At 46.3% G+C, this 1,153,433-nt stretch overlaps 5 protein-coding genes across 15 annotated transcripts; all 5 read left to right on the top strand.

Moving 5' to 3' along the window:
• Positions 1–181,429: 181,429 nt before the first annotated feature.
• On the top strand, positions 181,430–1,116,786 carry LOC138582670 (protocadherin alpha-C2-like). Of its 11 annotated transcripts, none has more exons than XM_069654204.1 (4): positions 181,430–183,897; positions 855,048–855,106; positions 909,125–909,213; positions 1,114,869–1,116,786. In XM_069654204.1, exons 1-4 carry the CDS (start codon positions 181,528–181,530, stop codon positions 1,115,186–1,115,188), a joined length of 2,838 nt encoding a protein of 945 aa, XP_069510305.1. In that variant the 5' UTR covers positions 181,430–181,527; the 3' UTR covers positions 1,115,189–1,116,786. The 11 variants fall into 11 exon arrangements, with proteins under 11 accessions (XP_069510305.1, XP_069510304.1, XP_069510303.1 ...); XM_069654203.1 differs by lacking the exon at positions 181,430–183,897 and adding an exon at positions 419,619–422,094; XM_069654202.1 differs by lacking the exon at positions 181,430–183,897 and adding an exon at positions 438,720–441,225.
• Positions 199,320–200,853, top strand: LOC138581879 (protocadherin gamma-C3-like). The gene has a single exon (XM_069652849.1). It carries the CDS (start codon positions 199,444–199,446, stop codon positions 200,428–200,430), a length of 987 nt encoding a protein of 328 aa, XP_069508950.1. The 5' UTR covers positions 199,320–199,443; the 3' UTR covers positions 200,431–200,853.
• On the top strand, positions 377,058–407,646 carry LOC138582541 (protocadherin gamma-A4-like). The gene is made up of 3 exons (XM_069653912.1): positions 377,058–379,588; positions 391,471–393,762; positions 407,611–407,646. The coding sequence occupies exons 1-3, from the start codon at positions 377,210–377,212 to the stop codon at positions 407,644–407,646; spliced, it is 4,707 nt and encodes a 1,568-aa protein (XP_069510013.1). The 5' UTR covers positions 377,058–377,209.
• LOC138582526 (protocadherin gamma-A8-like) lies at positions 408,254–410,793 on the top strand. Its single transcript, XM_069653894.1, has one exon. It carries the CDS (start codon positions 408,397–408,399, stop codon positions 410,791–410,793), a length of 2,397 nt encoding a protein of 798 aa, XP_069509995.1. The 5' UTR covers positions 408,254–408,396.
• LOC138582672 (protocadherin alpha-11-like) lies at positions 520,389–523,004 on the top strand. The gene has a single exon (XM_069654205.1). The coding sequence runs from the start codon at positions 520,510–520,512 to the stop codon at positions 522,970–522,972; it is 2,463 nt and encodes an 820-aa protein (XP_069510306.1). The 5' UTR covers positions 520,389–520,509; the 3' UTR covers positions 522,973–523,004.
• Positions 1,116,787–1,153,433: the final 36,647 nt, after the last annotated feature.

The following is a 1,153,433-nucleotide window of genomic DNA, read 5'->3' as shown; positions in this document are numbered from 1 at the left end:
CCACTGTGCATGGATAAGCATCTGGCATTGGTCCACAAAGGACGCTTGCCCCAACCCTCAATGTCGCCTTCATAGTGCCACAAACCCCACATTTGTTGCAAAACAAAATAAGGCACACATGGAAAATATGCCCTATAAATGCTCGTGAGGCGAGCCTTATTGCACAGAGACCCAACCCCCTGCACAGAAAGTATATCTTGTGCAGAGTAAGGGGCCGCAATAAGGTTAGGTCATGCATCTGCATTCAAAGTTTTTTTCCAACATTCTTTTTATTTGATTTTGTCAAAAAGAAAAAACATACAGTTTCACATGCATTCATTTACATATCGCATAATCATACTAAATGAGCATGAAATCATAACATAAACATGAACTGAACAAAATTAGGCGGGGGCGTATTGCCCGTTTCTTATGAGGTGAGCAGTTTACGCCACCCTGTAAACATAAACAGAACCTGGCCAGGTGGGAGCAATGAGGTAGGAGGGGGGCAGTCCCGTGGGACCGTCTCTCGGGGAATCTGTAGTTCTTTGGGGAATTTATTTCGCTGATCAGTTGACTTATGCAGCGAGGCGATAGTTGGAATTGGATTGGGGCTGACTGTCACCAAGTTCGTATTGTCTTCTGCTGTATTTCAGCCTGGGTTGGTGGCCGTTTGATTGGAGGGTCCGTCTCCTTACGGGTCGCAGGGCTTGCCTGTGGGTTATTTTAGTCGTCTTTGTCCATCCAGCGGAGGGTGGGCGGTCTTCTTGCCATTCCTGGGTACTGGTCCGCATAATCTAGGAAGGGGGCCCAGATGTTGAAGAATTTGTTTCTGTTCCCCAGGCAGATTGCGGTTATTTTCTCCGCGGCTGCGATGTCCCAGCATTTGGACCACCACATGCTCACGGCCGGGTCCTCTGGGTGTTTCCATAATCTTGCTATTGCTATCTTTGCTGCCGTGAGAAGTTGTGTGCACAGGCCTGTCAGGTTGCCGGAGAGTGGGCCCTCTCCTGTGCTGCCCAGCAGGACTCTTCCTGGGTCCCATGGGATTGTTAGTCCCGTGATTTGCCTAATTAAGTCCAGTATTTCCTTCCAGTATTTGATCGATCTTGGGCAGGACCAGAGTAGGTGAAATAGTGTGCCTGTGTCTGTGCACCCTCTCCAACATAGTGGGGACATAGTTGGGTTGCTCTTGTGCAGAATTTCTGGGGTTAGGTACCATCTGTAGCAGGTCTTAATCGCCCCTTCCTTTTTGGTGACACATTTTGAGCTCTTCTACATTCTGGTACAGATGTGTCCCCATTCCTCCCCATCGATCGGTCTGCCAATGTCCTTCTCCCACTTTTTCATGTATGCCGCTGTTTGGTCGGGATCCGTTCTGTCCAACAGGCTGTATAGGGCTGATGTTTTCCCTCTGGGGGGGGTCGTCGTGAGCGTTTGTTCCAGCGCCTTCAATTCTCTGCAGCCCTGAGTTCTCATGGGCTCATGTGAGAGCCAGTGTCGGATTTGTGAGTATCGGAATCGTTCTGTTTCCGGTACCCCGAATTTTGCTTTGCATTCTTCGAAGGTTAATGGGTGCCCTCCTCGTAGAAGTCTCCCACGTGCTTTAGTCCTCCGGATTTCCAGAGGTTGAAATTATTGGGTGTTATGCCGGGGGTGAAGTCTGGGTTGTCGCAGATCGGGGTTAGAGGGCCGGTCGTGTTTCCTCGGTTCCATCGCCTGGCCGCTTTCCTCCACCTCTCAACTGTATTCTTGGTAGCGGTTAGGGGTCCCTCCCTGGGGGGATCAATCGGTCTGATGATATGTGGGAGCGCTTCTAGGGGGCTTTGGCACCAGTCCTCCTCTAATTTCACCCAGCAGTGTCTGTTGGTGGATGGGTTTCAGGCGAACGCTGGTGCCAGCTGGGCGGCCAGGCAGTATCTTTCTATCTCCGGGGCCCCCAGGCCTCCCGCTGCCTTGCTTCTTGTCATAACCCTCCTTGCTATCCACGGCTTCTTGTTCTCCCAAATGAATTTCATGATATTTGTTTGGAGCTTCAGCAGGTCCTTCTTTGGGACGGAGATTGGGAAGGCTTGGCAATAGTAGAGCAACCTTGGTACCAGGTTCATTTTAACTGCTGTTATTCATCCCAGCCAGGACACTTCTTGCTTTTGCCATCTTACTAGGTCCTTTTGGAGCTCCTTAAGTAGCGGGGGGAAGTTCAGCTTATACGCTTCTTCTATTTTCTGTGGGATCTTCACTCTCAGGTAGGTGAAATGTGAGGTAGTCCATTGGATGGGGTGACTGCCAGCTAAAGATTTTATCGTGCCACTTGGTATGTTAATTCCCAGGGCTGTGGATTTCTCGAGGTTAATTGAGAATCCAGATGCTGCTCCGAAGTTGGCCAGTTCGATCCAGAGTGCTTCCAGTGATGACTTTGGCTTGGTCAGGGATAACAGAACATCGTCAGCATATAGCGCTATCTTGTATTCCTCTCCTTTGATCGATAGCCCGCTTATTGCGGAATTTTGGCGCACTCTGTTGGCGAATGGTTCCATGGACAGAGCAAAGATAAGCGGGGACAGCGGGCAGCCCTGTCTCGTGCCTCTGGAGATATGAATTCTGGGTGATTTGTTGCCATTTATTCTTAGTGCTGTGGAGGGGTGTTGGTAATTAGCCATTGTCCATGTTCGGAACGTGGGGCCGACACCCAGACGCTTAAGGGTTTCCTCTATGTATCCCCAGTCTAACAAATCAAACGCTTTGTTTGCGTCTAGGGACAGGACTGCCATTTGCTCGCCCGATCTCCCTGCCGATTCAATGATGTTTAGGATGCGCCTGGTGTTGTCGAAGGTACTTCGCCCTGGGATAAATCCCGTCTGATCTGGGTGGATCAGCTCTGGGAGATGTTTAGCCAGTCTGCTTGTTAGAATTTTCGAGAAGATTTTCGCATCGTTATTCAGCAATGTGATAGGCCTATATGAGGAGCAAAGCTCCGGGTTTCTTCCCGGCTTTAGTAGCAGAACCATTAGGGACTCCTCCATATGGAACCTGATTCCAGAAAGGAGTTGTACTGTGAGGCCAGGCGAGGGGCCAGAATATGGGAGAATGTTTTATAAAATTGGGCGGTGAGGCCGTCTGGGCTTGGGGTTGTATTTTTCAAGAGTCAAATTGTTTCCGCTACTTCCTCAGCCGAGACTGGTAGTTCTAAAGAGTCGAGCTGAGGGGGCAGAGGGTCTCGCCGGAATGAGCGCAGATATTGGGCTTGTGCTTCCTTGCTTGTAGCCGGGCCTGACATGATTCCTCTGTGATGTTTGGTGAGGATCTCCACTTTGTCCGCTTCCGTGCAGTAAAGCATTCCTCTTTGGTCTCGAAGCGCTAGTATCTTGTTTCGGGCGTGTAGTTTTACCAGTTTCTGGACCAACAGACGGTTGGCCTTGTTGCTATTTATGTAGTAAAATTGTTTTGTGTAGGCTAGTGCTCGGGCCGTTTTGTCTGCCAGGTGCATTTCCAGTTTTGTCTTCGCTCTTTTGAGTTCTCTGCTTATTTGCCTGGTTTGGCGGATTTTGTATTGTGCTTCTATGTCTCTCATTTCTGCCTCTAGCTTGGTGAGTTGAATTTGGTATTTTCTTTTCTGTGTTGCCGAGCAGATGATTGCCACCACTCTAATAACCGGCTTCATTGTGTCGCAGACCATTGCTTCGGAGGTGCCTTTGTCCGCGTTCTCTGAAAAGTAATTCTCCAGGGCCTCCTGAAGTTCGGAGCTTGATGCAATGTCCGCTAGAATGTAATCCTGGAGCTTCCAGGTTCTCTGAGAGGGTGCTGGGAGGCCCTCCATGAGCAGCTTGGCTATGACTGGGGCGTGATCGGATATTACTCTATGGCCGATTTGTATGTCCTCGATGCAGGGGAAGAGTTCACTAGTCATGAGCAGGAGGTCTATTCTTGAGTGACCTTTGTGAACGTGAGAGAAGAATATATAGTCTCGCTCTCCCTGATGGGCCAGTCTCCAGACATCGATAGTACCAGTAGACCTCAGAAAATCCGCCATCCCCAGTGCCCGAATGAAGTCCTCTCTCGAGGGCGGAAGTGTCTTGTCTGTGTTGGGGTCTGGGGTGAGATTGAAGTCTCCTCCGATTAGGAGTCGCCCTTCTGTGAAGGCAGTGATTGTGGGGAGCAGGTTGCAGAGAAAGCGTTCCTGCCCAGAGTTTGGGGCATATATTGCTGCTATTGTGATCGGTAGATTCATTAGGAATCCCTTGAGCAGAACATATCTCCCTGCTGCGTCACGCTTAAGTGAGATTTGGGTGAGCTGCACAGCTCGGCTAAGGAAGATGGCTACTCCCCTTTTTTTTTGGCCTGTGGAGGCAAAGAACTTCGTAGGGTATTGACGGTACTTCACTCTCTTTTCGTCCGTTTGCAGTAGGTGGGTTTCCTGAAGGCACACAATGTCGGCTTCTAAGTGACTCAGTCTCTGTTCCACTGATTTCCGTTTCCTAGGTGAATTCAGCCCTTGAACATTCCATGTTACCATGGATAGTTCCTTAGTGGACTCCATTACTTGTGATGATGTCGCTTATGTGTTCATTGGGCTGTTCTCGTTGTGATGCCTCCGGTGCATTAACTTCCTTGTGTATTGCTGAGTCTTTAGTTTCTATTCCCCGATATTGAGTCCCTCCTTCTCCTCTCCCCCCCACCTTGTCCAATTGAGTTTTTAGGGCCATGAAAGTCAGCTCGTCTGCCAACGGGGCATCCGGCTGGGCCAACGCATCCTTGCTTCTTGGAGGCAACTGTGCCTCAGCTGTAAATTGGTGAAGCGATGTGGATCCGATGTGATAAAATCGTGTTGTTCCATTTTCTCATGCTTTAGTTAGGTGACCCTCTTTTGATTCCATGTTGGGAGCTGAGCCCAGGCCTAGCCATTTAGTTTGTTTTTGGTTGGTGGGCCTGGGAGTTTTCGGCGTCTACCTACTTTGGTGCAGGTGGAGTCAGCCCCCCTTGTTCTTGGTGTTCACACTGGAGTATTTCGGGCTTGGTTGTCGTATTCCGGGTGCGGGTTTAAAATTTTCTCTCCCTCCTGCAGGTTGCGGATCAGACAGGGTTTACCCTCCCAAGAGAATGCGAGGGCTGTGGGGAACGTCCAATGGTAAGGGGTTTTCTTCTCCCTGAGCCAGATCGTGATAGGTCGTAAGGCCTTTCTTTTTGCCAGTGTAACGGCTGCTAGGTCCTGGTAGAGGGAGATTGAGGCGTCTCTGAAGAGGACGCGAGGGGAGTCCCTGGCCTCCCTCATGATTTTCTCTTTGACCTTGTAAAAGTGTACTCTGGCTAGGACATCCGGTGGGGTGTCTGTGTTTGTTCTGGATCTCGTTTGATGCACCCTATCCAACTCCATTGGGGTGTCATCGGGGAGGGTAATGATGAACCGGAATAGGTCCTCAACATAGCGGGGGAGATCAGTATCCGGGATTGTCTTCAGGATTCCCCTTAAGCGGATGTTGTTCCGGCGAGAGCGATTTTCGGCATCCTCCTGCCTTGCTTCCAATGCTTCACATCGAGAGCTGTGATTCTGTCCGAGCTTTCGCCGATTTCGTGCCCGTGGTCTCATAGGGTTGCTTCCACCTCTTCAGTTCTTGTCTCCAATTCCCCCACTCGTTTGTCTAGTGCCGCAATCTTACCCATGACTTCATCTGTGCCCCTTTGGTATTCCTTTGTGAGGGCTTGCAGGAGCTCCTGCAAGTCCGATTTGGTCACCGACTGTGTTATGGTGGCGGGATCCATAGAAGGGGTTTGGGTTGCGGTCGATGTCTCCGGTCGGTCCCCCTTTTTGGGCTTGTCTGTGCTCGGGGCTGCCAGCAGAGTCGAGATATTTGTTTGTTTTGTGGCTTTGAGCACTTTCGCCATCTTTGTAGTGGGGGGAGCTCGCTAGTGCTGTCTCGGGGAAGGGTTCCTCCTGGTTTGGTGGGTCCTGCGTAGGTTGCGGTGGATTGGGCCTGGAGTTGCTCGCTTGCTTGTTGGTGCGATTGGTTCCTCGAGCCCTAGGAGGTACAGGCCTCCCTCTGGTTACCTGGTTTCTTGGGATATTTCCTTTTCTTGGTATTCAAGTGTTGTGTAGGACCCCTGGGCGATCGCTGTTGGGGCCCTGATAGCTGCTAAGCGTTGGGTGGGGCTTCTGCCCTTATTATGTCTCAGTGGCCGCTGTATTTTAGTAGAGGCAGTGGGACAGTCTTGAGTGATTCCCCTCTACTCCCCGTCAGGGGGTGGTTGAGTGCCCCTTTAGGGGCCTTCTTGAAGTTTGGAAGTTTGGATCACCCCCTACGGCCGGGTGGATCTGTGGGGGCCGGAGGAGCCCAGCCCCTACTCTGTTCTCCCTCCGCGTCTGATGCGGGAGACCCGCTGAGGCCTGGTAGTAAAATCGTGCCCCCGAGGGGCCGTTGATGAGGCCAGGGGAGAAGCGCAGTTGCTATCACGCTGGCTCGGGGTGGCCTGCACTGGCCCCCCACTGGTGTTTCCGTGAGTCTAGGAGGAGGGGGGGGGGACCATGTCCACCCCCCCAGATCAAAGCTGTTCTGGGCCCTTCCTGGGCTTATGGGGGTTCCACTAATGTTATGGAGATTACGGCAGGTGCCGCCCTACCTGCTTCCGGGGACCTTCTCCAGATCCCCCAATCCCCAGCGAATCGAAGCGAGGCCGCAGCCACCCCAGGCCCGGAATGCAGCTTCTACCCTCTATTAGCTGCTGGGTAACAGGCAGTGTTCGCGTTCAGTCCGGGGGAAGCCAGCCGGAGCCCCCGCTGTGTTAGTCGAGCAGGGGGGACGCCGGGTGCTGACTTGCAGCGTCGAGCAGGAGGCCGCCGGGTGTCGAGCCAGTCGCCCCGAGGGCTGCTCCCCGCCCGGCTCGCTGGGCTCAGATTTGCGCTCCGCTCTCTCTGCTGTGTTCCACGGGACTCGCGGAGCTGCTTACCACGTTGAGCAGGAGGCCGCCGGGTGCAGAACCAGTCACCCCGAGGGCAGCTCCCCGCCTGGCTCGCAGGCCTCAGCTTTGCTGTACTCCACGGGGCTCGCAGAGCAGCTTGCCACGCTGAGCAGGAAGCCGCCGGGTGCCGAATAAGTCACCCCGAGGACCGTGCCCAGGACGTCACGATCGAGTCCCTTTCCCTTAGCCTCCTGACCGCGGCTCTCCCTCCAGGGCGCCGGACCGCCGGGCGCCGATGTAGTTGCCCCGATGGCAGCACTTCGCTGGGGCGGGCAGGGCTGACAGTCATGCCCCGCTGCCGAGGATTGACCTGCGCCCCCGCTCCGGGATCGCTGAGCCCCATGGGACCCCCAGGGGTTTGCAGCCCAAGAGTAACTGTGCTCCGCTATCCGCTCCGCATCGGTTCCAAGGACTACCAGGGTCCGATGGCCGCCATCTTGTGTGCGGGCTCCCGCCTTCCCCCTTCACCGCCGATTCCACGGAAATGCTTCAGTTCCTCAGCCCGCAACGGGACCGGGGCCAGTGAGAAATATGCGGAGAGGATTCCGCCATCAGATACACCGCTCGTGTGTGCTGCGGATCTCTCTTCACCAACGCATTTTCAGCGGATGCGTGGCGACAGCCGAAGCTCTCACAGAGCCGTACCGACCATTTTGGCTCCAAGCCATGCCCTCTGCATTCAAAGTTTTAACTCTGAGTCCTTACACCCTGAGCACACTGCCAGACCGACCTGGAGGAGCCTGAGAAACTTGGAAAGAAAAACCGCAGCGTTTTCCAACACAATAACATTGTATTTATGTTAGCGGTCGCTTCAAAAGCGACCGCAAACATAAATACAATGTTTTTAAAGCTGCGGTTTTATTTCTAAGTTTTCCGGGCTCCTCCAGTCCGGAAAACTTAGAAAAAAGCTGCAGCTAGTGCTTATTTAAAAAAAAAATAAATAGCACTTACCGAGATTCAGCTGCAGCTTTCCTGCTCTGGTCTCCGGTCCCCGTCCTCCGCCTACAGCACTAATGAAGGGAAAGCCACCCAGCGGTAGCCTTTGTTTACTACAGCTGGCTGGCTTTTGCTTCATTAGTGCCGCAAAAGCAAAAGTCAGCACAGGCGGGGCATCCATTTCACAAAATGGATGCGCCCATGTGCTTGCTTTTGCGAATTTTGAGCTTGAATAGCTCAAAATTTTACATAGAAAGTTTTAAAACGGAGAATGCTAGTATTTTTTTTTTTATGTTGCCTATTTTTTAAATACACATTTTTACTAGACCATCCCTTTAAGTGTATTATTTAAAAAACGATTAAATAAAGAAACAGTAGTACGGTCACACAATGTGTTTTGTCTTTCTCTGCTGCCGCCTGCACTTCTCCTCTGCCTCTCTGGGCTCTTGTATTCAGACAGGTCGGCAAGAACCTACTCAGCTGGAGACGAACAGCAGGGGAGTATTCAGCTCCCGCAGAATCACCATTTTTCATCCAAAGCTTCTCTAGATGCCTCATGGAGGCTCAATTTCCGTGCGCCCTTTTTTCAGCCAAGCTTTCTGCGGCACTTGTCACGCGGTCATGCACATTCAGAAGGCTGGCATGGAATTAATTCCTTATAAATGGATCTCACTTTTTATATAAAAATGAACCGAACGAGGAAATGACACCACTTCGGCATTTCGCAGTAGGTTGAAGTATCTGACTTAGATTGAATCATGTAACACCTTTGACATTAGGATTTCTGCCCTAATCTGTTTTGTAAAAAGTTGTCCTAAATGAGAATCTAGGTGTGCCTGTTTTGGTGTGTAGCACACATTATCTTAATGTTGAGATCAGCTATTGTGCAGTCGCATCTAAATTAACCTGTGTAGCGGTTCAGTCAGAATAACGTCAGCTGAGCGACATCAGGCTTTCCGCCACTGCATGCTTGAACATTGCATGCTTGCTTCACGTTCCTAGGGTGTTGGACTGGGCGGAGGGAAGGAAGGAAGCTGGATGTCTCAGCTCTATTGTCATTCAATGCAGTTCATATATATATAGCCACAAGATGGCAGTAGCAGTACACTACATGAAAATGACACAAACAAGCTGCTGCTTCTCCTAGATTCAGCACTCTTAATACACGTCTTGATAGAGCAGCCCAGGGAGCAGACAGAGAGTCTTGGATCTAGTAAAGTGGACATTGCTATTTCATTTAGATGGGAAACCCCTCATCGTAAGTGATTATAAGAAAAACATTGGATGACTGCAGCGGTAAACAGTGCTTATTATTAGAGGTTTTGCCACTTACATCCAGTGGTGGAAATGGAAAAAATGTGGTGGGGGATTCCACAACACAAGGGCCCGGGTGGGGAGGCTTTGGGGGGCGGGAGGGCGAGGGGGCGTGGTCTAGAGGGGGTGGGACTCATAGTGTGCATCCAGCAATGCTGGAATACGTAAAACAAAAACGCCTGCGACGGCAGCATTGCCTTTTGCCGCCGGCTTTGGCACTGGTGTGTACTGCACAATGTTCGCTACATGTACAACTGAAAGGAATGGGTTGTACATGTAGCAAGCATTGTGCATTACACACCAGTGCCAAAGCCGCGGTAAATGGCAATGCTGCCAACGCTGGCATTTTTATTTTTTTAAGTATTCCAGCGCGGTTCATAGTCTTGGGCGGCTGACTCTGGCCAGATCCCGAGATCCGGCTACATTTCTGGTGCCGGATCTTGGATCCGCCGAGAGCAGGCCCAATGACCAGCACTGCTTACATCACAGAGGCACACATGGTAACGACGAATGTCCTGACCGGGTATGTTATACCTGAAGAATTGGACATTGCAGCCTCTGTAAGGCTATCACCCAGGCTTTGGGGATTAAGTAAATAGACTCCAGACACTGTCTGAGGACAGGACACCTCTGCTGGCCATTTGAATGTGCACAGCGGTGTGTCACACCTCACGGTGAACTATGCAACTCACAACCGATATTACATTAGAAATTCGTCTTTGAATGTCCCCCAAACACCATCGAGTCATGCTGCCACTGACCACCTTGTTTATGTGTGGGCCTGTCAATGTCCAACTCTGGTGCACATGCCCTGAAAACGTGTTGTTATGTTTTGACAGTCTCTCGCTGTCATTCATGTGGTTCGTCTGACACTAGCCCTTCCACTGTCATTTTTTTCACTGCCCCGCATAAAGTGCACAGTATCCCCTATGGTTTCACCTACTGCGGTACACTGTTCATTTTTAACCCTGCACAGTTACCTGTCCTTCCGAAATCTAATTTAGTTATTGCCCTTCTTTCCAGGTATGTCTCCTCCCGTGCTGTCAGGACCCCGTTTTTGTGTATCAATGTGGGTGCTACTCATAGTAGCGGCTGTCACCACAGCCATTGGGACTAACTGTAACCTGCCTCTCTCTCCCTGCAGACACCCATTTGCCAAATTGATCACTGCACCCCTTTTCTCCAGAAGGTCAATGCCCAGAATGTCCTCAGCCCCTCAGTTGCACACGGTTGCCTCCCCCAATACACAGCCAGCCCGTGCCTCCTCCCTCTTCCTCTTCCACCCATGCCCCATTCTTGGAAATATGTACAGCCACCTCCATAGCATTCTATGCCACCCACCCCGTTCTGCACAGGCGCTGGTGCTAGCACGTCACAATCCTACCCCTATATGTGTTCTCCCTCTCCAGCACTACCCTGGACCCAGATTTATATGACAAGTCTGCCCCTCCTCTTTTCACTCCTGCACTGCTCTTATATCAGCAGATCGGCGATTCCTGAACGATCCCTCAACCTTCAGAACTACCTGCGCCATCTTGCTGTATGGCAGTGTACTTCTGCATTCTTCCGGGGGTTGCGTTTTTCTGGGTGCTGCTGCCTATAAGCTTCAAACGCATTCTTGGTCAACTGCAGCTCCTTTTGACAATAACTCAATCCTTGTCTGATATCCTCACAGTCCTCTGCCCTGTATATTATATACAGTTTTAAGAAGCATTTGATATACACATAAATAATATGCTTGCAAATGAACTCCTTACAGAAGTAAGCAACATGTCCTATAATAGTTCTTCATGGATTCTTCCATTACTGCCTTCCCCTCGTCCTCCAGTCTGGTCAGAGGACCGGCGACCACCTTATTGTAACTGTCCCTGCTATCGACCCGACTGCAAGTTAACTCGGGTTTCTGACCCCACACTTCTTCTCTGTGCCCTCTACAGCATCAACCCTTCACCGCCTCTCCACGATCAGCACTCTGAATGTATCACAGGTGTCTAAGAAAGCTCTGACCCGATTGCGGTCCTGTAGTTTCCCTTCTGAAATCTGTAGCACTCACAGGCACTGTCACTATATGGCGATAGCAATCCTAGAGCCCCCAAGCATTTCAGAATCCCCTAGACAAGCACGCAACAGGTACAGCGAGAAACACTCTTTTCACTTACCTGTCGTATACCACAGTCATGCACGTGAGGAAGGGGAGCTCCCAGGTTTCGGCACAAATATGTTGCCGGTTTGTCCTGCTCCCCTCCGTACCAATGCACCCCAAAACCAAATATATACATGGGAGACCAGAAGTAGCTAAGTATGGCATGTAATGCAAGCAGGCAACAGTGCATGGGAGCGCTGCACACTGCTCTACGCCCCCCCAGGCGTGGCTCATCCTTACATACAAATGCAGTGGCTAACCCATTCTCCACCCATGAAACAGCACCAAATATGGCCACAGAAGGGAAAGGGGGAAGGAGTTATTGCCATAGTTGCAAAATGGTCTCTCTGTCTTGTCAGCGTGGCAGCCTCTGGCCTTGGGGATCCCGTTCTGTTCCAGTCGAGTCATCTGCTGTGTACATTCTCAGAAGGGGCCATGAGCATGTGATGCGACCTTGCATGCCATGGCTATTCAGCTGTAGCCAAGTCTCTCTCAGAGAAAATCAAAAGAAAATGCAGTATCAGAGTTGGTAACAGATATAAATAGAGAATGTTTATGATTAACCAATCCGTTTAAAAAAGAAACCCCTGGATATCATGTTCATAGGGGCCACTGCTGTACAATTGAACCCCATAGACAGAAATAATTGAAGAGGCAAAGAGTGTGGTTAGCTGTCATTTTATTAGGCATGCTTATTTGTGTTTGTGTGTGTGCCCACCCGCACACGCAACATATTCCCCGTGGATGAGCACACCAGTGTCATCAGTGCAGAGAATGGTGCATAAGATTTCAGATGAAGAGCTATAACCTGTAGAAGACCACTGCAACCACTTGGTGAGCATCTTTAATGTCAATGACAATAACCGCAAGTACGTACAACACCACTGTCTTGCTCTGTTTCCAGAGGATGTCCAACCTACAACTGTTATTGCTCTACGATTGCATCAGACGGGAGTTCCGGTGATAATGGCAGGGTGATATGATATATGATATGATTGTTTATTTATATAGCTCCTATACATAATGTGTTTCAAAGCGCTTCAAGGCAAGGGAGGGAACAAGGGAAAATACAACCACATTCTTGTAGGCCATGAACAGTAAGGATGTGAAATTAACTATCGTACTCGGCCTGACGACATTTCAGATAGTGCAAGAGCTAAGACATAGATAAGGAAGGGTGGGGGAGAGTGGGAAGGAAATGGAAACAGACAGGCAACTACCGTACTAGGCCTGACGACATTTCTGGTAGAGCCGGAGAAAAACAAAAGGTGAGGGAGAGGGGTGCAGAAAGGGAGGGGAGGAACAAATCAAGCGACTATCATACTAGGCCTGACGACATTTCAGATAGTGCTGGAGGGAGGGGGGGACAGTAAGAGGATGGGGGAGCAACAGACGAGGTTGCTATCATACTAGGTCTAGGGACAATTCTGATAGAGTAAGTGCATAGAAGAAAGTAAGGGGAGGAGATAGGAAAAGGGAGAAGGGAAATGAGGAGAGAAAAGAGAGTAAGCAGTCAAAAAGAGTGGAGAAGCAAGAGTGGAGAGCGAATGCAATTGCAGAAGTCAGTAGTAACACATAATGTTGCAAGCCAGGATACAAGATGAAGATGGGAATAGAATGATTCAGGGCCACCAGGAGTACAAGATGCAAAGGAAGTCCAGCATGAGAGTTGAGAAAGAGTGACGCACCGTGAATGAATGAAGTCCATAAAAGTCAAATCCAGCATTGGCCACAAGACGGTGATGGTGAAGGAAGGCACCAGGTGGGCGGGGCTTGCTAAGTGGTGAAAAAGAGCAGCAGGCAGGAAGGCACCAGGTGGGCGGGGCTTAGGCCAGGTGACCTAGATCCACTTGCACCAGCTCCCCATCTGCAAAGGAAAAGAAGCTGGAGGGCTCCTTAAGTAGGGAAACAGAGCGGCAAGCAGGAAGGCAGCAGGTGGGCGTGGCTTGCTAAGTGGTGAAAAAGAGCAGGAAACAGGAAGGCACCAGGTGGGCGGGGCTTGCTAAGTGGTGAAAAAGAGCGGCAGGCAGGAAGGCACCAGGTGGGCGGGGCTTAGGGCAGGTGACCAAGATCCACTTGCACCTGCTCCCCATCTGCAAAGGAAAAGAGGCTGGAGGGCTCCTTAAGTAGGGAAACAAAGCGGCAAGCAGCAAGGCACCAGGTGGGCGTGGCTTGCTAAGTGGTGAAAAAGTGGGAAGCAGGAAGGCACCAGTTGGGCGGGGCTTAGGCCAGGTGACCTAGATCCACTTGCACCTGCTCCCCACCTGCAAAGGAAAAGAGGCTGGAGGGCTCCTTAGGTAGGGAAACAGAGCGGCAAGCAGGAAGGCAGCAGGTGGGCGGGGCTTGCTAAGTGGTGGAAAAGAGCGGCAAGCAGGAAGGAACCAGGTGGGTGGGGGTGCTAGGTGGTGAAAAAGAGCGGCAGGCAGGAAGGCACCAGATGGGCGGGGCTTAGGCCAGGTGACCTAGATCCACTTGCACCTGCTCCCCATCTGCAAAGGAAAAGAGGCTGGAGGGCTCCTTAGGTAGGGAAACAGAGCGGCAAGCAGGAAGGCACCAGGTGGGCGGGGCTTGCTAAGTGGTGGAAAAGAGAGGCAAGCAGGAAGGCACCAGGTGGGCGGGGGTGCTAAGTGGTGAAAAAGAGTGGCAGGCAGGAAGGTACCAGGTGGGCGGGGCTTAGGCCAGTTGACCTAGATCCACTTGCACCTGCTCCCCATCTGCAAAGAAAAAGAAGCTAGAGGGCTCCTTAAGTAGGGAAACAGAGCGCAAGCAGGAAGGCACCAGGTGGGCCTGGCTTGCTAAGTGCTGAAAAAGAGCGGGAAGCAGGAAGGCACCAAATGGGCGTGGCTTACTAAGTTACTAAGTGGTGTAAAAGAGCGGCAGGCAGGAAGGAAGGCACCAGGTGGGCGGGGCTTAGGCCAGGTGACCTAGATCCACTTGCACCTGCTCTCCATCTACAAAGGAAAAGAAGCTGGAGGGCTCCTACAGTAGGGAAACAGAGAGGCAAGCAGGAAGGCACCAGGTGGGCAGCCTTGCTAAGTGATGAAAAAGAGCAGGAAGCAGGAAGGCACCAAGTGGGCCGGGCTTGCTAAGTGGTGAAAAAGAGCGGCAGACAGGAAGGCACCAGGTGGGCGGGGCTTAGGCCAGGTGACCTAGATCCACTTGCACCTGCTCCCCATCTGCAAAGGAAAAGAGGCTGGAGGGCTCCTTAGGTAGGGAAACAGAGCGGCAAACAGGAAGGCACCAGGTGGGCGTGGCTTGCTAAGTGCTGAAAAAGAGCGGGAAGCAGGAAGGCACCAGGTGGGTGGGGCTTGCTAAGTGGTGAAAAGAGCGGCAAGCAGGAAGGCACCAGTTGGGCAGGGCTTGCTAAGTGGTGAAAAAGAGCGGCAGGCAGGAAGGCACCAGGTGGGCGGGGCTTAGGACAGGTGACCTAGATCCACTTGCACCTGCTCCCCATCTGCAAAGGAAAAGAAGCTAGAGGGCTCCTTAAGTAGGGAAACAGAGTGGCAAGCAGGAAGGCACCAGGTGGGCGTGGCTTGCTAAGTGCTGAAAAAGAGCGGGAAGCAGAAGGCACCAAGTGGGCAGGGCTTGCTAAGTGGTGAAAAAGAGCAGCAGGCAGGAAGGAAGGCTCCAGGTGGGTGGGGCTTAGGCCAGGTGACCTAGATCCAGCTCCAGGTGGGTGGGGCTTAGGCCAGGTGACCTAGATCCACTTGCACCTGCTCCCCTTCTGCAAAGGAAAAGAAGCTGGAGGGCTCCTTAAGTAGGGAAACAGAGCGGCAAGCAGGAAGGCACCAGGTGGTCGTGGATTGCTAAGTGGTGAAAAAGAGCAGGAAGCAGGAAGGCACCAAGTTGGCGGGCTTGCTAAATGGTGAAAAAGAGCGGCAATCAGAAAGGCACCAGTTGGGCGGGGCTTGCTAAGTGGTGAAAACGAGCGGCAGGCAGGAAGGCACCAGGTGGGCGGGGCTTAGGGCAGGTGACCTAGATCCACTTGCATCTGCAGTGTACTCTTGCCACTAAACTTCCATTCAGTGTGCAAATATCACTTTGCTTTGGCCCTCAAATACTCTCTGGATTGGGGGTATGCATAGGAGTAAAGGATCACTCTCGCTGTAATAGGCCATTGGATCTCTGTACTTTCTTCCACCCCGACTCTAACACTGCCAGTTTCAGGGGGAAATGTTGAGCCTCAGGTTTGCAAAGCAATATTTCTCGATGCACGTGATAGAGAACAATACCCCAGGAATACACGTGTTTATGGTCTCTGCCATTGACTTGGCTTTAAGCAGGGACCGAGGCATCCACAAGATTTTGGAGGGTTGGATGACAGTTTTGACAGCTGGTCGTGAGTGGGCCATTAGCCCATTAGGACATTGATTCCCCCCTTCCCCCCCCCGAGCCCAGCAGGTTGAATAAATATTATTCCTTCCTTTGATCCATTAGATGCATATTTCATCCCAATTCAGAGGATATTGTCTTTCACAAAGAGATGCTAATCATTGGATGCATGGGCCATCTGAAAGCTGAGCCCAGCAGTTTAGCATTTGGCTTCCTCATGCACAGTCTATTGATATTGCCTGGGCAGGCATGGGTCCTCTGCCACTGTATTTTTGCTGCTGCCACGATAATGATTGTTGAATCATAAATACTCAGCTCTCCCAAGTGAGAAATTGGACGTGCTCCTCTCTGATCCTTGCCCTCGGTTGAGAGTCAAGGGACAGTGATGCTTCTGCCTTCAACCTCCTCAATGTGGTTAGGCTTACGCCCTACCAAGCTAAAGGCTGGCACTGCCCCTGGGTTTAAGAGAAATGTATCTCTCACCTTCACCTTTTCTCTTTAATCATCCCTAAGCACTAGCTAGGGCAACTTTGTACCCATAAACTGGAACAGTCTATGCCTTCCTTTGATTTTGAGGATGTACACCATTATAAATACAATGTAGTGGCAAATAATGTTGGAGCACCCCCCATCAAAAGTGACATGTATGTCAGTATCTTTATCCTCGACAAAAATAGCAATTATCCAATGTTCCTACTCATACCTCGCAGCTTACATGCTTTTCGCAGGTGTCACCTGACAGGGAGTCCATACGTGTCCACAGCAAGTCCCAACCCCATAAACAGATGTTAATGGGCACTCACCCACCCAAATAAAAAATCATCTTATTTTACTCCCCTGACAGGCTTGAGAGATTGGTCCTATTACCGCACTCTAATAAGAATTCCCATGAAACTGAACACATTTTGCCAACTGCAGAATCTGCTTTTCTTGTGTTAAAAGTAAAAGCAGCTGATGCAATGCTTGGCCGGGAGTATCATCAAATCAAAGGAACTGTCCTGCACCAAGTGGAACTGAACCTGGGAGAAATGTGAACATGTCGGTGCAGTGGAGACAGCGATGGACACAATCACTGTCTGGTTAATAGGCTAAAGGACCCTGGATAACCAGTTAATTCAAGCACTGTCAACTACAGGATAACTTCCTTGGAGAACAGCAGTGACAAGGTATACAATTAATAAAGAACACTGATAAAGAGAATCCCATGTCAGGTGTGGATCTATATTTTGTTATTTCAAATTCTTTCATTTCTCTTTTGATTTGTATCCTGTTTGTGGCAATGCAGATTTATAAAACCCACAGCAGCAATCTTATATTTCTTACTAGGCAGGAGGAGATTATATGCCGTGTCTGTAACAGAGTCTATTGTCTTTTAGTGGCCAAACCAGATACTTGTTACAGAGAAAAAGTCATATTTCTCTTGATAGAAAGGACGAGAGTATATACAGTGCTTGTAATTCAGTTTCTCATCTTTAAGTGCCCACACCAAATTCTAGTTGCAGAGAACATTTAGTATAATAGCTATTAGGCTGGAGGATACTATATTCAATGGCTGTAAGTGATTGAGCCATTGTAAGGGCCAGACTGTTCCATTGTTAGGTGGCAATACCAAATTCTAGTTGAATATAAAAGTCATATAATTGATGGCAGGCTGTAGATGATATTCAGCGGTTGTAAGTAACTGCACCATCTTTTATTGGCCTGACCAATTTCTAAGTGCAGATAAACAGGTCTCTCAATTCCTGGTAGGAAAGAGGAGATCATGTTTAGTGTTGTTAAGTAATAGGGTGATCTATTTGTAGCCATACCAAATTCTAGTTGAGGTGAAAACATCTTGTACTTATTAGTAGTCAGGAGAGTTTAAATTATGTGGCTGTAAGTGACTACAACATGTTTTAGTGGACAAACCAAATTATCGTGACAGCAACAAAAAAGAATAAAAGTTAAGTTCACAATATGTCAATAGTCTCCTTATAATCTGGGTGAATTCCCCTTCCCAGATTCAAGCAGGATTCTGTTCCACAGTTCCAAAAATGAATAAGAAAATCCTTTTTTGTAACACAGTTCTCAAACAGTTCTTTGTGACTCCAACTTGACAACAAAAAGTTCCAACACTCCAATGATTCAATAAAGACTCTTTCTCTTCTTCTTGTAATACTGAGACTCAAATTAATCTTCTTCATATAAACAAAGAATAATTCCTTAATTAATCTCTATCAACATAAATTGTCTTTGTCAGGATGCTTCTTGCAACAACCTATTATTTCTGAAGATATATCAAATTTATGCAGCAGTTTTATACAGTTCTCGCTTCAGCAATGAAAGCTTGTCAGGATCATTCGTTAGCCCCACTTCATAGCACTTCATCAACTTCTACCTGGTTTGCTTCCATGCCAGGCCTACTACTTCAATCACACCTGGTTTACTCCCGTGCCAGGCCTACTGCTTCAAAGTTTGCTTTCGGTATACTCGCCTGCCCAAGCAGAAATTTGTAAACAACAAGGGCATCTGCAGTTAAGATCACCTTACAACAGCTTTGCAGTTTTCATTATTTTACAACATCAGTCTTAAAGCAATTCTTCATGGAAGGCAAGATTCACATTAGTACTCTTTTGTACTTTCCAAAAACCCCTGCCCGTTATGCTCCTCTCCTTCTGAACAACTTCTCTGGAAGAGAAGCCTTCTTGCCATGCTTGTTTCCCCACTGCTTTATCAACGAAACACTGACAAGCATATGGTTTTATTCTGCTTCTTCCTTGGCTTTGGCAATGTGAGTTTATACCAGCTTTTGTAATGTACATCAAATATGGGCAATAAGCTGTAAAACCTTTGGAACTTTCAGTTGTCACCTCCTGACTTTGGGAATATCTGTTTGGTTTAAATTGCCTAGCTTTTACTTTCTTTTGGCTTGGGTAATGGTTGTATGCATTAGGTTCTAGGAGTATTGCCCCATCTTGTTGCTGGGTTTTAAATAAATATATCTGCTTAAAGAAACAGTAATTTGTTTTTTGCATGATAGTGTTTTCTCTGTTTTCTGATGGTTCCGTTTTCAAAATTGCCTTCTGTATTAACTTCACACATATGCAATCGTTTTCTAATATGAAAAAAAGGGTCTCGAGCACAAGAGCGGTCACAGAGCGCTCTGGTGTCACTAGCAGTTGGTGAACTCACCGGTAAGGCGTGCACATTCGATTCCCTCGATCTTCACAGGTACTTTCTGCCGGTTTCTTGAACTCAGAGATTCCGTGCTCTGGAAGCTCTCCGGATCTTAACTGCTACTGGAGTCATCCTTCAGGGGAAGAAAGCTTTCCACACTTCTGCTTCCTGCTGCACAGCCTCTAAAGAACAGGTCATCAGAGGGCAAACTTCCCTCTTTCATTCTTCCCTCTGCACACCTTCTGCAATTAAGGCTTCTGGAGGCAAAGACCATCTCAGGACCGGCTACTGCTTTCTGCTTGACAGTGGTCCCGGTGTCTTCTCCTACCTCCAGTCTCAGCTTCTGCTGCTATCACTCCTTCCACTGCTCATCTGCCCCCACTGCTCACTCTGCTCTTACTGCTCAATCATGGCCTGCACCCGAGGGGGCCTTTTAAGCCTCCTAGTCTCCCTCAGGTGTGGGTCATTCCCAAAAAAGCTGCACTTTGCAGTTTTGTTCCTCTTTAGCCTTCGTCTTCATCACGACACATGGCAGATTAAGGGACTTGAAGTCCCTAATGAAAAAAGGTGTATTCTAACTTGATTTGGGGTCCGGGAATCATTTCTTTTCCAGAATAAAATTCTTTAAAGGAATATCACAAGGATCAACAACAAGACTGGATTGTATAGAAGAATAATTAATGTTCTTTAGATTTTTGGTAATATTCACAGACTTCTTTTCACTGTACATTTTGCAGTTAGGGGAACTTCTCACTCTATAGGTCTGCCAGATTTTATAAGGGTTTTCATTTGTCTCAATGCCTAGAGTTTTATGATTGTTTTTACCCATAGTCAGAGGTTCAACTTGGGGAAGAAAAAGATTGTTATGACAACAAGCCATTACATACTTTGCCATTGAGGAGCTCTCTTCCCTGGAGGAAGATACATACTGCATCTCACCCAACTGAGACCTTTTATTCCCCTGGGCCCTTTCTCCTCCCAGGTGATCAACCTGCAGAACACCAGCCCCAAGGTCAGGTTCAGAAAGTGTCTGCCTTTCCCTGGACACCTGGGAGGAGACTTTAGGAAGAGTCTTCATGAGGACTCTGCAGGATTCATCACAGTACCCTCTTCAGGCCACAATTTACACAATCTATTTTTCGTTCCCTGAACCCATTCACGGTGCTACTTTAGGATCTTTGCCTTAGAACATGAAAATGATTGACACAAGCGTCCTAGTGGAGTCTCCATATTCCTTTTCAGTTCCCACAAAATAAAAATGTCACTGTGGCCGATACTGTGGCACTCCAATAAATACTATAAACCTTTGCAAAACCAACCCCCACACCTTTTAGCCTCCAATAATCACTCACCCTGTCTTCACTTACACCTCAATCACCTCACTCTAAGCTATCCCTAGTCCACACCAAAACTTGAATATATAAGACGGACATGGCATCAATACAAAATACAATAACTTATACCATAGTTCCTCATTTCTCATATTTCCTCCCCTTGGGACAGCAGGAATGTACCCCGGCATGCACACCTTGTCGAAGCGGGGATGTACCACGCGTCCTTCATTAAACGGATCACAATGACAGCTCTCTCTACTATAATGCTGTCTTTCCTTGACTACAAGAAGATCCCTTTGCTACTTAACTACCAATAAGAAAAGAAAATAATAAAGTAATAATGTAACAAAAGGACATACAATGTTTAAAAATTCACAATTGCATTAGTTTCCTTCACACTCACAATTACATTTCTCACTGTTATTCAATCTCAAATACCTTTCTGACTCCATTTAACTTCAATGACCGCTCTGATGCCATTCAACCTCACACATCCCCATAACCCTAAATGATCGCCTTTCCCTCTTCCCCCTCGGCCTTCCCGCAAAATGCACTCACCTAATATGCACCCTCCAAAACTCTCTGAAGCTGCGTCCCTTCCAATGATCTGCACAGTGGGGCCACGGCACCGTGCCCCAGAAAACAGGCAGACATTTAGACAACACGGAGCCTGCAAACACCTCTTGGTGTATACGTGGACTAGTCATGCAGATAGGCGCCACAGCCGTGTGTACAGCAAGGAAACCCCCAGATTCTCAGAGGGCCTGAAGATCACTTTGGGGGTAACCAAATGTAGATGGGTAAACCCAAAACCTGTTAGACAAAATACTCAGAAAAGTGGTGGTAGCTGGAATATCGAGTTAATTACATGCAAACGACCAGAAGAGTTAGTCGGCTTCATAAGACTGAAACCTAACAACTCCTTGCGTGTTTAACAAAGTTACAGCTTTTATACACAAGATCAGGCAATTTACATAATAACAAATAACAGTTACAACCTAATCCCCATATTTCCACGGGCTAACCCCTATACAAAAACCTAAACAGCACCTATATTCTCAAACTCCATTGGATACAATTATCTGAACATAATCCCCTTTCACATGTTCTCACTACATAGTCACTCATGAAGTTTTGAAATATAATTGGTTTGTTGTTTCAAACAATTTACAATAGTAGACTTGCCTCATTTGTCTAAGAGACTTTAACCCTGTTTGTGATGTGCATAACCTTAACAGGATTCCCATCAAAGAGAGGGGGGACTGAAAACAACGGCCATTCCTTTGATCATACAATGGCCTCCTCATTACCCCAGACCAGCTGGTGCCCCAAAATGCTCCTTCAGCATTCCTTTGCAATACCTCATGTGACTTCCATCTTAAATCATATGGCCTCCCTAGCACGTATCCTGCTTATCTTCCTGAGAACCCAAATGGAATCATAAAACACTGGTCAAGCTCTGCCCTCGAGCATCCACTTCATGTATTTATTGACTAACACCAATCCGACCCTCACAACCTCACCGGACCAGTTGGTCATTCAATAACAAAGCTTCATGTTCCCAGGAAGCTTTTTTCTTGCATCTACACATCCATCTAATGATAAAAACGAATCTAATGGCAGTTCATTATGTTCTTGCCTCCAGCAACCAATTGGCCTGCTGTGCCATCTGCCCAATGTGCTCTGATTTCTCCCCCCCTCCTGACCTTGGTCATCCAAAACACTCGCGGAGGGAAGGAAGCTCAACTGCTGCAAGCCAGCAACTCTGCACCTACGGCTTTAACTACAATGACCCTGCAATCTTTGGGAAGGATTTTTATGTAAAGATAGTAGAACTCTTTAGACCATAGCAATCTAACTACACATGTATCCTAAGTTCCCATGAATCTACTTCACAAGTTTACCTCAACCCACTTCTATGCACTACATGATGCACTGACATGTGCGATTACATTGTTGCTTGTCATGTTGCTACATGATGCAAACTAAAATGTATTCAAACTAGCTAAAAAATAGAACGCTTATCAAATCTCCAATTTGCATAGGACACACACTAACTGCAACGTTACTGCGTTTTACACAAGCCACGTACAGGTTACTAAAATGTACACAATGTGAACGTCTTTTCCCTCTCGGCATGCTGTATGTGCATCCCAACACATGTGCAACTTTATATGGCTCTCTCTATGTTATATGATTGGCACTGCATAAGAATTCAACTGCACAGGGAAGTGTGTACACTGATAGTGTTGCATGCACAAGACATGAGGGGTCATGTTATATACGGTGCAAATGCAGTGAGAGTAGTGCCTTCGTTATCACTTAAGTGTCAGCAGTTCTCTCTGCGCAGTTTTGATTGATTTAGGAAGGGATGCACTTGTGGCACACATGTCACGGCAGTCCCAAGTTTACATGCCTTAAGTACACCCCTTCCCTCAAAAAATATACATGTCTCCTGCCATGTCTGTACAACATGGATGACATGCAGCTGAATTCCTATGGGTGAGGTTTGGTTTTTGAATGTGAAAAAGCCTGGCAGAAAACCCTGCATTTTCCGACATCTGCGACCTCATGGAAAGTAGAATCTGGCAGAGATGCAGGTGAATTTGGTGCATGCAGTGGCCCGGGGTGGCACAACCAGACCTAACACTCTGCCCTCACCACTCCAGCTCCATGTATGGACTGATTGTACTACACTTGCAGTTGTGATGTTCATATCAATAAACCACAATTACCATGCCTCTCTGCCCACATCAAAAAGATCCCTCTTGTGTGGTGGAGGACTGAATATGTAGAGGGGCCATGTGTTTTCTAGGAATGTAAGCATCCATCCCTGTCTGTGCCATCAGGATGTGACTGCACAGGCAGAAGCCAAATTCAAAGTCCATTTATTTTAATATATCAAGCTCCTAACATAGTAAAGACACTTTATAAAATAAACGTATTCACTTTTTTTATTGTGTTAATCCCTTTTAAGTTTAGGCTATTAGGTGGCTCTCACTGCCCATAAGCCAACACTATTGCCTTAGAGCAGAGAAAGAGAGAAATTGCATATGAGGGGGGACATACAGCTTGTAGGTGTTGTTTGGTTATTTGCCCACACGTTGACTGGCCATGGCAATCTCTATGGCCATTCACACCCAGTTCCTGCCGCTCACTGCCCAAAACACCTCATCAGTGGAACTCTTTGAGCTTGCTTTAATCAGGCATTTCCATCAAACTGTGCACTCAAAGTACCTGCCAGTGTTTTCTCAAAGCAGTCTTCTGAGAATTAACGACGTATTTGGAGTTGTAAATGCCAGCACTAAGCGTGTTCTTCCCCTGAAGTCCTGTTAAAAGCAAGCATTGGCAAAGCCAACCGTTTTGGCTTGTGTATACGTATTAGGCATTTGCCAGGTACTTCTATTATATGCCCAGGTGCTTCCATCAATAGCCAGTTAATAGCACTACAGCAGTGCCTGGCAAGTGCCTTTCCATACCGACACAAAAGCCCAAACTGTGCCCCAGGTCCCGGGCCGCATGAAATGCAGGACGATGGAGGGCCTGGGAGTTTAGGCGCGGGGTGGGGGGAAATGGCGCGAAAGCAGTAGGGAGGGGCGTCCGAATGGCGCTACAAGAAACAAAAGCCCAGGAAAGGGCAGGAAACAGCACCTGGGATAGGTGCAAAATATAACAGCAAAGGACCAGGCGGGAAACCCGGCCCCCAAGAAGGAACAAAAGGTCTGGGGTGTATAAGTAAGCCAGGAAAAGGAGAGTCGGCACAAACCAGGTAAAGAGCTCACCTCTCTCGGGTAGGCTCTTAGTGCCTGGATAAGGGGAAGGAAAAACGTTTGCTCTTGCGGGCTCACACATTTTCCACATCCTCTTAATTCAGTCTAAAATGCAGGGCTGCGAGTTTGCCCAGCCGTGCCGGAACAGGAGCGATGCAGAAGTACCAGTAGCAAGTGAACAGAGCACTTTCGCCGGGGACAGGCGAGACGGGCGAGAAAGATCAGTAGTAGAAGACCAGGAGAAGCAGAGGACGCACGGGGTGCAGGAGCAGGAAGACTTTGCTGACAGAATTCAGATGAGAAGGATGGTGGAAGGAAGAACAAAAAGGGCTCAAGAATTCTCAGAATGGGCAAGGAAGGCAGAGAAAGAATATAGGGCACAATGGGTGCTGGAGATAATGCAGAGGGAAGAAAGGGCAAAGGCAATGTCACCCTTGCTGTTCATAGAGCCCAGCAGCAGCGAAGGAGAAGATGAGGTACCTCAAGGACAGAAGAGGGGAAGAGAGGAGTCGAAGAGATCGAAGGGACAGACAGAGGCACCTACCAAGAGGAAGAAAAGTAAAGATAAAAACAAAGGTACTGTGAATAGTAATGTGGGGAATAAAATCGTAAAAATGTTTAAAAATTGTGTCACGGTTTCGGGTAAGTCGCCCAGAACCAATGGCAAGAAGAGCAGACGTGATAAGGGATCCAGGGAGGAGCAGCAGGGGAATTCTTCAACTGAAGAAAGCAGTGATGACGAAGAAAGGGATCACTTAAGGGCTTGGGTAAAATGGAGAAGAGTGGCGAGCAGGGAGAAACAGAGAGGGGCAGAGAGAGCAGGGGCAGAACCCAGGGAAACCCCGGTCCCGGCGCCACAAGGGGCACCAATAGTCCCGGCGCCACAAGGGGCACCAGTAGGGTCAAACACAGGGGGAGCACCAGAAGGACCCAACCCACAACCGGTGGTGCCAACGGGGACACCAGCGGCACCAGTGGCATGGGACCCACCGCCGGGTGCAGTACCACCAGTGGCAGCGGCGGAAGTTGGGGGACTACTCATGATGAAATATGGCAGACCAACCATGGGTAAAGATGCACAGGGCAGGTCAATGAAGGCAATGGCTTGGTATATAAATGACAAAGTAAAGGAGGAAAATATGGAGGAAGGAATTGATTGATATTTTCACATTGTTAGATTGTCAAAAGAGGGGGATGAATGTGGCACTAGATGACATTAAGGAGGACGAGAAAAGCTTACTGAAAAAGTGGCCAGTAGTAAGGAATTTTGACAACTGGATGGCGGCCTTCACCATAATGTCTACAATTATATATCAGAAATTCCCAGAAGACGGGGTAGTATTAGTTGCGTATCAGCAGAGGGTGCTGAAAGTACACGCGGCATTCGGGGGAGACGCATGGCAGGAGTATGATCACAAGTTCAGAAAGGAGATGGACTGCTTTCCGGATGTGGGATGGGATGAGGAGAATTTTAATCTCTACATATTTAATGTGCTGAAGGAGAAATGGGATTCCAAGGAGCGAAGATATGAATACAGCTCTGACAGAAATAGAGACCAACATTTTTGGAGCAGGAACTATGGCTCACAGAGAGGGTGGCAGAGCAGCCTGCCCCAACAACGCAGGGGGGGGGCAGTGGGAGCACGGGGACAACACAGGCAGAAACAGGACATTGTCCGAATTTTGAGAAGGGAGTACCCTGTAGCTGGGGATGGAAGTGCAAGTTCAGCCACAAGTGCGAGAGATGTAAGGGTGACCACAGCAGCTCCAAGTGCACAAGGGCCACGGCTTCAAGTGGCAGAAGTGATGAGATGCAAAAATAAGAGCTGAGACGGGAAGGGGGCCACGCCAGTAAAAATTGAGAGGATGGAAGTGTGGCACCAGAAATACCCAGACCAAAAAAACAGCAGATGAGATCAGGCAAGGCTTTAGAGAAGGTTTTAACATCCCGTTTACCGGGCGGGGAGTGCAGGACATTCCTAGAAACCTGAAGTCTGCAACCGAGAACAGAGATATAATGACCAGTAAAATCCGAATAGAGGAAGAACTGGGTAGGGAAGGAAGAAACAAAGTGACAGTGAAAGAATTGCAAGCGCTGGCAGGAAAGCTGAACTTCGCAGGAAGAGTCATACCACAGGGGAGGGTGTTCCAGAGAAGCATTGAGCTAAAAACAAGAAGGGCTACAATGGGGCACCACAGAGTCAGGCTAGGGGGAGATATCAAGAGAGATCTGGAAGTGTGGGCAGAATTTCTGAAGTACTTCAATGGGTCGGTGATATGGCGCTCACCTGTAAATGAGGAAGGGAAAAGGGTGTTGTTCACCGATGCAGCAGGTGGCCATGGGTTTGGCGCAATACTGGGGAGACAGTGATGTGCAGGCAAGTGGCCAAAAACATGGCAGGTGGCGGAATGGACAAAAAACATAACGCTGCTGGAGCTCTTCCCAATATGGGTCGCGTTATGCACATGGGGGGAAGAGCTAGGAAACAAGGATTTGGCAGTATGGTCGGATAAAATGGCGGTGGTGCACGTGTTAAATAAAGGAAGTGCGTCATGCATAATAGTGTTGGAATTAATGCGGGAAATCACTCTGGAAAGCCTAAAAATGAATACATGCATAAGGGCGAGGCACATCGCTGGGGAAGCAAACGTGGTGGCTGATACAATCTCTCGCTTTCAGTGGGAGAGATTCAGGGAGCTGAGACCGCCGCCGACAAGGAAAGAACGCCCACGCCGCGGAAGGCATGGGTCCCGTTGGAGGCACTGGAAAGGAAAGCACGGTTGGCTACAAGGTCGACTCTAAAGAAGTAGGAGAAGTACGGTGAACAGAACGGGTCATTGATAAACTGACCAGGAACTCCCTAACGTACAAAACGGGTAAGCAGTACGAAAAGCATGTAAAAGATGTGTTGATGGAAACAGGTGTGCAAGAGGTGGGAAAAATTTCAACCGAAAAAATGTGTGAATTTCTCGAAGGGGCATTTGCCAAAGGGAAAAAGAAAAGCTGGGCGGCAGCGCACCTATCAGCGGTGGCATATACCACAAAAGTGGCGGGCATACCGGACCCAACCGACAGCGCTAGAATAAAATATGCTATTAGAGGATGGGCTAAATTAGAGGGGAAGAAACCAGAAAACAGAAGGCCGGTGAACTTTGGGAAGTTGATAATTCTGTTAAAAGTGTTAGGAGATACATGCAGCAGCACGTACGAAACCGCGCTGTTCAGGGCAGCATTTGCGCTAGCATATTATGGGGCTTTCAAGGTAGGGGAACTGGTGGCCAGTAATACGGTGGCAGGAGACGGCCTGGCAAGGAGGGTCATTAGTATGGGAAACAAGGGGATGTCTATAATGCTAAAGAAATCTAAAACAGACCAAACGGGGAAGGGGAGAGCAATAGACCTCAATTGCATCAGAGAGAAGGACCACTGTCCCAGATGCATCACTCAAGAATTCCTAGATCTCCGACCAGAGGTTGACGGGCAGCTATTAATACATAGGGACGGCAGCGCACTCAGCAGGTACCAGTTTCAGGCGGTATTAAAACAGGCGGTGGCAAAAGCAGGATGGGATCCACCCAAATTTGGTACACATTCATTCAGGGTAGGGGCGGCAACCTCTTCATGGGCGGGGGGCCTGGGAGCAAAGGGAGTGAAAAGAATTGGGAGATGGAAGTCTCAATGTTTTAAAAAATACCTAAGGGAGGAACTGATATAACGCTTATCTCCCCCGTTTCCATAGAGGCTGGACCCTACAAATCGGCATGGATAGTGGGGCACTCTTTCGTGACCCTGGCAGGCAGGTGGTTGGAAGAAGTGAAGCAAGGACTACATTTCAAAAACACAATTACATCCTGGTGGGGCCTCCCGGGGATGCACTGGGAGGACATTCACGACAGGCTGTCGGACCTGATAGGTTTCAGGGACCCCCCCCCCCCGAGTACCTGGTTATACATCTTGGAGGGAACGGCCTGGTGAACACAAATAGGGGTAAATTACAGAGGAACATTTGCGAGTCGCTGCATAGCGTAGCCCACAGTTGGTGGAAAACAGAGATTTTCATGTCAGAAATAATACCAAGAAGGGTCTGGTATGGGGCACAGAAGAGGCACGCAATGGAAGTAGCCAGAAAGAAACGAAATAAAATAAATCAGTAGACAAGTACTGCAAGAGCACAGGGCTACACTTCATAAAGCATGGACTACACCGGAACAATCCGGATATGTTTCACCAGGATGGGGTACACGTATCAAGGAAGGGGATGGGGTTTTTTTCCGACAACATTTTTAGGGCACTCCAGGAACGGGGTTGTAGGTAGAGTGCTTTTGGGGAGGGACCTGAACGGGCGCGAACAACTCCCGCTCAGGTGTGGCAGCATGTGTCCAGGAACGAAGGCCCAGGGGTAACAAGGACTCAGGGGGAGCCTTGGGCAACTTCGGGACTGGACACAAGGTGCCCAAAAGCAAATGGCAGTGTATTGATTTTTGTTGTTTTGTATTTTCTGTAAGAAAATAAAATCCCTACGGCCTACAACTTTTCCATAAACATAATTGGTCTGTGATTTATTATTTAGGTAGGGATCTGGTAAGAAGAGCAAAGCGAGCCCAACCTACTCAGACTATTGGCATTGCCCATGATTGTTTAAATATATGTTTCCTTTATTTCTGTTTATTTTCATCAACACATCGGCCCTCATTACGACCCTGGCGGAAATCGAAAAACGATGGCGGAAATGCAATACCGCCATCGAATAGCGCTCGGTGCGACTATGACCCGTCACTGCAAAGTACGAAGCCATTAGCGACACCGTAGTGAACGCCAACGCTAACTGCACCAAGCACGCGCGCGCGCGCCATGCCAAACCGTAAACACCACCATGGCGCAAGGGTACGCCAATTCCGACCCTAGCGGACATGTACCTAACGCCATCAAGCATGGCGGAATGTACCATTCCGCCATGGTGAGAAGTACGGCATCGCGAATCAACCGTAAACGGCCCCACTGAGTGCCTGTACACCGCTCCCTGCCCACAAAGTACAACTCCCCGTAGGTGCAATGAAGTCACAATGCAACCAGTGAAATGTACAAGTCACCCATGCATGCCAACGAACAAATGAAACACAAGAGGGGCCAATGGGAGCTGCAGGGCACAGATGGCACGAATACAGAAGCCATCCCAATGGACATGACCACAGTCCCCCACCAAGAAACGCACGCAAACACAGGCACCTGTGACCAGCAATATTCCGAAAATCACATCATTCCACCAGTCCACCTGGCTGACCGGCATCTGTTACACAAAACCCAATCCCCCGCCCCTGAGCATGACAACATTCAAACAGTCATATTGGCAGCCCCCATCCCTGACCTCACGGGCTTCGTAGGCAAACGCGCCCAGTACAGTACCACGCAACTAAACTCCGAAGCTGGAACCCAATGCAGATCTCCTCACAATACATCGCTCCCCAAATAGGAATATGCCACATCACTTGCAAAGAAGAACGCTACACGGGCCAAATCAGAATAGAAATTTAATGCACAACAAAATCACCAAGCCCATACAGCCATCAGGCCATGAACTCCAAAACACATTTCACCATTGTGGGCTGCATCCGCAAGAAATGACCAGCCACTACTTGTGTGACGCCCTGTTCCATCATGGTACACAGAGCCACATTCACGTACGAAAAGGCAACATGGAAGCGCACAGAACCGCAGGGCCGTCCCAATGGGGAGGCACTAGTCCAGCTGAAAGGCCGAAATGTTGCTCCGAGCCACCAGTACTGCGTAAGGGCATGTGGCCCATTGGCGATCGTCCCATAAGATCGTAATGCTGCTCCACTGATTAACACGAAGCAGCAGGTGTCGGGAGTAAAACCCATCTGCAGGAGTGGCATACAGATGGCAGTGGCAAAAGGGGAGGAGATACCTGTCAACCAAAAGAAAAGAAAAAGAACAGAATGGCCATCAGAACTACATTCCAACAACTCACTTCAATGATCACACTAAATCCACAGCCATATGCATGCTAGCCCACTCCAAAGGTTCATCACCACCCAAAAACCACTTGCGACTCATAACTATCTATATCGAGGTGTAAACACCATCACAAACGAGTGTACCTGTGCATGCGTCTGTCAAAACAGAATCCATCAGATGGGATTGGTAACGTGCATGGACACAAGTGTCTGAGGGCGCGTCGAGACAGGGAGGGCTCAACAAGGCCAGATAGACGATGGTCCCACTATGGCAGCCCTGCATCACATAGCGTAGGGGAGGCGGATAGATCCCAAGAAGCCCTGTACATGGCAAACTCTGTATCAAATCACCTGCCCATGCATCCATTCATCATTCCCTCATCCCGGGATTAAAACGCCTGAATATTTACTCACATAACATTAGAAATATCCATTGAGTCTGTGCGTTATGCAGCCTGCAAAATCCACAGTGCCCCAGCCCGTAATTCCAGTGTTGTGAAGTAACATGTATTTGGGAACGTCCGGCCTCATCGCCCACGTCGCTATTGCGCATCCCAAACTATTCATATCAATCATTGCTTCCTCGCCATGGCCCCTGTCTCAAGGACATTGAACAATAGAACGTTATATTTGCAGTCAGACCTGTGGGCATTTCCTCGCCGCTAGCTGAAAACCGAAAGCGCCGCCCTTCGAATTCCTCATTTGCAACATCACGTCGAAGAGGCATCTGTGGCCGTTTGGAATCACTAATTAATCCATCGAGTGCGGCTGTGTGTGAAAATGGCAACTGCCTTCACCCACAAATGGGACGCCCCGCCCGTCGTTGCAACTCGGTACAGTGATGCATGAGGGCCCACCGTTACTCGAGTACTACGTTCCACTGACCCTTCACAAGTCTGTTCGCGACTGCACAGATAGTATGTGAAACAATGGAACCATAGCCGAATGTACATATCAACAAATGTTACACGGGCATCGGGTACAAATACATGATTGCAATAGCAAGATGCCATTCCTCGAATTGCAGCGTTGTGTGCGGGACGTGCTCGGCCAAAGGGGAGAGCAGTTTGCCCAGGTGGGATGAATCACCACAGGTGGAGGCCATACAGCCTGAAAACACATAAATTGCACACCCAGTCTCCTCCCACAACCACACCGAAATGCTACCGGCAGGACTCGCGATGTTGGCCCTGGGGGACATGATAGCACTGCAAGTACTCCAACTCCAAGAAGAAGACGAACACCAACTACAACCGGCCGCACGGAGGAGACGCAGGAGGAGGAGGAGGGCAAGGCAGGGCCAGCAAGGGCCGCCAGCACAGCCACTACCACCACGCAGGCAGCCTGCAATCCCACGCCTCCAAGCACATCCGTTCAACCTCACTGATGAGCAGATCCACACCCTCTACCGTCTGGACCGGGACACCATAGCCGCCATTGTGGACATGACACAGGCTGACCTTGTCAGCATGATAGATAGCCCAACCGCCATCCCACCCCTACTGAAGGTGGTGTCTGTACTCCACTTCCTGGCCACAGGCACCTACCAGCACACAGTCGGACAGTTGCATGGCATTTCTCAGCCACTGTTCTCACGGACACTATTGCAAGTGCTCGATGCCCTCCTGCAGCACGCAGACGACTACATCTCCCTACCACGCTCGGAGCAGGAAATTACCAACACAAAAGTGGGATTCCATGCACTTGCCGGCATACCGGGTTGCATTGGTGCCATCGACTGCACCCATGTGGAATTGGTCGTCCCACATGCCATGGAGGCCCAGTACCGCAACCGAAAACAATTTCATTCTCTGAATGTACAAATGGTGTGTGACTCCAACAGGATCATTACACATTGTTGTGCCAGATTCCCTGGATCAACCCATGATTCTATGGTCTTGAGGAACTCTACAATACCACACTACATGGAGCGACACGCAGGGAACAGATCCTGGCTACTCGGTGAGTCACATTACATGCATGATATTGTGGGGTATGTGATTCGGCAATGACCTGGCAGGAAGGGGGGGGGTGTGCGTACGTAGCAATGGCATTCCACATCATACGTTTATCGTCCACATACAGGTGATGCTGGATATCCACTGAAGAGATGGCTCCTCACACCAGTCCGGAACCCACGGGACCAGCATGAGGAGGACTACAACCATGCCCACTCACGTACCCGTGTAGTCATCGAACAGGCATTCGGCCTACTGAAGGGTCGTTTCCGCTGCCTCAGCAGGTCTGGCGGGGCACTCCTGTACCGCCATGAGAAGGTTGCAAAGATGGTGATGGCATGTGTCATGCTCCACAACATGTGCGTACGTAGAAATGTGCCCATGCCCCCTGACGCAGAACTGCAAGCACCTGATGATGGTCATGATGAGGGTGGGGATGTGGCAGCACCTCAAGGAGTCTGCGAGGCACCGGAGGGCCGTGACATTCGTCAGCATCTCATTGATGTATGCTTCTAGCACTCACGCCTGGTGGCTGATACATGGACACGGGACTCGTGGCACTGTGTGTGTCTGGGACATGCACAATATGGACTGTACGCCTATGATGGCCTAGTACACAAAGATCAATGTCCACACATCTCATTGGTTGATCGTGCACTGTTTATGGCATATGTGATATCATATTGAACACCCTATCGACCCGCCACCCAAGTGAGCCCAACACACCCCCTCCACCCTCCTACCTCCCCCCCGAACACCAGTGTCCAAAGATGCTCATTGTCAGTGGGCAGTCGCTATTGCAAGCCCCCTCTGCGGGTATCAGGGGCACCCCTGCCTGTGGAGCGCAGGTTCCTCCCAGATCTACGTTGGGGGCTGCCCTGGACGGAACTTGCAACGGATGATGTCTCTGCCTGCTCACGTCCATGCATGTCCCTAAGGGTTTGCGAGAGCTCAGTGAGCACACGGCGCACTGCGGCAAGTTCGGCACATACGTCTTTGGACGTCGCATGCAGTTCCCCCCTCAGGCTCTCGGTGCTTCTCTCCATTTGTACTCTCAGGCTCTCGGTGCTACTCTCCATTTGTGCCCTTAGTGTCTCTGTACTTCTCTCCATTTCTGCCCTAAGTGTCTCAGTTGATGTTTCTATGTCTGCCTTAGTGCCCCCACATTCATCGGCATGGTCCTTGAGGAGCGTGGCCAGTTGCTGCTGTTGCACGATTAACTGGTCGAGGGACTGTTGCCTCTGCTGGGCCATGGCCATTTGCGGGGGTGTCACAGAGGGGCTGTTGTCCTCATGTTGCCTTGCCACAGGGCTTGTGGGGGATGGCCAGTCGTCGTCTTGTGGGTGCCCCTGCGTGGTATCCTCATGTTGTACGGGATGGGACAGACAGGGGGATTGGGACAGGTCATGGATGGATCTGACTTCGACATCCCCGTCTTCTGTGTCGGAGCATGCTGCCATCAATGGGGTGTCACCTATGGTGCTGCTGCCACCAGAGGCAGTGCCTTCTGTGGCATCCGTTGGGGGGACCTGTGGTGGTGGTGGTGTGGGCATGCTGGCTGCTGGGGTGCCTGTTGATGTTCCCTCCTCTGTGCTGCCACCTGATTTGTGCTGCTGCCGTGTCTTGATGCGTGCAGCTGAGGTGGAGGGTCTTTGGCCGTTGGTCTTGGCCCTCTTTGCAGGTGTGCTGGTAGGGGTGTCCTGATGCTCGTCGTTTGGATCGGACCCTGTGGTGGAGTAAAGGAGGGCGAGGGTTATTAATGGGTCTGTGGGTATTGGAATGGCATTGTATCACATGCATTGGGGTGGTACCTGAGGGTGATTTGGGTCGGGGCCTTGGAGGTGCTTTCATTTGTGTGTGGAGTGAGGGTGCAGTTGTTTGGCAGCCTGCAGTTAGGGTGCCTGCTGCACGTGTAGTGCGTTTTTTAGGGGTTTTTAATTATTTATGTATTTATTGTGGGTTTTAACGTGCGCTATCAGGCCGATGTGTGTGGACGTTCTCCTGGACATGTGTTTCTGTTGCACTATGTGGACACATGGTACCTCACATGATTGGACATTGTGGATTTGGCATTGTTTTATTTGGCCCACCTACCTGAATCTTCGGATGTCTGCACTCCTTTCTCCATCCCTCCGACCCCCTCTATGCTCTCCATTCCGATGGTGGAGGCACAGATTTCTTCCCAGGGGGTCAACTTGATGGGTGATTCAGGGCCTCCCCCGGTGGCTGTGGCAATGTTGCGGTTGGCAGAGAGTATGCTGCGGACGCGTATCCGCAGGTCGTCCCATCGCTTTCGGCATTGCTGTGGGGTGCGGGGTGCGGTCCCCACAGCACTTACCCGCTGTGCCACCAGAGCCCATATGGCCTTCTTGTTTGCAAGTGCCGTCCTGGTCATTTGCGTGGAGAAGACGACGGCAGCATTCTCCTGGAGGGTCTCTGTTAGCACGGTGAGTTCCTCACGGGAGAAGTGGACCTGCCGCTTGTGGTCGCACGCTTTCTTCGCTACTTTTCCCATTTTTCTTGGTTTCGCTAGGGTGGATGACGGGTTGGGGTGTGTCTCTGGGTAGTGTTTTTAGTGGTTGTGTGGTTTTAGTGGTTTTATAGGTGTACGGCGGGATGTTTCCCGTTCCGGGCCCATGTTTTAACTTCCGTTTCCGTATATTTCTGGTCACCGTACTTTCCGGTAGGCGCACACTGCGGTGTCCGCTGTGATGGGTGGCGGTATTGCACCTAGGGCGCCGTACGGCGGCGGTGTGGCCCGTTTTGGGGTCATTTCCGCCATCGCGGACTTTGCACTTCCGCCATGCCGTGGTGCTCGTGCCCGATGGGTCGGAATGGGCCGCACTTTGCTCCATCGTGCAATGGCGGAAACGCTATTTACGCTGTGGCGGTCCGGTCAGTCACTTTCCGCCAGGGTCGTAATGAGGGCCATCATCTTTATTTAAAACCTCAGCCAGTGGAGAACCTATCAAAATAGCAGGTAAAGGAATCATGAAAGCCCATTGCATACGCAAATCTACAGCTACGTTTTGCAAATGCAAAGTCGTAGTGTGATTTGAAATTGACATTGTTACTCACAAGAGAATGCATGGACGGGTTTCTGCTGTCCCTGCAGTTTCAAAGCATTGTTGGGTTGCTGAAAGTCCCGGGAGAGCAGTAACCATTTGCACAGTGTAAATAAGCCAATTTCCACAAACGTTCAAATAACCGGGGCCTGGGGACAAAGAATGCCCACACGCTATGCGAGGAGCAAAGAGGGTGGCATGCAGGGGGTCCTTTGGCCCCGTTATCTTGCCAAAAGTACTGTGTGCCCCAGGGAGGAATGAACGTTGCCCAGACTGAGAACTACTTGGAGAGAAGTGTTAGTTCAGTGCATTGCTCTGTGTAATTAAATAAGCCCTCCTAAGACCCAGTTAAGTGTTTAAGAAAGGACATACCCTCTTGAATACCCTCTTTACCGGTACAACCCAGCTGGGACACTTTCTATTGCATTAAATTGACCCCCTGGCCACTTCCTGAAGGCTAGATGCTGGCACAGCAAACACTGGCTGGGTAAAGGAAAACACACTGCACCACTTCTCTCATTCCCACAGAGCACCGCCTCCTCACTTAACAAGACAAGCAGAGTGGGCAACGTCCTTCTGCCCAATAAGCAGAAGAGCTGGATGTATAACCACACAGGAACGACCAACTCGAAATTCCCAAGAGGAAAGGGGTGCGAAATACCCCGGGCTTAAGCTTCCTTACTAGCAAAGAAGGCAGCAAAGCATTGAGGAAGGCGAGCATGCTGCATATCAAACCCCCTGCCCGGGAGCGCAAGAGAAGTTCCATTTACATGCAGTAGTAATGTTATAGTGCGTGCTGCTTCCCTGCAGTAAGGGGCCAACGTGCTTCAAACTAGACATTATTTGGTTGAGGTGCCTGAGGTTGCAACAGAGACTCTCTTTAGAGAATAGATCATAAAAGAGAGAAAAGATTGGTGCTGTACCCCTGGCGCTGTGAAGTAAAGCAGCATGCTGGGCGCTAGAACACTTTGAACCAAGAAGCAAGCTGGATATTATTACCCTTACACGGTGAGTGTGGAGCCAAGAATGGTTTGGGCATAGAGCCAACAGACTGCATATTGGATTAGCCAATCATGAAAGGATGAGTAGTGCCTAGCTAGCTTAAGAAGGCCAACTTTGCTAGTTGTCCATCCAGACTATGTAAATGTGTGTTTCCTAGGCAGACTATCGCCAAGACTGGAAGCCATAAGAGGGGGCCCCGCCTGTGTCCCTCAGATGAATGGATCCCACACTCTGAGTTGCCACCATGACTCCAGAAGAATAGTTATTCCCTGTTTATGCAATGTACGCATTAACACCTCTAGTCCCTCTGGGTGTTTATCTCACCTGAACTGCCCTGTGTGCAATAAAGGCGTTGAACTGTCCTTCCTTTCAGGGAGGGGGCCCTAAATGCCCAACTTAATTTCCCATCATTTAAATAGGAATCAGGACCTGATCCCGACCCATAGATCATATCACGGGCACTCAGGTACAATATGACTAGTAGATCCCCAGTAAATCAAAGCACTCATTGGAACTGATCTATAGGTAGAGATAGGTGGGGCGTTGTGGGGTTATTTGTCTGCCATTACCATGTACCTTCGTGTGAGAATTGAAGATATTCACAATTCTGGTAGCCTCTGACCAGCGGGGAACTGAGGTAATATCGGTTGCAATCTTTTCTGACCATCCCGTATAAATTAAACAAAGGGACCCACAATCGAGAGGCAAATGCGGGGGTTCCACTGTAACTACTGCATGCAGAAATGTCGCAATGCTGGTAGGTCCTGTGGCATTAGCCAGCAGTGTACAAGAGGAACGGTCCCACAGATGGATGCGTCAGAAGACTTGGGGAGAATCCAGAATACAGTACCCAGACTCCTCCATAGTCCGACAGGTGTTGGGCAGCCATCATTGTCCACATCCTATTTAAGGCCTGTGGATCATGCCAGATGTTCCACAGAAGACTTTCCTGGCTGCTCCCCAAGATCTGCTCTGAAGTTCCCCAGCTCATCGACAGCTGGCACTCACCAGCACTCCAGCTCTACCCCTTCTGGCACTCACCAGCACTCCAGTTCTACCACTTCTGGCACTCACCAGCACTCCAGCTCTACCCCTTCTGGCACTCACCAGCACTCCAGCTCTACCACTGCTGGCACTCACCAGCACTCCAGCTCTACCACTTCTGGCACTCACCAGCACTCCAGCTCATCGACAGCTGGCACTCACCAGCACTCCAGCTCTACCCCTTCTGGCACTCACCAGCACTCCAGTTCTACCACTTCTGGCACTCACCAGCACTCCAGCTCTACCCCTTCTGGCACTCACCAGCACTCCAGCTCTACCACTGCTGGCACTCACCAGCACTCCAGCTCTACCACTTCTGGCACTCACCAGCACTCCAGCTCTACCACTTCTGGCACTCACCAGCACTCCAGCTCTACCACTGCTGGCACTCACCAGCACTCCAGCTCTACCACTTCATCCACACCACCAGCTCAGAGAAAGACAACACGGGTAGTTATTTCAGATTAGCTCACGTTTGCCATCAGCAAAGACTATTATGACAGCATTTTGAAATAAAAGGAAACTCACTATTGCACCCACCTTGGGCGAATACTTAACAGAGGCACCAAAACTCAGCACCTGTTAATTTTGCCAATCTGGGACACTACTGCACAGTATTAAGGACTTTGCAAACTCTAGGCAACCAACTAGAGGGACATTGTTTCTCAAATGGGCATCTGATAGTAGCAGAAATTTAAAATGAGGCAATACATTCAAGCTAGATGTTCCACAAGTACTCTGCAAGGAATATTGTAGGTGGAGATCTTTGGGAACTACTCCTGAGTACCTGAACTACGCTCCATAGCCACACGCGCTTGTGAAGCTAGGTACAGTCTGCTCCAATGCCGACCCATCCCGGGCATAAGAAGTTGTTGCCGGTCACAACCCCGAGAAGGGATCACACTTAGAGACATGAATTTAAGAACCCCTTTGGACCACAAGCACAATAATTGTAGGTGTGAAGTGAATGTCTCTGTCATCCTGCAGAAGTGTGACCACAATGTAGACCTGTAGGCACAGCTATGGGTGTTATGGGGGCCATCGGTGGGGAAACTTGCCTAAGGCTAGATACACAGCCACCTTTTCTCACTACAGTTCAACAGATTGCCAGAACCATCCACTCAGCTGATTCATACTGGCTTTCCTGGGAGTCTGTCTGGGGTAATGAGAGCGTGCCGGTGACCCAGAAGAATGCACAGTAAGAAGTGACAGGGCCAGCCAGCTCATAGTTAATATGGCCATCAGAGCTTCTGCTCCTATAATAATCAAACTGAGGATTTTCAGACTGATCCACCTTGATTCTAAGATGGAACCTGAACTTGGTTGCCTGGTCCTTATCTCAACAAGAAAAACAGCCGACTGAAGAGAGACAATTTACTCCAATTCACCTCCCACATGAGATATTATTTTCAGGGAACTTCTGAAATTAACTCCCCAGGGGGAATTAAACGGGTTGATAACTTAACTGGACATCCATATTGATGGGACGTAGGAACACTTATCGGCCCCAAGTACCTGGAAATCTTACAACATACTCTGAAGCTGAGGAAAAGCATGGGTATTCCTTGTGGGGAACCTGGTCAGCAGTCTCTATATGTGAAACACTGACACCCCAAAGTAATTCCCACACCCCTCCTGAGTTGGACCAACCCATGCCCAGGCTGTGCCAGATTCAGATGGTGGAAGGAGAATTACCCGGGTTGACTCAGTTAATTCCCTGTGAAGATTGCGCCATGGAAGAGACAACCCTCACCTGTGTTCATGGCCCCCAGAAGCAGCATGCCTATGGGTTTAGGCTGGCACCAAAAACCATCTTGTGAAAGATATGGCTATTCTGAACCTTTCTGAAACCTTACTATTGTGAACAGATTCCAAAAGATTTTATTCCTGAATTCAAATGCCTTGGCGATCACACTAGCAGAGCGAGGCCAGGGAGGAGCATCAACTAGGCCTGGATTATATTAACTGGGCAGGGATTCATGTCCTGAGATATAACCTGGCAGTTCCCAATGAGAGGAATTCCAAAAAATGAAAGCTGGACCAGATTCAGAGGATTGTACTTATGGAGGGTGCAAAAGGGGATGGGTATGGGACAACCTTCCTCTTTTGGCAACCACAAGGTCTCTGGAGACCATGGACACCCCACAAGCAATGTGAGGAGCTGTAAAGAAGTGGTCAGTGGGGGATTCCACAGAGTCCCTGCACATTCCCCAACATATTGGGGAATGACATGAAGTCTACCGGCTATTTGGGGAGCAGTGTTAGATCAGGATTTCCCATTGGGGCATTACCAGTTCCTCATAAGGGCCAATCAGGCAGCGGGGAAAAACTATCCTGAACACCAAATATGCAGCTCAGAGCGATTCCATTGCTTTAAATTGAATTGCCTACCAGAGTTTTGGAAGACCAGAGGTGGGGTACATCACACATTGGAAATAGGGGAACAAAAACAGCGATGAAATGTAACCTAAGTAGTACCTACTATTTGCTCAACGGGAATGAACAGCACCTTGAAAAACGTTCCTCTCTCCATTCAGCAGCATGGCTTGTACATACACAACACTTATCTGGCCCTAAAATCAATCAGGATAAAACAAATCAAAACACCAAACTAGTAGGGAAGCAAGTCTGAGAAATATAATATTGACCAGGGTTGTAACCCCTATTCCTGCAAAGAAGGCAGCAAACCATGTAGCACAAAAAGGATTCTCACCAAACAAACATCAATAGTACATGTTAAGAACAGAAAATAGCCTCCAAACAGACCTAGGAAGAGACCCAGACCCTGGGAGAGGGATAGATGGACATGCCAATGTCCCATAGAGATAATTGAAAGCCTGTGGGGGCCAGATCTCAAGCAATGGTAGTAATCAGACCAAGAAGAGAGACAGCAAACAGCTTGGTGGTGGGTGTATCCCAAAAACTAGCAAAACCAGACCATGGAATAAGAAAACAAAGAGCCTTGTGGGGGTTGTTTTCCAGACACTAGCAAAGAGCAGACCAAACCAGGAGTGGTGTGCTTCAAACGATCTCTGCTATAATGCCACTAAGGCCGAGATTCTCCTCATCGGCACACCCACAACCTCCTTTCCTGTCATTCTCTGGCTCGCCTCACTCGGCCCTCTTCGTGCTCTCACCTGTGAGGCAAAAAACCTCGGGGTCATCTTCGACTCCACACTCTCCTTCTCTCCTCACATCTCCGGCGTCGCTAAGAAGTCACACTACCAGCTGCACCTCCTCAGAGGTATTCTTCCTTTCCTCTCCTTCCCCCAGAAGCTCACTGTCTCCACAACTCTGGTTCTCTCTAAGCTTTACTACTGCAACAGCCTCTTTCTAAATCTCCCTGCTCCGACTCTCCGCCCTATGCAACTCATCCAGAACAGTTCTGCTAGACGTGTCCTTGGCCTCAAGCCCAGGGATCGTATCTCTACAGGACTGCAATCTCTGCACTGGCTCCGAGTGGCTGCGAGGATTAAGTTCAAAACCCTCTGCATTGTCCACACGGCCTTCTGGGGCCTGGGAACACATTACCTTCAACTTCATCTTCCCAAATATCTTCCTTCTTGAGCTCTTCGCTCATCCGCCTCCAACTGCCTCAGGGTCAGTCGCTTCTCCAAGCAACAAGTTGGTGGTAGATCTCTTTCTTCGGCTGGGGCCTCCCTCTGAAAAAGCCTCCCTGCCCCCCTGAAACTTGAGGAGAATCATCTCTGGTTCCAGAAGCACCTCAAAACCTTTCTCTTTGCTTCTGCTTTTTCTCCTCCTCTACCCTGCTGACTCACTGCCTGAAACTGCACTGGTTACGTGGCCACCCCCTGATCTCGGGCCCAGGTCCCCTCCACCACCAGTCGCACACCTGCACTGCCTTTCCGGCAACCGGATTGCTTTCTGTATCCCTTCAGTCCCACTACCAGCACTTGAGACCTGACGCCTGCACTTACCCTCTACCTTTGCACTTGCCACCTGATGGCCACACTACTTACTGTTATTTATTCTATTATCCCATGTACAGCACCGTCCCCTCCCCCTTCACCCCACACTTTCTCCCTTCCCATGCACTTGCGCGATCTGAATGACATCTGGCCTAGTAGGATCGTTGTCAGTCTTCCCTCGGTTCCCCCTCCCTTGCCTCGTCGCGCCTTGAAACACTTGTTTACAGGACGTGTTATAAATGGCATATCATGTCATATCATATCAAAAGTAAACAGAGAGCCTGCTGGGGGCTAACTGCCAGACTATGGTGGTGCCAACACTGCTGAGTTGGGGATAGTGAGCTTGGTAGGGCTATATCTCAGATGGGGTTGGAGACAAGACCGCAGGGGGAGACATCCAAAAGCATCCTGGACAACACATTCCCAAGACTGTGAATTAGATAAGAGACGTCAGCGCTATAACCCCGAGTCTGAGAAGACAAGAAGGATGATGGGTGCTAAAACACAGAGAATGTGAGTGTTGAACAACTAGGCAAACAGACAGTATGCCCCAAAGACTGTGTATTAGATTAGGCAATTCTGAATGGACCAGAAATTCCTATCTAAGTTTACAACCTTTCTTACTTTTCCATCCTGAATATTGTAGATATCGTTTGTGTTCCTTGGGCAGACTTACCTGATGGCAGTGAAATGTAGGTGGGGAGACGCTGTCTCTTGTGTGAGCCCATCCCACACCCTCATTTAGACAGCCTGATATTTTTGTGAGTGCTTTTTAGTTTTCAGTAAAACCCTGAGTCTCCATATAAGTAAATGCCATCTACCCTGTTGTTTTTTCCAAGATATTTTGTCGACGTGCAGTTTTGTCTTGTGTGTTCTGTTGGTCTCTTTCTTAATGACAAACTGGAAGTCTCCTTCCACTGTGCATGGATCAGCATCTGGCATTGGTCCTCAAAGGACGCTTGCCCCAACCCTCAATGTCGCCTTCATAATGCCACAAACCCCATATTTGTTGCAAAAAAACAATAAGGCACACATGGAAAATATGCCCTATGAATGCTCGTGAGGAGAGCCTTATTGCACAGAGACCCTACCCCCTGCCCAGAAAGGTATATCCTGGGCAGGGTAAGGGGCCGCAATCAGGTCAGAGCATGCATCTGCATTCAAAGTTTTAACACCCTGAGCACACTGTCATAAAATAAATATATGTATATTTGTAAACCGAATATTAGCCCAGAGGTTCTGCAGAGGTGTCAATCACATTTTGCTCAGTATGAAATGTGATTGACTTTGCCCCAGTTCTACTGGCTTTATCAAAGCAGCCTGCACGTCATGTCCCCATAGGCCACTCATCGTGGACCTTTCTGTACTTACCAGTTCTGTAGCTGCCCCCCCCCCCCACCCACAGATTCAATGCTATCTGGCTCCTTGTCTGAGACAAAGTCCTCTTGTCTCTCAATGTTTGCCCTCTGGGGAACACTTTCCTTTAGTAAAACAGAGAGATTTCCAAACAGGCAAGTTGCCCTAAGAGGCGAGCAGGCGTGTGGAAAAATGAAACGTTCGCTTTCATCAACATAACTGAACTGACTCTACCCCAACCCTACCGAACTACAGGAGCATCTAAATGTTGTAGATGTTTCCAATTCCCCAACAGGCCTGCTCACCTCTCCTGCTTCCAATTAAAACAGGGAAGCGTGGTAATGTTACTAGGACCAACCCTGTCAGAGCCCTCACATAATCCTTATTTCCTTAATTAGAATGCCCTACAGGGGTGATGGGGAGAGTTCACGGAGTGAAGTCTCTTTGAGAGTCGCTGGGTTAGGGGTGAGTCGGCCATACGTCACTCTGCCTGACACGTACATGATTTCACTGCAGTCCTACCAGGTGAATGCTACCAGTTGTAGCCTCCACCCTCCTGTTGAAAGGCTTCCAGATTTCCCATTGGCCCGTGCAAGCAACCGCACCCTCACCTCTCAACCCTCTTTTCACTCTAGTACTAATGAACAGAGGATAGTACAGGGGCAACGTGCTGGTCCTGGAAGCAAAGCCATGCAAAGCAACAGAAGATCGGATCCGCGCTTAGAAACCGAACTGACGTATGGTATTAAGTGTATTATTAAAAAAATTAAATAAACAGTAGTACGGTCACACAATGTGTTTTGTCTTTCTCTGCTGCCGCCTGCACTTCTCCTCTGCCTCACTGGGCTCTTGTATTCAGACAGGTCGGCAAGAACCTACTCAGCTGGAGACGAACAGCAGGGGAGTATTCAGCTCCCGCAGAATCACCATTTTTCATCCAAAGCTTCTCTAGATGCCTCTTGGAGGCTCAATGTCGGTGCCCCCTTCTTTCAGCAAAGCTTTCTGCGGCACTTGTCACGCGGTCATGCACATTCAGAAGGCTGGCATGGAATTAATTCCTTATAAATGGATCTCACTTTTTCTATAAAAATGAACCGAACGAGGAAATAACACCACTTCAGCATTTCGCAGTAAGTTGTAGTATCTGATTTAGATTGAATCATGTAACACCTTTGACATTAGGATTTCTGCCCTAATCCGTTTTGTAAAACGTTGTCCTAAATGTGAATCAACATGTGCCTATTTTGGTGTGTAGCCCACATTATCTTAAAGTCGAGATCAGCTATTGTGTAGTCGCACCTAAATTAACCTGTGTAGCGGTTCAGTCAGAATAACGTCAGCTGAGCGAAATCAGCCTTTCCGGCCCTGCATGCTTGAACATTGCATGCCTGCATGTTTGAGCATGCTTGCTTCACGTTCTTTTGGTGCTGGACTGGGCCGGAGGGAAGGAAGGAAGCTGGATGTCTCAGCCCTATTGTCATTCAATGCAGTTCATATATTGAGCCACAAGATGGCAGCAGCCACACACTACATGAAAATGGCACTAACAAGCTGCAGCTTCTCCTAGATTCAGCGCTCATAATTGATAGAGCAGCCCAGGGAGCAGACAGAGAGTCTTGGATCTAGGAAGGTGGACATTGCTATATCATTCAGTTGGGAAACCCCTCATCGTAAGTGATTATAAGAAAAACATCGGATAACTGCAGCGGTAAACAGTGCTAATTATTAGAGGTTATGCCACTTACATCACAGAGGCACACATGGTAACGACGAATGTCCTGACCGGGTATGTTATACCTGAAGAATTGGACATTACAGCCTCTGTAAGGCTGTCACCCAGGCTTTGGGGATTAAGTAAATGGACTCCAGACACTGTCTGAGGACGGGGCGCCTCTGCTAGCCATTTGAATGTGCACAGTGGTGTTTCACCTCACGCTGAACTATGCAACTCACGACCGATATTACATTAGAAATTCGTCTTTGAATGTCCCCCAAACACCACCGAGTCATGCTGCCACTGACCACCTTGTTTATATGTGGGCAGGTCAATGTCCTACTCTGGTGCACATGCCCTGAAAACGTCCTGTTGGGTTTTGACAGTCTCTCGCTGACATTCATGTGGTGCGTCTGACACTAGCCCTTCCACTGGCATTTTGTTCACTGCCCCATATAAGGTGCACAGTATCCCGTATGGTTTCACCTACTGCGGTACATTGTTCAGTTTTAACCCTGCACAGTTACCTGTCCTTCCAAAATCTAGTTTAGCCCTTCTGTCCAGGTATGCCTCCTCCCGTGCTGTCAGGACCCCGTTTGTGTGTGTCAATGTGGGTGCTACTCGTAGTAGCGGCTGTCACCACAGCCATTGGGACTGCCTGTAACCTGCCTCTCTCTCCCTGCAGACACCCATTTGCCAAATTGATCACTGCACCCCTTTTCTCCAGAACGTCAATGTCCAGAATTTCCTCCAGCCACTCTGTTGCACACGGTTGCCTCCCGCGGTACCCAGCCAGTATGTGTCTCCGTCCTCTTTCTCTTCTCCAGCCATTTTCTTGGAAATATGAAGTGCCACCTCCGTAGCCTTCTGTGTCACCCACCCCATTCCACACACACGCTGGTGCTAGCACCTCACACTCCTGCTCCTCTATTTCTTCTCCCTTAACTTTTCCTCCCAATCCACCTTTCATTGCTCCACCCTCGTTATTTCAAATGCCACCAGCCGCAATGTTGTGGTCCTCTCTTCCTCAGTTGTATCCCTCATGAAAGTTTGTGTGAGTATGTCTGCAAAATCGCAGGGGCGCTGATCCCTCCCTATCTTCATCACCTTCATGATATCTTGGGGCTTCACTTGTGATTTACCACAATCTCCCTCATCCCTTTCCTGAGGTCCCTGTGTGAATGCTGTTCCTGGGTGAATCCCGCATCCCTATTCTTTCATACCAGCTGGGTTTCCACATCCCAATTGTCCACCATGCCCCTCAACTTCTCCAGCACGGCCGTGAATCCTGATTTATATGTCAGGTCTGCTCCCTCCCCTTTGCACTCCTGCACTGCTGGTGTACCAGCAGATCCTGTATCCCTGAACAATTCCTCCAACTTAAGAACTAGCAGCAGCATCTTGCTGTATGGCGGTGTACTTCTGCATCCCTCCGAGGGGTCGCCTTTCTTGGTGCTACTGCCTATAGGCTTCAAACACATTCTTGGTCAACTGCAGCTCCTTGGTAAAATCACTCAATCGCTGTCCGATATCCTCACACTACTCTGCCCTGCATATTCTATACATTTTTCACAAGCATGTGATATTCACACGAATAATATCCTTGCAATTGTACTCCTTAGCAGAAGTAAGCAACATGTTCTATAATAGTTCATCTAATGTCTTTGGGGCTTCTTACATGACTGCCTTTGACTCCTCCTCCCGTCTGGTAAGTGGACCGGAGACTGCCAAATTGTAACTGTCCCTGGTATCGACTGTATCCCACTCAGGCTTCTGACCCTGTGCCCTCTGCAGCATCGACCCTACAGCGTCACTCCACGATCGGCACTCTGAATGTATCACAGATGCCTAAGAAAGCTCTGACCCGATGTTGGTCCTGTAGTTGCCCTTCTGACTCTGCACCACTGTAGCACTCTGAGGCATTGTCCCTTTACAGAATTTCCTATGTATCAATCCTAGATTCCATGAAGACTCCAGAGTCCCCGAGTCAAGCGTGCAACAGGCACAATGAAAAACACTCTTTTCACTTACCTGTCGTATACCCGAGTCATGTACATAAGGAAGAGGAGCGCCTAGGTTTCAGCAGCAATATGTTGCCAGTCTGTCCTGCTCCCCTCGGTACCAGTGCACCCCAACACCAAATAAAGACACAGGAGACCAGAAGTAGAGAAATATGGCGTGTACTGCAAGCAGACACCAGCGGATGGGAGCGCTGCTCACTGCCCTACCCACCCCAGGCGTGGCTCATCCTTATATACAAATGCAGTGGCTAACCCATTCTTCATCCATGAAATAGCATGTATAATATCAAAAAGGTCCATGGAAAGGAAAGGGGGAAGGTGTTATTGCCATAGTTGCAAAATGGTCTCTCAGTACTGTCTATGAGGCAGCCTCTGGCCTTGGGGATGCAATTCTGTTCCAGACGAGTCATCTGCTGTGTACATTCTCAGAAGGGGCCAAGAGCTGGCTGGGCTGCTTGAGGCATAACATACATTCCAAAGCACTGCCGCCTTGCATGGCATGGCTGTTCAGCTGTTGCCCAGTCACTCTCACCGAATCAGAAGCACGTCCAAGAAAACCAAAAGAAAATGCAGTATCAGAGTTGGTAACAGTTTGAAATAGAGATTGTTGATGATTAACTAATCCGTTTAAAATATAAAACTCTGGATGTCATGTCCAAAGGGGGCACCATTGTATAATTGAACACCATGGACTGATATCGTTGAAGGCAAACAGTGTGGTTAGCTGTCATTTTAATAGGCATGCTTATTCATGTGTGTGTGTGTTTGACCGCGCACGCAACATATTCCCCATGAATGGTGTGTTTGACCGCGCACGCAACATATTCCCCATGAATGGGCACGCCAGTGTTATCAGTGTAGTGAATGGTGCATGAGATTTCAGATGAAGAGCCATACCCTGTAGCAGATCCCTGAAAGCACTTGGTGGGCATCTTGAATGTTAATGACAATAGCTGCAAATAAGTACAATGCCACTGTCTTGCTCTGTTTACAGATTATGTCCAACCCACACCTGTTATTGCTCTATGATTGCATCAGACGGGAGTTCCGGTGATAATGGCAGGGTGCAGTGCACTCTTGCCGCTACACTTCCATTCAGTGTGCAAACAACACTTTGCTTTGGCCCTTAAGGACTCTCTAGACTGGGGGTATGTGTAGGAGTAAAGGATCACTGTCACAGTAATAGGCCATTGGATCTCTGTACTTTCTTCCACCCGCACTGTAACACTGCCAGTTTCAGAAGGAACTGATGAGCCTCAGGTTTGCAAAGCAAACTTTCTCGATGTACGAGATAGAGAACAATACCCCAGGAATGCACACGTTTATGGGCTCTTCCATCGACTTGGCTGTAAGCAGGGACCGTGCCATCCACAACAATTTGGAGGGCTGGATGACAATGTTGACATCTAGTGGTGAGTGGGTCATTCACCCAATGGGCTGTTGACCCCCCCTCTCCTGAGCCCAGCAAGTTTAATAAATATTACTCCTTCCTTTGGTCCATCAGATGCATCTTTCATCCCAATTCAGAGGATATTTACTTTCACAAAGAGATGCTAATCATTGGATGCATGGGCCATCTGAAAGCTGAGCCCAGCAGTTTAGCATTTGGCTTCCTCATGCACAGACTATTGATATTGCCTGGGCAGGCATGGGTCCTCTGCCACTGTATTTTTGCTGCTGCCACGATAATGATGGTTGAATCATAAATACTCAGCTCTCCCAAGTGAGAAATTGGACGTGCTCCTCTCTGATCCTTGCCCTCGGTTGAGAGTCAAGGGACAGTGATGCTTCTGCCTTCAACCTCCTCAATGTGGTTAGGCTTACGCGCTAACAAGCTAAAGGCTGGCACTGCCCCTGGGTTTAAGAGAAATGGATCTCTCAACCTTTCTCTTTCATCATCACTAAGCACTAGATAGGGCAACTTTGTATCCATAAACTCGGAAACTGGAACAGTTTATGCATTGAAATCCTTTGATTTTGAGGATGTACACCATTATAAATACTATGCAGTGGCAAGGAATGCTGGTGCACCACCCATTAACAGTTTCCTCCTCCCCCTCTTACTTGATCCCCCCCCAGCACTATCTGAAATGTTGTCAAGCCTAGTACGATAGTTGCTTGTTTTGTTCCCTCCCTCCCTTTCTGCACCCCTCTCCCTCACCTTTTGTTTTCTCCGGTTCTACCAGAAATGTCGTCAGGCCTAGTACGGTAGTCGCCTATCTGTTTCCATTTCCTTCCCACTCTCCCACTCCCTTCCTTGTCTATGTCTTAGCTCTTGCACTATCTGAAATGTCATCAGGCCGAGTACGATAGTTAATTTCACATTCTTACTGTTCATGGCCTGTAAGAATGTTATTGAATTTTTCCTTGTTCCCTCCCTTGCTTTGAAATGCTTTGAAACACATTGGCCCTCATTAGGACCCTGGCGTTAAGGGGTTAACGGCGCCGTAAAAGGTGTTGGCGCCATTAAACCCTTAATGCCTGAGTACGAGGTCCCTTTGCGGCTCCCGACCTTAACGGCTGGTTTGGACCAGCCGTTAAAGTAGGGACCCGCAAAGAGACTTTCGAGGTAATTACGGTACTGCAATTTGCAGTACCGTAATTACCGCCTTTCCCAGTCCAATTGAGCCCTATGGGGCAAAAATGGGAATGGGGAAGGGCCAATGGTGAATGTGTAATTACCGCCCCACCAACCTTGGAATGGGGCGTTATTTCCCCATTTTCCATTGGTGGACTCGTTACAATACCGGCAGCAACCATGGTGCTAATAGAGCCATTGGTTACCGCTGGTGTTGTAATGAGGGCCATTGTGTATAGGTGCTGCATAAATAAACTACCATATCATATCTGTCAGGGTCTTTTTCCTGAATGAAACTGACAATTAACCAATGTTCCTGCTCATACCTCTCAGCTTACACGCTTTTGGCAGGTGTCACCTGCCACATGTACAAGGCAGTGCGAAACCCGTAGAAAGACATTAATGGGCACTCGCCCACCAAAAAAAGGCTTGAGAGACTGGTCCTGTTACCTCAATCTAATAAGAATTGCCATGAAATTTAACTCATTTTGCCAACTGCAGGATCTACTTCTCTTGTGTTAAATGTAAAAGCAGCTGATGCAATGCTTGGCCGGGAGTATCATCAAATCAAAGGAAAGGTCCTGAGCCAAGTGGTACTGAACGTGGGAGAAATGTGAACATGTTGGTGCAGTGGAGACAGCGATACACACACTCACTGTCTGGTTAATACGCTGAAGGACCCTGAGAACCAGTTAATTCAAGCACTGTCATCATTAGGATAACTTCCTTGCAGAAAAGCAGTGACAAGGTATACCATTAATAAAGAACCAAGGTGAGGAGGATCCCATGTCAAGTGTGGATCTATATCTTGTTATTTCAAATTCTTTCATTTCTCTCTTGATTGTTATCGTGTTTGTGGCAATGCAGATTTATGAAACTCACAGCAGCAATCTTATATGTCTTACTACCTCACCAAATACTAGTTGCAGAGAAAATGTAGTGTTATATCTGATAGGCTGGAGGAGACCCTACTCAAGACTGTAGGTGATTGTGCCATTTCAAGGGCCAGAGTGTTGCATTTCTATGTGGCAATACCAAATTCTAGTTGAATAGAAAAATCCTATAATTGATGGCAGGTTGTAGATGATATTCCGTGGCTGTAAGTGACTGCACCATGTTTTAGTGGACAGCCCAAATTATAGTGGCAGAGAAAAGGCATTGTGCCTGCTTCACAGAAGGGTTTTATAAAGGTGAACTCCCATAGGACAATGCTGTGTGAATCTGGCCCATTATGTTTCTTGCAGGCAGGTGGAGATTATATTTAGTGTCTGTAACTGATTGTGACATCTTTTAATGACCATACCAAATTACAGTTGTATAGAAAACCCTTCAAATATTAGAAGGATGAGGAGACTATACCCAGCGTCTGTTAGTCACTGCACCATCGTTCGTGGCCTGGCCAAAGACTGCATGCAGAGAAAGAAATCAGTAAATATTGGTAGGCACAAGAAATTATACTCAGTGTCTGCAACAGAGTGTATTGCCTTTAACGGCAATAAGAACTACTAGTTGCAGAGTAAACTTCTCAATTTTTGTCGGGTAGAAGTAGTTAATATTCATTTTCTAGAACTGAATGGAACACACACACACAGGAACATCCACTGGTAGGTCGAGCGTGATTTAGACAGAGCTACCAACTGTTCTACATAGCCCAGCTTCACTCCTTACATTCCACTTGACATCACAGGACGGTATGTGTCACAGGAATCCATTATCACTCATAAAGGTCAGGATTCAACACCAACTCTCAATCCAGACACGCAGGACATCATACACCACCACAATGGTTTCTGTTGCAGAAAAAAAATTTTGTTGGTCAAAAGGGAAGGCAGTTTTGGTCACTATTTGATGTTTTATTAGGAACATGGTTTCCTGTGTTTTGTCATGTATAACAAACTCCTCTGCAGGACATATTATTAATGTCATAAGGGAATGTTCTAATTACCTTTCTGGTGTGTTCCTTGTTTGTATGTCCTTAGTTACTTCCCACGCCTGACACCACATGTGAGGTGTCAGAAATGTGAGGAGGACAACTTTGTGAAGGTTTTTTAAAAGATGCCATTTTACTCATTCAAAAGATTGTATAAACGCCTCACTAGCCCTACGCTGTTGAGGATTTCCATGCCTAAAATTAACTAAAGGAAACACTCTAACAAAGGACCTCTGTCCCTTAGACTTATACACTCAATAACTCAAAAAGGCAATGCATATCAGTACAAAACCAACTAAATAAAAAACAGTAATGCTTACCATATGACAACATTCTCTCTTTATAAAATGGGTGGATTCCCCTTCCCCAGATTCCAGCAGGATTCTGTTCCACAGTTCCAAAAAGAACAAAAAAGAGCACAAATATAATCAAAACACACATAAGTAAACATTGACATAAAAATATATACACACACGTGCAAATCAATTACAGGGCAGTGAAAACAGTTGTAGTTAGCCTCAATGTACAAAACATTTTTAACTTTGAATTTTTCAGAGGGCAACCAACAGATAATACAGTAACAGTCAGGTTCAGACTGTGGTGATCCAGTACAGGAAATAGTCATTAGTACATTCTTCTTGGTATTTTTGAGGTGCACTATGTGTTTGAAGTTGACTGGTTGAGGAGTGACCTAGTCATTGCTTTACGTCTGTATGTAGATCAAATGATGGTGCGGGGTGGGGGTAGCTTGCCCTCAAGATGGAGTAGTCCTGTGACGTTTCGGCAAGGAAGCCTTCTTCATGGGCCTAGACCGGTCTCCCTACATAGGTGAACAGAACGGGAAAGAGGGTCTCAATAAGTGTTGGGCTCACCTGGGATAGGGCCTAGTGCCTCCGATACTAGCATGTGTTAAAATTAAATTAAAAACCGTGGAGCTGGAGAGTGTGCGTACACTATCCAGTAGCTTGTGAGAACCAGTTACTGACCTGGACGAGGTAGAGTGTGGCGCGTCTTCCTGTAGGGGAGAGGTGGAGGAGCCGGTCCCCGTCTTGCTAGGGGAGGGTGCTCCTGCTGCCACACGAGTTCTGGAAAAACTGGAGAGACAAGGGTCAAGGTAGGGTGGCTGTAATCTGTGTGGTCTAATCCTATGAAATGGAGTGACTGAGCAAGAATTAAAAAGTACCTGTGCAGTCGTTAGCGAACAAGTGGAAGGACTGGTCAGGGCAGGCATTGCTGGTGTCTGGAGGCTTGTGCCTACATGGAGAGAAAAGTGATAAGCAGGAGATAAAAGCTTAGTGATCCATGTGTGGGTGGTTCCGTGCAGTAATGAGAGTGCACTGACTGTCAAAGTAAAAGGAGAGAATTCGCCATACCTGAATCTTGGTGGTTATTTAATCCACTGAGATATATACACACAGGCGTGTACTGTAGGTTACAGGCCAGGAAGGACGTTGAAAGGCGTTTCCTCAGGTCACAGAAGACCTCACAGAAGACCTGTATGGAGAGTAAAAAGGGAAGCGGGATATAGATAAGGTGACTCGAGCCACGTGGGTGCGCTGGAATGGACTGTGCAGGCGGGGGTATGGGTTATGGTTGCCTCGGGCAGGGGCTGGCCCTGTAGAGGGGGCAACCAGTGGAGAGTAACAAGATCACCTGAGATCTTAAACCGGGTGCGTGTGACTTGCACAGAGAGGCGATGGTTCCACAGGGAGCTGGAAGTACAAGTACAGCTCACTCGGCAACAGTCGGCTTGTGTGCTGTGCTGATATGGGGAAATGCGCATGCGTTGGTGAACAGTGTCACTGTGTAGAGCGCATGCGCACTAGCGTGTGTTTGGATGTAGTTATGGCAACCCTGGTAACTGGGGAGAAGCGAGAGCGGTGTGCGCGGGTGGTGCTCAGTGGACTAGTCCAAGGCCCTGCGGCAAGCCTAGGTTGCGAGAATGCTAGGGGTATGTGAAGCATGATGTAAAAATTAACTCACATGTGGTCAAAGCAAATTAGGGTATTGGAAAGAATTAGTTAGCAGACCCGGGCATGTGGTACAAAGGAGGTTGGCAAACCTGTGTGGTGGGCGCAAGCATCGAAAACACCCAGGGGTCTAAGGTCAACATGAGACCTGCTAGTAGGTGTTGGGGCCAGAGCCAGAGGGCCGAGTACCAGTGGGCCAGTCTGGTGTAGTGCCTGCTGTCAGTGGGGTTGTGTATGGCATGGTGCTGCTTCTGTTGCGGCACTAGGAGACTTATATTGGATTGGTAGCTGGAAATGAGCCGGCTAGCTTTACAAGCCCTGATTGGATACAGGAATTGTGTCCCAGCTGGTGAAGGGTAACACTGTGGGTGCTGGTGTTAAGGAAGAGCCAATCTCATATGGTTTGGCACAGTGTGGTGGAAACTGAAGAATGGTGGAATCGGGCAAACTCATGTATAAGTAGTGGGCATAGCTTCGTTGAAGCCGCTGGTGGTTGATTTTAATGTAAAGATCCACCAGGATTCTTTGTGGTTTAAGGCATTGGTGGAGTTAGTGGTGTTAAGGACTGTGTTCATGACCCACCAGTGCATGTTGTCTGCACTATGCCGATGCTCGGGGTAGTGTGATACCAAGGGCGCTGTGTGTACACAACATCGAATCTGGGATCTATGCTCTCCGATCTGTTTACTCACTTGTCTCTTTGTTTGGCCTACATATCTAAGCCCACATGGGCATTCGATTACGTAGACTACATTATTAGTTTTACAATTGGAAAAGTGTTTAATTTACCACTCTTTTTCCTCGATCATAAATGATGTTGTTTTCTTGGTTAATCTACACACATTGCAGGTTCCACAAGGGTGGTGTCCCACTATCTCTCGCATGCTCCACATTTCTGACCTTTGAGACTTTTTGTTAAGCCTGGCGTGGGTTAACATATCTTTGAGATTCCTTCCCCGTTTCAGTGCCATTCTCGGAATGGATTCATTCGGTAGGCTGAGCTGAACAAGGGGCCATAATTTCTTGATTAGTGCCTTGAGTCTTGTGGTGCTGGGTCCAAAAGTGGTGACACAGGTCATCAACTGTTCCCTGTCCGTACTCAGTATTCTTGGTGTGAGTAGGGTCTCCAATGGGGTGTACTGCGCTCTCTTTATTATTTTTCTGACCAGTTTGTTTTGGGTATCCTCTGTTTTTTAGTTTGTTCTGAGGTATAGTGGCATGTTTCTTAAACTGTTCAAGTTATGTGCAGTTCCATCTGAGCCGCACAAATTGTCCAAATGGTAGATTGTTCCTTATGTTTCTAGGGTGATTGCTCCTGTAGTGGAGGAGGGTGTTCCTATCCATTTCCTTCCTGTATAGAGAGCAGATTAGTTTGTTTTCCTTGAGGGTAATTTCAAGATCTAGGAAATTGATGGCTTGGTTACTTTTGCTCAGGGTGAATTTAATTTTTTGTTGTTTGTTCGTTCACCCAGTTAAGGAAGTTATCCAAGGAGGTGTCATTATCCTGCCATATGAAGATAATATCATCGATATATCGGAACCAGCGGGAGATCTTATCTCTGAAGGGGTTGCTTTTGTTAAGAATGTGTTGTTGCTCATATACGGACATGAATATGACGGCCATGCTCGGGGCGAAGGCAGCCCCCATCGCGGTCCCGCTGACTTGTAGGTAAAACACCTTGTCAAAGGAGAAGACATTTTTCGTAAGGGCCAGTTTGAGAAACTCCACTATAAAGTTCGTCTGGACTCTTGTTTGGGTCATATGGTGTGTAAGGTGGTGGCGGATACATTCTATTGCAGAGTTTTGCGGGATGCTAGTATATAGACTGGCAATGTCCATGGTGACCGATAATTCTTCTGTTGGAAAAAATGGTTGGTTTTCAAAGATGGAAATGGTGGCCATTGTATCCCTTAGGTACGTCAGTGTTTCTTGGATTAGTGATTTGAGAAAGTGGTCCACAAACTTACATACGGGTTCCAGTATGGACCCACAGCCTGATACAATGGGTCTCCCGGGCGGGTAAAGTTGTTTTTTATGGATCTTTGGGAGGGCGTAGAATGCTGGTGTTCTTCCTTCCGAGGTGGTCAGGAAGGCCTTGTCCTTGTCACTTATCCATCCATGTTCAAAGGCGAATTTGGTTGTTTCTTGGATTCTGGTTTTGATTTCAATGGTGTTTTTTTTTCTCCAACTTTTTGTAGTTGGTTGTTTCATCAAGGAGACATCTCACCATGTCTTTTTATTGGTTCAAATTTTGTACAACTATCCCTCCACCTTTGTCCGCCATCTTGATGACTATCTGTTTGTTTGTGGAGAGACTTCTAAGTGCTTTGTGTTCTTCTGATGACAAGTTGGACCTTAATTTTTCGGTGGTATGTTGTAGTTTTGACATTTCCTTCTTAATGCATTTTTCGAAGGTTATGATGGTGGTTGGGATCTTGTTCTCTCTTGGGTTAAAACTTGAGGGTACCCGTAGGCCCGAATCCTCCTCTTGTTCTGTTGGTTCTTTGTCCTTAAAGAATGCTTTGCGGTGTATTGTTCTCCCCCCACTGTTGGTAGTTGTAGGGGTACATAGGCATAGGTGGTCGCGGGCCCCCTCACCCTAAAAAAGGAACCTGGGGTGGTGGTGTTTGAAAATGTCCCCAGTATTGTTGTCTTCCTTGGGTTTGTGATTGGTCATCTGAGGATCCTGAGCTAGAGCTGTCAGAGAAGGTAATCCATTTTCGTCGTCCTCTATTGGGTCCAGTCAGATTAGCTGCTCTTTCTTTTTCCTTTCTGTCTTTATAATCCGCTGCTAAATAAGGGTAGACGTTCTCAATTTTAAAATTCTGAACGTCTTTGGCTAATTTTTTATGTTTCTTTTCTAAGGTCAATGCCATGAACTGATCAAATGCTGTATTGATTTCCTTCAATTTGTCACAGGCATTCTGTAGGTCCTCGTTGTTAAGGAATTTCTCTTCTTCAGTCGCTAGCTCTACCTTAATTCTGGCATGTATCCTCTGTGCTGTGGTGATGGTCAGTACCAGGAGGTCTCTTGAACATTTTGTGTAGATCTTGCTAAAGCCAAGCATATATTCCTTATCCTCCAGGAATAGTGCCAGTTCATTGTGAATCGTGAGTCTGAGGGGGATCATATTGACCCTTAAGTATTCCCTTAAGAAGTGTCTGTGAACCTCCACCCGAAAACACTTCTTTTTGAGTTTTAACAGGTCATCGCCTGATGCTGTAGAAGCAATGTGTTGTTGGGCACCATATAGGTTGAAGAGAGTAGGTCCCTGGATGATGTCTGAGGTTTCTGCTTCCAAAAAGCTTAAAGTTTGTTCTATCTTGGATTGACCAGTATGTCGTGGCCAGAGGCAGGAACTTGGTTTGACACAAGCTGCGGTCTACGTATTTCTTGGTGGGAGCCAAAGGATGGCTCAGAGACACTCGTCTTAGGGTCACTAGTATAGGATGACCTATATCTGTAATCTAGGTAACGGGAGGGACTGCTAAAAAATGTGGGAGGACTTAAGAGCTGATAACTATGGAAACAGGGACCATTGAAAACAAAACCAGAATCCAGGAAACAACCAAATTCGCCTTTGAACATGGTTGGATAAGTGGCAAGGAAGAGGCCTTCCTGACCACCTCAGAAGGAACAACACCGGCATTCAACACTCTCCCAAAGATCCATAAAAACCAACTTCACCCACCCGGGAGACCCATTGTATCCAGCTGTGGGTCCATACTGGAACCCATATGTAAGTTTTTTGGACAACTTTCTCAAACCGCTAAGCCAAGAAACACTGACGTACCTAAGGGATACAATGGCCACCATTTCCATCTTTGAAAACCAACCCTTTTTTCCAACAGAAGAATTATTGGTCACCGTGGACATTGCCAGTCTATATACTAGAATCCCGCAAAACTCTGCAATAGAATGTATCCGCCACCACCTTACACACCATGTGACCCAAACAAGAGTCCCAACGAACTTTATAGTGGAGCTCTTCGAACTGGCCCTTACGTATAATTTCTTCTTCTTTGACGAGGTGTTTTACCTACAAGTCAGCGGGACCGCGATGGGGGTTTCCTTCGCCCAGAGCATGGCTGTCATATTCATGTCCGAATATGAGCAACAACACATTCTTAACACCAGCAACCCCTTCAGAGGTAAGTTCTCCCACTGGTTCCGATATATCGCTGATATTATCTTCATATGGCAGGATAATGACACCTCCTTGGATAACTTCCTTAACTGGGTGAACGAACAAACAACATAAATTAAATTCACCCTGAGCAAAAGTAAACAAGCCATCAATTTCCTAGATCTTGAAATTACCATCAAGGAAAACAAACTAATCTGCTCTCTATACAGGAAGGAAACGATAGGAACACCCTCCTCCACTACAGGAGCAACCACCCTAGTAACTTAAGGAACAATCTACCATTCGAACAATGTTTTCAGCTCAGACGGGACTGCACAGAACTTGAACAATTTAAGAAACATGCCACTATACTTCAGAACAAACTAAAAAACAGAGGCTACCCAAAAAAACTGGTCAGAAATACAATAAAGAGAGCGCAGTACACCCCATGGGAGACCCTACTCACACCAAGAATACTGAGTACGGACAGGGAACAGTTGAAGACCTGTGTCACCACTTTTGGACCCAGCACCACAAGACTCAAGGCACTAATCAAGATGTTCGGGCCTCTTGTTCAGCTCAGCCTACCGAATGAACCCATTCCGAGAATGGCACTGAAACGGGGAAGGAATCTCAAAGATACGTTAACCCACGCTAGGCTTAACAAAAAGTCTCAAAGGTCGGAACTGTGGAGCATGCGAGAGATAGTGGGACACCACCCATGTGGAACCTGCAATGTCTGTAGATTAACCAAGAAAACAACATCATTTATGATCGAGGAAAGAGAGTGGAAAATTAAACACTTTTCCAATTGTAAAACTACAAATGTAGTCTACATTATCGAATGCCCATGTGGGCTTAGATATGTAGACCAAACAAAGAGACAAGTGAGTAAATGGATTGGAGAGCATAGATAGATTTGATGCTGTGTACACACAGCGCCCTTGATATCACATTCCCTCGAGCATCAGCATAGTGCAGACGACATGCACTGGTGGGTCATGAACACAGTCCTTAACACCACTAATGCCACCAATGCCTTAAACCACAAAGAATTCTGATGGATCTTTAAATTAAAATCAACCACCAGAGGCCTCAACGAAGCTATGCCCACTGCTTATACATGACTATGCCTGTTTCCACCATTCTTCAGTTTCCAGCACACTGTGCCACACCATATGAGATTGGCTCTTCCTTAACACCAGCACCCACAGTGTTACCCTTCACCAGCTGGGACACAATTCCCGTATCCCATCAGGGCTTGTAAAGCTAGCCTGCTCATTTCCAGCTACCAATCCAATATTAGTCTCCTAGTACCACAACAGAAGCAGCACCATGACATACCTAACCCCACTGACAGCAGGCACTACACCAGACTGGCCCACTGATACTCAGCGCTCTGGCTCGACACCTACTAGCAGGTCTCATGTTGACCTTAGACCCCTGGGTGTTTTCGACGCTGGCACCCACCACACAGGTTTGCCACCCTTCTTTATACCACATGCCAGGGTCCGCTAACTAATTCTTTCCAATACCCTAATTTTCTCTGACCACAGGTGAGTTAATTTTTACATCATGTGCACCTACCCCTAGCATTCTCGCAACCAAGGCTTGCCGCAGAGCCTTGGACTAGTCCACTGAGCGCCGCCCGCACACACCGCTCTCGCTTCTCCCCAGTTACCAGGCTTGCCATAACTACATCCAAACACACGCTAGTGCGCATGCGCTCCACACAGTGACACTGTTCACCGACACATGCCCATTTCCACATATCAGCACAGCACACAAGCCGACTGTTGCCGAGTGAGCTGTACTTCCAGCTCCCTGTGGAACCATTGCGTCTCTGTGCGAGTCACACGCACCCGGTTTAAGATCTCAGGTGATCTTGTCACTCTCCACCAGTTACCCCTCTACAGGGCCAGACCCTGCTCGAGCCAACCATAACCAAGACCCCCGCCTGGACAGTCCATTCCAGCGCAACCACGTGGCTCGAGTCACCTTATCTATATCCCGCTTCCCTTTTTCCTCTCCATACAGGTCTTCTGTGGCCTGAGGAAATGCCTGTCAACGTCCTTCCTGCCCTGTAACCTACGGTACACGTCTGTATCTATATATCTCAGTGGATTAAATAACCACCAAGATTCAGGTATGGTGAATTCTCTCTTTTTACTTTGACAGTCAGTGCACTCTCATAACTGCACGGACCCACCCACACGTGGATCACTAAACTTTCATCTCCTGCTTATCACTTTTGTCTCCATGTAGGCACAAGCCTCCAGAAACCAGCAACCCCTGCCCTGACCCATCCTTCCACTTGTTCGCTAACGGCTGCACAGGTACTATTTAATTCTTGCTCAGTGACTCCATTCCATAGGATTAGACCAAACAGATTACAGCTACCCTACCTTGACACTTGTCTCTCCAGTTTTTCCAGCACTCTATCCGCCATGTGTGGCAGCAGGAGCACCCTCCCCTAGCAAGATGGGGACGCACTCCCCCGCCTCTCCCCCACAGGAAGACGTGCCACACTCTACCTCGTCCAGGTCAGTAACTGGTTCTCACAAGCTACTGGATAGTGTATGCACACTCTACAGCTCCACGATTTTTTATTTAATTTTAGCACATGCTAGTATCGGAGCCACTAGGCCCTATCCCAGGTGACCCCCAACACTGATTGAGACTCTCTTTCCCGTTCTGTTCCCCTATGTAGGGAGACCGGTCTAGGCCCATGAAGAAGGCTTCCTTGCCGAAACGTCATGGGACTCTCCATCTTGAGGGCAAGCTACCCCCAACCCGCACCTTCATTTGATCTACATCCAGACTTAGACCAACGACTAGGTCACTCCTCAATCAGTCAACTTCAAACACTTAGTGCACCTCAGAAATACCAAGAAGAATGTAGTAATGACTATTTCCTGAACTGGATCACCACAGTCTGAACCTGACTGTTACTGTATTATCTGTTGGTTGCCCTCTGAAAAATTAAAAGTAAAAAAATGTTTTGTACATTGAGGCTAACTGTCAAAAGAGAACTTATATTGTGCCTCCTATTGCAATGAATATATGTATATTGGCCTACGCCACGCTGCTTGTAAGTCACTTGAGAAGAAATCCGTGTTGCAAGGTCCTGACTTTAAAATCAATGTAAGCCGCCATTTTAGGTCAATCCGCCATTTAAGGCTCGCTTTGTAAAGTCACCCTGTGAGTTAAAATGGTGGACGATGGCATTCTGGAATACAACATGGCCGTCTAGACCTCTGTATGTAGCTAATAAATAACTTGCCTGCAGGCCACCTGTTGAGGTCGTGAACTGAGACCTTGTCCTTCGTTGACCTGTGTGTAAAGGATTACTCGTGCAATTAAACTAATCCACAAGCATATGTTAAGAACAATGTATTCAACTACTGAACATAGAACACTTGTTTAACTACATTGTATTAATGTTTGAGAAGACCTGCATGGAAAATCCTGGAATACACAGTTGCCATATAGGCTTGTTGATATATGTATTAAAAGTAAACCAGTTACATGTGGATGTGCGAAACTCGGCATGAACCCTAGATCGGTGATGTATTAGCGGAATATTAATCCAAAGTAGGGCTGGACATCGTGCTCACGAAGAGTATAAAAGACCAATGCATTCTAATGCACAGCGTCTCTCACTGAACACACTGAACCACGCTGGAGTTCGCTATGTTGCACTGAGGGCCGAAAGCTATCTGATTTTGCTCTGTTCTTCGTAACTGAATTCAGTATAAAATAAAGTACTTTGTATGTTCCTTTGTAACTCATGTTCGGTGTATTTGCTTTTGCGGTGATATCCTTGATATTTTGATTTTTGTTTTCACATAACCACAACTGTTTTCACTGCCCTGTAATTGATTTGCACGTGTGTGTATATATTTTTATGTCAATGTTTACTTATGTGTGTTTTGATTATCTCTTTTTTCTACATAACTTGAATACAAGTGAAATGCAAAACTTGTTGTTTCCCTGAAAAAAGAATCCTTGACACAGGGTAACGTAAACATAATGCGGAACTGAGTCTGCATCTTTAGACACTGGCTAAATAAAAAGCTAAGTGTACTCAACAAGTTTCTTTGCTCACCCTTCCTGTATGAGAGTTAACTAAAAAATACAGCTCTTCATATACTAAGCATGTTAAATGGTTAAATCTTTACAGAAAATGTGCATGTAAAGAGATAAAATGTATGTGGCAGGACGCCACCACCCTGTTTCCATAGTTATCAGCTGTTAAATCCTCCCACATTTTTTAGCAGTCCCTCCCGTTACCTAGATTACTTCCATGCCGGGCCTACTACTTCACACCTGGTTTACTCGCATGCCAGGCCTACTACTTCAACGTTTGCAATACGGGTATAATCCCCTGCCAGACCAGTAATTTCCAAACAACAAGTGCATCTGTGGTTAAAATCAGCTTACAACTTCTTTTCAGTGTTCATTATTTTAAAACATCGGGCTTAAAGCAATTCTTCAGGGAAGCCAGGATTCACATTAGTACTCTTTTGTACTTTTCAAAAACCTCTGCCCGTTATGCTCCTCTCCTTCTGAACAACTTCTCCAGAAGGCCAGCCTTCTTGCTAGTCTTGTTTCCCCACTGCTTTATCAACCAAACACTGACAAGGATATTAACAATATGCTTTACAACCTTTGAAATATTCATTTGTCACTTCCTGACTTTGGCAATATCTGTTAGGTTTAAATTGCCTGGATTTTACTTTCTTTTGGATTGGGTAATGGCTGTATGCATTAGGTTCTAGCAGTATTGCCCCATCTTGTTGCTGGGTTTTAAGTAAACTTGTATGCATAAAGAAACAGTCTTTTGGTTTTGCATTATAGTGTTATCTCTTGTTTCTGATAGCTCTGTATTTAAAATTGTTTTCTTTATTAATGTCACACATACGCAATCATTTTCTAATCTGAAAACACGTGTCTCGAGTACAGGAGCGATCATGGAGTGCTCCAGTGTCACTAGCAGTTGATGAACTCACTGAGTAAGATGCACGCATCCGATTCCCTCGCTGCTCACTGGTACTTCATTGTGTGCCTCCTCTCGATCCGGCAATGTGCTGGTTTTGGTCTGGAGCCTTCCCATGCTACTTGTACACAGAGATTCCTTTCCTCTGTAACTCTCCACTGCTTGCCTGCCAATAGAGTCAGCCTTCAGGGGAAGAACGCTTTCCACACTTTTGCTTCCGCTGCACAGCCTCTGCACAAAAACTCCTTCAGAGGGCAAACTTCCCTCTTTCATGCTTTCCTCTGCGCAACCTCTTCAATTAAGGCTTCTGGAGGCAAAGACCATCTCAGGACCGGCTACCGAATGAAAGTGGTATCGGCGGCTTCTCGTTCCTCCAGTCTCGGCTGCTGCTGCTCACAATGCTTGCACTACTCACTCTGCTCCCACTGATAACTCGTGGCCTGCACCCGATGGGGCATTCTAAGTCTCCCAGACGCCCCCTGGTGTGGGTCATTCCCATTAACAAGCTGCACTTTGCAATGTTGTTCTTCTTTAGCCATCTTCTTCGTTTCAGTACATCGCAGATTATGAGACTTGAAGTCCTTCATGCAAAAATTTGTTTATCTAACTTTATTTGTGGTCTCAGACTGATTTCTTTTCCAAATAATATTCTTTAAAGAAATATCATAAGGATCAACCACAAGACTGGATTGTATAGAAGAATAATGTTCTTTAGAGTTTCAATTGGTATTTATCACAGACTTCTTTTCACTGTACATTTTGGAGTTTGGAGAGTATCTAGCTCTATACTTTTGCCAGATATTAGAAGGGTTTTCATTTCTCTTAATGCCTAAATGTTTTTGATTGATTTTACCCATATTCAGAGGTTCAACTTGGGGAACAAAAGGATTGTTATGACAACACGCCATTACATACTTTGATATTGAGGAGATTTCTTCCCTAGAGGAAGGCAAATACTACGTCCCACCCAACGTAGTACTCTTATTCCCCAGGGCACTTTCTCCTCCCAGATAATCCTCCCACAGAACACCACCCCCAAACCTGGATCAGCAAGCGTCTGCTTTCCCTGGCCACTTAGAAGGAGACTTTAGGAAGAGTCTTTATGAAGACTCGGCAGGATTCATCACAGTACCCTCTTCAGGCCAATATTTAAACATCCTATTTGTCAAGCCCTGAACCCAGCACGGTGGTACTTCTGGATCGTTTCCTTAGAACGTGGACATTATTGACACAAATGTCCTAATGGAGTCCCCATATTCCTTTTCAATTCCCACAAAATCAAAATGTCACTGTGGCCGATCCTGCGGCACTCAAATTAATACTACAACCCTTTGAGAAACCAAACAACACACCTTTTTACCCTCCAGTAATCACTCACCCTTTCCTCACTTACACCTCATTCACCTCACTCGAAGCTATCCCTAGTCCATGCCAATACTCCAACATATAAGACTAATACGGCATCAATAAAAAATGCAATAATGTATACCATAGTCCCTCATTTCTCATATCTCCTCTCCTCGAGACAGCAGGGGTGTACCTCTGCACACACCCCTTGTCGTAGCAGGGAAGTACCATGCGTCCTTCATGAAACGGATCACAACGACAGCGCTCTCTACTACGTCACTGTATTTCCTTGACTACTAGAAGATCCCCTTCACTACTTGACTACCAAAAAGAAAAGAAAATAATAAATGAAGTAATAATGAACAAAATGACATACAACATATAAAAATGCACAATTCTATTGGTTTTCTTCACACTCACAATAACGTTTCACACTCTTTTTCAATCTCGACTACCTTTCCGACTCCATTTCAAATCAATAGCCTCTCTGACACCAATCAACCTCACTCATCCCCATAACCCTAAATAATAACCGTTATCTCTTCCCCCTCGCTTTCCTGCAAGACACACTCACCTAACATGTGTCCTCCTAAACTCTCTGAACCTGCGTCCCTTCCAATGGCCTGCACAGCTGGGCAATGGCACCATTCCCCAGAAAACAGGCAGGCATTTAGACAACACAGTGCCTGCAAACCCCTCTTGGTGTGCACATGGACTGGACATGCAGATAGGCACCGCAGCCGAGTGTGCTGCAAGGAAACCCCCAGCCTCTCAAAGGACCTAGAGATCAAGTCGGGGGTCACCAAATGTAGAAGGGTAAACCGAAAAACTGGTAAGACAAAAATCTCAGAAGAGTGCAAGTTGGCAGGGAAAAGTGAGTTTATTAGTCAGCTTTATAAAATTGAAAACTAACAACTCCTTGTGTGTTCAACAAAGCTACAGCTTTTATATGCAAGATTAGACAATTTACATAATAATACGTAACAATTACAAGATAATCCCCATATTTCTATTGGTTACCCCTACACAAAGACCTAAACATCACCTATGTTCTCTAACCCCATCGGATGCAACAATGTAAACATATTCCCCTTTCACATGTTCTCATTACGCAGTCAATCATGACATTTTGAAATATAATTGGTTTGTTGTTTCAAACAATTTACAATAGCTGACTTGCCTCATTTGTCATAAAAACGTTAACCCAGTTCATGATGTGCATAACATTAACATGATTCCCTTCAAAGAGAGGGAGGAGTGAAAACAATGGCCATAACTTTGATCGTACAATGTTCTACGCATTACCCCAGACCAGTTGGTTGTCCCAAACTGCTCCTTCAGCATTCCTTTGCAATACTTCATGCAACTTCCATCTTAAATCATATGGCCTCCCTTGCACAGATCCTGCTTATCTTCCTGAGAATCCATCTGGAATCACAAAACACTGGTCAAGCTCTGCCCTTGAGCATCCATTTCATGTATTTATTGACTAACACCAAGCCGACCCTTGAAACCTAACCAGGCCCGTTGAGTATTCAATAACAAAGTGCATGTTCCCAGGAAGTTTGTCCCTTGTATCTACACATCTATCTAACCATAAAAACAAATCTAATGGCAGTTAATTCCATTCTTGCCTCCAGCAACCAATTGGCCTGCTGTGCCATCTGTCCTATGTGCTCTGCTTTCTCCCCCTCTCCTGACCTTGGTCATCCAAAACACTTGCGGAGGGAAGGAAGCTCAACTGCTGCAAGCCAGCAACTCTTCTCCTAAGGCTTTAACTGCAATGAGCCTGCAATCGTTGAGAAAGCTTTTTATGTAAACATAGTAGAACTCTTGAGACCATAGCATACTAACTACACATTTATCATAAGTCCCCATGTATCTACTTCACAAGTTTACCTCAAACCACTTCTATGCACTAGAAGTTGTACTCCACACAATGACATTTGTGATTACATTGTTGCTCGTCATGTTGCTACATGATGCAAACTAAAATTATTGAAAATAGCTACCAAATAACACTTATATCAAATCTCCAACTTACATAGAACACACACTAATTGCAACATTACTGCTTTTTAAAACAAGTGACATACATCTTACTAAAACGTACATATATGAACATCTTTTCCCTGTCGGACGTTCGGTGTCCATCTCAACACACAAGTAACTTTATATGATTCTCTCTGTGTTCCATGAGTGGCACAGTGTAAGAGTTTTACTGCACAGGGAAGTGTGCTCACTGAAAGTGTTGCATGGACAAGACTTGCAGGGTGATAAAGTAAATGGCTAAACACAGTGAGAGGAATACCTTCACTAACACTTATGTGTCAGCAGTTCTCTCTGTGAAGTTTTGATTGTTTTAGGAAGGGATGCACTTGTGACACACATATCCGGGCTGTCCCAAGTTTACATGCCTTAAGTAAACCCCTTCCCTAAGTAAATGGACATGTCTCCTGCCATTTCTGTGCAATACGAATGGCATGCATCTGAATTCCTATGGGTGAGGTTTGGTTTTTGCAGGTGCAAAAGCCTGGCAGAAAAAAATTGAGTTTCCAGCTTCTCCGCCCACATGGAAACTGAAATCTGGCAGAGATGCAGGTGAATATGCTGCATGGAGTGGCTCGGGGTGGCAGAAGCAGACCTAACACTCTGCCCTCACCACTCCAGCTCCATGTATGGACAGATTGTAATATACTGGCAGATGTGATGTCCATATCAATAAACCACAATTACCAAACCTCTCTGCCCACATCAAAAAGATCCCTCTTGTGTGGTGGAGGACTGAATATGTAGAGGGGCCATGTGTTTTCTAGGAATGTAAGCATCCATCCCTGCCTGTGCCATCAGGATGTGACTGCACAGGCAGAAGCCAAATTCAAAGTCCATTTATTTTACTATATCAAGCTCCTAACATAGTAAATACACTTTATAAATTATACTTATTCACTTTTTTTTTATTTTTTTATTGTGTTAATCCTTTTTAAGTTTGGCCTATTAGGTGGCTCTCACTACCTTTTAGCCAAAACTATTAGCTTAGAGCAGATATTGAGAGAAATGGCATATGGATGTGTGGAGGGTTGGGGGACACAGCTTGTAGGTGTTGTTTGGTTATTTGCCCACATGTTGACTGGCCATGCCAACCTCTATGGCCATTCACACCGAGTTCCTGCCACTCACTGCCCAAAACACCTGATCAGGGCAACTATTTGGGCTTGCTTTAATCAAGCTTTTCTATCAAGCATTGCACTTGACGTGCCTGCAAGTGTTTTCTCAAAGCAGTCTTCTACTTTATTGGAGTTGTAAACGCAAGCATTATGGGTATCCTTAACTGAAGTCCTATTATAAGCAAGCAAGGGCAAAGCCAACATGTTTTGGCTTGTGTGTAAGTATTAGACATTAGCCAGGCACTTCTATTATATGCCCAGCTGCTACCTTAAACAGCCAGTTAATTCCACTCAAGCAGTGTCTGGCAAGTGCCTTTCCCATGCCTACACAAAAGCCCAAACTGTTGGCATTGGCAATGATTGTTAACATATATGTTTACTTTAGTTCTGTTTATTTTCCTCAACTTTATTTAAAAACTCAAGTCAGGAGAGAATTTACTATCAAAATAACAGGTAAAGGAAGCATGAAAGAACATTGCATATGCAAATCTACATGACTAAGAGTGGCACGTTCTGCAAATGCAAATTTGTATTGTGATTTGAACTTGATAGTGTTACTCACAAGAGAATGTATGGATGGGTTTCTGTGGCTCCTGCAGTCTCAAAGCATTGTTTGGTTGCTGAATGTCCCTGGTGAGCAGTAACCATTTGCAAAGTGTTAATAAGCCACATTGTACAAACAATCACTTATTTAATAACCGGGGCCGGGGGACCACGAATTCGAACAGCTAACAAGGTGGCATGCAGGGGGTTCCCTGAACCCCTTCACCTTCTCCAAAGTACTTTGTGCCCCAGGGAGAGGAATGAACTTTGCCAAGACTGCCAACTACTTGGAGAGAAGTGTAAGTTCAATGCATTGCTCTGTGTAATTAAATAAGTCCTCCTGAAACCCAGTTCAGGAAATGCTCTCTTTGCAAGAACAATATCCAGCTGGGACACTTTCAATTGCATTAAACGGATCCACTGGCCACTTCCTGTTGACTAGATGCTGGCCTACCAAACACTGTCTGGGTAAAGGAAAACACACCACACCACTTTTCTCATTCCCACAGAGCACCCCCTCCTCACGCAACAAGACAAGTGTACAACGTCCTTCTCCCTATTCAGCAGTAGAGAAGCACTTTTCGGGATGAAAAAAAACACAGGAATGACCAACTTGAAATTCCCAACAGTGAAGCACTTTTCGGGACGAAAAAAAACATAGGAACGACCAACTTGAAATTCCCAATGGAAAGAGATGTGAAATACCCCGGGCTTAAGCCTCTTTACTAGCAAAGAAGGCAGCAAACCATGGAGGAATCTGAGCATGCTGCTTACCGAACACCCTGCCCGGGAGTGTAAGAGGAGCTCCATTTAAATGCAGTAGTAATTTATAGTGTGTGTTCCTTCCCTGCAGTAAGGGGCCAACGTGCTTCAAACTAGACATTATTTGGTTGAGGCGCATGAGAGACTCTCTTTAGAGAATAGAACATGAAAGATAGAAAAGATGGCCTATGTGCTGTACCCCAGGAGCTGTGAAGTCAAGCAGCATGCTGGGTGCTAGATCATTTGGATCCAAGAAGCAAGCTGGATATTATTACCCGTACACAGTGAGTGTGGAGCGAAGAATTGTTTGGGCCTGGATGCAAAAGACTGCATATTGGATTAGCCAATCATGAAAGGATGAGTAGTGCGTAGCAAGGTGTGGGATATATTGACCCACTCAACAGTATTTCACCACATCACCAAGCTGCCTGTCTGCAGAAAACAGCAAATGGCTGCGCCGGCTCCTGTGCGCACCAGGACCTCAAAACTGTCTTTTTGCAGCAACAAAAAGATGGCTGCACCGTCCTGTCAAGCACACTTCAGTCAGGATGGAACAAGGGGACACACTGAAGGAGCGTGCCAGTGTGTTCTGAAACATATAAATGGAATAAAGTGAAAAGGCAGCACTGCTTTGTTGAAAACTCAAAATTCCCCTTCAAAATGAAACATTTTCACCCTTTAAAAATGCTGCTTTGATGCTAATTCATCTGTTATTTCTGAAACTACTGTCATCAATAAGGCCCTGCCATGCCCAATATATTTAATTGTGCCCCAGCAAAACCAGCCATAATTCCTGAATGACAGGCCCTATCAAACCAACTCTGAGAGAAATCAACCAGGAACTTTATCTTTACTCGCACTGGAACACACATTTATTTCTTTACAAAAGTATCCAAAGCTCAGCAGTGCAAAGAGGCTCTAACTATTGGAGCCACGTCAGTTTCAAGGTACCTGTGCTTCAGATAAAACTCCTGCATTTAAGAAAATGACTATAGCTGCAAAGACAGTGTGGGAATGTGATGGAGCTGCCAAACCAAAGTTAAAGAAAGAAATGCTAGCCTTTCACCAAACGTGTAAAAATGGGCTTTTGTAAAACTAAAGGGGAAAAATGCCCATTTAAAAAGTAAACTATTTAATGAGAGCCTGCATTTACCTAGCAATGTGAAGGGGTTTGTGGCTGGTGAAAATACATACATGGGCTTTTTTATTCCACAGGTTTGTGTTGATTCACGACCCAAGATAAGAAAATAAAGATTTTAAAAAGACATGGGCTGAATTTGCAAGCTCTCAAAAACCATTTATTCCATATGGCAGAGCTGAAAGCTTCCCCCAAGGAAGGGAGCCACACCATAAACTCTCAGAAGATACTAACACCTAAATGATAATTGCTAGGTTGGAAAGAATCTAGGGTAGGCTAACCCACTGACAATGGCTCCCAGGGCAAAGAAGTGTGAAATGTGAAGGGGCAATAAAAACTTTAATTAAGCTAAGAACCCCCACCTTCTATGAAGGAAATGACAGCTGGTAACAGTTGAAGGAAGGGGAAAAAATGATCCAGTGACAAAGGCCTGCCATTTGTTTCCAAAGACTATTTCATAAATAAACTTTAAAGACATTTATCTCTACAGCAAGACTTTGTAAAAATGTAGAATTTTCACAGTGTAAAAGTGATTTTTTTTGGGCTTTCTTTTAAGAGATGGTAGAATTCACTGACACCTTGGGGACAGAAATTGCAAAATATGGCGGCTTACAAGAAAAACATCCATGTTGCAAATGCAAATGTTTGTACATACATTCCTTATGATATTCCAGACCCATGTTTAAAGTTATAGAATTGTGTGCAATACAAATCCCATTGAAAAGTGCGAAAAACTGGTAGAAGGGCGAAACAAGGTCGCACGGACTGGAGGATTGGACTACTATGTGCTGCACAAAATATGTAACCTGTGTATGTAATTTGCGAAGAGATTGCAAATTCATGAATATATGTTTGTGGCAAAATCAGATTTTAGCAAAATAACTGTGGGAGGTTTTTTGACATTGTAAAACTCACATCATAAATCTGACATAATTTTCTGGAAATCAAAACAGCTGAGAGCGAGGCGGAGACTATCATCCTTGTCCAAACCCGTTGTTAGAGGTGTGTTTAGTTAAGCCTGCCCCAGTCATATACTTTGATGGTGTCACTAGGCATTATAAATAAAAGTCCCTGACAAGACTCTAGACACACCCTCTTCCTGATTTTCCTGTGCCGGCGTCCTGTTCTTGTTCTTGTTCCATCCATCCAGATTCCAGATCTCAACTACAAGGCCAAAACATTGCCGACCCTGTTCCAGGGCCCACTGTAAAACCCAAGCATTGCTGATCCTGCTCCAGCAAGGCCTCAATTCTGAAATCCCACTAAAATTCCCAAATGACCAAAGGGGAAAGCTGTAGTGTTTTTGGGAAGCATCCAGAACCAGCCTGGTTCATGGTCTATTGTGACCCGGGGTATTTTAAAAGGGGGTGTGACATGAGTGCTGTACCATCTTAGTATTGAATCAATATAAAAAGATAAGTGTTTCGGTCGTGCCCTACATAATAGGCCGAGACAAATGTGTGTGTCACCTGATTGAAATCCTTAACAAGGGTTAAGAAGACCACCTCTGCTAATTGTCAATCCAGACTATTTTAATTTGAGTTTCCGAGGCAAGCTATCCCCAAGACTGGAAGACATAAGAGGGGGAACCTTTGTCTCTCAGATAAATGTATCCCACACTCTAAGTTGCCATCATAACACTTTAAGAACAGTTACTCCCTTTTTATGCAACGTACACAGTAAAACCTCTAGTCCCTATGGGTGTTTATCTCACCTAGACTGCTGTGTGTGCAATAAAGGTGTTTAACTGTACTTTTTTTTTTCCCCAAGGAAGGGGACACTAAATATCCAACTTAATCTCCCATCATTTAAATTGCAATCAGGACCTGATCCCGACCCATATATCAAATCATGGACACACAGGTACAACATCTATACAGTCCATGACTCTTGGATACCCAGAAAATCGAAAGCACTCATTGAAACTGATCTATAGATAGAGATAAGGTGGGGCGCTGCAGGGTTGTTTTTCTGCAATTATCATGTACCTTTGTGTGGGAATTAAAGGTATTCACAATTCTGGTAACCTCTGACCAGCGGGGAACTGAGGTGATAATGGTTATGATCTTATCTGACCATCTCATATAAATTAACCAAGGGGACCCACAATCGAGAGACAAATGCGGGGGTTCCATTGTAACTACTGCATGCACAAATGTTGCAATGCTGGTAGGTCCTGTGGCATTAGCCAGCAGTATCGAAGAGGAATGGTCCTACAGATGGATGCTTCAGAAGCCTTGGGGAGAATCCGGAATACAGTACCCAGACTCCTCAGTAATCCGACAGGTGTTGGGCAGCCATCATTGTGCACATCCTATTTAAGGTCTGTGGATCATGCCGGATGTTCCAGAGAAGACTTTCCTGGCTGCTCCCCACGATCTGCTCTGAAGTTCCCCAGCTCTTCGCCTGCTGGCACTCACCAGCACTGCAGCTCTACTACTTCATCCAAACCACCTGCTCAGAGAAAGACAACACGGGTAGTTGTTTCAGCTGATCCCATATTTGCCATTCAGAAAAACCTATTATGACTTAATTTTGGAATGAAAAGAAACTCGCTGTTGCACCAACCTTGGTCGAATACTTAACAGAGGCACCACAACTCAGCAGCTGAGGACTTTGGAAATCTGGGACGCTATTGCACTTTGCAAACTCTAGGCAACAAACTAGAGGGACATTGTTTCTCAAACGGGCATCTAATAGTAGCAGAAATTGAAAATGAGGGTACACATTCTAGCTAGATGTTCCACACGTGCTCTGCAAGTACTCTGCAAGTATGGTTGTAGGTACAGAACTTTGGGAACCACTCCTGACTACCTGAACTACGCTCCATAGCCACATGCACTTGTGAAGCTAGATACAGTCAGCTCCAATGCCGACGTCGTTGCAGGTCACAACCCCAAGAAAGGACTACTCTTAGGGACATGAATTTAAGAACCCGTCTGGGCCACAAGTACAATAATTGTAGGTGTGAAGTCAATGTCTCTGTTATCCTGCAGAAGTGTGATCACAATGTAGACATGTAGGCACAGGTACAGATGTTAGTGGGGGCCATGGGTTGAGAAACTTGCCTAAGGCTAGATACACAGCCACCTTTTCTCCCAACAATTTAACAGATTGCCAGAACCATCCACTGACCTTTAACCTTGCTGCATTTAACACATATGGTCCAAAACTGCTTTGCAACATTTCCGCTTTCCAAACGGAACACCCAACAAGGACGTTTCATACTGGCTTTCTTGGGAATCTGTCTGGGGTAGTGAGAGCATTCCAATGATCCAGAAGAAAGCAAAGTAAGAAGTGACAGGGCCAGCCAGCTCACAATTAATATGACCATCAGAGCTTCTGCTCCTATAATAATCAAACTGAGGATGTTCAGACTGATCCACCTTGATTCTAAGATGGAACCTGAACTTGGTTGCCTGGTCCTTATCTCAACAAGAAAACTGCCAGCTGTAGAGAGGCACTTTACTCCAATGCACCTCCCACATGAGATACTCTTTTTCAGGGATCTTATGAAATTAACTCGCCAGGAGGAATTAAATGGGTTGATTCCTTGAATGGACATCCATATTGATGGGAAGGAGGAACATCTATTGGTCCCAAGCACCTGGAAAACCTACAAGATACTCTGAAGCTGAGGAAATGCATGGGTATTCCTTGTGAGGAGACCTGGTTAGCTGTCTCTATATTCCCAATACCGACATCCCAAAGTAATTCCCAAATCCTCCAGAGTTGGACCAACCCATGTCCAGGCCATCCCAGATTCAGAGAGTGGAAGGAGAATCACTCGAGTGGACTCAGTTAATTGCCTGGCAAGATTGTGCCATGAAAGAGACAACCCTCACCTGTGTTCATGGCCGCCAGAAGCAGCATGCCTATGGGTTTAGGCTGGGACCAAAAACCATCTTGTGGAAGGTATGGTTATTCTGAACCTCTCTGAAACCTTACTATTTTGAACAGACTTCAAAAGATTTGATTCCTGAGTTCAAATGCCTTGGCGATCATACTAGCAGCGCGAGGCCAGGGAGGAACATCAGCTAAACCTGGATTATATTAACTGGGCATGGATTGCTGTCCTGGGATATAACCTGACAGTGCCCAGTGAGAGGGGTTCTGAAAAGTGAAAGCTGGACCAGGTTCAGAGGCTTGTACTCCCGGAGGGTGCAATAGTAAAAGGGGATGGGTATGGGACAACCATCCTCTTTTGGCAAGTGGATGGTCTCTGGGGCGCATGGACGCCCCACAAGCAATGTGAGGAGCTGTAAAGAAGTGGTCAGTGGGGGATTCCACAGAGTGCCTGCACATTCCCCAACATATTGGGGAATGACATCAAGCCTACCGGCTATTTGGGGACGAGTGTTAGATCAGGATTTCCCATTGGGGCATTACCAGTTCCTCATAAGGCCCAATCAGGCAGTGGGGAAAAACTATCCTGAACCCCAAATATGCAGCTCAGAGCTATTCCATTGCTTTATATTGAATCTCCTGCTGCAGTTTCGGAATACCAGATGTGGGGTACATCGCACATTGGAAAGGGGGGATCGAAAATGCAACACATACCTAAGTTCCTCAACAGGAATTAACAGCACTGTGAAAAGTCCCTCTCTCCATTCAGCAGCATAGATTGTACATACACAAGACCTGTCTGGCCCTAAAAATCAATCAGGATAAAACAAATTCAAACCCCCAACTAAAAGGGAAGCAAGCGTGAGAAATGTGAGAAATGTGAAATTAACCACCAGGGTTATAACCCATATTCCTGCAAAGAAGGCAGGAAACCAGGCAGCACAGTGTTAGGGAGAATTCTCTGTTTAGGCTGAATGTCCTAACCTAGTGAGTCCCCCAGCAGCTTTGCTGGATTTTTGGGGTTTATTTTTTTCTCCTGCCAAGAGTGAGACTCTTTTACCCTCACTCTTGGGCATGATTTGAGTGTGTTTCTTTGAATCTAGTTGTGTTTAATGGGCTATGGAGTCTTTTACTCCATAGGGCTTCATGTGTTTTTGTGATGTGTGTTACACAGCACCCTCAGTGCAGTGACACAGGGGTGTCATAGTGACCCCCCAGTATAGACTCCATACCCTGGGACTCACTACTGTCTCCCAGGGCATGTAAAGTCACCATTGACTTTACTAGTCTTAACTTCTGAACAGAACCAGTACAAACCATCATATTGTGGACGTACTGGCTGGAGCAATTCAATTGCCCCGGGGTCTGTTAGTCGAGGGGGCACATCTCCGTCCCATCTGATCGAGTTTTGGCTGGTGGCAGTGGATACTACTTTTTATATTCAACCGCAAATATTTTCCTATGGGATTTCCCATTGTTTTAGGCTACTATCTTTATTTAATTATTTAGGGTAGCCTCAAACATACCGCCGGTTCATTTAATTAATATTAAGTCTCCAGTTGGTATTTTTTGCCAAAACTTGATTCTAAAATGGCGTTTGTGTTCTCTTCTGTGACTCCAACCCAAGTCGAGCCCTTTGTTCCACTTTTTGGCGGGCTTCTCCACAGAAACCGTCCAAAGTGGTGCCACTCTGTCTGGGGTACTTAGGAGGGGTGGAGGGGAATTTAGGCACCCTGGGCTGAGTTGCCTAGGCAACTCAAGTCGCACTCCATCCTGATTGGCCCAAGTGGTGAGCCGGCCGGCTCACCACTTAGCATGTTTGAGTGACAGCTAGGCTGAGTGAATGGGGGTTTGCTGCATAAAAGCAGGGCTTTGGGGACTGGAACTTCAGAAGTCGCCACAGGACCTAAGAATCCGATGAGGGAGAAGCTGACCGACCTGCCACGACACCACCACCGGTGGAGCCCTGCTGGACTGCCTTACCACTTTTCCCAACGACAGAGGAGATCTCCCGCCGGAGAGTCTTCTTCCTTTGACTGGTGGGGATAACCAGTTTCACCGTCTTTTCGCTTTCCTGACATACCTCGTGGCCGCCTTGCCCGTGCCAAGCACCCTGGCAACCGGGATACCACGTTTTACCACGACCGCGAAACAAAGGTACCACCTTTAACCGGAAAACTCTGCGGCTGGTTTCTTCCCTGGTAGAGCAACGACCTTCATCTTTCCTCCAAGTCGAGATCTTCTCTTCCCCTGGACGACGACGCAACTTGCACCCACTACCAGGAACAACTGCCACCGCTGGAGGATCTTTCCCACTTAAGGTACCGTGTCCCACCTGGCTTCCCTGGCTACCGACTGTACGGGGTAGATTTAGCCCCCGGCTTTCGAACCTGGGTTAGTCTGGGACACCCTGGCTAAACTTTTTTAAATCCTCTCTAAACCCTTTTTGAACCCTCTGCAAGACTTTCTAAGCATAGTGTAACTGTGTGATCTTGGGTGCATTTGTGCTCTGCTCTCTCTAAGAGTGGGCCCAGCCTTTGGACTTTGGCTCACCAGTGACTTTTGTTCTACTGCCTTGCTAACAGTGTTCCTGAACCTTAGAGTGGTGTACCTTTCCATATTCTGTCTTTTTCCCTCCCTTTCTCACAAACTTATTGGAGTGCAATCTAGTTAAGCGCTCACCTCTGTATGAAAATAAGTGGTGTTTTGCTGTGACTTATCTGATAAGGAAAAAGGGGTGTATATATTACAATAGTGACTGTGTTTAGAATATTTTACAATAAGAGTGCTGGAGTGTTTCAACTGTGTGTTTTTAAATAAATAATTATATACTTTGATACCAAAGTTCTGGTCAGTGTTTGCTTGTATTATTGTATCTGAGTGCCCATTGTGTATACTTTTCATACTGCCTAACTCTTCTTGAGGGAAGTCTGACTGCTCAGCCACAGCTACCAGGTAAATCTGGGTGGTACAGACTGCTACCAAGTGGGTTTACTGACAACACCTGTAGTCTTAAATCTTTTGCAGTGGTCCCTAAGGGAACTGCACAGGTTTCTGCCTAACACACAAAAAGGATGTTCACCAAACAAACATCAAGATTACATCAAAAGTACATGTAAAACATGTAAAGTACAGAAAATAGCCTCCAAACAGACCTAGGAAGAGAACCAGACCATGGGAGAGATATAGATGTACATGGCAGAGCCCCATAAAGGGAACTGCAAGCCCCTGGGGGGGACTCTCAAGCAATAGTAGAAATCAGACCAAGAAGAGAGAGAATAAACAACCTGGCCGTGGGTGTATCCCAAAAACGGGCAGAGACAAGACCATGGAACAAGAAAACAGAGACCTTGCTGGGGGCAAACTGCCAGACACTGGTAGTGCCCACAGCACGGTGTGAGGGAATAGTGAGCTTGCCAAGAATATATCCCAGGCGGGGTTAGAGACAAGACCACAGGGGGAGACAACCAAAAGCCTCCTGGACAATATATCCCCAAGACTATTAGTTAAATAAGAGAGGTTACCGCTATAAGCCTGAGTCTGAGAAGACAAGAAGCATGATGGGTGCTTTAACACAGAGAATGTGAGTGTTGAGCAAATAAGTGAACAGACATTATGCCCCAAAGACTGTGTATTAGATTAGGGAATCCTGAATGGACCAGAAATTCCTATCTAGGTTTACAACGTTTCTTACTTTTCCATGCTGAATATTTTAGTGATCGCTTGTGTTCCTTGGGCAGACTTACCTGAAGGCAGGGAAATGTAGGAGGGGAGCCGCTGTCTCTTGTGTGAGTCCATCCCACACCCTCATTTAGACAGCCTGATATTTTCGTGAGTGATTTTCCCTTGTTAGTTGTATAACCCTGAATCTCTATTAAAGTAAAGGCCATCTACCCTGTTTTTTGTTCCAAGATATTTTGTTGAAGTGCACTTTTGTCTTGTGTGCTCTGTTTGTCTCTTTCTTAATGACAAAGTTGAAGTCTCCATCCACTGTGCATGGATCAGCATCTGGCATTGGTCCTCCAAGACCCCTGCCCCAACCCTCAATGTCGCCTTCATAGTGACTCAAAACTTAAATTTGTTGCAAAGCACAATAAGGCACACATGGAAAAGATGCCCTATTGGAGAGCCTTATTGCACCGAGACCCTGCCCCCCTACACAGAAAAGTATATCCTGCGCAGGACAAGGTGCCGCAATGTCGCCACTGCATGCATCTGCCAGCATACTGCCATAAGAGAAAAACATTTAAATGTTCAAACAGAATATTTTTCTGATTGGCCTATATGGTTGGGGCATATGGTTGGGGAAATGTAACTTGTGACTGACTACTTCACTTCAATAACTATACCGAATTAATCAGCCCTTTGCAAAGATATTATATTCCCTCATGTGTCAGGGCATATCTGTTTACTGCTTGTCCTTCACCCCTTTACACCTCTCACGCTTTATTCCAACACAGTGAAGGGTAAACAATGGGTTATTCCCCACCAGTGATTTTCCATCTGAAGTCCAGAGGTTCTGCAGAGGTGTCAGTCACATGTTGCTCAGTATGAAATGTGATTGACTTTACCCCAGTTCTACAGGCTTATGAAAGGCCCCTGCCATTTCCCCATAGACCAATCCATCTTGGACCTTTCTGGACCTCCATTTCTGTACCTGTCCCCCACACCCACATATACAAGGCTGCCTGGCTCCTTGTCTGACACAGAGTCCTCTTGTCTCTCAATTCTTCCCCTCTGGGGAACACTCTACTTTAGTAAAACAGAGAAATTTCCAAACTGGCAAGTTCCACTAAGAGTCTAGCGTGCGTGTGAAAAAATCAAACAACTTTCGCTTTCTTCAACATGTAACTGACTCTACCCCAACCCTACCGAACTACAGGAGCATCTAAATTATGTAGACGTTTCCAATTCACCAACATGCCTTCTCACCTCTCCTGCTTCCAATTAAAACAGGGAAGCGTGGTAATGTTACTAGGACCAACACTGTCAGAGCCCTCACATAATCCTTATTTCCTTAATTAGAACGCCCTACGGGGGTGATGGGGAGAGTTCACGGAGTGAAGTCTCTTTGAGGTGTCGCTTGGCCAGGGGTGAGTCGGCCATACGTCACTCTTCCTGACATGTACATGCTTTTACTGTAGTCCTACCAGATGAATGCTGCCAGGTGTAGTCTCCACACTCCTGTTGAAAGACTTCCAAATGTCCCGTTGGCCCGTGCAAGCAACACCGTACTCTCACCTCGCAAACATCTTCCATAATCAAAATATGGTCACACAGTGTGTTTTGTCTTTCTCAGCTGCCGCCTGCTCTTCGCCTCTGCCTCTCTGGGCTCTTGTAGTCAGACAGGCCGGCAGAACCTGCGCAGCTGGAGATGAACAGCAGGGGGTATTCAGCTCGCGCAGAATCATAATGCATCCTCCAAAGTTTCTCCAGATGCCTCATGGAGGCTCAATTTCGGTGCCCCCTTCTTTCAGCAAAGCATTCTGCGGCACTTGTCATGCACAATCAGAAGGCTGGCATGGAATGCATCCCTTAGAAATGGATCTGACTTTTTCTATAAAAAGGAACCGAGAGAGGAAATCAAACCACTTTGTTATTAAGCAGTAGGTTGCATTAACTTAGATTGAAACATACAAACCCTTTGACGTCAGAATTTCTGTCCTAAACCAATTTGTAAAACAATGTCCTAAATGTGAATCTACATGTGCCATTTTTGGTGTGCCCCACATTAGCTCCCTGTCGAGATCAGCTATTGTACAGTCGCACCTAAATTAACCTGCGTAACGGTTCAGTCAGAATAACGTCAGCTGAGCGACATTAGGCTTTCCGGACCTGAAATGCTTTTACATGCATCCGCATTCCTACTTCCCGTCCTTATGGCGCTAGAAAGGGCAGGTGGAAGGAACCTTGATGTCTCAGCCAGTTATCATTCAATGCAGTTCACATATACATCCACACGATGGCAGCAGCCATACATTACATGAAAATGACACTACAAAGCTGCAGCTACCCCCAGATTCAGCACTCTTCACGTCTTGAAAGAGCAGCCCTGGGAGCAGACACGCAAGTGTTCATTGATGGACCACGACTTAAGCATGAACCTGAATACCGTCTACACAGGAGCATGAACCTGAATACCGTCTACACACTTCCTGGAAGGTCAATAAATTAAGAACGGGGTCTTTACCCCGAGGAAATAGCTCCTCCGCGAAATGTTTCCGGGATACAAATAGATGAGGTTGAGCAATTTTTCAAACATTGTGCACAACATGCTGTGTGTTTTTTTCAATAAGCAATATACATTGTAGATATAGGGACAGCCTCCTCTTCTTTCACTGTTAGGCATTCCACCACCTCGCTTCTAGGGACAGGCACCCCACACTTAAGGAAAGGGTGTTCTTCCGCTTAGGGATCTAGATAGGTTACACATTCAATGTGTATTTTGCAAGCAGACACCAACACATGGGAGTGGTGCACACTGCTTTACCCACCCAGGCATGGGTCATCCTTATATACATCTTCATATACAATTTCAGTGGCTAACCTATTCTCCACCCACGAAACAGCATGTATAATAACAAAACAGTCCTTGCAAGTGAAAGGGGGAAGGAGTTATTGCCATAGTTGCAAAATGGTTTCTCTGTCTTGTCTGCTAGGCAGCCTCTGGTCTTGGGGATCTTGGTCTTGGGGATCCGATTATGTTCCAACTGAGCCATCTGCTGTGGACATTCTCAGGAGGGGCCATGAACCGGCTGGGCTTCATGAGGCGTAACACGCATTCCACAGGCACCAGTGGTCCAGGGAAGAATATCAGTTTCTAAACCATCAATCAGCCCCACACCTCTAGTACACCAGAAGGGATCTGAACATATTGGAAACACAAGTAAATTATAAACCTCCTTGTCCAATTTTTGGTAACTTGGACGGAACGGCAGGCTTATCCCTGCAAGGTCATGGATCTGAAATATTACCCAATGATAAAAGGGACTGTCCAGTCAAGGTTGTATACAAATATCTACTTTATTATTATTACAACAGACAGTTCTAGCACACTACAAAATACAACCCACCTTGTAAAGGAACATAGAGGACACACGGTTTCATGAAGGAAAGGGATGAACTCTGGATACTTACAGGAGGCTAGTCGGTAAAGCAATCAGTCTCAACTGTTGAAGGTTATTTGGTTTCAGCTCCAAGGGAGCAAGGGGTCGTAAATGTCAGTAGAGGCCTTCGGAGAAGGACCAGGGGGACAGATCCACAATGTACCTGGTGCTTGAGATGATCTTGATGCTCAACAGCTTCGAGCCGGTTTCAGGACGCTTTGCACCTCTTGCGACAGAGTTCAAGATGGGAGACAGCTGCAGATATCAGGCGGCAGGTAGTTCAGCAAGCGAGGCTGGATGAATGGCTGCAGGCTGGCCTACACAGAGGCACAGGGTCAAGAATTGTTGTCTTTGTGCTGGTTGACAGATCTGGAATTCTGGTTGAGGCGTCTCGGATTGCTTTAATGACTGTAGCGTGACAACAGTCAGTGGTGCAGCTGGTCGCGGTTCGAGGGCTTGACTGCCTCAAAAATGTCCTTAAAAGATGGATGCTGGTTAATGCTTGTTGTGGCACTCCTCCTTACTTCTTTGCAGGACTTGTGTCATCCTTTAAGGCGGACGAGCCAAAGCTAAGCAGAGTGTTTGCAGGCAACAGCCTTGTCATAGTTCAGAGACTCTCTGGCACTTCCCACGTAGGAAACTTGCTGGCAGAACCTAGCAGGGCACGCTGTTTGCTGGCTGGGTAACAGTTCTGGAGCTGCTGGACTGGACCTCTGAGTTTGGAATCTCTCTCTGTTCCCTACGAGATGTCTAGGGTAGGGATCTTGCGTCCCTTTTGCAAATCCTGGCATTCCTTCACTGGAGGAAGCTGTAAGGTAGGGTCCAAATGAGTCCTTCTTCTTACTCCTTTCAAACTTATCAGATGATCTGCCAACAGAGGGGCTCAACCCTCTTTTAAAGCCAAATGGGCCCCAGTGATTGGTGCAGGCTAAGCCTTCCTTAATGAACCAATCCTGGGTCTCCAACAACAATCCCTTGGTATGCGTGGGGTCATATCCAGATTGCTTTGTAAATGGAAAGGTAAGGGGTGACAACATGTACTACATATTCCACCCATCTGCCTGTCTGTTGTGGATCAAAGATTCTCTCTGGTTAATTGAGTTCTCTGTGATTCCTGCAGCGTAGGTCTCCCTTGCAGTTTCTGGTGAGAACAGACTTTCTGCCTCTATCAAATCACATACTTCTTTCCTCTGAAAGAGAGTTCCCTGCAGTGGTTGCATACTGTCAACAGTTGTCCCAAACATTACATTCACTGCCACTCCTACAGCGGGGTTGGACCTAGCTTCAGTTGACACAATGCATATCAAAGAGGTGTTAGTTTCCTGTCCCTTGTGTTTGGTCTGTGACCAGGCCTATTCGCAGGCCTGCCTCCATTAACTCTCATCAGTATGCGCTGCCACCACACAGAACTTTAACAATAGAACAGGGCAGATCCATGGATCCTTTGATATTTAATTAGGCTGGCCATGGCAGTAGGAATATTATGCCTTCCCCGTTCCTGAGATGCTTTGTTGTACCCATGGCTGTCACATTTCAGCTAAATGTGACATGGAGGACTGCGACTGTAGGCTGTGTCCCCCCAGAGTACACTTGACTATGTGTTTGTTGCGCGGCGAGCATGGGAAAATATGTGCGGGTAAGCCCCACACATTTTGTGAGGTTGATCTCCCACTATTCTATTTCTTACAACACTTTTTCAAAAGCCCAGGTGAGCGCACATTCCCTGTGCGGGTGGTCGAATTCCTCACATCCACAGTGCAGCAACCTTGCATGCCCTGGCTGTTCAGCTGTAGCCCACTCTCTCACCACATCAGAGGAGAAAACCAAAAGAAAATGCAGTGTATAGTTGGTAACAGTTTGAAATAGAGGCAGTGTTGGAACAGATGCTGTGGAGGAGCCTGATCTAGATGCACAGCCAGTACCGGATGGGTGCAGAGGAGAGCCAGCACAAAGGGGTCAGGAAGAGGCACACAGCCCAATGAGGGTTCAAGGAAGGCATAGATGTCCCTCTGAAAGTAAAGGAAGGGCAGGAGTAAAGGCTCCCCTTGCTATCATCATTTTGGGCATGGGATTTATTTAAGGTGAATGAGGAAAATGCAGCAGTAGAGGCTGAATCTATGGAGTACTCCTTGTACCCAGGGTCAAGGACCATTAGGAGGGGGAACAACGATGCTGCCCATTAACTGGGTACTCCACCCCTCCTGAAACACCTGCATAGCTGGCATAAAGATTTGTACAGCATGTTCCACCTACTCTAAGACCATACAAGTGATGATCATGAGACTGCAGCAGGCACAGGAATGACAATGCCATTGTAAGTGCAGGCTTATCTGTGCTATGATATGATTGAGCCCTAACTCCTGCAGTGAGGGGGTGTTACCTATGCATCGGTGGGAGACAGGGTCGATGTCCTTGAGTGCATCGCCATGTAGAACAAGGCTCAATTGCAAGTACAGAGGTGTTGTAAAAACAGCGGTCAAGTGCAGTATTTCTGTTACTGCCACTTTACTGCCAATTTACTGGTCCACCATACTATAGGTCTGGAGGTAAAGTGAAGGATATACCTCCAGCATTTTGCTGTAGGTAAATCCTTCACTTTACTCTGAAACTCAGTGTGTGCCCCCACTCCTGTGAGAGAGGAAGAAAGGAAAGGCATAAAGACTTGTATGTGTGCTCATGCCTGTGAGAGAGGAGATGCATAAGAATTCAGTGTGTGCCCCAACTCCTGCACGAGAGGAGATGCATAAACATGTAGTGCCTTTACACATGCCTGCGTAGTACAGACATACAAATGTAGTGTGTGTGCCCATCCCTGCAAGAGAGGAGTCGTAAAAGTTCAGCATATTCGCCCAGCCCAGCGAGGATAGATGTCACATGCAGTGTGCGCCCTCACTCCTGTGAGATAGGAGGCATATACAAATTCAGTTTGTACCCACCCCTGACAGAGATGAGCTACCTACAATCTCCGGTGAGAGAGGAGAAATGTCAAAAATGATTGTGTTTAACCACCCCTGCTAGAGAAAAGAGACATACACATTCAGTGTTTGCCCCACACATGAAAAGGGGATAGAAATACAAATGTTGCTTTTTCCCAACCTCTTCAAAAGAGGAGAGATGTCCAATTGTAGTGTGTGCACTGTGAGGAATCACGGGATTCAGTCACTTCTCCCCAGAGAGCAGCCTTTCCTTGTGAGGCTAGGGAGATGAGCTCGCTATTCATGAATCCCCCAAGGGGTGGCGGTAAGTCGGATCTTAAAGGGAGAGACTCCCCCCTGAGGGGCAAGGACTCCTGTTCCGCAGAGGAACTGCCTAAAACCTTTCCCTTTGGCACCACAGGGACACGATCAAACCAAACCACTGTGTGTTATTCTAATACAGGATTCCAGATTACCCTTGAAGAACAATATATTGCAAACACCATGAAGAAGAAGAATGATGAAAGAGTAATAATGATTACTCCCAGGTCTGGGATCAATAGTACTGTGACGAAGAGATTGAACCAAGAACGTAGAGTGTTCGACAAACAGAGAGGATGGACTACGATCCTCTGCTGGGTAAAACCCTGCAACCTGTATTAAAAAGGGAAGAAGGACTTCTGTTATGGAGAGGGAGAAATTAAGCCTGAGAGCTTCTAATCAGCCAAGTCGTGACTGGAACAGCCGACCAAGAGAACCTGCTTCGGGAGGAAAACAGAAGTTGTTGTTGGACAGAAGCCTAGAGGAAGTCTGACCCCAATTATTATTATTATTATTATTATTATTATGTAATTTTTATAGGACGCAACTCGCCGCAAGGCCTCAGTGCGCACAAATAAGGAAAGCTCAAATGAGCCAAGGGGGGATCAGGCAAGAGAAATATCAGGGAGTCCAGGGGGCCAGAGGAACAGAAAGTTAGGACTAATTATCAGAATTAAAAAGGAAAGTCTTAATGGTTTTTTTAAAGGCATAGAGAAATAGGTTATTCCCCAGTCCTAGCAGGATGGAGTTCCAAAGAGAAGGGGCGCTGACATCAAATCTTATGCCTCCAAAGTATTTCAATTTATGTTTTGGAAGGTATACGATTATTAGAGTGCAGAAGGCATGCAACTGGGGCCTTCTTCAATCTCTTTGACAGATATGAGGGGAGGGAGCTTTTCCTTCCAGGCATTTATATGTTAGTGTCAGAATTTTGTGGTTAATGAGGTGGTGGACCCGCAACCAGTGGAGAGACCTCTGAGCCTGATTAACGTGATCAGTTTTCGCCACTACACATACCACTCGAACTGCACCATTCTGTGCCACCTGTACAATGATCAGATTGTTTTGTGAGGTGCCCACAAGAAGACTATTACAATAGTCTATTCTTGAGTTCACAAGAGCCGTGGCCAATATTGAAACATTAGTGAAGGCAGGTAGGGTCTCATCTGCCTAATTAGTTTTGTCGTGTAGGCACACAAGGCTTGGATCTCTATTATGTGTTATTTTTATATTAAGGTTACAATCAGGGCAAAAGTCGAGGGTACAATTTTTTCAGAGGGTGCACTCAGCCCGCCCAGCTAAAATTAGAAACATTGAAAGTCTTACTTGAATTTATGAATTAAAGCCGACCTCGCACCGCAGTCGTCAGGTTTGCAGGCCGGACACTTCACCACTGCACTATATAACCTCATGACAAATAACAAACAACTAAAGGTGAAATGTCCCATTTCAGTACGAAAAGTTCCAGAAAAAACATTTGCATTGGTTCTTGGAGTTTAAAACATGCACACCTTTTAATGTTTTCAAAAACACTATTAGAAGAAAATATCCTCTCTTGGTTTCGTGTGTGTGTTGATTTTATGAAAGGTACATGCCATTCGTCCTGTGCAATTTGGGTGGTTATGTAAAGCCAATTTAATGAACTGTGCATATTTCACCTTGATATGCTAATTTCTGGTGATGTCACATCCCATTGTGTTTGTTGATGAGTCCCGACTTTTATTTTTAGGACTTGACACCTGGTTACAATCCACGTAAACCCCATGCGTTTTCACTCATGTCCTCACCTGGATAGCACAGTCGGCTACTACAAATTTCCAATATCTGGTCTCTAACTTGCCTAGCCGTTGTCTTGAACCAACCAGCTTGAATTCAGTCTTACTGCTGTTTAAGGTTAGGGAATTGGTATCCATCCATCCTTTAATCAGATCATATACCTGATTGATTAACTGAGTGTCCCTCTCGTGGTCCCCCGACAGCTCGAAGACCACCTGGGTGTCATCAGCGTAGTTGGTGTATTTAATGCCAATGGCATCCAGGAGGTCGAAGAGCAGTCAGGTATAAAGGTTGAATAAGGATGGAGAGAGACATGCTCCTTGTGGTACTCCATAGGTCAAAGGTTCCACAGGTGCCTGGAAACCCTTGGCAGCAATATGTGCCATCCTTGGTCCCAGAAAGGATGCCATTCAAAACAGAGCGGATTGAGAACAGTTTGCATTTCTTTCCAGCCTCTCGAGCAGAAAAGTGTGATCAATGAGATCAAAAGCTGCCGAGAGGTCAAGAAGCATCAGCAGGGCCACCTTGCCGGAATCCACAATGTCAACCAAATTCTTTCTCAAATCTGACATGGCGGTTTCAGTGCCATGCATTGAACGAAAACCAGACTGAAATTCACCTAGAAAGCCGTATTTAGCCATGTGATTCTGGAACTGCGGATATGGTGCCCTGTCCAGAACCTTCGACAGGAAAGGGACATTAGCAATGGGACGGTAATTCCCTGCCAGCTCGGGATATAATCATTCCTTTTTTAGAGTGAGTGTTATCCATACACCCTTAAGCATGGAAGACAACACAGCTGAAGCAAATGAAGAATTAATAATGTTAGTTACGGAGGGGACAAGATGGTCAATAGTATCACGAATTATGCTAGCTGGGCACACATCCCCAGTACAAGTAGATTGCTTCAAATTCTTTACAATCTCTAAAACACCCTCCTCAGATGGTTGATTAAGGCAGAACTGGCATGGTGTACTATAGGACATTTAAGCGAGCTGGCCATCTCAATGTAGGTGACGTTGGAGATCACATAATGGAAAGTTCTGATTTTCAGATCTTTAATTGGAATGTGCATTTTATTTTACTTATTTGTTTCACTTGTACATCCAATTTGTCCAATATTTCTAAATTGTACACTTGAATCTCCTCTTCTTTATTACACAAAGAAACCTCTTTTTTATCTCTCTAATGTTGGGAGGAATATTTTTGCTGCAGCAGACTGGGGCATTTTGGTTTAAAAAAATATATCCATGTACTTTACTAACATCTGTCACTTTTACTCAATTTAAAGGTACTCATTTTGGCAACATGAGAAAGTTGGAGGGCAGGAATTGTAATCTATGTTTCAATATTACAGGCACATCTCTGCCACAGGAACTGAGCCATTTTACTTTCTTTATAACATTGCCCTGCAGGTTGAATAGGGTTTTTGCTTCAGGTACACTATCTCCTGAGCTATTTTACTCAGGGTTTGGAACTTACTGTGATCTCTGCAACAGTTATATATCTTCTACTTAATGTTATTATTTCTATTAGGAATAGGTGGGATAGGAACCTGTAACTTTCAGATTTCTCACACAGGTTATCAGCAAATCAATATGCACTTATTTTATTTATTATGTATTGTGTATTTATAATGCACCTCTGCACAAGGTGTTTCAAGGTGCAATAAGACAAGGGGGGGTAAGGGGTGACAAAAACAAAATGGTCCTACTACACCTTGAATCATTTGGATGGTGCAAATGTAGCAACAAGAAGTATGGGGGAGAGAGGAGGGGGGAATTGCCGGTCAGGGAATAAGGGTATGTGTGTAAAGCGAGTGCCGGGGGAGGGGCAGGTGGACAGTGCCAAGGGATGCAGAGAGTGCAGGGGTAGAAGGTCCATGTGCTAAGTGTGAGGAAACCATCTGGAAGAGCTCCTGGGTGCAGGCCCAACCAGGCAAGTGCAGGGGGAGGGAGCCTGGAAGGGCAAGTGTAGGTTCGGGGGGGCATGGGGGTCAGGGGAGGCCAAGTGCAGGGGGAGACCTGTCGAGAAGGGTCTGGTGCCCTGTAATAATCTGAAGGAACTAGGTAGCCAGTCAAGAGGCAGAGGGAACATTGGCAGGGGAGTGGGAGAGAAGAGGTGGAAGAAAAAAGGGGGGTCTTGAGAAGCTTGTAGAACTTAAGGAGATCTGGCAGAAATCTGAGAGGGGCAGGAAGGCCATTCCAGAAGGGAGGCACTTGTGGAGGAGAGAAATCTAGTTCTATTCGGTTTTGACTGATAATTATTTAAATGTTTGGCCAAACTTGAATATCTCATTTTCAGCTGGAATTTGGTGGAATACTTACTCGATTCTGGTAAACCCTTATAGGGAACACACGTTTAACTCCTCCCTTCATACACTATATTAAAAAAAATCCATTTCTTTCTTTTTTACTTTTCATGTAATGATGCTTATATTTTATTTATATGTTTATAGAGCTCTGCAGCCCACAGGCATCAGGGCGCTGAACAAGTAGACCAGGACAACAGAAAGATAACAGGACATGCAAATATTATCAGTAGGAAGTGGGGGGGGCGTAGAGTGGTAACTGATTTATCTAAAAAGCGCTGTTTTCAAGTTCTTTCTAAACTTCAGGTAGTTAGATTCAACTCTAAGGTGGAGTGGTAGTTCATTCCATCTTGTGGTGGCTTTGGCAGGGAATGCTTGTCCAAGTCCATTTGCTTTTTTGTGTGGCCTGTTTTAACAAGTCCTTTGTTTTTGGATCTTAGGGTACGACCAGGCACGTATGGGCTGATTTGCTTTTTCAGATATTCGGGGCAGCTTCGTGTATACAGTGGTGAACCAGGAACATGGATTTAAAAGTAATACGATATACGATCGATAGCCAATGAAGTGCTTTTCTCTCATTGGCAATATGGTCCCTTTTAGATTTGCCAGTAAGTGTCCTAATAGCATTGTTTGGAACAATTTGGCATTGTTTAATGCACTTGTTCCTGGCCCCTATCATAAGAGAATTCCCATAATCTAGCCTAGATAGTATGATAGCTCTCGGGATGGTAGAGCTATGTTGCTGACTTTAGTGGGGTCTGATTTGTCTCAGTAGTTTTAAATGGTGCCAGCATGTTGGTTTAAGATCTGCAATGTGCGCCTCTGACCCCAGAGAAGCCTGTAGGTATATTTCAAGGGTTTTTACTTTGTAGGAGACCTTGACCGATGTGTTTTTGATTTTAAAAGATGCGTAGGCTAGGTCGAGATTGGCTCTGGTTTCAGGAGAACCGAAGACCATAAGCTCAGTTTTCCTTCCATTGAAGGCACATCCAGTTGCTCTTCATCCATGCCTCAATGGAGTTGTATATGGAGTTGATCTTGTTGCTGTCAGCAATGTGACAGCCAGCCAGCCAATTCTATGACCAGCTGTGTGTCATCTGCAAAGTTAATAAAGAATATTCCCAAGTAGGTAAGGAGGGTGTAGAGACAGCGTATGTAGATGTTAAATAAGAGGGGCAAAAAAGTAGCTCCCTGAGGCATTCCGCAGCCTACCGGCTGGGGGCCTGGTGAGTGGTTGCCCCATTGAATCCTGGAACTCCATTCAATGACTTCCCAGGAGCAATTACCTGCCTTATCCAGTGCCTCTCGGAGATTCGGGTGGTCCAGCACATCAAAAGCCGCCGAGAGGTCCAACAGGCTCAGCAGTCCAGATTTGCCCCTGTCCATTATCTCCAGCATTTTGGTCTGAAGGTCCAATAACGCCTTTTCAGTTCCATGGGCTTCTCTGAAACCAGATTGTTGGGTGTGGAGTCAATTATTTAGATCAATGTATTTTTGCACTTGGCTTGTGGCAACCTTACCCATGATCTTAAGCAAAAAATTGCAGTTCGTAATGGGGCTAAGGTTAACTGGATCTCGTTGATCCGGTTTGGGTTTTTTGACTAGTGGTGTCACTGTTACGGTTTTGATGGAGGTAGGCACCTTGTGGTCTCTAAACGAGGAGTTGACCATTTACAGAGGAAAGGAGCAAACAACTCAGCATTGTCAAGAATCAACTTTGGTGGTAAGATATTTTCAGAGCAAGGAGTACATTTAGAAGTTGATAAAATTCTAATCATCTTAACCACTGAGAGGAAAAGCTGAATTTCGCCATTTCTGGGTACTCTGCTGTTTCAGAATCAGATTGAGGAGATGCTGGGTTAACTAAAGCATAGGATTTTATATTTTCCCTGGCCTTTAAAATGTTATTGGAGAATGCCATTTGGACAGTCTTGCAGTCTCCTTGTGAGGGTTGGAATGGGGGGGATAGAGATGCAAGTTTTGCTTTTTTGAGCAATATTTTTTCATTAACAGAAATACATTTGTGATTAATTTGTCTGTTTAATTGTTTATTCACTTCATCTTTTGAGTTTTCTAAGAAACTTGAATGAGTGAATATTCTCCATTAAGTTTGCAGCCCCCTCTGCTCCCCTTGTTGTGTTCTAGTTTTAACCCCACTTGGGATGGCTGCTTTCAGAATTACGTTGAGTGGGTGAGCTCGTTCTTTCTGTTGATTGGATTTTATAATAACTGGTCTATACAGGAAGGCTGTTATTGGGGCTAGCAGTGTCATCACTGCGGACACAGTGGACAGCAATCAGGGCATTTAGAGATTATCGAGCAAAGATCCAGGCAATGCGACACTGGTAAACTGGCCCTTGAAACTTGTTTCCTTAGCTAGACGAGTAGCAGTGTCTGTGGGGCCCCCCTGGGATCGACACCTGGGATTGAAGGTTTTGCAGTCCAGTCCCTTGGAGCATGTGGATGCTATTTCTGTGACGGTGCTAACATTAAAACCAGCGTTCAGGTGCCTATCGCAACAACAAGAAGGTTGGGAGCGATTGGGGCATTTCCGTGATAAGCACCTTACTTAGTGATTCAGGAAGATGCGTTCTTCCTTCACAGGGATTCTGATTCTTGCCAAAGGTGGTATCTAAATTCCATCTGTGCCAGGAGCTTGCTCTTCCATCTTTCTTTCCTAATCCTTTCTCCCCTGTAGAAGTGTTATGGGGTTATTTGGATGCAAGGAGGGTGTTGGTTTATCTAGAGCACCACCGAAAATCACAGCCTGCTCATAACCTTTGGGCGTCCACACCCAGGCATGAAGGCAGTAAATGCAACAGGGAACATATTTCCATGGCTTACGCAGTGGATGTCAGTGGCAAATCAGCCCAGAAGGGCAATGGTGGCCTCATGGGCAGAGGTGTGGGGGGTTCCTTTGCACAACATATGCTGAGGAGGCACTTGGGTGGGTCCAAAATCTTTACTAGGCACTATGATCTAAATGTGCACAGTCAAGGCGCGTGTGCCTTTAGGACTGAAGCGTTAAGTGCTGGTTTACATTGGTAATGGTGGGTCTGCGTGGCATCTGTGGGTGCATGTGCGGGTGCATATGCACGCCTGGTTGGTTGGGACCACCCATTGCTGGAGTTTGTATACCTCACAAGTAAGAACTGTGATGAGGAAAAGGGACATGGCGGTAATTCTCAGATTAATTACCATGAATCTTCATTGTTCCTAGCTCTCTCTTCCTCGTCTCAGTAACCACGACCTGCCTTGCTTGCTTGGCAAAGATGGAAAGGGTCAAAAACAGAGAGATAATTAACTAAATCCTGCTAGGAAAATGGGGGTGTCATGCACCTGATCGTAGGGCGGGGCATGCAAAAAGTGTGCAGATAGGAAAGGGTTCCTGACATGGAATAATTAAGTATTGTGCTGAGGAAGTGCAGGACATGGGGTAATGAAAATGACCAGTAAGTAATCAGAACACTAGCAGCATAAGTCCCGACAAAAAGCATTTCTCTTGAAAACTGTGAGGATGCGATGAGATACTTCAAAGCACAATTGAGCATCCCACCCCCTACATCTAGGTATCACTCCTGTCCTTCAGGCCTCAATTAAAAGAAAACTTTAATGTGATTTTAATTCTAAACAGCGTGAGCTACACTAGACAGGACATTTGATACGGGGTGTATGCGGTGACATATTTTGTCAAAGTGTGTTTAAAAGAAAATTCCTGGGTATAGCTATTCGCTTTTTGGTGGATGTATCATTGCTCTTGATACATGTACAATATTTAAAGCGTATTGCTTATGTTTAAACAACACTGAAAGTTAGACCGCTTCAATGATTTGCAGTGAAAACGGTGACATGCAATATACTCTATGTTCCAGGAGATGGCGACGGTCGCTTATTAATGAGAAATATCATCAATTTCCTCCTAAGGCAGCCGCCGCCTCCTCATCTTCCTCGTTCAGTAAAGAAATACAGTGACGCCTGGTGACGCGGGTGCATTATATTCCGCTACCTTTGCCTACAATTGCAGTGGGTCGCGATAGCCGCTGTTTCCGTGGAATGGCCGTTCTGTGCGTCTGCTTCGCCGGGGAATGGCGCTGGCTGGCGATGCCCCGTCCTCCTCTCGCCTCTCTGGCACATGGCTTTTTGGACAGCTCCGGTATTCTGTCTCGGAGGAAGCGGACCCGGCGTTCCTGGGAAACATTGCCAAGGATTCGGGAATAGATCTGATTCATCTGAATTCCCGAGGACTAAAGATCGTGTCTGACTCCAAGAAGCAGGGCTTCAATGTGGAAACGAGGCGAGCAGCGGTATCTTACTGACTGACGGAGAAGACATAAGTGCGCAGCAGAGCCTACATGCAAATGGCCGTCCGAAATAGCCACTGACACCCCCCCTAGAAAAGCACCGCCTGGAATTGGACGTTGTGCATGTGAATGACTACGGGCCATTTTTTTCTTTACTGGAGTGTCGAAGCCCTGGACCCCGACAACGGAACGAACGCTTTTAGAGGTTACACTCTAGCTGCGAGCCGCCATTTCGCCCTTAAGGTCGTGAGCAATTCTGATAACGGCTAGTCTGCAGCAGAGCTGGTTTTGAAAAATCCATTGGGCCGGGAGGTCCCCTCACTCCATCACCTCGTATGAACAGATTTTGATGGCGGTGATCACAGAAAATCTGGCACTTTTACATTAGCAATTACGCTGCAAGATGTGAATGATAACGCGCTCGCGTTTGATCAGCCCGTTCATCGTATTACGTTGTATTTTGTCAGAGGGGTGCCTTTTGGGGCCATACTGACGCAGCTTCGTGCATAAACTCACCGCTGACGTCATGTACCGCTTCACCAGGCCCGGCCCTGGCAGTGCAATGCAAACTTTTGCTGCAATGGGGTTTCAGCACAAGGGGCTGGGGGGGGTTTCATGGTACCCGCTGCCCCCAGTGGAGTATCTTTAATGAGGATGTTGGGAGTGGGGGGGTGACATCTAAATGAAAGGGTCCCCTGCCAAATGAGGAGGACAAAATGGTGCGCCACGAAAGTTGGGGGGTACAAACACCCTTGTCCCCCCCTAAAATTTTACCAATGGATGCACCCACCCGGGGGCATTTGGGCACTGCACAGCGGCCAGTAAGCCACATTGGGGGGTATACTGACCCCCAGTCTATTTAAAGAGGACCCGCAAAGGTTGTCGGTCGTGATGTCGAACGTGTTATTCCCTGAATTGTCACTGGTTATGGGTGTCAGGCAGGGACACGTTGGCTGTCTATGGGGAATGGGATGAGGTCGGGCATCAGTGAGTTTGGCTCCATTTTTGGAGCCAATGTCCTTGAGGGGTCTTTCAGAACGACGGGCAGTAGTGTGGCTGCTCGGGTAGGAGCTTAGCTCCAGACAGGAGGCGAGGGGCCACGTGCAAGCAGGCCCCTGTCAGGAGTTGCAGGGAGAGTAGGTAAGTGGGGGGCAGGGAACTCGCTGAGGACAGCTGGGCTTCATTGAGCACCGCTTGGTGTGGTGCTGCTTTTGGCCAGCAAGGGACGGGCTATGTGTCAGCCCTTCAGGACCCTCGGATGTATGAAAAGGGGGAAGTTTTTGCGAGTGAATTGATATGCTCAATATTTATATATATATATATATATATATATATATATATATATATATATATATATATATATAGGACTCTTGTTATGGCCAACTCTGTTTCCCATGCAGGTCCTATGCACCATTTGGTGTTATTTTAGTATTGTTTTAAACTGGTTGTGGCGGGGGGCTATGTTACATTATGCCGTGCAACGCTGCCATTGCCATGGTTCCCAGGTGGATGACGGGTCAGCAATCCCCATGGGGCGGGCACTATATAGAGGGGAGTAAGAGGGAAGTCTTCACAGAAGGACACAGTACAGGGCAGCCTCACCCAGGGACTGTCTCTTCTGCCATGCAGTACAATACCGGGTGGGGTAGGGCTAGGGTCTCCAGCAGGGAGGGCAATGGTAGGACACGTAGGCAGATCTGGGGACAGTAAGGATGGTTTGGGGGTAAAAGTAAGCAGAAGATGAAGGCCCCTGGGACTGGTGATTGGCAGTGGGGTGATAGGATGTTCAGTGATGGGCAACAGGAGTGGCATGGAGGAGGAGTGGGGAGTTAGTGGCTCGGTTGCTCCAGGCTGCGGTAGGGTAGAGGTGAGGCGGGCATAAGTTGGGTATGGTGGGTCTCCACTAATACGGATTTTGGGCAGGACGACATCCCCCACAGCAGCATGGGAGGGGTTAGCACTGTTCCCCTGAGAGCTGCGGCAGAGGGGGAACATGATGGCCCCTGGGACTGGTACAATGGTGAGAGGAGATAGTTTGGGCACCATCACCCACATAGAGTATCGGGGAGGTAACTTGAAGCCAGCACATTTTTCTTTCTTTTACAACAGGAGTTATTTGGCAGGAGAGAGGTGGAGTTAAGATGGGCGGCCTGGTTGGAACAGATGGAAAGGGCGTTCCAGTGTGCAAAGAGGTGAGCACGAAAAGGGAAGTGGCGATGTATTGGCAGACAATGGGGGGAGTGAACACTGGGGCATGGGGTTAAATTGAAAGTGATGGCGAGAGAGTACTCGGGTTTGACTAATGCATCCTCCACTTTTTAAGTAGCAAGAGTAAAGGTAGAGGAAAAAGGTCCAGCATAGCGACATAACAAATAAATTGGGGCGAGGGAGTTAAGATTGGCAGCAGAGGAGGAAAGCGGGAAAGGGGAAGTTTGTGGAGGGGATAAGAGTATAATCACATTGCATCTATGCAGCATGTAATAGTAGCAGGATTAACATTGGAGGGGCGTGGTGGACTAATGAGGCATTTATGTCAAACAAGGTAAGTGGAAATCTGGTAAGAGTGGTGGCACGGTAGGTAATCTGCAACCAAAGCGTTTTGGAGCCACGAACATTACCATAAAAGGAAGTAACATGGGAAGAGTGACAACGGGAGGATGCAGGGAATGATGGGGCATGCATGGATGAAAGGAAGGACATGTGAAGGAGGAGGGTGCAGGCACTGGTAAAATTGCATGGGACAAGCAATTTAAAAGAGTACCAAATGGAGGGCAGGGGTTGGACACTGGAACGTGCTGGCAAAGGGGTAATAACCTTTGGCACAAGGGAAAGTGATGGAGAGGGGGGAAAGGACGTGTTAAGGAAGGGAGCTACAGCACTGGTAATAACTGAATCAGACAGGAAATTAAGGGAGTTTCCAATTGAGGGTAGGGATTGATAAGGGAATGAGCTGGACAAGGGACAATAAGCCATGCTATAAGGAAGAGTGATGGAGACGGGTAACAAGTTGTGGCAGGTGTGCAGGGTGGCACCCAAGAAATGGGATAAAAAGTTGGGGGCTAAGTGATCTTTAATGAGGGGAAGTGTAGTTTGCATACAGATGGATGTGGATGCAGAAGGTGTGAAGGACGCCACTTAGGGCATGGAAGGGGCAAGAGTGGTGGCATCCTGGTTAGGTAACAATAGAGGCATTTGAGGGGAGCGGAAAGTTGGGAATAAAGGCAGACGGTGCACAGGCCGGCAAACTGTAATGAAGAGGGATGCAGGGATAGTAAATGAGGTTTCTGGGATTTCTAATTAAAGTGCATGTACAGAGGGTGTGTGTAATGGCACCTGGTGTAGGTTGGTACAACGGTCGGCTGGGGAATCTGAAGAGAGAACGGGGCATCAAAGGCATAATTGTATTGGAGGGTGGCCAAGGGAGCACAAGTGTAGGTTAATGGTCATGGTGAGGCATTAGGAGCTGCCAGGCAGTGAATGGTGTCAATGAGGTGTGTGGGGAGAGCATTTTGTATAAGGAGCAATAGTGGTTGTCTCTTAAGGAGGGTGTGTAATGGTTTATTTAGTTTATGGTTATACAGGGTGTATAGGGCTCTGATCCACTTGGGGGGATGGAGGGAGACAGGTCACGGGGGAGAATAGGTTTTGGGATTTGGAGATGCAATGGTGGGGTATTAAGTGGCTCTGGGGGGCCTCCGGGTAAGGTTGTGGAACTGTATGAGGAATGGCTGGGAATAGGGCAGACAACCCTTTCAAAAGAAGGGCATGCCAGACGAATGGGAAACATCTAGGGAAGGTGTTTGGCGGGAGCGGCTGTAGAATAGGTGCAGTTGAGTGCTGGTGGCTATGTTAGCGCAGGGGTGAAAAATGGCAAGGGGAGTGTTATGAAAAAAAGGGTGTCGGCAGATTTATGCAGAGAAAAGAAGAGGGATTAGGTTATTCCTCATGTGTTTAGGTTGATCTACCAGGGTATGTCCAAGGTAAATGATAAGGGCACAATTGTCAGAATGTACTACTTTAGTATTTGGTTCAAGTTGTTTTGGGCCATGTGGGGAAAGGTGGAGAGATGGAGGCTAGAAGGCTGGGGACTGGGAGAGAGGTCAGAAAGAGGGGGATCAGAGAGTTGGTGTTGACAGCAGGTCATGGGCCATATTTTGTGGAAAGTTGACTAAGGGTGGTTTGTTGGCATCGTAAAAAGGTTCATGGGTATGCTTTACGTAGTTTCGGGGGGTTTCAGCATATCGGAAGTAGTGTAGGTCAAAAGGGGGCAAAAGGGTGGTATGGGAGGATGTAAGTTTGTCGGAGGAGGGCCTAGACATCATGCCTAGGAGGGGTAAGGTAGATTAGCAAGGAAAGAGGTGTCTGGGACGATGGGGTAAGGGTGGAAGCGTTTTGCCCAGTTACGGCAGAGAGAAGTTAGCAGGAATGTTGCAGCAGTTGTTGGGTATTATTTCAGCCAGGTGACAGGGGAAGTTGACAGCAGGACGTGCTCTAGGGTGCTACCGTAAGGGTTAGTTGCACTGGGGGAGGACAGGGAGCTTTTGGGCAACACTACTTTAGGAGAGGAGGTTTAGCTGTAAAAAGGAGGATTAGGGATATGAGGGATGGAGATTTAAGTTTCAGGGGTGTAGAAATAGGGGATGTACAAGGGTTTATAGTAAGGACATGTAGGTGTGTTGAATGAGGAGGAACTGAGTGCTGTGAAGGGGGGGTTATTTGTTTCTCACTATGTTATTTCTTTTCGCAGATGCAGTTTGTGGAAGGTTGGAGTTCCTGTGAGAATACTAGGTGAACATTTGCTGGTGAATGGTGCTAGGGCAGTGGTCTTCAAACTTTTTTGGCCTGGGCCCCCCCTGCTGGACATGTTTTTCATTGGTGCCTAAGACCGTTGTAAGGTCCAGTCTGACCATGTGAGCTGCCTCTTCCCATTTCCTCCAAACTAAAAAAAAAAATCTTTTTTTTTTCCATTTCATGCTGGGCTCTGGTGCCCCCCCTGGGATGCGGCTGTACCCCCCTGGAGGGGGGGCGCCCCACATTTTGAAGACCTCTGTGCTAGGGAAGCAAGTGTGAATGAGGTTTGTAGTACTGCGGCGGGTCAGAAGAAGGACACAGACTCTGATAAGCCATTTCACTGATATTTTTACTAAATAAAAAGACATTGGCTAGTTTTCCCTATGCTATAAGGTGTCCCTACCTAACAAAACTAGCTATGGTGCTTGTCAGTCGTCAATCAGTCCACTGTCCAATCTAGCCTGCTGTAACCCTACCACTTCTATTACCAGAGAAATCAGGAGAATGACTCCTTTCTCCTGCAGGTTGATTCTTCTGACAGTTCAGTTCAATGTGACATTCGTGTGTAGTTCTGGGCAACTCATTATGTGAAGTCAAACTGTTCTGATATTGAGTTCTTCACATGTATAATCCTCTCTCTCTTTTGATTACTCTTTTGATCATCTTCTTGTTTTATTTTATTCATATTTATCATTTTCCTCTCATAGGGCAATGTTATCCAGTATTAAACTCTTCGCTCTTGACTTCCTGTGTTCTCCATCTATATGTCACAGTATTTGGTTTTACTTTGGGTTCAATTCTTATTCTCTCTTTCAATTTGTTACTCAGAATGGGCACTCCTGTACAGGAAGTTGCCTAGGAGTAGTGTGCCTGAAGTAGGGTGACCATTACGGCAAAAGCTGTCCGTTTTTGCATTTCATGGCTCCTTGCTTGATCGTGTCTTTCCTGGGACTTAAGCAGGGGGCATTTTTCCACTGGTTAATTCTGGTCCTATTTAATGTGTTTGAAGCAGTCCTACATTTGATGGGAAGTCACTCTAGGGTTCTCCAGAGGGGTGGTGTGATAACATATGTTCAGTCTTACCATGTTTTGTGCTCTTAGTGGGCAGTTCAGAAGGTGGTCAGGGATGTTTATTTAGAGGATGTTGGCGTAATCCAATCTTGAAAGTACTAGTGTGATGATTGCTAGGTTTATTTTAACGAAAGCCGCTAATGCATAACGCATTAATTGGTTAGGTAAAAATAGGATTCTAACCAGTCTGTGGGGTTACAGAGAGTGAGTTACCCCTAATAGTTCTGAGTTCTTCACGATGGTTGCAAAGAAGAGCATTTTGTCGGGGTTATGTTTGTCCGTTCTTGGGTGCCCAATAGTGATTCAGGGTTCAGGTCTTGTCCAGGTTTTGTGGTTGGTGTTTTGCTCTGGTATATAGTTTGTTTCCTCTGCATAGTTGTAGCAGGCAATTCCTTGTCTATCATGTTGAATGATGAATCAAGTAAATATTGACGAGGGGAGAGAGACTGGATTCCCGTCGCCACATGTGACTTTCAACAGGATTGATTTGAACAAAGGCAGGTGGGTAGTTTTCATTCTGTCTAAGGAATGAGGTGATCCATTTTAAGAACTGTATGCTCCAGCTCTACTGGGACTAGTCTGATCAGGATTTTGTGGCTGATTATGTCATTGTGGTGGAGGCATCCGAAGGTTTGTGACCGCTAATATTGTTTGAGTCTGTGCTGTGTGAGAAACCTAAGGGCATCCTCATATCTACTCCACGTGGGTTTTCTTCTCAGGTGCCCAGGGAAAGTCCATCACTTTTGGATCCTGACCCTTGGGTTAGAGAAGCGAGAGAGGATCACCTGGCTAGAGGGTCCTTGGGGATTTCAAATGAGATGTCCTCAGGTGAAACATTTCCCTAATTTCCCCTAATTTCCCCATTTCCCTTAATTTCCATTTCAGGAGGAATCCTCAATCCCAGACGCAGTTATGGGGTATTGCTATCCCTGTCCCACTGACCAAGCACACGCCATGAGTTATTGCCAATCTAGAAGCACCAGAAAGAGGGTGAAGAAGAGAAGGGCTAAGGGTAAAGTAGATGATGCACGGCATCCCCCTTTCCCTATTGAAAACCAACCTAACTCTCCCCCAGCCTTAATGGGATATTGTAAAACATCTCCCCTCATTGTCCCACACTGTACCCATGACAGTACTGGGACGAGGAAGATTACTGTAAAGTACTGTGAAGGTCAGGCATGTCCCTCTAACTACAGTAAGGCAAATCCAATTGAGAAAACACACATGCAACCTGTGGAGTGGTTGCAGATGCATCAGAAGAGAGGCAAAGAACAGCATGAGGATGACCAACAGAGAGGCCTATGCGGGAGAGACCAGCAGGGGACCCTGTGCGTGAGGAGGCAGCCGTGGTGGGACCAGAGAGGAAGCAGTATGCTGGCAGAAGTCCCAAAGGACCTGTGGAGCCTAGAGTGAGCTGGGCCGTGTGACTTCCACAGGTTTTTTAGCCTCCATGGTCGGGAGAGAGCAGCTGGAGCTGTGGACAAGACGGAAGAAAGCAAGGACGCTGTCCATGTCCTTGGAAAAGGGGCAGAGCTTCCGGCGTGTTCAGGGAAGAACTCGGAGTGCAAGCCAGGCTCGCAGTGACCGGCCGCCAGCCAGCGAAGCAGAAAGGAAGCAGCAACGCCACTAGGGAGGAACGCCGAGAACCAGTGAGTACAGGGAAGTAGCACTGATGACCGTGGCTCTCCTAGGGGCTACACATAAGTAACGAAGTACCGTATGACTCAATTTGAATTGAAAACTGAATGAAAACTTGAAGCAAAGTTACATTAAACATATTGAATAACGAACTGAATGAAAACTTGAAGCAAAGTCAAATTATGCCTATTGAATACTGAACTGAATGAAAACCTGGAATCACTCATATTGAATATCAAACTGCATGAAGCCTTTGCGGGCAAAGCTATTAATTGATACAAGTTAAAAGGAAAAGTGCCCTTTTGGAAAATAATTTATAAAATAAAAGCACACGTATGAAAGAGCATGACAGAAAGGTGGGGAATAAAAGAGACCAGAGAGTGAACTCTATGAATGGATGCAGTGTTGCAAGGCCCAAGTCTGGCATGCAATGTGTGACACATGATGGCAAAGCCAGGAGGGTAACCAAGGAGATGCCAGGAGAGTCTGAACCTGCACATAAAGCCAAGATGCCAACAAGGAGAAACTAAGTGAATGTGAGTCTGTAGACAGGGGCAAATACACAAGAACCTGTGTAGGCTGGGGAGCCTAGGGTTCCTGGTTGTGTGACATGTGATGGGTGGCCCGTGTGGTCTGACTGCTGCACCTAGACCAGGGAGCCTTAAAATTGGGAAAGCCAGAGACATTGTGAGACAAATCAAGAAGCAGCAATATAAGTGAACTGTTGATGCAATCCAGACGGAGGGTCAAGTTAACCTGGAGTTGTGTTGAACATTGAGAAACTGACACAAGTACAAGCTGCTACGCTGAAGTCTTGGGGATGGGAACCCTGAGACCTCATGACCTGTAAATGTTGTCTGGAGGACGGAGCCAATGGCCCTTTTCTTGTGACCTGTGTTGCCTGGATTTTGAAGAAGGGATCCCCGAAGACTGTGTGGGACTGTATTACCTTAAACTTGGTGAAGGAAACCTCAATGATTTGTGCAACGTTCTTGAACTTGGTGAAGGGGGGCTGAAAAGGAAGCTAAGAGCCGGAAGAAGCTCTGAACTTTGAGTTTAACACCATTTCTTTGATTATTGACATCCCTACACATTGATTAGTGTTTGTTGTAATTGCAAGGAAATTAGCCGCCCTGCAACATAGGGTGAGGCTCCATGAATGTGCCACACTATTTGACTTTTGCATCTGTGTGGTAGCCGCCCTGAAACATGGGTTGAGGCACCATGAATGTGCCACACTATTTGACCCTTGCCTTACCATGTATGTTTTGTAAGCACTTATGTAACTAAGTAAGCCTTCTGTAACAGCACCACAATGCCCAAGGGCTGTTTGTGCGCTCTATAAATGCAAAAACAATCTTGCTGGATGTTTACTCTCGAAGTATGGGAGGAGTGTGATGAAATTACTACTACTCTACAGAACTAAAGGCATGCATTATGGCTAAGCCCTACTCAGCCCTTCACTACTTGTCACCTACCAGTGAACCCAATCATAACCATGAAACAGGTACAGCTGACAGTGTTCTTCTTTCACCTCTTTGATAGTGGAGACCAACAGCATGACATATTGTCCGGAGGGGTGTGAGCAGATATTGCAACACAAACAATAGTATGGGGGTTCCAAAATGAAAGCATGTCCCATCAATGTTCTATCATATAGGGTCTTTAAAAATGCAATCAACTAATTTAAAAAGGTAAAGACTGAACCCTATAAGAGAAACTCAGAGAATGTAGACTTGAAAAGAAAGGGCACTCTGGGTTGATTACAGGGATGTTCAGGTAAGAGATATCAGCACCAATGCCAGGGTTCAGTATAGGTATTTAAAAGGCGAGAATCTATGCTTAAATGTCACTATGATCGTAGAAAAGGTGGACTAGTGGGGCAGTACCTATTCAGTCTTTGGTGCTAGATGGCGTCGAGCCAGGCATCTGGGTACTTTACTGCAGAGGAGATCGAGATGCATTGATACAGGGCGAGTCAGCATCGAGACAGACCTTTCTGTGAGTCAAGATGGTGCGCAAGACAGTTTGAGTCAGTGTGTCTCAGTAGCTTGTGTCAGCTGTTTAGTCGAAACGATGCGTGCGCTGGGTCGAGTGAGGATAGGCAATTTTAAGGTTTCCAGAAGGTTGAGTCGGGTGCTTCCATAACTGTGAGCTGGTGGTAGGCGTGGCAGCAGTGCCTTTCACTGGGCCAAGATTTTGTCAAGTCTGCTTCAAAAAGCAGGAAAGCTGTTCATAGTGCCAAAGGCAGCACCGCAAGTCCTGTAGCAGCATGATGGGAGTGAAGCTGGCACTGTGTCTTCACTGTGCCTTCAGATGGTAAACCTGGTTCCAAGCTACTTTAGGACTTCTGGGGTGTTGGGAGGACTAACCAGAGTATCCAGGGACAACGTGAGATCTTAGTTCTGCACCAGAAAGTTATCTGGCACCTACAGGGGAGCCTTTACCTGCAGCAAGCAATATCGTGTGTTCAGTACCCAGGCTGAAGAGAGGCCTTGGTCCAACAGCAGTGTAATCCCAAATGTCTTTGGGATGGTTGGGGAGTAGAGCTTACTTCTGTCTTGGAAGCGTCTGTCTTCACCTCTATGTCAGAGGGCTTTGGAATAGACTATATCCCCAACAGAGTTCTAGATGTTTTCTTCTTGTTCTTCTGAGAGTCCTTAGATGAATCCACTAAGAACATGATGTCCTGCCCTTATTGCAACAGTGGATTGGACCCCTGACAAACCTATTGTCAGGGGTCCAATCCAGGCTGCTATAAGAAGTGTCCTTTGTCTTCTGACTTCATAGTACAAGTCCTTTTTGCCACAGGAGGTGAGGGGGGGCGGGGGCAGGCAGCTGCGGAGAGCCCTAGCAGAAACCAAGGTGGTAGAACACCTCTCTCAGCCTATCTGTTTCCTTCGGTTAATCAAACTCTGCACCTTCCCATGACTACAAACTTAAAAAGGACTCCAGTGGTCAGCCCCTTGGGGTAAGAGTGTCTTTGTCATTGGTGCCTTTGAAGCACCAATTTCCCAGGAATCCCATGGAGAGGGTTGGTGTTCCATGGAGAAATTACTGACTGCCACCCCACAAAGACCATGGCAAGTGTCCTTCCAGTCGCGGTTAAAGAAGCTTCTCTAGGAGAGGATCCCTTGAGGCTGTGACACTGGAATTCACAGCGAAGGTGACTTGCATCACAAGCTGGCGGCCATCAAAGTTCCGAGTGCAACCATGGAACAGTGACCTTTCTGGAGAGGTAGCCCATGAGAGTGCTGGTCAGTCTACCGGGTGATAAATGGACACTTCCTCAAAGGCCCCGGATGGCTGGGTCTTCAAAGGCATCGAGTCTAGTTGGTCCCACTAGTACAGGGGCAGAAGAACCACTGAGAGTCTTCAGAGATTATGTAGTCTAACAGGGCTTAACCGGGACAGACGTAGGAAGGGATGTGAGGACTCTTCAGGCATCTTCTTGGGCTCTTCAGTCGGCTGTTAATCTACAATGGATTCTTGGTGAAAGGTGAAAGGAATTGGCCCCACTCTTGTATGTGCAACTGGAACCGCTCCCGGTTTCAAAACAATCTTATGAGCATAGTTCTTTAACAGCCCCCAACTCCTGATGAAACACATAACCATCATTTTTGTTCAAACCTTTCTCCATACTCGGGTTGCTGCTCACTAACAGCACAGGTTCATCCTCACAAGGATCTAATCATATCCTTAACGCAGCCTGATCTCTCCAGCTGAGAGCATTTACCCTTTTCTTTGCTATGTATATTTTGATTTCCACCTGACGACCTTTGAATTGTGCTATACTCTTGATCCAACCTGTGATGTGAATTCTTGATCCTTCAAATCCTCCTGGATTTTTGATATCTAGTGGATGAACTCTTGCTCCCAATCCTTGGAACTTCATTCTCTCCCATGTTCCAGCTGTGATGGTGGTGTATGGAGAACAGCTATCCAGCATAACTGATAACTTCCAATTTTCAATCACTATGTCACGTCTGGGGCATTTTAATTCTCCTTTTCCTGGCTCAAGTACTACTACTACTACTTGCTCCTCTTCTGAATCTGAGTTCTCTTGTACATCTTTTGTTTCTGCAGACTACGGCAAAATGTCCCCTCATCTTACAAACTGCACATATCTGGTTTATAGCCAAACAGTTCTTCAAATAAGCATATTGCCCTACTTTGTCACTCCTGAAGCATCTATCCTTATCTCTGCTCTCATTTTCGAATTCTGTTCTCCGCACATCTTTCTTACTTTCTCTATAATCATGATCTCTTGACTTCAAATGTTTATCATTTGTTTCATCACCTTCTGCCTTGTCTCTCTTGCTTCTTAATACACTCACAAGGGATTGTTCTCCGGAATCTTTCGCAGGTTGGTTCTGATTCCCAGCTTGTACTTGGAGAACTTCCATCTTCTTATTCCTGATCTCTCTAGCATAAAGGTGAGTGTGTTCAACTTTTTTTCACTATCGCCACAGTCTCAGACAGAAAGGGACTACCCACCATCCGAAATCGATCTTGAACTACGGGGCCTTTGGTTTGGAGGATGATCTGATGTCTGATCAACTCATCTAGCATGATGCCTGCACCAAATCGACATGTGTGAGTTAGCATCTTGACTGCTGAAACGTACTCTTTCACTGTCTCATCCTCCTTGTGAGATCTGGTGTAAGAAGTATTCTATTGATGGCGACATTAATCTCTGAGGCATAATATTTGTCTAATTGCTGCTCATTTTCATCAATGTCACCAGCTTCATCACCAGTCAATTCTGGCAACTCCCTGTATTTGCGCTGGCCCTCGACTCCCAAAGCATGCAATCATTGCAGCTTCTTCTTTTGTGGTGATAAACCTGCCTGTTCAACAGTTGAAATATAATTGTTCCAATACTCCCTAAGTTCTGGCCACAATACATTTGGCTGACTAGGATTCAGCAGAAAACTTTCTGGTGGATGCACTGTGATGCCTTGCATTTTGCACCGTAATCTTTCTCACTAACTATATTTTTCCTCGTGTGAAAAAGAAAAAATACTCAAGTATTTACTTGAGGCAAAGTATTTGGGTATGTACTGGGAAGAGGAAGCTCTTCAGGAAGAATGCTGATCGCTGCCTGGGCCCTGGGTTCACGTATTCCTAGGTAAAGTGGTGCCATGTTGTACAACATTCAAGGGTGCTTTCCTCTAGCCCTGTCCACAATGTCCTTACCGTTGATGCCTGCAAGCTTGCGCTGGCGGCCTTGGGCTAATTTCTTAACACAAATCGCTTTGGCTGCATCATGCTGCATCTTCCTATTTCTTTTCTTGCCTTTGGCCCTGAGGTCCAGCACCTGAACAAGCCTGGAGGGACTCCAACGCAAAGCGTCTATGGCCTCTGTAACAGTGTATTGAGAAGTGTAAGGATATTTGGCGTGTTACAGCACAGAGTACAGCACTACTGCACAGGTAGCAATTTTTTTATGCAGTACCACCACATGGGTGCGGTGCATTGCTATATGTGTTACCAGATTAACATGGAAAGACAGGCTATTCAGTCAAAAACGATTTTAACATATAAAATGCAAATCTATTTTTACAGTTAAAAGCACACGGGCACATTCAAAAATGCACACTATTTTTCACCTGAAATGCCTATGGTGCAAGAGACACATTTGAAAATTAATAACTAACATTATTCATAACTAACCTGACTAATAAAACTGAATTTAACATAACCCACTAATAAAAATGTGTCTCCACTGCAGAAATAGGCCTACTCTGAAAGTGAACTTTTAAACGCACATTCATTTTTTTTTTCTTTTTCTCTGCTGCTCTGTCCACATAACTTAGGAAGCCAAGGGCCCGAAGATACAGGAAATCAGTTGGTTACAAATGGTTACTGTAAAAAGGAGCCATTGTGTAGAGAGGGAGGATGTGGCATGATTAATTTCTGATTGGAGCAGCGTCATAGCAAGTATCATGCTAGAGGCAGTGATGAGGGTTTTGCTGGGGGGAGTTTGAAGAGAGAGGGAGAACAGTCGGGATTTGGAGAGCTGGGAGAAGGACCTGTTTTCCTGGTTGGAGCATTTCTGATGAAAAAAGCTGAGAGCTCCAGGCAATAACCCCGGTTTGAGAACGAAAGACGCTTGTTTTCACCGGGGTTAATTTTCAAGGGAGCCACATTCAGAAAGAGAACAGCTGAAGAAAACTCGGGCTGAACAGATAAGGTAATTACATAAGTGTGGGGGCTGAGTGTGTACGAGAATATTCAGTCAGTGTAGGAAAGGAGATTCCTGTGATTTAATCACATGTTAATGTTGCAAATCGAGTTCTTTTCTCCGCCACTCTCTTTTCAGTGTATCACAGACAATGCTGTTACTGTGCTATTTTATTTATTTCTGTAAAGAGTGAGATCGTGTTTAAATGCAACTTTTATAATACAGAAAAATATTTGAAAGCAGACGGGTGGTGTGTTTTATATTTACCAATACAGTGCTGATGATGTGGGGAGATTTTTAAACAGTGCAATTGTCATTTTAAGACAGATGTGTGCATGATCATATTCAGTATGGACAGTTGTGAGTGACTGTTTGTAGCATAACTCGTTGGAGGTACATGAGCCAACGGGAAGAGAGACTCTCTGGACATAGTTCCCTACCGTATATAAGGTAGTGGAAATTACCACAAAATTACCACATATAGCTCTCTGTCGTAAATAAGTCAGTGAGATCGCCCATGGTGGCTCACTAACACTAACACTGAAAATGTGGTATTCCTGAAATGTAGGCCTGAGGTCTCGCTAGTGATTACACGAAAAATCTAAGCAAAGATAAGGGATTCTGGACATTGGGGCCACAAATAAAACAAGGGAATTATGCTCACCAAAATACCACCAACCATGCATACAACCACGCATACCAAATATGCATGTCTGGGTGCTGAAATAATGAATGTCCACTGTATTATTGTTGTACATGGCCCAATCTGAATACAAGGAGTGATTGTTGCTAAGTTATTTTTCGGCGGTAAGAAAATATCGTCAGGCCCCAAATCTCCACAAAATACCCTACATATTTATGGTGCGTTGCAGGCCGGGAAAGTGATCATAGAGTACCTACTGGGCGTGGCAAGCGTGTCTCACACTGCCATTTGCACATTAAAGGGAACCCATTTTATAATAGCAGTGTGCCACTAAAAACAAATTTCAGAATGTCACAAAGGGAAACCACATTCTCAGATCTAGTGCAATATTTAGAGGCAAAGTTGTTTGCACATGGGAATTGGTCGTCGAATAGCACGTTAGAATGGAGTAACCGCATTCAGGGTGAGGTGCAGAAAGAAAAACTAGACAATATTTTTGCAGAAGGCAGCATAATTCAGGTCTGCCTTACAAGATTATTGAATGCAGCCGATAAAAGTGCAGAGAAAGACTGTTTAATACGGCTATGCAGCAAAATATGGTTTATTTTAAACAAGTCCCTGCGAATGCAAGAGAATGATACTCAGCTAATTAACAGGTTAAAGACTGAATTAGATGGGGCAAGTAAAAATCAGGAAATGTTGAGAGCAGAATTGGATGTATGCCAAAAAGACATGCAATTAAAATGCAGAGACTTTGATACTCAGTTATCCAAAAGCAAGAAACAATTTGAAGATAGTGAGCAAGAATTGGCACACTTAAAAGCCTTAGTGGATCACATTAGACAGGATAAAGATGAGGTTGTTTCAGAGATGCAGATTTTACAAAAAGAACATTGTGAAAAAGAATGTGATCTCCAGAGCGCAGAACAAGAAATGATTAAAATGATTCAAGAAAGAGACAAGAGAAATAAAGAGTTCAATGAATGCCAAATGCAAATGTGCGACATGCAGGAGGTGATTAATAAGATGAATGGTGAAAACAACTATTTGCAAGATGAAGCCAACAGACTCCTTAAAAAGTGTAAGGACTTAGAACAGAAAATGTGCATTCCCAGGTCCCAGGAGAGGCGGCAGGGTACCACATTCAATGGAGTGGAGGTGAATTCTAGCTCTGCCCAAAGAGCTAGTGCTCCAGTGACTGGGCCGGTGACTGAACTTGGTTGCAGCGCCCTTGGGGGATTTGATACTCCCATTGGGGGCAGCCACCAATCTCATACACCTGAAAACAGGATTGAATCACAAAATAGTGCAATCCCATGCATTGCAACAAGTAGCCCCATAAAAATAATGAAATCCATTAAAGCCCTGATCAAACCATTTAAAAAGGGAGGTGAATGCTGCATTGAGGATCACTTAGAAGCGGTGCATGACATTTTTAAAGCACTCCAGATACCTAAGGAACAGTACAGACAATATTTTCATTTAACTTTAGATGCCCCGACGGCCAGTATCATAAGGGGATTAAATGAACAGCAGAATATGACATGGTTGGAGTTTGAAAAAGAAATTAGGCGTCATTTTTCTCCTTTTCAGTCATTGCAGGAGGCAAAGAAAGTCGCTTACACAATTACTGCTGGACCTAATACATCCCCTCGCCAATTTTTACAAGACTTAAAAAGAGCATTTTCTCGCTTTGATGTATCTTTTGACTCAAATTCCAATGAGTTTAAAACTGCATACTTCTATGGGCTACAATTGGTCCGTGAATTTGACCGTGACAAGTCCCTTGAATGGATTGTACATCAAAGCACAAAACTATATGAGGTACTCTATTGTCAGGGTAGAGAAAGTGATAAAATGAAAGATACTAGACCTAAATCTAAAGAACCCTCAGCCACAGTAATGGAAATCAGGTCAGCCAAAATGTCCCTTGACATGAGGTGGTGCTGCATAAAAAAAATTGCTACCTGTGCAGTAGTGCTGTACTCTGTGCTGTAACACACCAAATATCCTTACAGAAGCCACCCTCAACACAGGGAGTGCCATCACTCCCCACTCAAGGTGTTATGCAACAAACTGTTTAACAGATTCTTTTCTTTAGCCATTATCTCTGACACATATCATGCCCCTTGAATCCCTCCATCTGAGCTATCAATGATCCAATTTCCGAAAAACAGAGATCTTGATCTGTCGAAAGATGGCCCTTTTTCCGCAACTCACCCCTGGCATCCCTCCCTAGCGCCTCCTTCCCCCACCCAGGTGCATCCACCACAGTCAAAAGCCTGGGCTGCACGAAGGACCTGAATCTCTCACACCACATTAACACTGGATCAATACCCTGCTACCTATACTTCTGCATGCTCAGACACATCTTTCATTACCTCTCCTGCCCCCAAAGAGTGACTGGAATCATGTCCATTGTCCTCTCCCGACTAGGCTATACTAACTATCTCTACCTGGACACCTCTGCCTACCGGGTCATAAAACTTGACAAAGTCCAGAACTCCACAGGTAGGCTCCTCCTCAATCTCTGCCCCAAATAGCACATCACCCATGGCCTCCGTACCATCCACTGGCTCCCAATAAGATGACAAGTTGCTTTCAAAGCCGTGTGCATCACTTACCGAGCCCTAAAAAAGACAGGACCAAAATAACTTCAACAGAAATTCACCCACTACCACCCCAATAGAAACCTGTGATTAGGAGGTGCTCTCCTACTGGTGATTCCCCATTTCAAATCAACCAGAATTGGAAGCACCACCTTCTCCGCCAAACCCCCACTATCCAGAAATGTATGTCGCTTAGCATCCAAGGCATAGAGGACAACCGAGCCTTATGGAGTGCCCTCACGACATGGCTATTCCCCTTGACACCTTGACTAACCCTGTCCTCAACTCTGAGCCAGCTTTTCAACCCAGAAGGACCACGGCAGGAAGCATTTCCCATACAATCAACACAGGACGGTAAGAATCTTTTTGACAGAAATAACCAGAATTACAACTCCCAATAGAAAACAGGAGAGAATCCACGCTGCACATCCACAACTAAGAAGCCAGGAACAACAGACGGGTATATATCCCAACCATGCATATCGGAGATAGCCAAAGGCAAGTCTAGCCAATGCATTGCACTTAGATTCATTCTTAGGGTAGCCAGTGTATTGCATCTAGATGAATCTTCGAGAGCAGCCAATGTTCTTCAACTAGATGCATTTTTTAGGGTAACCAATGTGCCATAAGAATGCAGCTATCCCCCACGATAAAGGTTTGCTCTGGCTGCACATATAACTGTTTCTCCTGCTCTCGCATACTCTCTAGACCACTTCTCAGCACCCATCCACTGCCTACACTACTCTAAAACGCATTGCACACCACCCCTACCATAACAATGCAGCTATCCCCATGATAGGGATTTGATATTGCTGCACACATAATCTCCTGCTCTCGCATACTCTCTGGACTACCTTTAACCACCCTTCCACTACATACACTATTCCAAGTTACATTGCAGAACATCTCTGTCCTAAGAATGCAGCTATCCCCACAGATAAAATGTGGTTAAGCTACACATATAATGTCTCTCCTGCTCTCACGTGCTCCTGAACTACCTCTTAGCACCCATTCAAATACCAGCTTGATATGGGTGGCTAGCAGGGACGTGGCCATCCCTGCCTACATTCGTATTTGATAAAATGCACACACACATTTCCAAAATTCTCTGATGATTTTCTCATACCTGGACTTCTGTCCCCAAAAATGGTCAACCTACAGCGCGTTGGGACCATACCCATGGGGAAAGTTGCTATACAGATGACAATTACATTACATTGTTCCTCAGTTTTTCCCCTCTCACAGAGTTTCCTATTTTGTAATGTCTCAGGGCTTTTGCCTTGACTTAATGCCAATATTGTATTACTTGGATGAGTAAGAATTACAGTATTGATTCTCTTTCTCTTCCTTCAGTACAATTTCTTAGGACTGGGATGAGTAGGAGCATTCTAGTAATGATTCTCTTTTCCTCATTCAATGTTAATAATTTTGACTGGGATGAGGAGGAACATTCCGGAAATGATTTTCAGTCCCCCTCCCACCTTCCCCGTTATCTATGGTGTACAGGGATATCGCCTGGTTGGGACATTCATGTTCCCTTTTAAGGTTGGCCTCTTGCAGCCTTTGTCGTTGCACACATGAATTTACCAGTTTCTCGCTTGTTCGCACTTTCTTTGTCAGTTCCAAGGTGGTGGTATTGGTGTTGTTTATGGACCTACGGATCCACCTCTGTTCCTTGTCGGCCACGTCATCATTTATCTCTTGTCTATGGTGAGGACATCTTGCGGCCATCACAGTTTCTCTCCATCCCTTCTCGTATTGACGCCATGCATCATAAACTTCCTTCAGGTTCCTTCTTGGCATAGGAAGCTGTACGTCCTCCCTCTCCTCAGAACACGCCTACTAACAAACTCGTATCTCACAGGATCTCTCAGCCACTTACTAGTCTCCACCTCTTTCCTTTATTGTGCTTCCCCGGACCTTCCCCGGCAAAATGTTACAGGCCTTCCTCTCATTTTCTTGGTTCTGTATTCCTCCAAATAGGTTTCTCCTTGTCTCAGTATAGTGTAGTCTTTCCCTAAATAGGATAACTTGCATTTCCTTGTGACAATAGCGCATCTTGGTTTGTTCTTCATATTTTCGTCACTGGATGTTATCAGAAGTGTATCATTGGAATAGTGCTCAGGAAGTTCCTCACAAGAATAGGAGTCCTTGTCCCTAGAGGGGGATTCTCTCTCAGTGAGGTCTTGCTTGCCTCTACCCCTATGGACGGTGTTGCGGAGCGGGATAACCTCACTAGCCTCACAGGGAAAGGCTCCCTCTGGGGAGAAATTATGGATTCCTCTGATTCGTCACAGTGCACAGCCAGATGCAACTATGAAGATGCATGGTGCGATGATCAGGTTGCACAGGGAGTAACTTCTATTGATGTTGTCGGGAAGGTAGGAGTGCCATGGCATGCAGGGTACAATATCAATTCATGCTTGGGGAAGGACTTACGTAAGCAATTGAGGTTGGCCCTCAGGAAGAATACTAAGAAGGACTATGTGAACTTGAAGAAGGTGGGACGCCACGAGGGGTGTGGAGGTTACTGGGAAAAGGGTGGGGTAGGGGAAATGACTAGGAAAGGAAATAAGCTAATGGATAAGCTTGGTGTGTTTGGGGGGCGGGTACACATGATACGTCATCTGAAATTAGGTATGAGGAAATTAGCTTATTTAGGGAACACTGGGTACACCTCATTATTATGAATGGAATGAGTGTGATGCTGGAAATGCATTGGAGGGACAGGGCCTCTGTATCCTTGCCTTTACTGCTTTTTATCATGTGTTCTGTCAGGTCTTCCATGTAGGAGTTCATGTGGGACTCCTGGCAGTGCAACTCTTCCTGTTTTTGGTTTGGTGTACAGACCCATGGAATACCATTATAGCATCCATTGGTGGGGGTACAACCCTGTGCCCCTAGTGTATGTTTTTGGGCACCTGTGTGTGGCCCACAGGGCTGGGTATGGGCTGGTGGCAGTTCCATGCTGAATTTGAAAGGTGCTCTGAGTATCCTCCATTTTGGGATACCCAGGCCCTGCCATTGGAATCAGTTGATTCCTAATAGGAAACAAGATGGCCCCTGTGGCCTCTTGCTTTCTATTGCCTGTTACCTTGTTTTGCCAAGTCCTGGGAAGTCCTGACTCTGTCCCTTCCCCCTGACTAGCTGTTGGGTGGAAATTCCATATATGGTGTTGTTGTGAATTCCAGGCCAGACTGGTTGGAGTCTTCCCAGTGACTGTATGTTGTCGATACACCCTGTGGGTGGGCCCTGGGTGAATGGAGTGTGTGACCAATATTCACTTCTTGTTGTGGATGTCTGGTTTCTGGTGTTTGACTCAATGGGCCTCATTACGAGAATCCCGCTAAAAACGGGCCCATTACCGGCATGGAGGAAGTAGCAGGTCCGTGCCCGCTAATAGTGGCTGATTACGAGTGCACAAGCACGAGTGAACCTCCATGCCGGTAATGGCCATACCACCATGCCGCTAAAGGCCCTTCAACCCCCTGATAGCGGCATTACGGGAGCCGCCGATACCGCCTCAGCCTAGGAGGCACCCCTTAATACTGACCCGGTAATAACACCATGTAAATACCGTGCTTGTAATGCCGGAACCGGAAGTAACGTCATCGCATCGCAACGGGAAATGCGCCTGCGGCCATCTTTAAAAACACAATCCATTGCAATCCTCCGAAACCACCAGTGTTGCATAGGGGAGACCAGGGCCATTGAAAAGAACATATCTAAGGCAACCAGAAAAACCAACCCTCGCCTGAGCAAGAAGCATTTCTCAGCTGAGGAATTGAACATGTTGGCAGATACCCTTGCTGCCCATGCTGATGAGGTCTTCACCCATACCCTCAAAAGGGAAGTGCAGCAGAGGAAGAAGGAGATATGGGAGGAGGTAGCCCGCAAGGTGTCTGCAGTCGGCACCACCCCACGCACAGTCAAAGACTGCAAGAAAAGGTGGGATGACCTCCGCCACAGGGACTGCAACATCCTGGCCAGCAATCATTGGGAGGCCATGGCCACAAGCGGGGGTGCACACTCCCGGATCAAACTCATGCGCTGGGAGGAGACATGCAGAACTACCATCCAGATGGAGTCGATCGAGGGCTTCGGGGAGATGGAGACGGGTGCCGAAACATCTGGAGATGGAGGTGAGTGACCCTGCAAACCCCAGTAGGGCAAACCATGACGTAGCACAAGTGATGTGGAATAGAGCCAAGGCAAGGCAATGCATGTCCCGTCACACACAAATTAAGATATCCATGTCCAGAAGGAGGCCAAAACCCTGCCACAATGAGATGCATGCTGAGTGCCAATCCCATTACCAACATACAGCCAACACACAGGGAACATTCCCATGTCATACATCACACAAACCCCAATACAACAGCATGCCACCTGGCATGCAGCATTGCCGAATTGAGACGTCACGGCTAATGTCAAAATGCCCTCCCCTTCAAACTACTCTGTGTGACACACCTGTAAGATATAAATGCATGAGAAATGAAAAACTCCACAGCACCATCTCATGCATCTTGCATGTAACACCATCACTGATGCCCTGCATTTCTTCTATTCCCCCCAGGCACCGATGGAGAAGATGGCAATCAGGACCCAGCAACAAGGCCATCCACGTCCCGGGCCAAACCACCTGGCACTGTCAAAACCACCTCCGGGGCAGCATCGCGGCCCACAGTACAAGATAGGGCAAGTGCACAGACCATGCCGGCACATGAGAGCCCCACAGCAGCGGATAAGACAGCAAGCACAGAGCTGCCAACAACAGTGGAAGGAGAGGCCAGTGGCACCCTTTCTGCTGCAACAAGTTCAGTGGGTGAGGCAGCAGACACAGCCCCACTGAGTGACGTTGACATAGGAGCGGAGGAGTACGTGGACCAAGAAGGTGCAATCCATGCAATCCACACACCCCAACCCCCCGTCCACTCCCCAACATTCCACTCATGCCTCACTCTCCAACCCCATGCTGGATTCTGTAGTTCGGCTGTAAAGCCCCAAACTCAGTACCACCCCAGAGGCCAGCCCTGCAATGCCACGCCCTGCCGCAGCACCATCAACCTCTGCTGCTCCCACTGACTTGGAGGCATGGCTGTCAAGGGTGGAGGCAAGGCAGGACACCATGATTGACATTGTGCGCCAATATGTGGCTGACGGGGAGGAGACAAGGGGGGAGATCCGTCAGGCCATTGCAGGGAACACTGCCGCAATCAATGCCTGTGCTGTAAATGATCCGTGACAGTTTGGGGGCAGTCACACATGTCCTGACCGGCATACTGCAACACATGCAGCAACAACAACCTGCGCTAGCTGTGCCAATCCCTACGGCATCCACCCCATCCTCCACAGCCGCATACTCTGCACCGTCCAGCCCTGTGCAACTGACAAGGCGGAGTGCGTAGCAGTCCGAAATGCTGCCCCCGGACACAAAGAAAGCACGCACTAGTGTGGGACAACAACGGGAGTGGGGGAGGCGGTGTTGGTGGTGTATAGGGGAATGAGGGGGTGTTCATTGGAGGAATGGGGAGTTCATTGAGGGGGTGGGGAGTTCATTGGGGGTATGGGGAGTCTGGGTGTGTTGTGGGGGATGGGGGAGGGCATGTGAGTGGTGAAGGGGTGGGAACTTTTCTGTAGTTTTCATTAATACACCCGTTGTGTAAAAAATCATTTGATGCCTGGAGATTGTTAATTTTGTGTGTATTCATTTTATTCATGACAGTGCCCAGTATCCAACTCCCCACATACCCTGTTTGCATGCCCACATGGACCCAGTGATCACTGTAGCACTGACACATATCCATCAACGTCCCTGTGTTTCAGAAGTATTCGTCAATCAGTGATTGGCGTACAGCACGGCCATCTTGTGCATCACATACTGGCAGGGGTGCTGCTTCTCCTCCATCTTCATCCTCATCATCCTCACTCGGTGCATGCAAGTCAATGTCAGGTGGCAGTGGTACATTTCTCCAGATGCACATGTTGTGCAGCATGACACAGGCCATGGTGATCTTTGCCACCTTCTCAGGCCCATATAGGAGTGCTCCACCAGACCTGCTTAGGCAGCGGAACCGCACCTTCAACAGGCCAAAGGTCTGCTCAATCACAACACGGGTACGAGTATGAACCCGATTGTACTCCTCTTCATGCCTGTTACGCGGGTTCCGCACAGGGGTAAGTAGCCACGGCTTCGAGGGATATCCACCATCACCTCCATGGGAGTACAAAGAGGTCTGTGGGAGTCATTCTGAGATGCCACCTTCAGGATTCACAGCCATGGCCGCAGCTATTTGGTGTTGACATGCACATGTCCCTGTAGGTATGCACAAAGATTATTTGGATGCATTGTGTACTGCAATATGGTCTGCTAGTCTGGATTGCGTTGTACAGATGATGCAGGGTGTTAACCTGCATACTGATGCGGATGTACTGTGAATGTGGAACGATGTCTTGCCTCCCATTATTGCAGCGTATGCTACTCTGTGCCTAATCACACTAGCAACATTGGCACAGTTGTAATCATGTTCAGTCATGCATCGCTTGACATACCCATGGTGGCCTGGTTGTGCGTCTTGCATGTTGCCATTGATGTGCGGCATTGGTCCAATGTGTGGCAGTGATGTGTCATGTTCGGGTCGGGAGGTTTTGGTCAGAAGTGTTTTGCTCTGAGTGCATTGTCCACTAAACGCCCATTCCCACCCAGGTGGAGTATGCATCCCCCCCACATCACAATCCCGATGCACTGCCATGGGCCAGTCAGACAATTTACAAAGCAGCCAGGCATGTTGTCCAGCATGTCGCTCAATGTGACGGCGTAGCGTGGAGTTACGCAGCACCATGTCATCATGTGTCGATCCGGGATATCGGGCACAACAATGTGTGATGATCTTGCTGGAGTCACACACCATCTGCACATTGATGGAGTGGTATTGCTTGCGATTGCGGTACACAGCCGCTATGGCATGAGGGACTTCCAATTCGACATGGATGCAATCGAGGGTGCCGATGCAATTGGGCATGCCTGCCAGTGCATGGAAGCCTATTTTAGTGTCAGCAATCGCCTGGGCAGTCCGTGGTAGGGATATGTGGGTGCTAGCGTGCTTCAGAAGGGCATCCAGCACTTGGGTCAGCATGTGTGAAAAGAGTGGTTGTAGGCCAGATACAGCTGGCCCACTGTGTGCTGGTAGGTGCCTGTGGCCAGGAAGTGGAGCACAGACACCACCTTTAGTAGCTGTGGGATGGCAGTGCGTATTTCAATGAGGCTGACAATGTCGTCATGTATCATATCCACAATGGTGGTGATGGTGTCCCGGTCCAACTGGTACAGGGTGTGGATCTGCTCAGGGGTTAGATTGAATGGACTGGGTCTCATGCGAGGGATTTGTGGCTGCCTACGAGGTACTACTGGCTGCACTGGTGGTAATTGCTGGGCCTGTCTCACCCTCCTTCTCCTCCTGCGCCTCCTCTGTACTGCCTGTTGTTGTGGCTGTAGTTGTTGTTGTAGTTGCTGTTGTTTCTGTGGTTGTAGCAATACAGGCATGTCCTCCAGCCCCGTGATTGCAACAGCTAGTGGTATCATTTTGGTGTGGGAAGGGGTGTGGTGTGTGGGTGTACTCCTTTTATACTGGGACAGGCTCAATTGACTCCATCTGTGGTGATTGTGTGCACCTGTGGTAGTTGCCTTCACTGCAGGTTGCTATTTATGGGTGGTCCGCAATGCCTGTATGGCCACTGTCGTGCAGGCCCTATTTACTGCCTTCGGGATGCTGGTAAGTGCATGCCCGCATAACTTGTGATGTCCTCCTATTACCGGTATCCTGGTATTTCCTCTACAAAGGTGTTTGTGTACACGCGCATGTCGGTATGAAGGGGCACGGTAGGGGTGGTGGCGGTATTGGTGGGTTGTCGGGTCGTAATGGCCTGGACCCATTAACGATGCCAGTAATACCATTCCACCTTTCTATTTTCATTACCTCCATACTCGTAATGAGGCCCAATGACTGAGACAGCCCTGCCCGAAACTGGTATGAATGCAGTGTAGAGTGTTGAATGGCTGGGTACTTGTCCCAATACGCATAACTTGTTGTGAGTGTCTGAAGAGAAGTTAATGGCCTGAATGCACTATGCACCTGATTGGCTGACTGCCTGCATGAATGCCCTTCTGACCAATTGGTTGCCAGAGTGTGACCCAGCAGAATGAATGCAAGATCAATTAGTATATCTGGGGGCCTCTCACTGCTAGAATTCGTGTTCAGAAGCTGAAGTCCACTTACGAAGAGTAACTGGAGTGAAACTGAAGCTTGACCTTGAAGTCCTGCTGGAAGAGACTGTCGCCCTTCTTCATCAATCTGAAAGCTGCTGTGTCTCCAAAGGCTGACCCAGAGAGGACCTGGTAAGGCGCCCTCTTCCCGTGCTACGAGCGACCATCGTGCACCAACTGATCTTTGCCAAAGCTCCCTGGTAGACAGACCTACGACAGGCTGCCGACTGGGGACAGGCACTGCCGCGGAATCCCAAAGTGAAGCACCCGGACTGTTGTCCGCCACCCTCGACGACCGTCGTCACCGACTGGAGCCGCCATGCTCCCGTTGCCTAAGAACTTCATTTGATCCAAGGATGCTCTCACCTGCACGACAGCTCGCCTTGTCTCGCTAGAGAAAGCCAGGCCATCGATACGCCGAGGAACATCCACTGGTGGGTTTCCCGCCTCCCAAAGACCACAGAGACGCTGACGACTCGACGCCCTTGCTGGGCCACATTTCTTCAAACTCTTTGTGGTCCAGAACTATCGACATCAAGGTGCCCCACACGCCTCTTCCTTGCAGGACGTCTACGCTACGTCACCAATGAGCACTGCTAGGAACGAATCTGCCACTTCACCACCGTAGTTCACCCTGTTCTCGTCGGACATTTGACGACCCGTGACTCCTGCCTTAAAGGGAGGGCACTCAAGAAGGGCAGTTAATTCCCCGACAAGGAACGCTACAAAGCCAGGTACTTTGGGGTTGCTGAACTATTGGAAAGTCTCTTGCGAACGATATATCGACTGGGCTTGTGATATATTTATTCTACAGGATGCCGAGGTGGGGGGATCTCCACACAGAACTGTTTCCAGGTAGCAGGGCCAGTATTCTGCCAATTGTTCTAACAAACTGCTTTCCTCTTATATCTATTGTTGGTTTCCTTTACAAACTGATTTGTGTGACATTTAACCGTACAGTTGATGCACTTTAAAGAGATCTAATAGTAATTGTGGTACCACATAGAACTGTATATTTGCCGTTATAGATAACCAAGTACAAAGTGAGTTATCGTGATATTGTACATAACCTTGAATATTAATTATATAAAGACTGTGTTTTAACTCATACAGTGTGTGGACATTCCTTTGTGAGGGCTTGGGGACTACACTGTACTTAAGAACCAGCCCGCATCACCTCCTGAGAAGCTAGGCCTTGATTGCTCGACCACGTACCAATAATAGAGAATCTTGGCTGGGGTCCTTTGTGCCTCTCCTCTACCATATAGAGAGCAGAAGTACAGACACCCCCTTCCAGTCTTTACAATGAGTGGGGGTGGAGCCAGGGACACGATTGTTTAAAATGATGTTTGGTTGAAGCCAAAGGGTTATTATCACAGTAAAGAGGGTGGTTAGATCTGTTCAGATGGACAGGGTAGCCCGGGCTTACAAGAAAGGGGAAACGGTATGAAGAAGGACAGGCATTCACTCGGGGAATTCGGAAAATTGGCAAAATCCATGCCCTTAGATCGTTTTGTCGGAATTGAAACAATATTATGCCTCCTATCGTAACAATTGTATGTGTATTGGCCTACGCCAAGTTGTCTAAACATCATATGCGAACAAACTCCACGGCAAGGTCTTGACCTTAGAGAAAGTAATGTAAGTCGCCATCTTGGATTAAGCCGCCATTTTAGGTTCTCTTGTCATATGGAAGTCACCCTGAACATCAAAATGGAGGCCGAATGACATTCTGAGTAAGATTCTGGCCGTTGTGACCTCCGTACACATGAATAATTAATATGCCTGCAGGCCACTTCTCGGGGTCGCGAACTGAGACCTTGTCCTACCGTTGACCTATATGTAAATGTACAACTATATCAGTGAAACTAATCAAAATGCATATATTAAAGGATTGACCTGGCAAGGAACCCATAGGCCCAGCTCACAGAATGGTGAACCCGCGAGAGGGTTGGCCAAGGGCTGGACAAACAGTATAAAAGATCCAAGTATTCCAATGTACGGTCTCTCTCACTAACGCATTGAACTCTCGTTGAAGTTCGTTATGTTACTCTGAGAGCCGAATAGCTATCCGTTTGTCAATTGACTTTGGTAACTGTTGTAGCTTTTAAATAAAGCACTTGTATGTTCTTTGTAACCTGTGTTGTTGTGTTTCTTTCTGGGCTTCCCGGCCTCATATTATTTTTCTGTTTCCGACAGTTTGATTATGAAGAAACGCAGCATTTTCGTTTTTAAGTGCAGGTAAATGATGCGGGATTACCACCCCTCAGGAGTAACGTGTCCTTGGATGTGTTTGTACTCGACCAAAATGATAAACCCACCGAAGATCTTACCTTCTCACCACAAAGGGCACGCTTTGGTGTGGATGTCATCCTTTGTTCAGTAGAATCGGGGTATTATGTATCAGGAATTCGAACAGAGGAAGCAGGCCGGGGATCCAATCCGTGGCTGCTTCTTGAGATGGAACAGGCTGTAGAGGCAGCCCCTTTCAAGGTCGAGGAGTACACGGGGGAGATCCCGACATTGCGGTCCATTAGAGAAAGCGACTGGCATCACCACTGGTTCACTGTGATGCTGAAGGATCACGATGATCCCGCCCTTTCAAGTACAGGCACTTTCAGCATGTCCTTAGTGGATAGTGATGCAGGAGTGAATGCCGAATCTGAGAAGCTCGCAGGATTTCAGGCTTATAGTTCGGATATAACATTTATTTGATCATATCCATCTCTTTTTATTTTTTTGGTAACTTATCCTATTATTTGTGGCTCTAAAAATGTACTGTATAAGAGCAATCTGCGCAGCTGCGACCATCAGCCTTTCACAGCTGCTTTGGGGATTTTGTGTCACATTGAAAACAGTTATGAAGTGTGTCTGAGCAATTCTGGGAATGAGAGTTTGAATGTTAGTGGGATATAGTCAACACTATCAGAGAACAGCATCACTGGAAGTGAGGGAGCACCGAGGGAAATGGACAAGAAGCAGAACATCGACGAGCCGTTAAGGATTCGATGATAAGGTAAGGCTTTGGTATTTTGAATGGAGGTCTTCGCAGAGTATTGAAAACAGGGAAAACATGACCAAAGAGCTCCTGCCATGCGTTTTGGCGCTGCACACCGTTATCTCGATTTAGAAACACGTCATTTCGTCATACAATTGGAAAATGTGATAGTCAAAGCATATAAAGCATTGAGTGTACATCATAATGTGCCAGCTGAGCAGTTTGGCACGCGGTATCCGATAGGCCTGCATTTTGAGCACAGTAACTGTGAGATATGCTGCTCGCCTCAATGACTGTTGAACAGCAAATTACCTAATGTACCCAGACAGATCATATCTTCTGGGTACGTGTATTTACTTGAGCCGAAATGCCTAAGCATATTAGCAAGTTACACAGATGTTGTAACTGGGACTGAGGTGGAGCTAGTCACCGTCTCAGTTTTCAAGCACAGGGTTACTGGTTTGGGCTGGGTGCCGTGTGGGCGGCTAGCCCGTTCTGTGCAGCACCAGGCTGACCCATGGCACTGCATGGGGGGCAGTGCAACGAGAGTGATGGTTGGGCAGCCAAAGCAGGCTGACAGCAACTCAACGATCTGCTTGGGTCCCTGTACACAACTTTCATTTTTGAAAGAAGATTAAAGCCTGTACTTACACCACTGCTGCGAACTGTCTCCTCATTCCGGTCTGGGGGTCTGCAACACAACATTTGGTGACGAGGGGCTGGGAGGATTAAAGAAGATCCCACGTAAAGAGGCTCCCCTCGGGCACTGAAGAACGTTTTTTCATGATGCCACCTGTTGGACACAGTCAGAAATGCATGCTATTATGGAATTTAAGATAATAAACCACACATACAGAATAAACACCTATAAAGAGCTTACATCATGCAGAATGTTACTGTACACCCACCAGAGACCTTCCTGAGTACCCCATATAAACCACCAATACTATGGGAAGTGTGGAGGGATTACTGGAAGAATGTTTCACCGCCACTTTTATATGGACTCAGTACCTTAAATGGCAGCATTCTCCTTGAAAGAGTTACCTGGCAGAGTATGGCACATAAAAGAGGAAAAAAGGAGCCTAATACGGATTCCTCCCGTCCCATGCACACTATCCAAGAACCACAAAAAATGTGGTAAAGAAATGTAATGTGTAAATCACAACCTATTCAATGAAGTAGGATCCAACCGAATTTTTCATTTACTCTTGAAAGTATTACTTCTACCAAAATTTGTAAAAGCACACAATTGGTTTTAATTAGATATAACATTCGATGTTTGCAAAGCACTCTGTCCCCGTGGCTAGTTGTTTCATAGTTATGTTTAAATGCCATATACATATAAGTACTGGGTTTACCCCCGCAACCCTCTATCTGGTTTATCGCTGTACAGAGTATATCGCTATATTGGTCTAATGTAATCAGGCATTCACTTCTGTATATTGACTTTAGGTCGAATTCATGTTTAGCTTTGGGTTGACATTAACGTTTTTTGTTGAATATCTTGATTTTTCTAACCTATCACAGTGAATTGTCTAATGAAAAGTTTCCATTGTTCTCTTTTCTTTTCTTTGCCTTTTTACACCTCCATTGTAATGATTGTCAACAACCAGCAAAAGCAGTTCAGGCTTCTGAAGAAGAGGATTACTCCTTGAAACGCGTAAAGCCGTCAACACTGTTTATATTGAATATGTGCTTTGTCTATCTTTACATCGAATGTTATCTCTAATTAAAACCAATTGTGTGCTTTTACAAATTTTGTGTGGAAGTAATACGTTCAAGAGTAAATGAAAAATGTGGTTTGAGTCTACTTCATTGAATAGGTTGTGATTTACACATTACATTTCTTTACCACATTTTTTGTGGTCCTTGGATAGTGTGCATGGGACGGGAGGAATCCGTATTAAGTTCCTTTTTTTCCTCTTTCATGTGTATATTGGGCTTTTGTGCCAAGGCCTTATTTCCTCCTGTGCACCTCTAACTATGAAACCAGTTTAGCTGGAATTTTACAAAATTGAATTCTCTATGTACCATAAGGTGTGCACCTAATCCCCCTTTTTCCTTAGAGTATGGCATATCCCTTGGCACTGCATTGTGATGCCAATGACATCTCCTGACAAAGGCAGTTTGTTAAATTATATTTCTCCCGGCCCGTGACCTATGGGTCTGTGCATGGATATCTTCCTTCGTACAGGAAAGAGTGATGAAGGTTTTTTCTGGAACTTCTTGAGCTAACCCTAGTCTCATCAAGTGTGGTGTCCCGCAGGGTTCTTGCATAGCTCCCACCTGCTATAACCTCTTTACGAGGCCCCTATTCAAAATGCTTGACGCACTGGGCATCTCGTAGTCCAACTATGCTGATGACACCCAGGTGCTCATCCCCCTCCCGGGTGATTATTTGTCTGACCTCAACACCGTCAACTCCATCTACTCAACGATCCAATCATGGATGGCTGAAAACTGGTTATGCCTCAACAGTGAGAAGACCGAACTTCTGCTAATTGGATCCCCAATTGCTCCTTTACAGTTGATAACATCCCTATCGCTCTCTCAAAAGTCATTAAGACGCTGGGCGTGTACATTGAACCTGACCTATCCATGAATAGATAGGTTAATGCAATAGCCTCCGCTTCAGCGTACCACTCCAAACTCCTCAATGCAGCCAGACTCTTCCTATCCCAACCAAATTGCCTCACCATTGCTAGGGCTATAATTGGGTCAAGGCTGGACTACTGCAATGCCCTTTTTGTTGGCACCTCCCAAAAAAATCTGGCCAAACTTCAACTAGCACAAAATAATGCCCCGAGGGCTGCAACTGCCATCTCAAGACGTGACCACATCTCTGAGGTCAAGAGGAAGGTCCACTGGCTCCCCGTCAAGGAAAGAATTAACTTCAAGACACTAGCCTTAACGTACAAATGTCTTCACAGTCTTGTTCCCCTCTACCTAGCTCAAAGAATTGCCCTCCACACCCCATCCAGACCCTCTAGAGCTGCCTATACTAACAGAATCACTCTACCCCTTACCCGCAGAGTTCAGGGGGACGGTACCTGCTTCCCTAACATGGCTGCCAGTTACCGGAACTCCCTCCCCCCTCTCATAAGGATGATTGACTCCCATGCAACCTTCAGGAAAGCCATCAAAACCAGGCTCTTTGTGTGACAATGCACTTGTTCCATATGTTGTTTCACCTTTCCTGAAAATTTCCTTAACAACTGCAACTAAGCTCTCTGTACTAAGTATTTCTGTGTTGTGCCGCATTCTTGTTAACCCTGAATCAAGCTTGCTTACGTTTCCTCATAGCGCCTCGATGCCCGTGGGCTGTAGTGCGCTCTACAAATACAAAAATGAATAAAATAAATACTATGTCTGGCAAAATGTGAGTAGTGCAAAGTGTAATGCAGTTTCTTAAGCAGAGAATATTTTTCGATTTTCTCTGGAAGGAATGTGGTACGCTATAAATGAAGAGCATTTGCTAAGCATGGTAATATTTCTATGGAGCAGTACATACTTCCTTGGCTGGTGGGTACAAAAGTGCAGTTTCTGTTGCAGATGTAAAGTGCTGCTGGGTACATTTCCATGATTTTAAGTATTGAATTGTTTTGTGAGTTGATTTTTCCCTGTCGTTATGAAAATGCATGGTTTATGAGCCAATGGAGTAGTAAAAATGTTACTTTAAATATCCAGTAGGCCCAATTTTCAAACATTCCTTCAGAGAGAACCATGCAAAATTCACCAAGAGACCCTACACTCACTTCTACAGTGGTTCGCCCCATCTCTCAATTGAACAGATGGCGTAGCACAGTGCACGCTAAAGCACCCCATCGCTGCAGACAAATGGTAACCAGTTGTTGCACCAGCAGCGCGTGGTCCTCAAGAAGATTGGCAGCGCCATTTTCAATGCCTGGGCACCAACTACCTGGAATTCTCTCCCTCTTGATCTTAAGAGCTGTATCTCCATTAATCGTTTTAAAAACAGTTGAAAACAATGTTGTTTGACGGAGGGACGTTTTAGTTAATACCATTCCTTCTTGTTGCTACTGAGACACTATCCACTTTATGTTTGATGTTTTTCTGTCTTTGTCAGTGCCCTGAGGCCTAGGGGTGAGTGGCGCAATATAAAAGGAACATAGATCGATAGACAGACAGACAGATAGATAGATAGATAGATAGATAGATAGATAGATAGATAGATAGATAGATAGATAGATAGATAGATAGATAGATTAATGCAGACAGTGAGAAATAGTTATAAGGAACAAACTCCTGGCATGCTCGTCAGAGCTCCTACGCCATACTGAGTTGCACATTTCTAAGGGGGGGCTCCCATTGCACCACAGCTGTGCTGTGTGGGTCCTCAACCAAGCTGTGCAGTACCTTGCACAGTGCTTGCTGCAACCGGGTTACCTTCACATCTCACTGGTCCTCTGTAGACCTCGTCATGGCTCTGTCCAGCTTGTGAAGGGGGTAAAGGTTGAGTGGGGGTGGCGCAGATTAAGGGAGATGGCGGGGAAGATGGAGCCAGAGACGAACCAGTGACTGATTTTCAATCTGCTTGAATTTGTGATGAAACCAGGATTTAACGTGCACTCAGCTTTGTGAAATGGAGTTTGTGTTGATGGAATGTGAATGGAAATAGAGTTTGGGGAGGGTGTCTTTGTCTGATGAAGTGGGGTTGTTGCCGTACTCATGATGAAGACTCAAGAGCGAGATGGCCATTGGAGCTGGATGAGGAATTGCAATTTTTGGAGAGCTTCCGGCACACACGTGATGCTACATGCAGGGACCGATGCATGTTTTGGGATCACATCTACCTTCTGAGGGTGCACTGCACTAGTTGCTTTGTTCCATGCACCTGCACTCGCTACCCTGCTTCCTCATGTAACATGTCCCCACCTGCCCTGTGTTGCAGTGCAGCAAACACTCCCCCGCTGAGCTACCTCCACCTATGTCTCAACCTGTCCTCTCCTCAAAATATCCCCATTGATATGTGTGTGAGCCAGAGAGAGAGAGAGAGGGAGCACACACACACATTCTGCAGAAGAAAAATCAAAATATCGCCATATTCTGTGCATGTTTCCTCTACTTGCCATATCTGTGCACTCCACATATCTGTGTGCGATTAACCCTTTTTGCTGCTTCTACAACCACTTTCTAAGAGTCTTTCAGACACTCCCAAAGTTTTATAAAAATCAACAAGAAGTCACATACATACATGTATCTTTCTAGACGGGAGTCCTTTCCAGGTGTTGTCTAGAGTGTCATATAGTTGTCTTAAAGAGCACATGCCTCTTGGATGATTGTTGTGGCATCTTAACTTGTCTCCGCCATTGAACGTATTATTTACGAGGCGCAAACAGTGGGCAACAAAAAAGATAGGCGCAAGGTGATCAAAATGCAGGCAATGAACCAGCCGTAAAAAAATAGCGAATTGTAAAAACATGTAACAGCAAGAGAGCATAAATTAGGAATTCCTGAAAATTAAAGCTATTCCATCTTCATCTTTGCCAGTTGTCTGTCATTATGTCGCAAACCTTACCTCCTGACACACTTGACACCCAAATTAAAGTAAATCGAACTGCGTCAAAAGCAGAACAAATATACAAACTCATCACCTGCACAACTCTGATGCAAGATAATACAGCCATGGGCCATGGGCCTGCAAACAAATGGGCTAGCCATTTGTTTGCAGGCCCATTTGCTCGAGGCCCATCCAGCCATATAGCCCATTTGTTTGCAGGCCCATTTGCTGGAGGCCCTTTTCTTTTGCAATGTATTAACACATTTCCTCACAAATATATATGGGTGTTGGGGTTAGCTATTTAATAAAGTGGGGGGCGCTGTGGAGAGTTGTGGTATTTATCCACCGACATTTTATTTGTGCAGATATGTGTTAAAAACACCAGAAAACAGCGGTAACACAGCCCAAAGGAGCCAGTCTGTAATCACTGGCATCTGCGGTGTGACACCCAGCTTGTGGAAGGCCTCTACCATGCGCTCGCTAAGGAAATGGAGGATCCTCTGCCCGGTCTATAGTTCACTGCCCCCTGACTCTCATTCTGTTTGCATGCTGGAGCAGTGTCTTCCGGAACAAAGGTGTGCAGCCAGCCTCTGTTCTTAAGAGAGCTATTGATCCTGGTAGTATTGTTGCTAAGATGTCTTGATATGTGATAATGTACCATATGTGATAATGTACCATATCCCACTGGAATGGCAGATCCACTGTATGCTTCTCAGGTTCTGGAATATGCATTGCTCTGTGACAGCCTGGCACAGGCTGGGCGACTGATGCCTTTAGTAATAGCATCATGGCATGAAAGCCTCGTGGTCGTCCAGTGCAGTGGATAGGACAGTGTGACCAGGGAGCTGAAAGGGAAGTGGCACGCACATCTGGAGAATTTCATTTCGGTGGTGAATTTTGTCGCCTTATAGACCGTGTTCTTTTACAAAGTGTTCCCTAATTAGGGAGACCAGATTTTTTTTTAAACTGGGAAAGGCCCTAGATATAGAAGTAGGACTACAGTAAAACCCAAACAAGACTCAGTAAAACTGTAGTCCTACTTCTGTGCCTCTGGCCTGTTGTGGGTGTGTGTGTTCCAGGCACACTCCTCTCTTTGGAGGAGAGTGACCAGGGAGGGGAAGGGGGAAGAAATGAGGGCATGAAAAGCCTTCATGTATAGCAAGAGTTGCGCCGGACCCGATTTCTGAATCGGATCCGGCAAAACCTGGGTCCGCAGCCACCCATCCATCCAATCCCAGGACGGGATTAATTAAACTTAAAAAGTCTCAGGACCCCAGCACGGAGGGCGATTTCTCCGGACTGTCCCGGGAAAACGGGGACGTCTGGTCACCCAATCCCTAATCGTATATTGTGAAACCTTCATAGGCTCTCACCACCATGCTATCCACAAATAGTGAAAAAGCGAGAGCGCAGCAATCACAGACTTCCCAGTGTTCTAGCAAATATTCCATCTGCCCTGATGTGCACCCACCCACTTTCTGCACCATAAGTTGACCTCCACTGTGCACCGTGGCCCAAGCATGGGGAATCCGACACCAACAATAGTATACCAATCAATATGGAAGAAGCTTTCAACATAAGAGAAGCACAAGCAGAGGAACTATTTTTGAGACATCGACAAACAAACACTTCTAATTCATCACAAAGAAAAACCTACTCCTTGAGACATCTTTTTGAACAACTTGAGAATTTAAGTAAACAGGAATTAAACAAATGGTGGGAAATCAAAACGCTCAAGACGTATTTGGAGGTTAACCGCATCCCGAGGGGGCAACGCATTTGTATCTTTCCACCATTCGAAGAAGAGAAAACACTAGCATTTGAAGATTGGGTGAACTTATTGACCAACACATCTAAAGAGATGATGATAAGATTAATCAATCAAGCGGCCCAGGCACATGAAAAGAATTGATTTCTGAAATAAGATATGACAATTGATTTCTGAGAATTGATTTCTGAAAATAAGATATGAGAATTTATTTCTGAAAATAAGATATGAGAATCAAATGGGACCAGTGTGAAGCTAACACTGAGAATTGATTTCTGCAAATCAGACATGAGAATTGAACACTATGTCAATAAACTTGATTTGACTCACTAAACAGAAATTATTTGATTATTCAAGGAGCTGGCGCATTTGAGTAACTTTTTTCTCATATACCAATCATTTTATGCATTTAGCTTGTGTAGTAGCCACACAAATCTATGGGAAAACGTATGCTGACAACTTCGCAACTTTAACATTCATCTTTAATACTTAATTGATGTCGCCAAGGTAGAGCTTAGGTTGGCTACAAACCAGAGTTTTCTAATTATTCTTATATAAGCTCCCTAGGCTGACACCAACAATAGTATACCAATCAATATGGAAGAAGCTTTCAACATAAGAGAAGCACAAGCAGAGGAACTATTTTTGAGACATCGACAAACAAACACTTCTAATTCATCACAAAGAAATAACTAATTCTTGAGACATCTTTTTGAACAACTTGAGAATTTAAGTAAACAGGAATTAAACAAATGGTGGGAAATCAAAACGCTCAAGATGTATTTGGAGGTTAACCGCATCCCGAGGGGACTACGCATTTGTATTTTTCCACCATTTGAAGAAGTGGCAACACTAGCATTTGAAGATTGGGTGAACTTATTGAACAACACATCTAAAGAGATGATGATAAGATTAATCAATCAAGCGGTCCAGACTCATGAAAAGAATTGATTTCTGAAATAAGATATGAGAATTGATTTCTGAGAATTGATTTCTGAAAATAAGATATGAGAATATATTTCTGAAAATAAGATATGAGAATCAAATGGGACCAGTGTGAAGCTAACACTGAGAATTGATTTCTGCAAATCAGACATGAGAATTGAACACTATGTCAATAAACTTGATTTGACTCACTAAACGGAAACTATTTGATTATTCAAGGAGCTGGCGCATTTGAGTAACTTTTTTCTCATATACCAATCATTTTATGCATTTAGCTTGTGTAGTAGCCACACAAATCTATGGGAAAACTCATGCTGACAACTTCGCAACTTTAACATTCATCTTTATTACTTAATTGATGTCGCCAAGGTAGAGCTTAGGTTGGCTACAAACCAGAGTTTTCTAATTATTCTTATATAAGCTCCCCAGGCTGACACCAACAATAGTATACCAATCAATATGGAAGAAGCTTTCAACATAAGAGAAGCACAAGCAGAGGAACTATTTTTGAGACATCGACAAACAAACACTTCTAATTCATCACAAAGAAAAACCTACTCCTTGAGACATCTTTTTGAACAACTTGAGAATTTAAGTAAACAGGAATTAAACAAATGGTGGGAAATCAAAACGCTCAAGACGTATTTGGAGGTTAACCGCATCCCGAGGGGGCAACGCATTTGTATCTTTCCACCATTCGAAGAAGAGAAAACACTAGCATTTGAAGATTGGGTGAACTTATTGAACAACACATCTAAAGAGATGATGATAAGATTAATCAATCAAGCGGCCAGGCACATGAAAAGAATTGATTTCTGAAATAAGATATGACAATTGATTTCTGAGAATTGATTTCTGAAAATAAGATATGAGAATTTATTTCTGAAAATAAGATATGAGAATCAAATGGGACCAGTGTGAAGCTAACACTGAGAATTGATTTCTGCAAATCAGACATGAGAATTGAACACTATGTCAATAAACTTGATTTGACTCACTAAACAGAAATTATTTGATTATTCAAGGAGCTGGCGCATTTGAGTAACTTTTTTCTCATATACCAATCATTTTATGCATTTAGCTTGTGTAGTAGCCACACAAATCTATGGGAAAACGTATGCTGACAACTTCGCAACTTTAACATTCATCTTTAATACTTAATTGATGTCGCCAAGGTAGAGCTTAGGTTGGCTACAAACCAGAGTTTTCTAATTATTCTTATATAAGCTCCCTAGGCTGACACCAACAATAGTATACCAATCAATATGGAAGAAGCTTTCAACATAAGAGAAGCACAAGCAGAGGAACTATTTTTGAGACATCGACAAACAAACACTTCTAATTCATCACAAAGAAATAACTAATTCTTGAGACATCTTTTTGAACAACTTGAGAATTTAAGTAAACAGGAATTAAACAAATGGTGGGAAATCAAAACGCTCAAGATGTATTTGGAGGTTAACCGCATCCCGAGGGGACTACGCATTTGTATTTTTCCACCATTTGAAGAAGTGGCAACACTAGCATTTGAAGATTGGGTGAACTTATTGAACAACACATCTAAAGAGATGATGATAAGATTAATCAATCAAGCGGTCCAGACTCATGAAAAGAATTGATTTCTGAAATAAGATATGAGAATTGATTTCTGAGAATTGATTTCTGAAAATAAGCTATGAGAATGTATTTCTGAAAATAAGATATGAGAATCAAATGGGACCAGTGGGAAGTTAACACTGAGAATTGATTTCTGCAAATCAGACATGAGAATTGAACACTATGTCAATAAACTTGATTTGACTCACTAAACAGAAACTATTTGATTATTCAAGGAGCTGGCGCATTTGAGTAACTTTTTTCTCATATAACAATCATTTTATGAATCTTCACTCTAGCCCTACGGTTTCTGTAAAATAGACCAATGCTCTTCACCCCTGCTCAACACACTGGTGTAACTTGTGCTAGCAATATCTGTGCCATTGTGAACTTAACTTCTTATCTCTGTGCTTGTGAGCACCTCCTCAAATGCAGCCATCTTGAAAGCACTTGTGGGAATAGGAAATGTCTCTTGCAAGTGGCTCCCAGTGTGCAGCGGCTCTGCTATCATCCTGGCCACTTCTAGCAAATGGGCCAACAGGCTCACTGTCAGATAAACCTTGTTTATTTGTTGGCGTCTGCCTGTTCTCAGCCCCTATATATCACACATCTAAAAACCTTATGCACGTTTTAATGAACATTTCAAATTTGAACTTGGTTTGGTGAGATTTTGTTTCTAAATCATACTTTTCCAGTAGTTTTAATTTTTAAATGTACCTTTCCCAATAAACAAAATGTTCTTGGAGATGTATTCACTATGTACTTTCCTAGGAAGACCTCGCTAGCATAGGCCTAGCCCCGGAAATATTATCTGGCTGTTAAATAGATCAAGTACTTGTTAGTCTTTCAAACGCCACCCCAGAATGTCAGTTCCTCCAATGGTGTGTCTCTGAAGCTGCCTTGCTAGACTGCTCTCTGGGGACAGATTAGTACCCCTCGTTCTCCTGCCAAAGGCTTATTCCATCATGGAATTGTGGGACATTGCAAATGAATGTGCTGCGTAAGATTTCTCCAGACTTGGTGATGGTTCTGTTCAGGGGTGGAGTTGGAAAAATGGAACTAGCGGTACTCTGACTGCATCCACAAAGGATGGAGTGGGATGGTCAGACAGAAGACCGTGAGGGCGGCGGGATGTCGAGTGGGCAGGAGGGGCAGGAGGGAACGGAGGGGTGGTGACCAGGATCACAGACTTTGGCTCAAATAGTTGTATTTCAAGGTGTACAGTAATAATGTCTTGTAGAGTTTACTAAAGCCACATGACAGAATGCTAATCATTAGCAACAAGTTAAGCCAAAATAATATCATTGTGGTTTTATTTGCACATCCAAAATGGTAAACTATAAGTCCCAGAATGCAAGATAATGCACACCTGAAAAAGCTAGTTAACCCCACTGGACTTTCAGTGATTCAAGACATGTAATAAAAGAAGTTGTGTAATAAACAAAGATAGCTACGCAGGTTCTTTGACCCAAACCTCCAAAACGTTGTTATTCATGATGTTGAAAACATTTGATTAGTGACTTAAAGCAACTTTATTGTTTTACATATCAAGATAGTAGAATGAGCATCTTAACGACCTGCAGAAGATTCTATATTTGGCTCAGGAGAAAACCAAAGTGTTCTTCTTGAGCCTTTGATCTGAAGGTACGCTCTCTAAAAATGAAAAGAACTAGTGGTACGGCATACCAATGATTTATATCACACTTCCATCTCTGGTTTTGTAACAGATATTCACTGCATAACAAGAAGTGAAGTGATGCAATCAGTGGCAATTATAACATGTGGATTGACTTTAAAACATGTCAAGATTTTTCTAAGAACTTAAGTCCAGTGGGAAGAGAGAATGACAGACCCCTATTTTGAGTTAGCAACCTGACAGTGCACGATAGCCAATCAGATTGTGCAGGCTGCATCAGAAGGTACAATCCAGGATTCTGAGCAATCATGTATTTTTTTTTAATTTGTTTAGTTGAATTAACAACTTTTCAAATATTTTTCAACTATTAGTATTCTTTTATTACAAAAAATGACACTTTATACAATGTCACAGTGTAGATACATAAAACTTAAGGGACAAAGTAAAAACAGCATAATAAAAAAAGAAAACGTTAAACACATGTTTACATTCAGCTGTTTCTCAACATACCTAGAATTTGTGCCAGAGTTGTTTTTAGAAACTTTCAACTAAAAAGCTTTATGCACTCCACAACTAAAAAACAAGACACGGCTCGCTATGTAGTCATTCTGCACAAACAGGTAAGATGATTCCTAAATATTGCACTATGGCTATTTGTACTGCTGAATGCGGATTTGAAAATACAAATTGCCATATTTGATCACTGTCTAGGTAACTTTGCATTGTAAGAACTCTCTTAATTCATAAATCTTGAACCATTGTTAGTGCAGTACACTCCACTACAAGATGCTGTAGAGTTTATTTTTGATTTACATTCAAACAATGTCGGCAGTAATTGTGTTCAAGTGACAACATTTTCTTTCTACAAAAAACATCATCTGTGTTCCACAGGTTTAATCTAAACCTCAAATAATTTGCACGTATGTTAGGGAAGGGACATTTCACCAGATATTCAGCCATGACTCTGTATCTCTTAGTGCAAACAAGAAAATATTAAAATCTTTATATCGAGTACAATTTGTTGAATTGTCGGCCCAATCTAATGGGAAGATTTTCGTTTTTGCCCGATCTGGATTGGAGATCAGCAGTTCTATTGTGCCAGCTGCATCAGCTAAACTGTTCAGTACATGATTACGCCAAGTAACTGGAAACCTGTTTTTAGATGTAAGCAAATAATGCGCTATTACTTTCAGAATGGTGGAATTATTTAATCCCATCAAGCATTTTCGAAGTAAAGTGCACTGTTTCCAAGTAACCTGCGAGAATAGCGACAAGAGACCCAGTTCATAGCGTATCAGGGCTATCGTAGTGCTGCCGGCTAGGTGTAGTATTTGTTTCCAATAATTGGACTCCACCAAATCCCAGAAAGCACGCTGTTTTGGAAAAGTACCTTCTGCACCGTACAGCATAACAGGAATTACTTTCATTTCGTAGAACACAACAATATGTTTCAGAGAAAATGTTCTGAGTAATCATGTGACATCCTCTTTCTGCAAGCCCCTAACGCCCTCCTGCCACCCCTCGCACCCAAGCCGCTTAATTTGAAAAGGAAAACAAAATACCTGACAGTGCAGCTTTGCTACACCTGCTATCTCCCTGAGCCTCTGAATTACACTATATGACCTCCTTGCCCTAAACCCACCCCTCCCCCCCCCCACGGCCGTTGTAAGAGTATGGTTCGCCTCGCAGGTCATATCACAGTGACACCTCAATGGGTTCTTTGCAATACTTGGCCTCGCTATAAACGGCCACACTTAAAATAAAAAAAGACACAGGTTGATAATATCAAACGATATTCCCTTACATACAGAGACAAATATCCTCTCTTTAACACTAAAACACGTTGCTGTGTATTGTAATGTGCTCTAGTTTGGTTCTTTTGAAGCTTCGTTGACCCTCAAACGCAGTAGAGATCATTTTTTTAAAAAACTTTTTTTTTATTGCATATAATCAACTTGTGATTTTTACTAAAACGAATGCTGTGAGTTGTGAATTGTGGGATTGGGAATTGATCTTCATAGAGATCATTAAAAAGTTGTCTATATTGAAATGAAGGTATTTGAGTGAATGCTAAATTATTAGAGCTTATTTGTAACAAGTAATGTGCAATCCACGCGATGGCGCTGTTACCTTGCTATGCTTACAATGCTACAAGAACTCTGACACACCTCGCCGACCAAGAGCATGTCTTTCTCGCAAGAGGACAGAAGAGGAATGGGACACCATACATTCGTACTCAGGACACTTATTCTCTCCTGCGTGGAGCTGATTATCTAATCTCCATTTCAGCTGTATTTGGGTAAGTGAGGCGCTGCTTATCCTGAAAAACAAGAAATGGCGACTTCAAAGAGAGCCCCTGGACTTCCTGGCGGCTGACCCTCCTGCTCTGTGTGTCTATTGTGGGTCTCGCCTGGGGACACCTCAAATACTCGGTGTTGGAGGAGCTCGCCCGGGGCACCGCTTTGGGGAACATCGCCAAGGACCTGGGGCTGGACCTCGTCCGTTTGAATTCCCGGGGGCTGAAGGTCACGGCCGGGGATAGGAAGCAGTTCCTCCAGGTGAACATGAGCAGCGGCGCCTTAATAATCACGGACAGGATTGACCGCGAGGAGCTATGTGGGCAGAGCAGCGCATACAGGGTGCAGTCTGAGCTGGTGATTGACGACCTCCTAGAAATGCATCGCCTGGAGGTGGAGGTCATTGATGTGAATGACAACTCCCCTGAGTTTCTAGAACATGAAATATCTGTGAATATCCCGGAGTTTGCAGCGACAGGGACGAGGTTTCCAATCCCGAAAGCTCTGGATCTGGACATTGGAATAAACTGTCTTGAGGGGTACAGTCTCAGCCCCAATTCACACGTCGACCTGAAAACGACCACACATTCTGATGGCAGCAAATCTGCAGGCTTTGGCCCGAGAGGTGCAGCCGGTTCATCAACTAGTATTAACAGCTTTTGATGGAGGGGACCCAAAAGGTCGGGGTCTACCTTAATATTTGTTAAGGTGACTGATGTGAATGATAACGTGCCGAAGTTTGATCAGCTGATGTATCGTGTGGCATTGCCAGAGAACGTGCCCATAGGGACCACAGTGATGAGGCTCAATGCCACTGATTTGGATGAGGGACAAAATGGCGAAGTCCGATATTACTTTAATAAACGTGTTGCTACAAAGATTACAACAATGTTCCACCTTGATGAGACGACTGGGGTGATAACCCTGACAGCAGGTGTTGATTTTGAAGACACAACGGTGTATCATTTCTCGGTAGAAGCGAGGGACAAAGGCCACACTCCAATGGCAGGACTTTGTGATGTTGTTGTGCAAATAATGGATATTAACGACAACCCTCCTGTAATAACTGTATCTTCCTGGTCCGCGTCTGTCCCGGAGGATGCCAAACCCGGGACCGTCATTGCCCTCCTGACTGTGTCGGACAGAGACTCGGGGGCCAATGGAGAGGTGCTGTGCAGTGTACCCACAACTCTCCCATTCCAGCTACAAAACCCCTTCAACAACCACTACTCCTTGATCTTAAAGGATTCGCTGGACCGAGAAGCCACAGAGGAGTACAGCATCACCATCACTGCAACCGACAGGGGCTCCCCCCACTCTCCGCCAGCACTACACTCCAAGTACGAGTTTCTGATGTCAACGACAACACCCCAGTGTTTGCACAGCCATCGTACTCAATGTTCGTGAATGATTACAACGTCCTGGGGACCCACGTGTTTACAGTATCCGCCATCGACTCGGATTTAAAAGAAAATGGCTTCCTCACCTACTCCCTCCTAGTGAATGCATCCATAGACAGCTTTGTCTCTATAGACTCTGAGAACGGCAAAGTCCACACCCTCAATTCATTTGATTATGAAGAGACTCAGCGGTTTCACTTTCAAGTGATTGCAAAGGATGCTGGCGACCCCTCCCTCAGCAGCACAGTGTCTGTGGAGGTGTTCATTCTAGTCCAAAATGACAACGTCCCCACTATCTTATCTCCCAACCCCCAAAGGGAGTATGCCCACACGGAGCCAATCCCAGCTTCCGTGGACTCTGGTTATCTCGTGTCAAAAATCCGAGCGATGGACGCGGACAGTGGCTACAATGCATAGCTGAGTTATCAGAAGGTCCAGAATAAGGGCACGCCCCTTTTCAAAGTGGGGCTTTATAGCGGGGAGGTAAGGACATTGTGTGCTATTAGAGAGCAGGACGGAAGGGCGCACGGTCTGGTTGTACTCGTGAAAGACCACGGAGACCCCGTCCTTACAAGCACAGTCACCCTCAGCATTGCTCTCGCAGACAATAGCAACGACAAACAAAACTAATTCATAAAGAACCCGGAAAGTGAACACAGCATTTCCGAGGTCAACCTGTACTTGGTTATCTCAATCGCCTTCATTTCCTTCGTCTTCCTGGTCACAATCATCATCTTCACCGCTCTGAAAATCTACAAAGCCAAGGCTGCCCTTTCTACCTACTGCCAGATTCCATGTGCCAACCAGAGCTGGTACTGCGCCCAAAGCAACAGCTACAGGGTGTGCCTGGGCAATGGGAGGCATAGCATTTTAATATTTATTAGTACCCCGGCGAGAGACAATCAGAATGCAACAAACATTCTGAATGGCTCTCGCCAGGTCCCTACCCGGCCGGGAATCCCTCCGTCGGGATTCCACGGCCTTTGTCCCTGGCAGGGGGCGTGGCAGCCCCTCAGCCAATGAGGAAGCTTGAAGGGGGGCCATCCCTGCTTCGAGCCTCCCCGCGGCTGAGAGGCTGCCTTCGCCGCCCGCCGGGGACTCGGGTAAGTCTTTTTTTTTTTTCTTTTTTTCCTTCCCTTCCCTAACCTCCCTATCACCCGCCCCCCCAACTTACCTTCTTGATCCTGCGTTCCCGGCGGGGGACGCCCGGCGGGGGACGAGGGAAGCCTCCAGCTGTGTGGAGACTCTGGGCGGGGCCATCCCCGCTCTGCGGCTCCACACGGCTGGGGGCTTCCCTCGTCCCCCGCTGGGGACGCAGATACTTTTTTTTTTTTTCTTTTTCCCCCGTCCCACTCCCGCCCTCCCAACCCACATACCTTTTTTTTTAATCCTTTTTCAGGAGCGGACACGCTGGGAACACTTGTGTTCCCAGCGTGTCCGCTCCCGATGGCCGCCATGGAAAGGGAAAACGGACTCCGTTTTCCCTTTCCATGGCGGCGGCCATTTTCTTGGTCGTTTTTTTTTTCTGTCCCAAAATGCTGCAGCGTTTTGGGACAGAAAAAAATTGCTTTTAGTACCCCGGTCACGCAAATCTTGCGGGCCGGGATACTAATAGGAATAGAACCCTTGCGGCGGGGGCATTACCGACTCTGGTAATGCCCCGGGGCCTTCGGTAAGGCCCTCGCTTCGCTCGGGTTCTATTGCTTAAATAATGCCTGCCCGGAACAGTCCGAGGGGAACGGAAGGAGCACGTTAACAATGGATAAGAAGACCCGGCAAAGCATTGATGACCTGTTAATGTTAGAAGATAACCAGGTAAGTCTTTTTGTCTGTTTGCTGCTTCGTGGTAATCTGTGATCTTGTTCTATTCTTGTGTAAGTCATGCTTATATAAAAAGGTAGAGCTAATAATCTTTCTAGAAGTAGATCCCATTATACCTTTGATGACTCATTGATGGACATATTTAAACAATTAAAAATGTAGAATACTATTTAAATAATATGAGTTGGGTTACGCACTATTCTTTTTTCATCAATACCGTTATTTTCATTTCATACCAATTGACCATTTATACCACATAACCACTCATGCGTCATTTGAAGAGCTTTGCGTGGTTAATATACCTTTACTCGTGTTTTCAATCCCCTACTGAGTTGTTACATTTATTTTTCTAGCTTTTATGTGAGCACAATAAATCTATTCCTAAAAGGTGAAACACTAATATCAGAATGTTATATTAAAAGGTTTAACAGCAAAACAAATAGAATGACTATTCAACAGTCATTTCTAGTCACATCCATCATGTAAACTACCTTCACTCACTCGCCATAGGCCAGAGCTGACTGCTTCTTTGCTCTAGTAAGAGCCTTGATTCTTTTGTACTTTTAAAATGTTTGTTTTTTATTGAATTTATAGGGCCAGGATTATGCTCAGTGGAGCAACAGGATTAGTTTCTACCGTGCATTATTGTTCGGTCTAAGTAAGTCTTGAACATTGGAGGCAGAGCTTACCACACTTTAACTTTGGGGCATGGACCGATCATACAATGGCTGTGCCATATAAACGCCAAAGTCAATCCTGCCTATGCACACCCATGCCCTGGACAGAGGGGGCGGCATTGCCTGATGATGTTTATTTCACTGCCACCTGCCGGTATCAGGTATTAATATCGCCACATATATGGTCGCCGTAAATAATATCGCCGGGAAAATGTCGTGGCGATATTATTTGGGTGACATATATATGGCGACAGGGGCAAAAAAAAAAAATCAAAACAAAAAAAATTTAAAACAAAAATTAAAAATTGGGGGTTGCGGGGGTGTCCCCCGCATGTTCCATGCAATAATGTCGCCACAAAAAACGACTATTTTTCGGCGATATTTTTGCATGGAGATATTTTTGTGGCGACATTATTACATGGAACCCACCTGCCATACTTTCTTTCTATTTCCTAAAATAGCTCTGTCATTATCCAAGATTTATTCATTTCCCATCCACTTTCTATATCCAGAACGAACATTTGATCTGGTCATGAAGACGGGGATACTTATATCACTCCCATCAGCCACAATTTATAAAAAAATATCAAATGCTTAACACACATTCAGCTGTCAAGTATTGCTAAGATGTAGATCCATGATGATGCTGCATAGCCTCATTGATTTGACTCTCCATGACTTTGCAATAATCTCTGTGAATAGGGAGGTGGTCCTGGGGGTGGATTGGCCTTTATCTCAGCTCCACGTGTTAATATTAAACTCTAAAATGTCAATCCATAGCTGTTGCAAAACTCCTCCTGTGCACATTTATCTGATCATGAACAATCTTGTAGGATTAGTTTATAGGGCACCTGCTCCAGATGCAGTACACATATTCCCACTGTTCTGATTTAGCAGCTGATATACTGTCTCCCTCAATAATCTCACGATTACGATGTTGGGAGATTTTAATTACAAAGTAGATTACAATTATTGTTCAATGGTTTCTATACTTCAAGTACATTTCGAAATCTTACTCTATTTCAATAGATTAACGGCTCAACTCATTGTAGAGACCATGAGCCTCATTACAAGTCAACCGGTCCGGAAACAACGGTGGCGGTAAATCCACTGCCACCGTTGTTTCCGGACTGGCTGATTCTGAGTCCTGCAGGCGGGAAGTGTCACTCCTGCCAGGTCTGGCCTGGCGGGAGTAAAACCACCCGCCTGCAGGCGGACATGGAAACACCGGCTCTGTCATAGACGGAACCGGTGTTTCTATGGTCCCCATCCCCATGGAGTCCTATAGGTCTCCATGGGAATGGGGCTTTACATAATTCTGCCTCTGGAATTACCGGGTCACCGGGGTTGTAATGCCCCGGTGATTCTGGCAATCACGGAGGCGGAATGGTATTCCCGGTATGGCAGCAGTCTGATGGTTTTTCCGGCACGGCTACCGCCGGGCTCGTAATGAGGCCCTATATCTTTGATTTCTTTTTTTTTGCCTATATAATTATTTGCCGTTTCGCACTTCTAATATGATAACATGTTGTGACCATTCTTCCATTCATTTTGAATATTTCCTTGCTTCTCCTATAGCTTTTCATCCCCATCCTAATATGTATTCTAAACATCACTGCTTGAAAAACTTGATTATCAAATCTAGGCAAATCATTTGACTTCTCGTATACACCTAGTACATGGAACACTTATGTAAGTCCATCTGGCTATGATTTCTTTTTAGACTGTTTGCTTTCCAGCTTGGAGCAGTTGATTTAACCAACACCTATTAATAATAACAAGGGGAAACTTAACACTTGAAGGAATTTGGTGCTCAATTTAGAGTAATCAAGATAAATTAGAACTCTTAGTGTTCACAAAGTACCTTAACCATGAAGTCTTTAACGTCAATAAATCAGTTCACCACAAAATACTTCTTCCCGACTTAAGCAGAAAATATATATTTGATAATATTTTACAAGTATTTAGGATCCTATTGCTTTTAGAAATAACATTATTGAATAATAACAACTGTAGTGAGCTTTCTAATTTCTTTAATGAGAACATTAGAAAAATCTACTCAGATATTAAGACTGTCCCTTGTCAGTATGCACCACCTGTAAACACGTCTACGGGAAGGTGACCCTCTGTCCAAAGACTCTGTGGACAAATACTGTAAATATCAAAGTGGGATAGATCAATTCTATATCAATTTTTGTATTATTTTGAGTGAAGACATTGAGGGGCCGATTCATGAAACAAACGAGCGCCGAAAATCCATGCGCAAGCAGGCCCAAGGTAGCGCAAGCGCGAGAAACGCAGCGCACGCGCACGTGTGCGATTCAAGGAAGACTGCGCGTGTTTCCCGCTGTCCGTGTGCCCAATCTAACCATGGCGCACGCAGGCATACACGGCGTGCGCTACGTGCACAGCAAAAGCGCACATAGCACGGCGCACACAACCAAAGTGGGCGGAGCAGTGGGCGTAACACGCGCAATGGGGAATAACGCGTGAAAAAGAAGGCGTAACTGGGGAAGTACTGCAGGGAACTACACGGAACGCCCACACGCACGCGAACAAACCGTATTCATGGATCTGAATACGGGAAACCCGCGCACGGCAAAAGACGCACACAGGCGTCAACGCGTCCGCCACACGAAGGCAAGCGGAAGCGTCCCCACGCACAGTATAAAAGTGCGCGCAAACAGCAAACACGTATATACAGCTACAATGAATGCCCCATTTGTCGCAGCATTGATCGTGGGACACCGCAGGAGGAGGAGAATAGCCAGGGCACGCATTTTCGCACCACGTACAAGCCTTTTTGGGATGCCTGACGACCAGGTCTATGGCAGGTATAGGTTTCCACCCCACATCATCCTAGACCTGGTCAGGGAGTGGGAAGATGACCTTACATCCCCCACCCTTTGCTCCCAAGCATTGAGCCCCTTGGAGAAGCTGCTCAATGTCCTGCATTTTTTGGCCACTGGGTCATTTCAGCGGACTACTTTCATAGTGGGGGGAGTCTCACAGGCCACGCAGTCACGCTGCCTACACCAGGAACTGGCAATCATGACAGCGCGCCCCTCAGTCCGCAGGCACATATACATGCCCAGAACACCCGCAGAAAGGCAGGCCGTTGTCCTGGATTTTTACAGGGTGGCACACTTCCCCAAAGTGCTCGGTGCCATAGATTGCACCCATGTGGCCCTACGTCCACCTAGGGCCACTGAGCACATCTACCGAAACCGCAAGCACTGGCATTCCATCAATGTACAGGTGGTATGCGATGCAAAGGGAATCATCACCTCTGTCTATGCAAACTACCCTGGCTCCACCCATGACAGTTTCATATACAGAATGTCCGCCCTGAGCCGGGCCCTGGAAGCTGGGCAGCATGGCGACACATGGCTCCTAGGTGAGTACAAATGCCCTTGCACATGCATGCATGTCACACACACATAAATAAACAAACCACAATAATCACAACCATTTACACCTCCCCAGGGGACAGTGCCTACCCTCTGAGCAACCACATGATGACGCCAATCCGGAACCCCACCACACCACCCCAGGTAAGATACAACGCCGCCCATATTGCAACCAGGGCCATAGTGGAGCGCACATTCGAAGTGCTCAAGTCACGTTTCCGCTCCCTTGACCGCTCTGGCGGGCAGCTACTCTATGCACCACCAGTAGTGTGCAGGATCATTGTGGCAGCATGTGTCCTGCACAATGTTGCAACACGGCAGGGCGTCCCGGTGGACATGGTGGTGCCCCCACATCCCCAACCACAGGCACAGGTGCTGCCCATGGGAGGGGACAGGGCACGTGGCGAGGAAGCCTGGACCCAGCTTGTGGCCACATTTTTCACCTAAACTCCCACCCCTGCGGAGTGCACACAGGCCTGGCACATACCAGGTGACAATCGATGATGACAAAGAGACAGTCAACTGTCACAACCCTACCACCCTGAGATAGTTGCCATGGAAGTGCCACATTGTCTGCATCCCTAGCTACTTAAACACAAGCTATCCTGGTTGACCAAAAAGCACACATATGACATGACATGATATGGCCAATACACAGGTATTTCAAGGTGCGATGAGGCAGGGAGGGGGGAACAAGGGAAGACAGACAACGGTACTACTAGGCCAGGTGTCATTTAGATTGTGCAAGTGCAGGGGTAGGGGGAAGGGAAAAGTGCAAGGGGAAGGGGAGGGGGGAGTGCAGTACAGGGGAAGTAGACCAAAAAACAAATAAATAGGCCAGCTGGTGGCAACTGCAAAGGTAAGTGCAGACAAGTGCTGGGAAGGGGGGGCTGTAGGGATGGAGAGACAGTACCGCAGTGCAGGGGTTGCCAGGGAGGCAGTGCAAGTGGAGAGTGGCTGGGCCAGGGACCGAGGTCGGTGAGAGTGGCCCAGTTGCAGATCCAGTGCAGTTCCAGTGAAGAATTTTGAAAGGGAGAGGCAGAGAGAAAGCAGAAGCAAAGAGGAAGGTCTTAAGGTGCTTCCCGAACCAGAGATGGTGCCCCTCAAGTTCCAGTGAGGCAGGAAGGCTGTTCCAGAGGGAGGGCCCTGCCGCGGAGAGAGATCTACCCCCAGCTAGTTGCTTTGAGAAGCGGATGACCCTGACATGCAAGGTGTGCATCACACACACCTGCAAAACAGGCCATGGCCATCACTGTTATGTCACTCAAACCCTCCCAAACCACAACATGACATGGCAAGCAATACCCATACACCAACACAGTAACAATAAGGTATGCATTGCCATGTCCAAAATGTACAGTGGCATCAGACAATGATGCCTGACCTGGAATCAGATGAAATGACAGACCAACAACCTCCCACCCAAAATAAGTCATTTCCAAATGCATTACAAGAGTTGTAGACGTAACATAACAATGAATGCCTGTCTACATGCACATTGTGCATTGCAAAATCAACACTGCAGCTTCTGTGTGCTGTGTCCTACTCCTGCAAAACACTGCTCAGCGCACAGCACAGTGAACAGCCATTGTGTGTGAGGCACACCCTGAGCATCACAACTAAGCGACAGACCACATCAAAAAGCAAATTAGGCATGTACAGGATCCATAATTGGTCACAGAACATGTGCTGCAGGGACACAGTGGGCACCAGAAGGCAAATAGTGTACACGTGGATATGCAAGGGTGGGAGTACATGTAGTGCATCAGAGTGCAAGTGTGTGGGTCAGCAAGGACATGCACTCAACATATGCATGTGCAATCAAGTGACCATCAGTGTTCTCTACACATCACATGTGAACATTCACACGTGTCAAACAATAACTATCCCCTCGCACCTGAAATGTAAACACAACACATGAACAGGCATTGATCAGCAGAACACAACATGTACATAGGATACCACCATTACAATGTCAGGGTTCCCATCACACTGCAGGGCAAGGCAACTATCAACAACAACCCCCCCTCCCTCACAAATGACCATGACCCACTGAACAACTGCACCTGGGTCATGGAGCCTTCGACCCTCAATTCCACCTAGCCACAGGATCACCTTTACCCTTCGTCACCATCTCCCACCTTGTGTGTAAAAAGGTGCCTGCACCCTCAGAATCCACACTCATTTCCAAAATCACAAAATCCAAGGCATAAAAACGAACCAGAACACCCTCCAGTAGATGACTTGAGTGTAAAAAGGTGCCTGCACCCTCAGAATCCACACTCATTTCCAAAATCACAAAATCCAAGGCATAAAAACGAACCAGAACACCCTGCAGTAGATGACTTGACGTAGCAGTACCTCACAAAGGCCAAGTACTACCACAATGATGGAACAACCAAGGTAGCACAGTAAAACAATGTCACAACAGGATGTGAACCATGTGTGGTACATAACATAGGATGATGCACCATGAATGGATGTGTACTGTCACAGGTCCCGTGTACAGGCACGGGAGTGTCACGAAACAACCACCCCCACCGTGTCCCGGGTGCCTGCAAGGTCAAACTCACACAGGCCCCTGAGACCCTGGTGGGGAAGGAGGTGCATGGATATGCAGTCGGGACAGGTGTTGGCACACTGGATAACTGGAATGAGTGGCAGGAGAGGGGAGGAGGAATGACACATGAAAGTAGGGAATGCACGAAAATGTACTACCTGCATGAACACATACACAATCCAAACAAACTTGGACATCATTGTCATGGCCTTCTGTAGTCCAGGTTTAGGAGTGGTACGAACCAACCACTCCCTCTACGGTTTTGGCGCCTGCAAGTTCGGGGCTTACACAGGCATCCGCAACCCCAGCGGGGATAGAGGGTTAGGGAACGTTGCTTGGATAGGTACGGGAAGCAGGAACACTGGGTAGAGGGTACAGGGTTAAAAATTGCATAGGATTCCGGGTGATTAGTGGGAAAAAAAACATACCAAATTGAATCACACATACATCCATGCATTAGTGCACCCCCCAGCAAGCCTATGCAGAGCAGTTTGAAAGAAAAACAACAAGACACTTAGCTCTGGTTTTGAGTGCTGGCCTCCTGCCTGCGCACTCTCAGGTCCGGTTACAGGAGCACTGCAATGCTGCAAAAAGAGCCACAGTCAACAACCTGTACGTGCCAATTACACAAAAACACACCACCAAACATGCCCCATAGCAACAAACTACTCTAAAAACAGACAATCTGGTGTAGATGCTTCGTACCCATATATAACATTACCCCTGTGACGGGTCATACACAGTCAATGCAGTAAGTCAGCCGCCGGTGGGTGCGTGCCAAATGGAACACCAATGTGTCACAATTCACACAACATGCAATGTTCCCTGGGTAAGCAGACAGACCCATATAGCAAGCCATGACTTCAGAGCAAGTTGCGTACCACCATGACCGAAACAAAGTTGGCAGTGCATTTATCATAAAGTACATGGAAATTAAATGCACTGCACCCAAGTATGCCCCTTGCTGTATGTCCCTGTGAGCTGCCCCTTTTCATGTCTCGGAAGGCTACATGGTTGATACAAGTGCCTCAATGGACCTTGGTGTACCGGAGGGTATGTGCCACTGCCCCTGCAGGTGTCCCAGACAAACTTACAATCAACAGCCATCAGTCCACCAACACATCTGAGCTGCATTGTGTGCTTCAACACCAATATTCGTCCAAGCTCACCCTCAGTGCTGTGACTAAACCTGCATGTGCAACTCGCCTGGTGCAAGCTTTGCTGTGTTGTGGCCCCCCTGTGCTGCTCACCTTGCCTGGAGTTCCTTGGAACACGTCAGCAGTTCTAGGATGTAGGTCTGCAATCCCTGTGCCTCTGCTTGTGCACACATGTGCATGTGGGCACCAACAAACGTGTCCAGAATTCCGTCGTCCAATGGGCCATGTCTGCTGGCAAAGGTGCTCTGGAGGCTCATCCCCCTGCAGAAAGGGCATGAAACACATGATTAATGCTTCAAAGTCATCTGTGTGTGTCTCTTCAGGCATCTCATTACTTGACCATGTCAGAGAGTCACATCATAAATCACACCATCAGTCCGTCTTTCACATCCAAAGTGTGGAACACTATCTACAGCATGAATTGCAACAAGCACGTGTACAGTAAAGATAAGAAACATACTACACAATGCATAGCAATGAATGTACACATTAATCATGAAACACCCCATCTAGCAAAAGCTGAACAGTGGACAATAACACCAAAATCATCCCCACTAGGGGTGTAAACACAAGTCACACAGCACCAGACATGCCACAGATATGACAGTCCAAAGCCCTTGTGCAAAAATTGTGACACCGAACCATCCTTGCGAGCCCATGGATAAGGGAGGCAGGAGTGGCATATGTGAGTCAAGGACCCCAAGCAGCAAACACATACACAAGACAAGCCTGAAGGGCCCAGCTGGAACAGACAGTGGATGCCTTCAAAAGACACAAAGCACCGCACCGTCACATGAAAGCACAATAGAAAAGCAATTTTAAACTATATTAACTAATTACACTAACTATGGAAAACCTACATTACCTAATTAAACTAACTATCAAACAGAAACTTAACTAACTAAACTAAAACAAAAATCAAAAATGGCCACATACGACTCGGGGGGGGAGGGGAGGCACCCAGGAGGGGGGAGGTACAGGGTGCTGCTCAGCATCCACATGCGAGGATGCTGAGCCAAAAAAAAAAACCTCCATGGGCTCATCGCCTGCACAGCCCGACCTATGTGGGAGATAGATGGTCGTCCGAGTCTGGCTCATCCTGGAAAGGATGACGTGGCACAGTAGCCTGGCCACGCCTAGCCGCAGCTTGCCCCTCGTCGGCAGCAAGTCTGCCGGTCGGGTGAGCCTGGTTCTGTGTGGCGATGTGACGTAGGTCTGCATGCAGAACCTCACGTGATACACGTGCTTCCTCTTGCAAGGTAGCACGTGTAACACAGAGTTCCTCCTGCAAAGCCTGGCTGGACAACCGCTGCACCTCCCGGCAAGCCTGTAGCTCAGCCGAGATGGTACGCTCAAGCTGTGCAAACCTCTCCTCTGCCTGCTGCCTCTGGGACATCATAAGGACACCCAGAGTGGATCTGAGGGAAGCATACTCCTCCCTGAGGGCATCCATGTGCGTCTCTGCGTGAGCAGCAATTGCTTGACGCAGAGACGACATTTCAGCCTGGCGTGCCCTGTCTGAGGCCGCCATGCCCAGCCTGAGCGAGCGGGCCGTGGACCGTGCCGCCTGCTGCTGGAGAAGCACCTGCCTAGCAGGGGGGAGCACAGATCGGGCCACACGCTCCATGCTCTCAAAGATGTTCTCCTTTGCTGCCCCCTGCCGTTCTGAATTGGCAGTCATGTCTTGCTCCCACTCAGTATACTGCGGTTGCGCGCGGCGACCGCGTTGCCGGGCTTGACCCCTGCGGGACCCAAGGACCGGGGGTCCTCGCTGTGTTGGCACCGCCCACGGCTGCACAGCTACATGCCCCCGTCGACGTGATGTCCCAGGCACATCAGTGACTGGTGTGGAGGCTGACCCTGCTTCCCGATCCACCACGGGCAGAGGAACCAAGACTGTCTGATCCCTCAGTGCAGGTGTCGCAGACAGAGGAGTGTCCACATCAGAATCACTCACCCCTGACACATGGACTTGATGCTCATCCAACTCAACTTGGACGTCAGAGTCGTCATCAAGGCTGGACTCATCGGCAGCCAGAGACAGGTTGGACTGTAGCACTTGGGGGTTTTCGTGGCCTAGCACCCCACGACCCCCACTAGTGCCAGGTTGATGTAGTGGTAACAACCCTGTGTCTGGCATGACAACACCATCCTCCGCCTCCATTGCGTCATCACCTGAAAAATAGAGAGAAAAAAGGTCACTACACATGTCAGAAGCACACAACACACACACACACCGACAGCAAACGCATCAGGCAGACATGTTCTCACAACATATAACCTGGCATGCATGCTGGGTCAACTTTGAATTGCTTCTGTGATCAGACCTGTTGAAAGGAGGCAGTTTCCATGGAAGTGGGTCTATGCATTGCAGAAAATGTGTACGCCACTCACTACCTACATGTACAAGGACTCCATGGTGTGTGCCAGGAAATGTGAAGGCAGTGCAATGTCAAATTCAGACATCACGTGCATTGTGCATTCAATGTGTACCATATCTAGAAGCCAAGCACCCCTCCACCCCAGTACCAAAGCAGGGATGCCTAGCATGGTATCAAAAGGCTGACCATACACCTGTGTATTGACAGGCAGTGTTGACTGGCATCAACAGCGTAATGTGATTCAAGTGACAACACTGCAAATGATGCTGGGACAGTAAGCAGGACACATGATGAAAACTCTGGATTCCGCCCATGTGTGAAGAAGACACAACAACAGTTGGACAGAGTCATTGGCCATTGAACAGGCTGAGGCCTGTGAGCCACACAGATTGTCAGACCCTAAACATGTGTGCAACGCAGGACTGAGCCACAGTTGACATGGGAAGGCGGATGAGATGGCAGGCAATGTATGTAACCAAGGACTTGTATTACAGTGATCATCCAGTCAAGGACACATAGGGGCATGCGTGCAATGCACATGGAGCATGAATGGGCACTCATGTCCCTGCGGGACATCTGACCTATGCACAGTACAAGTGAGATACCCTGCATCAAGTACTAAGGCTGTACCACACGGCATATGTTTGGCAGATTCTACGCTGGAAGTTAGCATCTACACAGGACGCATGAAAAATAAAGTACACATTGGCAAGATTGAAGAACACCAGTGCAAAGGTGGAACTGGGGTGCAGAGTGGCAGAGGAGGGGCAAGGGAGCATGCCTACATGGAGTCCCCGCATGCAGGCAGAGGAGACATGCATGACAGAAGCATTGCATTACTTACACATCAGAACCATGTACACGTCACATGTAGCAGCAATCATGCACAACACATCCCACAAGTGAAACACACACGTCCTCAACAAACACGCATCAACACTCACTGGACTGGGCATCAAAGTCCAGCATCTCTCCCACTCCTTCGACCAATTCAGGTGGTATGAACTCCGCAACGAGTGCCTCATGCGGAGTGAGCTCTTCCTCCTCTTGTGCAGGCCCACCACCAGTCACCAGAGTCAAGTTGTAATTAGAGGCACGCTTATCCTTAGTGCTGCGTTTGATGTCATTCCAACGCTTTTTGCACTCTTGCGCCGTGCACACCTCATGGCCGAATGAACTGCCATGTTCTGCATATAACAACAAACAGGGTTACGTTGTTGTAGAAAAAACAAGGTAGGGCACGGGCAAGCCGTTGGTTTCCTTTTAACCGTTAAAGGGGTCAGACGTGGTAGCACAAAAACAACGGTTTTGTAGGAAAATGTATTTAATTACTCAGAGTATCTGAAGCAAAAAACTGGGAGTTCATATCCTCGAACTCAAGTGCAAGGGGTGACAAGAGAGTGGCAAATCCAATAGGGTTGGTACATAGCTGTCCAGAACTGAAGATTAGATTCTGTAGCTGTGTGGTGGTAATCCGACCTGGAAAAGGTCAACTGTTCATATTCTGTTTACCTGTGTTGTTATTTTAATGGTTCCCGTGGGTCACAGGGAGTCAGGAATACTTGAGGTTCAACGATTGGAAATGCACAAATTAAAATGGCCAAGGGGCCAAAATGGTAGGGGAAGCTCTTCTAAAAATTGCACACTCTTTCCTTCTGGGTGTGCGCAGGAACAGTTGTTCTCTCGCAATATCTTATTCCTTTCCGTAAAGATATTTGGTGTAGGTCATGAGAGCCCTCATGACCTGTGTGGTCGACCGGTTTCAATGGCACTCATAATTAGGGCAATCTTCATCAGGACCGTGATTCAAAAAAAGGGGGATCAATCCGAAAGTTTCAGAATGTCTGAAATGGGGACAAGTTCCTCCTGTAGGGATACAGAAAGGGGGGGGGAGAAACGAGGGGGAAGAATGAGAATACAAGGGCTTGAAAAATCTGGCCTTGAAGAGAAGTGTGATCGAAACCTTACCCCAGGAGCAAGAGGATCAGTGTGGATCAAGGTACAATCTAATTGAGGTGAGAAATACAGGACTGGTGCTGGTGCCTGATCACCGGTGTCTATTAATGCCTCATCAGAAGGGGGGGGGTGACCTGGTCACTAAGGGGAACGTGCTAGGTGGCATATGAAAAACAAATGAAACAAGAGAGGGGGGCCATGGGTACCTCTATGCACAAGATGTGTGCTGGAGGGGGTCTGTCACAGGCTGGCTGGTAACTCTGGAAGACAGGAAGGAAAGTCTGTAACAAACAATCTTGAAACATATATGGAAATACAACTGGAATACAGGCTACTCTGTTGGGCAGGGGCGGCAGCAAGGGCAGTATCTGATCTGCGTCTTCAGTGGAGGCGTCTGCTTCGTTCGGTGGAACCGCTCTGAATGAGCGCAATACCGAAGTAAGGCCAAGCGCCTATAGAAACAAGGTTGCAGCGCGTGCCCGTCTAGCGTCAAAGTGACGTCGGCGGGCGTCTAGGCAATGTCCTGTGAAGTGCGGTGTGGGCCCACACAGGGGTGACGTACCCAATCGCCCATAGAAAGATCAAAAAAACACGTGTGGACAGCTGATGGATTCTAAAGCTGTGTAAGGAGCTCGGAGGCTAAACGCACCAAGGAAAGGCATAACTCCATGTTGGGAAAGGGAGAGGGGTAGGAGGAAAGGGGGTGGGGAAAAGGGGAAGGGGTGGAAGGGAACGGAGAAGGAGAGGAAAGGGAAGAAAGAAGGAAAGGGAGGGGAGCCCAAAGGGGTCGGGAAAACATGTCTGTGTAGGTGCAGCAAAAAGGGGGGGGAGGTACAGGAACCATAGAGAAGCTCACTCAAGAGGGCTGGTCACACAGTGGGAGGTTACTGTGAGAAGGGATGGTCACTCAAAAGAAGGGGAGAGAGACGAGAGACAAAAGGAGGGAGGACTGGACCAGTACTATCGGCCAATCGGCCTATGCTAGCACCGCTAGGTCGTGCCACTGGATATTTTCATTCAGTCCTTTGGAGCATGTGTTGAGTCGGTAGATCCACTGCTGTTCCCTTCTGAACAGGATGTTGTTAAAGTTACCCCCTCTCACAGGAGGTGTGACCCTTTCTATGATGGTCCATTTAAAAGAGTCTGCAGTATGTCCTTCGGCTACAAAATGTTGGACTAAGGGAGCAGTCAGTTTGTTGGTGCGTATGCATGACCGATGTTCGACCATGCGTATGCGGACTGTCCTAGTTGTCATGCCAATGTACCTAAGATCACAGGGGCACGTGATCATGTAGATAACTCCTTTGGAGTTGCAATTGGTCAATGTCATTTGCCTCCATGGTGTCTGCCATCCTATGTCGATCTCTGTGGTGCGTGATGTCTGGGGGCACATGGAGAAATTGCCGCAAGGGGCATGTCCTCTGGGTGGAGCTGTGTCCCAGAGGGTATGCTGGCTAGGTCCTGTGATCGGGATATTGTGTGTTAGTGTTGTAACCACTTTATCTCGCAAGTTTGATCGTCTTTTAAGAGCAAAACATGGTACAGGGATGGTGGTGTGCCCTGTGTTCAAGATCGGCCATAAGGTCTTGACTTCTTTCTTGATCTTGTTAAGTAGGGGCGAGTAACTGAATACTGCTGTAATTCCTGTAGTGCTGGCTGGTTTTGTGTGTTGTTGCAGGGTTACAGATCTAGGAATATTTCTAGCTCTTTTGTAAGTGTCCCTAATGATTTTCTGAGGGTACCCCCTGTCTGCCAATTGTTCTCGTAGGAGGCTGGACTGTGTGGTGTAGGTGGGGGTCTGGCTGCACAGCCTGCAGTATCACAAGAATTGTCCAAAAGGGAGATTGTCTCTGAGTGCTTTAGGGTGGTAACTAGAATAGCATAGAAGGGAGTTTCTGTCGGTGGACTTTTTGTAGACACTTGAGACTAGTCTACCATTGTTTGTGGAGATTGCAAGGTCCAGAAAATGAGTGGAGTGTTTCTCGTTGTCTAGTGTGAACTGTAAGTGTGGATTGAGTGAGTTAAGCCAAGCATGAAAAGAAGCAAGGTCCTGCTCCGTCCCTTTGAAGATTACGAAAATGTCATCTATGTATCTACGCCATGTGCCAAGATTGCCAAGAAAAGGGTTGGTAGTAGGGTAGATATGTTCTTGTTCAAAGAGGTCGACATACAGGTTGGCAAGGCTGGGGGCAAAAGTAGCTCCTATCGCGGTACCAGATACCTGTTGGTAGAAGGTATTTTGAAATAAAAAATAGTTCTTGGTCAGTGCGATCTCTGCCAGTTGGTGGATGAAGGTTGGTGACATATCATGTAGTTCGATACCAGAATGTAATAGTCTGCTCAGCATATTCAAAGTTTCTTGTTGGGGGATCCGAGTGTACAGAGACTCGATGTCGATTGTAACTAGCCATTCTTGTTGTGGATCGTACTGCAGGGTATCAAGTAGATTCAGCATATTGGTGGAGTCTTTGACATAGCTAGTCATTTTGGGAATCTGGTCCTTTATAAAAAAAAGTCTACAAATTGAGAGAGGGGTTCCAAATTGGAGCCAATGCCGGACACAATTGGGCGCCCTGGTGGGGGCACAATACCCTTGTGGATCTTTGGTAGGGCATACATCGCTGGAATGCGGGGATGAGGTGGGGAAAGAAAAGCGGCCTCTACCCCTTTGGGCTCCCCTCCCTTTCCTTCTTTCCTCCCTTTCCTCTCCTTCTCCGTTCCCTTCCACCCCTTCCCTTTTTCCCCACCCCCTTTCCTCCTACCCCTCTCCCTTTCCCAACATGGAGTTATGCCTTTCCTTGGTGCGTTTAGCCTCCGAGCTCCTTACACAGCTTTAGAATCCATCAGCTGTCCACACATGTTTTTTTGATCTTTCTATGGGCGATTGGGCACGTCACCCCTGTGTGGGCCCACACTGCACTTCACAGGACGTTGCCTAGATGCCCGCCAACGTCATTTTGATGCTAGGCGGGCGCGCGCTGCAACCTTGTTTCTATAGGCGCTTGGCCTGACTTTGGTATCGCGCTCATTCCGAGCGGTTCCACCGAATGAAGCAGACGCCTCCACTGAAGACGCAGATCAGGTACTGCCCTTGCTGCCGCCCCTGCCCAACAGAGTAGCCTGTATTCCAGTTGTATTTCCATATATGTTTCAAGCCTGTTTGTTACAGACTTTCCTTCCTGTCTTCCAGAGTTACCAGCCAGCCTGTGACAGACCCCCTCCAGCACACATCTTGTGCATAGAGGTACCCATGCCCCCCCTCTCTTGTTTCATTTGTTTTTCATATGCCACCTAGCACGTTCCCCTTAGTGACCAGGTCACCTCACCCCACCACTCCTCCCCTCCTTCCCCCCCCTCCCTTCTGATGAGGCATTAATAGACACCGGTGATCAGGCACTAGCAATAATCCTGTATTTCTCACCTCAATTAGATTGTACCTTGATCCACACTGATCCTCTTGCTCTTGGGGTAAGGTGTAGATCACACTTCTCTTCAAGGCCAGATTTTTCAAGCCCTTGTATTCTCATTCTTCCCCCTCGTTTCTCTCCCCCCCTTTCTGTATCCCTACAGGAGGAACTTGTCCCCGTTTCAGACACTCTGAAACTTTTGGATTGATCCCCCTTTTTTTGAATCACCGTCCTGATGAAGATGGCCCTAATTATGAGTGCCATTGAAACCGGTCGACCCCACAGATCATGAGGGCTCTCATGACCTACACCAAATATCTTTACGGAAAGGAATAAGATATTTCGAGAGAACAACTGTTCCTGCGCACACCCAGATGGAAAGAGTGTGCAATTTTTAGAAGAGCTTCCCCTACCATTTTGGCCCCTTGGCCATTTTTAATTTGTGCATTTCCAATCGTTGAACCTCAAGTATTCCTGACTCCCTGTGACCCACGGGAACCATTAAAATAACAACACAGGAAAGCAGAATATGAACAGTTGACCTTTTCCAGGTCGGATTACCACCACACAGCTACATAATCTAATCTTCAATTCTGGACAGCTATATACCAACCCTATTGGATTTGCCACTCTCTTGTCACCCCTTGCACTTGAATTCGAGGATATGAACTCCCAGTTTTTTGCTTCAGATACTCTGAGTTATTAAATACATTTTCCTACAAAACCGTTGTCTTTGTGCTACCATGTCTGACCCCTTTAACGGTTAAAAGGAAACCAACGGCTTGCCCGTGCCCTCCCTTGTTTTTTCTACAACAACGTAACCCTGTTTGTTGTTATATTCTCTTCGCGCAACCGGTCCGGTTGCTGGGTTAGATTGACTCATATTTAATAAGAGGAAGGCCACCCTCCCTCTTTCCAGTTGTTACACCAACGCCTTTGGTGTTTTTGCTCTCATCAGAATCCCCCTTTTCCTCCCCTCCCCCCTTATCTCCACACCCCTTAGCCCAATGGCCGATGGACATTTCCTTGTCTTCGCAGAAGAACTGGTCGATGGGATCCTAGCCAACCCCTCATTGCTAGGTATTGATCTCACCCCACAGAACATCAGCAACAACGACAAATGGAACGAGATTGAAATCTTGAGAAAGAAAATCATCCGCACTGAACTGCATGGAGCTTTGATGACAGAGTACCTAAGGGCACATGCAGCCCCTAAAGGTCTCATTATTCATATCAAACCACATATTTTTCTGGACAACTTACAATTTAGAAAAGACTGGTCTTTCATCGCCAACAAGTGTACACGCGACTGGTTGGTACTCATCATCAATACCGCCAAAACAATCACAGACAACCTAGTAAGAGAGCTGAATGAGAAAAGTGACCTTTTGAAAACCAAAATAGCCATCGATATCTATACAGCTAAACTCAGTCTGCTGGACACCACACTTAAAGAATTTAAGGACAACAACCTCAGCAGAAAGATTATCAAACTAAAAAAAGACCTTGCAGCATTCACGCATGTGAAAGTGTACCCCTACGTAGGGGAAGAATACTTCACAGAAGAGGTAAAACAATCCAGACGGGACGCCGCTCAGCTACGTTTCCAAAACCTTCAACGCGGCAACACAAACCGTTCTTGGAACAGCTCGAGAAGTAACTCGAGCAACAGCTCGGGCAACGCCAACTGGAACAAGAGGCGCGTGCAATTTAGCGGGCCCAACCAAGGCAACCCCTCTGCGGTTCCTTTTTTAGGCCCACGAGGGAGAGGCCAGCACCGGGCACGATGGCAGAACCATCCGCCGCCTACGGTAGTCACCCGCAGCAGAGGCCAAGGAAACATACCAGCACTGCTCCCTCATTGATCGTCAATCAGTCCACACATTCACTGACTAGAGCTGAACAAGAAATTCTGCAAAAGGGTCTATCCTTCATCCCTACAGCACGGTACGACCCGTTCCAAACGAGGGTCGAATGTACACAACTGATGCGGAAAATAAGACTGAAGCAGTACTTCACCAATGAGACAATTGAGACCACTGATGCGACGGGCCTACGCCCACCTTCACAGTTTTTTCCTCCACATTGTATGAATACTCCGGAATCAGTCATCTTTGAACAAGCATTACTTCAGAAAATCTCAGAGCTCGAGCGGACCATTCCATTCATCAACAATAACTGTACTAAACCCCAACTGGCAGCACTTTCCGATCTAGCTACAAATCCAGCCATTACCATAAAACCGGCCGACAAGGGGGGAGCCATTGTCATTATGGACACCACCAACTATATCAACATGGTCAACAACCTTCTGAGTGATAATACCAGCTAAAAAATGCTCCGCACGGACCCCACACCTGCTCTTCAAGAAATGATAGCTCCAATCATCTATGAAGCCGAGGCTGAAGGATACATCAGCGCCCGTGAGGCCGCTTTTCTTTCCCCGCATCATCCCCGCATTCCGGCGATGTATGCCCTACCAAAGATCCACAAGGGCATTGTGCCCCCATCAGGGCGCCCAATTGTGTCCAGCATTGGCTCCATTTTGGAACCCCTCTCTCAATTTGTAGACTTTTTTTTATAAAGGACCAGATTCCCAAAATGACTAGCTATGTCAAAGACTCCACCGATATGCTGAATCTACTTGATACCCTGCAGTACGATCCACAACAAGAATGGCTAGTTACAATCAACATCGAGTCTCTGTACACTCGGATCCCCCAACAAGAAACTTTGAATATGCTGAGCAGACTATTACATTCTGGTATCGAACTACATGGTGTGTCATCAACCTTCATCCACCAACTGGCAGAGATCGCACTGACCAAGAACTATTTTTTATTTCAAAATACCTTCTACCAACAGGTATCCGGTACCGTGATGGGAGCTACTTTTGCCCCCAGCCTTGCCAACCTGTATGTCGACCTCTTTGAACAAGAACATATCTACCCTACTACCAACCCTTTTCTTGCCAATCTTGGCACATGGCGTAGATACATAGACGACATTTTCGTAATCTTCAAAGGGACGGAAAAGGACCTTGCTTCTTTTCATGCTTGGCTTAACTCACTCAATCCACACTTACAGTTCACACTAGATAAAGAGAAACACTCCACTCATTTTCTGGACCTTGCAATCTCCACAAACAATGGTAGACTAGTCTCAAGTGTCTACAAAATGTCCACCGACAGAAACTCCCTTCTATGCTATTCTAGTTACCACCCTAAAGCACTCAGAGACAATCTCCCTTTTGGACAATTCTTGCGATACCGCAGGCTGTGCAGCCAGACCCCCACCTACACCACACAGTCCAGCCTCCTACGAGAACAATTGGCAGACAGGGGGTACCCTCAGAAAATCATTAGGGACACTTACAAAAGAGCTAGAAATATTCCTAGATCTGTAACCCTGCAACAACACACAAAACCAGCCAGCACTACAGGAATTACAGCAGTATTCAGTTACTCGCCCCTACTTAACAAGATCAAGAAAGAAGTCAAGACCTTATGGCCGATCTTGAACACAGGGCACACCACCATCCCTTTACCACGTTTTGCTCTTAAAAGACGTTCAAACTTGCGAGATAAAGTGGTTAAAACACTAACACACAATATCCCGATCACAGGACCTAGCCAGCGTACCCTCTGGGACACAGCTCCACCCAGAGGACATGCCCCTTGCGGCAATTTCTCCATGTGCCCCCAGACATCACGCACCACAGAGATCGACATAGGATGGCAGACACCATGGAGGCAAATGACATTGACCAATTGCAACTCCAAAGGAGTGATCTACATGATCACGTGCCCCTGTGATCTTAGGTACATTGGCATGACAACTAGGACAGTCCGCATACGCATGGTCGAACATCGGTCATGCATACGCACCAACAAACTGACTGCTCCCTTAGTCCAACATTTTGTAGCCGAAGGACATACTGCAGACTCTTTTAAATGGACCATCATAGAAAGGGTCACACCTCCTGTGAGAGGGGGTAACTTTAACAGCATTCTGTTCAGAAGGGAACAGCAGTGGATCTACAGACTCAACACATGTTCCAAAGGACTGAATGAAAATATCCAGTGGCACGACCTAACGGTTCTAACATAGGCCGCTTGGCCGATAGTACTGGTCCAGTCCTCCCTGCTTTTGTCTCTCGTCTCTCTCCCCTTCTTTTGAGTGGCCATCCCTTCTCACAGTAACCTCCCACTGTGTGAACAGCCCTCTTGAGTGAGCTTCCCTATGGTTCCTGTACCCCCCCCCCCGTTTTGCTGCACCTCCACAGACATGTTTTCCCGACCCCTTTGGGCTCCCCTCCCTTTCCTTCTTTCCTCCCTTTCCTCTCCTTCTCCGTTCCCTTCCACCCCTTCCCTTTTTCCCCACCCCCTTTCCTCCTACCCCTCTCCCTTTCCCAACATGGAGTTATGCCTTTCCTTGGTGCGTTTAGCCTCCGATCTCCTTACACAGCTTTAGAATCCATCAGCTGTCCACACGTGTTTTTTTGATCTTTCTATGGGCGATTGGGCACGTCACCCCTGTGTGGGCCCACACCGCACTTCACAGGACATTGCCTAGACACCCGCCGACGTCACTTTGACGCTAGGCGGGTGCGCGCTGCAACCTTGTTTCTATAGGCGCTTGGCCTTACTTTGGTATCGCGCTCATTCCGAGCGGTTCCACCGAACGAAGCAGGCGCCTCCACTGAAGACACAGATCAGGTACTGCCCTTGCTGCCGCCCCTGCCCAACACAGTAGCCTGTATTCCAGTTGTATTTCCATATATGTTTCAAGCCTGTTTGTTACAGACTTTCCTTCCTGTCTTCCAGAGTTACCAGCCAGCCTGTGACAGACCCCCTCCAGCACACATCTTGTGCATAGAGGTACCCATGGCCCCCCTCTCTTGTTTCATTTGTTTTTCATATGCCACCTAGCACGTTCCCCTTAGTGACCAGGTCACCTCACCCCACCAATCCTCCCCTCCTCCCACCCCCCTTCTGATGAGGCATTAATAGACACCGGTGATCAGGCACCAGCAATAGTCCTGTATTTCTCACCTCAATTAGATTGTACCTTGATCCACACTGATCCTCTTGCTCTTGGGGTAAGGTTTAGATCACACTTCTCTTCAAGGCCAGATTTTTCAAGCCCTTGTATTCTCATTCTTCCCCCTCGTTTCTCCCCCCCCTTTCTGTATCCCTACAGGAGGAACGTGTCCCTGTTTCAGACACTCTGAAACTTTCGGATTGATCCCCCTTTTTTTGAATCACGGTCCTGATGAAGATGGCCCTAATTATGAGTGCCATTGAAACCGGTCGACCCCACAGGTCATGAGGGCTCTCATGACCTACACCAAATATCTTTACGGAAAGGAATAAGATATTGCGAGAGAACAACTGTTCCTGCGCACACCCAGATGGAAAGAGTGTGCAATTTTTAGAAGAGCTTCCCCTACCATTTTGGCCCCTTGGCCATTTTTAATTTGTGCATTTCCAATCGTTGAACCTCAAGTATTCCTGACTCCCTGTGACCCACGGGAACCATTAAAATAACAACACAGGAAAACAGAATATGAACAGTTGACCTTTTCCAGGTCGGATTACCACCACACAGCTACAGAATCTAATCTTCAGTTCTGGACAGCTATGTACCAACCCTATTGGATTTGCCACTCTCTTGTCACCCCTTGCACTTGAGTTCGAGGATATGAACTCCCAGTTTTTTGCTTCAGATACTCTGAGTAATTAAATAAATGTTCCTACAAAACCGTTGTTTCTGACATGTTCCGCAACATGCTTCCAGTGGGTGTCACGTTGGGCAGCTGTAGTCTGACTATTGGCACCCACTAGCATGTCACTGCTGTGGCCCTGCACGTAGTCCACGAGGAAGTCCAGTTCCTGCTTACAGAAAGGCTTCTTACTCGACGTGCAGGAGGTCGTGGCTGTGTGTGGGGTACCAGCCTGTGCTGCAGGTGCAACCTTCCTCCTCTTGGACTTTGGCGCAGACCCTGGCTGGCTAATGCCGCCCTGACCTGTATGGCCAGTGGGTTCGGTGGATTGAGCCAAGGGAGTGGCAGGTGGAGGGATGACCAAAGGCCTGACTTGTGTCAGTGGCAGCTGGGTGCCCACTAATGGACCCTGCGCAGCAACATCAGCTGTGGCAGGGTCATTGACCGCAACGGTCCAGGTTGGCAGACTCACAACTGGGGTGCTGTTGGGTGCATCTGCCCCTGCACTTGCCAACACCCGGCTGTTCGGGGCAGCAGATGACATGACTGCCCCAGGGACACGTGTCTTGGTCTGAGCAGCCCGGCCTGCCCCTATGGTTTCCCTCCTGGCCTGTTGGAGATCTACCAAGGGCTCCTCAAGTGCCAATGCAGCCTGCGCTGGCAGACCCCGAGCCTGGGTGGCGGTGTCCACAGCTGCACCTGCAGCTACCACTACCCTTGGACCCGTGGCAGTCGATGGAACGGACTGCCGGTCACACGGGCGCCAGTGCCAGATGCAGAAGCTGCATCCCCCGGAACCACAGGGGGTGGTGGCATGACTGCACCGACACATGGCACAACATTGTGCTCAAGTGGCGCACCCCTGCCTCTTCCCCCTCTGTGGCCGCCCTGGACACCCTGGAGTCCCCCTACTCCCTGGTCACCACAGCCACATCCCCGACCACGCCCGCCACGAGGAGGACGCCCAGCTGAGGCGCCCCTCACCTTTGGTGGCCTCCCAACCATGGCACAGATGTAGTAGTGCCGGCACAGATGGAGTGGTGCCAATGGGAGGTGTACACCACAATTGACCTGGGCAATTGGGGTGAAGGGGGTGGGAAGCAAAATGTTTACAGCCCCTATGCACCTGCAAGGCTGTATGTGACCCCGGTGATGTAGTGACGGGTAACGCAACACTCAGGCACCCCAAAACTGCAGTAAAACCGTGCACGCAACCCTGCAGCCTACGTGCGTGGATTCAACGTCCCACAGTACGCGGTGGCACCCAGTAACATGAATAAAGCGTACGCGTGGGACACGCAGGCTACTATGACATCGAAAATGGGTGCGATACACAGGGGCACCCGCAGTGGGAAAAAGAGCATGTGCGACTCGCCGTCTGACTAGCGCGATGCAGAAAAACACGCGTAGCCAATACCCCCGCCAAAAGAAGAGATACGTCCTTGATAGCTGTGAAGTTGTGATGGGGCGCGAAACAACAGGAAGCAGCAACACACGTCAGTCTCCATGAAAGGCACGTACAGCGAACTGCTGGGCCCGCTCACCTTTATCCCGTGCTGAGGGAAACGCCCACGCGCATCACGTCACTTACGCGCATGGGCCCTTTCCTCGTATTACACGCGGACGTGCAGTTTTTCACGTGCGCTGAAATGCCCATGCACGCCTGTCCACATCACGTCACAGGGGTGCTTGCGCTTGAGGGGCCCTCTGTCCAATGAAATTGCGTATGCATGCAGACGCGCTTACGCGCTAAGGGCCTTTCCTCGAATTACACGCTGACGTGCAGAATTTTCACGTGCCAAATCACTCCGTATCAAGCTGGCCACGCGTAAGCACACGGAAGACCACGCTCCTGCCCAGAAGGCCGAATTACTGCCCCCAGTTCCCCGAGCACGCTCCCACCTGCCATCTGCTGCTGCCTGACTGCCTGCTGCCCACGTGCCCTGCCATTTGCTGCCTGCACATCAGCCAGGGGTGCTGTTGCTGTGACCACCCCTGCTGGAACCGAAGACTCCCGACTGGGATTCCATCGCTCCACAGCCCAGCCCCTGGACCCAGTTGCCCACCCACTCCTGCCTCTGGGGTTGTCATGTCGGGCACTGCAACATCTGGCACCACTGACAACCCCCAGCCAGAGAGGCAGAGGGGCACCAGCTTCAGTGCCAGGGAAGTTGGTGTCCTGGTGGAGCAAGTCCTGGGGCAGTATGATGCCCTCTTCGGAAGTTCCCGCGCCGACAAGGAAGGACGGACTTGGATCTGGACTGACATCGTGACTGCCATCAACGCTGAGGGGGTGGCAGTCCGCGTCTTACAACATGTCAAGAAGCGCTGGGAGGACTTCAGGTCCAGGACCCTGAACAAGGCCCGGAGCCTCTTGAAGGCAGCGGATGCTAAGGGGCGCCGGGGCCACTTGTCGGAAGATCAGATGAGGGTCCTGGAACGCATATCCCCAGCGCTCCACGTCCAGGTCCTTGAGAAGCAGACCCGTCTGGAGTCGAGCGGTAAGTGTACATGCATCATGATTGTGAGCTGTGCGTGTGGTGATGTTTCAGTAGTGTGCAGGTTGCACATCTGTTTGTATGGGGTCGAGTATGGGTGGGGGTGTACAGGGCCGTGAGGTTAACACATGCGAGGGCTGTAATGTGTGAGACATGGATGGTGCTTGTGTGTGTAGGCTTGCATGCCAAATGCAGTTGTGTGGGCACACATGTTTGGATGAATGTGTATGTAAGTAGACATGTTCGTGATGTCACGCATGTATGTTGTTTTCAGCTGCATGTATCAGCACTGTGTACATGTGCATTTGTGTGTATTTGACAAGGGTGCGACAGTGATGCAACAGGGATGCATGTGACAGCGGGATGTGGAAGCCTGATTGGCAGATGTGACATGGATGCCCATCTGAACACTGCGACACTTGGCAGAGGTGTACATATGCATGCAAGTGTGGTGGTGTGTGTACATGTGTAGTGCACTTCCTGTGTTGCATGTGATGTCTGGCTCAGCTTTGCCTGCTCATGCTGTTGTATGTGTATGGATGGTGCTGGCAGTTGCGATACGGCTGTGGTATGGCTCATGTGTGCGAGTTGAAATGACATGTGTGTTTGGGATTGTGATGGCATGTCTGAGGTTTGCCAATGCCACTCATGTACAACTGTCATGTGTGTATGTGTCCATTGTACAGTGCCCTGATACCTGTGTTTTATTTCTCCCTGTCTGCAGCGTCAACTGATGAAGAGGGCGGAGAAGGTGCTGTGGAGCACAACGGCGGGGATCCCACCGCCAGCCGGAGACGCAAGGCCCGGCTCCCCTCCCATGTTGTGATCTCGTCGGAGAGTGAGGAGTCCGGTGCCGTGTCCCAGGCCGCAGCTGCCGGGGGGAGGTCCAAGAGGCGGAGGTTGGAGTTGGACTCCTCGGCAGCAGAAGGGGCAGCTGGGACCCCACAGGGCCCAACGGGGGAAGATGGCACGGAGTCATCCAGGTTGGTGGGGGGTTTGGTGGAGGAGGAGGCCGTGCAAGCAACAGAGACGGGGTCTGGAGGTGGGGATCCCACTGGTGCTAGTGGTGCAGTGCAGGACAAGGGACAGGAGGCAGCACAGGCCGACGCGGAGGTGCCTGTGTGCAATCCTGTCCCTGATCCTGTCCTTGCATCATCTTGCACCAGCAGGGATGCCTACGTCCAGACCCGTTTTCAGGCAGGGGATGAGCTAACGCCAACTGGCCTTCCTCTGCCTGTGGACGTGGCTATCCGGGTCCGGGTTGAGCCTGTCCTGACTGGTGTGGCGTTGCGTCAACGGGCCATGCGAGGTGACCTGCAGTCTTTTCATGAGGAGACTGCACGTCATCTCGAATGGCTCGTTGACCGCGTCGGCCTACTGGGACAGGTCACCCAGGCCGGATTCCTCTGTTTGATGGGGCTTGCTACGACCCCCTCCTCAACTGAACCCCCTATGCACCAGTCGTCCTCCGTGCCATCTTCCCACCCATCAGTCACTTGGGTGGCCTGTGCAGCTGCCTCTGACGGTGCGGCCAGGCTGGTGGAGGAGGCATCCCTGCCACAGTCGGGAGTCGGACGTCCAGCAGGGGTGGCCACATCAACGACTGCACCCCAGCCGGCGGAGGATGTGCAGGCAGCAGGAGGCAGTGCACGGGCAGAGGTACAGCAGCAGCAGCAACGTGGTGGGAGCCATGAAGGCTCGTGGCCTTCAACATCGGAGGGGCAGGCATCGGCCGGAGGGCAGGAGGACCCAGGACAGAGAGTGTCTTCCGTGTGGCAGCGGTTGGGCCACGCCATAGATGCGGAGCGACAGCGGGCGGAAGAGGCACGGCTCACAATGGTCAGGGTGGAGAACTCCATGCGGAGGGCCCTGAGGCGGGCCGAGTGCCTCGAGGCAATCCGCAGGAGGTTGGAGGTGGACACGTCGACGGCCCTGCGGACCCTCAGGGCCATGGAGGAGGACCGCCTCCGGGACATTGAGCAGGAGTTTGATGATGCCCGGGACATCCAAAAGTGAGCCGTCAGACTAGCCCGCTGCCCTTGTAAATAGTTATGTAGTTAGTGTTAGGTTTCCTTTGTTTTAGAATTTATTTTGGACCTTTTGGACAATGGGCCACATTTTTGTATATAGTTTTTTTTTATTAGTTAGTGTTGTTAGATAGGTTTCATTTCTTATGTTGGGATAATGGACCCTGGCTTGTTCGTCTGTACATAGTTCAATGTTGGATTTTCTTTTTCTTTCACAATTTACCCATGGAGCAATGGCTTTCAATTATAATTTTCCATTGGATTTTCTTTTGTGGACTGTGACTTTGGACACCATTCCTTTGGATTATGATTTTTGGTTTTGCTTTTTTTCACGGACATGCTTCTTTTCATTTTTGTACATTCCCATTTCTGTTTCTTTATTTTTGATTCAATTTATGTTTCCTTTAATACATATATTTTGATCGAACTTCAATGTGTAGTATCATCTCATTGGTTTCATGCATATCATGATATGGGTTTTGAGATTCACTGACACCCATTGGGTGTATGTGAGGGACATGTGTTTGTTTCCAAACTTGCAATTGGTGTTCTGTCATGTTATTGACATTTCTGAGTGGGTGTATGCAATACTCGGGTGGGTGTTTTGCATTTGGAGGCTGACCATAGGGACCACGGATCTAGATTGTGATGACATGTTGGCTGGGGAACATGAGTTGGGGCCTGCTGGCAGGTGCCCCACAGTGCTGGGGGTGGGGGTGCAGGGGAACATGAGTTGGACATGAGTGGGGGCCTGCTGGCAGGTGCCCCACAGTGCTGGGGGGTGGGGGTGCAGGGGAACATGAGTTGGACATGGGTGGGGGCCTGGTGGAGGCTGCCCCACAGTGCTGGGGGGTGGGGGTGATAGGGGACATGAGTGGGGGCCTGCTGGCAGGTGCCCCACAGTGCTGGGGGGTGGGGGTGCAGGGGAACATGAGTTGGACATGGGTGGGGGCCTGGTGGAGGCTGCCCCTGGTGGCTGGGGGGTGGGGGTAATAGGGGACAGGAGTGGGGGCCTGCTGGCAGGTGCCCCACAGTGCTGGGGGGTGGGGGTGCAGGGGAATATGAGTTGGACATGAGTGGGGGCCTGCTGGCAGGTGCCCCACAGTGCTGGGGGGTGGGGGTGCAGGGGAACATGTGTTGGACATTAGTGGGGGCCTGCTGGCAGGTGCCCCACAGTGCTGGGGGGTGGGGGTGCAGGGGAACATGAGTTGGACATGGGTGGGGGCCTGGTGGAGGCTGCCCCTGGTGGTTGGGGGGTGGGGGTGGTGGGAGACATGGGTGGGGGCCTGGTGGAGGCTGCCCCTGGTGGCTGGGGGGTGGGGGTGATAGGGGACAGGAGTGGGGGCCTGCTGGCAGGTGCCCCACAGTGCTGGGGGGTGGGGATGCTGGGGAACATGAGTTGGACATGAGTGGGGGCCTGCTGGCAGGTGCCCCACAGTGCTGGGGGGTGGGGGTGCAGGGGAACATAAGTTGGACATGGGTGGGGGCCTGGTGGAGGCTGCCCCTGGTGGCTGGGGGGTGGGGGTGATAGGGGACAGGAGTGGGGGCCTGCTGGCAGGTGCCCCACAGTGCTGGGGGGTGGGGGTGCAGGGGAACATGAGTTGGACATGAGTGGGGGCCTGCTGGCAGGTGCCCCACAGTGCTGGGGGGGTGGGGGTGCAGGGGAACATGAGGTGGACATGGGTGGGGGCCTGGTGGAGGCTGCCCCTGGTGGCTGGGGGTGATAGGGGACATGAGTGGGGGCCTGGTGGAGGCTGCCCCTGCACTGCTGCGGGGTGGGGGTGGTGGGAGACATGGGTGGGGGCCTGGTGGAGGCTGCCCCTGGTGGCTGGGGGGTGGGGGTGATAGGGGACAGGGGTGGGGGCCTGCTGGCAGCTGCCCCACAGTGCTGGGGGGTGGGGGTACAGGGGAACATGAGTTCGACATGAGTGGGGGCCTGCTGGCAGGTGCCCCACAGTGCTGGGGGTGGGGGTGCAGGGGAACATGAGTTGGACATGCGTGGGGGCCTGGTGGAGGCTGCCCCTGGTGGCTGGGGGGTTGGGGTGATAGGGGACAGGAGTGGGGGCCTGCTGGCAGGTGCCCCACAGTGCTGGGGGGTGGGGGTGCAGGGGAACATGAGTTGGACATGAGTGGGGGCCTGCTGGCATGTGCCCCACAGTGCTGGGGGGTGGGGGTGCAGGGGAACATGAGTTGGACATGAGTGGGGGCCTGCTGGCAGGTGCCCCACAGTGCTGGGGGGGTGGGGGTGCAGGGGAACATGAGTTGGACATTGGTGGGGGCCTGGTGAAGGCTGCCCCTGGTGGCTGGGGGTGGGGGTGATAGGGGACATGAGTGGGGGCCTGGTGGAGGCTGCCCCTGCACTGCTGGGGGGTGTGGGTGGTGGGAGACATGGGTGGGGGCCTGGTGGAGGCTGCCCCTGGTGGCTGGGGGGTGGGGGTGATAGGGGACATGAGTGGGGGCCTGGTGGAGGCTGCCCCTGCACTGCTGGGGGGTGGGGGTGGTGGGAGACATGGGTGGGGGCCTGGTGGAGGCTGGCCCTGGTGGCTGGGGGGTGGGGGTGATAGGGGACAGGAGGGGGGCCTGCTGGCAGGTCCCCCACAGTGCTGAGGTGTGGGGGTGCAGGGGAACATGAGTTGGACATGAGTGGGGGCCTGCTGGCAGGTGCCCCACAGTGCTGGGGGTGGGGGTGCAGGGGAATATGAGTTGGACATGGGTGGGGGCCTGGTGGAGGCTGCCCCTGGTGGCTGGGGGGTTGGGGTGATAGGGGACAGGAGTGGGGGCCTGCTGGCAGGTGCCCCACAGTGCTGGGGGGTGGGGGTGCAGGGGAACATGAGTTGGACATGAGTGGGGGCCTGCTGGCAGGTGCCCCACAGTGCTGGGGGGTGGGGGTGCAGGGGAACATGAGTTGGACATGAGTGGGGGCCTGCTGGCAGGTGCCCCACAGTGCTGGGGGGGTGGGGGTGCAGGGGAACATGAGTTGGACATTGGTGGGGGCCTGGTGAAGGCTGCCCCTGGTGGCTGGGGGTGGGGGTGATAGGGGACATGAGTGGGGGCCTGGTGGAGGCTGCCCCTGCACTGCTGGGGGGTGTGGGTGGTGGGAGACATGGGTGGGGGCCTGGTGGAGGCTGCCCCTGCACTGCTGGGGGGTGGGGGTGGTGGGAGACATGGGTGGGGGCCTGGTGGAGGCTGGCCCTGGTGGCTGGGGGGTGGGGGTGATAGGGGACAGGAGAGGGGCCTGCTGGCAGGTCCCCCACAGTGCTGAGGTGTGGGGGTGCAGGGGAACATGAGTTGGACATGAGTGGGGGCCTGCTGGCAGGTGCCCCACAGTGCTGGGGGTGGGGGTGCAGGGGAATATGAGTTGGACATGGGTGGGGGCCTGGTGGAGGCTGCCCCTGGTGGCTGGGGGGAGGGGGTGATAGGGGACAGGAGTGGGGGCCTGGTGGAGGCTGCCCCTGCACTGCTGGGGGGTGGGGCTGGTGGGAGACATGGGTGGGGGCCTGGTGGAGGCTGCCCCTAGTGGCTGGGGGGTGGGGGTGAAAGGGGACATGAGTGGGGGCCTGGTGGAGGCTGCCCCTGCACTGCTGGGGGGTGGGGTGGTGGGAGACATGGGTGGGGGCCTGGTGGAGGCTGCCGCTGGTGGCTGGGGGGTGGGGGTGATAGGGGACAGGAGTGGGGGCCTGCTGGCAGGTGCCCCACAGTGCTGGGGGGTGGGGGTGCAGGGGAACATGAGTTGGACATGAGTGGGGGCCTGCTGGCAGGTGCCCCACAGTGCTGGGGGGTGGGGGTGCAGGGGAACATGAGTTGGACATGGGTGGGGGCCTGGTGGAGGCTGCCCCTGGTGGCTGGGGGGGTGGGGGTGATAGGGGACAGACGTGGGGGCCTGGTGGAGGCTGCCCCTGCACTGCTGGGGGTGGGGGTGCAGGGGAACATGAGTTGGACATGGGTGGGGGCCTGGTGGAGGCTGCCCCTGCACTGCTGGGGGGTGGGGGTGCAGGGGAACATGAGTTGGACATGGATAGGGGCCTGGTGGAGGCTGCCCCTGCACTGGTGGGGGGTGGGGGTGCAGGGGAACATGAGTTGGACATGGGTGGGGGCCTGGTAGAGGCTGCCCCTGGTGGCTGGGGGGTGGGGGTGATAGGGGACATGAGTGGGGGCCTGGTGGAGGCTGCCCATGCACTGCTGGGGGGTGGGGGTGGTGGGAGACATGGGTGGGGGCCTGGTGGAGGCTGCCCCTGGTGGCGGGGGGGTGGGGGTGATAGGGGACATGAGTGGGGGCCTGGTGGAGGCTGCCCCTGCACTGCTAGGGGTGGGGGTGCAGGGGAACATGAGTTGGACATGGGTGGGGGCCTGGTGGAGGCTGCCCCTGGTGGCTGGGGGGTGGGGGTGATAGGGGACAGGAGTGGGGGCCTGCTGGCAGGTGCCCCACAGTGCTGGGGGGTGGGGGTGCAGGGGAATATGAGTTGGACATGAGTGGGGGCCTGCTGGCAGGTGCCCCACAGTGCTGGGGGGTGGGGGTGCAGGGGAACATGTGTTGGACATTAGTGGGGGCCTGCTGGCAGGTGCCCCACAGTGCTGGGGGGTGGGGGTGCAGGGGAACATGAGTTGGACATGGGTGGGGGCCTGGTGGAGGCTGCCCCTGGTGGCTGGGGGGTGGGGGTGGTGGGAGACATGGGTGGGGGCCTGGTGGAGGCTGCCCCTGGTGGCTGGGGGGTGGGGGTGATAGGGGACAGGAGTGGGGGCCTGCTGGCAGGTGCCCCACAGTGCTGGGGGGTGGGGATGCTGGGGAACATGAGTTGGACATGAGTGGGGGCCTGCTGGCAGGTGCCCCACAGTGCTGGGGGGTGGGGGTGCAGGGGAACATAAGTTGGACATGGGTGGGGGCCTGGTGGAGGCTGCCCCTGGTGGCTGGGGGGTGGGGGTGATAGGGGACAGGAGTGGGGGCCTGCTGGCAGGTGCCCCACAGTGCTGGGTGGTGGGGGTGCAGGGGAACATGAGTTGGACATGAGTGGGGGCCTGCTGGCAGGTGCCCCACAGTGCTGGGGGGTGGGGGTGCAGGGGAACATGAGGTGGACATGGGTGGGGGCCTGGTGGAGGCTGCCCCTGGTGGCTGGGGGTGATAGGGGACATGAGTGGGGGCCTGGTGGAGGCTGCCCCTGCACTGCTGCGGGGTGGGGGTGGTGGGAGACATGGGTGGGGGCCTGGTGGAGGCTGCCCCTGGTGGCTGGGGGGTGGGGGTGATAGGGGACAGGGGTGGGGGCCTGCTGGCAGGTGCCCCACAGTGCTGGGGGGTGGGGGTACAGGGGAACATGAGTTCGACATGAGTGGGGGCCTGCTGGCAGGTGCCCCACAGTGCTGGGGGGTGGGGGTGCAGGGGAACATGAGTTGGACATGCGTGGGGGCCTGGTGGAGGCTGCCCCTGGTGGCTGGGGGATTGGGGTGATAGGGGACAGGAGTGGGGGCCTGCTGGCAGGTGCCCCACAGTGCTGGGGGGTGGGGGTGCAGGGGAACATGAGTTGGACATGAGTGGGGGCCTGCTGGCAGGTGCCCCACAGTGCTGGGGGGTGGGGGTGCAGGGGAACATGAGTTGGACATGAGTGGGGGCCTGCTGGCAGGTGCCCCACAGTGCTGGGGGGGTGGGGGTGCAGGGGAACATGAGTTGGACATTGGTGGGGGCCTGGTGAAGGCTGCCCCTGGTGGCTGGGGGTGGGGGTGATAGGGGACATGAGTGGGGGCCTGGTGGAGGCTGCCCCTGCACTGCTGGGGGGTGTGGGTGGTGGGAGACATGGGTGGGGGCCTGGTGGAGGCTGCCCCTGGTGGCTGGGGGGTGGGGGTGATAGGGGACATGAGTGGGGGCCTGGTGGAGGCTGCCCCTGCACTGCTGGGGGGTGGGGGTGGTGGGAGACATGGGTGGGGGCCTGGTGGAGGCTGGCCCTGGTGGCTGGGGGGTGGGGGTGATAGGGGACAGGAGGGGGGCCTGCCTGCAGGTCCCCCACAGTGCTGAGGTGTGGGGGTGCAGGGGAACATGAGTTGGACATGAGTGGGGGCCTGGTGGAGGCTGCCCCTGCACTGCTGGGGGGTGGGGTGGTGGGAGACATGGGTGGGGGCCTGGTGGAGGCTGCCGCTGGTGGCTGGGGGGTGGGGGTGATAGGGGACAGGAGTGGGGGCCTGCTGGCAGGTGCCCCACAGTGCTGGGGGGTGGGGGTGCAGGGGAACATGAGTTGGACATGAGTGGGGGCCTGCTGGCAGGTGCCCCACAGTGCTGGGGGGTGGGGGTGCAGGGGAACATGAGTTGGACATGGGTGGGGGCCTGGTGGACGCTGCCCCTGGTGGCTGGGGGGGTGGGGGTGATAGGGGACAGACGTGGGGGCCTGGTGGAGGCTGCCCCTGCACTGCTGGGGGTGGGGGTGCAGGGGAACATGAGTTGGACATGGGTGGGGGCCTGGTGGAGGCTGCCCCTGCACTGCTGGGGGGTGGGGGTGCAGGGGAACATGAGTTGGACATGGATGGGGGCCTGGTGGAGGCTGCCCCTGCACTGCTGGGGGGTGGGGGTGCAGGGGAACATGAGTTGGACATGGGTGGGGGCCTGGTAGAGGCTGCCCCTGGTGGCTGGGGGGTGGGGGTGATAGGGGACATGAGTGGGGGCCTGGTGGAGGCTGCCCCTGCACTGCTGGGGGGTGGGGGTGGTGGGAGACATGGGTGGGGGCCTGGTGGAGGCTGCCCCTGGTGGCAGGGGGGTGGGGGTGATAGGGGACATGAGTGGGGGCCTGGTGGAGGCTGCCCCTGCACTGCTAGGGGGTGGGGGTGCAGGGGAACATGAGTTGGACATGGGTGGGGGCCTGGTGGAGGCTGCCCCTGGTGGCTGGGAGGTGCGGTGATAGGGGACATGAGTGGGGGCCTGGTGGAGGCTGGACCTGCACTGCTGGGGGGTGGGGTGGTGGGAGACATGGGTGGGGGCTTGGTGGAGGCTGCCCCTGGTGGCTGCGGGTGCAGGGGGACATGCGTTGGTGGGCAGTAGTGCAAGTTGACATGTGGGTTGGCTGGGGGGCATGGCCATGGTGGATGGGGTGCCTGCAGGACATGTGCAGGGTAGGCCCCTGTGGTGTGGGCCACCTGCAGGGGCCGTGGAGGGTGTAGAGGGAACACCTGGGAGGACCCACACGTGCAATTAACGTGTGGTGCTCCCCGCGCACCCCTGTAATACACGTACCCTGATGGAATCGCGTGTGATACTTTCCGCGCACCCCTGAAATACACGTACCCTGCTGATGTCGTGTGTGAAACTTCCCGCGCACCCCGAAATACACGTAGCCAGGACATTCGCGTGTGGAACTTCCCGCACACCCCTGATATACATGTACCCTGCTGATATTGCATGTGAAACTTCCCACACACCCCAAGATACACGTAGCCAGGACATTCGCATGTGGTACTTCCAGCGCACCCCTGGAATACACGTACCCTGATGGAATCGCGTGTGATACTTTCCGCGCATCCCTGAAATACACGTACCCTGCTGATGTCGCGTGTGAAACTTCCCGCGCACCCCGAAATACACGTAGCCAGGACATTCGCTTGTGGAACTTCCCGCGCACCCCTGATATACATGTACCCTGCTGATATCGCGTGTGAAACTTCCCGCGCACCCCAAGATACACATAGCCAGGACATTCGTGTGTGGAACTTCCAGCGCACCCCTGATATACACGTACCCTGCTGAATTCATGTGTGAAAATTCCCGCGCACCCCAAGATACACGTAGCCAGGACATTCGCGTGTGGAACTTCCCGTGCACCCCTGGAATACACGTACCCTGCTGATATCGCGTGTGAAACTTCCCGCGCACCCCGAAATACACGTAGCCAGGACATTTGCGTGTGGAACTTCCCGCACACCCCTGATATACATGTACCCTGCTGATATCGCGCGTGAAACTTCCCGCGCACCCCAAGATACACATAGCCAGGACATTCGCGTGTGGAACTTCCAGCGCACCCCTGGAATACACGTACCCTGATGGAATCGCGTGTGATACTTTCCACGCACTCCTGAAATACACGTAACCCTGCTGATGTCGCATGTGAAACTTCACGCGCACCCCGAAATACACGTAGCCAGGACATTCGTGTGTGGAACTTCCAGCGCACCCCTGATATACACGTACCCTGCTGAATTCATGTGTGAAAATTCCCGCGCACCCCAAGATACACGTAGCCAGGACATTCGCGTGTGGAACTTCCCGCGCACCCCTGGAATACACGTACCCTGCTGATATCGCGTGTGAAACTTCCCGCGCACCCCGAAATACACGTAGCCAGGACATTTGCGTGTGGAACTTCCCGCACACCCCTGATATACATGTACCCTGCTGATATCGCGTGTGAAACTTCCCGCGCACCCCAAGATACACGTAGCCAGGACATTCGCGTGTGGAACTTCCAGCGCACCCCTGGAATACAGGTACCCTGATGGAATCGCGTGTGATACTTTCCACGCACTCCTGAAATACACGTACCCTGCTGATGTCGCATGTGAAACTTCACGCGCACCCCGAAATACACGTAGCCAGGACATTCGCGTGTGGAACTTCCCGCACACCCCTGATATACATGTACCCTGCTGATATCGCGTGTGAAACTTCCCGCGCACCCCAAGATACACGTAGCCAGGACATTCGCGTGTGGAACTTCCAGCGCACCCCTGATATACACGTACCCTGCTGAATTCACGTGTGAAAATTCCCGCGCACCCCAAGATACACGTAGCCAGGACATTCGCGTGTGGAACTTCCCGCGCACCCCTGGAATACACGTACCCTGCTGATATCGCGTGTGAAACTTCCCGCGCACCCCGAAATACACGTAGCCAGGACATTCGCGTGTGTAACTTCCCGCGCACCCCTGATATACATGTACCTTGCTGATATCGCGTGTGAAACTTCCCGCGTACCCCAAGATACCCATAGCCAGGACATTCGCGTTTGAAACTTCCAGCGCACCCCTGGAATACACGTACCCTGCTGATATCGCGTGTGGAACTTCCCGCGCACCCCGAAATACACATAGCCAGGACATTCACGTGTGGAACTTCCCGCGCACCCCTGATATACACGTACCCTGCTGAATTCACGTGTGAAAATTCCTGCGCACCTCTGATGTACACGTACCCTGATGGAATCGCGTGTGGAACTTCAAGCGCACCCCTGAAATACATGTACCCAGCTGAAATGACGTGAGGTACTTCCCGCGCACCCCAGTGATACACGTAGCCCGCTTGCCGTGCTGGTACAGGGTTAGCGCAGCCCTTTGCGCTGGATTGGGGATTTTGATGGCTTTTCCCTGTGCGAGAGGCGTTCTTGGGGGCGTAACTGGCGCTGCTGCAGGGTCGCTGCGCCACTGTGCGCCACGGCTGGTTTTGGTAGCTGGAATCCATGAATACGCTGTGCGCGGAAATGGGTTTTGGCGCACGCGGCTGGCGCAGGGATTCGCACGCGCACACTGTGCGCCAGCCGCGTGCGCCACTTGTGCGCTAAATTCTATGAATTACCCCCTGAATGTCTGTTACCTATTAAAGTCAAGTCGCCCACATACTATGCTCACATTCTCTGTGTATATTTGTAGTATAAATTTAAATACACCATATACACATCTTTAGAAAAAGCCTATACGGATAACATATTAAACATTATACATTTTTTATTTAACAGTTAATTTTAAAAAAGGAATTCAGTCATACAAACCTTCCCAGGGAAATGTATCAAAAACCTCAAGAAGCCCGCCTCACTGTAAAAGAGCAGACATCATTAAGAAACATGCAATACACAGATTATGAACCCTGCATGCATTATAAAATGTCACCTCATGTGTTGCAAATATTTGAGCCCACATCTGTAAGCTTTTCTAACTTTGAATCTTTGAGACTTCCTGATTTTGTTAGTCTTATGGAGGACAGTAAGGCCTCTGGCTCTCTGCGAGATCCCTCGACCCTCAAAATGTTTTAAAGCATTAGCATTTTCCGTATTCTTCCTGGGATCCATAATATCTGAAAGTTGGCCATTGTGATACCACTTCTGAAAAAGCCTCGGGATCTGGCTAGTTTCAGACCAATTTCTAACCTGTAATGTACTGTTAAGTTGGTTGAAAAATAATGGAAAGTCAATTTTAGGAATTTACCAAAAGAGATAACAATCTGGACCAATAACAGGCTTGGTTTTAGATTTGGGACAGGATCCATTGTCAACACCATTGTTGCCACCATTGTAGAGGATCTAAGGGCCAGCTCTGACTTTGGAAGAATTGAAGCTCTGGTCCTCCTAGATGCATTGGCCATGTTCTTCTTTTCCTCAGGCTGTGGAAGTTCAATGCTGGAATGGGTCAGTTCATTTTCACAGTCATACGGTGACGTATAGGAAGTCATTTCTCTATTACTGTGGTCATCAGATGCCTTACCCAAGATTTGGTGACCACGATGGTAAAGAACCTTTGTGAATGGCAGAATCTAAGCGGTTTTGAGAGACCACCTTTCCTATCCCTTTCTGGCTTTGGGAAAGAAGATGCTGTTCTGCACTGCCACACAAATAAGGGCTCTATCATCAACTTCTATTCCCTATACATTGCCAAATGCTCCAAAAAAGAAAGCAGGGAGTAAAACGACTCCAAAAAAATAGGAAACAGGAGGCTAGGAGACAGCCCCCCTGCTTTCCGCCACACAGCTACATGGCGAGGTTTGGAAGAGCAGACCATAAAGCAATAGGAACAACCTATACTTTTATTACTGCCTGACCTGAAGAGGCAAAAGTGTATCTTGTAATGTGCATCAGTAACTAGGTTCAATAAAGTATTGATCACAAAAATATGTCTGTTTTACAGTTAAAAAAAATATACTCAGTGATAAAAAAAAGTCCTATTGGGAAATTACATTTTCTCCTTTTCCAAAAATAATTTCACCCACAACTACAATACGCCCACTTCAAAATCTTATCTAGAGCAACGATGCTTCATGAATTGTGCGACACAGTGGTCAGACTCAGATACCTTTAGTTCAGAGGGGGTTCTGATGGGCATGTAGGCTCTTGGCTTGGCTGAGGAATCTTCCTTTGTCTACACTCTCCCAAACTCCAGTTAGAAACCCCCATTGAGGAGCCCACACAGCAGTCGAGTTGGGCAGAACAAAAGCCTGCCTGGTCGTGCGGGCTATGCAGGGAGACAGCCAGTTCCACTTCTAGTGAGAAAGTGTATCTGGTAGCAAAAGGAGAATCATATCTTCTCCAGTTCCTTAGCAGTAGATGTTCAGCAACCTCTGAAGATGTTGGAAAGGGGACATGAAATGTATCTCTATGTTGTCCAGTTCCAAGCTCATATGCTTTCCTGCAGCTGACCTAGACAGCGTTTGGCCTGTGTGACGTCAACAAAAAAAGAGAGGTTTGGTCTGAGGCAGCCCAAAGCAAACTCTTTATTTCCTCTGAACTGCACCAAGGTAGATGCCGCTCCCTGCCGGCACGGCTTCTGATTCTCTTTGGGGCCCGTGTGAGACCAGCATTCCGTGCGCAAGCACAGAAGCCATACTGAGGGGTCTGAACGCGGTCCTCTGTAAGGTGTCTGGTGCACAACCAGAAACAAGTATTACATTAATACCAAACACCTAGTTCAGAGGCCATCTGCTCCGTCATTTGGTAGCTGGCGCTTAGGCTCTGCCCTGTGGAAGGCTGTTTGGCATGCGCAGATCCCGGCATACCACCTTGTTGCCCTCTCAATAAACTGCATCCAGGCTGGGTCACTACACAAATAGAACTATATATTCACAAACATTGCAAAAGCAGTTTAGTCTTGGGCAGATTTCATATTACCCAGAACAAATGAACTAAAAGTGTGTAAAAGCAGCAGGAAATCGTGCTGTATAATGTGCACAAAGGGTACAATAAACCAACTCTATTTGACCTACACATTCACTGTTTCCATTTCCAATTACCACCCTGGATGGCCCGCTAATTTCATTGTATTATTTTATTTTGGGGTATTTATGGCGTGTCGACAAAGCTTCAAGGAGCAGAATAGCGTTGTACAGCAGTAGGTTGACGGGAATACAAGTAAGGGGGTCACACGTTATAAGAGGATCGTCTTACATTTCAGTTAAACGTCTTAACTCTACGTCTACCAAGAATAAATACAGAAAATGAAACTATAATTTCAATGTTTCTCTGATAATGTTACTGCAATTAGTCATTCCCACTTTTCTGCATTGCAGGATCTTGGACCTGACCACAGTGTGAACATGCATTGCAATTATTCTGTTTGCACAGGGTGGGCACACTGTCCCTTTGTGCTGTTTGAGTGGAATGATTGTCTCACGCAGGTCATGCCATTTGTCTCGGGAGGATAGTTCAGGAGCAACGGGGTGTCGGGCATCACCCTGTAGGCAGGAGCTACCAGAGGGGAACTGGGAGCCACCAGGAGATGCTACTGTAACTTTTTTGCCCATTATGTGTGAACCATTGTTTTTAAATGTGTACTAGATGTGTCCTAATTCTTTTAACATTATGTAATACTCAAAGTTAATGTCACATCTGCATGTTTGTAAGGCACCGGTTGGCCTGAGGAGTTAAAAGTAGTTCCAGGTAGCTGCTGGTTTCCAGGTAATCACGCGCTAGAAGCAGGAGCTGAATAGCTCCCGGAAATCTCTAACCCCGCAGTACCACTGCTAAATCAGGACTATACTCATATGCCTTGATGTGGACCTTTCTTCTGACTCGCCCTCTAACTCATCCTCTCAGCCAAACCGCACTCAAACCTACCCATTCACCAATCCACTAATCCACCCACACAGGCACACACACCCAACCATACTCCCACTAGCTCATGAATACCGCCACAAACGCACCGAGTCATCCACTCACTAAACCAGCATTCAACCTCAAACACATCCATCCAACCAGTAACCCATCTGCACCACAACTCAGCAACACAATCTGACCCTCACATCTATTCACCCAAACAACCACATTCAAAGATACCCATCGATGCCCTTGCTAACCCATTAGTACACAAAATCCTACATCCTTCCACGCGCTAACTGATTAAAATAAGCACACAAAATGTGTCATCCGTCAATAAACAAACACGTTAAAGCGTACAAAAGCTGGATCTGTTGGATTTGCCAATGCTTGTTTCCCATTGCCGTTCAACAGGATCAATGATAGTAGCTGCGTGTAAGGGGTTGTCCCATTATCGCGCCTAGAAACACTTGTCTGCAGGCGCGTTATAAATGTCATATCATATCATATCATATCAAGTAAATCAAATATTCTCTGCTATATTGAGTGTCACGATTACGCCACAATATGCCATAGCATCGGCCGTGTCTTAAGCCGGACTTATTTGTGAATACGAATAACCGGTTCTGGTTTACGGCTCAGCTGCGGGAGTGATCATGGCATGCCTGTATGCAGTGTGCCTTTCTGTAGGGAGCCCCTGAGCCAATGGCACTCGCACACTAAAGCCTGAGGTCAGGCAGAGCCCACACCTTCCATGTGCATCTGGTAGCCATAGGCTTTGATAGGCCCATGCGGCCATCATATCCCCCACATGAATGCTGTTCTGATTGATTGCAATTCCCTGAAACACCAGCAAAGGTCTGGAATAATTAGACATCCTTTGTATCATGTGTACCCTTCTGATCAGAGAATTGCGATAGGTTTCCATTTGCAACCTGTGTCTGCCCTGCATTCAATGGAGTATTGGGATTCGGGATCTGCATAGTGTTCAAGGAAGAGTTCAATTTAAGGGCTGAGTACTCAGCTTCGTGTGACATGAGAGATGACTGAACTCCAGATGCATTAACTTCAGTGTATATACAGAAGGTTTGCATGTGTAGCTATTCATTCATTCACCAGGAGAAAGAAAAGATGGGACCGCCATCTGCGATTGCTGGACCCCCATCCTCCCACATGTTCTTATAAGAGGTGGGAAGTCTGTGGGCCTCATTACGAGCATGGCGGTCTGGGAACTACGGTACCGGTAAGCATGCCGGTACCGCAGTTCCCGGACCGCCATACTACGTGCTCTGCTCGCGGGTGCCGTTTCACCCACCAGGTTTTTCCTGGCGGGTATAAGGGCACCCATGAGCAGAGCATGTTGGATGCACCGGCACAACTCTGTATGTGCCAGGGCATCCGACCTCCCCATCCCCATTCAGCCCTATGTGGCCGAATGGGGATCGGGAGGCCCTTGATTCAGGCACCCGCAAATGGGCAATTACCGGGCCCACCAAGCTCGGCATGACCCGGTTCTTGCCCATTCGCGGGTGCTGGAAAAAATGCAACTCCGGCGGCAGCCGTGCCCTTAATAAGGGCACGGCTGCTGCCAGAGTTGTAATGAGGCCCACTTTTTAATATGCTAAAGTAAGGGTTCCAAATACTACTTCTGAGAGAATATATCCCTGTCTAGTGCCTAACTCGATCTCAAAGGCGTTGGATACAATTGAAGCACTTGCCTTGCATCTGGAGATTATACAAGCTGTGCACTGCATTCATAGATCATATTGCAATCTGAGTCTGGTTCACTACAGCAAGAATCCCGTCTCACCTGATGAGGAGCGTTTTCTGCACCAATAAAGTCATTGGGCCTCATTACGGGTTTGGCGGTAGCCATGCCGCTATTGGCGGCATGGCTGCCACCAAAACCGGGTCCGGGTTCCCTGAATGGGGAATTACCAGGCCATTCCGAGTTCGGAGGGCCCGGTAATTCCTCCCTCAGGGAACCCGGGCCCTGTCCTTCTCCATTTGAGCCCCCATAGGGCTCAATGGGAATGGGGGAGGGAGCTAACAACGGGCCGATTCTACCAGGCGTCCTTACCGAGTCCCGCGAGGGGACCTCGTAATCGTGCGGAATGGTGTTAACGGGTCCTCATCCATTAGCGGAACCCGTTAACCCATTCCGCATGGGTCGTAATGAGGCCCCTTGTCTGGCGCGCCTAAGGTGCACCTGCCACAAGCTCCCACTAAACTCATTTCAAATGTGAGTGTGTCGTAAAAACGATGTCACTTTCCTATATATTCAACTGTGCTGCCACAGGCAAGAGGTGACATGTTACCTTGTGATACTTGATCCGGGGACTATGGATCACCAGGTGTGTGGACATCAACGTGTCTACTTGTTACCGTGTCCTGAACAAAAAGTCAGGTGCAAAGCACATGGAGGAAAATGGCGGGGTGATGGCTAACGAGACAGATGTGCCCATGTTTAGGCCCCATCTGTAATGCCAGGGGTGGTGTAAGGCACCCATGGGATTAAAGCTGGCGAGGGGAATTCGCAGTAGGTATAATTAGTCCAAAGCGACCCATTCATTACATGTTGGCTTTGCTAGTTAAACTGCTCAGAGGAGAGGGGTTTTCCTGGGCGTGGGCCCCTTGCTGGCTATGCTTGGGGAATCATGGCGCACATCACTGGCGGGGCTCAGTAAGTACAACACATATAAAACGTGTTTCCAAGCGCTGGGGTTGTGGGCTAGCAAACCGGGTATGGAAGTTCTCTTTCGTGACTGGGCTATGGCAGATTTGTATAGGGTTAGTCCACTTCTAAAATGACACAACTAGAATAGGAAACGACGGAATGGAAACTTCTTAGAGGAACTGCTAGTGGTTATGATTAATTCAAAGATGTCCAGTCATCCATTTATCTGTTGAGATTAAATGAGCATTGAATTATATATTTAGTCATTTAAAGACTTGATATGGAGCAAACAAGCACATTTTTTGGATCACTTTATGTATGCCTTGAAAACACATACACAGTCGCAGCAATTGAAGAAATGCAAAAGAAATGAATGAAAATGGCAATTGTTTAGATTGCTTAAGGTGGCACTGGGATGCGGGGCAGAACCCCATAAATTAATCGCTGTTGGCCCCGTCTCGATTTCAGAGTTCAGTGGCTCGTGTTTCAGCCCTCTCTCTCTGCACGGCAGTGCCTCGGGCACACCACAGGCTCCCCTGATGGCATCTTTTAGGGTTTTCGTGAAGGTCCACGTTCTGGGCGACCCCACCTGTAGGGCCACGTGCCGTAGCCTGGATTGTCTAACAAGTGGGGCCTGAAGCTATTAGAATTGGTCCCACTGCAGTGGCATTAACATCTTTAAATGCCCACACAGCGCTGCTCAGTGGGCTTTTTCAGATTGTGGGTGGGCCTGGCTTGCTCAGGCCGTACCCTGTCTACGCCTGCCACTGCCTCACCCACCTCACATGTGCCCACGCTACTGACAATGAAGTAGGTGATCTGATCGGAGCAAGTTCACATACATGAAGTGCCTTGAAGGCATCTTTTGGGTAATCTCTGCCGAATGATTCCCTTTGGGGGGTCATCGCCTTATATCGTTGCATGCACTGCTCTGGACGGCCATCTCGCAAGTAAGGATGGGTCCTGGCCAGAAGCAGTGCTTTCCTGCTTGGCAGATATTCAAGGTGCTTTAGTCGACACAGAACTAGCCTTGTTTTGGAAAGGGGACGCAGGCAAAAGTATGAAACTGAACAATAGGTGATGATCAGAGGCGTTGCTAGGGGGAGGCGAGGTTGAGGGGGCTATAGACCCAGGTCTTTTGGTTGTAGCTCCGGATAGAAGCTCATGGACTACGACCAAAGGGCTAGCTAGGCCCGAATCCCGCCAGTCCAGACATTAGCTTAGCCCCTGATCTTTTACAGACCTAGCAACACCCCTGGTGATGACGATGAGCAGATGCACAAGTAGCCTTCAAAGAACGAAAGAAAGTGAAACCTCTGGTTCAGACCGGATCAGGCCGGAGTCTCCCGGGGCCGACAGGTATGGCAGTAGGTGCGACCAGGGTCAGACTGCCTGGGCTCCTGCTTGTTGCTTGTCTCTTGCCACTTTATAGGAATATTTGCGTTTCAGCCCAATGTGACTCAAGGCCTTACTTTGCTGCTATGCTTGCACCCGTGATGTAAAATGCGCCCCGTGCCCGGCTGACAGTGCTTTCCAAATACACCTATTACTCCTATGTGTTCATATTCATAGAGTGTTGAGCACCTTGAAGCCTCGGAAAGGCAGCACATTGGGAAAGGAGGATGCCAGGTAAGGGTATTGTGTGTCGGGTAGAGGGAGTGGTCTTGTGGGTGTGGTGGGGTGTAGAACACCAGGTATATGACTTGTGTTCTGGGGGCGCGGGGGTTCTGGCCTGGTTTCTTGGGCGATAGCATGCCCCTCATTTGTTGTTCATTGGACGATCCTAAGCATACTTTAACAAGATATTCCTTGAACAAATCTTATATAGTGACACGTCTGTGACAGCCATTATTGGACTGGCTTAGATTGTGTTTATGTATGGGATCCCCCGGACTTGGCTGTACCCGTCAACTCCTGGTCACTGCCACCTGTAACAAAACAACACAAAGAGAGCAATGCCACGCAGCACACGTGAACGCGCTGCGGAGGAAACGCCATGGAAAGAGGACGGCAGGGCAAATGGGAGCTGCTGGGAGCAGAGTTTTTAGCTCATGCCGGAAGGCCAGCAGTGTCCGCAACAGATGCAAGGCCCCTTTAAGACATTTCAGAGGTGATGACTGTGGGGCTGAAACACTTGCGAGTGGATTTCAACTTGCTCTCTGTTAGTGGGACTCCAGCAGCGGAGAATCGGTACCTCCAGGGAGTGTACGCTGTCGGACATGTTGACGTTGTCCTACAGCTCCTGGCCACAGATATCATTTCGCCCTTTGTTATGGGCTAGTACACATGGCCCAACTGCTGCGGGAGGGATGGGAGATATCATCTGTTTTAACAGACTACCTTTCAGGAAGTAGCCTCGACCCTTCTGCTGAGTGAAAGTGAGGTATTCCAGAAAAACTCAGGGGCTTCTAAGAGTGGCCTAGTAATCAGGCAGCCATGTTGTTGAAGTTGTTGCAGAGAGAGATTCCAAAGAGGGGATGTGTCTGGAGGCCAGGTTGAAGATGCGTGGGGGCCATCTCAGCATGATGGTTGGGGTCCCCCTGCTGAGAGCAAAAACAGTCTGAGGCACCCGTGGGGTGCGTGCATTACAACGGCAACAAACAAATGTAGTAGCCGCTGATTATCACGAGACGGCCAGCCAGCAGGGCGCTTAAATACTAAATGTCCACTGAAGAGCTTTAAACCCTTCTTAGTCAGAAAGCAGATGATGTGGATGAACTGGTTTTAGAAGGCAATGAGGTCATAACACTTCTGTATATCTTGTGGGAAGAGAAAACGGAGCTTGTAATGCGAGCGCCGCAAAGCGTGCATTTTAAGGCCCAGAACAAAGATAGAGAAATTAATATTTTTCAGTGTTACAAGACTGCTGACTGGCAACGTGGGGGCAGTAAAGGAGGCCCCCTTAGGCTCGAGGCCCCCTTTCTTTTGAAAAGTTTGAAAGACCCTGATGCTCAGGGGTGAACTGGCCTATAGGGAACTCTGGGGATTTCCTGGTAGGCCTCTGCACCACGGGCCTCTTTTGAGTGGCTTTTCCAAATGTTGGCATAGGAAAAGTGTTGGGCTTGCTGAAAATGTGTAATATGGGGCCACTTTGAGCCTTATTTCCAGGGCCTCTTTTAGCTCCCAGTCCACCCCTGCTGATGCTGTCCCTGTGAGTCTGCAAAGGCGAATGAACAGTGAAAGCTGGGCTAGGACTCGTTGGTAAACGCATGAGTTTAAAGAAGCAGGACAACACATAATAACATCAGAGCGTGAATGCAGAAATACGCAGTTTACGTCAAACGGGCGTTACTGCATTGCTGTGTGGCATGCTGCCAATCAGGAACCTGTGATGCGAATCACCCTAGGGCAACACGATGACCAGCGTCCAGCATTAAGTGTGGAGGTCGAGGGCTAGTGTTTATGCTAATCCCCTCGGCAATACTTATACTTTCGATTTGCTGAACGCAAAGAAATGGCACTCCAATCAAAGTTGTCACAATGATCAGTCCTACACTCCACTGCTCCATACATACATTTAGCAAAAAATGCAAGCCAAGGGTGGCATAGTAGCAGAGGGGTACATCTGATCCATTAACTTGTGGCACAGAATGCAGGCACGTGAGTTCCATAGGAAACGATTCCACAGCTGTATTGCCGAGTGATTTTATCGGTGCGTATACTTTAGAGATAAATAGCATCACAACACGTTATCCTATTAACAAGCTACACTGCTTGCGTTTTTCATATTTCTGCAGATAGAAAATGATAGAGCAATGTAGCATAGTGTCCACAAGATGGCAACATTAGATTGTAAAACGTAAACGCTTGCAAGGACCGCAGGTGGCACGCCTCCCGTAGCAGGAGCGTGTATGTAATTTAGGAAAAGAGGTCAAGGAACCCAGCCGTCGTTCTCTGGAAACACATTCTCTCCCGGGTGTATAGGAGTCGTCTGCATTAGTGATGCGGCGCGTATGCTGAAGAAAAGTCGCTTTATATAAAGAAATGTCGACTTCGAAGGAGAGTTTCTCGGCTTCCTGGCGGCTGCTCCTCCTGCTCTGTGTGTCTATTGTGGATCTCGCCTGGGGACACCTCAAATACTCGGTGTTGGAGGAGCTCGCCCGGGGCACCGCTGTGGGGAACATCGCCAAGGACCTGGGGCTGGACCTTGTCCGTTTGAATTCCCGGGGGCTGAAGGTCACGGCCGGGGATAGGAAGCAGCTCTTCCAGGTGAACATGAGCAGCGGCGCCTTAATAATCACGGACAGGATTGACCGCGAGGAGCTATGTGGGCAGAGCAGCGCGTGCAGGTTGCAGTCTGAGCTGGTGATTGACGACCCCCTAGAAATGCACCGTCTGGAGGTGGAGGTCATTGATGTGAACGACAACGCCCCGAATTTTGAAGAAAAGCAAGACATTCTCCACATCCCTGAATCAGCAGCGACAGGGACGAGGTTTCCAATCCTGAATGCTCTGGATCTGGACATTGGAACAAACGGTCTCCAGGGGTACACTCTGAGCCCCAACTCTCACTTCGAGCTTAAAACGACCACACATTCTGATGGCAGCAAATCTGCAGAGATGGCACTAACACAGGCTTTGGACCGGGAGGTGCAGCCGGTTCATGAACTAATTTTAACAGCTTTTGATGGAGGGGACCCCAAAAGGTCGGGGTCTACCTTAATATTTGTTAAGGTGACTGATGTGAATGATAACGTGCCGAAGTTTGATCAGCTGATGTATCGTGTGGCATTGCCAGAGAACGTGCCCATAGGGACCACAGTGATGAGGCTCAATGCCACTGATTGGGATGAGGGACAAAATGGCGAAGTCCGATATTACTTTAATAAACGCGTTGCTACAAAGATTACAACAATTTTCCACCTTGATGAGACGACTGGGGTGATAACCCTGACAGCAGGTGTTGACTTTGAAGACACAACGGTGTATCATTTCTCGGTAGAAGCGAAGGACAAAGGCCACGCCCCAGTGGCAACACTTTGTGATGTTGTTGTGCAAATAATGGACATTAATGACAACCCTCCTGTAATAACTGTATCTTCCCAGTCCGCGTCTGTCCCGGAGGATGCAATACCTGGGACCGTCATTGCCCTCCTGACTGTGTCGGACAGGGACTCTGGGGCCAATGGAGAGGTGCTGTGCAGTGTACCCACAACACTCCCATTCCAGCTACAAAACCCCTTCAACAACCACTACTCCTTGATCTTAAAGGATTCGCTGGACCGAGAAGCCACAGAGGAGTACAGCATCGCCATCACTGCAACCGACAGGGGCTCCCCTCCACTCTCCGCCAGCACTACCCTCCAAGTACGAGTTTCTGATGTCAACGACAACACCCCAGTGTTTGCACAGCCATCGTACTCAATGTTCGTCAATGAGAACAATGTCCCGGGGACCCACGTGTTTACAGTATCCGCCATCGACTCGGATTTAAAAGAAAATGGATTCCTCACCTACTCCCTCCTAGCGAATGCATCCATAGACAGCTTTGTCTCTATAAACTCTGAGAACGGCAAAGTCCACGCCCTCAAGTCATTTGATTATGAAGAGACTCAGCGGTTTCACTTTCAAGTGTTGGCAAAGGATGCTGGCGCCCCCTCCCTCAGCAGCACAGTGTCCGTGGAAGTGTTCATTCTAGACCAAAATGACAACGCCCCCACCATCTTATCTCCCAACCCCCAACAGGAGTATGCCCACCCGGAGCCAATCCCAGCTTCCGTGGACTCTGGTTATCTCGTGTCAAAAATCCGAGCGATGGACGCGGACAGTGGCTACAATGCTTGGCTGAGTTATCAGATGGTCCAGAATAAGGGCACGCCCCTTTTCAAAGTGGGGCTTTATAGCGGGGAGGTAAGGACATCCCGCACTGTTAGAGAGCAGGACGGAAGGGCACACAGTCTGGTTGTACTCGTGAAAGACCACGGAGACCCCGCCCTTACAAGCACAGTCACCCTCAGCATTGCTCTCGCTGACAATAGCAACGACAAACACAATCAATTCATAAAGAACCCGGAAAGTGAACACAGCATTTCCGAGGTCAACCTGCACTTGGTTATTTCAATCGCCTTCATTTCCTTCGTCTTCCTGGTCACAATCATCATCTTCACTGCTCTGAGAATCTACAAAGCCAAGGCTGCCCTTTCTACCTACTGCCAGACTCCATGTGCCAACCAGAACTGGTATTACACCCAAAGCAACAGCTACAGGGTGTGCCTGGGCAATGGAAGGAATAGCATTTTAATATTTAATAATGCCTGCCCGGAACAGTCCGAGGGAAACGGAACGAGCACGTTAACAATGGATAAGAAGACCCGGCAAAGCATCGATGACCTGTTGATGTTAGAAGATAATCAGGTAAGGTGTGTGAATGCGGGCATGGAATTGTATGGGGTTCTATGTTCTTTAATGCACTGGAAATGTAGTGAAGTGAAAAAATGGTGATCTTCTGGGCCATGTTTATGGGAAAATAGGTTTCCCCAGTACAATCTCACTATCTCTATTATAAACAGTATGAACACTTTCAATGTCATTTCAGTGTTGCAGCTCAGTTACTGAAATATTCATACAATTGCTATTAGACTGTCCATTCGATGTTAGGCTCTTAATCACAGCAGAGCTTTGGAAAACTGCGGTTGTTGTATTTTGTAATCTCATATTTAAGTTTGTATTGACTTTTTCCAGATGATATGTGTCCATGAATTCATTTCCCAAAAGCTCAAACATAATATCACATATCTAATGGAATGATAATGAAATGATTGATCCTGGAAAGGGGAAGGAATAGGGTGGACCCTTTGAGGTTTGAAATGGCGATGTGCTGGCTGACCCTCATGCCAGAGTGTGGAGCTTAACGCGTGAGCTATCCTGAGTAGGGTATCTTTGCTTCACGCTACACTGTTCCCAGAGATGTAGATTACAAAGCTCGCCATCTCAAACAGACACAAGACGTCTGGACAGATGACCCTGCCGCCTACAGGTGTGAATTGCACGTTATGTTTTGGAGTCTGAGACCTCCCCCTGAACACTGAAGGTATTTGCAGCAAATACACTGCCTTGCTGCTTTGTAATTTGATAAGGGGTGCAATGCATGCATGTTACGCACCTGGTTCACTGATGAAGTGCTGTTGGTGGCTTCAAGCTGAAACAATGGAAGGATGTAAACATGTTTCATGTGTGTTATTTTTTAATGGTTTATGGATGGGCAGACGGTCGCTCCTAGGCTGAGCCTGGCGGACGTGACGCGTTACCTCATTATATCTGTTTGTACTCATCCATCACATTGACCCGGGTTAGCTAAGAAAGATAAACATGTGTTGGTCATGTGTGCCTGAGCACGCGCTGCTGACCTTTCTCTTCTTAGCCCGGCTCAATATTGACGTTCCTTCATGCTTGCTTTAACTATTTTATGTAGCGAATGTGTGGGGACTTTCTTCTTTGAACTAATTTAAATTAACTCTTTTAGTGCTAATTGTATTTGTTGGAAACCTTTATGGCTAAAGCTGCAATAAAGTTTGAAAATGAAAGGACATGAATTCTCTTTATCGTCACCAGTCTTCAATGTTTCGATGATGCTTTGGCTTTATGCCCTGTCTCCCAGAAAGCAGCATCGCTGGTAGTTTGCTTTTGGCATTGCGCCCTCACTGCCCCGGAGTTCTGTGTTGCAATGTACTCTCTCTTATTTCTGAAACCCTCTGGAATTGGCTTCTGTCTCCTATTGTCCATCATTTTGAATGTATTTCTATTACTGGTTTATGTCTCTCTTTATTGGATGTCACTGCTTTAATGTTGCATCTCCTATTTCTGTAACAATTTGGGGTTGTTCTCTGTCTCCCAGAATTCTCCCTGAGAGTGCAGAGGTTCATACCGTGTCCCCTTCTTTCTGTCATGCTCTGGGACTAACCTCTGTGTTTGAGAATGCAGCATCTCAAGTCCATTTCTCCCATGTCCTGTTCTCTACCCATACCCAGAGCACTTCCCTCTAGGATTCTCCTGTGTTGTAATCATTGACATTTGCATTCACTAAGCCCTTGCTTGTCAGTGAGCCATGCCTCAGGTTCTGATGTCTCACTCACATGTCTCACATGTTCCCCGCTCTCAGGTGCTGTGGTCTTTCCATGTCTCTGCTTCACAAATTCCTCCCCTTACCTCCATACCCTTTCCTAAACACATTGGATTATCCAAATCATGTGTTTTTCCCATTCACAAGCATCTTTGCCAGATTGCTTTCTTCCCCCTCACCAAAGCAGAGGTCTCGCCTGTCGTTGTTGAGGCTCTGCTCCACTCCTGGTTCTTTTTATCGAGTCTGTTATCGTGTGTACATCCCTCTTGCGCTATTGCCTTTTCCCTGCTTCTGTCTATAGTGCCCGCCACCCATGCCAATCCACTCATCCTTGCCTTCCACTATAGTCTCAGTGTCAGATATCCTACACACATGACCTCCACAGATTACCCTCACAGCATCTGGCTACTCTGCTCCCTGACCTCCTTCACTTCAATCAGTATTCATCTGCCACTTGTAAGATATCTGCTGGACGAGGCCACCATCTCCACCAACGTCCTACTCTGGTTTTCGCTCAGTCCCCGTAGGTGCATTGCCATGGTCCCCTTGCCATATAAAGGGATGGTGGCCATCGTTCTTTCCCAGCAAAGTTTGTTGTCAGGCACGTTTCCATGTACCTTGTGTCTTAGCTTTTAGATCCCCTCTGGATTCCCAAAAGAGGTTGGGAAGAATGACAGTAAATCGGCATCAGTGTGCTTTCAGACACTGCGCTGGTTGATGTCAAATTTGAAAGATCGTACGGTCTTCTTCAAAGTCTGTTGTCAGTGTCCTTATTTCTTTTCAGCCAATAAGCCTTGCTGACCTTAATGAAAACCCTAACAGCCTGATAAATCAATTAGTAAAGATTTGCCCCTACCGTGTGAAGGGGGTGGGTTTTTGATTCCAACAAATCCAACTGGCAAACCTGTGGTGGAATTCCAAGTCTTCCACGATGATTCATTATCCAAACATGAGCCTCAGATCTTGAGTGGAACCAGGGATTTATTAATTGAAATTTTTCAGGCAATCGAAGTCTTCGAGGGATGATTTGTCATGCTTGTTTGAGTTCATTCAGCCAATCAGAGCCCTAGAATCTCCTAAAGGAAGTTTGACGCACCAATGTAATGGCTAGCTCACTTCCTGTTCCTTTGTGGGTTTTGTTAAGCTGTGAGATAAAAAAGTTGCCTAAGGCAGGCTCACATGTGGCGTGTGTTCGTTTTTGAGCTATGGAGCAGGGATTTGAAGTCATCTGAGGTATTGTTTTTGTTTGATATTAATATTATTTCTAGTTTCTTGATATTAAATGTTTTTTATGACATGTTTGTGTCCCTTTCTTGTACTGTTTGCTTAATATGTTCGTGCTATATTGTTAGTTTCCCCGATATAAAAAAATGCTTTTTCCTCATGCTTTCGTGCCTTTTTCTTTCAGTGTTCCCTAAAGAGAGACAGGACAATTGGTGGTAAAATTAGACCTTTACCCTGCACTATTTGTATATCTACGGCATTAGGTTGTTTTAGGTAACTACCCTTAGAAGCAATGGTTTTGTGATAGAATTATTTTGGTCTTGTCCATATTATGGCTTAACAGTGCTTGGTATAATACTGCCTCTTTACGGACTCACCAATCCTAACAACATTATTGTGAGTATAATTTATTTTTACTATGCCATATTTCAGAAGGCTATTCACAGTGTTGATTGGTTGTAGGGTTTAGATTCCTAGAAGTATACTTGGTGACAGCATATTATTTAACTATATGATGTTTAATTCTCATGTATTATCTATACAAGACAACAGAAATCATAAATGCTAAAGAAAAGAGTGGGGACATTATACTGCAAATGCAAAGGCTTGATGTTTTAGTGATGAAACTATGGAGGTAAGTTATTGATGAAAGCTAATGTTAATCATTTACACAATGTTAAAAGTAATTGGTTACTTGATGCTCTGGGGGTAAACTCACTGCAATATTTCTGCCTAATAAGTTCCTGCAGGCTTCTCAGAGGTAGTAGTTTCTCTTGCACTAACGTCACAGATCCAACTCTCTCAAGAGCCTTGTATTTGGTACTGTACTGTTCTCTGCTGAAAATCTTCCACAGTCCCAGGTGGGGATTTTGACCACATTAGGTATAGAGGTTAGGCTACGGCAAGCAGGGTATAATGTAAATTACAACAGTGGGGCCTCTTGAGGATTCTTCCGTAGAATTAGGTACGACAGAGACTCTATTAGATGCCCCCACAGAGGCAGGTGAAGCTGTTCCTCTTTTGGATTCCCCCACAGAGGCAACTACAAGAACTTTGCCTCCACCTTCTCCCAGATAATCACTCCTATGTGGATTCTGGCCTAGAATCCTTACATGTACAACATTGTATGGTGTTGAAATTCATACACCTGCTACACCCTTGCATTACATATGAACCCCATTTCACTGGCAGAGGATGGAAGGACTACTCAGTGTGCTGTGGGGCCTACATAAGCATTCCTCTGACCATTGGTCAAAAGGTTCATCCACAAATCTCTCGTGCTGCCCCTTGTGCTCATCCACTTCAAATCACTGAAAGCATCACAAAGCAATGTGTATGAAAAACAACTCTAAATCTAACTCTCTTTCTGGTCATCAGTCACTCACCGTCTCCCTCTCCCTATCCTTCTTCCCTCTCAACTACACTAAATGCACTCAAGTGTATTAACCATGTCCTAAATGTCCCAAGCCTGCCTCCAGAAACAACCTTCTGCCTTTCTTAAAGCTGTCTGAGTCTGAATAAGAGCTCAAACCACTTGTCAACCTCTAAGCCTTGGGGTCAAACATCAGACAAACTTTTCAAAATGTTTTTCTGAAATTCATCCTGTGTTGAATCACCTGAAATGCAGGTGATTTGAGGTTTGTGCAGAATGTTCATGTAGGCCTAGTAGCCCGACTAAAGTGTCATGATTGGTTATCAATGTCAACTACCACTATGTGAGGTGATATTATAGATATGTGTCCCCCCACATGAAAGCTTAACACTCCTATTCAATGATGTAATAAAGGTTTTGGGAAATGTGTTCTGCTAATGAACAATATTAATCTTTGCTCTCCATCTCAATTCTGTGAAATATCTCCAGGCCTACCAAAGTTTGATTGATATCTGGTGTCATTTCAGAGCGGCAGGTGAGGCAATACTTCCTTGAGGGTTTGAAAACCTTGTTTGGCTATTTCATCCCACTCCATTGGATTAGGACAGTTATTAGAGATCATATAACTGGGAGAAGGCATTCCCTGCAGGAGAATTGGGGCATGAGCTGTCTTTATCGCCCGGGTGGGGGGAGCCAGCCAATCAGATGGCTAGGAATGCAGGCTTGAACTGCCGGTACAAGTCCACATCACATGCCGCCTGGTGGCCGGATCCCGCCACCACGAACTTCCCCCTAACCTCCTTCATTCCTTTTTTTCCTCATCCTCTTACTTAACTTTTGTCCGCGGCAGATGACGCCGCCGCCTCCGCTCCTTCCGCTCGCCTCCCACTGCCCGCCATGGAAAGGGAAGAGGAGCTCCTTCCGGAGCCCCACTTCCCTTTCCATGGTGGCCATCTTAGAAAAGGATTTTCCTTCCTAGAACAGGAAGCCGAGCGTGTCCCATTGTAGAAAGGAAAAACCTTTTTTTTTTAGAATCCCAGGTTACCGCTTTGTCAACCCAGGCTGCTTATGGGCTTCATACCCCTTTCCAGGGGCACCTGGAATGGGGGATGAACATCACCATAATATCATACCAGCCACAACACGAAAGTTAGATGTTACTTCTTTTCTAATATTTGTATTTTCTGAATGGAAAGTACATTAATTATTTGAGGATTAATAAAACCATTTCCCAAATGATAGATAAACTAGTGTATGGATGAGAGGGGTAAGGTACAGTTGGCTGGGTTCACAATGACACCCACATCTTGAAGGTTGCCACAAGCAAATCTAAGTTGTTTCATGTGATCCTCCCAGGTTGGACTATAATTATCTCATAAAAATAGCATGCTCCATAGTCACTGAATTATTATTATTATTTTTTTAAATGTCTTTATTAGTATGTCATTAAATTAAATCACAGAAGAATCAAATACAGGGAGGAATAGTGAACCAGAGAACACAAATCAAAATTATTCAATTAAAGAACATATCAATAAACAAACAGTATAATCAAATGATCCCTCTGACATACTAAGAAAATATTCATTTTTGTAAACAATAAAAGAGCAAAATACAACAGTCAATAAAAACATGTAACATAGAACATACACACAAACACCAACAACACACAGACACAAAACCAAATCCCCCAAAAAGTATAATGGTGAGAAGAAAAAATATATATATATCTTTCCCCTCTTTTCCTCTTCCCCATCTCTTTTCCTTTCCTCTTCCTTTTCCCACTACACCATTTCTACCCACTCCTCATAGTAATCCACAGCCTATATAGTCAATCATACAAGGCATTGAATGGACCCAGTCACTGAATTCTTGAATGAGATTTTCCATAAGTCTCTGGAAGGTTGCGTGTGCATCATGGAGGCCAAACAGTCTCACCAAAAAATGTAAAAGACCTGTTGGCATGATAAGAGCAACCTTTCCCTTAACCATGAGATAGAGGGTAACAAGCCATTAGCTTTTTGTGAGATCGTTTTTTTCAATAGTATTTGATTGTCCCCATCACCCAACTTGTTTGCCAAATCAGGATTTGGGATATGCACCGAATTCTATAATGGTATATTTCTTCAGAAATCGATAAAGAAACATCTTGACCCATCAGGCTTTTTAACCAGCAGGATCAGGAAGGCCTATTCATGGAATAATGGTCTGTGATGCCCAGTTTCAGTATTTTTTCAAATTCCTCCTTGATTACTGGCCTTCGGGACACTTGAAGTCGATAAGGACTTTGTCAAACCACCTTCTGTCAGGATATTCGGACCCGTTCAAATTCGAGATCTATTAACTCTGCCAGATTTATCTGAAAAAAGAAATTGTTACTGGTCCCGCACCCGAGCATCACTTCCTTTGTAAATATGAGTGCTTGTGCAGAGTAATGATATTTGATCAACAGTGGACAGATCGGTATCACTGGGCTCCGAGAAACAAAGAACCTCATCAATTTTAAAATTAGTGCTTGGGCCAGAGTCATTCTATTTGATGTATCTTTGATAGATCGTTTTTCTCAACCCGGTGTCCTACGAGAACACAATCATTGCTAAAATTAGCAGTTGGGTGAAGTCATTATATTTGACCCATGTTTGATAGATTGTGCTCTTGCTTTGGGCCGTCACTGGAACAGCACATGAATTGTAAAGTGAGTGCTTGGGCAGACTCCTTGTATTTAACACAGGTTTGATAGGTTTTCTTTTCACGCAGCCCAGAAATGCACAGGAACTGAATCAATTTTAAAGTGAGTGTTTGGACAGAGTCATTATAATTGATTTAGGCTTCATTGATCTTTTTTTTTTTATCTCACAGCCCAGTGACATGCGAGCACCACATCAAATGTAAAGTGAGTGCTTGGGAAGACTGCTTATATTTGACACACTTTTGATAGACTGTTTTCTCACAGCACTTGACACCCAGGCACAAAATCAATTGTAAACTTAAGGCTTGGATAGTGTCAATATATTTGAATCTTCTTTGAAATATTCTCTGAAAAAGAGCCCTGAATTAAGTAAGGAGATCTCTTCATCCTTTATTTTAGCCAAAAGACTAACTTTCAGGAATTTCTGCTTGTTTTACATGTTTTAACCAGTCTACGTGTTCATTCTGAGTTTTCTTGTCACTATCCAGTTGTTTGGGTACCTAGTAAAATACTTGCTGGAGCCTCTTGTACCATATAGTGGTGTATTCAGGTACATCTTGATGTTTCTGTACCATACTACCCTACATCTTGACATAGGTATAGTTCCCTTATTTTTATTTGGTAAAAGGCTATTTATCAGTCAATCAAAAATAAGCAACATACATGTACATTTCTTTGCAAAAATAGCAGCGTAAATTCCTAAATAAATTATTGAAAATCGTTCTGTTTTTTGATATCTGTGGGAATACACTTTTTTATTTGTTGTATACAATGATAACCGACTTTTAAAAATAAATATTTGATAAAGATGTGATGTTTGTTTTACCTTCAGTGATATCCAATTTGCTAACATAGATAAAATAAGTATTATTTTTCACATGCGTCATGTTGAAAAATATGCACATTTTTCAAATATATTTTCCTAAGAATTGTACAACTTTAAAATAGAGATTAGGTTATGTGTTTTCCTATAAAAGAAGTAAAATGTCCTACATAAATTCAGGAGGATTACTCTGTGAATATTGAATTAATAATTACATTTTTGGCATTCTGTTTGATACTTTGCATATATAAGTGCTATTATCATGTATACTTGAGTAAAAAACATTCTTCTTTCTATATATTTTACAAATGCCAACTTTGTCAAAAGAAAATATATTTTAACGGGTTGCATTTATATCAGGAATGAACCCAAAAGCCACAATATATGTTAAAGATTTGGAACTCTCACAATTATTCAAGCATAAGCAACTACATAATAAAATAAACAACAAAATAATAAAATAGACATAGAAACAAAATATTAAAATAGAAACGTGGCCGAAAGCAGGCGTTAAAACTCCAAAATAGAAATATTGCTGCATATTCTATGAATAGATAATAACTTAATACATATAACTTTCTTCCAACATTAAAATTTTAATTGTATTTAAATAAGGAATCATCAACAAGAAATTGAACATTATTTAATTGCATCTGTAGCTAGCAACATTGTCTGCATCAAAACTGTCAACTACTTGAAAAAAGGCACCTCATTTATGCAATAAACTTTGTCCATATTTTCTCAAACCTTTTCGAGATTATTCAAATTGGCTCCAACCCAAAAGGATTTTCAAAACGCATTACATGCAAAGTGTACAAACTTGCCTACACAAATACTAACATCAATCAATATTGCAAACTGTAAATAGCACACTTCTCCAATAAAGGCTAAAAAGCTATTTATCATTTGCAAACCATTATACATTGAATATTTAATTTGTATTTGTGCAAAATGGCATGTTGGCAGCATCATATGTCCGAGAGCTAGCAAAAATGGGAATAGCAGATATCCCTTTACACTACATTGGCAAGATGAGCATGACCAACAAGCACTTCCTTTGTCCTCAAGAGATGGAAATAGGACTTTTCACAAGAGAAAGCAAGAAGCAAGATTCATGCACATTCTGAAAGTCACCATTCAGAGCGCTAGATTGTTAACACAATGTAGGCATATGACTGGATGTGTAAGAAAATGTCAAAGTAATTTAGTGAAAAATGCATGGTGAATTATATTAACCTTTTGTGGTTTTGTAACAATGAATCATTCACTCCCTCACTCCTCCATCTATTTGCTACTTTCAACTTCATCTCTCCTATACACCATACTATTTACATCATCTAATGTATGTGATAGAATATTGATTTTAAATATAATAAGTGAACACTTGTATGTCCAAGAGAAATGTGGCTTATGACAGATCCTTTGTCACCTGGCCAGGTCTCTATTTCAGGAAATGTGTCTTGTAAACTAGAATGGTATAACATTCCAAATGCTTGCTTTCACAAAATAACAATTGAACACAAATATACACTAAAGGATTTATGCAATGTTTGAGCCTCAATTGCAATGCACCTTTTGTTGTCCTGAAGAAACAAAAAATATTCCGACATGCTGCCCTATGAATTTGCACATAAAGAGCAAAATAGTTCTTCTTTTTTTACCTTCTGAGTCTTTAGGATGCCCATTATTTCATACCGTAGTTTGCTTTCTGATCCTATCATTTTATATCATATTATGAATGTTACATTTGATTTCTGTTTCCCATTTTATTATTGTACAAACAAAGCTCACATCACCCTTGAACACTTGGACAATCTTTGCCCTTTTCCTCTTTCTTTGAAAATGTACAATTGTGGTGCTGGCACTCTTGTGTATATCACTCTCTTTGGTGACTCAACATGCCAGCCACCTGCAAGCATGCCAAGTTCCAGAAGGGCACCAACCTGGTGTCTCAGTTCTTTCAGGTAACCATGACTATTCCTTTCTCTCAAAGAGAATTATATGACACTTGACTATTTACTTCAAGATATGTGTTTCAAAATATACCTTTTTTTTCTTTTCAGCCACAATCCTTGTTTCCTTGTATATGTTTTATATATGTCTTTACTCTAGTACATTGTTTATGTTTTGCTTTTAATACATCTAGATCCATTGAGATCTCCTTCATTGTGTGAAACCTGTGTTCAATGTTTCTGGTGGACTAATATCATGTAGCAAATTAACAAATACATAGAGGAATTGTGTTACTGAAACCCCACATACGAGTTAAGAATTTTATTACATTTGAACTCACAAAAGAAATGTTACATCAAGGATGCAAAGATCTGTCAGATGATTGTTTTGCTCATCTGTAAGAAATGTACAACTAGATGCAACATAGCATTCAGACTTGTTTATTTGAAAAAAACAATGTATGAGATACTATCTTGCAAACCTTTTTATATATATTTTTTCTCTTTAATGTCATGTAAAAAGGTTGCAAAAGTCACAAAATTGCATTATATTTGCAAAGTTTTACGAACAAATTCATGGACACAAGGATAATTGTCCAATTTTGCAAATCTCTAGAAATGAATATCAAAGATTTGTTTTTATTTCACTGGAAAACAGATGTGCTGTGTGGAAAGAACTGATGGCAGACACATGTCTTTACTAAAGCCTAGACGCTAATGTTACTTTGAGTACATGGGTTCCACCACCAGACATGGTTTGTTTTGACCCTCTGGATCCAATAAATGGCAAGTTGTTGCAAGCCTTAAGGTATCTGCTCACTGATTTTAATAAGACTGAACAATAACATTTTATGTTGGGCAATGCTCCTTTAGTCAGCCTTAGAAAACAGCTAGATGAAATCAAAACTTCCTCTTCTTGAAGTCAGTGCTACATGTTCAGAATGCTTGGACATCTGCAACGGTGTCCGAGTGAAACTCAATAACGTTCCGAATTGAATTTGTTCTGAGTGTAGTATGGCTGTCAACATTTTCTATCCATCCTTGTTTGGATTATGGCTTTCATGCCCCAACAGAAGGGCAGACATGGGCAGTAATGGCTTGCCATCCCAAGTCATGGTATGCCCGAGCAATGCGAGGGCCTCTGCCCAGGCAATGGGACGTTACTGGCCATGTCTGTCCTCCCGCTGCGTCAGTTAAATCATTTACACCCTGGAGTTCATCCGAGTGTGCAAATGGTTTTCTTTTTTTTTCCTCCGGAGATTGGCGCCACAAGCGACGCCAATCTCTGATGGAAAAAAGAATAAACAAAGATGGCCACCACCATATGGAAAAAGGACCAAGTACCTTTTCCATTTCTGTGATGACTGGAGCAGGAGGCACGACAGACCGGAGCTCAAAGCACTGGTTCCACAGGTAAGTAGGGAGGGAGTGGGGGAGAGTTTGTGTTTGGTTTGGGGTCATTATGGGGTTAGGGAGGTAACAGGGAGAAACTCCCTGTTGCCTCCCCATATACAAATCTTTTAAAAATGGTGCTGCCCACGGAAGGGTCTTGGGTGGCTGGAACAGCGGGCAGAGAATGTATATTCTCGCCCGCTGTTCCAGCCCCCTGATTGGTCAATGGCTTTTTCCCAGGTGTGAATTCCCTTTTCAGGTTTCTGTTTTAATAAAATACTAATTGTCTTATGAAGTGAATGGTGAAGAAAATACGTACTCCTTTATTTCTTAATCAATAATGCCTTCCAGAGAGAATCACACCTTTTCGGTCTCCTTTTCACTCATTCAAACATACGCCATCATGGTGATTTGGTGTGTGAATTTGCCCTTGTGCTTTCTGAGGCTAGACTGGCACTCCCTACAATGATGGCGCTTAAAGAACTTCACATTTAGGTATATATGTGGAAAAGCCTGGGAGGAAAGGCGCACATTTGGAAACATTGTTGCCATGCTCGTGCACCACTTCAGCCTGAACTCTGTTTTCTTGTAGTATTTCATTCTTGAGAACCTTCAACTGATCCATGACAAAAGGAATTCTAAAACAGCCTCCACTTCTTGGAAAAAACTAGAATGAAGGGATAGGAAGTGGTTGTATGCTTGCGTTACCAAATATTCTATTGAGGTCGGCTGCTGAATATAGCTCAGTTCATGCAGGATTATAGAGTTATGAATGAAGACACTTGTAATGCTATATTTCAACATGGTATACTTTGTCAACATATTAAAGTGGACATGAATACACTAAAACCAGACAAAGACATCAGTGGGCAAGTGTGGTATATGTGACAGTGCAAGACATTCCCACTATCCCTGCCTGGCACCGACAGCAGCACTGTGACAATATAAAAGCATGAAACACTTGCAAAATGTTGCTTGCATATTGTTTGTGATGGCTGGCAGAAGCTCCCTCTTAATCTCCAAGACTCATTGCTTAGCCATCCAATTGGGCATTAGAGTGATTTAACTTTGGGGGCGAATCAAATCTTGTAATGAAAATGAAATTTGTATAGTTCTTTATAAATTTGATCAAGTTTATTCTGTACTCAGTCATTTGTGTACTCAATATCAGTCATGAATTTTGAACACAATGAATACCACAAATGCTAAAACCCTGCATGTTAAAGTCCTTCTAGGGCTTGCCAGTGCCACCTGAATTGAGCCCTGCAGCACCTCTGACCTGCTCTGGTTTGTTCTCCCAGAAGGAACGCAGAACAGAAGACCTACAGATAAGTTAAAAAGAAATAGTTGTGCTCTTTGCATACGTGCACATTTGAAATCTAATGAATGTGTGTGAGTGTTTGTCAGTTATCTGTCTGGGAATGTGTGCGTGGTGTCAGTGCAATGAATGGATTTCCTGCACCTGTGTTTTGTATTGGGGGCAGCAAGTAGTGCATATGGATAAGTAGTGTGTGCGGATTGTGTCCACAGCTTGAATGATGCAAGTAATGTCATGACCAAGCTGTCAAACTCTATGACTTCATGAAAGGGATGACTTACAATGCCATTACTGACATAAAAAGACTGTGGCCAGAGCTTTCTGACGTGATTCACACAGTGACCATTACTGGCCGAGAAAGCTTGTGGGCACAGCTTCATGGATTGATTTACAGTAACTATTACTCACATAGATGTGGTCTGGCTACAGCCTCATGTAAGTGTTTTATGGTGACCATTACTGGCATTGGTAGATCGTGTCTGCAGTGTCACTGTTTGCCACAAGTTGTGGTGCACTCACTGTGATGTCATTCAGGCGAGAGTGACTCCAAAGACCCGCCCCCAGAAAAATCCAGAAGTTAGGCACCCTGGTTTACCATGATCCTCTGAGTGTTGACAGGAAAGGAAATAGGTGCTTGGCAGCATTATTAAGAACCTACGGACAGTTTTAGGAAAGGGTGGCAGTGGAGCATTGAGTTGATAATGGGTTTCAGGGTACACTGATTGGTCCCAGTCTACCAAGTTAGCCCTGGAACAGAAAAGGGTTCCATAATAAGACCTTCCATCAGTTCTTGCCATGAAATGCAACAGCTCCAAAACACTGTGAAAATCAGTGATGATGGTGATGAGGAGTTAAAGAGGTGCTGTTTTTGCAGCAGCCCTCCAATTACACAGGCAGGCGCTAGAACAAACCATTCAAACTGTGACGCACATACAGCACGGATTTCCAATTAATACGGATTTCATGCCCATGCGAGAGGGCGGACATGGCCAGCCCGAGCCACGGTAGGCTTGAGCAAAGTGAGGGCATCAGCTCAGGCTGTAGGCCGCTACTGGCAACGTCTGCCCTCCCCCCGGGGCTTGAAAGTCATTTGCACCCCGGGGTTCATCCAGGTTGCAAATGGCTTTCTTTTTTTTTTCCCTCTACAGGTTGGTGCCACAAGCGTCAGCAATCGCTGAAGAGGGAAAAAAACCAAAGAGTGGTGCCGCCACAGAGAACAGGAACTAAGCCCCTTTTCTATTTCTATGGCGGTGGCCGGAGTGAGAAGTGCGGTGGAATGGAGCTGAAAGCTCTGGTACCGCAGGTAAATGTATAGGGACAGAGTGGGTGAGAGAGAGGTTTTGTTTGATTGTGGGATACAGGTGTGAGGAGGAAACAGCGAGAGACTCCCTTTGCCTCCCCACATAAAAGAAAATGCACCACCCGGGGTAGGGCCTTGCGTGACTGGAACACTGGGCAGAGAATGCCACCTGATTGGTCAATTACTCTTCCCTGGGTGCAAATGCCATATCTTTTATAAGGAGCCTGGGCCAGCTTACCAGGTTCTGAGACAAGCACTAGAGGTCAAGTCAATGATGAGAGTTTCAGAGGGATGGGACCAGAACCCTAGCCAATGCCATCAAATGAACAGCGCAGGCTTAAACGTGTAGCCCTTGATGCTGAAAGCCATACCACATGCTCTAGAAGTTCTGGAGTTCTATGATAATTCACGTTTTGGAAAACAAATGTCGTTTCCTAATGCCAAAAAATACTTCACACATATTCTAGGAATGGGTTAAAATAACTAATCTATCTCCAGTGCCAGAAAATGTGTGGAAGGTTCTGGATCATTTAGGATTACATATCGTTTCAAGAACGTGATTTAATCGCCAATATTTCACTGGTATTCTGCAACACAAGGGTTAACTAAATGTGTCTGAGGCAGGTGTCTCCTTCACACAATCGCTGCTCTCACCCCAACTTATGTCTGTGCAAAACATAAAAGATGTGCTCATTAAAAAAAAGGGTGCCCAGAAGGAAAGGAGACAGCAGTATACCCTCCGCCTTCACTCCTCAACCCACGGCAGCCAAACACACGAGCATGGATATGCCGTGGGGTAGAACGCGGGGATGCCCGGCGGCGCTGGACAAACAGACGCGCAGAAGAGGGACCCGCCGTACACGTTGCTTGCAAACACAGCGAATACCCGGGAAATGCTGTGACTACGGAATACTTATCAGCGTGCCCCGATGGGACTTACACCAGCCAAGCACTGGGTGCGGTGGCCACTGAAATGCGGTCCTGTTTGCCAGTCGCAGAACAGTTTACACCTCAGTAAAGTGCTCCAAAATAGACTATCTATATACCGCGAGACAGACTAATATACTTGGCTAAAACAGCTCCGGCCACACACGTGCAGGCAAAACCAGATTGGCTTATAACAAAGTGAATGTAGAGCCTTGAAGCACCCGGACAAGTCATGTACAGCACCACAATAAATCAGCGCACGTGTAATTGTGATGTGGTCGACAAGCGAAATACCGACATGTGCGTGCATTAGCTGAAAACGGGAGTGAATAAGGTAGGGCTGGTTCTAAAAGTGTGCTGTACAGAGTAAATACAATAATATAATTACATCCACAAGGTGGCGCTATCGGATTGGGAACCTTACATTTCTGGCTGCATCCTGACGCGCCTCTCTAATTCAGAAGGTTCATTTCTCGCTGTTCAACTGGGGGGCAAAGAACGGTGTCATGGTGGATAAAGTCTGCTGCGATGTGCCTGGCAGCATAACCTACAATATTTGATTGTGTGGTGTGCCACGCCTTTTAAATATATATCTTTTTTTCATTGTAAAGAAATGGCGACTTCAAAGGAGAGCTCCTCGGCTTCCTGGCGGCTGCCCCTCCTGCTCTGTGTCTCTATTTTGGATCTCGCCTGGGGACACCTCAAATACTCGGTGTTGGAGGAGCTCGCCCGGGGCACCGCTGTGGGGAACATCGCCAAGGACCTGGGGCTGGACCTCGTCCGTTTGAATTCCCGGGGGCTGAAGGTCACGGCCGGGGATAGGAAGCAGCTCTTCTAGGTGAACATGAGCAGCGGCGCTTTAATAATCACGGACAGGATTGACCGCGAGGAGCTATGTGGGCAGAGCAGTGTGTGCAGGTTGCAGACTGAGCTGGTGATTGACGACCCCCTAGAAATGCACCGCCTGGAGGTGGTGGTCATTGATGTGAACGACAACGCCCCAGAGTTTCTAGAAAATGAAAACGTTCTGAACATCCCGGAGTTTGCAGCGACAGGGACGAGGTTTCCAATCCCGAAAGCTCTGGATGTAGACATTGGGAAAAACACCATCCAGGGGTACATTCTGAGCCCCAACTCTAATTTCGACCTTAAAACGACCACACATCCTGATGGCAGGAAATCTGCAGAGCTGGTACTAGCACAGGCTTTGGACAGGGAGGTGAGGCCGGTTCATGAACTAGTATTAACAGCTTTTGATGGAGGGGACCCCAAAAGATCTGGATCCACTCAAATAACAATTAAGGTTATTGATGCAAATGATAACGGACCGACGTTTAATCAGTCGGTTTATCATGTTAAGCTGTTGGAGAATGTGCCGATAGGGACCACAGTGGCAACACTCACTGCTAGGGACGTGGATGAGGGCCGCAACGCGGAAGTAAGTTATTCATTTAACAAAGGTGTTTCCACAAGCATTCAGCAAGTATTCCATATGGAGGAGACAACTGGGGTGATAACCCTGACAGCAGGTGTTGATTTTGAAGGCACAACGGTGTATCATTTCTCGGTAGAAGCGAGGGACAAAGGCCACACTCCAATGGCAGGACTTTGTGACGTTGTTGTGCAAATAATGGACATTAATGACAACCCTCCTGTAATAGCTGTATCTTCCTGGTCCGCGTCTGTCCCGGAGGATGCAATACCCGGGACCGTCATTGCCCTCCTGACTGTGTCGGACAGGTTCTCGGGGCCAATGGAGAGGTGCTGTGCAGTGTACCCACAACACTCCCATTCCAGCTACACAACCCCTTCAACAACCACTACTCCTTGATCTTAAAGGATTCGCTGGACCGAGAAGCCACAGAGGAGTACAGCATCGCCATCACTGCAACCGACAGGGGCTCCCCTCCACTCTCCGCCAGCACGACCCTCCAAGTACGAGTTTCTGATGTCAACGACAACACCCCAGTGTTTGCACAGCCATTGTACTCAATGTTCGTCAATGAGAACAATGTCCCGGGGACCCACGTGTTTACTGTCTCCGCCTTCGACTCGGATTTAAAAGAAAATGGATTCCTCACCTACTCCCTTCTAGTGAATGCATCCATAGACAGCTTTGTCTCTATAGACTCTCAGAACGGCAAAGTCCACGCCCTCAAGTCATTTGATTATGAAGAGACTCAGCGGTTTCACTTTCAAGTGCTGGCAAAGGATGCTGGTGCCCCCTCCCTCAGCAGCACAGTGTCTGTGGAGGTGTTCATTCTAGACCAAAATGACAACGCACCCACCATCTTATCGCCGCACCCCCAAAAGGAGTATGCCCACCCGGAGCCAATCCCAGCTTCCATGGACGCTGGTTATCTTGTGTCGAAAATCCGAGCGATGGACGCAGACAGTGGCTACAATGCTTGGCTGAGTTATCAGATGGTCCAGAATAAGGGCACGCCCCTTTTCAAAGTGGGGCTTTATAGCGGGGAGGTAAGGACATGCCGCGCTGTTAGAGAGCAGGACGGAAGGGCGCACAGTCTGGTTGTACTCGTGAAAGACCACGGAGACCCCGACCTTACAACCACAGTCACCCTCAGCATTGCTCTCGCTGACAATAGCAACGACAAACAAAACCAATTCATAAAGAACCCGGAAAGTGAACACAGCATTTCCGAGGTCAACCTGTACTTGGTTATCTCAATCACCTTCATTTCCTTCATCTTCCTGGTCACAATCATCATCTTCACTGCTCTGAGAATCTACAAAGCCAAGGCTGCTCTTTCTACCTACTGCCAGACTCCATGTGCCAACCAGAACTGGTACTACACCCAAAGCAACAGCTACAAGGTGTGCCTGGGCAATGGGAGGAATAGCATTTTAATATTCAATAATGCCTGCCCAGAACAATCCGAGGGGAACGGAATGAGCACGTTAACACTGGATAAGAAGACCCGGCAAAGCATCGATGACCTGTTGATGTTAGAGGATAATCAGGGAAGGTGTGTTTACATTCCTGGAATGGGGTGGCCTTGGCATGTTTCTGTATTATTGCGCACATAGAGACGGGCTAGACTACGTGTCTCTGTGAAACCACGCGTGCGGATATTCAGCGTTATCAATATTACCCTACTAACGTCGTCTTAAAAATCACCATTCATCAGTTATAGAAACAACATGCATTTTATTGAGTATGGCTAGGTTTATGCATTGGACTAATGTTATTGATACTCTCCTATTCATCTGATTAATTCAGGTGTACTCCTTTGTACATTTCCGGACTTTGAAACTATACAAGTACTTGGCGCGCGGGTTGGTTGTTGTAGTTGGAGTAAGACGGAACGTTAGTACCTTTGCACCGTCTTCACAGGATCTGATTTCTTGTCATGTGTTTTGTGTGCTAAAGTGCACTATGCCCTCATGGCCGAAGGCCCCACTGTACACTCTTTGTTTCTGTGGAATGCGTAACAAGCCGTATTGTCAAGGCATGGAGGTGGGTGCTCCTAATTTTGTTTTTGCTTTTTAACAAACACTCCACAGAGTCACCATGCTAATTAAGGCAGACCCACTAGACCCAGACTTTTATGTCGACACTGAGAGCTGGTTTTACAGGAGTTGTATGGAAGTGTGGTCCTTGTGTCAGTCGCGTAGGCAGCGACGGTGTGTCCTAGCGGGACTGTGGGAATACCGTAGCTTGGAGATTCTGTTCTTACCCTGTTACCCTCGGATATTATGCAAACACAACACGTGCATACCTTAATTAGACTAACACAGTTATTTATTTACCAACTTTCATGATCTCCTGATCACTTTTTCATGAAAGCTTGCAGATAAATTACTTTGTTAGAATACTAAAGAACATGTTTTATGTACAAAATAAGAGTAGAGTAGGTAGTTTGCACTAACACGTCACAAGTGCAACAGAGTGACCCGGTAACCATCCCTGTAAGTGCACCTCTATTTCAAAGCCCCTGAGCAGTGCATTGTAGGGATTTCATTTAACAAAGAAGAACGCATGTTCACTCCCGAAAATACTCTTGTCTCGTTGGACTAAACTTTTTTATACATATTTGTGTCCACTCAAGATAGATAATTCACAAGAATTCCATTAACCACATTCACCCTCTTTAGGGATCATCACTGTGTTGTGGACAGACATCCTTTTGATTGGAGCACTGGCAGATATTTAACAACCACCATTAAAGTCACCGTGGGTTTAAAACCTACATTGAAAAAACATCTACTAGAAATGTGGTAGTAGAAAATGTAATTTCCACTAACACGCCATGCATAGCCCAGCTCCAGCCAGTACGGAGCCACAGAGAAATGCACTGTGGGTATGCAAATTAGCTGAGCAACTAGCATGTTTTCTCCAGAAATGTGTCTTTTCTTATAGGGCAGCACTATTTTATCTATAGCTTTATCAACCCAATAGAGACATCTCTCAAGGCCTCAGGCAACCATGCCTTTGTGCTTGAAGACTGATTGGAAAAGATCCCTGACTTCATGTGCTCCCCCATTCTAGGTGTGTGGAACTCCCAGGAAGTAACAGAATGAAGGATCCTTACATGCGTGAATATTCAGCCACGTCCCTTTGCTATTCACCAAACTGCAGGGAGGGTGTCTTGACTGTGATGATCTGTCCTGCACCCCAAAACGTGCTTAGAAGCCATGGAACCTTGGTTCTTACAGTTACTAGGAACAGCAAATGTTTTATTTACTTTGTTTTTGTCTCAAGGAGAGGCATGTAAGAATTTTGCCTGACCTTTGCAGCAAATTTACAGCTGATTTTAAATCCTATTGCATCCCAGTTTTAAAACTTTACACTCTTTGCCTTTGAGCCATAGACTTTCACAGTACTTATCAGATTTGTTCAAGGAATCCCTCATTGGATGCCTTGCTCAATGTATACAGCGACTGATAGGGTAAGTGTGGTGTGGGCGGGAAGTCCCGCCATTACTGTATTCCAGTAAAACACCACCATTCTAACTACCTAATAGCATATACCTGCATGCATTTAGCCTAATTGTGCAAGGTAGCCATATTTTGCATTTAGCCTAACTGTGTAAGGTAGCCATACCTTGCTTGTAGACCAAATGTGGAAGACAGTCACATTTTGCATTTTGCCTAATTGTGTTACTCATATATATTGTGCATTTAGCCTAATTGTGCAAGGTAGCCATACCTTGCTTGTAGCCCAGATGTGCTAGTCAGCCCTATTTTGCATTTAGCCTAATTGTGTTAGCCCTATTTTGCATTTATCCTAATTGTGTAAGGTAGCCATATTTTGCATTTAGCCTAATTGTGTAAGGTAGCCATACCTTGCTTTCAACCCAACTGTGTTAGTGAGCCATATTTTGCATTTAGCCTAATTGTGTAAGGTAGCCATATTTTGTATTTAGCCTAAGTGTGTAACATAGCCATACCTTGCTTTCAGCCCAACTGTGTTAGTCGGTCATATTTTGCATTTAGCCTAATTGCATAAGGTAGCCATATTTTGCATTCAGCCTAATTGTGTAAGGTAACCATACCTTGCTTTCAGCCCAACTGTGTTATTCAGACATATTTTGCATTTAGCCTAATTGTGTCGGACATATTTTGCCTTTAGCCTAATTGTGTAAGGTAGCCATACCTTGCTTTCAGCCCAACTGTGTTAGTCGGTCCTATTTTGCAATAAGCCTAATTGTGTAACATAGCCATATTTTGCATTTAGCCTTATTGTGGAAGGTAGCCATACATTGCTTTCAGCCCCACTGTGTTAGTCGGACATATTTTGCAATTAGCCTAATTGTGTCCACATTATTTTGTGTTTAGTTTAATTGTGTAAGGTAGCCATATTTAGCATTTAGCCTAACTGTGTACGGTAAACATACATTGCTTGTATACCAACTGTGCTAGTCAGCCATATTTCGCATTTAGCCTCATTGTGTAACGTAGCCATATTTTGCATTTAGCCTAATTGTGTAACATAGCCATACCTTGCTTTCAGCCCAACTGTGTTAGTCAGTCATATTTTGCATTTAGCCTAATTGCATAAGGTAGCCATATTTTGCATTCAGCCTAATTGTGTAAGGTAGCCATACCTTGCTTTCAGCCGAACTGTGTTATTCGGACATATTTTGCATTTAGCCTAATTGTGTAAGGTAGCCATATTTCGCATTTAGCCTAATTGTGTAACGTAGCCATATTTTGCATTTAGCCTAATTGTGTAACATAGCCATACCTTGCTTTCAGCCCAACTGTGTTAGTCAGCCATATTTTGCATTTAGCCTAATTGCATAAGGTAGCCATAATTTGCATTCAGCCTAATTGTGTAAGGTAGCCATACCTTGCTTTCAGCCGAACTGTGTTATTCGGACATATTTTGCATTTAGCCTAATTGTGTAAGGTAGCCATATTTTGCATTTAGCCTAATTGTGTAAGGTTGCCATACCTTGCTTTCAGCCCAACTGTGTTAGTCTGTCATATTTTGCAATAAGCCTAATTGTGTAACATAGCCATATTTTGCATTTAGCCTAATTGTGGAAGGTAGCCATACATTGCTTTCTACCCCACTGTGTTAGTCGGACATATTTTGCAATTAGCCTAATTGTGTCAGCATTATTTTGCATTTAGTCTAATTGTGTAAGGTAGCCATATTTTGCATTTAGCCTAACTTCGTACGGTAAACATACATTGCTTGTATCCCAACTGTGCTAGTCAGCCATATTTTGCATTTAGCCTAATTGTGTAAGGCAGCCATATTCTTGCACTGCTAACCCATTTTCTCCCCTCACACACTGCACCTTCATCTCTTAGCGGTAGGCACAGGCTCACTCCACACACTCTACACTCAAATATAACACAAGCACTACTGCACACTTAATAACACCTCCAACTTCTCCCAAATGTGGACACCAGTCCCTCGAAGGGTGTTCAACCAACGGCACGTTGAGACCCAGAGTGACCGTGGTAGTGAGTGGCATGATGGGATAAGACTGATGTAACATTGTGTTTGTTTGATATTCTTTGTGGGTTACTGGTGCTCCACCATGTCCTTGACCCCCCCTTTCTGTGCCAACAAGGGATAATTTCTCACCTCCTCTCCTTCCACGATGGAGCGATAGCAAGATATTGCTAACAAGAATGTAGGTTGGAACCCGTCCGCCATTCATGTGACTACAATATGTGTGCATTTGGCAGTAATCTATATGATAAGTGACTATGTGAAACACTTGTTAATCGTCATGGCGATGAAGTGATGAATGGATTGCTACATAGGCTCCAATCCGGGAATTTGAAATGTGAGGGAATGGATCGTTAAAGAAGGGGTTACGACAAGTGTATATTACGCCGCAGGAATTTTATTTTGTTTTGAGGCAAGGTAAGGACAATGGATGGAGAAACCATACTCATTATACTTCCCTGCTCCACCTCAAAACCACACATGGTTTAACGCCTGCATGTGAACAGGCCACCCAGTCAATATCTGGTTGCCTCCTTGGTATTGTGGTCTCCAAACACAACTACACCAAACGCCCAGGCATTATCAAATAGCAAAACAGTAAAGAAAGGGACACACAGCTTTGTGCAGAGCAGCCTTGAATTGCAGGCTTAATTGTGGGCATTGGCAGGGCAGTGGTAGTTAGTTCTCAAGTTCACTGCATGTAGGGTTATGACCAGTCCCTGCACCAGCGGATAGCAATACATCATGCGGACCGGTCTTGAAAGATCTCAAATGCAGGTCACAGGCATGAGAAAGGGTCATAGCCTTTTGGTTTGGAGCATGTTTTTTTATTCTGTGCCTTCCTTTCCTCTTATACAGATATTCGAGGGCCAAGTCGGGGGTAGAAGGCAGCACAAATGAACGATTTGATTAAAAAATCACACCTATGTCATTTCCCTCCCATCCGCCCCTTTGTATATCATGCTACATGAAAGTCCACCAAATGCCCCGGAAGTGGTTATGCCCCCTGCACAATACAATACATGCAAGCATTTTGGGTATTGTAGTTTAGTTTCACCTTTCCCATACTTGTTATAAAACCTACCGCTAGAATCAAATAATGAATTTAAGAATCTGAGTTTTACACAAGTTCCCGACAGGCTTTGTATCAAGAGAGGAAATTTATGAGACATGGTGATAGGACATATGGATTTGTCCAAAGATATGGTCTGCGCCAATAGTTCCTGTTTATTTGCCTTAAGCGTCGATCATCAGCTGCGTCACGCTGCCCAGGATTGTTGGTCAGACACTGAACGTTATCTGGCAGAAAATTATTCTTGCCAGTCTGGAAAACCGGGAAATCTTCAGAGTGCGTGCAGAGCAGTTTTATCCTTGCTACTTTGCTATCACAGATAGTGCACCGATGGGTCTGGTTTATTGGTGGCACATTGTTCCAGAAAGAAGGTGCCAACTTCAACCCCCCTCCCCCAGACTGGCAGCACCATCACATTAAAGGGTGGATGCCCCTTCATGCATCCTGATTGACAAGCCATCGTCTTGAAGGGGGGGGTTCTCCCTCTTCTAACCATCTTGCTTCATCATTTCTTAGCAGTGACCCTAAATAAGAACGAATAGGAATAACAAATAATGTGTCTTTCTGGAATTCTATACAATCATTGCTAGACTCATTAAAGGGGGTGAGTCACTGATTTAGTCTGTTCTTAAATACCTCACCTCAGCCTTTCATCCTTCTGAGGTCTATAAATGAGTACCAACACAGGTTGGGTGATATTGTATGCATATTTGTTCTATATAAAACACTTAAGCGTAAGTGCTTTATAATAAAACATCATTCTCATTTGGCCTTGGACGTCTGCTTGCATTCACAGTAATTTGATAATATGGGTCTATACACATTGATATTAACAATCCATATGGTGATACATTCTTGTATGAAATGTATATCACAATATAGTGATATCATAACCATATTTTTCGTTGTGTACTAAGGAACAATGCTATGTGGTGCCTCCTGTTTTGTCAAGGGGTGAAAGGTTATGTTCCATCGCTTCCTGTGATGGCACTTCGGGGTTGGGTCAAATGACATCACTTCCTGTGATGTCATCAGAGGTCAAGGGACGTTTCATGTCACTTCCGCTACCCAAGGCATTTTGGTGAAATGACGTCCCAGGATGAGCGTGATTTAAACACAGTGCAGCGTGACCTTGGACACCAGATAGATTGTCAGATGGTCAGACCTGGCGGGAATGACACCTCCCGCCTGCAGAACTCGGAATCAGCCAGTCCGGAAACAATGGTGGCGGCGGATGTACCGGCAGGGTCATAGTGAGGCCCAATGTCCTCTTATTCTTGCTTTCATTCACTTTTAAAGTTACACAATTCAAACATTTGAATATTCCCAAAACAAAATTGTCAGAACAACTGCCTTCTTTCCGCTGTGGAGGATAAGACGTGGTCTTGATTAGTTCTTAAGATCTTTCAGAAGGGGCCTGCATTTTGTTTCAGTCCTGTTCCATGGTGGCCTCTTATGCACTTGGTAATTGCGCAGTTTTCTTAGGGAATAGGATCTTCCTCCCACTCATATAGTTCAGGGGCACAACAGTTGTAAAAATAGTGTACCCCGAGCATGCAAACTGAGGGGAAAGATATGTGATTCGGCTTGCTTTAGGGGGATTTTTCTTTTCTGGTAGTCACTGTCCTATTTAAACAAGACTGGCAAAGAGCAGACTATGCTTTAATGATATACTGCATTGGTGCATATCTGTGACTGTGGGGAAGAAGCAGCAGTTTTAGTTCTCAGTATATGAACAGGCAAATGTGCATTAATAGTGGGTTCTTGCAAGAAAAACAAACAGCATCCCTCCCTAACCCTGAAACCCAAGCAACCCTGCTCCGCTCCCCTTACGCCTATCGCGACTCTCGACCGAGTATCTTCAAAAAGGCCTCTTTGTTTGTGTGTATTGTTCATTTATAACGCGCTTAATACCAGCGAGTGGTTTCTAAGCGCGGGATCGGGATTTGAATCTGTGTTGTGTCACGTTGCCTTGCTTCCAAGACAAACACGTTGCCCCACGCTATCATACATACATAGGCCTTCCAGCATGCAGTTCCCGCCTTCCAGAAGACAAAGGAGTTTATGTACTATTGCAAGCATCTGGCATCTAGTTCCATAGCCCACAAGTATCAAGTAGTATTCAACTTAGATTCATGGTGACAAATTTGACGAGGTGCATAATCTTCACCTCCTTATGCATGTCTGGTCTTCTATAAGGGGCTGATTGTTTTTTCTGGCTTGTAGTGGTATAGGCCACAAAATGGCGGGTGGATGGTCACTGCACATTAACCCCGAGCATATTGAAAAGTCCAGAGCTCAGCAGTTCCCGGGGCATTCATGCTCTTGTGTTATTATGACGTGCAAGCATGCCGTGAGCAAGCGAAACAGGGAGAACCCTCAACAGAGTCCGCTATGATTTAAAGAAAGTAAACACTAGGGATAACAGCATATGGGCACGGCGACGGCATCACAAGGGGAAGGAAAGTCTCCATACAAAAAACACGTCAATCATCGCCACTGTTTCACTCGGGCTCCCCACACTCAGTCACCTTCCTGCAGTTCCATCTTTCTACTTCATCACAACTTCTGAAGCAGGGGACCCCACGTTCACCTATCCCAACTGCAGGAAACAAGCAGGTCTCCGATTTGAACCACCTTCTGCAAATTACATTTCACGAAAACATAAGAAAAAAGGGAATACATCTGGGGCAAAGTGGCTAAATGGGTGCCCACTAGTGAACTTTATCATTGAACTAAAACTTAGAGCGTTTAATCCCACTTACTCCATCCCTTTGAGTTTTGTAGCCTATGCAGGCGCATGCTACAAGTCGAGGTACATCTTAAATTAAAGGGCGGACTGCTCAGCCCACCCTGGGTGTAAACAAAAGGATGTAAACAGCTACATCATCACAGAGTGAAAAAACATGAAAGCCAATCAGAACCCATTAGAGGAAACGTGCTGTCGAAATCCTCATCTGCTTCCCGGATAGGGAGGGTCCTTGAAAGTGATGACAAATCCTTTGGAAACAACGGGAACAGGCCTTGAGTGCTACTGTGAAGCCAGTCCAAACCGAACATGAAACACGTAATAACGTTTGAAATGACAAAAAAGCGTGAGTAATCACGAAGAAATCCTCCACCTGTGCTACAGGTCTGTCCCTCTAGTAATAGCAGTGCCGTCTTTTAGACAGCCTCACTGAATTTCTTGATATAAGCGGTTAATGAGAAATTGATAGGCCGCCAGTGGAACCCTTGCACTGCTTTCCTTCCTGCGCAGTAGCATCTGTTTCAGTCAGTGGTGGAAATGGAAAAAATGTGAAGGGGAACCCACAAGGGCTGGGGTGGGTACGGATTACGGAGGAGTGGGCGGAGTTCTGAGGGAGCGTAGCCTGCAGTTGAACTGCGCTCAAATGAAATGTTCAAAATAAATGTTTTAAAATGTTGTGATATCTTTCATGCTGCTTCTTTCCTAACTTCACACTGTACATCAGTGCCCATTTAAATCACTTCCATGGCAGTGCTGCACCCAAAATACTGTTGGTAATGCAGTGATTTGTATTACTTTAAAGGATCCATAAACAGCTCTACAGTAGAAGAATAGCAGGGTAGCTCAGCAGGTTGAGTGACTGTTGCTGAGAGGTTATATATTAAAAATTGGTTGCTAATTGTATTACTTTTTGCAATTCCTTATAAAAAAAAACAAGTGCTATAAAATATGTTTCGCAGGGCATAGTTTGGGATGGTCACTTTCATATATTCAGGGCTGGAGTATTTCAACCCCTGCAGTGAAATTCAAAAGTTGGCACCCATGAACCCACGGTTTAATTTCCTAATAACTGCTGTCAGCAAAACAGACACATTTATTTGTGATTAAGCAGTTTGACAAGCGTATCAGTTTAACCCCTCCTTCAGCAATGCGCGCCTTTCATAAACACCAGACTAACACTTGGCTCACACACATAGGTGCCCTAATTTCCAAGCCCTGCTGGTCATTTAGAGTACCAAGACTGGCATGTGAATTCCCAACCCTTCTGGCCCTCCACGAATGGTACCAGTGGGAGCACTGCGGGCTCCCTCCAAACTTCCCCCTAGCAACGAGGGAGGTAGTGCAGGGCCCAGGGTTGCAGGTTAGCATCAAAGGGTGCATTGTGTAGTATCTTGCCTCCTGCAAGATGTGCCTGGATCAGAGATGACATGGAGAAGGAACCAGGCTGACCCAGGTAAGTACAAACATAAGATGCTTTATTACTCAGTTACATAGTCATAGTACATGAAGGTAGGAGAGAAGGTCACAAGCATCTGTCCTGGTTCCCTGCCATACTCCAGGTCCCAACCGTCACACTCTGGCACTCCCAAGCCCCCAACACTCCAAGCTCCACCACACCCTTCTATGAGGCCCTGCACTCACACAGACAGTCACACTGATCATCCAAGCTACAACACTTTGCCTCCAGCTCATTGTCATGCAAACCTAAGTATCAGACCTATACTTAAGTTTGCATGCTAGTGACCTCGGCTGGAGGCAAAGCACCCATTATTTGCTATTTGTGAAGAACAACGCGTCCGGCCACACACAATACAGGAACCATAGGGGACTAAGCCCGGGACTCAGTTGGTGTGTGTGTGTTGGTTCCTGTGAATTGAGTTCCCTGCCGTTCTTGTATTGTGTTTGGCCTGGCACTGCTCAATTCTTCATTAGAGCAGTGAAACTGTTCTCCCTGTCCCTCTGTTCACCAGTTGACAATCAGTGAAGCAAGGGACATTGAGAAGGGCGAACAGAAACATCTATCACAGGGCTTTGGGTGGGATGTTGGCCAGGGCTGAGGCAGAGGCATGCCGGATCCCGAGATCCGGCTAGAGATCTGATGCCGGATCTTGGATCTGGCAGAGCCGGCCCGTTGGCCAGTGCTGGTTTCAGTTATTTATGAACTTGAAAGAAACCCGGCAACTCTCGTGCTAGATATACTAGCGGCTGGCTGAAGATTCACAGTGATGTCTGCGGGAGTGGGCTCGGAGCTGGAACCCCTGCTTCCGCACTTAAGCAATGCGGTGCGTGGATTTGGTGTAGTTTAAGAAGGGCAGTGTAAAAATGATATATGGCAGTTTCAGTTGACACAATGTTGCATCCACAGAGCACGTCTTCGATCATTGACGACTCCATTTTTGTATAATATGGAAAGGGAACAATTCTCTGCAAATCATCCGTTTTGTTTTTCATACTTGACGACATTTTAAAGAAAGTCCTCACTGGATCACACGTCTCCCGAGACGACGCGGTGCTAAGACCTCCTTGGTGAATTGAGCGCGCCCTCAGCATCAGCCTATGTCTTAACTATAGGGAGAAATCACACACGAAGCAGGCATATTTCCAAGGGGCGTGTGTATTGCCCTGTGCAATGCAGAGCAAAGAAAGGCACCCACGAGCGGAAGTTCATCGAATCCCCACCAAAGAGATTCTATAGGCCGCTTTATGTCAGTCAAAGGACCCCCCCATCCCCCCGCCCCAACAGAAGGTGGCATGTCTATATCATTTGGAAGAAAAACGGAAAGGCGCTATCGCCGGCCGTGGCATATTTCTTTCTTTGAAATGTGTCTAAGACCCTTTCTGGTAACCTGTCTATTTGTACATTCGTTTCACCTTTTTTCCGCGTGAACATGTAAACGAAATTTGGGCAAGAAATATGAATCTCAAACTTGTCTGTGGTGGTTATTTTAAAGGAGCCGTTCGATGAGATTTGACGCCAGGCATCCGCATAGCACAAAATAGCAACACACTGAAAAAGTCCGATGGAGATCATTAAAATGATTAATACACGGAGCTCCAGCAATGCACTTCCAAAACAAATAACGTAAAAACAGGCTTTGTGCAGCGTACGTAATATAATAAAGCATTGGAGTATTCCTACATCCACCAGGTGGCGCTGCTGGATTGCGAACATATAAACTGCTGACGGTTTTCTGAGCCTCCGCCAAGCCTGCAAACACGGAATCTCTGGGATAAGACAGAAAGGAACGTCTTGGTTCTTCATTGCGGGGCTTTCACTGGCAACGGGCCGCGCCGATCACCTCAGAAACTCATACTTATGAGCATTCAGAGAACAAAAGCCGCAGCTACTTTAAGCTCATGCTGTTTCCCAGCAGCAGCCGCTGGGTGGCGGCTGCTCTGCCTGCTCTGCTGCTCTTTCTTCAATGCCGTTTGTGAGATGTCTCCGCTCACGGAGTACCGTGAGACCCTCCCCGCTGACACAAGCACACGGACGCACTGTTGCTGGTTCGGGCTCCCTGGTCGCAATGACGCGGCTGGGAACTCCCCTTTTATTTATAGTGCACATGGCGGCGTGCAACGTCACTCCGCTGCGTGCGTGTGCCCTTCAGGGGCCAGCACCACGCTCCTCCTGTTTCACAACACAACACAAACAAAGGATAGCTACCTACAGAGCATAAGAACCCACTGCACAAAAAACAACAGACCCTTTTAATCACAGCCACCCCCGGCCCAGATGTCACTTCCAGTTCATGTGGTGATCCCGCCAGTTCAGGGGTCCAAAACATAGTCTTTCAGGTGGGCAGGCTTCCCCCTCCCTACCCTCTGGGGATACCTCCTGCCCGCCTCCCAGATCCGGCCCTCCTCACCTGAGCTCCCCCGAACTGGGGAGCTTGGCGGATGGACCAGGCCACTGCATTCGTCCGTACATCAGCCATGTCCATTCTCTGCACTGCCTCTGGCCTAGTTTCACCCAGCTTCTTAAAGAAGCTAGCATTGTGAATCACTGAAGCAGTCCCATCCGATGCCGTTATTATCAAGCCATGCACCGCCACCACATCCAGGGGAGCAGGCTCATAGGTCAGCAACAGTTTGCCCTGTGGATGAGGATTTCTGACAAGTACTTCAGCGCCCGGGTTAAATGGCTGAGGCCGAAGTCCTCTTCGTATGTTCTCCTGCTCAGTCCTTCCTTTCCTCGCCCTTTCCACCTGCACATCATTGATGACTGCTGGCTCACGCTCGCCCACTTCGGGATGAGACCCCTGGGACACCGCCTGAACAGTGCTTCAGCAGGCGCAACCCCCGTGGATGTGTGTGGGGTAGCGCGGTATTCTCGTAGAAATTTGTAGGGAGCCCTCTGCAGACTGTGGCCCTGTCCCTGAGCGATGCAAAAGACCTTGTTCAGGGTCCTCATCAGGTGCTCCGCCTCACTGTTTGCCTTGAGCCAGGCCAGAGTGACTTTCCAGTGATGGAGCTCATAGTCTTCCATCATGCTGGCAAAACTCTCTCCTTGGAAGGGTGGGCCGTTGTCCGAGCAAAGTACCTGGGGCAGTCCATATGTGGCAAAGTTCTGCTCCATTGCTATGGCAACATTTTCAAAAGCCACCGATTCCACAAACTCTACCTCCAGGTATCTGGACCACTCATCCACGACCACAAGAATGTGCGTGTCCCGGCCAGTGGACCCAAAGTCAGCGTGAACAACTTCCCGCGGTCTGGGGCCTCGCTGCATGGTCTCAATGATGGGCTCCTTTTGAGCAAGGGACGCCACCCGACACCACAAAAACACCACCACAAATTCCTCAACCCCGCCTCTCCAAATCCAGAAACCACAATTTCTATTGAAAATGAGCCTTCGTCTTCGTGGTGCCCTGATGTCCCTGCTGTGCCAGCTCAATCACCTGCAAGACCCTAGCTTGTGGGATCAGAATCAGGTCGCCCCAGAGCAACAGTCCAGACTCAGTGAATGTCAGCTCATCTCTGACCCTCCACAACTGCTCCAGCACTGCTTTCACCTCCTGAGTTCTCACCGCCAACGTGTCAACCACAGACCTCCACAAGCCTTGTTGGAGCTCTGCTCTCAGGATGACAAAGCACTCATCCGCCGCCGCCTGTTCCAACTCACAAATTGGCACCGCGTTTGATGTGGCAGCCTCCACCACCAGCCAAACATGCTCATCCGCCTCCTCTGCACTGATGTTTGGGTACCCCTCCAGTTATTCTTTTATGGTGCCTAGACAGTCGGCTGCATTGTTGGTGCCAGGCCGATACAAAAGGGACACTCTGTACTCCAGCAGGGCTAGCATCCACTGCTCAATTCATGCTGGTGGCTTAGAGGATGACCCCGCCAGAATCGGTAGCAGGGGCTTGTGGTCAGTGACCACCATTACTGGCCTCCCCAAGATGTACAGCCGGAAGTGCTGACAGCCCCACAGGACCGACAAGGCCTCTCTCTCGATCTGCGAGTACCACTGCTCCGTTTCTGATAGGGCCTTACTGTAATACGCGACTGGATGAACCTCTGAGTTGGCATCGATCTGGGTGAGCACCGCAACAAGGCCAAAGGGGCTGGCGTCAACCACAATCTGAGATTGGAGGGATGGATCGAAAAACGTCATTGTGTCCTCCGCCGTCAAGGCTACCTTTATGTCCTCGAAGGCAACTTGTTCAAGCGGCCCCCACTGCCAGGCGACTTCCTTCTTCATCAGGGTTCGCAGCGGCTCCAACCGGGATGCAGGGTTCTTGATGAACCGGCCACAATACGTGACCATTCCCAGAAAACTTCGAACTTCAGACACGTTCTCCGGAGGTCGCACTTCAACAATGTCATTCACCTTCCGAGCGTCCGGTGACACACCCCCTTCTTTGAAGACAAAACAGAAGATCTCTGTCTTGGTTTTTAGTAATTCGCATTTGTCCCTGTGTAATGTCAGACCAAGAGATTGGAGTCGCTCAAACGTCTTTGAAAGTTTGCTCAGCTGTTTCACTTCAGACTGCGCAAACACCAAGATGTCATCACTGATGTTAAACATTCCATCCAGATCAGCAAGGGCACCACGGATGATGTTCTGGAACACCTCAGCCGCTGACGACACTCCGAAGCTCAGTCTCTTGTAGCGGTAGAGACCACAGTGAGTTGTAAACATGGTGATGTACAGTGACTCCTGGTGCAGCGCAACCTGATGGTATCCAGCCCTCAAGTCCAGTTTTGAGAAGAACCGTGCTCCCTGCAACTCAGTAATGATGTAATCTATGGTTGGGGTAAGATGTCGTTCCCTCTTAAAGGCTATGTTTGGCAGCCGCATGTCCACACATATTCGTACCGAATCTGCCAGCTTTGGCTTTCGGGCAATGACAATGGGAGAGACCCAGGGTGTCGGGCCTTCCACCTTCTCAATGATGTCCAGTTTGACAAGATTGTCCAGCTCTTTGTCAACCAAGTCCCTCAGATGGAACAGGACCCGCCGATGTTTCAGCGCAATGGGTTGGATGGACTCATCGATGTGGAGCCTCACTGAGTCACCTGCCATGAGCCCAATGCCATCAAACAGGCGACTGTACTTCGCCAAAAGCTCCTGGACATCCTCCACATATACAGAGTAGGCGAAACTGATGATGCCAAGCACCTCTGCCGCTGCACAACTCAGCAAGGTGTTGCTGCTGAGAGTAATCACGTAGAAGCAGGCTCTGATTGCTGCCTCACTGTGTCCCACATTGGCTATGAACGCCCCATCAGACGGGATGGGTTGTGTCCCACCGAACGTGAATATGCATGCCTTGGGAGTCATCAGCTTCAGCGGGGATTCAAGGGTGTCTTAGTGCTCCCACGCCATGACATTCACCGACGCCCCTGTTTCTACCAGCACCAGAACCAAAGACCCGTTCACCTGCACCAGGCATCGTGGCTGCCCCCGGTTCTTGGACTCCGACACTTGATACGAAGAAGATGTTCTCCTCCTCCTTCTCGTCATCGTCACCCAGAGGGGCGCCTTCCTCCCCTTGCTCGACTTGGGTGACATTGGACGGGCCTTGTTGACGGAAGATTCTCACTCTCACCGGTCCCCTTGGACCACAACTGGCAATGGAGCTCTACACATTCGGGCGTAATAGTCTGACGCCTCACCTCAGCCACATGACCTCCATTGCGCCGGACACTCTGCTGGGTGTGGGAGGTCGTACCCATATTTCATGCATGAGTCCATTTGTCTTGTGCCCCGGTTACGTTGGTTCCTACCTTGACGTCTAGCACCTCTGCCACACTGGCCATTGCCAACTGCACAGAATTCCTCCGACTTGCCTTGACACACCCCTGCCTCCATTCTGGATGCTCTCACTTCAGACACTTTGTGGCATAGTCCAAGCTCCAGGATGCGGGGCAGTGTGAGGCCTGGTTCACGCAACACCTGCCTGCGCAGCTTCCCTGACGCACATCCTTGGATGAGCTGGTTTCTGATCATGGTGTCTGGGTGGTCCACATGCACGGCATAGCTAGCTGGCGCAACCTGCCATAGAACGTGTCCAAGGTCTAATCGTCCTTTTGGCGAGCAGAGGTCATGACAAAACGTTCATAGTCTGCGTTCGCGAGGGGCAGGAAGTAGTCTTTTAGAGCAGTCTTCGCTGCATCATAGGAGGCGTCGAGAGGTTGTAGAGACTGGAATACCTCATGTACCGCAAGTCCAGCAGAATACAGCAGCATTCCCACCTTGCTGTCATCATTGTTCTCCCCCGCGTGGCCCCAGACTGGACAGGGCACCTGAGATATCAAATTCAGGCATTGGTTGGAGCGCCCCTTGCTGTCTCATCACCACTGGCGCTGGAGGTGCCAGAGCGAGGGGCACTGGAGGCTGCGCCACTGCTTGATCGTTCATGATGGCGAGCGCACAAGCACCCCACCCACAATAAGATGGGGCCACAACTCACCACCCACCACTCAGACAATGAATGTGATACTGTCCGCCAGACATCAACGATGCAACACACCAGATGAGTGTGACACTGTTGGTGAGCCCCTGCTCCGAAATCTTCTTCTGATGACTCTTCTCCACCTTACATTCAGCCGGCCCACACTACCACCACTGCCCCCAAAAGCATCCAAAACGGAAAAACTTGGGGCACCAGACATGCATCCAATTCAGCAGTGCACAGATGGGGCAGATGTAGCAGCCCAGGGACCATCCAGCCACTCCAGTGGCTCCAGAAATTGAGCAGGTCAGGCCCAGGGGAACAAACAAAGTAACTTGTAGGCCTCACCCAGTTCCTCACCTCATACTCGGTGTATAAGTGAAGAAAAGAACTTCAAAGGCACAGCACATGCTTTATTAGCTGTTCTGCCAATGAATTGTCTAAAGATGTAGCCCGGATAGCGCACAGGCACTCTATAAAAGAGCTGCGACCATGGCTTATATGAGAGTGCTTAACATGTACATTGTTGTTTAATAATGCTTACTGTTACCAGAGTAACTGTTGCTATCTGCATTTATTCCAAGGGTCAGCCTTGGTTGAATGTGGATCTCTAAGTTGTTGTTCCATATTCCATGGACTATCAGTTGTGAATTGTTTCCCTGGCTGGAGGTCATTGCGGCATTAGGCTTAAATAAAAGTCTTTACGTTAAACCCAACTGTGTGAGTATTGCTTCCAATCCTAACAATTTGGCAACAAGGATGGGATCTACTCAGTTAACGACCCCCGGCGGCGCTTTGAGCAGCTGAAGAGTGAAGCAGATATTTGAGGGAATCAACTATACCTTACCTGTTTGACCATGGTGGATAACGAGAGGCAAGAAAACCCTGCATTCAGTTGCCGAAACGGAGGCGGCAGAAGCGGATGGTGGCAGAACTGCGAGTAAACATTTGTGCCCATCTCCCAGAGCGAAGGGCTTTCCAAGTCAAGTGCACGGCAGCGGACGCTGTGTGGAGAGGGTCGGCGAGGAAGGAAATTTGCAAATTCCTAAATAGAGAGAGGTGAGGGACAGAGCAGAAGGGGCCTGCCCGTTGTTTCCATGGAAACTGATTTGTTTCGAGTTGACCCATGCACTTGGTTGCCGTGGCAACGCGGTGGACAACCAAAACAAAACATAAGAGGAAAGCACCTGATGACGTAAGTTTCCGTGGAGGCCATCTTGAGTGATGTTGCCATAGTGACCTATAACTATAATCTACCGAGCACAATGGAGTAAATCGCTTGCATGCTTTCTTCTTCATGCACTTAGCTAATTACAGCTCCGGTGTTTTGGATTCAAAGTAGTGCTTATCTACCACGGACTTGGATTGATGTGGTGTGTGATGTACTGTAAGAAGTTAACACAATCTTGGATTAGTGGGGGCCAGCTCTCTGCAAACATATGACTGTGATGTGACTGCGTCGTAGAAACACCAACCACAACATAAATAACAACGACACCGAAAGTAATCACAATAATGGTAATAATACTTGATTGTTACAGCTCTTGTCACAGTAATGCAGCTGCTGACCATATTCAGGGGTTACTTCTCCCCAACTTAATGACCTAGTTTTCTTCACCCCCACCTGATTTACAGGCATTGGTGGCTCCACACGTTGTCACACACTTGTGTTGCATGTTACCTTCCTCCAAGCCATGAAGACCTTTCTGTTTTAGTTCTTCTTCTCTGTTGTGTTCTTTCTAGGAATCTCTTGCCTTCCTTTCCAGTCCTTTTTACCAGTAGCGCTATGATGCCCCCGCTGGTGAAGGTTGGCTTTAGGAGTGTGTGAATAAATAAACAGGCAGATTTATGCAGCTCAAACTATCCACCACTTTAGATTGGACGCTGGTCCATTTCTTGGTGGCAATGACTTGATAGTACATTACAACATACCACAGTGTTGACAGATTTGTGTATGGTGGTAGTAGGAGGGCAGTGGTAGGGCATGCCGCCTAGTGCTAAACACCTAAAAGACGGAAGTCCTCTTTTTCTCAGCATCCAATGCTAACCCCACTTTCCCACCTCCTTCCCCCTCACCACCTCGCACCATCATGCATTGGCTCACCAACTTTGTGCTCTCTTTGATAATAAATGGCCGCCTTCTCACATCCTTACGACTTCCTCCGAATAAGGATGATTTGCCCATGCCTCACTCAACACTCTTATCTCTGCCCAGGTGCTCTGCAAACTAGACCACTGCTTAAATCTACACCTTGGAATTCCTCTCTACTCCTTTGCTACTCTAAATAAAGTTCTCATCTTTGGCATATGCATTGCCTGCAGTCTACCCAAATCTTCTCCCTGCTCAATGCACCATCACCACACTGGATGGCTCTACACTCTAAATTGCTCCCTCTTTAAGTTTGTGCTTCTCCTCTTTAAATTGATAAATGTCCTTGCTATATACAATACAAATTGTGCCCATATATCTACTGACCCTTTACCCTAGGAGTGCATATTATTTTTGTGCTGTTTTTTATCATTGGACCAGGTTGATGTTCCATTACCGTACCCCTCCACCACCTGGCTTACTTCCACAAAACGACCATTGTAACCTGTCAAAGCTCCCTAGACATGGACTGCCACGTCCCACTTACGTTCCTTCTCACTACTTGCCCCGATTAACAGCAATGCACTCCCCTAGCCATCAATTTCATTCCATCAGTACATTTATTTAATATCCCGCTCAACTCCATTATAATGTGAGTGAAGAGATGTGTCTGTCCAACTGTATGTTATCCTTCTCAACTGGCGTAATTTTAGGCGGTAGTGTGTTTGTCCTCCCCAACTTTTGTGGAACACAATTATGTTCTACGCACTTGACAGGGGCCCCTTTCATTTAGATGCCATGTCCCCCCAACATTTTCAGCAAAGTTACTCCACTGACATGGACTAACCAGACCCTTGTTATTTATCCACTGTACATACCTCCTCATAGAAATGACATCTTTGCTACAAACAAATTCAAATACAAAAAAATCTAAAAAATATAAACATGAAAACCATTCTATGTGAAAGTAATGTAGTTAGCACACAAGCAGTTGCATCTAGACAGATAGAACTGGGGGTGGATTTATTCATAGCCATCATATGCCTGGCTACCACTCCAACAGCTAACGCCTACTTTTAATAATGTTGCTTTCAGATGCAAGATGATGTATGATTAGTCAGCTGCTTATCTCTGTCAGGAGTCTAGGACAGGGATGTTGAATTCATTTAATACATGCAGCACACAGTATGCATGTGTCTGGTGACATTTTCCAAAGTCAGTGTTTTCGAATGAAATGTTGCGCACGCTGTCTCTGTGATCAACTGATGGTTGCTTTTCTTGGTGCACTGAGTTTTTCAAACAAGCTCAGCAATTTATCTTTATAATAAACATGAACAGCAGTTTGTTTTAAGAAACACAATGATCCTGCACTATCGCTATTGGACATTTTTGAAGGGGGCACATTCTAGGAGATTCCCTCGAGTAGTGATTTGTTTCTGGTTGTCAGGCCCTACACTGCTAGATTTCCTAGCTCCAAATGACACTGCTGCCCTGCCCCAGTCTTTCTACAAAAGCCAACATCTTTGGCTAACTTGTTTTCTCCAACCTTTGTAGCCTCAATCCCATACACTATACAGTGCAATTCCTTTATTAATGCACTCACTCACAAGCATTCACTACCGCAAGTATTCATTCGCTTAACTGATAACATAATCATTCTGTGAGTAGGTCTAAAGTTGAGCATTTATTATGAGCCCTGGAACTTAAACACAAACACATTATTAAATTAATTAAATGAATTCACTCACTCAATATATTTTCTCTGTATTAGATCATCTCCTTTGTTACCCCCACACTCTTTTGTGTAGTATTCGGACACCACCCACATCTAAAAGTGTCATCCATAGAGGACTTAAACTATCTGGAGGGGTCTTTCAGGGCAATCCACTGTCTGTCAGTGTCCTTGAGTGCTATACACTATCTGCAAGGGTCCTTCAGTGCTGTGCACTACCTGGAGGGACCTGCAGTGCTATACGCAACCTGGAAGGGTCCTGCAGTGTGATACAATGTCCGGAAAGGTCCTTCAGTGTAATACAGGGTCCGAAAGTTTCCTTAAGTGCTGTACACTGTCCGGAAGGATCCTTCAATGCTGTACACTGTCCACAAGGGTCATTCTGTGCTGTATTAGGAACTAGAGGGAACTCGGCCTCTACAATCTGTTTAATCAGGCGTAAATCCTGAATTAAACGCCACAACCTCGCCCTTAGATTTTTTGATAGAGTACACTGACGTATTACATGGTGACTCTGACGTCACTAAACTACCTTGTTCCATCATGGCGCATATCGTCTTGAAAATACCTTTGTCTGTCTCTCGAGACATGGGATACTATCGTGCTCAAGGTAAAATTGCTCCTGGTTTCAATGTAATCTTAACTTCTCCAAATTATCCAGCCCCTTTCAATCGGCCTATGTCATAGGGGCCTTTAGTCCATTACAAAGCTGGCACCTTTGCCATATCTTCATCGAAAAACCCGGGACATTTCAATGCTAGCATATTTTTTTGAGGAACCTTGCGTTCAATTCCTCTCACCTAATAAGTAATACTCATTTCAAATACTAACTTTGTCATCTGACGGATGGTCTCTAAATATATCCTTGTCAGTGATGTCAGTCAATCTGTAACCTTCCCCAATGGCAATCACTGTGCACCATCGTCTTCCTTCATAATCAGTTGCATCAAGCAAAGCCATTTCTCCCTGCACTATGGCTGCTTGTAATTCTAAAGGAAAGACTCGTCCTCCCTCTTCATCCATAGGTATCCTTGGCCTGAATAAAAACTCATCTGGTATCCTCACTGTATTACCCACTAAACCTGGTAGCCATGTTAACAAAATGCGTACCCCATAGTGAAAAAGTTCTGGTTCTAATGGTGCTCCTCGTATTACCATTTGTCCAGTGAATGCCATAATAAATTCACTCACGTTTAAATAATGCATTCCTGGCGTTGAACATACTATGCCTTCATCAGTAAATTAAATTTTGTCATTAAATCTCGACCTAATATATATTAACAGGCGTCTGTCTCAAATATAATAATTGTTACATTCACCTGGCTCCCACAGGGGCGTCGGTCGGATCCGGACGGCTGCGGTCTCCACCAACGTGATGCGTAGTGCAGAGATGACTGACTGGACTGGCCCTCCTAATCTTGTCTGCGTGACCCGTAGAAGTATTCTCCTGCAAGTGGAGAGATGGATTTAGCCACTTGTGGATTCAAATGATGGCACCCCCCACAGTCCTCCCAACTAATCACCTCCGAAGTGCCCTCTCTGCAATCTCACCTTATATTCTTGAAAGATGAGCTCTCCATCCTGCATGGATTGCAGGGGTGCGTTGATGCCAGTTACTGGTTTGAAGGCGTGGGAGAGTTCTGGAGAGTATTGACTCTGAGGTTCCTGGCAAGGTCCAGTAAGTATCAAGTTCATAGAGTTCAATATGTCCGATGTTTCACTCTTGTCCCCCCTTCCTTCCTTGTCTTACAGCTGAGATTGTGAGAAGGTGCTCTCGTAGCAGCTGGTGGAGCTCAGGTAAGAGTCTGCATTACCCGACGCTGTCTGGTAAATGTTGCACGTGTTTATCGTGTTGTTTTCTCTCTCTTTGCAGGTGCGGCACATGAAGATGTGGGGAGTTATAGAATAATGCCTCCGGTGGTAAATCAGGTAAGTCTATGGTGATAAGAGTTATATTTGTTGGTTTTCTCAGCTCACCTTGTTGTTTACTTTTGTCCCTCAGGTGCCGGAGTTTGGCGAAGAAATGATGGAGGCTGCACCGAATCGAAAGATGTCGCGAGGACTGTTGAGTATGGAGCGGCGCTGCAGCTGGAGATGCGACGCGTACAGAAATGATGTTCTTTCCAGGTCCGGAGGCGAGATGGATCCGGAATCAGGTGAGGAATTCGAAAATAGTTAGTTTTCTAACCTTGTCCTTTTCTTTCCTCTTTGATTTAGGAGCTCCAGATTCGAGGCGGGCGTGGCAGAAGACTGGATGCAGACTGCAGGCATGGTGCTTCAGTTCTTTACATTATCTGGAAGGGTCATTCAGTGCTATACACTATCCGGAAGGGTCTTTCAGTGCTATACACTATCAGGAATGGTCCTTCAGTGCTATAAACTATCCAGGTGGTCCTTCTGTGCTATACACTATCTGGATGGATAATTCAGTGTGATACAGTATCTGGAGGGTCCTTCATTGTGATGCACTATCTGGGAGGGTCCTTAAGTACTATGCACTCTCTGGAAGTTTCCTTCAGTTTGCTGAACTATCTGGAATAGTCCTTCAGTACTGTACACTATCTGGAAGGGTCCCGCACTGCAATAAAGTATCTGGAAAGTTCCTTCAGTGCAATAAACTACATAGAAGCGTCATTTAGTGCTGTACACTATCTGGAAGGGTCATTCAGTGCTGTGCTTATGTTGTATTTGCTGCACTTGCCGCACTTGCACAATCTGAATGACACAAGGACTAGTAAGATTGTTTGTCTTGTCCTCCGTCCGTACCTTCCCTTCTTTTGTTGCAACTGGAAACAACTGTGTACAGGCATATTATAAATGACTTACATCATACACTATCTGAAATGGTCCGTCAGTGCTATACAATATCTGTAAGGGTCCTTCAGTCCTATAAACTATCTGGAAGGATCCTTCAGTGTGATACACTATCTAGAAGGGTCCTTCAGTTCTATACACTATCTCAAAGAGTCATTCTGTGCTATACACTGTTTCGAATGGTCCTTCACTGCTATAAGCTATCTGGAAGGGCCCTTCAGTGCGATTATATGTGGAAGGGTCCTTCATTACAATACACTATCTGGAACAGTCCTTTAATGTGGTATACTATCTGGAAAGGTCATTCAGTGTGATACATTATCTGGAAGGGTCCTTCAGTGCCATACACTATCTGGGAGGGTCCTACATTGCGGTGCACTATCTGGGAAGGTTCCACCTGTCTAATACACTTTATGAAAGGGTCCTTCAGTGTTATACACTATCTGGAAGGGCCCTTCAGTGCGATAATATGTGGAAGGGTCATTCAGTACGATACACTATCTGGGAGGGGCCTTCATTGTGGTGCACTTTCTGGGAGGGTTCCTCCAGTCTAAAACACTGTATGGAAGGGTCCTTCAGTGTTATACCCTATCTGGAAGGGTCATTCAGTGCTATACACTGTCTGGGTGGTCCTTCAGTGCTATAGACCTGCTGGAAGGAGCATTCAGTGAGATACACTATCTGGGAGGGTCCTTCAGTGCGATACACTCTCTGGGAGGGTCCTTCATTGTTATATACTATCTGGGAGGACCCTTCAGTACCATAAAATATCTGGAAGTTTCCTTCAGTGTGATGCACTGTCTGTGATGGTCCTTCAGAAGATCATTTGTCATGTCCTCCGTCCGTACCCTCCCTTGTTTTGTCACAACTAGAAACACATGTGTACAGGCGCATTATAAATGACTTATTTTATCATAAACCACCTGAAATGGTCCTTCAGTGCCATGCACACTCTGCAAGGGTCCATCAGTGCTATAAACTATTTGGAAGAATCCTTCAGTGTGATACACTATCTAGAAGGGTCCTTCAGTGCTATACACTATCTGAAAGATTAATTCAGTGCTATAAACTGTCTGGAAGGGTCCTTCACTGCTAAACACTATCTGGAAGGGTTCTTCAATGTGCTGCACTTTCTGGGAGGGTTCCTCCAGTCTAGTACACTGTATGGAAGGGTCCTTCAGTGTTATATAATATCTGGAAGAGTCCTTCAGTGCTGTACACTATCTGGAAGGGTCCTTCAATGTGATACACTATCTGGAAGAGTCCTTCAGTGTGATACACTATCTGGAAGGGTCCTTCAGTGCTATACACTATCTGGAAGAGTCATTTAGTTCTATACACTATCTGGAAGACTCCTTTATGGCTATACACTATCTGGAAGGGTCCTTCAGTGTGATGCACTACCTGGAAACATCCTTTAGTGTGATACATTATCTGGAAGGGTCCTTCATTGTTATAAACTATATGGAAGTTTTGTTTAGTGCTGTACACTTTCTGGAATTGTCCTTTAGTGCTATAAACTATCTGGAAGAATCCTTCAGTGTGATACATTATCTGGATGGGTCCTTCAGTGTTATACACTATCTGGAAGGGTCCTTCACTGCTAATCACTTTCTGGAACGGTCCTTCAGTGTGATACACTATCTGGAATGGTCCTTCAGTTCTATACACTATCTGGAAGGGTCCTTCAGTGTGATACACTAGGTGGGAGGGTCCTTCAGTGTTATACACTATCTGGAAGGGTTCTTCTGTGCGATACACTATCTGGGAGGGTCTGTCATTGCTATACACTATCTGGAAGGGCCCTTCAGTGCGATAAACTATCTTTAAGGGTCCTTCAGTGATAAACACTATCTGGAAGGGTTGTTCACTGCTATGCACTCTATGGAAGGGTCCTTCAGTGCTATGCACTATCTGGAATGGTCCTCCAGTGTGATGTACTACCTGGAAATGTCCTTTAGTGTGATACATTATCTGGAAGTGTCCTTCATTGCTATAAACTATATGGAAGTGTAGTTTAGGGCTATACACTGTTTTTAATTGTCCTTCAGTGCTATACACTCTCTGGATGGCCCTTCAGTGGGATAAACATTATGGAAGGATCCTTCAGTGTAATACATTATCTGGAAGGGTCCTCCAGTGCCATACACTATATGGGAGGGTCTTTCATTGTGGTGCACTGTCTGGGATGGTTTCTCCGCTCTATTACACTCTATGGAAGAGTCCTTCAGTGTTATACACTAGCTGGAAGGGTCCTTCACTGCTATACACTTTCTGCAATGGTCCTTCAGTGTGATACACTATCTGGAATGGTCCTTCAGTTATATACACAATCTGGAAGGGTCCTTCAGTGTGATACACTATATACTATACTATACTTCGATGCTATAGACTATATGGAAGTGTTGTTTAGTGCTATACACTGTCTGGAATTGTCATTCAGTGCTATACACTCTATTGATAGCCCTTCAGTGGGATAAACATTGTGGAAGGATCCTTCAGTCCGATACACTATCTGGAAGGGTCCTTCAATGTGATATACTATTTGTAAAGGTCCTTCAGTGTGATACATTATCTGGAAGGGTCCTTCAGTGTCATACACCATCTGGGAGGGTCATTCATTGTGGTGCTTCGTCTGTGATGGTTCCTCCAGTCTATTACACTCTATGGAAGGGTCCTTCAGTGTGATACACTATCTGGAATGGTCCTTCAGTTCTATACACTATCTGGAAGGGTACTTCAGTGTGATACACTATCTGGAAGGGTCATTCAGTGCTATACAGTATCTGGAAGGGTTTTTCAGTGCTATACACTGTCTGGTGGTCCTTAAGTGCTATAAACCTGCTGGAAGGAGCATTCAGTGAGATAAACTATTAGGAGGGTCCTTCAGTGCGATACACTCTCTGGATAACTCCTTCAGTGTGATGCACTGTCTGGCATGGTCCTTCAGTCCTAATCACTATCTGGAAATGTCCCTCACTGGAATACAATATCTAGAATGGTTCTTCAGTGTAATACACTACCTGGAAGGGTCATTCAGTGCTTTACACTATCTGGAAGGGTCATTATGTGCTGTACACTATCTGGAAGGGACCTTCAGTGCTATACTGAACTTGCGCTTGCTGCACTTGCCGCACTTGCACAATCTGTATGACATAAGGACTAGTAAGATCATTTTTAATGTCCTCCATCCATACCCTCCCTTGTATTGTCACAACTAGAAACACATGTGAACAGGCAAATTATAAATGACTTATCATATCATAAACTATCTGAAATGGTCCTTCAGTGCTATGCACAATCTGGAAGGATCCTTCAGTGTAATACACTATCTAGAAGGGTCCTGCAGTGCTGTACACTATCTGGAAGATTCATTCAGTGGGTCCTTCACTGCTAAACACTATCTGGGAAGATCCTACATTGTGGTGCACTTTCTGAGAGGGTTCCTCCAGTCTAATACACTGTATGGAAGGGTCCTTCAGTGCTGTACGCTATCTTGAGGAGTCATTCAGTGCTATACACTATCTGGAAGAATCCTTTATGGCTATACACTATCTGGAAGGGTCCTTCAGTGTGATGTACTACCTGGAAAGGTCCTTTAGTGTGATACATTATCTGGAAGGGTCCTTCATTGCTATAAACTATATGGAAGTGTCGTTTAGTGCTATGCACTGTCTGGAATTGTCCTTCAGTGCTATACACTATCTGTATGGCCCTTCAGGGGGATAAACATTGTGGAAGGATCCTTTATTATGGTACACTATCTGGAAGGGTCCTTCAATGCGATATACTATCTGTAAAGGTCCTTCAGTGTGATACATTATCTGGAAGGGTCCTTCAGTGCCATACACCATCAGGGAGGGTCCTTCATTGTTGTGCACCGTCTGGGATGGTTCCTCCAGTCCATTACACTCTATGGAAGGGTCCGTCAGTGTTATACACTATCTGGAAGGGTCCTTCACTGCTATACACTTTCTGGAATGGTCTTTCAGTGTGATACACTATCTGGAATGGTCCTTCAGTTCTATACATATCTGGAAGGGTCCTTCAGTGTGATACACTATGTGGGAGGGTCCTTCAGTGTTATACACTATCTGGAAGGGTTCTTCTTTGCGATACAATATCTGGGAGGGTCCTTCAGAGCTAGACACTATTTGGAAGGGTCCTTCAGCGCTATACACTATCTGGCAGGGGCCATCATTGTGATACAGTATCTGGAACGGTCTTCAGTGCAATACACTATCTGGAAGATTCCTTTATGGCTATACACTATCTAGAAGGGTCCTTCAGTGCTATAAACTATCTGGAAGAGTCATTCAGTGCTGTACACTGTCTGGAAGGGTCCTTCACTGCTAAACACTATCTGGAAGGGTCCTTCAGTGTGATGTACTACCTGGAAAGGTCCTTTAGTGTGATACATTATCTGGAAGGGTCCTTCAATGCTATAAACTATATGGAAGTGTTGTTTAGTGCTATACACTGTCTGGAATTGTCCTTCAGTGCTATACACTATCTGGATGGCCCTTCAGTGGGATAAACGTTGTGGAAGGATCCTTCAGTATGACACACTATCTGGAAGGGTCCTTCAATATGATATACTATCTGTAAAGGTCCTTCAGTGTGATACATTATCTGGAAGGGTCCTTCAGTGGCAAACACCATCTGGGAGGTTCCTTCATTGTGGTGCACTGTCTGGGATGGTTCCTCCAGTCTATTACACTCTATGGAAGGGACATTCAATGTTATACACTATCTGGAAGGGTCCTTCAGTGTTATACACTATCTGGAAGTGTTTGTCTGTGCGATACACTATCTGGGATGGTCCTTCAGTGCTAGAAACTATCTGGAAGGGTCTTTCAGCGCTATCTGGGAGGGCCCTTCAGGGTGATACAGTATATGGGAGGGTCCTTCAGTTCTATACACTATCTGGAAGGGTTGTTTAGGGCTATGCACTCTCTGGAACTGTCCTTCAGTGTTATACACTATCTGGAAGAGTCCTTCAGTGTAATACCTTGTCTGGAAAGGACCTTCAGTACTGTATACTATCTGGGAGGGTCCTTCAGTGTGATACACTATTATTTTATGGTTCTTCAGTGCTATACACTTTCTGGAAGGGTCCTTCAATGCTATATGCTTTCTGGAAGGGTCCTTCAGTTTTGTATACTATCTGGATGTATCCTTCTGTGCGGTACACTATCTGGTGAGTGTCCTTCAGTGCTATACACTATCTGGGAGGGTCCTTCAGTGCTATACACTAACTGTGAGGGCCCATCATTGTGATGCACTATCTGGAAGGATCGTTCAGTGCTATACACTATCTTGAAACCTCTTTCAGTGTGATACACTGTTTGGAAGGGTCCTTCAGTGTGATACTATCTGGAAGGCTCCTTCAGTGCTATAGGCTTTCTGGAATGATCCTTCAGTCTGATACACTATCTGGAAGGACCCTTCTGTCCGATTCACTAAATGGAAGGGTATTTCAGTGCTATACACTATCTGGAAGGGTCGTTCAGTGTGATGTACTATCTGGAAAGGTCCTTTGGTTCAATACATCGGGCCTCATTACACAGAAGGCGGTAAGGGTTAACGGTCACCAGTAATGGTACCGGTGATCGTTAACCCTTACTGCCTTACTACGAGGTCCCTTTGCGGGTTGGTACTTTAACGCCTGCTTTTTAGCAGGCGTTAAAAACCAACCCGCAAAGGTTCCAGGTTGCTAATTACGGTACCGCAATTTGCGGTACCGTAATTAGCACCTTCCCCATTTCCATTATGCCCTATGGGGCAAAAATAGGAATGGGGAAGGGCAATGGGGGAAGGGGGAATTACCGCCGAACCAACCTTGGAATAGGGCGGTAATTCCCCTTTCCTCCAAGGCGGTGCCGGTATTTTACCGGCATGGACCAAGGTGCTAGTAGCACCTTGGTCCACCGCCTACCGTGTAATGAGGCCCATAATCTGGAAGGGTCCTTCATTGCTATAAACTATATGGAAGGGTCGTTCAGTGCTATACACTGGGCCTCATCATAAGTTGGGCAGTATCCCTGGCAGTATTACCGCCTAGGCTTTTAGCGTTACCACCAAACCCCCGGTGCTATTAGCGCTGGGTTCACAGGTTTGGCAGAATGGTAAGTCCCCATTCCCCATTCGGGCCCATTCGGAAATTCCCATTCCCCATTGGGCCCAATGAAGTATTTTTGGTGCTACTACCACAGGCGATATAAGCACGGCAGTAATAGCACCAGAAATCTGCAAAATCGTGGTGGATTTGCACCCACCTCAGAGCTGGGGGTAAATACATCCAAATCCATGACCACCGCATTTAAGGGTTACCACCAAACTCATGATGAGGCTGACTGTCTGGAAGGGTCCTTCAGTGCTATACACTATCTGGATGAGTCATTTAGTGCTATAAACTGTCTGCAATGGTCCTTCATGGCTACACTATCTGGAAGGGTCCTTCACTGCGATGTACTACCTGGAAAGGTCCTTTAGTGTGATACATTTACTGGAAGGGTCCTTCATTGCTATAAACTATATGGAAGGGTTGTTTAGTGCTATACACTGTCTTGAAGTGTCCTTCACTGTTATACACTATCTGGAAGGGCCCTTCAGTACGATAACCTATGGGGAAGGATCCTTCAATATGATACACTATCTGGAAGGCTCCTTCAATGTGATATACTATCTGGAAAGGTCTTTCAGTGTGATACCTTATCTGATATGGACCTTCAGTGGTATACACTATCTGGAATAGTCCGTCAGTACTATACACTATCTGGAAGGGTCCTTCAGTGCCAAACACTATCTGGGAGGGTCCTTTATTGCAGTGCACAATCTGAGAGAGAGTTCCTCCACCAGTCTAATACACTGTATGGAAGCGTCCTTCAGTGTTATACACTATCTGGAAGGCTATTTCAGTGCTATAAACTATCTGGAATGGTCCGTCAATGCTATACACTATCTGGATGATCCTTCAGTGCTATAAGCTATCTGAGAGAATCCTTCATGGTGATAAACTATCTGGGAGGGTCCTTCAGTACGATACACTCTCTGGGATGTTCCTTCAGTGTGATGCACTATCTGGAAAGCTCCTTCAATGGTAATCACTATCTGGAAGGGTCCATCACTGAAATACACTACCTGGAAGGGTCACTCAGTGCTGTACACTATCTGAAAGGGTCATTCTGTGCTGTACACTGTCTGGCAGGGAACTTCAGTGCGATGTACTATCTGGAACGGTCCTTCATTCCTATACACTATCTGAAAGGGTCTTCAGTGCTATACTGAACTTGCGCTTACTGCACTTGCTGAATTTGCACAATCTGTATGACACAATGGGCCTCATTGCAACGAGTGCGGTAGAGTGATAACGGTGCCGGTAGAGCTGCCAGAGCCGTTATCACTCTACCGCCTCATCACGAGTTCTGCTTGCGGGTGCCGCTAAGGACATCTGGTCAGACCACACATCCTTAGCGGGACCCGCTAGCAGACGAAGATGCTAACAATAAGCCCGTCATTAATGGGCCCATTGTTAGCATCCTGCCCATTCCCATTGAGCCCTATGGGAATGGGGATGTACCGTGTCCGGGTCCCGAGAACGGGAATTACCGGGCCCGCCAAAGTCAGCATGGCCCGGTTATTCCCTATTTCTGGATCCCGGACCCAGTACTCGGTTTGGGGGTAGCCATGCCGCTAAAAACGGCATGGCTACCACCAAACTCGTAATGCGGCCTAATGACTAGTAAGATCATTTGTCTTCTCCTCCGTCCGTACCCTCCCTTGTATTGTCGCAACTAGAAAAACATGTGTACGGGTGCGTTATAAATGATTTATGTCATACACTATCTGAAATGATCCTTCAGTGCTATGCACTATCCTGCCAGGGTCCTTCAGTGCTATACACTATCTGGAAGGATGCTTCAGTGCAATACACTATCTAGAAGGGTTCTTCAGTGATATACACTGTCTGGAAGAGTCCTTCAGTGCTAGAAACTATCTGGAAGGGTCTTTCAGCGCTATCTGGGAGGGCCCTTCAGGGTGATACAGTATATGGGAGGGTCCTTCAGTTCTATACACTATCTGGAAGGGTTGTTTAGGGCTATGCACTCTCTGGAACTGTCCTTCAGTGTTATACACTATCTGGAAGAGTCCTTCAGTGTAATACCTTGTCTGGAAAGGACCTTCAGTACTGTACACTATCTGGGAGGGTCCTTCAGTGTGATACACTATTATTTTATGGTTCTTCAGTGCTATACACTTTCTGGAAGGGTCCTTCAATGCTATATGCTTTCTGGAAGGGTCCTTCAGTTTTGTATACTATCTGGATGTATCCTTCTGTGCGGTACACTATCTGGTGAGTGTCCTTCAGTGCTATACACTATCTGGGAGGGTCCTTCAGTGCTATACACTAACTGTGAGGGCCCATCATTGTGATGCACTATCTGGAAGGATCGTTCAGTGCTATACACTATCTTGAAACCTCTTTCAGTGTGATACACTGTTTGGAAGGGTCCTTCAGTGTGATACTATCTGGAAGGCTCCTTCAGTGCTATAGGCTTTCTGGAATGATCCTTCAGTCTGATACACTATCTGGAAGGACCCTTCTGTCCGATTCACTAAATGGAAGGGTATTTCAGTGCTATACACTATCTGGAAGGGTCGTTCAGTGTGATGTACTATCTGGAAAGGTCCTTTGGTTCAATACATCGGGCCTCATTACACAGAAGGCGGTAAGGGTTAACGGTCACCAGTAATGGTACCGGTGATCGTTAACCCTTACTGCCTTACTACGAGGTCCCTTTGTGGGTTGGTACTTTAACGCCTGCTTTTTAGCAGGCGTTAAAAACCAACCCGCAAAGGTTCCAGGTTGCTAATTACGGTACCGCAATTTGCGGTACCGTAATTAGCACCTTCCCCATTTCCATTATGCCCTATGGGGCAAAAATAGGAATGGGGAAGGGCAATGGGGGAAGGGGGAATTACCGCCGAACCAACCTTGGAATAGGGCGGTAATTCCCCTTTCCTCCAAGGCGGTGCCGGTATTTTACCGGCATGGACCAAGGTGCTAGTAGCACCTTGGTCCACCGCCTACCGTGTAATGAGGCCCATAATCTGGAAGGGTCCTTCATTGCTATAAACTATATGGAAGGGTCGTTCAGTGCTATACACTGGGCCTCATCATAAGTTGGGCAGTATCCCTGGCAGTATTACCGCCTAGGCTTTTAGCGTTACCACCAAACCCCCGGTGCTATTAGCGCTGGGTTCACAGGTTTGGCAGAATGGTAAGTCCCCATTCCCCATTCGGGCCCATTCGGAAATTCCCATTCCCCATTGGGCCCAATGAAGTATTTTTGGTGCTACTACCACAGGCGATATAAGCACGGCAGTAATAGCACCAGAAATCTGCAAAATCGTGGTGGATTTGCACCCACCTCAGAGCTGGGGGTAAATACATCCAAATCCATGACCACCGCATTTAAGGGTTACCACCAAACTCATGATGAGGCTGACTGTCTGGAAGGGTCCTTCAGTGCTATACACTATCTGGATGAGTCATTTAGTGCTATAAACTGTCTGCAATGGTCCTTCATGGCTACACTATCTGGAAGGGTCCTTCACTGCGATGTACTACCTGGAAAGGTCCTTTAGTGTGATACATTTACTGGAAGGGTCCTTCATTGCTATAAACTATATGGAAGGGTTGTTTAGTGCTATACACTGTCTTGAAGTGTCCTTCACTGTTATACACTATCTGGAAGGGCCCTTCAGTACGATAACCTATGGGGAAGGATCCTTCAATATGATACACTATCTGGAAGGCTCCTTCAATGTGATATACTATCTGGAAAGGTCTTTCAGTGTGATACCTTATCTGATATGGACCTTCAGTGGTATACACTATCTGGAATAGTCCGTCAGTACTATACACTATCTGGAAGGGTCCTTCAGTGCCAAACACTATCTGGGAGGGTCCTTTATTGCAGTGCACAATCTGAGAGAGAGTTCCTCCACCAGTCTAATACACTGTATGGAAGCGTCCTTCAGTGTTATACACTATCTGGAAGGATATTTCAGTGCTATAAACTATCTGGAATGGTCCGTCAATGCTATACACTATCTGGATGATCCTTCAGTGCTATAAGCTATCTGAGAGAATCCTTCATGGTGATAAACTATCTGGGAGGGTCCTTCAGTACGATACACTCTCTGGGATGTTCCTTCAGTGTGATGCACTATCTGGAAAGCTCCTTCAATGGTAATCACTATCTGGAAGGGTCCATCACTGAAATACACTACCTGGAAGGGTCACTCAGTGCTGTACACTATCTGAAAGGGTCATTCTGTGCTGTACACTGTCTGGCAGGGAACTTCAGTGCGATGTACTATCTGGAACGGTCCTTCATTCCTATACACTATCTGAAAGGGTCTTCAGTGCTATACTGAACTTGCGCTTACTGCACTTGCTGAATTTGCACAATCTGTATGACACAATGGGCCTCATTGCAACGAGTGCGGTAGAGTGATAACGGTGCCGGTAGAGCTGCCAGAGCCGTTATCACTCTACCGCCTCATCACGAGTTCTGCTTGCGGGTGCCGCTAAGGACATCTGGTCAGACCACACATCCTTAGCGGGACCCGCTAGCAGACGAAGATGCTAACAATAAGCCCGTCATTAATGGGCCCATTGTTAGCATCCTGCCCATTCCCATTGAGCCCTATGGGAATGGGGATGTACCGTGTCCGGGTCCCGAGAACGGGAATTACCGGGCCCGCCAAAGTCAGCATGGCCCGGTTATTCCCTATTTCTGGATCCCGGACCCAGTACTCGGTTTGGGGGTAGCCATGCCGCTAAAAACGGCATGGCTACCACCAAACTCGTAATGCGGCCTAATGACTAGTAAGATCATTTGTCTTCTCCTCCGTCCGTACCCTCCCTTGTATTGTCGCAACTAGAAAAACATGTGTACGGGTGCGTTATAAATGATTTATGTCATACACTATCTGAAATGATCCTTCAGTGCTATGCACTATCCTGCCAGGGTCCTTCAGTGCTATACACTATCTGGAAGGATGCTTCAGTGCAATACACTATCTAGAAGGGTTCTTCAGTGATATACACTGTCTGGAAGAGTCATTCAGTGCTATACGCTGTCTGGAATGGTCCTTCACTGCTATACACCATCTGGAAGGGTCCTTCAGTGCCATACACTATCTGGGAGGGTCCTTCATTGCGGTGCACTTTCTGAGAGGGTTCCTCCAGTCTAATACACTGTATGGAAGGGTCCTTCAGTGTTATATACTATCTGGAATGGTCCTTCGGTACTGTACACTATCTGGAAGGGTCATTCAGTGTGATATACGATCTTGAAAGGTCCTTCAGTGCGATACTCTATCTGGAAAGGTCCTTCAGTGCTATACACTATCTAGAAGAGTCATTCAGTGCAATAAACTAACTGGTAGAGTCTTTTATGGCTATACACTATCTGGAAGGGTCCTTCAGTGCGATGTACTACCTGGAAAGGTCCTTTATTGTGATACATTATCTGGAAGGGTCCTTCAGTGCCATACACTATCTGGGAGGGTCCATCATTGTGGTGCACTGTCTGGGATGGTTCCTCCAGTCTATTACACTCTATGGAAGGGTCATTCAATGTTATACACTATCTGGAAGAGACCTTCACTGCTATACACTTTATGGAACGGTCCTTCAGTGTGATACACTATCTGGAATGATCCTTCAGTGCTAGACACTATCTGGAATGGTCCTTCAGTGCTATACACTATCTGGAAGGGTCCTTCAGTGTTATACACTATCTGGAAGTGTTTGTCTGTGCGATACACTATCCGGGAGCGTCCTTCAGTGCTAGACACTATCTGGAAGGGTCTTTCAGCGCTATACACTATCTGGGAGGGCCCTTCAGGGTGATACAGTATATGGGAGGGTCCTTCAGTTCTATACACTATCTGGAAGGGCTGTTTAGGGCTCTGCATCTCTGGAAGGGCCCTTCAGTGCTATACACTATCTGGAAGGATGCTTCAGTGCAATACACTATTTAGAAGGGTTCTTCGGTGATATACACTGTCTGGAAGAGTCATTCAGTGCTATACGCTGTCTGGAATGGTCCTTCACTGCTACACACCATCTGGAAGGGTCCTTCAGTGCCATACACTATCTGGGAGGGTCCTTAATTTCGGTGCACTTTCTGAGAGGGTTCCTCCAGTCTAATACACTGTATGGAAGGGTCCATCAGTGTTATATACTATCTGGAAATGTCCTTCAGTACTGTACACTATCTAGAAGGGTCATTCAGTGTGATATACTGTCTGGAATGGTCCTTCAGTGCTAGACACTATCTGGAATGGTCCTTCAGTGATATACACTATCTGGAAGGGTCCTTCAGTGTTATACACTATCTGGAAGTGTTCATCTGTGCAATACACTATCTGGGAGGGTCCTTCAGTGCTAGACACTATCTGGAAGGGTCTTTCAGTGCTATACACTATCTGGGAGGGCCCTTCAGGGTGATACAGTATATGGGAGGGTCCTTCAGTTCTATACACTATCTGAAATGATCCTTCAGTGCTATGCACTATCCTGCCAGGGTCCTTCAGTGCTATTGTAACGCTCACCTGGTTCCCCCGGAGGCGCCGGTCTTGATCTGGCGTGGATACTGTCTTCAGTGTTAGGCGCAGGGTTCGTTTTGCTCCCGGACTGGGCCCCCTTCCCACCGACAGTTTAAGCTGAAGAGTGAGATGTCTGCAAGGGTAAACCAAGGTATTAGTGTTTGGAAGATTCGGAAAGTTCCTAGCCCCTCTCGCCCTTTCTTTCCCCGTGGAACTGGGTTGATATTGCGCTTACCTTATATAGGTAAATGCCTGGCTCTCCATCCTGCGTCTTGTGCAGGGGCGCTGGATCCAGTTGCTTCACTGGATGCGAGCTCTGCCTCTTGATAGCAGAGGATTTGCTGAGAGCGAAGACGCCGTTAATGCACGAGCGTGCCTTGTAAGTATTAAAGTTCCTTTTGCATTGTTCTCTTCTCCTTCAAAAGTCTTAAGTCTGTAAAGTCTATGTCTTTCCTTTTTCAGATGCTGTGACGATGAAGATTATCCTTCTAATGGCACGTAAGTAGAAAGACTGCACTAGCGCTGAAGAATGCTCCGTAATGTCTCTTTTGTCTTTGCAGGTGCTGATGTGCAGCGCGAACAGATTGGCGAGCGACGGGTAAGAAGTATTGTAACTAAGCGTTACTAACCGATGTATCTTGCCTTGCAGGTGCCGGAATGCAGCGCGAGCTGAGTTGGAAAAGGCGTAACACAGGTAAGCAGAACTTGTAGTTGAATATTACTGACCGATGTTCTTTCTCTTTGCAGATGTCGGATGCCGGAAGAGAAAGGCAGAAAAAGGCGCCTTAGATGCTGCCGTTGGATTAGGTAAGTAGATTTGCTGCCTTTACTTTAGCCTAACCTGTGCCTTTGTTTTGCAGGAGCTGCAGAAGACTGAAGAAGACTGAAGCTTGGATTCCAGCAGGTTATTTCGTGTTCACAGGATCTGGAGCTGGAGGTTTCCTGGAGCTGACACGGTGAGCGTCCTGCTGCAGATGCAGAATAACGCGAAGCACGTGAAACCAATCGGGTGTGGTTTAAATAGCCTTCTGTAGTGCTTAGGCGTCTCCTTCCACGGCCCCACCCAGGTAAGAAAAGAGTTACAGATTTCTAGAAGAGTTCCTGTGTTCTGCTTCCAGGGAGTGGCTCTTGCTCCACCCAGACAGAAAAAGTAGTTCCAGGCAGAGAAGGATCAGGAGACCAGTTAGCTGGTAAGTAAGCAGCATGGTCTGCTACAGGTAGGTCCACCAAGCACTCTTATCTAATATGAGCCCGGCGCTTCCTGTGCCGGGACCAGTCACCCTCATGAGCCTGGCGCCACTGGCACCAGGACAAGGTCCAGAGGGTCCCTATAGGGACTGGCTGGTTCCTGGGATCAGAGTCATGGGCCTGCTTCCAAGGTCGTGGGGCAAGTCCTGACCCCTTGGAAGCAGGGATCATGACAGCACCCCCCCTCAAGGCCCCTCCCAAGGTTGACTTCTCCGGAGGTCTTGGTCTGTTAGGAAATGTCCGATGAAATTTCTTGATTAGTCGGGGTGCGTGTACATGTTCTGCAGGTTCCCAAGATCTTTCTTGGGGGCCGTAGCCTTTCCAGTCAATCAGGTAGTGTAGTTTTGATTTGGGGATCTTGGAATCCAGGATATTTTTGATTTCAAACTCAAGTTCTCCGTCAACTAGGATAGGTTCAGGAGATTTAGTCAATCGGGTTTCCGGTTGAACTGGTTTTAGTAGTGAGACATGGAAGACTGGGTGCATTTTCATGCGAGGGGGTAAATCCAACTTGACCGCTACTGGATTTATTATGGCAGTAACAGAGTAGGGTCCCAGGTATCTTGGGTTAAAGGTGCGTGGTCCCTTTAGGGGTAAATATTTGGTAGATAACCAGACTTGATCTCCAATTTGGTATTGAGGGGCTTCCTTTCGATGTTGATCTGCCCCTTTCTTGTATTGTTCCTTGGCCCTTTGAAGGTGGCTAGTAGCTTCCTTGAAGGCTTGGGTGATGGTTGAATGTAGGTGGTCAACTGCTGGTGTTCCAAGATCCTGAGGTGGATCCAGGTTAGAGGTTCGAGGATGATTACCATACAAAAGAAAAAACAGGGTCTTTCCGGTTCCAGAGTGGACTGAGTTATTGTAAGCGTACTCGGCTATCCAAAGGATGTCCTTCCAAGTTCCTCCTGTCTGTTGCAGCATGCAGCGTAGGTACTGTTCCAAAGTCTGATTGGTCCTTTCGGTCTGACCATCGGTTTGTGGGTGGTGACTGGTGGAAAGCCTCACATCAATTTGAGCTAACCGACAGCAACTCCGCCAGAAGTGGGAGATGAATTGACTTCCTCTGTCTGAGATTAAAACTGAAGGAAAGCCGTGCAACCGAACAATGTTTTCAAGAAATTCTCGAGCCAGGATTGCTGCTGACGGTAACCCCTTTAGTGGGATGAAATGTGCCATTTTTGAAAATAAGTCTACGATTACCAGGATTGTATTGTATCCGGAACAGGGAGGTAAATCGGTGATAAAGTCCATGGAAAGGGTATGCCAGGGATGAGGTGGGATTTCAAGTGGTTGTAAGAGGCCTGCTGGTTTTTCCTTAGGACTCTTGTTCTGGGCGCACACTCCACAGGACATGACAAAGTTTCTGATGTCTTTTCTCCAAGATGGCCACCAAAAGTGACGCTTGACCTTTTCCGAGGTCTTGGCCATACCCGGGTGTCCTTCCATTAAGGAGTCGTGATAACAAGAGATGACTTGATTTTGTAAGCTGGTACAGGGTAGATAAAGTCGTTCCTTGAAGTATAATAAGTCGTTCTTTACTGTGAAGTCTTCCCCCCGAAGCTGCCATTTTTGTATGTCCGTTGGAGTTACAAGTTGTTTAACCTGGTTTTCAATTTCTTCAATGGATTGCATGCTGATCAAACCCAGGATTCTTTGTTCAGGAATAATAGGTACGAGCTCAGGGTTAACCATGTGTTCCTCTACTCCGATTCGAGAGAGGGCATCCGCTTTACCATTCTTATTGCCTGGTCGGTAGGTGATTATAAAATCAAATTCGGCAAAAAATAATGCCCAGCGAAGTTGTCTGGAGGATTGAGCTTTGGCTGATTTAAGATACTGTAGATTACGATGGTCAGTAATGACAGTGACTGTGTGTCGGGCTCCTAAGAGATAATGCCGCCAGGCCTTAAAGGCGGACTTAATAGCCAACAGTTCCTTGTCGGTAATGGTGTAATTGATTTCTGGGGCTGATAATTTACGAGACCAAAACGCCACGGGGTGCAACTGGTTGGTTTCTGGATCTCTTTGTGAAAGCACTGCTCCCATAGCAAGGCTGGAGGCATCGGTCTCGACGATGTAAGGTAGTTCCGGGCGGGGATGTTTTAAAATCGGGGCTGAGGTAAATTTAGTCTTTAGCTCCTGAAAGGCTTGTTCTGCCTCGGTAGACCATTCAAAACGTTTGTTTTTTCTGAGGAGAGCTGTAATGGGTTGGACTACCCGAGAAAAGTCTGGAATAAACCTGCGATAGAAGTTGGCGAAGCCCAACATACTTTGAACCCCTTTTACAGATGATGGTGAGGGCCACTTGATTATTGCATCTACTTTCCTCGAGTCCATGTGAACTCCGTTAGGTGACAAAATAAATCCCAGAAATTCGACCTCCGTAACATGAAAGACGCACTTCTCTAATTTTGCAAAATGTTTGTGTTTGCGGAGCCTCTCCAGTACTGCGGTTACATGTTTTGAGTGTTCTGCCTCAGAGGACGAATAAACCAGAATGTCGTCAATGTATACAACTACACACACATCAATGAGTTCACGGAGCACGTCATTCATAAAGAACTGGAATGCGGCCGGTGCGTTACACAACCCGAAGGGCATCACTTGATACTCGAACAGTCCATACTTGGTACGAAAGGCCGTCTTCCATTCATCGCCCTCCTTTATTCGCACCAAATGGGAGGCTCCTCTGAGGTCTAACTTAGTATATATGCAGGCGTTTTTGACTTGGTCAAGTGGTTCTGGGATCAATGGCAATGGATACCTGTTCTTAATTGTAATCTGGTTCAGGGCACGGTAGTCTATACACGTTCTTAAGTCTCCCTCCTTTTTTGGCACGAAGAACAGAGCTGAGGAGGCCGGGGACTTCGAAGGACGGATGAATCCGTTAGCCAGGTACTGGTCCAAATATTGCCTTAGGTGGAGATTTTCAGGTTCAGTAAGGGCATAAATCCGACTGCACGGAGGAGTGGATCCGGCAATCAGGTCTATCTGACAGTCGTATGATCTGTGAGGAGGCAAAGAATTAGCTTGGTCTTTCCGAAAGACATCTTGGAATTCCTGGTATTCAGGAGGCAGTTGCGGACTCTCAGAAACAGTTGCAGCTAGTTTGGTGGAGAGCTGAGGGTAGCAGGTAGAAGCGCATTCTGGAAACCGTATTGTCTTTGCTCGCCAATCAATTTGAGGGTTGTGTTTCTCCAACCAAGGAACTCCCAAGATGACTTGAAACTGAGGGGCCTTGATCACATCAAACACGATCTTCTCTTGATGCCCATCTTGGCTTACTAACGTTACTTCCATGGTGGTGTGAGTTACGGGTCCGGAAGCTATTTCCGTCCCATCCACGGTGGTAATGACGTCTTTCACCGTCTTTGGACAAAGAGACAGATTCATCCTGGCGGCCAGCTCACAGTCCAAGTAATTCCCGATTGCGCCACTGTCAATGTATGCTTTAATGGCATGCATACGATTAGGTTGTTCAGGACTCACGAGGACCATGGGCATGATGAAATGCGAGGTCACAGAAGTGGTTTTAACGCTCGGCAAGCGGACCTCTACACTTGCCGGGCGAGGTCGTTTCCCGGCTCAGAATTCTCGGTACCTTTATCAGACGCCCCTACTATCTTCTTCTTGGGCTTCACTGGACAATCTCGAAGAAAGTGCCCTGAGTTTCCGCAATAGAGGCATAATTGCAGTTGTCTCCTCCTTTCCCTCTCCTTTTGGGTTAAAGGTCCTTTTACACCCCCTATTTGCATGGGTTCCACGGAATCAGTTCCTTTCGTAGAACTTTGTGGCCTTGAAAAAAGTCGGGTTTCAAATCTGGATCGATCGGCTTTCCGATTCTGAAGTCGATGATCCAATTGCACTACCAGATCGATATATTCGGAACAGTCTTGTGGAGGATTTACCACTTGAGCCAGAACGTCTTTTAATTCCCCACGCAGACCTCTGTAAAACAGTGTGATCCTCTTATCCTCCGGCCATCTGGTTTCCACCACTAGTCTGTTAAATGATGCAATATAAGTCAGAAGATCTTGATTGCCCTGTCGTAGCGAAAGAAGTTCATTGTCCAAGGCCTGTCCCTGATAGTGCCTTGCGAACAGTTTCTCCATACTGGCTTGAAAGTCCTGGAAGTTATGGAGAATGGGGTCATCTTGAGACACTAAAGGAACAGACCAATCTGCGGCACTGCCAGTGAGATAAGAGAGCACGAAGGCCACTTTAGCCTGGTCCGTTGGAAAAGCGGCGGGTCTGCACAAAAAGTGCAAGCGACATTGATTGAAGAACACAGCAAACCTTTTTGAATCACCTGAAAAGCGTTTGGGCGGAGCCAAAGGTATATTTCCTGGTAGATTGATTTGTACTGGATTCGAGGAACCTGGAGGAGCGTGGCCCCCACTTGGGGTTGGTAGAGGAATTTGTCCTGCTTGGGCTTGCAGCAATTGTCTAGCCAAATCGTCTGTTCGCTCTTTGGAGACCACTAACTCCCTCCTTAGGGCATTTGTTTCCTGACGTGCAGCGTGTACTTCCGCCCTCAACTCCCCGAGTAATTGGGCCAACTGGTCTGTGTCTGAGGTTTCCATTGCGCCTGGGCGGGAATTTTTGTGGTAAGGCTTCGCGTTCTGTAACGCTCACCTGGTTCCCCCGGAGGCGCCGGTCTTGATCTGGCGTGGATACTGTCTTCAGTGTTAGGCGCAGGGTTCGTTTTGCTCCCGGACTGGGCCCCCTTCCCACCGACAGTTTAAGCTGAAGAGTGAGATGTCTGCAAGGGTAAACCAAGGTATTAGTGTTTGGAAGATTCGGAAAGTTCCTAGCCCCTCTCGCCCTTTCTTTCCCCGTGGAACTGGGTTGATATTGCGCTTACCTTATATAGGTAAATGCCGGGCTCTCCATCCTGCGTCTTGTGCAGGGGCGCTGGATCCAGTTGCTTCACTGGATGCGAGCTCTGCCTCTTGATAGCAGAGGATTTGCTGAGAGCGAAGACGCCGTTAATGCACGAGCGTGCCTTGTAAGTATTAAAGTTCCTTTTGCATTGTTCTCTTCTCCTTCAAAAGTCTTAAGTCTGTAAAGTCTATGTCTTTCCTTTTTCAGATGCTGTGACGATGAAGATTATCCTTCTAATGGCACGTAAGTAGAAAGACTGCACTAGCGCTGGAGAATGCTCCGTAATGTCTCTTTTGTCTTTGCAGGTGCTGATGTGCAGCGCGAACAGATTGGCGAGCGACGGGTAAGAAGTCTTGTAACTAAGCGTTACTAACCGATGTATCTTGCCTTGCAGGTGCCGGAATGCAGCGCGAGCTGAGTTGGAAAAGGCGTAACACAGGTAAGCAGAACTTGTAGTTGAATATTACTGACCGATGTTCTTTCTCTTTGCAGATGTCGGATGCCGGAAGAGAAAGGCAGAAAAAGGCGCCTTGGATGCTGCCGTTGGATTAGGTAAGTAGATTTGCTGCCTTTACTTTAGCCTAACCTGTGCCTTTGTTTTGCAGGAGCTGCAGAAGACTGAAGAAGACTGAAGATTGGATTCCAGCAGGTTATTTCGTGTTCACAGGATCTGGAGCTGGAGGTTTCCTGGAGCTGACACGGTGAGCGTCCTGCTGCAGATGCAGAATAACGCGAAACACGTGAAACCAATCGGGTGTGGTTTAAATAGCCTTCTGTAGTGCTTAGGCGTCTCCTTCCACGGCCCCACCCAGGTAAGAAAAGAGTTCCAGATTTCTAGAAGAGTTCCTGTGTTCTGCTTCCAGGGAGTGGCTCTTGCTCCACCCAGACAGAAAAAGTAGTTCCAGGCAGAGAAGGATCAGGAGACCAGTTAGCTGGTAAGTAAGCAGCATGGTCTGCTACAGGTAGGTCCACCAAGCACTCTTATCTAATATGAGCCCGGCGCTTCCTGTGCCGGGACCAGTCACCCTCATGAGCCTTGCGCCACTGGCGCCAGGACAAGGTCCAGAGGGTCCCTATAGGGACTGGCTGGTTCCTGGGATCAGAGTCATGGGCCTGCTTCCAAGGTCGTGGGGCAAGTCCTGACCCCTTGGAAGCAGGGATCATGACAGCTATACACTATCTGGGAGGGTCCTTCATTACGGTGCACTTTCTGAGAGGGTTGCTCCAGTCTAATACACTGTATGGAAGGGTCCTTCAGTGTTATATACTATCTGGAATGGTCCTTCAGTACTGTACACTATCCAGAAGGGTCATTCAGTGTGATATACGATCTTGAAAGGTCCTTCAGTGCGATACTCTATCTGGAAAGGTCCTTCAGTGCTATGCACTATCTGGAAGAGTCATTCAGTGCAATAAACTAACTGGTAGAGTGTTTTATGGCTATACACTATCTGGTAGGGTCCTTCAGTGCGATGTACTACCTGGAAAGGTCCTTTAGTGTGATACATTATCTGGAAGGGTCCTTCAGTGCCATACACTATCTGGGAGGGTCCATCATTGTGGTGCACTGTCTGGGATGGTTCCTCCAGTCTATTACACTCTATGGAAGGGTCATTCAGTGCAATAAACTAACTGGTAGAGTGTTTTATGGCTATACACTATCTGGTAGGGTCCTTCAGTGCGATGTACTACCTGGAAAGGTCCTTTAGTGTGATACATTATCTGGAAGGGTCCTTCAGTGCCATACACTATCTGGGAGGGTCCATCATTGTGGTGCACTGTCTGGGATGGTTCCTCCAGTCTATTACACTCTATGGAAGGGTCATTCAATGTTATACACTATCTGGAAGAGACATTCACTGCTATACACTTTATGGAACGGTCCTTCAGTGTGATACACTATCTGGAATGGTCCTTCAGTGCTAGACACTATCTGGAATGGTCCTTCAGTGCTATACACTATCTGGAAGGGTCCTTCAGTGGTATACACTATCTGGAAGTGTTTGTCTGTTGCGATACACTATCTGGGAGGGTCCTTCAGTGCTAGACACTATCTGGAAGGGTTTTCCAGTGCTATACACTATCTGGGAGGGCCCTTCAGGGTGATACAGTATATGGGAGGGTCCTTCAGTTCTATACACTATCTGGAAGGGTTGTTTAGGGCTATGCACTCTCTGGAAGGGCCCTTCAGTGCTATGCACTATCTGGAACGGTCCTTCAGTGTTATACACTATCTGGAAGAGTCCTTCAGTGTAATCCCTTGTCTGGAAAGGACCTTCAGTACCGTACACTATCTGGGAGGGTCCTTCAGTGTGATACACTATCTTTTACGGTCCTTCAGTGCTATACACTATGTGGGAGGGTCCATCATTGTGATACAGTATCTGGGAGGGTCCTTTAGTGCAATACACTTTCTGGAAGGGTCCTTCAGTGTGAAACTATCTGGAAGGGTCCTTCAGTGCTATAGGCTTTCTGGAAGGGTCCTTCAGTTTGGTATACTATCTGGATATATCCTTCTGTGCGGTACACTATCTGGTGAGTGTCCTTCAGTGCTATACACTATCTGGGAGGGTCCTTCAGTGCTATACACTCACTGTGAGGGTCCATCATTGTGATGCACTATCTGGAAGGATCGTTCAGTGCTATTCACTATCTTGAAACCTCTTTCAGTGTGATAGACTGTTTGGAAGGGTCCTTCAGTGTGATACTATCTGGAAGGCTCCTTCAGTGCTATAGGCTATCTGGAATGGTCCTTCAGTCTGATACACTATCTGGAAGGACCCTTCTGTCCGATTCACTAAATGGAAGGGTATTTCAGTGCTATACACTATCTGGAAGGGTCGTTCAGTGTGATGTACTATCTGGAAAGGTCCTTTGGTTCAATACATTGGGCCTCATTACACGGAAGGCGGTAAGGGTTAACGGTCACCAGTAATGGTACCCGTGACCGTTAACCCTTACCACCTTACTACGAGGTCCCTTTGCGGGTTGGTACTTTAACGCCTGCTTTTTAGCAGGCGTTAAAAACCAACCCGCAAAGGGACCAGGTTGCTAATTACGGTACCGCAATTTGCAGTACCGTAATTAGCACCTTCCCCATTCCCATTATGCCCTATGGGGCAAAAATGGGAATGGGGAAGGGCAATGGGGGAAGGGGGAATTACCGCCCCACCAACCTTGGAATAGGGCGATAATTCCCCTTTCTTCCAAGGCGGTGCCGGTATTTTACCGGCATGGACCAAGGTGCTAATAGCTAATAGCACCTTGGTCCACCGCCTACCGTGTAATGAGGCCCATTATCTGGAAGGGTCCTTCATTGCTATAAACTATATGGAAGGGTCGTTCAGTGCTATAAGCTGGGCCTCATCATAAGTTGGGCAGTATCCCTGGCAGTATTACCTGGAAAGGTCCTTTAGTGTGATACATTTACTGGAAGGGTCCTTCATTGCTCTAAACTATATGGAAGGGTTGTTTAGTGCTATACACTGTCCTGAAGTGTCCTTCACTGCTATACACTATCGGGAAGGGCCCTTCAGTACGATAACCTATGGGGAAGGATCCTTCAATGTGATACACTATCTGGAAGGCTCCTTCAATGTGATATACTATCTGGAAAGGTCTTTCAGTGTGATACCTTATCTGATATGGACCTTCAGCGGTATACACTATCTGGAATGGTCCGTCAGTACTATACACTATCTTGAAGGGTCATTCAGTACTATAAACTATCTGGAAGGGTCCTTCAGTGCCAAACACTATCTGGGAGGGTCCTTTATTGCAGTGCACAATCTGAGAGAGAGTTCCTCCAGTCTAATACACTGTATGGAAGGGTCCTTCAGTGTTATACACTATCTGGAAGGATATTTCAGTGCTATGAACTATCTGGAATGGTCCGTCAATGCTATACACTATCTGGATGATCCTTCAGTGCTGTAAGCTATCTGAGAGAATCCTTCATGGTGATAAACTATCTGGGAGGGTCCTTCAGTACGATACACTCTCTGGAATGTTCCTTCAGTGTGATGCACTATCTGGAAAGGTCCTTCAATGGTAATCACTATCTGGAAGGGTCCATCACTGCAATACACTACCTGAAAGTGTCACTCAGTGCTGTACACTATCTGGAAGGGTCATTCTGTGCTGTACACTGTCTGGAAGGGAACTTCAGTGTGATGTACTATCTGGAATGGTCCTCCATTCCTATACACTATCTGAAAGGGTATTCAGTGCTATACTGAACTTGCGCTTACTGCACTTGCTGAATTTGCACAATCTGTATGACACAATGGGCCTCATTGCAACGAGTGCGGTAGAGTGATAACGGCGCCGGTAGAGCTGCCAGCGCCGTTATCACTCTACCGCCTCATCACGAGTTCTGCTCGCGGGTGCCACTAAGGACGTCTGGTCAGACCACACATCCTTAGCGGGACCCGCTAGCAGACCAAGATGCTAACAATGGGCCCGTCATTAATGGGCCCATTGTTAGCATCCTGCCCATTCCCATTGAGCCCTATGGGAATGGGGGATGTACCGTGTCCGGGTCCCGAGAATGGGAATTACATGGCCCGCCAAAGTCAGCATGGCCCGGTTATTCCCTATTTCTGGATCCCGGACCCAGTACCCGGTTTGGGGGTAGCCATGCCGCTAAAAACGGCATGGCTACCTCCAAACTCGTAATGAGGCAAAATGACTAGTAAGATCATTTGTCTTCTCCTCCGTCCGTACCCTCCCTTGTATTGTCGCAACTAGAATAACATGTGTACGGGTGCATTATAAATTACTTATGTCATACACTATCTGAAATGATCCTTCAGTGCTATGCACTATCCTACCAGGGTCCTTCAGTGCTATACACTATCTGGAAGGATGCTTCAGTGCAATACACTATCTAGAAGGGTTCTTCAGTGATATACACTGTCTGGAAGAGTCATTCAGTGCTATACGTTGTCTGGAATGGTCCTTCACTGCTATACACCATCTGGAAGGGTCCTTCAGTGCCATATACTATCTGGGAGGGTCCTTCATTGCGGTGCACTTTCTGAGAGGGTTCCTCCAGTCTAATACACTGTATGGAAGGGTCCTTCAGTGTTATATACTATCTGGAATGGTCCTTCAGTACTGTACACTATCTGGAAGGGTCATTCAGTGTGATATACGATCTTGAAAGGTCCTTCCGTGCGATACTCTATCTGGAAAGGTCCTTCAGTGCTATACACTATCTAGAAGAGTCATTCAGTGCAATAAACTAACTGGTAGAGTCTTTTATGGCTATAGACTATCTGGCAGGGTCCTTCAGTGGGATGTACTACCTGGAAAGGTCTTTTAGTGTGATACATTATCTGGAAGGGTCTTTCAGTGCTATACACTATCTGGGAGGGTCCATCATTGTGGTGCACTGTCTGGGATGGTTCCTCCAGTCTATTACACTCTATGGAAGGGTCATTCAATGTTATACACTATCTGGAAGAGACCTTCACTGCTATACACTTTATGGAACAGTCCTTCAGTGTGATACACTATCTGGAATGGTCCTTCAGTGCTATACACTATCTGGAAGGGTTCTTCACTGTTATACACTATCTGGAAGTGTCCGTCTGTGCGATACACTATCTGGGAGGGTCCTTCAGTGCTAGACACTATCTGGAAGGGTCTTTCAGCGCTATACACTATCTGGGAGGGCCCTTCAGGGTGATACAGTATATGGGCGGGTCCTTCAGTTCTATACACTATCTGGAAGGGTTCTTTAGGGCTATGCACACTCTGGAAGGGCCCTTCAGTGCTATACACTATCTGGAACGGTCCTTCAGTGTTATACACTATCTGGAAGAGTCCTTCAGTATAATACTTTGTCTGGAAAGGACCTTCAGTACTGTACACTATCTGGGAGGGTCCTTCAGTGTGATACACTATCTTTTACGGTCCTTCAGTGCTATACACTATGTGGGAGGGTCCATCATTGTGATACAGTATCTGGGAGTGCCCTTTAGTGTGATACACTGTCTGGAAAGGTCCTTCAGTGCTAGACACTATCTGGAAGGGTATTTCAGCGCTATACACTATCTGGGAGGGCCCTTCAGGGTGATACAGTATATGAGAGGGTCCTTCAGTTCTATACACTATCCGAAATGATCCTTCAGTGCTATGCACTATCCTGTCAGGGTCCTTCAGTGCTATACACTATCTGGAAGGATGCTTCAGTGCAATACACTATCTAGAAGGGTTCTTCAGTGCTATGCACTGTCTGGAAGAGTCATTCAGTGCTATACGCTGCCTGGAATGGTCCTTCACTGCTATACACCATCTGGAAGGGTCCTTCAGTGCCATACACTATCTGGGAGGGTCATTCATTGCGGTGCACTTTCTGAGAGGGTTCCTCCAGTCTAATACACTGTATGGAAGGGTCCTTCAGTGTTATATACTATCTGGAATGGTCCTTCAGTACTGTACACTATCTGGAAGGGTCATTCAGTGTGATATACGATCTTGAAAGGTCCTTCCGTGCGATACTCTATCTGGAAAGGTCCTTCAGTGCTATACACTATCTGGAAGAGTCATTCAGTGCAATAAACTAACTGGTAGAGTCTTTTATGGCTATACACTATCTGGAAGGGTCCTTCAGTGCGATGTACTACCTGGAAAGGTCCTTTAGTGTGATACATTATCTGGAAGGGTCCTTCAGTGCCATACACTATCTGGGAGGGTCATTCATTGTGGTGCACTGTCTGGGATGGTTCCTCCAGTCTATTACACTCTTGGGAAGGGTCATGCAATGTTATACACTATCTGGAAGAGACCTTCACTGCTATACACTTTATGGAACGGTCCTTCAGTGTGATACACTATCTGGAATGGTCCTTCAGTGCTAGACACTATCTGGAAGGGTTCTTCAGCGCTATGCACTATCTGGGAGGGCCCTTCAGGGTGATACAGTATATGGGAGGGTCCTTCAGTTCTATACACTATCTGGAAGGGTCCTTCAGCTCTATACACTATCTGGGAAGGCCCTTCATGCTGATACAGTATATGGGAGGGTCCTTCAGTTCTATACACTATCTGGAAGGGTTGTTTAGGCCTATGCACTCTCTGGAAGGGCCCTTCAGTGCTATGCACTATCTGGAACACTCCTTCAGTGTTATACACTATCTGGAAGAGTCCTTCAGTATAATACTTTGTCTGGAAAGGACCTTCAGTACTGTACACTATCTGGGAGGGTCCTTCAGTGTGATACACTATCTTTTACGGTCCTTCAGTGCTATACACTATGTGGGAGGGTCCATCATTGTGATACAGTATCTGGGAGTGCCCTTTAGTGTGATACACTGTCTGGAAAGGTCCTTCAGTGCTATACACTCTATGGAAGGGTCCTTCTGTGCAACACACTATCTGGAAGGGTCCTTCTGTGTAATACACTCTCTGGAAAGGACCTTCAATACTATACTCTATCTGGGAGGGTCCTTTAGTGCGATACACTTTCTGGAAGGGTCCTTCAGTGTGATACTATCTGGAAGGGTCCTTCAGTGCTATAGGCTTTCTGGAAGGGTCCTTCAGTTTGATAAACTATCTGGATGTATCCTTCTGTGCGGTACACTATCTGGTGAGTGTCCTTCAGTGCTATACACTATCTGGGAGGGTCCTTCAGTGCTATACACTAACTGTGAGGGTCCATCATTGTGATGCACTATCTGGAAGGATCGTTCAGTGCTATACAATGGGCCTCATTACACGGATGGCGGTAATGGTTAACGGTCACCGTTAATGGTAACGGTGACCGTTAACCATTACCGCCTCACTACGAGGTCCCTTAGCGGGTTGGTGCTTTAACGCCTGCTTTTTGCAGGCGTTAAAAACCAACCCGCTAAGGGACCTTGGTGCTAATTACGGCACCGCAAAATTGCGGTGCAGTAATTAGCACCTTCCCCATTCCCATTATGCCCTATGGGGCAAAAATGGGAATGGGGATGGGCAGTGGTGGAAGGGGGAATTACCGCCCCGCCAACCTTGGAATGGGGCGGTAATTCCCACTTCCACCAAAGCGGTGCCGGTATTTTACCGGCATGGACCAAGGTGCTAATAGCACCTTGGTAGCAATTTGCGGTACCGTAATTAGCACCTTCCCCATTGCCATTATGCCCTATGGGGCAAAAATGGAAACGGGGAAGGGCAATGAGGGAAGGGGGAATTACCGCCCCGCCAACCTTGGAATATGGCGGTTATTCCCCTTTCCTCCAAGGCAGTGCCGGTATTTTACCGGCATAGACCAAGGTGCTAATTGCACCTTGGTCCACCGCCTACCGTGTAATGAGGCCCATTATCTGGAAGGGTCCTTCATTGCTATAAACTATATGGAAGGGTCGTTCAGTGCTATACACTGGGCCTCATCATAAGTTGGGCAGTATCCCTGGCAGTATTACCGCGTAGGCTTTTAGCGTTACCACCAAACCCCCTGTGGTATTAGCGCTGGGTTCACAGGTTTGGCAGAATGGTAAGTCCCCATTCCCCATTGGGGCCCATTCGGGAATTCCCATTCCCCATTGGGCCCAATGAAGTATTTTCGGCGCTACTACCACAGGCGGTATAAGCGTGGCAGTAATAGCACCAGAAATCTGCAAAATCGCGGCAGATTTGCACCCAGCTCAGAGCTGGGGGTAAATCCAGCCAAATCCATGACGACCGCATTTAAGGGTTACCACCAAATTCGTGATGAGGCCGACTGTCTGGAAGGGTCCTTCAGTGCTATACACTATCTGGAAGAGTCATTTAGTGTTATACACTGGGCCTCATTAGGACCCAGGCGGACTTCGCGGTGCTAAATGCACCGCGAAGCATGGCGGAAAGCCGCCGATAGCGCCATGGGGGTTGGCGGATTTACCGCCCCATTCCGACCTCGGCGGAGCGGTAAATCCCCAATCCCCATTCTGCCCTTCCCCATTCCCATTTTTGCCCCATAGGGTATAATGGGAGTGGGGAAGGAGTTAATTACGCCACCGTAAAATACGGTGGCGTAATTAACAACGAGGTCCCGTAGCGCCATGGTTTTCTCCGCCTGGTAAAACCAGGCGGAAAAGGCCGCCATGGCGCTACGGGAACTCGTAGTATGGCGGAGAGGTACGCCATGCACTACGCTGGCGTAACACCCTCTCCGCCAGGGTCCTAATGAGGCCCACTGTCTGGAATGGTCCTTCATGGCTACACTATCTGGAAGGGTCCTTCACTGCGATGTACTACCTGGAAAGGTCCTTTAGTGTGATACATTAACTGGAAGGGTCCTTCATTGCTATAAACTATATGGAAGGGTTGTTTAGTGCTATACACTGTCTTGAAGTGTCCTTCACTGCTATACACTATCTGGAAGGGCCCTTCAGTACGATAAACTATGGGGAAGGATCCTTCAATATGATACACTATCTGGAAGGCTCCTTCAATGCGATATACTATCTGGAAAGGACCTTCAGTGGTATACACTATCTGGAATGGTCCTTCAGTACTATACACTAGCTTGAAGGTTCATTCAGTACTATAAACTATCTGGAAGGGTCCTTCAGTGCCAAACACTATCTGGGAGGGTCCTTTATTGCAGTGCACAATCTGAGAGAGAGTACCTTCAGTCTAATACACTGTATGGAAGGGTCCTTCAGTGTTATACACTATCTGGAAGGATATTTCAGTGCTATAAAATATCTGGAATGGTCTGTCAATTCTATACACTATCTGGATGATCCTTCAGTGCTATAAGCTATCTGGGAGAATCCTTCATGGTGATGAACTATCTGGGAGGGTCCTTCAGTACGATACACTCTCTGGAAGGTTCCTTCAGTGTGATGCACAATCTGGAAAGGTCCTTCAATGGTAATCACTATCTGGAAGGGTCCATCACCGCAATACACTACCTGGAAGGGTCACTCAGTGCTGTACGCTATCTGGAAGGGTCATTCTGTGCTGTACACTGTCTGGAAGGGAACTTCAGTGCGATGTACTATCTGGAATGGTCCTTCATTCCTATACACTATCTGAAAGGGTCTTCAGTGCTATACCGAACTTGCGCTTACTGCACTTGCTGAATTTGCACAATCTGTATGACACAATGGGCCTCATTGCAACGAGTGCGGTAGAGTGATAACGGCGCCAGTAGAGTTGCCAGCACCGTTATCACTCTACCGCCTCATTACAAGTTCTGCTCGTGGGTGCCGCTAAGGACGTCTGGTCAGATCACACATCCTTAGCGGGACTCGCTAGCAGACCAAGATGCTAACAATGGGCCCGTCATTAACGGGCCCATTGCTAGCATCCTGCCCATTCCTTTGAGCCCTATGGGAATGGGGATGTACCGTGTCCGGGTCCCGAGAATGGGAATTACCGGGCCCGCCAAAGTCAGCATGGCCCGGTTATTCCCTATTTCTGGAACCCGGACCCAGTACCCGGTTTGGGGGTAGCCATGCTGCTAAAAACGGCATGGCTACCTCCAAACTCGTAATGAGGCCCAATCACTAGTAAGATCATTTGTCTTCTCCTCCGTCCATACCCTCCCTTGTATTGTCACAACTAGAGAAACATGTGTACGGGTGCGTTATAAATGACTTATGTCATACACTATCTGAAATGATCCTTCAGTGCTAAGCACTATCCTGCCAGGGTCCTTCAGTGCTATACACTATCTGGAAGGATGCTTCAGTGCAATACACTAACTAGAAGGGTTCTTCAGTGCTAGACACTGTCTGGAAGAGTCATTCAGTGCTATACGCTGTCTGGAATGGTCCTTCACTGCTATACACCATCTGGAAGCGTCCTTCAGTGCCATACACTATCTGGGAGGGTCCTTCATTGCGGTGCACTTTCTGAGAGGGTTCCTCCAGTCTAATACACTGTATGGAAGGGTTCTTCAGTGTTATATACTATCTGGAATGGTCCTTCAGTACTGTACACTATCTGGAAGGGTCATTCAGTGCGATGTACTACCTGGAAAGGTCCTTTAGTGTGATACATTATCTGGAAGGGTCCTTCAGTGCAATACACTATCTGGGAGGGTCCATCATTGTGTTGCACTGTCTGGGATGGTTCCTCCAGTCTAATACACTGTATGGAAGGGTCCTTCAGTGTTATACACTATCTGGAAGGGTCCATCAGAGCTATACACTATCTGGAAGGGTCATTCAGTGTGACACAGTATCTGGAAGCGTCCTTCACTGCTATACACTTTCTTGAACGGTCTTTCAGTGTGATACACTATCTGGAATGGTCCTTCAGTGCTATACACTATCTGGAAGGGTCATTCAGTACTATGAACTATCTGGAAGGGTCCTTCAGTGCCAGACACTATCTGGGAGGGTCCTTTATTGCAGTGCACAATCTGAGAAGGAATTCCTCCAGTCTAATACACTGTATGGAAGGGTCCTTCAGTGTTATACACTATCTGGAAGGATATTTCAGTGCTATAAACTATCTGGAATGGTCCGTCAATACTATACACTATCTGGATGATCCTTCAGTGCTATAAGCTATCTGAGAGAATCCTTCATGGTGATAAACTATCTGGGAGGGTCCTTCAGTACGATACACTCTCTGGAAGGTTCCTTCAGTGTGATGCACTATCTGGAAAGGTCCGTCAATGGTAATCACTATCTGTAAGGGGCCATCACTGCAATACACTACCTGGAAGGGTCACTCAGTGCTGTCCACTATCTGGAAGGGTCTTTCTGTGCTGTACACTGTCGGAAGGGAACTTCAGTGTGATGTACTATCTGGAACGGTCCTTCATTGCTATACACTATCTGAAAGGGTCTTCAGTGCTATACTGAACTTGCCCTTACTGCACTTGCTGAATTTGCACAATCTGTATGACACAATGGGCCTCATTGCAATGAGTGCGGTAGAGTGATAACGGTGCCGATAGAGCTGCCAGCGCCGTTATCACCTCATTACGAGTTCTGCTCGCGGGTGCCGCTAAGGACGTCTGGCCAGACCACACATCCTTAGTGGGACCCGCTAGCAGACCAAGATTCTAACAATGTGCCCGTCATTAACGGGCCCATTGTTAGCATCCTGCCCATTCCCATTGAGCCCTATGCGAATGGTGATGTACCGTGTCCGGGTCCCGAGAATTGGAATTACCGGGCCTGCCAAAGTCAGCATGGCCCGGTTATTCCCTATTTCTGGAACCCGGACCCAGTACCCGGTTGGGGGGTAGCCATGCCGTTAAAAACGGCATGGCTACCTCCAAACTCGTAATGAGGCCCAATGACTAGTAAGATCATTTGTCTTCTCCTCCGTCATTACCCTTACTTGTATTGTCGCAACTAGAAAAACATGTGTACGGGTGCGTTGTAAATGACTTATGTCATACACTATCTGAAATGGTCCTTCAGTGCTATGCACTATCCTGCAAGGGTCCTTCAGTGCTATACACTATCTGGAAGGATGCTTCAGTGCAATACACTATCTAGAAGGGTTCTTCAGTGCTATACACTGTTTGAAAGAGTCATTCAGTGCTATACGCTGTCTGGAATGGTCCTTCACTGCTATACACCATCTGGAAGGGTCCTTCAGTGCCATATACTATCTGGGAGGGTCCTTCATTGCGGTGCACTTTCTGAGAGGGTTCCTCCAGTCTAATACACTGTATGGAAGGGTCCTTCAGTGTTATATACTATCTGGAATGGTCCTTCAGTACTGTACACTATCTGGAAGGGTCATTCGGTGTGATATACGATCTTGAAAGGTCCTTTAGTGCGATACGTTATCTGGAAGGGTCCTTCAGTGCCATACACTATCTGGGAGGGTCCATCATTGTGGTGCACTGTCTGGGATGGTTCCTCAAGTCTAATACACTGTATGGAAGGGTCCTTCAGTGTTATACACTATCTGGAAGGGTCCGTCAGAGCTATACACTATCTGGAGGGGTCCTTCAGTGTGACACAGTATCTGGAAGCGTCCTTCACTGCTATACACTTTCTTGAACAGTCTTTCAGTGTGATACACTCTCTGGAATGGTCCTTCAGTGCTATACACTATCTGGAAGGGTCCTTCAGTGTTATACAATATCTGGAAGGGTTCTTCTGTGCAATACACTATCTGGGAGGGTCCTTTATTGCAGTGCACAATCTGGGAGAGTTTCTCAAGTCTAATACACTGTATGGAAGGGTCCATCACTGTGATACACTATCTGGGAGAATCCTTCAGTGCGATACACTATCTGGGAGGGTCCTTCATTGTGATACACTATCTGGGAGGGTCCTTCAGTAAGATACACTCTCTGGAAGGTTCCTTCAGTGCTAATCACTATCTGAAAGGGTCCATAACTGCAATACACTACCTGGAAAGGTCCTTCAGTGCTGTACACTATCTGGAAAGGTCATTCTGTGCTGTACACTGTCTGGAAGGGAACTTCAGTGCGATGTACTATCTGGAACTGTCCTTCATTGCTATACACTATCTGAAAGGGACTTCAGTGCTATACTGAACTCGCGCTTACTGCACTTGCTGCATTTGCACAATCTGTATGACACAATGGGCCTCATTGCAACGAGTGCAGTAGAGTTATCACTCTACTACCTCATTATGAGGTCTGCTCGTGGGTACCGCTAAGGACGTCTGGGCAGACCAGACATCCTTAGCGGGACCCGCTAGCAGACCAGGATGCTAACAACAGGCCCATCATTAACGGGCCTGTTGTTAGCATCCTCCCCATTCACATTGAGCCCTTAGGAGGCTCAAATGGGAATGGGGATGTACCGGGTCCGGGTCCCGAGAATGGGAATTACCGGGCCCGCCAAAGTTGGCATGGCTCGGTAATTCCCTATTTCTGGAACCCAGTACCCGGTATGGGGGTAGCCATGCTGCTAAAAACGGCATGGCTGTCTCCAAACTCGTAATGAGGCCCAATGACTAGTAAGATCATTTGTCTTGTCGTCTGTCCGTACCCTCCCTTGTATTGTTGCAACTAGAAACACATGTGTGCGGGTGTGTTATAAATGACTTATCATATCATACACTATCTGAAATGGTCCTTCAGTGCTATGCACTATCCTGCAAGAGTCCATCAGTGCTATAAACTATCTGGAAGGATCCGTCAGTGTAATACACTATCTAGAAGGGTTCTTCAGTGCTATACACTATCTGGAAGAGTCATTCAGTGCTATATGCTGTCTGGAATGGTCCTTCACTGCTATACACTATCTGCTATACACTATCTGGAAGGGTCCTTCAGTGAGGTTCACTATCTGGAAAGGTCCCTCAGTGTAATACATTATCTGGAAGGGTCCTTCCATGCCATACATTATCTGGGAGCGTCCATCATTGCGGTGCACTTTCTGAGAGGGTTCCTCCAGTCTAATAAACTGTGTGGAAGGGTCCTTCAGTGTTATACACTATCTGGAATGGTCCTTCAGAGCTATATACTATCTGGTAGGGTCCTTCAGTGTGACACACTATATGGAAGCGTCCTTCACGGCTATACACTTTCTGGAACAGTCCTTCAGTGTGATACACTATCTGGAATGGTCCTTCAGTGCTATACACTATCTGGAAGGGTCCTTCAGTGTTATACAATATCTGGAAGGGTTCTGCTGTGCAAAACACTATGTGGAAGGGTCCTTCTGTGTAATACACTCTCTGGAAATGACCTTCAATACTCTACCCTAACTGGAAAGGTCCTTCAGTGTAATACATTATCTGGAAGGGTCCTTCAGTTCCATACACTATCTGGGAGGGTCCTTCATTGCGGTGCACTTTCTGAGAGGCTTCCTCCAGTCTCATATACTGTATGGAAGGGTCCTTCAGTGTTATATACTATCTGGAAGGTTTCTTCAGTACTGTACACTATCTGGAAGGGTCCTTCGGTGTGATACACAATCTTGAAAGGTCCTTCAGTGCGATATACTATCTGGAAGGGTCCTTCAGAGCTATACACTCTCTGGAAGAGTCATTCAGTGCGATACACTATCTGGAAGAGTCCTTTATGGCTATATCCTATCTGGAAGTGTCCTTCAATGCGATATATTATCTGTAAAAGTCCTTCAGTGTGATACATTATCTGGAAGGGTCCCTCAGTGCCAAACACTATCTGAGAGGGTCCTTCATTGTGGTGCACTGTCTGGGATGGTTCCTCCAGTCTAATACACTGTATGGAAGGGTCCTTTAGTGTTATACACTATCTGGAAGGGTCCTTCAGAGCTATACACTATCTGGAAGGGTCCTTCAGTGCTAGACACTATCTGGAAAGGTCCATCATTGTGATGCAGTATCTGGGAGGGTCCTTCAGTGCTATACACTATCTCGAAGGGCCCTTCTTGGTGATACACTATCTGGACGGGTCCTTCAGTTCTATACACTATCTGGAAGGGTTGTTCAGTGCTATGCACTCTCTGGAAGGGTCCTTCAGTGCTATGCACTATCTGGAAGGGTCCTTCAGTGTAATACTTTGTCTGGAAAGGCCCTTCGGTACTGTACACTCTCTGGGAGGGTCCTTCAGTGTGATACACTATCTGGAATGGTCAATCAGTGCTATACACTATGTTGGAGGGCCCATCATTGTGATACAGTATGTGGGTGGGTCCATCAGTGTGGTACACTGTCTGCAAAGGTCCTTCAGTGCTATACACTCTATGGAAGGGTCCTTCTGTGCAACACGCTATCTGGAAGGGTCCTTCTCTGTAATACACTCTCTGGAAAGGACCTTCAGTGCCATACACTATCTGGGAGGGTCCTTCATTGTGGTGGGCACTATCTGAGAGGGTTCCTCCAGTCTAATACACTGTATGGAAGGGTCCTTCAGTGTTCTATACTATATAGAAGGGTCCTTCAGTACTGTACACTATCTGGAAGGGTCCCTCAGTGTGATACACAATCTTGAAACATCCTTCAGTGTGATATAATTTCTGAGAGGGTCCTTAAGTGCTATACACTAACTCGGAGGGTCCATCATTGTGATACACTATCTGGAAGGATCTTTCAGTGCTATACACTATCTTGAAACCTTTTTCAGTGTGATACAGTGTTTGGAAGGGTACTTCAGTGTGATAATATCTGGAAGGGTCCTTCAGTGCTATAGGTTGTCTGGAATGGTCCTTCGGTGCGATACACTATCTGGAAAGATCCTTCTGTCTGATAAACTAAATTGAAGGGTATTTCAGTGCTATACACTATCAGGAAGGGTCGTTCAGTGTGATGTACTGTCTGGAAAGGTCCTTTAGTGCAATACATTATTCATTGCTATAAACTATGTGGAAGGGTCGTTCAGTGCTATACACTGGGCCTCATCACAAGTTGGACAGTATCCCTGGTGGTATTACAGCCTATGCTTTTAGCGTTAACACCAAACCCGTAGTGCTATTACCGCTGGTTCACAGGTTTGGCAGAATGGTAAGTCCCCATTCCCCATTGGGGCCTATTCGGGAATTCCCCATTTCCCATTGGGCCCAATGAAGTATTTTCAGCGCTATTACCACAGGCGATATAAGCACGGCAGTAATAGCACCGGAAATCTGCAAAATCACGGTGGATTTGCACCCAGCTAAGAGCTGGCGGTAAATCCTGCCAAATCTGTGATTTGGCGGACCCTTAAATGCGGCGTCAATAGCATTACCACCGCATTTAAGGGTTACCACCAAACTCGTGATGAGGCAGACTGTCTGGAAGGGTCCTTCACTGCTATACACTATCTAGAAGGGCCCTTCAGTGCGTTAATTTGTGGAAGGGTCCTTCAGTAAGATACACTATCTGGAAAATGTCCTTCGATGATATGTAATATCTGGAATGATCCTTCAGTGGGATATATTATCTGGAAGGGTCCTTCAGTGCCATACACTATCTGGGAGGGTCCTTTATGGCCATATACTATCTGGAAGGGTCCTTCAGTGCGATGTACTACCTGGAAAGGTCCTTTAGTGTGATACATTATCTGGAAGGGTCCTTCATTGCTATAAACTATATGGAAGTGTCATTTAGTGCTATGCACTGTCTGGAATTGTCCTTCAGTGCTATACACTATCTGGATGGACCTTCAGTGCGATAAACATTGTGGAACGGTCCTTCAGTATGATACACTATCTGGAAGTGTCCTTCAATGCAATATATTATCTGTAAAAGTCCTTCAGTGTGATACATTATCTGGAAGGGTCCTTCAGTGCCAAACACTATCTGGGAGGGTCCTTCATTGTGGTGCACTGTCTGGGAAGGTTCCTCCAGTCTAATACACTGTATGGAAGTGTCCTTCAGTGTTATACACTATCTGGAAGGGTCCTTCAGAGCTATACACTATCTGGAAGGGTTCTTCAGTGCTAGACACTATCTGGAAAGGTCCATCATTGTGATGAGGTATCTGGGAGGGTCCTTCAGTGCTATACACTATCTCGAAGGGCCCTTCTGGGTGATACACTATCTGGACGGGTCCTTCAGTTCTATACACTATCTGGAAGGGTTGTTCAGTTCTATGCACTCTCTGGAAGGGTCCTTCAGTGCTATGCACTATCTGGAAGGGTCCTTCAGTGTAATACTTTGTCTGGAAAGGCCCTTCGGTACTGTAGACTATCTGGGAGGGTCCTTCAGTGTGATACACTGTCTGGAACGGTCCATCAGTACTATACACTATGTGGGAGGGTCCATCATTGTGATACAGTATGTGGGAGGGTCCTTCAGTGTGATACACTGTCTGCAAAGGTCCTTCAGTGCTATACACTCTATGGAAGGGTCCTTCTGTGCAACACGCTATCTGGAAGGGTCCTTCTCTGTAATACACTCTCTGGAAAGGACCTTCAGTGCCATACACTATCTGGGAGGGTCCTTCATTGTGGTTGGCACTATCTGAGAGGGTTCCTCCAGTCTAATACACTGTATGGAAGGGTCCTTCAGTGTTCTATACTATATAGAAGGGTCCTTCAGTACTGTACACTGTCTGGGAGGGTCCATCATTGTGATACACTATCTGGAAGGATCTTTCAGTGCTATACACTATCTTGAAACCTTTTTCAGTGTGATACAGTGTTTGGAAGGGTACTTCAGTGTGATAATATCTGGAAGGGTCCTTCAGTACTGTACACTGTCTGGAAGGGTCCCTCAGTGTGATACACAATCTTGAAACGTCCTTCAGTGTGATATACTATCTGGGAGGGTCCTTCAGTGCTATACACTAACTGGGAGGGTCCATCATTGTGATACACTATCTGGAAGGATCTTTCAGTGCTATACACTATCTTGAAACCTTTTTCAGTGTGATACAGTGTTTGGAAGGGTACTTCAGTGTGATAATATCTGGAAGGGTCCTTCAGTGCTATAGGTTGTCTGGAATGGTCCTTCGGTGCGATACACTATCTGGAAAGATCCTTCTGTCTGATACACTAAATTGAAGGGTATTTCAGTGCTATACACTATCAGGAAGGGGCGTTCAGTGTGATGTACTGTCTGGAAAGGTCCTTTAGTGCAATACATTATTCATTGCTATAAACTATGTGGAAGGGTCGTTCAGTGCTATACACTGGGCCTCATCACAAGTTGGGCAGTATCCCTGGTGGTATTACCGCCTAGGCTTTTAGCGTTAACACCAAACCCCTAGTGCTATTACCGCTGGTTCACAGGTTTGGCAGAATGGTAAGTCCCCATTCCCCATTGGGGCCTATTCGGAATTCCCCATTCCCCATTGGGCCCAATGAAGTATTTTCAGCGCTACTACCACAGGCGATATAAGCACGGCAGTAATAGCACCGGAAATCTGCAAAATCACAGCGGATTTGCACCCAGCTAAGAGCTGGGGGTAAATCCTGCCAAATCTGTGATTTGGCAGACCCTTAAATGCGGCGGTTATAGCATTACCACCGCATTTAAGGGTTACCACCAAACTCGTGATGAGGCCGACTGTCTGGAAGAGTCCTTCACTGCTATACACTATCTAGAAGGGCCCTTCAGTGCGATAATATGTGGAAGGGTCCTTCAGTAAGATACACTATCTGGAAGGGTCCTTCAATGCTATGTAATATCTGGAATGATCCTTCAGTGGGATATATTATCTGGAAGGGTCCTTCAGTGCCATACACTATCTGGGAGGGTCCTTCATTGTGGTGTGCACTATCTGAGAGGGTTCCTCCAGTCTAATACACTGTATGGAAGGGTCCTTCAGTGTTCTATACTATCTAGAAGGGTCCTTCAGTACTGTACACTGTCTGGAAGGGTCCTTCAGTGTGATACACAATCTTGAAATGCCCTTCAGTGTGATATACTATCTGGAACGGTCCTTCAGTGCTATACACTATCTGGAACAGTCATTTAGTGCTATACAATGTCTGGAATGGTCCTTCATGGCTATACACTATCTGGAAGGGTCCTTCACTGCGATGTACTTTCTGGAAAGGTCCTTTAGTGTGATACATTATCTGGAAGGGTCCTTCATTGCTATAAACTATATGGAAGGGTTGTTTAGTGCTATACACTTGAAGTGTCCTTCACTGCTATACACTATCTGGAAGGGCCCTTCAGTACAATAAACTATGTGGAAGGGTCCTTCAGTGCAATACACTGTGTGGAAGGGTCCTTCAATGTGATATGCTATCTGGAAAGGTACTTCAGTGTTTGATACATTGGGGGTCATTCTGAGGTGGGCGGAAAGGTGTTACCGGCACCAGTAAGGATGCCGGTGCCAGTAACCCCTTACCGCCCTATTCCGAGGTTCCCTAGCGGGACCCGCTGAAAATGTCTGGTCAGACCAGACATCATTAGCAGGTCCCGTTAGGGGACCAGGGAGCAAATAACGGGCCCGCTATTTGCGGGCCCGTTATTTGCACCTTCCCCATTCCCATTGAGCCCTATGGGGGCTCGAATGGGAATGGGGAATGGTATTCGGCATGGGGACTTACCGGGTCCGCATAGGTCGGAATGTCCCGGTAAGTCCCCTTTCCGCCTACCCGGACCCGGGCCCAATTTTGGAGGCAGCCAATAGCTAATAGCACCATGGCTGCCTCCAAACTCAAATGACCCCCATTATCTGAAATGGAGCTTCAGTGCTATACACTATTTGGAATGGTCCTTCAGTACTATACACTATCTGGAAGGGTCATTCAGTGCTATACACTATCTGGAATGGTCTCTCAGTGCTCTACACTATCTGTAATTGTCCTTCAGTGCGATAAACTATGTGGAAGGGTCCTTCAGTACGATTCACTATCTGGAAGGGTCCTTCAATGCGATATACTATCTGGGAGGGTCCTACATTGTTGTGCACTATCTGGGAGGGTTCCTCCAGTCTAATACACTGCATGGAAGGGTCCTTCACTGCTAACCACTATCTGGAAGGGCCCTTCAGTGCGATAAACTTTGTGGAAGGGTCCTTCAATGCGATATACTATCTGGAAAGGTCCTTCAGTGTGATACATTATCTGATATGGACCTTGAGTGCTATACACAATCTGGAATGGTCCTTCAGTACTATACACTATCTGGAAGGGTAATTCAGTGCTATACACTATCTGGAATGGTCTCTCAGTGCTATACACTATCTGTAATTGTCCTTCAGTGCGATAAACTATGTGGAAGGGTCCTTCAGTACGATTCACTATCTGGAAGGGTCCTTCAATGCAATATACTATCTGGGAGGGTCCTACACTGTGGTGCACTATCTGGGAGGGTTCCTCCAGTCTAATACACTGCATGGAAGGGTCCTTCACTGCTAAACACTATCTGGAAGGGCCCTTCAGTACGATAAACTTTGTGGAAGGGTCCTTCAATGCGATATACTATCTGGAAAGGTCCTTCAGTGTGATACATTATCTGATATGGACCTTGAGTGCTATACACAATCTGGAATGGTCCTTCAGTACTATGCACTATCTGGAAGGGTAATTCAGTGCAATACACTATCTGGAATTGTCCTTCAGTGCGATAAACTATGTGGAATGGTCCTTCAGTACGATACACTATCTGGAAGGGTCCTTCAATGTGATATACTATATGGGAGGGTCCTACATTGCAATATACTATCTGGAAGGGTCCTTCAGTACTGTACAGTATCTGGGAGGGTCCTTCAGTGGTTTACACTATGTGGAAGGGTCCTTCAGTGCAATACACTACCTCGAAGAGTAATTCAGTGCTGTACACTGTCTGGAATGGTCCTTCCCAGCTATACACTCTCTGGAAGGGTCGTTCAGTGCCAAGCACTATCTGAAAGGGTCCTTCAGTGTGATAAACAATCTGGAAGGGCCCTTCACTGCTAAATACTCTCTGGAATGGCCCTTCACTGCTATACACTAGGGTCCTTCAGTACGATATACTATGTGGAAGGATCATTCAGTGCAATACATTATCTGGAAGGGTCCTTCACTGCTATATACTATCTGGAAGGTTCCTTCGGTGCTTTATACTATGTGGAAGGGTCCTTCAGTGCTGTACACTATGTGGAAGCATCTTTCAATGTTATACACAAGCTGGAAGGGTCCTTCATTCCTATACACTTTGTGGATGGGTCCTTTAGTGAATGCTATATTCTATCTGACGTGCCTTTAGGTCCAATATACTATCTGGCAAGGTCCTTCAATGCGATACATGTTCTGGAAGGGTCCTTCAGTGCTAAACACTATGTGGAAGCATATTTCGGTGTTATACAAAACCTGGAAGGGTCCTTCATTCCTATACTCTTTGCGGAAGGGTCCTTCAGTGCTATACACTATCTGAAGTGCCTTTCAGTACAATATACTATCTGTCAACGTACTTCAATGCGATACATGATCTGGAAGGGTCCTCCAGTGCGATACACTATGTGGAAGGGTCATGCAGCGCGATACACTATCTGGAAAGATTGTCAGTCCAGAAAAAGTAGAGACCCCTCAATGATGAAGTCAATGTATTTTGTTGGCTGAAAACCAACCACCTCATGTGTTTGGTATTAGAAATACAGACCCATTAGCCTGACTAGAGTGCGGCCATTTTGATGTGATAGAAATCGCCAATTTGTTTTTTAACTTTCGCCTTTTGCCTTCTGTTGAAACTGCTTTGCTGAAAGCTTATTCTGCTCCACTGTTACATTATTGTTCATGCATAGAGCAAGGCCGCGAGATACTTGTTGAACCATAACGAAGGCGACTCAGACAGAAATGCCCCGTCTCCTCCCTCACAAATCCTTGGAAGTAAGCAACAAGGCATTTAATCATTACGGAGGTGCCAGCTAGTCTCGCTCATGCGGTAGAAATGGTAGAAACAAACAATTAATGGCTTGAATTATGCTCTCCTTTATGGCCCCCCTTTTCTGAGCCCTGTAGAGCCCTGGAGAGTGGGCTGACCCCTAGTACACAAATAGAAACTAGAAGATAGCGAGGCCTGGAATGTGTCTCTCCCCTGCACACAGCTTGCTTGCAAGAACAGGAACAATGTGTTCTTTAAAACAAAGAATTGTGTCTGCGGGCTCGCAAAATTGCAAACTGTTGCTAAATGAATGTTTGAAGGTGTCATATTCGTCACAATTGTCAATCATCGAACCCAATTCAAAGGAAATACATTATGGGTGGTATTGAATGTGTCACCACTGATTGTAAGGTGCTCGTTTTGTATATATGTAACTGATGTAAAATTCTCGCTCGCTTGCGTCCCTCGGGGTCTGGAAACACACGTCCCGTGGTGTGAGACCCAGTTGGCCAACTGAGACTATTTACTTTGCAATAAACCCTAGCTTTTGGGAATACAACCTTGTGTCTGGCGTATCAGTTTGTGTGTGGTGATTGTGCCTTGTTTCCATACGCGAGGGTCCCCTAGGGACCCCATCAAAATGGCACACGAATAGGGACCCCCCCCCACTTGTTCCATCGTGTATGTTGTAAAGTAAGGAAGGCAGACAAAAACGGCGAGGACGAGACGGTCGAGCCGGGATCAAGAGGTGTTCGGGGCACCCCTGTGAAAGTGATGAGAGACTCCTTTGCAGATCTGTACAGAACTGATCCCTGATCGACGTGTCCGGCCAGAGAACAAGGAGGTGAGGGTCCCGAAATGAGGCAGAGTGAGCCAAGATACGCAGACACGACGTTATTGGTTGCATCAGTATAAAGAAGAATTGCGTCTTGAAAGACGACTTGATTGATCAGGTGAGTTGTGCCCCGATTCGAAGTAACCCTGATATTGGTTAAGAGTTGACTTTGCAAAATCAAACGCCCAGTGTAAGGTTGATTAGCCAAGGGTAAGGTTAAAACATGCCTTGGGTATTGTCCACCTTAGTGGGATTTTTCCACTGCGGTATATAATCTTTGGAAACTGGCCAGGTCACGCCACCCGTGGGGTCGCCGGCATATGAGATGTATGTGAAGTATGGTGTAGGGGTGATAATGTTTTGTGAGATTTGGCATAGGCAAACCAGAAAAGAAGAGGATTTGCAATGGCCGAATCACAGGAGTTTTGAGATTTTTAGGATAGATTACTTGGAGAAGGTGTTGTTGAAAAAGAAAACACATCCTGCGGCATTTGATATCCTTAGAGACTGGAGGAAGAAAGCAATGCTTCATTGGAAAAGCAGAGAGAAGAGTGCGCGCAGGCATACGTCGAAGGCAGAAAGAGTGAAAGAAAAGCAGGAGGAGGAGTGGGATGATAGTTTGAGAAAATCAGACAGACGTGGTCAGTTGAGCATAGACAAGATATATCCACAACACGAGCTGCATTCATCAGATGAGTTAATAAGCAAAATATTAACTGAAACAAGGCGAGGCCCGAGAAGAGAGACTAAAAAGACCACGCCAGTGTCTATTGCTCAGCCCCCTCCAGTTGCCCAGCCCCTCCCTATTGCTCAAGCCCCAGCACAGCCACAGATCCTATAACCAGCGCCTCCCATTAGCCAGCCAGCGCCGCAGCAGTTACTTCCCGTTCCCGCTGTCCCATCCGCACCTCCCTCCCAAGAGATTGTTTCTGTCCCATCTGCACCTCCAATAATTGAACTTGAAATTACTGAAAGAAGAGAGGGGATGGGACAAAGTGAATGCACTAGAGTGACCCATAGTGCGATTAGCAAGGAGAGAAAACGGGAGTTGCAAGAACAGGCAGAGATGTATGTAGACGGGAATGATGAAACATCGACGCTGACTTCAATGTATGATTTCAGGAGAAGCAATGAAAGACAGGTATTGTTGGTATGCATGGGGGAATATTTAATGGGGAGATGGAAACAGTTAATTGGGAGGGTACCGCCGCAACAGTTGTTGGATTTGAATGCATTGGCACGTTGTAGAGAGAGGGATGAAGAAGTAAAGGAACATGTAGACAGGCTTTTTGAATTTAAGAATGAACTTGATGATGCATATGCTGAAATGTTTGCCACGCCGGGGTACAGGAATAAAGATATTTGGAGAGAAAGGAGGGAGGCGGTGATACCATATGTACAGCGCCGATTTTTGCCGTTGTCAAGACAGGCGAGTGAAAAACTAAAAGTATGTATACGAGAGGCGTTAAAATGGATTGCAGATCCGAGTATTCCCACAATGGAAATACATGAAATATTTGATGAATACCCCTTGCCTATGAAAAGAAAAGCACTGCAGACAATGGTTGAGTATTTGATAGACAAAGATATAGATAATAAGAAAGCCACCCCCCCCCCCCGAATTGATGGCGGTATGCAAGAGAGCATTAGAATCTGGAACAGGAGAAACAGCATTATCACTTGATTTGGGAATAGTATTGCACATGAGAGAAGGGGGAGGAAAAGTGAGTGCAGTATTTCCTATGAGGGAAGTTCCACCTACTTTTGTGTCTAAGGTAGATATTTCTGCCGCAAATGGGCAACTAGCACAGGTAATGGAAGCACATTATACAGCACAATATGTGCATGTCCCCTTCTCCAGGCAGGAAGTGAATAATATAAAACAGACGATTAAAACGTTGAGGGAAGTATTGCATATAACCCAATATTATGAGAACAGAGTGAATTTGAAAACAAGGGTACTACTTCAGAAAGTGACGGGACACCATAGGGGGAGAGGGAACATGCAAGGGAGAAGTAATTCTAACATGCATGGAGGGCCTCTGGGACTAAATCAGTGTGCGTACTGCAGAGAGGAAGGTCATTGGTGAGCGCAATGTCCACATTTGCAAAATAGAAATGGGTACGGTCGGAGAAGACAGCATAGGGGGCACCCAGGAATAAATGGATCGAATAGAAATAATATGCAGCAGCACCAAAATAATCAAGGAAATGGAATTCAGAATCAAAACCAAGTTCAAAATCAGATTGCTTTTAACCAAAATCGGAGCCAGCAGAACCCACAGTATGGAAATCAGAGTGAGTGGAATAGAGGAAAGGGTGGAAACATTTTTGATACACTACCAAATACGTATTATAGCAGTTATTACACATCGGATGATGTGTTATTTCCCCAATAGGACAGCCCAAGACAGGGGTCGGAACCAGTGTCTATTCCCGTGAATCAGAAAGGACCCTACATAGAAATGAAAGTCGGGAATAGGGAGCACAGCTTTCTTGTAGACACAGGGGCGCAGAAGTGCTCGATAGACCATCACTTGGTTCCGGAGATAGCACTGTCAGGGCAAAGGAATATTTCAGTAGGGTTCGCAGGTACCCCAGAAATCAATCCAGTGTCCCAATCAGTACCCGTAACATTAGGTCCATTCACTGAATATTGTCCATTTCTCTTAACAGAAAATTGTGGGGAAAATCTTTTGGGATTACATTTATTGAAAAAACTGAGTTCAGTTATCCATTGCACTCCTGGTGGAGTGTTCTTGACATTTTTTCCACAGAATGTACCAGTGTCTGAATTTCTGTCCAAACCTTTGCTAAGAGAATTGAGTAAAGTGCCAACTTGCATATGGGCGATGAATAACAATGATGTGGGATGTTTGAAAATAGAGCCAGTAAAAAATATTCTAAAAGAGGGAGTAACGCTGCCACGTATTCCACAGTATATGATTTCGGTAGAGGGAGAAAAAGGATTGAAAAGTATTGTTTCTGATTTGGTCAAATTGGGGGTGATTGAAGAGATTACAGGCAGCACATGTAACAGCCCCATTCTCCCGGTGTATAAGAAAGGAGGTAATGAGATACCATATCGTTTCATAATTGATCTGCGCGCACTAAACAAAGTGGTAGACCCTCAATTCCCATTGGTCCCAGATGTTACCAGAATTTTGACAATGATACCTGCCTCGGCAGAGTACTTTAGTGTCATAGACTTGAAGAATGCCTTCTTCAGCATTCCAGTACACAAGGATAGTAGATATCTGTTTGCCTTCACATTAGGAGGACGATCATTTACATTCACGCGCATTCCACAGGGCTACACAGAGTCCGAGTGTTTACAGCAGGGCATTTAAAGAACAGCTAGATATGCTAGAATTACCGGCAGGTTGTGTATTGTTACAATATATAGATGATCTATTGATCGCTGCTGATACAGAGGAGATTTGTAAGAAAAGTACTGTCTTATTGTTGACACATTTAGCAGCACATGGCCATAAAGCAAGCTTAAAGAAATTCCAATATTGTCGAAAGGAGGGGCTTATTTGAGCTACCTACTTTCGAAAGATGGGAGAAGGCTGACGCCAGAATGAATAGAGAGTATTTCTGGTATGCCTATTCCAAAAACACAGAAAGGAGTCAGAGCTATAATAGGCATGGCTTCTTATTTCCGGCAGTGGATTGTGAACTTTGCATTGATTGTGAAGCCGATGGTGGCATTGACAAAAAAGGATGCTGTGATGCCTTTGCAATGGAATGAAGAATGTCAAAAAGCATTTGGTCTGCTCAAAACTGCATTGTGTTCTGCTCCAGTTTTGGGCACACCAAACTATGAAAAATATTTCAGATTTTTTGTACATGAGAATGAAGGCTGCACGTTGGCTGTTTTGACACAGGAACAAGGTGTAAGAAATAAGCCATGCAGCTATTTTTCTTCTGCGCTGGACCCTGTCGCGTGCACACTACCACGTTGTTTGCAAGCTGTTGCAGCGGCTGCTGCGTCAGTGAAACAAACAGAAGGAATGGTGTGGGGCACACCTTCATTTTGATGGTGCCACATGCCATAGACGTTCTGTTAAATAGAACGCAGATGCAACACCTCACATCTGCTAGATTAACCAGATATGAAATTGTCCTCTTTGCGCCACACATCCAAATTATGAGGTGTAGTGCTTTGAATCCTGCAGAATTAACGCCACTGCCTAGGGAAAAAATTAGGTGAGAATGAATCACCTCCCCATAATTGTTTAATGGTCACTGAGGAAGAAACGAAAGCAAGAATTGATTTAACAGATACCCCACAAAAAGAGCCAGATGGTTCTGACGGCTCCTGTTTTAAATTACCTGATGGCACATCAACTACTGCCTATGCTATCACTACATTAAAGAGTATTGTAGAAAGCAAAAGAATCCCCTACAATTCTGCACAATCCACAGAGATAATAGCTTTGACCAGAGCATGTGAGATTTCTGAGAATCTGAGTGTAAACATATATACTGACAGCCAATTCGCCTTTGGCGTGGTTCATAACTTTGGCCGACTCTGGGCTGAGAGGGGTTTCTTGACCTCACATGGGGCCAGAATTCAGCATGGCCCTTTGATTGTACGATTGATGTCTGCACTTACGTGTCCAAAGCACCTAGCAATAGTGAAATGCGAGGCGCATAAAGAAGTAACATGTAAAGTGGGAGAGGGAAATGCATTTGCAGACAGGATTGCAAAGCAAACTGCCACTGATTTGAATACCAAAATGTTGACAGTACAGTCTGAGGAAGTGCCCTGCATGATAGAAAATGGAATTGCTACTGTCAAAGAGATGCAGGCAGAAGCCACTGCTGATGAGATACAAGGGTGGGCTGAAGGCACTGCAGAATTAGATTTAGAAGGTTGCTGGGTAGACAAGAAAAGTAAAAACTGGATGTGGCCCAACTCCTATGTAACTGTAATGGTCACAATGGCCCACAGTCCTACACACATTTGTGCTTAAAAGATAGTCCAACACGCACATAAAGAAAAATGCCGAGAGGCTGGTACAGAATTGTATTACGTGCTTGCAACACAATGTGGGGAAGGGAATGGTGACTCCAACAGGCAGTTTCGGCCCTCCCTCTATGCCATTTGAGGTAATCCAATTTGATTTCATAGAGATGGAGAGGTGCTAAAACTTGAAGTACGTTCTGTGATTGTGTGTGTGTTTAGCAAGTGGGTAGAAGCATATCCATTAAAAGACTGCACCGCCATGAGCACTGCAAAAGTAATGTTAAAAGAATATTTTTCACGTTTCGGTCTGCCCCGGGTCATATGGTCAGATATTGGCCCGCATTTTGTTGGCGCAGTGGTATTACAGATTTGCGCAGGTCTCCAGATTGACAAGAGATTCCACTGCTCCAGACACCCCATGAGTGCCGGTCTTATTGAACGTCACAATAGCATATTAAAGGCCAAAATAAGTAAGTTGAGTTGGGTAGACGCATTACCACTAGCGTTACTGTGCATGCACACATCTGTGCAGGCAAGAACTTGGCTCTCCCCATATGAAATTGTGATGGGGAGGCCGGTGAATGTTTTGTGTGCGCCACAGCCGTAACGATTGCGAGAGGTAGAACATCCTGTGCTTAGTACTTATTGTAACCTTTCAATGCAGAAATTGCGTTTCATTCATCAGCAGGTGCAGGAGGCTTTATCCATCAGAAACACTGGTCCGGGGCATTCACTGGAACCCGGAGAGTGGGTTCTGGTCATGAATTTCATGAGAAAATCATTGCTTGCACCCAGATGGCGCGGACGCTACCAGATACATTTGGCAACACAGACTGCAATCCTCGTAGACGGGAGAAAGGTGTGGATACATGCAACACATGCTAAAAAGATCCCATCGCCGTTGAAAGAACTGCCTGATCAAGACGACCAGAAAGAGACAGCGGCCCCAGAAACTCAAGACATTGTTGCCAGTTCTTTGCCACAAAATCTGTCTGATCCTGAAATAAAGCCTGAAACGAAGCCTGGAAAAATTGCTATAAAAGGAGAAAGGGCAAAGAGTGCCCCAAAGTTGTCCAGCAGAGCCTGCATCAGTGCTAGCTGACACAAAGCCTGCATCATCACTCTGGAGCCCATCATCTGTCATTGCGCCGCAGGCTGACTCCGAGCTTGAGTCTGGAAGTGCACCCGCACTAGTCATTGATCACACGATACCAGGAGCAAGGTGGTATGATTTGTGGCCTTGGAAGAAGGAGTGATCAAACCTTAATTTCTTTTGATCTTTGTTGCCTCTGTTTCCTATCACGGATGAAGCAGGAACCGGAGGCCTAGGTTAGAGCCGCGTGAGAGTTGTGCAAATCGGACAGCTCAAGAAAGCGGTTCCCCGGTGCTAAAAAAAAAAATCCATATGCACATCACCCTTTACGGACAAGAGGGGCTCATATGATACAAAGGCAATTGATAACTGCTCTGGAGTTCTTTGAGCAATGTGCAGATGCACAGAAATCTTGCCCAACGTATAGCAAATCCAGGCTGCTAAGAACTGGCAGAACAAACTGTTGACATTTCCAAACTTATTGACATTCGAACAAGTGGAACGAGGAGAGATATTCACGATGAACATCGTTGAAGAAGAAGGACCACGAGAGAGAAAAATGCCGGAAGCAGCTTTTGCCCCCTCCTGCACCGCTGCTGATAATGAGTTAGCTATAGAGACTGGAAGGTTACAGAAAAATAATTGCCCAAAAAATTGTATGCTGACCCTAACAATAGTTATGTGTGTTATAAGTATATTAGCTCCACTAATGACAGCATTGGTATTATGGTATGTAGAAGAAATACACCCACTAGAAGTGTTCTTACCGATAAGAAATATCTCTACTACTGAAAGCCCGATCCATGTGATTACTTACACCTGGTCCCCAATGGAAGAGAGGCACAGGGAAGGATATTGTAATAATACATTACTGCAAATAATGAATATGACACATTCAATTTTGAGAAAGAATAATTGTTGGGTGTGTGCCCATTTGCCACAACATGGTGGTAAAGGAATAGGCTGGTATGTGCAGCCACTGACATTGAGTTCCGCGTGCAGTTCATCTCTAAGTGCATTATATTATGGAAAATGGAATAAAAGTGAAACGGGTCAATTAGATAGAACAAACTGTATGAATTTGAGGAGATAATTATGAAACCTGTAGGTTGCTCTATATTTCATAGAGCACGATTGATAACGCCAAAAGTTATGTCTAAAGCTATGCCACAAGATAGATTGTTTGTGCCATATAAACCATCTGTAATCTGTAATCACGTTTCATCTGAATTTAGAAGGAAATAAAGATGCAGTGCCCCCCTCCTATACAGTAAACTACAGTCCACGTTCTGTTCCTTTTTGCTTAGAGAAAAAGGGCTCCTATTTAGTAGGGACATTCACTAGATGCATGAATATAGCGGTTCTTGATAGGGAAGTAGAACCAGTGTATGTAGGTGATCCTGTTTATTTTATATGTGGATAAAAAGTGTATCCCTGGTTGCCTAGAAGCTGGGGAGGTACTTGCTACTTGGATCTTCTGTTCCCGGGAGTGTTTGTTTTAAAAACAGTAGATATAGCCAAGCTATCTAGATCTAGGCCACGGAGAAGTAATGAAGGAGGATTGATTGCAGAAGACATAGCAAAATCATTTGTACCATTTATGGCCCAAGCAATAAACTCCTATAATATACGGCAATTGTCCAGAATATTAGAGAAAACAATAAATGGAACAACAGATATATTATACAACATGACATTGGAGGAAAAAAGGGATTAGATTGATGACACTTCAAAATAGAATGGCTCTTGATGTAATTCTGGTTGATCGTGGGGGAGTTTGTAAAATCGTGGGATCAGCGTGTTGCGTATTTGTGAACGACTCCTCCCCTACGATTTTTGAAGCGATAAGAAAGTTGAACGTCTTGCGCTCTGAACTCCATGCCCAAGAAGAGAGTTGGGATATAGGTTCCTGGTTCTGGGAGATATTACGTTCATGGGGGTGGAAATTAATTGCAATCATAGTAGCAGTGTTCGGAATATTTATGACTTGCTGTTGTTGCATACACTGCTTACCACTAATTTGTACTGAGATAAGTGAGGAGTGTGTACATATGGTAACTGAAAAACAAACTCTTGGCATAGGTAATAAAGATACTCACGAAATGAAAACAGTGAAAGAATTCATGTCAATAAATATCGATGACAATGATAATGAATATAGTAGCATACAAAGTTCAGAATCAGATACTTGGTCGGAAGTGGATGCAATGTATGGATGAGGCGTTTGCATACGGCCAAAAGGAGAGTTTGTCAGTCCAGAAAAAGTAGAGACCCCTCAATGATGAAGGCAATGTATTTTGTCGGCCGAAAACCAAACGCCTCATGTGTTTGGTATTAGAAATACAGACCCATAAGCCTGACTAGAGTGCGGCCATTTTGATGTGATAGAAATCGCCAATTTGTTTTTTAACTTTTGCCTCTTGCCTTCTGTTGAAACTGCTTTGCTGAAAGCTTATTCTGTTCCACTGTTACATTATTGTTCATGCATAGAGCAAGGCCGTGAGATACTTGTTGAAACATAACGCAGGTGACTCAGACAGAAATGCCCGGTCTCCTCTCTCACAAATCCTTGGAAGTAAGCAACAAGGCATTTAATCATTATGCAGGTGCCAGCTAGTCTCGCTCATGTGGTAGAAATGGTAGAAACAAACAATTAATGGCTTGAATTATGCTCTCCTTTACGGCCCCCCTTTTGTGAGCCCTATAGAGCCCTGTAGAGCCCTGTAGAGCAGGCTGACCCCTAGTACACAAATAGAAAGTAGAAGATATCGAGGCCTGGAATGTTTCTCTCCCCTGCACGCAGCTTGCTTGCAAGAACAGGAGCAATGTGTTCTTTAAAACAAAGAATTGTGTCTGCGGGCTCGCAAAATTGCAAACTGTCGCTAAATGAATGTTTGAAGAAGTCATATTCGTCACAATTGTCAATCATCAAACCCAATTCAAAGGAAATACATTATGGGCGGTATTGAATGTGTCACCACTGATTGTAAGGTGCTCATTTTGTATATATGTAACTGATGTAAAATTCTCGCTCGCTTGCGTCCCTCGGGGTCTGGAAACACACGTCGCGGGGCATGAGACCCAGTTGGCCAACTGAGACTATTTGCTATGCAATAAACCCTAGCTTTTGGGAATACAACCTAGTGTCTGGCATATCAGTTCGTGTGTGGTGATTGTGCCTTGTTTCCATACGCAAGGATCCCCTAGGGGCCCCATCAGGATCCTTCACTGCTTGTAATATCTGGAAGGGTCCTTCAGTGCTTTATGCTATCTGGAGGAGTCCTTCAGTGCGATACACTATGTGGAAGCATCTTTCAATATTATACACAACCTGGAAGGGTCCTTCATTCCTATATACTTTGTGGAATGGGCCTTCAGTGCTATTGACTATCTGAAGTGCCTTTCAGTGCTATATACTATCTAGCAAGGTCCTTCAATGCAATACATGATCTGGAAGGTTCCTTCAGTGCTGTACGCTATATGGAAGGGTCATTCGGTGTTATACACTATCAGGAAGGGTCCTTCTATGCTATAATCTGGAAGGGTCCTTCAGAGCTATAAACTATCTGGATGGATCCTTCAGTGTGATACACTATCTGGGAGTGTCCTTCAGTGCTATAAACTACCTGAAAGAGTCCTTCAGTGTGATACACTATCTGGGAGGGTCATTCAGTGCTATACACTATCTGGGAGGGTCCTTCAGTGCTATGCACCATCTGGAAGGGTCCTTCCGATCTAGGCACTATCTGGAAGGGTCCTTCAGTGCTATACACTATCTGAAAGGATCCTTCGGTGTGATACACTCCCTGGAAGGGTCCTTCAGTGTGATATACTACCTGGAAGGGTCCTTTAGTGCTATACCCTATAAGGTATGGTCCTCCAGTGCTATTCGCTATATGGAAGGGTCCTTCAGTGCCATAAACTAGCTCAGGGGTCGGCAACCTATGCTCTCCAGATGATTTGGACTATGACTCCCATAATCCCTCACCATTAAAATGCTGATTAGAGCTAATGGGAGTTGTCGTCCAAAACATCTGGTGACCCAAAGGTTGCAGACCCCTGCAATAAGCTGTAAGGATTCTACAGTGCTATACGCTATCTGGAAGGGTCATAAGTGCTATACACTATCTGTAAGGGTCCTTCAGTGTGATAAACTAGCTTTAAAGGTCCTTCAGTGTAATACACAATCTAGGAGTGTCCTTCAGTGCTATATACTATATGTAACAGTCCATTAGTGCTATACACTATCTGAAAGGTTCCTTCAGTGTTATTCACTACCTGGAAGTGTCGTTCGGTGAGAACCACTATCTGGAATGGTCCTTCAGTGCTATACGCTAACTGGAAGGGTCCTTCAGTGTGATATACTAGCTTTCAGGGTCCTTCAGTGCTATACACTACCTGGCATGGTTCTTTAGCATAATACACTATCTGGAAGCATCCTTCTGTTCAATGACCTATCTGGAATGGTCCTTCAGTGCTATACACTACCGGAAGTGCCCTTTAGTGCAATATACTATCTGGCAAGGTCCTTCAGTGTGATAAATTATCTGGAAGTGTCCTTCAGTGCTGTACACTATATGGAAGGGCCATTCAGTACTATACACTATCTGGAAAGGTTCTTCAGTGCTATACACTATCTGGAAGGGTCATTCAGTGCTATACACTGTCTGCAAGCATCTTTCAATGTTATAAACAATCTGGAAGGGTCCGTCGTTCCTATACACTATATGGAAGGGTCCTTCAGTGCCATACACTACCTGACATGCCCTTTAGTGTAATATACTATCTGGCAAGGTCTTTCAGTGTGATACATTATCTGGAAAGATCCTTTAGTGTGATACATTATCTGTAAGGGTCCTTCACTGCTATACAATATCTGATATGGACCTTCAGTGCTATACACTATCTGGAATGGTCCTTCAGTACTATATACTCTCTGGAAGGGTTATTCAGTGCTATACACTATCTGGAAGTGTCCTTCAGTGCGATAAACTATGTGGAAGGGTCCTTCAGTATGATACACTATCTAGAAGGGTCCTTCAATGCGATATACTATATGGGAGGGTTCTACATTGCGGTGCACTATCTGGGAGGCTTCCTCCAGTCTAATACAATGTATGGGAGGGTCCTTCAGTGTTATACACTATCTGGAAGTGTCCTTCATTGTGATACGCTATCTGGGAGGGTCCTTCAGTGTGATACACTACCTGGAAGAGTAATTCAGTGCTGTACACTGCCTGGAATGGCCCTTCACAGCTATACACTCTCTGGAAGGGTCCTTCAGTGCCACACACTATCTGGAAGGGTCCTTCAGTACGATATACTATGTGGAAGGGTCATTCAGTGCAATACATTATCTGGAAGATCCTTCACTGCTATATACTATCTGGAAGGGTCTTTCGATGCTTTATACTACCTGGAAGGGTCCTTCAGTGCTATAAACTATCTGGAAGGGTCCTTCAGTGTGATACACTATCTGGGAGGGTCCTTCCGTGCTATACACTATCGGGGAGGCTCCTTTATTGTGATGCACTATCTGGGAGGGTCCTTCAGTGTGATACACTATCTGGAATGGCCTTTCAGTGCTATGCACCATCTGGAAGTGTCCTTCAGTGCTATGTACTATCTGGAAGGGTTCATCAGTTCTATGCACTATCTGGAATGATCCTTCAGTCCTATACACTATCTGGGAGGGTCCATCATTGTGATACAGTATCTGCGAGGGTCCTTCAGTGTGATACACTATCTGGAAGGGTCCTTCAGTGCTATACACTATCTGGGAGGGTCCTTCAGTGCTATATACTATATGGAACGGTTCTTCGGCATGATACACTATCTGGAGGCGTCCTTCTGTGTGATGCCCTATCTGGAACAGTCCTTCAGTGCTATACACTATCTGGAAGAGTAATTCTGGATTATGCACTGTCTGCAATGGTCATTCACCTCTATACACTATCCTTCAGTGTCATACATTATGTGGAAGGGTCCTTCAGTGCAACACACAATCTGGAAGGGTCCTTCAGTGTGATACGCTATCTGGAAGCATCTTTCAATGTTATACACAATCTGGAAGGATCCTTCAGTCCTATACACTATGTGGAAGGGTCCTCCAGTTATACACTACGGAAGTGCCCTTTAGTGCAATATACTATCTGGCAAGGTCCTTCAATACGATACATTATCTGGAAGTGTCCTTCAGTGCTGTACACTATATGGAAGGGCCATTCAGTGCTATACAATATCTGGAATGGTTCTTCAGTGCTATACACTACCTGGAAGGGTAATTCAGTGCTATACACTATTTGCATGCATCTTTCAATGTTATACACAATCTGGAAGGGTTCGTCGTTCCTATACACTATGTGGAAGGGTTCTTCAGTGTCGTACACTACCTGACATGCCCTTTAGTGTAATATACTATCTGGCAAGTTCCTACAGTGCTATACACTATCTGGAATGGTTCTTCAGTGCTATACACTAGCTGGAAGGGTAATTCAGTGCTATACACTATTTGCATGCATCTTTCAATGTGATACACAATCTGGAAGGGTCCTTCGTTCCTATACACTATGTGGAAGGGACCTTCAGTATGATACACTATCTGGAGGGTCCTTCAATGTGATATACTATATGGGAGGGTTCTACATTGTTATGCACTATCTGGGAGGCTTCCTCCAGTCTAATACAATGTGCTATACACTATCTGGAAGGGTCCTTCCGTGTGATACACTACCTGGAAGGGTCCTTCAGTGTGATATACTACCTGGAATGGCCCTTCAGTGCTATGTACTATCTGGAAGGGTCCTTCAGTGCTATAAACTATCTGGAGGGGTCCTTCAGTGTGATACACTATCTGGGAGGGTCTTTCAGTGCTATACACTATCTGAAGTGCCCTTCAGTGAAATGTACTATCTGGCAAGGTCCTTCAATGCGATACACTATCTGGAAGGGTCCTTCAGTGCTACACACTATCTGGAAGGGTCCTTAAGTGTGATACACTACCTCGAAGGGTCTTTCTGTGCTAGACTCTATCTGGAACGGTCCTTTAGTGCTATACAATATCTGGAACTGTCCTTTAGTGCTAAAAACTATCTGGCAAGGTCCTTCAATGCGATACAAGATCTGGAAGGGTCATTCGGTGCTATACACTATCTGGAAGGGTCCTTCAGTGCTATAAACTATCTGGAAGAGTCCTTCAGTGTGATGCACTATCTGGGAGGGTCATTCAGTGCCATACACTATCTGGGAGGGTCCTTCAGTGCTATATACTATCTGGAAGGGTACTTTGATGCTTTATACTATCTGGAAGGGTCCTTCAGTGCTGTACACTATGTGGAAGCATCGTTCAATGTTATACACAAGCTGGAAGGGTCCTTCATTCCTATACACTTTGTGGAAGGGTCCTTCAGTGAGAGCTATATTCTATCTGAAGTGCCCTTAGGTCCAATATACTATCTGGCACGGTCTTTCAATGTGATACATGATCTGGAAGGGTCCTTGACTGCTATATACTATCTGGAAGGGTCCTTCATTCCTATACACTTTGTGGAAGGGTCCTTCAGTGCTATACACTATCTGAAGTGCATTTCAGTATAAAATAGTATCTGTCAACGTCCATCAATGTGACACATGATCTGGAAGGGTCCTCCAGTGCGATACACTATGTGGAAGGGTCATTCAGTGTGATACACTATCTAGAAGGGTCCTTCACTGTTTGTACTATCTGGCGGGGTCCTTCAGTGCTATATACTATCTGGAGGAGTCCTTCAGTGCTATACACTATGTGGAAGCATCTTTCAATATTATACACATCCTGGAAGGGTCCTTCATTCCTATATACTTTGTGGAAGGCTCCTTCAGTGCTATTGACTATCTGAAGTGCCTTTCATTGCAATATACTATCTGGCAATCTCCTTCAATGCAATACATGATCTTCAAGGTTCCTTCAGTGCTGTACGCTATATGGAAGGGTCATTCAGTACTATACACTAGCTGGAAGGGTCCTTCCGTTCTATACTCTATCTGGAACGGTCCTTTAGTGCTATACACTATCTGGAACTGTCCTTCAGTGCTATAAACTATCTGGAAAGATCCTTCAGTGCTATACACTATCTGGAAGGGTCCTTCAGTGTGATACACTATCTGGGATGGTCCTTCAGTGTGATACACTACACGGTAGGGTCCTTCAGTGCTATACACCATCTGGGAGGGTCCTTCATTGCGATACACAATCCTGGAGGGTCCTTCAGTGTCATACACGATCTGGAAGGGTCCTTCAGTGCTATGCACCAATTGGAAGGGTCCTTCCATGCTATGCATTATTTGGCAAGGTCCTTCAATGCGATACATGATCTGGAAGGGTCATTCAGTGCTATACACTATCTGGAAGGGCCCTTCTGTGCTCTAATCTATCTGGAAGGGTCCTTCGGTGCTATAAACTATCTGGAGGGGTCCTTCACTGTGATACACTATCTGGGAGGGTCCTTCAGTGCTATAAACTATCTGGAAGAGTACTTCAGTGTGATACACTATCTGGGAGGGTCATTCAGTACTATACACTATCTTGGAGGGTCCTTCAGTGCTATGCACCATCTGGAAGGGTCCTTCTGATCCAGGTGCTATCTAGAAGGGTTCATCAGTGCTATGCACTATCTGGAATGGTCCTTCAGTCCTATACACTATCTGGGAGGCTCCATCATTGTGATACAGTATCTGGGAGGGTCCTTCAGTGTGATAAGCTGTCTGGAATGGTCCTTCAGTGTGATACTCTCTGGAAGAGTCCTTCAGTGCTATACACTATCTGGGAGGGTCCTTCAGTGCGATACACTATCTGGAAGGGTCCTTCAGTGCTATACACTATCTGAAAGGGTCCTTCCGTGTGATACACTACCTGGAAGGGTCCTTCAGGGTGATATACTACCTGGAAGGGCCCTTCAGTGCTATGCACTATCTGGAGGGGTCCTTCAGTCCTATACACTATCTGGGAGGATCCATCATTGTGATACAGTATCTGGGAGGGTCCTTCAGTGTGATAAGCTGTCTGGAATGGTCCTTCAGTGTGATACTATCTGGAAGAGTCCTTCAGTGCTATACACTATCTGGGAGGGTCCTTCAGTGCGATACACTATCTGGAAGAGTTCTTCAGTGCTATACACTATATGAAAGGGTCCTTCCGTGTGATACACTACCTGGAAGGGTCCTTCAGTGTGATATACTACCTGGAAGTGCCCTTCAGTGCTATGCACTATCTGGAAGGGTCCTTCAGTGCTATAAACTATCTGGAGGGGTCCTTCAGTGTGATACACTATCTGGGAGGGTCTTTCAGTGCTATAAACTATCTGGAACTGTCCTTCAGTGCTATAAACTATCTGGCAAGGTCCTTCAATGTGATACAAGATCTGGAAGGGTCATTCAGTGCTATACACTATCTGGAAGGATCCTTCTGTGCTATAAGCTATCTGGGAGGGTCCTTCAGTGCTATATACTATCTGGAAGGGTACTTCGATGCTTTATACTATCTGGAAGGGTCCTTCAGTGCTGTACACTGTGTGGAAGCATCGTTCAATGTTATACACAAGCTGGAAGGGTCCTTCATTCCTATACACTTTGTGGAAGGGTCCTTCAGTGAGTGCTATATTCTATCTGAAGTGCCCTTAGGTCCAATATACTATCTGGCAAGGTCCTTCAATGTGATACATGATATGGAAGGGTCCTTGACTGCTATATACTATATGGAAGGGTCCTTCATTCCTGTACACTTTGTGGAAGGGTCCTTCAGTGCTATACACTATCTGAAGTGCCTTTCAGTACAAAATAGTACCTGTCAACGTCCATCAATGTGATACATGATGTGGAAGGGTCATTCAGTGTGATACACTATCTAGAAGGGTCCTTCACTGCTTGTACTATCTGGGGGGGGGGGTCCTTCAGTGCTATATACTATCTGGAGAAGTCCTTCAGTGCTATACACTATGTGGAAGCATCTTTCAATATTATACACAACCTGGAAGTGTCCTTCATTCCTATATTCTTTGTGGAAGTCTCCTTCAGTGCTATTGACTATCTGAAGTGCCTTTCAGTGCAATATACTATCTGGCAAGCTCCTTCAATGCAAAACATGATCTTCAAGGTTCCTTCAGTGCTGTACGCTATATGGAAGGGTCATTCAATACTATACACTAGCTGGAAGGGTAATTCAGTGTGATACACTATCTAGAAGGGTCCTTTACGGCTTGTACTATCTGGGGGTGTCCTTCAGTGCTATATACTATCCGGAGGAGTCCTTCATTGCTATACACTATGTGGAAGCATCTTTCAATATTATACACAACCTGGAAGGGTCCTTCATTCCTATATAGTTTGTGGAAGGCTCCTTCAGTGCTATTGACTATCTGAAGTGCCTTTCAGTGCAATATACTATCTGGCAAGCTCCTTCAATGCAATACATGATCTTCAAGGTTCCTTCAGTGCTGTACGCTATATGGAAGGGTCATTTAGTACTATACACTAGCTGGAAGGGTCCTTCTGTGCTATACTCTATCTGGAACGGTCCTTTAGTGCTATACACTATCTGGAACTGTCCTTCAGTGCTATAAACTATCTGGAAAGATCCTTCAGTTCTATACACTATCTGGAAGGGTCCTTCGGTGTGATACACTATCTGGGATGGTCCTGCAGTGTGATACACTACACGGTAGGGTCCTTCAGTGCTATACACCATCTGGGAGGGTCCTTCATTGCGATACACAATCCTGGAGGGTCCTTCAGTGTCATACACTATCTGGAAGGTTCCTTCAGTGCTAAGCACCATCTGGAAGGGTCCTTCCATGCTATGCATTATCTGGCAATGTCCTTCAATGCGATGCATGATCTGGGAGGGTCATTCAGTGCTATACACTATCTGGAAGGGTCCTTCTGTGCTCTAAACAATCTGGAAGGGTCATTCAGTGCTATAAACTATCTGGAGGGGTCCTTCAGTGCTATATACTATCTGGAGGAGTCCTTCAGTGCTATACACTATGTGGAAGCATCTTTCAATATTATACACAACATGGAAGGGTCCTTCATTCCTATATACTTTGTAGAAGGCTCCTTCAGTGCTATTGACTATCTGAAGTGCCTTTCAGTGCAATATACTATCTGGCAAGCTCCTTCAATGAAATACATGATCTTCAAGGTTCCTTCAGTGCTGTACGCTATATGGAAGGGTCATTCAGTACTATACACTAGCTGGGAGGGTCCGTCCGCACTATACTCTACCTGGAACGGTCCTTTAGTGTCATACACTATCTGGAAGGGTCCTTCAGTGCTATGCACCATCTCGAAGGGTCCTTCCATGCTATGCATTATCTGGCAAGGTCCTTCAATGCGATACATGATCTGGAAGGGTCATTCAGTGCTATACACTATCTGGAAGGGTCCTTCTGTGCTCTAAACTATCTGGAAGGGTCCTTCAGTGCTATAAACTATCTGGAGGGGTCCTTCAGTGTGATACACTATCTGGGAGGGTCCTTTGGTGCTATAAACTATCTGGAAGAGTCCTTCAGTGTGATACACTATCTGGGAGGGTCATTCAGTGCTATACACTATCTTGGAGGGTCCTTCAGTGCTATGCACCATCTGGAACGATCCTTCTGATAGAGGTGCTATCTAGAGGGTTCATCAGTGCTATGCACTATCTGGAATGGTCCTTCAGTCCTATACACTATCTGGGAGGGTCCATCACTGTGATACAGTATCTGGGAGGGTCCTTCAGTGTGATAAGCTGTCTGGAATGGTCCTTCAGTGCGATACACTATCTGGAAGGGTCCTTCAGTCCTATGCACTATCTGGAAGGGTCCTTCAGTGCTATACACTATATGGAAGGGTCCTTCCGTGTGATACACTACCTGGAAGGGTCATTCAGTGTGATATACTACCTGGAAGGGCCCTTCAGTGCTATGCACTATCTGGAAGGGTCCTTCAGTGTGATACACTATCTGGGAGGGTCTTTGAGTGCTATACACTATCTGAAGTGCCCTTCAGTGAAATATACTATCTGGCAAGGTCCTTCAATGCGATACACTATCTGGAAGGGTCCTTCAGTGCTATGCACTATCTGGAAGGGTCCTTCAGTGCTATACACTATCTGGAAGGGCCCTTCCGTGTGATACACTACCTCGAAGGGTCTTTCTGTGCTAGACTCTATCTGGAACGGTCCTTTAGTTCTATACACTATCTTGAACTGTCCTTCAGTGCTATAAACTATCTGGCAAGGTCCTTCAATGCGATACAAGATCTGGGAGGGTACTTCAGTGCTATATACTATCTGGAAGGGTCCTTCAGTGCTGTACACTATGTGGAAGCATCGTTCAATGTTATACACAAGCTGGAAGGGTCCTTCATTCCTATACACTTTGTGGAAGGGTCCTTCAGGGAGTGCTATATTCTATCTGAAGTGCCCTTAGGTCCAATATACTATCTGGCAAGGTCCTTCAATGTGATACATGATCTGGAAGGGTCCTTGACTGCTATATACTATCTACAAGGGTCCTTCATTCCTATACACTTTGTGGAAGGGTCCTTCAGTGCTATACACTATCTGACGTGCATTTCAGTACAGAATAGTATCTGTCAACGTCCATCAATGTGATACATGATCTGGAAGGGTCCTCCAGTGTGATACACTATGTGGAAGGGTCATTCAGTGTGATACACTATCTAGAAGGGTCCTTCACTGTCTGTACTATCTGGGGGGGTCCTTCAGTGCTATATACTATCTGGAGGAGTCCTTCGGTGCTATACACTATGTGGAAGCTCTTTCAATATTATACACAACCTGGAAGGGTCCTTCATTCCTATATACTTTGTGGAAGGCTCCTTCAGTGCTATTAACTATCTGAAGTGCCTTTCAGTGCAATATACTATCTGGCAAGCTCCTTCAATGCAATACATGATCTTCAAGGTTCCTTCAGTGCTGTACGCTATATGGAAGGGTCATTCAGTACTATACACTAGCTGGAAGGGTCCTTCCGTGCTATACTCTATCTGGAACGGTCCTTTAGTGCTATACACTATCTGGAACTGTCCTTCAGTGTTATAAACTATCTGGAAAGATCCTTCAGTGCTATACACTATCTGGAAGGGTCCTTCAGTGTGATACACTATCTGGGATGGTCCTGCAGTGTGATACACTACACGGTAGGTTCCTTCAGTTCTATACACCATCTGGGAGGGTCCTTCATTGCGATAAACAATCCTGGAGGGTCCTTCAGTGTCATACACAATCTGGAAGGGTCCTTCAATGCAATACATGATCTGGAAGGGTCATTCAGTACTATACACTATCTGGAAGGGTCCTTCTGTGCTCTAAACTATCTGGAAGGGTCCTTCAGTGCTATAAACTATCTGGAGGGGTCCTTCAGTGTGATACACTATCTGGGAGGGTCCTTCAGTGCTATACACTATCTGGAAGAGTCCTTAAGTGTGATACACTATCTGGGAGGGTCTTTCAGTGCTATACACTATCTGGAATGGTCCTTCAGTCCTATACACTATCTGGGAGGGTCCATCATTGTGATACAGTATCTGGGAGGGTCCTTCAGTGTGATAAGCTGTCTGGAATGGCCCTTCAGTGTGTTACTATCTGGAAGAGTCCTTCAGTGCTATACACTATCTGGGAGGGTCCTTCAGTGTGATACACTATCTGGAAGGGTCCTTCAGTGCTATACACTATCTGGAAGGGTCCTTCCGTGTGATACACTACCTGGAAGGGTCCTTCAGTGTGATATAATACCTGGAAGGGCCCTTCAGTGCTATGCACTATCTGGAAGGGTCTTTCAGTGTTATAAACTATCGGGAGGGGTCCTTTAGTGTGATACACTACACGGTAGGGTCCTTCAGTGCTATACACCATCTGGGAGGGTCCTTCATTGCGATACACAATCCTGGAGGGTCCTTCAGTGTCATACACAATCTGGAAGGGTCCTTCAGTGCTATGCACCAATTGGAAGGGTCCTTCCATTCTATGCATTATCTGGCAAGGTCCTTCAATGCGATACATGATCTGGAAGGATCATTCAGTGCTATACACTATCTGGAAGGGTCCTTCTGTGCTCTAAACTATCTGGAAGGGTCCTTCAGTGCTATAAAATATCTGGAGGGGTCCTTCAGTGTGATACACTATCTGGGAGGGTCCTTCAGTGCTATAAACTATCTGGAAGAGTCCTTCAGTGTGATACACTATCTGGGAGGGTCGTTCAGTGCTATACACTATCTTGGAGGGTCCTCCAGTGCTATGCACCATCTGGAAGGGTCCTTCCAGTCCAGGTGCTATCTAGAATGGTTCATCAGTGCTATGCACTATCTGGAATGGTCCTTCAGTCCTATACACCATCTGGGAGGGTCCATCATTGTGATACAGTATCTGGGATGGTCATTCAGTGTGATAAGCTGTCTGGAATGGTCCTTCAGTGTGATACTATCTGGAAGAATCCTTCAGTGCTATACACCATCTGGGAGGGTCCTTCAGTGCGATACACTATCTGGAAGGGTCCTTCAGTGCTATGCACTATCTGGAAGGGTCCTTCAGTGCTATACCCTATCTGGAAGGGTCCTTCCGTGTGATACACTACCTCGAAGGGTCTTTCTGTGCTAGACTCTATCTGGAACGGTCCTTTAGTTCTATACACTATCTGGAACTGTCCTTCAGTGCTAAAAACTATCTGGCAAGGTCCTTCAATGCGATACAAGATCTGGAAGGGTCATTCAGTGCTATAAACTATCTGGAAGAGTCATTCAGTGTGATACACTATCTGGGAGGGTCATTCAGTGCCATACACTATCTGGGAGGGTCTTTCAGTGCTATATAATATCTGGAAGGGTCCTTCAGTGCTGTACACTATGTGGAAGCATCGTTCAATGTTATACACAAGCTGGAAGGGTCCTTCATTCCTATACACTTTGTGGAAGGGTCCTTCAGGGAGTGCTATATTCTATCTGAAGTGCCCTTAGGTCCAATATACTATCTGGCAAGGTCCTTCAATGTGATACATGATCTGGAAGGGTCCTTGACTGCTATATACTATCTACAAGGGTCCTTCATTCCTATACACTTTGTGGAAGGGTCCTTCAGTGCTATACACTATCTGACGTGCATTTCAGTACAGAATAGTATCTGTCAACGTCCATCAATGTGATACACGATCTGGAAGGGTCCTCCAGTGTGATACACTATGTGGAAGGGTCATTCAGTGTGATACACTATCTAGAAGGGTCCTTCACTGTTTGTACTATCTGGGGGGGTCCTTCAGTGCTATATACTATCTGGAGGAGTCCTTCGGTGCTATACACTATGTGGAAGCTCTTTCAATATTATACACAACCTGGAAGGGTCCTTCATTCCTATATACTTTGTGGAAGGCTCCTTCAGTGCTATTGACTATCTGAAGTGCCTTTCAGTGCAATATACTATCTGGCAAGCTCCTTCAATGCAATACATGATCTTCAAGGTTCCTTCAGTGCTGTACGCTATATGGAAGGGTCATTCAGTACTATACACTAGCTGGAAGGGTCATTCCGTGCTATACTCTATCTGGAACGGTCCTTTAGTGCTATACACTATCTGGAACTGTCCTTCAGTGTTATAAACTATCTGGAAAGATCCTTCAGTGCTATACACTATCTGGAAGGGTCCTTCAGTGTGATACACTATCTGGTATGGTCCTGCAGTGTGATACACTACACGGTAGGTTCCTTCAGTGCTATACACCATCTGGGAGGGTCCTTCATTGCGATAAACAATCCTGGAGGGTCCTTCAGTGTCATACACAATCTGGAAGGGTCCTTCAGTGCTATGCACCAATTGGAAGGGTCCTTCCATGCTATGCATTATCTGGCAAGGTCCTTCAATGCGATACATGATCTGGAAGGGTCATTCAGTACTATACACTATCTGGAAGGGTCCTTCTGTGCTCTAAACTATCTGGAAGGGTCCTTCAGTGCTATAAACTATCTGGAGGGGTCCTTCGGTGTGATACACTATCTGGGAGGGTCCTTCAGTGCTATACACTATCTGGAAGAGTCCTTAAGTGTGATACACTATCTGGGAGGGTCTTTCAGTGCTATACACTATCTGGAATGGTCCTTCAGTCCTATACACTATCTGGGAGGGTCCATCATTGTGATACAGTATCTGGGAGGGTCCTTCAGTGTGATAAGCTGTCTGGAATGGCCCTTCAGTGTGTTACTATCTGGAAGAGTCCTTCAGTGCTATACACTATCTGGGAGGGTCCTTCAGTGCGATACACTATCTGGAAGGGTCCTTCAGTGCTATGCACTATCTGGAAGGGTCCTTCAGTGCTATACACTATCTGGAAGGGTCCTTCCGTGTGATACACTACCTGGAAGGGTCCTTCAGTGTGATATAATACCTGGAACGGCCCTTCAGTGCTATGCACTATCTGGAAGGGTCTTTCAGTGCTATAAACTATCTGGAGGGGTCCTTTAGTGTGATACACTATCTGGGAGGGTCTTTCAGTGCTATACACTATCTGAAGTGCCCTTCAGTGAAATATACTTTGTGGCAAGGTCCTTCAATGTGATACACTATCTGGAACGGTCCTTTAGTGCTATACACTATCTGGAACTGTCCTTCAGTGCTATAAAATATCTGGCAAGGTTCTTCAATGCGATACAGGATCTGGAAGGGTCATTCAGTGCTATACACTATCTGGAAGGGTCCTTCTGTGCTATAAACTATCTGGAAGGGTCCTTCAGTGCTATAAACTATCTGGAAGTGTCTGTCAGTGTGATACACTATCTGGGAGGGTCATTCAGTGCTATACACTATCTGGGAGGGTCCTACAGTGCTATGTACTATCTGGAAGGGTACTTCGATGCTTTATACTATCTGGAAGGGTCCTTCAGTGCTGTACACTATGTGGAAGCATCGTTCAATGTTATACACAAGCTGGAAAGGTCCTTCATTCCTATACACTTTGTAGAAGGGTCCTTCAGTGAGTGCTATATTCTATCTGAAGTGCCCTTAGGTCCACTAAACTATCTGGCAAGGTCCTTCAATGTGATACATGATCTGGAAGGGTCCTTGACTGCTATATACTATCTGGAAGGGTCCTTCATTCCTATACACTTTGTGGAAGGGTCCTTCAGTGCTATACACTATCTGAAGTGCCTTTCAGTACAAAATAGTATCTGTCAACGTCCATCAAAGTGATACATGATCTGGAAGGGTCCTCCAGTGCGATACACTATGTGGAAGGGTCATTCAGTGTGATACACTATCTAGAAGGGTCCTTCACTGCTTGTACTATCTGGGGGGGGGGGGTCCTTCAGTGCTATATACTATCTGGAGGAGTCCTTCAGTGCTATACACTATGTGGAAGCATCTTTCAGTATTATACACCACCTGGAAGGGTCCTTCATTCCTATATACTTTGTGGAAGGCTCCTTCACTGCTATTGACTATCTGAAGTGCCTTTCAGTGCAATATACTATCTGGCAAGCTCCTTCAATGCAATACATGATCTTCAAGGTTCCTTCAGTGCTGTACGCTATATGGAAGGGTCATTCAGTACTATACACTGGCTGGAAGGGTCCTTCCATTCTATACTCTATCTGGAACGGTCCTTTAGTGCTATACCCTATCTGGAACTTTCCTTCAGTGCTATTAACTATCTGGAAAGATCCTTCAGTGCTATACACTATCTGGAAGGGTCCTTCAGTGTGATGCACTATCTGGGATGGTCCTGCAGTGTGATACACTACACGGTAGGGTCCTTCAGTGCTATAGACCATCTGGGAGGGTCCTTCATTGCGATACACAATCTGGAAGGGTCCTTCAGTGCTATGCACCAATTGGAAGGGTCCTTCCATTCTATGCATTATCTGGCAAGGTCCTTCAATGCGATACATGATCTGGAAGGATCATTCAGTGCTATACACTATCTGGAAGGGTCCTTCTGTGCTCTAAACTATCTGGAAGGGTCCTTCAGTGCTATAAAATATCTGGAGGGGTCCTTCAGTGTGATACACTATCTGGGAGGGTCCTTCAGTGCTATAAACTATCTGGAAGAGTCCTTCAGTGTGATACACTATCTGGGAGGGTCGTTCAGTGCTATACACTATCTTGGAGGGTCCTTCAGTGCTATGCACCATCTGGAAGGGTCCTTCCATACACTATCTTGGAGGGTCCTTCAGTGCTATGCACCATCTGGAAGGGTCCTTCCAGTCCAGGTGCTATCTAGAATGGTTCATCAGTGCTATGCACTATTTGGAATTGTCCTTCAGTCCTATACACTATCTGGGAGGGTCCATCATTGTGATACAGTATCTGGGATGGTCCTTCAGTGTGATAAGCTGTCTGGAATGGTCCTTCAGTGTGATACTATCTGGAAGAATCCTTCAGTGCTATACACCATCTGTGAGGGTCCTTCAGTGCGATACACTATCTGGAAGGGTCCTTCAGTGCTATGCACTATCTGGAAGGGTCCTTCAGTGCTATACCCTATCTGGAAGGGTCCTTCCATGTGATACACTACCTGGAAGGGTCCTTCAGTGTGATATACTACCTGGAAGGGCCCTTCAGTGCTATGCACTATCTGGAAGGGTCCTTTAGTGCTATAAACTATCTGGAGGGGTCCTTCAGTGTGATACACTATCTGGGAGGGTCTTTCAGTGCTATACACTATCTGAAGTGCCCTACAGTGAAATATACTATCTGGCAAGGTCCTTCAATGCGATACACTATCTGGAAGGGTCCTTCAGTGCTATGCACTATCTGGAAGGGTCCTTCAGTGCTATACACTATCTGGAAGGGTCCTTCCATGTGATACACTACCTCGAAGGGTCTTTCTGTGCTAGACTCTATCTGGAACGGTCCTTTAGTGCTAAACACTATCTGGAACTGTCCTTCAGTGCTATAAACTATCTGGAAAGATCCTTCAGTGCTATACACTATCTGGAAGGGTCCTTCAGTGTGATACACTATCTGGGATGGTCCTGCAGTGTGATACACTACACGGTAGGTTCCTTCAGTGCTATACACCATCTGGGAGGGTCCTTCATTGCTATAAACTATCTGGAGGGGTCCTTTAGTGTGATACACTATCTGGGAGGGTCTTTCAGTGCTATACACTATCTGAAGTGCCCTTCAGTGAAATATACTTTGTGGCAAGGTCCTTCAATGTGATACACTATCTGGAACGGTCCTTTAGTGCTATACACTATCTGGAACTGTCCTTCAGTGCTATAAAATATCTGGCAAGGTTCTTCAATGCGATACAGGATCTGGAAGGGTCATTCAGTGCTATACACTATCTGGAAGGGTCCTTCTGTGCTATAAACTATCTGGAAGGGTCCTTCAGTGCTATAAACTATCTGGAAGTGTCTGTCAGTGTGATACACTATCTGGGAGGGTCATTCAGTGCTATACACTATCTGGGAGGGTCCTACAGTGCTATGTACTATCTGGAAGGGTACTTCGATGCTTTATACTATCTGGAAGGGTCCTTCAGTGCTGTACACTATGTGGAAGCATCGTTCAATGTTATACACAAGCTGGAAAGGTCCTTCATTCCTATACACTTTGTAGAAGGGTCCTTCAGTGAGTGCTATATTCTATCTGAAGTGCCCTTAGGTCCACTAAACTATCTGGCAAGGTCCTTCAATGTGATACATGATCTGGAAGGGTCCTTGACTGCTATATACTATCTGGAAGGGTCCTTCATTCCTATACACTTTGTGGAAGGGTCCTTCAGTGCTATACACTATCTGAAGTGCCTTTCAGTACAAAATAGTATCTGTCAACGTCCATCAAAGTGATACATGATCTGGAAGGGTCCTCCAGTGCGATACACTATGTGGAAGGGTCATTCAGTGTGATACACTATCTAGAAGGGTCCTTCACTGCTTGTACTATCTGGGGGGGGGGGGTCCTTCAGTGCTATATACTATCTGGAGGAGTCCTTCAGTGCTATACACTATGTGGAAGCATCTTTCAGTATTATACACCACCTGGAAGGGTCCTTCATTCCTATATACTTTGTGGAAGGCTCCTTCACTGCTATTGACTATCTGAAGTGCCTTTCAGTGCAATATACTATCTGGCAAGCTCCTTCAATGCAATACATGATCTTCAAGGTTCCTTCAGTGCTGTACGCTATATGGAAGGGTCATTCAGTACTATACACTGGCTGGAAGGGTCCTTCCATTCTATACTCTATCTGGAACGGTCCTTTAGTGCTATACCCTATCTGGAACTTTCCTTCAGTGCTATTAACTATCTGGAAAGATCCTTCAGTGCTATACACTATCTGGAAGGGTCCTTCAGTGTGATGCACTATCTGGGATGGTCCTGCAGTGTGATACACTACACGGTAGGGTCCTTCAGTGCTATAGACCATCTGGGAGGGTCCTTCATTGCGATACACAATCTGGAAGGGTCCTTCAGTGCTATGCACCAATTGGAAGGGTCCTTCCATTCTATGCATTATCTGGCAAGGTCCTTCAATGCGATACATGATCTGGAAGGATCATTCAGTGCTATACACTATCTGGAAGGGTCCTTCTGTGCTCTAAACTATCTGGAAGGGTCCTTCAGTGCTATAAAATATCTGGAGGGGTCCTTCAGTGTGATACACTATCTGGGAGGGTCCTTCAGTGCTATAAACTATCTGGAAGAGTCCTTCAGTGTGATACACTATCTGGGAGGGTCGTTCAGTGCTATACACTATCTTGGAGGGTCCTTCAGTGCTATGCACCATCTGGAAGGGTCCTTCCATACACTATCTTGGAGGGTCCTTCAGTGCTATGCACCATCTGGAAGGGTCCTTCCAGTCCAGGTGCTATCTAGAATGGTTCATCAGTGCTATGCACTATTTGGAATTGTCCTTCAGTCCTATACACTATCTGGGAGGGTCCATCATTGTGATACAGTATCTGGGATGGTCCTTCAGTGTGATAAGCTGTCTGGAATGGTCCTTCAGTGTGATACTATCTGGAAGAATCCTTCAGTGCTATACACCATCTGTGAGGGTCCTTCAGTGCGATACACTATCTGGAAGGGTCCTTCAGTGCTATGCACTATCTGGAAGGGTCCTTCAGTGCTATACCCTATCTGGAAGGGTCCTTCCATGTGATACACTACCTGGAAGGGTCCTTCAGTGTGATATACTACCTGGAAGGGCCCTTCAGTGCTATGCACTATCTGGAAGGGTCCTTTAGTGCTATAAACTATCTGGAGGGGTCCTTCAGTGTGATACACTATCTGGGAGGGTCTTTCAGTGCTATACACTATCTGAAGTGCCCTACAGTGAAATATACTATCTGGCAAGGTCCTTCAATGCGATACACTATCTGGAAGGGTCCTTCAGTGCTATGCACTATCTGGAAGGGTCCTTCAGTGCTATACACTATCTGGAAGGGTCCTTCCATGTGATACACTACCTCGAAGGGTCTTTCTGTGCTAGACTCTATCTGGAACGGTCCTTTAGTGCTAAACACTATCTGGAACTGTCCTTCAGTGCTATAAACTATCTGGAAAGATCCTTCAGTGCTATACACTATCTGGAAGGGTCCTTCAGTGTGATACACTATCTGGGATGGTCCTGCAGTGTGATACACTACACGGTAGGTTCCTTCAGTGCTATACACCATCTGGGAGGGTCCTTCATTGCGATACACAATCCTGGAGGGTCCTTCAGTGCCATACACGATCTGGAAGGGTCCTTCAGTGCTATGCACCAATTGGAAGGGTCCTTCCATGCTATGCATTATCTGGCAAGGTCCTTCAATGCAATACATGATCTGGAAGGGTCATTCAGTGCTATACACTATCTGGAAGGGTCCTTCTGTGCTCTAAACTATCTGGAAGGGTCCTTCAGTGTGATACACCATCTGGGAGGGTCCTTCAGTGCTATACACTATCTGGAAGGGTCCCTCCGTGTGATACACTACCTCGAAGGGTCTTTCTGTGCTAGACTCTATCTGGAACGGTCCTTTAGTGCTATACACTATCTGGAACTGTCCTTCAGTGCTATAAAATATCTGGCAAGGTTCTTCAATGCGATACAAGATCTGGAAGGGTCATTCAGTGCTATACACTATCTGGAAGGGTCCTTCTGTGCTATAAACTATCTGGAAGGGTCCTTCAGTGCTATAAACTATCTGGAAGAGTTCTCCAGTGTGATACACTATCTGGGAGGGTCATTCAGTGCTATACACTATCTGGGAGGGTCCTACAGTGCTATGTACTATCTGGAAGGGTACTTCGATGCTTTATACTATCTGGAAGGGTCCTTCAGTGCTGTACACTATGTGGAAGCATCGTTCAATGTTATACACAAGCTGGAAAGGTCCTTCATTCCTATACACTTTGTAGAAGGGTCCTTCAGTGAGTGATATATACTATCTGAAGTGCCCTTAGGTCCACTAAACTATCTGGCAAGGTCCTTCAATGTGATACATGATCTGGAAGGGTCCTTGACTGCTATATACTATCTGGAAGGGTCCTTCATTCCTATACACTTTGTGGAAGGGTCCTTCAGTGCTATACACTATCTGAAGTGCCTTTCAGTACAAAATAGTATCTGTCAACGTCCATCAAAGTGATACATGATCTGGAAGGGTCCTCCAGTGCGATACACTATGTGGAAGGGTCATTCAGTGTGATACACTATCTAGAAGGGTCCTTCACTGCTTGTACTATCTGGGGGGGGTCCTTCAGTGCTATATACTATCAGGAGGAGTCCTTCAGTGCTATACACTATGTGGAAGCATCTTTCAGTATTATACACCACCTGGAAGGGTCCTTCATTCCTATATACTTTGTGGAAGGCTCCTTCAGTGCTATTGACTATCTGAAGTGCCTTTCAGTGCAATATACTATCTGGCAAGCTCCTTCAATGCAATACATGATCTTCAAGGTTCCTTCAGTGCTGTACGCTATATGGAAGGGTCATTCAGTACTATACACTGGCTGGAAGGGTCCTTCCATTCTATACTGTATCTGGAACGGTCCTTTAGTGCTATACCCTATCTGGAACTGTCCTTCAGTGCTATTAACTATCTGGAAAGATCCTTCAGTGCTATACACTATCTGGAAGGGTCCTTCAGTGTGATGCACTATCTGGGATGGTCCTGCAGTGTGATACACTACACGGTAGGGTCCTTCAGTGCTATACACCATCTGGGAGGGTCCTTCATTGCGATACACAATCCTGGAGGGTCCTTCAGTGTCATACACAATCTGGAAGGGTCCTTCAGTGCTATGCACCAATTGGAAGGGTCCTTCCATTCTATGCATTATCTGGCAAGGTCCTTCAATGCGATACATGATCTGGAAGGATCATTCAGTGCTATACACTATCTGGAAGGGTCCTTCTGTGCTCTAAACTATCTGGAAGGGTCCTTCAGTGCTATAAAATATTTGGAGGGGTCCTTCAGTGTGATACACTATCTGGGAGGGTCCTTCAGTGCTATAAACTATCTGGAAGAGTCCTTCAGTGTGATGCACTATCTGGGAGGGTCGTTCAGTGCTATACACTATCTTGGAGGGTTCTTCAGTGCTATGCACCATCTGGAAGGGTCCTTCCAGTCCAGGTGCTATCTAGAATGGTTCATCAGTGCTATGCACTATCTGGAATGGTCCTTCAGTCCTATACACTATCTGGGAGGGTCCATCATTGTGATACAGTATCTGGGATGGTCCTTCAGTGTGATAAGCTGTCTGGAATGGTCCTTCAGTGTGATACTATCTGGAAGAATCCTTCAGTGCTATACACCATCTGGGAGGGTCCTTCAGTGCGATACACTATCTGGAAGGGTCCTTCAGTGCTATGCACTATCTGGAAGGGTCCTTCAGTGCTATACCCTATCTGGAAGGGTCCTTCCATGTGATACACTACCTGGAAGGGTCCTTCAGTGTGATATACTACCTGGAAGGGCCCTTCAGTGCTATGCACTATCTGGAAGGGTCCTTTAGTGCTATAAACTATCTGGAGGGGTCCTTCAGTGTGATACACTATCTGGGAGGGTCTTTCAGTGCTATACACTATCTGAAGTGCCCTTCAGTGAAATATACTATCTGGCAAGGTCCTTCAATGCGATACACTATCTGGAAGGGTCCTTCAGTGCTATGCACTATCTGGAAGGGTCCTTCAGTGCTATACACTATCTGGAAGGGTCCTTCCATGTGATACACTACCTCAAAGGGTCTTTCTGTGCTAGACTCTATCTGGAACGGTCCTTTAGTGCTATACACTATCTGGAACTGTCCTTCAGTGCTATAAACTATCTGGAAAGATCCTTCAGTGCTATGCACCAATTGGAAGGGTCCTTCCATGCTATGCATTATCTGGCAAGGTCCTTCAATGCAATACATGATCTGGAAGGGTCATTCAGTGCTATACACTATCTGGAAGGGTCCTTCTGTGCTCTAAACTATCTGGAAGGGTCCTTCAGTGTGATACACCATCTGGGAGGGTCCTTCAGTGCTATAAACTATCTGGAAGAGTCCTTAAGTGTGATACACTATCTGGGAGGGTCATTCAGTGCTATACGCTATCTGGAAGGGTCCTTCTGTGCTCTAAACTATCTGGAATGGTCCTTCAGTCCTATACACTATCTGGGAGGGTCCATCATTGTGATACAGTATCTGGGAGGGTCCTTCAGTGTGATAAGATGTCTGGAATGGTCCTTCAGTGTGATACTATCTGGAAGAGTCCTTCAGTGCTACACACTATCTGGGGGGGGTCCTTCAGTGCGATACACTATCTAGAAGGGTCCTTCTGTGCTATGCACTATCTGGAAGGGTCCTTCAGTGCTATACACTATCTGGAAGGGTCCTTCCGTGTGATACACTGCCTGGAAGGGTCCTTCAGTGTGATATAATACCTGGAAGGGCCCTTCAGTGCTATGCACTATCTGGAAGGGTCTTTCAGTGCTATAAACTATCTGGAGGGGTCCTTCAGTGTGATACACTATCTGGGAGGGTCTTTCAGTGCTATACACTATCTGAAGTGCCCTTCAGTGAAATATACTATCTGGCAAGGTCCTTCAATGCGATACACTATCTGGAAGGGTCCTTCAGTGCTATACACTATCTGGAAGGGTCCTTCAGTGCTATACACTATCTGGAAGGGTCCTTCCGTGCGATACACTACCTCGAAGGGTCTTTCTGTGCTAGACTCTATCTGGAACGGTCCTTTAGTGCTATACACTATCTGGAACTGCCCTTCAGTGCTATAAACTATCTGGCAAGGTCCTTCAATGCGATACAAGATCTGGAAGGGTCATTCAGTGCTATACACTATCTGGAAGGGTCCTTCAGTGCTATAAACTATCTGGAAGAGTCCTTCAGTGTGATACACTATCCGGGAGGGTCATTCAGTGCCATACACTATCTGGGAGGGTCCTTCAGTGCTATAGAGTATCTGGAAGGGTCCTTCAGTGCTGTACACTATGTGGAAGCATCGTTCAATGTTATACACAAGCTGGAAGGGTCCTTCATTCCTATACACTTTGTGGAAGGGTCCTTCAGTGAGTGCTATATTCTATCTGAAGTGCCCTTAGGTTAAAATATACTATCTGGCAAGGTCCTTCAATGTGATACATGATCTGGAAGGGTCCTTGACTGCTATATACTATCTAGAAGGGTCCTTCATTCCTATACACTTTGTGGAAGGGTCCTTCAGTGCTATACACTATCTGAAGTGCATTTCAGTACAAAATAGTATCTGTCAACGTCCATCAATGTGATACATGATCTGGAAGGGTCCTTCAGTGTGATACACTATGTGGAAGGGTCATTCAGTGTGATACACTATCTAGAAGGGTCCTTCACTGTTTGTACTATCTGGGGGGGGGGTCCTTCAGTGCTATATACTATCTGGAGGAGTCCTTCAGTGCTATACACTATGTGGAAGCATCTTTCAATATTATACACAACCTGGAAGGGTCCTTCATTCCTATATACTTTGTGGAAGGCTCCTTCAGTGCTATTGACTATCTGAAGTGCCTTTCAGTGCAATATACTATCTGGCAAGCTCCTTCAATGCAATACATGATCGTCAAGGTTCCTTCAGTGCTGTACGCTATATGGAAGGGTCATTCAGTACTATACACTAGCTGGAAGGGTCCTTCCGTGCTATACTCTACCTGGAACGGTCCTTTAGTGCTATACACTATCTGGAACTGTCCTTCAGTGCTATAAACTATCTGGAAAGATCCTTCAGTGCTATACACTATCTGGAAGGGTCCTTCAGTGTGATACACTATCTGGGATGGTCCTGCAGTGTGATACACTACACGGTAGGTTCCTTCAGTGCTATACACCATCTGGGAGGGTCCTTCATTGCGATACACTATCCTGGAGGGTCCTTCAGTGTCATACACGATCTGGAAGAGTCCTTCAGTGCTATGCACCAATTGGAAGGGTCCTTCCATGCTATGCATTATCTGGCAAGGTCCTTCAATGCGATACATGATCTGGAAGGGTCATTCACTGCTATACACTATCTGGAAGGGTCCTTCTGTGCTCTAAACTATCTGGAAGGGTCCTTCAGTGCTATAAACTACCTGGAGGGGTCCTTCAGTGTGATACACTATCTGGGAGGGTCCATCAGTGCTATAAACTATCTGGAAGAGTCCTTAAGTGTGATACACTATCTGGGAGGGTCGTTCAGTGCTATACACTATCTGGAATGGTCCTTCAGTCCTATACACTATCTGGGAGGGTCCATCATTGTGATACAGTATCTGGGAGGGTCCTTCAGTGTGATAAGCTGTCTGGAATGGTCCTTCAGTGTGTTACTATCTGGAAGAGTCCTTCAGTGCTATACACTATCTGGGAGGGCCCTTCAGTGCGATACACTATCTGGAAGGGTCCTTCAGTGCTATGCACTATCTGGAAGGGTCCTTCAGTGATATACACTATCTGGAAGGGTCCTTCCGTGTGATACACTACCTGGAAGGGTCCTTCAGTTTGATATAATACCTGGAAGGGCCCTTCAGTGCTATGCACTATCTGGAAGGGTCTTTCAGTGCTATACACTATCTGAAGTGCCCTTCAGTGTGATATACTATGTGGCAAGGTCCTTCAATGCGATACACTATCTGGAAGGGTCCTTCTGTGCTATAAACTATCTGGAAGGGTCCTTCAGTGCTATAAACTATCTGGAAGAGTACTTCAGTGTGATACACGATCTATGAGGGTCCTTCAGTGCAATGTACTATCTGGAAGGGTACTTCGATGCTTTATACTATCTGGAGGAGTCCTTCAGTGCTATACACTATGTGGAAGCATCCTTCAATATTATACACAACCTGGAAGGGTCCTTCATTCCTATATACTTTGTGGAAGGCTCCTTCAGTGCTATTGACTATCTGAAGTGCCTTTCAGTGCAATATACTATCTGGCAAGCTCCTTCAATGCAATACATGATCGTCAAGGTTCCTTCAGTGCTGTACGCTATATGGAAGGGTCATTCAGTACTATACACTAGCTGGAAGGGTCCTTCCGTGCTATACTCTACCTGGAACGGTCCTTTAGTGCTATACACTATCTGGAACTGTCCTTCAGTGCTATAAACTATCTGGAAAGATCCTTCAGTGCTATACACTATCTGGAAGGGTCCTTCAGTGTGATACACTATCTGGGATGGTCCTGCAGTGTGATACACTACACGGTAGGTTCCTTCAGTGCTATACACCATCTGGGAGGGTCCTTCATTGCGATACACAATCCTGGAGGGTCCTTCAGTGTCATACACGATCTGGAAGAGTCCTTCAGTGCTATGCACCAATTGGAAGGGTCCTTCCATGCTATGCATTATCTGGCAAGGTCCTTCAATGCGATACATGATCTGGAAGGGTCATTCACTGCTATACACTATCTGGAAGGGTCCTTCTGTGCTCTAAACTATCTGGAAGGGTCCTTCAGTGCTATAAACTTCCTGGAGGGGTCCTTCAGTGTGATACACTATCTGGGAGGGTCCATTAGTGCTATAAACTATCTGGAAGAGTCCTTAAGTGTGATACACTATCTGGGAGGGTCATTCAGTGCTATACACTATCTGGAATGGTCCTTCAGTCCTATACACTATCTGGGAGGGTCCATCATTGTGATACAGTATCTGGGAGGGTCCTTCAGTGTGATAAGCTGTCTGGAATGGTCCTTCAGTGTGTTACTATCTGGAAGAGTCCTTCAGTGCTATACACTATCTGGGAGGGTCCTTCAGTGCGATACATTATCTGGAAGGGTCCTTCAGTGCTATGCACTATCTGGAAGGGTCCTTCAGTGATATACACTATCTGGAAGGGTCCTTCCGTGTGATACACTACCTGGAAGGGTCCTTCAGTGTGATATAATACCTGAAGGGCCCTTCAGTGCTATGCACTATCTGGAAGGGTCTTTCAGTGCTATACACTATCTGAAGTGCCCTTCAGTGTGATATACTATGTGGCAAGGTCCTTCAATGCGATACACTATCTGGAAGGGTCCTTCTGTGCTATAAACTATCTGGAAGGGTCCTTCAGTGCTATAAACTATCTGGAAGAGTACTTCAGTGTGATACACAATCTAGGAGGGTCCTTCAGTGCAATGTACTATCTGGAAGGGTACTCCGATGCTTTATACTATCTGGAAGGGTCCTTCAGTGCTGTACACTATGTGGAAGCATCGTTCAGTATTATACACAACCTGGAAGGGTCCTTCAGTGCTATGCACCAATTGGAAGGGTCCTTCCATGGTATGAATTATCTAGCAAGGTCCTTCAATGTGATACATGATCTGGAAGGGTCATTCAGTGCTATACACTATCTGGAAGGGTCCTTCTGTGCTCTAAACTATCTGGAAGGGTCCTTCTGTGCTCTAAACTATCTGGAAGGGTCCTTCAGTGCTATAAAATATCTGGAGGGGTCCTTCAGTGTGATACACTATCTGGGAGGGTCCTTCAGTGCTATACACTATCTGGAATGGTCCTTCAGTCCTATACACTATCTGGGAGGGTCCATCATTGTGATACAGTATCTGGGAGGGTCCTTCAGTGTGATAAGCTGTCTGGAATGGTCCTTCAGTGTGATACTATCTGGAAGAGTCCTTCAGTGCTATACACTATCTGGGAGGGTCATTCAGTGCGATACACTATCTGGAAGGGTCCTTCAGTGCTATGCACTATCTGGAAGGGTCCTTCAGTGCTATACACTATCTGGAAGGGTCCTTCCATGTGATACACTACCTGGAATGGTCCTTCAGTGTGATATACTACCTGGAAGGGCCCTTCAGTGCTATGCACTATCTGGAAGGGTCCTTCAGTGCTATAAACTATCTGGAGGGGTCCTTCAATGTGATATACTATCTGGGAGGGTCTTTCAGTGCTATACACTATCTGAAGTGCCCTTCAGTGAAATATACTATCTGCCAAGGTCCTTCAATGCGATACACTATCTGGAAGGGTCCTTCAGTGCTATGCACTATCTGGAAGGGTCCTTCAGTGCTATACACTATCTGGAAGGGTCCTTCCATGTGATACACTACCTCGAAGGGTCTTTCTGTGCTAGACTCTATCTGGAACGGTCCTTTAGTGCTATACACTATCTGGAACTGTCCTTCAGTGCTATAAACTATCTGTAAAGCTCCTTCAGTGCTATACACTATCTGGAAGGGTCCTTCAGTGTGATACACTATCTGGGATGGTCCTGCAGTGTGATACACTACACGGTAGGTTCCTTCAGTGCTATACACCATCTGGGAGGGTCCTTCATTGCGATACACAATCCTGGATGGTCCTTCAGTGCCATACACGATCTGGAAGGGTCCTTCAGTGCTATGCACCAATTGGAAGGGTCCTTCCATGCTATGCATTATCTGGCAAGGTCCTTCAATGCAATACATGATCTGGAAGGGTCATTCAGTGCTATACACTATCTGGAAGGGTCCTTCTGTGCTCTAAACTATCTGGAAGGGTCCTTCAGTGCTATAAACTATCTGGAGGGGTCCTTCAGTGTGATACACTATCTGGGAGGGTCCTTCAGTGCTATAAACTATCTGGAAGGGTCCTTCTGTGCTCTAAACTATCTGGAATGGTCCTTCAGTCCTATACGCTATCTGGGAGGGTCCATCATTGTGATACAGTATCTGGGAGGGTCCTTCAGTGTGATAAGCTGTCTGAAATGGTCCTTCAGTGTGATACTATCTGGAAGAGTCCTTCAGTGCTATACACTATCTGGGAGGGTCCTTCAGTGCGATACACTATCTGGAAGGGTCCTTCAGTGCTATGCACTATCTGGAAGGGTCCTTCAGTGCTATACACTATCTGGAAGGGTCCTTCCATGTGATACACTACCTGGAAGGGTCCTTCAGTGTGATATACTACCTGGAAGGGCCCTTCAGTGCTATGCACTATCTGGAAGGGTCCTTCAGTGCTATAAACTATCTGGAGGGGTCCTTCAGTGTGATACACTATCTGGGAGGGTCTTTCAGTGCTATACACTATCTGAAGTGCCCTTCAGTGAAATATACTATCTGGCAAGGTCCTTCAATGCGATACACTATCTGGAAGGGTCCTTCAGTGCTATACACTATCTGGAAGGGTCCTTCCATGTGATACACTACCTCGAAGGGTCTTTCTGTGCTAGACTCTATCTGGAACGGTCCTTTAGTGCTATACACTATCTGGAACTGTCCTTCAGTGCTATAAACTATCTGGAAAGATCCTTCAGTGCTATACACTATCTGGAAGGGTCCTTCAGTGTGATACACTATCTGGGATGGTCCTGCAGTGTGATACACTACACGGTAGGTTCCTTCAGTGCTATACACCATCTGGGAGGGTCCTTCATTGCGATACACAATCCTGGATGGTCCTTCAGTGCCATACACGATCTGGAAGGGTCCATCAGTGCTATGCACCAATTGGAAGGGTTGTTCCATGCTATGCATTATCTGGCAAGGTCCTTCAATGCAATACATGATCTGGAAGGGTCATTCAGTGCTTTACACTACCTGGAAGGGTCCTTCTGTGCTCTAAACTATCTGGAAGGGTCCTTCAGTGCTATAAACTATCTGGAGGGGTCCTTCAGTGTGATACACTATCTGGGAGGGTCCTTCAGTGCTATAAACTATCTGGAAGAGTCCTTCAGTGTGATGCACTATCTGGGAGGGTCATTCAGTGCCATACACTATCTGGGAGAGTCCTTCAGTGCTATATACTATCTGGAAGGGTACTTTGATGCTTTATACTATCTGGAAGGGTCCTTCAGTGCTGTACACTATGTGGAAGCATCGTTCAATGTTATACACAAGCTGGAAAGGTCCTTCATTCCTATACACTTTGTAGAAGGGTCCTTCAGTGAGTGATATATACTATCTGAAGAGCCCTTAGGTCCACTAAACTATCTGGCAAGGTCCTTCAATGTGATACATGATCTGGAAGGGTCCTTGACTGCTATATACTATCTGGAAGGGTCCTTCATTCCTATACACTTTGTGGAAGGGTCCTTCAGTGCTAGACACTATCTGAAGTGCATTTCAGTATAAAATAGTATCTGTCAACGTCCATCAATGTGACACATGATCTGGAAGGGTCCTCCAGTGCGATACACTATGTCGAAGGGTCATTCAGTGTGATACACTATCTAGAAGGGTCCTTCACTGTATGTACTATCTGGCGGGGTCCTTCAGTGCTATATACTATCTGGAGGAGTCCTTCAGTGCTATACACTATGTGGAAGCATCTTTCAATATTATACACAACCTGGAAGGGTCCTTCATTCCTATATACTTTGTGGAAGGCTCCTTCAGTGCTATTGACTATCTGAAGTGCCTTTCAGTGCAATATACTATCTGGCAATCTCCTTCAATGCAATACATGATCTTCAAGGTTCCTTCAGTGCTGTACGCTATATGGAAGGGTCATTCAGTACTATACACTAGCTGGAAGGGTCCTTCCGTTCTATACTCTATCTGGAACGGTCCTTTAGTGCTATACACTATCTGGAACTGTCCTTCAGTGCTATAAACTATCTGGAAAGATCCTTCAGTGCTATACACTATCTGGAAGGGTCCTTCAGTGTGATACACTATCTGGGATGGTCCTTCAGTGTGATACACTACACGGTAGGGTCCTTCAGTGCTATACACCATCAGGGAGGGTCCTTCATTGCGATACACAATCCTGGAGGGTCCTTCAGTGTCATATACGATCTGGAAGGGTCCTTCAGTGCTATACACCAATTGGAAGGGTCCTTCCATGCTATGCATTATTTGGCAAGGTCCTTCAATGCGATACATGATCTGGAAGGGTCATTCAGTGCTATACACTATCTGGAAGGGCCCTTCTGTGCTCTAATCTATCTGGAAGGGTCCTTCGGTGCTATAAACTATCTGGAGGGGTCCTTCACTGTGATACACTATCTGGGAGGGTCCTTCAGTGCTATAAACTATCTGGAAGAGTACTTCAGTGTGATACACTATCTGGGAGGGTCATTCAGTACTATTCACTATCTTGGAGGGTCCTTCAGTGCTATGCACCATCTGGAAGGGTCCTTCTGATCCAGGTGCTATCTAGAAGGGTTCATCAGTGCTATGCACTATCTGGAATGGTCCTTCAGTGTGATACACTACACGGTAGGGTCTTCAGTCCTATACACTATCTGGGAGGGTCCATCATTGTGATACAGTATCTGGGAGGGTCCTTCAGTGTGATAAGCTGTCTGGAATGGTCCTTCAGTGTGATACTCTCTGGAAGAGTCCTTCAGTGCTATACACTATCTGGAAGGGTCCTTCAGTGCTATACACTATCTGAAAGGGTCCTTCTGTGTGATACACTACCTGGAAGGGTCCTTCAGTGTGATATACTACCTGGAAGGGCCCTTCAGTGCTATGCACTATCTGGAACGGTCCTTTAGCGCTATACACTATCTGGAACTGTCCTTCAGTGCTATAAACTATCTGGAGGGGTCCTTCAGTCCTATACACTATCTGGGAGGATCCATCATTGTGATACAGTATCTGGGAGGGTCCTTCAGTGTGATAAACTGTCTGGAATGGTCCTTCAGTGTGATACTATCTGGAAGAGTCCTTCAGTGCTATACACTATCTGGGAGGGTCCTTCAGTGCGATACACTATCTGGAAGGGTTCTTCAGTGCTATACACTATATGAAAGGGTCCTTCCGTGCTATGCACTATCTGGAAGGGTCCTTCAGTGCTATACACTATCTGGAAGGGTCCTTCCGTGTGATACACTACCTGGAAGGGTCCTTCAGTGTGATATACTACCTGGAACTGTCCTTCAGTGCTATAAACTATCTGGCAAGGTCCTTCAATGTGATACAAGATCTGGAAGGGTCATTCAGTGCTATACACTATCTGGAAGGATCCTTCTGTGCTATAAACTATCTGGAAGGGTCCTTCAGTGTGATAAACTATCTGGGAGGGTCATTCAGTGCTATACACTATCTGGGAGGGTCCTTCAGTGCTATATACTATCTGGAAGGGTACTTCAATGCTTTATACTATCTGGAAGGGTCATTCAGTGCTGTACACTGTGTGGAAGCATCGTTCAATGTTATACACAAGCTGGAAGGGTCCTTCATTCCTATACACTTTATGGAAGGGTCCTTCAGTGAGTGCTATATTCTATCTGAAGTGCCCTTAGGTCCAATATACTATCTGGCAAGGTCCTTCAATGTGATACATGATATGGAAGGGTCCTTGACTGCTATATACTATATGGAAGGGTCCTTCATTCCTGTACACTTTGTGGAAGGGTCCTTCAGTGCTATACACTATCTGAAGTGCCTTTCAGTACAAAATAGTACCTGTCAACGTCCATCAATGTGATACATGATGTGGAAGGGTCATTCAGTGTGATACACTATCTAGAAGGGTCCTTCACTGCTTGTACTATCTGGGGGGGGTCCTTCAGTGCTATATACTATCTGGAGAAGTCCTTCAGTGCTATACACTAAGCATCTTTCAATATTATACACAACCTGGAAGTGTCCTTCATTCCTATATACTTTGTGGAAGTCTCCTTCAGTGCTATTGACTATCTGAAGTGCCTTTCAGTGCAATATACTATCTGGCAAGCTCCTTCAATGCAAAACATGATCTTCAAGGTTCCTTCAGTGCTGTACGCTATATGGAAGGGTCATTCAATACTATACACTAGCTGGAAGGGTAATTCAGTGTGATACACTATCTAGAAGGGTCCTTTACTGCTTGTACTATCTGGGGGTGTCCTTCAGTGCTATATACTATCCGGAGGAGTCCTTCAGTGCTATACACTATGTGGAAGCATCTTTCAATATTATACACAACCTGGAAGGGTCCTTCATTCCTATATAGTTTGTGGAAGGCTCCTTCAGTGCTATTGACTATCTGAAGTGCCTTTCAGTGCAATATACTATCTGGCAAGCTCCTTCAATGCAATACATGATCTTCAAGGTTCCTTCAGTGCTGTACGCTATATGGAAGGGTCATTCAGTACTATACACTAGCTGGAAGGGTCCTTCTGTGCTATACTCTATCTGGAACGGTCCTTTAGTGCTATACACTATCTGGAACTGTCCTTCAGTGCTATAAACTATCTGGAAAGATCCTTCAGTTCTATACACTATCTGGAAGGGTCCTTCGGTGTGATACACTATCTGGGATGGTCCTGCAGTGTGATACACTACACGGTAGGGTCTTCCAGTGCTATACACCATCTGGGAGGGTCCTTCATTGCGATACACAATCCTGGAGGGTCCTTCAGTGTCATACACTATCTGGAAGGTTCCTTCAGTGCTATGCACCATCTGGAAGGGTCCTTCCATGCTATGCATTATCTGGCAATGTCCTTCAATGCGATGCATGATCTGGAAGGGTCATTCCGTGCTATACACTATCTGGAAGGGTCCTTCTGTGCTCTAAACAATCTGGAAGGGTCATTCAGTGCTATAAACTATCTGGATGGGTCCTTCAGTGCTATATACTATCTGGAGGAGTCCTTCAGTGCTATACACTATGTGGAAGCATCTTTCAATATTATACACAACATGGAAGGGTCCTTCATTCCTATATACTTTGTAGAAGGCTCCTTCAGTGCTATTGACTATCTGAAGTGCCTTTCAGTGCAATATACTATCTGGCAAGCTCCTTCAATGAAATACATGATCTTCAAGGTTCCTTCAGTGCTGTACGCTATATGGAAGGGTCATTCAGTACTATACACTAGCTGGGAGGGTCCGTCCGTGCTATACTCTACCTGGAACGGTCCTTTAGTGTCATACACTATCTGGAAGGGTCCTTCAGTGCTATGCACCATCTCGAAGGGTCCTTCCATGCTATGCATTATCTGGCAAGGTCCTTCAATGCGATACATGATCTGGAAGGGTCATTCAGTGCTATACACTATCTGGAAGGGTCCTTCTGTGCTCTAACCTATCTGGAAGGGTCCTTCAGTGCTATAAACTATCTGGAGGGGTCCTTCAGTGTGATACACTATCTGGGAGGGTCCTTTGGTGCTATAAACTATCTGGAAGAGTCCTTCAGTGTGATACACTATCTGGGAGGGTCATTCAGTGCTATACACTATCTTGGAGGGTCCTTCAGTGCTATGCACCATCTGGAACGATCCTTCTGATAGAGGTGCTATCTAGAGGGTTCATCAGTGCTATGCACTATCTGGAATGGTCCTTCAGTCCTATACACTATCTGGGAGGGTCCATCACTGTGATACAGTATCTGGATGGGTCCTTCAGTGTGATAAGCTGTCTGGAATGGTCCTTCAGTGCGATACACTATCTGGAAGGGTCCTTCAGTCCTATGCACTATCTGGAAGGGTCCTTCAGTGCTATACACTATATGGAAGGGTCCTTCCGTGTGATACACTACCTGGAAGGGTCATTCAGTGTGATATACTACCTGGAAGGGCCCTTCAGTGCTATGCACTATCTGGAAGGGTCCTTCAGTGTGATACACTATCTGGGAGGGTCTTTGAGTGCTATACACTATCCGAAGTGCCCTTCAGTGAAATATACTATCTGGCAAGGTCCTTCAATGCGATACACTATCTGGAAGGGTCCTTCAGTGCTATGCACTATCTGGAAGGGTCCTTCAGTGCTATACACTATCTGGAAGGGCCCTTCCGTGTGATACACTACCTCGAAGGGTCTTTCTGTGCTAGACTCTATCTGGAACGGTCCTTTAGTTCTATACACTATCTTGAACTGTCCTTCAGTGCTATAAATTATCTGGCAAGGTCCTTCAATGCGATACAAGATCTGGAAGGGTCATTCAGTGCTATACATTATCTGGAAGGGTCCTTCTGTGCCATAAACTATCTGGAAGGGTCCTTCAGTGCTATAAACTATCTGGAAGAGTCATTCAGTGTGATACACTATCTGGGAGGGTCATTCAGTGCCATACACTATCTGGGAGGGTCCTTCAGTGCTATATACTATCTGGAAGGGTCCTTCAGTGCTGTACACTATGTGGAAGCATCGTTCAATGTTATACACAAGCTGGAAGGGTCCTTCATTCCTATACACTTTGTGGAAGGGTCCTTCAGGGAGTGCTATATTCTATCTGAAGTGCCCTTAGGTCCAATATACTATCTGGCAAGGTCCTTCAATGTGATACATGATCTGGAAGGGTCCTTGACTGCTATATACTATCTACAAGGGTCCTTCATTCCTATACACTTTGTGGAAGGGTCCTTCAGTGCTATACACTATCTGACGTGCATTTCAGTACAGAATAGTATCTGTCAACGTCCATCAATGTGATACATGATCTGGAAGGGTCCTCCAGTGTGATACACTATCTAGAAGGGTCCTTCACTGTCTGTTCTATCTGGGGGGGTCCTTCAGTGCTATATACTATCTGGAGGAGTCCTTCGGTGCTATACACTATGTGGAAGCTCTTTCAATATTATACACAACCTGGAAGGGTCCTTCATTCCTATATACTTTGTGGAAGGCTCCTTCAGTGCTATTGACTATCTGAAGTGCCTTTCAGTGCAATATACTATCTGGCAAGCTCCTTCAATGCAATACATGATCTTCAAGGTTCCTTCAGTGCTGTACGCTATATGGAAGGGTCATTCAGTACTATACACTAGCTGGAAGGGTCCTTCCGTGCTATACTCTATCTGGAACGGTCCTTTAGTGCTATACACTATCTGGAACTGTCCTTCAGTGTTATAAACTATCTGGAAAGATCCTTCAGTGCTATACACTATCTGGAAGGGTCCTTCAGTGTGATACACTATCTGGGATGGTCCTGCAGTGTGATACACTACACGGTAGGTTCCTTCAGTTCTATACACCATCTGGGAGGGTCATTCATTGCGATAAACAATCCTGGAGGGTCCTTCAGTGTCATACACAATCTGGAAGGGTCCTTCAATGCGATACATGATCTGGAAGGGTCATTCAGTACTATACACTATCTGGAAGGGTCCTTCTGTGCTCTAAACTATCTGGAAGGGTCCTTCGGTGCTATAAACTATCTGGAGGGGTCCTTCAGTGTGATACACTATCTGGGATGGTCCTTCAGTGCTATACACTATCTGGAAGAGTCCTTAAGTGTGATACACTATCTGGGAGGGTCTTTCAGTGCTATACACTATCTGGAATGGTCCTTCAGTCCTATACACTATCTGGGAGGGTCCATCATTGTGATACAGTATCTGGGAGGGTCCTTCAGCGTGATAAGCTGTCTGGAATGGCCCTTCAGTGTGTTACTATCTGGAAGAGTCCTTCAGTGCTATACACTATCTGGGAGGGTCCTTCAGTGTGATACACTATCTGGAAGGGTCCTTCAGTGCTATACACTATCTGGAAGGGTCCTTCCGTGTGAAACACTACCTGGAAGGGTCCTTCAGTGTGATATAATACCTGGAAGGGCCCTTCAGTGCTATGCACTATCTGGAAGGGTCTTTCAGTGCTATAAACTATCTGGAGGGGTCCTTTAGTGTGATACACTATCTGGGAGGGTCTTTCAGTGCTATACACTATCTGAAGTGCCCTTCAGTGAAATATACTATGTGGCAAGGTCCTTCAATGCGATACACTATCTGGAAGGGTCCTTCAGTGCTATACACTATCTGGAAGGGTCCCTCCGTGTGATACACTACCTCGAAGGGTCTTTCTGTGCTAGACTCTATCTGGAACGGTCCTTTAGTGCTATACACTATCTGGAACTGTCCTTCAGTGCTATAAAATATCTGGCAAGGTTCTTCAATGCGATACAAGATCTGGAAGGGTCATTCAGTGCTATACACTATCTGGAAGGGTCCTTCTGTGCTATAAACTATCTGGAAGGGTCCTTCAGTGCTATAAAATATCTGGAAAAGACCTTCAGTGTGATACACTATCTGGGAGGGTCGTTCAGTGCTATACACTATCTTGGAGGGTCCTTCAGTGCTATGCACCATCTGGAAGGGTCCTTCCAATCCAGGTGCTATCTAGAATGGTTCATCAGTGCTATGCACTATCTGGAATGGTCCTTCAGTCCTATACACCATCTGGGAGGGTCCATCATTGTGATACAGTATCTGGGATGGTCCTTCAGTGTGATAAGCTGTCTGGAATGGTCCTTCAGTGTGATACTATCTGGAAGAATCCTTCAGTGCTATACACCATCTGGGAGGGTCCTTCAGTGCGATACACTATCTGGAAGGGTCCTTCAGTGCTATGCACTATCTGGAAGTGTCCTTCAGTGCTATACCCTATCTGGAAGGGTCCTTCCGTGTGATACACTACCTCGAAGGGTCTTTCTGTGCTAGACTCTATCTGGAACGGTCCTTTAGTTCTATACACTATCTGGAACTGTCCTTCAGTGCTAAAAACTATCTGGCAAGGTCCTTCAATGCGATACAAGATCTGGAAGGGTCATTCAGTGCTATAAACTATCTGGAAGAGTCATTCAGTGTGATACACTATCTGGGAGGGTCATTCAGTGCCATACACTATCTGGGAGGGTCCTTCAGTGCTATATAATATCTGGAAAGGTCCTTCAGTGCTGTACACTATGTGGAAGCATCGTTCAATGTTATACACAAGCTGGAAGGGTCCTTCATTCCTATACACTTTGTGGAAGGGTCCTTCAGGGAGTGCTATATTCTATCTGAAGTGCCCTTAGGTCCAATATACTATCTGGCAAGGTCCTTCAATGAGATACATGATCTGGAAGGGTCCTTGACTGCTATATACTATCTACAAGGGTCCTTCATTCCTATACACTTTGTGGAAGGGTCCTTCAGTGCTATACACTATCTGACGTGCATTTCAGTACAGAATAGTATCTGTCAACGTCCATCAATGTGATACACGATCTGGAAGGGTCCTCCAGTGTGATACACTATGTGGAAGGGTCATTCAGTGTGATACACTATCTAGAAGGGTCCTTCACTGTTTGTACTATCTGGGGGGTCCTTCAGTGCTATATACTATCTGGAGGAGTCCTTCGGTGCTATACACTATGTGGAAGCTCTTTCAATATTATACACAACCTGGAAGGGTCCTTCATTCCTATATACTTTGTGGAAGGCTCCTTCAGTGCTATTGACTATCTGAAGTGCCTTTCAGTGCAATATACTATCTGGCAAGCTCCTTCAATGCAATACATGATCTTCAAGGTTCCTTCAGTGCTGTACGCTATATGGAAGGGTCATTCAGTACTATACACTAGCTGGAAGGGTCCTTCCGTGCTATACTCTACCTGGAACGGTCCTTTAGTGCTATACACTATCTGGAACTGTCCTTCAGTGTTATAAACTATCTGGAAAGATCCTTCAGTGCTATACACTATCTGGAAGGGTCCTTCAGTGTGATACACTATCTGGGATGGTCCTGCAGTGTGATACACTACACGGTAGGTTCCTTCAGTGCTATACACCATCTGGGAGGGTCCTTCATTGCGATAAACAATCCTGGAGGGTCCTTCAGTGTCATACACAATCTGGAAGGGTCCTTCAGTGCTATGCACCAATTGGAAGGGTCCTTCCATGCTATGCATTATCTGGCAAGGTCCTTCAATGCGATACATGATCTGGAAGGGTCATTCAGTACTATACACTATCTGGAAGGGTCCTTCTGTGCTCTAAACTATCTGGAAGGGTCCTTCAGTGCTATAAACTATCTGGAGGGGTCCTTCAGTGTGATACACTATCTGGGAGGGTCCTTCAGTGCTATACACTATCTGGAAGAGTCCTTAAGTGTGATACACTATCTGGGAGGGTCTTTCAGTGCTATACACTATCTGGAATGGTCCTTCAGTCCTATACACTATCTGGGAGGGTCCATCATTGTGATACAGTATCTGGGAGGGTCCTTCAGTGTGATAAGCTGTCTGGAATGGCCCTTCAGTGTGTTACTATCTGGAAGAGTCCTTCAGTGCTATACACTATCTGGGAGGGTCCTTCAGTGCGATACACTATCTGGAAGGGTCCTTCAGTGCTATGCACTATCTGGAAGGGTCCTTCAGTGCTATACACTATCTGGAAGGGTCCTTCCGTGTGATACACTACCTGGAAGGGTCCTTCAGTGTGATATAATACCTGGAAGGGCCCTTCAGTGATATGCACTATCTGGAAGGGTCTTTCAGTGCTATAAACTATCTGGAGGGGTCCTTTAGTGTGATACACTATCTGGGAGGGTCTTTCAGTGCTATACACTATCTGAAGTGCCCTTCAGTGAAATATACTTTGTGGCAAGGTCCTTCAATGCGATACACTATCTGGAACGGTCCTTTAGTGCTATACACTATCTGGAACTGTCCTTCAGTGCTATAAAATATCTGGCAAGGTTCTTCAATGCGATACAGGATCTGGAAGGGTCATTCAGTGCTATACACTATCTGGAAGGGTCCTTCTGTGCTATAAACTATCTGGAAGGGTCCTTCAGTGCTATAAACTATCTGGAAGAGTCCTTCAGTGTGATACACTATCTGGGAGGGTCATTCAGTGCTATACACTATCTGGGAGGGTCCTACAGTGCTATGTACTATCTGGAAGGGTACTTCGATGCTTTATACTATCTGGAAGGGTCCTTCAGTGCTGTACACTATGTGGAAGCATCGTTCAATGTTATACACAAGCTGGAAAGGTCCTTCATTCCTATACACTTTGTAGAAGGGTCCTTCAGTGAGTGCTATATTCTATCTGAAGTGCCCTTAGGTCCACTAAACTATCTGGCAAGGTCCTTCAATGTGATACATGATCTGGAAGGGTCCTTGACTGCTATATACTATCTGGAAGGGTCCTTCATTCCTATACACTTTGTGGAAGGGTCCTTCAGTGCTATACACTATCTGAAGTGCCTTTCAGTACAAAATAGTATCTGTCAACGTCCATCAAAGTGATACATGATCTGGAGGGGTCCTCCAGTGCGATACACTATGTGGAAGGGTCATTCAGTGTGATACACTATCTAGAAGGGTCCTTCACTGCTTGTACTATCTGGGGGGGGGGGGTCCTTCAGTGCTATATACTATCTGGAGGAGTCCTTCAGTGCTATACACTATGTGGAAGCATCTTTCAGTATTATACACCACCTGGAAGGGTCCTTCATTCCTATATACTTTGTGGAAGGCTCCTTCAGTGCTATTGACTATCTGAAGTGCCTTTCAGTGCAATATACAATCTGGCAAGCTCCTTCAATGCAATACATGATCTTCAAGGTTCCTTCAGTGCTGTACGCTATATGGAAGGGTCATTCAGTACTATACACTGGCTGGAAGGGTCCTTCCATTCTATACTCTATCTGGAACGGTCCTTTAGTGCTATACCCTATCTGGAACTGTCCTTCAGTGCTATTAACTATCTGGAAAGATCCTTCAGTGCTATACACTATCTGGAAGGGTCCTTCAGTGTGATGCACTATCTGGGATGGTCCTGCAGTGTGATACACTACACGGTAGGGTCCTTCAGTGCTATACACCATCTGGGAGGGTCCTTCATTGCGATACACAATCCTGGAGGGTCCTTCAGTGTCATACACAATCTGGAAGGGTCCTTCAGTGCTATGCACCAATTGGAAGGGTCCTTCCATTCTATGCATTATCTGGCAAGGTCCTTCAATGCGATACATGATCTGGAAGGATCATTCAGTGCTATACACTATCTGGAAGGGTCCTTCTGTGCTCTAAACTATCTGGAAGGGTCCTTCAGTGCTATAAAATATCTGGAGGGGTCCTTCAGTGTGATACACTATCTGGGAGGGTCCTTCAGTGCTATAAACTATCTGGAAGAGTCCTTCAGTGTGATACACTATCTGGGAGGGCCGTTCAGTGCTATACACTATCTTGGAGGGTCCTTCAGTGCTATGCACCATCTGGAAGGGTCCTTCCATACACTATCTTGGAGGGTCCTTAAGTGCTATGCACCATCTGGAAGGGTCCTTCCAGTCCAGGTGCTATCTAGAATGGTTCATCAGTGCTATGCACTATTTGGAATGGTCCTTCAGTCCTATACACTATCTGGGAGGGTCCATCATTGTGATACAGTATCTGGGATGGTCCTTCAGTGTGATAAGCTGTCTGGAATGGTCCTTCAGTGTGATACTATCTGGAAGAATCCTTCAGTGCTATACACCATCTGTGAGGGTCCTTCAGTGCGATACACTATCTGGAAGGGTCCTTCAGTGCTATGCACTATCTGGAAGGGTCCTTCAGTGCTATACCCTATCTGGAAGGGTCCTTCCATGTGATACACTACCTGGAAGGGTCCTTCAGTGTGATATACTACCTGGAAGGGCCCTTCAGTGCTATGCACTATCTGGAAGGGTCCTTTAGTGCTATAAACTATCTGGAGGGGTCCTTCAGTGTGATACACTATCTGGGAGGGTCTTTCAGTGCTATACACTATCTGAAGTGCCCTACAGTGAAATATACTATCTGGCAAGGTCCTTCAATGCGATACACTATCTGGAAGGGTCCTTCAGTGCTATGCACTATCTGGAAGGGTCCTTCAGTGCTATACACTATCTGGAAGGGTCCTTCCATGTGATACACTACCTCGAAGGGTCTGTCTGTGCTAGACTCTATCTGGAACGGTCCTTTAGTGCTATACACTATCTGGAAGGGTCCTTCAGTGTGATACACTATCTGGGATGGTCCTGCAGTGTGATACACTACACGGTAGGTTCCTGCAGTGCTATACACCATCTGGGAGGGTCCTTCATTGCGATACACAATCCTGGAGGGTCCTTCAGTGCCATACACGATCTGGAAGGGTCCTTCAGTGCTATGCACCATTGGAAGGGTCCTTCCATGCTATGCATTATCTGGCAAGGTCCTTCAATGCAATACATGATCTGGAAGGGTCATTCAGTGCCATACACTATCTGGAAGGGTCCTTCAGTGTGATACACCATCTGGGAGGGTCCTTCAGTGCTATACACTATCTGGAAGGGTCCCTCCGTGTGATACACTACCTCAAAGGGTCTTTCTGTGCTAGACTCTATCTGGAACGGTCCTTTAGTGCTATACACTATCTGGAACTGTCCTTCAGTGCTATAAAATATCTGGCAAGGTTCTTCAATGCGATACAAGATCTGGAAGGGTCATTCAGTGCTATACACTATCTGGAAGGGTCCTTCTGTGCTATAAACTATCTGGAAGGGTCCTTCAGTGCTATAAACTATCTGGAAGAGTCCTTCAGTGTGATACACTATCTGGGAGGGTCATTCAGTGCTATACACTATCTGGGAGGGCCCTACAGTGCTGTGTACTATCTGGAAGGGTACTTCGATGCTTTATACTATCTGGAAGGGTCCTTCAGTGCTGTACACTATGTGGAAGGGTCCTTCAGTGAGTGATATATACTATCTGAAGTGCCCTTAGGTCCACTAAACTATCTGGCAAGGTCCTTCAATGTGATACATGATCTGGAAGGGTCCTTGACTGCTATATACTATCTGGAAGGGTCCTTCATTCCTATACACTTTGTGGAAGGGTCCTTCAGTGCTATACACTATCTGAAGTGCCTTTCAGTACAAAATAGTATCTGTCAACGTCCATCAAAGTGATACATGATCTGGAAGGGTCCTCCAGTGCGATACACTATGTGGAAGGGTCATTCAGTGTGATACACTATCTAGAAGGGTCCTTCACTGCTTGTACTATCTGGGGGGGGGGGTCCTTCAGTGCTATATACTATCAGGAGGAGTCCTTCAGTGCTATACACTATGTGGAAGCATCTTTCAGTATTATACACCACCTGGAAGGGTCCTTCATTCCTATATACTTTGTGGAAGGCTCCTTCAGTGCTATTGACTATCTGAAGTGCCTTTCAGTGCAATATACTATCTGGCAAGCTCCTTCAATGCAATACATGATCTTCAAGGTTCCTTCAGTGCTGTACGCTATATGGAAGGGTCATTCAGTACTATACACTGGCTGGAAGGGTCCTTCCATTCTATACTGTATCTGCAACGGACCTTTAGTGCTATACCCTATCTGGAACTGTCCTTCAGTGCTATTAACTATCTGGAAAGATCCTTCAGTGCTATACACTATCTGGAAGGGTCCTTCAGTGTGATGCACTATCTGGGATGGTCCTGCAGTGTGATACACTACACGGTAGGGTCCTTCAGTGCTATACACCATCTGGGAGGGTCCTTCATTGCGATACACAATCCTGGAGGGTCCTTCAGTGTCATACACAATCTGGAAGGGTCCTTCAATGCGATACATGATCTGGAAGGATCATTCAGTGCTATACACTATCTGGAAGGGTCCTTCTGTGCTCTAAACTATCTGGAAGGGTCCTTCAGTGCTATAAAATATTTGGAGGGGTCCTTCAGTGTGATACACTATCTGGGAGGGTCCTTCAGTGCTATAAACTATCTGGAAGAGTCCTTCAGTGTGATGCACTATCTGGGAGGGTCGTTCAGTGCTATACACTATCTTGGAGGGTCCTTCAGTGCTATGCACCATCTGGAAGGGTCCTTCCAGTCCAGGTGCTATCTAGAATGGTTCATCAGTGCTATGCACTATCTGGAATGGTCATTCAGTCCTATACACTATCTGGGAGGGTCCATCATTGTGATACAGTATCTGGGATGGTCCTTCAGTGTGATAAGCTGTCTGGAATGGTCCTTCAGTGTGATACTATCTGGAAGAATCCTTCAGTGCTATACACCATCTGGGAGGGTCCTTCAGTGCGATACACTATCTGGAAGGGTCCTTCAGTGCTATGCACTATCTGGAAGGGTCCTTCAGTGCTATACCCTATCTGGAAGGGTCCTTCCATGTGATACACTACCTGGAAGGGTCCTTCAGTGTGATATACTACCTGGAAGGGCCCTTCAGTGCTATGCACTATCTGGAAGGGTCCTTTAGTGCTATAAACTATCTGGAGGGGTCCTTCAGTGTGATACACTATCTGGGAGGGTCTTTCAGTGCTATACACTATCTGAAGTGCCCTTCAGTGAAATATACTATCTGGCAAGGTCCTTCAATGCGATACACTATCTGGAAGGGTCCTTCAGTGCTATACACTATCTGGAAGGGTCCTTCAGTGCTATACACTATCTGGAAGGGTCCTTCCATGTGATACACTACCTCAAAGGGTCTTTCTGTGCTAGACTCTATCTGGAACGGTCCTTTAGTGCTATACACTATCTGGAACTGTCCTTCAGTGCTATAAACTATCTGGAAAGATCCTTCAGTGCTATGCACCAATTGGAAGGGTCCTTCCATGCTATGCATTATCTGGCAAGGTCCTTCAATGCAATACATGATCTGGAAGGGTCATTCAGTGCTATACACTATCTGGAAGGGTCCTTCTGTGTGATACACCATCTGGGTGGGTCCTTCAGTGCTATACACTATCTGGAAGAGTCCTTAAGTGTGATACACTATCTGGGAGTGTCATTCAGTGCTATACGCTATCTGGAAGGGTCCTTCTGTGCTCTAAACTATCTGGAATGGTCCTTCAGTCCTATACACTATCTGGGAGGGTCCATCATTGTGATACAGTATCTGGGAGGGTCCTTCAGTGTGATAAGATGTCTGGAATGGTCCTTCAGTGTGATACTATCTGGAAGAGTCCTTCAGTGCTACACACTATCTGGGGGGGGGGGTCCTTCAGTGCGATACACTATCTAGAAGGGTCCTTCAGTGCTATGCACTATCTGGAAGGGTCCTTCAGTGCTATACACTATCTGGAAGGGTCCTTCCGTGTGATACACTGCCTGGAAGGGTCCTTCAGTGTGATATAATACCTGGAAGGGCCCTTCAGTGCTATGCACTATCTGGAAGGGTCTTTCAGTGCTATAAACTATCTGGAGGGGTCCTTCAGTGTGATACACTATCTGGGAGGGTCTTTCAGTGCTATACACTATCTGAAGTGCCCTTCAGTGAAATATACTATCTGGCAAGGTCCTTCAATGCGATACACTATCTGGAAGGGTCCTTCAGTGCTATGCACTATCTGGAAGGGTCCTTCAGTGCTATACACTATCTGGAAGAGTCATTCAGTGTGATACACTATCTGGGAGGGTCATTCAGTGCCATACACTATCTGGGAGGGTCCTTCAGTGCTATGCACTATCTGGAAGGGTCCTTCAGTGCTATAAACTATCTGGAAGAGTCATTCAGTGTGATACACTATCTGGGAGGGTCATTCAGTGCCATACACTATCTGGGAGGGTCCTTCAGTGCTATATACTATCTGGAAGGGTCCTTCAGTGCTGTACACTATGTGGAAGCATTGTTCAATGTTATACACAAGCTGGAAGGGTCCTTCATTCCTATACACTTTGTGGAAGGGTCCTTCAGGGAGTGCTATATTCTATCTGAAGTGCCCTTAGGTCCAATATACTATCTGGCAAGGTCCTTCAATGTGATACATGATCTGGAAGGGTCCTTGACTGCTATATACTATCTACAAGGGTCCTTCATTCCTATACACTTTGTGGAAGGGTCCTTCAGTGCTATACACTATCTGACGTGCATTTCAGTACAGAATAGTATCTGTCAACGTCTATCAATGTGATACATGATCTGGAAGGGTCCTCCAGTGTGATACACTATCTAGAAGGGTCCTTCACTGTCTGTACTATCTGGGGGGGTCCTTCAGTGCTATATACTATCTGGAGGAGTCCTTCGGTGCTATACACTATGTGGAAGCTCTTTCAATATTATACACAACCTGGAAGGGTCCTTCATTCCTATATACTTTGTGGAAGGCTCCTTCAGTGCTATTGACTATCTGAAGTGCCTTTCAGTGCAATATACTATCTGGCAAGCTCCTTCAATGCAATACATGATCTTCAAGGTTCCTTCAGTGCTGTACGCTATATGGAAGGGTCATTCAGTACTATACACTAGCTGGAAGGGTCCTTCCGTGCTATACTCTATCTGGAACGGTCCTTTAGTGCTATACACTATCTGGAACTGTCCTTCAGTGTTATAAACTATCTGGAAAGATCCTTCAGTGCTATACACTATCTGGAAGGGTCCTTCAGTGTGATACACTATCTGGGATGGTCCTGCAGTGTGATACACTACACGGTAGGTTCCTTCAGTTCTATACACCATCTGGGAGGGTCATTCATTGCGATAAACAATCCTGGAGGGTCCTTCAGTGTCATACACAATCTGGAAGGGTCCTTCAATGCGATACATGATCTGGAAGGGTCATTCAGTACTATACACTATCTGGAAGGGTCCTTCTGTGCTCTAAACTATCTGGAAGGGTCCTTCAGTGCTATAAACTATCTGGAGGGGTCCTTCAGTGTGATACACTATCTGGGATGGTCCTTCAGTGCTATACACTATCTGGAAGAGTCCTTAAGTGTGATACACTATCTGGGAGGGTCTTTCAGTGCTATACACTATCTGGAATGGTCCTTCAGTCCTATACACTATCTGGGAGGGTCCATCATTGTGATACAGTATCTGGGAGGGTCCTTCAGCGTGATAAGCTGTCTGGAATGGCCCTTCAGTGTGTTACTATCTGGAAGAGTCCTTCAGTGCTATACACTATCTGGGAGGGTCCTTCAGTGTGATACACTATCTGGAAGGGTCCTTCAGTGCTATACACTATCTGGAAGGGTCCTTCCGTGTGAAACACTACCTGGAAGGGTCCTTCAGTGTGATATAATACCTGGAAGGGCCCTTCAGTGCTATGCACTATCTGGAAGGGTCTTTCAGTGCTATAAACTATCTGGAGGGGTCCTTTAGTGTGATACACTATCTGGGAGGGTCTTTCAGTGCTATACACTATCTGAAGTGCCCTTCAGTGAAATATACTATGTGGCAAGGTCCTTCAATGCGATACACTATCTGGAAGGGTCCTTCAGTGCTATACACTATCTGGAAGGGTCCCTCCGTGTGATACACTACCTCGAAGGGTCTTTCTGTGCTAGACTCTATCTGGAACGGTCCTTTAGTGCTATACACTATCTGGAACTGTCCTTCAGTGCTATAAAATATCTGGCAAGGTTCTTCAATGCGATACAAGATCTGGAAGGGTCATTCAGTGCTATACACTATCTGGAAGGGTCCTTCTGCGCTATAAACTATCTGGAAGGGTCCTTCAGTGCTATAAAATATCTGGAAAAGACCTTCAGTGTGATACACTATCTGGGAGGGTCATTCAGTGCTATACACTATCTGGGAGGGTCCTACAGTGCTATGTACTATCTGGAAGGGTACGTCGATGCTTTATACTATCTGGAAGGGTCCTTCAGTGCTGTACACTATGTGGAAGCATCGTTCAATGTTATACACAAGCTGGAAAGGTCCTTCATTCCTATACACTTTGTAGAAGGGTCCTTCAGTGAGTGCTATATTCTATCTGAAGTGCCCTTAGGTCCACTAAACTATCTGGCAAGGTCCTTCAATGTGATACATGATCTGGAAGGGTCCTTTACTGCTATATACTATCTGGGAGGGTCCTTCATTCCTATACACTTTGTGGAAGGGTCCTTCAGTGCTATACACTATCTGAAGTGCCTTTCAGTACAAAATAGTATCTGTCAACGTCCATCAAAGTGATACATGATCTGGAAGGGTCCTCCAGTGCGATACACTATGTGGAAGGGTCATTCAGTGTGATACACTATCTAGAAGGGTCCTTCACTGCTTGTACTATCTGGGTGGGGGGGTCCTTCAGTGCTATATACTATCTGGAGGAGTCCTTCAGTGCTATACACTATGTGGAAGCATCTTTCAGTATTATACACCACCTGGAAGGGTCCTTCATTCCTATATACTTTGTGGAAGGCTCCTTCAGTGCTATTGACTATCTGAAGTGCCTTTCAGTGCAATATACTATCTGGCAAGCTCCTTCAATGCAATACATGATCTTCAAGGTTCCTTCAGTGCTGTACGCTATATGGAAGGGTCATTCAGTACTATACACTGGCTGGAAGGGTCCTTCCATTCTATACTCTATCTGGAACGGTCCTTTAGAGCTATACCCTATCTGGAACTTTCCTTCAGTGCTATTAACTATCTGGAAAGATCCTTCAGTGCTATACACTATCTGGAAGGGTCCTTCAGTGTGATGCACTATCTGGGATGGTCCTGCAGTGTGATACACTACACGGTAGGGTCCTTCAGTGCTATACACCATCTGGGAGGGTCCTTCATTGCGATACACAATCCTGGAGGGTCCTTCAGTGTCATACACAATCTGGAAGGGTCCTTCAGTGCTATGCACCAATTGGAAGGGTCCTTCCATTCTATGCATTATTGGCAAGGTCCTTCAATGTGATACATGATCTGGAAGGATCATTCAGTGCTATACACTATCTGGAAGGGTCCTTCTGTGCTCTAAACTATCTGGAAGGGTCCTTCAGTGCTATAAAATATCTGGAGGGGTCCTTCAGTGTGATACACTATCTGGGAGGGTCCTTCAGTGCTATAAACTATCTGGAAGAGTCCTTCAGTGTGATACACTATCTGGGAGGGTCGTTCAGTGCTATACACTATCTTGGAGGGTCCTTCAGTGCTATGCACCATCTGGAAGGGTCCTTCCAGTCCAGGTGCTATCTAGAATGGTTCATCAGTGCTATGCACTATCTGGAATGGTCCTTCAGTCCTATACACCATCTGGGAGGGTCCATCATTGTGATACAGTATCTGGGATGGTCCTTCAGTGTGATAAGCTGTCTGGAATGGTCCTTCAGTGTGATACTATCTGGAAGAATCCTTCAGTGCTATACACCATCTGGGAGGGTCCTTCAGTGCGATACACTATCTGGAAGGGTCCTTCAGTGCTATGCACTATCTGGAAGGGTCCTTCAGTGCTATACCCTATCTGGAAGGGTCCTTCCGTGTGATACACTACCTCGAAGGGTCTTTCTGTGCTAGACTCTATCTGGAACGGTCCTTTAGTTCTATACACTATCTGGAACTGTCCTTCAGTGCTAAAAACTATCTGGCAAGGTCCTTCAATGCGATACAAGATCTGGAAGGGTCATTCAGTGCTATAAACTATCTGGAAGAGTCATTCAGTGTGATACACTATCTGGGAGGGTCATTCAGTGCCATACACTATCTGGGAGGGTCCTTCAGTGCTATATAATATCTGGAAAGGTCCTTCAGTGCTGTACACTATGTGGAAGCATCGTTCAATGTTATACACAAGCTGGAAGGGTCCTTCATTCCTATACACTTTGTGGAAGGGTCCTTCAGGGAGTGCTATATTCTATCTGAAGTGCCCTTAGGTCCAATATACTATCTGGCAAGGTCCTTCAATGTGATACATGATCTGGAAGGGTCCTTGACTGCTATATACTATCTACAAGGGTCCTTCATTCCTATACACTTTGTGGAAGGGTCCTTCAGTGCTATACACTATCTGACGTGCATTTCAGTACAGAATAGTATCTGTCAACGTCCATCAATGTGATACACGATCTGGAAGGGTCCTCCAGTGTGATACACTATGTGGAAGGGTCATTCAGTGTGATACACTATCTAGAAGGGTCCTTCACTGTTTGTACTATCTGGGGGGGTCCTTCAGTGCTATATACTATCTGGAGGAGTCCTTCGGTGCTATACACTATGTGGAAGCTCTTTCAATATTATACACAACCTGGAAGGGTCCTTCATTCCTATATACTTTGTGGAAGGCTCCTTCAGTGCTATTGACTATCTGAAGTGCCTTTCAGTGCAATATACTATCTGGCAAGCTCCTTCAATGCAATACATGATCTTCAAGGTTCCTTCAGTGCTGTACGCTATATGGAAGGGTCATTCAGTACTATACACTAGCTGGAAGGGTCCTTCCGTGCTATACTCTACCTGGAACGGTCCTTTAGTGCTATACACTATCTGGAACTGTCCTTCAGTGTTATAAACTATCTGGAAAGATCCTTCAGTGCTATACACTATCTGGAAGGGTCCTTCAGTGTGATACACTATCTGGGATGGTCCTGCAGTGTGATACACTACACGGTAGGTTCCTTCAGTGCTATACACCATCTGGGAGGGTCCTTCATTGCGATAAACAATCCTGGAGGGTCCTTCAGTGTCATACACAATCTGGAAGGGTCCTTCAGTGCTATGCACCAATTGGAAGGGTCCTTCCATGCTATGCATTATCTGGCAAGGTCCTTCAATGCGATACATGATCTGGAAGGGTCATTCAGTACTATACACTATCTGGAAGGGTCCTTCTGTGCTCTAAACTATCTGGAAGGGTCCTTCAGTGCTATAAACTATCTGGAGGGGTCCTTCAGTGTGATACACTATCTGGGAGGGTCCTTCAGTGCTATACACTATCTGGAAGAGTCCTTAAGTGTGATACACTATCTGGGAGGGTCTTTCAGTGCTATACACTATCTGGAATGGTCCTTCAGTCCTATACACTATCTGGGAGGGTCCATCATTGTGATACAGTATCTGGGAGGGTCCTTCAGTGTGATAAGCTGTCTGGAATGGCCCTTCAGTGTGTTACTATCTGGAAGAGTCCTTCAGTGCTATACACTATCTGGGAGGGTCCTTCAGTGCGATACACTATCTGGAAGGGTCCTTCAGTGCTATGCACTATCTGGAAGGGTCCTTCAGTGCTATACACTATCTGGAAGGGTCCTTCCGTGTGATACACTACCTGGAAGGGTCCTTCAGTGTGATATAATACCTGGAAGGGCCCTTCAGTGCTATGCACTATCTGGAAGGGTCTTTCAGTGCTATAAACTATCTGGAGGGGTCCTTTAGTGTGATACACTATCTGGGAGGGTCTTTCAGTGCTATACACTATCTGAAGTGCCCTTCAGTGAAATATACTTTGTGGCAAGGTCCTTCAATGCGATACACTATCTGGAACGGTCCTTTAGTGCTATACACTATCTGGAACTGTCCTTCAGTGCTATAAAATATCTGGCAAGGTTCTTCAATGCGATACAGGATCTGGAAGGGTCATTCAGTGCTATACACTATCTGGAAGGGTCCTTCTGTGCTATAAACTATCTGGAAGGGTCCTGCAGTGCTATAAACTATCTGGAAGAGTCCTTCAGTGTGATACACTATCTGGGAGGGTCATTCAGTGCTATACACTATCTGGGAGGGTCCTACAGTGCTATGTACTATCTGGAAGGGTACTTCGATGCTTTATACTATCTGGAAGGGTCCTTCAGTGCTGTACACTATGTGGAAGCATCGTTCAATGTTATACACAAGCTGGAAAGGTCCTTCATTCCTATACACTTTGTAGAAGGGTCCTTCAGTGAGTGCTATATTCTATCTGAAGTGCCCTTAGGTCCACTAAACTATCTGGCAAGGTCCTTCAATGTGATACATGATCTGGAAGGGTCCTTGACTGCTATATACTATCTGGAAGGGTCCTTCATTCCTATACACTTTGTGGAAGGGTCCTTCAGTGCTATACACTATCTGAAGTGCCTTTCAGTACAAAATAGTATCTGTCAACGTCCATCAAAGTGATACATGATCTGGAGGGGTCCTCCAGTGCGATACACTATGTGGAAGGGTCATTCAGTGTGATACACTATCTAGAAGGGTCCTTCACTGCTTGTACTATCTGGGGGGGGGGTCCTTCAGTGCTATATACTATCTGGAGGAGTCCTTCAGTGCTATACACTATGTGGAAGCATCTTTCAGTATTATACACCACCTGGAAGGGTCCTTCATTCCTATATACTTTGTGGAAGGCTCCTTCAGTGCTATTGACTATCTGAAGTGCCTTTCAGTGCAATATACTATCTGGCAAGCTCCTTCAATGCAATACATGATCTTCAAGGTTCCTTCAGTGCTGTACGCTATATGGAAGGGTGATTCAGTACTATACACTGGCTGGAAGGGTCCTTCCATTCTATACTCTATCTGGAACGGTCCTTTAGTGCTATACCCTATCTGGAACTGTCCTTCAGTGCTATTAACTATCTGGAAAGATCCTTCAGTGCTATACACTATCTGGAAGGGTCCTTCAGTGTGATGCACTATCTGGGATGGTCCTGCAGTGTGATACACTACACGGTAGGGTCCTTCAGTGCTATACACCATCTGGGAGGGTCCTTCATTGCGATACACAATCCTGGAGGGTCCTTCAGTGTCATACACAATCTGGAAGGGTCCTTCAGTGCTATGCACCAATTGGAAGGGTCCTTCCATTCTATGCATTATCTGGCAAGGTCCTTCAATGCGATACATGATCTGGAAGGATCATTCAGTGCTATACACTATCTGGAAGGGTCCTTCTGTGCTCTAAACTATCTGGAAGGGTCCTTCAGTGCTATAAAATATCTGGAGGGGTCCTTCAGTGTGATACACTATCTGGGAGGGTCCTTCAGTGCTATAAACTATCTGGAAGAGTCCTTCAGTGTGATACACTATCTGGGAGGGTCGTTCAGTGCTATACACTATCTTGGAGGGTCCTTCAGTGCTATGCACCATCTGGAAGGGTCCTTCCATACACTATCTTGGAGGGTCCTTCGGTGCTATGCACCATCTGGAAGGGTCCTTCCAGTCCAGGTGCTATCTAGAATGGTTCATCAGTGCTATGCACTATTTGGAATGGTCCTTCAGTCCTATACACTATCTGGGAGGGTCCATCATTGTGATACAGTATCTGGGATGGTCCTTCAGTGTGATAAGCTGTCTGGAATGGTCCTTCAGTGTGATACTATCTGGAAGAATCCTTCAGTGCTATACACCATCTGTGAGGGTCCTTCAGTGCGATACACTATCTGGAAGGGTCCTTCAGTGCTATGCACTATCTGGAAGGGTCCTTCAGTGCTATACCCTATCTGGAAGGGTCCTTCCATGTGATACACTACCTGGAAGGGTCCTTCAGTGTGATATACTACCTGGAAGGGCCCTTCAGTGCTATGCACTATCTGGAAGGGTCCTTTAGTGCTATAAACTATCTGGAGGGGTCCTTCAGTGTGATACACTATCTGGGAGGGTCTTTCAGTGCTATACACTATCTGAAGTGCCCTACAGTGAAATATACTATCTGGCAAGGTCCTTCAATGCGATACACTATCTGGAAGGGTCCTTCAGTGCTATGCACTATCTGGAAGGGTCCTTCAGTGCTATACACTATCTGGAAGGGTCCTTCCATGTGATACACTACCTCGAAGGGTCTGTCTGTGCTAGACTCTATCTGGAACGGTCCTTTAGTGCTATACACTATCTGGAACTGTCCTTCAGTGCTATAAACTATCTGGAAAGATCCTTCAGTGCTATACACTATCTGGAAGGGTCCTTCAGTGTGATACACTATCTGGGATGGTCCTGCAGTGTGATACACTACACGGTAGGTTCCTGCAGTGCTATACACCATCTGGGAGGGTCCTTCATTGCGATACACAATCCTGGAGGGTCCTTCAGTGCCATACACGATCTGGAAGGGTCCTTCAGTGCTATGCACCAATTGGAAGGGTCCTTCCATGCTATGCATTATCTGGCAAGGTCCTTCAATGCAATACATGATCTGGAAGGGTCATTCAGTGCTATACACTATCTGGAAGGGTCCTTCTGTGCTCTAAACTATCTGGAAGGGTCCTTCAGTGTGATACACCATCTGGGAGGGTCCTTCAGTGCTATACACTATCTGGAAGGGTCCCTCCGTGTGATACACTACCTCAAAGGGTCTTTCTGTGCTAGACTCTATCTGGAACGGTCCTTTAGTGCTATACACTATCTGGAACTGTCCTTCAGTGCTATAAAATATCTGGCAAGGTTCTTCAATGCGATACAAGATCTGGAAGGGTCATTCAGTGCTATACACTATCTGGAAGGGTCCTTCTGTGCTATAAACTATCTGGAAGGGTCCTTCAGTGCTATAAACTATCTGGAAGAGTCCTTCAGTGTTATACACTATCTGGGAGGGTCATTCAGTGCTATACACTATCTGGGAGGGTCCTACAGTGCTGTGTACTATCTGGAAGGGTACTTCGATGCTTTATACTATCTGGAAGGGTCCTTCAGTGCTGTACACTATGTGGAAGGGTCCTTCAGTGAGTGATATATACTATCTGAAGTGCCCTTAGGTCCACTAAACTATCTGGCAAGGTCCTTCAATGTGATACATGATCTGGAAGGGTCCTTGACTGCTATATACTATCTGGAAGGGTCCTTCATTCCTATACACTTTGTGGAAGGGTCCTTCAGTGCTATACACTATCTGAAGTGCCTTTCAGTACAAAATAGTATCTGTCAACGTCCATCAAAGTGATACATGATCTGGAAGGGTCCTCCAGTGCGATACACTATGTGGAAGGGTCATTCAGTGTGATACACTATCTAGAAGGGTCCTTCACTGCTTGTACTATCTGGGGGGGGTCCTTCAGTGCTATATACTATCAGGAGGAGTCCTTCAGTGCTATACACTATGTGGAAGCATCTTTCAGTATTATACACCACCTGGAAGGGTCCTTCATTCCTATATACTTTGTGGAAGGCTCCTTCAGTGCTATTGACTATCTGAAGTGCCTTTCAGTGCAATATACTATCTGGCAAGCTCCTTCAATGCAATACATGATCTTCAAGGTTCCTTCAGTGCTGTACGCTATATGGAAGTGTCATTCAGTACTATACACTGGCTGGAAGGGTCCTTCCATTCTATACTGTATCTGGAACGGTCCTTTAGTGCTATACCCTATCTGGAACTGTCCTTCAGTGCTATTAACTATCTGGAAAGATCCTTCAGTGCTATACACTATCTGGAAGGGTCCTTCAGTGTGATGCACTATCTGGGATGGTCCTGCAGTGTGATACACTACACGGTAGGGTCCTTCAGTGCTATACACCATCTGGGAGGGTCCTTCATTGCGATACACAATCCTGGAGGGTCCTTCAGTGTCATACACAATCTGGAAGGGTCCTTCAATGCGATACATGATCTGGAAGGATCATTCAGTGCTATACACTATCTGGAAGGGTCCTTCTGTGCTCTAAACTATCTGGAAGGGTCCTTCAGTGCTATAAAATATTTGGAGGGGTCCTTCAGTGTGATACACTATCTGGGAGGGTCCTTCAGTGCTATAAACTATCTGGAAGAGTCCTTCAGTGTGATGCACTATCTGGGAGGGTCGTTCAGTGCTATACACTATCTTGGAGGGTCCTTCAGTGCTATGCACCATCTGGAAGGGTCCTTCCAGTCCAGGTGCTATCTAGAATGGTTCATCAGTGCTATGCACTATCTGGAATGGTCATTCAGTCCTATACACTATCTGGGAGGGTCCATCATTGTGATACAGTATCTGGGATGGTCCTTCAGTGTGATAAGCTGTCTGGAATGGTCCTTCAGTGTGATACTATCTGGAAGAATCCTTCAGTGCTATACACCATCTGGGAGGGTCCTTCAGTGCGATACACTATCTGGAAGGGTCCTTCAGTGCTATGCACTATCTGGAAGGGTCCTTCAGTGCTATACCCTATCTGGAAGGGTCCTTCCATGTGATACACTACCTGGAAGGGTCCTTCAGTGTGATATACTACCTGGAAGGGCCCTTCAGTGCTATGCACTATCTGGAAGGGTCCTTTAGTGCTATAAACTATCTGGAGGGGTCCTTCAGTGTGATACACTATCTGGGAGGGTCTTTCAGTGCTATACACTATCTGAAGTGCCCTTCAGTGAAATATACTATCTGGCAAGGTCCTTCAATGCGATACACTATCTGGAAGGGTCCTTCAGTGCTATACACTATCTGGAAGGGTCCTTCAGTGCTATACACTATCTGGAAGGGTCCTTCCATGTGATACACTACCTCAAAGGGTCTTTCTGTGCTAGACTCTATCTGGAACGGTCCTTTAGTGCTATACACTATCTGGAACTGTCCTTCAGTGCTATAAACTATCTGGAAAGATCCTTCAGTGCTATACACCAATTGGAAGGGTCCTTCCATGCTATGCATTATCTGGCAAGGTCCTTCAATGCAATACATGATCTGGAAGGGTCATTCAGTGCTATACACTATCTGGAAGGGTCCTTCTGTGTGATACACCATCTGGGTGGGTCCTTCAGTGCTATACACTATCTGGAAGAGTCCTTAAGTGTGATACACTATCTGGGAGGGTCATTCAGTGCTATACGCTATCTGGAAGGGTCCTTCTGTGCTCTAAACTATCTGGAATGGTCCTTCAGTCCTATACACTATCTGGGAGGGTCCATCATTGTGATACAGTATCTGGGAGGGTCCTTCAGTGTGATAAGATGTCTGGAATGGTCCTTCAGTGTGATACTATCTGGAAGAGTCCTTCAGTGCTACACACTATCTGGGGGGGGGGTCCTTCAGTGCGATACACTATCTAGAAGGGTCCTTCAGTGCTATGCACTATCTGGAAGGGTCCTTCAGTGCTATACACTATCTGGAAGGGTCCTTCCGTGTGATACACTGCCTGGAAGGGTCCTTCAGTGTGATATAATACCTGGAAGGGCCCTTCAGTGCTATGCACTATCTGGAAGGGTCTTTCAGTGCTATAAACTATCTGGAGGGGTCCTTCAGTGTGATACACTATCTGGGAGGGTCTTTCAGTGCTATACACTATCTGAAGTGCCCTTCAGTGAAATATACTATCTGGCAAGGTCCTTTAATGCGATACACTATCTGGAAGGGTCCTTCAGTGCTATACACTATCTGGAAGGGTCCTTCAGTGCTATACACTATCTGGAAGGGTCCTTCCGTGTGATACACTACCTCGAAGGGTCTTTCTGTGCTAGACTCTATCTGGAACGGTCCTTTAGTGCTATACAATATCTGGAACTGCCCTTCAGTGCTATAAACTATCTGGCAAGGTCCTTCAATGCGATGCAAGATCTGGAAGGGTCATTCAGTGCTATACACTATCTGGAAGGGTCCTTCGGTGCTATAAACTATCTGGAAGAGTCCTTCAGTGTGATACACTATCCGGGAGGGTCATTCAGTGCCATACACTATCTGGGAGGGTCCTTCAGTGCTATAGACTATCTGGAAGGGTCCTTCAGTGCTGTACACTATGTGGAAGCATCGTTCAATGTTATACACAAGCTGGAAGGGTCCTTCATTCCTATACACTTTGTGGAAGGGTCCTTCAGTGAGTGCTATATTCTATCTGAAGTGCCCTTAGGTTAAAATATACTATCTGGCAAGGTCCTTCAATGTGATACATGATCCGGAAGGGTCCTTGACTGCTATATACTATCTAGAAGGGTCCTTCATTCCTATACACTTTGTGGAAGGGTCCTTCAGTGCTATACACTATCTGAAGTGCATTTCAGTACAAAATAGTATCTGTCAACGTCCATCAATGTGATACATGATCTGGAAGGGTCCTTCAGTGTGATACACTATGTGGAAGGGTCATTCAGTGTGATACACTATCTAGAAGGGTCCTTCACTGTTTGTACTATCTGGGGGGGGGGTCCTTCAGTGCTATATACTATCTGGAGGAGTCCTTCAGTGCTATACACTATGTGGAAGCATCTTTCAATATTATACACAACCTGGAAGGGTCCTTCATTCCTATATACTTTGTGGAAGGCTCCTTCAGTGCTATTGACTATCTGAAGTGCCTTTCAGTGCAATATACTATCTGGCAAGCTCCTTCAATGCAATACATGATCGTCAAGGTTCCTTCAGTGCTGTACGCTATATGGAAGGGTCATTCAGTACTATACACTAGCTGGAAGGGTCCTTCCGTGCTATACTCTACCTGGAACGGTCCTTTAGTGCTATACACTATCTGGAACTGTCCTTCAGTGCTATAAACTATCTGGAAAGATCCTTCAGTGCTATACACTATCTGGAAGGGTCCTTCAGTGTGATACACTATCTGGGATGGTCCTGCAGTGTGATACACTACACGGTAGGTTCCTTCAGTGCTATACACCATCTGGGAGGGTCCTTCATTGCGATACACAATCCTGGAGGGTCCTTCAGTGTCATACACGATCTGGAAGAGTCATTCACTGCTATACACTATCTGGAACGGTCTTTCTGTGCTCTAAACTATCTGGAAGGGTCCTTCAGTGCTATAAACTATCTGGAGGGGTCCTTCAGTGTGATACACTATCTGGGAGGGTCCATCAGTGCTATAAACTATCTGGAAGAGTCCTTAAGTGTGATACACTATCTGGGAGGGTCATTCAGTGCTATACACTATCTGGAATGGTCCTTCAGTCCTATACACTACCTGGGAGGGTCCATCATTGTGATACAGTATCTGGGAGGGTCCTTCAGTGTGATAAGCTGTCTGGAATGGTCCTTCAGTGTGTTACTATCTGGAAGAGTCCTTCAGTGCGATACATGATCTGGAAGGGTCATTCACTGCTATACACTATCTGGAAGGGTCCTTCTGTGCTCTAAACTATCTGGAAGGGTCCTTCAGTGCTATAAACTATCTGGAGGGGTCCTTCAGTGTGATACACTATCTGGGAGGGTCCATCAGTGCTATAAACTATCTGGAAGAGTCCTTAAGTGTGATACACTATCTGGGAGGGTCATTCAGTGCTATACACTATCTGGAATGGTCCTTCAGTCCTATACACTATCTGGGAGGGTCCATCATTGTGATACAGTATCTGGGAGGGTCCTTCAGTGTGATAAGCTGTCTGGAATGGTCCTTCAGTGTGTTACTATCTGGAAGAGTCCTTCAGTGCTATACACTATCTGGGAGGGTCCTTCAGTGCGATACACTATCTGGAAGGGTCCTTCAGTGCTATGCACTATCTGGAAGGGTCCTTCAGTGATATACACTATCTGGAAGGGTCCTTCCGTGTGATACACTACCTGGAAGGGTCCTTCAGTGTGATATAATACCTGGGAGGGCCCTTCAGTGCTATGCACTATCTGGAAGGGTCTTTCAGTGCTATACACTATCTGAAGTGCCCTTCAGTGTGATATACTATGTGGCAAGGTCCTTCAATGCGATACACTATCTGGAAGGGTCCTTCTGTGCTACAAACTATCTGGAAGGGTCCTTCAGTGCTATAAACTATCTGGAAGAGTACTTCAGTGTGATACACGATCTAGGAGGGTCCTTCAGTGCAATGTACTATCTGGAAGGGTACTTCGATGCTTTATACTATCTGGAAGGGTCCTTCAGTGCTGTACACTATGTGGAAGCATCGTTCAATGTTATACACAAGCTGGAAGGGTCTTTCATTCCTATCCACTTTGTGGAAGGGTCCTTCGGTGAGTGCTATATTCTATCTGAAGTGCCCTTAGGTCCAATATACTATCTGGCAAGGTCCTTCAATGTGATACATGATCTGGAAGGGTCATTGACTGCTATATACTATCTGGAAGGGTCCTTCATTCCTATACACTTTGTGGAAGGGTCCTCCAGTGCTATACACTATCTGAAGTGCCTTTCAGTACAAAATAGTATCTGTCAACGTCCATCAAAGTGATACATGATCTGGAAGGGTCCTCCAGTGCGATACACTATGTGGAAGGGTCATTCAGTGTGATACACTATCTAGAAGGGTCCTTCACTGCTTGTACTATCTGGGGGGGGTCTTACAGTGCTATATACTATCTGGAGGAGTACTTCAGTGCTATACACTATGTGGAAGCATCTTTCAGTATTATACACAACCTGGAAGGGTCCTTCAGTGCTATGCACCAATTGGAAGGGTCCTTCCATGGTATGCATTATCTAGCAAGGTCCTTCAATGTGATACATGATCTGGAAGGGTCATTCAGTGCTATACACTATCTGGAAGGGTCCTTCTGTGCTCTAAACTATCTGGAAGGGTCCTTCAGTGCTATAAAATATCTGGAGGGGTCCTTCAGTGTGATAAACTATCTGGGAGGGTCCTTCAGTGCTATAAACTATCTGGAAGAGTCCTTAAGTGTGATACACTATCTGGGAGGGTCATTCAGTGCTATACACTATCTGTAATGGTCCTTCAGTCCTATACACTATCTGGGAGGGTCCATCATTGTGATACAGTATCTGGGAGGGTCCTTCAGTGTGATAAGCTGTCTGGAATGGTCCTTCAGTGTGATACTATCTGGAAGAGTCCTTCAGTGCTATACACTATCTGGGAGGGTCATTCAGTGCGATACACTATCTGGAAGGGTCCTTCAGTGCTATGCACTATCTGGAAGGGTCCTTCAGTGCTATACACTATCTGGAAGCGTCCTTCCATGTGATACACTACCTGGAATGGTCCTTCAGTGTGATATACTACCTGGAAGGGCCCTTCAGTGCTATGCACTATCTGGAAGGGTCCTTCAGTGCTATAAACTATCTGGAGGGGTCCTTCAGTGTGATACACTATCTGGGAGGGTCTTTCAGTGCTATACACTATCTGAAGTGCCCGTCAGTGAAATATACTATCTGGCAAGGTCCTTCAATGCGATACACTATCTGGAAGGGTCCTTCAGTGCTATGCACTATCTGGAAGGGTCCTTCAGTGCTATACACTATCTGGAAGGGTCCTTCCATGTGATACACTACCTCGAAGGGTCTTTCTGTGCTAGACTCTATCTGGAACGGTCCTTTAGTGCTATATACTATCTGGAACTGTCCTTCAGTGCTATAAACTATCTGGAAAGATCCTTCAGTGTGATACACTATCTGGGATGGTCCTGCAGTGTGATACACTACACGGTAGGTTCCTTCAGTGCTATACACCATCTGGGAGGGTCCTTCATTGCGATACACAATCCTGGATGGTCCTTCAGTGCCATACACGATCTGGAAGGGTCCTTCAGTGCTATGCACCAATTGGAAGGGTCCTTCCATGCTATGCATTATCTGGCAAGGTCCTTCAATGCAATACATGATCTGGAAGGGTCATTCAGTGCTATACGCTATCTGGAAGGGTCCTTCTGTGCTCTAAACTATCTGGAAGGGTCCTTCAGTGCTATAAACTATCTGGAGGGGTCCTTCAGTGTGATACACTATCTGGGAGGGTCCTTCAGTGCTATAAACTATCTGGAAGGGTCCTTCTGTGCTCTAAACTATCTGGAATGGTCCTTCAGTCCTATACACTATCTGGGAGGGTCCATCATTGTGATACAGTATCTGGGAGGGTCCTTCAGTGTGATAAGCTGTCTGGAATGGTCCTTCAGTGTGATACTATCTGGAAGAGTCCTTCAGTGCTATACACTATCTGGGAGGGTCCTTCAGTGCGATACACTATCTGGAAGGGTCCTTCAGTGCTATGCACTATCTGGAAGGGTCCTTCAGTGATATACACTATCTGGAAGGGTCCTTCCATGTGATACACTACCTGGAAGGGTCCTTCAGTGTGATATACTACCTGGAAGGGCCCTTCAGTGCTATGCACTATCTGGAAGGGTCCTTCAGTGCTATAAACTATCTGGAGGGGTCCTTCAGTGTGATACACTATCTGGGAGGGTCTTTCAGTGCTATACACTATCTGAAGTGCCCTTCAGTGAAATATACTATCTGGCAAGGTCCTTCAATGCGATACACTATCTGGAAGGGTCCTTCAGTGCTATACACTATCTGGAAGGGTCCTTCCATGTGATACACTACCTCGAAGGGTCTTTCTGTGCTAGACTCTATCTGGAACGGTCCTTTAGTGCTGTACACTATCTGGAACTGTCTTTCAGTGCTATAAACTATCTGGAAAGATCCTTCAGTGCTATACACTATCTGGAAGGGTCCTTCAGTGTGATACACTATCTGGGATGGTCCTGCAGTGTGATACACTACACGGTAGGTTCCTTCAGTGCTATACACCATCTGGGAGGGTCCTTCATTGCGATACACAATCCTGGATGGTCCTTCAGTGCCATACACGATCTGGAAGGGTCCATCAGTGCTATGCACCAATTGGAAGGGTCGTTCCATGCTATGCATTATCTGGCAAGGTCCTTCAATGCAATACATGATCTGGAAGGGTCATTCAGTGCTATACACTACCTGGAAGGGTCCTTCTGTGCTCTAAACTATCTGGAAGGGTCCTTCAGTGCTATAAACTATCTGGAGGGGTCCTTCAGTGTGATACACTATCTGGGAGGGTCCTTCAGTGCTATAAACTATCTGGAAGGGTCCTTCTGTGCTCTAAACTATCTGGAATGGTCCTTCAGTCCTATACACTATCTGGGAGGGTCCATCATTGTGATACAGTATCTGGGAGGGTCCTTCAGTGTGATAATCTGTCTGGAATGGTCCTTCAGTGTGATACTATCTGGAAGAGTCCTTCAGTGCTATACACTATCTGGGAGGGTCCTTCAGTGCGATACACTATCTAGAAGGGTCCTTCAGTGCTATGCACTATCTGGAAGGGTCCTTCAGTGCTATACACTATCTGGAAGGGTCCTTCCGTGTGATACACTACCTGGAAGGGTCCTTCAGTGTGATATAATACCTGGAAGGGCCCTTCAGTGCTATGCACTATCTGGAAGGGTTTTTCAATGCTATAAACTATCTGGAGGGGTCTTTCAGTGTGATACACTATCTGGGAGGGTCTTTCAGTGCTATACACTATCTGAAGTGCCCTTCAGTGAAATATACTATCTGGCAAGGTCCTTCAATGCGATACACTATCTGGAAGGGTCCTTCAGTGCTATACACTATCTGAAAAGGTCCTTCCGTGTGATACACTACCTCGAAGGGTCTTTCTGTGCTAGACTCTATCTGGAACGGTCCTTTAGTGCTGTACACTATCTGGAACTGTCCTTCAGTGCTATAAACTATCTGGCAAGGTCCTTCAATGCGATACAAGATCTGGAAGGGTCATTCAGTGCTATACACTATCTGGAAGGGTCCTTCTTTGCTATAAACTATCTGAAAGGGTCCTTCAGTGCTATAAACTATCTGGAAGAGTCCTTCAGTGTGATACACTATCTGGGAGTGTCATTCAGTGCTATACACTATCTGGGAGGGTCCTTCAGTGCTATGTACTATCTGGAAGGGTACTTCAATGCTTTATACTATCTGGAAGGGTCCTTCAGTGCTGTACACTATGTGGAAACATCATTCAATGTTATACACAAGCTGGAAGGGTCATTCATTCCTACACACTTTGTGGAAGGGTCCTTCAGTGAGTGCTATATTCTATCTGAAGTGCCGTTAGGTCCAATATACTATCTGGCAAGGTCCTTCAATGTGATACATGATCTGGAAGGGTCCTTGACTGCTATATACTATCTGGAAGGGTCCTTCATTCCTATACACTTTGTGGAAGGGTCCTTCAGTGCTATACACTATCTGAAGTGCCTTTCAGTACAAATAGTATCTGTCAACATCCATCAAAGTGATACATGATCTGGAAGGGTCCTCCAGTGCGATACACTATGTGGAAGTGTCATTCAGTGTTTTACACTATCTAGAAGGGTCCTTCACTGCTTGTACTATCTGGGGGGGGGGGGTCCTTCAGTGCTATATACTATCTGGAGGAGTCCTTCAGTGCTATACACAATGTGGAAGCATCTTTCAGTATCATACACAACCTGGAAGGGTCCTTCATTCCTATATACTTTGTGGAAGGCTCCTTCGGTGCTATTGACTATCTGAAGTGCCTTTCAGTGCAATATACAATCTGGCAAGCTCCTTCAATGCAATACATGATCTTCAAGGTTCCTTCAGTGCTGTACGCTATATGGAAGGGTCATTCAGTACTAAACACTGGCTGGAAGGGTCCTTCCATGCTATACTCTATCTGTAACGGTCCTTTAGTGCTATACACTATCTGGTACTGTCCTTCAGTGCTATAAACTATCTGGAAAGATCCTTCAGTGCTATACACTATCTGGAAGGGTCCTGCAGTGTGATACACTACACGGTAGGGTCCTTCAGTGTCATACACAATCTGGAAGGGTCCTTCAGTGCTATGCACCAATTGGAAGGGTCCTTCCATGCTATGCATTATCTGGCAAGGTCCTTCAATGCGATACATGATCTGGAAGGGTCATTCAGTGCTATACACTATCTGGAAGGGTCCTTCTGTGCTCTAAACTATCTGGAAGGGTCCTTCTGTGCTCTAAACTATCTGGAGGGGTCCTTCAGTGTGATACACTATCTGGGAGGGTCCTTCAGTGCTATAAACTATCTGGAAGAGTCCTTCAGTGTGATACACTATCTGGGAAGGGTCATTCAGTGCTATACACTATCTTGCAGGGTCCTTCAGTGCTATGCACCATCTGGAAGGGTCCTTCCAATCCAGGTGCTATCTAGAATGGTTCATCAGTGCTATGCACTATCTGGAATGGTCCTTCAGTCCTATACACTATCTGGGAGGGTCCATCATTGTGATACAGTATCTGGGAGGGTCCTTCAGTGTGATAAGCTGTCTGGAATGGTCCTTCAGTGTGATACTATCTGGAAGAGTCCTTCAGTGCTATACACTATCTGGGAGAGTACTTCAGTGTGATACACTATCTGGAAGGGTCCTTCAGTGCTATGCACTATCTGGAAGGGTCCTTCAGTGCTATACACTATCTGGAAGGGTCCTTCCATGTGATACACTACCTGGAAGGGTCCTTCAGTGTGATATACTACCTGGAAGGGCCCTTCAGTGCTATAAACTATCTGGAGGGGTCCTTCAGTGTGATACACTATCTGGGAGGGTCTTTCAGTGCTATACACTATCTGAAGTGCCCTTCTGTAAAATATACTATCTGGCAAGGTCCTTCAATGCGATACACTATCTGGAAGGGTCCTTCAGTGCTATGCACTATCTGGAAGGGTCCTTCAGTGCTATACACTATCTGGAAGGGTCTTTCCATGTGATACACTACCTCGAAAGGTCTTTCTGTACTAGACTCTATCTGGAACGGCCCTTTAGTGCTATACACTATCTGGAACTGTCCTTCAGTGCTATAAACTATCTGGAAGGGTCCTTCAGTGTGATACACTATCTGGGAGGGTCCTTCAGTGTGATACACTATCTGGAAGGGTCCTTCAGTGCTATGCAACATCTCGAAGTGTCCTTCAGTGCTATGCACTATATGGAAGGGTTCATCAGTGCTATGCACTATCTGGAATAGTCCTTCAGTCCTATACACTATCTGGGAGGGTCCATCATTGTGATACAGTATCTGGGAGGGTCCTTCAGTGTGATAAGCTGTCTGGAATGGTCCTTCAGTGTGACATACTTCCTGGAAGGGTCCTTTAGTGCTATATACTATATGAATGGTCATCCAGTGCTATTCGCTATATGGAAGGGTCATTCAGTACCATAAACTAGCTCAGGGGTCGGCAACCTATGCTCTCCAGATCAAAGGGGGGTCTGGGAATCTCTCTACTAGCTCAAACACAGCCAACGACCTGTTCTTGGGTGAATAACCCCTGGGAGAGACTCTACCAAGTCTTTAGCTCACTGTCCCTTTCACAGAGTAGACATTTCCCTGCATATCAGCCTTTGTCCTGCCCAGTGGCAGTCCAGCACCGAAATGCTAGGCAATTCTCCTCTGAACAAGAGTACCAACAGTAACCCCATACACGTGTTTCAGCCTTGTTGGGCATCATCAGTCAGGTGAAACTGTGCCTCTTTAAGAACAGTGAGCAAGGGGTCCACGTCTGGATCACCCTGGTAACTTAGGGTGAGACCCAAAGTTAACTTATGCAAAACAAAGGGGGGTCTGCGAATCTCTCTACCAGCATGAACACAGCCCAATGACCTGTTCTTGGGTGAATAACCCCTGGGAGAGACTCTACCAAGTGTTTAGCTCACTGTCCCTTTCACAGAGAAGACATTTCCCTGCATATCAGCCTTTGTTCTGCCCAGTGGCAGTCCAGCGCCGAAATGCTAGGCAATTCTCCTCTGAACAAGAGTACCAACAGTAACCCCATACATGTGTTTCAGCCTTCTTGGGCATCATCAGTGAGGTGAAACTGTGCCTCTCTAAGAACAGTGAGCAAGGGGTCCACGTCTGGATCACCCTGGTAACTTAGGGTGAGACCCAAAGCTAACTTATGCAAAACAAATGGTGTCTGTGACTCTCTCTAACAGCACGAACACAGCCCAATGACCTGTTCTTGGCTGAATAACCCCTGGGTGAGACTCTACCAAGTCTTTAGCTCACTGTCCCTTTCACAGAGAAGAAATGTCCCCGCATATCAGCCTTTGTCTTGCCCAGTGGCAGTCCAGCGCTGAAATGCTAGGCAATTCTTCTCTGAACAAGAGTACCAACAGTAACCCCAGACACATGTTTCAGCCTTGTTGGGCATCATCAGTGAGGTGAGGTGGACTATGACTCCCAAAATCCCTCACCATTAGAATGTTTTATTGGAGCTAATGGGAGTTGTTGTCCAAAACATCTGGTGAGCCAAAGGTTGCAGACCCCTGCAATAAGCTGTTAGGATTCTACAGTGCTATACGCTATCTGGAAGGGTTATAAGTGCTATACATTCAGTGTGATAAACTAGCTTTAAAGGTCCTTCAGTGTAATACACAATCTAGGAGGGTCTTTCAGTGCTATACACTATCTGAAAGCGTTCTTCAGCATGATACACTATCTGGAAGGGTCCTCCCATGCTATGCACTATCTGAAACGGTCCTTCAGTGCTATACACTATCTGGAAGGGTCATTCAGTGCTATATACTATATGTAACAGGCCATCAGTGCTATACACTATCTGAAAGGTTCCTTCAGTGATATTCACTACCTGGAAGGGTCCTTCAGTGCAAACCACCATCTGAAATGGTCCTTCAGTGCTATACACTATCTGGAAAGGTCATTCAGTGCTATATACTATATGTAACAGACCATCAGTGCAATACACTATCTGAATGGTTCCTTCAGTGATATTCACTACCTGGAAGGGTCCTTCAGCGCGAACCACCAACTGGAATGGTCCTTCAGTGCTATACGCTAACTGGAAGGGTCCTTCAGTGTGATACACAAGCTTTCAGGGTCCTTCAGTGCTATACACTACCTGGAACGGTTCTTTAGCATAATGCACTATCTGGAAGCATCCGTCTGTGCAATGACCTATCTGGAATGGTCCTTCCGTGCTATACACTATCTGGAAGGGTCATTCAGTGCTATACACTATATGGAACGGTTCTTCAGCATTATACACTATCTGGAGGCGTCCTTCTGTCTGATGCCCTATCTGGAACGGTCCTTCAGTGCTATACACTATCTGGAAGAGTAATTCAGTGTTATACACTGTCTGGAATAGTCCTTCACTTCTATACACTATCCTTCAGTGTCATACATTATGTGGAAGGGTACTTCAGTGCCACACACTATCTGGAAGGGTCCTTCAGTGTGATATGCTATCTGGAAGCATCTTTCAATGTTTTACACAATCTGGAACGGTCCTTCATTCCTATATAATCTGTGGAAGGGTCCTCCAGTGCTATACACTACCGGAAGTGCCCTTCAGTGCAATATACTATCTGGCAAGGTCCTTCAGTGTGATACATTATCTGGAAGTGTCCTTCAGTACTGTACACTATATGGAAGGGCCGTTCAGTGCTATATACTATCTGCAATCATCTTTCAATGTTATACACAATCTGGAAGGGTCCTTCGTTCCTATACACGATGTGGAAGGGTCCTTCAGTGCTATACACTACCTGACATGCCCTTTAGTGTAATGTACTATCTGGCAAGGTCCTTCAGTGCGATACAGTATCTGGACTGGTCCTTCAGTGCTGTACGCTATATGGAAGGGCCATTCAGTGCTATACACTATCTGGAATGGTCCTTCAGTGATATACACTATGTGGAATGGTCCTATATTTCTCTGGAAGGGTAGGTCAGTGCTATTCACTATCTGGAATGGTCCTTCAGTGCTATAAACTATCTGGGATGATCCTTCATTGTGATACACTATCTGGGAAGGTCCTTCAGTACGATACACTCTCTGGAAGGCTCTGTCAGTGTGATGCACTATCTGCAATGGTCGTTCACTACTATTCACTTACTGGAAGGGTCATTCTGTGCTGAACACTATCTGAAAGGGTCATTCAGTGTTGTACACTATCTGAAAGGGACCTTAGTGTGATGTACTATCTGGACCGGTCCTTCATTGCTATACACTATCTGAAAGGGTCCTTCATTACTATACTGAACTTGTGCTTGCCACACTTGCTACACCTGAACAATCTGAATGACACAAGGACTAGTAATATAGTTTGTCTTGTCCTCCATCTGTACCCTCCCTTGTATTGTTGCAATTAGAAACACATGTGTACAGGCACATTATAAATGACTTATCATATCATACACTATCTGAAATGGTCCTTCAGTGCTATACACTATCGGCAAGGGTCATTCAGTGCTACAAACTATCTAGAATGAACCTTCAGTGTGACACACTATCTATGAGGGTGCTTCACTTCTATACACCATCTGGAAGGGTCCTTCAGTGTGATGTACTATCTGGAAAGGTTCTTTAGTGCAATACATTATCTGGAAGGGTCCTTCATTGCTATAAACTATATGGAAGGGTTGTTCAGTGCTAAACACATCTGGAAGTGTCCTTCACTGCTATACACTATCTGGAAGGGCCCTTCAGTGCGATAATATGTGGAAGGGTCCTTCAGTACGATACACTATCTGGAAGGGACCTTCAATGTGATATACTATCTTGAAAGGCCCTTCAGTGTGATACATTATCTGGAAGTGTCCTTCAGTGCTGTGCACTATATGGAAGGGCAATTCAGTGCTATACACTATCTGGAATGGTTATTCGGTTCTATACACTATCTGGAAGGGTCATTCAGTGCTATACACTATCTGGAAGCATCTTTCAATGTTATACACAATCTGGAAGGGTACTTCGTTCCTATACACTATGTGGAAGAGTCCTTCAGTGCTATACACTACCTGACATGCCCTTTAGTGTACTATGCTATCTGGCAAGGTCGTTCAGTGCAATACATTATCTGGACGGGTCCTTCAGTGCTGCACGCTATATGGAAGGGCCATTCAGTGCTATACACTATCTGGAATGGTTCTTCAGTGCTATACACTATCTGGAAGTGTCATTCAGTGCTATACACTATCTGGAAGCATCTTTCAATGTTATACACAATCAGGAAGGGTCCTTCATTCCTATACACTATTTTGAAGGGTCCTTCAGTGCTTTACACTACCGGACATGCCCTTTCGTGTAATATACTATCTGGCAAGGTCCTTCAGTGCTGTACGCTATATGGAAGGGCCATTCAGTGTTATACACTATCTGAAAGGGTCCTTCAGTGCTATACTGAACTTGTGCTTGCCACACTTGCTGCACTTGAACAATTTGAATGACACAAAGACTAGTAAGATAGTTTGTCTTGTCCTCCATCCGTACCTCCCTTTTATTGTTGCAACTAGAAACACATGTGTACAGGCACGTTATAAATGACTTATCATATCATACACTAGCTGAAATGGTCCTTCAGTGCTATACACTATCAGCAAGGGTCCTTCAGTGCTTTAAACTATCTAGAATGATCCTTCAGTGCGATACACTATCTATGAGGGTGCTTCACTGCTATACACGATCTGGAAGGGTCCTTCAGTGTGATGTACTATCTGGAAAGGTTCTTTAGTGCAATACATTATCTGGAAGTGTCCTTCATTGCTATAAACTATATGGAAGGGTCGTTCAGTGCTAGACACATCTGGAAGTGTCCTTCACTGCTATACACGATCTGGAAGGGCCCTGCAGTGCGATTATATGTGGAAGGGTCCTTCAGTATGGTACACTATCTGGAAGGGACCTTCAATGTGATATACTCGAAAGGTCCTTCAGTGTGATACATTGGACCTCATTACGAATGTCGCAGTAAGGCACCAACGGCGCCGGTAGTGCTACCGGTGCTGTTGTTACCATACCGCCACATTACGAGTTCTGCTTGTGGCTGCCACACTGCACCCCTGATCAGAGCGGCACCCGCGAACAGAAGTCGTGATTGCACCGGCACCGTTATAAACGGTGCCGATACAACCATGCTCCCCACCCCCATTCTGTCCTATAGGGCAGAATGTGGATCGGGAGCCCGGCCATACCGACACCCGCGAATGGGCAATTACCAGCCCATTCAACTCGTAATGGGCCGGTAATGGCCCATTCGCGGGTGCCAGTGCCGGTAGCGAGTTTGGCGGTAGGGGCACGGCTACCGCCAAACTCGTAATGAGGCCCATTACCTGGAAGGGTCCTTCAGTGCCATACACTATCTGGGAGGGTCCTTCATTGTGGTGCACTATCTGGGAGGGTTCCTCCAGTCTAATACACCGGAAGGAAGGTCCTTCAGTGTTATACACTATCTGGAAGGGTCCTTCAGTACTGTACACTATCTGGGAGGGTCCTTCAATGCGATACACTATCTAGAAGGTTCCTTCAGTGTGATACATCTTCTCTAGGGAAGATAGCTCAGGTGCAACGTGCTCGCCTTGGAAACAAGACGACACAGAGCACCACTGGTCTGATTCATGTATCCGTGCTTAGAAACCTCTGGGTATTAAGCGCATTATGAATAACCTTTCATATATCATATCATACACGATCTTGAAAGGTCCTTCATTGCGACACAGAGCGATGTACTATCTGGAAACGTCCTTTAATGAGATGCATTATCTGGAAGGGTCCTTCAATGCCATACACTATCTGGAAAGGTCCTTCAGTGTGATACATTATCTGGAAGGGTCCTACAATGCCATAGACTATCAGGGAGGGTTCTTCATTGCCGTTCACTATCTGGGAGGGTTCCTCCAGTCTAGTACACTGTATGGAAGTGTCCTTCAGTGTTATACACTATCTGGAAGGGTCCTTCAGTACTGTACACTATCTGGAAGGGTCCTTCAGTACTGTACACTATCTGGGAGGGTCCTTCAATGCGATACACTATCTTGAAAGGTCCTTCAGTGTGATACACTATCTGGAAGGGTCCATCAGTGCGATACACTATCTGGAAGGGTCCTTCAGTGGTAACCACTATCTTAAGGGTCTTTCAGTGCGATATACTATTTGCAAAGGTCCTTCAGTGTGATACACTATCTGGAAGGGTCCTACAGTGTGACACACTATCTGGAAGGGTGCTTCACTGCTATACACTATCTGAATGGGTGCTTAAGTGCGATAAACTATCTGGGAGGGTTCTTCGGTGCTGTACACTATATGGAAGGGCCATTCAGTGCTATACACTATCTAGACGGGTCCTTCAGTGCAGTATACTGCCTGGTAAGGTCTTTCAATGTGATGCACAATCTGTAAGGGTCCTTCACTGCTATACACTATCTGGAAGGGTCCTACAATATGAGACACTATCTGGAAGGGTCCTCACTGCTATACACTATCTGGAAGGGTCCTTCAATGTGATACATTCCACCACTATCTCTACTAACGTCCACTGTGTCTTTCACTTTGACTTTCCTTGCTGCGATCAACACTCATCTTCCAGCAGTGCACTTGTGACTCCTAGGTACAACGTATTTAGGTGTGTTTGTATTCCATCTGTGAAACTCCTGCATTTCACTGTTTTGTGTCTCCATTTTTAAAATCGGATTTAGGTGTGTTTGTATTCCCTCTGTGAACCTCCTGCATTACATTGTTTTGTGCCTCCATTTTGACTTCTCCTACTGGGCCTCCTGGTGAATTTAGCTAGAGCTGTACTGTTCAGCCACTCCACTGTCTTTCCCTGTTCAAATCTCTGCCGACATATGGCTCTCTCCATTTCTCCCATATTCTCTGACTGCTACACTATCACCTATCCCCTCTCTCACAAAGTCTGGTAGACAAAAACACAAAAACGACATCTTGAGGGCAAACCCTGGACATCCCTTTGCAGACACCTATGTCAGCTCTTCCTCTAGATAGGTTTTCCCTGATATCCTCTTCTCTGTCCCCTCTTCAGATCTATGGACCCCCATCTCATCTCTACTTTCTCTCCTTCCACATGCTCTAGCATTAATGGTGGCACCAAGTGGGAAGTCTTCTTGGCCGGCTTCTCATCCTCATGTTGTTTCATTAATGTCTATCAAACTGGAACTATCGTGGTTCACAGTCTACAACCCAACCTCCTTCTCTTTGACCGGATCCTACCTTCTCTCATTAACTTCTTTCCTTCTCCTGCATCTCCACCTTCTACTCTCCCCCCTCTGACTGATGTACCACGCCCCTCTACACCAGCTCAGAAAGCCTTCAAAGGAACATACCTCCTCCACCTGGCAACTCTTAGCGCCCACTCAGCCAACAAACAATCCGCTGACATCTCTCTCCTTCTTGAAGACAATGACCTCGACATTCTCGTTCTTACCAAGACATTGTTCAATGCCAGGTCAGTCGCTGCTTTTGACTCCCTTCTCCCTGACAGTTTACAGGATCATCTCCAAGCCTTGACCGCACTGCACTGATGGGGGGGGGGGGAGTTGCCTTAATCTTCCCTGAGTGGGTTCCTATTTCCATTTTACCTAGAGCTCTACTCTTACTTGGAAAGCCTGGTTTGCAAGTTGGTCATCTCTCCCATCTACGCACTGCCCATTGCCACCATTTACTGGCCTCCAGGTGCCACCACCATGTTCCTCTCTGAATGGGCTGACTTCTGCTCCTCCTTACTTTCATCCACATACAACCTCATCCTACTGGGTGACTTCACCATCTAACTGGAATCCCCAGGCTCTGCATCTATTCTCTTTACTGACCTCTGCACCTCGCTTTTCCTCTTCATTCTTACTTCTGGGCCAACCCACTCAGCTGGACACACTCTGGATGCCCTGATGCACTCTGACCTCTCTCTCGCCCCCCACTAGTCACCCCTCTCTCCTGAACTGACCACTTGCTCCTCTCTCCCCACTTGGGTCCCCTCGGACCCCTGACCGCCACCCTGAAAGTCCCACCAACCTCGTTCGCTAACATCTGTCTGATGAAATGAGTGGCAGCGGCTGCCTTCACTTCCACCTTCATCCCCCATCACCCCTATCTCTGACTCTACCTCTGACTCTGGCCTAAGCAACCTCCATCTTTCCATAACCAATACTCTTGGCATTCTTGCCCCAGTCATGAGGATCCACTTGAAACTGGCCTCTAAGCGTAACACCTGGTACGACACCTAACCTGCGGCCCTGAAATGTAAGTGCAGGGCAGCAGAATGGAAGTGGCAAAATCTCTGGCTCATCCTCTGCCAAAATGGCCTGCCACCTGCTCCAAAGGCAATACAGACACTCCATTTGTGCCAAGAAAAGATCCCCCATAAAATCACGGGTTTCCAGTGCATCCAATAACATGGCTGAACTTTTCAAGATCTGCAGGGAACTAGCCAACCACTCCACAGTCTCTTCCTCCCCTTCTCCCTCCCAGGCCCTCTGCAATGCACTGGCCTCACACTTTGCCTCCAAAACCCAGGGCATCCTTACCACACTTGCTACACACCCTCAGAACCCATCCCACACCCCCTCTCCTCCACCCCCCCTCCTCCTTCATCATTCTCCTCATTCACCCCTGTCACAGTTGAAGAAGTTACCAGAGTTGTCCGCTCCATGGTTTCCCCCTGCTCATCCAGGACCATCAAGGATAACATCAGCTCTCTTGCCACTGCTCTCGCTGATTTCTGCAATCACTCTTTTGTCACAGGATCTTTCCCCTCCTCCCTTAAGCATCCCTTGTGGGCCCACTCCTGAAAAAACCTTCATCAGATCCTACCTGCCCTGCCAACTACCACCCTGTTTCCATCACCCCCTTCCAGAGGAAACTGCAGGAGAAGTTGTTTTTTCCGCAACTCAACTCACACACTGAACTTGTTGGTGGTCTCCGCGATCATCAATCTGAATTCCGAGCATCCAGAGGCACGGAAACTGCTCTTCTGAACACTTGTGAAGAACTGATCGTGCCTGTGGACTCCAACTCCCCAGCTGTCCTTATCCTTCTCGATATCTTCTCTGCCTTTGACACAGTAAACCATTCCATCCTCATACAAAGGCTCCGCGATACCTGTGGTATCTCGGAATGGGAACACGACTGGCTGACATCCTTCCTTGCTGAGCACTCTTCCCAAGTCATCCTGGGCATCTTCTCCTCTCCTACTTCCCTCTCCACCTGTGGTGTCCCCCAGGGTTCTATCCTCTCCCCCTGGCTCTGTAACATTTACCTTGCTCTGCTTGCATGCTTCATTTGCTCCTTCTTTTCCAACTTCCAGTGTTACGCAGAAGACACACAGCTCTATTTCAAACTCCCTACCGACCCTCTTGCACTCTCCATCATCCCTGACTGCCTATCTGCCAAACAGTCTTGGCGCACAGCCAACAATCTATGCACCAACGCCTGTAAAAATTAGATACTTCCCATAGGGACCCCTGCTCCCTCCTTCTTCCCTTCACTCTGGCCTTCCTCTTAAGGCTCTTCCCTTGTGCCCTCCTCTGAAGCCATAAACATTGGAGTCATCTTCGACTCCTGCCTCTCCTTCCTCCTTCACACTCAGAATATTGCCAAGAAGTCCCACTTTCAGCTCTTCCTTCTCAAAGGAATTCTTATTTTTCTCACTTTCCCCAAGAGGCTCAATGTGACCCAAGCCCTGGTTCTCTCTAGGCTTGACTATTGCAATAGCCTCCTCCTGAATCTATCATCTTCCACTCTGCAACCCCTCCAGCTAATCCCAATAGGGCAGCAAGACTTATCCTTGGCCATAAGCCAAGAGACAGCATCTCTCCTGCACTAAAGTCTTCATTGGCTCCTGGTTGCTGCACGGATTCAATTAAAATCCCTCTGCATCAGTCACAGGGCGGTCTGGGCCCGGCGATCACACTATCTTCAACTTTATCTTACTAAATACTCTCACTCTAGACCACTATGCTCCTCTGGTTCCAACTCTCTATGTGTAAAGCATTTTGCTAAACAGAGGGCAGGTGGTTGTTCGCTTTCCTCAGCTGGCTCTCTCCTATGGAACAGCCTCCCTCTCCATCTGCGCCTTGAGCAGGATCTTCTTAAATTCCGGAAGCTCCTTAAGACTCTCCTCTTTACCGCCTCCTTCCCTTCTTTTCTACCCCTTATAATCTCTCAGTTACTGCGATTGGTTTCCTGGGCCCTTCTGCATCCATGGGACCCTGAACTCCCACACCAAATCGGCCCAGCTCGTGTCTATGTTCTGCACTTAAACCCTCCACCTTGGAGGCTCGCACTTACACCCCTCGCGGCTCCAGGCTGTGTAGCATCCAAGATTCCTAGCTGTGGCTGACCCATGAGGTCAGACTCCCCAGCACTTACCCCCTGCCTTCTTCATTGCTGCACTTGCACGTTCTGAATACTCACAAGGCATAGTAGATTTGTCCTCTTTTCCTTTTCACCCACTGCTCTCAAATATGGTGTTTTTTATGTATTTTAATTTATTTCCCACTCCTGCTCCCTCCCTTTCCCTGTGGGTGCTTTGAAACAGTATTTTCTTGTTGTATAAGCGCCTAACAAGCAAACAATAAAGAAATAAAAAATAAATACACTATCTGGAAGGGTATTTCAATGTAATAAACTATCTGGAAGGATCCTTCAGTATGATACCCTCTCTGGAATGGTATTTCAATGTGATTCACTGTCTGGAAGGATATTTCAATGTGATGCAAGATCTAGGAGGGTCCTTCATTCCTATACATTTAGTGGAAGGGTCTTTCAGTATGATACACTAGCTTGAAGGATCCTTTAGTGCTAACCACTATCTGAAGGGTCTTTCAGTGCGATAAACTATATGGAAGGGTCCTTCAGTGCAATACGCTATCTGGAAGGGTCCTTCAGAGTGATCCACTATCTGGACTGGTCCTTCAGTGCTATTCACTGCTGTTCACTGGAAGGGTCCTTCAGTGTTATACACTTCCTGGAAGGGTCCTTCAGTGCTATACACTACCTGGAAAGGGTTATTCAGTGCTAAACACTACCTGGAAGGGTTCTTCAGTGTGATACACTGTCTGGAAAGGCCTTTCAGTGCTATACACTGCCTGGAAGGGTCCTTCCATACAATACCAGTCTGGAAGGTCCCTTTAGTGCAATACTCTGCCTGGAAGTGTCCTACAGTGCTATACACTGTCTGAAATGGTCCTTCAGTGCTATACACTACCTGGAAGGGTTCTTCGGTTTGATACACTATCTGGAAGGGTCCTTTGGTGCTATACACTGTCTGGAAGGGTCCTTCCATGCAATACCCAGTCTGGAAGGGTCCTTTAGTGCAATACACTGCCTGGAAGGGTCCGTTAGTGCTATACACTACCCTGAAGGGTTCTTCAGTTTGATACACTATCTGAAAGGGTCTTTCGGTGCTATACACTGTCTGGAAGGGTCCTTCCATGCAATACCCAGTCTGGAAGGGTCCTTTAGTGCAATACACTGCCTGGAAGGGTCCTTTAGTGCTATACACTGTCTGGAATGGTCCTTCAGTATGGTGCACTGTCTGTAAGGGTCCTTCAGTGTGATACACTGGGCCTCATTACGACCCAGGCGGTAAGTTACCGCCTGGGTCGTACCTTTACCACCATGGCATAAACTACGTTTACGCCATGGTGGTTGGCGGACTTACCGCCCCATTCCGAGGTGAGTGGGGCGGTAAGTCCCCATTTACCCATTTACCCTTCCCCATTCCCATTTTTGCCCCATAGGGCATAATGGGAGTGGGGAAGGCGTTAATTACGCCACTGTAAATTACGGTGGCGTAATTAACAACAAGGTCCCTTAGCGCCATGGATTTTAACACCTGCTAAAAGCAGGTGTTAAAACCTCCATGGCGCTAAGGGACCTCGGAATCAGGCGGTAAGGGTCGGCGCTGTTTACGCCGCCGTAAACCCCTTACCGCCTGGGTCCTAATGAGGCCCACTGTCTGGAAGGGTTCTTCAGTGTGATACACTATCTGGAAGGGTCCTTCAGTGCTATACACTATCTGGAAGGGTCCTTCAGTGCTATATACTACCCTGGAGGGTTCTTCAGTTTGATACACTATCTGGAAGGGTCCTTTGGTGCTATACACTGCCTGGAAGAGTCCTACAGTGCTATACACTGTCTGGAAGGGTCCTTCAGTATGATGCACTGTCTGGAAGGGTCCTTCAATGTGATGCACTGTGTGAAGGGGACCTTCAGTGCTGTTCACTGTCAGGAATGGTCCTTCAGTGCTGTACACTATCTGGAAGGCTCTTTCAGTGTGATAGACTATCCACAATGGTCCTTCACTACTTTATAGGACCAAAGGGGTCCTTCCATGCTATGCACTATTCAGAAGGGAGATTCGTGCTATACACTATCTGGAATGGTCTTTCAGTGCGATACACTATCTAGAAGAGTCATTCAATGCCCTAAACTATCTGGAAAGGTTAATACTGCTATACACTATCTGGAAAGGTCTGTCAGTGCTGCGATACACTATCTGGAATGGTCCTTCAGTGTGATATAAAATCTGGAATGGGTCTTCAGTTTGACACACTATCTGGAAGGGTCCTCTAGTGTGATACACTATCTGGAAAGGTCCTTCAGTCCTATATGCTATTTGGGAGGGTCTTTCAGTGTGATACACCATCTGGAGGGGTCCCTCAGTGCAATACACTACCTGGAAGGGTCCTTCCGGTCTGTGTGATAACTATCTGGAAGGGTCCTTCCTTGTGATACACTATCTGGAAGGGTCCTTCAGTGTCATACACGCACTGGAAGGGTCCTTCACTGCCATACATTATCTGGAAGTGTCCTTCATTGCGATACACTATCTGGGAGGGTCCTTCATTGCGATATACTATCTGGGAGGGTCCTTCATTGCGATATACTACCTGGGAGGGTCCTTCAGTATGATACACTGTCAGGAAGGGTTCTTCCATGCGATACACTATCTGGAAGGGTCCTTCAATATGATACATTATCTGGAATGGTCCTTCAGTGCAATAGAATATCTGGAAGGGTCATTCATTGCTATACACGATCTGTAATGGTCAATCAGTGCTATAGACTATCTTCAAGGGTCCTTTTGCTATATGCTATCTGGGAGGGCCCGTCAGTGCAAGACTATGTGGAAGGGTCCATCAGTGTGGTGCGCTATCTGAAGGGTCCATCAGTGCGATACACTATCTGGAAGAGTCCTTCTGTGTGATACACTATCTGGAAGTTTCCTTCAGTGCTATACACTGCCCTGGAGGGTTCTTCAGTTTAATACACTATCTGGAAGGGTCCTTTGGTGCTATACACTGCCTGGAAGAGTCCTACAGTGCTACACACTGTCTGGAAGGGTCCTTCTGTATGATGCACTGTCTGGAAGGGTCCTTCAGTGTGATGCACTGTCTGAAGGGGTCCTTCAGTGCTGTTCACTGTCAGGAATGATCGTTCAGTGCTGTACACTATCTGGAAGGGTCCTTCAGTGTGATAGACTATCCATAATGGTCCTTCAGCACTTTATAGGACCAAAGAGGTCCATCCATGCTATACTCTATCGAGAAGGGAGCTTCGTGCTATACACTATCTGGAATGGTCTTTCAGTGCGATACACTATCTAGAAGGGTCATTCAATGCCCTAAACTATCTGGAAAGGTTAACACTGCTAGTCAGTGCTGCGATACACTATCTGGAATGTTCCTCTATTGCGATACACTATCTGGAAAGGTCCTTCAGTCCTATATGCTATTTGGGAGGGTCTTTCAGTGTGATACACCATCTGGAGGGGTCCCTCAGTGCAATACACCACCTGGAAGGGTCCTTTCCGGTCTGTGTGATAACTATCTGGAAGGGTCCTTCCTTGCGATACACTATCTGGAAGGGTCCTTCAGTGCCATACACGAACTGGAAGGGTCCTTCACTGCCATACACTATCTGGAAGTGTCCTTCATTGTGATATACTATCTGGGAGGGTCCATCAGCATGATACACTGTCAGGAAGGGTTCTTCCATGCGATACACTATCTGGAAGGGTCCTTCAATATGATACGCCATCTATAAGGGTCCTTCCATGCGATACTCTATCTTGAAGGGTCCTTCAGTGCAATAGAATATCTGGAAGGGTCATTCATTGCTATACATGATCTGTAATGGTCAATCAGTGCTATAGACTATCTTCAAAGGTCCTTTTGCTATATGCTATCTGGGAGGGCCCGTCAGTGCAAGACTATGTGGAAGAGTCCATCAGTGTGATACGCTATCTGAAGGGTCCTTCAGTGTGATACACTGTCTGGAAGAGTCCTTCTGCGCGATACACTATCTGGAAGGTTCCTCAGGACTCGCAATTAATGTTGGATAAGCAGGAGCAACAAGCACCTCCTCGGTAACCACAGTAAGCAGTCACTAGGAGCTACCACTGTGGATTTAGATGCTAGTAATTAGCATTACACAAATCTAACTTGCACACAAAATGCAATCATAGAATTTTATCCATTATCTCTGAACCCTTATGCTTTAAATGTTGTATAGAAGTGTCCTAATGTTTATTTGTAGATTGGCCTACATACACAAAGTTAAATTCACATAGTTGTGTTTGTTCGGCATCTAGTGGCCAGGGGAACCAACAGTAGCTCCTGATAACTGTTGGTTTTAAGCTAGCCAGGATCTTCTAGGCTAAAAGCAGGAGATGAATAGCTCCCAGCCACGCCTCCATTTCCAACGCTGGGTCCGTCAGTGCGATACACTATCTGGAAGAGTCTGTCAGTGTGATACACTATCTGGAAGGGTCCTTCAGTGTTATAGACTATCTTGAAGGCTCCTTCAGTGCGATACACTATCTTGGAGGGCCCTTCATTGTGATACACTATCTGGAAGGGTCCTTCAGTGCGATAGGGTCCTTCAGTGTGATACACTGGGCCTCATTACAACCATGGCGGTCCGGGAACTACGATACCGGTAAGCATGCCGGTACCATAGTTCCCGGACCGCCGATGCACCAGCACAACTCTGAATGTGCCGGTGCATCCGACGTCGCCATCGCCATTCAGCCCTATGGGGCAGAATGGGGATCGGGACGCACTTGATTCCGGCACCCCGCAAATGGGCAATTACCGGGTCCACCGAGCTCGGCATGACCTGATTCTTGAACATTCCCGGGTGCCAGAAAAAATGCAACTCTGCCGGCAGATGTACCGTTTTTAACGGCACGGCTACCGCCAGAGTGGGTCCTTCAGTACGATACACTATCTTGGAGGGTACTTCATTGTGATACACTATCTGGAGGGGCCCTTCAGTGCTATACACTATTGGAAGGGTCCTCCGGTGTTATACACTATCTGGAAGGGTTTTTCAGTGATGTACACTAACTGGCAGGATCCTTCAGTGCTATTCACTATCTTGAAGTGTCCTTTAGAGCTAGCCACTATCTGGAATGGCCCTTCAGTGTGATACACTAGCTCAAGGGTCTGCAACCTATGGTTCTCCATATGCTTTGGACTTCAACTCCCATGATCCCTCACCTTTGAATATGCAGGCTAGAGCACATGGGAGTTGTAGTCCAAAACATCTGGTGAGCCAAAGGTTGCTGACCCCTCCACAAGTTGTAAGGGTCTATCAGTGTGATACACTATCCGGAAGGGTCCGTCAGTGCTGTTCACTATCCAAAAGGTTCCTTCAGTGTGATGCACTATCTATCAGGGACCTCAGGCCTGGAAATTAGGGTTGGATAAGCAGGAGCAACAAGCAGCTCCTCAGTGTCCTGCAGTAACCAGTCACTAGGAGTTACCACTGTGGACCTATGTGCCAGTAATTAGAATTACGCAAATCTAACTTGCACATACATTGCAAACATAGAACTGTATCCATTATGTATGACCCCCCATGCTTTAAATGCCATATAGAAGAGGCCTAATGTTTGTTTATAGAGTGTCCCAAATATACAGAGTTAAATTCACATAGTTGTGTTTGTTTGGCATCAAGTGGCCTGGGGAGCCAAAAGTAGCTCCTGGCAACTGTTGGTTTAAAGCTAATCATGATCTTCTCAGCTATAATCAGGAGCTAAATAGTTCCCAGCTACTCCTCTGTTTCCGTCCCTGGGTCTGTCCGTGTGATACACTATCTGGAAGGGTCTTTTAATGCTATGCAGTAGCAGAAGGGGTCCTTCAGTGTCATACACTATCTGGAAGGGTCCTTCTGTGCTATACACTCTCTCGGAGGGTCCTTCAGGGCGCTAAATTATCTGGGAGGGTCCTGTATAGCTATATACTATCTGGACAGATCCTTCAGTGTAATACACTATCTGGAACGGTCCTTCAGTGCTATACACTATATGGAAGGGTCCTTCAGTGCGATACACTAGCTAAGGGGTCTGCAACCTAAGGCTCTCCATATGCTTTGGACTATGACTCCCATGATCCTTTGCCATTGAATATGCTGTCTAGAGCCGATGGGAGTTGTAGTCCGAAACATCTTGTGAGCCACAGGTTGCAGACCCCTGCACAAGCTGTAAGGATCCTTCAGTGCTAATCGCTATCTGGAAGGGTAATCAGTGCTATACACTATCTGGAAGAGTCCTTCCATGCTATCTGGAAGGGTCATCAATCCTGTACGCTATCTGGAAGAGTCCTTCAGTGCTATACGCTATCTGGAATGGTCCTTCAGTGCTATACGCTAACTGGAAGGGTCCTTCAGTTTGTTTCACTAGCTGCAAGGGTCCTTCAATGTGATACACATTCTAGAAGGGTCCTTCAGTGCTATACGCTATCTGGAAGGGTAATTCAGTGTGAAACACTATCTGAAAGGGTCCTTCAGTGCAATACACTCTCTTGAAAGGTCCTTCAGTGTGATACACTATCTGGAAGCGTCCTTCAGTGTGATACACTCTCTGTATGGGCCCTTCAGTCCACTAGTCGATCTGTAAGGGTCCTTCAGTGCTATAGTCAATCTGGAAAGGTCCTTCAGTGCTATACACTATCTGGAAGGGTCTGTCAGCCCTACACACTATCTGGAAGAGTATTTCAGTGTGACACACTGTCTGGAAAGGTCCTTCAGTGCTATACACTGTCTGAAAAGGTCCTTCCGTGCAATATACTGTCTGAAAGGGTCCTTCCATGCAATATCCTGTCTGGAAGGGTCCTTCCATGCGATACACTGTCTCGAAGGGTCCTTCAGTGTGATACACTATCTGTAAGTGTCCTTCAGTGCTATACACTATCTGGAAGGCTCCTTCAGTACTGTACATATCTGGGGTGGGCCCTTCAATGTGATACACTATCTGAAGGGTCCTTCACTGCTATAGACTTACTGGAAATGTCCTTCACTTCTATCTACTATCTGGAAGGATCCTTCAGTGCGATACACTATCTGGAAGGGTCCTTTCATGTGATGCACTTTGTGGAAGTGTGCTTCACTGCTCTACACTATCTGGAAGGGTCATTCAGTACCAAACACTCGCTGTAAGGGTCCTTCAGTGTGGTACACTATTTGAAAAGCTCCTTCAGTGCTATACACTATTCAGAAATGTCCATCAGACCTATACACTATCTGGAAGGGTCCTTCAGTTCGACACACTGTCTGGAAGGGTCCTTCCGTGTGATTCACTGTCTGAAAGGGTCATTCAGTGTGATACACTATCTGTAAGTGTCCCAGGTTTTTCTGTCCCCCAGGGCTCCAACCTTTATCCCTGGCTCTTTAACACCTAACTTGCTCCACTTGCACACCGCATTTCCACCTTCTCCCAAAACTTCCAGTGTTATGCAGATGACACACAACTCTTCTTCAAACTTCCTTCTGACCCTCTCCTTACTTCCTCCATCATTCCTGACTTCCCATCTGCCATCCAATCCTAGTGTACTTTCAATGATCTCTACCTCAACACCAGCAAGACAGAGATCCTTCCTATTGGGACTCCTGTTCCCTCTTTATTCCCTTCACTCTGGCCATCTTCAATGGGCTCTCCCCCTTCTACTTCATCTGAAGCCAGAAACCTTGGAGTCATCTTCGACTCCTCTCTTTCCTTCCTCCCTTACATTCAGGACCCTGCAAGAAGGCCCACTTTCAACCACCTCAAAGGAATTCTTCCTTTCCTCACTTTCCCCCAGAAGCTCAATGTCTCTAGAGCTCTGGTCCTCTCTCGGATAGACTACTGCAATAGCCTTTTCCTTAATCTAACCTCTTCTTCTGTAAGACCCCTCCAGCTAATCCAGAATAGAGCTGCAAGACTTATCCTTGGCCTCAAGCCGAGGGAACGCACCTCTCCAGCCTTAAAAACTCTCTGCTGTCTCCCAGTTGCTGCAAGGATCAAATTCAAATCCCTCTGCATCAATCATAAGGCCTGTCAGGGGCCGCGGACCACGGTATCTACAACTTGCTCTCACTAACTACTCTACATCTGAATCTTTACATTTCTCCAGCACCAATTCTGTGTATGTCAAGTGCTTTGCTAAACAGCGAGCTGGTGGCCCATCTCTTTCCTAAGCTGGCTCCCTCATATGGAACAGCCTCCCCCTTCCTCTTCCTCTTGAGCTGGATCTCCTCAAATTCCGGAAGCTCCTCAAGACTTTCCTTTTCACCTCCTCCTTCTCTCCCTCCTCCTCTCTGCTAAACCCCACAGTTGATGAGATTGGTGACCAGGGCCCTTATGTGTCCACCTGGGTACTGGCCTACCAAACCCAATCACCTTCATACTCTGCCCACTCCCAGCACTTGCCTTGGCATTCACTGGCCTATGCCACCACAGGCCTTCACTTACTTATCTATTATTTATTGGCAGTTGACCACTCTCACCTAGGCACTTACAGCTGCTCACTCCCTAGCACTTCCCACTTGGTACACCTTGCACTTATCCCCCCTACCCCCACTCCCTGATCTCTTCTCTCTCTCTCTCTCTCTCTCTCTCTCTCTCGCTGCACTTGCACATTCTCAATGCTCACAAGGCCTAGTAGGGCCACCTCTATCTTTCATTGTTATATTTTTTCTTCCCTTGTTCTCCCCTGTTATCATGTGGGTGCATTGAAACACAATTTACTTGATGTATAAGCACCTTACAAAGTCACAAAAATAAATACACTATTTGGAAGGGTCCTTCAGTGCTATACACTATCTGGAAGGGCCCTTCAGTGGTGTGATACACTTTCTGGATGGGTCCTTCAGTGATTATCACTATCTGGAAGGGTCTTTCATTGTGATGCACAATGTGGAAAGGTCCTTCAGTGTGATACACTATCTGGAAGGGTCCTTCAGTGTGATACACAATCTGGATGGGTTCTTCAGTGTGATACACTACCTGGAAGGGCCATTCAGTGTGATACACTATCTGGAAGGGCCATTCGGTGTGATACACAATCTGGATGGGTTCTTCGGTGTGATGCACTATCTGGAAGGGTCCTTCAGTGTGATACACAATCTGGATGGGATCTTCGGTGTGATGCACTATCTGGAAGGGCCATTCAGTGTGATACCCAATCTGGATGGGTTCTTCGGTGTGATGCACTATCTGGAAGGGCCATTCAGTGTGATACACAATCTGGATGGGTTCTTCGGACAACCTGGATGGGTTCTTCGGTGTGATGCACTATCTGGAAGGGCATTCAGTGTGATACACAATCTGGATGGGTTCTTCGGTGTGATACACAATCTGGATGGGTTCTTTGGTGTGATGCACTATCTGGAAGGGCCATTGAGTGTGATACACTATCTGGAAGGGTCCTTCAGTGTGATACACAATCTGGATGGGTTCTTAGGTGTGATGCACTATCTGGAAGGGCCATTCAGTGTGAGTTTTTGGTGACTCACTTCTTGTGTGGCCTCCTGTGGAAAGTCTCTATCTCTGTCATTTTAGATAATACGAAATGGTATCAGTGCATGTATGTTCCTTCCACAAAACACAAACACCAGATGACGGTTCTCACTTGTTCACTTATTCTCTCTCACTGATACTCACTCTTGATCTCCCTCACTCGCCCACTCGTGGAATTACTCACCCACTCACACACCTTCGCACACTCACTTTTACTCGTATTCACCCACTCCCTTATGCACTCACTAAAATGATCAGCCATTCCTTCACTCAGTCTGTCACTAACTGGATCACTCTCATCCACTCACTTGTTCATGCAATTGCTGACTTATTGACAGCTTCACTCACTCGCCGACTCTCTCACTGCCGCCTTCGCTCATTCACCTACACTTACCCCTCGACTTACTCCTCCATATTCCATGTCAGTCACCCATTTACTTGATCACTCACCCAACTGATTACTCAATCGTTTTGCCACTGTTCAACTTTAAGACTTGCTCACTCACCCCACTCACTTTCAAACATTCACTCATTGTATAGCTCCTAAAAACAGAGTTGAAGGAGAGCCGATTATTTGTTTTTTTGGACAAAATGTGAAACAATTATTTTTAAAGCTCCGTTTTTGGACATATTGGTAGAGGTGGAAAGAGGGTAATTATCGATATTATCGATCAGGCGACCAGGCGCTCCGCGAGGTTTGTTTGCCCACGCACAGAAGGATGCAGCTGAAAGGCTGGTGCAAACAATGCGGTGAATTCCCTTGAAAGTATCTTGCGTCAAGCCTGCCTTTCTAAAGAGATGCATTGTATGGTCTGGATAAAGCTGCTAATCCCTTTCACCTCAAAGCTCTCTGCTGAAAATATCTCTTTCTATGGAAACAGTGAGCTCTCTGCAGAGTTACAGGCATTTCATTGCTAGCCCTGGTTATCAAGAATACTTTAACGTTCTACCTTCTCACAGTTTGTACAGATCTTTTTGTAGGCAGGGTCCTCACCCTGTGGATCACTAGTTTTGGTCAACCTCCCATCCTCCATAACTGTGGGCACCGGCTAATGGTAGCTTTAATCTAAAACACTTGGCAAGCTACAGGCTTCCTGTCCCTGCTGTAAAACCAGACTATCATGACTGCTGGCGGTAGTCCTCCAGGGCGCCAGGCACCCGCGCCATTGTGCCAGATGTAGGTCTCATGTGTAGGCTGCACAGAGGGCGTAATCGAACACATGTTATGTGTAAGCCCGCGAAACATGGTTGCCTGGATTCGATTTCCTGCAACATGGCACGATGCCTCAGATGTACCGTCAAGGACCAAGGCCCTCGGGCTATGTCGAGCAGGTGAAGGCCAGGCGTCCTTGCTTGCCTGTCTGTCTCATGCGGAGCGGGCATCGCCACGGACAATGCCCAAGAGACGATGCTCAGCGACTCCTTCATGTCTTTCAATGGCAATGGTTTAAATGGTTGTAACCAAATGCCTTATTACGCTTCCACGTCACTGTTCTATGATTGAATATGTCTTCATGGTTTGCATAGCATCATAACTTGATTGTAATGATTTTCGTTTTGTGACGTGCTGCATTCCAGGGATAAGTTATTTAGCTAAAGCTTATAATGGCAAAGCATCATGAAACCAAACACACGATTGAACGATTTCATAATGCAAGGAATAAGACCAATCATGAGTATCCAAGGGGTGTCAGGTGCAGACGTCAGCGTGCGTTACCCAGAAAGAGTGCTTCACACCGGGCACGCTGCAGAGTAATAGTTTAGCAATGGCAATGATGCGGCTATTTAATGAGTATATTAGCATTGCTGACCACACCGTTAGGGGAATAACTCCTTTTAATTCATTGTGAGGAAAGTGATCTGTCCCGGGGAAAGTGAGGTCTGAGACCAGAGAAAATGGCCAGTCAGCAACGACCATTGACCGCAAATCCCGTCAATAATGCGAATGGTAAATAGTGTGTGCGTTTTACTGGCAATCCGTGTGATCTTCAGCATTCAAGTGACCACTGAAACGTTGCACAGGTGGTCGCCACTACTGACGCCAGGTGTGAAGCAACAGATCGCCGTTTTATTGCAATCTTTAGTAGTGTGCAATGTCATGTGTGTGGGTCATGAATGACAGTGTTTATTTCTTCCAATTGCAATACCACTACAAACACTGCATCTAACGAAATGACATGTATTCAATGTCCTTCATAAAGCTGCTAACCATTTCAGTGTAATCTTTCATTTGGAAAGACTTAGGAGAAAGTGTTTTTTTTCCTTCAATGTATATATCCGAGCACAGGTAAGAACTCCGCGTCTAAAACCAGTCACACACGTGTTACATTGCTGAGTGACGAAGAAATGTAAAGGGGAAATAACTGAATGTCAAATAAAGTAAACATTGTCAACAGAGCACGCAGCCCGCCCACTGTTTTGCTTCTAGCGTTGCATCTCTGAGAACAGCAGTGACATACCATGTAGTTATGGACTGCCATTCCTCAAAGATGATTGGCTAGGGCACCTTGCATTGTCTTCATCTATGTGGTAATATGCAATGCGCCATGCCAATGTATAACCCGAGGCAAGCAGCTATGAAAGACTGTTGACTGTGATTCTCTTCAGATATGGAAAAGACTTGTAATGCAAGAGTTATAATTTTACTCACACCAATAACGCTCTCCATCTCGTTGGAGACCGCCTGTATTACCATCCCCACCTCCAACCGTTCTGCACAGAAACGTTGCAAGAGGAAGGCTTTCCTTTTTAAACTTTTGCACTGAAAGCTGGTCTCAAAACGGACCCAGGTGCCTGAAGCTGATTAATCAAGATTCAAGGCAGAAGCTGCACCTGGGGAGGCCTGCCAGATGGACCACACCCCTGCAAAGAAATAGATGGTTTTGCTAGTTACTGCAGTGCCAGCCTACCCTCACAAATCGGATTACACCGCTTGATCTTAGTATACACTTGATCTTAGTATAGTAAAAAGAGACGGTAAAGAGAGAGTAGAGAACGAGTTACATTTGAGGATTTGCAAACTCTAGGCTAGGGCCTTCAACACGGATCCAGAGCACACTGGACTGCGGGCATAAGCACGCGCACTGGGTGCCCTGTATATTGAATCCTGCATTCCGTCATCACCCCTAAACATCAGACGGCGCCTGGCCCCCTGTGCACAGCAGCGAGAGCCTGCTTCATCCTAAGAGGCCTGCAAGGGTTTGTGTCTGTGATGGCCCCCTGTGCACAGCAGAGAGAGCCTGCATCCTCCTAAGAGGCCTGCAAGGGTCTGTGAATGTGATGGCCCCTTGTGCACAGCAGAGAGAGTTTGCCACCTCCTAAGAGGCCTGCAAGGGACTGTGAATGTGATGGCCCCCTGTGCACAGCAGAGGGAGTCTGCCACCTCCTAAGAGGCCTGCAAGGCTCTGTGTCTGTGATTGCCCCCTGTGCACAGCACAGAGAGTTTGCCACCTCCTAAGAGGCCTGCAAGGGTCTGTGAATGTGATGGCCCCCTGTGCACAGCAGCGAGAGCCTGCATCCTCCTAAGAGACCTGCAAGGGTCTGTGCCTGTGATGGCCCACTGTGCACAGCAGAGAGAGGTTTCCACCTCCTAAGAGGTCTGCAAGGGTCTGTGTCTGTGATGGCCCCCTGTGCACAGCAGAGAGAGTTTGCCACCTCCTAAGAGGCCTGCAAGGGTCTGTGTCTGTGATGGCCCCCTGTGTGCTCTTAATAAAGTGATGGACTTCTGTCCGTCTATTTCCTAAACCCCTCAGTCTGCTTGCCATGGAGTCCCTCCATCTTCGCGGTCCACCAGATGTACAATACGCATGCACACCGCGTGTACACTACTCACAGTATGAGCTAAACGTCACTATTTTCTTCCAGCAATACATCTAAAAAAAAGTCACACATTTTAAAACTATGCTTCCTTGGGCATGCGCTACTCAAATAGTTTGAGTTTTGCTACATTCTTTTAATCTACACAGATTATTCATCCGTCCCCATGATTTTACATTGCCAGCGGATATTGGCGTGAAGCAATGTGCGATTATTTGCAGACATTGGGCTTTTCTGCGCATGTGCAGCAATCTCATTGTGGTCATAGTCCCATGCAGTTGTCACTCCCACATGTCATCTTTATATCTATTTGTTTTCATACTGAAAGCCAACAAAGGCAGTTCCATGCTTATGACATGATCTAATAATGTGACACCAATATTGTCGTAAATCTCCCCCGTCTCACCTGTGATCGGGATCTCCCTTGTTCGGCCGCAGGACTCTTCCTGTGGATGGTTCGGGTCTTGAATAGGCTCGCCCGAGCCTCGTCAGGTTGCAGGACGCGTTCAGAGTTCCGGGAAGTTCGTGGTTCCAGGGTATCCAGGATAGCGATGAACGAGTAAGTAGGGGGGGAAATCCAGGAACAGGTTAAAAGGCAAGGAAGGAAGTAAGAAGATCAAAGGAAACCAATGTAGAGAGTAAACACACGTCGGGTCACTACCGAAGATAGCGTTGAGATGCGCGGACCCGCAGGGGCGTGACCAATTTATAGTACGTGCCACTACGTGAAGGCTAGTGCGTAGCACGGAGCTTGGTACGGCCATGTTGGGAGGAACAAGGAGTACAAGCCCTTTGTGACAATGACCATGAGGTCCAGAAGGGGTAATTTTGCCGGGTCATGACAGCATGCCCCCTCCGAAGACTGGTTCCTCCAGGCTTGCCTGGGTGAATAAGATGGAATCTTCTGAGCAAACGAGGGGTCTTTAAATTAGAAACTGGTTCCCATGTTCTCTCGCTAGGGGGGTAGCCTTTCCACTCGACCAGATATTGTAGTCGACCCCTCCTATACTTTAATCACATATCCTGGACACCTCATATGCCAACTGGTCGTCCACAACAACAGGTGTGGGTTTGAAGGGTTTTCGAGTAGAACTAACGTAGGGTTTCAACAGGGAAGTATGGAAGACTGGATGTATCTTCTTCCAGGAATCCGGGAGCTTAAGTCGGAAGGAGACAGGATTGATGATCTCCTTTATAGAAAATGGACCATAATAACGAGGAGCTAATTTGTTTGGTCGTAGATGTCGAGGTAACATTTTCGAGGCTAACCAGACTTGATTGCCAACTGAATAGGAAGGTGATGGTCTTCTCTTAGAGTCCGCATATCTTTTAGTTCGAGTCTGGGCCTGTTCTAACTGATCCTTGGCCTCTCTTTGTAAGTCAATCAGCGTCTGAATCCAAGAGTCAAGGGTAGGTACCAGAGTAGATTCTGGAAGAACTGATGGTAAAACAGACGGGTGATAACCTTGACTGCAATAGAAAGGGCTGATCTTGAGAGCTGAATGATCTGAGTTATTGTAGGAGAATTCGGCTAAAGGTATAAGGAGAGACCAATCGTCTAGAACCTTGGTGGCAAAACAATCAAGATATTGTTCCAGGGTTTGATTTACTCGTTCCAGTGCCCCATTGGTTTGTGGATGATAGCCTGAAGAAAGGGCACGTTGGATTCCTAGAACACGACAGAGATGTTTCCAGAATTGTGAAATATACTGAGGTCCCCGATCCGAAATAATCTTGGAAGGAAGGCCATGAAGACGAAAAATATGTTCCAGGAAAGTTCCAGCAAGTTCTGAGGAAGATGGTAGTTTATACAATGGTGTAAAATGAGCTAGATGAGTGAACAAGTCAATGGTTACCATGATGGTTGTATATCCTCGGGAAGTTGGTAATTCAACAATGAAGTCAGTGGCAATAACTTCCCAGGGTCTGGTTGGCAACGTAGGTTGTAGAAGCAGACCCGTCGGCCTCTGATTATCGTATTTGTTCTGACTACAAATAGCACAGGTCTTGATGTATTGAACTACACTGGGCTTCATCCCTGGCCACCAGAACTGTCTTTGTATACGACGGAAAGTGTTGGTTACTCCTCGATGGCCGGAGTGAAGAGTATCATGGCATAGATTCATTACCTTCTGTTGAAGTTTTATTGTCGGAATGACCACTGAATTGTTCTTGAATAAATATCCTTCCTTGATTGTTAGATGCCAGGGATTTTTCTTCGATATGTCCTTCCAGAGTTCAGATAATTGAGTCTGTACTCTGATGTCTTCCAGGAGATTGATCGCTTGAGCTACAAAGATTGTGGGTGGAAACATTTTAGGATAGATCTTATCCTCCAAGGGAACGTAGTCGGGACGCCGAGAAAGGGCATCGGCAATCAAGTTTTGTGATCCAGGAACATGTGAAATTTGAAAGTGATATTGAGCAAAGAAGTAGGCCCATCGAACTTGTCTACTGTTCCTGCACTCCATGGATTGTAGGACCTGAAGATTTCGATGATCAGTACGGACTTGAACTGGATATTTAGCACACAGGAGAAGATGTCTCCATTCAGTGAAGGCATGACGAATAGCCAATAACTCCTTCTCCAGAACTGAGTAGTGAGTCTCGCTGGTGGTCAGGGTCCATGGGAGATAAGCAATGGGATGTTCCAACTTATCATTGGATTCTTGTTTTACAACTGCTCCTATGGCGTAATTGGAGGCATCAGTTTCCACTAGAAAAGGACGATTTATGTCAGGTTGGGCCAGGATGGGGGCCTGAGTGAATTCTTCTTTCAAGCGTTGGAATGCCTTGTCTTGTGGTATAGACCAGTTAAATGGAACGTCTTTCTTCAGGAGATTAGCAATGGGTTGAACAATTTCGGAAAAGGTGGGAATGAATTTCCGGTAGAAGTTGGCAAGCCCCAGGAAGGATTGTATTTGCTTAACAGATGTTGGGGCGGCCCAAGCCAGTATGGCCTTCACCTTTGAAGGGTCCATACTAATTCCTTCTGAACTAAGGACAAATCCCATATAGTGAACTGATGTAACATGAAACAAACATTTTTCTGGTTTGGCTAAGAGTTGATTTTCACGGAGACGTTGAAGTACTGCTTTTACATGTTCTTCATGTTTCAAGGAGTCCTTGGAGAAGATCAATATGTCATCCAAGTAGACGATAACATTGAGAAATAACATGTCAGAGAACACCCTATCCATAAAATGCTGGAAGACTGCGGGAGCATTAGTCAGACCAAAGGGCATGACTAGGTATTCAAAGTGACCAAAGGGTGTTCTAAAGGCTGTTTTCCATTCGTCTCCTTCCCGGATACGGATCAAATGGTAAGCACCTCTGAGATCCAGTTTCGTGAATATCACTGCACCTCTCACAGCTTCAAGGATATCCGAGATCAGGGGTAGGGGGTATCTGTCTTTCCGGGTGTATTGATTTAGGCCCCGATAGTCAAGGCAAGGTCTAAGCTCTTTGGTATCCTTTTTTGGAACGAAGAACAATGAAGCACCAGCTGGTGATTTTGAAGGTCTTATGGTGCCGTTCTCAAGATTAGTGTCTAGGTATTCCCGGAGGGCTCTCTTTTCTGGTTCTGAAAGGATAAACATCCTGCCAAAGGGAATCACTGCTGAGGGTTCAGTATCTATGGCACAGTCTTCGGGTCTGTGTGGAGGTAAGGCTTGAACAATGGCAGTAGAGAATACATCAGCATACCCTTGATAAATCTCTGGAACTTGTACAATATTGGAAACCATGAGTGGTGTCTCTGGACACCTTGGTAGACTTATAGGAGCTGTGACTGAGGTATCCAGGTTTAAACAATGGTTCATACAGAACTCCGAGCCCAGGAATAAGGATCCGGCGTCCAGTTCATATATGGATTGTGCCTTTGTAACCAGGGCATGCCCAGAACCAAGGGGTAATGGGCTGATTTTATAATGTCAAACACAATTCTTTCTTGATGATGATTTATGGAAAGATGGATCTCCCTTGTTTGCAGACTTATGGGTCCTGAGGAAAGAGGTCTTCCGTCAATTGCTTCCACTGGCTGTGAAAAACTTCTTGCTTCATATGGAATGTTATGACTTCTGACACAATCTTGATCAATGAAGACTCCCATTGCTCCGCAATCCACCAAGGCCAGTATGGGGTAGACCTTGTCCTCGGATGGCGATAAAAAGGCCTGTAATATCACCAATTTGTTTTGTCCAGGAGAGTACAAGGATGGAATTGATGTGGAGCAAACATCGCTCTCCCGAAACCTTGCTCCATTTAGGATCGGGAGCTGGCGTTTCCCAGGCGTCGGGGAGGAGCCAGAGGACACTCTTTAACTAGATGTTTATCTGAGGCACAATACATACATAAGCCTGTGTGTATCCTTCTTAACCTTTCCTGCGGGGAAATTGGTCCACGAAAGGCTCCAAGTTGCATGGGTTCAGAATCAGTGCTCGGAATCTTGCTAGATTCTGTCCTTGTAGTATTCTCTGGGGAGTTTCTTTGAATTGAGACTTTATTCTTTTTCTTTTCGGCCTTTCTTTCTTGGATTCTGAAGTCTATTTGCATAGACAAGTCCAGGAGGGCCTGGAATGAACTAGGACGTGCCACCCTGGCTAACTCGTCCTTAATCTCCTCATTTAGACCTCTGCGAAACAAGGTAAAACTGGCTTCCAGGGGCCAGTCCGCCTCTTTGGCTAGCTGTTTGAATCTGGTAACATAGGTCAACATGTCTTGGGATCCTTGTTGGAAGTCAAGTAACTTCTCTTGAGCACCGTGGACCAGCTCTGGTTGTTCGAACATGGTCTTGAGTTCCGCGATGAACCCTTCATAATCATCGAGGAGAGCATCCCCTAAATTGAGTAAAGGAGTGGCCCATGTAAGGGCATTACCGGAAAGATGCGATATTATGAAGCCCACCTTAGCCCTTGGAGTTGAGAAATAGTAGGGCTTGAAGGTAAAATGTACCAAACAAGAATCCAGGAATCCACGTAAGGTCTTTGTTGAACCGTCGTATTTATCAACCACTCCTCCAAATAATACGCTGTCCTTGTTAGCGGAGTCACGTGACAAGACAAGCTGTCTTAGCGGCGCATACTCGGCTTTTAAATTCTGCATCTCTGTGGAAAGTTCTTGCATTCCGCGCATCAGGTCCTGAATAGCATTCTCCATGGTAGAATCCGTATTGATCGTTTTGCGTCTCAAACTGTCGTAAATCTCCCCCCGTCTCACCTGTGATCGGGATCTCCCTTGTTCTGCCGCAGGACTCTTCCTGTGGATGGTTCGGGTCTTGAATAGGCTCGCCCGAGCCTCGTCAGGTTGCAGGACGCGTTCAGAGTTCCGGGAAGTTCGTGGTTCCAGGGTATCCAGGATAGCGATGAACGAGTAAGTAGGGGGGGAAATCCAGGAACAGGTTAAAAGTCAAGGAAGGAAGTAAGAGGATCAAAGGAAACCAATGTAGAGAGTAAACACACGTCGGGTCACTACCGAAGATAGCGTTGAGATGCGCGGACCCGCAGGGGCGTGACCAATTTATAGTACGTGCCACGACGTGAAGGCTAGTGCGTAGCACGGAGCTTGGCACGGCCATGTTGGGAGGAACAAGGAGTACAAGTCCTTCGTGACAATGACCATGAGATCCAGAAGGGGCAATCTCGCTGGGTCATGACAAATATGTGCCCGCCGCCACACCCTAGTGTACCCTGCCATAATGCAACAAGGGCAGTGATAGAACTGCTTGCTGCTTCTATTGGTGTCGCTCATTCTGAGCACCGGCCTGTAGCGGCATCCTTAGGATCAGGTGCTAAGTAAGTTTTTCCTCATCAGTCTGTTCTTATAACAATAACATTGTTACGATATGATAGGTTATTTATAATGCGCGTAATACCCAGAGGTCTCAAAGTGCGGACCCGGGGATCGAACCTGTGGTGCTCGTGTCGTCTCTCTGATCTATCCTCGGGAGGATAAGCTCAATAAAAATAGCTCCAACATTTCCACTTGAACTATCAGTAGAGGTTAAAATCCCAGGAAGGGCAGCCATTCAAGTGAGACATGTGCAAACATTTGCCATCAAAGGAAGGGGGAAGCTTAGGTTTTTCTGCCATTAAAACAAGATTGAATGTTGATGAGTCCATCGTACGCTGTGCAAGTATTGCCAAGTACAGGTTTGCCGAGCCCCCATGAGGAGCAGAATGTCATTGTCTTGCACAATGTCCCTTTCCACCATAGTATATGGGAATGTGCAGCTCTGTGGGACTCCACGTGGCCCACTGCACACCCGTGTTCACGTCTGGTCTCCCAAACACACTGACCCATCCACAAAATATGAAGGCCATGTGTCTGCTTCTATCCAACAGAGGAAAGAGTTGTTTCGGCTGCACAGCGATCTAGGTTCCGGAACCCTGTGTTGCAAAGTGGAAGAGGCAAGGGAGTGTTCACATCTGTTTATTACGATGCACCGATATTTGTTTCCATAGATGTGACCCCCTCTAGCTGGGACACTGCCATATTAACACTCCCCAGCCCTCAACTGAACACATGCCCAACACCTACAGCTTGACATCATCCGAATTACAGCATCCATTGAATCAAAGAAGGGAAGGAAAAGATGTAACTGAATACACCCCTCACAAGCTAGGGAGCTCACAGTTGAACTACGAAGAGACGTGATGTAAGCATTTTAGCATGCAACACACCCATTGGTCAGAAATGGGATTGAGCGTTCATTATAAAGTTGCCTTCTTCAATAGTGTTCCACAGATGCTGACTGAACTCTCCGATGAACACTGGGGCAAGAACATTTGGAGAAGCGCACACAGTGGTGACTGGAAGGTTCCCCACAAAATGGTAAATAGCAGCCAAAAGAAAAGACGTGGCTGTACTTTTATAAGTAAAGCAATGAGCATAACATGCCAAATACCAAGGCAAGTTGCCATGCGGCACACATCTCTGTTTATGGCTTGGTGAAACGTGCCCGCAACCTGGGGGAGCTGATATGGGATGTTGTGTCCTGCCGTCACATCTGTCTATTTACAGGTGTTTATTTTAGACCCCTCTGCAGTTACTGTCGCTTGGAAAAGCTTTTGCAGCGCCTCGAGTCGTGCATTAAAACACCAACGAAGGCCCTCTCTCAAAAGACTGGCATTGGCTTAAAGATGTATTGACCTGTTTCATTTGTATTCGATTCTTAAAAACCTTATGCTTGAGTTCTGAGCTGGAATTTTACTTGGAATTAACGCTAGCCCAGTGTTGGTGAGAATGTGTGAGTGGACAATTCAGCGCTGAAGTGCGCGGCTGCTCCTTGAATGAGTGGACACTTCAGCACTGAAGTGCGCAGCTGCTCCTTGAATGAGTGGACACTTCAGCACTGAAGTGCACAGCTGCTCCTTGAATGAGTGGACAGTTCAGCACTGAAGTGCGCGGCTGCTCCTTGAATGAATGGACACTAGCGCTGAAGTGCGCGGCTGCTCCTTGAATGAGTGGACACTTCAGCACTGAAGTGCGCAGCTGCTCCTTGAATGAGTGGACACTTCAGCACTGAAGTGCACAGCTGCTCCTTGAATGAGTGGACAGTTCAGCACTGAAGTGCGCGGCTGCTCCTTGAATGAGTGGACACTTCAGCGCTGAAGTGCGCGGCTGCTCCTTGAATGAGTGGACACTTCAGCGCTGAAGTGCGTGGCTGCTCCTTGAATGAGTGGACACTTCAGCGCTGAAGTGCGCGGCTGCTCCTTGAATGAATGGACACTAGCGCTGAAGTGCGCGGCTGCTCCTTGAATGAGTGGACACGGCTGCTCCTTGAATGAGTGGACACTTCAGCGCTGAAGTGCGCAGCTGCTCCTTGAATGAGTGGACACTTCAGCGCTGAAGTGCCAGCTGCTCCTTGAATGAGTGGACACTTCAGCGCTGAAGTGCGCGGCTGCTCCTTGAATGAGTGGACACTTCAGCGCTGAAGTGCGCGGCTGCTCCTTGAATGAGTGGACACTTCAGCGCTGAAGTGCGCGGCTGCTCCTTGAATGAGTGGAAACTTCAGCGCTGAAGTGCGCGGCTGCTCCTTGAATGAATGGACACTTCAGCGCTGAAGTGCGCAGCTGCGCCAGCTGCTCCTTGAATGAGTGGACACTTCAGCGTTGAAGTGCGCGGCTGCTCCTTGAATGAGTGGACACTTCAGCGCTGAAGTGCGCGGCTGCTCCTTGAATGAGTGGACACTTCAGCGCTGAAGTGCGCGGCTGCTCCTTGAATGAGTGGACACTTCAGCGCTGAAGTGCGCGGCTGCTCCTTGAATGAGTGGACACTTCAGCGCTGAAGTGCGCAGCTGCTTCTTGAATGAGTGGACACTTCAGCGCTGAAGTGCGCAGCTGCTCCTTGAATGAGTGGACACTTCAGCGCTGAAGTGCGCAGCTGCTCCTTGAATGAATGGACACTTCAGCGCTGAAGTGCGCAGCTGCTCCTTGAATGAGTGGACACTTCAGCGCTGAAGTGCGCAGCTGCTCCTTGAATGAGTGGACACTTCAGCGCTGAAGGTCTGGTCTCCTGGGACCCTCTAATAATTTGAAAGTACATACTCATCCCACAATGGAGGTGAGTGGCCGCACTTTTACTAGGTGGGCTGTGCCCTCCGCTCTGTAAGAATGTTAAGCTTGTACTGCGTTCCCTCAATATTCCTTCCCCCTTGTGTGTTTGGTTACATTCAAGCTCTGCAATTGCAGTGGTTGCGTCATTGTTATGATTCACTGGTAGAGCTGCATTTGTGCTAATGGCGAATGCACCAGTTCAGAAAATCAATCTGTGACTAGACATTTGAATGTGCCCCTGCCACATTGCTGCCCGCCACTGCAAGAACGTACATCCATGCTGGCTGTGCCAATAATACTATGAGTCCCATCTAAGAACACACGCAGGTCTATTCTTGTGCCATAATGCCAGTAATGACCCGTTTAGAAAACATTGCTATGCACTGACTGTGCCAGTATACCAGTGTACGCACACTCAGCCTCATGTATGCCGCGTCCATATTTGGCCCAAATGTATACACATTTCTTTCTGCTTGATATCGCTGATGGAATTTCCCAACCACTCTGCCCACCACCCGCCAATCACCATCCCTCGGGTTCACACACACATTCACACTCCATACCCCACACTATTCACACACATGCAGAGACATTCACAAGCACAAAAATACACCCATTCACCCACGCACACATGCACACTTGCACACACTCACACACACACACACAAGCACACACATGCAAAACAGATTGGCTCGAATAACTCCCTGTATGCAGTCACACATACATAGACACATACACAAAGTTTGTTTTATTATTGGCCAACCTGCTGCAACTTCTACTACCCTGATGATGCCCCTTGAATGCATTGCTCTGCACTGTGCCCATGCACTGTCAAGAAGGTGGGGGAGGGGTAAACCACCCCTGTCCCTGGAGGCTGGTTCCTTTTACACACCCCTGGCAGGCCAGAAGAGCCTGGGTGCACAGGAGTTCTCATTTACCCTGAAGGCCTGTCGCCCTGCATCCCCAGTGAGCAAAGCAAGGCTTGCACAGAGCCTCCCCTCCGCCTAGCCATGTATGGCCCACTGGACCTAAGGCTCAATTGTCTGACTTCAGAAGTGTAAGGAGGGTTCTATGTTCATTCTTTGCCCGTTTTGTGTTTTGCTACAATTTTCGCCGGAAAATAATTGCCAAAAAAAAGCATTGTTTTTATTATTTTATTTGGGGTGGTCCCCCAATCGCCCTCTCCTATAACTAACCCATATGCACCGCCCCACCCCACCCTACCCCTTATATGCCCTCCCCAACCACCTCTATTTTTCGATGATTTTTTCGACATTGTCAGCAAAAAGTGCTGCAGAAAAAAAAACGGGGGATGAATGAAGGTCGTACCGTAAGCAATGGGGTCCGCCCTCTGGTTCACACTTGGAAATGTTAGGCTTGGCCCATTGTCAGAGGCAAGAGCATAAGCTTGTGACTCTGAACATCAATCACACCAGCCCAGCCTTTTAGCTCACATAACCTTTTTTTTTCAAGTTGAACAGATGTTTTTCTAAAGAAAAAATAGAAACGTTCAATTACATTTTAAAATGTCTCGATACTTTGGCATTTCTGCACACTTACAGAATTTTACTGAAATGTACCAAATGAATACAAATCATAAGAGCGGGTTAGCATTCATAGAACAGAGGACACACAAATGCCCCATTTGAGAGTTTTGCAGAACCAATGTAAGAGGCAGTCTGAGGTGCCTTTCAGTACAGAAGTAATTCCAGCTGTACAGTAAACTGTCTATTAATGTGTTTCTCAATTGTCTGTGCAAACTATTGTTATGGCTTCCTGTTATGAGATATAGCGTCACATGCGTGTCAAATACACCATGGGAACACTCAAAGAAAGACACAGGAAGATAAAACTATATAAATTAAAAGTGTTCTTATCATCTTGTAGAGGAGCAGCTGAATGCCTCTGCAGGAAGTCCCGCCCCTATTTTGCCTATATGTTGGAAACCGGAAAATTGCGACATGTGCAACGGCAGTAATGGTGCCTATCCCACGAAGAGCCTTTGAGACAAGATATCCACTGAGAAAACCCTATGTGATGGATCCTGAAGAGATGACGGTCTCCTGAGGGAGATCCCAGAAGAAATGTGAAGATGTGAAAAGGAGAGGCTGGTGATGTCACAAGAAATGAGTGTGACGCACTGAGAAGGATGACCAAAGTAGAGAAGGCATAGACCTTATAGAATCTGATGGCCAAGTAAGGAATTGAGAAATACAGATTGCACGTGTGAAGAAGCACTGCAGAAAATGCAAGACATTTTATAACTTTACAGATGCCATACCGCAAGTAGACAAAGCAATCGTAAAGGCTGGCTATACATAGTGAGTAGAATGCAGGTGGTGCCGCCATTATATTGAATCAGGCTATTCGATGTCACAATTTTAGTAAGCTCAAACCCACGGAGAAAGAAGGATGGATAGCTATGTGTGTGTCGGAGTGAAGAAATAAGATGAAGCTTGAAGATGGACCAAATGAAGGCTGTTTGGCCTGGTGTCAAAGGCTGAGGCAGCCAAAACTGGTTATCAGTCCTTGAAGAACAGTGAATGTGAGACGCAGAGGCATGACTTGTTAAGTTGCAAAGAGAGAACACCATGAGTGTCAAGTTTCTTTATTCAAGAAAATTAAATGCTATAAAATGGCCAGATTCACGGTCTCCTGTCATGTGAGTCCAGGATGTAAATATAAGTAGACATGCAACCTAAACCTTGATAAGAACATGCTCACACTCCATTATATTCTCAGAGAAGAGAAGCTACTACAAGTCCAAGTTCAAAGACAATCTGAATGGCAGAAGGAATGAGTGATGAGAGATGGTGGGCTAATTGGGTGGGGGGTGCTGTCAAGTCCACCCACCAGCACCTGGGGTACAAGCTTATGTGCTGCTAGTGAATCGAATGTTCCAGAAGGGTACACACGTGCCAACCAATTGTAGAAGGCCATGCAACAAAGGGCCTTATAGTTTGAGAGCCAATAATATGCTGTGCACTTAATAATTGTTGAAGATGACTTGCTCTAGGGGAGGGCATACATTTTCCACCTGACTGTAGAGACCCAATCACAATCCAATCCCTTATAGAAAGTATACTTAGATATTCCACTTGAACGAACCATAAACCAACGTAGGTTTTATTAGTTTGCCACGTAATATGACGTCATGTATGACGAATTTCTGTTATATAAGAATGCTTTTTATGAAATGTTTGAGACTATGCTGTGCGCCATCTGTAGTAGCTCCCTGTTTTAGATAATTGAGAATAAAACAGAGAGATTCTCCCAACTTCCTGAGTCAGTCTTATTATTGGGTGTAAGAGTTATTCTCTGTCCCCTCCATTTTACGATGTGTTGCCTCAATTAAAAGGACCATAAGGGTTCAACCTCTTAACTTTTCACTCCAGTTTCAACCACATTAGTGCCTTGTTGCCAAAAAGAGTGAAATATATTTTCAGTGGACATTTAATGATTCAGCTCCCCACTGGCTGCCTTTCTTTGTTCTGGGCAGAGGTGAAAAAACCTATCCCCTGATCAGGGCTGGCCCGAGGCATGGGCAGTGTATGATATCACCCCGGGCCCTGTGTTCTTGGGGACCCCACAGCCAACAGCTGCAGAGAGTAAATGATACAATGTGAATTGCTGTAAACAGGGGCATCATATCTGATTCCAAGCACAGGGCTACCATCTCAGCGAGGCATGCTTTCAGCTCCCACGCCCTCTTCTAGAGGCAATTACTCTGCCACCTCCACAGCAGCCCATTGGACCCCATGGGGCCTCACAGTCAAGCTCTTTATTTTAGCAGAGCTTTTAAAGTGGAAGTAATGGTCGATTTAAGAACCATTGTTTTGGACAAGGTGTTAAAAAGGGGGATTTTATTTTGAAAGAACACACAAAAAATGTTTGCTGCTCAAATCTGTCTTCTTTGAAGACAATTAAAATAGGTTAACCCAAAGTGGTAAACTATCTCTCGCTCGTTTTCATGTGTATGATTTTTATTGTGCCAAATAGGTTTATTTCTTTGTAGAATGTCACATTTCAGTCGCAACATATGAAGCAAGCCATTGGCAAACCATGTAAAACACTCAGGTTACGTTTTCACGTTATCTTGTGTTATGAATCTTTTAGTCTTGAAAGAAATCCTACAAGCCATTTTTTATAATATTGCTGAATTGCATTCTGGTATTTGTAGGTTTCCAGATGGGGGAAATAATGCAACAGTTGTACTCTTTCTGTTTAACATTTCTAAATAAATCCCTATGCTTTCCGGTGTACTTTGATGATGTGTGTACTTTTCAAGTCCTCTTCATAAAAAAAGAGCGTTGTTGAAAGACAAACTTTGGACTGGGGAGGGGAAGGATCAGAGGGCAAACTGGTTGTGATGATTTACCAGGTTGACCAATGAAGAGACTGAAGAGGTTGTTCTCCCTGCTACTTTGCTGATTTTCAGGGTACAAATTTAATGTAGATGTGGGATGACAGAACCCCCCAATTTTTTCACAGTGTGGACGCCATTCCCCCTGCGTGTTTTTGAGGCCGGAATGCAAAAAAAGCATGTTTGCTCAAATGTTCATCCACCCGTATTTGAACCCAGGTCCCCAAATTCTCTGGGCACACTTTTACCCACAAGAGCACATGAAAGTGTATTCAAAGCACATTTCTTGTATTGGTAGTTTGCTTTTAATTGAATATTTCAATATAGATTTTTGGGTTCAAAAGGGGCCCACCTTTTATACTTTTCCCTCAGCGCTATAGTAAAATCACCGGTGGTTATATTTTGGTCAATTATGATAGATTGTTTGAAAGACAACGCTCATTTGTATTGTGAATTTTATTCTTCTAGGGAAGGCATTTGAATTAAATCTGCCTGTTTCATTTTTAGATACGTTCCGTCCTTGTGCGTATGTTATGTACCACCCCACTTTTATCTGGACTACAGCCCTATTGATAACATTTGAAGAACTGCAGAGTTACTTATTCTGACTGGTTTAATACATTCCCAGTAAATATGTTTTGCTTGGATACCTTATATTAGCAGTTAAAATGCATACACTGATCGTGAGTTTATTTGTATCCCATGGATGTGAAATACCAATTTTGTTTCATAATTTTCTGCGATTCAAATAAGGGGGCCCACACATATTTTTTTCCACCCAGGGCTCCAGAAATCCTAGGGATGTCCCTGGCCATGATAATCCACCATTACTCCGGCCCTCCCTCCCATAATAATAATAATAATAATAATAATAATAATAATAATTTAGCATTTATATAGCGCTACGAACCCACAGGTATCTGAGTGCTGCTTATTACCCACGGTGTGTGGTGCTCATTTATCGACCCTGGAAAGATGAAAGGCTGAATTTGGCCCTGCCGGGATTCGAACCTGCGTCAGCAGGCTCTGCACAGATGTCAAAGCAAGTGCTCTTCATTCTTTTATCTCCTCCTCATAGTCTGCGCACTCACGGGTGCCACAGACTGCTTTACCCAGAAATAGGGAAGGTGAAATGTCCCCGCTCAAGCCCCAGCACATCTTAAGACTGCCACCAGACTTGAAGAAGCAGAAGAAAACTTTCCAACTTGAGGATCCACCACTGCAGTAATCCACCCTGATGATGAAGAGGGCGAAGAAGAGGCCACAGCAGCCTGATGATGAAGGGGATGAAGAAGCACTGTGCCTCTTCGCTGCAGAAAACACCCAGGGGTGTAGGATTTCCAAAAATTAAGTGAAGAAAAAGAACTGGGCTAAACAGGCCCAGCCATTTTAGCCCTTCTCCTTGCTTTCATTCGACATAGGAGGCCCAAATTTGTAGAAAAATCCAAAAAACGTGCATGGGCGTGCAGGTTTGACTGCCTGCAAGCAGTATGTCCAAAGATTAGACCTGGATCACCTTCACCATCCAAACCGGAGCTTGGTGAAGTTCCACGGCCCTGCTGACAAAATGGCCGCCAGCCGTGTGTGCGATCCGCAGCCACAGCATGAAACGAAATGTCCGTGCATTCCATTTCAGGGAGAAACATTTTCGGAATTCTTTCACCGCCGGGCCCGGGCATCTGCATCCCACCTTCATCGCCACTGTTGTGGGTGCGTCCTGGCCCCCATACGGTCCCGTAAGTCCCCACCCTGTAAGGAGTACACACAACACACGTCCTTATAGTTCGGGCTTCCCGGTCGCTCTGCCGCGGCCGGGAACACCCCGTTTATTTATACAGCACGCGGCCGGCGTGCAAAGGTCACGCCGCCGGGTGCACATCCGTCACGGGGCAGCGCCACACTCCTCGGAACCCTATTCTGGGGAGAGAGCCGGCGCAAGCCTGCCCGATGCGAACATAAAATGCTCCCCCCATCATCGCAGTCACCGGTTTTAATGAATGGGCGGGCAGAGACTCGAGCAGAACAGGAAGGGTAGAGCCGTGTGCTGCTGCTAACACACGTGACTTGATCCTTTGCCCAGACATCGGAGTCTGTGCTCCCCTACTCACTGTCTGCGCTCCACTGCCAGGACTATCGCTCCGCAGCCCCTTAGGAGTGCCTCCCATGGGCCTTGTAGATTGCTGAATGGCAAGACCTCCAAAAGGCTGCCTATGTTGACATCATTACAGTAAGATGGACGCAAATGCTTCCGAGAGCTCCTGTTATCTAACGAGTCTGTGACCCCTCCCAGGGCAACATATAAACCGTACATACAAAATAAACCGCACCTTTTTTCATGTATGGAAGTCATTTGCATATCAACCTTTCTTATGCAACAGATGTTGTTTTTTATAGAGCTTCAAATGGTTTAAAGACCGTGAACAAAAAGCTGCATGTCCACGACAAACGAGAATGAAGTCGGGGCCTTAGAACACAGCTGCATGTGTAATTGTCCATATGTATTTATGGTTCAATATCAAAACGCCAGAGATGTATGCTGGCTCGTATCAATTTGATTTGATAGTACTGATTGGTGGCATAAATCGGTACTCGAGACCTTACAATTAACGAATGAAATTGGTAGATGCAGTTAGATGAGTGTGGCTTGTATATAATAAATAACCACGGTGTTTTTATGGCACACGGTGGCGCTGCTGTGCCGCAAATGTTCAATATGCTGCATCTTTCAGACGCCTCGCCCAGCTGCAGAGCGAGCGTCTCCCGGGAAACAACGGGAGTGAAAGGCATCTGCGAGCTTGGTTGCGGGTCTTCCGCTGGAGATGCATCCCACCTGAACCCCCGCCACCCCCCCAGGAGCTGTGTAGACGCGTCTTCATTCCGAGGAACGGCGGCTTTAGATCCTGCAAACTCATGCCGTGTCCCAGCAGCAGCCGCCGGGGGGCGTGGCGGCTGCTCTGCCTGCTCTGCTGCTCCTTCTTCGATGCCGCTCGGGGGCAGATCAGATACTCGGTGCTGGAGGAGCTGGACCGCGGCAGCTTTGTGGGAAATATCGCCAAGGATTTGGGCATCGACGTCATCCGCTTGAATTCCCGGGGACTGAAGATAATGTCGAGATCCCGGAGGCAGCATTTCCAGGTAAACATGAACAGCGGCGTTTTACTGACGAGCGAAAAGATTGACAGGGAGGAGCTGTGTGCAGAGAGCCCGTCCTGCAAACTGAACTTGGAATTAGTGATTGACAGCCCCCTGGAAATGCACCGCCTGGAGGTAGAGGTGCTGGACGTCAACGACCACGCACCACATTTCCCTGAAAATGAAGTGACGCTGGATGTCGCCGAGTCGGCAATTCCCGGAAGCAGATTTCCAATTGCAAATGCCATTGATCTGGATATTGGAATTAATGGCGTCCAAAGTTACATATTAAGCCCTATGGACTTTTTTAACCTTACGAGCGGAAGCAATTCTGATGAATCGACTTTAGAATTGACTCTAACAAAGGCTTTAGATCGAGAAGTTCAGGACGTTCATATGCTATTTTTGTCCGCTATTGATGGTGGGAACCCCAAGCGATCTGGCTCGACCAACATCACAGTTAAAGTCATTGATACGAATGATAACGCGCCTGCGTTTGACCGCGCAGTCTATAGTGTTAAGTTGCCAGAGAATGTCCCATTCGGGACCTCGGTGCTACAGCTGAGTGCCACAGACCTGGATGAGGGTCTGAATGGTGAAGTGCGCTATTTCTTCGATAAACGTGTTCCCATGAGCACACAGAACACCTTCAAGCTCGAAGAGACCACAGGTGTGATATCAGTGCAGGGAAGTATCGATTTCGAACATAGCCAAGTGTATAAGTTTTCAGTAGAAGCCCTGGATCAAGGACCTTACCCTGTTGCCGGACGGTGCCAGGTTTCTGTTGAAATAATTGATGAGAATGACAACGCTCCGGAAATAACAGTGACCACCGTATCCGGGTCTGTTCCCGAGGACGCCAAACCAGGAACTGTGATTGCCCTGATGATTGTGTCAGATAAGGATTCAGGTGATAATGGACGGGTCGTGTGCAGTGTGCCCTCGACTCTTCCATTTGCGCTCCAGAACCCATACAATAACCATTACTCCCTGCTACTGAAAGATCCACTGGATCGTGAATCTACAGAGGAACATATCATCATGATCACCGCTGTGGACCGAGGATCTCCTCCTCTCACCACCTCTACAACAATAAAAGTGCAAGTTTCAGACACAAATGACAACAGTCCGAAATTCACCCAACCAGCCTACACCATGTATGTGACGGAAAACAATGTCCCAGGGACACACGTGTCCACAATATCCGCCACAGACCTCGATACAAAAGAAAACGGATACCTGACCTACTCCATCTCAGCGAATACAACTCTTGATGGTTTTATATCCATAAACTCAGAGAACGGTAAACTCTACGCCTTGAAGTCTTTTGATTATGAAGAAATACAACATTTGGAATTCCTAGTTCACTGTAAAGATGCAGGTGTCCCACCGCTCAGCAGCAGTGTGCCTGTGCAGCTGTTCATCCAAGACCAGAACGATAACGCACCCGCCATTTTACTTCCACCCCCTCAAATGGGTTCCACCAGCGTTGGAGCCATCCCACGGTCAGCAGAAGCAGGATATCTGGTGTCAAAAATAAGAGCCTTTGATGCGGACAGTGGGTACAATGCGTGGCTCGCTTATGACATTATTCAGTCCAGGAAGGACTCGCTTTTTAAAGTTGGACTTTCCACGGGGGAGGTAAGAACTTCTCGGTCTATCAGAGACCAAGATGGAAGCCACCATCGGCTGCTTATTCAAGTGAAGGATCACGGAGAACCAGCGCTATCCAGTAGCGTCACTCTGAGCATCACCATCACTGAGAACGACAAGGAAATACACAACGAATACTTCAAACATCCCGAAAGCGACGTCACGATTTCTAATGTGAATCTCTATTTGGTGATCTCAATTGCATTTATCTCTTTCATATTTTTGGTAACAATCATCATCTTTATTGCTCTGAAAATCTACAAAACAAGTTCCAGCACGGCCGGATGCGACCAGGCTCTGTGTGATAATAACCGCGGGAGCTGGTATTATACTCAGAGCAACAGTTACAAGGTTTACCTGGGCAAAGCAAGCAAGGACATCCTACTGTTCAACAGCCAGTGCCCACCACAGCCAGGAGACAGCATCAACAAGAGGCTTACACTGACCACAGAAACGCCGGCTCAGCAGAGCGTCGATGACCTTTTAATGATAGGCGATAATAAGGTAAGTTCATGTTGGTCATATATCTTTTCTCAGTTCAAGACTGTTTAATATTGGCATTGATTCAGTAATCAGTTGAAGTGATTGAAGAAAGTTAGAATGACTTGGCAGTAAACTGTTTACATAACTCCCCTTTCCATGTATTATTATTATTATTATTATTATTATTAGTCATAATAATCATCAGTAGTTTATAAAGCTCTTGCCATCAAAGTTTTGCAAATGCATATTATATTAAATGTTTATTATAGACAGATTTATGCATCTAAATAAAGTATCTAGCCATTCATTTAAAGCCTTACTTTTGTTGCCACCAGTCCCAAAGTATGCTAGTTCGTTTTAGGTGGTAATGACTTAAAATCACATTGCAACACATTATAGTGTTGGCAGATCAGGGGATGGAGAGAGGAGGGCTAGGCACGAGCAGTAGGACAAACTGCCTAATGTTAAGCTCCTCCAAGATGGATGCCATATTTTTCCCAGTATCCACTGCTAACCCCATTTCCTATCTCCTTTTTCCTGACCTCCACAAACCATCACCCATGGAGTGCGCATGTGGGCTACTATTCTATATTGATGGTATACTTGATCAGTTCTCTCTGGCCACTGACACCAGAGCCACGTTTAACCTCCCAAAACAAGGATTATTTGTCCTCACCTCACTCAGCAATCAGCAAAAACTCAGATCTCTTCCCTGCTGCTCAGTAAACTAGACTACTGCCCGGGACGGCTAGTTCACCTCCTCCTATACTCTTTCCTCCTCTAAACAAAGTTCTCAACTTTGCTACCCAGGTGCTCTACAATCTATCCAAATCCTCTCCCACCTCCACGCACCATTGCCACGCTGGATGGTTCCCCATGGAAAATGGATCCCTCTTTAGTTTTTACATCTCCTTTTTATATTTATCCATGGCTTTGCCCCAAATGACCTTGTTGACTGTCTCTCTCAAACTCTGCTATCCTCATCTCTCAACGACCACTCTCCTCTCCTACTGCTCTGCCTCTTCCGACTACTGCTCATTCACACTACTTGTTGCCCTTCATTGGAATGCTCTCCAACAGCGATCCCTGCCATCCCAACAGCGGGAATATTCAAGACTCGGCTTAAGCTTCACTAACTAGTCAGTGACATGGGCGTACCCAGTGCCAACACTATCCCCCATTGTGTGTAATTTGTACCAATGGAAATATTGTGCTGGCTTGAGCCCCTACCTGCTAAATGTCCATCTTATTTATTGTCTATTCCTTAGTACTTGTTCCCGCCAGATGTTCCGTTACAGTACCCATGCACCACCTGGCTTACTTCTCCCATATGACCCTTGTAACCCGTAAAAGCACCTACAATGGACTGCCTTCACCCTATGTTATGCATCATCCCCTGCCCCCATTTATGAATGAAATGACAGCCTTTCTACCAAATAACAGAAATACAAAAATATCCACATTCGTATCGTCATATGTGAAAATAATAGGTTACACCCACTGCCAGGTGCATCGCATAGGCTGATAGAGGTGGCTGTAGAATTACTCTTATACAGTCATATTTTTGCCATGAATTAAACAGCTAAATCCCACTTGTGAACCCAAGGCGAAGGTTGATGGTTTCACAATGCGTCCCTGTCAGGATTCAAAGACGTGCATGGTAAGCAACACAGCACAGTTCTCTTTGGGGATAAAAGGAAGAATCTATCTATGCCATTGATGCCATATAAGCTTAAGGAAAACCAAGCTCGTTGTAGCCTGCACCCGAGAGACCATGGTTGAATCATGGTTCCACCCACACCGAAACCTTTTCACCTTTGATTTAATATTAATGAAGATGGGGGCTGAGGAGGTGGTCTGGCTTTGGTGTCTCGATGAGTGACCTTGCACTTTCCATGACCATAAGCTGCATCTTTCCTGCATTTATTTGAAAGAAATGTGTGCTTATTCATTTTTCATTTCTCTGTGGCATTCATGCAGTCACTCAAGCTTTCAAGATCTATGTTGTTCCTGCCCCCTCCGATGTAGAGATGAATGTCATCTGCGTATGAGTGTCAATTCACCCCGAAAGAGTTAATTAATGAGAAAAGAGACCTCATATAGAAGTTGAACAGTGCCGGGTGAAGCAGGGATCCACGAGGAACCCCGTACTCATTGACACCCTGTTTGAATAGTATTCCCCCAAGTGCAACTTCTGACCAATGCTTCTTTAGTAATGAGGAAAATCATGTGAGAGCTTTAGGTCCAACTCCTGCACATTTCGACAAACGGGCAACAAGACCTTAAAGTCCACCATGTTGAGAGCCACAGACAGGCCCAAGACTATTAGATGCATATGTTTGCTATCGTCTGCCTGTTTTAAGATGTTATCCCTAACTTCTAACACGGCAGTCTCTGTGCCATGGCGAGATCTAGATCCAGACTGTTTTATTTTTTTAAATAAATGTTTAGTTATGGCTTTTGGGGCAAAGGGGCGGGGACAGGAGAAGGAGTCGGCCATTGTAAATCTATTTTATGTTAAATAATAAGAAATAGCTTCCAAACTGGCCCTTTTGCTATGGGAATGATCTCTACCTAACCAAGCTAAATAACGGTGCTCGTCTACTGTCAGAAGTCCAACAGAAATGTCCACAGTGCACTACATCTATTCCTATCTGGCCCTACCACTAAAATGACTAACTAAAGTTTGCCAGCCTGTATATCCTCTGGCACATTCTCTTTGGCCTACTATCTTGGGCTTTCCTCAGGGATCTCCCCGCACAACAAATCTTGGTTATCTCAGTATTTGGAAACAAGTCAATGGGTAATATTGGTCCGACCTCGCTGAATGTCTCTCATGAGCTCCCGTAGTTTGTTGTACACATCTCTGTGTGGTGTCTACTGGGACTTGTGAGATCTGCTCATAACTTTAATGTCCTTCTGATTATCCTTCTGTATATAATCTTTGTAACTCTCCCTCTTATTTTTACTCCTGCTGCATCTATGTATTGAAGCCTGTCTCTCCTGGGGTTTTTATTGTCTCTCTCAATGGTGTGGTACCACCACCCCTGGGACCTCTCCACGGGTTCCCCTTTCCTAGCTTTTTTATTATTCTGTGGTTGGTGATTTGCAAAGTCTTTTCCTAATGCGTTCCAATGTTCAGCAAATATGATACTTGGCAACTTCCTGAGTTATTCTCTACATACATGTTGGTGTTTTCTCAGTGTCTCCCGTTCAATATTGCAATTATTTTCACATGTGACTTATAGTGCTGGTAGCCTCCCCCTTTCTCGCTCTACCCCGGCAGCTTCATTGCACTGGGTTAGGTTTAGGGGGCCTGGTTTCAGGATTGAGTGGCTTCCTCGTGGCTCTGCCTCCACTTTATTGACTCCACCGCTGAGTCGCTCTTGACGTCCCACTCGGTCTGCATGTTCAGCATCGAACTGCTGAAGGGAGGTATCGGTCCTCCAGTTTCTCTGAATTTCGGTGTCCTTGGTCGGGTTCCATGCCCACAACAGACTTCCTGCGATCACGCCACCACAAAGGATAGTCTCCTGGACTCTGTCCTGACAGCAGGTTTGCACGCACTCATAACACTGGGTCTCTGGCATTCTCTCCTGGCATTCTTTTCCTCACTGACAACCGTGCGCTCTGCGAGACCACACGGCTCTGCTTGATTCCCCTGTGTATGGCTCTGTCTCTCCCCTTCTCTATCCTTTCATCCCAGTTACATACACATCAGAGTTTTAAAAGGCGTTCCATTTTCCTTCATGTTTCATATTTGATCCAGCATTGCCTGAAGTCAATAGAAAGGAAGGCACACAACTTGGTATTAAATGCAATCCCTATAAGCAGACATTGTTGCTTGTCTAGGGAGTTCTGCATGGTAATGAGAGTCCTTGTCACCTAGAGGGGAGTCGCTCCCAGTGAGGTCCCAATTGCCTCGACTCCTAGGGAGAGTCTTGCTGAGTGGGCTCACCTTCCTAACCTCACAGGGGGTGCTAACCCTGGGAAGAAGGGATGAATACTCTCAATTCGTCACACTTTCTTGAACTTTGCAGTGCTGTGGCACTACCTTCTAACAAAGAGTTGCTAAGCAGGTGAATCACATACGGATAGATACATTCTGAACTAGATTGTAACAATCATGCAGGGATAATATGAACACTGATTTCAGTCCTTTTTAGCTATGAGATGGTACAATAAATTACTTGTTTAAAACTCTCTGTGGTGATAAGACCTTGGGGGTCTGCAACACATTGGAAGCAGCATTTGGTTTAACAGTGGCCAACATGCCTCTCCTAATTTTATTGAATTTGTCTTTAAAGAATGACGCCAACTCCTGGCAAATTAGCAGTGGATGATTGGGGCCCGGATAGTCATTGGTGAAACTTTAATTTTTTTACTGGATGATGCAGTTCAAAGGGCTTTTGCAAAAGAGATTGTGGGTAGAGTCCCTTGAATGTGTCTTGCTTGGATTTCTAATGTTTTTTGGGGGATTACTTGGATTTCGATTTCTATTTATTGGAAGAACAGAGATGTACATTTAGATCAGAAATTACTTAAACTAACACATTTATAGATGGTGGAGGCATTCCCATAAAGGGTGCCTTTGCAATAGCACATAGATGAGAACAAGTGGTGAACCAATTAACAATGGCATAAAAAAGTGGGACGTATACCAGGGACAAAACAAACAGAAGCAAATATAAGAAAACAGGTCACTTACAAAGGTAACATTAACTCAAGGGTGCAAGTGCTCCAAACTAAAGAGGAGCACAATATATACAGAATTACATCAAGCATCACTGGAGGCAGTGGTGGGGTCATGTAGGGGGGATGGGAGAGTAGGCAAGAGCAGCTCCCTCTTTAGCAAGTAAGTGAAACATAAGCTGAGCTTTGAAGAGATTCACAATCGGGCTGGTTTTGATTGTTATGGGCAGTGGGTTCCAGCGAAGCGGGGTGAGTAGGGAGAAAGCGTAGAAGCAAGAGGATGCACAGGAAGGGTATGGGACAGTGAGGGGGACAGTGAGGCTGAGTGCAGCGGAGGCTTGCAGGAAATGAGATGGTGAGTACATTGAGAAACAATCATGGTAGCTTTGAAGACTGGAAGAAGAAACCTGAAAAGAGAGCGGATGTGCATGGAGAGCGAGCCAAGATGGTGTCGGTAGGGAGAAGTGGGAGGGATATGGATAGGTTGTAGAGAGTGCAGGTAACAACGTTGAGGACTTTGTCTAGATGACGGAAGGAGCAGAGTGGAAGTCCGAGGAGTAGACTTTAGTAGTAGTCAAGTAGGCTGAGCACGAGAGTAAAGATGAGAGTTTGTGTAGAGTAGTTAGAAAGAAAAGGACACATTTTCCAACTGTTGAGGCGGTTCATACGAGCACAGAGGCAGTGGCAGTGATGAACTGTTGCAGTTGTAGCTCGCTGTCAAAGAAGACCCCAAGATTACGAGCTTTGGGCGAGGGAGCGAAAACGTCAGGCGGAAAAGAGAAAGGAGCGGGGAAGTGAGGGGTGGCATTGGAAGCCAGGAGAAAGAGTATTTCCATTTTTTAAGGGTTCAGTATGAGGCAGCGTAGAGTCATCCAGTGACGAATTGCAGTGAGTCAGTTCATAATCCATTGCGAGGTGGCTTGGGTGAAGGAGGAAAATGAGAAAACTATTTTTAGTGTCATCAGCAAAAAGGAGATAGTGAAAGCCAAAGGATGAGATAAGCCTTTGTAGGGAAAAGACTAAGAGGCTGAAGAGCGGAGGTCCGAAGACTGCTATTTGACGGATGCCGACAGGGAAAAGAGTGGGGTCAGAGGTTTGAGAATTCCAAGAAATGTTAAAAGTTCGACCTTTCAGATAAGAGACGTGAAACCCAACCTACTGGAGAGTAAGGGGGAGAAGCGAGGAGAGGAAATGCATGGTTGAGAGTGCCAAAAGTGACAAAAAGGTCCCAAATAATGAGTATAGAAGAGCGGTTTGAGCGGTGAGCAAAGAGAGAGAAAGTTGGAGAAATACATGAGTACCTGGTGATCCGGTTGAAAATCACCTGCTCAAGGACTTTCGAATAATGGGAAAGAGATAAACTGGGCAATAGTTTGCTGCGATGTTTGGGTCAGCGGGGCGTTTCTACAAATAAATGGATACTGTTATGTCCCTGTTTAATGAGCTTCCAGCTCAAAGCTCTCAAGTTGAAGTTGTTGAAGCACAGAGATCTGTATAGAATTCACTACTTGCCCTGGTAATCTGGAATTCTTTAGCTCCCTACTCATATTTTGCACCAATCTTACTGTGAGACAAGACTACGATGACTGCTGGTAATGTTCTTTGAAGGGGAATGGCTCCAGCAGCCTTGTGCCAAATGCAGGTGCTCAAGGGTTGGCAATTTCCATGACACTGTTGATTACAGGTTCCTTTTATGCTTATGGTGCATTCATGACTGTATCCAGTTTTTGAAATCAGTATTTAATGCCTCAGAGTTGCAGTCAGGAACCAATGCTGACAAGTTATTTCCAGAAGGTGAAGACCAGGTGTGCTGCGTTGCTTTTCTAGAATACATGGAGCAGGCCGGGGAAAGGAAAATGAGGACGCCTGGGGGCTTTGTGGATCCTTTATTTGTTTGGATGACAATTATTTTCATGATTTTAAAATGCATTATTGTACTTTCCATCTACTCATTTATGATTGCACGTAACTTTATGATGTGCTGGGCATGTTTAACTTGATTGCATTGATTTTATGTTTATTCTAACTATTTGTTTGGGACTACATTCCATGGATGTATTATTCAGATAAAGTTTAGAATGGCAAAGCAGTTACCAAACTTAATAAATGAATTAATGAATAGATAACAAAAAAGCAACTATGGTTATTCACGATTTTTAGATGTAGAATTTTTGGCATAGATCGAAAACATCGAATACAATCGCTGCGAATCCCATAACATGGGATTTTTTTCATTGAATTTGAGCAGATTTCATCGAATAAATCGATGGGTGATGGGTTGGAGTATTCATTAAGGTGGGGGATGTGGGAGAGGGCTGTGGAGGTCTCCCCTGCATTTTATTAAAAGGAAATGTGTTAAAATTCGATTTTAAAAACAATCAAAATGGAATTTGCAGTGATGGATTCAATGTTTTAACGCACATCCGAATGATTCACCCTCAACACGACGTCAATGATGCGGGCCGTGTATTGAGTGAGAATGTACCCATTACTGACTGCACCCAAAGTCAGTATCTGTACTTAATTGTTTGCGTCGCAGTTATCAGCCCCGAGTAAAGTGAGGGCTGATAACAGACACAGAGGTCAATGAACGGCCCTTATTGACATCACATTCGGTCCGTAGTGCTATTATCAAATGCTGTGTGCATTTAAGGTCATCTGTGAAAGGTAGGGGTGGAGGTGCATGTGAGGTGGGTAGGGGGATTCTAGGGGTGGGGGATCCCCCATTATAAAAACAGTTTTTTAGAACATGTGTGATGAAGGCTGACTAAATGCAGAGGGGGCTTGGAGGACACGTGGAGGCAAGAGGTGTGTTTGACAATGTTGAGGGAAGCACGTTTCCATATACCCGGGTAGTGGACAGTGAAGATCTGAACTCATGATTGGGGTCTTGGCCAGAAATCCCATTGTAGAGTAATCCTGATAAAAATCAGAAAACGTATTTGATGTAGAACGAGCTATATGGATGCACTGCCAAGATTTGCAGAAAACATGATGTGGAGTTGTCACTGATTGGTGGAGAGTCATAGGTTTCACCTATCTGTGACATTATGGAGTGTGAAAAGGGCACACAATCTGCCATGCAAAGTCTTGCTTTGGGGAATAACTCTATACATTGGCCTTTTCATCTTTCCTTTTCCTCGCCAGTGTTATGCTATGAGATGTCTATTTACATTTGGCTATTACTGTAGCTTGGAGAAGTTATCGCAGCACCGTCAGCCGTCCATTAAAACACTAACAAAAACGGCATTGTCTTAAAGATGTACCGACCAATTTCATTGTTATTTGATTCGTTTAAAAAATAAATGCTTGAATTCTGAGCTGGAAATCTACTGGGAATCAAATCTAGCCCAGTTTTGGTGAGAATGGGTGAGTCTCTACTGGGCCAGCTTCTTTTCTTCACCTTTTGTAGATAGACTGCTGGAGCAACAATCTTTCATTTTGAAGAAAGACTGCCACACTTTTGGAACTCGAATATTAGTGTTTTTTTAAGTGCTGAGAGCTCAGATTTGTCATGAATTATAAATATGTTAAGCTGCCAAAGCATCTGCTTTATAATCTTCGATTGGACTTTCCAAACATGATGTCCTTATGAGGACATACTGCAAATCGAAGGGAAACCTTATGAGTGGTGTAAGCATGCCAGGGAATGACTTTGCGAGTGTTTAAGCATGCCAGGGAATCACCGTACAAGCGCTTAATCACGCCAGGGAATGACCTTACGAGAGTATAAGCATGCCATGGAATGACCTTGCGAGTGTTTAAGCATGCCAGGGAATGACCTTGCGAGTGTTTAAGCATGCCAGGGAATGTTTGTGGATTTGTGAGGAAGAGTGAAACGCCCGTCTCTAGGACATTACTAGTGCTCAATCCTCCACAGGAACATTGGCATCTGGACACTCCAGCGCTGAAGTGCGCACCTGCTACTTGAAGGTCTGATCTCCTAGGACCCTCTAATAATTTGCCGGTACATTCTCTTCCTACAATGGAGGTGAGTGGCCGCACATTTACTATGTGGGGAGTGCCCTCCGCTCTGTAACAATGTTACGCTTGAGCTGCGTTTCCTCGACTGTACAATGTTCCCCCTTGTGTGTTTAGTTACATTCAGGCTCTCCGAATGCAGTGGTTGCGTCATTGTTATGATTCACTGGGAGAGCTGCACTGGTACTAATGGCAAATGCACCTGTTCAGAAAATCTATCTGTGACTAGACATTTGAATGTGCCCATGCAACATTGCTGCCCGCCACTGCAAAAACGTATATCCATGCTGGCTGTGCCAATAATACTATGAGTCCCATCTAAGAACACTCCCGTGTCTATTCGTGTGCCATAATGCCAGTAATGACCCGTTTAGAAAACATTGCTATGCACTGACTGTGCCAGTGTGCCAGTGTACGCACACTCAGCCTCATGTATGCCGCGTCCATATTTGGCCCCAATTGCTACACATTTTATTCTGCTTGATATCGCTGATGGAATTTCCCAACCACCCTGCCCACCACCGGCCAATCGCCATCCCTCGGGTTCACACACACATTCACACTCCATACCCCACACTATTCACACACATGCACAGACATTCACAAGCACAAAAATACACCCATTCAACCACATACACACTTACACGCACACACAAACACACAGACACATACAACACAGCTGGGCTCAAATAATTCTTTATATGCAGTCACACATGCATAGACACGTGCACACAGTTTATTTTATTATTCACTAACCTGATGCCACTTCTGCTACCCTGGTGATGCCCCTTGAATGCGTTGCTCTGCACAGGGCCCTTGCACTGGCAAGCAGCAGGAAGGCGGGGAGGGGTAAACCACCGCCGTCCCTGGAGGCTGGTTCCTTTTACGCATCCCTGGCAGGCCAGAAGGGCCTGGGTGCACAGGAGGGCCTGCTTTACCCTGAAGGCCTGCAGTCACGCATCCGCAACGAGCAAAGCAAGGCTTGCAAAGGAAAACGCCCTCAGCCATGCATGGCCGACTGGACCTAAGGCTCGATGTGCTGACTTCAGAAGTGCAAGGAGCGGGGTCAGCCCTCTGGGTCACACTTGGAAACTTCAAGCTTGGCCCATTGTCAGGCAGAGCTCAACTCCCTGAGATAATCTTGTGACTCTGAACATCAACCAGACCAGCCCAGCCTTTTAACGCGCATAACCTTTATCTTTAAAAGTTGAATAGAATTTTTCTACAAAAAATTGAATTCTTCAATTGCATTCTAAATGTTCTAGATACTTTGCCATTTCTGCACACTCACAGAAGTTTACCGAAATGTACCAAATGAATACTAATCATAAGAGCGGGTCACATGAGTGCAGCCCCATGTGAGAGTTTTGCAGAGTCAATGGGGAGAGACAGACTGCGGGGCCTATCAGCACAGAAGTGATGCTGGACAGAAAGGAAGACAGACCTCCATGTATGTGTTTCTCAATTGTCTGTGCACGAGATTGGTATGGCGTCCTGTTACGATACATAGCGTCACCTGCGTGCAAAATAGACCGCAGAAACACACAAAGAAAGCCACAGGGAGATGAAACCAGTACAGAAAAGGGCCAGGAGTGCCCAGCTCGCCGCTCCAGAAATCGTTTTCTCCCTGTAGGGACGGCAACAGGGATGCGAGCTGCTGCCCCCATGTGTGCAGTCTCATCACAAAGAGAAATATGTTAATTCAGTCCATTGAGGGTGCGCTTTGCAGCCTGTGCGTTACAGGCTGCCTTTGCTGGTGCCCCAAGTCTGTCACCTCTCGGGCCTTGCCGTATCCAGGAGCGATCTGATCATCTCATGCCTTTTTACTCCATGTGTGCCTTTGCAGCAAAGACAGCTTAATAGCTTTTCAGGGGACTTTTGATGTTTCAGCTCCCCGCTGGCAGCCCTGTTTTGTTCTGGGCACAGGTGTATACACCTGCCCCATGATGATCTGCAACTACTCCTGCCCTCTCTCCAATCCTTGAGCGTGGCATTATAATCTGCGCACCCCACATACTCCATTCAATGCTTTCCCAGATGTAGGCACGCCCCCACCCAAATAACATTCGGATGTGTTCCCCCTCGAACCACAACTCATCTTCCAGCTGGCCCTGCTCCGCGGGGCCCCATTCCGAGGATAGAGCCAGCACGAGCCTGCCCGGTGCCAATATCTTCCTGCATCCCACTGATGGTTTCAAGGAGGCGGTGGGCAGAGACTCGAGCGGGACCGGAAGTGGAGAGCTGTGTGCTGCTGCTAGCACACAGCATCCGACCTTTACCCTGCCCATAGGAGTCTGTGCGTTCCTGCTCTCCCCAGCCAGGACCGCCACTCCCCAGCACCGTAGGAAGGAGAGCCTCCCCGAGGTCTTGCAAATGGCCGGCATGCACAGCAGAGGGGGGTCATTGGCAGTGAAAGGTTCTCCAAAAAGGTGCAAATGTGGACATAATGACACTATGGTGGTCCCATATGCATCCAAAAACACCGTGAGCTCCAGTTATCCAGCAAATCTGCGATTCCTGCCAGAACAACAATAAATCATACGTACGCAATAAGCCACATTGTTTTCAAGTACGCGGGTAATTTGCATATGGACTTTTTTGGCACAGAAAATGTTGCTTTGGCGAGCTGAAAAGGGGTTAAACATCTTGAACAACAAGCTGCATTTCCATGACAAACGAGAACGAGGAGGGGACTTTAGAACTCAATTGCATTTGTCATTTTCCCTACGTGTCATGGTACAATAGCAAAACGACAGAGGAGAGCTGTGTTGGCTCTCGTCAATGTGCTCTCTAGCATTGAGCGTTAGCTTAAATCGGGACTCCACGACCTTACAATTCACAAATGAAAGTAGCAGTTAACGATATTTGTGGCAGAGGTATGTTGTGGTTTATGGACGATATAGCAGCACAGAATTTGTATATCACAAGGTGGCGCTGCTGTGCTGCAAATGTGTAATACACTGCATCTTTCAGACGCCTCGCCCAGCTGCAGAGCGAGCGTCTCCCAGGGAACAGCGGGAGTGAAAGGCATCTGCGAGCTTGGTTGCGGGGCTTCCGCATCCCACCTGAACCCCCCCGGCCCCCAGGAGCTGTGTAGACGCGTCTTCATTCCGAGGAACGGCGGCTTTAGATCCTGCAAACTCATGCCGTGTCCCAGCAGGAGCCGCCGGGGGGCGTGGCGGCTGCTCTGCCTGCTCTGCTGCTCCTTCTTCGATGCCGCTCGGGGGCAGATCAGATACTCGGTGCTGGAGGAGCTGGACCGCGGCAGCTTTGTGGGAAATATCGCCAAGGATTTGGGCATCGACGTCATCAGCTTGAATTCCCGGGGACTGAAGATCATGTCGAGATCCCGGAGGCAGCATTTCCAGGTAAACATGAACAGCGGCGTTTTACTGACGAGCGAAAAGATTGACAGGGAGGAGCTGTGTGCAGAGAGCCCGTCCTGCAAACTGAACTTAGAATTAGTGATTGACAGCCCCCTGGAAATGCACCGCCTGGAGGTAGAGGTGCTGGACGTCAACGACCACGCGCCGCGGTTTGCTGAAAAGGAAGTAACTATTAGCATATTGGAATCAGCAATCCCCGGAAGCAGATTTCAAATTGCAAACGCTAATGACCCGGATATTGGAATTAATGGCGTCCAAGATTACAAGTTGAGCCCTATGGGCTTTTTTAACCTAACGAGCAGAAGCAATTCTGACGAATCGACTTTAGAATTGACTCTGAAAAAACCTTTAGATAGACAAGTTCAGGCAGTTCACACACTTGTGCTGACAGCTGTTGATGGCGGGAACCCCAAGCGATCAGGCTCGACCAACATCACAGTTAACGTCATTGATACGAATGATAACGCGCCTGCGTTTGACCGCGCAGTCTATAGTGTTAAGTTGCCCGAGAATGTCCCATTGGGGACCTCAGTGCTACAGCTGAGCGCCACGGACTTGGATGAGGGTCTGAATGGGGAAGTGCAGTATTTCTTTGATAAACTGGTTCCTGTGAGCACACAGAACACCTTCAAGCTCGAAGAGACCACAGGTGTGATATCAGTGCAGGGAAATATCGATTACGAACTTTGGAAAGTGTATAAGTTTTCAGTAGAAGCCTTGGATAAAGTACCATTCTCTGTGGCTGGCCGGTGTCAGGTTTCTGTGGAAATAATTGATGAGAATGACAACGCTCCGGAAATAACAGTGACTTCTGTATCCGGGTCTGTTCCGGAGGACGCCAAACCCGGAATTGTGATTGCGCTGATGATTGTGTCAGATAAGGATTCAGGTGATAATGGACAGGTTGTGTGCAGTGTGCCCGCGACTCTTCCATTTGCGCTCCAGAACCCATACAATAACCATTACTCCCTGGTACTGAAAGATCCACTGGATCGTGAAACTACTGCCGAGCACACCATCATAATCACTGCCATGGACAAAGGCTCTCCTCCTCTCACCACCTCCACAACTATAAAAGTGCAAGTTTCTGACGTCAATGACAACAGTCCAAAATTCACCCAACCAGCCTACACCATGTATGTGATGGAGAACAATATCCCAGGGACACACATGTCCACAATATCCGCCACAGACCTCGATACAAAAGAAAACGGATACCTGACCTACTCCATCTCAGCGAATACAACTCTTGATGGTCTTATCTCCATAAACTCAGAGAACGGTAAACTCTACGCCTTGAAGTCTTTTGATTATGAAGAAATACAACATTTGGAATTCCTAGTTCACTGTAAAGATGCAGGTGTCCCACCGCTCAGCAGCAGCGTGCCTGTGCAGCTGTTCATCCACGACCAAAACGATAACGCACCTGCCATTTTACTTCCACCCTCCCAAATGGGTTCCACCAGCATTGAAGCCATCCCACGGTCGGCAGAAGCAGGATATCTGGTGTCAAAAATAAGAGCCTTTGATGCGGACAGTGGGTACAATGCCTGGCTCGCTTATGACATTATTCAGCCCAGGAAGGACTCGCTTTTTAAAGTTGGACTTTCCACGGGGGAGGTAAGAACATCTCGATCTATCAGAGTCCAAGATGGAAGCCACCATCGGCTGCTTATTCAAGTGAAGGATCACGGAGAACCAGCGCTATCCAGTACCGTCACTCTGAGCATCACCATCACGGAGACCGAAAAGGAAATACACAATGAATACTTCAAACATCCCGAAAGCGACGTCACGATTTCTAATGTGAATCTCTATTTGGTGATCTCAATAGCCTTTATCTCTTTCATATTTTTGGTAACAATCATAATTTTTGTTGCCCTTAAAATATATAGAACAGGTGCCAGAATGGCCGGATGTGACCAGGCTCTGTGTGAGAATAACCGCGGGAGCTGGTATTATACTCAGAGCAACAGTTACAAGGTTTACCTGGGCAAAGCAAGCCAGGACATCCTACTGTTCAACAGCCAGTGCCCACCACAGCCAGGAGACAGCATCAACAAGAGGCTTACACTGACCACAGAAGCGCCGGCACAGCAGAGCGTCGATGACCTTTTAATGATAGGCGATAATAAGGTAAGTTCATGTGGTGATGTATCTTGGCTTTGTGTCGATATTTTCCCATTTCATTGCAAGACTGTTTAATTTTGGCATTCATTCAGGCAATCCGTTGAAGTTATTGGAGAAAGTTAGAATGACTTGGCAGCAAACTGTTCTCATCACTCCTCATTGCATTTATATTGCTATTAATATTATCACTACTACTATTATTACGGTATCCAGTTAAAAGTTCAAATACACATTTTCAAATGCCTTTATGTCGAAAAAAAAATGTCGAAAAAAATATTCTGAATATAATTTTTTTATTTTATATATATATTTTTTGGTTTAGTTAGTAAAAAAAAGGGTCAATAAAAAAAACGGAGGGTTGGGGAACCCCCACTCCATTTAAAAAAAAATAATAATGAATTCGACATTTTTTTTCCGGCATTTTTCATTTGAGAAAAAGGCATTTGAAAATGTGATTTTCGAAAATGTCACTATAAACCTATTATTACTAGTAATGATCATCATCATCACTGGTTTATAAAGCTCCTATTATCACACTTTCATAACTGCTTTTCAGATTAAATGATTTCTTCTTTTGAAGATAATCATCAAATTTTCTTCTCCGCACCAGATTTAAATTTATCCTTGATTCCATAGGTTTACACCCCTTGTGTTGCAGATTATAGACTGATTTATGCATCAACATTAAGTATCTTCCCACTCCTTTAAAGCATTACTCTTAGTGCCAACAGTCTCAAATGCAGACTGATGCTTTGTAGGGGGGCCTGCATTTGGTGGCAATGACCTGAAAGTGCATTGCAACATATTACTGTGTTGACAGGAAAGGGGATGAGAGAGCAAGGGTTGGCCAGCAGCAGTAGCGAAATCTGCCAAATGCCCAACTCCTCCAAGATGAACGATATAATTTCCCCAGCATCCGCTTTGAACTCCAATTTCTCATCACTTCACTCTGTCACCCAGGGCGTGGGCATATGGGTTCTATTCTTTCATGACCTTATACTCCGAGTTATTTCTGGCCACTGACATCAGCGGCAAGTTTAACCACCCCAAAATACAGAATATTTGTCCTCACCTCACTCAGCAATTGCCAAATACTCTGATCTCTTCCTTGCGGCTCTGTAAACTAGACTACTACCCAAGCAAACTAGTTCACCTCTGCTATACCCTTTCCTACTCTAAACACATTTCTCAACTTTGCTACACAAGTGCTGCACAATCTACCCAAATCCTCTCCCACCTCCACGCACCATCGCCACACTGGATGCTTCCCGATGGAAAACGGATCCCTCTTTAGTTTTTACATCTCCTTTTTATATGTATCCATGGCTTTGCCACACATTACCTCTTGACTGTCTCTCTCAAACACTGCTATCCTCATCTCTCAACGACCTATCCGTTCTCCAACTGCTGTGCCTCTCTGCACTCCTGCGCCTTCCCCCTACTTGTCTCCCTTCACTGGAAGGCTCTCCCATGCCCATCAGAGCCATTCCATCTGTGGAATTGTTCAAGACTCTGCGTAAGCTTCATTTAGTAGTGGGTGGCATGGGAGTACCCAGCTCCCACACTATTCCCCCACATCGGACTACACAGTCTGCCCATATTGTGCGTCCCTGTCAGGATTCGTCGACATGCAGGGTAAGCAACACTGTGTGGTCCTCTTTGGGGAAGCTTGAGAGAATGCCCTTATCCTGTATAAAGCTTAAGGGAAACGAAGCTCATTGTAGCCTGCAGCTGAGAGACCAGGGTTAAACCATAGCCCCATCAACACACTGCACTTTTCACCTTTGCTTTAATATTAATCAGGGGAGGGCTAAGGAGGGAGTCTGGCTTTGGCGTCCTGATGAGTGACCTTGGACTTTCCATGACTGCATTTATTTGTAAGAAATGGGTGCTCATTCATTTTTCATTCGTCAAATGCATTCATGCAGTCCCACAAGCTTTCAAAATCTGTGTTGTTCCTGCCCCTGTGATGTAGTGATGAATGTCATCTGCGTACAAGTGTCAATTCACCCCAAAAGAGTCAATTATTGAGAAAAGAGACCTCATATAGAAGTTCAACAGTACTGGCTGAAGCAGGGTTTCATAAGGAACCCTGTACTCATTGACATCCTCTTTGAATAGTATTCCCCCAAGTGCAACTTCTGACCAATGCTACTTTAGTAATGAGGAAAATCATTTGAGAGCTTTAGGTCCAACTCCTGCACATTTCGACAAACAGGCAACACGACCATAACGTCCACCATGTTGAGAGCCACAGACAGGCCCAAGACTATTAGATGCATATGTTTGCTATCAGCGGCCTGTTTTATGATGTTATCCCAAAATTCTAACTTGACGGTCTCTGTGCCATGGCGGGATCTAAATGCAGATTGCACAGAGCTCAAAAGCCTGTGTTTGTTATGTTATTGAATTCTTATAATGCACAACACGCCCGAAGGCCTCAGTGCGCTGCAAGAAAAAGGGCCAATACCAGGGGTCAGTACCAGGACAGAAAACCGAAAGCAATTCCAATCTAATCATTAGAACTAAAAAAATAATGTCTTAACATCCTTTTTGAAGCCTCCAAGACTAGCCGCAAGGCGGAGGCAGACATGTATGGACTTCCAAAGGAGCTGGGCTTGAACAGAAAATGGCCACCAAAGTTTCTCATCTAATGCCAGGGGACAAAAAGTTTAAATTGCTCGCTGAACCTCAGAGTGTGAGTAGTAGTGTTTGTCCAAATGGCCCCGAAACTGTACTATCACCTCACTTTCTAAACCCTTGGCCAGAGAGGGAAGATTAGCAATGGGTTCCTGATTAGTCAACACAGCAGGATCCAGTGGCAGTTTTAAAGAACTTTTTTTAAATAAAGGCGTAATTATGGATTTCTTGAACTCTGTGGTGGCACTGCCTTCTAACAAATAGTTGCTAAGCAGGTGGTTCACATGCGGGCTGATAAATTCTGCACTAGATTGTAAGAACCATGCAGGGATACTATGCACACACATTTCAGTCCTTTTTAGGGCTCTGAGATGCCCCAATAAATACTTGCAACCAAAGGAAAATAGTTCATCTGTGGGGATAAGACCATGGGGATTTGCAACACATTTAAAGCAGCATTTGGTTTAACAGTGGCCAACATGAGGGTTTGATGAACTAAGCAGTCTTTGTGGATGATTCGGGTCAGGAGAGTCATAGATGAAACTTTGACTCTTGAACTGAATGATGGAGTCGAAAGGGTTGGTGCAACAGAGAATTTGGGTAGAGTGCCTTGAAAGTATGTTAGATTGAACATGCATTTCTAAAGTTTTTGTTGTTGTTGATTACTTGGTTTTGTATTTATTTATATTTGTATTTATTTGAAGAAAAGAGATGTGACTTTTGATCATACATTAATTAAAATAGCATATTTATAGATGGGGAAGGCTTCCACTAAGTGTGGCTGTACAGTAGCACAAAGATATGAACAAGTGGTGAACCGGTTAACCAGGGCTTATACAAGTGAGACATATACCAGGGACAAAACAAAGCAAACATATAAGAAAACCGGTGACTTACAGAGGTAACATAAACCCAAGTGGGCAAGTGCTCCAAACTAAAGAGGAGCATACTATATACAAAAGTGCATTATTACGCATCACTGGAGGCAGTGTTGGGGTCAGGTAGGGAGGATGGAGCAAGAGCAGCCCCCTCTTTAGCAAGTAAGATACATTTTAGCCAACTTTCAAGAGATCCACAGTTGGGCTGGCTTTGATTGTTATGGGCAGTGGGTTCCAGTGGAGCGGGGTGAGTAGGGAGAACGCGCAAATACGAGAGGATGCACAGGAAGGGTATGGGACAGTGAGGTTGAGTGCAGAGGAGGATTGGACGGAACAAGATGATGAGTAAACTGAGAAACAATCAGACGGGGACTCAGCAGCAAGTCTATTGGTAGATTCCAAGACTAGGAGAAGGAACTTGAAAAGAGAGTGGATGTGCCTGGCGAGCCAAACAGCATGGTGTCGGTAGGAAGAAGTGGGGGGTCTGGCTAGGTTGTAGAGAGTGAGGGTAGCAAAGTTGAGGGCTTTGTCTAGATGAAGGAAGGAGTAGAGAGGAAGACCAAGGAGTAGGCTTGAGCAGTAGTCCAGTTTGCTGAGCACGAGAGCGGAGATTAGAGTTTTTGTAGAGTAGTTAGTAAGAGTCTTGGGTGAGGGGGCAAAACGGTCAGGTGGGAAAGAAATGGGAATGGGGAGGGGAGTGATGGCATTGGAAGCTGGGAGAAAGAGGACTTCCATTTTTGAAGAGTTCAGCATGAGGCAGTGGAGAGCCATCCAGGTTTGAAGAATTGCAGTGAGGTCGTTTTTAATCCATTCCAAGATGGCTGAGGTGAAGGAGGGAAAGGAGAAAAGATTTCAGTGTCATCAACAAAAAGGTGATAGTGAAAGCCCAATAATGAGATAAGTGTGCCTAGGGCTGATGCATAGAGAGTGAAGAGCAGAGATCCAAAGACGGATACTTGGGGGGGATTCTGACAGGGAGATGGGTGGGGTCACAGGTATGTGAGTTCCAAGAAATGTTAACGAATCGACCTTCCAGGGAGAAGGCAATCCAGGCAAGGACAGATTTGTGAAACCCAAGGTACTGGAGAGTGATGGGGCGAGGAGTGCATGGTTGAAAGTGAAACAAAAGGCCCAAAATGATGAATATAGATGGGAGTTTTGAGTGGTGAGCATTAGAGAGAAAGTTGGAGTCTCATTGGAGTGTTTACTACAGAAGCCAGATTAAAGTGGATCTCCAAGGCCATTATCCTCAAGGTACTTTGTGATCCGGTTGAAGGCCACATGCTCAAGAACGTTGGAATAATGGGAAGGAGAGACTCTGGACAATAGTTTGCTGGGATGTTTGAGTCAGCAGAGAGTTTCTTTGAATGCATGGATAAATCTGTTATGTCCCTGTTTAATGAGCTTTCAGCTCAAAGATCCTAAGTTAAAGTTATTGAAACACAGAGATCTATATTGAATTCACGACTACCCCTGTTAATCCGGAATTCTTTAGCTCCCTTCTCATACTTTGCACCAATCTTATTGTGAGACAAGACTACGATGACTGCTGGTAATGTTCTTTGAAGGGGAATTGCTCCAGCAGCCTTGTGCCAAATGCAGGTGCTCGAGTGTTGGCAATATCAATGACACTATTGATTACAGGTTCCTTTTATGCAGGTGGTGCATTCATGCCTGCATCCAGTTTTAAAAAAAAATCATGATGTAATGCCTCAGAGTTACAGCCAAGAACCAACGCTGACAAGTTTTTTCCAGAGGGTGAAGAGCAGGTGTGCAGCGTTGCCGTTCTAGAATATGGGGATCAGGCGGGGGAATGGAAAATGCGGACGTCTGGGGGCTTAGTAGGTCCTTTATTTCTTTGGATGAAAATTATTTCAATTATTAAACAATGCATTATTGCATTTTCATCTATTGATTTATGATTTCACGTAACTTTATGATGTGCTGGGCATTTTTAACTTGATTGCATTGATTTTTCGTTTATTCTAACTATTTGTGAGGGACTACATTCGATGAATGTATTATTCAGAAAAAGTTTAGAATGGCAAAGCTGTTATCACACTTAATGCATTAATTAATGACTACATAACAAAATAAAATCAGCTATGTTCCTCCAGGATGTGTTAGATGTGGAATGATTCATCCCCAGCACAGCGTCAATGGTGTAGGCCATTCACTGAGCGAGAATGTACCCATTACTGACTGCACCTGGAGTCAATAACGGCGCTCACTTGTTTCTGTCACAGTTATTTGCCCCGAATAAAGTGAGGGCTGATAACAGAGAAAAGGGCAAATTATCATCCTTCATTGACATCAAATTCGGAGCGTAATGCTATTATGTAACGCTGGGTTCATTTGCATGTGAACAATTGCAATACTTGGAATTCAAACAACCACTGAGTCACTATACATGTCATCACCATTACGGACACTGTTTGTGAAGCGGAAAAACGACCCTCATTTTATTTTAATCGTTCACAGCGTCAGCAAAGCTGCAGACCGATATAATGTGCGATGTTATGTTTATAGGACAATAAGGAAAGGGTTTATTTCTTTCAAAACCTATATGATTACTGACACTTCATGCAACGAAAACGGTATCTTCATGTTTATTTCCCTCATAGTTTCAGTAGAGCTGCTAACATGTTCAGTGTAACTTTTAATTCTGACGGAAAAAAAAGGGGGCTGTTTTTACTGTTTGTCCATTTTAGCCAAGCAGCGGAGAAGGGTCCTACATCTGACACACGACACACCCTCTCACACATGTATCACAATGTTAGGTGGCCAAGCAGCAGAGAAGGATCCTACATCTGACACGTAACACACCCTCTCAAACATGTATCACAATGTTAGGTGGCAAAGGAGGGCAAAGGGAAATGAATTGTTTGAGCCGAAAATAAAGTAAATATTGGCACCAAGACCGAAAACCTTTTTGATTAGCTGTGCAGCTTAGAGGAAAGGCCCTGAAATACCATGTAGTTATGGAGGGGTATTCCTTAAAGCGGATTGGCTGAGGCACCTACCCCTCCCACCCCCCTTGTCATCAGCAACCAGAATGAAACACCTGTGGAAGTTTGCTGCGCGTGGCTCTCTACGGACATGGGCAGCTGCTTAGAAACAGACAAAGACCTTTTTATTCAAGGTTTGTGGGATATTTTGACTCATACCTCGAAGTGCAGTAGCTCAGTGACTCCAGGCACACACGTTATGTTTGTGCAAGACTAGGGTGAATGAGCACAAGGCACGCCACTAAAGCACGGACCAGACATTGCCGGGCGACTAACGGCAAGCATGTGGTATTTGGCAGTGTTGTAGATGGCATGGATGTCGTAAACAAGATGGAAGCCTGTGGCTCAAGCTCTGGAAAGACTAGCAAAAAATGAGTCATTTCTAATTGTGGGCAGTGTTAGTTACTTTTGTCTTAATCACAATCATTCCTTTTGTAGCTGGTGGAAAGACTCCACCCCACTGAGTGTAGTCTTCAGGCCTTGTGCTCTGCTGCATTTGTTAGCTTACTCTGGCTTCCCTCCCCTGCCACTTTTCCAATGTTCATGTAGACTAAGTTGTCTTTGAATAAAGATTAAACCACCACAAAGAAAAATAAAAGACATTGCCGGGCTAGCCTTGGTGTTTATGTGCCAGGTGGATACTTAAATCCCAGGCATGGCTCACTAATTCCCACAGTGCACGGCCACACCATGGAACATATCAATATACAAACCTACAGAATATTTCCTCCTGTAGGGCTGGTGAACCCCTGTGGTGAAAGTTGCTCTGGCTTCACAAAGAATCTTTGTATCCCCACCACAGAAAAAAAAAATGTGTGGGCGTTTGGTTCAGTGTGTGCCCGCGACCCCCCACACCCTAGCACGGGGATACATCTGTTTATGGTCTGTCTCTTCTTTTGCAAGGAATTATAAGAAACATATGTCCATCCCACACTGGTTTAGATGTATACTGTCCTTTCATCGAACTAGATTGTACTGTGGCAATTTACTCTTATGAAATTACATTGTGGCAGTGTAATATATGTAGACACGTTTAGGATTAAGGGAATCTGAGAAAGGTAGGGGTGGGGTGCATGTGAGGTGGGTAGGGGAATTATGGTAGTGGGGGGATAGACCATTATAAAAAAAATGTTTCGACCCCTTTGTGATGAAGGCTGACTAAATGCAGAGGGGGCTTTAGAAGACACTTGGAGGCAAGATTTGTGTTTGACAATGTTGAGCGAAGCATGTTTTCAGATACCCGTATAGTGGACAGTGAAGATCTCAACTGATGATTGGGGTCTTGGCCAGAAATCCCATTGTAGAGTAATACTGATTAAAATCAGAAAGTGTATTTGACGTAGAACCATCTATATGGATGCACAGCCAAGATTTGCAGAAAACAAGATGTGGAGCTGTCCCCGATTGATGCAGAGTCATGCACTTTCACCTATCTGTGAAAAGGGCACACATTCTGCCATGCATAAATCCTGCTTTGGGGAGCTAGTCGTAGACACGAATAACTCTATAAATATGCCTTTTCATCAATCCTTTTCTTCGTCAAGATAATCCTGGACTAGCTGGTGACAACTTCTTTGCGCCTATTGTCCTGTGGAGAAGTCATTGTCTCACATGTCATTCCAGATAATTGCTAACTGTTACTCTTACTTACACTGAACTTGAGCAAGGCAGCAAGATAGTGTGTTTTTCTGCTTCAACTAGTCAGTGGAGTAACTTTGCTGAAAATGTTGGGGGGGACATGCCATCTAAATGGAAGGGGCTTCTGGCAAATGAGTGGGACATGATCATGTGCCTAAAAAGGTGGTGGGACGAACACCCTTGCCCCCCCCCCCCAATATTACACCCATGCAATTAGTATTGCTTGGGCTAACCAGTGGTCTGCAGCTGCATCGTGGTTCGATGTAAGTTTTACATCTTTCCTTTCAGCATCTTTTGACCTTGAACTTGCTAGGCCTTGTCACTCAAAGATCTGTGGGGAACAGAACATCCAGTTTTGGAACAATTATCATTTTGAAGGGAGAGGAAGTGGTGTTAGAACCGTTGATCTCGCTGCCCTGTGTTCATGTGAAGCGAGAGGGACCCAGAGATTGGCAACAGGGGAATCAGACAACTTTCCCTGCCTCACCCAGTGGTAACGTGAACCAGCCATCAAGCACAACTACTTTTATATTAATAGTATGTTTACAACACAGTGGATTACACATAAAAATGTGGTGTGATTTTCCAGATAAGATACTATCTTCTATGAAGACAAATATCTTTGATTCATGTTACAGGCAAGTACACTTTATTTGAAAGAATCTTTCAAAGTTATGAGTTTGGGGTGGTACCCGTTAGGGTTACCACAAATGGCCAATGCCAAATGCAAATCCTGGAACCCAATCTCCCAGCCCAGGGGGCTGCTGAACCTGAATTTGCTCAAACATTGGTCCGCCTCTCATCAGAATCATTTGGAGAGGCAGACCAGCACCTGATTGGCTGAGTGGCATATGTTTCTGATGTTGTTGTGGGACCACTCAATGTTAAGGATAAGCCAAATATTTTAAATCGAGGTCAGTCACATTGGCCTTCATTAAGAAATGGCAAATGTTAGCTGTTTCAGAAGTCAAAGTGCACCAATGACCGGACTACTCTCCAGTTCTTTTCTGCAAGGGCACCACTGCTATCAATGCAGTGTTCCGGGAAACCAGGGCAGCGGCTCTCCCAAAAAAGATGGTGGTGGACAGAAGGAAGAACTACATTGCGAGGCTGGGGTATGGTGCAGTAAAGCTTTTTGGCAGTCAGTATGATTCTTGTACTGGGTAGATGTAAGCTTATGTCAGCAGTTAAAATTCATATAAGAATGTGTCTCCTCAGAGTCCCAGTGAAACTTGTAATAACCTTTGAGGGTCTTACCTTTATAATGATTGCCCACACCCCCGAACTACCTATCACCAGCACTCAGGACTGTAATGAAACTGGACTATTCATCCATTCTCCCCAGATGGGAGCCACCCCCTTTGAGGCTAGAGAGGTGAGCCCACTAAGCAAGACCCTCCGTAGGGGTCTGGGCAAGTGGGGCCTCACTGGAAGTGACTCCTCTCTCAAGTACAAGGACTCACATTCCGATAAGGAACTCCCTGTCCAGAGTACATTATCTGCCTACATAAGAATTGGAAAGACTGTTGTTAGCCCAGATTTGGATTAACCAAATGCTGACATTTCTACAATCTCTTTGGCTTTAGGCAAGGATGGATCTCGCCTGAACGCCACAGTCAAAGATGAACAACACACCCCTTTTGTTTGTCATGACGTACAAAAACCATTAGGAACTTTGAATGCAGAGGAGAGAATCCTACTGCTAAATCAAGCCTGATAGAGGGCCCGTGGACTTTGCAGAGTCCTGGAAACAAGAAACCTAGTGAACAAAACTGCGGATTGAGAGAACCTGCTGGGTTCAATCGTTTGAAAACAAGACAATGACACATTCAAGCACCAAGTGGGAATGGTGGATTGTGTAAAGGAAACTGTGTCTTTCCTGAGGAAAAGGAAACTGTGTGAAGTATATTTAAAGACTGAGAAACGTGGCATACAGATCCTGCAGAGAGGCTGAGGACTGTACTGCAAGGAGTTGATGAACGTTTCATGATCTTTGAAAACCTGTTTCTTGGAGAAGCAATCCAAGTGTTGGGCCAGCAGAAGCCAAACACAGAGGCTTTTACTCCAGCATCCTTCTTTTTGTTAAGATTTCTTAAGTGGTAGGACCATTTTGCTGAAAAGGATTTGAACTAAGGACTGCTTCTCTTGGGCCATTTGACAAGCACCATTAGTTTTAGTTTGTTAAGCTGGGAATTTTTCTCACAATGGTAGGGCTAGATAGGCATTTTCATTTAATTTTAGTAAACACCCTTGAAGCATGTCAGTAATTAGTCTGACTCCTTCTACTGGTTCACGATATATGATGTCAGAGTGGGATGTAGGCCAGCTGATGTAAGCTGAGGACGCGTGCAATTTAGAGTTAACACAGACGACCACATGTCCTACTCTGGCAACTCTCCACTCCGCTGGCGTTGATGTATATAGTGTAGAGAGCATCTCCATCCTGCCAAATTAACAGAACTTAATACTGATAGGTCTGAGTCTCTCCCTCTACTGGGAACCTACATTAGTCTAGTGACTAAGTCCAGGCTGGCCTGTAGGCATGCCTTAGAGACTGCAGGTGGTGTAATAGATCCCGATTATATGGGAATGATGAAGGTGATCCTCCATAACCATGGGACCACAGCCTATCTGGTTAAAGAGGGGGAATCCATAGCCCAATGGATACTTGAAAGCCCTCACCCCACTACCCCAGGAGGTAGACACCTCAGTAGAAACAAAGAGATGGTTGATGGGATTTGGAGAAGCTGACCTAATTGAAGAGGAACCGAAGAGAGGCTGATGATGTCATCCCATTACCTGATCTTGTCTTCCTCGAGAAGCGAACCTCATTAGAGAGCAACCAGCTTTAAGGGGCCAAAGACATCAACCCATTTCCTGATCTTGCATTTGCCCATAGGAACGACCCAGCCCTAACGGAAGTCTTTTGGGAGGGAAACCTCGGAACAGCAAGGCCAGCCCCTTCTTCTTTATAAAGAAAGGGTTACTATATTGAGGAGATGTTGGGAAATATGGTCTTCAGTGAACACAACTGGTAATTCTCTGTAGACATCAGAGGATAGTGTTGGAGCTGGCCCATTCCCATTGAATATCCACCCATTAGGGTATAAGGAAAACCCCAAACTAGGTAATACAATTTTTACTGGCTCAAGAACTGTGACTCTACCTGCAAGATTTGCCAAAAGACTGCAGCCACTCCAGCTCACCAACCCTATTACAACCACTTACCATCATCAAAGTGCCCTTTTCCCAAATAGCGATGGACATATTGGGCCCGCTCAAAACATCTAAGTTGGGAAATAAATGCATACTTGTGATTGTTGACTATGCTACTCAGTATCCTGGAGCAATTCCTCCAGGATACTGATAATACTAGTCAACAAATCCTGAAATATCTACTTCCCCTTCTTTGACTAGTCAGATTCCCAAAGGACATCCTCACGGATCAAGGTACCAGATTTATGTTAACAAATCATGCAAGACGTAAAAAGAAATACTGCACATTAAAACCTTACGTACCTCTGTGTATCATCCACAGATGGCTGGCCTTGTGGAAAGTTTTAACTAAACTTTAAAAATAATGGCTGATGGTAGAAATTGGAATGGTATGAATCTCTGGGCTCTATTTGCGGTTAGCAAAACCACCTCAGTCATCTCTACGGTATTGCCCTTTAGAATTCTTATACGTTCGAGAATCTCGAGACCTACTGGATATTTTAAGAGAGACCTGGTAAGAGCAAGAAGGGGCAACCTACCCATTCCCCAGACAGCTCAGAAGATAAAATCCCATATTACTACAGTTAGGAACATTGTAAAACATCAGTTAGGTAGGGCACAAGAACATCAAAAGTCCCTACATGATAGACAAGCTGTAGCATGGTCTTTCACTGTTGGGGAATCTGTCCAAGTTCTCCTTCCCACCTCAGAGAACAATGACCTCAAACTGGCACAGCCCTGCAATAGGATTTGTATTAAGGACTGTTTCTTTTGGGAGATTTGATGAGCACCATTAGTTTTAGTTTGCTAGGCAGGGGAAGGGCTAGATGGGCATTTTATTGTAATTGTAATAAACAACCTTGAAACCTGTCAGTAATTAGTCCGATTCCTGCTTCTGGTTCGCCACAAGACTTTGCGACAAATCTGCAAAGGGACAAGCAATGAAGCTTCTTATTGAGCAGGGAGTCCCTCGAGACTTGAAACCATCTGTTCCCGGCAATTTAGGGGAAGGGAGAACTGCTCCATCACTTCCCTCTGACCTCCCAACGAAACTTGTATCGGCAGACAGTAGCAGGGCTCCACCCACAGATGGGTCTTGGCAAATTGCTAACAAAAGGTTTCCGCACACACTGCTTAGTTTTGGCTTTCTTTTTTTGTTTTGGTACTTGTCTCAAGGGTAGGAAAAAAAATGCAACGTTCTCCCAAACAATTTTGCAGTCCAGTGTGGAGAGAGAAACCGTTTATGTAGACGTTTCATCCAGGTGATCTCTTTGGGAAATGTTCATGCAGTGCTTAGACCTGCGTTCTACAGAACTACTCTGGGTGCAATAAAGGAATACACACGAACAACCAGGAGACAGAGGAAAAACCAGTAACTCCCAAGAGCAGCCCTTCACAGGGAAGTTGCTGTTAACCTCCTTCGCTGCTCCCCCGACAGATAATGTGTAACTGGTACTGGGTAAGAAAGTGAATAGTCATATTACTAGTCTCACACGTACAATTGGACAATCTAATCTGTTACAAAGTTTGAATGGCAACATAAATCCGACCAGTCACAACAAGGTTTCAAGTATCAAATTCTCAACCCAACTAGAGACATGGTCATGACCTGCACATTTTTTACTGACAGAAGTCCCGGCTCTTACGGAAACCGGCTGCATTTCTTCACATTGGTAAATTAAATAGAAATGATGAGCCAGCACGCGAACCGTTGTATCGTCTTTCTTTCCTGACAGCAACTCATGTTTCACTTCTTCATGAACTAGGACATCGATTTTTGTATATAGCGCTTCATGCCAAAGTCCTCCTACTTCTAAGTGTTGAAACAATGTTTTTTTTTTATTATCCAATGTAATGGTACTGCATTTGGATGAGGAGCGGGATCCGCCCTTTTGGGTCAAACTTGCAAACTTTAGGCTTGGACGATTGTCGCAGACTCCTTAAAATGACCTTTTGACTCTGAACATCAATCCAGCCCACACTTTCCACGAGCATAATTCGTTCTTTAAAATTATTTACAATTCAAAATAGCCGGTGGATGGGTACACATTAAAAGACCAATAAATATCCAGAGAATACGTTTGCAGAATGAATGTGGAGAAACATACATGGCTTTCAATAGAGAAGAAATGCCCACGAAAAATTCATGAATGAATGGGTTTCTCCATATTATGCAAAAAACATTGTCATGAAAATGCGTACACCATGTAAACAAAGAAAGAAACGTACAGGTGATAACATTCTCGCTAAAACCAGTTCAGGAATAAGGATGGAACGTTCCATTGTCCCAGACAAGTCAGCACGAGTCACTAAAACGCAACACACGGTGCAGATCCTGTGAACTATTCCAGGACAACAATACAGCGCAGGACCAGTACAGCGCAAAGCTCATATTTTTCACTGACCACGTTTTGCATGATTTGGTTTGTTTGACACAAAACAGGTTTTTTTAAATGTATTTCTTGTATTTACAGAACTCCAAGGACCTGACTCACAAATGCCCCAATTGAAAAACGATTTGTGAATCGGGCTCTGAATGTTTTACCATAAGCAGCAAGCGACCTTGCAACACTGTTTATATTGTAGTGTGTCTATGGTATTTTATAGACAATAGTACAACAGAGAGCACGTGTATTTGGGCACACAACAAACTGCATTCCAGTACTCCAGTGCATAGAAACTTCTGCTTATGATTCAATTTGCAAAGCTACGATCATACTCTTTTTTTCACATGGGTCTATACAATATATTTTTCTTTGTATAACCATCGCCTGGGTTGGGGTTAGCCCCATTCCTGGCCTATCACGGCGCCACCCCTAGAACTGACCCCGTTCCTATCTCTCACCACAAGCCGATGGTGGGTTCCCCGAGTGCATTGTCCTCAGTGCCCGCCCTGCACCTCAGCAGCACATTTCAACAACAATGCGATAATTGTGTGTGTAAACAAATGTTAAGCACGTAAGTCGATGTGTGGCAGTTAACATCGACGGTTGCAAATAATGATTGAAACAAATCGTAGTATTCTTTTGACACATGGTGGCGCTGCTGTGCTGCAAATGCGTAATATGCTGCATCTTTCAGACGCCTCGCCCAGCTGCAGAGCGAGCGTCTCCCAGGGAACAGCGGGAGTGAAAGGCATTTGCGAGCTTGGTTGCGGGGCTTCCGCTGGAGGTGCAGCGCAGCTGATCCTCCCCGGCCCCCAGGAGCTGTGTAGACGCGTCTTCATTCCGAGTAACGGCGGCTTTAGATCCTGCAAACTCATGCCGTGTCCCAGCAGGAGCCGCCGGGGGGCGTGGCGGCTGCTCTGCCTGCTCTGCTGCTCCTTCTTCGATGCCGCTCGGGGGCAGATCAGATACTCGGTGCTGGAGGAGCTGGACCGCGGCAGCTTTGTGGGAAATCTCGCCAAGGATTTGGGCATCGACGTCATCAGCTTGAATTACCGGGGACTGAAGATAATGTCGAGATCCCGGAGGCAGCATTTCCAGGTAAACATGAACAGCGGCGTTTTACTGACGAGCGAAAAGATTGACAGGGAGGAGCTGTGTGCAGAGAGCCCGTCCTGCACACTGAACTTAGAATTAGTGATTGACAGCCCCCTGGAAATGTACCGCCTGGAGGTAGAGGTGCTGGACGTCAACGACCACGCGCCACGGTTTGCTGGAAATGAAGTAACTATTAGCATATTGGAATCAGCAATCCCCGGAAGCAAGCTGCCAATTGGAAAGGCTATTGATCCGGATATTGGCACCAATGCCGTACAGGTTTACAAACTGAGTCCCAGTGAACATTTTAACCTTACAACTGGGATCAATTCTAAAAGAAAAAAATCTATAGAATTGACGTTAACAAAACCCTTAGACCGAGAAGTTCAGGCGGTTCACACACTTGTGCTGACCGCTATTGATGGCGGGAACCCCAAGCGATCAGGCTCGACCAATATCACAATTAATGTCATTGATACTAACGATAACGCACCTGTGTTTGACCACACAGTCTATAGTGTTAAGTTGCCAGAGAATGTCCCATTGGGGACAACAGTGATACAGCTGAATGCTACAGATTTAGACGAGGGACCAAGTGGAGAAGTGCACTATTTCTTTGAAAAACTGGTTCCTATGAGCACACAGAACTCATTCAAGCTCGAAGAGACCACCGGTGTCATTTCTGTGCAGGGCAGAATCGATTTTGAAGATATCAAATTTTATGAGTTTTCAGTGGAAGCCTTGGACAAAGGACCTTACTCCGTGGCTGGCCGGTGCCAGGTTTTCGTAGAAATAATTGATGAGAATGACAACGCTCCAGAAATAACAGTGACCTCCGTATCCGAGTCTGTCCCGGAGGACGCCAAACCCGGAACTGTGATTGCGCTGATGATTGTGTCAGATAAAGATTCAGGTGATAATGGACAGGTCGTGTGCAGTGTGCCCGCGGCTCTTCCATTTGCGCTCCAGAACCCATACAATAACCATTACTCCCTGATACTGAAAGATCCACTGGATCGTGAAACTACTGCCGAGCACACCATCATAATCACTGCCATGGACAAAGGCTCTCCTCCTCTCACCACCTCCACAACTATAAAAGTGCAAGTTTCAGACGTCAATGACAACAGTCCAAAATTCACCCAACCAGCCTACACCATGCATGTGATGGAGAACAATGTCCCAGGGACACACATGTCCACAATATCCGCCACGGACCTTGATACAAAAGAAAATGGATACCTGACCTACTCCATCTCAGCGAATACAACTCTTGATAGTTTTATATCTATAAACTCAGAGAACGGTAAACTCTTTGCCTTGAAGTCTTTTGATTACGAAGAAATACAACATTTGGAATTCCTAGTTCACTGTAAAGATGCAGGCGTCCCACCGCTCAGCAGCAGTGTTCCTGTGCAGCTGTTCATCCACGACCAAAACGATAACGCACCCGCCATTTTACTTCCACCCTCCCAAACGGGTTCTACCAGCATTGAAGCCATCCCACGGTCGGCAGAAGCGGGATATCTGGTGTCAAAAATAAGAGCCTTTGATGCGGACAGTGGGTACAATGCCTGGCTCGCTTATGACATTATTCAGTCCAGGAAGGATTCGCTTTTTAAAGTTGGACTTTCCACGGGGGAGGTAAGAACATCTCGATCTATCAGAGACCAAGATGGAAGCCACCATCGGCTGGTTGTTCGTGTGAAGGATCACGGAGAACCAGCGCTGTCCAGTACCGTCACTCTGAGCATTGCCATCACCGAGAACGACAAGGAAATACACAATGAATACTTCAAACATCCCAAAAGCGACATCACAATTTCCAATGTGAATCTCTATTTGGTGATCTCAATAGCATTTATCTCATTTATATTTTTGGTAACAATCATCATCTTTGTTGCTCTGAAAATCTACAGAGCAAGTTCCAGCATGGCCGGATGCGACCAGGCTCTGTGTGAGAATAACCGCGGGAGCTGGTATTATACTCAGAGCAACAGTTACAAGGTTTACCTGGGCAAAGCAAGCCAGGACATCCTACTGTTCAACAGCCAGTGCCCACCACAGCCAGGAGACAGCATCAACAAGAGGCTTACACTGACCACAGAAGCGCCGGCACAGCAGAGCGTCGATGACCTTTTAATGATAGGCGATAATAAGGTAAGGTCGTGTTAGATCTGTAGCTTGGCTTCATGTGATTTTCGTGATTCGAGACCGTGCAATGTTGACATTCATTTCTGCAGATTAGTTGAGGTGTCTGGCAGAAGTTAGAACTACTCTATTAGGGAGTCTGAATTGGTCCTTCCCCATGGCAGCATATCATTACTATTAATATCATGAGTATCGTCAACAGATGAATCGGGGTGGGGGAGTCGACTCCACAGGTATTCAAACCTGTGTATTGCGGATTACACATAGATCTCTGCATTGGATTCATCAATCGTCTGTGTTGCCCTCCCAGGATCATTTAGAGCCTGCCACTGGTGGCAGTTGTCCCACAGACAGAGTGCTGGTTGGTCCAGTGCCGCATTTGTGGCCTAGATTTCAATAAACTACAGTGTTGGCAGAGTTCACCAGGCCGACTGATCTAGCTGGACATTTTATGATCGTTCCATGGGCTGGGGCGTGAAAGCTAACCGCGATGGTGCGCATCCAGCCAGTAAGTCAACAGGCCAATCATGTGTGCTGTACTTGCAGATACTGTTTATGTTATGAGCAACATGGATAAAGGCCAGTTGAAGGAAAATGCCATTCGTTTTAGAACGCAACCTGCGTTGTTATTGGTCAGTTAAATATATCTTTCAGGTTTATCAGGTCAGCGTGTTAAACAACAACGTATTGTCATAGTTGTTATATTGGCAGCAAACATGTTTCAGATTGGAGGATGTTGCAGTGAAAACCCTAAATATCTGCACGCAGACTGCTTGCTCAAGTTAACACACCCTGATGCCAATCAATTCCTTTCTAGAGTCAGCGGATGGATGCTGTTTCATTAATAGCGCGATGCTTATTCACTCACTCTTGGAATAACTGAGTCATGTGCTCACTTTCACTCACTCCCCTTCCACCCAATGCCTTCACCCGCTCTCATACACTCACTCACTTGACCATTTACTGAATTCATCTCTGCCTCACTTGATCCCTCACTGACTCACCTACTCACTCCGCAAACCATTCCACAACCCACTCACTCAGAAAAAGAAAAGTGAATGGTAACAGGTGATTAGTGATTGGGACATTCTACGCACAGCGCCTGTTTTTTGAAGAGCAGACATGGTTGTCCAAGATTGTTACATCTAGATTTCAGTACCTGGAGGAGGCAAAACATGCTTTCAAAAAGCGCCTGTGGCAGGTGCTTAAATGTTCAGAGCAACTATTCTGAATAATGACCCACATCATACCTTTCACCAGAGAATTGTTTAACAATGTCAGCGATGGATGAAATGTGCTGAAGGCAGCAGATGTAATTGATCATGACTCCAGAAAAACGTGGTAAACCTCTTGGAAAGGTAGTTGACCTTTGAACTTTTCCAGATGGACAGGAAGTGCTGCTTAGAAAAGGGGCTGTAACGACTATTTTCTACATGTGTTAGGATGGTGTGCGCCCCCGCCCCCCTAGTGCATTAGCTAAAGAATTCTCTGCGCATATATTCTGTCTTCTGTCTGCGTGACATAAAATAAGTGAGTAAGGCCGGGCCAAGTTCCCAAAGAGTGGTCTGTAACCATTCCCGAGCCACTGATCCAAAAGTCCGAAACCTAAAATATCCCATAAGCCCCTCTCCCTTTCCCCGCTGTTCTTCGTGCTCTCCCCCCAGTACCCACAGCATTTTTTTCTATTTCCACTCCGAAGGTGTTGACAAAAGAAAGAACATGAGTGCTTGACATAAGAAAATGGGTTTAACATGCTCACACTGCCCCAGAGAGCTGTAGCCTGTCCCTAATCTAGTTGGCCCAGCTTCTCCCTAAAGAAAGCACCCTACAAGCATGTAGATTGCTTGCCTTGCTAAAGGTTTGCACACTAGGATGTAAGGTCTGTGAGCACAACAGGTAGAAGGCAGCTGGAAGAGGAAACTGACTGCACTACCATGTGCCTTGAAAGGAAAAAGACGCCCATGCAGAGGTTTAGCCCACATACCTGTAAAGCTATTTCCCCAGCGCAACTCTATTGACTATCACCATATGTAGCTGCACAGGGGGTGATAGGTCTGGTCAATACAAACAGACACACGTGAGACTGAGGCACAATTGCAGGCCTCGTTTTACCGACGATGACAAAGAAGAGTGCAGAACCAGCAAATATGTGGTATCTGGTCATTCCAACAAATGTAAAAGTTTCAAATGGCAAACCATCTAATGTCCATTGAATGACCATTTTGTTGAAAAAAAATTGATGGTGCATTCGACATGTAATGGTAAGTATTAGTGCAGGGCTGAGGCCAGGGTTAGGGTTTGGGTTGGGGCTTGGGTTCGTTTAGGGGTTAAATTAGGGTTAGTGTTGGGGTTAGGGTTTAGGATTGGGGTTAGGGTTGGAGCTAGGGTTTAGGATTGGGGTTAGGGTTGGGGCTAGGGTTAGTTTAAGTGTTAAAATAGGGTTGTAGTTGGGGCTTGGGTTAGTTTAGGGGTTAAATTAGGGTTAGGGTTGGGGCTAGGGTTGGGGTTTAGGGCTATGGTTAGTTTAAGTGTTAAAATAGGGTCATGGTTGGGGTTTGGGTTAGTTTAAGGGTTGGTTTAGGGTTGGGGCCATGGCTAGGGTTAGGGTTGGGGCTTGGGTTAGGGTTGGGGGTGGGGCGGCGCCAATATACACAAAAACTTGAAAACGTTATAAGGGGCTGGCCAGTGCTGAAATTTCAGCACTGGACAGCTCCATGTGACGTTTTAAAGTTACAAAAAAAGCATTGAAATGCTACTTTTCACATGTGAAATTGCATTTGAATTGAAACCAGTCCATGTCTATTGTCGATGGATTTGTTTAGAAAGAAATGCATTTTTGCATGTTAAATATAGCTTGTCAAAGCTTTTTTTTTCTAAACTTTGTTTTCGAGGGTTTTGTGATTCGAATGAATCACTATAAACCCAAATGTGTATGGACAGTAAAAGGTTGTGTGAGCTTTATTCCAAGCATGCATCGTTCTGTGCGTCTTTACAAGTGTGTGATCAAAGGTGAGTCTAATACTGCACAGCTGTCTGCAGTTCTCGTGAAGTTGAAGCTGTATATCGCACTCTGTGACCCAAGTGGACCTCCCCTTACTTTTTGAGTGTCTCCTGTAAGGCAAAGCCTTATTCGGTACATTGGATATACAGATAGAAGGCTATTACATAAGCACGTAGTAAATGATCAGAATATCCTTTTTTGGAGTAGAAGATTTTCTAAATGTAGGCACTGCTAAAAGTAGTCGATGCTGCTACTCATGCACTACTTCCCATGCAAACATGCAGCTTTTGAAATAATGTCCATGGGAAGCCAATGAGATTGTTGCAACAGTCCTGAAAACCTCCTGGCTTCTGCAGGCAGCCTGGCCGATGCATGCAGCATATCTTTGAGGCAACATCTGTGGATGCAGACAGACCAGCCAGGGCCGAGTTGCCTGAGTCAGTGCAGGAAACCACAAGTGCCTGGACCAGTGTATATAGATCAAATGTTTTAATGTGGATTTGATGGCACAAATTGAAGACATACAACATTTGCCAGAATTAAAATATGCAGGGCATGCAGTTTCTTAGATATGCAACAGTCCAGGTGAAATCCCAAATATTTGCTCATGGGGAGCAAGGTGAGCATATTTGCTGTTATTGCCAATTGATGCCTCCATACCGGGGGCAACGGTATTGTCTTAATCTGGCAAAGAACCGATACCCGGTCTAGAATTAATTGAATTGTAGAAAGTGCCTGGTTATCCCCCCCCATTCTTAAGGCACAAAGCTGTCCAAATTCTGGACCCTGCTCGCACATCCCCGCTCTCCTTTTCTACCCAGCATCCATGATCTTGTTGTTCCCCTTGACTTCTTCCCCACGAAAGCCCTTATTATGCAAGTTGGGAGCTTCCTTCAAAATATCCGGCCGGTTGCCCTTATCAACATTCCCAAACAGGACAGAAGCAACGCACTTGCCCTCACCTTCCTCTCACCAACCTGCACATTCACAGACCTCCCCATGACTCCTTTCACCGTGATCACTCCTTCCACAAGTTCACCATTGTTGTCCTGGCACGCTTCCCACTGCACTGCCCAGTCAGTAAAATGAAATTTTAAACCTCACTTGCTTGCACCCCAGCTAGACGAATTCAGGTCCCCTCTCCTTGCCCTCTCACCACCCCCAACTCCTGCAACTGACTAGGCCTTCAGAGACTTCAATCTGACTCTAACCCCGCCCTTTGACCATCACTCTCCCGCTTGTGTTTTCTCTCCTTTCTTACAATCTCAGCATTATAGCAACTCCTCATCCACCACCTTACAATAATGCTGTAGCTGCATTCTGCTGCTGGTGTCGGTCCAACTCTCCCAATCTCTTTATCTCATAAAAGGGGTCCCTATCTGCCCCCAACATAGCCCTTGTTTGTTTGTGTGTTTATTTATAATGTGCAGCAGACCCGAGGGTATCAGGGTGCAGAAGGTACAAGAAGTCTTTCAGCTTGGGTTACAGATGGCAAAAATATACAGGTTACGAGAATACATAATATATTGGATGCAAGGTGTGTACATATGAGAATACATAATATAGTGGATGCAAGGTGTGTACATATGAGAATACATAATATAGTGGATGCAAGGTGGGTACATATGAGAATACATAATATAGTGGATGCAAGGTGGGTACATAGATGCATCTACTGCAAGCAGACATTATACAAGCAGGAACATAATTACACATAAGCATACAAGTCATGAAATATACAAGATAATAGGTGCTTAGCGAGTATATAGATACATGTAATACAGGAGAGCTCTATGCGGGAGCATAGATTAAAGGCGGTCAAGATCTATTTACAGGCAGGAGGGTAAAAGGCAGCTGTCTTACTGATCCTTATCTTTAAGCCAGATGATGAGATTCTGTCTAAATGTAATGAATGTTGGTCGGCTCGCATAGGGGGTGGCAAGGAGTTCCAAAGCTGTGCTGCCTTCACTGAGAAGCTACTGCCCCCGACTTTGGATAGTTTGACTCTAGGCACAGATAGGCAGTTTGCGTTAGCTGTTCTCGTGGGCCTACTTGAAGATTTTCTATTAATTCTCTTGGTGAGGTAGCATGGCGCCTCATTGTTTAGGCATTTGTAGGTAAGTGAAGCTGCTTTCAGTTGGATTTTCTCACTGGTGGATAACCAATTGTGTTGTCTCCTGATCTCAGAGATGTGCTCTTTCCTTGTTATACTAAGACCAGCTCTAAGAGCATTGTTCTGGAGTGTTTGTATTCGCTTGACAAAGTGTTTATTGGCACCAATGTATAGGGCATTACAGTAGTCTAATTTGGACAGGATGAGAGCTCAGGCCAGGATGATGCGGCTGTTCGTGGAGAGGAACAATTTACCAGCTCTGATTAATTTGCATGTATATGCAGTGGAGAATGCTAAGGTGTGTACTTGTTTGGTAAATGTGAGGGTGGAATAGAGGTAATTTGCAACTTTGATGAGGTTACCATCAATGATGAAGGAGGTGTTTTCAGTACCAAGTTTTGTGAGGTTAGGTGTGGTTCCCAGGTTAATGTGCTCAGTTTAGTCATCATTCAGGCAGAGACCGTGCGTAGCCATCCATGCCTGAATGATGATGTAAACTCTGTTTACCAAGGCCAAATCCTTAACGTAATCCCCATTAAGCGGGAGGAGAATCTGAGTATCATCTGCATAGTTAGTGTAGGTGATACCAAAATGGTCCAGATCATCGAAAAGGGGCTTGGTAGATATATTATACAGAGTAGGTGAGACACATGATCCCTGTGGCACCCTGCAGGTAATGCCTTGGGATGGGGTCTGCAGCTGCTGATGTGGAGCAGACTCTCATAGTCCTGTTACTGAGGAATGATTGTATCCAGACTATGGCCTCCTTTGAGAAATGAGCTGCTGAGTCCAAGTGACTGCATAGGACCTTGTGGTCCACCAGGTCAAATGCAGCTGAGAGGTCGAGAAGGAGAAGCAAAGCTGAATTTCCTTTGTCCCTAAGCTCATCAATTTGGGCCTTACGATCGATTAGTGCCGTTTCTGTACCATGTTGAGGCCGAGAACCTTGATTCTGCCAATCAAATTACTGCACAAACATATTGGCTCTACTCTTCAACCTCCCCACACAAATGTGCCCTACTCTCCAGGCCATGCTGGGCCTCCATGGCCAGTTTGGATCTTCTCCCTCTCTGTCCACCAAGGAGTTTGCCCCTTACTTCTTTAACAGATTCTTCACCCTCAAGGATAGTCTGGCTGTCCTCCTAACCCTTCCTCCTCACGCTTTCTTTTTCTCACTCTCTCCAACCCCTACTGTCCTATAGGTCCCTCTCCCCCTGCTCCCCTACTGAGCTGGCTCACATCTATCTTCAGGGCACTTCCTTTGGTCCCATTACCAATATTCACTGCAGACAAGTGACACCCTTGCACCAACACCTTCTCTTACCTCTCCCCTCTCTTCAACATATGTTTAGGGTTGGGCTCTTCCCTTGAATGCCACAAAGTAGAGGCCCTCTTCCTATTTTGCTCACCCCAACAACGCCACCAACTGTCAGCCTACCTCTGCCCCCCCAGCCCACTACTCCCTGATCTGGGAACGTGAACATGTACCAAATATTTAATTAACTACTTAGAAAACAATAACGTATACTGCCCTCTACAATCTGAATTTTGCAACACTCACTCAATGGAAACAGGACAGGCAGGCATCTACTTAATACATCCTCGCTGCCATTCATGGCTCTCCACTATTCTCTTCCTCCTTGATATGACGGTGGCATTTAATACTGTTGACCACTCCTCCCTCCTCTTATCTGTCTGTGCCATAGGCATACAAGACCTATCGCTTCAATGGATTGATGACTATGTCTCAAAGCAATCTTCCTCTCACTCATGATCCTCTTCCTCTCCCACCATCCTGCCAGTGTGAGTCCTGCAAGGTTCTCCCCTCAAACCTCTCAATTTCATCCAATATACCTACCATCTCTCACAGTAAACATATCTCCCCAACAAGGCTAAAACATTTGTTTGGGGTTGCTGAATACCCATCAAGACGAATAATCTACAAGACTGGGAGTACATTAGATAAGAGGTGATTTGTAAATACAGGAGTAAACACAAAGACGTCATGAGATTTCTACACTCTTTGAACTCCCAAAAGTACCTGGTGGTTATCGGTCCCCATGATTCGGGCGGAGCGCGTCAAGGCGACCGCAGGTTACCACAGAAGAATGTTTTGCGTTCTAACCCGTCCAAGGTGAAATTGCTTTCACACTTGGAAACCTTTGCTTCGTTTCCTATGCTAAGGTATGCTGAACACTTGTTGTGATGCACATCTTGTGAAATTCCCTCACGTACTGGAGTAACTGCTTAACAGCCATGTTTCGCTATATCCCCACGCTGTGAGATCCTTGCATGAAATAGTCATATATGCTTGGCCCGACTGTGGCGTACGGAATTTATATCTGGTAGGTGTACTTTGAATGGATATGCGTGTGGTTTATTGTTGGCCTCACATGTGTGATATGTTACCTAGCAACGGGGAAGAGGCAGAGTTAGGAGTTCCGGTGCAAGAGAGAACGTGCCGGTGGGGCAAGGAGGAAAGTGGAGGAGCGAGGTAAGAATAGAGAGGAGAAGTGGAGCGAGCTGAGGGTAGGAGAGGAGTGAGGGGAAGGAAAGAGAACGTTGTTACCGCAGTCAAGACCCACTTCAAAATCAGTGGCGGGTGCACTGCAAACATACAGGGCAAGAGGGTCAAATTATGGAAAGACAATGTGGACAAAAATGTGTGGTTGATGGTGGGTCTTGTGCAGGGCGTCAAGTTCAGATGCTATATGAGGCCCCTTTATGGCCTGAGTTCCTAGATTGGCGACTGGACACCGAAAAAAAGTCGCTGCGAGACAGTCATCAAATACTACACAATTAAAGGCGGTTTATTGCTCTTATCAGAACATCTGCAGTGTTGTTGATGGAAGTTTAAACAGCGAATGGCGGAGTACTGCCCTGATGATCATTGGAAGTGCAGCGGGAACAAACTTGAATGAGCGGCGGGTCATGGTGAACCCTTGCCCTACCTGTCCAAGCAACCCCTTCTGTATAGAAGTACTCTAATGGACATCCATCCAAGCCTTGCCCACAAAGGCAAAGAGTGTCCTGTGTGCGCCAAGGACACAAAAGAAGCAACGGCGAAAGAAGCCAGAAGCTAAAATCATTCCTCAATACATACTTGGAAGAGAACGTGAAAAAAAACAGATAATTACAGATGGAGTTTACTGAAAACAGACATATGACACACACATATATAATTGTTATACCATTTCTGCTCTTTACCTGAAATAATATTATATAAGAATTAATTCCAACTAAAAAAAAAAACACGTTTACATATTGCAAGTGAAAACAAATTGGTACGTGTGTAAGTTGATGGGTATCTGTGTTTTTTTTTTTTACTGTACCAATTTGTACACGTGGGCCCAGGGGCATAGACTTTTGGTTTTCCCGGGGGAGGGGCACGGGGTGTCAATGAGGGGGAAGGAGCCATAGGGAGTTTCTTTCACGACATTGGCCTTTCCCGGGGAGTGCCCGGGCCCCCCAGAGCACCCGCGTACTCGCGCCCATCCCTGGGCCTATTTGCAAGACGGACATTGCACGGGAATCAAACGATGTCTAAATTAGATTGAGCGCGAGAAGCAACTAAGGTGGATAGGAATTAATTCAACACATAAACGTATTCTTTATCCGCAAGATGGCGCTGATGTCATGCAGACGTTAAATTGCCGATGCTTTCTCGAGGCTCCACCTTTCCTTACGATCACGAATCTCGCAATGAACAACGGAAATTAAAATCTATCTCCGTTCTTAATCTACCCGGAGCCGTCCACTGGCGCTGCATCGGAGCTGTTTATCTGCAAAGCAGTTTCTTATCAAAAGCTTCTTTCTGACCAGATTTAAAGGCATGCCGTGTCCCAGCAGGAGCCGCCGGGGGGCGTGGCGGCTGCTCTGCCTGCTCTGCTGCTCCTTCCTCGATGCCGCTCGGGGGCAGATCAGATACTCGGTGCTGGAGGAGCTGGACCGCGGCAGCTTTGTGGGAAATATCGCCAAGGATTTGGGCATCGACGTCATCAGCTTGAATTCCCGGGGACTGAAGATAATGTCGAGATCCCGGAGGCAGCATTTCCAGGTAAACATGAACAGCGGCGTTTTACTGACGAGCGAAAAGATTGACAGGGAGGAGCTGTGTGCAGAGAGCCCGTCCTGCACACTGAACTTAGAATTAGTGATTGACAGCCCCCTGGAAATGCACCGCCTGGAGGTAGAGGTGCTGGACGTCAACGACCACGCGCCACGGTTTGCTGGAAATGAAGTGACTCTGAACATTCCCGAGTCCGCAGTTCCGGGAAGCATATTTCCAATTGTAAATGCTATTGATCTGGATATTGGCACCAATTCCGTACAGATTTACAAACTGAGTCCCAGTGATTACTTTAACTTAACAGCTGGGATGAATTCTCTCAAAATTAAACCCATAGAGATAACATTAACCAAACCTTTAGATCGAGAAGTTCAGGCGGTTCACACACTTGTGCTGACAGCTGTTGATGGCGGGAACCCCAAGCGTTCTGGCTCGACCAACATCACAGTTAACGTCATTGATACAAATGATAACGCGCCTGCGTTTGATCGCGCAGTCTATAGTGTTAAGTTGACAGAGAATGTCCCATTGGGGACCTCAGTGCTACAGCTGAGTGCCACAGACTTGGATGAGGGTCTGAATGGGGAAGTGCAGTATTTCTTTGATGAAGGTATTTCCATGAACACGCAGAACATGTTCAAACTGGACGAGACCACAGGCGTCATATCAGTGCAAGGAAGTATTGATTTTGAAGATAGCAAAGTGTACGATTTCACAGTACAAGCCTTGGATAAAGTACCATTCTCTGTAGCCGGACGGTGCCAGGTTTCAGTGGAAATAATTGATGAGAATGACAACGCTCCGGAAATAACAGTGACCTCTGTATCCGGGTCTGTTCCGGAGGACGCCAAACCAGGAACTGTGATTGCGCTGATGATTGTGTCAGATAAGGATTCAGGTGATAATGGACGGGTCGTGTGCAGTGTGCCCGCGACTCTTCCATTTGCACTCCAGAACCCATACAATAATCATTACTCCCTGATACTGAAAGATCCACTGGATCGTGAATCTACTGCTGAGCACACCATCACGATCACCGCTGTGGACAGAGGATCACCTCCAATGACCACCTCGACAACCATAAAAGTGCAAGTTTCGGACATCAATGACAACAGTCCGAAATTCACACAACCAGCCTACACCATGTATGTGACGGAGAACAATGTCCCAGGGACACACGTGTCCACAATATCCGCCACGGACCTCGATACAAAAGAAAACGGATACCTGACCTACTCCATCTCAGCAAACACAACTCTTGATGGTTTTATATCTATAAACTCAGAGAACGGTAAACTCTACGCCTTGAAGTCTTTTGATTACGAAGAAATACACCATTTGGAATTCCTAGTTCACTGTAAAGATGCAGGTGTCCCACCGCTCAGCAGCAGTGTTCCTGTGCAGCTGTTCATCCGAGACCAAAACGATAACGTACCCGCCATTTTACTGCTACCCTCCCAAACGGATTCCACCAGCATTGAAGCCATACCACGGTCAGCAGAAGCGGGATATCTGGTGTCAAAAATAAGAGCCTTTGATGCGGACAGTGGGTACAATGCCTGGCTCGCTTATGACATTATTCAGCCCAGGAAGGACTCGCTTTTTAAAGTTGGACTTTCCACGGGGGAGGTAAGAACATCTCGATCTATCAGAGACCAAGATGGAAGCCACCATCGGCTGCTTATTCAAGTGAAGGATCACGGAGAACCAGCGCTGTCCAGTAGCGTCACTCTGAGCATCACCATCACCGAGAACGACAAGGAAATACACAACGAATACTTCAAACATCACGAAAGCGACGTCACTATATCCGATGTGAATCTCTATTTGGTGATCTCAATAGCCTTTATCTCATTTATATTTTTGGTAACAATCATCATCTTTGTTGCTCTGAAAATCTATAGAGCAAGTTCCAGCACGGCTGGATGCGACCAGGCTCTGTGTGAGAATAACCGCGGGAGCTGGTATTATACTCAGAGCAACAGTTACAAGGTTTACCTGGGCAAAGCAAGCCAGGACATCCTACTGTTCAACAGCCAGTGCCCACCACAGCCAGGAGACAGCATCAACAAGAGGCTTACACTGACCACAGAAGCGCCGGCACAGCAGAGCGTCGATGACCTTTTAATGATAGGTGATCAGGTAAGCTGGTCGTGTTTCTCTATTGTTCTGCGCATGTGCCGTTCAGCTGCAATGACTGGTTCCCAACTCATTATCTGCTTTCCTACCTCTGAACCCTCTGGTTTCATATGTTTTAAGAACAGAGCTGTCGATATTGAGTTGTTATTCTTATACTTCCTTTGCGTCAGCTCAGTCTTCCGTGAAGGTTGTTATTTTGATCACAATATTGGTTCTTGTTGTTAATTATCGTTCTCCTTTAAACTTCTCCCTGTCCGCTGAATCTGGATCACTGGCTTTTTAAATTGTGTATTGTATTGTATTGTACTGAGACTTAATAAAGCACAAACAAGACCAATGAAGGCATCAAGGTGCTTCCATTTGGGAGATCTTAGACTTCAATATTTCAGACCAGCATCAGGAAACCTTTACTTATTTAAGTCTACAAATATTGTGTGGCAGCATATACATATTACGTGGTAGGTATATTGTGCGAGAGGTGTGACTGTAAACCAAGCATTCATTCATGAGCGAGCTGCCTGTGTTCTGAGTGTGGTGAATGGGATTTTCTGTGCAGACGATTAACTTAAGATAAGGCCTGCCTTCTAGGACATAGTATTTCAATAATATTTGAAGACAGCAACTTCCTATTTGAAGAGCACACGCCGATGGTAGTGGAATTATATGATAGAGATCATTTGGATGGCATTGGTATGGATCTATGTGATTACTGTGACCACACATAATTGCGACGGCTGAAAATGCTGATTTTAAAAAAATGTATAATAAACTACTTTTACACCACATAGATATGGGGGGTGAGACCCTCCACACCTCCCCATATTACTATAATATCCCATACCCCCCCACATATATATATATGTGGTGTAAAGGGGGTTTTTAAAAAGAAAAGTCGGGCATTTCGTACGTCTCAATTGTGAGGGTGACATTTTGGGCCATTTCACCATTGGTATGTATGGACTTTTGCCTTTCAAGTCATTTACATGTTTTCATATCGCAGCAGTGTGGCATAAGAGTCTAAAGAACACAAACGATTCATAGGGTCCATTGTGAGTGGTTTTGTGTCCAGGTGATTGTCCACCAAGTCACTTCCCTGAGCTGTTCTGTGAAGCAGAAACATATTCCCAGATGTCCTTTGAGGCTTAAACTGCAATGCATTTTTGGTACTGAGGCAACCCAGTCTACCCCCGTCCTTTACTAACAACGCCTCCTAAAACAAGAGATGCCAAAACATATAACCTTTTACCAATGCGTTCTCTGACCACACCCCCAGAAGCTACGTGAAAGACATTGGCAGTTAGACAACCCGCGCACCTCTTCTCCTTTCCTGGGGGACATCTACCCGTGGATGTGGAGCCCCGGTAGCTCTGCAGGCAGCAGCATCTATCGGGCTGTGGTGGTGTGCTCCTATTTTGCCTCTGGGTACTGTGCTGGAATTGTGTTGAGTAGTGAGGACTATTGGTATTAGTGGGAGATGCATGCACTGTCCCGTCACTGGAATTGCAGTGCACAATATTCTAGGATAAGATGGGGTGGAGATACATCCTCACCACTCTGCCATTACCCAGAGCTCTGTGTAATGGCAGAGTGGCAAACCTTACCCAGCGTCCCCTGCCCCATCGGGTGTCCGACTCCCGCCTCAATACCTATGTAAAGTTCTAGGGGCTATCCCTGTTCTGCCAGCCCTTGATGTGGGATACAGCTCTCCTGCACTGTACATGCAACATCATGTGATGGCTTTGATGAGGGGCACTCTAGCCAGCGGTCAGACACCATGCTGCGGGCACTGGCGCTTGATGGCTGGGTCAGGCACAGTGCAAGTGCTACTGGTTGAACTGCCTGCTGTTCAGAGCTTTGCAGAAACATTCCTTTACGTTTCCAGAAAGTTGAGCAAGAGAATCGTAAGGGTGAGGGGCCAAGATAAAGGCATCTCTACCATCCATCTTATATTTCTTAATGCAGGGGTAGTGGACATGTTGTTGGAACTGGATCTAAAAGGACTTTAGGGAGAAAAGGTGAACGGTTATGAATTTCTTAAAGAATAACACACATAACTTAAATGTGTATATGATTTTCCACTGATAAACAGTGGATTGTTCTAAGAACAGGGGTGACATTGGGAAGCAGACATATTGTGATGAGAAAACACACGGCTGAAACATTGTTAGAAGTGTCAAGATAGATATAATTGGCGTCTCCCAATCTTGACAACACCAGTGCAGTCATTGCCCGGACTTGATGCCTAACAAGTCAGATAGGGAAAGGACTTTTTCAGTTGATGCAGGGGAAAACCTATTCTTATTTGCATGCAAAACCTTGCGGGTTGGTAAAAGATCAGAGTCTGAAGGGACTCAAGTCTGTTTACTGTATCTGAGGACAGGGCCTTCAAGGGTTAGGCCAGATACGTCTAACAATAGTGGTGTGCGAGCCAGCCTCTAGAATCTATCTCTTAGAGGCATGTACGTTTGAACACATTTCTCCTCCCTTAGCATAACGAATGCCACAATACTGTGTGCAAAGCTTGGAGGGATTTGTCAGTTTAGCACCAAATGCAAGGTGAACACAAATCTGTGTGTCGTTAGTGCAGGTGGACATTTCCAGGCCAAAGAGTGCAATCAAAGAGACCAAGGTATGCAGGTAAATATTGAACTAGGTGGAGACATATCAGTGCTCTGAGGGACGCAGCACTTTACCACACAAGACTGCGAGCTGAATGGTGAATAAGTGAGCTCTTTCAGAAAGGAATGACTGACGCAAGCCCATGATCAAACATGAGATCCCATTTTTCTGAAGGCGCACAAGGAATATGTTGTGATGTAATTATTGAAGGCCACCAACAGGTCTAAGAGTACGAAACCTCAGATATTGTACTGGTTCAGAGCTGCCACTAGAACTGATTTGGTGCCCCTGCCTTAACTAAAATACTCTTTTACGGCCAATTGTGGGTTTCAATATAATGTGTCAGTTGTACAACACCAGTTTTTACATTAACTTTGTAAAGTATATGGGATTAAAGATCAGCCTCTTCCATCAGTCTTTTGCATCAAGGTTGGGGTTGCTTGCTTTGCTATTGGGAGAGCAATCCTATTTTAGTGGAAGTGGAATGACGCCATTCTGCGGTGACGAGCTAAGCATTAGGCATATTTTGAGTTGCTGTGGCAGAGATTTCTATACAAGATTTAAATATTTTAGCAAATAATAGGTCACGAGAAGATGCTTAGCATTTCGTAGTGTCTACAAGTTCCTTCCCAGTAACTAGAGAAAAATCAGAATCATTCCCCAATGGCCCCCAATATTGTATATTACCTAATACATTTGAGAACTATTCCATGGAGGAAAATATAGTACAGAGGTACAAACAGGCTCAATCCCGCTTGAGAGACACCACAGTGTGTGGTAAAGTAGCAACACAATTATATAAAGGGGTTTACTAAGAGTGGAATCTGTAGAGGATGTGGAGTTCTTTCTTAGTGCCCTGAGCTTCTAAGATCTGATTGGTACACAAGTACTATTTGGCCATGCGGATCGACTTTTTGTATTACCATTATGATTGATGGCTGCAGAGAGGTCAGCAGTCAGAGTGTCTTCTGAGAGGTCCGCAATTTCCTTTCTATTTTTAGCCTTTGATTGTCTGAGCTCTTTCAAGAAACATACACATTTTAAATTTCAATATTTTTAAGAGAATTTATTTTTGGACATGGTAGGTCCAAAATGTTGGAAAGACTGGAGTTATATTTTCTAAGGTGTTGAGAGCAGGGCTATTAACCATCCACGTATGCATGCGCAGGATTCGGCACAATGAGGACAATGCTCGACATGCTGATCAGCGTTTCCATGTGCTTTGCCTTTTGTCATTATTGTTTGGGTGCTTGAAGATTTCCAGCTTTAGGTGTCATATGATAGTAGTGATTCCAGCTAAAACAGTGATGTATATTAATTACAATCACAGGTGCACATGATTCAACACTGGGATACCGACCAAAACAAAGGTGCCCCTGACAAAAACGACAAAGTGCTTTTGTGACCTAGCGAGCGATTGAACATTTATTGATCAAAATCTTACTACCCATTTTAGTTAAAGGGTGAGGAGACTTCCATGCGTTGGTATGTAGAGTGACATGTTAAAAATGTCACTCTCCTATCTTATTGTTCACGCCCACCCCTTTTTGTACTACTGTGACTTTTGTGTCTTGTGTTTTTAATGTTTGTTGTTAATGTTTGCTGTTGCGCTCTAGAAATTCAGTGTTTTGTATGAAGCTTAAACTTATATGTGTACTTTGTATTGTTGATAAATTAATTCTGTACTTTTGTATCAAGTATTTAGATAAGTGAACAAACTGTTGAATTCCGGTACTGTTTTTTTTTAAATTTGTTTTCCCTTTTGGGACTCACAATTAACAACATTCTCAAAGCGTTTGAGGACTTAAAAAAGATACAGATTAATTATTCTGACTCTACATTATATGTGTTTGCTTGGCCATGTATACATCATAATTCATTTGAAATGCCAGCTACACAAGACACCTTGAAGTTAAATGGATTCTGACTTAATAGACAGAAACAACAAGTTGTAGTTAGGTTCTTGATGATCCTTGGTGTACATTTTTTATTGAAGTTGAGAAGACAGAAGTTGCAATTTTGTTTATGGAAATCTGTGGAATCTATTTCAACTTATGTATGTGCAAACCTGAAGAAAACAGTTAAAAAAAAAAAGATAACATATGTTCGACTTGTGTTGTGTTTTTCATACGGCTGTGCACTTTCCTACTATGATTAAGATTAAGTTTGTAAGAAAATGTGTACAATCAATGTAGTATCAGCCTTGATAAAATGCTTAGGAGCAAAGCACATGATATCTGTTTTTATGTTTTACTAGAATTACATTGAAGCTCAGCGTATTCCTACGTTTCCCTTTAGGAATTAACTCAAACGTGAACTCTACTGCATATGAACCGGTAATAAATGTGTTCCTTTGAAAAAAAATGTGTTGCACTGATTCATCATATGCAGTCATGGCTGTGCAAGATGGACACATTGTCATAAAAACAGTGTCCTTGCACATGGGGTTTGGCATGGGATTGTCCCCATGGTTGTCGGCTCAGCTAGCCTTGTGACAGCCTCCACATCTTATCTGAACTGGAGGTAGACACTAACCGCAAAGGATCAGCGTGAACACTTGGATTTCAGATTCCGGACACAGTCTTTTAACAGGTTGTAACTAGCAGTTAGTGTTTTCTTCTGATAGCTGGTATTAGAATCTCCTAATTTCCAATTGTTTAATTGGTGGTGAGAGAGAGATTCTAATGAATTTAGTTTGCTGTGTATCATTGTGTAAAACAAATGGCTATTAACACATTTAACCTATATCAAATGTGACTAGTAAGGGTTATTGAATGGCAACTGTCCATGGCACTATTGCAATAAATATGAGCATTAAAGGACACTTTTTGTAACTGTTTCAGTGACCTCAAGAAGGAGATATTTCCTATTTGTGTATGCTAGTGTACCTCTGCAATAAAATATTTAAAATAACTGTTGAAATAGTTTTCCATTGATATAGCCGGTGAACTCGTGTGCCCAACACAAGCCCTTTAAGACAAGGTAACAATACTTTAAGATAGATGGGGATGCAGAATATACTCAAACATCAATGATCAAACTGATTGTTGTCAAAGTGCGTCTGTTTTAATATCAATTATCTAAAACAGGGAGTATAATGAACATCAACGAACACGCTCGATCTTTTCACTCAATGCATTTCTTAAAAACCACAACATTTATAGTAAAACATCGTCATCATTGACGTCAATCTACGTTGCAAACTACAAACACCTACTTGGGAAAGTGATAGGCTTACAGGGAACCTCTAGGTGTACGTCCCATACTTGTCAGGGAAGGTGATGGGTCTCCATCATCAGGTGGGGCAACTAAGCCCTCCTCTAGTGAAGGTCACTACGAACGTCATCAAATACACAACGTCCCATTGGTTATACAAAATATAGGGCTCTTTAGTATGTGGCCCTTCAGAATTGGTTGGCACCCTTGTACCCCTCTGTAATATTCCACGTACGCAAGCAGCACGCAGGCGAACATCCAGGTGCTGGTCATAACCATAGCTTCCGACCAATTAGCCTGTCACCTATCATCACTCTTGCCACCTGCCAGTCAATTAGCCTTTTGAACATTGGCCTTGGAAATGTTCTTCGTACCTGAGAATAAAAGGGAGTATAGGCATACTCTGTCTATTGGTTTCGATACAGCGCATCCCTCTGTCTACTTTCATCCAACCACATGACTGCAGACCATGTTTCAGAGTCTTTCTGTATTTAAAACACTATTAAATGATGAACCTCTGACGTCTTTGATGTTCTCACTCCTCGTCGTCTCAAACAGGAGTTTGTTCTTTTCACACGTTCTGTAACTACTGCATGAACATTCAGATTCGCGGGGCCTTGACTTCCTGGTGCTGGGCCAACCAAGCCTTTCTTCGATTCACCTCTGAATATCGATTGCTTTTCCCACTGCAACACACTGAGCGCCTTTCTTTTCACTGGATCTAGCTCTGCTAAAATGTGTTGTGGAATCATCCATAGTCCACACATTCCTATGCATATACGTTGGCGCATCGCTGCAATCTATTCACTACATAGCTACCCTTTAAGAATACTTCGTCTACTTGCGTTACTGTATCTGTACACTTGTAAAATGACTTGAAATCTTCTTCATAATTTCTCTAGCATGAGCATATTCATCTCGAGCTCGAAATTTTGCTCGTCATTAACACCTCCTCCTTTGTTTCTATGGAATGTCTTTACTCTTCAGCCTCTTCTTCTGAGTGCATCAGCTCTGCTTTTCATGACATCACCAGACTTCTTTCTTGCTTGTTTTTCCCACTTCCTCTGGGATTTCATTCAAATGGGCATCATATTGTCATGTATGCATGTATGGCTTCCTCAATGGGAACCTTACTTCCAACATTCTTTTCGGTATAGGTATTTTCACTGGCACTGCACATGTCTCACACTCTGGTTCTCAACATATAGGTAGCTTGGGGGAGGAGCTTTGGGTGGGGGTACTTGGCTCCACCTCTACACCGGGTATAGCTTTCCTGCTTTACCTATCTGTGTAACTCCTTTGAGGTTGACAAACCTTTGCTCCATGTGTGATATGTTCATGTAGTTTGAACCTGTTTCTCCAAAACGTTTTAAGTGTGCTTTCTATCAGGGTTAGGACTAATCGATAAGCTACTTACTTTCTAAGTAACCTGGCTGTCTTAGACAAAGCCCACCTTTTCTTCGAGAGTCAAGCCTGGGGCTGCTTAGCTCCAGTACCCTAAGGAAATAGTCTGGCCTTAGACTGACTTCTTGCAGTAGGACAAAGCTGATGTTTTGGGCCTGTCCTCCTACCAGTTATGGTCCATATTTGGTACAGATTTGTGCACTACACAATGCACCTTCTTGATTATTGATGGTGCCACCTCTCCTATTTGTCTTTTAAATGTAAATGCTGCAGTTTACCCTTCTTTTCCAAGTTTCAATAATGTGCTCTGTGTGTATTTCTGAACTTCTCCTGCCCAAGTGGGAAATTGATTATTTAGCAAACCATGAAAATAGTCTTGGCTCACTACCTGCCATCACATGTTCAATGCAGGACATGGGTGTTCTACCACTTTTAATCAAGTTTTGATGTCCAAAGAGCCCATCAACACAGCGTTGGTTCTAATCAGTGTTATGATGTCTCATCTCTGACATCTTCTTGTGCCCTTTGCCTAGGACTGTGTCTATTTTGGTTTTGGACTCTCTCGGAGTTGCCTTGACTGAGTTCTGCTGTCTGGGGATTCAATGTAAAGGTTTCCTTTGTCTTTGGGTTTTCTGGGATAGATACAGTTATCAGGGGGGCTTAACTGCCTCTGCATCTTGTGCTGGGGTATATTTATAACAGAGTCTAGGTGGAGAGTGCAGTGGGAAAGTGCTAGCCTCTGCTGTAGCGAAAGTCCGCACGGCTGCCTCTCCCCTTCATGTTTCTGAAGTCCATATATTGAGTGCCATTAACATGGGCAATAATAACAGCGATTATTAGATTATGCAGAAGTGGAAGCAAACAGACATGAAGTAACATAAAACTAATCTGATATTTTTATTTAAATCCATATCCAAACGCCTTAATGGTGCTCCAGAATGCCTCTTAGGGGGTCATTTTATGTACTTATGTGAGACGGCCTAGTTCTTCTGTACTCACTGTTTGCATTGGCAGAGTTTAAAACTTCCCCTCTCTCTGCTTCCTCATTTATTCCTGTGGCCATTTCTGCTCCCATTCTCTAAAATGAAAACTTCCATATCACTGTCAACTACTTTCTTCGAGATATCTTGCTCTCTGGGCTCAGAGTATAAAGATCCTTAGAAATGTCATGCTCATAGTCTCATGATCCTTGGAGACGCCTTGCTGTCTGGGCTCAAGTCGAAATGATCCTTTGAGACGCCCTTCTCTCTGGGCTCATAATGTAATGAACCTTCGAGGTGCCCTGCTCTCTGGACTCAAAGCGATGATCCTTCAAGACGCCCTGCTTTCTAGGCTTATAGTATAATGACCCGTCGAGATGCCGTGCTCTCTGGGCTTATAGTGTAATGATCCTTAGAGATTCCCTGCTCTCAGAGCTCATAGTCTAATGATCCTTGGAGACGCCCTGCTGTCTGGGCTCAAATCGAAATGATCCTTTGAGACGCCCTTCTCTCTGGGCTCATAATGTAATGAACCTTCGAGGTGCCCTGCTCTCTGGACTCAAAGCGGTGATCCTTCAAGACGCCCTGCTTTCTAGGCTTATAGTATAATGACCCGTTGAGATGCCGTGCTCTCTGGGCTTATAGTGTAATGATCCTTAGAGATTCCCTGCTCTCAGAGCTCATAGCGTAATGATTCTTCGTGATGTCCTGATATCTGGGCACATAGCATAGTGGTCCTTGGAGACAACCTGCTCTGCGGTCTCATAGTGTAATGATTCTTTGCGATGCCCTGCTCTCTGGGCTCATAGTGTAATGGTCCTCCCAGATGCACTGCTCTCAGAGCTCATAGTCTAATGATCCTTAGAGATACAATACCATGCTCTCTGGGCCCATAGCATAATGATCCTTAGAAATGACCTGCTCTCCGGTCTCATAGTGTAATGATCTTTCTAGTAGACTGGCTCTCTGGGCTCATAATGTAATGATCCTTCGAGACACCCTGCTCTCCGGGCTCATAGTGTTATCCTCTTTCGAGGCATCCCGCACTCTATGCTCATAATGTAGTGATCCTTAAAGACGTTTAGCTATCTGCCTCATTGTGTGATGATTCTTTGAGACGCACTGCTCTCTGGGCTCAGAGTGGAATGAACCTTCGAGATGCACTGCTCTCTGGGCCCATAGTGTAATGATCCTTTGAGACATCCTGCTCTCTGGGCTCATAGTGTGATTTATTTTTGCATTTTTAAAGCGCTCACACAGCCCACGGGAATCGAGGCGCTGTTACAGGAATTTCTTTTTTTTTTTGTTTTTTAGTTGCGTAAATATATATTTTTTTGTCTTAGTTACATATTTATAACGTGCTTAAATGCCCAGTGGTTTCTAAGCACAGATCCGGGGATCGAACCTGTGTTGCTTTGTGTCATCTTGCTTCCAAGGTGAACATGTTGCCACTGAGCTATCCTCCCGGGACCCTTCCTGCTCTCTGGTCTCATAGTGTAATGATCCTTTGAGACGCCCTGCTCGCCGGGCTCATAGTGTAATCTTCCTTCGAAGCATCCTGCACTCTGGGCTCATAGTGTAGTGATCCTTAGAGAGTTTGTGCTATCTGCCTCATTGTGTAATGATCCTTCGAGATGCCCTGCTCTATGGGATTATAGTGTAATGACACTGCTCTCTGTACTCATAGTGTAATGATCCTTCGAGACGCCCTGCTTTCCGGTCTCATAGTGTAATGATCCTTCATGACGCCCTGCTCGGCGGGCTCATAGTGTAATCTTCCTTCGAAGCATCCTGCACTCTGGGCTCATAGTGTAGTGATCCTTAGAGATGCCCTGCTCTCTGGGATTATAGTGTAATGACACTGCTTTCCGGTCTGATAGTGTAATGATCCTTCATGACGCCCTGCTCTCTGGGCTCATAGTGTAATGATCCTTCGAGACACCCAGCTCTCTGGGCTCACGGTGTAATGATTCCTCAAGATTGTCCTGATAACTGGGCCCATAGCCTAGTGATGCTTAGGGATACCCTGCTCTCTGGGCCATAGTGCACTGACCCTTCGAGAATCTCTGCTCTCTGGGCTCATGGTGTAATGATCCTTTGAGATGTCCTGATATCTGGGCCCATAGCATTGTGATGCTAGACAACCTGTTCTCCGGTCTCATAGTGTAATGACCCTTCGAGATGCCCTGCTCTTTGGGCTCATAGTGTAATGATCCTTTGAGACGTCCTGCTCTCTGGGCTCATAGTGCAGTGATCCTTTGAGACATCCTGCTCTCCGGCTCATAGTGTAATGATTCTTTGCGATGCCCTGCTCTCTGGGCTCATAGTGTAATGGTCCTCCCAGATGCACTGCTCTCAGAGCTCATAGTCTAATGATCCTTAGAGATACAATACCATGCTCTCTGGGCCCATAGCATAATGATCCTTAGAAATGACCTGCTCTCCGGTCTCATAGTGTAATGATCTTTCTAGTAGACTGGCTCTCTGGGCTCATAATGTAATGATCCTTCGAGACACCCTGCTCTCCGGGCTCATAGTGTTATCCTCTTTCGAGGCATCCCGCACTCTATGCTCATAATGTAGTGATCCTTAAAGACGTTTAGCTATCTGCCTCATTGTGTGATGATTCTTTGAGACGCACTGCTCTCTGGGCTCAGAGTGGAATGAACCTTCGAGATGCACTGCTCTCTGGGCCCATAGTGTAATGATCCTTTGAGACATCCTGCTCTCTGGGCTCATAGTGTGATTTATTTTTGCATTTTTAAAGCGCTCACACAGCCCACGGGAATCGAGGCGCTGTTACAGGAATTTCTTTTTTTTTTTGTTTTTTAGTTGCGTAAATATATATTTTTTTGTCTTAGTTACATATTTATAACGTGCTTAAATGCCCAGTGGTTTCTAAGCACAGATCCGGGGATCGAACCTGTGTTGCTTTGTGTCATCTTGCTTCCAAGGTGAACATGTTGCCACTGAGCTATCCTCCCGGGACCCTTCCTGCTCTCTGGTCTCATAGTGTAATGATCCTTTGAGACGCCCTGCTCGCCGGGCTCATAGTGTAATCTTCCTTCGAAGCATCCTGCACTCTGGGCTCATAGTGTAGTGATCCTTAGAGAGTTTGTGCTATCTGCCTCATTGTGTAATGATCCTTCGAGATGCCCTGCTCTATGGGATTATAGTGTAATGACACTGCTCTCTGTACTCATAGTGTAATGATCCTTCGAGACGCCCTGCTTTCCGGTCTCATAGTGTAATGATCCTTCATGACGCCCTGCTCGGCGGGCTCATAGTGTAATCTTCCTTCGAAGCATCCTGCACTCTGGGCTCATAGTGTAGTGATCCTTAGAGATGCCCTGCTCTCTGGGATTATAGTGTAATGACACTGCTTTCCGGTCTGATAGTGTAATGATCCTTCATGACGCCCTGCTCTCTGGGCTCATAGTGTAATGATCCTTCGAGACACCCAGCTCTCTGGGCTCACGGTGTAATGATTCCTCAAGATTGTCCTGATAACTGGGCCCATAGCCTAGTGATGCTTAGGGATACCCTGCTCTCTGGGCCATAGTGCACTGACCCTTCGAGAATCTCTGCTCTCTGGGCTCATGGTGTAATGATCCTTTGAGATGTCCTGATATCTGGGCCCATAGCATTGTGATGCTAGACAACCTGTTCTCCGGTCTCATAGTGTAATGACCCTTCGAGATGCCCTGCTCTTTGGGCTCATAGTGTAATGATCCTTTGAGACGTCCTGCTCTCTGGGCTCATAGTGCAGTGATCCTTTGAGACATCCTGCTCTCCGGCTCATAGTGTAATCTTCTTTCGAGGCTCCCTGCGCTCTAGGCTCATAATGTAGTGATCCTTAGAGACTGTATGCTGTCTGCCTCATTGTGCAATGATCCTTCAAGATGCCCTGCTCTCCTGGATTATAGTGTAATGATCATTTGTGATGCCCCTCCAGTGGAGTAACTTTGCTGAAAATGTTGGGGGAGGTATGGCATCTGAAGAAAAGGTGCCCCAGCCAAATGAATGGGGACAAAATGTTGTGCCATGAAAGTTGGGGGGGGGGCAAACACCCCTGTCCCCCCTAAAATTACGCCCACGTGCCCCTCTCTCTGGGCTCATGGTGCAATGATCCTTTGAGAGGCCCTGCTCTCTGTCTTCATAGTGTAATGATTCTTCGAGACACCCTGCTCTCTGGGCTCATAGTGTAATGATCCTTCAAGATGTCCTGCTCTCCAGTCTCATAGTGTAATGGTCCTTTGAGATGCCCTGCTTTCTGGGCTCATAGTGTAATGATCCTTCGAGATCTCTGGCTTTTTGCCCTCGTAGAGTAGTGATCAGGGTTGTTTGTGGGCTCATCATCATTTGTTCTGACACATTTCTCAATTGGCGTCGTTGCATATGTTCCCCTGCAGTTCCCTTTGCCACTGACTGTGTTAACAGAGAGTCCATTTTATTTTCTAGATCCTCTTTCACTATCACTTTTTTATTGGATTTTTAAATGCATGTTATTGGGGGTGTCTTTTCCGTTTCCTTCTTTGTTGAGGTGGAGAGGGGGTTACATTTTTCTCAATCATGTTGTAATAAAGTGGATTCTGTTCCCTTTACCTTTGCTTTTTTTTGTTGTTACCTCTGCATCCCTAATCATGCCCCAGTATTGCTCTTCTGTGCATCCATCCCACTCCTGTTTGCTAGGGATTCCCTTCTCTTCTTCCAGATACCAATAGGGGTCTTGAGCTCCCATCCATCTCCCCTATTGGTCTATAACCTGTACCTCTGTCTCTCAATAGGCTCTCATATTAGATGCCATATCCCCCAACCTAATTGTCTCACTGTGTTCATGCAGCCATCTTCCTTTTCTCCTGCTCCTCCCTCGCATATACGGTTGGTCTTCTCTCTGCATAAAGCGCATGGTTCGACATTGCTGGGCACTGGGGGCTATTTAGCTCTTGCATAGCGCCTAGAAGAGCCTTGTAAGCTTGACCCCAACAGCTACAAGGAGTTAGATTTTGCTCCCCAGGCCAAATCTGACATTGACTATGTGTCTAGGAATGTGGATAAAAGTTGCAATAGTCCACACGTAGAAGACAGGCGAAGCACAAAGGGTCATGTGTATTGGACACATAGTTATAGTTGCATCTCATTTGGAAGTTAGATTTGTCGCATACCCTGTATCATCCTTTCATTCTGCAGGAGCACCAGAGAGAGAGCAAGTGAGAAAGGTCACATCACAGAAAAAAAAGTGGCAGCAGGGATAGAAAAAATGTGCCAGCAGAGACTGCAACATAGATTAATTGAGTTACTGGTGTGGTGACAGAGTTACGAAGTATCGGTAAAGGTAATGACGCGTTGAAAGGTTGCAGCAAGAGGGAGGAACTGGCAGAAATTAAATGTAAAAGAAACAAAAGGGAAAACAATTTAAAGAGAATGTAAAAAGGGAATACGTGTACAGCAAAATGGCAAGAGATGGAGGATTCAAAAGGAAACGGCAATAGAAAGAGGGATTCAAGGCAGGGGCATTTTAGGTGCATGCCACCATTTGGCCTGGCATCTTTCAGGCACACCATTCACGGGGCCGGGCTTTGGTCTCCTGGTCAGAGTGAAATCCTGGCAGCCAGGAGCACCTTCCAGCTTCTGCTCCATGAATTCCAATTTCCACCACTGGAAAGTCAACATTCCTGCAGGCAGTGAATCCTGCTCTTCTCGGTTCAGAATAAGAACTGGTGTAAGTACAGGTGTTCCTTTCACTCCATTAGCACAACAGGGATTTTAAGGGAAGTCCAGGTACATGGGGAAAGGAGTAAAGTTGGAGAGGCGTCTGAGGGGATAGACACTTCCTTGTAGTTTATGTCAATTCTAAAGGGAATTTGTGGAGCAAGCCTGAAATCCTTTAGCCTTTCACAACGCCCATTAAGATGTACGTGGGGATAACCACAAAAACGTCATCGAATTTCTACCCTCACTTTTCACTCCCAAAGGCGCAGTGTGTGTGTTGGTCACCGTGATTGTGCCAGAGCATGCAAAGGCCACTACAGGCTGACCACGCGTTACCACAGAAGAAATGGATATGGGTTTAGGGTATTTTGGGCTTTTTCGTTCATGGCATTTTACCTCGTGGTGACTGCAGTTAAACAACGCCAAAAACTAATATTGCGCGGTGTACTGATGAAGAGGGTCAAATTGCAGAAAGGCAATGTTCGAGAATAATCTGAGGTTTAGGACGAGTCTTGTTTAGCGCCTGAGGTCCACACGCTGTAAGAGGCCACGTTATGCCCCGAGTTCCGATTGGGAACTGAAATACAGCTGTTGCACGGCAGTCAGCAAATATTACAGAATTACACCCTGTGTATCGCTATCCTGAGGAACGTTGCTGTGCTGATGGTTGCAGCCTCAAAAAGCAAATGGCGGTGGCCTGCTCTGATGATCATTGAAAGTGCAGCGATAGTGACGGTGTATGAGCGGCTGGTCATGTTGGACCCTTGCCATGCCTGTAGCCATCCTGCATGCGAGCAAAAGTGTACTCACAGACGGCCATTCGACCAAAGCGTCCCCCACAAAATAGCCTCACCTGGGTGCAGGTCCATTTCTTGGCCGAGGCGGGCAGCTGCCCGGGGCGCAATAGCCCCAGGGGGCGCAATTGCCCCAGTCCCTGGAGCCTCTGGAGGGGATCAAATTCCCCAGTTTGGCGCATTTCCGTGGAGAAGTTCCGCAGGTCAGGTGCTGGCGCTGCCCTGACATTGCATGAGTCAGAGGCTCACTCTGACCACTTTAGTGCGGGGGGGCGTGGTGGCGGCATAAGCACAATGGAAACACTTGAGGTCCCCCTGCAGTTAAGAGCAGCCTCCTCCCCCATCACAATGCCGGCAGGAAACTGCTAATAGCGGGCCATTAATCACTGAATGGTTTCTTGCTGGCATCGTGATGGGAGGGGAGGTACAGTGGGCTGTGAGGAGTGGGCGTGCCTTGCAGTGACGCACTGTGGCCCCCGACACGGTACAAACAGAGACCTGTTTCAGCCCATGGTACGTCCCTGCAAGCCCAGAAAATGGCAAAAATAATAGTTCAAAGTGGCGCTATTTCTTTCATGCTGCTTCTTTGCCAAACTATATATCAATTAGACGTTAAACCACTTCCATGGCACTGGTGATGAGTTACTTCATTATGCTGATAATAGTTTTGACCAGTGTTGCTGAGTAAATATTCTTTAAGCCACGACCCAGTTAATTTATTTATTTATGCAATGTTTGTTGGGTACATGGACACGGATAATTTATTTATTTATGCAATGTTGGTTGGATACCTGCATCCGACAAACATTGCAGAAATAAATATACAGGTACCCGACAAACATTGCATGAATAAATAAATAATCTGGATCCATGTATCCTTATAACAAGTCAGACTTTACTGTATCAAAGCATACACTTGATTCCCATTCAAAGAAATTTAAAGTGATTTTTTTATTGGGTTCAGGTGTCTCCTTGTCATGCCCTTTTGGCTTAGGGTGCCTCCAAACCCCCTTCAGAATCTTGTGTTCTTTGTTGGTTGTATATATTGCGTCCTGTCCCATATTCATGGTCTCTTGGTGTGCCCAGTCCTCATGATCTCCAGCCTAAGTGGGACTGGGGCATACACTGGTCTTGGGCACCAATGAAAAAGTGGCCCACCGTTGCAAATGGCAATTCATTGTTTGTGTGACGGACTGTTTGACTTTGGGTAGGAGTTGCTGAACGGTGTAGTTTGGGAGTGGCGCGTGGGGTGCGGTGGGAGTGGCGCGCGGGGTGCGGTGGGAGTGGGGCGTGTGATCGGGTCTGGGGGCGGCGCATTCCTAGTGTTTTACCCTGGGCATCAAATGGACTAGAAACTGCCCTGCCTGGGTGCATAGTACACAAAAGGAGCACACAAGAAAGAAGCTTGAAGGTAATATGATTTCTTAATACAAACTGGGAAGTACATGTAAAGAGAAAGAATCAGATGATTACATATTGAAATGCATTGTATTGCATATAGATCTGCCAACCGACACGTGTGACACATACACATATTAACGTAATACCGTGTGTGTCCGCTCTTTACCTGGAATAACATTAAATCATATCAATAATACAATGCGCGTTTATTATTTTAAAGGTGAAACAAGAGGAAATGTTTTACGTTGAAACCGAGACCTGTAGCTGTGTTCTTTTCCGAGTAATTCGTATCGTGTTTGGGTTCCTTACAGGGTACACGAGGACATTGGGCATTGCATGTACATCAAATGATGTTTAAGGGAGAATGAGTGTGACGCGTAGCAATGGCTGGTAGGAAATAATTTTATTTGGCCACAAGGTGGCGATGCTGGATTGCAAACGATACAATGCTGCTGCGTTATTGAGGCTCCACCCAGCCTTCCTTTCACAAATATCTCAAGGAACAACGCAAACGTAAAAGCTATCTCCGTTCTTAATCTACCCGGAGCCGTCCACTGGCGCTGCTTCGGAGCTGTTTATCTGCAAATCAGTTTCTTATCAAAAGCCTCTTTCTGACCAGATTTAAAGGCATGCCGTGTCCCAGCAGCAGCCGTCGGGGGGCGTGGCAGCTGCTCTGCCTGCTCTGCTGCTCCTTCGATGCCGCTCGGGGGCAGATCAGATACTCGGTGCTGGAGGAGCTGGACCGCGGCAGCTTTGTGGGAAATATCGCCAAGGATTTGGGCATCGACGTCATCCGCTTGAATTCCCGTGGACTGAAGATAATGTCGAGATCCCGGAGGCAGCATTTCCAGGTAAACATGAACAGCGGCGTTTTACTGACGAGCGAAAAGATTGACAGGGAGGAGCTGTGTGCAGAGAGCCCGTCCTGCAAACTGAACTTAGAATTAGTGATTGACAGCCCCCTGGAAATGCACCGCCTGGAGGTAGAGGTGCTGGACGTCAACGACCACGCGCCACATTTCCCTGAAAATAAAGTGACTCTGGATGTCCCCGAGTCGGCGTTGCCTGGAAGTAAGTTTCCAATTGGAGATGCCATTGATCTGGATATTGGCGTGAATGCCATTCAAGCTTACACACTAAGCCCAAGCGAATATTTCGAACTGGCAGTTTTAACCAACTCTGAAAACAGGAAATCTGCAGAAATTACTTTAGCAAAACCTTTAGATCGAGAAGTTCAGGCGGTTCACACACTTGTGCTGACAGCTGTTGATGGTGGGAACCCCAAGCGATCAGGCTCGACCAACATCACAGTTAACGTCATTGATACGAATGATAACGCGCCTGCGTTTGACCGCGCAGTCTATAGTGTTAAGTTGCCAGAGAATGTCCCATTGGGGACCTCAGTGCTACAGTTGAGTGCCACTGACTTGGATGAGGGTCTGAATGGGGAAGTGCAGTATTTCTTTGATAAACGTGTTCCCATGAGCACACAGAACACCTTCAAGCTCGAAGAGACCACAGGTGTGATATCAGTGCAGGGAAATATCGATTTTGAAGGTACTAAAGTGTATGAGTTCTCAGTAAAAGCCTTGGATCAAGGACCTTACCCTGTTGCAGGACGGTGCCAGGTTTCCGTGGAAATTATTGATGTGAATGACAACGCTCCGGAAATAACAGTGACCTCCGTATCCGGGACTGTCCCGGAGGACGCCAAACCAGGAACTGTGATTGCGCTGATGATTGTGTCAGATAAGGATTCAGGTGATAATGGACGGGTCGTGTGCAGTGTGCCCGCGACTCTTCCATTTGCGCTCCAGAACCCATACAATAACCATTACTCCCTGATACTGAAAGATCCACTGGATCGTGAATCTACTGCTGAGCACACCATCACGATCACCGCTGTGGACAGAGGATCACCTCCAATGACCACCTCCACAACAATAAAAGTGCAAGTTTCAGACACAAATGACAACAGTCCGAAATTCACACAACCAGCCTACACCATGTATGTGATGGAGAACAATGTCCCAGGGACACACATGTCCACAATATCCGCCACAGACCTCGATACAAAAGAAAACGGATACCTGACCTACTTCATCTCAGCAAATACAACTCTTGATGGTTTTATATCTATAAACTCAGAGAACGGTAAACTCTACGCCTTGAAGTCTTTTGATTACGAAGAAATACAACATTTGGAATTCCTAGTTCACTGTAAAGATGCAGGTGTCCCACCGCTCAGCAGCAGCGTGCCTGTGCAGCTGTTCATCCACGACCAAAACGATAACGCACCCGCCATTTTACTTCCACCCTCCCAAATGGGTTCCACCAGCATTGAAGCCATCCCACGGTCGGCAGAAGCGGGATATCTGGTGTCAAAAATAAGAGCCTTTGATGCGGACAGTGGGTACAATGCCTGGCTCGCTTATGATATTATTCAGCCCAGGAAGGACTCGCTTTTTAAAGTTGGACTTTCCACGGGGGAGGTAAGAACATCTCGATCTATCAGAGTCCAAGATGGAAGCCACCATCGGCTGCTTATTCAAGTGAAGGATCACGGAGAACCAGCGCTATCCAGTAGCGTCACTCTGAGCATCACCATCACTGAGAACGACAAGGAAATACACAACGAATACTTCAAACATCCTGAAAGCGACGTCACGATTTCCAATGTGAATCTCTATTTGGTGATCTCAATAGCCTTTATCTCATTTATATTTTTGGTAACAATCATCATCTTTGTTGCTCTGAAAATCTACAGAACAAGTTCTAGCACGGCCGGATGCGACCAAGCTCTGTGTGAGAATAACCGCGGGAGCTGGTATTATACTCAGAGCAACAGTTACAAGGTTTACCTGGGCAAAGCAAGCCAGGACATCCTACTGTTCAACAGCCAGTGCCCACCACAGCCAGGAGACAGCATCAACAAGAGGCTTACACTGACCACAGAAGCGCCGGCTCAGCAGAGCGTCGATGACCTTTTAATGATAGGCGATAATAAGGTACGGTGTGTCCATGCCTTGGCTCTGTGTCAATATTTTCATATGTACAGACTTTACCACATTGGCATGAATTTAGGAGACAGAGTTTAAGTGGTTGGAGGACGTTAGAGCTTCTCAATTATTAGTTGCTCTTAGCCGACATATACCCCTGTCAGTATTGTAATTTTTTAGGATAATACTACTAATATTTGCCTTGTGTGTAGTACTTGTTGTCAGAGTTTTGCAACTTCCTGTCACTCTACGGGTGCCACTGTTCCCCAATTTAACGGTCTATTTTTACTGCCCTCAGCGATTGGGAGGCCGAGTTGGCTCTTCTGGTATTGAAACCTTTGCCTTGCTGGTTGCATACACATTTTGATCTCAGTGCTATTGTCCCACTGTTCTATCCAACCATTTGTTTTCAAATGCTTTAGTTGGTGTCACCTACTCTTCCTTCCCGAGCCCTTCACTCATCCGCCTCCAACTCCCTCAGGGTCAGCCGCTTCTCGAAGCAACGAGTTGGGGGTAGATCTCTCTCCGCGGCAGGGGCCTCCCTCTGGAACAGCCTTCCTGCCTCCCTGAAACTTGAGGAGAACCATCTCCGGTTCCGGAAGCACCTCAAAACCTTCCTCTTTGCCTCTACTTTCTCTCTCCCTCTCCCCTGCTGAACAGCTAATATTCTTCACTGAAACTGCACTGATTCTGCAACTGGACCACTCTTAACGGCCTCGGTCCTGGGCCCAGCCACTCTCCACTTGCACTGATGCCCTGGAACCCCTCTGCACTGCGGGACTGTCTCTGTATCCCTACAGCCCCCCCCCCCCTTTTCCAGCACTTGTTCTGCACTTACCTTGCACTTGCCACCAGCTGGCCCTATTTATTTATTACTTTAAGCCACTTACCTTGTACTGCACTTCCCCCCCCTCCCCTTCCCCTTGCACTTTTCCCCCTCCCCCACCCCTGCACTTGCGCGATCTGAATGACACCTGGCCTAGAAGGATCGCTGTCTGTCTCCCCTTGTTTCCTCCCCTCCCTGCCTCGTCGCGCCTTGAAACACCTGTGTATAGGCGCGTTACAAATGTCATATCATATCATATCATACTGGTTGTTTTCAAATGCTTTAGTTGGTGTCACCTGATGGTTGTTTTCAAATGCTTTAGTTGGCATCACCTGCTGGTTGTTTTCAAATGCTTTAGTTGGTGTCACCTGCTGGAAATTCTGATTGGCAGTTGGTACTCTGTTGCATTGCTGCTGTTCTCAACCTGAGACCAGAGTAAGGGATGCCATGCTCTTGGCACACGATGTGAGGGGGACAGGTCCATGTGATAGGATTAAACGACTGGGAGGGTGGCCGCTAAGCACTCCAGAGCTAGAGAGAGGCAAATAGAACATATGGGGGAGGCAGGGGCTGGGCATCGAAGGAAAAGGTATTCATAAGTTCCGCCTTCTGAATCCAGAGGAACTCCACCTGCAATTGCCATGGAAGTGCTGGATGCATCCATCCTTCGGAGTTGCGACATTCTGAGCATTCAATCCAGAAAGCTCCGTGGGTGTGAGCGACCTGTCCTCTGAACACTTGGGAGATCAGAGTTCAACCGCCACATGACCTGGGAATCAGGATGTTGCAGGGCCCGGGCAGAGCATATCATGCATGTCTGGAGAGTTATGGTAAGCTTCCTGAGGTCAAAGGGCAGACCCTAGCCCACCGGGTAAGTTCTCCTTGGAACTCTCTGCACTTCTCCGAATGTGGCACCGTATGAGCAAACTGCCCCCCCCACCCTTACAGTTTTGAACGTGTTCTTTTTCCTTGTTTTGCCTGTTGCTTATAGAACTACAGGCAATCTGTTCATTTCTCATTGACGCAACTAATTGTGCCTTTAGCGTTCAGATAGTTGACCCAGAGTACGGATTCCCTGCTTTCTAAAGAGCAGCACATGTACTGATATGTTGTGTATCACCTCCGTCATTATTTAATGTCCCTGCTGATTCTGTGAAGAGGCCATTTTAAATTACCCAATACACCATCTTCTTTTGTTTACTTGGAAGTGTTTCCTTGCCTATCTATGATGGCAGGGAAGGACTCTGCTACATAGCATGGATTAACAACTTTTGGGCCCCAACTAATGCTTCTCCTGCTACTGACTATGCAGTCTCGCTTGATCCAGCTTTCACTTTTAACGCTCTGACTGCCATTTGTGTCAGTTTATGGAGAGACATTTGTGTTTTGGAATAAGGCTGGGTGCACAGGGACGACGGGAGAAACCAAAGCCAAATGTGTGTTGTGGAAAGGCTGGGGAAGGGGCCACTTGTCAGGCTAGTAGAGGAAAGGAGATGTGGACGCATTTGCTGCACATGCGTGTGCTTCTTCTGACACAGACCTTTAGGTCTACTCTCTGTCAGGCGATGGAAGAGTACAATTTGATTACATGCCAAACTAAAGTCCAATACGGCGGCCAGAGAAATCATGTTTTCCTACATTGCCCAACTTTAACTTTTAAGACTCCTCCCTTGTTTGTCGTGCAGTAGTACATGGAAGGATGCCCACATGTCACAAGATTGACAAATGAATCACGTTGAATGTAAAATACTTTTTGGCGTTCACGCATATGAATAGTACGCGTTGAGTTTTGGCCATCTACAATGAATTTCTCTATGCCCTGAAGAAGGCTGGGCCATCAGAACTCATGGGCCTTCTCTAGACAAAACTCAAGTAGGCAACCTTGAAAGAAGTTTGGTTATTTATTTATGCATCTATTAAGCGCTCTAAACCCGTAGGCATTAAGGCACTAGTTACAGAAGTAATATCAGAAGACAAACATAAGAGTGAAAGATAGTCAGACAGTTGGCTACTTAGGGGATTAAAGTCAAGTTTTAAGGTGTTTCCTGAAGGTCCAGTAGGATTGTCCAGATCTCAATGTCAAAGGTAGTGAGTTCCACTTCTTGGCAGCAATGGCTGGCTAAGCTGACACCACCTGCTCTCGATCTCCTGAATCTTGAGATGGTAAATTGGTGGGAGTAAGCGGTGCCGGTAGGCCTGGCAGTTTGAGGTCTGGAATACGTTTGCAAAAGATATCCCGGGGCCGAGTAGAGAGGCATTTGTGCGTGATGGCTAAGGTCTTGAAAAAAATGCGCTCACGTACAGGTAGCCAGTGAGCATTTCTTCTTGCTGCCAAAATATGGAACATCACATTGGGGATAGAGATACATGTATTTGTGGTACCTACCCATTTCCAGAGTGGACCGGGCAGATGTGCACGTAAGAGGTGCTGAGATGACACTCAAACGCCACTCGAAGTGTACTTTGTAACCAGGGATACTTTATCCTTTGACTACCATTGAGGTATTTTATGTTGTTTTTTGTTGGTGGTGTGTGCACATTTGGTGGTGCTTTATATTTGGAGGTGGTCACAGTGTTGATGTTGAATTTTGTTCACAATACATTTAACTTGCGTCGATATGTTCTCATTATTTTTTTACCTATCATGTGTTGCGAATTAATTGTTGCATGTATTTTTAATACATGTTGTTCTTTCTAATGAAGTTTTAGGACAGCATTCTATTAAACAAACCTCATGTTTCATCCCATATATTTCCTTCAGAGTGTGTATTTATATTGCTTGGCATGGACCATATATCAGAAGTAATATTCTCAATTTAACAGGGACCTCATTTCTTGTGTTGTGCTTCTTCTCGTGACATCTCCTGTCCCTGTTGGAGCCCCACGTTAGTTCTTGACCTTTCTTAGGCCTTGGCAGAGTGGATCTCCTCTCGCTAATGTGCCTAATCGTACAACTCTCCACAGCCATTGGCTTTCACCAGTAGGACACCCCCATACCCCTCTCTATCTGGCAGCAGTTGTACTCTAATTATTAGCTTGATACTTACTGGATCACAGCCTTTTACATGCAAGCTTTGCTCAGCACTTGCCTGCCCTATAGTGCCTGTTGTACCACATTGTACTTTTTTGCTGCCACATCACTTGAGCTATTTCTTCCAATGATCCTCTTCCTAGACTCTGCAGAGACTCCAAAAATATAGGAATTGTCCCCTCGTGCACAGCGTCCTTCCTTGCAGGTGGCCCTGCTGGCACCTCTTGTAAAGGTTCCCTCTGTCTGTAAAGCCCACACACTAGGGCTACCCTTGCAGATTCATATATTGCAAAGCATGTCTACCCACTTATTGTTTCCACAATGACATGGGCCCATTGTTGGTGGATCCCCTTTCTCACAGGGACTTACCCTGTAGCAACTTCTTCAGGCATTCCCATTCATTCTTGGGGTCCTCATTTTCCAGCCCCCACCTGGCAGGGAACCATGATCATATTCTTTACACAAACCCCAAATGACCAAGGCTTCCTCCTATAGCACCCACGAAGGGGCTCCCTCACAGCCACCCTAGGCCACAGGGGCTAACCTACCATGGCCTCCTCTTTGGGGGTGACCTCACTTGGAGCAGCTCTTTTGGAGAGCCTTATCTGCCAGGACATGCCTGGGGTCACCATCTCAGTACCCTTTTTGTAGGGTTCAACTCTACTAACACCCACCTTTCGGGGAGCTACACCCCTATTCTATGGGGTTCATCATTCTCTTTCTGGACCTCCCTCCTTCACACAGGGTCCTCTGGCGTATTTTTCGTCTAGGTGCTAGTTGGACAACACGATGAGGTTCAGACAGTAATGTCCCGAGCACAGGTCATTACTATGTGGTGTGCCATGAACAAGCGGCTGCCCCACAACCATCCCAAAAATCTGTCAGTCGTTGGCCACCACCTGCAAGAACCATGCCAGCTTCAGTAAAAACCTGAAGTCCTACGCATTTGAGCATGATGCTGCATCAGAACATGCGAGGGTGACGGTAACCTCCATCACCACCATCATGGGTGGCCGCGTCTCCTGCTCCCTGCCATGGGGTGTTCAACCAATAACTGTTTTCTCTTGGGGACAGGTCTCTTGACTGTATTTTGCTTTGCCTGTGGGGCCCAGGCTGTGGGGCCCATTCAGGGCTCAGTGTTGGAAGAAGCAGTAGCAGGAACGGTAGTGGGGGATGTGCCGCACGACCTGGGTGTGTACGCGAGAGATTTGTATACACGTAAATGACGGTTTGTCTCTAAAATGGAAATGCAGTATGTCAAGGTAAACCAGTAACAGACATGGAAGCTGTACGTGGCGCGGTTGCTGCCTTTATATTGAACCTTGAGGTTCTGATGGACATCCCATTAGAATCACCTGGAGTTGGAAATCGTGGATATAAATGACAATGCGCCAGAATTCCCGGCGAGTGAAAGCCGAATTGCAATTGCTGAGTCAGTGTTGCCTGGAGCTCATTTTGTACTAAGGACCGCGTCTGACTCTGATGTCAGTAAGAAATCTCCCCGTGCACTTACTGCTGGAGCCCCAGTGTCTCTTTCACTCTTGACGCCAAAGCCGGTAAATTCAAAAGCTCGTCGATGGAGCGAGTTTTAATCAGATCCCTAGACCATGAGCAACAGCAGTTGTACAAATATACTCTTACCGCAGTCGAAGGATGGACATTCCGCAGAGGTTGAGCATATCTCAAATTCCTATTGATGTCCACGATGCTAATGATAGCACAGCTGTATTTGATGATGTTGTGGACGCCATGCGAGTGTGGGAAAAGGAACCGCGAGCATCTTGCTTCTTAAAACTAAATTCGACTGATGCAAATGATTGGGCAAATGGAGAAATGATGTACTCTGTAATAAACCCAGCATTTTCTGATATTAATCAACTCTTTTAAATTGACGCCGAGAAGGGAGAAATTCGGGTTTGGTGTCCCCTTGATAATGAGGTTTCAAGTTTGTATGAACTCCATGTGCAAGCGCAGAACAATGGCTCCCCATCTATGAGCACTCACCGGAAAGTGGAAATTACTGCTCTGGAAATAAGAGCGACTTCCATTTCTAGAGCTGTTAGAGAGGACTCGCAGCCTGGTCTCGCCACTGCTCTGCTCACAGTCGATGATAAGGATTCTGGGCTGAATGTGGAGGTGCACTGTCGGCTTCCCCAAATTCTTCCCTTTGCGGTAGATTCCAAAGAGACAAACCGTTACCACCTGGCTGTTATGTGACCTCCCGATTTTGAGCTGATTTCCGAGCACAGTATCCCTGTCATAACCACAGCGGTGGTTCTCGCCGCTGTCGAGCATGAAAACCTTTGGGGTTTGGGTGTCCGATGTAAACGACAACCCTCCTGTCTTCCCAAAGTTATCTCATGTAATCAGTATTTCAAACAATAATGTGCCAGGTTCTGACATTCTCTAGTTCTCTGCTGTAGGCCCGGATACATGCGATAATGCTTGTGGCCAAAATTCTCAGTTATAAAACAGCATCGTTGACCTGCCTGTTCTCAGTCTGGTCTCTGTTCACGTGGAGACTGGGGTGATTTCTGCCCTTCAATCCCTAGATTACGAGAGACTCCAGGTGTTGCAGTTCTGGCTTGAAGCAAGGAATTATGGGGTGCCTTCTCTGAGTGGTGGGGACAATGTTACAGCATATGCCTAAGAAGATACGATAAGTTGTGCACGCTCTGCAAGCACAGGTTACATACATAGTGCCCAAAATAAGAGTAATTGATGCAGATCGCTGTCGCAATGCGCGGCTGTGGTACGAGTTTAAAGAATCGGCAATCGCAGCATGATCCGGGATTGGTTGAAATTGAGGGGGAGTCAGCCACAGGCACCCATTGGGAGAGAGTTACCTGGGAAAGCAGGAGCTGATAACTCTGGTACAGACTTATGGGACTGCAACCTTTCCAATGACTGCGCTTACCATTTCTCTTATCGGCAATCACTCGTAAGGTATGTGGTCGACGATGAACACTACATCATAAACCTGAATGTTCATTCTATTATCCCATTAGCCTTAATGTTCCATATATGTGTTACCTGTATGATATTTGTGCTGCTTGGCATTATCTTAAAGTTCAAAACGACACCGAACCAACTGGTAGAGGCAACGTCTGACCTGAGGGCAGAGGAACTCGGTCATATTCCCAGAGGCAGCTGCGTCATCTGTACTTGATAACGCGCTCCTCGGAGTGTGACACGGACACCTGGAAACCAATGTGGTCCAATCAGGGGTGGGCTCATGTTATAGTCGATGGAGGGGGTTGTAGACTTGATGCAAAGAGTCTCCGGTGCTGAAAGACATATTGCCCAGCCCATTAATGAGATAAGACATGGTTCTTGGAACTCTGTGACGTACAAATTGGCACACTATTCAAAATTAACAAAAATCTTCAAGGTACTTAAGCCTTGATAAGCCATTCACAATATTAACTGTATAGATTATATAACCTGATTTTACGAGGAGTGTTTAAATATGAGTTTATTACTAAGCCTCTGAAAAGCACTCAGTTATGCATCTGTACTGTTGTACACCTCTGTAAAGTGCTTTGTTGTGTACTGTTGTACACCTCTGTAAACGCTCTGTTGCTTCTTGAAGCTAGGTCCGCACTCAATAAATGCAATAATAATTATACCTTTCCCCTTCATATGATGGCCACGTGTGCATTTACATTTTATTTTCACTTTTCAGTTACAGTTTTTCATGAAGAAATGCATGTCAACGTGCCATAGCTTTTTCCGGGATTCAATTGCAGCCATAAACGTTGAGCTTTTTGTAGAACTGGTGGGGGACTCAGCTGTCCAGCCCCAGTCATCCAGGCTGTTTCATCGAAACAGGTTTGCCTGATGCCTGCAAAGTTTTAGAAGACACACAAGTGATGTTCAAATTACATTTTTTTCAAATTGGTGTTTGCTTTAATCCACTACATTCCCGAGTCACACATATGCCTTCTTGGAATGTGTTGACCCTGACAAAACAGCCACCTAGCTGTATATTTAGGTCTAAATGGAAACACAGTACACAAGAGAAACCAAGGGTCTAATTCACAGAGCCTTTTCCAATGGGGTTTTGCCATTATAAGATGCTTCTGTGAATAAGGCCCTAAGTGTTCACAGCAGGGGTCTCTGGTCCTGAAGAGCTAAATCTACTCCATGTTTTCAGGATGTTCTCATAAAATGACTTTGAGCATGGTGCATTTGAATGGTAGCTAGCTACATAGTCACTGGTTATCCGGAAAACATCGTGTAGGTGGCGTGCTTGAGGACTGGACTTAGAGGCCCCTGGTCTCCAGCTGGCATACCCTCCCTTTAGGTTGATTCTCTGGATCATCCATGTTAATGTTTCTGTGCAGGTAGTTTTCACACAGAGAATTGTGTAGCCTTTCTCTCCATTTGCCACGTCAATGTTCTCAAGGAAGCCTTTTGGTCTCAATGTGGCTTGCAAGTGGCATAGGTATTGGGCCATTGGCATTCACAGTTGTTTGGTGTCTGGCATGTTCTTATTTGCGATATGCCAGGAACATGCCTGGGCCATTACAGGGGCGGTGCACTGTTCATGGTCCTGTCTCGATTAGAAGGCGCCGCTAGTGTGCTCTCAGATTCAAGCACAGGCTGAGACCTGTAAAAACTGCATATTCTATTACACCACGTCCTTGAGAGACAGTCTATCTGGCGTCTTAACACTAGACACGTTTCAGCTGTTAAGTACAATCCTAGAACCCACATCTGGCTCAAGGAACCCCTTAGTGCAATCCAAATCAACATTCAGTTATCCTGTTGAAGAATTCTCATTAAGTGGCAGGCAGCTGGCCGGGGCTTTCAAGGGCTCCCCTGAGTGGCGTAGTGGGAGAAGGCGCGGCAGGGGCCCTTTTGTTATTAAATGCGCTTGCGGCGGCGGGGGGCATTTAATAACAATAGGGGGCTGATGCTTTGCATCCGCACCCTATTCAGATGATTGCCTCCCCGCTATGAGGCGGGAGCTAGGTGGCTTTCATTGGAATAGGGCGCTCATGCATTAGCCAGGCGCCAGAAAAAAATATTAGTGCCCCCCCCCAACCCCGCATTGAACAGAGGTTCGTGGATCACTGCCACCGCTAAGGCCAGCCCTGCAAATGGCTCTGTACAAGGTGCTCTTTTTCCCTGCGAATGTGTCCCAACTTTATCCACGAGGAAGTTCAGTGTTTAGGGATGCCTGTAAGAGAGAGCAGGCATAGCTATTGGGGCAGTGCTTTCCTTTATTTATTTATTTAATTGCATTTTTAAAGCCCGTGGGCATCTGTTACAGGAATTGTTTGTTTTAGTTGCATAGTTGTTTGTCTTAGTTGCGTATTTATAATGTGCTTAAATACTAATAGGTTTCTAAGCGCGGACCCGGGGTTCGAACCTGTGTTGCTTCGTGTCGTCTTGCTTCCAAGGCGAGCATGTTGCCGCTGAGTTACCCTCCCAGCACAATGTGGTGGGAAGACTGGTATTGCCTGATGTCATTAAATATATTCCTCAAGCTTGTAGTGTATCCCTTGCGGGTTCCAGGGTGTTATGTTGGTTAAATGGAGAAAAGGAGGCTGGGGCGCTGGAGACTTCATCAGCAGTGTGCGATAGCGGTCCCCCGGTGCAGCCACCTCCGATCAATAGTTAGAAGGATGTCTTGCTGGCAATGGAGGTGCCGGCTTCCCTTGTGTTTAATTCATAACTGGCCGAGGTAGGTGTATATATTTTACAGTGCTGGCCCTAGGTAGTAAAACGCCACCTTTTTTGCAATGACGTCTCTGGATCTTTTAATTTCTGGTCAAGACCTCTCATTAAACATCTCTGTGAATAGAAAATGTATTGATAATCGCAGAATAATGTAATAATACATTATATTAGGACGAATCTTATGTGGGTTGCATAAGTTCTTACTACAAAATGACTATGATAAATTCCCCTTTTCTGATCCTGCAAAATGTGCTGTGCGTCAGCTAACGGGGTAGTAGTTTACCCGCGGCGCGCAGTGCAGGTTATGCTCGAGTAAAATAAACGAGGTGGCTCTAATCGGCAGCCAGCGCCATTGACTAACGTGCATGTTCCAAAAAAACGCGAGAGTTCACATAAAATGCGGCGCCAGCAGGAGGACGTACAGATGGAGGAACATTGCCTGTCAAACACAAAAATAAACGACGCAGTTAAGATAATGACATATGTAAATGTTATTCTCTTTGAATAACTTACAGTAAAATGTGTACCTGTAGTTTTGTAAATTGGACGTTAGGTGTCGCTGTGCACCGTTGTAGATATGAAAGGCAGAAACAGCGGCGTTTTCTTTTTGTGCCTTGATGGGATTTCTTCGAGCTTGCAGTGTGATCTGGGAGGCGGTGACGGGAAGTACACCGTGGGGGTGGCCAACCCCATTACAATGTGCAGCTGGGAACTGCGGTATTTTGGAGGTGAGGACGCCGGCCTTGTCTCGTTCCCCCTGGCATGGGTTTTGCAGGCAAGCACTGAATTCTCCCGGGGATTTTGTTTTTTTCCGCTTTGCTTCTTTGCTGCAGAGGAGAGGCTGCGGGCCCCGTTCGGTACTCGGTGCTGGAGGAATCGGCAGCAGGCACGGCCGTGGGGAATGTGGCGCGTGACCTGGCGTTGGATGTGAGAGATCTATATGAACGTAATTTCAGGATGAATTATGAAACCGAGAAGCAGCTTTTCGAGGTAGATGTAAGCACCGGGGCAGTACTGACTAAAGACGTACTGGACAGGGAAGCTCTGTGCGGCAGTACCCCCGTCTGCGTGCTTACCCTGGAGGTTGTGATGGACAGTCCCCTGGAGTTCCATCGCGTGGAGGTGGAAATCGTGGATATCAATGACCATGCGCCCGTGTTCCCGACAAATGAAACCCGGTTCACAATTAATGAATTAACCCTCCCTGGGGCTCACTTGCCGCTGAAGAGAGCGTTTGACCCGGATGTTGGGAAAAACTCTCTCTGCTCGTACAGTCTGAGCCCCAGTGACTTCTTCAGCCTTGGCACCGAAGCCGGGCAGTATAAAAGCTCTTCTGTGGATTCAGTACTGACCAGCCCCTTAGATCGGGAAAAACAGGTGGTGCACGAGCTGACCCTCACAGCGGTGGATAGTGGAAGCCCTAAGAGGTCCGGCACAACCCAAATATTTATTAACGTGCAGGACGCCAATGACAGCCCTCCTGTGTTTGGTGAAGCTTCGTACAGAGTGAGTGTTCAAGAGAACCCGCCAGCGGGCACGCTGCTCCTGTCCATAAATGCTACGGATTCAGATGATGGAGCTAATGGAGAGATTGTGTACTCCCTCAGCAGCGCCGACACTTCCGACACCATGGCGCTTTTCTTCATTAACGCAGAGAATGGTGAGATCCGAGTGCAGGGTCTCTTGGATTTTGAGGAGTCAAGTTTGCATGAACTGCACGTGCATGTGCAGGACAGGGGCAGCCCGTCCATGACAGCCCACTGCAAGGTGCTGATGGAAGTACTTGATCTCAATGACAATGTCCCGGAAATAAATGTGACGTCGGGCTCCAGCCCCGTGAGGGAGGACGCTCAGCCTGGGGTAGTCGTTGCCCCGTTCACAGTGACCGATAAGGATTCCGGGACAAACTGGGAGGTCAGATACCATGTTCCCAAAGATCTTCCATTTGTGATAGAATCCAGGTACCAAAACTATTATTCCCTGGTTGTTCGGGACACGATCGAACATGAGCTAATTTCTGAATACAATATCACTGTCTTTGCCACAGATGGCGGTTCTCCTTCACTGTCCGCCATCAAAAACATTGTCATTTCGGTGGATGATGTAAATGACAACCCTTCTGCCTTCTCAGAATTATCCCATGTAATCAGCCTTTTAGAAAACAATGTTACCGGTTCACAAATTCTCCAGGTCACCGCTGTAGACCCTGATACGGGTGACAATGCTCGTGTTAGATATTCACTGCTAGAACACGGCATTGATGACATGGCTGCCCTCAATCTCTTCTCTGTTCACACAGAGAGTGGGGTCGTTTCTACTCTCCAACCTTTTGATTATGAGAAACTGCGGGTGTTGCAGTTTAGAGTTGAAGCAAGGGATTATGGATCTCTGCCTTTGACCAGCACGGCCAACATTACAATATTTGTTCAGGACCAAAATGACAACACACCAACCATATTCAGTTTGTTATCTAGGAATACTGCTTCGGCGGACACAGTCTTAGTGCCACGATCAGGAACCGCAGGTTACCTGGTAACCAAACTGAGAGCCGTAGATGCAGATTCCGGACACAATGCCTGGCGGTCCAATGAACTTCAGGGGTCTGAATTAAAATCCCCGTTCAGGATTGGTCTTTATACAGGAGAAATGAGACTCAAACAGCCAGTCGTTGAGGGTCCCCTGGAGAACTATGAACTCCTCATCCTGGTGAAGGATCATGGGAGCCCGGCCCTTTCAGCAACAGCAACTCTTACTGTTTGCCTGGTAGAGCTTAACCCGGAGGTAAAAGCAGACTTCAAGCAGGAGAGAAGGAACAAAGGAGACCACGCCAACCTCAATTCCTATTTAATCGTCTCCATAGCTTTCATTGCAGGGATATTTGTATTGTGTTTAATAGTTTTCACGTGGTTACACTATGCAAGAAGGAGAGCTGAAATGGATTCAAAGGGTAAAACCATGTTTATTCCTGACAGCGAAGGGAAATGGTCATATTCCCAAGGCCAGCAGTGTAATCTGTACTTGGGGGCGCAGTCGTCAGAATGCGACATCGACACCCGGAGATCTCAGCTGTCCCAACGGGGCTGGACACACATTTTTCTCAATGGAGTGGTCCCAGGAGATCTGGTGCAGAGATGCAGTGTCGCTGAAGTAAAGGCGGCTGCGGGAGGTCTGGAGGTAAGTTGATGTGCCTGGAGGAATGCTTACAGTAAACCCGGAATCTATATGTAATTCAGGGGTTATCTAATGTTCGCATCTCGCGTGCTTTCACTCCAGTTATAAGTATATGTGTTTCAGACATTGATTTGTCGTAGCAGTCGGCACAATTTGAATGTAGATGTAACTGTACAGAAGTAAACATATTTGATTAAAATAATGTTTTGAGGTCTCCTGATGACAGTGATGACTGCACTGAAACATAACCATTCTTTTTTTTTAAAAACTTGGCATCTGAACAGAAACACATTACCCCATGTATAGGACTGCAGAATGCTTATTAGGGCGTAAATGATAGTCCATGCAGCTGGTGGAACGGCCATTGCCTTATTTCTTTCATTTCTTTCTGGGCTGCATTGTTTGCCGGCGTGTAAAGAATCGCTCCTGGGATAAGAATGATGACGACGGCAGTAGAGGGTACCCGCTCTTCGACAGTTATCCTAGCAAGCCACTTGGTGGACTGAAGAGTGTACATGTGCACATTTGATCAATTATAAAGGTATCGGATCGGTGTGGCATTTACTAATCACCAACAAGCAGATATGTTTGTAGTTTTTATTTCCACGCGAAGGAATTTAATGTCGGTGCCTGGATGCCCGTTCCTGCTTGGTTCCAAAAGGATGTGCGTGTTTCAAATCGTGAAGTGTGGGGGGGTGGGGGGCCAGTTTCCTGCAAGAGATTCCCAGGGTAACCTCTAGATTCAGATCTACCACAAATAGATTTTCTAATCTAACGTGTGCTTCTGGTGTATGACCTGGGCAGTAAAATTGACATGTATCTTATTCAGTCAGAAATTAATATGTTCTATGGTAAATAAATGTACAAATATAAATGGAGTGTTCGTCTTTTATTACATTACTAAATGCAGTATACTTTACAATTTCAATTTGTTTAGCAAAACAGTTGTACTCTTTTTTTAAAAAATAAAACGTAGAAAATAAATATTAACCACTGTGGTAACAAATCAAAAAATATTCATGAAACACAAAACCGTGATGTATGGCTTTGGATTGAAAATGGTCAGCAAAAAAACATATGTTTTATTCAAATGTAAAGAATAGATTTGCATAAAGTACTAGAAATTAAATGTGCTGCTGAAAAAATAAGTGTTTTGTTCACCAAAATATGCCTTCTCCGGATAATAAGAATGTAAGTGGTGATGGCTGCTCAGAGTCCATGGTTATGAGGAAAACGTGTTGGGAAATGAGATTTCCATTTTGGACTATCCATCTGGAAGACGGAAAGCCTATTCGGCTCAAGTTGAAGATAAGCTTTGGAGCCTAGTCTTAAGTAGATGTATTTTGTTCCGTGGTCGAAGTGGGCGGGTACGGTGCTCCTCTACTTTTAATTAAAAAGTTTTACTGTTCCTATACTTTTATTTTAAAAAGAAACTGTTCCATAATGGTTTAGTTTTAAAATAAAAGTGTGGGAAGAAGTTGAACCTGGCACTGCAGTGTACTCCCGTGAACATTCCCTAAACAGCAGGTGTGTTTGTCTGGGAGTTTGGCATGGGAGGAGGCGTGGCGATGGGGAGTGGGGACAGGCCAGCAGGGTGCAGAGTTCCACTATTTCTTTTCGTATACTTCGATCACTTATTTTGAGGAATAGTTTGTCACTCTATAACTTTTTTGACACCAGCATTTTATTCTTGGCATGGCACGCTCTGACAGGTCATAATGGCACATTAAAGAAATGAGAAGAAAGACGGAATTTTGGCGAGCACACTTCGGTTCACCAACCTACAATGCGCAAACTGTCCTCACTTGCTTGACAAAGAGCCTCGCTCTGAGTTCTACAGTGCACTGGCCAGTTTGGGGGAGGCTGGCATTTGGGGCTTAAAATATCACAAAACAATGTTTCATCCGTAAGCTAAGAAAGCTAAGCTAAGAAAGATCACGTGCAGTCTAAGAAGCGTAAGTAACTAGGGAAACCTGGTAGGAGGTGTGCCATATTTAACTAACCGAGTGGTCTTAAAGATGCAATTGGGTTTTCCTTCTCCTACAAAATACATTGCTTAATGATATATAAGTAGTCAAAATAGTAAAACATGAAAATAGTCAAAATCAAAAATGGGTAACTCTAAATCGGTCAAAGTGTGTACCAATCTCTATAAAACAGCTCTGAGTGACGATTGTCAGTGTGCCTGCTGCAGCATTTCACTTGTACTCTTCGGATCCTAATCTCCACCCCAGTATGACAGCTTAACACGTGACTCTGCTTGCAGTAGAGCTCTGTTTGTGACACGAGGACACATCTCCCGCTACCAGTGCCATTCAAGTTAGCACGGAGGCCTGTGGCCCCAGTCGCAATGCCCCTAAACATACACTCAAAAATATACTTTGCAGTTTGCTGTGTGGAACAGAATGATGGGAGGAACCTTTCAACAAAACAAATGCTTGTATTCAGGTATGCGCTATGCAGTGATCCGTGGGGTGCTAATCTGTCAACATGGCTGCCCAAGGGCACGAAAGGTTAAGCTTTGGCATGGCAGCACCAGCATCTTGAGAGAGGATGGAAGAACCTTCCCATTGCCCATGAAAGACAGGGCGCGGGCACACATACACATTTAGAGACCTGCCGGGACCCTTCTTTGGATGGCCTCCACCCACTTAAAGCTCTGCAAGTTCAGAAGATGAACTTCAAAACCTGGACTGAGATTCAGGACACTCGCGGATCGCTAACTTGCGTGAGAGATTCAGAAATGAGGTACTATGGTATCCGAGTGCCCATGCGACTGAATGTCCACCGTAAACATTCAATCACAAATGGCACGATTTACAAAAATGGTGCTTCGTATTAAGACGACTTACTCCTGACTTACTCTTAGTAAGATTAAACCAAGGGTACATCAGAGAAACTTCTTTGGAATAAGCACCACTGAGTTTCTCTAAATCTGAACATTATTTTTGATTGTTAGGGTCTTAAACACCTAATTAAGCATGCCTCCCTCCTCTGACCAATCTCTCTTAAAATGCCACGTATCTACTTAAATGTCGGGGGACTGGAATAAGCGGGTGCAATACATCTCGGAGAGTGAATGTCCTTTTAATATAATCCAACCAAAGGCCCTTAGGACACTGTAGCACATTAGTATGGAGCCTCTCTGTTCATTCTGTTTCGCTTTCAAATTGCCTTTTCACTCTTGCCTTCCATGCAAAGGCTTCGGAGGACTTGCTTGTGGCTTGGCGACTATTTTGCCATATGTATTTATCGTCATATTGCCTCATTCGAGCAAAGTAAAAACAGTGTCATGTACTTATAAAAGCTACAGTTTTAAAGTATTTAAGGTGCCCCAAGTGCAAGGCACTTATAGTAAAGTGTGTATTGGTTTTAAAGTGCACACCTGTGGGTAGGCAGTGGAGGTTAGTGCCTAGATGCAACCAGGACATGCCCGAGTTCCAGGGGACTAACTACACCGTGTACGCGTCAATGCAGAACGCGCAAAGAGCTGTGTCCAACCTAAAAACGACCCATCAAAATGAGTACACGCAGCGCTGCACAAAGAAAGCACCCTGTTCCTGTGTCCCTTAAGGCACGTGTTACCCCTGGCAGCTTCAGCACACACAATGATGCCAAAGGCAAGTTCTGGAATAGGCCACTTTTCTCTGCTGTTTCCTTTGTAGCGTTGTTGAGGGTAAATATGGGCGTGGCTGGAATTGCACTGTTAGAGGGACATTGCTAATCGCACAGCTGCCTCTGCTGGTTGTTGTTCGGGTGAATGTCAGATCTAATATACGTAATAAAAGATAAGCCACCAAATGAGTTAGATACGTGTGCTAATAACTGCGCTCTGAAATGGGGCCTGCATTACACCATGCGGGTATGTGTGGCGGCTGGGTAGCATGGGTAAGGCAGCCCCTCGCAGCACTGTGTTGGTAACAAGCTTCATAGCTAATACCGCATGTGTAGTGACGTCGCAGCAGGGAGCGATTTAGGAGGAAGTTAAAAGGAAGGCAGGCTGATCAAATCTATCCGGTAATGATTGCACGAGCCACTTAAATAGCCCTCACCAAGCTCCCCCTTAAAAGTGCTTGGCGGCTGCTCCCTGTGGCACATGGCGCTTAAGAAGAAAAACGCGCACTACTACGTGAATTAAGAAGCTCGAAGGACCTGAATTGAGCGTTCAGACTCCCCCCAAAAAAACATCAACACTTTGCCAAAAGAGAACTTTGACATTAAGCGCAAAAGAACGCAATCTCGATCCCATTGCACGCGTATTTCGCTTATCAAACCTTAACACGAGTGTATCTCGTTCGTTCCTGTAAATGGCCACAAGATGGCGGCCTTCACCTTTAGAGAAATGGAAGGAGCCTCCCCTTTCTATTTCTTCCTTGTCCTGCTGCTGTTATTTCGCAAGCTGGAGCTCGAGGCGCAGGGTGCCGCGCGCCTTCGTGTAGGGGGAGAATCCTTCAAACGCCGGCGGCGATGCAACTTGGCTTTTGCAGCTAATTTCCGATAGCTTTGCAGCCGGGGACGCCGGCCGGGTTTGCAGCTCCCGGGGATGGGTTTTGCAGCCAGACACTGGATTCTCTTCCGGGTTTGCGTTGTCTCTGCCCTGCTCTTTGCCCGCAGAGGAGAAGCTGCGGGGCCCGTTCGGTACTCGGTGCTGGAGGAGTCGGCAGCAGGCACCGCTGTCGGGAATGTGGCGCGCGACCTGGGTGTGGACGTGGGAGATTTGTATGGGCGTAAATTTCGAATGATTTACGAGAGCGAAGTGCAGTATTTTGATGTTAACGTAAAGACCGGGGCTTTGCTTACTAAAGAAATACTGGACCGAGAAGCTCTGTGCGGCAGTGCCTTCCCCTGCGTCATAAGCCTGGAGGCTCTGATGGACAGCCCCATGGCATTAAATCGCCTCGAGGTAGAAATTGTGGATATAAATGACAACGCGCCTGTATTCCCCGCCAGTGAAACCCGATTTACAGTTGCTGAATCAACGCTGCCCGGAGCCCATTTCCCGCTCGAGGGAGCCTTCGACCCGGACGTTGGGACAAACGCCCTTTGCACATACCAAATGACCAAAAACGACTTTTTCATTCTGGAGTCTGCAGTTAGCGAATATAAGAGCCAATCGCTCGAGCTTGTGTTGACTAAAGCTCTAGATCGGGAGCAGCAGGGTGCACACCACCTTACAATCACAGCTGCTGATGGGGGGAGTCCTAAGAGAACGGGCACAACTGAAATTATCATCCAGGTTCAGGATGCCAATGACAACCCTCCTGCATTTGAGAAATCAGTGTTCAGGGTGACAGTACCTGAAAATACACCTGCAGGCAGTGTCCTATTAAAATTAAATGCGACGGATCCGGATGAAGGCGTTAATGGAGAAATTGAATATTCGTTTAGCAAGCGGGCGCTCTCCGGCATTGAACGTCTTTTCTCGATTGATCCAGATGATGGAGAAATTTGTGTTCGTGGTCTCCTGGATTTTGAAGCATCGGGTTTGCACGAGTTGAATGTGAGAGCTCAGGATAAGGGGCCCCTTCCCATGACGGCTCACTGCAAGGTCCTGGTGGAAGTTATTGACCTCAACGATAACGCCCCGGAAATAAGAGTCAATTCCATTTCCAGTCCCATCCGGGAGGATGCCCAGGCAGGACTCGTTGTGGCCATGTTCACAGTGTCAGATAAGGATGCTGGGGTGAATGGAGAAGTTGGCTGCCATATTTCCCCCAATCTTCCGTTTGTCATAGAATCCAGATACCAAAATTATTACTCGCTAGTTGTTAAGGACATGCTGGACCGTGAGGTCGTTTCTGAGTACAATATCACTCTATTTGCGACAGATGGCGGTTCTCCCACACAGTCAAGCATGAAAACCATTGTGCTTGTGGTGTCTGATGTAAATGACAACCGTCCGGCCTTCTCAGAGCTGCAGAATGTCATCAGTATTCCAGAAAACAGTGTGCCCGGGTCGCAAATTCTCCAGGTCACCGCTCTAGATCCAGACACGGGTGATAATGCCCGTATTAGATATTCTCTATTAGAAAACAGCATTGATGATGTGCCTGTTCTCAGTCTGTTCTCTGTTCACACAGAGACTGGAGTGATTTTTGCCCTTCAACCCTTTGATTTTGAGAAACTCCAGGTGCTGCAGTTTCAGGTGGAAGCAAGGGATTATGGGTCTCCATCCCTGAGTGGGAAGGCCAATGTCACAGTGTTTGTGCAAGACCAAAATGACAACCCGCCCACTATATTCCATATATCATCTGGGAATTCTGCCTCAGAAGACACAGTGCTTGTGCCAAGGTCAGCAAGCACAGGTCACATGGTGACCAAAATAAGAGCCATTGATGCAGATTCTGGTCACAATGCGTGGCTCTCATATGAGATTAAAGAATCGACAATCGCAACATATTTCAGGATTGGCCAGCAATCGGGAGAAATCACCCTCCGACGCCCATTGGGAGAGAGTTACCCGGAAAGACTGGAGCTCATCATCGTGGTGAAGGATCATGGGAGCCCACTCCAGTCAGCAACAACCACACTTACAGTGTCTATGGTGGAACTCAACCCAGAAGTCAAATCGGACAAAAGGCATGTGGAGATGGAGGAAAACAAGCTCACAAACCTGAACTCGTACCTAATTATCTCCATAGCATTCATGTCCAGTCTTTTTATATTCTGTATCATACTTTTGACTGCCTTGCAATACTTTAATGCTAAGAGTAATCGAGGAATACCAGAGAAAACAGACTTCTGTCCCGATGGGGGAGGGAATTGGCTCCATTCACAAAGTCAGCAGTATAACGTGTACTTGACTGCCCGATCTTCGGAATGTGACCACGAGATCCAGAATGCAACAGTCTACGACCAGGGCTCAGCCCAGGTTGAAGTGACAGGAAGAGTCGCTGTAGATCTAATGCAAAGGTATAGCATGGCAGAAGGCAGTGCTATGCAGACGCCCATTGAGGTAAGTCGGACCTTTTCATGTTACTGGTTTGTTTATGAACACACACGTTTTATAGACACAAGTCACAATCCTTCTCGATGTTCATAATATATATAATCACGAAGCACAACATTAGCATCTCGGAAATATGATTTTATTTTTTAAATTGGGATTTCCAATGAATCCAAATTAATGTTTTTTTAGTGTTGCGTTCAGTTGTGTACATAAACCACACTATTTTCACTGACACTTGTTTGAAGTGGTATGTATAGAGTGCGTTGCCGCTTGGCTATGTTGGCTGTCTTGCTGTGCTTCACTGCACTTTTTCTCATGCCACTATTCCCCAGGCACCAGTTCACTGAGGACAGGGTAGACTTCTGGCCATCGCCAACTACATCACTCAGGCTTTGCAACCTCCCACAATGCCTGATTGTGGTTGTTAGTGTGGCGTGTTCACGCACAGTGGTCTGGTTTTTCAACCAAACCCAATTGTGAATTGCTAGTGTGGGCTAGTTCCTTCATCGTGGTTATATTCTGAAACCATCTGGAACGCTTGTGTGTGGTTTGCAAGTGGGGATCCTTTCCGGGGGGGGGGGGTATTTTTAAACCTTGAATTGCAACTGTTCAGTGTATCTGCATTGATCTGTTTTCTGGAGGTGGTTAAATTTTGCAGTGTCACAACGACGGTCAGTGACATTGAGTTCAGGAGGCTTCTATGTCCCTGAGTGTGATTCGGCTCTATGGGCCTTTTCCCAAAGGATTTATGGCGGGGGGATTGTCACCTTATAAAGAGAGTGTGTGTGTGTGAGAGAGAGAGCGGGGGGGGGGGGTGGGGCAGAGGTTTGAGGTCCTGTGCTCTAGAGATGTGGTGTTCCCGAGATTGATCACCTTATGTGGTAGGAGTAAGCAACCTTTCCCAGTGATTCTATGTATAGTGGAGTCATGTCATATGTTTGAATGAAATCATTTAGGGCGGTTGACTATGGGTACATTTAACAGCTGGTGGAGGGGTGTTTGACTGGATGACGTTGATTTTCTGTCTGTGTGGGGGTGCAGTTGGTATGGTGGGAGACTGCTAGAACACAGTTGATTATGTATCTCAAGGGACCCTTGTGGGTAGTTTGGGAAATTGTCTTGTGAAGGGCAAGGGCTATTTATCATTTGCTGTTCATTATGCACATGGCTGTGCGCTGTAATGTCTGGTGTTACGGTGTCCCAGGAGAGGATGTGTGTACATGTGCGTGTGTGTAAGTTTGTGTGTACCTGTCTAGTGTTTGATCAGGTCTAGTATATGAGTGGGTACCTTGGATGCCTAGGAGGTGGTCGGATGTTTGGCCTAGTGGAGTGAGATGTAGGTGAGGTAAAGGTTGGGTGTGCAACATGCAAAGATAGGATTTGGAAGGGTAAGCAACATATTACGTCAAGCATGGGAAACCGAGACTCATGGTGAGGTGATGGTGGGGTGTAAGGTATGCCAGCGGGTAAGTAAAAAGGCGGGGGCCAGAAGCCTTGGCAAGACTGCATTAATGTGGTATAATGGGAGGATGATGAAAAGATGTATAGAATAGATTCTAGGGTGATGTGGGGGTATGAGGCGAGGAGGGATGGGTGAACGTGAGGAGGGAGGGCAAGAAGGCGTGAAGCAAGGTTTGTGGTACATCCAGGATGAGATGGCAGGGGCTTGAATGAATGTAGGTTGCTCAATGGTTGTGGAAAGGGGGAGGTGTAGTGTCATAGGCTGTTGGGAGAGTGAAATGTAAGGCTAGCTGATGGGTGGTTGAGAATTATGGTTGGTGGTGGGCATATAGGTTACACTGGAGTGGGTGTATGATAGGTGAGGTAAGTGTGATTATCTGTATGATTAGGTAACCCGGTTAAAGGTAGACCCAGGCCTAGCTTTCCTGGTAAGAGTTAACGATGTTGAAAGAGACACTGTTGCTTCAGGAAGGGCTATTCAGGGTATCTATGATGGTTAGAGAAGAGTGAGGATAGGTTAAGGGTGTGAGCACTGTGATCGATAGGTGAAGGGATCCGGGGGCGGGTGGGTGCAGCCTTTGTATTTCTTTGTATTTGTATTTATTTGAAGAACTGGTGTGTCAGTTTAGATCAGAAATGACTTACAGTAACACATATATACAGATGCCAGAGGCACTTCTTGGAAAGTTGCCGGTACAAAAGCATAAAAATCAAAACAAGTGATGTGCCAGATTATGAGAGTGTGAACAAAACAACACATAGACTAGCAACAAAAATATAGGAAACTGGTCATTCACAAAAGCCACTTTAACTTAACTTCTACCTAGGGGACACGTGGACACACATTCAAAATGACATTATTACTCGACACTGGAGGGAACAGTGGGCTAAGTTAGGGAATATGGGGGAGACAGCAGAGGGGGATCCCTCTTTGGCAGGTAAGTGAAGTTTAACCCGTGCTTTGAAGAGCTCCAGCGTCGGGCTAGTTTTGGTAGCGATGGGGAGTATGCTCAAATGGATCGGGCCAGTAAGGAGAAAGAGTGGAAGTGAGAGGAGGCACAGGGGGATGGGAGAGAGATGTTGAGTGCAAAGGAGGAGTGGTGGGGAAAGATGGTGAATGGACAAGAGATACAGCCGGCCAGATACTGTAGAGCAAGACCATTGATAGCTTGGTACACTAGGAGAGGGACTTGAATAGGGTGCAGTCATGCATGGAGAGCCAACCAGCATGTTGACAGTAGGTAGAAGTGAGGGAAGGTCTTGGTAAGCGTGTGGGTAGCACAGCGAAGGGCTTTGTCTAGAGGGAGAAGGGAGTAGATGGGAAAGCCAAAGAATAGTAGTAGGGGTTTACTGCACACAAGGGTGGAGACTACAGTTTTCCTAAAGTGGTGAGTAAGACGTTGACACATTTTTGGAATGTTGAGAAGGTGATTCAGAGCAACAGAGGCATTAAGAGTGATGACTTGTTGCAGTCATAGGTCACTATCAAAGAGAAGGTTACGAGCCTTGGAGGATATCTAGGGCAGGTGAATGAGCAAGTCTGTGTCAAAGTGCAAGGTTGTTGAAAGATTTTTCATCGTTAGCACATAAAGCAACATTATCTCCTCCTCTTCACCCACAAAATGGTCCGGCAGGCAGAGAAAACAGCAGAGCTGGGATAAACCATGCCAACCATTCTCATCAGAAAACAGTGATACACTGGAATATGAAGCAGTGTAGCTGCACCTGCACGCTAAGCACTGGGTGATACAGACAAGTCCCAGTGCCACCATGGCACTGATGGACGGCAGGCCAAAGCTTTCATTGAGCTTCTCTGATGATCCAGGCAACCCAGTGACAAGAAGGATACTGCTGCGTAGCAAAGGCACGGCCAATCTTTGATATGGTAGTTCATTAGTAAAGTACACAGTATGCCTTGAACCCTAGAAAACAGGCCTTTTCCTGGACCACACCTCCAGCTGGTCACCTGCCAGATGGCACTAGTATGTATATGTGTGGCCTAGCACTACTCAACTTGTGAACCTCCCACCTTCTCTAACATCGACATGTCCAGCAGAAGGTTCACAGCCCCACATCTGAACTGCAGGCAACAACTGTGTTGGTTGTGGAGTATTACGAGGAAATATGTAGGAATCTGCAAATATTATGTGAATCACTAAGACTAGACATTGACATTCAAAACTCTAGGAGGCAACCTCCAGTCTGCCCTGGTCTATTAATCCAGTGGCCTTGATGGTATACTCCTAAAACACCCCGCAGAGTTGGATCAGTGACCTGTGGGTCCCAATGTTGGTGCTCTACTTTGTCAATCTAGCTGTCTACCATGGCGTTTGTTGTGCTCCCCGCGGACCCAGGGTCTTCCTCACTAACTGTAGCATATGGGCTGTGGTGGGAATCCTTTACTTGTTGAACGTTTGTGGCACCAGGTAGATGTGTTTTGGCAATCCCTTGGATATTATTGTGCAAGTGCATACAACATGCATGCACACATTTTGTACCTCTGTCTTTCTGTGCTTCGTGGGTCTCATTGCTGTGTGTGTGTGTGTGTCTGTCTTTGTGTCTCTGCGCTACCTTGTGTTTTTACTCTGTATGACCATGACTTTATGTACTTGAATGTTTGTGTCTGCGCACACTGGTATGGAATCACATGCATCATGTGTGTATTTGTGTGTATTGCATGTTATGTTATATAATGAAGCTTTTATATTGTGCCAGTCACCACCGTGCTGGTATCATGTGCCTGTCCCTTGTCTGGGAAAAATGTGTATTATGCCCCCTCTCGAGGTAACCCGACTCTTGTTTGTGGAGACAGAAGAAAGGAAAACAGGCCAAAAAGTGGGGGCAGGGATAAACAGGAATAGGGTAGGGGCACACATAGTTAAGCACAGAGATTGTGATAGAGGGAATTTGATTGCAGAAGTTGGTGGCCACCTGTACAATTGTAGGCAGGGGCTCTGGTGGAAAGCTGATCTAAAAAAAAACCTTGCTGTGTGTACAGTATGTGTAGGGCCTTTTTATTAATCCTATCAGTCTTTCACCTTGGGGTGGGTGATGAGATATTGAAATCTCTGGTGTGCCGACTGAAAAAGATGCACAATATCTGATCATGAACATGAAGTCTCAAAATGTGCCAAGAGGTGTTGCAAACTTTCCAAATGTATGTCTTTGCTGTGTACATTAGATTAGCGCTGGGAGTCCTCCAGAGACGGAGTCATAAAGAACGTTTCCGTGTGTACTACTCACAGCAGTTCTCCCAGACAAATTAAGAGTTCAAACCTCGCTACACTGCACGAGACAGAGGCTGACATAAACACTCTTGAAGAGATTGTTAGTTGTAGATCAGTGGAACTTGCGAGATCAATCTTACCCAGCCCCGACTTGCCCGTCCAACCCTACTCTGCACTCTCTAAAGCACTCAGTTGATCCACTGCTGGGTGCACACAGAATAAACCCAGCCCCCCTTTTTAAACTCATTCATTTCCATCATATCTGTTTGACATGCACAAAAAAGGAATTCCCGGTGTAAGGATATTCACAGTTTCTTTTTATTGTACGTATTTTCAAGCGACACGATACTGCATTATTTGTCTTTTATACTTTCATTCTAAAACTACAATCATACTCTTTTTTTTTTTATTATTATATATACTATATATATATATATATATATAATAGTAAACATTTCAAATCGGAAGCTACCAACCAGCCATAACTAATGATATGCCCATTCAGTTGCACAGCACACCATTTCACCATTTCTTACCAGCCAAGAGTCAATCATCATTTGTAAATGTCTACTGGTGAGTGCAATTTTTGGGTCTTGACATATTTTGTGTGTGCTTTGTTTATAATATAGTTATACCATCTAGACCTGAGGAGCCAAGTTGTCATTCGAGAGCATACATTGCAGACCGGCTGAAATCTGCTTCTCCACTTAACTAAATTGTGTGACCATGGATCATCTACTTTTACTGTACGTTATCTGTCAACCTTGCAATTACAATACACACTTAAAAAAAAAGCCTTAATCATAGTTTAATACACTACGTGTATTGACCCATTTATTATAATAATGTTAGTGACACTTCAAATGCAGATCAAGAAGTTATTTCTCTCTTGCTATTATTCTTGTAATTGACCTCCATGTAATACTCTGCATAATCACAGATTAATATCACTCCTTTCATTTTCTCTATTGTGCCTTGCTGCAATATCAATATTTAGGGAAACTTGGGGGACGTGTTTGTTCTTTGCCATGCAGCACCTTACAATTCCTAGGACATGCCCTACACACAAAACACACACGCAGTTCACAGCAGGCAGCATACCATTTATTCACACTTACCCTTCTATATTAACGGTGTCCTCTCACTTTAGGGCTCGTGCAGCAGCTCCTAGCACCATCCCTACTTTGTTCCTGAGTTGCACCTTCCCACTCGGTTCCCGTGTCAGCAAGCTCCCTCTCCAGCTCAGGCTGAACTTCCTGCTTCCACTTTACTCACTGGCCTCCGCTTTGTTGTCAGCAGTGCATTCTCCTGTGACTTCCTGACACTCCTCCATGTCAATTACAGAACATAACGTTCTAGTCACATGACGAGGAGGGCACGATGCTAGACCTGGGGAGACTTGTATCAAATGCTTTACTTTTGCGTCTAACCTCTGCATGCGTGACCGGCCCAGTGGCCAGCGTGGGGATCAATACTGGGAGCAGTCACCCCCCTTGCATCGCTCAAAGCTCTGATATTACTGGCTGAAATCCAAATAGTTGACAATATTTTATTTTCCTTTGCAAGAAGAAAAGTCTGTGCTTATTCGGTGTTGTGAAGGTGGACATTTAGAGAAGCATCTAGAGTGAAACAAAGGGAACACGTTTACAGCAGGTGTCATCCCAAGAGAAGATGGCGACCGTAATCAAGAATGAAAAAGGAAGGAGAAAAACTAAACATAAAGTCAGCCTTTCTCAGAAACAGATGAAGAGGCTTGACGAGATTTTCAAGCACTTTTCAGATCTAAATTTGGTTGTGTTTAAAAAAGTACAACTTTGGGATTCTTAGTCAGCAGAGAATTAGAACTTGGCAGCACTGACAATCTGCATGCACTCTTAGAACCTCTATGATTTGCTGCTGATGCTATGCTATTGTGTGTGGGGCTGGATCTGGCGCCATGAACAGCAAATCTGTATTTCTCTCTCATTTCATTCCGGGTCCCTTTGAGAGGAGGGTCTCGCAATGCAATGTTTCAGGTGCACTTCATATCCTCACACTCCTAGGTGATAGGTCAACACTGTGCCACTCACCGACTCCACCACTTGCTGCCAATCCTAGACTCTAAGTCTTTTACACTTGGTCTGTTCTAGATTCTCTTGTCTCCACTATTTTTTAGGAGAAATAAGTTAATATCTTCTTATTATGTTTACAATATAATTTTCCTGCACATTGTTTTATTGATCTCATATCTGTTTTATTGTTTGCATTGAAACCTGTGTCCCAATGTACTTGCTGAGTTACCCATAAGCAGAGAATAAATGCCAACATGAGAGGCGAGGGGTCCTTGGAACAGCTCTGGTATTTGGGTTGTCAGATGTTGGTGGATATGGTGGAATGTGTTAGCGACCCATGTTTCGATCTATGTGAAAGGTAGATGAGTATTCTGCGCCAGGACTATAATATTTCGATAGAATAAATCAAACTAATTATCCATAAATATAAGAAACAATTATTGATGTATTTCCACAATTATTCATATTCTGTTTGTATGAACATTGGTGCCAACATTATTCAATTGGAGGCATGTTTCTCCCGTGCCCGGGCTTCCTCCAGGCATAGTAGATTACACACACGTTCTGAGCTTAGTATAATAATGACTTAGTAAGTTCGCCTTGCACACACTTGCATCCACAATCCTTGGTTTGTTTTTTTATATGTCCACACATTACATTGTTCAATCACAATTGTTTAAACATGTTTCTCCCTGTTATCTACACATCTTATCATTGATTCTTCTCAATGAGCCAGTGTCCAAAAATAACTCTGTGTATAAGGTTTCTTCACACTGAACTGCTGACCATAGATTTTAGATAATCTCAAAATTATTCCTTGTTTTATTTAGTATCCGAGAGGAAAATTACTTCCATCCTGTGCATTACGTTTGCATGAATGCGATTGTTGCGTGGCAGTCGCTCTTATATCACGTGATGATACGCAGGTTACATTGATTTGTTCACTGTTCCTTCATACATGACAGGATCCTAAAACCCTTTTGAAATGAGTGAGTCAGAGCCATGAGACATACAGCAGTGGAAGGTGAAATGTACACCTCACATGATATCACAAGCGATGGGAGAAAGTAGAAGCAACACTCTTGCATGGTAGTCTACCCACGTGACATACAGCTATGGACGATGAGATGCACATTCAGGGTTGGACTGGCCCACAGGGCAATAGGCCCATGGCCGAACCAAAAACTCAAAATGATGGCTGATGTGGGGCAGTATTTTTGGTCAAAGTGGGCCAGTTTGATAAGTTACTTCACTATGCAGCTAGTCGTTTTGATCAGTGTTGCTGCATAAATATTCTTTAAAATGCTCAGTTTGCATCATATTTTATCAAAAAACGCCCCCTTGGTTATCATTTAAACGGTGTCACAAAAGGAATGAATTGCGAGCACCAATGAGCCACTTTGTCATTGGTGCCCGAGACAATTTTATTGCTCAGTCGGACCCTGTGCACATCCCATGACATCACAACCGTTGTGAGAAAGTGGAGGCAATACTCTTGCATGGTAGTCTACCCGCATGACATACTGCAGTGCAACATGAGATTCACATCACGTGACATCACAAGCATTGTGAGAAAGTGGAAGCAATACTCCTGCATGGTGGTCTACCCGCATGATGAGCAGCAGTGAAAGATGAGGTACATGTGTATTGTCTCGGACGGATAGCTCAGCGGCAACGTGCACGCCTTGAAAGCAAGACGACACAGAGCAACACAGGTTCGATCCGCGGGTCCGCGCTTAGAAACCTCTAGGTATTAAGCGCGTTATGAATAACCTATCATCATCAAGAGAAAACAGGTTCTGGATTTGTAAGACGACTCAGCCTTCCATCCTTCTGATGAGTAAAAAATGAATATGATTTTTGTTGGAATAGTATTACATATAAGAGTTATAGTTTGAAATCATGTTAGCCAAAGCACAATTCATATAGCGGAATACTGAACTGCACATGGGAACATGGCGGCACGTGATGTACCACACTATGGCGAAGTTTACATCGCATGGTGCAGTGGAATATGGCGTGTAGATCGCAGGTGTGCGATGCCCCCACTTCATGGACATTTCTTGAAACTTTCCGTAATGGAAGATGGCTTGAATCTAACAACCGGTCAAAGATACGAGGGAAGTCGAGCCAAAGTGCATACATATGATTTACTGTAAACATTGCTTTCATGATACCTTCCAAGGCAGCAGGTGATAACACAGAAGAGAGAGTGGGATAAAAATTCATACTGTAGGTGCATTGCTGGTGGATGATTAGCAACTTGCATGTCTCCTGTACACCTGCAGTGGAATGGCTTCTTGTCTACTGCGCGTGCAGCTGGTGTCTTTTACCTGCCATTCTCCACATATAGAGAAATAACCAATGAGGGCTTCCTGTTGCCTCTGGTCATGTTACTGCTTGTGCTGTGTAATAGAATGTGATGAGATCTGTTCTTGACCTGTGGTGCTAGAGGGGCCTGGTAGACAGAACATGGAGGTGTGAAGGGGTTAGTGGGAATGGAGAATACAGATTAGATGTGTGAATTGCTGCTGCCCAGTGGTCAAGAGGAAGAGTGTCCCATAGAGTAGCTGCCTGGTGATCACGAATGCGGCCAAGGAGAAACTGCAGCGTTCCAGTGGCCACGTGCGAGTGTCTAGTAGGAAGGTATTCGATGAATTTGCTGACAAAGACGTGTCCCATAACACAGGGATCGTAACTAAGTGCAGGAGTAGGTGGAGCTGACAATGATGCCTTATGGGAATTCAGGGCGAATATACATGCACTTAAGGGGATGTAAGCTGGTGGTCTGTTTCTTCCCAGAAAGTGGATACAATTCATACAGTGTTGGCACTGTGTGTTTCTGCACTTGGTATTCATGCCAAAGTTGAGTTGCGTTTTGAAGACATTGCAGAGGGTTTATGTATCTGCAAGACCCAATTCTGTGCTATAAGCATCATCCAGTGTGCCCTGCGCCAGGGCAATGGCAGCCGGCGTTTGATGGTGTAAGTCAAGATAAAGAAAGAAGTGTTTCAGAGATCCCCGCTGACAAAGGCCTGTCCTTGCGGCATGATTGATCTGTGGTTCTGGCCACACGTGTGAGTCGATGTGGACATTAAGCGTTTTTACCGCAGGAGACGAAACAGGGCACAGGTCAAATAGTTTTGCTAGAGAGAAGCCACTGGAATGGAGAGTTGGGGAGAAATAAATGTGCTTTTTTTTGGGAGCTTTAGACCTTTACTACTCATCTGGTCCTACATGTTCTGAATGGAAGCTTTTCTGGGGTGGAGAGGATTAGGAGACCACTGCAATAATTAGCCTGGTATCGGCATGGGGAAACCCTGGGGCGAATCAGAAGTGCCAATTGAGGAAGATGCAGAACCCTGTGGGACACCACAATACAGGATAATAGCTCAGGAGAGAAGGATGGCAATGAAACAGTCTTTACACTTGAGATGGTTTTAGGTTAAAGGGTCGAATACAAAAGGTCGAAATGCAATACATTCGAGTCAAAAGGAGCGAAACCAAAAAGACTGAATACCTTTTATTTATTTCTTTATTTTTGGGGGAGACCCCTCCAAAACCCCTGTTTTTTGGCCAAAAACCATGAATTTTACCTATACCAAACCCCCCCCCAAAAAAAAATGTGGTCTTTTTTTCCAGTCCTTTTGACTCGAATGTATTGCATTCGATCCTTTAGTTTTTCGAATGAATGGCTGGACACCCTTGAGATAAAAGATGCGAGCCACTTTGAAGCTCCGCGCCTGTTACCTGTGTGCTATCGTTTGGAATGCTGTGCTTGATGGTCTCAAATGCTTCAAAAAGGTCAGGGAAGATCATGGCCACTGAACGTTCACGTCATATCAACCTGACCCCCAGCTGCGTAAGTTTATTTGTTATGAGGTCAGGACAAACTGTGCATCTACCAGTTCTAAAGCTGTCTGCGAGTTTTGCTGAGTAAATCAATGAGAATGGCTTTACTGCACTCCTCTGCAGGGACTTTGGTTGAAAGCACAGGTTGGAATCGGGACAGTAATTCAACTTGTCAGTCAGGTCAAGGGTGGGCGTCCTCAAAGAGAGTGGTTATGGTGGTGACCAATGGCTGGTCAGGAACAGAACCAATGATCCCCCAATATACTCTGCAAGAACGGTGTCAGGAAGTAGGTCCTTAAAAGAGCACTGCGTGCTGCAGACCTCCAGGAGAGCCGGACCGCCTTCTGGCAGGAATCTAGTGCGTCTTGTGCAGAGGAGCTAAACGTGAGTGACAGTCATTCCAGGTGGGCTAGTTCCTGTGTGCCTGCACCTGCTGCAGACCCAGGAAGATCAGCCTTCTCTGTCTTACATGAATATGGCCCAACAGGCCAGTGACCTCGTTTCTGGAAGGGCTGAGGAGGGGTGGGGTTATCTTTCTTGAATCCTATGGGGGAACAGAACCCATCCAGTCCATGCAAAAGCACCGAGGCTTGCTCACTAGGACGGTGCCCTTAGTGTGCACTGGTGCACTGTATGTCTCCAAACAGACACTTCATGCTTCATGGGCCGAAAGACTGCATTCCTGAAGCCCCTTATAATCCAGTCAGTGATTTTCTGTGTTGCCAGATTTCAGGGTTTCTTTGAAGCGCATGTCGGCAGTGTTGGCAATGAGCCAGGCCATGCTCATATTGACGAGTTAGCCAGCCACCCCTGGCACATGTGCACTTCAATGAGACTTGCCAGTCAGCAGCTTCTCTGGAGGCAGGCAGGTCATATCGGTGTTGACATAAGTATTTTCTTGCCGTTTTGTAGTTGTTTAATAGGCATCCCCAGTTTCAGAAAGTATGTCAGACATAAACCCCATGCTCGCTGTGCCTCGATCTCAACGCCAAATGAGCTGGTAGTGCTCTGGCGCATTTAGTGGGGTTAGTGCCTGATGTTTAGTCAAGGCTGGTAACCTTTGAATCAAGGTTGTGCTGCCTTGCATATCCTTTGCGTCTCCCATACATAGTGACCGTAACGTAGCAGATGCTGCTGGCAGTGCAATAGTACCAGTTGCTGGGAGGCGTGGCTCAAGCAAGCCCAGTGCATTGAGGTCTGTCGGTGCAATAGTGCCAGTAGCTGAGAGGCGTGGCTCAAGCAAGCCCAGTGTAGTGAAGGTCTGTCGGTGCAATAGTACCAGTACCTGAGAGGCGTGGCTCAAGCAAGCCCAGTGCAGTGAAGGTCTGTCAGTGCAATAGTACCAGTACCTGAGAGGCGTGGCTCAAGCAAGCCCAGTGTAGTGAAGGTCTGTCAGTGCAATAGTACCAGTACCTGAGAGGCGTGGCTCAAGCAAGCCCAGTGTAGTGAAGGTCTGTCAGTGCAATAGTACCAGTAGCTGGGAGGCGTGGCTCAAGCAAGCCCAGTGTAGTGAAGGTCTGTCAGTGCAATAGTACCAGTACCTGAGAGGCGTGGCTCAAGCAAGCCCAGTGTAGTGAAGGTCTGTCAGTGCAATAGTACCAGTACCTGAGAGGCGTGGCTCAAGCAAGCCCAGTGTAGTGAAGGTCTGTCGGTGCAATAGTACCAGTACCTGAGAGGCGTGGCTCAAGCAAGCCCAGTGTAGTGAAGGTCTGTCAGTGCAATAGTACCAGTTGCTGGGAGGCGTGGCTCAAGCAAACCCAGTGCATTGAGGTCTGTCGGTGCAATAGTGCCAGTAGCTGAGAGGCGTGGCTCAAGCAAGCCCAGTGTAGTGAAGGTCTGTCGGTGCAATAGTACCAGTACCTGAGAGGCGTGGCTCAAGCAAGCCCAGTGCAGTGAAGGTCTGTCAGTGCAATAGTACCAGTACCTGAGAGGCGTGGCTCAAGCAAGCCCAGTGCAGTGAAGGTCTGTCAGTGCAATAGTACCAGTACCTGAGAGGCGTGGCTCAAGCAAGCCCAGTGTAGTGAAGGTCTGTCAGTGCAATAGTACCAGTAGCTGGGAGGCGTGGCTCAAGCAAGCCCAGTGTAGTGAAGGTCTGTCAGTGCAATAGTACCAGTACCTGAGAGGCGTGGCTCAAGCAAGCCCAGTGTAGTGAAGGTCTGTCAGTGCAATAGTACCAGTACCTGAGAGGCGTGGCTCAAGCAAGCCCAGTGTAGTGAAGGTCTGTCGGTGCAATAGTACCAGTACCTGAGAGGCGTGGCTCAAGCAAGCCCAGTGTAGTGAAGGTCTGTCAGTGCAATAGTACCAGTACCTGAGAGGCGTGGCTCAAGCAAGCCCAGTGTAGTGAAGGTCTGTCAGTGCAATAGTACCAGTACCTGAGAGGCGTGGCTCAAGCAAGCCCAGTGTAGTGAAGGTCTGTCAGTGCAATAGTACCAGTACCTGAGAGGCGTGGCTCAAGCAAGCCCAGTGTAGTGAAGGTCTGTCAGTGCAATAGTACCAGTAGCTGAGAGGCGTGGCTCAAGCAAGCCCAGTGTAGTGAAGGTCTGTCAGTGCAATAGTACCAGTAGCTGAGAGGCGTGGCTCAAGCAAGCCCAGTGCATTGAAGGACTGTCAGTGCAATAGTGCCAGTAGCTGGGAGGCGTGGCTGAAGCAAGTGAGGTAATGTCTGCAGGCGAAGACGGGTCATGTGTGGTAAGTGCTTGGGTTGAGCCTGCATTGCTTGCTGCGGGATGACGGCTCTCTAAAACAGCTATGCAAACATGAACAGGTTGGTTCACTCTAGGTGGCATTGCTAATCACTGTCCTGAAGTAGCATGTCATGTAATGAAAACAAAGGGGCGCTAACCGAAAGGTATACCGAGTACGAAATCTGTAAGCGCATGTTAAATCAACCTGACAGCATGCACGGGTCATGTGAAGGTGGGTAATATCTAAACACATACACTTGGGAAATCTGCAATAGCAAATCTTAACGTGATGTGGACATTCTGGAAATTGTAAAGCCAACGTTCTATCTTTGAAGTACTGGTAAATTATGGTGTTGAAATGTTCTGATTCCGGACACACGGTGGCGCTGCTCACCGCTAAACGCATGGAGCGGCGTGCAGCCCTTTGTCTGGCCGTGGTTGCGGGGAGCCTGTATTCTGATGGGAGCCGCGGGAGGAGGAGGCTGCGGCGCTGCTTTCGGGAGAGGGCTTCAGACCTGGGTGACAGCAGGAGGGCATTTGGGCACCCCTTGGAGCAGAGGACGCTGGCCGGGCCTCCTGCTCCCTGGCATGGGTTTTGCAGCCAAGCACTGGATTCTCCCGGGGATTTTTGTTTTTACCGGTTTGCTACTTTGCTGCAGAGGAGAAGCTGCGGGGCCCGTTCGGTACTCGGTGCTGGAGGAGTCGGGGGTAGGCACTGCCGTGGGGAACATCGCGCACGACCTGGGGGTGAATGTGAGAGATTTGCATGGACGTAAATTTCGGATGAATTACGAAAGTAAAACACAGTATTTCGAGGTCAATATTAGGACCGGGGCTTTACTGACTAAAGAAATAATAGACAGAGAAGCTCTGTGCGGCACGATTCCTTCATGTGTGTTAAATCTGGAGGTTCTGATGGACAATCCTTTGGAATTTCATCGCCTGGAAGTAGAAATCGTGGATATAAATGACAACGCTCCGTTATTTGCCACAAGTGAAACCCGGTTTACAATCACTGAGTTAACGCTGCCTGGCGCCCATTTCCCGCTAGAGGGAGCCTTTGATCCGGACGTTGGTACGAATGCCCTGCACGCGTACCATCTTAGCCCCAGCGAATTCTTTACCCTGGAAGCCGACATCAGCAGCTCTGAGAGCAAATCTCTGATGCTTGTGCTGGCCAAAGCTTTAGACAGGGAGCAGATACGAGAACACCACCTGACAATCACAGCTGCAGACGGGGGAGCTCCAAAGAGATCGGGTACATCTGAAATTATCATCCATGTTCAGGATGTCAATGACAACCCTCCTGTGTTTGATAAAGCAGTGTACAGGTTAAAGGTACCAGAAAACACACCTGCAGACAGTGCCTTTATTAAATTAAATGCTACTGATCTCGATGAAGGTAGCAATGCAGACATTATCTACTCTTTCACCAATCGTGCCCTCTCTGGCATACCACAGTTATTTTCCATTGATACGGAAAGTGGTGAAATACGCGTCAGAGGTCTATTAGATTTTGAAGACTCCACTTTGCATGAACTCCGTGTGCAGGCCAAAGACAAGGGTGCTCCGTCCATGACGGCTCACTGCAAAGTGCTGGTGGAAATTATTGACCTTAACGACAATGCCCCGGAAATTGAAGTGACTTCCATTTCCAGCCCCGTGAGGGAGGACGCGCAGCCTGGACAAGTCGTTGCCCTCTTTAGAGTGACTGATAAGGATTCCGGGGTGAATGGGGAAGTTCACTGCAGAATTTCCAAAGGTCTTCCATTTCGGTTGGAGACAAAATATCAAAATTATTACTCATTGGTTATTGAGGACTCTCTAGACCGTGAGATGTTTTCAGAGTGCAATATCACAGTCTTTGCCACAGATGGCGGGACACCGTCATTATCTACCACAAAAAACATTGTGGTCACCATAGCTGATGTTAATGACAACCCTCCCGCCTTCTCAGAGCTGGCGTATGTGATCAGTATTCCAGAAAATAACATGCCTGGATTTCAAATTCTCCAGGTCACCGCTCTAGACCCGGATATGGGTGATAATGCCCGGGTTAGATATGGCCTATTAGAAAACAGCATTGATGATGTGCCTGTTCTAAGTCTGTTCTCTGTTCACACAGAGACAGGGGTGATTTTTGCCCTTCAACCTTTCGATTTTGAGAAACTCCAGGTGCTGCAGTTTCAGGCAGAAGCAAGGGATTATGGGTCTCCCTCCCTGAGTTGTAAGACCAATGTTACAGTCTTTGTGCAAGATCAAAATGACAACCCGCCCACTATATTCCAAATGGGATCTGGGAATTCTGCCTCAGAAGACACAGTGCTTGTGCCAAGGTCAGCAAGCACAGGTCACATGGTGACCAAAATAAGAGCGATTGATGCGGATTCTGGCCACAATGCGTGGCTCTCATACGAGTTTAAAGAATCGACAATCACAACATCTTTAAGGATTGGCCAGAAATCAGGGGAAATCAGCCTCCGACACCCATTGGGCGAGAGTTACCCAGAAAGACATGAGCTCATCATCGTGGTGAAGGATCATGGGAGCCCTGTTCTTTCAACAACAACAACTCTTACCTTGTTGCTGGTAGAAATTAACTCGGAAGTAAAATCAGATCTCAGGCTCTTGCACAAGAACGACAACTACCTCAGCAACCTGAATTCCCACTTAATTATCTCAATAGCTTTCATCTCAAGTATTTCTATATTCTGCATAATACTTTTCACTGCTTTACATTACATCAGAGGTAGAAATGAGAGCGGAAGAACCGAGAAGGCAGACTTCTGCCCGGATGGTGTAGGAAACTGGTCGTTGGTGCAGTCGCAAGGGCAGCAGTATAACCTGTACCTGACCACGCAGTCCTCGGAATGCAACCTCACCATCCGCAAGTCGAGGCTGATGGATCCGGGCTCAGCCAATGGAGGGGTAGTTGGAGACCTGCTCCAGGGATACAGCAGCGCAGAAGGAAATTCCACCCAGGCGCCCTTTGAGGTAAGAGAAATACACCCAGACGTTTAGAATTCATGGACTAAATGAATAACAATTCTAATCACTTAAGGATTTTAATATGGCATACATGTATGTAAGTTGCACTCATTGCTGACAGTCAAACCCACAAATCCTTGACTTGTGTATAGGTCACAACAATGTTAGGGCTCTTTTTAATTGATGATCGTAAACAGGAATTGGGTGAACATTTTGTGAAAAATATATGCTATCAGTGTTATTTTAATTTGTGCAAACGATCGATGCGGCTGAAGTAAGTCTATTTTGTAATTGTTTAAAAATGTTAAATATGTGATTTAAGTTGACCTATGTCATTCTAATATCAATTATTTCGTAGCAGAAGCTGACTCAAATATGCCATTTTAGTTGGCATGCATGGCACATGCTGACTACAGAACAAATAGCGTTTTACTGGTCACGGAGGGGGGATATTCTTTCAATATCCACACGCCTTTCTTTGGTCCTTTCGGAAGCACTGGACTGATATCATAGTGAACACATTTCAAAATCCACACTTCATCCAGCGGTTTGAATATTGACCTATAACTTAGATTCCTGTTGTAGCAAAGAGGGTGTGAGGAAGAGTTACAATGGCTAGAGTGATTCATTGATTTCTGAATGTTTAAAGTTATGTAGTCAGTGTGCAATTGGTTGATTTTCATTATCTGAGGATGATTGATGTTTCCAAACCGCACATTCATTTTAGATGTTCTTTTTTTAAAATTTCCAGGCCATTTCTTAACAAAGGTTGTTTTCCCGTGTGTGTCTGGTTCAAAGTTCTTTCTACCATATCTTCCGTGTTTTCAAAGTGATTGCGTGCTTGCGCACCACTGATGTTTCCTGTCAATTTCGGACTAAATGTCACTGTGGTGCATCCCTTACATTCTAATGAAATAATCAGTAATCTTACAGTTTTCAGTGTGCACTGCAGATTTCTGCAGATGCAACTCATGCTTCTATACCCGTTGGCTGTACTTTCTTGAGGGTTTCTTAATCAGTTTGTCCATTGCCCCTTTGGTATACCTTTACTAAGCCTCCGAGCAAGCAATGTTTTACACTCATCAGTTAAGCTTGTTCATAGTCCGCAGCTGAAGGAGCCCCCCCTTTTTGGGGCCTATAATCCCTGCCTGCACAGCGGTGGCACATGGCCATTTACCAGTCAATGTCGCCATCAGCTTTTTTATGACTACGACATGACTGGAGGGTGTTTTGTCGACAGGTTCATCAATCCCTTGTATTTCCTAGGGATTCGAAGAATCGCTTGAATAATAGAGCAGTGGGTGATCTTAAGGTTACCAGCCACACGGCCCACACCAATGAATACATTCTTATGTTCTAGTTGTTTAGAAAGATTATCTATCGCCTTTAAGATGACATTTAGGACATGCTCAATGATTTGGCAGCTCGCGCGATATGGTCACTGCAAACAAGGTTTCATCATTTCTAATTGAATCAGTCATAAGAATCACTTCTGTTCCCCTAAATGGGGCCTCCACCCTTTAAGCCCTTATAATAGCTGTTAATATTGCCCCAATAAATAGCAATTTATTTACCCCAGATCGCGGAAATCTAAACCAGCACTGCTGTGGAATGCACACCTGCAAAGTGCAGACTTGGCCTTTTTGAGAGATGACACTTAACACCTGAGCTGCCTACCTGAGCATCACAAATGTGGGGTCTCGTCGCATTTGCTAAACTTTTGAACCCTCAATATGTTAAGAACTGCAAATCCACAGTGCTGTTGTGAAATGTGACTACCTCACTCATTCTGTGTACATTGAAATAAGTCTGTCAACACACCAGTTAATTCAAACCTCATATTGAAGACTCCCTCAAAGCAATTAAGATGGCATCAGACAAAAAGTTAACACAGGGAATCATAGTAAAGGTTGTGGTAGTTTGGATTGTCTGGTGACACACCTGACAGCAGCAACGTGATGATTTGTATTCTACCACCGGGTGTTCAATATCAGGGCCTACATTCTCATTGGAATGGAGATCTTTCTGTAAACAGACGTGAAGACGTGCCATCCCCCACTCCCCACTAATGGAAGACTTGCCATCCCCCACTCCCCACTAATGGAAGACTTGCCATCCCCCGCACCCCCATTAATGGAAGACTTTCCATCTCCCGCTCTGCCAGTAATGGAAGACTTGCCACCCCACTCTTCCCACTAATGGAAGATGTGCCATCCCCCGCTACCCCAATAATGGAAGATTTGCCATCCCCTGCTCCCCACTAATGAAAGACTTGCCATCCCCCACTCCCGACTAACGGAAGACTTGTCATCCCCCACTCCCCACTAATGCAAGACTTGCCATCCCCCGCTCCCCTACTAATGGAAGACATGCCATCCCCCACTCCCCACTAATGGAAGACTTGCCATCCCCCACTCCCCACTAATGGAAGATTTGTCATCCCCTGCTTCCCACTAATGGAAGACTTGCCATTGCTCGCTCCCCCACTAATGGAATACTTGCCATCCCCCACTCCCCACTAATGCAAGACTTGCCATCCCCTGCTCCCCACTAATGGAAGACTTTCCATCTCCCGCTCTGCCACTAATGGAAGACTTGCCACCCCACGCTTCCCACTAATGGAAGACGTGCCATCCCCCACTCCCCACTAATGGAAGACATGCCATCCCCCGCTCCCCACCAATGGAAGACTTGCCATCCCCCGCTCCCCACTAATGGAAGACTTGCCACCCCACGCTTCCCACTAATGGAAGACGTGCCATCCCCCACTCCCCACTAATGGAAGACATGCCATCCCCCGCTCCCCACCAATGGAAGACTTGCCATCCCCTGCTCCCCACTAATGGAAGACTTGCCATTCCTCGCTCCCCCACTAACGGAAGACTTGCCATCCCCTGCTCCCCCACTAATGGAAGACTTGCCATCCCCCGCTCCCCACTAATGGAAGACTTTCCATCTCCCGCTGCCCACTAATGGAAGACTTTCCATCTCCCGCTCTGCCACTAATGGAAGACTTGCCATCCCCCACTCCCCACTAATGCAAGACTTGCCATCCCCTGCTCCCCACTAATGGAAGACTTTCCATCTCCCGCTCTGCCACTAATGGAAGACTTGCCACCCCACGCTTCCCACTAATGGAAGACGCGCCATCCCCCGCTACCCCACTAATGGAAGACTTGCCATCCCCTGCTCCCCACTAATGAAAGACTTGCCATCCCCCACTCCCCACTAATGGAAGACTTGTCATCCCCCACTCCCCAATAATGCAAGACTTGCCATCCCCCGCTCCCCTACTAATGGAAGACATGCCATCCCCCGCTCCCCACTAATGGAAGACTTGCCATCCCCCGCTCCCCACTAATGGAAGACTTGCCATCCCCCACTCCCCACTAATGGAAGATTTGTCATCCCCTGCTCCCCACTAATGGAAGACTTGCCATTCCTCGCTCCCCCACTAATGGAAGACTTGTCATCCCCTGCTCCCCACTAATGGAAGACTTGCCATTCCTCGCTCCCCCACTAACGGAAGACTTGCCATCCCCTGCTCCCCCACTAATGGAAGACTTGCCATCCCCTGCTCCCCCACTAATGGAAGACTTGCCATCCCCCGCTCCCCACTAATGGAAGACTTTCCATCTCCCGCTGCCCACTAATGGAAGACTTGTCATCCCCTGCTCCCCACTAATGGAAGACTTTCCATCTCCCGCTCTGCCACTAATGGAAGACTTGCCACCCCACGCTCCCCACTAATGGAAGACTTGCCATTCCTCGCTCCCCCACTAGTGGAAGACTTGCCATCCCCTGCTCCCCACTAATGGAAGACTTTCCATCTCCCGCTCTGCCACTAATGGAAGACTTGCCACCCCACGCTTCCCACTAATGGAAGACGTGCCATCCCCCGCTACCCCACTAATGGAAGACTTGCCATCCCCTGCTCCCGACTAATGGAATATTTGCCATCCCCCGCTGCCCACTAATGCAAGACTTGCCATCCCCCACTCCCCACTAATGCAAGACTTGCCATCCCCCGCTCCCCCACTAATGGAAGGAGAAGAGAGCACTGCTGTGTTGAAGGCGAGAATGCAGCTCGAGGAATAAATCCCAAAACGCTCTATTTGGTATTTGAAGACCAACATAAAATACTGTATGGAGAATCCTCGATAATCGTGTCAGCATTGTTTCTCGGTCATTCCCTCAAATGGCGCTGGTGCTTTACGAAAAATAGAAGGGTGAGGTTTCTGTTGTGAAGTAATGGAAGCTTCCTTTCACGTTAGAGGAGCAGCCTTAATTCTTGAAGCCGGAGTCCGAGGACAACTTTCTGGCACTTGTTTTGCAAGCGCATGAGAACAACCTCCACCCGCAGAGAACGGGGGGCATGAGCAACTCTACACATCCCAACATGCAGGCCAGAGAACTCTTATTTTTTTTCTACTTGGAATTGAGAAGCCTATATCACTTTTTTGTTGGAGAGACTAATTCATTTAATTGAGTTTATCATCCCCTCTGCCCACACTTGTGGTGTTCAATTTAGGGAAGCCGAGGACTGGTTCCACTGGAGATTTAAGGTTAGCCCCAAAAACAAAGACGCTTTTCCAGATGTGAAGCCTAACCACTTAAATCTCCATGGATCCACTTAAATCTCCAAGGCCACGTGTTTTAAGTCTAAAGCTGTTCTTAGCAGTGAGTCATTCCGAAAGATAACATTTTCAAGATTGGGTCTGCCTGCTCTTTGCTTGGTCACCCTGCCCAGCGTTACCATTGTGACAAATCGGTGGTACATTTAAACTCATCTGCCCACTGGAAGCTAAGCTCCTATACAATATGAGAATCTGTGCCTGGTAATTGTGATGTCCTGAGCCACTCTTTCTGAGAGGGTGTGAGAGTTTCCCCAGCCAAGCTAAGAGTTTACAGTGGAGACGCACGAGACTGCTTATGGCGGGGCTGGCCTATAATCTCTAGTCACTGATGAGAACGCAGAGATGACTCTCACATTTGCACAACTGCTGCTGGACACCAGACAACTTCAGTATCTGTACTTTGCTGTTTGGTGCAATTGCATTCACTTTCAAATGCTGGCTGAGGTATGGAATTCTGCCCCATTGTGAGTTTGATGATGTGAGTAGGATCAACGTTCTTGTCCTAGCATTTTAGGAAGCTTAACTGCAAGAACCTTCCAAAAGTGTGCATATCCAAAAGAGCCATGAATGCCAATGGAGGCACAGTGAGGCCTGTTTGACTCATGATCCTTCCATGAGTCTCTGGGCCCATGTGAAAAGGAATACAGGGAATGTTGCACTGCAAGGAAGACTAAGGGCAACTCTTTTCAGCAGTCACGGCATTTGCCACATGCCCTCTAGACCTTCGCAAAGTCCTGCTCATATCAAATTCTTGACCGACTCGGGACATCGGTCAACACTTGACATTTTATTTCACTCGTGTTCATTTCCAAGGACTGTCATTTGCGATTATTGTAATAATTCATCATGGACTCTTAGCCCAATTCCTATTGCAAAGGAAAGGAATATCCTCATCACCGTGTGTTGTTACTGTTTGCTCATTTAATAAGTCAATGGGCATTAGTTGTTGATGTAATACTTGTTGGCGATCATCTGTATTTCGACGTTCTACTCAGCGCATACGTTGCAATAGGCTTGCGGATCCCTGCATCCCCTAGTACCTCTTGCAGGCGTACGACCTCAGCACGGCAGTGCTACCCAAAGGAGAGCCAAGGGTTTCTTATCAAGGCGTGGCCTCACACCTGTTTGGAACAGATGAATTTAGGATACTGCATACGTACCTCACCCCTATATGTCCCACCCACTTTGCCCAGGGATTCCATTACATGTCTCCTTCTGGCCAAACTGACAGGTGAGCTCTTGTTTCTTCTCCCATTTCTTCTTCGGCAGATGCTTAGTGCTGTCACAGGCCCATGGCCCTGCAGGTTAGGAACGCAGGAACCCTCCCTCCCCCCAAAAGCTGACCTCTCCCACGTGTTCTCCTAGATTCTAGAATGTCAGCTTTTAGACTTTCGTTATTTGATTTTTTTGCAACCACGTCGCACGGGCTGATCATTTCTTTACAGGCACCTTTGCTTTCTTATCAGATGAAATGACATTAAAAGTGCAAGGGCGGTTTCTCTCTATGAGCTCTTGGGTCGGGAAATTGTGATACTCGGGCCCATGTCAACTTGCTGGGCCTGTCCAGTCTTTCACCCCAGGAGAGTCCTTTGAGAATTGCCCCCGGGCCCTGGACTGGAACTGTAGTCCGGAATACTCCTGCCATCCGGTGCACCGTTAGCTGGCGGAGTTCAGCAGGTGGCTGTTAACATGTACTCAGCGTTAGTTGATCAGAGCCATTGTGTGGCTTCCAGGCCTCCACAGAACTTAAGGGAAAGTTTGTGAAATTTACAAGAAATGCCATGGCCTTCGCTTCAGCGCAGTGAACAACGAGGGCATATGTAAATGAAACGAGGTGACCCAAATATCTCTCATTTAAAACAGGCCTGATGATCTCGTGGCCAGAGTTCCGAACAGCCACCCGTTCTCCTGTTAATGAACAACGTTACCATATGTTCAGCGGGGACATCATTACACAATGGGGAGACGAACCCTGTTCTCTCCACAGGATGAAGGAGTAGCATGTGGTTCACTGCAGAGAGATTCTCACCCACTCACTTAGAACAGAAAATGGTGGCTGTCAATTTGCAAACTTCCTGTAGCTTCAGAAACGCCCTCCTGCTCCAGTCTCACTGATGTAAGATGGCTGCCAATTGGCAGTGCAGCAGATTATTTGCCTTTGCATTTCAACATTTGGAGATGCTGAGACGCTGAAATGAACACGGGCCCTTTACCCATGTCTTTGGGGCAGCAGGTGAGCAGAGAATTCCCCCGTGAGGCCTTCATCCCTGCACTCTCCACTCGAGAAAGTGTGTGGGGGAGGGGTTACTTCTCTTTTAATCCCCTCACTCAGGAAAGCGAGATAGATATAGGTTCCCCGTCGACAGCGTGGTACCAGCCTCTCCGGCTCCTACTCCCCTGAGCCAAACCATATGTTGTCTCGGGAGGATAGTTCAGCGGCAACATGCTCGCCTTGGAAACAAGACGACACGGAGCAACACGGGTTGGATCCCGGGTCCGCGCTTAGAAACCTCTTGATATTAAGTGTGTTAGAAATAATATATCATATCAAAGTCATAATGTGACCTGGAGTTCACAAGCCACCCAGGCACAGGGCCACCTCAAGGGCCCCGTCAGTGAGATTCCCTGAATGCACACCCTAAGGGTGAGCAGTGTTAGCTTAAGCGATTCCCGTGCATTTTGATATTGTGGACTAAGTGTCCCTGGCTGTGAATGTGCGTGCAGACATTCACCCCTTGCTCGATGTTCATAAATACCCAAGCTGCAACTCGGCCACAAAGCCCGCCTGGGCAGGAATGCGCCAGCCCGTGGAGTCATGCTCTCATAGCTTAGTTCAGACGTCTCGTGCAGGTGGAGGGCTGCACCGGTGTGCCTGCTCGAGTACCATTTTTCACCTTAAAATGTCAGAATGCTGTCATGCGTACAAAAAAGAAATGCACAATATTTCAACGGCATTGCACGCTGGGATTCTGAATGCGGGCCTGTAATTTACATACTTGGTGGCGATTTAAGGACGGTCCTCCCTATAACACGGATCAAGCTCTTCCAGGGTAATCAGGAGGCAGGCCTAACCTGGCAGTGCAGCCAAGGTGGCACCGGCAAAACTCTGTGGAGTTTGCACTTTTAATGTCTTGACAACAGAAATACAGGTGCGCTAAAAAGCAAACTATACTAAACGCACCACTCGCACATTTGTATCAGATCAATCACCGAATAGCGACTTTTCACGTAAATGGAAGGCGATATATAGTCCCAAACAAGTTTAAACATTTGATTAATAAATGTAAAAAAAGAAGTGTTGTGGAATCTAAAGCATCACATACACGAAACGAACGTGTCTAACATTGGACACACGGTGGCGCTGCTCACCGCTAAACGCATGGAGCGGCGTGCAGCCCTTTGTCTGGCCGTGGTTGCGGGGAGCCTGTATTCTGATGGGAGCCGCGGGAGGAGGAGGCTGCAGCGCTGCTTTCGGGAGAGGGCTTCAGACCTGGGTGACAGCAGGAGGTCATTTGGGCACCCCTTGGAGCAGAGGACGCTGGCCGGGCCTCCTGCTCTCTGGCATGGGTTTTGCAGCCAAGCACTGGATTCTCCCGGGGATTTTTGTTTTTTCCGGTTTGCTTCTTTGCTGCAGAGGAGAAGCTGCGGGGCCCGTTCGGTACTCGGTGCTGGAGGAGTCGGGGGCAGGCACGGCCGTGGGGAACATCGCACGCGACCTGGGGGTGAATGTGAGAGATTTGCATCGACGGAAATTACGGATGAATTACAAAACTAAAATGCAATATTTCGAGGCCAACATAAGGACCGGGGCTTTATTGACTAGAGAAATAATAGACAGGGAAGCTCTGTGCGGCACGATTCCTTCATGTGTGTTAAATCTGGAGGTTCTGATGGAGAATCCTTTGGAATTTCATCGCCTGGAAGTAGAAATCGTGGATATAAATGACAACGCGCCTCAATTCCCTGCGAGTGAAAGTCGGTTTACAATCACTGAGGTAACGCAGCCTGGCGCTCATTTCCCGCTAGAGGGAGCCTCTGATCCGGACGTTGGTACGAATGCCCTGCACACGTACCATCTTAGCCCCAGCGAATTCTTTACCCTGGAAGCCGACATCAGCGGCTCTGAGAGCAAATCTCTGATGCTTGTGCTGGCCAAAGCTCTAGACAGGGAGCAGATACGAGAACACCACCTGACAATCACAGCTGCAGACGGGGGAGCTCCAAAGAGATCGGGTACATCTGAAATTATCATCCATGTTCAGGATGTCAATGACAACCCTCCTGTGTTTGATAAAGCAGTGTACAGGGTAACGGTGCCAGAAAACACACCTGCAGACAGTTTTCTTATAAAACTAAATGCTACCGATCTGGATGAAGGTGGCAATGCAGACATTGTCTACTCATTCAGCAGTCGCTCACTCTCGGGCACTGCGCAGCTGTTTTCCATTGATGCGGAAAGTGGCGAAATACGAGTTCACGGTCTGCTAGATTTTGAAGATGCAAGTTTGCATGAACTCTACGTGCAAGGGGAAGACAAGGGCTCCCCATCGATGACCGGTCATTGCAAGGTCCTGGTGGAAATTATTGACCTCAATGACAATGCCCCAGAAATTGAAGTGACTTCCGTTTCCAGCCCCATCAGGGAGGACGCTCAGCCTAGGCTGGTCGTTGCCCTGTTCACAGTGACTGATAAAGACTCTGGGGGGAATGGGGATGTTCGCTGTAGAATGTCCAAAGAGTTTCCATTTGCATTAGAGTCAAAATATGCAAATCATTACTCACTGGTGGTCAAGGACCCTCTAGACCGCGAGCTAGTTTCAGTGTACAATATCACACTCCTTGCCACAGATGGCGGCTCTCCCTCGCTGTCCGCCATGAAAAACATTGTGGTTGTGGTGTCTGATGTAAATGACAACCCCCCCGCCTTCTCAGAGCTATCTTATGTAATCAGTATTCCAGAAAATAATGTGCCAGGGTCGCACATTCTCCAGGTCTCGGCTCTAGACCCGGACGCAGGCGATAACGCTCGCGTTAGATATTCTCTGTTAGAAAACAGCATTGGTGAGTGGCCTGCGCTCAGCCTGTTCTCTGTTCACACAGAAAGTGGGATGATTCATAGCCTTCAACCTTTTGATTATGAGAAACTGCAAGTGTTGCACTTCCAGGTGGAAGCAAGGGATTATGGGTCTCCTCCCCAGAGTGGTAAGGCCAATGTTACAGTCTTTGTTCACGACCAAAATGACAATCCACCAGTCATATACGGTACATCACCCAAGAGCATTGGTTCAGCAGACTCAATCGTAGTGCCGCGTTCAGCGAGCACAGGTTACAAGGTGACTAAAGTGAGATCTATCGATGCAGATTCCGGGCACAATGCATGGCTGTCTTATGAGTTTAAAGAAACCACAATCACAACACCTTTCCTGATTGGTCGTTATACGGGAGAAATAAGCCTCAAGCACCCTTTGCGAGACAGTTACTTGGAACGGCATGAGCTCATCGTCCTAGTAAAAGATCACGGGACCCCATCCCTTTCAGCAACAACAACACTTATATTGTCTCTGGAAGAAATTAACCCAGAAGTGAAATCAGATCTCAGACAGTTGGACAAGAATCAAAACGACCTCAGCAACCTGAATTCCTACTTAATTATCTCAATAGCTTTCATCTCAAGTATTTTTATATTCTGCATAGTACTTTTCACTGCTTTACATTACATCAAAGGTAGAAATGAGAGCGGAAGAACCGAGAAGGCAGACTTCTGCCCGGATGCTGTAGGAAACTGGTCGTTGGTGCAGTCGCAAGGGCAGCAGTATAACCTGTACCTGACCACGCAGTCCTCGGAATGCAACCTCACCATCCGCAAGTCGAGGCTGATCGATCCGGGCTCAGCCAATGGAGGGGTGGTTGGAGACCTGCTCCAGGGATACAGCAGCGCAGAAGGAAATTCAACACAAACACCCCTTGAGGTAAGAGAAACTCACAGAACAGTGTGAGGGCGCATATATTCAAGGAATTACATTTAAAGAAAAGGTAATAAAGTGGTTTGTGAGCTACACTCCTCGCTAATAAATACGTCCACAAATGCTTGATTGTCGAATAGGCCCATATTTGAATTGGGTTATTTCTAATTGATGATTGTAATTCACATTTGTGTTACCCTTTGTGCAAAACACAATTGCCTCAATTGTATATTTTAACAAACTGTGGATGTAACACACTTAATAATTTCACAGGAATCTATCTATTTTCTGGTTTCTTCAACATTTTAATATTCGTTTTACATTTTTATATGCCATGCTTATATAAAATATTTTGATGTGTACATTTATTTAAAAATGTAAATCATTTTGGCTCACATGTATTTCAAGCACCCACCAGCCCCAAAAATCACCTTGGGATTGGTGGAGGAGAGTGATTCTTTCCATGTGCCAACACCTTCCCGTGCCTCATCTTGAAAACCGGGCGCACTGCCATGCATGCCAAGATCAACATACACACGAGCACCACACACGCCAGCACGGACTGTTGAGCTGAACTGAGACTGAGGTTGTCACACAGTATTTTGCATAGAATTTCTGCGGCTGTAACAAATGGGACCTGGCACAGGAGTTCAATCGTTAGTGAGATTAACTAAATTTTGATTGGTTGAGCCTCGCATGTAATCAGTACCCCATGGATTGTAACAACATATGGGCCGTGGATTTTACCAAGACTGACCCTTTGTGTTTTAGCTTTGCTTTTTTGACTTTCTGGACATTTATTTACAAAAGCTGTTTCTGAGATGTTTGTCTGGTGTTCATTTCCTGGTAACTGACATGTTTTCAATTGTGGGTAATTGTGCACATGTGAACCTGGCTTGTTTCACGTTAATGTCAGAGTAGGTGTAGCAGGGCTGCATTGCTCATGGACTACTGCAGTGAACCGCAAGCCTGGATCATTGGCTGCCTTCTGCGGGTTTCCACAGGCAGAGTTGTACGTTTCACTAACTTTACATTGTAGCCTTATTTTCTGTACGTGCTCTACTTTCCAGCGTTCAGTTCGTAAATAGTTTCATATTGCTGCATTGGTATTTTGTATGACCTTCCTTAAGCTAGTAAGCAGTTTTGTGCATTTAACTTTGCTCCTAGTGCATGACAGGAGGATCCCCATTTGCAGGTATAGATATTTATTTTGCTACTGTATGGTCAAATGTCCTTGTCTGTACACAGAGATTAAATGTGGTCATGGAGCAGTCAACCTCTCTGCTTCTAGATAGCACAGCAGTACGTTGAGATTATGCTGTCGGCACGTGCACAGAGTCCTTGTGTTCCCTGAAAGAGTTGGACGCTTGTTGAAAATGATGAGGCAGGGGGTCCTCTTTGAGAACTTTGCTAAATGTGTTCTTGTTTGTGTGCCTTTCAGTCCAACAACCCATCAACGATGAGTAATGTGATCATGTCCCAGTTATTTCACAACATAACTGCAAGATGCTGTTTAGGACATAGTTATGAACGTGGATGCTCACGTGCGAGACCGTATTTAACACATGTTCACCACTTGCAATGGAAACAATGCGTAACTTCAGCATCACGTCTCATGTGATGCATTTTGTGAACCCGATCTTTAGCAATGCAAACCCACTGTTCATTCCGTTATGAAATCTGGCTAAACCACTCTTTCTGCCCATGAGTAAAGAAAGGAGCAGAGCAAATTTAGAGTGCGCAGACAGTGTGACGGAAAGGTCTGCCAGCGAGCCGGCTTAATTCAAACATTGCATTGAACACCCCCTTAATCTCGGTGATACCTGAAAAAAGGTAGCATCGGGCATCGCAATAAAGCTTTTGGTGCGTGAGATTGTCAGATAACGCGCCTGAAAGGAGACACGTGATGATTTTGCAAAACCTACATGTTTTTCTACTACCCAATGTTTAATATCAGTGTGTACATTTCAACCCACTGGAATGGAATTCTGTCTCTAGAAAAACACTCAAAGATGGGCCGTTGCCCTCACCAGTGGAAAGAGATGAGACCAGTCCAACGATGAATGAGAGAATCTAATTGGACGCAGGAACCCCAAAGCTCACTACTGGATACCTCATGACCTATCAGGATGCTGTTGTTTCTCCGCTATTCTTTGGAAGAGGCCTGCTGCTGTGTTCAAAAGAGCTCTAGGACATGGCTCCAGTTGTGAAATAATGGAAGCACCTTTCACAGTAGAGAAGCCCACTTACTTCCTTGAGTAGGGTCCGCTTGTTTTACAAACACTCAAGTTCATCCTCTCTTCCAAGAACGTGGGGAATATTAGCTGTACTACAAATCCCCGTATGTAGTGCACACAGATGCATGTTGCATCACTGGAAAGTCAGGAAGGCTATATCAGCTGTTTGTGAGAAACCTTTGTGTGATTTCATTCTTTTAGATTCCCCAGTGTCTATATTTGGGTTGCTCCATTTTGGGACCCATGGATTGGTTTCATTAGAGGTGTAAGATTACCCCAAGCCACAAAACCGTTCTTTCTATAACGAGGGTCTGCAACCTGTGGCTCTTTTGATGTCTCCCATTGACTTTGCTAGCTGGGGCTGTTGGGAGTTGTAGTCCAAACAAACTGGTGAAGCAAAGGTTGCAGATCCCTTTCCTATAAAGATTTCAAGTAAAAACCTGTACTTACCAAGGAGTACATTTGTGGGATAGAAACTGTTCCTTGTGGGTTTTCCTACTCTTTGCCTGGCCACCATCAAGAATGTGACCTGCCTAAATGCTGGCCCAATAGGGCTACCATGTCCCTGGGAAATGTCAGTTCAAGAAGATGTTTCCACAGAGAGTATTACCCTATGGTGTGCATTAAACTCTTAACAAAATATGAATTTGTTAAATGGTCATAGAGTTGAGCTTTGTTCAATTCTATTTAATTAAAAGAAATTAGGTTGTGGATCACGTGTCAATGAAGAACTAACTAGTTGCAAGAAAAGGTGTGAATTGCAAGACACATTGATCAGCGACACTTCACACGCACCATTGCAGCGCCGGGTTCCTACCAGGCCTATGCCTGTCCGAGGATTGAGCACAAAAAAAGTAATTTATGGGACCAAATAATGCATAAAAGATATGAGAAGCAATGCCATATTGTTGTGGTTTCCTCAGCCGCTCTTGTTGAGATGCTGTGGAACTGCCTCCTTCTTAATCCAAACGTCACAGTTTTAGAAGCATGCAAGGGATTTCTACCGGCGACCTAGATGCTCAAAGCACTGATGAAGAAACTGAGAGCTAATGAAGTTCGAACCACTGCTGCTCATGCCAGACAGCATTCGTTTCTGGACTTTGCTATTTTGAGGACTTTCCTTCCCTCCAAATGCTTAAAACCACTGATAAATCTGCACCGATAGCAAGTTTCATGACCTAACCAGGATCATTGTTGTAATCGCAGCATCTACGTGATGCAGAACCACATGTATCTGTCCAAAGTGTGGACATTACTTTACAAAAGAACCATTAATACCAATAATACAATTTGTGAGACCTGACAAGAGATACTATGGACCATCAAACTTTCTAAGTGCTTTTGAGCCCACATGAGAACTACTACAGGGAAAGCTGCTTGGGAAGAATCACTCATTGTGAAGTTTTCCCTGCGGACTCAGCATCTGCCATATGATGGCCTGACCCTCCAGAAGCCCATCTCATTTCTTAGCTTAAAGTAGATAATGCATTTGTTCTGTGTTTAGCATCACCTTTCTTTGGATACCGCTTTGGATTGGTCTCGTTGAAACCCGCACCCTGAAGTAGCACCTTCAGACTCCAGCCTTGAGCCAATGTTCTTGGGCAAGACTTTGCTCACCTTCTTTTGAGGCACGTTGAGTTTAGTGGGATGCAGAAGTCCAGGTATCCTGTGTTTAGCTCCACTTTTATCTTCTACTTGTGATTCCCTGGCCATTCTCTTCCCCGCTTGATTGAGATGGGAACGGTCTTTGATTCTAACATTCCGTCTTTTGCAGTTGCTAAGTGGTCTCACGTGTGTTTGTTCCTTTAGGTCAGGGCAGCAAAACTGTCTGCTCAAGTGTAACATTTCAAAACAGTGCCCTGAAACACACAGCGATGACCTGTGGCGCTTTACACATACAAGCTCACACCTGAGTTGTGGAATGTGCTGTTTCAGGCATTCCTCATTCAATCACTGCTTCACAACAGAAGCATCAAGCGTTGCTCAGTATGGCTCATTCCCATATCCTTTCTTTACCAGATAAAATTAAGCTAAAACTTACTCAGTTGGTTACTCCCTAGAAACCCTTTGGAAATGTTGGTAATCACAGTCCTGGAAGCCCACCAACCCCCGCATCTGGAGATTACTGGTTGCTTCGCCTCTTGCCAACTTGCTCCCTTTCCTCAGCGGGAACCCTAGTTTTGGTTGCCTCTGACATCCCCCAAGCATTCTCCTGAAGTCGAGCATTCAGCATCTCGCCATGTTCACACTCACACACTCGCACACAAAGCTAGATGCACACAAAGGTACGTTTGGCTGGCGGGTTTAAGCACAAATTAATGTGTTAAGAGAAGCTATGGCCTTCATTTGATCGGAATAGATTAGGGGGAAACAAAAAGGTGATTTAAATGCCTATAATATCACAATTTTAATGCTGAGGAGATGGCCGAACGTTTCCTTTGCAAGCCCTCTTTGTTGCTGAGTACTAAGACGACCATACCCTCACCACACATTGCATAAGTGTGAGTGCAGTATTTTTATCATGTTTTTTCAAAGTGCTCGAGTGTTTCTAGTTCAGAGGAAAGGCTATTAGAAAATCAGTTCGGGCGCATTGAGGCTGTCTTGGCAATGATTAAAGGAGATATGATAAATCTACAGGCGTTGAGAGCAAGGGGCAATCTTCGCGTCGACAAGTGCTTAAACACCATAATCAAACTGGCCAAAGGCCAATTTGGATTACCACAATTGGGTTCCATGTAATAATGTCCCCGCAAAAATGTCTCCTGACAAAAATGTTGCAGTTTTTTTTACAGAGACATTATTACATGGAAGATGCGATGTACAACCCAGCAACCCGCAAATTATTTTTGTTTTTTTACAAGGGCAGTAGGGGACCTCCCTGCAACCCATCCCCATATATATATAATGCCGCCAATGGCTTTTTCCGGTGACATTATGTATGGGGACTTTATTATCTGATACCCACGATTGGGACATGGAGCTGTTGTAAAATCTAAAGGGGTTGTAGCAAGCTGCCAGACAGCGTGCCGTTGGGACTTTACTGCTGATTTTGTGGCATTGCCAAATCAGGAAGGGAGCTGCAATCAAAGCAAAGCCACACAGCAAGGAGATAGGTGGAAAATGATACTGTCAGCCTTTCTCTAGCAGCTCTGCAACTGCTATGCCCTACGGCAAAAGCAGCTTTATACCCCATAGTGTCTAAGCAGCAAGAAAGACACCATCTAATAAAGCAAGAAGTACGCAAAAGAAATGTTGATTGGATCCACCGGTGTCAACTCTCAGAACGCCCATCAGCTATTTGACCTCTCAGTGTCCAAGCCAGGCTTTCTACTCAGGGAAAATGGTGTTTGCCGTCAGGCTGACCCGGAACATTCAGATATCCTAGCCTCATGGGGAAACCACAACATCCTCTGTTGTTTTAAAGGCCTTACGCATGAGAATAAAAACTTGTATGAGAGAACTTTAATCAAGGCCTTAGCAGAGATTTTGGGTGTCTCAGATATTTCTTTTAAAGTTTTTTGTAGTGACTCGGATTCTATTATTGTTTTGTGGGGGTTGCAATGTGCGCTTTAGGCTTTCGAATTTATATCTTTTTGCATGTATAATGAATTGTAATACAGCACTATCACATCGAGGGATAGAGGTTTATGAAGACTCTAAGCATAACACCTGCCACTTAGATGGCACGTGGCATGCACCTCTGCAGGCTTTTTCCATACCTGACTTAGATAACAGCAGTGTGGGACAAACCAGTCAAGACACCCACCGTTCTCTTACCTTGGACTTAACAAATACTGAATTGGACTCCACTGGTGAGAAAGTGAAGTCTGGGCGGTTTCTCAAGGGGTGCCACTGAGTCAATCTAAGGGTGCATTTCGCATTTACCTCCTGTTGCACTTTAATAGCAGTTAGTGTACATACACGGATGATGTATGGTGCCGATTCTCTGAAATACTAATTACACAGAGGCGGAACAAGTGACTTCACCTCATAACTTGACAAACACCTCACTGAGTCCCAAGCTTTGTGAGCTAAAATGGAACCTTTTGTCATGGAATATAGGAGTTCGGAGCAGATGGGATGATGTTGGTCGGCAGCAAATGTTGTAATACAATGACATTATTTGGTTTAAAGGAGAGTTGGATTTTACTCCCAGAGGAAAGGCAGGGATGTCATTCTTATAATATACCTGCAAGGAGATCAACCACAGGCTGCCCAAGTGGAGGTTTAACTGCATGTATTAAAAGCACTTCATCTGGCTCCAATACTTTGGTTCATTCTCATTCTCCTGATATGTTGACTGTGATGTGGGACATTGATGCCGTGTTTTCTATTGATAATATTTGTTTAAGGCTAGATGTGAAAGCTATAGATGCTTTATTGTGTCATATAGAAGAATTAGAGACATTAGTAAATTCACAAACTGCAAATGGCCATCATATTGTTTTATTGGGTGATTTTAACATGCAATGTCAATAAGTGTACATTTTTATGTAAAAACCATGATGAACTGTGGGCGGTTCCCCTGTCGCACAGCATGTTCTGTGTACCCAGACTGATTTGGCTGAAGAATACATACTACAAGTTATGACTGAGGGCTACCGGGCATGTAACGTCAAGTTCCATCATGATATTCCTCCTAGACCTACCTTCAATCCAGCCCACTGAAAGTGACCATGACCCGTCATGCGTATCACTGCTTCCCTCGCAGGTTTAAAAAAACAGGCAGGTTACTCTTTTAGATAACTCTGAGGGGCACCTGAAATTGGTAAGGGTTTCATGGCACATTGGTCATCAAAAACCAAATTGGCTGACTGTATGAGGCAGCAATTCCCATCCTCGAAGCCCTAATTTATGATTCAGATCATTCTTCTTCTAAAGACCTTTTGGAATGGGTTGGTTTGATTGGGAGTGCCGTATTAAGAGGTTCAAACTCATGGCAATCCGGAAATCGAAGGTCCAAAAGCACATTCAGGAATTAAGGTGAGAAAGGAATGAGAACAAGACATTATTGAACCGAAAAAAGCAATGTTCGAAAAAAAATGGGATGAGCTTAAATTAGCGACTGAAACAAAACATTGTAAAGCTTTTTGGAAGCTAGTGTCTGCCCTTTCTGTCTACTGATCCGATGATTACATATAACGTCTGGTATACTGATTTTAGTAGACTCTTATCGAGGTCTGGAGGCTGAACCACCGGTAAGTCACGGGCGCCCTGTACCAGAATCCCCCTTTTTTGATTATATATCTCTTAAGTAGGTGGAAGAGGCAATTCTCGTCCAGAAGAGAAGTAAAGCTCTGGGGCCGGATGCATTACCAGCAGATCTCTTTCTTACAGAAGATGAAGTATGGGGCCCCCTTCCTTGATGAGTGTTTGCTACCATGGTACCTAGGACATGGAGAGGAGTCATAATAGTCCCAATATATATAAAACAGGGGACAAGGGTGACCCTCAAAACTATAGGCCCATATCCTTAATTGATTCAGTTTTGAAGAGCTACGGCAAAATATTATTAAGGAAATTGGGGAAGTGGATGACTCATAACAAAGTTCTCTCTGATTTACAGGCAGGCTTTAGAGCAGGTAATGGCCCAAATGGATCGGGTCTTTAAGCTAACCCTGCTCTGAGATAAGTACACAAATCTGAGTAAACAAAAGCTGTATTTTGTTTTTTATAGATTTATGCGTGGCTTTCGATTCTGTCCCCAGACAGCAGTTATGGGTGTATTTACTCCGACTGGGTGTCTGATAAATCTCTTCGCTGCAATCCACAGCCTGTATACTGGCACCTATGCCCAGGTGTACTTGACGAAGTGTGGAGGCTTGACGAGGTCCTTTCCAGTGGAAAGGGGAGTAAGGAAGGGCTGTGTACTAACCCCTACACTCTTCAGCCTTAATAGCAATACAATTGCAGTAGAACTTGAAGATTTTATATGGATGCCCATGCAAGGGGAAAGAAATGGGAATTTAATTGTGTGCCGATGATGCAGCATTGACCAGTAAAACAAGGCCGGGCATCCAAAAGGTATAGATCCCGTTTTAAACCTTATCGTTGAGTATGGGACTTGAAATCAATCTATCAAAGACTAAGTTATATGTATGGTCAAAACACAGAGGGTAATCTACTCCCCTTTTAGCCTGGGAAGCAACAAGTTTGAAAGGGTGAACTTCTATGACTATTTGGGCATCTGTCTAGATGAAAGAGGCTGTTGGGGCAAACATATTGATAAGTACTTAGTTAGTTTTACAAGACATGGGGCAGCTGCACAGCGGTTTTTGAAAAACTATGGGAAAAGGTAGATCTCCATATGCTAATATGTCTGCCCTATATGGAGCTGAGATATGGGGATATTCAGACCATAGGAAGTTAGAGCAAAGGGAGATGATTATCATGAAGAAAATGTTATCCCTCCCAATCGCCACACCTTTGATCGCAAGATAATGAGAATGGCATCTTTTAATAGCTATAAATCAGCACTTTTGGAGGTCCTTGCACAAAATGGCACAAACGCCCTTCCTTGGTTCAGTTATGTCTCCAAATTAAACACTCACAAGCCGAGAGGACCCAATTTCGAAAGTATGTATCCTACAGAAATACAAAGATTGGTATTATAGATAGAAGTTGTCATTGATAGACCTGTGAGGAGCCAGGAGTGAGACGCGGACACAGAGGAGATATGATTGTGGTTTTTGTGGTTACAAACTTTTATTAACAAAAATGGGGTTTGGAAAATACCTCACTATCCCTAACCTAGGAGGAATGTCCCTACCTCAGCCAAACTAATAAATCTGTCCTGTTTTGAGATGTCCAAACAAAAGGTCTGTCCTGTGTCTGTAATCCTATTCTGGCACTCACACTGTAAATAAACTCTAATGTGCAAGGGTATTGACTCTGGAATTTTCAAAGTGTTCAAATGTTCAAGTTCAATACAAAGTTCCAATCCAACACAAATGTTTCCAATGAACAATGTTCACAGTGCCAGGGATCAGCCTCCTTCCCCAGATTCCTTTCATTAAGTTTCCCCAACTCACAACAACATTCAGGTTCAAGAGGATTACTCTCTCCCCTTGTTATATTTACTTCCCTTAGGGTATTTGCTCCCTTCCCCAAGATTTCTCTTCCTCTTTTACACGTTGGGTATGTCTCCTTCTAAGGACTCTTTCTCTCTGTACAATATCATAATAGTTCATTCATTCAAGTGTATGGCCTTCCTTAAAGATCTTTGGTATAGGTATTTGGTCTTCACCTGGGATGCTTTCCCCCCATGCCTTGTCAAACAAATGCCTAACGTTCACTTCACCTGCTGCACTTTCCTACCAGGACTTTATTATATAAATATCAATCTTTACCTGGTATACTTCCTGCCAGGGCTTGACTATACACACATACTTAGCTTCACCTGGAATACTCTCCTGCCAGGACTTTGTTACAAAAATACTGAACTTCACCTGGTATACTTTCCTGCCAGGACTTTGTTACACAAACACTTTATTATGCAGATACTTAGCTTCACCGGGTGTGCTTGTTTGCCAGGACTTTGTCACAAAAACACTCTTTGTTTTACAAATACTTAACTTCACCTGGAATACTTTCCTGCTAGGACTTAACCATACAAGTAACTCTTTCTTTCAACTTAGTGTTCAATAACCCATAAATAACTTGCTTTGCGAATAGTCTCACTTCTTTAATAAAGGTGCTGTTTTCCTTCCCATGGCTTACCGGTTGTCGTCAGCGTTTCTCCGTTCTCCCTTGCTTTGGCGTACTGGCTTTGTGTGTGCCCCATCAAGCACTGCACTCTTGTTGTGTTGGCTTTCCCAGTGCACAGTTCCCGCTGCTCCCTCTCTTTCAGCAGCAGACCGGTGGGCACTGTGGTTTCTCTGTCTTCTTCTTGGATTCACTTCCAGGTCGCTTGCCACAGCGGGCTTCCATTCAGTGTGGTGTTCAGTGGTGTTACGGGTTGTGAGGCATTACGGCCTCTGCAGCTCTCCTTCTCATAATCAGCTGCAGCCGGGCTTCATTTGAACTTCCCTGCTTGCTTACTCATTTGCCAACAGCTAGACTGCTGTGTTGGTCATTTGGGCTTCATGATCCCCATTACTCTGTTGTTCTTTCTCATGTCAGTCATTATGGGGTTGCTTTCTGAATGACTTGAAGGGTGTGGAAATTGAGCCTCCTGGGAAGGGATCTTCACTACTGCCTGCCTCTTCTTCCACCTAATTGTCAACGTAGTCTCCCTAATGGCAGTTTGGGGATTAATCACAATAGATATTTTAGGAGGTGGGGGGATGAGTATAGCAATATGTCATTAAGGCTTGGTGGATTAGGGAAAGATCCCTGCAAGGGAATAGGGAGCATATGGTTTTCTCTAACAATATCATCTGGCCTCCCTGAGAGTCACCTCCCCCCAGGGGTCCTTCCTCATATAGCAGCCCCCAGGGTCAGGGTCAGGATCAGGAAGTAACTGCCATTCCCTGGCCACATAGGAGGAGGCCATCTCAGGAAAGGAGTGATGATATCCTCAGATTCATCACATACCCTTCCTCTAATGCTGTTGGTTCCCATAACTAAGTTACCCTGATCTCATCCCTTCTAATGTCCTACCATGAAACAATAGGGCGGCATGTATAGGATCGAGTGCATGACACATGCATTCGTATCTTTACGCAGGCTCGTACATGTGAACGGGGCATGGTCAGTGACCAATTTGAATTTCCTGCGGGTAAGATAATACTTCAGGTATGAGACTGCCCACTTTATAGCTAGGGCCTCCAATTCAATTCTGGCATTGCTTTTTTCTCTAGGGTATAATATTCTGCTGAAATAGAGAATTGGGTTTTTGATGCCATCATGATTTTGGGAGAGAACAGCTCCTGGTCCTATATGTGAGGAGTCAGGTCTTTTTGAGCTTCTGAAAACATGTCTGATGTTCAGGGGTCCATTTCAATTTGTGGGGCTCTGTGTTCTTATGTTTATCAGTAAGGTGGGATGTAATAGAGGATTAGATGGGAATAAACTGTCTATAATACCCTCCCAACCCTAGAAAAGCCCTCAGATCTTTCTTTGTCTTGGGTGCGGCGGTGTCTTGTACCACTTTCACTTCCTCACTTTGGGGCTGAATGAGTCCATTCCCTACAAAGAACCCAAGCTACCTGATGGCTGATTGTGTCAAATGACATTTTTTGGGGTTTGCTGTAAGGCCTGCTCTTCTTAGGGCTCCGACGATTAAATACACATGGTCTGGTGTTCTTCCCATGATCTTCTGTGGATAATAATGTCATCAATATAAGCCCCACAAAAAGAGGAATATGTCTGAAGGACTTGGTCTATTAACCTTTGAACGATGGCTGCTGCCCTGTAAAAGCCAAAGGGTAATACTTTAAACTGGTAGAGCCCAATAGGAGTGCAAAATTCTGTTTTTTACTTGTCTTGCGGATTGGCAGGTACTTGCTAGCAACCTTTAGTCACATCAGTTGTGGATAGGAAAACGGCGGTTCCCAATCTATCAATCAGATAATCTATTGTTGGCATGGGATAACTATTGAATTGGGACGCTGCACTCACCTCTCTGAAATCAATACAGAACCTCCACAACAGATCTGGCTTGGCCAACAGCACAATCGGAGAAGACATAGGGCTTTGAGATGGTTCGATGATGTTAGAGTTTAACATATTTTCCACTTCCTGTTTGACTACTTCCTTCCTGGCCTCAGGCATCCAATAAGATTTCAAATGAACTGCCTTTCCTGGTGGTGTATGGATGCAATGAAAGACCATGTTTACTTTCCAGGTTCCTCTAAAAACATCTGTAAGCTGTTCTAACAGATCTTGTTTTTGGTTTGGGGGTAGATGAGAAGAGATTAGAATATCACCACCCACCTCTTCAGTCAAGAGACTAGTCAATAACACAGATGTTTTCTCTGCCAGATCCACTCTCCGTTCTTTTAGGATATTAATATGATATATATGGGTTTTATTTCTCCTATCTGGCTGAGATATTCGGTAGTTAGATGGGTCAGTTTGTTCAAGTATTGCGTATGGTCTGTGCCATTTGGATAATATCTTGTTTTCTGATGTTGGTAATAGTACAGCCCAACAGAGCAAGACCTAAGCACAGCCCTTTTATCATGAGATGTCTTTTGGCTTTCTTGAGTTTAAGTCCGATGAGTTTGGACTATGCGTTTTATGGTGGCCATGTGCTCTTTCAGTCTCTGGGCAGTTTGGGAGATGGGTAAAAGAGTTCCCTCTCTCGTCTCCCTTTTTTGCATCAACATGTCAAGGACATCCTGAGGCTCTCGACCATGCAGTAATTCAAATGGTGAAAATCCTGTGGAGGACTGTGGTGCTTTCCGGACAGCAAAAGGGATATTGCCTTAACACATTTTCAGCCTTTATGCCTTTTGTCTGAAGCTTGATTTGGATCAGAGCACATCATAGCTAAACAGTGCATTGCAGATTGTATATTAATGGAGACTCAACATCTATGTGTGTTTGCTTTGAAGCAAATTCAGTTTTAGGAGTACAAGGAAAACGTGTATGTCCTATGGTTCTGTGGTATGCATACCATGCCTTTGTCAGTAGGTGCCTGGCTGGAAATTAAGAATACATCACCTGGCCTCTGCAGGTCAAGCTGTTTGCTATTATAAAACAACATGATCCCAATTTCAAAGAGTTAATGAAGCAAAATTGAGTTTTATAAATGTCATTCACCAGAGAATGTTAAAAGATCAGGGATCCACTTGGATCCACTATTAGTTGAAGTACGGAATATGTAGATGACACTTATCAAATCTTGATGCATTAAGTATGTGGTCATACTGTTTAAAACTTTACTAACCAGTTTGAAAGTAAGAATATCAGTCAGCTGGAGGTTCCAACCAATAGAAGGCAACAACAACATTTCCTTAACATGAAGAATGCATTATGCAAGGCCCAAACTAGTGGGCAATATTATAGAAAAAAATGATATGCAAAGGACACCGTCCCGTCACGGACTGAGATCATGACTCTGCAGACAAATGCTGCCATGCAGTTCTACAAATGATGTATTAACTCTGGAGGGCTTTTTGTGTAGACATTATTTAACAAGATCATCCAGGATGAATCCTCTGAAGACTCTGAAACTGGCCCCAGGTTCTTGGATTAAAAAGATTAACAGGGGCCCATAAAAATGTATCCCACCAGCCTTTTTTCTCTTATGTCCACTTTTTACTTAGAACCCAAATTGTATTGATACATTTTACCCATGAGATGCATGCACTAAATATTGGCTCTGATTTGTGCACACGAGAAATGTCCATACATGCAACGATCACACACTCGAGCGGAGGGCATTGATCTGGATTTGGCAACTGATTCTCGACCATGCATGGAAACGGTATGTGGTCCTGATAGCCTGACATGTTAGTGGGTGAAAAATTGGGATCTGTAGAAAATACTGCAATGCTAATCAAAGTCCATATCACAACATCCCATTCACATTCATGGCACACATGCTTTCCAAACCTACATTTAACATAAGACACAAAAAGGCTCCCCTCTGCAATGCTGTATGTCTTTGCCCTAAAAGTGGCCAAACAAATCTAATATGTCTGTATGACCAAATAATGGCAGGGAAATGTAGTGCCGTATGTAAATGGCCTAATGATCCATGACTCAAATCTAAAGCTGCACTGAAAACATGCATGTGTGCCATGGTGTACCTAGAAAAGAGTTGGAAAAGTGGCTGAGTATAAATAAACTCTGATAAGCCATAATCACATGGAACATGTTCTCCCCAACCATTCCTACATTTTAGTTTATATGTTTAGATTAACCAATATCTTCCAATTCGACAGACATAAACAAAACTCTCTGTGAGACTTAGGGCCTGATTTACAAACATGTTTTAATACAAGAAAGTTCAATTGAAAACATTTTAGTAAATCAGGCCCTTAGTTTCATTTAGAGAAAAGTAAATTGCATGGACTTGGGGGGCCTCTAGTTGTGGTTTGTCTAATGATATATTTTCTTACAGAAATGAGGCAGTGATTGAAGGTTTTATTTGGGCTTTCACATTTTGGGGATAACGTGGAAACATCTGAGACTGCTTATGCAGCTGGGGCTTCCCTGTTTTAGCCTCCCCCCTAACAGATGTTACATTGAAAAGAGACATTATTTTAATTTCGGACTATTATATTTGGAAAACAATTGACATGAATTCTAAAATGTAATGTGTGTGGTCTTGCATAGCGCCCATCTGCCACTATTGGTGAGCTTGCTGCACTTCACTCTCTAAGTAAAAAGTGGGGTGGGGGCGTCATTAGTGGGATAGTGAGAAATACATATGCAAAATCTGTGTTGTTGGTGGGTGCACGTCGGAAGTACCCGGCTACTGAGTGCAAATCTGCTTTTCGTGGGTTTGGTGGAAAAACGTAGGAGTATGTTATCCATAGGGAGGAGCCGGGGATCTGATAGACTACAGCGCTTTTGGGTTCGGTTAGCCACCAATGTGGGCTAGTGTGATAGGGCTAAAGATGAGAGCTTAGTCGTGGCTCTATTAGTGTTAACGTGCTAATGGCCCGGCCATCTGTGGGGAATTTGTGTGTGTAATGTAAAGTAGTGGGAGATCTTAGAGGGGAGTTGGTTAGTGGGGGGGGGGGTTAAAGTAGACCTTACAAGGAAACCCTGCTTGCAACCCTGCATTCCTACCCCAGGACATTTGCAAACCGGTCCCATTTCTTAATGCCACCTCTCTCTCTCCGTCTCTTTCTCTCTCCCTGTTTCTGTCTCAAATAGATATTGTACCCTCTGAGGAACAAAATTATCATATATGTTGCAAGAGGAGGGGGGATGGATGGTGTGAAAACTCAGACATTACCATAACCTGCTAAGACTTATCAAGGCAAGAAGTTAAAGAGCAGTGGTAGGGCATCTTGACGTTTGCGGACTGCAGTCCCCCATTTCACCTTCTTTACCTGGTATATTGGTTAGGATGCCGAGAGATGCCACTCACCTCATTCGTACATGCACATGTACTTTTGCCTATCAGGGCAGGGCCTGTCGAGGCATGGCAGGGCGTTTGTCAGCCGTTCCTCAGGCAATGGTCAGGGCACTTGCCAGAATCCCAGCACATTTCGCCCAGAGGCCTATCCTGCTGCCTCCTACAAATTCCAAAGTCTTCTCAAGCAATCCAAAAATGAAATCACTCCTCCACCTGCTACTAAGAGACGCAACTCACCAGGTTTTGACACAGCACCAAGCCTTCTGTACCAGTGATGCTGGAACCCTACAGGCTTTTCTTCATGAGCAGAAATGATGAAAGGTGGAGCGTGGAATCCTTAGCCAGAAAAGGGGAGGGAGGTGCAACAGCTGCAGGATGCTGAAGTGTAGTGTGTTGGTAGTTACACATAGGGGTTTTGGGGCTCTGGGAGATAATGGACTTTCCAATAACGACAACCGCCACATTATATCCATGCTTTAACTTTTCTACATTTATTGCATTTAGTAATACGTTCTGAAGGTCAGACTGGTTTACTCCAAACACTTAAGGTTGTGGGATACACTAGCATTTTGCCACAAGTCCCATGGTCGGTTCTGCTCCCTCCCAGGAGTCTGTGTTTGCTATGATTTTAGATTTCTTTAAAAGAGTATTTTGAAACAGATTGAAGCATTAATTTACTATACACCAGTGGTGTCAAACTTAATCAGACATGGGACGGTGTGGTTTTAAATGCACCTCTTGCAGTCAGCAAGTCCAGGCCTATGGAAATGAACAGGATAATAATACATAGTGGCACCTGGATTTTTCTAAATGGTGTGGTGTAAACTGGTTTTCTCCCACAATATTATTTTTGGTATTTAAAAAAATATTTGGTCAGTATGGTGAATTGTACACAACAATTTTCAGGATAATTTGTATAAATAGCCATAGGAATTGCAAAAGGTTCGATAGGGAATCACATTAAAGATTCACATGTTTTGGACATCAGATCAACAACAATAGACAAACACATTTCACAGCACATGTCTCTGTGGACCTTTTAGCAAGCATTGGTCACAAAACTATGTACATCCTACTCGTTAAGGTGACATCAATTCATCTCAACATCCCAGTCCTTTGCTTTCATCTATTTTGCGTACCGTCTGTACCTTGATATGGCGGTGCATATGTTTCGAAAGTGAAAGCAACACACTATTCAGATGTTCATGTTCACCTAAATTGCACCTTCCTATATCACTAGTACTTTTAGAGATTCCCTGGGTGGCTCTAAAGAAGGTACCAAAACTTTATCTGACAATTATCTTTAGAGAAAACCGGGCAGAGTGATCGAGTGAGTTAACTATGAAGCAATGTACCCTCGGCAGAACGGATTGCTTTTAACTTTGTATATCACTTAATAAGACTATGATAAGAAAAGTGTTTCTTTTTTTCATATTTTTGGACATTTTGTCAGAAAATACGTTTTCTTACTTATTCGTCCTTTATTGATTTATTGATAGCCACAATGTTTCAATTGCATGTTTTTGTGTAAAATTCTGATTGTTTGTCCGGCTTTCTAATAACTGTAGCAGCAATGTATTGCTCATGGACTATTGCGATGAAACCTGCATTCACTTATGCCCACTGTGGATTGATTAAATTAAGTGATTGGATTTGTGATTGTGGGTTATATATTGGGCTTTCAGAGATTGGTGGGTAAATCTTGGTGGAGCCGCAGCGCAGCTGAGGCCAGTGGGTGAAGGGAGCAGCAACGCGGGCATGAAGCAGGCAACGCCTGCAGGAGATGACCAGGCTGATAGTAAGTGGGGAGGAGTAGGAGGTGCCAGGAAGGCTAATTACACCCCGTGTAAACGAGTGCGAGTGACCCCTGACCAGCCCATAGAATCAGAGCTCGCTCTCGAATACTTTAACACGAGATAGCTGCACCTTGAGGTGGATGGGGGTGCAGGTTTCTTACTCCAACAACAATCAATAAGGACAACTCAATGGTTTGGCAAAGGGGAGTCCGTTTAATGACAAGTATAAAAAACGGGGAAACATGGAGATCAGCAAATGATGCGATGGCTCGTCTCGCTTCATCTCCCACAATATTCATTCAAACAGTAACAGTTATACCCAAAATTCGTCATAATTGACGTGTAACACTCAAATGTTTGTCATGCAATTCTATTGGTTGGAAAAGGTAACTTAAGTATAGGTGCTATATCTGTATATGGTAACGGAGTGTGCGGATTGGATAACTCTTGTCAGGTGACCATTTACGCCCTTCCCTCTAACATTACTCATGTAAACGTCACTAAAAGTACGACGTCTCATTGGTTCCACTAGCTATAGGACTCTAGATTATTTGGTCCACTGTGATTGGGTTAGCTATAACCCCAAGCATAAATCTCCACTTTAATTAGCAGCATGTAGAACGGACACCCAGATGCAGGATGCTCCAAGATTCACCCAGCCTCCCTTCCATCAATCAGTACTCGAATGGCTATGTGTCAATTAGTTGGCTGAGGTTGGCCTCGAAACTGTAGCTTCTTGTCAGGAAAAGTTATGGTATCTTCTGCTTTGGGTGACATCAGACGTTGGTACCTCTTCGCGCTTGGCTAGTCACGTGTTAGCACACCGTGAATTTGCTTCGCTTTCCTTCTATTTCTGCATTTAATTCTCATTTTCGGCCGCCACCTGCCTGGGCCTACTTATCTCGACCTTCACGGGGCAGGCTGCTCTGCTCCTTAAGTTTCGATTCTCCGAAGTTGCCGTCTGCCTCCCATTCTTGGTTTGACCTTGATTTCCCAGGCACGACCTGCTTCTTGCTGAGTTTCGATTCAGCCCTCTCTTCTTGATTTGTGCTGGAATACGAATCCTGGCCTGTTTGACCCTAAGTAACCTGGGTGAGTTCTGCTTTTGTATAAAGTGGACTCGCACTTATATAATGTGCTTCGTTGAGGTAGATATACAGTTGGCGCTTGCCGCTCTATTCTTCTACTAAGCATAGCAAGCTGCACTGTTTTCTTAGCTTCTTGCATTACAAGCATATGTACAGGTGTTAGCTGGTTAAATATTTTCAACCTGCGTTACAGTTAAATTTCTATCTGGTTCAACATCGCCTCTCCTTCTCAGTTCATCACATCCTTATTCATAACATTTCGTCTTTGTGTGTCATCTTTTGGTTGTCATTTCGTTCATCTGTGAGTCTGTCCAGGCCCTTGTGATGTCACCATTCATCTTCAACTAAGGCCTTTTGAGTTTCTTCTGGGACAGTGTTTAAGCAATCTTCGTTTCTTGTCATTTGCTGGTAAGAATGTCTCAATGGACACCTTACTGCCCATGCTTGTCTGGTTATTGGCACTTCAATAGGTATTGCTCTTCTGATAGGGACAGGACAGAGCCCTAGTGCGGCTCTCTGCTGGTTTATTTGTTCATCATACGTCACATATCTCGGTGTGAACGTTCCTGGTACTTCAAAATGGGTGGCTGGAGTGCAGGCCATATTTGGGACCTCCTCTACACCCGCGTGGTTCATGGAATCCTTAGATCCTTCGAGCCTGGGTGCTGATTGGCTCCCACGATTCTAACATTCTACTCCTCAATCTAATCCCAGTTGTTTCTTATTTTCTTTACCTTGGTCTTCGTCTCCAACAAACACAAGTGATGAGGATTCCAGAACGTCCCTCTGACAGTGGTCCAAGTGTATGAAAAGAAGTAGTGGAACGATGTTCCCTGCTGGCCTGCCCCCACAAACCCCATTACCATGCCACCCCCAAACCCAGTACGAACCCCCTGACAAATGCGCCTGCTTTTTAAGGGAACGTTCAGTGCAAGTTCCAACTGCTTCCTACACTTATATTTTAATACAACACCATTCTGGAACAGTATCTTTTTTAAAATAAAAGTATAGAAACACTAAAACTTTGATTACAAAAAGTAGAGGAGCACTGCTCCCATTTGCTCCCACCCACTTCGACCACTGCCCCCTGATTCTTGGTGTCTGGGTGGGTTTTCGAAGGTAATGGGATCATCACGAGATGTCCCTTTTATACTTTCGTAAAATGTAATGAGAACGGACGAGCCCAATCTTTCTAACCTTCCGAGTCACTCCCCACGCCCTGGAGGTGGCACTCTGTCATTTTTCAGCGGGACTATGTGATTAAGGAAGGGGCCGCCCTGCCATATGCACATGGACTTGTCCACCCGAGAGGACTACTCTGGCCTGGAAGTCACAGACCACACAGGCAAAGTGCTCCTTCGCCGGGTCTGAGCGCACACATTGGGAGCCCACAGTTGCACCCAGTGTTGGCTTTAGCATTTCCATCAGGGACGTCATTTGGGGGTTGCATCTGCGACCCCTGTGGTCTACCTTGCTACCCCTGTGGTCTCCCTTGCTACCCCTGGGGGGAAAAAAGAAAACAAAGTTTTCTTTTTATTTTTTATTTTTTTAATGCAAGCTCATGTGGCCAGCACCATGTGGCTCTTTGGGTTTCTACAAGTCTAACATTTTCAGCAGTGACCCTAAATAAGAAAGAATAGGAATTACAAATCATCCTTTGTCTTTCTGGAATTCCATACATTAATTGCTAGACTCATTAAAGGTTTATTTCAGGTACACTTCAGGGGGTGAGTCACTGATTTAGTCTGTTCTTAAACACCTTAACTCAGCCTTTCATCCTTCTGAGAACAATAAATGAGTACCAACACAGGTTGGGTGATATTTTATGTATATTTGTTCTATATAAAGCGCTTAAGCGTAAGTGCTACATAATAAGATATCATCATCCTGTGGCCTTGAACGTCTGCTTGCATTCACATTAATTTGGTAATATGGGCCTATACACACTGATCTGAACGATACATATGGTGATCCATTTTTGTATGAAATGTATATCACATTATAGTGAAATCGTAACCATATTTTTCATAGTGTACTTAGGAACAATGCTATGTGATGCAACTTCCTGTTTTGTCAAGGGGTGAAAGGTCGTGTTCCATCGCTCCCTGTGATACCACTTAGGGGTGGGGTCAAATTACATCACTTCCTGTGATGTCATCAGAGGTCATGGAGAATGTGATGTCACTTCCGCTAACGCTGGCATTTTGGTGAAATGACGTACCTGATTGCCATTGTATTGTAATATTGTGCAACAAGTACCCGTAGGTCCCTCGCTGCACCTCAAGAAATAAAATGCGTCTGAAATGCAGTTCTACCATTGAGCAGAGGTGAGACCTATTGGTTTAGTCCAAAAATGGCAGCAAGCAACAGCGCCGAGCTTAAGAAGCATGGCTCTAGCAGACAGACTGATGTGGGGGATTTTTTATTCCTCCCTTTTTACATTATTACAAAGGATACTGGTGAAGGCGATTCAAGAGGTTCACAATATGTACAGATTAGAATACGCTTTCAAGTAAGGTCCTCTTTCTAAAACGATTCTTGCACTTCGACTTTAGAGAAATTTAGAGGCCAGTGCCTTCCAAATTATCGTGCCAATGGTCCTCTAAGGACCTCTCAACCTTGCATGTGTAAATGTCAGGGTTACCAAGACATTGGGGTAGTAATGAGAAAACACACTGAACACACCGTTTACAAACCTCAAACCTTCCAACGCATATCAACTTCTCACGTAATGCGTGCAGTTAATAGACTCACAATTATTGGAAAATGTGATTAGTAAACCTACTAAGTAAGTAATACTGAAAACAAGAAACCAGCTTTACGCTTTTAAAATGCTCCTACAGACAGTTTCCCGATTTCGGACACACGATGGCGCTGCTCACCGCTAAACGCAAGGAGAGGCGTCCAGCCCTTTGTCTGGCCGTGGTTGCGGGGAGCTTGTATTCTGATGGGAGCCGCGGGAGGAGGAGGCTGCGGCGCTGCATTCGGGAGAGGGCTTCAGACCTGGGTGACAGCAGGAGGGCATTTGGGCACCCCTTGGAGCAGAGGACGCTGGCCGGGCCTCCTGCTCCCTGGCATGGGTTTTGCAGCCAAGCTCTGGATTCTCCCGGGGTTTTTCGTTTTTTCCGGTTTGCTTCTTTGCTGCAGAGGAGAAGCTGCGGGGCCCGTTCGGTACTCGGTGCTGGAGGAGTCGGAAGCAGGCACCGCTGTCGGGAATGTGGCGCGCGACCTGGGCGTGGACGTGGGAGATTTACACCGACGCACATTCCGGATGAATTACGAAGCTGCAACACAATATTTTGAGGTAAATTTAAGGACGGGGGCTTTACTGACTAAAGAAATAATAGACCGGGAAGCTGTATGTGGCTCGGTCTCCGCCTGTGTGATGGATTTGGAGGTTCTGATGGACAACCCTTTGGAATTCCATCGCCTGGAGGTAGAAATTGTGGATATTAATGACAACGCGCCGGTTTTCCCGCCAGCTGAAAGACACATTACAATTGCTGAGTCAACACCCGCTGGGATTCATTTTCCGCTAGAAGGAGCCTTTGATGCCGACTTTGGGGCAAACGCACAGTGCACGTACCACCTCAGCAACAGTGACGTCTTCAGCCTGGAGCCTCAAGGGAACGAATACAAGAGCTCTGTGGACCTGATACTGACTAGAGTTCTAGACCGGGAGCAGCAGGCGCAATACCACGTGACTATCACAGCTGTGGATGGCGGGAACCCAAGGCGATCAGGAACAGCTGACATTCTGATTTATGTTCAGGATATCAATGATAACCCACCTGTTTTTGATCAATCCGTGTACAGGGTTAGAGTACAAGAAAATATTCCAGTTGATCAAATACTTCTCAAAGTAAATGCTACCGATTTAGACGAGGGTGCAAATGGGGACATTGTGTATTCCTTTAGCAGTCGCGCGCTTTCTAATGTCATGCAGTTATTCTCCATTGATGCCGACAGCGGGGACATTCGAGTAAGAGGGATGCTGGATTTTGAAAGATCACCTGTTTATGAACTGCAGGTGCAAGCGGAGGACAGGGGTTCTCCATCCATAAAATCTCACTGCAAAGTTCTGGTGGAACTTGTTGATGTTAACGACAATGCCCCAAAAGTGGAAGTGACTTCCCTTTCCAGTCCTGTAAAGGAGGACGCGCAGCCTGGACGAGTCGTTGCCCTGTTCACAGTCACGGATAAGGATTCTGGGGTCAACGGGGAGGTTCTTTGCAGCATTCCCAAAAATCTTCCCTTTGTGATAGTATCTAGATACTCAAACTATTACTCGCTGGTTGTTAAGGACCCTCTAGACCGCGAGCTAGTTTCAGTCTACAATATCACACTTCTTGCAGCAGATGGCGGCTCTCCCTCGCTGTCCGCCATGAAAAACATTGTGGTTGTGGTGTCTGATGTAAATGACAACCCTCCCGCCTTCTCAGAGCTATCTTATGTAACCAGTATTCTGGAAAATAATGTGCCCGGGTCGCGCCTTCTCCAGGTCTCGGCTCTAGACCCAGATGCAGGCGATAATGCTCGCGTTAGATATTCTCTGTTAGAAAACAGCATTGATGGCCGGTCAGTTCTCAGCCTGTTCTCTCTTCACACAGAGACTGGGGTGATTTCTTCCCTCCAACCTTTCGATTTTGAGAAACTCCAGGTGTTGCAGTTCCAGGTGGAAGCAAAGGATTATGGGTCTCCATCCCTGAGTGGGAAGGCCAATGTCACAGTGTTTGTTCAAGACCAAAATGACAACCCACCCACTATATTCCATACATCGTCCATAAGCAGCGACTCCTCAGATGAGTTACTAGTGCCGCGGTCCGTGGGTGCAGGCTACATGGTGACGAAAGTGCGAGCCATAGATGCAGATTCTGGACGCAATGCCTGGCTGTCCTACGAGCTCCTGGGATCCGAAGTCACATCCCGTTTCCGGATTGGTCTTTATACAGGAGAAATCTGCCTCAAGCAGCCACTGGCCGACAGTTACCTGGAAAGGTATGAACTTCTCATTCAGGTGAAGGACCATGGGACGCCACCCCATTCCGCAACAGCAACGCTTACCCTGTATCTTTCAGAAACAAACCCGGAGGTAAAGTCAGATTACAGGCACGTGGACAAGAACGACAACTACCTCAGCAACCTGAATTCTTACTTAATTATCTCAATAGCTTTCATCTCAAGTATTTTTATATTCTGCATAATACTTTTCACTGCTTTACATTACATCAGAGGTAGAAATGAGAGCAGAAGAACCGAGAAGGCAGACTTCTGCCCGGATGGTGTAGGAAACTGGTCGTTGGTGCAGTCGCAAGGGCAGCAGTATAACCTGTACCTGACCACGCAGTCCTCGGAATGCAACCTCACCATCCGCAAGTCGAGGCTGATCGATCCGGGCTCAGCCAATGGAGGGGTGGTTGGAGACCTCCTCCAGGGATACAGCAGCACAGAAGGACATTCCACCCAGGCACCCCTTGAGGTAAGAGAAATGCAGAGGACATATGAGGGTATGGACATACAGCGCTTCATTGACCATTGAAGCTAACTATTGGAAACTCCTTTTGAACCGTTTGTAAAATGTTTAAAAAACTCAAAAATCCCGAATTTAGAATTGATCTATATTAGTGTGTGGTTTTTTGTGCATGTGCGTGCTCTTCTGTTGTGTGGCATGTGTGCGCACTACTCCTGAATGGTGTTCATGTCCTGGGTCTTTTCTTATTGAATGAACAGTGTAATTGTAGCATCCTGTGAAATTTCTGCGATCATGCTTACTTTTTTTTTTAATTAACACTTTTAAATATTTACTTTCAATTATACAAATTCATTCTAATATCACATCTTTTTAAAAAGAAGTTCTCTTTACAAATCCGTTATCGGAGGTGGACTTTACCAGGCATTGATCACACAACTATTTACTTGCTGCTCGTTAAGGAGAAATCTTTTTTTCTCAGCTTCCCAATCCTTTTCTTGTATCAGTGTTGCCAGGGGCACCTTGATATCACGCTGCATGTGTGTCAAAAGCAACACAGAATCCAGTGTTTCATGTTCACCTACACTAATCCTTCCCATACCACTACTCCTCTCAGAGATTCCCTGCGTTGGTGGTAAAGAGGACACCGGAAATACACAAATTTATCTGACAATCACCTTTAGAGAAAGCGGGGCAGAGTGGTCAGCGGAGCTAACCACTCAAGCAATATACCTTGGACACAAGGGATTGTGTTTTACTGTGTATATCACTTAACAAGACTATGATAAGAAAGGTGTTTCCCTATAAGTAGATTGTTGGACATTTCGTTGAAAGGTCTTTTTCTTCCTTATTTTTCCTGTGTTGACTTATCGTCTCAATTGTTTGTATTTGTTCTTGTGCAAGACTCGGATAGTTTTGTAGATTTCCATGTAACTAGCTGTGGTGTGCTGCTTGTAGACTGGTGCAGTCCACAGAAAGGTTCTTTTTATTCATGCCCACGGTGGCACGGGAGCACAATTGGATTAGTTGTGTCCAGCCTGATCTCCTGTCCCTCATATGGTTGACTTTCTTGCATGTATTGCAAAGAGTTATCACACAGTCGCTTCACTTGTTGTAACCATCTGTATTGAGATTTTATATAGGAGTCACCTTAGTACATTTAATGGCTCCAAATAATACAAATAATAATTTGCATTTATATAGTGCTACAAACCCTCAGGCATTTGAGCGCTGTGCTTAGTAGTCCCCATCAGGAGCAACCTCCCTTCCTTCGTGTATCGGCAGTGTCTCTTTTTATGTCTGCATTGTCTTGTCTTTACACAGAGGACTTGAATCTTTAAACAAAAACAAAAATAGGTCAAAACGGTGCATTTGGCAGCACAGATTTCAAGAGAAATTCAACAAATAGCACTGCACAGCAATCTTGCATTAAATTCCTAAAGGGCCATGAGCTGGTATAGATTGGAAATAGATGAAAAGATTGAATCTAAAATGCTAAATGCACGTTTAGTGGGCATTCGGTATAGAAGATTAGGCCGTAGCCCATAATACCGAACAGAGGAGCAGGAGTTGCAGGGGTGTCCCCCACATACATTAAAGGCAGTGCGGCGGACAAGCAGAACATTTCCAAAAGATCGAATTACAGAATGCAGGCAAGTGGGCTCCGTAATTGTGTAATTCGATCTTTTGGGATACGTTCTTTTAACGTACATCCAGATAGATTCATCTTGGTTTCAGATCGAGAACCAATTTCAGATGCAAATCCCTGGTAATAGTATGTTCTTATCACCAACACTGTTGTACAGGGCTTTTTTGTTTACCTTGTTGGGCTCAGAATAATGTTATTCTTTCTTTATATGTGGTGCCAATATTTTTAGGAGTGGCTGTAGAAAAAGCATACCGTTCAGATTTTGCTCAACAGAAAGGGACTGTTTCCTGGAAGTTGACTGCTTGTTCCTTTATTTGTTTGGGTGCACTTCTGCTCACGATAATGGTGTTGTGCTCCTTGCTTTCATTTTCATTGTTGTGGGCTGTTATTTAGTGCAGTGGTGCTTTGGACCCCATGTGCTATGCAGATAATCAGTCATTGCGGACATTGTGTTTCGCTCACATACATGTTTCTGCAGGCTCTGAGCCTTTTCTTTGATCTCCTCCGTCAGAGCTCATGTCTTTGTAGTATGCACTGTGTGTGGAGGGCCTGACCCGGCCCACTGTCGCCAGGTTCAACGCCCTGCTGTACACCCTCGCTGCTCTGAGATTGCTATGCAGCAGAGGGCTGCAGTTCCCTGGGTGCTGTGGTTTAAACACGTGTTTGCAACGCGCCCAAAGCTGGCATTGCACTGCGTATCACTGATATAGTCCAACCGGGGTGCATCTATGAGTGTTCAGTGTTACATTTACCCTCCCCAAAAGTGACAGCTTGAATCCATAGCAATTATTAATGAATGCCAAAGTGATAACAGTCGCATAATGCTGGCCCGCTAACATCTCAAATGGACTAGTTTGGCCCCTGTAGTCCTGGATATTTGATTTGCTGTTGGGTCTTTCCTAAGGCAACATGTTAACTGTGGTAAAATGCTCATGAACTATGATTTTTGTGTTGCTGTTTTCTTTAAGGAGCAGAAGGGCTGTACTAGGTTTTCCTTACAGGTTCGCACCCCGGGGTGACTCGCCTTCATGCAACATAATCTCGCTTTCCTTTTTATATGTACATTGGGGTCCTTTTCCTTCACTTATTTCGCAGGCATTTTACCATGCGACTATGAGAGCTGCTAGCCCATAGTTGGGAACTGTCCTTCTGTTAAGCATATCAATAAACATGTATGTAACATTATTTGAAAAATACCATTGAAGTTTTGCAAGAACACGTGTCATAATCAAGTTGAAACACTTTGTTATATAGAATTGTCTTCTTTAAATAAAAGCAGGCGTGGCTTAGCCAGTGACTAATTAGAGCAGGAATCACATATTTGCCCCAAAAGAGCAACAATAAGCTCTCATGGTAAACTAACCACGTGACATAGATCAGGGGAATGTGCCCTCAGCACCACAAAGCCTAGAGAAAGAGGGCGTGTGCCTCCCACTGCATTGTGGGAAGTGGCTTCAGAGGTAAGAGGCTGCACAGCACGGGACATGCATACAAGACTCAGTGTTAATACACATGATGTTATGGTAAGGGATGTCAAAATCACATGACGGTGGAAGTTGGAGTCAGCTTCCCGTGACACAGTGAAAGTTATCTTGTACACCAGACAATGCACATAATGTGACTTGAGATACAGTGGGGCGATATTACAGATAATCGACCCAAAGTGCAGATATATATTGTAAAGAGTAACTTTAGTAACTGGCACCTAACTCGACGTCAAGAGAAGAGCAGTAACTCCAGTAGGCCATGGATTGCTGATCGCTGCTCTCTTACTTCTGTTTGTGTTGTCGTTTCTGTGCACACTTTATAATACTGCATGGAGCTGAAGCCTCCTTGGTGTCATTGCTCACGCAGGAATACATGAGCCCCGGTCCCTTGGTTCTGCCACGTTGCTACTTCCGCTGTGATGACGCTCATGGGGTATTGGAATGGGGAGGGAGAGGGTTCCATGTGGAATGTGGAATCATGGGTGATGTGGCTGGAAAGAGACTCAGATAGTTGGTGAGGCATCTGGAGCCAACTGCATGCAGATGTCAGTGTTACTTGGAAAACACTTCAACCTTCATCAAACTTTGTCCATTTATTTCAGGTGCATTACATGTTATATTGCCTCTGTATTCTCTGAACATGTAAATGTTTGTTACATGGATGGTTGATATCACTACAGGTGCTGCGCTAATGTCACCTGTGCACTGCAGTATCACCTGCAGCCGTATCCCTTTTGTTCTTCTGAAATGCTTAAGCCGTATTGTTTCTTGATAACACTGTATTGGCCAGAGCCATGGGCAATATAGGCAGTTATGTGCCCTATAAAGTGGCCTCTGGGCCGGGTCAAAGGAGGGCTCTGGTCACATATCATCAGATTGTGCCTGTTGATTGCCCTGGGGCAGACAGAAGCTAGGCGATTGGGAGGGAGAGGTAAAAGGCCCGAAGATGCATAAAGGCCCTGTGCACCTATTACAGAAACTGTAAGATTTGCAATAGTCAAGCCTAGTGAGAACCAGGGCTCAGATAACATTGAGCTTCTGGGGGAAAGTGAGAAAAGGGAGAATCCCTTTGAGAAGGAAGAGCTGAAAGTGGGACTTCTTTGCAATGTCCTGAGTGTGGGGGGAGGATGGAGAGAGAGGAATCGAAAATGACTCCCAAGGTTTCTGGTTCCAGAAGAGCGAGAAGGGGGAGAGCCCGTAGAGGATGGCCAGAGTGAAGGGAGAAAAGAGCGAGCAGGGGTCCCAATGGGAATGATCTCAGTCTTGCTGGCATTGAGGCAGAGATTGTTGGAAGTGCACCTGGAATGGATGGCAGATAGGCAGTCAGGGATGATGGAAGGTGCAAGAGGGTCAGAAGGAAGTTTGAAAAAGAGTTGGTTGTAGTCTGCAAGAGAGAAGATGATGCCCAGGATGACTTGGGAAGAGTGGTCAGTTTGGAAGGGGGTCAGCCAGTCCAGTGCCCTCTCCTAGATACCAAGGGTGTTGTGGAGCCTTTGTATGAGGATGGAGTGGTTGACAGTGTCAAATTCAGAGGAGAGATCAAGAAGGATGAGGACAGCTGGGAAGTTGGAATTCCGTGCCTCTGGATGCTCAGAATCCATCCAGATTGATGGTCATGAAGACCACCAACAAGTTCAGTGTGAGAGTTGATTTGGGGCAGGGCCAGCTTCTCCAGCAGTTTCCCCAGGAAGGGGGTGATGGAGATAGGGAAGCAGTTGGCTGGACAGGTGCAGTCTGCGGAGGGATTTTTAAGGAGGGGTGCACAAGGGAGTGCTTGAGGGAGGAGTGGAACGGATCAGTTGCAAAGGAGTGTTTGCAGAGATCACAGAGTCTGGGGAAAGATAGCCAATGTTGTCATTGGTGGTTCTGGATGAGCAAGGTCAGACCTGTTTGGAAGAGACAGTCATGGAGTGGACAACTCTGGTGGCTTCTTCGGGCATGACAAGGGTAAAGGAGGAGATGGAGGCAGGAGGCGGACGAGTGGCCAAGGGAGGCAAGGGGGTGAGAGATGAGTTGGGAGAGTGAGTAGCAAGGCTGTTTAGGATGTCCTGAGGTTTGGTGTTGAACTGAGAGGCGAGTGTGTTGCAGAGGGCATGTGAAGGAATAGGGGAGGAGGAGACTGCGGAAGGGTTGGCTAGTTCCTTACAGATTTTGAAAAGTTCAGTCGTCTTGTTGGATGTGACAGATACCCGTGCTTGGATGTGGGCCCTTTTCTTGGCATGGATAGAGAGTCTGTATTGTCTTTGGAGCAGGTGGCAGGCCAGTTTGTCAGAGGTGGCCTGAGGTTTGCCACTTCCATTCCGCAGGCTCTGCACTTTCAGGTCTGCAAATTCAAAGTCGTCCCAGGTGTTAGACTTTGAGGCGGGTTTCAGTTGGATCCTCATGATAGGGCAACAATGTTAAGGGTGTTGGTGATGGGCATGTGGAAACTGTTGAGAGTAGTGTCGGTGGTAGATTCTGAGTTGGGGGAAGAGGGGATAAAGGTGGAAGTGAAGGCAGCAGCTGACACTTGTTTTGTTGGGTGGATGTTCGTGAACGAGGTTGGCAGGGCCTTTTGAGGTGTGGTCACAAGGCCAGAGGGACCCAGGTGGGAGGAGAGAAGAGAGTGGTCAGACCAGGAGAGCGGGGTGACCACAGGAGATGAGAGATGGAGGTCGGAGTGGATGAGGGCATCACCTCACACCATCATACCACCTGACTACACTGCCAACATACTTCCTGGCCTACATACTTCCTCACTAAATACACTACCCAACGCAATTCCTCACAAATGCACCATCCACACTAACCCGACTCCTCACCAACTACTGTTACACCCCTCCTCGTTATAAGAACATCATAAATCTTAAGCCATTACCATTCATCTGTGAACTAACCTGACATCCATATACTAGCAAATAATGCCTAATAACCAACATGGCACCAAGGGCCATGACGTAATAAGCATAAACCAACTTGGCTTCTGTACACCACAGCCAAGTATTATAATAATAACTAATATGGCACCCGTGCCCTGCACCTTGCACTGTGCCCCACCACAAACCACATTTCTAAGACCCGCCGGCAGCCCAGAGGACAAAAGCAAACCCAAAAATGAAACCGAAATACCACAGGACCCTGCAACCAAATCCAATACTGATCCAAAGCAGACCACCCTGCACTCACATGTCCATACCCAATGGATGCAGACCACCCCGGACCCACGTATACCAAATTGCAATCCAATGCAGACCACCCCACGCTCCATATCCACTGCAATGACTGCTTGTCCCCACTACCCTAAACGTGAGGCCACAGTATAAACTACGCCATTAAACAAGAGGCCTCTGAGACATCTTTCTCACCCTATATCTAAATCTAGGGTTCAGTGTCACTATCCTGGATCTTCTGGAAAGGAATCCATAAATCAGGGTCCAAACCTTGCAAATTCTTGAAAAATCTGTCACAATCAGGATAAATATACCCCCCTTCCAAACCGCCCTAGCTGCATACCCCACATGAACCAGAGTCAGATGTGTCCAGGACACTGTTATCTGGATCTGCCACCACCTTAGCACTTTTTTGCTCCATTTGGTCCAAAAACGCACTCCTCCTCTTTTTCACCCTTTTTGTTGATGCCATAACTGTATCAAGACATGTGGTGACGCTGAGCAGATCCATCCCACAGCCACCCCTTCCAGTGGACACACTAGATCCTTTACTTCATGTCCATCGAAGCCGCCCTCAGCGCTCCGCCACCACCAGAATGCTCCCGTCGTTGGCGCATGCGACTCCTTGATCACAGCACTTCTATGCGCATCGTCCCCATGCCAGCGCGGATGCCGCACGCAATGGCATGCACTCTCCTACCAAGTGCAATGTCATAATTTGATTGCCGGTCAGTGACAGTGGAATGAGCTCCGCAAGGCTCCACTTGCACGGCGGCCGAAGACACAGACTGAAGGAACTCCTGAATCTGGTGCACGTCTCTTTCTCTTCGTCACTCCTCGCCGCTCTTCGCTGCCTACCGTTCTCCTCGACGCTGGACTGGGCCAGTTACATGGACTGCTGGATATGGGCTTGTAAGCCCTCAGCGAATTACATCCAAGCACCACCCACACTGCCTTATGCCAACTAAACGGATGTGAGCCCAGCAGTCCCCATGGGACTCTTCTGCTGGAGGATGAACCTGTGCCCGTGTATTACCAGCACGCAACAAACAGCTTGTGAGTTCTGAATGCAGCGCTCCCCTGGTTTTCAACTGGTACTACGTCAATAGCAAGCTCCCAAGGCCACAGCGCTTTCCTGCCTGGCCCCCCTTCTGCTGGCTCTTGCTGGTGTGGATGATTTCTGGGGGGGGGGGCAGTGGTTATTGTTTTGGTTGTTTCCCCCCCGCGGCAGCACTGTCCCTGTGTACCTGTTCCTCTACTATAGAGACCGCCCTGTCACCAACATGTTGTGGGTTCCTCGGGTTACAGAAGACACCTAGTCCTGTCTAATGTAAGTAGCCTTAATGTCTGTTACACATAGAGGGGTAGAGTCACAGGTAAGTAACCACAAGGCATAGACCACTGGCCACCCACACCATTGCCAGCCCCAGATGTAACTGTCTGGAACACTCATACGGGTACACACATAACATTCCACTATGACACCTTGCATGTGACCTCACCACCTACCAGATGCATACGACTACAGTAGGCAGCTAATTACACCCCGCGTCGGTTTTGGAGTCCTTGGAGCCTTTGGGATCCACGACCACAGCGGAGAATGTCGCCTGGGTGCTGATTCGCTCACAGGATTTATCCATTGTTTTCCGTGTTCTGATCCTCGGTTTGTTGTGGGTGCGGTGGGGGGTTGGGGGTGGGTGCACTCGCCCGCGTCACCGCCAAACGCAACTGAATAGGATTCCAGAACGTCCCTCTGTTTCATGATGCCTGGACGGGTTTCGGAAGGTGTTGGTTATCTGCGTGCGATGTCCCTTTTACACTTCCCTTAAAAGCCCAATGTTTCTAACCTTCCGAGTCACTCCCCACGCCCTGGAGGTGGCACTCAGTCATTTTTCAGCGGGTCTCTGTGATTAAGGAGGGGGCCGCCCACCATATGTACATGGAGGAGCCCACCCGAGAGGACTACTCTGGCCTGGAAGTCACAGACCACACGAGCAAAGTGCTCCTTCCCCCGGTCCCCAGCGGCCTTCCTTCTCTGGGCGCACAGAGTGGGAGCCGCAGTCGCAGCTGATGTCGGGTTTAGCATTTCCATTGGATTGTAATATTGCGCAACCGTAGGTCGCTCGCTGCACCCGAAGAAATAAAATGCGTCTGAAATGCAGTTCTACCATCCGGTTTAGTCCAATCATGTCCCTCTCAGCCGGGATGGCACTGGTTGGCATCTGCAGTGACACGTGGCCTAAAAATGGCAGAAAGCCACAGCGCCTTTCCTTTTTACAGTATTACAAAGGATACCGGTAGCGCCGATTCAAGAGGTTCACAATATGTACAGAATAGAATGCGCGCTCAAGGAAGGCCCTCTTTCTAAAACGAATCGTGCACTTCAGCGTTAATAAGGAGGCAGACATGTAGAGGCCAGTGCCTTCCAGATGGAACTACCAAAGGCTCTCTGAAGGCCCTCTAAATCTTGCATCTTTGAATGTATGGCTGCCAAAACATAGGGGTAGTAATGACAAAACTGCACTGAACACACCGTTCACAAACCTCAATAAACCATCTAACGAATATCAACTGTTCACGTACTGTGTGCAGTTAATAGAGTCACAATTATTGGAAATTATAAGTCATGTTGGAGGGACGACACTTGACGCTTTTAAAGTGTTCTTACAGACTTTGATGTAGTTTCCTGATTTCGGACACACGGTGGCGCTGCTCACCGCTAAACGCATGGAGCAGCGTCCAGCCCTTTGTCTGGCCGTGGTTGCGGGGAGCCTGTATTCTGATGGGAGCCGCGGGAGGAGGAGGCTGCAGCGCTGCTTTCGGGAGAAGGCTTCAGACCTGGGTGACAGCAGGAGGGCATTTGGGCACCCCTTGGAGCAGAGGACGCTGGCCGGGCCTCCTGCTCCCTGGCATGGGTTTTGCAGCCAAGCACTGGATTCTCCCGGGGATTTTTGTATTTTCCGGTTTGCTTCTTTGCTGCAGAGGAGAAGCTGCGGGGCCCGTTCGGTACTCGGTGCTGGAGGAATCGGGGGCAGGCACGGCCGTGGGGAACATCGCACGCGATCTGGGTGTGGACGTGGGAGATTTACACAGACGCACCTTCCGGATGAATTACAAAACTGCAACACAATATTTTGAGGTAAATTTAAGGACGGGGGCCTTACTGACTAAAGAAATAATAGACCGGGAAGCTGTATGTGGCTCGGTCTCCGTCTGTGTGATGGATTTGGAGGTTCTGATGGACAACCCTTTGGAATTCCACCGCCTCGAGGTAGACATTGTGGATATTAATGACAACGCACCGGTTTTCCTGACGAATGAAAGGCGAATTACAATTCTTGAGTCAACACCCGCTGGGATTCGTTTTCCGCTAGAAGGAGCCTTTGATGCCGACTTTGGGGTAAACGCACAGTGCACGTACAAGCTCAGCAACAGTGACGTCTTCAGCCTGGAGCCTCAAGGGAACGAATACAAGAGCTCTGTGGACCTGATACTGACTAGAGTTCTAGACCGGGAGCAGCAGGCGCAATACCACGTGACTATCACAGCTGTGGATGGCGGGAACCCAAGGCGATCTGGAACAGCTGAAATTCTTATTTATGTTCAGGATATCAACGATAACCCACCTGTTTTTGATCAATCCGTGTACAGGGTTAGAGTACAAGAAAATATTCCAGTTGATCAAGTACTTCTCAAAGTAAATGCTACCGATTTAGACGAGGGTGCAAATGGGGACATTGTGTATTCCTTTAGCAGTCGCGCACATTCCAATATCGCGCAGTTATTCACGATTGATGCCGACAGCGGGGACATTCGAGTAAGAGGGATGCTGGATTTTGAAAGATCAAATTTGTATGAACTGCAAGTGCAAGCGGAGGACAGGGGCTCTCCGTCCATGACATCTCACTGCAAAGTTCTGGTGGAACTTGTTGATGTTAACGACAATGCCCCGGAAGTAGAAGTGACTTCCCTTTCCAGTCCCGTGAAGGAGGACGTGCAGCCTGGCCGAGTAGTTGCCCTGTTCACAGTCACTGATAAGGATTCTGGGGTCAACGGGGAGGTTCGTTGCAGCATTCCCAAAAATCTTCCCTTTGTGATAGTATCTAGATACTCAAACTATTACTCGCTGGTTGTTAAGGACCCTCTAGACCGCGAGCTAGTTTCAGTCTACAATATCACACTTCTTGCCGCAGATGGCGGCTCTCCCTCGCTGTCTGCCATGAAAAACATTGTGGTTGTGGTGTCTGATGTAAATGACAACCCTCCCGCCTTCTCAGAGCTATCTAATGTAATCAGTATTCTGGAAAATAATGTGCCCGGGTCGCGCATTCTCCAGGTCTCGGCTCTAGACCCAGATGCAGGCGATAATGCTCGCGTTAGATATTCTCTGTTAGAAAACAGCATTGATGGCCGGTCAGTTCTCAGCCTGTTCTCTCTTCACTCAGAGACGGGGGTGATTTCTGCCCTCCAACCTTTCGATTTTGAGAAACTCCAGGTGCTGCAGTTCCAGGTGGAAGCAAGGGATTATGGGTCTCCACCCCTGAGTGGGAAAGCCAATGTTACAGTGTTTGTTCAAGACCAAAATGACAACCCACCCAGTATATTCCTTACACCGTTCATAAGCAGCGGCTCCTCAGATGCGTTACTAGTGCCGCGGTCTGCGGGTGCAGGCTACATGGTGACGAAAGTGAGAGCCATAGATGCAGATTCTGGACACAATGCCTGGCTGTCCTACGAGCTCCTGGGATCCGAAATCGCATCCCGTTTCAGGATTGGTCTTTATACTGGAGAAATCAGCCTCAAGCACCCACTGGGCGACAGTTACCTGGAAAGGTATGAACTTCTCATTCAGGTGAAGGACCATGGGACGCCGCCCTGTTCCGCAACAGCAATGCTTACCTTGTATCTTTCAGAAACAAACCCGGAGGTAAAATCAGATTACAGGCACGTGGACAAGAACGACAACTACCTCAGCAACCTGAATTCTTACTTAATTATCTCCATAGCTTTCATCTCAAGTATTTTTATATTCTGCATAATACTTTTCACTGCTTTACATTACATCAGAGGTAGAAATGAGAGCGGAAGAACCGAGAAGGCAGACTTCTGCCCGGATGCTGTAGGAAACTGGTCGTTGGTGCAGTCGCAAGGGCAGCAGTATAACCTGTACTTGACGACGCAGTCCTCGGAATGCAACCTCACCATCCGCAAGTCGAGGCTGATGGATCCGGGCTCAGCCAATGGAGGGGTGGTTGGAGACCTGCTCCAGGGATACAGCAGCGCAGAAGGACATTCCACCCAGGCACATTTTGAGGTAAGAGAAATGCAGAGGACATATGAGGGTATGGACATACAACGCTTCATTCACGGTTGAAGTTAATTAATGGAGACACCTTCTGAACTGTTTGTAAAATAAATATAAAACCACAAATGCCGAATTTAGAATTGATCCATATTAGTGTGTGGTTATATGTGCATGAAAGTGCTCTTTTATTATGTGGTACGTGTGCACACTACTCCTTAATGGATTCCATCTCCTGGGTCTTTTCTTATTAAATGAACGGTATAATTGTAGCATCCTGTGGAATTTCTGTGAACATGCTTACTTTTTTTTTTAATGAACACATTTAAATGTTTACTTTCAATTATACAAATTCATTCTAACATCACATCTTTTGAAAAAGAAGACCATTTTAAAAATCCGTTATTGGAGGTGGACTTTAGCAGGCATTGATCACACGACTATTTACTTGCTGCTCGTTAAGGAGACATCTTTTTTTCTCAGCTTCCCAATCCTTTTCTTGTATCAGTTTTGCCAGGGGCACCTTGATATCACAGTGTACGTGTTTCAAAAGCAACGTAGAATTCAGCGTTACATTAATTCTTCCTATACCCCTACTACTCTAAGAGATTCCGTGTGTTGGTGGTAAAGAGGACACCTAAAATAGACAACTTTATCTGACAGTTACCTTTAGAGAAAGCGGGGCAGAGTGATCGACTGAGTTCACCATGCTAGCAATATACCCTGGACGCTAGGGGTGGCTTTTTACTGTGTATATCACTTAACAAGACTATGATAAGAAAGGTGTTTCCCTATTAGTAGATTGTCGGACATTTCGTTGAAAGGTCTTTTTCTTCCTTATGTTTTCTTTTGTTGACTTATTGTCTTAATTGTTTGTATGTGTTCATGTGTAAGACTCGGATAGTTGGGTAGATTCCCATGTAACTGCAGCTGTGGTGTGCTGCTTGTAGGCTGGGGCAGTGCGCAGAAAGGTTGTTTTCATTCATGGCCACTTTGGACCAGGAACACAATTCGATAAGTTGTGTCCAGCCATGGCACGGTGACCGATATCTTTTACACCAGACAATGCACATGAGGTGACTTGAGATACATTGGGGCGATTGCGTGAGATATTAGAGAAAATCGACCCAAAGTGGAGATCTATATTGTAAAGAGTAACTTTAGCAACGAGTACCTAACTCGACGTCAAGAGAAGAACAGTAAATGCAGCTGGCCGTGGATTGCTAATCGCTGCTTTCTTAGTTATGTTTGTGTTGTCCTTTATGTGCACACTTTATAATACTGCATGGAGCTGAAGCCTCCTTGGTGACATTGCTCACACAGGAATACATGGACAGCGGTCCCCTGGTGCTGCCGCGTTGTTACTTCCGCTGAGATGACGCTGATGTGGTATTTGAATGGGGAGGGAGAGGGCTCCATGTGGAATGTGGACTCATGGGTGATGTGGCTGGAAAGAGGCTCTTAGATGGTTATTGAGGCATCTGCTGTGAAGTTCGTGCAGATGTCAATGTTACTTGGAAAACACTTCAGCCTTGATCAACTTTGTCCATTTATTTCAGGTGCATTACATGTTATATTGCCTCTGTATTCTCTGAACATGTAAATGTCTGTTACATGGATGGTTGATATCACTACAAGTCCTGTGCTAATGTCACCTGTGCAGTGCCATGGGGAATATCGGTGGTTATGTGCCCTATAAAGAGGCCTCTAGGCCGGGTTAAAGGAGGCCTCTAGGCCGGGCATTTAGGAAGGGCTCTGGTCACATATCTTCATAGTTTACTGTTGATTGGGCTTAAGATGACCATTAGCACCTGGTCGCGGGACCATGTGCAAGGCAAGTACAGCATTTAATTAAAAAAAAATGAAAAAACGATTCCATGGCGGCCACCAAGCAACAGATGCCTAGTTGCTTTAAGGGGGAAGGTCTTCTTTAGTTTTATGCAGTTAAGTGATCTGATTCAGGATTTGTGATTTCGGATTAGATTTTGCCCTTCAAACATTGGTGCATAAATGGTAGTGGTCAGGTAGCAGAGAAGAGACCAGTGGATGAAGAGAGCAGGAACAGGAGCATGGAGCAGGCAACGGCGGCTGGGACAATGATGAGGGCGATAGTAGAAGGGCGGCAGTGGGAGGTTGCGGCACAGTGCTGTGGGTTCCTCGGGTGACAGAAGTCACTGAATCCAGTCTAAAGTCAGTGAGCCAGACTGACAGAACGTTTTCCTATGGGATTGCGCCATTGTAAACGCTTGTGTGAATCAGGCCCAGTAACTTTAATGTCTGTTACACACACCAGGGTAGATCCGCAGGTAATTAAAGAACAAGACATGAAACACTGGCCATCCACACCATTGCCAGACCCATCTGAAACGGACTTTCTTACAACACTCATACCAGTACAAATATACCATTCAACTATGACACCCTGCAGGTGACTTCACCACCTACCAGATACACGAAACCAAAAAATCTCTCCCTCCGTTGAGCCATGAACACATTCATCACTGTGACAAATCAACTCCCAGGGAACCGGTGGTTCAGGGATGAATATCGGATTCTAAACCATCAATCAGCCCCACACCTCTAGTACACCAGAAGGGATCCCAACAGATTGGAAACACAAGTAAATTATAAACCTCCTTGTCCAATTTCGATAACGTGGACGGAACGGCAGGCTTATCCTCGAAAGGTCATGGATTGTTGGTTAGTTGCAACACAGCGAAAGTACACATTTTTCCCAATGATAAAAATAATGAAAAATATCTACTGTATTATTATTACAAGAGACAGTTCTAGCACACTACAAAATACAACCCACCTTGTTAAGGAACACAGAGGACAGACAGTTTCAGGAAGGAAAGGAATGCACTCTGGATACTGACAGGAGGGTAGTTGGTATAGCAGTCAGTCTTAACTGTTCAAGGTTATTTGGTTTCAGCACCAAGGGAGCAAGGGGTTGTAAATGTCGCTAGGGCCTTTGGAGAAGGACTAGTGGGACAGAACCACAATGTACCTGGTGCTTCAGATGACCTCAATGCTTGACAGCATCAAGTCGTTGCCAGGACGCTTTGCAGCTCCTGCAACAGCTTCCAGGATGGGAGACAGCTGCGAGAATCAGGTGGCAGGCAGTTTTGCAACCGAAGCTGGACGGATGACTGCGGGCTGGCCTGCATGGTGGCTTGGGGTCAAGAATCATTGTCTTGGTGCTGGTTGGTGGATCTGGAAGGCTGGTTGAGGTGTCTCAAATGGCTTTAGTGACTGCAGTGTGACAACAGTCAGTGGTGCAGCCGGTCACAGTCCGAGGGCTCGACTGTCTCGAAAATGTCCTTAAATGATGGACGCTAGTTGATGCTTGTTGAGGCACTCCTCCTAGCTTCTTCGTAGGGCTTGTCGTCCTTTAAGGCAGACGGCCCAAAGCTGAAGAGAGGTTTTGCAGGCAACTGCCTTGTCCTTTGTTCAGAGACTCTCTGGCACTTCCCACCTAGGAAGCTTGCTGGCAGAACCTAGCAGGGCACGCTGTGTGCTAGCTCGGTATTGGTTCTAGAGCTGCTGGACAGGTCCTCTGAGTCCGATATCTCCCTCTGTTCCCTGGGAGATGTTTACGGTAGGGATCTTGCTTACATCTTGGAAATCCTGGCCTTCTTTCACTGGTGGAAGCTGTAAGGCAGACTGTACCTTCTGCCAGGGTCCAATGTGTCCCCCTTCTTACTCCTTTTGGATTCGTCGGATGATCAGATAAGTGAGGAACACAGCCCTCTTTTAAAGCCAAATGGGCCCCAGTGATTGGTGCAGGCAAAGCCTACCTTAATGAACCAATCCTCGGTCCCCACCAACGATCTTCTGTTTTGTGTGAGGTCATAACCACAGTGTTTTGCAAAAGGAAAGCTACGGGGTGACAACATGTACTACTAAGTCCCACCCATCTTCCTTCCTGTTGTGGATCAAAGTGTATCTCTGGTTAACTGAGCTCTCTGTGACTTCTGCTCAAAGTGCAGGTTTCCCTTGAAGTTTGTGGTGAGAAAAGTCTTTTTGTCTCCCTCAAAACACATACTTCTGAAAGGGGGTTCCCTGCGGGTGTTGCCTACTTTAATCAGTCGACCCAGTCATGACATTCACAGTCCTTCATTCAGAGGGGTGGGAGAAAGCTTCAAGTCGACACATTGCATATCAAAGAGGTCTTGGTGTTTTCTGTCCCTTGTGTTAGTTCTGTGACCAGTCCCCTTCACAGACCTGCTTTCATTTAACACTTATCAGCATGTGCTGCCACCACACAGACCTTTGACAATAGAACAGGGCGGGTCCCTGGAGCCTTTGATGTTTTAATTAGGCTGGCCATGGCCAGAGGAAGGTGTTGCCTTCCCCCTTCAGAGATGCTTTGATGTACCTGTGGCTGTCTCATTCTATATAAAAATGTGATAAGGAGCACTGTACCTTTAGTCTGTGTCCCCCCAGAGTAAACATGGCTATGTGTTTGTTGTGCGGTGAGTAGAGGAAAATGTGTGCAGATTAGCCCCACACGTTTTCTGAGGTTGATCTCCCATCATTCATTTTAATTACAAAACTTTTTTTAAAACCCAGGCGAGCACACAACCCCCCGTGCGGATGGTCTAATTCCTCACAATCGCACATACTGAAACTGCACCAAGACAGGGCAACTAAGAACCCATTGCATGCCACAAACCACTTCTTACATGCCACACAATATACAGGGAGAACACAACCAGTGTGGCGACCTGACTAAGAATACAAGATTAATCGCCAACCACTCACATGTGGCCAACACTTAAACCAATAAGAGAAAACCTGGAGAAACTAGGAAAACAGCAAAAAAGGCAAACTCATTGTGTTTGCAGTAAGAGCCTAATACACTGATATGGCAGCAACTGCACCGCATGAAAAGACACGGAACAAACAGACTAAATACTACCACACATATGTGGACACCAACCAATGTACTGGTGTTGCCAACCAAAGATTCTGTTGGATATAACACCTGCGGCACCACTTTAAATTGCTAAACATAACAACTGCTTCTCTTAACACCTCTACACCAACACACCACCTGACCACATGACCAACATACTTCCTGACTTACATACTTCCTCATGAAATACACTACCAACTCATTTCCTTACTGACACAACATCCTTACTAACCGGATTCCTCACCAATTACTCTCTCACCCTTCCTTGTTAAACAAATCATCATAACTCTTAAGACATTACTATACAACCGTGAACTAACCTGGCATCCATATACTAGCCGCTAATCCCTAATAACCAACATGGCACTAAGGGGCATGACAGAATGAGCATAAATAAACTTGGCTTCTGTACACCACAGCCACGTATAATAATAATAACCAACATGGCACCCGTGCCCTCCACCATGCACTGTACCCCACCACAAACCACATTTCTAAGACCCGCCTGGCATCTCAGAGGACAACAGGAAACCCAAACAGAAAACAGAAATACCACTGGACCCTCCAGTCAAACCCAATACCGATCCAAAGCAGACCACCCTACACTCACATGTCCATACCCAATGGATGCAGACCACCCGGCACCCACGTATCCCAAATAAAAATCCAATGCAGGCCACCCCACACTCCATATCCAGTGAAATGACTGCTTCTCCCCACTACCCTAAATATGAAGCCACAGCATAACCCACACCATAAAATAAGGGGCCTCTAAGATCTATGTCTCCATCTACAACTAAAGCTAGGTTTCAATATCAATTTCCTGGATCATCTGGAATAGAATCCAGAAATCAGGTTGCAGCTCTTGCAAAATCTGTCACAATCAGGACAAATATAGCTCCCTTCCAAACTGCACTGGCTGCAAAGCCCACATGAATCCGAGTCAGATGTGTCCAGGACACTGTTATCTGGATCTGCCACCGCCTTTTGCTCCATGAGGCATTCAGAAACGCACTCCTCCTCTTTGTCCCCCTTTTTGTTGATGCTATAACGGTCTCAAGACCTGGGCTGATGCTGAGCAGATCCATCCCACACCCGCCACCTCCAGTGGACACACTAGATTCCTCCTTTAATGTCCATCAAAGCCACGCTCCTCGCTCCGCCACCTCCAGAATACTCCCTTCGTTGATGCGCACGACCAGTGAGCAACAATAGAAGGAGTGCCGCAAGGCTCCCTTGTACAGCGGCCTGAGACACAGACTGAAACGGAATTCCTGAATTTGGTACAGGGCTCTTGCTCTTTGTCTCTCCTCGCCGCTCTTCACTGCCTACCATTCTCCTCGACACCGGGCTGGGCTAGTTACATTGACTGCTGGATATGGGATTGCAGGTCCCCTGCATATTCCATCCAGGTACCCCACACTGCCTTATGCCAACTAAACTGGTGTGAGCCCAGCAGTCCCCATGGGACTCTTCTGCTGGAGGATGAACCTGTGCCCATGTATTACCAACTCGCAACAAACAGCGTGTGAGTTCTGACCGCAACGCTCCCCTGGTTTTCAACTGGTACTACGTCAATAGCAAGCTCCCAAGGCCGCAGCCCTTTCCTGCCTGTCCCCTCCACGCCCCCATTCTGCTGGCACTTGGTGGTGTGGATGATTCCTGGAGCTCAGTGCCGGCCTTAGTGGCAGCAGTGCCCCGGGCAGAACAATTTGGCGCATTTAACGATAATAGGGTGCTGTGGCACCCTATTAAGATGATTATCGCCCCACTCCCACGCCAGAGCAGGGTGATAATTATCTCCCACGAGCGCATTTAATTTCAAAATGACACTTCTCCCACCACGCCAGCTCGGGGTACCCGTTGAAAGGCTCCCCCGAGTTGGCGCCCTAGGAGGCTATGGCGCCCCGGGCGGTCACCAGGCCCGCCCTGGCCTTAGGCCGGCTCTGCTGGATGGGGCAGTGGTTATTATTTTGGTTGTTCCTCCCGCGGCAGCACTGTCCCTTTTGACCTTTTCCTCTAGTGTAGAGACCACCCTGTTGCCCAAATGTTGTGGGTTCCTCGGATCACAAAAGACACCAAAAATGGCAGAAAGCAACAGCGCCGAGCATAGGGAGCCTGGGCTCTAGCAGACAGACTGAAGTGGGGGACTTTTCATTCCTTTCCTTTTTACAGTATTACAAAGGATATTGGCAAAGCCGATTCAAGAGTCTAACAACCTGGGTTCAGAATAGAATGCGCGCTCAAGGAAAGCCCTCTTACTAAAACGAATCTTGCACTTCGGCGTTAATAAGGAGGCAGACATGTAGAGGCCAGTGCCTTCCAGATGCAAGTACAAAAGGCTCTCTGAAGACCCTCCCAACCTTGCATTGTTAATGCCCTGGCATCCAAAAGATAGGGGTAGTAATGAGAAAACTACACTGAACACACTGTTCACAAACCTCAAACCATCTAACGAATATCAACTGCTCACGTAATGCGTGCAGTTAATAGACTCACGGTTATTGGAAAATGCGATCAGTAAACCTATGAAGTAAGTCATGATGAAAGCAAGAAACCAACTTTACACTTTTAAAGTGCTCTTACAGACATTGATGTAGTTTCCTGATTACGGACGCACGGTGGCGCTGCTCACCGCTAAACGCATGGAGCAGCGTCCAGCCCTTTGTCTGGCCGTGGTTGCGGGGAGCCTGTATTCTGATGGGAGCCGCGGGAGGAGGAGGCTGTGGCGCTGCTTTCGGGAGAGGGCTTCAGACCTGGGTGACAGCAGGAGGGCATTTGGGCACCCCTTGGAGCAGAGGACGCTGGCCGGGCCTCCTGCTCCCTGGTATGGGTTTTGCAGCCAAGCACTGGATTCTCCCGGGGATTTTTGTATTTTCCGGTTTGCTTCTTTGCTGCAGAGGAGAAGCTGCGGGGCCCGTTCGGTACTCGGTGCTGGAGGAGTCGGGGGCAGGCACGGCCGTGGGGAATGTGGCGCGCGACCTGGGTGTGGACCTGGGAGATTTACACAGACGCACCTTCCGGATGAATTACAAAACTGCAACACAATATTTTGAGGTAAATTTAAGGACCGGGGCTTTACTGACTAAAGAAATAATAGACCGGGAAGCTGTATGTGGCTCGGTCTCCGCCTGTGTGATGGATTTGGAGGTTCTGATGGACAACCCTTTGGAATTCCATCGCCTGGAAGTAGTAATTGTGGATATTAATGACAATGCACCGGTTTTTCGCACGAATGAAAGGCGAATTACAATTCCTGAGTCAGCACCGCCTGGGATTCATTTTCCGCTAGAAGGAGCCTTTGATGCCGACTTTGGGGTAAACGCACAGTGCACGTACCACCTCAGCAACAGTGACGTCTTTAGCCTGGAGCCTCAAGGGAACGAATACAAGAGCTCTGTGGACCTGATACTGACTAGAGTTCTAGACAGGGAGCAGCAGGCGCAATACCACGTGACTATCACAGCTGTGGATGGCGGGAACCCAAGGCGATCAGGAACAGCTGACATTCTGATTTATGTTCAGGATATCAACGATAACCCACCTGTTTTTGATCAATCAGTGTACAGGGTTAGAGTACAAGAAAATATTCCAGTTGATCAAGTACTTCTCAAAGTAAATGCTACCGATTTAGACGAGGGTGCAAATGGGGACATTGTGTATTCCTTAAGCAGTCGCGCACATTCTAATATTGTGCAGTTATTCTCCATTGATGCCGACAGCGGGAACATTCGAGTAACAGGGATGCTGGATTTTGAAACATCAAAGTTATATGAACTCGAAGTGCAAGCGGAGGACAGTGGCCAACTGCCCTTAGCATCTCACTGCAAAGTTCTGGTGGAACTTGTTGATGTTAACGACAATGCCCCGGAAGTAGAAGTGACTTCCCTTTCTAGTCCTGTGAAGGAGGACGCGCAGCCTGGACGAGTCGTTGCCCTGTTTACAGTCACTGATAAGGATTCTGGGGTCAACCGGGAGGTTCGCTGCAGCATTCCCAAAAATCTTCCCTTTGTGATAGTATCTAGATACGCAAACTATTACTCACTGGTTGTTAAGGAGCGTCTAGACCGCGAGCTAGTTTCAGTGTACAATATCACACTACTTGCCACTGATGGCGGCTCTCCCTCGCTGTCTGCCATGAAAAACATTGTGGTTGTGGTGTCTGATGTAAATGACAACCCCCCCGCCTTCTCAGAGCTTTCTTATGTAATCAGTATTCTGGAAAATAATGTGCCCGGGTCGCACATTCTCCAGGTCTCGGCTCTAGACCCAGATGCAGGCGATAATGCTCGCATTAGATATTCTCTACTAGAAAACAGCATTGATGGCAGGTCAGTTCTCAGCCTGTTCTCTCTTCACACAGAGACTGGGGTGATTTCTGCCCTCCAACCTTTCGATTTTGAGAAACTCCAGGTGCTGCAGTTCCTGGTGGAAGCAAGGGATTATGGGTCTCCACCCCTGAGTGGGAAAGCCAATGTCACAGTGTTTGTTCAAGACCAAAATGACAACCCACCCACTATATTCCATACATCATCCCTAGGCAGCGGCTCCTCAGATGCGTTACTAGTGCCGCGGTCAGCGAGTGCAGGCTACATGGTGACGAAAGTGCGAGCCATAGATGCAGATTCTGGACGCAATGCCTGGCTGTCCTACGAGCTCCTAGGAACCGAAGTCACATCCCGTTTCAGGATTGGTCTTTATACTGGAGAAATCTGCCTCAAGCAGCCACTGGGCGACAGTTACCTGGAAAGGTATGAACTTCTCATTCAGGTGAAGGACCATGGGACGCCACCCCGTTCCGCAACAGCAACGCTTACCCTGTATCTTTCAGAAACAAACCCGGAGGTAAAGTCAGATTACAGGCACGTGGACAAGAACGACAACTACCGCACCAACTTGAATTCTTACTTAATTATCTCAATAGCTTTCATCTCAAGTATTTTTATATTCTGCATAATACTTTTCACTGCTTTACATTACATCAGAGGTAGAAATGAGAGCGGAAGAACCGAGAAGGCAGACTTCTGCCCGGATGCTGTAGGAAACTGGTCGTTGGTGCAGTCGCAAGGGCAGCAGTATAACCTGTACCTGACCACGCAGTCCTCGGAATGCAACCTCACCATCCGCAAGTCGAGGCTGATGGATCCGGGCTCAGCCAATGGAGGGGTGGTTGGAGACCTGCTCCAGGGATATAGCAGCGCAGAAGGACATTCCACCCAGGCACCCCTTGAGGTAAGAGAAATACAGAGGACATACGAGGGTATGGACATACAGCGCTTCATTCACGGTTGAAGTTAATTAATGGAGACACCTTCTGAACTGTTGGTAAATTTAAAAAAAACCCACAAATGCTGAATTTAGAATTGATCCATATTAGTGTGTGGTTATGTGTGCATGAAAGTGCTCTTCTATTGTGTGGCACCTGTGCACACTACTCCTGCACGGTTTTCATGTCCTGGGTATTTTCTTATTGACTGAACAGTGTCATTGTAGCATCCCGTGGGATTTCTGTGATCATGCTTACTTTTTTTTGCACACTTTTAAATGTTTACTTTCCATTGTACTATTTCATTCTAATATCACATGTTTTGAAAAAGAAGGCCCTTTTTTAAACACGTTATTGGAGGTGGACTTTAGCAGGCATTGATTGCAAAACTGTTTACTTGCGGCTCGTTAAGGAGAATTCTTTTCTTGTATCAGTTTTGCCAGGTGCACCTTGATATGCCAGTGTATGTTTTTCAAAAGCAACGCAGAATTCGGTGTATCGTGTTCACCTAAATTAATCCTTCCTATACCAATACTACTCTCAGAGATTCCCTGTGTTGGCGGTCAAGCAGACCCCTAAAATAGACAACTTTATTTGACAATTACCTTTGGAGAAAGCTAGGCAGAGTGGTCAGCTGAGCTAACCACTCAAGCAATATACCTTGGACACAAGGGGCTGCTTTTTAATGCATATATCGCTTGATAAGACTATGACAAGAAAGGTGTTTCCCTATTTGTAGCTTGTTGGACATTTCGTTGAAATGTCTTTTTCTTCCTTCTTTTTTCTTGTGTTCACTTATTGTCTTAATTGTTTGTATGTGTTCATGTGTAAGAGTCGGATAGTTGTGTACATTTCCATGTAACTGCTGCTGTGGTGTGTTGCTTGTAGGCGGGTGCAGTCCACAGAAAGGTTGATTTCATTCATGGCCCCTTTGGACCAGGCAACTGACTTAGAGAGACCAGAGGTAATTTTTAACGACCACTTGTGACCAGCCCTCTATCAAAAGTTTTGTTTCGCAATACACTATGTTCACCGGGTCGCTTGCTTCCCCAAATCCTTTCGTGGTTATTTCTTTTTACAAATATGATTAATAGTTGATGAATTCTCATGTACTACACCAATTAATATCAAAAATAGTTATTTTTTTAATAGCATTTCATCAATTACATTTTTTTACTTTACCACATCTACAAATATAGAAAAATATTTTTTTACAAATTTTCTCAAGTAATTTTTAGACAACAAACAATTTTTCAATAAATCTCAATTAAGTTATGCACATTCAATATCCTGTAGTAATCAATTATAAAATACTTTAGAAAGATGATAATATCATCAGGATCTGTAGTTTAATCACCTCTTTCATAGAGGAGTAAATCTCAGTCCATAAAACTTTTTCTTTGTACTCATTCACACATGCTCACTTTCATACTGCATTCATACCGTACCCGACATGTTTCATTCCTTTCACACTTTCACGCTATTCACAAGGAAATTCTTCAGGGGTAAAAAATTCTACCACATTCTATTGACATGTACAATTATGTTTGTCTTCTTGTTGGTGATTTCTCTGGGATCCACTGTCAATGAGGTCCCTTTCGTCTTTTCTTACAGTCCAACCATCAGGCGGATAGCTATAGGAAGCAAGTGTGGGATAGTCGAATATTAATGCTCGAGCATATCCAAGTTGACATTTTTAATACGTACAACATTCTGCATTTAGTGGCAGCAAAAAGGAGAAGTTGTTACTATTAACTCTTTCTCCACATCTATTCTGACATCATCTGTCTGTCTTGCTGAGTGCAGGGTTCACATGAGTAATCGCTAACTGATAAATCCTTTATCCTCCTTCACAAGGTCAGTCAATTGACAATGTCTAAACTTATGGCTTGCTCCATGCAAATAATCAATTGTAATTACTATTTACCCTCAAATTCTGTGTCCACTTTGCCAGGAAAGTCTGATATCTCGAAGGGAATATTCAACGGCTTCTCCCTCTCAGGGACCAATAAAATCTGCCCCTACTCAGGGAAATTGGATTGTTAACAATTTGATATTTTTCCCATTTTCATCTATGATTACTGTCACATGGATCGAATTGTTGCCATACTTATCATACTGACCTAGTGATTGTGTACATCCGGTCACTGATCTTGATAATGATTAGCTGTTCTCGCAGTGCATATTATTGCTTGCAGGACCGGATCAAGTATTTCAACATTGCTCGTGAGTGAGGTCATCCACATGTGTTTTTCTAAAATAGAAAAACACAACGGACACGATACTTTAATTTTTTAATTTTTTAAGTATTCGAGTCATTTAGTACAATTTAGCTTGCTCTATTCATTGGTCTACTCTTACCGTTGTATTCTCTTTTTTCGTCTTGCTCTGTCCAGAGCTCGAGATTTGGATCCTCTTTAGTACATCCACTGTTTGCCCCGCCGATGGCGTCTCTTTCTCTCTTCGTTTTTCAACTGCTTTCCTTTATGTTGTCCATCATCTCTTTTTATTATGTAAGACCTGCCATGTGACCTCGTTGTCACGTGATTCTAAGGCGCAACGTCGTTAACTCCCTTTTGTATTTATTCCCCAATTGTCATATCCTGCCTTCGGCCCCCAGTAGGCCTACTTGATGACTCTGCCACTCGACCAGATCTGCACGATATGACCCCGCGGAACACCGCGCAAACAGACACCTGAGTCTGTCGTGATCTCCTCACAGGTTTCTCATGCTTATGTGTTAATCCAAATTTTATTTGTCCACATAGTTTATAATTTTTAGTAAATTATTGGTCTAAGACTGAACCATCCATTTCAACGTTGTTTTTGGATACAAATTAGCGTATCCATAATGGAATTATTATACCTAACTAGTTTCAGCCATTTTTTTCGAAGTCATCAACATAATGTTGTTTAGTCAGTTATACCTCGAACTACTTGCCTGATCCTATATCTTCATCTGGGAACGAGTGGGTTGTTATTCTGTTTTCTCATTCAAGCCTAATTCTGTACTTTTAGTTAGAAAAATCAGTTCTTTTTCTTTTTGGGCTAACTTCCTTCTGTCAAGGTTTATGTCGTTCGTTGGCCTCACTAGATAAACAATTGACCATTTCAAATCTTCCGGTTTGTGTATCATCTCTATAAAATGTCCGACTAGAGGGGCAGAATGCACTTTATTTTTTATGCAGCTTTTGTGTTCTGTGATACGGATTTTGATTTTTCTTTCCGTCTTCCCTATATATAGCTTTTTACAGGGGCACCAGATCACATAGACAACGAAAACGGAATTGCAATTTGTCAGAACTTTTTGTTTCCATGGGCTTTTAAGGCCTAAGTCTATTTCCATGGTTATTTTAGTTTGTTGACAACAAGCACAGGATCCACATGGATAGTGTCCCTCTGGTGCTCGCATCCCCCATGTTTCTGTTAGGGTTGGTTGTGGTTTACTCTGTTTAGTGATGTCATTTCGCATGATCTGATCTTTTATTGTCCTGCTCTTTCGAAATGCCATCAGTGGTCTTTGTAATGGTACTTTCCCTTTTTCCAGGATACCCCAATTACGATGGATAATTTTTTGAATCCTGTTAGAGAGATTGCTGTAGGTGTTGACAAACACTAGGTTTTCTTTATTTTTCTCTCTAGAATTTTGTTCGAGAATTGCCTCCCTGTTTATGTTGTCTGCTCGCTTCATGGCCATTCTTGTCAGCTTTTTCGGGTAACCTCTTTTATGTAAATTAGTTCTCAGTTCCTGAGCTCCCTCTCTATAGTCTGCATTATTAGTGCTGTTCTTTTTTAGCCGTAAAAACTGACCGAAAGGTAGGTTATCGCGTGTGTGGATTGGGTGAAAACTTGTATAATGTAACAAGGCATTGCGATCAGTAGATTTTTTGTAAGGTTTTACATAAAGTTCTCCCTTCTGTGGGTCCACTTTGATAGTGATATCGAGATAATTGATCTCTACCTTACTTGAGTTTACAGTGAACTTAAGGTGTTGGTTTTGTGAGTTGATCCAATCAAAAAACATATTTGCAACATTTTCTTCTCCTCTCCAGATGATCAGTACATCATCTATATACCTTTTCCATAACAATATGTTCTTTTTATATGGATTGGTATCATTGTAGATGCAGTGTATTTCAAAGGCCTCCATATAGAGATTTGCAATGCTCGGTGCCAATGTAGCACCCATGGCTGTGCCCTGTATTTGTTTGTAAAAGCAACCATTAAAATGAAAGTAACTTTCCGTCAGTGCCATTTCAGCACACCACATGATGAAAGATACTGGGGTGTTAGTGTTAATTATTTCTCTCAGTAGTCTTTCTTCCAACACTTCAAGTGATGCTCTCTGTGGTATGTTCGTATAGAGGGCTATCACATCTAGACTCATCAAGATTTCGGTGGTATTATCGAATGGTCTGCCTTCAATGTCTTTTATGATCTGTGTGGTATCTTTCACAAAAGAAGTCATTTCCCTGACCATTGGTTGCATAAAATGGTCAACAAATTTGGATAATGGCTCCAAGATTGAATCACACCCCGACACTATTGGTCTCCCTGGTGGTCTAATCAGGGATTTATGTATTTTTGGGAGTATGTATTTGGACCAGGAACACAATTCGATTAGTTGTGTCCAGCCTGGTCTCCTTGACTTTCTCGACTTTCTCGCATGTATTACAAAGAGTTATTAAACAGTCACTTCACTTTTTGTTACCATCTGTATTGAGCTTTTATATAGGAGACAGCTTTGTACATTTAATGGGGCCAAACAATAACAATAATAATAATTTGCATTTATATAGCGCTATGAACCCTCAGGCATCTGAGCACTGTGCTGATGCGTGTTAAATGAAAGCAGGCCTGAGAAGAGGCCGGGTCACAGAACTAACACAAGGGACAGAAAACACCAACACCTCTTTGATATGCAATGTGTCAGCTTGAAGCTAGCTCCCACCACTCTGTATGAAGGGCAGTGAATGTCATGATGGGGACAACTGTTTACAGTAGGCTACCCCTGCAGGGAGCACCCCTTTCAGAGGGAAGAAGTATGTGTTCTGATGGAGATAGAAAGTCTGTTCTCGCCACAAACTTCAAGGGAGACCTGCACTTTGAGCAGGAGTCACAGAGAGCTCAATTAACCAGAGAGACACGCTGATCCACCACAGACAAGAAGATTGTTGGGACTTAGTAGTACATGTTGTCACCCCCTACCTTTCCTGTTACAAAACACTCTGGTAATGACTTCACGCATACCAGAAGATTGTTGGTGGGGACACAATTTCAGATGCGGCTTCCTGGTAATAGTATGTCCTTATCACCGACACTGTTGTACAGGGTTTTTTTGTTTACCTTGTTGGGCTGAGAATAATGTCATTCTTTGTTTATATGTGGTGCCAATATTTTCAGGTGTAGCTCTGGAAAAGCATACCGTTCAGATTTTGCTCAAAAGAAAGGGACTGTTTCCTGGAAGGTGACTGCTTGTTTCTTTATTTGTTTGGGTGCACTTTTGCTCATGATCATGGTGCTGTGTTCCTTTCTTTAATTCTCATTATTGAATGCTGTTTTGCGTTTAGTGCAGTGGAGCTTTGGACCCCATGTGCTATGCAGATAATCAGCCATTGCGGACATTGTGTTTCGCTCACATACATATTTCTGCAGGATCTGAGCCTTCTCTTTTATCTCCTGCATCAGAGCTCATGTCTTTCTATTATGCACTCTTGAGGAGGGCCGGAGGAAGGGACTGTCCCCAGGTTCAACACCCCTTCTGTACACCCTTGCTGCTCTGAGATTGCTATGCAGCAGAGGGCTGCAGTTCCCTGGGTGATGTGGGTTAAACACATGTTTGCAACGTGCCCAAAAATGGCAGCCCGCTGGTCTGGCATTACACTGCGTATCACTGATGTAGTCTAACCGGGGTGCATCTATGAGTGTTCAGTGTTACATTTACCCTCCCCAAAAGTGACAGCTTGAATCCATAGCAATTATTAATGAATGCCAAAGTGATAACAGTCTCATAATGCTGACCCGCTAACACCCCAAATCGGAGAGTTTGACCCTGTAGTCATGGATATTTGATTTGCTGTTGGGTGTTTACTAAGGCAATATTTTTATTGTGGTAAAATAGACATGAACTATGATTTTATTTTGATAAACATGTGTTTCTGTTTTCTTTAAGGAGCAGAATGACTGTTGTAGGTTTTCCTTACAGGTTCGCACCCCGGGGTGACTCGCCTTCTTGTAACATAATCTCGATTTCCTTTTTATATGTACATCGGGGTCCTTTTCCTTCACTTATTTCTCAGGCATTCTACCGTGCAACTAAGAGAGCTTTACGTCAATCTAGCCCATAGTTTGTGAGTTGTTCTTCTGTTAAACATATCAATAAAAATGCATATAACATTTTTTTTTAATTACCATTGAAGCTGTGCAACAACAGGTGTCATATTCAAGTTGAAACACTTTGTTATATAGAATTGTCTTCTTTAAATAAAAGCAGGCGTGGCTTAGCCAGTGACTAATTAGAGCAGGAATCACATATTTGCCCCAAAAGGGCAACAATAAGCTCTCATGGTAAACTAACCAGGTGACATAGATCAGGGGAATGTGCCCTCAGCACCACAAAGCCTAGAGAAAGAGGGCGCGTGCCTCACACTGCATTGTGGGAAGTTGCTTCAGAGGTAAGGGGCTGCACAGCATGGGACATACCTACAAGAATCAGTGTTAATACACATGATGTTATGGTAAGGGACGTCAAAATCACATGACGGTGGAAGTTGGAGTCAGCTTCCCGTGACACAGTGAAAGATATCTTTTACACCAGACAATGCACATAATGTGACTTGAGATACAGTGGGGCGATATTACAGATAATCGACCCAAAGTGCAGATCTATATTGTAAAGAGTAACTTCAGCAACTGGTCCATAACTCGACGTCAGGAGAAGAGCAGTAACTCCAGCTGGCCGTGGGTGGCTGGTCGCTGCTCTCTTACTTATGTTTGTGTTGTCGTTTCTGTGCACGCTCTATAATACTGCACGAGGCGGAAGCCTCCTTGGTGACATTGCTCACACAGGAATACATGAGCCCCGGACCCTTGGTACTGCCGCCTTGTTACTTCCGCTGAGATGATGCTGATGTGGTATTGGAATGGGGAGGAGGAGGGCTCCATGTGGAATGTGGACTCATGGGTGATGTGGCTGGAAAGAGGCTCTTAGATGGTTGGTGAGGCATCTGGTGCCAACTGCGTGCAGAAGTCAATATTACTTCAGGTGCAGTCCATTTATTTCAGGTGCATTGAATGTAGTATTGCATCTGTGTTCTCTGTACATGTAAATGTTTGTTACATGGATGTTTGATATCACTACAGGTGCTGCGCTAATGTCACCTGGGCACGGCAGTATCACCTGTAGACCTTTCCCTTTTGTTCTCCTGAATTGCTTAAGCCGTATTGTTTCTTGATAACCATGTATTGCCCAGAGCCATGGGCAATATAGGCAGTTATGTGCCCTATAAAGTGGCCTATGGGCCTGGTCACATATCTGCAGATTTTGCCTGTTGATTGGGCTGGGGAAGACAGAAGCTAGGTGATTGGGAGGGAGTGGTAAAGGGCCCGAAGATGCATAAGGGCCCTGTACACAATTACAGAAACTGTAAGATTTGCAATAGTCAAGCCTAGTGAGAGCCAGGGCTCGGGTAACATAGAGATTCTGGGGGAAAGTGAGAAAAGGGAGAATCCCTTTGAGAAGGAAGAGCTGAAAGTGGGACTTCTTTGCAATGTCCCGAGTGTGGGGGGAGGATGGAGAGAGAGGAGTCGAAAATGACACCAAGGTTTCTGGCTTCAGAAGAGGGAGAAGGGGGAGAGCCCGTAGAGGATGGCCAGAGTGAAGGGAGAAAAGAGGGTGTAGGGGTCCCAATGGGAATGATCTCAGTCTTGCTGGCATTGAGGCAGAGATTGTTGGAAGTGCACCTGGACTGGGTGGAAGATAGGCAGTGAGGGATGATGGAAGGTGCAAGAGGGTCAGAAGGAAATTTGAAAAAGAGTTGGGTGTAGTCTGCATAGCACCGGAAGTTGGGGGAGAAGGAGGAGATGAGGAGTGCCAGCTGAGCAAGGTAGATGTTAAAGAGCCAAGGGGAGAGGATAGAACCCTGGGGGACAGCAAAGGTGGAGAAGGAAGCAAGAGAGGAGAAGGTGCCCAGGATGACTTGGGAAGAGCGGTTGGTTTGGAAGGAGGTCCGCCTGTCCAGTGCCCGCTCTGAGATACCAAAGGTGTCGTGGAGCCTTTGTATGAGGATGGAGTGGCTGACAGTGTCAAATGCAGAGGACAGATCAAGAAAGATGAGGACAGCTGGGGAGTTGGAATCCAGGGATGCGAGCAGTTCTTCACGGGTGTTCAGTAGAGCAGTTTCCGTGCCTCTGGATGCTCGGAATCCATCCAGATTGATGGTCATGAAGACCACCAACGATTTCAGTGTGAGAGTTGATTTGGGGCAGGGCCAACTTTGCCAGCAGTTTCCCCAGGAAGGGGGTGATGGAGATAGGGTGGTACCTGGCTGGGCAGGTGGGGTCTGCTGGGGGATTTTTAAGGAGTGGGTGCACAATGGAGTGCTTGAGGGAGGACGGGAACAAACCAGTTGCAAAGGAGTAGTTGCAGAGATTAGAGAGTTGGGGGCAAGAGAGCCAATGTTGTCCTTGATGGTTCTGGATGAGCAAGGTGCAACTTGTTTGGAACAGACCTTCATGGAGCGGATAACTTTGGTGACTTTTTCGGGCGTGACAAGGGTGAAGGAGGAAAAGGAGGAAGGAGGCGGACGAGTGGCCAAGGGAGGCAAGGGGGTGAGAGATGAGTTGGGAGAGTGAGTAACACGGCTGTTTAGGATGTCCTGAGATTTGGTGGTGCAATGAGAGGCGAGTGTGTTGCAGAGGGCGTGTGAAGGAATAGGGGAGGAGGAGACTGCGGAAGGGTTGGCTAGTTGTCTGCAGATTTTTAAAGGTTCAGCCGTTGTTGGAAGTGCCAGAAACCCGTGCTTGGATGTGGGCCCTTTTCTTGGCACGGATAGAGAGTCTGTATTGTCTTTGGAGCAGGTGGCAGGCCAGTTTGTCAGAGGTGGCCTGAGGTTTGCCACTTCCATTCCGCAGGCTCTGCACTTTCAGGTCTGCAAATTCAGAGTCGTCCCAGGTGTTAGGCTTTGAGGCGGGTTTCAGTTGGATCCTCATGATAGGGCAACAGTGTTATGGGTGTTGGTGATGGACAGGTGGAAGCTGCTGAGAGCAGTGTCGGTGGTAGAGTCTGAGTTGGGGGAAGAGGGGATAAAGGTGGAAGTGAAGGCAGCAGCTGACACTTGTTTTGTTGGGTGGATGTTTGTGAACGAGGTTGGCAGGGCCTTTGGAGGTGTGGTCACAAGGCCATAGTGACCCAGGTGGGAGGAGAGAAGAGAGTGGTCAGACCAGGAGAGCGGGGTGACCAAAGGAGATGAGAGAGGGAGGTCTGAGTGGATGAGGGCGTCGCCTCACACCAACATACCACCTGACTACACTGCCAGCATACTTCCTGGCCTACATATTCCTCACTAAATACACTACCCAACGCACTTCCTCAACAATGCACCATCCACACTAACCCGACTCCTCACCAAATACTGTTACACCCCTCCTCGTTATAAGAACATCATAAATCTTAAGCCATTACTATTCACCGGTGAACTAACCCGACATCCATATAATAGCCAATGATGCCTAATAACCAACATGGCACCAAGGGCCATGACATAATAAGCATAAACCAACTTGGCTTCTGTACACCACAGCCACGTATAATAATAATAACCAACATGGCACCCGTGCCCTCCACCATGCACTGTACCCCACCACAAACCACATTTCTGAGACACGCCCGGCATCCCAGAGGACAAAAGCAAACCCAAAAATTAAACCGAAATACCACCGAACCCTCCAGCCAAATCCAATGCTGATCCAAAGCAGACCACCCTGCACTCACGTGCCCATACCCAATGGATGCAGACCAGCCCGGACCCACGTATACCAAATCACAATCCAATGCAGACCACCCCACGCTCCATATCCACTGCAATGACTGCTTGTCCCCACTACCCTAAACATGAGGTCACAGCATAATCCACACCATAAAACAAGAGGCCTCTGCGACATCTTTCTCACCCTATATCTAAATCTAGGGTTCATTGTCACTGTCCTGGATCTTCTGGAAAAGAATCCATAAATCACGGTCCAAACCTTGCAAATAAAAGCTGTCACAATCAGGACAAATGTACCCCCCTTCCAAACCGCCCTGGCTTCATACCCCACATGAATCCGAGTCAGATGTGTCCAGGACGCGGTTATCTGGATCTGCCTCCGCCTTAGCACCTGTTGCGCCATGGGGTCGAAAAACGCACTCCTCCTCTTTGCCCCCCTTTTTGTTGATGCTATAACTTCTGCCAACGCACATGTGATTGACCTCAGTGTCGGAACTGTTACTTTCCTCTGTATTTCTTTGGAGACGTATCACGACAACTTCTGTATTGTTTGGAAACACCTGCAGGTAACTCGTCACCATAGGCATTTTGCTGACGTGTTTCAGCTTTATGGATTCTATTAAGTCATAATATAGCCGCTGCAGGTCCACTAACAGCCTTGCAAGGTATGCATGGGTTTCTACCTTCTTTCAGGGCGTTCCGTCAAAAGTGAAACCACACCAGCAGCGTATCAATAGATACTTAATTTCTGTATCTCCCGTTACGCAGGACAAGATCACACTACATAATTACGGTAACTTGCTGCACATTCTTGATCCAAATATTAAGTACCTTGCCTCTATTTACATTGCAGCACAATTGTATGACCCGAGCATGGTTTTTCTTCCTAGCATCGTATAGTTCCAGGTATCTTCCCTTGCATTTGGGGATTGTTCACCAGACGTAATTGTACAAAAGCTATGGCTCGCAGGACATGCACTTCAATTGATTTGTGAGGTATTTCATTACTGGGGGTGTTTTCCTAGCATTTTCCTAATATTTGATATCCATCCAATGTCGGTGAATATGTCAAGTATTCGTTGCAGTCACGCATATTGCGTCCGTACCTTGGTGACCCACCATACAGGACTTTGAGGGTTTCCAACATTCTTTCGTTTAATTGGCTACACAGCGCACTGTTCCACTGGTGGCAGCACTTTTTGCTTGGGTTTCAGATTTCAATCCATTCATCTTTAGACCGGAGCCTGTACATGTTTGGCTCACAAACGCATTTGTCATTTTGGGTTTTCCAGCTCTGCTTGGGACAACGTGTTTGGCTTCATGTACATGTGTTGTACATGTTTCCCTTCAGAAAACTCCTTGTAGTGCCACCTTTTGTTCTACTGTGCCACACTCACGCATGGCCATCTGCTCCTTGAATATCTGGTTTGTTTCTCACTGTGCAATCTATATTCAGGCTGTTACATGCTCGACTAATTGGTTCTTATTTGTTTTTTTCTCTCATTTCCCTTTCCCTGTGTTACCACTTTTTTGTTTTTACCATCTGTTTTTTGTTGTAAAAATATTCATGTTGGAATTCATTGATGTTGCTTCCTAACATTGGCCGTTTTTCCTTGTTCTCCCTCGTTCATTTGCAATGTATTATTTCATTTTGCTTGCTTTGTTGGGTTTCTGTCAATGAGCATTACATGCCTATTTGTATGTTCTTTGTATTGTTTTTTTGCTTATTCAGCCTTGCCTTGATAAAGACCCACTTAGGGTCGAAACACGTGTCGGCAAAGTTGAGCCACGTCACATAAAATGTTCAACTGTGATTACATGCGTGGCAGCGCTTTACCTTGGCACTACCTGTTTTCGTTTTCAATGTCATTCGAGTAGGCTGTGGGACCCTACCATGCCTATGGTTTGCAGCAGCCACGTCACCATGTATACCTTGAATTAAAATTTGAGCTCATATACTTTCCAGAGCGCTCCACTACCTGGTACCCCATGTCTGTTCTAATTATAACGGTCTCAAGACCTGGGCTGATTCTGAGCAGATCCATCCCACACCCACCTGCTCCAGTGGACACACTAGATTCTTCATTTAATGTCCATCAAAGCCTCCCTCGGGGCTCTGCCACCTCCAGAATGCTTACTTCGTTGACGTGTACGACTCCTTGATCACAGCACTTCTCTGCGCATCGTCCCCATGCGAGTGCGGACGTCTCACGAAATGGCATGCACGCACCTACCAAGTGCAACGTCATCATTTGATCGCCGGTGAGCAACAATGGAAGGAGCTCCGCTAAGGCTCCACTTGCACGGCAGCCCGAGACACAGACTGAAACGGAACCCCTGAATCTGGTGCAAGGATGTTGCTCCTTCTCGCTCCTCGCCGCTCTTCGCTGCCTAACATTCTCCTCAACTCCAAACTGGGCCAGTTACATGGACTCCTGGATATGGGCTTGTAAACCCCCAGCGTCCTCTATCCTGGCACCCCACACTGCCTTATGCCAACTAAACTGGCGTGAGCCCAGCAGTCTGCAGGGCACTCTTCTGATGGATGCCACTGTGGCCATATATTACCAACTCGCACCAAACAGCTTGCGAGTTCTGACCGCAGCGTTCCCCTGGGTTTACACTGGCACCACACAGGTAGCGAGCTCCCAGGGCCACATCGCTCTGCGGTCTGGCCCCCACCTTTCTGCTGAGACTTACTTGGTGGGGCAGATGTGTCGTTGGGGGCAGTGGTCATCGTTTTGGTTGCTCCCCCTTTGGCAGCACTGTCCCCGTGTACTGTTGCTCTATTATAGAGATCACATTGTCTCCAGAATGTTGTGGGTTCCTCGGGTTACAGAAGACACCTAGTACTGTCTAATGTAAGTAGCCTTAATGTCTGCTACACATACAGGGGTAGAGTCACAGGTAAGTAACCACAAGGCATAGACCACTGGCCATCCACACCATTGCCAGCCCCAGATGTAACTGTCTGGAACACTCATACGGGTACACACATAACATTCCACTATGACACCTTGCATGGGACCTCACCACCTACCAGATGCATAAAACTACAGTAGGCAGCTAATTACACCCCGGCTGAGTGTTGGAGTCCGTAGAGCCTTTGGGATCCACGACCACAGCGGAGAATGTCGCCTGGGTGCTGATTCGCTCACAGGATTTATCCATTGTTTTCCGTGTTCTAATCCTCGGTTTGTTGTGGGTGCCGGGGGCGGGGAGCGGGTGCACTCGCCCGCGTCACCACCAAACACGACTGAATAGGATTATAGAACGTCCCTCTGTTGCATGATGCCTGGACGGGTTTGGAAGGTGATGGTTATCTGCGTGCGATGTCCCTTTTACACTTCCCTTAAATGTGCGGAGGACGCGCGAGCCCAATAATTCTAACCTTCCGAGTCACTCCCCACTCCCTGGAGGTGACACTCAGTCATTTTTCAGCGGGTCTCTGTGATTAAGGAAGGGGCCGCCCACCATATGCACATGGGCGAGTCCACCTGAGAGGACTACTCTGGCCTGGAAGTCACAGACCACACGAGCAAAGTGCTCCTTCCCCCGGTCCCCAGCGGCCTTCTCTGAACGCACACAGTGGGCGGCCAGTCACACCCAGTGTCGGCTTTAGCATTGCCATTGCATTGTAATATTGTGCAACAGGTACCCGTAGGTCACTCGCTGCACCCCAAGGAATAAATGCGTCTGAAATGCAGTTCTGCCATCCGGTTTAGTCCAGTCATGTCCCTCTCACCAGGGTGGTACTGGTTTTCATCTGTAGTGACGCACGGGGCCTAAAAATGGCAGAAAGCCACTGCGCCGATCTTAGGAAGCGTGGCTCTAGCACAGAGTTATTTGGGGGATTTGTAATTCCTTTCCTTACGATACTGGTGGTGCCGATTCAAGAGGGTAACAGCATGGGTTCAGAATAGAATGGGTGTTGGAGGGAGGCCCTCTTTCTAAAACGAAACTTGCACTTCAGCGTTAATAAGGAGGCAGACATGTAGAGACCAGTGCCTTCCAAATGCAAGTACCAAAGGCTCTCTGGAGGCCCTCTAAATCTTGCATTTTTGAATGTACTGGCTGCCAAAACATAGGGGTAGCAATGTGAAAACTACGCTGAACACACCGTTCACAAACCTCAATAAAACCATCTAACGAATATCAACTGTTCACGTAATGTCTGCAGTTAATAGAGTCACAATTATTGGGAATTATAAGTCACGTTGAAGGCACGCCACTTTAAGCTTTTAAAGTACTCTTGCCGGCATTTATGTGGTTTGCTAATTCCAGACACACGGTGGCGCTGTCCACCGCTAAACGCATGGAGCGGCGTGCAGCCCTTTGTCTGGCCGTGGTTGCGGGGAGCCTGTATTCTGATGGGAGCCGCGGGAGGAGGAGGCTGTGGCGCTGCTTTCGGGAGAGGGCTCAGACCTGGGTGACAGCAGGAGGGCATTTGGGCACCCCTTGGAGCAGAGGACGCTGGCCGGGCCTCCTGCTCCCTGGCATGGGTTTTGCAGCCAAGCACTGGATTCTCCCGGGGATTTTTGTATTTTCCGGTTTGCTTCTTTGCTGCAGAGGAGAAGCTGCGGGGCCCGTTCGGTACTCGGTGCTGGAGGAGTCGGCAGCAGGCACGGCCGTGGGGAATGTGTCGCGCGACCTGGGTGTGGACCTGGGAGATTTACACAGACGCACCTTCCGGATGAATTACAAAACTGCAACTCAATATTTTGAGGTCAATTTAAGGACGGGGGCTTTACTGACTAAAGAAATAATAGACCGGGAAGCTGTATGTGGCTCGGTCTCCGCCTGTGTGATGGATTTGGAGGTTTTGATGGACAACCCTTTGGAATTCCATCGTCTGGAGGTAGTAATTGTGGATATTAATGACAACGCGCCGGTTTTCCCGACGGCTGAAAGGCGAATTACAATCCCTGAGTCAACACCCGCTGGGATTCATTTTGCACTAGAAGGAGCCTCTGATGCCGACTTTGGGGCAAACGCACAGTGCACGTACCACCTCAGCAACAGTGACGTCTTTAGCCTGGAGCCTCAAGGGAACGAATACAAGAGCTCTGTGGACCTGATACTGACTAGAGTTCTAGACAGGGAGCAGCAGGCGCAATACCACGTGACTATCACAGCTGTGGATGGCGGGAACCCAAGGCGATCAGGAACAGCTGACATTCTGATTTATGTTCAGGATATCAATGATAACCCACCTCTTTTTGATCAATCCGTGTACAGGGTTAGAGTACCAGAAAATATTCCAGTTGATCAAATACTTCTCAAAGTAAATGCTACCGATTTAGACGAGGGTGCAAATGGGGACATTGTGTATTCCTTTAGCAGTCGCGCGCTTTCTAATATTGTACAACTATTTTCCATTGATGCAGACAATGGGGACATTCGAGTAAGGGGGATGCTGGATTTTGAAAGGTCACCTGTTTATGAACTGCAAGTGCAAGCAGAGGACAGGGGCTCGCCGTCCATGACATCTCACTGCAAAGTTCTGGTGGAACTTGTTGATGTTAACGACAATGCCCCGGAAGTAGAAGTGACTTCCCTTTCCAGTCCTGTGAAGGAGGACGCGCAGCCTGGGCGAGTCGTTGCCCTGTTCACAGTCACTGATAAGGATTCTGGGGTCAACGGGAAGGTTCATTGCAGCATTCCCAGAAATCTTCCCTTTGTGATAGTATCTAAATACTCAAACTATTACTCACTGGTTGTTAAGGAGCCTCTAGACCGCGAGCTAGTTTCAGTGTACAATATCACACTACTTGCCACTGATGGCGGCTCTCCCTCGCTGTCTGCCATGAAAAATATTGTGGTTGTGGTATCTGATGTAAATGACAACCCTCCCACCTTCTCAGAGCTTTCTTATGTAATCAGTATTCTGGAAAATAATGTGCCCGGGTCGCACATTCTCCAGGTCTCGGCTCTAGACCCAGATGCAGGCGATAATGCTCGCGTTAGATATTCTCTGTTAGAAAACAGCATTGATGGCCGGTCAGTTCTCAGCCTGTTCTCTCTTCACACAGAGACTGGGGTGATCTGTGCCCTACAACCTTTCGATTTTGAGAACCTCCAGGTGTTGCAGTTCCAGGTGGAAGCAAGGGATTATGGGTCTCCATCCCTGAGTGGGAAAGCCAATGTCACAGTGTTTGTTCAAGACCAAAATGACAACCCCCCCACTATATTCCATACATCGTCCCTAGGCAGCGGTTCCTCAGATGCGTTACTAGTGCCGCGGTCAGCGACTGCAGGTTACATGGTGACGAAAGTGCGAGCCATAGATGCAGATTCTGGACGCAATGCCTGGCTGTCCTATGAGCTCCTAGGATCCGAAGTCACATCCCGTTTCAGGATTGGTCTTTATACTGGAGAAATCTGCCTCAAGCAGCCACTGGGCGACAGTTACCCAGAAAGGTATGAACTTCTCATTCAGGTGAAGGACCATGGGACGCCGCCCCGTTCCGCAACAGCAACGCTTACCTTGTATCTTTCAGAAACAAATCTGGAAGTAAAGTCAGATTACAGGCACGAGGACAAGAACCAAAACTACCTCAGCAACCTGAATTCTTACTTAATTATCTCAATAGCTTTCATCTCAAGTATTTTTATATTCTGCATAATACTTTTCACTGCTTTACATTACATCAAAGGTAGAAATGAGAGCGGAAGAACCGATAAGGCAGACTTCTGCCCGGATGGTGTAGGAAACTGGTCGTTGGTGCAGTCGCAAGGGCAGCAGTATAACCTGTACCTGACCACGCAGTCCTCGGAATGCAACCTCACCATCCGCAAGTCGAGGCTGATCGATCCGGGCTCAGCCAATGGAGGGGTGGTTGGAGACCTGCTCCAGGGATACAGCAGCGCAGAAGGACATTCCACCCAGGCACCCTTTGAGGTAAGAGAAATGCATAGGACATATGGGGGTATGCACATACAGCGCTTCATTCCTTGCTGAAGTTAATTAATGGAGCCGCCTTCTGAACTGTTTGTAAATAAATAATAAACCACAAATGCCAAATTTAGAATTCATCCTTGTTAGTGTGTGGTTATATGTGCATGCGCATGCTCTTCTATTGTGTGGCATGTGTGCGCACTACTCCTGAATGGATTTCATGTCCTAGGTCTTTTCTTATGGAAGGAACAGTGTCATTGTAGCATCCTGTGGAATTTCTGCGATCATGCATACTTTTTTTTTAATGCACACTTTTAAATGTTTACTTTCAATTATACCAATTCATTCTAATATCACATCTTTTGAAAAAGAAGGCCTTTTTAAAAATCCGTTATTGGAGGTGGACTTTAGCAGGCATTGATCACACGACTATTTACTTGCTGCTCGTTAGGGAGACATCTTTTTTTCTCAACTTCCCAATCCTTTTCTCTTATCAGTGTTGCCAGGGGCACCTTGATATCACAGTGCACGTGTTTCAAAAGCAACACAGAATCCAGTGTGTCATGTTCACCTACACTAATCCTTCCCATATCACTACTCCTCTCAGAGATTCCCTGTTTTGGTGGTAAAGAGGACACCTGAAATACACAACTTTATCTGACAGTTACCTTTAGAGAAAGCGGGGCAAAGTGATCGACTGAGTTCACCATGCTAGCAATATACCCTGGACGCTAGGGGGTGCTTTTTACTGTGTATATCACTTAACAAGACTATGATAAGAAAGGTGTTTCCCTATTAGTAGATTGTCGGACATTTCGTTGAAAGGTCTTTTTCTTCCTTATTTTTCCTGTTGACTTATTGTCTCAATTGTTTGTATGTGTTCATGTGTAAGATTCGGATAATTGTGTAGATTTCCATGTAACTGCAGCTGTGGTGTGCTGCTTGTAGGCTGGGGCAGTGCGCAGAAAGGTTGTTTTCATTCATGGCCACTTTGGACCAGGAACACAATTCGATTAGTTGTGTCCAGCCATGACAGTGAACGATATCTTTTACAGCAGACAATGCACATGAGGTGATTTAAGATACAGTGGTGCTATATTACAGAAAATCGACCCAAAGTACCGATATATATTGTAAAGAGTAACTTTAACAACTGGTACCTAACTCGGCGTCAAGAGAACAGCAGTAACTCCAGTAGGCCGTGGATGGCTGATCGCTGCTCTCTTACTTCTGTTTGTGTTGTCGTTTCTGTGCACACTTTATAATACTGCACGAGGCGGAAGCCTCCTTGGTGACATTGCTCACACAGGAATACATGAGCCCCGGTCCCTTGGTGCTGCCGCCTTGTTACTTCCGCTGAGATGATGCTGATGTGGTATTGGAATGGGGAGGCAGAGGGCACCATGTGGAATGTGGACTCATGGGTGATGTGGCTGGAAAGGGACTCTTAGATAGTTGGTGAGGCATCTGGTGCCAACTGCGTGCAGATGTCAATATTACTTCAGGTGCAGTCCATTTATTTCAGGTGCATTGAATGTAGTATTGCATCTGTGTTCTCTGTACATGAAAATGATTGTTACATGGATGTTTGATATCACTACAGGTGCTGCGCTAATGTCACCTGTGCACGGCAGTATCACCTGCAGACCTTTCCCTTTTGTTCTCCTGAATTGCTTAAGCCGTATTGTTTCTTGATAACCATGTATTGCCCAGAGCCATGGGCAATATAGGCAGTTATGTGCCCTATAAAGTGGCCTATGGGCCTGGTCACATATCTGCAGATTTTGCCTGTTGATTGGGCTGGGGAAGACAGAAGCTAGGTGATTGGGAGGGAGTGGTAAAGGGCCCGAAGATGCATAAGGGCCCTGTACACAATTACAGAAACTGTAAGATTTGCAATAGTCAAGCCTAGTGAGAGCCAGGGCTCCGGTAACATAGAGATTCTGGGGGAAAGTGAGCAAAGGGAGAATCCCTTTGAGAAGGAAGAGTTGAAAGTGGGACTTCTTTGCAATGTCCTGAGTGTGGGGGGAGGATGGAGAGAGAGGAGTCGAAAATGACACCAAGGTTGCTGGCTTCAGAAGAGGGAGAAGGGGGAGAGCCCGTAGAGGATGACCAAAGTGAAGGGAGAAAAGAGGGAGTAGGGGTCCCAATGGGAATGATCTCAGTCTTGCTCTCATTGAGGCAGAGATTGTTGGAAGTGCACCTGGACTGGATGGCAGATACGCAGTCAGGGATGATGGAAGGTGCAAGAGGGTCAGAAGGAAGTTTGAAAAAGAGTTGGGTGTAGTCTGCAAGAGAGGAGATGATGCCCAGGATGACTTGGGAAGAGTGGTCAGTTTGGAAGGGGGTCAGCCAGTCCAGTGCCCTCTCCGAGATACCAAGGGTGTTGTGGAGCCTTTGTATGAGGATGGAGTGGTTGACAGTGTCAAATTCAGAGGAGAGATCAAGAAGGGTTAGGACAGCTGGGAAGTTGGAATCCAGGGATGCGAGCAGTTCTTCACGGGTGTTCAGTAGAGCAGTTTCCGTGCCTCTGGATGCTCGGAATCCATCCAGGTTGATGGTCATGAAGACCACCAACAAGTTCAGTGTGAGAGTTGATTTGGGGCAGGGCCAGCTTCTCCAGCAGTTTCCCCAGGAAGGGGGTGATACCTGGCTGGACAGGTGGGGTCTGCGGAGGGATTTTTAAGGAGGGGGTGCACAAGGGAGTGCTTGAGGGGGGAGGGGAACCGATCAGTTGCAAAGGAGTGTTTGCAGAGATCAAAGATTCTGGGGCAAGAGAGCCAATGTTGTCATTGGTGGTTCTGGATGAGCAAGGTGAGACCTATTTGGAACAGACCATCATGGAGCGGACAACTCTGGTGACTTCTTCGGGCATGACAAGGGCGAAGGAGGAGAAGAAGGAAGGAGGCGGACGAGTGGCCAAGGGAGGCAAGGGGGTGAGAGATGAGTTGGGAGAGTGAGTAACACAGCTGTTTAGGATGTCCTGAGATTTGGTGGTGCAATGAGAGGAGAGTGTGTTGCAGAGGGCCTGTGAAGGAATAGGGGAGCAGGAGACTGTGGAAGGGTTGGCTAGTTGTCTGTAGATTTTTAAAGGTTCAGCCGTTGTTGGATGTGCCAGAAACCCTTGCTTGGATGTGGGCCCTTTTCTTGGCACTGATGGAGAGTCTGTATTGTCTTTGGAGCAGGTGGCAGGCCAGCTTGTCAGAGGTGGCCTGAAGTTTGCCACTTCCGTTCCCGCAGCTTTGCATTTTCGTTTGAGGTCTGCAAGTTCAGATTTGTAGCAGGTGTTGCGCTTTGAGGCGGGTTTTAGGTGGATCCTCGTGACAGGGGCATGAATGGTAAGGATGGTGGTGATGGACAGGTGGAAACTGTTGAGAGTAGTGTCGTGGTAGAGTCTGAGTTGAGGGTAAGAGGGGATAAAGGTGGAAGTGAAGGCAGCTGCTGACACTTGTTTCATCAGGTGGATGTTCGTGAACGAGGTTGGCAGGGCTTTTGGAGTTATGGTCACAAGGCCATAGTGACCCAGGTGGGAGGAGAGAAGAGAGTGGTCAGACCAGGAGAGCGGGGTGACCACAGGAGATGAGAGATGGAGGTCGGAGTGGATGAGGGCATCACCTCACACCAACATACCACGTGACTACACTGCCAGCATACTTTCTGGCCTACATACTTCCTCACTAAATACACTACCCAACGCAATTCCTCACAAATGCACCATCCACACTAACCCGACTCCTCACCAACTACTGTTACACCCCTCCTCGTTATAAGAACATCATAAATCTTAAGCCATTACTATTCACCGTTGAACTAACCCGACATCCATATAATAGCCAATGATGCCTAATAACCAACATGGCACCAAGGGCCATGATGTAATAAGCATAAACCAACTTGGCTTCCGTACACCACAGCCAAGTATAATAATAATAACTAACATGGCACCCTTGCCCTCCACCATGCACTGTGCCCCACCACAATCCACATTTCTGAGACCCGCCCGGCATCCCAGAGGACAAAAGCAAACCCAAAAATGAAACCGAAATACCACCGAACCCTCCAGCCAAATCCAATACTGATCCAAAGCAGACCACCTTGCACTCGCGTGCCCATACCCAATGGATGCAGACCAGCCCGGACCCACGTATACCAAATCGCAATCCAATGCAGACCACCCCACGCTCCATATCCACTGCAATGACTGCTTGTCCCCACTACCCTAAACATGAGGTCACAGCATAATCCACACCCTAAAATAAGAGGCCTCTGCGACATCTTTCTCACCCTATATCTAAATCTAGGGTTCATTGTCACTGTCCTGGATCTTCTGGAAAAGAATCCATAAATCAGGGTCCAAACCTTGCAATTTCTATGATATACCCCCTTCCAAACTACCCTGGCTTCATACCCCACATGAATCCGAGTGAAATGTGTTTAGGACACTGTTATCTGGATCTGCCTTCGCCTTACACTTTTTTGTCCATGTGGTCCAAAAATGAACTCCTTCTCTTTGTTCACCCTTTTTGTTGATGCTATAACTGTATCAAGACATGTGATGACGCTGAGCAGATCCATCCCACAGCCACCCACTCCAGTGGACACACTAGATTCTTCATTTTATGTCCATTGAAGCCGCCTTCAGTGCCCGCCACCTCCAGAATGCTCCCTTCGCTGACGCACAGGACTCCTTGATCACTGTGTAGAGGTGGAGCCAAGTACCCCCCCACCAAAGTTCCTCTCCCATGTTGCCTATATGTTGGGAGCCAGAATGTGAGACACATGCAATGCCGGTGAGAATACCTATACCAAAGAGAAAACTGGAAGTAAGATTCCCATTGAGAAGGCCATACATGCATACACGACAAAATGAATGACATTTGAATGAAATCCCAGAGGAAGCGTGAAAACTGAGCAAAAGGGAAGACTTGTGACGTCATGAAAAGCAGAGCTGACGCACCCAGAAGAGATGCAGAGACAAGAAAACATAAATATTCTATAAGCTCTAAAGAGGAGGTGGTAAAGATGAGCAACATTTTGGGCTCGGGATGAAGATGCTCATGCTACAGTAATAATGAAGAAGATATCGAGTCATTTCATAATTGTACAGATGCAGTAATGCAAGTAGACAAAGTATTCTTAAAGGCTAGCTATGTAGTCAATAGATTGCGGCGATGTGCCAACGTATATACATAGGTAATGTAAGGACTCTGGATGATTCCACAACGCACTTTAGCAGAGCCGGACCCTTTGATGGGAAAGACTTTTTCAGTGTGTCGCAGTTAGAAATCGGAAAATGTAACCATGGAGGTAAATCCAAGAAAGGCTTGGTTGGATCAACACCAAGAAGTCAAGGCCACCGTGAGCCTGGATGTGTGTATAAACAATTACAGAGCGTGTGAAAAGAACAAACCTTCTGTCTTAAACAAGAGGCAAGAACATTGAAGACATCAGAGTATGTATTTTAAATGCAGTAAGAATCGAAAACATGGTCTACAGTCACGTGGTCAGATGATAATAGACACTATGATGAGCTGTATCAAAACCAAGAGGACGGAGTATGCTATACTCCCTCATCTTCTCCAGCACAGAGAACATTTCCAAGGCCGAGTTCAAAGCCTTAATTAACTAGTAGACTGCAAGAATGATGATGGATGCCAGGGCTACATTGGTGGGAAGCTATGGTTATGACCAGCCCACCAGCATCGGTGTGCCAGCCTGCTTGCTGCTTGCGTAGGTGGAATATTGCAGAGGGGTACAAGGGTGCCAAGCAATTATAGAGGGACACATAATAGAGAGCCCTATAGTTTGTATAACCAATGGGACTTTGTGTATTTGATGTCGTTCGTAGAAACCTGCACTAGAGGAGGGCTTAGTTGCCCCACCTGATGTTAGACACCCAATCACCTTCCCTGACAAGTATGGAACGCATACCTAGATGTTCGCTGTAAGCCTATCTCCATCCCAAGTAGGCTTTTGTAGTTTGCAACATAGATTGACGTGAATAATGCCAAGTTTTTAGTATATAACCTGCTGTGTTGCATTGAGTGTGAAGATCGAGCGAACGTGTTGATGTTCCTTCTAACTCCCTGTTTTAGATAATTGATATTAAAAAAGTCGCACTTTGCCAACTTCCTGAGTCAGTTTTGATTATTGATGTTTGAGTATATTCTGCATCTCCATCTGTCTCTAAGTATTGCTGGATCATTTTAAAGGGCTGGGTCGGATACCCCGGTTCAACTGCACTTCTCTGCACATTGTCCCCATGCGAGCGCGGTTGCCGCACACAATGGCATGCACGCACCTACCGGCACTGTCCCGTGTACTGTTCCTCTATTATAGAGACCACCTGAGATCACATTGTCTCCAAAATGTTGTGGGTTCCTCGGATTACAGAAGACATCAAATCCTGTCTAATGTAAGTAGCCTTAATGCCTGCTACACATACAGGGGTAGAGTCACAGGTAAGTAACCACAAGGCATAGACCACTGGCCATCCACACCATTGCCAGCCCCATATGTAACTGTCTGGAACACTCATACGGGTACACACATAACATTCCACTATGACACCTTGCATGTGACCTCACCACCTACCAGCTACATACGACTACAGTAGACAGCTAATTACACCCCGCGTGAGTGTTGGAGTCCGTAGAGCCTTTGGGATCCACGACCACAGCGGAGAATGTCGCCTGGGTGCTGATTTGCTCACAGGATTTATCCATTGTTTTCCGTGTTCTAATCCTAGATTTGTTGTGGGTGCGGGGGGTGCACTCGCCTGCCTCACCACCAAACACGAATGAATAGGATTATAGAACGTCCCTCTGTTTCATGATATCTGGATGGGTTTAGAAGGTTTGGTTATCTGCGTGCGATGTCCCTTTTACACTTCCCTTAAATGTGATGAGAACGCGCGAGCCCAATGTTTCTAACCTTCCGAGTCACTCCCCACGCCCTGGAGGTGGCACTCATTTTTCAGCGGGTCTCTGTGATTGAGGAAGGGGCCGCCCACCATATGCACATGGGCGAGTCCACCCGAGAGGACTAATCTGACCTGGATGACACAGACCCCGCAAGCAAAGTGCTCCTTCCCCCGGTCCCCAGCGGCCTTCTCTGAACGCACACAGTGGGCGGCCACAGTCACACCCAGTGTCGGCTTTAGCATTGCCATTGCATTGTAATATTTTGCAACAGGTACCCGTAGGTCACTCGCTGCACCCCAAGAAATAAATGCGTCTGAAATGCAGTTCTGCCATCCGGTTTAGTCCAGTCATGTCCCTCGCAGCCGGGGTGGCACTGGTTTGCATCTGTACTGACGCACGGGGCCTAAAAATGGCAGAAAGCCACTGCGCCGATCTTAGGAAGCGTGGCTCTAGCACAGAGTTATTTGGGGGATTTGTAATTCCTTTCCTTAGGATACTGGTGGCGCCGATTCAAGAGGGTAACAGCATGGGTTCAGAATAGAATGGGTGTTGGAGGGAGGCCCTCTTTCTAAAACGAAACTTGCACTTCAGCGTTAATAAGGAGGCAGACATGTAGAGACCAGTGCCTTCCAAATGCAAGTGCCAAAGGCTCTCTGGAGGCCCTCTAAATCTTGCATCTTTGAATGTACTGGCTGCCAAAACATAGGGGTAGCAATGTGAAAACTACGCTGAACACACCGTTCACAAACCTCAATAAAACCATCTAACGAATATCAACTGTTCACGTAATGTCTGCAGTTAATAGAGTCACAATTATTGGGAATTATAAGTCACGTTGAAGGCACGTCACTTTAAGCTTTTAAAGTACTCTTGCCGGCATTTATGTGGTTTGCTAATTCCAGACACACGGTGGCGCTGTCCACCGCTAAACGCAAGGAGCGGCGTGCAGCCCTTTGTCTGGCCGTGGTTGCGGGGAGCCTGTATTCTGATGGGAGCCGCGGGAGGAGGAGGCTCCGGCGCTGCTTTCGGGAGAGGGCTTCAGACCTGGGTGACAGCAGGAGGGCATTTGGGCACCCCTTGGAGCAGAGGACGCTGGCCGGGCCTCCTGCTCCCTGGCATGGGTTTTGCAGCCAAGCTCTGGATTCTCCCGGGGATTTTTGTATTTTCCGGTTTGCTTCTTTGCTGCAGAGGAGAAGCTGCGGGGCCCGTTCGGTACTCGGTGCTGGAGGAGTCGGAAGCAGGCACGGCCGTGGGGAATGTGGCGCGCGACCTGGGTGTGGACCTGGGAGATTTACACAGACGCACCTTCCGGATGAATTGCAAAACTGCAACACAATATTTTGAGGTAAATTTAAGGACGGGGGCTTTACTGACTAAAGAAATAATAGACCGGGAAGCTGTATGTGGCTCGGTCTCCGCCTGTGTGATGGATTTGGAGGTTCTGATGGACAACCCTTTGGAATTCCACCGCCTGGAGGTAGAAATTGTGGATATTAATGACAACGCGCCGGTTTTCCCGACGGCCGAAAGACACATTACAATCCCTGAGCCAACACCGGCTGGGATTCATTTTCCGCTAGAAGGAGCCTCTGATGCCGACTTTGGGGTAAACGCACAGTGCACGTACCACCTCAGCAACAGTGACGTCTTTAGCCTGGAGGCACAAGGGAACGAATACAAGAGCTCTGTGGACCTGATACTGACTAGAGTTCTAGACCGGGAGCAGCAGGCGCAATACCACGTGACTATCACAGCTGTGGATGGCGGGAACCCAAGGCGATCAGGAACAGCTGAAATTCTGATTTATGTTCAGGATGCCAATGATAACCCACCTGTTTTTGATCAATCCGTGTACAGGGTTAGAGTACCAGAAAATATTCCAGTTGATCAAATACTTCTCAAAGTGAATGCTACCGATTTAGACGAGGGTGCAAATGGGGACATTGTGTATTCCTTAAGCAGTCGCGCACATTCTAATATTGTGCAGTTATTCTCCATTGATGCCGACAGCGGGGACATTAGAGTAACAGGGATGCTGGATTTTGAAAGATCACCTGTTTATGAACTGCAAGTGCAAGCGGAGGACAGGGGATCTCTGTCCATGACATCTCATTGCAAAGTTCTGGTGGAACTTGTTGATATTAACGACAATGCCCCGGAAATAGAAGTGACTTCCCTTTCCAGTCCCGTGAAGGAGGACGCGCAGCCTGGACGAGTCGTTGCCCTGTTCACAGTCACTGATAAGGATTCTGGGGTGAACGGGGAGGTTCATTGCAGCATTCCCAAAAATCTTCCCTTTGTGATAGTATCTAAATACTCAAACTATTACTCACTGGTTGTTAAGGAGCCTCTAGACCGCGAGCTAGTTTCAGTGTACAATATCACTCTTCTTGCCACTGATGGCGGCTCTCCCTCACTGTCTGCCATGAAAAACATTGTGGTTGTGGTGTCTGATGTAAATGACAACCCTCCCGCCTTCTCAGAGCTATCTTATGTAACCAGTATTCTGGAAAATAATGTGGCAGGTTCGCGCATTCTCCAGGTCTCGGCTCTAGACCCCGATGCAGGCGATAATGCTCGCATTAGATATTCTCTGTTAGAAAACAGCATTGATGGCCGGTCAGTTCTCAGCCTGTTCTCTCTTCACACAGAGACTGGGGTGATTTCTGCCCTCCAACCTTTCGATTTTGAGAAACTCCAGGTGTTGCAGTTTCAGGTAGAAGCAAGGGATTATGGGTCTCCACCCCTGAGTGGGAAGGCCAATGTCACAGTGTTTGTTCAAGACCAAAATGACAACCCACCCACTATATTCCATACATCGTCCATAAGCAGCGACTCCTCAGATGAGTTACTAGTGCCGCAGTCCGCGGGTGCAGGCTACATGGTGACGAAAGTGCGAGCCATAGATGCAGATTCTGGACGCAATGCCTGGCTGTCCTACGAGCTCCTGGGATCCGAAGTCACATCCCGTTTCAGGATTGGTCTTTATACAGGAGAAATCTGCCTCAAGCAGCCACTGGGCGACAGTTACCTGGAAAGGTATGAACTTCTCATTCAGGTGAAGGACCATGGGACGCCGCCCCGTTCCACAACAGCAACGCTTACCCTGTATCTTTCAGAAACAAACCCGCAGGTAAAGTCAGATTACAGGCACGTGGACAAGAACGACAACTACCGCACCAACTTGAATTCTTACTTAATTATCTCCATAGCTTTCATCTCAAGTATTTTTATATTCTGCATAATACTTTTCACTGCTTTACATTACATCAAAGGTAGAAATGAGAGCGGAAGAACCGAGAAGGCAGACTTCTGCCCGGATGGTGTAGGAAACTGGTCGTTGGTCCAGTCGCAAGGGCAGCAGTATAACCTGTACTTGACGACACAGTCCTCGGAATGCAACCTCACCATCCGCAAGTCGAGGCTGATGGATCCGGGCTCAGCCAATGGAGGGGTGGTTGGAGACCTGCTCCAGGGATACAGCAGCACAGAAGGACATTCCACCCAGGCACCCTTTGAGGTAAGAGAAATGCATAGGACATATGGGGGTATGGACATACAACGCTTTGTTGACCATTGAAGCTAATTATTGGATGCGCCTTCTGAACTGGTTGTAAAATTTCCAAAAACTTAATTTAGAAATTATCTATATTAGTTTGTGGTTGTTATATGTGCAGGAAAGTGCACTTCTTTTGTATGACACATGTGCACACTACTTCTGAATGGCTTTCATGTTCTGGGTCTTTTTATTGAATAAACAGTGTCAGTGTTGCATCCTGTGGGATTTCTGCGACCATGCTTGCTGCTATTGCCTGCACACTTTGAAATGTGTGCTTTAAATGATCCAATTTTATTATAATATCACATCTTTTGAAAAAGAAGGCTTTTAAAAAATATATTCTATTGGAGAAATACCTTTAGCAGACATTGATCACATCCTACTCTTTAAGGAGATTTGTTTTTTTCAAAAAACCCAATACTTTTAAAAATCAGTTTTCCCAGGGGTATCTTGATATCACCGTGCATGCGTTTTATAAGCTACACACTATTCAGATGTTCATATTCACCTAAATTACACCTTCCTATATTTATTAGTATTTTTAGAGATTTCCTCTGTTGGTGGTAAAGAGGGTACCTAAAATAGTCAACTTTATCTGACAATTATCTTTGTAGAAAGCTGGGCCGAGTGATCGACTAGTTAACCATGAAGCAGTCTACCTTGGACACAAGGGGTTACTTTTCACTGTGTATATCGCTAGAAAGGTCTTTCCCTATTTTCAGATCTTTGGACATTTCTTTGAAAAGTATTTTTTTCCCTGTGTTGACTTATTGTCTCAATTGTTTGTATTTGTTGTTCATGTGTAAGACTCGGATAGTTTGTGTAGATGTCCTTGTAACTGTAGCTGTGGTGTGCTGCTTGTAGGCTGGTGCAGACCGCAGAAAGGTTCTTTTCATTCATGCCCATGGCGGCACGGGAACACAGTTCGATTAGTTGTGTCCAGCCTGCTCTCCTGTCCCTCATATGGTTGACTTCCTCGCGTGTGTTGCAAAGAGTTATCACACAGTCGCTTCACTTGTTGGAACCATCTGTATGGAGCTCTCATGTGGGAGTCGGCTTTCTGCATCCCCCTGTTGCAAAGGTTTAGCCGTCCCCGTCAGGAGCATCCTCCTGCAGCATCAGCGGCCCATTGTGTGCCTGCATGGTCTTGTCTTTGCACAGAGGAGTTGCCGCGTGCCCCCTCTGCTTCTTTAGGACGCAGACACGGGGCACGTTACCCCTGTCAGGATTCCTAACACTGCACACAGCTCAATCTCTGAGATTTCAAGTAGAGTTCCTCTAGGGGGCTCAAGGTGGAGGCGGCAGTCCGGCCATCTCACCTCAGCGTTCCAGGCTACGGCCCATCTGTGTGAAGATGCCTAGGGCCTTATAATAATACTGGCAGCCCGCGTGAGAGGATTGTATGTATCTTCTAATGCAGTGTCAACATGTCCAAATTGATTGCAGTTTAGCTGTAGGGCCGGATCTCTTTTGCTAAACTGTGCAAGACAACATATCTTAGAAATACGAACCAACCCTTCACTTGTGAAGTATGGCCGGGTTTCCATAGCTATTTTCTATCAAATATTGTCAACGTAGTACTTTAGCTGAAGGCTGGGATACCTGCATGCAGGGGCCCCTTTTGTATAGTCTTCTTTGTTTGAAGGTTGCTGAATCGTAACCAAGCAAACGCTTTCTGTATCACCTTTGATGCCCCGCCAGTAGAAAAGATACATTACCTAAGAAGCAAATCCTTGCAGCCCTAAGCAAGAGAATGGTTCCGTTCTTCGGAGTGAAAACAGTGGGTGTGTGAATGTCGACTGGTGAGCGACCAGTCTTTGGAATCGCTGCTTCAAAATAAGAGCTCCAGATGACATTAATAGAAGGCAAAATAAGTACGGTCTGATTTTATCCAATAGTAACGTGACCAGATGTCCCGGTCTTTATGGGACTGTCCCAGTACTGCTCCCTCTGGCAGGGCTTCCAGCGACTTTTTAAACTTAAAAACTCTGCCCTGGTTTTTGGGGAATGGAACGCCCTGTCCCAGTGCTTTGGGCAAGAGGCTTGTGGATCGCTGTGTGACCATGCGCACTTGAGTTTGAGGTTGTGTGCGTGCTCGCAATTCCTTCTGCATTGCCCTTCCTGCTTGTCACGGGTTGCCCCATTAGACCAGAGTGCTCCTGACGTCACAGGGGATTATGATTGGCCTGCCGGATAAGGGTTGTTTGACCTAAAAAACTTGACCTACTGCCCATTTGAGCTAATTTTTTTGACCTACTGCAGGGGGAGACCCCCACAATCCTCCCCAATGCAGGGGGAGACCCCCACACCTCCTCCGTCTCCCCTCCACCTCAATCTATTCCCTTACACCACCCCACAACTATTTTTTAAAGTGTACCGTTTGACCTACCGAATGAGGTCAAAAAGATGCGGCCAAATAGGACAATACCGGCCTGCCAAGATTCCCGGGAGGAATTCCAGCTTTAAAGTGCCGAGGCGCCTTCTCGCTTCCTCTTGTGGCATTTCAAACTCCAGCAGGATTTTAGCAGGATTGTTCCCTCTGCTCTGCTTCCTGCACCACAAAAGATCCCTGGACCCACTGTATCATCATCTGGATCAGTTTGCACCTGGGCTGCAGCTCATGGGCACTGATTGGCTGCAGTGGCTCTGCAGCTGCTGCTGAGAATGCTTGCTACATCCCTGACACCCTGATAAGTGTTCCAGTGCTGACCTGCCGTGAGCCCTCCCTCCCTCCCAGCCTCCCTCCCTCACTGGCCCTCCTTCATCACCGATGCTCCCAACCATTCACACCGACATTTCCCGGGAATCCTGCCACCACTTTGCAGAGAAGCCGTGACCTGTCCCGGTTTTTCATGAAAATCCGGTCACCCTAGAATATGGACAGAATTCCATCCACCTCTCGGGTCTTAAAACAGCTAATAGTTCATGCCAGCCTAGGCTGTACCAACTCTCTGTGCCCAACGGAATGCTAATGAGTTGTATGTGTTATCTCACTGCACTGAGGAGAAATGAAGTGAGGTACCAGGAATATACATGCTGTAGCATGTGACTGAGACGGTTGCAGCTGAAGGATCGTGGAAGTGATTGAACGAACGCCGGCGTCGATGGTACTTGTGGATGAAACCTGCTCTCCCGCTACAGGAAGCACTAACAGCAAGCCCCTCTTAACGCCTGCTCCTGTCGTGACACTGTGGGGGTTCTGGCCACGTGGTGGCGCTACATTGCCGCACAACGTTTTGGGAGCAGCGTGATTGATGGTTCCTTTGGCGTTTGAGATGGCCCTTTGGAAAAGCAAGTATTGTGCTGAAGACGGACTGCCGGGCGGGTGTGTTAGTTACTGGAAAATGGTTCATTTCAAAGCAAACTTCAATTCCGGATGTATCGCAGAAGAGTTTACTGAAAGCACTGCACATGTGGCGGAGACAGATGTGCGTCTCAGCAGCCACCCGGCATAGATGCCACAGGCAATTGCTTGACTCCTCTTTCTTCTCGTCAAGGCGCCTTGGAGCGCTTTCCCTTCAAAAGTGACGACGTGCGGTGCGCCCCCTTGACTCGTTCTTATGAAAACACTCAAAGCCAGGGGAGGTGGCGACAGAGCACTTCCGCACCCCCTTCCGTGGAGTTGCCTGCGAGCGACTGGTCTCTGAAAGCCCAATTAAAAGACAACGTACAGCCGGCGTTTCGCATGTGGGTTGTACATAATACCACAGTCAAATCCTCTGGTTTTCCTTTAATGTCAGCGCAAAAGGTAACTTCTAGATCAGTTGATATTTTAACACGCCCCAGAACAATAACATCTTGGATCAAGTTGTGTTTTTGTCGACCCTGAGCCTAGATATTTAGATAACAGTTTTGTTTTCAGAGAAAGACATGTGCTGCTCTTTGGGGCTGCCAGTCTCTTCCCACATGGAATGCTTATTGTATCCCTGATTGAACGCAAGGTGGCGCCCTAGACCGCCAGTGCGCCACATCAAACCCCCATCACATTGAGAGCCGTGCTTGGCTGGACAGGGATTGCCGTTGTTCTTATGCCACGCTGCAGTGTATCTGCCAATACGGCATTTTCATCTGAGAGGCTGGAGGGCAGTGCTGTGGATGTTACAAAGGCGATGGCATTTCATACGTCTCGACGGAGGCACTGCAGCAGCTCGCAGGACTAAGGGACCCCGTTTTTAAAATGAACGTCCTGGCACCAGGTATGTGTTCCCCAAACCGCCGCCGGACCCCGCAATGGCGGACTGCACCGGTGCTGATACTCCTCTGCCTGGCAGGCACGGCGGGCGGGCAGGTCCGTTACTCTGTTTTGGAAGAACTAGGGGAGGGTGCGCAGGTGGGGAACGTGGCTTCCGATCTGGGAGTAGACGTAGGCAACCTGCACAGTCGTAGATTTAGGCTGAGTTCCGACACCCCCATTCAGTATTTCGACATCAATTTAGAGAGCGGCATTGTTTTTATAAAGCGGAAAATAGACCGAGAACAACTGTGTGGCAAAAGCGCGTCGTGTGTGATCAATTTAGAGGCTGTGATGGACAATCCTCTGGAGCTGTACCGAGTGCAGGTGAACGTAGTCGACGTCAATGACAACGCGCCCATTTTCCCAGTGACTGAAAGACGTATATCTATTTCTGAATCAACAGCCCCTGGGGCACGTTTCCCACTGGAGGGCGCTGTTGACCCTGACGTTGGTACAAACTCTTTGCGCTCCTACTTTCTCAGTACCAACGATTTTTTTACAATCGACACTGAAAGTGCCAAAGATAAAGAAGTTAAGTCTGTGCAGATGGTCTTGAGCAAAGCACTTGACCGGGAGCAACTTTCTGAAGTCCACTTGACCCTCACCGCAGTTGACGGAGGGACTCCGGAAAGATCCGGAACTGTGCAAATTCTCATCGAGGTCCAGGATGTGAATGACAACTTTCCAGTATTTGATAAAGCAGTGTACAGGGTGACGCTGGTGGAAAACGCCCCCGTTGGCACATTGGTCATCCAGCTCAATGCTACTGACATGGACGACGGACAAAACGGCAACATTTACTATTCATTCACTACCCTGGATTCTTTACATTTGAAAGAACTATTTAGTATCAACCCTGAGAATGGGGAAATTCGAGTTCGTGGGCAGATGGACTTTGAAGAATCAAATATGTATGAAATCCATGTTCAAGCTCAGGACAAAGGACAGTTGGCGATGAGCGGACACTGCAATGTACTCGTAGAAATCATCGATGTCAATGATAACGCGCCAGAAATTAGGGTAACCTCTGTTTCCAGTCCAGTTATGGAGGACGCCAAGCCGGGGTCTGCAGTAGCATTGTTTACAGTGACCGATAGGGACTCAGGGGTGAATGGGCAGGTGCAGTGTGAAGTTCCGGCATCCTCTCCCTTCCAGATTGAGTCAAAGTTTGAGAGTTACTATTCTTTGGTCCTCAAGAATTCGCTGGACCGGGAAGCCGTCTCTGAGTATAATCTCACTATTCTCGCAAAAGATGGCGGCTTCCCGCCTCTGTCCTCTGTTACTTCTATTGTGATTTTGGTTTCTGACGTGAACGATAACATGCCTACATTTTCAGAGTCGCATTATACAGCTACGTGTCGGGAAAACAATTTGCCAAGCTCTCCAATTTTTCAAGTTTCTGCAACAGACCTCGATTTACAAGAAAATGGCCAAGTCAGATATTCACTCTTGGGAACCATCGTGGGAGGCATTTCTGTCTCCAACCTGTTGTCTGTTCACTCTGAAACTGGTAACGTTTTTGCTCTACAGTCATTTGATTATGAAAAAATACAAGCAATACAGTTTTTGGTGGAAGCAAAGGATTCTGGGACACATTCTCTAAAAAGTAGCACCAACGTCACACTGTTTATTGAAGATCAAAATGACAATTCTCCCATCATTTTATCGCCCCATTTAGACAGCGAAAAATTTCCTGCAAACCTGGTCCCACGATCATCGAATGTCGGGCACCTAGTATGTAAAATAAGAGCCGTGGATGCGGATTCTGGGTATAATGCATGGCTTTCCTACGCACTAAAAGAACCCTCAAAGACAACACTTTTCAGAATTGGTCTCCACACTGGAGAAATTCGAACTAACCGACCCTTTTCAGACAGTGACGGAGATGAGCACCAACTTATTTTCCTGGTTATGGACAATGGCAAACCACCTCTATCAACAACAGCAACCCTTGTTATTTCTCTGGCAGACAGTCACCAGGAAAGTATCTCTGATCAGAGACATGAGTCCAAGGCTGATGCCGCCCTCACTAACCTGAACGTTTATCTAATTATCTCAATAGCTTCCATCTTAAGCATTTTCTTGCTCGTGGTTATGTTCTGCGTGGCTTCCAGAATTCTGAAAGCCAAAAGAAGCACTGAGGAATGTGGGAAGCCAGAAGTACGCCAGAATGTTACCGGGAACTGGTCCTATAGCACAAATCAGCAGTATAACTTGTATTCAACAGTGGAATCTTTGCAAAATGACCTTAAAGCTGAACATCTGAATGCCGGTATGCAAGTCAATGGGGATAATGATAAACGCGGGTATACTGCTGTCCTCGTGCAGAACCTTCTTGGAATGGACCATGTGATGAAGGTCCAAAGAGAGGTAAGAGTAATTACCTTTCTTTGATGTTTTATGGAAGGATTTAAATTAGACTTTGTGTACTCATGTGATTCGCTAGTTTAATTTGTCTATTCAAGTGTAAAATGGGAAATATGCATTTTTGTAGTTAATTTCCGGTCTGTGATTGTTAGAGCACCATAGGAAAGCACAAAGTATGGACGAATAGGTATCTATCATATACTATCAAATACATATATACGTGTGTGTGTGTGTGTGTGTGGATATATATATATATATAGAGAGAGAGAAAACAGATGCAAAGAATTTGTGTGTGTGCTCATATAACTATAATAATAAACCCTCTGTTAAACGTCCTGCCTGAGGAAACACATGTTTACTTGCAATTACTTTTAATTGAGATATTTGCAATATTTCATGTACCCAGTGTGTTGATATACCCTTTCCCGTTGTGAACGTCAATATGGCTTTGTTTTTTTATTGTCATAGATAGAATGAAAATGGTAGTAAATAATATATTTATATCCAACCTGCTGAAAAAAGTTTATACAAACCACTATGAATCGAGTTATAAATCATGAAGCATGTTCTGAAAATGCAACTATTTTGATACAACACAACACTGGAAATACTTAGTTTGTTATATGCAAATAGTGTGTGTAAGCATCTTTCGTCTTGGAGTATAATGTCGGTTGAACTCAGAAATAACAATATTTTTTAATCCAATGAAACAATGAAGACATGATTTGAAAAAATCCAGGATTGAATAGAATTATAGCAAATTCTGGGAAGTATTGACTTAAACATTTTTAAGTTTCATTAGGCGGTTTACATGTAGCCCAAAGTTTGCCATCTTCCTGGCACCACCAGTGGTCTTTGTTGTAGGGTTGTAGGTGAAACATCCACGTTGGTTGACCTCATTTATTTATTTATTCGGATTTGTAGCGTGCGCAACAGAACGGGGGCATGGTGGCGCTTGTTACAGACAAATGTTTGTTACAGATAAATGGACATTTGCACTCAGGGAGGCTATTCTTTGTAGCACATACTGTGCTCAGGTAGATGGAACAAGATGGTCATGCTTTGGGCCTTTTCCAACTCCTACATTTCAGGGTTGGAGTAATTTAGTTCAAGTCTGCATGAACATTCAAGTTGGGATGATCAAAAGATTAAACTCCTTGAGAAGTGCATATCTTGTTTGGGTGTTTTCCCAGGGTTGCCTGGCTATATCAGATTGTTCATGTCCGAAGTGTCTGGCAGTGGTTTCAATGGCACAAAGTGGTCAGTTATGGGCCTTCTGTTTCTCATAGGTGTCGGTGTGGATGTGGTCAAGTGTCTGCCTTCTGTGTGATTCACGGGTCCTTTAATCAGTGCAACATTGTTCATGAGAATGTTATCACCAGGTGATTTGCCAACAGGTGCATTCAAAAAAGTTTACAAGCCAGTGAATATGACACAAATGATATAAAAGCATATACAGCCTTGATTTATTGCCCCGTTCCTTCTGTTCTGATGGCGTTCTTAGATGAGAACAGCATCATTGCTATCACTTCTTCTAAAATATTGGGAAATTACATGGATAACTGTGTTGATCAAAGCAGTTTTCATATGTAAACCAATCTTTCTATCGTTCACTTCTTAGACGTCTTCCATTGATTCTGGTCCAACAATGACTTGCAGGTTATTGCATTTAGAGTGGATTTTCATGTCTTCATCGTTGCTGTTCAGGGGTGGAGGAGCAGGCTTGTAGCTGATTTAAACCTATTAAGACCCTAGGTATTCGAATCGGTTCAAATGATTCAATTCGTTTGGCGTTGAAATGATTTGAAAGTTTCAATTGTCAATTCAAATGGCTAGCTTAGCTAAGCATAGTTTGCTCGACTGGGCCGAGACCGTTGTCACATTTTTTAGTTTCCATTTCATATGCTTTGATCTGATTTTGGTTTCATTTAATGATATTCTGATATTCACCCTTTTTTTCAGGTGAAATCAATTCACTTTTGATTCAGGCAAATTCAAGCGTACAAAGCCATCTGAAAGAAGTGCCAAAGCTGGGATCAATGTTGAAGATCCTGAGTCTTCCACTCATATCATTTTGTCTCTTTCTGTTGTTCTGATTCCTTCTTCACTTTTACTTCTTTATCTTATTGGGAAATGTCTAAAACCCAACAAAAATATTTGTCTTGAAACAATTCTGCTGTTTTTATGCTCAATTTAAGAGATTGCGATCCACCCATTTTTATTTTCCTTAATTCACAAAACTTAACCCAATGTTTTGTTGATGTAAGAACAGCACAGTTTAACAATGATTGCGGTTCTGTTGTGTGGCCAGGAACATGATCTGTAGTGGCATTTGGAGATCACACATATTTTAAGTGCTTTGCTGTTGTCATCGAAGCATTAAAATGCACAGTTATGTGAAGGCAGAGAGAGTTGAAGATGGCTGAAGAGAAATTGTGTTCAGTAATTTATCCAGTAGCTTGAGTTGACATCAATGCTATTTATAATATCAAATAAAATCAAGCACGTGGCATAACCTTTGCAAAATAAACAGAAAAATAACAGCACCTTTCTGAGAAGATGCACTGATAAAGATTTATAATTCGATGAAAGTTACATTGTAAAATATTACAATCAAATAAATTAAGACATCTTAATTATAAAAAAGAAAGTAGCATCTATTAGTTGTATCATTTAGCTTGCACCTAGAAACTGGCATCAGTGCACACAAAAGTTGTTTCTATTGAAAATACAAAAGTTAAGGATCTAGATGGGTTCTTTCTACTAGTGGAGAATGAGTAGTTGTACTAATCTGCAGTTCTGTGGCCAGTCAAAGAGAAAAAGCTAAACATTAGTTATGGTCTCAATAAATGCAGATGCATGGTGTAAGGAAGGCATGGTATCAGAAGCACGACAGACACAAGGAATAATATTCAATGGTTTTTACTGAACTTTGCATGGGTTAAAAAACGCCTATTTTGGACCTAATTACTAACGATGGGAGCAAGCTACGACCATCAAAATAAAGAAAACGCTGTCCTAGTCACGTTGTGTCAAAATAAAAGATTGCCTATACTAAAAAAAAACTATTGCCAAACCTTACTCTATATAACAAAAGGGTGTGGGATGATGACGTGTATAACAAAATGAAAAGGTCCAAGGGGCTCGGTAGTTCAGGACCACTGAACAATAGCTTTCTTTCCCCATGTTTCATCACGGGTCAAGGTGGAACAGGAGTCAAGCTTGGAGTACACTATAAACTCATTGCACATAGAAGCAGTCCTGTACGCAAGACAGGGTCTTCCTAAGCAAAGTCTCTTTCAGTTTCGACCAAGAGTCCTTCCACTTGGAAACAACCTGCTGTACAGTTCACATGATTTAACTTTACATACTACAAATACTTCAGGTCCCCCTCCATCGGGCTCAGACCTGTCTCGTTCCCTTTTGACGTGGACTTCCCTCAACCGGGCTGAGGTCCATGTACTTTCTTACAAATGTCTCACAAGTAAAGGCTTCCTTCGATCGGGCGTAAGCCTCTTCAGCTTAATGGTCAATAAGAAGATCGAAGCCTTTTGATTGTGCAAAAGGGATTTGTTGTGCAAAAGGGATTTGCTTTAACCTTTGCATGACCACTTTGAATTTAGTTCATTCAATTCTGCACTTTCACTTTCACTCAAACGCTCTGTCAGAGACCTTCAACTGGGCACCCCAGGTGCCAGACAACTCTGCAGTAGCTTATCCTTCGGTCTTTTTCTGTACCTCTGCAACTCCCTCTTGCCACTTAGCCTCCACTCGCATCTCTCAATATGGGCATTTCAAAACGCTGTTCATGTTGCAACAATCTTGCCACTCGCAGCCTTCGCTTCAAAGCACACCGGTATCTGACAGTTCCCTCCGACTCACTAGTTACACAAAGCTGCTTTATCCCTCGAGCAGACGTGCAGGAGGGCCCTGGAAATCGAGCACAGATTTCGAACCTTCACTCAGTATTCCTGCTAGGTTTTGCTTGTGATGTTCACCGACAATTCGGAGATAGTTGATTACCATACAGCAGGGAAAAGGCAATCTCCCCTCTCACTGCCGCGTTCGGGTCTGCCACCACTCTTTTGCGATACTGCTGCCACCATGGAAGTTTTGCTCCTCTGTGCCTTTTGCGTCGCTCCTCGCCTTACTCCCCAAATGTTCTCACGGTTCTCTCTCATCAATGTTTGCACGAGGGTCTTCCCCCCCTCACCTCCCGCCCTCCCAGTCAGGCTCAGACCCCTCTCAATTTTCAAAGTCTAAAGTTTTGTACCTCAAGCCCCATAATGCACTTCTGGATATTTTGCTCATCCTTTCTTGGCATTTTCGTAGTTTGGGAGCAGCAGGACCAAAAGGGGGATCTTCTGCCTGAAGTCAGGGTCCTACCACCTGCCCATCCAATGCCTGAGCTCTCTGGTTTGGCGCAGGGGAGGAGCTCTGATGTGGGTGCTACCATGTAACTCCAGCTGCCCCTGGTTCAGGCTTCCTGGAAGCACAGCTTCCACTCTTCGCTGCAGCCTCCTCTGTGCTCACCAGTCCAGTGTCAGTATTTCCTCCTCCAGGCCTTCCATGTTTTCTCTGGCAACAATGGTCTCCCTCTGTTGTCTTGGCACCCTTCAGCATCCCCATCTTGCTCCACATGCTGTTTCTGGCTGCTGCTTTTATACTCCCAGCTAGAGTTGATTGGAGTCAGGTGTGAGTAGTTGTCCCTCCCTGCCTGATTCTGTCTGACCTCATTATCAAGACAACATGGAGGCTGCCCATAGGAATCTATTGCTCATTGATGCCTATGGGTTATCCTCGTGACTCCCATCTGTCCCTTCTTCGTCCAAGTAGTTGGACTTCTAGAAATGAAGTTGGGATTGTGGGAGTTGTAGTTTTCACTATTCCCGGAAAATTGTTTTTGGAAAAAAGGGGATAGTTTTGTTGTTGTAGTACACGAGGTAACATATGTAATTTCCTTCTCCCGGTTCCCCCATACCATCCTTTCTGAGATGGTACTTGTTGGAATTATGGAGGGGGCAACGGGGAAGGATTCATAATAACGTATAAAGGTAGAGAAAGTGTTGGAAAGGGGGGAATACTGCGTCTCACCATCGGATGTCTAACCCCCACTCCTCAAGGACCCCTCACCAGGCAATCTCCCGCACTTGTCCACCCCCAGGGTCTTGATCCAAGGGCGATGGCCTAGCCCATGCCACCTGATAAAGAGATCCCCAGGATTTGGACAGTGAGACACCCTCAGGTTTCTCACAATGGACATTTCTGTTGGACATTTTTGTATCTGCTGCCAAGAACAGGATCTAATGGCTGGTGTCCCCGTAAATATCTCTATTGCACAAATTCTGCTGGTTATCTGCTGGTCCAGAACACTGGTGTAGTGTATCAGTACTGTTATCAAGCAGTTTAACAGCAACATTGCAAGCACGTTTAAAAGCAAGTATAAGAATCTATGTTACTGCTTTTATCCATTACCAATGTTACGACAGTTGAAGCTGCCTCACCACTGCTAATGCTAGTCTTGGTGGGTAGGGACTCAGAAAATTGCAGTGTGTAGTGGCTTTTGCATGGAAACTGGATGAGCCCCCTCCATTGGTAAGAGCTAAATTCCTACCAAGCATGTACATGCACACAATCCTTACACCATGAGAAATCTGAAGTTTGGTTACTACACATAGGCAGCCCAACCCATCATTATGGTTTCAATGGTAAGCATTCATCGGTGAATTACAACTTTGAATCTACCCAATTTTAGGAAATAACTGATTTGAGTAGGACCCTTAAAGACATAAGCCTGACTTTTTCCTTACATGTCCCACATCACAAGAGGAAAACACTCTCTGGGATGCCAGTGTTTAGGTCAGTAGTGTATTGAGAGCCTTGTGCATGCAATGACAGCCCAACGTTCCCTTTTGTAATGTCATTGTCTTGTAAGGCAAGCCCAAAAACCCGATTAGCCCAAAAATCTATCCAATAAGCAATAAAAGTGCACGAGTAGCAAGAAAAACAAATGTTTCTTACATGCAGCCTCTACCGAGAATAAAACAAGCATCATTCAACGTATCTCATTAAATGGCGTGTTTTATAGGAGTGAGTGACATCGCAGCTTTAACAATGTTTTGATATTCATGTAAATTAGTATTCTCCTGACTGGGCAGTAGCTGCTGTCCCTACAGAAATCTATACAATGCCTCGCCATATTGGCCTAACCTACACCTCCTGATCAAATCATTAACCTCCTCTTAGTTATGACCTAATACTCTATTACTCAGGTTATCAAACTGCTTTATTTTCATTGGTTGTTGTAGCTTCTTGCCTTTCGCGACATTCAGATCATCTCCCCATTGACTATCCCACCCTCGAGTGTTCTATGGAGGGTTTCTTCACCTTCATTAACCAATCATTTTGTGAGATGCAGACAGTGTGGCAACAAAAACGAACACCTCAGCACTTTCTCATGGGACCCAAATGTTGGCACCCTCTGGACGTTCTCAGCCTTGTGACTCTAGAAATACCAGTTAATATTGTGATTTCTCTTCAGAAACATGTTTCATATCCTGGGACATATCCTTCCTTTCCCATCATGAGAACACACAACCTCCTTGAGTCACTTCTTGAATACGGCTTGAAGACTGTGTACAAATCTTGAATATGCACTTATGTGTGGGTGAGTGTGGGTTGTATTTGGTTCTTGTGAATATATTTGTTTTAGGGAGGTGGCACAATATTTAATACACCCCTCACCCTTCCATGGCCCCCTATCATATTCCCTACATTGAACAAGTGCCTCCTTACTTCTGTGGTCATGAATTCCTTTTTCTAATATTCTTTGTCAAAATACCTGTGGTGCTTGGTGCTTGTAGCTTCAATCTTAGGTGGGCATTTTCCACCAGGGGGCAGCGTGTCTCCTGCCTGATCAGTTGGGACTGGCGCACATCTCAGCACACTACCGTATTCTCACCAAACTGTGGCATTCGCCTTGCAAGTTTTAAGTGATGTGTAAGAACATTATTTGTTATAATTACAGTTGTTTAAGGTTTGGGCACCTGCTGCACCCACTGCTTCCAACCAATCCCTGCACGGCTTTTCACATCTTCACTCAAGGGTTCTGACCTTGTCTCTTGCAGCATCTAAGACAACTAGGAATGAAGTGTATCTTGCCACTGGAAATCTGAATGCCTCTCTGCGGCCTAATTTTCCAACTACTGCAAAAGGCTTCTTTTCGAAATGCATTTTAGGTTAGAATGGCAGAAACTCCAGCTGCAAATGCTGGCTTCCCAACATAAATTCCTATATGTTCCATACTATTTTCTATAACTGTGATCTATTATACTTCTATGAACTGCTTTTCAACTATAGGAAGTGCCATATGTCCCCTTCCTTTACTTATGAGTTTATGCAACTTTTCATGCGCTGCTGCGTACTAGTAAGTGCTTACATTACTCTACATGCTTTGCACTCTCAATATGTTAAATGCTTCAGGTTTCAACTCTATTTCATCATTGACTGCTCTCAGAAAATCATCTAGCCCTTTGTTAGGTTCACATATTTCCTAATTGTAATGCACCATAGCAATTCCAGATCCCTTGCCCAATCATGCATATATTTATGGACCCCTAGCTTGATGACATTTCTCAAATGTCCCTCCCCCTTTGTATAATCCCACAGGCTACATAATAGGAATCTACAATCTCCACATTGGTGACCAAAGTGTTCCTGGTGGGCCAACTAGGTGCTCAATTTGTACCATCTTTGTCTTTGCTTTTATCCCTACCTCATCTGTATAGGTGTTTACATCTTTGCGAAGAGAAGTGGCATCTCTTTTTCATACTTCAAGCACTGTTACACTACTTCCTCAGGACACACAACAGGTCAGTACAACTTGATACAGACACCAAATCATAATTAAGTGGATAACAATAGGGAAATGTACTTTGCCTGTGACTGTTCACCAGTTTGACAGCCAGGAAAATTCTTCGGCCAACCAATCTGTTTCTTCAACAATTCCTCCTTCTACTTCCATTCCTGTCTGTAGATTATGGAGGACCGTGACAGCTATAATGAATGAGCCATTGTCTTGATCATTTGGGGGAACATATGTGCAACACATGGCCCCTATCTTTCTACATGCTCCTCCCTCATGGCTGTGAGGAAGTCTAATACCAGGTGGTTTTGCAGTGTCATTATCCGTATGGCCCTTAGCTCTTCTCGCACGGTATTAAGGCCATGCTCTGTTGCATTTGCTAATTGCACCATGTTGCATCATACTATTTGTAGCCACTTGACATTTGTGGCTGCTTGTGCTCCAAGAGCTAAGCACAAGGTGAAGAATAATTCCATCTTGGAAAAAATTCTGTACTGTGTTGGTATCTTCCCGAAGGCATCTTCTGACTCCTTGCTCAAATAGTTTGACCTCTTGCCATGTGACAATGTTAATGTGCTTCTATTGTCTTGGGCACTTGGGGGCAATGAAAGGGGACTGGGAGTGTCCATTTGCGATTGAAAGGTGTCTCTCAGGAATGAGTAGAACAAGTGCATGAAGAGTTACAATGGAGCACAACCCATTCCACGATGGTGATAAGTGAAAACAATCCTTGCTTCCACACTGCCAGAATATATCCATGAGAGTGTAATGTTTGGACACTAACCTGTCTCGTGCAGCAATTTACGAGGCAATTGGGGAGTCCCCTGAGGCCCCTAACACCTCCCTCCTCCCTAAAAGGGAATCGAAGGGGTGTGCAAGGGATCCCAGGGAAACCCTCCTGGGGGAAAAAACCCTGCTGGAACGGATGAGAAGCTGGATCGGTTGCGTCTCCGCTGGCTGCAGCTCCTCAAGATTTACAGGATTCACTGGATCTGGTCACTGTACCTCGGCGAAGTCCTGATTTAAAATAAGTAAACGAGAGATGAGAGAAGGAACTAGGTACAAGAGGAATCAATATAATGATTGGGTAAGTACCTAATTTGTCTGGAAGGGGGGACTATCTGTGGACTGCGGAACGGGAAGGCTAGGCAGGATGGTAAGGCTGTAGGAAAGAGTAGAAAAGAAAAGGTAAGCATAGGTATGAGGGATAGAATAGTAAACCCCCTAGTTGCGAACTCACGTAGCGTCTGTAGAGAGTAGCGACGCTCTGGGCTTCGGCTCCGCTGGACCATATCCGGAATCCGTGAGAGAACGAGATGACGTCAGAGGACATCTGACTTGTGATCGTGAAAACACTGCACCGTAACCCAGAGGATGAGAAGCCATCTTGGAAGAGGGGAAAACGGCGAGTGCATGCAATCTCCAGCGTCGCCACAGGGAACGCCGGTGCCAGCCAGTCGTGACAGTATGTCCCCTTCCGAGGGTAACACCTCCAGGTTTGCCCGGATGACACCTGTGGAAACGGCGAACCAGTAAGGGGGCGTGAACTGCTGAAGCTGGTTCCCACGTACGGTCAGCCACCGAGTAACCCTTCCAGTGGATCAAATACTGCAGTCGACCGCGATGATAACGGGAATCACAAATGCCCGAGACTTCGAACTCCGGACCTTCCGTAGTAGCCACTGGAGGCGGGTAGGCCCTTATAGATCAACCAAAACGATCCGATTTGTGAAGTTTGAGTTGCGAAACATGAAAAACTGGGTGGATCCTGGACCAAGAAGGTGGGAGCTGTAACTCAAAAGCCAAAGAACCTTTTGCTCTCAATACTGTAAAAGGACCGAAATATTTCGGGGACAATTTAGAGGGAACCAGATGTCTGGACAGAAACTTTGCTGAGAGCCAGACCAAATCCCCCGGGACAATCACTGGAGTCGATGAACGATGCAAGTCAGCATAACGTTTAGAATGCTCTTGAGCTTCCAGTAATGCGGTTCTGGCCAAAAGATGTCCCTGTTGAATGTTGCCCATTAGGGCGTCCACATCTGGAAAGGCCGAAGCTCTGAGAAGAGATGAGGAATAGCAGGAAGGATCGTACCCATAGGTACAGTGAAAGGGACTAGTTTTGATAGAAGCATGAAGAGCATTATTGTAGGCAAACTCTGCCAAGGGTAACAAATCCTTCCAATTGTCCTGTGCCGCTGATACAAAACAGCGCAGATACGTTTCCAGAGTCTGATTTAAACGTTCAGTCTGCCCATTAGTTTGAGGATGGTATCCCGAACTCAAGGCTCTCTTTATGCCTAAATCAGAGCAGACTTGTTGCCAATATCGAGAAATATATTGGGAACCTCGATCTGACACTATGCTGTCAGGAAGACCATGCCGGGAAAAGATGGAGTCTATGAACTGTCTTGCCATCTGTGGAGCTGTCGGTACTGAGGGTAGAGCCTGGAAATGAGCCAATTTGGTGAAATAATCCACTGTTACCATAATGGTTGTATGATCTTTAGACACAGGTAAGTCAACGATAAAATCTGTGGAATTCAATTGCCAAGGACGAGTAGGTATTTGGGCTAGAGCCAGCTTTCCCAATGGTTTACTACGAGGAACCTTGACTTGCAAACAGATTACACAGGAAGAGACGTAATCAGTCACGTCCCTTCTTAAGGTTTCCCACCAGAAATGTCTCAGTATGAGTTCTTGGGTACTGGCTATTCCACGGTGTCCAGCAACCATAGAATCGTGACACATGTGCATGACTTCCTTTCGGAGCAGGAGTGAGGGAATGTACACCTGATGACCCCGGTAGAAACATCCGTCTTCGAGACTTAGTCCCCATTTGTCTGCCTGACCTCTAATGGAGTACATTAAGACTAGAGTTTGGGCTGCTGCATAGTGGAGGAAGTCCTGGACCATAGAAGTGAACGTAGCATTAGGAAACAATCTCTCGGTCTGAAAACCAGATTTGCAATCAGGATCTCTACGAGATAGAGCGTCAGCTTGAAGATTGGTTTTACCTGGAATGATAGTGAAAGTGATATTGTAGGGAGAGAAAAAATGGGCCCATCTTGCTTGCCGGCTGTTACGAGTCTCAGCGTATTGTAAACTCTTGAGATTCTGATGGTCGGTGCGGACCTCAATGGGATGTTGGGAACCCAACAGGAGATGTCTCCATTCCTGAAAGGCCCGTTTTATCGCCAGCAACTCTTTCTCTAACACCGTGTAATTGATCTCAGAGGAAGAAAAAGTCTTGGACAGAAAGGCCACAGGGTGTTCTGGTCCTTGAGTAAAGGCTTGTTTAAGCACTGCACCCAATGCAAAATGGGAGGCATCAATTTCAACTATAAACGGTAAGCTTTGATCTGGGATTCGTAAGAGAGGAGCAGAAGTAAAGAGAGTCTTCAAAGTATCAAAGGCTGACTGGGCGTCTTCTGTCCAATAAAAAGGCTTTCCCTTCTTGAGTAGTCTTGTAAGGGGCAGAACGATTGATGAAAATCTGGCTATAAATTTCCTATAGAAATTCGAAAACCCCAGAAATCTCTGTAGTTCCTTGACAGAACTAGGAGAGGACCATTCCAGAATAGCGGTCACCTTGCGAGGATCCATGGAAATTCCAGTAGGGGACAAAACGAACCCCAGGTACGTGACTGTAGTCTGATGGAATATACACTTTTCAGGCTTGCAATAGAGGTGATTACTTCGTAATCGGTGTAATACCTGACATACGTGTCTGTGATGTTCTTTAGGATTCCTGGAAAATACCAATATGTCGTCAAGATACACCACTACCGTATGAAGAAGGAGGTCTGAGAATATATGGTCAATGAACCTTTGAAAAACTGCCGGGGCATTCGCAAGTCCGAAGGGCATTACTCGGTATTCGAAATGTCCAAAAGGGGTACGAAACGCGGTCTTCCACTCATCCCCTTCCTTGATTCTAATGAGGTGATATGCCCCTCTGAGTTCCAACTTTGTGTAAATAGTTGCCCCTTTTACTGCTTCTAGGATGTCGAGTATTAAGGGCATTGGGTATCGATCGGGAATCGTGATCTTATTAAGACCCCTATAATCAATGCAGGGACGTAATTCGTCCGTGTCCTTCTTAGCTATGAAGAATAATGATGCACCTGCAGGGGAAGTCGATTCCGTAATCAAACCGTTTCTGAGGTGGGTATCCAAATACTGCCGTAGGACTAATTTTTCCTTCTCGGAAAGGATGTACATCTTTCCAAAGGGGAGTGGCTGAGAGGAGTCTAGACGGATGCAACAATCATCTCTCTGATGAGGCGCAAGTTCAGAAAATTGGGAAGAGGAGAAAATGTCCTGAAACTCTTCGTACTCAGGAGGAACAGGACTAATCAAGTCTACTATCCTTTGAGAGGCCACAGGGTTCGATGAAGGAGCACAAAATCCAACTGATCCTTCAGTAAGACAGTGTTGGGTACAATATTCAGATCCCAAAAAAATGGAACCGGCTGCCCAATTTATGTATGGGTTATGTAGTTTTAACCAGGGCAAGCCCAGAATGACAGGGTAGTGAGCTGCTTTTATTATATCAAATACGGCTTCCTCCCTATGTGAACCAATGAGCATTGTCAAAGTGTGAGTCTGTTCTCGGATAGGTCCCGATATTAGTGGGGTTCCGTCTACGCCTTCAACTGGTATCGCGATAGCTTTGGGAGATCGGGGAATATTCAGTTTTCTCGCCCAAAAATCGTCCATGAACAAACCAGCTGCTCCACAGTCAACCAATGCTGGGACAGAAACAATGTTTTCATCTGGCAAAGAAAAAGTGACGCGCAAGACTACCATGTCCAGCGAGGGAGACAACCTTGTAGGAGATTGGGAACCTGTATCAGTTACCCCGACCGTAGGTCCCCTTACGGTTGAGGTCTGGCGTTTCCCGAACGAAATGGTTTTCTGAGAGGAGCGACTGGGCACTCGTGCACGGTATGATCAGAAGAGCCACAGTACATGCATAGTCCCTGGTTTCTTCTACGGGCGCGTTCCTCTTGAGTCAGAGGACCCCGTGTAGTGCCTAACTGCATAGGTTCATCTGCAGTAGCTGTTTTAGAGAAGGATACTAATTCTGGCGCAGAGCGATGACTTCTCCCTTTCCTCTTCTCTGCATGCCTTTCTTGCAGTCGATAGTCCAGCTGCATGGTTAATGAGATTAGTTCAGCTAAGGTGTTTGGTCTCGGAACTCGAGCCAATTCATCCTTCAACTCCTCATTAACCCCTCTCCTAAACAATGTAATAAGTGCATCATCGGCCCAGGATGTGCCTAAGGCCATTTGTTTAAAGCGGGTAATAAATTCTAAGATTCCTAAAGAACCTTGCGTGAAATCTAGGAGTTTCTCTTGAGAGGAGACATTGTATTCTCTCTGAGAAAACATAGCTTTTAGACTCGCCGTAGAAGCAGGCACAGAATCCAATATGGCATTATTGGAAGTGACAATAGGCGTGGCCCAGGCTAGCGCGGGGCCCGTGAGATGAGTAATCATATATCCCACTCTATCTCTGTCTGAGGGAAAGAATGATGTCTTAAAAGCAAATTGCACCGTACAAGCATCCAAAAATTCCCTTAAAGAATGCGGGTTTCCATCCTATTTCCCGTCTGGTAGAGGGCCAGGAGGAATTTCTGAACTAGTGGGGGCTTTATTTAACATTTGCTGTTTAAGGATTGCATTTTCATGCTTTAAGGCTTGTACCTTGTGGGACAATCCTTGTACTGCGGTCGTCAACTGCTGCACTTGATCTAAGGCTGCCTGCAAAGTAGTCATGATGTGTATCTAAGCCTTCTTCCCCTTATTTAGGCGTCGCTAGCTGTAATGTTTTGACACTAACCTGTCTCGTGCAGCAATTTACGAGGCAATTGGGGAGTCCCCTGAGGCCCCTAACACCTCCCTCCTCCCTAAAAGGGAATCGAAGGGGTGTGCAAGGGATCCCAGGGAAACCCTCCTGGGGGAAAAAACCCTGCTGGAACGGATGAGAAGCTGGATCGGTTGCGTCTCCGCTGGCTGCAGCTCCTCAAGATTTACAGGATTCACTGGATCTGGTCACTGTACCTCGGCGAAGTCCTGATTTAAAATAAGTAAACGAGAGATGAGAGAAGGAACTAGGTACGAGAGGAATCAATATAATGATTGGGTAAGTACCTAATTTGTCTGGAAGGGGGGACTATCTGTGGACTGCGGAACGGGAAGGCTAGGCAGGATGGTAAGGCTGTAGGAAAGAGTAGAAAAGAAAAGGTAAGCATAGGTATGAGGGATAGAATAGTAAACCCCCTAGTTGCGAACTCACGTAGCGTCTGTAGAGAGTAGCGACGCTCTGGGCTTCGGCTCTGCTGGACCATATCCGGAATCCGTGAGAGAACGAGATGACGTCAGAGGACATCTGACTTGTGATCGTGAAAACACTGCACCGTAACCCAGAGGATGAGAAGCCATCTTGGAAGAGGGGAAAGCGGCGAGTGCACGCAATCTCCAGCGTCGCCACAGGGAACGCCGGTGCCAGCCAGTCATGACAGAGAGTGGCACTATCTTCACTTAATGCAGGCATGACAAAGGTCCGGTTACAATTAGTGTTCTGTCCCATTGGTACACTTCCTTTGCCTCTGAAACATAATAAAAATCAAGTGAGTTTCTGTACCTTAACAGGTTGCTCATGCTGTTGAAAATGTGTTAATCTGCTAACATGTGAAGCCCATATGTTTCTGCATTTTTCATCAGCTGTCGCTATCACATCTTCTGTGTATTCCACCACTCCCTCTGATTTCAACACTGCTTGGCCATTCACTGATTTTTTTTTGTTACGAAAATGTACCCCTTCTATGTACATTTGTGGCCTGACTGTGCAACATATATAGTCTTGTCCACTATTTCCTGCACAGTCTACCTTTTTTTTTCCAATCTTACCTTTACTCTGTGTCCCTCGAACTGGCCCTGTATCTTGCAGAGAATCAGTTGTGCCAGGCACTGTGCCTCTAAGGGCGACACCTCCTTTGGTATGAACAGCCTGGGGGTGCCAATGGAATGCAGTATCAATCCACAGAGATAGCATGAATCGTTATACTAGCTTCTACCTATCTCTTTCGTGGTGTCATACCACAAGTTCTACCCTTGCAAATGGTGTTCTTTTCTATAATATTGACATTTACATTTATCTTTGTCTGAACATCGCTTCTTAGTCTGGTCACACAGTTCCTACTAATCATTGGTACATTTACTACATTTGGTCCATTATTCCCCCTACTTTGAGCTCCTAAATTCATAATATTTATCATAAAAAAGAAAAAGACAAGAGAAAAAAAAAAAAAATCCCAATGTAATTTTGTTTTCATTCTTTTGCTATTCTTTGTTTGTGCCTCAAAAATTTGTGCTGACCATTCTTTTCCTATTTTTCCGAATGGGCGCACTGAGTCAATACACTTTATCATAGTCTCTATTTTACTCAACTTTGTTCAGTGGTGCTTTCTCCTGTTTTTTGCTGAGGCTCTGGAGTTGTGCTGGTGTCCCTTCGAATGTCAGCTAGATGTACCCAGGCCTGGCGATCTTTCAGTTTAACAGCAGTTGGCGGGGCCAATATCACTTTGTATGGTCCCGTAAACTTGGGCTCCCTCCACTTCCTGTTGTATTTTCTCATGTATACTATATCTCCTGCTTGTAGCTGAAAGGTCTGTAATTACAATGTGCTGCTTGAGTTTGGTGTGGCCTGTTGGTGCACTTTGGAAGTTATTTGAAGATACAAGCCTGGCACATGTTGACAGTTCCCCAAGGTACCTGTTTAATTCTTTGTGCAGGATCTCTGCACTCCTGTGAGCGTCTGTCACTGTTCGAGCAGGGGGGAACCGGCGTGAGCATCTACCGACCTGTCAAAATTTGATGTGGTGGTTTCTGCTCCACTGGTTGCACAAGCTGAACAGTGCCAGGGGAAAACAATACAGCCAGCTCTATTTTAATGAATTAGACATTTTAGCCAGCTTATTGTTTAGCAGACAGTTCAATCGCTCCACTATCCCCTTTGCTTGTGAGTGGTACAATGTGAAAAGCTTAACTTTTAGTTCCAATAATTTGGTGATCTTCTTGAAGAGTTAATTTGCTAAATAAGGGGCATTGTCAGACCTCAATAGTTTACATATTCTCTATCTTCAAAATACCTATCTTATCAAGAATTTGGAAGCAGATTTTGAATCTGCATATACACACGGACCAGCCTCGAGCCCTCACTGATGTCAGTAGCAATGTTCTCCTTGGGGGTGTCAGTGGGATAGTGTAATTATTCCAAAGCGATGATCAATAATGCATTACTACTTTACCTGTGATGTTTTGTCTCCATACCAGGTCCGTGGGTGATAGTGTACATCCTCTCTTCACCCATAATGCCTTTTCTTGTGGCAGTGCATTTTCCTGTAACTCTACAATGTGTGCCACTGGCAGTAAACTATATGATTCTGATACCGGCTTGTGCTGTAGCACTATAACGGGTGTTTTTCTTTCTATTGGAAAGGACATATAAGCGGCCTGCTTGTCAACTGCATCTGCAGCCACGTTCCCATGTGAAATTGGGTTGGTTCCCTTGGTGTGTGCTGCACACTTCACTATGGCTACATGGAGGGTACATTCCAAGGCATCATTCAAGTTGGACCATAACGCTGCATGCTGAACTAAGATCCCATCAGATTTCATATACCCTCTCCTACTCTATCTTGACAATCCTCAGTGTACTGTTGATGTTACATATGCTGAGTCCGTGGAAATGGTGATGTCATTGTCAGATGACGCTTACATGGCTGGTACTAGCTCAGCCGCATGTGCTGAAAAGTGTGAGGCAATCTCTTTTGTACCACTACCTGATATTGTTATTCCTGTCCTTTCACATGTACAATATTTCTCCTGTATCAAGTGCATTCTCACTCACTATGCTGCGTTCCTCTGGGTTACCCTCATATACTGCACAGGTGTGTACCTTGTCTTGTGGTGCCAAGGGATTTGCTACAAATGTTGCTGTGTTCACAATGTGACACCTAACAATGTTAATGGCTTGTTTTGACAATATTGCCTCATATCCCGATGCTCTCTGTGTCATGAGGGTTTACTTGTTCCATTCCAGAATGGTGAACACTGCATGCTCAACGTACAATGTTACTGGGCCTGCATCATGATAGTGGTCGATTTTTGGATCACAAAAGTAGCGGCTGCCAGAGCCTGCTTGCATGGGAAATGGCCCTGCACCACTGGAACTAGGAGCCCACTATAGTAAGCTAAGGGCTTGTGTCACAGGGATGAATGTTGTGTAAGAACTACTGTCATTACCTGACCATTATAGTGTGAAAACAAATAGAATTGCTTATTATAATCTGGTGTTATTAGCACTGGAGCATTACTGATAGCTGTTTTGAGATCTTCAAACACTCTGTCATTTCATCTGTCCATTCATGGGTTCCCTTTCTTTTCTGGGTGTCTTTTAATGCCTACAGTAAGGGCCTTACAAATATGGAATAGTCAAAGATCCACAAACAACGGCAGCTGATGATACTATCTGTCCTAAGTACACTACATATTTCTGGCAATACTGTACTTTTTCTTTATCAACTCTGTATTGTGAGGGGTCAGTAATGTGAGACTCACACTGAAGTTCGGTTCTTAAAAGTTTGGCATTTTATCTGCAAAAAAAACAATATAAAAATCGTAACTAAACCTACTCTACCAGGGAATTCCCTGCCTATTCTAAAATCTAAGGGAAAACTCTTAGCATACACAAAAATAACCCTCACACTAAACAATCCAACAATCAAAATAAAGTAACAATAATATAAATTATAGATTACCAAACAATTAAGGTCTTGGTTGACCTCTGCTGGTTCTGGGCAGATTCCACTCCTCCATAAATGTCCAAAGTCAATTGTTCCCTATGATAAAAAAAGTCTCCAATTAGTTCTTGAAAAGTTCCAAAGAAAATATAAAGTCACTTAAACAAAATTTCAAAAGTAATAGTTTCTTCTTCACTGGATGAAAAGCTCCCTTTTCAAAGTTTCATAAAGAAAATGTCACCAATGGTAATCCTGGATAAACTTCAAACAAAAGTGCCACTTCTCTCAATAACAAATGTACTTCTTGTGGCGCCTTGTCTGCAATTTGTCAGGATAATTCTTCTAAGGAAATCGCTCTCTCTATAACAATTTCCTTTTCGTAGGGTTACTGTGAGAGTAGGCTTCTCTGTCCCACAGACTACTTCTACTTCAACTTCTTCAGCATATAACAGTTCTGACTAAAGGTTAGACAACCAGAGTCCAACTTCTGCTGCTGCAACTTGGTATAGTGGAAATGTTATTAGGAACCTTAGACAAGACTCTTCAACCTCTACAGGTTGGCAAGGCACTCTTCTTTCTACTTCTACCAGCAAGGGCAGCCTCTGTGCCTTTCTTCTAAGTCTTGTAGCCGCCTTGAACTCTGCTTCAGCTTCTGACTTCCATAATGTCGGTTTAACTGATATGTAGTTGTTTCTTGTTGCAAGCACCCAGCTCCCTTCCCCAGCTTCATATGCTTCTCTGCATATCCAGGGCTTAACCCACTCTCCCAGTTACATAAGACTTTGTCACCCTTGTATCCGAGGACCGTGGGTTAGTATTACCTTCAACAACTTCAAGACAACACATTTTCGTTTTTATTTCAGCTTGTTTCCACTTGGGAAGGTTCTGCCCATTGGCTTTGGCAAAGCGTGTTCTTCCTCTACGTTTAACAACTTCAGCAGCTTAAAAAATATTTAAAATAAGATGTTACAAGAAAGTGACATCACAATTGATTTTAGGAACACGCGATGACTTCTTGGTGGTGAAATGCGACTTGCTACTTGCATTCCCTTTTACAAAGGCAGCTTTCATCTGTAACAACAATCCAGAAACAGAATCTCGCATACGCAGCCTCTCTGAAGTGATATTTCCTTGTAACACAGTGGGAAAATTTGCTACTGCTTATGCGATCAATACAGCTGCCGCTCTCCATGTTAATAGGAGACACGCAACTTTGCTGGTCGATGATTCAAAGGTAACAATGGGAAAATCAAGCCTTTTCTCACACGTGAGACCTTTGGTTACTTCTGAATAAGTGTTGCCTTGACTCCCCGACTTCTTTTCCTCTGCTACTGCTACCACAGGCACTCTCACACCATTCCTTAGCATAGGTGCTTTGGATCGGCCTCATCGAGAGAGAGTCTCGCTCTCTCCATCTTCCCTCGGCTTGCTTCTGCACACAGGTCTCAGGTAAAATACCGGACTTCAGCTCTGCATTCACAACAATCGGCGCACCTGGAAAGACTGGCAGCTTTCTACAGTCTCTTCCAATGCAGCCACAGCCAGACAAGGTTTGTGAGCACAGGACCAACTCAGAGCTTGCAGGTGAAATCTGCTTGTTCTTTGCTCCGGAGTCCCTTCTGTGATCACACTACCTTACAAACTTCCAGCCTCCAGTTCTATTTCATCTCCTACTGCTACTGCCGTCCTTCAGCTCCTGATCCAACTTCTCTCTATGACTCCCTCCTGTGACAGCCTTTTATTCCCCTCAGCTGGGTTAATTGGCTTTAGGTGCAGATCCTCAGTCTTAACTTCCTGGCCTTTCTATAGAGCTTTAGGCTTGCCTGCCTGTTCTACACATCTGCATGCCTCTTTAGCCCTCTTCTTCGTCACAGTCCCTGAGGCATTCTGTAGTTCCTTTTGGGAAATTTAGATCTTTCTACTGCTTTGATTTTTTTGCAACGGTTTCATTTCTCTTAAAGTTTGGAGAAAAACAGTAAGCGTTAACCTTGTTAGAGATAGTTGGAATCAGAATGGCCACGTTTCCATCATCTCTTTTGATATACCTTTGGTCCTGGGCAGTTGTATTTTTTTAGGGACTGGTTTCCTTAATATACCACATTGTTGGGTTGTACCATGGGAGTTTATCTTCTCTTCGCTAGTAGAAGATTGAGATTTTTTTTAATTGACAGTATGCCAATAAATCCTTTAATCCAATAATACAAGTGTCCCCCTCTAGGAAAAAATACTGTGTCTCATCTTGTGAACTCTCCCCACTACCCTGGGCCCTGTCTCCACCCATGGGATCCCCCGCAGTACACCACCCTCAGAACTTGGATCATGAAGCATCTGCCCTCTCCTGTCCACCTGGCAAGAGACTTTAGGGAGGGTTTCAGTGGGGGATCCCCAGGATTCTCTACAGTATCCTCTGCCAGTTGTTTCAAGAGCTGTATTGAATCTTTCCTACATTGCTCTTCTGTTGTGCTGCACACTAACAGATCATATACATACTGTATTACTGTGCTTGGTAATTGTATGTATCCCAAGTCCATTTGGAGTACCCTGTTGATAACACTTGAGGATTTACAGTACCCCCGGGGTAAACGGGTATGTTGGTACTGCTGCCCTCTGTAACTAAACGGGTAAGACACTGGCAATCTGAGTGAAATGGCACAGAAAATAATGCATTTCTTAGGTCGATCACAGTGATGTAGGTTGCATCTGAAGGAATATTGCATAGTATTGAGGCTGGATTGGGAACTAATGGAAATCCTGCCTTCACTATATTATTCAAAGGGCAGGAATCCTGTATGAACCTCCACAATTATCCTTTTTATTTTTTTCACAGCTTAAATGGCTGCGTTGCTTGGTGGTGTGGATGGTACTATAATGTCTTGCTTAATCAGTGTTGTAGTGGTCATTTATTCCTTCATCTGCTTCTCTGGCTAATGGCTATTGTTTCACTCCAGGAGTATTGTACCTGGTTTAAGTTTAATTCTTACTGCTCCTACACTGTTCAGTAAACCTACACCATGAGGGATGTCCATCCATAAACAACTGGGCACTTCTGCCATGTCCTTGTATAACCGTGATGGTGGTGCTGTGGCAATCGATACTGTTTGATATCTCTCTATGTTGCAGTACCATGTGACAGGATATGCATATTTGGAACACTTGCTCTCCTTCCTCTTCTGTGTCTGCGAACAGCTGTTTATCAGTCGCCTCCTGCAATGGCAGTGGAGAGGCTATGCATAGTACTTGGAATATTATGTTCTGAAAACCAGGGAGCCATCCCATTAAAACGGTTAATGCATACATAAACATATGTTCATGCAAGGGTATCCCTCGAACTGCTGGTGCTACATAGTGCTTGAACAACTGCTGCTACTATCGTATAATGCATACCTGGTGTGGAGCACATTATTCCTTTGTCAATGAAAGAAATGGTCATGTTCAATTTGCTTAAGAGGTCTCATTCCAATAAGTTTACTGGGGTTTATTTGCTATATAATAAGGATGCTAACACTTCCTGTGACCCTACAGTGATGGGTAGATCTTCTGTGAATGTAACTGTGACAATAGCCCCAGAGAATCCCTATTTGTCCATACTACCAATCGTGGTCTTATTCCTACAAACCCCCTTCCCTTCCTCTTTGGGACTTTATTTCCCCCTCCTTGAATACCCCCCATGTCCCTTCTGCCATCCTCTGGTCATCCTAACCATCCTACTTCCATTCTTTTGCTAACTTTCTCTGTACCAATGTTTCCTCGCCACACTGTGCCTGCTCTTCTTCTTTCTCCCTTTCCTTTTCATAATTTTGCTTACTGTAATGTACTATATGCACTTGTATCTCACCTCATCCTTTCGCTTCAGTGCCCACTATTTTATCCAAATCTGACCCTACCTCTGTGTGAAGACCTCTGCATAACACGTGGTAAAATATTGGTATGCTCTTATCCCATGTTTCCACTGTCCCTTCTCTGCACATCTCCTGAATCGAATGAATGTATAGTGCAGGGTCCTCATCTTGCTTCATAGTGTGGGACATAATTAGTCCTATATTAGGTTTATCTGGGTATGCTCTTCTCAGGGCATCCCAGACATGGGCTTGGCAGTTATTGAAGGGAGCCCATTGTGTGCATCACTTGCTAGTTGAACCCCAGGGTACCCTCCCTTTTCCAAAATTGCATTAGTTTGCTCACCTAATATAGCAGCAAGCAAGCTCTTCATGTCTCCTACTGCTAATGTAACCACTGATGTATTTTTTCTAGGGCATACATCCACTTCCCTGCCCCCACTGTAAGTGCAATGTCTGCATTACATTATTTTTCATGTTCGGCCAGGGCACATAATGTGATCTTCCTTTTCTCTTCTGCATCATTCCTTCCTTTATTGGGTGCTTTTCTACCTTTCTTCCACTTTGCTATTGCCATCCGCCCTGGGCGTCATCTGAGCTTCTCTCCTCTTTGTGCCACCTCCCTTTGTCCTTCGTCCATCTCCCAGGAAGAGGAGGGCATTGTGCCTGCCCAGGGGAAGCCTTTCCGCATGAGTCAGGAGCAGTGGGCCAATGCTATTTCCTCAGTCAGAATCTGGTAAATCCTTGTTGACTTCAGCACACTGCCAGAGGGTGGCACGGCTGTAATCAAAAAGTATGAAGCGTTAGTAGTGGCATTCCCAAGAAAGTAAGACCTATCAACATAGCTGCAGCCATAATGCTAGGAAAGGACCAAGAGGGCAGTATGGTTTGTATGTAGGTACCTGAAAGGGGTATATACCATGCGGTGAAGGGTGGCAGTTTAAGTGCGGGCAGTTACATGCCCTTAAGCACGATTATAAAAACCTGTTGAGATGGAAGAAGAGAGTGAACACACTGAACTGGACCAGATGAAGTTAGCTGTTTCCTCAAAAGATTGTAAGCTGTTTTGGTGGGTAGTAGCTCAGGGAGTTTATCCTCCAAAGGAAATAGCAGGAGTAATCCACGTTGAAAGGTGGGTGTCTCATTTTTCAAGCATCCTGTTCGATGCGGATGCCGTGGGAGGAATCACAAGGGTAGAGGGCAGTGCGGGCGATATTGTTTTCTCCAAAGAGGAGATACAGGCATGTGTTAAGGCCCTCCCATCAGGTAAGCCTGCCGGTCCGGATGGCCTGCACTCAGATGATTTAAAATGGGGTCCCGATTGGTGGGCAAATATTTTGGTAACACTTTTTAATGCAATCTCTTGTTCCGGTGTTATCCCACTCACCTGGAAAAATTCCACTATTATACCAATTTTTAAAAAGGGCTCTATTCATGATACTCACTGTTATCACTGCATTTCATTGTTAGACATTCCAGGTAACATTTTTAATAAATGTCTTAAAACAGAGTGAAATAGTGGGTGAGCACCAACCATATGTTGCCACGCAAACTTGGTGGCGGAGTGGTTTTTCAACCATGGATCACTGTCTTATTTTAAATGTTTTAACCGTGAAATATGGTCTGCCGAGGGTGGGTAGGGAATACGTGGCCTTCCTCGACCTACAGAAAGCATTTGACTTGATTAACAGGGAGGCCATGTGGCACAATTTACTGGACACAAATTTCCTGCCTGAACTCCTTTACCTGATTTTAAAGAGCTATACGAACGTTGTGGTTGCAGTCGGGAGTAGTAACGCGGGACAGTCCACAAAGGCATTCCCTACAAACCAAGGTGTAAAATAGGGCTATTCTTTGGCCATATTTTTATTTGTTTAATTTTTAGCAGAGTTCAACCCTATACGGTTGGGGTCAAAAGTTTGCCCTCTGTCTTTAAGGAAGAAGCCCTTTGCAACCCTCTTATAGGCTGATGACACAGATCAGACACCTGCAGGGCTGCTGTGTAGCCTCGATTACGCCACAAAATATTTCAGCACTAGTAAGCTAAACCTGAACATGAGTAAAACCAAAAGCGTGCTTTTTGGTAAAGGTAAAAACAAAATCAACTTTTCCTGGTTTTTAAATGGGGAGAACATTGATGTGGTGGATTCTTTCTGCTATCTGGGTGTAGTCTTTGAAAGAAGTGGGAAATGGATAAAACATCTGGATACGGTCAGGGAGGAAGCCCAGATTAGGCTGAGGGTAGGATTAGATATTGCCACAGGGTTGGTGGGCGTATGTTGAATACGTCCTTACAGATGTACAAAAGGAAGTTAGGGAGTGCTTTATGGTATGGCAGTGAACTTTGGGGTTATTCAGAATGAGATCCTAAAGAAGTTAACTGGTCTCCCACTGGGCATGCCGAACAGCCCTCTGCGCTTGGAGTTGGGGGTGCCCAAATTTGCGACTGGTGGTTTTATGAAGATTATAAAATATTGGGTAACTGTGGGGTTGAGGCTGTGGGTGCACTGAATCAGTCAAATGTGTTAGCTTTAAAATCTGTGTTTACAAGGAGAGCAGAGCACTTTGTGAGGACCAGGAGGAGGACTGGAGAACAGCTTGCTCGTTGGGCTCACTGAATATGTTTGCCTCACTGAGAGGTAGCACAGAAGTTGGGGGAGGTGTGGGTAAAATCCCATCACCTGACTGTCGATTACTTATTTTGATGATTCATTCAAAGGTGCTCCCCCTGAAGGCTCGAACTAACTGCAGAAAGCGTGACCCGTCAAAAACGATGTCTTTGCTGTCTTGGTGTGTCTGAAGATTTGTGCTACTTTTAGTTGATCTGCAAGTGGCATTTGGACCCGCGGAAGGATCTGTTCGGGCCCTTTTTTACAAAACATAAGATTCGTGACTGTGAGGCGCCTCTGCACTTTATTATGAATTGTTCTGACATGGATTTTATTTTTAAACTGTGCAACTATGTGGGAGCGGCCTTGCGTCACCACGCTAGACATTTGGCAACTTAGTCAAATTCGTTTTTTGTGAGTTTTTGCAGGGTTATATGGGGTGGGCGGTCACTGCTAGGTTTGCTTGGGGTGGGTTTGGTTAATTTTAAGATTGTTAAATGGGTGATGTCTTTAAATAAATGTGTCCACTGTGTGATGCTCTTGATTTTATTAATTATTGTGATTAGTGTATTTGTTAATGGAGAAATCCGAGTCAATAACATATTCATTAATTCTTGCCACATCTCCCGAATCAAATGAATGTATAGTGCAGGGTCCTCATCTTGCTTCATAGTGCAGAACATAATTGATCTTATATCAGGTTTATCAAGGTATGCTCTTCTCCGTCGAACCCCAGCGTACCCTGCTTTTTCCCAAATTGCATTTGCTTGCTGCCCTAATATAGCAGCGTGCAAGCTCTTCATGTCTCCTACTGCTAACGTAAATCCTGCTGTCAGTTTTTCTAGGGCATAAATCCACTTCTCTGCCCCCGCTGTAAGTGTGGGCAATGTCTTCATTAAATTATGTTTATCCATGTGCGGTCAGGGCACATAATGTGATCTTCCCATTCCCTTCTGTATGAAAAGGATCTGTGTCCCATTCCTTCCTTTTTTAAGTGCTTTTCCCCCCACTTCCCCCTTAGATATTGAAACCCGCCTTGGGCGTGCTCTGAGCCCTGCTCCCCGTGGCATCACCTCCCTTTACTCTTTGTTCGTCTCCAACTCCTCTTCCTCTGGTTCCGCTTCGCTGTGAGAGAACACTGAGTCATAGTCTGTGCCATGGTGATTTCCATCTCTCTGCGATCTGCCCTCTTGGTTCCCTCTTGCTGTAGGCATCCCTTTGTCTGTCTCTATTTTACCATTTTTAATAACTGCGCTATCCATCTTGAGGAGTATCTGCCCCGTTCTCCATATGTCAGTGTCAATCACGGGGCATTGCCCTCCCCCTTCGCTTCTGTGTATCGCTCTCACCAGCTCCTCCTCCGTTCTATACATTGTTGCTTCTAGGCCCCTGCACACTCTATTCTCTATCACTTTCTCTTTGTACCGACTCTCTTCTGAGCTTCTTACGGTGGGGTTTGAGTGGGGTAGGTACCGGGGAGTTGTACATCCCGCTGCAGGTTGCAATGGATATTTTCCGGGTGTGGCTATCGGCTGCACAGGCATTGGAGCCTATGCTGAATTGGTGCTCTTTCCTGGTAGAGGCGGAGCTGTAGCCAGCACAGGCGTCTTATCCACTTTCTCTGTTCTACCCTCTGGCTTCCCTTTTATTTCATCAAATACATTTCCATATCTCGTATACCCTGTCTCTTCTTCATTATTTTTTCCTTTATACATTGACAGCAAATGCATGTACATATGCTCAATAATACCTCTGTTATGCGTACCTTCTGCATTATATGCATTATACATTTTCCCTTCAGTCCCAGTCATCCATTCATTATTATATTTACGAATTGCCTCCTTATATTTCGGGAGCTCTTTGCACATGTGCTGAACATAGCCATCTTTTACAACAACAATGACATAATGGCCAACAACAGATTGTCACAACAAAACAAAAACTGTTTCCAACAAAATACCTACAGTGGTCGCCCCCAAAGGTGCACCATCAATTTACCTCAAAACACAAAACAAAATCCCTGTACATCTGTACACAACAACCCCAAATGTGTCCCTCTCCCAAATGCGGTCTTCACCCCCAATTCTTCTACCACTCTTCACACATACACCAAACTACTCTCTTCTAAATCCTAAAACACCTCTTTATAAAATTCATACAACAAAGCTAAAAGAACATTTATGTACACAATGGTTTATTTGTCCTCCTCTCACCCCCTTTCCACCGGACAGAGGGATTTAGTTCTCTCCACTACAGGACCCTCAATTCTTCACAAAGCAGTGCTGCTCTCCCTCCTCTCTTGAGGGACTGTTAACGTCAATACTTCTTCACTAATGCTAATATTGTGATGTCACTGCTCCCCTCTGAGGGAGCCTTCTTCTTTATTCTTACTCAAAATTAAAAGGAAAATTAAAGTGGTTCACTCCTTCACACACTATTTACTCCAAATACTCACAAACCCATTTGTTGCCCCTGCGACAGGTGCACTCAAGTTCTGTATGTACTTCTGAGGACCACCAATGACGTCTCTCCCCCTCAAAAGGCCTGTACACCTGGGGGCAGCACCAGACCTCCAGCGGTCAGGCAACCCTTTGGACAAACCCGGGGCTGGGAGGCCTTCTTGTTGTGTGCGCAGATTCTGCTCTCTGCAGGCAGGCGCTGCTTGCCCTTCGGATGTGACTGAAATAACGAGCGGGTCACCAAATGTAAGCTAGGCCCAAAAACCTGATTAGCCAAAAAAATCCATCCAATGAGCAATAAAGGTGCATGAGTAGCAAGAAAAATAAATGTTTCTTACGTGCAGCCTTCCTTGGCCGGGAATAATACAAACATCATTCGATGTATTGTCATTAAATGCCGGTTTTTATAGGAGTGAGTGACATCACAGCTTTAACAATGTTTCGAGATGCATGTAAATTATTATTCATCTGATTGGGCAGTAGTTTCTGTCCCCTACAGAAATCTATACAATACCTAGCCCTATTGGCCTAACCTACACCTCACGACCAAATCAGTAACCTCTTAGTTATGACCTAACACTCAGGTTATTCAAACTGCTTTATTTTCATTGGTTGTTGTAACTTCTTTCCTTTTCCAACATTCAGATCGTCTCCCCATTGGCTATCCCACCCTCAAGTGTTCCGTGGTGGGTTAATTCAGTATCACTACTTATTATCCCCACCATAGATATTGCTGTATATATGGTCGTCTGGACTATATAGGGGTAATTTTGGGGTTTTTTGGGAGCGGGGATTGCCCGGGTGTCCCCCCTTCCTTTAAAAATAATGCAGGGATTGCAGGGGTGTCCCCCGCAGGTTCCATGCCTTAATATTGCAGCAAAAATATGGCGATATTTTTGTATGGCGTTATGTTTGCAGGGATATTAACACATGGAACCAGTTAATTCACCCTTCATTAACCAATCATTTTGTGAGATGCAGACAGTGTGGCAACAAAAACGAACACCTCATCAGTTTCTCATGGGACCCAAATGTTGGCACTCTCTGAGCGTTCTCAGCCATGTGACTGTACAAATGACAGTTAATATTGCGACTTCTCTTCGGAAACATGTTTCATCTCCTGGAATATATCCTTCCTTTGCCATCATGGGAACACACAACCTCGTAAGAGTCACTTCTTGAATACTGCTACAATACTGTGTACAAATCTTGAATGTGGATTTAAGTGTGTGTGCGTGTGGGTTGTTTTCAGTTCTTGTGAATGTATTTGTTTTAGGGAGGTAGCGCAATATTTAATATACCCTTCACCCTTCCATGGCCCTCTACCATATTCCCCACAAGTGCCTCCTTACTTCTGTGGTCATGAATACCTGTTTCTAATATTCTTATTCAAAGTGCTGTGGTGCTTGTAACGTCAATCGTAGGTGGGCATTTTCTGCCAGGGGGCAGTGTATCTCCTGCCTGATCTATTTCGACTGGTGCACATATCAGCACACTACCTGATTCTCACCAAACTGTGGCCTTTGCCTTGCAGGTTTTAAGTGATGAGTAAGACATTATTTGTTATCATTTCACCCATTTAAGGCTTGGGAACCTGCTGCACCCACTGCTTCTAACCAATCCCTGCGTTGCTTTTTGCATCTTCCCTCAAGGGTGCTGACCTTGTCTCTTGCAGTGCCTGAGACAACGAGGAATGAAGTGTGTCTTACCACTGGAAATCTGAATGCCTCTCTGCAAAATGCTGCTTTTCTAAATGCATGTTAGATAAGAATGGCACAGCGTCAAGCTGCTGCATGCTGGCTTACCAGCATGAATTTCAAAATGTTCCCCACTATTTTCTATAACTGTTGTCTATTAGACTTCTATGTACAGCTTTTCAACTATAGGAAGTGCCATGTGTTCCCTTCCTTTACTTATGAGTTTATCCTGCTTCTAATGCACTTCTGCATACTAGTCCCCTCCTACATTACTCTACATGCTTTGCACTCGCAATATGTTAAATGTGTCAGGTTATAAGGCCTAAATGTCATGCACAAAAGCAAGGTGGCTGGTCTTCTGTGTGGTTCATATTGTAGCGGGCTACATGTATTTGTGCTACTGTGACCGCACGCTCATGTTGGGCTTGTGGTCGTGGGGGCGCTGTTCCCTGTGCAGCGGATCATGGAGGAGCATCCGTTGAATGCTCCTGTGTGCCCGCTGTGCTGGAGAAAGTGGTGTCAGTTGCCTGGAGCGCAGTCTGGTGGATGGCACAGCTCCCATGTCGGGAGTAAGGCTTGAGTGAATAAAGCCTTTATAGTTACCTGCAGTATCTCTGCTCCTTGTCTGCCTCCTCCTTTATTCCTGGTCTCGTCTGCTGGAACGCAACTTACTGCTGACAAGTGGTTTCCGCCCATGCCTTGAGTTGTGCTGTCTGTGAGGGGAAGGCACTGCTCTACCTATGGTGCCATCTGGTGGTGGTTGTCTGTGTCTGCAGGGAGCTGCTGGAGACACATGAAAGCTACAAAGATTGCCTGTCGCTGCTGAACTGTGGCGTTAAAAGGAGTTTGCAGAGAGTGTGTGGATTAAAGGTATACCATCCTTTTGCAACATTGTATTGGTCGGTCACACTGGGAGCTGCACCAAGTGAAGTGTGGAAATGGAAGTGAACATACAGGCTCCTCATGCCTTTCAAGCCATGCCAGTGGAGCCTACCATCGCATGGGTGCAGTGGAAGAAAATGTTTGATACATACCTCATTGCTATTGGCGGGAAGGGGTTTTGACTGTGAGAGTAAACAGGCCATCCTTCTCGATTGCCTAGGTGTAAAATGACAGAGGATCTTTGAGACTCTCCCTGTGATCCCGGTTCGAGAAGGGCAGGAGAGGGGCAGGGTGATGCCCAGGATGTTTATCAAGCCTTGGAACATGCCTTACTTGCCCTGTTTGGTCTCTGCATAAACGTTGTGATGTAATGACACCTCCTGTTCTTCTCTCCCTCGCAGCAGCCCAGAGAGAAAGTTAACATGTTTGTAGCTGCTCTGCAGGGTCTAACAGAAAACGTTCACTTTGAGATGCTGATTGACATCCTGGTGTGGGACCAGACTGTTAGACGTACTGTGGAGGACAAGAAGGTGCAGGAAAGGCTGTTGATGGTGAAGGACCTTTTCCCTGGATCAGGCTATTGTCATGGCCAAGTTGGTGGAGCAATCCCTGGCCTACTTCGTGAATCTAAAAACTTCCATAGGGGAAGTGACACTTTGGGCAGCAGACTGACCAAGGCACCCAAGGTGCAAGCCCTCCCATCTGCCACCAGGGGCCAGGGCAGGGCGGGACCTAGTCAGGGGTCCTGGGTGCAAGGCTCAAGAGTCAATGTTTGGTGCCTGTTATGCATGTGGGGAGGGGGACCACATTTCGACCAGTGTATGCTGTCTTGATAGAAATGTGATATGCAAGAAATGCAATGAGAAGGGGCACATGGCCAAAGTATGTAGGAATGGAGGAGAAGTGTGGAAGAACATCATGTGTTCCATGAGGGTGGGAGGGATTTGCTGATTGTCAGTGTGGAAGGTGTGGACATGAATGCTCCTTGATGGGCGGAACCTGAGGACGAGGGCCAACTCTGGTTCCAAATACACAGCGGTTGGAGTAGACACTTTCAAGATGCTCGGGTTTAATGTGGACTGCTTGGACGCTCCAGACATTGTGCGGTCAAAGTCTGTTGGAATTGTATTCAAGGATAGAGCTATAAGGGATGTGTTGTAGTGGCTGTCAAATGGACGTCTCTACTGAGCTGGAGCAATCAGAAGAGACTGCAGATTATCCTGAATCCGAAAGCGCCAGCACCTGTGATGTTAGTGGAAGATGATCTATGAGCTCTATACCAAAATGTGTTTGCTGATTGGCTGGGATGCTTGAAGGGGTTTTACCACAAAATAATCTTGAAAATGGGGGTGTGAAGCCTGTGTTGCTCAAGGTTCATGCTGTTCCCTTATTACTGAGAGAGAAGCTAAAATCTGAACTTGATAAGGTGTGTGCGAATGATGTGATCGATCCGATTATAGCTGCTGAGTGGCTATCCCCCATGGTGATTGACAGTGACGTCTTACCTAGGGCATGTAATTGACTGGTGGGGCATCAGGGCCAAGACCAGAATAGTGGATGCGGTTCTGAAAGCCCTGGCGCCCCAGAATAAGGATACTTTAAAGGTGTTCTTAAGACTTGCAGAGTATTATTCTAAATTCATAGAGGGGGTTGCTACTATTTCTGCCCCATTGAGGGAATTGTTGAACGCTGGATTTGTGTGGAGCCCGGAGCGTGAGAAAGCATTTACGCATGTCAAGAATAGCATTGTGGGATCCCCCACACTTAGCATGTTTAAACCCTGCTGCAAGACAATTCTTATGATTGATGCGAGCACAGCGGGATTGTGGGGCTACCTTGATGCATGTGCAGTACGGTACAGAGTGTTTGATTGTGTTTGTCTATGGAGTGTTACAAGGCACAGAGAATAATTATTCCATGGTGGAGAGAGAAGCCCGGTCTTGTTTTTGGGCGATCAATCACTTCAAGATTTTTCTGTGGTGTGTGCCGTTCACCATGAAGACAGACCATAAAACATTGGTTCATGCATTTAGCGGTAATAGTGTGAGGGGTTACCCAATGATTAATTGTTGGGCTTTTGCCCTGCAAGAATATAACTTTTCTATGGTTTATGTCCCAGGTCCATGTCATTTTGTGGCAGATTATCTTTCCTGGCTTCCCCTTCTAGGGTTGGGGCATTTCTGAGGAGGGGTGGCCCATGATTGCACAGGTTAACCAGGGTGGTGTATTGTACCTGACCAATTGGTGTGAGGAGAGTTGGGCGGATGCAGAAAGGGCTATGGTTCTCCAGATGTGGTAGTGTGGCTGGCCTAGAGGGGCCACAGGTTTTGCACAACGTTGTTTAAAGCAGAGTGAAGCCACAGATCCATGTAAATATTTTACTAACTCAAAAGCTAACCATGTCAACCTTTAAAAGTTCTGATAGGACAAGGGTAATCCTGAGGACATAAAATAAGAAACACAAGTAAAATTGTCTAACATCCACAAAATAATATGATTACTGCACATAAAATGTATGGCTAAATAGATGCAGCTATAGATATAGCCACATGTACAACATCAGCAAATGAACTAATGAAACACGTTAACGTGCCTACGTGTGACTGCCTAACACACATGGGTATAGAAACACCTCATGATGTTGTTTTATTTGTACCCACAGCTATTCGAAAAAACAGCACAAAAACAATGATTTTCTGCACCCCTCACCAAGTGCCCTCAACATGTCTAACAGCTCCCCCACTCCACTTATGCCCTCCTCACCTCCCTGCCCTCTCCTATTTCCCCCTAGAACACTTGTTGTTTCTGTGACGCAGTTTTGCTCAAAATATCGGTTCTCTGCGACTATAACACATGGCAAATACACAAGGCTCCATTGGCCTGCATTTAGCCTCAGTAACGCGTAGTACCCAATATAGCTGTGGGTAGGTGCACCGCGCAGTGACAGATGCTGCCGCAGCCCCGGATATGCACTCCTGTCATTGCTGTGATTAGCTGCACCTCAAACTACATATAATTGGCTGGTGTGGTAGACACAGTTATGGATAAAGATATATATTTTTATATATGTATGTATTTATTCAGTACTCCATGCAAGTTAAATTAAAAAAAAATATAGACTGCAACAGATGATGGGAGTACGGTGCAGTACCATGAATGCATTCTATGGCAATAGGATGAATTGGGTTGAACAGGGTGGAGATAACCTGCATAGAAATATAAAAGATGTACATAGAATAGATGCAGTGTGAGTAGACTGTAAACAAGCTGAGTGAGTGGAAGTACTCAGAATTGGGTAAAATGAGAGGATTTCATATCCTGTATGGACACTAATTACATTTGATGAAAAAGGTATCATTTCCAGTTTCTGTCTAAATAAAAAAAAAAAGAAAGAAAATACACTGAATGGATAAGAGTCCCAAATGCCTACCATGACACTGGCAATGGGCGGTGATTTTTCACCCCAATGTCACCATTCATTTTTTCTAAATATAACGACAAATACAGAACTACACATACCCCGTCTATCTGTAGTCCATAACTGCAGTTATTAGTAAAAACGATTGTGCAAACAAAACGGGTCAATTTCTCCTCCAAACCCTCACAAAGTGCCCCCTCACTCAGTGCCTGCTCCAAACACACCATACATGACTTCTTCACCCCCTTGCCCTCTCCCACCCCCCATAACACACACTGTTTTCATGACAAAGTTTCCTTTCCAATGCCGGCTCTTGACTGCTGCAGCCGAGAATACAGTACGCTTTTTGTTGCAACCTCAGTCCTTAGACCCCCCCTCCAACTCCCAAATTTCACTTGGTGTCCTCTAGCCACTGCCCCCCCACCCCTAGCCTAATGACATTTGCAGGTATTTTGACCAGCAAATGGCTTATTTCCTGCTTTTCTTTTTCCAATATCCTCGGCTACAGCCACGGCTATCTCTCGCATTGAAAAAAAAGATGGCAGAAGTTTCATTTTAAAAAATCCACGGTTTTGGCAATTTACCTGAGATATAGCTATCTAATTTGGAGGAAAGGGACCCTTCTCCGTCAAATATTTAAAAAATTACTGCATGGAATAACCTCAAAACACAAAAAGGCCTCCAGTAAATGTGTTGGTCCCAGGTTGTTTCGCACCTGGTTCAAATCCATCCATCGGTTTGGGCTGTGTGGTTCTCAGGCACCCGTAACCTTAATAGCTTTTCTCATAGGGTTTTTGTACACTTAGGTTTCTTAGGGTCTGGTAGCCTTGGTAGCTTTTTCAGCCGTTAGAAACAATGGGCCTCATTACGAGGTTGGTGGTTTCCCGGTGGAAAGTCTGCCCAGATGCCACTAAACTGTATTACCATTAGTGCTACTTGTTCCGGAGGTATTATGGCCGGATTACAAGTGGCGGTGGCATTGTAAATCCCCATTTCTTTTGGAGTCCCAAATAGGGCATGTTGCCAGAATTTACACGCAGGCAATGTCATGATTTCTGCCCCCGGAAGACCAGACCAGGCCCAGCAGCCCCGGAAGCAGGCATCATGCCACTTGGAGCATGCCCAAAAGCCCCAGTTAGGGGCTGTTTGGGTACAGTCCTGGCGAAGGCGCCAGGCTCATAAAGATAAAGTCAGTCCTGGCGCCATGGGAGCCAGGCTCATTATTGATAACTTACCTGAAGCAGACCATGCTGCATACTCACCTGAGGCAGACCATGCTGCATGAAGACTCAAGCCAAATGAGGCTTAGGAGGGACTATTTTACTGAAGGGACTATTTTGTTACTTGGGTGGGGCTGTGGAAGAATACTTACCTGGATCTTCTTCCAAGGCTATTTAAACCACGCCCGGACAGCCACACCTGCTTCGCGTTATTCTGCTTGCTGCAGCGTAACGCTCACCGTGTTTTCAGCAGCTCCAGTCTTCAGCCACGCCCGCTTCAGTCCTGGGACTCCTGAAACAAGAAGACAAAAAGGATAAAGGTTAGAACAGGAGTTTTAACTTTAATCCTTACCTGAATCCTGATCCATTTCGCCACGGAACTGAAAGACAGAAGTCTTTGAAGCATCGCTTCGCATTCCTACGGCGCCGCGCTGAACTCACCTGCTTGGCGGTACTTGAGCATTCCATCACGCTCTCTCCATCTCGTGGCCGCCCTCCGACACCTAAGGAGACAAAGACAGCAAGGTGAGCAAGGGGATTCTCTAAGGCCATACAAGCTACCCCCAAGGACTTACCTGATTTACCACGGGAGGTGCTCACCTCATTTTGGGTCGGCGCAGTCAACTCTGCTTCATCGCCGTACCCCGGCCCCTAAGGGGAGAAAGCAAGGACAATACCAGTTACCCCCCACAAAACTTACCTGATTTACCACGGGGGTCTCACCTCATCTCGGGTCGGCACAGTCAACTCTGCTTCATCGCCGTACCCCGGCCCCTAAGGAGAAAAACCCAATAGACTTACCTGAATCTTACCGAGTGCCATTTGGAAATCTTCGAGTGGATTAATGGGGAACTTGCAAGGAATCGGACAGAGTGAAGAGCAGACATTTGAACTCTTATGAACAATTGGACTTTAGAGTCAATACTGGAACTCACCAATTCCTCTACGCCAGTGAAGTAACTGGTCATCAACGCGCCCCTGCGGTCGACGCAGGATGGAGAGCTCATCCTTCCAAACCATCAGGTGAGACTAAGGAGGGGACATCAAGAGTGATCAGTGGGAAGACAACGGGAGTGGGGAAGGTGGGTTGACACTCAATTCCACGGGTGGTTAATTCCTCTTCTCCTTTGCAGAAGAATATTCTTGCGAGCCAGACAAACTAGGCTGAGCGGGCCAGTCCAGTCAGTCATCTCGGCGCTACACGTCACGCTGGTGGAAATAACAGCGGCCCAGTTCCGGTCGACGCCCCGTGGGAACCAGGTGAGCGTAACAGGCAATTCCACTGTTGTAATTCCTGCAAAATTGGCATAAAGCTGTCGGATTTACCTCCAGTTCATAGCTGGAGTTGAATCCTCCAACTTTATAGTTGGGAGGTGCGGCAATGCAGCCGTATATGGTAATACTGCTGCGTTTTACCTGCATCACCCAAGTTGTAAGGTGTTCTTATCTTGTAACAGTATATTCACTGTTGGGTTTCACAGGCTCCCGTACCCTCGTCGGCTCGTGTAGCGTTCACTCCATGTCTTCCAGGTTCCTCAGACTCATGTAACCACGTTGGCTTTTGTAGTCTTCATTCAATGTCTCTGTTGGGCTTTTCAGACTCCCATAACCTCGTCAGCTCTCATAGCCTTCACTCAGTTACTCTGTCTGGTTTCTCAGGCTCCCGTAACCTAGTCGGCTCTCCCCATTGCAACTTGGCTCGATAGCTACGGTCCAATGTGTGTGGAGCTCGGGAACCTGGGCTTCGTTAGGCGGTTTGGTCTTGGTGTTGGCTACAGTCCTATCATCCCACCACAGTTTTTTTATGGTTGTGCCACCAAATGAGACAATTGTGTCTCTGTCTCTACCTCTCCTCCAACCTCGGCTTCCCAGTCGGGTCGAAATCCAACCTTCAGGCGTTTGGCTAGTTCTTCACTCGCCCTCCTTGCTGCCACATGGTGTGCAGCCCTGCAATGCTCCGCCCCTCCAGGACGTTGATTCTGCGGATGCTAGCCTCTGGGTAGCAGTTCGCCTCCCTCAGTAGGAGTCTTTCTTCTTTTCAAAGTTCCTCATACTTATATTTATGTTGTCACAAACTAAAAGGATGTGTCCTTCTTCTTTGAATGTGGAGTTCAGGTGAGATCCAGCATTACCTGAGGCCAAAGGAATAGGAGAAATGTCACTATTTGGTGAATTCTAAATACAAGTATTCAAAACAGAAGTAACAACAGTCATTTTTGTTCCAGTGTGATGAAACTCGAGATGTCGTCACTCTTCCCCAGGGAGGGAGCCCCTTCCCATGAGGCCAGGGTGGTGAGGTTGCTTCCCGATAGTCCCCCTGGGGTGGTATGCAGCAGGAGGATCCCATGAGAAGTTACTCCCCCTCTGAGGACAAGGGAGACCATTTTGGGAGTACGCGGTATACCAACACTCCACCACTCAAGCCCATTACATCACCACAGTCTCTATCCCCTTCTTTCCCTTCTCACCTTCTTCTTCCTCTATGTATTATTGTCAAGTAGAAGGTATTGGGACAAGAAAGAGCAGCAGGAGTGCTAACCACTCAAGTACTGGAACAAGTTGGTCCCACGCAGTCCTCGGGGAGAACATAGGAAACAGACGAAGGACTTGCCCAGCCAGACCAGACGCAGCTGCCAGTAATGTATAAAAACAATCATGGACTACTGACAGGGGTACAGCCAGTCGCAAGTGACTGCAGGTGCATGGTGCACCAAACATGGGAGTTTCAAACATGCGTTCAAGACCAGAAGGAGAGGCACTCGGAGGACGCTAGCAGTTGGCCGCATGTCGGCACCGAAGGGTTCACAGGAGCAGACTTGCACAGAGGGTTAGTGAAGAGGCGAGCAGAAACAGGCCCCAGCTAGCAAAGCTGTCCTGCCGGCACAGCAGAAACCAGATGCTGGGGAAGCCCAGCTGATAGTTTGTTGTCTCTGGAAGCCCCAGGGATGTGCCAAAACTCAGAGAAAGGTAAGTGGGGGCCTGGGAGATCTGGAGAGGAAGCCGAAGAACTCTTGAAATGGTGGAGGTAGCTGTTCCTAGTATACTATGTAGTCCAGTCACTAGGGTGTCACCCGACAGATGGGTGGCCTATAATCCTCTTTCTCCTTGTCACAGTGGCCAGGTCAAACGTCTGCCCACCAGGGAAGGGTCATGGACCCCTACCAGCAGCAAGAGAATCACAGAGGGAGAGTGCCTCGTCACAGTGGCCCGGTCAAACCCACTGGCCACCAGGGAAGGGTCAAGGACCCTTACGAGCAGCAAGAGAATTACAGAGGGAGAGTCCCTCGCCACAGTGGTCTGGTCAAACCCACAGGCCACAAGGGAAGGGAATGTTTGATATCGATTTTATATCAAATATATATTTGATATCAAGTGTGTATAATTTAAATCAGTTTTGATATAAAGTGAATATACATTTTATATTAAATCTATATACATGTGGGAGCAGCGGTCGGCGATGTTGCTTGGTCGAGCGCTGAGAGCAAAGTTAGCTCTGAAGACAGGGACTCTGTATCTAGGGTTTTGCATAGTGACGCATTGATGACTTCACAGAGGGGTTCCTTCCTACCCGGGCTGATAGGAAGCAGATATTTATTTTATATCAAATTGATAAGCCTCCCAAAGATTTTAATAGCAATTCTGTTGAACCCCTTTAATTTGTAAATAAACTTTATATACATTTTATATTATTTTTATATAAAGTTGGCGTGCTTTTGATAAGAATGTCAATATTGTTTATATACATTTTATATATTTCATGAATCCCAAGAATGTTTGATATACATTTTTATCTAAAGGGATTGCCCTAAGGCTATGATGGCGTGGGAGAGGGCCTTACACCCCGTATTTATAGCCTTTGTGGTAGGCCTGGGAAACACAGGCGCTCTTTCAGCTTTCCAGAGGCTATTCAGGAAACCATGATTATGAAGAGCTACAGTTACGACCAGGGGTAAACACCCCCTGGAAGCTCAGGGGATTATGACAGTAGTCATATTTCTGATTGTTTTACGGTGTATGATGGGATGGAAGAATAGCCAACTAAAACCCGAAGAGTTTTGGGACAATGACAATGTCATTTTCGAGCAACCAGCCGCTGCCAATGTTCGCTCCGAAGACATGGACTGTGAATCTAGGGTTTTGCAGGCAGTGATGACACCAGAGACTAATCCCGCCCTTCGGGGACTTGATGATATACAGGGTGCTGGGGTGATGAGCGCCAAGCTGTACCAGAGACTATCAATAGTTATTGGGCCTGATTCACAGAAGCATTTTATAATAGGCCAACCCCGTAGGAAACAGATCTGTGAATCCGGCCTATTGTGTTTGCTGTACAAACCAACTTGAAAACCCAGTGGATACTGATAAAACCCTATGTAAGGACTGTGTTTCACTAATGGAGCCTGATAGCGTTAAAGACAGGGGGCCTCATTACGAGTTTGGAGGTAGCCATGCCATTTTTACCGGCATGGCTACACCCAAACTCAGGTCCGGGTCCTGAAAAATGGGAATTACCGGGCCATTCGACCTTTGCGGGCCTGGTAATTCCCATTCGCGGGACCCAGACCGAGTAAGTCATTCCCATTTGAGCTCCCATAGGGCTCAATGGGAATGGGGAGGAAGGTAATGTTGCTACCATCCTGTTCTGCTAGCAGGTGCCGCTCTGCATGTCTGGTCTGACCAGGCGTACAGAGCGGACCCACGAGCAGAACTCGGAATGTTGCGGCGAGGTAACAACGGTGCCGGTAGCACTACCGGCGCCGTTGTTGCCTTACCTTAACACTCATAATGAGGCCCAGTGTTATTATTCATTGTGCTTGCTGTTCAAAACAAATTGAAAGCCTGGGGGATAACAGGCCTTGCAAGGATTGTATCTCGCTAATGGAGACTGATACGGACACAACGGCTCTCTTCTGCATTGATATTTGGCTACCCAGGGGTTTATGGCTATAGTGGCTGGGGCGTTTTTAAAACAACACTTTTACAGATGGTGCTATGGACATAAAACTGATGATCCCTGGCAGGATGCTCACAAATATTTGGAAATATCTTACGCGGATAATTCACTACATACAATATGTTACGTGTTGAATTCTAAAGGACTAGTAGATCTGCTGCACTTGACGCAGCCACTGACACAGATAAGGATTGTCGTAGGGACTGAACAATGTGTGTCTACAACATTATGGGCTATAGAATCGGCGAAAAAAAACCTTTTGAAAATGAAACAGTTTAGATGCAAGTGTCTGGTGGCTGTTAGAAACATTGTTGAGAAAATAGTTCCCAAGTGGGCAGTGATACAATATTTCAAATTGAATTCCTTATGGAATGCTGTCATGTTTGCTTATCGAGGCAGTAGCATGCAATGTGTCTGTGCAGTAATCGCATGTACTATGGAGCCTGTAGCAGGACCGATTTCTAGTATTTTAATGTGAATACATTTTGAATAAAAATACATGTTTTAAATGTTAATAAAAATCTATTGTTTATAAAAACCTGGTTACCTCTTTATGTTGAGCGGTTATGGGTGGACATGTCTGGCCTGAAGCTGACGAAAATATACCATGATGAAGGCAGTGTTGGTAGTTATGGAGGGAAGACTGCCTGTGCCATAAACTGCAAACTGATGGTGAGAAGGTGTCGGGGGGGGGGGGGGTAGGGGGGGGCGGTCAAGATGTGACTTTCAGGGGAGGAGTGCTACACGCTGCACAGGCCAGTTCAAAAACATTTGAAACGTTGAATGGCCGTGATATCTGTCGTCGACCAACAATGGCAAGCAGATATTATGGATTTGAGCCAGAAAATGATGGTTTCTGCATCGACGTTCTATCAAAATATGCCTATGTTCAAGCTTTAAAGAATAAGACGGGTCTCAGCTTGGCGACAGCTTTTAAACACATATTTAACAAAGGCCAAGTCCCCACTAAACTACAGATGGACACTGGTAAGGAGTTTTTAAATAAGCTGCTACAGAGTCTTGTAAAGCAACACAGGGCGCATCACTTTGTAACACACTCTGAAGTTAAAGCCTCTATTGTATAACATTTTATACAAACTTTTAAAACACAGCTCTGGTGAATTTTCACGGCTAAAACCCCCTGTAGATATGTGGAGATGTTACCCGCATATATAAATGTGCATAACAACACGCATCATAGATCTGTTAAAACCATCCCCTTTGTTGTAACGCCGCAGAAATCCCTGGAGGTCTGGAAAAAACTGTACAGTGAAAGACTTTTTAAAAAGACAACACTTATGCATCAACAGTCCCTGCCTGCCCATTGTGGGAGTTTGTATTGACACATTATGGTGACACCATCACCACCTGTTGCTGATACTTTGATTTGACTTTTGGACTCATGTGACCCATGTTGGTTCACCCATCTCAAATTTTGTCATTCACATGCTGGACTTCCTTAAGCATCACGTAATCATGGTGACCGTGAGTCATGTTGTGCCCATCTACAACTTGAATCCTGGCTTGCACTTGCAGATATCTTGCAACATTATTTGTTCAGTACTGACCTCTGCTTCTCTGCTCTTTTTAAATGTTTTATTCTCTGTTCTCTCCTCTTCACCCTTCTCCCTCCTCCCTCTCTCTTCCTCCCCTACTTCTTTCTTTGCACTTACTCTATCAGAATTGGCCTTGGACCTAGTATGATAGCAACAATTGTTTGTCTCTTTCCCCCCTCCCATACTTGTTCTCCTCCCCCCATCCAGCACTATCTGAAATGTCGTCGGGCCTTGTACGGTAGTCGCTTGTTTTGTTCCTCTCCCTCCTTTCTCCTCCCCTCTCCCTCACTTCTGGTATATTCCGGCTCTACCAGAAATGTCATCAGGCCTAGTACAGTAGTCGCCTGTCTGTTTCCCATTCCCTTCCTATCTGTGTCATAGTTTAGTTTAGTTTAGTTTGTTTATTTGTATAGTGCAGCCAAACCCTGGGGCAACTGAACCATTACTCGTAGCTCTTGCACTATCTGAAATGTCGCCAGGGCGAGTACAATAGTTAATTTCACATTCTGGTTGTTCATGGCCTGTAAGAATGTGATAGTATTTTCCCTTGTTACCTCCCTTGCATTGAATCGCTTTGAAACACATTATGTATAGGCACTATATCAATAAACATATCACATCAAGCCCCTTAAAAAGGGGGATCATGTGCAGATCTCAAAATACAAGGCCGTCTTTACAAAGGAATATCAGCAGAACTACAGCAATGAGATCTTTATCATAGATGGAGTGACTCAAAGGGAGGGCATCTATATATACACACTAATTGATTATTCAGGGGAGGGTGTTCAAGGTGTTTTCTACAGGGAGGCGATCCAGAAAGTCAGTAAAGACCAACAGTGAGTTTATAGAATTGAAAAAAGTCATAAAGAGTAATAGTCGTGGAGCCAAGAAATGGCTCGGGTGGCCTGACAAATTCAACAGTTCAGTGCCCACCAGATCCCTAGAGGCCATGGGTGGCATGCAGTCGGCACCTTTTTAAATTATGCGACCCAGCAACGCTTCAGCCAAGACCTTCCCAGGGAACAAAATATTCAACTTCACTGTGAAGCTTGCCAAACCGGTAAATTATCAGGGGCAATTGACGGTGGCGCTCACTGAAGTTCAGTACGTCCGATCGTGGGACACTTTAGCCCCAGGGGAAGCCATGTTTATCACAAAACAAACCCTCTGAGGCTCTGGCCAGGGGCGTTCCCCAAGAAGGATTATCCAAATATACAGGAACTTATTAGAGTCATCAACAAACCTGTATCAATAATATCCGAGTGCAGCGACACAATGCTACACCTAGACCTGCACCAGCAGAAATGTTTTTTTCACGGCCCAGACGCATCTGTTAGGGTTTCAACAACGGGAAGACTGCGTAACATATTGAGAAGCATGCAACACATTGGTAGTAAAGAAACATGGCACAATACCTGCACCGACATTAATAGTGTTTTTTATAGCTTACTGCTTTACAGCGATATCGTGGAGTATCAAAGGATGGGAGATAGCTATTCCCCGCTGCTTAGAACCGTGGAGATTACAGGGAACAACAATGATATTGTGAATATTCAATACAACAAGCTCGATTACGTGTGTAACAAAACCATTTCGACACCATCAACATACAGGTAAGAGACAACCAGGGGCAGTTTATATAATTTAAATACGGAAAAATCTGGCTGCAGTTGCACTTCAGACCACTTTGGCTGAAAGACATGAACCAGGCCGGTTACGGCGATCAGCCATATTTTAGCAGAACCCCTGTAATGTATGGTGCAGGGCTCAGTATTATCTTTAGAAGTCTTTTTAGACGTGCAATGCCCTTCTTACATCGCGGCTTTGAGTTGGCTAAACCGCATGTGAAAATGGCTGCCAACAATATTGCAAAAGACCTAATGGGAAGTGTGACAACGGCGGTTGCTGAGCATCTCGCCAATCAGAAAAAGGAGGGCCAGGACGATCAGGACTCATTTATAAACCACGCAGGAGCATTAAGAGGAAATAGTTGCCCCTGCTGCCCGGCCCTCCTAAACCCACCAAGAGAAGCGGATCAAAAGCCTGACGCAGACAGCCGAGTAAGAAGAAGAAGCGTAGTATCCCTAGAAGACACAAGGGCGGTGATATCTTTAAAGGAACACAATGGCCCTCTTACATGGAGCTTCCAGGGAAGGTGTGAAAATCAGAGCTCAATCTCTTCGACGTGCCCATGACCCAGACAAGCATCGATAACAGTTTCTACATGGAAGTCTTGCCCCTGGTGGCTCATTCGCCACCAGCCCATATAGAATTCTTTGGATCGGGGTCGACCAAGATGTATCTGGATTTGAACAGCCCGCTGCTGCATCTAACCTGTAAAATATCAAAATCGCATGGGAACGACATCGCGGCTACAGCATGAGTTGCCACAATCACCTACCCGATAGCCACCATGTTCAACCAGGTGGACCTGATGATGGGCGATCGAATGATAACGCATATTGATAATATGTATGCCTACAGGGCCTATATAGAGACCCTATTAAATTATGGCCATGATGTCCTGGATAAGCAGCTCTCAGCAGGCCTCTTTTATCGTGACAATGCGGCATGTTTCGATAACACCGCTCTGGATAGCGATAACAAGGGCTTCGCGAAGAGAGCCCTTCAGGCCCGAACCAGTAGAGTATTCGATTTACTAGGCCATCTACACACTGACCTTTTCTTCCAGGATAAAACTTCCATCAGCGGCGTTGACCTTAAAGTGGGACTATCCAGAAACACAGACGCTTTTTGTCTTATGAGTGGAGACGCTGAACAATACAAACTAGTTATTATATTGGCTAGTTTATTCGTCAAACATGTAAGGGCACCAGTCAAGACAACCTGTTCTCGGGACAGCTTCCAAAAATAATCATCATGAGTACTGTTGAAACAGTATCGATGACCGGCGCATACGATCAAAATCCCTTTGACCTCAAACACTGCAACATGAACTATGTGGCGCTGCATAAGGACGGTATCCTGATTCCTGCCAAAGCATACAATCCTAACTTTGGAATCCAAACATAATCAGGGATTACATGGGCCTGGTGGCTGTCACGGGGAAGCACATGCATTATGCACAGGTCTCAATCACATGCAACGAGTATGCTCTCAGCTACACCCTACTGGCCTTCGATCTAAGACCCAACAGTGCATCAGTGGGTCATTTCAACCTCCTGAAGAGCGGAAACCTATGTGCTGAAATAAAGTTTGAAAGAAAACTAACCACCACACACTCGCTGCCAGTGTCAAACGTTTTCAAAAGCGTTCTCAAGCTCAACGCCCAAAGAAACATACTTTTTTAAATGTAATGCATACTCTACAGATAAAAAGGTTTTTGCGTAAGCATAGACACACTCAGAAAACATTTCTTGTTGTGTATATCAGCGATACATGTCCCAAGCGCCTACCCAGGAATCGTCTGGTTAGCCTGGTGATGAACACCGATTTGCAGGCCTGTGCTGTGTGAGAAACCAGAGGGTGTCTCACCCACTAGTCCCCAGGGATCTCTCTCTCAGGTGGCCAGGGCATGGCCATCGCCTTTGGAGCCAGACCCTGGGGGTGGACAAGTACAGGAGGATCATCTGGGTGAGGGGGAGTTGGGGCTGAGGCAGCTGATGGTGAGACGCGGTATTCTCCCCTTTTTTGTTCATCTAACCCATCCTATTTTTTAGGATTCTCTGAGTTGCCAACTCCCTCCACCCCTTTTTGCACAAACACTGGGCCGAGAAAGAGGGTGACTGAGAGTAACAAGACGAACCCTCACACATTGTACTGGACATGTCCCATTAATTAGGCCAGGCAAAGTCAGGCACTGGACTTTAAGTGCATACATCTGATATCAATTAGCTCTCCTCACACGGATAAAAGGCAAAACCTAGAGAGACACTCTGAGAAAGGCGGAACACGAGGTTGTGCAGCACTTCTGGGGAAAAGGCAAACCTACTGGAGCAGAGGGATGGACCGAGGGACGAGAGCAGCAGGTCGAAAACCCCAAGAGTTCCCTACTGGAGGTCGTTGTCACCGACAGACCATGAAAGACATTGGAGAAGGCCAGATCCCACATCAGAAGGCTGCATTGTGTTTCAAGGATGCCAGTGACCCTCCCGGGTGAACAGCAGAGTTGCAGAGGTGAGGCCAAGCCTGTGGTACTAACCTTGACTCGTGAATTGGAAATTGAAAAACCAAGAAAGAAACGCACACAACCGGTGAGTTGGCAAGCAACCTGAGAGACCAGTGTTTGTTAAAGAAAGTTTGAAGTGGCAACATTATATCGCAAGTGAAGGCTGCATGCGTGTGGGTGAGATGCAATGAAATGCAGATCTGTGAATGAACTTTGAAGTACCAACAGCTCTGAAATCAGCGATGCTGAGTAACGGAGTCGTCCGGTGAAAGGAAGTAGCCCATTTGAAAGTCTGTGAAAAGTGCATTGTTTGCAATGGTAAAATGAATCTAGTCGAAGTGGTCCTGCGAAGGTCTGTAAAGAAAGCCAAGCACATTTCAAAAGTTTTCGACATCTGAAAGAGGTCTGAGGCTGACTGAGGGAGACCGGAAGTGTAATAAACTTGGGGAAGGGAGCCCCCTTGCAAGTCTTGTTGAACTATTGTTCTGAAGAGGTCTGAGCCCGACAGAGGGGGACATACTTGAACTTTGTTGTGAGAGGTTTGAGCCAGGCAGAGGGGGACCTGCATGACCTTTGTTGTGAGAGGTCTGAACCCGACATAGGGGGGGACCCATGTGAACTGTGTTTCGAAAAGATCTGAGCTCAACATGGGGGGGCCTGCATGAACTTTTTGTTGAAACATTATTTTGAAGTCTGGGAAGAGATACTTTGACATGGCAGGCTAGGCGGGCCTCGACCCAAGTTTTGGAATTGTTTGTTGTGTTGAAAACCAGAGCCAGAGTGTGTCACCTGGCCTATAGGGACTGCCTTACTCCTTGTGGTCTACCGTGGGGAAGAGAGCTGATTCAGCCACATTTATTCTTTTGAAAACTGATTTTACCTTTACATACATTTCTCCTTTATACACCTTTTGTACAAGAGATAGGGCAGGTATTAGGTTTTGTTAGCATAGGCCATTTTGATTTGACGGACTCCACTAGGATTGTTTTGTTTATTGTTTGATGGTCAAGACAACTCACATCTTAGTCATAGGGCAAAGTAGGAGTTCTTCCAACCCCAGAAACTTCACTAAAGGTTTTACAAATTGGACCTATTGTATCAGTGTCATACTTGTGATTCCATGCCTCCTCTACAGGTGGAACACATTGTATAGCTTTGTGGTTGGAGGGGGATGTGCTAAAAGTGTTTGGTAGTTTGGCGCACTTCCTGCAGCACCCCCTAAATGCCAGAGTTTTAACGGACTATGTGAAAGCCTTGCAAAGTATTTTTATTATACCACTGTGCCGGTTCAAGACTCTAAAGCCGTGACCTGTGGTCAGCACTGTTTATTCATTATCAGTCAAATGTCTGAATGGAGATCACGGTCAGCTGTTTTGAAAATGTATTCGAACAGTCGCAATCAAAATGATCAAATGGTGGCCAGATTTGTTAACAAGACGTTACCTAATGTGTATAGATCTCGCAAAATGTTCACAGTGTGTCAAAAATGTAAATATGGGTCATGTATCTAGTGATACATGTATCGATAAAATAACTTTTTTTTAATTCACCAGGTGTTGTGTGTCATTATACATAATAAATAATACAATGTAATAAAGAACGAGTCAGTTTTACAATTTGGAAACAAACATTTTATATTTGCAAAAATAAAGACATACTTAATACAGAGAGAATGAAAGTTATAAAACAAACATCCCAAAATAGAAAAAAGAAAGGTATGCATTCAGATAATGATGGTGAGGGCATTAAATTGATAACCATGTAGAGGGGATGCGTCTCTGGCGATGCCAAGATGCTTCAGTAGTATGGCTGATGGGGGCGTCGTAGGTTTGTGATGGGGTGGGTAAAGATTCCTTATACCAGCTGCTATACCACACCTCTTTGTGGCTGGGGGAACAAGGGCTGTTCACAGAGGTATTTAGAGGGCTGCATTGTTAACAAGGCACCCGTTTTTAGCCGCTCCAGAAGGCATAAATGGGTGATGTTACCCACACAGGCTGTTGGGTTATTTAAATCGTAACACCCCGTACTAAATCACGCAGGTTTGAATCCCTCACAACCCTGCCTCTGTAAACAATCTCACCCCTACCGGTCCAGCCATCCACATCCTTTGAAAGTTACATTTTATGCAGCAATAGTTCCATGTTAGGTTTATCGCGTTGGTTAAGAGTATTCTCCATGTTCGGCACTACCGGATCTGGCCCTGGTGGAGCCTTCACACTGCTAGATTCCTCAGGCCTCATGTATAAAGTTAGTTTGTTTTTCTCTGTATCGCAGCACTGGGCGTGGTCTAAATATGTATGCTAAATATCCATGTATAAGGCCACTTTATCATGTACCAGTAAATCAGGTCTGTTTAAAACATCCTTAATTTCCAAGTTGAGACGCATGGTGGCAACCTTCCATATATCCCAATCCGGCAGGGGCATGGGGGTTGTCAGACTTTCTAACTGCCACTTGTCCATCAAATACATTTTATGGGTGTGCTCCCTCACTGCCCCCCAAGCAAGATGGTGATTAGAGGTAGAGATATGCCTATCAAAGATCCTATGAATCCACCAGCCTGCAAGACCGTTTTTCTTTTAGCCCTTAGTGATATTTGCTTATTGACCAGCTTCTTGATGACCTTCTTGTTCTTTTTCAACACACTTATTTGACGTTGTGCTAGAGGTACGTGTCCCTTTAAAGTGTGCTGAGCAATCTCCGAAATAGCAGCCACCAGGTCCTCAGCGCTTTGTGGCTAAAATGATCTTGCTGTGTTGAGGGGTGGCATATACAAACATTTTGAGCAGTTCAATGTTTCTCCATATGCATGTCGACATGATGAAAGCACGACCGGCTACTGACACGGTAATGTGATTTAATGTTGTTTTTTTAGATGTCTTTTTAGGAAAATACACAGCGGGTAACCCCAGCAGGAATATATCGGTGTGCAATCTATAATCCTCTAGAGTGGTTGTTTTTAAATCAACCAGGAGATATCCATAGGGCTTACTGGTTACGTCTTCAAAAACCTCTGTGAAGAAATGTGTTTGAATGGATACATTTGGTGGGCTATCACGGCTAGTTGTTGTTTATCCCGGGGGGTTTAAATAACACCATATAACTAGCGTTTAGCATTATAGATCTGTTAGTCTTGCCCTTGTTCAACAGTTCTGCACAATGTAACAAATGCTTAGATTGCAGTGGTGGGAGTATTGAGTCAAGGCTTTTTCTAGCTTGGCTTTCTGGCCCCCCTCGGTCATCAAATCGTCCACGATGATCATATTCTCCATGCTCAGTGGAAGTAAATGATCGACATTGACACTGTCGGGCATGCCCTCTACAAACCAAAGGTGATTAAACTGATGTTGCAAGGTGGTATAAAGAGGTTGCCAGCAGCTGTAGAACCAGACAATACTATCATGAATATGTGTCATTGCAGTGTGGTCGTTTTCTAGACAGAAAACTCTTGCCGCAGATCGAAGGCCCTGCCAGCACACACGCAAACAGATGTTGTAGCCTGGTATCCATAACTACAAATACGAGTACTAACAAACCACATACAGATATCTAAGTGTGAATTCACCGGGTAGGTTAAATGACAGCAGGTGATTAGAATTTCAACATTCTAGGGGTTGTTAAAACAAACACCACTGTATCTGGACATGTATATTTGATGCTTTAGCACCACGTGAAAACTTACAAATGAAATGCATGGTCTTCTCTAGCTTACCTAGAACCGGCAAATAAAAACATGTGACAGCTTTTGCATATCTGTATCAACACCATGGTATTAAAGACTATATAAAATATACATCAACTGTGTATGATACACAACATACCTTTAGATTTTATAATGAATCATCCAACATAGGGCTGCTCCCCCCCAAGGTACCTGCAGGACAATACTTCACACTTAAAAAACTGTAGCGGCCACCAGCACATTCTGTAGTGGCAGTTCTTGAGGTCAAAGCGACTACCTACAATGCCCAATGATTGGTATCTTGATGGCTGTGGCACTGCCCCAGCTGGATGTCCTCTGATAATGTCAAAACAATAACCACCATTGCAGATCCTCGGGCTCTGAAATAGCGGCAGCATCCAAAACTGTAGCGTTTGCTGATGTTATTCCACAGTGTTGACAGAACCGGGGAACAGTGTTATGTGGGGTCGAGGAACCCGCATATGGTATTTTGCAGTAAAAAGGGGCATAATTCTCAATTGTTCAAAGTGGCGACACCTGCATGTGTGAAATCAAACCAGTTGAGAGGTTTCCTGGACAGAGACTGGTGGGGTACCTGCCGCCTTGGTAGCAGAAGCTCCTGTGCTGTATACTCCCTTGCGATGAGCAGTGGGGGCCACCAACTCCTCTATACCTTGCACTTGCAGATAGCGATGGAGTCCAATAACCCTGCTCTCTTCACGAGACATTTCCACGACACTGGTTGCTGATGTCCCTTGAAGTACCCCAAAAGTAATTCTCCATTGTCGGTGGCCACCTCAGGCCTTTGTGGCTTGAAGCCCCCTGAAAAACAGCCCCCTCCAATGGCACATTCCACAAAAACGTGCTATGCCCATCCATCCTCAATGATTGTGAGGGCCCTATAGCCATATCCATGGGCAGCCTTAGTTCTATGGCGTCAGCGTATGTTGGTTGCGATGGTCAACAAACCACATCCATGGATAACCCTAGATCCATAAATCCAATGGGCGTTGGGTGTTGGGCTCCACAGGCCATTTTTTCAGAGTCTGCCTTCTGCAACATCCACTTGTTGGATGACACGCAGGTTCTAAATAGAAAGAATATGGAATCAGAATAGAACATCTTTTACACAGAAACAGTCCTTCATCAATACATAAAACATCTCCAAACATCTGAAGCCCGGTGTAACACATCAGCACATGTCCCCTTAAAAACAATATGTCATGCCGGCAGTTTGTACAAAATAAATCTCGGCTTCACCACTTCATCAAAGGTGTGATCGTTGACAAAAATTCAAGTCCCACAGTGCCTAATCTGCCAAAATTGGTTGTTCACATTGCACACATTGGGCCTCATTACGACCCTGGCGCTAAGGGATTACTGGTACCGGTAATCCTTTAGCACCTGATTACGAGGTCCCTTTGCGGGTTCCCACCTTAACGGCTGGTTTTACCAGCCGGTAAGGAATGGACCCGCAAATGGACCTTGGTGCTAATTATGGTACTGCAATTTGCGGTACCGTAATTACCACCTTCACCATTCCCATTATGCTCTCTGGGGCAAAAATTGGAATGGGGAAGGGCCATGGTGAAATGGGGAAGTACCGCCCCGCCAACCTTGGAATGTGGTGGTACTTCCCCATTTCACCATGGCGACGCGTTACAATACCGGCAGCGACCATGGTGCTAATAGCGCCATGGTTTAGCGCCAGTGTTGTAATGAGGGCCATTGTCAAGATTGTATAAAACACAGGTCAGACCTGGCGGGAACATCACCTCCCGCCTGCAGGAGTTGTGATCGCCCGGCATGGAAACAACGGTGGCGGCGGGTTTACCGCCACCGTTGTTTCCATACCGGGCGATTTGTAATGAGGCCCAATCTGTTTTACTTGATTGATTGATTAGTTAACTTTTTGTAGAGCGCTATGTCGCCAATAGGCCTCAAAGCGCTTGAACATGACAGGGCAAACAAAGCAACAGAAAAAACAAGGAGGAGATGGAATCCATGCAAAAAATCAGGGGCAACATGTCAAGCTATTTATAATGACTAGTAAGTGAGGCAGGCTTTTTGCCAGAGCGCAGGTGAGAGTTTATTCCATAGGTACGGCTGACAGTCAAACATTGTACCTCCAAAGGTTTTTCATTTAAATCTTGGCTGAAATAGCTTTGAAGGATTGTGGAATCATTAGCAATAACCAGGAACTAAAGTGGTAAGGCGATTTCACAAATACTGTGGTGCCACTCCGTTGCGACTTTGCTTGCAGAATAAAATAAAATGTAGCAACTACTTGGAAGTACAAAACAAATCCAGCACAATCTAAAATATGCACTGGTATAGTCATGAAAACTTAAAAGAAGCCGACTTTTACACATCCCCAAACAGCTCAAGCCTAGTATAACACCCTGCCACTTGCAACCCTTTAAAAATGCAGCATTCCAGCGTTTTTATTAAACACATGTGTGATTTTTGGCGCATACTGATCCCTCTGTGCTGAATATTTTACACACGAAAAATATTTAATTGGCGCTGTGAAACTAAAACACTGCATTCTGCGTGTGCAAATATGCCACATCACAAAAAGACAAGTGCACCAAATGTGCGGTCAGGCTTTATTTTGTGCAAAGACCTTTGCTTTTTTTTGTTTAATGGAATGTTTGCAATGGCTATAAGGGTGGCAGTGATAGTGCCTTTGAGCGCATTCTAAGCGCTATGAAACATATTTAACTGCCCTGCCTCTTGGCCTGCCTCATTTACACTAAAAATATCTCAACTTTATCGGCGCTGTGAAACTAAAAGAATGCATTGTGTGCGTGCAAATATGCTGCATCACAAAAGGACAAGTGCACCAAAATTGCAATTAGCGTTTAACACAAGCACACACACAACAGAAATCCAATCCGGTTCCACCAACACCGCTTCGTTATCCTGACTGACATGCAAAACCACAGAGCATTCCAAGCAAAAACTGTACATTTAAAAACATAGAATTAAAAGCACACAGCTGTTTAGTTTAAACATGCACAGCCAAGTGCCTTAGAGCGCCTCCTCACTCCTGGCCTGTCTCAAAAAGGGCCCTAACATCAATACAAACAGTTAAAAAAAAGCTTATTATGGCTTGTATAAAACCACGTAAATTGTACATTTTTAGAAAAATACAACTACAATACATTAAAGCATATTTCTTAAAATACCTCAAGCTCACCTTTCTGATGTTGTTGAAATAAACTCTGAATAAACAGCAGGCCCAGTTTCTAATTAAAAGACTTTGCATGGGTCCCCGGTACCATGATCAAATCTGGCCAAAAAGAAAGGTCCCCCGCAGAGTTGCACTCAGCAGTTACAAGTCAATTAGTGTCATTGCAAAGGGATTATCAGACTAGCACTCTGACAATGGGGTTGACAATACCCCTGCTGGCGTCAGACCCCCTCTTTTAAGTGGTGAAAACACAACCTGTCATCTCTGGCCAGCCTCCCTTTGCCCTCTTCCTGCTCCCACCTGTGAGGCTAAGAACCTCGGGGTCATCTTTGACTCCACACTCTCCTTTTCTCCTCACATCTCTGACATCTCTAAGAAGTCAAACTACCAACTGCACCTCCTCAGGGGTATTCTTCCTTTTCTCTCCTTCCCCCAGAAGCTCACAGTCTCTAGAGCTCTGGTTCTCTCTATGGTGGACTATTGCAACAGCCTCTTTCTAAATCTGCCTGCTTCTACTCTCCGCCCTCTGCAACCCATCCAGAACAGGACTCTGAGACTTGTCCTTGGCCTCAAGCCCAGGGACTGTATCTCTGCAGCACTGAAATATCTGCATTGGCTCCCAGTTTCTGCAAGGATTAAGTTCAAGGCCCTCTGCATTGTCCACAAAGCCCTCTGGGGCCTGGGTCCTCAATACCTCCAACTCTCTCTTCGTAAATACCTTACTACTGGAGCTCTTCACTCCTCTACCTCCAACTCCCTCAGGGTGTGTCGGTTCTCCAAGCAATAAGTTGGTGGTAGATCTCTTTCTGGCGGCTGGGGCCTCCCTCACCTGCCACCTGCTGGCCGCACTTCTCGTTATTGTTTTGATCCCATGAACAGCACTGCCACCCTCCCCTTTACCCTGGCACTTTTGCCCTCCCCTGCACTTGAGCAATCTCAATATCACTTGGCCTAGTAAGATCATTGTCTCTCTCCTCCCTCTGTTCCCTCTTCCTTGCCTCATCGCGCCTTGAAACACTTGTGTATAGGTGTGTTACAAATGTCATATCATATCAGCCCCTCCCTGTGCAGTTTTCTTATCAACAAATACACATTTCCTGAACACATGTATTTTGTGCTTAACTTGGGAAATGGGGTTTGTAACAGCTCTTTCATGGGTCCGGAGACACTTTTCTTATCAACACACCATTTCCTGAACCCATTTGTGGGGGATTTGTAACAATCTAATTGCAGCTGTTTCCTGGGTTCAGAGACAATGGCCCTAAATACAACTTTGCCGGTCTGGAAACAACGGTGCTGGTAAGCTAACCTGCACCATTGTTTCCGGACCGGCAAAGCACAAGTTTGCGTGCGGGTGCTGTTCTACCCGGCAGGTCTGCCCTGGTGGGAGGAATGGCAACCGCCCACAGACTTTCATGGAAGCACTGGCACTGTTAATAATTAATAACGGTGCCAGTGCTTCTGTGGTCCCCATTCCCGTTGAGTACTATGGGACTATGGGACTTAATGGGAATGGGGATTAACAATTACCAGCACCTGACATACCGGACCGCTGGGGCTGTAATGCCCGGTGTTTCCGGCAAGTTCGGCAGCAGTAATTCATTACGGGTCTGCCGCTACCTGCTGGTTTTATCGACACAGTTACCGCCAGACCCATAATGAGGGCCAATGTCCTTATCAACAAAGCATAGCATTCTATTTCCTGCACACTCAGCAAATTAGGCTCAGCCTGCAGATGTTTCCTGTGCCATCCTTCCGTCATAAGTTAAAAATAGCCTTGGTGCCCACAGTTGGGTTTAGTTGATAAACACATTTTCTTGCGTATTTCCCTGGGTGTGTTTTACACAGCTGGTATAGAACATCCTGTATTCTGGCGAGCTAAATATAAACCCCCATCTGTGTTTCCTGCTGCCCACTCAAGCCTTGGTGTGAGTCATTAGAATTGATGGATTCCTTGTATTCCATTGTGTATTAGTCATCTGTAGTTGAGCAGTACAAAACTCTCATCCCACATCATTCCGACTGTTACACCCTGTTTGGTGGAACACAGAGCGGCAGAGATACACATGCAGTTTGCCAGATTGTCAAAGGCAATACTTTTTTTTCATTATTTAAAAGGAAACGCTCCTTGTCAAAGCCACTAGCTTGAACATTTGTACAGGCTCTGGTAAGTACACTTTACATATAAAGTGTACTGCTTTTCATTATTTACACCCTGTATCTATCTATACTCAACATATGGTATTGATATACATTTTCATGTTAAAATTGAAATCAACAATTTTTTATCTCAACATTTTGGGGGAACGTTGTATAAAACATATGGATTTTATATATGAAAATATACTTTTTATATGATTTCTATATAAATAAAATTGTATTCATTTGCATATACATTTTTGTATCAGGAATATTAATTGTTATAGTAATGTGTACATTTTGATATTAAACAGATATCAAAACTGTTTGATATCATATTCCACTTCCTATAACGTTTATATACAAATTACTGGGCTACAATCAAAATGCCATTAAAAACTTTGGGGGCTTATCAATTTGATATAAAACTAGTATCCGGTTCATCACTTTGCAAAACCCTAGATTCAGAGTCCCTGGGCCTCATTACGAGTATGGGGAGGCAGTCGTGCCCTTAATAAGGGCACGGCTGCCTCCATACGAGGTTCCAGCTCCGGGTTCCTTCAATGAGGATTACCGGGCCATTCCAGCCTTGGAGGACCCGGTAATTCCTCATTGAAAAAAACCCATCGCCATTCCCATTTGAGCCCCCATAGGGCTCAATGGGAGTGGGGAGGGAGCTAATAACGGGCACGTTATTTTCTCCCTGCTCCCCTTGCGTGACCAGCTAAGGATGTCTGGTCTGACCAGACGTTTTGAGCGGGTCTCCCAGGGGAACCTTGTAATAGGGCATCCCGTAATGAACAGTGCCGGTCCTGTACCGGCACCATTCATTACGGGACCGCCAGGATCGTAATGAGGCCCCCTGTCTTCAGAGCTCACTTTGCTCTCAGCGCTCAACCAAGCAACATCGTCGACCGCTACTCCCATCTTTATATAGATTTTATATAAAATGTATATTCAATTTATATCAAAATTGATATAAATTATACACACTTGATATCAAATATCATTTGATATAAAAACGATACCAAACATTTTTTTTATAATCAAATTTATATTAAGTTTATATCAAAGCATATCAAAAGGGGGCGGGACTAAGACCAGAAACAGGGGGTCGGGCCACCTGTCAACATTCAACATTGTGCAAAAGGGGCCCATTCTACTACTGCAGTACAACAGCCATTTGGCTGCTAATTCTAGATCCATGTCTCTCAAAGGAATATCACTGAAGCTCAAGGGCCAAGTAAGTTCCTGACAATTTTCTTTAACAATAAGATAACATGTGACAGAGAAATAGCAGAAAAGAGCCCTACACTTATCTTCATTCCAGTGGGTGTATGAATCGATTAAAACGACACAGAAGTTTTATTTACATTTATTTGAAGAACAGGGACGTCAATTTCGATCAGAAATGACTTGCAATAACATATCTAGAGATGGTAGAGTAATTCCCTTGAAGGGTGCCTATGCAATTGCACAACGATGACAATACGTGGTTAGCAAGTTTATGAGGGTGTAAAAATGTGGGACATATGAGAGGGAATCATCCTTTAATGAATATTCATTTGAACTTGGCGAGCCTATATAACATATGGGCTGTGATGCACGCCATTAAGAAGATTGGGCAATGTGGACTTTAAACATGCACTTGATGTATAAATGCATCTAGCTGATGTTTTACTGTATTGGGGCAATCATTGGTAACTGCTTAATTAATTAGACAATTTGTTTTTGAGCATCAACATTTGTGGCATAGTAAATCTACCTCCATGGCTGTGGGAGGGTCTTGTTAGATCTTTCAAGGACTCGCAGGGTTAGAAACATGTATCTTCCATGATACCTTACTTATTTAGTATATTGTTCCTGTTGCCTTTATAAACGGGAGATTACAGTGATTCTACTAAAGGATCGCTACACTAGGGACTCCTAGAGTTTGTGACGCGTACAAGGTTACGGGCGCATCACATGAGTTGTTTTACACGTGACTGCTGCCCATAGAAATCATGTGGACACATTGAAAATTAAAGATGGTGGTGCTCTATGAGAATGCACACTGAGAGTTACCTTGGGAGTTGAAGCAGAAATGTTTTGGCAGACAGGTAGGGTTAAGTTTATTTACCCTGGCAGACATCATATGAGGAGATTGTTGTGTAGACCGTTTTGTAAGCAGAAGTATTTCATGGAGGAGCACAAACGCATAAAATAACATGTTGCATTTTGTTGCTAGATAATTTGTTGATGCGGTCATCGCATTTCAATCGTTTGATCCTGCACGTGTTTGAAAGCGTAATGCATATCACAGAAATTGAGCTCCGGTTGATACGGGCAGTACGCAGTTCAGGATATCCTATCCTGCGCACATAGGGTGGGGCCATTTTTGCAATTTATGCTCCATTTTAAATATGGAGTCCGACCAGCAGACTACGCGTTACTTTTGAATTGGCTATGTTTTACAGATGGATTTGTCTTTCTACTTTTAACAGATGATGGCCATGAAGGCTCTTAACTAGGCAGAATACTTTGCCTACACTTGGGTGGTGTGTGGGACTTGTTTCACGGGTGCATGTTGTTCACACATACAATTGAATGATACTTGCTACAACACACTGGAGATGGGTTCATGATAGCATAATTGCTGATGGATAGGTTAAGAATAATATTTGGCTTTGGAAGTGGACATTTAATGTCTCTAAATGTATCAACCAGTTTAAAGTGACTAACTTAGGTATGGTGTACTATAACATAGTTTGTTTGGTTTCAATCCACAGTTTAAATTGCTCTTGAAGAGGGGGATGGCCCCGAAACACGTTGAGCTTAACTGGATTGATCTATGGCCTCTACAAGAAATTGCACATTTAAATATGATTCTACAACATTGTTGTATTAAAATAATTTTGATTGAGTGATATGTATCATTGTAATTTTTCTGAATTGTTGACACATCTGTATTGTATCAAGTTTTGGCAGTTTCTCAGCATATAGTGTGCAGGTGACTTGGGGAGTTCATAGTATGAACTTTCTTCAACTACGGTGTAAAAAGGTGGGACCATATACCAGGCACAAAACAAAATTAAATAAAAAAAGATTTAAGAAAATAGGTGACTTACAGAGGTAACATTAAGCTGAGGGGTGAAGTGCTTCAAAATAAAGAGTACTCTGTAAATATGTGAAAAATCCTTGGTGCCCGTTCCTTTTTCCCTAGGCAGAGCCCCTTCTCATGGGACCAGCAACGAGTATCCCCGGAGAATACAGTGTTCTAACTATACCCCACCATCACATACACACTCCTACTCTTTCCACTTCACCTCAATATCAGACTCTTGTATGTATGTTTGTAGGTTTCAGAACTTAGTCCCCTTTAAAAAGTATTGGGACAACGAAGAATAGAAACTACCTAGATAGAACCTCATTACCAAGTACTGAGACGAAGAAGAACTCCATTGACTCTCAGGAGAACATGCAGATTAAAAGTACTGGGACAAGGAGGAAGTACGGAACCATGAAGAGTGCTCCTAAGAGCCACAATGAGCAGTCTAGTGGTTGCCTGCTGCTCATTGGTCCATGTAGAGTAGAAAATGGTGAGAGACTCGGAAAGAAGTTGTCTAGTCCTCCCTGGAGGAGCTAAAGGAGCCAGCATGGTGCAGGAAGGTGGACAAAAGCAGACTAGGATGCCAAGAGGGTGGAGCAGGAAGGACCAGGGCCAGTCAAGAGTGTAAGGACCAGAAGGCAAACTGGCAGAGAGAAGCTCCCAGCATTCCTGAAGCCTGGAAACAACGTTAAGGAAAGGGTGTGCTGCCCAGAGGAGGATTGAGACTGCAGAATTTCCAGACAGACCACAGCCCACAGCAATGTGTTGTAATGTGTCTTGCTAGCTGAGGGGATGACATTACTGTACATGAAATGTAGTGAGGTCAGTGTGAGTGGAGTGTTGGTGTGTTGTGATCTGAAGAGGATTCTATTCGGGGCAGTTGGAGGTATGCTGACTTGGATAGGACATGCCAATGTTTTGTTCTGGCAATTGAATTACAATAAACCTACCTAATAACTTACCTGCTGGTTCGGGTGTTCATCAGCTTCCAAGTTATGACACTGGCGACGAGGATGGGATCCTGTCGAGGAGGGGACAGTCCACAAGCAGGAAAACATTGCCCTCCAGTGAATTCATATCCATATGCCAAGTTGACAGCAAGTTGGGGCCCTAGGTGTTACAATTGGGCTGTCTAACTCTTCAGCAGGCCGGGTGGTGCTGAAGTTGGTGCTGGGTCGGCACACAATTCGGTGTGCAGAGCACTTTTGGGCCTGTTTGGCACACAGATCGATGTGCATTGCTGGGTTGTGAACCCAGTTTCAAGGACAGCTTGGCCCCAGTGACCAGGTGGTGCTGAGCAGTGTCTAGCGGCACACTGTCCGGTGTGCTATGCTGTAAGAAGTGGGTGCGTGCCCTTCGGTGGTGAGCTCTGTTGCCTAGCGGTTCAAGTTCCGGTTTTGTTGCACCTCTTTGCACATCTCGATGTGCCTTGCATGCGCTCCGCATGTTGGAGCAGGAGTGTGTAACTGTGTGTCTTGGAGGACGGGGGGGTTGCAGTGCCCCCGCCATGTCGGCCGCATCCGCTGTTTTCGGAGCCCCGGGAGGATGCCCCACCAGCTATGCAGCCGGGAGCGAGACATTGTGTATGGTCAGCCATGGAGGAGGGCGTCGGGGGGGGGAGGGGTGGAGTGCCCCGGCGCCGTGGACTCCGCGGGGCCAGAGGCAGTCAAGGCGCAGGAGACATGTAGCCGTGGCCGCGACTCAGGTCAAATGATGACGTTGCCTTTTGTCGAGCCTGCGTTCCAGTGCGGGAAGCTGGAACGCGGATGTGTTCCAGGAGGAAGGGGCCGGACATGTAGTCATCATCACGTTGCCCCCTTCGAGGCGTGCGTTCCATTGTGTGCAGCTGGAACGCAGGGAAGACTGTGTTTATTGAAATATGATGTTCTTCGGAATGTTCACGTTGTCTTTCCTGTGTGCGCGTTGAGCCGGTGTCTCTGGACGGAAGAGAGCGGCCGCGGGGGCCTCCAAAAGACTTGGCAGACCTATCGGATGCGAGCAGTCTAGGCGGAACGTCTGGGGTGACATGGACATTTGCAGGTGCGCGTCGACTGAGCGCAGATGGACCCGTGTAAGGGACGTTGACGTGTTCTACGGGTCCATCAGGGCAGGTACAGCGGAGGACTTACCTGTGCCCTGGGTCTGGACTTGTGGTTCTGCACATTTGGAAGCAGTGGCGTTTCGGATCACTGCGGTCTGCTGCGAAGAGGAAGATCTTCCAGTTCAGGCAGAATGCTGTGCACTAGTGAGACTCGTTTGTTAGTGTGACAGCTGTGTGTTTTGTGGTGTGAGTGTGCGTATTATGGGCCTGTGTGAGTGAAGTGGATGCGCGCGCGCTGGATGCTTTGTATGAGTATGAGTGGCTGTCTGTTAGGGTTGTGGTTGTTGTATGCAACAGGTGAGTGAGAGTTAGTGTTATGTTGTTGTGTTAATGTGCAGAAAATTGCTATGTATTTTTCTTTGTGAATTACAATTTCTTCCAGGTGGACTGAACATTTTAGGGCTTGGACTTGTGGGTGGGGGCACTCACATGTTATTATCAGTAGTCCTGTCTTTATTAATGTGCTTAAGGCCTAACAATGTTTTATTTACAGGATGGGTTCCACCTTGGGTTTGGATGGACTCATGGGTGGGGGTGCCAGCGGGTATAGGTAGTTCATCGGGTGCTGATTTCAAACCAAGGTGCTCTTAGGCACTTCTAACCCTATTTGTTCAGTTATGTTATCTTTAATCTTTTGTAGCACTGAATATGCGTATGCAGGACAACGCTATCTTTTTGCAGTTATGCATATGGTGTGTGAAGGTGCATATGGAGTGACGAGGTGACTATCCTTAGCGTGTGTGTATGTGAGGTGTGCTATTGTTTTAGTGTGCCTCTGTTTGGGGTTCCAATAGCAAACTTCAAGGTGGGGCGTTTGGGTAGGTCCCATGTTGGTGAAGGGTCCTGCTGTTTTGTAGGTGGTTGGACCAGGGGTCCAAGGTTAGTAGTGTGGTGTCCTGCGTTCGCACAGCAGGCTGGATCTGGGGTCCAAGGTATGTAGTAGGTGTGCTGCGGGTAGCAGTAGGCTGGACCTGGGGTCCATGGTATGTAGTAGGTGTGCTGCGGGTGGCAGTAGGCTGGACCTGGGGTCCTAGGTGGTGGAAGGTGTACTGCGCTGTGCCGTAGGCTGGACCAGGGGTCCGCGGTGGTTGGTGTGTGTCTGGTTTAGGTGGTTGGTCCTGGTTGTGTTTCCGCATCCTTGCGGGTTGTGTTTCTCGGATGATCTTGGTTTTGTGGTGTTGGGCACCTTTGGGTGGGTGCTGTGGTGAACTGTTTGCGCTGTTGTGCTTGTTGTTGCTCTGTTGAGCTGTGTGGTTTGTGCCCCGGGGTGGCAGCCCTGGTGTCCTAGGGGGCACACTAGGACGGAAGAAGGCTTGTGCACTGAGGGATGTGGATTGTTAGGTAGTTTTTCATGTGGACGCTGGGTCGTGGCAGGACCTAGGTTCCAAGGGGCAGCTTGGAACAGGTGGAGGTGCTTAGTTTTTTATTTTTGTTTCTCGGTGGTTGCCAGTTCTGTTAATGGGAGGAGTTAGCCCTTAGTAGATTGTGTTGGGTTCCTCATTGTTTTAGTTTATAGAGGGTGGAGTGGAATTGGTGTTGTAGTTGGGTGTTGGAGTTGGTGTTGGGTTTTGGTTGACACGGGGGTGTCGTGTTTCCCAATTGGCAGAGTTGTTAGTATTCTGGGGGTGCCGTGTAGGTATTGTTGGGTTTTTATGCTTTTGGTGGAGCACTGTCCTGTTTCCTAGATTTACCTTGTAGTGTCCGGGGTTTTGGTGTTCTCTGGGGGCAGTTCTTGTCGCCAGTGGTGTTACTAGTTGGTGCATTAGGTGCTGGCCACACGTATATATGGGGGTTTTGTCTGGTGGTGGTTTTGGTGTGCAATTTCTCTGATTTCAATAAAGGAAAGGAGGGAGAAGTGTTGTAATGTTTCTTGCTAGCTGAGGGGATGACATCACTGTACATGGAATGGAGTGAGGTCAATGTGAGTGGAGTGTTGGTGTGTTGTGATCTGAAGAGGATTCTATTCGGGGCAGTTGGAGGTATGCTGACTTGGATAGGACATGCCAATGTTTTGTTCCTGGCAATTGAACTACAATTAACCTACTTAATAACTTACCTGCTGGTTCGGGTGTTCATCAGCTTCCAAGTTATGACACAATGCTCCCTAGAGCTAGGGGGTGTACTCAGGCTGGCTGGTGAGAAACTAAGAAGGTGCAGTCAGCATATTTATAGTCACAGTACCTGGGAGGATAGTGAACCAGGTCTGTACAGCAACAAGAGAAGTTTAAGAGTGTGGGACCCACCAAAAGAAAGCAACACAAGTCATCTTCCTTGTGGCGGTTCTTGGGGTAAAGGGCTCCAAGTACTCAAACGCAAAGAAGAGGGTTCTGGGACCCACCGCGTGAGAGTAACACAAGTCATCTTCTTTGTCGCAATACTTGGGAGGAAAGGCTCCAACTACCCGAATGCAAAGAAGAGAGGTCTGGGACCCACCACACGAGAGTAACACGATTCATCTTCCTCGTGGCAGTACTTGGGAGGAAAGAGCCCCAAGTACCAAATCATAAAGAAGAGGGCTCTGGGACCCACTGCCACGAGAAAAAGAAATACCACTGAGAAATTTTCTAAGGACCATACTTGGCATGGAAGCAAACCAAATTGGCCCAATCAGAAAGAGGGAGAAGCAGAGGTCTGGGACCTACAATAGACTTTTCCTAATGACCATACTTGGCAGGGAAGTGGACCAAGTTGGTCCAAGAAGAAAGAGAGAGAAGCAGAGGTCTGGCACTTACGAGAGACTTTACAACTGTGAAGGAAATCCCAGGGGAGGGGAGTCATTCTCCTGAGATTGGGAATTGGGTTAAGAAGCCCGATACCTTTGTTGAACTTCTGAGAGAAGCCCGAGAAAGGCCAGGGGAAGGGAGACATTCCCCCACCTTTGTTGAACTGCAGAGAGAGGCACGAGAAAGGCACGGGCAATGGAGGCATTGCCCCACCTTTTTTGAACTGCTGAGAAAATCCTGAGTCAAGAAGATCACTAGTGTCTTTAGTTTAGTTTCAAGCGTAAGGGATGGAAATAGGTTTATAACACAAGACGGTGGACTATTTTCTTTTGATGGACAACCTGACGACATCCTTACTATTAAGTTGAGGCATGAAAACCCCTCTTATTCATAGGGACAGGTTGTGTTTTCCTTATTTCCATGGTTGTGTCTGACTCTTATTACTTCTGCACCCTGACAAATATACAAAATTACATTAAGTGTCATGGGAGGCAGTGGTGGGGTGAGGTAGGGAGGACGGTGGAGGGTGAGGGGGATCTCCCTCTTTAGCAAATTCGTGAAGTTTAAGCTAAGCTTTGAAGGCACGGAGGGTATGGGACTCTGAGGTTGACTACAGATGAGGGTTGGATGGAACAGGATGGTGAGTAAACCCAGCTACAGTCAGACTGGTACTGAGGTGCAAGTCCATTGATAGCTTTGTCGAGTAGTAGAAGAAACTTGAAAAGAGAGTAGTTGTGTGTGGACAGCCAACCAGCATGTTGTCAGTAGGTAGAAGTGGGGGAGGATCTGGGAAGGTTGTAGAGAGTGCCGGTAGCAAAGTTGAGGACTTTGTTTACAGGGATGAGGGAGTAGAGCAGAAGGTCAAGGAGTGGGGTTAAGTAGTAGTCAATTTGCTATTCACAAGACGAGATGAGCTTTTGTAGAGTGGTTAGTATGAAAAGGACACGTTTTACAAATGTTGCAGACGTTAATACGAGCAACAGAGGCAGTGGTGGGAATGAATTGTTGCAGTTGAAGGTCTCTATCAAAGAAGACCATAATATTATATGGTTTGTGAGGGAGCAAGAAGGTCAGGAGGGAACAAGATAGGAGAGGGGAGGCAGAGCTCACCAAATCTCATAGTCCACTTACATTGGAAAGGAGGTTTTTGAAGGCTGAGTACCATTTGAATAGTACCCGAGATTGCTGGTGTGCATACAAATGGCAAGTAAAGGTTTCACTGTACATGGCTGGACTTTGTGTGGAAGCATTTCACATATGAAGTGTGCTTATGGTGGCATGCCCCATTTTACAGAAAGTACTGGTAAATATGCTGTCAACCATCCCCATGGGCGGGGCTGTATTTCACTTAGATCGAGCATGTAAACTAAGGAACTCGCTGTGCAGGTTTAGGGGGATTTGTAAGAGTTAGCAAGGCCTGGCAGGGTAGGAATGGCATTGGAAGCGATAACCTATAATTTTGAAGAGTTCAACAGGAAGCAGCAGAGAGTCGTTAAGTGACGAATTGCACTGAGACAGTTCAAAATCTGTTCTGAGATGGCTCGGGTGAAAGATGGAAGGGAGAAAGATATTTGAGTGTCATCAGCAACAAGGTGATGGTGAAAGCCAAGGATATACCTTCCTAGGGAAGATGTATAGGGAGATGCCAACAGTCACAGAGAGTGAGGAGGAGAGAGGAGTGTCAACAGTGTTGATGGCGTCAGATCCAAAAGGATGAGTATAAAAGAGAATTTGGAGCAGTGAACATTAGAGAGAAAGGTAGAGACATGCATGAGTGTAGTTTCGGTGCAGCGATTCCTACACAAGCTAGATTGAAGTGGATCTCCAAGGGTGTTACCCTAAAGGTAGTTAGTGATCTGGTTGAAGCTCATGCGCTCAAGGACTTTTGCATAATGGGGACGGAGTGATACTCGGTGATAGTTTGCTGCGATGTTTGGGGCAACAGAGGGTTTCTTCAATAGGAATAAGACATTTATAGATTTGAAGGAGGCAGGGAAGAATCCAACAGTGGTAGAAGTTAAAGAGCTCAGAGAGATGAGAGCAAGTGATTGAGACTAAGTCTTTGATCTTTTGGGGAGCACAAGGGTTGATAGGAGTACAAGATGGGTGCTAATTCAATATATGTAGGGGAGATGTATTCAAGTGTAGAACAGGGGGCAGCAGGTGGTGGACAGAGGTAGGGTTGGGGAGCGACAAAGGGGGGGTATGAGAGGATCACATATTTTAGAGATTCAAAAGGAAAGGTAGTGAGCAAAGTCATTAACAGAAAGGGTGGATGTGATGGGATTGACTTGGGAGGTGTGAGCAGAGATTGGAGGGTAGATGAAAGTTTGCTGGGTGATTTTAAAGGAGGAGATTAGGTACATAATGTAGGAGGATTTAGCAGAGTCCAGTGCAGAGTTTAGGGCAGCAAGGGCATTTTTGTAAGGTAGGTGTCCAGCGTCATAAGTCACAGTGTATGTTTGTTTTGACGGTCTGAATTTCAGAAGTGAACCAAGGCTCAGGTTAGAAAGATGTGAATGTGCGAGCAGGATTGTGTTGGTGACATGGAATCATGAGTGCATAGTGAAAGTCAGAGAAAACACGGTAACTGGAAGAGGCATGAATAGGGGAAAGATAAGCTTTACTTCCATGCCCCTACCCTGCATCCACATATTCCAGTCCACTGCAGTATGTAAACTCCACATGGGAACCCCTCACTGGAGTTCAGATTCTGCTGTCTATTGCAGCATTCTGATCCCAGAAGAAGACTTTCTTTTCCATGAGTTGCCCTGGATTATGTGCTCCACCTACCATATTTGGTAAGAGTGCTGCCATTCCAGATCTCAGACATCTGCATGAGCGCATGCAGGAGATCTCTCCATTTTTACTGCATATGTGCGCTGAAAGGCACAGAAGCCAAGGTGGACATCGGGTTTGAAGGCCTTTCATGGCTCACTTCGCTGAATCCCTGATCTGCCTGTGGCATGTCTGGAGATAGATCCGAGATACAGGTAATACTACGACCAAACAGTTACACTGTTGGTCATGGTCATACCCACTATTTATCTGGCCCTACCAAAATGAACCAAAGAGTGTGCCATAAAAGCACATTCTTTGTAGCATGCTGCCCTCAATATTCACTTATGTACATTGATGCCAGACACTATTCATTTCTTTCCAACACACAGTATTCAGATTATGTTCATGATTGTGTAGAGTGTTAGGCCACCAAACATATATCCAATGATTACTTAATTGAGAAGTGATTCATAAAAAGCAGAATTGCCTGTTGTGAGCTGTATTGGTTGATTGTGCTCTGGCATTGATTGTAATGCCAGGATGTTTGTCATATTTAGAAGACATTTGTTTGTCAACCAATTAAGGAATTCTCCATGGTTGTCACTCATCTGTATAATTTAATTTTTGGTGTTTGGTGCACAATAGCAAACAAATGTATTTGTGGTGCACCCATTCAAAAAGGGTGTCTTGAAGGTTGCTCGTGTAGGTGTTTTTATTCACTTTGCTTGATCTATTGTGAACATGTGCATGTATTATCATTTTCATCTGTGTTGAACTGTCAAGACCTTTTCATGCCCAGTTAAATTAGCAACTATATAATCTGCCAGAAAATCAAAAAATCAATAAAGTCACAAAATGTGATAATATTCTTATTATTTAGAATATTTGAAAGTGTATCCAATAATCTAATTTAATTAAAAAGTGTCCACCATACTTCGAAACAGGCCTGTAGATCACAGCTAATCCCTCTTTGCGTACGTGGACATTTGTATGTAATCTATAGCCTGTGGAATCAGCTCTGGTATCACACGACAAAAGACTTAATTTATCTATGTTTCCATTTCAGTCATGCAATCAAAGCCTTTTAGTTCTATTGAAGTTTAAGTTTATATTTACAGATTAACATCTTATGACCTTGTTGTGCTGTTGCTCATTTTAAGTGTATGTTTTCATTTTACTACACTGAGGGTGTTTGATTAATTCATATGTCTGAGTTATGGCCTCAACATGTTTTCCCTGAAATCAATTGAAATTTAAACATTTTTATCAGAATTAGAAATATTTTCTGCAGCATCTGCTGCTGAATATATGTTCCATCTTACCACTATTGTAGGGTGTACATCTTGGGTGTGAATGGACTCAATCGGGACCAACTATCAAGGGACCCAGCGTCGATATTTAAGTCTAGGGCGATGGAATATCTTGTGTTGTGCTAGTGTAAAACAATTCAGCTGCTCTGATGATGGGACATATTTCATTCCTATGATAACCACATATTCAGCTGTGACTAATTATATTTTGCTCAGTTGGTTAGAGCTATTATCATGCATTCTAGCAGGTCAGTGGGGGGGGTTTAATCGGCCATATAATGTCAAAAATAGTTGCAAACTCAATAATAATGATGTCAGACTTTTATAGTTCTCACAAAATGGAATTGGTTAGGCATGCTGTGGCACAAGAATAATCAGCCTGGAGCCTTGCGATGCAGCATGAGCAGGGCCAAGCATGCAAGCATTGGCCTGCCATTGTTATTATGAATCAGCTTTATGTATTATGCTCTGTATGTTGTAAAGTGTGCCTTTCTGCCCCCTGGTACCGTGTTCTAACCAACCTATGGAGAGAAAAGATCTAATCTTGTAGAAATAATGCCTCAAAAAAAGAAAAGTTCTCAGACTCTTTACGGATGGCCCTCTTTGATTGTTCCAAGGTTGTGTCAGGCGTGAACTCACTATCATGGTAAATAAGTGATATGGATGACAGTCACCCGTGAGAAGCTGGAAAGTGGGTGCCTGGACTCTAGCGGCCAGGAAATGCCACCTACACTACAATTTTGACCCAGGAAGTGGCACAGGGGGATGACCTAGAGCTCTTCCCATCCTGCCCGCTCACCTTGCCCATCGACACACACTGTGAGATGTTCAGCACAGTGGGTAATAGGAGAGATCCTAGAGGAATGGTGGCATTGGAGGAGAAAGAGACAGATTGGGATGGGTTGGTGTAACTAGCAGTACCTGGTATATAATAGAGCAATCTAGTGCACACACACACTCTCTCTCTCACCCTATCCCCCTCTCTCTATCTCCCTCTCTCTCCCCTCTCTCTCTGTATCACACACGCTTCTTATCTCTTCCTCTCCATCTGTCTCTGCTTCAGTGTGAGAACCTTCCTGAGCTCCCCCACACCTTCTCTCTGAAGAAAATGAGTGGCTGAGTGGGGATGATGATATCTGGAGAGTGTTGTGTTTTTGCAATCCTTTGGGGTCTGTGATGTGAGGTAATTGGGTCTCACTGATTTTTGGAAAAGAGAGAAAGAGAGTGAGAGAGAGAGACAGAGAGTGAGAGAGAGAGAGAGAGAGAGAGAGAGAGAGAGAGAGAGAGAGAGAGAGAGAGAGAGAGAGAGAGAGAGATTTTCAAAATCAAAAACCTTGGCAGGCCACCGACATAGAAGTAGGACTACAATTTGACAGTGGTTGCTAACATAAAGGTGTAAAAGTAGGACTATACGTTAGTAGCACAGGGGTGCAGGTTGGACATAACATGTTCTCTAGTTTCTAATGTCATAACTTGGAATACTAATTGAGGTCACCTCAAAACTATTAACCCAACTGAAAGGCATACCATTATTGCGCAATTGCATAGAATTACATTTAAAAGTAACAGGTCTTGCACGTGGGGTTTCAAAGCACCCTTCTGACACTTTTGGTGGCCTCGATCCTTATGGCTCTGTGAGAAAAAGGGTTGGACAATGTGAGAGGCATATGTGACACCTGTGCTGTTGATGGGTACAGGTTGAAGTACCCAGTTCCTGTGCACCAATTTCTGTGGATTTGGCAGAGAGGCTTTGGAGAATGTTATCCATAAATCAGTGGGGACTAGATTCCCTTGCACACGGCTAGACCATTTGTATTTTGTTGGATGACTTTGTAATGGAACATACATGTGGGAGTATGTTAACTGTCCTGGAAATGTATAAATATTGTATCTGTTTTGTGGTTCTGGGAGACTGTGCTTATTTCAATATCCAGGAGTTGTCTAGCCGCTCCCCAGCGGCTGTTATGAAATAAACTTGCTTTAATGACACTGTGCATTCACTTCTGGAGAGGTGAGCTATTTTAGAGTGCAGAGATCCGAGGACAGCCCTGACAAGGTCATTGTGGCTCTTGTACCCTGCATGAGATGGATGTACCTCTTTGCTCTGTTGGAAGTGCCGATCATAAAACATCATCCATCGTTGTGGTGCCTGCCATTAAGCAGCTTTATAACCAATAGTTATTCCCACAGTCTTTAAGTACAGGTGCCTCCTCCTATAGATGTGATGCCATGACTCCCAGCTCCATCCTACCATTCTGTGTAATTTATGCAATATGTGGCATGTGAGCTTCTTGTCTGGGTCTACTCAAGTTTTGTTCATCAGACACTTCAACGTCTGCTACTCGTCACATGGCAGGAGCAGCAATATGCTAAAATATCTCATTTGCACTACCTTGTCTCTGAGCTCTTGTGACACATTGCTGGCATTGTTTACTAATTCAAAAGCAGAACGGGCTCAGGGAGTCCTCCGCCTGGAAACATTTGGTCTCATGATATCCCAGAAAACCTCATGTGTCTATTAGCAGCACCCAGCCCCTGTCGTAGCAGAGCAGGAAGTGGGAGGAGGCACCATTGACAATCCAGGAAGGGGCACTGTCACCACCCAAACCCCCAGTTAGGGGAGTGATTATCATAGGGCAGGTAGTGGGCACCGTTGGCAACACAATGGGAGCCTGCAGTGCAGGAAAAATGGGGGGTGGACATCAGTGGTGGCAATGCAGGGAGGAAAGCGGGCACCAGTGCTAATACCAAGTGCTAGTGCTGATAACACAGCAAGTGGTGCATGCACCATTCCCGGGACAAAGGGACAGCAGGAGACTCTGGGACCACATGCAAGGGTTTTGCTCCATCATTTGCGGCACCTCCCACTTTCTCCCTTTCTTTCTTTTAGAATGCCTCCATCAAGTTCTTCAACACCTCTCTTTGTTTTCTTTAGCCTTCTACTTTTTCCTAGAAATCTCTTCCCTCGTTCCTCTCCCATTTCTGTCTTCTGTGGAATCATGGTGGGAGGCCATTGCCTTACTATCTTCCATGTGTTAGCTAACAAAGCCATTTCACTACTTAGCCCTCCCCTCTTCCTCCTATTCCCCATCTTACCCAGGCCATGTCATATCTCTCTGCCAGCCTCTTCCCCTCTTGCCTCTCGCTTGCCTCCACAACCTCTCCCTCACCACTCTGTCAGGTGTCTTATCACCCGCTGTTCTCTCCTGTTTCCAAGCAGTCCTTTCTAGCTCTCTTCCTGCTGTTCCCCAGCATAGTCTTCAAACTGCAGCAGTTCCATGCTGTTCTTATCTCCATCCCTGTAAACAAGTTGCCTGTGCTCTTGTTTGCTTCAGAGCACCTCTCGTCCTCATCACTATCTATGCAAATCTCTACTCCACTTCATGTGGACCCTTCCATGAGCTTCCTCTCTCTTGAATCTGATGCATTTGAGGTGCCATTCTCACCTAACCCCCCGCAGCTGCCTCCTTTTCCCTCACCTCCTCTGTCATCTCCTGTTCCTCAGCCTTTACCTAATCTGTCACTCTACTCCTCAACTGCGTGGTAGGCTCCATTACGTGTGCTGTTTTTCCCCTCGTTTCCCCATCTCCTTTAATAGTAACGCCTTTTCTGTTTCCAGAGCGGAGTCCTAAACTGAAGATGCTGGAACAGCGGACAGGTATTCAGGGGTCCTTCTGGTCGCTGGTATCTTGAGGCAGGGGACAATGAAAATCATTATATCAGGTTTAGGGCCAACCTATCAGTGATCAGATGTCTCCGAAAAGCTCACCCTTACCACAATTCCTCATTCTTTGAGACACTGTTGGTTTTTCCAAGGTTCAATGCAGAGTTTGACCCCACCTAACACACACCTCCCTGTGGCCCATACAGACTGTCATTACTGCTCCCATGATGCAGGTTCTATGCTCTCCTTGTCTTCTGAGTGCAGTTGGGAATGGGGCTGGACACAGCTTTCTAAATTGGGTGGGGCCTGTAACTACTTATTACCATATAGTGCAATAGCATTGTTCCAAGATGAACGGGAATGCAGAATAGTCCTCCCAGAAAGCTGGGTGCTTAACTCCACTTCACATTGCAGTAGCACTGTAGCATATTTACTCTGCAATGAGGAGCATCCACCATGATGAAGTTGTCAGAAAGCCGTAGGCTCACTAAACTGGGACAGCAGTGACAAGGGAGGAAAAAGGGCAGTTGTAAGAGAGGGCAAAATGCCAGGAAATTATTGTAGCCAAATCCTTTCCATGATACTGGATTTTGCAACCCAGTGTTAAAAAAAAAAGAATATGGTGGTCACTGAGCTGATACTGTGCACTGAGAGGAAGGAGTGACAATAAACCCCTCCAAAACAGTAAAAGGTGAGTGGGGGGTAGAAGAGCAGAAATAAAGTCATGGAAAAATGTCCTTCAAAATAGTGACCCCAAACTGAAACTGAAAGGCCGCTCTGGTGCAGTAACACTGCACTAGCATGTCAGACAGCTGCTCCTAGCATGTCAGACCGTAACAATAAACCCCTCCAAAACAGTAAAAGGTGAGTGGGGGGGTAGAAGAGCAGAAATAAAGTAATGGAAAAATGTCCTTCAAAATATTGACCCCAAACTGAAACTGAAAGGCCGCACTGGTGCAGTAACACTGCACTAGCATGTCAGACAGCTGCTCCTAGCATGTCAGACCGTAACAATAAACCCCTCCAAAACAGTAAAAGGTGAGTGGGGGGTAGAAGAGCAGAAATAAAGTCATGGAAAAATGTCCTTCAAAATAGTGACCCCAAACTGAAACTGAAAGGCCGCTCTGGTGCAGTAACACTGCACTAGCATGTCAGACAGCTGCTCCATCTGCTGAGTATACTCTCTGTGGATAAGAGTGGCTTCAGTTTTGCCACTTTGGTGGGGAAAGAATTTGACAAGCAACCTAGGTATCCAGAATTCTGCACGCATGCATTCTCGAAATCAAATCGTAGGATGCAAGAAAGGTCAGCATTCTAAAGAGTGGCTTTTGTTTTGTTGAAAGCTTTTCTGTATTCACATACCACAGGTATGTAAGATGTGGGGCAGAGGGCAGGGTTCGAAGGGGGACCTGGCCAGAAGGGATGAATGAATGGGATGGTATGGATCCAATAACGAAACAATTAAGCTGCTCTTGAGTTCATTTGATGTTCAGAGGTGTTGAGGCATGACCAGATACCAGTGAAATGCATCAAATGAATGGGTTGAGTGAAGCAACATTATCCCAGCACATAATACTTTTTAAAGGAATGGACAACTATTGGCTAAAATTATTTAAAGCATATCACTAGGATGTTATCCTTCATTTAAACACATTTTTATAGAGTTTTAAGCCTCACATACTCCTATCCCTGTCTCCTTTCCAGCATACTTTTGGGACATTCCGTCCTGCGGAACGGGACTGGAGCACTTTAAAGCATCATAAAATATGTTTTGTCCTTCTTTTAGTTTTACGTGGGGCCATTACGTGTGGCTGTAGCCCCGCTTTCCTGAGCCCCGCCCAGCGATCCCTCTTCAGTCCTTTTCTCTGCGTGGTCGGATGCACTTGCATCTTGAGGATTTTTTGTTTTTCCTCTTGTCCTTCATCTCTTCCTGCTCCGATCCCATGGTCATCTTCATCTCTGTCTATGCCGGAGCATCAGGGTTTTGTGTCATGTTCTTCGTGCAAACCTTGTTTCACGAGGGCAGATCCTCATTTCCTCTGTCTGTAGTGCTTAGGCCCAGGAACATCGGCGGGATTCCTGTCTGTACCCCGGTTCACTATCCGTTTGGGCACTTCAGCATAGGCTCGTCAGGTGGCAGGAAGTTTTCCAACAGCTTCCTCTGGCTCACCGTCAACAATTCATCGACAAGAAAAGGAATAGTCCGGTAAGTAGCTTACTTTTTAAGGCACCCCTGCCTGGTGACTCCTTCCCGGTGCTGGGAGGAGTCTTAATGGCCCTAACCTTACCAGGGGTCACCCTGGGGTATCCTGAAAGGGATCTAACCTGGATACCGGAATAGCCTCTGAGGTTCCCCGTCAAGGGGTTAAGGGTACCGGGTTCACCCCCGAAGTTCCTTGTTCCAGGTGCTAGTGCATTTAAAAAATGTAACCTTTGATTCCAAGATGGAGTCTAAGTGAAATGCATTATATGAACACATATGAACATTTGACTTCAAGCTTAAAGAGAAATTAATTTCTGAACACAATGTGCGTTTTCTGGAGCCATGGAAAGACTGCTTGTTTATGTGTTCAGACGCAGCTTGTTTTGCATTCTTGCAGTAGCCGAGAGCAAGATCTTTCAGCTTTTCATGAGAATCCAGAGATTATTTACAAATTCAGAGGATTCCAGTGTCTTCAATGGCCACGCAGCTGTGGGGTTCTACTGACGGTAAACCTCTCTGAAAAAATACTGGATTACATTTGGAGGGAAAGACGTCACACAGAGCACAAAAGAGCATTTCACTTCTTCTTACTTTGAACTCCAGCTGGGCTGACTGAAGCAGACGTGTTTCCATTAGCCTGTTCGCGCTGGCAAAGGATTATCTTTCCTACCATGATGATTCCCAGTGAAGGCTTGGCAGAGATGAAGAATGTTAGAGAAACGCTAATGGTGATGTATTTCTGTTTAATTTCTCTGTCTTTTATTGTGATAATCTTTATTTGCGATAATAGAGACCCGAGACAGGTCTATTTCAAAATGTACTACATGAAGTGTGAATGAATTCTTTGCGTTCCAAGACAAAGTGCATTGTCTTCCAGCCGTTTTTAAGTGCAGAGTGGGAACCCCTTAAGTAAAAAAGACATCTTCAATTTACTGAGAAAAAAGGAAGGCAAAACATCGGGCCAGTTCGACCGGGATTACTCCTGAGGATCCCCAGTCAGGGGCTAAACGTACTGAGATTCTTCTTGAGGTTCCCCATAAAGGGACTAAAAGTACTAGGCCCATTCCTGAGGATCCCCAAATTGGGGCTGAAAAGAGAACCAGTGGATCTGAGGGTCTTCGTTCAGGGGATCTTAACACCAGGCTTCAGCCTGAGGTTCCCCTCATAGGGGCTGAACACCATACCAGTCCTGCTGAGGGGTCAAAGAAGACGGGCAAAAACCTGCGATCTTCCAGTGCCGGCCCTGCTGAGGTTCGCTCAGAGAGGGCTAAAATTTACTCAAAAGCTCCTAAAAATCCTGTTGTGATGATGGCTTCACATAAGCCTGTGAGAAAGATCTCCTCACAGAGTGACAAAATGGTGAACCAACCTACGCGGTTGGAGGTGGCCATTTTGTCAAGTCCTGCCAAATCAACAACAATGTCAGGGAACTGCCCTTTTTGTTGCCTAGCCTGGATAGCAGAAACCCTTTCCGGCTTGCAATCGACTAGCGCTTGGGATTTCCTCTTCCGCACACAGTTGTGCTTCGTCCAATGTCTGCTCTGCTGCATTATTTCAATCCAGCCAGAGGCAGACCATCGCGGCAGCATGTTCCAATGGAGTCATTGGGAGACGGTCCCTTGGATCAGCCTTTACCCACTCCTCAGCTTCGGCCATCCTGGAAGGACACGTTCTTTGGCAAGTTGCAGGTCCTCATGCATTTGGACCTGATGAATTCATACTGTATGGTCCTCATGCATTCTGACCTGATGAAGTCATACTTTATGGACCTCTTCAAGGATATGCAACCTAAGCCTCCCGAACATCTGCTTGTTCCTCCACTACTACAACAGGCACCAGAACTGCCTCTTTCGCTGCCAGCAGGGCCTCCTCCTTCAGTGCCTACACTGCCTCCATTGCCTCCACTTTCTCTGGTGCACCCAACTCCTGTTGTGCGGCCACCTGAGCGAAAAGTGCCTGAAACACTGCATCTGGTGGATCAGCCTACAGTTCCCACCAAAAAGGATGAGGGGCAGTTGAACGAAGACAATGAAGACCCGCCTCATTCTATCAATGGCGTTGCTGGAAATTCCAACCCCAGATCCCCCAGCTTTGCAGGAGGGAGCTCTTGCGGGGGCCCTGACCTTAATATCACAAGAGCGCTCAGGTCTATATTTGCTAAAAGACGTGCTTGCAGAAGCCCACAGACTTTGGAAAAAAACCCATACTGGGCAACACATCAACAAGAAGATTGGCGCTCGTCATAAGATCCAGTCATCAGAGGAAATCCTTTAGCCTCCTGCCTAATTCCTTCCTCCACGGTAGTGACGGTGGCTACTCTGCAGTCAAAACCTTCGTCCTCCTCCACCACCACTTCGCAGGTGCTGTCTAAAGAAGACACAATCATTGACGGTATTGGGAAAAAAAGTATTTTCTAATGCAGGGCTTCAGCTACGTCAGACTAATATGGAGGTCATACTTGAGGCAGCCAAACTCAAGTTATGGAAAGAATTGTCAGGATAGGCTGGAAGACTTCAAGGAAGGCCTGTCTTATGCCAGGGTGTTGGCTCAAGGTCTGCTCGATGGGCTGTGGCCCATCATGTGGGCACTTCAGCACAGGGTCTTATGATCAGCGTTGATGTTTCCTGCCAGGCGTGGCTCCATGCCACCAAGTTCTCAAGGGAGGTCCAAGAAAATGTGCTTGCCTGCCCTTCAAGGGCAAAGAACTTTTCCATTTCTCCACGGATGAGGAATTCAACAAAACAAAGACAAGTACACTGAAAGCCAAAATCTTGTCTGTTTTAGCTAAACCTGCCCCATCCAAAACATCTTGCACTCAAAAATCATAATCCCGATCAAGATCGTTCTTGGGCTTCAGAGGGTTTCAGGACCGAAGAGCGCACCAAGCAGATCGCTCCTCCAGTGGGCCTCGGCGCAAGCCACAGAAAAAAGGAGGATGATTCTTCTCCTGATCCTCAGCCTCTTCAACTGCAGGGGCCCTTGCGGCAGGCAGGTCAACAAAATATTGTTTCTCATCGGTCCTACGAGTCTCCAGTGGGAGGACGGATTTCGTCTTATCTGGGGGCATAGAGGACCATAACAGATGACCAGTGGGTTTTATCCGTTGCCAGGTATGGCTTTCGCCTTACCCCTCCAGATACCCCACCTTCTCACCCTCCTTTACAGCAAACAGCGTCTCCTTCTCTCAGGGCCGAGGTGATGAAGCTCCTAGACCTGAGGGTGCTAGAGCGTGTCCCTCCTTCAGAACAAGAGGAGGGATTTGATTCCCACCTGTTCAGTGCCCAAGTCCAACAAGGCTAGCCTGCGCACAATCCTAGACTTGTCCAACTTCAATCTCTCCCTTCCCCAAGAAAAATTCAAGATGATCACGCCCAACCAAATCAGAACCTCCCTTCGGAGAGGCAATTGGCTCAGCGCGGTGGATCTCCAGGACGCTTTACATGCATATCCTGACATGGACTCAACACTACAAATTCCTCCGGTTCTCAGTAAGAACGCCACATTTCCAATATTTAGTCCTCCCCTTTGGTCTCAGCTCAGCACCACGGGTCTTTACAAAAATTATGGCGGTCATTGCGGCCTTTCTCAGACTCCAAGGAGTCCATTTCTATCTGAATTTGGACGACTGGCTCCTTCGTAGTCACTGTCCGCACACTGCAACACGCAACCTCCAAACCCTTTTCCAGCTACTGTTCCAACTGGGGCTGTTGGTAAACTGGCAGAAATCATCCATGATGGTCTCTCAAGACCTGATCTTCTTAGGTTTTCGCTGGGATACCACCCAAGCCAAGCTCTTTCTTACAGAGGACAGGATTATGGACTTGTCAGTCACCTGTCGCCTATTTCCCAACTCTGCCCACACGTCAGCCTGGTGGTTCCAGAGACTTCTGGGCCTCATGTCCTCATATGTTGTGGCTCTCCCTCTGGCGAGGCTAAATATGGAGGTGCACACAACTAACGCTATGGAGCAATAGGCGTCAAGCCTCAGGCCAATTGATAGCTATCCCATCATCCATGCTGGCGGATCACCATTGGTGGTCGACTCCCGGCAACCATTCAATGGGAGCCTCCTTTTAGGAACCTTTACTGCAGGTTACAATAATAATGGACTCCTCCCTTCTGGGCAGGGGAGCCACGGTGGATCACTTGGAGGTCTTCGACTTATGGACACATGACACTTATGAGACAGGAAGTCTCATATCAACTACTTCAAACTCCTGGCAGCGTTCCTGCCGTTGAAAGATTTTTGGCCTTCCATTTTCAGCAAGGTGGGGAGAATACGCACAGACATTTGGTGGTTATGTTCTATGTGAAGAAACAGGGGGGCACCAGGGCTCCCTCACTTGTCAATCTAGCCATCGACATTTGGGAATTGGCAGTGCAGAACAATATCTGGCTACAGACAGTGCATATTCCCGGGTGGAACAATATTCCGGCACATTCCCTCAGCCACCAGTCAGAGTGGGAGATCAACGGTAATATTCTTTTCCACCTTTTATCGCAGTGGGGCACTCCGACGGCAGACCTGTTTGCAACGGCAGCCAACAAGAAGCTTCTGTGCTATGCTTCCTGGGGGATGCACTTGAGATTCCATGGGACAACATGCTAGCGTATGCCTTTCCTCTGCCATTAATTCATCAATCGCTTTGGAAACTCAAGAGTGACAAAAATTGCACTCTGATGCTCATAGCTCTTGGTGGCCAGCCAGGTTCTGGTTCTCAAAAACATAGCACCTGTCCATACGCAATCTGATCAGGGTGCTACAGATCCCCAATCTTCTGCACCAAGGCAATCAACAAGTGTGGCATCCTTCAGTTTAGCATCATAGTTCCTGAGTTCAAATCCTTAGCGCAGTTTAGTCTCTCAGAAGACAATATGCGTATAATTCAGGTAGCACGCAAACCTTCAACAAGTAAATGGATTTGATTGTTTCACTGGTGCCTTGCCAAACAGCTCGACCCTCGTCAAGCTTCTACTGACTGTGTCCTGAGGTTCACCTTCCATTTAGCGTCCACGGGCATCCACATTTTGTCATGCAGAACTTATTTGTTGGCCATTGGGGCATACGTTAGCACAGATAATTACTATTTCACTCTGACAAATCCAGTAATAAAGAGACATTTTGCAGGGCTTCATCTTTTTCCTTCGTTCAAGCCACCTCATCCTAAATGGGATCTCAATGTGGTCCTCACAGCTCTCTGTTGCAAACCCTTTGAGCCACTAGCCACTGTAGTCCTCAAGTTCCTCACCTGGAAAGTGGCCTTCTTGATAGCGGTTACATCGGCCAGAAGAATAAGTGAACTGCAAGCCCTGTCTATTGAGTACCCTTTCTTTGTTTTTCATAAGGTCAAGGTAGTGCTCCGCACACATCCTTCCTTCCTTCCAAAAATTATTTCAGAGTTGCATATCAACCAAACAATTTCCTTGCCTGTCTTCTGTCCAAACCTGGCTTCAGATCCAGAAAGATTCCTCCATAACTTGGATGTTAGGAGAGCACTTGAGAATAAGTGACCTCAAAGGCTCTTCTCAACTCTTTGCTATCTTTGAGAATCCAAAAGGAACCCCTGCCTCCAAGGTTTCCATCTCACATTGGGTTGCTTTGTGTATCTTGGAAGCTTATACAGTATAAGGCCTGCAAGCTCCTAAAGGCATTCACGCACATCTAGTGTGAGGTAAAGGCGTGGCTGTCCCTTTTCAGAAATATGTGCCATGGGAGACCATTGCCAAAGCATCTACATGGTCTTCACCTTTGGCTTTCTATGAGCACTATTGCCTTGATCTCAGTTCCTAGGCTGATGCTCTGTTTGACCAAGCAGTGCTCAAAACCCTTTTTCTGTAAACGATTTCCATCCATACCAAAAGGATGAATGTCCCCTACTTCGTGGACATTGGGGAAGAAACTAAAGTACAGACAATGAAGACTGTCTCACGGAACAACAAGAAACGTTTTCACAAATTTAGGACTCACAACAGTAGAAAGGAGTGTGGCCAGTCAGGGATCGTAATGAGTAATTCATTTCATATGTTTATTAACATCAATTCATAAAAACCACGATCATGTTTTCATTTACACAAACACATGGTACAGTTAAAATCAATCTAATTTATCACAAATCTGATACAAGTTTTCTCAAAAAATTTACAAAAAGGTATGTGCAAAAAAGAGATGCCACAGTTACAAATACTTGTGGTAATGTATAGGAGACAAATAGTTCCCATACCCTTGAGGTGGAACATTAGTTTTGTCCTCCATGTTTCACTAACATGCTATATATATTGTCACTAAAGTGCTAACTGTCCGTGTCACTAAAGTGCTAAGTGTCATATCACTAAATTGCAAGATGTCAACTAAAGGTATTCTTAAGAGGGAAGAACTACCTCAACCACTTAATACAAGGAATATCCCTTCATATTTAGTTTCGACTACTCATTCATCTAATTAGTAAAACACCAACTGATGTCCGTCTTCCTCAGGACAAAGGAGCATGTGTCAAAGAAATACGTCAATAAGAACATATGATAGAAACATGCATTTGAAAGCATGATGTGGTGTTGTTCATAGGTGTTTTTATGTTTCTTTTGAATTCTTTTGACACCATCCACACGATAAATGCAAACTACGTATTCTATAAAGAAAACAAATAATTAAAAAATAATGTTAAAAACCCTTGACCGAGCACAAATCCGTTCTACAAAGTAGATTTTTAAAAAAAATTATAAATCTATTTATTATTTTAAACCATACATAAACATACTCACATACATACACTACCTTACAATTAACAGTTTGTGATTGGGAGCGCAGATCAACAATACAGTAGTGCAGTTGAACATTGTCAAGTCAATTCAGGCAATTGAACCTTCCTCCCCTTATACTGCCCCAAGAGTTCTTGTTAGTTCCCTTCTTCCCACTTTCCCCATATTCTTGTGGCTTTTACTGGGCATTCATGTGCTGTATATATACGGTTTTCCACTGTAGCACACACGTCCATATCCGCTACCCATTGGGCCAGTATCTGCTTCTCCAGTGAGTCCCACAGATGGGCAATATTTCATTTAATCAGTCCAGCTGCTGTGGAAATAAACAGTTTTTTCCCAATGTTTAGTGGTGTATTCATTGGGTATGCCCAACAGCAGTAGCTTGGGGTCTAATGGTACCGTTCTACCCAGTACTATTGCCAGTTTATTGCAGCATTGTTGCCAGTATCGTCGGATTTGGGGACATTCCCTTAGAATATGTATCAAGGTCCCTTCCTACTCTCGGCATCGCAGACAATTTGGACTGGAGGCCCGGCCCCATCTGCACAGCGCCACCCTAGGATAATACACTCTGTGTAATATCTTGAGCTGTACCAGGCAAATTCTAGAGGCAATTGCTATTTCCTTTGGATGCATCAGCGCCAGGATCCAGTCCTCTGGGTCAATAGTACCCACATCCACTTCCCATTTCTCTTTTAGGGTAACCAATTCTGGAGTGGCAAAGGCCATTGTGGCATTGTACAGTGTGGATGTGACCTAAACGCGCACACATTCCATTAAAATATTGTTTTCCATGGGAGTACATTGTGGTATGTCTGTAAATGAGGGTATATTCCTACGCAGTGCATTGGTGGCTTGTGTGTAGTGGTAGTGTTCCATCAGCGGGAGGCCATATTTCTGCCGGAACGCGTCAAAGGTGATGAGGTCGCCGTCTGCAAGAATATCGCCGACCACCATTATCTGGGCCTCGGCCCATCACGGCCATAGCAGTAATGTGTTCAGGTCAGCTAAATGACTATTGTTCCATAGGGGCTGCATCTGGGTCACCCTACGGTCCCAGACGATGTGTTTGTGTGTACTCCTCCAAACCCTGGCAATGTGTGCTGCTGTCATTTGTGGGGGGCGTTTAGGGAGGGTTTGGTAATGCAGTTCGATAGGGGGAGGTATTCGGTCAGCCTTGTGTTTCAGCCCTGATCTGTGGTAGTTCTCGGTTACCATGAACCATGTTGTTAATTATGGACATTTGGCTTGCCCAGTAATACGTTTGCAGGCGTGGTAGGCCTATACCTCCCTCCCAGACTGAACATTGGAGTGTACTAAGAGCAATACGTGGATGTCTCTGCCCCCAACCTCCATATTAGTTTCCTTAAAAGACAATCTACCCGGTGGAACTCCGAGTCAGGAATCCAGGGTGGAGCATTCTGGAGAGCGTAAAGGAATCACGGCAGCGCTAGCATTTTGAACAGGGAAGCCCTGCCCAGCAGCATCAAGGGGAGATGCATCCAATGGCGAACATCGCCCACAAACCAATCTATTACTGGATGTAGGTTCCGAGACACATATTGTACCAGGCTCCCTGATATCTGAATGCCTAAGTAGCGAAAGCTTTCTCGTTCAATCTGATATGGGCAATCAGGCGGAATAGCATGCTCTCCCCCCTTGACTGTAAACAGGACCGATTTCCCCCAGTTGACACGTAGCCGGGTAAACGCACCAAAACTTGCCAGGATTTGTGTAACCACCGGGCAATAGAATGCCAGGTTGCCCAGATATATCAGGTCGTCTGCATAGAGTTTATCCTACCCACCCTGCGGCCAATTAGAGCCATATCGCTAGGGGTTCCATAGCCAACATGAATACTAAGAGAGATGGGGGCCACGCCTGTCGGGTACCTCTGCCCAGCGGAAAGGGCTTGGAGGACGAGCCGTTGACCTTGACTTCTGCTTGTGGGGATTCGTACAACAGCCTCACCCATCCCAGGAATGCTTCACCAAAGCCCATCCGACGCAGGGCCTCCCAGAGGTTTCCCATATCACTGTATCAAACGCCTTCTCAAAATCGATTGCCAGCAAGGCGAGGGGGATGTCAAGGATCAGAGCACGTTTTAAGAGCAAATGGAGGCGTCATAAGTACATGTGTGTTGATTTATTCGGCATGAAACCACATTGGTCAAGATGGATCAATGAAAGGATAACTGTCTGCAGTCGTGTCGCAAGCACCTTAGCTAAAGGTTTGGCCTCCCCATTGATCAGCAAAATTGGCCTATATGAGCTTCAGAGTTCTGGGGGTTTTCCTGGCTTGGGGAAAACAACTGTGCTAGCCCTGCACAGGTCTAAAGGGAGAACACCTTGCTCTCTGCAAAGAAGAAACATCTTATGGAGCGGGGTCGCCATTGCCTCCCTGCCCAATTTTTTCCACGTCTTGACCCGGAATCAGTTAAGACCTGGTGCCTTCCCGGAGTTAAGCTGGGCGATGGCCTCTCCGATTTCGGTTTCAGTGAGGTCTATATCCAGCTGTGCATGTTTTGCGTCAGTTAGCCAGGGGAGCAAAATGTTATCTAGCACAGAAAGATCCACCAGGACCGGTGGGCTCTGGTAAAGTGTGGCGTAGTACTCTGCAAACATTTCCGCTAAGGCAGATTCTTGCCATACAAGCTCGTTTTGGCTATTAGTTATTTCTCTGACATGCCGGTGCCCTTCCTCTCTTTTCTCCAACCACGCTAGCAGCTTGCCTGCTTTGTCCCCGTGTTCGTAAACACGTGCCTGTGTCACCCAATGAGCCTGTTTAGCATTATCCAGTGCAATGTTTCGAAGGCATTCTTTGGCCCTCAGAAGGGAGCGGTGCACCTCTGGGGTACTGTTCCGAATATATTTGGCTTCCCACTCTTCGACCTCCCTTTCTGCTGCTGCCACTTTACAAGTGTATTCCCTTTTCTTTGTGGATGTCCGGGAGATCCTCGCCTTGGAGTACGGTTTTATAGGCTTGCCAAACCAAGGAGGAGTTTATCTCTCAGTACTCCACGGTTTTCTCGTGTATGTGGTCCACAAACTCTGGGAAAGCAAGATAATAGTTGTTCAGCCGCAACGATTTGGGATGGGCTGGGGCATTGACAGTTATCTCTATAACCAGAGGTGAGTGATCCGATATGCCCCGGGGCAGTAGTGATGCTGCGTTGACCCTGTAGGTGCAGGTGTCTGGGGTCGGGAGGAAAAAGTAATCTAAACTAGACAGGGAGGCATGCACTCCCGAATGAAACGAGTATCTGTTCTCCAGCGGGTGAAGGTCTCTCCATACGTCGCACAGACCCAGGGCGGATGTAAATGTATTAAGTCTAGTCAGTGTGTCAGGGTTCGGTTCTCTGATATGACTGCGGTCCCGCGTAGTACTCATGACATCAGTAAAATCACCCCCAAGGATCCATACGCCCGGGTGGTACTTCGCCATTACATTTCCCAATATCTGTCAAGAGCTCGCTTGTAAGCGTGGGTGGGGCGTACACGGCCAGGATGCCCATGGTTTCATTCCACAGCGTGCCTTGCAACAGGACAAATCTGCCCCTGGGGTCCTGTTCCACGGAGATTGGAGTGAGTGGAAGGCATTTATGTATTAAAACCAGAACCCTGCGGGCACCCATGGTGAAGCCTGCATGCAGAGCGATCCAGTAATTCGTCCTGCGAAAGAGATTACATGTCGTGCCAGCCAGATGTCACTCAGTAATAAGGGCAATGTCGGGGGGAGTGCCTATTGAGGAATTGGGTGACCAGGCGTCTCTTTATCCCAGACCCCAGACCATTGACATTCCAAGTTAGAAGTCGCAGGGACCATCTTGGGCCACCAGTCCCTAACCAGTTTTGATTGTGTGCCATGGGTAGCTATAGTTATGCCGCCATAGGTGGATAGCATTTCCAATGCGTACGGGTTAGTTCGGGTAAGTGTATGTATTGTAGTGATTCTGTGCAGGCAGGCTCCGGTTCGGTTGGGCACGGGGTCTTCCCCCTGGGTCTGGGCCATCTGCTTCCCAGTTTCCTTTAATATGGTTTTCTGCCCATCTCCAGGCCTCTCGTGGCTCGGTGAAGTGCACCGTGGTACTGTTATGGTAGATCTTTAGCTAGGCCGGAAAAAGCAGTTCATATTTCACTTTCATGGATTGGAGCCTCCCCTTCAGGTGTTCAAAGGATTGCCTGGCTCGTTGTACCTCTCGGGTATAGTCGGGAAAGAAGGCGATCCTGGAGCTGTTGTGCGTGATCGTACCTTTTATGCGTGCCATTTGACGATCGCATCCCTGTCTCAATAATCCAGTAGTTTAGCGATAACTGTTCTTAGAGAGGTGCCCGGAATAGGTCTTCCTGACGGCATCCGATGGGCTCTTTCCACCGAGGAGAATTTTGAGAAGGATTTCGGTGCAAAGAGATCCACCAACCATTGCTCCAGAAAGAGTTCCATACTGGGTTCTTCTGTGTTTTCTGGCAATGGCAGCAATCACTTCTTTTAATGATAATGATAATTTATTTATGCAGCGCCTTATTCCAAAATGCTTTACAGAGCACATATTTATATACAATATCACCCAACCGAAATTGGTACTCAGTTATCAACCTCGGACAGATGAAAGGCTGAGTTGGCCTTGCCTGGATTCGAAACTGCGACCTGCAGATCATGCTCAGATCGCAGCAGCGAGCTCTCAACCCACTGAGCTATCTTGCCAGCTTTTAAGGATGGAGGCTTATCCATGGTAGGGGTAGACGTTTGTGGCGCAGAGTCCGTCGTTACGGTGGAGACATTGGTCGCAAATTGGTCCATTGTACTCTGTGTAGGCGCCTTCTTGGCCTTCTCCTTGCCCACGCTGTAGAGTTATGTGCCGTCGGAGATTGATGCATTCAGGATAACATGCGTGTCACAGGGCACCTATGAGCTGCAAAGTCACCAGCGACAAGTATTTTCAGCTGTCGTTATCTCGTACTCAGGATAGTATGGGTACGGCAGACTGTGAGGTCAAGACACTTATGGGCTTTTTGTCGATTGACTGGCATGCACAATCTTGGATTGTTCTTGGATCTGGAGTTGGCTGCTTTCCTAGGTCAGTGCTAGTCACCCCCTATCCTACAAGCAAGCTGCAGTGTCTTTGCAATGGGACTTCCGTGTTCATTGACAACTCGTATGGTAATTTCCGACTGTTCTGAGTTCCACTGCCAGCGATCACCCCTGGATGCAGTCTATTTCACTTTTGGTTTTAATTAGTAGGGTGGAACAATCGTCTTCTGGTGCCGTTGGGTTTGCAAAGGTCACTCCAGAGCAGGTTCGGTCGCTTGCCTTCCCATGTGCTGTCTAGCCCTTGCCTGTATTCCAGAGAGGGTCCGGTAGCCTGCTACAGATCTCCGGCTCTCACGCCCCCAGCCCACCCTTTTCCATGGGCATTCTCCTTCGGGTAGAGAAGCCAGTTTGTGAGCTCCTCATAACAAATACATTGAAGTGTGATTAAAAACAAACTGTCACATGTCATTACTATGAATATAACTCCTTTAATGCAGGATTCCCTTAAAAACTGTATTTTTATTTAAGACAAGTAGCTTGCAGGTAACATACCAGTACATGTCTACAGCCTCGCTCTGGACTTAGTTCAGATTTTTAAAGGAAGGAGTTATCTGCCCTCCATGTAAAACAACATCCACACACGGCTTTACAGCTTTACACCTTAAATAACAGAACATTCACCTCACATGTTTAACGTGTTAAGTGATATTCTGTGTATCCAGATTAACTTATTTACAAAATTACTTAAGTGTACACCATCCCCCTGACGTTGCAGCGATTTACCTTAGTATTTATAACCATGACGTCATTCCTGTCAGCTACGTGATGACATGGCTCTCACGTGTATATATAATCCGCCATTTTGAGAGCTAATAAACACACCGCGGCTGGATCGGCTCCCTAGGACAATACTTCTTCTTAAATTCAGTAAGTATAATTAGGTATTCTTTTATCTTTAGTACCTACTACAATCTCCTTAAGCATAGGTGACTAACAGAATGTGGCGTCACTTCTTCCAAGGGTGCCATCATTTTCTACCGCATTCTGAGGAAAAAAGATCCCTTGATGCTTACTGGATCTCCTCTGCCGTAATTTACCACCAGTGGAGTTTCCACAACCTACTGCGGACCGTAATCCAGAATAGTAAGTGCCTTTGACTTACTTTCCTCACATTTACTAACGTTGCATGATACTATCCCTGAATATACATATCTCATATCTTCCATAGAAAGTTCAGAGTTTTCCAAAATCCCATGACACATGGAGCAACACCCTCAAGCATTAGAATTTTCCTGGTTTGGATACTAACATAACGAGGAGAACACGGTATGATATCTCCCCAGTTTTCTTAAGTTTTCCCTAGTCTTCTCTAGTTTTTTCTAGTGTGAATTTCAACCAAGTTGGGTGAATACTTTTCTCATTTTACCATACTACATGTTGATTAATTTGAAAATTCCAAAATACCTTAAGAGTCCTACACAACCATATATGATTTTGACTATGTGATACGTTAGATGTTTAACAAAATGTCGGTGAATCCACTACTTATTTAGGACAACTCAAACATTAGACAATGGATCTTTAGTACTAAACTGTAATTTAGGGACTTTAAAGATTGGCTGATTTCCCCATTGTATGTACAAATGAAAGGTTATGTTTTTGCACACTGCACTTGCTTATCCTGAATGGATAGAATTTAACTGATACACATGTCTAAATTTCTTTTGCATTAATAGATTTGAAAGTTGAATGAATTATCAGCCCCTGATGAAGAGAATCTATCTCGAAACGCGTTGGGCATACCTGTATGGAATAATAAATAATTTTGAGAAAAACTGAAAACCTCTTGTGAAGTTTAACTAATGTCATTTTAACTAATGTTATTTCTACCTAAAGTGTATTCTCTTACATAGAATGTCAGGTGATCAGTATACCCTCATTGAGATTTATAAATTACTGGGCTTCTCTAGCCATAGATAGTGTGCAGGGGATGAGAGTTCCCAAATAGGGAACTTATTCTGTTTCTGTTGTATTCACAACACATATGCCAGGGTTGTTCTTTTTCTCCCCTGCACCTTGAATTACAAAAATATCTTATTCAACAGACAAAATTTCTTTGTTTCACAAACTTGGTAAAAAAAACTAGGAGTGCAAGGTGTCTAAATTCTATTAGTCATTCTCCTCCGGGTGTCGGGCAGAGCGTATAATGCCAGGCTCTGGGGTCTCAAGGGTATGGTAGATGGTCTTGTTCCCTCCTCTATGTCCCAGAACTGTGGTGGCTGCACTCTCATCTCCCCTGCTTCAAGGGTGCAGGCCACATCATGTTGGTTCGGTTTATGCACCTAGTCCAGTAGCTCTGATGACAGCGTGGGCACAGCCAGTCGCCAGAGGAGGTTACACGGCTGCCTCGACGCCGAGCAGGATATGCTTATAGTCTGTTACCTCTTGTTCACTGCACGTATTTAATGGGTATATGTGCCTGCTGTCTGATCTGGCACTGCTGCTGTGGATTTTATGTGGACTCGCTACTCCGCCATGCGAGACACGTTCTGTACCACACCTCGGTTGCCGCCCTAGTCCCAACTCGGCAGGGTCTTATTTGGGTGATTTTAATATTGGCACCCTACATTCCTCGGTAGCAGAGGACAAGGAGGTAACGGAGGACAAGGGGTGTCCCATCCAACTGCTGTGTCACCGTATAGACAGTTTATGACCATGCCACTAACAAAGTTAAGGCTGGCTACCCTGGGTTGCGTTGATGACTTCTCCGGGCAGTGGTGAGGTCAGCTACAGTTGCCCCCAGCTTCAGCCTTTAAAGGAGGGGTGAAGCTGCCACCCCACTCTGGCTATGGGGGTGGCGCCTCCGTGCCCCCCCTTCCAGATGGACTCAATGCCTTAATGAGGCGGAGGAGTGTGTGTCGCCCCTCTGCCAGTAGTGGCCCGAAGCAGTCTGGTCGGATGTCTGCAAAGGAAGGCTTGGTGTACTTGTTATGTTCCAGGTGCAGTCTCCTGGCAGTTATTAATCGAACAGTGATAGTGGCCAGTTGTTAGGTAGTGCCACAGAAGAAGGGAGGGGAGAGCCCGTTCTGTGCCTCTGTGTATAGTTTATTATCCTATCACTGCTCAGGGGGTCGGGGAGGGGCGAGTCCTTATGGCCCCTGACGTAGTCCCCACTTCCTGAATAGGTTCTGTGGCAGCAGTGTAGCTTTATGTTGCAGGCCGTACAATACCCATTGCAGCAGGTATTCAAAGAGATATCACAGTGTTCGGGAGTTGAAAACAAGCATCCGTAGAGGTTGGATATCTCTCCGGAATCACCGTCAATGGTGTCTGGTGCCGGTGTTCCCCTTCCGGTCAGTGCCTCACCCCAGTCAGGGTTGCGGTTCCATAGTGCAGGTCTCCGGAGGGTGCCTCCCTCCCCGGGTCGCCCACCTTGGTTAACGGATGTTTTGCACAGGGTCGATGCTACTTTCCTTAGGAAGCAGCTCGCTTCGGTATCCTAGCAATGTGGGGACTGTTTTACCATCAATTAGGTGGATGAAGCTGGTCGCAACCGGTGCCGTCCCGGGGGAGCTCACCCCAGATCCTGTTGTACCCCTTCCACTGTGACCGCTCAGTGCAGCCTAGGGTCTTAGGAGCACCCTGACGGGAAGTAGCTTAGGAAAGTTCCAGAAGAGCGATGGGGAGGGCTACCGCACACTGTCCCGCCACACAGATCTCCCACGGTGCCAGAGGATCAGTTCAGCAGCTGTTGCCTCCACTCCACTCGGTGGGAGTCGAGAGCGGATCGTCCTCTCACCAGCCATGCGGACTGTTCTCTCTCTGGTCGCACTCCCCGCTCACACTGGTGAGGGCTCTGTGACGGCCATCTTCCCTCTGCCACCACCAGGCAGCCGATCCTCTCTCGTCTGCCAACCCGACCAGACAGCGATGGCCTGATCCAATGTCCGTAGTCGGCGTGCGTTTCAGGCATAGGCGGCAGCCATTTTGCTGGAGGTTCTCTACGTTTCGGAGGCACGACTTTTCGTTACCAATATTTCTGTCAGGATTCTACGCCTGCTTCTCAAACTTTCCAGTTCTGTTCCGTTCACATTCGCCTCTCGGGATGTGTATTTTCTTTGGGTTTCGCCTCTAAATCAGGATGTTTACTGCAGGATATAGCTGGTGGCCTCGGGACCTCTCAGGGACTCATGTCCACATCGCTCGTTGGCTAGCCACGCCCCTCTCCCGTTCTACAAAGTAGATTGAGTTCCATGTAATTACGAAGAACAATTTAACCTTGTTTCTTCTGTATTCTGGTAGAGGGTATCACTTCATCCTCCAACCGGAAAATATGTCAGATAATCAAACAAATGTATATCTGCAGAGACTTAAAAAAAGGAAAACTGGGGTTAGCCAACCCCCAGTTCTAATGCATGAAATCACAATTTATAACCTGCATCACTTAAACCAAAGCAAATAGAAATGACTAACCTCTACCTTAGGCGAAGGTCCATCTACCACATCTTTCATCAGGCTTAATTTCTTCAAACTAAGTGAATTGTGTGGTTATCCATACATCGTCGTCTCCAGCGTGTGTCTGAGATAATACAAAATAACAGAATTTTCTGTTAATGGTAACAATGCTATGACCATCCTAGCAACAACATGATCATTTAACAAACAGAGCAAGCTTGCACAGTGACAAACAATGTGTCCGTGATCTAAATAATTAATCATAAGTAGAGCAAAACAAATGGGTTTGTCTGTCTTAAATATAAAACAGCTGATTGATACTGCAGTGAGGAATGCCACAAGCCCTAGGTTATTGGAAAAGGGCCATAGTTTAACAAAGAATTGCTTAAACAATGGAAATGTGTGTTATCCATTAAAGCATTGCCACCATCATTTTGTCTCAGAGGGGCATGCCAATAAGTTCACTGCTCACATGGGAAGTAGCATCAAACCCTAGTAAGAAGGGATAAACGTACCCATATTTAAGTAACGTGTGTTGTAGGCATACGTCTTGCGCGGGATAAACCACAATCAAATGCCTTTTGAAATACTGCGATGTAGATATAGTGCAGAGTCGGAAGAACGCGCAGTGGCAGACACTCCATGGTATGCGCGTCTCCAACTGTAAACAACCCCTCTCTGGTAAACATAGAAAGAGGAAAGTATGCATCTGGTAAAGAAAGGGGACTAAGCTAACCCCAAAGCAGAACTCGTCCACAACGTACCGCTAATGAGATGTAAACTGGCCAGCAAATTATCGATATATGTAGAGAATGGATAGTAATGTACATATCACACTATTCCAGTGCAAAGGACAAAATAAAATTATTCCCCAAATGACTTTTTCTATATATCAAAAATGGACTGGAATTGTACAGTGTAAAAAGATGGATAAGTCCATATAGCAGGCCATAAATATGGATGTATAATAGACCTCCCCCCTGTAACATGAAGATGAATACCCCAAATGGATATCAATGAATAGTACAGTAATTTAGGCATACATAATGGTAAAAAATGCTGATTTATAATGTATTGGCAGCTTTATACAAGTTCAATGCTATCTTTAGACAACATAAAAAAACAAATGTGAGCACATGTAAAAGTATCAACATGAGCCTCTTTAAGGCTTTACAACATAACATGACTAATCATCTTTGTGGAACACGCTTCACTGAACACAATGTAGCCATTCTTCCTGTTGATTAAGACCTGTGTGGTAACTTTGAGTGTGGTACATCCACCACTGTCCCCTCTGTGCCAATTGGGTAGATGTACCATAGGCATTGGTACCCCAAATGCGTTCTAGGGTCCACCACTTCAAATCATCACTGCCATGATTATTTTCCACGCAATAAACTACTAGCGGTGCTGTCAAATTTCTATTGTGGATTTGAAATTTATTTTCAGTTATCCTTTTTTTAATAGGCCTAGATGTTTTTCTTATATATGTTTTAAGGCAGGGATATGTAATGGCATAAATAAAATGTTTAGTATTGCAAGTTGTATGATGCTTGAAAGATTTCCATCCACCCATTTCATAGGCCAATGCTTGCGAATCTCCCAAAGGTATGGGGGAAAGGGGATGGGATGGAGGCGTATAACAAAGTAACGCACCGTAGTGACTACCTTACTCCTAGTCCATAGTCCTTTTCCTCCATACGCCCGCCCGCCTTCCCCTCTAAAAAGTTTCCTCTATTTGCTAATTTATCCTTCGACTTTGTCGGTAAAAAAAGACTGAAGGGCGATGCGCTGGGCGGGTCTACAGCCTCACGCGATGGCCCTGCATAAAAATAAAAGAAGGGCAAAAGGTATTTTTGATGTTTAAAAGTGCTCTGGCCTGACCAGCAGGACGGAATGTCCCAAAAGTATGGAGGAAAGAGGACTAAGAGTAAGGTAGTCACTACGGTGAGTAACTTTGTTATGTACCTCCACTCAAATACAGCACACTGCTAAAGTCTGCCTACATGACACTAGTGCTGCTCCACTACTGTAAAAACAGCACAAACAAAGCAGGTTGGTTGGCTTGGGCGTGTGGTTTGGGCAGCAGCTGTGGTTACAGGTGCAGACACTACCCTAATTTAGCAGCTATACAGGCACACACATGCTTATGTGCCAGTGTCAGTATGATGCTGGCTTTGCTGTACCTTTGCCAGGATGGGTGCTCAATCATTGCGAACACGCAGGGCCGGGGCCTACTTGAGCTGGACACTTTTTCTCTGTAATAAAGCCATCATTTGGTGCACTGGAATGAGACATGTGCCAGCCACCAACTCGGGGAGTCCTAAACACAAACTGACACATAACTGATCAATGCCGCAGAGTCTCCAGTTGAATCAGGGTGGCGGAGGGGCACCCAGCAGAGACAAGACCACCCATATCTTGAAGAGAAGAAAGAGAGAACAATATATAAAGACATTTGGGGAGAACAAACCAGTAACGCCAGGAAGCCCAAACACATATATGAAACTGCACCCTGGGAATGGGGGAATTGTAATTGGAACGTGAACTACTATAAACTATATGAGAAGAGTGTAACTGAAATTCAGAAAACCCACAACAGGGAGAAAAGGAACCTAAATAGACTTAAGTGGGAAGAACAACCCTGTAATTACAAGAAACCTAAACTTATATATGAAACTGCTTCCTGGGAATGGAAAAATGGTAATGGGAACTTCAGATGCTATAAAAGAGAGTAGACGAGTGTAACAGAGATTCAGGAACTGGATACAGTGGAGAACCAGGCACTATGTGCATGTGGTCTATTGAATAGATCAAGGAAAGTGAGACCAGGAAGAATAAGGACCAGGGAATTGCTAACCATTTAAAGGAACTGCAGAACTTGATACATTGAATGACAAGAGACTATTTGCATATGGTCTACCGAAAGGAGTAAGATAAGTGCGAAGAAACTTGTGACAAAATACGAGCACCAAGAGAAGGGAGTCATTCTTCGGACCTTAGTTAGTTACAATAGTGGTAGGGTCAGATAGCTTACATTGGGCCAGAGGATGGATTTGTTTCTGGACATTCATCCTGACTGAAAAGCACCTTATTTAGAAAGATAGTCAGGGAATGCCCCATAGTTATAGGGAGATATCGGCCTTATTTTACTTTCAATAAACGTATCAGCAAGAGCATACCTTTACTTAGTGACCTTCTCCTTACCCTCCACACAGCTCAATGTCCAGGGTTGAGAGATTAACCAGTAGCTTGCATGAGCAGCTGGTTTTGCACATCACACTCTTATTAACTTGAAGGGCCCTTTGTCGTCATGACTGACCATGGGGTAGTTTCAAATGGCATATTCAGTTTGTGGCCTAGGTATCGGTTGTGGATTAGCACCCTATCACCCACCCTCAGGTAATTCTTCTGAAGACTTCTTCCCTTGCTCTCTTCTTCACTGATGTCTATTTGTTATTGCGCTACTTTCTTGCGGTCCACTGCAGATACAGGCCTTGACGGTGTCTCAGTATAGCAGAGTGGAACATACGAGTAGTGGTGTGCTTGTGTGCCACCCCATAGTAGGACAATAACAAAAGGAACACCGTACTTTGGGTGGGTAGCCCATTGACAGAGTGAATGGATTGAGGGATGCCGTGTGGCACAGACAACTCTTGCAGAAGATTAATTACATATTCTGCTATGGCGCATGGCAGAAACCTGGCTTTGTGATCCCTGGAGAACTTGTCAAGGACAACCATGAAAAGGGTGTTCAGTAAGATTGTGATGAAAAGACCTCTGTTTCACAGGAGTACAAGGATGATGAGTGGATAAACCACCTAGTCAGCCATCACACATTTACAAAACAAGAGTGATGCCAAACATTAAGGTAAAACATAGCGCTCGCCTTGGCAGTATGACAGTGTTGAACCAGGCTTTTGAGTGCAGTGTGAGGGGTTCGACCCAGGCTCAAATGTGGCAGTTGCAGTGTTCGAGATGGGCAGCAAATTCCGAGTCAGGGTCGAGCAGATGTATGCTGTGGTTCGAAACAGTGTTTGAAGAATGTGGATCATGTGTTATATTTAGCTGCATGTTTGTGTATAGCCACTGTCTCATATTTAGCTGCATTTATTAGTATAGCCACTGTCATATTTAGCTGTATGTTTGAGTGAAGCCACTTTTATATCCAGCTGTGATTTGAGTATAGGCGCTGTCTCACATTTAGCTGCATTTTTTTGTGTAGCCACTCTCTCATATTTAACTGCATTTCTGAGTATAGCCACTTTGTCATATTTAGCTGCATTTCTGAGTATAGCCACCGTCTCATTTTAAGCTTCATTTTTTAGTATATCCACTGTCATGTTTAGCTGCTTTTTTTAGTAAGCCCACTGTCATATTTAGCTGCCTTTGAGTATAGCAGCTGCGTTAAACTTAGCTGCATTTTGAGTATAGCCACTGTGTTATATCTAGCTGCATTTTTAAAATAGCCACTGTCATATTTAGCTGCATTTGAGTACAGCCTATCTGCTTTTGAGTACAGCCACAGTGTTACATATAGCTGTGAGCATAGCCCTGTGTTATACTTAGCTGCATTTTTTAATTTAGCCACTGGGTTATATTTAGCTACATTCTGAATATGGGCTCTGTTGTATTTTAAAGCATTTTTTTAGAATAGCCACAGACTTTATTCAGCTGCATTTTTAATATAGCCACTGTGTAGAATTGAACTTTGCTTTGAATTTGCCCCCTTATTTGCCCCCTCAGCTGCACCTATGAAACTAAGAAACCAGCCAGGACGCATGGCTACGTATCACAGTCCATGTGTATGGAAGATAGTAGAAGGCACGGCCACCCACCTGTACGCATCTGCTATCATATACTACTCTAAGACACATTGCACACTACCTCTGCCATAGGAATGCAACTATCCCCATTACAAAAAGTTGGTCTAGCTGTACATATAATGATTCTCCTTCTCTCGTGTACTCTTCAGACTACCTCACAGCAACAATCCACATGCCAGCTTGACATGGGTAGGTAGCAGGGACTTGGCCACCCCTATCTACCTTTGTATTGGCTAAAATGCACACACGGATTCTAAACTCTCCTCTGACGAATTTCCCATATCTGGACTTCGGTACCCTGAGGATGTTCACCTACAATGCTTTCAGACCATACAAATGGAAAAAGGTGCTATACAAATGACAATTACATTACATGGGGCCCTCCACGGTTTGTTTGGTGATCAGCAGATGGCTCTACAGTGAAGAAGCCATAGGCTCAATGCACAGTTCAAGTCGGGAAGGATCGGTGCAGTCTTTGAAGGTTGCTGTTTAATGAAGGTCGGTCCAAACAACAATTTGGATTGGCGATGAAGATGCTGGCCCTTAGAAGGGTGCCTCGAATCAAACGCAGCAATAAGCTTCTAGTTCGAGCCAAGGCAACACCGCACTGAACTGGCACAGTTAGGCAGTGGATTGGTTTAAATGTGCAACACAGCTGTTCGATGATGAAGAGAAGGCCCAAAAAAATGACCAGCGGTTCATGTTGGTTTAATGATAAGGGAGCGCATGAATATATTCTGGAATTGTTGTTGAAGCAATACAGGCAAATTGTTTCCATTCAGGGTTCACTGAGTCACTAACTAATGATAGCCAGTGTATATCTTTTTAACTGTTGCATGAGATCCCCATGGAAGCATCCAGCGATTCCTGGAGTCCTTGCCTCGCCTGGCAGAGCTGAAACCTCTCATAGTCTGTGTTGTCTAGGAGATTGTAGTAGTCCTTTAGATCCTTGCTGGTCGCATGAGAGTAATCTCCCACTGGCAGCGTTTTCTAAAGGGATGGCACTCCCTGTGAAGAAGAGTAATATTGAGTGTGTGGCAAACTCAACCGTTTCCTTTCTGACCATACAAACATGTCTTGAACTGCTAACCACAGTTCACGAGGGCTTTGGGTGAAAGGGGTGACAGATGTGTCAAATTCCTGTATTGTCACCCCTTGAAATGGAGCTGGGAAGCACTGTGCATGGGGCAAGTCACCCCACCCCTACCAGATTAAGCTGGTGAGGCGGAAGGGGACACAGCACCATCCCCAACTGGGCCGTTGCTATCCATAGTGACTGCAAATGTCTAGGGCACGGGGGGCGAATGAAGCTGTGCAAAGGCTCACCTGCCAAGAGTGGGATGAGGGGCATGGTAATGTGCCCCTACAGGGTTCAGTGCTGCAGCATCTGTCTGGGGCCTTCAACACAATGCATCCTTACAGGTGAGATAAGGCTGCACCAACACCGGGAGTAGGCAGCACAAGCTCCCTGACTGGTAGAACAAGAAGGTTGCAAGTGCCACAACAATGCTGGTGAGGCCACCACTGAACAGTCTGGCCCACTAGCACTGGACCATGGAAGGGGCTGTAGACACTGTGAGGTAGGGAGTGGTGGAATGACCTGGAGATGACTAACCATGTCCAGGGGGCTTGCCTGCCTATTCACCAGTTGTTCGGGACTGGGGAAAGTTTGTCCCACCCTCTTGCTTATCATGTACCAGGATCAGCACCTCAAAATAACCACATGGAGCCATTGTGATTGTTATTCTGCCTGTGGCCTAACTAGGTTGGTCTTGTATTCCAGGAACTTTATGCAAGTCACTGGTTCTGATGCCTCACATCACACCACCACTGTGGCATCCTACTGCTAGAAGCATAAAATCCAATATATCACTTTTTTTGCTTCTCGTTATTTACAGGAATCCTGCCATTTTAAAAGACACAGGACCTCATCACAAGTCTGGCGTTAATCTGCACAATTTCCACTGATTGGAAATAGCGTTTCCACCGGGTAATGCGGCAGAATTAATGCTGCATCACAACCTGGTGTGAATACGCACTCGACTCCGGTGGTAACCCTAATAGCGCCTTGCAGAAATTGCATATACATAAGGGTTACAGCCAACACATAGGCGCTAATAGCGCTACCGCCAGCGACCTCAGTGCTATTAGTGCCGGCAGGAATTGCATCACCGCCAGAATGGGAAGCATTAGGTGGCAATTTAGAAAAATGCAATCCATCAAATATCTTCACTTACTGCAGCCATCTAGATCTACAAACAAGCCATAATGTCTTATTAGAGGATCAGAGGCAAGGTGGCCAAAAATCGACTCCGAAAACCAACGTTTAGTGAGGGGAGTTGGTGGCCCTGACCTATGAGGTTGTTGCTTACACTGATGAGCTATATAGCCTTCCAGAAAACATCAGCACAGCGCAGGACTAACACCTGGAATACCATCAGCCAGAAAGTGACAGCTGTGGCCAGCATCCCCCGTGATGGGGAGGACTGTCACAAATGCTCGAATGATCTCAGGGTCAGGGTGCGTGGGCTGCTGTTGCAACACAGGAGGAGGAATTATGGAGCCACTGGTCCTCACCGCCTGGGAGGAAAAGTGCAGCACATTGCTGCACATAGAGGGAATCCAGGGAGTCGGAGGTGCGTAGGCTGGTGCCAGCAGCCAGGAGGCAAGAGGTGAGTCAACGCCCCCCCCCCCCAACCACGACACTGTGCAGCAGTCACACCAGCATGTTGCAGGCCCAGTTGACCAGCCCCATGTTAGGAAGGGATGTGGGGCATGAAGGACCACAAGCATGCATGCTAAACATCAGCTGCCCCTGTTGCACACCCATTGCTGAAACCACCCCCATGATGCTGGACCCAAATGCAATCTCCCCTGACCAACCATGCCCATCTTCCCAAATGTGTGGGGTCCCACCTTGTACCATAGAAAATGTGCATTGCATGCCAACACGTGGGATAACCATGCCTGATATTTCCTATGTACCCTACAGGCACTCACACATTGCCAGATGTCCCACTGTGAGACACTGCAACCGAGCAGGGCCAGGTCAACGTCCACCCCACAGCCCACCAGAACCACCGCAAGGCCCACTGCACTCAATCCCGGGCATGGATGGTCTGACACGAAGGTCACATGTCCAGGCCGGGACTGTGAAAACACAGGGGGACACCAGCCCGGTGTTGCCACGTGCAGAAGAGGCACAGACCCCTAGGCGCCATCACCGCTGACAGCATTAACCAACGTCTGGAAGCCCTCACTGCCACCAGCGTAGCCCAACACCTGAAGGACCTCATTTCTGCCAGCATAGCCCAACACCTGAAGGACCTCATCGCCACCAGCTTAACCCAACACCTGAAGGGCCTCATCATCACCAGCATGCTCACACACCTGAGCTGTACGTGTGTTAAGATGGATTTCTATACTCTGAGCTGGTGGGCAGAGGTTTAGGAGGCCACCCTCAGTTTAGTGAAACAGGGGAAGCTTCTGGACAAGCCAGACATATCTAGGTAGTTTAGTAGGTGGTCAAGACTAAGTCTCAGGAGGGGTGAGAGTAATTGGAAGCCCACAAGGAGCACACACAGCAATGAACCACAAATTACTCTTAGACAAGTGTATAGGAAAAATATCCACAATAGACGCAAGTAATTTTAGTAATGCAAAAACAGTTATCACACAAAAGTCCTTATACTGTACAACATATATACAAATGTTTCCTAATGTGATGCAGTGTTAAAAATACAGCCACAAACTGTGAAGAGAGGGTTGGATTAGTACATTAATAGCATTAGGCAATTCTTCTGAGTCATTCCCTACCTTTTGAGTTCTGCCCTAAGAAGAGTGGAGTGGAGCCTTGTGCTCAACAGTACAGTTCTGCTTAAAAATGCACGATCGTGCAGGTGAAGCAAAAAGCAGATCTTCTTGGGAGGGCTGTAGCAAGTCAGGAAGGGGATTGAGGCGATGAAGAATTGGTTCCCACTATTCGAGTAGGCCCTCTCCTTGGCAGCAAAGCAGTGTTCAAATGGCGAGAATAGCTAGGGAGCACAGGATAACCCAGCCAAGTTCGAATACCTTTTAAGGGATACTTGTGCGTAAAAGTGATTGATTGTGTCAGGCGGCCACCGGTAAGTGATGCAAGTACTCACTAACCCTTGGCACAGTCCAGACCAAACTTTGCCAGTTAGGTCGAGGTTCCCAGTAGGCTTGAGTACTGCAGTTTCACGGTGCTCCGGCTCTCGGCAGCTGCGGGAGACAGTGATCGTCTGTGAGGGACAGTTGCCTTTTCTCAGCTACCGAAGGAGGTATGAAGAAAATTCCGGTGCAGCAGGCTTCAGGGCACAGGACAGCACAACAGCAAATGCATCTACAGCGACCATCCCCAACAGGTAGTGACACAGGAATCACAGATCCGGGTCCAGAGGAGCTAGGCCTGCAACATTTGGCAGGAGAATCCATGGGACCACAAGCAAGTGATGTCCCAAGTCACGGGTTTGCACTTGAGACGGCGGTGGTACTGCGGGATACCCTGAGATAGTGCTGGACAGTTCACAGGATGGCACAGGAACACTTCCAAAGGGGCTCATTCGGTGGGTAAGCAGGTGGGGGCGCTGAGAGTAGTTGTTCCCACTACTCCAAAGGGGCAAAGCGCCTTGGCAGGCCTTCAGGATTGAAGAAGAAAGCGGGGGTCCAATGGGGGACAGCAGAGGGCAAAGGGTGCCAAAACCTTCCAAAGCATCTCCAGTGGTTTACAAGTTTGTTTCCTCGTGCAGGAGGCTTGTCTCCTTCTGTAGTTCGTGATTGACCTGGAATGGATGCAGAGCCCCTTCTCTTATCCAAGATTAGCTTTGTGCCAAAATCAAGGACTTCCATCCCAGTCGTGGACCAATCACAGTCCACGGTGGTCTGAGTCATTCAGGCACCCCAGACATCCTGGCGCCAGTAGTGTGGATTGGGGCCAGACAGTCCTAAACCTCTTACTGGGCACACACACATGACAGGCAGAAGCCCGCGAAAGATAACGGTTTTCGTGGGAGGCTGCATGCCCAAATAAGGAAGATCTGGGTTACTCGACCTGGTTGAAGGCAAGGGACAAAATGGCCATTGGACAGACCTAAAGACCTTGTGGCTCGGCCATATTCGGACCTGGCCACAGTCTTGAACCAAACGTGCCAAACATTGTAGGATTCAGTAAAAATAAATTAAATGATATAAAAAGATACTGCTGCCGCCAGTTCATCCCAGGCACACTCGTACAATCACCAACAAATCCTTCAAGGGTGTCTAGGGCCATAAAACAAAAAGGGACCATAGCGCACAATACTGGAAGGTACATGGTGCACTGTTAAAAGTTACCAAGAAATGGCAACATAGTTGAAGACTAAGGGAAGCATAGTTTCCTAGTACTAACAGTCTGAAGGACGGGTCAGTTTCCCCATAACAAGTGAGCAAAAGCCCAGGGGAGCACAGCTAAAGGCTGGGTTCCACTGGTAAAAGTCAGGATAGGAAAGCCAAGCAAAAGCAAAATGTTTGGGGGTCCACAATTGTAGGGAAAATTACACATACATAAAATCTTTCCTAACAACGTGGAAACCCCATCCTATGGCTCCCCTGATGACTGCCCCGGCACACTGCACAGCCCCCCTCCCATACGGCACACACCAACAAGTAGCACAGTGCTGCAGAGGCTTAACGAGATGGAGACCGAGGGAGATGGAGGTGATGGGGCACATGCACTCCAAACACTTGCAGGCCATATGGGACAGCATCCAAGGGCCACACGCAGGATTGTGCAGGCCATCGCAAAGAACCGGGCAGAGACAACTTCCAGTATGGCTGCCCTGACGCTATACGCCCAGAGGGATAGGGAGATGACTGAAGGTGTCTCAGCACTGGGAGAGGTCATCTGCCAGAGCATGGAGGTGCAACGCCAACAGATGCAGGGGCCGAGCACCATCCCTTCCACCTATAACACTCCCACAGAGAAGTCACAACAGGGTACACAGAGGCGTCAATCACAGCACCTTCAGCGCCCAAGATCACCGGGGCTGGAAGAGGGCGGGGCACTAATTGTCATGAGTGGCCATACTGGGGAGTTGGTGGGGGGAGCCGGAGGGGTGATAGTGTGCTGGGGAGTTGGTGGGGGGAGGCGGGAAGGGGGTTAGTTGGGGCACTTCATTACATTAAAACAGTTAAGGTTCATCAATATGAGGACATTCTTGATTGTGTCATTGTTGTGTTCATTAATAGAGGCGAGTATCACACAGTTGTGCATGGCTTGTGCCATGTTAAAGTGTCAGAAGAAATTGTCTATCAATCCCTGGTGGGCCAATCTTGCATCCCTCACATCTTGGGCAATGCATACATTTGCCTCTGCCACAGGCACTGCATCCTCATCCTCTGGGGGTGGCATGTCCACATCGGGGGTAGCAGGACATACTTCTTTAGGCAGACATTGTGCAGCATGGCACACACAAGCACAATTTTACCCACTTTCTCTGCAGCGTACATCAGGCATCCAGTGGTACTGTCGAGGCAGCGGAAACATGCCTTCAGGTGGCCAAAGGTATGCTCGATGCACACACGGGCCATGCTGTATGTGTGGTTGTAGGCATTATCCCACAGTGTTTGTGGATCATGCACAGGGGTTATTAGCCAGGACAGCTGTGGCCTTCCGTAGTCACCTGCATGGTGGAGGCACAAGCATTTGTCACTGTGTAAGGTGTGGGAGTGGGCTTACACAACATCAGGACACTGGCAACTTGTGCATGCAGATGGGCCTTCTTTTCAAATCATGTGTCGATTCTACGTCTGTGTATGCTGTGTCACTTGTGTCATGCATTGTTTCTGCTTCACATGCACCCTGTAGCCTTTTAGCATATGCTACGTGAGGTGTATGTTGGTGACATGTGCAGCTGACATGGTGGCTATCATGTGGCTGTGTATTTCCACGGGGCATGCTGGGTTTCCCATGAGCCCACCCTGAGCATCTGGGGTTGCCCGGTTGCCATTGTGGGCTGGGCCCACATGCATGCATGCCTGTGGTACTGGCAGGGTTGTTGTTGTGTGAGGCGATATGGCCATTTGGCAGCATTATTTTGGTAAGTGCATGTTGCATTGCAGTACCTGTAGTCATAATGGCGTTTATACTGCTGTATGTGTACATCAGCTTCTCCATGCAGGTAAGTACATGTGCAAGCTCCCTGGCCTGTACTGTGATGTTGGTGTAGGAGGTGGTCAAGTACAGAGTTTGTATTTGCTTGCCATGCCATCCTTGGTGTAGTTATTTGCACCCCCCCATTTGGACATGTGCTTCACAGCGCATGCGTGCTGGCTTTTCTACTCACCCACTATCCACGTCCATCATCCTCTGTGCCTCTCCATGTATCCTGGCAGTGTGCTGTTCCCTAGGACCATGGCATCCTGCGTGGAACCAGGGTAGCAGGCACAGCAGTGGTTGATGTACAGGTTGGGGCACAGGTCACCTGCACATTCAGGGTAACATAGTGCGTGCAGTTATGGTACACTGCTTCGTGGGCCTGGGGGGGGCCACCAGTGCAACATGGGCACAGTCCATGGCAGCAATCACATTTGGCATTTGGGCAGCGGCATAGTACTGTGCCTACATGGCATCGACCTGGGCAGGGGTGGAAGGCAGTGAGATGTGGCATTGTACTTGCCGCAGGAGGGATTCAAGCACCTGGCCTAACATTGCGCAGAGTGTGGGCTGTGCCATGACATGCATCATGGCCATAGAGTGCTGGAAAGAGCCAGTTCCAAGGAATTGTAGGACAGACACAGCTTCAGCAGTGGGGGCATAGCTGTCCGGGTGTTGATCCTGCTCCCTATGTCCTGTATTGTGGTGAGCAGCTCTGTTATGGTCTCCCTATTTAGGCGGTACAGAGTGACCAACTGGATGTCAGTGAGGGTCCAGGGTAAGGGCCTAGCCATGGGGATTGGTGCATGCTTTGCCTGGGCTCTCCTCCCCCTCCTCCCCTGTACTCTCTGGTTGTCCTGCCTCTCTACTTCCAGGCCCAGCATGCGCAGCTGCCTGTCCCAGCTCACAGTGAGTAGTGGCAGCATGGTGTTGGAAACAGTGTTTGGGGTAGGGGTGTGCCTTATGTAGCCCTCTGGGACAGATTGGGATCACCTGTGGCTTAATTTCAGGCCCCTGTGTTCATTTACCTCCAGCTTTTAGCTGGAGGTAACTGCGCTGTGTTTTTGGCGCTAGTACTGCCGGACATGGAATTGGGATGCCGCTGTGTTTGCGCCTTGTGTGGCCGGTTGTAATAGCACCAGCTGTAATAGCGCAGGCTGTAATAGCGCCAGCCGATTTTACAGTTGGCGGTTTTCGCGCCGGCTCATGATCTGGCGGAGCAGTATTGGCAGCACGAATTCTTTAACTGCCAGTTTTAAGGTTTACCGCCAGACTTGTGATAAGCCCCACAATGATTCCAGTGACAGTCGTATAACCGAGGCCCTAAGAGGCCCAACACCCTAAATGTTTTCATACAACCCTGATTCGTTGCAAGTGCGGCACATTGGTTATATACAGTGAACTGGGGTTACCTACCCAGCCCTTTAAGACGAAGTAGCAATGCTTTTAGATGGATTGGGATGCAGAAGATACTCAAACATCAATAATCAAACTAACTCAGGAATATGGCAAAACACATCTGTTTTATTTGCAATTGTCTAAAACAGGGAGTTACAACGAACATCGACAATTCTTTCGATCTTCTCACACAGCAAGTTTCATAAAAAAGCAGTTTATATAGGAAAAACTTGTCACTACTAACGTCATTCTATGTAGTAAACTACAAAAACCTATTTGAGAAAGTGATAGGATTAGAGGGAACATCTAGGTATACGTTCCATACTTGTCGGGAAAGGGATTGGGTCTCTTACATCAGGTGGGGCAACTAAGCCCTCCTCTAATGCAAGTCACTATGAATGTCATCAAATACACAATGTCCCATTGGTTACACAAACTATAGGGCTATTTACTACATGGCCCGCTATAATTGATTGGCACCCTTGTATCCGTCAGTACTTTTCCAAATATGCCAGCAGCACACAGGCTGGCATCCAGGTGCTGGTGGGTTGGTCTTGACCATGGCTTTCCACCAATTAGCCCTGGCATCCATCATCACTCTGCTGTCTGTCAGTCAATTAGCCCTTTGAAGATTGGCCTTGAGTTTGTTCTTCGTGCCTGGGAATAAGAGGGAGTATAGCATACTCTGTCTCCTGGAGTTGGCGTAGCACGTCATGATTACCTATTTTCACTCATCCACGTGATGAAGACCATGTTTTAGAGTTCTGCTGCATTTAAAATACTCTTATTGAACCTCTGATGTCTTCATTGTTCTCGTGCCCGTCTTCTGAACAGGAGTTTATTCTTTTCACACGCTTGCAACCACTGTCTGACCATGCAGGCCCAGAGCGGCCTTGGCATCTTGGTGCTGGTCCAGCCTCGCCTTTTCTTGATTCGCCTCTGTACTTCAATTGCTTTTCAACTGCCACACACTAGAAAAGCCTTTCTTTCTCGGGGTCCAGCTCTGCTAGAATGCATAGTGGAATCGTCCACGCTTCATTCACTCCGATACATATATGTATTTGCTTCATGTGACGGCACCCATCTTCCCTTTTGCTCACTTCTCCGACTTCTTCTGGGATTTCATTCAAATGGCCATCATATTGTCGTGTATGCAGGTATGGTTTTCTCAATTGGAACCTTGCTTCCAGGATTCTCCTTGGTATTGGTATCTTCACTGGTACTGCACGTATTTCACACTCTGGTTCCCAACATATAGGCAACATCGGAGCGGTGCTTGAGGTGGTGGTACTTGGCTCCTTCACTGCAACAGTAATGGCAATACCCGACTATTAGGAGTAGCATAATACGTTCAAAGCGTGAAATGAAGTGTGTAACAGACAATAGTGCAATCCTCCCCTACTCATTGCTGTGTCCCCCTTTTACAGGTTATTAATCCTTCTGATCAGTCTATTCTTTGGGCACTACTACACATACCTAACCCTTTCTGAGCTGTAAGTGTATCTAATTTATTGATTGGCACAAGTGTCTGTGCTGGTCTTCGTCTTTTTGTCAGAACGCTGTGAGTGCAGGCAGGGCCCCATGCACGGTTCTATGTACTTTTTCTGCTTTTTAAAGGTCGCACATAAAAAAGACAGCTTTATTTCAGTCGATTATGTGCTGCCCTCAAAAAGAAAAAAAAAGGGCATGGCTGAGATTTTTTTTTTTTTAATTCAGGGTTTTTCACACCCACAAATCCCCCCTTTCCTCCTTGTACCCCGCTCCCCCAAACACAAACGCTTACATTTCTGTGAGGAGTTTTTCCATGGGTGTTCCTGACAGTTTAAAGACATAACGCCACCAAACATAACAGGGGGAAGGGAGAATCTTGTGAGCAGATTCTGGCGGTGGGACGCATTTCCCTGGAGGACTCGCTGATCCGGGGCCATCTGGCCTGCTACGAGGAGAGCGTGACATTGCATTTTAAGCAGCACTTTGACTAATAGACGGCTCATGCATTTCAGCTGTGTGCCAGGACTGGCGCCAACATCATTTCTCAGCGGGTCCCTTGTATCAACACGTAAGGAGCAGCTAATTCATGTGATGGTGGGGAAAATAACTTCCTTCCATTAACTGGAAACAACATAATAATTGGTCAACATAATAATATCCAGTTAAAAAATAAGTGTTAAATATAAAATATGAACCATAATCAAAGTTGCATTTTTGAACTAAGGAACAATCAATAGTAAGCCACTCTCTTTTGAAGTAGTCATGTGCATTACTATCTTAACAATGCAATTTATCACAAAAATGCTCGTAAATGCAATCATTAGCCACCAGCAACTGACGAAGTGACTTTCATTGGTATTTTCTTATGTTGGTATTGAGGCATGCGAGAATGCCACAGCTTTGCCATTACGGATCCTATCCCCATTAGGCGGCGAGGGGGTGACTTTATTTGGTGAGGCAGAAGATTCAACCTTTGGTAGTTTCTGAAGTGGAAGCGAGAGAGGCCGTGGCATTCCACAGAAGGGGTAAAATGGTGGCCAGTGTGTGATGGCCTAGCTTTAGAATCCTGGGGTTTAGACCATGCTGTGAGATGTCTGTCAGAGAGGTTTTTGATGCAGGTTTAGGCTAGATGAGTGCATTGTTTTGCATTTGAAGCACAAGCCATTAAACTGAATTTGCTGTCAAAATTCCAATGAATGGCCCTAATTCTATTTATTTCAAATTTTGCAAATGCTGCTCACACAAGACAGCCCCCTCAAGGTGATTTCCCTGTTTGGGATATTGGGGTTGTAAAACATGCAGCAGGTGGAGTTGTTTTCCTTTCTGTTTTCACCACGTAGCCCCCATGTAGGTTATGTGAATTAGAACGCAAATAAGCACTGTGCAAAAGTCCAAAAGTCATGAGTTTGGGGTTGACTGCGGTCCGTCTTGGGAGTCTGATCTTCCAAGTGCACGTGGTGATCACCCATGTCCTGACTGGAGCGGTGGCGCACAAGCCTCCGGGTCATACATAACATGCGTGAATTCTGTATTTATAATGATGACATTTACTGGATTAAACTTTTTGGACCAAATTGTTCCACATACTCAATGTTGCTCTTGGCACAATACAGCAATGAACATAATTCTCAAACATCGTCACGCGTGTTCCAGAGGATAGTCTCAGGGTGCTTAAGTAATCTGGCCTTGGGGTTCTGTGTACTGAATGAAACACTGTGGTAATTGTGTTTGAGGTGTCCTAGAGTTGTCATCGTTTCTTAACATTTAAAATGTATGCCATCTTTGTTATTGGAAAACACATCCTGAGCCTTAATCAAGAATGAACAGGAAGAGGCAGCCACACCTCACCCTGCCTCATCAACCGAACCCTCTCAAGAGCTCTGTCATTACCTACGATCTTACCTCACACATGAATAATTCCAGCAATCCAACTGGTACATTCCCCTGAAGGAAGAATGGACGAGCAGGTGGCGAGGGTAAAGACAGAGAAATAATCAAGTGATTGGTGAAGTTAATGGACAAGAGCCAGTAGAAATTATTTGATCCATACATTAAACAAATGTCGGTATAAAACAATGTTGTCAAGTTATAGGCTGTGTTATACACCATGACATTTTACATCTTAACCCAAACACTATATTGTTTAGCCAATGGAGAAGCACTGTCTGAATATGGGTGTCAGACTTTACTTGTGACTAGGGGTGAGCGAAATGTTCACCCGTGAAGCGAAAAGTGCAGCAACTGCATTGGAGACCGCTTCCTCCAGTTCTACAAAATGAGTATTGCGGTTCTGCCGTCATTGAATTTTCACCCGGTTTTGTGCGGTTTCACGTAGCATGGTGTTTCGTTCCCATGTTAGTTTCATGTATGTTAGTTTCATGTAACGGGACGAGAAACTTTCTGCAGGGTTTTCCGAACCGTGCTAGTTTTGCACAGTGCCATGAAAAACTTGGTGTAGTTTTTCAATTCGTGCTAGGTCCGCACAGCCCCATGAGAAACTTTGTGCAGGTCTTTTTTCAATCCGTTCTAGGTTCACGACACGAGAAACATTTGTGCAGGTCTTTTTTTCGATCCATGCTAGTTTCGCTCAGCGATATGAGAAACTTTGTGCAGCTTTTTGTTCGAATTATGGTAGGTTTGCGCAGCGGCACAAGAAACCGTGCACATCAATTTGTTCGATCTGTGCTAGGTTCGTGCAGCGAGTGAGAAACCGCACAGCTCATTTTGGTTTCGCAAGATGGCAACAGAAACTTTGTGCTGCTCTTTTCGATATGCAGGGGAGTGTGGAATAGCGGATTGTGGTGAAACGGATTGAAATCTTACAGATTTCTGTTACACGGCTGGCAGAACTGACACTCACAATCTCGCCCAGTCCTACTTGTGGGCAAGGCTGCTAGCTTCCCCAAAAATAATCGTTGGGTGAAAGAGCTTTAACCAGGCTGCCAGTCTGTTCACTGTCTCTCTTCTGTCCCATGCCCACATCAACCAACATAGACCCAATCAAGACTCGGGATGAGTTTCTGTAGCTCGATCTTGGTGCACAGTGACATACTATGCTGTGCTCAGGGCTCTTTACACCTGATTTCATAACAATGGCATTGGTTGACCACATTCTACACTTTGAAAAAGGGAACAGCCCTGTTAGCTGGTTTCCAATCTCGCCTTCAATATGTTTTTTACTCTTTTTTTAGATGAAGTGTTCCCACCTAAAATGGCTTTCACATGGCATACACATAAAACAAAATATTAAAATGAACAGAATGTGGCTGGCGAGTAGAGATTTTACTGATGCAACTTATGCTGCTGTTCAACACTTTCTCACACTTGAATGCGTGCAAAACAGTGTGAGGGATGACACTGATGAGCAGCAGCGAGACAACGTTTTTGGGACAGTGTTTACCTAATGTACTAAATTGAATTGACCCAAGACTACAAGTCCCATAATTGATTTCGTACATACTGCTGTAGTAGTCATGTGGGAGGATTGCTCAAGCATATGGTAGGAGTTGAGGGAACCATATAATAAAAGGACCATCTGCTGAAGAAGTATGCATGGTTGAGCTCCAGTACATAAGCTGGTAGTACCAAAAAAGAATGTCACTTAGAGGGGACTGAGCATTGAAATGCAGACTTTGACCAATGGTGGGATTATAGTGCCTCAGTTCTCAGATTCTTCTATGAGCATTGATCGGCTAGAAGAGATCAGACTGGGTACTGGGTAAATGTAAGAATTTGACCTTAAAAAACCAACACCCTACCAGAGTCTACATCAGTCAATTTTAAGTACTTACTGTATATGTAATGCTTGTACCTGTGAAGCACAACATTCACTCTAATATGAAGTGGGTGTTGTCTGTTGTCGCAAAACACTCAAGTAATGGAACTGAACAAAGACTACTAGTTCCATAATTAATTTGGTGAGAAATGAAAGTCCAGCCAATGTAAATTGTGTGAACTCGACAAATAAATAGGATATAGATAATTAGAAATACCTACTGTACATGTACAGTAGGGTTTATATTCACACAAACAACAAAAAAACATTGGTGGGGAGGCTCAAACCCACAGTTCTTTGGAGTTCTCAAACAAGGGTGTAAGGAATTCGACCATCCGCATGGTGGGTATGCTCTCGCCTGTTTTTGAATTTGAAAAAAAATGAAATTGAATGATGATAGATCACCCTCCGGAAGATGTGTGTGGCTAATCCACACATATTTTCCTATGCTGACCGCACGACATACATGACATACACATAGACCTATGTACTCTGAGTGAACACAGCCTACAGGCGCAGCCCCCCTGTTATATTGAATTGGGATTTGACAGCCAGGCGTATACCATGTCATCTCAGAAGGGGGAGGGCCACACCTCCCCCTGCCATGGCCAGCCTAATTGACTAACAAAGGCTCCATGTATCTGCCCTGTCCATTTGTCGAGCCCTGTAGCTGGTGGTAGCATGTGCATACTAATCGGAGATGAATGCAAACAGGCCAACATGGGGGCTGGCTGCAGATTTTAACTAAGGAGACAGGAAAACGCAAACACCCTATTATTTGCTTTGTGTCAACCTGATGCCAGCTCCCACCTTCAGCATTGATTGTGTCATGACCCTCAGCCCTGTCCCCCACTGGCAAGCCCACAAGCCAGGTGGAATCAGGTCTTGGATCTTTAATAAGGCCAGACTTCCACTTTTCAAGCCCTCTTGGGGCCAGTCCTGGCACCTTTGTCGCCAGGCTCATCAGTTGGGAGAGGCATCTGCTTAAAGGTCTACTTTATTAAGGCTTTCAACCAACATGGAGGGATCCACATAGCTGGGTTCCTAGAACCAAGCTATGCGGTCTAGTGCTTTGGTTGTGGCGGCCTAGGGACTAATTTACCTGGACTACTTTACAGTGGCTACTTAAACCACACCTGAACAAGAACACACGCTTCGCGTTACTTTGCTTCTAGCAACGTGACGCTCACTGTGTCCAGCTTCTCGCGAACCTGACGAATTCCGGACCTGCAGAAAAAACAAAGAAACCTTGTTAGCAGCAGAATCTTACCTGCAATCTTCATCCATCTCTGCTCACAGCTCCTGGGCATCTCTGTTGAAGGAGTTTGCCGCCCGGATCGAGGGACCTGAGAAAAGGAGAAAGACATTATTAACGGAGGTACTAGAGACATTACAACCATAAAAGCACTTAAAGACTTACCTGGCTGGTTTCTTCTCGACCGGCACTGCTCCGGAAACCCCATATGCGCTGGGTACTCTCTGCGACCTACGAAAAGGGGAAAAACACAGGTCAGTGAGGACAAGGCATTGCTGCGCTACGCAAAGCGCCTCCTTACCGCATCATACCGCTATAGCGCGCCATCATCTCCCGGTGAGAACCAGCACATCCCGTTCTCCGAGTGGACACTCCATGCCCCTAGAGGAGATAAAAAGAGACATTAGAACAGACAAAGGCATGCAAGAAATACGACGCCATTAATTGCAATAAGACCTACCTGAAAGACACTACAAGGGCCGCAGTCAGTGAAGTAACTGGACCACCAGCGCCCACAAAAGCCAACGCGCCCTTGCCCAAGAGCAGGACGGAGAGCCCACCGATTCCGGCAACCAGGTGAGAAGAGAACCTGGAGGTGCTGGAAATATAAAGAGGTGGGGGATTAAACGGCTTACCTTGGTCGCCCAGTCCTGACATAGTCTTCATTTTCCAGGCAGAATTCCCTTGACACCAAGACCACAGGGGAACCATCAGGAAGGGCATCAGTGACCAGCTGGCTGGGTGGCGTCCCCGTGGATACCAGGTGAGTGTAACAGATTGATAGGGAAATTACATGTCTGGGACTGTGTATTTGCAGTAGTGCTCCCTGCAGGGAGACCCCGTTCAGAAGGTAGGAGTACATGGTTTGATGGAGACAGAAAGTCTTGTCTCGCCGCAGCTTCAAGGGAGACCTGCCGCTTTAATCAGGAACCACAGAAAGGCCCGTTTACCAGGTAGACCCCTTGATCCACAACAGATAAGATGGGTGGGATCTTTTCACCACTTTACCTTTTCTGTTGCAAAGCACTCTGGTTATGACTTCACGCATACAGGAGATTGTTGGTGGGGTCTCAGGATTGGTTCATTAAGATCGACCTAGTCTACAGCAATAACTGTGGCCCATTTGGCTTTAAAAGAGGGCTGAAGCCCTCTTTTGGCAGATTTGAACACTTCAAAAGAAGCAGAGAGAAGAACTCATAATCGAACCCTGACTGAAGTTACAGTCTGCCTTACATCTTCCACCAATGAAGGAAGGCCAAGCCCTCTAAGAGGGAAACAAGATCCCTCCCCTAAACATCTCCCAGGGAACAGAGGACCTTCAAGCAGCTACAGAACGGGTACCCAGTCTGCACACAGCATGTCCTGCTAGGCTCTGCAGCAAGCTTCCTTGGGAGGTGCCAAAGAGTCTCTGAACCAAACCAAGAACAAGGCAGCTGCCTGCAACACTCTCCTCAGCTTTGGGTTGTCCACCTTAAAGGTCAACAGAAGCCCAGTGAAGAAGCTAGGATGAGTGCATCAACAAGCATCTACTGATGTGCACCTTAAAGGACATTTTTGAGCCAGTTGAGCCCCTCAAACTGCAACTGACTGCACTGCTGACTGTTGTTACGCCACAGTCGCCCACGCTGTCTGAGATGCCTCGAACTGTGCTTCAGACTCGCCGACCAGCACTGAGACAACAATTCCTGACCCTGAGCCACCATCTAGGCCACTCGCCGAACTGCCTGCCGCCTGATTCCCACAGCTGTCTCCCATCTTGAACTCTGTCACAAAAGCTGCAAAGTGCCCTGAAACTGACTTTAGACTGTTGAGCACCATGAGCTTCTACAATCAAAAGATACATTGTGGTTCTGTCCCCATGGTCCTTCTCCGAAGGCCCCTAGTAACATTGTATGACCCATTGCTTGCTTTGTGCTGAAACCAACTATCCTTAAACTATTGTGATTAATTACTTTCTCTGCAAAGTGCCCTGAAACTGACTTTAGACTGTTGAGCACCATGAGCTTCTACAATCAAAAGATACATTGTGGTTCTGTCCCCATGGTCCTTCTCCGAAGGCCCCTAGTAACATTGTATGACCCATTGCTTGCTTTGTGCTGAAACCAACTATCCTTAAACTATTGTGATTAATTACTTTCTCGCCTACCCTCAAGTCAGTATCGAGAGAGCATCCCTTTTCCTTCTTGAAACAGTCTATCCTCTGCATTCCTATACAGGGTGGGTTGTATTTTGTAGTGTGCTAGAAAGGTATGTTGAATAATATAGATTGATGGTTTAGAAATCGATATTCATTCCTGGACCACTGGTGCCCCCCGGAAGTTGATTTGTCACAATTCGTGAGGCTTTGGCATAGGACACAATTCTCCTATGGCAGTGTTCGCTTCCAGAATGCTGAGCCATAAAAGCTCCGAGGTCACTAGACTATCATCCACTGTCACCTCCGTCCGTAGGTTGAGGTCAAAATAGGTCATACATATGGCTTTCGTAATTTTCCGATGGATCCTGTCAGTTGCTGCTTGGCGTCCCATGAGAATTTGTGGCCCTTTTTCATGAGAGCTCGCAATGGGCCACTGATGGGTGCAAACTCCAGGAGACAGCACGTGCAGTGCCCACAAGACCCAGGAATGAGCGAACTTGAGCTACGTTTTCTGGTTTTGTGACTTCCGTGAGCGCCTTGATTATGTCAGGGTACGTCTCAATTCCCTTCCCTTAGAACATGTGTCCAAAAACTGTCAGTGCCAACTTATTGAAAATGCACATGTCCCTATTGATTGTTAGGTTGGCGTCAGCCAGGGCATTGCAGACTCTCATTAGCATGGCATCATGGGCTTCCTGCAACTTGTCAAATATTAAAATGTCCTCAATATAGTTCAGTCAGTCTGGGATATGGCAAATTACCGTCCCGATTTCTTCTTTTAAATCAGAATAAGCTTAAGCGGGTAGTCAAGGTGGTTATATAGTGTTATTCAGCTTTGATCTCAATTTGGTTGTACCCCTTGGATATATCTTGCCAGGAGAAGATAGTGAGTCCATTCAAAATGTGCATCATATCAGTGATGCGTGCCGTTTGGTGACCCTCTATTAGGATAGCTTTGTTCAGTATCCGCATATAGATGCATATGTGAATTCGTTCGTCTGGGCCTTTATTCGGCGCTGGCACCATGAGGGATATCCACAATGTGGGCCCAATTGCAGGCTTAATGATGTCTGCTTTAATAAGGGCATGCTGTCCCTGTTCTACCTGATGTTGAATGTTAAAGGGGATTCACCGGTAGTGCTGAGCCACGGGTTTAATAGAGGGATCTATGTGCAGCTAGATCTGGTGTCCTTTGAGATTCCCTGCTGTTATGTACTTGTTGGCCATCATGTAGTAAAGAATGTGGATCAGACCCATCTGAATAGTCGATTAAAAACTCGGTATGTATCCACTTGTTGCTTCCACGGCTATCACGCGGATTGCAATGTGGTCAGATTTTTCTTTGTAGCAGCAAGTTGTTGTAAATACACCATTGTAGGGTAGTGGATGTTTCGCCCCATATGCTTATATCTCGATTTTTGCCTTCTTCCGATGCAGTGGCTGTTTGAGTTTTAGGTATTTGTTTTCAGGCATCATGTTCACCGTGGTGTCTGAATCTATTAGGAATTCATGTGATTTACCCAGTAACGTGAGTGGTAGTGTTGGGCTATGTGCTGTTGCTGTCGGGTTTCCCAATGCATACAAGTATACTTTTCTCCTGGCAGACTGGCCTGTGGATGGAGTTGTTGTGTGCAGGAGATGTACATGCCTTTTGTCTCTCTGGTGAGCATCAGGCGATGTAGAACACCTCATTCTGGTGCTGCATCAGTCGCATGTGTAATATTTTTCTTCTGAGCGTCTTTGTCTTTCCTCTTTCGAGTACCTCAATGAGGACTTGTTCCTGTGTGGTCTTTGGTCTTTATTTTGCGCCTCTGATGTCTTTGTAGCTCGCCACATGGATCTGAAATGGTCATCTCCACCACATGCAGAGCCTCCTGGCCAACTGCTGGGCATGACCCGTCACGTGGAAACTCAATACCCACAGCGGTAACATTGCTTCTTCTCCTTCCTGTCATTCTTCAGTGGTGTTGATTGTGTCGCAGGCATGTTCAGCGATTCCTCTTGTATTGCAGTTGTTTCTGCCAGGGTGTGTGTATTTTGCAGCAGTTTATTCTTGAGTGTTGTGGACGAGTATCCTGCAACAACATGTGATTTGATCGCTTCTTCGTTGCAATACAGATGGATTCACAATTTCTTACTTTGTTCCTAATCACGTGACAAATTTCACTATGGTTTCTCCTTCCAGTTGCATGGTAGTATGGAAATCGTGGCACTCATAATCCACATTCTTGTGGATTGCGAAATGTTCATTCAAATACATATTAATGCTCAGTAGGAGTACTCAACATCATCAGATAATCATCAGTTAATTGGAAAATAATGTCTCTCACTTCCGGGCCTGTTGTGAGCATGAGGAGCCCTTTTTATGAATTTGTCTTTCTGGGGCCCTAGTTCATCTAGATAGACATAAAATTCCCTGATCCATCTCACCCTCCTAGGACACAGGATCAATGAATCAGTCATATCGAAAGGGAGCAACTTGGGTATAGGAAAAGCGTCCCTAGTATGCTGCACCTGTTGCTGTGCCAGTCCTCTTGGAGCTGGGCCTGGCTTCACTGCGGTCTGATACTGATGCCCCATCATGTGGCTCTAGTGTGGTACTCCAGCGTGGATGTCGTCTAGTGCACGTGCCGCCAACTTTGGTGCTCTCACAAGGCGTGGCAAGGAAAAATCTGCACTCTGCATGGATTCATTGCAATTAAATCCAATTTAAAAGTTATCATTCAGATGCTGTCTTTATCGCTGCCCCTGCTGGCATGAGGTGGAAATGCCTCATCCTCTTATTAATATGACAACCTTGTTGAAGCAGACAGTACCTTTGGTGTGGCGTGCGTACAGCAGTTCTCTCTCCCCCTCTCTGTGCTGAGGCAAATGCTGCTTCATTGTGTGCCCACCCGCTACATTTGCACGCCAGAGCCATGGAGCGTCCTCTTCACCTGGGTGTAATGCTGTCCAGGCCTGGCTCTCTGCTTCATCGCCAGTGAGGCATCTGGTTTTGGCGGGATGCGGGCACAGCAAAAGACAGACAGCCACATGGTTTGCCTCATGGTATAAAACTGCTTTAATGACCTTGCCAATTGTAGATACATCAAGAGACAGTGTTCTATGAGAATTAGCCTTTGGGTCAAATAATGGCTACTTAGAGTGGTAAAGACAATGCAAATGGTACAGAAAGGCACAGATTACAGAGAAACCCAGGATTCACAAAAGAAAAAGTTCTGTGACCTGAATATATTATATTACTCTAGCAAATGCTGCCTAGGTTGGAGTTCCTAATGGAGTGGGAACATGCCTGGGGTTGCTTGCAGCCTTTTGCAGATGGGATGGGATCTAGCAGTTTATGGTGCACTACCCCTTTTGGGATGGGATTAAGCCTCATTTTATTATGGACTAACCCCTTCGCCATGGCTTGGCAGGCTGACAAAAGATGGTATGGAGGGTTACCCAGGGAAACAGCAATAGTTAAAAATGGTTCAAAACCACCTCTCCATCTACAATTCTTTAGTTTTGTAGATGTCATCCTAATTGAAACAGGTATGCACAAATGTGGGTCTCGAGCTTTCTGTTACTAGAAAACCAAGCAATAGCTTGCTGATGATGTCAAACAAGGCCATTACATGTCTGGGGTTGCATGTGCTTGTATCCTAGCAGGTTTGGCTGGTTGTAATGGCAGGGCGGTCTAAAAATCAGTGGTGTGAATGGTGTCCAGAACAGTGCTAGTGGTCATGTTTGATTCAGAACCACCTATCCATCACTCGTAAGCTTTGTATAAGTCAACCCTGGATACTGGGACATCGATTGTTAAGAAGCTAAACATTTGTTTTTCCTCTGAACACTTGAGACTTTGAAGGAGCAAAAGCTGTCACTACTAGGTTGCTTTGGATTTCGAAGTCCTTGCACGTTAGTCACTAGTTAATTGTGTTAGGTAGGAAGGAGGGGGTTTGGGACACAACAGTGACAGATGCTTTTTTTTGGGACATTCTGACAGTTTTCCTTAGTTCTCAGGGCAACCCCTCTTATTTTAGGGATAGAAAAGGCCTTTCTCCAACCCTTTTACTTTTTTGAATAAAGGTTTATAACCACAACAATGCCACATTTGTGTCCAATCTTTATTCCTGCACCCTTACAAGGTGCAGAGGTGGACCACTTTGGAGGAGGTTGAAGTAAGCCGAAGAGGCTGGGTGGAACATCATTATTGCAGTGGAGGAGGGGCAGAGCACACAAGCAGATGAGGAAGAGAAGCTCAAGCTGGTACAGTGAAGTAGTGGGGAGAGAGGGAGGACATTGAGAGAGGGAGGACATTCACATCTATAAAGGAAAGAGAGAAGGTTGAAGTGTTGGTAAAGTCAGGATCTGGTGAGGCAGACAGTGAGAGAGAGAGAGCGACAGAGGTACACCCTGTTCAAAGAGGGGTGATCCTGAGATGTGTGGAGGAATTAACATGTGGCGGAGCATGACATAGGTGCAGGGAAAGACTAGGAGGCTGGGTAGGACAAGAGTAGGTCACTTATGAACAACCACAATGAGGAGGCCCATGAAAGTGGGCTTGTGGACAGTAGTAAAAGGGCCCTGTGACAGGGAGGTGGGCAATGCTCTATAAAAAGAGCTAGTGTAATTTCTAAGATGGCCCTTGTCTGTTTTAAGATCTGATCCCTTTTGTCAAGAACCCTTGAGACGGTTAGGAACATTTACCCTGTTATGCCTACAGTAGAAATTGGAGCAGTTCTCCAACTTTGCACTCAACCAACAAGCGATCATTCAAGAAATTACCAAGAACTACAGATGGCAAAGACCTAAGGCACTGTGACTCACCCAGAAAGCTCCATAATGTTCCTCCGAGACTGAACAGAGAATATTTTGTTTTCTTTCTTATCCTCTGAAAAAGGTATCACACTGAACACATTTTGTTGTAATACCCTTTTCTGTTGGCTAAGGAATACTCCTTTCCCCTAGAGACCAGGCTAGCTGCCTTGAGCTCAGACTGCATAGACAATTGCCCAAGACATCCTTGAGCATGGGAATGCCCGCTTTTCTGACAAACAGAGAATAACCTTGATAGCATTGTCATTGGGGCAGGATTTTGACTAGGTGCAATAGCAGAGATTCCTAATGGTGGGAAGGGAAAAGAACATGATAGCCCCATACAAATAAGTAACCTTTGCTATATACTGTATTTCTTGAACTCCATCATATCCATTACTTTTGCAAATTAGCCTGCATAAGGTTTTGGGTGGCAAAGCGTTACCTTCTGTGTCAGGTAGTGTTTTTTAAGAAACATGTTGCAGACGTGGGTTACCAACCTAAACTCAGGGTTACCCTACATGCCAATACAAACACCTGCCCTTCAGGGAAAGTAAGATAAGTTACCTAAAATGGAATTCCTATAGTGGCTAGAGTATGATCAAGATATCCACTGTCAACAGCTGTGAGAAATTATGCTGTCACCCCATGAAACCCCAAGGCAAAAGTTATATAGAATCCAGTTTAAAGTGGAGAAGTGGCGGAGTACGATAAGAGATCAGATAACATTTTTCGGGAGCAATCTGTGAACTCACTTTCCACCTACATTGACCCATCAAACAGCACCTTCAACCCACACCGAAACCTGCTGTTCAGACCACTAATAGGTTTCAACTGGGTGACTTGTGGGGTGGAGAAGTAGTTCTCCAAGAAGCTATATTTTGCATGTCGCATGTGGAAGCCAGAATTCCCTTTATTAATCTTTTATCTGTAGGGTGAGAATAAAAAGACCTGTACGCCACCGAGGTGTATTGCTTTGTACAAAAGATAGCAGAATCTGGTGCACCATCTTCGGAAAGGCAAACCATATGATGCTATGCCGGCAGAAAGGAGACATTTGGCTCACCATTGTTGTCCCAGGTCATTGCTAAATCAGATCAATACTAGCTGATGTTCCCCAAGCTAAGAGGATCATAGTAGGGAGGCACAGTGGCTCATAAAAGTTCTCCAGGACATAATTGAGGAAGATGGGGAGGCAATGTTGACTCTAGGAAAACCCAGAAGGTGTTAACTTTCCATTGAAGAAGGACAGTCAACTATGTCCTCTTTGGACTCTGGCAGAAGACCACCCATGGGCAAATCAGACCTGGTCTATCCAGAGGAGTTAATCCCAAAACAATGGGTTCCCATTGCATGCATACAAGGATATCAATAATTATTTCCAAAGGCCAGAGTCTAATTAACCTTCAAAGCAAACCCTATCCAAAACGAAAGGTTCCCAAAACCAATATTACTAAGGACCTACTTAAAAGACTTTGGGCCTCATTACACGGAAGGCAGTGATCCAGGGTGCTATTAGCACCCTGGACCATGCCGGTAAATTACCGGCACCGCCTTGGCGGAAAGGGGATTTACCGCCCCATTCCAAGGTTGGTGGGGCGGTAAATCCCCCTTCCGCCATTGCCCTTCCCCATTCCCATTTCTGCCCCATAGGGCTCTATGGGAATGGGGAAGGCGCTAATTACGGCACCGCAATTTTGCGGTGCCGTAATTAGCTCCGAGGTCCCTTAGCGGGTTGGTTTTTAACGCCTGCAAAAAGCAGGCGTTAAAGCACCAACCCGCTAAGGGACCTCGTAGTAAGGCGGTAATGGTTAACGGTCACCGTTACCATTAACGGTGGCCGTTAACCATTACCGCCTTCCGTGTAATGAGGCCCTTTGATTGATGGTTCAGTGAAAACAGTTAGAGGAAGCTACAAACCCAGAATGAAGAGGAGAGATTATCAGCCTGGCAACAGGATAACAGTTTGATGAGAGTGAAAATTTGGGAGTGGCCTCAAGTCTTTCTTGAGCTAGATCACCCATCCTCCAATCGCCATTTCCTAGAAAACCAACACAAGATGAAAAGGATCATTTCAAAAGCTAGGGAGAGGTATGTGATTATCCTTAAGAGGAAAGATTCTTTTAAGAGTGCCAAAATGTAGAATGTCTTATGGTCATTATGATGTATTGGAACCACCTATTAATCCTGTGTATGTGGATAAAGACTGTGTGACATCTTTACATTCCCCCAGAAAAGAAAGATTGTTTGAGAATTCCAAAAATCCTGCTTACTCCCAAACGTGCAGAGAAAGGAAACCTATAAATATTGCTTTAAAGCATCTGCCTAGCACTTCTCAAGAAAACTTTAATTCTTCCTTTTTAAATACATGTAAAAAATAACTATGCATTTAGAAATAAGAAGTTATCAAGAAAAACTAATTTTGTTGTTTGGGACTACAAGTCCCAAAATCCCATGCGTACTGGGACGCGGGAGAAGGCTGAAGAGCATTGTTGCAGTGTAGGTCAGCCTTTTAAGTTTAATGACCCACACCTGGGGGAAACAGGGAGACTTAAAAGGCCCCCTCAGGTTCAGTCCATTAGTAGTAGAGGAAGATGGAGCTGTGGCTGGAGTATGTGCAGCTGCAGAAGTAGCAGATGGAAAGCACATTGTTGGCAATGAAGGCAGAAGTGCGAGAACTTAAGGGACTGAGAGAGTCCTGTTTTCCCAAACTCCGAATTGGAGAGGTTGCACAGCAGAAGGCATAAAGGAAGACTGATTTTCCCCATGTGAACCTAATTACAGAGATTTCACGATAGGAAGTGTGCAGGAGACCGTGGCCTGAAGGTCTTGTGAAGCCGTGGGTCTCTGGAGCTAAAAGGGCTCCTTAATTGCATGGATGGACTGGAGACACATCCAACAAGGAAGGCTGTGGGTCCAAACAGAAGTCAGAAGTCGCAGAAGTCCTGCAGAACCTGAAGGAAGGAATACAGAAGGCGGTGAGTCTTGCTGGGTGTTGTGATGTCTTGCGCAAGCCCTGCCAGCAACTGTATCCAAATACAATCACTTGGATACGAGTAAAGGTGAATTGAAAATAATTGTTGATTGTCAAACAATGAAGAACTTGAAATGTAGCCGTCCCACATAAGAAAGAAACCTGGTGAAACTTTATAACCAAACTTTAAACGTGCTGAAAACACAGAAAGGAATGGTCGCATAATGATTCTGAGATGAAGGGTAATCGCTGAATCAATACTAAAACAGTTGAAAACAATATTACAATAAAAGCTAAGTGACTGAACATAATTATTCCAAGTTGTAGAGAGCAAGCATTGCCCAAGCCAAGAGTGGACAAAGTGTTTCTCCAGCTAAGAGGGAAACCAGCCTTTCTCAAAGCCAAAGAATGGTACAAGCATGGCGATAAGTGAAACAGTATATCATCATTGCCCGAGCCAAGAGCGTGCAAGCATTACGTGAAGGTAAAAGAGACTGAAACAAAGCTTATGAGTGAATTATCCTGGCTGGTACACTGCAAAGAGACAGAGGCAAGTTTGGGGAAAGGGCAGGTTGCTGCATTTGATTATTCTTTAAAAGCTGATACAACTGCCATTGCCAAAGCCCATAGGAGAAAGAGAGAAGCATACCCTAAAGGCAATGTTGGGTTGTTTTTGCTGCAGACAGACAAGTGTGGCCAAGAGGCTGCCCTACAGGGAAATTAATGTTCACAGGAAGATTGCCTTGCTTTCTTGAAAGTGTTGAAATGCACAAAAGTGAATTTTGTCTTGCATACACATTTGTTCAAAGTCGCAAAGAAGCAGACTGTTGAAGCTGTGGTCATATTTTGGTTGTCAGTAGATTTGAACCTCATAGGTACAGTTGAATGTGGAACACCATGGGGCAGGCGAGTAGACTTGCATGGTGAAAGCTTGCAGAATTTAACCTAATGAAAGAGTGGTTTACGTGGAAGTAGAACTGCTATGAAGTTATACTGAGAAAGATAGAAACTGTGTTTATTAACCTTCCTAGAAGCTGTGTTTCATTTACCTTGCCAGAAGATGTGTCTATTTTGAATATAAAAAAGGAACTGTGTTTCTTCTTGGACATTTGTAAGTTGTGGCAGAGCATCTTGGCTGGAAATAACACTGATGCTATTTTATGAAGTGGAAAGTAATTATTCCAGCAAGAAGAGACGTTTTTCTGTTGTTTGAACTGTGGTTAACAAAACTATTTTTTGACACATTAAAGGAGCAAAGAACTGAATTGAGACTGTTTTCAAACCCGGATTTCCTTGTTTATTTTTGTTGAACATTGGAACTGATTTTTACCTTGAAACCTGGGCAAGGGGAGTTCATCCAGGTTACTAAGAAAGATTGTGAATATCATTGTTGATGTTATTGTGAATTGCCACATATTTCTGTGTGTTTAATGTTTACGTGTGGTGAGGGCCAGATGTCCTGTGTTAGAGAGTTTTCCTTTAGTTTTGATAGGCAGGCAAATGCCTGTTAGAGTAGGGATAGTGTGTGATTGATGAAACGTATACTTTAATAAAATTGCACAAGTTTGAGAACTTATCCAAAGGTTGTCTGCCTCACATTTCTGACCCCTCACAATACCCTGTCTTTCCTTGCCGCGTCCAAGGCACAGGTCAGAGGATTGTCACATGAGTAATATGCTTTGTTCTGGTCCTTTTAGAAATAATCTACAGAACGATGCAACCCATACTGGCAAGACAGAAAGGCCTACTGGTCCATTAATATGGACCCTCAGCTGAACAATTATTCCTTACATACTGATTCAGTCGCCTCGGTAGATGGTATGTTAAAAGAGCTCCCTGTCACCATGTCATTAGCTGAGCATGAGCTAACCGGGCTTCACATGTTGTAGCATGCTCTAAGTCTGCCAATAAGAGGGTGGACCAGCCTTTTAGCGTCTCAGATCACAGAGCGTGAAACACCTGCGGAACAGAATCTCGCAGAACTGAATCAGAGCAATTGTTGATAAAGCCCAATCTCCTATGATCATGCAGACATGCCAGTGCTTTCAAGAAGTCTGACCAGGAGGAGTGAACCTGGACAAACAAAAGGAAGTATAGGGAAAGCAGAGGAGAGAGTGTTTGAAGTTGGAGCAGCAAGCGAATTGGATAGTGAACCAGAGAGAGCAAGCTGTGGAAAGGAGAGGAGAGCAGGTTGGGAAGGCGAGTACTGAGGAGTCACTGCAGAACACAAGGGGAGAGAATGAAAATATTGTGAAGAGGAGTGAAGAGTAGGCATGGAAGAACATCCGAGGTGAGAAGATGGAGGTTAGGAATTGTTGTCCAGAAAATGTGAAAATTGCCATTGAGAAGAAGGTGATAATATGTGGAGAGAAAGAGAGGTGGAACCTCATTAGTATGGTGGAGGAGTTGCAGACCACACGAGGAGGAGAGGACAAAATGATAAAGGATGAGGTTGGGAGATGTAGTGGGGTGGGACAGGGGAAAATGAAAGCTAAAAGGGAAGGAGAGATGTTTGGAGTCTGGATCAATTCAGTGGACCCAGAGAGATGGGGAGAGGGAGAAGTTGAGGTCCGCCCTGTGCCAAAGAGGGATACATCTGGGAGAGTGGAGCAAAGAGCATGTGGGAAGGCTTCAAGGATATGGAAGAAGTGCCTAGGAGAAAAGAGGAAGTAGAACAAATACTAGAGGAGGCCCCCTTTTAGAATGTGCACATGAAGGGGCGATGAGGTGGAGAGAGAAAGTAGGTTGGTGGCCAGTAGTGCCAGGACCCTTTGTTAGGCACCAGGAAACACACCAAGAAACTACCAAGAGCTGCATGAGGCAGGGGCCTAAGAGATTGTGAATGAATTAAGGACAGTCAGCTTCCTTTGAGATGCAGAGACTATTTTTTTTTCATTCTTATTATCTGAACAAAGAAGTGTGCTGAACTGCATTTGTTGCTTAATGCTTTTCCACTGACTTGGGTCCCTTATCCCCAGGAACCAGATGAGACAATTGTCATTACTGATGCTCAACAAATGCCCAATAATGTGTTGAGTGTGGGGCCCCCTCCTATCTGTACAATCTGAGAATATGCTTTCAAACCAACCCTCCCAAGTGCAATTGGGCCCTTTCCTCTCCTCCACCGCACTCTACCTGTGGCGTCCGTCAGGGCTCTAGCCTATCGCCATGGCTCTTCAACATCTACGCAGCCCCTCTGGTCCACTTGATCTACACCTTCTCTCCTCATTTCCAGTGTTATGTTGATGACACACAGCTCTCCTTTAAGCTTAAATCCTCTACCTCCTCTCCGTCCTCTCTCATACCCGACTGCCTGACTGCTATTCAGGCATGGTGCTCTGCTAATGATCTCTGCCTAAATGCCAATAAGACAGAGATCCTTCTCATTGGGACACCAGCTCAATGTTTCTTCCCCACTCTATGGGCACTGTGAGAAAGCTGAAGGTGTCTCCCGAGCTAGTCCCCGGGGAATCTGTCATCCAGGTGGCCAGGACATGGCCATTGCTATTGGATACAGTTCCTGGTGGTGGACCATTGAGGCAGGATCACCTGGATGGTGGGTCCTCGGGTGATGGCAGTTGGACACTGACAGGTGAGATGCGGTATCCCCCTTCTTTCAACACCTTTTCCCCATCCTACCACGTAGGGCATTCAAAACCACTACCCCACCTTTTCCAAAAGGAACACTTTTGCACAACACATCAGGGAACGGACTAACACTAGAGCTGTGTACCTGACATGTTCCAATACAAGGGTTAGGCAAAGTCAGACAATTGATCAGAATCACACACACCTGACAGCCCTTTGCCTTCCCCACAGGAATAAAAGGTGAACTAAGAGAGCACAATACGAGCAAGGCGGATGGAAAAACGAGACAGCTACCCAGGCCCGGCAGTTCAAGAGGAGGAGAAAGGCAGTGAATATCGAGAGGCTGACAAGGAGAGACACGACCTTGCCCTTTTCGACACAGACCTGTGAAACCTCCGCAGAGGGAATTGTAAGACCGAGGACAATAGCCCAGATGTGCTGCAAAAGATGTCAACAGTACATGGAGCGTGTCGACGCTGATAAGCGGGAGTGAGGGAAACTCCTGCAACCATGGTACCGGCCTTGACTCCAGTTACGAGGAAAGCCAAGTGGTTCATCACAAGCCCTGTCTGAATGAAACTACAGATACCAGAATGCCATAGGAGAGCTACCAAGATAGGCTAAAGTGGTCATACAAGAGGTCTAGCAAAGTCCCCGTACAGTTGAAAGCCTTTGACATAAGAACTGCGAGAAAGCAAGGGAAGTTGGCAAGAGTGAACCTGGAAGAGGGATGCTGACGAGAAGGGGGCAAGTCTAAAGTCAGAAGAAACCTTTGTGTTGACAAGCGTGAACCCGGTCGAGGGATGTCCACTGGAACTGTTTAAAAAGACATTAAGAATTGTGAAGGAAGGAAAAGCCATAAGTGAACCCGGTGGAGGGAGGCTGAAAGTAAAGAAGGGTCAGCGCCCGGAAGAGGGGGACCCAGGGGTGAAAAATCCTCACCCTGAGTGAAACCAGGAAACAAACTTTCATTTTGTTGAAGGAACTTTTTGTTTTCCTATTTGAATACGTCAGGCCCTTGAAGGTAAGAGACTTTCAGGAGAAACGAGACTTGGCCATCGACGGTCCTGAGAGCTGCAAGTGGAGCTTCTTGTGCTGGAGAAGCTCAAGAGTAATTGTAATTGGCTCTTTACAACGCGCCTAAGACCCAGAGGTTTCTAAGCGTGGACCCGGGGATCGAACCTGAGTTGCTCAGTGTCGTCTTGCTTCCAAGACAAGCGCGTTGCCCCTGAGCTATCCTCCCGAGACAAAGTGTGCTGTGCTCCAAGATCCCATGTTACCCTTTGCTCAAAACGTGGGGAAAGGAGTCCTAGGCTACCGCATCCATTTGTGAACACTTCTTTCTTTTCTTGAGAACTATCACACATTCCTTTTTGTATTAGTTGTAAGGTTTGCAATAGGCTTCTTAATATAGGCCCTTTTTATTTGACATGACACACTAGGGCGGCCTTATTTTCATTTGATGTTCAATGCTTGCTCCCATCTTAGATTTAGGTTTAGATTAGGCATTTTTCCAACCTGCATACAGTTTAATTAACACCCTTGAACTGTGATCACTTGTGTCTGTCTTTACTGTTGCCACCATGAGTTCCTTACACCACCCTCCTTGGGCCCCCTCCCTCACCCCCGTGTTAGGCAAAAAACCTAGGGCTCATCTTTGACTCCTCGCTCTCTTTCTCTCCACCCATCACAGACCTTGCCAAGAAGTCCACCTCCCCAGAGGCATTCTCCCTTTACTCACCTTCCCACAGAAGGTCAACGTCTCCAGTGCTCTGGTTCTCCCTAGGCTGGACTACTGAAACTGTCTTTTTCTCAATCTGCCTCTCCCCCCTTCAAACTAATCGAGAATAGGGCTGCAAGACTAATCCTTGGACTGAAGCCCAGGATCTGCATCCCTCCACTGGCTCCCAGTGACCGCAAGGATGAATTTCAAGACCCTTTGCATCATCCACAAGGCTGTCTGGAGCCTGGGACCTTTCTACATCAAGCTTTTTCTATCTCTAAATACCTCCCTGCTAGAGTTCTTTGGTCTCTAGCTCCAACTCTCTGCAAGTCAGACATTTCTCCAAGTAGAAAGTGGGAGGTAGGTCCCTTTCCTCAGCTGGTTCCTCCCTCTGGAACGATCTCCCTGCCGACCTCAGACTTGAGACGGATATTCTTAAGTTCCGTAAACTTCTCAAGACTCTCCTTTTCTCCTCCTTCTTCCCTCTCCCCCTCTAGTGCTAATGTCCCTTTTCCGCTGCGACTGGTGCCTGTTCCCTTCTGAGTCATACAGGGGCCAGACCATCATCGACCAGTCTCCCCCTGAATCCCTTACCAGCATTTGCGAAAGGGCACCCTTCCAAATCTGGTCCACCCTATCTATCACACTTGTCTGCATTTCCCCCCTTCTTTCCCCTGGCACTTGCCCTCGTGAATCCCCTAAGCACTTGCTCACACCCTTGGGCGCCCCACTCCTGCACTTCACCCCCTCCCATCCCTGCCCCGTACTCCACCCTCCCTTGCACTTTTATCACCTTTGTCTCTGCACATGCACGGTAGGATTGTCACAAGGTCAATATGACCGTATATGTTGTTTTTTCCCTGTGTCCCCTAACCCCCTTTTTTGTCTTGTGGTGCCTGGAAACAATTGTGCTTAGGCGCCATACAAATGCCCAAAAAATAAATAGAGAACACTCTCATTGAGGTGGTATAGAGACCAGTTCCCAGGGCTGAGAGACCAAATGATTGGGAGGAAAGGAATGAATAATAGTCCAAAGGTAGTACAATCCTGTCTAGATTGTGGTGGGAACAAGGCAGTTGTTCGTCGTGGAGGGGTGAAGGATTGCAGTGCCATATGTGGGGTGTGGGCATTACCTAATTCAGTGATCATTACATTATTCTTTCCAAAGGGATGACTGTGCCTGAGGGGGTGACTTTGCAAGTTTATGATATTGTTAATGATGGAGGTATTTTGTGGTGCTGACAATGACTAATGTAAATCAATGCCTGACTGTTGATTATTCTAAAATGCTGGGATGGGATGGAGTGGGTGAGCTATGGCTTGGGATGTGGGACCTTGGGTTCACAATAAAAACCAATGAAAATGAAGATGTAATAAAACTCTAAAATAGTGTCTCCAACATCTTCCATAGTGCAAAGTCTCTTCAAAATCAAGAAACTGTCCTGGGTGTGTTTCAGTCATTTCAATATTGGGGATGGATTTAAAGTGACCCTCACATTCCTTACCTCGACTCCTGATGTCGGTCCTAGATGCTTGGTTTAACCTCTGGGTTTCTTTTCTGCTTCTTACACATGGGTTCTACTGGTTCTCTAGAGGCCCATTTGTCTGGGTCTCATGACCAATGTGCACCCCCACCTGGAATAAGCAGCAGAAGTTGGGAAGAACGGCATCTCCAGGACAGGCCCAACTGCTTCCACCTTATTACTGAGCCACTGAAGCTGGTTTACTGGCTGGCTGTGGTGTTGCACTTCCTTTCCTTGTCTGTTGTCGGTGGCACTGCTATATTCTCCAATACACCCACCCTCCTCTCTCTGCCTCCTACATATGATGGGATAATCCTGTTCCTTGAAAGACCCTGTGACAAATTGGATTGTGCTCCACAGGAGTACAATGATGGGTAGGGGGAAAATGGCCGACTCGGCCCTCAAACTTCTACAAATCAAAATACAACAGAATCATAAAGGTAAAACAGGGACAGTTAAAAGATATACCTCCTTCACCTTTTGTGGTAAAATGGGTGGATCGAAGTCTATGCTCTGAAGTGGAGCGTGAAGGCGTACCAGTAGTGACCCAAACTAACACAGTATCGCAGTCCAAAATAAAGGTAATGTCCAATTAAGGTTCTATAAAAATATAAACACTTTAATTAAACACACAATCTGCACATAGAATGAATAGAAAATACTTTACAAAAACCCACACCAAAAGGAAGAACTGATAAGATGCGACAGATTGGAAAAAGTACCACTAACGTACTAACCACAAAAATGATATTGGATGAAAACAGGAGGGATCATGACCTAACCAGTCTCTAGGGTCCAAGTGGATTTAGGGGGGGAAGTTCAGAGTCAACAGTAGCTGGATTCAGTTCTTGGTGGGCTGACGCAGTCAGACCCGGGGTTGAGTCTAGGTGCGAACTGATCAGGCTCAGTTCAGGCACGTGGGTTCATGGAGGCCCCAGCAGAAAATGGGTGTCAAGTATGGGAAAATGCGTGTGCTCTGTGTGTAGAAGGGTGGCTCTCCAGATGCAGGTCAGGGTGGTGCCAGGAACGCTTCACAGTGTGCCAGGCTGAGTCGGACTTCAGCCGCCAGGAGGGGTCAATGAGTGACGCTCCAGCAGTTTAAGTCGGCAGGCAATGGTCGTCAAAGTGGTGATCCTGGGTGTGTCGATGTGCGATCAATGAGGCAACAGTTCAAGTGCTAGCTGGGCTGGGCCAGGTTAGAGTCTAACCCCTGGTTAGAGTCATCATGTTACTCTCCAGTGATTCGGTTCAGGCCCCAGCATTGAGCAGTCGCTACGGGTCTACCGGGTGACGAGCTTTGGCTGGGACACAATGCAGTGTCATGCAGGTCAAAAGTGCAAGCAATGTTCAATGTGGAATTCCCTCTTGTTCCAGGTGCGGTGACCAGAGAGCAACCGTTTTGGTGCTGTAGAACAGGGAGCTTTAGGCTGGTCTGGTCCTCCGATTGATGTGAGGCCCGACTCAGGGGGACCCGTGAATGGGATGTTTCCATTCAGGGTCTGCGCTCCACTTTCAGAGATTCTGGTACAGATTGGTAGGTCCTGATCCACAGCAGAGGCTACTCCCGATGTGCTCATGGAGTGGTAGGGGACAGATCTTCCCTCTGTCTTGGGTTTTGTAGGATGTTTTAATCGGGTGACATCTAATTCAGGGGCGCTTTCCACCCACCCCAAACTATGCAAGCAAAATTTGCCATAATTTACTCAAGTTCTTTTTATGAATCTGGGACCCCCAATTAAATAACATTCATTCCTTACAGCTTCCCTCACCTTTTGGGAAAAGAAACACACAGGGTTGAACAGAAGGTATATTTATTAACGAAATAGAAATATTGTAATCAATTTAATTATCAATAAGTTATGCATCCATGACTGCTCCTAATCATCACACTAGTCATCTCAGTTTTCAGTGCTACAGTTACAGAAATAGAGACTTTTGTAACACGCACATCACCATGGATTGAATGCATGTGAGTCCAGGAGGAACCTTTAATTTGTGAAAAACAACAAATTAGTTAAAGTTCCCCTGCATATCCGATCCTCGCGACTTCCCCTTTATTCAAAATAGATACCACCGACCTTACTCAATAGACGGGTCAGAATTTCAACAGAATTTTAGACTCAATTGCGACATATACTAGACCTTCATGTATGTAGGTGGCTCAAGGATAGTATGTTCAACATATATGTAGGATAGATTCCCATACCTTTCTCACCATCAATGGGAAACTTTAAACAGAGAGACAATGGGCAGCAAATAATCACCCTCTCCCTTTGGTCTGGAACACTTCGCTTTAACAACAGTTTTCTGCTCAATGGTTTTATCCAGGAAGTGACTTTATTTCATTTTTCTAGGTATGCACACCTTAGTATTTCCTTAGGAGGCTGCGGTATCTACGCCATAGAATCCACTGCAACACAAAGCTTCCACAAGCATTTGTGGGCTCTGCACAATTTAACATAAAAAGGTCTATGTTGCAATGACACTAGTTATCCCAAAAATCATATCTTGGTGGGACGTCCAGTGAGTGTGTGTTGAATCATATATAGAACAGTAACCCCATCCTTTTAATGTATGTGTACTTTACCCAATCTAATTGGTGAATGCATGTGATTGGACTGCGTTCCAAACGTGACATCACAGTAGACATACGCATCTGCAGTCATTGAGCATATTAATGAAGGAGGCAGGTGGATGGGAGTAACTATTATACCCATTTTCCCTCTCATTTAATGTGATGTCATCTCAGGGATTTCTTGCATTAAATATTGTAACATTCTCAGATAATAAATTCCATACAGATTACACTTACTAGTTTGCTCACCAGATCCCTCTCTCTAACACAAATCAATTTATGTGATTTATATCATGCTATGACCATTGGTGAATTAAAGATTTGGGTTTATAACTTGGTGATACTTTTCTGTACAAAATATTTTTGCATCCAAAGTTACAGGCTCGCCCCTGTGGACGCTATGACATATGACACACTAGTGTGTACCATTTCTGTGCAACAAAATACAAATTCACCTAATTTGCATACTGATAATGACCTCAAACACATTTCTACCACCTAATAGAGCATATCTACCTGAACATTGGAAAAGAAAAATTAACTTTCTACAAGTTTGTGTTCAAGACTTAGTGAATCCCACTGTAAACAAATGCCTTTTTCCAATACAAAACATTAGATTTTCTGTGAGTTTCTGTTCAAGAATTCTGAGTGAAATAGTGAATCCTATTGTAAAATAATGTCTTTTTCCAATACAACATATTTCAAATCGTATCTGTATATGGGTCTGTCGCCAAGAGTATCCGGAGTCTTCAGTTCTTTAGCTGTTAGTTCAGAGCTAATATTTACGACCCAGAGGCCTGACAGTGAGTGAGACGTTTTTTGAAGTTTGGTTCTTCAAGTCTTTATGACTTTTGTCACTGCCCCCTCCTGGGTCTATAGATTTTTCAGATTAACCTTTGTTTTTCCAGGTATTTTCTTTTTCTGCCTTCATGAGGGACAGGGAGAGAAGGAATATCCGATTAGGCACCACAGATCTGCTGAACCTCCATTAGTTCATTGTCTTAAACCCATCTTACACAGATGCAACCCATAAAACGCCAGTTTAGGATTTATATCATGTCCAGCCTCCCTTTGACTAAGTTGCAAGCCAGTTGTTTTCTTTATGTCTGAGCCTACACCAGTTCATCTCCATGAGAAGGTATGTTTTCATATCTGATTTTGTGGGAGGTGGCATGGGCAGAATACAGATGTCAAAGCTCATACGTATAGCTGATGCTTTGATTTTGGTTGCTTTCTCCTCATTGCTGTTCTGTGCCCTTAGGTGTTATGTTTTCCATGTTACATTGTACATGCTTACAGTTTATCCATTTTGATAAGAGTTGCAGGATAATGTCTGATATTTGGACATCTTTATCACATGCTTTGTCAATTAAAGTTTTATTTGAGTGACTGCAAAACAGTTCACATGTGTTTTCGTGTGTGTTTTCCAACTGCTGTGCGCAGGCTGCAGCTTACATGTTTTTAAAAATTGTGCCTTGCTCTGCATATTTTCTTATTAGTTAGACTATCCTGCAATTACTCATTATTCAACTCAGGCTGAGGGCTTTGGAGAGTACAACTCTCCCAAAGGAAGTCAAGTGAGATCTTCAGAACAAATCTGCAGCCTTAAAGGATCTGAGAGGAATTGACTGAATCTGCTGAAGGGGTGGAAGTCCCCTTCTTGTAAAGGCACAAGTCCTCAGGTGATTGGACTAAGGCTAGCCTGCCTTAGTGGTCCAATCCCTGGTCTTGAACACAGGGGACCGTGCCCTTCTGATGTCACACCCAAAGTGCTTTGCTCCAGAGGAAGTGGAGGGGACAGGAAAGAGAGTGAGACAGACAGAAATAAAGACAGTGGGAATCAAAATGAAGGAAGCATCCTGACTATCATAATCCCACCCCCTGCTCTTCTCACTGAGGGCAAAGGCCTTTAGATATGCAGCACCCCGGGGTGAGGCTACTCCTTTTGAATGGGTGTTCTCCATTGATGCCCAGGACAGCTGCCTATTATGCGATGCGGCTTTCTTGAGTTGAGAGTGTTGCCTGCCCTCACATATAGATTACGGAGGAGGCTCAGCCCTCCAGGTTCTCGTCTTGCTATTTGGCGGCTACACCCGGCTGACAAGATTACACACACATCACCTTCCACAGCAGAACTAGCTTACAGGAGCTAACACATGTGCGATATCAATTGGAATGTGGCAGTCGTGATCATAAGTGGTGCCATGCACTATACCTAAATGTAGGCATAGCTTTTATTCAGAGTTTATCATGCCACCAGCATGGGTAACATATAATCACCATTGCTTTCGGTTTAGGGAGGGCATATCTTAAAATCTGCTTCTGCACCGCTGTGACTTGGCTGTCCCTGCAGCTGTCAAGTGGGCATCTCGTGACCTTTGTACTGGCTCTGTGCCATGGGTAGAGCAGGCGCAAGGGATCAGGCTACTGATGCGGTAGGGCACGAGTGCACTATGCTTTTGTCATGCAGTTGACGGAAAAGGGGAATCTGGTTGGCAGATTACCTCTTTTTGAGACGGAATTGCCCTTATCATTTTATTTGTTGATAAAAATAAAAAAATCCAGGGATTTGCACCCTTGCCAGATGCCAATTCCTCACAGGCCCTCGCTGATCCTTTTTTGTCCACAGCACTTTGATCCTCACTGGCTTCAAACCACTTATTCTCCGCAACTCCACTTGCTCCAGACATCAACCCTATTCACTTTCCTGATATAAATTCCCAGCACCACCATCAAAGACGGCCCTGGTGCATTCGTTTTCAGGCATGAGTCCTTTTGGGTTTTGATAATGTTTTGGTGTTCTTCTCCAAGTGTGGCATTCCCTCTGCTATATAGACCCCACCTTGCCTTCTTTTGTTTCATTGACTGATCCATTTTAGAGGTGGGCACCATCTTGGATTGTCAGAGTAAGAGTTCAAGGGAGAAGACCACCATGAGGAGCCAAATGCTCTGCAACTTTTTCCTGTTCTCCCTACTCACTAATACCCGGCATTAAGTGTTCTTTCACCCTCTCTCACTACTTTCCACACCACCACAAACAGTGTTGTAGTCTGACTAAGCACTCCCTAATTCCTACTTAATCATTCCATACCTCAAAGGCTACTTTGGAGGATTTCTGACTCTGGCAGGTTGGTACATCTGGGTGACATTTGTGTGGTGAGTTGTTACCTTCAAGTGGCAGTACCATTGTCTAGCCTTTGGTGAAAAGTCCCTGCCATGCGGTTAGGGTGCAGTGGGCCAGGGGATCTTCTGCATTTCAACATCTGGGCCCTGCATCACTTAGGGGTGCCAGCCTCCAGGCCCAATGGTCATCCCACCCTTCATCCAGCAAGCCAGTCAGGGGACTTCGCCCTACATGTTTTTCTAGATAATCACATCATATGGTAGATGTGCCCATTAAATACCAGGTGATGACATCATAATGCAGGTACTACCACCAAGTAAGAGTACTCGTATCAAATGCCAGTTATTGCCATCAATTGGGAAGTAGTTACATTTGATACCAAGTGTTGCCATCAAATGCATATGTTCACACCACATGCAAACTATTGTCATCAAATGCCAACTAATTTCATCATATACTGGGAGATGTCATCAAATACCTAGTTTTGAAGTCACATGCCACATATTACTAGGAAATTCCAGTTACACACATCATATGGCAGGTATTCCCTTAACATGCAAGGTAATTGCATGATATCTAAGCATTAAAGTCACATTCTAGCTTCTAACATCATATTCCAGTTATCCCCATCAAATGCCCATGTATGAACATCATGCTAGGTATCCCCATCAAATGGGTGATATTCACATCAGGTGCCAGTTATGGTCATCCACTGCCCGGCACTCACATCATGTGGTAGATACTGTCCTCTCACCTCTGATGCCTGCCATTGCCATCAAATGTCTTTCACGTGCACTGAATGTTTCGTATTTGCATCAAATGGCAGGGATAACCATCAGATGTCAGATACTGCCAATATATTTCATGTGCTCTCAACGAGTTCAGGTATTGTAATCAAATGGCAGGCAATCTGAAAATATAATGTAATATACATTAAATGACATTAAAATACACCCTGTATTGGCTGATGTTTGACTTTTGTTTTCTCTGGATTGTAGCTCCCCTACATTGTCAACATGAAGCTATTGACAAAGTGACAACATTTTGTCATGCTCGGCCATTGAAGTGGTGGGTCAAGTGTGCACACCCGTTGTTTTAATTATTTAATTGTTTTTTTTTTTGGGTCACTTTATATATCAGATCACCATGTTCCAGGTTGAACCAACTACTAATTTGCTAGTATTAGGAAACAATAAAGGTGCATAAGCCGACAGTTCGACTGTTCCAGACGGTCTCCATTGGTTTTGTTTACCACCCCACAGTGTGTGGAATCCAGGTTACCTTATGCAAATGTAATCAAGTGCCTTACCCAGCACATGCCCGTAGACCAATCATCCTATCATGGTCTATCACTATTTAAACCAGGTTTTGCCCGACGTGCACGGGGTTCATGGGTTCTTCTGCCAGCCTCCAAAGATTTTGGACTCCCTAGTTGAACACCTGTGCTTTGGAATGGACATGACAACATTAAAAAGGCCCTTGAAGATCCGTTACTATTCTAGGAGTTTGCAAGGTATTGCACTTTGTTGGCCTGCTGCCAATAGCACACCACTGCTGTCCTAATGGAACGTCTAGTAGGTTAGGTTGGTAAGAGCTTTATGGGGGTTGCTTTTCTATCATGGGTGGAACTTAATATGTGACTAGAATAGTGATATTGCATAGGAACAGGTTCACGTGTTATGAAAGCAAACCATGACTCCAGGAAAGAGCTGAAGTCAATTTTATCTTCAAACTTTCCCCTGGTCTGTCAATACGCAGCTATATTTTATAGCGGGAGTGCTTCGAAAGAGTGGCATCATCGATTTAGCAAGGCACTGCATTTCTGTGTGTGCTTGTAGTCAAAATCCACAGTTCTTGTCTCCAATTTGGGATGGCAAAAAAAATCCATATAATGATTCTACATTTTGTTCCGCTTAATTATTTTGACGTATTCAGCACAAGCGTATTGCTTCACATCCTAGTAATCAATGCACCATCCTCTGCCGTCCTTAACATTTGCTTAGCAGATGAAAACTTCCTGTTGATTTATGTAGTTTTACTACCAGTTTTTTTTTTTACTTGAACCATGTGCATAGTACAGGAAACAGAAGGATGTATATCAGAGTGAAATATAACATGTCCACTTAATAGGTATATTTGATAGTTTTTCGGGGTTGTAGGTCCTATGCAGGATATTCCGTGGTTTCGATCTATGGATCTATGGATCGAAATTAAGATTGGATAAGCAGGAGCTAAAAACATCTCCTAGGTAATCCTGCATTAACCAGTGACCAGTAGGAGGAGCAAGTACATAAGTAACGTAAATATAACTTCCACCTAAAATGCAACACTATCATTTAGTCCATTATTTGTGACCCCTTATGCTTTAAATGGCATGCAGCCGTGTTGGAATGTTTATTTATAGATCGTCCCAAACGCACAGAGTTAAATTCACATTGGTTTGTTTGTTCAGCATCAGATGACCTTTGAAGCCAAAAGGATAGCTGTTGTTGACAAGCTAGACGGGGTCTTCTAGGCCCTACCAAGGAGCTAAATAGCTCACAGCTTCCCTCACTTTAGCTCAATTTAGAGACCCATATATATATATATATATATATATATATATATATATATATATATATATATTTTTTTTTTTTTTTAATTATTATTATTTTTTTTTTTCAAGGAAAAAACTTTAGTTGCTGGGACATTAATGTGAAAGCTTAACACAACAACACCCCTAAAATGCAGCTAAAGCCACCTTAACTTCATGCCCCCAGTTGTGCAGCCTATGACAACAATGATGAGATCACTAATTACATAATCTATGAGATCCCTGATGACATCACTGAACACGTTTGCAACACAATGATCAAACATTTTCCCCATACCCTCGGGTATAACGTGGGGTGTGCCTGCGAATAGCCAACATCCCAAAGCAAACTGAATGGGTTGCAAGTGTTTTAAAATATACAGCAGGCACTGACCATGGTCGAAGGCCATGGGTAGTGGCCTGTTTGAATTTTACAACATAGGGCACGGCTGAAAGCCATGGTCAATTGGCTGCAAGTGGTTTAAAATATGCAGTGGGCACAGCCGAAGACCATGGCCAGTGGGTTGCATATAGTGGGCTTGGTCGAAGGCCACGGGCAGTGGGTTGCAAGTGTTTTAAAATATAAAGTGGCCACTGCCGCAGTCCGTGGCTAGTGGTTGTGGTCAAAGGCCATGGCTAGTGGCTTGTTTGTGTTTTAAAACACACAGTGGGCATGGCCGAAGGACATGGCCAGTGGTGTCGAAAAAAAGAATAGTATAACAAAATCCTTGGCTTGGAAAAAACTATGGTATAAAAAGAACTTGAAATTCAGGGAAAAAATCTTTTGTTTCAGGGATGTTAAGGTGAGCAATACATTTTAACTAAACCTGGGAAATTCAAGGAAAAGCTTTAGTTGCAGGCACGTTCAGGTGAAAATGTAGCGCAAAAAACCACTGAAATTCTGCCAAAGCCACCTTAACTTCGTGCCCCCTGTTGCGCAGCCTATGACCACAATGATGACATCCCTGATGACATCACTAATTACATCTACGATATCACTGATTACGTCACTGATAGAATCACTGGTGACATCACTAATTGCCTCATATTTGACACCACGGATTTCATCTTTGGTGCCATCAGACTTAACATATATTATGGATCGGCTAATAAAAGCTTTGATTAACTAAATAAAAATGTAGGCTGTGGCCTTTGCAAGGCTGTGGCCACTGGCCATGGCCAAAGGCCATGAATAGTGACTGGTTAGTTTTGTACAATATACAGTAGGCATGGCCAAAGGCTGTGGCTAGAGGCTGGTTAATGTTGTAGAATATACAGTGGGCATGGCCGAAGGCTGTGACCACTGACCATGGGCGTAGGCCCTAGATAGGGGCCCCTTAATGTGTTCAAATATACAGTGGGCATGGCCGAAGGCCGTGACCACTGGCTATGGCTGAAAGCCATGGCTAGTGGCAGATTAGGATTGTAATATATACAGTGGGTATGGCTGAAGGCCATGGCTACGGGTCTCTTAGTGTTTCTAAATATACAGTGAGCATGGCCAAAGGCCGTGGCCACTGGCCATGGCTACTGCTCCTTAATCTGTTAAAATATACAGAGGGGACCGACAAAGCCTGTGGCCACTGGATATGGCCGAAGGCCATGGCTAGTGGCTGGTTAGTCTTGTGAAACATACATTGCGCATGGCTGATGGCTGTGGCCACTGGCCATGGATGCAGGCCACGGCTAATGACCATTAATGTGTTAAAATATACAGTGTGCACGGCAAAAGGCTGTTGCAACTGGTCATGGCCGGTGAGTATTGTAATGCAATCAATGATTCCATCAGTGATGTCATAGATGATGTAATTATTGATGTCACCAGTGATGTCATCTGTGATGTCATCATTGTGGTCATAGGCTGTGCAACAGGAGCATGAAATTAAGGTGGCTTTAGATGAATTTCAGGGGTTTTGTTGCATTATATTTTCACCTTAACATACCTGCAACTAAAGTCTTTTCTCTGGGAATATATATATATATATATATATATATATATATATATATATATATGGTTCAAAATTTCTGGAAGCTATTTAGCTCCGACTTCTGACCGAGGAGAGACTGGTTAGTTTAAAACAAACAGCTGCCTGAAGCTACATTTGGCTCCTCAAGCCAACTGGTGCCTTATAAACATACATATGTGACATTATAAAGAATAATAAGGACATATCTAGGGCACATTTAAACATAGTGGATCATACATAATGGGCAAAAAGTAACAGTGTACATTTCATGCAGAAGTGAGATTTGCATTGCACTGGGTACTTGCTCCTGGTTCCCCAATGGTAGCTCCTACTTACTGCTTAACCCGGCACATTCCCATTGATGTCCTCCATGATGCTATGTTCCCCATAATGCCATTGTGTATGTCATTGTGAATCCCTTTTCTTACACTATGGATATGCTCATGAACTTTCCAATGGGAACATGCGGAGTTAAGCCAGTCCTGACTTTCACAAGGCACTGAATTTTAAGAGTTTTGTTGCGATAAATGTGGGCAACGTAACTATACTTTAACTGAAGTGTTTTCATTAAATTTCAAGGGTTTTGTTATACCATATGTATTTTTCCATGTCACTTTCCAAAACTCCCTGAGCGATGACATGTAGTGAATTACACGGGGAAGCTTGTTCCAAAGTGCAGAAGGAAGAAATTTGTGATCACATCTTCTCAGGAATTTGGTCGATACAAACTTTTAGAAGGACTAGGTTTGACAGTGGCAAAGATCTTGCCATACTCAATTCTGTGCTATGGAGATGGGTAGAAGCCATACCTTATAGATATTTGGAAGGAAGAAAGGCCGAACTTAAAACAGTTTCTTGCCTGTACTGGAGAAAGGTGGCTGCTCCAAAGAAATAGTATCACAGACTGAACCCCCACCTGCCTAGCAAACTGTGAACCAGCAGTATATTAAATGCATTGTATGCAGACTAGTTTGATAAAGAGTTGAATTAGCATGAAGAGCAGAGCCATGACCTACACGGGCATCCCCGAGAGCTGAAACTACAGCTGCATATTTTTCTTATGGATGAAGGGGAGTATTTTGCTAAGTAATCTGAGGGGATATGTTGCTGGGTTATACAATGCACTAATGTAGAATTTCATTGACCTCACCACAGAGCATTTGGTTTGTGACTCTTATCTTCAGGCTGGTCCATTTATCCAAGTGTTTAAAGCTGCCAGCCTTCATGACACACCTGGTTATGCTGATCTACGACATGCGGTAAAACATGCCTGACATCCCTATTAGAGAGGAAGCATGTATCATATTCCTGTGGCGTGTTTGAGTATCTTCATGTAGATGTTTAAAAAAAGGCGACAAAGAGATCACCAACGAGCCTAATAAAAGCCCCAGCCTCGATGGATAGGAAAGGCTTCTCAGTCTCCCACTTGGTTATCTTTGGTGAAAAACACCTGACACCATCTCAAGGCCTTGCCAGCAACACATGATACCAAACACTGCTCACTCAGTAGAATCACACTGTCTAGTACGTCAAAGCCATATCTGACTGAGGAATTCGCCCCTCCGCACAGTGGGTGTGTGCTAAACTGGGCGTTTTTTAAAATCTTATATGAAGTTGAATGATGGTAGATCAACCTCCAGAAAATGTGTGGTGCTAATCCACACACATTTTCCTATGCTCACTCCACGACATACACATAGACCTGTGTTCTCTGGGTGGACACTGCCTACAAACAAAGTCTCCCCTGTCATATTTAGTTGGAATATGACAGCCAGTAGTACACCATTTCATCTCAGAATGGGGAGAGCCAAACCTTCATCCTGCCATGGCCAGCCAAATTAACTAACAAAGGCTCCATGCATCTGCCCTGTCCTTTTGTTTAGCTCTGTAGCTGGTGGCAGTATTTACATACTAATCCGAGTTTAATTCAAAGAGGCCCCCATTGGGCCTGGCTGCAGAGGCTAACAAAAGGGACCGGAAACCCCAATACACTTTTGAGATGCACTGTGTCAACTTGAAGCCATCTCCCGCCCTTAGTATCGATTGAAAGTGAAATGTCATGTCTGGGGCGGCATGTATTACAGTAGTCATCCCAGCATGGAGACCCCATCCAGAAGGTACGAGTATGTGGCTTGATGGTGCCAGAAAGTCTGGTCTCCCTGAGCTTCAAGGGAGACCTGCTGGTGTAATCAGGAACCACAGAGAGCCCCATTGACCAGTGAGACCCTTTGATCCACAACAGACAGGAAGATGGTTGGGACTTAGTATAACATGATTTAACCCCTTTAACTTTTCTGTTTCAAAACACTGTGGTTATGACCTCATGCATACAAGATATTGTTGGTGGGGACATTAAGGTAGGCTTAATCTACATCAATCACTGTGGTCCTTTTGGCTTTAAAAGAGGGTTGAGCCTCTCTTGTGGTATGATCATCTGAAGGCTTTGCAAGGAGTAGCAAGAATACATTTGCCTTGGACCCTGGCTGAAGGTACAGTCTGCTTACATATTCCGGCAGTGAAGGAAGGTCAGGACCTCCAAGTGGGAAGCAAGATCCCTCACCTAAACATCTCCCAGGGAAGAGAGGGAGATACTGAATCCAGAGGACCCGCTAGCAGCTACAGGACTGGTACCCTGCCAACACAAAGCGTGCCCTGCTAGGTTCTGCACCAAGATGCCTACGTGGGAAGTGCCAGAAAATCTCTGAACCAAACCAAGGACAAGGCAGCTGCCTGCAACACTCTCCTCAGCTTTGGGCCGTCTGCCTTAAAGTATGACACAAGCCCATTTTGGGAAGCTAGGATGAATGCATCTACAAGCATCTACCGACGTCCACATTTAAAGGACATTTTCAAGCCAGTCGAGCCTCTCAAGCTGCAACCGATTGCACCGCTGACTGTTATTATGCCGCAGTTGCTAAAGCCATCCGAGATGCCTCAACCAGTGCTTCAGAACCGTCGACCAGCACTGAAACAAAGATTCCTGACCCTGAGCCACCGTGTAGGCCAGCCTGCAGCCATCGGTCCAGCTTCGCTCTCAGAATTGCCTGCCGCATAGCCCGCAGCTGTCTTCATTCTTGAACTCTGTTGCAGGAGCTGCAAAGTGCCCTGAAATCGACTTGCCCCTGTCCAGCACCAAGAACTCCTGCAGCACAAGGTACATTGTGGTTCTGTCCTCCTGGTCCTTTTCGGAAGGCCCCTAGTGACATTTTACGACCCATTGCTCCCTTTGTGTTTAAACCAAGTATCTTTGAACTATTGCAATTAATTACTATACAGACTACCTTCCTGTCAATCTCCAGAGTGCATCCATTTTCCTTCTTTGTTACTACCTGTCCTCTGCATTCCTTTACAGTGTGGGTTGTATTTTGTAGTGTGCTAGAACTGTCTGTTCTTAATAAAGTAGATCTTTTTGTACAACCTTGACTGGACAGCGCCTTTTATCATTAGCTAATAATTGTATTTTTGCTGTGTTGCAACAAACCAACGATCCACAACCTTTTGGAGATAAGCCTGCCGTTTCATCCACATTACCAAAATTGGACAAGGAGGTTTATAATGTGCTTGTGTTTCCAATCTGTTCAGATCCCTTCTTCTGTACTAGAGGTGTGGAGCTGATTGATTGTTTAGGAACCAATATTCATCCCTGGATCACAGATGCCCTGAAAGTTGATTCTTGGGTTGCTTAAGCCCAACATGGAGAGTGAGCCTCAGTCTGGAAATGTGTTGCATGCCTCAGGCGTAACTCTGACCGTTTCAATAGGTGCTTCGAATTTTATTTTCGTACCTTGTTTCCATGCTTTTGTGTTCAGTAACATTCCTGCAATAGGGCAGTGGTTTCCCAGCTCCAGCAGATCCAAATTTCACTACTTCTAAAAGGACACAATATATATAAGAAAACAGGATACCTCTCCCTTTCGCACAATCAGAGCTATTTTCTTGTGACCCTAGATGTAGAGGCTCGCTACACGAGTATTCCTCAGATGACCACTGTAGAAATAATGAGAGAATACCTAGAGTGATGCACTGACACACTTAATCAAGTCTCTTTAGAGTTCATCCTTGAATGCATTAAGATCGCATTACCAAGAACTATTTTCTCTTTGTGGGTAGGTTTTACAACCAGAACCATGGCACTAGCCTGTGGCGACTCCCCCCCCCCCCCCAACATAACAAGCTTGTACATGGACCATTTTGAATCCAGAACGATCTACAGTGAAGGAAATCCATTCAGTGCAAACATCAGTGGGTGGCATCGGTACATCGATGATGTTTTCATGATTTGGAAGGGGTCTGAACATCATTTTATGTCTTTCCTAACATAAGTGAATATACAAGATCAATATATCAACTTTGAGATGTCGTGCGACCAGAGTAATATGGCCTTTTTAGACCTTTTGATCCAAAAATCTGGCGTGGGCTCCCTGGGAACCACCTTGTACAGAAAGCCATGGTTGAAAATACTCTGTTGAATTACGACAGCTTCCATCCGCAAACTTTAAGGAACAATTTTCCGGTAGGACAGTTCCTACGTTTACGGAGGAATTGTTCTTCATTTACTGAGTTCGATTTACACAGCAAGTATTTAACCAAATTATTTAATGAATGAGGCTACCCACAGAAAATCATACGTGTGGCCCGGAAACAAGCTTGTACTGCCCAAAGGAACATATGCCTAGCAAAACAAGAGAAAACTAAGCTAGAAAAAATGACCCATATTACGGCTTTTAGTCCCCACAAAAACTTAGATTTGGTTTTAAGAGGTAGAAAAAGCTTAAGGATGTCTTAGTGCACACCTACGAATATCCTGAACAAAGACCCATACAACAAACCACCTTGTGGGCTTTACCTCCAGTGGTCGGTCATTTTAAATGTGGCTGATGTTCATTGTGTAGCCTAACAAGAGACATCAAACAGATCTATATAGTATAAATTGGAAAAAGGTACTAACTGCAGAAAACAGTGGGCGATATACGGAATAAACTGCCCCTGTGGGTTGATATATATAGGAAAAACAAAACGTGAAACAAGACAACATATCTGTGAAGACCGGTCCTGTTTAAAAAACCAAGCAGCTGACAAGCCCATGGTGGTGGCACACTTTGCGAGATTAAAACATAAACCAACAGATATATTTTGGTTTATAGTACAGGTAATCGATGCATCTCCAAGGGGGGAGGTGGCGATCGTGACTTACTCTTGCGAAGAGCAGGACAGAAATGGATTTTCAAACTGGACATGTTACAGAATTACCTGAATACCACCATAGAATGGAGCCTTTTCGAACCAGAATCTGAGTGTCCTCTGCATAAGAGTAGCACCAGAAACCGCAAGAGCCGATGAGGTCAACAAGAGGTTGAATATAGATGTCAAATAACATAGGAGACAGAGCGGATCCTTGAGTAATACCACAAGAAAGCAGTGCAACCAGTGTAAGAAAAGGAGGTAATGAAAGTGATTGGCCTCTCTCCATCGGGAATGAAGTGAACCAAGTGAGGACGGCACCAGAGAGCCGGCAGAGGCCAGGTGGGATAGAGGAATAGTGTGGTCCACGGTGTTGAAAGCCACTGATAGGTCTAGCAATATCAGGGCACCCACACTGCCTTCGTCAACCAGCATGGCTAGATCGTCCAGAACTGAAACCAGAACAATCTCTGTGCCCCTTCCTGGATGAAACCCTGAATGGAAGGGTTCAAGCGAAGAAGAAGACTCAATAAAAGAGGAGAGAAGAGGGTGTAGAAGTAGAAGGTGTGAGGCCCTCTGATGATATGTGTGATGCTGAGGGCTATGGGGTGGGGAAGGGTTATTATCCAAAGTGATAAACTTCTTGAGGTCTATATGGCAATTATAACATAGATTTGTGGAACTAAACAGGAAAGTGTTTGGAAGTTTGGGTTGTCGAACCCCGGTTACCTTGCCCCTGGATAAGGGAGTTGCCAGATGGTACATTGGTATATTACCTTATATCCGGTTTCCAATAATTCAGGACAGTGTTATAGGGTTGATCTTGGTCTATTTTAATGGTTTGTTTGTTTAGTTCTGATACTTGCCACTGATTGGCAGACATGGTTGTACCCATTAGGTTATACACTTTACGCTGTTTGCATGTCTAGAGTGCCAACACGTGTTTCAACCTATGGTCTTTCTCAAGGCGTGAGTCAGGGGCCTGGTGGGTCCTGTGTGTGAACCGCTGGTTGGCCTGGTGCAGCAGGGCCTTGGTGGGTCCTGATTGATATTGGCTGGATAGCCTCTTGGAGACGGGGCCTGGTAGGTCCTTGGTGTGGGGGGCTGGTTATCCTTTCGGAGCCTGGCTGGGCTGTGTTTGGCAGTCTGGCGTGGCTCATGGCGATCGTCTGAATAGGAAAGTGTTTTTATTCTGGGGGAAAGAAATGAACACACATAACTAACTGTAATTTAAGTGTAATGAACATGGAACTTATAACAATAAAATGTACCCATGTGCTTCATTGCTGTTTGGTAATTTGGTAAATTGGACTGCACATGCTTCTCTCTGCCTTTGCTCAGGAAGACTGTTTTTAATGTGGTCTATTCCATAGGTTATAGACAGCATTCTAAGTATTCTGATTGGCTGACCGGAAATCTTTACTAGAATCCTAGTGCTTCTATTTATTTTCCAGCAGAGGTACAGATTTGAGTCTTGTTGGAGTTACTTTTCAGGAATTTGAGCGTCATCGAGAATTTCATGATTCCTTTAGTGATTTATGTTTTTGCTCTGGCCCATAAGTGCGGCTTTGGGGGCATAGAAAAGCCTGTATTGCTCACAGCTGCAGGCAGAGCCGGCCTTAGGGGGGGTGATGGGGCGGTGAGCCAGGTGACCGCCCGGGGTGCTACACCCCCAGTGTGCCATTAGCCCCCACCACGCCAGCTCGGGGAGTCTTTGAAGGGTTCCCCTAAGCTGGCATTGTGGGAGAAGGCGTGGCAGGCAGCCTTTTGCTGTTAAATGCGCCCTCAGCCCCATGCGCCTTCAATGACAAAAGACACCATTACCCCCCCACCACGCCAGCTCGGGGGAGTCTTTCAAGGGCTCCCCTGAGCTGGCATTGTGGTAGAAGGCATGGCAGGCACCTCATTGTCATTAAATGCACCCACGGTGACGGGCTCATTTAATGACAATAGGGTGCTGACATGCCCTATTCATATCATTAACACCTCGCCGGAGCGAGGAGGTTAAAAAAAAAAAGTGGGCCATCCTGGCCCTGCCCCCCCCTACCACCCTGCCCCCTGTTAACCAGGGCACGCGGGGGAGCCAATTCGCCCAAGGCGCTGCTGCCCTTACGGCCAGCCCTGGCTGCAGGCAATAATGCTTAATTATCTCACAAAATGACATGTATGAGTTGCTGCATCATTCATGCTCCGTATTGCACCCCACACATCTTCTGGAGTATGTACACCACACACATATAGCCACACTCCGATGGAGTAATAACTAGATGTGGTGTAGCTGCCGAAACATAGCCATCAATGTTTCTGAAGATAACTCCTGTAGACATTATCAGGGCATCAATACTTCAGTGATATCACTTGGACCGGTTCCGAAAAGTCCTATCGGAAGCTTGGATGTCTTTACCCACTATTCTCCTTGACTCCTAAAATCTAGGTTTGTGAACCAATTTATTTTAGGGAAGCCCATTGCTGGCATAATCACACATAAGGCATTCGAGTGTGTCCTTTTTACTCTGGAATAAAGACTCCCGCACTCCGGTACACTTGGTTTAGTTCATCTGTTGAAACATTAGTGGACGGACACACTGGGCATTCATGCTCACTCGGTTGGCAATGGATCTTTGATGGCCTGTAATTAAATATTAGTTTTAACTTCTAGCAGAAAACGTTGTTTCTTTACAATATTGTTCAAATGGTTTGTCAGCAGGATATTCAAGTCTGGCTGACGCCTTCAAAGAGATGCATCCAAGTAGAGAGTTGCGTTCAGAGAAGATCATTCCTTGCAATGACCAGCTTTTTTTAAAAATTTGTTTTGATCATATTTAGATCTTTACAAAACATGTTAAAATTAACATATTGCCAGTTAGTAAACAGCTGCAAATTTTACGAATATCTTATATACAATTCTAATAAACAGGGGACAAGTCGTTAAAAGAAAGAAAACATCAGTTGTGGAAGCCAAAAGGTCCTTCACCCACCAAAAACCTGCCCCACAGCCTATAAAACTCTAGATTAACTCTCTACTTCTATATTAAAGCCAGTCTGCTGAGCGCCTATTGTGGTGAAGCCAAGTTTTGACAGGACCTGACCCACAGCCATCGTCAAGGAGATATTATGCCCAGAGATCAAATGATTCCAAAAGTTCTCTGAGTGCATGCACCCACTTTATGAACACATTTCAAGAAGTAGAGAACTCTGGCCTCCCACGTTCCCTCACATTCTACAAGCAGGTGATGCAGGTTTTGATTGGCACATATTTTGCAAAAGGATAAAGTATCATGGCCTTTCCCTCTGATGTTTAAAATCTCGCCTGTGTCAATTAAGTTTAGGCGCGCCCTAAGAAATATATATCTTAATTCACTGTTTGGATGGTTTAGCAAATGTTTAGGCAGTTCTCCTCGTTTCTTTTCCACTACTAAAAAACTGTTCTTTGGTTTTACGAGTCTCATTTCCAGCCCTGTTTTGATGCATGACGCTTCTACATTGAGTTCCAAATTGTACTCACTTGGTTTGCCACGGTGCACCTACCTGTGCCACAGCGTTTGAGTCGTACGATGTGGTTCTCTGCTGCAGGACACTGCACAGATAGATGGGCAAGCGGCCAAGTGTTTGCATTTTTTGTATTGCAGGGTGATAGAATTGTGTTGCTAAGCCTTGCCTGAACATCAGCCGCATGTGGGACACCAGAATAGTAATGTCTCACCACATCGGAGCTCCATCAGAAGCAAGCAAGAAGGCAAGAAATGATCAATAATATTTTTGCGCCTATGTCAAGTAATATAATGATCCCAAAGATCAGCATAGGATATATCTTCACCTGGTTCTCAATGCGTTGGGTCTGTTCTTGGTTCAGCCGATGTCCTATCACAGACTGTTTTTCACACGCCTCCGTGCTCGCTCAGGCCTGAAATGGTGAAAAAGACCTTCAGGGATGGGGCCTATTTATGGATCATTGCTTGGCTTTCTGTGCAAGCAGAGCTCCCCGGCATTGAGGAACGGCTTCGAGTGACAGCCCTCTGACCCAGTGACCAAAGTTTCCGTAAGTGGCAAACTCATCTCTAATTTTGAACTGTGTCTAGAATGGGCTCTCTGGAGCATTCCTCGGGACACGGGTAGTATATTATGCATCCCCCTACCAGATAATATAGCAAGCCCTGGATAAAGTGCTAATATGCAATGTGCTGCCATCACTGGGCACTATGGCTGACTCCATGACAATATGCATCTTGAGTCTACACAGTGTCCCTCTGCTAACCGTGAAATAGAGCCATTGTGCAAAATGCTCTTCGTTTGTCTGTCCCTGCACCTTTGCTGCAAACCAGCCTGGGGGCTTGTTATCACGTGCACTTCGGCACTCCGATCTCCACCTCAGGGTACACCATGCACCTGCATTAGTATTAATAATTACCAGGAGGGCTGTGATTGGTGGAACCCTTCTGGGTATCGGATTGGGTAGTTGGTCAGGGCACTTGCATTGAAACAGACAAAAATCCAGCAGCCCCCACAGCGCCTAAACGTGATCAGAAAGTGAAAGCAGAGCAGGCCCAGTAATTCAATTTTAAAATACTGTTAAGGAAGAGAGAGAGAAGCATGCAAGCTACAGCATGGATGCAGGGTTCCCCAGTACCGACCAAAGGGAGATGGCTGTTGTAATGTGCACGGGCACCTGTAACGTGCACGGGCACTTGTGGAATGTTGATGCGTCTTTAGCAGTCAACATTCCACAGTGGCAGTTGAGAGGGACGCCGAGGAAGAAGGCTGCGCTGTGGGGTTCAGACAATAAAGTTTTTATGTACACGCCTTACCTGTGTCCGGTGAGACTTTGACAATGGCCTACGCAGGGCCAGACTTATGCATCAGAAAACAAGCATCTTAGCACCGACGCTGGCAGCCATTTACAGTGCAATGGAGGCTGAACATTATCGAGAAAACAAAACGGGTGCACACTCGGACAGACTTTTTCACGTGGGTGATATTGCGCCTGCGTGTCCGTGCCGCATACAAAACTGTACATGCATGGTCACACTTAGATGGTGAGCGTGATAGCAGCAAAACCACAGTTGCTGTATATGTTGGCGCCCTGTTCATTCAATGCCTGTGCCAGCTCAGCCGACATACAGGTGCGCGCCACTTCAATAGCTCTGCCGCTTAAAAACACCGAGCATGTAGGCTCCTCGGTTGCCTGCACGCCTGCCAGGCCATCCCACGTCTCCAGTCCTGCACTCGATGCCAGGAGGCCTGGAGGGCACCATGCCGAACCGCGGGCATTATTAGAAAGGCTTCCCGGGAGCTGAAGGAGGTCTAGAACGGTGATTCTCCGTGCAGAGACAGGAGCCTAGCGGCTAATACCATCATTTCTCGCGAGAGCGATATTACCACACACTTGCATTGTATGAGCACCCTGACCCCTGCCCCTCTTCCTTCATAAGCATTAACGGGATTGAATGCCTGGGGCAGCAAAGGCACCTTCTCCCAAACGCGCACACAGGTGTAGATTTGGGATGCGCGCGACCATTGCAATTTGCTAATATGAGCGACCGTTCCCACAATCAATTCTAGTCACTAATGTCTTTCAATCCATCGCGCCACAGACCAAACCACGCGCTATATCTGTGTGCTTTTGTAAATGATCTAACCCCACCGGTTTCATCCGTCTAAAGCGTTTCGGCGATTTGTGAAACCCACGAGCGGTCAGGTGGCTTTCCTCCCTGTAGCCAGCCCCACCGCTAAGAAACATGGGAGTGATGCATTCGCTTATTTGAGGAATTCCTTGCGACTGCCGAGGGCTTCCTTAATATGCATGAGGCTGGAATATGAAAAGTGAATCGTCAGGCTGCACGTCTGCTTTTCGTTAAGTTATATAAAAGACTACATATAAGGACAGGGCAGGAGGATTTTCTGGCCAAAGTATCGTAGAATGGGAGGGCAGAATAAGCAGACAATCGGACATGTGTGGTATGTATTTCCAGAATCCTGCCATGTGCCCTGATTGGGTGGAATATGATTTGAACCAATCACAGCACACAGTTTATTCCGGCCTCTATATTGCTTGAAATGTTCATGAGCCAGGCGGATTGTGTTTTTGTCGGTTTTGTGCCAAAAACCTAGGGACGTCATTTCACCAAAATGCCAGTGGTAGCGGTAGTGACATAACACAACCCTTGACCTCAGATGACATTACCAGAAGTGATGTAATTTGACCCCACCCCGAAGTAACATCATGGAAAGCCATGGAACACGACCTTTCACCCCCTGACAAAACAGGAAGTGGCGTTACATAGCAATGATCCTAAGTACACTACGAAAAATATGGTTTCGATACCACTATAATGTGATGTACATTTCATACAAGAATGGATCGCCATATGTATCGTAAATATCAGTGTGTATAGGCCCATATTACCAAATTACTGTGAATGCAAGCAGACGTCCAAGGCCAAATGATAATGATGTGTTATTATGTAGCACTTCCGCTTAAGCGCTTCATATAGAACAAATATTCATACAATAATCACCCAACCTGTGTTGGTACTCATTTATTGACCTCAGAAGGATGAAAGGCTGAGTTGAGGTGTTTAAGAACAGACTAAATCAGTGACTCACCCCCTGAAGTATAACTGAAATAAACCTTTAATGAGTCTAGCATGTATTGTATAGAATTCCAGAAAGACAAATTATTTGTTATTCCTATTTTTTCTTATTTAGGGTCACTGCTCGAAGTGTTACACTTGTAGAACCCCCTGCCAGCAACTCCAGAAACAAAGAGCCACATGGCACTGGCCACAGCCCAGGAGCTTACATTTTAGTCCAAAAAATCACGTTATTTTTTTTTTTTAACGGGTAGCAATGGAGGCCTCAAGGGTCTGAGCTGCGACTCCGAATGGTGTCCCTGAGAGCTGGTCTTGCTCAGGTTTGGACTGGCCTATATGGAAGTAGGGCAATGCCGAATTTGCAGGCCCAATAGGCTAGAGCGGGCACGTTTTTTGTCAAAGTGGGCCAGTTTCATGAGTTACTTCACTGTACAGCTAGTAGGCGTGACCATTGCTACGGAACAAATCGTTTTTAATATGCACAATTTGCAACAGATTTGACCAAACTTAGCCCCCTTTGGGGACTGCTCAAATAGTCTGTTAGAAAGGTAATGAATTGCCATTTGCGAACGTGCGCCACTTTCATTGGTGCTGAAGCCAGTTTTGTGCCACATTCCGACCCTGGTCTTCCTGTGAAGTGAATGGCAGAAATTAGGGCTCGGCGATATATCGAGTTTTGGAGATATATCAATATATTTTCAAAATCGATATATGATGAGACAATATCGTTGACATCGATATATATGATACTGTTTTTATTTACATTTTGATATTTACGCAGTTGTGTTTATTCTCAAGCAGGAAGAGGAACCCTGTATTTTCACTTCATCTTGATCAGTATCTTAAAAATAAAGGTTTTTGTGACATCTCACATGTAGTTGGCGGCTTACAACTCAGCATTTAACCCACAGAAAAAAATATTGATATATATATATCGTATATCGCCATTCAGCCCCAAAACATCGACATATGACCATATCGCCTAGGCCTAGCAGAAATGTAAGTGGCAGAATTCCCCTTTTCGCTTTCCGTGACAGACTTTTCACCAACCTACAAAGAGCCTTCCATCCACTTTAAAACATCTTCTGCCTTTCCGAGAGTGTCATGGTGGAAGAAAGGTCCCATATGTGGATTGGGGGTCAGCCAGCGGGTTACTCCATCCGGAGTTTGACAGGCAAACGCAATAGGCAGACTCACAGAGTGTTCCCAGCATCGCATAAAGACACCCCCAGGACTGTAATGTGAGGAGGTAGGGACCCTGGGACACCTAGAGTCAGGTATTTGGGGCCCAATGATGGGCAGTGTGTTTAAGCATGGGGTATATGGAAACAGCATAAGGTGTTTAGAACCCATTTTCAAAACATGCGCTGCTTTTCCACTGCCATGAAGAATTTTAGCTCCCCGAAACCTCGATCGACAACCTTTCCTAGGTGCTAAGTTAAAAACACCCAAAGGCAGTCTGATTGCCAGTCTTTGATAGATAACATGCCTACATCCTTATCCATGGCATCTGTCTCGTCTCATGCGGTATCAGCACTCGTAAATATCACTACACAAACATTGACAAAACGAAATACAACAATAGAAGTCTGCAATTAGACGCACTGCTACCTCAGCCTCTACCAGCTCTCTGCCCTCGCCCTCTCTCCGCGCACTGTTCTCTCCCAGGCCCTGATGTCAGTTTATCATCGGAGCACTACATCCAGCATAACAGTGTGATTGTTCATTTGTGACAACTTGGGCTCTATCGAGAAAATGACCGCATACTGTCAGGTGAGACTATAAAGACACAAACATTGGGCCTCATTATAAGTTTGCCAGTCCGGAAAAAGGGTGCTGGTAAGTTCACCTACAAGTCTGCCTGCCAGGGCTCCTGTGCCGACAGGCCTGACCCTGCTGCGCACAGCGGTCATGGTAGGCAGACTTTTCACGGGAGCACTGGCAGGGTTACTGCCAGACTAGGAATGAGGCCAATTCTCTTGTCCGGAACCCAGAAAAAAGGAAAAATTTGCCTGCATCAGTCCAGTAAAAAAATACAATACTAACACACTCCAAAGACAAGACTTTGCTCTAAACACCCTGGCGGGCACCCTTGCATGATTGCATCAAAAGTCGAAAGAAATGCTAGGATGTAGCACTCAATTGAGCGGAGTTGCGAGTCGAGGTGGAGCCAGTCTGCAGCAGTCGTGCATTCTGACCACATCGTTGTGCAAGGAAGTCCTTATTACAGCCAGTACACCGCGGAGCGGTGAGCGGAGTTGCGAGCCGAGGTGGAGCCAGTCTGCAGCAGTCGTGCATTCTGACCACATCGTTGTGCAAGGAAGTCCTTATTACAGCCAGTACACCGCGGAGCGGTGAGCGGAGTTGCGAGCCGAGGTGGAGCCAGTCTGCAGCAGTCGTGCATTCTGACCACATCGTTGTGCAAGGAAGTCCTTATTACAGCCAGTACACCGCGGAGCGGTGAGCGGAGTTGCGAGCCGAGGTGGAGCCAGTCTGCAGCAGTCCGCTGCAGATGCGTAGCAAGCGTGTAATGGAGACAGAAGTGCGGCCGCTCTTAGTGATTACAGAAATTTCCGGAACAGCCCCGGAATCAGGGGGCCAACCGGAACCGTCAGAGGTGGAAGAACTGTTGCCGTTAATTCGGTCCACCAAAGAAAAGGCATTGACGTCTGTCGACAGTAAGACATCAGAGGACTTTCGACCAGCAAAGCCAAGAAACCCCAGAGGTAAGCCTCTACCAAAAATACAGCAGAAACTTTTACAAACGGGCTTACCTACTACGTGGGTGACGAAGTCATCGCTCCCGGTCTTAAACCAGAAGTCCTCGGATCCACCAAACGCCACGCCCCCTTCTGGGGGGGGCAAGAGGGAAGCCTGAGAAGTCCGGCCAGCGATGGAGGAGGAGACGAGGTCCAGCGAGTCTGAGGTGACAGACGCACACAGTGCGAAAGAAGTAACAGACGCGCCCGCCCCCCCCGACTGCGCCGCAGCAAAGGGCACGCGTACCGTCTTGGTGACGAGTGGGGAAGACGCTGAAGCTGTCGGAAGACGGCCAGTGGCGGACCCTTCACGGGGCCCAGACTGCGGGGCGGGAGGGGGGGGTCGGTGTGTGGGGGAGGATGGAGGCTGTGGAATCTCGTGCGGGAAAGTCCCGCGGGAAAGTGACGCAAAACAATCAGAGCCCGGATTCGAGGAACTGGAGGAGTTGAAGAGACCAGTGGAACACAGGGTCCCGATACAAAAGAGAGCCGTAACAAGTCTCAGCACCCAAGACGAGAGCGGCCCAACCTCAACGGTCAAAAGGAAGACCTCGTTGGGCTCTAACCCCCCTGTGTTGCAAGGACTCCACAACCACAGCAGCCAACATGCGGAGCCGCTACAGGCAATCAACCTTCAAAATCAAACTACTATGGACCAAAGAAAAACAAACTTATCATCTGCACCTTTGGACTCAGGACTCAAAACGGATATTGTTCAGATGTCTTCTACCAACAAAGCAATGATACATTCTTCAAATACAGTCCAGGCCATTGACCAGAACATCAAGCCTAATGGATCAAAATCAATACAACCAGGCCGTTTCTCAACAAATATCAATAAAAGACCTATTGAGATTAATTCCGGTGAATCACTCTCAGAAAGAGAGAGTGATGAAGTCTTTGCAGAGTGTTATACATCAGGAGAATCGACTAGACTAAGTGAACAGGAGGACTCTACCAAGGAAACAGAAGATGAGCAAACAAAGACAGGTCGAACTCAACAAAGAAAGAAAAAAGTGAAATCCAAGAAAAACCAAACCCCCAGGAAGAAACCTGTACCGCAAATAAACAAAAAAAATACGAAAGACGTAAATCACAGAATTATAGAGGAAGGAAAGACCATCCAAAAAAAAAGACTTTCTACTACTAAGCTATCCTTACCTACATTATCCTGCCCTTTAAAAGTGTTCTTCACCCAGCAACATAAACGAAAACTGACAGTGGACTCAGAGGTATCAGATGCAGAGATGCTGGAAGTGATGCAAGACTCGACGTCTGGGTCGAATCTAAGGAAAACAGACGAAACCCCCTCAAACACCGTGCGGCCAGAAATCCAACCGAAAACCTTAGAAAATGCAAAAAACAGCAATGAGAGAGCTAATGGAACGCAGATTAAGACTAGGGGGGCGAACCAACCTCAGATCAGAGACACAGAGTCAATGCACACGAAATCCACATCGGACCCCGATAAGACCAGCTCGGAACAAAATAACAAGCTGCAAACATCCTCGGAAGTCAACAAGGGTGGTGAGGCAGTGATGACTAAAGAAAACCGTACCCCAAGTCCGTTTTTGAAGGTAGCACAAAGACCACTCGAAGCGATGAATGCTAAAGATCAGCGGTTAATATGGATGAAACCGCATCTGAGTAAGGGTCTTCAAAACACGTCAGAATTAATAACAAGGAACAAAGAGCTAATACGCACTCCGAGAGCCACAGGGATGGATCGACAGCTAATAGACCAGGATAATAGCTCTATAATGGACTATCCAGGCCTCCAAACCCCAGGCACAGCAAAAAGGACTGAAAAAGTCCAATTATCATCAAAAAACCGCCGGCTAAGCGACATTGCCATGGCAATTCATAAAGACTCTTCAAACAAGAATCCTGATATGGTAACAATTATGTCGCCAATGTCCATTGTCTTAGCGCCCTTCTGTAAGCTATATGAAGCACTAAAAGAAGAGTTGCAGGACAACACATCAATCCTTACCAACATGATAGCAAAACTGTCCCATGTGGAAAGTTACATAACAGCAGTAGAAGCACAAAAAGGTATTCAGGAAACGCTCTGGGAAAACAAAATCGAGATTTTGGAAAGGAAAATAGAACTCTTGGAGAAACAAAACATCGTCTCCGTAGTAACCCAAGACTTAGCAGTGGGTAAGCACGCGACAGTCAAATCACAGAACATGTGTAAAGGACTAAATACGCCGGTGGCCAATACAGAAAAGAACACGGCAAATCAGCCATTGATCAAAAACAAATTAGTAACATCGAGTGCACCACGTAAACTTTCCTGGGATAGCAACCCTCAAGTGGGACCTCGGGTGCCAACCTTAAAACAAAAAGCAGAGGTGAAGAAAGATGAGTGCCTAATCCTGGACGGTCTGTCCCCGTCAAAGCCCCCCGTTCGGAGGTCACCGAGGACGGCGGAAGATTTTTTGTTGAACTCGTCGTTGATGAACGCCTCATTGCATGAGGAACAAACTCAAACAGTCAGTAGAACACAGGTGGCTACCTCCTTGCCTGCAACCAAAATAAGGATGGAAGAAAAAAGCAACATAGAAGAAAAAAGAGCTTCAAGCGACGAAGAGGATAAATGGGAAGTAGTAAAAGGCAGAGAGAACCCATCAAATAAAGGAGTCGCCGAAGTGCGAACCAGTAAAACTCAGAAGGACTACAATTATACGCCGCAGAGTCAAACCTCAAGAAGTAGAAGCAGCCTGAGAAAACAAATGCCCTCAAGAGTAACGGAGAAAATGGAACCAGCAGAAAAGGGCGCAACTCGCCTGTTTAAGCTAGAGCAACAAGACTTCAAAAAAGTCAATCTAATCCTAAACCGGCCAACTATCTTGCAGATCTTGAAAAAATCTAAGACTCTCAGGGGCGTGAGAACGAAAGATCTGGTGTTGGTCGAGCCATACCACAAGGGCAAGATTGCGAAATCTTACTTACACGTAAAAGCTGAGAGTATCACACACATGGACAAATCGGTGTTCGAAGACCTCTCATCGATGGGATTTCGGCTGACCGAACTAACAAAGCCGCAGCAGGAGGAGCAAGTCCAAAAAACAACAACAGACAACAAATATAGAATACATTATCATTCCAAAACAGAAAAACGGTATTTCCAGAATCAATGGAATAGAAGGAGGGAGGATGAGAATGCTCGAGAAGACCTGAAACACCGCCGAAGACCTGCACCGCTCGACAGGGAAGGGACCTGGAAGTGCGAGGGACCAAGTTCACATCCACGAAGGGCCTCGGAATACACCAAGCGACCATACGAAACGAGTTCAAACAGAAACAGTGGGAAAAAGGTTGAACCATCAAAATCAAACAGGTTTGACAGTGTAGAAACACCAGAGCGGAAGTCCGCTGACAAAACAAAGGACACTCGCCCAATGAGAGGCCCGTGGGACTGGTTCACATCTACCTGGTCAAAGAAAGCCTTCAAATAGCAACAAAAAGGGCCGAGCCTCGAGGGAGAGAATGCAGCGACGCCCTCTGAGAAACGGCCCGACAAAGATCAGTATATTGTAGGATCCTGGAACACCAGAGGGCACAACCACTTAACAACGCCAGGAGACGTGAATCTGGGTGCATTTGATATTTTATGTCTGCAAGAGACGTGGTTATTTGAGAAACCAATGCTGGACGGATTTTGTTTGGAAACCTCTGCTGCAACTAGGGGTCCTTTAGGAAGACCATCGTCTGGCCTGTTAACAGCCATCAAAAACGGCCTAGGTCTAGACCCACCAAAGAAATGGAGAGAAGCATACGAAATGCTGGTGACCCTGTCCACATGGTCCCCAGCCACGGGGAAAAGCAAGAGGGCCAAAAGGAACACCTTGGCAATCATAAATTGCTATTGGAACCCGCAGTGTATGCCAGCGAAAGTCTTCTGTTCCTCAATGAGTTCAACCATTGATCAGCTGTACAAAGAGTTTGATGAAATTGAGATTATGATATGCGGCGACTTCAATGCCAACTTTAATAAAGTAACCGAGAGAACGCGGAAGAATTCAACACTGGAACGCGGAAAAGCCTGGTTGGAAGTAATTAACTCTAGAAACCTACAAAACATAGCGACTATGTTTCCAAGTCAACAGAATTTACCCACTTGGGAAAGGGGAGCATCAAAAGCAACCTTAGATTATATCTTCATCTCGTCCGCCTTGGCAGCAAACATAGTCAGCTTTAAAGTTGTAAAAACGATCAACAGTGATCACAACTTACTCACGTGTACGTGGGGTGGTTGGAGACCAACGAAACTTGTATATAAAACCAGGGTCGAAACGAACGTTCAACAAACTCGGTTACGAATAACGGAAGTCAACATCCAACAAATAAAATCAGCTTGGGAAGAAAAAGTAACAGCAAACCATCGTTCTAAATTAAGCGAGAAACCAAACTACCTTCCACTCCTTGCACCATACCAAAAACCAATAGGTACTAGAAACCAAGCGGCCTCACAACCCAGCCATGCATACAACAAAGAGCTGGTAGAACAAAGGAAATTAGGCCGACAACTAAAAAGGAAGGCAAGGAAATCAAAAACAGAACAAGACTGGGCAAATTGGAAATGTGAAATAAAAAGATATACAACCTGGCGAAAACAATCTAAAGCAAGACAATACCAGTTGGACGCAGAAGAAATGATGAGAAAATTAACAACCAATAAATCCAGTGACTTCTGGTCCCTAATCAAAGAGAGCAATTGCTCACCCAACCTAGCACCGACAAATGAAGTCTCAGAAGAAAAATGGATGGAGTACCTATCGAGTGAGTTTGACAAACCCCAGATATCGGTAGAGCCTCTGGAAACAACAAAAAACACAACATGGGTGACGACATCGAACGCAGAAGACATTGAAGCAAAAATAAGAAATCTCAAAACATCTAGAGCACCAGGTCCCAATGGACTAACAAACATAATGCTAAAGCAATTCCCGAAGGAATGGTCTGTACTAATTGGAAAGATATTTAACATTTGTGAACAAACCCACGAAATTCCGGAGTCTTGGTCTAAAGCAATCATCGTCCCGATCTATAAAAAGGGCAGCCGGGAGGACCCCATGAACTATAGACCGATCGCGTTGCTAGATATCCTAGGAAAGATCTTTTCCTCTCTCATCTTGGACCATCTGAGGATATGGGAAAAATCGGCAGAGTGCAAAGACATCTTGCAAACGGGCTTCCAGAAAAATGGAACAATAGCAATTAACATCTTGATAATAAACATCTTTAAAGCAAAAGTCAAAGAAGGGGCGCCAAAAATCTACTTAGTTTTTGTAGACCTGTCAAAAGCATTCGATAAAATGGACAGAAACATGCTATGGAAAAAATTGGAAGCCTGGAAATGTCCCAGATCAGTGCTCAACCCAATAATCGCGCTTCACTCAAACACAACAGTTAGAGTAAAGCTAAACCAACAGGGAACCTTATCAGAAGAAATACAAGTTGAAAGGGGTGTAAAACAGGGTTGCCCGCTTGCACCCGCACTCTTTATCGACTTTCTGGGGGACCTGCAGTACTCAGAAAACAAGATCAGAACGTTTCCACCAAAATTAGGAAAAACTACAATTCCTCGCCTCCTATACGCAGACGACGTGATTCTGATCGATCAGACTAAAGTGGGTCTGCAGCGGAAATTGACAAACCTGACAAAATACTTAGAGGAAAATCACTTGAAGATAAATAAAAACAAAACAAAAATCATGACCATTGAGAAACAACGGAAAAAAACTACAACAACGGAGTCATGGTTCTTAGACGACACAAAAATTGAAAAAGTAAACAACATCAGATACCTGGGATTTGAATTAGACAACACACCAACAGATAAAGCAATGCAAGTAGTACTCTGGGACAAAGCGAAGAGCCTGACAGCGCAATTGAGAACATTGGATAAGAAATTTGGTAAATTTACGCTAACCCCGGCAATACATTTCTATAAAATGAAATTGGTGCCCTCGCTGACATGTGGAACGGAAGCATCACTCTGTATCCCGGAGAACATCTGGAACAAAATAGAAGGCATGGTTTGGAGAACCGTTCTGGGGCTTCCCAAATCAACCGCAATAACGGCTATCAGAAGGGAGCTTGGGTTAAAATCCCTGGCCTCGATAGTCGACGTCAGCGCAATGAGATTATTCAGAAAAATCATCCTTGCCGACTCCCTGCCAATCTACGCATTGATTAAAGAAGAACTTGAAAATGGAAATTGCATCTTATTCAAGAAGTGGGCAGAACTTAGAAAGGAAAGGTTGTCTGAAATACTGTGCACGGAAACAGACCTAAAAGAAAATCCAGATAAAATCAAACGGAAACTTGAAGAAAGGGATTGGATTAAAACAATAGAGGCAGCAACAGAAAATAAATTATTACAACATTTCCCACCTACGTTCAACAAACCAAAGGTACCAATGAAATACGTGAGCAAATTCCCGGACAAGAAAAAAAGATATTTGTTTATGAAAGCAAGACTAAATTTACTACAAACCAAACAAATACTCGCTACTCGAAACATGGTGGAAAACCAAGTATGTCGACTATGTAAAATCTCAGACGCTGTGGAAACGATTAGACATTTAATTCTAAACTGTCCCTGCACAAAACAAAATAGAATCACCTACCTATCACCGCTGATCACGAATCATTGGATGATTCAAGAAGAAACTTTGTGGAACAGACTCATCGCTGGCGAAGCCACTCGGTGGACAATGGCCATGACAAATCTACTCGAAATGGCTTTCAAACAGATAAACGAGGCCCAGCCCACTGAACCTACTGCAGCAGAGTAAGGCAAGTGGGCCTATAGTCAGACGACCTCGGAAGTCTCCTACAAGCACTCTAACAAGTCGGATCTGTGGAAAGCCATCCTCGATGAAACCTTTTTCGATGAAACCAAGAGTAACAAACTGCAGGACAACACTGTGCCACACTCTTTGACAAAATTACAGTTTTTTTTTCCTGAATATAAGTCAAATAAATAAATTTTAAAAAAAGAAATGCCATTTATAGGCGGCGGCATGCCATTCACACTTCACTCTCAGAATGCCATGATTACATACAGAAAGCACAATCACACTGTGCAAGCCCAAGGGCAAGTTGCACACATGAGAGTGATAAAGTCACAAGCCAAGCCCCTCAAAAAAGTAACATATGCAGCCCATCCGCTTACCGTTGAGACTAACAGAGCATGGACTGCTATACAGCACATGGTGACAGAGCCAGCCAAACAAGGTATGTACCAACATCCTCCCCGCCCGTTGCCCATCGGAGCCGTGCAAGCTTCTCGATACGCACTTCCCCTCTATGAAAATCACTGTCTCAGGCACATGTAGACCCCCTATAAACTTGTCCGGATCTCTGGCATCGCTCAGGGCAACCTTCCAGCCCATTGTTCTTTACCTGCCAAGCCATTACAGAAGGGGAAAGACCATATGCAAATCAGGCTTCGTTCCACGCCGAAAGGGGCAGTCCAGCCCAAACTTTAAAGGTGTGGTGGTGTCGAAGGTTGCCCAGAGCAGTGGCAGGGGTTCAGATTAATTCAAAACCTTCCACCCAAAAAAGTGATGGGAATATTAATTGATTGGCAAACACCTTACCCTGCATGAATCGGGCAGGGGCGGCCAACTCTGTATTGAAACCTGCACACAAGTAAGACACCAGCACATGCTACCTGCTATAAACATCACAATACCCTTCACACTTGCAGCTGTCACGGTGGAGCTCACCTGGCAAGCTGACTGCGATAACCTATCATGACCATAGGAGGGCACAGAACCCACTGGCAAACAACACTTCAGCCATGCCTTCCTGGTCAAAACACATTTGGAATCATTCAGTACAGGCAGTGCTGGAAATGAAAGAAATGTACTTGGGGAACTGTCTCCTCTTTGGAGGGGTGAGCTGTGGGAAAAAAGGGGGTGGGGCGAATGGGGTGTGGCCTCTGACCACGTTGCGCAGCACAGTATCTCTTCATAGAAGCCAATCCTGGCGATTTGCATAAAATCAAAAAGCACTATGGGAACATTATGTCCACAATTTTAAATAAATGTTGAACATGTCGTATAATTCAGTAAGACACCCTTTAAGCGAATAATGGACTTTACTCTTTTGTTTGGTCACAATATTCACACTAATAAAGAGATGTCTGTAAATTGGAGGACATATATATCCGTTTAGACATCTACAACACTGTATGTGAGGATTTGGCATCTGGATATAGAGTGAAGAAGAAGAGGTGTTACTCATGCGTGCGATAATGCAGCTTCAGAGCTGGTTGGTAGATGTATGTGCGAGCCCCTGCGCTTTGTGGCATGCGTGAGCAACTGCTTTCAGAAAAGCTCTTCTGAAAGCAGTCTGCTTGTTGAGGGGTAGGATCTGTGATAGTCATGTGCTAGCCCCTGGGTCTGAGGGACAGAGCAGCGCTCTGGTAAGACATGTTTGCCTGAGTGCCGCTCCGTCTTGTCCGCACGGGGTGTGTGCCCTCACCTGGGCTTTTTTTGATTTTTAAAATGAAAATGAATGGTGGGAGATCATCCTCCTAAAATGTGTGAGGCCATTCTGCACATTTTCCCTGCTCACCGCACGATAAGCGCATAGTCACATGTACTCTGGGAGGACACAGCCTACAGGTGCTGTCCTCCCATGTCACATTTAGCTAGAATGTGACAGGATGGGTACATCAAAGCATCTCAAGAAGAGGGAAGGCGACACCTTCCTCCGGCCATGGGCAGTCTATGTAAAATATCAAAGGCTCCATGGATCTGGCAGTGCATACTAACAGGAGTTAATTGGAACATGCCTGTGTCAGGCTTGATTGCAGAATGGACAAGAGGAAGGCAGGACTCGTACCTCTTGGATATGCAGTGTGTCAACTTGAAGCTAGTTCCCAACCCTCTGTATGAAGGGCAGGGAATGGCATGTCTGGGTCCACTATTTACCGTAGGCAACCCCTGGATAGCGGATCCCTTTGAGAGGGAAAAAGTATGGGATTTGGGGTAGACAGAAGTCTGTTCTCACCACAAACTTCAAGTGAGACATGCGCTTTGATCAAGAGCCACAGAGGGCTCTGTTAACCAGAGCGACACTTTGATCTACAACAGACAGGAAGATGGGTGGGATTTAGGAGTACATGTTGTCAGCTCTTTCCTGTTGCAAAGCACTCTGTTCCACACCTCACGCATAACAGAAAATGGTTGGTAGGGACCCAGGATTGGTTCATTATGGTATTCTTAGCCAGCATGAATCACTGGGGACAATTTGGCTTTAAAAGAGGGCTGAGCTCCTCACTTAGCAGATCAAAGGGAGTAAGAAGAAGGACTCATTTGGAATAGTCTGCCTTACAGCTTCCGCCAGTGACAGAAGGCCAGGATTTCCGAGAGGGGAGCAAGATCTCTCCCCTAAACATCTACTAGGGAACAGAGGGAGATATTGGACTCGGAAGACCCATCCAGCAACTCCAGAACCGGTACCCAGCTAGCACACAGCATGCCCCGCTTGGTTCTGCCAGCAAGCTTCCTAGGTGGGAAGTGCCAGAGAGTCTATGAACAAAGGATAAGGCTGTTGCCTGCAAACACTCTCCACAGCTTTGGGCCGTCCACCTTAAAGGATGACACTTGCCCTGTGAAGAAGCTAGGAGGAGTGCCACAACAAGCATCAACCAGCATCCATCTACTAAGGATATTCTAGAGGCAGTCGACCCCTTGAACCGCGACCGGCTGCGCCACTCACTCTTGTCTGCTGCAGTTACTAAAGCCATCCAAGACGCCTGGACCGCATTCCAGATCCCCCTACCAGCACAGAGACAATGATTCTTGACCCTGATCCCCCGTGTAGGCCAGCCTGCAGCTGTCTGTCCAGCCTCGCTTGCTGAACTGCCTGCCGCCTGATAACCGCAGCTTTCTCCAGTCTTGAACTCTGTGGCAGGAGCTGCAAAGCGTGCTTGAACTAACTCGATGCTGTCGAGCATCAAGATCATCTCAAGCACCAGGTATATTGTGGTTCTGTCCCCTGGTCCTTCTCCAAAGGCCCCTAGTGACATTTACGACCCCTTGCTCCCTTGGTCCTGAAAGCAAGTAACCTTGAACAGTTAAGACTGATTGCTTTACTGACTACACTCCTGTCAGTATCCAGGGTGCATCCCTTTCCTTTTTGAAACTGTCTGTGCTCTGTGTTCCTTTATAGAGTGGGTTGTATTTTGTAGTGTGCTAGAACTGTCTGTTGTAATATAATAAAGTCGATATTTATGTACAACCTTAAATGGACAGTCCCTTTTATCATTGCGTAATAATTGCATTTTCGGTGTGCTGCAACTAACCAAGGATCCACAACCTGGCAGAGATAAGCCTGCTGTTCCATCCACGTTACCAACAATTGGACAAGGAAGTTCATAGTTTACTTGTGTTTCCAATCTGTTCGGATCCCTTCAGGTGTACTAGAGAAGTGGGGCTTATTGATGGTTTAGAAACTGCATCCCTGGACCACTGGTGCCCCGGAAGTTGATTTGTCACAGCAGCAAAGTGAAAATACAATGTTTACCCAATGATAGAAGGGGCTGTCCAGGCAAGGTTGTATACAAATATCTACTTCATTATTATCATAACAGACAGTTCTAGCACACTCCAAATACAACCCACCCTGTAGAGGAATGCAGAGGTCAGACAGTTTCAAAGAAGGAAAAGGGATGCACTGTGGATACTGATAGGAGGGTACTAGGTATAGTAATTAATCGCAATAGTTAAAGGATACTTGGTTTCAACACAAAGGGAGCTTATGGGTTGTAGAATGTCACTAGGGGCCTTCGGAGAAGGACCAGGTGGACAGAACCACAATTTGCATTGTGCTGTAGGAGTTCTTGGTCCTCAACAGGGTCGAATCGGTTTCAGGATTCTTTGCAGCTTCAGCAACAGAATTCAAGACAGGAGACAGCTGCAGATATCAGGCGGCAGACAGTTTGGTGATTGAAGCTCGACAGACTGTTGCAGGCTGTCCTAATCAGCGGCTTGGGGTCAGGAATCAGTGTTTCGATGCTGGTCAGCATTTCTGAAGCAAGGCGTCTCAGATGGCTTTAGCGACTGCGGCATAACAACAGTCAGCGGTGCAATCCTTTGCACCTCGAAGGTCTCGACTGGCTCAAAAATTGTCTTTAAGGCAGACATCAGTAGATGCTTCTCAATGCACTCCTAGCTTCTTTACAGGGCTTTTGGTGTCCTTTAAGATGGATGGCCAAAAGCTGAGGAGATTGTTACAGACAGCTGCCTTGTCTTTGGTTTGGTTCAGAGAATCTCTGGCACTTCCCACCTAGGAAGCTTGCTGCAGAGCCTGGCAGGGCACGCTGTGTGCTGGCTAGGTACTGGTTCTGAAGCTGCAGAGTGTCCTCTGGATTCAGTTTCTCCCTCTGCACCCTGGTAGATGTTTAGGGGAGGGATCTTGCTTCCCTCTTGGAAATCCTGGCCTTCCTTCACTGGCGGAAGATGTAAGACAGACTGTACCTTCAGCCAGGGTCCAATGATGAGATCTCCCTTCTGCTTCTAGTAGAGCCTTCAGATGATCTGCCAAAAGAGGGTATCTGTCCTCTTTTAAAGCGAAATGGACCACAGGGATTGGTGTAGGCCAAGCCTACCTTAATGAACCAATCATGGGTCCCCAACAACAATCTCCTGTATGCACAAGATCATAACCAGAGTGCTTTGCAACAGAAAAGGTAAAGAGGTGAAAACATGTAATACTAAGTCCCACCCATCTTCCTGTCTGTTGTGGATCAAAGGGTATCTCTGGTCAATGAAGCTCTTTGTGGTTCCTGATTAAAGTGGCATGTCTCTCTTGAAGCTGCAGCGAGACCAGACGTTCTGTCTCCTGCAAACCACATACATGTACCTTATGAATGGAGTCCATGTATGGGGTGAACGTGCAGTCCCTGACATGACAGTTCACTGTCAATTTGATAATGAGAGGAGGGAGCTAGCTTCAGGTTGACACAGTGCATATGAAAGGTAGCTGGGATTTCCTGTCTCCTTTGTTAACCACCACAGCCAGGCCCCATGTGAGCCTTGTTGAAGTACACTCTATAAGTATGTTAATCACTGCCACCAGCTGCAGGGCCCTATAAAAGGACAGTGCAGATCCATGGATCCTTTGTTAGTTGCCATTGCAGGGGGAAGATGTGGCCCTCCCCCATCTGAGATGACATAGTGTGCTCCTGGCTGCATATCCCAACTAAAAATGACAGTGGGGACTGTGCCTGTAGGCTGTGTCCACCGAGAGTACACAGGCCTATGAGTATATTGTGCGGTGAGCATAGGAAAATGTGTGCAGATTAGCCCCTCACATTTTCCGGAGGTTGATCTACCATCATTCAATTTAATTTCAAGTTTTTTTAGACCCAGGCGTGTGCACACCCACTGTGCGTTGGTTGAATGCCTCCAAATTGGACCTGCCCACATCTGGATGCTGTCTTTTTTGTCAGAAAATCGTGTGGAATGGAGACTACCCAGTCGTTAAAGAGTAGTGCAACACAATGTCTAGTGCCCTCCCAGCACATTTGGAAACCTGACGTGTACATCACAGCGTCCCCTGTAAGCGATGAGCTGTAGTATAAACCAGTTTACGTGAGCCGTGAGGTTCCACCTCTTGAAAATGTTACCTGGCTCTTACAACCTTGTCGGAATTCAGTGTGTTGTGCCTCTTGCTGTGTACATTGTGTTGGACTCATTGACAAAGCTGCTGCAGAATCACTGTGAATATATGCAAAGGCCCTGATATCAAATAAAAGAAGTACTGGCTTTAGCACCGCTTGTTTCGCTATGTGGACCCTTAGCTTCTGGACTGCAAACTCATCCCATCTTACTGACTATCTCTCAAACTCTCTCCCTGCCCATGGAGTAGGAGGATGATACATTGGGCCTCATCACGACTTTGGTGGTAACCCTTAAATCCGGCGGTAGCGCTATTACCGCCGGATTTAAGGGTCTGCCAAAGCAGGACTTCGGCGGATTTCTCCCCAGCTCTGAGCTGGGGGGAAATCCGCCGAAAATTCGCGCTATTACCGCCGGCGGGAAATCCACCGGCGGTATTAGCGCGAAATTTCCCCATTGAGCCCAATGGGGAATGGGGCATTCCAGAATGGGCTCAATGGGGAATGGGGATTGACATTACCGCCGAACTCGTGATCCGGCGCTATTAGTTACCGTTACCGCCCAAGTCGTGATGAGGCCCATAGTCTCCAGCTTGCTAGTATCTGTTTGGGGACTAATCACTTTAATATTCCATATCTGTTTTGCATTTGGTTCAAGAATAGTTGCAACATTTCAATACTGATGCTTTTTACTATCATAAGTGTTCCTACAGTACAAGTGTTTAACGTTTTACTGTGATTATAAAAGTTAAATTTTTATATCTAACTAAGGCCCGACTTATGTGCTTGGATTGCATGTGTGTGCCATGCTGTCATCTGCGGCCGACCGTCCACCTTTTACAAAGTGCAGCATCGCTACCATACGCTGAACACGGTGTTCACAGACACCCTTTCAGAATAAGAGCTCACCGCCCTGCAGCATCCGGTGGCTTAAAGATAAAAGGTTTTCAGACTTCCCTGGATGCAAACCAACGCCCAATCTCACATGCTCACAATGTGCAGCACTTAACATATGCACAGACTTCACAAGCTTGCTCTCTGCATCTCTGTGTGGAGTGGTGCACTCCAAGATACTAAGCACACAATCGGAGGATCTTGAGACTGTTTAGTGCGCATGCCTAGACTGAAGGACAGCCAAGAGTACTTCCCCTGGCTCCACCCCTCAGGGTCGGTCCATCAGTGGGATCCCTCCCATGAAGTGGCCGCTGCTCTCAGCTCATAGGATCCTATGAAATAAGGTGTGAGGCAGGAAGTACAGTTGGGGTCCTGGTCCACTTAAGACCTCCATCTACACTGCACCCCCCCATATCCTCTGTCCATCATCAAAAAAGAAGGGTATTCCTCCCACTTTGGGCAGGTGCTGTCCTTTCTTGACCGGCTGTCCATCATCTGGAGGCCATTTGCCTGAAATGGATGCCAGTCCCGTGGGCTGAAAGGAGAGTCACTTGGTATTTAGTCATAGAGCCCGTGGTCTACGATGCAAATATGCTGGGGGGAGTTTCTACCTCATCCCCACCTCCGCACAGAAGGGGCTGGAGCAGTGCTGTGTCCATTGACCGACCCTCTCACCCTCACCATACAGTCAGGGGAGGAATTGGGCTGAACAAGACTCTCCTGCCAGAGAGCTGTTCCATATAGACACGAGGCCCAAACCCCCCAAGTTGAGGAAGCTCTCCGCCCCCCGAGTGTGCTGTGTCTCCTGAACGCTGTGATAGTCTCTCTGTGTTCGCCACATGAAGCAGAAAGCTTCCTCTCAGCTGTTTGCAAAGACACAGAGGGCCTCATTACCAGCATTGTAAGTGGTTAAATTGGTGGTAACTCTGGTACTGCCAATTTTACCACTATGTGAAATTATAAGGTCAGGCCTGGAGTGGAGGATTTACCTCCAGAAACATCCTGGAAGTCAATTCTGCCACTCACTGCTGAGAAATCGGCAGAATCGCCCGAATTACCGCAGAGGAAATTCTGCCACAGTAATTCTGCCAAACAAGCCCTGTTGAGTAATGGTGAATTATAGACCGCCGCCAACATCACTTTTAATCGACCAATAATTCCGCCTTACCAATTGGCATTAATAATAATTCAGATGGGAGGTATTCCAGTAGATTTGCTGCTGGGATACCACCCAAATTGTAATGAGGCCCAGTGTTTCTATGCATGCAGTGGAGCAGTGATATGCAATGACTTCAGACTGCATCCGAAAGTCATCCTTTGCTCAACAGCCGAAACTCAAGCAATGCCACTGTTCAAAGCTGCATATGTCGCTCATGCTCTGCAACATTTTACTGTGAGGGTGATTATTCTGAAAGAGGAAATGGGCACCATACCAAGTGTGCATTGCATGCTCAAAAGGAATGAACATTTGAACTACTAGCACAGACATGTTTGATAAATTGGTTGTCATTGTTATGTTCCCAAAATGCACTTTGTTTCTATGCAAAGCAGCCAGCATCCTATATTCAGCGCATTCCCATCATTCCACACTTAGCGCCGCCCTCCAGTGCCACCAAGACCATTGACAATCCGGCCCCAGTATCGCCGCCACCACTGACAATTTGCCCCCACTTCCCGCTTCCCCGGGAGAGTTTCCCCAGTAAACGTTGACAATTTCCAGCACTGCATACAGTAAACGTAGGAATGACAGTAAAAGACCCTCTACTACCGCTTCGTAATGTGGCATCAACACCTCCTCCATGCAGCAGATATCCATTCCCTTCAAGAGTTAACTTGTGCAAGAAATCCTACACCACCCACTGAGTCTCGCTCACCCTCCTGAAAAGGCAATGTGGTACTGGGCAATGGTGATCAACACCCACCCACAACTGCCATGTCCAGAAAAAGGGAAAGCACGGCCTAACTTGTGGCGAGAGTCCCAGGCTGAGAGAAAACGATTCTGGCCCGTTAACGCGCCAGTCTGTTATTGCCACGTGCTCTGTCTATAAAGAATAACATAATGCTATGACCAGACAGGAACGCAACACTTCCGGGGAAATAATTGGGCCCACAAGCACATTTTTCCGCTATTACGTCAACCTAAAAATACAACAATCATTGACTTGTGTTCTCTGCTAGAGCATGTATTTCTGCGTGTGAACGTTCGCTCATGGGCGAGTGGGTGCATGTGTTGCATACTCTATATAATGTCTGTAATTCTGTTGACACACGTGCGGGTCTGGGAGCGTGTTTATGGGCGTGGTTGCAAGCTGTGCATGCATGCTTCTTTGTATGGCTGTGTGCATGGGAAAGCTTGCAACTGCGTGGGTGGCGGCGCCTGCGTTTGATTTTCACGTCACACTCCGGGCATGGAACGTGCATGTTCGTGTGCGTGATACTGCATACATGCATGTATGATTCCAGGGCCTGGTTTACTCGTGAATGGGCGCGTACTGTGGTGTGCGCTTCAGCCGCGTCCTTTGGGAATGTGCACTTGAAGGCTGCGTGTAACGCGCGACACGGAAACAACTCCTCTTTTGGGAGCAGTGCGGAAGTGACCACGCATGCTCCACGATCAGCTCCGTGTTCGGCGATTCATAAAAAATGCAAGGCTGTGTGGCCGAGACTCCCCTGGCTGGTTAAACGCCGCGTTTACGGAGCGGAGCGGGGGGGCGTGTGTCGCCATCTGCGGCCAGTCACCTGCCCCTGCCCGCGGCGCGCTCGGCGCTCCTCCGCCCGGCAGATCGCTGTCCAAGGTGCTGAACAGGCAGCGGGCTCCCAGCGGCGCCCCTCCCTCCCTCCCCTGCAGGATCTTCCTCTCAGCGGCTGCAAGAAGCGAGCGGATCAGCAGCCGGGGAGAGAGCATAACAGGCCTAAGCAAGGAGGCGGAGCGCACCGACCAGGGAGGGAAACCATGGATTTACTGGGGAGGCAGCCGCCGACCGCGCCCCAGCGGCTGGGCCGGTGCTTCGGCCATGGACGGTGACCTGGTGCCGGTGCACCTGGGAGCAGCGCGGGGGTCTGCTGGGGGAGGCGATGGCGTGCCCCCACATGCACGGCGGGCCGCTGCTGATCATCGCCCTGAGCCTCCTGACCCTGCGCCTGGCCGCCGAGCAGATTCGCTACTCGGTGCGGGAGGAGCTGAACCACGGGGCCTTCGTGGGCAACCTGGTGCGGGACCTGCGGCTGGACCTGTCGCTGCTCTCTGCCCGGGGCTTCCGCCTCTCCTCCGGCAGCAGCAGGCAGTACTTCGATGTGAACCAGGGCAACGGGGTGCTCTTCGTTAACGACCGCGTGGACCGGGAGGCCCTGTGCGAGGGGCGGCCCGTCTGCGCCCTGGCTCTGGAGGTGGTCATCGGGAACCCGGTGGAGGTGCACAACGTGGAGGTGGAAGTCCTGGACATCAACGACAACGCGCCCACCTTCCCCAGGAAAGACTACTTCTTGGAGGTCAGCGAGTCAGCCGTGCCGGGGGCGCGCTTCCCCGTCGAGAGCGCGCAGGACCCCGACGTGGGCACCAACTCCATCCAGACCTACAAACTCAGCCAAAGCGACCACTTCGCCCTAGACCTCAAGCCCTTCAACGGGAACAGCAAGCTCATCGAGATCGTCCTCAAGAAGGCCCTGGACCGCGAGCAGAGAGGGCTTCATCAGCTGCTGCTCACTGCCGAGGACGGGGGCAGCCCCGCCAGGTCGGGCACGGCCCAGATCTCTGTGCGGGTGGTGGACACCAATGACAACCCCCCTGTGTTCGACAAGTCCACCTACAAGGTGAGCCTGCTGGAGAACGCGGCCCGGGGCACCCTGGTGGTGAGGCTGAATGCCACCGACCCCGATGAGGGGTCCAACGGGGAGGTGGTCTACTCCTTCAGCAGCTACACCCCGGAGAAAGTCCGGCAGCGCTTCAGCATAGACCCGCAGACGGGCGAGGTGCGAGTGAACGGCACCGTGGACTACGAGGAGGCCTCGTCCTATGAGATCTACGTCAAGGCCACTGACAAGGGCCCCGTGTCCATGGCCGGCCACTGCAAGGTGCTGGTGGAGATCACGGACGCCAACGACAACGTGCCCGAGGTGGTGGTCGCCTCGCTGTACTCGCCGGTGCCCGAGAACGCCCAGGCGGAGACCGTGGTGGCGCTCATGAACGTGGCCGACCTGGACTCCGGCCTGAACAGGCAGGTCAGCCTCACCATCCCGCCCGGCCTCCCCTTCAAACTCAACTCCTTCAAAAACTCGTACACTCTGGTAACGGACGGGCAGCTGGACCGGGAGCAGGTGCCCGCCTACAACATCACCCTGACGGCCACCGACGGCGGGACCCCGGCTCTCTCCTCCCAGAAGACCATCCGGGTGGAGGTGTCCGACGTGAACGACAACCCGCCCCGCTTCGAGGAGCCTTCCTACTCTGTGTACGTGAATGAAAACAACGCCCCCGGGGTGTCCCTGTGCATCGTACGGGCCACAGACCTGGACGCCAAGGAGAACGCCTACGTGTCCTACTCCCTGCTCAAGGAGGACATCGAGGGCCTGCCCGTCACCTCCTACGTCTCCATCAAATCGGACACGGGCCACATCTACGCGGCCAGCTCCTTCGACTACGAGAAGCTGCGGGAGTTCGGGTTCGTGGTGCAGGCCCAGGATGCGGGCAGCCCCCCGCTCAGCGGCACAGTGACTGTCAGCATGTACGTGGTGGACCAGAACGACCACGCGCCCCGAATCCTGTACCCAGGCCCGGGGAACGGCTCCAGCGCCGTGGAGATGGTGCCTCGCAGCGCCGGCGCGGGCTACCTGGTCACCAAAGTGATCGCCATCGACGCCGACGCGGGCCAGAACGCCTGGCTCTTCTACTACATCGCGCAGGCCTCGGACCCGCACCTGTTCAGGATGGAGCTGCACACGGGCCAGATCCGGACCACGCGCAGGGTGGCCGACGACAGCGTCACCACCCACAACCTGACCCTCCTGGTGCGGGACAACGGGACGCCGGCCCTCACCTCCACGGCGGCCATCACCGTGGCCGTGGTGGACCGGGTGTCCCGCATCCTGCCGGACACGCGCAGGCACGTGAAGAGCGCCCCGAAGAGCTCCTCGGAGGTCACGCTGTACCTGATCGTGGCCCTGAGCGCCATCTCCTTCATCTTCCTGCTGACGGTGCTGGTGCTGACGGTGGTGAAGTGCTACCGCCACAGCGTGCACGGCCAGTCCTGCTGCGCGGGGCTCTGCGGCCTGCGGCGGCCCACCCGCGGGGGGGTGCCGGCCCAGATGTACACGCAGGCCAACAACAACATCGAGACCCGCCTGCCGCACGGGCTCAAGGTGCAGCCGCACTTCATCGAGGTGCGCGGCAACGGCTCCCTGACCAAGACCTACTGCTACAAGGCCTGCCTGACGGCGGGCTCCGGCAGCGACACCTTCATGTTCTACAACACGGGCGTGCCCGGCGGCACGGGCCCCCACGCCGTCCTCGCGGAGCGGCACCTGACGGGCCAGAGCGAGCAGAGCGCCCAGAACCTCATCATCTTCAAGAGCGAGACCACCACCCCCAACGAGGTGAGCGAGCGCCGGCTCCTGTGCGTGCCATGGGCCCGTCTGCTGGCTGGAGTGGCGCGCTCGCGTGTCTCCGAATGTGCCGTTCTGCTGTGCCCTCACATGCGAGGGCCCCTCTGGGTCACAGGTCACAGGGGCAGGGTGCTGGGGGGTTGACGATTCCCACAGATCCACTGAATACAAGGGTTGTTCAGACGTTATTTTGTGGTATGTTTTGAAATGCAATTATATGCTGTGCGAACTTGCTTCATGCGCTGCTATGCTGTTTTATGATCGACTATGTTATGTTGTGTGAAAGCATGCATGATATGTTGTGCTGTGCTGTCTTAATATTGTTATGGGGTTTTATGGTGAGTTTTTGCGCTTGGTACTTTGATGTGTGTTTGTGTTGTTTGGTGTGTTATTTTTAGTTATTCGCAGGTCCCTGGATGTATCGAAGTCCGCGGTTTTCTTGTATCTTGTTGTCTGCTATACTATGATCTCTTCATTTCCGTAGGCCATACAGGTGTGCTATCGTGTACGTTAATACTGTGTAATCTGCTAGGGTGTGTTACTGTTTTGATATGCTATTGTATGTAATGGTATGGTACGATACTAGGTTCTAGTAGTCTGTTATGTTTTTGTGTGAATCTGTGTGCCATACCGTGGGTTCTTCATGTGTGCTTGCTTAGTGCATGCTACAGTTATTTATGTAATATCGGGGGGGGGGTGCTTTTTAGCCTGCCATGTTACACCGTGGCATATTATGCAATCCTATTATATAGAATGGCACACATTGCAGTGATCTTCTTTTCTCTATTAGCGGGCATTTAAGTCACACGTCTAGGGTGCTTGCAGTTTGTGCCACACTTGGACCGGTGAAGCAGAGCACACGACGCGTGCATAGCTCTGGAGCGCTGCCGGAGCAGGGCTTTTATAAAGCGGTGCTTTAGTGACCACAGACAACGTGTCACGCCCCATCCCTTACTCACAAACTACAGTGATAGCCCATCACATAACACCGTAAAACCAGAGGGTCTGAAGAAACAACAGAGCGCAGTCTGCCAGGTGCTGTTAGGAATTAAATTAGGGTTGCTAACAGCATTGTTACCGCAGGACTGTCCCGTGCGGTCGGACGCCCCTATGGCCTGCTGGTGTGCTGGCCGACTAGATGCCCCCCCTCCTCCATCCTCAGCCAATGAACACCGCCATAAGTGTCCGCCTTACAGTGATGCAACCCGAGGCAAGGCATTACAGCAGCGCTGCCTCTAGTTCGCGGGGGCAGCATTTGTCTCCAGTGCCCGAGCCTTCTGCACCCGCACACTCCCTTCTGATTGGAGCAGCCCGTCCCGTGGAAGTGACCTCATACCTCTCCAGCAGGAGCTTCAGCACATATGAGTCCCATTCTGCTGACCTCTGATGCCACGCCCCCTGCTTTGGGCTTCACTGGCTCTGCTTACTGATTTATATTATATCCAAACACCCCGTTTTAATCTACTTTGGGGACGCAGCGGAGGTTTGTAGAATGACTGAAAGTTCTGACGTTAAACCAAAGCAGCACCCCCTGTTAATGCGCGGATAATTGAACAGCCCAAATTGAGTGACAGAGGTCAGCGTGAGTGAGACGCCTGCTGGTGACATTATCAAAAGCGATGCCCTCACGTCCGCAAAGGCTGTAGCATTCAGCACCCCCTACCCCACGTTCCTCCACGGAAGACCTCTGAGCACACGTGCCGACTGATGTACATCTTCCCGTAGCATGTGAGCTCGGCACCACCTGCAGGGTCTGTACACCTGTCTGCAGCTCTCATTCCCTGCACGTGGCCTCTGAGTCTGTACTATCCTCATCTTTCATCTATCCTCAATTCTCCCTTTCCTCACTTTCCCCCAGAAGCTCAATGTCTCTAGAGCTCTGGTCCTCTCTAGCATAGACTACTGCAATAGCCTTTTCCTTAATCTACCCGCTACGTCTCTATGACCCCTCCAGCTAATCCAGAACAGGGGTGCAAGACTTATCCTTGGCCTCAAGCCCAGGGACCGTGTCTCTTCAGCCTTAAAATCTCTCCACTGGCTCCCAGTGGCTGCAAGGATCAAATTCAAGACCCTCTGCATCATCCGCAAGGCTTTCTGGGGCCGGGCACCTCGCTATCTACACCTCGCTCTCACTAACTACCCTCCCTCCAGATCTGGACGGTCCTCCGGCACAAGCTCTCTGTGTATTAAGTGCTTTGCTTAACAGCGAGCTGGTGGCCCATCTCTTTCCTCGGCAGCCTCCCTCCTATGGAATAGCCGCCTCCCCATTCCTCGTCGTCTTGAGCCGGATTGCCTCAAATTCTGCAAGCTCCTCAAGACTTTCCTTCCCTTCATCCCTCCTCTGCTAAACTCGACAGTTGCTGAGATTGGTGACCAGGGCCCTCATGTGGTCTCCTGGGTCTTGGCCTCCCACACCCAATCGCCCTCAGCCTCTCCCCACTCCCAGCACTTGCCTTGGCACCCACTGGCCTATGCCACTATAGGCAGCTGACCACTCACCTAGGCACTTATAGTTGTTCACTCACTTGCACTTTCCTCCTGGCACACCTTGCACTTATCCCCCAACCCCTCTCCCCTTCTCTCTCTCTCTCTGCACTTGCACATCCTGAATGCTCGCAAGGCCTAGTAGGTCCGCCTCTATCTTTCATTGTTTTATCTGTTTTCTTTTCATTCCCATGTTCCCACCCTGATGCCCTGTGGGTGCTTTGAAACACAATTCACTTGCTGTATAAGCTCCTTACAAATGCACAATGAATAAATAAATAACTCAAATCCTCTGTTCAGCCAGCTCACCAAGGCCCACTTTCTCCAGGCAGTTTCTCTAAAGCTTCTGTTGCTGGGCTGCGGCCAGTGTCTGCATTCTGGAGACCCTGCCAACCAATCAAGCAGTCCCTCTCGGAAGCTTGGTTGGCCTCTTTTGTGCATGTTCCAGGTTCTTATACTGTGCACTGTTGCCACCTGTGTGGTCTCTTGGCGCTCTGGTGGATCTATAATGCAATCAGGGAGGCGGGTATGTTAGTAGGATTGGGCGGGAAGAAGAGCAAGAGAGCTGTGATGTGCTGTTGGCAGCTTCGGTTTGGATACACCGGTCACTGAGCGTGGGAGTGTTGTAATACAGTGCCTTGCTCACCTGGTTCCAGTCCCCAGTGGGCAGATGTCCAGGTGAAGGGCACAAGCGTGTTTACATTTGCTAGAATTTGGCATTAACGTTGCCAAGGGATCAGACATTGCGGAGACTAGGGCGGTTCGGCGCTGGTTCAGTCAGCAGTGTCTTTATAATAATCATTAAAAAAAACACCCTGACCTCTGCAGACTGAGAGCCACATTCTTGGAACGTTTAGCGTGGTGCAAAGTGACTTTGCACTGCCAACAAACACGTTGAACCGGGCCTAATTCACAGAGCGGTGCTATGTGTATTTTTGTGGCGTAGCCACATTGCACTGCAAAAGTACTCTTTGCAGCACGCTAAATGCACCCAAATCACCCATAAAACACTAAGTCTGCGCTACTTAGTGCTTTTTTTTAAAATTAGAGCCAATTTGCGCGGTGCAAGGAGTACTTTTGAAGTGAAAAGTGACTTTGCTCTGCAAAAATACACTTTGAACTGCTCTGCGAATTAGCCCCGGTTCAACGTGTTTGTTGGCAGTGCAAAGTCACTTTGCACCGCGCTAAACGTTCCATGAATTCGGCCCTGAATGTGTAGCGAGCGGTTTTTCCGTCCAATAGGAAAGCAGACTTGGGAAGCAAGCTTCCGCATCAGCCATTCTGTAGAATGATTGCAGATCACGGGAGGGTTGGGAAGCATTCAGATTTTATTACGAGAGTGCCAGTTTCACCCCAGCACACCGTCTGGTCACTCCTTAGTTTGTGCTTCGCATAACACATGTAAATTGGAGTAATGTGTTTATCTTTGCATCTTTACATTATTAAATAAGCACGCTATTCCCCGGGCGGCTGTACTACGATGAAAGCTAATACATGTCAAAGGGCTTGGAACACGCCAGGGGGCTGCATAGCCTGATCAATGTGTAGAAGCTGGGGCTGTGCATTTGAACATTGCTCCATATGGGAATGCCAACGGAATGACGTCGGAACTCCTCGCGGGGGGCCACTTTCTGCCAGCAGTCCGAGCCCCACTCCCAATTCCCTCTGCTTGCTGCCAGTGCCGTCATGGTTGTCCCATTGTTTTCGGAGGTCCTCCCCATACAGTCCTTTCTTTTTTCACCCTGCCTGGGCCTTACCGCCCTCAAATTCTACACCCCGGCACACGCTGACTTGTTTTTAGGTTCCGCCAGTCCTCTGCATTCCTTCTAGATTTGCAGTTTTCTGGAAGCTGGCCACCACCCATCCGGTATTCTGCTAACCAGCATCTGGCCACAGGCACCGGCGTGCCAACCTACTCAGTGCTTTTTGTGGGATACAAAACCGGATGGGGTGTCGGTCTGGAAAGGGAGTGTGGCCAAAATATGCTGGGTGGGCCATAAAGGAAGGGTGTTGGGCTTAGCCAAGGGCCTCTTTCCCAAACAGGACAGCACGAGGCCCTGCAGACCTGCATCTTGAGAAACTCAGCATTGTCTCGGGTGGTCTTGTCTGCACACTGTAAATACACCTCCGCCTGGATTAGTTTCTAGATCATTTTCTGTCCATAAATAATTCTGTCTCTCCCACAGTACATAAGCATAGCCATCAGTGAGTCAATCACCTTCGTTCTGTAAAGAAAGGACCCAGGGTCGTGTACTTAAGAGCTCTTCTTCAGTGTTTATTTAGGGTTCCCCCCCCCCCTTCTGTGTGCATGCCCAGTGATATTATGCAGTATTAGCAAAACATTTGACCTAAAACATTTGATCACATTTTTTGCACCATTTTTTGTCAAATTTAATTATATATATATATATATATATATATATATATATATATATATATGGTAAGGATATAGATAATTCTCCTCAAACACTTTAAATGTGCTTTTGCCGGCAAAAGGCAACCCATTGCCATGTGTTGCCTTGCTTTAAGTACTTTGGAGTTGGACAGTGAACATGCTTGGGGAATAATGACCGTCATGCTATGCACCCTCTAGGAAGGGAAGAAGGACAAACAGAACCAATGTAAGCTATTTGCTGCTTTGCATAGAATCTAGGAAGGTGTAAGGAACATAAGAATGAACACACATTTTTTTATATATGATATGATGATAGTTTATTTATGTAGCGCCTATACACAATGGGCCTCATTATGACCCAGGCGCTAAGTGTTTAACGGCGCCGTAAAAGGCTGCGGTGCCGTTAAACACCTAGTGCCTAATTAGGAGGTCCCTTTGCGGGACCCGACCTTAACGGCTGGTTTTACCAGCCGTTAAAGTAGGGACCCACAAAGGGACCTTGGTGCTAATTACGGTACCACAATTTGCGGTACCGTAATTAGCGCCTTCCCCATTCCCATTGAGCCCTATGGGGCAAAAATGGGAATGGGGAAGGGCCATGGTGGCATGGGGAATTACCGCCCCACCAACCTCGGAATGTGGTGGTAATTTCCCATTCCGCCACGGCGGACTCCGGCATGGACCATGGTGCTAATAGCACCATGGTTTAGTGCCGGAGTCCTAATGAGGCCCAATGTGTTTTAAAGCACTTCAAGGCAAGGGAGGGAACAAGGGAAAATACAATGGGCCTCATTAGGACCTTGGCGGAGGACCATGGCGCTATTAGCACCATGGTCCATGGCGCTAAGTTGCCAACTCCGCCATGGTGGTTGGCGGACTTACCACCCCATTCCGACCTTGGCGGGGCGGTAAGTCCCCAATCCCCATTTACCCTTCCCCATTCCCATTTTTGCCCCATAGGGCATAATGGGAGTGGGGAAGGCGTTAATAATTACGGTGGCGTAATTAACAACAAGGTCCCTTAGCGCCATGGATTTTAACACCTGCTAAAAGCAGGTGTTAAAACCTCCATGGCGCTAAGGGACCTCGGAATCAGGCGGTAAGGGTCGGCGCTGTTTACGCCGCCGTAAACCCCTTACCGCCTGGGTCCTAATGAGGCCCAATGACATTCTTACAGGCCATGAACAGTAAGGAGGTGAAATTAACTATCATACTCGGCCTGATGACATTTCAGATAGTGCAAGAGCTAAGACATAGATAAGGAAGGGAGGGGGCGAGTGGGAAGGAAATGGAAACAGACAGGCGACTACCGTACTAGGGATGCCAACATGACAGATGTAACAGAGTTTCTAGCTTGCAATCCTTCTGAGCAGCTGTTGCACACGCCATTTCTTACTTTGTGTAATACTCTGGCAGTAGAATGAATACAAACCATGAGTTATATGTACTTAGTTGGACAGCCTTTGTAAGTCAGTGGTTGGCTTTACCCGTTTAGCAACAGATGCCCTGCACACACTTCTTTTACAGCATGTCAATCACTCAAGCAGTCTCTAGCACACGTCATCTGTGTGTACTGACATGCTCCTGACATACACTCAGGGTGCTATGGGGGCTGAGGGAACCCTGGCTCATGGCGATTATTTGGGAAATTGCTAGGCTCCATCCTTGCTAATCCCAGCCCACTAAAGCCCCCGGACACACAATGCAAAATTTGTCCTTTTTTCACCGGGACCCTGCCACAATTCGATATTAATTGGTGGCATTCAAAAGGGATCCTGCATGCTTCCGATCTGGCCCCTAATACACAGGAGTGTAGCCAGCACCATCTGCGTGCACGAGGCCTTTAGCCACTCCAAAATGGCCGCCCGTTATCTTTGAACCAAGTCCTATGTGTAAAAATACATCAGGACCAACATCTAAATTTGATTGGCCCTCTGCACCCACTTTTGCACCAATCGAGAGCTGGCAGGCTCACGCCGGCCCACATCCAAAGGAACACATCTTAAAGCAGTGCTTCCTGTCTGGAGCCTCTCGAGCTCAGGGCCACGAATCTTACACCCTTCTCATCCTACCCCTTGCTATGCCCCACACCTGATGCTCAGCCCCCCACTCGAACTCAACTCCAGGCCATTCATCCTCTTGCAGCTGCTCCCGACGCCGGCAATACGAACCTTTGATACATGTAAGAACTTTCACATACCGCACATTTAGAAAATGAAACTTTTCGCCGCCCACCCGCTGTACAATCTAGCGTACCCCGGCCTTCCTAGCCTTTGGCCTACATCTCTGCAATATTATCTGTTCTTATCCGCAAGTGATTGTGCTTCACCTGATACCACTGCATGAAGTTACTTTGCCATACTGTACTTGCATACCTCATGTATCAAATACTCCCACTGTGACATGATCTATCAGCCTATTAACCTATGGTCAGATTACCCAGTCGCAAACAGTCTGGCCTCTTAGTAAATCTCAGTAGGCATCATTCCTATCTCCCCTATGACTTCTGTTGTTACTGTGCACCAAACCTAGCCCGTTACTGCTTAAAGTGCTTTTGTGTGATTGAGCCTCACTGTCTTAGCCTGGCCCCGTGCACATTGATGTGCTTCACTGCTCTAGCCTGGCCCTATGCAAATTGATGTGCTCCACTGCTCTAGCCTGGCCTTATGCAAATTGATGTGTTTCACTGTACTAGCCTGGCCCTATGCAAATTGATGTGCTTCACTGCTGTAGCCTGGCCTTATGCAAATTGATGTGTTTCACTGTACTAACCTAGCCCTATGGCTACCCCAGGTGTCAAGCCAAAGGATCTAAAACAAAAGGATCAAATGCCTTTTTTTTTTCGACACCAAAAGGACCGGAAAAAAGGGTTGAATGCTTTTTTTATTTATTTATATATTTTTTAGTTTGGTATGCATAAAAAAATGTAAAAAAGAAAACAGCGGGTTCGGGGGCGAACCCCCCCCATAAAAAAAAATCGCCCCTTTTTTTTGGTTGTTTTGGTTTTGAAAAAAAGGGCATTCAATACTTTTTTCCAATCCTTTCACCTATAACCCCTACCCCGTGCTGGTCCTATGCTGATTGGTGTACCACACTGTACCAGTCTGGCCATATTGTGTGATACCCTCCTGAATTAGTCCACGCCTTAGACCCCACACCTGACATTCATAGGTTTTATCCCATATAAACTTTGATATGACATCACCCATACGCAACCTGTCCACCCGCCTTCTAATTATCCTTACTACACTCACTGCCCTATCTACAATGGTAGCCACCTACTATAGACTTCCAATAGCCTGGGAACAGGCAGGCATGACATACACCCAAGGCTGGTCCCAACTGTTACCAGAGCCCACCTCCTTAACCTATCTAAGACAGACCTGCCCCACCACTCTACGCAACCTCAGACTAGGATCTAGATTGCCTAAACCACCACGAACCCACCTTGCTCCAGGCCTCTCCAAGACCGAACAGACATGTGTACTGTGAGATCTCCCCCATCCTAAGAGAATTAGAATCACACCTATTGACTCTTGTACCAAAGATAAAACATGGTGCACCAACATCCAAAACACCTTATGCAATAAAATCACTATGCTACAAGACAAAGTCTCTGCCAAAAAATCCTCCCCCCACAACATTGCGCTCTCCACCCAAGAAGCCATCCTACAGGAACTCTCACTCAACCAAACTAAACCGTACAACAAATTAAATATTAGAGCTATCTCCATCGTAGAAGAAAAAAACATCATCACGTCTCTCAAACCCTCTCGTTGTCTGGGTGACACCTGCCCAGCCCCCATTATCAAAGAAGCTGCTCAAGAACTAGCCTCCTTCGTCACCTTCTTTATCAACTCCTCCTTCAAATCCTGCACTGTGCCCACCAACCTTAAAGATGCATGGATACTACCCCTTCTAAAAAAACAGACCGATAACGACGGTTCCGTTCCTGCTTAAAATTTTAGATAAAGCTGCATATCTTCAGATCCAATCCTATCTGGAGATTAATAACCTACTAGGCACCAGACAATCTAGATTCAGACCGAGGCATGGAACCGAGACAGCCCTCCTTGATCTCAAAACCAACTAGATGAGCATAAAGACAAAAGAGCTACTTCCATTCTCCTACTCCTAGATCTATCAGCCGCATTCTACTTGGTAGACCATAAAGTACTTTGCAACCACCTTAAATTGGCGGCAAATTTTTCCTCCAAGGCCACCGCATGGATAAACTCTTTCCTGCACAACAGAACTATAAGAAGAGTCTTTTCACCTACCTCAGCTGCTGACCCAGTCCCCATCACCTGTGGGGTTCCCCAGGGGTCATGCGTCTCCCCTACTTTGTATAATATCTTTACAAAGCCCCTCTTTGATATCCTGGATAAACTGGGTGTCTCATATACTAACTATGCTGATGATACCCAGATCCTCATTCCAATCCAAGGAGATTACAACAAAGACACCATACTCTTGAGCAAAATCTACCAAATCATCCAAACTTGGATGGCTACAGATGGTTTATGTCTCAACGACGATAAAACCAAGCTCTTAATCATTGGTTCCACCAGCAAACTAAACAAACTTTTCCACCTTTACAAATCCTTTGATATTGACAGTATCAGAATTAATGTAGCCAAGGAATTTACAACGCTAGGTTTCTACTTAGACTCAACGCTTAACCTCAACAAGCAAGTGAATGCCACAGCCTCAGCAACTAGCTACACCTGTAAATTAATTCATGCCTGCAAGCCATTTCCGTCCACAGACAATTGCATCACCATCGCACGTGCCCTTTTCCTATCTAAATTAGATTACTGTAACGCACTCTATTTAGGTACCAGCAAACACAACACCCACAAACTCCAAACCTTGCAAAACAACGCCCTCGGAACAGTACTAGGCAAACCCAAGAATCAACATATCTCGGACCACAGAAGAACTGTTAACTGGTTGTCCATCAATGACCACGTCAAATTCTAAACCCTGAACATTACACACAACTGTCTTAACAACAAAGCACCAGCATACCTTACTGATAAATTTACCAGGTGCACATCTGAACGTCCTATTAGGAAAGCCCAAGCCAACAGCATCAGAGTCCCTAACTTCAATCTGAAAAGAACAGTAGCCTCCAGCTTCCCAGTATTGGCGGCAAATCTGTGGAACTCCATTCCGGACCCACTTAGAGCCATTCCCACCTTTCGCTTGTTCAAAACGAATGTTAAACTCTGGCTACAGACCAACGACTGCTGACACCTCTCCTACGAATGACCTCTCCCCCCTCCTTAAGCCTTCCTCATATGCTTTCTCTTATCACCATTAACTGTATATATATCCTAATATCCTGTATGCAACTTGTAAGATATGCCTGCAACTGTAACATAAGAAATATAAGATTACTGTAACTCAAGAAATATAAGTTAACTGTAACTTAAGAAATGTAAGATAAGTAATGTAAGATACTCATGTAATCAGCAGCTTGTAACTGTAACATAAGAAATGTAAGATATTTATGTAACTGTAACCTAAGCTTTCTCACAAGCGCCCAGTTGCCCAACGGCCCGGTGCACTCTATAAATAAATAAACAATCCAATAAAATACGATGCTGAAAATGATAGTATATCTGATGGCACTTGGTGGCAAAATGACTACCGCTTTGTATGAGCACATGCATGAGTCATGGCTAAAGCACATTCTCAGCCCAGCAATTAACCCAATGATAAAGGTAAAAGAGGCACAGTCCGATAGGTATACTATCTTCAACCTCTTTTGGTAACGTGGACCGATTAAGGCCATACTCTTAAAGAGGGGCGTGAGCCTGCACAGATGCAACACACACAAGAATTGTATGGTGTACCAAAATAAAAGAATGTCCAACCAAGGGTTTATATTAAAAATGTTTTAATTAAACTAACATAAATGCGCCCAACTAATGAAAGCACTAATGGGCTAATCATGTAAGGGAAAGCACACTTTAAAATAAAGACACACTCAGGTTTGTAGGCAGGGGTGCCCAGGCAAAGATTTCAGCAGCAAAATACCAGAGATTGCAAAGATGACTTTAAAAAGTCATAGAAAGGGGCTAAAAGGTCAGTAAGGTCCTTTAAAAAAGACCAGAGGAACAGGACCCGGACCCCATTTAAAACCTTATGCTATTGTCTTTGAGGGTAAACAGCATCGAGCAAGGCTTTTCGACACTTTCAGTGCCAAGCATAGAGTCAGATCAAGGAGTGATGGCAGGTTCCAATGAAGCAGTGCTGTTCGGCATTGGTAATGGCTTGTGGGTCAAAGATGCAGGGGATGGCAGGTGATGTTGGGTCGGCAGCATTGGAAAACACTGTGACTTCGGCTGAGGTAAAATGAAGGCTTGCCTACAGTGGCACGCATGCTCGGCTGTTTCAAAACTGCATTGGGATACTGCAGTGGTGATGGCTTGGAGCTCAGAAAAGCTAATACCATGGCAGGCAGTGTTAAATTGGGGACACTAGAAGTCTCAATGAGCCTCAGATGTGGAGACTGTGGCGCTTTGGTGTCGGCATCGAGGGAAAATAAGAGATTAAGAGGTGGTTGAGTGTCAAGGTCAAACATGACTCTGACTGTTCCACTGCAGCAGCTTGGAGGGTTTCAAAGATGCCCAAACAGGTGTCTAAGCAGTTCAGAGATGCAGGCAGAGCCAGGGGTTGCTTCATTGCTTCTGTGGTTGCTAGGAGACCCTGTGCAGCTCTTCTTGGGTAAAATGTGTCCTTTATTTAGCCCTTCCCAACTAGGAAGGCTTGTAGATGGTGATTATAATGGTTCTGTCCAGGATAGCAGTTGCAGGCTCTTAGGTACGAGTGCCTCATTTGCAAATGGGCTTGTCCACATAGCAGTTAGACCCCAAATGTGTACTTAGGATTAGAAGAGAGAAAAGCTTTCCTTTTCATTCAAACCTTTTGTCTTCAGATAGGTAGGCAGAGAACTCTGGAATAGATGTATGCCTATCAGAGTTCCAGGTGAATCCTTCTTGTCTTGAAGTCTAAAGATTAATCAACTAAGGGGAGGGTTTTTCCCCGTTATATGGGCAAAATGCTACAGCATATTGGTCCAGAGAAAAACTGTTTTGCCTGATATGTCATACCCAATTTAAATTGTCTGGCTAAAGTGGGGAGCAGATAGGATGTTTGGGGAGCATTAGCAAATCCAAGATGGCGAGACCCCTCTGTGGTCTGAACTACTAACTCTACCCCTTCGACAGTCTGCCTACTTCAATGGGACACCAGTAATCAGCATCCTGGTGTCAGAGGACCTGTTACTTGGAGAGAAGGTGTCAACTCTCCTCAGGGGGATACAAAAAAAAATATTCTGGGGTGGGGCCCACATGGTTGTTGCAGCTACACCCATGCCAGTCAACTACTACACACCCAGCCCTGTCCTGATGAGTCACTGCTCACCAAGCTGACAATAATAGGACATACAATGCTTGTGGCTGTATAACTGTGCAATCTCAGTAGCCACCATGTCAAAAACAGACATTACTTATATTTATATTTTAACAACTGCCACCAGGCTAGCTGTCTGGATTACACAATTATGATATTTTGAAACATAGGTACAGACAGTTAAAAATGCCATCTGCCTATTGGAAATGTGTTCCAGGAGCTGTGCTTGGGGATACATGTGAACTTTGGATCCACCTTACTCCCGTTGCAGTGCAGTTGCTAGGGATGTCAGTAAACAGTCACAGCAGTTTACATCTGTGCATTATGCTTTTTTGGCATAGAGCATTCTGAAAGTAGGATCTGATTAGCTGATGTCAGTTTCAGAAACAGTATTACCTGCATCACTTTATAATGGCTGTTTCACGCTCAAGTATGGCATTCTGTCACGTGCCCCTATCCAGAAATGGTTGAGCAACACTCTTCCAGGTGAAGGTACATACTGAGGCCACCTGCATTGCTGGGATCCAGGTTTATGCTGGATGTCCATATTCAATCTCTGTAGGGTTATTGATAAGGCCAGCAACTTGGGATGCTCTCCCTGCACGGTCATTAACCACCTACGATATTTGTGGTCAGTTTAGATTGTGAAACCAGACCCAACAATTATACTGCCCAAACTACAGCAAATGCCTCTTGTCCAAAGACATCCCATTTGCACTCTCTTTTAGCCCGTAACCTGCTAATGACTGCAGGAGGAATATTTCAACTACTATTGGCTTCAAAACAAAGGGGGGGTCTGGGAATCTCTCTACCAGAACGAACACAGCCCAATGACCTGTTCTTGGGTGAATAACCCCTGGGACAGACTCTACCAAGTCTTTAGCTCACTGTCCCTTTCACAGAGAAGAAATGTCCCCGCATATCAGCCTTTGTCCTGCCCAGGGGCAGTCCAGCACCGAAATGCTAGGCAATTCTCCTCTGAACAAGAGTACCATCAGTAACCCCATGCACGTGTTTCAGCCTTGTTGGGCATCATCAGTGAGGTGAAACTGGTGCCTCTCTAAGAACAGTGAGCAAGGGGTCCACGTCTGGATCGCCCTGTTAACTTAGGGTGAAACCCAAAGTTAATTTATGCAAAACAAAGGGGGGGTCTGGGAATCTCTCTACCAGCACAAACACAGCCCAATGACCTGTTGGTGACCCCCCCCCATGTTTTACTATTGGCTTCAACTTCCCTCAAATTGCTCCAATTGGAAACCCCTAGGCGTCTGGATAATTAATTCCTGTCTATGTTCTGGAATCCTTTGCGCTGAGGCCCTGCACAAGCCATTTTCTTAAATTCTGAAATGTGGTTTGACACAAAAGAGTCCAAGTGACGTTATGTGGCATCTATTTAGATTTCAAGTAATTCAACAGTTGGGCAATGGTCCCATACATCTTGATGAAGTCCTGCAATATCCAGTGGGGCCCAGTAAGCTCTCACCTGGCCCTCACTGGTCTGAGCGGTAGGAATGTTCCTATCCGGAACCACTTGCTAAGAGAAGCTGTTTCTTACCGCCACATACTTGGTCTCCTAAGTGAGCCACAGTACCCTGCACTTTCTGGCACGTTGAAGCCTTGCTATTCAATCCAGCATTCTGCCTGGCTTTAGGCACCTGCATCAGATGGGCGTTGGTGGTCTTCCCTGGTGCGGCTAAAGAATGCAACATCATCAATATATGTAATACTTAAATTCTCTAGGCCACCAATGACCTTGTTTACCATACTATGAACGTTGGCAAGGTCCCTTTCAGTACAAAGGGTATAACTTTGGACTGTTGGTGGACCTTTCATGTGGCAAATGCTGACCTCGCCTTTACTTTGCCATTCACACCAAACTGCCAATATCTGACCATGAGGTCAAAGGTACTCATATATTTGGCAGTGATATGATATTATATGTGTTATTTATAACGTGCTTAATACCCATTATTTCAGGAACCCCACGCAAGAGAAGAATATCCCCTGGCAGAACCTTAGCTACCATAGGGGCTTTGATAATCCTCAAGGGAACTGCTTCAGATTTCCCAGTGGCATGGTCAACTCCGACCAAGATGTACTGGTTTCCAGTAGTGGTTTTGGAATGCAAAGGGCCCACACTTTTCATCTTTATTCGCACAAAAGACTGCCCAACTAATGGCAGTGGAAAACAGAGGCTGTCAACCCGCCTAATTTACCAGAAGCTTGGCAAGCATGCCAGGACCAGGGATATTCCTAAGTGACCTGCCAAATGAATTTCATGAGCCAAACCAGTTGGAACATTCTGTAACATTGGAGAACAACGAATCTCCAGTCACAGTCTACCCCATAATTCCTAGGCTCACCAAACAGAAGACTATTCTCCCAGTGCAGCTTGATAAACCCAGTGTCCTGAGCATAGGGCCTGCTCCTCTTCTGCTTCTGCAGATCTGTGAGAGTGGGGCAGTCCCTCTGTGCCTTGCAAAATATCAGCCTGACTTGGCTCTCCAAATGAGGGCCACCTACTCAGTCTGACAGACCCCTGAGGTCTGAATTGACAGCGTTCTCCCTCTCAGGTTATCTTTCTATGCTGGTTGGCAACCCTGAGATCACTGAATCCTGTGTCACTGCAGTAGGTGCACCAGTGGCCACTGTGCCCTCTCCCATAGGAGCTGCCCCCATACTGGGCTTCTACCGGATACACCAGTATTCAACACTGTCTAGTAGGAATTCTGGTGTCTTCCTTCACCTTAGACATAGTGGCCTGCGTGATTGTTTTGGTAAAAAGAAGCCGATTCCCCAATAGTCTACAAAAAATGAGTTTTTTACTGTATATGACGATGGGGAGAGTGGGGAGGGGAGTCTCCATCCAAACTCTACCATTTCCAGTGGGCATTCTCTGAGTCCATAAAGTGTGGTTGATTAACCTGTCTGGACCCTGGATAAGGTGCCCTTGTTGCACACTGTCACCTGACAGCAGTGACAATATCAGGTTTCTCATGCATTGTGGGACATCTGTTCCCATTAATGAAGATGTGCTACAAAAAGAGCGAAGTATTCACAGGCACTGTGGACGCCTTAGAGGACTCTGTACCTTTCTGACTCAGAGTCACCAGGAAACAATTGTCCGCTCCCTGGCCCAGTGAGAATTCATCTGATAAGATATCCACACTTCTAAGATGGAAGCCAGCACCGACTACGACCTGCTTGGCTCTGCCCTTGCAGGCTGCATTCCCCTTCTTCCATCGCCCTTTCTTCTGTGAACACTCACAAGTCATGATGCTGGGGCTTCCCTTCCTGTTTTCGGGGGCCTTCCTTTGCAGAAGGGTGAAAACCATTGCCCTTACCCTCCTTGCATTTTTACAGAAGCCTTTTCGTCGGTTTTGGATGTTTGAGGCCTGAGCCTTTTTCTGGACTTGAGTACTCACATGCCTGTCAGCTGACTTTGCAAGCTCCAGAGGGTCTGTTATATTCGTGTCCACTAGATGCTTTTGTAACACGGCCTCACAATATTTTTAGGCATGCTCACAATCAAACTAAACTGTGAGTCAAAATTGTCAACTTGGATACCAGTCACTCTCCAATTCAGATAGTTCAAGGACATGTGCAATGGTTGGATATTTTGATCACTCCTCTTTGTGAACTTTCTAAAGCACTTAAGGTATTAATCTGAGGTCTTGCAGAATTTCCTGAAGATGACATCCTTTATTTTGAAATAAATGGGCCTTCCCTCAAAAGCTACTTGAATAATGACATTAGCTCCTGTCATCGGTAGATGGCTCAGCAGGGCTGCACCGCTACAATCCGCCTTCCACCTCATGAAGCTGGAAGGCTAACTCCAGCGCTTCGAACCATTCCCTACCTTATATGGTTGGACTACGTCATTGGAAATGTGGCCCCTAGGCGTTCTTTGGGTGCCATCACTGAAAACAGTTAAATTCCGCTCACAAGATTGTTTGTGTGTCTACCTTTTCTGCTGAAGCTCTTGCCAGCACAGCTCCAGCGTTATCGAATCCCCCTCTTTCTGTTCTTCCAGGGACGCCCCCCTTCCCTCCAAAAAGAGCTTTCTTCCAGTCAGCTCTGCACCAGAGAGGCCAGACTCGGACCTGGCTGAGACTCCGGAGCTAACAGAAACCAAAACTCTAGCTGAACCTCAGGATTTGTTGGAAACCACACTACACTCTCTTTTGGAAGAATGGCAGGCCAAAACTATCATTATTGCTGTCCCCATCCACTTCTACGCCCTTCACTACAATGGTTACCTATCTTGGGGACTTAAGATAATGGCTCGTCCCCTGGGTCTCCCCCACCACCCTTGCTTCCCCAAAAGCTTTGAGCATGGAAAAATGGTCATACATTTAGAATCATTGTATGCAAATGTATCTCATGAATATTTAGCGCTATCCTGAACACCCGACATGGATCCGGTCCTCGAGGCCTGGGGTTGGATAACCCTGGGCTATTCTCTTCAGGAGGGGTATGGCTCAGTGGTGCCAAAATTAAAGAATGTCCAACCAAGGTTATATAAAATAGGAGCTTTACTTAAACTAACACAAGTACACACAACAAACAAAAACATTACTGGCCCATCAATCTAAAGAAAGACACAGAGAAAGCAGACTGTAAAATAAAGGGACACTCTGGGTTTGTACACAGGGGTGCTCAGGGAAAGATGTCGGAAGCAAAACGTCTGTGAAGATGTTTGTAAAACGGTAAAGAAGGGAGGGTGAAAAGTCACTAGGATACTGTAAGGCGGAGCAATGGACAGGGCCCATTAAAATACCTTATGTACTCGTCTCAGCAGTGATGAACCAGGCTATTCAGCATCAAACCAAGAATATGAACAATTTTGGCACCAAGTATCTGCGGCAACAGGTTCCCAGGATGCAGTGCTGTTTGGCAGTGGTGACAGCTTGTGGTTCAAAGACTTTGGGGATGGCAGGCGATGTCGGGTCAGGGGCACTGAGATTGGTGCCCTCAGCTGATGAGGAGAGGAGACTGGCATTTGGCGTTAAGCAGGCTTGGTTAGCTTAACATTGCACTGGGATACTGCAGCGTTGAAGGCTAGAAACTCGAAGAACCTGATAACCAGACGGGCAGTCTAGAGTTGGCGATGCTAGAAGCCACGGCAGGTCTCGGAGGCGGAGGCGGCACAGCGAAATTTGAAGATGTGCTGGTGGTTGATCATCAACAATCAAAATGACTCGGGCAGTTCCGTTTGAGCAGATTGGATGGCATGGACTGGGCCCAAACCAGCTTCAAGACAGTTTGGAGATGCTGGGAGAGTCTGAGGTCACTTACTTGGTTCTGTAGTGAACCAGGAAGATTTGTAGAAGGCACTTGCAGGGTTCCGGCACATCAAGTGGCACTGTCCTAGTTACCAGCACCTAAGTGGCAGCAGGCCTTGTCACCACAGCAGTTTCATCCCAAATGCGCCCTTGGGATGAGTAGAGAGAAGTTATTTCCTCTTCCTTGGAGTCTTTTGTCTTCACCTATAAGGCAGAGGACTTTGGAAAAGTATGCATCGCCGGTAGAGTTGTAGGTTAATCCTTCTTGTTTTTCCCAAAGATAAATCATCATTTAAGGGGAAGGCCTCCCTCAGTTTTATGGGCAAATTCCTACAGCAGATTGGTCTAGAGCAAGCATGTTGTCAGGGGTGCAATCCAGGCGACCTGCGTTGGCCAGTGTCCTTTTCTTGCTGATGTCCTACCAGAGTACTTTATCTGCAAGAAGTAGGGAGTGAGGAATGGAATTTTGGGAATCCCTAGCAAATGCAAGATGCTAAGACCTCCAGTGGTCTGAATCTCTCCTCCTGGCTACTCTTTCTGTGCCCCCTTCCTCTGCCTCCCTACTTCAAGAGGACTCTAGTAATCAGCTCACACAGCACGGGGGCATTGAGGCGCTGTTACAGGAGTTGTTTATCTTAGTTACGTAATTGTTTGTCTTAGTTGCATATCAATAACGCGATTAAATACCCAGAGGTTTCAAAGCACGGACCCGGTGATCAAACCTGTGTTGCTTTGTGTCGTCTTGCTTCCAAGGCGAGCAGGTTGCCACTGAGCTATCCTCCCGGGACACCTTGAGGGTTGAGTCCAACATGGTTCTTGTGGGTACACTCAGGCCAGATGACTTATACGCATGTTACACTGACTGTCATGCAGTATCACTGCTTATCAAGCTGACAATAATATAACATCCAAAGCTTCTAGCTGTATAATTGTGAAATCTCAGTAGCCATCATGTCACAACTAGACATGGCTTATATTTATAGTTTAACAGCAGCCACCAGGCTGTCTAAGGTACACAACTGAGACATGTTGATTGAGCCAGAAGTTCAGATGTTTAAACAGCCACTTCTACTTGTTGGTAATGTGTTCCGGGATGCACAAGTGATCTTTGAACTTGCCATGCTGTCAATGCAGTTGTTGGGGATGGCAGTAGGTATTCATAGCATGGTATATGTGTGCATTATGCTTTTGGAATGCACATTATAGAAGTGGTATCTGATTAGCAGATACCACTTTCAGAAAAAGAATTACCCACATTAATAAAAATAAATAAAAGCTCAGGCTATTTCACCCTTGCAGATGGCATTTCGCCAAACATATCACTGTGGGGGCTCCAGCCTAAAGGATGACCTTCTCCACATCGGATGATTGTTTGTGCACATGTAATAACAGGACCAATCTTCAATTCCGTGTCAGCTTTTGTATTCTATATTGCCAGTGAAGGACAGGTGTTCATTTTGGCCTTCCGCTTCCGATTTCAGAACCATGTGGGCCTTGACTGGTGCCCTCTTTTCTGGGACTGTTGTAGCTGGCAATGCAATCCTTTACACGTGTGCACTATCACAGCAAGGCTGATACAAATATCCAACTCCACCCACAAGCCTGAGGCTGGGGGGTGAACGGGACATGGCGCACCACACATTGGCATTGCCTATTTTTGGTGATTTATCTTGTACGGCTTCACCAAATCAAGGAGCCCAGCTCGGTCTCGAGCATGGAGCCACTTGTATTGGTAACTCTCCATCCAGTGTTCTAAGTAGTCGTTGGAAGCATGTTCAGGCGTGGTGTGTTGTGCTCACATGCTCTGAGTGCATTCACTCATGCGCGAGTCAAGCCTCACTGTGGTAATATTCTGCATTACTCAACGCATGCACAGCTGTCTATCTCTGTGGCTTTTTCGATGGTGCACTTTTGTCTCTGGCTATATTTTGTAGGACAAGTACCAGGGCAGGGGTATTATTGATTCCGGAATGCTGATGCTGGTTCAACCACGCAGTATCAACTCCCAGGGCCAAAGTTAACCCTTGCCATGTTTCAATACTGGTTGCAGTAAGCAAGTCTGGCATTACTTTGCATTTTTTGTTTGGGCTATTGGTGTCGATATGCCAAAACTATTGCATCAGAGTACAGATAGGGAGAGATGGCATGTGAGGAGAGACACAAACCTTGTAGGTGATGTTTGGTTTTCCCCGACCCATTGAGTCTATGGCCATGCTAATCCCTATGGCCATTCCCACCAAGTTCCTGCATTTCCGCCCCAAAAACATCAACTCATGGGAATTCTTTGAGCTTGCTTTAATAATCCTTACCATCAAACCTTGCACTCAAAATGCCTGCCAGTATTTTTTCAAAGCAGTCTTCTGAGAATCTATTGGAGATGTAGATGCGCTATGGGTGTAATAAAAATATCTTAACCAGATCTGTATTCAGCCCCTCGATTTATAAGCACTATGCGTGTGCTTCACTGAAGCCCTGTTAAAAACAAGCATTGGCCCAGCCAACAGTGTTGGCTTGTGTATAAGTATTAGGCATTTTTCAGTCACTGCTATTAGATGCCTAGGTATCCGCACCGTTTTGCACCCGCTGCCACCAATGGCCAGTTAATACCACTACAGCAGTGCCTAAGTGCCTTTCTCAAGCTATTGGCATTACCAATGCTTGTTGGGAATGGTTTACCTCCTATTACTGGGCTCCTGACCCTCTACTGTTTCTCTCAGTTACACTTCTTTAAGTCATCACAGTGCCACTTAGACACAACCACAACAATGACTGGCGACAGTTCCACCTCATATGGTATTTTTACAAGTCACTGCAGGTCACTGGACGTGACTGGAAACCCGGCTCTTGTGTAATTATCTCCCCCTCTAGCACGTTTAGCTCACATTTCCTGAACTTTGCACTTTCTCAAAGACCTCCTTTCAGTGAGCTGTCGTTGAGTTTTATATCCCCCAAATACAATGTGCAGAGAAGAGGTTTGATGCCACGTTAGCCCAGTTTTAAAACCACACAAAATCCACATGCTGATAACTTGTATCGGAGCTGAGATGACAAGATGCTCTGGCTTTCAAAGTCTTATAGACTTGTTATTCGGATGGCGGTCGCGCAATAAAATGCGTTTTAAAAGGCATTGTACCCTGTGATCACCACCCGATGAAGAAGTCCTCGGGGCCTCGAAAGCTTATTCGTCTTATCCCAGCGTAATATTTCAATGTAGTCCAATAGACTTATTTGGAATTTGTTTCCCGCCAAACAAGACACAGAACACAGAACACAGGACACAGCCAGAAGTTCCTCAAAACCGATAGTATGTTCCAGAATAAAACTTTGCGCTACCTTCCAGGAAAAATGAAAACACACCCATCAAGGCAAAACTCCGACACAGCAACCCCATTGTCACACATGCAGAATATTGTGAATTAATAGTGCAAGTAAAATTGCAACCAGACAGTACATGTACACTGGTGTCTACAGAGTGTGGTGTGTGACCCTCCCATGTGTATTGCCCTTTTAAGATGGCTCGTGACACAGTCATGGCCATAGCTAATAAAAGGAGCCCCTGCAGGCACGTGCATCAGAACGGCTGCAGACTCCCAAAGAGGAGCCACTGAGTCTGTCTCTCATTTAGGCCTGCAGGCCCACACCGTGCGAGCACGGGCCTGCAGGCCATGATGCCTTGGGGCGCTCGTGCCTGCAAGGTGGCAAGGGTCTGCATGGTCATGGGTATGGCCAGCCCCGCCCCCACTTAAGGCCGGGCGTTCCCCTGCAATCCCCTGAGGCACTGGGCCGCTAAGGCGCCGATGACCGCAACACCCATGGAGGCCGGCTGGATGCCACTAGCCAGTCCCCACAACAAGGAAGGAAGAAGACCTAGTGCAAACCCTCACCCATGAGCAGCGCCATCTGCAGCACTACATGAATACTACAGGATCCGAACCGCGAAGGTGGCCAGCTCACACATAAGAACAGGGAGCCTGTGTGCCTGCCTCCAGCACTCTCTGTTCTTCCTCTGCAGCCCAGCGTGTGTTTTGTTGCGCCAGCATCCCTTGCCCACGCAGAGTGACACACTTACACGCTGTAGGAACGTGCAGCCTGCTGCACTAATTGTTGTACGGAAGTGCCGCATCTTGTCACCTGCTGAGGTTGCCAAGGAAAGCGATTGTAGCCTTCAGATCTGCAGCAGCGGTGTGCTGTGTGTGTGCTCCCCCACCCCCACCCGCGGCGATGAACCAAGCCCTGCTTCTTCTGCACTCCATAACGCCATTCAGGAATCTCCCAAAGCAGTTATCGCTCATAGACGCCATGAGATGCCCACATTAGGTTGCAGAGCGCACTCAGCCGTGATGTATTGACAGTCCATAATTGTATGGCGGAGGACCTTCGCCGCTTGATGGGGAAGCCAGAGTGTGCGTGCACGTATCTGCACAGGTGGACTGAGCCAGGCAGAAGGCCAGGTTTTACATTAGCGACAAGAACCTGCGTGGTTCCGAGGAGTACATCATTCAGACAGACCCCACAGTGCTACTGTGCGGCAAAGGCCGAGTCTTGATGGGCTTGTATGCATATCAAGTCCATTAAAGTGTAAAGCGTGTGTCGTGCTGTCGGGCCCCTGTTGAAAGCACATCAACACCGGTCGTTATGGCAATCCTTATTAATATGGTGTGAATCAAATGCTTGAGAGGTATCCGTTTTTTTCTTCCTGGGTGCAATACATTCAATAAAATACAAATACAAAATTGTAAAAAGATTTTTAATTCTATATGTGAACCCAGTACAAAAAGACCCATTCATGTTAAAGGGAGCAGGTTCAGATGTTCCACCATGACAGTGCCATGACATCTAGATGGGCCTCTGCATGCCCCTGGACATTTCAATTGGTGTTATTTCACTCACCGCCTGTCCGCACAGTCATAGTAACTCCCGCAAAATAATACAACAGGCTGTGATTAAAACCTGTTCCAGGAATCATGTGATCCTGACCACTGGCTGCATTGGCTACTGACCGTGCTCATTTTAGTGGGGGCTTGTGATCTGCACTGTAATGCTCTCCGTAAGGGGGCAGTGATTATGCGCAGTTTATGACCTTTCTTTTTAACCTGCTGTTGATAATAATTTGTCATTCAAATGGTACATTCCAAAAAATATAATTACTACCCCAATTATTCATGGTAATCATTGGTAATCATTTTACCAGCCTCAATGGGATGGTAGGCGATAAAGTCAACCCTGCCTCTCGTGCCTCAGTCACAGATCACAGCAACACGTGTTTGCTGTAGTATGAGGTATGTAAAGAACACACTTCCACCTTCAGTGAGGTAGCATGGTTAATGCCCGGCTTCCCATGCAATAACCTGCTTCTAATGGCCTTCTGACATTGTCACTAATGTTATGTCATGTGGCCCTTGTAAAGCCCATTTGCATGATACTTTGGTGCTGACATTTGCCCGGGTGAGCGTGATCTGCCAAGCAGGGCTTCCCTCAAAGGCTACTACCCGAGTGGGGAGCAGAATTACAGCAACACAAAACTCTAGTGTGGTTGGGGCACTTGTCTTGTTCACTCATGGAGGTCTGCTTCTCTGAGCATTCTACAGCATCTTAGTGGCACTCCTCCTTACCAATAGTTGTATTTTTCAATGTTCCACAACACCTGAGATGTAGGGTCGTACTGGGACAAGAAATGGGCCCAGACACCCAAAAGAAAGTGGCCCACCCTCGCCTCAAAAAAGTGTCCCTCACACCATCATCCATGAATCGCGTCAATTCACGAGTTTACAGAAAATGATGTCCCAAAAACTCACACCTGGATAAATTGCCCTTTGCAGTAGGGTGGACAACTTTTAAAAATGGCTTCGCGAGACACTTTATGCGCAGAGGCTCAAAAATGGGTTGTAGCGCGCAAGATTTTATACAGCGCCATTTGTTCACACCAACATATGGATACTTTTGTTTAAATATGACTGTTGTGGTGTTTTAATGTCCTGTCCTCTGGGTGCAGAGCAGTCGACCATTGATTGATGACTGCACACCTAGTGCACATTATTTGATAGGTTTAGCCATTCTTGTATGTCACGTGTATTTTAGGCCTGGCCTTTTCAGGTCTGTTTTTGGTCTCGTTTTGCCATAACGTGTCCATGGGTCTATAATACATGGAAGGAGGATTTAATGTCTGTGCCCCCGGACACGGGCCACACCATAACTCCAGGGGGAACCTGAGGCAAAATGGTGTTGCCCCGGCACCCTGATCCGCCAGGGAGAGAGAGTGTGGTGGTTGTGTGCGTGGCAGAGAGGGGTTGGGCCTTATGATTTGAGTACTTAGCATACACTGTCCATATTTTGTGTGCTGTGAGCACCTGGGCATTTGATGACAATACCTTGGAAGACAGAAAACAATTTCTCTATGCATAAGATGTTTTATCAAAATTGTTTACTGAAAGTTTAGCAGAAGTTAATAAACCAAAATACTCAATAGTGCTCCTTTTATTGCATCCAGTCGGGCATCTTCTGCAGCACCTGCATGTGACTGAGCAAGATGCATATATTGCCATGGCTGCTATTTGACGCTGTGATCGGCACTGCAATTCTTCCCAACCAGCTTAAAGCACAACTAGCTCTAAGTTAAGGTCAGTGATGAAGACATTTCTGCATTGAACAGGGATGTAATCGGACGGAAAGCAAATTCTCCATACCACGACCTGTCAGATTTAGGACTCCAGCAAGTCCAGATCCAATTCCCATTATTGCGAGTCACATGCACTGTTATAAATAAGCCTTTCTCTGAGCATTTGCACATCAATGTTCACTCACTGTGGTACAGAACATTGTTTGAAACATAGCTCAACATGGGAGTAGTTCAAGGCATTACATTGGACTTCACAGCCAAACTCTTTCCCACTTTACCTCTGGAGTTCAGGAGTATCTCATCATGAAAATCACAGTGTCCAATGCCGTAATACTGTTGGCTACAAACGGGCCTGCATTTGTGGTCCCACAAGATTAGGTTATAAACTCATTGACCTTTGAAAGGAGCACAGCATCAAGGACACAAAATAGCCACCAATTCAGAGATTCTCAAGTAAATGTAATTACTGTGTAAAATAGCTTTTCATTGTCTTTCTCTTTCCTTTAGTCGGCCCACTTTCCATCTTAAAAGGGGCCTAAAATGACAGCATACACCTTTCAACGTAAAGTTAGTGTGCTAATGACAAAAGTGAACTCGCTGCTTACTTGCCCAGTTCACAAAGCAGGCAGCGACTGTTTATTTTGTGTGAACAGGAATGAAAAACAAGATCAATTAAATCTGCCCAGATAGTGAGAATGCCAGAAAGGACCCACGGCCCCCCATCGTAGCAGATTCAACAGAGCAGTTGTGCATTTGACTGGAAGGTGAGCCCTGCGGACAAAATTAAATACTGCATTCTTTTATGCTGGTCTTCTTTTCTAGGACACTCACAGCAGAAATATTGGAATAGTAGTACTAAAATAATTAACGCTGTTCCTCAAACGCGGCATATTAATCAAACATTGGCTTAAATGCAGTAGCAGGCTGACGACGAATGAGCAATGGCGAACTAAACTAAATGGCGAACTAAACCTAGCACCATAGCAGGGTCCAGATCTGAACGCGAGAGCAGAAATGCAATGCGAGGTTGCATCGTTCTCCTCAGGTGTCCTGCCTTCATTTATTGGGAGGCCCATTCATTTGGTAGCTGGATGCCAACCTCCAAATCCTGGCAGGCATGATGGTGACTCAAGTAAGTATCATCCTGGAACACGTGCCAGGCCCAGCCCTGCTGTTTCTATGTGTATAACAGGACGGGCAGCCCCACCCCCGCTCAGTCCACATTGAAATGCCATTGGCTTAGAAAACAGACAATGGAATTTTGAATACTGCTTAACTGACAGCAGACCCCTAAATTCCATTGGCCCAAGTCTGCTGCCAGTCACTGTCTGTGGCTCAACTTGAGATATTTGCACATACACAGAGGCAGCAGGGCCAGTATTCCTACGCCCCGCTGGCCTCCAATGCTAAAGTATAACGTAATATGCGTAAAGCCCTTCGTGCAGAAGCAGAGTGTGTCTGCTTAACAGGTACGCGCCGCAGCACTCTCAGGACATCACAAGCCTGTTGCAAACCCCACACATGCACATTGCGCGAGGCGAAACATACACTGATTTCACGTGATATCGTCCCATACATGGATATGCTGAAGGTAAAAGCTAGGTGAAAAGAAGCAAGTCTGTTCTCCATCAAAACTTGCATCTTTCACCTACAGTGGGGTGGGGGGGCTGCCCCTTCGCCCATGCATAGGAAACGCCACTGGTCTAATGACATTTACAACACATTGCAGGGAAAAGATAAATTAAAAAAACTGAAAGCGAGCAAATGAGAAAAGTCCTCCTCTTACCAACAGCTCCAGCCCTTCCAGGAATAACCAGACAGAGGGGGTGGGGGGGGGGACCTGCCTCGGAAGCAGCCAATCCCGTGCCCGCAGTGCACCAGGGACTCACTGGAAAAGCCAATCCCATCACAGGGAAGGGAGAGAAATAAAAGCACATGCCCCATCGCACCCTCCCCTCTACACTGCATTGCCCACCTCCCCCTACTAACCCCACCGGGAGAAAAGAAGTAAGCTTTGCAAGTGAATGGTGCTGCGCTACCATGATGTTGCTTTTTTTCTTCTTTCTTCCTTCAAACCTGCCCAGGCGTGGGCAGATACCGGCCCCCAGCGACCCACCTGCATTTCGGCCCGGCCACAAACCGAGTGGCCGATGGGCCAATCCGCCCCTGCTGAGATGAGTGTGAAGTCGTCATGTGTATTTTTTCCTGAGTGAACAGCCATGTGTAAAGGTTGGTGTGAGTCCTTTAGGGTGGTCAGTTTTCACAACCTTCTGCAGCCCCTGAGTGTGGCAGCAACCTGTGTGTTTTCATGGGGTGGAGACCAGAGGGTAAATGTTAGTGTGAAGCTATTTCTTTAGCCTAGTCAGGATTCTGAGCTGCCTATGACAAGTTGGTTTGAGATCCACCACTGGGGTGTGTGTTTGGTTCCTGCATTGGTTGGGTTCTCCTGAGGTGGTCATGCTTTTCATCTTTCCACAGCACCAGAATGTTAGTGTGTATCTGTTTCCTAAAGGTGGTCGAGTTTCGCAATCTTCCACAACACTTGATTGTGTTGTAGATTTGTGTTTGCCTGAGTGGTTGTCTGTGCCATGTTGCACAATATCCGAGTGTCACTTGTTTGTGTGTGTTAAGGCCTACATGGTGGCTTGTATAGCACCTTTCTAAGCCCACCCTAGTGTTTGTGTATCTGAGTCGAGATGAACGTCTATGTGTACTTCCATAAGGAGGTCTTGTTTAGCCCTAAAGGACACCTGGGTGTGGACTTTAGGTGGAAAAGTGGGATGGGGTGGATAAAGGAAGGAGTGGGGGTGAACCTGAATGTATGAGAAGGGAGGAAGAGTGGGGCCAGATATTGGGGTGCACGGTGGTGTGCTGCGCAGGTGATGGTGAGATTTGATTGGCTGGCGGTTTCATCTGTGATGTCTTTGAGGCTGAGAGAGAAAGAATGAATGACTGGATGTGAAATCAAGTTTAATGTATATGAATGTATATAGAGGGAGATGGCAGGGTAAGATATGGGCGTATATGGGAGTTACCAAGGAGCAATGCAGTCGGATATCATCACTGTGTCCCAGGGATGACAGGTACAATGAGTGTATGAGAAGGGGTGGGGGAGTGAGCATGCTAAAGGCTGGCGGGAAAGTGGAAGATACTGATAGCTACATGTGGGTGAGGGCTTGGATGGTGGTTGAGGGGTGAGGTGATTGAGCTGGGTGTGGAGGTCGATGGGAAATTGCAGAGGGGAAAGGCGGAGCATTGTGAATGCCTGTAGTAAGAGGGGAGGAGAGGCCAAAGGTGTATAGGTAGTGGATGGTATTTGGTGTTGGAAAGTTATTGTTGGAGTGCTATTCTGATTTATTTGGTTGGGAGTAGCACATGCCAAACTGAGTTGGACCTGTTAGATTTTGGTTACAATAGATGTTATTTGGTGAACCAGAGAGTAGTCTTTAAGACCTTGCAGAAATCATGGCGTGTTTGTGAAAGGTAGGTGCTGCTCCACCATAAGTGTGAAGCTGCTTCTTCTCACTAATTTCCCTTGAAGTATGTTACCACTAATAGGCGTGTGGTTGCTGGTAAGAGCGTCTGCTTTGGGTAGTATTTGTTCACTGCGTCTTGTTGGTTATCAGCGTCTTGCCCAGGAGAGGATCTGTGGGGGGCTAAGTGGAGGGGTTGAAATTTGGCTTGTAGTTCAATCAGTGTAACTTATTTTAGGAAGGCAAGGTGTGCTCTCCCAGGCTCAGGTGCAGTACTGCGTTGGCTGCAGCATTTCGCACTCACTAACACCTGTGAGCTAAATAAGAGGAAATAACTAGCTACAAACTGTTCACATAAACCAGTTGGGAGATAATGACAAAGGCTCTTTGGAGTAAGTAATCGTAGGTATTGATACAGCAGTGTGTGTGTGCGGGTAGTAGAGATAGGGTTACACTACTACGTTAATGTGAGGCTTCAAGAAGAGGTTGTTCTGCCCATGAGACTCAATACTCGAAAACCTGCTGCATCTGTTTTAGTTGTTTACAATTTCTTATTTATTAATAATTTCTTTAGCTTACAGTCTTTTTATACAGAGGATCTCAAAAGACCTTATGTTGCAGTCGGACGTTTTGATCTAACTCGGCACTTGCGGCATTGCTCTGTAGGAGGAGGCTAGGCCAAAAAAACAGCCAACCATTTCTCTTCGTGTAAGAGACGGGCTTCTCTAGCTGCACACAATTGTCATTCGCTGTTTGAGGGACCCGTCCCTGCCCCCTTTGGAATCAACACAAAAGCCCAACATGACAACTCTAATCTGCCTATGCCAGTGTGTACTGCTTGGCAGCATGGTGTGGGTCCGCAGTGGCCCAGTGGCAAATACAAGAATGGCCGCCTGCTTTAGCATTGCGTCAGACCTCTGATCCCACGAATTGTACTACCATAGTGACGGGCTAATTGATGCAACACTTAGTAAAATACGTCAGGTGTCCAGGATACCCACACATAATATATGTAACAGACATTCATGTACAATGAGTTCAATGGGGGTTAGTTGCATAATTCTTTGTTTAGAACATCTGACTGGGGTTTGCTACTCATTGGGGGAATGAGCCCAGCCTGGAACAGAGTATCCATGCTGTCCATCATACTGCATAATGCAATAGCACACTATACATTGTCACACCTACCATCTTCCTTCCTTAAGACATGTTCACATGCTTCCTTGGCACTGTTGTTGTTAGTGGGCTTCAATAGTTAAGGAAAGACAAAACAATCGGGCAAACAGTGTTATGCAGTTACTTTGCTTTCTTAAGCCAGAGAAATTAGGACAGCACATGCATTTCAAGATGGGACAAAGCAGCAACACGCTGGTGAACCTAATAGTATAAGCAAATGCTCTTAGTCACTTCCCCCAGACAGCTGAAAGCTATAGCAGCCTCCTTCAAAGAAGACCTCAAACCTCTCGTGGATGCTTCATTGTGCTCTGGTTCTGTCCCAGTGTCACAAAAGAAGGGCTGGGTGACCTGACGCCACTCTTAAAGAAACCCACTCTTGACCCAAATGTTTCAGCCAACTTCAGGCTTATCTCTCTACTTTGTTTCTGAAAATAAAATTGCCAGCTTGAGACAGGACTGATCATCTTCAGTCTCTTGTCAAGGAAAGCAACAGCTTAGGTGATGCCCAGGCATCTATTGGGACAGACGGGTGCACTGCATTAGTTGGAATGGCCACCTTGGAAAATCTTTGCGTGTATTGCACTTGGATGCTACTAGACCGGTTTCTGTCCTTTGACACAGTGGGTAGGCCATACCTTGGAGCTTGACCTTCCAAATTTGGTATCCTGGATCTTGCCCTTCAGCAAATCGAATCATTTCTGGCAATGGTGGTGCCTCCTTCTAATTCCACAACCAAACCTACTGAATGAATACTAAACCCTCAAAGACTCTGCTCTCTTTCTGCCTTTAATTTGCAACTAGTAAGTGCCCTGACGCCTTCAGGTGCTTTTCTTTAACTAAGCAGAGTATAATACAAATCCTTGCCTTTCTGATTTGAGGCGGAGCAGTAACACAGCATCCAGGCCCCGACACTGCCTATCATGTATGTGAGGCCTGTTGTCTGAGTGGAATGCTGGAAATCACTAGTTGTGTCCAGTGGCTCTATGGAAAGTCCTAAAATGTGTCTTTCTTTCCTGCTTGTCCCTCAGTGTGGTGGAATCTGGGAGTCTTAATGAAACCTGACCTCACCTTAGAACTCCATATAGTAACATTATTGAAAACCTGTGGCCACCTGCACAGACTTCTCTCTTCAGTGGCAGAACCCATCGCATGCAAGTTGCTCACTCATGTCTCTCATCTAGAGTTGACGTTTGGCAACAGTGGGCTGTTTGGGCCAGCCAACAGGATATTTCAATAAACTGCATCATCACGAGTTTGGCAGTAACTCCTAAATGCAGTGGTAACGCTATTACTGCCGCCTGTAAGGGTCTGTCAAATCACAGGTTAGGCAGGATTTACCCCCAGCTCTGAGCTGGGGGCAAATCTGCTGCGATTTTGCTGATTTTCGGCCCTATTATCGCCGTGCTAATATTGCCGGTGGTAGTAGCACTGAGAACTCCCAATTGGGAAATTCCTGAATGGGCCCAATCGGTAATGAGGACTTACTGTTCCGCCAAACCCGTGATCCGGCGCTAATAGTGCCAGAGGGTTTGGCCATAACGCTAATAGCCCTGGCGGTAATACCGCCCAACTCGTGATGAGGGAGTGTCCAGAACTCTGGTGCTAAGTGCTTTACATGTACCTCTTAAATAACCACATCTCTCCTACTTGTTCACTGCACTGCTCGCCTGTTGCAACAAGAATTAATTTGAAATTATTTAAAATGCCAACAGTGTCAAGAAAGCATGTGCCCAAGACTTGGGGGAAGGGATGGGATGGCAGTTCCTGGGTGTAGCAGGCTATTGAATTGTGCAGTGTAACGGACAGAGTGAATACTCTACTCCAAACTCTGCAAGACCACCTTTAGAGATGTGACCACACGGTTATCTGGAATACTTATTTGCTATCATATGTGACGTCATTATGCTGGTGCCACTGCATTTGTATGTCTGTGTTTAGTACAAAAGCAATGGTTTAGAAGTGTCTGGACTTTTTCTAGCTAAATAAATAAGTAATAATAATAAAAGATGTACAGTGTGTTTCCCCACCCATAGAATCAATAAAAATGAAACCTTAGAACAATTAATTTATCAACTCTAGAAGCACTGAAGATAGACCGGTTTCATTGGTGTAACAACATGTGGGGTACCTGTCTGGAGCCATGCTAAGGACACCCACCAAGTTCGGAAACAAAACACGGGCCGTGCCACACTCTAGGCCGGCCTGAACCACCAGGCATGTGCAATGCGCATGATGATTATGCTGCTTCCGAGGCACGCTGCACACTGAACTAGGTGAAAGATGTATGTGTTTTAAACAAACCTTACATCTTTCACCTAGCTTAGAATCAAGCGGGCTGTTGCTTGGTTCCTGTGTCCTGACACCCAAATGTACCGGACAACTTTGTGGGCGGCCAGCAATATTACACACAGAAATGATACTATTAGAAAACATGTTCATCCTGGCTCTGCCAGTATAGGCCAATATCCCCATATATGACTGTTCTCTTGTAGAGATGGGCCCAAGTTGCCACACTAGCATAAAAACAATACTTAATAATGGAGTACTCAAGTGAACGGTAAAACCCAGCTGCATTAATTGCATGGAATCACGGCTCTAGACAGCATTCAAACAGCTCATAGTGTGAGCGGATTTTGTATTACAAATACATCAACAATGACATCATACTATGATTTTGGTACCTATGCGTGGTTACGATGGTGAATATTTTAGGATACATATACATTACATAAGTGTTAATTTCCTCACTGGTTAATATATATCTGATGGCTCCTCCTTAGCCCAGCGCCTCATAGATAATGGTTTCACTATATAACTATATTGGCCACTGATTAGCTGGTGCTATTCATCATCATGGGTTGTGTGGGAAGAGGGATTTCCATTGGCTGGGCAGTTACTCACCAACCTTGGATGTTTTGACAAAATGTCAAAATATGAGAGACATATTGGGTAGGGGAGAGAGAAGTCCATTGTCTGCACTAATTTCAATTTAAAGTACTCCTCGTCATTTGCAGGCCATGTGGACTATTTGTTCCTTTGTATTTGGCCTTGTATATCATCTTGTGTCTGTGTATGTACTAGTGAGTTAAGCAAGTATCTTATCTGTACTTGGCTCATAATTTATAGCTAGTGTTCTTCAAGTCTTGATCACGTGTTAGGGGATTTGATCATATGGGCCAAGACCCAATCTTCTACAGACAGATCAGCTTAAATATTAAGCTCCTAAAATGAGAACTTAATCCTTTCAAAGTGCAATTTTGAAAAGCACAATCGAGCATGTTGTGGCAGAAAGTGTCACACCATTCTCTCTCCTTCATAAAACCTGGTGCATCCTGCACTGGAACCTTTTGTAAAAGGACATTTTTTGTAATGCTTTTTCTCTCTGGACATTTTGAGATTCATATAAAAAGAAAAGGTATTAGTATTTTCAGCGCACATGTAGCTAATAGCATAGCACATACAGTTAATCCGGATAGCGTGCACTAATAACTCCTACAACACCATCCATTTTAAGGCAGAATATGTACCTGCTTAGCATTCTGAGGGCGAAAGACGTGCTTGTAAAACCATGGAAGTCATTCGGCGAGGTGGCAGCAGCAGGTACTTCCGGCTTTCTGTTTTCATTCCTGAGAATAACATGAACGGCAGAGCAGGGCATGAGCTTTGTGAAAGTCCCAGTCTGTGCACTGAGCGCGGAAGAAGGGACCCAGAGAGTCATTCCAGGTAAAACAAGCATTTCCAAAGCCAATAGGCATGGCTTTATTTAATGCCACTTGCACTTCCAAGTGCCTCAGAAGCCAGGCGACAGCATCAAGTGTACAAGCTGTACCATGAAATGCTTGGTTCTGCCTCATATGGTGAGGCACTGCCAGCATAGGATGGGTGCAGCTACAATATCAGCAGTCTGCTTGTGCCCAGACCTGGGCTTTTATGACCGTCATAACCATCACTCGCAGGTGTGTCTCGGATGCCAGGTACAGACTTGCATGGGAGGTGCAGCATCCCCTGTTTATTATGTTTATTGACTTGTCTAGCGTATCCCACACAATGAATTGCTACTCACTACAAGGCAACCGCAAGGCAGCGGGAGAGGGACACCTATAGTATAGAGATACATATGGGGCGTGCGGGCTCATCCTTCCTGATTGAAGAACATTAATTAACCAGATCTTTAGGAGCTCCACGATTTCAGAAGGGAGCTTCTTCACAATTGTTGCTGGGAAGTTGGGGGCTGCCGCGGAGGGCCTTCTTGCTCCTTAGCTAGCTTACATGTAGTTTGGAACCGGCAGGAGTAGGGCACCACCGCAGACTATCCTAGGTGTCCCCATAATATAGCAGGCTTTCACCCCATGCCTAGGCACCCAAGGCACAGGCAAGACTGCCTGATCTTTTCTAAAGTGGGCGGGCAGCACAGGCCTGCATTTCCCAGAATGCACTCTGTTCACTGAGTGCAAAAGTCCAAACCTGTCCCCTGCCCCTCAGTACTGACATTGGACAACTGTACATTACTGATGTCAACACAGGCGTTCACTTCGCCTCACTCAGTATACATTCATACACATGACTGTATGTCCCGGATTACATTTGCCTCACTCTGGGCTGTGCACCCCAGAGAGTAGCCTATCGTTCACTGTAGAAACTCGCCCAATGGACTAGGCATTCCAGAATGCACTCTGCCTCCCTACAACTGCCCGCACAAAGCCATGGTTCCCTAAATGCCCTTTGCTTCTCATCGTGCAGATAAGCACATCTGAGCAGTTATCCCTGAATTCACGGAAGCTATGAACGTGCTGCCGCTGGACCATTTCCCATATTCCATCCAGCCTCCCTCAGTGCCTCCCTCAGTGCCTGTGCCTCCTTCGGATCACATGTAACAATAGGCGTGTCCGCCACAAAAAGCTCCGATGCTCTGTACACACTCTGTATGGAAGCGTCCCCAGGATTGTATTTCCCTTAATGCACTCTCCCTTACACAGAACATAGGTGTCCCGGGAACTACCTGCCCTGTAATGGACTTTTGCATTACTAACCGCAGGCGCCCATCTCACGCTGGCTTCCCAAACATGCACAGTGTGCCATAGTTCAGAGCCATTCCTAAAAGGGCTACATTTCTTGCAATGCACGTTGCCCCAATCGCTAGTTCTGACCATGCTACATAGAGCAGAATGCACTTATGCCCAGGAAGAGTTACATACCACAGAATGCCCCCTTGCATCAGTACAGTGGCGCTACCTCTATAGCGGGACTGCAGTGTCCCTAAAAGTATGGGGGAACCCATGTAGAGCTGCATGTTCCAGAATAACCAACCCCTCGGTGGGGAATGCCACCGACATTGCAGGCTGCGAATCTCACTACAGCGCGCTTCAAATTGAGCTATTGATTTTCTAATAGGTTTTCAATATATCACCTCCAAAAGTTCCTGATTCTCGCTTGAATGTTTGTGTGTGTGTGTGCACACTCTTTCTAAATCTGTCACCTCTTCTCTCTTTCACACACGCTCTGTCCGTCTCTCCCACTCCCTGTTTAATTCATTCCTTCTCTCTCCCTTTCTTGCTTTCATTCCTCCTCCCTCAAGCCCCCACCCAATGATCTAACTCGCCTCGTTAACGCGTCCTTGATTTGTGCACATGTTTCCCTGCCGCTCTGTGTGTCAGCCTGTAGTGAACGTTTGCTGGGTGGCTGCAGGGCGGAGGATGTGTGATATGAAGGGTGGGGGTGGGAGGGGGGGGGGTGTTCTTTAACATTCACTATAGGTGACTGATCTTCATTGTGAGCAGCTGTGACAAGGTTAAAAGGAGGGATATGGAAAATAGTGCAAGTGGAAGAAAGTCAGTGAAATGTAAGGCAAAGATAAGTATGGAGTATCCGGCCATAAAGAGCTCTTCCTAACCCTGTACAAAGACCTCACGCAACATCACATGCGCCCAATCGCTTTATTAGAACACTGCACACGTCCGACTGAGGGTCCGGACCAGGCAGTAGACTAGTAAAGTGGATTTTGAGAGATGCTATTTTTTTCTTGCTGTCTTCACACCAGACTAGTAAAGTGGATTTTGAGAGATGCTATTTTTTTCTTGCTGTCATCACACCAGACTAGTAAGGTGGATTTTGAGAGATGCAGTTTTAGATCTTGCTGGCAGCACAGTAGACTAGTAAGGTGGATTTATTTTGAAAGATGCTGTTTTTTTTCTTGCTGTCATCACAGTAGACTAGTAAGGTAGATTTTGAGAGATGCAGTTTTTTTTTCTTGCCGTCATCACAGTAGACTAGTAAGGTAGATTTTGAGAGATGCAGTTTCTTTCCTTGCTGTCATCACAGCAGACTAGTAAGGTGGATTTTGAGAGATGGAGTTTTTTTCTTGCTGTCATCACAGTAGACTAGTAAGTGGATTTTGAGAGATGGAGTTTTTTTCTTGCTGTCATCACAGTAGACTAGTAAGTGGATTTTGAGAGATGCATTTTTTTTCTTGCTGTCATCACACCAGACTAGTAAGGTGGATTTTGAGAGATGCAGTTTTAGTTCTTGCTGGCATCACAGTAGACTAGTAAGGTGGATTTATTTAGAAAGATGCTGTTTTTTTCTTGCTGTCATCACAGTAGACTAGTAAGGTAGATTTTGAGAGATGCAGTTTCTTTACTTGCTGTCATCACAGTAGACTAGTAAAGTGGATTTTGAGAGATGCTGTTCTTTTCTTGCTGTCATCACAGCAGACTAGTAAGGTGGATTTTGAGAGATGCAGTTTCTTTACTTGCTGTCATCACAGTAGACTAGTAAAGTGGATTTTGAGAGATGCTGTTCTTTTCTTGCTGTCATCACAGCAGACTAGTAAGGTGGATTTTGAGAGATGCAGTTTCTTTCCTTGCTGTCATCACAGTAGACTAGTAAAGTGGATTTTGAGAGATGCAGTTTCTTTCCTTGCTGTCATCACAGCAGACTAGTAAGGTGGATTTTGAGAGATGCAGTTTCTTTCCTTGCTGTCATCACAGTAGACTAGTAAAGTGGATTTTGAGAGATGCTGTTTTTTCTTGCTGTCATCACAGTAGAGTAGTAAGGCGGATTTTTGTGAGATGATGTTTTTTCTTGCTGTCCTCAGCACCCCTGTCTCAGAAAGGTCCAAATGAGCATATTTCTGCTCCAAGGCTTAGCAATCACTGATGTGCATTGAGGTAAATGCATGCGGCAAAAGGAATATTCCTCTTCCAAGCAATCAATTTGACCTGCCAGTGCATTGTGGGTGTTCTAGTAATGCTTATTGCATTTAATGCATATTATGGTTCAGGTGCTATCAGCACAATGTGGGATTTGTGTTGTTTCTATTTTTAGCATGCCAAATAACACATATTATTGCTGTGGAACTCTTTTTGGGAGAAATGTCCAGTTACTGGAGATGGGAACGACTGCTGCCTCCTTCGGAATCGCCAACTTTTCACAGGGACACTGAACAACCAATTGTAAAATGGTGCACCTACTGATGGCATCCTCTTGTTCCATGTGTAAGGCCCTTTTAGGCTTATTTATCCAACACCGTAGCTCTGCTTGACTTCAGACAAATCCCGAAACATCAATGTCAGTGGGTTCAGAAATATTTCTGAGGCTCCACAACTAGTTTTATTTTGAACACATATTGGCATCTACGGAAGTCATTGAACGATTGCTTCAATTGTGTGAGTTTTTTTACATTCAACAGCGAATATCTTGAAATGCTGTAAAAATATAGTGCAAAAACGAAAAAGCAATGACAACATTTGGAGAATACAGAATGTCCCTGTAAACAGAGCGAGAAGCTTACATCTAAGGACATGAACATGACCTGCAAGCTGCATGAATACTCCCTGGGGTACTTAAATGTGCTCCGATTTGCTAAGATGCATATAAAGTATTCCTTAAACCCAGTACCAGGCCCATCTTGTGTCTTACAGAACTGAAGGAGCCTAGTTTCTCTCTCAATGTTTATGGCGAGCCATAGTCTATCTAATTGTCTGTTTCCTTCTTGGTCACCACTTCATATTTACATACTTGGAAAGAGAGAACCATTTTGGACATCCATAAAAATGGTTGTTGGAAAAATCCATCCAGCTATCGCACGGTTGCCACGCTTGATATTCCATCTAAAATGTTTGCAAAAGTGCTACTGAAGGAAGTGAACCAGTGGATCAATGAATACAAGATTCTCCCAATCAGACAGGATTCCGAAGAAAGTCCAGCACCATTCATAATCTCTTAACGTTGGTATACACCAACGCCCAGTATATGGGGCATTCATAGATTTCACTGCAGCGTTTGACACGGTCATGAGAAATAGACTGTGGAACAAACTTGCATCATGGAATATTCCTCAGGGACTGCCGAAAATGATTCGACTGCTTCATACTGAAACAAAGGTTAGAGTCAGACTTGATGGAGAATTTAGAGTGTCCAGCCTCTTTTATACCACGAGAGGAGCTAAGCAGGGCCGTGCTTTGGCGTCCGCCCTGTTTAAGCTATGTTTCGCTGATCTGGCGGTGGCATTAAACCTTGTAGATACTTGTCCTGTAAAAACTGGTTGGTTTAAAATCAGTTGGCTTGACTGTGTGCATGACCTTCTCCTACTTGATTACACCCCAAAGGGGCTTCAATCTAAACTCGCTGCCTTGGGTGATTATGCAAGAGAAAATTGCTTACCCATTAATATTAGTAAAACCAAGACATTGGCATTACGAGAGAGAACGAAGAGCAAAAAATTATTAAGAGCAAAATTATTAAGAGCCACTTGGAAACTAGATCAGAAATTGGTTGAAACTGTGGAATGTTATAAGTATTTGGGTGTCCTTATTGATAATAGGTTAAAGTGGATGCTATAATGGGAAGAGAATAAGGCCAAGTGTATGAGAATAACAGAAGCATCAACTCACTTTAGTGGTAGACAAGGTGGATGCTCCATTAAGACCATATTGTTACTCTACAAGGCAATAATTGTACCATGTATGCTATATGGTGTTGAAGTTTGGGGGGCCAAATGTTACTGGAGCTGATCAAACTTGAAACAAAAATTCTACGACTGCTGTTCAGAATGCCAAAATCTCTTCCAGTAGAACACTTCTTGTTGGAATTTGATATATTAAGAATATCAGCAGTGATTGATTGTAAATCAACCATAGTCAATATGAGAACATTGTGAAGTTGGCTAATGAGACTATGTAATGGTTGAGGTCATACAAGCCTACACATTAATAGATAGTCATGAGAGTCTTAGCACCCTTGGATATTTGAGGGCAAAACATAACACTTGGGTGAAAGGATTCCAGTCTCAAAGAATGGGTCAGCTAAAAAGGAGTGAGGGCAGTTAAAGAAAAAAATACGCAGTCGTAGCGTGGAAAATGACTTTGTACGTTTAGCAACAAATGTTAACGGTGGACCCTTCATTCAATATTGGATGACACGAAAGGTTGCTCCGAAATACATTGGGGCTTATCTGAATAGTGAGATAATTAGACAATATCTTCTGCTTACATTCAATGGTATACAAGTCCTTGAGATAAAAGGTGCAAAATTGTGTATACCGCGGAGTGAGAGACTGTGCAGACTGTGTGGCGAGACTGAAATTGAATCAGCTGAACATATTGTGTGTCAACGTAAGAGTCTAAATGTGATTAGGATGAAACACATGAAAGCATTTAACAATAAGATACATTGGGCCTCATTCCGAGTTCGGAGGTAACCACGCCGCTATTTGCAGCATGGCTGCCTCCAAACTCGTCCAAACTCCGGCCTGGTGAATGGAGTAATTACCGGTCCATTCCGAGGTCTGAGGGACCGGTAATTCCCCATTAACCAGGGCCATTCTCAATTCCCATTTGAGCCCCCATAGGGCGCAATGGGAAGGGGGAAGGCGGCAATAACGGTACCGTAAATTACGGTACCGTTATTGACCCCGGAGTCCCTTTGCGGGTCCCGTCCTTAACGCCTGCTAAAAGCAGGCGTTAAGGAAGGATCCGCAAAGGGAACTCGTAGTAGGACGGTAAGGGTTTAACGGCACCAGTCTCGTTACCGGTGACCGTTAGCCCTTACCGCCCTACTCGGAATGAGACCCATTGTGAAGATGTGACACTGACATGGAATCATTGTTAGAAGGTAATGATGCAAATCTTATCTCTAACATGATTACATTTGATCAAACATGTATGGCCATTTTAGGAGACATATCGGAAGGGATTTTTTTAATGGTAATCAATGACATGAAAAGAGATGGATCGTGTTATTAGAATTTATGTATGTATGTATTGTCCATGTTTATGTGTGGTATATACAAAGTCATGTTTTGGCTATATGTATATTATATCAAATAAATATACATAATCCCTTCCAATACATTCTTAGTCAAAGGGCTGTGCTGCATTAATAGAAACTGGCATGGTAGGCAGGCCCTTCTCCCTTGCATATGTCCTTCCATCTGACATAGCTACACAGACACATATGGGGCCCTGCATGGCCTCTACGAGAGAATTCCTAAACCAGTTGATAACATGATCAAGAAACAAAAGGTCTAGTTTTCCTTAAACAGGGACCCACAACCTACCAGTAAGGTCTGTTTGAAAACGAAAAGGGATAATTTCTGTGATAAACAAAAGACCACCTAACCACCATTAAAACAAATGGAAGAGGTTGTTTTAAACCAATTATTTGTAAAAATACTTTCATAAGCAAATATTTAATACTGCTAGTCTGCAACCTATCATCCAAATCCAGAAATCTATTAGCAAGTCCTGGGAAACCATACAAATTGTACAGAGTTTTGTAAACCAATTCTGTGGGTGGGGCTCCAATGACTGCCTCCTAATCTCCACAAGTTGCACACCAACATAAATAGCCCGTTGGTGCAAAAAGGGAAAGGCATTGCAGATGGGGCAGCACACAAGACAGAAGATATCATCATTCTTTCCCAGACACACTCTGGTGACACCCTGACTACACACATTCTCCTTCAATTCTAACCCAGAAGAGCGGGACAGGTGCCTGCCCTTAACCCTATTCTCCAGCAGCGCTCTCTGTGAGGAATTCGACCATCTGCATGGGGAGTGTGTACTCGCTTGGGCTGTTTGGATTATTTTTTTTAAGAAATGGAATGTTGGTAGTTAAATCTGCAGGAAATGTGTGGGGCTAATCGGCACACATTTCCCAATGCTCATCGCTCAACAAACACATTGTCAAGTGTACTCTGGGGGACACAGCCTACCAGTGCAGTACTCCTGTCATGTTCAGCTGGAATGTGACAGCCACGGGTACATCATAGCATCACAAGAAGGGGGAAGGCAACACCTTCCTCCGGCCATGGCCAGCCTAATTGAAATATAAAAAAAATGGATCCGCCCTGCCTATTTTGTGTGGTGGCAGCACATACTGATGAGGGTTAATTGAATCAGGCCTGCGAAGAGGCCTGTTCACAGAACTAACAAAGGGAAGGAAACCCCAACACCTTTTTGATATGCAATGTGTCAGCTTTAAGCTAGGTCACACCCCTCTGTATGAAGGGCAGTGAATGTCATGTCTGGGACAACAGTTTACAGTAGGCAACCCGTGCAGGGAATCCCCTTTCAGAGTGAAGAAGTATGTGATTTGATGGAGACAGAAAGTCTGTTCTCGCCACAAACTTCAAGGGAAACCTGTGCTTTCATCACGAGTCACAGAGAGCTCAATTAACCAGAGAGACACTTTGATCCACTACAGACAGGAAGATGGCTGGGACTTATCAGTACATGTTTTCACCCCTTAGCTTTCGTTTTCACCCCATACCTTTCCTTTTACAAAGTTCTCTAGTTATGACCTCACGCATAACAGAAGATATTTGGTGGGGACCCAGGATTGATTAATTAAGGTAGGCTTAGCCTGAGCCAATCAGTGGGGCCCATTTGGCTTTAAAAAAGGGCTGAGCCCCTCACTTAGCAGATCACCCAACGACTTCGAAAGGAGCAAGAAGGATTCCTTTGGACCCTGGCTGAAGGTACAGTCTGCCTTACAGCTTCCGCAGATGAAGGAAGGCCAGGATTTCCAAGAGAGAGGCAAGATCCCTCCCCTAAACCTCTCCCAGGGAACAGAGGGAAAAACCGACCTCAGAGGACCCCTGCAGCAGCTCCAGAACCGACCCCTAGCCAGCACGCAGCGTGCCCTGCTAGGTTCTGCCAGCAAGCTTCCTAGGGTGGCAGTGCCAGAGAGTCTCTGAATCAAGGACATGGCTGTTGCCTGCAAACACTCTCCTTAGCTTTGGGTCATCCGGCTTAAAGGATGACACAAGCCCAGCGCAGAAGCTAGGAGGAGTATCGCAACAAGCATCATCCATCGTTCATCTTTTAAGGACATTTTCAGGGCAGTCGAGCCCTCGAACCGCGACCGGCTGCCCCACTGACTGTTGTCATGCTGCAGTCACTAAAGCTGCCCGAGACACCTCAACCAGCATTCCAGATCCGCCAACCAGTACAGAGACAACGACTTTTGACACAGATCCACCGTGTAGGCCAGCCTACAGTCGTCCGCCCAGCCTCGCTTGCTGAACTACCTGCCGCCTTATACCCGTAGCTTTCACCCATCTTGAACTCTGTCGCAGGAGCTGCAAAGTGTCCTGGAACCAACTTGACGCTTTTGAGCATCAAGTTCATCTCAAGCAGAACGTACAGTGTGGGTCTGTCCCCCTGGTCCTTCTCCGAACACCCCTAGTGACATTTACAACCCCTTGCTCCCTTGGAACTGAAAACAAATAACCTTGAACAGTTAAGACTATTTGCTTTACCGACTAACCTCCTGTCAGTATCCAGAGTGCATCCCTTTCCTTCGTGAAACTGTCTGTCCTCTGTGTTCCTTTACAGCGTGGGTTGTATTTTGTTATGTGCTAGAACTGTCTGTTGTAATAATAGATACTTTTATACAACCTTGACTGGACAGTCCCTTTTATCATTGGGTAATAATTGTATTTTCGCTGTGTTGCAACTAACCAACGGTCCACGTCCTCGCAGAGATAAATCTGCCGTTCCGTCCACGTTACCAAAATTGGACAAGGAGGTTTATAATTTACTTGTGTTTCCAATATGTTCAAATCCCTTCTGGCGTGCTAGATCTGTGGGGCTGATTGATGGTTTAGAAACCAATATTCATCCCTGGACCACTGGTGCCCCGGAAGTTGATTCGTCACAACACCTTCTCCCGCTCTGCAAAGCACAGAACATGCATGCTTGCTACTGATAGCATCAGCCATCAGCCCTTGTCTACTGTCAAGAAGAACACACATATCCTTCAAGCCATCTGTGCAACCATCCAGCCCAAGGCATCTATACATGATTAAGGCTGTAATTTGTTGTAAAGCAAATGTTTTCAAACAATACACAGTAAAAACCATTGGCTAAGTATAGACCCACAGTAAGATCCCTGTAGCTGTTGAAGCTCCTTGGAAAGATGATAGGTGGCATGCCACAACACACCGTGAAATTAAAAGCAGATTCTAGACTCGCTTTGATCTGGCGTCAGACGGGCATAGGGAACGGAGACTGTGGCAATGTTGCCAGCATTTCAGTTATCATTCGTGACTTGCCACCAACCTTCAGCACCATTGCACGTGACATTCTCTAGTGGGCACATCACGTTACTGAGAAGCGTCCTGCGAATGGTTAGGTCATTCCTAAAAGTGCCAGCAGATTAGATGGACCCTTTCTCTTAGCACCTGCAGAAATAGGGCTCAATTGTGTGCAATTTTGTCATGCAAACTACTGCTTGTGATATTACGCAGATATATTAGACTCCCACTGCATTCTTATGCTGATGTCACTCACCGGCACCTACAAGTGGGCAGCTTGGAAACGCAGTTTTCTCCTAATTCTACAGGTCTTCATGGACTGGACGTTTTTATATGGAGGGGAGCCGTAATAACTCAAATAGGCCAAACCAGAAGTCCTTTTCCTCGGCCCATGTCCCATGCCATTATCCTCAATCAGCACTTATAATCTCCAGTTTATTTCAATGATTGGCGACTTGTTTTACGTTCTCCAAAACACCTGTTCATCTTGCTAGATACATACATGAGCATTCCCTCCTAGGAATGTGTGGCCACTAAAGGGGCTTACTTCCACCTGAAACAGCGGCAAGGATTCTCCACTCACATTTACAGCAGCCACACCCATTGTAGTGGCTTGCTAATCCTCTTTGGATCCATTGGTAAGTATCAGTTTAGCTACTTCAAGAAGGCCCCGACCCTGTATGTGCAAATCATCACTAGCTCCAAAAATAACAGACCCTGGCCCCCAAATACTGATGCAAGGTTAATGGTTACAGTAACGTTCATCCCGCCCCTCTCTGGACTTGGGCAGTATAAACAATACGCTGATACTAGCCCACTTCGATGAAAAAATGAAACCTTACAAGAGTCGCCCAAACAGAGTTTCCAGTTACTGCAGTCAAAATAAACACATATGCACTGGAAGTGGCATCAGTGGCTTAAAAAATAACCTACAATATGCCCACATGAAACAAAGAACGAATATTGTCTAATGTAGCTAAACGTTGATTCCAGTTACTAACAATATGTTTACTAGGGGACAGCCTTGGTATGCCATGGGTACATGCATGATACCATCATAGATCAATATGCCATTGTAGCCCCCTATCGATAGGCACTTTCTTCGTATGCCACTTATATCCTTGCATGTCATTCTGCAGGCATGTGCAAGGTACAGTCTCCCATACCCAGCTACTACCAGCATATGCCAGGTGCACTTTCTTTGTCCTCGTGCAACCTGACCTGCGCCTCAAGCGCCGCTTGCCTTAAGAGGCTGTATCTCAGTGTCCGGGGTTGGAGGAGGCTGGGGCATGCAGCACCCCTCAATTTTCGTGCCACAAAGTTAACATGTGTCAAAGACCTTCTGTGGTACCAAATATAATGCAGCTTTCAATGTCCCGCTGCCACATCAAAGTGCTGCAGTGGTAGGTGTCACTAGTCCCCAATTTAATGATATTTAGTTGATCGACTTTGGAAAGCTCAAGGATCGAGGTTTCATCAAATTGCTTACACATCTCTAAAGAGAGGTCCTAAGTGACAGGACTAGCTCACCTACTGGTGACTTAAAGGACTGTTTTATATAGCCCTGCTTCTCAAAGTCTGTGATTTTTAATTGATTTTGTTATTATCAATGACATTTCTTTGCCTATGATGAAATCATTATTTTCTGAAATATACTCACCTACTAAATAGGTTTTTAACAGGAACCAATGGTAGACATCTCAAGTTATCCCATGTCATATGTGAATAGGTTTCCATGTCCTTTTTTCTTTGAATTTTGAAGCACAACATTTAATTGTGTTTTCTACATTAAAAATGCGCGACTCAAAGTGGTAGAATTCAAAGAATAAAATATTGGAAACCTGGGACAGCAGGAGATTAATTGATAAGACAGCTAAAAGCATTTTCCATCATTCCCATAACCAGCTACATGAACAGTGATGTCCTTATTTCCCCACCATCAAATACCATATTTTGGAGAACATGCACAGTACTAGAGATTGTCTTCTCCATATTCAAGTGGTTTGACAATCTGAGGTTTTGGGGAAATTACACAGATGTCAAACAAACCTGCCTGGATCATTTCATGTGCATGGGTGCTTTTAGCATGCTGGTTTCTGTCTCAACAGAACGGGTTGCCTCTGAGAGGCACATATGTCTAGCATCCAAGGATAGTGACTCAGGGATACAGCATGGGGTAACAAGTATGGTGCCGGGGTAGCAGTCGCTCCCACTTGAAACCTCCCCTATTGACATACTTTATTACATCCCCTCTCCAGTACCCATCTTCCAGCCTCTTCGCTCACAGGTCCAGCAGCTCCCACCCTGTATTACTGGGATCCAGGTTAGAGCTAAAGATGTTCTATAACAGTGAAAGCTAAAATGTTGGGCGCCCCTGCTGTCAGTAGCCATGATGACTATTGATGACAGTCACAACTGCAACAGACCAGCGGTTCTGGACAGCCCGTGCATCTAAGTAATTGACGATCAATGGCCACTGCCAAAATCCTCAGGGAGGTACTGCCCTCATTACCCAGGAAATATTTCCCAGTTCATATATTTTTACCTGTTTTCCCAACAAAGCTCTTGGAACTTTACTAGACCTTCCGAGACAATAGGGGTCTGCCTACCTGTGTTTAAGGGGAACATATTCACAGAGGATATCCTGCTTTTAGGGAGCAACCCTCCATAGGCTACTGGCTGAGCCCCACACTGGACCCAGCAGGAGAGCTCAATCCGAAGGACTATTTTTCATGCCTCACCTGTTCAGAGATACTCCCTTGATCTCTGTTCAACTAGACCATCCTAACCAGACTTATCACCTCCGTTCATACGCAGATAAGCAAAGTGAAGGTTGAATCAATTCATTTTGGCAGACCATGGGTTGTCATGGTGCAGCAGGCTAGTCACTGTGAAGTGTAATGCACAGTGTCGGATGGAGCTCCGTCTAGCAGGTTCTATTGTTCCATGTAATGGCCTGATACATTTTTCTATTCTTCTCAGCACGGAGTGCGCAAATGCACAGCAAATACAATGACAACACACTCTATCCCCTCACAATATAATTCTGCCAAACCATAACCAAGTACATGTCTCATAAGCTTACAAATTTACAAGCGCTTACGTGAGGGACCTACAAAAACATAATGTAATGTAAAAAAAGAAATACCATATCATAAACTACAATTTGTGTTCAGTATATGTGGGTCACTTGTCCTTATTGGCACATAGTAGATAACAGGTTGTTCTGTGAAGTAGGATTGTAAAAATGACACCAATCACGAGCTTTGATACAATAGGCTAGGGCAGGGTGTGTTCCTCTGAGATACTGGTTGACAGATGTGTAACTCACACAGTACTTTCATAGTGAGAGGTGTGTCACACTTTGTCTCTCTGTGCTGCACACGCTTCCTGTGAGGTGTAATGGGGCGCCCAGGGTTTCCTTGATGCCTCTAAAGCACAGCCAGTTCTATGGAATGATATACTTTGAGGTCTTCTTTTGCTCATTTTGGGGTTGATTTAGATATCCCATGCTGAGATGCCAGGACTTCCAAAGTGTTGATTTTTAGATCTCCAAGGACATCAGATTGGAGATCACCTGGACTCACTCCTGCAGTCCAATCTTCTGGATTGTGTATGATGTCCACTTCTTCCAGTGAAGTCCCTTGCATTTCACTTTAATCTGAATGGCGCTGCTGTTTTCAATCCAGTCAGGAGTAAAAGAGCTCAATAGGGTAATGTCAGCCCTATAAACCCATTTGGAAGGATTCAGCCTTCCTTCTCAGTCCAAGATCAACAGGAAGAGTGCCAAGTCGTTTGTGTTATTGTAGTTCTATTCAATACACTTTACATTCAATGGACACTGCAGCGGGAGTTTTGAATGCTGCAGAGCACAGCTAATGTTATTGTCATTATTTAATTGTTACCATAACCTTTATTTTGGTGTCATGTTTATGTCGAAAGTCAAAAGAAGGATTCTACTTCAAATATAAGCAGCTATGCAAAAGATTAGAGTTGTGCACAATATGGCATTTTAGGCAGGTTTATCTAACACGGTCTTGTTGTTGACTCAGTTTCAGAAACTGATATGAAAAAAAATATCTTCAGAAGTATGGTCCAGAGTATTAAATACACACCGGCCTAATGACAGCGCTACAATAAGAGTATATTTCATAAAGACGAGCCATGAATCCAAGGCACTGTACTTATTTTTCTATGAATACAAAACATGAAATGCAAGGTCACGGATAATATTTCTTGATCCCTGACTCGATGGAAGTGCTGTTGTTTCACAACAAAATACAACAATGGCATATTTTGTGCAGAATTGTTTTGTCTCTGTTTAAGTTAGTGATAAAGCCATGCCTAAAAAACGCACAATTAAAAAAAATAAACAATTTTATGAAAAATGTTAAATAATCTGGCTCCAGTTACATGAAAGTTAGGATCCTCATGGATTCATTTTGTCAACGGGGAGTATTTGCATAATAGTATATGGTTATGTCCCATTTGTCAATCCTGTAGATCGGGTTAGAGATCACCTCAGTAGGGACACTGGACTGCAGTATGTACATTTTGTTCATAAAATATGCGATTCCATTTTCCTTACTGAGTCTAAGGTGACGAGCAACATTTAGCACAGAAGACTTCCTATGTAACACGTTGATTCCTTTGGCGTCTTGACTGATTTCATATTGAAACATATTTTATAGTAAGGCAAATTATAATACAAGGGATTATGATATTTAAATATTGATCGTAAAAACTCTTTCCAAAACACTACTGATGTTCAAAGCCAGTTTGGCTGTAAAAACACTAGGGGAAAGCTTGAGTACACCCAGATTTCTACCATCCGCATTGTTATGTGTAAGTACTACTTGCAGTATTTACCACATGGGGTATATTTGAAATAGCACACACTGTACTTTTCACCTCATGCGATCTTCCACATTCAATACATCCATGCTCTTCTCTTACCGCTTTTGTGGCAGTAAATGTATCACCGGTCAGAGCTTCTGAGGTAACTCCAATGTGGTAACAGCAATTACTGGATGACCTTTTTACTGACATGTACCACCACATTCTTAATCACTCCCAGTGAGTGCAGGCGTGTGCATCCCATAAAGCAAACACAATACCGAAGGGTTTGCAGAATACCAATAAATATGCATGCCATCTCCTTAGTGATTCATTTTATTTCCTTATCCTCAAACCTATTGATAGGGGACATCTGAAAGCCTGACTGGATGTTACTGTGGGTTTGATGGATAACACCGGCTGTATAAACTACTTGACCGGAAATCTGAGTGCCCATCACACCCTGTGTTCTTATGCCTTTTATACCGGAGAACATGGCAGCTTTCGGGTTCCAGTCATTTCCTGTGGCAGATCGTCTTGGGATCTCTCACGCGGAATCAAGAAATTAATTTCCTTATTGTGTGTGAGGGACTGGGACACACACAGGATATCAAAGAGAAGGCACAGCCAGCTACTGAGATGCTATCTTGCTTCACTGACAGATATTGCAAATAAGAAAGTAGGATTTCACAGAGTCCGCTATAAACATAGGAAATAGATATTGCGAGCGACATTTCACAGGGCAGACGCGGTGAACCAAAATGTGCAACCGGCGGAATATACCAACAAAGGTAGGCTGTGTACCAATTGGTGGCCATTATTTGTTCAGTTTGAGATCAAAGTTCACATATGACAATCCTTTGACCAATAGTCCGAAATGTCTGTGAATTATTTTGGCCTGTGATGTAACAAATTAAATAATGGAAAGGCAATGCGCATTTGAGATGCAGTCAGAGTTGGTAATTGATTGACATATTTTGGCAGAAGAAGCCTCAAAATTCTAACTTCTTATTGGAGACTGGTGCAGTGTTGGTCGGGGAGCTCACTCAGTGTAATGGCATGTTAGCATTCAGTGTTGGTAAATGGCATGCAGTGTTAGCTGTGGGGGGGTTGGGACTGAGCTATGCAGCAGCAGCACACAGGAGGGTTTGTCAAGTAGATGTGATTGAATGTAATATACTAATGAGAACAAGGTCACCTTAACACAATAAAACATGAATAAGGAAGAACCTAAAACCCCAAAATAAGCTACTAAAAAGAGAGCAGTAGGTTGCAAATCAGAGAACATTGTCCTATGGGATTGCACCATTATAAAACACTTCCATGAATCAGGCCCTGAGTATTCGCTGCAAGACACCATCGCAGATGGGGCCCTTAAGGCTGGCCAGAGTGCCCAACCATAAGGGTTCAAGGCACGCGTTCTAAGATGAAGCATTGCTGAGCCAAATGCCTTTTGCGTTAAATATGTATAACGCGCTGAAAGCGGCCTTGACGGTACGTCATCGAAGCATGGAGCAGAATTTAGGGCCGCGCATCGGCTTCTACACTCACCCTGCCTCCAAATCCGGTGATTCTATGTCCATAATTATGGCATGAGTTCATGCAAGAAATAGAGTAGAAGACATCATTGTAAATTCACGTCTTGTCTTCAAAGGGTTTCATATGTTGGAACTGTCTTCACCGTAGTCCTGGCAGATGCTGTGCATCTTAGACCTGAGTGCAGCGGTCGCAGGCACCATAAGCCTATTGTAGCCATTGATGATGTCAAGTGCATGCCCAGTGACACAGCCTTGCTGACCTGTGTGGAAAACACCAACGCTCACTAAATGAACCTGAGTGTAAGTGCTCCAGGGAGGATCTGGCTGGCTGTCTCCCTGCACTAGATGGCCCTGAATGATCAACGTAGCTGCGGATTTTCATTTGTTTTGGGAAACACCTTCATGTCCTCGGCTAAACCCTACATACTGTGCGGTTCTAAATCAAGGACACAATGTTTCAGATGATCATGCTCTGCTGCACCTTGAGGCAAGGTCAGGGCTGGGAAAACACAGGGGGCCTCATTACAAGTCAGGCGGAATGGGTTAACGGGCTCCGCTAATGGGTGCGGATCGTTATTCCCATTCCACCTGATTACGAGGTCCCCTCGCAGGACCCGATAAGGACGCCTAGTAAAACCAGGCGTCATTTCCGGGTCCCGCGAGGGGACCAGGGAGCTAACAACGGGCCGGTCGTTATCGGCCCATTGTTAGCTCTCTCTCCAATTCCCATTGAGCCCTATGGGGGCTCGAATCGGAATGGGGAAGTTCCGGGCCCAGGTTCCCTGAGGGAGGAATTACCGGGCCCTCCGAACTCGGAATGGCCCGGTAATTCCCCATTCAGGGAACCCGGACCCGGTTTTGGAGGCAGCCATGCCGCCAATAGCGGCATGGCTAACGCCAAACCCGTGATGAGGGCCAGGGACACCATTAATAATAAAAATAATAATAGCAGCGTCTTCTGAATAGGAATTGCTGTCTCTTTCTGGCAAGCATAGATGAAGTCTCCACTCACATATATCTTGAGGAGAATCTAAAGCTTCCATGCGTTACATGTGATCTTCCACAGCGACCACACTCAGCTTTTCAAAGACAGATGTCTGCCAAGTCACTCTATGGGACCCTTGTCTCAAGCCCTATCCATGCAAAATGTATTAGGTGGTTTGTGGGGACAATATTAGAAATGACAAATATAAGCAAAGCGTTGAGAAGGGCACAACAAACCCAGGCAAAGGGAATCCCAAACAACACAAGAATGTAGTTACTTCACACCACTAAAATATTCAGGGAAAAAGTGTAATCGGGATAAAAATAATCTAAACCGTTCGGTAGAAATTAGGGGTACTGTCCTGGAATAAAGTTTATTACAGGGACTCCTTAAAACATCTGATAGTTGAAAAGGTGCAACACATTCTACATGCTGTATTTCTATTTAATAGGGACCTTTGGGGCGACTAGTATATGATGTGATATGATATAGCATTTATAACGCGCCTGTACACAAGTGTTTCTTGGCGCAACAAGATAAGGAGGGGGAAACAAAGGGAGGACAAAACAACGATCTTACTAGGCCTTGTGTCATTCAGGTTGCTCAAGTGCAGGGAGGACGGAAGGGGAGATGAGCCGGGGAGGGTATGGGAGAGGATAAGGGTGATATGATAAGGGAGGACCAGAGTGGCCTGTCACAGAGGTTGGCCACTCTCAGGAAAGTTACCTGTATATGTAATATCCATTCTGGAGCAGTTCACTGGAGCTGGAGAACATCCGAGTATGTCTAGATGTCAATGTACACTGCCAGTGTACAATGAGATCTTGAGCCTATGGCCGGAGTAGGCACTGCCAAGTCCAAGCCACACGTGAGATCCTCAGGTCAGTGTGATATGTTATCCCAGTAAAGTTCTTCTGAGAGTGGCTTCTTGCAGCGCTCTACTGGTAAAGTCCGATGGAGATTCGGCATCCTAATATTGGCGTGATAGATGCTTGTATTCAGGAGCTGTCGAGATGAAGATGCTGTAGGTGGGAGGAGGCGCTGCCAGATTCGAAAGCACGTTGCAAATTCTTCCTAGCTGCAGAGCTCCACGTTGACACTTTTCGAGTCACAGAACAATCAGCAGGGACTCTCCGTCAGTGCCCCAGGAGTTGATACACTTTCAGAATGGCATTCTCTGTTAAAAGGTCGTAGGATCTGATTTCTAGTGAAATGATCAGTCCTGTGGCCCTGTCTGAACCTGGAAGCCCTTCTATGTCTTTAAAGGTCTCTTTGGAAATATAGTTCTGTACTGCTAAAGGGAGCTGTGTATCCCAGGTAGATTCAACGCTGTTTGAGTACCATTCCTTTGGGAATAATAGGAATACCAGTTATTGCACGGCTTGGAGGTTGGAGGAATCTATATAGGAAAACGAATATTTATTATTATTTCTGATATCTCTGGTTTATGGTATGAGAGTGTGGGTAGGCAATTTGTTTTATATCCTTTACTCACAATTCGGGATCATACAGTTTGTAAAGAAGGGTGATAGTGTTCCTGATAACATTTTATTAGAGAGGTCGGAATATTTGTCTCCACAGAGAAATCAATCTGCAATGAATTTGTTTTTTTAAACATTTCGAGCAATGCTTCTGTGTTATTATGCCTTGCTCGTTTGTAGATTGTTTCAGCTGATCTTTGAGTATCGCCTTTTTCATGCATTTTATGCATATGGTTCTTTGCATGTATTTCAACAGCCTCGTTTTCCCTGCTATTGATATGATATGATGTGTCATTTTTAACGCACCTTTACACAAGTGTTTCTAGGCGCGACAAGGAGGAGGAAACAAGGGAGGACAAAATAACGATCTTGCTAGGCCTTGTCACATTCAGATCGCGCAAGTGTGGGGAAGAGGAAAGGGGAGAAGTGCCACGGGGGATAGGGGGGAAGTGCAGTTACTCACAAGTGCAGCCAGCGGATCGCTCACAAGTGCAGAGAGAAGGGACTGTAGGGTTGCAGATACAGATCCTGAAGTGCTGGGGAGCCCGGAGCCAGTGAGGTTCAGAGGGTAACCAGGTGACCAGTGACCAGAGAAGTTGGGTGCATCAGCAGGGGAGAGGAAGAGAGAAAGCGTAAGCAAAAAGGAAGGTCTTGAGTTGCTTACGGAACCAGAGGTGGTTGTACTCAAGTTTGAGATGGGCAGGAAGGATGTTCCAGAGGGATGCCCCAGCCGAGGAGATAGATCTTCCCCCAACTATCTGCTTGGAGAAGCGTCTGACCCTCAGAGAGTTGGAGGTGGATGAGCAGAGAGCTCAAGAAGGAAGATGTTTTTGGAAGAGAAAGTTGGAGGTAGAACTGTCCCAGGCCCCAGAAAGCCTTGTGGACAATGCAGACGATCTTGAAGTTGATCCTTGCAGCCACAGGGAGCCAGTGAAGACATTTCAGAGCTGGAGAGATACAATCCCTGTGCTTGAGGCCAAGGACAAGTGTCGCATTCCTGTACTGGATAGGTTGTAAAGGTGGAAGAGTAAAGGCAGGAAGATTTAGAAAAAAGCTGTTGCTAAAGTCCAGCCTAGTCCAGCCTATTCTGATGAATTCACAAGAATTGACCATAGGGTAAATTATCCCTATGGGGCCGTGGATTTAAACGGTGGTAATTTGATTTTTTTTTTTGTTGTTGTGTGTTTTGTGTCAGGCGATACCTTTAACATTACATCTTTGCAGAAATCACTATATCTAAAAATGTAACACATTTTGAAACAATGTCACTGCTATTTTAGTGCCCGATTTCTTGTACAAAGCCACCTTATAAATTCTTTTGCGGTTTTTTTATTTTTTTTTATTTTATTTTGTATGTATTGTCTGCACTATGTATGTATGAAATTAGTACAGTTGTTGATCACTCTATACTTTAATTGTTCAATTCTGGCCAGTGTCTTTCTGTTCTTTCTATAGAACTTACAATACCAGCATCCCTAGTTGTGGAACAGCCCGACCCAAAATCAGACCGAGAATAATAATAATGAAACGGAAAACCATGCAGCAGCCTGAGCCAACAATGCCACTAGGCAACCCGCACCAGAATACTCCAGGGCTAGCCAGTTCACAGAGTGCTTCAGCAATGTTCACATGCTCAGAGATATTGAACTCACCTGCGAGGGCGCCACTGAGGGGGTCCCTCACCAAAACGGCATCTCTAAATGGCTGGAAAGCCTTCACACGAACTGAGACATTGAATGCTGAGGGCCACCATTGCCTGAGACTGATGAATCCAAGAATGAGAAGGGGCTTAGCTTGAGATGTCTTTTGCGGGTTTGATTGCCAGCAGCATCTCCCCTGGCAAAAGGACAGTGTTGCAAGCAACATCTCTCCTGGCAAAAGGACAGTAAGTGGTTCACCCGGAGAACTATTTGAGGGAGAAAGCCAAAGTTGGGAGAAGGGGGAGCATATGAGGGGAGAAAGAAAGCAGGGAGGTGTGGGTTATTTTGGTGAAGTGAAGGGAACGAGGACCAAGACATCGGGTAAAGGAAGGATGGAGCAGAGGATCCAGGAGGAGACTTGCTAAAGGAGTGTGGAAGGTGAAGTATTGATTTTTGGGAGAAATTGGTACTTGGGTTTAAGTGTGGATGCAAGGTGAGTGAGTGAGATTTATAGATACAGAGTATGGATTGAATGAAAGGTTGATTGGTGATATGAAAGGATAGCGACTGTAGGAGGAGGTGTGGATGGTGTGAGTAGTGTGGAGAGGGGAGAGTAGTAGTGGTTTGGAGAGGGGAGAGTCCTGCTGGTGCTCGGTGGAGATAGTAGCCGTAGCAGTACTGTGTAGAGGGGAGAGTAATGGTAGTGTGTAGAGGGGAGAAAAGTAGTAGTGTGGGAAAGGGAGAATAATATTGATGTGAAAGAGGGAGAGAATGATTAGTAGGGAATAAGATTAGAAGGTTGAGGTAGGCAATAGAGAGAGAAACATCAGAGGGATAGATGAGGAGGTGTCATGGAGAGAGAGAGGAGACGGTGGGTGGATTTGTAGCTAGGACATTAAGATGTGGAAATGGTAAGAGACAGAGAGATATAGGAAAAGGAACATCAGGGCATGGAAGGGAAAGACCAAGTGAGTCCTTGTCCGGAAGGCGCAAACAATTACGTTATACTTTATTGGGGAATGTAGAGGGAGTTTAGCTAGAGAAGGTGTTTGTGTTTATGCCGACACTAGCAGATGGACAAATCCTTTGATAGTAGGTTTTACTGATCTCTAGTGGCAAACCTTGAGCCTGGTTTAAAAAGGGAAAGACCTGCACTAGGATAGAGAGGGAGGGACGGCCTTTGTCAAGCCCCTTGACATTTTTGAAAATACAAAACGTTTAACTGCCTTCGAGAGTTGCTGTGTTCTTGAGGCCATCTGTGACACGTGGTGTCATCATGGGATCATCAAGCCCTGATACAGAGGCAGCCCATGCAAGAGGGAAAACAGATGAGAAATATGAGATGGGAGACTCCCCAGCAATCCTCAGTAATGAACCATTCGATGGAAGAATTTGGGAGATAGGATTAGTGTAGTATGTTAGTATTGGAGTGTTGTGGAGATCTAGAATGTGAGGAGAGTGCCCTAGGGAAGTGGGTGTGCAAGACAGGGTTCATTGTGGAAGAAATGGCGGAGAGGTGACCACAGGGTTGCTAGGTATAACTTACTTGTGGATAAATACAGAATCCACATCATCCGAGTGTGAACCTCTGAGTTATTTCAAGGAGCATTGGGATTCCTAAGTCTACCCTACCGAAAGAATCAAAAGATTCTTGAAAGTCAGCTGGTTCAGACAGCAATCCACCCCAGACTGACTTTCGGGAAGAAACCATCACCCTGACCGCAGAGCCAACGAAGAGCCTGTTAGTCCAGGTACGCGAAGCCCATGAAAAGACTTACCAGCTGATACAGGCTCACTCAGCATTGCCAGCTGCTCCACATTTCAAGAGTGGAGAAAACTCTTGGATACTGGTGAAGAAGAAGAGGAAAAACTATATCTGATGGAGATCCCAGACCTAGGAAAGAAGGCTTAACACCCAACCCTTTGGAAGACATATTAAAGGCCCTGGTTGAAGGCCAGCTGGGTATCAGCTGGGGGTTCCAAGAGACTGTTATATCCTTACAGGGATCCACCATAGAGAGAAGAAAACAGCCCACAGTATCACTGGCTATCCTACAAAAACTAGGCATGGGGAGGATTTAGCGGCCTTCTTCGTGAATTGTGAAAGGGTACCTGAGACTGCAGACTAATAACGCTTGTAGTGGATTGATACTTGGTCCTGTGCGCTATTCACCCAACAAATTGAGTTGTAATGATAAACAATACATCATATTAAATAAAACATCCAGTTGCGGGAGTCTCACAAAAACGAGAACCCTCCACAAAAGATTCACTCTGCAATAAATGATTCAAAAACTATTGCAAGACTGTCTCTGCGCTTGATACTAGTATTCCTCGTCTGTATTTAGTAGCTGTGTTCACAATTCATCATGTTTGTTCAAATGATATAGTCCACACATTAGATCCAGTAATGTCTTTATATTCTAGTCATGCAGTGCAGTAATAATATAGCCGACACGTGTTTCGACCGGTGTGGTCGTTCTCAAGGCTATGTACATGCCGGTGTGGTCGTTCTCAAGGCTATGTACATCCATGTAAACCATATCAAGACACAAATAAATGCATTATGATTGTCAATTGTAAAATAATAAATGCAACAGTGTCAAATAAAACCAATCATGATTAATAACATAAAAAAGAAAATAGTTTGTAAAGACATACCACCCAGGTTGATGTGGGTTGGGAAGTGTAAGCGTCCATGGTAATCGAAGTATAGAATAAGAAGAAATGAAGCATTCACAATTAGATCTGATTTCGAAAAAAATCTTTTGCACAGAAATTCTGTGAATCTTCTCCATATTCAATATAATATTGTGGTGTTATTTAAAATATAAATGTGTTCAGTGCAGCCATCCACCCCTTCAGAAAAGCCCACAGTTGTATCCATCGTGCCACCTATATGTTAATTAACTACAATGAGTGTGGCCTAAGCCCATAACCATGTAACACCCAAATGTGCTCCACAAATTCTCTCCAAAGTGGTTAGGGTATGCTTACCCTTGTCTGTGTTTGTTCGTCAATATCTATAATTCAAAGTATATTACCAATAATCAATGATTTGGGTTAGTACATATCTGTATGTAGTATTGTACTATACGCAGTGTTTTGGCCCACCTCATATTCTGCTTGAACTAGCATCTGTAGTTTGATACATCGTCTAACGTGGTCATGGAGTTTGTTGGGTTAAATCCCTGTAACCTTCAATAAATCAAAAAGCTGAATTCAGTGATGTCACCAATTACTAAACTACAGAAATAACTCAAGGTTTACTGTTCTTCTTACCTATTAAAGAAGGGGAAATCCCTAGTGCATCATCCTCGTCCTTGCAATCGAACGCCCTTTCTGTCTTGTCGCATTTAACTAAATCGCAGCAAACAAGATGGTGGTGACGTATTGCGCAATGACGTCACGCGCAATGATCCGCGTGACGTCACATTGTAAACACAATTCGTCATTGGTATTACTTACTTTGTACGTGCTCTCTAATGAGCCAATTGCTGTTTGGACACAACGGTTCCTAATATGGGCAATTTAGATCTAAGAATTAAAATGAATGTGATGCTTCTTGATACGAACGCACTTTTAAAAAAATGTGTACGTAAATTACAATCGGCATTTGCATTTGACTTATGAAAATTACCCTCATCTTGTGTGCCAAAGAAGATGATCATTATTGTAGTGTTTATTGTAAATCCAAGAGGTTGCAAATCTAAGTGATAAATGATGGTGTTAGATGTCCCCACTGTGTTGCAGGGGTCTGACTAGTAGATGTGCCAGATCCTAATGTTATTGTAAAAGACACTGTGGGGTCCCAAAAGGGGCGGGTGGCTGCAAAGGACACAGGGTCCCAGACGTATAAGCAAAGGCTCATTCTAGATGTCAAATATCATACATTTACAAAAAAAATACATCTCATGGTCCGAATTGAGTCCATGTTCTGTTGATCGTAGAAGACAAATTAATTTAGCTTCCATTTTACGTAATATCAGTTTTAAATCTCCCCCTCTCTTTCCTTTTTTAGCTTTCATCAGACCCAAAAATCTTAGTTTATCAACATTATCCATTTGGTGCTGGTTTTGCCAATGTATGGCAAAGGTGTCTTTCGTTCTATGTTCTTCAAACTCAACAAATGTTCCCTGATGCGTACGCGCAACTGTCTGATAGTACTGCCAACATAATGTTTACCACAAACACTTTGAATTAAGTAAACAACACAGCATGTTTTGCAATTGATATGGCCATCAATGTTAATTTCATTACCAGACTTGTCTCTGAAAATGTTGCATTTATTCAATGCATATTTGCATTGGTTACAGTGCCCACATTTGTAAAATCCCCCATCACTTTTTAGCCAACTTTGTGTGTGTTTTTCCAGTGGGATATTCAAAAAAGAGGGACATAATTTTTTCCTGATAGTTGGCGCTTGCGTAAAGGTGAATTTAGGCTTATCAGTGAGAAAGGGTGTCAAATCCTTGTCTAATTTAAATATATCCCAGTGTTTGGCTGCCATTCGATACAATCTACTGCTGTCCTTGGTGAACTGTGTTATAATGGCTGCAGGTTGTGTTTGAGACCTGTCTTTAATGCTTTTATTGACCAAATCCCTTTGTTTGGTGTGCATGTATTTTTTGGCTGCTAGATTGATACACTTTGGGCTATATCCCCTTTCCAAAAATCTGTGAGTAAGAAAGTTTACATTCTAGCTTATAATCTGAATCACGACTACAGTTCCTACGAGCTCTGTAAAACTCTCCGCCAGGAATGTTATTGATGGTTTTCCGTTGGTGGCAACTATCGGCATGCAATACCGAGTTTACTTCAGTAGGTTTGCGATAAGTTGTTTTATTGATAAAGTTGTCTGAAATAAATATGTGCAGATCCAAAAAATCTATCTGTGACGGGCTAGCATGCCCCGTGAATTGTATGCCAAATTTGTTGTTGTTAGCATATTTCACAAAATCCTCAAAGGAGTTTGATGTACCGTCCCAGACTACAATAATGTTGTCTATAAATCTCTTCCAACCTATGATGTTATTGCAAAAAACCTGGTGTTTGTATATATGTCCCTCTTCATATTGTGCCATGAAGAGATTCGCCAAAGAGGGCGCAAATTTGGCGCCCATTGCTACCCCTCTCTCCTGTAGAAAAAATGTGGTCATTAAATAGGCAAATTTTGTTCTTCAGTGTGAAAACCAAAAATTCCTTCAACATCTCAACGTGCTTCCAATGTGAAGCTGAACAATTCCTGAAAGTAAATTCTAATGCGTTCACTGCTAAACCGTGTCCAATGCTAGTATAAAGCGCTGTAACATCCAAAGTTGCTAGTAGATAATGTGCATGCCATTCTAGAGTCTAGGAACTTCAATACATGTGTGCTGTCTCTAATTTAAGATCGTATTTGTACCACAAACGGTTTAAGAGCCTCATCTAGATATTGTGAGAGGCCCTCTGTGGCCCACCCTATGCCACTCATAATTGGCCTTACTTCTGGCAGTTGTTGGTACCCTTTATGTATTTTCGGTAGAAAATATATGGTTGATATTTTAAGATTGGTGACAATAAGAAACTTTTTTCTATCGATTACCCAACTTAGTTACTATGTTTTTCATGGGATTGTTTTTCAAAATTTTATAACAATGAGGTGTATTCAGATGGTCCATACCCATTTTGATATAATCTGCTGTGTTAAGTACAACTACATTTCCTCCTTTATCAGCTTCTTTAATAGTAACCATATGATTTACAGACAGGATAGTTTGTCATATTTCTTAATACTTCAGTTCACAGACTTATCCATTATTGAATGTATGTCTTTAATCCTAGATTTGTGAAAAATTTCTATGACATTTTTCGTTATTTGTGGGGTGAATTTGGATGAATTTTTTAATTCCCGAATTTCCAAATTTCTGGGATATACTCCTAAATCAGAACATATTGATTCCAAGTCTGAATTCCCTTCTGTATTGAGTGAGGTCAAGATTTCTATGCTCTTAAGGTCTGCCAAGGTTAAGGTGCTCATTGGTTTTGGTGTTTCTGATGGTATGAAAGTACGTACTTAGGTTGCAAAAATGTTTTCAACTTTAATTTGTGCACAAATTTAAACAGATCAATTTGAAAATCATCATAGTTAGTATTAGCTACTAGAGCGAAAGAAAGTCCGTTGTTGAGTATAGTAATCTCCTCTCGAGTCAGGTTATGGTCTGATAAATTCACAACTAAATCTGTTGTTGTTGTTGCGCTAGTCTCTTCTTGATGGTTGAGACTGCAGGTTGGCATTGAGATCGTTGAATCAGGTACATTGATCTACTGATAATGGAGAAGCCCAACAGGCCTGTCAAGTGTTTAAAACTTATGGAAAGTCCCTGTATGAGGAAATAAAACAGGTGATTCTAGAGACTTTGTGCAAGATCTGGAACACTGCTGAATATTTCAGAGACACCCATGGTTGAGACAAGAGGAACTTCCCCACTAGCTGTCATACAGAGTGACAGACATGTTTAACAAGTGGGTAGTCAATAAAAGGATCAAAAGGGATGTTGGCCCAGGAGCAGTTCATAGATTCCCTGCCTCCATACCTACATAAAGTCATCTGGCATTCCACAAACCAATGTTGAAGAAGCCATTCAAATTGCCAAAGCACGACAGAGGGATATGTATTCAGAAGGGCCAATTGGGGGACCAAAGAAACTCAGCAACCCAAAATCTGGGCTATGGGAAAGAGGAGAAAGTCCATCCCTGAGGAAACCATGCCTTAACCCAGTAACACCACAACCCAAGACAAGACTTCCCATGCTGACAGACTAGCATAATCCTGGCACTACACTATGCCAAGAGATAGTTAAGTGCTACGCCTGCGGGAAATCAGGACATATTGCCAAGTTCTGCCTCAAACAACCTAAGGAAGAGCCTCTGGAGGTCTGGCTCATTAACACAGGTGTATCCGCTGCCCTTGGGGAGGTCCTGCCAGATTGGGGGTATGAACCCACTGACCCCGAGTATCTCACAGATCCTTTTATTGAAGATGAAGAAGAGGGACCAACCTTATTCTTGGGCCGTCTACACTACAGGGGACACCAACCAGAAATTCCACTTACTGGTAATGGTCAAAGACATTCCAGTGAAAGCCCTTTTAGACACCCGCGGCAAGAAGATAGCCATCCGGGCTGAGATAATCAGTCCCAAAGAGCTCCAACCTGCATCCTTGTGCCACATAATCTGTGTCCATGGGGATGCAGATCTATTCCCTAATGCCACCACCACTATCCATATCTTGAACCAGGAAATAACGATGCCTATGATAGTCATGCCTGGGCTCCCTGAAGAAGATCTCTTGGACACAGATTCTCCCCCATTCAATCAGTTTCTCAGGGAACTACAAGGAGAGAATTCAGCACACATGTCATGAGACCCAGAGAGAGCTGTTTAGAGGATATGGGGGAATGGGAAGAAAGCGTGGAGGTTTGTGACAGGGTCTGAGACCTGACCCTGTTAAGAGGGAATGGGACCCCTCTCACCTTAGGGTGAACAGCCTACCACAGGGATTCCCGGAGCCAGTCCTGCTCTAGATCTCTAGGTGTGGGAGTTCGGAGTGCCCCAGATTCTGTCTGTTCCTCATGTGACTGGATGTATGGAATGAGTGCCACTATTAATCACCCCATACTTGCAGTGCCCAGTTCTGGACAGTTTCTTTTTGTTTCTTCCATCCCACATCCAATACCAGCAGGCACAGTAGTTGCGCAGTCATCGAACAACTCATCCCAAAAAAGAGACAGAGAAAATTGAACAGGACACAGAGCAAACCAAGCAGCAGCCTGAACAGCCAAGCCACTAAGTGACCAGCACTAGTCAGTGCATGGAGCACTCCTGCAAAGTTCAAATGCTCAGAGACATTATATTCACATGCGAGGGGGCTGCAGAGCCGTTGCCTAACCAAGCCAGCATCTGTAACTGGCCAGAAAGGCCGCTCAAAAACTGGGACATGGAATGCCATGGGTCACCCTTGCCTGAGACTGGCGTACCTGCATATTGAAAGGGGCCCGGCCAAAGACCCCCTTCTCCAGCATTGGATCTTTCATAGATCCACATGCTGTGAATATTCCCTGTCTTCAGGCTGGGAATCCTCTATTACCTTTTGATTCCCCTTGCTAGAGGCAAGACGAACCTACATTTTGTAGCCTAACATCCTTGTTATGGGTGGTTTTGGTACCCACCAGAGGGACCATGAGTAGTCCTAGACTAGACCCCCTTGCTCTCAGATTCGAACCTTGTGTTGAAGCTCAGGGAGTCCTCTGGTTTTCTACAAATAGAATCTAGGTGCGAATCCATTAAAAATAGCTTTTTTCTTCTTCTTGTTCTCGACAAATTCGACTATCAAGTCTACAACATCAACATGTGGCAGAGAAGTGGGGATGGAGGGCAAAAGGAGACCCAGTTTAAAGGCTTGTGTCACTTGTGGCCTCAAAAATGTATATAAGGGATATGAACACTCAGACTGGATATACTGCTTGTACCCCCACCTCACAGTTGACAACTGCATTATCTATAGAGTGTCAGTTCCAAGGCACCCATGGATAGAAATCGAAGACTGGTCTTTTGGCTCAATAAGGGGGAACTACCGGAGTACTCCACCAACGTCAAATCGACCAAAAGCATGGCCACTCGCAAAGGGAAACGACCACGGTCGAGGAAAAGGGCCAGGTAGGAAGAAGAGTGGCCGAAAAAGGCCAAACACTGAGTCGGCTATGAGCTGTGGATGGTAGGTGAGAGGATGTCCTCCATGGGGCCGGAAAGGCCACCGTCACCTGGAGAAGGTCCGTCATCGCCGGGATGGAAGATGGGGATGTAAAGGCGGCAAGTTGATGGAAAGAAGGAAATACAAACACAAGTCAAGGTCAGTGGGCGAGGAAAAGGAAGCCTCGTCAAAGTCACCACTCATTCCAGTGGGGGTTCACAGGAAAGACCCTAATCCCCCAGGACTAGCTAAGACCACCCAAGGGGGCCCCCAGGCATTGCCGTCCATGGCCGTAGCCACAAGCTCCTCATCGTCGACTACATCAAAGGGGCATAAACAATAGTCATTGAAGCCTGTCAATGTGCCTCATCCACAGTGCAGGAGCGGGCAATGGCACATAAGGTGAGCCCGGCAATGAAGTACATACAAAAGGCTGCTTCGCCTACCAAACACAGGACAGCTAACTCCACAAGGACACTGCACAAAATGGCCTGGTTCACAATGCTCCATAAAACCGGCTCATCCACGAAGCTTCACAAGGCCGGTCCATTGGCGACACTCCATAAACCTGGGTCATCAACAAAGAAACCTATGGAAAAAGACTACACAGGCTCGGACACCTCGTCTCTGTCTATAGTGACTGCAGGGCAGAAGGAAACATCCCCAGTAGTCAAGAGGCTGCAATAGGACGGCGCGTTGCCGACATCGTCGTCAACACTCCCGTCCACAGAGAAACAAAGAACTTTTTGGGAGCACCCGGTGTAGCCTCCTCAACCAAAGAAGTCAACACCTCTTGGGACTACCCAACAACTGGTCGAATCCATACATCAGGTCTCCCGAATTTAGTATGCCAATATAATTACGGAGGAGTAATTGCAGTACAATATCTACACTGACTTTGAGACCCAACATCAACAAGCCAAAGGTTCAGAATCAGACCAGTCAGTTATAATGCAAGAGAAGGAACCAACTTGACTAACCACACCAGGGAGACACATTCCAGAGGAAGGTCCATTAGGTGGTCAAGCCCAGTCCCAGCCCCAGGACCCTCTCACCTAGAAGTCCAAAAAAGAGAAGTACAGGCGTTATTAACAAACCTGCAACCCTTACTGTCTATACAGGTACTCACTTTGCTGCAGAGGGTAATCACCGAGCTTGACGCTTCGCTATTGAGACCAGTGATGCCAGCTTTACAACCTCTGCAACATCCCACCTCAGCCGGCCGTGCCGCACCCTTCTCTACCCACGTCCAGATCTATATCAGGTGGAAAGTCAGCAAGGTCCTGCAGGGGACGCTCATAATCCAGGTCGGTCTTCTCATCTCCGCCTGCATCCCCCACTCCATGGCCGATCCACACAGGCAGAAGTACATCACCAGCGCTAACCTTGCGATCACGCAAAAGAAGTCACACTGTCTCACTGCTAGTGCGATCAGTGCCAGAAGAGGGGGAACTGACAGCTACAGATGCAGGCGAGCACCAGGACACTACGTCTTCATCATCCCACTCCCCACGAAAGGGACGACAATTGAGACACAGATTCCCCGGGAGGAGGAGTCAGCAAAACCATCCCTACCAGACGACATCACAAGGTTCCATTCCTTCATCATGAAAACTTGCAAAGAGTTTGGCTTCCTTGGCTCAGAAGATGAAAAGGAGTGCTTTTTATTTGACAATATGGGGAAAAAGAAGAATCCACTCGTCTCGATACCTATCCTTGACCATGTCGGGCAAAAGGGACTTAAGAGAATGAAGCCCACATTCACAACTCCAGCTGTTAAAGGATGCCTCAATAAGAAATACAGCCTGCCAGAAAATGCACCTAAGTGCCTAACTTCTCAGCCTTCGCCCCAGTCTGTAGTCTCAGCAGCAGCAAGCCAAAAAGCAAAATCGGACAAGAAGAAGTACACGGATCCCCCAGACGATGAGGCATTCATACAAGACGCTTTTGGGGAAAAGGTCCTGGGAATTGGTGCCACAGTGGTGAAGGCAGCCAACTTCCTGGCCATCATAGCCAGGTACGATGGAGAGATCTGGCATACATTGGCTCAATTCTCAAACATCTCCCGGAGGAAAAATGAAAGGAAGCGAAGATGATCCAGAAGGAATGGGAAGAAGCCGCCAACCTAGGGATCAACCTGGCAGCGCACCTGGCGTGCACCTGGCAGAAACAGGATTTAAACAGGTGGCCAACGGGGCGGACCTAAGAAGTCCTAAGAAGTGTATATGCCCTTCGAGGGTGACAAGCTTTTTGGTCTAAAGATTGACAAAGCTCTCAAAACCACCAAAACAGACACAGATATAGTCAGATCATTAACATCCTTACAGAACCGCCAGCCATTTCATCAGTTTAGATGAGCCATGGACAGAACATCCACGTCTTCATCTAACAGGGGACAACAGTACTCTAGGGGCTCGGCATATTACTCCCAGGGGTACAAGAGAGCGTACCAGGGGTACCAGAATTCCAACGACTATAGTCAGAAACTGCAAACAGCCCTCTGGGTTCCAGAGGGGACAGCGGGGCAAAGCCCAGCAGTGACTACGCATCTCACGGTGCCCTGGAAGGAGGATCTCCCGGTTTGCCTGAAACTGGAGAAAAATAACAACAGACAAATGGGTGCTGGATGTGGTAGTGTATGGGCATCTACTGGAATTCAAGCAAACACATCCTCCCATGCATCCAGACCACCAACCGCAGGTGCACAAGACCGTGCTCCTCGCAGAAATACAGCTGCAAAAAGGGCCATGGAAAAAGTGCCCAGAGACCTTCAGTACTTCGTCGTCCACAAACCGGATGGAAAATGGAGGCCCATTCTAGACCTGCAGAGGTTAAACAAATACATCAAGCACCAGAAGTTCACCATGGTCACGCTACAGCTGCAATAGAAGCAATGCAGCACCACAAATTACTCATGTCTCAAGATGTCCCAAACCCTCCCTGAGGCTGCTACCCCTGGACTATTGGACTACCATGCCTCTTACAACACATTCTGCCATGGTTAGTCCCTCCTTTCTGACTTCCTTTGTACTACCTCCTCTGCTAGTACTCCTTCAGCTCTCCTTGTTATGTTCTCAAATTGTAGTTGTGTCTGTACTCACCCTTACCAGCTTACTCCCACTTGACTCCTTAACTGCAGGACCTTCATCTATCCTGAAAGTCAAACTTTAACTTGAAAGTCAAACTTGGGTGTATTTTTGCATTTAACTTGAAAGTCAAACGTGGGTGTATTTGTGCATTTAACTTGAAAGTCAAACTTGGGTGTATTTTTGCATTTAACTTGAAAGTCAAACTTGGGTGTATTTTGCATTTAACTTTGGCCATTGATTGTAATCCTGCTAGCCCAGTGACTGTTCCATACCGCTGCACTTGCTCACTCCTCCCCCTGACTCCTCTCTTCATACTCATGGCGCTGTCTGTTTCTCCCATCTATTCCAACTGCTTCTCTATCAACTATCATTCCCTTCTCACTAATTCTGGAAAGAAGAAGTTTAAAAAGGATATCTTGGTCTCCAACCCTGGTCTCCCTATTGCTAATACCTATACCAGCGCCTCTTCCAGACAGACCCTCACCGACATCCTCTTTGTTGTTCCTTCGCCAGATCTATGGACCCCCCATATGATCTTTGTGCTTTGTCCCCTTCTCCTCCTCTCCCATAAATGGTGGCACTCGCTGGGAAGTCCTCATGGCTTCTTTTGACTCCTCCAGAGTCATCCTTAACGTCTAACTAAATGGCACTGTCATGGTCCAAGGTCCCCAGGCCAATCTCCTCCTCTTCCATAGGCGGTTCCCTCACCTCATCAACTTCCTTTTTTCTCCAGCTGTCCCCTCCTCTCATTCCTTGGCTACGTTGCCGACTCTTCCCTCCTCTGCCCATCTTCTGGCTACCTCCACAACTCTGCAGGGAATACCTCTGATTTGTAACCCTCCCCGGAAGGTCTTTAAGGCCGGCAACCTGCTTCATCTTGGCACTCTCAACTCTCGCTCTGCTGTCAAACACTCCTCTGACATCTGCCACCTCTTTGAAGAACTTGACCTTGACGTCCTTGGTCTTATAGAGACATGGTTCACAGCCAGCTCTGTCACGAGTTTTGACACTCTCCTCCCTGATGGCTACAAGATCCTCTCCACACCCAGATCCACTCGGCCTGGAGGAGTGTAGCCTTGATCTTTCCTGAGTGGATTCCTGCCACTATAATTCCCACTCAGATCTACTCCTCTTTTGAATGCCTCGTTTGCAGGCTCTCAATCTCTCCTAGCCACTCTCTTACTGTTGCTTCTCTCTACGGGCCCACTTGTCAAATCACCTCTTTTCTCTCTGAGTGGGCTGACCTCTCCTCCTCTCTCCTGGCCTCAACCACTCAACTCCTTTTCCTTGGTGACCTCAACATTCACCTTGATTATCCTGTCCCCTAACTTTGCTCTTTCACGACCTCTGCGATTCCCTCTCCCTCTCTATCCTCCCCTCTGGCACAACACACTCTGCAGGGCACATACTTGATGTCTTAATCTCCTCTAGCCTCCCCTCTCTATCCCTCTATCCACTCCCCTCTCCTGGAGTGACCACTACCTCCTCTCCTCTCATCTCTCTCGCTCTTCCCCCCAAGCCAAGTCTACCCCAACACTGCCACCTACCTTCCTGGACATCCGGCCCATGAAGCATGTGTCCGTCGAGGCTTTTGCTTCCACCTTCTCCCCACCCCTTATCCTATGGCTGACTCACACCCTGACACAGTCCTGTCTTCTCTCTATTCTTCTATTTCTGATACTCTTGATGCTTTTGCCCCTGTCATGAGGATCCGCCTGAAGTCCAAAGCCAAGTGCAATTCCTGGTATGACTCTCCAACCTAGCTACACTTAAACATAGGTGTAGGGCGGCTGAGAGAAAATGGAGGGATTCAAGCTCATCCTCTGACAAACTGGCCTGTCGCCTACTCCAAAGGCAATACCCTCTCTCTGTCTGTACCAAGAAGAGAGTCCACATTCAGGTCTGTGTCTCTGCAGCATCTAACAGCTCGGCCGAACTCTTTAAAATGTGTAAGAAGCTGGCCAACCCTGCTGCAGTCTCTACACCTCCCCTTGCCTCTAAGGCTCTTTGCAATGCCCTAGCCTCACACTTTATCTCAAAAACCCAGGACATCCTGTCCACACTCTCCTCGACTCCCTCTCCTCTCCCCTCTCTGTCAGTACTCACTGACCCTCCTCCAGCCACCCTCCTTCTCTTCCTTTCCTCTCTTCTCCCCTGATGAGGTCGCTAGACAAGTTCGATCTATGAAAGCCTCGTCAAAACAGGTTCATCCCTGTTCCTATAAAACTCTCAAGGACCACATTGATACCCTCCCCTCGCTACGGCCCTTGCTGACTTCTGCAACCACTCCTTTGCCTCAGGATCCTTCCCCTCACCTCTTAAGCACTCCCTTGTGCATCCTCTCCTCAAGAATCCCTCAGCGGATCGTTCTTGTCTGGCCAACTATGGGCCAATTTCCATTACCCCTTCTTGGGCAAACTCCTTGAAAAGCTGGCCATCTCTCAGCTAAACCATCATTCTGATTCTGTTGGCTGTCTCCATGACCATCAGTCTGGCTTCATATCTGGCAGAAGCACAGAAACTGCTCTTCTGAACATCCATGAAAATCTGCTTTCCAACTTTGACTCTAGCATTCCCTCTGTTCTCATCCTACTCGATCTCTCCTCTGCCTTCGACACGGTGAACCATACCATCCTGCTCAACCATCTCCGGGATAACCTGGGCATCACCGATCAGGCTCTGGCCTGACTGACATCTTTCCTCTCTGATCGACCCTCCCAGGTCCAACTTGGATCCTTCCTATCATCTACCTTCCTCTCCACCTGTGGTGTTCCCCAGGGGTCTAACCTCTCGCCCTGGCTTTTCAACCAATACCTGGCAACTCTCGCCCGCTGTATTGCCATTTTCTGCTCAAACTTCCAGTGCTACGTGGACGATACTCAACTCATTTTCAGGCTGCCCTCGGCCACCTCCTCCACCTCTCTCATCACTGATTGCCTAACTGCCATTCAAGATTGGTGTGCCGCCAACGATCTTTGTCTGAATGCCAGCAAGACGGAGATCCTCCTCATTGGCACACCATCACCTTCCTTTGCCCTCCTCGTATCCCCACCTGCGAGGCCAGGAACCTTGGTGTCACCTTTGATTCCACACTCTCCTTCTCCGCCCACATGATGTATCAAAAAAGTAAAACTTCCTACTACACCTCCTCAGAGGTATTCTTCCTTTCCTCTCATTCCCCCAGAGGCTCACTGTCTCCCAAGCTCTTGTTCTCTCTAAGTTGAACTATTGCAACAGCCTCATTCTTAATCTACCTGCCTCTACTCTCTTTGCAACTTATCCAGAACAGGACTACGAGTCTTGTCCTTGGCCTGAAGCCCTGGGATCGTATCTCTCCAGCTCTGAAATCTCTCCATTGGCTCCCAGTGGATGCAAGGATTAAATTCAAAACCCTTGGCATTGTCCACAAGGCTTTCTGGGACCTGGGTCCAACATACCTTCAGCTATCCCTCTGCAAATACCTCCCATCTCGAGCACTCCACTCCTCTATCTCTAACTCCCTCAGGGTTAGTCGTTTCTCAAACAAACGAGCTGGGGGTAGATCTGTGTCTTCGGCTGGGGCCTCCCTCTGGAACAGCCTCCCTGCCACTCTAATACTTGAGGGGAACCATCTCCGGTTCCAGAAGCGCCTCAAGACCTTCCTCTTTGCTTCTGCCTCTCCCCTCCTCTCCCCTGCTGATTCTACTCTCCCTCAGCACCATGCACCTGGCCACCCTCTGTCCTCTGGGCCCAGGTACCTGCTCATCTTGCCACCCTCACGCACTGCCTCCGGGCCACCCCTTGCACTGGGGTCTGTATCTGTACCAATACAGCCTCCCCTTTTCTTCTTGCACTTTCAGACCTACCCGGCCTGCTGCCATAAACCCAGCACTTTCCACTTGCTGGCTGCACTCCCATTGTTTGTTGCCTTTTTTATTTATTAATTTATTATTATTTTAGTTTTTTCCTCCTCTCACCGCACTCTCCTTTTGTTCCCCCTTCCATGCACTTCTCCCTCCCCCCCTCTACCCTGCACTTGCGTGTTCTCAATGTCACTGGGCCTAGTAATATCGTTGTTTTTGCTCTCCCCTGTTCCCCTTCCCTTGCTTTGTCGCGCTCTGAAACACTTGTGTATGAGCGCGATAGAAATAAAATATCAATATCAATATCTCCTGGATGCATACTTTCACTTCCCCATCTACCCAGGGCATCAAAAGTATCTCTGGTTCGTGGTCGGCAAGCCGCACTACCAATTCAGACTGCTTCCATTCAGTTTAAAATCTGCTTCTCGCACCTTTAGAAAGTGCCTTGCGCCAGTGGTTGCCAATCACTGTAAACAAGGTCCTCACATCTATCCCTATTTAGAGGACTGGCTAGTGCGTGCATCATCTTGGGCGGGAGCGAAGCAGGAGTGAAGCAGGAGCAAAGCTCTCTATGACCGCAACAGTATGTCTCCTCCAAATATTAGGCTTCGCCATCAATTACAAAAAATCCTTCTTACAGCCATCGAAGAAACTTATGTTCCTTGGAGCGGAATTCTCCACCCAGGAACCCAGAGTGTGTCTGTCGCACAACTGGGTAAATGCACTTGCAATACTGTTGAAAGCCTCCACACCAGAATATATATGAACAAAGCACCACTGCATGCAGCTGCTCGGTACAATGGCGTCATGCTTAACCCTGGTCCCGCACTGCAGGCTCCACATGAGGCCACTGCAGGAAATCCTGGTGTCGAACTGGTCCCAGGAAACTGTGTCATAGGGGACAAGGTGCAGATCCCTCCCAGGCTGGGCTTGCAACTCCAATGGTGGGCCGACGCCCAGCAAAACACTTGTGACAGACACCTCCCTCCAAGGGTGGGGCACACACGTGGATCAACTGCACTTCAGAGGGCTATGGACACCCTAGGAGATGTCCCTACATATAAATGTGCTAGAGCTGAGAGCCGCTCGGAGGGCGCTCAGATAATTCCTCCCGATACTGAAAGGCCACACTGTCAAATTCCTAACAGACAATATCACCACAATGTATTATCTGCAAAAGCAGGGGGGGACACGTTCCAAGACATTGTCCAAGGAACCCCAACTGACTTGGCATTGGGTCATGGCCCACGTTATCAACATTCAAGAATTCCATCCTGCAGGGTTACAGAACCAGATGGCGGAAAGCCTCAGCAGGGAAGCGTTGCAAAGTCTCGAATGGGAGCTCAACTCCTCGATGCTACAGTCGCTATTCTGGCATCGGGACAGCCAACAGTAGACCTATTTGCAACAACCCACAGCAGAAAGTGTGCCAGGCACACCAGCAGGATTCACTTTTCCATGGGACGGCCTCTTCGTATATGCATTCCCTCCATTCCCAGTCCTGCACAGGACAATACAAATGATCAAGCGACAATTCTCAAGGTGATTCTCATTGCACGAAACTGGCCGTGCCAGACCTGGTACTCTGACCTGGTAGAGCTCTCCAGGGACAAACCATCCGACTCAGCGATCCCCCATACCTCATCACCCAGGGCTGAGGGAAGATCATACATCATGGCCTGCAGTCACTCTGCCTGATGGCATGGCTCCAGACTTCGTGGAGTTTGGAGGCCTGACTATATATCGCAGGAGTGCACGGACATTCTGGCGATAGCAAGGGCCTCCTGCACTAAGACGTCATATGGCCTGAAGTGTAAGCGGTTTTGCAAGTGGTGCAAAACCCAGCGTGGGGCACACCAGGAGAGCCTTAACCCATTCTGAGGGATGCTGAAGGACATACTGTCATACCTACTCGGGATGGCCAAGCAGGGCATCGCCCATAGCTTCATAAGGGTACATTTGGCAGCCATCTCTAGATACACTAGGTGGAATAAAGGCACTCCGCTCTATGGCTGCAGACTAATCAAGCTCTTCCTCAGAGGCCTGTTTAGTAGTTTCCCTCTAGTAAAACGGATATTACCGCAATGGAGCCTTAATACTGTACTCTCAGTGCTCATAAAGAAACCATTTGAGCCAATGGCCACCACATCACTAAAATATCTGTCCTGGAAGGTTGTGTTTCTTGTGGCGATTACATCAGCCAGGAGGGTATCCGAGCTGCAGGAGTCTTGCATTTAACCAGCATTACCTGCATTTTCAAAAAGGCAAAGTGCTCCTCATGACAAACCCGTGTTTCATTCCCAAAGTCTGCAGAGGCTTTCACAAGAACTCGCTGATTGCCGAAACCAACATCCCCAGCAGAGGTGGTGTTGCATTAGCTCGACGTCAAGCGAGAGTTAAAATACTACATTGACCAGACCTAGTCCTTCCGTAAGTCGACACAGATTTCCTAGCGAATGGTCCAACGAATAAAGGCAATGCTCTTTCCAAGCAAAGCACAGTGAGGTGGATCTTGTCTACCATTGCACTCTGTCATAAATCAGTGCGGAAGTCTCTCCAGGCGCCCCCACATGGTCACTCTACAAGAGCGACAGCGACCTCTGCGGCATGGTGGTCGGGGTTCCAATCGCAGACATCTTCCAGGTGGCTATCTGGTCAGTGTTGCATAGTTTCACAAGGCATTACTTCCTGGAGAAGCAGCATGCCGAGGACCTGCAAGCAGTTAGAGCAGTCCTACAACGTCTGTTCCAATAAGGTACGATCCTATGGGTTTAATGAGCGGAAATGTGGTGGTTTTTACCTTTATACACCTTCATATGCTGTGTACTGCTACATAATTTATTTGCAGCATGTGAATCTATGAAAGGTCCAATGCTGGAGAAGGAGAACGTTTGTTACCTGTAACTCATGTTCTCCAGCATCAGTATCTTTCATAGATTCACATGCACCCTCCTTTTGCCCCATCATGTAAAACCACATACGCCTGCTGGGCACCTATGACCACAGGGTCAGAATCTTAGGAGAAGAAGAAGTGGAATGTATAGTCTAAGATTACTCGAAGTCCTATTGGTGGGTTCCAAAACCATCCATAACAAGGGTGTTCGGCTACAAAATATAGGTTCTTCTTGCATCTTACAATGGTAAACAAAAGGTAACTGAGGATTCCCAGCCTGGTGACAGGGAATATTCACAGCATGTGGATCTATGAAAGACACCAATGCTGGAGAACAGGAGTTACATCTTTGAGATGTTTTGTGTTCTTGATGCCATCTGTGGCAGACTAAATCCTATGAACCCGGGGTAGGCGTTGCCCCTCTCCTGCCTACAGAAGATGGGTGTAGCTGTTGGTACCTGAAAGGTAATTACGTTTGCACTCTGTCCTGTGGTAACATGTGTAGGCGCTCAGCCTGGTTTATGGATCTGTAAGGAGGCTATGTCTATCAGTGACACTGAACACTGTATCACATTTACCCAATCAAAATCATCATGGGGCAGAGGATCAAAGCTTTACCCTCGTGCACAAAATGGGGAACACATTCATTTGGCACCAGTGTTGTTGCTTTGAAAATAGGGAGCAAATATGTTTAAGCCCAATCCTTACTATCTCAAAATGTATTCATGTGTTATGCAGCAAACATGTAGAAAAAGAATCTGGTTCATTTTTGCCCACGTGGAAACATGTTTATGTAAAATGGCTTGTGTAACCTAGTTAGCCTAGTGTACGTTAATAAAGCATTTGCTCAAATAGCACTGCTGCAAATACTAGATCATTTGTCTCAGATATTGTGTATAGCATAGATCACCTAGGGCTCTGTAAGTGGGGTTATTATCAGATAGTATCCGAGTGTTCCTTTAGGCCGTAGCCTTGGTGGATTTCATTCTGTTCTACTAGGGATATGCATGTACCATGGGAAAAGTAGGAAATGCACTACCCTATGTATGTTTGCACCTATGAACTAGTCGTGGCAGCTTGCACCCTACTCATTTGTACATCTACGGTATTGCAAACTGCAATTGCCATTACATGTAATACACATTTTGCTTCCAGTGTGTACTCAAGCGCCTGTCGTGTTTCAATTACAGATTGATAAGTATATTCTGTTTTCTATTTTATAATGCCTCAATCAATAACAGCTATAGCACAATGTAATGTTCTACATAATACTTTTTATTCTCATAATCCCCTGACACATTTGTATTGCCCTTATTGGCTCGATATTGCTAGTACATAAGAATCTCTTTTCCCTTTACAACTGCCTTATGCAGCATTATGTGCTCATAGACATAGATTGCCAACACGTTTTTCGACCATTAGGACTTTTTCAAGGTTGATTGTACTAAATATGCATAAGGCAACATTGAATGTTGTATTGGATCTTCAAGTCTTCATGTTCCTGACTCCAAAGGGAAGTGAGTTACTTTACCGAGCTAAAGATAATTGGAATTGACAACGCTCGATCCCAAAATAGTACTTGTAAAAGACGGTCTCCTGTTACGTACAGTTGGTTCAAACTAGACTGTTATTGTCCAATAGCTTGTTGCATTACTGTGAATCAAGCCAAATACTTTTTATTCTCCAATCGCTTGTTGTTTTACTGTGAATCAAGCCAACGTGTGTTTCGCCTATACTCGCTTCTTCAGGGCTTATTTATTAACAATGTGCACGGTCCAGCGTCATGCTCTGAATTTAATGCAAGCAGTGCAAATTGAGTTTGAAATATATCAGTGTCACGTGCACTGTATTTGTGAATAGAACGGGAGACCACGAGATGTAACTCTTTCCTTGGTCCAATCTGCTTATGGTTAAGGCATGTATATGCTATGCTGGCGTCAGGAAATCTCTTTTGGGACAGTTTTTTGATCTGGATCACCTTTAGTAGACATGAAATATTCCCGGCCACTCAGGCACTGCTGTATCTTCTCTGAGTAGACAATTGGATCAACAAAACTGTCAATTTCCTGAAATAATCCTAATTGAATGCAGCCATTGAAAATCGAAATCAAGTGCCTTTATATTCTCAACTCACAGATTAATCAACTTTCACATTGGATCCAAGCCACACAAAGTGCAGGACATGCAGGAAGCTAACGAATTATATGCTATGCACATGCATCCCAAATAATAATGTGGGGAATAAATGGATGAATGAATGATGTAATTCATAGGACGCCCGTTGCCTCCAAAAACACATTCTGGCACCAACAGCTAATACAAAGAATTCTCATGGTAACAAAATAGAAAATAATAAAATAAACAAAAATCAGAAAGTCAATGAAGCATCAAAATAATCTACATGTGCCATAGAAGAAGGCCATGATGAGGATGAGGAAACCAACCTGGGCTTGCCAAGAACCAAGACCAGCAACAGTTCTGGGTACCAGTCCACCTCCACCATCTCCATTAAAGACAGGTTGACCCCCACTGTTAAATGAGTCCTGGGGATATCAGTGAACAGAAGTGAGCGTTGCACGGAGATACAAATAGACAGACCTGATCACACAATCTCTAAGGCAAGAGCATCTAATGGTCCAGTGAGGGGGCAAAGAAGTTAATATCAGGCAAACCCCACGAGGCATCTGATCAAAGTCATTGTGCAAGGGGAATAGAGGGGCAAAACCACTGATTCTTAAAGGATAACAATAGCCATTGCTAAGTTTGTGATCTATCCTGCTTCCTTCGATGGAGAGAGCCACAGCAACAAACCAAACAGTCAGAGATGCTGGATGGATGCAGTACCGCATTTCATGGCACTGTTGGAACAGAGGCTGTGCACATCAGCAGCAATTTATTTCTCTGTGGGATCCTCGACTTCCTGCCAGTGTTTCAGGCCCCTCCCACTGCCGAACCAACCCCTTGGCAGTGCTTATGGTGGTAACCCACCAACGTATCCATTGCTGCGGCCCACCTCTGTTCTCAGGAAAGAGGGACGACTACCGTGGTGGTCCAGTCCTCCATGTGTTCTGTTTCGTTGTTTCATTTAGAAACGACCTTGTATATGCCTGTGCTCTGCTTTACCGCCAACCTCCCCCGCTCGTCTGCCTGCTCACTCATTCAGTGCACACTTCATGCAGGATCCACAAATCACGGCCCATCAGTCCTCCTGGGCCATTTTCAGATAAATAATGCATTGACTTTGCATGTAGTGCCCAACAAAACCTTAGGCTTCTCAGGCTGCATAATAATAGCAACTGGTAATTCCAATCTACATGGTACCCTTCTGGAAAAAGGGTCTCCTTCATATCATTGACTTAAATAATGTTTATGGGGCTGAACGCGGTGTTTGATTGGCGGGGTCTTTCACTGTCAAATGTAACCTAGTCAGTCATGGCTTCCTAGACACCCATGGACAGGGAAATAGCCAGAGCTACGAGGTTTTGAAATTGTCATTGTTCACTGGTAATGAGAGCTCCTGCCTTCTATAGACTGCTGATGGGAGGGGTGTTTGTTGCTTGTGTGCATGAGTTAGTGCATACTCGTGTAGGTCATGCATTGGTGTGTGGGGGAAGAGACGTAATGAAGAGCTGTATGGCACACCACTCCTGGATAATGGACAGACAGACAGTCAGAGATGAGCGAAGGAGAAGAGATAGCGGAAGGGAGCCTGAAAATGAGTTGAGTGTCATCCGCATAGCACTGAAAGTTGAGGCAGAGAGTGGCAATACGGTGGGCAAGAAGTGCCAGGTATTGGTTGAACAACCAGGTAGAGAGTTTAGACCCCTGGGGAATACCACAGGTAGAGATAGAGAGAGAGGAGAGGAAGGACCCAAGTTGGACCTGGGAGGGTCGATCAGAGAGGTGGGAGATCAGCCAAGCCAGGCCTTATCAGTGATACCCAGGTTATCACGGAGACGGTTGAGCAGGATGGCATGGTTGACCGTGTCAAAGGAAGAAGAGAGATCAGGTGAGATTTGGACACAAGGGGTGTTGGAATCAAGGTTGGAGAGCAGGTCTTCACAGAACAGTTTACGTGCTTCTGGCAGCTCTGATGCCAGACTGCTGGTCATGGAGGCAACCAACAGATTCAGTGTGAAGATTAAGCTGGGAGATGGCCAGCTTTTCCAGGAGTTTGCCCAGGAAAGTAGTGATGGAGATTGGACGATAGTTAGCCAGGCAGGCAGGGTCAGCAGAGGGTTTCTTAAGAAGTAGGTGCACAAGGGAGTGCTTCTAGTGGGGAGGGGAAGACTCCAGTGGCGAAGTAGTGATTGCAGAAATCAGCCACAGCAGGAGCAACGCTGTCGATGTGGTCCTTAATGGTTTTGGAGGAACAGGGGTGAACCTGTTTTGTCGAGACTATCATAGATCGGACTTGTCTAGAAACCTCATCAGAGGAGAACAGGGCAAAGGCAGAGAAGGAGGGAGGAGCGGTGGCTGCAGAAGGGCTAGAGGAAGAGCGGGGAGTAGAGGGAGAGAAAGAGAGAGAGAAGACAGGATGTCCTGAGTTTTAGAGATGAAATGAGAAGCAAGGGCCGTGCTGAGGGCCCGGGAGGGGACATCTTGTGCAGCGAGCCACCTTAATCCCACCTGGAACACACTGCTGCACTCACCTGTTTCACTGCCCCTTAACATTACCACATATTTCTTGAATGAAAAAGCATCTCCGAATAGGGCATTTGTAAAATTGTGTGGTGCTCCTTGTACCTACCATTTATTCATTGTCATGGTAGGTTGTAAGCCAGACAACACTTAACTTATTACCATGAAGGGACCTTGCCTTGTTCCTGAATTGATGGCCTTAATAGGTTTACTGAAAGGAGCGATCCGGACCCCAAGGCTCCACCAGCGAATTAATTGCCCCCTCCAGGTGAATCTCTGGGGTTTAGAGAAGCTTCTGCAGCATCATCAGAGAATTGAACCGATGCTCAAAAGCCATCAACTTCTCCCTAAAAATGAGGGCGGCATGCCTTGTAGATCACCCCCAGCCCATAACACCTGACTTCAAAAGGAATGGTCTATGTGTTCCTTCTCACATTGTCTGACCCATGCTGTGGATTTGACGTACAATTCTTGGCAGAACGAAATGCTTTACATAGGTCGCAATTTAACTAATGCTTCCCAATCCCTGTGTGTACTGGGACTCTAGAACATATTTGCAGAGGAAATATATCTTAAACCACTCCTGTTCATGAAGATTAAATCGAAAGAAGAGTTCACAGCCTGAGTTTCTAGGATGAAAAAGCAATGCCAGAACTAAGAGATACTTTTAGTCCAGTTGGGAAAATCTCTGGTCCCAAAGTCCAAGTAGGCGTGCACTAGTAGTTCTGTGGGAGAAACACTCTGGTCTTCCCAGATCTGGTGTGTCAAGGGTTTTGACCCATGTTGAATCCTTAGACTGGGTGGATGTGGGGATGAGCTGTCGCCGCCCACATTCATGCCAGAATCCAGGAGAACTGCGCAGTTGGCACAAGACCACTCCAAAGATACAACCTTCTTGTGGGGGGTTCCACATCACCACTCTACTGTAAGGATGCCATCAAAACAATGTTAAGCAAGGGTCCTATACTATCAAGCAAAAGACCACTCTATTGAAATGCAGTAATTCAAGACAGATCCCAAAAATTGATGCAATACCGGTACTCACCACTATCAGAAAACCGGCGTTTTAAAACCACCAGACTTTTGTGTAAAACTGAACAGAGGAACCCAAACCAGGCCAAGGAAAGACTTGCTGAGAGGTGGATACAATGTAAAACTATATTCTGAAATGACTTGAAGGAAGTAATTATTTAATGTATATGTAAACATTGTAAGTTTTGATTTAAACTGGGAACTAAAGTGATATTTAGCTGACTTCTGCCTGACAACAACCCCCGACAGGAGTTGAAACTTGATCAAACTGCATTCCCAGGCCTGGCTGCCTCCTGCTTCCCCACCAAAAGGAGATGACACCTCTCTGATTAGATTAGGGGAGGGGCACCTGCAGGAGGTTGAACAAAGCCTTGTCCTGGACTCAGGCAAATGTTATATAGGGGGGGGGCGTAAAGTGGCTTCCTCTTGGGAGAAGTGGGAGGAGAAGTGCCTCTGGGAGCCACCCGAGCTGGAGGCGGGGACAGACAGAAACTTCCCCCATGTGCTTTGGAACCTAAACCACACCCATCTGGGCCAGAGCATAATTTTAAAACAGATTGATAATTCATAGTACGGACTTGTCAGAATTATATAAGTAATATCATTATTCTTGTGATTTTTCTGTACACGTTTTAAGAGGTGTTACGACCCTGTGGTGTATTATGGGGGGTTGCTAGCGGAAAAAAGGGTCTTACTCCAAATGTCTGCATGTTAAAAATCTGACACTTCATCAATTAATGTCCATTCTCCTTGCGCACATGTGTGTAATTTTTGGTAAATGTCCGATATTTATAAACCAGTCAAAAAGCGCAAAATATTGTCATTTTTTAATGCAAGCCCCCAGGAAGATCAGAGGCGGACAAGCATGGACCATAGGGAATATATAATGTGTACATGTAATTTCAACAAATTGTGTATCTGGGAAATATGTATTTGAATCAAATATAGATTTGTGGGCAAATTGACCAGGGGAGGATCCTGTGACCCACAAACAGACCTCATCATGATGACAATCCATTTCCTTCCCCCAATCATGGGAGAGGGGAGAATTAATCCAATGACAAGTAGAGAGGGGCAGACTCAGTTATGCCACACACACACCCACTTCCAAAACACATAAAAAGAGACTGCTGGGACAGGTAGAGACATTCATTTTCCATTTCTGCGGACATTTTGACAGCCGACATCCCATCCAGACAGAGACCAGAACCAAGGACCCATAGACTACAGAACTTTGAACCTAGAAGGCCCACTATAAGCAAAAGTATTCTCAGCAGGCCTTCAGAATCCAGCAAACCTAACCAAACTATTCAACAGCTGGGCGAGCTGTCTGAATTCTTTGCCAAGAACTTTTGCCAGTACCCAGAAAGCAGTGTTACATCCAGAATCCACTTGATCAGGACCGGGAAGCAGAGCAGTATCCAGAACTAGAGGCCGCTGTGTCCAGAGAGGCTAGACCAGCAGAGCAGAGCTGACCCAGATGCTGTGAGCAGAACCGCCTGAAGTCCAGTTCAGTTGACCAGATCCGTGACGAGGCCCATTCATTTCAAAATTAGGAGTGAGTATCCGCCAGAACTGTGCAGAACCCAATCTCTTAATTAAAATAATCTAATCCAAACTATTTTAACCTGATTAGAACAGCCTCCTAGAAATCGTGTCATCTGTCATTTTTAAAGCTGCACAACTGTCACCTGTCAATTCTGCAGCTGCAAGCTGTCACCTGTCATTTTGAGTTTACTTTAAATACGAAAAACTACCTTCACAAAATCGTCCGTATCTCTGGAACCGTTGGTGGTCCTAGGAACGTGGTTTAACTTCCATTTTAAAGCTGTGATTCTAAGCTTTCCAACAAGCCTAGAACCGACTTCCTACTCCTTATACTTTTACCGCAATCGCGATTTACGCACTCGCAAAATTTACAGCGATTTGCGATTTGGCCTGATTTCATCATCTGTAAAAAGATAGCCGCTTTTGCCTGAACTGCTAAAATTAGTTTGCAACCTAATAACCATCCCTGAACCATTGTTAGGGCTGACCTGAACTGATTTAAAGTGTCTACCACTCACCCTGAAACTCCTATAGGGAATTAAAAGCAATTTTAGCATTTTTCACTTCCTTGCCACCACATTACAAAGCACTCTTGCCCGTGTTTTAAAAGCATACCTGTTCTCTAAGCTTGCTGGGGGGGGAACTGAATTCCGTATTGTATTTGATTGTATTCCTGAAGACTGTGTGTGTTACTTCCATCTCCTTGCATTGCATATAGGGCGGGGTGAATTGCCACCAGGGGAAAAGTGAACATATTATCTCTTGTGAAACCATATCAGTTTATTTTTTGTACTGCACTTATTCCACCTTGCATTTCCTTGAAACCATAAAGCATTTCAGCTACCTCATCCTCTATGCTACTTCTAAGTAACCAAATCAGTTTACCAGTAGAACATTATCCATTGTTGATCACTGTCATATTTTAAGTGTGATATCCAATATTAATTTATTATAAAAGTGTGATAGATATATATTGTCATATTTCTCAAATAAACATTTTAAATTTGCAAAACAGACCTACTTCTTGGCTCAGTGGGGTCAGGGGGATTCTAAGAGAGGGGTGTTATATAAGGGTTGTCATCCAGAGTACATGAACTGGACCTAAAAATATATCAATAGCATCCCAGACTAGGCATTGACTTAGCTGTAGCGTTGAAGTGAAGCCGCTTAACAGGTGGTCTGGGGGCTGGTTCTCTGTGAACAGATGCTGAGGTCTTACTGGGCTCTGTGGATTCCTGCATCTAGGCCAGACTGCTTGGCATTCAATCACGTGCACCCCCTTCATTGATATACCCCACTTTGGCTTGCAGCTGGTATAACCATAGTGGAGCGTCCCAGTGACCCCACTGCTTTCTTAACATTTTAGAAAGTGTTCTATGCTTTTCTGCATCTCTGAACAAGCAACCTGCACAAATATCAAAGTTAAGCTTATTCCAAAGAGCGCACGTTTAAACCCCGTGTGTTTAGTATTGACTTATATATTCAAGAAATGTTTACTTTGAATGCAGAGCTTGTAACTTTACTCATTCATGGTTTTATTTTTTAATTGAACAGTCTCTATAACAATGAGTATTTATTTACTTTGTTCATATTATCATTTAGGGAACTGTCAATGGCCATCATATTCTGAAAGGAGCTTTCCCAGAGAACTACTGCCAAATTAAAAGAAATGGTATAATTTTGCCCACTATTCTTTCTCTGGCAAGGACTCCACCACCCTAATTTGGAAAAAGATTGATCCCAACACATCTATGCGCATCGAACAACCCGTATGCTCACTGCAGAACTTTGCACACATTTTACGATGGAGAAATGAAAAGTTGGGTTGCCCTGTCAGGATTCGAATCTGTGCCCTCCTGTTTACATGCTTCAAAGGAGCAGTTTAACCAAAGAGTGATCATACCGTATTTGAAAGATTATGCTTAGTATCAAAGCAGAGATAATTACTAGCATAGATGCTGGAATATCAGGAAGTTCGTGGACATAGTAGCGCCTAGAAACACTTGTGTACAAGCGCATAATAAATGTCATAGCATATGATATGATACATTCTTTAGTAGATTTTCATACTGCCCGTATGTTAAATGAAATATAAAGTAACACCCAAAAATGGGCATCAAAAGCATTTGAATTCACCTCTTTTACTTTTCAGTCATCAGATTGCAGTCTGCTTTATGATTATGAACACGTATAAATACATTGGGCCCCATTCTGCTGGGGACGGCTGTAGATGCATGTAGAAAAGGCATGACATGGTTTTCTCTGCCCCTGCCCTGTTCTTCAAGGCTTGCCCGCATGGTGAGGGAGCCTCATGAAGAAACTCTGAGTGAGAGTTTCCCCTGCAGGGTTTCCCGCTCCGTTAGGGACATCCTCAAGCCTCTCGGTGGGATCAGCATGCTGATGGCCGGGGAGCATTTTAGTGCTAAGATGCAGGCACAGACTGTGGAGATTACTTGTAAGCAACTGTAATGATGGCCACTATGTTTCCCATGGAGGCGGCCATCAGTGAACTGAGCTGGGCATAGATGCATGCACGGTGTAGATTCACTTTATGAAGTGGGAACCACCCGGATGCCCATCTCTGACATCACATCATGCTAATAATCGGGAGAAGCTGGCATAGCACGCCTGGCTGCGGAGGTAGTATCGGTCAGCGGCTCCCATACGCATTCTCCGACCTCATTAGAATGAGGCCAAATTGATCAACTTTGGAACGAATGAAAGGCTAATGCGCTAGATCTTGAATTTAAAGCAGTGGTGCTTTGATAACTCAGGTTGTCAAACTAGCCGGCAGATGCTCATTTACAATTTGTAAATGTGTTATTAATATTTTTTCTAATGTAAGATATTATGGTGCACCAAGGGTAGTGACAGCCTTTTAGATGATTGGTTCTTAAGCAATTATTAGTGACGGGAAACGCAGATTCCATCCCCGGCGTAGCCTCATTTTGTGCCCGTCCTTCTCTACATGGACAGATGGTTGTTGGCGTCCCAGAGTGCCACCTATTCATTAATTAATCTTTTATAATGCACTTAATACCAGAGACCAGCCTCGCAGAGCAGGACTGGGATGCGGACCTGTGTTGCTCTGCATTGTCTTGCTTCCAAGACGAACGTGTTGCCCCTGAGCTATCCTCCCAACCCGCCTATGCTTATATCTTAATAAAAACATGACTGCCACTATGTGGAAATGCTTCACCTGAAGTGTTGTGCCTTCAAATTGCTCCCCCCAAATAAGTCATTCGAGAGTGCGTCTAATAACGCAATTAAGGCTTGTTTGCGGAAGTTTCATGCAGAACAGGAGAACGCCCCTGTGTTTATTAATTGTGATGGAATTTTCCATAGATGTGTTGAAATAGCCCAAGTGGACAACAGTCATTTGTGTAAATAATGTGCCTGCTAGGGTTTTGGCATTTAAGAGCAGCATAACAATGCCGCCGCTCGCAGCCTTTGCTTAGTACATACTTAGGTTGGCCGCCAAGGACCCTCTCAAAAGCGTCTTGAAGGAACATTTGTCTTCTTTGTGAGCATATTCATTGAGAGCTCTGCAGACTTTGCCTCCATATTTAATACAATGCAACAGTAATGAGAAGGAGCCCATCCATACATACTCATTAAGATTCACTTCATCATTAGGCGTTGACTTGCCAGCAGTAGAGTGGCTTTCCCATTGTACTACAGAAAACATGAGCAAGACATAACTACACAATAGATACCCCCGGGGAGGAAGACCGGCCGGATATTGATACAACAATGCACGGGCTCCGCTCATGTCACTAAACTGTGATTCTAGGAAGCTCTACCACTCCATCTGCAAATGGCCCGCGATCCCTTTGCCGCCAGAGTTTAGAACCTCTACTCCTTCCGGTATATAGGGATGCGGTCTTCTTTTTTCCGCCCTAAGTGACCGCACTCAATGGAATCGCTAACACAAGAAAACCATACCCCAACAAGTGGCAGAAAGCCTAAACCTCTAAGTAGATGCCGGAGAACACCTCATGTGGGAGATGGCGAATCCTGTGCAACTAATTCAAAATGCAGAAAGGTCAATGTTTCCAAATATTTACATTTGTGTTCAGACCATTGCACAAAAAGTATATTATTCAAATGAAAAACCTGCATGTCCTTTCGAATAACTCTATATCAAAGCTAGCTCATGTTATGCTCAGAAAATATCTATGCAATCGGAGAAGCCACCTGAATGGAATTAGCAATGCGCATACACTGTGATTGCCGTTGTAATGCGTCTTACTCAGCACACTCTGCAGAGCCAACCACCTTTCGCTGCTTAATGCCAAATCTACCAGAAACAGCCGCAAACCAGACCTCACGGTCTTCACATTATGGAGCAAATTCCATTCAGTACCACAAGATGTGTCTGTAATTCAAAGGTGTTGTTGGTGCCTTAACACATCACCGCATGTAAGGTCACTGCGCGTGATTGACTCAGATCTGAGAAACCTCTGGCGATTAGGCCTTTTCCTGGCTCACAAACACCGAAAGAGCAAACGTGAAATCACATAAACATGACTGTTGACTGTTGTCAAGGTATGCCCAGTTGATCTTGTGCCATGCCAAGTTCCGGTTAACCCAGGGTGCGCCCATTGTGCCTGATTACATCAGGCTTCCTGTAGTCTTAGACTTCATTGCCCCTGTTGATAAAGAAATAGTTTGACATGTTCACCATCCAATGAAGACATGTTTTTGTTCTTGTTCATGGGTTTTCCCACATTTCCCTTAACCGTGTGAACCACCTGCTCAACTCAGCCTTGTCCTGAGCACACACACAGTGCTAACCTCTGACCCGTCCCTAATGTTGCTTTTCCTGCTAGGCTTCCTGGTCGTCCTACTTCTGAGCACAGTTCTGAGCCGTCTCATATGGAGGGCAACTCCATCCTTGACTCACCTCAAGGTAGCTTTACACCACAGTTGGCATCATGAATTGCTGTTCTCTCCTTTTTAGACAGCCTGCAGATGAACCCTGCTGTCGCAGCTTCAGTGCTCCGGCTCATTTTGGACACCTTAGTTGCCTTTTTCACCCGCAACCACCAGAATCTTCTGATAAGTGCTCAGCCCGAATCTGGCCCACACAGAGTAGGTCTAAATTAAATTATATGTTTCCTAAATTAAATATTTCAAGAAACATGCTCTCTCCATTCTTCTTTCTTCATCCCCCATCATATGTGGCATTACACAAGACTCTGTTTGAACCCCTTTAATCAATGTCTACCTCCAACCTGAGCGCTCTCATGGAGTCAGCTGTTACAGGTATGTTGAGGGCACCCAGAAACTGAGCAGGTTGGACAGTGAACATGGGCAAACCGAAGCCCCCTTCGCTCCATATCACTGGAAGCGAGTCATCTGGCGACAGTGGAATCCTTCCAAAATGGATGTGCTGCTCCTTAACCCGTAGCTATCTTGCTCATGCGCTTTGAAGCCATGTGGCATGTCAAGCGATACAAGAATGAAAATAAATATGTGATTGGACATAAACCACTGATCATCACGACAAGAATATGGAATGCAATGACTTAGCGAAAAGAAGTAAACTGTCCCACACAGAACATAGTGTCAGTGAATCAAAAAATCTACCTATTCATTAGGGGAACACAATATTGAAGGTTTGAGGTGCTGAGCCTGTGCTTGTGGAATGGCTTTCATATGTCTTAAATAGATAATGCAACTTGACTCCTGTGACAAAGGGACAGACCAAACACCTAAAGAGGATAATGTTCAGCATATTTATTTTTCCAAGCACAGGATGGATTGGATGAACCCTTACAGGGCTTATGATCTCAACTAAATTTCAAAAGAAGGCACCACTGTTCTGAAACCTGCAGCAGAACTCAAAAGGGCCTAAGGGCTTAGCTCCAGGATGGCCTGTTCTTGTCTCTATCATTTTCAGGATTTCCCTAATCTACTATACAGTGTCAGGGTCAAAGCGCCCAGCTCACCTCATCACTTCTCAGTCCCAGAGATTTAGTACAGAGCCAAGTTTTGGGATTCTCCTTGGCATTGCTATTCTCACCCTCTGGCCACTTTCCTATGCGTTTTGGCATGAGAGTGGCATTTTCCTACCAGCAAGTATTTCACAGCACCCTGCCGGGATATTACCTTGACTGCACCAGCAAGTACTTCCTCCCCCTGGACAGAGTCATTGTCAGCCAGTGTTCTTCTCATCTACCAACTGGGGTCACCCACCTGGGCCCAGGCATTCCGCTTTAACAGGGTCTTTTTTTTCTCCCTGGCACTGTGACCTCTGCTAGAATCTGGGCTAGAGCCCACGGTGACATGTAGTAGTTTGTACTCCATAGACTCTGGCTTCATCTGCGGTGTGCGAAGGGGCCTGTGGAAGCTTGTAGGAAGTTGTTTTGATTTGCTTCTTGTCTCTGCCACTGACTGGGACAGGGCCCTGCGCAGACTCTATCCTAGAAAGATCTTTTGGATAATGCTAGCTGACCTTAACTGGATTTTCCACTGGTTCCTTGCTAATTTTGTTTAACCTCAATGTCAGCTTCCAGGTGGTGATATTCCCTACTTCCGGGTGGAGCTTTTCATTACCCTGATTAGTCCATAATCCCTGGGATTGGTTCCCCTCTGTTTTCGCTCCCTCTGTGCCCCCGTATTGGTCCAGGTCGAGCAGCACTGATCTGCCCAAGGAACCAAATCAAGTTCAACCGTGAGGCACCTGCAGGAGATCTTGGCGATTTGCATAAAAGCATAGAACATTTTTGGAACATAAGAATGACCACTGACTTTTACATTTAAAATTTGTGATAGCGATTTGATCAATAAACCCATCTGAGCATGTGATATCTCTGCTTATTCCATGTGTTACAACACTCACCCTAAGTAAAATGTCTGTAAATCAAAAGGCATAAATACTCCTTTGCACAGGGCCTGTTTACATATGTGAACCATGGGCTGTTCTGCTCAAGATCTGATCTCATAACTCAGTCCCCTTTGTGTGCTTTCTGGCAGTCTTCTCAGGCGTGCCTTCTTCACACACAGGAGAAACCACTTGAGGTGCTAACGGGCAGCAGATACTGGTGCTTAGCCCCGTGGAGATGGGCTGGAATGATGCTCCGACAGCACAGCATGTGTGCGAGGGGTGCTCTGTCTTGGTTTGTCCCAATTCCTCCCCAGCATGGAAAGTCCCTCAGGATAACCATGCACCTAAGCTGCACACCCTTATGCCCCAGTACATTCTGAGAATGCCCTTCTCATACTCGCCCGTCTTTACTGTGTCATTCATTCCCGCCTTCTGCCAGTAGATGTTCCCTGTTCCTATAGAGCACTATCTTGTATGTGGGTGGCACATTCCACGATCCTGCTTAAAAGCATAAGGGTTCATTGGCACCTTGCCTACCTTTCAAACCTTGTTCGGTTGCACAGTGATTGCTTTTTTCAATGTCCTGTGGAAAGGTTGATGGGTGCAAGCAATTAGGTAGTGGACAGTACTCTACTTGCCACCATAACCTTATTGGACCAACCTTCCATGATGACTGATGAGTGATTTGGTGCAATTGTATTTGAGCAATGGAGCCTCAATACACCTATTGGTAATGCTGTTTCAGAGAACCAATATATACAATTAAAAAACTACCCACTTCTCTAATATCTTAAACATATTTTGCTCTCATACCTAACCAAACAAATGAGTCTAGAAAATAGTCTTAACGTGATTGAAATTGTTGTCATGTCTTTCATTGTTGTCATTACTATTATTAGAATTCCAGTATAAATGACGACACCAATAAGGACATACATTGATGAAATGGTTGTTCTTCCTGCAGTTTCCCCTGCCCCTCGATTGTGAAATCCTCCAAAGATTTGTAGGCCCTTTTGGGGGAGTCAGTATTGCCCGTAAGCTTACATTGCCCGAGATCTGTGAGCATGGCAAACAGGGCACACCCGTCCTGATTCCTCCGCTCTTGCCAGCTCTAGAAATGATGTATGTAGAACATGAATAAATTATAGCTGTGCAGATGCTATAATAATATTATGAATTATAAATCTATTGCTCTCCCACGCTATTCCGGGCCAATGCTTTTCCAAAGCGTAGCACTTTTAGATCCCCATATGAATTCTGCTTGACATATACGGTGTCGGTCTAATGTTACAGAGTGATTACTGTACAGAATAATAGCTGGACTGCAGCCATCTGTAAAGAGGCAGGAATTACCTGTTTTGGGCGAACCGCAGACAATGTGTTATACGCAGATCACGGGGGGGGGTCACAAAAAGACACCCTCGCCCACAGTTGAGTCGCTCTCTAGCTACTCCCGTGCATGCCTTTGCAGCGCGACACTTTTAACCTTTCACGCGAGTCATCTCCTGGGTGTCTAGTTCTAGGAGGCCAGAGTACAGGCGCATAGATATTCCCACTGCTGAGGCAGCCATGTTTTTCTGCTGTGCATTCACACTGTTCAGATGAGCTCCTGAGCCTATGCGTGCTCTTGGAACCTCTGGCTGCCCTTAATCTAGTAGCTCCCTTCATCTCCCCCCTATGAGATATGCTTTCCAATGCAATATGTGGGTCTAATATTTTCAACTTCTCCTGGTGGGAGAGACCTTTCAGCCCCACCCCGCTCAAAGACATCTTGGGAAGACTAGGAGCACCCTTAATTGTATGGATGTAGTAATATTGCACGTGTCTTCATTAGATATGTTTGGAGTAGAAAAGCATTGGGTCACTCTGCAAAGAGGGTGAGAATATTGTAGTCGGTACAGAGTTGAAGGCGATTTAGAGAAGAGAATAGGAGCCAGATCAGGAAGGGGTTAGCTGGTGTTCCAGGCCTACTAATTCATGGTTCAAAGAGTGTTCTTCAAAGACCTGGGTTTATAGTTTAGTTCCTACCTACTTGAAGTGCACAAGGAAGGAAGCATTCCTGATATGTAGTGTGCTTTCCTTGAGGATACTTTCTCATGTTATTTGCAGCATGCAGTCACTAGCTTGATGCTTTGTTATAATAACTTGTATCCCTATGTTGTGACAGGAAATGATTCTCGTTAAACCCTCTCTCTCAATATGCACCCAGATCACTGACTCCAGCCAGCAGGAGGTATTTATCTTTAGGTTCCCTTTCACCAGCAAATCCAAATCTACAATCAATTTGTTGAGGGATTTTATGAACTCTGAATGTAAGGTTCAATGTGCTATGTCTGTATTTGCGTTTCATTTTCTCGCTATTCTGTTGGTGCTCTGTCGCCAAATGCTGGCATGCATTATTGTGGCCTTAAGATCCTCTCCGGCGTGCAGGATCGGGTGTTTAGGGCCATTAGCACCTCGAGTTACCAAAGCAGTGCTATAAAAAAAGAGAGAGAATTCATTAATTGAACAGGGCGGTGAGAAGTTCCGTTCAATTAATGAAATCCTATTCCAAGATGGCCATCATGCAAAGGGACGGCGAGGCTCTTTGGAGCCCCCTTCCCTTTCCATGGCGGGCAGAGAAGCGGGGAAGCAGCTGCAGAGGTTGGCTGGAACTGTCACATCATACAGGTAAGTGGGGATTACGAAGGGGTAAAAATAAAAAGGGGCAGAGGGTGGGGGGAAGATGGCTGCGGGAGGAGCCGGCTGTCAGGTGGGAAAGAAAGCAGGATTTCACCGGCGGTCCAAGCCCGCGTTCCTAACCACCTGATTGGCTGGCTCCCCCTCCAGGGTGCTAATGTCTTTTAGCTTCACTTTCTCGGTGTGCTTCAGAAGTTTGGGGTCAAGTTCCAGCAGCAAATGTGGTCTTTTAGCTACACTTCCCCAATATTCAGAGCATTTGAACTTCAAGTTCCAACATGGAATGCTTTCCTGTAGGTTCACTTTCTCACAATGCTTTAGGAACTCTAACGCCGTTCTGGCATCTCTTTTATTTCACTTTCTCAATGCACTCTGGGATCTTCAACTAGAAGTTCTTTTGTGCAGCATTTCTCTTTTATGTCACTCTGTTTGTGGTCGAGAAACTCCAGCTCCAAGATTCAGTGAGTAGCATTTCTCTCAGTGGCCATGTACTCAGTGGTTTATTCCTCAGGGCTTGGCTGAGGACGGTTCTCCTCGATTTCACGGTCTTTGCCCTGACTCTCAGTCTTGCTTCTGGTGTCCATCCTCAAACTCACGCTCACATCCGGGTTCTAGGCATCGACTTATCTTTCTCTCACATTCTGCTTCTCTGCATGCATCCACTCATCAGAACTCCTTCCAGCAGCTCTGCTTTACCCCAGTGTCTGAGCTTGCCCTTCCACTGCTTGTTCTCAGCTCTTATTTGTGTCAGTCCTAGCTCCTGTGGTCTGTCAGGGGGTCTTATCAGGTCCTTCCTGCTGCTGCTGCTGCAGAGCAGCTTCATGTCTGCTAACCGCTGCAGCGGGGTCTGTCTGCTCACACCTGCAGACAGCATCCCTCAGACGCCTGCATCACTCACTGATGATAATGCTGACAGTGACCACATCCTCTCTGCTCTACAAGTCTTTTCCTTTGCATGTGGTGCCATGTGGGGATTCAGCTGATTATGGTCTGAGAAGAAAGACTCCCAGCCTGGTCTTTCTTCGGAATTTATGGAAGACACTCCATCACACTATATTATTCCAGTGCTTTGGTGAGGATCAGGAGAATGCTTGCTTTCTTTTTGTTCTCCTCTTTGGGGTTCGTTATTTGTAGTATTGCGATGTTGAAGCTTCTTGTGCAGCAGTGGCCAACAGAAAGGATGAGCTTCCCTGCTGAGTGTCCAAATTGTTCCTACCAAGCCTGCTTATTTACATTGTTGCCCTTTACACAAGCTTAAATAAAGACTGTTAATGTAAGATAATTTGTGATCAGTTTCAATGCAGTAAGAGCACGGCCAATCATCAGTAGGAGAGAGCCCACTTTCAGTAGTTAACAGGTCTTCTAAATTCCCCCTGTTTACATGGGTGTTAGCTAGTAGCCACTTTTACAAGTACTAAAGTATTCTGTCTGCCCACTCAATCCATTAGCTACCAAGTAGTTCTGCCTTGTTTGGTCTATGATATGTATGTAGTAACAGACCTACCAACCTTCAATAGTACCAACACACCTGGGAAACCCCAAGCCCAAGGGGAAGGGTTATTGACCACCGCCTACAGCATGTCATGCTTCCTCCATTACCAGGCTTTTCAAACACTCAGATTCTTTACCTCTCCCATACATAGGACATGATTTACCAATATTGATTACATTTCCTGTCATTAAAGCGCATCCACGAGATTAAGCAAACGCACAGTTACTCCCGCGTCACATTGTGAGGGAGCTGCTGTACATTTCCATTCTCATACCTGCCTCACCTCAGTCACCTTGTTTAGCGGTGGACGATTGGGTCGGCAATCACAACAGCCCTCAACATTTTAAGAACTATGTCCAACAGAAGGACCTCCATTCTCAACTACCTTTGCATGTACAGTGCATACTATTCATGTTACCCCATCCCCGGTGCACCCACTCAAACTGCACGAGTTCCATTTGCATGTAATAAAGTGGTCACCCTATCTATCAGTGGTATTGCAGGTTCTCCTCAAAATCAAATATGCATTCCACGGGGGAAAGCCCTGCCACCCCCTCATTCTTCTTGGTACTTACTCACGTATTGAAGGTTTTTTGTTGTTGAACACTAGCTTGTCAAGTGCTTGACAAGAAGCACAACTTGCACAATTAGGCCACTGGCTTTCGGAGATGGAACCCGACGTCGTGATAGGAAAAGGCATGTTTTTCACATTCTTTTTTTCCCAACAGAGAGCCAATGCTAGTCTCTTTTGGGGGGATGTGTAAGCGATTTCAGTGCTTGGGTTCTTCATCAAAGTAACGATATGCATTTCCCCTGCAGCCGTGGGCAGCTTGAGTTTGCATTTATCAGGCGGTTAGTTTGGGCAGAGAGCAGATATCTGCCAGGATTGTGTCTACAGATGAAGTGTGATATGAATGAGTCCAGACACTTTTCAGAAGTGTCCACACACATGCCCTCAGTAAAGGCCGCCTGTCTTTCCTCTGTACAATGTATTAAGTCGTCGTTTTCTGAGTTTCGAATGTCTGTTTGCCTGTTCCTTGAATCACCCACCTAAGTCTTACAAAGAACAGGTGAGGGGGCCGCTCGTTCCCAGGCATCAGGGCCTCCTGCAGATATGTATGGACCATGCAACCCTCACAATACTTGCTGGTAACCCCATGTCTTTCCCTTTGGCTGGCAGATTACCGCCCAAAGCGATCCCATCCCCAAAGCGCTCAGAGCAATCCTGGGTATGGGTGCCCTTTCCTCAGAAGGATCCACGTGGTAAACACCCGGGGGGGATACGGGATAGTTGTGGAAATAGCCTCCCGCAGTCTCAGGAGGCTGTGCCCTGAAGTATTACTGATGCTGTCTCCCTGTCATTTCCTCCAAGGTCTCTGGTTCAGGGCATGCTTATATCACAGGTAAACGGCAGAGAGAATGCCATAGTTTTTCCAAAATGAGTTCTTTTCTCCTGCCACGGTGCCAGTGTTGGCTCTTTCTTTCTCAGCTGCCATCGGGAGTTGGCCATGGAGTGGCATGTTCAGGGCATCTCTCCAAAGCTACAGTATATAACCGTCTGGCATAGGAAAAACAGAATATTTTACTGTCAAACGTTTCGATGCATTAATTGGTGAATTGTTGATTGCAAAGGTCAACAATACAACTGATGATACAAACTAGCTCTTACAAGGTATCCTGCACTGTTATGTAAAAGTTGTATTCAGCATAATATCTGACATTGGTTCATCCGTCCAAGTAGTTCAGTTGTAGCATACCCCTTCGTTGAGCATGATTTCAATCTCTATACAAAACCTGCACCTATGCGATGCAGACAGATTTTAAAATAAAAACACACATCTGCATTTCATGTGTTCATCACACATGAAACCCCTGTTTCTGCCCCGGTTGTGTGAAGTCATCGGAGGCTACCGTTCTCATACTAACCAGCCAGCAAGCAGCAACGTGTGCTCACTACACCTTTGGAGGATGTGTTAGCCTGTGGGAGGGCTCACATTGTGGGCTGCACCCGCTGGGCCACACCCAGGTTCCGAGCAGTCGCATGGCTTTCTCTGCCCTACCTGATCCTCCCTTTGTTCCCAGAGCATGTTGCCTTATCCCACATCCTCCCTTTTTGGGGGTTTATTTGACAAACACCCAAAAGAACACTTTTCTGGCTCCGTCCCATTGCTCCCCCGCTGTGGTCTCTGGGCACAGCATGGGTAACCAAGTGAAATCTCAGAGTAGTGGGCCGTTACCAGCTGGTATGCCCCCCCACCCATAGATATGTTGCTGAAATAAGCCTAGGGAGATGCATATCCTGACTGTGCTAGCAAAGGTTCTGAGTGGCCGGCATGGGCTTCGATTACAGAGAGCTAGTGGGAATAGTCACCACTTGTATGCTGCTGTTTGCAACCAAGGCAGGGTGCTGCTTCGAAAACTGCCACTATTTATCGATTGATCTTTTAAAACTAAGTATGCCTTTGCTAATTGTACTAGCTGCTTGTGTGCTGTCCGCCTGCATTATTTATTGACATTCTACTGGGGCATGCTTTAAAAAATAAGTTTTTAAAGCTTACAATGGCAGAGATCTGCAACCTTTGACTCTCCAGATGTTTCGGACTTCAAGTTCCATCAGCCCTATCCATTAAAGTCAATAGTGATGCATCGTGGGAGTTGTAGTAGACACCATCTGTAGAGCCACAGGGTGCAGATCCCTTGCCTAAGTGAAAGGTCATGTCATATCAAATCCATTGATGTTCAGGGCTGTGTGATGTCACTTGGGCTTTCACAAAAATGTGTGTTAATTTTGCTGGAATGACACAAATTGTTCAGTCATTGTACAAGCATCCCCACAAACAAAACCACAGATATTTTAATGTATTCTCCGCCGGGTCAAATACATATTTGTAGTGTGTGCGTCAACCTTGCCAAGAGATATCAATGCGAACTTGCAATTTAATTTTTTACGAAACACCTGTAAATTAAAAAAAATATTGTAGAAAGTACTACCAATTGTCCAATCTGGAGGGCACTACAGTGGCCACAGGAACGATCCTGGTGCCAAATACTGCTTTTGAGAGTGGCATTTCAATACATGACTTTGCTTTCTTGCTATAAATACATGCCTTGTCATGACACAATGCCAAGCAAGTTTCCCCAGGAACATGCTGATCTTGACTGGGTAGTGACCTGCAAATATTTAGTGCCATTTATCACGATTACATGCGGGAGATGATATTAACCAAAAATTAGAATCCAGTGGCACTTAAACACAGTATACATACAAATATGAATGCACCTGGTGTCAAAGAAGCAATGAATGCATATAGTAAGTACGTGGGCATGCATTGTGCCAAGCAGTCATTCAAACTTCTATTCCAAGATGGTGGGCACATTTACATGAGTTGTTTTCTTCTGTTTTGGGCAGGATGCCTAGAAGCCAACACAGCCTGTGGGGAGCACTATCTAGCAGATCATATCGTGGAAAAGGTAACATTGTGTCTCTCAGCGAAGATTACAATCAATGGGAATAGGTCAATGGAAAGAATTGTTTGTGCAAGTGACTCTACAGAAATATTTGTGGATTCACAGCTGAGAAGCCAGAGCACCATGACATTGTGGTGCTGCCTCGCCCCCCCTTTTTCATGGAGTGGAGAGGGGCCACCTACACTTGACTGATGCCTCACAGGAGTAGACATAATCTCACACCTTTAAGGGGCCTCTCATCCCATCATGAATAGGGTTGGTGCAGAGCTCTCTGGTGCAACCCAAAGCTGTGTGTCACTGACCGAACCACACAAAAGGAGCGAGGGAGGGTCGACTGAACACAATGATTATCCATTCTTGGGTGGTCAACATTGTTCACCATCCTTCAATAGTTGCTTGACCACCATATGTGTCTGCAGCCTGGACATGTGATGCACAAAGAGGGAATTGCCAAAACAGCACAGGGAGTGTGTCCATGTAAATCTGGCAAATCCCAATTTGGAGAAGGTGCCTTCTCACCACTTCTGTTGCTCCAAATGTCTCCACCTTCACATAAAACATACCTGTGTGCTGTTTGCCAGGAACTGACTATTGCCTTTCACCTCTTACCCATGCCTCTTCTCTAGCATTTACATGTCCACTACATTGGCATGTTATTCGTTTGCCCATTCTATTTCTTTGTACCCATATCTCATCCTGACATCGCCTGCATGCTGACAATGTATAAATCCATCCTTCTGTTTCTGCTTGTTTCATGGTCTGTTCTTCGGGGTCCAATCTTCTTAATGTATGGCACAACATAGGGCACGCATCCCTCCATTGGCATTGTTTGATTATATTCATTACTTACTGGCCTGTCCCTTTCTCTGTAGCTCCTCTAATTTGATACTTTCTTCTTCAACCATTATTCGTTTTTTCTTTTCACTAAGCGTTCACCCCCTCTGTCTCTCCTTCGCCTCCTCCATTACTTCACTCCTGTTCATCATTCTCTCCTCTTATGGACCTTGACACTTACTCATGCTCATCCTACTGCCTCTCCGTCTGACCCTCTTCTCTCATCCCCAAGTATATCCGCATCTTCTTCTGTACCTTACTTCTCTCATTAACTCCTCCTTTGTACATTCTTGTTTTCCTGTGACTTTCAAGCATGCGCTTACTCTCCCTTTCCTGAAGACACCTTCTCTTGATCCGTCTTCCCCAGCTAATTATAACCCTATTTTCCTTCTACCATTTCTCTCTAAAATTAATGAATGGGCTGCCTATGAACAGGTAACCGCTTTTCTGAGTCTTCATTCTCTTCTTCCTCCCTTGCAGTCGGGTTTCCACCCATCTCACTCCACTGAAACTGCCATTCTTCATGTTTCTAATTCTCTCCTCACAGCCCGTCACTCCAAGCTTTCTTCTATTCTTATTAATCTCGATCTGTCGGCGCGGCAACACTGTGGATCTCTCTTCTTATCTCCTCTTTCCACTTTAGGTATGTCTGGGTCTGCTCTCAAATGGTTTTGCTCTTACCTTTCGCAACTGACCTTTTCCATGACCTGGGCTGGACACTCTTCTGCCTCACTCCATCTTCTCTATGGTGTCCCTCAAAGCTCAGTACTCGGTTGCCTTCTTTTCTCTCTCTACACCGCTCCTCTCTCTGCCCTCATCTCCTCTTTTCACCTTTTCTATCACCTTTACACTGAAGACACCAGATCTTTCTCACTTTTTCTTCCTTTAACTCTGCTCTTCACTCCACTGGTTTAAAATGTCTTTCAGCTGTCCAGAATTGGATGTCTTGACATTTTTTATATCTTAATCCCTCAAAAATGGAGATTGTGTTCTTTCCCCCTCTAATGTCTCTCTCACTCCATCAACCCCTTCCCTTCCCTCCATCTTCATATCCAGCACGCAAGCTAGGTGTTATCTTTGATCCTTCCCTCTCCTCTCTTCATATCTTCCCTATTGCCCGCTCTTGCCAATATGCTCTGTTTAACATTTGACGCGCTTGCTCCTATCTTTGCTTTCGCACTATTAAACCTATTCTCTTTTCTCTTCACGTATCCACTGCTTTTCATGTTTATTGCTTGGTCTCCATGCCTGTCACCTTCTTCCTCTTCATTCTATCTAAGACTCTTCCATTCGTCTCCTTTTTTCTCTACCCCCTCAGTTCCCCATCAGATCCTCCCTGCTCTCAATTCTATTACTTCTTTTTGAATCCTGTCTTTTGTATGCTTTTCTCTTGATTGTTTTCAAATGCACTCATGGCTTGGCCCCGCCCTACCTCTCATCCCTACTCTCGTTCCATGTCCCTCCACGCCCCTTACGATCTCAGAATCTATTTGTTCCTAAGCCCCCCTGTGCCTCATCTCGTTTCCACACGTTCTCTCTTTTGGCTCCTAAACATTGGAACACTCTTCCCCTCTCACTTCGCTCCTCCTCGTCTCTTCGCATTTCCCAAACAAATCGTAAACTCTACATTCTTTCGTCTCTTGCTTTTTACATTTTCTTTCCTTTCTCCCTCTATTGATGTAACCTCTACTCATACTGTATTTGTAACATTTGGAGTTGTACTGTTTTTGAATTCTCCTTTTTTGTTCAGCGCCTTTGGCGAAAAGGCACTTTATACATTTAATAAAATACAAATGCAAATTCCCATATGTCACCCGAGCAATGAAACCGCTTTGATCTGAAATAAATAATGGAACATTGAAAGAAAATAATCTTTAATATAAACACTTTTCACACAGCTCTCTAGATATTCACTGCTCTAGATATGATGCATTTTGTAAGACATGTGTGATAGAAGAATGATCGTGAATGGCTTACATGGGTCAAGACAGCAATGTTTTGCAGAAATTAATATGACTAATGTCCTGTGTTGCTGAATTGCAAAGTACTATATGTAGCTAATTCAATCTCTGCATTGAAAGTGCTGATGCCCAGGATCAAACGTGCATCCTCTACAATTGTGGAGGTCGGGGACCAGTTTAATTAATGGGTGAAAAGGTAACTAAGCCTTTCTTCAGCATTATAAATGGATTTGAAACTTGGCATCAGTATATTCTGCTATACATTTGGCTGAGGAAATGATGTAGTCATATGGCTGCTTCACATTCATACCGGAAGCAGTGTCATTGTATTGTATTTGGTTTTTTGAGGGAACAAGGTTTCCCCCAGAAACACTCTCAGAACGACCGTATAACTGGCAGTCCTGTGACAGGTGGCTTGCATAGCAGGGAGCGCTGCTAAGTGTGTGATTAGTTGATTTTAAGGAAGACAAAATACATAAACCAGGCATAGGACATGACTCACACCAGCCATCAGTGCAATGGGACTAGGCTCCTGGGGGTCATGGATGGGGAGTGATTGTTCTGGGAGTTACGAATGCTGGTAAATTGAGGAATGTAGAATGTAAAGAGGGTACGCACATAAAAGCTACAGACATGCAGTATTTGGGGATGGATTTCCCCATTATATCATACTCTATGGGAAACTCTGATATTCCTTCGAGCACTGCTAGTCTAGCTGGAAATATCACTGGAACGCAGTGGTTTAACCACAATGTAACTATGTATGGTTACCCAAATGAGAGAACAAAGACTGGCGAGCAAACTACCCATGCGCCATTAACCTTACTGGTGAATAGTATTTCCTTATCAGAGGTGTGGATGGCAATTAAAGGCTTACGTTGTTGTAAAGCTGCAGGACCAGTTGGGGTACTTGTAGACTTATACAAATCATCCCCAGAGATAAGGGCTCCCCTACTGCTCAAATTATTTAAGATAATTTGGATAACCAGGATATGTCCAGCCTTGTGGTCAGGGTCAAACATAGCTCCACTGTTTATAAAAGTAAATCGTTCTGAGGCATCCTGCAATGGGCCAGTTTCCCTCAGTGACGTCTCACCCAAAATGCAAGCGAGGCTTTTATGGTAAGGCTCCAGGTCTGGATGGAGGAGAGGAGGGTGGTGTCAGATGCATAGCTCGGCTTTCACAGGAACAGTGCCTAAATCTGTCGCTTACGATCGACAAATATTACGAGGTCAAATGTGGAGCCCTTTACCTGGCCTTTATGCACCAATCCACGGCGTTTGTCCTGGTGGTTAGACCCCTACTCGGGGCCATGGGATAGACACTGTCTTTTGGGCATTAGAATCCATTTGTACGATAAGACAGAAGCTTTTGTCACCTTTGGTGAGGAAGGAAAATGAACACCTTTTTATAAATAACTAGAGGAGCTTCCCAAGGCTGTGTCTGTACATCAATGGGCGGCTGTGAGGATCATCTTTTAAAGAAGCCTGCAATGTTCTATCTTTTTGGGGCTGCAAACCCCTCTATTTGCGATATGCAGCTGGTGTGGTTTTCATGGGAAGATCGTGCATAGCATTTTAAACTTTTGTAAACTCATAAGTTAAGTTTATGAACTCGAGAAACATGAAAGTGAATGAAGCGAAATCTGTGTATATGTTTTTTAACAGGAATGGAAGGGTTAATCCTAGCATTTGCAAGGGTGATACAAATATGACCTTCGACTATAACTTCAACTATTTGGGCATGCGATTCTCCAATAGAAACGACTGGTCAGCTCACACCGCAGAAATAACAAATGCTGGGCTCTTACGTTTCTCTTTCAATGAGGGGGCTGGAGCAGTCTTTCCCATAGTAAAGGTCTTTCAAGCAAGGTCGCCTGGCGGTTGCTTCGTGTGGCTGTGGCATATGGGGTTATTCTGATGCATCGAGTATTGCCATAATGGAGAGGAAACCTGTGCATGTTACTGGGTGTTACTACTATACTATGAAAGTAGTCTCTCTTCACTAAGTGACCAGTTCAGCACTGACCCCTTACTACTCTGGTTGTCCATCTGTCAGAATGATAAGGCCATGTTTAACAGAATTATACGGAGGAGTGTCTTGAACCTACATATCAAATTAAATCAAAATGGATACATGATTTACTTAAAGCACTGACTGACCTTGGGTTATATAGCTTGTATAAGTATACCCCTCTCTGCTACATCCATTAAAGGGAAAACATTAGTGAAACTTGGCCATGACTCACAACAGATATTCCTGTAAAGGGGCTGGATATTGACAAGTTCAAGGTGCAATGGAGCTAGGGTCCTGGTGGAGGTGGTCATGGGTGTGAGGTTTCTGGGAGTTAAGAGTGATCTTTCTAGATTTAGAATGTGGCACTTCAGTTCAGAATTGAAGGAGTGGATGGCAGTGGTGTTTTAACTGAGGTGAGTGTGCGTTCTAGTGGTGTTTTACCTGGGGTGTGTGTGCGTTCTAGTTGTGAGGGACAAGCAGGGAGAAATGGCAAAAGCAAGAGGAAGTGCTGGTTGGAGGGTAAACAGAGAGATTAGGCAGGGTGCTACAGTAGAGGTTGCTCAGAGCAGCGTAACAAGATGAAGAAGCAAGCCCATGTATAGCTTTGAAAACAAGAAGCAGGAATTTGGAAATGGACTGTTTTCTTATAGAGAGCCAGAGAGCATGTAGGCAATGATGGGAAGCAGGAGCAGAGCGAGGGGGAATTTAGAATATGTTCGAAGTTGAGCATTTTGCTGCGCAGGGAGAAGGAATAAGGGGGAAAGCCAGTATTCAATGTGACTGACTAACAGAGCAGATATTATGTTTTTGTTAGAGTGCTAAGTGACATAAGATGCCCTTTCCTGATATTTAGCAGGATAATCCGGGCAGAAATAAAGTGGGGGAAATTGAGATCACTGTCAAAAATGATTCAGGTTACATGTGTTAGGGGATACGGAAAGCAGGTTGATGGGAATTAAGATGTTATTGTATGTTATAGTATGATTTATGTTATGCTATTTTATAATATGGTACTTGACCATGCACCATGGCCATTTGAAATGTCTCCAAGCACTCGGTGGGGTAGGGTTTAGGGGACAGCAGAGCAATGCTAGATAGATTTGCTGATATAGTGATGTGTGCAGATGAGAAGTATCATGAGCCTTGCAGGTGTGTCTTTGTTTATGTGTTCTGTTCTGAGAGTATAGAAGCATTTGTGTCAAGAAGGGTGCCTCAACCCTGTCTCGCTATGATATGCTGTCCAGGGTTGTGGAATGTAAATTGGTTGCAGGGGTATAATGATCTGTTGTTTGAATTCTTTTAGGAGGGATCGTTTGATTGCCCTGTGGAATTGGCTAGGTTGATCTGCATTTCATTTGATTACAAATTTTTAACGCGCATATCCCGAAGGAACCAGGCGGCATGCCACATCTAGGTGCAGATTTGATTTATAGTACATTAAACATGGCTATAGCTACACAAAATGCGATTTTACTCAAACAGGAATGTTTTGAGCTGTTTCCTCAATACAGTCAAAGACTCCATTTTCCATAAGTGAAGCATCCGACAATTCCAAGCTTGAGGGCCGGCTACTGAAAACCTTCTATCCCCCCAATGAACAGATCTATAGATTGGAACTACCAACAGATCTTGATTTGTGGACGGTAAAGGTCTAGTGGGGTTGTAGGACTTAATTTTAGCGATAAAATACGGTGGTGCCAAGCCATGCAGACATCTGAAACCAGGGCACAAAGAACGTTAGTGTGCAGACATTGCTGGAGTGCCCAGTGGAAAATAATGCAGTCATCTAAGATGTCGGCGGCAATCAGACGGGTTACCTCTTCAGCGGCATCCTGATAGTTGAGCCCTTCAGGTGAATTGATTGCAATGAGACGTCCTGGAGAGTCCAGGCGTGGGCTGAAATCTTTGACAGTGGGCAGTGTGCAGCAACTGGTTCGGGATGAAGATACAGGGAGAGGAACTGAAACATGGGGAGCATGGAGTGGTGGGTACGTGGTAGACAGTGATGGAGGCTGATCCCTGTTGGGCCTATATATATTAGGGGCCCAGGAGCTGGCAGAATCCAAGTGTGACTTCTAGGAACAGCTCTCTCATAGAATTTCATGTGAACCGTCATTGGCACTTGGGTAAATCACCATAACGTCCTAACTGCAGTGGGCATCAGGGGAGACTCACTGTGACATACATTTGCCCAAGATACATGGCACAAAAATCACCCCGGCAGAATTATTATGGTGGGAGCAGAGTGTTGAAGCGATATAGGTGAGATAAGGAAATGGGGGCATTGAAAACCAGGAGATAATTGGACTGTGGTCTTTGAGGAGTTGAGTATGAGCTATCAAAGTGCCATCCAACGGTGGGCAGCTGTGAGCCAATCAGAAGTATATGCGGAGCGATCAGGAGTGAGAGTGGGAACAGTGAAGATTTGAGTGTCACCCAGAAAGAGGTGATAGGAGAAACCAAAAGAGGAGATGAAAAGACAGAGAGAGGAAGTGTAAAGGGTGAAGAGTCGAGGACCAAGAAGCACCCTTAGGCGATACGACATTGAGGGAGGAAAGGTCAGAGTTGCTGCTGTTCCATGAGATGTAGAATGTGTAGTGAGCGAGATAAGGCATAAAATCTGCTCCATTGAAGACAATCTATATTATGCTTTGGAGGCTAAGATTACTTTATCAATGCGGGCGTTGATGCAATGTTGCATGCTCTTTACAAGATGTCAGTAATCCAAGCAACTTCAGCGATTCCATAGGCACTGTCCTTCTGAGTTAGAAACATTTGTGCAAACATATTCTGCACAAATTCATGCTAATGGCACAAACACTGCTTTCCTTAATTCCATAAAGAATGCATTGTATAAGTAGTGGCTGCCAAGCAGACCGGCATGCAACTTCCTCAATGTGAATTTCAGGAGCCAACCATGCTCTGAGTTCCTGCATATTGTTGGGTTTGTCACACCTATGTGAGGTATTGAAAGTTCCCTGAAGTTAATATTAGTTACCCCTTGGAAGTGATAATAATTTGTATTGGGTAGTTGGACTCCAGACCACAGTTGTTGTGCCAAGCACACATGGATGGAATGCTTGCCACCTGCAGTAATTGGGGATCGTTGCTGGTAAATGCATCTTGTGCTAACTCCAAATTGTGGTGTTTACCTTTGTCCAATGTCGATGGGTCACAATTGCCTGTGACGCATTCACACTCTACTCTTATAATACAAACACACGGTCTGGAATGTGTGCCATGTGGATGTATGTCTTGTAATGTGCTTTCACGTTTGCAGTTTGTGCGTGACTGAAGTGTAAACCCTTGAGGCATTATGTTTGATATTCCGACTTGCAGAACAAGATGACTTCATTAATGTGGGCTGGTAAATTTAAAATGTTAAAGCAAACACCATCTTTGGTGTGGTGATGAAAATGGAAAACCGGCTAGTTTAGTCATCATGCCTACATTTACAGTGGCATCTGTTCAGGTTTACAGGGGCATCAAGGTAAGACTGTCCCCACCTCTGAGAAGGGGCCCACACGTTGTTACCCATACTCTGTGCAAGTTCATGTATATACACGTTGTAGTGGGGATCCTTACAGCCATTTTTAGAGTTTCCACAGAACACACCACTTGGGAACACGAGGGAGAGGGGGCGGCACGGTCACAAATCCACGCAGACACACACAAGCACGCACGCACACACACCATTGCCATACTTCCTCACACGGATTCATACAGTTGAAGTAAGGATCTGTTTTACTAGTGAGGACCCAAGTGGAAAAACAAGGACGCGTTTGTTACTCTGCTGTACTTGTGAGGTTCTGGTTGTGAGGACAGAGAAAGGTCCGCACTCACATATGAAAACATAGGATGTGTGCTTATCCATGTTACGGTTTTAATTCCGGTTGGATTTTCTTCGCTACATGGATTTAGAGGAATATACGTTAAATTATAGTTGACTTTTAGACATAGAATAGACATAGAATCAAACTAGCGGAGAATCTGACTGTGTTTTTGCTCGCTCTGCTAAAGGCCAGGTCCGAAGTATAGCAATGCAACTGAACACACAGGCGCACACACACAGAAACGTACGCACATGGATGTGCCTTCTTTACAGAGATGCACACATGTGCTTTTGCTGAAGCATTCCTGGCTTCATTATACTCCCCATCATCATGCTTCTAGCATTACAAGACACAGCCTGGCACCACATGATGTGCTGCAAGTCCCAGGACATTACATCAGTCCTGAGGAGAGGTGAGCAATCTCACCTCTCAGACAGTCTGCAGTCACCCGGCGTCCAGTGCACATTATTCACAATGGCGTGCAGCTTGGACCGGGAATGCTAGGAGAAATGGCAGTGATAGGATAACCTTTGCACAACACCATATTGTGAACAGCTGGGGACGAAAGTGACCATTTCATTTAATTTGGAAGCTATGCAATAACGTGCCTACTTTATTATAACAATATATTTGGTGCATTTACAGGATGGACATTACACTTTACATCCCAGACCATTTAAAATGTCTTGGCGAAACACTCCAGATTATGTACAATTGATGTTAATCTTGTTCAAATGTGTTGTGAATATGTATGGCTCATACGAAACAACACAGCCCGACCCTGTAGTACCGCAGCCCGACCCTGTAGTACCGCAGCCCTACCCTGCAGTACCACAGCCTACCCTGTAGTACTGCAGCCCTACCCTGTAGTACCGCAGCCCTACCCTGTAGAACCACAGCCCTACCCTGCAGTACCGCAGCCCGACCATGTAGTACCGCAGCCCTACCCTGTAGTACCGCAGCCCTACCCTGCAGTACCACAGCCCTACCCTGTAGTACCATAGCCCTACCCTGTAGGGCTGTCGTCTGTAGGGAGAGGGATTTCCTCACAGTTGCAGATATTCTGCAACAGTCCATGGACTATATACCACTTTATGCCTCATAGTTGGCACTTGCTACCATTAGTTTTGGCTCATACGTGGCACTTTAGCACCGCCTACCGAGAGTACAACATGTTGGCTCATATGTGTTGGTTCATCGCCACTTTTTTTTTTATCTCCTTGGCGGCCCTTAAGTGAAAAAGAGAGGAAGGCACATATATTGTAATGTAAATATGGCCTGTGGCATGCAACAGACAGGGCACATCAGGAGATGCCAAGACCCACAGAGAGAGGCAGGCTGAGGAGGTGAGATTGCGTTCTTCCTTCAGCCATTAGGGGGCCTCTCCATCTCATTTTTTGAATGCCTGCATGACCAAAAGATGTGCCCATAAAAAACTCAAACCCTTACCTTTGCAAGTGCTTGGTTTAATAAGTGATGTCTGCAGGACCCAGAAACTGCTTCAAGTAAGGGGGTGTAAAATAGAGAGATTTGTCGAGCTCTACCCATCAACTCACCTGCTGCATTTATTTCAAGAAAGCGTTTGCGAGTGTGGGTGTGGATGCGTTTAATGCTTGTTTTGCCGAAAAATGTCCCTTATTAAATTGCATCAGCCATCCATCTCCTTCACCAACAGTTAAAAGACCTCCGAGCAGCTGGAGGTGGCAAGCCTCTGTCCCGGGGGTCCATGGCATTACCACAGGGCATTAAAGGCAAGGACCTGATGGCACCATGCATACACTGCAACCCCATCTACAGACGGGAAGGCCACCAAGCATGGTCTGGTGCATGGGCTGCATATCCAGATAGTAGGGAGATTGACCCCACTAGCCCTTGCAAAGGAGTCAAGTCCTAGGGCTCTGGCATCTGGCCTGTTGGCATGGGCCAGGGTAGTGAATGCCATCCTGCAGAAGCCAGATCCACCATGGCACCACTTTGGGTTCAGTCTTTGCACATTGCACAATGGTAAGTGTGCGTGAATGTCATTATGCTGGGCCGAGGCCCCCGGCAGGCCCCCTTTTGTGCCCGAGAGTTTACACATTGCAAGGGCAATGATCATGAAGCCCTCTGGCCGGGGATCAGGACCGCCTGCCAGCACCTTTGCAGTGTAAACACTGGCATGTGCAGTGATCAAGGATACCTGTGTGCAATGGCCATCCCTGGTCTCTGACACTACTTTTGAAAGTCCCTGCAGATTGGACTTTATTATGGGCAGTGAGGCGGGAGGTCACTGCACAAGGGCCAGAATCTTGGGACACCATCCCAGCACAGTCTCTGCATGTTTGCACCTTTACACGAGCAGCGTACAAATCAGCTAAACACATAAAATACGAAATGAATTACATTTAAAACCCTTTCCCTAACTTTCAGGCAGGCTCCGCCCATCAGGATGGAGACATTCCAGTCACCAATCTCTGTTAGAATGCCCTGAATGTATCTTTCCCAATAGGCTGGGCTATCTGAATATCCTGGGTGCCTGCTTGCCCCCACACTGCCTCCACCGTGTTACTTATGATTATTTAGGCTATTATAAGGCACTAAGGCATCACCTATAAGCCAAGACTATTGCATTAGAGTTAAGCTAGGATGGACACACACTTTATGGGTGTTTTTGGTTATTCACCCACCCTTTGACTGCCCATAGCCGTGCTAATTCCAATGGTGTTCCCTATACACTCCCTGCCCCTCCCCTCGTAAAACACACACGCCTGGAATCTCTTGGGAAGAAACAGTAACATGAAACCTTGAGGTCTAGATGCCTGTGTTATTGAAGAGCAGCATTAGGAGAGCTAACGTTTTAATTGCAGTTATGAATGTGCTACTGGTGTAATAAAAATGTCATAACCAAGTTGTCCTTCGCCAACTTGATTTAAAAGCAGTATGCATTGGCTTGAGTTTTAAGATAGGTATTTTTCGAGGCACTCCTATCACATGCCCAGGTAGTCACACCATTTTGCATCTGTTACTATTTTATGGAAAGGTAGTACTGGCAAATGTCTATCCCATGCCCACCCAAAAGCCGAAATTGTTGGCTCTGCCAATGCTTGCTTCTTTTGCGCTCTGTGCGTCCTCTGTGGCTCTCACCAGATGCCTCCATTTTCTTGTTTGCCAGCACACATTTGCACACGACTCTCTTTTCCTCTGTGTGTTGCCTTTTTTTGTGTTTCCTTCCGCTTTCCCTTGGCAACGTATCACTCCAAGTCTGACACTTCCTTGTTTTATTGATCCCCCTCTGCTTGGGGGTGGGGGGCACTCAGCCCATCCACGAGTGCTGAAGACATAGCACTTCGTCGGTGAGGGGTGATAGTGTTGGGAATTCTGTGACCATAGCCAGGGCTTTAAGTGGGCCGAGGCTCCGAAATCTCGTTTTGAGGCGGGGCCCTGGCAGGGCCCACTAATCTCCCCTGGCAGCCCCGGCCACTACACGAAAAGGCTTTTTTTCTAAAGCCTTAAGCTCTCTCTCGTGTGCGAGAGCTTCAGGCTTCAGAAAAAAATGCCTTTCAGCCATAATGGTGGCACCACACCTGCGAGGCATCCCTTTAAGCAAGTGATGCCCGTTGGCCAGCACCACCATTATGGAGAAAACGTGAGGACTTGCTTTCTAAATAATGAAGCTCCCTTGGATTCGCAGGAGTTTCAATCTTTAGGAAAAAGGCCTCGGCTTCCAGCGGCCTCACTCTTTCAGCCTTAATGGTGACGCTGCCCCTCCCCAGCTGGCCAGGGCCTTCGCCACCATTAAGGCTGAAAAGGCAAGGCACTGTCCCCTGCTAAGCAAGCCGATGGAAAATAAATGCAGAGATCAGCACCCTCTCCCCATTTTGGGGAGAGGGTGCTGATCTCTACAAAAGGCTGCCGAGCAGGGGTGCCTGTAGCCCATTGAGCCGGAGCTTGTCAGGGGCATGGTCTAACAGGCCAGCAGACGACCCCCGTCGTTAGGCCACGCCCCCTTGATGAGCCCCTTTTGTAGTGCCACTTAAGGCACTGACCATAGCACTGCTTAACTGCCCTCACATCTATCCTATGACGTGTCCAGGGAGTGGCCTGGGGTCGAATGTGCTACCCCTGGAATCTGATTGGCCACCCGAGGTGCCACCCCATTATCCTAAACTTTGACCATGTGTGTGCTTGTACTTCATGCCACCCCCGCATAAGGCAGTGCCCCACTTGGGCAACCCCAGTCAGACGACGAGTCTGGACAGGACACGTCACTTCTGTCGATTCGGACCTGTTAAATTGGGCTTCCAGGCACCGAATGCTCTCGCCCCAGCCTGGACACTCTGCACCATGTTAAACCCCCTCCCCTATACTTCTAAGGGGAGCCTTGGGTCTCTGGGAAATTCTTATCAGCTGAGGCCCAATGAGCGGTGGCGTGTTCTTGCTTTGCTCATCGGTTGGCTGCGAGCCTCCAGCTCCTTCCTGGTGCAGTGTCAGGGGTATAGGCTGCAGGGAAGTCAGGTTGTTAATGTGAATTTAATTGCTGTGCTGGCAGAAACTTTCATTGGACGTCAAGCAGACTGGGCAGTTTTCTGAGTCCTGGGCTCGGATTGGTCAGACGCACAGAACAGGAGCGTGAAATAACTGTTCGATTGGTGCTTGATCATTTAGTATAAAGGCTGCAAGGACCTGCTCCAAAGGAAAATGTGGATGTGCCACCGAGTAAAAGTAATGACGAGCTTCCGCTCTGAGGGGAATGGAGGTCCGGCGTGCACCTTCTGCAAAGGCTCGCTTTTGAAGTGCATCGAATGCAAGCACATAGTGACTGTTTTCGGATTTTTAACGCGCCTAATACTGCACCTGACTTTGGTTTCTAAGCGCAGATCCGAGATTCGAACCTCTGTTGATGAGCTTGTTCCAAGACCAGCGCGTTGCCCGTATGCTATCACTGCTTCCTGTGCTTTCAATTTACAGTGATCTCATTAAAACGGGAAAAAAGAGCGCCAGCTTTTCCGTGGCCTAGAAAATATTGCTTTCAACTCTTGCGGGATTTTTGTTATTTAATATTCTGTGTTGTAAAACAAACGATGAAAGGCTCGGTGCGTGTCTGGCTGTCACATCTTATTGCAGTGAAGAGACCATGGAGCGTTTGCTGTGGCCAATCTGAATGCTGAACAGGGGTCATTGTGAGGTCAAGTGTGAAAGCACCAGAATGCAGCAGACAGCACAAGCAGCTCACAGGCAGGCGAGTTAAGGAGCACGCGCACACGTGCTTGCCACCCTGTAAGAATTGGGGATGGCATATGCAATACCTTTACGGTCTAATTGGTTGACGACGGCAACACCCCCAGTTAGAAGAGGATTTACAAAGGCTTAACACACACACTAGCCCTTTCCTCTCCTTTTATGCTACAGCTGCTCTGCATTTTAGCCCACACAGATCTTAAAATCAGCTGCTCTGCATTTTAGCCCACACAGATCTTAAAATCCACAAATGAGCCCATGGCATGCATACAATCATGGCTCTCGCTGGCACAGCCGCCACCTGCACAAACATCCCAATGTCCCGGTTTGCTCCAGCAAATGCCAGATAGTAAAACACGAATGCCACCGCAGAATTGGTTTTGTGTGCTTCCAGCCATCAGATAAAGAAAGGCCCTCTACATGCATAACTGCACCGCAATCGGGGGGCCACCAAATGCTGCTGGTGAAGAAAAATACTCCTATATAGCTATTCAGAGGGAAACTATTCCGATCTATGACTTGTATGTCCACTATCACATGAGTACCATTGCACGCGTGTTAGTAAATACTATGCATTTCCTAAATACCTTTCTTTAATTCATCACAAAACCATTAACTCTTATGGAAATGTCTTAAAATACACACGCCCCATTTAAGATTGTGAATATCACACACATATGATTACTCAGGACACACAGTGAACCTATAGCATTTTGTACATTTTCAGAACTGTATTCATAATCATGAAATTAATGTAATAGTAAAATGCATTTCCACAGTACATGCCATACTTGATAATCTTAGTTCTCCCTTTGTATTGTGCTTTGTCTGTATTCTTGACTATCCCTATATGTTTCTGTCCTTATTTGTACTACTAAATACTGGACATTCTTCCGGGGATTCTGTTACCCATTGCCTAGGGGAATGCCTCAAAGATAATAATATAGTCACAGCCTCCTTCCTATCTGTAGATCACAACCATATTCTGAGCTTTAAATGTGAAATTCTGTGTGCTTTAGTTTCCACTTACATTCTATTATTCATATAGTCCTTATAACTCGTGCTCCTAATCAGGATGGGCTTATTTACTTCAAAACCCTCCTTGAAAGGTCAATTTATGATCTTGCAGTGAAGCTGTCCTGAAATATGCAGACACTCTCTTGATAAACTAGTCTCGGAGAGCAGGGCAGTACAAACCATTACACTATACTCCATTGTGTAGATTATATTCTGAAATGACCAATGTCCAGCTGTGATTATCAAAGATTACACACCTGATCTGACTCCTTTTATCACAAGTCTGATCAATGTGTGCTTTCAATTAGTACGGTTCCAACTAATCTTAAAGAGGCGTGGGTCCTCCCGCTTCTAGAAAAACCTACCTTAGGCCTTGAATATAGGCCTATATGAAGGCCTTGAATATAGACGGCATCGCCGTTAAAGTGTAGAAGGAAGTAAACACTCTTGGCTTTTATTTGGACTCAGCCTTAACTCTAACTAAACAAGTTAATGCTACAGTGTCTGCAACAGCTTACACCTAAAAGCTTATTAATGCTTGTTGACCCTTCCTGTCACCTGATAGTTGGATCGCCGTAGCCAGAGCCCTCATTTTGTCTAGACTGAATGCACTCTACCCCGGCACCAATAACCAAAACATCAAAAACACTAAAAGTCTTGCAAAACAACACCCCTGGAGCAGCACCAAAAATACTCACATCTCAGCAACGAGAAGGAACTCCCACTGGCTACCTGTCCAGGAGCGTATCCTTTTCAAAACACTAGCTTTGACGCATACATGTCTACACAAGTCAGTCCCTAAATACCTGCCAGATAAAATCACTCCCCTTGTATCAACAGGCCCACTCGCTCTGCACAGCAGCACCTGATTGCAACCCCTCGATTCAAACTGCAGAAAGCTGGAGGCAGCAGCTTCCCTGTGGTAGCTGCTAGACATTGGAACACATTACCAGTTTCAGTAAGGTCAGAGGACTCCTTCTGGGCCTTCCACAAACACCTGAAAACATGGCTCTTCTCACTGGAACTACGAAAATAAGCTCTGATTTGTAACACCACACGGTATCTACAATACGGACTAATGTAATCTTAAAATGATGTTATAAGCTAATGTCTTGTATATACATCTCATGCCTTTGTATATGCGCAAGTATATAACCACTGTGCTTGTCTACTAAGATTAGTGTCCAGATGCCTGCGGGTTGGGTGCGCTCTAAACATTGCAAAATAAATAAATAAAATCATTGCCTTCAATTAATCGCCCCTCTAGCAGAGCATCTATATACCCTTTGCCACAAGAAAACTGGGACTCTTGGTGAAGCCTAATGTGATGATAGGTACAAATGTGGACAAGTACTGACTCCAAAGCAACACTATTTAGACGTACATGTCCAAATGTACCTGCTAATTTAATTTCTCCTCAATTAAAGTAAACTAAATTCCCTGTTTGAAAACACCCAGCCCTGACATAACTTTCTTTCCATTCACCAGGTATCATGATTACAACAATCCGCAGCTGGCGTGACAGACCTTTTACAAACATGGGTGTGTCCGCCAATGACATTCCTCTGTCAGAACTCGCCCAATCGGACTTGACAAATATCAATTGGGGCTGCATGGCCATTGTCTGTGGCGAGCACCTGCTGTAGCACTGTATTTGCAGCTGTGCATTTATCCTATAGTATGATTGTGAGTTAGTCGTTTCATTCTGAGGTACTCTGAGTCCTCTTTGTCCTGTATGTCTGAATCGGGCCGCTATTAAACTTGCTAAGATTTACTAAGCAGCTCTCTGTGGGACAAACATGTGTCCTTCTTTAAAATCATTCATAACAGATATTTTACAGGGCGGGGTTTCAAAGGTAGACATAATAATATTATTGTGTCCCCACCCCGCCCTTCTAAAATGGTAAGACGAGTTGTTCAGTTCATACACGCATCAGTAATGCAGGATTAGCAATGCAGGGCTATGCCAGGGGTAATGTGAAACGGGCTTGGTTCTGTGGTCGCCCAATCATTTTTGCTCTTGACATGTGTTGTCTATTATCATTCACTTTGATTTGTCTGTGCATTATCGGTTAGAAATGTGCATTATCGGTTGCTTATACATTAAATCATGTGTGTGGACAGCCAGGTCATCTCCTAAAGGTGTCCCTCTCCATACCTATATCAAAACCATGTCTACTTCTTATTTGTACCCATTTTTTGTATCATCGCAAAAATTGAAATATTTTTGTGTGCCTTCTCCTCTTCTTCATTTGTGATTGGCTCAGCGTGTGTTGCCCAGACGTGAATCCCGTGCCTGCTGGGCCTAGAAACCCAAGCTACTCCTCACTGATGAGCCCCAACAATGGCGAAACATGTTTGGGGATGCTTGTGGTCTCGTGCAGAAGGGATGTGGCCTAGCAGTTCGGGCTGGACTGCCCCTTTTGGGGTGGGGCCAAGCCTGATTTGCATATGGTCTTTCCCTTCTGTAATGGCTTGGCAGGTGAAGAACGGTGGTCTGGAGGGTTGCCCAGAGCATTGCCAGTGGTTAAGATTAAGTCTAAACCTTCCATCCATCACCTCTTTGTTTTTGCTATGTCACCCCGAGTGGGACGGGTATGCCCAGACGTGGGTCCCGTGCCTGCTGGGCCTAGAGACCCAAGCTACTCCTCACTGATGAGCCCCAACAAGGGCGAAACATGTTTGGGGATGCTTGTGGTCTCGTGCAGAAGGGATGTGGCCTAGCAGTTCGGGCTGGACTGCCCCTTTTGGGGTGGGGCCAAGCCTGATTTGCATATGGTCTTTCCCTTCTGTAATGGCTTGGCAGGTGAAGAACGGTGGTCTGGAGGGTTGCCCAGAGCATTGCCAGTGGTTAAGATTAAGTCTAAACCTTCCAGCCATCACCTCTTTGTTTTTGCTCAGCGTGTGTTGACGCCAGTATAGAATCTAGGGAACGTTTACTGCATGCAGACATAAGCCCTAAGGTGTAACGTCTGTCTTCCAAACCTCTTTCTTTCAATGTTCACATGTTACCTCCAGTTCTTCTTTGAGGCACTTTGCATAGGAGTATGTTATCACATCCCTTTGGGAATTCCTGGTATTCACTGCCACCTTAGTTATCGGATTCACGTTTTTGCTCAGCTTCTCACAATAATGATATGATAGTTTATTTATGTAGCGCCCATACAGAATGTGTTTCAAAGTGCTTCAAGGCAAGGGAGGGAACAAGGGAAAATACAAAGACATTCTTACAGGCCATGAACAGTAAGGATGTGAAATTAACTATCGTACTCGGCCTGACGACATTTCAGATAGTGCAAGAGTAAGGAAGGGAGGGGGAGAGTGGGAAGGAAATGGAAACAGACAGGCCACTACCGTACTAGGCCTGACGACATTTCTGGTAGAGCCGGAGAAAAACAAGAGGTGAGGGAGAGGGGTGCAGAAAGGGAGGGGAGGAACAAAACAAGCGACTATCATACTAGGCCTGACAAAATTTAAGATAGTGCTGCATGGAGGGAGTGGGGGGGCAAGTAAGGGGAGGAGACAGGCGGCACGTCACCTTGACAGTATCTATGATTCCTGCCCTCTGCAAACACATACTGATTAGACCTTGTTTTTAAAGGTGGTCTACAATCTGCCACTAATTGACTTCAGAAACATTCCCTGAATTAATGTTTCACTTGGATTCTTGTCCTGATGTATTGTTATGGCCCAATATTCTTTCATTCAAGATTTCTGACTTTGTCGACCCCTTCATGTATGATGCGTTTCTCTGCCACTGCATAAGAACTGTATGGTGGCTCCTTATCTACCTTTCGCGTCACCCCCCACCCCTCCCTGCTTAGAAAATGTTTTGCCGAATTTTGTCTCCATGTAAAGTCCAATTTCAAGACCAGCGACGTTACTGACATCACTCGTTTCAAGTGGTATTGCTAGATTTAGAAGGTACTAAAGAGTGTTTTCGTTTTATTTGTATCCAGTGGTGTACCTCCTGTACCCCCATTTCCCCCTCCGACCCCTCACTACTTAACCCATTTCCTTTAATCACTTTATGAGGAAGGGTTCCTCTTGTGGCATTTTTTATTGCATGCATTCGAACACTGCCCTATAGCTCAGTACGAGTTAAGAAAACAGGAACGGCACAAGCCCGCGATGTCTTGATGGACCAATGATTCTTTTATACATGTAGGGTAGTAGATGGAACTGGTTTGCCATTGAATTTGGTTGCACGTTCACCTTTTTGAGCACAGTGTTGCTAAAATACGTGAGCGGTCTTTCGGGCGAAGATGCACGGCGATACTGCGTGCTTCCCAGCAAGTGGAACTCTCGTATGTGGTGGTGGTTGTGAATGCATGTGCAGTTACCGTCTTTGTGGGTGCGCCAGAAGCAATGTTTGTCAGAACAGGACTGATATGTTTGTGGTGGGAGACAGTCCGTTGGAAATTGCAGGATGAGTGACAGCTGATCTCAGGATGAGGTGCGGAGCAGAACCTTTATCTGTCTTTGAGGTGTGCATCTCGGGGTATCACTGCTTTTGTTTGTGTTTGGCCCAGATCCTGAAATATTGGTTCACACTGTTTCATGAATGCACTTTTACTACACAGCAGGGCTTTCTGCTGGCCTGGTTAAGAGACTTTCTGTAATGCAATTGGTGGCTGCCCGAATGCTACAGTGTGGTAGTTAATTTTAACATCACACACTCATTACCCTTGATTATCGGCATAACATTGCTTTGTGGCTTCTGATTTATCACTAAGTCGCCCTCGTGCCTAACAAAGCAATCCAAAGTCTTGGGGTCTTTTAAGTGTCCGAATTTCTCCATGACGGAGGAACATGTCCCCTGAGGGGGATCCCCTCCAGTTATAACCTAATTTGCACTGGAAATTCACTTTGTCTTGGATGTCAAAACGCAGTTTTGTGCAAGATTCTGTCTTTCAACTGTAAATGTGTATGAATTTTTTAATAAAATTTGCATTGGTATGCCCTCGAGTGGATCCTGGAACATTAAGTGAAGGTGGTGCATTATGAGTAATTTGATTGGTTAGAGGGAATACGATGAGTATCTATCTAAACCAATCGCAACCATAGAATGAATGCATACCAATATGCGAATTTAAAGATACACTTTCTCCATAGTGTATTTTTTAATGTGATTCTTGCTTTCTGGCTGCTCACACGTTTGCCCTCTCTAAGGAAAGAATAAGAGTGAACCACAAAGTGGGCGCAATGCACAGGTTTCTGAAGCAGAGCTAGATCACAGATAGCAGCAGATATTCAGACAACTCTGCAGTGATGATATTGAACTAATATGCACATGTTGTGAGGAATTCGACCATCCGCATGGCGGGTGTGCGCTCGCCTGAGTTTTTTAAACTTTTAAATGAAATTGCATGATGGAAGATGAACCTCCGGAAAATGTGTGGGTCTAATCTGCACACATTTTCGTATGCTCACCGCATGACATACGCATAGACCCGTGTACTCTGGTAAATACGCAGGTTTCACCTAATCCAATTTCACCTAATCAGAAATCACCTTTCTTCGAATTGGTTAGATAAGTAGGTGAATTTAAAAACATAGATGGGGTGGGGTAAAGGGAAGGGATTAGGTTGGGGAAGTGGGGTGGGTGGCAGGGGGTCACACCCGCATAATTAAAAAAGAATTTGAAGAAGAAAAAATTCAATGATTTCTCCTTTAGGTAAAGTTGATTCAGTGAATTAATGGATATCCATACTCTGTGTGGACAAACCCTACAGGCGCATTCCCCCCTGTCATATTTAGTTGGGATACAACAGCTAGGATTGCACCATGTCATCTCAGAAGGGCGAGGGCAAAACCTTCCCCGCCATGGCCAGCCTAATTAACTATAAAAGACTCCATGGATCCGCCCTGTCGTTTTGTGTAGCACTGCAGATGGTGGCAGCAATTAACATAATTAGCATACTAATACAATATACTTCAAACAGGCCCACATGGGGGTATGCAGTAATAGAATTGCAGCGAAAAAGTCGTCTGCACAAAAAATCGCGGAAAAAATGCAGTGATTTGACCTGGTAAAGGTGTATCCCATTATGCCATTTAAGGGGAGCGGGGGTTGCGGGGGTGTCCCCCGTTCCCCTTAAGTGGTATAATGGGTCTGGGGTAGCAGGGGTGTCACTGGCATCCATTACATGGACACGGCAGCAAAACCACAGCCTTTTTGACGCTATTTTTTGTGTAAACAGCATTTTTTGCTGCAAATTTAACAGATGGAACCCACATGGGGCCTGGCTGCAGAGGTTAACAAAGGACATAGGAATCCTCAACACCCTTTGATATGCACTGTGTCAACCTGAAGCCAGCTCCCACCATTAGTATCAATGGACAGCGACTTATCCTGTCTGGGACTAAGTGTATTACAGTTATCCCTGCAGGCGAACCCCAATCAGAAGGTAGAGTATGTTAATTGACCGCGACAGAAAGTCTGGTTCCTCTGCAGTTTCAAAGGAGGCGTGCTGCTTTTAATCGGGAACCACAGAGAGCTCTATTGACTAGAGAGACCCCCACAACAGACAGGAAGATGGGTGGGACTTAGTATTACATGTTTTCACCCGTTCACCCTTTCTGTTGGAAAGCACTCTGGTTATGACCTCATGCATACAAGAGGTCATTGATGGGGACTCAGGATTGATTCATTACGGTAGGCTTAGCCTACACCAATCACTGTGGCCCATTTGGCTATAAAAGAGAGCTGAGACCCTCTTTTGGCAGATCATCGGAACACTTTGCAAGGAGTAGCAAGAAGAACATTGGACCCGGGCTGAAGGTACAGTCGCCCTAACATCTTCTGCCAGTCGTTGCAGTATATTGGGACACCACCTTTAACATGAAGAGTTTTAACCCCCACCCAGATAAAGCACCCCACAATGAACCGTTGTAATGTACTTTAAATTCAATCTAGCTTTATGTGCTTGTTTGGTGGGTGCACATTTTTAATGGGAATTTGCATCACAATTATGGGGCCTCAATATGGCTTAATCCAGGTTTGCAGATTGCCAATAAGATCATATATTTGAGGAGTTGGGTCTTGAAAGGGGTTTTGTGAATTGGGGATGTGATACGAGATGGTCGTATGTTAGCATTTGACCTAATGTCAAAAAAGGAGTTACAGGAGATGTTTCATCTAGCTAAGAGGAAAGGAGTAGATTTGTAATGCTACAGACACTATTGAGTGAGTGGCTACCAATGTTGATGAGACCATTGGAGTAGGAACCGTTGGGTTGCAAGATTCTCCGGTCATTGCCGCGAATGGTGAGCACATATACCAATTTAATGCCAGTGAATTCTGTGGTTATTGATTCTGGGAAGAGAGTATTGGAGAAATGGGTAGAAGAATTGGGATGCAAGATTACGCAGGAAGAGTGGGGAAAATATGTGGAGTGTGGGATTTAGGAGTAAATTGGATCTCAAGTTGTGGCTTATTGACCAGAAAATATTAGGGCGTTTGTATTGGACGCCGGTGCGTATGTGTAAATTGGGTCTACTTGACAATGATTTGTTGGAGGTGTGATAGAGAGAAAGGGACACTTTTTCACATGTTGTGGTATTGTTCTCGTGTGTTGGACTTCTGGATGGAAATGTTGGACAGACTGGATACCATATTGTCCATAAGCCTTCCTAGGATCCCTCTACAGGTATTATTTTTGTACAGAAGGGGATGATGTGAGATTGCTCGAAGATATGGGCAGTGGATTGATAAGGTACCTATAGTTGCGGCAAAGCAGGTGTTGATGGTATGGAAGACCAGGAAGAAGCCTGGGGTGACGAATTGGATAAATGATGTATTGATGTTATCGGGATTTGAGAAGGTGATGTTCCAAAGGCAGGACAGAGGAGATAAATATCTAGCTCTCTGGATGCCATTCAATGAATTATATGGTGGATGAGTACTTGAGGATTGTCTGAATCTGGTATGTTTTGTTGGATTGGTAGTGAGGATTGAGGTGTTGTTCTGGGATCTTTGTGTTTGTTTGGTTCTGGCTTTTATTATTTTTTATTATTATTATTATTATTTAATTTTCTGTTTGTTTGTCCGGTCTGTGGGAGTGTCTTGTATTTGTTTGGTGGTGTTGTTTTGTGTATGGAAGATTTATGATTGGGTTAATATGCATAGGGAAGAGGATTTTATATTGCCGGAATGTGTTGTTGGTGTTCCTGGTGTACTAAATTGGTATTGGCATGTTTACCTTTGTAATATTGTGCAATGGAAAGCATATATTGTTAAACTGATCACAATTGTATTGCCGTTACTTTTTTGTATTTGAAATTACTAAATAAAAGTGGGGGAAACAAAAGAAACTCAATCTAGCCCTGTTGATGACTCATGTAGAGCCACACTGACTCCATCCTCTGTGCCACAATGAACCAATTACCAGGCTGGGGTATAGAGAGAATATATGTTTTTATTTATAGTGTATTTTCCATTAATAATGGTTTTAATAATTACACGCCACCTTCTCTGTGGCACAAATGAACACATTCCTCGATGCACAGGTAAATAGTATTTTATCAGATTTAGATTACACACAAAGCACAATTTAGATTTACGAACAAGTTACAAATGCACATGCAGTCAAGTGTTTTAATTTCCTGCACACCTAAACTACTGGCAGTCCCAAAATCACACAGATTATGAAGAATATTTTTAAATTCATAAACCCTTTCCTCCTTCACCCCAAAAGCAATACAGTTCTGCTATCAGGGTCAATTACTCTCATGAAAGAGCGTATAGTCTCAATGGAGAGTTACACTGGTTTCACTTAGCAAAACATTTCTCCCCCAGCACCCAAAACCCCTGCATCATCTATACGGAGCACCCCTCTTTCGAAAGGTCATGTCTATGGAGTGTGGACAGTGTGGGAAATGTTGTTTTGATGGCAAGTATATCCTTTAGAGAGGTCAGGAGTTCACCAAAAAATACATGCACCAGTTGCTTTAAATAACTATGAAAGCAGACGTTTTGCATTCCTCCGTGCTCCGCTCTGCGTGAAGCTACATGGGAATGAATTAAATGAATATTTAGTAAAAGTATGCTAGCTGTCTACACAGTTACTCCCACCCACTATTAAGGGAAAATATTAAGGCAGACAGACCCCCAACACATTGGTTATTTCAGGAAGGCAACTTACATGGGAGTTCTTTGGGTTTCACGCTAAGGGCTGTCAGCACTCCTCTATGGACAGCACAGCATCTGGTCACTCCAGTCAGAGATCGTCACCAGCTTCTATCCCTCATCTGGCTCTCCTTCAGAATCCTTCAGAATCAGAGCCCTGTCAGGTTTTGGCTTCCCCAGTTCCTCTCTCCCAGGCAAAATGTAATCCTGCAGCAGCTTATAGTCCTTTCCACCCAAGTTGTCAGGATTCAGCCAGATAGGTTTTAGCAGCTCTCCCATGGCAAGGTGGTACCCCCAATGGTTTTAGTCAGCTCTCTCCTTCTCTCATAGAGCATCCACTTTATGTACCCCTAATTTGAGGAGGCGCAAGCATACTACGTCACACACCAGATTGGTCATTTACATTTCTCTCCACCCCCTAAATCCAGACCCTCTCGAAGGATAGGCTTAGGAGTTCTATGATGAAATTGATGTGAAACATGTCCCTCCCCAGCTTCTTCTCATTTGCATTTTCCATGTCCAAAAGTACCCACATGGCAAAATATTGTAACTTACTGATAAATGCCACAATATATAGATATTCCGATTCCTTTCCGCATGATGCATCCGTAGAGGTTACTTCCATTAAGGCACGACATTGTATGTACGCATAGCAAACATTTGCCCTTTATGCGAACATCGTAATGGTTAGAATTGTGCAATATGCATATTCTGATATCTTATTTAAAACCCACCAGCCCACCAAGTTTCAAACTCAGAACATTTTCGGGGAGGCTAGGAACATATTTTTTATTGTTCCAGGATTATTATACCTCTGACAAAAACACTAAGAACACCAACACCACGAGTTAGTCATCCGCTTTCACATGACACCTCGATGGCTATTATATTCATAATTGTTGAACAGTTATTAAACTAACAACACATCTGTAATGCAAGTCAATGATGAGATAGTTTAACATTGATACGTTTAGTTTAATTTTACAGTGTAAAATGGAATCCCCATTTCCTTGAGCTCACATGCTACAGAGCATCTGCTCTGTGTCGAAGGTGATGTTTACACAATCTCCAATTTAAGTCCATTAGCAGCCCTGGGCTTGAAGCTAATGGTCAGTTTATGGCAGCCATAACCAGCTTGGATGCATGGCCAGGATGTTCAAAAGTCAGGCCTACATCTGTTATCTGAAGTTAACCACAGTTTTGATCTAAAAGTTTGCATTTTTAAAGTATTTCCCCCCACTCAAGCTGGGTCTGTTCAGCTGTTGCATTGTAAAGACTTGGTGTGTCCCAGCTCCACAGGGATTTTACTTCCAGATAAAGGACCAGGCAGGCACTTGCGATGGGGGAAGGCCTTTGACTTTTGCCCAGCAACCAAATAAATGGTACTAAGTGAAAACACAGTTTTCACTTGACCGAAAACAAAAAAGATTGATTTGGAAAGACCGCTCTGTGACCGCAAAATGGGCATTTTTCATTTTTCCACTGTTCATTGTGTCCCTATCGGCAAGACAAGCATTTTCAATTTTGACTGTTCTTTAGGTCACATTTAGCAAGACACCTCACATTCACTGTGCACTTGGCTGCGTGAAGGTTTTAGGCCATGCCATGTCATTTTTCCAGTTTGCCCTTTTTGCATTCTACAGTGTATTTCGCATTAGAGGCATGTCTGGCTTTTCTGTTGATTTTGCTGGGGCTTCCATTAGACCCCAAGCAGTGATGGAAGGCTAGGTCATCTAAAAGGGAAGCAAGGTCCCTCCTCTAAACATCTTCCAGGGAACAGACAGAGATACTGAATCCAGAGGACCCTCCAAGCACCTCCAGAATCGGTACTCAGCCAGCAGAAAGGATACCCTGCTAAGCTCTGGAGCAAGCTTTCTAGGTGGGAAGTGCCAGAGAGTTTCTGAACCCAACTAAGGACAAGGCAGCTGCCTGCAACACTCTCCTCAGCTTTGGGCCGTCCATCTTAAAGGGTGGCCCGAGCCCAGTGAAGAAGCTAGGAGGAGTGTATCGACAAGCATCAACGAGCGTCCACCTTAAAGGACATTTTCGAGCTAGCGAGCTGTCCGAGTGGCCTCGACCTGTGCTTCAGAACCGCCGTCCAACACTGAGACAATTCCTGACCCTGAGCCGCCGTGTAGGCCAGTCTGCAGCAGTCCGTTCCAGCCTTGCTCGCCGAACTGCCTGCGGGCTGATACTCGTAGCTGTCTCCTGTCTTGAACTCTGTCGCAGAAGCTGCAAAGCACCCTGAAAACGGCTCTACACTGTTAAGCACCAAGAACCTCTACAAGCACATGATACATTGTGGTTCTGTCCCCCTGGTCCTTCTCCAAAAGCTCTTAGTGACATGTTACGACCCATTGCTCCCTTTGTGTTGAAACCAAGTATCCTTGAACTATTGCTAATTATTACTATACCGACTACCCCCCTGTCAATATCCAGAGTGCTTCCCTTTTCCTTCATTGAAACGGTCTGTCCTCTGCGTTCCATTACAGGGTGGGTTGTATTTTGTAGTGTGCTAGACCTGTCTGTTGTGATAATAATAAATTAAATATTTATATACAACCTTGACTGCACAGTCCCTTTTATCATTGGGTAATAAGTGCATTTTCGCTGTGTTATTTGCCTATTGCTGTTAATTTTGTTTCTGGATTTTGAAAGAACTAAATGTTTGAGTGCCTTGTTCTTGTCGCAGATGGAGTAGTTGTCCACGTACATTAACACAAATATGATCTGTTCTTATTTCTGCAGCCGAAACACCCAAATCCCGACTGGCGCTACTCTGCATCCTTAAGGGCTGGAGTGCAAAGGTATGTTCCCTTTTATGGAAGTGCTAAGAAGTTGGTTAATTGAGAAATGCTTCCAGCTGTGTCTTGTCTGCATCAGCAGGGGGAGGATAGAAAGAGGCCAAAACAATTTGTCATGGCCCTCAATCACTGAATAGCTGTAAAAAGAACAGTCATACAGTCATTTTAAACTTTCTGGGGAAATTGTTTGAATTCCAAAGCTCTCTTGATCTGTGTCGGTCACATGTTGAGAACTATCTGTTATCCACTAAGTAATGGAACCATCTGGCAGACTTTTAAAACTGGCACAGAAATGTTATGTAGCCGGCACGCGCCCGGCAATGTAGCGCGGTGCTGAATGAATGTATGATCCGGTCACACAGCAGGTAGACTATGAGGCTAAACAAAAATATGGCCAACACATACACATACAGTGTTTTTGCTCACTTTTCTTTTTTCAATAATACAGTGCCAACACATGCTGTGCAGTTCTTCGGGAAAGCTCCTAAGAATCCTGTAAATGTACATTGTTTTACCACCTTTAGGATATCATATATACTAGGAAGCACTCCTGAAGAAGTGCCCCGCGCGAAACACATGGCGACACTGCAGAATTAAAAAATACATGTGCCAGAGTAGAGCCTCTATGTTCCTAGAATTAGGCCTTTAAAAATATGTTTTCCTGATGAAGAAAAAAGCGCATTGATGCCATCAGTAAATTCAAATAGATCTCTATGTTTATCGATTTGCTGTGCATCATGAACAGAAATGCTGCCCAGTGGTTACCTCAGGCGGTGCATATGGAAGTAGCATTGGATGGTAACGAAAAGCAAGTGGATGGAACCGACAATGGAGAAGAATAAAGCACAGTACTTTACAGCAAATACATTAACCAGCACACACCAAGTTCAGGGGAATGTTTCTGGTGGATGGCTCTAGCAAGAGGGGGTCCTACATAGAGGCACACAAGATATTATGTAGCAACCTTATGAACCTTAACTACACTATATAAGGAGAAATGGCTACTCCTGAGAACAATCCAGTTAGTCAGAGAGGAAAAAATACTGAACATGCAATTCAGGATTCTTCAAAAAGGCTAGATCAGTGGTCAGCAATCTTTGGCTCTCAAGATCTTCTGGACTACAACTCCCATCCCATGATCCCTCACTGTTAACAATGCTGGCTAGGGCTAATGGGAGGTGTAGTCCAAAAAACCTGGAGAGCCAAAGGTTACAGACCACTGGGCTAGATAATCCTTGTTGTGTGTCTATGAATTCTCATGTAGTGGAGGACCTCATGAAATGATTTACGCCCCCGACAGTTGCTCGTGGGCTGTTTCATTACCCTCAACCATTCTGTGTACATGGCTTTCTCATGGACGTAGTGGAGAAGAGAGGGTCCTCCAGTGTGGGCGGAGGCAGTGTGTGAGCAAGTTCTTGACAATGCGCTTATTGCTCGCAGCTCTTTGGTTGAAGTGGAGTAGGTGCCAGCTAATGAGTACCCAGTGGATAAAATGAACTCAATCATGAGGAGGCATGGGAAGCATAGGGGTGGATAGGCCATGAAGTGACCAAATAGGAGGATGCCACTGTAGCCAGGGGTTTGGGGAGACAGTCTGCAGAGGGCGGAGGATGTCAGTGACACCACATACAGGTTTGAGTAGTAGAATGAGGAACTTGTAGAGGGAACAGAGGCACATTATGAGCTAAACCTTCCTGTGTTTCTAGAGCAGGGATATGCAACCTTTGGCTCTACAGATGTTTGTGACTACAACTCCCATCAACCCTATCCAGTACAGTCAATGGTGAGGGATCCTGTGAATCCTAGTCCAAATCCGGATCTAGAGGGAAGTGTAAATGCACATGGGAATGGGGTTGAAGGAATAATCAAATCTGTTTTTTTTTTTGTGATGGACTAGAATATTTGATATAAAACATCCAAAGCTGCATATAGATTAGGGAATCCTGCTTACATTAGCGCTATCAACACTTTCGGAAAGCACAATGGCTGCATGTAGATGCCGCAATGTGTTTGTATATTGTATCTCAAATAAAAATCTTGTTTGGACTTTTTTTTTCCCACATTGTCAAAATGGAAACAATGTGTGCAGATGGTTATAAAAACAATATTGCAAGTAAATAAATACCCTTGCCCATTTCCAAAACTATTATCATGCCATTGTTGTTGCATCATATTAAATGGGCAAAAATACACAGATAAAGAGGGCCAATTAAAGGCATGTCCAATAATTAGCATCACAATGGTGATATGTGAGCTGTCTGGTATAACCGAAACAGTGTAACCAGGAGCTCGACATACGAACGTGAACCGCATCACCCTCGGTTGGGAAACGACTTGCATAAGTCAATGTTCACTTCTTCTTTTGCAAATAATGTTATTTGCATTGATTTTCGGGTCCACCACGGATCAGAGATGTGCTTGCACTCTTCCTCTGGAAGCCTTCAGCCCACCACGTTATTGATGGATGTATTGTTCACGGTTGGGGAGACCCCTTGGGACACTTGCTCTTTGGAGCATGGTACATCATGATACCATTTGCGTGGCGGCTTCCCTTCTCACCCGCCCGTAACTCAATTCCTACTTGTGGCTTGAGGTGGACATGAGAGTGAAATTAGGTTCAATAATTGCCCCTTGTAATAGCATTAACTGACTGTGATATACTGTGAAATATTAATGCCTGAGGTTTAGCTTTGGCTCAAAAGCAATTTCTACAGTAAAGAGATGTGAGAGTACCTCTGTGTCTGCGCACACACTGAATGCACGATTAAGGCATTGATCACTCCCTTACTTATGGTGCTTCTTACCCTGATGTAATGTAGTGTCATTTTGTCATTTGTATAGTGCCTTTATCCCATTGGTATGGCCTCAAAGCACTGCAGGTGAACACCCTCGAGGGGCCAAAGTCCAGGTTTCTGGAAAATTGATCAGAAATTAACCAAAGCAAAGTTGGGTGGGGGTAGCCAGATCCCTACTAGAAATCCGTGTCGAACAGCCAGGTGGATGGGTGCTTTGAAGTTGACAAGAGACTATGCCAGAGTAGTAGACTCATTATGTGTCCAGCTAGACCGATTTGTTGTTGTGGGGGAGATCTGCATTCTACTGACGGAGGTGTTGTGCGATGTATGGTGTATGGTTGCAGATGTGGGGGTGTGTGGGTGACCTTGCCTTCGGCTATCTTCCATAAGCATGGAGTGTTATACGTAGCCATAAGCGTTGGCTGGCCTCCTTGGTTTTGTGGATGTGGCATGGACTCTCTCCTGTGTTGTGCTGGAAATTGTTTGCTTATTCGTACCGTTGTTTAGTGATTACATGGAAGTTGTTTGTTGCTCTTTCCTGCCTGAGTTGGTTGACTAGCTCAAGAGGGCAGGGTTTGTCAGGGTGCTGGCGGAATAGCCATGCCTTGAGGGCCTTTCCGGAAGGCCAAGTGGTCCTCTATGCTTCGGATGTTACATGACATTGAATTTGAGATAAAGGGGGCTTGCAAGGAGAAGGAGGAGCCTCCTATTGTAGTCGATTTGAAAGTGGGGCTCACAACTGCAGTTTCTATTGGGTTGGTAGCGGGTGATTTTCTGTTGAAGGTATTCTGGGCCTATCTTGTGGAGGACACAGCACAGTGAGTGTTGCAAATGGCTTAGAAAGTGATCCACCATCTGAACGTGAGTCAGCGGAGGACGCGGAGGGTAGGGATGATGTGCTCACTGGGCTGAGGGCAAGGAGGAGCCTAGCTGCAGAGTTCTGGACCATTGGAGCTTTCTGAGTTGATAAGCAGGGAGAGAGAGTTCAGCATTGATATCCAGCAACCCACATATCCCTCAATCAGGTGGCTTTTTGCAGATGTTTGTTATGCCAGCTCTGGCCGAGTTCTTCCCAGAGCCCATATTTTAAAATCGCTTGGATGGTGACGTTTGATGTTTCCTTTTCTTCCCATGTTAATTTTAGCCAAACACCTAAAATTCTCAGTAGGGATACACAAATCCTGATGGAACAAAAGAAGGAAAGCCACGCTTTAGTTAATGGAAAAGATGCTTGCTTCTAGCCCTTCCTGCATCAGTGCAGAAAATATAAACCCTTTCCATCATGTATGAAAGGCTGGACCTTCAGCCCGTCCATCTAGGTTCAGTGGAAGGATTTGAAGGATCCAGAGAAAGGGCGATGTTGAGAATGAAGAGGTATGTGAGAGTAATGACCATGCATACACTGTCATTGAACCTGGGACATAATGAGAAGGAGTGAATTCTGCAGGGTAATTTGCAGAATGTCTAGCATGAGACCTCAGAACAAGAAGGATGTCCGAGGTATCACTGCAGCTGACACGAAGCAGGTAGCAGGGCACACATTGGCTAGAAATATGGCCTAATTCTTAGCTCCCAAGACCAAGGGTGCCAATAGAGAGGGGGCCATTTCATCTTAGATCATAAGAGCAACATGTACCCCCTTTTTCTGAGAGTAATGTGCCTCCACTGCAGTAAAAGGTGAAAGGGGAGGGAAATTAGGTAAAATCATCTTGACGGAGAGCCCGATCCCATGTATCCTCTACCACCCTGGTAATCACACTGTGAGGTCTATCAGGTCGAGGTAACCATACTTTCTCTCCCATTCTAGGACCAACTATAACTCTTTCTATCCGTTTCCACCTTTTATTTGTGTCTTCTCTAAACCAATCTTTGTGCCGCTCCATATTAGTTTCTGAGGAAGGCCTACCCCTCCTCTATTTGAGGGGAGCAGTAATGTTTTCAATGCAATCCAGGGGGTTTATTTTTCCATATATACTTCGAGATTTTTGTATGCAGCATTCGGAAAAAGGACACCAGGACTTGTATTGGGAGAGCCTGGAACAAATACAACACCTTAGGTAAGATCACTATTTTGATTGAGTAAATCCGCCCGAGCCACAAAACCATTATAGGACTCCAGGACTGGACAAGCTTCTGGATTTCGACTAATAAAGGGCAGAATTTAGCAGGATATATTTCCCAGGGTGAACATGTTATATTTACTCTGAGGACCCGGATGCTCTTCGGCATCCATCAGAGCTGTCTCTCATTCATTGCTTTAGATAGTTTGCCATGTTTAAGGCCCAGATTCACTTTGTGATATTGATTTTAAAACCAGCCACTCTACCAACCCTTTCCAGTTGGGCAAGGGCCACAGGTAATGAGATACTCAAGTTACTGGTCGTGAGGAGCATGTCATCAGTTTATGCCATCATTTTATGAGACTCTCCCTCAAAGGATATACCTTGTATTTGTTCCGATTGTCAGAGCCATGATAGTAATGGTTCTAAGTGCAATGCATAAAGAAGAGGAGAAAGGAGACAGCCCTGTTTCGTACCTCTGCAAAGAAAAACCTGTGGAGAAAGTTGACCATTTGTGTGCAGAGGGATGTACATAATTGGCCTTTACATCGCTAAATATTTGGGACCAAACCCCATGGATCGTAAGGTGTCAAAAAGGGAGGATCACTCCACTCGATCAAATGCTTTTTCGGCATCTGGTGACACCAGAACCACTGCATCCTCTTTTTAGCCACCTTTTCAATTAAATGACAGATTCGTCATTGGTTTGTCGCTATTTTATAAATCCCTTCTGGTCAGGATGGATAAGATGAGGCATCAAGTCCTCAAGCCTGTTTGTGAGAATGTTTGTATATATTTTTGTGCCAATGTTCATGAGCGCAATCAGGCGATATGAACTGCACTTAGCAAAATCTTTCCCTGGCTTTGAAATTACAATTATTTTAGCCTCTTCCATTGAATCTGTTACTTTGCCACTTTTAATAAAAGAAGTTTGGCAGCTAGAATTGCTCCAAACCTTTTATAAAAGAAGGCAATGTATACCTCTGGTCCCAGCGCTTTATTTTAATGGATGGTTAGTTATAACTCATAGTACTTCTTCTCGGGTAATGTTGTTATCTAAATTTACTCTATCCTCTTCCAGAATTTTCTCCCGTTGCATTGATTGCAAATATTTTTGTTGTGCCGTCTGATCTGTGGAATCTGTCTCATATAAAGTAGAGTAAAATGCTTGAAATCGGGCTATAATGTCTTCAGTCATGGTTACTTTCTTCCCCCCTGTGTCTTCCACCCCTTGGATTATCTGGGATGCTAATTTCTGTTTTAATTGTCTAGCTAGCATTCTTTCGGCTTTTTTTGCCTTAACGTATATCCTCTGCTTTAGATACAATAGGCTTTTTTCTGTCGGCTTGGTTCGTATTAAATCCAATTTACCCGTAGCATTTCGATATTGCCTTTGAAGACTCAGGGATGCATCTAGTTCCATTTGTTTTAGGGAATCCTTTACTTTGGACTCCAGCTCTGATTCAATTTTACGCCTAAGCTTCCTCCTATGTGCCTGTATCAAAATACGTTCCACCTGAAGGGTCGCTGTAAACGCATCCCAAACCACATCTCAACTCACTTTCCCATCCAGATTGGAGTCAAAGTACTCCTCAATTTTCCTTTCTATTTCTACGCAAATAATCGGGTCTACTATTAATTACTTTGGGAACTGCCAGCTCCAGAGTGTGGGAACTACTTCAGAGAAGTTATGGTCCATAATCAGAGGAGCATGGTCTGAGATGGTGATTGTGTGTTTCAATTTGTGTCACTCTTCCTATCAGCCTAATCGAAGCCCAAAAGTAGTCAATCCGGGAAAAGGATTTGTGAATGTGGGAATAGTATGTATAGGCCCTTGCATATTATTTCAAGTTAGACCACATGTCCTTGAGTGTCAACTGATCAAATGTCTGTGTGAGGGCTAATGAGGGTGGGGGACGAGCGTGTGTGGTGTTAGAACTTATATCTTACAGAGGGTCCCATACGATATTCAGATCCCCCATCACAATTATTTCACCCTGTCCAACTGTTCAAAATTGGATAAAGCTGTCCTCCAAAAGGCCTCTTGGCCTATATTCGGGGCATACAAAGATGCCAGAGGTAAGGTCAGCGAACCCATTAGCACTACAATATAAAGAAAGCGGCCCTCTTTATCAGCCTGCACCCTCACAATAGAAATCTGCAAATTCGTCTTAAAAGCGTTAAGTACTCCTCCTTTCTTCCCCCTTGCGTTAGCCTGCCTAATTATCGGGTATTGCTTTAGTTTTAACTTATGGCGATCCTGATATTTAATATGTGTCTCATGTAGAGCTATACGATCGGGCTGATATATGCTAACTAATCGTTCCAATCTCCACCTCTTTACAGGGGTTTTAAGCCCCCTTATTTTAAGTGTCAAACAGCGGGCGGTAAAGCCATTTTACGGGGCTGCTACCATTCATATGCAATTCTAATCTCTTCTTTCATTCCCTTTGTCTTTGATTCTGTGTACAACCCCTTCCCCCACAACTTTCCCACCCAAGCCCCTAGCTATACCTTCGCCCTCCCTTCCCCAACATTTCCCCAACAATTTCCCCATCCCCCAGGTGTAGACCATCTTCGCTATTCTCTCTTTGGACTCCATCCTCAGAGATGGCCTACCTCTTAAAGCAGGGATAAATGCAGGGTATCCTAAAAGCCTAATTTTTGACTTTAGTGAGTACCGAGGTGAGCGTCTGTCATGCCTCAACTGAACAGCATAACAATCTTAGTCTGCAAAAAAATACCTTATTTCTCCTCAATGCCGATAGCCACACAAAATCTTGATCCTTCAGGATTCCGGGGCCTTCTGATTGTAAAGGGCCTTTCTCATTCCTTGTCCAGGACCGTTGAGCAGTTATCCATTCCCAATATTTTGCTCCTCGGGGAGCGTGAGGTTGTACCCCAGTGCTGGGGCCGGGTTGATCCTCCTGGTCTATTTGCCAAATTCAAGCCCCCTCCTCCTTAGTTGCAACCCGATGCTGTTTACCCTCCCAAGTGAATAGACGACCAAAGGGGAAAGTCCATGTGTACGATATCTTCTGGGTTTTTAGGTGTTGCAGGATCTAACGCATGTCTCTTCTCTTTTGTAGTGTCCTTGGGGATAGATCCTGATACAGTTGAATATGATTCCCATTAAGTGATATCTTTGTCGATTTCCTGGCTTCCCTAAGTATCAGTTCCTTCTGCCAGTGCTACCAAAGTGTCTCTAGGGCGGGCCCCCAGACCTGTCGATTTGGACCGACTCTATCAATTCTGTCTATGGGAATTACTACTTCCGTGTCAAGCACTGATTCCAGAATGTTCTGTATATGGATATTGGACCTCCTCAATCTATTTTCCAAGTCCTCACATTGCTGTTCCACATTATATGTTGTCCTTGCCAACTGTTCAGGGAGCACCTCCAACTTCGTAGATTCCTGTGCTAAATCTTGTAGTGCCTGTTGATCAGAATATGTCCTTTCCTCAAGTGAGGCAATATCTTTTCGTATGTCTTGATAGGGCGGATTTGAATTCTGTGGTAAAAGTTGTCAAATTGTAGATGTAGACAGGCAGCTAATTTGTCCTGAAAATCTTGGAAGCACCGCTCGACATCCTCTTTTGAGGCTGCCATTTTAGTGACCTCACTGTCTCGCTGTACTTTGACCAGCTCTGCCGTGTGTTCCGGATCCTTTTGTGGTCCGCCCGACCTGAGCCAACAGCTTTTTATCAGATTCTCTTTAGGAGTAGGAGGGAGCGAGAATGCACACACATTTTGTTTTCCCCTAGGTCCTGACACTGACCCAGAGGTCTCCCGGGATTATCCTTCGACAAATAGTGGTTATGTGTTCTCCTTTTCCCCAGAATTCACAATGTATTTTTAGCCTGCCAAGAATGTGCAGTATAAGTGGTATTACCAACAGATTCACCTTGGGCCAGATAAGACGATTACCCCTCCCTCAAAACGTTCTCACCTAAAAACGGGGTGTCTCCTCTCTCAGGTGCTGTTGATGCAGGTAAATCCCTCCCGTAAGCAATAGGGACCCTCTCCACTGTGTCGGGTAGAGACTTGGGCTTTGTCCCTCTGTGCCACCTCACTAAGAACTCCTACATTTTCCCCCTTCCCCGTCAGAACTCCTTCCCGCCAACTCACAAGTTCAAGGCAAGTTCCTACTGCTGCATCCTCTTTCCTTAAATGAGTGCTTCATCTCATGCGACTTCCCTCAGGAAGCCGGCTCCGCTTTGCTCCCGACTGCATTCTCTGTAATACACTGCTCCACGATGACTGTGGAACAAGGAATAGAAAGCAACAAGAATATGTATCCAGCTCTTTGGAATGTAGTATGGAGTGTGAGGTCTGCTCCTAACCCATCTCCAGATATCTCGCCATTTCATTTTATGCAAGGAAGGCACCTTAACTCCATCCTCAACCCAGAATGGCTCAATCAGATGCTAGGAGGCAACAGGGTAACTAACAAAGTAGTAAGAGAATAATTAAGTCAGGCACAGGAAATGTTGCCAGATATGAAAAGGGAGTGCATTCTTGTGTAAGAGAGTGGGTCACTGGTGAGTGGGCTAAAGTGTTAGAGCGTCATTCAACTACAAAAAGTGAGTCAAAATTCACAGATGCTAATAAGATGGTTGAAGTTTTCTCCAAAACAGTGAGGCTGGAGGATAGGTCCATTCGGAATTTAGGGAGGGTGGTGAGGTGAAGTAGTGGTAGACATTCTGATACTCCTTCCTTAAAACCAGATACAAGTTTGAGAATCTGGGGAGATGATTCCTGGTCCAGTGCTGCATCTCCCACCACTCCTGGAATTACGTTCAGTCCAAGAGGCCGGCGGCGTGATGTGAGCCAGGTGCAGGAGGATGGAAGACAGAAAGTGAGCCTCATATGGAGAACGCCTCTGTGCCTAGACCTAGACCCAGTTGCATCAAGAAGATGCTATCCAAGTCTAGTGAAAGTGACAAATTACCTATCTTATTGATCTCCCTCTCCATACCTTTAAATGTTCCTTCCCTTGTCCCCCTCAGGTGTGGGGTCCTTTTAAGGAGGAAGAAACATAGCTGCAAACATATACGCACCCTAGAGTGTAAACTAGCATATATGAGGACCATCTAAGAAGGTTTCTTGGCAAATGGATTTCATAATTACTAGTTACTGTAGAAGACTCAGAGCCCTTGGGCATAGTACACTACTTCAGACAGAATACTGCGGGTGTAACATCAGTGCACTCCAAAGACCGCAAACCATCCTAATGAAATTGAGAGACGAAAACATGCAAGACATATTGTTGGCATCTATAAAGTGGAAATGGTGTATTTGGTGGCACCTATTTGCTCTTTTCATGATGCCAGAAGCGAGATCACAGTGATATGTGTGGCTTTAAGAAGGTCAGTATGGTTTTCACTGCACAGGCAATATCTTCTTGTGGAGCCCCGGGAGATGCAAATGCTGCCACCCCACTGGGTAGAAGGGGTAACTGTGGTGACCCTGGAAGATCTAGATCTGGATCCTCTGCACTTCAGAGAAGTTGTGAATTCTGAAACGCCTCGCCTCCCCAAGAGAGGCTTACATAAGACTCTAGTGGACAGAATGTAGGAGAGCCCACCTAATCAATCAAACAAAGCATTGCCTCCACTCATGGAGACAGTGACCCAGTTTCAAACAATTGGGATTCTAATGTCCGCCACTGTTAGTTGACCAATGCCCCCTTCAAAAGAACCTATACATAAGCACTCTCATTTTCTTTCATTAACACCTTAGCCTACGTTGCCTGTGTCTAAGCGTTTCCTTCCTTCTTTCACCGCCCCAACCACTTCTTTTGTTCTGACAGCTACATTAGAACTGGGATACCCTCAGGACATCCAGCAAGGGCATTTACCATGGCCACCCTACCACTTGTTGGAAGGAGGGAATCCATACAGGGGGGATGGAAGTAGGACTCTGCCACAGGCTCGTACTGGCCTAGAGGTCAACCGGGCTATTCTCGAAATGCAGGACAAACATTCTAGTGCGGGCCAGTTATTTTAGTCCATGCTTGCCTGATTTTTGGGACAAAGTGGACATTTGATTAGTTAGTTCACTGTGTAGCTAGTAGTTTTGACCAGTGTTATGTAACAAATATTGTTTAAAATGCACAATTTGCAACACAGTTTACCAAAAATTCCCCCTTGGGCACTACTCAGTCTGTCACAAATGGAATTGTCAATTACAACGGTGGGCCATTCTTTCATTGGTGCCCTACTCAATTTTAGGCCTCAGCCCGACCCTGCTCTGCCAAAACCTGCACTGATCTATAGGACTCCTTTCCCTTTGACATGCAGGGAACAGCTTCTAGCACAACATGCTGCTATCTCTGTACAAATCCAAAGTGCTGGATGGGGGATATCCATGGCATGACTCTGACGTGTCACAGATGAGGAGAACATGGATGTGTTACAGGGAGCAAGTGGGAGGGGAGTCGGCAGATCTAATCATACTTATCATGAAAGAGGGAGCTGCCAGAGTAAAATGTGGCGGTGTCTCTTGCTACGCATGCCTCGTATGCCCTCCTGTTCATCCGGGAATCTCTGCAAATTCGATTACATTTGCAGAATACTGCATTGTGCACTGTCTGTAATATTTATTTATTTATTTGTATTTTTTTTTACAAACCTACACATGAAGTCACACGAAAATTAAAATATTAACATACAGACCGTTTCCAAAGAAGAAAATTGCAGTTTAACAGTTGATATTTAAAAAAATACATTTAACAAAACTCATTTTTCCGAAACATAAGCACGGCCATCCTCAGGGAGACAGATCTTCCATGCAAAATATTCCCCCAGAGATATTCCAGTGGTGCCCATTGAACACAGGTCACATATTTGCTAAAATATTCCATTCTCTGCCTTCTCAATGCTGTACAATAAAGCAGTCAGTGTGGAAGGGTTTCTATTTCATTTTTAGACTTACAATATCGACACTGTGCTAAGGCTTCCAACAGACCTTCTCTAATAAAGAGAATGTCCCTAGTAGGCAATACATTGAACCTAAAATCCATAAAGTCGCTTGTCATCCTTTTATTAGGGAAACCTCCAGGTAAGGTTCCAATGAGCCAGGATCTTTTTGAGAGGCAATACTCTGATGATAGAGGCGAGATTTTAGCATGGCCTGCATAATGGTTGCCCAGCGTCTTCTCTGGATGAATTTCTTCACTTTCAATGGTAATACACCATTGATGGAGAGGAAGGAGTGACCACCAGTGGCACATCAGCAGCACTGATGCACATGCAGCACAACTGCATTCAGATCACCAGTCACCTGTAAGGGAGGAAGGGTCATTTTGACCCCCGTGTACATTCTGTATGGAATGAATCTTATGCTCATCCAGTCGCGGGAGTTGTCCCTGCGTTCTGTCCCCTGAGGACAGAGGACAGAAGCCATTGGATGACACATAAAGACTCAATTTTATACTACCCCAATCTTTTTACTAGGCTGCACAATGATTTCCAAAAGCCATCTCTCCCACTGTCGTTCACAACCAGACCAGCCACCCCAACCACCTCCTCCTCTGTCTGCATCGTACAAGCTCTTTTCTCACGGAAGCCCAGGCGCGAATTGCTGCCAACATATACAGTATTCTTTCTCTTCCTTTGAGCTCACTGCCCTGTGTGTGACCGGAGCAGAACCACCTCCTGCGTGTCCATCAGTCTCCACAAACCTGTCTATGGCCCCCTTGACCGCCACCTTTAGAAGCCACAGTCCCCCACAACTCTTGATGCAGATACACATCTGACCCCCATTTTATGAACAGGCCAGCCACCCACCCCAGATCCAATCCCCTACAATTGTATTTCACTGGTAAACCTAACACATGTTGGCTTATATCATGAGGCATCAAGCAGCGCAAAGCATCCAAGGTGGGCACCTGGGCCCGTGCATCAGAGTTTAACAGTCCTTAAGGTTCAAAGAGCAAAAACAATGAGATATCAAACCAAATGAACTCCACAGCATCCCCATGACTGTCCACTTTTTCCAATTGTTATTTCTTGCATGCCTTAAATTCCTGTTTTGCTAAGATAGATTAGTTAGCTTTGTTTCATCGTGTGTGTCTGACCTTCACCCCACGGAGATGAGCCCAGCTGACCCACGTGCTGCTCTATGAACACACAAGCCTCGAGCTAATCCGATGCAACTGTCTCTTATGCATCCATACTGCATCTGCACGTTGAGGCTATGACATTCAATTATTATGTACCTATACCGAAGCGTCAGCACTGATGCTTTTCAATCTTATAATGTGCTGCCCGTTAATGTTTGGCAGAGCGCCCTCGGGCAGCAGAGTTCTCTGCGTGCATCTTTTATCTGATATAAAACTTTGCTCAACTTGCAATCTACCTCCTGGTCTCATTCCCTACTGGGGTGTGCCCATTTATTCCAAATTTGGGATCTATGTTGGGGGATGAGCCCATTCACACCACTTGCTATTGCACACTCCCTCAACTACCATTCAACAACCTGAACATTGGGTTTGAGGGTATTTTTCAATGCACAGCAATACTTGTGGAGTAATGACTGCAGTGGGAAGCAGTTTGGAGGATAACACACTGATTGGTTTCTGAGACCAGCTGAGAATGATACTGCCTGATAAGTGTGAGTGTTCATTGGCAGCAAGAAACTACAATTTCTGTTGAAAAGCCAGGAGTGTACAGACCATTGTGCGGTCCACAAATCTAGCAGAATTCAGCTCTGTAGTGTGCCTCTGATTTTCTGTTTCATTTTGATCACCTCCAGTTTTCGCTTCAGCAATGAAATAGCATCTCTACAGACTAGCTCTTAAAGGATAACCACCAATTTTTGTGGTGCATGAGCCTGGATATATACTCTTAGAGTTCATGCTTATTTGACCCTTTCGAATTCCTTGTGTTTACTAACGTTTAGTGGGCTGCAAACTGTGGCACTACAGATGGATGTTATGTACTACTATGCTGGCTTGGGCTGATGGGAACTGTAGTCCATAACATCTGAGAGCCAGCATTTGCATATCCCAGGTTTAGAAGAAACATCATAAGAATCACTAGTATTAATATGTGTAACTATCACTGCTAAGAATGATGAGGAGTGATACCAGCAGAACATCCTTGCTAGTAAAATAAAAAATAGACACATATTTAATAAAAATATCTAGAATTGATGAATGACGTGTATTACATTTGTATGCTTGTATTAATATCAGGATATATATACCTACAAGCAGAGATTAATAATATGTATAGTGCATAATAAATATGACATTTCAACAGGTCACTCAAAACTGCTACTCGCTCCCAGTCACCAAGCCCAACACACGGGGACTGCTCAGATTACTTGCCGTTAATCTTCATTACTTCTAGTCTACTCTTCCTCATCCCAGTTATTACCTGTGAGGAACCTTGCCTCTCCTCAGGAACCCCTTTTCACTTTTTACTCTTCTCCAACCCTCCCTCTTTCCTTCAGGGCATAACAGACCTTCCCCTTCGACCATCTACATTTATTATCAGCTGCCTTGGAAGGCCTTTTTGCCATATTATCAGTCGGAAGGGAGAGAGTGGCATATACATACTTGGGCGAGGAAGAGTAGGACTAGGAGTAATGAATATTACAGGAAAGTAATCCGATCATTACCTCTACGTCCCTCTTCCTCATCCTAGTACATATCTGTGAGGTATACTAACTCTGGGTAACAAAAGAGGTCAAGAACAGGAATCTCCAGACCAGTTGGAGATGCCGACATGCCCCTGGTGGACCTCCCCTGTACCTCTTCAGGGGAGTTGAGCCCAATGACACATATGCAAGCGAGATTGAATCTCTTAACCAGCGAGTGATGGTGGGTACGGTTGCTTTCGTCCCCAGGCGGGTCCTCAAAAGTGATAAACAAACTGGTAGCGGAATGGAAGGCCCTGCTCCTTTCTAAGTACGTTAGCACATCCAATTTTGCCCAAAGTTGTTCTTCCGGTGGTTGATGGTTCTTATAAAAGAAAGGCAAAACCATGTCCTGCAATTTGTGAAATGTTTAAACCACCTTAGGTAAAAAAAGAGGGGTTGCATCTGAAGAACAGAGTTTACGGGGAGATCACTAAATATGGGTTCTCGCAGGACAGAGGACTGATTTCCCCCAGTCTACTAGCAGATGTTATAGTGACTTTAAAGACCGTTTTGAGTGTCAGATGTTTCAGATGGACATCTCCCAGGTTCTCAAATGGAGGACATTTCAAAGAATTAAGAACCAATGGGAGATCCCAGGGTGGTAGACCCAACACTGACAGGCTTGGAAAGGGAGAAACTCCTCATGAGCTGACCAACTCAATCTTGTAGGTTAGAAATATCATTTCCCCAAATCCTCAGATGGCAGCCTATTGTGCCCTGAGAGTAGTGACTGACAGACCAATGTTAAACTCTTCCTGCAGGAATTGGAGTATTCTTGCTCCAGGTCCGTGGAGGACGAGAAGCCCTGGTTCTTACACCATGAATCAAAGTTCCTCCAGTGCCTACCATATACCTTCAGAGTGGAGCATCTTTTATTGTTTTGGATGGAGCAACCCACCTACTTGGAAATACACCCTAATCTTAGCCTTTGCCTCTCAATTTCCAGCCCCCCCAAGCCAATTTCCTCAAATCAGCCAATTCCCCTGGGACAACAAGGGATCAGAAACAGTGTGGAGGGGAAGCATGGGAGCAGAGCCAGGTCCAGGAGGAGTAGGAACCAACTCCTGCGGGGCCAAAAGGGAACCACTGGAATGACGTCCACCCTTGAGTCTCTGATTTGGAGCAGCACCAATGGGAGCAGAGGGAATACATAGAGAAGGGCCTTTAGCCAGAAAATGGACAATGCTTCCACACCCAAAACCCCTTGGGAGGGGAACTGGGAGCGGAATCTGGGAACTTTGACATTTAGAGGGGGAGGCAAACAGGTCTAGGGTTGGCAAACCGTGACACTGCAGATCTCCTGAAAGGCATCCCCCTTCATCTCCCATTCGGTCAAGGGAAAGAATCTGCTGAGCCTGTCTGCCACCAGATTGACTTGTCCCCTGATGTTGACCTCTGGCAGGGCCAGTAGGTTTGCTTCCTCCCAGGACTCTAAACTCAGTACTAGTCTGCCCAAGGATTTCGAACGGAAACCCCTCTGCTTCTTTACATTATCCACAGTGGTAGTGTTGTCTGACTGGAGGAGAACCCACTTTCCTTGAGCGTTGGAGAGAATGCTTGAAGAGCTCTGAAGGCTGCAGCCAACTCCCTCCAATTTGACGAGTGGGCTGCCTCTTGTTCTGACCACAGTTTCTGGTGGACATGGCCCAGTACTACTTCGCCCCAGCCCATCTTTCTGGCATTGATGGTAACAATAGTCAGAAGCAGCTGCTGTAAGGGAAGAATATCTCAGGTGATTGGTCATCTGAAGCCACCATTGTTGCCTTCGCTGGAGATATGGTCCCATAGGGACCATGGCATTTAAGTCCAAGGAGTCTTCTTTCCAGAACCTGTAGAGGTGGATCTGCAGGGGACTCAAATGCAATTGGGCCAAAGGGACAAGAAAGACACAGGAGGCAACGTGCCACTGTACCTGAAGGAAGTCCCTGGCAGTGGCCTGAGGCTGGGATGTCAATTGTCTCAATGCAGTCTGCAACTTGAGTGTCCATTCGACTGGCAATAGTACTTGTCCTTGGTCTGTCCAGAACCTTGCCCCAATAAATTGAACGTCCGGCAATGGTTGTAACTGAGACTTGGTCCTGCTAAGGAGAAACCCCATGCTCTCTAACACGTTGCATGTCGACTTCACATACAGAATCAAGAGGTCCTGAGAAGATGCTTTGAGGAGCCAATCGTCCATGTAAGGGAGCACTTGGATTCCCTGGAGATGGAGTGCCACCACAATGGATCCGATGACCTTGGTGAAAACAGTAGATTTCAGCTCAAAGGGGAGAGCCTGAACTGAAAATGCTTTCTGCCCACAGAAAACCCCAGGAATTGCAGGTGTGGTCTTCAGATCAGAACATGAAAGTAAGCCTCATGCAGATGGGGAGAAGATAGAAAGCCCTTGACTTGTACTCAGGGTATAATCCTTTGCAGACATTCCATCTTAAAATGGTGTGTTCTTACATTGACGTCCAGGCGTTTCAGGTCTATGATGAGTCTGAAGTTCCCCAGCAGCAGAAACACAATGGAGTATAGGCCCCTCCCTCTCACTTTCATTGGTACTCTCGTGATGACTTTCTTTGCCACAGCTCCCAGATCGCCCGTCGCATTGCTTTCCTCTTGCCACTGCCTCTGGGGAGTGATGTCCGGATGATACCTCGCAGGCACGGAGGGGGTAAAAATAAAATCTAGTAACTGCAACAGACTAGCCTGTTGAATCAGGTGTCATCAGAAAGCTGGTTCCATTGGTTCCAGAAGTGCAGCAGGTGACCTCCAACTTGACTGGGGTCAGGACTTCTGCTGTTTCGAAGGGTACAGGTACGGGGACTGCTTCTTCTGGTCCATACTGGGTCTTGCTACCTGGGACCTTGAGGATGCTTGGCATAAAAGGAAAATCTGGGTGTGGGCTCTTCCTGAGCTACCATGCATGCTGATCAGCTTTGAAAACATGAGGGACCTTGTCTTCAAGCATGTCCCCAAATAGCTGCTGTCCTGCAAATGCAATTCTCATTGCTGTGTTCTTTTGATGAGAAGTCGTCCCCCCTATTCTTGATATGCAGATGCCATCTTCCAGCAACAATGGAGTGCATGTACATTGCTGCTGCCTTTACCACATCAGAGGCAAGGTCTGACAAAAACTCAACCAGGGTCTTGACCACTTTCAAAATCTGTAGCAGATCTGTTCCATCTTCAACTAGCTTTGTTGCCGACTGCAGCCTTCCCCGGGGGGTGTCTGCTATAAATGAGGAGTAGGTGGCAGATGTGAGAGCTGGGCGAGTTTCCCCCATATGCCTTTCTTCACACTCCATCTTCTTTCCCATCTTTGGGGTCCTTGATGGCTTCTTCTTGTGCCATTAAAGACCTCCCCAGCAGGCTCGGGAGGATCTTGTTGACTTGGATCATATGTGGCATTGTTTTCTCCTCCCCATTTAGTGGGCAAAGCTTGGCCAAGAATCTAGAGACTACTGTTTTATCCAGATCTTTCAACTTCATGAGGATATCATATTTCATTTCTGTGAGTAAGGGAAGCCCAGCTCAGAGGGTGCATTTAAACTGAGAGTGAGAAACTGGAAACCCCATGTATTGGGTCACCTGAATCCGGATATTGGCCTCCTATTCCTTGTGGAACTATTGGCCCCTGAAGTTTACACTATGTGACGAAAGGGAGTCCTCTGTAGAGTGGGAGGAGGAGGATTCCGATGACACAGAAGAGGAATAGTTGAACTGTCTTCCTCCGTTAGGGCAACCCTCTCCTGTCTCCTCTTTGTATGGGATCTTTCAGGAGAAGTGTAGGTGGATGGGGGAGGGAGACCTATGCTCTACCTGGTGCCTTTTTCCTGGATTTGTTCCCATTATCAGCTTTCAATGTACTTGAGATGCCCTCTCAAACAGCCTCACTGTCATGCCTATCGATCCTCGCATACCTGCTTCCACATGGAAGCTTCCAAAAAACGTGTTCCTGCCTGTCCACACGGCCAGTAGATCTGCCAGGACTTTCTACACTCAGTGGAGACTGTTTGGGAAGTTGCCTGGGAAACACATTTGTTTACGTTCTACACGCGTAGTGTAGCTTTCGCTTCATTGACTTTAAGCTTGCAGGTTACATCACGTGTTATGTGAATCTCACCTGTTTCTAATTCCTGGGGAACGCAGTGACATCACATGGTTGCGAGTGTCACATGTTGTAATTGCATGCATAAAACTATGGCGGCTCCGTACAATCGCTGCTTCTGATCGCATTGTTTCATTTCGTTCTGGAGCGCCACTTGCCCGCGGCCGCTGTGCACGTCTTCCTCGGCTCCTGCCGAAGATTCATTCTACAGCGGTATGTTTTTCTTAAACCTTAAGCTCGTTCCACATCCATTCCGGGACGGCCATTTGGGGTGCCGGCTCGGCACTGATCTCTGTTGATGCCCGTATATCGGTCTCCCCGCTATTCATAGTGATTACCCACTGTTTATTCAGCCAGAGCGGTCTTCCCGCTATCTTTTTCTGCCATAGCGGTATCCCCGCTGTTCTGTGTCTAGGTGACTGCATTCCGCTGATAGGCGGTTACTCTTGTTTTTCTCTGTTAGTAGGGACCGTTACTACTTCCCTGCTTCTACCCAGCTAACCTCGGCTAATTATCAGCTGGGAACAATTCACTCACCTCTACAAGGGCCATTACCATCAACATATATACTTGGAACAATCCTTGCCTATACCAACGCTTACCATCAACATATATATTTGGAACAATCATTGCCTATACCAATGCTGCTATTTCTTTGGACCGTTTCCCTAATTCAGGACACGTGCACTAGACTGAGTGGATGCTACCCTGTGTGTACCAACCCGACTCTAGCGCGGCTCTCGTTCCACTTGGGTTTAGATTCCCCTACTAACACCCTTTCCTTGCAGTTGTTTTCCTCTTGGATTACTTGGTGAATTTGGAAGTTCATCTGTGACTGTCCTGATCAGGTTAGTGTGCTACAAGATTCAGTCCATACTTACTATTAGATTGATCCTAGTCCAGTCCTTAATGTCCTTTTGTTTCCTTTTGCAGCCTGGTGATTTATTGTTCCTTACACGCCCTTTCCATTGGTTACTCCCTTTGGCTGTCAAACTTTTACAGCCAGAGAGTGAAATCAGTTGGAAGGTCTTACTCTGACGGGACCTCGTTCTACCTCCGGTCAGTCCTCCATATTCAGGAACGACTTCTGCTTGTATCCTTTATTGTATTTAAACCTGTATCCTTTGATTGGTGTATGGTTAGTACATACTGGTTTATGACACTCACCCATGGTTTAGCACAGCAGCATTGCTCTCTCCCCATGTTTTAAATAGAGACAGTCTGCCCTGAGGCCTAGTTTAAAGAGAACCAGTTGCTTAGCAACCTGGACTTGCGCCAGCCCAGGATGCATCCCTGGATTGCCCAGCAACCATCAGACCTCCCCCTCCAATACGTACCTGTGCCTGAGAGGGGATTTCCCCTGACCTTAGGTAATCCACCAATGCTCCGCTCTGAGGTCTCTGTGTCACCACCGTAATCCTAGCCATGGGAGAACCTGCTCAAACAGCGCCCAGGACTCTGCATTGGCGTGGGGAGTCTTTACGCTATGTGCAGGCTCAACCAGAGTGTCCTCTCTCAGCAGGGTCTCCTGGAGCAATTGTCACGGCAAGAGACCTCTCGCCCAGCCGGAGATTCCCAATCCATGGCAATGAAGAATGTAGCCCCCCCTAGCTCGCGCAGGAAAGAAAGTGGCGGAGAACCACCAATAGCTTTTTATTTTTTTACTGTAGCTGGTTGGAGGAGGATTAGTATTAAGCCCTGAAAGGAAGAGGAGAGGCCGGGCTATTGAAGAATAAAGGTGAAAAGGGGTTACTGCAGAGAAGTAAGGTACCTCACAGGGAAGTACTGGAATGAGGAAGAGGAACGTGGAGGTAATTGCAACCACCTACTCCCCATTACTCTTACTAGCATTGTGATGGTACCAAGGATGTAACAGAAGCCTGCTAATACATTCATCCTTCATAGGTGCTTTGTCAATAAAACCTTTATCACTAGTAGCAGCATGTGGGCAACAAGAACACAGAAGTTGGGCACATGCATAATGACTGCTCAGGTTTAAATGATTGGAGTAAGATAAAAATACAAATTGAAAAGAAGAGACAAAATATAAGTGGACTCTTCTAATACTACAGATCTACATGCCCACATTCATCAAAGCAATTCAATTAGACTAAGTTAACTCAAAAATAAAAGCAATGCCAACTCATTTGAATGGGTGCTAACCTGTTGGAGGAGAGAGATTCCATTAAAATAACTAAACTGAAGGAAAGGGGGAAAAAAGGTATCGATTCACAAAGCTTTTCTTCAAGTCGCAATTTGATTTGTGGTCAGAAATGAGTGCCTTAATTATAAATGTAGCTGGGCATTCGTGACCAGAGAACCAGACACAGTGAAAATGTTTTTTTGTGGATAGGTGGGCAGAATGAATATTCCTTTATGATTGCTTAGTTTGCATATGCAAAACGGGTGTTTATGGAAGAGTTGCAGTGGTGGGCAATGCAAATGATGGACAGTGTACTCTGTTTCTTGAAGAAAGAGCAAATGGCTTGCACCTGCAGCAAATTCTCCCCTTTCTAGCTGGTGCAAGTCAGGTTTGGGGTGTGAGGAAAGCAGGAGGAGCCAGTTAAACCTAAACCTATTTGTCGACCTTTCCCCTTTCCATGTGTCAGACATAGGAGATGGACAAGAAGACATGTTTTCAAAGGTTTCAACTGTATTAAAGTATAAAAAATGCCTTAGCTATCCCTAGTCGATGATGAAGGTTGCCTATACTAGAAAATAACAAAAGGGTGCTCATCAGATAGGTCTTGCGCATATAAACCTTGTCCTTGGTCCAAACCTATGTCACAATATGAACTGACCCTGCCACTAATAACTAAAACACACCTTAGCCTAGAGAAGTGTTCTTACTCCCCCTTTTCTTTTGACTTTTTCTGTCTGGTGTGTAACCCCCACCCAAATGTCCTCTCAAATTCCCTCTGTGGTCTTTCTGGCCTTAACCTGCTTGTCTAGTTCAAAAACAAGTTGCTTGGTTTTCTATACAAACAGGGCCTCCTGACCCCCTAAATAAAGTCTTGTTTAGCTGATAAAGTGTATTCCTTAAACGAACACTAGAACTTTTAATTCTCCAGCATTGGATCTTTCATAGATTCACATGCTTGAATATTCCCCATCATCAGACTGGGACTCTTGAGTAATTTAAACATAATACATATAATAAATAGTTTCCATAGGGAAAGCAATGCAGATAGCCATTATGCCTGAAAAGGAACTCACTTATATAGTCCCGCCACCTAACATTGGCCATTTATGACCTCAACCAACGAGGTGGGAGGGCTTAAAGTCCAACCCAGGCAGCCATCTTCAGATTTTTAACCACAGACTAGGGGAATCCTCATCAGCTCTTTGAGCTTTCTTCTGTTTTTTTTCCATCCTTTTTATCTAATTGAAACATGTTCTGAAAGGGTTTCCTCTGCTGAGCACAACCTGTGTTTTGGAGCCCAGGGACTCCCATACTACATGTGGAATTGGCGAGAGATGGCTCTGCACAAGGTCCCCTATGGCCATGGCAGACCCAGGCACTGAAGTACTTCCAAGGGGAAGACCTCTCTCTACAAAGACTGCCTTAAATACAGAAAGAAGGCCTTTTTTGTCAGAGATCCAGACAAAGAGTGTATCTACTTATGCACAGACATCCATAAATGCTCTATTTGCCAAACCTCCACTCAGAAGACTTCTCCTCCATTTGGAAACTACGTGCAATTGTTCAGATGAGGAGTCTGTCAAAACAGCCCCCGTCACATCTCACAGAGCCCCTGAGAAGCATACTTCTAAAAGGAGAGATTCCTCAGTGGAAAGAGGATTTTCACCTCCTACACAATGTTCGTAGTGGGCAGGAGCAGTTGGGAGCGGTGCTCCTCTACTTTGTTAATTATATTTTACTGTTCATATACTTTTATTTGAAAAAAACATTCCGGAATGGTTTCATTTTAAAATAAAAGTGTAGGAAGAATCTAAAATTTGCACTTTCATCTCCCTTGCTCTGAACGTTTCCTTAAGCAGCAGGCACATGTATTTGTGGGTTTGTATTGTGTGTGGGAGGGGGCATGGGGCAATAGGGTTTGTGGGGCCTGGGGGCAGGCCAGTAGGGAACATAGTTCCACTACTTCTTTTCATGCACTTCGACCACTGCTCCTACAAAATCTAAGAAGAGTGGCAAGGAGTCAGAGGTCGGCTCCCTGGGAGCTATGGAACACAAAGGTCATCATCTGGAGGTAAAAGTGACCAAAACACAAGGTAAGGAACCCTCTGTTAAAACCCTGCCCATGAGACTCTCGTCCATGGAGTGGGCGATGACCAGTTCTTCGCGTGCACTGCCCATGGTTAAAATACTGTCCACGCCACTCATGGCCCCGTCTACGGGACATTCGTCCATGAAACTACCGACGACCGACCACGAGGCACCGTCAATGCCTCAGTCGTCCAGGGGGAATGCTCATCATCATCCAAGATATCTTCGTCCATGGAGAAAACCTTGTCGACGACATCATCTACAACAAAAGCTTCCTCTTTGATGGCCGTATCGAAACACTGCTCATCCACGACTACTCACTTGTCCACAGCTTGCCCATGACTATCCACTCATCCTTGACTACCCACTGGTCCATGACTACTTCCATGGCGGATAGGTCATTGGCGGACAGTATCTCGTTGATGAACAAATCTTCATCGGACGACCGTTTGTCCACTGAAGCTACCCCGTCCATGGGGAACATTGAAATAACATCATTGCTGACAGCCAAGGGTCATTTTCGAAACCTGGCCCATCAGAGCCTCCCATTAAATAGATGGTAGAATTGCCTGACATAATCCTCCAGGAGGATTTATCGGATGTTGAGGACCTATTAGAGGTACCACAGTCACAACCCTAGAACACATTCCACCTTGGCACTCCTTTGCAGAGAGCACCTCTGACCCCTTCCATCCAGCACTGATGCAGTCCATGTAGTACATTATAGATGGGTTTCAACAAAGACAGAGGGCACACTTAGTGTCAAAAGAGGCCCACAGACTGCCTAGTTCAGAACAGCAAGGACAGCAAGGACCTTACAAAAGGCAAAGGAGTGTCTCTCCTCCAGGACACAGGATCTCACACAGAAGCATGTCGCCAGGGCGAAGACAATATCCTCCACCACATCCTTTGTCTCGGGCACTAGAGCCCTATCCACTGTGTCCTTATCAGATTGGCAAGATGACCCTTGCAGACAGGATCCTGTGGATGACCCATATGGAGATTTCACTGATCCGGACACCCAATATGATGACCCTGAGGAAGGGGAACACCCTCAAGATTCACCCACACAACATGCAGATGAATGGGATGAATACATCATTGAGAAGCAACAAAGGCGGGACTACCCTGGCGGCTCCTCACCACCAGATGATGTGGACTCTCTTCATGCCATCATAGCAAAAGTGGCTAAATTGTTCCACCTACAGTTATCCTGTGGGCAAAACAAATCAGTATTATACGAACACGGAGACAAGCGGAGGAGAACGTTTACAACCATCCCAATTTTGGACACCATATGGGAAGCTGGCGAGAAGATACTAGCAAATCCACTTTCCACTACTGCTTTAGCCGCTCATCCTGAGATCAACAAAATATCCACCTTACAAGCCAAAATCAACGCCAAACAAAACACCCTCCACACCCCTTTATTTAGCAATACCAGGCCACCCAAAATAACAACCCTCGACTCCCCGGTGCCGTTCAGCTTCACACCACTCACCGTTCTGGAGGTTGAAAAAATCATCTGCAATCTAAAACCCTCAAATTGCCAAGGGGACACCTGTCCAGCCCCGATCATTAAGGAGTCGGCTCATGACCTCGCTCCTTTTATAACCTCTCTCATCAATGCCTCCTTTCTATCGGGAGTGGTCCCCAATAACCTAAAGGATGCTTGGGTTATCCCTCTCCTAAAAAAAACCCACCTTAGACCCGGAGGTTCCAACCAATTACAGACCCATCACAACGGTCCCTTTTCTGCTAAAGATCTTAGATAGAGCAGCCTATCTTCAGATACAGAACTATCTGGAATCAAACAACCTACTAGGCACGAGACAATCCGGCTTCAGACCGAAGCACGGTACAGAGACAGCCCTCCTCGATCTCAAGACCCAAATTGAGGATCTCAAAGACAAAGGTAAACTAGCCCTGCTACTACTATTAGACTTATCTGCTGCCTTTGATCTGGTTAATCACCAAATCCTCTGTCACCACCTGAAAACTGCAGCTCACTTCTCCGACATGGCCACAAACTGGATTCAATCCTTCCTGGATAACAGACAGATGAGGGTATTCTCGCCCACCTCTGCGGCTGACCCTGCACCAGTCCGGTGCGGAGTCCCCCAAGGATCGTGTGTATCCCCCACCCTTTACAATGTATTCACTAAACCCTTATTTGATGTGCTTGACTATCTGGGTGTTACCTACACAAATTATGCGGATGACACCCAGATACTCATCCCCATCATGGGTGATTACACATTAGACTCAAAAGCCTTGAATGATGTTTACCATGTCATTCAAACTTGGATGGCCCAACATGAGCTCTGTCTCAATGATGACAAGACAGAGCTCCTCATCCTAGGTACTCAGCAAAGACTAAACAAACTGAACCCTATGTTCAGTTCCTTTAACATCGATGGAAATATAACAAAAGTCTCCAAAGACACAAAAACACTTGGAATCTACCTTGACTCCACCCTCTCCCTTCACAGACAAACCAATGCAGTTGCGGCCGCCGCCGCCTATACCTGCAAGTTGATCACAGCATGTCGTCCTTTCCTCTCCTCGCACAACTGCACTACCCTGGCTAGGACCCTGGTCATGTCTAAACTTGACTATTGCAATGCATTGTACCAGGGCACTAATCAGTGTAACCTAGACAAGCTCCAAATCATACAAAATAACGCTATCAGGGCAGCCCTCAATATCCCCAGATCTGCACACATTTCGGATACCAGGAAGAACCTTCATTGGTTGTCAGTCACCCAAAGGATCTCACTAAAATCGCTTGCCCTTACCTACAAATGCATGAACAATCTGGCCCCCACTTATCTCTCCTCACGATTCACGCTGTACACTCCAGCTCGATCACTTAGATCTACCCTGAATCAGAGCCTATTGATACCTAGATACAAGCTCCAAACAGCCGGTGGTTCTAGTTTCCCAGTCCTGGCAGCCAAACTGTGGAATACTGTCCCGTTGACTATCAGAAACCTCCCCTCCTTCAACCTTTTCAAACACAGAGCCAAATGTTGGCTTGCCTCCTCCAATGCCTAAGTTTCATTCTAAAACGTGCTGTAATAACATCTGTAAGGAAGTATTACTTGACATTCCATGTATCGCTGTACCACCTACCTATGTCTATTTCTATGCCATATTTATTGTTGATATATCATCACTGTATGCAACTTATGTAACCATTGCCTTAAGGAATGCGCCCGGTAGCCTCCGGGCCTGGTCTGCGCTATACAAATAAAAATAAATACAGCTCCAAAGAGTGTACCTTTATGTCTGCGGGAACTCCCCAAGTCAGACTCAGTCATCACAGTAGCTGCAAGAAAGAAGATGGCGAATTCCGCATCACTGCTATTGACTCCTTCAGACAAGGAGGATAGGAAGCTGCAGGCAATTGGCAGGAAAGTGTCCGTTGCAGCAACTCTGTCAATAAGAGCAGCGAACGCTTCAGCAATGTCGGCAAGATATACAACAGAGAAATTTGGCACAAGGTGCCCTACGCAGTTTCAAGAGGAAACAAAGTCAATGATATCAGACGGATTGGCAGCCTTTTCGAACCTTTCGGGGCACATTTTCAAAATTTTGAGCTTACAACAGATCATACACCTAACAGAGGTCCTTGTCGTCATCATTCCCATCAAGTAACAGGTACCAGCAATCAGTACCAGCAATCATCTACCAGGTACAACATGCAGAAAGGCAAGCGTGGATTGGGCCAATACAAACAAAATGGACAAGGGAGCACTTCCTCCCCCAGATCGCACCTCTATGGGAGGAAGGATCAGTCCACATCTTCACCACTGGCTGAGCATTACTTCAGACACATGGGTGCCTCAGGTCACACGAAACAGACACACCATTGAAAACGTAGACCGTCCTCCAACATCACCTCCACAACTATGAAAACTATGAAAGGTCCACCACTTGGTACCAATAGGCCAGAAGGAGAAGGAATTTTATTCTCGCCTTTTCCTAGTCTGAAAGAAAAACACTCAGTGACTGCCAATATTAGACCTACAGATTTTGAACAAGTTTGTGAAATGCATAAAATTCTAGACCTCAATCTAGCAGGTCTTAACGTGGCTGAATAAAGATGAATTTCTGGCTACACTCGATTTGGAGGATGCATATTTTAATATCCCCATACATCCAGCATGCCGGCCCTACCTCAGTTTCCAGTGGGAGACATGTACTTCCAGTTCTGCATGCTCCTGTTTGGATTAAAGTTAGACCCAAGGGTTTCTAGAAAATGTCTTGCTCTGGTGGTGGCACACCTCAGACGGACCGGAATAGAGGTATTCCCATGCCTGGACGACTGGCAGATAAAGGCAAAGTCAAGGAAACAGACAGCCAGGGCCGTCATGCAAACAGAAATAACACTAAAATGGTTAGGTTTCTCCATCAACGAGACCAAGTCGGCACTCTCACCAGTGCAAACCGCTCTCTTCCTCTGAGAAGACTTAGACACTCACATTCCCTGGGTACGATCATCCGCTGAGAGAATGGCAGCAATGTTGCAACTAGTCAACGGGTTTCTCAGAGAAGTCTCCTCCACGGTACATTGATTCAAATCCCTCCTGAGCATGATGTCCTCTTCTATATTCCTAATGCCCAACTGCAGGTTGAGAATGAGGCCCATCCAGGATGCGCTAAACCAGAAACGGGCGCAACCTGCAGGTTCATGGGAAGTTCTCTTTCTTCTGTCACTTCCCTTTCACTCTGCGCTGAAGTGGTGGAATGAGGAGCGCAACCTCGATCAAGGCATGCCTTTTCAGATGCCCACCTCCACATTGTTTCTCAGGACGGACGCATCCCTGTCAGGATGGGAAGAATGTCTGGTAGAACTGCAGACCAGAGGTGCATGGTCAGAACAAGAAAAGCTACTCCACATCAATGTGCTAGAGCTCAGAGCCATCCCGTGGGCACTGAAATCCTACCAACCGGTCCTAAAAGGACAAATGGTCTCCATGTAATGGTAAATAGGACATCCATGCACTAGACTAACAAGAAATGGGGTACAAGGTCTGCGATTCGGTCTGCAGAAGCAAAGAAGCTCTGCACAAAGTGTACGTCCGGGCAGAGCATCTCCCAGGTAGGGACAATGTCCTAGCAGACAAGTTAAGCAGGGATTTCTCTTCCTCCCATGAATGGGAACTCAACGACGGTAAGATCAATGGAATCTTTCACAGATGGGCTGCCCTCAGATCGACCTGTTTGTGACCTGGTCAACGCAAAATGTCGTCACTTCGCCTCCAGGTATCGGAGAAGAACTCACTGGGGTATGCATTCTCCCTAACATGGACGGGACAGTTCCTCTATGCATTACCACCAATACCACTGCTGTCCCGAGTACTGAGGAGGGTGAAAGAACAGCCATACTGGATGATTCTCATAGCGCAAGCATGGCCTTGGCAAGTTTGGTACCCAACCTTACTACAACTGACACAGGACACGCCCATTCGACTAAAGCTCACCAGTTCTTGTTAACCCAGCAGGAGGGAAAATTTCTTCATCACAACCCGGTGGCTTTCTCACTCAGGGCCTGGTTCCTGAGCAGCGAAAACATTCCAATCTAACACTTCCCTGCAGATGCTGGGACATCATCTGTGCATCAAGGGTACCATCCACTTGCAAAATCTACGTCAGAAAATGGAAGTGATTCAGCACATGGTGTACAGCATCACAGTTTGCTCCGCTATCTTAGTAGACCAGCTGCTGCCCTACCTATTAAATTTCGCCAAGGAGGGTTTCTGTCCTTCATCAAAATTCATCTTTCTGCCATCCCATCCTATTCTAGAGGTCCAAAGCATGAGTCTGTTGTTACTGACCCAGCAGTTAAGGCTTTTCTCAAGGGGCTATTGTGCACCTTCCCACCGTTACCCACCCCGGTTCCCAGTTGGAGCCTGAACACGCTTTTATCGTCACTTATGATCCCTCCATATGAGCCAATTCACAGGTTGATTTGTGATTCCTCTCTTGGAAGGTCACGTTTTTGGTGGCCATAACGTCAGCAAGACGAATCAACAAGCTCCAAGTCCATTCTGCAAAACCCCTTTCATGGTCTTCCTGAGGGATCATGTAGGTACTTGGACCACGCCTCGTTTCAATTCTACTCGAAGTAGGCCTAGGAAAAACGGCAAACTGCTCACAAGCGGAAAAACATGGATAATGTCTTTTCTAAAAAACAGGACATCTCGAGTCCATTGGGGAGACAAATTCTCCATGGAAAGGGAGATCCTTTGCGGGGTTCCCCAGGGAGCCAGCATGTCCCCACTGCTGTTCAACCTCCACATTAGATACTTCTGCTACATTTTAGATCATGCAGATATATTGTTTACCAACTATGTGGATGATACGCAGCTGGTACTGGAACTTAGCGGGGACCATAAAACTGACAATGACCATCTAATCAGAATATATAACATCATAGAACAATGGATGGATTCCAATTGGATGTGTTTGAACGGCAGCAAAACCGAGCTGATGGTTTTCGGTTCCACCCAAGCCAGAAACTCACTGTCCCATGACTACGCAAACTTTAAGAGCAAAGATGTCAACATCAAAGTACTTGAGAAGGTAAAAACCCTGGGCATGATGATGGAAGCATCCCTAGGAACAGAAGCCCAGACTCAATACATAAAAAAACATGCAATTATTACTTGAGACTCCTCAGAACCATTAGACCGTACCTTTCAGAGAACAACTGCGCCATAGTGGCCAGAGCAACCATCCTCTCTCGTCTAGAGTACGGGAACTCACTCATGCTAGGAGCCAACAAAAAAGGCATACAGGCGTTCCAGATTATCCAAAACAACGCAGTTAGGATATTCAAAGGCAAATCCAAATCAGACCACATCAGTAAATCCAGGAAGGAATTACACTGGCTCAAAGTGCAGAGTAGAACCCACTTCAAGGCGCTTACAATAGCCCACAGATGCATCCACGGGAAGGCACCAGGCTACCTAAAATCGAAAGTACGTCCTTATGTCCCAAGCCACGCCTTAAGATTCTCGGATCAAAACAGGATTGCTGTAATGCCACACAAACGTAGGTCTGGACTGGGAAAATCCTTCCCAGTCATTACAGCAGGTATCTGGAACAATCTGCCAGTCCACATAGGAAAGAACCCAACTACTTACGCTTTCATAAGTTAGTGAAAATGTATCTCTTTAATTGACCTTGCCATCCTTGACCCACTAAACCTTCGATTTCATTAGGAACTGTCTCGTCCCATTTTGTTTGTCTTCGTGTCCATGTCTCTGCGCCCCGAAACTCGCGAGTTACCGGCGCATTACAAATAAATAAATAAATAAAATACGGTGGTATCAGAAAGGACCCTAATGGCAGTGGTCGAAGTGCAGAAAAAGAAGTACTGGAACTATGTTCCCTACTGGCCTGCACCGCTCCCCACAAACCCCATCGCTGCATTCCCTCCCATGCACAATACAAACCCCACAACACATGCGCCTGCTGTTTAAGGGAACATCCAGTGCAGTGCACTGAAAGTGCAAGTTTCAACTTCTTCCTACACTTTTATTTTTAAAACAAAACCGTTCCGGAATGGTTTCTTTTTAAAATAAAATATAGGAACGGAAAAAACTTAATTAAAAGAAGTAGAGGAGCACCACTCCCGCCCACTTCGACCACTGCCTATCGGAGGGCATAGATTTCCTGTCTTTTTTCATCAAGCACTTCTCAAGCACCGAACGCGCTCTTCACTCTTTAAGCCTCTCACAGGTCATAGAATCCTACCTACAACCCACCAGCAATTTTTGTACTTCCTCCGGACTGTGGCCTTCTCAGGGCGCGCCAAGGGGCAAAGTATTTCTAAGCTGGTCCTCACCCATTGGATGGCCAACTGCATGGCTCATTGCCACCAATCAAAAGGCGATTCACTACATTGTCCAGCTCCAGCACACTCCACCAGAGGAAGAGTGGCGACAGCGACTTTTCAAGCAGGAGTGGCAATAAAGGACAAATGCGGGGCGGCAACCTGGAGCATGCTCCACACATTCCCCAAACACTACTACCTGGGGGAAGATGTCAGTAAAGAGTCATCAGTCGGACAAGCGTCCCTGTGTGACCTGTTAACTTAAGGTCGTAGCAGTCATTGTTCGTCCCTCCTTTCCTTCAGTTTCAAGCATCCAAAGGGGTGCTTCCCTTAAACCAACAGGGACTTATGATGGACTGCCTGTGTTCAGAATATGCACTCTAAATCCACGCTTATTTACAGGTATGTGAGACCAAACCGATAGTTTAGATTCCCAAGAGACAAAGGGTGCTTCATTCTTCCCACAACATATTTCGTGAAAGTGGGCTGCCACAATCTCAGAAGTACTATGTCTAGTTCTTACCAGGGGGATTTGCTGTTTAGAATCATTTTCCACTAGACAATCTAGAGGTAGACAATCGGGGAGTACAATCGGGAGCTTCATCAACATATATCCATTTAGGCAACCCATTGTTCTGAAGGGTACGCTTGGTTCTAATGTTTTTGGTAGCTCTGACCAATTTAAGGCTTAACCCTCCCACATCCTCACCACAGATGCTGTGCTATGCAAGATACAGCAAGCAGAATGTAACACTGCAAATAGATCAAGAACAAAAGATCTAAACAGAAGGTTGTATAAAATCAGTAAAAATAAATATGGTAAAACCCAGCCAGTGCCACAATGGAAAAATGTGTACCTTAGGTTGATTTTTACCTTCACCGAAAGTTATATTAATACTTTTGGAGATTTCTAGAGCTGTGGTCACTATGGCGGTAGAGGATTGTAGTCAATGTTCTCAATGGATTCGATGGCATGTGATCAAATCAACAGGGGCTCTCAGTTATGCCATCAGGAAGCAGAAAAATAAAATCCAGGAGGGAAAATGAATTGTCCTAATACAATGCAATGGTTGCAGACAATGGGCCTCATTACGACCCCAGCGGTAGCCGTGCCAGGAAAAACGGCATGGTTGGCGCCGGAGTCGTGTTTTCTTCTGGCACCTGGCAATGGGGAATCACCAGGGCATTACAGCCTTGGCGGTCCCTGCACCGCAAAAAGTAACTCCCCATTCCCATTGAGTACCATAGGACTCAATGGGAATGGGAAGGACGGATGCACCGGCACTGTGTGCAACAGTGCCGGTGCATCCATCAAAGTCTGTGAGCAAGTGGGAGGGCACCCGCCTGCAGAACTCGGAGTGTGCCGGTCTGGTAACAACGGTGCCGGTAGCTTACAGGAAACATTGGTACTGTAACCGGCACACTCCTAATGAGGCCCAATGGATCATCACAATGAGTATTCTTGGTTTTCTCATTCGAACGGATTACATTTGCCCAATTTTCCTTAAAAACTGCAAAGCAAGAGAGCTGTCACTGAAAATAGTAAAGTGATGCACTCCCTTTACTATTTCCATTTTGGCCATGATAGGATTGGAGAGGGCTGGTATACAGTGAGACAAGGAGGATGGGAGTGCTTAGTCCAGGTAAATGTGGGTGTTGGTGGGGGTGTTGCATCAGAGAGTCTGTGGCACCGTTGAAGGGGAGAGTGATAAGGTGAGAGAATGTAGTGGTGGGTAGGGGTGAGTGAAATGTTCACTACTCAGCAAAAAGTGTATAATCCCCACTGGATTCTGCTTCCTCCTGTTCTGCGAAATTAGCATTGCGTTTCCGCCGCTACTGAAATTTTGCTCAGTGTTGTGCGGTTTCGCATTGAGTGCGGTGTTTCGTTACCATGTTAGTTTCATCTAGCGTGACAAGAAACTTTGGGTTACTGTGATTTTAACGAATAGAAAATAACAAACATTAATGTCAAAACATTTCTGACGAAAAAAAGACTGTTTTCTTTTTTTTTTGGTGACCCCTCCCGAAGCTCTTGTTTCCCTTCATTTATATTCCCACCCTAACCCCCCTACCCATTTTAACCACTTACTCCACCATCATATATATATTTAATAGAAAATTGATATTTTTTCGTTAAAAATGTTTAGACATGAATGTTGTTAGTTAATATCCATTGGAGAAAAATCACTGCATATCAAAACTTTGCACGTCTCTTTTTTTAACCGTGTTTGTTCTGCACAGTGCGACTAGAAACTTTGGATGGTTTTTCAATTTGTGCTAGCTTCACGCAGTGTCACAATAAACGCTGAGCAGGTCTTTTGTCATTCCGTGCCAGGTTCGCAACACGAAAAGCTTTGTGCAGGTCTTTTTTGATCCGTACTAGTTTTGTGCAGTGGCATGAGCAACTTTGTGTGGTTTTCCACGATGTATGTTAGTTTCACTAGGCGACACGAGAAACTTCACACGGCTATTTTCGATATGCAGGGGTGGCGGAACGGCGGATTGTGGTGAAAACGATGGAAATTTTACAGATTTAGCTTCCATGGCTGGTGTAACGGAATTTCACAATTTCGCCCAGACCTAGTGGCGGGCATAACGGCTAAAAATAGGACGGACATCCAGGATAGTCGCATAGCTGGCTATAAGAACTCACCGGTTTAGCCAGACACTCTCCCCTGGGTACTAAAATAATTTGATAGCCCGCTCATAGGTAAAACAACACACTTTCTCTCATCTCTTAATTTTGATTAGTCAGTCTAATCCGTCATCAGATTGCAAAGCAGGTATTGATCGTGGAGCATTGAGAGTCCCCCATCCTTCCTCCCCCTTTCTGTTTCCCGCATTTACCTTTGTGCCCAACTCTTGGTTATGGCACTTCTGCCAGGCAGTTTTGTATCCCTAGATTCCCTCCTGGTTTACATGCAGGGTCATTTAAAAACTTTTAATAAGAAGACTCCACACTTCAAGGGCACTTTTGAACACATGTTGAGTCAATCACGCTACCATGTGCTGACAAATTCTAGTACACAAAGTCACTGGAATAGAAATTTCCCTCTCACAGAATTGCTTAGCATCACGGGTGGGTTTTGCTCCCTTTCTTTCTGATCAAAATGTGTTTGATCTGCCAATGATTAAACATGCACCCCTGCTACCAAAAGAATACACCCGCAACCACTTTGTACCTTTCCATTTTTTTCAGTCTCATTTTTATCCTACTTCTGGTTCACCTTTTCTTTTGCGCTCTTTCCTCATTTCCTGTCCATGGCAGTCTGCGGTCTGGTTCACCTTAGATGGGGAGACAGTGCACCACTATCTGGAACAATACTCTCCACTGTAAGACCACTGAAGTGGTAATGGGCACACTATAAAAGCTTTTTAACATAATATAGGAGATCAAGGGAGATGGATGTGAGGAAGTAATGTGACTAAAGACATGGACTTTGGCAAAGACAAAGAACTGTGATGAATAAAGACCCTGATGAAAGAGAAGGACTGTGACAAGGAGGACTGCGTTCAATGACTGGTGAAGAAAAATGACTGAGCGAAGGACTGAAAGAGTACAAGGACTTTCAAAGGAGAAGGACTGGAATGAAAAAGCGTGATGAAAGACATTTTGTGACAAAGAACTAGGGCAAATCAAAAAACTATGATGAAGGTCTCTGAGGAAGGAAAATGACTGTGATAAAGGGTATGAACTATCCTGAAGAAGAAGGGTTGTGATGAAGTAGAAGGACTGATAAACAAGGGCATCTGTGACGAAGGAGGATAATTGTGATGAAGGACTCTGATGAAAGAAAAGAACTGAGAAGAAGGAGAAAGACTGTGGTGAAGGAAGTATGTGGCAAAGGAGAAGGACCGTGATGAAGAACAGGACTGCGGTGAAGGTGAAGGAGTGAGACAAAGGAAGACTGTTATTACAGAGAAGTACTGTGAAGGAAGAGAGAGACTGTGACAAGGGGCTCATGATGAAGACAGACCGTTAGAAAGGACTGACGAAGGAGAAGGACTGTGACTATGAATGACTGGTAAAGAATGAATTCTCTGGCAAAGAAGAAGGACTGTGATAAAAGGTGTTTGGCAAGGAAGGAATATAACAAAAAAGGAGGACTAGAATGAAGCACTGTGAAAATGTGTTCCTCTTGACGTCAGGTAAATGAAAATGTCATGACACAGTATGAATAAATTGCCAGATTGGATGCCAAATTAGGACAGGGAAGCCCCGTAGTATCAATTATGATGTTTGCTTTACTGTTGATGCTCATTAAGGTTCCATGTCATTTCATCGCGGGACTTTTTTTTGGGGGGGGTTCCACCCCAACCCCTCGCTTTACTAAAAAATTCAATGGGTTTTTTCGAAAAGAAATTTGCGGGTAAAAAAACCCACGTAAAAACATCCCACGATGAAAAGGCGTTGTACCCTCATTAAAACATGCCATGCCACAGTAAGGAAGTATATCCCGATTAGGACCATGAATGTAGGCCATTCTTTCAATGTAATGACACATATCATGTTTGCCTTATTCTGTTGAAACCCATTAAAGCATGCCATGCCACCATAGAAAAATATAGCTAGACTGGCACCACAAATGCACGCCAATTTAGCCACGAAGTAACACTTGCAAAATGCCATCCCACAGTATGAATATATGGCGATATCGGCTGCCCCGAATTAGAATAGGCTAGCCCCGTAATAACACTGATCATGTTTGCTTTTCTATTGATACTCATTAAAAAATGGCATGCCACAGTACGAAAATATATCCAGATTAGGACCATAAACATATTCCAGCCTTTCAATGTAATAGCACATATCATGTTTGCCTTACTCTTTTGATGCCCATTATAGCATGCCGTGCCACAATAGGGAAATGTAGCTAGACTGGCACCACAAATGCAAGCCGTTCGAGCCACGTAATAACACCTATCATGTTTGCTTTACCCTTAATTCCCAGTAACATATAACATGCCACAGTAAGATTATATGGCCAGACTGACACGACCAATGTAGGCAAGCCTACCTTGTAACAACACTTGTCATGGTTCCTTTACCTTTGATTTCCAGCAATGAATGCCATGCCCTGGCTGCAACCCCCCCTCAACTCGCAAAATCAGAGTGCCACTCCTTGGCACAGATGCATCCATACATTCACTAATTTCTCTCATTCACACACGCTTTCGTGCACAACATTCACTCCTGCACATAAAACAGATTCTCTCATTCACGTTCGGAAACCTGCACATACAAACACTTGCAAGAATGCATACATACATACCTACACACACACAGAGACATACATTAATACAATTCTTAGCAACAAGACACTTATGAGTCCCCACTCCCATAGAGTTCTACGGAGCTCTATGGGAATGGGAACTAACATTTTCCCGGCGCCTGACTTCCCCGGCCGCCGGACTTGTAATGTCCTGGTGGCACCGGGAAGTCAGGCGCCGGTAAAATATTACGAGTCTGGCGGCAAACCGCTGATAGCACCAGCAGGGTTACCGCCAGACTCGTAATGAAGCCCATAGTCAATAACTTTGACATGTTGCTGCTGAACTCTTTACCTTAGCAACCGTGTCTACATATTCAGAGTGCCCCTTACTTAAATGTCTACTTTCTCTGGGGACATATGTTAATGGAAGGTGTAAAAGCTTTGCGTAATCCTTTAACGCCTTCCATTAACGTTACCCACTGTTTTCATTCATTTGTATGGCGGAGAGGAGGGACAGAATGCAATTTGCATTTCTGCCACCTCCCTTCCTCTCCGCCATACAAATGTTACAGCATTTGATTCAGCATGGATTTTCATGCTTGTGCAAATGCTGGAGATCCCTATCGCGTCCGTTTACATTGCAATGCAAACAAAACGTCTCTCCACAACCAAATTACGCATTTGTATAAAATTAGCTCCTCTGTGTGGGCCAGTAATGGTTTTATACAGGGTCGGACTGGGACAAGAAATAGGCCCGGTCACCCAAAAAAAAGTGGCCCACCCCTCGCCTCAAAAAAAGTGGCCCACCCCTCGCCTCACGACCCTTGACCTCTGATGACATCACAGGAAGTGATATCATTTGACCCCACCCCAAAGTGACATCCCAGAAAGCGATGAAACATGACCTTTCACCCCTTGACAAAACAGGAAGTGGCATCAAATAGCAGTGTTCCTAAGTACACTAAATTACTATGAATCCAAGCAGACGTCCAAATGATGTTATTGTAAAGCACTTACGTTAAAGCTCTTTTTTATAGAACAATTATGCATACAATATCACCCAACCTGTGTTGGTACTCATTTATCGACCTAAGAAGGATGAAGGGCTTTTTGAAAAAAGAAAAAAAAAGAAAAATAAATATATATTTTTTTTTATTTATTTTTCTTCCAAACCGGCCCAGGCATGGCCAGAAACCGGCAGGTCCTCACTCCCCAGGGACGATTTTGGCCCGGCCATGTGCCAAAAGGCCAAGGGGCCAATCTGACCATGGTTTTATAAGTAGTGTGCCTCTGTTTTAGTTTAATTAAAGATCATATTTTTTTATAGAAGTTTGGTTGGACATAGATTTATTTTGTTGCCACAGTACTATTGTTGTTTGATTTACTTCTGTACCAGCTCACACCCCTCTTGAAGAGTATAGCCTGCCCTCAGCCCATGTTACCAAAAAAAGAAAAGTAGGTTTACCCTGCTGGAACAGCCAGTTTAGCCTTTATGATTGGCATCGCTGCTGGTTTATTTGCAGTGTTGGGGTAAGTGCTTTAGCCACTACTCATCCCTGTGCTGCTGCAGAAGAGCAGCCATTTTGTCTCAAGCTCCACAGCTGATAGCTAACCACCTATAATTCTATATGTGGCTGTACACTGATTATATTCTCCAAGTAGATCGGCAGAGTTTCCTTGTACACACAGTGATTTGTTTGCAGTGTTGATGCCACTGCTTTTCATTTTGTGTAAAAAGGTTTTAGGGCATTAGTCATATGGGATCTTTCCCTTTGCTGAAAATGACACAGATAAGGTATATTTAAGGTGTATGCTGTAGTATCTGGTTAGGAATAAACTGTGTTCACCTTTTGCTGTCTTTCATGTCCTTTGGGTGTTATCGCACCCCGTTGTCTCATACAGCTATCTACCTTTCTACTAGATGGCACATGAAATCAGTGTTCCATTTCCCATCAGTCATGAGATCATTCTGATTCCCACTGCAAAGCAACCCCATTGTGATTACATTGTAAACATATGTATGGCTACGGTGCCAATAATATGTATGGACATTGTTTGCCTCCCAATTGACTGGATAATTGGCACACGGTCGAATGCATATTAAGCTCTGATTACACATTTTACGCTTGCAGTGAAGCTGTTATCAGCATAGCGGATAAATTACACTGACGACAGAACAAAACACCTTTTTTTATCCGTTTCTCACACCATTCAGTGATTGCCATAGCAACGCATTCCCAACACGTCTGTTAAATATGCAGCATGCGCTACTAGCACATGCAACTCCTACATACGAGCAGTGCCACTGCAGAAAATATCGACACAAAGCAGAGCTGCTGTGATTTCAGGGAACATTTATAAAATCCAATGTGATATGCAGAATAGCGGGCAACCAGTAGTGGCCTCTATAGTTTTCCTTGAAGTCACCTGCTATGAAGGAGACAACTAAGTGTTTTTATTATTATCAGGTAACCATTTCTGTGCTATATATGTATATACAAAAATATAAATATAATGAGAGAGAGAGAGAGGTGGAGGTGCGGCCATTTGTTCCAGCCAATATATTTTGGTCTCCAGTTTCAGCTCTTTCTCATTCTCAGGTTGACGGGTGATGCCCTTTTGTTAAGTGCATCTTTAATCCACTGAAATCTTCGCAACAGTGAGTTTGGTGCCGGGAGATTAAAAATAGAAGCATGTTTCAGCCATTCTCTCCTCCTTCAAGTAACTTCATTTTCAGGTGCTGTACTATTAATTTGGATCTAGGATTATTCCACACTTTTTTAATTTGCCGAATGACAGTTTCACCAAATATATTTTTGCTAATTGTACCCCTTTTTTACTTAAAAAAAATATATATATATATATATATATATATATATATATATATATATATATATATATATATATATACTTGCGGTAAAAATAAATAATGGTAAACAAAATTGGCGAAGTGGCATTCAGCAAAAATGGGTAATACTATTAATTTGTGGTTGCATGTATATAAAGCTTCCAGACTGCTATGCCACCTTTGTTTGCCTTCCGAGCTCAATTGCTTGTGTGGTTAATGTTTTATTTTGCAGAACGTGTGCCTTACTTATTGAAATCCCTATGGTGGGCAAAGCACAAACCCATGGCATATTTTTCTCATAGCTGCCCCTCATTTTCAGAAAACTCTTATCACTACAGTTAACTCCTTTCTTTATGTACATTCAAGTAAGATGGTAAGCCCAATTCTTTTCTCAATAGGATCTGGCAGGCAGCTTAAAATTGGCATCTTTGTTTTTGGAGTTGGTGTCCAAGATCTTGGGCAGGCCATTGATGGTGGTGGAAGACTGTTGGTCATCTCAGGATTTTTCTTACGTCAAGCTAGGTTTTGTGGCTGCAGGTTTGCTTTGATCAGTGATTAGCGAGTTTTGTGTAGTTGGATCCTTTTGCAAAATTGTCTGCCTGTGCTTGGGACTGAAGCTTCTTCAGATGGGCAAAAGGCATCAGGGTATGTGAACAAAGACTGGATTTTTAGCATGACATTTTAAGCTCCTATTTGGAACAACGCGCTCATGGTATTTGATTCATTACATCATGGCCGTAGGACATGGGGGGGAAGAGGGGGGACAAATCCCCCCACAATTTTAAGTGGGGGGGATATAATGGCATTGAGCCCCCCCCCAGAATATGTCTGTATTGTGCAAGTGCACTGTGTCTCTGCCACTGTCTGCAATTGCATGCAGCATGTAAATATACTTCGATAGGCTGTCCACGGTTGAAAAGTGACTTTGCACTGCCAACACAAACCCTGATTCATAGAACTCTGTAAAGTTCATTTTTGGCGTGCAAAGTCAGTGTAAAGTCATTTTTGCTGTACAAAATGACTTTGCACTGCAAAAATACACTTTGCACGGTTCCATGAATCAGGCTTTGGGCCGGCAGTGCCAGTGCAAAGTCACTTTTCAGCAGTGCAAACTTGCAAAGTCACCTTTGACCGTGCAAAAAATTCCATGAATCAGGCCCAAAAATGTGTCTTTACATGACATCGGCGACGACCCTGAGGTCTCTCTTGCTACCCCTGTGGTCTCCCTTGCTACCCCTAAGAAAATCTCCCAAAAAAGTGTTTAAACATGTTTTAAACAATTTTTTAAATTGAGGCTCATGGACTGTGGCCAGCAGCATGTGGCTCTTTGTTTCTGGAGTGCAGATGCGTTGCTAGGGGGGTGCTAAGGGGGCTATAGCCCCTGGTCTTTTGGTTGTAGCCCTGGATAGAATCTCAGGAGATACAGCCAAAAGGCTAGCTAGCCCCCAGTCCCGACAGTGATGACATCAGCGTAGCCCCGGGTCTTTTCCAGACCTAGCAACACCCCTGCTGGAGTGGCTGGTTTTCTGATAGCTATAGCCAGTAAGATAGCTCAGTGGATTGAGCACTCGCTGCTGAAATGTGTGTGTGACCTGCAGGTTTGCAGGTTCGACTCCCAGCAAGGTCAACTCAGCCTTTCATCCTGCTGAGGTTGAAAATTGAGTACCAACACAGGTTGGGTAATATTGTATGTGTATTTGTTCTATATAAAGGGCTTAAACATAAGTGCTATATAATAACGCATCATTATTGTTTGGCCTTGCATTCCCAGTGATTTAGTACTATGGACCTATACGCACCGATATTAACGATACATATGGTGATCCATGCTTGTTTGAAACGTATATTACTTTCCAGTGATATCGTAACCATATTTTTCGTAGTGTGCTTAGAAACAATGCTATGTGTTGCCACTTCCTGTCTTGTCGAGGAGTGAAAGATTGTGTTCCATCGCTTCCTGTGATGTCACTTCTGGGTGGGGTCAAATTACATCACGTCCTGTGATGTCATCAGAGGTCAAGCGTTGTGTGATGTCACTTCGCTACCCCCTGGCATTTTGGTGAAATTACGTCCCTGAAGTAGTCATAGGAAACCTTTGCCACAACATTTCAACTTTGTATTTGTTGAAAGCTCCTTCGCAACACAATACTTGCATTGGTGTGTTTACAACAACGGGGCCTTTTCAGCTCCTGCATTTGTGCATCACTAATCCAATGCTTTGCTGGGTGCATGGTGTCATGGGAACATAGCTATTTATTTATGTATGTATTGGGAATTTAAAAAGCGCCTAGACAGTCCTACTCGGCCTTGCTGTTAACAATATAGCAGCTGGAAGCTGCTGTCTGTCAGACATCAGTGCGATACTAAGTCAGTAGCGCCTGACCCTTATTCACATATCCTGATTCCTTCTCTTAAAATATCTCGGTGAAGCAACTGCACATGCACATGTTTGGGCAACCAGCAAGGCTCGAAATAGAGAAGTATCCAAAGCGACCTTCATTATAAATTCCACTCAGCCTCATGGAACCTAACCGGTCTGGAACCCAGGGTCTTTAGGTCCTTTAATCACTGCATACTCAGTTGAAGTTCTGTCCCATTCAGCCGCAGTACAGCCCAAAATGCTGCAAAACATGCTCGCCTACACCAGCCTACGCCAATTCCGACAGATTGTATGCACACAGCTGAGAAATAGATGTCGCGGCTGCCAATGCTCTATTGGTGTAATCAAAATGTTGTAACCAGGTTCGTGCTCAGCCACTCGATTTATGAGCACTATGTGTGTCCTTCACTGAAGTCCTGGTCAAAACAAACATTGGAAAAGCCAGCAGTCTTGGCTTGTGTACAAGTATTCGGCATTTGCCAAGCATTGCTGTTAGATGCTCAGGTACTCACACCACAAGTGACTTTGCTGATACAAAAGCCCAAACTGTTGGCAGTGCCAATGCTTGTTCTTTTTCAAATCAGTTAGGATAAAATCAATAGAAGAAAATATTGTGTGAGTACATGTAGTCTATTGATGAAAGTAAGATGCAAGCACTTAGACGTGGGACTTCAAAAATAAGTTCTTGACGGTAGCATAAACATCTGCAAATAAAACCTTATAATACAATAAGTTTTATATATTGTGGGATAGGGGGTGCAGGTATAGGGGAACCTGAGGCTGAACAGGACAGTTCCTGTATATGGGGAACCCTTGCAGCCCTACTTTACGTGACGCTAATGCAGGTTTTGGCTAATGGGTGGTCTGATGGATTCTACTCAGAGGTGTGGGCAACAAGAGGCCTGCAGTGTAGGAAATTGCATTATACTGGACCATGTGTTTTGGTTGGATTGAGCCCGCTAGCACAGGAGCCGAGGAAGGGAACTTTTATTTTTATATGGGAGCACAGCTTTTTGTTATTTTGTGGACATAGAATACCCTATAGGGTCAGGACTCTGCATTTGACACCCTTCTAGGAAGGACTTGGAATGAGGGAGTCATATGATCTCAAGCAATGACAAAAACCCACACCTCCTCTTGGTACACATATTTGAGCGATGTCTCACATGCACTTTGACCACCGTTGAAGGTTCCACATTGTATACATCAAAAAAAGCCCCTGCATGGCAAACCTCAGCCTCATCTCCCAGCAACCATCAATCCCAGACTCCCATGACCTTGTGTGGAGATTGGTGCAATCAACTCACTCTTTCATGGATCGCCTCCTTCTTGTCCACATCAATTGGACTCGCTATTTGCACCACATCCATCAGGCAGCGATTAACACGTTCCACCACCCCATTACTTTGGGGAGCTACACCACTGTCCTCCTGTGTTGTATACAACATTAGTACCCGGCGAGGGACAATCAGAATGAAAGGACCTTCTGATTGGCCCTAACCGGGGCATTACCTGACTGGGACTCCCTGGATTCATGCCTTTGTCCCCAGCTGGGAGCGTGGCAGTCCCTCAGCCAATGAGGAGGCTCGAAGTGGGGCCATCCCCGCTCCGAGCCTCCACATGGCTGGAGGCCGCCTTCGTCCCCCGCCAGAGATTCAGGTATGTCATTTATTTTTCATGATCATCACTCATTACAAAATCATTGCCAGATCATTTTACTCTGTGTGTTTTGTGTCTGCAGCAAAGTCCCCGTTAAGAGGGTTGTAAAGCTTGTGAGATTTGTGGAAAAGGAATAGTGGGTGGACACCCAATCTTTTTGGGACCAGCTGGGAAGTGATAAAATATTTACGTGAACTGAACCTTCTGAAGTGAGACGATAAATTGAAGGATTTGATACTCTGAACTGCATTTCTTTTTCTTAATTTATCTTTTCTTCTTTACTCTTGTTTTATACAGTGATGATATGTGTAATTAATATGTACTGCTATTTTAATTTTAATTTTGTGAAAACTCGAGTTCTTTGACCAAAATGAGGGGGCAGATCACGGAGTGGCCACAGCTGGTGAATTCACGTGAGATTTGTAGTGGTTCATCCTCCGGATCAGAGAGCGGAATCTGTGCTTCAATGAACTTTACCGCTTCACCTGGGACCGTGAAAAAGTACAGTTTATTACGATGGGTGAATTTCAAGCGTGCCAGGAAGAGCCTGGCATACTCTATTTTCCTTTCTCTGAGCATCTTCTAACGGGGAAGTCCGGGAACATTTGGATGATTTGAGATTCTAGTCTCAGTTCTCCCTTCTCGCGGGCCAGGCGTAGTATGTGGTCCCTGACCCTGTAGCTGAGGACCTTAGCAATAATTGGCCTGCGGAAGTCGCCGGTTTAGGGCGGGGGCCAGTGATCGGTGAGCACGCTTAATAGTGAAGAGCGGTGACAGTTGGGGGTTGTCCAGGAGGTTTCTAAGGAGGTCTTCAACAACTTGTTCCATTTTACCCTTGAGGGCGGACTCCGGGACCCCCACGATGCGGATGTTGTTTCTTCGGGATCTTGATTCTAAATCGTCGCATTTCGCCTTGACCTGCTTCATATCTCGCACCAGCTCTGAGACCGTATTTTGGAGAGAGTGCACCCCGTCCTCATTGAGCCCGATTCTGGTCTCAGCCTCCAGTAGTCTAATCCCGTGTTGGTCTAGTTTGATTCTCATGGAGGCCACGCTTGCGTTAATGTCATCAAGCTTCTCATGGAATGAAGCAAAGTTCTTCACCATGGTCTCCATTAGTGTTGTCAGATCGGGCTGAGGGGGGTCAAGGGGTGGATCAGAGTCTTCTTGGTAAGAGGCAGACCCACTCTGCTCCTGTCTGGGAATCGACTTGGCATATTTATCCATTGCTCCCACCTTGCAGGTACCGCGTGATCTGCTTGACATGTTGCAGGAGTCCAGTGAGGTCAAGTGGATAGGGTCCTCTGAGGCCTTTGGCAAGGTTTACGTCGAAATGGCTGAGAAGGGGGCACCACGTCCCACCGGAGGCCAGGTCGAGTGCAGAGAGGGTCGACGGCAGGTAGTTTGCAGGGTTGGTCCGTTCCGGAGTATCTATTATGTCATTAGGGTGGGTACCCCTCAGGCAATCCCAAGCAGGTGCCCCGGGCCAGGTACAGAACAGGCCCTAGGGGGCGTTATGTAATGTGGGTTATATCTCTGGCTCACCGAGGCCGCTCACCACGTCTCAGGAGGATCACAGTTCGCATGTACCGGAATTGGCAGTCAGCGCAGGCCAGGATCGCCGGTTCGGTGAGGAAGGGGGGTGCCGTGGTGTCAGGACCCCCAGACGACTGGATGGACCGCTAGTTGGGGAAGGGAGCAAGTCCCCGAGTTCCAGGTGATGCAGGCAAGAAGGATGGGGGGCGCGCCACTGTCTTCTCAGTATTGGGGAGGCTGACACGGTGCCACAGGCGCAGAATTGGGTAGATTACGCCCACAGTTCGGCAAGTGTGTCCAGTACATGGAGTTCAATGGAGGGGAGGCCGGCATCGTGAGGATCCCCAGGTGCAAAGCTGCACACAGATCAATGGAAGTACCACCAGGCAGGCGGGTCCTTGGCCAGTGAGGGCTGCGCTGGGAACGGGTGGTGGTGGTAGTGGTCCACTGGACCTGGAGCACAGCTGGGCCGGATCGCCGGAAGGGGAGGATGCGGGGTATATTGTACTCGGCCCCCCAACTCCTCACCTGCAGCTTAGGGTCAGCGTCTTGGGTCTCCTCTGGATCACCCTCCGGAGCATGAGGAGGAGGGGCCCGGGCAGGCAGCCGAGAAAGGGGCCACGGTGGATGTCGGCAGGCTCCGCGGTCCAAGACATCCCCGCCCGCCGAGCGGGGCAGCACCAGGGGAGGAGGAGATGAGTAAGCTGGGCACAGGGCGGGGGGCTGCAACCCCAGCGCAGCGGAGGTCAGTGCTCCAGCAGCCCCCGCAGCCCGGCACAAGGCCACACCAACAGCAGTCCGAGCGGCTCCGGCCGCAAGAGGAGATAGCCCCAGGGGCTCCCAGATGAGGAGGGGCAGCCCGGATTCAGGCACCCCACGCTCAGCCGGTGCAGGCTCCGGCGTGAGTAGGAGTGGCCCAGGCCGGCAGCCGAGGGTAGGAGCCCCGGTGGATGAAGGGTGGCCACACGGCCCAAGACGTCCACGCCCGCTGAGCGCGGCAGCACCAGGGAAGGAGGAGATGAGACAGCTGGGCGCAGGGCGGGGGGCCGCGATCACACACGGAGCAGAAGTCAGAGCTCCAGCGGCTCCCACAGCCCAGCGCAAGGCCTCAACAGTTGCAGTACGAGCGGCTCCGGCCGCTGGAGGACAAAGCCCCAAGGGCTCCCAGGAGAGGAGGGGCAGCCCAGTGCAGCGGCGGGGCTCAGGCACACCGCTTCCCGGCTGGTACAGGCCCCGGGATGAAAGGCGCAGCCTCAGTAGTATAGGAGGGCCAGGCCCGCGACAGCGGCGCTTGGCGAGGCCGCAGCAGGCGAGGCAGTCAGCCGGGGAGAAAGGACAGGGTCCAGATTCAGCTGCAGTGCTCCGTTTTATCCAGGGACACGTCTATTTGTAGCTCCGAATCTCCTTTATAAAACACAGCAGTTCCAAGCGCAGGATTCAGTAGAAGGCCGCTAATGTTAACGGATCTGTGGCAGTAGGGCACGGAGCTAAAAGCTAGGCAGCCATCTTGCTGGCTGCTCAACAGCGCCCCCCTCATGTCTTAATTTTCAACAGCAAAAACACTCCAATAAATAAAGAAGTCTTAAACCCAAAGGAGATTATATTGCACTCATGCTTTGTAAACTCTCTGGAAAAGGTATATAGAAAGTGCCCAGTACTTCATTGCCATTTAATAGCACATTAACAATATGTATTATAATGATATATTGGGAGACCACGCTCAGCATAGGGAGTTTCTCCCCCCCCGCAATTAAACAAGACCAAAATAGACCATTTATTTAGGATTCAACACACCCTATCTATGACTCATATAGAACCATGTAGGACCCTCACCCTGTGCTAACAATGAGCCAAGAACCAGGCAGGGGGATAGGCAGAAAATATTTATATTTTAGGTTCAATGAGGTTCTGTTTGTTACACATGCCACCTTCTTTATGGCACAAAATAAAGCTTCAACACACAATTACCTTTTTCATAATGCACAGGCACATATTACGTGACCAAAATTTGGATTGAAAGTAAACACAGGTTTGATTTTATGCAAAGTTACACATCACACGTTCAGTGTTGGATACATGAGTTCTCGTTTTTACAAAGCACTTCTCCCCCCAGCACCAAAAACCCAAGCATGAGTGGTATGCAGTTCCCCTCTGTTTAAATGCCAGTTCTAGGGAGTGGAGAGTTTAGCAATTTTGTTTGGGGTGAAGGGCACCCCTTTGTTTAAATACAAGGTTTAAGGAGTGGTCACAACTGGGATTTTCATTTTGCAGCAAAATACCTTTTTATTTAAATACAATGTTTAAGGAGTGGTGACAATTGGGATGTTCGTTTTGGGATAGGTATACCTATTCTTTAAATGCAAGTTTTGAGAAGGGGTACCAGTTGTGAATTTCGTTTTAGGGACAATGATCTTTATGTTTTAAAGGCAAGGTTTGGTAATGGTTACACTCACAAATTTCATTTTTGTGGCCAGGACACCCCAATTACTTTATGTAACTATAACATTATTCTCGTTAGGAAAGAGGGTGAACGTTTCAAATTCTTCCAAGCTCCGCACTGCATCAATCCATTTGGGAGTCAATTAAATGAATATACAGTCAAATAGGCTTAGGTGATTTTAGGCAAGGGTCCTTGAAAGATTTGAGCTTCTGTCTTCTGACGTTATTTAGGCAGCTTTTCTCCTGTCTCTTCCTGCTGTCCTTATTTCCTCTCCATAGAGCAAGAATTTTTTAATGTTGTCGCCACACCTCTGATTATTACAATAAGGAGGTGCCAGTTGATTGGTGCAAACTTTTCATTGGATGATTATCCTCTTTTTCTCCTCCCAAGAGCCAACCCCTTCCTGTGGATAAGCTAGGGGAGCTCTGTGATTGAAGAAAAGTGAAGACGTAAACATTTTTTTGCTGTCAGCTTTTAACCCAAAAAGGCCCTACGTGGCAACATTTTGTAGTTTACCAATAAATGCCATGATACATAGATATTAATATTCCCCTCCTCATGACGGATAAGTAGAGGTTATTTTTATTTCGGCACGCTTATAGCATGGGCATGCTATGGTCTTTGCCTTTTTCCCAAAAAGTATAATAGTTATGATTATGAATGCTACCTAATTTAACAAGCCATCATCTTGCCAATTTTTAGATTCAGGACATTTTTGGGGAAGCTAATAACACATTTTAGGTGGTCACATGAATGACAATTATATCCATACCACTGCCTTGAAATCAGATTAAAAATGGCACTTGAATGAAATTGGTGTGACTTATCGTTGCTGAAAAAATCACCAGTTAGGATAGTGCATTTAAACTAACAGGAAATCTTCAAAATGTATGCAAATCTTAACTCCCATTTCCCCATATAGGTTTAATTTCTCTCGAAATGCTCCACCGAGCTCTGCAGCCTTGTTGTTGTTTCAGCCTGCAATAAACCTATCAGCCTTTCTTCTCTTAAGGGTTGATGGGCTAAGGAGATTCTTATCATGCACCAGGTGGTCTCTGACATCAGGAGGCCTTGCAGGCATCTCCCATTTTGTCCTGTAATCTTAAGTTGACCACACTATTGATCTAATACTCTGTATTTCCAAGCATTTTCACCCACCCAAGGCTGGGTCTGTGTTGATCTGGCCCTGTAAATTCAGATTCACAGAGATTTCCCTTTCAGATAAGGAGCCAGGCAGGCCTGCAATGCGGGAGGGTACTTCAGAATTTATACAACAAGAAGCATGTGCTTTTGTTTAAGGAGATTCACAAGTTGCATCTGAAAGGAAATACATTTTTCAAGTATTGCCTTCTTTTCTCAGTGCTGCATTTTACTTAAGTGTCTTGCATCTTTCTGTTATGGTTCAACGCCATTTTAACCAACATGTTCATTTCTTATTTCCTGTAGCATTTTCATTAATGCGGCAAACTGAAAGTAAAGTTCATTTTGGTCACTCACAATGTGCATTTCAATTTTTCAACTTGCAATCTGATTTAACTTTTCAGCATACTCTTTGTTTCAACTGCAGACACACACTTTCCTTAATACACTGTTCCTTGTGTCATCTTTCAGCAAAACACATATTTTCATAATGCACCAGGCCCTTTCACTGTGTTAACATTTGGGCTGGCATGTATATTTCGTTAACTTTACCCATTAGATCCATGTATTTCCAATCAGAGGCCTAACCCGGCCTTTCAGTTATATCATTCTGGCTGTTATTAAACCCCACAGATCGTGTTCTTCTTGTCTTAGCAGATATAGAAGCTGAGACATTATGACATCATAACATTTGCCAAGAACACACAATGCAGTAAAGTAATGAAGCAGAAATCAGATGAGAATTTAACCACTAGACCATATCACCTGCCTTGTAACAAAAACATCTGTTCCTGTTATAAAAGAGAACATAAAAGTGGTCTTTCACCAAATTCATTGTGGCCCGTCTGAACTAGTCTTAAAAAACAGAAGCTCCCAAATGAAGGCCACTAACCCGACTTTAGCAACCAGCACGTATTTGTGAGGTTTGCCTGGTCTTTGATCTTTGCCTTTATGTTTACCTGTTGATCTTAGAAAAATATGTTCTATTTACCATTGCCCCTAAAATAAAATAAAAGTTTATTTCATGCTTTCAACAAGTTTAGCCAGAACAATAAGATAATTCTACTGACCATCCTCTGGAAACCTGCACTAGAGCTCCATAACTTCAGTCTTGCACCTGGGCAAATTCAGAAGACCATAGCTCTGTTTTTATGTGCGTACCTGCATCCACACGTCTCACAGTATGCATTACCCATTTTACATAGTCTGACGGTAAGGTAAGCTTCAGGAACTGAACTCGCCAGTACAGGCTTCTTTTGGTCCTGCGACCATTCGTTCTAAAAATGCAAACTGCCAACATTCATGATCGTAAATGCTGCTCAGCTATTTTCAAAATGCAGCATACTTCCTTGTTATAATTGTTTATACTAAAAGCCCTCTAATTACATGTAGCTCCCTATTTCACCTGGCAAGTCTTTTTTGGCTTCTTTTATTGCTATGTCAAAAAGTAATTCTTGTTTAAAGCAAAAGCAGTAGTCTAGTGGGTGGAAAATAAAATGCAATGCTCTCAAATACTGCGCAAGGTAGCCATGCAATAAGGCGCAGGGACCAACAGGACTAGCCAAAACATGGGTGAGACTCTGCAGACCACCAATAGCAGTGCTAGTGTCCAGGTGTTACCATAACATGAGACTACATAATGGTAAAACAGTGAGCCAGGGCTTCTGGGAGGCGAACTTAATGCAGGTGTGCTGTAGAGAGAGGATGTAGAGGGTGATTCTTGTGTTGCCCTATGCAGCCTGGTTCACATTTCATTTAACTCCTGAATTCCACAGATGGGACCATGTCAGTTTAGATGCATGTCTTTACTCCACCTGCATTCACTTTGCCATACACTCACTTTGATACTTGAACTTCTCCATACCTTTACTTGTCCTGTCTTTCACATTTCCTAGCATTCACTTCATCATTACAAAGGAGAAGCCCTGCATGCCCCCCTTCTTTTCTACCCTATATTATTTTGCATGGCTACCCCTTGCTCTGAACCCTAAACCTAGGATAACCTTAACCACATCCATTGACCTCTTTTCAATGTGAAAATGTAGGCGAAGAAAAGCCACGAAGAAGTACATTTATGACAAAGTGAATATCTCTTAAAGTGAATGTAGACTGGATAACTGCAGACAATGTTTTCTGGGCAAAGTAAAGAGGGGGATGCCAGGCAAATAGTCCCCTCTATTGCAATGTAAACCTTCCTACCGGCTAATGCTAATCCTTCCCCTCTCTCCCTTTCCCCTCTGCATCTTTCTGCTCTCCTCTCCCCTCCCCTCACTTCCACCACCCTCACACCAATGGCACCTCTCCCCACCCCCTTTTCTCTCTCTCTCTCTCTTTGCACCCACCTCCCTCAATAACCCCTGACTCCTCTGTTCCCTGATCTTACACACTCTCTATACCTGCCTCTCCCAACAGCCTACCTCCAGATTCACTCTGCCCTCACCACTACTCCCACTATTGCCATGCACACTCTTAACACCCTTGTACCATACACTCCCTCTCTATTCTTCCCACTCACTCTTTCCCTCTCAAACTCCCATACACTTCCCTCTCTCTCTCTCTAGTTCGATATCTCACTTTTCATACCTCTCTCACCACTCTACACTCAATAGATACTGCTCTTTTCTATACACAATGCACTACATGCACTGTCTTAGAACACTGCCACAGTCTCCTCAGCACTCCACTCTACCATCCACCTAGCCTCTAGGACCATAACTGCTCCACCTGATCTCAGCCACACACCGTCCAATCCCCTAATTGCTTGCTGTGCTTTTAATGCCCATCTTACCCTCTTCCAAAACTGGAACTCCTCCCGTCTCCCATTGGTCTCCCTGGTCACATGCTCCCCTTTGCCAATCTCAGGCTGGGCTATGCCACCGAGGGTTGGAACTTTGTCTTGATGGCTTTAACAAGGCTTTTAGGTCACCCTCTTTTCAATTTCCATGTGTGTGTTGTCAGCCATGTGCTATGGCTCTCACTTTTCTGGTGGCTTACTTCCTGTGCTGGCGAGTTCTGTTCCCAACTGGTTTTGGGGAGGATTTCTGTATCTCCCCTGCTCCCCTTCAGCCCCCTGTCACTTTCAGTTCATTTTCTGTTGCTCCCCCATTCTCCCGAGGCTTGTCAGGGGTAGGTGGGTCAGGTGATGGGCGTTTCATCTATTTTTGTCAGGAAAACTCCCATTCCATTCCATACCTGGTCTCTATTTCATTCCCTGTCTGGATTTTCTTAGTTGTGGTTCTGAAAAAGACAAAAGAGAAACCTGGCCAGAAGAGAGGCTGACAGACATTGTAGAAGAGACAGTGTTACCAACAGTCATATACTATGCACAATCCAGGGGGGAAGAGACTAAGCCCCACCTAACTCCCTCCCTCTGCCTTTGCAATAGGATTCGCACTGGTATACACCCTGGTAGGTTACCTACCACAGGTTGGGAGAGGTCCCTATTCCCCACCGACCGGGTCACGACCAACCGGGAAGTCTGCAAGCTCCCAGGGTATCCTCAGAGAGCAGCTCGACAGGCCCCTGCTCTGTCAGGTTGCAGAGTGCAGGCACTCTGCTGCATAGTCACATGCTTTGCAGTCGAACATTTGCAGAGCACCAGCAACCCACACAGGTAATACTTTACACAGGGTCACACTGCACTCAACACTGAATTCAGTGCAGTGGGCATGGCCAGACGCTCGCTGTCTGCACCACACTAAAGTCTGGCATTCAGAATCTGTAATTGGGCCCGTGGGCATATGCGGAAAATACCCAGGGAAATGGTGCAGGGTTGGAATTGCAAGTTCTCTGGACAAAATGTTAGAGATCTAAAAAGGTGTAGACTGAATAGAGGTTGGGTGATTGCTGACACAGATACCTTCCTACATGGATTGATCAGAGTACACAAAACAGGCAAATATTGTTACAGTGTAGTGTGACTTTTGACCTACACACCTTCTGTGACTCAGTGGGAAGGAGGGGGCAATAGTAAAAGTGTACATTGCTCAGAGGAGACAGGCAAGCTGCGCCTTTGCATACCCCACAGCCCCTGCCATGCAATTGATGTGGTTTGCCCTAGGAAGTGCAAACAATCTATGGAGAGCCTGGTACATTTCTTGCACTTTAGAGGCCAGAGAAGTGTAAATGCCCCACGCCATGGCCTCATAGTGGGAGGTCATTCATACATTGCTATGGAGTTTGCCAGCTTTCACCAGGTGCTCAAAGCTGACAGATTGCATGGGTATCTCATGCATTAAGATCAAATGCTGGCTTCCGTCCACGATTTTTGCACAGTCGGAGTGCATGGGGCCGGGGGAAACTGTAGTTTCAGTCCGTGCACTAGCTCCGCCTGCCAAAAAATGGAACACACCCCAGTGTGATCAAATAGGTGCTCAACCCGATCTTTTACGCCTGGTTGGGGATTTGGAAAATGACCTTCTGTGTGTCCTGAAGAAACTGAGGCCCTCTGCATTTCTGTCTTCATTACCCAAATGAAGGTAGGGCGAGGGAATCGCATAGGCCAATAGCCAGACCAATAGAAGGATAGTACTAGAGGCGGGGCCTCCCTGCTGTGTTTCTCTGAATGGGGGTCCCCTTTGCAGGTTACTTTGGGCACCAAGAACCCGCCATGCTTTAATTATGTGTACACTCGTGAAGATGCGCCCATTAAGTTCATGCCCTTATGATTTGCTCATGAGCAGAATTAGAAGAGGCGGAAAGGCCATATGGGAAGCATGCGGACTACGTCCAAAAGGAGCGGTCTGATCACCGTGTCTAGGCCAAATCTTCACCTCTTAGATGCATGTCACCATCAGTGTGGCTTAACCTGTTTCCCTATGCCCAGGGAGCAAGGGTTCTTCAAAGGACTCCAGAGCGTGAGCCGAATGTTACGCTACGTAAATGCTTCTCAGCCTGGAGCGGTTGCTACTGGAACCTCCTCAGACCCATACACCATCCACTTCAGTTATGAATGCAGACTCATTCTACACCGCGGAGGCTCCTACTTCTTTACCTCTTTTTTTTGTATTTTGATTGTGCGCAGACCATCATCTGCTGTTGGTCAGATGCATTCCGCGATGATTAGAGGTGTGGCCATTTCCGGTGTGACATTTAGAAACTCCATGGGTTGGCATTTTCCGCTCCCACATTACATGTGTTTCTGTAGGCTGTCTTGGACTCCATTTTGCAGCCTAACTTCCCCTACAAATGTGGCTGGCTCCTATTGAATGGCGCCCGCTTTGAGTCTGCTAGCGCTCTTCAAACCGGTATAACGGGGTAAGAGAGCACCAGCTCTTTTGCATTCTCTATGCCAGGCTGATGCTCGATATCCTTCACCGATATTTGGCTGGCACATTGATTTGGCATCTTATGAGGATGAATAGCCGGCATTGAGACTATGCATACACCTTGCATGCAGGCACCAGCAGGTCCTGCCCAGCATGGAATTCCCTCAGTTCCCCAGGTCAGCTTAAGGTTGTGCACTCAGTATATGAAACATATCGTCACAAAACCTTGGGAACATCATCCGTGCAGGCAGTTGTTCAGCATTACACGTAACTATGGCAAGATGTACATTGAAGTTGCAGGCCTCCCCTAACGTAGTGGGTCAGTCGATACACATCAGTCAGTGGGTGAGGTTGTGATAACTGCACACCACCAGGCCAACGTCCTTAATCTGCATGTAGGTGTTGCCTCTTATGAACCGCTGTTCACAAACAAACAGTGATATGGTGAGCAAAATTATAAGGACGAAGAAAAAAATCACTGTATGAGGTGGTCTGAGTAAATAAAAGTAAGTGCACCCACCTCCCCCTGCCCCCTCCGCACGCAGCCCATTGGCGACTGGCTGCACTAAACGGTGGCCCAGTCAGAATTGGATATGTGGATCAGCCTGCCGCCTGCTCTGTGGACGCAGCAACCCTTTGCAGTAAGGACTGCAGGGGGCTGTGAGGTGTGTACAGCGTCAGAGCGAGTACTGTATATGCCATCCGCTGCAACAAATAATGTCCATTTGGTGTAGGAGGAGTACAGGGCATGGTTCACCCTATGGAAATTTATGTAACTCCGAATGTCCAATGAAAAACAGAGTTGCTAATACTGAATGTCTCTAAGCAAAAGCTGCCACCTAATATCTGTTTCTTATGCAGCTCTGTGCACATGGAAGAATCTGCAGTCCTGCGCGGCGTTCCCGGGGGCCTTGAGCAGCAGTGGCCGACAGTGTCCAGCGCTACAACAGGTGAGGAACGACCAGGTTTCCTTTTGGTTAGGGGCGTGTGGGGGCTGGTGAATCATGGGGGATCCTTGTGTTGTTGCTTCCATTTTGGCGGGTCATATGCAGTCTTGTGCGGCGCACTGAGATAACTAGTAGAACTCCCACCGCCCAATGTATCCAAAGGGCCATTGGAATAGAGGCAACATACTGTGTGCGTATTTGTGCAACCTTATTGATGTACCGGATTTCCACGCCTAACTAGCTGGTATTGTTGTTGACCAATTTAAATCACATGGAACCTATTTTCAGTCTCATTCTGAAAGAGGGGTACGCTGAGAAAATCAGCACAAACCTTACTCGGGTATCCTCTGTGCCTGACCATTCGTGTCCCCACCAGAAAGTGAAGCTCTCAGACCGGCTCAGTTTCCCAGTGGGGCTGCTGCGCTTATGCAGGGATCTTCTCACCCCTGTGGGGAGAGGCAATGCATTACCCTCAGAATCAAGTAGGGCACCCTGACTGGTCATGGTTTTCTTGCACCTCCAAAACCCAGGCATGATCCGTGTAAATCTGTAGGAGAATGTCAGATTCCATTTTCGCCATGCCAGCCATCATTGCTCGCAAGCATATGGCCGACCGTGCCCTGAATACCTCCATGGCGGAGCGGGCAGTGAGGAAACCCGGGCGGATCCTAGGATATCATATTCAGTGCACAAAAGCTTACATTCTGTGATCCATCTCTGCTATGTGCCTAGGTGCAACAAAACCATAGGAAAGCACTCGGCCATGCAGATGTGCACTTGGGGAGCTCTTTCCAGTAGTTTGGCCATTTCAATTACACTGTGACTAATTGTTTCAATGTATCCAATTATAAATATCCTTATAGGCAATTTTGTTGCAAGTAAACTTAATCATTCTGTTTCAGACTTGTTTTAAGGTCAGAATTGTGAATCCATAAAATGTGGCACCATAAAGATTTCCCTCCTTCTCTGCATTGAGCGGCAGATGGCGCGCGACAGAATATGGCTGCGCCTCAGCGATTTACTGCAATGTCCAATGTCACACTTTCCTGTACAGCCGGCAGACAGCAAATTCTCTGGTTTTCCATTTGCGTACACTTTCAATAACAAAATACTAATATTAGGCAACGCGCTGATTGCCCCAGACAGCAGAGATAACATCTGATGTCAAGGAGTGTGGGTATTACGAATAATCCATGAAAAATCTCTAAGAGGATCATATTAAAATGATTATCCCTTTTGCAAATTTCCTGTTTGACTCATCCCCTGCATGTGCGGATATTAGCATATTCCAGCTCAGATGCGTTTATGGAAATGCTGGCGAGCAAGGAGTGGCCGCTACAAACAAAGGCTTGAATATTCTAAGCATTGTGCACGTGATTGGATCTATGAATGTTGCTTGTCTCGGTACATTAGGTTATTAAAAACGAACCCTGCGTGCTCCTGGGTTTTCTAATGCACAGCTTCACAGCCACATGAACCGCTTCACATCATGTAGGGGTATAATTCACGCCTGCATTCCTGGGCAGCCTTTGCTAGTTAAGAGCTGAAAACCGATGACTGGCCAGCAAATCTGTCACAGAGAATTCCCCTTGAGCTCCTCCTGGTCACAGTATAGTTTTTAATCAACCTTTTTTAAAATTTGCACCTTCATTAGAAAAAAAGATTTCAGAAGCATTATATACGGGGCCAGGAAATCTCAATCGATAACAGTGAATTGAAACCTTGGCACGTAGCATTAGATGGCAGAAAGAGACCGCCTGGCCTCTCCACTCTGCTAATCCACGACTACTCCTTCCACTTAGACTCTATACGGAGCCCAGCTTTACCGCTCTAGTGTGGGGCAGTCTCATACGTTTGTGATTCCTGTTACTCTTTTTTTCTCCATCTCTTTCAGCAAGAGTCTGTTCCAGGCCCAGCGATGCAGGCAATCATGCCTGATGTTTAGGTTCAAATATCAAATGCATTAGGCAGGTGTTATATATCAGTGGTATTCTAGCAGATGAGCAACGTGTGGTGTGAAAATTGTCTGGAACGATAATATCCCCTCTATTTACAAAGCAGAAGTACTCGCTTGGACCGTGTGAATGGCAGAATACTACTATTTTAATTCATTATAGGTTTTGTTGAGTAAAAGTCAGCCTCCATTATGGTAGAGCACACTCGATTGCATTTATAACAGTAATACTGGCAGTCTTTACATCAATGATTGGCAGTCCAAAGGGGAGTAATGCCGGCCATTAGGTGCCTGCATAGACCGACTTAATGGCCCCAAGCATAGGGCATTAAGTACGGCTAAGGGCACATAATGACTGGCATTGAGCCCCTCTTTCCCTAAGACTGCTAATGCTTGCACACAGTGTTGGAGCAGACCGATAGAAAGGAAAGAGCATACATAGCTGCGGAGGCCCAAGGTGTGCGTGGTGCCTCTGTGGGGCATTTTCAGGCTCCGTAGAGAAGGAAATGGGGTGGACGTACCAAAGAACCTGCGATTGCACAGATGGCTACTGCAGTGCTTGGTAGGCCAGCAATGTGGGGCATGGTGGGCAAGAGAGGACACCTAACATGAGCAACAGGGCCAGTCATAGGGCAGGGATTCTCAGGCTACAGCCCAGGGCACTATTGGCCCTCTGCCACGCCAGCTTGGGGGAGTCTTTCAAGGTCTTCTCTGAGCTGCCATGGTGGGAGAAGGCACGGTATGCACTCTATTGAAATTCAATGCACCCCGCTTTTGTGCTGGTGCTGGGATTTCCAGCACGGTGTGGGGGTACATTTAATAACAATATGGCGCTGATGCTTTTGCATAGGCGCCCTATTGAAGTGATTACCTCCCTGCTCTGGCGCGGGAGCAGGGTTGTTTTCATTAGAATAGGGAACTGATGCATTAGCATCGGCACCCTATTCCACTGATTAACTCCCCTTTCCCGTGCTGTAGCAGGGAGTTAAACATAAAAAATTGCACCGTTCCTGGAACTGACCTGGGGAGCATGGGTCGGGGGGACACATTTTTGTTTCACTGCCCGGGGCTCTGCCACCACTAAGGCCGGCCCTGATGAGGAAATGAGAGATTACCTGAAGAGCGCTTTGAGAGCGAGGCATGGCGAGTAGGGCCACAAAAAGAGGGTGAGTTACGAATTGCTGAATTAACAAGAAAGCATGATGCAAGGGTTTGCCTAACTGCCTCTGAGATCTGCTCAGATGGGTGCATGGGGTGGGAGCAAAGATGGGCCCTGCATGGGCATTAGGAGAGTGCTGGCACAGTGTGGAGTTGGCAGCATTGCGCACAGAGGAAACAATCATGGTGTCCAGGCTGGGGGCAGCTAGGAATTCTGCGCTTGCTATTAGAGGATAGCGTTCGGAATTCCTCACTCCTAAATGACTGCGCCACCGTGAACGTACCACAAATGGCACTATTACACATGCTACACATATAAAGCCAACATTACTTCAATGGGACAGGCTTTGCTTACACACACACTGCCTGTGCACTAGCTGCCTAGCATATATTTGGCATCGCTCTTTGGTGCCTGCTTTCCTCGGTGCACGTTCTTAACAACATGCATTGAGACAACACACACAGTTCTGCATTTGCACGGAAATACGCACATGCAAATTAAGGTATGTCTTCTTCATCTGAAACCCATGTTGGTTAGCATGCACTAGACAAAACCGCTCAGTCTTCTAAAACGTTGTTTTGCACTCAAAAATGTTTTCAATGGGACGTTCCTGTGTTTAAATATTTTTGTACATCAGGCCCTCGACCTTTTACAGTACAGATTGTGTTCTCTGCAAAACGTGTTTGTGCCTCTTGCACTCATCAGCGAGGCAGTCAAATCGGGTGATTCTGGTTAATCCAGGTTTGTAGCTTCAAGGAATTTTGGTAGCTGTAGTCCATGAAGGCGGCCATGAACCAACACTTCCCCCTGTTACATAATGTAAGACCCACAGTAGGTAGCAATCAATAGTGTGTCGCTCCTCAGTAGGGCATGTTTCGCCCTGGCACACCCCTCTGGAGTCCAGAGCGCCCAAATATTTCTTGCACACGAACGGGGGTGAGTGGCACACTCTGGATCCCAGCACATCCAGCTTCCTACAGTCCTGGTGTTCTTCAAGCATTTTGTGCTTCTTGCACTCATCAGGGAGCACACCCCCTCGAGTATAAGCAACAAAAATATATATAAATACAAATATCTTTAAATATATAGAAAATCCTATTGCAATAGAGTTTTAGAAAAAGCCAATACAAACAGATTTTATTGTTGCCCTATTATACATATCTATACAAACACATTTTGTGCATGCGTGTGTGTGTATATATATATATACAACGTGATCAAGCGGTTAGCTTTGCCGCAAATTGCGTCGTTGTCCGCGCACTTTCTCTTTTGTCCATGGCATTTCATTAAAAGAATATTTTTAACGTTTGAAGGACTGCTGGTCTCTTTGCTACTCTGGGTCCAATGTGGAATCACCACGTGGGTTCGTTTTCTGGAGTGCTCTCCGAAAGCCTTATACTGTGGTACGAGGCAACTATATATACATATATATATATATATATATATATATATATATATATTTCTGAGGCTTGTGGAATCTGCTTAGATCACATGCTGTGCATAGGCCGACATCTAGTGGAAGCTGCGGAGTATTACAGTTTGTTTTTCGAAACTCGAAAATGGGCGTCGACACAGGCGTGCCAGTAATACTATCCCTAGTGTGACGTCCACTGTACCCAAGATCCCTCACGCGTCTGGGATCCTCAGATTGTTTTTTTCCGCCATACTGGTCGGAAGCATCTTGCGGAGTCCCCTGGCCTTAGCCATACTTTTGCTATTATATTGCAATTTAAACTTATTTATTGACATCCTTCCCCACCCCAACGTCGACCATCGATCTCGACGACGGCTGGAGAAGACATCGACCGTCGGCTGCTGCACGACGGATCTGGGCCTAGGAAGGCCGCTGGCCTCGGCCCGGGCCTAGTAGGCCGCTGGCCTCGGCCCTGCAAGTAGGGAGAGTGGGGGGTGGTACATACTCTTCACTCTTGGTATATAGGTACACCTTATATATTTCCTACACTTATCAGCCCGCTGCCTCAAGGTGCGTATGGAGGGTACCCCTTTCCAATTCTGCCCCAAGTGCAATCGCAAATACCCTTGGGTCGACAGGCACGCCACGTGCAATCTCTGCTTGCCGAGGGACCACCCCGAAGCGAACTGCAGAGCGTGTAGTAGGTTTAAACCTAAAACACTTAAGGACCGTTCGACAAAGCGTTGGGCCCACCACGCCAGGCAGGCAGCCATGGCAGCGGAGGGCGCCTTCAGCGATGGCAGCGACGCCGTACTTTCGGACGGCGAGGGCATTACGGCGTCGAAAGACTGCCGAGCGCAGGTCCCCGACCTCGGAAGGTTGTCCGGCAGGGCGGCTATGGGGAAGACCCCCGGCGACGCAAGCGCTACACCTACACACACTAAGCACACTAAGTCCAACCGAACCTCGACGACGTCGACTTCTCGGAAAGAGGCACGGATAGAACGGTCCGACTCGGTGTCCTCTGGGCGCTCTCGATCGAGATCGCCTCATGACGCAAGGCAATCATCCACTCTTGCCAAGAGTGCCTCGCTCCCTAGATTAACGGAAGTTCCATCGTCGGAAGACGAAGACGACTTCCACCCCCAGGCCGCGCTCCAAGAGACCGTGAGCGCAGTTAACACCAGCGAGGCCCCACGCTCGAAACAAAATACCTCTCCAGACCCTCGGCGCCAGGCGTCGAAGGTCTCTGGGACCTCTAAGGGGCAGGGAAAACATTTTTCCACGCACGGGTAGGGAGGGAAACAGCGGAAAGCTCAGCCTTCCACTTCTGTAAGACCATCCTTCCACCCCAAGCAGACAGATAAACATAAATCTACTGGGACAGCAACATACAGCAAGGGTACCCTTGATAAGTCCTCTAAGTTGCCTACTAAAGTCATACCCTGTTCCAAAGAATGGTCCAGTGAGGACATAGACAGGGTCATGTCAAGAATGTCTTCCTTAGCGGATTTTTATGACAAAAACCCAGAACATTTCCTTTCGTATGACCCTCAAGGGGCCACACCCTCAGGCTCCTCTGATCCTATCCCCCTAAGTAAAAAGGCCCGGGTCGAAAGACCTGACCCCTTCGAGGTGCAGCCTTACTCTACTCCATACTCTACTCCACACCCCAGTTACCAAGGACAACCTTTCCCTGAAGGGGACCAGGAGTTTTCAATTATGGAGGAACGAACCGGGTCTGAATACTATGCGGAGGATGAGGACCTGGAGGAGGTAGAAGATGAGGAAATTTACAGAGTAGATTCCCCGGTAGAGAGCGAAGCCCCAGTTACCGACTCGCCAGTTGATAACCAACCCCTCCTTAATGAAGTTCTTGCTCGCGCAGCAGAACATTTTCACATCGACACCCACGGTGTACAGGAGGAAAGGGACTTCGCAGAAGAGTTGGTGGGAGAGAGGAGGCCGGTCGCTCAGACCATCCCTATCCTTAAATCCATCCAACGTAGAATAGATCCATCCCTGGTGAATCCTAACCTCACCAGAGCCGTCAACCCCAGAGTCTAAAAACTTTTTCGGGCAGCCCAGTCTGACCCTCTTTATATAAGAGGTCATCTTAAACCAGACTCCCTAGTGGTTACCAACACTCGGAAGAGGGCTGGGACACCCTTATCGTCGTCAGAAGCTCCTCCCGACAAGGAGAGCAAAAGACTGTACGGGTTTGGCAGGAAGGTAGCCTCAACGTCCGCCTACCAAGCAAGGATTGCTAACTCCACCACCCTGTTGGCAAGTTACAACTGCCATCAATGGGAAGAGGTCGCGGCGCTCATAGCCTCTGCTCCTGAACCGTTAAAGGGCCAGTTGGCTCGGATCTCGGCAGAAGGGAGAGCCGTGTCTGGTTGCATTTTAAAAGCAACTTTCGACGCTGCAGACAACGCAGGAAGATTGATAGCAGAAGGTACTGTTATCAAGAGACATGCGTGGTTACGGCAGTCGGGGTTCAAGACAGAAACACAGGCGTCATTAATAGACAAGCCGGTGGAACCAGATCTATTGTTTGGGAAAGCGGTCGAAGACGCACTTAAAAATGCCAAGGACGAGTACGAGACTCTCAAATCCCTTGGCCAGCTTACCAACAAACCCCCGAACCAGAGGGGGAACAGTAATTTTCGTCGCCCACGCGGCCAAAATTCACAGAGAGGCAACTATGCCCAAGGACAGGGTACACAATGGAACAACAACCAGCAGTCTACCCAAAGTTACAGTAAAGGTAACAAGAGAGGTCGTGGAAGAGGCAGAGGCAGCCCCAACAAGGGAGGTGGCACGCCTCCGCCAAAGCAGTGACGCTCAGTTCAGGGACCCTTCTCACGCAACCCCAGTAGGGGGACGCATTTCCAACTTCACCCAGGCTTGGGAAGGGATCACCTCAGACAGATGGGTGCTGTCAACAGTGTCCGCAGGATATTGTATAGAATTACTGCAGCGTCCCCGGAACCACCCTCCGCGACAAAGAATACACTCCTTAGAACATCAGAAGATCCTTCTCGAGGAGATCGCCATTCTGCTAGAAAAGGACGCGATAGAACTCGTCCCAGGACACCAGGTAAACAAGGGTATCTATTCAACTTACTTCCTTGTGCCAAAGAAAGATTTGACAATGCGCCCAGTATTGGACTTACGGCCTGCCAACAAGTATGTCAAGCCCCAAAAATTCCGTATGACCACGCTACAAGAGGTAATCCCCCTCCTAAAAAAGGGGGATTACATGGCAACCTTGGATATGAAAGATGCTTATTTTCATATTTCCATGCTCCCAGCGCACAGAAAGTACTTGCGCTTCAAGGTGGACAGTCGCCACTACCAATTCAAGGTACTGCCCTTCGGGATAGCTTCAGCACCAAGGGTATTCACCAAGGTACTGGCGGTGGCAGCTGCACACCTACGCAGGGAGGCAATCCCAGTGTACCCTTATCTGGACGACTGGCTCATAACGGGGGAAACCCCAGGAATTTGCAGGTCAAACATTCAGAGGACTATCGACCTCCTCCACGAATTAGGCTCCTCTATCAACGAGAAGAAGTCAAGTCTGGTGCCAAGCACCTCAAAACAGTTCCTAGGAGCAATCCTAGATACTCAGAAAGGGTTGACCTTCCCTTCGGAAGAGAGAATTCGGAATATACTACTGCAAATTCCACATTATCAGTCAGGTCAACAAATAACGGTACGCAAAGCAATGCGGTTACTGGGCATGATGGCGTCATGCATTTACCTGGTCCCCCACGCGCGTCTGCGCATGCGTCCCATGCAGGAATGGTTGGCGAAACAGTGGTCTCAGGCAAGTGGTCAGTGGGACGATCTAGTGGTCGTTTCGCCAACACTCGTACAGAGCTTACACTGGTGGACAAGAGAGAATCTCGCAAGGGGAAAACCCTTTTACGATCCCGAAGTACAGGCAGTGGTGACTACAGATGCATGCCTGACTGGGTGGGGAGCTCACCATCTCCACCACACAGCTCAGGGTCTCTGGTCTCACTCAGTAGCCAAGAACCACATCAACCTGCTAGAGCTTCTGGCAGTATTCCGAGTGCTTCGGGCGTTCGAGCCCCATCTGCTAAACTTGTCGGTACAGATCCAGACGGACAGCACGACAGCCATGTTCTATCTGAACAAACAAGGAGGGACTCGTTCGCCAAATCTGTCCAAGCTTGCCCAGAAAATCTGGATATGGGCACTCAGACGGAACATCTTCCTGTCATCACAACATGTTCCAGGGGAGCTCAATTCCCTAGCGGATGCCCTAAGCAGAGACTCCCTCCCAGAAGAACACGAATGGGTCCTTCACAGAGATATCGTAGAAGATCTCTTCTCTCAGTGGGGTTTCCCCACTATAGACCTATTCGCCACAAGCGAAAACAAACAATGCCCAGGATTTGCATCCAGGTTCCCCCAGCCAGACTCCCAAGGGAACGCCCTGTGGATGAACTGGTCAGGGATGTTTGCGTACGCTTTTCCACCAACCCCTCTCATCAGAAAGGTGGTGTACAAGATGAACAAGGAATCGATGACGCTCATCCTAGTTGCTCCCATGTGGGCGAGACAACCATGGTTTCCACACCTACGCAGGATGGCGCTGTGCGAGCCCATCAAACTCCCAGCCTGGTACAACCTACTGTCCCAGCAACAAGGTCTAACAGTGCACCAGGAACCCAACTCAATGAACCTAGCAGCATGGCTCCTGAGGTCATAGAGTTTGGCCATCTCAATTTACCACAGAGGTGTATGGACATCCTAAAAGAATCCAGGAAACCAAACACAAGGCACTGTTACTTTGACAAGTGGAAGAGATTCGTTATTTGGTGCCAGAATAAACAAATCAACCCTGTTGATTGCACTCCTTCCAACGTGGTAACATACATGCTCCACCTGCTGGATGCAGGGTTGGTTTTTAACTCTCTGAAAGTACACCTGGCAGCCCTCTCGGCTTACACCACATCCCATAACAAAGTATCGTGGTGGAAAGTACCAGTAGTTAAAGCCTTCATGGAAGGAGTAAAGAGACTTCACCCTCCTATTTCGAACCCACCGCCAGGATGGGACCTCAATGTGGTGCTAGCTAAGCTCATGGGGCCCCCTTTCGAACCCATGCATAAAAGTAGTCTCAAACACCTGACTTATAAAACGGCCTTCTTAGTAGCCATTACCTCCATAAGAAGGGTCAGTGAAATTCAGGCTCTGTCAGTGCAAGATCCTTTCTTTATTATCCACAAAGACAAACTGGTTTTACGCACACACCCTAGGTTCTCACCTAAAGTTATATCTAAATTCCATGTAAACCAGTCCATCGAGCTTCCGGCTTTCTTCCAGAACCCGCAAAGCTCGGCTGAGGTGAAACTACACACCCTTGATGTGCGTAGGGCGGTCCTCTACTATGTAAATAAGACCAGACCGCTAAGAAAAACAGATCAACTGTTTGTCTCCGTAGCTACAGGCAGAGAGGGGGATCGCGTCTCTAAAGGCGCGATCTCGAAGTGGATTATCAACTGTATACAGCTGTGTTACTCTCTTTCTGAAAAAACTCAGCCTTTTACGCCAAGGGCCCATTCTACTAGAGGCATTGGTGCCACTCTGGCTTTCATTGCAAATGTTCCCCTCGACACCATTTGCAAAGCAGCTACTTGGAGCTCCATTCACACTTTTACTCAGCATTACTGCATTGACACTCATTCCAAGACAGATACATAAGTGGGACAAGCGGTTCTAAGACACCTGTTTGCTCATGACCCTTCTCACATCCCACCTCCTTCTTCGGGTACTGCTCGCTAATCTATGCACAGCATGTGATCTAAGCAGATTCCACAAGCCTCAGAAGGGATACATTACTCACCGTAATCGTATTTCTGATGCTTGTATCTGCTTAGATTCACATGCGACCCACCCTTCCTCCCCTCCGAGAGAAGGCGCATGATTGCTTGTAGTCTTACCTTTCTGTCTATCTGCTTGGATTATCTGTACTCACGCTACTCCTCATGCTTCCTCATGTCAGAAAAAATACAATCTGAGGATCCCAGACGCGTGAGGGATCTTGGGTACAGTGGACGTCACACTAGGGATAGTATTACTGGCACGCCTGTGTCGACGCCCATTTTCGAGTTTCGAAAAACAAACTGTAATACTCCGCAGCTTCCACTAGATGTCGGCCTATGCACAGCATGTGAATCTAAGCAGATACAAGCATCAGAAATACGATTACGGTGAGTAATGTATCCCATATATACACACACACACATATAAAGTACTGGAAGGAAGGGGCACATTCTGGTTCACTGCACAATTTACTTAGTCAGCCACTGGTATTCTCCTGCTACCAGTTGCAGTGCTCCTCACCGGTTATAGGTCAAAGGTTCGAATGAAAAGGATCAAATGACCAAAGGGTCGAATCAAAAGAACCGAAAACCAAAGGTTCGAATTTAGTTTTTAAATTTTTTTTTTTAGGGTCCCCCCACAAGCCCCTGTTTTTGGTGCAACAAACCCCTGTTTTTGGTGCAAAACCCACTTTTTTTTAACCATGTGAAAACCCAAAAAATATATATATATTTTTTTAAAATGTGCCCCTTTGCTTTTCGGTCCTATTACCTCGACCCTTTGGTCATTAAATCTTTTGGTGTCGAACCTTTGACCGGACACCCTCATCACAACATCAGCGAGGCATCCTTTACTTGCAGCTCCCATCCAGTGCAGGTGTTGTCTATCAGTGTTGATTCTGCTGCAAGGGCATCTGGTAATATAGGCCATTTTGATTTGACAGAGACTGACTAGGACTGTTTTATTCATTACTAGCTGGGGTACCCGACGTTGCCCATGTCCTGATCGAGTGGTGTCTCATGTGCCCTGGAAGATGTTGCTCTTGTCCTCTTGTCGGAAAGTTTTGCTTCAGTTTGCTCTGGTGTCTCATGTGCCCTGGGGAAAGTTTCTCTTGTCCTATGGTTGGCAAGTCATGCTGCTGTTTGTTGTTATGTTACAGAAGCTCTTGTTACTGATTTTCGCTTTGCATCAGATGGAGCTTTTCCAAGTGATGTTCGTTTTTTGTGCGGCAGGTTTGTCACTTAATGGCTTCAGCACATTTGAGAAAATGTCCAAGAAAGATTGATTGATTGTGCTCTTTTCTCGTGAATGAACTTAAGTAAACTGTAACCTTGCAATTTCCCATATTCGGAGTGGCGTGATAAAAATGTTTTTAATTTTATTTAAATTCACTTTAAAAATGCTTTAGTAAACACTTTCGAACTGTATACAGTAGAAATACATTTCAAAGGAATAACCAACACATCAAACATTTTGCTTCAGACACTTTTCAAAATGTTGCCTCCTTCTAGTACTTACTGTAGTTAATCGGGGTGAGCATCAGTAAATGAGGGTGCCTATGGAGTGAGTTTTTTGCATCCAAACATAGACTACAATCTTGCCCCCCACAAATGAAGAATCCATGCAAAACTTGGTAGCAGTGGGTTCAACGGTGTGGATTTGTATAGCCGGAATAACAAACAGACGCACAACCAACATTTTTTTTTTAATATACGATTTTTGCATCCAAACATAGACTACGATCTTGCCCTAGACAAATGAGGAATCCATGCAAAATTTAGTATAGGTGGGTTCAACGGTGTGGATTTGTGTGGATAGCCGGACAAACATACACACATACACACATACATACATTCTGCTTTATATATAAAGATTTGATCATCGACACTGCTCTCATCTGAGCTATATGGCAAAATAAGAGTTTCCCCAACCCCATTGAATCTTCAATAAAGGTTTTACAAATTGTACCCTTTGAGTCAGTGTCATACTTGTGAACCATGTCTCCCGTACAAGAGTCTGTATTGCCTTTGGAGCAGGCAACAGGCCATTTTGTCAGAGGAGGTGCTAGAAGCCAACCATTTTCGTTCAGCGACTTTACAATTGTGTTTAAGCAAGACTAGGTCAGAATCATACCAGCTATTGCACTTGGAGTCAGGCTTCATGCAGATACTCATGGCAGGGGCAAGGATATCAAGAGTGTTTGAGATGGAAAGGTGAAGGGTAGCAAGGGAAAAGTCGGTGTGAGAGTAGATTGCAGGAGTGGGGTGAGGCATGATGGAAGCGGCAAAAGCAGCTACTGACACTTGCTTCATCGGTCGAATGACAGAGAACGAGACTGGCAGTGAAGGCAGCGGCAGCCAGGGAGCTCAAGATAGGAGGACAAGAGAGCATGGTCACACCAGGAGAGAGGGGTAGTGAGAGGGTTAGAGAGGGAGATGTCAGCAGTGATGAGCGCATCAAAGGTGTTCCCAGATGAGTGGGTTGGATCAGAGGGAAGAATGGTGAGGGAAAGAGAGTCACAGAGGTTGTGGAAGGGTAGAGTGGCTGCATCAGAAGAGTCGAGGTGAATATTGAAGCCTCAAAGGAAAAGAAGCTTCGAAGTAGAGGTCAAAAGAGAATAGGTGATGTCGGCCCACTCTGAGATGAAGAGGGAGGACAACCCAGGGTCCTGTAGATGGCAGCGAGAGTGAGCGAGAGGGAAGGGGAGACTCCGAGTTTACTGGCAAGACATTCAAAGGAGGAGTAGGATTGATTGGGTATGACAGACACAGGGACCCATTCAGGGAAGACAAGAGCCACTCCTCCTCCAGACCAATTAGGCCTGGGTTTGGAGAGGAGGTTGTAGCCCTCAGGAAGGAGAGTGTCAAAAGCAGTGACGGAGCTGGCATTGAACCATGTCTCAGTGAGAGCGAGGAGAAATGAGCGTAGAGTGGTGAAGCAAGTCGCCATCTTTAAAGGTCTTCTGAGGCTGAGTACAGGGACGGGGTACATCTGTCGGTGAGGACAAAGAGGCCCAGGGGTGGCAGAAAGGGGGGTGGCAGGAGGAGGGAGAAAGTTAATGAGAGAGGGAAGAAGCCTGCAAGAAGGAGAAGGTTGGGCTGAGAGCCCTGTGACATGATAGTGCCATTCCTATATACATTAATGATGCATCTGGATGATAAGTGTGCCCAAATATTTCAAGACTCTGCATGGCCACACCCCTCAACGTATGTTTCTGAAAGGAGAAATGGCAAGGACTTTGTCTGGCACATGGTAAGCTTAGAAGGGGCCAGTATAAGTGTTGTGTATGCACATACCAGTGTGCATCTCACCTGCTCAATAGTGTAAAATGTGTGTACAGACTTCAGGGCATTTCACAAATTGACGCACTGGTACTGCCCACTTCAATACAGAATCCCTCATTACAAGTGTCGATAATCTCCTCGGATAAAGGATATGATTTGCTGAACAGCATTTGTAGCTCCTCTTAGCTGTGTGCAGTATACCGCTTTATGGGGAGAAGAGACAGATCTGTGTGCTCAGGTAATTCTTGCACTCTCTTCTGAGACTAGCAACGAATGCCAAAGCCATTCCCTCTTCTATCCTGCTCTCTCTCTCTGACAAACACACACAGGCGCACTACTCAACAGCTTTCCAGCGAGGGACCTGGTCCCACTTAGGACCACTCATCAAGCTGCGACCCGACAATTCTTACAAACTAAGGGATCTGCATTGGCTTCCTGTCTCAGGCAAAATACTATGGGCTGCCTGTAGTAGCTATAAAGCAGCCACTGCTTGCACACTTACCTAACTAGCAGCAAAGCTCTGAAGCTCAGGTGGGTCGTGCTCATCCAGGACACAGGCCATCACATAGCGCATGACTCAACTGGCACGCAAGGAAAATAAAACAGGGAACCAGCCTTCTCTTGCTACACCCCAACCTACTGGAGCACCGTCCCGGTGGCAAGCCGGACCACGGCAATTGACTTTTCAGTCAATACCTAGGTGACACCTATGCAACTTGCATTCCCGCATCACATCCCACCCCAATGGCCGGCAAAGTCCTGTGCAACACAGTGCTCTGTTGCTCCCTCGCTAAGTTTGCGCTATCTAAAATACATATGCATATACATGTTTTTTAAAACTGGATGTCTTAGTGAAAAATCTGAGTAAGCCATTTAGAACAAAATGACATCAGCTGGCATCGACTGTAAAATGGTCATCGTTTCAGCTTGAGGAGCCAGAAAATCAATACAGGCGCTACAGCATAATTACTCTGTGTCAGAGAACCACCTGAAGGTGATTGCTGCGAAAGGTTCATGAGAACCTCATGACAAATTCCTTCAAATCAAATTTAACAGCGCTTTTAACATAGAAGGCACTCAAGGGGCTACAATAAAAGGCAACTCACACACACAGCTAAGGCAGCCCGCGCAGGCCCGAAGAGCCAGCATATTCTGCAGGCATCCCAAGCTAGTCACCCACCAGATCCACTCATCTACAAGAAAAACAAGCCCAACTTAGCAAAAAATAACTACAGAGAAAATAAAGATTTTACAAAACATACGGCAGTCACAGGCAGCAGCCTCAGTTTAGCCAAACCAAGAGCCCTTATCGGCTTACCTTTCTAGAACCTGGTACTGTAAGGAGCAGTTGAAAACAGTCAAGAGGTACACATGCCCCATTTTGTTCTTTAAGTTTATGCTTCCTAAAAGTAGTTTTTTTTGGTGTGCTGGTGAGAGAAAATGTATCAATGTTGTATTTTCTGATACATGTTATGCTGTCCGCCATGTCTGTCCGTGAGAAGACTAAAACAGATCAAACAAGCATTATCAAAGCCACTAGTTTGCAGTTTTGCATTGGCTTTCTATAGGCAGATTTCAGCTGCAGTCATCAATGACTGAGCATGTATGCCCTTTCCCAAGATATTGCGATCATTTCCCAAATATTGCCATTAAATGCGCAGTGTCAGCCACAAGAAATAAAATGTGTTGCTACTGTTTACTTGGTATTTCCAGCAAGAGTACAGATATTCACACCATGTCCAGGTTTTGCTATAAAATGGCCCAATATTCACCTCATTGCCTGGCATTCCGCCTCATGCTTGCCGATCATTTTAGGACCGGTGCAAGTATTTATACCACATTGGATTTCGGAGCTTGCCTCACCTAAAATGGGGCCAGATTTGGTGTGGTTGGAGACACAGTTGTGCCTCATTGTGTCCTTTGCTGGTGGTGCCAAAGCCATGCCTTGAATTCCCTTTTGTAAAACCAGCTCTTGGTACTCTCTCCACCCCCAATGAATGAATCCTCAGGTAGGCACACCATTGACAAAGACCGTCCCATTTATTGTAGCAAAGTCAGGTTCCATCATGCATGATTACCACAGCAATACCAGGTTGCGTTATGTCCAGTTTGAAAAGTCAGGCATTCAATTAAAATAACCCAATTAACAGAGAAGTGCCAGGTTCCATGAGCATCAATTATCAGAACAGCAGCACCAGACTCCATGTTGCCCAGTTAGCACAGCAGTGCCACGTAGCTCAGTTCTGACAGATTTCCTTATGTCCATTTAGCACAGTAAAGCCAGTATGCCCAGTCAGTAATGTAAAGACAGATACTGTTGTCTCCAGTTAGTATGCACATACTGCCAAAATAGCCCACTGCGGTAGAGGGCAGGAGTGTCCATATATTTGCTTAACAGCTCCCAGGAACCTCAACCTTGCTGTTAAAGACGGCAGAGACACTTATGGGGGTTGATTTTCGGCCTCCTCTGCTTTCATCTTCCCAGTCTCTGTGGAGGTAGCCAGGCAAGGGGATAGCAGCAATTCAGTCTCCAATCTGATGGTAATGGAGCCTCTCTAACCACACAGCCCTCAGGAGAGTGTGGCACAAGGGAAAAGATCTTTGTGCCTCGCTCTTCTTTGAGCACAGAGGGTTAGGTGTGCACTACAAATAATAAGCATGAGCATCCACAGCACGAGGCACCTCCCCCCCCCCCCACAAGCCACATCATGTCTCATTGGAAAACTTGACTAAGATCAATAGGCGGGCTAGCATTTGTGTTGCATAGAAGAGTGCAGTTAAAAGCAGGCAAATACACAAAGTATACACCGTCTGATGCATTCACTCCAGACTTGAAAACCCAGCGACTAAAAAAAATTAGAAGCTGAAACCCAGCTACCGTAATCAAGGACTGTGCCATAGAACTGGCTCCCTTTTCAGTGCCCTGATCAATGCCTCTTTCGCCACCTGTGAAGTCCCCACCAACCTCAAGTATGCATGGGCCCTCGCCCATCTAAAATAAACCCTCCCTATATCCTGACATCCCCACTAACTACCACCCCATCACCACGGTCCCATTCTTACTCAAAATACTGGACAGAGAAGCATACCTCCAAATTCAATCCTTCTTGGAAGCCAACAACCTCCTGGGCCTGAGACAATCAGGATTTAGACCAGGCCACAGCACAGAATCAGCTCTCCTGGACCTAAAAAACTAGATGGACGAAGCCAAAGACGCTGGCAGGGTCTCCCTCCTAATCCTCCTAGACCTGTCTGCAGCCTTCAACCTAGTTGACCATTGCTTCCTCTGCCAGCACCTCACCTCAGCTGCATCCTTCCTGTCCAACAGATCCTTCAGAGTGTTCTCCAACCTAACCTCCACCGCACCCACCCCGATCTCCTGCGGGGTCCCCCAAGGCTCCTGCGTCTCTCCTACATTGTATATTTTCCCAAAACCACTATTGGACATCCTAGACAGTCTGGGAATTTCATATACAAACTATGTGGACAACACGCAAATACTTATACACATCTCAGGCAACTACACCACGGACTCCACTGCCATAAACTCCACCTATCACACAATCCAAGCATGGATGGCTACCAACATGCTTTGCCTAAACGACGACAAAACAGAGACTGCCCTGGCAGACTCTTGGCAGGCTCACAGACCTCACTCAACAAACTTGACAACAACTACAAAGCCTCCTCCGACCAATATGATGGCTCTATTGTTCGGGCATAGAATCTTAAAAGGAAGGATTTGCATTCCCTTCTATCTACCCCTCTTTCGACATCACAATATGTGGCCGCTAAGATGCAAATCCAAGCCCGCTATAACACAACGGTCACCCAGTGCAGATGGCAATCCCATACAGCAGCCAACCAGGTGATATTAAAAACACTGGCATCCAAACTTTTGGTCAATGGTAAGGCAAACCTCAAATGGTTCTGTCGCCAACAAGGTTTGTGATATACCAGAGCATATTTGGCTGGGTTACCTCCAGAATAAATGTGTTTGTTCTAGTGATGAGCGCGAGTGTTTGTCCCTCAATATGGGGCAAAAGAACTGGGGGGTTTGTCCTTGGGAAGAGGGGGATGAACGGTGGGCCATAGGGAGGGCAAAGCCGTCTGTGGCCCGGGCCCCGATGGTATCCCGCCCATGCTCTTTAAGCAGGACCTGGAGCTATGGGTGTGTCCTTTGTTGACTCTCTTTAAGAGTATTTATCGGGATGGTACTATCCCAAATACTTGGAAACAATCCATCATTATACCCATCTACAAATAGGGTGACATGTCTGAGCCAAAGAACTTCAGACCAATCGCCCTTTTAGACGCCTCCAGCAGAATCTTTGCTTCTCTTTTGCTTAGAGACATAAAGGATCTCAACCTTCTTTCTAAACATTAGGTAGGGTTTCGATCTGGTATGGGGACCTCAATAAACGGCACCATAATTTCACACCTCTGCAGCTGTAAAAAAGGGGGGGGCAGTCTATATAGCCTCCATAAACACGTCTAATGCTTTTGACACAGTAAGTCAGGAGACCCTCTGGAGTAAACACCTACAGTGGAAAGTGCCACTCAGAATGGTACAGATCCTGGCATTGCTGCATAGAGAATCATCTCTAAGGGTCAGGTTGACGATGGAGGGGGCAAACTCTGCCCTGGTCCTTACCTTTCTGGTGCTTAGGCAGGGCTGTGTGGTTGCTCCAACCCTTTTCAACCTTTGTCTCAGATATTGCAGGCCTGTGGGTGGCGGGATCTACAAATCCGGTAAAGATGGGTAAACTAATTCTAAAATGGTTGGCCTTTGCTGATGATGTTATTCTTTTTGATAAGACTCCAATCGGCCTCCATAGGAAATTGACCTTATTCCATCATTATGCTGTCCACAATAATTTAAAAATCAATTGGCAAAAATCCAAGGTCATTATTTTTTACACCAAAAAACACCCCAAAGCCTTTATCTGAAAGGTGGAAGATCAGCCTTTGGAAAGGGTGTTATCAATGAAGTACTTGGGATTTAACCTCACTAACAACCTCTCTAGGGGGGCCTGGACAACCATTTTCAGAGGGTGATTTACTACCTTATTGGCCAAAATGAAGCGAATACACTCATAACTATGTTACTACTCCTTGGTACCCCTGATCAGGTTCTACCTCCAGAACATTGAGCCTGTAGTCCTATATGGTCTTGGTATTGTCCCCTTTGACCTTGGGGCATCACTTAACACACTTCAGGGTTACTGTGGAAGAGAACTCTAGGCTTGAACAACTCTGTGCCCAATGCAGTTGTCAGGCACGATCTGGGACTCATTTCTTTGGTGGCCAGAGCCTTATGGAAGAAGTTGGCTGAATACGCCAAAATGTTAAACCCCCTGAACAACTCCTTGTATCAATCCTTGGGTGAGCCGTCATCACTCCAATGGGCCTCCACTCTGACTCAGTTTAAGACTACGATGTGTGAGATTCTTAGTCAGATTGGGTCCTCTCCTGAGGAGTTAAGGGTGGTGCCTGGGTTTGTAAAGAAACTATTCACAGCGGACTGGGCTGAAACTTCAGATCTGTTGGGTAACCTTTCCCTTTACCTGGAATATGCAAAGTTTTGAAGGAATCAGCTCCTGATGTATGTGTCCTTATTTCCTTCTCCAAAGATTCAGGGCGTATACTTGCTCTTTTGTTTGAATCAATTTGCTTCTTTGGAAAGGAGGTCAAAGTGGGACAACCAACACTATTTGCAGGTTTTGGAAGGCTACCACAGTGGAAACACTTAAACACATTGTCCTGACTTGTCCGGCATTTGCAGAACCGTGGCTACGCTACCTGGGTGCAGTGCTACTGACCAAGATGTTCTGGGTTAGGCTCATGTGGGGCAATGTGGCAAAACTAATCCTGGCATTATATGCTTTTTTTTTGTTTTCGTGTGAAAAATAGATGAATTTTAAATTCTGATTCATGGATGAATTAATTTGAACAGATTGCTCTATTTTGATAAATTCTATACATTTTTTGTAGTAATATTTTTGTCCTGTTCCCTTGTATTGTAAGATTTGAGGACTTTTTATTTCTTGTTTTTGTTGTATATTATCGTCTTTTTGTGAAAAACTTATTTTTGTAGGCTACACGCAATTACAAACAAAATGTATAAAGCCTTCACCATTGACAGTATTACATATCAGTTTCTAATGTTGTAAAATCTCTAGGAGTATACCTGGACGCCATATTGTCTCTGAACAGACAGGTCAGCGCTATCGCCTCTTCAGCAGCATACACAACAAAACTCATTCACGCCTCCAGACCATTAATATTACATGGCATCTTCCTCACGATTGCGAGGGCCTTCATAGGGTCCAGACTGGACTGCTGCAATGCACTCTTTGCAGGCACCTCTGCACAAAACCTTAACAAACTCCATAATTCAGAACAATTCCCTCAGAGCCGCACTTAATATTCCAAAACGTTAACACATCTCGGCGGCTAGGAAAAAGCCTCACTGGCTACTCATTAGGCAGTGCATCCTCTTCAAAACACTACCCATCACACACAAATGCATAACCAACAAAGCAACTAGATATCTCTCGCAAACAATACTAAAACAGCAATCTTCTAGACCCACCCAATCAATCCACTCCAACTGACTAACCATCCCGCCCTACAAACTGAAAATAGCTGGAGGTGCCAGCTTCCCCACCCTCGCTGCAGAACAGTGGAACTATCTCCTTCACATACTGAGAGCAGAACCATCACAAGGGATCTTACACAAGCAGCTGAAATCCTTCCCGTTTGCTCAGGACACGTAATGAGACCGAGACACTAGTTTCCGCCCTCACGTCCCGCTCTGTGCAACTCCGGTCACACCCCTCTCTCTCTACCCCTAGATATCCCTTCATGTACCAATTTCCCGATATGCATCTCTCACTAAACTTCTGTATCTCTGTAACTGTATTGCTGTAACTTTGTATCTCTTTAACCCTCTCTCTCTACATGCTATCCTTGCAACCAGCGCCCTCAGTGCTTGGCGCACAATACAAATGTTAAATAAATAAATAATGAAATGCCACTTCCCTCCTTCTTCTATCACACACGGCATGGCTCCCTTTGGGGTGCATTATAGCACCTTCCAGGAGCCAACTCGAAAAATATGTGGCCTATAGACACAGAGTGGATTATTATAACATATGATGATACGTAATGCCAAAGCACAGACATCCTTCGTCAAGCTGCTTCTTTTCAGAAACAAGCCCAGTGAAAGATAATTTTACCACGCAATGTGTATATTGTCAGAAAAGATTCTAAAATACAAGCAAACCAATGTAGCAAAATGATTTTTGCTGGTTATAACGTGCCCCCAGTGTTGTTAAACTGGAAAATATAATAATGGATACAGTGAAGGTGCCAATGCAGAGCCTCGGGTGAAGGAAAGATGCAGGCCAATTTGAGGCCTCTTCTGTCGCCACACGAAAGCACATCTTTCCGCCTGGCCCCCTAGATCCCTAGGCAGAAAGCCAATTTAGATAACTTGATGGTCACATTTGTGTTATGCATGTTGTATAGGCCTAATCTCATTGTCTGCAATGTTCTTGTCACCAAAGGCTTGTCACACATGTATTCATTAAAAACGTAATCGTTAAGCCATATGGATTCTCACCCAATGCTCGTTAGAGATCAAAAACGAAAGCGATCAATTGTACAAAACCCTATTAGTTTAGTGAACCCCTGGCCCTACCAGCAGAGGTGGGGCATGTTACCCCTTGGTAATATCCTGTGACCTATGTTACAAGCCAGAATGAATCAAAGGCCTTAATGCAGGACTTGCAGCATTGCCAAATGGTAATGCCAACTCCCCAAATACAAGGTTAAAGCCATTAGCACACCTGTCATGTTATCTCGGACTACAACAGCTTTTAAAAATAAAGTTGGTGGCTATTTCACAAGTTTCAAAAAAAAATGGCAACATAAAAGTTCCACCTTAGAAAAAAGGAGAAAGGAAATACTGTAAGTCCCTTCTCACTTTCCATGGCAGCCTTCATTGAAGGGACTAGGCTGACAGGGAGCAAAGGCAATGCATGGGTAAGGTAATTTACAAGGTAGAAGTGGGCCGGGTGATAAGATGGTGGGCAGAGGCTGTGAAAAAAATGCCATCTGGTGATGGTGGGGTAGCCAGACCTTTTTGGATTTTTAATAATACAATGATGTGGTTAATTCTGTTTCTGAAAGCGAGTTCTGCTAATCGATTCCGGCTTTCATAAAACCTCCATCCCCAAAAGCATAAAACACACATGTACCTTCCTCAGAACGTCCTCTGACATCCAATGCAAATGCCCTGCAGTGGCAGTAGGGCAGGTTCTAAAGGTCACATGTGCACCCCTGAACACAGCTGCTGGAACTCAATGTTCCAGTAGGTGGAGATGGAATGTTAACCATCTGCACCTCTGGTTCACAATATTATGTGTACTCTAGCAGCCTGGTGGCAGTTTTTAAAATCTAAATATAATCCATGTCAGGTTTTGACGTTGTGGCTTTTCTGACCACACAATTACACATCCACAAGCATTGGATGTCACATTGTCAGCTTGGTGAGCAGTGGCTCATTCATGTCATTGCTTGGTGTGTATTAGTTCTTGACCTGGGTGAACCCACACTGACCATGTGGGAGACAGAGAGACAGCCCAGGATGCCTTGTTTGATCCCTTGGAGAAGAGCGAACACCTTCCTCCAGGGAAAAATAATTCTTCCCCAGAGGTCCCCTGGGAACTGGTGCTTAACAGACAGTCATGCCATCATAGTTGCCCTCTCACACCAGTTTGCTGATTACTGTAGTAATTACTTGAGACATGAAGTAGATAGAAAGAGAAGGCGAGAGGGTTATTCATTCCTGTTTTGGTTTGGAATTTTGAGACTTGTAGTTTTCTAAATTCCAAATCGGAAAGAAAAACTGCAAGTCCTAGAGTAAAAATATATGTACTGGATACCCTACTCACGCATGACCATGGGAAACTTGAGAACGCTGGTCCGTCTTTCTGATTAATTTTGTTATTGCATTTAGAAGCTTGCAAAGCCGACACTATTTAATGAAGTGTTGCTAGGTGCGACAAAAGGAAAGAGGAGCAAAGTTTCAATACTAACCAACTTTTTTTCCCCAGGAGGATAATGATCTGATTTGATAACGCGCCTGTGCACAAGTGTTTCTAGGCGTGACAAGACAAGCAGGGGGGCAGAAGGAGGACAAAACAACGATCTTACTAGGCTATGTGTCAATCAGATCCCACAAGTGCGGGAAGAGGAAGGAGAGAAGTGCCAGCGGGGAGAAGTGCAGGTAAATCAATAAGTGCCTCCGGAGAGTGCCTCATAAGTGAGTGGAGAGAGATAAGGGGCTGTAAGGTTGCAGATACAGAACCGTTAATTCTGAGGGAACCCGGAGGCAGTGCAAGGGGAACTGGACATGCAGGATCCTGGACTCAAGTTTCAATGGGTGGCCAGGTGACCAGTGTGCGGAACAGTCAGGGACATCAGCAAGGGAGAGGAAGAAGAGAGAAAGTGGAAGCAAAAAGGAAGGTCTTGAGTTGCTTCCAGAACCAGAGGTGGTTCTGCTCAAGATTGAGAGAGGCAGGAAAGCTGTTCCAGAGGGAGGCCCCAGGTGAGGAAAGAGATCTACCCCCCACTCTGTGCTTGGAGAAGCTTGACCATCAGAGAGTTGGAGGTGGATGAGAGGAGGGCTCGAGAAGGCAGATGTTTAGGAAGGGAAAGCTGGAGGTAGCGCGGTCCAAGGCCCCAGAAAGCCTTGTGGACAATTCAAAGGGTCTTGAACTTAATCCTTGCAGCCACAGGGAGCCAGTGGAGAAATTTCAGAGCTGGAGGGATACGATCCCTGGACTTGAGGCCAAGGACAAGCCTTGCAGTCCTGTTCTGGATAAGTTCTAAAGGTCGAAGAGTAGAGCCAGGCAGATTTAGAAAGAGGCCGTTACTATAGTCCAGCCTAGAAATGACTAGGGCTGTGGAGACAGTGAGCTTCAGGGGAAAAAGTGATAAAAAAGCATAATACCTCTGAGGAGGTGTAGCTTATAGTGTGACTTCCTAGATACATCGGAGATGTGAGGAGAGGAGGGGGTGGAGCCGAAGATGATACTAAGATTCCTAGCCTCACAGGAAGGAGTAGGAAGAGGGCCGAGGGTGGGCAGCCAGAGAGAGAGAGGAAGGGGGAGAACAGGTGTCCTGATGAGGAGGATCTCCGTCTTACTGGCATTAAGTCAGAGATCATTGGTGGCACACCATTCCTGAATTGCGGCCAGACAGTCTGGTGTGAGAGAAGGAGCAGAGGTGGGTGAGGGGAGCCTGAAGGAGAGTTTTAGAGCAGAAGGTAGAAATGCAATGGACAAGAGGTGCCAGGTAGAGGTTGAAAAACAAGGGAGAAAGGTTAGACCCCTGGTGAACACCACAAGTAGAGTGAGAGAGAAATAGAAGATAGGAAAGACCCACGGTGGACCTGGGAGGGTCGGTCAGTGAGAAAAGAGGTCAACCAGGCCAGGGCCTGACCAGTGATACCCAGGTTGTCATGGAGGTGATTGGGCAGGATGGCGTGGTTGACCGTGTCCAAAGCAGAGGATAGATTGAGGAGAATGAGGACAGAAGGAAGTTTGGAGTCAAGATTAGAGAGCAAGTCTTCACGGGTGTTCAGGAGAGCAGTTCCCATGCTTCTGGCAGCTCTGAAGCCAGACTGGTGGTCGTGGAGACAACCAACAGATTCAATATGCAGATTAAGCTGGGAGATGGCCACTTTTCCAGGGGTTTGCCCAGGAAAGGAGTGATACAGATCGGGTGATAGTTGGCCGGAGAGGAAGGATTGGCAGCTGTCTTCTTTAGAAGGGGTTCCCAAGGGAGTGCTTAAGGGGGGGGGGGAGATTGCAGTGGTAAAAGAGTGATTGCAGAAATTGGCCAAGGTTGGAGCAAGGGTGTCGATATGGTCCTTGATGGTTCTGGATGAGCAGGGGAGAATCTGCTTTGACGAGACTTTCATAGGTCAGACTTATCTGGAAACATCATCAGGGTGAACAGGGGAAAGGAGGAGGAGAAACGGCTGAAGAGTGGCCAGGGGTGGTAGAGGAGGAGGAAGAGGAGGTAGAGGAAAAGGGAGTGGACGTGATATCCTGAGTTTAAGTGGTGAAATGAGAAGCAAGGGCTGTGCAAATGGCCTGGGAGGAAGCAGGAGAGGTAGAGACTGCAACAGGATTGGCCAGCTCCTTGCAGATTTTGAAAATTTCGGCCGAGTTGTTAGATGCTGCAGAGACACAGGCTTGGATATAGGCTCTCTTCTTAGGGAGACATATCAACAAGAAAGTGTACCTCTGTATTAATCTCAAAGGAAAAGGTGTTATTCACTGAATAGAGCCGTCCATTTGGGCTATTTTCAGTCATGTTATCGGGTCTCTTGAGTTGGAGATCCACAAGTATGGGTCTGCGAGTCCCTACCACTAATCCCAATAAAATGGGGTTTCTGAAAATAAAGAATTCAAAGAATTGAAAAGAAGAATTCAAATCACAATTTAATACTAGTGATTACAATATCAAAAAATCAACAATCCTGAGTTTTTTACAAATGGTTATAACACTTAATCCAAAATAATAATAGTTAAGTCCCCAGATAGACCTGGAACCTTGTACCTGGGTGTGCACTGGTGGATCAAATAATTCACATTTGATTGGTATATGACAGAACATGAAATGCTCAAAAATCATGTGTAAAAAGACAAAGGAAAGAAATTAAAAGTTCAAGTTTGTTGTACATATTCTTTTTTCTGGGACTGTTATTCTCCAATTAGGTCTCTTTTTCTCCTTACTTTTGGTTCAAGAGACTTATATAGATCTAGAAAGCCTCTGTCCTAATTTTTACAACTTGTCCTAAGGTCTAATACAAAATTAAATGAGAGAGCATGGTGAGGATAACAAATGGTTGACGTTGTTCCTTTACGTCCTTCATTAGTTTTATTCTTAACCCATATTAGTGTTACTGGAATTATTAGGGTCATTCTTCTACCCTAAAAGGTAACTGTGTTCAGTAGACAGGTATTTATCAGGGTCTTTTTTTTCAAAGCCTTAGGGAGGACAGAGAGTCTGGAGCAGGTGGCAGGCCAGTGTGTCAAGGCATGCGCCTGATGCCCTCCAATTCCTCTCAGCCGCCCTACACTTGCGTTTAAGGGTGACAAGGTCAGAATCGTACCAAGAATTGCACTTGGATGTGGGCTTCAGCCGAATCCTCTTGGCAGGGGCAGGGACTTCAAGAATGTTAGAGATAGATAGATGGTTAAAGAGGGCTGTGTAGAGTATGAGTCAGCCAAAGGTGTAGGGGGAGGTGAGAAAGAAGCAGCAAAAGCCTCAGCTGACACACGCTTCATGGGCCGGATGACGGGGAAGGTGGGTGGCAGTGCTGGGGTCGGCTGGTCCTGAGGGGTAGAGAGAGAGAGAGGTGGGAGGAAAGAAATAAGGGATCACTCCAAGAGAAAGGAGTGGTGAGAAGGTTAGAGAGGGGGAGGTCTTAAGAGATCTGAACATCCAGTGTTTGCCTTGCAGAGTGAGTTGGGCCAGAGGGAAGAATAGAGAGAAAGAGAGAGAGAGTCGCAGAGGTTGCGAAAGAGCCCCGAAGAGGGGCTAGTAGCATTCAGGTGGATGTTCAGGTCTCCGAGGTGGAGAAGTTGAGAGGTAGAGGCAAGAAGGGAGGAGGAGAGGTCAGCCCACTGAGAGAGGAAGAGGGCGACCTGGCCAGGTGGCCTGTAGATAGCGGCCACAGTTAGAGAAAGGCCAGGAGAGATAGAGAACCTGCAGACCATGCATTCAAAGGAGTAGTCGTCCTGTGTTGGAATGACAGAAGCAGGGATCCACTCCGGGACAATCAGGGCTATACCCCCGCCGGGACAGTTGGTTCTGGGTTCAGAGAGGATTTTATAGCCATCAGGAAGTAGAGTGTCAAAACCTGTGACAAGAGCTGGCTGTGAACCAAGTCTCGGTAAGACCGAGTACATCCAGATCAAGCTCTTCCAGGGGATGGCAGGTGTCCGAGGAATGTTTGACAGTGGAGCAAGAGTTGAGAGTAGCGATGGAGTGGTACAGGCCAGAGGTATGACCTGCGGAAGTGTTAGAGGAGCCCGAGAATGGGCAGACGAGGAAGGAAGAGAAGGCAGGGTAGTCCGAGAGGAAGAAGGAAGAGCCAGAGAGGTGGCGAAGGAAGGAGGTAACAGGGTGGCCATAGAAGCAGCAGGGGGTGCCGGAGAGGTGGCAGAGGAAGGAGGCAGCAGAGGAGCCAGAAAGGAGTAAGTACGGATAGCAGGAGAAGAAAGGAAGTTGATAAGGCACAGGAAGCGTCTATCAAAAAGGAGGATTTTAAAGCCAGATTATGATATTTTAGACTTAACTTTCTACTGCTTCAAATTGCTTTACTCCTGTGCAGGTCTCTCTTTTACAGTTGTGAAAGTTCTTCTCTAGTGTTCTCAAATTTTGCAAAGCATGGACGTCAATGGAGAGTCTGAGGAGGAATTCATTCAGGCTGAAGAATTTTTGAAATTGAGAGTACACTATTCAGAATGCATCAGAACAGCAAATCAGCCGCAGAAAGATCTTCATAATTGATCTGCTAAGCAAGGGAACTTCAACCTTTCTCTGCTGAAAACTCCTGAGCACATCACAGGCAATAGGAATTGTGCTATGATATTTCAAGATGGCCTTTATTACACGGCTGCTCACAAACTCTACTGGAATCTTGGAATATCCTACAAACAACCAAGTGATCACCAACATACCATTCTCAGTAGGAATCCTGGAAACCTATGCAAATAAACAAATATGTACTCTAATATGTATATTCCCAGCCTGGTGGCTGTGAGGCGGATGCAGAGGACTGATGGAAGGACTGATTCCACTGGGTCCTAGCACTCTGTGTGTCAGGCCGTGAGCATCTTGTAAATTATTAAATGTATTAGCCTTTCTAATCACTGAACTATTACAAATATTAATGTTTCTTGATCAGTGCTGAAATGCAGGGGCAGGCCGGTCATTACATTTAGTAGGGCAAACTCACTAGCTGCGGCATCAAAACCACAAGGGCTATTCTCATGCCGGTGTACCGGCACATCCCTAAATCTGATCAGCACCCTCCTCCTTTCCCACTCAACGTAGGGACAACCTCACAGTGTTTAATCAGCATAACTGAAGTAGCACGTCTGCCGCTTCATTTCTGGAACTACGCATCCTACATTAATCCCTGCAAACAATTGTCTTGTCGCTACCTCCACATTGAAAAAAAAATGTTCCTGTTCACCTGCAGACCAGACCCCTCACCAGGGGTGTTGCTAGGTCTGGAAAAGATCAGGGGCCAAGCTAATATCGGGACTGGCGGGACTTGGGGCCAGCTAGCCTTTTGGTTGTATCCCCAGAGCATCTATCCAGGGCTACAACCAAAAGACCCGGGCCTACAGCCCCCCCTGGGCTCCGCCAGCGGGCCTCTGTCTCTCACTTTAAGAGAAGCTACTGAAGGGCCACCACGGTCTTTGCTGCTTCTGGGTATGCTATAATCAGTTTAGTTTATTCTTGGAATTGCTCACGTGTAGACTCTGTTTTGAACATCGTCTGATTCTGTTTGACAGTGCAAAAATAACTCATGTATTAAACGGTGGCCCAGGCCTTTTTAACAATGAGCGCGGTTGTCTTTTTTCTGTACCCGTTTCTCGGAGCACAGAGGCATCCATGGTGCTACTAATGGGAGCTGTGACACACGGTTAGTAACTGGGCTGCACTCGCTCTCTTCCCTCGGCTGATATTAGCTTCGATTTCCGCCTCTGCTGCCTTCTTTGGGCGCGTTTGTTTTCGTATCTTGTTTGTACAGGCGCCGGTTAATCAAGGAATGATTCCATGCCAAGACAGGAAGTGGACAGATACAAGTAAAAATGTTACACATAATGATGTCACGTGGAAAGAAGAAAACACTGCAATCTGAATTGTGGCGATATCATTTATAATTGGTCCTTCATGCATTTGTTGTATATTTTATTACGGAGCAGTAGTTTAAATTGTAAATTCTTCCAAAAACCCAAATAAATGTGGCTGCGGACTTAATTGTGCACGCAGATGGTTTCACTCTCGGTGCGAGAAAACTGTTCCCTTTATGGTTTTGGCAAATTTTGGTGGTGCTACAGAACAGAGGGGAGGAATGGGGATTCTGAACTGAGAATGTCTGGTTGGCATAGCAACCGGCAATTACATGGCACAAAACCACCAAATCACTAAAATGTTTTTTTGCATACTCCTCTGCTGTACTACCCAGTGAGTAGTTCCTTAACAATATTTGCTCCAACCAGCAGCTTTGTAAGAAGCAAGTCGGGAGCTAGGCTTTCCTTTTCCCAGCTGCGTCATTTCATATTAGGCTGCTTTGGGCTATTTCGTGAACAGTGGGGCTATTCTTGGGCTACTTTTGACTGCAGATCTGTTTTTTTAATCCTCCTGAGACTGCCTTTTGACCCCCATCCACCCCACATCCACTCGCTCTACCACCAATCCACTCTCTCTACCCCCACCCACCTACTCCCACTCTACCCCCACCCCCCACCCCATACCCATTACACATGCTGGTTGGAATTTGTTTGAGCTATTTTGGTCTACTTCTGATCAGTCCTCCTGAGGCTGCTTTGTTCTGCATGTGTTTGCCCCCAACCATCTACCATCTCCCCCCATTCTCTCTACCACCACACACTCATCCTACCCCCAACCTTCCACCCTACTCTCTCTATCCCCACCCAAACCCAACCCTCTCTACCAACCCCACCATCTCTATCCCACCCACCCTACCACATGATCTCTACCACCCACCTTCCTTACTCCCACCCACCTAACTCCCACCCTATCTACCCTCACCCACCCTATGCCTGCCCTCTACACCAACCCTGCCCTCTCTACCCACACTACCCCCACCCACCGTAACCTCACTCTCGCTCCCTCACCCACTGACCCCCATTCTTTCTACCCCAACCACCACTACCCCATCACCTCACCCATCCTACCTACCCCCACCCACTCCCTCTACCCTCACCCTCTCAAGCTACCCCCATGCACTCTCACTACCCATACCCCACCCTCTCTACCACCACCCACCACACCCCCACCCTCTCTACCCCTACCCACCCTAACCCGACCCACCCTACCCAACACACTCTGCCCCTACCCACACCTTCTCTACCCCCACCCACCTAAACCACCCCCACTCTCTCTATCCCATCCACCCACCCTATCCCCACTCTCTCTAGCCCCACCCACCCTACCCAACACTCTCTACTCCTATCCACCCTACTCCCACTCTCTCTCTACCCCAACCACTCATCCAACTCCCACTCTCTCTACCCGCCCTCACCTAACCCCATTCTCTCTACCCCCACCCACCCTATCCCACTCCCTCTACCTCCATCCACCCACCTTAGCCCCACTCTCTCTACCTTCAAACACCAATCCTACCCCACACTCCCTACCTCCACCCACCCTACCCACTCTCTCTAGCCCCTCTCATTCTTCCTCTCACACTCTCACTTTATTCCTTAACCTCTCACTCTCAACCTTTCTCACTCATATTTTCTCTTGCTCATCCTCAATGGCACCCTCAATCAATGGCTTCCCCCTTGCTTTATTCCCCTTCTCATTGCCTTGCACACCTGCACTCCTTTTTGCATGCTCCTTTGAAACTTTGCATTATCCTCTTTGTACCCAAAGAACGGCAGTAAACAGCAAAACGATTGGCTTTGCCAATGCTTGTTGACAACTGGTCCAGCATGATCATGTTTTCCTCCCAAATACATAGAGGCTTTGTCCGTTTCCTGCCTCAGTCTGCTTTTTTCTGGAGGAACGTAGAAGCAGAAATACCTTGCATAACACGTTCTCTGAATCTGGAAAAACAACGTAATGAGTTACCTTCCTGCATTCCAGAGTCACAACAACAATGTTTGGTTCTTTTGTGATGGAAACGTTGCTGATGTGTGCTAACAGTTAAAGTGGACTAAAACATTTTTGAAAAACAACAGAGGCCTAAACATCTGAACTTCCCATTACAAAAAATGTTGCCGTCTCTAGATTCATTGAGCTATGCAAGTGTTGCTTGACTTCAAAAAATATTAGCACTCGGCACAGGGGCAGCAACCAATCAGGTTGTTTGGAACGTGGTCTGAAACATTGTGTTCTGAGCTGCCAAATGGCTGATTCCCCTACCCGACATCTTCCCCCCCCCTGTCCCGTCCCTTATTTTTCACCCCCCCTCCTCCCCACTTACCTGATTGCGGCGGTGGATCCCCCGCTGCTGCTTCAGCTCCCTCTTGATTGTGGCCACCATGCAAATGGAAGAGGGGCTCCATATGGAGCCCCATCTTCCAGCTCCGTGGCAGCCATCTTAGTACAGTATTTTGATTGAATGAACGGGATGCATCCCGTTCATTCAATCAAAACACAATGCCGAACAGCTTCAACTGAACTGCATTCTATTGGAAAACAAACGTTTCTACATGCTTTGTTCCTGCATTGTGAGCCGTGAAGGGGCTCTTGCTGGTGCCTGTGGTGCTGTGTTGCTTCCTGGAGGAGGCAGATCTTACTCTGCTCACGTGACACATCACAGGATTTTGACCATCTATTTTACGACGAGCCATCCGCCCGAGGGGCGAACGCTGCAGCTTCAACTGAACTGCATTCTATTGGAAAGCGAACGTTTCTACACGCTTTGTTCCTGCATTGTGAGCCGTGAAGGGGCTCTTGCTGTTGCCTGTGGTGCCGTGTCGCTTCCTGGAGGAGGCGGATATTACTCTGCTCATGTGACACATCACGTGATTTTGACCATCTATTTTACGACGAGCCATCCACCCGAGGGGCGTTAAGCCCGGCGGGGAAAAGCCCATCAGCTGTTGTGCGGCTGTTTGGCGCTCACAAACATTTCAGTGAGGAAGTACATCTAATTCGACTGAACTCCGGTAAGACACTTGCAATTAACTGTCCGCTACTAATGCTGCCTATGTATTACACGCTCACAACAAAACATCATGTTAAATGACCATATGTGAGAAGTGTACAGTAACTTATTACATGCACCACGCGTTTGTTTTTGTGCCAGTACGTAACCAAGGCAGGCTGCTTTATGAGCAATATCAAACTATCTCATAACAAAGAAACTTTGTCATTACTGTGTTGTTCGGTCGGATCGTCTAAGTCCAGCCATTGTTACTGACGTGGACACTGCGGGTTTATCCTTTGATCCACCCATACACTGCATTGGCACTGCGGATTACTATATTGAATTACGGCTTTATGGACAATCAATAGAATTAAGTTAAACCGTTAACATCTGTGTGGAGACTGCGGTTTTATACCTTGGACCCTCACAGATATCTATACGGTGACTGCGGGCTACACAATTGATACACGGGCCACTCTTTTCTGCTTAGTAGCAGATATCTGAATACTCCGCAGAAAACAGCCTTACCTTTCCCAAGGTGACGTCCCTGGATGAAAACTATAGGCTTGTTTCTTCAAATCACTTTGACATCCAAGTGCGAACTGCGCACGAATCCGGCAAGCCACGGAACGCTCTAGTTCTGTATAACCGTGGGTCTAAGTGTGCGCCAACAATGGAAACAACACAACATTCTCCACTGATGGGCCCACAAACGAGGCATTGGACGCAACTAAAATCACTAATGGAGACAACCGTCCAAGCCGATACTAAAGACAATCTTCAAACCGCGATTACATCACCAATGATAACTACAGATTGTTCAGATAAAACTCAACAGCCAAGAACTACTTGTAATGAGCAGATTGCGGCAGCACATACCCCATTAACTCACATAGCAGCTGAAGGTGCAGGACAAGAATCTGCGCAGAAAGAGCGGGCAAAGGCTGCTAAATTAAAATGGAAAGCTCTCCATAATCAACGTCACAATCCAGAAACACAACATGATTTTTCCCAATTAGTCTCGGATAAACGTCTCCAGAGACTTTCACTTGATCTCACAGAAATTGAAGCACTAATGGAATTGCAAGAGGCAAAAAAGAAAAAACTATCAAGAAATCCGACAGAACCTAGACTAAAACAGCAAGCCCCTCACATTCACAATTCGAACAAACATCAAGAGTATCTAACAACAAGTACACCTATTACCAACAGTTTCGACTACAATATCCCATCCCATCCTAATACAAAAAATAGAAATCCTATCCATAATGCAGACAAACCAAACCCGCAAGAATCGGTTGCTACAACGATGGTTGACCTGCAGAACATGCTTATTGCCGTATGTACGCAAGCACTAATTCCCTACATGAAGATTCAAGAAACACAAATGGAAGTTGCTAAAGATCAAACCACAATCCTTGCTTCTATATTTTCAAAACTAAAGATACAAGAAGTATTGATGCTAAATTTCGAAACAAGACTGAAAGTAGAAGCCAAAGCAACCCTGATGTGGCAACAACACCTTGCAGACATAGCTCGCAAGGACAGGTCTGAAAAAATGCATCTGACAGATGCCCTAATAGACGTCATGCGGGTAAACATGAAGAATACTGAGGGTGTCTACCAGCCTCACCCACAGCAATATATGGAAACACAACCCACTGATCCATCAGTTGTAATACCGCCACTTCGGACAGCAATCAACCATAACAAACAGAATTTGCCAATACTAATCACAGTAGATGAGTCCAAAACGCCTACTATTGATTCCATTGGTGAGAGTTGTCCGCCCTACGGAGACCCTGTCATAACCAATTGCTCCCCGAATGGAAAAACTGCGGATCAAACAAATTTAGGCCAAAATAAACAGAGAGAAGGGGCAAAAGACACATACAGTATATTTGACCCCAATCGCCCACCACCTAACCCACCAAACCGAAGACAAAAAAACAACAAAGAGGCTCGAAAGCTTTTCTCTGAAATCTCACGCTTCCTCCAGCCAAACTGATCATACCACCTAAAAAACTAGCTATCAAGATTCCCCTGCCCAATAACAACTCAGAGATCACAGAGATTTCTCATGATGTCGAAACAGACGCTGTAACATTGGAACTGTTAATAAATCTCTCGACATATTCAAATCAAGAGCAAAATACAAGTAACCCCAACAAACTGCAACTGAATGAATCTTCACAACTAGTAATAGACTGTTATGACCAAACATGCTCTGAAATCCACCATTCATCTTCTTTGCTGGAGTTACCCTCCAAAAATGTTGGTCAAGACCACCACGCATGCAAGGTGACTAATCTTGATGGTTCACTGATCTCAGAGACCTCCCTAATGGAGGAATCACTATTACCAAGAGATCTGACTCTACCGAAATTACCAGAATTTATAGATCCAAGGAAACCTGCCTCTCGAAACATACTAAAGCTGGAAAGAACCTGCGGAAATGATGAAACACTGGTTCTTAACCGAACAAATGTTCTTCGTCTTCTACATGCCATACCTGGTCTCGCTGTTGTAACAACAAAAGATATCGACCAGATTGAATTCATCAGCCCAGACAAGCTAGACTCCATATGGCTACATTGAAGTAATAACAAGATTCTGCACATAATCTCGTCCGAAATAGACGCCCTGCAAACACTGGGATTTCGGCTGAGAACAATTGAAACAAACCAAGTAGCGCCAAGCATCGAACACATAACTTGCATGATGACCGTTCAATGTATTCACAAATCACGATAACAACTGATTCATCAAATTCAAGTATATCATTCAGACAAAGGACCTACGCTGACTCTTCGGCCTATGATCATCAAAGAACGGCACCTCAAGAATCTCCAACACATCGCTATCCGATTAGGAGGATACTAGATGATTCATACTCTTATGCAGAAACCACTCTTCAGCGTCAGCACTAGCAATCAAGCTGCAACGCCAACACCTTATTAACTGTATGCTCATGGAATACGAGAGGCCATCACCATCTATTTGGCCAAACCAGGCAGGAATTTAAAACAGCAGATGTGATATGTCTACAAGAGACATGGCTCGCCCACAAACGGTTATGCGATGGTTTCAATATCTATATGAAACCAGCTATCAACAATCACAAAGGACGACATTCACCCGGTTTACTGATACTAATTAGTATGGACTCACATTTTAAGGAAATTAAGCATGAAATTATTAACGCCTGGATACACATTATAATTCTCCAATGTATCCATGAAACGGAAACCATCAATAAATCGGAATGTCTAAATATCCAAAACCAACATATATGTGTACTTAATACATACTGGAACCCTCAAAGTATCACGGATGATGTATACATAGATAAATTCTTTACTGCAATGGATGAAGCTTCATTCAACTACCCTGGCATCGAATTTATAGTCTGTGGTGATCTGAATTTGCACCTCTTTTCTAAATTGGGTCAAGAACTTGACACCCTCAGTCTCGACAACCGTGGCAGAAGATGGACCAAAGAGATGACATATAGAAGCATGACACGACTAGATGCAACCGACCAACAAACCAATCTCCCGGCTGCTACATGGGCGAGAGCCCAGAGTCGTGGAATTATTGATTACATATATCGATCCAACTCAATACAGTCCCCCATTCAACGCGCGGAAAACATCTATTGTGAAGCAAGTAATCACTATATACTAATAAGAACATGGCCGGCTTTAAGACCCAATTCGACCTACTTAGATCTACCAGACTTAGAAATAAACAATGCAAATAACCGACTAAGATTGACCAAAAAGACTATTAACCAACTTCCGGATATCTTCAGAAGTATTCTAATGAAAGACTTAAAGAAATTGAATTATGAATACTTTCCACCAAAAACCGAACAACAAGAAAATGATGGCTTCTAAAGACCATAAACACGCCTATTATCCCTTAATAGCGGCTAAGAAAAAAGAACTTAAAAAATTAATAAAACAAATCAAAAAAGGACCAATGTCGAAACAGAACCAACAAATTAAAAAAGCTAAGCAAAAATGTAAAAATTGGTCCAAAAACAACAAGATGATCATTGAACAAAACGATGCAGAAAACATGCTGCGATTACTAGGTCCGGGCAATACCCGTGACTTATGGAAACTTTTAAACAGCTCAAAACAACAGGGGAATAAGTTAATCTCCGATGTTTCAGAGGCAAACTGGAAGTCACATTTCGAACAACTATACCAACAACGGTCTAATGGAAAGTCATTAGAACTAATTCCTCAAAACTTCAATTGGACACTGGACTGTGCTCCTATTGACATCGGTGAAGCTATCATCAAATTGAATGTATCAAGAGCACCAGGGCCAGATGGCCTGTCAAATTACATCATCAAAAAAGATCCAGAGATATGGGCTGCAATGTTTGCTCAAATCTTGGCCCTAATCAACAACACAAAAGCTGTACCTTGCTCATGGCAAAAAGCAGTACTCGTCCCCATTTATAAACAAGGCCCGTCTAATGATCCTATAAACTACAGGCCTATTGCCCTGTTAGACCCTTTGGGAAAGATCTGCGCAAATATACTTCAACAACAACTTACCAGATGGGCAAAAGAGACACAAAGATTAGCAATAAAACAGACAGGCTTTACTAAACATCTTGGCACGACGACTAACCTATTCCTTCTCAATTTGTTAAAACACGAATCATACAGAGCAAAAACCCAGACGTATGCTGCATTTATTGATCTACATTTAGCATTCAACAAAATTAACCGAGATTTGCTATGGTCAAAGCTAATAAAATGGGGCTGCCCATCGAATAACTTCGAACCAATAAAACTTTTGTACTCAAACACCGAAATAGGGAGCAGACTTTCCAAAGGCGGCCTGGTAACACAACCCATTAAAACCTGGCATTGGCTGAAACAAGGCTGTCCTTTGGCGGCGGCACTCTACAACCTTTTTACTTCAGATCTCGAAGACTCTATTGCCTCTCCTCTAACAAATCCACCAAAATTGAACTCAGCAGTCCTTTCCATAATGTCATATGCAGATGACATTGTGCTACTCTCTAAGACTCCTAAAGGTCTACAACAAGCATTGACGAACATCGACACCTATATGACAGTCAACGAACTTGAAATCAACATAAAAAAAACAAAAGTTATGGCACTTAGAGCTGGAATAACCCCGACGATCAAGAGACCGACTTTCTATTTGAAGAATGAAAAACGTATCCAAGTGAAATCCTTCAAATATCTAGGGATGTGGATTAATCAGTCGATAAATGAAGAACCTTGGGCAACTCATCTCATAACCAAAGCAAAATCAATGGCACGTCAAGCACTAATCATTCATAGAAAATATGGAAAATTTTCAATTAAACCGATTATTCTATATTACAAACAGAAAGCCGTGCCAATTCTGATTTATGGTGGAGAGACCATGATTAATTTACACGAACACACATGGAACAAAATAGAACGAATCTTTTGGGCAAAGGTTCTCTCATTACCCAATGCTGTCCCTGCGGCACGTATAAGATTTGAACTAGGTCTACAGTCTTTAAACTCTATCATAAAATGGAAGCAACTTGACTTACTAAGGAAAATCCCGAATACCGATTGCATTCCAGCATGGGACATAGTATGTGATAATTCCACGAACATCAACGCTGCAGCTCTGAACAAGTGGAAAAACTTTGTCCAAGCACAAATGATAATCAACAACATATCGCTGGACATGCTACTAAACCGACCACAAAAAGCAAAACTGCAGGTAGCAAGACTAGACTGGGTGAAGACACAAGAAATTAAAAACCAGTATAAATTAACCCTGAACTGCACAAATGACCTGAGAGCGCTTAATGAACTCCCGCCCTACCTCAAAATGTTTCCTGATCGGGGTGTTAGAGACTTATAACTCTGACTAAGATTGAACATTTTACCCACAGAGGAAATCAACGGGCTTCGAAATCAAACTATCCCCCGCGACCAGACGTGTAGATTCTGCAAGAAAACAGACTCTATAGAATCGATACACCACCTGCTTATGATATGTACTGTGCTCGCACCAAAACATACTACAATAGTTTGTTTATATCTAAAATCCACAAGGATATTAGACCCTGAAGAACATTGGTCGTTGATATTAGCAGGAAATAACAGAAGGATGATTACAGCTGTTGTACGATTTTGGCAAGACATACAATCATTGATTTAATTTGATATCTTTTTTTTTTCAATGCTTGATGACCAATTTTTACTTGTACTCTTCTCCGTTGAAACATAAATGTAAGGTTTAATTATATAAACCAATGACATTTAAAAAAAAAAAAATTAAAAAAAAAGATCTCAGCACCCCGGATTACCGGATTGGCAACCATTGGTGCTAATGGCATTAACACCCTCTCCAGTGGCCCGGATCAGATGTTATCGGCCCTGGGACCCTCGTTAAAAGCCCTTGCTCCACTAGGGCCTTTACCTCGGACCCCGGGCTGAAAACACCTGTCGATGCGCCGGATCAGTGTTAATGCTTAATAATATCTAAAATGATATTCTGGTAGATCTCATGCTGATTCCATGTGGTTGCCAGGGAAACATGGATAATGTACATGATTTCCAAGTGACTCTTTCATGGTTTATTTACTTTCCTCTTGTGTCGCAGCCAACTTTAGAATCACACATAGAGTTAAGTTAACTCTTTGCCATCAAGGAAAAAATACCCCAAGGTTATGTTTTTAAAATGTGTATTGTGCAGGTCAAACAACGTATCAAATCATTTTGAAAAGGTAATACAAGTCATCCATTATGAGTGTTTATGCAAACTGACTTTTCACCTAAGATACTGTAAATAATATACATGTTATTACAATACAGCTCCCTATTCAATATTGTGGAAATGAGATTATAGCAGCCCAATATATTTCCGACTAGACATCCAGGCTGGAGTAAGTACTAATGTATGTGTCAACTGAGGACCTTACATGTGTTTGGCACTGACAAGTATGACATATGTTATCCACTGAGTGGATAATAAACAGACAATCCAGGTGCACAGAATACAGGCTTGATTTCTTGGTAAAGTACCCCATTTTAACCTACAGGCTGGTGCCAAATCCTTAGATCTTCCCATTGTTGGCCTTGCCCTCAGAACCCCAGGTACCCACCTCTCCATACCTGACTTTACCTACAGTAATGACTTCTCCATGAATGGCCCCTTAAGCCGCCCTTCCTTGGCATTCTGGAACCTCTTGTAGTGGCCAGGGAAATGGAAGATGGGGTCTGGTCAACAGCCCATTCCATTCCCATGCTGACTAGCTTTTTATTTGATTATTATCAACATGCATGTACTTATACTTTTATCGTTTTAATTGCCTTTAGTACTCCAGGGGGTTTTACCATGATGCTTATAGCAATAATACAGAGTTCTAAGGGCTGCAGCAGGTGGTAACCGCCCAGGACCTTTGTTGAAGGTCCTTGCTGCACTTAAGCCTAGTAAATTGGGCTTCAAACACTTACCACCCACTACGGCCCCTGGGACCAGGTACTATTGCTTTATTAGCACTCAGCGTGGAACACATATTTTCTGATATACAATTGGGATAATCATCAGTGCATTTCTGGGTTCAAGGATTGTGATGTCTTTTGGAGGCTCCATGGCCACGTGGTGCTCTTGACTGCACCATCTCTTCACCACTAGTTGCCTGTTGTGGCTGCTTCTCCCTCCCCCCCACTGGTATTTAGCTTCTGCATTCCTGGCCTCCCTCATTCAAGCTTACCTCCACCTCCTGCTTTTGACAATTAGAAATGGAAAGGGCACTGCTCTCCTCCCACAGCTTTTGTTCATCTTTGTAACAGTGACCATCTTGGTATGGATTTATTATTTATGGCTGCGCGGCACTTGTGGGGTGCAAGAGCAAGTCCCTCTACATTAGCAACAGCGTTGAAGCAGAAGGTGGTGTGAAGCTGGAGGAGGTAGACTGTGCTACCTCCTGAGACTCAACCGGCAAGTATTGCAGTGACAGTGGGCTTTTCGGTCTAAATATAGTATTAAAGAACATTGCGTAAAATACCGGCACTGTTGTTACCAGACCGGCACACTCCGACTTCTGCGTGCGGGTGCCTTTCCGCCTGCCAGGTGTGACCTGGCGGGCGGAAAGGCAAACGCTCGCAGACCTTAATGGTAGCACCGGCATCATCATGAATGGTTCCGATGCTACCGTCCTCCCCATCCTCCCCATTCAGTCCTGTGGGACTCGAATGGAAATGGGGAGTTACTTTTTCCGGCACCTGGCTTCAGGCACCGGCGGGGCTGTAATGCCCTGGTGATTCCCCATTGCCAGGCGCCGGAAGAAAAACGACTCTAGTGGCAGCCAGGCCGTTTTTACCGGCACGGCTATCACCAGGGTCGTAATGACCCCCATTGTACAGGGCAATCTTACGATAATTGTTTGCCTCCCAAGTTGGATGCCCTTCCACATCAAACATTAATACCAGAATATACTGATGTATTATTGAGTCAATGAACATCAAGCGCCAGGCACCCCCGAAATCAAAGTAAGGACACAGAAAATGTTGCGAAAAGTCCATATGGAGTAGCAAGTGCCATGTGTATGGGTTTAACTGCCTGCAAACTATTTTAACACTTGGGCCCTGGGTCAGGTGCTGCTCCCTCAGAAGTGAAGGCAATATTAGTATCCTGCAGCAGGATTGATCATCACGTCCCAGAATACAGGGCAATAACAAGAATAAATCAATCATTAAAAACAATAGCAAACACCAGCAAAGTTATGGAGGGTTTAAAAAGGCATGAAAAATCCCTTCCACCTAAAATGGGGAAAAAATAAGTAATGGGAGCCAAGTCCCACATGCCACAGTGCCGCCAAGTAGCGATCAATGTATGTTCCTCCAGTTCAGACCCAGATGAGCAAAGCGTTGTTCAAAAACCATTCATTATTGCCATTGTAAAAGCTCCCACTCCTATCTAGCTGCTGATACTGGCGAGCCGCTTCCTAAACTAAGGAAAGCTATGTGCAAAGTGCCAGTGGCTATTTTCCCAAATATCCAAAAGTCCTGTGAATAAGCCAGACAGATGGCAATGTATCAAAAAGGATAAACGAAATGATTCCATCAAATTGATGAAACGCCAAAACTAAACACATGATGAAAGCTGGCAATTCCTCAAAATAAAAATAACGTCATTAAAAAGGCATGTCAAAAATGCCACCAAGCCATGCATTCAATATAGGCTTCATAGAACAGCTCAAGCACGTTGTATTTATTTCAGCATTTTTCAAATTGCATATTGAGGCAGTCTGTTTGCATACACTTCCACCCCTCCCCTAGGGCTATTACACTATAGAGGGTCAGAACCCCCTTGGATGGGTAGACCATGTTGGGCCTGACATAGAGAGGCTTCTTTTCAAGGTTCTGATTCTTTAAAAGAAGACTCCTTCAAAACAGCAGAGGCCTTGGATATATCCATCCGAGGAGGACACAATCAAATCTGTAATGGAAATAGAAAATGCTAACATTAGGAAACAAAATTTTGAAAGTAAATGTACAGTGGATTGGATATATAATTTGAAACATTGGGTTTCGGGAGCCTCTTCAGGCACATAATCTTCAATCTGTGTACACACAGGACTTCTCAGTGTAACATGTATTTGGAACATACACCCCCCCCCCCAGCTCCCAAGAAATCGGGGTTTCGCCAAGTATAATAGCAAGCATGTATTTCATTCATTGAATGTATGTTGCCTAAAGAAACATCTCCCAACAGGAGATGTAATGTCCTTGTTACAGGAGTAAGAGGGGTGCTCCACCCAAAGGATGTACATGTTTTGATTAATTTGGCCGACATTAAGCCCCCTGCAAAGACAGACAAAGTATACTACGGGGGAATGTGGCGAATTCTAAATCCTTACGATGCAGCCTGTTTGCCTGTGTTAGGATGGAGCACGCCATGCCACTGAGCATACTGAACCAGCTCAATCAATTCAAGGATGGCCACTTCCCATTGTGTGGGGTTGGACACAGGTGTTGTGCCCACACGTTCACCGCCTTCCCTTTCACTGATGTGCCACTCACATTAAAACTTCTTCTAAAATAAAACCTGAAGGAATCGGCGATAGCTTAATATAAGTCTACGATTTTCTAATTTGAAGTCCTGTCAATCAGTTTGATTCCAGAGTAAAATACAGTTAGACAAATGTCATCCATGCTTTGAAGTGTCTTGCTCACAAAGTAACACATTACAAACGTGGCAATAAAATGATAACTTTGTTCCAACTGAAGACAGTCCTCCTCTCTTGGCAACAGTTTAAACAGCCTGTTGTAAATGTGCCTGGCTTTAACCTCTTTCCACCTACTCATGTAGCATCACTTCCCATCTTTATGAGCAATGAAGATGATCATTTTTCTCCAAAAAAAAATAGCCAGCAATAATGGCGTCCCCTGTTGCAAACCGTGCAATGGCAACCCTGTCTGCAAATTGTTGTCAGGGATTTCAACACGGAGATCAGTCTTATAATTGCCCTTTTTTCAAAGAAGGGCATATAGGTAAATCGCGCTCCATTACCTGTAGATGTCTGCGGCATGCAATAAGTTACTATGAACAAAAAAACCTATCAATAACAGATTGTAGAGCATGTAGGTTCCAAAGATAATTTGATAATGTTTTAAGTCTAATGCGAAAGACTTGATAAAGACTCGATATATGCTGTGGCTTCTCATTGAGCAAGTGGCCATTTGTGTACGACGGCCCATTTACCCAACCGCATGTGCAGTGCTAGAGAGTGACTAATTACCTCGTGGGCTGCATGTGCAGTGCTAGAGAGTGACTAATAACCACGTGGGCTGCATGTGCAGTGCTAGAGAGTGACTAATAACCACGTGGGCTGCATGTGCAGTGCCAGAGGGTGACTAATAACCACGTGGGCTGCATGTGCAGTGCTAGAGAGTGACTAATAACCACGTGGGCTGCATGTGCAGTGCCAGAGGGTGACTAATAACCTCGTGGGCTGCATGTGCAGTGCTAGAGTGTGACTAATAACCACGTGGGCTGCATGTGCAGTGCTAGAGAGTGACTAATAACCACGTGGGCTGCATGTGCAGTGCCAGAGGGTGACTACTAACCTCGTGGGCTGCATGTGCAGTGCTAGAGAGTGACTAATAACCACGTGGGCTGCATGTGCAGTGCTAGAGAGTGACTAATAACCTGGCGTGCTGCATGTGCAGTGCTAGAGAGTGACTAATAACCACGTAGGCTGCATGTGCAGTGCCAGAGAGTGACTAATAACCTCGTGGGCTGCATGTGCAATGCCAGAGGGTGACTAATAACCTTGTGGGCTGCATGTGCAGTGCCAGAGAGTGACTAATAACCACGTAGGCTGCATGTGCAGTGCCAGAGAGTGACTAATAACCTCGTGGGCTGCATGTGCAGTGCCAAAGAGTGACTAATAACCTTGTGTGCTGCATGTGTAGTGGGCTGCATGTGCAGTGCTAGAGAGTGACTAATAACCTTGCGTGCTGCATGTGTACTGCTAGAGAGTGACTAATAACCTTGCGTGCTGCATGTGCAGTGCTAGAGAGTGACTAATAACCTTGTGGGCTGCATGTGCAGTGCTAGAGAGTGGCTAATAACCACGTGGGCTGCATGTGCAGTGCCAGAGGGTGACTAATAACCTCGTGGGCTGCATGTGCAGTGCTAGAGAGTGACTAATAACCACGTGGGCTGCATGTGCAGTTCTAGAGAGTGACTAATAACCTGGTGTGCTGCATGTGCAGTGCTAGAGAGTGACTAATAACCACTTAGGCTGCATGTGCAGTGCCAGAGAGTGACTAATAACCTCGTGGGCTTCATGGGCAGTGCCAGAGGGTGACTAATAACCTTGTGGGCTGCATGTGCAGTGCTAGAGAGTGACTAATAACCACGTGGGCTGCATGTGCAGTGCTAGAGAGTGACTAATAACCTTGCGTGATGCATGTGCAGTGCTAGAGAGTGACTAATAACCACGTAGGCTGCATGTGCAGTGCCAGAGAGTGACTAATAATCTCGTGGGCTGCATGTGCAGTGCCAGAGAGTGACTAATAACCTCGTGTGCTGCATGTGTAGTGTGCTGCATGTGCAGTCCTAGAGAGTGACTAATAACCTTGTGGGCTGCATGTGCAGTGCCAGAGAGTGACTAATAACCTTGTGGGCTGCATGTGCAGTGCTAGAGAGTGACTAATAACCTTGCCTGCTGCATGTGTAGTGCTAGAGAGTGACTAATAACCTCGTGGGCTGCATGTGCAGTGCAAGAGAGTGACTAATAACCTTGTGGGCTGCATGTGCAGTGCCAGAGAGTGACTAATAACCTCGTGGGCTGCATGTGCAGTGCCAGAGAGTGACTAATAACCTTGCGTGCTGCATGTGTAGTGCTAGAGATTGACTAATAACCTTGCGTGCTGCATGTGTAGTGCTAGAGAGTGACTAATAACCTCGTGGGCTGCATGTGCAGTGCCAGAGAGTGACTAATAACCTCGTGGGCTGCATGTGCAGTGCCAGAGAGTGACTAATAACCTCGTGTGCTGCATGTGCAGTGCCAGAGAGTGACTAATAACCTCGTGTGCTGCATGTGCAGTGCCAGAGAGTGACTAATAACCATGCGTGCTGCATGTGTAGTGTGCTGCATGTGCAGTCCTAGAAAGTGACTAATAACTTTGCAAATGGCTTTCTCCACAACAGCAACATGAAGTGAAAAGAGATCAAGATAGGCTAAGTGGGCTGCCTCGGAGTTCTCCTCTCTGCCTGAATAGCGCACACCCGAGGTTGAGCCCCCATGGCCAGATTACAGATCATGTTCTGATCACTGATGTGCTTCTGTATATCTGAACGAGGGGCTACCTGCCACCTTGTGTAACAGTGCAGCATTTCATCTGGGCACTGTCCCGAAGCGAGGGGTGCACTTTTTATTTTGTGAGGCTGTGGTGGTCCTGTTTTAGAAGGGGCCGGTGGGGAAGAGGAGCGGGAGGTGCCCTGGCTGTTCCTGTTCGTGTAGCCTATCCTCACAGGCTGACTGCTCGGATCTGTCCCATGGCCCAGAGTATTTAATGGAGCCAGGATGTTCCCTCCCCCCACCCTGGTAGAGCTCAGAAAATATGATTCCTGATTCTTCATCTTAGCCTCCATCACTGGAGGGCCAGCTGGTTCTCTGTGCTACAGAAACTCTATCCAATGGTCCTCACTTCCTCTGTTTATGAGGACAAGTCCACACATGTAATGTAGCCACTGTCTCTTTAATAGTCACCTTAGGCAGGTTTATTTAACAGATTACGTCAATAGTCATGTTCATTTCCTGTACAGTCACCAAATACAAAATGCTATTGAAAATCCCGCCTTTTCGTCCCCCTCATTGAGAAAAAGAATGTTGGAAAATGAAATGCGTGTGTCAGTCGGGATGGTGCTTAAACAGTGTGAAAAAGTGAGGGGGAAGGGGTTAAAGGGAGCGAAATGGAGGGGAGTTGAAGGATAAAGGATGGGTGTGAGGGTGAAACCCCCATTAGAAAAAAAAAGTTGGCAACATTCAAAAATGAAGAAAAAAGAAATGAAGGGCAAATGTTCCCCCTTCTCACTGAAGGGCACTTGGAATATTTGACTTGTAACCATTTATTCTAAGTCTGCAGAGGCGTGTGTTCTGGGTTTTAATTGTGTCCATAAATCAAACGGGCATCAGTACCTTAAGTGTATTGCATCCTCGTGGGATCTCTCCTTGTAGAACATCTTCGATACCTGTCACTTCTACTTTGTTAGGGAGTGATTAGAAGCGTCTCAGGCGTTGCCTTTGATGTGTAGCACAGCGATCAGAGTCAGGAGGTGGAGGAGACTGTCCTGCAGGATGGTGCTTAAGAATACTTAATGGCTGTTCAAAAAGTTCATCCAGAGCGGCAGACCCCCAGCCACCGCTATCTACAGGCCTGACAGCTGCAGAACCTAAACAGCATCTGACCTAGTAATGCTGTTATTTTTTGATATTTTATTTGCATTAAAATTGCATAAACTATTTTTTAGCAAAACTGAATAAAGATCAATGAAACAGAGAACCAGAAAACCAAGTCCATAAATATCGATGTTCCGAATTAAAAGAAAAACAATTGCGCAATATTAAAAGCTAAGAAAGAAAAAAGGAAAGAGAAAAATTAAATTTTCTAAACATAGCACTCCCCGGTAAAACCTCCAGCAGAAATGTCATCACTGCTAAAATATTTTTTGACCTGACGTAAGGTACGACCACCAAGCTTTCTCCTCCATCAAAATAAAGTCAGAGAAAAAAGAGCGGAAATGTTTGGAACGCTGGTCTTTTAAAGCAGGGCATTGAGCCATCAGATGGAAGAGAGACTCCGGTTTAACAGGGTCGTGGCAATATCGACAAGTGTTATCGTCCGCCTGGCCTCCGACTGCTCTGATTTGATTCGTCTGATGTAAATTCAATCTTGTTCACAAAAAAAAGTCCCTAGCTGTTTTGTCCGGGGAAAAAGTTTCAAGTAGGGGCTGGGCGTATTTTGAGTACCAATTTCAGAGGGAATATCTGCCACCAACTTGTACCCTCTGGCCTGAGCTAAAGTTTTGATCCAGTCAGACTCCTGAGCCTTCCTTTTTACTCTCTCAGGGTCGGCCAGAGGTTGATCCAAAGAACTGCCGATTTCATCTAACAGGAACAGGGATGCCGCAGACCATTTCACCAGTGTTCGATTTAAGCCTGTCTGCATCTCTCTGTAGACCAAATCAACAATGCTGTTATTAAAAAAAGGGGGGGGGGGTTAATCTGTCCCGCATCCCTAGACACCACATTAGGCGGATGATACAAGTGTGCCTTGGTTTTGAGAATCTTTAGTAACTCTAGATACGGCTCGCAGTATCTGAACCATTGTTGTGGTTTACATCGCAGGGTGGAAGTTATATAATGCATATTGGATGGTCTGGTCTCTAGGGATGAGTGCCCAAACACCCTCAACACCCTTTTCTCACAACAACATGAGCACAAGTCTCACTTTTTTTTCACGCAGTAAATACAACTAAAAGCAATTGAAATCGCAGTTGGAGTGGCTTACGACAGAAAACTCTCCCAACATGAGGGGACTCCTGTGTTAGGGTAAAGCTGTCGCAAAATGAGCCCCGGTTTCCGGGATTTAAAACAGGGATAAGGAAGTTGGAATGGATGCGTAAAGTAGCCATTGCAATGTACCAACAATGGGAGCGAAATTACCATGTCACCTAAATAACCCATCACATTTACTATCTGCCCGTGCAGCAGGAAAGTGATGCCAGAAATGCAGACCAAGCGCTAGATTCCATTGGATAACTAAGCCTCACACATTCCTCTTCTCTTGAAAAAGCTTTAGGCAAAGAGTAGATGGAGAGATCTTAAGACATGCTGCAGCACCAACGCCAGCTCTGTCACAGGGAGCTTTCAAAGGTGCTGCAGAACATGACAGATGATTTTGCCTGTTACAACATTTTTGGCACTACTTCTTGCAAATGTGTAATTTTTCATGGAGCCATCCCACGCGCATTTAAGTGCATTTGTTGGTGGTCCTCTCCATGCAATGACCACTTTTTTTAGAAAGTCACACCCCACAGTTTTCTCTGAAGTGCATGACATCTGAAATTCAAAGGACACCACAAAGGGCTGGTAATATCCGCCGGAAATGAACCTCACTCATTTGCATTCGTATATGTATTAACCTGCAATATTGAGCCCTGCGTTTTCTCTTTTGACTACTGTAAAATCTAATAACTCAGTTACCACAACTTGTGATCGTGTTCTATCACAAAAGGGATCGTGTAAGGCGATGTACATTCTTATAGGATTAAACAGAAATGCAAAGTATTTTGTCTCTGGCTCTATCGAAAAAATACTGAAGCTTCCCCACACAGCATATCATATTCATGCTATTTCACTTATTAAGACCCAATGTTTCCATGGTCTTTCTTCATCCCACCTGTCTGTGATTGTTCAGAGTGTAACTCATTCGGTCTCATTTTTCCAGGAATGCAGAAAAGGGAGCTAAAGACCAGAGTAATAGCATTTCACCTGTTCTGATATGTTGTTTTCTTTTCCTTCTGAATAGTTTGAAGGCGTTTTTGGTGACAGATGTGTGTCCCATTTCCAGCTTTCATTCCCGCTCTGCACTCAAACACCACTTGGTTTTAAGGCAGCATGAAATTTACATGCTAGTGCAAAAGGTATGGATTCCTTTGAAATCTATCTGCTAAAAACAGGCAGATTCCATAGGAATGCATTATAAGAAATCTCTGCCAAGCCTAACTTGAGGGAGGCAGTTTCACTACAAAGGCCCAACAAATAGTAAAACTGGTTTGGGCTTTTTTTTTATACATATGTTTTGCGCTGCGTAGCGTTTACATCGTGAGTTGCACAGAGACCTTTTTCCTTTAAAGTGCAAACATAGCATGTCCCCTCTGTGCAATGTATTCTTTTCTTCAAACTCCTTTAGCACACGTCATATACACTGGGTGGGCATTTTTTAAAACCCTGGAGTGTAAATGTAAGTCTTAAAACAAGGGCATAAACTACAATGCTTTTTTAGTCTATTTTAGTCTTTTTTGAGGCAGACCCCCAGATACCGAACCGTAAGTAAGCTACAGCTATGGATTCCTGCTCTGCCTTCAAATAACCTGTAGTTGGATGCCAGCATCACATTTACATGCTGGCTTTAGATCAATATATTCAAATGAAATCTGCCTGTTTTTGCACCAGCTAAAGCAGGTGGATTCCTTAGGAATCCATTGTAAATGCTGTCTGTCAGATGTAAAAGGTGATTGTTATACCTTTTTTTGCATGGAGGGGGCCCAACAGCACGTAAGTGCTAAACTTGGAGGTTATCTCCATGCAATAAGAACTTTGTTTTACAAAATAGCACACTAGAGATTTTTAGGATTTGTTTAATTTTAGGAATAAAAGATGTTCTAACTGCAAAGGACAGTATATTTTTTGTTGTATCACTGACCACTTACATTTCCTTTGCATGTTTTTTAGTAGGATTATTGGTAGTAGTATTTTTATTATGATAATTATTTCACATTAATTACTTTTCTGGTGGTGGGTGGATTTCTTTCTTGTAGTCTCCATTGTCCCATGTACTCCCGTGCACTATGCAGGGAAGGAATGGTCTTTTGGAGTCTGCAATGTGTCAAAGCAAAGCTTTGTGTACTCTGGGAAGGCAATCTGACACGTCCTGGAACCCATTTGACCTGGTCAGTATTTCTGATTTCTCTGGAGGTGTATTAATGGACCGTCTGGTCAGCACCAGACCCCATGTCTGGGGATTTATGGCACTTATAGGAGAATCAGTTTGATCAAATTAAAGTTTGCACTGCACAAGCATCCTGAGTATCGGATGCACATGGCAGATAGAATGAGCTAAGCATTTTGTGTTTTCATTTTCTTTTTTTCCAATATGTGAATTGTACATGTAATCAATAGACTTACTTAAGCAAGAAGATGACATTCAAAGTGCTTCCAGGATATGTTTTAACCTTTTAGCTTTTAGGCTGCTCAAAATGTCGCACTGAGAGCCGGGTAAATAACCCCCACCCTGCTGCTGCGATCTTTGTGCAAACTATCAATCCTCAGATTTTAATCCCGGCGGGCCCACTCAGGATTGTGGCCTTCCAAGGTACATAGGACCATTTCGTTGAAGTGCTAGCGCTTATTAAGTGGGATAATGTGAACGTGCAAGCCTGGGACAACAAGCAGTAAATGTGGCCAATGCTTATGAGCTTTATTGCTGATATTCATATTATGATTACTACAGCTTCTCCTACTCAAACTACTACACTATGAATTAGTAAAACGCCTTCCAATCCATGTTTTCTCATAACACTATATGCCGCATGAGACTTTTCAGAAGAAATTCGAAAACGGTCAAATTGAAAAAAGGATAACAACATTCAAAAGTTACACACATGGGGGGGCGTGGCCAGCGCGCGGGCGATGCGGACGTGAGCCGAGTGAGCTCCCGCAAGCGCCAAAATAATCCTGCATTTCCATCCTGATTCCTGGGGATTTCGTGCGAAATAAACACTGCGACCGAGCCCATAAAGTTGCGGGCTCGGATTGACAGAGGTGGTGGCACCTGCCTGCCCAGACGACGGAGATAAATCCACATTTTGCCGAGGCCCGGCAACGGAGCTACGCGACCAAGATGGCCGCCGGTGTCTGGGGACGAACTTCCTCCGCCTGATTGAGAGGCCCGAGACGACCTGACACGGCGGGGCACGGGACGGGACGTGAGGCGGACGCCGGGACCATCCTCTCTTCCTCCACCGCGGAATCTGAGATTTTTCACCGGCTGAGCCCCGCTGACACCCGGAAGACACCCGGACAGATCCGATCCACGAGAGAAGTGCGGGGGAAAATGGCGGCTCTCCTGAGGTCCCGGTGGTGTGCGGCTCCTGCCTCCTGATTCATATCCACCTTGGGACACCACGCCGCGACTGCAACCGCGTTAGAAGTAAGTGATCGAACCCTGCCCGCTGAGGACTGTACCGGCCTGCCACCCGCTTGGGTGAACAGCTAGAAGCGCCGGAGGTCCATGCGTATTGTGGAGGCCCACTAAAGGGCGCTGGGCCTCAAAGTACTCTCGTGATATAAGCCCCAGGCCCTGGTGGAGGAGGCTTTTGGAACTCATACCCCCTCACTTGACTCACTGCACGGCCACCATCCCATATACCTGGGGGGTACGACCACTCCAACGGCGTACATACAATAATTCCAGCCCCGTCGTAGCAGACACCCCACAACTCCCGAGAATATGGGGAAGGACAGGCAGAAGAAACCATCTACACAGAGCAGCATGGACCAGTTTGCCGTCGCTACCACCCCGGCCCGGCGGACCCAGCAACACGACCAAACTCCCCCACGGGAGATGAACCCCTCTCCTTACGGGACGTAATGGCGGCCATCGCCAACTCTCGCTCCTCCATGGAGACCAAAATAGACAGCATGGCGGCGGATGTCTCCTTCCTACGCCACGATCTGCAGAAGCTGACTTCCAGAACAGGAGTCGTGGAACACCGCATCTCCGAAGCGGAGGACAGCATCGGCGGGATCAACCGTCAGCTGTCCCAAGCCTTAAACCGCCTGAAAACCTTGGAGGCGAGAGTGGATGATGGAGAGGGAAGGTCCCGGCGCAACAACGTTCGCATCCTGGGCCTGCCGGAGGGGGAAGAGGGACAGTGCATGGAATTGTTCCTGGAGCAATGGCTCGTGGACATCTTCGAGCCCCAATCCTTCTCAAAATTCTTTTCGGTGGAGAGAGCTCATAGAATACCTTCGGGCAAACCGCTCCCAGGCGCTCTGCCCCGGACTATCATCGCTCGCTTGCTCAACTACCGCGACAGGGATGCCCTTCTGCAACTGTCACGCTCGCAGGGGACGATCACCCATAACGGCTCCCGAATCGCCTTCTTCCCGGTCTATACCCGAGAAGTGCAGAGGGCACGACAATCCTTTGAACCACTCAAGAAACAACTTGCTCAGATGAACGTGAAATACGGCCTGCTCTTCCCGGCCCAATTTAAGATCTATCATAAAGGCACTACCGTCCACTTCACCTACCCACAAGACGCCTGGAAGTTGGCAGAGGCTCACATAGAGGGCGATTGGACTGCAAGACCAAGGAGACCGAGAGGACGACCCCGACCCGGGCCGAGGCGGGCCTCCCCGAGGAGACACCCAGAACGGGGGGGACAGGAGATCCCGGAGCCACCGGCACGACAAGAAGAGGAATGAACTAATTATAGTCCCCTACGAGGACCTTAGAACACTGCTGGGACACACGAGGGTGTACCGACCGCGCCTCAGATACCGATGCGCAATCTACCCACCATGGAAGAAGTCGACGATGGGCGCAAGGTGGGAACTCTGGGGAAAGGTCTGAACTCTCCCCTGGTTAGACCTCTCCTTCCCCCCCCTCCCCCCTCTCTTTTTCTTGCTGGTTTCGACCCTATCTAAGGGTCTGGTTTTTGAGCTGACACCTTAAGTTGAAGGATCAGCATGTTTGGGCGACAGGTACTTCGTGTTGGGGTGGAGTATGGGGTGGGGGTGTGTTGGGAAAGTTTAAAAAAATGTTGTTGGTTACTTCAGGACTGCCACTTGCTCATGGGCCGAACTACTCACTGTCCCCTGTTAGGGACGTCTTGCACTGTTCCACGAGGCAACCCTGCTTCCTTAATCCAGGCGAGGAATACACCGCCATCTCTTATGGATCGCTATACCCTGAATATCCCCATCATACGTAGTAAATATCCTCTACACAAACTCACACATCCCTCATGCAGCACACTAAGTCCTTGAAACTCCTTACTTGGAATGTGAATGGGATGGGGTCAGGAATGAAACGGCGCCTTATCATGCAATTCCTAAATAGACACTCCCCTGATGTGGCCCTCCTGACGGAAACCCACTTGGCTGGGGTAAACTGTGCTTTCTTCCAGAGAACTAACTATCGCCTTGCCTTTCATGCGGGATACACAATGGGCTCCAGGGGCACCCTTATTCTGATACACAAACGTATACCATTTATTCACCATACTCTAGAACAAGATCCAAGGGGCCGATACGTGTTCATCCTGGGAATGATCTGGGTTCAAAAGGTGGCAATTGTCTCGATTTATTCTCCACCGGGTCTGGGACAGGAATTACTGGATGACCTCACCAACCTTATAGGTAAACATCACCCTGACATATACATCCTAGGGGGGGATTTCAATGACAACATGAATAACAACACTGACCGCTCCCACCTCCGGAATCATAACCCAGATACCCCTACCAAATTAGCCAACTTTACATCTGCCCTTGGGTTCCGGGATGTATGGAGGGAGCTACACTCCGATGTTAGGGAATACTCATTCCACTCTGGTGCCCATGGTTCTATGTCCAGACTGGATTATTTTCTTCTATCGCACACTGACCTTTATAGGGCAATGTCCGTAGAATTGCTCCCTCGGGGCATCTCGGACCATTCACCGCTTTCGATGGAAATATGTATGCAGGGCACCCTCCCCCCCAGAACGTGGAGACTTAATAGGTACTACCTGGGGTTCCCGGAGCTGATAGATCGCCTAGAGGAAATATCCGCTGAATACTTCGAAATTAATGAAGAATCGGTGGATAACCCCGTGACGGTATGGGAGGCATACAAAACAGTGCTCAGAGGCGAAATCCTCTCCTGGACGACACATAAAAGGAACACCCGGCTCCAAAAGATACTAAAGGCCGAGAAGGAAGTGAGCGACAGGGAGGCTAAACATATTTCCGATCCCACGCCTGAAACCCATCGTTCCCTCCAACGCGCCCAAGAGCGCCTTCGGAACAGAGCGATGGATGACGCTAAGCAGGCCCACTGGCAGGCTAAAGCGAGAATATACGAACTAGGGGACAAAGCGGGCAAAATGCTCGCCTGGCTACAGAAGAGAGACGAAGGACAACGCCATGTCCGGGAAATAGTCACACCACAGGGCGACAGCTATCACTCTGACGCTGAGATTGCTGAGGCCTTCTCGATGTTCTACGCAGACTTGTACCAAGCCCCAGCCTCTCCACTAGACTCCTCCCTCTTAGCCGAGCTATCGTTGCCGACGCTCTCCGTGCAGCAGTGGGAGCATCTGGACTCCGCCTTATCAGAGGCCGAGATTTCAGAGGCACTATCTCAGCTCCAGTCGGGGAATACACCGGGCCCGAACGGATTCCCCATTGAAACCTGGCAAAAGCTAGGAGCAGACAAAATGGCGGCCCCCCTGCACAGAATGTTTCTTGCCGCCCGGGAACAAGGGACCCTCCCACCAGACCTATGTAAAGCGACCATCGTGGTCATACCCAAACCTGACAAACCTCCACACAAATGTGCTTCCTACAGACCTATATCATTGATTAATGGAGAGGCCAAGGTCCTCGCAAAACTCCTGGCGAACCGGTTACAAGTGGTTACATCCACCCTGATTCACCCAGACCAATGTGGATTTCTGCCCCACAAATCGACCCGGATGAATCTACGCCGTCTCCACTTAGCAATGGAGAGATCTTGATTATAATCGGACCTTTGGCCCTGCTGGCAATCGATTTTGAAAAAGCATTCGATTCAATTTGATGGGATAGCCTTTGGGAGATTATGCGCCATATGGGATTCGGGGAAGTCTTTATAGGATGGGTACAATTACTCTATACTAACATCCAAGCGGAGGTAAGGGTAAATGGATGGTCCTCTCGATCCTTCCCCTTGGGCCGAGGTACGCGGCAAGGATGCCCGCTCTCCCCCCTTTTGTTTGCCCTTGCAATCGAACCACTCGCTATTTGGCTTCGCCAAAACACAGCCTGGACGGGGTTTAGTTGGCCAGAGGGCTATGAGGACCGTACGTCTCTTTACGCAGACGACCTCCTTATATACCTGGGAGACCCGCCTCGATCCTGTGCCACCGTGACACAGCTGCTCATCCGCTTTGGTAAATTTTGCAGACTCAGAATCAATTGGGATAAATCAGTTTTCTTCCCTGTGAAGGGTGGAGAGCAGGCCATCCCCCAGGAGTGCCCGTACCGAGTTGAACGACAAGGCTTTCGATACCTGGGAATCTGGATATCCGGGGACCTGACAAGTTATGTAGAACACAATCTCCGACCGATCACAGACCGGTTCATTATCGATGTCCAACACTGGAAACTTCTCCCCCTGACCCTTATGGGTAGAGCGGCACTCTTTAAAATGATGACCCTTCCCAGATACCTCTATGTCCTTCAAAATGCCCCACACAGGATCCCAGACTCAGAGTTTCACCTAGCAGAGACACTTCTTAGGGACCTTATATGGGGAGGAGGTCAACCACGAATAGCGTTAACCACCCTCCAGAGATCGATCTGGGAGGGGGGAGTGGGTGTCCCCCGTCTCCAAACCTACTATTGGGCATCACAATTGGCTGTGGTTAATGACCTTCTTCACGGGAATTGGGACCTACCTCACATACGCGCTGAGATGGCCACTATACAGAATGCAGACCCGCTGACCATTCTTTATCAACCCCTCCCGAGAACCCCCCCACCCACAACTACAACGCACCTCACTATGGTCTGGAGACAGGCACACCGGTTCGTTGGGTGGGATAATAAAGTTACCATCGCACAACCTCTCTGGCAAAATAATAACCTAGCTGCATCCCGTGAACTAGAGCCATGGCCCAACTGGATGAAAGCAGGGGTCACGCGAGTGGGGGATATGCTCACAAATGGGAAACTGACCTCATTTGAAGATCTAAAGCCACATTTCCAGTTCCCAAATACGGAACGGTATCATTACATACAACTAGCCCACGCTTTAAGAACCCACTTACAAACTGACACAAGGCTACCGGACTACACCCCCATAGAGCGCAACATCCTACCAGCGTATATCCCCACCAAATGCACTTCTATCTTATATAATGCCATATCCTCCTTTGCTACCCTCGAACTGAATGAGCTCAAGGCGAAATGGGAAGCGGATGTGGGAGAAATGGATCCGGAGGACTGGATACAAGTCCTCATGCATCCCCGAGAAATTGCTATCTCCTCTAGGCTCCGACTGGTGCAGTTGAAGATACTGCACCGGGTATATTACCCTAGGACGTGACTATACGGCTGGAAAAGGGCCCCAAACCCAAACTGTCTCCGCTGCGGGGAGGAGGAGGGTATCTTCTTTCACATCTTGTGGGCATGTCCCCGGATACAAGCCTTCTGGAATGCATGCTGTGGGGAGCTCTCCAGGGTCCTGGGCCGGACCATACCACTGGACCCAAAAGCCCTACTCCTGGGAATACCTAATGAAATCAAAGCTAACAAGTGGGAGAGATTGTTCCTACACACGGCAGCAGGGCTGATCAAGCGTAATATAGCGCAGAAATGGGGAGCCCCTGACCCCCCGACAAATGATCAATGGAAACTGGATGTGGACGTGTGCGCCATGATGGAGCATAGGATCTATTTGGCAAGGGGTTGTCCCAACAAAGCCTCGAAAATTTGGGATAGATGGGAATAAGAAGCGATCTAAGACTCCCTCCTGCATGCTGGGGAGCGTGCAATGGGTATTATGTACTACACACCGATATATGTACTAAGGAAGACTCTTGACCACAGCTGATATGTGTACTGCCTTGTTGATTGAGACTGACCATGATAGTTCTTATGTTGATTTGTTTTTGTTTTTGTGATTGTTGTAATACTATGATAATAATAAAAGACTTTATTAAAAAAAAAAAAGTTACACACATTATAAATAAGTAAAACTATCTATATGTCAAAAACATTGATACCCTCAGCCACATATATGTGAAGGAAATGTGCGTCCTCCTTAAGACTTCTGAGTAGCCAAGGATTTGGCCATCCATGTCCCATGGCCATCCGATGCATCTGCGGGCCCACGTCCTGTGCTATCTTATACCCTGGTGAAGAAGTCTAACGCTTCCAAGACCAACCCCTTCCTCGCCCTAGCTCTTCTCAAAAAGGCTCACAGCCTTGCATGTGGCCTTATGACAGTCAAGAAACATTGAGATAAGCCCGGGATCATTATAAATAGCAAGGGTTCGTCATGTGGACCTGCTTACCCAGAGAGTCTTATCTGTTACAAAGCAAGCACTCAACATGTGTATCCATTGTGTTAAAGCTTTCAGTGGGGTGAGAAATCAGGATGGGGGGGCGTAACAAGGGGGTGTTGGTCTAAATGATGGGTGTAACCGTGTAGCCCGAAGTCTTCCCAACACGGAAAGATAAAAAATGTGTTTTTCCTCACTGTCAGTTTATTTCTATTTATTTATTTTTTATTGTCCTGTGCTGGGGATTGAAATCCGAGCCCTGTTTCATTCAATAAACTGCTTGACACAGGCTGCATGTGGCAAGCAGTCTATAGAATGAAAGAAAGGTAATCCAGCATCACCCAAATAGCACAGTGCAATGTGACACTGGCTTGTCATTGGCATGGCTTTGGGGGTTAAATTCCCAGCACAGGACAATAAAAAAAAAAAATGGATGTCCTCGCTTGTTTTTTTTAATTTTCCCATGCTGGGGATTAGAACCCGAGCCCTACTGCTGACAAGCCAGTATCTCATTGCAGTGTGCTATTTCATAAGTAGCTCATTTTCTTCGTTTAATTCAATAGACTGTTTGACACATAAAGCCTGTTACGGGCTTCATATGTCAAGCAGTCTTAAATGACACAAAGGAAATCCTGCCCCTACGAAATGGCACTGTGCTATTTCGTAGGTGCTGGAATGTTTTTTGCTTCATTCAATAGCATGTTTGAAACAAGAATAAAACAAGCGATTCCTGCAACTCTGAAATAGCACAGTGGCTATACACTGGCTTGAAACTAACAGGGCTCGGGTTCGAATCCCCAGTCCATGGCAATCATTTATTTTGTTAATTGGGGGTACGGGGGCAGAGGCCCCCAGCTCGACCAGAGTTTTGGGAGACTGCCGGCCCACTTAAAGCCCTGCTGTTATTGCAGGGTGAGAGAACCGTACCATGGGTCACCATCTCAGACATGAAATCTTGTGGCATCCGCACTGCTTAGTAAAGGCGCTGCAGATGCTGGGCAGGGAGACCGAATGGGCATGGATTGTTGCTAATATAAAAAGGTGTTTCTCCTCTGTTTTACAAAGTATTTTCTTTCATACATCAAATTAAAATACACATTCGTCCCCCCAGACAAAGAAAGAGGCATAGTAGGGTGCTTTGTCCTGTCAGATTGCCTTCCAATTTGTTCTACTCACATCGCCAGCCTGTTGTTGAAACTCAACACACTGTTTGCTGTTACCTTCAGAGAGCCTATTAAGGCAGCTACTCCCATCTGTGTCTCTCTCCCACTAGGGGCCCACAGCCTGGCAGTACATGCAGCGCAAGCTTTCTAGGATATACACTTAACAAAAAAGCCCCAACTCTTGTCATTTGTCGGGGAGCTAGCTAGATGCTTGTTTAAAATCGATTCGGTTCGAAATGTTGTTAAATGCTCTCACGCGTGTGGGTAGAATTATTTATTTTTAAGTTCGCATGCTTCATTCAGAGGTAACTGTTACCCGTCAAACACGGGGGACTGAGAAATCAACCGAGACTTCCCTCGAGCTGCGAGCATATTAAAATGTGCCAGGACACTCTGTCCCGGTGACCTTGTTGCTGCGGCAGTCTGCCAATTTTCTATGCGGGAGACCTACTCGAATATTGCAGGGTACAGTGAAAGGGACTGGGAGCAGGGCGAAAATAACAGTGTTCACGAGGTGTGCGGGCCATATCACTCCTGAGAAAGGATTGACAGATGTAGAGCAGTGGCACAGTTTTAGCGAAGGACGTGTTGCCTCCTGTGACAGCCAGGGCTGGAGATTTGTGAAACAGCTCAACGTGCTCTGAGAGAGGACGCAATGACGCGCGCACACACAGATAACTGCTGAACCCATATGCATGCATTAGTATTGGCCGACCCCTAAACCACACCCGTAATAATTTGGCTAACAACTTTTGTCAAGTGTTGGCAATAAAAGGCTGTAGGATTTTATTGTACAGATATGGTTATGGAGATAACAATAATCACATATCATAATAGTATCATACTTTTGGGCACCGGGTCCTGAGGTTACCCCCTCTGGCCTGTGCCGCCACACGCGGGCAGGTTGGCGGGTGGCCGTGTTCCCCCCTAAAGACAACCCCTGGAGGCTAGAGTAGCTGAGATATCTCGAGAGAAATGATCCATGCCCTGGTTATATAAATGGGTGCGGTCATTGAGAAAAAGGTCCGGGTCGCCTATTTTAATGCCCGGGTGCTTTATGATACCCAGTCCTCTTGCTGTACAGAATTTCTCTAGCCCCCTGTTGAGTTTTCTTCTAGAAATGTCTACAGATTTGTAGCAGTTGGCCCCTAGCCATTTCTTTCTGGGTAAAATGGCCGAGAAGTATATTTCTGTACCCCTCCAATTGTGTGAAATGCCAGCAAGTGAGGAGCAAATGTCCTCGAATAAAATTCTCGTACCAATGGAGACCAGGTCATTGCCCCCTAGATGTATGATTAGAAATTCTGGCGGGTCTCTGTATGCGACCAGCTCAGCTAGAATTTCGTGGATGTCGGCCCACCGTAGGCCTCTGTATCCCCACCATGAAGCAATGGTGTTTCTGAAAGGTGGCCCTTCTTTGGTCTCTTCTGCCCATCTGCCAGTCCTGAAGACAAATGAGTGGCCGACTATCCACGCTGATCGGAGAGTGGTCCTCCCTTCGCCGAATGTTTCTGCGGGGGGGGGAGAGAAAAAGAGGGAGGGTGGCTATATCAGCTGTGGTCTGATGTAACTTTTGTAGCAATCTGACTTCCATCCCCCTATGTTTTTTAGCTGTTGAGGTGCTAGGCCTCCTTGCCATGCTGAGGTGACAGTACCTATCCTGAAAGAGTGGGTGCCGAAACCCTTGGGGTCCCACCCTGCTTTGCTGATTGCTTTCATCAGCACCCCTTTAAATTGGTCGGAGGCTTAGCGCCGAGGTGTCCATGTGGATTAGGAACCTCCCCCCTACCTTGGGCCTTTGCGTGTAATAAAGGTTGGTGATACATACCGGACAGTTTGTTGCCTCATCAATACAACAAATGTTGATGGTACTTTTGCCCCCCGTTTTTGCTGTTGGATTTCTATGCTAACTCTCTCCTGTCTAACCCTGAACTCCATGACTCCCAAGCCATTTGTGGGCTTGGTGCTAGAGGCAATAAGTTCTCCAACCCGGAAAGCCCCGAAGTAGGCTAGAAAAAAATGCTGTTTTAAATAGTATTATCTCGTATGGATGCCAGCATATGGCTTCCAGCTGGCTTGCTATTTGTACTAGCTTGTTGAAGTCAAGGGGTCGGCGGGTGTCCACCTGGGGGCCCTCTGTTCTGCCCCATCCTTTCATTGCATAGGAAATTAGGGCGTTCTGGGTGGGGTCTGAATCACCCTGTATTTTTGAAAAATATGAGATTGCAACTAGGTTTCTTTTTGCCCAGTCTCTCTTAAAGCCCTGTTCACGTGCCCATTTTAAAAATACTTCTATGTCTTTGATCATTATTAACTCTACATGGCTTAAACCTGTGGCTCTAAATACTGTTTGTAGGCACTTACTGTACTGCGCTGCGGTAGTGCTTGCCAATGCTTTCTCTGCCATCTGTGTTAGGAAACCTGAAAGATTGTTGGCACCCGTTTCTGATGTGCCTGGTTCTTGTTGGGCATCCCGGCCTGGGCTCTCTGGCGCTGGCGTTGATGCCGATGTGTTGTTGGCACCTGTTTTTGAGGTGCCTTATTTTTGTAGGGAATCCCGGCCTGGGCTCTCTGGCGCTGGCGTTGATGCCGTTATTCTTGGGTTCCCATTATTGCCCAGCATTCCGCTGGTTTTGGCGTCATCTGGTCTTCGGCGTGTGGTGCTAGCTCCTGGAATCTTGGCCACTGAAAGCAAAATAAAGCATCTGCAATGTTATTTTCCATCCTTGAAATATGCTTTGCTTTGTTCACAATGTTTTCCTGTAGTGTGACTGCTGTAATGGCTCGTAGGACTTTCAGCACTAAAGAGCATTTGGTAGACCTTCTGTTTATGGAGCCTACTACAGCCATGTTGTTGCACCAGTCCAAGAGTTCCGTGTTAGCTAGCTTCCTGCCCCGGATGTGTAAAGTTAGCCAGATGGGAAATATTTTTAGGAGGGTGATGTTTTTTGTCCACCCCGCCAGTTGCCATGAGTTGGGCCAGTGACCAGCCAGCCATTCTGAGTCTAGTATGGCTCCAAACCCCTTGCTCCCGGCTGCATCGGTGAACAGGACCCTTTTTGTCCAAGTGTTCAAAGACGTTCGCCAAAGTGAGGTCCTGTTGAAATCTCTAATTCCCCCAAGTTTCCAGATCCTGTTTCACCTCCGTGCCTAGCCGGATGTGTAGGTGGGGTTTGGTGAATGATTTGATTTTTAGCTCCAAGCTTCTGGAAAATATCCTCCCTTGGGGTATTACTCTGGATGCAAAGTTGAGACTACCTGCTAATGATTGTATTTCTTTTACTGTCCCCTTGTCTTTTGTTGTCAGGCCTTGTATTTTCTCCAAGAGAGGTTTGTTATTTTTGTTTTTGGGATTTTGCATAGACCCCTTGCAGAGTCTATTTCAAGCCCCAGGAAAATTATGTTGGTGTCTGCTTTGATAGTTTTTTCCGTAGCCAGGGGGATGCCCCAATGTGCGGCCATCTCTTCTAATTTCGCCAGGGCCCTGCTGCATTCTTCAGAATTCAGTGGTCCCATTACCATGAAGTCATCGAGGTAATGCACTATTTTGGTCCCTGGTCTCTGTTTTTGGAAAGCCCATTGGAAGAAAGAGCTGAATTGCTCGAATAGGGTGCAGGATACTGCGCACCCCATGGGGACACATCTGTCTACATAGAATTTGTTATTAATAGTGAAACCTAGCCATTGCTGTGAATCTGGGTGGACTGGTAAGAGTCTGAAAGCAGATTTGATGTCCAGTTTGGCTATCAGGGCGTTCCTGACACTTTCCTGTATGAATCTTACCGCCTCTTGGAAGTGTGTGTAGGATACCGCGGATTCCGTGTGTGGGATGCCGTCATTTAGCGATTGGCCTTTGGGGTAGGATAGGTGATGGATTAGCCTCATTTTCCCGGGTTCTTTTTTGGGGACCAAACCTAGTGGAGATATTATGTTGTTTTTTAGGGGCATGCGGTCCTAGGGTCCTGCCATCCTGCCCAGTAGCAGTTCCTTCTTGATTTTGCTCTCCACCATCAGAGGGTTGTCCCGGGCTGATTTCAGGTTCATAGGGACATTCTGTGACCCTGTGCCCTTGAAGGGGATGATGAAACCCTTGGTGAAACCCTGCCATATCGCCCCGCTGGTTTCCTTGTCTGGGTAATTGTTGAGTGCTTCTCTAAAATTGCCTGGGTTGATGGGAATTCTGCCTGGTGCTAAAACTGGGTTTGGTGGGTTGGTGTTAGTCTTATTTGGCTGGCAGTCTGGTGCAGCTGCTTGTTGAATGGTCACCGTTGCAGTTTGTGCAAGGGTACTTGTACCAACATTGTTTGCCCCATGTGCAGAGGTTTTTTCCAAAATTCCTGCATGGAATGTTGGCCTTGGGGGAGTGGTTTTTGTTCTGCCTGTGGGCATTAGACTTAGCCACCCATGGCTGGTTCTTCCGAAAGGGCTGTTCGCCTTTTTTGAGCTTATCGTTGTCATTAAATCTGGGATCCTGTGCATTTTTGTTACTTTTGGAGGTTGTTTGTGAGGCCTCTTCCTCTGGTGGAGGCTCAGCGTTCAACGTGTATAAGTTATTCTGGACCTCGTCCCACTCTATGGCTGGCCTCTCTGACATGCTTCTCCTAAATCTGATGTCATATGCTGGCCAGGTCTTCCCTCTCTGGGTGATTTTCACTTCTCTTATTTTATCCATATACGCCCATAGTTTTCTGCCATCATTGGGGAATTTTTCTTCATGTATTGTTGCCAGGATGGCAAAGGCCTGTAATCAGTTGTCCCAGTTCTGTTCTACCTGGGCATTTCTGGCTATGGCTTTCTCCTCTATCTTTTTGCGATCCCTAAAAGCATCTTTTCCTTTCCGTTGGGTTTCTATCAGTGAAAAGATTTCGATGAACTGTGTGGCCCATATGGCTTCTTTGATTGTGGTGTCAATGTTCCAGGCTAGGCATCTTTTGTATCTATTTAGTATTTCGGTCTGGAAGGATTTCATTTTTAAATCTAATTGGGCATTGCAGATCATTACTATGTCTGTTGGGTTGTTGCTGCTGGCCCCTGACTGGCCCAGGGTGTCTGTAATGATGGTTGCCCATGTCTTTAAGGCACCTGCTGGGTCTGTTGTTGCTGCCGTTGGGGCAATTGTGGTGGCTGTTGTTGGTGTTACTGGCACCTGTGGTGGTGTTGTTGCAGGGACCGGTGTTGTAGGGATGTTGTCCACCGTTATAGCGGGTTCTAGAGGTATGATAGGATTCGTGGCCCCAGGTTCCCCTGTGGGAGGTAGTTGTTTTCCCCTGATTTTTAGCAATAATTGCTGTAATTCAAACATATTATTGCATACATTTGTCAGTTTTCTGTTACCTTTTTTGGCACTTTCTGTTAATTTTCTTCTTTTTGGCGGCATTGTGCCCTCGTCTTGGCTGGGTGGTATGGGTGTTCCTTCCTTTGTCAGGCCATACATGTTTTCCCTAACCCCTGCCCATCCATAGTGCTCTGCTGCCTCGATGGCTGCTAAAAGATGAGATTTGGGTTTTTGTGCCAGTGTTGTGGGTTCCTGTGTTTTTCGTTTGGGACCCATGTTCCTTTTTGGCCTGTTCACAGAAAAGGAAGAACGTTTACTACAATTGGCTGGGTGTTGGAATACTGTTTTGATATGTTGTTGCCCGTGCTGGGTAACTGGTAGATGTTGCCCCACAATTTTTTTGCTTCTGCTCAGCCAACTGCCTTTACCCCGAGTGCTTGGTTCTGAGTCTTTATGCTGTCGCCCCTGCCTTTTTGGAAACTTTCGGTGTCTGTGCACTGCTTATTATTACTCAATACTTTGTATAAAAAAGGCCTCAATTTGTAAGACCGTAAAGAATTGTATTTGTGTAATGCTGGGTGCCAGTTTATCAAGCAAAAGTTTCCTCTCGGCCTGGGCTTGCAACATTCCTTTCTGCAATTGACCAAAAAGCGTGTGGTTTATAAAGCAACATTTTCCTCGCGGCCTGTAGGTTCAGCCTCGCAACATTCTTTTCTGAAATTGACCAACAGCGCATGGATTTTCAGTTTACCAGAGGATCTGCCTCGCTAGCTCCCCGCGGATGTATATTATTGCACGTGTTGAAAACAGTAGCAGTTATTCTCGCAATCCCGGCATTGCGGCTCACCTGAAAGTAGTAGCTGTAATTGATGCCACCGCGCCGGGCTGTTCTGTCACCCTCTTCCTCTTTCGTTCGGGCTGGGCTGGAAAACTTGCTTCCACACGGCCCGTCCCTGGGGACTCGCTTCTTGTTTCTCCAGCGTTCGCCGCTCGCTTTCCCGGCTCAGATGATTTGAACAGTAACAATGTTCAAAGGTGGAAAAAGACTCTGCGAATACAACACACTTCTTAAAGTTTGCTAAAGAAGCAAAAGGTTGGAAGACACTGAGTAAACAGTGAACCTCCTGTTTGTTTGGGTCCCCGTTCAGGGTCCACAAACAGATTGTGTTTTCTTAGAGCATGCTGCTCTTATTTATAAGACCCAGGGGAGCCCTGAGTCCTTGTTATGTATAGTAGTGGGGGCTGCTGTGTCACAGCCCCCGGCCGGATAGCTGACTGTCTGGCCCCCTGAGGGGGGAGGTCTTTGAACATGGGCCCTGCCTGAATGTTGGTTTCCTTAGGTGCTTAGCAACTTGCTGTTTGGAGGAAGGGTGAGATGACTGTTCACACCTCACCCTTCCTTGGCTTTGTGTTACAGAGACTGTGTGTCTCTGCAGCTGGGGGGAGGAGAGGAGCAGAACAGGGAAAGGGTTGGGCTGCCCCTCTCCCGGGCTGCTGATGGTAACAGCAGTTACCCTGCCTCGTTTTGGGCAGCCCTGCAGCATTACACAGAACAGGGAAGAAAGGAGCAGACCAGGAAAGCAAGTGTGCATTGTGTACAGCCTCGGAGGCCCACTGAATGTTGGCAGAGAATAGGGAAGATGAGGACACTGTGGGGGGCAGTTTTCAGTGCGAGGGTGGGGGCTAGACCCCCCAAGAGGGCCCTCAATTCTGAATTACATTTAAGTCCAGTTTTGGCTTGAGAGATTATCAGTGGAGATGGTTTAATATTTCATCTGAATTACTAAAAGCAACCGAGCCTAGAGTGGCGGCTGGAATAGAGCTACAGGGATTCAAAGGGGCTGTCTCCCCAATATGTATTTTTACACAGTTGGTTTATATGGTGTATTTTACTGAACTATTTTTGAGAAAATATGTGTAAAAAGCCACACAATGTACAATATGTACTGTGTGGTGACACGTGAAAAAAAATCGAATACATTCCTGATAACCAACAGCACATTATCATAAATGCTGTGCCCACTATGTATTATAGCATTATCGCTGTAAACACTTTATTTCTGGCTGTGCCCGCAAAACAAGCCAGCCCTGTCCCTATAAAACACAATTTCATGACATTTTGCCTATGTTTTGTGATGTACGGGCCACCTCTGTGCTGCGGGGCACGGACGAACAAACACACAGACACGGCTCATAGTGTCGAGTAAGAGGAAAGAACCCCCATGGCGGGCTTTCTCCTCCTCTTTATTTCCACAGCCCAAATAGGCCGTTACGGCCACGTTCCCCACATCTCTCTGTGTCACATGACTATATCACATCCCTCCCCAACTTGGATAACAAACAAAACATATTGTGAACAATTCAAAAAACATCCCACTGCATATCCGAAGGCGCACTTGAGCTGAACATAGTTTTATCTTACTGTCTCTTTTTCTCTTCTTCTCTCAGAACCTTAGATTGCTGGTAGACCCCATGCAGGATGAAACCACGTAGTCGCAAGGGTTGGCCTGGTCGCTGGCGGAGCGAGTCTCAGTCGCATCCTTCTCTCCTCGGGGTATCGACCACCCCAGATCTTGCTGGCTCTTCTCTTGATTTGGTGCAAACCTCTGGTATTTCTCTGGGTGGTCCTCTTGGGCCTTCCCCTTGCGGTGTCTGGACCTGGGGTGTGTGTGTGGCCTTTGTCCCAGTGTTCTCCAGCGCTTCTTGCCAGGTGGCAGCTGGTATCCCTCTGAAATGGGACACATTCCGCGTGACTGTTTCTGGTCCTCGGGAGGCTGTCACCATTCCGTGGTCTAATGTGTGTGTCAACCCATGGTTGAGACTCGTATGGGAGCACCATATTGCTGGGGGAGGCACGGTTCTTGACTAGTGCTGTGTCACCCACTTGTTGCTGGCTTGGTGTTGCTCTCCTGGCCATGTTCTCTCTTTCGTTGTGTTCTGCCGCTCCGTTCAATCTCTATCTACTCGTGGAAGGTTCCAGGTGTGGTGGAGGGGAAGTCCTGCTTGGATGGGAACTCTGAACATGAGTGCTGCTGGACTGACTAAGGTGGATGAGTGTGGGGTTTGTCGGTAAGACCGGAGGAATCAGTATAGATGTTGCAGCCACAGTCATGGCAATCCTTACTACTTTGTTGATCGAGGACATAAACCTTTCGGCGTCTCCATTTGCATGGGTCCAATATGTTGTGATGTGGTGGTGCCGTATTTTGATGTCATCGAGGAACGTCTTGAAGTCCCTGCTCCTGAATGGAGGGCCATTGCCACTTTTGATTGAGGACGGTATCCCGTGGATTGCAAACATCTTTTCCAGTGCTGTCGTTACAGAGGCTGCATCAGTGGATCTTACTGGTTCTACTTCCGGGTATTGCGCGAACTCGTCCACCGCCACCAGGAGGTATGCCTCGTTGGCAATGGTGCAAAAGTCAGTGCTGACTGTGTCCCATCGGTGTTCACTCCGGGGCGGGCTTGCCATTGGTTCTGAGGGCCCTGTTCGGCAAGCAGCTTGGCATGACGTGCAGGTTTCTACCAGCATTATCACATTCTGTTGAATGTGTGGCAGCCACACTCTTGATTTTAGTAATGCTTGTGTTTTCTCTATTCCTTGGTGGCTTTCATGCGCCAGTTTGAATGCTCTGTTTTGCAAGCTGGAGGACACTACGATGCAGTGTCTCTTTAATATGATCCCCTCAGGTGAAACTGATAGCTCGTATCTGATTCTGAGCAGGCTCAGCATGAGTTTTTCTGCTTGTGGGGTGAAATGGGCTACTGCCACAAGGTAGTTCTTCCATTCTCCTGACATAATGGCTTCTTCCGTGATTTGAAAGCAGGTGTCTTCCTCTGTCTCTGCAATTATTTCCTTCAGTTGCATTGCCTTTGGACATGCACAGGCATGTGGTTGACATGTTCTTCCATTTCTTTTGCAGCCTCACTCTGTCGTTGTGGCCAGCCTCGGGTGCTGAGACAGGAAGTCAACCGGGCTGTCAGGTACAGCCCTGTATTTCACTTCTAGGTCAAACTGTTGAAGTTGAAGCATCCAGAGTTCTATTCTTGCTGGGGGGTGAGGTGCTGACCCTTTGACTATGGGTACTAGGGGTTTGTAGTTTCTTAGAACCTTCACTGGGTGTCCCATGAGGTAGATGTGGAAGTGTTGGTACCCCCACATTATAGTTAGCGCTTCATTCTCAATGTGCCCATAGCTCCTTTCTGTTGGCGTGAGGGCTCGACTGGCAAATACAATGGGGAGTATTGTTCTGTCCTGGTGTATTTGGTTCAGTACTGCGCCTAACCCAATCAGGCTAGCGTCTACTATTAGCTCTGTCTTCGGGGACGTGTCAAAGAATGCCATTGTGTCATCTCCAGACAGCAAGTCTTTTATTCCTTGGAAAGCCTCATGTATTTCGTTCCATTCCCACATCGACTTCATTTTGGCAAGTTCTCGTAGGGGTGTGGCTATGGTGACCAGGTCAGGGATGAACCACCCCCAGGAAGCTGTGGACTTCCGTGGTGTTGCTGGGTGTTTGGGTGCTTTTTGTGTCTGCCACCTTGTTCAGTTCTGGGGATACTCTTTTCTTGTTGAAAACATACCAGAAAAAGCTCAGTGTCAACTTGCCAAATTCACATTTCTACGCGTGCAGGGTGAGCCCTGAGTCTTCAAGCCGCTGTAGTAATACCGTCCATCACGAGTCGCGTTTTTCATCTGACTTGCCATAGACCAGGATGTCGTCGCTCACGTTTGTGACCCCAGGGAAGTCTTGTAGTACCTTCCTGATTTAATGCTGGAAGGCTTCAGCTGCGGAGGATATGCCGAAATTGAGTCTGCGGTATCTTTGTAGCCCTAGGTGAGAAGAAAACATTGTAATGTACCGGGACTACTTGGCCAGGCGGATCTGATGGTATCCCGACCTCAGATCTAGTTTTCTGAAAACTGTGGCTCCTGTGTGGTCCACAATCAGTTTGTCAATCGTTGGGGTGATGTTTCTCTCCCGTCCTATGGCTAAGTTTGGTAGGCGCATATCGCTGCAGATGCGCACCGCTTGAGGCTGCTTTGGTTTGGCAGTCACCACTATGGGAGACACCCATGGGGTGGTGCCTGAGGTTTTTCAATGATTCAGAGGTCTTCCAGTTTGTTGAATTCAGCCTCCACAGCCGCCTGCATGTGGAAAGGTACTCTCCAGTGTCTGACAGCTCTCGGTTGTACTGTGGGGTCAATGTGGAGCTTTACTGTTCGTCCCTTCAAGCAGCCAATCCCTTGAAATACTTTTACATCCCTATCCAGCAGCCGGTAGAAATTGCAAACGGAAAGAGAATGAGTTCCAGTTTTTCCGCTGTTAGGCAGCTGAGTAGCATTTCGATCCCTGCATCTATGACGTATATCCGCATTTTGCAGCTTCTTTCCTCATAGGTGAGTTTGGTTTTGAAGTAGCCTTTTACTGGTAGTGGTTTCTTGCACCCATAGGCGAAGAGGGGCACCGTCTTCTGGCGTAAGGCTGGTCGGGGTGGAGTGTCTCGTACCTGGTGGTGGGCTGATATTCACTGTAGCCCCTGTATCGATCATCATTTTCGCTGGTAACTCCCCTTCCATCAACACACAAGTGCAGTGTGACCTTGTGGTCTGTGCACTGTTACTTCTTGATGGTTTGATGGCTGAGATCATGTGTACTCTCTCTTTTCTCCATCTCCTGTGCCGGGGTGCACGGTCTGGGGAGGAGTATCTGTTTGGCTGGTTTTCTTCTTCGCTGTAGCTTTCAATGTCTTCAGCCTCTACTGTTCGTGCTCGCCCCCCTGACCTGTTCTATGTCCGCATCGGATGTTGATGTGGTTGTGGTTCTTGTTGTCTGGGTCGGTGCGACTGGGGCCATTTCTGGTGTGTTTCACCTTTCCATTCTCTGGACTTGTCTGGCTCTCGGGGGTTCCTTTGGAATTCCGGATCTCAGGCACACTGCTGCAAAGTGGTTCAGTTTCCCACATTTGTGGCATGTGGTGCCAAAAGCCGGGCATGGCTCCTGCTTGTGTTCTGGTCCGTTGCACCACAGGCAGTCTCTGGGTTTCCCTTGTGTGGGTGTCTGTTGGCTCTTCCTGTGTTGTAGGGCATTGATGGTGGTCACGCTGTTGACTGGGTTATCTGTGTCAAGTGGCAGTCGACTGATCATTTGTTCCATCTCTGCCACATGCTCGTCAGGTTCTCTCTCTCTGGCACCCAATGGTAAGGATCTGGTTGAGGGGCAAGTTTGTTTCGAATAGTATCGTCCTGCAGAGCTTTTCGATGATAGGCTGTGGATGACCTGTTGCTGGACGGCAAACTCCCCTTCCGGGGAAGTCATACCCGATGGCCATTTCTCTGAGGCGGCCATGAAAGTCATTGATGTTCTCATTAGCGTGCTGTCGTGCCTGGCTCATTTTGAACCTCTCAAAGTCTGGGCTCAGCTGGGGCTTGAATTTCCTGGTCAGTACATCCTTTGCTGTGTTGAAGTCGTCCTCTGTGCCTCGATTGGGCAGTCTGTTAAAGAGTCACAGGACCATTGTGCTTAGGTTGAGCATTAGCAGGGTCCGCTTTTCTTCTGGGTCTGTGACTTTTCTTGACTTCATACTGAGTTCAAACTGCTGAACCCACAGCTCCCAAGAGTGCTGTGGGATGTTTTCACCCATGCATCCAAGTCCTACAATAAAACTGTGCAGTACTGGCATGGAAAACATCATGATGGCCAGAACTCCCCAGAGAGTGCACAGGGAAAACATGAAGAATAGGCTGCCATCCATTTTTGCCTATGTTGTGAGCACAGGATGGCACTGCCTAAAACCACCATTGGGCTACGCACACAGTAGCCTGAAACCATTGGGAATGGCAATGCTGATTGCCAAAAGCAACTCAGAACTGTGGGGAATTCATTTTCTAAATCCCAAAAATGGTTGTATTACCAGTACTCACCACTATCAGAAAGCCGGCGTTTTAAAACCACCAGACTTTTGTGTAAAACTGCACAAATGAAACAAAACCAGACCAAGGAAAGCTAAGAGGTGGATACAATGTAAAACTATATTCTGAAATGACTTGAAGGAAGTAATTATTTAATGTATAGGTACAAATTGTCAGTTTGATTTGAATGTAGAAAACTGGGAACAAAAAGTGACATTTAGCTGAAACCTGGCTTAATGAAACTGGATTCTGCCTGACAACTACCCCCGACAGGAGTTGAAACTGGATAAACAGCTGTGTTCCCTGCCAGGCCTGGCTGCATCCTGAGGTCACATGGCCCTGTTGATTGAAAGGGGAGTGGCAGCTGGGGACTACAGGGAGTTGAACAAAGGCCTGTCCTGGACTCAGGCAAATGTTATATTGGGGGCGTCGTAAAAGTGGCTTCCTCTTAGGGGAAACTGGGAGGGGCAGTGCCTCTGCTAGCAGCTGAGCTTGGGGGAAGTGGATAAACCAGTTATTCCACCCTGTGATGTGGGAAGCCACACCCCTTTTTGACCAGGGCATAATTTTAAAAAGACAGATAACTCATAGTGCAGACTTGTCAGAATTATATAAGTAATATCATTATTTTTGTGATTTTTCTGTGAACATTTTGAGAGGCGTTAGGACCCTGTGGTGTATTCTGGGGGGTTGCTAGCGGAAAATAGGGTCTCACTCCAAATGTCTGCATGTTAAAAATCTGACACTTCATCAATTAATGTCCATACTCCTTGCGCACATGTGTGTAATTTTGGGTAAATGTCCGATATTGCAAAACCAGTTAAAAAGCGCAAAATGTTGTCATTTTTTAATGCAAGCCCCCAGGAAGATCAGAGGCGGACAAGCATGGACCATAAGGAATATATAATATGCACATGTAATTTCAACAAATTGTATATCTGGGAAGGATGTATTTGAATCAAATATAGATTTGTGGGCAAACTGACCAGGGGAGGATCCTCTGACCCATAAACAGGCTTCATCATGCTGACAATCCATTTCCTTCCCCCAGTCATGGGAGAGGGGAGAATTGGGCCGATGACAAGTAGAGAGGGGCAGGCTTAGCTAGGCCCAGGCACACACCCATTTTCAAAACACATAAAAGAGACTGCTGGGACAGGTAGAGACATTCAATTCCATTTGCTGCAGAGCATGCTGACCGACGACTTCACATCCAGAGATCCAGACTTCAAATCCATCAATCTCCAAAGACCAAAACTTTACTTCAGAACTTAAAGCAAGGGCCTAAACCCACAAACTGAGAACTCTTCTCAGCAGGCCTCAGTATCCTTAAAATCATTTGCAACTATTCCACAGCCGGGCGAGCTGTATGAATTCTTTTGCCAAGAACAATTGCCAGAGACCAGACCAGAGATCCAGAGTGACCCAGACTGCTGTGAGCAGAACCAGAGAGCTGACCCAGATCACTGTGAAGTGCCGAGACCAGAACCGGAGTCCAGTCCAAAACCTGGCCAGATCCGTGACGAGGCCTAGTTCAAATTTATATTGTGAGTACCTAGCAGAACTGTGCAGAACCAATCTCTTAGTTAAAATAATCTAATCCAAACTATTTTAACCTAAGTAGAACTGCCTCCTAGAAATCGTGTCATCTGTCATTTTTAAAGCTGCACAACTGTCACCTGTCAATTCTGCAGCTGCAAGCTGTCACCTGTCATTTTGAGTTTACTTTAAATCCGAAAAACGACCTTTACAAAATCGTTCATATCTCTGGAACCGTTTGTCCTAGGAACTTGATTTAACTTTCCTCTGAAAGGCTAGAATCTCAGCTTTTCAACGAACCTAGAACCGACTTATACTTTGCCGTAATCACGATTCACGCACTCGCGAATTTTGCCGCGATTTGCGATTTGGCCTGATTTCATTACCTGTAAAAAGATAGCAGCTTTTTGCTTTCCTCTGCTAAAAATTTGTTTGCCTCTTAATACCCATCCCTGAATCATTGCTAAAGTGAGCCTGAGCTCATCCCAAGTATCTCTCACTCACCCTGAACCTCCTAAAGGGAATTAAAAGCATTTTCAGCATATTTCTCACTTCATTGCCACCACATTCAAAGCACTTGGGCCTGTGTTTTAAAACTCATACCGGTTTTCTGTAAGCTTGCTGGGGTGGGAATTGAATTTCGTATTGTATTTGATTGCATTCCTGAGAACTGTGTGTGTTACTTCCATCTCCTTCCATTTCTTACATTGCATAGGGGAGGAGGGTGAATTGCCAGAGAAAAAGTGATTATCTTATCTTTTGCTAAAATCATATCAAGTATTTCTGTACTGCATTTTATTCCTCATTGCTTTTCCCTTGAAATCATAAAAGTATTTTTGCTACTTTATCCATCCTATACTAACTCCTCATTGATTATAAAGAAGTGTGCTAGTGTCAGATTACCCATTGTTGATTAACATTATATTTATAAGGGCGATATCGATTATTAATTTATTATAAAAGCTTGGTATCTATATTTTGTTTTATTTCTCAAATAAACCTTTTAAACTTGCAAAACAGAACTACTTCTTGGCTCAGTGGGGTCAGGGGGATTCTAAGAGAGGGGTGTTATATAGGGGTAGTCATCCAGAACTCATGAACTGGACATAAAGATATATCAATAAGGGTTTCCATTCAGTATCCCAGACTAGGCATTGACTTAGCTGTAGTGTTGAATTGAATCCTCTTACAGTGCTGCTCTCGGTCCAAACAGTTCAAAAGGCTTCATAAATGTGCCTTGCGTCGTGTCTAGCCATGTGCTGGTGTCAGGGTTCTGTCATTGGCCTTGTACTCTGGCCGGTGAAGCAGCAGGGTCAGTTGCCATGGCTGTTTGCTGATTTACTGTCTGTGTCCCTCACTGCTTGTGTGCCGGCTCTGTGCTTGGACCTCTGGCGGGTGAGGTGTTTTGGTGTGGCTGTCTGCCGATCCAGTCTTCTTGGTTTACTCTTTTTTTCTTTTTTTCCTTCTCCCTGCTCTACATAGCAGGTTTTTGTGTGTTTCCCCAGCTTCAAACACTCGTGCTGTGTTGCCATGTTCCTGATGGCCTAGCGGGTGCCGCTGCACATATGACGTGTCTTGGGGGGAGTAGCAGGTGGTGCTCCTGCTCCTACTCAGTTGTATAGGGCCGCTGACACCCAGCGCTGTGCTGGAGGGTTGCCATCCCTCCTCGCGGTCTCTGCTAGACTGCCACTGCAATGTGCTGTCTGGCTGGGATGCGGCCTGCGGTCGCTCAGGTCCGCCTGACTCAACGGCGTCGGAGCAGGCATGTGGAGGAGTCGTGTTGTTGGGCAGGACAATGCTGCCGCGATGTGTGGGTAGCCGTGCTTGTGTCATGGCAAGTGCTGTGGGATGCAGGGTTCAGGGCCTGCTTCCTCGCCAATATGATGTCCTGGCCACCACTGTGCTGCGGGGCATGGACGGACGAACAAACACACAGACACGCTAGTAGTGTTGAGTAAGAGGAAAGAACCCCTTGGTGGGCTTTCCCCTCTTCTTTATATGCCCAGCTCACATGGGCCGTCACGGCCACGCTCCCCATGTCTCTTTGTGTCACATGACTATATAACATGTTTGTTTTATAATTATGTATTATCAGGATGGATGTGTGATGTCACTAGTGGACTTTGGAGAATCCTGTGAAGTGGAAATATGCCCACCTCAAAGCTCCAGGAGTGTCAGTTGGAAAGATGTAGCCCGGTTTGTGGGCACCAGTGAGTCCAGTTCCAATGCCACTAATGCAACTTGTAACTTAAGAAGATATGTATTACTTTACTTTTTACTTTACTTTACTACATTTGTATAGCACTGCCACTGACCCTGAGGCTTAAGGGCGCTAACGGTCAAACAGTACAAAAACATAAGCAGAGGGACAACCAGCTGTAAGAGAGAACGCCATAGCGTTCTGTGGCGTTGTTGGCGTCACGTTATGGCTATTTGACTTGATGACCAGTTTGTCCTTCAGATACACCAGCGCTGTGCTTCTCAGACACTTAAATGAGATTAGCATCAGCCGAAAACAGATTCTTTCCTTGACTGGGAGCCAATGTAGGCTCCTTCTCGCCTCCGATATGTGGTCCCTTTTTTTCAGGTCCATAATCACTCTACCTGCATTATTTTGCACTACCTGAAGTCTATTGACTTCCGTCTTAGGCATCCCAACAAGGAGGCTGCTACAGTAGTCGATTCTTGCACCAATCAAGGCTCTTGCCAAAGTTTCCTGACTATCTTTTGAAATAAAAGTACGTGCGTGAGTTAATAAATTAATGTAGTAAGAGGCCGACAACACCCAGCTACTCACTTGGTGCTCCATGTTTAAATTGCAATCTATGTAAACCCCAAGGGTCTTAACCTTGTTCTTGATTTTTATTGTGCAGCCTTCAATCTGGAACAGAGTATATTCTGACATCATTTTGTGAGTATTTGCCTCCGTCCCAATGAGCATCAACTCAGTTTTTCCTGTATTGAGAGCAAGGCCGTTGAGACACATCCATCTTAAACATACTTATCTAAAAACTAGCTCGGAGTCTTGCGGCAGTCACTTCATAACATTGGCGACTTCCTAACGGGTATATTCCGGGGATGGCTCTGTAAAAAACCATCATGATGACATCCCCCCAATATATACGAGTATTGCGTTTTAAGACACTTTCATGATTCTGTGCCCATAACACATGCCACCATTGCATTGTAAAACAATTAGGGTGCCATGGTAAAATACTTTCATGATTCCATGCTCATAATACATGTCAGTATGTCACTGACAAAAACGTGTGTGCTGTCATAAGGCCTCACTCAAACCCAGACAATATCATATTGCATATTTACACACATACATTCCGTTTTTCTTTCTCTCTCTCTCTCTCTCTCTCTCTCTCTCTCTCTCTCTTTTTCTCTCTCTCTCTCCTACGCACACGCACACACAGTCTTACAGACACACACGATTGGATTCACAACACACCCACAAGCACGTTCTCCACAGTTAACCTTTTCCATGATGTGATGACGCCTTCGCCCTCTGGGGTTACTGTATCAGGGCAGCTGTCATCTCTGAGGCACAGAGACCATCCTTGTCGCTCTGGCTTCTCCATATGACAATGTAGAATGCAGTAAAACACTGTGATTGGGTTCCTGCTTTACTAATCGGGCACAATTGTCGACCTCGCGCCAACCCCAGACTTTCCACTGGCCTGGAAAATAATGCGTGAACCATTTGGTGAGGAGGCTGAGAACTGCATTGATAGGCTATTGCGCGAGTGTAATTGGAACTAGAGAGACACTTGCATGTTAACTTCCTGCCAGCTCGGCCAAGCGGGTGGCAGGGGTGGGACACTAGGACACTGGGTGAGGTCTCATGAGGTTGGCGACTGCCTTGCTGCCCCAAGTTCATCCACTGGATAAGGCAATTTTTCTCAAAATCACAATATTTGGACAAGTCAGGATGTTAGAACCTGCAATTTGGCAAGTAGGAAACATTCTTCTAACAAGCCAAGTGTCTAAAAAAACTAGCCTGTTCTAAAACGTTGCCTTGTTTGGGATATGCAAGTCCCGTTTCAGAGATGTTCTATCTACAATAATGTATTTGAATTCCAGATTTTAGATGTAAAATATATTTTGTCAGTGTGTTATTTCTTCTCTGTTTACTGAGTTCCTTAAAATATGGGAGCAAATGGAACTAATGGTGGTAGGTTTTTTGCATGTTATGTTTTCCATATCAGTTTAGGATTGGGCAGGTTTATTGAACCGTTTCAACAGTGTGGAAAACAAATCACATGACATAGTGTGATTAACTTCCCTTCATGGCCCTTTTGGTTACTGGCTGGGTGATCAAAGGGGCTTGATGACACTTCTGAGGCAGGCATGTTACCAAGAGATGACACAGATAACAGTGTGCAAATTCAACAATATAATCTTTATTAAGTATCAGGGTTGGTGTAATAACTAACGTGCCTATAGTTATGGTGGGGTGTTCTTTTCCTCTGTTTCCTCGTTAAGATGATTTCTGGGATTAAGTTCAGGGTCTCACCGCCTGCCCCTCAGATACCTCTAAATTGATACTTCCATTCAAAACAAAGACAATTTCTTGGCCACCGTGAACGGACCAACACTTTCCACAGCTCCCGACTTCGGCTCCCTGGATACACGGCTCCCTCGACACACAATGACACTGTGCTTTGCTCTGCAGTCCTTCAGCGACTCGGCGTCCTGTGCTCCTCTGGCTTGTCGTGGGTTGGGCTTGCTTCCTGTGGCCCTCTATTTCAGTTCACTGGTGCTCCACCTTTTATACACCTGGGCCCCATCAAGGGGTTTCATGTTTGATTCACTTGCCTGGTTTGCCTGATTCCAATCAGGCCAATTACTGGGACATGCCTGACCTACAGCTCTGTAGTTTTCAGGGTCCCTCTTCTTTGTCCCAGTTCTATAGCGGTGCTTCCTATAGGTAATCTGCATTACTCTTTGAGGCAACTTCCTCTTCATAGCACTTTGGGTAATTTTAGGGTGGACATTAAGGTATGGACAATAATATCCTACAAAGGTTGAGGGAGGGTAGGGTAAGTCAATGTTAGGAAAGGGGGGATACTGTGTCTCGCTCTCTGGCATCCTCTCCCCAAGGACCCTCCACCCATTTGACCCACCCTCATTGAACCACCCTCATTCACAAACCAGGTTTGGGTTCTGGCAGCCTTGTCTTTCTCTTGGTTATCTGAGGGGGGAGTATAAGAGGGCTAAATGTGAGAATGTCCTCAGATTTCTCACATACCCTTCTCCTATGAATAGTGCTACCTGCAGAAGGGTTATGGCATTGGCTATAACAGGAGACTTCCCCTTCATTTGTGTTTTTCCCCTAATGGGAGGTTTGGTTTTCTTGAGCCTGGGAAATCTAGTCCTAGGTTTTCTCATTTTTATCTTTGCTACTTGTGAAACCCACTGATTAAATTGGGGCAAATGTGTTCCCAGCACTAATTGGATTGATAAATTGGGAATTACAGCCATGGTTAAGTATAACATTTCTCCTGATACCATATGTGAGACGGGCATGGTATCAAGAGATGGCACGGACAACAGAGTGTGAATTCAACACTAGGATCTTTATTAAGTATAAGGATGGGTGTAATACCTTACTTGCCCTATAGCTATGTTGGGGATTGCCCTACGTAACGAAACTAAGGAAATCTATGTCCATAGGTCAAAATCAAGAATCTGTCGGTGTCAAAACCTATGCCTGCCCTCACGTCTAATACAGAAATGTAGTTTAGGGTTATTCTAACTGAAATAGTGTTCAGAATAAAGGCTGGAGCAATCTTTGTCTCCCTTTGTTAGTTCAGGATACAGTTCCAACAATTATAAGTTTCAAATTTTCCTTCAGGACTTGGGTTTCTCTTCCCCAATTTCAAGCACAGAGGGCGCTAGAGCACGACCAAGATGGCCGCTCCGGTGTGAGCTCCGACGGCGCACCTTATAAATCCTGTCTAAACTGTGGATCCGAGGGCCATCCGACCCCCCCCCCAACGGTGGGACAGACGTCCAAACACAAGACTCACCAGCCGTCACCCTCCTGACGACGGGAGAAACACCTGTGGCTGCCTGTCCGGTGCGGAGGTGGGGAAGGGAGAGGCCCGTACCAGCTGCATCCCGCGGCCTCATCCGAAACACAGCGCCGCAGGCCGAAAAGCCTGCATCATTCAGGGCCTGGAGGCGTCACCCAGGAGGGCGGCCATAAGACTTGCGGCCCCCCCGGAGCCACCCGCGGCAGCCCAGAGCAGCAGAGCGGCAGCAGGATGGGACCGCACTCGAGGAACGAATCGGGCGGTTTCCGGCCCGCGCGGAGGCCACGGAGGCGGCCTGATCCGCCGGCCCCGTCAGCGAAGACGCAGCCGACAATAACAATGCCAACATCAAGCGCCGAAGCACTGAAGAGGCGGCCCGACCCCCCCACGATTCCGGCTGATCCGAGGGCCGTCCAGCCCCCCAGAGGTGAGACGGTCGTCCCGGGGCGGGACGCGGGGGGCTGGTGAGGCCGGGAGACGCCTGTGGTGGCTTGGCGGGCTGGAGACACGGGGAAAGGGAGGCCTGCTCCAGCTGTACCCCGCAACCTCCCTGAAGTAGGTGGAATCCCAAACACAGAACTGCGAGGCTGGCGTGCCTCCCGGAATCAGACCGCGTGGGCCAGGCAGCCACCACTGACACACAGGCCAGCCGGAGAGACCAGACCCACGCAGAAGCCAGCATGCACACAACAGGTCCTAGGGCGGCCAGACTTCGGACCCGACTCATTGACTGGGGGCCTCCACCTCGCCGCAGGAGGACAAGAACAGGCGACGGCGACATACATCACCCCAGGTGGGCCCCAGCCGCACACCCCGACAGTTCAGGAGACAGGCAGCCCCATCATCACAGGCAGGGTACAGAACACAATGTCAGAGCTATAACCGGCTACCGGGACTAACCTCCCACACTCCCCTCAGACAGCTCCAGATGATGCGTAAAACAGGAGGAAAACCCCCGGAGGCACCCAATAATCCTAATAAAGGCAGGGCAACGAAGGCGTGCAAACTAAAGCCGAAGGATCAGCAGAGACCACCAAGCACCCACACGGGAGGGCAACAAATAAAGTGTGAGCATCTGCGATCACCCGAACACACTCAGCCTAAGCACAATGAAACCACCACGATGGGGAAATCGGACAAATCTCAACGGAAGCTAACATTTGAGGCTGGAGCCATAGTAAAAACCCCAAAAGCAAACGACATCCTGAAGAGGCCATGTCCCAGGACGACGAGCCCGCTCACAACATAGACATTAAAGAAAGCCTTCTCGAATTAAAAGCAGGGATTTGCAACATAGACAGCAAACTTGACTCCCTGTCCACCAAAGTCGACCAGCTACAACATCGTCTGGACAAACATGGGGACAGGCTTGACTCCGCTGAACAACGAATCTCCGACGTAGAAGACACACTGTGTCCTCCGTATCCACCAAGGTAACTACATTGGAAAAACAAATGAAAGCTGTTATGGCCAAAAATGAGGACCTCGAAGGGCGATCACGCCGGAACAACATCAGGGTACTTGGAGTAAGAGAGCAGCAAACCACAAAGAAAATGGAAGACTTCATTGAAAACCTGTGCAAGGAGCTATTTGGAGGCCCCGCGCTGTCCAACCTATTCGTGGTGGAGCGAGCTCACAGGGTACCAACCAGCCGACCCATTCCAGGAGTAGCCCCTCGCCCAATAATAGCAAAACTGCTTAATTACAAAGACCGAGATACAATTCTCCGCCTTGCAAGGGAGAAAGGAAACCTGCAGTATGACGGGGACAACATCCAATTCTTTCCCGACTTCTCCCCCTCAGTCCAGGCACTGCACAAAACATTCGCCGGTGTGAAACGCCGACTACAGGACAACAAACTGATGTATTCCATGCTCTACCCACCCAAACTACGAATTCAACACAACGGCAAGTCACAATTTTTCAGCACTCCCAAGGAGGCAAACCTGTTTCTTGATAAGCTGTGGTGCAAACAGAACATCGACAATCCAAGACCACAAAGGAGAGAACGAGTAAACGGAGACCCACCGTGATGCCCATCTACACCCATGAACAGGCTGCTCTGCGCCGCTCATATTGATCCCTCGGATTCAGAAAACCGCATCAGTCGAAAGTGCGCTGGACCTTGGGAGTTCCCTAGCGCCCCACGCGCAGCTACGTTATGTTAAGGGACTTTGGGAGGGGAAAGCTGATGGGCGAGTTGGGGGTTGCCCATGATTGGGAGGGAAACTGTTTAATGTTATGGAAGTGTGCTTACCAGGGGTCCGCACTCCCCCCTCCGCCACCTGGAAACGCCCAAAGGAGACACCAAAGCCGGCTCTCAAATAAGAATGCAAGAACTCAACTTAACGGGGACATCACACGACAAAATGGTTCAACACCTCGGCCAATAATCGATCCAAAATTCACCTACCCGCAACATTCAAACTAGCCACGTGGAACATTAAAGGGGGCAATAACCCGACCAAAACAAGAAAAATGACACAATACCTCCGGAGACACAAGGTGGACATCGCCCTGGTTCAGGAAACTCACCTTCTCCCCGGAACAGAGAATCGATGGGCCCGAGACTGGGGCTGCCACAGGTACTTTGCATCTTATTCTACGTACCCCAGGGGAGTGGCAATCCTAATAAACAGAACCCTAAAATTCAAGCTACTCGCAGCCAAAAGTGATGAAGAAGGGAGGTCACTTCTGGTACATGGAACTCTGGAAAATACAGAATTTCTCATCATAAACTCCTACGGACCGAATACGGACGGATATAATAACTTTGACTGGGTAATGACGCACCTGGGAGAAACAAGATCCGCAACAATCGTATGGGCAGGAGACATGAACACAACTCTTGACCCTCAGAAGGATAGATCACACCTTACTTCTATAACTACTTCCAAAGCTGCTCTCCAGGTTCTTGAGATCTGTAAAGTATATGACCTCATTGACATCTGGAGACGCCAACATGGCGAGTTCCGAGACTATTCATTCCAGTCCTGGGTCCACCAAACTAGCTCCCGACTGGATTACATCCTTGTGTCCGCACACAGCCAAGCACAATGGACAAATAGCCAAATACTGCCCATATCCATGTCCGACCACTTGGCCGTCACAGTCGAAGATACCCCACCAGACCCACTGGAGGGGAGGAGGCACTGGAGGTTCAAGCCCGGGTCCTTGCAGGATCAGGTTTTTGCTGATGAACTCCATACAGAAATCATATTGTTCCTTGAAATCAACCAGGGCTCAGTAACATCCACCAGGACCCTGTGGGAATCCCTGAAATGCTAAATCAGAGGGATATGTCTAACCAAAGAACAAGGTATCTTGAAGCTCATTAGACGAGAACTGTCCTTGAGAGAACTCAAATTCTTATCACACGGCCACCACGTCCGTCACCCATTCTCGCCCCATTATTACAACAGGTCTATGAGGAGGCACTCGAATCCGGATCACTACCCCCGACCCTCCGAGAGACAAACATGATATTACTACACAAAGTCGATAAACCCCCAGAAAAGTGTGGCTCTTACAGACCAATATCTCTGATCAACTTAGATAACAAAATTTTAGCCAAGATTCTGGCTTCCAAACTCATCCCCCTGATGCCCGCTTTAGTACTAGCTGACCAAGCCGGATTTTTGCCAGGCCGCAACACCACGTTCGGCATAAGACGCATGTTCGGGGTCATGGAGGTACTGGATCCCTCGTACCAAGCGGTGGCGGTGCTTTTAGATGCCAAAAAGGCATTTGACTCCATCGAATGGCTATTTCTCTTGGAAATTCTTCAGAGAATGGGCCTCGGCAAGAGATTCCCTCAACTAACAGCCCTACTATACGATCAACTCCCACATCATCCTAGGGAAAACCAGATTGATGGCAATCATTCTCCAGAGAGGAACAAGGCAGGGGTGCCCACTTTCCGCCCTGCTCTTTTCACTGGTGATGGAGCCCCTCGCCTCAGATCATCGAGCTAGACATATACAAAGAGGTCTGTCCTTCGGCCCCCACAACTTAATAATCTCCCTATATGCAGATGACATCGCTCTTTATATACACGACCCGGCAACAAACCTAAACCCAGTAATTTGCGATATAATAAAATTCGGCAACTTCTCCGGCTTAAAGATTAACCACAGTAAATCAGCTATATTCCCGCTCACCCCAGAGACCCAAGAATTCCAAAACGATTATGGCTTCAAATGGGAACGTACAAATGTGCGCTACCTAGGCATTCAATTAGACAGAGACCACCAGACCCTGTTTCACGACAACTACGGCAAAGTAATCCAATCTCTACAGGGGAAAGTAGATAGATGGAAATCACTACCACTCACACTATGGGGCCGAGTGTCGCTGGTAAAAATGGTAATACTCCCCAAACTTCTCTACCTATTTGTAAATCTCCCTCTACTACTACCCCAAAATCAGCTCCAACACTTGAGGAGCATAATCCTGGAACTGCTCTGGGCGGGCAAACCAGCCAGAATAGCCTACAAGTCACTAATCCAGCCAGGAAAAAAAGGCGGAATAGCACTCCCCGACGTAGAACGCTATCACTGGGCAGCACAAGCCCAATTCCTGGGACACCGGTACGCCACACAATTCATCCGTCGCCATGTCCAACAAACAGGGCCTTAGATGGCCCACCGAAGGCCATCTAAGGCCCTGTTTGCCCCTGTAGTGGCATTGCCTCCAGAGCCAGCAAGGTGGCGTGGGCTGGAGCCCCCACCAACCCACAGAAACCAGGGATCCGACCCTGAACCGAAGGAAAAGCACCTCCCTACGGCCTCACATGCCATCTGATGATGCCCCGGACCACCAGAGTTTAAAACAAAGTAAGGCTGGCCACCCACCTGTACTGGTGCCCCCCAGCACCCCTTACTTTCACCCATTGCGGCCCAGGCCCCCCAGGACGCGCCTGCATCAGCGCCGACATTGCAATCCAAAACAAAATGTCGGGCGCGATGCGGCGCCATAACGAGGCTGTGTTTCCTGCTGGTTGCTAAGCAACCGTTTGCTTCAATTTGTGCCGCATCCGCCGGCAGGCGGAAAAGCCGGGCCACCGAAGGCTATCTAAGGCCCTGTTTGCCCCTGTAGTGGCATTGCCTCCAGAGCCAGCAAGGTGGCGTGGGCTCGAGCCCCCACCAACCCACAGAAACCAGGGATCCGACCCTGAACCGAAGGAAAAGCACCTCCCTATGGCCTCACATGCCGTCTGATGATGCCCCGGACCACCAGAGTTTAAAACAAAGTAAGGCTGACCACCCACCTGTACTGGTGCCCCCCAGCACCCCTTACTTTCACCCATTGCAGCCCAGGCCCCCCAGGACGCGCCTGCATCAGCGCCGACATTGCAATCCAAAACAAAATGTCGGGCGCGATGCGGCGCCGTAACGAGGCTGTGTTTCCTGCTGGTTGCTAAGCAACCGTTTGCTTCAATTTGTGCCGCATCCGCCGGCAGGCGGAAGAGCCGGCCCACCGAAGGCCATCTAAGGCCCTGTTTGCCCCTGTTCGCCGCTGAACGGCGCGTGGCGATTCAACCACCTAGACTTAGCTTGGACTTCACTATATGACCTTGCATCCATTGTAAGTACCTACTTGCAGCTAGCACCATGATATTTGTGCATTAATAGTCTCATGCATATGTATTTGTATGTCGTATCTAGTTTATATCTGACTAGCCACCTGATGCTACATTAGCCTTCTTCTGCCCATTACCTGAACACTGCACCTAGCCTATACTTGCTTAACAGTTGAGTGATGCTTTAGTTCATGCCTAACTAATTATTTTACCACTATGCAACTGTAACGCTACACATATCACCCCTTACTACTGCACTTGCTCAGCACCATTATATGCTCAATGTGCCAAATACTAGTCATAATCACACTAGCACTGCAATGTATTATGTAATGATTATCGCACTGCTCTCATTGCTAAATCGAATCTAGGTGACCCATACTTGCATCCGATTGAAGTGCTTTTTGCCTCTCACTGCTAAATCGAATCTAGGTGACCCCCAGTTTATGCATTTGACTGTATTGCCTTTTGCCTTTCACTGCTAAATCGAATCTAGGTGACCCCATCCTATGCATTTGACTATATTGCTTTTTGCCTCTCACTGCTAAATCGAATTTAGATGACCCCCATTTCATGCATTTGACTGTATTGCCTTTTGCCTCTCACTGCTAATTTGAATCTAGGTGACCCCTATTTATGCACCTGATTGTTGTGCCTCCCTGGCTCTTTCCCTCTTACTCAGGTAACCAGGACTACCATCATGCACCTCAGTGCACTCCTTCCACTATACTACACTCTAGCCCTACGACTTGCCCAAGTCACTCAGTTACCCACGGTAACAACCGCACCACCCCGGGTTAAACTTGATCAGCCTCTCCTCAGTCTTGCACCCCCACGACTTATGGTGTCTCCCAGAATGAGCCCGGCAGCTCCCGCTGTAGGCCAGATCAACCAATACCTTAATGACCCAGCACTATGGCTGGAACATTTCGCTAGGAAACCTACACCCAACCAACCATGCCCCCTCTCTCTCAGAAATAAGAGACTAGGCACCAGAGACTCCCGTAACAACGCCACGAAGCAAACCTTACTCTCTCCACCTGGATCACCGTCAATCACTACCTCATGCAAATCCACAACCACAGGGGTTAAACTGCCCAGGTTTAAGGGTGCCCTTATTAACGCCAAATCCCTCACTGCACATGCACTAGACATAGCTGACCTTATCACCACGTCTGACCTTGACTTCATAGCTATATCCGAAACATGGCTTCATGCTGCTTCTGGCCCCTTACTAGTGTTGGCCCTACCGCCTGACTACGGCATCACACGATGTGACCGTCCCACCGCCCACTCTAGAGGTGGGGGTGTGGCTTTCATCCATAAAAATGAGCTCGACCTAAGAGTGATACCTGATGCCAAACTTGCATCAGCTGAGTCGCTGTCAGTCAAATTAGCACTCACACCCAACCAAACGGCCACCTTGCACCTTATCTACAGTCCCCTGGGACCGGCACCGTCCTTTGCCAGTGAAATTTCCACCCTCCTCCTTGACAATACTAAAAATAATTCACAAGCAATCATCTTAGGCGACTTTAATTTAGGTCTTGGTGACCTAAAGGATCCTGTGGCAACTGACCTGGAGAACGCACTAACTGACCTCGGCCTCACCTTGTATATTCAAGAACCTACCCATATCAAAGGTAGAACACTTGATTGGTTAGCTGGCTCCAACTGCAATATTAAGGTTCTCAGCAACACCCCCTGTATATGGTCTGACCACCACATCATAACCTTTAACATTGAAGCAACCCCACGTACCCCGACTCCAATAGCCCCAGCACTCCTGACCAGAAGCAAAAAAGACATAACTAAGGAGAAACTCCTCCCACTGTTACTCCCGACCCTTAATGCAGCCACCAACACCTGCTCTGATCCTACTTCCTTAGCAGACACTTGCAACCAAACAATGCTAACGGCCATTGACTCTATAGCACCTATCAAACTTAGGAAGGCTAAATTACAAGCTCATCTTAACTCATGGTTCACCCCACAGTTAAGAATACTCCGCAAAGCGAAACGTTGTGCTGAAAATCGATGGAAAAGCCACCCTTCTGAAGACCACAAAGATGGTTTCCTTCTTGCCTCACTCTCTTATAAAGATGCTATCATCACTGCAAAAAAGGAATCTCTTAACAACCGCATTATGCAAGCTGACTCGAACACTAAGGAGCTCTTCAAAATCCTTAAAGAGCTTGAAACTCCAGTCGCCCCCCCTGACACTTGCTTGAAACATAGTAAATGGTGTGCCAACATCCAAGCAGCCTTACTAAATAAAATCTCCACACTACAAGCGAAAATTAAAGATAAGCAGGACAGTCTGAAGCGAGACAACCGCGCTCTTTCCCCTGCCAGGGCCCCCCCTCCAGACACTGCTAATACTACACCATTTACATTCTCACCGCTCACCGTTGCCGAGGTAGAAAACATAATTCTAAGAATTAAACCATCCAACTGCCAAGGTGACCCGTGCCCAGCCCCTATTATTAAGAACTCAGCGCATGAGCTGGCCCCATTCATTACGGCCTTCATTAACTCTTCCTTCAAAACCGGTATTGTCCCGGATAACCTGAAGGACGCTTGGGTGATCCCATTGCTCAAAAAGCCATCCCTTGACCCAAGCATTCCTACTAACTTCCGACCTATCACCACAGTCCCATTTCTGCTTAAGATTTTAGACCATGCCGCATACCTCCAGATACAAAACTATTTGGAATCTAATAACTTGCTAGGTCTACGACAATCCGGATTCCGCCCCAGACACGGGACGGAGACTGCTTTAATAGACCTTAAAACCCAAATCGAGGTTTTAAAGGATCAGGACAAACTAGCAATGCTATTACTTTTCGACCTTTCAGCCGCTTTCGATTTGGTCAACCACCAGATCCTATGCAAGCACCTCCACTCCGCTGCCAACTTCTCATCCTCTGCTGCAGCCTGGATCAAATCCTTTTTGAGCAATAGATCCATGAGAGTCTTTGCCCCATCCGCAGCCGCCGACCCTTCCCCAATTCACTGTGGCGTACCGCAGGGATCTTGCGTGTCACCTACACTTTATAACATCTTCACAAAACCACTCTTTGATGTGCTTGACTATCTGGGTGTCTCCTATACTAACTATGCGGACGACACCCAGATACTCATTCCCATCACTGGTGATTATCTAGCTGACACCAAGGCCCTTAATGACATCTACCTGGTCATCCAAGCTTGGATGGCCCAACACCAGTTGTGCCTAAACGATGACAAGACGGAGCTTCTGATCTTGGGCACTGCACAACGCCTGAGCAGACTAGAACCGTCCTATCAGTCATTCACTATAGACGGTAATAACATTCGAGTCTCAAAAGACACTAAAACATTAGGTTTCTACCTTGACGCTACACTATCATTAACTCGACAAACGAATGCTGTTAGATCTGCGTCTGCATACACATGCAAACTCATTGCAGCTTGCAGACCATTCCTTACTACCTCCAACAGTGTCACGTTAGCGAGAACCCTCATCATGGCTAAAATCGATTACTGTAGTGCTCTTTACCTAGGCACCAGCCAAGAGAACCTGAATAAACTCCAAACTACCCAAAACAATGCCATTCGTGCCGCCCTAAACATTCCCCGCAACCATCAAATCACAGAAACTAGAACCAAGTTAAAGTGGCTACCTGTCAAGCAGAGAATTTCACTCAAGACACTCGCCCTTACGCACAAATGCCTGGCTAATAAGGCCCCTATCTACCTCGGCAGTCGACTGTCGCGCCACTCGACCTCCCGACCACCAAGAACTGCCCAGTCCCACTGTCTAGCAATCCCTAGATTTAAACTGCAAAAAGCAGGGGGTTTAAGCTTCCCTGTCCTAGCCTCCAAGCTATGGAACTCCCTCCCTGCTACCATCAGAGCTGAAGACTCATTCAACACTTTCAAAGCCAATACTAGATCTTGGCTTTTTGACCAGCTTTAAGCCCTGCTCAGCGCCTCTGTCTTACACACTCTGACCTGCTGTCCTCTGTTATTACCTAGCAGCACCGGCTTCACTGTAGTATATGTAGATAGATTCCTTTAATCACCTACTGTCTTTGTGTAACTGTAGTATATGTAGATTCCTTTAGTCACCTACTGTCTTTGTGTAAATTTGTAATATTATGTCTGTACATATGTATATCTGTAACCTGTACAAATTGCGCCCTGATGCCTCCCGGCCTGTTGGTCTGCGCGTTACAAATAAAATAAATACAAATACAAAGAGTGAGCCTTGGCATCCCCTAATCTGCTCAGAGCAGCTATTTTGGGCGCGACAAAGATCCCGCACCAAACCCTAAACCCGGTGCTCTCAACCATAGCTATATGGAAACAAATAGCACTGAAAAGTAAGATTCAGACCAGGTTCTCCCCATTACTTCCGGTAAAATTAATTCCCAGAGTCCCACTAACCACAGAGAAAGTCTACCTAAATTAGGTTGATAAGCTAACATTTGAAAGTATGGCTGACCTCTTTATCGAAGGGCACTTCCTCATCCCCCAACAGGCCAGGGCCTGTGGTGCCTCTACCGCCCTAGATACGTTTATCTACTTTCCCCACAGAGGCACCCTACAAACCAGATTACCCTTGTTTCTGCAACAACCCGAGACATGGCAACTACTCCACGGGGTCATCCAATTACAAATAGACGGCAGGCTGGTCTCGATGCTATATAAATCCCTACTAACAGACACAGCCCCGAACCCGACATCATCCAAAGTGAGATGGGAAAGAGCCCTCCAGACCTCAATTCCAGATGTAGATTGTGACTATATTTTAGCACAAACCCAGAAGGTATTACTAAACACGAGATACAAACTAATCCACATAAAATGCATCCACCAGGCATACCACACACCCGCCAGAATCCACCACTATCACCCCTCGACCCCCCCACAGTGCGGCCGCTGCGGTGCACCATCGGCAGACTTCCTCGACCTTGCATGGGCCTGCCCAGCTATACAACATTTCTGGGTGTCGATATTGGAAAATACAGCTGCAATAGTAGATACACCCATTGAACCCGACCCCAAGACCGCCCTATTAGGATTTACCAAACACCTTCCCCTCACAATGCGCAAACTAGGAGGGCTGCTGCTACTACTGGCACGCAGAGGAATTGCAATGTCTTGGGGAAAGGGACCCACACCGACCACACAGCAGTGGCTGAAAGACATATCATACTGTCAAGACACGGAAACAAACTTCATCAAACTATTACCCCTGCACGCACGACCGCCAGACATCTGGGGACCATACATCGCCTACTTGTTGTGCACTGAAGTCAGTGACTCCTCTCGAAGTACAACCCCAGAACCCCAAAGGAGTCCCACGGGTACGAGTCCCAACACGAACAATGCAATCAATCAAAGACTACTACTAACTCAGGCTCGGGTGTAGTCCAGAGGGAGGTGGAGGGGGTGGGGGCGGGAATAGAAGCACAGTTACTTCCATGTATGTTATGTTATCATTTTGTTTTTGCAAATACCCCAAAAATAAGTTTTAAAAAAAAGTTTCAAGCACACTTGGTTTCAGTATACAAAGTTCAGTAGGAGTTTAGGGGTCCCTTACCCAAGCTTCAAGCACTAATTCACAAAACAATGTGACCCTTTTCAGCTTTATCTTTTTCAGGGTTGCTTTCTCACCTTCCCTGGATTTGTTGGTGCTTCTTTGTCTAGGTGCAGTTCACAGGCTGCACGGCCCACCCATTACAGGGCACGTAACCAGTTGCCCTTGTCCAGCCTTCTGTCACCTTGGTGAATCACAAAGACTCATAAATTCATTGAATACTGATTTGCCTTTCTTGATACTTCTTTGGCTCTCTTTTCCAAAATGTACTTTGTTGGCTTTCATTTACACCCTTCACGTTCATTTGTTCAGTTTTTCTTTGGCCCGTTCAGCATTTTGCTCACACTTCACTGGCTCCCCTTGGCTGCTCATCCACAGCTTTCATTCTCTTATTCACAGTATTCCCACTTCATATTACTTTCCCAATGTTCTTGGTTAATCAGAAACGTTTGAACATGTACCGCTATAACGTGATATAGTGTTTCCATAAAAAACATTTCAAACATTTCATTCCTTTCAGTTTGTCGTTCTGCTTTGATCAGAGGCTTTCGAAAACATGCCAATTGCATGCGACCACTCCGATACAATGTAATTCATTCTCTTTCATATGCGCACCGGGTTTCTCGCATTCCTCTGAAACTCACTGGTCGCTCTGTTTCCTCATGAAGTTGATTTCTGGGACTAGAGGTCAGGGTCTCACTGACTGCCCCTCAGAGACCTCTGAATTGATACTTCCAATCAGGGGAACAAACATTTCTTGGCCACAGTGAAGGGACAGACACTTTCCGCGGCTCCCTTCTCCCGACTACTCCTGCTCAGTGGAGATGTGGCCTCCTCGCCACGCAATGACAATCTGCTCTGCTCTGTGGTCCTTCAGCGTCTCTGCATCCCGTTCTCCTCTAGCTCCTCGCAGTTTGGACTGGCCTTCCTGCTGCTCTCTCTCTTTCAGTTCACTGGTGCTCCACCTTTTATACACCTGGACCCCATCAAAGTGTTTCAGGTGTGATTCACTTGCGTGGTTTGCCTGATTCCAATTAGGCCAATTACTGAAACATGCCTGACCTTCAGCTCTGTAGTTTTCAGGATCCCTTTTCTTGATCCCAGTAATAGAGTGGTGTTTCCTATAGATAATCTGCATTACTCTTCTCAGTACTCTGGGTGATTTCTGAGTGGACATTAGGATATGGACAATAATATCCTACAAAGGCTGAGGGAGGGTAGGGTAAGTCAATGTCAGGAAAGGGGGAATACTGTGTCTCACTCTCTGGTACCCTCTCCCCGATCCCCACGGACCCTCCCTCATAGATTCACCCCTGGGGTCGGGTTCTGGCAGCCTTGTCATTCTCTTGGTTACCTGAGGGGGGGTCCTAAGAGGTCTAAAAGTGAGAACACCCTCAGATTTCTCACACACCACCCGCAACATAATGCTGGGCCTTGGGCTGTTAGATCGAAGGATCCCCTGATTACCTTCATCATTTCCCATTGATTGGCTGGAGTTTGCTGAATTCTGCCAACAGGTATTAATTTACATTTAAGGGATGTACCTATCAAACCCCTAGGAGACCCAGGGGCCCATTCCTAGAAGGTGAGAGTGCCAGAAAACCATGAACATGGCACCCTACCAAATTCACACAGTCTAGGAGGGGCAGATTAATTCAGATGGTTGGAAAGGGAAAGTTTGAGAAAGAGTGAACTCTTACGCTATCACCTTACAGCCGCCTGTTGTTCGGGAGAGGCATTCTACAGAAGGGGCGTCCCTTGTGAGATGCTGTGGAAGGGCAGAGGCTGGCGCGTGTGAGTGACTCCATACACGGAGACTGGAGCTCCAATATGGTGGTAACCATTATTGATTTCTTGGACATGGAAGTCTTCAGAGGCTCACACACCTGTGGGTAGTACAGAGCCTATCCTGATGAACCAATCATATTCCCAGACAAGACACCCAAAGTCCTTTAATAAAAGGTAGGCTGGAATGCCAGAGCTAAAGCAGCAGCAGGAGTACCAGTGTTCAGGAGGAATAAGCCAATCCCTGAATCCCAGTCCAAACACAGCAGATTCCAAACAGGAAAAGAAAGGCCCAGGGGGAGGAGTGAGCACACTATATTTGGGAAGATATTTTGAGGACGTGTGTGTTAGGAGATGGAGGTATGAAGATCGTAGGTGAAGGAACAAGAAGATGGTTGTTGAAGAGGATCTGAGGCAAAGGTCAGGGGCAGAGTGGAAAAGGTTTTCTGGAAGAAGGAGGCTGGAGATACAGAATAGGGATTGATAAAATAGTGAGGGGGAAAGTTGGTCTTTAGAGAATAATAAGGCTGGTTGCTGTTTGGAGGAACTTAATGGGAGTGTACTGGTGTGTGTTGGGAGATCTTTGGAGGGAGGAAGGAATCCTTGGTGAAGTATTAGGAAGGTGGATGAAGATGACTTAGAGGTGAAAATCGAAGCAGATAAGTGCTAGGTAGAGAGTTTCAGAGGCTGGGAAAAGCAGAGATCGGTTCAAAAGTAGGAGAGTCAGAAGGAAGAAGAGGGTGGTAATCTGAAGATGGAGGTGTACTTCGGAAGAGAACAGGAGAAGATATTACGAGAGCAGGAGGAGATTTTCTGAGAACAGGGGGAGGTAGGAAAATGTCTAAATTAGGAGGTGAGAAGAGAGCAGGAAGTACGTGTTCTCGTTATAGAGTTGGAGCCACAATCTAAGCCAGCCTTTCTTGACTCTTGCCAAAAGCTCTAACCTTTTGTCTGACACCACACCTGAGCCTTGCTTATTGCCTGGTCTTATTATGCAGCCAACCTGGAAGGGCCAAGAGTCTGAGCAGGGGGTATCTTGCTTCGTGCAAATTGTGGGAGAAGACGAGTACCAGAAAGCAGGAAGAATAAAGATGGGAAAATCTAACAGGATGAAAAAGAGAGAGTTGGTGCAAGATTTCCAATCCAATACTGGGAGTGGTTTTTTGTTTACTGGTTAATCATGCTTGGTGAATCCAAGGCTGAAGTACAGAGGAGATCCCCTCCATAGAAGCTTTGTTTGGCTATTCACCCAGGGAGAGAGTCAGAGGAGGGAGCTGTTTCCCTGGAGAATCGATCAAGAGGTTTGATATGACCTGTTTTGCACCACAGTTGATTATTTGGCCCTGACCGTTAAAACTACATAAAAAAATACTAAATAATGACCTTTCTGACTCAGGCCAATTAAATGACCTCTGTCCATATGTGGCAGTAGCTTGACTTTACAATGTAGAATTATATGCAAGAAGATCTTCGTTACAATGCAAAATACAGCTCGTGAAATTGCCCATGCTGTTGGTTTGTGTGTTTGCACACAGCTTTATGTCAAGCTGTGCACAAGCATCCTCCAATCAGGTCTTTCATGGATCCTTCATGTATATCACTTGCGAGTTCCCCGTAATGTTCCTTAATTTGGGTGAGGGAAATATGAGGGTGTGAGGTGATGTGGGACTGTGCAGTGTGCAGCGGAGGTCAGGTAAGAAAGCGGCAGGTGGGTGGGAGGAGCACTCGGCTTGTGCCAAACTCCAGCTTAGATCAATAGTTGTAGCCAAAATTGTAAGCGTGCTGCATGGACAAGAATGTTAATTAATCTTTAACAATTATGTTTTTAAGTGACTCTTGAACACCTCTTCTCATTCAACACAACTCTGGCCTCGACTCTCCAATGTTCCAAATGGTGTAGACTCTCCTGTCATGGAACTCGCGATCTTGAGGCCAGAAATCTCTGGAAGCTGTTGGCTAACATCAAAATCAGCAATTGTTGAATTGAGGTCTCTCATGGAGACTATTTATTATTTCTAAAAACTCAACTTTGTGTTTAGACTTAGCCGCGCACCCAGGCAGCTCTACTCCATGTCTAAAGACAACTCCTTCTGGGGTTGATGCTGCCACATGCATCCTTTACAGAAACCTTATCTAAACCCACCCAATTTCCAATGCAATAGGACAGAATTCTTTGCAACCTCTAGATTATCTAGAAATATGCAGGCAGGTGTCCTGCCATCTAAGACAGCTTGTTTCGTTGGTCTCAATGGGACTGCTTTGGGAGCTTAAGAGTCAGCAACTCCTATTTACAAACCAAAGTCAAGGTCCTATAGTCATCCCTGGGGCTGCCTCTCACTGCTGTGCAACCTATAGTCATCTCTGGGGCTGTCTCTCACTGCTGTGCAACCTATAGTCCTCTCTGGGGCTGCCTCTCACCTCACTGCTGTGCATCCTACAGTCAACTGTGGGGCTGCCTCTCACTGCCGTGCAACCTACAGTCATCTTTGGGGCTGCCTCTCACTGCCGTGCAACCTACAGTCATCTCTGGGGCTGCCTCTCACTGCTGTGCAACCTATAGTCATCTCTGGGGCTGCCTCTCACTGCTGTGCATCCTACAGTCATCTCTGGGGCTGCCTCTCACTGCTGTGCATCCTACAGTCATCTCTGGGGCTGCCTCTCACTGCTGTGTACCCTACAGTGATCTCTGGGGGTGCCTCTCACTGCTGTGCATCCTATAGTCATCTCTGGGGCTGCCTCTCACTGCACCGCATCCTACAGTCATCTGTGGGGCTGCCTCTCACTGCTGTGCAACCTACAGTCATCTCTGGGGCTGCCTCTCACTGCTGTGCAACCTATAGTCATCTCTGGGGGTGCCTCTCACTGCTGTGCATCCTATAGTCATCTCTGGGGCTGCCTCTCACTGCACCGCATCCTACAGTCATCTGTGGGGCTGCCTCTCACTGCTGTGCAACCTACAGTCATCTGTGGGGCTGCCTCTCACTACTGTGCATCCTATAGCCATCTCTGGGGCTGCCTCTCACTTCTGTGCATCCTACAGTGATCTCTAGGGGTGCCTCTCACTGCTGTGCATCCTACAGTGATCTCTGGGGCTGTCGCTCGCTGCTGTGCAACCTATAGTCATCTCTAGGGCTGCCTCTCACTGCTGTGTATCCTACAGTGATCTCTGGGGGTGCCTCTCACTGCTGTGCATCCTATAGTCCTCTCTGGGGCCGCCTCTCACTGCTCTGCATCCTACAGTAATCTGTGGGGCTGCCTCTCACTGCTCTGCATCCTATAGACATCTCTGGGGCTGCCTCTCACTGCTCTGCATCCTACAGCCATCTCTGGGGCTGCCTCTCACTGCTCTGCATCCTACAGTCATCTGTGGGGCTGCCTCTAACTGCTCTGCATCCTATAGACATCTCTGGGGCTGCCTCTCACTGCTCTGCATCCTATAGACATCTGTGGGGCTGCCTCTCACTGCTCTGCATCCTACAGTCATCTGTGGGGCTGCCTCTCACTGCTCTGCATCCTATAGACATCTCTGGGGCTGCCTCTCACTGCTCTGCATCCTACAGTCATCTCTGGGGCTACCTCTCACTGCTCTGCATCCTATAGTCAGCTCTGGGGCTGCCTCTCACTGCTCTGCATCCTATAGACATCTCTGGGGCTGCCTCTCACTGCTCTGCATCCTACAGTCATCTGTGGGGCTGCCCCTCACTGCTGTGCAACCTACAGTCATCTGTGGGGCTGCCTCTCACTGCTCTGCATCCTATAGACATCTTTGGGGCTGCCTCTCACTTCTGTGCATCCTACAGTGATCTCTGGGGGTGCCTCTCACTGCTGTGCATCCTATAGTCATCTCTGGGGCTGCCTCTCACTGCTCTGCATCCTACAGTCATCTGTGGGGCTGCCTCTCACTGCTCTGCATCCTATAGACATCTTTGGGGCTGCCTCTCACTTCTGTGCATCCTACAGTGATCTCTGGGGGTGCCTCTCACTGCTGTGCATCCTATAGTCATCTCTGGGGCTGCCTTTCACTGCTCTGCATCCTACAGTCATCTGTGGAGCTGCCTCTCACTGCTCTGCATCCTATAGACATCTCTGGGGCTGCCTCTCACTGCTGTGACCTTGATTGTCGGCAGGTAACCAAATCTCTGTGAAATACCTTTACTACTCCTTAACAAGTCACTTGCATTGAAGATGTGGCCCAGTGGTTGTGTTGCCACATAGGAACCTGGAGACCTGTCTTTCAACGCCAGCTTTTATTCTTTAAATAAGGGTGTGGTTCTGGGCAAATCACTTTATCACCACGTGGCACATATTGTAAATCTGAGCAATGATAATATGCACACAAACAAATGTGCCTTCCAATATGGTCCCAATGACATCACAACTGAGTTTCTATAATCTGATCTCCAGTGGACCCGAAATACCCCGCTGTTCTATGGACAGCTCCTCGTGGCTGCATCTGCCACAACAGAAAAGAATCCATATTACATCGGGTGTTCTCCGGCTTCTTGGCGCCGGGTCCGCACTGCCCTGAACACTTGAGGTCTCTTCACTTTCGAGCAGGCATTGTAAATTGCTCCATTTTAGTTTCCAGGTTTTCAAATCCTCAGAATATAAACTTCTGATCTTCATTATAGCCTCTGAAGGGAGGAATGCCATTCTCTGCTCCCTCTGCGCAGCTATGGCACTCCTTGGCATCAAAACCATGTGGCCTTCCATCGGGGGTTCTCTCCTGGCCCCTTGGTCTGACAGCACCAAGAGGTCCGTCCTCTCAATGGAGCTGATGCTCATTATGAAAGCTTAACTTAACACAGCACGCAACGCCCCCAGATAGTTATGCAGTCTCTTGCTGTGATATTTTTTAAGCAAAAACAAGACCCCAATGGACAGTGACATGATTTACAGTTCTCTGTAAACACATTATAGAACAAGATGTGCACAAAATTGAGCCCGTGAACGCACAATTCCTTACTCCCTAAGCTCGGTCAGCCTTCAATTATTCTCCAAAGAGGCAAAAAGATGGGGTTGCGCTGGCATCCCAAGTGTTTTGAGACCTTCATGTATCGACCCTATACGAACCATAAAAAGAAATTGTATTACTTGTATTTTTTCCAACACAAATCTGGCTCTGTTCAGTTCCGGGATCTGCTGAAAGCCGAGTGGGCAACTCCTGCTCGCACCCGTACCTCTGTAGCATTGAAACAGGGCCTAGATACAAGGTTTACGGGCATGCATAGCATTGAGAAAACGCTCTGGATGCATTTCGGTGAGTGGGAGCGTGATACGTTTTATGCTAACGGTTCTTGTACCACACACTGTTGCCACCTGTGTCTCTTGGCGCTCTGGCGGATCTGTAATGCAAGGAGGGTGGCAGGGTTTGTTAGTAGGACTGAGTAGGAGAAGAGCAAGCGAGTTCTGATGCGCTGTCGGCCGCTTCAGTTCAGAGAAACCGGTCAGTCAATGTTGGTGTGTTTTCGGTTGGTAGGAGTCATATGGTGTTGGATGAGATTGTGTATGGTTGGTTTCAATGTTGGGGTGTTGTGAAGTGTGTGCGGTTTATGGTGCTGTAGAGGTATGATTGTGTTTAGTTCAGATTTTGAGAAGGCTCATGCTTTTAGGCGAATGTTTTGTTCATGCTTTGTTGCTCACATTATGCACGCCAATAAAACGTTTTTTGTTAAAAACACAAAACAGGGTTCCTAGTCATTGCATCGAATTCCTACCATCGACATACTATTCCATCTAAAAGAAATGCATTTTAAAAAAATTGCATCGAATGCATTTTTAAAAATTAATTTAATGGGGGGTCCCCCCTAACGCCTCTTTTTTAACCTTTAAAACCCATTATAATTAAACTAAACCCTTTACCTTTTAAAAAAATATGTGTTCAATGCTTTTTTTAATGCAATTTTTTCGATGGTAAGGCATTCAATGGTATTGCATTCGATGCAATAACCAGATACCACAAAACAGCATTTTTTCTTAAAAATTGTCGGAGAATCGGGGCAGGTGAGTATTCCCCTAACTCCCTGCGAGAGGGGCACTGGAAACATGGCTTGCGCGCGTGCGCAGAGCTTCTTTGTGTTTACTGGAGCTTTCATGTAACCAGATTATTAACACAGCAGTGGTTGGGAGAGGATGCGGCTGCAGCCAGCCTTCCCTGTTCAGAGCCATTTATGAACTGCGCAATCTAATTATGGGCAGAGAACATGGCTACGGAGAGACCCCGTTCATTAGGCGCTCTAAGTACTCGCAGTTGGGAGCAGGATGCGGTTATAGACTGCGTGGGTTAGAAGAGTATTCGCCTGCTGCCGGCTTTTGCGCGTAAAATCTGCAGCGCTGCCTCAATCCATCGCCTGTCCACCTTCTCCAGTAACCCAGCCAGTGCTGGACTTAATGCTTTCCTCGGGAAATTAGCCTGTATGCACACGCCCAAAAGCACTGACAGGCCGCTTGAATTTCTAAAATGAAAAAAATAACAGTATTTGGCTGGACGTAGACTTTCAAGGACGCCAAAATGCTGGATCCATCTTGGTGATGCAATTCCATCCCTGGTTTTTGATTTGCATTCTGCTATTTGTAACCCTTGGCTTCCCATTGCAGTTGCACCTAATGCAATCGGTCGTGGGTATTATGTTATATCATGTTAAGATACATTAATACTGCACCCGTTACCATGACCATGAAGCATATTCAAAGTTTTAAAAAAAATCTGTAAACCGATTTGTCCTGTTGATTGATCAGGCCTAGGAAATGTGCACACATTCTATGAAGTGATCAGCAACATTTGCTGAAAATTTGTTAGCGGGCGAAGGTAGGTCATTAAAAATCAGCCTAACCGCACATCATAAGCTATGGGCACATGAGATCAGGCAGCTGGGCTTCCCAAAGAGGTCCAAGACCTCTCAAAGCACAAGGATCCAGAGAATGGGGTGCCCCCAAGACATATCCAGAGACTTGCCTTTGATGCTCCATAATGAATGCGCGGCTTAGGCCTTATTCCTGAAACATGCTTCGCTGCGGATTAACATCGCCCTTTTTTAAGCGACTCAACACCAGAAGAGCTTAAGTCGGGGTTCTTCTTTTTCTTTAACAGAGAACATTTGCAGCTTTCCACCCCATGTCCACAAGAAGCATAGCATCTGCCTGATAAATTGAGAGGCAATGCACCCGGATGCAGCGCCATTGAAGTCCCCTTGTAACCTCCTGCGTCCGGGGCTTTGAGGACTTTGAGCGTCTTTGCGCCCTTTGTTCATGAATTGATCTTCCGAGGTCTTATGAGATCAGCGTTAGGATTCAGGTTTATGTCCGCTGCGCTTCCACAGCCGGATCCGTCGGATGCACGCGTGCTTTCCTCTTACGTCTTTGCGCCAGCCTAATCGGCAGAAGCATAACCAGGTCAGCTGCCAGATAGAGTTATGTTGCTCAGTAGGTCTCCAGCAGCCTTGGGGTCTGCTGGAATATTAGAACGCTGTAGACAGAGCGCCGCCGCCTTAGCTACAGTATGAACCATGACAACACATATAGAAGAACCTAGGCAGACCATTTAGGAACGGCCCTGTTTGAACAAATACGTATAGGATGTGCAGAATAAGTTCATCCATAGGTATACGACATGAGTGCTCTATCCCTGGGGCACTATGATGTGAATGATCAGTGGCAATTTGGTTCTTAGTAGCCTCTTTTGTTGTAATTGTTCAGGTATAGTTTTTTAATGCCATGCTGCTTTTCCATTATGCGTGGTGTGCTTCAGCCAATCACCTTCTGCGGAATGCAGGCTATCACTTCAGTTATATGACTTTACTTCCAAGAAGGTGATTTCTTTATGCACCTGCAGGGTCGGATAAGAGTGGTGGATGGCTTTTGCCCTTTCTCTCTCACCTATTTAAGAACTGGAAGTGCTCTTATGTTACACGTTGTTCCTCGACCCTTACCTCTTGTGCGCACTTTATTTCTCTGCCATCACTCGGGGTCTCTGTGTATCCATCGATGTTACACACCACACACACAGCTGGTTTCCATGTCTGCTGGCGCTTTATTTCTCTGCCATCACTCGGGGTCTCTGTGTATCCATCGATGTTACACACCACACACACAGCTGGTTTCCATGTCTGCTGGCGCTTTATTTCTCTGCCATCACTCGGGGTCTCTGTGTATCCATCGATGTTACACACCACACACCCAGCTACTTTCCATGTCTGCTGGCGCTTTATTTCTCTGCCATCACTCGGGGTCTCTGTGCATCCATCGATGTTCCACACCACACACCCAGCTACTTTCCCTGTCTGCTGGCGCTTTCTTTCTCTGCCATCACTCGGGGTCTCTGTGCATCCATCGCTGTTCCACGCCACACACCCAGCTACTTTCCCTGTCTGCTGGCGGTTTATTTCTCTGCCACCACTCGGGGTCTCTGTGTATCCATCGATGTTACACGCCACACACACAGCTGGTTTCCATGTCTGCTGGCGCTTTATTTCTCTGCCATCACTCGGGGTCTCTGTGCATCCATCGATGTTACACGCCACACACACAGCTAGTTTCCATGTCTGCTGGCGCTTTCTTTCTCTGCCATCACTCGGGGTCTCTGTGTATCCATCGCTGTTCCACACCACACACCCAGCTACTTTCCCTGTCTGCTGGCGGTTTATTTCTCTGCCATCACTCGGGGTCTCTGTGTATCCATCGATGTTACACACCACACACACAGCTAGTTTCCATGTCTGCTGGCGCTTTTTCTCTGCCATCACTCGGGGTCTCTGTGTATCCATCGCTGTTCCACACCACACACCCAGCTACTTTCCCTGTCTGCTGGCGCGGTTTTTCACGCAGGGAAGTGAAAAGGGCCTTCACTTTTCTGGTGCACCCTTGCTCTTGTCTATTGGTTGCCATTGTGCAGCAGTGCCTTCCGTTTGCCCACCCACTAGCTAACAAGCTCGCCCCCCGAACGCAAGGTCGGCTGGTGTGTGACCATGTTACCTGTTGAAAATATATGACACCAGGCCCCTCCCTCAGGTCCTAATAGTCTTTTATCCTGAATTTCCAGCTACCCCTAATCTTCTGTAACAACCCAGGGAGTTTCAAGGTACGCTAACTCGAGTTGCAGACAATGACCAACTGGTGTAGCAACCAAAGGAATGCGTTCAGACTTAATTGCTCAGAGTTACACTCAGTGCCATCATACTTCTTACTATGTGAGGCATGTATGCAACCGAGTAGTCTACAGAATTAAAAAAAATTGCCTTTTGTTTTTCTGTCCACACGCACTCCTTATGTGAATGTGTTTAAATCATCCAAAGCCAAGTCAGTCATTCAGCTTGGGAAGAGGAGCGGTGCAAGGAATGTGACGAGGTGGAGTGTGACTCAGGAGTGATAGATAGTGCCACAAATGAACCCGGGCATTGACCCCCTCGTCCCCCTTCCTCGCCACCATCGTTTGTGAAATACAAACCAGCAATCCAATGATTTTGACTGAAAAGGGAAAAGATAAACAGATGAGGACTAATCCATCTCTACGCAAAAAAAAACACAGAAACTGCAATAATGCAGTTAAATGCGGAATTAAGGGTTCCCACAGCAAAATCTAACCTTCTCAATCTCTCATCCTAATCTGCAAAGGAGCACAAAGGTCAAGGAGATCCCATGCACTGTGTTCCCAAAAGGGAAAATCTCTCTCAGTAAACTATACTGCACACTGGCCAAGGGTAACATGAAAATGATCATAGGCCTCTGAAAAGGCAGATTTTGGCTCCCGACCCCAAGTCCAGGAAGATGGCTTCAGAGATTCTGTGAAACAGTGATTCTTTCCAGGTGCAGCGGAATGCCTCTTGACACGCCCAGAACGTGATGAGCCTCTTCTTTCGCAGAAGAAAGGAATCGATGGAAGTACCAGCACCTGCTTCTTAAGGCAACAAGAGAAGTTCTTTGGTATAGCAGTGTCTGGGATAACATGCAATCCCTCTTGGTGAAACTGTAAGAAAAGAGGGACACAAGGAGGAGACCCAAGGTGCTCCAACATCATAGTGAACATGGCACCTACCAAAACAAGAGCTTTCATGAATAAGCAACCTAAAGGAACCTTAACCACTTCCTCAAAGGGAGGAACCTGCACATCCCTGAAAGCTGAAGGCAAAGCCAAAGGGGAATATGAAGCTGAAAGCAGTGAGTGCCTGCGAGACATAGATAACCTATTAAAATAATGAGAAATATAACCCTGAATCTGATCAAATCTTCCCAGAGATCCCCAAAGATGTTAAACACCACCCATGGGACTGTTGAGGTTGAAACTGTGAGTCAGTTTGGAAACTCTTCCTGCAGGAACTGGAAACCCTGAAAAGGAACCTCATACGCTGGGTCCCAACTCTTAGCCTTACGCCAGCTCTGAAAGAAGTCCAATGGTGACAATAAAACCACCAGTTGGAAGTTTGTTAAAATTGTGGAATGGCTTTGTTGCATTCCCAGTGCCATAGAAATTGAAAATTGTTGTCTGTGAAGGCCTAGCCTCCCAATGGCCGGTCATCACTTTGAGCCAGTGGATGGAATCTGGATACAGCAAGAGGGACTACTGTTGGCTATGTGGCGAGAAACCATTATGACACCAAACCAATGAAATTAGCATATGCAGATAGCACTCCTCCTCCCCCAGTTGCAGGGTTAAAAAAGGAGCTTTCAGAATAATCTGTCTGATTTCCCTTCTTATCTTTGGGAAATCCTTGAGAACTAAAACAATGGACGGGGTGGGACAAAATGAAAAACAGGTCCTCAGGTTGCAATAAAACCCTTACCCGCACCATTGTGGCTTCCAGATTGTGCCCAGTGGAGCAATCAAGGAAAATTGACATTCTCTCAAAAAAGATCCAGCCTTGGAGTTCCTGAACGTTTGCAGATGTCTTGAAAGGCTTGGGTTCTAGAAAATATTCTGCTTAGTATGTTACCTCAATTATGATCAGACATGGGAGATAAACATTGGAGGCTGGATCTGCTCCCAACCTTTAACCCCAAAGCAGGAAATTAGAGCAGTCAAGGAAACAAATGTGTCCCCTCCGAGCTGTCTGCAGTCCTTGGCAGTGCTTCATGTGTTTTTTCCAGAGAGTCTGTTTTTGCTTGGTGGGTGGGCCCCTAAGCCTTACCTACACCGCGAAGCGGTCCGCAGAGTGGTCCACAGAGCTGTCTACCTAGGTGTCTGCAGTCATTGGCAGTGCTTCACGTGTTTTTCCAGAGAGTTTGTCTTTGCTGCTCTTTGCTTGGTGGGAGGACCCATAAGCCTTACCTACACCGCGGAGCGGTCCTCAGAGCTGTCTGCCGACGTGTCTGCAGTCCTTGGCAGTCACTGGCAGGAAAAATGGACCCACTGCTACCAAGCATGGACGGAGACCCTTCATCCCATCCCAAGCTGGGAGAAGACAGCGAGGGACGTCGTTTGAGAAGCCACCGGCAACACTCAGAAAGGAAATCACCAGGCCGTGTAGGTAAGAGCCTTGCACCCTCAGTCTGTACCTTTTTAGCAGCAGAAAATGGATTACAATCACAAAATCCATCACATGGAGACACAATATTCCAAGCAGCTGTGGAAGAAAAAATTCATCAGTACCCGATGCGTTCACCCCCAAATGCTCCAGCCGAAAATGTACGCCCGTAGCGGCTTTGGTACCTCAACCAACCTGGTCAATCCAGAGATGAGGGACACAACTCTCCTACAGTCAACCAGCGAGAACCTCAACGTTCCGCTCCCTTCAACACGCCGAGAGCTTCCATCGGCATGGACTTCGAGGTAATAAGTGGAGGTCTATCGGAATCTGTCAGAGGACAGGCGCTGACAGCCCCCCCCCCGAATGCCGACAGTGCGACAGAACTCAGTGACCTGGGGAGGCCACGCGGGCAAGGAAACCCAAAGGAAACTTCGGGGTGCCGTGGACAGCAACAAAGGTAAACACCACCTTAATGGATAAAATGCCCCAGGTGGATGCTGCATGCAAACTGACTCCAAGACAATCATTACAATTGGTTATAACGGTGGTTGCGGTGCATGATGCACAGGCCAGTCCCTTAGGGGTGGACTTAATAAACAAGCACAACAAATCGGTAAAAGCTTGCCAGAAAGCGGAGCCCAACCTTTTATGTGTCTTCTGACACAACAGACTCCGATTCGGAAGGCAATGACTCCGGCGATGCTATTAACACAAGGTCACCTAAAAATCAGACCCCAGAAAATACACGTGTTCTCCAAACTCAGACCCTACGACAACCCAGATGCTGAAAACGGCTGACAATCTAAAAAAAAAAACCTGTCCAAAAGAAGATGGGAAAGGAAAAATCACAACAAATACTTAAAGGGGGGGAAACCGAGTTTGCGAGTCAAATGCATCCAAGAGAATAGACTCCCAAAAAAAAGCGCCTCTTTGAAAAGAAATAAAATGGAACCAAACAGCAATCGATGCCCAAACCATTGCCGTTTGGGGCCTTGAAGGATTTCTTCAAAAAACCGCTCAAAAGAAAATTAGACTCTTCTTTGGCGCTATCTGATGCAGAAATGCTGGAAGCAATTGAAGATAGATCTCCAGTAAATACATCACGGAAAACAGAGGACACACTAGGCTAACAAGTGAAATCGCCAACATGCCCTTCTGCATCCCGGAATCCAGCAAACCCACCTGCGCCTATAGCAGCGCGTGCTCAACAAGAACGGGAAAACATAACATGACGAACAACCAAGTGCAAATCGCAATAAAGACCTCACTGGAACTTTAAATAATAACGAGCTAAGCATAGAAAAGAAGCGGACTACAGATTACCAACCCGCAAGAAATCAAGAGGCAAGCGGAGATGGCTCACTAATACCAGAGATTCCATTGATGCCACGACCAACCACCAATGTAGGAAACATGTCTCCAGCGCTGCAAGTACCGGCAAGAAACCCAGACGTAGGGGGCGATATTGATGAGCCATAAACTGAAGCTCCAAGGGCCCACCAATTCATCCCTATCCAGACTGGCAAAGAGGCATCTTTAAGACCATTTAATCTAGAAAAAAATAACCAACTGGACTTTCCACAAACACCTCCAACTCCGATCCACCAGAGAACACCAATGACAGTGACACCTCTTGAAAACAGACGCCTAAGTGAAATTCCACTGATATCAGTGAAGGAGACGCCTTTTAAAAAACCAGACTTGCTGACGATAATGTCTGCAGTGACAATAGCCCTGGCCCCGTTTGGCAAGCTCTACGAGTCGCTAAATGACTCATTAATAGACAACACAACTATAATTGCCATGATGCATTCAAAGCTCATCTTCGTGGAAGGCTATATCACGGCACTGGAAAACAAATCAACGGAACAACAACTTCAATGGGAATCAAGACTCGCCTCGCTTGAAAGGTTAACAAGTCAGCATGAGACGGAAAACACGACTCTGAAGCACAAATTACTGATCGATCCGCAACTATCTCAAGGGCACAATTTTTGGACAACACAAAAATATTTAACGACTAAAAGAAATATGGGCACCCAAACATATGTTACATCAATGGACTGGTTACCACCTGACAAGAGGTAGCAAGTTCGAACAAGGGCCCAACAACGAATAACCCGCACAAAACAACCAACATGAAAGCCCAGGAAGTTATACTTACAAGACAGCCAACACAAATTCATAACAAGCAATTGGAGCCTCAAACTTCAAAGGGCTCCCTGCGGTTTGGTTCCACCAAACCAAAACAACCCCAAATCAGACGATTAAAAAAACTCAAATATGCCTATGCAAACATGACAAGGCCCAGGCTCATAACGGAAACACCAGGAATCAGCCCGAGCGCATGCCAACACGCCCAAAAGAGCAAACCACTTTAAATTCCTTGTGGGACTCTAAGCATCAAGAAGAAGAGATACTAGAGGTGATCAAATCACCAATTACAGTCAAAGATTTTATGAATGACAAAACTGCAATGGACATAACACAGCACTGGGATCAAGACCCTGTAACCCAAAATGGCGATCTTCCACCACATGCACCAATAACTAAACAATGTGCTCAGTCTGAGAAAGAGTCCAAGGAACACCTTGGCAGGCAGCCACATGGCCATTCTGAGAAGCCAAGCAGGTTTGGCAATCAGAAAACGTATGGTAATGTGCACTCAGGCGACGAGACTTTGACTTGCAGAAGTAAGGATAGTCGACGGGCTCTAACCTCGGGAAGTGGAGTCAATCAACCGACGCAACAGCACAGACAAGACAGAGACTACGGAAGTCCAACTTACAGAGAAAACAGAACCGCAAAACTGCAGTTGAAACCAGAATTTTTAAACTAGAACAATTGGAGAACAAGGACAAACGCTTAGTCCTAAACAGGAGAACAGTGCTATACCTCATGAACAAAGTCAGAAAGTTGAAGTCTCTAAAATCTGACGATTTCACACTAATCGAGCCCTACCACAGGGAGCAGAAAGCAAAGGCGTACTTACATATAAGAGCACTTTTGATCCAAGCTATCCCGGCAGAAGTAAACAAAGACCTAGAACACACGGGCCTTCGTTTTACCGAACTATCTAAGAGTGACTCAGTTAATCACTCTTCTCCACCAGCAAGAAGCGTTGCAACTAGAGAGCATCGATATACCTCAAAGACTGAAGATCTCTATAAAGGAAACCAATGCGGGAAGCCCTACAAAACGCCAGAGGTCCAACGATACAGAAAGTCGAATTACAGTTCAGGGTGGCAAGCCCCCCCCATAGAACCCCTAGGTGGCGTCAATACGACAATAGAGAGTCGCAAAACCAGAAATGCAGTAGGAAATTGGAGCGTAGGAGCCCGTCAGACCAATTGAAGATCCATCGCCGGTCACAACATTCTGAGGCTGCATCAGAAAGTCCAGCCACCCACAACTATAAAGAGGACTCAAGGCGACTCCCAGAAAAACCTTATGAGGAGAACAATAAAAAAGACTCATGGATGTGGCTACCCACAGCAATAACCAACAAATTTAAGAGATAGCAATTACGATTGGGCACCCAACTCCGACAAGATGCCCACCTGCAAACGCCCGACGAGACCAGCCTGGAAACTCCGACGATGGGGTCCTGGAACACCAGAGGCCATATACATCTGACCAAACCTAGCGGACCAGACCTAGGGTCCTTAGACATTTTGTGCCTACAGGAAACCTGGCTGACCGAGAAATCATCACTTGACAGCTTTTCAATAGAAATATCGCTGGCTGTCAAAGGCTGTCTAGGACGCCCCTCGGCGGGTCCCCTACTAGCGGTGAGAGCGGGTTCAGGGATGAGCATCCTAAAAAAGTTAGCAGAGTCATATAGCCTCTTAGCAGTCTTGGTATCATGGAAATAGCGAAAGACATCATCGAAGAACTGGGAAACCAAACAGATAGCAATCATAACCCTCTATTGGAATCCTCAGAGAACGACGAATAACAATTTTTGCGTGTCAGTAACAGAGGTTATTGACAAAATGTATGTCGACCAACAAACAACCAGCATCATTATTTGACCTAAATGCAAAATGCAAAGAATCGGCCCAAGGAACAAAACTAAAAAGTTCGCTAAGCGAGGAGCGTGGGTCCAAATGGTTAAAACTAATGAACTCGCTTAACTTCCATAACATAGCAGAACTCCAACAGGGTCCTGCCCAGCCACCTACTTGGGAGCGTGAGAGCTCTGCGGACATGTTGGACTACATTTTTGTGTCGCACAGCTTGCTTCCTCTAATTGCCAAATACAAGGTAATTAGAACTGTTGAAAACAACCATAACGTTCTGACTATGACATTAAATACAAGTCGCCCGCAAAACGCTGCGTACAACAAGCGCATTGAAACAAATACCCAACAGACGCGGTTCAGACTCACGGCATCAAACATCTGAGACATAACAGAAAAATACAAAAAGCAACAGTGCGGAAATTCAAACATCAAAGCAAGAGAAGCACTAAACTCAAAAGTCTGCTATCAGCATATAAAGTAAAGCCTACTTTAGTAAAACAAAATTAAAGTGCGAAAAACCACCATGAATACAACAAGATTCTGGTGGACAGAAGAAGACTACTAAGGCAAATGAAAAGGCAGGTGCTAAAACAAAATACACAACGTTCCAGGACCGCCTTCTGTGACGAATTGAGCAACTACAAAGCATGGCTCGGAAACCATCGTATGAGTCTATATCCAAAAGACGTAAAAACAATGTTGAACATCGTCAGTAACAAAAAATCCAGAGAATTCTGGGCTTTAATTAAGAAAGTCGATCACCAAACTGATGAAAAATTTACCAATGCGATAGCAGAACATACATGGGTGACATATTTTACTAGCATTTTCAAGTCCCCGAATGATTCAGTCCATACTCACATGCAAGTTTCTGACCTACCATGGGTGGAGCTAACGGACAAAGCTGATATGAAAAGAGTAATCACAAAACTAAAAACGTTGAGAGCCCCAGGACCTGATGGTCTAACTAACATAGACCTGAAACTTAATGCAGAAGTATGTACAACTTTCATCAACCAGATCTTTGGCCACTGCAAGGAATTACAATCCATTCCAACTACATGGACATCAGCAATGGTTGTACCTATCTACAAAAAAGGGAACAGAGAATACCCGGCTAACTATCGCCCAAATGCCCTTTTGGATATTATCGTAAAGGTCTTTGCATCCCTTCTATTATCGAGATTTTCAGAGCTGGGCAAAAGGTTCACTTGGTGCACACCCCTTTCAAATGGGCTTCTTGAAGAACGCGGACACGTCGGTGAATATTCTCCTTTTGAATATACTAAAGTGCAACATCATAGCTTGTGCCCCAAGAACCTTTCTAGCATTCATAGACCTGAACCAGGCATTCGACCAAGTCGATCGAAAAAAAACTCTGGGATAAGTTAGAATCTTGGAACTGCCCACAATCGCTTCTGGGCCCTGTTATTGCCTTGCATAGCAACACCAACATGACAGTGCAACTAAACCAACAAGGCACCCTCTCAAAAGAAATACCATCAAATAGGGGGGTAAAACCAAGGGTGCCCATTGGCACCGGCTCTCTTTATTGAAAAACAAGTTTGCTCATTCCCTCCAAAAATAGGTAAAACCAGCGTATCCCAAATGCTGTACACTGACGACATGATCCTCTTGGATCAAACACTGATTGGACTACAGCGCCAGCTAGACAACCTGTCGCGCTATATAAAAAACAACAACCTAAAAATCAATAAGTCCAAAACGAAAATCCTAATTATTGAGAAACGTCTGAAAAAAAGTGGAAAAACTGACCTGGCACATCGAAAAAACAAAAATCGAAAATGTGACCCATTTTAAATATCTAGGAGTCATGGTTGGCAGCTGAGGGTCAAAAACAAAAATGCAACAAGCCCTTTGGGACAAGACTCGCAATCGAACGGCTCAAACTAACAAATTTGGAACATTTTCTCTCTTGCTAGCAATCCAGTTCTATAAGACAAAGGTCGTCCCTACCATTACATTCGGGATGGACGCGTCCCTGAGCATGCCTGCGACAATATGGCCAAAACTAGAAGGCCACTTCTGGAGATCAGTCCTAAATCTACCAAAATCAACGCTACTTTCCCTGGCAGTGACAGTATACCACAGAAGTATGCAGCTTTTCGGAAAAACCTGCATGAATGATAGCCCTCCTTCTTACCAACTGATCGCAGAAGAAATCAAAAGCGGTCGCTGCCAAAGATTAAACACATGGGTTCTTGCAAAGAAGCAACAACTAGAACAAATTGCATGCACCGAGGACTATTTAATTTCCAATCCTGAGAGAGTTAAAAAAAAACAGAAGAATGGGCCTGGATCCGGGATAATGAATCCGTAGCAGCAAATAAACTATTAAAACATATTCAAAGGATCCCCAAAAAAATGAAGGAACCCCAAACATACTGCACAAAGTTTCCTGACAAACTACTCAAAAGCACTTTTATGCGAGCCCGCCTCAATTTATTGCACATGTCCGAAATCTTGGCTATAAGAGCGCGGTCAACCACCAACACTTGGAGGCTGTCCAATGATTAGACCCAACTCGAATCCACAAGACACTTGCTGATGTTGTGCTCGGAAACCATTCAGGAGCGCGCAATCTACCTAACATCGCTGCTCGGTGACTCCACAATGTGTGAAGAACAGCAGTGGTGGGCACGCTTGATGTCATGGAAAAGACCAGATGGACTATAGCCGCAGCCAAGATTTTGCATCGGGCGATGAAGAAGTTAGAGGCCGTCTAAAAACAGTATATGGAAATACTTTTGACCACACGCCTCACCATTCCTTGAAATTCTACTTTTCGGACCTTGTAAAAATAAAATTGATTAAACACAAGTAAATAAAAAAATTTAAAAAAATGTGTCCCCTCCTCTTTTAATTAATGTGGTTATACATGTTTATCCAGAAATCACTGGAAGGAAGCATCTATGTTACACTTCGGACATCAGACGTCAATTCCACGTACCAGGGTAGACATTGGAGGATTCTGTCTTGTCAATGCTTTAGTAAAGGGAAACATTGGAGATGGGGCCATCAAGTGGCAGACCAGAGACGCAGAGACACATCCGGACAAAACACTCATCCCAACCCCCACTGACCACGCCCCGTCCCGAGAGGGAGCCGAACCTCCTTGGGGTGCCCATCATGTTTCCCTCATCAGGTCCAGAGGCCAGATGTACAGCTGAGCAGCCATGCTGATACAAGGATCTGACAGAGGTTGGCAGTGGAAAGGGAAGAGTGTGAGGGGAGTATCACTATTTTAAGTATCTGTGGTATTCACCCAGTGCTTTAAGTGGGGTAAGAAATTGAGGGGTTGCACTAATTTGGGGGTGTGGCCTGCATGATGGTCGTGGCTTAAGAATTGATGGGCGTGGCCTAAAGAGGAACATGTAAAAAGGGTCTGGCCTACATTACTAAGTACATATAGTAACACAGACTGCATCCTGCCTGCCTTAATGTATGACAAATCAAAGCGTTCTCTGAGACATTCGATGGGCTTGTTATAGGTAGCCTGGTGGGCTGAGTACCTGCTGCATACATTTGAAAGAGCTCGGTAAAAAAGCTTTGAATCTTTGAATGATTATATGGGTGAATTGTCTGCAGTGAGTCACAGTTGGTGACTGCGTTAAGGGCAACACTCACTAATGAGCTTCGGCACTAGAGAACATTACCACCAAGAACCACAGAGCGGGAAATCCTCCTAGGAGTTTAGCACCCAGGGGCATGAAAAGGGTGTGCCACAGAGAAGCGTTCTCTGAGACAATCCTTGGGCTTGTTATAGGTAGCTTGGTGGGCTGAGTACCTGCTGCATACATTTGCGAGAGTTCGGTAAAAAAATAATTATTTCGTCAAAATAAGAATAAAAATGATCTTTGAGTGGCTTAAGGTACTCGTAGACCTTGTTTTTCCCCAACAGGTCAGACACCATGCCTCAGAGTAAACAGCTGGTGGTGCAATTACCGACTGCGAATAGAAAATATGCTTGGACATAAAGAAAAAAGCGGCCTTCATTTCCATATTGCAGTGCTGAAAAATGTACTTTGGGGAGCATACATGGCAAGTAGTGAGGCGATGGTGCGCTTAAAATAAAGCGTGAAATGGCTTCCATTTTGCACTTTATTTTAGGTGCACTCCGATTCACAAACACAAAGGGAACGAGGTTTTGGGAATATTAGTGATAACTCTTACCAGATTGTGCACCGAGTCACGAAACTGCACGTTAAAATGTGGGAAAAATGCGAGCAGTTTGAAACAGCCACAGGGTACTGTGCCATGCGGGTGGCGGGCACAAAGGCTTCCGAATACAGGCACCATAGATGCACACATTATAGACCCCTTTTGTGACTTAGGCAAATGAAGAGTTTGCATTAGCCTGGGATCCCGCCACATGCCTGAAAACAAGTTTTGCAAATTGGGAAAAAAGATTAAAGAAAAAAAAGCGAGAGAACAGAGCAGAAAGTAAAGGGAACAAAGATGAAAGAAATAAAGAAAGCGAGAGCAACAGGTGTGTCTGTTGCAGTTTCAGCTGGTAGAGGCGAACACACGGGAGTGAGAAGTTTGCCTCGACCAATTGAAACTACAACAAGCAACAGCAAAGCCACCGTGGATGTGTGGCTTCTCCTTTACGTTTTGTGCGTTCTTGTCAGATGGTGGTCGTTGGTTGCAGTAGTGGCTTAAATCCGTTGCAGAACTAAGGTAAGCAATTTAAAAATGGTGCACGCTGTGCACACTTTTATCATGGCTGACCTGGGACTGTCTGTAACTTCCTCTGGTGGCCCTTGTGAGGAGACACCAGAGGAAGTTAGAGTTTTCTAAATGTGTGCACTTTGACTGGCAAAAGTGTCATCCAGCCACAGGGTCGCTCTAACAGTGTCCGCTACGTATGACTGGCTGGCACGTCTGTCAGTCACAGCTGTGGCCTGACTCAATCATGCTGGCGGCCGCGGGCTTATCTCCCGTCGGTTGCGGCCATGGCGGGGTGATAACCTGCCGTGACTTGGTGGGCCCCGGCAAGGCCCTTCTCAGTCTCACTTTTTGGAGGCTAGCGGGGCCCAGCCCCAACCCACTTAAAGCACTGAATTCACCCCTCTGTATGCTTTTCAGAAAATCTGGCGTCAATTAGAAGTGTCGAGAAAACAAATCAAAATTTGATATACTTGAATTTGGTGGCACGAGGCTGCATGCAGGCCTCGTGCGTGCAGCTTGTTCTGGCTATGAATTAACTAGGAGTTCATGCTTCTGCATGGAATTCTGCAGCAGAAACAGCACGCTCATTCCACAAGCATTCATAACACTTACCCCCACCCGCTAAAATGAATGCGATTTCTTGAGTGGGCAAAGTGTCGAGCTAGCTGCATGCGGATGTTTGATTATGCTCATTGTGGGACTCGCAGGATGAGGGGAGTGGTGTCAAGCTGGAAAGAGAGTGGGTTATGGATCCAGCTGCCTCCATTTGAATTGATCCTCTGCTGAGTCCAGCATAAATTACAGGAGAGCAGCAATCGAGCGGATGTGTATGCATTTACTGCCCTAATTGCGGCTGGAGTTGCACTTGGTCGTCAGACTGGCCATTCCTCCAGCGCGTGCAAGTTGCCAAATCCAATGCTGGATCAATCTACAGGCACTGGGGATGGACGCTATTGATGGCATTGCCCACCAATGCACACACAATATTGCCTTGAAATGCAAGAGCTAGAACGCGAGTGCTCATGTGAGTCTCTTCCAAGGACCCCTAGATATGCCTAGTGTGCAAGGATGGCCTGGCTAGTTTGCGATCGGATTTCTAAAACTCGTTAATGTCAAGGGCCTATTCATGGAATTTTTAGCACGTTGCAAAGTGACTTTGCTCTGCCAACAAACACCCTGATGCACAGAGTGGTGCAAATTGTATTTTTGCTGAAACTGCAGTGACTTTGCACCAGTGGTGAAAATTCCATGAATCAGGCCCAAAGTTGGTAGTAAGCAACACACAAGTTGTATAGTCGTGATGTTCACTTTCAGTCAGTACACGGTTTCCTCGTTATGCTTCAGACAGCCATCACTCTGTGGGTAACTGAGGGCGCTCTGTGTGGGTGAATATTTCTTGTCACTTCTTTCTCGCAGCAGATAATGATTATTTTATTAGGGCAATACTGTAGAAAGCATTTTGCACACAGTAGTGTACGTACATTTAGAGCCAAATTCACAGAAGCCTTTTATAATGGGCCAATCCCATTGGGAAATGCTCTGTGCGGAGCAGGCCCTAAGGGCGCTGCTAAAAAAGTTAATCACGATGGCGTATGACATAGTGGAGCTTGGGCACTGCACATATTAACCCGCTAGAAGGCACAATACAGGTGTAGGTAGACATGGGGTAAAATTTACATCTGAACGAAGGAGCAGTATGTGGGTAAGAGGTCGATGGGTTGTAAAAGAAAATATGGATTTAGAGAAGAATACATGACCAAGGGCATTTTCCTGGCAGTGAGTGGGTATTGTTGAGGTCATTAACATGGGACGGGATGGACAACTTAACTTCTTGCATGCAGATGTGGGTGTTGAGATGTACGTTGGCAAAGAGATGGCAAATAATGGGAGTGGGCTGGGGAGAAGTTACAGAACTAGGTCACCCTCCTCTGGGAATGCTGGCGACAGGTCAGGTGGGAAGTGCAGAATAATCCGACTTGGGTAGTCAGGGAGGGAAGGATTGCTGTTCTGTTCTGAAATGATGTGGGGTAAAGGCATGAGCTATGCACCCGGATTCAAACCAGTTTCAAAGCTAAATTCAGATTACAGTGGGAGTGCCTGTCTTCAAGGTGCATTGCACAAGAATGTTATTAAAGGACTTCCCACCCACATGCTACTAAGTCCCGGGTAGGCGCTAGAATGTCTGCAACACAAATGCAGTTGTCATCAGACACGGGACTGGAATTGTTTTGTTGGTGAAATCAAGCGTCAGTTTTAATGCCCAAATGCAGCCTGTGCCTCCTCAATATTGCACAGTTCCTCTTCATATTCCTTGAGATTATACAAAGGCATTCCTGAGAGCTGGCAGAAAGGACAATTGAGGATATGCCAGAAGGCGAATGTTAGGACTGTTACCTTACACCTTGCTCCTTCATCCATCATTGATGAGAAGGACTGCACATGGTTTTAAAGCCATTAATTGAATTACCTCAGTATGAAAGTTACAGCTGGTTTTATTCTCAAGTCATAGGGCCGCATTACGAGTCTGTCGATAACCGAGCCAGAAAAACCGGCAGGTTACTGCCGGACTCGTATTACCATTCCGCCTCCGCGATTCCTGGAATCACCTGGGCATTACAACCCCGGTGACCCGGGAATTCCAGAGGCAGAATTCGGTAAATCCCCATTCCCATGGAGTCCCTTAGGACTCCATGGGAATGGGGAAGTGGAAACACCGGCACCATGCTGTAATGGTACCGGTGTTTCCACGTCCGCCTGCAGGCGGGTGGTGTTAAACCCCCCAGGTCAGACCTGGCGGGAGTGACACCTCCCGCCTGCAGACCTCGAGATCAGCCGGTCTGGAAAGAACAGAGGTGGCGGATTTACCACCACCGTTCTTTCTGGACCAGCTGACTCGTAATGGGGCCCTTGTAGAGAGTGAAAATAGGGAGATGTTATAACCCAAATTCCATTACTGTAAATGCCTCCTTCCCTACTGTGTAAAATGCAGACAGAGAAATACATAAGACATTCTGCACCTCACACAGTAAGTGGGATTGTTCACAAATACTTTTTTAAAGCTGTAATTCAGTCTTATGCCTGGAAAGAGAGCACGTATTGTTAAATGGTGGTTGCTTCAAAGGAAAGTACATGCATAAAGGTGGCACAGAAATGTTCCTTATGTGAGCAAACACTACGCTGTGAGTGCCTATACATTCCAGAAAGCGCACAGCAACCATACAGTACCCCAACCGCATCCCATTGCAAAAACTGCATGTTTGATCATTCAATGAGGGCACACAATGCATTACTGTTTTCTAGGAGACCAAGGCTTCTGTTTTAACCTGTTGCGAGTATGTTCTTGGGTATATAAGAGGAAGGTCATATGGATTCTTTTGCTATGCCCCTAACCCAAAAAGAAACACGTCTCAAGCTCTTTTTTGCAAAAAGTACACTTCTTTGTGTAGCGGTGTGATAGGCTGCCATCTGAACAGGCGTGCAAGCCCAAGCTTTTTTGATTTTTCTGAAATAAAATAAGTCTGGGTTTCTCTCGTAGAAAGCAAGCCCTTATAAAGATGTTGCACTTTCCAGTGCTCCCCCTCTATGGCAATGTATTATACATGTTTACTCTTCCCTGGACGCTGCTCCTGGCAACCCTGCAGCTTCCATGTGGTTTGCAACAGGGCAGCCACAGAGTAAAATGTATATTCCTGAAACAAACTGCTGGAATTCAAATGATTTCAGCAGTCATGTGCTACCTTTAACAGTGGACAACCATAAGTCAAAATACATATAGCTGTATATCCGCAATGCCTGGTGGCACTACTCTGATGAAATTGTACATTTTAAACTGTATCAGGTTTCATATAGTAAGTATAGTATAGTGGGTTATGAGGAGGTGCAGTTATAAAAGCCAAAATGTATCCAATATAATTTTTTATCTACTTGTTTCCTGTAACATCTGCAGCTGTCAGAGATGTTGAGTATTGCTGTCTGGGCTATGTGTCACCCTCAAAAGGCCACAGAGGCTCATGTGTTCTCTACTGGGAAAGCTAGACATCTTCCCATACAAACAAGGTATACTCACAGGGGGTGGGGTAGGAGAGAGCTCAGCTAGCTCAATGGGGATATCACACCAGCAGGATAATTACTGGAGTCACTTTCATCTCAGGCAGACAAGAAGGGGAAGGAGTACAGTTTAGCATACAAGAGGGTAGGTCCCCAGAAGAGCTCAGTGATCTTAAACATCCCTAGGCCACACTTAATTCCTCTGCCCTCTCCAAACGTCCTGCAGATAAGGCCCTCTGAGAGCTGACATCAGAAAGCAAAACCCATGTTTGCACACAGATTATCCTATGAGAAATCTGAGGATGTCCTCACTTCTTTCCCCAACATATCCTCCTCCCAGGTGGCCAGGGAAAGCTGTCGCTTTTGGATCCTGACCCTGAGGCTGGATATGCGAGGGAGGAATCCCTGGGTGGAGGAGACTTGGGGAGTGGGCATGAGGCACCCTTGGGTGAGACATGGTATCCCCCACTTCCCTTTTCCAATGAGCCTAATATTCTCCAGGGTTTCGTAGGGTATTATCAATCATTTGCCTATTGTCCCAGAAAACCTTCTCCCAACTCACACCACTCAGGTACTGAGACGAGGAGGCCACCATTAAAACAGAAGAAAGACTGGAAGAAGAAACATGAGCAGTCTAGTTGTTGGGCTAAATATCTTGGAGCCAGGAACTTCAAACAGACTCGGCTGAGAGGAATGAGGAGAAGCATGTCAAGCACAAAGGAGAGTTGCAAGGCACCTTCCTGAGAAGCTGGGAGGTTTATGGGGCATGAACCGGTGGAGTAAGTTAGAGGGGCTTTTTGGCACTCTGAGGCAGATCGAAGGAAGCAGTGCAGCACAGAGCGAAGGTACCGGGAGCGTTGGATGGCTCCCGAACACTCATAGGTGCAGGACCACTGACTGCAGCTGACTGGAGCTCCACATTAAGCAGTGGGGAAGCAGGGAACCCGGGGAGAACACTGAAAGCCAGAGGGAGTCAGTGCAAGCATACTTTGAATGGAGACAAGGCCCCGGGAAGCCACCCAAAGTGGAAAACCAACCGTAAGAAAACCGGTGAGTGCGCCTGAGTGAAAAGGGGGCCCCGGACACAGTGGTTGGGCGGTTTTATGACAGAGGCATTTGATTTTGAATATCTGACTTGAATATAAGGAAAAAGTCAATATAAGGAAATCAAGAGGAAAAAGTGATTAATATGGTGAAAACAAAGAAGCAAGCATGGCTAAGAATTAAATAGCTATCATTGCTAAAAGTTAAACGAGCAAGCAACACCACAAACTGAATAAGCTATCATTGGCAAAAAAGAGGGGTGAAAGAGAATGTTTCCTAGCAGGAGAGTGCACCGGGAAGCTTATGATGAATTGTGTAACCTAAACTATAATAGCAACTACGTTTCCCTAGAAGGAAAGTATAAGTTTATGTTGGTGTTGCAAGTGAAAACTCCCGATAAAGTGAATGTTAACAAAGCCTGTGATAATAAAGCTTCAAGGGCAATTGAAAGGATACTGAGTCAAGATGCATGGTGTATCTGAAACTGTGGCAAGAAACCAATGAAACAGCGCAATGTAAGGTGTTTCGGTTGCGTGACTTGTAATGGGTTTACCGTGTGGTCCGACAACTGCGCCTAGAACGAATACACCCACCTAAGGAAACACCACATTGTGATTGAATAAAGGAAACCTGTGTGAAATGAGATTGATGAGCTGAACTTTATAAATCGGTGATAAATAACAAAACACAAAAAGCTGGGGGAATATCCGTAGGAACTGTGTTGTGTTGGAACATTAACTATCCTGAGGAATTGTGTTCTTTTTAAAGCATGGAAGACTTGAAAGCTAGGGGAAGGGAACCCTTCTGGTGCAAAGTGAACTATTTGAATTATGGGAAAGGTAAAACCATTTTCCATTTAAGAGCTGGAAGAAGCTCTGAACAAATTATTTGGAACACTTCTCATGTTGATGCTGACATCACTACACATTGTATGCAGTAAGATGAGAGGGCAAGTATAGGTTTTGGACACAGACATACGTTTGCTTTGGACTTCCTGACACAGACTATCATTAGTTTCATTGAGGTAGGGAAATCCCACTTTAGCCTAGGGCAAGTTAGGCATTTTCCCAACCCTCCTTTTTAGTTAATAAAAGTTTGTACACCACAATGCTATCTCGTTGTCTGTGTCTCATTCATGATGCCTTTGCACCCCTAACAGAAGGCTTGAAATGGATAACTGTGTGGCAAAATGACAATATGGGAGAATAAGACCCTGCACCCCTCAACTGAAACATCTTGAAGACTCATCTTGAACGAACTTGAAGAGGATTTCCCTAGAGCGCTGTTGGAGTACAGACGGCCCAACACTTCCAGCCATCGGGATGGAGATAAAGGTTTTCAGAGAGAAATCCCTGCTGCCCACTTCAATGATACATTTGGAGTAAGCTACTGTTGGACAGGTTCGGCCTGCTGCCTAGACACTGGGGTCCAGAATCCTGCCTGCTGAAGTAGCAGACTTTCAAATGTCCCTAGAAACCTCCCTGTCTGCGAAAGGCATACCGAGGACTTATCCTTTTCTCTTAGACTCGGGACAGGCACCTCACAGCATCGAAGCGGTGAAAGGAGCAATTTCTGGTTCTCCCTACATCTTCATGATGCTACAAGCCTTCTCAAGTGCCTTTGACAGAGGTTGAAGCATGTGGGAACTAAAGGCTACATTGTACGTCCACTGTTTTGGAAGAATCCACCATAGTTATTCCTCTTTGTCAACTGGAGCACTACACAGAAGGCAAAAGGGCCACATTTGTGTTTTGCTTTCCTCTTACTGTGGTTTGGAACCTGTGCCCTTGTGGGAATGCTCTATTGTCACATGTTACTGAGCTGTCTTGCAAGTGTCGGTTTGCCCCTGGTTATTTCAATAGCCTGCTTGGGACATAATGCCCATTCCCAAACCACCACATAGCCATCCACTTCATTTACTTAATAACAATGATTATTGTGAAATTGCTTCGTGCTCAGCTGTGGGTGCAGGTAAGGGGTTGGGGTGAAGGTGGTTTGATGATTCCTTTGCATTTTTCTTAAGGGGTGCGAATGGTAGGCGATTTCAAAGAGAAGAGTTCATAAAACTCCATGCTGTGGGGACAATGATTTAAACCAATGGTCCTTTAAGATGCAGTTTCGTTCACTGTGTTTCTTTCAGTCTTGAAAGTGAAGTTGTAAAACACAGTGTTGGGGGGTGGGGGAGTGGAGGAAGGGCATGACCCAGGTATAGGCTTTGTATTGGGGGTGGGGGGGCAGTGAGCGTTGGTACGGAGTTGGTTGTGAGTGGGGCAAGGGGTGGTGCTGCGGGTAACATTGTTTCACTACTTCATGTTTACTTTGACAGCTGACCTTCGAGGCATTGTGTGAGCCACTGGGAAGACAAGGGAGCTGCTTTGGACATTCTATGCTTTCAACCCGCTTAAAGGATTTTCAAGCTGCCGATTCAAACATTGCCAGCGTGATCGCCAGAATCTTCAAGCTCATTGCTGCTGCTCAAACACATTGCATCACTGCATTGCATCACTGGATGCAGTTGAGTTGGCTCGCCATTAAAACTGAATCGCAGCAACAAATTGTTGAGTCATTGAACAGCATGGAGCTGCACATCGTCACTTGTCTCAAAAATGTTCGAGCCGTGATGCTTGCCGAATTGCCTGCATTGCTGTATCGCGTCAAACTAGCTTGACAGAATCGATCCAAACTCAGCCCATTAGAAAGCGCCCAGAACCCGACTTGATTCTAATGAGTCACAGAAAGAAGATATTAAGGTATCTACAGTGATTCTCTTCTCAAGGTCTTTGGGTCAAAGTGAAACTTAAGACCCCAATTTATACCTCTTTTTTAAAAGACATATTCATAAACGTGAACATTGCTGCAAAGACTAATTTCCTGCACACCCCTTTGTTCATACTGAAGGTTCCCCTTTTCACAAAAAGTTTATCTTATCTGTGTATTGAGAAGGCATCATAAGCAAGACAATAGAAACAGAAGTGGTTTATTAACTCAAATGTCAGGATGGTTGATGGTCTAACTTGCCCTATGTTAAGGTGGGATTTCTCTACCTAAAGAAGCTAAGGATAGTCAGAGTCAGTAAGTTCAACGTAAAAGTCTGTCTGAGTCCAAAACCTATACTTGCCCTCACAACTAAAGCTAAACAATGTGTAGGGATGTCAGCATCAAAAGAAAAAGTGTTCCAAATAATGCTCTGAACTTCTTCCAGCTCTGGGCTTACTTTCCAGCTCCCCTTCCCCAAGTTCAAGGCAGTTCCACAACGTCTCTGGGTTCCCTTCCCCAAGTTCAAGACAGTTCCACAAAGTCTCCTGGTTCCGTTGCCCAAGAGGGCAACACAGTGCAAAAGGAATCTCGGGGTCCCTCCGTTTAGTTATTGATAGTTCATGTAGATTACTTTCTTCTGCTTCACTTCAGCAATCTCTTTCAGGCACGTGTAATTACTTTCTGTATATTTCTTTGGTTTTGACAGATATTATATACCCGGTCAAGATGCAGTTGTCTGACCACATCCATTACAGGTCAAGCAACCGGTCACCCAAGGCGTGCTTGCCCACACAGGTACTTCTGTAGCTCACTTGGCTCTCTCTTTTTAAATATTCTCCCAAAGTTATAGCTATAACTCCCATGGTGCTTTGCAGCAGTGGGTTTTCAGAAAAGAAAAGCAGATTTTTTGTTGTTGTTTGCGAGAGATAACCACGGTCATTATGGCAATAACCACAGCTAGCTGAAAATGAAAAGTTTAAAAAATGTCATTTCAAGGTGGAAAAACAATGTAATGCCATCATGCTAGAGGTGGGGAGAGGGAAAGAGGACACCATGTGAAACTGGGGTTTGGTGGAGCCAGGGACCAAGTTCAAAGCAGAAACATTTTCTAATAGCCGCGGTAATTCGGCAGGATAGCACGGTTATGAAAGAAAATGAGATTGGGAATGAAAGTGTGTAACACGTAATAACGAGTGTAGGGAGAGGGGAGCATGTCAGGAGGAGGGGGCAGTTGGTGAGTGCCTGGGAGGGCAGGGAAACATGTTTGATTTTGTGCCATTTATATGGATATTCATGGCTATCGGGCGCATAGAGATAACTGCTTAGTACATTGCTACCATAAGGCGGTTATAGAAAAACTTTTTTTTAAAGAGTTAAATGGATTATTGTCCATAAAAGCATGATCATAGCTACAGAGAAATGGGGTGGAAAGTGGACATTTGTGATGTCATCTTTGATGTCCTGGGTGTTAGTCTTAGCAGTGCACGGTGGTGGCGCGAGTTATGGTTGTTTAGCTTACCATAACTGGCGAATTTCTGGGGGTTTTCGATTTTACTTGAAACCATGGCGTCCCTTTAACAACGTTTTTTCAGTGAATTTTCAAGGTTTTTATTAGTGCAACTTAACCATAACGTCCCCTTAACAATGTTTTTTCATTGATACATATATATAGTACTGGATGGAAGCGGCGCACTCTGGTTCCCTGCACAATTTACCTCCACAGCTACCAATTTTCTCCGACCGGTTTCTGTGCTCATCACGTCATCAGGGAGGCAGTCGCCCTTGCAGCAAAGAGCCAGTGCAGGTGTAATCAATCAATATTGATTCTGCTGCAAGTATTTAGGGTAGCTGTAGTTCTCAGGTTTGCAGGGAACCCACTCACACTCAAACACCAAGAGTGGGGGAGGGGGTGAGTAGCCCACAGTATGGCACTCCAAACATATATCACCCTGGTGCAGCACCCTGTAGGACCCTCGAGCATCCATCCTCCAGAGTATCGGAAACCTAATCAGCACTCCGTTCTCAGACTGGTTTCTGTGCTCATCGCGTCATCAGGGAGGCAGTCTCCCTTGCAGCAAAGAGCCAGTGCAGTGTGTTTTCAGTGAGCATACATATATCATTTATTTATTTTAAATTCCAAGATTTTACATTTTTCTTTGCATATATTTTTTGCTCAACTTTTTATTATGAGGCCCCATAGGCTGCACTCATTATTTTCATTTGTATCGAATATATGTTTTTATTGTTTATTTGTAATACGCCTATACACAAGTTCGAGGCACAACAAGACTAGGGGACATAGGGCAGATTTAAACAGATTTAGGAAAAGGCTGTTGCAGTAGTCCAGCCTGGAAAGAACCCGAGCTCTGTTGACATTGAGTTTCTGGGGGAAGGTGAGGAAAGGGAGAATTACTCTGGGAAGGTGCAGTTGAAAGTGAGCCTTCTTGGCAAGGTCAGAGATATGAGACGAGAAGGAGAGGGATGAGTCGAAGATGACACCAAGGTTTTTAGCTTCAGAGGAGAGTGGGGGGGGGTGTTGGAGGATGGCCAGAGTGAGCAGGGGTCCCAATGAGAAGGATCTCTGCCTTACTGGCATTAAGGCAGAGATCACTGGTAGTGCACCAAGTCTGAATAGTAGAGATGCAGTCAAGGATGAGTGAGGAAGAGGGGGGGTAGTTTATGGAGAGCTGCGGGTCATCTGCATAACACTTGAAGTTAGGTGAGAAGGTGGGGATCAAATGTAGGAAAGGGGCCTAGTAGATATTGAAGAGTCAGGGAGAGAGGATAGAGCCCTGTGGGACACCACAGGTGTGAGATGACAAGAGAAGGGGGCTCAGTTGTACCTGGGTGGCCACCGGTCAGAGATCAACCAGCCCATAGCCAAGTCTGTGATGCCACATGATTGACTGTATCGAAGGCAGAGGAAAGGTCAAGAACCATGAGAATGGAAGGAGAGCTGGAATCGAGATTGAGGAGCAAGTCTCTACGGGAGTTCAGGAGGGCTGTTTCTGTGCCTCTGGCAGCTCTGAAACCAGACTGGTGGTTGTGGAGGAAACCAACAGATTCTGAGTGGTGGAAAAAATGAGAGAAGCCCAGCTTCTCCAAATGTTTGCCCAAGAAGGCGGTAATAGAGTGGGTGGTAGTTAGCCATACAGGAGGCTTCAGCAGAAGGCTTTTTAAGGATAGGGTGAGCAAAGGAGTGCTTGAGGAGTGAGGGGAAGGATCCAGTGGCACAGGAGTGATTGCAGAAATCGGCCAAGGCTGGAGCAAGGGAAACAATGGCATCCTTGATAGTTCTGAAGGAGCAGAGGAGTACCCGTTTGGATGAGACTTTCATAGAGCACCTCATCAGGTGTTATGGGAGAAAAGGAGGGGAGAGGATGGGCAAGGGATGCCTGAGAGAAGGTGAGGGAGATGGGTGTGGAGTAGAGGAGAGAGAGGAGAGGATGTCCTGAGTTTTGGACATGAAGTGAGAGGCCAGAGAGGGGAAGAGGGGGTCAGGGAGAAGTGGAAACTGCAGTAGGGTTGCCAAGTTCCTAGCAGATTTCATATCAGGCGGTGCACTTAGAGGCCGGCTTCATGCGGATCCTCATAGAAGGGACAAGGATTTCCAGTGTGTAGAAAATGGGGAGATGAAGCTTAGGGAGGGCTGTGTCAGAGGTAGAAGTAGTAGGGGGAGGTGGCGGGAAAAGGGCAACAGACATTTGCTTCATCGGGTGAATGAAGGAGACGGAGGCTGGAAGTGTGGGTTGAGGCTTGGGGCCCGAGGACGTCCAGGTGAGAAGAGAGGAGAGCATAGTCAGACCAGGAGAGAGGAGTAATGAGAGGGATTGAGATGAGGCGGTCTTAGAAGATGAGAGCATCCAAGGTGTGACCAGCAGAGTGCGTAGGACCAGAGGGAAGAATTGAGAGTGAAAGAGAGTCACAGAGGTTGTGGAAGTGCCCAGAGGCTGCATTAGAGGAGTCGATGTGAATATTAAAGTCTCCAAGGAGGAGAGGCTTGGAGGATGAGGTAAGGAGAGAAGAGATGAGGTCAGCCCATTCAGAACTGAAACGGGAGATCTGGCAAGGGGGCCTATAGATGGTGGCCAGAGCTGGAGAGAGGCCAGGGGAGACATCAAGCCTGCAGACAAGACATTCAAAAGAGGAAAAGGCCTGAGTGGGTATTATGGTAGCGGGGACCCACTCACGGAAGATAAGGGCAACGCCACCCTCGGACCGGTAAGGCCTGGGTTTAGAATGGATCTTGTAGTCCTCAGGGAGAAGAGTATCAAAACCTGTGACAGAGCTGGCAGTGTATCGGTGAGAACGAGAACATCAAGATCCTCAAGGAGGTGGCAGATGTCAGAGAAGTGTTTGACGGCAGAGAGCGAGTAGCTAAGTGGATCAAGTTGCCACATTTTAAGGTCTTCGCAGGTGGTGTACGGGGACATGCAACACTAGTCGGGGGTGGTAGAGGAGCTGGAGGGAAGTAAGAAGGAGGAGTGGCAGGAGAGGGGAGGAAGTTGATGAGGGATGTCTATCAAGAAGGAAGAGGCTGGGCTGAGAGCCCTGGGCCATGACAGTGCCGTTTAAGTAGACATTAATGATGGCCCTAAAGGACAGGAAGGATGCCAATACATCTCCCAGTGGGTGCCACCATTAATCGGAGAGGAGGAGGAGAGAGGGGAGAACAAAGAGACCAAGTGGAGAGTCCAAAGGGCTGACAAAGGGACGACAAAAAGGATTTTAGTGACAGTCTGTCTGGAAGAAGCACTGAGATAGGTGTCAATAATGAGGCGGTTCTTGGACTTTTTCCTTCCAGACTTAGAGAGGTGGGTAGGATAGGGGATAGAATAGCAGTTATAGAAGATAGGGGAGATAGAGAGCACCATTGGGGGAAAGAGGAGAGAAGGAGGTATAGCGGGGGAATTGCAGAACACAGCCCGAAATGCACAACAATGCAATAAAATAGTCAACGCAGTGTGAAAGGAAGAGGCCTAGAATACAACAAGGCAGCAGAAAATACAAATGTAGGACTGGAACATTCAAAATTCCAGAAGAATGGGATACAAGTATGCAATTTAAGCAGGGAAGCTCAAATATCAACAAGCAGATTAGAATTTCCAGAAGGATGGAATACAAGGATACAATTTAGCAGGAAAGTTCAATATAAGCATACATACAGAGAAGCTCAATACAAGGCAGATTCTAATTTCCAGAGGATGGGATACAAGCAAACAATTTGGAAAGAGAAGCTGGAATAAAAGCATATAAAACGGGCAAATTCGAATTTCAAAGGGGCGAGGGGAAAAAGGCCAGCTTAAGCCCAAAAGCAGTAGCAGCGACCGAACAGATCAAGCTATGCATCAACAAATCATAGCCACGTGAGGAAGGAAAGAGGTGATTGCGCTGTGCATGCAGAAAAATCAAGGTTACAGATTAGGGTAGAAGGAAACATTGCAGGTGAGAGTCGAAAGGAGGCCAGTAAGTTAGATCGATTGTATGGAAGTCAATGGGATGTAACACTCGGTGGCCATTTTGGAAATGCTGCACCGAGATGAGAGAGGGCAGCTCCCCGAGTCAAGGCTCCAATGAGCAAGGTGTTGATAGCCCAGGAGAAAGTTGTAAATGGATAGTTAATTTGGATAGAATAAATGGTCTACAGAAGTATTATGCTATTATACATTAAAGTGCACTCTGCCGAGGGGCTAAATAGAAAAGAAGAGGAATTCTATTGTAAAAAGAAAATGTTTGCAGTAAAAATTGTTTAGAATATAGATAAAGGTTATGCCATAGTCTTAACACAAATATATGCATTTTCCATTTCATAATGCATCATGCAATCCCACAAAATCCTTAAATTTGTGAAGCAGTATAGCTGGAAAAGAAGTGGTTTAAACCAGGTTTTTCAGCTGTAGACAATGGCAGCACAGACCGCATGTGTTCACTGAGCTCCAGGTTTTATCTGCTCAATAAGATTCAAGTAATCTTTCAAGATTGATCAACTCGAAGCCGTTATGAAATACATTCCAATTAATCTCATTCAGTAATTTGTCCAATCCTCTGTCCCCGAGTTGTTCTACCAATTAGTGGTTGATTTTTTTCTGGAGTCATAATTTGCCTTATAGCACGTGTTTTTACAGTAGCCCGATTTCTTAATTGTTACGTGTCACTCAAAATCGCTACGTTTATTTTAGTGTATTTTTGATTCCAGAAAATAACTACTATTAGAAAGCAATGGTGAAAGGTGGAGGGGCTAACCAGACCCAAAACAATATATAGGGGTGGGATCTAGGAAGTGACTGGTATATCATAAGCATCATAAATTACTGAGGGGCCCAACTTACCAAATGATAGTTAGCAGGTGTTTAGGTGCAATACGTTATCTCCCGAAATCCGTAGGTTTGTTAAATAAACCCCAAACCTGGAAAAATAGGGCGTACTTGCCACCTTAAAAGAATTCAACATAATGGAATCTTTGCTCCTGAGGCTGCCATCAGACCAAATGCATATACACAGACAATAACCATACAAACATGGTGCAACCATGAGTATCAACGAAATTTGATGCATTTCTAGTAGTTGGGCATATATTCATTGACATGCCTGTCCATTTTTAATGGTGACCAAAGAATACTTGAATACATTTTAAATTGCATTAAAAGTGTTTGTCAAAGCTTTTGCAGTGATAACATAGTAATAGAGCTGTGTGCTCTTGTAATGTGGTCTCTCTCAGCCATTCACACACTTACTTTGTCTGATCTGTCCGTGTGTTTGCTATCTTCTATGAAACAGCCTTCTTTGGTTTTGATCCTCTCTATATTGCAGTTGGTATAAAGTGGATAAGTATACAGAGGCATACACAAGGGTTTTGTGGAAAGAAAAGTATGATATCCGCAACATATCACCAAGCAAAAGGTACATTTAGTTCTGGAGTACTGCAGAAGTTGACTTAGTTACCAAATGGTGTTCATTTGTATGTTAGGGTGCTTGTGTTTCCGTGCAGAGGGTACATGGCCTAGCAGTTGGACAAAACTGCTCCCATTGGTGTCAGTACCAAGACTGATTTGCACACGGGCAGACTCCTTTTGCAGTGGAGCAGACGGCCTAAAAAACAGTTCTGTGGAATATTGCCCAGAGCATTGCCTTCCCCCTATCACATTTTTGGGTTATAGGACAATGAATAATGATTTTAGGGAATAAGACTTATTAGGCAGCTATATCTGCTGAGGACAGGTCCAGAGTTTATAGGTTCCCATAGGATTTCAGTGTATTCAACATTAGTGAAATATTGAAACTCAAGATATTGATCCACCTACATGCACTTACTTATATGACAGAGGTGAACACACGCACACACACTGTTCTATTTAATGTTAAAGTGGTTGAGATTTTCTATAGAACTGCTTGTGAATTAGAAGCAATCTCCCATTAACTTTTGCACGTTTCCATCTTAAAAGATTCCTGTCCTGTCATTTGTTTCAAGAGAAAGCTTAGTGTATGGCCTAGCGATCTTAAGTTATTTCGAAATTCTGACAATTGTTCATGATCACCAACCCATAATCAAAAAAGTCATCAATGAACCACCACCATTTGCAACGCTCCCTTACTACTTTTGCCTGTTTGGTGTATGTTTTTGTTCTAATGACTGAAGGATTACATTGGTATAAGCCAGTGGTATGTTTCAAACCACAAATGTTCCTGTGCTGTGGAGATATGTCTCCTCAATCTTGAAAAGGGAAAGAAATTGAATGCATCAATTTATTAAAAACGATTAGTTCTACTCCTACGTGTTGGTTGGAAATGCCGCTGTGTGTATTCCTTAACATTCTACGTAACTTTTGATTGCAGACATTTGACATCTACTGTTTACTTTCATCAATTTGTAAAACAATTTGTTTATTTCGGACACCATTGGTAAACTTTAAGCGCCTCATCATGAGTTAGGCGGAGCAGTAAAATGAAACAATAATGCTATTACCGCCACATTTACTGATCCATCCAATCTCAAGTTAGCCGGAAAGTGAGAGTTTTACCTCCAGCTTTTTGCATATAAGAAGTGACTGGTGTAGCCTAAGCATCACAAATTACAGAGGGACCCAGACAACAGCTCTCAGTCCTGAGCTTTCACTTACCAAATGATAGTTATCAAGTGTTTAGGTTCAATACTTTATCTCCCGGAATCTGTAGGTTTGCTACATGAACCCGAAACCTGGAAAGAAGGGCGTACTTGCCACCTTAAAAGAATTCCACATAATGTACTGCAGTCACCACTGGTCCTGAAGTCGCCACCTCCATTCACTTTCTCAACTGGGGGTTGGTTGTGCTATATAAATAACAAACAAACAAACAAACATGTTTACTAGAATTGTCGGAGCCCATCTACTGTGAAACTAACACAGCCAAATAACCTCTTCTATGGGAGGGTTCCCACTCTGGCAGGTCTACAACCTTGGTTTAGATCACTGTTTTCTTTGACTGTTTAGCGCGGGCCTAGATCGAGAGCAGCGGAGCGCTGTACAGAGTGTGGATAGCCAGCATTTGGGATGGCATCTTTTAACAGTAGCACAGTACTGAGGTCTGTGTGTTGGTGGGTGTGTACATTGGAATTAGTGCTTCGTCAAGTGTTGTTGAAAGAGCCATATTTTGAGAGATTTGCAAAATTGGAGAATTATGGAGGCATTCCTAGCCGACACCGGGATAGAGTTCCACAGGGTGGGTGCATGGCAAGAAGGAATATTTATGGGTCCTCTCTTTGCGGATGAGTTGCTATTCAGGTCGGCTGGTCAATTTGCGGCACGAGAAGCATGTGCCACTAGATATGTGGAGTTAACCGCCAGGTATGCTGGTGTGCTACTTGTGACTGCTTTGTAGATGATACATTGAGTCTTGAACAGTATCCTGGCTTGGAGTGGAAGGCAATATGTTTGGCGTAGGATGGGGGTAATTTGGTCACGTTTACATGCTTCTGCAATAAGATGTGCTGCAGTGTGGTGGACTGCTTTTAGGGGAGCCACGTGGACAGCTGGTAGCCCTCACAGGAGAGCATTTCCGACATTGATGTGCGAGACCACAAGGGTCTGCACTACGGTCCGGATGTCCTGCGGGGAGATGAAGGGTTTGACTATTCAAAGAGTAGAGATTCTGACCCAGGCAATTTGAGCCTTGTTGGCTATTTGTTTCTGGAAAGACAGATTGCTTTCAATGGTGAAGCCTAAGGATTTTGTTGAGTCTGAGAGTTGTGGATCAAATCCTTCTAGGCGCACATCATTGAGCCATTGTTGTTTTTTAGCTGGCAGGCCGATGAGAATGATTTCAGTCTTGGGTGGGTTTAGTTTAAGGTAGTCGGTCGTCATCCAGAACTGGATGAAGGCTAGGTAATAGCAGAGACAGAGACGCATGATGTCCTGCATGCGGTTTACTCTCATTTACAATGTTACGGTTTACCGACAGTCACACTCACCTCCGGGAGTTACTTTCCCCCCAATCAAGGTGGCGCACAACAAATCACTATGATTTTGATATAGGTTCAATTTGGTAATGCCTCCAACCCGTTTCGCACCCAACCCCAACAAATACCCAGTGCCACAATGGACTAGGAATCAGGCTGGCGTGTAGTAAGAATATAGATTTATTAATTTATTTAAACCAAATTTGACAAACAGACTAACATCAGCCACCAATGCTATGGCAACACAAGAACAAAATTGTCTTCCGTAATGGCACCAACACATAGATAATACTGAGATATGCAGTCATAATTTCCCACAGCTTTCTTTTCATATCACCCACCAATACAGAAAAAGAATAATTCAAGACACACAGTGATTGCCGATTTGTTTATAATACCTTTTCTTCCAGCAACCCCCACCCTCCAATTAGACTTGGCCCCTCTGAATCGAAAGTGGCAGAGAGTGGGAACACAATGTGAAAATCGTTTTGAGTTCTGATAGAAATGCCCTCTTTGGAATAGGGATTCAAGGGGAAAAATCGTTTTTCACTTGTTAGCACAGATGCAATATGAGGGAAAGCAAAGCAAGGGGAAAATCGTTTTGCCACACCTAAAAAAAACAAAAAAAAAAACAGGCAGGGCTTTGTGTTTTTGGTCAGGGCACAATGGGAACAAAGGGACAATTGTGTTTTTCCATCCACACATGCAAAGGAAATACTAGGCTTCACACTTCTGATCCACAATGCAGGGGATCAATGGGGACTTTCGTTTTTGCACCTTGCACTATCACTTGGAAATAGGATTTTGGGGATTCATTCTTTTGGATTCAGGACCCTCTGTCCCCCCTCTGTACCGAAGTCAGAGGTTTTCTTACAAATAGTCAATAAATCAAATGTTTATGCCTATACCGGCTCAAAACACACTGGGGGGAGCTTGTTAGTTTCGAAGTGCTAACAAAGCACATCCCATGATTTCTATAGGGGAATCCATTGATTTACTTTAATTAAATATGCTAAGAATCTACATAGACAAAAAGGGTATTTTACTATAGGCAAATAACTAGAACACTACTGGAGAATGCAGGGCCTACACAATATATGGTTTTGGGATAGTTTTACTTACAGGAGAGGCCTTGTAATGGGCATCAGGGGACAGCAGGGTACCTCTGGGACAGTAAGGCTGTCAGTCAAGGATAGTCCCCTCTGGCTCCTCCAAGGGGTCACAGTCAGCTTCTATGTCTCCTGGTCCCTGTCTCCAATGTAAGATTTGGGGCCTCTCTGCTTGGGTGTTTCTCGCAAGAGTTCAGCAGCCTGTTACCTCCCGGAATAAATGAAAAAGCCCAGTTCTGAGGCAAACTGGTTTACTTATAGGGCAATGCAAACTGGTTCACTTATAGGGCCAATGACATCACAAACCTGTATTGATTCCAGCAGAAGGGATTCTCTACCTACCTCCCACCTGTGTGCAAATAGGACAAGGAGATGAGGGGTGCGAGTTAGGAAAGCTGTGGGAGAAGAAAGCTTTGTCATCCCAAACTGACATGTGGGTTTGGTATGTTCAAACTTTGAAAATCTATCAACATGGCAAGTACCCTAATTTTTCTAATCTTTACATGTATGGATATATTTTTAAGAACTACATTTTAAGGCAAATCAATCAGATGCTGCTAATCTGAAGTTGGCACGCCTTTCCTATGCAGATATGGGTTTTCTCAGGAGACGTATGAGTGAAAAGTATGCCACTTCATAGTTCCCATGTTAATGTTGTTCTTCACCCTCACACCAACTTTCAAATCACTCTGATTGCCCATATATTCGCACTTTCGAGGCTTAACCCCACTTTCTTTCCTTTGAGATTTAGGCCAGTTTTTGGTTCAATAGGCCTCATGTCTGACATCACCATTTCTGTGCCGGCTTTAGACTTCAACAGGATTTTACAAATCACTCAGGCCTCTTTGTTTCTGACATTCAGGGGCTATATTTTACCCCACAACAACGCAGCATCGTCTGCGTATTGGTGGCTATATTGGGATCTTTTGGAAGAGTTCAAAGGTGCTCCATGTAAAAATTAAAAAGGATTAGTGAGAGGATGGACGCTTGGGGACTCTGCAGGAGACCTTGAATCGGTTGGAATGCAACAGGTTTATCTGGACAACCTGGTGTCTGCCTGAGAGTTAGGATGGGATTCTCTGGCACTGTCCTGAATAGGTTTACTTCCTGTCAGCAAGAAGGGAGAGAAGGATGCAATTGTTGATGGTGTACAATGCAGTCGAGAGGTCAAGGGGAACGAGGAGGCACGAGTCACCCTTATACATGATTTGTAGAGCATCATTCACCACCTGGATGGTTTCTCAATGCTACACTTTGGTCTGAACCCTGACTTATAGTCATCGAGGAGATGGAGTTGTTCGGTTCTAGCAAGTCGTTCTGTAGCGACTACTTTTTTTACAAGATTTTGCCAATAAACTTAAGGTTTGGTAATAGGCCTGTATTCGTCCAGGTCGTCTGGATCTAGGGCTGTTTTTTTCAAAAGAGGTCATATGAGACCAGTCTTGAGGGTGTCTGGAAATTATCCCTCTGCCAGGGAGGTATTGATGATGCTGAGAAGCGCATTGAGGTCCGGGCCTGTCAATTGTTTAATGATGGAGGATGGAATTATATCTTCACAGTAAGAAGTAGGTTTGAGGGAGGCAGTCATTTTTGTGTACCTTTCACAGAGAACACATATCCATTTGCATATCAGTCTGGTCCCAACCAAAGGGCGAGTCCACAACAGAAATGCTAGGCAAATCTCCTCTGACCAAAAGTAGCAATAGCAACTGCAGACATGTGTTTCTTTCTTGTTGATCGTCATCAGAGAGATGTTATATAAAAACATATTAATGTTTTGGGCAGAGAGTATGAAAACCTCGAAATATCCAACCCATTAAAGTTTTTTTGTATTGCTTATAGTGCAAACCTAGTTCAAGAGCAATGGATCACTTTACAACTTGAGGGTGCCAGCATTGTGCTTAGTACTTTATACAGTAGCACTGTACTGCTGGTGGAGGAGGGAGGACAACCTTTTTATTCATCCAGCAAGTACTGATAAAAGGGCCGCGTATTTAGTAATTTGGGGAACTGGGGGATGTTGGGGTGGCATTTCGAGCCTCTTTCAGGATTGAGCCCCAGATGGCATGGAAATGGAAGGAAAATGATTGCTTGCAAGTCTGTTTCCGTTCATGTGTTTTCCTTTTTACAAATCAGTGCTATATGGTGTCCAATTGGTTCAATATAGCAATAAGCCCTTGTTCTGAGGGCTTCACCAGGAGGTAACAGCACCGGGACCTGTTATTAAGGCCTGAGCGACCACTTGGGGAAGCCCCCAGAATAGGCTTTTATTGCTATTAGCACCTTATGGCTAACCTCGGGGTGACAACAGCAATGCATTTGTGTGAATAGAGCGACTCGTTGATGCATGCAAAGGCATCCATTCCTCACCAAACATGGCCGCTATGGAACTGGAAGTCAGGTCTCGACTGCAGAGGCGCTCTTCCATTTCCATGTTGGCCATCGGTGGAGTTGGGTGAGGTGTGGCACTGCGGCCCTGCTACAGGTGAGTGGAGCATACAGGGACAGACAGGGATAGCAGTAGGGAAGATGGTCAGCGGGTGCCTCCACTGCTCTGGTTGCTCAGAATCAGGGCTTGGATCATTGGAGTCAGCCCCGGTTTCAGCAACCTTTTTCTTTGATACACCGCCAAGGGTGCCAATTGCGGTTAACTTTGACTACAACTTACACAATGCATTCTTCGTTAAATGAAATCCCAGGACAAGGAATATTGGGATCTCCTTGACATGAGGTGGTTTAGTTACACTAACACTTACTGCGTCACCACCCTCTTTCCAGCCACCCACTACCAGCTAATTATCGTGATAGGTAACATAAATAAGAAAGTGGGTTTCTTCGGACAGCCATTTTAGGAAAACATGCATGAACTAGCATTTTGGGAAACACGTCTGCTTGTCTAGTTGCGAGAATCTGCAAATGTTGCCTTTATTAATTCTGTTATTATTCCAAATGCAATCAGCTTTTCCCAAAAATGCTCGCTTGAGTGGACGTCAAATATCTGCTTTGCCCACAACATGCAAATGAGCCCTGCGCTGCATAAGTCTGTGAGCGGAGAGCCGTTCAGTGTGGCTACCCCCCTCCTCCTGGGAGCCTGGTACCCTCAGTGCTGCTCTCTCAGAATGTCAAACCCTCTTAAGCTCTGCTTCTTCCCTTCCCCTGATGCCAGAGGCAGCTGCAATGTCAACTGAAAGCATCAATTCAAAGAAACACATGAGCATAATCAAGCTAAGGGTGGAATCTGCCTGTACTCTGCACCCTCCCTCCTCCCACTCCTTACTCTCCCTGCACTGCATCCCAGGAGTGCCCCTAGGCTAACGTGTTGCTTCAAATGTTGGGAGACACTAACTTCAGACACTGTGGGTCAGGGGTAAAACTTACTTGTGTGGGGGCACATCATTTCTTTACGCATTCTATTTATTTTATAGTTTTTTCCAATAAATATAATGGTTTATTTTACATATACACTAAGATAAAGGTAAGTACTATAACGTTGAGTAACTTTAGAAAAACCAATGCCATATTTACAGTTTAGTAAATGACTTTGATAATACTTTTCAGAATGGCAGTACGCAATTCACAGGTGAATAAAACATCTTGTAATAACTTTAGAATATATGTTTTCGGTACCAAGTGAATGAAACAAAACTAACATACAGTAAGTAAATGTGTAATTATTTTCACAGAGGCCTAAGACTTTAAAAGTCTATCCCTAACTGGTCAGTTTGGAGGGAAAAACAGGTAAGGCATAGCTGTAGAATGTTCCAGAGGAAGTCTCTTTTTTTTCGCTATTGGAAAACTTTATTTACATTTTAATTTCATAGCATTTACAATCAACAGCATCCAAAAGAAAAGACATTTCATAAAAGTTAGCTCCCAATCCGCATCCAGTACATATTTACAACCCCCCCCTCCACCCACTCCCAGGGTTCACATCATGCAAGAGTAATAATCAATTCATAGTGAGGAATTTCCCACATATTTTCTCAAATAGAGGAAGCTTTTTGTTACTTCGAAAAATTACTCTCTCCATCTCCACTAATCCATGCATTTCATCAATCCACATTTCAATCAGAACTGTATTTCTAGTCTTCCAACTTCTCAATATAATTCTCTTACCCACCATCGCTCGAAAAAACATTTTTTTTTGACACATAGATAGATCTTCCAAAAGAACATAACTACTGAGTATTAAGGTCTGAAAAACAAAGATAATCTTTTCATCTAACACAACATCACATATCCTACCAAATTCAAACCAAAAGCCCCGCACTCTGTTGCAGGTCCACAGCATATGCTCAAATGTGCCAGTGTCATGAACACATGACCAACAATCCGAGTTATCTGTCATACCTCTATTAAATAGCCTTTCAGGAGTCCAATAGACCCTATTGATGATTTTAATCTGTCGGGATCTCTCCACCAAGCTTAAAGAGCATAACCTTGTATTTGCACACATACTTGACCATTGATCTTCATCAAAAGTATTCCCAAGCCTTCTGCCCACTCCTTCCTCAACAAATCATTGCTTTTAAATTCTCCTGCAACCAAACCGTAAACACGACTTATCAGGTACATCCATCCATTTTAGGTTTTTGCCAGAGTATATTTACACCCAGACTTTTATCTAAGTCAATGTCACTGATAGCTTTCCGAAGTTTACGATAATCACTCACACTGAAATTTGAAATATTAAATTTAGATTGTAATCCTTTTGCAGTCAGTCAACCAACTTCCATTCTCAAATAGGTCGTTCAACCATTGAACACCTGCCAGAAACCACTATGACCAAAACAAGGTCTTCCCTTCACATTTAATACCCGGATTCAACCAGATAGAGGCTTTAGGATCCTTCAACGCGTTGTATCCCCAACTGGCATTCAGACTCGTCCATGAATTGAATTGACATTTAGTCAATGGATCTTTAACACCGCGTTGTTCCTGCACAGTTGTTAATAAAGCTCTAGGTAGTAACGGACCAAAATGACTACTCTCAGCACACACCCACTCACTAGGACCTGGTTTCACAAAATCCAATAAGGTTTGTGACATAAAAACCAAATGATACGCCCTATAATTAGGCACACCCAATCCACTTTTTCCAGGGGGAGTTGTAATTTACATAGCTTCAGCCTTGGTGGCTTATGATCCCACAAAAAACCTTGAGTAAGTCTATCCAATTCCTGCCAGAAATTCTTTCCAATATCCATCGGAATCATGCTAAGCACATAATTAATTCTAGGCGTTGAAACCATTTTTAGTGCATTAACTTTCCCCCATAAGGACAAATGTAGAGTGCTCCATCTCTCCAAATCCAATTTGTATGCCGTACAAACCATGTTCATATTTTCTATTACAAAATCACTTATATTCGGTAAAATCCACACTCCCAAATACAGCAGTTTTCTTGTACACCATTTAAAACCCCATTGTGCAATGAATTTCTTGTCATAGAACGGCACCAAGGGTAGAATCTCAGACTTGGCCCAATTTATCTTATAGCCTGAGAGTCGATGAAAGGTCGATAAAATGTCCATAAGAGTTGGAATAGAAAGTCTAAGATTTTTTAGAACTAACAACAAATCGTCAGCATAAAACCAAACCTTTTTTTGCACGCCCCAACCACTCACACCCTGCAGATTTCCTTCCTGCCTTAGCGCCATCGCTAGAGGTTCTATACCAATGACAAAAAGCAATGGGGACAAGGGACAACCCTGCCTTGTTCCTCTCTCTAATTCAAATATTTCTGATCTTAGACCATTGGTATTCACATCAGCCGTAGGTTTGCTATAGAGAAGAGCGATCCAAGAAATGTATTTGGAACCAATTCCCATCTTCCCCAGAACTTTTAATAAGAATTGCCAGTTTCCCTGTCATAATGAGACTATTTTGGAAAAGCTTCAATGTTACACCCAGTTACCTCTCCTTCACGTCTGAAACCACAAACTTAAGGACTGCTGTGTGAATGAGATGTCTCCTGTCCCCCCTATCGATTCACTCCCCTGGCATGCAAGTACTGACCACACATCACGATTTCAATTGCCTAAAACGGTATGCCTATGCATGCAGCTACTAAAAACGAAATGGTTTATGCTAATAATTACAGGACCTTTGTTAACAGCGAAGCCCTGGCCCTGTTTAACGTCTGTGTCCTGTTTTGTCTGGCCACATCTCTGTAGGCTAGCCAGGTTGAGTCAACATAGCCCAACATTTCAGGGAGGGGGGCTAGAGCCTGACCTGCTCGGTGGTGTTGCACCACTGCTGCATCCCACCCCCTCAAACTGTCCCTGTACACCAGACCTTCCCTACTATCTATGAACTGCAGTTCAGTCCACGCCTGCAGCAGGCTTTCCACCGGCAGATTCACCCTGTACTACAACCCTTGTAGGCAGACTTTCCTTGAATTGGAACGCCTCCCACACTCTGCCTGCACTGCAGCCCCTTCTCACATACGGTCCTTGTACAGCATCCCTGATGTGTAGACCTTCCTAGTACTGCGTCCTTACTATCCATGCACTGCAGTTCGTTTCCCACCTACATTCGTTCCCTTTCTGTACCAAATGGGAGATTCGCCCCACCCTCCAGGCCTCACATGCAGATTCTCCTAAAATTGCAGTCACCCGCATTCTTCCTACACTGCAAGCTCCTCCCACATAATCTGTTTGTACAGCAGCCATGACATGCAGACTTTCCTTTTTCTGCACCCCTCATGAATGGCGTCAGGGTAGGTCAACCTTTTCAGTTGAAAGGGGCCCGAGCCTCAGAGGGGTCCCCAACAACTGCACGGATATTGGCAATCAGTAGTCTCATGAAACTGCAATATACGTCTTTCATTCTGGACTTCAAATTTGCGCTGTGCAGAGCGCATTATGAGATGCATTCGCAGGAGGCCTTCAGGCCATCTCCTCCCTAGGGCTATGCAGAGGTGTTCTTATCACCTCGATGCCTTTAACTCTGGGTTCTCTACATCAGTCCCTTGCAGACAAAGAAAGATGGACGTTTAGTGTTGCATCTCCAGGCTGGCTCGCTGGCTCCTAATAATCAGCGGCTATTAACCCCTGGTTGTATTTCTTTGTCTCCATTATAATGGAGGCACCTCACATGAGTCTCATACTGTTTTTCTCTGCTCTAAGCAAGAGGAGGCCCCCCAAACATAATGTTGAAATGGGCCCCCACGAGCAGAGACATATCTTCAGCTGGCCCTGGCACCCCTAAACTATCCATGAACTGCAAAGCCCACACAGACGCACCCTGTACTGCAGTCCCACGTAATCTCCCTGGACTGCATTCCTCGCCCATAGATGCCCCGTGCAGACTCTGCTTGTAATGCAGCTCTGCTTAAATTGCATCCCTAGTACTTTCTCCTAACTTCAGCCCCACTCCAACATGCCCTCCCTGTACTGCACTCCTCACTTGCAGACTCCCATTTCCCGCCCTCTCCCTCTTCCTGTACTGCAGCATCACCTGCAACTTTCCTTGAACCCCTGCATACTCTCCCTGTAGCCTTTGCCTGCAACTCTCCCTTCACTGCACCTCCCCCCATATGCTCTCCCTGTACTGCACTCCTCACTTGCAGACTCCTCTTTCCAGCCCTCTCCCACATACTCTTCCTGTATTGCAGCATCACCTGCAACTCTCCTTGAACCCCTGCATACTCTCCCTGTAGCCCTTCCCTGCAACTCCGCCACATGCTCTCCCTGTACTGCATTCCTCACTTGCAGACTCCCATTTCCCGCCCTCTCCCTCTTCCTGTACTGCAGCATCACCTGCAACACTCCTTGAACCCAATACTCTCCCTGTAGCCTTTGCCTGCAACTCTCCCTTCACTGCACCTCCCCCCACATGCTCTCCCTGAACTGCAGACCACACTTGCAGACTCTTCTTGTATTGCAACCGCCGACACTCTGTGTACCGCATGAATCCCTTCCACACATTCTTCCAGTCACCACGTGCATACACTCTGTCCTATCGCGGCCCCATAATCTTCCTGGGCTGCAGCCACCACACGCTGACTCCCCCTGTGCCCAGCACTCATTTGTAGTCTCTCCTAGTACTGGCGCCTCCGTAGTCTCCCTGAACTGTGCCCCCCTCCCACGCACGCGCTCTCTGTACTGAAGCCCCCGCCCACAGAGGTTCCCTGAACGGTCAGCACTCCCTATTCCTCCAACACATTCGCTGTATTACTTCAACCCGCTTCCCTTGATTACCGCTGCACCCCTCCTGTCCCTCAGCGACCAGAACCTCCCCCCCACTCTCTGCATTGCAGCTTCTCGGACTGTCCATATACCGCGGCACCGTCCAATCCCCGAATCTCCCGTCGCAGCCCCCTCCCACACGGCTGTTTTGGCTTACTGCACAAAAACCCAGACTCATTTAAAGGTGGAAAAGGTCGCTTTAATGTGACAGGCCAAAGCTTACAATCATAACGCATAACTGGCTCCATGGCCTAACAAACTAAATGGCTATTTAAACAATCAATTAAATAACTTAAACATTTCCCATTTTCCCCCAACAATTAAATAATTAAATAACCCATTTCCTCCCTAATGATCCCTTGGATCCTACCGAATCCTTGCCCCTTTTCCAGGCGTCCCGCTTTTTCCCCAGGGGCCATGCCCCTCCAGGCTCAATACCTGATCCACCGGGGTGACCTGCTTGTGCAAGCAGCGCCACCCCCTCCTTTCCCGTGTCATTCCCCCATTGTGCTTCCCCCCCCCCACATCAAAAGGGGCCATGCCCCCGGCACCCCGGACACCTTTGACCCCTTGAAACTCCCCTCTACACCAAACTCCTCTTACCTGGGACCTGCAGCCAGCATGACCTGCCACATCAGCAACAATATTACACATAACTTCCCCGATGCCCTGACCTGTTACACCAAGCTACCAACCCTGCCCTCTTAACCGACCTCAAAACCATAAACCCCCCCCTCTTCTTCATCATCCCCTGCCACACGACCCCCCCATTACAAATAAATTCCCTAAACAAAATGAAGGGGAGGGAGGGCGGGACAATCGACAAGTCCTAACCGTCGCCTGTCTCCCGAACCTTCCCTGAGCCCTTAAGTACCCCGGGAACAGGCGCTCTACCTCCCGCGGCCACTCGCTGGCCGAGTGCAACGCCAAAATACTCCCCGGGGGGAAACGCTTCGCGTTCCCCCCGGGGCCCCCCTTTTGGCTTACTGCACAAAAACCCAGACTCATTTAAAGGTGGAAAAGGTCGCTTTAATGTGACAGGCCAAAGCTTACAATCATAACGCATAACTGGCTCCATGGCCTAACAAACTAAATGGCTATTTAAACAATCAATTAAATAACTTAAACATTTCCCATTTTCCCCCAACAATTAAATAATTAAATAACCCATTTCCTCCCTAATGATCCCTTGGATCCTACCGAATCCTTGCCCCTTTTCCAGGCGTCCCGCTTTTTCCCCAGGGGCCATGCCCCTCCAGGCTCAATACCTGATCCACCGGGGTGACCTGCTTGTGCAAGCAGCGCCACCCCCTCCTTTCCCGTGTCATTCCCCCATTGTGCTTCCCCCCCCCCACATCAAAAGGGGCCATGCCCCCGGCACCAGAAAAACCCTCCCCCGAGGAGTTCTTTCTGCCCCAAACCCCCCCATCCCCCTTACTACTTCAAACTTTTCACCCATTCTCCCAGCCACGAACTCAAGTCCGCCAGGTAGTAACTGTTCCCGTATATGGACAGGTGTACCCCATCCCCTCTAAAAACAAGAAACCCCTCGTATGTTATCTCCTTATGGTCCATGACCCTCACTTCCACTGACGCACAAAATTTCTCCATTTCTCTGTTTATCCCCTTCCTAGCCCGCTCTATCGCTCCCTCATTCCTTGCACCCCTCCAAACTCTTCTCGGCAACAACTTCGTCCACACCACCACCGCTTGAGGCCACATATCCCTAACCCAACCTAAATCCCTCTTCATCTTTCTCAGCAGAGCCACCCCCGTATCCCTAACCAGGTCATTCTCCCCAGCATGCAGCATCACCACCTGAGGAACTCCATATCGCTCTCTCATTCCTGCCAATATGGGCAGCAGCTGATCCCATCTCAGGCCCCCCAAACCATGCCACCTCACCACCACTTCTTTATAACTACACCCCAGCTGTCTACCAAACACCCTTTTCTCCGCCTCTTTGCCAGCCCACTTCACAATTGAATGTCCAACGATCCAAACTTGCGCCAACTCCCCAATTCTTTGCGCAGCATCTGAAACAAAAATTACACAAATTACTGACAAGTCATCTTATTACAACAACACGCCTCGCCCTCCAGTCCTCCACTAACTGTCTTCAGTAATCCCTTTTACCAAAATCCCTAACGTAACCCTTGTATTTTCCCGATCTCCAACGCCCCAAGCTTTTGACCCGTTCTTCAGAAAAACCCAGCCTGCTACCCTCAGATGCTGCGCCCATCCTAAAAGAATGAGTCCCAAACTCCTCCCCCTTTTCTCCTACCCTGCACAACGCCTTACGCAATACTCCCAAAACCTGCGCTGCTGAAACCGGGGATCTATCCGCATGCTGGAAAACCAAACCAGAGTTAAACCCACAGCGCTCCTTCCATAGCTTGCCCACCTTAATTGGGCATAGACCCTCGCTCCCTCGACCCAGCCGGACCCAAGAGCCCTTTCCCTTCTGATCCGTCTTTGACTTTTTAATCTTGATGTCTAGCCCTTCCTCTGTAATCTGCACATCACCCCACTGCAGCCCCCCTAGCCCCCCTTTTCCCCCTACCAACTCAGAAACCCTAAAGGCCCCAAAAAATAACCATGTAAAACAAGCTGCAAACAATTCCACCTCCCATGCCGACCAGCAAACTCCCCCCAAAACCCCAACCAAACTCTGCAGTAATTCTGCCGATATCGGCCTCCTCCTATCTTTGTCCCTCTTACTCTCCCTTGCCCATCCTTCCAACATCCTACTTGCCATCTCCCCTCCACTTGGCTGAAAACCCCAAAACCATTTTCCGTAAAAGGATATCCCTGCTAGTTTTCCTGTTATCGTTGCCCTTGACCAGCCCCTGTCAATGCACCTCAGTATGAAATTAATCACGTCATCCCTCCTCCGCTCTTCCGCATCCCATCTACCCCTCCAACTACTAGCTCCTCCTTTAATAAACTCCTCCCAGGCCCTCCTGTATGACTTCTTGGATGCCACGGCCAATGAACCCTCCACCAGTGCCAGCGCTCTCAGCCTCCTATCTTCCACAGCTCCTTCGGAATCTGCCGTCCCTCCCGATCTGCCTCTGGAGCCAATCCACGGAATCTCTGCCATTGAAAACGAGATAATGCATCAGCGATGCCATTATCCTTCCCTGGCACATGTGTTGCTTTAAACACCACATTCCATTCCATGCAACGCAGGACAAATTCTCTCATCAACCTTGCCACCCTCTGATCCCTCGCTGACTGCCTGTTCACCACATGGACCACGCACTCGTTGTCTACATTGAAATTCACCTTCTTATTCCGTAGCTCCTTCCCCCACAACTCCAATGCAACTAGTAATGGAAAAAACTCCAAGAACGCTATGCTCCTCCCTTCCTTCAACCATCTCTCCGGCCATTTTTCGGCACACCATTTTCCTCCCCAAAACACTCCAAATCCACCCGCCCCTGCTGCATCCGAGAGAATCTGAACTTCCCAAGTCACTGGATCTCCCTGCAACCACATAGACGTACCATTGAAACTCTCCAAAAAACGCAACCAAATCCTGCAATCCTCCCGCACTGCCCCCGATATTCTTATCCTGTGATGTGGGCACTTTGCTCCCGCCATGGCCCTTGCCATATTTCTGCAAAACGTCCTCCCCGGGGCCACCACCTTACATGCAAAATTCAGATGTCCCACCAATCTCTGCATCTCCACCAGCATCATTTTCTTGGCCCCTACTGTCTTTTCCAACAGTACCACCAATTTGCTCACCTTGTCGTGCGGCAAGCGTGAGGTCATGGCCACTGAATCCAACTCAATTCCCAGGAATGTTAACACCACTGCCGGCCCTTCTGTCTTGTCTTCGGCTAATGGTACCCCCAGCTCCTCCATCAAGTCTTGGAACAACTTTAGCATTCTTCTGCACTCCTCTTCCCTTTTTGCCCCGCTAATAAACAGAAAGTCATCCAAATAGTGCAACACACTCTCCCACCCTGAGCTGAATGAGAAAACCCACTGTAAGAAAGAGCTAAATCGTTCAAACAGTGCACAGGAGATTGCACAACCCATAGGCAATGCTTTGTCTATGTAAATACGGTCCTCAAATTGCAACCCCAACAACCAAAAATCCTCTGGGTGCACTGGCAATAATCTAAACGCCGCTTTGATATCGCACTTGGCCATGAAGGCCCCTCGCCCTTCTTTCCATATTAGCTCCACCGCCTGGTCTACACTCGCATACACCACCCCACACTCTTCCGGGGCAATGAAGTCATTAACTGACATACCCTCCGGCCAAGACAAGTGATAAATCAGTCTGAACTCTCCTGGTGCTTTCTTGGGCACCACCCCCAGTGGAGATATTACTAGGTCACCCGGTACTTCATCAAACGGCCCCACCATCCTGCCCGCTGCCAATTCCTTGCTCAATTTTTGCCTTACCACTTCCATGTTCTCTCTCGCTGACTTCAAATTTTCCGCCCATCTCCGCACCCTTGGACCCTGGTAACCTAATCTAAACCCCTGCCCAAAACCCTCACTCAAAATCTTAGCACCTTCCCTATCCGGGTAAAATTGCAACCAATCCTCCAGCACCTCCACTTTAATTGGAGTAAAAGCTTTTCCCCCCAACCCCTCTTCCTGCCCCTCTCCCCCTTCCTCTGTCTCCTTGTTGGAAACACTGCGTGAGAGGGTGTTTCCCCCCACACTTGCTGCACTCATGCTTGAACCTGCACATGGTTCTTGCGCAGCTCTCCTTATTGTACCCCCAGCATGCTGCTGAGGATTGGCCCCTGCCTCCTCCCCCCGCCCCTTCATGGGCGGGGCGACCAAGAAAGGGCCGGAAAGGCACTGGCAGCCCGCTCGCCGTGTGTAATGTCGGGGCTGGCCTCGTTGGGGCCATCCATTGCAGCCAAAGATCCATATCTATCTCCCCCCAGACCGCCTGACTGTCCTCCGCCATTCTTGCTCTAAATTCCTCGTCATACCTTACCCAAGCAAAACCCCCAAAGCTCGTGAAGGCCTTCCTTATTACATCCATGTATTTCCACAGAGCCACGCAACGCTCCGGGAATTTCTCGCAATACACGCTGGCATAAATGATAAAGGCCGACGTCCAATTCTCAATGGTCACCGGGACCCTCGGGCGTGAAGCCAACTCTCTCTCTTCCTCCTTAGACCCCTCTTTCGCTCTCACCTCCCTATGCAGCAACTTGAAGACATCCACAAACTCACCTCCCTGTATTTTCTCCCTGGTTGCTGCCATCAAATGTGCCCCCAATGGCTTCGTTATCCCCATGTATGGCAATTTCTTCTCTTTTCCCTTTACCTCCACCTCTTTATCTTTTCCCGCCTGCACCTCGAGCCCCACTGGCTCCACCACCTTGTCCGTTTGGACCTCCACTGAGCAAATGTTCCTTCCAACCCCTTCAGCTCCAAAAACCTGCACCCCTACTTCCTTCATCACACTTAGTGGACCACCCCGGTCATCCCCCGACCCCCTATTTGTGACCCCTCTCTGCCATGCAGATGACCATTCCCTTTCCCTCTCACCTCTTTCCACGCCTGCCATCTGCGGCCTGGCTTCCACACCGCTGCTCCTCCTCTCCATTCTCAGAGGGCTCGTGCATTGAGGATGCGGGCTCCTGCCCGAGATGATTTGCTGATCTTCTTCCGAGCCCGGGGCGTCCGCCCCGCCACTCCTCTGACGTCTTCTCGGCGGGGCTGTGGGAACCTCTGCCTGGTCCTCTTCTCTTGGGCGAGGCGTTCCGACCTCCACCCTGACATCCTCGTTGCTAGGGGCCGTGCTGTGCCCTCTAGGCTCTCCTTGCGATGACTGAGGAGGGGCCGTACCAAAACCCTCAACCTCCATCTGCACAGCAGGGGCTGCGCAGCGCCCTCCGCCCCCACTCCTCCTACCCGGGGGGGCCGTTCCGCGCCCCACCCTACCCTCCTCAAGTGACGGGGACCTCTCCCTCCTTCTCCCACCCGCACTCTTCTGCAGGTATTTTCCCCCTCTTCCTCTCTGCCCTGCCACACCCACCTGTCCTCCACCCCTGCCCCCACTGTTGTTCCCTCGGTCTGTACCCTCCCGAGAACTCCCCTCCACCCTGGGGCTATCATACCCTTCCTCCCTTTCTGGCTGACCCCCAGAACTATTTAAACCCCCTTCTGCCCTCCTGTCTATCTCCCTCCTCATCTTCCTGCCCCTAGATTCCCAAATCTCCCCTTTTCCTGCCGTAGGGGTGCAAGCTACCACCGCCGCCAATGCACCGTCTGCCGCCGCTCTGCGCTGCGGCCGGCCCCCACCGCTCCCTCCTTCTCCCGTAACTTCCCCCACTGCACTTTCCAATTGGGCTTTAGTTGCCCTGCTAATGATTTCCAGGGCCTTCTTCAAGGCCCTGGCATCCACCAGCCCCTTCTTGCTCGCCCCCCGGCCTGTCATTGTGCCCACTAAAATGTGTGTGCCAAGCCAATACAGCCCTCAAAATCGCCCTAAATAATCTATGCCCCCGAGCCGGGACCTACCCGTGGACTAGCCCTCACCACCTTGTAACCTCAGAAACTCAAAAGGAGCAAAGCGCCCCCAAAATTAACCCCAAACCACACACGCACCTAGTGTGATTTTTTTTTTTTTTTTTTTTTTTTTTAAAAGGTGACAATCGACAAGTCCTAACCGTCGCCTGTCTCCCGAACCTTCCCTGAGCCCTTAAGTACCCCGGGAACAGGCGCTCTACCTCCCGCGGCCACTCGCTGGCCGAGTGCAACGCCAAAATACTCCCCGGGGGGAAACGCTTCGCGTTCCCCCCGGGGCCCCCCTTCTCGCCCTGCCACCGACAGCCTCCGCCCCTGGTATACCTGTACTGCTAGCAGACCCGGCTCCAACCACCATCTGCAGTACACACAAAGAGCTCGCCCAGGTGGCTTGTATTTTTTGTATTTTTTTTTTTATCAGATAATCATCCCATCGATTTTTCTCCGCAACATCCTTCTTCATAAATTAACTGTGCAGAAAAAAACGCTTTTAGTGAATTATCTTGATCTGCCCGCCCGGCGCCCTCGCGCCCTCTTTCCCAGGGGACAGCAGGGGCCGCGATCTGTGTCGTGTGCCATTATTGTCGACCCTCTTTTGGCGCAGGTGTGCTCGTGCAGGCGGGTCCCCATGACGACTATTTCTAGGAAAAACAGGGGGGGCGGCACAAGGCACCCTCGTTAATCAGTCGCTAAATACCAGAAAACCCAGGTTGATACTTTGGACGAGCCCCGCCCCCTCCATGTCCTATTACATCAATTAAAATTAGAAAGTAAATCATTTTGCTTCCGAGAGAAAAGACTGTCCTGGGCTCTTCGACGCCTTCCGCGCGGCGGAGGGCAGCTTTGCCATCCGTGTGAATGACGCAGCGTCTGAGTTGCGGAAGCTCGCCCTGCAATTACCGGGGCCATTAATAGAAACCTGGTATTAAGATGCACGGGCCGCCCGTCAGCGGGGTCACCCGGCAAGCTCTGGGAATGGGAAGCAGGCCAGCAGAAGTCACATTCATAAAATAGGCTTGCGGCGGAGAGCTGCTGTTTAACTGAAAATGGCAACATGTAGGTGGGTGGGAGGCCGGAAGATGCCTCTCTCGCCTGTTCATGAAATACCCCTTTTAGAATCTGAACCCCCACAGCAGTGGCCGGAAAAGGGAAGAGAGAGAGAGAGGCGGAAAGCCTGCACCCATGTCTCCAAATGAAATACCTAGGCGGTGGCAGACGGTCGTGCCGAGTGAATACCTACCACGTCTGGGAGCAAATGAACGCTGTGCGTTATGTAAGTCGATTTCCTAGATAAAAAAAAGGCCGGTTTCCCTGACGCACCACTGCATCAGGCAAGAGTTTAATTTCCTGAAAAACCGCAGCCTCATACAGCGCAGCTGAATTAACTCTTCGAGCCCTGCATCGCAGTTTAGCTTCTCTGTGAGCAGCTGGGGGAGGAGGGGGGAGGGACTGGGGAATAAAAGAGGCTCTGGAAATAATGTTCAAAGTGGCCCCATATTACACATGTTCAGCAAGCCTAACCCTTTCCTATGAAAAAATGTAGAAATACCGCACAAAAGAGGCCCGGGGTGCAAAGAGGCCCGGGGTGCAAAGGCCTACCGGGAAATCTCCAGAGTTCCCTATAGGCCAGTCCACCCCTGCCTGTGAGACTTGTGCACTGCTGGATTATGCATTAGGCCAAGTTATCACCAGCCTGTGGGCCCCACGACAACGGATCAAAATAAAGCGGTGCAGAAAATTAAAAACATATTGGGAGATCATTTGCGAGGAGGGGCCTAACATTTCGACTGTCTAGGGGACTCCTGAGGGTTTCATCCGGCACTGCTCCTGTGGGGTTCTAGGCAGGATATTAACGTGCATTATCACCACAGTAGTTTCAAAGCATTTATCCTTTGTAACTGGCAAATTGTGCCCGTCTCCTCCAGATATCTCAGCGGCAACGTACTCGCCTTGGAAGCAAGATGACACGGAGCAACACAGGTTCGATCCCCGGGTCCGCGCTTTGAAACCTCTGGGTATTAAGCGCGTTATAAATAACCAATCATATCAGTTTGGGGAAACCAGACCTTTATCTATTGGTCAGAAGAGTCTAAAAAGGGCAGGATAGGGCTGTGGAAAAGGGGGAAGAGATTGCAGACAGAGAGAGGGTTGAATCTTTTGTGTTAGCCTAGATGCATGTTGGTCCAAGATACGTGGACTCGATTCTATTGTTAGAACATGGAAAGATGAATGTGATTTGGCATCCGGTTTGTGTTTCCGAGGCAACGTGGAGTAGTACAAGATAATGTTTAGTGTTGGGTGCGCAAGGGCTTCTGATCGTGCTCGGGCAATCATGTGGGTTTAAATACTTGCGGTCGTACTAGATATATATATTACAACAGATGCATTCCAGAATGAGTACCAACCCAGCGCCAGACAGGGTCGGACTGAGCCATAAAATTGTCTCGATCACCAACGAAAAAGTGGCCCAGAGTTGCATATGGCAATTCATTCCTTTTATGACAATGCTTGAATAGTACACAAGGAGAAGTTTTTGGATAAAATGTGATGCAAATTGTGCATTTTAAAGAATATTCAGCAACACTGGTCAAAACTACTAGCCGCAGAGTGAATTAACTCATCAAACCGACCCAAATTGGCCATAAAAGTTACCCACTTTGACCAACAAAACTGGCCTACACCAGCATTTTGTGTTTTTGGTTCGGCCATGGGCCTATTGCCCTATAGGCCAGTCCGAGCCTGGCGCCAGAATTGATGAAGTAGTCTACTCCATGACCAGGACATGTAAAAAGCGATTGTTGTGGGTAACACAAGGCAGCGGAATTGGGTAGGCCGAACAGAAAAATACAATATTAAGAGCCTGGTAACGTAGATGGAATGTAGATGCTGTTTGACTGTCCCTTTTTCTTGTTAAGCACAGTTTGTCGCCTTAATGAGAAGGGCCAAAGATGAGGAAAGAACGAATGTGTGGTCGATGGCAGGCATGATGCTTGGTGTTAGATATCTTGGACACATAGTGATACAGCAGAGTCCAGGCTCTGAGGAATCCACTGACAAGTATGCTGATTGAATGTTCTTCTCCAATGCCGAATAATGTATGGGAGAGACCTTGGTCATTGTATCCTAGATGATGTTGATGCTTGGTCATTACTGTATCATAACAGACCAACAAATTGAAGACCTTGAAGCCCCGTCCTTGGGTGCATTCTATTGTGCTGACAGGTATTAAACATGATGCTGGTCTACTGATTTACTAAGTTGGGGGATCCTGTCTTTTGTTAGCCCTGCATTCAGGCCTCTCGTAGGCCTGCTTGAAATAACTTTCCAGTATGCGTAACTGCCACCAGCAGGGCCAACAAAGGATAGGGCGGATCCATGGAGCCTTTGTCATTTTGCCATAGCAGAAGGAAGGTTTTGCCCTCCTTGAGATGCCTTGATGTACTTCTGGCTGTCACATTCCAACTATATGTGAAAAGATGGGGGGTGGCACCTGTAGGCTGTGTCCTCCCACAGTACACAGGTCTATGTGTTTGTCATGCGGTGAGATAGGAAAATGTGTGCTGATTAGCACCATGCATTTTCCAGAGGGTCATATACCATCATTCAATTTCAAATAAAATTTTAAAAAAGCCCAGGCGAGTACACACCCGCAGTGCGGCTGGTTGAATTCCTCCCACCTCGTTCTGCAAATCAGTCACTACAAAGACTGGTGACGATTTCAGCCACAAATGGTTTACCACATAAAAGCTGTACCCAGTGCTCTAACATTATTATATATATTTTTATAGCGCAAACCTAGCCCAGGAGCAACAGAGCATTTTACAGGTTATAGAGAAAAAGATTGGTAGCGAGAATTTAACAAGTCATCAAGAAAACATTATTAATAATTATCACAGTTTAATATCAGGATGGGGGAGTGCACAAGAGAGCCAAAACATAGGTTACAGCAAGGTGTTGTTGGGAAAGCCAGGTCAGTTCTTTCCTAAATTGAAGGAGACTTAGAGCAGTCCGGATTGTCACCAAGATGGAGTTCCAGAGGACCGGAGCATAGCATAAGATGGATTGTTTCCTAGTTTTCTTCCTGCGGCCCATTCTGCAGATGGTCTTACTGCGAGATGAATGTGTGCTGCCTAATGTTTTAAGTGTGGTTGCCAGTAGACCAGCATATCTGCGGTGGTTGCCCTGTACGCGAGGCACACCATTTTATTTTAAACCTGATCCTAACAGGGATGGGGACAGGGATGTCATTTCACCAAAATGCTAGGAAATTATGCCATTTGACCCCACTCCAAAGTGTCATCGCGCGAACCAAAACAGGAAGTGTCATCACATAGCATTGTTCCTAAGTACACTACGTAAAATAGGATTATATCACTGTAATGTGATTTACATTTCAAACAAGAATGGATCACCTTATGTATCATTAATATCAGTGTGTATAGGCCAATATTACCAAATTACTGTGATTGCAAGCTGACGTCCCGCCAAATAATAATGAAGTGTTAATATATAGCACTTACGCTTAAGCGCTTCATATAGAACAAATATACATACAATATCACCCAACTTGTGCTGGTAGTCATTTATCAACCTCAGAAGGATGAAAGACTGAGTGGGCCTTGCTGGAATTCGAGCCTGTAACCTGCAGATCACACACACATCACAGCAGCAAGCACTCAACCCACAGAGCTATCTTACCAGCTATAGCTATCTTACTGGCTATAGTAAAATGAGCAATTACGTGTCTGAACATTCTCAAAGTCAGAAAGCAAATTACACTCTGTAGTGGATACCATTAAACTGATAACAGAGATGTAACAGCAGGCCAGTTCATCTGCAGGTCTGGTGCAAAGTTGGCCACATGTGAAGCCTGCGTGGATCTACTTTTCAGGCTTCAGTGGTTGGCAAAATGCATACCATTGGGAGGGTTCATAACTGTGTATTAAAGAATTTTGAGTAGCACAGTGAAAGCAGCGCACACTCACACGGCATCCCGTACTCTGGGCACTCATTACCTCATACATGCAAACAAACATCCTCAACAGCATGCCATGGAGATAGGAAATATAGACACATTACAACAAAGCATTAATTGTGGCACAATGAAATCAAGGGCCACTTTATGTGCTATGGTCAAACATTGCTGCTCTGTATGCAAGCTTTTAGGCATAATGATTTTGTCAAGGTACCAGGGACACCGAGATGGGATGTCTTGTGATGATTGTTACAGAGACAACGGCAGAAAAAAACATGCTATAACTGCTTTGTTTGTTTGTTTGTTTATTCATTTATATGATGAGCACCGGACCTAGGGGTATCAGGGCGCAAGCAGCACAGACAATGCGAAACTTAATTAACAAGTTACATAGTTATACACAGAGAAAATAATTACGAAGTAGTGCATAGAAATGGTATAGCTGGGTACATAGGTGTGTTCTACAAAGATAGGAAGACATGGCGAATATACAGAGAAAAATATACACAGGTATGTTCTTAATTAGTTATCATTTGCCTTGAGCCAGTTGATATAACCAAGTCTAAACCTGGGGTAGGATTGATCCACCCTGCAATGGTGAGGTAGGGATTTCCAAAGTGGGGCCGCTTCGACCTGGAAGCGGTTCCCCCCAATCTTGGTTAGTCTAAATGTAGGAATGTTAATGCAATTGGCATTGGTAAATCTTGTGGGTCTCGTGGAGGTTCTTCTTTGGACTCTGTTTACAAAGTAACTGGGGGCAGTGTTGTTCAATGCCTTATGTGCAACTTGCAAAAAGTAAAATACATAGTCCGAAATGGATGCTTATTCTACTCGAAATGCTTTTTGAAATTCTTGTCTACATTGTGAATTTGAGGTTTCTAAGAACTCACCCCCTGAAGTGTGTCTGAAATAAACCTGTAATGAGTCTAGCAATTATTGTATAGAATTACAAAAAGACTAATCATTGGTTATTCCTATTCGTTCTTATTAGGGTCATTGCTCAAAGTGTTACACTTGTGGAACCCCATGTTTTTTTTAAAGAGGCCTGAACAAGAAAGCTAGCCACTCCAGAACGAAAAGAGCGACATGGCACTGGCCACAGCCCAGGAGCTTCAATAAAAAACCCATCTTTTTAAGGGTAGCAAGGAGACCATAGGGTTAGCAAGGGAGACAACAGGGGTCACAGGTGAGACCCCCTGTAGCCCCAAAATGACGTCCCTGGATGGGGAGCCTAACAGGGATAATTTGCACAAGGTTGGGATGATGTTGTGCAATTTTCTAGAGCTATCGATTTGATGAGCTGCGGTGAGGTGAGTCACTTTGAGGGGAGCATTTGAGAAGTCAAAATACCTGGAAGAAGTCTGGTTTACCTGTTGAAAAGCAAGATCACTAGGGCCTCACTACCACTCTGTGAAAATGGGGCGCAAGGAAGTGTTTGATCTTTCAGACTAGAGAGATTTGATATTAAGTCCTTATTGCCTTTTTGGCAATGCGTTTTTGGAAGGATAGATTGCTTTTCACAATAAAACCTAGGCATTTCGATGAGTGGGTGAGTTTAGGGTTGAACCTGTCAAAGCAAATTTCATCCAGCTACCTTTGCATTGTTTCTCCTTTGACTAGTGGCCCAGGAGTATGAATTTGGTCTTGATAGGATAAAGTTTTACATAGGCACTTGTTTTCCAAATTTGAATGGTTGCAAGGCATGAATGAAGGTCAACATGTCTCGTGGGCCTTTGATCTTTAGGCACAAGTGTGTACCATATGCATACTGGTATATCATGATGTTGAGGTCATCCAGGAGTGAGACCAGTGGTTCAGATAGGGGTGAAGGGTGATTGGGTAGAGAATGGAGTGCTGAGGGACTCCATAGGTGACAGGGAGGCATTCTGACCTGAGGGATCCCACCTGGACAGCCTGGTTTCTGCCAGCTAGGTAGGATGTGAACCATTTCAGGATGGTGTCAGAGACGCCCATCCCGTGTGCACGGAGGGTGGGTCATGTGTGATGGTTGACCATGTTGAATGCAGCTCAGAAATCCAGAATGACTAGCAGGCATGAGTCCACTCTATCGCTAATCTGGAAGGTTCCGTCTACCACTTGGATGGTGGGTTTTTCAGTGCTGCATTTGGAGAAGAAACCAGATTGGTAATCCTAGAGCAGCCTGAGTTGCTCGATTTATGTAATTAGTTGATCAGAAACAAAATTCTCAATGGCTTTGCTGATACATTGGAGGCTTTTGATAGGCAGGTAGTTTGCTAAGTCTTCCAGGTCGATGGTGGGATTTTTCAGAAGCTGGAGCATAGGCCCTGTTTTGATGATGTCTGGTAATGTAACCTCGCTGAATGAGGCATTACTTCCTAACAAGAGCAGTTAGGACAGAGCCGGTAAATTATTTAAGGATAGTGATTGGGAGGATCTCATCAATGTAAGAGGTTGGTTTTAAGAATTTTAGAGTGTTTGAGAGGTCCTCTGGTGGGAGCGGAGAGATGTCAGTCCAGGGTTGAATAGCCTGCGTGAGAACATGTTGGGGAGGAGAGGATTTGGAGCCCCTAGGTGGTAACTATACTCAAGATAAGAAGCTGTGGAGGTTTAGGGGTTTTAATGAGTCACAAAATATTTGTGGGCAGAACCTTAGTATTTGGCCTGGCCTAAGCATCTCAAGTCTCCCCCTTTGTAAGGGGAGTGGCCTGTCTACATAAAGGAATGGCCTAACAGGTAAGGCATAGTTGTCCTGCCATGCATGAGAGGGGGCAGTTCTATAAAGGAAGGTGTGCTAAATATAATCCATCATGATTAATGTACATGCAGTTACCACATGACTGTTAAATCATTTGTGTATGTGTCATATTGTGACAAATCGAATTCTGTTGAAGGATAAACAGAGGCTAAAATGCCCACTCAACGCTCACACTGCTACACACCAATTGCCAACACAATCTTAAAGGTAAAACAGAGACAGTTAAGAGATATAGATCCTTTGGCTTTTGTGGTAACATAGGCCGAGGGAAGGCTATGGTCTTAAGAGGGGTGTGAATTTGATTCAGCAGTAAACCAAACAGCAAAGCATAGCAAAGTAAAGGGAATATCAAATCAAGGTTTTATAAAAATAGAAGTACTTTCATAAAATACACCATCTGCAATATAACTAAAAAGTAAAATACTACACAAAATCCAGCCCTTAGGAAAGAGCAGAGAATGAGCAAAGATAGCACAATGTAGCACTCTGAGTAATGAATCAGGTATGTAAGGTAAGCGAACACCACAATGTTCTTAAAGTTAGATGTTTCTTAGATGGTAAAAGGTTCAAAAGTGACCTAACCAATCTCTAGGGCCCAAATGGACCAAGGGAGCAGTTATTTGTCAACAGTAACTTGTTTCGGGTCTTTGGCAGGTTAACAGTGTCGATCCCAGCTTTGAGCAATGATGGGAGTGGATCAAGCTCCATTTTGGCATGGAGGATCGTGTAGGTCCAAGCAGCAATGGGGCGTTGGGCAGGTTCAAGCACAGTACGTCTGTGCGGCTCAAAGTTGGCTTTCAGCAATGGAGGTCAGGGCACTCACCAGGCTCTCTTCGAGGTTGGGTAGAGTCGAGTCTGGTTGTAACCGCTGGGAAGGGTCTATGAATTAGACAATTTACCAAAGTGGCAGTTCGAGGGGTGAGTCAGGTCCAGTCGTGGTATAACTAGTCATCTGAGTCAGCACATGACTCTCCAGTGGTTTGAATCAGGTCCCCGAAGTGATTGGTTAATTTGAGCCTAGCAGGTGACCGGTTATGTGAGGGTACGATGCAGCGCAGAGCAGCTCAATGTACAACCAATTGTTTGAAGGTCCGGAGGAGTGCCAGAAAGTAGCACCAGTAGGATCCCTTGACATTGATGGTGTTGAATTCGCTTTGAATGCTGTCCGATTAGTTTCAACGTGCTGGAATGGGGACCCTTAACAGATCTCATCCTCCAGGTGCCATGAGATCCACTTCTGGCGCTCGAGGACAGGGTGAGTCCTTTCAGGGTCTGTTGTCCCAGCCCTTGGAGATTCCGGTGCAGAATGGCAGGTCCTGGTGCACAGCAAAATGTCACCCCAAATGTTCCCTGGGAGTGGATAGGGGCTACAGCTCTCCTCTACCTTGAACAGCTTCCTTTTCACCTCAGCGGTTCAGGGCTTTGGAAAGTACAACTCTCCCAAAATAAGTCCAGTGAATCCTTCTCAAGTGTTTTTCCAGAGTGAACAAAGAAGTGGTGAGAGTCCCCTTCTTTTAAAGGTAAAAGTCCCCAGGCGATTGGACTAAAACTAGCCAGCCTTAGTGGCTCAATCCATGTTCTTGACAGAAGTGGATTTTGCCCTTCTGACATCACACCCAAAGTGCTTTGTTCTAGAGGAAGTGGAGGGGACAGAGGCAGAGAGAAACAAAATGGTGAAAGTCTGCACCCACTGTACAGAGCCCTCCTGACTACTCTAACTCGGCTCCCTTCCCTTCCCTTCTCAATAGGATCAAAGGCCTTTGGAAATGCAGCACCCTAGTGTGAGGCTAAACCTTTTGAATGCTTGGCCCAGAGCAGCGCCTGATGGGCGGCTGTCTCTGTCAGAGGGTGTTACCTACTCTCGCAAAGAGATCAAAGAAGAGGCATGGTCATTGAGGTTCCTGTCCTGTCATTTAGAATGTTCAGCCCGCCTGGCCAGAATACACATCACCCTCCACAGCTGAGCTGGCTCACAGGAGCTGACACGTGTGATATCAAATTGGATGTGGCTGCAATTATCATAAGTAGTGACATGCACCATGCCTAAACCCAGGCATAGCTTTATTTTAGAGTTTATCTTGCCACCATCATGGGCTGCTTATGATCATCCTAGTTTTGGTACAAAGGGACATATCGTAAATGCAGCCCATGTGCTGCAGAGACTTCACTGTCACTGCAGCTGTCCAATGGGCAACTGAGAACTCTTAACCTGCTCTGTGCCACTGGTAGAGCAGGCACTGTAAATCAGGGTACTGATAAAGCAGGAACCAGACCGCCCTACGCGTCTGGCATAAAGTGTATGAAAGGGAAATTTCATGAGCCGATTACCCCTTCTGAGGTGCTATTACCCGCATCATTTTATTATTTAATACAAATAAAAAAAGTCAGGGCTTTCCACCCTTGCCAGATTGCAATCCATTAAAACTATCTGTTGTACAATACATTGTAATGTCCTTGGTATTTCTGCAGAAATTTTAAATTACTTCAGATATTTGACACACCCTAACCACAGTTGATCTATTTTCAGAACCTCTGCACTTTCTGGAAGATATATGTGTTTTAGTTGAAAATAACAATATACGCCCATGGTGCGTTTATTTAAAGGCAGATCATCCTTTTTGTGAACGAGTGTTTTAAGTATGATTATAACAAAAATGGCCGCATACTATGATTAATACTTAAGAATGCAAGAGCCCACACTGTACCTTTTTTCAAACTGTTCCAAATTAGACCATTGCAAATCGGGATCTCTGTGTGTGTTTCAACCCCCATATGTGCAGAATATTGCAAGATCTGCCCCACACCCGCTTTGAGAGCACAAACTCCAATGCCCTCTTAATGTGCTGATGGTGATTATGCCGCCAGTGCAGTCATTTGGGCCTAATCTGCACGGAAGAGGGACTGCTTTAAATCGCCCCAGATTTCACAGGCTAATCCAACCTTGTTGACAAACAGTGTGTGCCCTCTGGGTGACCTCCCTGTTTTTCAGCTAATGAAATCTTAGCGAGATAAAGGCGTCTCTGCGACTGCATTCCCCGCGAGGCCTGGGCTGAGATCTGATTTACAGGCCCAGTTCACGTTAGAGAGGGGCCAGGTATACAAGAATGCACAGGACATAATCCATCTTGATGACATTAAGTGCTCTGGGGGATGACATCACCCCATCCCACTGCACCCTACGTCTTTAGCATGTAGTCAGAGACTCCAAAATACAAACACGCATAGGTTCAGATGGCTTTGACCAGTGGTCTTCAAACTTGGGGGGGGGGGGGGTGGCCTCCCCACGTAAAGGGGCATGGTGGGCGAATGATGTCCATAGGGCTGGGGGGCAGACTCTTTAAAAAGGGATTAAGGTGACTTTTAATATGAAAAAGCATTAATGTGACTGTGTTTTATAGGAAACATAATCAGTAGAAAATATGCTTATATTTTAAAGAACCTGGGGTCCTCTGGACATCCTTTGGGGCCCCTAGTGGGGCCAACCCCTGGTAGGGGCGGAAACATACTTTTTACTAAAGTGGGGGCTCGGTGTGAACGGGTTTGAATACGACTGGCCTACCTGTAAGCAAATATCATACTCCATCCATTTCTTACCCTGTTGTTTTGATATTGATGTTGGAGCTTCTTTTTGGGGTAGGGGTGTTGGTTGGTATTTTTCTGGATCTAGTTTTATTTTTCTGTCTCAGATTAATGTGAAGAGCCACAGGATTCGCTTGATATCTTGTGTCATTAAAGGGCACGTGCACTGGTTCAGACAATAGGTGATGTGCACAGATGTGAGCCACACAAATTATACTTTTGTTTCCAAATAGGGCTCTTGACAATCAACGGGGACACCGCTGCTTAGATAAAACATGTTAGCACACAGTATGCGTGTAATCTATCACATGCCGTGAGCGGAACACAGTCCAGGGGCACAGGCTTTTTGGCTGGCGATGGTAATCTGCTAAACTAGCCACCGGAGTCTGAAGTCCTCCGTAGCTCTATAAATTCCTCCCGGTGCATGTCTGTGGTATGTGCACCAAGCTCCACACACTGTATGCCCATCCACCAGCCCCCTTACACATCATTTTAATGTGCCCCAAGTTTATCATCCTTTCTGCCAGATGCCCCAGGATCTTTACACTATGTGTCCAAAGCTTTTCCCACTGTCCGTGTAAAGATTCTCACACAGAATGCCCAGGTCACCCACCTTCCCAAATACTGTTGGTCCATGTTTTCATCTGCTCCAAGCTTCTTACACTGTCTGTTCATGTGCCCAAAGAGTCGCACACGGTCTGCAAGCCAAACGCTTCTCAGAGGTCCACAGGAACAATGCTTTCTGTCCATGTGGCTGGCTCAAGTCCTTTGAAGTTTCTGCCCATCTTCCCCAAGCTCCTTACATTGCATGCTCATGTACCCTAAGCTTCTCATCCTGTCGGCATTCCAAAGCTTCTCATCCCCAGTAACAATGCTTTCTGTCCACGTGGGTGGCTCAAGTTCCTTGCCGTTTCTGCCCATCTACTCCAAGAATCCTACACTGACTATTCATTTGTCCAAAGCTTCTCACACTGTATGCCCAAAATCTTCTCAGAGTTCCCCAGTAACAATGCTTTCTGTTCACGTGGTTGGATCAAGTCCTTTGCTGTTTCTGACCATATGCTCCAAGCTCCTTACTTTGCAGTTCATGTACCCTAAACTTCTCACCCTGTCTGCGCATCTCCCCATATTGTCTGCCACGATAGACAAGCTCCTTACAGTGTATTTCAATATGCTCAAAGTTCCCTCTCATCCTATGGCCAAGCATTGCAATCTCCTCATACTGTCTGGCCATGTGTTCTCACACCGTCTGCCCATATGCCTGTACCACACTGTCCATATACACCAAGCTCCTCCCACTGCCTGTTCCAGGAACCAGGTGACCCCCACACTACCTGTCCATGTCTCCTAGCAAGCTCATCACACACTTCAACAACCTACATGCCAACGCTACGCCTGTACTAGTCGCCAAACTGGCAGCATCTCAATTCAAAGTAGGCCCTGGTACAAACTCTACACCTTGCTTTCTATTAATCCCATGGCTTGGCAACCCCTCTCTCACACAGACAATCTCATTCTTCACCTTGAACCCCCTTTTCCGATCACAAACCCACTCTGCCGTGCCATTCCCAATGCTGCTGTATGCAGCCTCCAATGTCTGGATCCTACCCTGGCGGTCCTCAAAGTACCCTTATCCTGTCCTTCTCAACAGAGAGCACAATCAACAGCATCAGCCACATGTAGCAACTCCGTGGGAAGGCTCCCACCATTTGACTATACAGCAGAGTGTTTCAGACAGCGATGATTTGTCACCTACAGCCGGTCCATATGCACTCTTGTCTGTTGCACCTATAAGTATGGATTGCGTCACTATCCTCTTCTCCCACCATCTCTTGTTATCCACTTCCTTCACCACCTTGGCTTATGATTTCTAGACACTGTACCATACTCTTAAGTACCACAAGTTGCAAAAGATGCCATCAACATTAGAAATCTCAGTCACTGGGAAATGCGCTGTTATTTTGTCAATACAGGCATCTAAATTACCCATTGATCAGCCACTGATACCAGTCCATCGTTGGCTCCATGAATCCACGCCCTCACTGGTCATAATGGCTCTATGAATCCAGCCTCTCACTGATCAATAGGTAATGCTAGCCCATCCCAGGTGGAACTTGGGCCCTTTCTCTCTATCATCACTCTTTCAACCTGTGGAATTCCCCAGGGTTCTAACCTATCCCCCTGGTGCTTCAATGTCTACATGGCTGCCCTGGCACACGTGATTGCCACTTTCATCTCTAACTTCCAGTGTTATGCGGATGACACACAACTCTCCTTCAGGCTACCCTCAGCCACCTCCTCTACCTCGCTCATATCGGACTGTCTGTCCACAATTCAGTTATGGTGTGCTGCAAATAACCTCTGCCTCAACGCCAGTAAGACTGAGATTATTTGCATTGGGACTCCTGCTCCTGCTTTCCCACTCTCACTCCGGCCGGCCTGTCTTGGCCCTGCACCCGCACCCACCTGCGAGGCAAAAAACCTTAGGATCATCTTTGACTCCACTCTCTCCTTCTCCACTCACATTTCAGACATTTCTAAAAAGTCCAACTACCAGCTACACCTCCTCAGAGGTACTCTTCCTTTTCTCACCTTCCCCCCGGTTGCCCACTGTCCCCAGAGCCCTAGTTCTCTCAAGGCTGGACTACTGCAACAGCCTCTTCCTCTACCTCCCTGCCTCGGCACTGCACCCTCTGCAACTCATCCAGAACAGAACCGCGAGACTTATCCTTGACCTCAAGCCCAGGGACCGCATCTCTCCGGTGCTGAAATCCCTCCACTGGCTCCCTGTGGCTGCAAGGATCAAGTTCAAGACCCTCTGCTTTGTCCACAAGGCTTTCTGGGGCCTGGGCCTACCTATCTGTAATGTTGCCTACCTAAATACTGTCCTTCCCGAGCCCTCCGCTCATCTACCTGCAACCTTCTGTGAGTGAACCTGTTCTCCAAGCAGAGATTTGGAGGTAGATCTTCATCCTCAGCAGGGGCCTCCCTCTGGAATAGCCTCCCTGCCGCCCTCCATCTTGAGCCAGATCCCCTTAAGTTCCGGAAACTCCTTAAGACTTTCCTCTTCTCCACTTCCTTGTCTCTCCCTATTCCCTGCTAACTTCTCTCTCCGCTCAATCCCTCTCTCCCTCCTTTCCACACAGCTTGCTGACTGGCCGCCGGGTCTACCTCGGAGTCTCACAGGTCCCTGGCACACTCGCCAGTCCTCTCGCACTGCCTCCGGTACTTGCACTTGCCTCATCGCTACTGCACTTTGTCAATGACCCATGAGAGTGGCATCTCTCAGCTCTTACCCCAGTTTTTGACAGACTGGGCGCCCTTGGACTCCACCCCCGCCTGCACTTGTTCTCCCCCTTTCCCCGCTCCTGTACTTGCACGATCTGAACATATCATGCCTAGAAGATCGTCTATCTATCTTCCCTGTTCTCCCTTCCATGGTGGCGCCTCAATGCACTTGGAAAAACTGCAGAATGCTTGTCAGACCTATTTGCTGTTATCTACACTGCTAATGTATTATATGCACTTACTCTGCCTGTGCAGACTTGTATCGTTCAAAAATTCAAGGACTCTAAATGACAGTTGTTTTTTTCCCTTGTTCCTTCCCTCCTTGAGCGCTTTGAAAGACTTGCCTTGTGTATAGGCGCTTTACAAATAAACATTACCATACCATAATGTAGATGCCAATATACCGACCAGCCACTGAATCCAGTCCATCCTTGGCTCTATGAATCCAGCCCCTCCCTGATCGTTTTATTGATTAAGGTGATTACATTGTTTGAAAAACAGCATAGTCATCTTTTCTTTAGTTTGTCTGCTATTGCTGCTTCTCTGGCAATATGCATCTTCTATTTTCGTACTTTAGAGCCGCCTATTGATACAGTTATTGCAATGTATTTGTCTGTAGTCTGTTTTTTCTTTCTCCCCCTTTTTTACATATACACGTGCAGTTCATAACCTTTTACAGTCTCGCTACAATGTTTCCAGAACTAAGACCCAAGGGCATCTAGGCGCTAGAGCTGCAGACAAGCTCTGGGAGACCCAGGGGAGCATTATCAATGCACCAATGCCTAGTTAGAAAGATGCGTTTTAAGTGCCTTCCGGAAGGCAAGGGATTGCTCTGTTAAACGCAGCGAGAGCGAAAGGGAAGGGATTCCTCTGTTAAACGCAGCGAGAGCAGAAGCCGGTTCCATAAAGTCGGAGCTGTATGTGCCTGGGGTCCCTATGTGTGTTGCACTTCATGGGCATCATAACATGAGTGCATGTTTTATAGTGTTTAACATGGAAGCTGCAGGTAAATTCCATTACCACGGTCCGTGCGTGGCATGTTCGCGAGGCACGCGTAGAGGGTGTTTATCTGATTGAAGCATGTGCCGTTTGAAAATGAATATAGGCCTGATTTACAAAAGCGTTTTTCAATCGGCAAGACCCATTGAAAAGCGCCTTGCTAATCAGGCCCTTGTGATTGTCCGCCCTTTATCAGCACAGGTGCTCGATGGGAGGAGATTTTTGTTCATGAATACGCAATGAATACCAGGGGCGAGGACTAGAGCAGCAAGACTTTTTTTGTTTTGTTATGGGCAAATTGGAAAAACATTGCAAAATCTGGAAATGTGCTATTTTGCTACAGAGATACTTTGTGGGTATTTCAAGGTGGTATTAAATCAGAGACTACTTAATTACTTCATTTCTATATGAAGCCATTCCGTTGATTTACAGAGAACTCTCTACTTTGATTTGTGAAATGGTTTCATTTCTGTAGTAAGATCCATTTTATATTTAACAAATGGATTTGTGTCTGCATCATTTTCACTTTTTACTGCATCTTTGATATTTTCTAAAACAATTGTGGGGAGGGGGGCCGGAGCGGTGATCCGAAAGGTGGAAAGACAGGGGTGCTTTGCGAATTGCCATAGCAGTGAATTTCGGATCAAATACTGTGAATCTTTGACAAATTGGAGTCAGTCAACACTGGTGTTCATAAATACTGCATGATTAGAATCTTGTAGAGAGGCTCTCACTATTAAAGATTTGCCATTTGATAACCAACCTCTTCAAAGTATTTCCACATTTTTCGATTCCTACATTGTTCATGTTCCCCATTCTTTTTCGACAGCTCTCTGGCGGGACGAGAGTAGTGGCAGGCAGCCTACTCTATCCTCTGCTCCACACATCCATAGATGTGTTAGTTCAAAATAAGAACATTAGGTGAAGTAGAGGGAGCACACCACAGAGGGTGGGGCAAGCCTGCTACTCTGCAAAAAAAAGAGGCGGGATGAGGTGCACTAACAGACTTCATTGAATTTGATTGAAATAATCATAAAATGTAATTTTCTAAATTTGTGAATGCTTTAGGTGCAATTAGGTATAGTTCCCCGGCCCAGGGGAACACAATAGAAACTCTAGCAAAAACAGCCTGTTGTTGCCCGCAGGTAACCCAAATGCACTCCTATAGGACTATGTACTTCAAAATCTGTTAAGTTGTTCAATGAAAATTACTGCCTTTAAACAAACAGGTTTCATAACAAAGACTTTTAATTAAAAGTGTTTACAAATATATATATATAATAAGTACTTCATGCATTTCTTAAGTTCCAAAAACGTAGTCATCAATACTTTTGTGGTTTCACAGGAATAACTGAACTCAAAAGATTTAACACATTGAACAGCTTAACAGATTGTGAAGTGCATAGTCCTATAGGAGTGCATTTGGGTTGTTGAGGTAAAAAGAACATTAAACAATTACTCTCCATTCTGACAACGCTTTTCGGATAAATCTCCTTATCCTTCTTCAAAGACTTTATAGCTGTCCCTTATTTTCCTTACGTATACTAGACTTTCTTCAATATACATATAAATATAACATTGTGTTACACTAATGTTCTCATGTACTCTTAAGAAACCTATTCTTTTCCCCTAGAGTTACCCCTTAGATATGCCTACCACAAGAGAAATTCTGCTGTCAATTGATTTGCTGTCACTTGCGTGCTAAGAATACTCAAATTCAATAAATGAAACATAAAGATGTTCACCCAATTCCTTTGATGCAAATTACATCGGGCACCTCAGGTGTTCTCCTTGTCTTAAAAGTTACAAAATCACCTGTACAACATTGTTGGAAATAATCACTTCACAATAATGTGCTTAATTCTATATGGCTAGTACTATCCCCCTCCTATTCACAGTACTCAGTAATGTATAGTAATAACTCAGAGGAAGCAGATCAGCTGGCAGGCGGGTGCCCCCCCGCGTGCCTCCAGCATCCATGTATTTAAAACATTGCTGTCTTGTGTTTAGGAAAGACGTAACTGATGAAAGTCGGCCACGAAACCGGCAGCCATCTTATAATGGCATAAATTCTTCCTTATTCAGTGGATGCATGTACGGCATAACCACTCTCCTCATGATCTATCATGTTAATAAACTTGTTGCAGCCCGATATATGCTTTCATGTCACTATACATCCACTATGGTATATCTACAGTTCCACGGTATTGGAATGAAGGGAGTCACAAAAGTGCACCTAATTTCGTATTGCTAATGTTATCTCACTACTGATCAAAATACTCACTGATGTGTAATAACTCCACAGGCAACGAGGAAGTAGACTGGTAATCGGGTGCCCCGTGCCCGTGTCTTTTAAAACAGTATTTGTCTCGTGTTCAGAGTACGTGTGACTAGTGAAGATCGGCCACGATGGCAGCAGCCATCTTAGAGTAACATGATATCTTCCTTATTCAATAGATTCCAATATGGCATACCCACTTCTATCATGATATGTCATGTTGAGAAACATGTTGAAACCAAACATATGTTTTCATTCAATTGTACATCTTTTACAGCTCATTTAATGTTCTACTACAGCTCAAGTTGCATCCAAGTAGAACTGTGTTGGAGGCAGCACACATATCCTAGCTGCTTGATCATTGCCCCGCTCTGCTATGATCAATATGGGGTCACCCTGCCACCCCTTTTCGGGAGGTGCGCGGCATATCTAAGTGTTTGCGCCATAACTTGTCCCCTTTGTTTATCTCCTTCTCGCCTCCCTCTCGACGCCTGTCTCGCTAGCCCCCTTCTGATGTTGCATCTCTGAGATTGCACCAGGGAAGGGGGACAGCTGCACCAGCACGTTGATAAATCTGCTGGATTCACATTGTCAGCCGGGCTCCAATGATCAAGGGCTTCAGATGGGAAGGAAGAGTTAAGTGAGAGTGATACGGAAATAATTGTGGACTGTGAGTAGGTTGTGGGTGAGATTTCTCCTGCGGCACCCACCAACACCTGCATTACTCCAAGGTTATTGGGAGAAATGAGTGTAGATTTGGCGATGGTGACAGTTCCTGCCTTGCGGCAAGTTTCCTGGTTACTGATATCCTTCAAGGATTGTAGTATAAGAAATTTCTATTACCAAGCTTACTCCTGTTATTGACCCAAGAAGGATGGAAGTATGAGTTGAACATTCGAGATTCCAACATGTGACATTGTGCAGCAGACAAGTTAGCCCCTGCAGATCTACTTCAACAGCATTCCCAAACCGTGCCCGGCTATGGACCAAGTCCCATTTTGAAGCACCAAAGAGTTAGGCGTGTTATCACTCACCTATGTTTCCCCTACAGGGAGCGATCAAGCAAAAAGAAATGAACGAGGGACCACAACGGATTGGTGTCACTGTGGGTCCATCTGCAATCAGAGCATACTTCGGTCATGATGTAGAACAGAGCTCTCCACGTGATGTCTGCCTCTCTGCTCTGCCCATCAATGCCATTTTCTCAGAATCGGGTGCCTGCAAAATGCAGAACACAAGGACAATGTGCATGTAATACTAACTGTACACCAGCAGGACAAGCCGTGCTTGGCTACACCTGCACTTCTGCTGTGCTCCCCCTCCTTCCTGCTGGGGATGCATTTCTAAATATAGTGCATTCATAGAGAATTCGCAGGAGCTGAGCCGCGCGTGCAGCCTAATGGCGGGGCTAGAAGGACTGTGCACGGTGATGGCTGCCAACTGGGAAACGTCAGGCGCGTTCCCTTTTAAAGCCGCAGTGTCCACTGAAAACATATTCTTCACAACACACAAGTCAGTGGACGAGCCTATGCCCAGCACCGAAGCCCCCTAACGCGCGCTTGCCCTAGAAGCTCCCAATAGGAATAGCAGAGTTCAGACATGGATGAAATACAATGACGGCACACTGGCGTTTTGCCATTACATGCGAAATATTGCAGAGGATTGCGAGGGTAGCGAGGTGGGCGAGACAGGCTGACAAACCACTCCATCCATCGCCTACTTGGAGGGAGCCCCCTGTCGCTCCATCAGCGCTGTCATGGCAACCAGCAAGCCTTAACCTCATCCACAAAAGCATCGCTTTCTATGCAGGCAGTCAATGGGCAGCAGGTCTCTTTCTTCATGCTTCACGTTGCACACAATGCTTGCTGCTTCCGGGTTTCCCTGGGGGGGTTGGATCCCTTGCGCTCAGGCACGCGCCTCATCCTCGTTATCGATTTTTAGTGCCCCTTGTTGCCTGCTGGTCCTTCCATTGGCAGTGGCGTGACTGCTGTAAACATTCAGACACAGCTGAGGCCTAAATGCCTGCCTTACGCTTCTACACATTTACCTCCATTTGTAAGGGTTAGGAGACAGCTCGGTTGACCCATACCTTCTGGGGGTGGCCAATTCATCATTCCCTTTGCACCTCACTTGGCCAGCGCTTTCCAACTAATCCATATATGCCCCACCTTGGGTCCCATTTCTTGTGAGAAATTACTGATTTACACTCCGCATATGAGCCAATCTACTCACATGCATCCCTTGTTATCATCTATTGGGAGCGTGATCGGGCTCGACCATTGATATACACTCCCTGTCTCAGTGAAAGGGGGCACTGGACATTTATTTAAAATGAAAGAGTCCAGATAACTTACCGGATAGGACACATCGATACAACACCTAGCTCATAGAGGTCCTTTTCAATGGTGGGGGGTTTAAATGGTTTACCCCGATCGCCGCACAGAAAATGGACAATAGAACCTGACTAATAGGGAGGCTGCACACTGGGGAGCCTTCCTCTGAGTTGGATACATCTCTACTCGCTGCAGAGACAGATCAAGGAGTCACTGCATTTGTAAATTAATGAGGCCTTGTATAGTGCATCCATTTTGGTGTCTCATGCGCGTAGCTCTGTTGACGAGTGCAGGTAGTGAGTACCCCAGTCCTGAGTACCGTCATGATTCTATGTGGTTATGCGGTGACACTTGAGTACTATTACTAAAGGCTTCCCCCTGGAGTGCTCTGGTTGGTGTGTAGTGGGTGAATTTCCTCTTGCTGCCTTTTGGGCCACTGCCGTGGAAGGCGTGGTTCATGAGACATAAGCCCTTGAATGGTACCCTACGCTTGACCAGTAGCCAATGGAACGTTTAGAGGGAATGGGTGATGTGTTTGCATCTTTGGATCCTCTGGAGGAGTCTGGCTGCTGCATATGGAGCTCTGTGTAGTCAGTCTAGTAAGTCTTCTGGGAGATCTAGATAGAGGCTGTTGGTGAAGTCTAGCGATTACAGGAATGATTACCGCCATGGCTCTGTGCTCAAAGGTCAGAAAGTTCACCTGAACTTCGAGTATGAAGGAGTTGTGAACCGTCAAAGGCTTATGAAGAACACCAGAAACAGAATCCCAGGCATTCAATGAATCATCCGGGATGATCCTGGATGATCCCAGCAAGACAAATGTACACAGAGCAAATCGACAATGTGGGCCGAATGGAAAGTATGACAGCATCATTGCCCCATTCATTTCAAAGGATTGCACCTGGAAAACCTGACAGGTTCTCTGTACATGTGCATGTTCTCTGCCAATCAGGCTCATGCAGTCCCAGTGGGACCATTATCCTCATGCCTAATCGCTGGTGAGGAATTCCGGCCTCCACTTCCGATGCAGCTAGGGATCAGGCTGTACTAAAGGACAACGTCAGTGCTGCTTCTCACCATACAAACCCAACAGGATGATGGTGTTGGTGTCAATCAGTATTAGTTCCATTCAAAAAAGTTTCCAATGTTCCAATAATCAGGTGCTACGCAGATGCCACACAACTCTTCTTTTAAACTTTCTGCTGACCTTGCATCTTCCATCATCCCTGACTGCCTATCTGCCATCCAGTTCTGATATCCTTCCAGCGATCTCTGCCTCAAGGCCAGCAAGACTGAGATCATTCCCATTGGGACCCCAGATCCCTCTTTTTTCGCCTCAATCTGGCCATTCTCTATGGGCTCTCCCCCTGCTTCTTCTTCTGCAGCCAGAAACATTAGAGTCATCTTCGACTCCTCTCTCTCCTTCCTCTCTCACACTCAGGACATTGCCAAGAAGTCCCACTTTAACTCTTCCTTCTCAAAAGAATTCTCCCTTTTCTCACTTTCCCCCAGTAGCTCAATGTTACCACAGCCTTGGTTCTCTCTAGGCTTCACTACTGGAATAGCCTTATCCTAAATCTACCTTATTCCACTTTACGACCCCTCCAGCTAATCCAGAATAGGGCAGCAAGACTTATCCTTGGCCTTAAGCCCAGAAACCGCATCTCTCCTGTCCTAAAAACTGTTCACTGGCTCCCGGTTGCTGCAAGGATTAAATTCAAATCCCTCTGCATCATCCACAAGGCTGTCTGGGGCCTGGGACCACTCTATCTGTAACTTTCTCTTACTAAATACTCTCCCTCTAGACCTCTGCGGTCCTCTGGCACCAACTCTCTGTGTGTAACGTGTTTCGCTAACAGGGAGCCAGAGGCTGATTACTTCCTTTAGCTAGCTTGGATCAGTCTCCCCCTTCCTCTTCGTCTTGAGCAAGACTTCCTTAAATTCTGAAAGCTGCTCAAGACTTTCCTCTTCACCTCCTCCTTCCCTTCTTCCCTCCTCTGCTAATCTCACAGTCGCTGTGATTGATGGCCAGGGCCCTCATTTATCCTTTCGGGACCTTGCCTCCCATACCCAATTGCCCCAGCCTCTGCCTAACTCGCAGCACTTGCATCGCCACCCACTGGCCACAATACTGTACGCTTGCACTTTCTACCCAATGCAGCCCCAGGTCGCATAGCACTTACCATACTATGCACTTCATCTTCTGCTCGCCAGCAAGTACAGATATTCCAGCACTTACCCCAACCCCACTTCCCCTCTTCTCGCTGCACTTGCACGTTCTGAATACTCACAAGGCATAGCAGGTTTGTCTTTATCTTCCACTGTATTCATTGTTTTCAATCCCATGTTCCCTCCCTGTTGCCCTGTGGGCGCCTTGAAACAGAATTGACTTACTGTATAAGCACCTAACAAATGCACAATAAATAAACACATGTACTCACTTTTAAAGCACCATTTGTACTTCACCACGAATATTCCCAAACGTGTTGTAACTACCACCGTGTGCTATACCCATATGTGGTGTTTACGTTGGGCCACCAAGATTGCAGCTGGGCTTTAAGGGGCATTTCTTTTCTTCTGGCCCAATCTCGGCTGATTGAATGAAAGCTTTGCACATTACAGGGAGACGGATAGTTGCCTCTCCATGATGGAGACAGATGCTGACCTATAAACATTGTTGGGCATCACTATAGGGCGGACACCTGTCTTCCTTCTTGGCCAAACATGATGTAGCCTGTCAGCCAGAGAGGGGAGGAGGGCTGGGTTTAAAATAAATCTGACAGATTGGATTCTCGTGCTGGACTCAAAGGAAGCTTGACACTAGCTGCACTGTCTGATTCTATGTTCTTACTTCTGTAATGCAGAATTGCAGCGCAAACGCTGCTTCAAAGAACCTGCCCTTCGGACAGAGTTATGAGATGAATGAAAACCGACAGGGATAGACATACAAAGTAGCACCAAATAGACAGTCACAGATAATAACAAAATGGCCTAAATCTTACACCAATATACCGCACTTGAAATCCAAAGCATAACAGCATTCGGGAATACAAAAGAAGATACTTTTAAAATGACCCAACAAAAAAATCCATTGCAGACAAAATAGAACAAAGCTCTGTGCACTGATGCCCGCGTCACTGCAAATCCTGGCAATGGAATCTATAAAAGAGTAGGCACGCAGATTTGATCTGATACCCAGAGGTTTCTAAGCACAGACCCGGGGATCGAACCTGTGTTGCTCCATGTCGTCTTGCTTCCAAGGCGAGCACGTTGCCCCTGAGCTATCCTCCCGAGATTTGGCAGCTCATGGTATTTAAGCAGCGATGTGATATCATTAATGTTATGTTAAAGCTGCTGATATAGTGCCAAGAAACCTTGGTATCTAACCAGGTTGATCCTTCCGCCAGACTTGGATGGAAGGCAAACCATTTGACTTAAAAGCTGCCAGTATGGGAGCAGTGTTTATCTCCAATGTGGCCAACCTATCTAGGGCTCATTCTGCAATGACCTTCATCTTCAGTGACAATGATCCGCTCTGTACCAAGTTCATACTTTGGAAGTACCATTTTATTAATATTCTTTCCTTATTAGTAATCACCCTTTTGATTGTTTTACTTTATTCATTCAAAATATGCTTAAAAACCTGTGGCGCCAGACTTACATTCACCGTAAACTCTGGCATTGACCAAATAGATTTTCTAGACCTTCTCTTTATGCGTGATGTTCATCTCCTTTTCGGCACACCAGGCCTATGGACGGGAATAACATACAGCCCTTTACAGGTAATCTTGAAGAGCCATATCTTTCTGTTGGAAAGTTGTCCCTCTTTGTCGGGGTGCACTCGCTTAGAGGTTAACAAGAGTGTGGCATCCATCCATGCTTACACATCAGCTGAAAGGGGGTAGCCCAAAACTTAGACAGGCTTGAAAGGTTACTTCGTATGCCCACCACAAGCACCCAAATAGAAATAAACAATCTGCCTGAAACACTGTGTCCCCCTACATTCTCTCCACGCAGTAATTGTCTAGTCAAACTCATCTATGGTGAAATGGCGGATCATTGCTGTTGCAAATGTATGTGGCTGGTTATATCCACCAGCAATCGCTGAGCAACATTCCAGGGTTGGATCTTTCATCAACTGTGGTTTGCAGAATGTAACAATTCAGCACATTCCCCAATGAGCATGCATTCCCATGAATGCTGAAGAGGGAGGTCACGTGCTCTACTCAGAGAGGTCTCTCTTCACCTACAAATCATTTAGCTATTTCCGGCGTCATACTAAGGTCTCCCACAAGTCCAGCGTTGGCATCCCTTCCTTTATTAGATATTTTGTTTTGTCAGTTTTCTTTGGATTCCCTTATCTATGTTTACGAGTATCCACTCTCTTTTGTTCTTAATTTCGCTACTGTTTCTTCACGGGTTCCTTTATTCAGCAGACAGGTTTTCCCACAAGGTTCTCCACGAAGGACTGCTTGGTTTGTGAGTTTCTACCCTGACGTGCATAGGAAATAATGGCCACAACTGCTGAAATGTTGCATTCGATTGAACTTCTTTTGACCAATGAGGTTCAGACATTTCCAGCGCTTAGCCATTAGTTTGAACTTGCACACAGCAGATGGTGGTAGTTTTCCAGTTGATGCATGACTGTGCTGTGTTTCATTCTTCATGAGTTGTCTATTAATAATCTATTATTTATTAATATATTTAATTTATGTTCTAAGAAAATGAAGTTGCTTCTTCCCCTTCCTGCCCCTCCTTCCTGGAGTTGCATGTTGCAGCAAAAACACGACATGGCTGTACTTTCTTTTGCAGTGTCAGGGCATACGCATACTGCTACAGAAGGGTTGCATGTGACAGGTTTGACTGGTCCACCAGATTGTAGAATGTTGTTAACCATGGCTGCGTGCTTAAACATGCTCTACAGGCTAAACCATGTTGACATTGACACTGGCCTAGAACAACCTTTGTTGCTTTGTAGACACGTCCCTGAGCGGGAATGAGTAATTCACTGCTTCCCAGTTTTCCTCTCCTTCTCTCTCGATCTTAGTAAACTTCACTGCCTTCTGCTTTTAGATGTCACCTTCCTCACTGCTGCAATCCTTCAGTAATCCTTCAGAGTTAAATGTGCTTATTTACCTTGTTTGCCATTCCAAGTAAGTATTTTCTCATTAGACTCATGTGTGTCATAGGCTCCTCTAATACCTCTACTTTAATCTTTTGCCCCTCACACATTGGGCCTCATTACGAGGTTGGAGGCAGCCATGGCGCTATTGGCGCCATGGCTGCCTCCAAACTCGTTCCGACTCCGCCCTGGTGAATGGAGCAATTACCGGCCCATTACAAGGTTGGCGGGACCGGTAATTCCCCATTCACTAGGGCCATTCCCCATTCCCATTGAGCCCGCACAGGGCTCAATGGGAATGGGGAAGGCGCTAATAATGGTACTGCAAATTATGGTACCGTTATTAGCTCCAGAGTCCCTTTGCGTGTCCCGTCCTTAACGCCTGGAAAAACCAGGCGTTAAGGGAGGACCCGCAAAGGGAACTCGTAGTAGGGCAGTAAGGGATTACCCGCAGCGGTGCCCTTACTGGTGCCGGTAATCCCTTACCGCCCACCTCGTAATTAGGCCCCTTGTCTCTCTTTCTCTGCCTGGTCCTTGCTTATATTCTTCTCACACCATCCACCTTTTCTCGCACCTTGTTGGACCAACACTTGTCAAGAGTAGTCATTTGCTTAAGAATACACTGACTGCACTCTCGTTGCTTGTTATATGACAATCATCATCACAAGTGTGGAATACATCAGCCGGCAGTGTAAGACAATGACTCAGAGATGTCCCATGTGCCTGAAGGAACAGGGGGGCAGCCGTCAGAGCCATGAGTGTTCCCACAGCTCCATGTTTACATCCAGCTGAATGAACGGATTATTCACACAGTGGATGTCCAACGGGACCAGTGTGCACGTGCTTTTTGTGCCATTGTGTGTAAGCTTTCTTCATGCCTGGGCTGAATGTGAAAAGTCCCAACGCTGATCCAAGAGCCAGTCCTTTCCGCATTTCCCCCACTAGTAGACTGTAATGCAGGGGTATAAAGCTTGCCTGCAACACTGGGGGCATATTTTTTAATTGCATTGCACATGGTGTACAGGCACCTAGGCTCTCTCTCTTCCCAAAAATAGGTTTACGTGGAATGGGTAACCTGTAAATCTGTGGCCTGCTAAGTAGTTACACACTTTGCTTTACCTAATTTCTCACCCGTGTGTGTGGTGCAGGGGCTGGTGGGGCGGGGTTCGAATCCCATTGAATTTTCTAAAGTATGAACCCACTGATCATTTCTGGACCCTCGGGATTCAGGAACTGAACCATGGTCCTGGCTGCAATGGACTGATAGATGTGATTCCAACAATCGCCGGGGCGTGATCCATCAATAAGGCCACACACTGTTACATTTCCCTCCAATTCATGATAAACAATACAGAGCATATGCTGTTGGGGCAATCACAATCTTAATGAAGTGGCTGTTTTTAAATGGAGGGTCTCTACTTATCATGGGGAAGATGGTGGACGCAGGATAAAGCCATTCACATCTGATTTGGGTATCATGACAATCATACGTGCCTGTCCAAGAAGCGGCGTGCAAACGGTGCGTTGCTTGGTGTTTGACAAGCCTGTATAAAGGAGCTGGAACAAGGGGACAGACATTAAGAACAACTTCAGATATTACAGTACTTACTGATATGAACTGGTCTAGAATCTAGTGAGGAGCGTGGCTGGGGATCTTTGGGGGGGGGGGAAGCATATCACTCTTAAGACTCGAGGTCCCCTTGCTTGCAGAGAAGGTGGTTCTTAAGGGCAATCTCTAAGTCGGTCTACTGACTGAGGAAAAATGAAGAGAAGTTCACGGATATTTGGAGTGGGCACCTGGAACTGTGCATGATTTGATGTGCAATGTAAAATGTGAGGCTCTAGAGATTCTAGCTGCCACACTTCTCCCACTTATCAGATTTCCACATAGACGAACCACTAACCCTAGAAAAGCAAGCCAATGCTTAATGCTGAGCAGTCGCCCTTATCACGATGGGTGAAATGGTAAGTGAACCCAAGAACACTCTGGCATAGCAAAATAAAAAAATACAGTTTTTATTGAATTTGATCTGATTTAAAGCTTTTCTTTATTTGTCTCCTTTTTTCGGTGTGCAGTAATAAAATCATGGCAAAATGTTGTAAACAAAATTGTGGCAAAAATACAGTGGTTTGACCTGATAATGGTGTACCCATTATACCATTTAAGGCGAGCCCACCCCCCCTAAATGGTTTAATGGGTCGGTGTGTTGCGGGGGTGTCCACAGCAAAAACCACAGCCTTTTTGCTGCGATTTTTTGTGTAAACAGCCATTTAAACACATGGGACCTTTTTTTCTTTGTCCTTCTTGCCTTCTTTACCTTGTATCCCTTGAATTATCCTCTCTTCTATATTCTTGGGATACCCTGATAGTTTACAAACTTGTGCCTGTTTCGGATACCTTTCTCAAATAAATGTGAAAACCTCAAAAAAGTCTTCTTTGAAAAAATGCTTGAGCCCAGTCACTGTTGCAGTGCTCAATGTCAGGGGTAGAGGTTTCCAGTAATAGTCAGTCTGGTGGATGATGGCGCCAAAGTGAGAGACAGAACATGATTGTGGCTAGTGAAAGTAGCAGAGGACTTGCTAGTGTAGAATGCAATGAGGCGATTATCAGGCGAGAGATTAAAACTGCTAGAGGGTGAGTGCAGGGTGGATTTAAACACAAGAAGGAATTTCAGTAGGGAGAAACTAGGATGGAAAGCCACCTGAATGAAGAGTGGGGAATTGAGTATCGTGCAATGTTGTACAGTGTGCCGGCAACAACTTTTAGTACTTTTTTGAGAGAAGCAAAGGAGTAGAGGGAAATCCCACAAGGAGACTGGAGCATTAATCCGAGTATGCTAAGGATCATGGTGGGTATGGCTGTCTCGGTAGAGTCCAAGGTACAATGAGGATGGATTTCTTGGAGGTTCAGGAATGTAAGCCTGGCTATCATAGCAGTAGAGGTGATGCAGTTTCAGGTCACTGTCAAGGAGAGCCTCTATATTGCAATCTTGGGGATGTGCTGAGGAGTTATGATATGATAGGTTATTTATAATGCGCTTAATACCCAGAAGTTTCTAAGCTCGGACCCGGGGATCGAAACGTTGTTGCTCTGTGTCATCTTACTTCCAAGGCGAGCCCGTTGCCCCTGAGCTATCCTCCCGAGACTGTGGAGAGGGATAGGATCCAGGGAGAGGATATAGAGGGGATTAGAGGTGTGGATATGAAGGTCGGGTGAAAGATCATTTGTGGTTTACAAGAGCTGTGCATCGTGCGACACAGTGCCACCCAGGGCCTGAAAGCAAATAGTCAGTTGGTGAGGCAAGAGGGCAACGCACAGTTGAAGGAGGAAAAAGAGAAGATGTGAGAATCGTCACAAAATAGCTGACATAAGAATCCAAAGGAAGAGAGGAGTTTGCCAATAGAGGGTGAGTAGAGCCTCAAAGAGACCAAGTAATGAGAGGGAGTGGCACATGGGGTCACAGAAAATGTAAAAAATCATCAATCAACCTGATAAAAAGCCACAAAAGTGAGGGCGGTGCTGTGAAAACCAAGATGTGATAGGGAACATGGCAAGCAGGAAGAGATGGTCAACTGTGTCTAATGAAGCTGAGAAATTAGAAAGTATGAGGATATGTGACAGATGGCAATTGTGATGCATAGTGAAGGAGTTAGAGGCATGGGTAAGCTTTGCCTGAAGTATTGGATTAAGCATTGGGATTTTTCTAAAAGTGTATGGTGATGGTTACATTGAAATAGGACAAGAAAATACTAGAGGAAAGTGAAAGGTTGATGAGAGGCTACGGGTAGACCCCGGTCATGGTATCGATCTATTTGTGGAGGGACAGGGGTCAGAAAGAGCACAGTCCAGTTTGGCACCCTGGAGGATAGGTGTCAGGATTGGTGGAACAGTGATTGCTAGGAAGTCTGCTACTGAGGAGATTGTGAGGGTCAGGACTGGTTGAGGAAGGAAGGTGGAGGAGTGAGAGAGATCAGGGAAGACAAAGTGTCCCATATCTTGAATACTTTGTAGGAGAAGTACCTTGCAAAGTTCTCAGCAGAGAGTGAAGAGGATGAAGTGCAGTGAGGAGGGGGGCAAGCATCGACTGGAGGGTGAGAGGTCAGAGAGGAGATGAGACTAGAGAAATAGTTGCACTTGGCCAAGTCCAGAGCAGTATTAAGAGCAAGTTCAGATTCTAGATAGGAGACAAGAAGCATTGCATGGTGGGTTTCACACCAGTGGTGCAGGGTGAGGCACATGCTAGTCCTCAGATCTTGGGTGTCTGTGGTGATGCTTGGTAATAATGGTGTTGCCATGAGGGAGTTAGAGGGCAAGCAGGGCAATGGTGCTCGGAGGTAGCTTCCAGTGCTGAATTGAACAAGCATTCATCTAGACTCTCGCTGCTCCTCACGCCCCACCTGACCCTGACACTATTAGAGAATAAACAAGTTGTAGTTATGAAATAAGAGGAAGTGAATGGGATATTTAAGTGTGATAGAAATACAGTGGGTGTGACAGCAGCAACGAGTTACTGACTCCTCTTGTCTCTCCTTTTCTAAGCCTAACCAGGACATGCAACCTTATGTGGTCTTTGAGTTGACCCTTCCATAGAAAGCACTGTGATTCCCTAGCGTCCGCGCCACGTCATTTTCTGAAATCACGCAATGTGTTGCTCTTGACCACATTTGGTTGACATTTCCATTCTTTCGCTACTCTTTCCCTGAAGAGTATGAGGCCTCATTCCAGTGTCACACCACTTCTCAAATAATCAGGCCACTAGTGCTGCTGCTTATTTCACATACGGTAGTAATGGTAATGTCCGCGATGTACCCCCACCGCTGTGTGCATTATTCATCCTCTCCTCAAAGGGCTTTCCAATAGGGGGCCAACAGTACAGGGCACGGTTTACTAGCATAGTAGCTATGCTTCTTCCTAGGCCCCCTGAAACTCCTCTTGCTCTTCCCAGAGCCTTATCACATGTAGATGTTGCTTTTTATTTATTACCCAGACCCGGAGGTATCACAGCATTTTGCTCTTTCAGACCACCTGTGCAAAGGCCAACAGCGGTCTGTCTTGCAACCTGTACCGCGCCTTTGTACAGCGCCTTTGTACTTTGCTACATTGAAACTGAGCGCCTACGATGCCATGCTTCCCGCACTTTCAGATAATGCCCCATAATATCTTCTCTGGTATTGCGACGCTGTGATGTATATTTTTAGTATCTGTCTTAATACCTTACATATCAGCTCCTGCAGTATCACTCTAGTGACAACCCCCACATTCAGGGGTGGACTGGGACAGTAACGGCCTGCCAGAGCGAGCCTATGGTAAGCACAAATGAAGCAAGGGCCTCGGTGAGGATCAGCTCCTGATCGTGGGATCAGCTCCTGATCGTGGGGCACATCGGTTTATCTTGGTCTGGGTACTAATAGTTTTTCTTTTTTAAGGATATCGGGTTGTACGTAACATACAAGCCCGATTTTCTTTAAAAAATATTCAATCTAATATGGTGAATTTAGGAAGAGTAATGGGAGTGAGCCCCTTTACTTCTTCTGAGCCTGTTATTCTGGTAGTCAGGACAGCGAGCGGGACAAAGGAGTGGTTGCCGGCAAAGGTAAAGGTGGACCAGAGGAGGAGGGTGATGTGTATGAGCTTTGGGTAGGAGGCAGGGAGGGAGTAAAGGCAGGGGTAAGGAAAAATTAGGTGAGGTATTGTCCAAGACAAAATGCATGACAGACCTGGGTAAGCGGCACGGAAGGCCTGACGTGAACGCGGGCTGCGTATGTTAGATCTCCTACACCTAACAATGTCCTTTTACCACAGTCTGTCACCTGTCAATCTGACTTCTACCACACTTTTAACAAATGTCGCTCAAAACTAAACTGTACCCCCATTTTATGCCTGTTCTACCTATTTGTGTCTTAATTTTTTGAATGCATTTTCTTTTATGCACTTTTTTCTTGTAAAAAGGTTGCTTGTTTTGTTATCTTTGTTGAGCGCACGTATGTCTAGCATGCTCCTTGGCCTTTGGCGTCAGCAAATAAAAGATATCTTTACATCCGGGTGGGCTTTCAATGTTCCCTCGGTACCCGCTGTTACAACTCCCTCTGGATCCCTCCCTGCTACCTTCGAGACACCCAATGGACACTCCACGGGACAGAGTGTCACAGTCAGTGTCTTCTTAATGATAATCTGTGGAGGCCAGGGCCGGCTGACCTATTACCCTGGTTAGTGTTGTCAATGATGACCTGAGGCGTTGTCTTGTGGTTGCCAATAAAAGGCTGTGTTTTTTGTTGCACACGTATATCATACAACACATTTGGGAAAACGTATGTATCCAAAACACGCAATGAAAAACACTTATCTTTTGAGCACTGGGACCAGGGGCATCTACTTCTTCCCGCGAGTTTGTGGGCCCCTTTTGTTGCCCTGTTATTTCCTTTCTTCTCCTTTTCTTTTCTGGGTGGGTGGGATTGTGGAAAAGAAAGAAGTCTCCTGCAGAGGCGCAAAGAGAACTGACTTCCTGCTCCCAGCTCCTTCCTTTTTATTCCCCTTTCATAGCCATGCATGTTTCCAGGGGCGTCCTGCTCCTCTGGCCGGCTGGCTCCGGAAAAAGGCCCCAAGCTGCGTACCATTTCTGCTGTGCCGCCAATCTGTGGCTGGGTGAGTTACATTGCCCTGGCCCTTATTCCCCCGTGCATGGCAGCTCCATTGGTGCCCTATTCCGCGGCACTGGCCAGAACCCTTGTTACATCATCCAACATGTGCTTGAAAGACTGTGATAAATCAAGGCACTATAATGGAGATAATTATTTATCGAGCCACTCGGTCTGAACTATTTCATTCCTTTTCATCAGAATTTAGAGTGAAAGGGGCAGCCTCCACATAGACAGGCCGATTCATGGAATCAATGTGCACCGAAAAAACAGCGGACGCGTGCGAAAACGTGCAATTCGCAGTGAAATAGTGAAAATCGCAGTGCAAGTGCGATTATCGCACAGAAAATATCGCACATCAATTCATGGAAGTCCGTGCACGTGCAAAATGTGGGATGTGTGCTGAAAAAGTGCGCGGCGCACGCTGGCGCACGCTGGCGCACAGGTCATCGAACGCCGTGCGATAAGGCCACAGCGAATTCGCTCATAGCGCGGCGCACATAACAAAAGTAGGCGTAACACGGGGCGTCACACGCAGAATGGGGAACAACTCGTGAAAATGTGGGCGTCACGGGGGAAGTACAGGAGGCAAGTGCGCTGAACGCCCACACGCTTGCCTGCAACACGTAGTCATGGAATCGAATAGGGAAAAACAGCGCACGGCCAAAGACGTGCACAGGCCCATACATGAACGCCACAGCCACACGAAAGCAGGCGGTAGCGTCCATGCGCAGGAAAAAAATGTGCGCCAGAGAAGGCCCACACGCGATCGGGCCTGGGGGCGCGTGTGCGTGTATCTCAGAGGTGTGCGAGAAGTTTCACACGCGATCGGGCCTGGGGGAGCGTGTGCGTGTATTCCAGAGGTGCGCGAGAAGTTTCACACGCGATCGGGCCTGGGGGAGCGTGTGCGTGTATTTCAGAGGTGCGCGAGAAGTTCCACACGCGATTGGCCTGGGCGCGTGTATTTTAGAGGTGCGCAAGAAGTTTCACACGCGATTGGCCTGGGCGCGTGTATTTCAGGGGCTCGCGGGTGTTTTCACACACGATCGGGCCTGGGGGAGCGGGGTACGTGTATTTCAGGGGCTCGTGGGTATTGTTACACGCGATCGGGCCTGAGGGAGCGGGGTACGTGTATTTCAGGGGCTCGCGGGTGTTTTTACACGCGATCGGGCCTGGGGGAGCAGGGTACATGTATTTCAGGGGATCGTGGGTGTTTTTACACGCGATCGAGCCTGGGGGAGCAGGGTACCACTCACCCTCTGCCTTGCGTGTAGAAGAACGCATAGCCAACACCCACCCACTGTGAAGTAATAGCGTGTGAACCCCAACGCCTGCAAAACACACGCACCGCTCCCCACGAAAAGCAACGCCCGTGCGCGATACGTCACAGACACGCATACGCGCTAAGGGCCTTTGGTCCAATGGAATCGCGTATGCGTGCTGACGCGCTTACGCGCTAGGGGCCTTTCCTCGATTCACACGCTGACGTGCAGAATTTTCACGTGCCAAATCACTCCGTATCAAGCTGGCCACGCGTAAGCACACGGAAGACCACACTCCTGCCCAAAAGGCCGAATTACTGCCCCCAGAGCCCTGAGCAGCCTCCCACGAGCCATCTGCTGCTGCCTGCCTGCTGCCACCGTGCCCTGCCATTTGGTGCCTGCACATCAGCCATCTGCAGAGGTCCAGTTGCTGTGTCCACCCCTGCTGGAACAGAACACTCCCGACTGGGATACCATCGCTCCACAGCCCAGCCCCAGGACCCAGTTGCCCACCCACGCCTGCCTCGGGGGTCGCCATGTCGGGACAAACACCATACGAGACCACTGGCGACCCCCAGCCAGAGGGGCAGAGGGCCACCAGCTTCAGTCAGAAGGAAGTTGGTGTCCTGGTGGAGCTTGTCGTGGGGCATTATGATGCCCTCTTCGGATCACCACGCGCCGACAAGGAAGGACGGGACAGGATCTGGGACGACTTTGTGGTTGCCATCAACGCGGAGGGGGTGGCAACCCGCAACATCAAGCAAGTCAAGAAGCGCTGGGAGGACTTCAGGTCCAGGACCCTCATAAAGGCCCGGCGCCTCGTGGAGGGGGGCCGGGGCAGCACGAGTACCATCCAGCTGAGGGTCCTGGAACACGTACTCCCAGCGCTCCATGCCCAGATCCTTGAGAGGCAGACCCGTCTGGAGTCGAGCGGTAAGTGGCCTAGCATTGCTGTGTGAGACAGGGCATGTTGCAGCGTGCTGGTTGTCTGATACTTGCCTGTATGTGTGACATAGGCCATGTACGCGTGTGTGTGTGCAGGGACATCATGATCATGCATGTGAGACCAGTAATGTGTGAAGCACACGGTTGATGTATGTGTTTAAATGTAACATGGGGAGCCCTATGCGGAATGGACACATGAGAGCATGCCAGTCTCTGTTCCTGGACATGGGTGTGGGTGAGGGATGGGTGCTGATGCCATGTACGTGTATGGTGTCCATGTCTGTGTTTCTGACCTGCGTGTCTGTGACTTGTGGATGCCATGGATGCATGACACATGTCTGTGACAATGTTCAGATTCACTGATGCAGCCTAGTTATCCTTGCATCCACTGTGTCTGGGGTGTACGAGTCCAGATGGATGAAAGTACGTTGAAGTGTGTGCATGTGATAGGCATGACCCATGATGCATGTGAGTCCAAAAACAACATTGTATGCTTCAAGAGTCCCTTGGACATGTTTGCTTATGTCCATACATGCGCCATGCCTGTTACTGCATGTGTTTTGCCTGCACTGACCCATGTGTGTGGAGGGACATGATGGAAGTGATCTTTGACAGTGCCACTCATCTGCTATTGCTTCCTGTCTAGGGGACCATTGTACAGTACCCTGATGCTTGTGTTCTATGTCTCCCTCTACACAGCGCAAAGTGAAGAAGAGGGCGGAGACGGCGCTGTGGAGCTAAGCGGCGGGGATGCCCCCACGGCTGCAGCGGAAGGGGTGGGTGAGCCCCCACAGGGGCTTGCAACGGCGGAAGACGGTGTGGAGCCATCCAGGTTGGTGGTTTCCGCAGAGGAGGAGGAGGCCGCTACTAAGCCGCACATGGGGCCTGGTGGGGGCATCCCTGCTGGTGCAAGTGGTGCAGTCCAGGGGCAGGGGCAGGAGGCAGCACAGGTCGCCATGGAGGTGCCTGTGCATGTCACTGTCCCTGACACTGTGACCGCACCACCATGCACCAGCAGGGATGCCCCATCCCAGGCCCGTCTGCAGGTAGGGGGGATGTCCATGTCATCTGACTCCCCTCACCTGCGGACGAGGGGACCCCTGGCCGTATGGAGAAGGTCCGGATTGGTGTCGCGTTGCGCACGGCTGTCATTCGTGATGAGGTGCGTGCTTCCCGGGGGGAGCACGCACGTCATCACGAAGAGCACTGTGCCAACGTGGCCCAGTTGGGAGCGGTCATGGTCGGGGGTCTCGTACATGTGTCGGGCACTCTGGCGACCCTCTCCTCCTCTGTGGAGGCTATGCGCCAGTCGTACTCCATGCCGTCTTCCGGCCCAGATGCCACCAGGGCCCCCTGTGGACCTGCCCCGACCAATGCAGCCACCTTGGTGGGGATCCCATCCCTGCCACAGTCGGGAGTCGGAGGTCCAGCAGGGGTGGACATACCAGCAACTGGACCCCAGCAGATGGAGGATGGGACGGCATCATCGGGCAGGGCACGTGCACGACGGCGTCGGTGGTTTCCATCAGCCTGGATGTCGTTGTGCTGGCACAGGCAGTTGCGTCGGAGGCAGCGGCAGGTTCGACGTGGGAGGCATCATGGCTCGGGGCCATCAACATCAGGGGTGCAGGCATCGGCCGGAGGGCAGGAGAACCCTGGAATGGGAGTGGCTTCTGTGTGGGAGCGGTTGGGCCAGCAGATAGGTGCGGAGCGGCAGCGGGCAGAGGAGGAACGGCTCACAATGGTCAGGGCGGAGAATTCCATGCGGAGGGCACTGAGGCGGGCTGAGTGCCTCGAGGGTCTTCACAGGGAGTTGGAGCTGGACACTGCATTATCCCTGCGGGACCTCGGGGCCAGGGAACATGCCCGCCTCCAAGCCATTGAACAGGAGTTCGATGATGCCCTGGCCCATGACAACAACCAGTGAGCCGTCGGACTAGCCCGCTGCCCTTGTAAATAGTTATGTAGTTAGTGTTAGGTTTCCTTTGCTTTTTTATTTATTTTGGACCTTTTGGACAATGGGCCACATTTTTGTATATAGTTTTATTTTATTAGGTAGTATTTTTATGTAGGTTTCATTTCTTCAGTTGGGATCATGGACCCTGGTTTGTTTATCTGTATATAGTTGACTGTTGGATTTAATTTTTTTTTTTTTGATTTACCCATGGAGCAATGGTTTTCGGTTTTGTTTTTACCTTGGATTTACTTTCTTGAACTGTGACTTTGGACACCTTTCCTTTGAATTATGATTTGTCGTTTTTCATTATTTTACGGACATGCTGCTTTTGGTTTTTTATTCCCATTGTCATTTGTTTATTTTTAATTCCATTTATGCTGTTTTTAATACATTTTTTTCATCAAACTTCAATGTGTAGTATCATCTCATTGGTATCATGCATATCATGATATGGGTTTTGAGATTCACTGACACCCATTGGGTGTATGTGAGGGCCATGTGTTCATTTCCAAACTTGCTATTGGGGTTCTATCATGTCATTGCCATTTCTAAGTGGGTGGATGCAATACTCGAGTGGGTGTTTTGCATTTGGAAGCTGACCATAAGGGCCAGGGATCTAGATTGTGATGACATGTTGGCTGGGGGACATGTGTGGGGGCCTGCTGGCAGGTGCCCCGCAATGCTAGGGGGTGGGGGTGCAGGGGGGCATGAGTGGGACATGAGTGGGGGCCTGCTGGCAGGTGCCCCGCAATGCTAGGGGGTGGGGGTGCAGGGGGACATGAGTGGGACATGAGTGAGGGCCTGCTGGCAGGTGCCCCGCAATGCTGGGGTGTGGGGGTGCAGGGGGACATGAGTGGGGGCCTGCTGGCAGGTGGCCCGCAATGCTGGGGGTGGGGGTGCAAGGGGACATGAGTTGGTGATCAGTAGTGGAAGGAGACATGTGCCTTTGCTGGGGGGCATGCCCATGTTGGGTGGGCTGCCTGCGGGACTGACCAGGGATGCAGGGTAGTCCCCTGTGGTGTGGGCTGCCTGCAGGGGCCGTGGTGACACCTGTACAGGACCCACACTGCCAAATCACATGTAGGACTCCCCGGCACCCCTGAAATACACGTACCCTGCTGAATTCGCATGTGAAATTTCTCGCGCACCCCTGAAATACACGTACCCTGCTGAAATCGCGTGTGAAAATTCTCACGCACCCCTGAAATACACGTAGCCTGCTGAAATCGCGTGGGAAATTTCTCGCGCACCCCTGAAATACACGTACCCTGCTGAAATCGCGTGTGAAAATTCTTGCGCACCCCTGAAATACACGTACACTGCTGAATTTGCATGTGAAATTTCTCGCGCACCCCTGAAATACACGTACCCTGCTGAAATCGCGTGTGGAACTTCTCGCGCACCCCTGAAATACACGCACATGCTCCCCCAGGCCCAATCGCGTGTGGAACTTCTCGCGCACCCCTGATATACACACGCACATGCCAATCACGTGTGAAACTTCTCGCGCACCTCTGGAATACACGCACCCAGGCCAATCGCGTGTGAAACTTCTCGCGCACCCCTGGAATACACGCGCCCAGGCCAATCGCGTGTGGAACTTCTCGCGCACCTCTGAAATACACGCGCCCAGGCCAATCGCGTGTGGCACTTCTCGCGCACCTCTGAAATACACGCACACGCTCCCCCAGGCCCGATCGCGTGTGGAACTTCTCGCGCACCCCTGATATACACGCGCACAGGCCAATCGCGTGTGGAACTTCTCGCGCACCTCTGAAATACACGCGCCCAGGCCAATCGCGTGTGGAACTTCTTGCGCACCCCTGAAATACATGCACACGCTCCCCCAGGCCCGATCGCGTGTGGAACTTCTCGCGCACATCTGAAATACACGCACCAAGGCCAATCGCGTGTAGAACTTCTCGCGCACCTCTGAAATACACGCGCCCAGGCCAATCGCGTGTGGAACTTCTCGCACACCCCTGAAATACACGCACATGCTCCCCCAGGCCTGATCGCGTGTGGAACTTCTCGCGCACCTCTGAAATACACACGCCCAGGCCAATCGCGTGTGGTACTTCTCGCGCACCTCTGAAATACACGCGCCCAGGCCAATCGCGTGTGGAACTTCTCGTGCACCTCTGAAATACACGCGCCCAGGCCAATCGCGTGTGGAACTTCTCGCGCACCCCTGAAATAAACGCGCCCAGGCCAATCGCGTGTGGAACTTCTTGCGCACCCCTGAAATACACGCACACGCTCCCCCAGGCCCGATCGCGTGTGGAACTTCTCGCGCACCTCTGGAATACACGCGCCCAGGCCAATCACGTGTGGAACTTCTCGCGCACCCCTGAAATACATGCACACGCTCCCCCAGGCCCGATCGCGTGTGGAACTTCTCGCGCACCTCTGGAATACACGCGCCCAGTCCAATCGCGTGTGGAACTTCGCGCGCACCTCTGAAATACACGCACACGCTCCCCCAGGCCAGATCGCGTGTGAGACTTCTCACGCACGCGTGTTCCCGAAACCCGTAATACACGTTCCCCGCTTTGCGTTTGCTGTTTGCCAGTCCGGTAAACTGGTACAGGGTTGGCGCAGCCCTTTGCGATGGTTTTGCGATCTTGATGGCTTTTCCTTGCGCGAGGGCGTTCTTGGGGGCGTAACTGGAGCTGCTGCAGGGTCGCTGCGCCACTCTGCGCCACGTCTGCTTTTGGAGGCGAGAATCCATGAATACGCTGTGCGCGGAAATTGATTTTATCTCACGCGGCTGGCGCAGACATTCGCACGGGCACGCTGTGCGCCATCCGCGTGCGACACTTTTGTGAGGAATTCCATGAATCAGCCTGAGAGTCTCTTGCAGGGGAACATGCCCTCTAAATCTTCTGTGAATAGTGCACAGTGTCGTGCGAGGTCCGCGGGGCTTTTCGGAAAACGTGCAGCGCGCTTGCAGTTCAGTACCAGGTGCATATGGGAAATGACAGCAGAAATGTGCGTGCGGGTTCATTCGTTTCTTTGAAATAATTGTCAACAGATGAAATGGGAGACAGAATTTAGCAGCCCCGCGCCACTGATTGAAAGGGGGTTTGGCGCGCAGGTCTCCCGGGACCCGATGGTTGCTGTGTGATCGTGTGTGCAGGCCGCTTCAGAAGCCTTTGGGAGACTCTCCTGAGAAACGTCCTCACATCCCTGCACGGCTCGTTTTCAAGCTTACAATTCTCCGCTCGCCCTGCCACTTTATTTTGCAATGCCCTTCTTTCAAGAGGAACACTTTTACAGGTGTGTTTCAAAAGAAGCAGGACGTGAGATCCAGTTTCCTGGAGACCAAAACAGCATCAAAGTAGGTTGCCACATCTAAGGGGGATTACTAAAAAACTGGTACAGCATAGTTTTGCATTCGCAGTTTAGCTTATTGGCTTCCGGTTGTGTGAATGCTGCAGTTGCGAACGTACATCGTGCTGCGCGTTCCCACAAACCAATATGGCATATTTATGAGTATATTTACACTCAACCCTGTCACCAATTTACATGTCCAACAATTGCAACCTGCCAAGCGGCTCTAAATTGAAATCTCATGGATTTAGTGTCGATGCAAATAGGGCTGTGGCACTCTGGCGTCTTGGGGCCTATTTTCCAATGCAAATCAGCAGAAAAAAACCAAAACAGTTTAGTGAAAGATGGCGCCAGTGTTGAGCTATCATTTAACTTGATGCATTCTGACTGAGTGAAGTGTCCCCCGCCCCCGTCTGGTGGGGACATAGAACTTGAGTTGTTTGCGGGTGCTTCAGGGACTCGTGACTATGGTTTATTTCTGAAGAACACGCCAAGATGCACTAGTGAGGGTCTAGTGCTGGGGCCTGCAATCTTGGGCCCTACAGATGCTTGGACTGCTACTCCCATCATACCTAACCGGCATTGTACATAAACAGCTATCATGGGAATTGTAGTGCGAAACATCTGGGGAGCCAAACCCCTGGTCTAGCGTGTCGAGTGTATGTGAATATGCGCCCACCCACTCAAGCTTTTTATTTCAAACTGTGCATGTTCTCGCTCATTTGTAAGTTTTTACGGGTGTTGTAGCATCAGAAGTTGGTACCCAGGCTCCAAGGAGCCTGTTAGATATACATGCACCCAATACATAAAATTAACATAACAAATAAGCCTTTAACCTGAAAAAACGTGGATTAATGAAAAGATACTCAGAAAAAGTGAAATTACAACAAATAAAACACGGATTACATTTTTGGAACAAGAACCATTTGGTAAATTGAAGTAATAGGTGGCACATTAAGAGATGACAGACATTGGAAAAAGGAAACTACTGTTTGTGGAGAAGAGGTAAAGTGCTGTCACAGCCGCTGGTTCTCAGTCCAGTGCCCGCCAGTGCCTGCCAGTACATCACTGATACTCCAGAGAAGCCGGAAGGTAAGGTATATAGAAACATATTAAGATTAGGTTCATATATAAAATAGAGAGTCATGAAAATCCACTCCTCACAAATAGGATCAACAAGACAAAGGCTAAAAAAAAAATGTTTTGTACAATTTCAACAACACATGCAGGTTATAATGATCCAGAAATGGGTCAAATGAATTTGGCGATCTGTGAATCCTGGCATGGCCATTCTAGTGTCGGTAATGTCAGCTCATTTCTTTTCGTCGTTCTTGGAGGAACCAGGGATCATCAACTCTTTCTCCTGCAGAAAGTACAGTGAGTGGCAGTGGGAATAGAACTGGTGACAAGGTGGGCGACCATGGTGTTTGAGAACCTTGGTTTAGGGTTCCCATCGTTGAAGATTGTCAATTTGCTAGGAGCCGCGTCACAGTTTGACGTATATCCGGGACTTCACGGCAATCCTGCACATGTCAAGGTTCATGAATGTGCACTCTAGTAAGGGTGGTGGTCAGAATTCATTGTATTTCCATCAAACGATGCCTGTTATCTTGGTAGGTTCCCGTGACATATTGACTGTATATTGTCAGAACCAGAGGAAGCTTTATATACACAGATCCTTGCCAATGCCAGGGTTCACAAACTGTGGCTCTCCAGGTCCTTCAGACTCAAACTCTCATCTGCCTTATCTGGCATATTGAATGGTATGGGATGATAGTAGTTGTTGTCCAAAACATCTGACGAGCTGCAGGTTGCCGTGTCTGTACTATAAGATGTTCTTATTGTTGGTTGGAAGGACATATTTTTGATGTATGCGCTATGGTAGACTTATATTTGTACTTCATTTGACAGCTGCTTTTTTGATGAAAACTAAATTGATCAATATTATCCATAAAGTTCTTCTAGTGTATTTCTCTGTGCAGTTTCCTTCAAAATATCCTAACAGTAGAAGAAAATTCACGTTGCGTTCCAAAATAGCTTTAAGGGGACTATGCTCCCGAGCTCACAGGGCCTCCACAGGAGGGAAAGATTTGAGGGCATACACACATCTATGACGTGCCTTAGGGCGACGATCAGTCAAGCTGTAGGTGCCATTATGCCACCCACAATAAGAAGGTGTCCTATGCACGCCGAGGCCTAGGCTTGTAGTAACATGATTATACTGTAGAGGAAATATAAGGTATGTATTGTTTACACAAGGTCAGAGCTGAAACTGCTTAAGCACATTAGGCCTTCTAGAAAGAAGCTTGCGCGAGAAAAAAAAGGTCTGGATATTCAGTGTAGGGTGAACCAATAAGGGTGGCCGAAGAGTTGTGGGTGCAACATTGAGAATTACAGGGTAAAATCAATTATGAAGGCAACCAGGAGGAGCCCTGGTCTGGGGCAGATGTGTATATGTAGTGGATCATTTGGAATATGAAAAGGGGATGAGCATCCGGAAAAACTGCAAGTGTTTCAATAATGAAAGAGAAGAACATTGACCTTTAGCAATGAGATGTTTAGATGCTCTAAAACTAGCTGTGTCCTAAAATGGAAGGGGGAACACACCGAGTAGCTGATAAAAGTGGGGTTAGGCAGCGAGAAGGAGCAGAAGGGACACACATGAGCTCCACTGCAACACTTTGGAGACCGGGGGAAGGAAGCGAGGTATGCTGGGCGCTCCATTGAGTGTTGATTCAGAGGCAGTTCACCTGATTTTATATTCTTCACAATCATGGAACTTTCAACACATCTTTGAGCTGGTCATTTTCCATTAATCTCGCTAGTGTTGATCGAACTCCCATGAAAGTGACCCTTTGAATTTCACAGGTCACTGATCCAAAAATGGGGTGACCTGTGAAATTCCAAGGGGCACTTTTGTGAGTGTGAACCAGTCACCTGACCCCCCCACTGCCCACCCTTCGCCTCCTTCCCCCACCCCCAGTAATCCAACTACCCCCAAGCATCCAAAAATTGTTTGACACTTTATTTTCTATATCCAGCACAGTAGCACTAGGAATAGAAACAAGTGTCACCTGCCCAATGATATGCAGGGGACTGCCTGGCTCCACTATGGCAGTAGCACATGTTTAGGGTCTGTGGTGGATGGCAGTGGCATGATCTCCCTTGCAGGACCCTTCTTTTACCCCCTGGGTGACATTGAAATCCCGCCCGCCCCCAGACAAACCTGTGGCTACTCACCACTCAAACCTTCACTGGTTCGAGTTTTACTCGTGCGAGTTTGCTCACCCCTACTTCTTGCCGTTGGGCCTGTGGCAATGTAAGGGAGCACTAGTCTTGGTTGTAGATCTTGTAGAGCTACGTTAACCTCCCTTTCCAAGATCATCTCTGAAAAGCATTCTGGGAAATATTAAGGAGTTCTCCAGGTAATGATCGATCGTCTGATTTCACTGATTTAATCACCACTTTTCAAGGGGAAGGCATTCACTGCCCCATGAAATCTCACTTACACGAAGACACCATTATAACAGCCTGTGATGTCTTCATGTCATTTTAGATGGATGTTGCTCTAACTATGTAAGCATTAATGATTTTGTTATATGTGGAACTTTGGCGGGGCACAGCTATGTCGAATGGCATCTAACTTCTTTCAAAATAGCACAGACCTTCGCTCTAAAGGACATTGTATTTCTCTATTTTTCAAACTCGGCCTCCTTCCAGCCATCTATGACACCCCACCTGGCTGTCATAGATGATGGAAACTGACTGAATCTGAATCTGGTTACCTGGCTACCATCTGATCTCGTGCCCAGGGCCCCTCCCTGCCAGTTTCACACCTGCACTGCCCCTCCGGCAACCCTTGCACTGGGGGACTGTTTCTGTATCCCTACAGCCCCCTACCAGCACTCGACACCTGATGTCTGCACTTATCCGTGCACTTGCCACCAGCTGGCGGCACACATATTTATTATTTATTGTCTCTATTTATTTTACTGTTATCTTATGTACCGCACTGCCCCCTCCCCATTCCCCCCGCACTTTTCCCCTTTCCCCCTCCCCTGCACTTGCGCGATCTGAATTTCACCTGGCCTAGTAGGATCGCTGTCTCTGTCTATCCCCTCCCTTGCCTCGCCGCTCCTTGAAACACTTGTGTATAGGCGCGTTATAAATGCCATATCATATCACCAGAGCCTACAATTTCACAGGGTGTTCCACTGGCATGGTATTCAGCTTTTGCAATGCCTGCTCGGGTTCATATAGCTCTGACCCTTTTTCTAGGAGGTGATAATTGCTCTTTCCATTATTGAAAATAAATGTCTTTAATGATAGTGCTGCTGGATTCTCAGAAATAAAGAGCACGGCCAGGTGAAATCATCTTAAGCTGGGAAGGAAAAGCAAGGATTCAGAAATCTAGACATATTTCAAATGCCCGTCTCCCTGGCGCATTATGATACAGTAAGGGCGAATGAAAAGCAGTCCCTAAAAGCCACCCAACAAGGTATCCATTACATAGTCATTGAGCTCTTTCTAAAAATAATAGCTTGGGAAGCCTGTAGAGGAGAGATCTGACCTTCTGCAAGCAATGATACAATCCATCCCTTCCCAGAACCCAAATTCTACTTTCACTCATGAGAAAGGGCTCACACGTTCAATAAGATACAAATAATCATTGACAAAGCCAAGAGTATTGGCTAGTAAATCGTACATTTAGATGCCCGCACAACGTGTCAGTTTTCATCATCATTTGCCTAGGAAGTACCGTCAATAATTAGGTAATGACATCATATTTTCTGGTTCTCATATGACTGGTATTGCTCTGATATACCAGGTAGGGCCAGATATTCACAGCATTGCAAGGATTTCGTATTGACATTCCAAACACTCACACCTGGAGACACTGCCTGGGTGGTAGCGGTGCGCGGTATGAATGAACATAACATACCATAACCGCTGCCAACTATTGCCATCAAACCCCAGGTGTATGCACTATTGCCATCATATCCCCAATACTGAAACCCTTGTCATGGATAAGTGCAGTTATAAAAGGAGTGCCAGTTTCTACCCTGCTCGCTTATCAGAGCAGTGCCAGATTCTTCTATGTTCAGCTAGGTAAGAAGTGCCAGAACCAACTGTGCAGAATTAGCGCAGCACAGCCAGATTTCGTTAGGCCCATTGTGGACATCAGTGCCATGTTTAGTTTTGTCCACTTAGCTCAGTAAGAGCAGATTATGTTATGCCCAGTTAGAACAGTAGGGCCTGATTCCATTAAGCCCAATTAAAACAGAAACTCCACCTTCCTTTAGTCATAGATATCACAGTAAAATCAGTTATCATTAGGTCCAAAAACGGTAGCAATTTAGGATTCCAATATGCCCAATTAGCATTTCAAGACCATATTCCATTACAGACGTATGCATGTGTGGTTCAGGGGAAGCATATAGCTGTGTGTGTGTGTGTGTGATACATCAGGGGTGTGTGTCTTGACTGGCTGTGTGTGCATGCACAGAGCTGAGCTTAGGCGAGGGTGTTTGTGTGTGTGATGTGCTGGAGATAGCGCTGCATGTGTGTACAGTGCTGGGGCAGCCTTTGTGTCGGTGTGCTGTTAATGTGGGCATATGTGTATGTGTGTGTGTGTGTGAGAGAATGTTGCTATTGTACCTCATGGTAAGATAAATAACATACATAATGATATCAGCAGAGACGTCTTTATGGGAGGGCAACAGGGGCACATGCCCCGGGCCCCCACCTTGGAGGGGGGCCCCACAAGTCTGCCTACTCTAAATAAATCAGTTCACATTGTTTATTTGTCTTAAATAGCACATTTCAGGATATTTAAAGGCTTGCTACTGAAACTCCAATCCTGTTGCCTGACTGTTGTTGAAAAGAACATTCTGCTTTGATCCATTAATCATGTAATGCTTTGTGTTCACGGTGCTATTCATAGTTTGTGTGTTCACTAAGACACAATTCTTGTAATATTCTCACCTTTCTGTTATGATTATATTGATCATGTGCAATAGCCAAAGTTCAAATGTGTATTGATAAATGTGAGTGCTCCTTTAGTTCAGAATATAGCACAATGTGTTAAGCGCTCATTGCAGAGGTTTGTGTTCATGTGCAAGATTACAGTAACAAATCCCTGCAAGGTCAACTCAGCATTTCCTATATCTGACTACTGATAACATCTGTGTATATGTAGTTTGTTTTGTAGCACAACAGATGCTATTATTAGCAATATACCTGCACCACATAGTGGTCGCTTTAAAATCAAACAATATAGTGAAGGTCTAGACAATGGTTTGTTCCGATGGGGTTTTGTAAAACCACCCCAAATGATGAACATAAAGTGTTCGAGAGGTGATAAGCTATCCATATTCAAAAGTTTGGAACCAAAATCTTCATGCGTGTATCCTGGCTATGCCATCAGATGTTAAGTGATCCTGGACAAATCATCTTATATCACTGACATTAATGCGGTGTCTTCTGTGAAAAGGATTTCCTTTTCAAATGCTGGTGGCATTGTTTAGCCCATTCCCTGATCATCATTATTTTATGATGGCCACTTCTGTGGAAGGACCTCTAAATAGAAGAGAGAGGACCAGCTATTGAAGGCTTCTGGCAAGCCTATTTTAAGGTCTGCTTCTTTGACATAAAAACGTTTGGCTTTTTTGTACAACTCAAATGCATGTCTGCTTATTTATGAATAACAATTTCACAAGCCTGTGTTTTGGGTGAATTTAAAGCTTTAAAATTGAAAAGAGAAACCCAGAAAAAGTATTTTAAGATCATATCAATTACTTTCCTTGTTGGTGGAGACAATGAAGCAACAATCATTACCATTTTGCATAATACGCTTCTAAATCATTTTGTTTTTCAAAATTGTCATGTTTGGTTATGCAATTTATCTACTTTCCAAGTCAGTTTTATACAGTGTGATATTTTAGTTAATTGTAAGTGCTAGAAAAGAAAGTGGTGAAGTGCAGGAGTGGGTGAAAATCCCAGCGTCATATCTTAACCAATGTGTGATCCTAGGCATCCCATTCAATCTTGTATTGCCTAACCTAGCAAAATTGCCAGTTTTTGAAGCTTTCAAAATTGTCGGCCTTTAATGTGAATTTCGTTCTCATGGTTTCACTGGCTTTAGTGCTGCTTCCTCTATAGAAATAGTAGGCATGATATACTGCACACCAAATTCACTAGTTTATTTGCTATATAATGTTAATTCTGTTTAAAAACCATGTCCCTCTTACAATCTCAATCTATCTGGATAAGGACACCTTCCTGGTAGCTTCCAATTTCCATCCACTATCTAATATATGGTATGTGAAGCTTATTCCTTGCATCCAATTTGTCTTCTGTAGCCATGCCTGAGCACTTTTTCCTTCTGTGAGGCAGCTAATCTGACCCTCATTTATACCATGGCGGGTATACCTTCCTCGTGGCAGCTATTGACAAAAAGTGTCCTGTACTTATGGTAGACCATAAGTACCCTCGTGATGGACTGCTAATATTGGCCTTGAAATGCTACTTGTTTATCATTCTGATCACAGCAAGCATGAAGAGGATAAGAGTACTGAAAGGGTACCCTTCCCTATTTTGATCGCTGCGAGGCAGCATATCAACCTATGTGTTGTGATTGCGATGTTGGGGGTACAATCAGGTACTCTACACCCCTTCATGTCTTGGGTTCAGGGAGGGGGGCCACCAAAGGTGTCTGTGCCCCGGTCCCCAAAAGTGCTTAAGATGGCCCTGGATATCACCAAAACAGATACATTTTGTGTTCAATGCTCCGCACTAGAGAAGCCCCCACAGTGTAACACTGGTAAACTCTCCATTCCAATACGGCCACTCCCTTTGTTGCACCTAAACAATAACCACAGGCTTTGTATCCCCCTTTTATCTAGTTCAGCCCCATTGACACTCTAATATCAAAAGTTGTTGAATTGCAGAAACTCAGAGCCAAAAATAAAAGTAGGCCTATACACATTGGACCCAATACATGGAATAATCTCAGTGGAAAATAGGGTACTTGCGTGCGAAATCGTGCGCAAGTCCCCGTTTGTCTATTCATGGAAAGCAACACACAGGGATTACCCAGGACTTGCTAGGAATCAGTGCTGGCCCACCACATCACTGCGACTCGACGGGCGCCTTGCGCGAAACTCCAAAAGGAGGGTGGGCCGGGCCTGCGCAGCCACCTAAAAAGGGGGCGGAACACACGGAATGAGGAAGGATAAGCAAAAATGTGGGCGTTGCAGGCATAAACGTCATCGGGCATACTAACAAATGTATAAAAAGCATGCACGCACACCAAATGCACGGATATAGCCACGATGAATGCACCATTTGATGCAGCAATCCTCGAGGGACACGGCAGGAGAAGCAGGATGGCCAGGGCCCGGATCTTTCACCCACGGACCAGCTTTTTTGGGAGCCTGATGACCAGGTCTATGGCAGGTATAGGTTCCACCCATATCATCCTAGACCTGGTCAGGAAGTCCTCACATCACCCACCATGTGCTCCCAAGCACTGAGCCCCTAGCAAAAGCACACAGCTCTGCATTTTTTGGCCACTGGGTCATTCCAGCAGACCACCACCATAGTAGGTGGCATCTCCCAGGCCACACAGTCTCGCTGTTTACACCAGGTGATGGCAATCATAACTGCACATCCTTCTGTCTGCCGGCATATCTATATGCCAAGAACACCGGCAGAAACTAGGCAAGCAGTGGTCCAGGATTTCTATGGGGTGGCGCACTTTCCAAAAGTGCTTGTCCACCTCGAGCAACAAAGCACATCTACCGCAACCGGAAACATTGGCACTCCGTCAATGTTCAGGTTTTGTATGATGCCAAGGGCATCATTACTGAAGTGTATGTCAACTATCCTGGTAGCACACATGAAAGTTACATCTTCAGGATGTCCCTGCTACACCGGGCCCTGGAAGCTGGGAAGCATGGCAACACATGGCTCATTGGTGAGTATGAATGGCCATGCACATGCATGCATGTTGCTCAGAGACCAATAGACACTGTCAACAAATGACAATGACAACCATTCTACCATCTACAGGGGACAGTGCCTTCCCTTTAAGCACATACATGATGACGCCCATACGCAACCCCAACACACCTGCCGAGGTAAGGTACAACACTTCCAATATTGCGACTCGGGGCATAGTGGAGCGCACATTCGGAGTGCTCAAGTAATGTTTTTGCTCCCTTGACCACTCTGGTGGTGTGTTGCTATATGCACCACCAATAGTCTGCAGGATCATTATGGCAGCATGGGTCCTGCACAATGTTGCAACACAGTGTGGCGTTCTGGTGGACTTGGTGGTGGCACACCATCCACAACCACAGGCACACCACTTGCGTATGGCTGGGCAAAGGGCACATGGAGAGGCTGCACGTACTCAGCTTGTGCAATCTTTTTCACCTAAAATCCTTCCCCTGTGGAGTGCACACAAGCCCGCAAAATCCTAGGTGCTATTCAATGATGACAATGGGCCAATCCACCCTGCCCACAAAACCACCCTGAGAAAGTGCCCTGGAAGTGCAAATTTGTGTGCATCCCTTAGAACTAAAAAGAAATTGGGCCTCATTACGAGGTGGGCGGTAAGGGATTACTGGCACCGGTAAGGGCACCGGTGCCAGTTATCCCTTACCGCCCTACTACGAGTTCCCTTTGCAGGTCCTGCCATAATGCCTGGTTTTACGAGGCGTTAAGGACGGGACCCGCAAAGGGACTTTAGAGCAAATTGCGGTACCGTTATTAACGCCTTCCCCATTCCCATTGACCCGTATGGGGGCTCAATGGGAATGGGGAAGGGCCCTGGTGAATGGGGAATTACGGGCCCCGCCAACCTTGGAATGGGGCGGTAATAGCTCCATTCACCAGGGCGGAGTCGGTAAGGTTTTGGAGGCAGCCATGACGCTAATAACGCCATGGTTACCTCCAACCTCGTAATGAGGCCCATTGCATTTTGTGTTTCCAAAAGAAACACATTGAAGAGGGAGGACACCACAACCACCATGCCAACCATTGAATGAAATCACCCTTCTGGCACCAAAACCATCCCATATGACTAACTAACATATCTGTCAAATGTGTAAGCAGCGATAAATCGGCCTCCAAATGTAACATGTCCACAAAATACAAGAAGCACAATGGCATATTGCTGCACATGTCAGAGAGTGTACATGATGCGCACAAACATGTCCCTACTGTGGGGTGTAGGAAAGCAGTGCAGTAACGATCCACATGTGACAGAATCTGGCAACATGAACACAATAAACCCCCTCCAAAAAGAACAAATGACAAAGAGGGCGACACACCAGAATGGCCACATCCAGACATGCAGCAACCAATGGAGCCATTCCATAAGGATCAAGATAAATGCACATCTTACCTTTCCCCTGGGCATGCAGTCGACAGTCAAAATTCATCCACGGAAATAGCCAACATTCCCTGACGGAAGGATCTGCAGACAATGAAAAAAATGAAACAGATTGAAACAGACTGTAGCCAACACATCCATGCACCCAAAAACCCAAGACCCACTTGCCCCCCTCAATGACATACAACACATGCAAACAACAACTCACAAGACAATCATCAACATGTGTCCCAGCACACATGCAACAATACATGCACACTGCAAGCAATTCAAACACACAACACACACACTGAGAAACAACAACCCCCACACTGCCTGATCCCCTGAATGACATGCAGCTAATGTGCATGTCACATATCCCCAATCCCAAGCAGATGGCACATACACAACACACGCATCAGTCAACATGCTGCATGAAAATGAGAATACATCAGATATGCAGATAATTGAGCCCCCCAAAAAAACAGGGACACCCCTGGAAGACAAGCAATGACATGACAAGGAATGCCACCACCAGTGTAGTATTGGGACAGTGCAGTGAACACAGTCATGGGAGCCCATGATGCAAAGCACAAGAAGGCCAGTACACAAATACTCACCTCCTGCACTCCAGGCAGGACCATGCTTGAGGGAGCATTTCACGGAGGCCGATGTCAGACTGGAAGGCTGGCCACAGAGGCAACTGCCATGGAAGACATAAGCAGGCATGACAAAGCAAAGTGATACTGCAAGCAAGGATAAATGCACCCAAAAGGTAGGATGCAATTGAAAAGTGCAAGGTCAATGCAGACTTCATTGTGAAAGCATACAGTTGGTCCAATTGTGCATTCAATTCAATGCATCTGTACCATGCACCCAGCTGCAGTCAACATGAAGCTGCAAACACCATGGTGCAGCATGCATGGGACAGGCATGTGAAAACACCAATAGCGCACAACGTAGTGTGCCTGTTCACAACATAGCATCCAAAAAAAGTGCATCAATGGTTCCATGGTTGTGGATCGTAGCTGGGGCTGCACACCATAATTGGGGAACCCTGACCAAGAGAGGCAAATGTGCCCTCGAACCATTAGCCCTCAAACATAGCAAAGGATGTGAAGTGTCACTCAGTACACATGTGCAAAGTGCAATCCGACACAGAGCAGCACAACCATCAACACCCGTCACAGGCCACACACATCTGGCCCTGCCACCCACTCTCAACCACCCAAGAAAGGCCCAGACAGTTGGAACTTCCACAATTTGGAATCTGAAACCAGTGGCCCCACCAATCCATAGAAAAAAACACCATGCCCAGACCTATGACCAGAACCACACCATGTGACATATGCACCCATGAAGTAGTACCGGTGCCCCACAAGACCAGTCAATCCCAAGTGATTACACTCAGTGCAAGACTCCCAGCCAAACACCACACAAGTGTCTGCATATGCCCTTCACTTACCTGCACAGGGTACCCAACTGCCTTGCATATGATGCAACCCACGGGAGACACACCCCCTGAATGCAATGACATGCAGAGTAACAACAAAAGGAACCTGCACATCATTGACAACACATGAAAGGAACATGGAAAATATGCTGAGACCACCCACTGCAGAAGGACCACAGGGTGCAAGAGGGTGACAGGACATAGATTGTGATCTGCCCATGAGTGCAGCATAGCACAATAGAGAGAGAGAGAGAGACAGTGAGAGGGAAGGCCACGTAAAAAACAGATCAAGGAGTACACAGCCTGGAATGAAGATGGCCAATGACATGCACTACACCACAGTAGGTGTGGGCATAGCTGAGTTGATTGAGGGAGGAAGACATTGACATGGGTACCACTTAAACAACCATCCTGGCATGGTAGCATGCAAAGCACATATATAGGAAACTTCCACATACAGCAAACACAGGGAACAATGAGGCATGCTGAACATGCCAGATGCTTCCGAATGAGTGACAGGAGGGCAGTGCCTGGTGGAGGGCATGGGGAGCATGGATGTCAAAGGGTGGAGGGTGTCTACCCCGAGACAGCAGTCACCGCCTCATTACGGATTACTGAAACAACATCGGACAAGACATTACAACAGGCATAGTAAAGTACGATTCACACAGCACACGTGTGATGATACACTGAACCCATAGTTACCTGCACATGCCATCCTGAGCACCACCATGCAAACATGCAAGTTGTCCTCACTCTGCATGCCTGCATGTCCACCACTGCAAACGTCACGGTCTTGAAAGGGCTACTGCACAACTGAAGTGAACAATAAAACACCAAAAAATAAAAATACATCTGGAAAGGGCAACTCAAAAATAACATGGCAACATCCGGGCCTGGGGTCTACAAAAGGGGCAAAAAAAATGTCCATGATGTCGGCGGGTCCACCCAGGAGTGGGGAGGGGCAGGGTCCATGGGCGTCCCAAAAAAAGAAAATTGCCTCCATGGGCTCATGGACCGCATGGCTACGGTGGACCGGGAAGCATGTGTGTGCTGGTACCCCCATCCTGCGTTGAATCTGCAGGTGGAAGTGGTGCTGGCTCGCAGGCCCCAACTGCTCCACCCATTGGTGCACTCACATCCACCAGCATTGAGGACTGAACATCCAGTTCAGCATCAGAGCCAATTGAGTCCAAAGAGTCAGAAGAGTCTGCAGCACGGCTCAGCCTGGTCTGTAGCACCAGTGGGTTCTCACGGCCTGCCATGCCACGTCCTCCACTGGTGGTGTGAAGCACCACAGACTCTTCATAATCCTACTCCTCTGCATCTGGTGCATCCTCACTTGCACATGATATGATATGATATGACATGGCATTTGTAACGCGCCTATACACAAGTGTTTCAAGGCGCGACGAGGCAGGGAGGGGGAGCAAGGGGAGACAAACAACGATCCTACTAGGCCAGGTGTCATTCAGTTCGCGCAATTGCAAGGGTGGAGGGGAAAGGAAAAGTGCAAGGGGGAAGGGAGAGGGGAAGTGCAGTACAGGGTTGGTAGAATACAAGATAAAAAATAAGGGCCCGCTGGTGGCAAGTGCAAGGTAAGTGCAGACAAGTGCTGGGATGGTAGAATACAAGATAAATAGTAAGGGCCCGCTGGTGGCAAGTGCAAGGTAAGTGCAGACAAGTGCTGGGAAGGGGGGCTGTAGGGATACAGAGACAGTCCCGCAATGCAGGGGTTGCCAGGGAGACAGTACAGGGGAGAGTGGCTGGGCCAAGGACCAAGACGGTGAGTAACCCAGTTGCAGATTCAGTGCAGTTTCAGTAATTAGCAGGAGAGAGGGGGAGAGAAAGCAGAAGCAAAGAGAAAGGTTTTGAGGTGCTGCCTGAACCAGAGATGGTTCTCCTCAAGTTTCAGGGAGGCAGGAAGGCTGTTCCAGAGGGAGGCCCCTGCTGCGGAGAGAGATCTACCCCCAACTCGTTGCTTGGAGAAGCGGCTGACCCTGAGGGAGTTGGAGGCGGATGAGCGAAGTGTTCAAGAAGGAAGATATTTAGGAAGAGAGAGTTGAAGGTATTTTGGCCCCAGGCCCCAGAAGGCCTTGTGGACAAAGCAGAGGGTTTTGAACTTAATCCTCGCAGCCACTGGGAGCCAGTGTAGCGATTCCAGTCCTGGAGAGATACGGTCCCTGGGCTTGAGGTCAAAGACAAGTCTCGCTGTCCTGGTCTGGATGAGTTGCAGAGGGCAGAGAGTAGAAGCAGGCAGGTTTAGATAGAGGCTGTTACAGTAGTCAAGCTTCGGGAGAACCAGGGCTCTGGAGACAGTGAGCTTCTGGGGGAAGGAGAGGAAATGAAGGATACCTCTGAGGCAGTGCAGCTGGTAGTGTGACTTCTTGGAGACGTCAGATATGTGAGGATTAGAAGGAGCGTGTCGAGTCGAAGATGACCCTGAGGTTTTTTGCCTTGCAGGTAGGAGCAAGAAGAGGGCCAAGAGAGGCCGGCCAGAGAGCTGCAGGGAAGTGGGCAGGGGGTGTGCCGATGAGTAGAATCTCAGTCTTACTGGCATTAAGGCAGAGGTCATTAGCGGCACACCATTCCTGGATAGCAGAGAGACGGTCAGAGATGAGGGAAGGAGTGGAGGAGGCCGAGGGTAGCCTGAAAATGAGCTGGGTATCATCTGCATAGCACTGAAAGTTGGAGCAGAGAGCGGCAATGCGGTGGGCAAGGAGTGCCAGATACTGGTTGAACAGCCAGGGAGAGAGGTTAGATCCCTGGGGGACACCACAGTAGAGAAAAAGATGTCAGAGAGGAACGACCCCAATTGGACCTGGGAGGGTCGATTGGAGAGGAAAGAGGTCAGCCACGCCAAGCCTGACCAGTGATACCCAGGTTATCACAGACGGTTGAGCAGTATGGCATGGTTGACAGTATCAAAGGCAGAAGAGAGATCGAGCAAAATGAGAACACACGGAGTGTTAGAGTCGAGGTTCGAGAGCGCAGGTCCTCACGAATGTTCAGGAGAGCAGTTTCCGTGCTTCTGGCAGCTCTGAAGCCAGACTGATGGTCATGAAGACTACCAACAGATTCAGCATGGAGATCAAGCTGGGAGATGGTCAGTTTCTCCAGGAGCTTGCCCAGGAAGGGAGTGATGGAGATTGGGCGATAGTTAGCTAGGCAGGAGGGGTCGGAAGAGGGTTTCTTAAGAAGAGGGTGAACAAGGGAGTGCTTAAGGGGGGATGGGAAGACCTCGGAGGCGAAGGAGTGATTGCAGAAGTCAGCCAGGGCAGGAGCCAGGGAGTCAATGTGGTCCTTGATAGTTATGGAGGAACAGGACAGAACAGAAAAAGACATGTGGAGTCATGTGCAACATGTCTACAGTAAACGTGTGTATCACCTTGCTGTCATGCAACAAAATGTCGCAATAAGAAATACAGCATCCACACACTATGGACAACAAGCTATCTGAGCATGGCATATGCAGACTGGCAACACAATTCCCTGCTCAGGGCATGCTGCCAGTGGACAATTGCCCACCACCAGGGTCGTTAAGCACATCATGTGTCATGGTACCGTAAACTGTTTACTAATACCAGTAAAATGGGAATGGACATGTGCCTCTGTGACGTGTAATTACTTAACATGGCAACAGGCAGACACACATATCCACATCCAAGTCTGCATCCATCACATGCCACATCAGTGTTCTCTTGGTACAGGGACTGTTCCCAATGGGAACATGCCGTAAGTCTGGGAAAAAGGAAATAGTCCCAGGTGATGTATGGCTGTAAGAGTCCCACCTAGGCAAGGTCCATGAAGAGGAGAGAGTAAGTCAATCGAGTTGTAGATAGCAACAAGGTACAGTGATCCACAAGAGGGAGAGGGACATGGACCCATGGAGTGTGGGCTGAGTGTGGGAGCGTAACATGGAGCAGGCCTTACAACGATTTGCCTCAGGAGTCATTGCCATTGGGGCAGCAGGGATGTGCACAGTCTGGACATATGCATACTCACTCAGGGCACACCATAAGGCATGTTGGGTGTCTTCCTGGATGTTCTATGTGGCATGGCAGCACATACGTACATGTGTGAAAAGAGATTCAATACACTGCTTGGCATGAAGTGTAACTAGGATTTCGGACACATGCACATGCACATGTCTAGCAGAGCCACTCACATCAAGGATGCAGCAAACAACTGTGTATGTTGATATTGAATTGATATTTTATTTGTATCGCGCTTGTACACAAGTGTTTTACACATTGACGTATCATGTTGCAGATGTTGGGGGTATGCTAGTGGGCGATGAGTACTGTCACACGGATATGTTCAACTGATGTACAACACATGGTTTTTATCCACTCTTGTGTACACTGGACAGGAGTCAGTACACCACATGACATGGTACACCCATGGTCATTCCAATGCAGCCAGATGTGCACCACAATTATACATCTTGGTGATGCATTACTTCACATACTCAGGATGCACAATGTTGCTCACTCACCGGACATGTCCTCGTAAATTATCCAGGCCTCCAGCGCCTTTCACCTGCTGCAGTAGGATGAATTGACTCATAGCCTCTTTATGCTCAGTCAGCTCCTTCTTCTCTGGTGACCCCCCTCCAATTGTCAGAGCAGAGGCCAGGTTGGCACCCAACTTGGACTTGGTGTGACGGGTGAGATCCTTCCAGTGCTTCACTACCTGTGCAGTAGTACGCTTCTCAAATCCTAAGGCATTGATCTCATCCATGACATGCTGCCAATGCACCATACGCTGAGCCGTTGTATATGTGCTCCCTTGATGCTGGCACATGTCACAGTGGTGAATGGTCACATAGTCCATGAGGACCTTGAGTTCGTCATCATGGAAGTTCTTCTTCCTCAACGTGCTAGTGTCCTGTGCCGTGTCATGGGGTTGAGCCTGTTCCTGCTGTGCAGGCTTTGCCTACTTGTCACGAGGTATTGGTGCCACCCCTGTGTGGCTGGGACCATTTGGGGGTCCAGATTCTGGACCACAAGTGGCCTGAGGCATGGCATTACCCCCTGGGGCTGGAGCAGTTGCTTCCACAGCACATCCCTTACCCTTTTGGACTGGGACAGCTGCTTCCAGAGCACGTCCCGGACACCCTGGTGCTGGGACAGCTGCTTCCACAGCACATACCTTACCCTTTCACGCTGGGACAGCTGCTTCCACAGTACATCCCAGAACCCTTGGGGCTGGGACAGCTGCTTCCACAGCACCTCCCGGAACCCTTGGGGCTGGGACAGCTGCTTCGAAAGCACGCCCCTGACCCCGGCCCCGTCTGCCCGCTTTCCCTCTTGGGGCCTTTACACTCATGTTCCAGCTGTAACGGAAATAAGGAAGGCACACCAAGTAATTGTCCTGGGCAATATGAGTGAGGGGGCAGTCTACTTGATGGAAGACCTAGTTCTGTTTTCCAGCAAGGATGAAACGTACCCCAGGTGGGGATATTACGGTATGCGTAACGCACAGGCACCCCTAAAAAAAGAAAAACGCATACGCGATACCAGGATAGCTTACGGAATAAGAAAAAAGCAGTATGCGATACGCAGTGGCACCCAGCAACAGTAAAAATGCATACGCGAACTCCGGAAAGCGAACAGAAAGGTAAGAATTGTGGTACGCGATACACAGGGGGGACCCAGAGTAGAAGAAAATGCTTACGTGACTCACCGTTAGCCTAGCAAAAATCAAAAGTAGATGCGCGTAGGCAAATCCCCCGTGATGGAAGGCATAGTTTTGTAGCCCAGCAAGGCTCAATTGTACCCCAGGTGTGGATATTACGGTATGCGTAACGTAAGACAATCCCTAAAAAAAGAACAATGCGTATGAGTGACAGCTCATCTTTGGGGAGCGATGTGGCTGGGGCAGCACCAGTGACATCTGGCATGGCTGATGGAGGTAAGTCCAAGAAGGTGAAGGTGGGAGTGGACTCCTCAGCAGCGGCCGGGCCAGATGATGCCACACAGGGGCCATCCATGGCGGAATACGTCCTGGAGTCATCCACATTGACTGAGTGGGAGGTGCAGGAGGTGGGCGTGCATACTGCAGTCCTGTCCCAGGGGCATGAGGCTGTGTAGACCACCATGGAGGTACCTGTGTAAAATCCTGCCCCTGGGGCATTGAATGCAGCAGTGTTCGCCTGCCAGGATGCCTCCACCCAGACCCATCCCCCGTTGTCGGCTGGTGTGTCCACCCAGACTAACACCCCCGTGCCATGTGATGTGTACATCCGGGATAATGTGGTGCCACTGCTGGCTGGGTTGACGAGATGGACAGTTGTCTTTTGTGATGATGTGTAGGCTACTCTTAGTCTGCTTACCAATCATTACAGTGCTCTATACTTTATAGTGTCCTGGCTTGCAGCATGCCTGTTCCGTCGTGTACTCCATGAGATGTTCACTGCTGTGTCCGCCTCCTCGTCTTCCTCCTCTGTGTGCTGGTCGTCCTCCAGGGTGCCTTCCAGCCCAGATACCAGCAGGGCCCCTGTGCACCAGTCCCATCCACATCCCTGCCCATGTTGGGAGTCCAAGGCACAGCAGCTGAGGTGGCCTCCGTGCCTACCCAGGCACCGACAGGGGCACGGGCAATTGAGGGACAGCAGGCACCTATGAGAAGTGCAGGTGCCGTACGCCCCCCCGGGATCATCATCAGCTCGTACCAGATTATCTGAATCACGCGAGCCATATTGTGCAATGAGCACCCTTCAAGTAAACCCAGGGGGCGGGGGGTTAGGGAGTGGGGGTAACAGTTATAATTCATAATTGTTCATTTATAACGCGCTTAATATCAACGAGTGGTTTCTACGTGGGGGGATCGGGATCCGAACCTGTGCTGAGCAGTGTTGTCTTGCTTTCAAGACAAACGACGTAAAGCACCAACGATAGTGACAACATCTTCTAAATGCACATTTCCTGGAGGGTAAAGAGTTCAGGGTATCGATAGACTGCAGAGCTAGATGTAGCATATTTCGAAAGGGTTACACCAGCAAAGGTCCCATTTGATTTCTTAGAGTTGTAAGGTGTTTGGTGCTTTCTGCCTGGTCACTTTAGGGAGATTATCAAGATGTACATTGTCTGAACATAATAGCTCACAGTGCAGCAGCGTCCCTACAAAACGGATGGACCGGACGTGTTTGGGAGGAGGAATGCGGCTGTTGGAGGACGCACACTGATGTGTGAATTTTCTAGGGTTAGTATTCATAGCATGGTCACATTTTCCCGTTAATCGTGAGGCAATCTTTGCAGTGGGCCAACATGTTTGCATGGCAGGAAGCGCGCGAAATTCCTTCGTCGTCACACTTTGAGATTTGGTGAAATTGGGAGTCCACAAATGCTGGAACAAACCATCTGCTAAGACAGTTTTTATCCTAACAGGGGCTCTCTGGGTAATATGCTCCAAAGTTACCCTCATACCACTCACAATGGCCTTCATTTGTGCAGCGGCAGACACTTTTAGGGTGCCCCATCATGCAATTATCACTGCAGAAGAGTGAAGAAATGTCGAGGTGCAATTACTATTCTTGCACCCTTGAAATAGGGTTTCACAAAATGGCTCTCAGTGGTAACCTAGCTCTGAGTAACTGGCACCTAAAGTCCATTCAATAACTACCAGTGAAAGCTCCTGGATTTTCTCACAGACTGGGCCAGTCTGCTGTGGTGGGGAACTGCTCTGGGACCTCGCTATACTAGGCCCTTTCTTACTCACTGTCTGGCGTCTTTTGTTTTCATTATCACCTCCTACATTCCTTCCAACCCCGCCTCTTGCCTCCTTGCATAACACTGTCAAAGTAAGCGGGAAGGGCACAGGAGTGGAGTTCTAGTACTTATTTTTTTCTGTTAACAGTTCCAATACTTTTTACAACCATATACACCATTCCGGAGCTGCACTTGTTGAAGTTAATGCATACTTCTTTCCTTTACCATCTTAAAGCTGTTACAGCTCAACTGAAATCCGACCGTACATTTATGAAGCCCAAGTGACATGGCATGTATGGATTCTAGCTGGCTTCATCATAGCCAGGGGACGATGGGGGAGGTCCGGGTAACACTAAGAAGCAATCTATACTCACACTCTAGAGCTCCCTCAATTTTGGAAAACGTAAGTTGTTATCTCAGGTAAAATACTGCGGCAATATAGTTTCTAAAGGTCCAGGCCATCCGCAAGGGATACTTTTTTAAATATCGGGTGTCTATCCCCCTTCCCTGCCGGCGTCACAGTTGCACTACTTTTTTTGGTACACTTCTGCTACCTCTGCTCTCATGTCCCCCGCTTTCCTTGCGGTGCCGGTAATTGCTGTACAAGACTCCTCTACACTTATATGCATATAATAACTATGCATGCATAAGTATTGCAAACAGAATCCCAGGCTGCTAGGAAGCCATGTGCTTCCCATAGAAGGAAGCTGAAATCTAGGCCGTCTTTCCCGGTCTGAATGATAGAATGGGTTTGCTGGTGGATTGCTGTCTTTGGTACGAATAACGTGTTTGCAATTTTACAGCATGTGAACATGGTATGCGATTGCTTTGTTGCAGACATTTCTGAAAGACGCCAGGCACATAAAATGCAAAAGCAGGGAAGCACTGCTGGGTCCGCACAGGTCACTACAGACCGTCGCCTTGACCCACAGAGGTACAAGGCCCCTCTATATATTGTCTTGCATGCCCAGTAATATTATGTTAGATAATCTGACCTAGACCTTTTTGGATTGATATAATGTGTTTGCTTCCACCACCACTGCTGGGAGGGAAGCACCCATCATATAGCCGCCTCTCCAGCCTAGTTCCCTCCAGCCTCACATCAGACATTCTGCTAGTGCTCTTCGAATGGAACATGCTTTCCACCTGTACCGTAGGTATGACCATTAGCATGTGGTCACATTCTTTGGCCGCTTTCCAGGGGACTAAGCTTAGAATGACTCTCTCTCTATCGAATGTATCCCGCGGAATCGATTTTCCGCATGTCAGTCGGAGCATTTCCACTGCTAGGCTGAGTTCAGTCAAAGGCACAGAAGCAAAACTGTCCACCAAGTTTTGAGCCAAAGATGTGTTGCCACCATGTTTCAAAACCATTGAACCATGCCACAGTGGCCACAAAAAGTCCTTCACTTCAGACCTTGTTCTCAATGAAGACCCATCTTGGCAATACAATAAAAGTGAAATGGCTCACAGAGCAAACCGAATTGTCTCTGGCTACTAAATTATAGCTATTATCATATGCCATATAATGATACTCGCTTTTTCCGTCTGGGAAGGATATCTCAACCCTGCCGGGATTTAGAATGTGCCCTGAGGGTTCCACAAAGACATTCATGCCAAAGTGAAATACTAGCAAAACATTGTTGATAAAACCTATATTCCACAATATCTTTAAATATGATTTCATGTGGTATGCGGTGGGTCAATGTAAGGCTCATGTGGGGCTGGACAGGTCTCAATGAACAAATAGAAAGATAGATTGATAGATTTGAGTGATGGATAATAGAAAGATAGATTGATAGATTTGAGTGATGGATAATAGAAAGATAGATTCCACATGATCATGTTAAACCACAATCCTCCTAAATGGACCTATGTTACGACACCAGCATATCCACACTAGTGGCACTTGATACTAGCAGTGGAACACCAGTGGGGATATGCAGCCATATTCTTTTGGGACTGCACCCCAGTCCACACTCCAGTGTGATTTCAGTATTTTCTTTATTTTTATTGTTGATTGCTATAAGGTAGACCGTCAGGCAACGAAGCCAGGTGCCATTGCTACAAACGTTTACAGGCTTTATTCTTATAATTTCAGGTATCAGAGAATGTTTTATTTTCTATTTATTTGAAGATGAAGGGGTGTCAATTTCGATCGGTAATGATTTACAATAACACATTTACAGATGGGGGAAGCATTTCCACAAAGGGTGCCTGTACAATAGCATAAAGATGAGAACAAGTAGTGAACCAGCTTATGAGAGTATACAACTTAGGACATGTACCAGGGACAAAACAAAAATAAACAAAAACAAAATGTATGTATCACATCAGGTGACTTACAAAGCTAACATTATCCTAAGGGGGCAAGTGCTTCAAACTAAAGCGGAGTACTAATTAAATATACAAAATAACATTATTAAACATCACTGGAGGCAGTGGTGGGGTCAGGTAGGGAGGGTGGGGGAGATGCCAGGGGGAGTTCCCAATGGCAGTAGGTTCCAGCGCTAGGCCCTTTCCAGTCCCAAACAGGGAGCTGCTTTTGGTTCTTTGCTGTAGATTCCCGGGCTGGACGCCCAGAGGCTACTGAATAAGGGAAGCAGTGTGTCGCATGTTCCTCTGGGAGCCACCCACAGTGTTCCAGATGGCTTTTACACTTGCAGGCAGAGTCCTGGGTGGTGTAGGCTCAGGGTAGGTTTATTTTGTACAGGCCCCAGCAGGTAAGTAGAAGCACAGGACATCTGATTTCCATTCCTTACCTGACTCCCTACCTGATCTCCTTTAATCTCACCTGTACCTCATGTTCCTCACCACCTTATGCGCCACCACTCACCCTGCCTCGTATAGCTCTCTTTCACTGTGAACTCCTCATGCCACTTGACAGCATATTGGCTTCCCCCACAGAGGCAACAGCAATCTCACGCCATCCACCACCATTATGTGTGGGGCATGTTTTGCAGCTCACATGTTTTCACTGTCATTTCTTTTGCACTGGTGTAAAATTGCTGGCATTAACAGCCAGCATTGATTTTTATGAACTCAAACATTATGAAAATGGAGGTAAATAGCTGTCCAACCATATAGTAACTCAACACAACATATTGCCTTTTCACTGTACTCTAAAAACTGTACCTGCATGTTGGGTTTACTCTATCCAATTCCATGGTGACGAATTACATGCTGTTTATTTTACAAAGCCCAATTGTATATCAAGTTGAGAAATCCAATCGCACTGACCCCATTATACATTATAATGAAAAACTGCGTCACACTAATTATGACATGATTTATATTTTCAGAACCTGAAGGGGGCGAGGTTTCTCCACCAGTGGGGGCCGGTGTCAACAGCAACAGTTGGACCTTCAAATATGGACCTGCTAACCCCAAACAACCGGTGCCAGTTATCCCACCAGACTTCCCCGATAATTTCATCATCCCAGGATCTCCTGCCATTATTTCCATCCGACAGGACCAGCCGTCCACCCAAGCTGAAAAAGGTAACTTCATAACTTTTGGCAAGAAAGAGGAGACCAAGAAAAAGAAGAAAAAGAAGAAGGGGACCAAGACAACTGACAAAAAGGAGAAAGGAAACAGCACCACCGACAACAGCGACCAGTGAAGGAAAATACAACTACGAAATTGCCAGATTTTTTTGTAATAATGGCCGATATTTCCTATGTAGCAAATCCCAACTTCTTCCTACTGTTAATACAGCTCACCTGTACACAGATTTGTAAGAATGAGACCAGGACATTGGCTATGTCTCTCTATGTTCTAAACGGGTTCTTTCGTCTTCAACAAGGTTCGTTCCGCTGGTGTTAGCCATTGCCCTTCTCTTCGCTTTTAGCATCCGAAGTACCAAGTTTGCTCCCAATGCAGTAAAAGGGACACACTCACAAGAGGTTGGGATCGCCATATTTTGTCTGTCTCCTTTTGATTGGGGGTGTGCATACGTTTGGCAGGTTCATGCCTGGTTCTTTTGGGTAACACTGAGTTTCCCTCTAATGGAAATCATGTTCACTGATGCAGTGGGTCACAAGAGTATGAGAACAACTGATCATGAACAAAAGGACTGCCAGATACTGAAAGTAGACTGGGGTTAGGGGGGGGGGCATCACAGAAGGGGGAGACTACACATATTCAGAATTTCCACATACAGTGCATTTAATGCACTGGAGCAAGACACAAGTTAAGCTCTTCAGCAGGAGTATACTAATATGCAGCCAATGGCCAGGTGCTCAAACAATGCATAACATTAGGCCAGTTGCCAAAGAGTAGTGTGCTGGTATGCCGCCAAAAGAAAATACAGACTCTTGTAGATTAAGATATTTCCTTTGTTGTATAAGGGATGGCTATGAGCCAATTAATGTAACCAGCTGTGGTATGTTTACCTTTACCTCCCCAATTCTACCATAGTTAATATTTCACTGTGTTATGCCTTTGCAAAGATCAGGTATTTTCCTCGGCGTGTCTGAACCCAGGTGAAGGACCTTTGCCTGAAACAGGCGTTCCTGAACGAGGAGGCGAAGAAAATGCAAAAAAAAAACAACAACTGCCCCTCTTATTAATCGAACCAACACACCTCTACAGCCATTAAAATGTATACTAGCTGCTATTCAAGTGCTTTAGAGAACTTGCCTGAAACATCTGTATTATATCAACCACCTGCCAATCACAGCTTTGTCCAGCGTGGTCACACAGTGGCTGCCCTTTGCATGTATTACTAATACTAACAAGTACCACATCTTTGCATTTATCTGCACTGTGAATACACAAGATCTCATGCAATGACCTTCCCCTGTTTGCAGATGCAGGATAAGAAATATTACCGAACACATCATGAAATCTACTAACCTCCTAGCTATGTGCAGTAGCCTTGTGTCACCTCGCCCACAGTTCCTTTTGATCTTATTTTACTTTTTTTTTAATGAGAATATGAACTGTTGACCCTGCAAAATCCATTATGTGCAAATACAGTATGTATGCTCTATGCTCTTATGAATCCCCAACATATTTATTCTGTGCTTGTGTATGTGAATGCAAAGGCAACTACTACCCATAGTTGTCTTTAAGCTTTACTGTTGAATGTACAATTCATATTGCATTTCCTTTTTGTACACTTGTGAACAAAGTGGAGTAGTGTTGATTTTTTAAAATCACAGTTGATCAATTTTTGTTTATGAAACACACAGTAAAATATCTTTTTAAATCAAGAAATGGGTAGATGAGGAATTTTATTGATGGTTCTGTTTTTACAGTTGTTTTTCCGAAAGCATGAACGAAGTTAAAAATGGTGTCCATTTGTGGATGTCAGGACAGCTGTTAAAAGTTATTTCAAATACCTGACAGTGCCCTAGAAGTAACCTCTTACAATACGTATGTGAACTACTATGCATCATGAACATGTTTGCTGATCCCAGAATACTTAATATTTTCTTTAAGTTGTATCCTGACATACTTATAGTCAGTGTGTTGTAAAATATTTAACACATTCACATGCTCAAACCCCAACCTCTTCACTTACTTGCCCATTTGGAACAATGAGTTATGCTAAGTGTTCCTGTACTGGACTTGTGTCAATCATAAAGCGAGTGATTTTAGAGTGCGTGTTCATAAGAAGAATCCTTATTAAAAAGGGATTTGGGAGCCAGCTGAAGCTTAATGGCACGAGAGGCCCCATTATGATTATGGTGGTAATGGTCAAAACATATGGGGCCTGATTCACAGAACGTTTTCCTATGGGATTGCACTATTATAAAACGATTCCATGAATCAGGCCCATGGTGTTTTAAGTACCTCCTCTTTTTAAAATACCACCTAATTGTGAGATGGGTTTGAATGGGTTTTTTATGGCTATGTGTATTTAGTAAGTAACGCAAATGGTAAAGATATGCTATTTGCCCCAGGCACTACCTCTTTGAAGGAATTTTAGAACAGAAGGCTGGTGAAAGAAATATTAATGGGAATATGAAAGTAGCAGCTCTACTAGTATTTGTGAAACTCCTGAGAAATGTCATTGGTAGTTCAATTAAGTTGTAAAACAGAAGGATTTCTCGTGTAAAATATAAATGATTACCGTCTGAAAAAAAGTCTAATTAAATGAAAAAAGGGAAAGTGGGCAGCCCAACTTTTGAGATGGTTCTTCATTTGGTTTTCTGAAAGTAGAGTTTACATAACTGTCAAGCAGATCACCTCCTGCAAGGTGGCCTTGTCTGCTGTCTGCTATGTTTGTAGATGCAATTTTTCAAGAGCCAAGAGGAGCGCAGAACCCAAACTCGTGAAATTTCCGGCACCCGGCAATGGGGGCGTACGGGGACATTCTGACCACGGCGGACCCGGTCCATTGCCCGGTGCTGGTATTCATTACTCCCCATTCCCGTTTGAGCCCCATAGGGCTCAAACGGGAATGGGGAGTTTGGATGCACTGGCACCATTCATGAATGATGCCGGTGCATCCGACGAGTTGTGCTCGCGGGTGCTGCTCCGGCCGCCAGGTCAGACCGGTTGGGCAGAAAGGCACCTGCAAGCACATCTCGTAGTTTGCCGGTCCGGTAGTAACGGCGACGGTATCTTACCAGTGCCATTACTACCGGACCGGCAAACTTATAATGAGGCCCAATGTCTTCAGGTAGATCATATCTGGCTTCCAGTACCTGAGGGTGCACTGGGAATGTAGGGGTTAAGACATGGTGGGAGTAGAGGCTGATGCAGCACAGCAAGTCATTTCCCTGACTTTATTAGGAACTATCTGCAAAGATCCAGTATGAACGAGACCAGGGACACTGCCATGTCAGACACCGCAGCTAATAGTCTAGAAGTGGGCGCCAGTGCTGTCTGAGAAGATACATGCATGAAGGTGGACAGGAAGTGGAATGCAGTCATGAAGACACTCAACAGAATGTACCCATTGCTGCCATAACCCGTAAGTAGGAAGGAGCCACAACCATGTGTGAGGTAGTCAAGTTTCCTGGATGCATTGTTTGGTCCATTCTCACTAAGGACTACCTTGTTTCTGATAGTAGATCAGGGACGTCATTTCACCAAAATGCTAGGGGTAGCGGAAGTGACGTTGCATGCCATTTGATCCTTTAGACATCACAGGAAATTACATTATATGACCTTTCACAGGAAATGACAATGTATGATCACTGGCCCTAGCGACATCACGTGAAGTGACATTACATGACCTTTGACCCTGATTACATCACCTAATTTAAAAAATGAATGATATTATTACTAAATGCTATAAAAAGCTGTTTTAGCTCAATGTGTATTACCATCTGCTAGACTGCGCTAGGTTATAGATTCTCACCGCCTGCTTATGCCAAGTCAGTGTCATGTCCCCAAGTTCAACCTTCTTGTGCCCAGGCTCGTGCCCAGGGCATGAATATCCTTCATGTATCCTATATATGTATAAATAATATGCTCTAATTCTCTTAGGAGGTTTTAGCATTGGGAACCAAGCACGTGTGGCAGAACTGACAGCCTTTGGACAGTAGTGAGGTAACTGATGCTGCAGTCATTCTATTCTGGCCGCGAAATCCCGAGGCTGCCGAAACAGAACATTTGGTTCCATGCCACAAACATATAATCTTAGGATGAGTCTTGTGAAAAACGAAATAGGTGACAAATCCAGTGTGAATTGCGTTCTTAGTCAAGCAAACAACCCTTTTCATCACAGCCATATTTGTGAAATATAAAGATCGGTGATCATTCGTATGTACCCACAATGCTCTTTGATTTTATTCAAAGCAGGCTGGAGCCCTCACTGGTATTGTTTATTCCCTTTCTCACAGGGGTAAACTAGGGGTGTAGCAGACTCTCCATCTTTAAATGATAACATATCAGAAAATAATGTATGTAGTTATTCTAGTTTTTGATAATGTGCTTTGCTCAGTAAAAACAAATGTCACCTCTTTATTATGACTAAAATATATACTGGAAGTGATCATTAGAAAGGAACACTGTATATGCTAAAAAGAGCCAGTTTACAATGTTTGCACAATAAACCTATTTATTGTGTGCCTTCTTTAATAGATATCTCTATAAAAAGAAACCCCCCTCAAAGATCTGCTTTCTTTTTCTGGTAGTGCAGCTGTCCACAACAGCTGGGGTGGCTCTAGCTAACGCTGACCTGACAACACAACTCTGCAAAAAAAGGCAGCCGGAGACAGACAAGTGTGTGAAATGGAAGAACGAGAGAGGGCTAGATCGGCAAATGCTGGCTACAGCGAATGTATATTTCTACGTGTATGCAATGTACAATCTAAGATGTCAATTTGCAACGATCATGTGTTCAGTTACTGTCTTACTCGTTTTTCCGAAATGATCAGATGGGCCAGGTACTGCAAATATATGCCATGTGTAGCCTCACAGATGTCACCTCATATATTAGGAAACAGCCGCGAATTCACAGACAATTTACTTAAATGCTCAGGTAAAAAAAACATGTTATTCCAAACCTCATGCACCAGTAACAGGCTCAGTCCAACGTTATATACCAAGGTACAATACATCATGCCTGCCCCCTTTAGTAGCTCCCAGTGTGCATTGCGCCATGCTTAGGGTGACACAGAGGATATGCTATATCTAACCAGGATGGCGGGACTCTGCCGCTACTGTAGCTCACATGGCATGCAGTAGAAGGCATTTAAACATGTGCCCGCGCCAGGATTTCCTCATGGTAAAACGAATGAGTGGGAACATGATGTAGTCCTTTACCCAGAGACACTCATTCTGCACTCTCATTTAGTAAATTAACTGCAGCTGAGACTGAGATGGCTTTGCCTTCAATACAGAAGGTTCCGATTCAGATGGTTACGAAATATGTGGCATTGTTTTCTTGGTATGCCTTTTTTATGCTGTCACCATCACCTTTCTATACATTCCTCTAAGAGTTAGGCGACTCACTTTACACCCATCAAACATGGTGTTACGAAAAAGCTCTCTCGGTCTTGTTGCAGGCTCCATCATGAGGCTTTTCACGTCATTTCAAGTATGTGCCACTCTGTCTAGACTAGGGATGTACACCACAGTTGATGCCTCTTCTGTTGTTGAGATGTAATATAGACAACAGAAGTTTCAATCCAGGAATGGGCATCATTCCTCATGCCAAATACCTTATAGGACCAGCTAAGAGCAAGAAGATGAAAGGACAGTCGCTCAGGGGTGGGGTAAGTAAGGGAATCATTCTTTGGTTGATGTAAAAATGATCCAGTGATGGTTCCTATAAAGAACTACCCATACTACCATGTCAATTACCGCATGGCATATATGTTAACTAGCTCAACGTATGCATTGGAAATACTCTCCATGTATCAACAGATGTAATATCACCCAAGACCTTGTGATTTTCCACATAAAGCCCAATATTTTGAGTGAGTTATGTTCTGAACATACTACTCAAAGCTCCCATGATACTGAAATTAAAATATGCTATATGTCCTACATCATCATGTATACAGTACTGAAGAGAATAAGCAACTTCTCTGATTCAGGTAAATTCCTTCCAAAGCATTCTTGGTTTGTTACCATGGGGATCTAATACTCTAAGCAGAACCAAGATTTTTAGGAACATGAACATTTCCTAAATGCACTACCTGCAGCGGCAATGAGAGGGTGGAAGCCCTCTCAAGTAGGACCCCGACCTCACTGAAGCCGAAGAAAGCAACATCCACTTACTACTACCACACGGGTGAAATTTGAAGGGTACCTGAGCCCTCCTCCCACCTGAGCCGATATCATTGCAAATTGCGCCTTTGTCTTGGGCAGAAGGCTGCACTGATTATTAGCACCACAGTGTTGTTTCATTTTGCATACTTCCCGTGTGGAATCCCCTACACGCAGTATACACGAGAAAGCATCTACCAGTCCAAAATGGCCACCGCTTTCTGGGCACCTCACAAGGAGCAAGCAGAGCTCACTGCAGCATCGTTTGATTGGCCAGCTTCCCCTAAATCAGACAATCGCGTAGGCCGGTAGGTGGAAGCCGGCCCACTTGTACTAAGGCCAAATTTAACAAGGCCCTGTCTGTGCCTGTCCGGGCCCCTTGAGCCTGTGGAGCACGCCACGCTGACCGTCATCCTATCCTCACCAAACTACCTCCTTGACTCTTCTATCTCTCTCCCTGTACTGCATTCGACATCCATCCTACACAGCGGACGTATTTAGAGAGTCACCAAAATCTCACCACGCTACAACCTGGCACCATCACGGTAAGTGCGGCAGCCGTGCTCATCCTGCTCAAGCCATGCTGCCATTTGTGGCTCACAGCGTGTGGCTTAATGCGCAGCTACACACTACTTTTTCCTATAACACTGGGGACACTGTCTATTGCCTTTGGTGAACAAAACTCAAGCTAATGACTGCCGTGACTGCACAATGCAAGACATATTCGCATTTCTGTTGGAAATTACCACCTGCTCATCACCTTACCTTCACCACTAAGTGCATCTTAGTTATAAATGACTGCATTGTGATACGATTACCGTTTCAGTGGATTCGCACTCAAACTTATCTCATTATTTACCATATGTGTGTTAAACTCTAATTTGTTTATCCTCTCCGTTACTGATTTCTCAATCGCTATATTGTTGCCCTCTGGGTCACCGATTGGGCTAACGCCAAACAAACGTACTACTCACCTATTTTGCACATTTGCTTGCCTTCACCTTCACATTGAACGTGTAACTGCCATTTGCTTTGACACAAATCTCTTCATCACTAATTTGTTTTCTCCGTCCCTTGCCAAACCGTGTGCATGATTTACTGCTTATGTCTGTGCCCCATACTATGCTAACGATATACTGCTCTTTCCTTACCACCTCCCTCATAGTCTAAAGGCCCTTGCATATCACCGACTTTGCCAGCACCCATGGCCACCCTCCCCCAGGTCGACCTATAAACTGGCTAGATCCATGCCCATATATCATTGTGGACCACCCCATGTATGCCCTACCGTGACCCTGTACTGTTATCTACTGAATGTTCATTCGTATCAACATTATATTGATTTATGTTCTCATACCGAACCATATTACGCCATCCTTCATGCTTGAACATAGTGCTCCAGATCTGGCTAACAACCCAGCTACCAAACAGCTCATGAATCACCCACGCCATCCTACCATGTCCCGTCCTCTGAACGGACACGACTTATGTTCATTCTGCCGACAGTAGGACCTCCCTACCTTTAATAAACATTTGCCTAGCTGCATGATTTGGCACCCACAGAATATACCCTACTTAGCATAAAAATCACCTAACTATGCCCTTGCATAGCCATACACCTATGTGTTTACTGCTTGCAAGCCTTTGCTTCTCACTTACGAGGTTACCACACGCCTCTACCACCCTAGCTTTCGCTGCGAGGTATAAATCACAGCAGCTCACCATTAACCCCTCATCCAGACCTAATAAACCGAGCATGCATCACACTATCAATGTCCACCGTACTAACACCTTACAATACCGTAAGTCCCACCAAATTATTGCCAGCTCTCCAATTTGAGCCTTACAAATCTTATACTATTCGCGGCTCTACAACAAACTACTCTCCAATCACACCTATCCAATGGATCCAGATCTATGCCACTAGACCCACCCCTAATCAACCCTGCCCCACTCACATTACGAGCCAGAGACTAGGATCTAGATTTCGGAAAGCACACCTACCTCCAACTAAGTGCAGAACAAATACTACTACCAAGACTACACTTACCAAGAGAAAATAAACCTAACTTGACAACTTCAATGTCAATTGAGACTACCACTATGGCCAGCTCTCCTTCAGACACAAGCATCCTGGATTCTAACACTACCCCCTTGTTAAGGGAGCGCTCATTAACGCAAGATCCCTGCCAGCACATGCGCTAGATATTGCTGACCTAGTTTCCAATGATCTTGACCGCTTAGCAATAACTGTGACCTGGCTTCATGCCGCTGCAGGCCGTGCACTATCTCCAGCCATACCAAACAAATATACCATCCTCAGACTAGACAGAGAAACCTCTAGAGGCGGTGGAGACGCCTTTATTGCCAAAACCGCACTCAACATAAGGGCACTACACAATCAACCAATCCCATCAGGGGAACTCCTGGCGGTTAAACTATCTCTCACAGCCTCACGCACAGTATCTATCCACCTCCTGTACAGGCCCCCAGGTCCAATATCTTCCTTTGAGGAAAACTTTACTTGTCTCCTCACTGAGAATACCAAACCACGATCCCAAGTCAAGCTGATGGGCGACCTTAATCTAGGCCTCAATGACTCAAATGACAGCAACGCCTTAGACCTATCTAATACTATCACAGAACTAGGCTTTTCAGGCCGCATCACGATGCCTACGCACAGTAAAGAAAGACCCCTGGATTGGACTGCTGACCTTAATTGCAACGCAAGATACTATCCAATGTTCCTTGCGCCTGGTCCAATCATCATATTATATCCTTTACCCTACAGGACAGTACCCGACCTAACTTGGGAAACTCACATGCGCCACCTGCTCTCACCAGAAATAATCGCAATATCACTGTAGAGAGACTACTGCCTTTACTACAACCCATTATCAATAACTCTAACCGCAGCTCGGACCCCTCCACTTTAGTGGAGCTTTACAATCAGACTTTACGTCAAGCCATTGACAAAGTAGCACCTTTAAAAATGTGCAAACAAAACCACATGCTTATTTAAACTCCTGGTTCACCCCTCATCTCAAAGCCTTGTGCAACGTGAAAAGAAGTGCTGAAGCAACTTGGAGAAACCACCCGTCAGCACCAAATAAAGAAACATACTCGAAAGCTTTCAACAGTTACAAAACTGCCTTTATGCAGTCAAAAAGTGACACAATGAAAGAATCAACAACGCTAACTCAAGCACCAAGGAACTATTCATCATCCTCAGAGAGTTAGAATCCCCCATCCCACCACCAGAAAACAAAAAACTCAGCCTCACGCTGGACTCTCAACCACGAAAGCCACTTGACTCTCCTTCCAACTGTCGCAGTCATTAAAGCTCACCCCAGTCACTATCGGCAAAGTTGAGGGTATAATAGTCAGCCTCAAACCATCAAGATGTCTAGGGGACATCTGCCCTGCCGCAATCATTAAAGAGGCAGCAGGGGACCTCGCGCCTTTCATCACTACAGTTATAAATGCTTCATTCAAAACCAGCACAGTCCCAACCAATCTGAAAGATGCATGGGTCCTCCCATTACTAAAATAAACAGCCTCAAACCCAACATCCCGACCAACTACAGACCCATAACCACTGTAACTTTTCTATTGAAAATCCTTGACACAGCTGTATATCTACAAATTCGGGAACATCTTGAATCTAATCATCTCCTCGGCCTGCGTCAATCCGGCTTCAGACCTAGACATGGCACTGAATCAGCCTTACTAGATTTGAAAACTCAAATGGATGACTTAAAGGATCAAGGTAACCTAGCCCTCCTCCTTCTACTAGACTTATCTGCCACCTTTGATTTAGGTTGATCATAAGGTCTTATGCAAACACCTCTCAACAGCAGCCCACTTCTCAGACTGAGCTACCTCCTGGATACAATCCTTCTTGGACAACAGAACTATGAGGGTATTTGCACCAACAGAGTCAGCTGACCCTGTCACATGCTGAGTACCCCAAGGATCGTGCATCTCCCCAACGCTCTACAACATTTTTACTAAGTCCCTATTAGATGACCTGGCTGATTTGGGTGTCACCTACACTAACTATGCAGATGACACCCAAATGACATCCCTATCACAGGCCACTATGACACTGACACGAAATTGCTTAACAAAATCTCTCTAATTATCCAAGCTTGGATGGCCACACATGGTCTTTGTCCCAATGATAACAAGACCGAGTTACTTCTCATCGGATCCCAGTCCAAACTCAACAAACTAGATAACCAATTTAATGCCTTCCACATTGATGGCATCAATATAAAAGTCTCCAAGGAAGTAAAACACTTGTTATCTATCTTGACTCCTCACTGAATCTGCATAGACAAGTTAATGCTACAGACTCTGCCACAGCTTACACTTGTAAACTAATTGTTGCCTGCAGACAATTCTTGTCAACAGCTAGTTGCATCTCCTTGGCCAGAGCACCTATTTTATCAAAATTAGATTATTGTAATGCCCTATACCTAGGGACCAATAAGCGAAATGTTAAACTGCAAATACTTCAAAATAATGCACTGAGAACAGTGCTTAATATCCCTAGAATGCACCACATCTCTACAGTGCAGCGCTCAATATCCCTAGAATGCACCACATCTCTACAGTGAGACGTAACACCCACTGGCTCTCAGTCAAAGACAGAATTACATTTAAAATATTAGCACTCACGCATAATTGCCTCTCTTACGTAGCACCTAAATACAATGCTTGCAAATTCACAAGAAACCAATCCGACTGTCCCACTAGATCTCTTCATACTCATTGCCTTAAGATCCTGAGATACAAGCTCCACAAATCAGGTGGCAGTAGCGTTCCGGTTCTAGCTGCCAAATTATGGAACTCTTTGCCAGTTGCCATAAGAGCAGAACCTTCATACTGGAGTTTCAGGAAAAATGTTAAAACGTGGCTCGTTTCTTAGGAGCTGCCTTATTGTTCTGTTAATCCTGACTTGCCTATACTATATTTGTAACACCTGTCTATTTACTGCTATGTACTTGTCTGTCTTGTAAATTACTGTGTAACCAAAGTAATGTGCCGAGATACTTAAGGGTTAGGTGCACCTTATAAATAAATAAATAAACATTTAAGTACACAGGTGAAACAAGAAAACTAACCTTTTTTTAAATGTACATAATATGAATAGTATATTGCCCTCACATACTCAATGGAACCACCATCATCAGGCCTGATTCATCAACAACCCATGTCAACAGTCTGGCGTGGTTACCCCAAGACTTTAAACAAGCATCATTCTCTATCTGCACTTCTGGCAAATATTCTGACTTCAACAGATGAGCTGTGCAGGACATTGGGCCTCCTCCCCATCCTTTTGTGGATTTCGCTTGTCCATAAACTAAAACTTGTGTTCGTTCCCAACATCCATGTCATTCTGCTATTTCGGTTTTATCAGGGCAGTTCAGTTTCTTCATCTCTGCAACTATCACCTCTTCATGTTGTCTCTCAGGATAAGTAAGCATCTTACTTTTCCATGCAGGTGCCTTTTCCATCTCTGTAGTCTTAATATAATCACCCTGGAATGAAAATGACAATTTCGACCTCCATCGCAAGGTGGTCGAGCTTCCTTGAAACTGGCCTTGTGTCATACATGCTTCAAGATGAATGAGACATCTGGCATCGTATTGCGGAATTTCTCTGGAAATGAAGGTTTGTGTTGCATTCATGGCATAAGGTATGTGTGCGCAGACATAGCAACTTTCCTTGGATGTTTTCTCACCCACCTTTTCATGTGCTGATACCACATGTTATTACCCATTTGTGCTGTACTGTCTAGATATGTGTTAGTCTCATCATTATCTTCTTCTGCATTTCTCTTACTTCTCACTATTGCAAAATCAGTGCTTAATAAGTAATCGTAAACTTCATCATAAAAAGTTCTTTCTATGGGGAGAACCATCTGAGTCTCTACCTTAATAGAAGTGAATACATCGAGAGCAGTACTTGTAGTTGGAGGAATCACAGTAGTCCCTATCTCAATGGGACCCATAGTAAAATAGGGAACACTAAACAGAAGAACCAGAAAGACACTGAGTATAGTGGCACATGCGTATATCATAAACCAACATATCAATCTCTACTAGTTGTAACATTCTGGATTTAGTTGGGCTTTCTCAGTCTCTGAGATTGTACCATTTTCAAGATTTCTCATTATGCTTTGTACTATTTTAAGGCAGAAAAAACCTTTTTAATTAGGCATTTCAGGTATATCAGGTAACTGCAGAATCTGTTCAATTATCGTCTTGAGCAGCCGTTTGTCAAAACCATGGGGTCAACCAAATAATTGTGATGTACGAAAAGAATCAGTGTATTGCTCACGCTTCCAATTCCTTATTACGCGCTGCCGCTTAAACATATCCACAATATGTCAATAACTTGTCTAAAGTTCATTTTCAAAGAACTCTGTGGCTCAAGAAATGAGTTTGCACTCTTGCTATAATATCTATAGAGAGTGTCCGGTAGAACCACATTCCAAGTCCAAATCTGCTCTCATCGATTAATCTGTTGTTTTATCACCCATCTTCCTCATCATCGATCGAGTCTGCACAGGCTGAAATTCTTCTTCTTGACTTGCTTCTGAATTGATCGTTAGGGGTGTGTTCCTTCCTCAGTCCATTCTATTTTCTCCTTATTTACCTGTGCTTTCTTTAAAGGGATGGTCTAGTAAAAAAAATTTTTTAAAAAATAGATAGGCAACATAAAAAAAAAATACTAGCATTCTCCGTTTTAAAACTTCCTATGTAAAATTATGAGCTATTCAAGCTCACAATTCGCAAAAGCAAGCACATGGGCGCATCCATTTTGTGAAATGGAGGCCCTCCTGTGCTGGCTTTTGCTTTTGCGGCACTAATGAAGGAAAAACCAGCCAGCTGTAGTAAACAAAGGCTACCACTGGGTGGCTTTCCCTTCATTAGTGCTGTAGGCGGAGGACGGGGACCGTAGACCAGAGCAGGAAAGCTGCAGCTGAATCTCGGTAAGTGCTATTTATTTATTTTTAAAAAATAAATAAGCACTAGCTGCGTTTTTTTTTCTAAGCTTTCCGGGCTGGAGGAGCCCGGAAAACTTAGAAATAAAACCGCAGCTTTAAAAACGTTGTATTTATGTTTGTGGTCGCTTTTGAAGCGACCGCAAACATAAATACAACGTTATTGTGTTGGAAAACGCTGCGGTTTTTCTTTCCAAGTTTCTCAGGCTCCTCCGGCTCGGCGAAGGAGCCTGAGAAACTCGGAAAGAAAAAACGCAGCGTTTTCCAACACAACCGCGTTGTTTCTGCCTGAATCTGCTTTACCATTTGGGGCACTCGGGCTCCCCATGGGGAGCCCGAGAGCCCAAAATGGTAAAGCAGATTCAGGCAGAAACAACGCGGCATTGCAGAAAACAACCGCGTTGTTTCTGCCTGAATCTGCTTTCCCATTTGGGGCTCTCGGGCTCCCCATGGGGAGCCCGAGAGCCCAAAATGGTAAATCAGCTGCAGGTAGAAACACTACGCGGCATGTAAACATAACCGCGTGTGTTTCTACCTGCTGTGGCTTTCACTTTGGGTCTCCTGTGCTCCCCTGGGAGCCCCGGAGACCCAAAGTGATAGCCACAGCAGGCAGAAACACACGCGGTTGTTTTGGAAAATGCTGCGGTTTTTCTTTCCAAGTTTCTCAGGCTCCTCCGAGCCGGAGGAGCCTGAGAAACTTGGAAAGAAAAACTGCAGCATTTTCCAACACAATAACGTTGTATTTATGTTTGCGGTCGCTTCAAAAGCGACAGCAAACATAAATACAACGTTTTTAAAGCTGCGGTTTTATTTCTAAGTTTTCCGGGCTCCTCCAGCCCGGAAAACTTAGAAAAAAAACCGCAGCTAGTGCTTATTTAAAAAAAAAAAAAAAATAGCACTTACCAAGATTCAGCTGCAGCTTTCCTGCTCTGGTCTCCGGTTCCCGTCCTCCGCCTACAGCACTAATGAAGGGAAAGCCACCCAGTGGTAGCCTTTGTTTACTACAGCTGGCTGGCTTTTCCTTCATTAGTGCCGCAAAAGCCAGCACAGGAGGGCCTCCATTTCACAAAATGGATGCGCCCATGTGCTTGCTTTTGCGAATTTTGAGCTTGAATAGCTCAAAATTTTACATAGGAAGTTTTAAAACGGAGAATGCTAGTATTTTTTTTTTATGTTGCATATCTATTTTTTAAATAAAATTTTTTACTAGACCATCCCTTTAAAGCCTTCAACAAGGGTCTGATGTATGAGCTATAATCGAATACCTATGCTCTCACATAATTACATAGTCCCAAGAAGCACTGCATCTGCTTTACCGTGTGTTGTTTTGCAGTTTTCATAATTGCTTCAGCCCTTTCAGGTGTCACCTTTTTCCCCTTATGTGGGATTAACTTGCCTATATACAAGACTTCTTCTTGACAATACTGTAACATTTGCTTGTCTAACTTGTAACCCTTGTCTGCAAGGATAGTCATTAGCTGAATCGAGTCTTGTCTACACATCTTCTGTCATGCTAAAAATCAGAATATCATCTATGTACTGTATCACCATAATTTTAAAATCGATATTGCCAAGGTCCATCTGCAGGATTCTATTAAAGATCGATGGGGACTCACAGTACCCTTGAGGCAGCCCAGTATGTTTCAGACGGATCTGACGAAACTAAAATGAAGTCAAGTCTTGTGAGTCTTTATGCAACAGGATTGATAAAAATGCATTTTTCAAATCAATCACCGTGAAATATTGCACGTCCACTGGGATACTGCATAGTATTGTTGCTGGATTTGGAACTAAATGAAGCTCTACCTCTACAATCTGGTTAATCAGTCTCATGTCTTGTATTAATCTCCTGGACCCCCTTTTAATTTGTTCACAGGGTACACTGCGGTATTACATGATGACTCTGATGGTACCAGAATACCTTGCTTCATTAATGCTGAGATAGTTTCAAAAATTCCCTCATCTGCCTCTCAGGACATTGGGTATTGTCTCACTCAAGGTAAAATTGCTTCTGGTTTCAGCTTTATTTTAACCTCTCCCACTCCCTTTAATAAGCCTACATCATAAGGACCTGTAGTCCATAAAACACTTGGCACCTTCTCCAAGTCTTCATAAAAAAATGCGCCTTGAGATCTCCCTTCTCTCTATCCTGATCCAATATGTAATGCTCATTTCAAATATTACTTCATCATCTGTTGGATCATCTCTAAAGATGCCGTCATCAGTGACGTCAGTTAATCTGACTCCTCCCCAATGGCAATTATTGTTCTACACGGTCTACCCTCATCCTCTGTACCTTCAAGCATCGTCATTTCCCCTCGTACTATGGCTGCATCTAATTCTAAGGGGATAGTTTGTTGGCGCTCTTCGTCCATAGGTATCTGTGGTATAAACTGGAATTCATTAGGTATCCTCATAGTCCTTTCCACTAAACCAGGTAGCCATGTTAACAGAATGCTCACCCCATAAATAAATCTTCTGTTTCCATCAGCACACCTCGCAGAGCCATTTGCCCTGTGAATGTCAATAGAAACTTGCCCACATACATATAGTGCATCCCAGGAGTGGAGCACACTATGCCATCATCAGTGAAAGAAATCGTCATATTAAGTCATATTAAGTTTTGTCATTAAGTCTCTCCCCAGGTGTCACGCGACCTCTCTGGTGGTGCTTGTGGAATAGATAGAGGATGCACCTTTGCCTGATAAAGGAGGTTTATCTTTTGGATTTGAACTTCGGAGCTTGCGCCAATCACAGGCTTTTGTCTGCTAGTCCTGTACTTCTGAACTGCCCATCGGACCGCATTGGGTGTAACAGCCTCTCACAAGCCTACTTCTCACCACATCGACTGCCACCGGTTTGTTCTGCTTAAAGAGGCTTTTTCCCCTTTGTGGCTTCTTCGGAGAAGGGGCCACTAGCTCGCCAATTCCAGCAGGCAGGCATAGTGGCTTCCCTCTGAGGGAGACCTTACCTCTACTACAAGAGGAACTCCCAGAGGAGAAGAAGAGGAAAGTAGAAACGGACAAGCTCCAGTGAAACAGGTGAGGGCGAAGAAGTAGTGTCAGATTTAAGTGACAAATCCTAGGAACTTGACAGTGAACCCCGTGAATGTGACAGTTTGCAATGCCACAGAACCAACATGGCCACAGCACAACAAGTGCAAGAACTGGTGGCCGTGGTACAAGGGCTCACTCAAGAGGTACAAAACCTGAAGACAGAGAACACTGTATTGAGACAGCTCATCACAGCCCGGGACCTGCACCCAGCTGAGTTACCCCCTATGGCTTTAGCCTCATGGAAATTTTATGGCTCCCCTAAGAAATTAAAGGAATTTGTGGAGGCTTGTATTGTGCAATTTACATTCAGAGCCCAGACCTTTGCATGTGTGGGTTACATGATCTCAAACATGGTGGGGAAAACCCTTGCCTGGGCTGCTTCACTTGTAACCAGCGCCAGTCCTGATCTCCAAGATTACAGGGCCTTCCTTAATCTACTAAAGTAAATGTTTGAAAGATCGGAAACAAACTACGTAGCCTTTGAAGAGCTACTGGATATGAGGCAACAGTTGTCAGACCTTCTTTCATATATCACTCAGTTCAAGAGATTGGCTTCAGATGCTGGCTGGCTTGAAGCCGCACAGTACACCATTTTTTGGAGAGGATTAAGGGAAGCGATCAAAGATGAATTAGCCAGAACTCCATGACCCAACACCTTTCTGGAATTCTTGTCCACAGACCTCCAAATCGACTACAGGCTCACAGAGAGGAAGTAGGCGAGGAGGAGAGCTTGAGGCCAAGCTGGACTTACTGAGCAACTTCTGTCATTCCCCACTACTTCCTCAAGGCCGTCATCTAGGGATGAACCAATGCAGATCGGATATGCCCGCGCTCCCCTCACACCGGAGGAACGCAAACGCAGAAGAGACAAGGGTTTCTGCATGTATTGCGGCTCAGACTTACATCTGCTTCGGGATTGACCAGAGGTCCCAACCCACCGTTCGGGAAACGACCAACCTCAGTCCTAGTGGAGACGGGTTACGGAGGTCCAGTTTCAAGTCTCTATGTTTTCATGACGGTATCCTCACCTGTTTCCACCGACGACACTGGGATAATGGTAGTGGCTATCCAGCTTCTTATCAATCAACAAAGGATCAACGCTTTAGCCCTCATTGACTGTGGTGCAGCCGGAAATCTTGTTGACACTATCTGGGCAGAGAAGGTTGGCATCCACCAGGTGGAAAGAGAGGAAGACCAGAAGGTGGAAGGGGTTGATGGGAAACCACTCAGTTCAGACCTCATAACTCACTCCACAGAAGAAATCCTATTCTTCATCCTTCAGCACTCTGAAAAGATTCAATTCAGCATCATTCGTGCTGCCCATTTTCCCGTCATTCTGGGAATCTCATGGCTCCGCAAAGATAACCCTTCCAATTTCTGGACAAAGAATTTGTTAGAGTTCAACTCAGCTCACTGTCAGGAGACTGGTCTTCCAGAGGCGCACTATGAAACGGTCAAGGCTGTGGCCACCTGCCTCACGGAGTTCCATGGAGTACATTGTCTACCATCTGAAATCACAGAATTCGCAGAAGTATATAAGGACAAGAACCCTCAAGACCTACCCCTGCATAGGCCGCAAGACTGCGCTATCAAACTAATTCCTGGGGGATTGATTCCTTTTGGCCGGATGTATTCGCTTTCTTTGACGGAAAAGAAAGTGCTCCGTTAATACTTCGATTCAAATCTTCAGAATGACCTCATACAAGCATCTCGCACACCAGCAGGAGCATTGCTGTTTTTCATCCCGAAGCGCGATTCTAAGGAACTCAGGCCCTGCATAGATTACTTGGGATTAAAAGAAAGATCACTGTTAGAGCAGGAGCTCTCCTGCACTACTGGGGCAGTATATCCCCGGAGAATCATACCTGAGCCATTAGGCAAGCCCAGGTGCCATTTTGATTTGCCTGCTCCACCAATTACTACTGGGGCATAATTTTGCAACCTGTTCAGAGCCCGCATTATATTGGAATCATAATCTACCGAGCCACACTGCAACAACAAGAAAGAAGCTGCAAGCGACTTGTGTTCGCTTTTTACATTTGCCGCCATGGGCTCCACTCCAAGATGTCGGCTGCATGATCTGCTGGCCTTAACCTTCAATATGCAACCAGCTGCTGGCCTGAGCCTGCAAGCCGATTGGATCCTGCTGCCTTCCCCTACCAATCCACTCTCGCCAGCAGGCGAGCGCCGGCCCACGTCCTAAGGCACGCGGCCAAAGGCTACTCCTGTCGGAGACGGAGGACTGGAGGTCTGCCAATCTTTGCCACACCTCTTCGCCATTACCTGCACTCATTCCGACCACAATCTGCGGTACCTCGTGTGCGCCTAAACACACGTGAGGTAAGGCTCTGCTTATCCGCGGTAAAAATCACTATGCAGTGAATTTATTTAAAAACCTACAATGACTATCGCAATGTGACACTAGTCGGCAGCCTGCCGACCACTACCATCATGCCACAGCTCTCTTGCATTGTACTTAATCTTCACTGTGACTCCTAATATTGAAATCCGCTATTAGCCCTCTGTGCCCTGATTAGTGAAAATTTGCATCCACCGTACTGTGCCCTGATTAGTAAAATCGCTTTTAGCCCACTGCACCTTCCTCTTGAAAGTCGCTTCTAGCCTACTGTGCCGTGACCACTGTAAAATCCCATCAAGCACACTCTGCCTTTAAACATTGTAATTCAAATGTATACCATGCCTTTAAAATGTATGCTGCATTTTAGTCCACTGTTCCCAGAATAGTGATTGTCGCACTCAGCCCCCTATGCATGAATAACGCTGTGCTGTATTTAGCTGGTTGTGCCCTCAACACAGAAACTGCATCCAGCACACTGTGTATCAAACCATAGCACTATCTCAGCCCACTGAGCCATTGAACACTGATTGTTATATATTGGCCCACTGTGCAGTTAACACTGAACGTTGCACCTAGCCTACTACATCCACTAATAGTGACTACCACCTCTTAGCCCTCTACGCTCAGAACTTCTGCCATCCTCCACTCTGCCTTATACCGGACCCCACCTAATGTATCCAACTATACCTCACCATTCATTACTCATGCCTTCACATGTAGACACACCTCGCACACCACCATTATCACTCCCACTCTTTACAATAGCACTCACTATGATCACACTCCTGCCAATGAGCACAAACACACTGGATACCTCCCACACACACCTCTCCCTTCTCTCACCACATAGGCTCATCATACCTACTAACCTTACCGTCATGAGCAACTTCGTCACCCACCTAAGCCTCACAACACAAGATAAAAACCAGGAACTCAAGGCTCAGAGCTCGTACCAACCCCATGCCCCACCCTAACCTCCCCAGCTCGAGGTCAAGGAGAAATCTAAAGTTAGGCTCCCGCACTATAGCCAATCACACACCCCCCACCACTTCACAACCAAACTCATCCCACACAAGCTAGCACCAGCGCACCAGACCACTCCTCAGCACCGCCACACACAACCCTCCAACATAACCTCTCCGGCCAGTTGTACTCGCCCCACTACATCATCAGTAACCCCCCCACCAATGCCCCACCAACTACCCCCATCACTCCTCCAACCTCAAAAAGACCACACTCACACACCAGCTCAAATGCGCCCTCATCAATGCTCGATCCCTCCCAGCGCGTGCCCTCGAGATTAACAACCTCATCACCGCTCTTGACCTAGACCTACTTGCCATTACGGAAACATGGCTCAACGAGGCCTCCAGCCCAGCCCAGCTCGCTCTCCCACAGGGCTACTCCATCCTCCGAAAAGACAGACAACTCTCCAAAGGTGGAGGTGTTGCTCTCATAACCAAGGACAAGCTCCCCGTCAGACTATGTAACCACACCTGGGAAAATGACACTGACCTCCTCTCAGCTAAACTAACCCTTTCCACAAACTGTACTATAAATATACATGTTCTTTACAGGCCCCCTGGGACACCCCCTAATTTCAAAGGGCAGCTCCTCCACGTCCTAAACAACAATCTAAAAAACTCAAACAAATCCATCTTACTGGGCAACCTCAATCTTGGTTTCACCGACCCAGAGGATAAAGCAGCCTCAGCCCTTGTCAGAGAACTTTAAAGACATCGGCTTCACACAAAATGTTATCCTCCCCACATACTCTAAAGGCTCTACCCTGGATTGTGTGGCAGACCATAACTTTTCTCCCACCATAACATCCAACACGGCATACCCCTGGACAGATCACAACTGCATCCAATTCTCCATCCCCACTAAGCCTACCACCAAACCACTCTCACATGCCCCCCAGCCATAGTCAGAAGCTCAAAAAAACTCACAGCTAACAACCTCCGCCCCCTCCTAGATGTCAAGGAACTGAAACCCCCACTTTGTCAATGACCCTAACACCCTTGCTGACATCTACGCTCACACGCACACTAGAGCCATCAATACCATAGCCCCGCTTGAAGCTAAAAAAGAGAAGAAATCAATGAACACCAACTCATGGTTCACGGATGACCTACTCACCCTCCCCTCCAACAAACGCACAGCCCTAACCAACTGGAAGTCCAACCCCTGTGATGCCAACAATGAGGAATTCAAAAGAATCTCAAAGCAATACAAAAAAGCTATCTTTAGTGCCAAATCCAATGCCATCAACCTCCGAATGTCTAAAGCCAACTCCAAGTCCAAGGAGCTGTTCACCATCTTCAAAGACCTCACCACCCCCCAATCATGAAAGTCAAAGCAAGGTGCACATACAAGCAGCACTCTAAATAAAATCACTCTCCTCCAAGCCAAATACAATCACAACTTAATGCTCTACCCAACTCCAACCCTGACCCTCCTGCAACACCCACCACCATTACGCCTAATCCTCCCCAATCTCTTTTCATTTAGAGACATCTCTGTAACCAAAGTCACAGCGCTTCTCCAACACCTCAAACTATCTACGTGCAAAGGCGACATTTGTCCACCAAGAAACATCACAGAATGCGCTGACTCCATGGCCCCCATTATCACAGCATTCATTAATGCCTCCTTCACTTCAGGTACTGTCCCATCCAGTCTAAAAGAAGCTTGGGTCCGCCCCCTTTTTAAAAAGTCATCCCTTGATCCCTCTTCTCCCAACAACTACCGACCCAGTACCACTGTCCCTTTCCTGCTTAAAATCCTAGATAAAGCCGCCCATAACCAAATCCAGCACTTCCTTGAAACCAACTCCATTCTAGGCAAAAGACAATCTGGATTCCACAAAGTTCATGGCACCAAAACGGCCCTCTTAGACGGAAAAAAACAAATAACTAGGATAATGGACAAAGGTAAACCGGGCCTCCTACTACTATTGGACCTATCAGCTGTTTGTTTGTTTATTTGTTTGTTTGTTTATTTATTTGATATAGCGCGCAAAACCCAGAGGTAACAGGGTGCAACAGAGAACAGAGGAGTAAGTATACATAAGGACTTGGTTACAGGGTAGGAAACAGTTGAATGGTGAGCAGGGCATTACATTACTTACAGGGTCTGTTAAGTAGGCATATATACAAATATACATACAGTATTGTACATTTAGCAGGTCAGTTTATATACATATATACAGTGAGGTAGGTTAGGTGCAGGGGCATTGTTCAGTCATGGGATCATTGGAGCGTAACCAGGTGAGGGTGTTTCGCCTAAAACTGTAATAGGATTGGTCAGTTCTGATGTTGAGAGGGAGGGCATTCCAGTGTTGGGCTGCCATGACAGGGAAGCTGCTACCGCCTGTTTTTTTCTGACTGAATTTGGGTACCTGTGGGCAGTAAGCGTTGGTCATCCTCGTGGGTCTGGTGGAGGTTCTTTTTACTATTCTGTTTGCCAGGTAGGGGGGGGGCAGCGTTGTTTAAGCATTTGAAGGTGAATGATGCTGTTTTGAGTGAGATGCGGTCGCATATTTTGAGCCATTTGTGTTCTCTTCTTTTGTTGGATATGTGTTCCTTGTGTGGTAGGTTAAGGGCTGTCCTGAGTGCGTTATTTTGCAGAGTTTGGAGCTTGTCTGTTATGTATTTGTTGGCTCCTAGATACATGGCATTGCAGTAGTCGAGTCTGGATAGTATTAAGGCATTGGCCATGGTAATGCAGCTAGCTTGGGAGAGGAATGCTCTACTTGCCCTGATGAGCTTGCACGTGTAAGCGGTAGAGGATGCTAAAGAGTTCACTTGTTTTTTTAGTGACATGGCTGAGTCAAGGTGAAAGCCTAGAGTTTTCACTATTTTGGCGACTGTGGTAGTGTTGCCGTCTATGTTGAAGGCCTTGTAGTCAGGACCGAGTTTTTTTAGGTTGATGTTGGATCCGAGGAGCAGTATTTCGGTTTTCTCATCATTCAGGCATAGGCCGTGTGTGGCCATCCATGCCTGAATGATGAGGTATATTTTGTTTACCAAGGCCATATCTGAGTCGAAGTTGCCCGAAAGGGGTATGAGAATCTGGGTGTCATCTGCATAGTTAGTGTATGAGACACCCAGTTTGTCCAACTTGTCAAATAAGGGCTTGGTAAAGATATTGTAGAGGGTGGGGGAGACGCAGGATCCTTGGGGGACACCGCAGGTTATTTTGATGGGGTCTGCTGAGGCTAGTGAGGAGAAGACTCTCATGGTACGATTGTCCAAAAATGATTGGATCCAGGCTATGGCCTCTTTTGAGAAGTGGGCAGCCGAAGCCAGGTGTTCGCACAGGACTGCGTGATCTACCAGATCAAAGGCTGCCGACAGATCAAGGAGGAGAAGCATGGCGGTGTTTCCTTTGTCGTTAATCTCATTGATTTGGGTTTTGAGGTCGATTAAGGCAGTTTCTGTGCCGTGTTGCGGTCTGAATCCGGATTGGCGGGCACCTAAGAGTTTGTTGGTTTCTAGATATTGCTGGATTTGTAAGTATGCTACTCTGTCTATTATCTTTAGCAGGAATGGCACCGTGGTAATGGGCCTGTAGTTGGTAGGGATAGCGGGGTCTAGGGTTTGCTTCTTGAGGAGTGGCAGAACCCAGGATTGTTTGAGGTTGCTTGGTATGGTGTTGGAGGAGAAGGATGCGTTGATCAATTTGGTTATAAAGGGAGCTAAGTCCCTGGCTGCGTCTTTTATTATCTGGGGTGGGCAGTTGTCGCCTTTGCAGTTGGAGGGTTTCAGAGAGGCGATGACCTTTTCTGTTTCTGGTATGGAGATTTTAGCGAATCTGAAGAGGTTTGGGCCTGGTGGGTTAGTTATTTTGGCAGGGATGCTAGGTGGCGAGTAGTCGTTAGTGGTTATGGAGTCTTTTTTTAGTGCAATTTTTGTTTGGAGAGTTTTGATTTTGTTGTTTAGGGCGTTTTGGACACTGGTTATATTATCTGGTGGGGGTATGGGGATTCCAGTTCTCTAAGGATTGCGAATAGTTCCCTGGTATTGGAGCTGGAGTTTTTGATTCTTTCATTGAAAAGGTTCTTTTTGGTGAGTAGGATTTCTTTTTTGTAGTTGTTTGCGAGTTGTTTAAGCTGTAGTTTGTTCTCTTCTGTGGGGGTATTGCGCCATTGAGTTTCTAGTTTCCTTTTTTGCATTCTTAGTTCTTTCAGATGGGGGGTAAACCATGCGTTGAGGTGGGCTTGTTTACTCTTTTGCAGTTTTAGAGGGGCAATATTGTCTAGTCCTGTCTTCATGGCATTGTTGTAGCTTTCTACTAGGCACTCTGGGTGTAGGTTGTCGGGAGAGCGTTAAGGGTTGGCAACAGTAGTGGTAGGAGGTTGTCAGGCGTTATGTTTTTCTTTGCTCTAGTGGGCAGTGGTGGTGCCATGATTTTCTTCCCATTGACTTCTTTATGGAGTGAGAGAGTGAAGTCGATGAGGTGGTGGTCTGTCCAGTGTTGAGGGGTAGTTTTGGAGATGGTGGTATCGCAGTTCAGTGTGGTGATCCAGTCCAAGGTCCTACCTTTGTTGTGGGTGGGGGTGAGCACTTTTTGGATAAGGCCGTGTTCAGCAAGCATATTGGTTACGGCTTGTGCTGGTTTGTCATCAGGATCATTGAGACCAAGATTCAGATCGCCTAGTAATAGTATTTGGGAGGTTTCCTTAGTGTTGTTAGCTAAGAGGCTGGATAAATCTGCCTCGAAAGAGCCAACGGGGCCGGGTGGCCTATAGATCAGGTAGATGGTTAAGGTATGACAGTTAGAGATGGGTAATTTGGCTGTGAGGAGTTCGCAGGATTTGAGAGAAGTTTGGGTTGATAGTCTTAGCTCAAGGTCATTCTTGGATATGATGGCCAGACCGCCTCCTCTGTTGGTGGGTCTGTTCATTCTGATTATTTGGTAGTTTTCAGGGATGGCTATTGAGAGTGCTGGGCCTGCTGCTTCATGCAGCCAGGATTCGGTAATCGCTAGGAGGTCGAGGTTGTTGGTGGATAGGGTGTCTGCTATTTCTGTGGCGTGGGCTACTAGTGATCTAGCGTTGATTAAGGCCTCGGATATAGTAGTTATGTTGGGTGTGTCCTGGATAGTTATCGGGATGAGTTTGGGTTGGGTGGAGCTATTGCGAGAGGGGGTATCTCGGTAAGTGTGATTTTTAGGGGGAGTTTTGTCGATGGTATTAGTAGTTTGCGTTAGTGTGGAGAAGGTGTTCTTACACCGGGTAGTCGTTCGATTATTGACGTTGTTAGGGAAGTTTCTATAAGGTTCATAGATAGGAGACAATCTAGACCTAAGTCTCAGATTTCTATCCTTAGGAGGGTTTGTTATGATGGCAGTGGTCATAATGGCTATGATGGCACAGGTAAGTAGTGCCGTCTGGGCTAGTTTAGTCAAGTAGGCAGAGGTCATTGTCAAACTATGCTGAGGACATACTAACATCTAAGTGTTGATTCAGTGTAGATGAAGGGGGGACGGGACTTCTGTGCTATACCTAGCCTATGTTGTAGTTAGAACACATCTAGGCTAGTCAATGCAAAACACATATAAGCTAAATGCAGTTGTAGGCGCAGGGCACATCTAGGCTAGTCAATGCAAAACACACATAGGCTAAATGCAATTGTAGGCGCAAGGCTCATCTAGGCTAGTCAATGCAAAACACACATAGGCTAAATGCAATTGTGGGCGCAAGGCACATCTAGGCTAGTCAATGCAAAACACATAGGCTAAATGCAATGTGCGGAAGCCAGACGAGCTGTTCGACCTCACCGATCACAAAACACTCACCTCCCATCTGACCAATGCAGCCCACTTCTCTAAACAGGCCTCCTCATGGATAACCTCCTTCCTAGAAGGCAGAGTTATGAAAGTCTTCTCATTCTGCCAATGCTGCTCCCACCACCATCCACTGAGGTGTCCCGCAGGGTTCTTGTACTGCGCCCACACTCTACAACCTGTTACTAAGCCCCTTTTCGACAAACTGGACTCCCTCGGCATAGCCTACACTAACTATGCCAATGACACTCAGGTTCTCCTTCCCCTTACCGGCTCATATGACTACGACTCTGCAGCCCTTCTCCAAATATACTCCACCATCCAAGCATGGATAGCAGCCAATGGATTATGCCTCAACAGAGATCACTCTCTTAGGCCAAGAAGTAATACTGAACAAACTGAACCAAAAATACCACAACTTCTTTTTTGATAAAACCACCATCCCCATCTCCTCAGTGAAGACCCTTGGGGTCTATCTCGACTCCACAGTATCCATGAACAGACGGGTCAGTGCCTCCGCCTCTACCCACACCACCAAACTTATAAACGCCATCAAACCATTCAAAACCATTCCTCTCCAACCAAAACTCCCTCGCTATCGGGCCAAGCTTGATTACTGCAATGTTCTCCTTGCAGGCACCTCAGCCAAAAACATAAACCGGCTCCAAACAGTCCAGAACAACACGCTCAGGGCAGCACTTGACATCCCCAAAAGAGATCACATTACACAAGCCAGACGAGATGCCCATTGGCTCCCGGTTAAGGAAAGAATCACATTGAAGACTCTTACCTTAACGCACAAATGCCTTAGCTCTCTGCCCCCTCCTACCTATCCGAAACCATCTACAGAGACACCTCCACAAGGCCCAGAAGAACGCACCACGCTAACCAACTGCACATACCGCCCATCAAAAGAGCTAAAGCAGGAGGTATAGGCTTTCCATACAAACGCCCTGCCCACACCCTTCGAGCTGAAACCTCCCTCACCACTTTCTGAAAAAAACTCAAAACCTCACTTTTCAACTGACACATACTACTTTGCATGCAGAACCTTTCACCCTGTTGTGTCGATTGTAACTAAGTATGTATAACCTAACAGACTGTTTTGTATTCAAGCCTCCCCAATGCATGTCACTGTAAAATGTTATACTCCCTGTAACCAGATTTGTTCACTGTAACAGCGCCACGATACCCCAAGCCTGCTGTGCACTATATAAATATTAATAAATAAATAAATAAACCGGATCACAATACGTTATCGATGCCTCTTATCAAGGATATTCTGGAGGCAGTGCTTGGGGCGGTGATCTTCTCAAAGTTCGACCTGAGGTGAGCATATCATCTTCTGAGAATTTGTGCAGGGGATGAGTGGAAGACCGCCTTTTGGACCCCATTCAGTCATTCTGAATACAAGGTGATGCCATTTGGTCTGGTAAATGCCCTGGCAGTATTCCAACATTTCATGGATCGATTGTTCTCTGACCTATTGTTCCATTCCATGATAGTGTACTTGGACGATATCCTGATATTCTCTTCTACTATCCAGCAACATCAAGGACATCTCCAGGACGTCCTACCCCGTCCACAGGATCATCAGCTTATGATTAAGCATGAGAAATGTCTGTTTAAGGTAACCTCAGTCCCCTACCTCAGCTTTATCCAAACCGAAAAAGGTGTGATGATGGATTCCAACAATGTGAAGGCCATACTTGAGTGGTAGGCTCCGTCATCCGTTAAGGACATTCAAAGGTTTCTTGGCGTCTCCCTATCACAGGCTTGTTAAAGAAAGGAGTAACCTTGTTTATATGGAACGAAGCAGCTGACGCTGCCTTTAAACAACTCAAGGCCTTGTTTTGCTCTGCTCCGGTACGACGCCAACCGGATCTGTCTCGTCCTTTCATTGTAGAAGCGGATGCTTCTGCAGCAGCCATCGGAGCAGCCCTGCTACAAGAATTTGAAGGCATAGAACATCCTGTAACTTACCTCTCGAAGGCCCTCACTCCCAGTCAAGCCAACTACTCTGTCATCAAGAAGGAATTACTGCCATGAAGGTTGCTTGCGAGGAATGGCATCATTTATTGCAGGGAGGATCTCACCCTTTCCTCATTCGTACTGACCACCAGAACTTGAGAGTCCTCCAACAGATGGACTGTGTCAACTCACGCAAAGCCAGATGGGCACATTTCTTTGCACAGTGTGACTTTTCAATCAAGTAATTTACCAGGCAGTTGAAAAATCTTGGCAAATGCTTTGGCTCATAGTCTGGTTCCTGGTCAGTGTTTGGAACATGGTCCGGAACATCTTTTCCCACGCAACAAAATTGTGTCACAAGTCACGACCTTCCTCCAGAAGGTCAAGGAAGCCGTAGTCTGGAATGCCAGACTACCTAAGGTTTCTACCAAGGACAAGGTCGAGAAGAAGGACGGAGTCCTGTTTGTCAACCACCGTTTGTACTTACCTGATGAAGACTCACGCCGCCACATACTATCTTGGTGCCATGAAAGCAAGGTAGCTGGACACAGAGGGAATTCCAATACACTGGACCTCATTCGACATCACTTCTGGTGGCTGGAGTTTTTCGGCAGATGTCAGGAACTACACCAAAGCCTATCCTACCTGCTCACGTAGCAAATCCAGCACTCAAAGGCCGGTTGGAGTTTTGGAACAATGAACCGTGCCTTCCCGACCCTGGCGCCATCTATTCATGAATTTTATCGTTGACCTCCCACCATCTCAGGGATGCACCTGTATTATGGTCACGGTAGATTAATTCTCCAAGATGGCCCACTTTTCCCTGCTCCTGGGGTTACAGTCAGCTTCTGAGATGGCAACTGTATTCGCCAAGGACGTCTTCCGATAGCATGGCCTGCCTGAGAAGATTGTATCAGACCGTGGTAGTCAGTACACCTCCAAGTTTTGGAAGGCATTGTCTGACCAACTCGGGATTGAATGAGCCCTGTCTTCCGGTTTTCGTCCACAGACAAACAGACAGACTGATTGACTCAATGGAACTCTGGAGCAGTACCTAAGCTGTTTCACCAACTACCAACGGGATGATTGGGTGGCTCTCTTACCAACTGCAGAGTTTTCCTATAATAACACCTCACACTTAGCGACAGGCCTCAGTCAATTTTTCTGAAATTATGGTCAACATCCTGTCAGCATGCTACCAGGTACACTCACGTCTTCAAAGGTACCATTTGTGGATTCTATGCCATCAGGGATTATGGAAGCAAATAAGGTGGCTCAGCAGAGCCTAATAGCCAGCAAAAGGAGATACCAAGTCCAGTCTGATCGTCATCGCAGAGAGACAGCGGAATGGAAAAAGGGCTCCAAAGTGTGGCTTTCCACCAAGTTTTTACACCGCTGGGTACATACTTCCAAGCTATCACTGCGATATCTAGGTCCATTTACTGTTCTGGCTAGAATCAATCCAGTCTCATATGTTATGTTATGTTAAACCACTTGTAACGCGCACCTGGTACCCGTAGACTGATGGGCGCAAACTCACAAACAGATACAGAACAAAAAACAATCACAGAAGAGAAAGCAAATAAACCCAAGATTTTAAGCGAAAAGCAATGTCTTCAACAGTTTCTTGAAGTGTTCTGTTGATGCCATTGTTCGAAGGGTGGGCGACAAAGCATTCCATGCAATGGGAGCCACTACTTGAAACAAGCCCATTCTTGCTTTGTTAGAGTTACTCCGAGGGACTCTAAGAATATTGGTGTGATCGGATCTTAAAGTCCTCACATTGGGCCTGATCACGACTTCGGCGGTAACCGCTATTCCATTTCTGAGGACTCTTGGGAACACTGCTCCTATGTACATGCCCTCAAGCTTGTCCAGAGGTTTCACAGAACGCATCCAGGTAAACCCGGTAGCCCACGGGCAGGAAGGGGGTATACTGTCACACGACCCCTCCGGTGGCGCTTGTGGAATAGATGGAGGATGCACCGCCATTGAACTGCACATCACACCTTCCTACCAACCTGCGTATCGCTCTAGCTTATTTCAACATGGCCACCGTCGGGTTTGCATTTATCCAGTCTGCACCCGGCCATCAGTGTGTTGCAAACCATTTTGAACAATGTCTTTGGGTAAGGCACTAGTTTTCCACTTTTGCTCGATACCGAGCTGATTCCTTTCTCTCCTGTCCCTCTGCCTTTTCTCCCCTTCCCTTTGGCATTCCCGCACAGCTCCTTTGGATCTCTCTGGCTTCCGGCTGCTCCGGCTGCAGCTCTCTCTCTCTCTCTCTCGGTCTCCATTTCCCTTCACTGCTTTTCTGGTCCTCCGGCGACTAGGACCGCTGCACTCTGGGTGGTGCTCTTACGGGCGCTTATGTTGATACCGCAGCAGCTCTGCCTCTGTTTTCTTTTCCCCTATGCTTCTCTGTTTCTCTTCTGCTAACCGCAGCTTGGTCTCTCTCTGTGTGCTAGGGCTCCTGTAGTACTTTCTCTCTCCATTTGGGTACTTGCCCTCCTAGCTTGTCGAAGGATTGCTCACACCTTCCCTTCTCTGGATATTTGCCTGAAAAAGGAGGTTTATTTTTGGGATTTGAAATTCGGAGCTTGCGCCAATCACAGGCTTTTCTCTACGACTCCTGTACTTCTGAACTGCCCATTGGACCTCATCGGGTGTACCAGCCTCTCACAAGCCTACTTCTCACCACGTCGGCTGCCAGCGTTTTTTCCGCCTCAAGAGGCTTTTTCCCCTTTGTGGTTCTTCGGAGAAGGGGCCACTAGCCCCCCAATTCCAGCAGGCAGGGATAGTGGCTTCCCTCCTAGGGAGACCTTACCACTACCACAAGAAGGGGAATCCCAGGGGAGAAGAAGAGGAAAGGAGAAGCAGACAAGCTCCAGTGAAACAGTTGAGAATGAAAAGTGTTGTCAGATTTAAGTGATGAATCCCAGGAACTTGACAGTGAACCCCATGAACGTGACACCAGGATATTAACTGGTGTCTGCCGTGAATACAACAGTGGAACAACCATGTCACACTCTCCAATAGAGACTGGTAATAGATCAGTAAAAGGATCTCGACTTGTGGCTCCATAGAATACTTGAGCATTCATGGCATTTCCCGGCATTGGTTATTTTCCCTCTCATATACATGAACGAGTAGCCCAAGTGTCAACTAAAAATGAAAAGGATTTGCCTCCTATCGTCACATCAACCCTTGATTCCTTTTGTGGGTATGGTGCCACTGATAGTATAGTACTGAACACATCAAGTCGCCCTGTGAGTTGTCCTATTGTGGATACATACATACACCTCTACCTGTGAAAGGATTCCCTCCTACCACTGTGACACCCCTTATTCTAGGTGTTAAAAACTGTCCTGTGTTTGCGTTCTGCTGTATCTGCATGGGGTGTGCTGTGACTGCCCTTGCAGCGGGTTCAATGGTGCTTGCTGTGATCGCTGCGGTTGCTGTATTTGCTGCGCTTGTGGTGCTTTTGCCTGATATAGTGTCTGATCCTGGGCAAATCCATCCCCAGCCTGTGAGCTATATGCTGGAGGGTAAGCTGTCCCTCCTCTTGAGTATTGACCATTCTGTATATACCCTTGGCTCCCACATGTGCGCGCAATGTGTCCTGTTATTCCACACATCCAAAATGTAGCAGGGATACATGTTATTAGCCCTTCTTGATTAAATCCTCCTTGCACATTCTGATTCTGATTCTTCCCATTCTGAAACCCACTTTGAGTATTCTGAAATCCACCCCTTCCTCTGTAACCCATGCCTCTGCCTCAAGGTATAAAACCACTTCCTCCATGATTCATAGTGCGCTGACTGTTTGCCTGCGATGTGTCCACTGCTTGCTGTACTTCTTGCCCTTCTCCGCTAGTCCATGCCGCTCCCTCTATGGTGTATTTTGAAAATAAATTCTGGACTAACTTTGCTTCCTCAATTTTTCTAGCATCTTCCTTCTTTTTATTCTTCTCTTGTAACAGTCGACAGTCATGCACTATAGTCAACTGTATTTCAGGCCACGGTTTTTCTTCCATCCACACTAATTTCTTAAGCTGCCTTTGTACTGTCTCAGGCAAAGCCGACACAAAATGTGGTAAAATACTGCCACTGTTTTACTCCACAGCTTGAATGCCTTGAATATACGCAAGCGGATCTTCATCTTCTTTCATCTTTCGTGACATAATCGCACGCATATCAGATACCTCAGGATATTGCACTATAAGGGCTCTCCAAACATCTGCCCTACAGTTATTAAATGGCGTTCCATTGTGTGCCGTGTTTTGTGCCGTGACACTCAAATTGCCTGCTTTCATCCAAATGTCATCTGCTCTTTCCCCAAGAATAGCTGCTAGGAGACCCTTAATATCCCCTATTGCTAATGTATTTCCTCCGGTCATTTTTTCTAACTCATAAATCTATTTTGCAGCACCCGTTATCAAACTTGGGAGTTTGCACCTTGTCCATCTTTGGCCATGGAATATACTGTGGTCACACATCCTGTCTGTCCCGTTCTTCCATTACTCTCTGCCTTTTATCATACTTCCTTTGTTCCTCTGCCCTTTCTTGTTTCTTTTGTTGCTCCTACTGATACAGCTGTTCTCGCCACTGTCTACTCTTCCTTTTCGGCTCATCTTCTTTTAATCTCTTTTCTCGCTCCCTGTCTTTTCTATGTTGCTCGTCACGATCTTCCCTTTGCCTAACTTCTTCTATGCTTTTTCCATCTAGTTTAAGCAATATCTGTCCTCCCATACATTCATTCTGTATGAGCGTTACCTTGTCAGCTTTCTCCTTTTCTCCTTTCCATCTCTTAATTTATTTTTCTATATCTGTTGATACATTTGGTTGCTCCTCTTTCTCTTCCCTGTTTTGTAAGGCCTTAAAAGTCTCCTCTTTTCTCTTGGTCTCCTCTGGACTATCGTCACTACTATAAGCAGGCGGTTCGTATATTGGATTACTATACCCCGTCGCCATTTCAGTTCCTTCAATGGATACAATCCTGCGCTTTCTGCACTAATGCTTTTTACTTCAAGCGAGGCAAGGGGAGCAGAAGGCTCAGCACCTTCCTCCTTACACTGATTAAGCATCCAATTCTCAGGTGGCGAATCCTGTCTTTCTCCCTTATATATTTTCCAAAGCTCTAAAATGGCTAACATCTTCTTTTTGTATTTGTTTATTTTTGTTTAGCGCGACTAGCCGAAGGGCATCTGGGTGCTTTTTTTGGAGGTTACATGACTTACATCATACATCCAATAGAAGCATAAAAGAGTAGATAAAGTACAAATGTTCAACTAGGTTACATATTTACATATAATAGGTACAAGGCAAAAGAGTAGGAATGATAAATCAGGGTGTGTACAGCGTGGGCAATTGAAGAGATCAGGAATCCATTCTTACTGTTCTTGTGAGATGAGCCAGATTTTGGCATTATTTCTGAAGTTGGCATAAGATAGTTCTGATCTTAAGGTGATAGATAGTAAGTTCAATTTTGGCTGCTAGAACCAGGAAGCTACTACGCACTGCTTTCTGAAGCTTAAATCTTGGTATTTTGAGGCAATATTGTTGCTGGGATCTGGTTGGGTGGTCAGAAAGTTTCCTTTGTAAATGTGTCGCTCAGATATTAAGGTGCTTGGTTAGAAAGACACTTAGGTGTAAGTGAAAGTGTTTTGAGCGCAATTCTTTGGTTGATGGAGAGCCAATGTACACTGCGTCTGAGTTCCGAAATATGATTAGATCTAGGTACATTCAGTGCTGATCTGAGTGCATTGTTTTCTAGAATTTGTAATTTGTTTAAATTGCATTGGCTAGTTCCTGCATAAAGGGCGTTACAGTAATCTAGCTTCAATAATACCAGAGCCCTGGCTATGATAATGAAATTGGCCGTGGATAAGAAGGGTTTACATGCATTAATGGGTTTGCAAGTGTAGGCTGTCGTTGAAGCTGTTGCGTTAACTTGTCTGGTCAGTGTTAGTGCAGAGTCCAGGTAAATACCTAGCGTTTTTACCTCTTTTGATACATTTATGTTAATACCGTCAATAGTAAATGAGTCAAATTTTGTGTCTAGTCTGTTAAGTTTAGTTTGGGATACTATGAGCAAGAGTTCTGTCTTGTCATCGTTGAGGCATAGTCCATGTTTGGCCATCCAGGCTTGTATGATCAGGTAGATGTCGTTCAGGGGTTTTGAGTCAGTTGCATAGTCACCAGTAATAGGTAATAGCTATGAGAATATGTGTGTCATCTGCATAGTTGGTATAGGAGACACCCAAATGATTTAGGTCATCAAAGAGGGGTTTTGTAAAAATGTTGTATATAGTGGGGGAGACGCAGGAGCCCTGTGGGACTCCACATGTAACTGGTGTTGGTTATGCTGAGGCAGTGGGTGAGAACACTCTCGTTCTATTGTCCAAGAAGGACTGGATCCAGGAGATGGCTTGGTCAGAGAAATGTGCTCCAGTTGTAAGGTAGTTGCATAAGACTTTGTGGTGAACTAAGTCAAAGGCCTCTGAGAGGTCAAGTAGTAATAGTAGGGCTAGGTTACCTTTGTCTCTTATGGTGTCCATTTGTGTTTTCAAATCTATTAAGGCAGTTTTGGGGGCCAAGCCTAAGTCGAAATCCAGATTGGCAGAGTCCCAAAAGGTTATTATTCTCCAAGTGATCCTGAATCGGCAGGTAAGCTGCTATGTCGACGATTTTCAACAAGGACAGGACGTTGGTAATCGGTCTGAAGTTCGTGGGTAAATTTGGGTCAAGTGAGGGCTTTTTTTAAGAGAGGCAGGACCCAGCCGTCTTTCAGTTTAGTCGGGACTGTGTTCATTTCAAACGAGGCGTTGATTATTGTGGTAATGAAGGGAGCAAGTTCCGTTGCTGCCTCTTTAATGATTGTTGCAGGGCAGATGTCCCCCTGACATCTTGAAGGTTTCAAGTTCATGATTATGGCCTTGACCTCCGGAGTGGATAGTTGCGAGAATTTAAACAAGTTGTTTGGGTTCGGAGTAGGTGTAGGTGGCACCTACTCTATTTTGGATTGCAAGGGAGCGATTTTGTCAGATAAAGCTTTCTGAATATTAGTACACCGTTTAGAGTCTTTAGAGTCGGACTCTGGAAGGGGAAGCAGAGACTCTAGCTCTCGAAGAATACTGAAGAGTTCCTTGGTACTTGACTTAGTTGAGGAAATTCTCTCATTGTATGTATCACTCTTAGTCATATGGATAGCATTCTTATAGATTAAGGAGGCTGTTAGGAAGTTGTTTTTATTTAATGCTGTGGGTTGATTTTTCCATAGAGTTTCTGGTAATCTTTTATTCTTTTGCAGCGTTTTGAGCTGCGGGGTGAACCAAGTATTTAGGTGAGCAAGAGGTTTGTCCTTATGCATTTTTAGTGGCGCTTAAGTATTGACTGCGTTGGTTAGAGTTTTATTGAAGATATGATAATATGATAGGGTCATTGAATTGGATTGGGTAGTTTGTGATAGGCTGTATCAATGGGAGTAGTGTCTGTGCTGTTAGGTTCCATAAGTTCCTGGTTGGTCTAGGTACGGCAGTTGGGATACTGTGGGAATTTGAGCTGTCCTGGATGGTGAATATGATGATATTGTGGTCAGAGCAGGCATATGGGCAGTTGGAAAGGTTATTAATATTGCAGTTGATGTCTGCGATCCAATCTAATGTTCTTCCTTTGTTGTGGGTAGGTTGAGAGATGTGCTGGGTGAAGCCTAATTCAGTTATACAGTTGTCAGCCGCTAGGGCATTGTTATCTTTGGGATTGTGTAGTCCAAGGTTGAAGTCACATAACAGTATGATCTGCGAACCTGGTTTAGTGTTGGTGGTTAGGAGAGAAGCAATGTCTTCCTCGAAGGAGGACACCAGCCCTGGGAGCCTGTATAAGAGATGGATGGCTGTTGTTCGAGTGGCCATGGTAGGCAACTTGATAGATAGAAATTCACCAGTAGTGAATGAGTGGCTGGGAATGGGTCTTAGTTCTAGTGTGGTTTTCGCAATGAAAGTGATGCCACCCCCTTTGGTGGATTCTCTATCAAGTCTTAGGATAGTGTACTTGTCTGGTATAGCAAGTGAGAGAGAAGGCCCGGATGCAGAGTGGAGCCAGGTCTCAGTTATGGCTAAAAGGTCCAGATTGTTCTTAATTATAAGGTCTGAGATGTCAAGTGCGTGGGCAGTCAAGGATCTGGCGTTTATAAGTGTCCCCTTGATAGGTGGGAAGGTTAGGCTGGATAGACACTTTTTTTGAATTACCAGTATTTTTGAATGGCAGTATCACATTGGTGATTCTACCATTAGGATGGTTACCAATATTAGATTGAGTTAATGTGGTTTTGTTGTGAGGAGTCTTAAAGTCAATGTTAGGTCTTGGTCTAAATAACAAAGTTCTTATGCCTAGTCTAGAGTTCCTAGTTTTAATTGGCCATGGTTGGTTGGCAGTGGGTCTAGTGGCAAAGAGCTTTATCCATTCAGTTGGGGTGAGTGACTCAGTGCTACAGTAATGTTTGGAGACTTTTGGGAAGAGGGAATGTACGAAGGTGGTCAGGTGAAGGCAGTGTGATGGCCATATATAAAGATATGCTCTGTGTCCTCAGTGACTTGAGAGCAGCCTGAAGGTTGTAGTAGGGCTTACTGTTCGCATAGGAGATGGGAGCATGGTAGATAGGTGCAGATGAGGCCATAGTCATGAAGGAAAGCAGCAAGAGTAAGTTGAGTAGGCTAATATTCAGGCTGGGGAGTGCATGCATGGCTAGTAGTCAGGCTAGCTGGGGCAGGTGATGGCCAGTTGAGAGCGATGGCAGGCAAGTTGGTGCTAAATGCTGCGTGAAGCAAGGTAAGGCAGTAAGAGGTGTCTATGTCAGAACCTAGAGGTGTGTATGTGTACAATTAAATAAACCTATGCATTTAACATTTCAAGGCAAGTCAATAGAATAACATTCGTCCGTAGCAAATAATCATTTCAAAGGCATGACAATCAAGAGGAGGAGCATTTGTCTGCAGCAATTAGCAATCCGTAGAGATATGAACATCCGTCGGAGAGAAGCCCTAGTGCAATGCTTTTGGCATTGGGATAGAAACACAGCAGTAACGGCAGAGCGTTAGCAGTCAACTGAGGTAATAGTATAACAATAAGAGTATGCATGGGATATGGCTAGGCACATGGGTGAGTTGAACGCAATGACATATGATAGAGATAAAAAATATGCTATGCAAATTTTGTTGTTGCAGATTAGAAGCTTCTCCAATTTCTTGCCGGTGTACACAGCATGCAAGTATGTGGTCATGTTTAGCAATGCCGCTTTTGCCAGAGATCCCCCTTGTGGCCATGGCATGAACATCTTATCTGCCGGGCCTTTCACCCTTTCTGCACTATACTGTTTGAGCTTGGGCATGTGTTTTGGTAGGGTTTTAAACAGGTGCATCAAAGGAGTAACTTCTTCCATTGTGACAAGTCTCAATTGACAGTCAATACTTACCAGTGCTTTTTCAAAAATAAGTTTATAAAAACAACAAATATGTGCATGCCCCAACAAATCACTGCTCAAAACCCTCTATTTTCCAATACTCTCAATCTATCTTTAAGCCGGTACCGACAACTTCTCTAGACAGATACTATATTTTCTCAACCTTTTCCTAATATTCTTTTCTCTTTTGTTGCTCTTTGACACTTCAACACAACATAAATACAAACAGATGGACTAGTTGACTCTTCAGATTTATCCTCAGCGTTTTTTCCTTATCTCTGCTCCTAAATATAACCTGATATGGGTTTAAGTCGTTATCTTACAGGGATCGATCTTCTGCTTAGCATAGGTTACTTCGAATGAAGTTTCTAACAACTTCTTTTAAATCCCCTTTAACCAGGACTTCTCGGGCATATCTCCTTATCTCTTATCTATATACACAAAAACACCACTCGTTATATTTCTTACTCTGTTTTCTAAGTCCCCCGTTACTTTTTTAAACTACCACAATCCCATCCCCTCAATTTGCCATTCCCCATAGTCTACTCACCATTTGTTCTTTCATCTCGAGACCTTTGACATTGACTCCCCTCTCCAATCGACCCCTTTCGCCTTCCGTTCACTCAGTGCCTGTGGAAACCAGGAGGGATTTTGTCAATGAGGGGGCCTGTCCCACCTGTATCAATCTTCTTGCAAGAATTCTATATCGGCCGCTCCCCAGAGGAAATCTCGCGATCTTCTGGCTAGATGGCAAAGGGCACTCGATCATCCGAAGCGCTAGAGTCTATAGGTCGATGGGTCTTGTCATCAGCCATCCTCTGCTACCACATCAACCCTAGAGGCCCTTTTACTCAAGGTAACATTGCGTACTTATGGATGGGACAGAGAATAACTTCTCAGACTAAATAACAAGACCGACTCAGGAAGTTGGCAAATAACACTGTTTAAATGTCAATTGTCTAAAAAAGGGAGTACAATGGACATCAATGGACGTCGCAAAGCATGATCTCAAGAGGTTTCATAAAAATCAGATTTATATACTAAAAGTTCATCCTACCTGACATCATACTACGTGGCAAACTGAGAAAACCTATGGGAGATTGTGCTTGGCTCTAAGGGGATGTCTAAGTATACTTTCTATATAGGATAGGATCGTGATTGGGTCTCTATAGTCAGTTGGGCACTCATGCCCTCCCTTAGTGCAAATCATCTTCAACAGTAATTAGAAACACAACACTTCATTGGTTCTCAAGCTATAAGGCTCCTTGTTATACGACCCTCTATATTTGGTTGGCACGCTTGAACCTTCCTGGAACCTTCAATGCTCTAGCAGCACGTAAGCGGGTACCCCAGGTGCTGGTGGGTGAACTTGAGCGTGTCTCCCCACTCAATTATCCTGCCATCTCTCATCACTCATGCCGTCTGCCATTCACAGTGTCTTTGAACTCTGCCATGCAGTAGCTTCTCGTCTCTGGGAATATATGGGAGTGCACCCATTGGCTATCTTCAATCTGGCACTCAGAGAAAGTGAATTTGCTAGTA

Source organism: Ambystoma mexicanum, chromosome 3q (assembly GCF_040938575.1).
Source record: "Ambystoma mexicanum isolate Mex_15411 chromosome 3q, UKY_AmexF1_1, whole genome shotgun sequence".
Taxonomy (NCBI): Eukaryota; Metazoa; Chordata; class Amphibia; order Caudata; family Ambystomatidae; genus Ambystoma; species Ambystoma mexicanum.
The sequence above is the reverse complement of the archived record's forward strand: the minus strand, read 5'-3'. Positions and strand labels throughout refer to the sequence as shown.

Excerpts from the sequence above, each read along its gene's own strand:
- LOC138581879 (XM_069652849.1), top strand. The coding sequence starts at position 199,444 with ATGAGCAGCGGCGCTTTAATAATCACGGACAGGATTGACCGCGAGGAG.
- LOC138582541 (XM_069653912.1), top strand. The coding sequence starts at position 377,210 with ATGCCGTGTCCCAGCAGCAGCCGCCGGGGGGCGTGGCGGCTGCTCTGC. Across the intron at positions 379,589-391,470 it reads TAATGATAGGCGATAATAAG|ATCAGATACTCGGTGCTGGA; the intron begins GTAAGTTCATGT and ends GCTCGGGGGCAG. Across the intron at positions 393,763-407,610 it reads TAATGATAGGCGATAATAAG|AACTCCAAGGACCTGACTCA; the intron begins GTAAGTTCATGT and ends TTGTATTTACAG.
- LOC138582526 (XM_069653894.1), top strand. The coding sequence starts at position 408,397 with ATGCCGTGTCCCAGCAGGAGCCGCCGGGGGGCGTGGCGGCTGCTCTGC.
- LOC138582670 (XM_069654193.1), top strand. The coding sequence starts at position 474,616 with ATGGGAGCCGCGGGAGGAGGAGGCTGCGGCGCTGCTTTCGGGAGAGGG. Across the intron at positions 477,151-855,047 it reads CCACCCAGGCGCCCTTTGAG|CCGAAACACCCAAATCCCGA; the intron begins GTAAGAGAAATA and ends TTATTTCTGCAG. Across the intron at positions 855,107-909,124 it reads TTAAGGGCTGGAGTGCAAAG|CTCTGTGCACATGGAAGAAT; the intron begins GTATGTTCCCTT and ends TTTCTTATGCAG.
- LOC138582672 (XM_069654205.1), top strand. The coding sequence starts at position 520,510 with ATGGGTTTTGCAGCCAAGCACTGGATTCTCCCGGGGATTTTTGTATTT.